This window comes from Talpa europaea (genome assembly GCF_964194135.1).
Source record: "Talpa europaea genome assembly, chromosome: 14".
NCBI lineage: Eukaryota > Metazoa > Chordata > Mammalia > Eulipotyphla > Talpidae > Talpa > Talpa europaea.
In genome coordinates this window covers 67,960,054-69,113,486 of record NC_140082.1, presented here as the reverse complement: position 1 = coordinate 69,113,486, position 1,153,433 = coordinate 67,960,054, and the positions used below count along the sequence as shown (strand labels likewise).

General features: G+C 37.4%; 3 protein-coding genes and 1 pseudogene across 17 annotated transcripts; 2 read left to right on the top strand and 2 right to left on the bottom strand.

The window, feature by feature from the left end:
- Positions 1–11,528: 11,528 nt before the first annotated feature.
- FMN2 (formin 2) lies at positions 11,529–347,447 on the top strand (the record flags this gene model as incomplete). 2 transcript variants are annotated; one of them, XM_084253322.1, is made up of 18 exons in its annotated part: positions 11,529–13,101; positions 71,553–71,719; positions 96,809–96,965; positions 123,277–123,332; positions 133,297–134,876; positions 136,660–136,804; positions 212,405–212,492; positions 222,282–222,343; positions 259,782–259,873; positions 260,042–260,171; positions 263,082–263,228; positions 271,615–271,674; positions 271,825–271,945; positions 303,712–303,804; positions 311,035–311,086; positions 326,323–326,472; positions 345,688–345,769; positions 347,421–347,447. In XM_084253322.1, the coding sequence occupies 18 exons, from the start codon at positions 11,529–11,531 to the stop codon at positions 347,445–347,447; spliced, it is 4,782 nt and encodes a 1,593-aa protein (XP_084109448.1). The 2 variants fall into 2 exon arrangements, with proteins under 2 accessions (XP_084109448.1, XP_084109449.1); XM_084253323.1 differs by lacking the exons at positions 133,297–134,876; positions 136,660–136,804; positions 303,712–303,804.
- A 22,765-nt stretch (positions 347,448–370,212) lies between these two features.
- Positions 370,213–370,719, bottom strand: GREM2 (gremlin 2, DAN family BMP antagonist; the record flags this gene model as incomplete). Its single annotated transcript, XM_084253649.1, has 1 exon — positions 370,213–370,719. The coding sequence occupies one exon, from the start codon at positions 370,717–370,719 to the stop codon at positions 370,213–370,215; it is 507 nt and encodes a 168-aa protein (XP_084109775.1).
- A 195,362-nt stretch (positions 370,720–566,081) lies between these two features.
- LOC311184208 (small ribosomal subunit protein eS24-like) lies at positions 566,082–578,103 on the top strand (annotated as a pseudogene). The gene is made up of 2 exons: positions 566,082–566,140; positions 577,630–578,103. The product of its transcript is annotated as a small ribosomal subunit protein eS24-like (transcript).
- Positions 578,104–621,142: 43,039 nt separating this feature from the next.
- RGS7 (regulator of G protein signaling 7) lies at positions 621,143–1,110,533 on the bottom strand (the record flags this gene model as incomplete). Of its 13 annotated transcripts, none has more annotated exons than XM_084253313.1 (17): positions 621,143–621,193; positions 630,451–630,504; positions 631,753–631,842; positions 642,397–642,583; positions 655,172–655,297; positions 656,806–656,916; positions 657,680–657,741; positions 659,954–660,052; positions 679,792–679,866; positions 713,901–713,982; positions 714,086–714,162; positions 715,016–715,080; positions 753,030–753,081; positions 757,532–757,638; positions 789,024–789,074; positions 865,718–865,814; positions 1,110,456–1,110,533. In XM_084253313.1, the coding sequence occupies 17 exons, from the start codon at positions 1,110,531–1,110,533 to the stop codon at positions 621,143–621,145; spliced, it is 1,464 nt and encodes a 487-aa protein (XP_084109439.1). The 13 variants fall into 13 exon arrangements, with proteins under 13 accessions (XP_084109439.1, XP_084109441.1, XP_084109435.1 ...); XM_084253308.1 differs by lacking the exon at positions 621,143–621,193 and adding an exon at positions 629,717–629,791; XM_084253315.1 differs by lacking the exon at positions 630,451–630,504.
- Between the last annotated feature and the right edge of the window lie 42,900 nt (positions 1,110,534–1,153,433).

Below are 1,153,433 nucleotides of genomic sequence, written 5' to 3'. Positions count from 1 at the left end.
CTTACAATTGGCGTAAGTCGGCAAGATGATCCATGGGCGGGTATGGAGCCCTCCGAAGTCCTGGAGGGACTAAGGAGTAAAAGACTGCCTGTGACGACGCTGGAGGCATCATGGCGACCCAAGAGATGGACAAGGTCCAGACTCTACAGGACAAGACCACACCTGGATGAGGAGATGCCTGAGAGGACCAGCCAACGACACCTGAAAGGACCAGCCAAAGACCCCTGAGGCAGCAAGAATCATCGGCAAAGAGAGGACCAAGATTTGGAGCTCGCCAGTGCTGATTCAGGGAGAGGCCAAAAGACTTGGACTGATGGACTGACAATTGAATTTGGACTGACAATTGAACTTGGACTGACAATCCCGCCAGAAGGCAGAGGAACTTGCAGGTTGATATGTTTTTGGGACCCTGGGGGTGGAACAGTTTCGTTTGTAAACCCCAGGAGATGGGAATCTGGGGGTGGCCAGTGGGCCTTGATGGCCAAAAGCAGCCTGTGTATGCCCAGCAGCCAGGCAGAGGAGAAAAGCCAACTGAGAAGGCAAAAGCTGGTGCTGATGCTAAGTTAAGAAACCCTGAGTGGCTGTTAAGCAGCCTGAGTATGCTGAAGACCTGTGAGTCTCATAAAATCACCTGTGGGTGATGCCCTGCTCGTTGTCTAGTGAGGGTTGGAGCCCAAGCTGACTGTAGAGTTTGGATCCCTGACCCATGTGCTTGTGCAGTGGGTTGGCCTGAGTGCAAGGGTCTGCGAGTCGCATTGATGGCTATGAAAGCCGAGTGTTGGAGCGACTGCAGACAGAAACCCTGAGGGTGGGCGATTACCCCCAACAGTATAGAATCACCAATCCCAGAGTGAGTGCATCCTGGGGGTGGATGCAGTGTGTGGCTTGTAGCCGAGACTACAGCCAGAGAAGGCCAGGAAGCCTAATGGCTCCTGGTGTGATATAGTAGATGCCGTGAGTGGTTCCCCTCCCTTGTATGAGCAGTGCCTTCGGCAGCAGATTTGGTGGCTCATCTGCTGGTACCAATAATTGTCTTTTGCACTAGGTTGGGGCCCTGCCTGGGCTTATTTGTGTTCTGTTGTATTTTGTTATATTGTGATGTATTTGTTTTTGTGGGCCATGGCTGCATTGTTTGTTTGCTTAGAAAATTGTATATATATGTAGACTATACAGCAGAAAACCCTGAGGGGGTGGACTGTAGGGTAAGGTAAAAGGTACCAGGCTTTTCTGCCCTCCCGCCATCAGGATAGATGAGGGAACCCTGCGATCCTGAATGCATGCCTGATGGCGGGCACCTGAAGTGGGTACACCTGTGCTAAGACTGTGCTTTTACGGGCGGCATCACAGGGACGCAAGCAGCCGAGAAAGCAGCAGCAGAAGCCGAGCAGAAGCCGAAAGAAGCCTGAAGCAGCAGAGAACGCCAGAGAGCCCAGATAGAGTGAAGATTTGCTGGGGGCTGGGAGGACTGCCAGCCTCCCAGCCCCCCAGCATTCCTGCCTGCCATGTACCCACTAAATCCCAATAAAAGACCTGCAAAAAACCACTGAGGACTCTGACTCCTCCTTTACCCAGTCTGCATGGGATCAGAAATCCTGCTCCGTGTCCAGTTCTGCCCTTACAGCAGGAGGGCAGAAAAGCCTGACAATTACTTACCCTACACTGCTCTAGTAATTACGTGTCACTGTCATTCTAAGTCCACTGAAATATACAGTACTGTTATAAAAGTCACGAACAGTTTGGATTAGATTTTGCATAGTGTAGGGTCAGGAATGGACCACAGTGCATGTTTTCTAGGATCCAGCAGACCAGGTAAAGGAGGAGTCAGAGTCCTCAGTGGTTTTTTGCAGGTCTTTTATTGGAATTACCAGGTACACAGCAGGCAGGGGTGCTGGGGGGCTGGCAGGCCTCCCAGCCCCCAGCAAGTCTTCACCCTATGTGGGCTCTCTGGCCTTCTCTGCTTCTCTCTCTCGGCTTCTGTTCATTCGTGGCTTCTTGGCTTCTGCTGGCGTCCCCATGACACCGCCCTTAAAAAGCACAGTCTTAGCCCAGGTGAATCCCATCTACCTATGCCCACACCCTACTCCAGGTGCCCGCCATCAGGCATGCATTCAGGACCGCAAGGATCCATCATCTATCCTGATGGCGGAAGGGCAGAAAAGCCTGACATTTTCTTTACCCTACACATAGATTGAGTTGCTCAAGATGCTCTGAAAAATTTAAAGTTAAGGCTTGTAGTGCCAACATACACAGGGCAGGTTCACCATCCATTTGGGCAGACAGATAAAGAGAGTCCTGGAGCTTTTGGTGGATTTATCAAGTACTAATGCTCTCTTAGGGAACCAGGTACATAGGTACAAGAGGCAGGGAGGCTGGCAGGCAAGGAGGCAGGCACAGGCAGGGCAGGGGTCCTCGGATCCAGGCAGGTAACTGAGCCTCCAGGTCCCCCACAAATCTTTATGCTCTTTCTCTGGGCTCTCTCTAGTATTCTCTCATGTCCCATTGTCTCATGGCCTCACCTCTTCTGTAGCCACGCCACTTATCCTACTTCTGCAGCCACTGCTGCTGCTTTTAGCCTCACCTCTGTGCTCAGGTGTGCACACTAACACATGTGGTTGCGCCCATGCTCCAGGTATCCACAATCAGGTTCTCATGCCCTATGCCCAAGCTCCCAAATGCCTTCTGCATTTGCGTGATCAAAGCCGTAGGTGATAGCCACAGAGGCTAGTTGCTTAAAAGTGCTGTCCCAAAAAAGTAACCACTCACTATATATGGTTATTGCACAACTAAAATATGGTCTGTTGGGACTTAGAAATTGCTATTACTATGAAAATCATACTGGATTTCAAAAACTTACTATGAAAAAATACATAAACTATATTCTGTAGGGTAAGGAAAAATGTCAGGTTTTCTGCCCTCCCGCCATCAGGATAGGTGATGGATCCTTGCGGTCCTGAATGCATGCCTGATGGCGGGCACCTGGAGTAGGGTGTGGGCATAGGTAGATGGGATTCACCTGGGCTAAGACTGGGCTTTCAAGGGCGGCGTCACGGGGACGCCAGCAGAAGCCAAGAAGCCGAGAACGAACAGAAGCCTAGAGAGAAGCAGAGAAGGATGGAGAGCCCACATAGGGTGAAGACTTGCTGGGGGCTGGGAGGCCTGCCAGCCTGCTGGCCCCCCAGCACCCCTGCCTGCCATATGCCTGGTGAACCCCAATAAAAGACCTGCAAAAAACCACTGAGGACTCTGACTCCTCCTTTACCCGGTCTGCATGGGATCCTAGAAAACCTTCCCTGTGTCCATTCCTGCCACTACATATTCCTAATATCTTTTATGGATTTTTTACTGAAATATATTGTTAAATAAATATTAAAAATAATTTTATCTGTTTCATTCACTTTTGTAATGTGGCTAGTAGAAAATTCAAAATCACCTCATTACATTTCTATTGAAGAGTTGTAGTCAAAGGACAATAATTGGTTTTCTCTATCTTAATTTCTTTTTTTTAAGATTTATTTATTTTTTTACACAAGCACTGGGTACAGTCAGAAGAACAGGAGGGTGAGAGAATTCACTAGAGCCAGAGCGGGGAGCAGAACAGACAGACCTACGAAACATACTGATGAGGGGAGCAGTGGGGCGCAGCAGGAAAGGTCTGCGCACCATGTGGGACCCTCGCTGGCGGCCGGGTATCGAACCAGCGCTGCAGAGGCCATGGGCAGCTTCACAGCCCAGCGCTCAACCGCTGCGCCACCGGGGAGGCCTTATCTTAATTTCTTATAAACTTTGTGTTTAGAATGTGTTTTGTCCCTTCTTGCCACTGACCAAGATACATTATGGACTGAGACACTGTGACTTTTCTAGAGCTAAGGCTCCTAGTCTTTAGGGCCTTCACTGCTCTCAACTGATAACAGTTTGCATTCTTTAAATAATGGTAATAGGCCTTCTGAAGCAAATAGGGCCTAGATTAAACTCTAGTTTCCATAGCATAGCAAGGTAACACATTTTGGAAGACCCTTTTTTTTACCATATTGAGCAAAGTCCATAAGACCCCTTTTTGGAAGACCTATCTGTTGTAATATAATACCAGGGTGTTCGCCAGAGGCATAGGGGAGAAAAAATTCACCATAAATAGAGTGGAGAACAGAAAAGGTGGATTTATTGCAATATCCTGCAAGAGAGCAAGGGAAGAGACAAGAGATATTGTCTGCATGAAGAAGATTGGAGACTCTCTTTCATAATCTGTTTTCAAGGGTTTTCTTATTTGGGGTACTAGTTTGGACCAATTTTTGCTGGAATGTCTTGTCTCAAAAGCTGACAGAATGTGTTCTGGCCCTGCTTCTGCATTCCTGGGTCTGGGCTGGTTTTCCTGGTCATGGTGGTCTGTCCTATGGCCTGGTTCCCATAGCAACCTTATCAAATGTAGTAGGGAGAAATATTGGGTTGAGACCAGAGGCATGCAGGTGAAAGAATTCATCAAAGAAAGAGTGGAGAACAGAATAGGAGATTTATTGAAATACTCTGCAAGGGACCAGGGGCAAGACAGGAGAGGTTTGCATGATGGAGGATTTCAGGCTCTTTATTATATTGTTTTGTGGGCTTTCTAACCTGGGGTACCAGTTTGCACCAGTTATCTGCTTCGATTCTGGTCCAGATGCTGGCCTTTGACATACAACATGTCCTAGCTCTCCTCTGTATTCCTGAATCTAGGCTGATTAGGGTGGTTGGTCTTGTGGCTTTGTTCCCATGGCAACCTTATCAATTACGTTATTTAATCAAGACTCCCAAGTCTGCTGGCTGGGCAAGGAGTAGGGGCTTAGTTTTTAACCTTATTAAATGATACCCTGACATACCCCCCTCTCCTTAGCAGACAATGACAAATCTTTGGACATGGGACAAAGGCCTAGCTTCTTCTGTAGCTGCTTCAAACTGAGTTTTGGGGCATAGTAATGGCCCTACTAGCTTATTGTCTTGTAAGGACAGTGGGAAAAGGGTACAAAAGGGAACGAGAAGGCCACACTTTGGGATTTCAAACCAGGATCAATATTAGCTGTTATGTGTTGTTCTGAAAGGCTACAGATAGCATTGGTTGTCCAAAATGGGTTATCCAAGCATCCAGGTTCAGGCATTCTGCAGTCATTTGTGCTTCTAGGTCTTGATACTCAATGACCAATATGCTGATACCAGAAGTTGTGGTTTGATGGTCTGTAAATGAGATGAAGTTAAAAAAAAAAAAAAGATTAGGAATACAGGGTCTTACAAGACCCAACTGGAGGTATTTTTGTATAAGAGATTGTCACTTCATACATTTGGCTTGCGGGGATATTGTGGCTTCCTATGGAAGATATGAAGGACCTTTAATTGCCCCCTAACAGGGATGGCAAAGATAGCTTGCCTGGGGTTGCAGTGTGCCAGATGCATGGAGGTGCCAGAATGGGGTTATCAGTGACTGTTGGGGTTTCTGTAGTATTCCTATTGCCTGCATCGGCAGCCAAGTGGGCTAGTAGTGATTGTGGATTCTGTTAACTGGAGACTGGCTTAGAGTGTGGTCATGGTGTCCAATCTTAAGAGAGGAATAGGGTGGGAAGAGAAGATCAAAAGCAAATGTGTAAACATGTGGCCTTGTAATGAGCAGGGCAGGGCATGGCAAAGTGCCCTGGCTTAGGTTAGCCATAAATACCAGTGGAGAGAAGAGTCAACTGCTAGATTGGCCCAAAGAATTGGAATAAGGCAGATTGAATGGCCCGTTTCCACCAAAAAGATGATCCTGAGGCTCATGCAGAAAGATAGTAAATAGAGAAGCCTGTCTAACCTCTGGGCCCCCTACGAAAAGGAGGTCTTCTCCTCCCACACTGTTTTCTTCATAGTCAATGACCATGGCAGCTGATGGCCCATTTTGCCTTCCCATCTATCCCATGGTTTGGGCTGGCCCCTCCCTCTCTGGAGAGTGAGACAGCGCCTCTTCCAATTCCCTGCGCAATGGCACAGAGGGGGTGGCCCTGGGGGAAGCCTCCTCAGGCACTCACAGCTGAAGTGTCCTGGTTGCTGGCAGTGAAAGTAAGCTAGGGGTCCTTTAAGAGATTGCAGTCTCAAATATTTTAGGGATGCAAGGGTCTCGAGTGAGTCTGAGGTAGCAGGCCCCAGGAAATGGCAGCTACTATATATTGGGCCCTTCTCTTTTCTTCCTCCCTCTCTCTCTTATTATTATACCTGGATGGTCTCCTTCTTGTTATTGTAGACTGAAGGCCATGTTCCAAAGTATTGAAGCAGTACTCTCAAAGCGGGAGCTTCAACCAGGTGATAAGGGCTTGGTGGGCTGTTTTAAGGTGTTGTCCACAAACTTGGAGGTGCCCCCAAAAGAGAGAGGGGTCATCTAGGCTGTCAAATCTAGGCGTAGGACCCAGAACTTTGCCAAGCATAGATAGCAAGATTTGTGGAGGTCCATATCTTGGCTCAGGGCCATACAAGCCTGGGTATAACATAACTTGACCACTTGCCTTGGCCACAGCAAAAGAGGTCTACTTAGAAAATGGGATTAATTGCTAAGGGTGCCACTTATAGGATAGATTTCTTGGTCCTATAGTTTATATTAGAGCCAGGCAGTACTGCAAAGATTAAGTGTTTTTTTCTTTAGTGTCTGCAAGGGTCTATTTTGCTCTAGTTTTTAAGAATGCATGCTAAGGGCGAATCTGTGGGGCTGAGAGAGATTGTCTCATGACCCATTCAGCAACAAAGGGAAAACACTTGTGATGGCTAGCGAATGGGCCTACACTCTGGGAGGAGTTACACCAGGGAACTAGGGGGTTGATTTGCCAGCACAACCTTCTCCACTGGATGTAGAATGTTGGGCCTGGGATGACTCACCAAATGTCAAACAGAGGTTCAGGGCCTGGGGCTCAAGACCTAAAGGAAGTAGACTAGATCTCTGGCCACAGACGGAAAGGCAGAGTGAGGAAAGTGAAGCTGCCTGCCATCTGGCTATGTGGTTCCCCGAACTCATGGGAACGTTTCACTGATTTGTGGGTGCTCAAGCCTGACCCCCTCAATTGTCACTCACAAGCCAATTCTTTGAAGTCTTTGGAAACTTTCAGTAACATTGGGATGTATCCTAATCTGATACCTTCATTTATCCAAAGTTTCCTCACAGTCCACCAGAGAACGAGAAACAGTGAAGGAATAAGGGGTACCAGTGCCCAATTTCTCCCCATCTGGGCAACCAAAATGCAGTGGGGTAAATACTGGGGTGGGACTGGAGGCATGGGGATAAAAGAAATTGTCAGAGACAGAACGGAGGACAGAAAAGGAGGATTTATTGAAATACCCTGCAAGAGAGCAGGGGACAAGACAGGAGGATTTGAGGATCTCTTTTATACCCTACCTCTGCAGGCTTTCTATCTTGGGGTAACAGTTTGCACCTGTTATCAGCTGGGATGTCTGATCTCAGGTCCTAGACCTGCTTCTGCATTCCTGGATCTTTGCTGGTTTTTCTGGTCATTGTGGTTGGTCTTATGGCCTTGTTTCCAAGAGAACCTTATCAGTTGTCTTACCTATTCAATCTTCCCAAACCTTCCTGCTGAGCAAGGAGTATGGGCTTAGTTTTTGACCTTATTAAATGGCACCTGGAGACAGTTGTGTCTTAATTCATTTCTTATCTCTATGACCACCTTGGTTTCAGCCAGTTTTGCCTGGCTTTCTGGCTTTGTATGCAAGGAAACACAACACAACACAACACAACACAACACAACACAACACAACACAACAAAACAGGTACAGAATAAGGATGAACAGGGCAAGAGCGAGGAACATTGACATTACCAGGACATTGACAACCTTTAAACCAGTCCCTGAAAGATAAACGATGTTATGTTGTTATATAGAATTTGGGGTGTGATTTTATAGGTTCAAGTATTTCATTTGCTATGTGACCTTGGACAAATCTCTTAACCTAAGCTTATTCACTGATTAAACTGGACTGGGTGTACCTACATACAGTTGATATCCATAGCGTGTTTCAAGTAAGTCTTTGCATATAATAGAGCTTTGCCAACTGTGATTTGCTATACAACTGCCATCTATTGGTTCACATTCAAAATTGGCCTGTAAAAGAAAGCAGCATTCTTATCTCTTTCCTTCCTACTCTACCTCCCCTCAAATACACTTCCTCTCTTCTTTTACCTCTGGAACTTTTAGAATATATCATAGAAGAAGAAAAAGTATGGAAACTCAGAGTTCAAAATCAAAGATGTTTTGTTAAAGACTACAAAAATTAAGCCCTCAAAGAAGCAGAAAGTTCTAATAGCCTCTGGCAAATTGCACCCTCCGAGGAGCCTAGATTCTGGAAGAGAGCTGTCTTGTAAAAGAGGTGAAACAAAGGCTTTTAAAGCACTCCAGAATCTTTCAGAGACTGGGATATTACCCTGGCAAAGTTATTAAAGTTGATTTCCCCATTTACTCAAAGGGCCACCTAAGGACAACTGGCTGCCTGCCCTTAAGTTGCTATTTATTTTTAAGAATATAAATTGAAAAAGTCTAGTAATTATTTCTACATAATGCTTTCACATCATATATATATATATATTTATGATTATATATATAATCATATATAGGGTTAGGGAGAGAAATTAAAAATGTTGGTTAACAATATGCAAAGGAACAATTATTTGCTGGATTTAAATTGTGTCATATAAAATGTAGTAGTTTTCCCTTCTTTTGGCCTTACTTTAAGAATACTAACACATTGGGTAGCTATTTTATATTTTCAAAGTAGTTGACAACAAAGTCTAATTTAAATACTTGTAACATTATTATATATTTTTTCAATAAATATATCAGCTTTGTTTTTATTATAATTAAGTTGGAGAGGTATTGTTTCACAAGCTATACTTTTAAACCAAGTGTATATCTTTCCAGAAACATCACAGGGGAACCATTCTCTCTCTTTCTTTGAGGAATTTTCTGATCAAGTTCTCACGGGAATCTGAGGGTGAGAGTAGAGGTGGCCTCTAAGAGTCATGACATCCCTGGACCATTGATTGGTCAATAAGAGTTATAACAACAGACAACTTTTCTCAAAAAATATAAAAGACTGAGCCTAGTATTTTTGCCTCCACATAAAAGGCAAAGATCAGCTCTTCTCTACAATTTAAATGAAACTCTGAAATAATGGTCATTTTCAGACATTGCTCATAAATAGCATTCAAACCTTATTCTAAACAAGTTTATTATTAAACAAAAAAGGTTCTAAATTTCATTTCATTGATCATAAGAAAACAGAAGCACAGAAAAGAATTTTTGTAGTGTGTCATGTCTATACAGATTTCTTCAAGAACTGAGCATTCCTTTCTCAGGAAGCTGCCTCCTTAACAGCATCATGGCCTCAATATAAAAACAGCCAACTTTGTTTCCAACTTTGTTAGCCCTCATAATTGATCATAACCCTATCCTCAAAATCGGCTTGCCAACAATTGCTCCAAAGGGTCTGAATTCAGACTCTTATTTTCACAGGCCCACGGTACTAAACATCTAAATGATGCCTTATCCCAGAGTCTTCAACAAAAGCCAAAGCCAAATACCTTTACAATACCCCCTCTGATCTGACATTGATCCTAAACCATAAGCAACTTCTTTTTTCTGAAAAACTCTATTGAAAAAGTTCAGGGGTTGTATATTAAAACGAGAAGATAATCTCTTAAAGGAAAAAAGTCTAGGGAAGTTTCAGGAGTCACTTTGTGGATCAAAATGCACTTTGTTAATGTGACATTTTAAAAATCAAGAATTGGGGCCTCCCTGGTGGCTCAAGGGGTTAAGACAGCACTATGAAGCTACCCGCAGCCACTGCAGCACAAGTTTGATCCCTGGCCAGGGAGATATCCACATGGTGCAGCAGACCTCTCCTGTTGTGCCCGCTGCTCCCCTCAGCAGTGTTTTTCAGTCAGTTTGCCTGTTCTGTTCCCCACTCTGTCTCTGGTGAATCCTCTCACCCCCCACCCCTGTACCTCTGGCCTGTACCCCAGTTCTTGTATGCATAAATAAATCTTTAAAAAAATAAATAAAAATCAAGAATTGGAGTTGGAGTTTTAAAAATATTAACAAATGTTACTTTATTTTGTGCAGCAGATACAATTAAGTCCTATACATTTCCATTGCTTTTATTTTCTTTCTTGGAAAGTTCTAATTCCTCAGTTGTTCCTTTCCAATTTGTCTAATTTAATGATGCCATTAGGTGATGTTCTTAAAATTGACCTATGAATTGTCTTTTATTGGGTTCATATTTATTATAACATATTGAATAATGCCACTTTAATCTTATTTAAGTTTACTGTGTGGAGAGTCTTCAGATACAAATGCATTTTAAATATAAGTAACTAAATATCCTAATTATAACAGTGACAAGATTTAGGAGGAACAATTTTAATAATTGTTGTAAACTTTTATAATGAAGAAAAGAATAAAGTTTGTCTTGAGGGGTGTGCTTGGGAAAGCGGTGGTTTAGAACACAACACTTGATTTCATGTGTTTGTGCCAAGAAAGTTTCCTTTTTGTCTCTTTCCTTTTCATAGGCTTCAACAATAGGGCATGTTTAATATTGATGAGTTCGATCTCCTGGCAGGGATAGTATATGCACCCCTTTTGAATACAAATGTTTGATTTACGTGGTAAACACAGAGAATTTTGGGCATTAGCATTTTAATCAATTGTAATTACTCTGTATTTTCTGATTGCCCCCACCTCACTATTTTGTCAAATAAAAGTTTGAAAATGAACTTTGAAATGACTGTTATGAAGATGCAAAGTCGTCATGGAACAAAAGCCAGACTATGAGTAGTAAGTAACCTTTCCTAAAACATTCCCTCAAGCACTAATGTTAATAATCCTGTTACTACAGCATTCAAGATGATCAACTATAAAAGAAAATGACCCATTCATTCAACCTCCAAATATTTACCGGTGTCATGCTTCTGCTGGCTGGTTGGTAGAAGAGAGGACGTGTATGTGCCTTCTTTATTAGATTCTGGCTTCAATTTCTCCCTGTTAAAATTTTTCTTTTCTGTTTAATTTCTCTGCTGGCAGGATCTGGAGCTTCGAGGTTGGGTGTGCATCTTTCAGCTGACCAACTTTTCCGCTTGGGACAAGGTATTCGATGTGCATCGTGGACATCCAAGTCCTCGAGATACAAGAAACATTGATTGCTCCGGGCTTCATTTCGGGTGGAGTGAGCTGCAAGGACTGGCGCAGAGCCAGGCCGGGGCTGCGTCCCGTGCATCCATTGGCCGGCGCCGAGCGCCGCACTGAGCATGTTCGCGCCCCGCCAGCACCCCCGCCTCAGCCGCAGCCACTGCGGGAGTCGCAGCGTATTATGCAAAGCCGTGACAGACGAGAGCGGGGCCAGCTAGAGGCCCAGCGACCTCCCCTGCCTGCGGCTTGCCCGGCCGCCTGAGTGGCCTGGAGACTCCCCTGGCCTGGGCCGCGCACCGCTGGGGGCCGGGATGGCCTGAGTGCCCCGGGCGCGGCGGCGCACAGCGGCTTGCAACATGGGGAACCAGGATGGGAAGCTGAAAAGGAGCGCAGGTGATGCCTCGCTGGAGAGCGGCGGCGCTGAGGATTCTCTTGGGCCCAGAGATGTGGAAGCCACAAAGAAGGGGGCTGGGGGTAAAAAGGCGCTGGGCAAGCACAGCAAGGGGGCAGGGGGCGGCGGCGGGGAGCCGGGCAAGAAAAAGAGCAAGTCCGACTCCAGAGCCTCAGTGTTTTCCAACCTGCGGATCAGGAAGAACCAGTCCAAGGGGAAAGGCACCGGCGGCTCCCGAGAGGATGTGCTGGATCACCAGGCCCTCCAGACCGGGGAGCTGGACAGCGCTCACTCTGTGGTCACCAAAACCCCAGACCTCAGCCTTTCCGCGGACGAGATCGGCCTGTCGGATATTGAGTGTCCAGACCCTTTTGACGCGACCGGTCCAGGTGGCCTGGGGCGGACCGATGCTGGGGTCGGGATCCGGGCGGTCGCTGAGGATTTGGAAACTACCGGAGGGGCGCAGAATGGACAAAGGACCAGTTCGGGCTCGGACACGGACATCTACAGCTTCCACTCTGCTACAGAGCAGGAGGATTTGCTTTCAGACATCCAGCAGGCGATCCGGATGCAGCAGCAGCAGCAGCAGCTGCTGCTCCAGGGCGCCGAGGAACTTGCAGCGCCCCCAACGGTTGCCTCGCCTCAGCCCGAGGCCTTCCTCGGCCTGGACCGATTCCTGCTGGAGCCAAGAGGCGTTGCTGGAGAGGCCGTGGGCAGTCCCGACGCAGAGCAGGTGCTGTCGGCGCTCTCCGACCTGCCTGAGAGCCAGGTCACCGAATCCTCCGTGCCCAAGCAGCCCCCGCTCCCCAGCGGCAGCCTCTCCTCCGAGGTGCCCCACTTGGAGGATGCCCAGCCCTCGGCGGCGGACTCTGTCGTGTCCACCTCCTTCCGCTTTCCCGAGTCTGAACCTGGAGAGGTTGTGGTGGGAGACCCCGCGCAAGGTGCTGGGGACACGGATGAGGAAGGCGAGGAGGAAGCTTTTGAAGATGCCCCCCGAGGCTCCCCCGGGGAGGCGTGGGGCCTAGCGTTGGGAGAGACTCAGCAGAGGTTGGAGGGGAGATCCGAGGAGCTGTCGGGAGCCGAGGAGTCCGGCTCCCCCGCAGCTGCCTCCCTGCCCAGCAGCCCTGTTCCCAGCTTGCGCTGCTTCAAGCCCTACCCGATCATTACCCCTTGCTACATCAAGACCACCACCCGGCAACTCAGCTCTCCTAATCATTCGCCGTCTGAGTCCCCCAGCCAGAGCCCCAGGATCAAGAGGCGGCTGGAGTCTGCCCTGAGTCGGGGACCAAGACCTTCCCTCGCCTCTGCCGCCGCCCCGGCGCAAAAACACAGAGCCGACGGGGTCCTGGCTGGTGGCCTCAGCCGCTCTGCAGACTGGACGGAGGAACTGGGTGCCCGAACGACCCGGGCTGGAGACTCTGCTCTCCCGGTGCGCGGATCAGCCCCAGGCAGTTGCGATGGGGCACCCCAAGCCCCGACAGCCAAATTGGCTGCTGGGGCTCAGACGACTGCAGAGGGTTTCCAGAACGTGTTCACTGGTGAGTGCGTCCTGTCACCTGGTGACAAGTTTGTTGCCAATAAGGGACTTCCCCTTCCATCACTAACGCCTTCAACAGCAGTGACCAACTTGTGACAACCCCTTTCTCATAGAAAATCCCCCCCCTTTTTTTTTGATGCCTCTCACCCGGATTAGTGAAATTTCTTATTTTTTTTTTAACAAGGTCTTAAAGGGTGTAATTTAGTTGTGTCTCTCCCAAATCATCTCATGAAAGGACTGCTCCATCCACTTCTTCAAAATATATGCTGTTCCCTAAGTGCAGTGCAATGCCAGACAAACTCTTACTTATTTTTACTTTTGTGCATCGTTAGCTAAGCCATCTTCCTTCACTTTCCTTCTTCATGCTCATAGCACTAAGACAAAAAGTTGCTCATGATCCTTTGAGAAAGGTCACTGTTGGAGAAGCAAATAACTTATTCTAGTACTATTTAGAGGTCACTTCTGATTGCACTAATACATATGTCTATGTATGTAAGGTGTAATTTCTATCTTGCAAATAACTTTTCTTTATCAAGTGGTGTCATTCTAGTTTGCTGATTCAACAAATTTGAAACATACTTAATGTATATTTAAACAGAAAATATTATGATTTAGAATTTCATTTGGCATGATGGTCCAATCATAATTGGGTATTTATACTTTGGAGATAGTGAAGGTGAGGCAGCCCAAACCAAGTGTCATCCAATTGGTATTCCTTTCTAGAGTCTGCTGGAAACTGATGGGTACCATAAAGCACAACTAAAGGGTCAGTTTATTGTAAATGTTAAGTAGATACATGAGTGTAAGAGGTTTATAGGTCTCAAAGTCTTACCTAAGAGTCCACTGGTAGAATAAATATCAGTTAGTTTGTATCGCATGTTTATTGGCTTCAGTTTTTACTATATATAAATGAAATAGTGTAAGAATTTAAGGAGTAGAAAAAAGTGAAATTTATATAAGTACTGGTACATGTAAGTTTGTGATAAATATTTGAATAATAAAAAATTTCAAATGTAACTTGAAAAACTTAAAAATCCATGTTCAATTAACTTTACTAAATTATGAAACTAAAATCTACAATTATTTTAGATGACATTTCTTGATCATGTGCTACTTGGTTAAATGCTATTTATATTGTGAAAATAGTGTTTGTTAATCACATTTTCATTTATATCTAGGAACTATCTTTTTTATCTATGGAGTCTTATAATCAACAATAGCCTCTTCTTTTCATTTTACATGATTGCTATCTTACTTATTTTCTTCCCCTACCCTTTATTGAATAGGTTAAAAGGAATGTTTATCGTTTAATACCCATTATATAGTTAAAAAAAAGAACAATAACAAACACTATCAAGAAGCATTTTTGAAGAAGAAAACTGGAAAGTTGTTAATTGTTGTGAATTTGACTTTGATGGGAAATCATGTATTGCCTTTTTAATTTTGGTAACATTTATATATTATTTTTCTAAAAATGAAAAAGTCACCATAATTAAAGCTATCATTCATTATTATTAATGGTTGCTTTTGATAATAGCATTAGACTGAGAAATATATTCATCTCATTTATTTAACAAATATACACAATATGCATATTTACAATATATACATGCATACATACATTACATACATCCAGGCAGCCACATGTGCCAAGCAATATTCTAGAATGTAGGAGATAAAAGGGTCATGACTAAGTGCATTGGAACACATAAAGTTACATAGTACAATGCTCTAGAAGCATCAAGGATATAGTGACTTAACTCCTTGGTAGTGAGGGAAGAGAACTTCATAGGAGAATTGATCAAAAGTCCTGAAGGTCACAGGACCTTAAACAGGTTTAAGTTATTTTTCTTAAGGAAAAAATAGATATTTTTGGAACTTTCCTTTGAATTTGCTAGGTATTTCTAAATTGGAAATTTTGGGATTCCTAAATGAGTCCTCTTCAAGGGTGTTGTTGATCTCTTCAGGTAGACTTTCTCTGTGTAGAGTAAAAGTGTAAAATTATTATTCTAATATAGACAGTTTCTACTGTGTATTTGATTGCTTGATATTGCTGGTGGATGACTAGTAGATATTTCTATAGCAGCTTCTATATAGTTATCTCATTCATTTACTTGAAAAAAGAACTGGCAGGTCTATCTTAATCATGTAAGTGGTAGGTGGAAGTAGATAAGAGGTGAAATAATTTTCTCAAGGTCACATTATGATTCATTTAGAGGCAGAGCCAGAAAGAGAAGCTGAGCTTACTAATTCAAGTCTGAATGTCCTTACTTATTTTGGATGTTTAATACTGTAAGATAACATATAGTGTCAAAAATGCTTTAAAATGTTATAGAATTTAAGACCTCCATATATGAGATTTTCCCATTTTCTGTCTGTAATAAAGCAAATTCCTTTAATTGTTGAACATCTGACCTTTCAGCTAAAGAATGGTGATTGTTGGTCAGAGTGAACCACATTTTTTCTAGGAAGCTGTTCTGGGAACTGTTCTTATGGTAAAATGCGTCCAGATTCATACAGGCTCCTGTTTCTCAGTCATTATCTGTTTTTTTTTTTTTTTTTTTTTTTGTCATCTGACATTACACTTGGTTCTTTACCATCCTATTTTAAACCATATAGTGAGGGTTGTCAGCTCTGCAGGAAGGAACAGATGTTTTTCTGCTTTTTATTGCCTTCCAAATGTAGGAAGAAAATTCATGTGAAAAAAGACATCTCCATGACATGTTTGTCTTTTTTTGGCAAATGTAAAAACACTTAGCAATGATAGAGACCAAAATTTTATTTTGTTTTAGCTGTTAAGGAACTGAAGTTGTCTTAGGCCATTGCATGAAATATGTTAGTTAATTTGTTTAAAATGCATTCTTGTTCAGTAGTAGTAGAAAAATTGCTGCTGGAATTTGAGAGATCCCTTTGCACATTAAATAATAGCAGAAACTTTTTTTAAAAAAAAAGATTTATTTATTTATGCATACAAGAACTGGGGTACAGGCCAGAGGTGTGGGGGTGAGAGGACTCACCAGAGACAAAATGGGTAACAGAACAAGCAGAACAGGAGAGTCCTGGAGCCTTCTGTGGCTTTCTCAGGTTGTTATTGAGCTTTACATGTAATGTGGCAAACAGATACATGGCAGGCAGGGGTGGGGTGGGGGGCAGGAGGCCAGTAGGTCTCCAAGCCCCTGGCAAGTCTTCACTCTGGGCTACTCTGGCTTCTTTCTCCTTTTTTCTCTCCTGCCTCTCTCTCCTGCTTCTGCTTCTGTCTGGTGACTACCTCAATACTCCTCCCATGGCTCACAGAAGTAAACAAGACAGTTTACAACAATGTAACAACTGCAGGTACCCCATCAGGCAGGGCAATCCTATCGGTGGGAGGGCAGAAAAGCTTGAAAACCATTTACCCTACACAAGTGCATTGATGCTTTCGGAAGACTAGTTAATTAATACAGTGTTTGAGCCTTAGAATTTGGATTGTATGACAATGATTTTGGCTTCTTTAAAGGTTATTTTGATTCTTTTATCACTGGGACCCAAAGATACAAATTTTTTCTCAGATTGCTCTTAATTATTTTTTTAAACCAAAGAACAGTGTTACTTCTAGCAGTAACATTTGACAATGTAGCTATCCAGTTATTGTCTGATAAATGAATGTCAACAGTCATCCCAGATTTACACAATGTGTCAGTCTTACTACAATAGCAAAGCGGATTATAAGAGTGCTATGCTTTTTCCTGTGCTTTGTCTTCCTGGGTTGCTTTTATCAGAATAGACATTGGCAACATAAAAACTATAAATAAGTAATTTTAGTTTGGTCTGAAACATCTTTTTTCTTGTTTATTTTTTTAAAGAGATTTGGATTGAAGTATCCCACAGCATCAGTAATGGAATTTAATGATGATATTATGAATTGAGGACGGGTCTTGTTTTAAGTGCATTTAGGCGGTTGGATATAAGCCGTGTGTATTGAATTTGACATAGATACTTTTAGAACTGTGTTTCCTTCTATTTCTATTAAAAAGGTGGTAAGCATGTATAGTTGGGTGATGGTAGCAACAGTTATTTTAGTTACTGGTTACTCTAGTAAATTTACATCCTAATTTTACTATATTTAATTGAATGACTCTCAAGTAACTTTTTTTCATATGTATGAAGATGGAGGATGTAAGGGCAGCAATGGACACAGGGCAGGTTTTCTGATCCAGCGGACCAGGTAAAGGAGGAGAGTCCTGGAGACCTCGGTGGGTTTTCAGGCTTTTATTGGGATTTACCAGGTACACGACTGGCAGGGGTGCTGGGGTGCTGGGAGGCTAGCAGGCCTCCCAGCGCCCAGCAAGTCTTCGCTCTTGGCTTTCTGGCCTTCTCTCATGTTCTGTCTGTGCTTCCATTTGTTCTGCTTCTGCTTCTCTGCTTCTATCTCGGCTTCTTCTCTCGTTCTGCTTCTCTTCTGCTGGCGTCCCAGTGACGCCGCCCTTAAAAAGCCCAGTCTTAGCCCAGGTGAATCCCATCTACATATGCCCACGCCCTACTCCAGGTGCCCGCCATCAGGCATGTATACGGCACCACAGGGTTCCATCATCTATCCTAATGGCGGGAGGGCAGAAAAACCTGATACTTTTACCTTTCCCTACTGAGGATAACTTTTGAATTAATGCTGTTAACATTAAATGTAATAGTCTGTATAAATCCCCTACAACTCTGCCTAGTGAGCAAAACAACTGGTGCCATTAGCTTCCTGGTACTGGGTTATTGACATAATAAACTTAATTGTTTAAAGTGGCTAAATTTATTAAAACAACTCTGAAATTGTATTAAGCATTACTATATGTTTCATATTAATATTTTATTTTTTATTTTAAAATATTTTATGTTAATATTTTATATTACTAGGTATAACAGTTGAAAATATTTCTAATAACAAGTTTTTTGCAAATTGTTTATTTTATGCATTATAATGTTACAGCAGAATTCCATCAGAAAACCAAGCAGCACTCAGAGAGGAGAAGTTCTTTATTAATGCCAGCAGGCTCAGAAGAGATCCTTCTCCAAAATCTGAGCCCCGAGCAATTAGGCAACAGGATATTTCTTGCCTAAACCAAGGGTCATTATCAATTTAAAGCCAGCTGGGATATGGAAGCAGGAGACTTCTAAGTGGTTATCTGGGGTTCATGAGTCAGGCATGTGGCCTTGAGAGCATTATCGGTTATTCCCTGAAATTTACAGTTTACAGTGAGGCTTTGTTTCAACATAACTTTAGACATTTTCCACTTCCATAGTAGTTTTTTCATTTTCAATAATTGTAAGCAATTTTATCACTTTATCAGAAACTGGGTTTTGGGGGGGGTTTGGATAAGGAAAGCAAATAATGAAGGTTTGATTATGTGATTAGGGGGAGTTGCTAATTTTTAAAAGAGGGGTGGTAAAGAGAGTCAACATGCTGTCACCTTGATACAGGGCAGCAAGGGGAATTAAAACTAGCCAAGGACACTGCCCAAATTGTTTATCAGACACTGTTTGAGTTCTTCACATGCACGCACAATTGCAAGACTACTCAGATTCAGAGAACAACAATAATGGGATTTATTTAACAAACCAGGGGAAAAAAAGAGTAACTGAGACCAAAAATGACCATTTACTACACCTGAAGCAGTGTCCAGTGTTTTTAAAATCCTAAACACAAGCACCCCAAAGATGGTGTCTTTGCACCACTGAAGACACATAGCTCCTCTCCTGAACAATAGACCATGCTCCCAAGATGGCGTTTTCCTGCCACTGCTGACCTGGAGCATGTGTGTAGGGTAAGGAAAAATGTCAGGCTTTTCTGCCCTCCTGCCATCAGGACAGATGATGGATCCTTGCGGTCCTGAATGCATGCCTGATGGCGGGTACCTGGAATAGGTGGGCATAGGTATAGGGGCATAGGTAGATGGGATTCACCTGGGCTAGGACTGGGCTTTTAAGGTCAGTGACACGGGGACGCCAGTAGAAGCCAAGAAGCCAAAAGAGAAGCTGAGAGAGAAGCAAGAGAAGCAGAAGCTGAGAGAAGGCCAGAGAGCCCAGAGTGAAAACCTGCTGGGGGCTGGGACGCCTGCCAGCCTCCCGGCCCCCCAGCAGCCCTGCCTGCCATATGCCTGGTGAACCCCAATAAAAGACCTGCAAAAAACCACTGAGGACTCTGACTCCTCCTTTACCTGGTCTGCTGGATCTGAAAACCTGCTCAGTGGCCATTCCTGCCTTTACAATGTGGCAGCCAGACTATAGGCCGAGATCCAACTCAGACGACAGAAGACACAACAGGAGATGCTCCCCGGAGCTACTGAGATGCCCCAGCACAGCACCAGACAAGCAATGCTCAAGACAGCAGCTGTAGTGGCTGAACAACCTGACAAACTGCCACACTCATGCAGCGCAGCAAGGCACCTGCTCCGGGTCTTCACCTTCTCTGCCAGGCTGTAGCAGCAGCAAAACCAGGAACAGTTTCAGTCACTTGGCTACCTGTAAAGCCTCCAAACATTTCCTCTCTGAGTTTGGCCTCTCCATATCCTTCAGAAGCCCACAACAGTCTTCTGGAAGTCTGGCGTGGTGGGGGCAGAAATCACTGACCTCGGAATTGCTGAAGATCCAAAAACACTGAATCCAAACACTAAAATCCTGAGGGCTGCTTCTGAAGTCCCTCCCCTCCCCTCCCCTCCCCTCCCCTCCCCTCCCCTCCCCTCCCCTCCCCTCCCCTCCCCTCCCCTCCCCTCCCCTTTCCTTTTTATTTATGTATTTTTTACATCATTGTTCATTTTTAAGTAATGTTTGCTTCCCCCACCCCTCAGGTGTAGTCCCATAGAATTCCCTTCCCCAATGCACCTCAGCACCATCACCTCAGTCCCCTGTGCTCCTTCCTCCCTCCCTCTAATCCTTCTCCCTCCTCCTCCCCTGCAGGATGTCTCTGGTTTATAATTGTCTTTTTTTGTTTTGTTGTGTTTTGTATTGTTATTTTTTTTTTCTTATCAAAGTCTCCACCCCAAAATGCAATACTTTGTTAGCATTTTCCCTGGGAGGGTCTGTGCTCACCAGCGCCCCCCTCCAGGGGGCACCATCTGTAACAGTCTTTGGCTTCAGCCACTGGTTACAACTTCAGTATTTTATGTTCTGCACGACTTTCAGCTACATTTGCCTGACTGCATTCTTAACATCCCACAATTTCCATCATGAAAACTCTCTACTTTAGGCAAGTTAATCTATTTACTGTTCTATGAACATGTATTTTATTTTCCCACATTGTGGTTTTGTTTGCTGTTTTTACCTTCATGGAATACACTATTTGTTGTTTTACATTTAGCATCTGGAAAAGATTGATTAAATTTCCATTTCCTATTTTGTATCTACCATATAACTTAATAGAGTAATCTAGATATTTCTGCACTTACTATGTCATGTTTTATAGACATGATTTTGTGATTTTTTTTTAAAGATTTATTTATTTATTTATGCAAGCACTGGGTACAGTCAGAAGCATGGGAAGGTGAGAGAATTCACCAGAGCCAGCGTGGGGAGCAGAACAGGCAGACTGACGAAGTACACTGCTGAGGGGAGCAGTGGGCGAGACAGGAGAGGTCTGTTGCGCCATGTGGGACCCTCACCGGTGGCCAGGGATTGAACTAGCGCTGCAGAGGCTGCGGGCAGCTTTGCAGCCCAGCGCTCAACCGCTGTGCCACCAGGGGAGGCCCTGATTTTTTTTTTAATAATAAATTTTATTTTTATATTCCCCATACAATTGCAACCCCCTTATTTTGACCCCTATCCCTCCCCTCCCTGCCTCCCACCCCCCATAGAGTGTCTCTGGTTCATAGTTTTTTGTTGATTTTGATTTTCACTTTCTTATAGTTGTTCATTTTCCTGGTCCCTTATTTAAGTTTTCTAGATTCCTGCTATGAGTGAGACCATCCGGTATTTTTCTTTTTCTTTTTGGCTTATTTTGCTGAGCATGATCCCTTCCAGCTCCATCCATGTTGCTGCAAAATGTGTGTGTTTATCTTTTTTGAATGCTGAGTAATATTCCATGGTGTATATGTACCACATCTTCTTGATCCAGTCATATCTTACACTGATGAGAATGGCACTATTAAAAAAACTAGCAACAACAAATGTAGGCGAGGATGTGGAGAAAAAGGAACTCTCCTGCACCTTGGTGGGAGTGCAAACTGGTCCAACCACTATGGAGAGCTGTGTGATTTCTGGACCTACTAAACATAGAGCTTCCATATGATCCAGCAATTCCATTCCTAGGTATTTACCCAAAGGACACAGAAACATCAATTCCAAAGAGCACCTGCACCCCTATGTTTGTAGCAGCACTGTTTACAATAGCTAAGCTTTGATTTTCTTTTTTTTAAATCCTCCTACTCACCTCCTTTTCCTTGCTTCTTGCCCACTCACCTGATTCTACATTCATCATTGACTGTTCTATTACTTCATCCATATATCACTTCCATGCCTGTTGTATGCTAGTCAATATGATGGCCACTGAACATACTGAGATATTTATGAATATTCACTACATTTTTTTTAATTGGCAAAATGGATATTTAGACTTCTTATTGGTAACAACTGGTTAAATTTAAGGTGGAAAATTACTAACATTTTTGGATAGTTGAAATAAATTTTCATAACGTTATGGTTGAATCTATAGTGCAGGTAGATATATTTGCTATAACTTGTGTTGAGAGAGCATCTATTCCTAACATTGTTGGTTGATTTAAATATAGCAATAATAGTACTGTACCTCAGTGTTAACAAATAAAAATTTTACTGGTAGTGAAAGAAGAGGTAAAGGAAATTGATAGTATTTTATTACTGTTTTCATTCTACTTTTGTATTATAATAATTATCTGATGTTAATGAAATTTAGCATTAAGGAATAATTAGAAAGAAACAAATAAGTGTTGCCTTGTTACTGTAGTTACTGGATATAATTTTATCCAGTTGTAAGGTTTTTATATTAAAATTATAAATATGTGAAAATTATGACTTCTCATCAATTTGAATTGATAGACAAGGTATTATAACATCAAAATTTGTCTCCCACCTTCCCATGGTTATACTTCAAGGTATAACCACTGTTTTGTGATAAAGTCCTTGCCTAGAATGTACTGGGCCCTCTGCAAGTTTTATTATGTTATGTCAAAACTGTAATGGGCCAAAAAATATTGTTTTTATTTTCACGGGGAGTGGTATAATTTCTTAAAATTGAGCTTTTCTGTGTTTTGTGTTTTTTGTGCTGTTTTTGTTGCTTTATATACAAGGAAGGGGGAATGAAAGATATTTATGCATAAATCAATTGGCTGAATAGTCTTTCAATCTGCCTCCCTGTTGTGCAACCGTCCCAGGCCTTGTAGGTTCATTGTCAGTTCTTGCAGATGAAAAGAGCATTTTGGAGCTTTCAGTGGATTTTGCAGGCCTTTAATACTGAAACAGGGGACCATATACACAGGCGGGCAGAGAGATAGACTGCCAGAGACTCCCAACACTGAGACAGGCAGAACAGCAACACCCCATGCCTAGCTTCCTTTACTTAAGTGCCCATAGCCATACAATCAATACATTGTTGCAAATGAAATGCCCATCTGTTGTTTACTAGATGTCTGAATGGTGAAAAACTTACCAATAGCATTTAAAGGTATGGGCTGTCTATTGTGTGGAAGGTGAAAAATAGTCCCATTTACTCATTTTCTTTACACTCCATTCTATCAGAGCTTTTTTTAAAGAAATTTATTTATGCATACAAGAACTGGGGTACAGGGCAGAGGTGTGTGGGGGCGGGGCATGAGAGGATTCACTAGAGACAGAATGGGGAACAGAGCAGGTGGATTAACTGAAATACACTGCTAAGGGGACCAGGGGGCAAGTTAGGAGAAGTCTGCTGTGCCATGTGGGTAGCTCCCTGGCTGGGGATTGAACTCGTGCTGTAGTGGCTGCAGATAGCTTCATAGGTTGTGTCGCCCCCAAAGTTTTTTTCACTGTACAATCTAAACGTCAATCCTCTGCAAGATCCCCTTGGTGAGGAGTGCAGGGCACTGTACTGTGCAAATAATTCCGTCTACCCCAGGTCCCACAAACGTAACAGCCAGGCTGCCAAAGGTTCTCTTGATTTCTGACTTGTTTTCCCAAGTCCACCAGTTCTGCTTTGGTGTATGGGTGAACTCTGTCACTTGTGGCTGCCCAGCAGCCTGACCTCCCTGGGATTATGGGCTGCTGGTGTTTCATCTTCTTTGTCACTACTGGGAGAGCCTGGAGCATGGGGTCAGCCTTCTCCTCTTTTCCAGAGGAGGAGTCTGGGATCTTGAAGAGGTCTGCCACCAATGGGCAAGTCTGGATGGGCTTCTGTGAAGGGAAAAGGGAAAAGCTGGGGACTTCAGGCCCCAGGCACATGTCCTGAACCTGAAGGACCATTTCTGCTGACCCCTTTTGCTTTTGAATAGGATAAGGCCTGAGGGACCCATCTGCGGAGGACGACAGAGACCGGAAGCCACATGTGGAGCTTGCTGTCCACTGGCCCCCAACCAATGTGCAAAGGGTTTTGGCCTTAGTAGATACAGGGGCAGAGTGTACTATGTTATATGGGAACCCAGGGAAGTTTCAGGGGTCTCCTTGTTACACCGATGGCTATGGAGGCCAGATATCAAGTTGAGGGCAGTGACACTAACCCTGGGAATTGGGTGATTACCCCCAAAGTGATACAGGGCAGGAAGGGACATTAAAACTGGCCAAGTACAGTGCAAAAATAGTTTCCCAGTTACTGTCTGATTTCTTCGTCTTTGCACAAAATTGCAAGACCACTTAGGTTCAGAAATTAACAATATGGGGTTTATTTAACAAACAAGGAAAAATAGCCACTGAGGCCACAAGTGGCCATTTACTTCAGCTAAAGGAGTGTCCATTATTTACAGTCCTAAACAGAAGGCTCTCAAGATGGCATCTTCCTGCCACTGAGGGCCTGGATCACTGGCAGCCAGAAAATAGGCCAGCATCCAACTCATGAAGACAGCAGAAGACACAGCACAACACAACAGGAGATGCTAACTGAAGCTGCTGACATGTCAGCACAGCACTAGACAATTAGAAACAGCAGCTGCAGCAGCCAAACAACCCCACAAATGGCCCACACTCACAGTTTAGGGAGGCACCCAGATTTGTGTCCTTCCCTTCCAGGCTGTAATAGCAGTAAAGCTGGGAACAGTTCAGTTGTTCGGCTACCTGCAAAGTCTCTGAACCTTTCCTCTCTTAGATTGGCTCCTGGAAGCCTCTCCACGTCCTTCAGAGGGCAGCAACAGCCTTCTGGGTGATCAGCATGGTGGGGGCAGAAATGGCTGACCCCTTAATCTCTGAAGATCCAAAATATTGAAATCTTGATTGCTGAATCATCCCTCAGGATGCTGAATCCCAGGGGCTGCTGCTGCTGCTGCTGTTCCTTGTATTTCCTGTCTTACTCTCCACCCATACTTTATGTGGGAGCTAGTATCCTTTGCTTTGATTGTTCTGTGCCTCTCAGTGTGCAGAAACGGGGAAATTTGATAGGGAATGTCTCAGGGCAAAAGTCCTAGTATGAGGATATATACATGCTGAAAACAGCACTTGCAGAAACGGGGAGTTTGAGATAAGAAACCTTCCAGGGCAAAAGTCTTGGTATGAGGATCCATACATGTTGAAAACACATGTGCAGAAAGAGTGAAAGTTTAAGATAAGGAACCTCTCAGGGCAAAAGTCCTGGTGTAAGGGTCTATACATGCTGAAAACAGCATGTGCAAAACCAACAATAGGTGTTATGACTAGAGTAGCATAAAACACTGAGACTTTCCTTGGCTTTCTCCTTATTTCTCAACCTTGGCTGGAGCAGCTGGTTACGCATCCCCCATACACTTGTGCATTCCTTGTTTGCTTCCTTGCTTCTTTCATCTTTTTATTTTCTGATTCTAAATAAAAACGAGACTGCCCTTGGAGCTGGGCTGTGCTTTCTTGGTGTAGTCCCTCTAGGCTTGTCATCGTTCTATACATGGACTCTGAGTAATCCATTTTCATCCTCTGAATGAGACAACTCTGAATTTCATCTGGGACTATTCATCCTTGCTGCAACAGGAACTTTGTTGCCACTTTGCAGTCAGAATGTGAAGAGGGATACAACAGTCAAGGAGCAGATTTGAAGGCAGGACTCAACGACTTGAGCAGAAGTGCCCAAACTAGTTTACCAGTCACTGCCCGATGACTTCACCTTTGCACACAATTGCAAGACCACTCAGGTTCAGAAAACAACAATATGGGTTTATTTAACAAACAAGGAAAAACAGTCACTGGGGCCTCAAGTGGCCATTTACTTCAGCTAAAGGAGTGTCTAGTATTTTAAAGTCCTAAACAGAAAGCATACAGGCTGGTAAAAGCTGAACACACTATGGTATGAGGAATAAGGTCCTTGGGGCACAGGGCACAGAGTTTTACGAGGAACATAAAAGGGGACATCATGGCCATACGTCAAGTCAAGAGACATTTGCATCAGCAAAGTATATGTGCTGATGTTATCACAGGCAGTTATTCTGAGACACCATGGAGATAGTCATGTAATCAGGTCAACAGTGGAATATGCTTGCCTTGTGATGCGGGCTATTTTCCATAGGTAGTCAAGGAATGCTCTGCAGGGATTTGCAGGTAGAAAATAGGTCACGGTTGCCCATGAGTGCTCAGTTCATAGGAACTCACGCATCCTCACCAGCTCCCCGCTCTGGGGGGCGCCACCTGTAATAATCTTTGGTTTCAGTCCCCTGTTACAAAAGGCATATAAAGTATATGCGTTGCCAATCTCAGACTACATCCTGAGGGTGGATGTACAATGTGGTTTGTGGCTGGAGACCACAGGGGAAGAGTTTTGCCTTAGGGTGTGTGTGGTGAACTCAGTGGTGCGTGGATACTCTGAGCATCCACACATACAATTGTCAGGCCCTAGGTGAGTGACCAATGAAGAGATTATGGGCATAGTAGCAGAGTTGGAGAAAGTGGGCATTGTGCGTGCTGCCCACAGTTGCTATAATTTGCTGTGTGGCCAGTGAAGAAGCCTGATAGCTCTTGTTGTATGATGGTGGATTACTGAGAGTTGGGTAAAGTGGTTACTCCAGGCATTTGGAACAGAAAGAAACCTCATTAAATTGTCTGACTTCTTTTTTTAAATTTATTTAATTTATTTATGCATACAAGATCTAGGGTGTAGGCCAGAGGTGTGGGGGCTTAGAGGATTCATCAGAGACAGAGTGGGGAGCAGCAGGTGAGACAGGCTGCTGCGCCATATGTGGGTCACCTCCCTGGTCGGGGATCTAACACAGGCCAAAGAAGTGATAGGTAGCATGGCCTCCCCTGGTGGCGCAGCGGTTGAGCGCTGGGGTGCGAGTCTTCTTGCAGCCTCTGCAGCGCCGGTTCATCCCCGGCTGCTGGCGAGGGTCCCACAAAAAAAACAAAAAAACAAAAAAACAACAAAAAAAGAAGTGATAGGTAGCAGTGATAGTGCTGAGACAACCCCTAGGCTATCAGGGAACCCTGTTTCTCGCTCTTTCTTCTCCAATAATTCTCCACAATGCAGAAGAGCAAACTGTTCAAAAGGCAAAGATGAGCTGCCTGCTTCCAGTTTAGAAACATTTCAGTGATTCCTTATTGTCCTGAGCCTGAAGTTTAAATTTAATTAATTTATATGTATCAATGTAATTTTTGATATATAATAATATACATTAGATATAATTTAGAGTATATTAATATAAATTGTATATATGTTAATATAAATATTTTATTTATGTATTAGCATTTAATACTGTGCAATCTAGTATCCTACTTATTGCAGCCTCTATCCCTCACTTTGGCCTGAATGCTTCAGTTATTTTTCAGAGTGCATTTACTTATATCCCCAACTCATGAAACCCATTATTAGCCCAAGCAGAACTCTTCATTTTTTTCTTGTTCTTATTTTGTTCATTTTCTATTCTGATTACCCTCATGGGCAAAGGAGGACTGCTTTTTTTTTTTTTTTTAGAGTATTTATGCATACAAGAACTGGGGTGTAGATCAGCGGTGCAGGGGGCATGAGAGGATTCACCAGAGAGAGTGGGGAACAGAATAGGCAGATCAACTGAAGTACACTGCTGAGGGGAGGAGCAGGTGAGACAGGAGAGGTCTGCTGCGCCACATGGGTAGCTCTCTGGTAGGTTGGGGATCGAACTCATGCTGCAGAACCTGCGGATAGCTTCACAGAGCTGTGCCTAACCCCTTGCGCCACCAGGGAGGCCTGGGACTGCTTTTATATGTTTGATATCGTTGATATTATATTTTTGTGAAGTATGTACTATTTCTGTGTTTGTTTAATCTTACTTTATACAGTTTAATATTAGTAAACACTCAGAGTATACACTTCAAGCTATTACTTTAAGGAAACATCACCCTTTGGGGAAAAAATCTACAGGTTTTTCCTGGGTGAATATCAAGTTCATTCCTTCTTCTCTAATATTATTTTTTTTAAGATTTATTTATTTATTCATACAAGCACTGGGTATAGTCAGAAGTGCGGGAGGTTGAGAGAATTCACCAGAGCCAGAGCGGAGAGCAGAACAGGCAGACTGACTAAGTGCACTGCTGAGGGGAGCAGTGGGTGGCAGGAGAGGTCTGCGCGCCATGTGGGATCCTCACCTGGTGGCCGGGGATCGAACCAGCGCAGCAGAGTCTGCGGGCAGCTTCGCAACCCAGCGCTCAACCGCTGTGCCACCAGGGAGGTCCTCTTCTCTAATGTTATTCCCAAAAGTGAGTGCTGCTAGTTTGTAAAACATCAGGGGGTGCCATTAACCTCAGTATATGTGAATAATGTCCCTTTGAGTTGTGCAGTGTGGAAATTGTGGACATTTCTCACTTTTTATTTAAGTTTTTATAGGGGTGAACATCTAGATTCCTGTTCTCTGACACTCCAGTCAACATTCTGATGAATATTTTGATAGGGAGCTCTGTGTGAGAAATTCTCTGCAAAGTGTACTTCAGTAAGATTACTAGGTCAAAAAACTAAGATTTATTTGTGTTGGCACTAACAAAATATTAGTTTTCAGAACATTGCCCACAGTTTATACTCCACTAGCACAGCATAGTAGCATTTATCTAATTTTTGAATTTCTAACAATACAGTGAGGAAAAGTGATATTTTGTTTAACTTTTTACTTTGTATTTATCTAATGGCTAATGCCTTTGAGACAACTTTTATTTTTTTCTTTTCTTTATTTTTTAATTGAATTATTTTTAATTGAGGTAATGTTGCTTTATGACACTATAGATGATTTAGATGTTTAGGTTCATAATTCTTTATGTATATTACCACACCTACCACCAAAGCACTCACAATCCTCTACCAAAATTCATCCAGTCCCCTTCCCTCTTTGTTCAGTATTCCCCTCCCATCCCCTTCTGGCAGTTTCAATTTTACAGTCAGATATCCTCTATTGTAGGATTTGTTTTGGTTTAATTTTTCTATTCAGTTGTGTTTCTTTATATACCATATGAGTGAAATAATCCAGGATTTGTCTTTCTTCTGATTTAATTTCCTCAAGTTCTACCCATGCTGTAAGAAACGTCAATTTTTTTATCTCTTTTTATAACTGAATAATCCATTGTGTATGTTATATATATGTATATATGTGTGTGTGTATATATATTTATATATAACATTTTTTAATCTGCTGAACTGTCATTGGACACTAAGGTTGTTTCTGTAACATGGCTGTTGTAAATAGTGCTGCAATGAAAATAGCAGTACATATATCACTTCAAATATTATTTTTACATTCTTTGGATAGATACCTAAGAGTGGAATTGCTAGATTGTAGTATAAATCTGTTTTTAATATTTTGAGAGCTCTCCATACTGTTTTCCATAGGGGCTAGACCAGTCTACCAGTGTATGCCTCCCAACAGTATTAGAGGTTGCCTTTTCCTCCCCATCCTTGAAAACACTCTTGTTTCTGGTCTGTTTGATATGAGCTGTTGTCAAAGGAATGAGGTGGCATCTCACTGTGGTTTTAATTTACATTTCCCTTGATGAGCATTTTGTCATGTGCCTATTGATAATCTGTATATTTTCTCTGGAAAAGTATCTATTTAGCACTTCTCATTTTTAAATTTTTTAAAAATTATTGAGTTATATGCGTTATTTCTAGATTTTGGGTATTAGACCTTTGTTAGACCATGCATATATTTATGCATGATGTATAAATATATTCTCTCATGCAGTATTGTTTCTTTTTGTTTTAATGGTAATTTATTTCATTGTTCAGAAACTTTTTAGTTTTAATTAGTCCCATTTGTTATTTTTGCTCTGTTTTCCTTTGCTATTAGAATTGCTTCCCCTAAGTCATCTCTGAAGCTAATGTCTCAGGGTGTTTTGCCTATGTCTATGTTTCTTCTATGTGTTTTACACTTTCGGTTCTTACATCTCAGTTTTTAATTGATTTTTGGTTAATTTTTGTGTATGGTGTGAAATAGTGGTCTGGTTTCATTCATTCTTTATTTATTTTTTGACAAGTTAGAGTGAAGTTTCAATACTTCATTATATACTGGTAAATAATAAATACGAGTGAAAAAAGAAAGACATATAATTGACAGTTCTAGAAAGGACCAGACATATAATTGACAGTTCTAGAATGGTTGGGGAGAGGGAAGCAAATGAACTCTTTTTTTTTTTTTTAGAGTGCTTATTTCCTTTCTTGTTTATTTTCTTTTCTTTTTTTTTTTAATATTTTATTTTACATAATTCTTACATCATTTTTCATCTTTGCACAATGTATGCATTTTCATTTTGGTTATATTCCCCATACAATTGCACCCCCTCCTTATTTTGACTGTAGTCTTTCTTCTCCCTGCCCTTCCTTCCCCTCCCCCCACAGTGTGTCTCTGGTTTATAGTTGATTTTGATTTTTACTTTGTATTGATTAGTCTTTTTCCTGGTCTAGGTATTTATGCAAATGACACAGAAACATCAATTCAAAAGAGCACCTGCACCCCTATGTTTATAGCAGCACTGTTTACAATAGCTAAGCTTTGGAAACAACCCAAATGCCCCAAAATAGATGACTGGATCAAGAAGATGTGGTACATATACATCATGGAATATTACTCAGCATTCAAAAAAGATAAACACATGCAGTTTGCGGCAACATGGATGGAGCTAGAAGGGATCATGCTCAGCAAAATAAGTCAGAAAGAAAAAGGAAACTACTGGATGGCCTCGCTCATAGCAGGAATTTAGTTTCATTCTTTTAAAAAATGTTTTATTAATTAAATTATTCCTTCATCATTATAGTCCCCACAGTTCTCCCGCCACTGTATCACCTGTGTACCATCACCATATTCTCTTGTGTCTATCACTCCCATGTTTTGACCATTCCCCCTCCCCCATTTCCTTTGCTGTATGCCTCAGTTCTGTGGCTGAGGTCAGATGGCTAGTTTTGACTTTTTCTTGAATTTTGTTTGTTTTTTCTATATTCCAGATATAAGTGAAAACATCCAGTATTGATCTTTTTCTTTGCAATTTTGGCTACCATAATCCCCTCTAGTTCCCTCTATGTTGCTACAAATGACATGAGTTTGTCCTTTTTGATTGCTAAGTAATATTCCATTGTATAAATATACCACAACTTTTTCGCCCATTAATCTACTTTGGGGCATGTGGATTGTTTCCATATCCTGGCTATTGTAAATAGTTTTGCAATAAACATAGGAGTGTAGGTTTCCTTTCAAATTAGTCTTTTTGTGTCCTTTGGGTAGATTCCTAGGAGTGGAATCACTGGATCACATAGTTAGGTTCATTTTTAGAGTTCTGAGGAAACTCCACACAGGTTTCCATAGTGACTAGATCAGTTTACATTCCTAACAGCAGTGTAAGAGGGTTGGTTCCTCTTGCCAGCATTTGTTGTTTCTAGTTTTTTTTTTTTTCAATACAAACTATTCCCAGTGTGCCGTGGTATCTTATTGTGGTTTTGACTAGCATTTTCCTGATAATAAGTGATGTTTAACATTTTTCATATGCGTGTTGGCCATTTGCATTTCTTTTTTGGAGAAGTGTCTTTTCAACTCTTCTGCCCATTTTTGACTGGTTTGTTTGCTTTGTTTGTGTTGAGTTGTGTAAGCTCTTTGTAAATCTTTGCTATCAGCCCCTTATCAGCTGCATGGTGTGCAAATATTTTCTCCCATTCAGTAGGAGGTCTCTTTGTTTTCATTATTGCCACTTTTGTTGTAGAGAAGCTTTTTAGTTTGATGTAGTCCCAGCTGTTTATCTTCTCTTTGTTTTCCTTGCTTCTGGAGAAGAATCCTCAACAATGTTTCTAAGGTTTATGTCATGGAGTGTTTTGCCTATGTTTTCTTCTATATATTTTATGGTGTCAGGTCTTACATTCAAGTCTTTCATACATTTTGGTGTGAGATAGTAGTCTTCCTTCCTTCCTTCCTTCCTTCCTTCCTTCCTTCCTTCCTTCCTTCCTTCCTTCCTTCCTTCCTTCCTTCTGTCCTTCCTTCCTTTCCTTCTGTCCTTCCTTCCTTCCTTCCTTCCTTCCTTCCTTCCTTCCTTCCTTCCTTCCTTCCTTCCTTCCTTCCTTCCTTCCTTCCTTTCCTTCTGTCCTTCCTTCCTTCCGTCCTTCCCTTCCTTCCTTCCTTCCTTCCTTCCTTCCTTCCTTCCTTCCTTCCTTCCTTCCTTCCTTCCTTCCTTCCTTTCCTTCCTTCCTTCCTTCCTTCCTTCCCTTCCTTCCCTCCTTCCTTCCTTCCTTCCTTCCTTCCTTCCTTCCTTCCTTCCTTCCTTCCTTCTTTCCTTCCTTCCTTCCTTCCTTCCTTCCTTCCTTCCTCCTTTCCTCCCTTCCTCCCTTCCTCCCTTTCCTTCCTTCCCTTCCTTCCCTCCTTCCCTCCTTCCTTCCTTCCTTCCTTCCTTCCTTCCTTCCTTCCTTCCTTCCTTCCTTCCTTCCTTCCTTCCTTCCTTCCTTCCTCCTTTCCTCCCTTCCTCCCTTCCTCCCTTTCCTTCCTTCCCTTCCTTCCCTCCTTCCCTCCTTCCCTCCTTCCTTCCTTCCTTCCTTCCTTCCTTCCTTCCTTCCTTCCTTCCTTCCTTCCTTCCTTCCTTCCTCCCTTCCTCCCTCCCTCCCTCCCTCCCTCCCTCCCTCCCTCCCTCCCTCCCTTCCTTCCTTCCCTCCCTCCCACCCTCCCTCCTTGTTGTGTCCAGTTTTCCCAGCACCATCTATGAAAGGCTTTCTTGTTCTACTGATATTCTTTGCTCCTTTGTTGTAGATTAGCTGACCATATGTGTGTGGTTTTATTTCTGGGCTTTCCATTTGATTCCATTCGTCTGCGTGTCTGTTTTTGTTCTAATACCTTGCTGTTTTTAATCTATGGCTTTCTAGTATTGTTTGAAGTAGGTAGTGTAATGCCTCTAATCTATCCCCTTTTAGGCAGGAGAGCTTTTGCTATTTAGGTTATTTTTGTGGTACCGTATGAATTTCATCAATATTCTATTTCTTTGAAGGATTTCATTGATATTTTTATTGGAATTACATTGAATCTGTAAATTAACTTTGGTAGGATGGCCATTTTAATGATGTTAATTTTTCCAGTCCATGAGTAGGATTTTCATTTCCTTGTATCTTTAATTTCTTTTAACAGTGTTGTGGAGTTTTTCTTGTATAGGTCTTTTATCTCCTTTGTCAGGTTTATTCACAGATATTTTTGTGGAATAAATAGGATGTACATGGGATGGTTTTCTTAATCTCTTCCTCTTGAGATTGATTGTTTACATGCAGGGAGACTACTGAATTTTGTGTATTGATTTTGTAACCATCTCTACTTTACTTTTCCTTCTCTACTTTACTAAACTGGTTTGTTGTTTTAAATAGTTTTTCTGTGGATTTCTTAGTATTCTCTGTATATTATCATATCATCTGCATCTAATGATAATTTCATGTTTTCTTTCCTTATTTGGACTCCTTTTATGTCTTTCTCTTGCATAATTGTCCTAGCTAGAACCTCCAGTACTATATTGAAAAGCAGTGGCTAGAAGGGACATCCTTGTCTTATTCCAGATCTTAATGGGAAGGTTGTCATTTTTTTTACCATTAAGATGGAAAGCCATATATGGCTTTTATTTTGTTAAAATATGTCCCTTCTCTCCCAGGTTTTCGAGGGCCTTCATCATGAATGGATATTTATTAAATGCTTTCTTTGCATCTATTAATATGATCATATGGTTTTTATATTTCTTTTAGTTGATGTGGTGATTTTTTGTTGGTTGATTTTTGGATGTTGAGCCATCCATGTGTCCTGAGATGAATTCCACTAGTTCATGATACATAATCCTTTTGATCCATTGTGGCATTTGGTTTACTAGGATCTTGTTGAAGATTTTTGCGTCTGTTTTCAAAAGGGAGATTGGTCTGTAGTTTTCTTTTTGTTTGTTGTTGTTGTTTGGTTTTGTTATTACTGTAATGTTGGCCTTATAAAATGAAATTGGTGGTTTTCCTTCTCTCTCGGTTTTTTGAAAGAGTTTTTGTATGGTAAGCATTAGTTCATCTTTGAAGTTTGGTAGAGTTCGTTTGTGTAATCATATGGTCCCGGGCTTTTATATTTTGGGAGGGTTTTGATTACTGTTTCAATTTTGCTGCTTGTATTTAGTTTGTTTAGGTTTTCTTTCCTCTTTGTACAACTTTGGGTGATAATATAATTCTAAAAATTTGCCCATCTCATCTGAATTGTTTAACTTATGTTCATAGTAATCTCTAATTATCCTCTAGATTTCTACTGTGTCTTGTAAATTTCTTTCTCATTTGTAATCCTACTTATTTGGGTTTTCTCCTGCTCCCTTTTTTCTTTGTGAGCCTTTTAGGGGTTTGTTTGTTTTACTTAATTTTTCAAAGAACCAGCTTTTGATTTCATTGATCCTTGATTTGTCTTTTTTAACTTCTATTTCATTTATTTCTGCTTTAATTTTTATTATTTCCTTTCTCCTGCTAACTTTTGGATTTTTGTTGTTTTGTTGTTCTTTTACTAGTTCTTCAAGATGGGAGATTAGGTTGTTTCTTTGGGTTATTTCTTGCTTCTCCATATGGACCTGTATTGCTAAATACTCTCCTCTTAATACTGCTTTTGCTGAGTCCCATATGTTCTGCAAAGTTGTGTCATCTTTGTCATTTGTCTCAAGGTATATTTTATTTCTTCTTTGATTTCCTCATTAACATATGGTCTCTCAGTAGCATGTGATTCAGTCTCCATGTAATGGACAATGTCCTTGCTTTCTTTTTGGTTTGATGCCTTGATGGTCTGAGAAGATACTTGGTACGATTTTAATCTTCATGTATTTGTTGATGTTTTTCTTGACCAGTGTGTGGTTGATACTGGAGAATGTGTATTTGAGAAAAATGTGTATTCATTATTTTTTGCAGGTGCAGGTCCTTTAGATGTCTATTAAGTCCATGTGGTCTAGATCTTCATTTAGGGCTATTGTGTCCTTGTTTCATTCTGTCTTGTTGATATGTCCCTTGTGAGAATGGGGTATTAAAATTCCTACCACATTGTATTTTCTCCAATGTCTGTTTTCAGAGATGATAGTCATTGTCTAATGTATTTGGGTGCTCTCTCATTTGGTGACTATATTGACAATTGTTATGTCTTTCTGGTCTATTGTCCCCTTGTTCATTATATTGTGTCCTTTGGTGTCCCTTGTGATCTTTATCAGTTTGAAGTCCATTTTATCTGCTGTAAGTGTGCCTATACCTGCCTTCTTTTAGGGCTTGTAGGGGTTGTAGAATGTTTCCCAACCCTTTACTTTCAAACATGCTTATCTTTAGAGCTTAAGTGTGTTTCCTGGAGGTGGCACAGTGTTGAATTCTGTTTTTTAACCCAGTATGTTACTGTGTGTTTTTATTGTTAAGTTTAGTCCATTAACATTTAGGGTGATTATTGTTGCTGAAAGTCTGTTGTTGTCCTTTTGGTGATAGTTTTGTGGTTCTTTTCACTACCTTGTTGCATTCTCCCTGTTCATTCCTCTGTTGGTTTAGAGTTTTAGGACTTCTTGTAATAGTTATTGGAGTGGGGGTTTAGCAGTAACAAATTTCTAAAGATTTTGTTTGTCTAAGAAGGTCCTTATACTAGTTTCATTCTTTTGCATTTGACTTTCCAGTTGTTCCCAATTTATTTGTTCTACCATTTGTCATAGAGACTTATCTTTCTCCATTGTATACTTTTTGCTCCTTAGACAGAGAGAAACTGTTCATAGTAGTGTGGTTTTCATTTCTCAGCTCTCAATTCTATTTCATTGACTGTGCATTAATTTTAAAATCAATACCATACTATTTTAATTACTATATTTTTATAGTACTTATTTGAAGCAATGTTTTGAGGTCTGGGAGTGAGTGTGATTCCTCTACAACTCTGACTTTTTGTCAAAATTGCTTTGTCTATTTTTGATTTTTTGTGGTTTCATATAAATTCCAGAAATCTTTGCTATGTTTCTTTTAAGAATGCTGGATTTTTAAAACTTCAGTAGAGATATCATTGAATAATATATTACACTATATAATATGGCCATTTTAACGATGTTATTTCTTCCAAACCATGAATAGGAGTTCTTTGTATCTTTTTCTATTTATTTTTTAAATATTGATAACTTTATTTTATCTATATTAATTTTTAAGTCATTTTTATGTCTATATAACTTTGGGGTTACGTTTTTAAAAAATATTTATTTATGCATATAAGAGGTACAGGCCAGAGATGTGGGGGGTGAGAGGATTCACCAGAGACAGAGTAGGGAGCAGAAAAGACAGATTGACTGAAATACACTGCTGAGGGGAGCAGCAGGCAAGCCAGGAAAGGTCTGCTGCGCCATGTGGGTTGCTCCCTGGTCAGCCGGGGATCGAACTCATGCTGCAGTGGCTGTGGATAGCTTCATAGGCTGCGTCTTAACCCTTGCCCCGCCAGGGAGGCCCTGGGGTTACATTTTTAAACCTTCATCTGTGCACTTGTTTCAGTCAACCTCAACCACACCTCCTGTCCCAGTGTACTGTCCTTTCCCCTCCACCCCTTTTTCCCTTGGTAATCAAAAAATTTCCCCCAGAGTCTAAAGTTGCTTTTCTGCACTTCGCAAGTATGTCTTTGGGCTGTTTATAATCAAATGAAACCATCTAGTATCAATTTCCGACTTATTTCACTCAGCATGACCACTCAAATTTTCTCCCAGTAACTAAAATTTTTCACCTAAATGCATTATTTCATCTTTTTTAGTAACTAACATTTCATTGACTATATATTCTACAGTCCTTTGTTGGGCACTAAGATTGGTTTCATGACTTGGCAATTGCTGCTATGAACATAGGAATACATATATCTTTTCATATTAGTGTTTTCATATTCTGGGTAAATACCTAGCGAATGGTATTACAGGATCACATGCAATTTTGTTTTTATTTTTTAGAGGTATCACCATACCATTTCCATAAAGGTTACACAAAATTACATTCCCACCAATGGTGGATGAGTGTTTCTTTTTCTCCACATCCTTACCAATGTTTGTTATTTCATTCTTTTTTATAGAGGCTGTTCTCACAGGGATGATGTCATATCTCATTGTGGATTTGATTTGCATTTCTCTTATCATAAGTGATGTTGAACAAGTCTTTATATATCTGTAGGTCTTCTGAATGTCTTTGAAAAAGTATCTATTTTTGACTGGATCAAGAAGATGTGGTACATATATACCATGGAATATTACTCAGCATTCAAAAAAGATAAACACATGCAATTTGCAGCAACATGGATGGCGCTGGAAGGGATCATGCTCAGCGAAATAAGCCAAAAAGAAAAAGAAAAATACCGGATGGTCTCACTCATAGCAGGAATCTAGAAAACTTAAATAAGGGACCAGGAAAATGAATAACTATAAGAAAGTGAAAATCAAAATCAACAAACAACTATGAACCAGAGACACTTTTAGGGGGGCGGGGGCGGGAGGGGAAGGATTGGGGTCAGAATGGGGGGGCTGCAATTGTATGGGGAATATAACAATAAAATTTATTATCTAAAAAAAAAAAGAAAAAGTATCTATTTATCTCTTCTGCCCATTTTAAATTTTTTTATTTGTAAAGGTATTGTATTTATTTTGGGAATTAATTTGTTGTCTGACACATGGTATATCTCTCTCTATATATATCTTCTCCCAATATTAGGTTATCAATTTTTGTGATCAAAAAGGTTTTGATCACAAAAGCTATCTATTGTTGCGAAGCTCCCCGCAGACTCTGCAGCACTGGTTTGATCCCCGGCTGCCGGGTGAGGGTCCCACATGGCGCGCAGACCTCTCCTGCTGCCTGCTGCTTGCTGCTCCCCTCAGCAGTGTACTTCGTCAGTCTGCCTGCTCTGCTCCCCGCTCTGGTGAATTCTCTCACTCTCCCATGCTTCTGACTGTACCCAGTGCTTGTATAAATAAATAAATAAATCTTAAAAAAAAGCTTTTTATTTTGATGTAGTCCTATGTACTTATTTTTTATTTTGTTTCACTTGTTGTTGAGTTGCTTTCCCAAATATTTTTTTACAGTTGCTATTCAGTAGTAAATTCCTTTGTTTTCTTTAAAATATTTTATGGTTTCAGTTCTACCATCCAAGTCTTTAACCCTTTTTCAGTTAATTTTTATGTATGGAGTTAAGTATGGATCCAGTTTCATACTTCTTTTGCATGTGACTGTCTTTTTTACATCATTTATTACAGATATTTTCCTTTCTTCACCCTGTGGTTGTGGCTCCTTTGTCAAAGATTACTTGTCCATATTTGTGTGATTTCTGGGCTTTCTATTTATTCCATTTTTCTGCGTTTCTGTTTTTGTTCCAATACTGTAAAATTCTGATTACTGTAGCAGTATATATAGTTTGAAATCAGGGAGTGTGGTACCTTCATTTTTCTTCTTTTCTCTAAGTATTGTTTTGACTTAAAGGCCTGTTGTGATTCCATACAAATTTTATAACTGTTCTATTTTCTTTAAAAAATTCATTGGGATTTTGATGGGTATTCCATTGAACTTACAAATTGCTTTAGTAAATATGGCCATTTTAATAATGTTTATGCTTCCAAATCATGAACAAAGAATTTCTTTCCATTTCATTGTTTTCTTTGATATCCTTCAACTAAGTTTTATAATCTTCAATGTATAGTCCTTCACTGCTTTAACTAAGTTTATTCCTAGACTCACATCATTCTTTTTGGTGTGATTGTAAATGGGGAGTTAAAAAAATTCCTTCTAATTCATTTATTGCATATTGAAAGGCAACTGATTTTTGTGTAATAATTTAATATTTGGCTAAATCACTGTGTGCTCTTGTTATTTATACTAGGTTTTTTTTTGTAGACTCTTTTGGATGTTTTATTGTCATGTCATCTGTAAATAGTGATGGTTTCATTTCTTTATCAATTACAATTCCTTTTGTATATTTTTGTTGCTTAATTCTTCTGGCTAGGACTTACAATACTGTGTTGAACAGTAGTAGCAGAAGTAATATTCCTGATATTAGCAGTAATATTTTCCATTTTTTAACCATTGGGTATGATGTTGGCATTGGGTTTGTCATATTCCCATTTTATTAAGAGCTTTTAAAAATAATAAACACTAGTTTTGCACATATCAGAATGATCATGTAATTATTATGGTCCTTTTTGTTGATCTGGTGAATGGCATTGATTGATTTCTCATGTTGAATCAACCTGTATCCTTGGGATAAAACCAACTTGGTCATGATAGATGATTCTCTCAATACATTGTTGGATTTGGCTTGCTAGGATTTTGTTGAGGATTTTTATATATATGTTCATCAAGGAGATTGACCTGTATTTTCATTTTTGTGCTGTATTTATTTGGTTTAGGAATCAAGGTAATGTTGGCCTCAGAATGTGTTATGGAGCTTTACCTCATGTTCAAATTTTTTGAAGAGTTTGAATAGGATAAAGTTTGGTAAAATTTGCTAGAGAAGCCATAAAGTCCCCAGCTTTTGTACTTAGAGAGACTTACTTTGTCAATTTCTGCACTTGTGATTGGGCTGTTTAAGCTGTTTCATTATTATTCAGTCTTGGAAGTTTGGATGATTCTAAAAATTTGTTCATTTCTTGTAAGGAAGTCCACTTTGTTTACATAGAGACATTCATAGTTCGTTCCTGTGAACTTTTGTATCTCTGCAGTTTATCTATTGTAGTAATTTATCTTCTTTCATTTATAATTCTTTTTACTCATTTCTTCTCTCTAAGGATTTGTAAATTTTATTTATATTTTTCAAAGAATCAAATACTTATTTTCACAGATCTTTTGAAATGTTGTTTTGTTTTATATTCTATTTATTTCTGCTTCTATTTCTTTTGGCAATGTCTTACAGTGTTTTATGTACAGTTCTTTAACCTCCTTTGCTAAGTTCACTACTAGATATTTAATTCTCCTTGATTTATTTGTAAATCAGATTTTCTTGAGTTCTTTCACTTCTAGTTTGTTGTTTGTATATAGGAAATTATTGAATTTTTAACAGTTTTGTAGTCTGCCACTTACTATTCTGATTTATTATATATATTTAAAGATTTATTTTTATTTATTTATGCATACAAGACCTGGGACGTAGGCCAGAAGTGTGGGGAGGTGGTGAGTGGAATCACCAAAGGCAGAGAGGGGAGAACAGTAGATCTACTGAAATATACTGCCGAGGAGGGCAGCAGGCAAGACAGGAAGGTCTGCTGAGCCATATGGGTCAGCTCTCTGCAGGGGATCCAACTCCCATGTTGCAGTGGCTGCCAATAGCTTGATAGTGATGAGAGATACTGATGTACCAGGGAGGCCCCTCTACTGATTTATTGTTTCTAGTAGTTTTTTTGTGGAGTCTTAGTTTTAAGTGCGTATTAGGTCATCTGCAATTAGTGATAGTTTTACCTCTTTCCCTATTTTAAAATTATTTTCTGGGCCTCCCCTGATGGTGCAGGTGGTTGAGCGCCACACTGTGAAGTTGTCCGCAGCCTCTGCAGTGCTGGTTGGATCCCGGCCGGCCGGCAAGGGTCCAATATGGCACAGCAGACCTCTCCTGTCGCGCGGGCAGCTCCCCTTGGCAGTGTATTTTGTCAGTCTGCCTGTTCTGTTCCCCCCTCTGCCTCTGGTGAATTCTCTCACCCTCCCAAGCATCTGGCCTATACCTCGGTTCTTGTATAAATAAATAAATAATTCTTAAAAAAAAAGATTTATTTAAAAAAATAAAATAAAATTGTTTTCATACATTGTTATGCAATAAATGAATAAATCCTCATAGATCTTCCACCACCTGATCACATGTGAACCATCACCACAGTCTCTTGTGCTCTTCTTGCTCTTCCTGCTGTTTTTATCTATCTCCCTCTATCCCCTCTCACCGCCCCCATGCCTTAGAGCTGCAGTTTGCTCTTTCCCTATTTTGATTCCTTCTGTATCTTTCTTTTGCCTAACTGGTCCAGCTGGAACTTTCAATACTATGTTGTATAATAATGATGTAAGTATACATCCTGTCTTGTATCTGCTCTTCACTATTGAGTATGAAGCCAGGTGATGGCATAGATAGACCATAGTATGTTGAGGTTTGTTCCATATAGCACCAGTTTTTTGAGGGTTTTCATTATAAATTGATGTTGAATCTTATCAATTAAGCTTTTTTTGCCTTTCATTTCATTTTATTTTTTATTTTTATTTATAATTTTCCTTTTCTTTTTAAAGTTTATTTATTTATGTATACAAGCACTGGGTACAGTCAGAAGCGCAGGACGGTGAGAGAATTCACCAGAGACAGAGTGGGGAACAGAACAGGCAGACTGATGAAGTACACTGCTGAAGGGAGCAGTGAGCTGCAGGAGAGGTCTGCGCACCATGTGGGACCCTCACCCAGCAGCTGGGGATCGAACCGGTGCTGCAGAAGCTCTGGGCAGCTTCGCAACCCAGCACTCAACCGATGTGCCACGGGGGAGGCCCTATTTTTTTAAGATTTATTTATTCATGCATATAAGAACTGGGGTACAGGTCAGATGTGCGGGAGGGTGAGAGGATTCACCAGAGACAGAGTGGGGAGCAGAACAGGTAGCCTGACTGAAATACACTGCTGAAGGGAGCAGCAGGTGAGACAGGAGAGGTCTGCTGGGCCATGCAGGTATCTTCCCGGCCAGCCGGGTTTGAACCTGCGCTACAGAGGCTGAGGACAGCTTCACAGTGCTGCACTCAATTGCCTGCATCACCAGGGGGGCCCCTTTGCCTTTCATTTTAATGTGGTGAATTATATTGATACATTTGCATATGTTGAACTATCCTTGCATCCTTGGAATAAATCCCACTTGGTTATGATATATTATCACTTTAATGTATTGTTGAATGTGGGTTGCTTGTATTTGTTGATGATGTTTGTATCTATGCTCATTAGGGGTAGTGGTCTTTAGTTTTCTATATTTGTGATGTCCTTGTTTGCTTGTGGTGTGGTGGCAGAATGATGTTGGTCTCATGAAATCTATTTGGAAGCATTCATTCCTTCTCAATTGTTTGGAAGAGTTTGAGAAGGATAGATATTATTTTATCTTTAAAGGTTTTTAGAACTCACTAATGAAACCATCTGGTACTTGGGCTTTGTTTTTGTTTTCATTTTTGTTTTTTTAAAGATTTATTTATTTGTACAAGCACTGGGTACAGTCAGAAGCGTGGGAGGGTGAGAGAATTCACCAGAGCCAGAGCGGGGAGCAGAACAGGCAGACTGATGAACTACACTGCTGAGGGCATTAGCGGTCACAGCTAGAGAGGTCTGTAGCGCCATGTGGGACCCTTGCCGGTGGCCGGGGATGGAACTGGCACTGCAGAGGCTGCGGGCAGCTTTGCAGCCCAGTGCTCAACCGCTGCGCCACTAGGGGAGGCCCTGTTTTGGTTTTGTTTTGAATTCCATTTCAATTCTCTTGCTTGTAATTATTCCGTTCAGGTTTTTTATTTCTTGCTCTTTCTATTTTGGGGGGCTGTATGACTCTAAAAAGTTGCTCATTTCTTTTGCGGTATCCTAAGACATTGATACAGATGCTCTTAGTAGTCTTATACCATCGTCTGTATTTCTGAGATGTCTGTTGTACTTTCTCTTTCTATTTATTAGAGTTTCTCCCACTTTTTCTTCATGAGACTTTCTAGTTTTTCTGTTTCATTTAATTTTTCACAGAAGCAGTTTTTCTGGTTTTGTTGATTTTTTGAACTATCTTTTTGTTTTCTCTTTCATTTATTTTTGCACTAATATTTATTGTTTCTTTCCTTCCCCCTTCATCACCAGTGACTTAACTGCCAGAGCCAGAGTCATATAGCTGCCTAAATACCAATGATATTATCTGCCAAAATCCCCAGTGGTTTAGTTTCCAATGCCCCGACAGATTAATTACCAACCCCTGGTTTTTTATCTTTCAAAAAGCCCCATCAGCTTAACTCCCCAAAAGTCCAGCAGCTTTTGACTTCTTATGCCCTAGCTCTGCCTCCTATTTCAATCAATCCTTGCTCAAGGGGTGGGTTTTGGAAAGTTACACATTCTACCAGAGTTGGAATAGTATCCACCCTCTCCCTGTGGCTTGAGGGTTGTTCCTCATGGTTCCTCTTAAAATTTCAGCATTTACAATTTTTGTCACCATTCCATTTTTCATCATCATTGAAATGGTGACAAAAATTGTAAAAACTGGATGCTGGCATGTAGATTCATAAGGCAGCGTCCACCAGAGTTACAGTGTATTCAAAAGAAATAGCAGTGAGTCACAACTCTTAGCCAGAGTGTCACAGTCTTGTTATCAGTTCAAACCAAAAATGAAGAAAAATTCTCAAAAATGGCATAGAGGCTATTACTAAAATAATTTTTCTCCACCTTCATCCTAGTTGTATCAAAAGCTACAGCAAAATGCACTTTTAAACTACATCTAATTACAAACAATTTGATTTACTTTTATATAATCTCCTAAGAAAGAATAACCAAAATTTATGTTGTCTTTGATGGAACTTCTATAAAGAATATTATATTGAGCTTTCAGCATTTGACATGTCTAGGATAGGGAACCATGCTATGGGATCGTCTCACCAACTATACCTGCTACACTTGTACCTTTGGGTATGTTTTCTCAAGTTTCCCAAAGCATTTCAATCTTCTGCAGTCACTAGGCCTAAAAATGGAGAAAAACTTCCCTACTTTCCTGAGAGGTCTGTGGTACCCTATTGGCAAGGTGGTAGGCTCTTCTCTATTCCAGCTCATCTTTCAGAAGGTCTCAACTATGACAATAACAACCTAGATAATGTAACCTTATTTTTAATCCCCTTTTAAAGAATTTTTCCTTCAATTTAAAGAAACAAACAAATATAGTAACATTCATTCCCCCCACAAAAAAACTTACTTCATTAAATCCTATGTAGAAAACTCTCAATCTTTAGTTCCATTCTTAAAGTATTGTTAAGTTCTTTCTCCTGCTAATTTCTCCAGAGACAATTTCTGCAAATGTTAAAACTCTGAAATAACCAAAATTAAAGATCTGAATTACAGCATACTTGACAAAAATTTTGTTCAACCTTGTGACTTACAGCCTTGTAGAAGAACAACAACCAGAATTGACAAGCAATATTATAGCAGAACATATAAAACATATAAGTTTCACAGAACGATTTTTAGAACACCAATATTAATGTACATATATATTATAAGGTAAAACATTTCTCTCAAGTAACAGTGCTTCTTATTAGTTTCCAAATTGCTGAATAAATACCTCATAGGTCAAGTTCATCTAATGCCTTTCCCATAGGAAAGGAAAAATTCCACTGAGTGTCTTAGGAGCGCTACTGAAGTCCCATAAAATTTCCTCCGTACAGTCAAATAGAAGACTACCAATTTAAATTTTTGATAAATTTTATCATAAATATTAGAGTTTATGCCATTTAATGATCCAACAGTGACAATTAAAGACATGAAAGCTTTGATTAGACTCCATTAGCACAATATTAACAGAATGAGATCCTTTTTCTTATATATCGTTCTAAATGTAATCATTTTTCTTCCACCAAATATTAACCTAATCCAGTTCCACAACTGGAATTCTTAACCTTCAAAATCCTTTCATTTCCCAGCTCCCATTTTATCTGACATTCAAAAACTTAAACAGTTCATCTCAAATTGCCTCTTCTGTGTAGCATATACCCAACAAAAATGGCATGGGTAAAAAGTAAGATAACCATTGTGATTGAAAGCACAACTTCATAGATAATCTGTTTATTATGTTTAACTTGGGATGTCTAGACCAAGGAATAGGATTGAGTACTCTTCCATACATAGAAAGCTATGATGGAGGTTTATTGCTGCATGCATCACCTCTTTTCTGTCTAACTCCTATCCTATTTTCTTTCTCTATGAATACAATTGTATGCCCAGGTCTCTTTTCCTCTCTGGCATTGTAAAGTCTATATTCATCAACTGGGAAGAACTCATTTCTACAGCACCTTCTACGTGGTTAATTTACTCCTTACATGTGGAGTACTCTGCCCAATGAATGTCATGTTAATCATCCAAGCATTTTCTGGATCATCTGGAATGTGTAAGGATTATAAGTTTAGTTATAAACTAAACTTGATAGTTTCCTATCAAGAAACTCAAATGGATCCCCAGTGACCTTTGCTGAAGTTCCAGTATCTTACCAAATTCTTTTGCTTAGGCATTCTTGCTTCGGCCTTACCAATAAACACCTCTTACACTGTTTTAACCTTTCTGTTGCCCAAGGTAGTGTCTACCACTGTGACAGCTTCTTCCAGTTGTGGGGTTTCTAGAGCCCCTTGGCAGAGATGATGAGTACTTTCATTAGCTTTCCTTAAAACTATTTTCTACTTAACTCATGTTAGTAGAGTATGTAGCATGGATTATATGTCTGCCCAAATTATGTCTGCCATTCTTTTAGGATACTACTCATATGGAGGAACAGGTTTTCTCCAATTTGGAGTGCCCCGTGGAAAAAGGTGTGTGTAATCAATAGTATTTGATGGGTTGTTCTGCTCTTGTTTGTTCAGTCTACCCATCAGAAATTGATGAAGAGTGAACGGTCCTAATTCAGGGAAACTTCTTTGACCATACTGGGTACCCTGAATGGTATGGAAGAAGCTATTATAGGCCTGTCCTGGATAGGGGGAGAAGCATGATCTACAGAGCCTGTATAGCCTCTGTAAAATCTGTAGTAGTGTTGGCTTCTTAAAAGACATTCTCTGTCTGTGTACAAAGTTTCCAGTAAGTGATGGCCCTCCTTTTTCTGCTCTTCCCTTGTACAACTATCAGCTTCCTTCCCCTTTAGGAAAGTACTCTCCTGTGCTTTGTATTATTAAGTGGGACTCATGCATTTTTATTTTTATTTATTTATTTGTTTATTTAAAGATTTATTTATTTATTTGTATAAGAACGGGGGGGGGGACTCATGCATTTTTAGATTTAATTTATGAAGGGACATAAAAGTAGAATATTCCTCCCAACTGACAACTGTGCTTGTCCCCTTCAGACAGAATTTGTCCAAGAAGATTTTCTGCCAGAGTAGAAGCTTCCCTTCTCTTGAACCAAAAAAAAAAAAAAAAAGAGTTGTATAAATTGTATAAATACACACCTAAGATGATTTCCTAAAGTCCAATTTTTAAACTAGAGGTTGAAATGAGCCCCAGATATATGCCCACAGGAGGTCCCACACAACAAAAATCAGCTTCCATACACCAGACCTTATTGTGACACCGAGGTGATTGTGAATGAGCCCCCAAATATGAGACTTGATGTGATATGACATACCGGAAGTGTTGCAGAATAACAAAGAATTAAAACACTGCATGGAAACAGCAGCAAACAAACTGGAGGAAGTTTGTTTAAAGACATAGGTCAGCTCTTGGGAGCAAAGCCACAAGGGTTAAAGATCAGGCTAACGCCTGCCAGATTGAGCAGGCTTGAGAAGATTTATACAAGGACAGATAAATAGCACAGCTCCCACGCAGGAGGGGTCCTGAATGGATTTCTACTGGTGAAAACAACTTTGGGTTTTTATAGTTATGGTAATATTTTGGGTCTAGGGCATGAACCTTGGTGACTGTGCAGTTTCTTGATTGGTCAACCTTAGCCAATATCCTAACATAGATTAACTGGCAATGGTGTCATGGGCTTTTTTTCTTGTTAATGAATTTTCTCTCCTGTTATGTCTCCTGGGTGTCCCATGTCTCCTATAGTTTCAGTCCTTATCCCTCCTGTTATGTCTCCCAGAGTCCCAGATTCTATCTTTTTGTAAGATCTAGCTCCTCATTATCAGATTCCCCAAACCAAACTTAGAAAATAAGTAGTAGTAGTGGGAGGAGGATGAGGATAAAAGGAAGGGGAAGAAAGAAGGCAAAGAGTTTGATGGGAAGAAGGTTGAGTGATGACTAAAGGTTGAGTCCATGTCTAAATAAAATATACATAGAAGAAGAACTTTGCAGAAAGCCAAACTTTTATAAGTTAGAAATAGAAAAGTCCTGCCAAATGAACAGTAATTTTAATGAACTTATGGTGCCAAATCAAGGAAGATATGTGGGCTGGCCAAGTATGGGTTTCTGGTCCTATGTTGGAAGCAAAGCTGAAATATGACATACCCAGGAGACTAGGATTGACACAGCTGGTAGGACCTCATCTGCCTGCATCAAATGTAGGACAGAACCCCAAAGCAGACATACAGAGAAAAACAGCAATAACGTAATGTACATAGACAGAGAAAATGTAGAGGAGAGGAGAGATGAAGATGTAACAGTGTGACATCCATAGAAAGGAGAGGTTCCAGATTCCCTGCCCCAAACAAGGAAAGGTGTTGCTGAGCAGCAAGGAGATGTTAGGAAAGACTGGGAGAAGAAAAGAAAGGAAGGCTAACCATGAGACTTCCTGTCCCACTAGGGAATTGTGCTCTTAGAGCATAGGACTTTGTCATACAAGAAGCAGCCAATTATTTGATGGTTTGTTTCTAGTTGGAGTTTAGTGAGTAATTTCTAAAGGGATTCTAGAATTTTTTCATTCAGCCCTTCTAGGATTCTGCAAAACAAGCTATTGTTCTGCAAAACAAGCTATTGATCTACCCCTTAGTAGGTCACTTTCTATTTAAACTATTTGAGTGGATTCAGTTCTTTGGAATCATTGATATCTTCATATACAGAATGAATTTTAGATACTATGAATGACTTTTCTTAATTTCCCCCTCCTGTAAATTTGTTGTGTCCTTGTGAGAGCACAAATGTTTACTTCTGATATAATAAAATCTGCTTTTACCTATATATGTGCTCTTTTCTTCTCATTTACAAAATTCTCAAAATTGGGCCTCCCCGGTGGCACAGCAGTTGAGCACTGGGTTGCGAAGCTGCCCGCGGCCTCTGCGGCGCCGGTTCAATCCCCGGCTGCTCCCCGGCCACCAGAGGAGGGTCCCGCATGGCGCGCAGACCTCTCCTGCCGCCCGCTGCTCCCCTCAGCAGTGTACTTCGGTCCTTCTGCCTGTTCTGCTCCCCTCTCTGGCTCTGGTGAATTCTCTCGCCCTCCCGTGCTTCTGACTGTACCCAGTGCATGTATAAACAAAAAACAAACAAACAAACAAATAAATGAATAAATAAATAAAACATGCCTCTATTAAAAAAAAAAAAGAATGCAAGATACTACCAAAAAGCAGACACACTGGTAGAAACAAGAATGGAATGATTTGTTTACACAAGTGAGAAAAGGGAGGGGGCAGAAAAGAAGAGAGAGAGAGAGAGAGAACAGGTGGCATATTACCAGATGCCATAGTTAGGACTTTTCCACAGACATCCCTCCTCAACAGCAGTACAGCTACCTAAGATGCAGCATTTCTACTGCCAAATCTATCAGTTCAATTGCAAAAATCCCCAGCTATTCCCTTATTTCCCATCAGCCCCTGCACAGCTTATGGAGTCTAAATGTCCTACCACCTACCATTGAGCTCACTATGAGTATCACCCACTGGTTTGGTGGTTGCTCCTCACTCACATTAGGTTGCAGATGTTTTTTCCTCCCTAGTCTTGTATTAGCTTTATTCATCATCTTTTACGTTTTTTAAAAAAGATTTATTTATTTATGCATGCAAGAGCTGGCATATAGGCCAGAGGTGAGTGGGCAGTGAGAGGATTCACCAGAGACAGAGTAGGGAGCAGAACAGGCAGACTTGATGAAATACACTGCTGAGGGGAGTAGCGGGCGAGGCAGGAGAAATAAGCTGTGCCTGTGATCAAACTCATGCTGCAGTGGCTGCAGATAGTTTCATAGTGCTGAGACTTAACTACTTGTGCCACCAGGGAAGCCCACCTTTTACATTTTTAACCTCTGATCTTTCTGAGTGTGTGGTGTTATGTAGGTTTCAGTTTTATTTTTCTCCATCATGGCAAGCCAATTTTTCAACCTTACCTATGAAATAGTTTTTAGTCATAAATTTTGTTACAACCTTTATATCCTTCCTATATAGATAACTATGTTTTTCTTCCTTTTATGTCTATTTATGTCTATTTTCTTTTCGTGTCTATTTTTTCTGTCTCCAGTCAATATCATATAGTTCTTATACATGTGTCTGCAGCATGTCTACGAGAGATATGTCCCCTTTTTCAAAGTTGACTTAATTGATGATCGACCTTGTAGTGTTCAAGTGCTAATATAAATTTAAAATAATAGTTATAATATTCATATTATCTTTCATGTCCATTTATTAGAATTCTAGACTTTTCTCCATGGAAGTCTAGTGTTTTATATTCTGAAACAATTTCTTGATACTTAATGTTTTATTGTTAATGGGAATGACTTCCTACATCTGTATTATTTCTGGGTGATTATTACTGGGCTAAATAAATATTTTCAATATGTCTTTCATTTGTATTATAGGATTTCTGTTATGAATATTTTGAACCTAAAGATTCGTTATTAAGACTATAGTTTATAGTCATATGATCTTAGAGGCAGGTCTTTTTTTAACATTAAAATAATTGAAGCTAATTATATAACAACATAGCATATACCTTGTGTAGATTCTTTTGAAATTATTGTGGCTTTCCTTTTGGACTTCTGTATGATCAGTTTTTGTGAATCCATGCTCTCATGGGGAGCCAAAAACCCAACATTTTAAATAACTATGTTATGTTTTATTATGTTTTATGTTCAACTTAGTCAATATATCCTATTATTTAATATTCTTCAAAAACATAATTGTAAGAACTATATTATGTTTTATCTGATCAGAAAATTATTCACTTTTTAGTTTTCATTACATACTTTATCCTGGTTTGCCTTCTACATTGGGGCTCATTTTAAAACATTTTAACTGGAAATCAACCACAAAAAGAACATGGGAAAAAATTATTTGTGGAGACTGAATAACAAACTGCTGAATGACTAGTGATTTAATGAAGAAATCAAAGAAGATATTTAAAAATTCCTGGAAATGAAGAGAAGTGAAATGAAAACATGAGATGTCAAAGTCTGCAGAATGCAGCAGAAGCAGTGCAAAGAAGGCAGTATACAGCAATCCAGACCCACATAAAGACAGAAGAAAGCTCAAATAAATAAACAATACCAAAAGAAAGTAATAGCAGTGAAAAATGAAATAGAACAGAAATAGGCAAAATAAATGTTAAAAACACAGACCAAGTGATCAATGAAACCAAAAGTTGGTTCTTCAAAAAAAGAAACAAAATAAAGGGATAAAACTCTAGTAATCAGGAATGAAAGAGAAGTTACAACAGATATTTCGAAAATACATAGGGACAAAAGAGATCACTATCAACATCTATATGTACGCTGAATAACCTAAAAGAGATGTACAAATTCTTTGAAATAAGCAATGGTTTGTGATTTAACCATGAAGAAATAGAAAACCTGAACTGATGAATTAAAAGTAAGAAAATTGAATCAAAAGTCTCCTAAAAAACAAAAGCCAGTACCACATGATTTCACTAGTGAGTGCTACCAAATGTTCAAAGATGAATTAATACCTGCCTTTCTCAAATTTTCCAAAAATTGAAAAGGAGAGTATTTCCAATCATATTTTTTTGAGTCCAACATTATCCTGATAACAAAACCATACAAAGACATCACAAAAAAAGAAAGTTATAGATCAATTTCTCTGATGAATGTAGATGTAAAAATCTTTAACAAAATCTAAGCAAACTGAATTCAACATGACAGTAAAATTTTCACACATTGTGAACAATTGGGATTTATACCAGTCACACAAATATGGCTCAACATCTGAAAATCAATCAATTAATTAATCTGAAAATCAATAACGGGAAGATAAAAATGATATGATCATTTCAATAGACACAGCAAAAAGATTAGATAAGATTTAACACCCATTTATTCTAAAGAAAACTAAATAAATGAGGATGGATAGAACATAAAAAAGTCCATAAAAGAAAAATCCATCTACAACATTCTCAATGGTGAAAAATGGAAACTTTTCCATGAAGATCTAGAAAAAGAAATGACTATCCACTTTAACCACTGCTATTCATTTTTTTTAAAATAAATTTTATTTTTATATTCCCCATACAATTGCAACTCCCTTATTTTGACCCCAGTCCCTCCCCTCCCTGCCCCCCACCCCTCATAGAGTGTCTCTGGTTCATAGTTGTTTGTTGATTTTGATTTTCACTTTCTTATACTTATTCTTTTTCCTGGTCCCTTATTTAAGTGTTCTAGATTCCTGCTATGAGTGAGACCATCTGGTATTTTTTTTTCTCTTTCTGGCTTATTTCGCTGAGCATGATCCCTTCCAGTGCCATCCATGTTGCTGCAAATTGCATGTGATTATCCTTTTTGAATGCTGAGTAATATTCCATGGTGTATATGTATCACATCTTCTTGATCCAGTCATCTATTTTTGGGCATTTGGGTTGTTTCCAAAGCTTAGCTATTGTAAACACTGCTGCTATAAACATAGAGGTGCAGGTGCTCTTTGGAATTCATGTTTCTGTGTCCTTTGGGGTAAATAACTAGGAGTGGCATTGCTGGATCATATGGAAGCTCTATGTTTAGTAGGTCCAGAAATCGCCACACAGCTCTCCATAGTGGTTGGACCAGTTTGCACTCCAACCAACAGTGCAGGAGAGTTCCTTTTTCTCCACATCTTCGCCAACATTTGTTGTTGCTAGTTTTTTTAATATGTGCCATTTTCACTGGTGTAAGATGATATCTCATGGTAGTTTTGATTTGCATTTCCCTGATTACAAGTGATGTTGAACATTTTTTCATATGCCTGTTGGCCATTTGCATTTCCTCATTGGAGAAGTTTCTTTTTAACTCTTTTGCCCATTTTTGACAGGATTTTCGTTGTTGTTGAGTCTCATCAGCTCTTTGTAGATTTTTGTGATCAGTCCTTTATCGATAGTGTTGTGTGCAAAAATGTTCTCCCAGTCGGTGAGGTTTCTCTTTGTTTTTGTTATTGTCTCTTGCTGTGCAGAAGCTCTTTAATTTGATGTAGTCCCAGCTGTTTATCTTTGCCTTCACTTTCAGTGCTTTGGGTGATGTGTCTGTAAAGATGTCTTTGATGTGCATATCACGTAGTGTTTTGCCTATATTTCCTTCTATGTATTTTATGGTTTCAGGTCTTATGTCTAGTTCTTTAATCCATTTTGAGTTGATTTTTGTGTATGGTGTGAGGTAGTGGTCAAGCTTCATTCTTTTGCATGTAGTGACCCAGCACCATTTATTGAACAAACTTTCTTTGCTCCAATGCATAGTCTTTGCTCCTTTGTCAAAGATTAGTTGATCATAAATCTGTGGGTTTATTTCTGGATTTTCTATTCGATTCCATTGTTCTGTGTGTCTGTTCTTGTTCCAATACCATGCAGTTTTGATGATTATGGCTTTGTAGTATAGTTTGAAGTCTGGGCGTGTGATGCCTCCATTCCCTTCTTTTTTTTTTTTCAGGAGAGCTTTGGCTATTCGGGGTTTTTGGTGATTCCATATGAATTTCATCAATAATTGTTCTATTTCTTTGAAGAATGACATTGAAATTTTGATTGGAATAGCAATTGAATCTGTATATTGCTTTTGGGAGGATGGCCATTTTAATAATGTTTATTCTTCCAATCCATGAGCAGGGGATGTCTTTCCATTTCTTTTTCTCCTCTTCTATTTCTTTTAACAGTGTTTTATTGTTTTCTTTCTATAGGTCCTTTACCTCTTTTGTTAGATTTATTCCCAAGTATTTGATTTTTTTTGTTTCAATAATAAAAGAAATGGTTTTTTGATTTCTTCTTCTTCACATTTATTGTTTGTGTATAGGAAGGCTACTGACTTTTGCGTGTTGATTTTGTATCCTGCCACTTTATTGAACTGATTGATGAGTTGAATTAGCTTTTCTGTGGAGTTTTTGGGGTTCTCTCTATATATTATCATATCATCTGAAAACAGTGATAGTTTTACTTCTTCTTTTCCTATTTGGATTCCTTGGATGTCTTTCTCTTGTCTTATTGCTCTGGCTAGGACTTCCAGTATTATATTGAAAAGCAGTGGTGAGAGTGGACATCCTTGTCTTGTTCCAGATCTTAATGGAATTGCTTTCAGCTTTTCACCATTGAGAATGATACTGGCTGTTGGCTTGTCATAGATGGCCTTTATGATGTTGAGGTATGTTCCTTGTATCCCAAGAATTTCAAGGGCTTTTATCATAAATGGGTGTTGCACTTTGTTGAAAGCTTTCCCAGCATCTATTGATATTATCATATGGTTTTTATATTTCTTTTTGTTGATGTGTTGGATAATGTTGATTGATTTTTGGATATTGAACCATCCTCGTGTCCCTGGAATGAATCCTACTTGGTCGTGGCGAATTATCTTATGGATACATTGTTGGATTCTGATAGCTAAAATTTTATTGAGGATTTTTGCATCAGTGTTCATTAGGGAGATTGGCCTGTAATTTTCCTTTTTTGTGTTGTCCTTGTTCGGTTTTGATACTAGTGTAATGTTGGCTTCATGGAACGTGTTTGGTATTGTCCCTTCCTTCTCAATTTTTTTGGAAGAGTTTGTGAAGGATAGGTACTAATTTGTCTCTGAATGTTTGGTAGAATTCATTTGTAAATCCATCAGGTCCTGTGCTTTTGTTTTTGGGGAGGTTTTTGATTACCATTTCAATTTCGCTGCTTGTAATTGGTCTGTTTAGGTGTTCTATTTCTTCTTCTTTTTTTTTAAATAGAGGCATATTTTATTTATTTATATATTTTGTTTGTTTGTTTTGTTTATACATGCAGTGGGTACAGTCAGAAGCACGGGAGGGTAAGAGAATTCACCAGAGCCAGAGCGGGGAGCAGAGCAGGCAGAAGGGCTGAAGTACACTGCTGAGGGAAGCAGCGGGCGGCAGGAGAGGTCTGCTCACCATGTGGGACCCTCCTTTGTTGGCCGGGGAGCAGCCGGGGATCGAACCGGCGCTGCAGAGGCTGCGGGCAGCTTCACAACCCAGCGCTCAACCGCTGCGCCACCGGAGAGGCCCGTTCTATTTCTTCTTTATCTAGCTTTGGGTGATTGTAGAGTTGTAGGAATTTGTCCATCTCCTCTAGATTGTTGAACTTGTTTCCATATAACTGTTAATAGTAGTCTCTGATTATTCTTTTGATTTCTGCTATGTCTGTTGTGATTTCTCCTCTTACATTTATGATCCTGTTTATTTGTGCTTTCTCCCTTTTTTCCTTTGTGAGCCTGGCTAGGGGGTTGTCTATTTTATTGATTTTTTCAAAGAACCAGCTCTTGATTTCATTGATCTTTTGGATTGCTTTTTTAGTTTCAATTTCATTTATTTCTGCTTTATTTTTTATTATTTCTTTTCTTCTACTGGTTTTGGTTTTTTTTTTCTTTTTCTAGATCTTTGAGCTTCGAGATTAGGTTGTTTCTTTGAGTTCTTTCTTGTTTCTTGATGTGAGCTTCTATTGCTATATATTTTCCTCTTATTACTGCTTTTGCTGCATCCAATACATTTAGGAAATTGGTGTCCTCATTGTCATTCTATTCAAATAATTTTTTTAATTTCTTCTTTGATCTCCTCATTAGTCCAGTGGTCTTCTAGTAGTGTGGTTTTCAATCTCCATGAGGTAGGAGAGTTCCTTGCCTTCTTTTTATGGTTTATTTCTAGTTTCATGCCTTCATGGTCAGAGAAGATGATTGGTATGATTTCAATCTTGGTGTATCTGTTGATGTTTGTCTTGTGTCCCAGTTGATCCATCCTGGAGAATGATCCATATGCGCTTGAGAAAAATGTGTACTCCGTTTTTTTTGGGGGGGGTTTAGTGTTCTATAGATGTCTGTTAAGCCCAAGTGCTCTAGGTCCTCATTTAGAGCTTTAGTGTCTTTACTTTTTTTTTGTCTCATTGATCTATCCATTGTTGATAGTGGTGTGTTGAAGTCTCTCACTACATATGTGTTTTCTCTGATGTCTGTTTTCAGAGATGACAATAGTTGTCCGATATATTTTGGTGCTCCTTTGTTTGGTGAGTATATGTTAATGAGTGTTATTTCTTCTTGAAGTATTGTCCCCTTGATCATAATGTAGTGACCGTTGGAGTCTCTTTTTATCTTTTTGAGTTTGAAATCTGTTTTATCTGATATAAGTATAGCTGTTCCTGCTTTCTTTTTTGGTCCATTTGCTTGTAGGATTGTTTTCCATCCTTTAATTGTGAGTCTATTTTTATCTTTTGTAGCTAAATGTGTTTCCTGGAGACAGCAAAAGGTTAGGTTTTGTTTCTTAATCCAGCCTGCGACTCTGTGTCTTTTTATTGAAGAGTTTAGTCCATTTACATTTAGAGTTAATATTGATATGTTAGCATCTATATTTGCCATTGTGTTTGTCTTTCCTTTGATTTTATTTATTTATTTTTTTAATAACTTTTTTTTGGCCTTCTTTCGTTGTTATTCGTCCCTCTGACTTCCTGGCTTTAGGACTCCTTATAATATTTTTTGGAGTGGGGGTTTAGTTGTAATGAATTTCCAGAGTTTCTGTTTGTCTGGGAAGGTCCTTATTCTTTCTTCATAGAGGAAGCAGAGCTTTGTGGAATACAGTATTCTTGGTTGACATCTGTTTTCTTGGAGTCTGTTGACTATGTCCCTCCACTCTCTCCTTGCCCGTAGTGTTTCTTTGGAGAAGTCTGATGTCAGTCTGATTGGTTTTCCTTTGAAAGTTATTTGTTTCTTTCCTCTTGTCAGCTTCATTATTTTTTCCTTGTCTTGGGTTCTTGGGAGCTTTACTATTATGTGTCTTGCTGTATTTTTCCTTTTGTCATGGAAGTTTGGTGTTCTTGCTTCTTGTTTATCAATTTTCAGCTCCTTTTTCACGTTTGGGAAGTTCTCTTCAATTATGTCCTTGAATATTTTCTCTGTTCCTACATCTCTCTCCTCTCCTTCTGGTATTCCTATAGCTCTTATATTTCCTTTCCTCATGGAGTCAGATAGGTCCTGATGTCTTTCTTTGGTCTTTTTCCTTCTTACTTCTCTTTCCTTTTCTGTTTTCGTTCTTTTTATTTCTGTGTCTTCAAAAGCTCCTATTCGTTCTTCCATTTCATCTATTCTGCTTTCATTGCTTTTCCCAGAGTTCTTTAGTGCCTCCATTAATTCTTTGATCGCCTGCATTTCTTTTACTTCCCTCTTTCGGGACTCAGTTTCATTCTTCTGATCGTTGATTATTTTTCTCTTATCATTGTTTTCCTTTATGACTTCTGTCAGTTTTTTAATCATGGCAATTTTAAATTCTCTTTCTGGAAGGCTCATAAGTACTTCCAATTTACTGTCATTGCAATCTGGGGGTGGTTTTCTTTTTGTGGTGTGCTTTTTTCCTGAGGACTTGCTATGTTGCGTGTGGTTCTTCTACTCCCTACTGTCTGTTTTCTAATTTGCCGTATGAATTGGGACACTGTGTTGCTGGGACTGGCCGGCATCTTGGGTGAACTTCTCCGCTCCCCACTGGCTCCTCCAGGAGCCATCTGTTGGTTTCAAGCAGTCTTTACTGAAGAAAGAGCCCTGTTCTAAAATGCCAATGTAGCGACACACTCCTAGTGCACCTGGTCTGCCCCGGCGTTCCCACTCCCTCTCTGGGCTCGGACTGCAGGCCAGAGTGGGCCTGGCATGGGCGAACTTCCCAGCTCATCTCTGCCTCCTCCGGGAACCTTCTGCTGGTTTCAGGCAGTGTTTACTGAAGAAATGTCCCTGTTCTAAAATGGCGATGCGGTATGCATTCTCTGCGCACCCGGTGTGCCCTGGTGGTGGGTTCCCGCTCCCTCTGTGGGTTGGGACTGCAGGCCAGAAAGGGTCTGGCATGGGCAGACTTCCCAGCTTACCTCTGGCTCCTCAGGGATTCTTCTGTTGGTTTCAGGAAGTCTTTACTGGAGAAATGTCCCTGTTCTAAAATGGTGATGCGGTACGCACTCCCTGCGCGCCTGGTCTGCCCTGGCAGTGTGTTCCCGCTCCCCCTCTCAGCTGGGACTGCAGACCAGAAGGGGTCTGACATCACCACTGCTATTCAATATAGTATTGGATGGCCTAGATAGAGCAATTGGGCAATAGTAAAATATAGATGGAATCCAAATTGGGAAAGATGTAAAACAATCATTAGTTGCAAATGACATGATAGTATATATGAAAAATGCTAAAGATTAAATTAAAAAATATAACCTAATTGAAACAATAAATCAGTACAGCAAAGTGACAGTCACAAAATCAATTTATAAAAACCAGTTTGCATTCCTATATGCAAACAATGAATTAGAAGAAAGAAAAAAATCAAGGAAACAATTCCATTTACAATCACATGAAAAAGAAATGAAATAACATCTAGGAGTAAATTTAACAAAAAATATGAAGAAACTGTGCAATGAAAACTGTTAGACATTGTTAAAAGATATAGAAGAGGAAAGCAAAGAAAAGATATTTAGTGCTCATGGATTGGAAGAATCAACTTTGTTAAAAAATGGCCATGTTACCCAAAGTAATATACAGATTCAATGGCTTCCTTTAAAGGGATGGAATAAAAATTACTGAAATTCATATGAAACCACAAAATACCCCAATTGGCCAATACTGATAAAAAAAGAGGAAGAACAGCAGTATCACAATTCAAGACTCAAACTATACTACTATGCTATATAATAAAGCATTATTGTTCTGGAATCCAAACGACACTTGCCATGAAATTATACAAAAGTATACCAACTCTCATGAGTAGTAAAAATTATTGTCATTTTTTTTTCATGTTATGTTGGTGTCAAGCAGAGAAAATGCAAACACAAGTTAGTTCTGCTTACAAAAATATAACATTGCTGCAGATTCTGGTCAGCAAAAATAAGAATTTCCCTTGAGGGGCCTCCCTGGTGGCCTAGGGGTTAAATCTCAGCAGTATCACCACAGTGGTCTGAGTTCAATCTCTGGACAGGGAGAGCTAACCCACATGTGGCACAGCAGACCTCTCCTGTCTCCCTCACTGCTCCCCTCAGCAGTATATTTTAGTAAATCTGCCTGTTCTGATCCCACTCTGTCTCTTGTGAATCCTCTCACACACTCCACTTCCCTTCTCCCCTATACCTCTGGCCTATACCCCGGTTCTTCTGCACACACACACACACACACGTCAAAATAAAACAATACAAACAACTCCTGTATTATATCAAACAAAAACTCATTAAAAATTATGTTCATCTCCAAAAGTCCACTTATCCCTGTGTAGAAATTCACACTCTCAAATTCCACCAATTAACATGAGTTGAGGTCTTTGTTTTGGGGAGAAATCCAGAGGTGGGGCCAGAGGTGCAAGTGTGAAACAATTCACCAGGGACAGAATGGAGGAGAGAAAAGGTGGATTTATTGAAATACACTGCTAAAAGAAGCAGTGGGTGAGACAGGAGACATCTACCCCCTAAGGAGGATTTGAGGCTCTCTTTTATACTGTGTTTTCATGGGCTTTCTAACTTGGGGCTCCAGTTTGCATCACCTATCTGCTGGGATGTTGGCTCTCTGGTGCTGGCCTTTGACACAGGAACATGTTCTGGCCTCTGATTCTGCATTCCTGGAACTGGGCTGGTTTTTAATGATGGTTGGTTTTATGGCCTTATCCTCAAGGCAGCTTATCCATTCCCTTATATATTCAAGCCTTCTAAACCTGTCTGCTGGGCCAGGAGTGGGGGCTTAGTTTTAAACTTACTAAATTGTACCGTGACAGTCTTTGTCCTGTTAATTTCTCCAGAAACAATTTCTGTAGATGTGAAACCATAGAAATAACCAACAATATTGTAGGACAAAAAAATTGATAATTTACATTATCAGGCACTTAAAGATTTCATGTAAATTTAGACCACTGTCTTTAGTGTATATATATATATCTCAAATATATATATCAAATATGTATGTGTGTGTGTGTGTGTATATATATATATATAAAATTTAAGCATGTTTCCCAAGATGTAACTGGTGACTGAAGTCAAAGACTGTTATAGGTGGCACACTCTGGAGGGGTATGCTGGTGAGGATAGATAGCCCCAGGGAAAATGCGAACAAAGTATGTCAGGATGGAGACTGATAAGAAACAGAAGGGACTGCAGAAACAGCCCTTAGGATTCAGCCATCAGGATTTCTGTGTTTTTGGATTTTCGGAGATTCTGGGTCAGTGATTTCTAGCCCCACCATGCTTTTCTTCTAGAAGGTTGTTGCGGGCCTCTGAAGGACATGGAGAGGCCTCCAGCAGCCACCTTCAGAGAGGATATGTTTGGAGACTTTGCAGGTAGCCAACCAACTAAAACTGTTTCCAACTTTGCTGCTGTTACATCCTGGAAGAAGGCAGAGATCTGGAATAGGATGCCTTCTGGGCTGCATGAGGGTGGCCATTTGTTGGGTTGTTCATCTGCTGTAGCTGCTGTTTCGAGTGTCACTTGTCTGGTGCTGCTCTGGCACATCTTGGCAACTCCAGTGAGCATCTCCTGTTGTCTCTTCTGCTATCTTTGTGCACTGGATCTTGGCCTAAGTCTGGCTGCCATATTCCATATGCTGTATGCTTCCTGCCCTTAGTGGCAGGAAGACACCATCTTGGCAGCCTTTGTGTATAGGACTTTAAACACTGGACACTGCTTCAGGTGAGGTAAATGGCCATTTGTGACTCTTCATTTTCTCTTGTTTATCAAGTAGATCCTATTATTGTTGTTTTCTGAACCTGAGTAGTCTTGTATTGTATGTGCGGGTAAAGAACTCAGAAACTTACCAATAAACAATTTGGGCAGTGTCCTTGGCCAGTTTTAGTGTCCCTTGTTGCCCTTTATCAAAGAGACAATGCTTCCCTTCCAGTTTCAACTTACCAGGCAAATACCAAATAGGTCAAATTTTTCACATGTCTTTCCTATGAGGAAAGGGACTTTATGGAATGTCTCAGGAAGTCTACTGAGTTTCCACACAATTCCTTCAGATCAATCAAATGAAGGATTTACACATTTTTCCTTCAGTTTAGATTTCTGGGAAGCTTTGCCATAAACATTACCAAAAAACCCCACATTCAATTTTATCAAGGCTCCATCTGAACTCAGTAAAACTATGTGGGCAATCAAAATGTTACAGGGCAAGGAGAGGAGTACCCCAAAACCCCCAAACCTGCCTGTTCTAAATAGGTACTGCCATCTGCCACATCAGCACAAAACATATAAGACCTTTAGTGGAAAGGAACTTTAACACAATTAGTGTGCAACAAAGAAAGGGGGAAGAATAAAGTTTCCAAATCAAGCACCCAAAGTTACCCATTCCCTCGTGGGTAAATGCACAGCCCAAGAGGGTTGGCCAAAAGCAGGGCCACTGAGGCCTGAAAACCTGCCCCAAGTTTAAGCAAGATCAAGACAAAAGCTGCCAGTGTTAACCTCCCCATGGGTCTCTCACCCACATCTGTTTCAACCAGTTCAGGACCAAGAAACAAGTGCAGTTTGTTCACGTCTCGTCTCTGTGCTCCATGTGCCTTTTCCAGGCCTCCCTCTTGCTCGCCATCTTTCTGCCTTCCTTCTCCAGTCTCTTATCTATTTTGTTCTCTTCTCTGCTCAGCTCCAACTTTTCTTGGATGTGTCAGGAAACCTGGCACCTCCCCTTTCCCTGGGGACTACCCCCTTACAAAACCACAACCTTTTATTTTGATATTATAGCTGGAAAATTTTCATTTTCAAAAACAAACAACTTTTTCAAATTCCAATTTTTCCCATATTCCCAACCACCCAGATGGAAGAGGAAAAAAAATGAAATTACAACAAAATTATAGGCACATATGTTTCAAAACAACCCATTAAATTACAAATTAGTTTCTATTAACCAAAAAGTATCCCAGGTTATGCTTCCTAGAATTACTGTTAACCAGTTCCTAGTTCAAAATGTCTGTAAGGCACTACCATAACCAATTTTACATCCTCAGAGGCCAAGATAGCTAGGCACAAAGGGAAGACATACAACATATAGACACAGAAATCTCCCTTAGTTTTCATTTAACCCACATGAAATACCTTCTACAGAGGTAGTCCCCAAAATCAACATAAATTTCTTTTCATGGAATAAAAATCAAACTGAAAAATTGTGGAGTGCTGCTGGCAGAAATCATAGGTTCCACTTGTCATTCTACATACAGGAATGAAACAGGAAGTTAAAGTTAAGTTAGTGAAATTACTAAGGAGTCTCATGGCCTTGTTTATTACTTTAGGTAGGATTTTCCGTGTTTAAACTTTCACATTAGAAATCAATTCTGGGGATTCTGCACAGAAGTTGAAAGAACAAAATCAAATTAACTTTCAGTAAAAGGAGTCATAGCCTTACTTCTGTTAATCCTGGGGTTTCCTAGAATAGAAGCTGAAAGAACAAAATGAGAATCAAAGTACAAATAAAATCCCCTAAAGTAGGGAGGAATGACAACACAGGTATCAAAACCTGGTACAATTAACCCATGCAAAAACATATCACAAAAACATATCACCAACTTGGAGGGTTTAGATTGCATTTCTGGTGTCCCTGGAGGGCTTTATTAAAAAAATAGAGTGTTTTCCAGAACAGACATTCCTTAGTATGAAGCAGAGTCTTAGAATTTTGTCTTCTACCAATAATCAAACAAATCCAAATGGCAAATATTCCCAAAACAAATGGTATAGACAAAAACTCCCAGCATCAAATCCCTTCAAACTTAATGCAGATCAAAGCTCTCTAATTTTTCTGATCCAGACCTTTCAAAACCAAATCACTCGGAGAAACCATTAAAGTTACCAGAAATTACAAGTTATTGCTCAAGACTTTTTCTACTTTGTCCGCACGACATAAATTTGCTACTTCAGATGGCTCCATTGTTCACTTGCAAAATCCCCTGAGGCCGTTGTTACAGGAACCCCCAAACCTGCCTGGAATAAAAATTAAAAGGGGGGGGGATGTAACAGGGTGGTCCCCAGGGAAAGGGGAATTTCCAGGTTCCCTGCCCCACCCAGGAAATATATTGCTGAGCAGGGAGGAGAAAAATCTGGAGAGGAGGCAGGGGAAGGAAGGAGGAAGGATTCAGAGCCAGGAAGAGGCACACAGAGCAGAGAGACATGTGAAGAACCACATGCTTTTTAGTCTTGCACTGGTTGAAACAGACGTGGGTGATAGATCAGTGGGGAGGTTAAGAATGGCAGCTTTTATCTTGATTTTGCTCCTTTTGTCCCAGACTTGCTGGGTCCCTTCTGCCCCTTTCTTATAGGTCCCCAGCAGAAGTGCTTTAGACTTGTGTCAGGCTTTTGGGCCTCTGTGGCCCTGCTTTGGGTCAACCCCCTTTGGTGGGCATTTACCCACGAGGGGATGGGAAACTTCAGGTGCTTGATTTTAGAAACTATATTCTTTGTCTTGTCTTTGTTGTACACTAATTGTATTGAAGTTCCTTTCCAGTAACAGTCTTATGCGCTAGAGTATATTTTGTCTTGGTATGGCAGATGACAGAACCTATTTAGAATGTGCAGCTTTGAGTGCTCTGGTGTACCCTCACCCTGCCATGGAGAAGTCAAATTTCCCCATAGGGCAACTAACCACAAATGGCTTAAATCTCATCAGAGTAACCAACTCTGTTAGCAGGCAGACTTAGGGGAACTCTGAGGCCCCCAAACTTGCACTCTCCAAATAGGTTCTGCCATCTACCTCATAAAGGCAAAACATACTTTTAGTATGTAAGACCGTCAATAGAAAATAACTGTAATAGAATTAGTATGCAATAGAGAAGAGAAAAAATACAGTTTCAAATGAAGCACCCAAGATTATCCTTCCCCTTGTGAGTAAATGCCCAGCCAAAGAGGGCTGGCCCAAAGCAGGCCCACTGATGCCTGAAGATTGACAAATGTCTGGGCCTCCCCGGTGGCGCAGCGGTTGAGCACTGGGTTGCGAAGCCTCTGCAGCGCCGGTTCGATCCCTGGCTGCTCCCCGGCCACCGGAGGAGGGTCCCACATGGCACGCAGACCTCTCCTGCCGCCCGCTGCTCCCCTCAGCAGTGTACCTCAGTCCTTCTGCCTGCTCTGCTCCCTGCTCTGGCTCTGTTGAATTCTCTCACCCTCCCGCGCTTCTGACTGTACCCAGTAAAATAACTCTTTAAAAAAAATAAAGATTGACAAATGTCTAAGGCACCTTCTGGTGGGAACCATAGGAAAGGGGCAGAAAGGCAAGTAATTCTGAAAGGAAAAGAGCAAAATCAAAACAGATGTCAGTTAAAGGCTGCTATAGTCAGCTTCCCATGGATCTCTCACCTAAGTCTCTTCCAAGTATCTCCTTTCATGTCCTTCAAGTCCCTGGTAAAATTCCAAGGCCAAGAAGCAAGTATGGCTTATTTGTCACATGTCTCTCTATTCCACAGGCCTCCTCCAGGTCTTCTTTCAAGTATTCTTCCAGCTCTCCTCTTCCCAAATCCTTTTTAGCTTTCTCTCTAGTCACTAAGCCCCATCCTTCAATAGGTGGGGGAGGGAACTTGGAAACTCTGCTTTGCATATTACACTGTTACAGTCCCAGTGAGATCCAGCACATACAAGTACTTTGGGAAGCAATCTGGATTTTTCTCTGCTTGTCTTTAAAATGGTTCTAGTCTCAGGCCCCAGAGGTTTTGGTAATGGTTAAAATGGACACTTATTATAGCATCTAAGTTTCTCAGTTTCTGTCTCATTTAAAACTCCTTGATATAAAATATGTATTTGTGGAAAACTTAGCTAAATTGGTACATGAACCTTCTCATAAAGACTGAAACTTAAACAATTTGAGGAATTAAACTATCTTTGTTTTGAAAATTATTGATCTGAAAATAGATGAACTAGTCTACCCATTGAAAATTTCTACTAGTAATTTAAGAGATAAAAATTTGGCCTTTGGAAACTCAGGGTTAAAACAAGATTTTTAGGTTAAAGAGAGCAGATCATTAGTCATATAGTGTGTATGTGCAGATTTCTATAGTAGGTATGATGTCCTTTCCATTCTCTTTATACCTTTATCATTAGGACAAGATGCATTTTGCCAGAGCAATGGACATCTTTATTAATACTTTTTGATGAAATTATTGTGGAATTTAACACCTTGGGGTTGTATGGTTTTCTAAAACTGATAATGCTCTCTGCCCCGACTTTGGATTCCTAAAACTTAGATAGCCATGTAAAGACTTCTAATCACCCAGACCCCATTTCTGTTTTTTAACCATGTGAAAACTTCCATACTATTTTTTCCTACCTTTTTCTTACATCATTAACACTTTTAGTCTGTGCTTAAGTATGTTTAAATAAAATAACTCATGGTAGCCATAAAGGAAAAGTAACTGACTTGGTCTCGCAAGGTTCCTGGCTGATGTCAAGGGAGGTGGGCTTAAAACTATGTCCATTATGTTAATACTAAGGCAGAAATAGGGCTTATTTTCTTTCCCCTTTTCCTAGCTAAGGACTTTAATATGGTATCTAAAATCAAATGTGAGTTAGTAAATCATACTAGGTCTCTTATGTGTTTACAACAGGTACATATGGTATTAAGCCACTCTATGTTTTTTCTTGCTTCCATCAAATCAGTCTGTCAAATGTTTGTTTGATTATCCAAGAGCCTAGAAGAACCCTGAAATGTAGATATAATTCCCTTTATGGTACCACCATAATTAAATTGGGAACTCCAGCCCTAAAGCTACAATTGGTAACGCCATTGTTCTCTATATCATTATTTAATTAGTTTCTCAAATTTATTTTAATAATTAAGGTTTTATTAAGTTTAGGGCCTCCCCGGTGGCGCAGCGGTTGAGCGTTGGGTTGCGAAGCTGCCCGCGGCCTCTGCAGCACCGGTTCGATCCCAGGCTGCTCCCCAGCCACCGGAGGAGGGTCCCACATGGCGCGCAGACCTCTCCTGCCACCTGCTGCTCCCCTCAGCAGTGTACTTCGGTCCTTCTGCCTGCTCTGCTCCCCGCTCTGGCTCTGGTGAATTCTCTCACCCTCCCGCGCTTCTGACTGTACCCAGTGCATGTATAAACAAAAACAAACAAATAAAGAAAGAAAGAAAGAAAACATGCCTCTATAAAAAAATAAAAACAAAAACAAACAAAAAAAGGTTTTATTAAGTTTAATAATGAGGATTCATTGAAAATCTACATCATTATGTCACTGGGCAATCCCACAAGGATATGGGATGGCCTGGTTGTGAGTCCTCACCCCGCATGCTTAAAAAAACTTAGACCAAGACCCAAGTGCAGGCACACATAGAAATGTTAAAAAAAGGAAAAAAGATCTATTTACAAGGGAAATGAAAAGCAGGGAAGAGATAGGGGAAAAAGAGAGAGAGAGAAAGAGAGAGAGAGAGAGAAATGAATTAATCGGTCAGTGTGCCCTTCCAGTAACACAGTCTGAGAGTCTGAACTGATACCTCGAGAGCATGTTGAAAGCAGGCAAAGCTAAGTGAGTACAGACCCACATGTGTTTATTTTATACCAAGCATGGTTGCTTAACTCCACCCTGAACTTCCAGCAGTCCCCTCTTCAGGAAGTCGAGTCATGGGAGATTCATGTCATGATGGAATTTATAATCCTTAGACCCTTGGGTCTCTTTGGTATGGAGGTGAGGGTGCAGTCCATAAAACATCAGTGGGTGAAATTTATTCGGTACATTCTGTCTGCTCAACAATTAAATCTAAAATTATTGAGATTTCCTATTGGATCCTTGTTGTAAGGGAACTAAATAATTTAATGTCTATTAATAAAATGCATTCTAAGTCACCTAAAAGAAAAATATGAAGTATGTGTTTTAGAAATTCACCCATTGGGCCTTCCTGGTGGTGCAGTGGGTTCAGCACAGCACTGTGAAGCTGTCCGCAGCCTCTGCAGCACGAGTTTGATTCCTGGCCGGCCAGGGAGATACCCACATGGCGCAGCAGACCTCTCCTGCCTCACCCGCTGCTCCCCTCAGCAGTGCATTTTGTCAGTCTGCCTGTTCTGCTCCCCACTCTGTCTCTGGTGAATTCTCTCACTCCCCCACCCCCGTGCCTCTGGCCTGTACCCCAGTGCTTGTATAAATAAAATAAATCTTAAAAAAAAAGAAATTGACTCATTATGTATATGTATAATTCTAAAGGATACTGGTGAAACATCTTATAATTAGAAATTGTAAAACTAAGGTAGAATAACTCTGTGTGCAAGTAAAGTAAAATGTGTGTTTTACAATAAAAAGGGAATGAATTGGGGATGTATTTTTTTTGAGGATGTGAGAAGGATTTAAATGGGAAAACAAGATAAAGGGCTTAAGGCCAAAGTAGTAGAAAAAGAAATTTTACGTGGTTGCATTGGCAACCCTGAGGAGAAATGGGGAGACCTGATTGTGAATCCTCACCTACAAATTAAAAACTAAGGAGAAAACTCTAGAGCAGGCACACAGAGAAAAGTTAATAAAATACTTTTTTTTTTTTTTAATTTATACAAGCACTGGGTACAGTCAGAAGCACGGGAGGGTGAGAGAATTCACCAGAGCCAGAGTGGGGAACAGAACAGGCAGACTGACGAAATACACCGCTGAGAGGATCAGCGGGCTCGGGAGGAGAGGTCTGTAGTGCCATGTGGAACCCTCGCCGGTGACCGGGGATCGAACAGGTGCTGCAGAGGCTGTGGGCAGCTTTGCAGCCCAGCGCTCAACTGCTAAATTGGGCCACCAGAGGAGGCCCAATAAAAGACTTTTTTAACAAGGGATATGAAAAGAGGGAGAATACACACACACACACACACACACACACACACACACACAGATATTTGTACATATATCCTACCAGTAATGCCCTCTGAGCTGAGACCCTGAGTGCATGATCGAAGGAGGAAGGGCAAGAGAGCTCAAGCCCACATCTGTTCGGTTTTATACCATTCATGACCCCCTAACTCCACTCTTGGTTCTCAGTAACGCCTCCTTCAGGAAGTCAGAGACATGACAGATTCATGGCAAGAGAGGAGTTGCAATGCTTGGCACCAGAGATCTCTTTGACATGGAGGTACGATACGGGTGGAGTCTGTAAAACATCAATGGATGGAGTTCATTAGGACATACTATACCTCCAATAAAATAACTTGTTCCAAGGGTATTTAAGTTAAGCTTTGATATCAGTAGTGTACTTAAGGGAAACCAAATACTATTTTTTTTTCATCTGCTAAAAGGACAAAAGTATTAAATGCTTTTACTAGCTTTAACAACAACAGTTATATAATTTATTTTAATAATTTATTTAATTGCAGTCTTTAGACTGTTTAGGTAATCTGAATATCTTTGGTGCTCTTTTACCCTAAGTGTGGTTAGCTGAGAGGAATCTAATCCTGTTATTGTTTCTGAGCCTTGTCATAGAAATAGATCTGCTCTTACAAACCTTTATTTGTTACTCTGGGTAAATATTATTTTATAAATCTGTAAGTTTGTTAACCCTTTGGTAAAACTTCCCTGCTATCAAATTTCTAAAATAGTAAATCTTTGATCAATTAAAGAAAAAATATGGGATGTCATGGAAGAACTTATAAGACATCTCTTGAAATTGTTTTCTTTGTAGAAAGAAATGTTAAAGCTATTTGGGCCAATTTGGGTATATTGAAATTTCATATGAAGCATTGTCATAGGGGAAATGGTTACCTTTTCAGCATGTATGTGAATTCATAGGAGTGGTCTAAGTTATGTAAAACTTCCTAAGCTTAATATGTTCTGTATAAGATTATTGGTCAATTCTGATCATTCTGAAATATTCATGTCACAAAATTTAGCAAACATCTTTGTTCATTGCTTTTTAATCATATTTTAAGTATGATCATTTTTAAGTTATTTGCTATTTTTTTTAAGATTTATTTATTCATTCATACAAGAACCAGGGTACAGGCCAAATACGCGGGAGTGTGAGAGGATTCACCAGCAACAGAGTGGGGAACAGAACAGGCAGACTGACGAAATACACTGTTGAGGGGAGCAGTGGGCAAGACAGGAGAAGTCTACCATGCCATGTGGGATTCTCGCAGGCTGACTGGGATTGAACCTGCACTGCAGAGGCTGCCTGCGGACAGCTCCACAGCACTGGGTTCAACCACCTGCACCATCTGGGGAGGCCCTATTTGCTATTTTTTACAGAGGTTATTTACTAAGATTTGTATTCAGAAAAAAATTGTATGGAAGGGACTGAGTACTCTGGAATATGTATTTTTCAAAAAATAAAGAAAAACAAGAGTTTATAGAAAATCTGGGTTACAGAAATTCTAGCAGATAATTGAGACTTGCTACATGGGACTAAATAAAGTGAGAAGGACTAATAAATTCTAAAAATGTTTTGATATATTATTATTAATGTTTTAAATTAACAGAATACTCCTTTTGCAGATTTTTGTGAGAACTGAAACATTTGCTTTTCTTTTTCTTCCACCCTCAAATGTGAACTTTTAGTAAATATTCCTATTTTTTGTAGAAATGTGTTTATTTGCATAAATCCAGTAAGTCTCTCTTTTTCCTCTATAATAGAATATTGGAAGATAATCTTTGACTAGATGTTACATTTGTATTCAGACTGCTTTCAAGAATACACTGATTTCAGAGACCTCAAGAAAAATAAAGCCTGATACCTTGCTTTCATAGTTTCAGATCTATCAGGAAAAGGGTAAGGAAGGTCATCCCTGGACATACCAGGAGACCTCAGGACATTTTGTGACCTCAAGCATAGGAATTTGCCCAAAGACACAGGTATTTTAGCTAAAGTCTAATGGTGAGTGTTTGGCATGGTCCCCTGCCCTGAGAGACTGATTATAAAGAGCTCAATCTGAGATTCCTCTGAACAATTCAGCAATGCATATTTTAATTAAAAATATACAATTAATGTTTTGTTCTTTTTGTGTTTATGCAAAAGAACTGCCCAAGATTACTAAAACTGGACTTAACTTGCAATTTTTATTGTAATTATTTGGTATGGTTGGAGTAAGGGTGGTGAGAAATCATGTTTCAGTAAAATTTTTTTGGTTAGCAGTTTCTTGTTCTCTAATTTTTGATGTTTTGGTTTTTACATGTAATTTGAATAGGATCTCAGTTTTTTAAAGTCTGGCTATGATGTTCCAAACTAATGTTTCTTGTTTCTTTCCCAGTCTTTTGACTTGGATTAAATGAATGTTAAATTGTCATTTTCTAAAAGATGGAGAACTTTGTCAACTTCAGAGACATCATATGGCCGCAAAGTGTGGCTTCTCGGTGTTTGAACTGGTCTCAAGTCTCAGGCCAATAGAATGTAGACTTTGTTGTCCCACATCAGGCTTTGAATTGTCTGTTCAACCTCTTGACAAAGTTTACATCACCAGATTACAATAGTTTTATGTTGTGTTGATGCTGATGCAAGGATTCCATTCTATCCCTACTTGGGATGGCAACCACTCTTACTGCTTGCTAAAACAGGTAGTGAGACATTTTTACCCCTTCAGGATTTAGGGACAATGCCCCTAACCAGTAGGATGAAGCTACAGGAGTTTTAAGGGGGCTGATGATTTTAGAGAAGACACTATTTGAAAGTGTTCATAGGGATCAAGGAAGTTACCCACCTACTTCCTGTCTTTTAGATACGTGGAATTTGACATAAATGTTTCTACTTCAGAGGACCATAATAAGAGGAAGACTCAAGGGACAGCCAGTTTACTGTTATTATAAGGGGGGGGGGGGCGTTGAGTTTCCTTCAGAGAGGTTAAAGCAGATGTTCTTGACCTAAGGAGATTTTGTTACCCCAAATGCATACATATATTTTGACAAAGGCCTGGATTTATTTTTATTCTTATAGCTGGAGTGGGGTGATGGCATCTAGTGAATAGTGGCCAGTAATACTGCTCAACATCTACAACATTCGGGAAAACCCCCATGACAGGGTGTCTGTGGTGGTATTGAGAGCTCTGGATTTGGTGTTTCAGGATATTTGCTTATCATGGAACTGAAGTCCCAGGGGATTATACTTCCCTTGTCCACCTTATTCCAGAAATCCTTTGAAATTTTTTGTTTTTATATTCACATACACAATTACTAGCTCACACTCACTCATGGACACTCAACATTCTTTCTCCTGTGTTTCCCATCATAAACAACATCAGAGTTACATGAAAGAACTAATTAGCTTTATGACTATTTTTAGTCATACCATAAGATGAGTAAAATGAGTATAGTGTAATGATAATTAATCACTTGAGAATTGAGTGATGTGGTTTCCTAGGTGTTTGGTTCCAGTTAGGTGCAAGCATACTTCAGTTCTGTAGCTGAAAAAATTCATTTCCCCCCAAAATGTCCTGGGAGACCAAAGAATGTTCTCTAATGACCTGAATGAATAGTGAAAATACAGTGGTCTTTTTTTGCCATTACTCTACATATCACAGGTAGATTTTGTAATTAGTTTTGTTTTATTTTCCAATAAAAAGAGGCTCAAAAATTGTTTCATTACTGTACATTTGAAATTGAGTTGCTGTAATTGAAGTATAGATTTGCACCTATTTCATACAGTCCTGAACAATGCATGCTATTTTAAATTTTCAAAACCAAGAAAAAAAATATTCAACAGAGACCTTGGGTAGCCTTCAAAGTCTAAAATATTTATTATTTGACTCTTTACAGAAAAATGTTTGCTAACCTCTGGTATAGACTTATATTTCCATTTCTAACTATTATGTGATTGAGTCTTTGTCACATCATGGCACTTATAAATCATTCAGAAATCTTAAAAATATTTTATTTTGCTTCCTATCTGCAAGTTTCCAAATTTGCAGGATATATGCTAGCTGCCAGAGAGTTTATGTTTTAGTAAGAGAGATAGACATTGAAAAAATAATTGTACAATATTTAATTAAAGCAGAGGAACTGTGAAGGGTAGTGAAAGTATAGAAGGGGGTTACCCAAAAGTGAAAGGGCTGTTCTGAAAGTGTGGAAGAGCTAATATGGGTCAGTGATTTTAATGTAAATTTGAACAATGAATCCACTAATTTGAAGGATGGGTGGAAGCAAAGTAAGAACTGAAAACAGTTGTAGCCCTGGAAAGGACCTTACACATTTCTATTTCGTCTATGTAGTTGATTACCACAGAAACAAACTTAACAAATTAAGGGCAGTAAATTAGAGAACAGCATTAGCAGAAATGGATTAAGGACTGAACCTGTGGTGTTCACCTATGGCTAACATTAAAATCAATTGATGAGCAATAAAATACTGATGTCCCACATACTGTCATTCTGTTCTCCCCAGGTAAGTCCATGGTTCAGCCAAGATTCAGAAATGGGACTGGCAGGGTCTGGGTCTTCAAAAGTCCTCAGCTACTGTCCTCTTCTTCTTGTGCTTCTCTTCTCTTGTCTCTCAGTGTAATGCTAAGAAAGACAAGTTCAGACCTACCCTTGTATTTTGGTTCAAGAAGCATATGAGAAAAGCTTCAGTTTCTCTCACTGTCTTCTTCAGAGTGGTGACCATTTTATTCTGGTCAACTCTTCAGGTACCTTTGCCTGAGACTATAAATGTCAGCTAATGACATTTCTTAGCCCACATGATAGTTTGTAACATCTTCCTCAGAGAGCTATTAGCAGGTAAACAAATAGAGGAGGAGGATTATCAACTGTATCCAAAACACTGCTGTGTGTCTTTAGATGGAAGATGATTATTGTTCTATATTATATCTGTCATATTCTTATTTTGGGTAAGAGGAATTTTGGGGGATGAGAGAACAAACAGATCTATATTTTTCTATGTGATATCCTGTATCTTCAACAGCAGAGTTTTCTCTTAGTTTGAGAGGCTTCATTGGCGCACATTAGTAGCCCTAGCAACAGAACTGCTTACTGGCGCTGTTAACCAGCCTTTCCTCTGGGAGACTGCTGAGCTGAGAGATCTGCTAGTGCTCGCTTCTAATAACCGGGTTTCATCTGCAGGGCGGACTTTACTGGAAAAGCTGTTCAGCCAGCAAGAGAACGGGCCTCCAGAAGAAGCAGAGAAATTTTGCTCAAGGATCATCGCTATGGGTCTCCTACTTCCTTTTAGTGACTGCTTCAGGGAACCATGTAATCAGAGTACCCAACCAAGTTCAGCGCCATTTGATGTAAGTAGAATAATTCATTTGTCCGTGAGGCAGATTTCAGTGGAAATATCAGATGTGATGTGTGTATGCCCACTCACCCTATAATTTAAAAAACAACATGTGACACAAGTCCTCCTTCCCTCAGCCATTCACTAGCTCAGTATGTCTGTTTCTATACTTTCCTTTTGTTGATTGTTCTTGCCAAACCTTTTCTTAACAGATGACCACACTAGACAGCTTTCTAGTATGCTTTAACAGGTCATGATTGTAAGTAATTCTAAGTCTGTATTCTGACTTTGCTGATGTTGATATTCCACAAAAGCAGCTCCATAAGGCAACAGTTTTGTTCTCAGTGGGCCGTAGGTTTTCATGGGCCCTAGAATGCTATTTCAGTGCATTCATGACTCATCTATGTGCTCAATATTGACATGAAGCAGCATTGTCTGCTTTTTCCCCCAGCTCCCATTCACCAAGAGAGTTAACACTGCGGAACAATAATTCAAAAGGCATATTCATAATTCATAACGAATAACAGCACAGCTGGATTACCATTTTCAAGCCAGAGTGTGGCTAATCTTTCTCAGGTATGTGACACATGTGTGACATTAGTTGTGATGAGTATGCATCTAAAACCCAGATATATAAGAATTTTCATATATTAATTTCTCATAAGAAAGTAGACTGCTTGGTTTACTTATGGGGAGCCTAGTATTTGTGAGGCAGAATACTGGATTCTTATCTATATGGGTTAGTTAAATTTGTTTGTTGTTTCCACCTATACCCTTTCTCTTATCAGTCCTCTTCAATGTATAGTCTGTTGATCAAGAAGCAAAATAATAATGGATTTTGAAAGTCAATGAAACTGAGTTCTGAGATAGAATGTGATAATAAATAGGAAAATACCAATACAAGCCTGTTTTTCTTCTTTACTTATTATAACCCTTGATCTCTTTCAGTATTAGGAAAATAAATTACATAAAATATTGTGAAATCTTTTTTGATACTTTCCATGTAAAAGAAGATTCACCAGTTTGTTTTGTGACTTGTGAAGATTCCTTCTTGAGATTTAACTATCTAATTAAAAAAAATAACATGACAGGGGCCTCCCCGGTGGCGCAGCGGTTGAGCGCTGGGTTGCGAAGCTGCCCGCGGCCTCTGTGGCACCGGTTCGATCCCCGGCTGCTCCCCGGCCACCGGAGGAGGGTCCCACATGGCGCGCAGACCTCTCCTGCCGCCCGCTGCTCCCCTCAGCAGTGTACTTCGGTCCTTCTGCCTGCTCTGCTCCCCGCTCTGGCTCTGGTGAATTCTCTCACCCTCCCGCGCTTCTGACTGTACCCAGTGCATGTATAAACAAAACAAACAAACAGACCAGCAAACAAATAAATAAAGCATGCCTCTATTAAAAAAAAAAATAACATGACAGATAATCACTGTTGGGAGATCTTTTTCTTCCTTGGAATGAATTGGATAATTGAATATTTTCCCCTCTTTCTTTGTGACAGGTGTGTGTTGTTATAGAGACTATTACTGAAGATTGTGGTGGGCTACAAATGTTGTGGAACTATTTTCAAGACCATATATCAATTTGCAAATGAGAATTAAAATAAATATATGGATAACGGCAAACACTAGCTTTTTTCCTAATGTTTGCTTTTTTTAATTAAAACTATTCCAAATTGACAGCATTTTCTTCCCCTAGAGTTCAGAAGTAAACAATCTTATCAGTCATTTAATGTGGAATTAGAATAAACTAAAACAAGTGGGGTAAACCTTAGTCCTCCATTTTTTTCATTTTATCTCCGAACTGGCTGCTTCCTATTCTTACCTGGCACCATCTTCTTGTTAGAGGGACTAATAAATCTTCCCAGCCTTGTCATGTTGGAAGGCAGCTGGTTGTGCCATAAAGTGAAAAGCAAACAACAATTAACAAAATTCTTTAATATGGCATGGGGTAGTTGACTCGGAGTCAGGAACTTCTTTCTCCCAATTTTATGTGATTGCATTTTCTCCTCATTTTCTTCATTGGCCCTATACTCTACTTACCCTAACAAACTGAACACAAAACAAATATGAAATTAAAGATATTCTTAAAAGAAACATTTCATGGACCTAAACAGCAAGTTTATTAACATAACTATACATTCACTGTGTACGTGTGTCAAGGACTTTCTCTGAAACCCAAAAGATTTAACACAATAAGAAGTTATGTAGATTGAGGTATTACTGTGAAATGGAAGGAATGCACTTATCTGTGGGGAGAGCAGTTTCTGATAATTAGTTCTCTGCTGATTTCTAGAAAATCACAGCTGGGAGGATTTCTAACGAACAGTTCTTTTGAGTATCAGTGTCCTTGGAGACAGAACAACCAGTGGGAATAAACTTGAGTGCCACCCTTGTTATAGACTTAGGTTACCCAGAACCCCCAAACTTGCAACTCTAAAGAGGTTCTGCCACCTGCTGCATAAAGACAAAGTACAGTTTTATTGTGAAAGAACTTTAATATAATAGTGTGCATAAAAAGAGAGAAGAGAAGGAAGGATAGATAATCTCTTCCAATAAAAGACCCAAAGTTACCCATTTCCTTGTGGGTAAATGCCCAGCCTAAGAGCGCCTACCCAAAGCAAGGCCACTGAGGCATAAACACTTGACATAAGTCTAAGGAACCTTCTGGTGGGGAATCATAGGAAAGGGACGGAAAGTCCCAGGCAAGTCTGGGATAAAGGAACAAAATCAAAGTACAAATCTATCAATAGGTAAAGGTGGCAGTTATCAGCCTCCCATTGGGTCTTTCAACCATGTCTCTTCCAAGTGCCTCTATGTGTCTTGACTCCATGTGTCTTGTTCCCCATGTCCCCATGTCCCCATGTTGCCCCATGTCCCTGGTGCAATTCCAAAGCTGGGAAGCAAACAGGGCTATTTCACATGTCTCTCTGCTCCATGTGCCTCTTCCAAGTCTCTTTTCCCAGTCTTATTCAGCTCCTCCTCCCTCCTTCATTAGGTGAGGCAGGGAATATGAAACCTCCACTTTTTATGGAGATCTCACACTCTTCCCAGCCCAGCTCTGTGCTTTCCCCTAAGAGGATATTAATTCCTTCTCCCTCTACCACTTCTCTCTCCATTCAAACATGTAATTAGAGCAAAAAATCATTTTTATTTGGGGATCTTCAAATAAAGATGAAGATATGCAGTTTATGGATTAGCCTTTTTAATTTTAATCCCATGTTATTTTATGCATTTTTATTTGGGGATCTTCAAATAAAGATGAAGATATGCAGTTTATGCAGTTTATGGATTAGCCCTTTTAATTTTAATCCCATGTTATTTTATGAATTTTTAAAGCCTAACATTTTGTTTTTAGGAATGTTGTAGAAAATATGAAAGAACATCACACTTTCCCTCACATTTAGCTTAAAGTTTCAAGAACACTAAAATATAAAAAGCTTTGAGTGGTAATATTTATTTATATATGTTTGCCAAATCATTCTGCATATCATAAAGTGTTTTAAGTTCCAGGGTTATAGTGAACAAGAAAAATAAGATTCCTGTTCTTTTGAAATTTATATTGTATTATGATAAGAAGTTATATTAAAAAAGAAACAAATAGAAGCATAGGCAATGAATTATATCAATGTCTAGTAAACGCTATGAAGAAAATAAACAAAAATAATATGATAGAGTGAATGGAGATGGGTAGGAGAATGTATCGGAAAGCTTCACTCATAAGTCATAAAATGTGACATTCAAGGGAAGGTCATCCCAAGAAGCTCAATTGGTAAGTACAGAGGGTCTGGCATCAGTGCAAGCTTACCTAAATAAAGAATCAAGGCATAGCCTGAGTACCTATGTAGCTAAAGTTTCTTGAAATGAGGACAGAAAGGGCTAAAATGTCAGAGTTTTCAAGGTACTGAAAACCATGGAAGGAAATGTATTTTTGTTAAAGTGAGAGCTTTTAGAAGGTGTTTGTCCAAGTTGTAAACATATTGTAAATGGTCTGGGAAACATCCTTTTCCTGGCCTAACAGAGGAGAAAGCAAAGCCATTTGCATAGGTTTTTAAGTCGGTATTGGCTCGTTTCCGCTTCTGTGCAAGAATATGCTGACCTCTGATAAACCAGCCTCTCAGTACCCACTAATGGACAAGGAGACAGAGAAATAAGGTTTTAAAAATGGGTACTGTCCTAGATCTACCTAGATCTACGCAGTGAATTCTTTAGAAATCAGGCAATAATTAAGCCTCAACATTTGCCCTTCTTTGTGCACAGACAGCATCAACATATCTTTACGTCAAGATAACATAGGCAATCAAAAGATCTATCATATGGAAAATCAGAATTTCACCTACATCCTCTCCCCCAGTCAAGAACATTTACTTTTTTTTTTTTTTCAGTCTAGTGACTCATTGTTCCTACCTATATAAAATAAACTGACTAGGTAGGCTGTTGCAATAGTTGAGATTGTGATGGTTGTCTGGGGTGGGATGGTGGTGATGGAGATGGAGAAGCGTAAGAGGTTGTGGAATGGATTTTGAAGGAGTTGCTGATATGACTTCTGGTGAGTTAGACAAGGGGAAATGGATCAAGGAAACCAAATATAATGTTGTAAGGAAGAACTGGTGATCATTACATAGTTTTTTTGTGAATAAGATTCTGTTTATTTAGAAAGCTAATACCTGGAATATTGCCTGAAAAGCATTTGTTTTTGCTTTTTATCAAGTGGAATGATGTTGATTTTAATAGATGATCAAAATTAGGGTCATGATATTAATAATTATTTCAGTCATCAAAAGGGCTGGTTGCTTTTTTCATAGCCATACAGTAAGAAAGAACGATGTCTTTGGGGGTGGGGTGCAAATAGTGATACCAGGAGTCTCATTCCTGGTCAGAGAACCAAAATTGATACTTGGCAAAAAAAAAAAAACCAAACAAACAAAAAAAAACTTACACCAGGTGGAACCGAGGGGATTCTCAGGTATCCCTAACTGTTGAGAGGAAAAACCCATGTTGTCTGTTCTAAGGGTTCATGTCACCTGCACACATAATTGCATAGACTCTCGTGTACTCAAAGATTTTTAATCAATGTTTAAGTTTTGAGGTAAGAGAGAGAGAAAGGTATAGGGGAGAGAAAGATTTCGGAAGACAGACTCCTGGTTAAACTCTGAAATCACCCATCTGTCATAGAACAAAGTTCAGTCAAAAAGGCAAGACCCACAGCAGAACTGTCAGAAGAATAAATTCAAGGTACTTCCTGTCAGAAAATACAATCAAGGGTTTATGAGGGCCAAGAGAACTGAGGAAGAAGTAGAGAATCAGAATTAAATGTTTATCATCCATACACAAAAGAATGTAATAGACTCAAAAGCCCCAAAATGCACCTATTCGGTCAGTTAATCAACAACAAAGGAGCCTAGAGTACACATTCTGGAAAGGAAAGCCTCTCCAATAAATAGTGTTGAGAAAACTGCAATCCACATGCAAAAGAATGAAAGTAGATCACTATCTTAAACCAATTACAAAATGGAAAAAGGTTGAATGTAAGACCTGCAACCCCTAATACATATATCAAAATAGGCAAAGGGGTTGATATCCGAGATCTACAAGGAACTCATATAACTCAGCAAAACAAATAACGAAATCAAAATATGGACAAAAGCGCTAACAAACACATGAAAAACTATCATTACTTGTTAGGGAAATGAAATCCTAAACTAGAATGAAATACCATCTCACATATAGAGAATAGCCCATTTTAAAAAGACCAGAAACAAGCGTTGGTAAAGATGTGGGGAAAAAAGGAACTCCGTGCAATGTTGGTGACAATGTAGACTGGCCAGCCCTCTATGGAAAACAATATTCAGCTTTCTCAAACATTAAAAATAAATCTACCATGTGATTAAGCAATTACTCTGAGGTACCCAAATGAAGAATACAAAGACACTAATATAAAGGGACCTGTGCACTCCTAAGTTTATTGCAGCGCTGTTTATAATAGCCAAGTCATGGAAACAACCTACGTGCCCAAAGAAAGCTGCAAAGATTAAGAAGGTTTGGTATATATCCACAATGGAATACTACTCAGCTATCAGAAAAGATAAACTCTTGCATTGTGACAATAGGTGCTTATGCTAAGTATAATGTCAGGGAGAGAAGGCAAATACTGGATGATATCACTTATATGTGGACTGTAGAGAAACAAAACAAATGATCAGGTTGAACCAAACCAATAATAAACTCTATTATTTCTATAATATTTCTTGGTGAAATGAAGAACCTGGGATCTGGTAACAAAGAGGTTCTGAGATCCATCCAGGAATTAATGGGAGATCTTTGAGTTTCCACCTGTTGGTGCTCCCAATCACTCTCCTCAGGTGTAAATTGTGAATCTGAACAATAATAGTACATATACTCTGCTTTTCAAAGTACTTTAAAAAATACATACTGAAGAATGTCTAGTTTGCTGTCAAATTAGGAATACTCTTAATGTATTGACTTGATATTTAATAACTTGACCCTGAATAAAGAGCTTGACTCTGAATTAGTGGACAACAACCTGATATCAATAATTTGCCATTTCAGTTGACAATCACTGTTATAGGACACATCCTTAGAAATAATATCTTGACAAAGGAAGATTTCTGACTCATTTGGAGATGGGCAATGAAGACATAAGGGTGGGTGATATTTCCTAAGTAAGAAGACAAATGGGAGAAGGAAGGAGTGATTAGATCTCATGGTGAATTCAGATTAGTGGTCTATTTTGTTTCTCTCCAATCCAGCTGGCAGAAAGAAGGGGAGCAAAATTGGAACTTCTTTCTTGTTTCTTTATGCCATGATATTCAATACTATATATCATCTGTGGCCTTGATAATTATCACAAAATAAAACTGTTCCATACGTAAGCATTTTAGAACTGGGTAAATTCTTAGTGTGAATGTTTTTTAATTGATATGCATTGAGATAGAGAATGAGAGAAGAAAGGATTTCAAATAACAGGCTTCTGATCAGTTTCCAAAAATTACCCACCCCCTCATGGGCAAATGCCCAGCCAAACAGACTCAGTCCAAAGTGGAATGGCTGATGTTCAAAAACTTGCCAAAAGTCTAAGATACTTTCTGGTAGAGAACCACAAGAAATAGGCTAGGCAGGTTGTAGAGAGCTGGGACAGAAGTAAAGACCTGAAATTCAAAATGTACTGTGTAATCCACCATGAGATCAAGATAATGGGTCATCATCATCTCTGCCAAAACTTTAGAGTAAAATTCCAGGAATAGCCTAATCATATGTCTCTCACCCACATGTCTCTCCTCCACTTGTCTCCCCCTTTTTTGTCATTCTGCCTCCAATATCTATCAACTGTGCCCCTTCCTCCTTTCAGTTGCCCTTATTCAAGGCATCTAGCTTATGACATGCTGGGAATTATAGTCCAATGTGGCTGCATGTAAGGGGGAGGAGAAATTGGTTCTCATTCATTGCACTATGATGCTTCCACCTCTTGCATGGAAATGCATTCACTTTGTAACAATTTCTCTTAGTTTGTGGGGAAAAAAAAAATCCCTGAGCACAATTATGGAAATGAAAGGGTCGTGGGTACTCATACTTATCCTTAGAGGAACTTTTTCTTCCTTTAAAAAAAAACTTTAGTTTCACAGTATCTTGCTTAAAACAAGTCATATCCCGCTACTATTTGTCTTTCTCGTTCAGACATATTTTGCTTAGCATTCTCTCTTTTTTTTTAAATAAATTTTATTTTTATATTCCCCATACAATTGCAACCCCCTTATTTTGACCCCAGTCCCTCCCCTCCCCGCCCCCCACCCCCCATAAAGTGTCTCTGGTTCATAGTTTTTTGTTGATTCTGATTTTCACTTTCTTATAGTTATTCATTTTCCTGGTCCCTTATTTAAGTTTCTAGATTCTGCTATGAGTGAGACCATCTGGTATTTTTCTTTTTCTTTCTGGCTTATTTCGCTGAGCATGATCCCTTCCAGCTCCATCCATGTTGCTGCAAATTGCATGTGTTTATCTTTTTTGAATGCTGAGTAATATTCCATGGTGTATATGTACCACATCATAACAAAAACAATGATTGGCAGTCAACATTTAGGCAATGTTTACTGAGGTTCAAGCACTTTGCTAAGTGTTTCACATGGATCATATCAGTTGATTAATTTTGTTTACAATTATTTACTTTTACTTCCATATTCTGATGTGAAGAGATTTAACTTTCCCAGTTATACAGTGTTGTAAGTGGCTGCAATGGAATTCAACCAAAAAAGCCGACTACTACTTAACATCTTGTGTTTTCCTCACCCTCCATGTCAGTCTAAATAGATTAAATATGTTGATTCAAATATATACCTGGAGACTCTGGCCTTGTTTCCTTATCCATTGCCATGACTCTGGTGCAATCTTCCTGCACCAGACTCTATCTGTCACATCCATTTCCTTCCCCACAACAGGGTGGTTATGTTACATTTTTGCTGAAGGTGTGTTATTCTTAGGATAGCACCAAAACTCCTATTCATGGCCCATATAGCCCTGCTAGTTAACTCCTGGCCAGGTGTGCCTCTTCATCTTATGGTCCTCTCTTCATGTTATGCTGGTTGGGGAAATTTTTAAATATGAATTCTTGGAAATGTTTCCAAACCCAGGTTTGGCCACCTGTAAGCCAAAAAAGACAAGAGCTAGCATTAAGAAAGGTGGATATATGGGCCTCCCCGGTGGCGCAGCGGTTGAGCGCTGGGTTGCAAAGCTGCCCGTGGCCTCTGCAGCACTGGTTCGATCCCCGGCTGCTCCCCGGCCACCAGAGGAGGGTCCCACATGGCGCGCAGACCTCTCCTGCCGCCCGCTGCTCCCCTCAGCAGTGTACTTCGGTCCTTCTGCCTGCTCTGCTCCCCGCTCTGGCTCTGGTGAATTCTCTCACCCTCCCGCGCTTCTGACTGTACCCAGTGCTTGTATAAATAAATAAATAAATAAATAAAATCTTTTAAAAAAATTAAAAAAAAAAAAAAGAAAGGTGGATACATTCAAGAAACTGGTATCCTGAGGAAATGTCCAGCCTATGGAATCCTAAAAAGAAATCTCTTTCTTTGGGTTTAGAGTAAAGTTTTTATAAGGAAATCTTGTGTCAGAAGTGGGTGGGTTTCTGGTTCCTATTGTTACCTTTAGTTGTTTTGCGACATATTTGCAAACTCACAGTCATCATGATGATGCCACCAAGTCTTTAGAAAAGCACATATTAGTATTTTAAAGGTTACAACAATGACTAACTGGGATGGGGGCCTTTTTCTTAGATTGTATTTTATTCATGTACATGTGCTTTTAGGAAGTTTGATTGAGTAGGTCTGAGGTTGGATTCTGAATATAGAGGTTTTTAATCAATCTCATTGGGGAAGCATGTGCTCTCTGCATATTAGTTGCAGTTTATATGTGGGAATGTTAGGGGAGGTACCATGATCCTCACCCCGCTTAACAATGGTTAGAGCTGTGTGACTAGGTGAAGCGTGGAGCTTTACAACCTGAATAGCAGGTGGCTTCAGGGAACACACATGGGGAAGGGCTTGGTTGCTTCTCAGCTTTGAATTGGACCATGGATTTGTGGGATTTAGAGGCGATGTGGGGAGAGACATGTAGAGATATTTGGAAGAGACACATGGGTGAGACATGTGGAAAGGCTGACAACGACCACTGTTATCATTATCTGCACTTTGATTTTGCTCCTTCTGTCCCCGACTTGCCTGGCCCCTTTCACCTCTTCTCATGGTTTCCTGCCAGAAGGTGACTTAGATTTGTGGCCACCTTTCATGTCTCAGTGACCTTGTTTTGGGGCAACCATATTTGACCGGATATTTGCCCCTGATGGGGTGGGTAATTTGGTGTGTTTTATTGAAACACTAATATCTTCTTCTCTTTCTATGCACACTAATTCTATTAAAGTTCTTTTTTTTTTTTAAACTTACAATTTCTTTTTTGAAATTTATTTATTTATTTATTTTTTAAAGATTTATTTATTTATTTATACAAGCACTGGGTACAGTCAGAAGTGCAGGAGGGTGAGAGAATTCACCAGAGCCAGAGCGGGGAGCAGAGCAGGCAGAAGGACCGAAGGACACTGCTGAGGGGAGCAGCGGGCGGCAGGAGAGGTCTGCGCACCATGTGGGACCCTCCTCCAGTGGCCGGGGAGCAGCCGGGGATGGAACCGGCGCCGCAGAGGCCGCGGGCAGCTTTGCAACCCAGCGCTCAACCGCTGCGGCACTGGGGAGGCCCTATTAAAGTTCTTTTAAACTAAAAGTATGCTTTGCCTTTGGGTACATGGATGGCCAGACCCCTTTAGAACATGTAAGTTAGGGGGCCCCTGGCATAACCCTTGGTTACGCGCTAATAAGAACTGCTCTTGACCTTTTTTATTTAATTCCAAGGAGGTCCTACCTTTGAATTCTCAAGAGTTTTAGCTGAGCTGATGAGAGAAGCTGTGCTAGAACCTAGCTTAATGATAAGATATTTTTCCAGGCTGAGCATTATGTCTTTGGTTGACTCTTTGTGTATAATTGAGAAACTGTTCATCAGAGAGAAGGACTGAGTTGCTCTCTGGTGGTTAAGCCTTTAGTGGAACTAATGTGTTCATTAATTTGTTACAAGAACTTTCTCTGTGTTGACTGAGATAAAAGACTAAATAATAGATAAAATTTTATTTCATATCAAAATGAGGTTTTGAACCTTAGAAGCAGTTCACCAGATTTTGCTCTGTGAAAATTGTTCCTCAAATCTCAAGTTCGAGTTTGCTTTAGATGGCTAGGAAGAGTGAGTCACTGATGTTGAAAATTGTAATTTTTCTTGAGAATGTAGTGCTTATAGCTTTCTCTAGGCTTTGATATTTTGATTTCTTAGGTTATGTTGATCAATGTGTTGATGCTATCTATGTTCAGAGTATGACAAATGCTAGGTTTAATCACTTTCATAGTCTCTAAAGAATGCACTATAGAGATGCAAGACTGGTTATTCATTGTTTAAATCTTTTTTTTCTCTTTGGTCTGTAATGTGTGGTTTACCCACAAGCAGCATATTTGCTGCTTTGTCTTCTTCACGGACTAGGAGGTGAGATAGTTCTGATTTATGAGAGATTTGCTAGGTCAGGGAGTGGAGATTCCTAGAACTTTTAGAATATATTCAGATCAGTTTAACTGTTTCATTGTTATGTGAAAAAAGTTGGGATGTAAATGCATATATTTAGATTTGGAAAAGTAACTGAAAAAACCCTATTTTTTTTTAAAGAAGGTATATTAAATTTAGTCATACTCAATACTGACTGTGATCCCAGGCCTAAGCACTGGAATTTTTCTTCCTTTATATACTTATAAGCAAGCTTTAGTGAAATGTATTTTTGAAGAATAGGTACTTATGGAACATTGAAGTTACAAAATATTAAGACTAAGAATAAAATAATCATTTATAATTTTATCAAAGTTTCAAACAACCCTAGAGAAAAATTTAAAAACTTTCAATAGTCTTGTGTATCTATATGTATTGTAGATTAAAAGGTTGTTATAGAAAGTATATATGGATATAAATAAAATCATTTTATAGATATTTTTATCTCTACATATTTGATAAACATATTTGATATATATCAAGTATCTTTTTATTTGAGTTGTAAGTTATTTAATTGTACCTCATGTATGTGCTTCAAATGAGAAAGGTACTATTAATGCTACATTATTCTGTTCTGTTTATTTAAGTGTTTAGTATTTATGCTACAGTAATTTATTCTATTGCAATGTGGATTTTAATGCCCCCATTCATGCTGAAGAGAATACTATGCTGACATTTGTTCTTGGCATGTCTGTAAGCTTAGGAAATGTAGCAACTGAGGTGCCAAATTTCAGTGAGAAAAGATCTTCTCAACCTCATTTTGGGTTTCTTTTCATTTGTGTCCAGGGATCCAAGTAGAAAATGTTTTACTCTGTCCTCTACTGGTCAGTCCAAATTATGAAAAGAGAATTCTAGGGATAATATTAAGTCCCCAATATACAGAGTGTCTGGAAGACATTTTAAAATCTACACAACAAAAAACATACTCACTGGAAAATTAATTGTAAAAGTTTTGTTTTTTAAAATTAAAAAATTCTTTCAATTAGTATATTTCTAAAAATGAAGAAAATAGAAAGGGTGTTTACATATTGTTCAAAAAATAGCATTTGTGGTTTTCTTTCTCCAAGTAAGCTAATAAATATGGATATAAGTTAAGGTTACAATCACATTAGAGAAAATAATTCAGTGATTCTAATGCTAATGTTGATAGAAGATTTTTTTAGTACTCTCTCACATAGCACCTACTCAGTAAAAGCCTCTCCATAGTACTCTGAAGCTGAGTTCTAGATAAGAAAGCCAACAAAGGAATGTGTCTTTTTTAGATAAAACATAATTTTAATTAAGTAGACTGTTAAAGTTGTGTCCTTTAACTCTTTAACTAAAAAAATTAATTCTCAAACAAAACACCATTAAGGTAATGCTGCTCAGAATTTTGTTGTGTAGTGTCTTTAATTAAGGTCACACCGGCATTTGCCTATAATATTTTGAGGCTATAATCTATCTAAAGAATATTGACTTAGGTAATGAGAATTGATTTTATTTCCAAACTCTGTTGCTAATTGTGTGACCCTGCCGGTAAAACAAGACCAATTCAGTATTCTCTAATGACTCCTTAATAACTGTGGTTACCATTTTTAAGCCTTAACTTTGCTAAAGATTTTACATATGTCATTTGGCCCATATAACACCCAGAGGAAGTATTATTATGTTTATTTCAGAGAGAAGGAAACCAGACATAGTAATAACCAGAGAAATAATTCACATCTAAGTATGTTGAACTCTGAAATACCTGCTCTTAAACCACTGTGCTTGTTCATAGACCACCATAATCTATGAATCTATTTTAAATTAACCATTATAGGCTATGAACGCAAATGTGTTAGAATTTCACAAATATATTCAAAGGCAAAAGCACAACGTCTAATCAAGAGCCTATCCTTTGTCATGAGCCTCATAAAACAAATGATGTGAACTGGAAACAAAATTAAACTAATAAACCAACATTCCAATGGGATTGTGTGTGGATAATGTGGATAAATTTGTTGTTTCCAAAGTCCCAATTTTTTCAGTAGTTTAAGTACTTAGTGTTTAGAAAGGACTTGTTCAAAGTTTCTACTTTATTTTGTTTAGTTGTATTTGAAATCTAGATCAAAGCACTGCTTGCCAGCCTTGTTTTTAACTGATTATGATAATGGCTGAGCCATAATGGCAATGTGTTATGTTAATTATTAAATCAATTTCTCTTCTAAGCACAGTCTGGGCACTTTTGTCTTAAGTAACAAATCATTGCAGACCATTACCTCACCTTTAGCATGCTTTCTGTGCTTCATTTGGATGGTGACAAATTTTAACACTGGACTTTGATTTTTAGCTTCTCTCTCTATGAAAACAGACTCAAGAAGAAGCTTTAATATACATGCTACTTCTGCTTGGTTTGTGTTTTCCTGGAGTACATTGTCAAACCTAACACTAACACTTTTGAGAAAATGTGTTCTCTGGTGTGTGAAGCCTGGATTTTGAGGGCTTTTTATAAAATCATGATTTCATCTTTCTGTAATATTCCTGCTACTTAAGGAAGTTCTTGTTATTAGCACTTAGATGTTTTCCTCAATTTGACATCAGTATCTAAATATATGATTGAATTGCTAAATAACATAAATCTCTCACTGTATAGAACTTTATTATTAGCAGAGGGACCAATTAATTTTTGAGTATGTGACACTGTTCCAAGTTAACCCCTGCTCTTGGAAAACTTTTCTTATTTCTTTTCCTAAATGCTCTTCTACCATTACATTTGGTTTTCAATAATAGTTTTCAGTTTTTTTTAATTTCAAATTTTATTTTTTGAATATATTTTAAGACCCTCCAGAAAGGTTCTCCTGACAGTCTTACCCAGGTAAAATCTCATTTTATTTAAAAGGAATTACTTTATTGAATTACTATTCCTACAGTATATATTATTTCTATTTAATAGCATGTATTTTTTATAATAGTCCATGAGATATTGACTGAAGGGTTTTGATTTTAGACATACTTGAATTTGAATAATTTAATTTGCTCACACAGTAACGCTATGATTTTGGACAAGTTGCTTATTTGAGCCTCAACTGTTTTTTATCTATAAAATGAAGAAAGTAGAGGAATTTTGGCACTTAGGTAAGAGAAATAGCATTATAGACCATGTGGTAGAATCCCCAATGTGGTTTGAGTCTTGACTTTGCCAGGAACTTATCATTTGACTTTGGTCAGCTCATTTGTCCTCTGTGATACTTGATCTTAGTTGGTGAGCTGGGAAAGTTAATGAGTGCAAAGATTGTAAAGGGGCTAATGCGATGTCTAAAATGGTTGGTCAATAATTGCCAGAATCATTTTATCTTTGTTACTTTATTGATGTCATATTTATGCCAAGACTTTTTAAGGCAATGTTCACATATTATCTCATTAATACCACTCGGTTCTCAAAATATATATATCCCTACCCCTAAGCATAAGCTAGTTGTACATTGCTATCCAATAGGCAAACAAGCAAGGTTCTAAAGCTTAGTTTCTAGGGGAAAAAAAGAGCCATGATTTATTATTTAAACTAGGAGGTACCTGGATTAGTTTTCATTTATTCTCTGTTAGCTCATGACAAAGTTCACATGTAGTAGGGGATTCAATAAATGTTAATATCTTGAGACCTACCCACTTATGAGTAATAATACATTGTCTTGGAAAAGCAGACAGATACAACATGAAAGAAAAATCATAATCAAAACAGAAGAAATGCTAGTACAGATTCTATGAAGTGGTTTGTGAACATGGGCGATAAAACAATAGCCCTTCTTGGGAAAGGGGAGGTAGGCCCTCCTCTAGAGAGTTGGCATTTGAACCAATACTGGAAAGGTAAGTAGGGGTTTTCCAGATTAACAAGCCAAGGTGCCTTGAGGAGAAGAACTAATTTTTCCTCAGAGGAAACAGTGAGCAATACTGGGTGGAAGAAATATGGGGTGATTATGAAGGATGGGGTAGAGAGGGCTGAGCATATGACCATCCTCATGGATATCTTTATATGATAGATTAGCAGCCTGAACTCTATCTTAGAATCAAATGCGTAACAACAGGAATGAGTAAGTTCCCCCAAATTGAGAAGATAATTTGAGTCCAAAGAATGAAGCAGGCACATCTATTAATTATATTTAAAATTAATTAGGGTCAAGTTATATACAGTAATTCTCAGTGCTAAAGCCAGTGGAAAAGGACTTTGGGTTGGGACAGAATCCACCATCCACCCTGGTAAAGGTCTTCTTATACCCAACAAGGTAGTATGTTAATCATCTTGTGTAAGATGTGATGATGCCAGATGTCATGGGGCTGGGTGAGGGGGTCAGGCATGTCATGCATATCTTTGTTCTACTAAGATCATAGAGTTATGTATGTGTCATGAATACAACTTAATAAACATGAAAATTGGCTGTCTTCCCAGGGTAAGGCAATTACCAGTCACAGGCTTAAGATGCCATCAATATAAATGGTTTTCTTACAGTCATTGGGAGATCTAAAAGGTTTTTAGTGGTAAGAAATGAATGCTCAAGGTGAATGATGAGTTACTGGGTTGTGATGACTATGGAAAAGATTATTGAAATCTTTTAAAATAGGTCTGAGAGCTAAAGTGTTTGGATGATATTCTAGAGACGTATCTGACAGATGATTTGTTTTAGTCACTATGTTGGGATTAAGAGGTACAGAGTTTTGAAGCATCTAAGAGGTCAAGTACAAAGGGAAGTAGAGGGGGATGGATGAGAAGGAGAGAAGAGCACAGTGGGCTATGATGGGGCACTAAGGATACTTTGGTGGTAAGAGAGCAGCTATGATGACCACACCTAAGGGTAGAAATCCCCATATTTTCAAAAAAATTAAGGATATAAAAAAAAGGTACTTCATTAATTAAAAAAAAAAAGAGGTGCAGAGTTTTCAAAGATCAAAGTTTCAGTTTGGGTTACTGGACAAAAGAATTTTTGGAGTATTTTTTAATAATTCATACTCTCAAAAATTTTGATGAAAATTTATAATTTATTAATTTATAAAATAACTCCTTAGCCAAAGAATAAAAAAAGCTGTACCTTTGGAGGCTGGTGTATCTAATAAGATGCCCCTTTTAATAGTGACTAAAATATGGGACTTTTATATATGCATATTACTGAAGAGTTTCATGCAGAGGGAAATTTTCAGTGGGTGTTAATGCTTATGAAATTTTATTTTAAGATATTTAGAAGATATTTGATTCCCTGTCCCCAAGACATAAGTTTCTTCAGGAAGTGTCTTTCTTTTTTTTATTTTAATTTTAATATTTTTATATTAATTTTTTAATTTTTTTACATCATTGTTCATTTTTAAACAATATTTGCTTCCCCTTACCCCTTCAGGTATAGCCCCCATAGAGTTTCCTTCACCAATGCACCCGTGCACCATCACCTCAGTCCCCTGTGCTCCTCCCTCCCTCCCTCTCACCCCTCTCCCTCCTCCTCCCCTGCAGTATGTCTCTGGTTTATAATTGTCCATTTTTGCTTTGTTGTGTTTTGTACTGTTATTTTTTTTTAAACTGATGTCTTATTTGGTTCCCCTATATTCCTGCTTTTCTTAATTTTTTTTTATTTTTATATTCCCCATACAATTGCAACCCCCTGATTTTGACCCCAATCCCTCCTTTCCCTGCCCCCCACAAGTGTGTCTCTGATTCATAGTTGTTTGTTGACTTTGATTTATTTCTTTCTTATAGTTATTCTTTTTTAGGTTTTCTAGGTCCCTTTTTTAGGTTTTCTAGATTCCTGTAATGAGTGAGACCATCTGGTATTTTTCTTTTTCTTTCTGGCTTATTTCACTGAGCATGATCCCTTCCAGCTCCATCCATGTTGCTGCAAATTGCATGTGTTTATCTTTTTTGAATGCTAAGTAATATTCCACGGTGTATATGTACCACATCTTCTTGATCCAGTCATCTATTTTTGGGCATTTGGGTTGTTTTCAAAGCTTAGGTATTGTAAATTGTGCTGCTATAAACACAGGGGTACAGGTGCTCTTTGGGTTGCTGCAAGGCCAGCAGGGATCGAACCTGCACTGCAGAGGCTGTGGACAGCTTCACAGTGCTGTGCTCAACTGCCTGCACCACCAAGGAGGCCCCTCAAGAAATATTTTAAAGAACTCTAGCATCTAAGCCAACTGGAGAAACACACAAAAAGAACTAAAAAAGGAGATAGATACAACCACAAAACTAAAGACAAAATAGCATCAACAGACTTTCAGATATCATTAATTACAGTAATATTCAACAATTAAAAGACACAGAGTATAGGGCCTTCCTAGTGGTGCAGAGGGTTGATTGCAGCCCTGTGTGGCTATTCGCAGTCTCTGTAGCGCAAGGTGGATCCTTAGCCGGCCAGGGAGCTGCCCACATGGCACGGCAGACCTCTCCTGTTGCGCCAGCTGCTCCCCTAAGCAGCGTATTTCAGTCTGCCTGTTCTGTTCCTCACTCTGTCTCTGGTGAATCCTCTCACCTCCCACACTCTGGCCTGTGCCCCAGTTCTTGTATGCATAAATAAATCTTAAAAAAAAAAAAGATACAGTATCTGGTTGGATTAGGAATCAGAATCCAAACCCCTGTTGTCTCCAGGAGACACACCAAAATCCCAAAAGTAAATAGACATTCAAGGTGAAGAATTGGTAAACAATCCTACAAATGACTGGACCCAAAGGAAGGCAGAGAGAGACATACTTAAATCAGATAAAATAAATTTCAAGTTAAAAATGCAAGCAAGAGAGAAGGGTGGACACTATTATATGTAATGATTAATAGAACAATACATTGGGAGGGTATAACACTCTAGGCACATAATAGTTTTAAACAAAGAATCAGACTATATAGATCTAATAGACATAATAGGACCCTGTACCTCCCCAAAAGAGAATACACATTTTTCTCAATTGCATGTGAGATATTCTCCTTAATTGAACAGATATTGGGCCACAAGACAAATATAAAGAAATTCATGAAGACTGAAATCAACCAAGTACCTTCTCAAACCATACGAAATCTAGTACAAAAAGAAAGCAGAGGAAACCTCTAATACATAGAGACTGAACAATGCCCTACTAAAAGGCCACTGCATCAATGAAGAAATAAAAAAAAAAAACCTTGAGAATAATGACAATGAGTATAAAACCTTCCAGAATGTATGGGACACAGCAAAAAAAATAACATGAGGGAAGTTTATAGCAATACAGGCACACATAAGAAAGAACTTAAATAAACAACTTTCTCATTTCAAGGAACTAGAAAAAGAAAAAAAAAACAAGACAGTAGAAGGAATGAAATAATAAAAATTATACTGAAATAAAAATAGAAATAAAAAAAAACAGTCCAAAAGATCAATGAAACTCAAAGCTGGTTCTTTGAAAAAGTAAACACGATAGACAAAACTCTAGGTAGTCTCACTAAAAAGGGTGAGAAAACTCAAATATATAGGGTCAACAATGATGGATGAGAAGTTACAGCAGGTACTGCAAATTCAGGGGAAAATAAAAGAATGCTATGAACATTTATATTCAAACAAATGCAAGACGAGATGGGTAGACTCTTAGAATTATACAATTATCTAAGGCTGAACAGGAAAGAAATAGAAAGCTTGAACAAACCAATCAATCACAAGTAAGGAAATTGAAACATAAATCTTTCCACAAAACAAAAGTCCTGAACCAGTTCTCTTCACAAGTGAAAACTTGTTTAAAAGTTTAAAAACTTTCAAAGATGAACTTATAACTAACCTGATCAAACTCTTTCAAAAAATTGAGAAAGAATGAACACTACCAAACACATTTTATGAAGCCAACATAATAGGAAAACCAAAACCAAAACCAAAACAAAAACAAAAAAACAAAACAAACCAATTTCTCTAATGAACACAGGTGCATAAATCCTCAATGAGTCTTAGTAAAAGGAATCCATCATTACATTAAAAGGATTATACATCTTGACAAAGTGGGTCTTATAGCAGGGACACAAAGATGGTTCAACAAATGAAAATCAATAAATGTAATTCAGGGCCTCCCCGGTGGCGCAGCGGTAGAGCGCTGGGTTGCGAAGCTGCCCGCCGCCTCTGTGGCGCCGGTTCGATCCCCGGCTGCTCCCCCGCCACCGGAGGAGGGTCCCACATGGCGCGCAGACCTCTCCTGCCGCCCGCTGCTCCCCTCAGCAGTGTACTTCAGTCCTTCTGCCTGCTCTGCTCCCTACTCTGGCTCTGGTGAATTCTCTCACCCTCCCGCACTTCTGACTGTACCCAGTGCATGTATAAACAAAACAAACAAACAAACAAATAAATAAATAAATGCCTCTATTAAAAAAAAAAACAAAAAAAAAAAAAATTAAAAAAAATGTAATTCACCACATCAGCAAAAAGGAAGTTGAAAACCATGTAATCATATCAATAGATGCCAAGAAAGCACTTGATAAGATTCATTATCCATTATGATGAAAATCTTTCACAAATGGGACAAATGGAATATATCTTAACATAATAAAAGCTATATATAACAAATGCTGTTAGCATCAATCTAATCATTGTCAATCAAAAATTGAAAGCCTTTCCACTGCTATCTGGTACAAGACAAAGATATCCATTCTCACCACTGTTAGAGCAATTAGACAAAATAAAGATATAAAAGTAATCCAAATTGGAAAAGAAGAAATAACGCTATAGTTATTTGCAGATGTCATGATAATATACATAAAGAACTCTAAAGACCCCATGGGCCAAATAAAAAACCAAACAAAAAACAACAATAAATCATTCAGCAAGGTTCAGGCTACAATGTCAACATGCAAAAATCAGTCACCTTCCTGTATGCAAACAATGTACTAGAGAAGAAGAATTTAAGGAAGTCATCCCATTTACAATCACAAAATACATAAATGAAAAGCAGGAATAAATCTAACAAATGAGATGAAGTACCTATAAAAGGTAAACTATAAAACACTAAAACATATATAAAACACAAAGAACAGGAAAAAGATTCCCTGCTCAAGGATTAGAGACAACATTGTCTAAATGTCTGTCTGACCCTCAGCATTTGCAGATTCAGTGCAATCCAGAAAAAAAATCAGTGGCATTGTTCAAAGAAATGGGACAAGTATTACTGAAATTCATGTGAAACCACAAAAGACCCTGAATAGCCAAAGCTGTCCTGACAAAAAAGTGGAGAAATGATGGTATTACACTTCCAGACTTCAAACTATAATTTAAAGCCACATTAAGTAATTAAAACAGCATGGAACTGAAATGAAATCAGACACACAGGTCAATGGAATAGAATTGAGAGTCCAGAAATAATACCATATATTTATGGATAACTAATGTCTGACAAAGGAGAGAAGAACATACACTGAACAAGGAAATCCTCTCCAAAAAATTGTATTAGGAAAATTGGAATGACACCTGCAAAAGATTGAAACTGGACTACTAATTTACCATTCATGAAAGTCAATTTAAAATGGACAAAATATTTGGATATGAGAACTGAAACCATAAGAGACACAGAAAGAAAATATACAATCAAAACATGCCATGATATATACTTTATTGATATCTTTGTGGATTCATTCCAAGAAGCAAGGGAAACAAAAGAGAGTATAAACATTTGGTGCAATATCAAACTGAAAACCTCCATAGTGCAAGACACTTTATCCAAAATGAAGATATTCCCTTCTGAATAGGAGAATACATTTACACACTGTATATATGACAAGGGACTCATATCAAAAACCTACAAAGAATTCGTACAACAGGAAAACAGTAAGAAAAGAAATCATCCACTCAAAAAATGGCAGAAGAGCTAAGTAGGAACTTCTCCAAATAAGACCTAAAAATGACTGAGAGGCACTGAAAAAATGATATCACATATCACTAGAGAAATGCATATTGAAACAAAATGAGATATTGCCTCACCTGAGTGAGTATGGCCTATATTAAAATGATCAGAAACAACAAATACTGGCAAAGGTGTGAAGAAAAAAGAACCCTCTTACACCATTTGTGGGAATATAGACTATTCCAACCCTTATGCATAGCAGAGTGGTGGTTCCTTGAAAAACTAAAAAATGTATCTACCATGTGACGCAGCAATTCTATTCATAGGTATTTGGTAAAATAATATCAATAGAAAAACACTAATTCTTTTCTTTACTGGTTTGGATGCTTTGTTCTTTTTCTTGTTGCCTCAGTTGTAGAGTTAGATTTTTTTATTTGAGATTTTTTTTAAAGGTAGGCATGTATTGCTATATATTTCCCACATAGCACTTCCTTTAGAGCATCCCATAATATCTGGTAGTTTGTCTCTCCATTTTCATTTATTTCAGATTGAAGTATATTAGGGTACCCCCATTAGTAATTGCCATCATAGTGCACCCATCATCAAATCACCCACATTCTGGAATCATAGTTCATTATGCTTCCTTCCCTCTTTGTTTCTACCACTCTGGCCCTATGGATACCTCTGTTCTATAATCAAATTCCAAGGGTTAGTTTTTAAGGTTTTTTAAATCAGATCCTTGATTTGGTTTCTCTATATTCTACATTAGTGGACTAAAGATAAATAATAAATAACAAATCAGGAGAAAGGTAAATACCAAATGGTGTTATTAATGACTTCTATTTTCATGTATTTTCTGAGACAAGGTTCATGTCCTAGTATACGATCTACTCTTGAAATTGTTCCATGAGCACTAGAGCCAAAAGTGTGTTCATTTCTTTTGGGATGGAAAGTCTGTAGTTGTAAACCCATCTCTTCTAGCAGTTCATTTAAGTGAACTGTTAGTTACTCCTTTGTGTTAGTGTTGTGCTGTGGTTCCCGATAATCATTGCATTTTTTTATTGATGTTGTTTTAGATCCATTAATTGTTGTTTTATGTAACTACATGCTCCTGTGTTAGGTGCATAAATATTAATAACAGTTATATATTGTATTTTTGTGATTTATTACCTTCCTCATTATACAGTGTCCTTTGTCCCTGATTATTTTTCTAGTTGAAAGTCTAGTTTATCTGATATGAGAATAGTAGTTCCTTCTTTTCTCATTGAGTTATTAGCATGTGTGACCTTACTCCAAACTATTATTTTTCATTTTTTTTTTTTTGGTTTTAAAGGAATCTCTTGTAAACAAAATATTGAGGACTGAAACATTGTCACCCACATTGTTAGTATAGCTCTTTTTAGTGGTGAATTAGGGCATTCACATTTAGGGTGGTTATTGATATGAATTGTTTGTTATCAGACATTTTTGGTTTTGATTGTTTTATTTTTCTGTTATATATTTTTCCATTTGTTTCTCTCTGCCCTTCCTGGATGGCTTTCCTTGTTGTTTCTATCAATTTCTTTGTTTCTTCATTTGTGGGTCTGTATTCTAGATTTTTGGTTAGTGTTACCATGTGAGTTTTACTTAAATTTCTGTATCTTAAATATATTTGGGGCTGGTATCTACTTCCCAACATTTACCTATACAAGTTCTGTCCATTGCTCTCCCTCCCTTAGTATTTAGCTCATGATTCTGGTTTGTACTGACATTGTTATTTTGCTCAGGAATTTGTATTTCATTTTTTACTTTTCTTGCACATGACTCCTTTCGACATTTCTTAAAGGGAAGGTTTGGTGGTAGTACACTCCATTAGTTTCTGTTTGTCTGGGAAAATCTTTATTTCATCTTCATATTTTTATGGTAATTTTTCAGGATAGAGTATGCTTGGCAGGACTATTTTATCCTTTAGGATTGTGAAAACATCCTTCTACTCTTCTTGCCTGGAGAGTGTCTGGGTTGAAGTATAGGGAAATCCCAATTTGGGAGACTTTATAATTCAATTTTTTACAAAATAGTTATTTTTTACAAAGAGTTGTGGCTTGCTTGTTTTCTGCTAATGGAGCTATACAATGATGAAAGACAGGTTTTGATATTTTCCCTCATATCACTGTATCTATTATAATGTTTGGGTATGACTGAAAGACTGAAGGATTTACCAAACGATTTTTCCCTGTTTTTTTTTTTTTTGTGTGTAGATTTATAGAGTGCTTTAAAATGCTTTATGTTTCAGTGAATGATGAAATCCTAAGTGAAATTTTCCTGTGGGTTTTTATGTGGGCCAAACAGAACCCAAGGATTCATATGTTTATTAGGATGATGAAACTTTCTAGGGAAAAATTCTTTTATCAGAGAATGTACTTGGACAGGTGCTTGACCTTGCCTTACATGAAAGGACAATGTAATGCACACACAAATGAGTCATAATTTTATGCCTAATGGTTGGCAACAGGAAGGAGACATTTTCCTAAAGAATTACTGATTGTACCAATGTCATTATGGCAAGCCTTGCTGCCATTTTTGCCCGTGTCTTACCCTGTTCTTGTAAGAAAGAGGATATTCACATGTTTTTGTCAGTCCACATAGGTAGAATTACTTCAGTTTCACCAGTGAGGATTCATTTCTAGATAAGCCATTAATTTCACAAAGGAAAAGCTATTTTTGATATTCAGTATGCTAAATAGCCAAGACTCTAGTGTTGCTCAATATGTAAATAGTTGAAAGTGATATCAATAGTTGAAATGTGACCCTTTGTGATACAATGCTAGCTTACTAGCATCTCAGTTAATATCATTGTCTCAAAATACAAAGCTTAAACTAATATATATATTGTACCTTGCTTACATGCTGAAGAATATTTTATTAATTTCTTAAATTATAGAAATAGCAACACCTGTCCATTGGTTAACTCAGTTTTTTGTTTCAAGATGGTGATTACAGTAGTTTTATTTATTTATTTTTGTTTCTAATATGCATTTACCTCTACCATGCTGTTATTCCCTTTTTATCTATGTTGATCAAAAGCTATAAAGAAATATACATATAACTAAGGAAAATAAGGAAAATATCACAAAGAGAACCTAAAGCACACAAATTATTGAAACAAGGACATGTGTCCTAAAATGGTTGAATGTGTTGTTACTCTGAAACCCTAATAAATAATCTTACAAAGCATTATAAGGCTCCAAAGCCTCCTTCTTTTTGAAATTTCTACTTTGCTTCCTGGCACTAAGTATAATTATGAGCTTTTTTTCCTCATAATCCAGATTCTGTTGGTTTACATTTGAAAAACTTTTCTTTGCCAGAAAATCCTGGTTTAATTCTTATATTTGTGGCAGTTTCATTTACTTTTTTATGACCTCTCTCAAAAAATTCCCAATTTGGATTCAAGATACATAGGTTTCCTTCCTTTTCTTTTTCTTTTTTTTAAATTTATTTATTTATACATACAAGAACTGGGGTGTAAGCAGAGGTGTGGGGCATGTGAGAGGATTCACCAGAGAGAGTGGGGAGCAGAACAGGCAGATCTATTGAAATACACTGCTGAGGGGAGCAGCAGGTGAGTCTGGAGAGGTCTACCACGCCATCTGTGTTGTTCCCTGGCCCTCAGGGGATTGAATTCATGCTACAGTGGCTGGCAATAGCTTGACTCCCTGTGCCACCAGGGAGGCCCAGTTTCCTTTCCTTTTCATTGTTGGAGGCAAGGAAGCTATTATTGCCCTACATTACTCAAGTATAGCCTCTTCTTTGACTTTGCCACAAGTTTTTAAATTCTACTGCATTAAAGATGCTAATGTGGTGAATTCTTTGTTGAGTGTTTAGATTTTTCTGATCTTATACTTCCTGCAGGCCCACATGATATCCTACCTCCAATTAAAGATACGTAGATTTTGCTATTGCAAAGGAGTTGAAACATGTTATGAAAATGAATGACTGTGTGAATGAATACTTATGTTCTGAATGCACATTGAATAGTATAAAATGCTGTTTAATATTTCATATATATCCATATGGATATATTTATATGCACACATCCCACATATGTATATTTATAATGGGAATGATGTTGTGGTATAACAATCAAGACAACATCATTTCTTTCATGACTGAATTAATGATTTAATTACATTTTTTTATTTTTAAATTTAGCAAGATCAACTTTACACCTGGGCTGCAGTTAGTCAACCCACACACTCATTGGATTACAGAGTTTCCACAGAAGGACAGTTTCCCAGGCACGTCCCACCTGTTTGGACACCATCTCAACCTCCTGATGAAGAACACAGGCCCAAGGATGTTGACACAGGTAGGACATGGGAAAAGAAAATGTTTTGAAAGTGTTCAGAGTTTACTGGGCAGTGAGTCTGAGTTTCTCTTCTAATTATTAGGTTAAAATCTGCAGCTCAGTCATGTAAAATCACTGGAAGACTTGAAAATACGGAAAATTTTAATGCTCCTCCTTCAAGGTTTCTGAGTTAGGAAAACCTAACTCAGAATGTCTCATTTTAGGAAATTAGACATTGAGATTGTTAATGTATTGTGTATAATAAAATTTAAGGACCACTGCTTTAAACATCCTCCATCTGAGGTTGAATCCCCACATCCTGTATGGCTTGAGTTTTCTGAAGAAAAATTTCTCTCTATTTTCTTCAGAGGGGTGGGAGCCACCTTACCTCTATCATTTGACTCTCTTATTAGTGATTTCTTTAATTATGTTCTTTACCTTTAGAATAATAGGGAGAAGCAAGATAGAGATATACATTTTAAAGGTCACTTTAAAAATTATATAGCATTCAGATGAAATATTTGTTTTTATTAATTTTCCTGTTTTGGCTGTTTTTCTGTCTTTGTATCTTAAAGTTTTTTTGTGTGTTGGTTGGAAGATAGCATGAGATTAATATCAGTTTTATATGATGTATCATAGGAAGATAATCTCTAATCTTATAGATAGGAAAGCACTTTATATTTGTCATACAGAATAAAGAATCTTTTGTGTAATAGTTTATGAATTTGTTTTATTTGTTATTTTTTATTCATTTTAGCACAATAAATTCCTTACTTCTTGTAGGACTTATTAGGAATATTGTTGTCTGATCCATAAGTAAATGGTAAAATGGAAGGGCATCATTACTATTTAGAAATCTCTTGTTGACTTAATTTTTCTACATTGTAGCATGGATATTAGAATTAAGAATTTTTATTCTCTTTCCCTCCCATTGCTTATGGAGAAAAATAGTGTTATTAGAAGTTTAATTTAGAGAGGGCGGAGCAACATGGCGGCGAGGAGACGCTGCTAGTAAGATCTCCCATTAAAAAAAGTTAATAGGGAGGAAAAGCGGCAGGTCCCAGTGAGAACTGGGACACGGAAGATAAACGAGTGACTCCAGCAAACTACTCGAAGAAGAAAGTGGCCATAAAAGAGGACTAGAAGAGAGGAAAGCGCAGAACCCTGCTCCCCTCCCCCACCCACAGAGTTGGCACTCTCTGACCGGCAGAGAGGAGGAAAACAACAAACTAAATCGACAAACAAGAACAAACTATGCAGCAAGCGGGACTGTGAGTGGAAAGGAACTATTGCAGCCACCACACGGCGTGAACGGGAACTGCGGAGAACCCTGCAGTATTCACCACAGAATTGAGGTCCAGGCGCCATTAAACAGAGACCCCCCCCAGTAGGAGACCAGCACCAGCACACAGCCCCGGGCAGCCCAGTAAGCTTGCTCGAAAAAGCGGTGCGCTGGAAAAGCAAACGCAGATTGGATCGGGATCGGGATCGGGATCGCGCGGGAAAAGCAGTGTGGTTGAAAAGCAAATGCGGATCGGGATCGCGGCTGCCCAGGTCCCTGCGCCTGTGACCTAGGCTTGCAGGGAGACACGCGCGAAGACCCTCACTGAGGCGAAAGTCCCTCACTTAGTAACCAGGAACCAGGCGCCCAGGCACGGGAGCGGGGTGCAAAAGACGCCATTCTGTGGACACTGAACTGGGCTACAGCCTGCGTCCTGGACCTGAGGGCTTTGGAACTGAGACCCGGGGCACGAAATTCGGGGCGTGGGTTCTCTACGACGGTAGGGCACAAGGCAGACACAGCACCCCAAAGCTGTTGAGGTTTACCCTACCATTCCCACTCTGTTCCCTGTCCCACGGGGTGAAAAAACAAAAACAAAAAACCAGCTCCCCAAGGGCTCTAGGAGAGATCTCTGGCGCCACCTAGCGACTTGAAACCAGCAGAGGCTCCTGGAGGAGCCAGTGGCCAGCTGGGAAGTTAGCCCACGCCTGGCCCCTGCTGACCGGTAGTCTGAGCCCACAGGGGGAGCGAGCACCCACAGCCGGGTCAGACCAGGCGCGCAGAAGAGTGTGCCTGAGACCGGACGCGCAGGGAGTGTGTCCCGCATCGCCATTTTAGAACGGGGACATTTCTTCAGTAAAGACTGCCTGCAGAAGGCTTCCTCAGGAGCCAGAGGTGAGCGGAGGAAGTTCGCCCACGCCAGACCCCCTCTGGCCTGCAGTACAAGCCCAGAGTGGGAGCGGGTACCCACCCCTGGGGCAGACCAGGCGCACAGGGGATTGTGTCCCCACATCGGCATATTAGAACAGGGACCTTTCTTCAGTAAAGACTGCTTGAAACTGACAGAGGGCTACCGGAGGAGCCAGAGGGGAGCAGAGAAGCTCACCCAAGATGCCGCCCAGCCCCAGCAACACAGTGTCCCAACGCATACGGCAAATTAGAAAACAGACAGTAGGGAGTAGAAGAACCACACGCAACCTAGCAACACCTCAGGGAAAAAGCACACCACAAAAAGAAAACCAGCCCCCAGATTGCAACAACAGTAACTTGGAAGAACTTCTGAGCCTTCCAGAAAGAGAATTTAAAATTGCCGTGATTAAAAATCTGACAGAAGTCATAAAGGAAAACAATGACAAGGGAAAAATAATCAACGATCAGAAGAATGAAATTGAGTCCATAAAGAGGGAAGTAAAAGAAATGCAGGAGATCAAAGAATTAATGGAAGAACTAAAGAATTCTGGGAAAAGCAATGAAAGCAGAATAGATGAAATGGAAGAACGAATAAGTTCTCTTGAAGACACAGAAATAAAAAGAACCAAAACAGAAAAGGAAAGAGAAGTACGACGGAAAAAGAATGAAGAAAGACTTCGGGAACTATCTGACTCCATGAGGAATGGAAATATAAGAGTTATAGGAATACCAGAAGGAGAGGAGAGAGATGTAGGAACAGAGAAAATATTCCAGGAGATAATTGAAGAGAACTTCCCAAATATGAAGAAGGAGCTGAAAATTGATATACAAGAAGCAAGAAGAACACCAAACTTCCACGACGAAAGGAAAAATACAGCATGACACATAATAGTAAAGCTCCCAAGAATCCAGGACAAGGAAAAATAATGAAGCTGACAAGAGGGAAGAAACAGATAACATTCAAAGGAAAGCCAATCAGGCTGACATCAGACTTCTCCGAAGAAACACTACAGTCAAGGAGAGAGTGGAAGGACATAGTCAACAGACTCCAAGAAAACAGATGCCAACCAAGAATACTCTATCCCGCAAAACTCTCCTTCCTCTATGAAGAAAGAATAAGGACCTACCCAGACAAACAGAAACTCCGGAATTTCATTACAACTAAACCCCCACTCCAAAAAATGCTGCAAGGAGTCCTAAAGCCAGAACCTCAGAGGGACGACTAACAACGAAGGAAGGCCAAAAAAAAAAAAGTTATTGAAAGAATAAATAAATAAAATAAAAGGAAAGACAAACACAATGGCAAATACAGATGCTAACGTATCAATATTAACTCTAAATGTAAATGGACTAAACTCTTCAATAAAAAGACAGAGTCGCAGCCTGGATTAAGAAACAAAACCCAACCTTTTGCTGTCTCCAGGAAACACATTTAGCTATAAAAGATAAAAATAGACTCAAAGTTAAAGGATGGAAAACAATCCTACAAGCAAATGGACCAAAAAAGAAAGCAGGAACAGCTATACTTATATCAGATAAAACAGATTTCAAACTCAAAAAGATAAAAAGAGACCCCAATGGTCACTACATTATGATCAAGGGAACAATACTTCAAGAAGAAATAACACTCATTAACATATACTCACCAAACGAAGGAGCACCAAAATAAATAGACAACTGTTGTCCTCTCTGAAAACAGACATCAGAGAAAACACATATGTAGTGGGAGACTTCAACACACCACTATCAACAATGGATAGATCAACAAGACAAAAAATAAGTAAAGAAACCAAAGCTCTAAATAAGGACCTAGAGCATTTGGGCTTAACAGACATCTATAGAACACTAAACCCCAAAAAAACAGAGTACACATTTTTCTCAAGTGCACACGGATCATTCTCCAGGATCGATCACATACTTGGGCACAAGACAAACATCAACAGATACACCAAGATTGAAATCATACCAACCATCTTTTCTGACCATGAAGGCATCAAACTAGAAATAAACCATAAAAAGAAGGCAAGGAACTTTCCTACCTCATGGAGATTAAAAACCACACTACTGGAAGACCACTGGACTAATGAGGAGATCAAAGAAGAAATTAAAAAATTCTTTGAATTGAATGACAAGGAGGACACCAATATCCTAAATGTATGGGATGCAGCAAAAGCAGTAATAAGAGGAAAATATATAGCAATAGAAGCTCACATCAAGAAACAAGAAAGAACTCAAAGAAACAACCTAATCTCGAAGCTCAAAGATCTAGAAAAAGAACAACAAAAAAAAACCCAAAACCAGTAGGAGAAAAGAAATAATAAAAACCAAAGCAGAAATAAATGAAATTGAAACTAAAAAAACAATCCAAAAGATCAATGAAACCAAGAGCTGGTTCTTTGAAAAAATCAATAAAATAGATAAACCCCTAGCCAGGCTCACAAAGGAAAAAAGGGAGAAAGCACAAATAAACAGGATCACAAATGAAAGAGGAGAAATCACAACGACACAGCAGAAATCAAAAGAATAATCAGTAAATACTATGAATAGTTATATGGAAACAAGTTCAACAATCTAGAGGAGATGGACAAATTCCTACAACTCTACAATCACCCAAAGCTAGATAAAGAAGAAATAGAACACCTAAACAGACCAATTACAAGCAGCGAAATTGAAATGGTAATCAAAAACCTCCCCAAAAACAAAAGCCCAGGACCTGATGGATTTACAAATGAATTCTACCAAACATTCAGAGATGAATTAGTGCCTATCCTTCACAAACTGTTCCAAAAAATTGAGAAGGAAGGGACAATACCAAACACGTTCTATGAAGCCAACATTACACTAATACCAAAACCGAATAAGGACAACACAAAAAAGGAAAACTACAGGCCAATCTCCCTAATGAACACTGATGCAAAAATCCTCAATAAAATTTTAGCTATCAGAATCCAACAATGTATCCATAAGATAATTCACCACCACCAAGTAGGATTCATTCCAGGGACACAAGGATGGTTTAACATCCGAAAATCAATCAACGTTATCCAACACATCAACACAAAGAAATATAAAAACCATATGATAATATCAATAGATGCTGAGAAAGCTTTCAACAAAGTGCAACACGCATTCATGATAAAAGCCCTTGAAATTCTTGGGATACAAGGAACATACCTCAACATCATAAAGGCCATCTATGACAAGCCAACAGCCAGTATCATTCTCAATGGTGAAAAGCTGAAAGCAATTCCATTAAGATCTGGAACAAGACAAGGATGTCCACTCTCACCACTGCTTTTCAATATAATACTGGAAGTCCTAGCCAGAGCAATAAGACAAGAGAAAGACATCCAAGGAATCCAAATAGGAAAAGAAGTCAAACTATCACTATTTACAGATGATATGATAATATAGAGAACCCCAAAAACTCCACAGAAAAACTAATTCAACTAATCAATCAGTTCAGTAAAGTGGCAGGATACAAAATCAACATGCAAAAGTCAGTAGCCTTCCTATACACAAACAATAAATCTGAAGAAGAAGAAATCAAAAAAACCATCCCTTTTACTATTGAAACCAAAAAAATCAAATATTTGGGAATAAATCTAACAAAAGAGGTAAAGGACCTATACAAAGAAAACTATAAAACACTGTTAAAAGAAATAGAAGAAGACACAAAGAGGTGGAAAGACATCCCCTGCTCATGGATTGGAAGAATAAACATTATTAAAATGGCCATCCTACCAAAAGCAATCTACAGATTCAATGCTATTCCAATCAAAATTTCAATGTCATTCTTCAAAGAAATAGAACAATTATTGATGAAATTTATATGGAATCACAAAAAACCCCGAATAGCCAAAGCTCTCCTGAAAAAAAAAAGAAGGGAATGGAGGCATCACACTCCCAGACTTCAAACTCTACTACAAAGCCATAATCATCAAAACTTCATGGTATTGGAACAAGAACAGACATACAGACCAATGGAATCGAATAGAAAATCCAGAAATAAACCCACAGATTTATGGTCAACTAATCTTTGACAATGGAGCAAAGACTATGCATTGGAGCAAAGAAAGTTTGTTCAATAAATGGTGCTGGGAAAACTGGGTCGCTACATGCAAAAGAATGAAGCTTGACCACTACCTCACACCATACACAAAAATCAACTCAAAATGGATTAAAGAACTAGATATAAGACCTGAAACCATAAAATATATAGAAGGAAATATAGGGGAAACTCTACGTGATTTGCACATCAAAGACATCTTTACAGACACATCACCCAAAGCAGTGATAGTGAAGGCAAAGATAAACAGCTGGTGAAAATCAAAATCAACAAAAAACTATGAATCAGAGACACTTTTTGGGGGGTGGGGGGCGGGAGGTGAAGGATTGGGGTCAGAATGGGGCGTTTGCAATTGTATGGGGGAATATAAAAATAAAATTTATTATTTAAAAAAAAAAGATAAACAGCTGGGACTACATCACATTAAAGAGCTTCTGCACAGCAAAAGAGACAATAACAAAAACAAAGAGAAACCCCACCAACTGGGAGAACATTTTTGCACACAACACTAATGATAAACGACTGATCACAAAAATCTGCAAAGAGCCGATGAGACTCAACAACAACAAAGAAAATAATCCAGTCCAAAAATGGGCAGAAGAGCTAAAAAGAAACTTCTCTGAAGAGGACATGCAAATGGCAAACAGGCATATGAAAAAATGTTCAACATCACTTGTAATCAGGGAAATGCAAATCAAAACTACCATGAGATACCATCTTACACCAGTGAGAATGGCACATATTAAAAAAACTAGCAACAACAAATGTTGGCGAGGGTGTGGAGAAAAAGGAACTCTTCTGCACTGCTTGTGGGAGTGCAATCTGGTCCAAAAACTATGGAGAGCTGTGTGGAGATTTCTGGACCTACTAAACATAGAGCTTCCATATGATCCAGCAATTCCACTCCTAGGTATTTACCCAAAGGACACAGAAACATCAATTCCAAAGAACACCTGCACCCCTATGTTTATAGCAGCACTGTTTACAATAGCTAAGCTTTGGAAACAGCCCAAATGCCCAAAAATAGATGACTGGATCAAGAAGATGTGGTACATATATACCATGGAATATTACTCAGCATTCAAAAAAGATAAACACATGCAATTTTTCAGCAACATGGATGGCGCTGGAAGGGATCATGCTCAGCGTAATAAGCCAAAAAGAAAAAGAAAAATACTGGATGGTCCCACTCATAGCAGGAATCTAGAAAACTTAATTAAGGGACCAGGAAAATGAATAACTATAAGAAAGTGAAAATCAAAATCAACAAAAAACTATGAACCAGAGGCACTTTTTGGGGGGTGGGGGGGCGGGAGGGGAGGGATTAGGGTAAGAATGGGGGGTTGCAATTGTATGGGGAATATAAAAATAAAATTTATTATTAAAAAAATAAAAAGAATTTTAATTTAGACTTTTAGTAAAAGGGTTTAACCTAATGGCATGAAGCTTGGGTTCTGCCACTTAACCAGTTTTCTAACTTTGACAAGTTTCCCACATAGGGTTATTTTGAGAATTATGTGAATTAATATATGTTCAAACATATCAAAGTTACCGTTAAGAATGCTGGACCCAGTATATGTGTTCGCTGTTATTGCTATAATTATTACCATTATTTCATGATGATACCTTCTTCACTTAAAAACCATCAGTAACCTACAATGTCAACAATTTTATTCCAAACCCTTGTCCAAAGGTCTGCAAAGAGGACCTAGTGCTCATAGCCATCCTTTTTTTTTTATTACAGTCTCTAGGGGAACATTTACTTTTTCTTAAGTAAATGTGGGTTGCATCCTGTGTCCTTTGTAATGCACCATGCTTCTGAAATACTAAGTGGACTATGCCTCTTGAAATTAGCTACAAAAAAGAGATAGGAGTTAGAAAAGGTTGTTCCTTGTAAGGATGCTAGTTTCTCACTATACAAAGTAGGTTCAGTCAGGGGCCAAGTAAAAGTTCCTTAATGCAAAGATCCTCAGAGAAGAGGGGGCTTCTAATGTGATAACACTTGAAAACAAAACAAACACATAAAACGTATTTAGTTTTTGAAGGAAAAACACACAATGAAAAGTATTGATCTTACTAGATGTTACTCTGCTTGTTTTATGTTAAAAATTACTGGTAGGAAATATCAAGGCATAGATATTAATCAGTTTCATTCATAGTTCTTTAACTGTTGTTTATATCTTGTATTTTGAATCATTGGTTGGTGTGATATTTACCTTTTTTTTTTTCCTTTCCAAGTGTGTTTATTTCTCAACTTTTCCGAGATAGTTTTATTATCCTCTAAAATTTTAGGGTACCTTAACAAAACTTGTGAAATATTTTGTCATTTTCTTTGTATATAGGCATTCTAGATCAAAGTTAGTGAAAATCTAAAATCTAGTTTGATAAAAAAATGATAGTTGGAATGATACCAGGAAGTTTGTAACCCAACTTTTTCTTTGTTATTGTATGTAGTTTGCAAAATTCTAGAGCAAGTAATTTTTAATACATTAACTTATCTCCATTTAAGTATGTATTATTGAAAAGGATGTTAGAGGTAAGAGAAAACAATATAGTGATTTGTTTTTCTTCAATTGACTTAAACCCAAAGTTCATACAGCCTTTTGTTTAAATGATCCGATGACACTTTGTAAACTTCTGCTGTTGTTTTACCCCAGGGCATTCATTTATGGAAAATGCTTCTATTTATAGAATGGTTTACTTATATTTATTTACTTATTTATTTTTAATGGGAAAATGCTTTTAATTATGTCAGTTTCTGTAAGTGGCTAGGTAACTTAATCATAAGAGTTCTTTGAGAATTAATTAATTAATTAACTAAATTTATATTGAGGTACCCCATTAGGTATTACCATCATAGAACACTCACCACCAACTCACTCATATTCCACCACCATAAACTATTGCGCTTCCTTCCCCTTTCTTTGTTGTTTCTCCCCTCCCCACGATGTTTCAGTTCTGAAATCAGCTATCAAGGGTTAATTTTTCATCTTATCTTGTCTGAATATAAAATTAGTTACTTTATATTTCACATATTAGTGACACCATCCAGTATTTATCTTTTTCCTTCTGACTTATTTCATTTAGCACTATTCTTTCAAGTTCCATCCATGCTGCCACAAATGACATGAGTCATTTATCTTTTTTGAACTTCTGAGTAGTATTCCATTGTCTGTATATGCTACATCATCTTGATCTACTCATCTGTTCTGGGGCACTAAGGTTGCTTCCATAATTTAGCTATAGTAAATAGTGCTGCAATAAACATGGGAATGCAAGTTTGCTTTTGAATTAGTGTTTTTAATACCTTGGATAAATGTCTAGGAGTCGAATCATTGGGTCAAATGGCACAGCTATGTTTAATGTTTTGAGACACACACATATGGCTTTCCATAAGGGCTGAGCCAGTTTGCATTCCCACAAGCAGTGTAGGAGGATTCCCTATTCTCCTTTTCCTGGCCAGCACTTGGTTTTTTCGATATGGGTCACTTTTAGATGGTATTTCATTGTGGTCTTTATTTTTATTTCTCTATTAATAAGTGATTGTGAACATTTTTACATTTGCCTGCTGGCCATTTTATTTTATTTTTTTAAAGATTTATTTATTTATACAAGAACTGGGGTACAGGTCAGAAGCATGGGGGGGTGAGAGAATTCACCAGAGAGAGTAGGAAGCAGAACAGGCAGACGACGGAAATACGCTGCTGAAGGGAGCAGTGGGCGAGGCAGGAGAGGTCTGTCACACCACATAGGTTTCTGCCTGGCTGGCCAGGGATCGAACTCATGCTGCAGAGGCTGTGGACAGCTTCACAGCGCTGCGCTCAACCTGCTGCACCACCAGGGAGGACCCTGTTGGCCATTTTAATGTCTCCTTTGGAAAGGAGTCTGTTTAGTTCTTTTGCCCATTTTTTAAATTGGGTTTTTTTTAATCAGTTCTTTGTATGTCTTTGATAGCAGTCCTTTGGCCAATGTATGGTGTGCACATATCTTCTCCCATTCAGTTGGGTGTATTTTTGTTTTAGTTATGGTGTCCTTCACTGTACAGAAGTTCGAAGTTTGATGTAATTCCAGTTGTTTTTGTTCTTTTTTCTTTTTCTTGCTGTTAGGGATGAATCCCTAAAGGCATCAAAGCTTATGCCATGAAATATTTTGTCTATGTTTTCTTCTATGTATTTTATAGTTTCAGATTTTCATACAAGTCTTTCATCAATTTTTAGTTGATATTGGTGTATGGCATGAGATTGTAATCTAGTTTCATTCTTTCACATGCAGCTATCCAGTTTCCCCAACACTATTTGTTAAAGCGGAATTCCTTGGTGCAGTGTATGTTTTTGCTCCTTTGTCATAGACCGACTCTCTGTCTCTCTTTCTGCCTCTCTCTCTCTCTCTGCCTCTCTTCTACTCTATTGGTCTGTATGTCTATTTTTGTCCAGTACCAGGCTATTTTATATATTTTGGCTTTATATTATAGCTTGAGGTCTGGAAGTGTGATACTTCCATTCTTTTTTCAATATTGCTTTTGCTATTCAGGGTCTTTTGTGATACCATATGAATTTCAGTAGTGTTTACTCTAGTTCTTTGAATATGCCATTGGCATTTTTGTTAGAATTGTGGTAAATATGTATATTTCTTTGGGTTGAATTGCCATGTTGAGAATGTTGATTCTTCCAGTCTATGAGCAGGAAATATTTTTCCATTTATTTGTATCTTCTTCAGTTTCTTTTGACAATATCTTGTAGTTTTCTTTGTATATGTATTTTACCTCCTTTGTTAAGTTTACTTCTAGATACTGAATTTTTTTTGGATGTATTTGTTAAAGGGATCACTTTCTTAATTTCGTGCTCTTTTATCTCATTGTTTGTGTATAGGACGCTGATCTGTGTATGTTGATTTTATACTAAACTGATTTTGCTAAACTGATTAATTTTGTGGAATAGTGAGGGTTCTCTACATTATTGTGGCATCTGCAAATAATGATAACTTTACTTCTTCTTTCCCAATTTTGATTCTTTTTATATCTCTCTTTTGTCTAATTATTCTAGCTAGAATTTCCAATACTATGTGGAGTAGTAATGGTGAAAGTGGACATCTTTGTCTTATACCAGATCTTAGTGGAAAATCTTTCAGTTTTTTCCCATTGAGAATGATATTAGCTATGGGTTTGTTGTAAATGGCTTTTATTATTTTAAGGTATGTTACATTTATCAATAGTTTATTGAGGGTTTTCAACATAGATGGATGTTGGATCTTAACAAATGCTTTCTCAGCGTCTATTGATATGATCATATTTTTAAAAGATTTATTTACTTATGCGTAGTGTAGGCCACAGGTGTGGGGTGGGGGTGTGTGAGAGGATTCACTAGAGACAGAGTGGGGAACAGTACAGGCAGATCTTCTGAAATACACTGCTGAGGGGAGCAGTGGGTGAGATAGGAGAGGTCTGCTGCAACCATGTGGGTTAGCTCCCTGGCTGGGGATTGGACTCATGCCACAGTGCCTGACTTTAGCTTATAAGCCCTGAGACTTAAGCCCTGGGAGGTCTCTTGATAATGATCATATTGTTTTTAGCTTTCTTTGTTGATGTAGTAAATTAAGTTTATTGATTTTTGGATGTTGAGCCATTCTTGTTTTCTTGGTATGAATCCAACTTTGTATGATTCTTTTAACATATTGCTGGTTTCAGGGCCTCCCTGGTGGCTTAGGGGTTAATTCTTAGTGCAGTCAATGCTGTGGCCTGAGTTCAATCAATGGTCAGGGAGCTAACACACATGGTGCAGCAGACCTCTTCTGTCTCACCAGATGCTCCCTTTAGCAGTGTATTTCAGTAAGTCTGCCTGATCTGCTCCCCACTCTGTCTCTGGTAAATCATCTCACTCCCTGCACCTCTGGCCTACACCCCACAGCTATGCAAAAATTTTAAAAAAAGCAAAGGAGAACAAAAACACCCAAATAATGTAGTGCTGGATCCAGTTTGCTAGGATTTTATTCAGGATTTTCGTATCTGCTTATTAGGGAGATTGGTCTGTAGTTTTCTATTTTTGTGTTGTATTTGTTTGGTTTTGATGTTAAAGTAATGTTGGCTTCATGAAACATTTTTGGAATGACTCCTTCTTTTTCAATTGCTTGGAAGAGTTTGTAAGATAGGCACTAGTCCTTAGAAAGTTTGGCAGAAATCACTTCTATAGTCATCTTACTCTAGACTCTTGTTTTTTGGGAGAATTTTGAATACTGTTTCAACTTCATTGCTTGTGATTGGTTTGTTCATGTTTGTATGTCACCCTTATTCTGTCTCAGATGATTATATAATTCTAAGAATTCGTCCATGTCTTCTAGTTTATTTAATTTTGAGGATATAGATATTCATAGTGGTCTCTAATTGTCCTCTGAATTTCTGTAACATCTGTTGTGATTTATCTGCCTTAATTTTTGATTATATTTATTTGAGATTTCTCCCTTATTTTCCTGAAGTTTGTCTGATTTGTTTATTTTCCAAAAATAAACAATAGTTTTTGGCTTAATGATCTTTTAATTTTGTTTCATTTCCTTCTGCTTTAAAATTTATGTATCTGTTCTTCTACTGTGTTTTGGATATTTTTGTTCTTGTTTTTCTAATTATTCTAATTGAGAGAAAAAATTGTTTATTGATCTCTTTTTTGCTTTTTGAAGATTTATTTATTTATTTATACAAGCACTGGTACAGTCAGAAGCGTGGGAGGGCAAGAGAACTCACGAGAGCCAGAGCAGGGAGCAGAACAGACAGACTGATGAAGTACACCGCTGAGGGGAGCAGCGTGCAGCAGGAGAGGTCTGCGCACCATGTGGGACCCTCGCCTGGTGGCCGGGGATCGAACCTGCGCTGCAGAGGCAGCAGGCAGCCTCCCAACCCAGCGCTCAACTGCTGCGCCACTGGCGAGGCCCTCTTTTTTGCTTTTTGATGTCACCCCGTAGTACTATTTATTTTCCTCTTAGTACTGCTTTCGCTGTACTTCAAAGTTTTGGATGCTTGTGCATTTTCATTTGTCTCTTCTTATTTTTTAAATTTCTTCTTTGTTTTCCTCATTAACCCAGTGGTCTTTCAGCAGTGTGTTGTCCAGTTTGCATTTGTCAAATGATTTCACTGGTTTCTTTTGACAGTTGATTTCTGGTTTGATACCTTTATGGTCTTAGAAGATGCTGGGTATGATTACATTCTTCATGAAATTATTGATATCTGTTGTGTGTCTCAGAATCTGGCCTATTCTGGAGAATATTCCAATGCACTTGAAAAAAATGTATATTCTACTTTTTGGAGGTGCAGTGCCCTGTGTATGTTTATGAGGTCTTAGAGGTCTAATTCTCCATTTAAGGCTATTATATCCCTGTTTATTTTCTGTATAATTGATCTATCCATTGCTGTTTTTTGATAATTGATCTATCCATTTTTTTTTTGATAATTGATCTATCCATTGATCTATCCATTTTTTTTTTTTGATAATTGATCTATCCATTGCTGTATTTTGGTGCTTCTTCATTTGGTGCAAGTACATTGATGAGTGTTATATCTTCTTTTTTTAAGATTTATTTATTTTATACAAGAACTGGGGTACAGCTCAGAAGCGTGGGAGGAAGAGAGAATTCACCAGAGCCAGAGTGGTGTGCAGAAGAGGCAGACAGACTGAAGACACTGCTGAGGGGAGCAGCGGGCGAGGCAGGAGAGGTCTGCTGTGCCATGTGGGGTTCTCCCTGGCTGTCAGGGAATCAAACTGGCACTGCAGAGACTGTGGACAGCTTCACAGCATGGTGCTCAACCGCTGTGCCACCGGGGAGGCCCAGAGTGTTATGTCATCTTCATGTGTTATTCACTTTATCACTTTATCCTTTCCTTCTCTTGCTACTTTTTTTGCATTGGAAATCTGTTTTGTCTAATATAAGATGGTTGTTCCTGCCTTCTTTAGAGTCCCATTATCTTGAAGGATTGTTTTCCAATGCTTTTATTTGAGTCTATGTTTGTCTTTGCAGTTTATCTGTGTCTCCTGGAGATAGTAGAAAGTTGAATTCTGGATTGATCGAACTAGATACTGTCTTTTAATTGGTGAGTTGAGACCATTTATGTTTAAAGTGTTTATTGACATGTGATAGTCCACTGATGACATTTTATTCTTAACTTTTAAGATCTGTCAACTTCCTTATTTAGTTCTTTGTGTATGTTTCTCTTTTTGGTTTCAATGTGTAAGCCCCCTTTAAAGTTACTGGATGGTCTCACTCATAGCAGGAATCTAGAAAACTTAAATAAGGGACCAGGAAAATGAATAACTATAAGAAAGTGAAAATCAAAATCAACAAAAAACTATGAAACAGAGACACTTTTTGGGGGGTGGGGGGCGGGAGGGGAGGGATTGGGGTCAGAATGGGAGGGTTGCAATTGTATGGGGAATATAAAAATAAAATTTATTATTAAAAAAAAATAAAGTTACTTGGAGGAGTGGCTTAGTGTTTGCAAACTCCTTGACCTTTTCCATCTCTAAAAAAGCTTTATTCTTCCCTCGTATCGGAAGGGGAGTCATGCAAGATAGAGTATGCTTAGCTGAAAGTTTTTCTATTTAAGTATTTGGAACATGCAATTCCATTCTCTCCTCTGTCATAGTGTTTCTTCAGAAGTCTGATGTTATCCTTGTTGGAGTACCTTTATAGATAACTGCTTCTTCCTTGCATATATTTATGACTTGGAGTTCTGGGAATTTGATAACATGGGGACTCATATTACCATTTGTTGGGCTTTTCCTTCTACCCATTATTAGCTTTGGAACCCAGCTATTGTATGTGGGATTTCCTCTGTTCATGCTCCTTCACCCTCACTATCAGGTTTCTTACCTACAGAACCCAGCAAACTGCCGGCTGGGTTCTCATGGTAGGTCCTGAGCCATCTGGCCACTCTGGCTCACTCCCTTATGTGGATTTGGGGTCTCTTTAACAGGACTGTGTGGGTGCTGGCAGGGATTTATAGGAAATCACAGGTCTTTGTAGGTTTGTGTGTGTGCTGGCAGAGTCCTGTAGAAGGTTGTGAGGCTTCTACCAGCCTGGGCTGAGGCTGACAGGGCCTCTTGTGGTATCTGGCTGCCCTGGCACCCTCCCTAACATCCAGAGCCTCACCAGTCTTCACAGATACTGGTGGTTCTCACAGAGGTCATGAGATCTCTGCTGGTCTGGGTGGGTCAGCAGGGTCCCATGGAAGATCATGAGGTCTCTGGCTATACTGGCTTCCTACCCAATGGGTGTCCAGGTTCTCAACATTCTGGGTGGGGCCTGTAAGGTGTCACAGAAAGTCAGGAGACTTCTGCTATTCAGAATGGGACTGGTTGGGTTCCATGGAATGTCACAAGACCTCTGGCTGCTATGACTACCTCCCTATGGGGGTCCAGGTTCCCCTGTGTCAGTTTTATTATCCCTCCTAGTCAAGCAGTCAGTTGTAATAGTGAGACTATCAACATTATATTGAGAACCTTTCATAGAACCTTTTAAAATATATATCAGTTGCACACTTTGATAACATCTATTAGTAACAATAAAAATTGCAGTGCATGTAACAATTTTATGTAGTGGGATTATGGTTATTTGCCACATTTAGCCCATTTTTCAATCTTAATTTAAAGTAAGATCAGTAAATTTTTGAAGAAGAAAGACTTTTAGTTCCATCTTGGGACATTGATGACTTTTTTGCTTTATTTTTTTGTTTTCTGACTTTTCTAAATGTTGGTTACTAATTTATGTTTCCAACTAATTCAGATAATTGGTGCTGCCTCTTCTGCCTTTATCATGGCTCTCAGTTTAATCTTTCATGATCTCTTCTGTAAGAGGATTTTTTCCACATTCCTATATTTACAAAAGAACCAGCCTTATATAAAATGAGTGTGGAGGCCAAGGTGAGACGTCAGTGCCACTCTCTACTAGTGAATTGAAGAGGGCTGCAGATTCTTATGAATCCTTTATTTCCATCCTGCCATCTTTACATAGTTAGTGTAGTCTCCATAGAAGAGTGTAAGGTGAAAAAATGATATTTTTAAGTCTACAGAATGCCTTCTGGAAGAATAAGTTTAGCTGGTAAAGAAATTCAGGATCTATGTGCTCCAAATATTGGTGGTGGAAACACTGACAAAGAGAAGCCTTTCTATTTATCTTGTTTTCTTTTCTGTCTTCATTCCCCTTGATTTATGTGATGGAAACACCTGACTGCCATGGGAACATCTGGAAATATCTGGATGGAAAGATCTATACTTCCATTTTATTAATATCTTTATTTTTTTAATTATGTATTATAACATCTGTTATGTATGTATAAAATATGTCTTTCTTGGAAACTTTCTACATTTTAAGACTTTTGGCATAGTGTATAGTTAAATATTTGAGTGACTAATTGAATAAGATATCCACTTAGCACATGAATGCAAGTATTTGAGAAAGAATTTAGTATGTGTGTGTGTGCTGAAACAGCCCATGTACCATTTTAGGAAATCAATACTAGGTTTCAAAGGTTATTCAATATATTTATACAAAATCAAGCACTAACTTTAATTTTAAAATTCAGAGAAAATAGATGTGGGCTGTCTAGAGGTGAATAGGGCTTATTCATTCTTATTGCATCCTTGAGAAACCAAGTCCTTTTTCTTTCTTGAAAATGTGAATGGCCAAGAGCATGAACATGGGACTGATTTTTTAGAAAGATGAATCTAGCACAGAAAATCCCAGAGAAAAATACATGGAAAAAGAACTGTTGGAAACATGCTAAAAATCTTCATGTAGAAATCCTAAATATGTGGTTATATGCTGATTTAAAGAATTATAACCTACCCTTACTCCAAAAAAAAAAAAAAAAAGAGAGAGATTTGAGCAGCTTACAAATAGCTAAGGTGCACAAAAGGATTACAAAGGAAAATTGATCAAAATTAAAGGAATTTAGGATGGAACAATACAGCAAAACTGATCTGTAGATTTTAAAGGTAATTGTAAATACATCTCTCATGTTTAAAATAAAAAGGGAAATGAGAACAAGTATATGTAACTCCCTGCATCCAGTTTAAAAGAAATAGTTTTTCAGAGTAGTAAAACATTTCTGAGATCTAATATCCAAAAAGAGCACCTCCCTAATAAAAGGGATTCTGTGTGATATAAAGCAAATCCAGTATCATCAACTCATTTCCAGATTTTGTCCAATTGTCTTATCATATATTAAGTTAAGGTGATGCAGAAGTCCTATCAGGGGATATGGGAGAATTTGATAGTGATATAGCTTCTCATTTATCCAAGGGATAAAATGTACTAGTGCAAATTGTGTCTCCTGTGAATAATTATTTTTTTGCTGTTTTTTTTTTATACCATCAGCCTGCATTTTCTAATATACCAGCTAGAACCTATGCATACATATCCTTTTTTGCCAATGAGGGACAGATCCATATTTGAATAATAAAATAAGCAGAATATAGGCTTGGCCCCATTTATGAAAATATTTTAAACTCCATCTTCATTGTGGAAGGATGTAGTATGCCATAATTAAAAATAACTGCCATTATGAGACAGGTAATTATAAGTCAGACTACTTATTTATTGAAGAGAGAAATTGCTTTCATTTGCAGATGAGAACAGAATCCATATATTCTCTTGAATCTTCTAATTCAACCTAGCAATAAAAGTTATGCAGGACTGTACAGTAAACCTAACAGGAAATATAGATCTGTTTATTTATTTTTATTGGGGAAACATTGGTATGCATTGTTGTTTGTGTTTTAGACTTATATATCTCCCCCTCAGATGTTACTGTATCTGTATCACACCCAACATCAAAACACCCACACTCCTTCCTCATAATCCATTACTCCTCCTAGCCATTTTTTTCTCACACCTCCCCCTCTTCTATACTCATTTCTATAGTCAGCTTTCTAGGATTTGTTGTTAGTTTGACTTTATCCGTTTCTTTGTTTGGTTTCTTTATATTCCAGATATAAGTCACACTATCTAGTATTTATATTTCTCCTGACTTATTTGGCTTAGCATAATTTTCCTCAAGCTCCATACATGTTGTTGTAAATGTCAGGAGTTTATCTTTTTTCTTAGCTTGGTAGTATTTCATTGAGCATATATACTATGTCTTCCTAACTCACTTTTCTGTATTTGTCACTAAGATTGTTTCTATTACTTGGCTATTGTAAATAGTGCTTCCATGATACTTGTGTGCACGTTTCCCTTTGAAGAAGTGTTGTATTTTTTCAGATAGATACCTAGGCATGGTAATTCTGGGTCCTATGGTAGATCTGTTTTTAGTATTTTGAAAAACTTCTATGTAGTTTTCTATGAGGGCTGTGCCAGTCTACATTCCCTCCAACAGTGTATGAAGGTTTCTTTTTCTCCACATCCTTGTTAGTCTTATTGTTTCTGGTCTTTTTGACATGGGCCATTCTCACTGGTATGAGGTGGTATCTCATTGTGGTTTGATTTCACTCCCCTGATGGTAAGTGATGATGAACATTTTTCCATGTGCCTGTTGGTCATGTGTCTATTATTTCTTCTACCTATTTTTTACTTAGGTTATTTATTTTCTCTCTGTTGAGTTATATGAGTTCTTTGTAGACATTTGATATCAGCTCTTTACCAGATGCATGGTATGCAAATATTTTCTCCCATTGTGTCTTTTTGCTTTAGTGACAGTTTCCTTTGCTGTGCAGATAGTTTTTATGTAGTCAATTGGCTATATTTTCTTTTCCTTGCTGTTGGGGATGAATACACAAAGACATTCCGAACTTCTTTTTGTGGAGTATTTTGTTGATTTTTTTGGTAGGTATTTTATGCTTTCAGGGTTTTCATCCAAATCTTGTATCAAGTTCGTGATATTTATGTATGATAAGATATATTAACCTAGTCTCATTTTATTTTCAATGTGACTTACAGTTTTCTCAGCACCATAATTGAAGAGATTTTCCTTGCCCAAGTTTATATTCTTGGATCCTTTGTAATAGATTAACTGTTAAATAGATGTGAAATTATTTCTGGGCTCTTAATTCTATTCCATTGGCCTGTGTGTCTGTTTTTGTTCCAACACCGTACTGCTTTGATTATTGTAGCTTTATAGTTCCCTTAGTTATTATATAGTATTGTTCCCTTAGTTATTATATAGTTTGACATCTGTGAGTATGATGCCATCATTCTTCCTCCTTTTTGTCAAGATTTCTTTGGCTATTCAGGGTATTTTGTGGTTCCATATGAATTTCAGTATTGTTTGTTCTATATCTTTGAAGAATGTTTTTGAAACTTTGACAAGTTTTCCACTGTATCTGTACCTTGTTTTGGGTAGGATGGCCATTTTGACAATGCTAATTCTACCAATCCATGAGCAAGAAATTTTTTTTTCCTTTCTCTGTGTCGTCTTATCTTTTAACAAAGTCGGTTTTCTTTGTGTAGCTCCTTCAACTCCTTTAAGTTTACTTTGTAAGTATTTAAATTCCTTTGGATGTAATTGTAATGGGGTTGTTTTCTTCATTTCTTTCACATCTACCTCATTATTTGCATATAGGAAGGCAACTGATTTTTGAGTGTTGATTTTATAACTTGCCACTTGACTGAGCTGATTTATTATTTCAGTTAGTTTTTTATTTCCCTTAAGTCTTTAGATTTCTCTGTGTATATTATCATGTCATATGAAAATAATAATAACTTCACTTCTTTTCAATGTTAGATTCCTTTTTCATCCTTCTCTTGGCTAGACCTTAAAATACTATGGTGAAGAGTAATGGTAAAAGTGAACATATTTGTTTCATACCAGATTTTACAAAGTCTTTCACCATTGAGAATGTTAGCTGTGGATTTGTCGTATTGTGTTTTTATTAGATTATTTATTGTATTTATCTCCAGTATTTTGAAGGTTTTCATCATAAATACATATTTATTCTTAATGCTTCTTTATTATCTATTTATAGGATCATATAATTATTATTTTTCCTTTTATCATGTGCTGAACTATGTTGATTGACTTTCAGATGTTGAACCATACTTTTGTGCATGATATGAATTCCACTTGGGCATGATGTATAATTCTTTTAATGCATTCTTGAATTTATTTTGTTAACATTTCATTGAGAATTTTTTTTTGTGTGTGTGTGTGTGTGTGATCTTTCTCTTTTTTTTTATTTGTATTAGGGTGATGTTCACCTCATTAATGTGTTTTGAAGGATATATATTAACAGAATATATATTTGCTCATTTTTGAAGGTTTGGTAGAGTCCACTATGAAGCTATTTGGTCAGGGACTTTGTATTTTGGGAGCCTTTTGATCACTGTTTCAATTTCCTTTTTGTGATTGGTCTTTTCAGGTTTTCTACTACTTCTTGATTCATTATTGGATGATTGTATATTTCTAAAAATTGGCTCACCTCTGAGGTTATTGAACTGCTAGTATGCAAATATTAATGGTAATCTGAATTTCTAAGATGTTTGTTGTAACTTTGCCTCTTTTCTTTCTTATCCAATTTAATTTTCTCTCTTCTTTTCTCTGTAAACCAGCTAGAGGTCTATCTATTTTGTTTATTTTTTGAAACAGTTTGATTATTATTGTGGATGGTCTTGTTGATTTCTACTTCACTATTTAGGCTCAATTTTTAAAATTTCCTTCCTTCTACTGACTTTTGGTTTTGTTCTTTTCCTAGTTATTTTAAGTGAAAAGTAATATAATTTATCCAAGCTATTTTAAGTGAAAAGTAATTTATCCAAGCTCTTTGTTGTTTCTTTATGTGAACCTGTATTGGTATATATTTACCTCAGTACTGCTTTGCTATATCCCATAGATTCTAGAATGTTGTGTCTTCATTGTCACTTGTCTCAATGTATATTTTAATTTGCTTTTTGTTTTACTTCTTAACCCAGTGGTCATTCAATATTCTTCAGTCTCCACATATTACTGTTATTTTTAATGATTTCTTTTTTTGTGATTGACTTGTATTTCAAAATCATTTTGTTCAGAGAAGATGCTTGGTATGATTTCAGTCATCATGAATTTGTTGATACTTTTTTTCTGAGCCAATAAGTGGTCAATCCTGAAGAATGTCCCATGTACACTTAAATGTTATTCTGCTTTGATTTATCTTTGATGTGAAGTGCCCTATATGTCTATTAATTCCATGTAGTGTAATTCTTTGTTTAAGGCTGATGTGTCCTTATTTTTTCCTATTTGATCTGTATATTGGTGAAAATAGGGTATTGAAGTCACCATTCAACTAAAGTGTTTTTTCCAATGTCTGTTTTCAGTTTTGCTAGTAATTGTTGTAAATATTCTGATACTTCTTTGTTTGGTGCTGCCTGTATATTGATGAGTGTTATATATTCTAGTATTGTCCCCTCAGTTATTATATAGTGTCCATACTTGTCTTGTTACATATTTACATATTTATATAAGATATGAATATGGCTCTCTATGCTTTTCTTTGGGTCCCATTAGTTTGTAGGATAAATTTAAACTCTTTTATTCTGAGTCAGTTTCTATCTGAGGCCGAGATGCATTTCCTGAAGACACTGGATGTTGTATTCTGTTTTTTAATCTAACAAGATGCTCTATGTCTTTCAATTGGTACACTCTTCTGTACCTCTGGCCTGAACACCAGTGCTTGCATAAATAAATAAATCTTTCTTTTTTAAAGAAAAAAAATAAAATAATGGTGTTTAAAAAATAAATGAAAATTAGTGAATTCTTTTAAAATTAATTTTGTTATATTTTAATCAAATTGATGCATGCCACTAATGAAGCTACTACTTAATAGTCTTATGAGGGTGTTTTTTACTTAAAATGTAAACTGTTTAGAGACGTCTTATTTATCATTAGAAGGCATATTTTGTGTAAAGGAGTGATTTAATTTATTTCCCATTCTTAGTTGAAAGGCACCTCCTACTCATTTAATTACCATTTTCTCTAAACAAATGTAAAACTCTCCAAGTTTATTTTGTCTTATAACATAAGCTTATTTTGTGAAAATACAGAATTCATTTCTGAAATATTTTTAGGGTTTATCCAGAGGTTTAGCTATGCTCAGAATTTTGTGAAAAGTTAAACACTAAGTTTTGTCAGAAATGTACTTTCACCTGTGTTTCTTTTTCTTTTTTTTTTTTTTAATAGAGGCATGTTTTATTTATTTATTTGTTTGTTTGTTTTGTTTATACATGTACTGGGTACAGTCAGAAGCGCGGGAGGGTGAGAGAATTCACCAGAGCCAGAGCGGGGAGCAGAGCAGGCAGAAGGACCGAGGTACACTGCTGAGGGGAGCAGCGGGCGGCAGGAGAGGTCTGCGCGCCATGTGGGACCCTCCTCTGGTGGCCAGAGAGCAGCTGGGGATCGAACCGGCGCCACAGAGGCCGCGGGCAGCTTCGCAACCCAGCGCTCAACCACTGTGCCACCAGGGAGGCCCTCACCTGTGTTTCTTGATAGGAATGTATTTTTTAAAAAAACAATCTAGTTTCTTAATTATTAAGAAGAGTAAGTAAAGGGCTGAGCAATTTTAAATGTACCCTCAAGAATGCTCTGACTGGGTTACTCTTTTAAAACAACTATCCTAGTTGATGAAAATTTAATGGGAACCGTTTGTGAGTTACAGAGAAGAGTAGAAGGCAATTCCTGAAAGAACCCTAATATCCTGAGGTAAAAGTGTGTTGGTTATAAGTGCCAGTAGAGTTTGTGTGAGGTGTGGTCTTTTAATCCACCTAGTTTGAACTAGGTGGATTTCTCGAATACCCATGCTCAATGACTCTAGTCTTCAGCTGTCACACAGAAGCCTGCTTATTTATAACATACAATGAGTGTGTTGTCTTCTGTCATATCACTTTTTGTTTTTCCTCAGACTTCTCTACTCTTTATCCTCACTATCCTACTTTTCTAACTTTCTTTTTTTATTTTTCTTACTTTTATTATTTATCATTTTTCTTCTTATCATTTATTTTCCTTCTTATTTGTCATCATATTTTGTAGTAAAGTTATTCTGTACATTTCTTTCAAGTTCAAATCTTGACTTTCTAGAACTTCTACATCTAAGCTTATTTTGAATAGTATTTTGTTATATGATTTTCTCTTAGGTATATCAGAATGTTCAAAGAAATAAGAAGTATAATGAAAAAGTTTTTTTTTTAAAGATTTATTTATTTTATACAAGAACCAGGGGACAAAGTTCTTGTATATATACAAGGCCAGATGTGTGGGAGGGTGAGAGGATTCACCAGAGACGGAGTGGGAAACAGAACAGGCAGACTGACGAAATACACTGCTGAGGGGAGCAGCAGGTACGATAGGAGAGGGCTCCCACGCCATGTGGGACTCTTGCCGGCAGGCCAGGATCGAACCAGTGCTGCTGCGGTTGCAGACAGCTTAACAGCGCGTTGCTCAACTGCCTGCACCACCAGGGGAGATTTTGATGTGAGAAAGATCAAAAGTTTTTGATCTTTCAAAATTTTGAAAGATCAAGATCTTTCAGATTTTGATCTGAAAAAGATTTTGATGTGAGAAAGAATTCAATTCAATTACTCACTGAAGTAGAGGAAAGGTGAAAGTTAGGTATAGGTTTTTAGAACTTTTGTTGTTTATGCCTGGTAAGCACAGGCATTTTTATATATCCTCAGAGCCCAAAATCTTGCTTTTAGAGGCAGGTACCATGGTCAAACTAGGAAACATTGAATTCACTTAATGTAAAAGCAAAACAAAACAAAACCATTAGTGTTCTCTCAGAAGTGATCCTTTGGTCTCTTCCTGCACTGAGTAAGAGAAACTTTTCTCCATCTGCAGAAAATCCCAGAACCATATCTTGCATCTCTTATGTTTGGGAGGATTTGGTGGTAACTAAAAACAATACATACGAAAGTATTCTGGAGTTTGGATTTGCTTTAATATTAACTGTTGGCTGGGTTGATGTTACAAATATTTATTCACAATTTGGTAGAGATTTGTCAGTGTAAGAGAATTTTTGATTAACTCAATAAAATATGGTATTTGTCTGAGACAATGGTTGCATTTTAAGACCACTCATTGATATTCTATTGCCATAATAAAATCTATTGGTAAGTGACTGTTTCACATTATTTTCAATGATTTTTGTTTGCAATATATTTTTGTAACTAAGGTGTGGAAAGTAGCTAAAGGCAAATTGGTATCTATATTATCCCTTATATTCCTCCTTTCCCTTCACATAAACATCTAACCTTCATGATGGCACCCACTTCTTACTTTGTTCATTCTTTTGATTGCTCCTCCCCAAGAAATATTTTAAGTATGTACTGTGTGTCAGGCACTATTCTCGATGCTGGGGTTACAATAAGAACAAAAACCTTCAAAAATATTTCTCCACAAAGCTTTTGTCTTAGTGAGGAAAGAGAGATAATAAAGATAGACAAACAATTGAATTATGTAGTATATTATGTGGTGATCTACGTTGTAAAGAAAGTAAGAGCTAGGGATTAGGGAGTGGTAGGTATTGGGTGGAGTTGCTACCTTAAACTGAGTCAGGGAAACTTAGACTAAGTCTCGGGGAAGGAGTCGAAGAATGAAGGAAGTAGGCATAAAGGGAGCATGCAGATATACTGGTGCAGAAAGCCTGTGGAATGATCATGTCTGGGAGCCTATTAGAAGGAAGTAAAATTGAGGCATAGAGAGCATGTGAGGAAAGGGAGTAAAGAGAGTAAGATATGTGTAAGCAGATGAAAGGTCATGGGCCCATGTAGATACTGCTGTAATCTAAGTGAATGGAAAACTTTCAGTGTAATTTTATAATATGCTATCCAATTTAAATATAAATACCTTTAGATTTTTATATGTTTTAACGTACATCAACAAATTAGGAATGTTTAAACATTTTCTAGAGCAACTGCTATATCTTGTTCAGTGTCTGACCTCATGCCAGCTGAGTGGTGCAATGTGACAGGAGACAAATTCTAGGCTTCAACTTGTCCCAAATTCTTGTGCCATAGGCCTTAGTATCCTCAACTGTGAAATTCAGAGGATGGAGAAGATGTGTGGTTTTCAGACTGAGTCATTGTAGGGCCAGGAAGGCACAGAGCAGGATCTCTATGATCCGAGCAGACGGGTAAAGGAGGGTCCTGGAGCACTCGGTGGCCTTTTCAGGCTTTTATTGAGTTTACCAGGTACACGGCTGGCAGACCTTCCAGCCCCCAGCAAATCTTCACTCTTCCTGGGCTCTCTGGTGTTCTCTTTTGGCCTCTGTTTCTTTGCTGGTTCTCTTTCAGACACTCGCTTGTTCTCCTTCCAGTGGTTCCGTTCTGCTAGCGTCCCTTATAGGCCCCATCTCAGCCCAGGTGTACCCACCTACGTATGCCCACAGCCTACTCCAGGTGCCCGCCATCAGGCATGTATTCAGGACCGCAGGGATCCCTCATCAGTCCTAATGGCAGGAGGGCAGATAAGTCTGACAATCATTTACCCTATACCCATGAAGCATTGGGATTCCTGAAGTTCTTTTTATTTTTGTTTTAAATTGCCATGCAAACTTCTCTTGGAAGAAAGTGCCTCCTAAATTAAAATTCCTGGACTTGGTTATTCTTTAGGTTTTCTAGTATGAATTTGCAGCTTTATAGACTTTCAAATGACAGACTAAAGGAGCAAGATTCCTTCAATCCTCTATTACTCAGTACCTCTTGGTAATAGTATTCACTATCTCACATTGGAATCAAAAGGTAAATGGGCAATAGTTAACTAGGACATTCAAGATCCTAGCTTTCAAGATAAGTGAGCTAACATATCATTTTACAGCCGTTAGCTATGTGTATATTAGCTATATGACACAAAATGGAAAATAACAATTGAGAAGAATAATCATGATCAATGTGTAAGGAAAGGGCATTAGACTATCCTGCTCATAAAATAACTGACATGAGTGTTATTCATTATATGTGTTGTATATACTGAAAAGAGTCTTGTCTTCATAATACAGAAGTATAATTGGAAAGCAAATCAGATAACTTTGGTACTTCTGGTTAAAAACATACTTTAGTTAGTTTTATTTTCTGATCTAGGAAATAGGAAAACTTCTTTAAGATATTGACTGTCTTCTTCCTTTTCAACCCAGAATCTCAATCTGCTGTTTTGGAAACTCCAAAAAAATGTTCAGATGCTGTTCAGCAGGTAAGATCTTAGGAGGTGGAACATGTTTCTTATTTGTCTAAAAACTGTGGCAGACTCTGATTTATGTTCCCATCTGTCCAGTTACATATGCTGCCCCTTTTCCCTAAGTCTGCAGGGGAATCTTGTCAGGAATAAGTGGATGGTATAAGGGGATGGTTTCTTTCATTTAGACTTTCTTTCAAAGTAAACCAATCTTGAAGTGGAATAGCTTTTCAGAAGCTGCATCATTCTATTTAAAACTAAACAGTTGGGCATAGCAGCTGTTGGTTGCAGCAGGACATAATGGCCTCTCACTCTGGATATTACATGGAGATGTTCCTGGCCAAAGTTACAGTCATGTGGATACAATTGAAAAAAAAAAAGGTCTTTGGAGTTTTTCTAAAATCACATCCTATCTTAAGATGCTTTGGTGGATGAAACATTGGTGTCTATTTAATTTTCACAGCAAGTTTTCTTTCCTGTTCCCTAAGTAGTCAAACTTTGTCTTTTTTTCTTGTACAAAAATGGATTTACTATAAAAAAACTACAATAAAGGGAACATTTATATGGAATAGTAGCTGTGTATAGTATTGCTCTTTTGGATATAAAAATATTTGTTTAACTTATTTATACATTATCCCAACATTTTTGAAAATGTTTTAGTATTAGAAATTTCCAGTGAGAAGAGTATATCTGTTCCTCAAGTGTGGTTTATTAACAAAATGAGAAGACTCTTACCTAGGGTCTAGGTTCTGGTCTGTTCTGGTTAGTGTGTGAAACATACTAGCTTATCTGGAACATAGTGTTTTACTTAGTAAAATTTAAAAAATAATGATGGTTTTTGAGAACTTTTCCAAATATCAACCAATTTCCCTCTTAAAAAAAGCAAACTTAACATTGTGTATGAAAGTTATACAACAGCTGAAGGGGACTAAGGATATAAAGTTGGTCAAGAACTTTGTATCCATAACATTGTTGTTAGACAAAACACTGATGCTTTTCAAAATCACAGCTAGATTGACTAAGTATAATTATTCTTTCATGAATTGTGTCATGAAACAGGTTTTCCTAGTTTCTTTCTGTCAGATACAGTGCTACATCAGATTGCGTCTCTTGGAGAGACAAGGTGGACTCAGCTGCAGGTTATTTAAATTATCTGTGTGAGTAGATATTAGTGAATGAAATGAAAGCAAGGTAAAGTCATTATTTTTTAAGAAGATTTATTTATTTATGCATACAAGAAATGGGGTACAGGCCAGAGGTGTGGGGGGTGAGAGGACTCACCAGAGACAGAGTGGGGAGCAGAACAGGCAGATTGACTAAAATACACTGCTGAGGGGAGCAGCAGGCAAGTCAGGAGAGGTCTGCTGTGCCATGTGGGTAGCTTCCTGGCTGGGGATCGAACTTGTGCTGCAGTGGCTGCATACAACTTCATAGGTTGCATCCTAACCCCTCATGCCACCATGGAGGCCTTGAAGTCATTATTAATTAAGAAGATAGTGCCCTCAAAATATTTGTGCCCTCTCATTATCTTTAAGCCCTTTTTTATATGTGACTAAATTGTGATGTAAGATAATATTTGAAATTTTCATATACAGGGCATATGTTAATGAAACCTATAATAAAAATTGTGCTTTTATGTTGGTAGTAAATCACCATATTGCTATTTAATACCATCTCATACCAAAATTATGAGATATATGAATGAAAAGTTTTAAAGGTATTCTGCTGTATTTAAACTATGCTGTAGTCAGATGTCAAGACAGGTTTTAGTGTCATGGAGACTATCATTAGTTTAATTACACATTGTAAATTTTAATCTGCCTTTGGTATTCTAAATAAATTTTCCAATTTTACTAATGTTAGTGCTTCATTACTCTTTTAAAAGAACTAAAATTTTTATTTTTCACGTAAAACACCTTGCCTTTTTCTTCTTAGTCACTAGATGGCAGTTCTGTATCTCTGTAACTTACCACTCTAGAAGGAATGAAAGTTTTAAACCAGCTGTGTTCTGTATGAGTGGTTATCAGAAGAGGTTTTCTGGTCCCTCTGAGACTTCCTGCTTTCTACTGTGATCTTAATGGAGATTTCCAGGGCTGTTTAGTCAGAATCATGAAGCAGAATTGGAACACACTCTCTAAGTTTTTCTTCAGTGTGAGTTTACCACTTGTTCTCTCCCCTTGAACACATGTAATTTATTGAGTGAATTTTGAGTTTTATTCTTTCCCTGTAGTTAAATATTCTGAGAGCTCTGTATTTAGAGGAAAAAAAAAATCCCATGGCTAGTAAAGCATTTTCTCAACTGAAAGGTGTTGAAAGCTGTGGTATTGCTAGTGAGTCCAATGTTTAAAGCAAATATAATAGGCACTCACAGGTAAAAAAAAAAAAATGAGCTATTAATACTCCTTCATTTCTTTTATAGATAACCCTATGGGATTAAGAACATTTAAAATATAACTACCAGGCCTCCCTTGGTGGCGCAGCAGTTGAGCGCTGAGCTGCAAAGCTGCCCACAGCCTCTGCAGCGCTGGTTCGATCCCTGGCCACTGGGGAGGGTGCGCAGTCCTCTCCTGCCATGTCCACTGCTCCCCTCAGCAGTGTATTTCATCAGTCTGCCTGTTCTGTTCCCTGCTCTGGCTCTAGTGAATTCTCTCATCCTCCCACACTTCTGACTGTACCCAGTGCTTGTATAGATAAATAAATCTTTAAAAAAAAAAGTTAACTCATTATGAAATACAAGAATAAATCAACGAAATGATCATTTAAAAAAATAAAATATAACTACCTTCTTTAAACCGTACTAATTCCAAGTGATGTGATCCAAGAATGTGCTCTCTAAAATATGTAGAATAAAACTTGATCCTTACAAGTAGTGGTTTTGGCTAAGTGTACTGTCAGGCAACTGGATTTTGGGTCTCTACAAACTACTATATTTATTATGAGTAACCATGTTTTTTAAAATGTGTTAGATAATAGAAAGAAATTAACCAGTGGTAGCACTCTTACCCCTTAATTTGTACAGTTGATATGTAAATCTGAAAAAGATATATGCTTTGAGATAAGTGGCGAAATATATCTCAGTCCACTTTAACCTCTTCTGAAATTCAGCTTCAAATTCTTCTTCTAGAAACTTAGACTTTATCCCTAAGTTCCCTTATTGCCCAAATCAATCGCAAACTTATTTGAAGCATTGAATATTCTTGTTCACTTGCATTAAAGTGTCTGGTACAGTGCTCTTGATATATTTACCACTCGGCACAATTTATTGTTATTTTTCAGAAACATCTTTTATTAGGAACAAATTAAAGAAGCAGATGTGAGAAATATGAGGTAGCCTAGTTGATGGTGGATTACTTACATGTATCCTGCCACAGAAAAGTTTAAATAGGGCCTCTCTGGTGGCGCAGAAGTTGAGCGCTGGGCTGCGAAGCTGCCTACAACCTCTGCAGCGCCGGTTCAATCCCTGGACACTGGCGAGTGTCCCACATGGCGCGCAGACCTCTCCTGCTGTGCCCACTGCTCCCCTCAGCAGTGTATTTCATCAGTCTGCCTGTTCTGTTCCCCGCTCTGGCTCTGGTGAATTCTCTCGCCCCCCTGCACTTCTGACTGTACCCAGTGCTTGTGTAAATAAATAAATAAATCTTTTTTTTTTTTTTTTAAAGAAAAGTTTGAATAGTGAAAAAACCATTGGTCAGGTCAAAAGATAGGTGTGGGTGATTATAACTCTGAAGCAATAATGAAGGACTCTCATAAAAACAGCAAGCTGCTTGTATTTGCTAGGATTTACTAGACATAGCAAAGGGTTGGGGGGAAATATTTAATGCAAATTTCTTCTGAACTCTAATGCAAAAGGTGATATGAATTTACAAAGTAATTTTAAACCAATTTTAAACCAACAAAAAATTCATGGGACAAGTAAACAATATGATATTTATTTTGATATTTATCAATCAGAGAAAGAAAAATGCAGGTGGTGGAGCAAGTGAGGGAAATAGCTGGGATCAGAAAACATGGGTAATCATCCTTAAAGTTAATCTCAGAGTTTTATGAATCTTGGGTTCTTATTTATTTTTAAATATTTTATTTTCTATATATATTTTATATTTTTTACATCATTTTTCAATCTTGGGTTCTTAATAAACATTTTGATCCCATGCATCTGGGGAAGGGCAAAGTGAAGAGGTGGTTAAGAAGAGAAGGGATGCAAAGATACCCTTGCTTGTGACATTGAAAATAGGGAGCATCTTGGCAAGATATGTACTGTAATATATTAAAGAGAAAATGTAATTTTTCTGGTAAAGTACATTTTCAGTTTATGGAAACTCCCACTAGCTCAGAGAACAATTTATTGATTTTTAGCTTTAGGGGTAGAGAAAAAGTAGAAGCTATTCCATCAGTTTTAAAAATAAAAACAGCATATGTAAAGCAGTTCCAATTTAAGACAAGAATATGAAGAAAGAATTAGACACTGCATATTGTTTTTGTATTTCTCTGTGGCTATTGGACTTGCAGGTGAAATGAAATTATATCTTTGCTCTAAAAAGTGCTAAATGGTGTATGACTCATTTGTGCTAGACAACATTGTTGACAAGCTCTGTTGAAAGGGTGATTCTGCCAAGGTATTTAGTATATGTTATATTATACATGATTTGTAGATAGTTAAGCTAATTAAGGTAAAGACTATCCTTATTGTATTTGTTCCTCCAGTATCTAACACAGTACTTGACATTTTTGGGGAGCTCAGAAAATGTTTGATGAATGGGTTAACATGAGGGAGATCTTACTGACCATAGTAGAGGTTGATTATTGCAGAGTAGTAGAAAATTGCCTAATATTCATACTATCTTGGTTGAGAATGTAGATGTTGGGCCACTTTGCCTGCCATAATTACCATTTATTCCACTTTTAACTGGGGAACCTAAACAAAGTATTTTAGTCTGTGCTTTAGCTTCCTTATTTGTAAAATTAATGTCTGTCTATAGGATTTCAATGAAACTTAAATGCAATCATTTATGTAAACTGCTGAGAGGAGCTGTTGTCATAGAGTAGGCACTCAAAATGATCTGTTATTTTTGTTATGATTGCTTTTATATCTGGCAATACTCTGGTTCCAGAAGTTGCTTTCATAATATAGTTGATCCGTATTATTTGTGTATTCTTTAAACTATGTAAATTTCCTGAGTAGCTAAAATTTATTTGTAGTCTCCTAATCAATACTCAAGATGGTATTTGTTGATATTTGCATATGTTTAAAGTGGTGAAAAGTTTAAGTTGCCCTGATGTATATTTTCCCAGTTGAGGTAGAATAGGTGCCTTTCTATGTCAGTTTATACTGTTAACAGAAGTCCTTTTTGCAGTATATTTAGTTCCATTTTTTTTACCTTTTTATGCTATTTGTTGGTGACTTTGTGTTTAAACTACTCCTCAGTGTATTGCTACACTGCTGTCTTGTGATCTGACATGCAATAAGACAGATGTGCTTTTTAAAAATGATACAATGTTAGATTTGTTCAGGCATGAATTATAGTGACATCGGAATGAATTCAATTGTAATAAATTAGAGATGTATATTAAATAAGGTGCTTTAAACAGAAATACACATAAAACAAGATAATGTATTGATCTGTTGAAGAAACTTTTGTTCAAAAGAACATAACTCTGTATTTCCCCTAGGAGTAATGGTTCAATATTCCCTAATATTTTGTTTGCAGTGACTTTATAGAATGTGCACAAGAATCCAATGTATCTTATTTAATCTTCATAGCATACCTTTTCAGTATGCAGGACAAATAACATGGTAACCACATTTTACTGTCTACTGAAGACCTATGTATCAATTAAGAGGATTTAAAATGTTTTATGTTCAGCATAAGAATCATGAGTTTTTTAGCATGAAAGTAAATGATGAGCAAATGCCAAGTAAGAGAATGTGGTATTACTATGTCGAGGGAGAATAGAACCAGGTAGGTGAACCAGCTGCTAAATTATCAAAATGTCCTCATTATGAGGTAAGAAGAGCCTCAACTGAGGTGCTAATGGGATAAAGGAAAAGAAACAGTAAAATGTTGAGATAATATATTTTGTACCATATTTAGGCTAGAAATTAGGCTGATTCTCAAAATGTGGTGTCTGGAGCAGCAGCCTCAGCATCACTTGGAAACTGCTTAGAAATGGGAATTCTCAGGTCCTGCTTCAGATCTACTGAATTGGAAATTATGGTGGTGTGGTCCAGAAACCTATTTTGCAACAATCCCTCTTGTGCACATCAAGTTTAAGAACAACAGAATTAGAAAAAAAGATTCAAAGATGTCACCACACTTAGGTAAATTGCAAGGAAGGAAAGTGATATTTATTGGAAGGATAAGGTGAGGGTAACCAAACATTAATGATAGCTAAGCATGTATGAAGCAAAACTTTGATGAGGGAAAAAATACTTGCATGTAGTTAGTATGGAGATGAGAGGTTGAAAATGTAAAAATTAATGAACTCTTCTGGTATATATGCAGAAGACAGAAGGCAAAGGGCAATCTTGGAGTTACTACAGATTTGCCACCATATGCCTCCCACCCCCAATTCTAAAGGAAGCACTAGAGAAAAAGAAATGGGGAGATTATTAATTTATAGAAGTGAAGTGAGTAAGAAGGAAGGCATGATTGATCGTCTCAGATTCTTTATAAAGACCAGTATAATATTTGGCAATAGGAAAATATTTAGGATTGGTGGGAAAGCAATTCTAGTAGAGTGGCAGGATCAAAAAGGAACATTCCTTTTGGACAAGCAACAGCATTCCTGGGTAACATTCCTAATCTGCTAAATTCCCCCCCCCCCATTTTTTCTTTATGAAATTTTAATGACTTTGGAGAATAGAATAGAGGAAGTTGATTAGGAAGTGAAATACTGGGCTGTATCATTAATGAAAGAGAAACTGTAGTAAAAGAGTGCTTTTCTTACTTGCACTCTTTAATACCATTCAGCAATATATTGCTTTTGAATATGGTCTGACACCATGCCACACATAACTAATGAGGAAATTAGGAAGTTATGAGGGAACCAAGAGGCAGATTCTCCTTTCTGTTTATTTCCATAATTTCTGACTCCTTTTCCACATGTGTTGTTCATTACTTCCATTGCGATTATTCACTAATGATGATTTTAGTCTTCCCATTCTCAATCAAGTTATGAACTACTCTGATTAAGAGATGTTGAAAGTAACACAGTCAATCATGACTTCTAATTCTTCCTCTTCCCTCCATCTCACATTTCTCATCTATGTACTTAAGAGATTAGAAGATACTTGTCATGTCCTATTCAGTTCAGAAAATTATAATTTCAGTAATTCATCAGTTTTTCGTTGTAAGGATTCCAGAGATACCACTTTAACTCTGAAGTTTTCTTTTCTATGTTATATTTTAAGAAGCCCTAATTAAATTGTATGCCATTTATCATACATTCTGACATTTTCTTCTATCCTGAAATACCCTTTCAAACTTGAAAGTGATTGTACTTCATTTTTATGCATAATCTTATCTACTTAAAATATGGATTTTTACTCTTGTAGATTTCAGCATAGCATGTTAGTTTTTGTAAATTTGAAATGTCATTGGTTTGAACCAAAAATCTTATAATATTTTAGAATTTAGAAAATGAAAAACAGAGAACATTTATACTTCTGTAAAGAATATGATTCAGATTTTACAGATGTCTAGTCATGTCCTATTTTGCTGGTGATGTCTTAGAATTTAACAGGACTTGGATATCTGAGTATGTAAGAATATAAATTAAATATTTCCTTAAAATTTACAAAATAAATTGATACAGTGTTAATTTGCCAATAAATATATTTTATAGGCTAGGTTCTGAAACTATCTTGCTTACAAAATAAACATAGTAAAGTTTCAAAAATGAACAAATTAACCTTTCAGCAACAGCTTTACTTAAGTGTATCTTGGCTTCCTTCCTTTTTGATTGTTGTAACCTTAATGTTGCAGCTTTTTTTTTTTTCCTGTGAATGGGACAGGTATTTGTTAAAGTGATTTTGGTGAACTTTCTATTTTTTAGTGGCAAGTATTATTTTGTGACATGCAGGTATTTAAACAACTTATAAGACCCACTAGCATCCACATATAAGATTTTACAGGAATAGATTTTTAGTTGACTTATTTGTATTGCTTGTTCAAAGTTGATTATAGACTGTACCACTTATGAGATTTAGGGGTTTGAAACAATATTTTATAAATACAAATAATCCCCAAAATTAATATTATATAAAGAATATTACTTAATGTATTGACTAAAATAGATTTGTTGTCTTTCCTGAATTTGCAACTATGTACCCATATACAGATTCTATACAAAATTGTGAAGACCACACTCTTCCCATTATAAATATGTTTTATTTCTGGGTGTACAATTCTATTTCATCAGGCTCTGTGTCTGGTTTTATTCCAGTACAATGAGGTTTTGATTACTATCGCTTGTATACTTTGAAGTCTGGGGGTGTGATGTCACTGTTCCTTTTTGTCAGGATCACTTAGGTTATTCAGGGCTTTGCAGACAATCAGAGGATTTGGAAACTTTGGTGTATTTTGCAGTCCTTTAATGCTTAGACAGGGGACCATATACAAAGGCAGGCAGAAAGAACAATAGAGAGACTGCAACTCTGAGAGAGGCAGGACAGTAACTCCCCTGCCTACTCCCCTTTACACTGTTAAGTGCCCATAGCCACACAACTGATACATTGTTGCAAATAGAAGGCCCATCTATTGTTTGCTAGATGTTTGAATGGTGGAAAACAGCATTTCAAGGTATGGGCAGTCTGTTGTGTGGAAGGCAAAAAATGGCCTGATTTACTCATTTCCCTTGCAGTCTTTACACTCAGTATTATTATAACCTGTGTCCTCAATGGTTTTGTGTGGTGTATTGAATTTACTGGCTTGTAAAAAGGAGGACAAAATCTATAGAGAATAGATGTGGTAATTATTATTTTGCAATTATTGTGCATTAGAAGACCATTTTCTTCTCCTTCCACTCCTCTTCACATAATCTTCTCTTTCCTATCCTTATTGCCTTTAAATTTATGTAGCATTGAAATATACTTAAATCTATGATGAAAAAGAGCTTACCTTTACAATAAATAACATTTAAGAATTGAATTTTAGAAGATTTTCAGAATCTACTTCTTACATGCCATTTATCAACAAATATTTTTAAATGATCATTGTTGACGGGAAAGTTAGAATTCTAGTCATGTATTAGGATAACTCAAAAATGCTTATTAATTCTTCAAGATTACCTTCAAGAGCATGCTGAAAAGATGAAAATAATCTATACTACCTTCAGTTATTCATTTTTTTCTCTTCCCTTTTTCAATCCATTTCTCTTTAGCTTTTCTTTTTACTCATCTGTTACTCAAAAGTCCCATAAGACTTTTCCCCATTTTTACCCAAAGTATTTTTTTTTTCTTAAAGGATTCCTGTCTGATTGTATGTCTTGGGATATATGAGGGTGATGTGAGGGTGATGCATGTGCACAAATCCATATGACTGTCAAAGACATTTCACAAACATCACTGGAAACTACTTCAGTGACTATCATTAAAAGGTCATGATTACCTTTAAAACCCAGAATTTCAAATGTCTTTAGGGAATATTCTAATAGCAAATATTACAAGGTAGGGAAGACAGGTTATTCTGGAAAAGGACTGGGTTGTCAATCATAATTATCTGATATTTTCAATGGCTTGTCTTCAATAATATCACTCAAATATTAGAAACATGAACCTTAGAACTTTATGGTAAGGTGTGTCAATCACTTTTAAATCCAAGAGTAGAAAAGCCAAGACACATGGAAACATTTCTGTGGAGGGATCTTTCTGGAAGTATTACAACAAATACATTTTGCTTATTTTTGTTAAGTCCTTTTTTCTTATTATTTGGAGTTTTTCTTATTTTGTATTTAACTATATCTTATCTTTGTTTTATCTCAGGAAGTTTTTGACATGAAGTCTGAGGGACAGGCAACTGTAATTCAACAGCTGGAACAGACCATTGAGGATCTGAGGACCAAAATAGCTGAACTAGAAAAGCACTACCCTGTTGTGGATATGGAGGTGACTAGTGGCCATCATGGGATTCAGAATGGAATGGCACCCTCAGAAGATACCTGTCTTGAAGCATTCAGGTTAGGAGAAAAGGATGTACAGCATCAAAGGATTTTACAGGCAAAATCAATCCAGACATCCCCAACAGAAGAGGACAGGACATCAACACTGCCTTCTGTGAATGCTCTGCCAGAATGTCCCCCATGTCCACCTGGGGATGAAAGTGCATACGCGGTTGTGCCGACCTCACTTTCTGGACCTCAGACAAAATTCTGTTCAGAGATTTCTTTGATTGTATCTCCAAGGCGTATATCAGTACAACTTGAAGCACAAGCACAGCTTCCATCACCTCTATCCCTTCCTCAGGTGGATAGTCAAGGACAGGTTGGATCACAGCCTTCCCATCTTTCTCTTCATACTGAGTTTGAAACCAGCCATGAACATACTATGTTCTCTTCCTTTGAATGCAGCCATAGCATCCCACCCCCACCACCTCTTCCTATGTCTTGCACAGAGTCCTCCAGCTCCATGCCTGGTGTGAGCGTGGCAGCATCTCCATATCCCCCTCTCTCTGGCACCACAGGGCCTGCTCTGCCCAGTACAGCAATCCCCCCCCCTCCTCCTCCTCCTCCTCCTCCTCTGCCTGGTACAGAAATGCTGTCATCCCCTCTCCCACCTTTGTCTAGTAAGGGAATACCTCCTCCTCCCCCTCTGCCAGGTGAGGGAATACCTCCTCCCAGGCCTCTTTCTGGAGTAGGAATACCTCCTCCTCCCCCCCCACTTCCTGGAATGGAAATACCTCCTCCCCCACCTCTGCCAGGAATGGGGATACCCCCTCCTCCACCTCTGCCAGGAGTGGGGATACCCCCTCCCCCACCTCTGCCAGGAGTGGGGATACCTCCTCCCCCACCTCTGCCTGGAGTGGGGATACCTCCTCTCCCACCTCTGCCTGGAGTGGGGATACCTCCTCCCCCACCTCTGCCTGGAGAAGGGATACCCCCTCCCCCACCTCTGCCTGGAATGGGGATACCCCCTCCTCCACCTCTGCCTGGAATGGGGATACCCCCTCCCCCACCTCTGCCTGGAGTGGGGATACCTCCTCCCCCACCTCTGCCTGGAGGGGGGATACCCCCTCCTCCACCTCTGCCTGGAGTGGGGATTCCTGCAGTTCCTCCTTTGTCAGGTATGGGGATTCCACCTGCTCCAGCTCCTCCTCTCCCTCCAGGAAGAGATATTCCTCCACCACCACCACCCCCTCTGCTTCCTGGATCAGGTTCTTCACTCTCCCCACAAGTGAGCAGCAGCACTTTACCAACACAAGTGTGTGGATTTCTTCCTCCTCCCTTGCCAACTGGCTTGTTTGGATTAGGGATGAACCAGGACAAAGGGAGTAGGAAGCAGCCTATAGAGCCTTGCCGCCCAATGAAGCCTCTCTATTGGACAAGAATTCAACTACATAGTAAAAGGTAACATGAATGACAGCTTACCTTTACAATATGTTGATATTAAGGAAACATTTTACTTTAAAACTTTAATGTATTTTTAAAGTAGTATTCTAAAGCTGGTCTTTAGTTTTTTTTTTTTTTTTTTTTTTTTTACAATATTTAGTGAAGTAAGTATTCTGTTATTTAAAATTATAGGTTTTTCTCCAGAGGTATGAAGGACATAAAACAAATCAAACACACATTCACACACATACACACACATATAAATATATATAAATGACATATATACAAATTTATATATACTTATATATGTCTGTGTATATAAGATGTACATATTTGGATCCACATAGTTATTGAATGATCTTTTAAAGATGGAAGGATATATTTCTAACATATATGCCCTGTTGCCCAGTTACAGACCTTACTGCTACTTGCTTAAATAAATGGAAACTACACTTATGTGCTTTCAAGAAAATGAGTCAGGACAGATAAGCAGAGACATTTGTAGCCAAACTATTTTCTATATGAAAATCTACTCTTTTTGCTGACTATTTAAATTTCCATTTCTGACAAAAAGCTTATAATGTAAATCAAATTCTTAGACAAACTGATTCTTGAGAACACATATTTTTTGCATCCTTTTGAAGGCAGTCTTGTTTTACTATCCCATTTATTTTGCAGTAGTTTTTCTCTTCAGAAATGGGCTATGCAACAAACATCTAAACCAAATGTGTAAAATAATTTAGTTTTGAAAATTTTATGGCAGTGCCTCTAGATGATTGGCAATGTGTATGATGTCAGAAAATCATAGAAGTAATATTTGTAAAAGAATACTTCCCATCAGGTATATTGATGGCATATTACTTATCCATACATATTCTGGAGCCTACATTCCCTGGCACCTGAGATAATGCTGGGATAGTTGGCTGTGGAATTTTCTGGTAGGTGAAATAAACACACATTTACGAATGTCACTGTACTTCTTCAATATTTTGATTCTTTGATTTGTGTGTGTGTGTGCGTGCGTGTGTACTATGGCATGCATTTATAAATAAGCCACTATCATTTTCATTTCTGATATTAATTTTCTCTTCCCTGAGTCATATTGGGGGAAGAAATCTCCATTTTTGAATACTTCTAACTCATTCTCCTTGTAGTTGCCACATATGCTGATGCATCATTTCAAACTGTACCCCAGACTCTTTCAGATATGTTTTGTAAAGTTGTTTTGTTATCCTTTTGCCATTTTTAAACCAGGTTTATCCTTTTTAGTGATTGTATGAATGTGTAGTCACTAAGAATTCATATGATAATGGGGTGATAGCAGCAATAGGGAGATGCAGGATGCCATCTTGGATCATAGAATGATTTTCTATTTTGACCCATGAATAATACACATAGATAAGCCGAATTTGGATTATGAGATAGCAAACAATTCCTGCCTCTTTATAGGTCATAATAGGAGGGTTTTTTTAAAATGTTTTTTACACGTTGACTTGATAGCTGAGAATTCCTGGAAATTATTATTTATAGGCAAATGTTTAATTATATATTGCTGGTATTTTAATTTTCTCATCAGGTTATTAAAATAAAATGGTGGTCTTAAAGCAAAGACTCTTCTTCCTTACCTTATCTTCCCTCTCCTCTTCTTTGCCTTACCCTCCCTTCCTTCCATGCATACTTCCTGATTTTCTCATTTTTCTTTCTTCTGCCTTTCTGTCCTTCTTCCTTTCTGCTTACGCTTACCATGATATTTTGTAGTTTTATTTGATGGCTTTTTCATTGGTCTTTTGCTTAGCTTGAGAGACTCCAGTACTTCTCTTATTTGGGAAAAAATTGAAGAGCCATCCATAGATTGTCATGAATTTGAGGAATTGTTTTCTAAAACTGCTGTAAAAGAAAGGAAGAAACCCATTTCTGACACCATCACAAAGACCAAGGCCAAACAAGTGAGTACTTGTGTTTTTTCTAAAATTCAACAGTGAGAAAGCTTTAGTGTGAATTTTCATTAGGAAAAAAAAAAAAGCTTTGAAATTGTTTTCTAGTCTGTGTAACCTCCGTAGTCCTTAAACATACAGTAAGGTTAGACTTTCAGAACATTTGTTTAAGTAAGGCTACCCTAAGTAGAACAAATAATCATCTCTACCACGTGTTAATGTCTTATTTTATGTGTATCCTCATGGTACATATTAATCAAATTTTAGCAATTGCTTTTTTCCAGAATTAGCTGTCTAGAATATTCACTTGATTGAAATCTATCTAAGATATATGGATGGAAAGAAAAAAACAAGTGGGCAAAGAAAAAGCAGTGAGCAGGAAGTCTAGTAATTAATGATATATTTGGTATTTCGTTGTATTCTAACTTAACTGGGTGCTTTTTAGAAACCAACTAAACAGTCACTGTACGTGGTGTATGCAAGGAAGTCTCATATTTAGTTCTTGCATATTCATTTGGTGTTAGATCCTTCGACCTATTCTGTGACACCTGAATCATGAAAAGAATGTGCGTTTGGAGAAAATCATTTCCAAGGAACATTTTTTAAATGATATACCCAAGGCACTTGATCAGAAAATGAGATTGTCATAAATTTCTCTTGGGTATTATTCAAGAAAGTATAGTAAAACCCCATAATAATGAAACCCAGATAAAAGGTTTTGCTATTGATGCAGGGTACGGTAAAAGCACATGGAGGCAAGAGAATCCTGAGAAGTGCAATCTTGATGGACAGTAAAAGAGAGAAATGGGACCCCAAATCCCTAGGTTTATCCTTTTCCAGTCTCCCTAGATGAGTGGCAACTCATGGATGATTCCTTGAATTTTTTCTTTTGACCTGGAAGGTAACCAGATGTATTACCTAGAGTTGTTTCCATTGCTATTTATTTCAGAGCAAAAAACTCCCACCAGGCAGATGCTGCCAAATGTAGTCAGGATCCACCAGCTGAGTTGGTGGGCTGCTTCACAGGCATTTCTATTAATCTGGGAATGATTCAAACGCGAACAATATGTAGTTGAATGTTTCAGAACCTTATATTGTCTTTTAACTGGGCTCTGATGATGTAAGAGCAGTGACTATGAAAAATTGGACAGTACTTGGAACATTATAGGCACTGAGTAAATATTTATTTAGAAAAATAGAGCAGTTGACTGAAGGAAGGCTTTATAAAAATCAGTAACTATGCCCATTAATAATTAAAAACCAAAAAGTCATTCATCTCATAATAATCAACACAGTGAAGGTAGCAGTGTTTACTTTAACAATAAATAGAAAATCACATTTTCTCTGTAGAGGTTAATATTAAAAATAATCCTTTTTTTGTAATATATTTGCATATATATATTACATATAGTCAGGATCCACTAGCTGGATCTTAAAATGAGTCATCATATTTGTTCTCATGGATGTATCAGAGATGGAAAAGCTGTCTGGGCAAGAATATGAATGGAAAGTGCAGACATTAAGGAGAGTGTGACAGTAAGGATAGTTGTTTGATAAATAGGCAGATGTGACTCATCTGATAGAGATATGTCCTTTTCCACCAATGAGATTCTCTGAAAACCATACCTGCTTCACCTCCCATCGCCATTTATTTCTGTTACATGAACTCAGATAAAAAGATGCTTCATTTGCTGCCCAAGATTATAGGACTTTATAATTTATTTGATACATAGTACTCCAGTTCTAGCTAAATCGTCAAAATTTCAAATTCAGCTAGTTGATATGGCATGACATTTTAAATATGAACCATGCATGTGTATTGAACATCATTTCAACAATCACCTCACTCTGTCCTTAAGATGTTTCATAAACTGTGGAAAGAGAATTTGCCAGTGCTGTAATTTGCTCTTGGCTGGAGACACTTGAGAGTTTTTGGAGCACCCTTCTTCTTGAATCCTGATGAACTCATTCGGCATGTCCTCAGCCTAGATCTTGGTTATAAGTTTTTCATTTCAGATCTGTTTTCATAGGAATACAAATATTTTTTTCTTGTATGCTGGAGAGAGGAAAAATCTGCTGTGAAGTGAAACATTGCTGAAGAAAGCTAATTTTATTTAATTTAGCTGTATTTGGCAGAAAAATCTATCCATTCCATCTACTTGAGGCATTTAAAATTTTGTCTAAGGAAGATGTTTTCCTATAGTTTCCTTTTAATGGGAATGTGTACTGATTGTATACGCAGACATTTTGGTACCTCATGATTAATTTTTCAGTGAAATTAATGGCTTTAATGCTGTGGACTTTGTTTATGAATGTATTTCAAGCAAGTCTTATATACAATGGAAACTAAAAGTTCTTTTCTTTAAATATTAAAAATAGTCAAATAATTTTTCAGTGATTTATTTTCTTTAATGAAAGATAGTGATTGAATGCACTGGTATTTAATGAGGTGACTGTGCTTTGTTTATTCTTTTGGAAGAGACATTTTCAGTGCACATTGTTATTTGGCTTAAGAAGGAGGAATGTTATTCTCAGTTTGAAGACTAATGTAATGATGAATATCTCAAATTTCTCGATCATTTTTAGAATGATTTAGAACCTCAAACAAAACACATAGAATTTATATTTGTTCTCTGATGAATTCTTAGTTTATCCTTTATTTTGAAGTATTACAACATGAAAAGATAAACTGAGACGCTATTAGGATTTTTTTCCTTGTTTGGTTTTCTATTGATCACCTTAACAAAGTGAATATGATACTTATACATTAGAATTAAATATTAATCTGCTGACAACAGCAACAGTAGCTCTCAAAGAAATGAGGAAAACAGAAAAAGCAATCTTATATGATGCCCATGTTTAAAACATCCATACCATACATACTTGACTAGTTTTAGGGTATGCTTTAGAGCTAGTAAATATTTAATCTAATCTTCTTTACATTGCAGGGTAAATAAGTGGTTATTAATGTTGGTAATGATTCTAAATCTCAGGGTCTTTCAGTTCAAATAAAGATTAAGTTTCAAGTTTATGAGCAGGAAAATGAAAGAATTTGATTTGAATGATTTTAATTATAAGAGTTGCCTTTAAAAGCAGTTTTGCATTTATCCAGTGTCTAAAGAGGTCATAAGCAAATATGGTTTAGTAAACACATAGTAGTAGGAACAGTAGTACTAGTAACAACAGTAGTAATTACGACATGTCGACAATGAAATAATCATGGAAACCACAGGTGTATGTTGTACTTTAACTTCTAACTACCATGTGATAGTCTTTGTTTTTTAGCACTGTACTTAGATTAATTTATATACAACATGTAATCTTATGAAATAGACACCCAATCCATAATGGATAATACAGAAAGCTGAGTTGTAAAAGAATTAAATAATCTTCCCAGATTAGTAAAAGACAAAACTTTTGTTCAAACTTTAGCCCTGTATCTCCAAGGCCTGTTCTTAATAATTAAGTATGAAATGTGGATATGAAATATTTTACATGAGTATGAATACATTATTTATATGAAGATCAGAATACTTTTAAAAAGAATTTGATTTTGTATGGCTTTTCACATATGCTCAATATTTAAATGACTGTAGTTACACTTAGGAAATTTTGTGGGGATACTTTTAAAGTTTTTTTGTATATTCTAGCAGATTTTGACAGTTACATAAATTATCATGTTACTAGACATGACATTGGCTCAGTTAAGTAAAAGTTTGAGGGATGTGAACTTTAGATGCACATAAGTTTCTGTAAATGGTAAAATCAAATACTTTTTGCTTGTGGAGTGTAAATGCTGGTTGGGGATGTACAGCCACTGTGGTTAAATCTCACCAGATGTTCAGTGATGATACTTTAATTCACCCCATGACAGTAAAGGAACCATCTCTGTAAAACATACCTTATGTAAATGATATCTAATCATGCTTAAAAGATCTGTTAAGGAAAATGCAACCTAAAATGTAAATTTGCACACAAGAGTTAACAAGAGTGAATAAGAAGAATCTGTTTTTTTTTAATACAAGACTGACATTTGTATGACTTTTTAATACAACAAAAGTTAATCTCTTTTGTTCTGTTCATCAGATTCAAATGCTCTGCCCAAAGAATGGAGGAGAAAAATGAGTCATGATAGCTAAATATTTGTTGGTTTTCAGTTTCTGAAACATGATTAGAAAAATAGAGTTAAATTTGCTACTTATAAGAGCAAGTATTGGAAAGATTCATTAGAATCTCCATTTAGTGCAGATATAAATGTTAAGAAATTAGACATTTGATATTCTGTTCAATCTTTCCATTGTGCTTGCTGAACAAACCTCTAAAAAGGCTTTTTTAAGGTAAAAATTAATAATAGCAGTGAGAGAAGAAGCAATCATTCAGATGTTCCTGTATGAGACTATACTATGTAATGCCTCTAAACATTCTTACATGAATACTATAATAATTATCACTGAAGGGCTTCCTAATAGGTTGGGCATTGGGAAAATATATGTGGTATATTACAGGTATTTTATGCCACTATAATATTAACTTACCTGAAAAGGAAAAGGGAGAATATATTTTACCTGTAAATCTTTCTTACACTTTTATGTATTTATTGTAAATTTCATTTTTAGATTTAAAAAAATGTTTTGTCATATCAATGGATGTGTTTCATAGTGTGAATTGAATGACTGAATGTAGAAGTCTAGTTTTATATATTGGAGACAATTTTCCCTGTCATAGCTGACAAGAATGTGTTTTGGTTGATTTGGACAGTTATATTTGTCTTTTACACTAAGTATCTAAAATAATGTCTGAAATGCCAAATATCTTATAATAAGACATTTTGGAATTGCTTCAGAGATACATAATAAACTCTTGGTACTTAGTAACTTTTAACTTAACATCTGTTTTTAATAGAATACATTCCTCTTGCAAGTCTTAAAAATGTATTTACGTAGAAAACCACATTAAAATACAAAGCTGTAATTAACTAACAAGATTTTGTAGAACCTGGATTTGCTTTAGATGTTGGAAGATTTATTATTTTTGAAGATGTTATTCCTATAACTATTTGTGGAGCATACCCAATCAATGCAAAGAATGCAACAATAAACCCCTTTATTTTAAAATTTCCTTCAGCCTCAAATTGTTTCTATGCTTCTTAGTAATAACTTGAAAAAATTCCAATGGCATAATAAAAAGGAAATATAAATAGGCCAATGATCCTTGACTTTGCTAGATTATGTATTAGGAAAATTATTTTTGATTAATTGTACATTGGAGTGCACAAAATCTAATCATGATGCTGAATATTAATTTATTTGGATTTTATGTTCATAGCATTTGATGCTATTGAGATTCTTTCAGACTATGTATTTTATTTTATTTTTTTTTTAAATAATAAATTTTATTTTTATATTCCCCCATACAATTGCAAACGCCCCATTCTGACCCCAATCCTTCCCCTCCCGACCTCCACCCCCCAAAAAGTGTCTCTGGTTCATAGTTTTTTGTTGATTTTGATTTTCACTTTCTTATATTCATTTTCCTGGTCCCTTATTTAAGTTTCCTAGATTCCTGCTATGAGTGAGACCATCCGGTATTTTTCTTTTTCTTTTTGGCTTATTTCGCTGAGCATGATCCCTTCCAGCGCCATCCATGTTGCTGCAAATTGCATGTGTTTATCTTTTTTGAATGCTGAGTAATATTCCATGGTATATATGTACCACATCTTCTTGATCCAGTCATCTATTTTTGGGCATTTGGGTTGTTTCCAAAGCTTAGCTATTGTAAACAGTGCTGCTATAAACGTAGGGGTGCAGATGCTCTTTGGAATTGATGTTTCTGTGTCCTTTGGGTAAATACCTAGGAGTGGAATTGCTGGATCATATGGAAGCTCTATGTTTAGTAGGTCCAGAAATCTCCACACAGCTCTCCATAGTGGTTGGACCAGTTTGCACTCCCACCAGCAGTGCAGAAGAGTTCCTTTTTCTCCACACCCTCGCCAACATTTGTTGTTGCTAGTTTTTTTAATATGTGCCATTCTCACTGGTGTAAGATGGTATCTCATGGTAGTTTTGATTTGCATTTCCCTGATTACAAGTGATGTTGAACATTTTTTCATATGCCGGTTGGCCATTTGCATTTCCTCTTCAGAGAAGTTTCTTTTTAGCTCTTCTGCCCATTTTTGGACTGGATTATTTTCTTTGTTGTTGCTGAGTCTCATCAGCTCTTTGCAGATTTTTGTGATCAGTCCTTTATCATTAGTGTTGTGTGCAAAAATGTTCTCCCAGTTGGGGGGTTTCTCTGTTTTTGTTATTGTCTCTTTTGCTGTGCAGAAGCTCTTTAATTTGATGTAGTCCCTGCTGTTTATCTTTGTCTTCACTATCACTGCTTTGGGTGATGTGTCTGTAAAGATGTCTTTGATGTGCAAATCCCGTAGTGTTTTGCCTATATTTCCTTCTATGTATTTTATGTTTTCAGGTCTTATGTCTAGTTCTTTAATCCATTTTGAGTTGATTTTTGTGTATGGTGTGAGGTAGTGGTCAAGCTTCATTCTTTTGCATGTAGCAACCCAGTTTTCCCAGCACCATTTATTGAACAAACTTTCTTTGCTCCAATGCATAGTCTTTGCTCCTTTGTCAAAGATTAGTTGACCATAAATCTGTGGGTTTATTTCTGGATTTTCTATTCTATTCCATTGGTCTGTATGTCTGTTCTTGTTCCAATACCATGCAGTTTTGATGGTTATGGCTTTGTAGTATAGTTTGAAGTCTGGGAGTGTGATGCCTCCATTTCCTTCTTTTTTTTTTCAGTAGAGCTTTGGCTATTCGGGGTTTTTGGTGATTCCATATGAATTTCATCAATAATTGTTCTATTTCTTTGAAGAATGCCATTGAGATTTTGATTGGAATAGCATTGAATCTGTAGATTGCTTTTGGTAGGATGGCCATTTTAATAATGTTTATTCTTCCAATCCATGAGCAGGGGATGTCTTTCCACCTCTTTGTGTCTTCTTCTATTTCTTTTAATAGTGTTTTATAGTTTTCTTTGTATAGGTCCTTTACCTCTTTTGTTAGATTTATTCCCAAATATTTGATTTTTTTGGTTTCGATATTAAAAGGGATTTTTTTTTGATTTCTTTTTCTTCAGATTTATTGTTTATGTATAGGAAGGCTACTGACTTTTGCGTGTTGATTTTGTATCCTGCCACTTTACTGAATTGATTGATGAGTTGAATTAGTTTTTCTGTGGAGATTTTGGGGTTCTCTATGTATATTATCATATCATCTGCAAATAGTGATAGTTTGACTTCTTCTTTTCCTATTTGGATTCCTTGGATGTCTTTCTCTTGTCTTATTGCTCTGGCTAGGACTTCCAGTATTATATTGAAAAGCAGTGGTGAGAGTGGACATCCTTGTCTTGTTCCAGATCTTAATGGAATTGCTTTCAGCTTTTCACCATTGAGAATGATACTGGCTGTTGGCTTGTCATAGATGGCCTTTATGATGTTGAGGTATGTTCCTTGTATCCCAAGAATTTCAAGGGCTTTTATCATGAATGCGTGTTGCACTTTGTCGAAAGCTTTCTCAGCATCTATTGATATTATCATATGGTTTTTATATTTCTTTGTGTTGATGTGTTGGATAACGTTGATTGATTTTCGATGTTAAACCATCCTTGTGTCCCTGGAATGAATCCAACTTGGTCGTGGTGAATTATCTTATGGATACATTGTTGGATTCTGATAGCTAAAATTTTTTGAGGATTTTTGCATCAGTGTTCATTAGGGAGATTGGCCTATAGTTTTCCTTTTTTGTGTTGTCCTTATTTGGTTTTGGTATTAGTGTAATGTTGGCTTCATAGAATGTGTTTGGTATTGTCCCTTCCTTCTCAATTTTTTGGTAGAATTCATTTGTAAATCCATCAGGTCCTGGGCTTTTGTTTTTGGGGAGGTTTTTGATTACCATTTCAATTTCGCTAATTGTAATTGGTCTGTTTAGGTGTTCTATTTCTTCTTTATCTAGCTTTGGGTGATTGTAGAGTTGTAGGAATTTGTCCATCTCCTCTAGATTGTTGAACTTGTTTCCATATAACTGTTCATAGCAGTTACTGATTATTCTTTTGATTTCTGCTGTGTCCGTTGTGATTTCTCCTCTTTCATTTATGATCCTGTGTATTTGTGCTTTCTCCCTTTTATCCTTTGTGAGCCTGGCTAGGGGTTTGTCTATTTTATTGATTTTTTCAAAGAACCAGCTCTTGGTTTCATTGATCTTTTGGATTGTTTTTTTAGTTTCAATTTCATTTATTTCTGCTTTGGTTTTTATTATTTCTTTTCTTCTACTGGTTTTGGGTTTTTTTTTGTTGTTCTTTTTCTAGATCTTTGAGCTTTGAGATTAGGTTGTTTCTTTGAGTTCTTTCTTGTTTTTTGATGTGAGCTTCTATTGCTATATATTTTCCTCTTATTACTGCTTTTGCTGCATCCCATACATTTAGGATATTGGTGTCCTCCTTGTCATTCAATTTAAAGAATTTTTTAATTTCTTCTTTGATCTCCTTGTTAGTCCAGTGGTCTTCCAGTAGTGTGGCTTTTAATCTCCATGAGGTAGGATAGTTCCTTGCCTTCTTTTTATGATTTATTTCTAGTTTGATGCCTTCGTGGTCAGAAAAGATGGTTGGTATGATTTCAATCTTGGTGTATCTGTTGATGTTTGTCTTGTGCCCCAGCATGTGATCGATCCTGGAGAATGATCCGTGTGCGCTTGAGAAAAATGTGTACTCCGTTTTTTTTGGGTTTAGTGTCTATAGATGTCTGTTAAGCCCAAATGCTCTGGGTCCTTATTTAGAGCTTTAGTTTCTTTACTTATTTTTTGTCTTGTTGATCTATCCATTGTTGATTGTGGTGTGTTGAAGTCTCCCACTACGTATGTGTTTTCTCTGATGTCTGTTTTCAGAGAGGACAACAGTTGTCTGATATATTTTGGTGCTCTTTCGTTTGGTGCCTATATGTTAATGAGTGTTATTTCGTCTTGAAGTATTGTCACCTTAATCATAATGTAGTGACCATTGGGGTCTCTTTTTATTTTTTTGAGTTTGAAGTCTGTTTTATCTGATATAAGTATAGCTGTTCCTGCTTTCTTTTTTGGCCCATTTGCTTGTAGGATTGTTTTCCATCCTTTGACTTTGAGCCTATTTTTATCTTTTGTAGCTAAATGTGTTTCCTGGAGACTGCAAAAGTTTGGGTTTTGTTTCTTAATCCAGGCTGCAACTCTGTGTCTTTTTATTGAAGAGTTTAGTCCATTTATATTTAGAGTTAATATTGATATGTTAGCATCTGTATTTGCCATTGTGTTTGTCTTTCCTTTGATTTTATTTATTTATTCTTTTAATAACTTTTTTTTTTTTTGGTCTTCTTTTGTTGTTATTCGTCCCTCTGAGGTTCTGGCTTTAGGATTCCTTGTAGTATTTTTTGCAGTGGGGGTTTAGTCGTAATGAAATTCCGGAGTTTCTCTTTGTCTGGGAAGGTCCATATTCTTTCTTCATGGAGGAAAGAGAGCTTTGCGGGATAGAGTATTCTTGGTTGGCATCTGTTTTCTTGGAGTCTGTTGACTATGTCCCTCCACTCTCTCCTTGCCCATAGTGTTTCTTCAGAGAAGTCTGATGTCAGCCTGATTGGCTTTCCTTTGAATGTTATCTGTTTCTTCCCTCTTGTCAGCTTCATTATTTTTTCCTTGTCCTGGATTCTTGGGAGCTTTACTATTATGTGTCTTGCTGTGTTTTTCCTTTCGTCGTGGAAGTTTGGTGTTCTTCTTGCTTGTTGTATATCAATTTTCAGCTCCTTCTTCCCATTTGGGAAGTTCTCTTCAATTATATCCATGAATATTTTCTCTGTTCCTACATCTCTCTCCTCTCCTTCTGGAATTCCTATAACTCTTATATTTCCTTTCCTCATGGAGTCAGATAGTTCCCGAAGTCTTTCTTCATTCTTTTTCCTTCGTACTTCTCTTTCCTTTTCTGTTTTGGTTCTTTTTATTTCTGTGTCTTCAAGAGTAATTATTCGCTCTTCCATTTCACCTATTCTGCTTTCATTGCTTTTCCCAGAGTTCTTTAGTTCCTCCAGTAATTCTTTGATCTCCTGCATTTCTTTTACTTCCCTCTTTAGGGACTCAATTTCCTTCTTCTGATCTATCACTTTTTTAATCATGGCAATTTTAAATTCTCTTTCTGGAAGGCTCAGAAGTTCTTCCAAGTTGCTGTCGTTGCAATCTGGGGAGTGGTTTTCTTTTTGTGGTGTCCTTCATTCCTGAGGAGTTGTTAGGTTGCGTGTGGTTCTTCTACTCCCTACTGTCTGTTTTCTAATTTGTCGTATGCATTGGGACACTGTGTTGCTCGGACTGACTGGCATCTTGGGTGAACTTCTCCGCTTCCCTCTGGCTCCTCCAGGAGCCATCTCTGTCTTCTGGGGGAGCTTTCTGCTGGTTTTAGGCAGTTTTTACTGAAGAAATGTCACTGTTCTAAAATGGCGAAGCGGGATGCAGTCCCTGCGCCTCCGGTTTCAGGCACACTCTTCTGCGCACCCGGTCTGCCCCGGACGTGGGTGCCTGCTCCCTCTGTGGGCTCAGACTGCTGGTCGGAAGGGGTCTGGCGTGGGCTAACTTCCCGGCTGGCCACTGGGTCCTGCAGAAGCCTTCTGCCCTTTTCAAGCCGACTTAAGAAATTTCCTGTTCTATGGGGTGTTAGTGACTTTTTTTTCCTGGTCGCTAGGTGGCGCCAGAGATCTCTCCTATTGTCCTTGGGGGGCTGTTTTTCGCCTCCCCCCACCCCGTGGGACAGGGAACAGAGCGGGAATGGTAGGGTACACCTCAACAGCTTTGGGGTGCTGTGTCTGCCTTGTGCCCCACCGTCGTGGAGAACCCTCGCCCCGAATTTTCGTGCCCCGGGTCTCAGTTCAAAGCCCTCAGTTCCAGGACGCGGGCTGTAGCCCAGTTCAGTGGCGCGGGAATGGCGCCTTTTGCACTGCTCCCGTGCCTGGGCGCCTGGTTCCTGCTTACTCAGGGAGGGACCTTCACCTCAGTGAGGACCTCCGTGCGTCTCCCCGCAAGCCTAGGTCGTCTCCCCGCAAGCCTAGGTCGTCTCCCTGCAAGCCTAGGTCGCAGGTGCGGGGACCTGGGCAGCCGCGATCCTGGTCTGCACTTGCTTTTCAAGCGCGCCGCTTTTCCACGCAAGCTTACAGGCAGCCCGGGCTGTGTGCGCGTCTCCTGGGGTCTTTGTTCTTCTCTCAGACTATGTATTTTAAAAGGGAGTGTTGGTTTTTAATGGCTGGAATGTTCTGTTCATCGTGTTCCACAGGAATTGATGATAGGGATGTTTAGCAAATCATTGTTTTATGATTATCTATGAAAAGCAAAATATCCTTGTTAAAAGTAAGGAAGGACTTTTTGGTCATTTACAGAATCTAAATTCCATTTGATGCAGATGATGGGAGAGTATTTTCTCAATTCTGGTAATATGGAGTGGAGCAGTGACTCCAGAGAAATTTGGGGAGCTAAGAGAGTGAGCACCAATTTCTTGCAGTGTTGTACCTTTTTCTTGATCTGATAGAAGCACAGTTTTTCCATTTCAGCAGGAGTACAATAAAGAAAAGAAGTTGCTGTTCCAACCTATAAGAGAAAATATTATGTAATCCAAGTGACTAGATTTGAATTAATCTTCATGCTCACATATATACTATAAATAATAAGAGCTGTGGATGGATATGAGTTGAACAGAACAGGTTGGCTGGATAGGGTGAGGCTTTGTGAAAGAGATGGGATCTCCAGAGAGAATTAAGGTTGCATTTTTTTAATGGCACCATGCATAAAGCTTTAATGCGCCATGAGTAAAGGGTGCATTTTTAATACATCACTTTATGACAACCATAGGAAATCATAGATTTTTCCATGTGGGAAACTTCTGAGAGTTTCAGAAATATGAGTAAAACTTGTGAATATAGATGAATGTATTTCCTTCTTATCCTCCTAGCAATACCCTATGTGTATCATTTTAGATAGAAGGATGAAAATTGTTTTCAGATAAATTGAGTGGGATATTTTATTTTTTTTTATTTTAATTATGTTACTTATTTTCTTACACAGCTGTTTTAATTTTGGGACAGTATTTGATTTCTCCCCTCAGGTATAGCCCCTGTAGTTTTCCCACCACCATGACACACTGATCCATCGCCACATTCCCTTGTGCTCTTCTCTCCCTTGTTTTAACTCCTTGCTACCCTTTCCTCTTCTGTATGCCTCAGATCCATTCTGTAAATAAGTGAAACAACCGGACATTTATCTTTTTCCTTATGATTTATTTCACATAGCATCATCCTGCCAGTGCCCTCCATGTTGACACAATTGGCATGAGTTTATCTTTTATTTCTGCTAAGTAGCATTCCATTGTGTATATAAACCACATCTTGGTCCATTCATTTGTTTTGTGGCATTGAGGTTGTTCCCATATATAGCTGTTGTAAATAGTTCTGCAATAAACATAGAATTCAGGTTTCTTTTTGAATTAGTGTTTTTGTGTTCTTTGGGTATATACCAAGGAATGGAATTACTGGGCCATCTGTTACTTCCATTTTTAGTGTTTTGAGGGACCCCCACATATCTCCCCATAGAGACTGCACCAGTTTACATTCTCACCAACAGTTTAAGAGGGTTCCTTTTCCACCACATCCTCTCCAGCATTTGTTGTTTCTGGTTTTTTAATATGGTACATTCTCACAGGAGCTAGCTGATATCTCATTGTGATTTCCACTTGCATTTCCCTGATAATAAGTGATAATAAGTGATGTTGAACATTTTTTCATATGCCTGTTGGGTGTTTGCATTTCTTCTTTGGAGAAGGGTCTTTTTGCTGCCATTTTTTGATTGGGTTGTTTGCTTAGTTTTTGTTGAGTTGTGTAAGATCTTTGTAGATCTTTGATATCAGTCCCTTATTAGATATATGGTGTGCAATAATTTTCTTCCAGTCAGTAGGGTGTTTCTTTGTTTGGGTTGCTGTCTCTTTTGTGGTATGGAAGATTATTAGTTTGATGTAGTCCTCCCAGCTATTTATATTTTTCTGTGTTTTCCCTATAACTGGAGATAAATCTTCAAAAATGTTCTGAGGTTTATGTCATGGAATGTTTTGACCATGTTTTATTCTATATATTTTATGATTTTGAATCTTACATCCAAGTTTTTTTTATCCATTTTGATTTTATTTTTGTGTATGGTGTGAAATAGTAGTCTAGTTTCATTCTTTTGCACATGGTAGTCCAGTTTTCCCAGAAACATTTATTGAAGAGGCTTTAATTTTTCCAGTGATTATATTATCTGACTGTTTTTGTAGATCAGTTAACATATATGTGTGGTTTTATTTCTGGGCTTCCAATTCTATTCCATTGGTTTGTGTGTCTGTTATTTGTTCCAATGCCATGCTGTTTTTGTTATTAAGACTTTGTAATATAGTTGGAAATATGGAAGTGTAATATCTCCATTCTTCCCCTTTTTGGTCAGGAGAGCTTTGGCTATTTGATTTTTTTTTTTTGTGACTTTATATGAATTTCAGCAATATTTGTTCCATTTCCTTGAAGAATTCCATTGAAATTTTTTTTGGAATTGCATTGAAACTGTAAATTGTTTTTGATAGGATGACCATTTTGATATTGTTTCTTCTCATCCATGAACAATGTCTTTTCTACTTCTTTGCATCTTCAATTTCCTTTAGCAATGTTTCATAATTCTTTTTTTTGTATAGGTTTTTCACCAACTTTGTTCAATTTAATTGCAGGTATTTAAATATTTTTGGTACAATTTTAAATGGGGTGATTTTCTTTATTTCTTCCTGTTCAGTTTGATTGTTTGCATTGGAAGGTTACTGATTTTTGTTTCTTGATTTTGTAACCTGCTACTTTACTGACCTGGTTTATTGCTTTAATTATTACTTTTTAAAAAGATTTTTATTTATTTATGCATACAAGAACCAGGGTACAGGCGAGATATGCAAGAGGGTGAGAGGATTCCCTAGAGACAGAGTGGGAAACAGAACAGGCAGACTGACTGAAATACACTGCTGAGGGAAGTAGCAGGCAAGACAGGAGAGGTCTACCACGCCATGTGTGTATCTCTGTGGCTGGCGGGGATTGAACCTGCACTGCAGAGGCTGTAGACAGCTTCACAGTGCTGCTCTCAACTGCCTGTGCCACCAGGGAGGCCCCTGTTTTAATTATCTTTCCATGGTTTTTTTTCCATGTATTTTTTTAGTGTTTTCTCTGTGTTATTATAACATCTATAAATAGTGAAATTTTTATTTCTTTCCCAAATTTTTAAAAATCTTATCTTTTATTTTTTTATTTTTTTTTAATTAAGTAGGATTGTATTTATTCTCTTGGCCTATCTGTGTTTTTCACTTTTCTGAGTTGAGCAGCTATTACTTAGAAAAGGAACACAAGCATTTATTTTGATAGATATTTCAAGGAAAAGTAAAGAAATTTCAGGCAGATGGAACCAATTTTTTTTTAACTGTCTTTTTCTTACCTAATTGCTCTAACCCAGACATCCAGTATTTTATTCAAATGCAGTGGTGAAGTGGACATCCTTGTCTTGTTCCAGACCTTACTGAAAAGGCTTTCAGTTTTTCACCATTGAGAATGATGTTAGCTGTGGGTTTGTTGTATATGATTTTTCTCTGAAATTATTCAAGGGCCTTCATCATAAATGGATGTTCAGCTTTATGAAATGATTTCTTGGCACCAATTATATGATTGTATCATTTTTCTTTTTCTTTTTCTTTATGTGATGAATTATTTTGATTCATTTTCACATGTTGTGTCCATCCTTGTGTCCCTGAAATAAATCTCACTTGTTTTTTTTTTTTTTTTTAAAGATTTTTTTATTTATTTATACAAGCACTGGGTACAGTCAGAAGCACGGGAGGGTGAGAGAATTCACCTGAGTCAGAGTGGAGAGCAGAGCAGGCAGACTGACGAAGCATACTGCTGAGGGGAGCAGCGGGAGGCAGGAGAGGTCTGTGTGCCATGTGGGACCTTCGCTGGTGGCCGGGGATCGAACCAGTGCTGCAGAGGCTGCGGGCAGCTTTGCAATCCAGTGCTCAACTTCTGCACCACCGGGGAGGCCCAATCTCACTTGGTTTTGGTGTAGAATTCCTTTGATGAATTGTTGTATTCAATTTGCCAAGGTTTTATTGAGAATTTTATCATCTTTGTTAATTGGTGTCGGAATCATTGTTCATTGGTGGGAGATTGGTGCAGGATTGTTGTGTTTTTGTGTGTGTGATGTCTTTGGTTTTTGTATTAGTTTGTAAAATGTGTTTTGTAGTATGTCTTCTTCCTCAATTTTTGAAACAGTTTTTGGAGGATAAGCATTAGTTTTTCTTTGAACATTAATTAGAACAAACTTGTGAAACCACCTGGTCCTAGGATTTTGTTTTTTTGGGGACATTTTGATTACTATTTCAATTTCCTTACTTGTAATTGGTTTGTTCAAGTATTGTATCTTCTTTATTCAGCCTTGGGTGATTGCATGATTCTAAAAATTTGCCTATCTCATCTAGACTGTTAAACTTATTTGCATGTAAATGTTCATAGTAATTATCTCCTGGATTTCTGTTGTGTTCATTGTAATTTCTTCTCTTTCAGTAGTGAGCCTACATATTTGAGATTTCTCCTTCTTTTTCTTTGTAAACCTACTTAGAGGTTTGTCTATTTGTTCATTTTTTCCCAAAGAACCAGATTTTGGTTTCTTTTGTAATTTGGACCATTTTTTTTTCTTTTTTAAAAATTCTATTCCATTTGTTTCTGCTTGATTTGTTATTTTCATTCTTCTACTGGATTTTTTTCTTCTTGTTCCCCTTCCTCAAGATAGGAAGTTAGTTTGCTTCTTTGAATTCATTTTTGTTTCTTGGTGTGGGCCTGTATTGCTTTTTTTTTATTATTTAAATTTTATTTTTATATTCCCCATACAATTACAACCCCCTTATTTTGACCCCAAGCCCTCTTTTCCCCGCCCCCCATCCCCCATAGAGTGTCTCTGGTTCATAGTTGTTTGTTGATTTTGATATTTTCTTTCTTATAGTTATTATTTTTCCTGGTCCCTTATTTAAGTTTTCTAGATTCCTTCTATGAGTGAGACCATCCGGTATTTTTCTTTTTCTTTCTGGCTTATTTCGCTGAGCATGATCCCTTCCAGCGCCATCCATGTTGCTGCAAATTGCATGTGTTTCTCTTTTTTGATTGCTGAGTAATATTCCATGGTGTGTATGTACCACATCTTCTTGATCCAGTCATCTATTTTTGGGCATTTGGGTTGTTTCCAAAGCTTAGCTATTGTAAACAGTGCTGCTGTAAACATAGGGGTGCAGGTGATCTTTGGAATTGATGTTTTTGTGTCCATTGGGTAAATACCTAGGAGTGGAATTGCTGGATCGTATGGAAGCTCTATGTTTAATGTGTCCAGCAATCTCCATAGTGGTTGGACCAGTTTGTACTCCCACCAACAGTGCAGGAAAGTTCCTTTTTCTCCACAACCTCGCCAACATTTGTTGTTGCTAGTATTTTTAATATGTGCCATTCTCACTGGTGTAAGATGGTATCTCATTGTAGTTTTGATTTGCATTTCCCTGATTACAAGTGATGCTGAACATTTTTTCAAATGCCTGTTGGCCATTTGCATTTCCTCTTCAGAGAACTTTCTTTTTAGCTCTTCTGCCCATTTTTGACTGGATTGTTTTCTTTGTTGTTGTTAAGTCTCATCAGCTCTTTGTAGATTTTTGTGATCAGTCCTTTATCATTAGTGTTGTGTGCAAAAATGTTCTCCCAGTCGGTGGGGTTTCTCTTTGTTTTTGTTATTGTCTCTTTTGCTGTGCAGAAGCTCTTTAATTTGATGTAGTCCCAGCTGTTTATCTTTGCCTTCACTATCATTGCTTTGGGTGATGTGCTTATATGCTTCCTCTTAATCCTGCTTTTGCTGTGTCCCATACATTCTTGGAGGTGGTGTCCTCATTTTAATTTTTTTTATTTCTTTGATTTCCTCATTAACTCAGTGTTCTTCAGTAGTTTGTTTTTCAGTCCCACATAATGTGGGTCTTTATTTTTGTAGTTGATTTCTAGTTTGATATCTTTTTTTTTATGATTTATTTATTTATTTAATATTTATTTATTTATACAAGCACTGGGTACAGTCAGAAGCGCGGGAGGATGAGAGAATTCACCAGAGCCAGAGCAGGGAGCAGAGCAAGCAGAAGGACGGAAGTACACTGCTGAGGGGAGCAGCGGGCGGCAGGAGAGGTCTAAGCGCCATGTGGGACCCTCCTCCAGTGGCCAGGGAGCAGCCGGGGATCGAACTGGCATTGCAGAGGCCGCGGGGCAGCTTTGCAACCCAGTGCTCAACCGTTGCACCACGGGAGGCCCTCATTTATTGTTTCTAATAAATGTTTCAGCTGGAGTGTTTAGGGTTTTCTATCTTCAAATAATGATAAGAATTTTCCTTCTTTTGCAATCTGGATTCCTTTTATTTCTTGTTGCCTGATTGTTCTGGTTAAAACTACTTCTAATACTGAACTTATTATGAGTAGTGAAAGTATACTTCCTTTACTCATTCCTTATCTTAAAGGAAAAGCTCAGTTTTTGACCTTTGAGCTTCATTAGCTATGAGTTTATAATATACTGTGTTTATTATTTGATCGATTTTACACAAACTCTATATGCCAAGCGTTTTTGTCATAAATGGGTGCTGTGTTTTTTCAAATGCTTTCTCTGCATTTCTTGATATCATCATTTTTGTCCTTTTATTGATTTTTCATATGTTAATTAATTTGTATATGTTAAACCATCCTTGCATCACTGGAATAAATACAAATGGTCATAATATATGATCCTTTTAATGTAGTGTCAAATTCCATTTACTATTACTTTGTTGAGAATTTTGGCTTTTTTATTTATTTTTTATTTTTTCTTTGAAAATAAGAATTATTTATTTCATATAAAGTTTTCCAGCAGTTTTCACAATAGTTGTCATTTTGAAGATGCTTGGAATCTTTAATTAAATCTTAAAAATAATCTTTATTTATTTATTTATTTATTTATTTATAATAAATTTTATTTTTATATTCCCCATACAATTTCAACGCCCCCATTTTGACCAATTTTGGCTTTATTATTAATCAGAGATATTGGTCTACCTTATGTGTGTGATGTCCTTCATATGGTTTGTTGTTATGGTAATATTGGTCTTATAAAAAATGTTAGGAAGGGCCTCCGCTGGTGGCACAGGGATTGAGCACTGGGCTGTGAAGCTGCGCACAGCCTCAGCAGCACCGGTTTGATCCCTGTCCGCCAGAGGAGGGTCCCACATGGTGCGCAGACCTCTCCTGCCACCCGCTGCTCTCCTCAGCAGTGTACTTCGTAACTCTGCCTGTTCTGCTCCCCGCGCTGGCTCTGGTGAATTCTCTCACCCTCCTGTGCTTCTGACTGTACCCAGTGCTTGTATAAATAAACAAATAAATCTTTAAAAAAACAAACAAATAAATAAATAATTCTTTAAAAAAATGTTAGGAAGTATACCCTCATCTATTTTAATTATTTGAAGTCTTGGTATTATTTCCTCGTAAATCCATTTGGTCTTGGACTTTTGATTTTGGTGATTTTTTTAATTTCCTATTTGCCATTATTGTGATGGTCTATTCAAGATTTCTTTTTTTTTTTAAGATTTATTTATTTATGCATACAAGAACTGGGGAACAGGCCAGCAGTGTGGAAGGTGAGAGGATTCACCAGAGACAGAGTGGGGAACAGAACAAGCAGATTGACTGAAGTACACTGCTGAGGGAAAGCAGTGGGTGAGTCAGGAAAGGTCTGCTGTGCCATGTGGGTAGCTCCCTGGCTGAGCATCGAACTCGTGCTGCAGTGGCTGCAGACAGCATCATAGGTTGCATCTTAACCCCTTGTGCCACCAGGGAGGCTCAAGTTTTCTATTTCTTCCTGGTTCAATGTTATTAAACTGTATTGTTCTAAAAATTTATACAGTTCTTCAAGATTATCAAATTTATTGATGAACAGTTGTTCATAATAGCCTTTTATAATCTTTGAAATTTCTATGATATCCTTTGTAATTTCTCTTTATTTCTAATTCATTTTATTAAAGTTTTCTCTGCTCTTTGTGAGCCAAGCTATATAAATGTGTTGTTTGTTGGTTTTATTTATCTTCTCAAATCACCAACTCTTGGTTTCATTGATTTTTTTGTTGTATTATAATTTTGTTTTCTAGTTCTTCTTTAAATCTTATTATCCACTGTCTTCTATTAACTTTTGACTTTTTTTCCACATTGCTTTAAGTGTAAGGCTAAATTATTTGCTTGAGATTTTTCATGTTTCTTAATGTTGGTCTTTATTGCAATTAACTTCCTTTCACTTTTGCTGCATCTACAGATTCTGATAATATAGATCTTCATTTTTGTTTATTCAGTAATACGATGATTATTGAGAAGCATGTTGTTTTGTTTAAAATCTTTTGAAGATTTTCCAGTTTTCTTTTTGAAGTTGATTTATAATTTTATAGTGTTATGATAAAAAAATACTTGGTATGGTTTTAATCTTCATAAGTTTACTGACTCTTGATTTGTATCCAAAAATATGGTCCTTATCAATATGCCATGTGCACTTGAAAATGTTTTGGGGTGAAATATTCTGTATATATTTATTAATCTCATTTGATCTAACATGTCCTTTATGGTTATTGCTTCTTTACTTATTCTCTGTCTTGATTTGCCCATGATTGTAAGGGGATTTTAAATTACCTTACTATTAGTGTATTTTTGCCAGTGTTTCACTTTAGTTTTATAATTTAGTTTTGGTAATATATACAATTAGTTTTAGTAATTGCTTTTTATGTCTTTTTTCTTGCTTTATGCATCATTGGTTTGTATCTTTTCACTGTCGTTAGTTTTTAATTATCATATAATTCCTCTCTCATTCTGTTATAACTATTTTCAAATGGAAATCTCATTTATTTGATATAAGTATGGTTGTTCCTGCCTTGTTTTGATTATCATTTGCTTGTAGGATTGTTTTTAATACTGACTTTCTATTTTTATTTTTTTATATTTATTTATTTAAGCGTAGAAGAACTGGGGTACAAACCATAGGTGTGGGGGGTGAAAAGATTCACTGGAGACAGATTTGGGAACAGAACAGGCAGACAAACTGAAATACACTGCTGAGGGGAGCAGTGGGTGAGACAGGATAGGTCTGCTGCGCCATGTGGGTAGCTCCCTGGCTGGCCAAGGATTGAACTTATGCTGCAGAGGCTGCAGATAGCTTCATCGTGCTGTGCTTAACTCTTTGAACCACCAGGATGGCCCTTAAGACTGACTTTAAATCTACATTTGTCTTTAGAAATAAGATTGTTTCTTAGGTTTTTCTTCTCTGGATTTTGTTTTGAGGTTTTTCTTCTATGGATTTTGTTTTAAATACCTTTAAAACTGTTCTGTACTTGAAACTAATTGATGGATAGATTTCAAACTTGTTATGATGATTCTAATTTTTCTTCTCCCCCTGTACATTTTGTATTTTTGATGTCTTCTGCTTCTTGATAGAATTTCCTTTCAGATGGCTTTAATATTTCTTGCAAGGCCAGTTTAGTGGTGAAGATTTCTTTTAAATTTTGTTTGTGAAGTTCTTTATCCTCCTTTATTTTTGAATGACAACCTAGTAGAATAAAGTATCCTTAGTCAAAAATTCTTTTCATTGAGAACTTTAAATATATCATACCAATCCTTTTTGGTCTACAAGGCTTCCATTGAAATTCACAGATAATGATATTTGGATTTCTCTGTGTTTATTTTTTGTTTTTCTCTGGATGCTTTCAGTATTTTTTCCTTGTCACTAATTTTTAGCAGTTTAATTATAATATTTTTTGGAGTATATATGTTTGGGTTTATTATGCATGACACTTGTTAGACCTCTTGGATCAGAATGTTTATTTTCCACATTAGGGATATTTGCTATTATTTCTTTAAAATGATGTAGGTCTTTGTTTTTTAATGTTGTCCATCAAGTCTTTTACACAGTTTTCATTCTTTTATTACCCTTTTTGCTGGTCTGCATGAGTTTTCTACTATTGTGAATTCACGCTTGCTGATTCTATGAGCTGCTGCTTCTGTCTACTGTCAAGTTCCTCCCACTATTGTATTTTTTTTTAAAGATTTATTTATTTATTTATACAAGCACTGGGTACAGTCAGAAGCACGGGAGGGTGAGAGAATTCACCAGAGTCAGAGTGGAGAGCAGAGCAGGCAGACTGAGGAAGTACACTGCTGAGGGGAGCTGTGGGCGGCAGGAAAGATTGGCGCGCCATGTGGGACCCTCCTCCAGTGGCTAGGGAGCAGCTGGGGATCCAACCAGCACTGCAGAGGCTGCGGGCAACTTCGCAACCCAGCCCTCAACCGCCATGCCACCGGGGAGGCCCCCACTATTGTATTTTTTAATTCAGTTATAGAATTGCTCATGTTCATTATTTCTGTTTAAAACGGTGTCGTTTTTTTTCTATCTTTGTTGTAAATCTAATTTTCTTCATTAATTTTTTTTTTTTTAGTTCAATCAACATAGTTAGGACTGTTGCTTTAAAGTTATATTCCAGTAAATTACTGAGTTCTGCTGGATTTAAATTTTTCCCAGGGAATTTTTTTATTCTATAATGTATAATATATTCCCCTCTATTATTTGTAATTTTATGGGTGAGCTAAACAGTTTTCGTTCCTTGTCTTGATGCAATGGTCTTATATTAAGATTACAAATTGCAGCGTATAATCCTAGGTTGTTTGTTCCTAATCCTGGGTGTCTATTGCTTTGTTACAGTGACACTTCTGTGCCTATTTGGATGACTGGGGCTGTCACGCTGGCAAAACATAGTCACCAGGAAAGGGGCATAGGATGCTTAGAGGTAACTGCTACAGACTACTACCAAGAGTTCAAAGCTCTAAAGTAGTTTCTAGTACTGGAGTTTATATTGGGATTTGAACTATCCTCTTCCCATCGAATAGGTCCTCAGTGCTTCCCCAATAATCTTAGATGAGCATTAATTCCTCAGCTGTGGTCTAGCTCTAGTTAGTACCTTCTGCAGGTAGTTTCCCCCAGGTATATTGGAAACAGCAGAACGATGGGTTCAGCCTGCAAACAGGCTGATGTCTCAGCTGCCATCACAGGCAGAAAATGGGTATGTTTCTCAGGATTTGTAGGCTAGGAGTTCTCAGTTCTGTGTGGAAGACTGCATTGTTGATATACCTCTCTCAATGCTCTCTCAGTGACTGTGGAATCTGGAGGGGGCTATGGTTGGGAGAGAGCCTACTTCCTATTAGGATACAACTGTGGCCAGGGTCTGTTCCCATGTCCTTTTATGTAGTCTTTTCCTGAGGTGCGAGCTCCTGCTTTAAATCTTTAACTAGAGGTGATTTAAACTTTGACTAGAATCAGCCAGCACCTTTTGGTGAGTAATTTTCCAGCAGTGGCCCCAGGCTGGGGTGGGATTGGTATTTAGCATAACACAGCAAATAGTTTTCCTTTTGGAATTCTTTTGTGCAGGGCTCTTCCCACACACATAAAGTTCCTTGAAAAAGGCCTTCCCCACAGGCTTGAATTCCAGTTGCCTATCTCAATAATCACAGGTTCAATGTGCTAAACACCACATTTGATAAGTAATATGATGGCAGGTAAGTGACTGATGTCTTAGTCAAGCACCACCTAGTGACAGTGGGGTGGGCTGTTTTACCCTTTGGTCCTCATTCTTTCCATCATTTCTGCTGTATAATAAGATACAGGAGGTGAATCTGGCTTCTTTACTCTTCTGTCATCTTTCCAGAACTCATAAATTTTCTTATTTGATATACATACTCACAATTATATTATAATTTTGCCTGTGGGAAGTGATGTTTCTAGTCTGATTACTCAGGCATACCTCAGTGTGACCAAAATTATTGTGATTATTTGAGGACATAAGTTTAAAACATGCTTATTTACCTAATTTTAATTGTCTCTGATTTTTGTCTGCTTTTAAAACTTTAAAATTTTATTTATTGTTTTGTTTTTCAAAAGGTAGCTATTTGTTTTTATTTTCTGTTTTCTTTTCATTGATTTCTGATATTGTTTTCTTCTTTTTGTTTGCATTCAGTTGTTTCTTCTAATTGTTAAGGTTAGCAATTTAAGTCATTGGTTTAAGACCATTTTTGCTTTTTTAAAGTAAGGATTACAGCTATAAATTTCCCGGTAAATCCTACCCTAGTCCCATCCCATATATTTGATACATGGTACTTTCATTCTCTTTAGTGTCAAATTTTTTTTTATTCATTTATTTTCAGTTGAGTTTCTATTGGAATACTCCCAATACTATGGTATTACTACTGTAGTATACCCACTGCCAACTCACCTTGCTTCAACAACATAGACCATTGTGCGTCCTCCCTATTTGTTCTTACCCTTTTCACACCCCTCCACTCCCATGGAGCTTTAATTCTGTAGTCAGCTATCAAGTGTTAGTTTTTAAACTAGTCTTTATTTGACTCTTAGTTTATTTTATATTCCACATATTAGTGACACCACAAATTTATCATTCTCCTTTTCACTTATTTTTCTCCTCTGACTCATTTTATCTTTCTCATTTGTCTTTCTCCTTCTGACTTGTTCAATTTATATTATCCCTTCAATCTCTATCAATGTTGTTACAAATGGCATGAGTTTATATCTTTTTTAAAAAGATTTATTTATTTATGCATACAAGAACTGGGGTGTAGACCAGAGGTGCAAGGGGCGTGAGAGGATTCACCAGAGAGAGTGGAGAGCAGAACAGGAAAATCTATTGAAATACACTGCTGAGGGGAACAGCAGGCAAGGCAGCAGAGGTCTGTTGCGCCATGTTGGTTGCTCCCTGGCTGGCTGGAGAACAAACTCATGCTGCAGTGGCTGACTATAGCTTGATAGCACTGTTTTTAACCCCTGCACAACCAAGGAGTCCTGAGTTTATATCTTTGTATCACTGAGTAATATTCCATTCTTTATATATACTGCATCTTCTTGATTCACTCATATGTGCTGGGGTACTTACATTGTATCCATAATTGAGATATAGTATATAGTGCTGCAATAAAAATGGAAGTACAAGTACATTTACCTTTCAAATTACTGTTTCTGAATTTTTTGGATAGATGCCTAAGAATGGAATTACTGGGTAGATGGCTGATACATTTTTAAGATTTTGAGACACCTCCATATTGCTTTCCTTAAAAGGGTTGGGCCAGTTTCCATTCCCACTAGCTATGTAGGAGGGTTCCATTTGCTCCACGTTCTGACAAGCATTTGTTGTTTCTGGTCTTTTCATTATGGACCATTCTTATAGGTGTGTTATGTTATTTCATTGTGGTCTTGGTTTTCATCTCTCTATTTTTTTTTTTTTTAAATAAAGTCTTTTTTTTTCTATATTTTTGCACTTTTTTTTTTTAATAGAGGCATGTTTTATTTATTTGTTTGTTTGTTTGTTTGTTTATACATGCACTGGGTACAGTCAGAAGCGCGGGAGGGTCAGAGAATTCACCAGAGCCAGAGTAGGGAGCAGAGCAGGCAGAAGGACCAAAGTACACTGCTGAGGGGAGCAGCGGGCGGCAGGAGAGGTCTGCGCGCCATGTGGGACCCTCCTCCGGTGGCCGGGGAGCAGCCAGGGATCGAACCGGCGCCGCAGAGGCCGCGGGCAGCTTTGCAACCCAGTGCTCAACCGCTGCGCCACCGGGGAGGCCCGGTTTTCATTTCTCTAATAGTAAGTGATTATGAAGATTTTTCATGTGCATATTGGTTGTTTGAATGACTTCTTTGGAGAAATGTCTGTTTAGTTTTTTCTCTTTTTAGTTTGGATATTCATTTTGTTTTTGTACAGTTTTATTGTTTATTTGCCTATATTTGATATTGGCCCTTGTCACAATTTAGTATGCAAATAAATATTTTCTCCCATTCAATAGGGTGTCTTTTCATTTTAGTTATGGTTTCTGTTCACTGTACGGAATGTACAGTACTGTACTGATGTAGTCCCAGTTGTTTATGTTCTCTTTTGTTTTCCTTGCTGGTTGGGATGAATCCTTGATAGTATCACTAAAAATCATACCATAAAATGTTTCATCTATGTTTTCTTCTATGTATTGATATTTTATGGTTTCAGGTTTTACAGGCAAGTATTTGATTCATTTTGTGTTGATTTTGGTGTATGATGTGAGATAATGGTTTAGTTTCATTCTTTTGTATGCAACAGTCCAGTTTTCCCAATGCCATTAATTGAAGAGGCTATCCTTACTCCCATGTATGTTTTTGACTCCTTTTTAATAGATTAATTGTCCATATATGAGTGGGTTTATTTCTGGGGCTTAATTCTATTTCATTGGCCTGTGTGTTTTGTTTAGTACCAGGCTGTTTTAATTATTATGGCTTTATAATATAAAACTTTAAAATTTTAGACTGAATTATGTATTTATATTTCATTTTGAAACCACATTATTTCTAATATTTTTACTATATTTTAGGTGTTAATATATGAACTTTAAAATTTACTTAATTTTTTTTTAAAGATTTATTTATTTATTCATACAAGCACTGGGTATAGGCAGAAGCGTGGGAGGGTGAGAGAATTCACCAGAGTCAGAGCGGAGGGCAGAGCAGGCAGAATGACAAAGTACACTGCTGAGGGGAGCAGCGGGCGGCAGGAGAGGTCTGTGCACCATGTGGGACCCTTGCTGGTGGCCGGGGATTGAACCTGTGCTGCAGAGGCTGCAGGCAGCTTTGCAACCCAGTGCTCAACCACTGTGCCACGGGGGAGGCCCAAAATTTACTTAATTTTAAGTAGAAACTGTGTCTGAAATATTTCTTTAGTAAATTGTTTGGAGGTGGGCCTTATATATAGACAGAGGAAGAATTTTGGTGGGTTCTCTTTCCAGCTAAGCACAATTTAATTGGTAAAAATCATAACAAAAATACTTGTTTAAAGTCTTTGGAATTTGTCCTAAAGGCATACAGGAAATGGAGAAATAATCTTTGAATAAAATCTACTAGAACTCAGCAATAATAAGGAGAGACTGTGGCATTTGAGCTGAGACCCATTCCATTACCAGCCACCCCATATCTTTGTTGTGGAAACTCTGCCTCAGGCATGTGCAGTCAAAGAGATGGGGTCTCTCTCCCAGCAACTCTGTCTGTGGTTTTATCTGAGGAAAGGGAGGATGTTGACATTTAATTTATTTCCCAGTCCCCCTGTTGCAGAAGTTCTATTTTTGGTAACCTGTAAGTTGCATGCATTCCCAAAGCTGTATATTCTGAGGAATAATTAGAGAGATAATATCCAAGTTATTTGTTCCTGGATGAATGTAGGGAACAATTCTGTAAAAGTCCTGAACTATGGTAGCAACCTCTTACCCTATACATGAAATGCTTAGTGATAAAATTCTAAGTGGTTAGGGATGCTTAAGCATAATATTCTATGGGTTAAATCTAATATGCCCACCCAGAGGGATGATTCCTAGCTAGCTAGGCTAAAAGGTAAAATGATGGGGAAAGAAAATATATAGTGTACATTTATTAGTGTAATAATTAGAAATTAATTAGGTCAGAAATTAATTTTGCTGAACTAGTTTGTCTCAATCTGGAAAAAAAAAATGAAGCACATGAGCAATATAACTAGCACTGGGGCAGGGAATGGGAGATTAGTATCCAGCGTGGCTACAATATGTTATCTTGAATGCCTAGTTTTCAACAACAATAATTGTACAACATATAAAAATATGTGACTTACATAAAAGCAAACAGACAATTCAAAAATTATCCAATATTCTATACTCAGTAGACATATACTCCAAAGCACCACTCTCTGAATATCACCAGAAAACTAACGGAAACTCTAAGAAATAAAGGAAGGTATGATGACAGTGTATCATCAATTTGAAAATATCAAATGAAGAGAAGGAAATTATAAAAAAAACACATAGTTGAAAGCCAAATTAAAAAAAAAATCACTGGTTGGTTTAATAATTGATTTGTCTCAGCAGAAATAACAATCAGCAGACTTGAAGATAATAGAAACTGTAATCTGAACATTGGAGAAAAAAAAGAGTAAAAAGATCACAGATTCAAAAAAATAGGGGATATCAAATAACCAGTGTTCCTGAAATTGAGTACCAAAAGGAGAGGAGAGAAACATGATAAAAAAAAAATTGAAGCTGTAATGGCTGAAAACTCCCCAAATTTGATGAAAATATACACTTTCAAATTCTGTGAACTTCAATTAGGCAAAATAAAAAAATCGATATCCTGATACATCTTAGTCAAAATATGGAAGCCAAACATAAAGAAAAAAAAATCTGAAAAGCAGTTAAGAGAAAAACAGTTTATCATATGCAAAGAAACAATAATTACATAAGCCTTATCAGAAGCCTTCCTTATTAATGGAAGGCAGAAGGCAATAGGAATCCATATTCAAAGTGCTGAAAGTGAAATCAATGAAACAAGAATCTTATGCCAGCAAAACTTTTTTATAAATAAAGGTGATATAAAGACATTTTCAGATAACAAGAAATGAGACACTTTGGTTGCTAGGAGACCTATTTTTCATGGAATACTAAAGAATGTTCTGGATGTTTCACTTATATGTGTAAGCTAGAGAAACCAACAATGGATCAGACAATGACAGCATACCTTGAAAGCAGACAATAGATCTGAGCCACTTATGAGGGCAGGAGGAATAAGAGGAGAGGGAGGGGGAGACTGGAGAACTGCAAGAGAGAAGAGCATGGTAGAGAGTAGTGGAGGACTTTGGGCACTTTAGTTGTGGGGAAACTGTGGTAACCACCCCTCAGGCGAGAAAACCTGTATTGTGAAAAAATAAACAAGGATGTTTAAAAAAATAAAAAGCTAGTAGTGGAAAAAAACGTTCTTTAGATGAAAGGAAGTGACATCAGATAGTAATTTGAAATCACAAACACAAAAGAAGAGTATTGGTGAACATAATTTTTTATTACACAAAAGATAATATAATTGCATATTCTCCTTTAGTCTTGTGATTAATTTTAAAAATAACTGCACAAAATAATATGTATATTGTTGAGTATATGCCATATAAAATATAATATAATTGAGAATAATAGCACTAAAGAGACTGGCATAAAGTTGCCTTTTTGGAAAGAACTGATATCAGATGGTAATTCGAATCTATAGGAAGAAATGAAGAGTACAGTAAATGACAAATTAAAATTTTAATATAATAAACTATTCTTTCGTCTCTCAGCTGCTTTAAAAGTCCTAAGATTATATTAACTAACAATGACAAAAGTCCATACTGTATATAAATCTCAAAAACACAAAAAATGGGCAGTGAATGGAGACATAGGGGTGTGAAATTTCTATATTTCTGGGATTTAATATAAAACCAAAGTAGACTATGATAATGGACAATATTTATTATAAGAGAACCCAAATATAAAATAAATTCATTAAAGGAATTAAATTTACAATAAATTACATGTAACCAGTATACATTTAATACAAAAGAAGGTGAAAGAGAAAGAATAGGGGACCAAAAGAGACTTGTATAGAAAACAAACAAAGCAGATTTAAATTCATAATACAGATAATAACATTAAATGTGAATGGAGAATATAATCCATTCAGAAGGCAGATATTGTCAGATTGCATTTTAAAAATCCAAGTGTATATTTTATTTAAAAGAGACACGCTTTATATTCAAAGATATAAAGAGGCTGAAAGTAAAAAGATAAAAAAAACCTTATACAATCATCAAAAAGCTGGAATAGTTATACTAATGTCAGATGAAATAGAATTTTTATGATTTTTCATCACAATGTCATTAGATTAGAAATAATTAACTATGACAGTTGGGGAATTTGCCAATATGCATACATAAAACAACATGTTCTCAAATAATAAATGTTTCATCAAACAAAATGTCTCAGATCAATGGTCTGCTTTCAAAGTTCTGTCTTACAATTTGTCTTTGTGTTCCTTTTTTTTTGTTTGTTTCTCTAGATTATACATATAAGTGAAAACATCTGGAATGCATTTCAGTATTTAGTGAAAAAAATCACAATAAAAATGAGAAAATAGCTGAAATTAGTATAAATGGAATCACAACATACTAAAACTTATTGTATACAACTAAAACAGTGCTCAGAGAATTTTACTGCTATAATAACTACATTAAAAAAGAAGAAAACCCCAAAATCTGTAATCTAAATTGCCATCTTATAGAACTAAAAAAAGAAGAGCAAACTAAATCCACATCATATACAGAAAAGGAAATAATAAACACCAAGTTGGAAATGAATGAATCAGGGAAAGGAAAACAGTAGAAAAAATGAATACATCAAAGAGTGGTTCCTTGAGAGGATTGAGAGAACTGACAAATCTAGAGAAAGATTCAAATTACATAAATCAGGAATAAAAGAAGGGACATCATTCCTGACCTAGAGAAATAGAGATATATAAGGAAGCACTATGAACAATTGTAAAGCAACACACTGGGTAATACAGATGAAAGGATAAATTCTTAGAAAAACTGACTCAAGAAGAAATAGAAAGTCTGACTAGGACTATCTTTAACTGGTTTACTGCCTTTTTCTAAGAAAGTTTTGAAGATTTTTTCAAGTTCTCATGAAATAGGAGGATTGAAAGAAAATTTAAGGACCTCTGTTTTTTTTAAATAATAAATTTTATTTTTATATTCCCCCATACAATTGCAACCCCCCCTTTCTGATCCCAATCCCTCCCCTCCCGCCCCACAACCCCCCAAAAGTGTCTCTGTTTCATAGTTTTTTGTTGATTCTGATTTTCACTTTCTTATAGTTATTCATTTTCCTGGTCCCTTATTTAAGTTTTCTAGATTCCTGCTATGAGTATTCCTGCATCCGGTATTTTTCTTTTTCTTTTTGGCTTATTTCGCTGAGCATGATCCCTTCCAGCGCCATCCATGTTGCTGCAAATTGCATGTGTTTATCTTTTTTGAATGCTGAGTAATATTCCATGGTGTATATGTACCACATCTTCTTGATCCAGTCATCTATTTTTGGGCATTTGGGTTGTTTCCAAAGCTTAGCTATTGTAAACAGTGCTGCTATAAACATAGGGGTGCAGGTGTTCTTTGGAATTGATGTTTCTGTGTCCTTTGGGTAAATACCTAGGAGTGGAATTGCTGGATCATATGGAAGCTCTATGTTTAGTAGGTCGAGAAATCTCCACACAGCTCTCCATAGTGGTTGGACCAGTTTGCACTCCCACCAACAGTGCAGAAGAGTTCCTTTTTCTCCACACCCTCTCCAACATTTGTTGTTGCTAGTTTTTTTAATATGTGCCATTCTCACTGTTGTGAGATGGTATCTCATGGTAGTTTTGATTTGCATTTCCCTGATTACAAGTGATGTTGAACATTTTTTCATATGCCGGTTGGCCATTTGCATTTCCTCTTCAGAGAAGTTTATTTTTAGCTCTTCTGCCCATTTTTTGACTGGATTATTTCTTTGTTGTTGTTGAGTCTCATCAGCTCTTTGCAGATTTTTGTGATCAGTCCTTTATCATTAGTGTTGTGTGCAAAAATGTTCTCCCAGTTGGTGGGGTTTCTCTTTGTTTTTGTTATTGTCTCTTTTGCTGTGCAGAAGCTCTTTAATTTGGTGTAGTCCCAGCTGTTTATCTTTGCCTTCACTATCACTGCTGTGGGTGATGTGTCTGTAAAGATGTCTTTGATGTGCAAATCACGTAGAGTTTCCCCTATATTTCCTTCTATATATTTTATGGTTTCAGGTCTTATGTCTAGTTCTTTAATCCATTTTGAGTTGATTTTTGTGTATGGTGTGAGGTAGTGGTCAAGCTTCATTCTTTTGCATGTAGTGACCCAGTTTTCCCAGCACCATTTATTGAACACACATTCTTTGCTCCAATGCATAGTCTTTGCTCCTTTGTCAAAGATTAGTTGACCATAAATCTGTGGGTTTATTTCTGGATTTTCTATTCGATTCCATTGGTCTGTATGTCTGTTCTTGTTCCAATACCATTCAGTTTTGATGATTATGCCTTTGTAGTAGAGTTTGAACTCTGGGCGTGTGATGCCTCCATTCCCTTCTTTTTTTTTTTCAGTAGAGCTTTGGCTATTCGGGGTTTTTGGTGATTCCATATTAATTTCATCAATAATTGTTCTATTTCTTTGAAGAATGCCATTGAGATTTTGATTGGAATAGCATTGAATCTGTATATTGCTTTTGGTAGGATGGCCATTTTAATAATGTTTATTCTTCCAATCCATGAGCAGGGGATGTCTTTCCACCTCTTTGTGTCTTCTTCTATTTCTTTTAACAGTGTTTTATAGTTTTCTTTGTATAGGTCCTTTACCTCTTTTGTTAGATTTATTCCCAAATATTTGATTTTTTTGGTTTCGATAATAAAAGGGATGTTTTTTTAGATTTCTTCTTCTTCAGATTTATTGTTTGTGTATAGGAAGGCTACTGACTTTTGCGTGTTGATTTTGTATCCTGCCACTTTACTGAATTGATTGATGAGTTGAATTAGTTTTTCTGTGGAGATTTTGGGGTTCTCTATGTATATTATCATATCATCTGCAAATAGTGATAGTTTGACTTCTTCTTTTCCTATTTGGATTCCTTGGATGTCTTTCTCTTGTCTTATTGCTCTGGCTAGGACTTCCAGTATTATATTGAAAAGCAGTGGTGAGAGTGGACATCCTTGTCTTGTTCCAGTTCTTAATGGAATTGCTTTCAGCTTTTCACCATTGAGAATGATACTGGCTGTTGGCTTGTCATAGATGGCCTTTATGATGTTGAGGTATGTTCCTTGTATCCCAAGAATTTCAAGGGCTTTTATCATGAATGCGTGTTGCACTTTGTCGAAAGCTTTCTCAGCATCTATTGATATTATCATATGGTTTTTATATTTCTTTGTGTTGATGTGTTGGATAACGTTGATTGATTTTCGGATGTTAAACCATCCTTGTGTCCCTGGAATGAATCCTACTTGGTCGTGGTGAATTATCTTATGGATACATTGTTGGATTCTGATAGCTAAAATTTTATTGAAGATTTTTGCATCAGTGTTCATTAGGGAGATTGGCCTGTAGTTTTCCTTTTTTGTGTTGTCCTTGTTCGGTTTTGGTATTAGTGTAATGTTGGCTTCATAGAACGTATTTGGTATTGTCCCTTCTCAATTTTTTGGAAGAGTTTGTGAAGGATTGGCACTAATTAGTCTCTGAATCTTTGGTAGAATTCATTTGTAAATCCATCAGGTCCTGGGCTTTTGTTTTTGGGAGGTTTTTGATTACCATTTCAATTTCGCTGCTTGTAATTGGTCTGTTTAGGTGTTCTATTTCTTCTTTTTCTAGCTTTGGGTGATTGTAGAGTTGTAGGCATTTGTCCATCTCCTCTAGATTGTTGAACTTGTTTCCATATAACTGTTCATAGTAGTTACTGATTATTCTTTTGATTTCTGCTGTGTCCGTTGTGATTTCTCCTCTTTCATTTGTGATCCTGTTTATTTGTGCTTTCTCCCTTTTTTCCTTTGTGAGCCTGGCTAGGCGTTTGTCTATTTTATTGATTTTTTTCAAAGAACCAGCTCTTGGTTTCATTGATCTTTTGGATTGTTTTTTTAGTTTCAGTTTCATTTATTTCTGCTTTGGTTTTTATTATTTCTTTTCTTCTACTGGGTTTGGGGTTTTTTTGTGGTTCTTTTTCTAGATCTTTGAGCTTCGAGATTAGGTTGTTTCTTTGAGTTCTTTCTTGTTTCTTGATGTGAGCTTCTATTGCTATATATTTTCCTCTTATTACTGCTTTTGCTGCATCCCATACATTTAGGATATTGGTGTCCTCCTTGTCATTCAATTCAAAGAATTTTTTAATTTCTTCTTTGATCTCCTCATTAGTCCAGCGGTCTTCCAGTAGTATGGTTTTTAATCTCCATGAGGTAGGAAAGTTCCTTGCCTTCCTTTTATGGTTTATTTCTAGTTTGATGCCTTCATGGTCAGAAAAGATGGTTGGTATGATTTCAATCTTGGTGTATCTGTTGATGTTTGCCTTGTGCCCTAGTATGTGATCGATCCTGGAGAATGATCCGTGTGCACTTGAGAAAAATGTGTACTCTGTTTTTTTTGGGTTTAGTGTTCTATAGATGTCTGTTAAGCCCAAATGCTCTAGGACCTCTGTGTTTTTAATTTACATGTTCAACAGAAATTTGCATAATTGAACTTAAATTTAAGTGCATAAATTAAAATTGAAGCTGGCACTCTTCAGCACTTTCTAGCTCTCTTTCTCTTGCCCCCTTTCATATATAGTTTTTTTTTTTATTTTTATATGATAATCATTGGTCTTTTGGGAATTGCCATTATACATGTAGTGAATGAAAAAAAAACCTGTTATTTTCATGTTGACAGAAGATGCTGGTCCTAATTTATGACTACTTATTGTACCGTTATACTATCTGTATACACTTAGCCTCAAAATTAAAAAAAAGAATGATAAGTTTGGTGATTTCATTGAATTGTTTCATATGAGGTTGTTCCAGGATTTTATAAAAGAAATGAAATGCCTATGCTATCTTTTTTTTTTTGTGGGGGGGAACCCTTGCTGGCGGCTGGGGAACGAATCGGGGCTGCAGGGGCTGCTGAGCTCAACCGCTGCGCCACCAGGGGAGGCCTGTATATCTTTTCATAATTGACTAAATTTAAGGGTAAGAAGGTGACCTAAAAGATCAAGTTTTAGAAAACATTTTAAGAAACTCCAGTATAATTTTTGCTTATATGGAAAAAAAATGAGTAGTTTGAGAGAGAGATGAGGTCAGCTAAATCTGTATGAGTATTTAAACTGTTTTTATCTGTGTATCCATAAAAATCACTGTGTTTTGAGATAAATGTTAGCAGGAATGTAGGCAAGGTTTTTTCTTAATTGAATCATATGGTAATCCTTATGTATCATTGATTCTAATGTTACATACAGCATTGTAAACCAGTGTTGCCTCACTAGTAAATAAATAAGTAAACAAGGAATGCTTGATCTCTCTCTCTCTCTCTCTCTCTCTCTCTCTCCACACACACACACACACACACACACACAAATGTGTTCACAAAATGTACAGGTGTGGAGGTCATTCATAGTTATTAGCCCAAATATAGAATGAAGTACCTTTTTTTCAAAAAGTGATTTTCTGTATAATTTGTTGGTGTTTTACTTGTGGCCTCTTTCACTAAGATTTGTGTACTTTCATCAGTTACTGTTATAAGTAAAGCTCTTCATAATTAGGGTGGAATTTCTTCTTTTTTCCTAGTGCCAAAACAATGAATGAAACTAGTATGTTCTTCAAGCACCACTAGACTATAAAACTTGAGATACTTTTGAAGCTGTGTGTATTTACAATAGCAACCTTCTTTACTGGCTTTGATCAGTACAGGACTCTAAAAAAATAACTTTGATCTAGTCTCTATCCTTTGAATTGACAAAGAATGAGGAAGTAACATTCTGTTTGTTTCTTTTGAAAGTTACATTGCAGTATTCCCAGGCACACTGGGGGACAGGCTTGGCTTTTGTTTTTTTTTTTTTTTTTCTAAGTAAGTAAAAATTTTAACAATAAAGTAATGCCATAAAGAGCAAATAGAGACAGAGAGAACTGTTATATTCCAAAATAAATATTCTCATTTTTTGCATCTACATTGTCTTAAAAAAATCAAACAATACAAAGCAGCAAAATAAAAGACAAAACAAATGTCCTCTTTTTTTTTTTTTTTTTTTTATAAATTTTATTGTTATATTCCCCATACAATTGCAGCCCCCCATTCTGACCCCAATCCCTCCCCTCCCGCCCCCGCCCCCCTAAAAGTGTCTCTGGTTCATAGTTTTTTGTTGATTTTGATTTTCACTTTCTTATAGTTATTCATTTTCCTGGTCCCTTATTTAAGTTTTCTAGATTCCTGCTATGAGTGAGACCATCCGGTATTTTTCTTTTTCTTTTTGGCTTATTTCGCTGAGCATGATCCCTTCCAGCGCCATCCATGTTGCAGCAAATTGCATGTGTTTATCTTTTTTGAATGCTGAGTAATATTCCATGGTATATATGTACCACATCTTCTTGATCCAGTCATCTATTTTTGGGCATTTGGGTTGTTTCCAAAGCTTAGCTATTGTAAACAGTGCTGCTATAAACATAGGGGTGCAGGTGTTCTTTGGAATTGATGTTTCTGTGTCCTTTGGGTAAATACCTAGGAGTGGAATTGCTGGGTCATATGGAAGCTCTATGTTTAGTAGGTCCAGAAATCTCCACACAGCTTTCCACAGTGGTTGGACCAGTTTGCACTCCCACCAACAGTGCAGAAGAGTTCCTTTTTCTCCACACCCTCTCCAACATTTGTTGTTGCTAGTTTTTTTAATATGTGCCATTCTCACTGGTGTAAGATGGTATCTCATGGTAGTTTTGATTTGCATTTCCCTGATGACAAGTGATGTTGAACATTTTTTCATATGCCTGTTGGCCATTTGCATTTCCTCTTCAGAGAAGTTTCTTTTAAGCTCTTCTGCCCATTTTTTGACTGGATTATTTTCTTTGTTGTTGTTGAGACTCATCAGCTCTTTGCAGATTTTTGTGATCAGTCCTTTATCATTAGTGTTGGGTGCAAAAATGTTCTCCCAATTGGTGGGGTTTCTCTTTGTTTTTGTTATTGTCTCTTTTGCTGTGCAAAAGCTCTTTAATTTGATATAGTCCCAGCTGTTTATCTTTGCCTTCACTATCACTGCTTTGGGTGATGTGTCTGTAAAGATGTCTTTGATGTGCAAATCACGTAGTGTTTCGCCTATATTTCCTTCTATATATTTTATGGTTTCAGGTCTTATGTCTAGTTCTTTAATCCATTTTGAGTTGATTTTTGTGTATGGTGTGAGGTGGTGGTCAAGCTTCATTCTTTTGCATGTAGCGACCCAGTTTTCCCAGCACCATTTATTGAACAAACTTTCTTTGCTCCAATGCATAGTCTTTGCTCCTTTGTCAAAGATTAGTTGACCATAAACCTGTGGGTTTATTTCTGGATTTTCTATTCGATTCCATTGGTCTGTATGTCTGTTCTTGTTCCAATACCATGCGGTTTTGATGATTATGGCTTTGTAGTATAGTTTGAAGTCTGGGAGTCTGATGCCTCCATTCCCTTCTTTTTTTTCAGGAGAGCTTTGGCTATTCGGGGTTTTTTGTGATTCCATATGAATTTCATCAATAATTGTTCTATTTCTTTGAAGAATGACATTGAAATTTTGATTGGAATAGCATTGAATCTGTATATTGCTTTTGGAAGGATGGCCATTTTAATAATGTTTATTCTTCCAATCCATGAGCAGGGGATGTCTCTCCATTTCTTTGTGTCTTCTTCTATTTCTTTTAACAGTGTTTTATAGTTTTCTTTGTATAGGTCCTTTACCTCTTTTGTTAGATTTATTCCCAAATATTTGATTTTTTTTGTTTCAATACCAAAAGGGATGGTCTTTTTGATTTCTTCTTCTTCAGATTTATTGTTTGTGTATAGGAAGGCTACTGACTTTTGCGTGTTGATTTTGTATCCTGCCACTTTACTGAACTGATTGATTAGTTGAATTAGCTTTTCTGTGGAGTTTTTGGGGTTCTCTATGTATAATATCATATCGTCTGCAAATAGTGATAGTTTGACTTCTTCTTTTCCTATTTGGATTCCTTGGATGTCTTTCTCTTGTCTTATTGCCCTGGCTAGGACTTCCAGTATTATATTGAAAAGCAATGGTGAGAGTGGACATCCTTGTCTTGTTCCAGATCTTAATGGAATTGCTTTCAGCTTTTCACCATTGAGAATGATACTGGCTGTTGGCTTGTCATAGATGGCCTTTATGATGTTGAGGTATGTTCCTTGTATCCCAAGAATTTCAAGGGCTTTTATCATGAATGGGTGTTGCACTTTGTCGAAAGCTTTCTCAGCATCTATTGATATTATCATATGGTTTTTATATTTCTTTTTGTTGATGTGTTGGATAACGTTGATTGATTTTCGGATGTTAAACCATCCTTGTGCCCCTGGAATGAATCCAACTTGGTCGTGGTGAATTATCTTATGGATACATTGTTGGATTCTGATAGCTAAAATTTTATTGAAGATTTTTGCATCAGTGTTCATTAGGGAGATTGGCCTGTAGTTTTCCTTTTTTGTGTTGTCCTTGTTCGGTTTTGGTATTAGTGTAATGTTGGCTTCATAGAACGTGTTTGGTATTGTTCCTTCCTTCTCAATTTTTTGGAAGAGTTTGTGAAGGATAGGCACTAATTCGTCTCTGAATGTTTGGTAGAATTCATTTGTAAATCCATCAGGTCCTGGGCTTTTGTTTTTGGGGAGGTTTTTGATTACCATTTCAATTTCGCTAATTGTAATTGGTCTGTTTAGGTGTTCTATTTCTTCTTTATCTAGCTTTGGGTGATTGTAGAGTTGTAGGAATTTGTCCATCTCCTCTAGATTGTTAAACTTGTTTCCATATAACTGTTCATAGTAGTTACTGATTATTCTTTTGATTTCTGCTGTGTCCGTTGTGATTTCTCCTCTTTCATTGATGATCCTGTTTATTTGTGCTTTCTCCCTTTTTTCCTTTGTGAGCCTGGCTAGGGGTTTGTCTATTTTATTGATTTTTTCAAAGAACCAGCTCTTGGTTTCATTGATCTTTTGGATTGTTTTTTTAGTTTCAATTTCATTTATTTCTGCTTTGGTTTTTATTATTTCTTTTCTTCTACTGGTTTTGGGGTTTTTTTGTTGTTCTTTTTCTAGATCTTTGAGCTTCGAGATTAGGTTGTTTCTTTGCGTTCTTTCTTGTTTCTTGATGTGAGCTTCTATTGCTATATATTTTCCTCTTATTACTGCTTTTGCTGCATCCCATACATTTAGGATATTCGTGTCCTCCTTGTCGTTCAATTCAAAAAATTTTTTAATTTCTTCTTTGATCTCCTCATTAGTCCAATGGTCTTCCAGTAGTGTGGTTTTTAGTCTCCATGAGGTAGGAAAGTTCCTTGCATTCTTTTTATGGTTTATTTCTAGTTTGATGCCTTCATGGTCAGAAAAGATGGTTGATATGATTTCAATCTTGGTGTATCTGTTGATGTTTGTCTTGTGCCCCAGTATGTGATCGATCCTGGAGAATGATCCGTGTGCGCTTGAGAAAAATGTGTACTCCATTTTTTTGGGGTTTAGTGTTCTATAGATGTCTGTTAAGCCCAATTGCTCTAGGTCTTTATTTAGAGCTTTGGTTTCTTTACTTATTTTTTGTCTTGTTGATCTATCCATTGTTGATAGTGGTGTGTTGAAGTCTCCCACTACGTATGTGTTTTCTCTGATGTCTGTTTTCAGAGAGGACAACAGTTGTCTGATATATTTTGGTGCTCCTTCGTTTGGTGAGTATATGTTAATGAGTGTTATTTCTTCTTGAAGTATTGTCCCCTTGATCATAATGTAGTGACCATTGGGGTCTCTTTTTATCTTTTTGAGTTTGAAATCTGTTTTATATGATATAAGTATAGCTGTTCCTGCTTTCTTTTTTGGTCCATTTGCTTGTAGGATTGTTTTCCATCCTTTAACTTTGAGCCTATTTTTATCTTTTGTAGCTAAATGTGTTTCCTGGAGACAGCAAAAGGTTGGGTTTTGTTTCTTAATCCAGGCTGCAACTCTGTGTCTTTTTATTGAAGAGTTTAGTCCATTTACATTTAGAGTTAATATTGATATGTTAACATCTGTATTTGCCATTGTGTTTGTCTTTCCTTTGATTTTATTTATTTATTCTTTTAATAACTTTTTTTTTTTTTTTTGGCCTTCTTTCATTGTTATTCGTCGCTCTGAGGTTCTGGCTTTAGGACTCCTTGTAGTATTTTTTGGAGTGGGGGTTTAGTTGCAATGAAATTCCGGAGTTTCTGTTTGTCTGGGAAGGTCCATATTCTTTCTTCAAAGAGGAAGGAGAGCTTTGCGGGATAGAGTATTCTTGGTTGGCATCTGTTTTCTTGGAGTCTGTTGACTATGTCCCTCCACTCTCTCCTTGCCCGTAGTGTTTCTTCGGAGAAGTCTGATGTCAGCCTGATTGGTTTTCCTTTGAATGTTATCTGTTTCTTCCCTCTTGCCAGCTTCATTATTTTTTCCTTGTCCTGGATTCTTGGGAGCTTTACTATTATGTGTCTTGCTGTATTTTTCCTTTCGTCGTGGAAGTTTGGTGTTCTTCTTGCTTCTTGTATATCAATTTTCAGCTCCTTCTTCACATTTGGGAAGTTCTCTTCAATTATCTCTTTGAATATTTTCTCTGTTCCTACATCTCTCTCCTCTCCTTCTGGTATTCCTATAACTCTTATATTTCCTTTCCTCATGGAGTCAGATAGTTCCCGAAGTCTTTCTTCGTTCTTTTTCCTTCGTACTTCTCTTTCCTTTTCTGTTTTGGTTCTTTTTATTTCTGTGTCTTCAAGATTACTTATTCGTTCTTCCATTTCATCTATTCTGCTTTCATTGCTTTTCCCAGAATTCTTTAGTTCTTCCATTAATTCTTTGATCTCCTGCATTTCTTTTACTTCCCTCTTTAGGGACTCAATTTCTTTCTTCTGACCATTGTTTTCCCTCTCTAGGGACTCAATTGCATTCTTCTGATCGTTGATTATTTTTCCCTTATCATTGTTTTCCTTTATGACTTCTGTCAGTTTTTTAATCACGGCAATTTTAAATTCTCTTTCTGGAAGGCTCAGAAATTCTTCCAAGTTATTGTCGTTGCAATCTGTGGGCTGGCTTTCTTTTTGTGGTGTGCTTTTTCTCTGGAGAGTTGCTAGGTTGCTTGTGGTTCTTCTCCTCCCTACTGTCTGTTTTCTAATTTGCCGTATGCGTTGGGACACTGTGTTGTTGGGACTTGCCGGCATCTTGGGTGGGCTTCTCTGTTCCCCTCTGGTTCTTCCAGGAGTCATCTGTCAGTTTCAAGCAGTCTTTACTGGAGAAAGGTCCCTGTTCTAAAATGCCGATGTGGGGACACACTCCCCTGTGCGCCTGGTCTGCCCCGGCGGTGGGTTCCTGCTCCCCTCTGGGCTTGGACTGCAGGCCAGAGGGGGTCTGGCGTGGGCGAACTTCCCCCGCTCACCTCTGGCTCCTGAGGAAGCCTTCTGCAGGTAGTCTTTACTGAAGAAATGTCCCTGTTCTAAAATGGTGATGTGGGACACACTCCCTGCGCTTCTGGTCTCAGGCACACTCTTCTGCGCGCCTGGTCTGCCCCGGCTGTGGGTGCTCGCTCTCCCTGTGGGCTCAGACTACTTGTTCAGAAGGGGCCCGGTGTGGGCTAACTCCCCAGCTGGCCACTAGCTCCTTCAGTAGCCTGTGCTGGGGTCAAGTCGCTAGGTGGCACCAGAGATCTCTCCTAGAGCCCTTGGGGAGCTGATTTTCCACCCCGTGGGACAGGGAGCAGAGCGGGGATGGTAGGGTACACCTCAACGGCTTTGGGGTGCTGTGTCTGCCTTGTGCCCCACCGTCGTGGGGAACCCACGCCCCTAATTTCGTGCCCCGGGTCTCAGTTCCAAAGCCCTCAGTTCCAGGACGCGGGCTGTAGCCCAGATCAGTGGCGCGGGAATGGCGCCTTTTGAATCCCGCTCCCCTGCCTGGGCGCCTTGTTCCTGCTCACTCAGGGCGGGCCTCCGCCGTCTCCCCGCAAGCCTAGGTCGCAGGCGCGGGGATCTGGGCAGCTGCAATCCGAGAGCCGCTTTCGCGCAAGCTTACCGGGCGGCCGGGGCTGTGTGCTGGTGCTGGTCTCCTCCTGGTGGGCGGGGCTCTCTTTAATGGCGCGTGGAGCTCACCTCCGCGGTGGATCCTGCAGGGTTCGCCTCAGCTCCCGTTCACGGGGTGTGGTGGCTGAAATAGTTCCTTTTCACTCACAGTCCCGCTTGCTGCATCTGTTTTTCTTGTTGGGCGTTTTGGTTTGTTGTTTTCCTCCTCTCTGCCGGTCGGAGAGTGCCGCCTCTGTGGGCGGGGGAGGGGAGCAGGGTTCTGCGCTTCCCTCCCTTCTAGTCCTCTTTTATGGCCACTTTCTTCTTCGGGCAGTTTGCTGGAGTCGTCCGTTTATCTTCCGTGTCCCAGTTCTCACTGGGACCTGCCGCTTTTCCTCCCTATTAACTTTTTTTAATGGGAGATCTTACTCGCAGCGTCTCCTCGCCGCCATGTTGCTCCGCCCCTCTCTCAACATTTCAAATGTCCTCTTTTAAAAAGATTAGGACTATTTCTTTTCTACGAAGTCTGGCTGAAACTTGATTTTATTTCAAAATCTGATTATTATAAAACACAAAAAATCAAATGGCAAGGTGATTTCATTTCATTTTGAATGTTTTTATGACAAAATTAAACCTGAAGAGAATAGATATTAGTGTAAACTAAATAGTTTAAAAAGAAATCATACTATTTGGCTAAATTGTATTAGTGTCTATAACTAGGAAGAAAAACACAATTTTTGCATACAGATTTAAAGGATTAGGAGTTTGAGCCCCTGAGCTGTTTAATCCGGTCATATTTGAGGGACTTTGAGAGGTTACCGTGATGATTTAAAAGAAAAAGTAGGTTTAGAATTGATGATTTGCATTTTCAAATTAAGAAACAGTATATTGAGAGATTTTGTATCTAAAGAGAATTAAGCCCTATGTGAGGATCCTCTTAAATGTTATGTTATTCAACAAATGTCTTCAAGGATCAGAAATAGTGGTCAGGGATAAGTAAGTACTCTTGTTTATCAACTCTCTTGAGATTCTCCTTTCTAAAATTTATCCCCACATTGCAAAACATTTCTTGGTATTTGTTGAACTCATTTATTCTCATGTTTGATTTTGTTCCTGGTAACATGTTCTATAGGTTTTCTTATTCAGAAAATATGTTACCTATATTCTCTACTTACCATCGGTATCTTAACATTTATGTTATTGAATTTCTTCCATTTGGATGTTCTTGTATCTATTTAAAATCAGGCACACTATAGAATTAAACTTACTTAAATTTGTTCCCCACTTATTCATAAACATTTTAGGCAGGGCATGTTGTCTTCTAATATGTCTAAAAGGAGTAAGTACAGCTCTTAACTTTCCCTAAGGTTTGAAGGTACTCTTCTCTATATTCCATGTTGAGATACAACTAGCATTTCATGTATAACAGCCAATATTGTGTATCAAATTATACAAAGGATAAACACCAGGCCAGTAAGACCCCACACTCATGCCAAGAGAGGTGCCAGAGTGGCTATAGGTCCCACAAGACCCTGGCAACTGCCCAGTCTGACAAGTGAGGAGGGAGGAGCCATGCCCAGTGGGCCACCCACGACTGCTTTGAATTTCCCATTATCATCACTGTTTTACTTATCTTTGTGGTCTTGCTGTTCCACTCATATGCTTATCTTACCTTCTGTGTATGTTTATTTATACCAATATTGTATTTTTTAATGTAAATGGTTATAACTTTTCAGTGGTTTATGTATTTTCCATGCTCTTTTCATTTATTCACCCTTTGCAGTCACTTAATAAATTTGAATTAGTAGAAAACTACTGAGTGTGGATCTATCTTCCTTTTAAGTTTCCTTCCCAAAATATGTGAAACCATCTCACTTGTTAATATTATCTGATTTAAGATAATTTTATTGGGGCCTCCCTTGTGGCACAAGGGGTTAAAACACAACCTATGAAACTATCTGCAGCCACTGCAGCACAAGTTTGAGCCCTGGCCAGGGAGCTACCCACATGGTACAGCAGACCTCTCCTGTCTCGCCCGCTGCTCCCCTCAGCAGTGTATTTCAGTCAGTCTGCCTGTTCTGGTCCCCACTGTCTATGGTGGATCCTCTTACCCTCCACACTTCTGGCCTGTACTCCAGTTTTTGCATGCATAAATAAATAAATCTTAAAAAAAGATAAATTTATTGATTTTTTATTAGCAGAAGCCACTTGAAGGTATTAGCATATTATCAAGATTCATGCTAATTTGACATTTGAAAGATGGTCCTTATTCTGGAAAACTCAATAAGATAATCTTAGAATGAAAAGGACCCTTATTCCTAATTAGAGATAAAACCAGACTATTATGTCCTCCTTTTCTGTATTTTCACAAAGAACCAGAGGCAAGGGGCAAATTTCAAATATTGCGCTCAATCCTCTTCCCATTTTGGTAAGCAAAGTGGGTCTTTCCAATAATCTGGGAACTTTGGGGATGGGATCCTGACAATTATTGTGATAACAACTGGTGACAATCTGTATATTTCATAGTTTAAGGTCTGTGGCATATGTTAGTCAGTCTTTCAGGTGGGTGAAAGAGATGTGAGTAAGGATAGAAATGCTGCAGTGCATGAATTCACCTATTTCCTGGATCCCATTTATTGATAAGGTATTTTTAAAGTTTGTTGATAGCTGTGATAATCAATTCATTCCTTTTTATACTGTCCAGTCAGGCTATCCTTTAACCCATAGTGTCAGCTGGTTTTTCTAGGGGGACAGAGTGGAAAAAAGCAGCAGAAAAAATTCGAACAAATTATTGAATTTTTTTTGCATTAACAACCTCCTCAGGTGACAGTCATCCCCCCTACCCTCGTCATGATTCTTACCTTCTTCCCGATGACCCCTGAAAAGAGGAGAGAAAGGTGAGAAGGGCCAAAGAAATTTTACCCACTGGGCAGAAGTTCTTTCGAAGAAGATATCAAGGGTGTAGAGAACTTCCAGAAAAGGGAAAACCCATTATAGAAGAAAGGGAAAGAGACCTTGGAAGGGTGAGTGCACTTGGGCATTATATGTAAAGATGCCAATTTGTATCTTTTTAAACCCAAATCCAGTCTGAGTTTGCATGTCTATTTCTTTCTACCACAAAGAGACATATGCCATTTTCATCATAAGTGTGATGTTGGGTAATAATCATACAACTTCTGCTCTAGAAGATGAGTAAAAAAAAATCTGTTATTACCAAAAAGATATTTATATTAATCAGTCTCAAAAGATTAGTTACAATTAAAAAGTTATTTTGAATCAGATGAGGACAATTAACTGTGATTCTTTATAATCCTTCTGAGGAAACAAGATTTTACACAATTATACAAACTCAAATCATTCTCTTTCCTGTCTCTGATTTAGTTACTATTTTACTTGCTTCTAGTTCAAAAATTGAAAAGGGAGAAAAAGAAGATGCCTAAGCTATTGCAATAAATTAGAAGGACTCCTTATTGTCTTAGGGTGTATCCATATACAATTTTAGAACAGTACCTGTATGTCATTTTTGCATATTTAAATATAGGAACTTCTTTGCCAGGATATCAACCTGATATGAAATTAAAGAGTTTTTGTAAAATTGCCGAGATACTCATTTGCTTTTTGTCTAAAAGCCTCTTTTCATTTTAATGAGCTATGAACTTTAAGTTATGTAATCTGACATCAGTGGATCTCAAAATTTCCTGTCTTCAGGTGGTAGAAGTAACCTGATAGCTGAGAATAAGGATCCATCTCTGTTCTCATCCCTCTCCCCCTGTTTCAAGAATGGGAGGGTAGAATATTATGGTAATTTATTCATTACTTATTCCTGATTATTCATACATTGTCTTTCTAAACTGTCTATATTATTTTAATTCTTGTTATTTGTGTCTAGTATGTTATGCACAAAGTCCCTCTCCCACCTAGGACTGCTTTTGATATAGAATTAATTCATGCTTGCAGTGGATGGACGTAAAGGATGTGGGTTCATGATTCATGCTCAAGCCAGTTCAGTCCAAGATTGACCTACTGTGAAAGTTAGATCTGTGATTCTGTTGAGAGTTACAGCTTTTTTACATGACTGCATTTAGTTTTTCATTCATTTAGTTCTGTTGGTAGAAGAAAGTAGTTCTATTGGTTTCTTTTCAGATGATTACTTGAAAATTAATTTTTCTCTTCCTTACTAGCACCATCCATTTTATTTAGAATGGAAGATTTCAGCTTAAGTGAATTTAGCTGAAATTCAATAACAGTAATTTAAAAATAACTTTTAAAACAGTAGCCACTTTAGAAGAACTATTTAAAGAACAGTAAAGCACTAACTTGAGACTTTGGGACAAGGAATATGAATAGTGAATGACTTCAGAAATGTAAGATGAAGATGTGACAGAATTGTTATAATATGGTGTTTCTTTAAAGAGAAATGTTGAAGAAAAGAAAAATGCTAAGCATTGGTCTGTGGATACTTAAAAGTGCGTGTTGAAATTTTTATTCTAATATAGAGCATCACAAATTGACTCATTGATAAGTCAATGTTTATCTTTTTTTTTTTTTTTTACTTCCAATCCTAGGACATCTTTTGAAATATCAGCTAATTGCTTAGTTAGTATAACATTTCCAAAATTAGAGGTTGTAAAATTGCAACAAAGCTGGAAATGTGTTTCTTGATGGAGTAGGATCAAATGCAGTTTTCATGCTTGTACCTTTTCAGTGCTAAAAGCACCATTATACTCAGTGGACAGAGCCAGAATTCAAGTTTTGTCTCTATGGAAGGGCCAAAAAGTATTTAAATAGTTCAGTTAAGTTTTACATATGTATATACTCTTATAACCAACAGTCAGATCACTTTATAGAATATTGTGAGCTTTCACAAAGGCTCCATTGAGGATCTATCTTTTTCAAAGTAAATATTAAACAAACATTGGTTTATAACATTATATGGCTATAATGTATACAGCATTTAATTTGACCTACCTCTTTCCTATCAATATTTCCTTCAAAAATCCCATTCTGACTTCTATTGCCATGAATTACTGTGGCCTATTTTTTTGTAATTTAAATTTTATTTTTATATTCCCCATACAATTACAACCCCCCTTATTTTGACCGCAATCCCTCCCCTCCCTGCCCCCCAACCCCCATAGAGTATCTCTGGTTCATAGTTGTTTGTTGATTTTGATATTTTCTTTCTTATAGTTATTCTTTTTCCTGGTCCCTTATTTAAGTTTTCTAGATTCCTGCTATGAGTGAGACCATCCGGTATTTTTCTTTTTCTTTCTGGCTTATTTTGCTGAGCATGATCCCTTCCAGCTCCATCCATGTTGCTGCAAAATGTGTGTGTTTATCTTTTTTGAATGCTGAGTAATATTCCATGGTGTATATGTACCACATCTTCTTGACCCAGGCATCTGTTTTTGGGCATTTGGATTGTTTCCAAAGCTTAGCTATTATAAATAGTGCTGCTATAAACATAGGCGTGCAGGTGATCTTTGGAATTGATGTTTCTGTGTCCTTTGGGTAAATACCTAGGAGTGGAATTGCTGGATCATATGGAAGCTCTATGTTTAGTAGGTCCAGAAATCTCCACACAGCTCTCCATAGTGGTTGGACCAGTTTGCACTCCCACCAACAGTGCAGGAAAGTTCCTTTTTCTCCACAACCTCACCAACATTTGTTGTTGCTAGTTTTTTTAATATGTGCCATTCTCACTGGTGTAAGATGGTATCTCATTGTAGTTTTGATTTGCATTTGAGCAATATACAGATTCAATGCTATTCCAATAAAAATTTCAATGTCATTCTTCAAAGAAAAAGAACAATTATTGATGAAATTCATATGGAATCACCAAAAACCCCAAATAGCCAAAGCTCTTCTGAAAAAAAAAGAAGGGAATGGAGGCATCACACTCCCAGACTTCAAACTATACTACAAAGCCATAATCATCAAAACTGCATGGTATTGGGACAAGAACTGTAGCCTATTTTTGAATAACAAAAAAAAATGGGATCATTCTTTGGCTTTTGTTTATGAAATGCATAAATGTTGCTGATTATAATGGTATATTTTTATTTCTACTTACTCCTCCATTGTGTAGTTGTTGTTTTATTTATTTTTTAAAATCAGATTCTTTATCCATTTGTCTGGGTTAGGGCATATATGTTGGTTCCATGTTTTGTCAGTATTGTACAGTGCTGCTATGAACTTAGGTATAAATAAATCTTTTTCATATTTTTAGGGCAAATACCTAATTGCATTATTGCTGGATTATGTGGGATTTCCATTTTTATTTTTTTAAAAAATCTACATACTCTTCTCCATAAAAATTGTACCAACTTGCATTCCCAGCAACAGTGGATGATAGTTCATTTTCATAATATCCTTACAACCTTTATTTTTTCCATTCTTTTTGATATGGGCCAATATCTCAGGGGTGATGTTATAGTTCATTGTAGTTTTGATTTGTATTTCTCTTAGAATAAGTGATGTTGAAATTTTTTTCATATTTACCTGTAGGCTGTCTGAATATTGTCTTTAGAGAGGTGTCTATTGTGGTCTTTTGCCCATTTTTTGATTGCATTATCTGATATTTTGTTTTTTGATTAATACTTTGTAAATTTTGGAAATTAGCCCCTTGTAAAATTTGTGATTTGCAAATATTTTCCCCAGTTCTATAGGTTGCTTTTTTTTAAAATGATGGTTTCTTTTGTGGTACAAACCTTTTTAGTTTGGTGTCGTCCTGCTTGTTATTTTTGCTTTGGTTGAGGTCTCAAATATATCTTTGTCATATATGTTCTCCAGTGTCTCCCTTTGCTTTCTTTCAAGGATTTTATAGTTTCAGTTCTATATCCAAATCTTTAATTCTTTGGAACTAATTTTTGTATATGGAGTTAAGTTGGAATCTGACTTCTGTTGTTGCTGACATCACTCTCATTCATGTTTCTGATTTTGTACTCCAGTTGTCATTTTGCTAGGATTGTGCTTCATTTTGTGTTTTCCTATAGGAGAACTCTATTCAACATTTCTTTTTTCTGAAAATGTTTTATTATACATTTGGGATAGGGCTCAGTCTTCCTTGGCAGCCACCTTCCTCATGGCATCCAGGACATTGCTCAACTCCTCTCTCTTCTTATTGCCTTGGATGTGTGTCCCCACTATTGTTTTGATGATTTTGAGGCTCACCTGTCCTTGGAGGCCTTGAGCAACTCCATTATGCATTGCTCATAGGAGGTAAAACTGCACACACCTCCTTGATCATGGTCCTCATGAACATGGTGTGCTTGGTGAAGGAACTGCAGCTATAGCTATGCCTTGGCTTGCTCATGTTCTTGATTGCCTTGTGACCCTTGTTGGCACCCACAGCCATGGAATAACAATGTGCCATGGCTGCTGCTCTGTGATAGCTGCTGGGGCAGAAGGACACTCAACATTTATCGTAGACAGGTCTGATAATGCTAACTCTGCCAGCTTCTGTTTGAGAAGTCTATTGCATCATCATATTTGAATGAAAATTTTGTAGAATAGATAGAGTAGTTTTAGGATTGTGAACTACTTCCTTTTACTCTCTTCTTGCCTGGAAAATGTCTCAGGTGAAATCCAAGGAAAGCATAAAATGGGTGCCTATGTAAATTGATTTTTTTCCTGCCCTATATAATTTTTTATCTTTGATTTTTGATAATTTCACAATGATGTGTCTTTTTATAGGTCTTAAACAAATTCAGCTATTATTTCTTCGAATAGGGTCTCTTGCTCCCTTCTCTCTCTCTTCACCTTTTATAATAACAACTAGTCTTATGTTTCCAATTCTGATTGATTCTGATAGTTCTTGTAAAGTTTTCTCATTTTTTAATCTCTTATTATTCTTGTTTCTAATTGGATAACTTATACATTTCAGTCTTCTATTTCTGACATTACTTCTCTCAGTTTAAATCTGTTAAAGCACTTCCTATATTTGTTTTCATTTGATGGCCATCTAGGACTCAGTGAGATAGGCACCCAAAATCAACCAGCTTCTTAATGGTGGGAGTGCTGTGAATTTATGAGGGTCAAAGGATTATGAGGCTACTTAAAAGTCCAAGGAGGCTTTGGGCAGTCTAGGTGAAAGGAGTCAAGGTGTTTCGTTTTCCAAGCCAGGTGTTATTTCAGCAATGAAGGGTTTGTTTCTGATTCAACAGCCAACTCAGAGAAACACAGGTAGCTTTACTGGGAATGTAACACAGTTTTCCAAGTTACCAGGAATGCAGGTGGAGCCAATATAAGGTTTGTCATAAGGAGAAATGAGTGGAGTAGTGCATTTCAGTAAATGGTCAATTAATCTTAGAGAAGGAATACAATTTAGTGAGCTAACAATTAGTCCTGAAGAAGGAATGCAAACAAGTGATTAGTGTTTTTAATCCCATGTGATCTAATTATTTATTTAAAGGTATTGTTTCCTTGTTTATTTTCTGTCCAGTTGATTTGTCCATGGTGTTAGTGGGGTGTTGAAATTCCAACCACTATTCTTTTGATGACAATATCTGCTGTCAGTTTTGATAATAATTGCCATATCTATTTGATGCTCCATCACTTGTTGAATATATATTGATGAGTGTTATATATCCTGTGTATTATTCACTTAACCATTATTATAATTTCAACATATGTAACTGGTTATCTTTTAAAAATGAAATATATTTTATCTGATGTAAGTATGGCATTCCCTGTCTTTCTTTGGGTTCACTTTGCTTGTAGGATTGTTTTCCAAACCTTTGAGACTTTGTTATCCCTGGAGTTCAGTTGTGTTTCCTGAAGTCAGCAGAAAGTTAAATCTGTTTTCTGATCCAACCAGCCATCCTGTGACTTTCAATTATTGACTTCAGTCCATTTACATTTTGAGTGATTTTTGATATATGATGGTCTGCTACTGCCAACTTGTTTTTAGTTCTCTGGTTCTGTTTAATGCTTTGTTAAATTGTTTGTGGATGTTCTTTTCTTTGGTTTAGACATTTAAGCATTTTGTGCAGGGAAGGTATAGTTTTTGCATTGTTGTGCAGCTTCTGTTTGTCTAAGAAGGTCTTTATCTCTCCTTCATAATGGGGGGGGGTTGCAGGATATAGCATCCTTTTTTATTTTAAAAAGGGCAGCTTTATTATATTAAAAAAAAGGAGGAAAAAAAAGCATGCTTTTCCAGACGCAGGTGCGCAGAATGCGCTGCCTCTGAAAGGTACGGGTTTGTTGAAAAGAGACACAGGCAGGGCAATATAATATTGTTGGGTGGAATTTTTTAATCTTTAAATGTTTTGAATATACCATTTCATTCTCTTCTTGAGCTTCCTCAGAGAAGTCAGATGAAAATCTCATGGTGACACGTTTACAGCTGATCTTCTTCTTACCCCCATCCAACTACAAAATTTTCTTTTATTGAACTTTTGGAACTTTCATGAGCATATCTTTTAGTAGATGTCATTACATTGAAGTAACCAGGTGTATTTTATTTTTTTGCCATTTCATGGCATTGTTTATTTATATCCTTATCCAGGTTTGAGAAGTTTTTGTCTATTCTTTCTTTCTTTCTTTTTTTAAAGATTTATTTATGCATACGAGAACAGGGTACAGGCCAGAGGGCTGGGGGGGTGAGAGGATTCACCAGAGACAGAGTGGGGATCAGAACAGGCAGATCGACCGAAGTATGCCGCTGAGGGGAGTAGTGGGTGAGTCAGGAGAGGTCTGCTGCACCATGTGGGGATCTCCCTGGCTGGGGATCAAACTCGTGCTGCAGTGGCTGCGGATAGCTTCATAGGTTGCATCTTAACCCCTTGCGCCACCAGGGAGATCTTGTCTATTTCTTTTTTAACATAAGTACAGTGATGTTACTAAGTGATGTGTTAAAATTTAAAATAATAAACTTACTTTAATCAAAGACATACATGTCCATGTTATAAAAGTCAAAGAGTCCTACATGGCTTGAAATTTAAAAAAGTAGCTTCCTTTCCCATTCTGCCATTCTGATTTATGTTCCTCTTCTAGCAATCATCATCATCTTTTGTTTTTTTTTCAAAGATTTATTTTATGAAAGAACTGGGGTATAGGTCAGAGGTGCAGGAGGGTGAGAGAATTCACCAGAGATAGAGCGGGGAGCGGAACAGGCAAATAGATCAAAGACACTGCTGAGGGGAGCAGAAGAAAGGCAGGAGAGGTCTGCCGTGACAGGTGGGTTTCTCCCTGGCCGGCTCTGAATCGAACCAACTCTGCAGAGCTGCAGACAGCTTCACAGTGTGGCGCTCAATCTGCTGAGCCACTGGTGAGGCCCAGCAATCATTTTCTTTTCTTTTCTTTTTTTTTAAAATGAACTTAGAGTCTTTTTTTTTTTTTTTTAACATGTAAACATCTTTTTATTTTTTTTTTTTAAGTCCAAGAAGTTTTTTTTTTTTTATTTTTTTTTATAAATTTTATTGTTATATTCCCCATACAATTGCAGCCCCCATTCTGACCCCAATCCCTCCCCTCCCGGCCCCACCCCCCTAAAAGTGTCTCTGGTTCATAGTTTTTTGTTGATTTTGATTTTCACTTTCTTATAGTTATTCATTTTCCTGGTCCCTTATTTAAGTTTTCTAGATTCCTGCTATGAGTGAGACCATCCGGTATTTTTCTTTTTCTTTTTGGCTTATTTCGCTGAGCATGATCCCTTCCAGCGCCATCCATGTTGCAGCAAATTGCATGTGTTTATCTTTTTTGAATGCTGAGTAATATTCCATGGTATATATGTACCACATCTTCATGATCCAGTCAACTATTTTTGGGCATTTGGGTTGTTTCCAAAGCTTAGCTATTGTAAACAGTGCTGCTATAAACATAGGGGTGCAGGTGTTCTTTGGAAAGCTGTGTGGAGATTTCTGGACCTACTAAACATAGAGCTTCCATATGATCCAGCAAGTCCACTCCTAGGTATTTACCCAAAGGACAGAGTCTTTTTTTTTTAAAGATTTATTTATTTATTTATACATATAAGCACTGGGTACAGTCAGAAGCGTGGGAGGGTGAGAGAATCCATCAGAGCCAGAGTGGGGAGCAGAACAGGCAGAAGGACTGAAGTACACTGCTGAGGGGAGCAGCGGGCGGCAGGAGAGGTCTGCGCACCATGTGGGACCCTCCTCCAGTGGCCGGGGAGAGCCGGGGATCGAACCAGTGCCGGGGAGGCTTCAGGCAGCTTCGCAACCCAGTGCTCAACCGCTGTCCCACCGGGGAGGTCCCCAGCAATCATTTTCTTTAAAATAAATACTGAAGACAGTTGTTAGTATTTTGTTAAGAATAAATACCGCTGCAGTGGATGAAGAGTGCAATTTTCGTTTTAAATTAGTATTTTTGTGTTATTTGGGTAGATCATGGAATTATTGGGCTGCAATAGCAGATCCACTTTTAATATTTTGAGAATCCTCAGTACTGTTTTCTATAGGGACTGGACCAGCCTACTTTCCCACCGCAAGTATAAGAAACTTCCTTTCTCTCTACAACCTTACTAGTACTTGTTGTTTCTGGTCTTTTTGATATGGCCATTGTCACAGTTGTGAGGTAGTATCTCATTGAAATTTTACATTTTCCTGACAATAAGTGATGATGAACATTTTTTACATGTATTTGTTGGTCATCTCTATGTTTTCTTTGGAGATGTGCTTATTTAAACCTTGTGCTCATTTTTGATGGAGTAATATGTTTTCCTTTTATTGAATTGTATGAACTCTTAGTAATTATTTTATATTAGTTCTTTGTACAACATGCAACTATTTTTCCCCTTCAGTGTGGTACTTTTTAATTTTAATTATGGTTTCTTTTACTGTGCAGCTGTCATCTGAATTGTTTATATCCTATTTTTCTTTCCTTGCTGCTGGAACATGAATCTGCAAATACATCTCTGAAATGTAAATTTAGAAATGTTTTGCCTAATATGTTTTTCTTTGTATTCCATGGTTTTAGGTCTTATATCCAAGTTGGTTGAGTTGATTTTTGTGTATAATGTGATATAGTGGTCTTGGTTTTATTGTTTTACATGTTTTGTCCAGATTTTCAACATCTTTTGTCATGTAACCTACAGATACTGATAACGTCTTCTTTCCCAATTTGGGTTCCTTTTATATCTTTCTCTTGCTAATTGCTGTAGCTAGGACTTCTTATACCATGTTAAATAGATGTGAGAGAGGATATCCTTAGTACCATATCTTAGCAGAAAACCTTTTTTCTCCATTGACAATGTTCCTCGCTGTGTGTTTATCATATATTGCTTTTATTGTGATATTATGTGTTTCATTTATTCCCAGGTTTTCAAGGATTTTTAACATAAATGGATGTTTGAATGTTAATTGTTTTCTAAACATGTATTCATTGGGAACATATTGTTTCTCTTTCTTTTGTTGATATAACAAATGGCATTGATTGATTTTTGGATGTGGAACTACCCTGTGTCCCTGCTATGAATCCCAGTTTTCATGTTATTTTAATGCATAGCTACAGTTAATTTGTTCATAGTTTATTGAGGATTTTGCATCTGTATTCATTAGGGAGATTGGTCTGTAGTGTTCATTTTTGTGTTTGTTTTTGACTTTAGAATAATGTTGGCCTCATAATATGTGTTTGGAAGTACTGATTATCTTAAGTGATTGGACAAGTGTGAACATGATGGGTATTAATTCATCTTTGAAGGGTTGATAGAACTCATGATTACAGCTTCAATTTCCTTGATAGTGATTGATCTGTTTAGGTTTTCTGAAACCAATTCAGTATTGGATTATTGTGTAATTCTAGGAATTTGTCCATCTCTTCTCCATTATTGAACTTGTTCACATCTAAATATTAGTAGTAGTCTCTTATTTTCTTATAATTTCTATAGTGTCTGTTATAAATTCTTGTTTTTTGGTTTTGATATTATGTATTTGCATTTGTCCCTAATTTTCTTGGTGAGCCTAACTAGAATTTTTTTATTTTGATTAATTTTTCAAAGAATCAGCATTCCATTTCATTGATCTTTTTGTTGGTCATTTTGATTTCTATTTAATTTATTCCTGCTTTAATATTTATTATGTCCTTTCTTCTACTGACTCTTAGTTTGTTCATTTTTCTAATTTCTTGAAAAGAGACATTAGATTATTTGAGCTGTTTCTTGTTCATGATGTGGGCTTGTATTTGTTATATCTTCCCTTTTAGTACTGCTTTTGCTGTGTCACATCAGTTCTGAAAGTTTGTATCCTTGCTGTCATGTTTTTTTGAGGTATTTTTTTTTAATTTCTATTTTGAATTCCTATTACCCACTTGCTTTTCAGTAGTGTGTTGCTCATTCTATACATTTTAGAGGGATTCTCCTCTTTCTTTACATAAGTGATTTGCAGTTTGATACCTTAGTATAGAAAAAAAATGCTTTGTATGATTTCCATCTACATGAATTTGTTGATACTTATCTTGTGACCCAATATGTGGTTAATACTGGAGAATGTCTTGTGTTCACTTGCAAAAATGTATATTCTGCTTTTGGGGTTTGCAGTGATCTTGAGATGTCTGTTAGATCCAGGTGCTGTAATTTGTTTTACATTATTGTGTTCTTACTTACTTTCTGTTTCATTGATCTGTCCATTAGTGAGAATGGGGTGCAGAAGTGCCCTACTATAAATGTCTTTTTTTCAATGTTTGTTTTCATATTGATACTAGTTACCTAATATGTTTTGGTGTTTCTTTGTTTGATGTGTATATATTGATAGTATTATGAATCCTGATGTATTTTTCTCTTAATCATTAGGTAGTGTCCATTGTTATCTTTTTTTAAGTGGAATACTTTTTGTTTGAAATATATATGGCTATCTCTGCCTTCCTTTTGGGACACATTTTCTTGTATGATCTTATTTTCAAACCCTTTACTTTTAGTTAATATTTATCTTTGGAGATATTGTGCTTTTCCTGGAGACAGCAAAATATTGGAATCAACTACTTTATCTTTTAATTGGTGAATCCTGTCCATTTACATTTAGAGAGATTATTGATATATGAATGTCTATTGCTCCCATTTTACACTTAATTCTCTGGCTCTATCTATTGCCCTGTTCAGTTCTTTTTGACTGTTTCTTCAGTTTAGATATGAGAGTTTCTTTAAAAAAAAAAAAAAAGATTTATTTATTTATTTATACAAGCACTGGGTACAGTCAGAAGCACAGGAGGGTGAGAATTCACCAGAGCCAGAGGAGACAGCAGAGCAGGCAGACTGACGAAGTACACTGCTGAGGGGAGCAGCGGGCAACAGGAGAGGTCTGCGCGCCATGTGGGACCCTTGCCTGGCAGCCAGGGATCGAACCTGCACTGCAGAGGCTGCGGGCAGCTTCTCAACCCAGCACTCAACTGCTGCGCCACTGGGGAGGCCAGAGAGTTTCTTTCAATATGTCTTGGATGGAAGGTTTAGATTTTACAACCCCCTCATGTTCTCTTTGTCTGAGAAGGCCTTTATTTCTCTTTCATATCTGAAGGAGATCCTTGCATGATATGTATTCTAGCCTGGCAGTTTTTATTTTTAATCATTTTCCATAACATCATTCCATTCTCTCCTTAACCATAGCGCATATTCAGACAATTCTAATGTTAGCTTGATTGGGGTTCCTTACTGATTATGTGCTTTTCCCTCCTCACAATCAATATTCTTTCTTTGTCTTCAGTTTTTGGAAATTTCATTACCATATATCTTGGTGTAAGTCTCATTTTTTTAGGGACCCTGGGTGTTCTTTTAGCTTCCTGGATTTTTATATTTAGTTCCTTCTCTGGGAGGGGTTGTTTACATATATTATTTCTTTAAATATTTTCTCTATCCTTCTTTCACTATCTTTTGTCCCTCTGGGATACTCATTATTCTTATATTACCTTTCTTTGTGGAGTCATATATTTCTTGAAGTATTCATTTGTTTTAAAGTTTCTTTTTTTCTTCTCCTTGATTATTTGTGCACTATATGTTCAAGTTCACTGATTCTTTTTACCATTCAGTTTATTCTACTTTCATAGTTTTCTGAAGAATTTTAAATTTCCTCTGATTATCTTTTTTACATCCTGCTACTCTGTCATTTTGTTTAAAGCTTCAATTTTGATCCTGTGTTCATTGATATTTTCCCCCTCAAGACAGTCATATGTTTTTCTGAATTTTCTTGTACACCTTTGATCTTTTCTGTGTTTGATCTGTTTTCTACCTTTCGTCTGAATTTCTTTTTTTATGACAATTTTGAACTCTATGTCTGATAGGAAGAACAGATTTTCAATGACTCTGTGATCGGGTTCTAGAAATTTATCCTCTTTCTGTGGTATAGTATACCCCTGAGTTGATGAGGTCTTTTTTTTTGGTTCTTCCCATTCTTTGCTTTTAGGGCTGTACTGCTGTGGGTGGAGCTTCTTCTGGGGCTTGATCTGCCCCCCAGCATTGGGCCAGGGGCCTTATCAGCTGGTCTATATATGCTGGTGTTTAGTAGGGTCTTTGCTTGCTTCTGGGTGGGCCAGGAACATTATGGGTGGGTTTGCATATTGCTGTTTACCCCTGCCGTGGATCTTACTGGCAGGTCTGTGGGATACTAGGGATTTTCTCTCTCTCCTCTGTTATCTCTTTGAACAAATTTTCCCTCCTCTCTTTCGGTATACCCAATATTCATATATTTCTTTCCCTCATAGATTTGGGTATTTTTTGATGTGTTTCTTCATGTCCCCCCTTCTCTCTGGATTTTTTATTTTTTTGTGCATCATCTTCTTTAAGGACACTGATTTAATTTTCCTTTTATTCTACTTTCTTAGTTTTCCACCTGTATTTTTATCTCCTCTGCTGATCTTTCAACATATAACTCTGTACCTTCTTGTTTAAAGCTTCTGTTAATTAATCTTAGTTCTTGCACAATTTATTTTTTTTATATCTTTAACCATCTTTTCTTCCATTTGTTTGAATTCCTTTATTATGACAATTTTGTATTTTGATCTGATAGAAATAAAAGTTATTCCATGTTTCTGTGGTTGATTTCTGGAAATTTGTCATCCTTGAGGAAATACTCCCTTTAGGACTCAAGGAAACCGTATGTTGTATTTTCCCTATTCACCCATTCTTCTACTGTTGGAAGTGTTCTAACTGTGTAGAACTTTCATTTTTTCCATAAGATGGTGCTGTTAGTGCCACTATTTATTTATTATTTTTTACATGAATTGTCATTTAAATAAGTTTTATGATACTGTATGTCAGGAAGAACTGGTCTATAGCTTCTGAATCATGGGATTAAGAGGAGCACATCACAGGTAAAAGCACTATACAGGTGGCGGCTTGTTTATGGTACTACTGCTAGCCTTCTCGCTTGGTTTCCACATTCACATCACCTACAGTTTGGGGGTTGTGTTTTCAGGCTTTCACTGATGTTTCACAAGATCAGCCCCAGTTTTTAGGGAGTGGTAGAGGAAGAGCACCATTCTATTCCTTCCTGCCATCCTGGCATACCCCAGCACCACTCATATGTCTATACTCAGTTAAGGATGTGTCTCCACACTAATCAGCTCAAACCTCCCCAGCTGCCAGCCAAATACAGGAACACTTGTTTGCACTCCCAGTTCCTGCCCTGGCCATAGTCTTTTTTTTTTTTTTTTTAAATCTTGCCTTTTTTTTTTTTTTTTTTAGATTTATTTATTTATACAAGCACTGGGTACAGTCAGAAGCGTGGGAGGGTGAGAGAATTCACCAGAGCCAGAGCGGAGAGCAGAACAGGCAGAATGGACCCAAGTACACTGCTGAGGGGAGCATTGGGTGGCAGGAGAGGTTTGTGCGCCATGTGGGACTCTCCTCTGGTGGCCGGGGAGCAGCCGGAGATCGAACCCGTGCTGCAGAGGCTGCGGGCAGCTTCCCAACCCAGGGCTCAACTGCTGCGCCACAGGGGAGGCCCCTGGCCATAGTCTTATGCACCGCTCTTTACCCACCTTTATTGAATAGAGTTCAATTTCCTGGGTGTTTATTCTGTTGAAGTGAGCATTGGTCTCTTATGTCCCAGATGTGCTCTAGTTTCCCCACAAGTCATGAGATCCTCTGAGTCCAGTACTTCTCTGAACTGTTTCAGATTATCTTCCCAGGAACAAAACAGGGAGCTTCCTCTAATGCCATCTTCCAACTCATTTCATATATGAATGTTCTTATAATTGTATTTTAATGGACATATGTAGTGTCAGGATGGGCACTGAGCAGGTTATCTATGATCTGGCAGACGGGTAAAGGAAAGTCTTGGGGTCCTTGGTGGCTTTCTCAGGCTTTTATTGAGGTTGACATGTAGTGTGGCAAATCAGGTACATGGCAGGCAAGGGTGCCAGGGGGCCAGGAGGCTGGCAGGCCTCCTAGCCCCCGGGGACAAGTCTTCACTCTGGGCTTCTCTGGCTTCTTTCACCCCTTCTCTCTCCTGCCTCTCTCCTGCTTCTGCTTCTCTTGGTGAGTATCTCAATACTCTTCCCATAGCCCATAGAAGTAAATAAGACAGCTTGCAACTATGTAACAGCTGCAGGTGCCCCATCAGGCAGGGCAATCTTAATGGTGGGAGGGCAGAAAAGCCTGAAAAACCATTTACCCTGTAACATATTAACTAACTTCTTTTGGGTAGGCACACGTTGATACAAAATACTGAGTCAGTGTGTACATATATTGACTTTAGCATTTACTGCCATACAGTTTTCCAAGGTAGTTGTACTTGTTTGGAAGTTAAAACATTTTCTTAATGGTTTACAAACATAATAGTGGTGAAATTATTAAACAGCTAAAACAAAATTACAAGATTAAATACGTCACTCAGGAGACCACAAACCAGTTAAGTGTTTTAAAAAGCCACTACACATGCCAAAGGTGGCTAATATCATGTATAATACAGAAAGACATTCATGAAGGGCAGGTATACTAAGTTGGATATACCAAATAAGTTTTAATTGTTTTACTCATGAATAGGCATTCACTGAACATTTTTTGATAGAGGAATCCAAAATTGTAGCCTTATTTCCAGCGTCCATACATATATAACTGTTGAATGGGTTTTGCAATGATTACACGAATAAGTAATATAAATAATATTCTCAATACATAGTTGGCATGAATAATAGCAGTAAATTAAAAATAGTCTCAAATCAATTTATTCATTTTGGACTCTCATTAATCCAATTATTTTCTCTTGTATCATATCTTTTATTTGTGATAATTACCATCACCCACTGAAATAATACTGAAATCTGAAATGAGAGCCTGATGTCCACACTTTATAGACATTTGTATCCAAATATTTTTCACAAAATTATGCAACATGTTATACTTAAAACTTAATTTTTCTGATATTTTAATTCTAATCTAAGCCTATAAGAATTCCACATGTGGGCCTCCCCAGTGGCTCAGCGGTTGAGTGCTGGGTTGCAAAGCTGCTTGCAGCCTCTGCAGCGCTGGTTCAATCCCCGGCCGCAGGGCGAGGGTCCCACATGGTGCGCAGCCCTCTCCTGCTGCCCACTCCTCCCTTTCGCAGTGTACTTCATCAGCCTGCCTGTTCTATTCTCTCACCCTCCCGTACTTCTGACTGTACCCAGTGCTTGTATAAGTAAATTAATAAATCTTAAAAAAATTCCACATGAATTTTAAATGCTAAAAACATAATGTTAAACATGTATATTAGACATATATCTATAACAATATTTTGAAGAGAAAAAATATAATTTTCTGGATTTGCATGCCATCAAAATGGTGAAACACTGTTTCCTTATTACCAAGACATTTGAAATAATAACATTAATCTTCATATACTTTGTATGACAGATCTCACTAAGCTGACAAAGACTATGTCCATGAATATAAAAGATGAAGTGTGTATTGTTTTAAATTCAAGGATCTTAAATAGCCCTACATCTTTTCTCTGTGCTTAAAAAGTAGAGGGAGATGGAGAGGATACCTGGTTGTAATTAGGTGTTTTTTTAATTTTTTCCCATGCTACCGTAATATTTTTAAATGAATTTGAAAATACAACATATTAGAATAGAAATTTTGTTAAAATATGACCTTATGGAATTTGTGTTTCTCTATCAGTTAATACTCATTTTCTTTATTGTGCATTGTTTTTTCTTTCTTTTTTCCATATATATATATTTAACATGATTTTTCATTTTTGCACAGTTCTTCTCTCAGCTGTAGTCCCATAAAATTTCCACCATCAATTCATCTGTGCATCATCACCATAGTCCCTTGTGTTCTTCCTTCGCCTGTTTTGCTCACTCTCCTTGCACTTCACTGCAGAATGTCTCTGATTTGTAGTTGCCTATTAATTTTGTTTTTTTATTATTGTTACTATTTTTTTTCCTGATTCTTTAATTTGGTTCGCCTATATTCCTCCTATAAGTGAAACATCGATATTGTTCTTTTTCCTTCTGGCTTATTTCACTGAGTGTATTACCTTCTAGCTCCATCCATGATGCTGCAAATGGCATGAGTTTATCTTCTTTGATTGCTGAATAGTAGTATTCCATTGTGAATATATATACCACACTTCTTGATCCAGTCATCTGTTTTTGGGCATTTGGGTTGTTTCCATATTGTACCTATTATAAATAGTGCTGCAATAAACATAGGGGTGCAGGTATCCTTTTGAATTAATGTTTTTGTGTTCTTTGGGTAGATTTCTAAAGTAGAATTGCTAGGTCATATGGTATGGAAGGTGAGTTTTGAAAGATGTTTCTGAGATATATGTCAGGTAGTGTTTTGCTTATGTTTTCTTTATATATTTTATGGTTTCAGGTCTTATTTTCAAGTTTTTTTTTAATCCATTTTGAGTTGGTTTTCATGCTGGTGTGAGGTAGTAGGCTAGTTTCATTCTTTTGCATGTGGTGGTCCAGTTTTCCCAGCACCATTTATTGAACAGACTATCCTTGTTCCATTGCATATTCTTAACACCTTTGTTACAGATTAATTGTCCATATATGTATGGCTTTATTTCTGGGCTTTAATTTGATGCCATTGATCTGTGTGTCTGTATTTAGCTTTGGCTATTCAAGGTGTTTTTTTTTTTTTTTTTGTGATTCCATGCAAACTTCATCAATATTTGTTCTATTTTTTTTTAAGATTTATTTATTTATTTATACAAGCACTGGGTACAGTCAGAGGCACGGGAGGGTGAGAGAATTCACCAGAGCCAGAGAGGAGAGTAGAACAGGCAAAGTGACGAAGTACACTGCTGAGGGGAGCAGCGGGCATCAGGAGAGGTCTGAGCATCATGTGGGATACTTGCCTAGCAGCTGGGGATCGAACCGACGCTGCAAAGGCTGCGGGCAGCTTCGCAACCCAGCACTCAACCACTGCACCACTGGGGAGACCCAATATTTATTCTAATTCTTTGAAGAATGCCATTGAGATTTTTATTGGAATTGTGTTTAATCTGTAAATTGCTTTCAGTAGGATGGTCTTTTTGATATGTTAATTCTTCTAATCTTTGAATAGGGATGTCTTTCCATTCCTTTGTATTTGCCAGAAGAACTGGGGTATAGGCCAGTGGTGTGGGGGTGAAAGGATTCACCAGAGACAGAATGGGGAACAGAACAGGCAGATTAACTGAAATATACTGCTGAGGGGAGCAGCGGGTGAGACAGGCGAGGTGTGCTGTGCTGTGTGTCGCTCCCTAATTGGGGATCGAACTTGTGCTTCAGTGGCTGCAGATAGCTTCATAAGTTGCCACCAGGGAGACCTTGTAAGACATTGTTAAAAGAAATAGAAGCTATAAGGAAGTGTAAAGTTATTTCCTGTTCGTTGATTGGAAGAACTGACATTGGAAAAATGACCATCATATACAACCTTTATTATAAGTTCAATAGCATTCTTCAAAGAAATGAAACAAGCATTACTTAAATTCACATGGAACCACAAAATATTCCAAATTAGGAAGGGATGCTGACAAAATAAGAGGAAGAAAAACAGTATCATATTCCCAGACTTCAAACTATACTACAAAGTTTTAATAATCAGAACTGGATGGTACTGGAATAAAAAAAAAAGACACAGATCAATGAAATACAGTTGAGAACTTAGAAATAAATGCGTACCATATCAACAGTTAATCTAACAAGGAACAGTAGTATGCACTGGAAAAAGGAAGCCTATTCATTATATAGTGTTGGGAATATTGGACAATCACATATAAAATGATCAAACTAGACAACTAGCTCAAAAGATACACTAAAATCAACTCAAAATTGGGCCTCCCCCGTGGCACAGCAGTAGAGCGCTGGGTTGCGAAGCTGCCCGCGGCCTCTGCGGCACCGGTTCAATCCCCGGCTGCTCCCCGGCCACCGGAGGAAGGTCCCACATGGCACGCAGACCTCTCCTGCCACCCACTGCTCCCCTCAGCAGTGTGCTTCGGTCCTTCTGCCTGCTCTGCTCCCCGCTCTGGCTCTGGTGAATTCTCTCACCCTCCCGCGCTTCTGACTGCACCCAGTGCATGTATAAACAAAACAAACAAACAAACAAACAAACAAACAAATAAATAAATAAAATCAACTCAAAATTGATAAAAGAAATAGATATAAGACCTGAACATAGGTGAAACACCTTACAGAATAGACTTCAGAGATATTACTTTGGATTCACCTCCAAATAGCAAGGAAAAGAAAAGAGTATAAACAATTAGGACTGCATCAATTATCAAAAGTATCTGCACAAGAAAGAAACTATCAAAAAAGGAAGTTTTACTAAATGGTAGACAATACTTGCATATCATACTTTCAACAAGGTATATTCAAGATATACAAAAACTAATACAACTCAAAAGAAGAAAAAAACTTAACCCAATCAAAAAATGAGTAGAAGAGCTAAATAAGCATGTCTGCAAAGAAGAAATACAGTTGGAATACAGCACATGAGAAAAATCTTCATCTTCCTTATAGCCATCAATATGCATATCAAAACCACAATAGATACCACTTCACCTGTATCAAAAAGACCAGAAACAACAAGTGTTAAAGAGGATTTAGAGAAACAGAATTTATACAATTCCAGCCCATCTGGAAAACGTTATGGAAGCTTCTCAAAATATTAAAACTGGGTCTCCCAGCAATTCCATTCTTAAGTATTTACCTAAATAATACACAAACACTAAATCAAAGGGAATATGCACTTCTATTTTTGTTTCACCACTATTTATAATACCCAAGTTATGCAAACATCCTAAGTACTAAAAACAAATGAATGGTTCAGAAAAATGTGCTATATATACCAATGGAATATTACTCAGGTATTAAGACCATAAACTCTTGTCATTTGTGACAACGTATGAAAATGGAGAGTTTATGATAAGTGAAAAACAGAAGATAAATATTGGATGGTGTCATTTATACATGGAATACAAACTAACTAAAGGGCCAGATAAAGCCAAAATAGTAATATCTCCTAGAAATATGATTGTAGAACAGAAGAGGCTCCCGGGGGGAAAAGAGTGGGAAAGAGTGAGAAAAGAGAGGAATGAGAACAAAGTGGAGAGAGTAGTAGACTGTGGTGGTGCACTAGTTGTGTCATTGCTGTGATGTGGTAACAGCACTTCAAGGGAGAGTTCCTATGCAAACAACATTATAAACTAATAAAACTTCAATAAAAGGATAAATAATATAGAATGAAAATAGATCAAGGATAACTCTTGATACAGTAATCATTCAGGCATCAAATCATATATATATATATATATATATATATATATATATATAGTTTTGACTGTGGCCACATTACAAACATTTTGGTCTTAGTCTCTCCCACTACCTAATATTATACTGATTAAAGCATATGTATTATTGATCATGTAGAATTCTACATAGTTTAAAAGAGAAATGATTTGCAACCACTAGAAAACTGCCCTGAGCTAATAAAGATTTAAGTTTTTTAAATTAACTTCAGAGCAGGAAGGAAAGGCTATGCCCTTATGGAGTTAAACTCAATAATGGTTAAGTCAACAAACATTGTATTTTTGAAAAAATTGAAAAAAAATAAACCTCTTATAGCTATCATTTATTGCAATAAATACATTATTTTAGACACATTTCTGAAAGTGTCACATGCACTAATTATTTTGAACATCCTATATAGCTTTTAGAAGTTGATGTTGTTATTTTCTTAAATGAGGAGACTGAAACTTTGGGATGTGAGAGTAGCATTTGTTGAAGGCATAAAAAGTGAATCAGAGAAACTTAGATGCTTGTGATCTATTGGCTGGAAGTACTGGCACAACCAAGAACTTGTTAGAAATGAAGAATGTCAGTTCGTCCAGACATAAGAATCAGAACTTCTTTTGTTCAATAAATGGTGCTGGGAAAACTGGGTCGCTACATGCAAAAGAATGAAGCTTGACCACTACCTCACACCATACACAAAAATCAACTCAAAATGGATTAAAGAACTAGACATAAGACCTGAAACCATAAAATACATAGAAGGAAATATAGGCAAAACACTACGGGATTTGCACATCAAAGACATCTTTACAGACACATCACCCAAAGCAGTGATAGTGAAGGCAAAGATAAACAGCTGGGACTACATCAAATTAAAGAGCTTCTGCACAGCAAAAGAGACAATAACAAAAACAAAGAGAAACCCCACCAACTGGGAGAACATTTTTGCACCCAACACTAATGATAAAGGACTGATCACAAAAATCTGCAAAGAGCTGATGAGACTCAGCAACAACAAAGAAAATAATCCAGTCCAAAAATGGGCAGAAGAGCTAAAAAGAAACTTCTCTGAAGAGGAAATGCAAATGGCCAACAGACATATGAAAAAATGTTCAACATCACTTGTAATCAGGGAAATGCAAATCAAAACTACCATGAGATACCATCTCACACCAGTGAGAATGGCACATATTAAAAAAACTAGCAACAACAAATGTTGGCGAGGGTGTGGAGTAAAAGGAACTCTTCTGCATTGTTGGTGGGAGTGCAAACTGGTCCAACCACTATGGAGAGCTGTGTGGAGATTTCTGGACCTACTAAACATAGAGCTTCCATATGATCCAGCAATTCCACTCCTAGGTATTTACCCAAAGGACACAGAAACATCAATTCCAAAGAACACCTGCACCCCTATGTTTATAGCAGCACTATTTACAATAGATAAGCTTTGGAAACAGCCCAAATGCCCAAAAATAGATGACTGGATCAAGAAGATGTGGTACATATATACCATGGAATATTACTCAGCATTCAAAAAAGATAAACACATGCAATTTGCAGCAACATGGATGGCGTTGGAAGGGATCATGCTCAGCGAAATAAGCCAAAAAGAAAAAGAAAAATACCGGATGGTCTCACTCATAGCAGGAATCTAGAAAACTTAAATAAGGGACCAGGAAAATGAATATAAGAAAGTGAAAATCAAAATCAACAAAAAACTATGAACCAGAGACACTTTTTGGGGGGTGGGGGGTGGGAGGGGAGGGATTGGGGTCAGAATGGGGCGTTTGCAATTGTATGGGGGAATATAAAAATAAAATTTATTATTTAAAAAAAAAAAGAATCAGAACTTCTGCTTTCTTTTACGGAGTCTAGATTCATAATCTCTATAGTGTCCTGCCTCCCAGGGAAGTTTGATATAAAATAGTATTAGTTGAAGCTGATGTGAATTTGGATCTTTTTTTCCTGGTTATCTGTTTTAATTCATTATTTTGTGTTTCTGAGATCGTCTAAGAGTCAGCTCTATCCTCTCCATTACATTGGTAGTCATTGGATTCTAAGAACGTTTTAGCTTGATAAGTTCAGTTACTTGTTATCCAGAATGTTTAAAGGATAAATTATAACTGTAGTTCCTAATATAGAGGTTGAATTACTTTAAAGAACTATGGAGTCAGTCCTTTTAGACATATGCAATCTCCTGTTTGTATGCCTTTCAGAAGGTGACTGATAATTGTTATTTCTACATATAATGTTAGGCACATAAATGCAAAATGCAATTTGTAATTAAGTTCATTTGCATTATTACAGAAAAAGGAAGTTTTATGTATGAAATGTGAAGCAGATTATGTGACCGATTGAAATACTATCCCTTAAACATCAGTCATTCCTGTTAAAAAGCAAGAGACTGTTATGCCAATACTGGCATTTTCTGGATGGTATGGAGTATCAGTTTGGAAAATGGACAGGAAGAGATGAGACTCATCAGTAATTCTAGAATCATCTGGAAGTGTAAATTCATGCTTTCTATGCCCAGATTTTCTGGCTAGTAGTTTTTGATAGGGTCCAAAATCTTACATTTTTTTAATTGGTTCCTAGGTGATAATGATGCCTGCTGGCTTAGGAAACACACTTGATAACCATTGGAATTTGGGAGCTAGTTAGGAATATTTTGCGTTGATCTATTCAAAGTTTGGTTTTAGACATGTCAAATGGAAATTTGTCTGGGTAATATAAGTGGAGATATCAGGAAAGTAGGACACCACTGAGTATCCTACTATAGCTACAAGAATACAGTTATAAGAGCTTGGCTGTGTGTCTATAAAGGTGAAAGGCATAAAAAGTGAAGACAATATAGGTCATAAAGTGAAGACAATAAGGTGCTGAGAATAAAATTCTGGAATATGACAACATTTAAGGTGAACTCAGAATAATTTTTCTTAAAAAGGAGTGAGACTGGCTGGCAGGTGCCCTGGAGTAATTTCTATAAGGGTATGTTCAACATGTCTGCACTGCAACAAGGTCAGAAGACATGTGGATGCAAATGTGCCCATTGCATGTAGGAAGCAGAAGATGAGAGGAAACCTTAGTAAAATCAGCTTTGTCAGAGAAGCATGAATTGCATTTACTGAAGCTAGACACTTTTTTAGAACCAAGTATGTGCCTTCTGCTTCCTCTGATAATACGTTTATATTTGTTGTAACAGATAAAAGCATTGATAGAAATACTCATTGTATGAATGGAATTACATTTAATTTTAAAGCTCTTTAGTTTCTAGCTGAAATATAACAATATGTTTAAATAGCCAAGTGAGAACCTAATTTATGTTTTGTTTGTTTTGAGGAAGCACTACCTCTTGTGGGTTACTGCCCTTTCCACAGAAGGCCTTAGAAATGATGGTAGAGGTTTTTGTGGTCAACCCTTTTAAAAGTGTTCTGTTTAGTCTCTAGTTCAACCCTTCTGAAGAACAAGAGCCTCTATTTTTGCAATTAAAAAATTTTGTTTGACTCTATGACTTCAAATGAGAGAATTATTGTATTAGTTTCCTGATTGACCCAACTTTGAACAAAAAAGAAAATGAAGTCAGCAAATACAGTAGCTGTTAGGGTAGCTGTCTTTCTGGTAATTTGACCAAAAATATATTTTTTTCTTTTGGTCAAGTGTTTTTTTTAGCAGATTTATAATAAAATGCTGAGAGTAAACAGAAATTGCTGCCATCCACAATATTGAGACCTGGGGTACCAGTGTCATAAATAAGATTTATCAATAGTATGTTATTTTAGGAAATCTCATGGGTTTGTGTGGGCTGACTCTTCAAGAGTCTCTGGAATGGTGGGTTTAGATAGAGTTGACATTGACATAGCCCTTTAGATTTTGTTCTGCTAGCCCTCATTAAAGTTCCCTAGAAAATGGGGGCAAAATGCAGTATGAGAAGTGCTGTCACTAAAATAGTGAGCAATATTGGCACATATGCCCAGGGCAGTTTCACTGTTGATTCAGGAAAATGGATCAAGGAATCTTGGGGCTCTTGATAGGTTTGACAGGCCTGTTAATGCTACAGCAGGGAACCAGTACAACAGGCAGAGCAGAAGGCAGGCAGGCCAGGCAGAGGGGCTGGGAGGCTCTGGTGGCGACAGAGAGCCTCTGTCGCCACCAGAGCCTCCCAGCCCCTGCAGTCTCTATGTTCTCTATCTCACACTTCTCTCTGGCATTATTCCTCCGTGTCCTTCTCTCCTATTGACCTTGTACCCGTTCAGGTGACATAGCTGTGAAAGCCAGAGTCAAGGAATCCCTTTTATCCCTCACTTCTAGGTCCAGGTATCCATAATTACAGGTGTGTGTGTGCTCACACTTCAATGTGCCTTTTTGCACCAACATGATATCAAGTGTGGACAATGAAACCTGGGGAGGGGAAGCACAACTGCAGCTGGCAGCTATAGAGCTAGTGGTGGGAAGATGAAAAAAACACCGAGTCACTCCATTTTCCCTACAGAACTTTCTAAAAATACTAAATAAGGAGCCCAGAAAGATGGTAGCAGAGTGAATACATTGGGCTTGCCTGCTCACATACTCATGGTATTACAGTAGATTACAGAATAAACCAAAAACAAAAAGACCCTGAGAGATGAATGGAGCACCACAGCACACACTAGGAGCAATGGTCCAGGAGAAAGGGGGTAGGAAAAATTTTAAGTTAATGCTATAGTGATACCAGGACTGTACAGTACAACAGTGGGAGAGGTGGCAGCTGCCCAGAGTCCATACGATTGTTGAGTTGGGCACATACCGATATTGGGGTGTAACACAACCAACCCATACTGGGTAGGTTCATTAACAGTTGTAGCAGGCCTGTTGTCTTCATGCTCTCCGCCTTCTGTAGTTGCTGTACTCCATCGTGCTCTGTCACTCTCCACCACACTCCTCCATCCTTGACACCGCACCACCACACTGCACTCTCCTGCGCCACCCTTATAAACCCAGTCTCTCAGCCCAGGTGTACCCACCTACACATGCCCACACCTTACTCCAGGTGTCCGCCATCAGGCACGCATTCAGGGCTGCAAGGATCCATCATTAAGCCCAATGGTGGGAGGGCAGAAAAGCCTGATACTTTACCTACCCTACACAGGGACTCCTGACACCCTCTACTGCACTGGATGAAGGGGTATATAGATTTTTGCATTGTAGGGGCAGGGAGACCACAGAGCAGGTTTTCTGATCCAACAGACCAGGTAAGCGAGGAGTCAGAGTCCTCAGTGGCTTTTGCAGGTCTTTTATTTAGATTTTCCAGGCATATGGCAGGCAGAGGTGCTGGAGGGGTGGGAGGCTGGCAGTCCTCCCAGCCCCCAGCAAATCCTCACTCTGTCTGGGCTCTCTGGTTCTCTTCTTCTCTTGGTTTCCATTCATTCTTGGCTTCTGCTAGTGTCCCCGTGATGCCGCCCTTATAAACTCAGTCTCTCAGCCCAGGTGTACCCACTTCAGGTGCCCCCCATCAGGCATGCAGGACCACAGGGTTCCCTCATCTATCCTAATGGCAGAAAGGCAGTAAAGCCTGATACTTTTACCTTACCCTACATGCACCCAAGACAGAGAGTGCCCTGTTGTAGAGCTGGAGGGATGGGGTATAGAATAGTATCATTGGTCTGAGCTTGAGGCTCTCGATATAAAAGCGAGAGTTAGGGGAGAAGGAAGTCAAATCATCTGTGTCTCATCAGCAACATAGCCTTTGAGAAGAGGTTACTTCTCAAAGCAAAGGCTGTGATACTCAAATCACTTGCCACCCACCGCCTCCCAGTGTTAAAAAACACATCATCAAAGGAACACTTCAATAAACTAGCACTCAAGCACATGTTGTTAACAGGGGAAAAGAAAAGAGACTTTGCCCAGTGCTGCATCTAGTGCTTAAAAAGCCTAAAGTAGAAGTGGAAATAAGACTATAAAAGACACTAAGACTGAGAAGCTGACCTAGAAGAAGGGATTATGGTGGAGCCCCACCCCACAACAGTCAGTTCTCATAGCACAGTAGTATGCTTGAATTCCAGGATTTACTTGAGGTGATCTTTGGTGCTCTAATGGTTTGGTCCTCTTTTATACCTACAAATCCTTGTCAGTACCAGTTCTTGATTATTTCAGCAGGTGCAAAGACACGCAGTTTGAAAAATGCTGAGCAGAGTCTTAATAGTGCAGAGCTGCAGAGCATGACTGTAATTCAAGGTAACAGTTCTAATGTATGAGGCAGCTATAATAATAAAAAAATAATGGAGCTAAGGGACACCATGACTCAATTTAAAAATATCACTGAAGGCCTTTATGACAAACAGAAGCAACTAGAGAATTAATAATCTCAAGAACACAATATTGGAGAATAGATGAACAGAACAATACAGAAAAAAATGAAAACAGTGTGAGAGCCCTTTGGGATAACTTAAACAGACATAACATCCGTATCATGTGGACCCCCAGAAGAGATGATAAAAAGAAAGGCATAGAAAATTTATTTAAAGACATAATTGCTTTTCAATCTGGGAAATGAACCAGAAGTGATTATCTAAGAGGACCAAAGAGTTCCAAACAAAATACCAGACAGACACACAACAAGATACATTATAATAAAGCTGTTGAAGGTCAATGACAAGGACATTAAAAACAGCAAGAGTAAATTGTAACCTGTAAACTGTAGGGAATATGAAGTGGCTCAGACTTTTTTCTGCCCTCCTACCAGTAGCCTCTACGGCTGGCTCCTGCAATCTTGCACTCCTCTTAGGTTGCAGCACCAAAGCTAGGACTGAGATACATGGGTGCAGGGCACACACACCTGTGATTGTGGACATCTGGAAGTGAGGGATAAGAGGGGTTCTCACCTCTGGTGATTGAAATCACTGTGAGATGAGATGACACAAGGCTGAGAGGGAGAATAGCAGAGAGAGGGGAAAGAGCATGTGACGATTTGCAGGGGCTGGCAGCATGTCTGTCTCCCAAACCCCTGCCCAACTCCCCTTCTTTTCTCCTTGCATGCCAGCCTCCTTGCCTGGTGTGCCTGTGTACCTGGTTCCCTATTTCAGCATTAAAAGGCCTGTAAAATATATTGAGGGCTCTAAGTCTCTCTGTATCAATCTTGCCCAAATCAGCAGTGAATCTGCCTATTCTGGGATGGTAGCAAAATAGGAACACTAATCAGATTTTCAGCAGACTTTTCTGTAGACACCTTACAAATACACTGGGATTTAAAGGAGCTAGTTAAAATTCTTAATGAGAAAGATTTATAGTCCATAATCCTTTACCCTTCAAGATTAACATACAGTAAAGAAGGAAGAGTAAGGAACTTCATTGAGAATAAAAAAACTAAAAGAATTTATGCACACCAGCTACACATCAAAAAAATCTAAAATGTTTATTGTAAAGCAAGAGAATAATGCATATAGAGGCAACAGAATCTTAAAAGCACTTAACATGGAAGAGTAGGAGAAAGAGGAGAAGGAAAGAATGTTGCACATTAGGAGACTAGAGTGTCCACAGGTCACACATCATAGACCAACCTCAGTAAAACCCTCAAACAAAAATTAATAGAAATAACACATAAGACAATGGAAATAGACCTAAACAAAATATTACAAGGAGATCTAACAAAAATCAAGACAAAAACAAAAATAACAAAATGGCAATGAAACTTATTTCTCAATAATCACCTTAAACATAAATGTCCTGACTCACCCTACAAAAAATGTAGAGTGACTGAATGAATTCAAAAGAAAACGCAAGTCCTGCTGTTTTCAAGAAACTGATATTACCAATAAAGACAAGGACAGACTTAGAGTAAATACCTGAAAGACAATTATATAAAAAATAGCAATTAAAAACAAACATCAAGAACAGGTATACTTATATCTGACAAAAATAACTTCCAATTCAAAAAGTAATAAAACCTAGACTTGAGCACTTAATTATAAATAAAGTTTTAGTGAAAAAGAAGAAATAATACTCATAAATATATATGTGCTGAATGATGGAGCATTGAGAAATATGGCAATAACATCACTAAAGATACACACACACATACATCTATAATAACCCACAACAATGTTAGGGGACTTATTCCCTTACTTACGGCAATGAAAAGATCAAGAAAATAAAGCATAGATAAGGAAGCAATAGATTTAAATAGGAGCTAGACCAGATAGGTTTAACAAACATCTACAGAACAGTCCACCTCAAAACTGCTGCATATACTTTTTATTTCCAAATACACATGGAAAATTTTAGACTAGATCATATCTTGGCACATAAGTTAATTTTCAGTAAAGTGAGAAAGACTGAACTTATATCAATACTTTCTCTGACCATATACTATAAAGTTAGAAATCAATGTAAGAAAAAAAATTGGAAAAAGGCATGGAGAATAAATAACATGCTGCTTAGTAGTAGTTGGATAAATGAAAATCAATGCAGAAATTTAAAAATAACTTTAGATGAATGAAAATCGTGATACAAGATACTCCAGATCTATAGGATGCAGCAAAAATAGTCTTAAAGGAAGAAATAATTTCAATACAGGCCCACATTAAGAAACCAGAATAAACAATCTAATATCATGCCTAAAGTAACTGAAAAGTGAAATAAAACCCTGAGTTAATAGAAGGAAGGAATGAATAAAAAGATGAATGAGCAATAAATATGAACTAGAGATTAAAAGACTATTAAAAAAAATCAATGAAACTAAGAGCTTATTCCTCAAGTAGATAAACCAAATAGATAAACATCTATAAGGCTAACAACAACAAAAAAAGGACAAGTAAAACATTACTGAAGAGAATCATAAAGAAAAGAGGAGAAATCACAGACAGCACAGAAGTACAAAGATTATTATATACTACTATGTCAATAAATTCAATAACATTGAAGAAATGGATACATGTTTAGATCAACATAATTTACAAAAACTAATCCAAGAAGCAGGTGAATTGAGCAAAATGATCAATCACCAGCATGGAAGTTGAAACAGTAATAAAAATTCCTCTGACAAACAAGAGTACACTTTACAACTTTACAAGTGAACTTTATCAAACTTTTATAGAAATAATGCCCACTTTGCTCAGATTCTTTTAAAAAATACAAGAAAAGGGAATGCTGCCTAATAAATTTTACAGTGCCAAGATTACATTAATATCAAAACTGATTAAAGACAACAAAAGAAAATAAAATTATAGACCTATATCCCTGATCAACATTGATGCAAAAATCTTCAACAAAATACTAGCAATCAAATTCAAGTTTATCACAAGGATTGGTTTAATGTATATCAATCAATTTATTACATCTTATCAACAAAAGTAACAATGAGAATCATGTAATATCAATGTGGAGAATGCATTTGATAAGATTCAGTGCCCATTAAAATTCTAAATAAGAAGGGAACAGAACTGACCTACCTTAATATAATAAAGACCATATGTCACAAACCAAACACTTAATGGTAAAAAGCTGAAAGCTTTCCCTTCTAAGACTGGGAACAAGACAAGGGATGCCCCTTTGTCACTACCACTGTTTAACTTGGCATTATAGGTTTTGATTAGAACTATCACAAAAAAGGAAATAAAGGAAATTTAAGTCCAAAGAGAAGTGAAACTATCATTATTTGCAGATGCTATGATATTATGTCTGTAATCCCAAAGACTCCATCAACAAGTTATTAGAAATAATAGAGAAATATAGCAATATGGCAAGTTATAAAACCAATATACAAAACTCATCCTTTTTATATGCAAACAATGAACAAGAAGTGAAAGAATTTAAGAGATTAACTCCATTTATAATTGCTTCAAAGGAATTAAATACTATGGATTTAACCTAATTATGGAGGTAAGAGACATATGCAATGAGAACTGGAAGATGTTATTAAAGAACTTGGTGACGTAAGGAGATGGAAGGATATACTATGCTAATGGATGGAGAGAATCAATATCAAAATAACTATCCTATCTAAAACTGTAAATAAATTTAATGTAATCCCCATCAAAACACCAGCAAAATTTTTCAAATAAATTGAACAAAAATATTGAAATTTATATGGCACCATAAAAGGCCTAGTATTCCAAAAGCAACCCTGAAGATAAAGGAGAGAAATGGAGGTGGCGCATTACCTGAGTTCTAACTTTATGTAAGGCAGCAGTACTAAAAGCAATATGGTATTATCACAACAGTAGAGAGATGGAGAAATGGAATAGAACTGAAAGCCCAGAAATAAATCCATATACCAGGTATCCCTAATATATGATAAAGCAGCTATGACTATACAATAGGGAAAAGGGAGTCTTTTAATAAATGGTGGTGGTAAAATAGAAAAATACACACAAAAGAATAAATTTGAATCACCTGCTAATTCCAAAAATAAACTCAAAATGGATTAAAGATTTATGTGTAAGGTCTGCAACAATAAAATATATAGAAGCTCCATCCATGTTGCTGCAAATTGTATGAGTTTATCTTTTTTGATTGCAGAGTAATATTCCACTGTGTATATGTACCACATCTCCTTGATCCAGTTATCTGTTTTGGGACATTTGGGTTGTTTCCATAGCTCAGTGATATAAGCCAGAAAGAAAAAGAAAAATACCAGATGGTCTCACTCATAGCAGGAATTTAGAAAAAACCTAAATAAGGGACCAGGAAAAAGACTAATTATAATAAAGTAAAAATCAAAATCAACAAGCAACTATAAACCAGAGACACACTATGGGGCGGGGTGGGGAGGGGCAAGGGAGTAGGATCAAAAAAAGGGTGGTGGGAATTGTATGGGTATTATAACCAAGGTGAAAAAACATACATTGTGCAAAAATGAAAAATATATAAAATTAAAAATTAAAGAAAAACAAAACAAAAAGATGATCCAACTGAAGATTATAAAGATTACTTGAAAAAATATATATAGAAGAAAAAATTGGGGATACATTCCATGACATCAACATTTTTTTGTTACTAGACTCTTGTGGCAAAGGAAATAAAAACAAAAACAATTGGCATTATCTTAAACTAAAAATATTATTCAGCAGAAGAAAATACAAAATGATTAAAATGACCCTTATTGAATGGAAGCAAATATTCACACCATATAACTAGTTAGGGATTAAGATGTATAAAATACGTATTTCAACAATAAAAAACAAACATATCAATTAATAAATGGACAGCATATAATGAACAGACAATTCATCAATGAAGATATCCAGAAGACCAATAGATTTATGAGAAAGTGTTCATTGTATCCACAAAGAAAATTTTAGGTTAAAAACATAATGACATTCCATATCACACCTGTGAGAATATCACATATTAAAAAGACCTCCAACAATAAATTTTGGAGAGGATGCAGAAAAAAATAGAAGTTTTTGGGTATGTAAACTGGTGCAACCATTATAGAAAGAAATCTGGATTTACCTTAAAGCACTGCAAATCAAAATAATATATGACCCAGCAATCCCACATTTAGGTATGCATTCAAAGACTGTGAAACCATGAATGCGAAAATCCATGTGTTCTACAATTTAAGGAGAGTGGAGCGAAAGTGACAAGGGATGTAAGTGATGGTAGTGGGGAAAAAACTAGCTGTAAATAGAAGATATCGCTTCACTGACAACACAATAACAGCAACAGAATGTGGATAAATAAAATAAATAAATAAAATAACCTGAATGAAAGTACATTTACTATTTTGTGACCAAAGTGGTCTGATCTAATAAATTCTCTATGTATGTACTTTTATTTTGCCCTTTTCTTGACCAATGTTTTAAGGATTTGCATTAAAAAAGGAACATTTGTTAAACACCCAGCTATAAATTATCAAATGTGTGATTATTATCCTACATAGATCAAATTAATTTCCTAACAGAAATTTTACTTTTTCATATATTTGATGTTAAAAGAGTAAGGGTAAGAGCATAACATTGAGGCTGATACTGAATTTTGGGGGAAATAGGTATATTTTCAAGGTATATGCTATAAAACCCAAATTTCTTTTCAAATAAGTTTTCAATACTTTAAGCAATGACTAAATTATTTGTTTTCATTAAGGATTAAAAATAAAATTTTGTAAGTATGTCATAGAAGTGCAAATTAATATTTCCCCTTTTTCTTTATTTCTTGAGCAGGTTGTCAAGTTATTAAGCAACAAAAGATCACAAGCAGTTGGAATATTGATGTCCAGTCTTCATTTAGATATGAAAGACATACAACATGGTAAGTATAACAATAATTTTGTATTAAAATTTTTTTATTATAAAATAATTTTGTATTAAAATTTATTTTATTATAAAACAAATATTTTGTATTAAAATAATTTTGAATGCTCAAATTTAGGTTGGTCGGTATAATTGGTTGGTGGTAAAATTATTTCAAATTAGATTTTTGTATTTTTTGAGTTAGTATATTTCCTTCAGATCATACCAAACTTTCTCCCATGATTGTTTCTGGAAGAGTTGCTATAAATTTGGCTTTTCTGTAATTTTTATATCTTGCTAGGAACTTGGTTCTCTTGTGACATATTTAGCTTACATTAATTAGAACTTAATCTTTAATTCATGAGAAGTAATCCCATTATGTTGTATAATTAATTAAACTCTATATGAGGTATTTACTTCTGGATATCAGGCTAAAAGAAAAACTAATAGACACCAAGAGTCTCATAGTGGGCTATGACTCAACCATCAAATAAATAGCTTACAGGAGAGAAAAATATGTTAAGACTTGAATTCACAAGTGTTTCATGAACAAATATAAAGAAGAGAAAGTAAACCTGAAATTTTCTAATTGGTTTCAATCCATATAGGGGTCTTAAGGAAGCTTGTTTCAGGCGTTAGGAATTTTCTTAAGATTCGAGATATCATGTTGTAAAATGGATTGCCATGTGTAGGGATTAAATGAGAACTCTGTTCAAGAGCCTGAACGATGATTTGCTGGTCTTGTCTTTATGACATTGGACAGCTGATGGGACATACTCTGTTCTTTTATTCTGAGATACTGTGAGGTACTGGAAGAAACACTAAAGCAAATTTATTATGTATAATTATTTCAGGTGGAGAACTGGTTTCTCTTCTATCAATTATTTGAGAAAACCATACAGTGGAGGGAATTGAGGGCTGGATGAAACTCAATAGGGCCAAAATGGTTATCCAGCTACTTTGACCCCAGTTCAGTGTTCTCTGCAATGTTTTAGCTGTTTCAGAATGAGAACCTATGTTAGCTAATAAAAAGAGAAATGTAACATATGTAAAAACAGAACTGGCAAAAGGACAAAATACTTTTCACCATTGCTTTTTGGAGTTTTTAAAGCATGTCTTTAGAGTTAGTGTTTTTTTCAGTTGTTAAAACATTAGAAAATATAAATTTAACACATATAAATATTTAAGCATCATTTTATAAAAATTCCCCACTTTGCTTAGAGAAGTGAAGTTGTGGGTTGTTTTCCATCTGTGAATTAAATAGGAAAATTTTTTTTTAAGATTTATTTATTTATTTATACAAGCACTGGGTACAGTCAGAAGTGTGGGAGGGTGAGAGAACTCACCAGAACCAGAGCGGGGAACAGAATAGGCAGACTGATGAAACACACTGCTGAGGGGAGCAGCGGGTGCGGCAGGAGAGCCTGTACTTCTAATACACAAATGACGATACCTTAATTAAAAAATTTCCTATCTGTTGGAAATAGAAAGCATGAGTTTTAACTTTCTAAGTGATTTTGTGAAACCAAGACTTTTGAATTATTATTTTGGTCAATTGAAATTTCTTAATGAATACGTTAATGTATATCAGGGACTGGAATTGGATGAACCATAATAAAACTTAAAAAGTCTTGTTTTGGAATAAAAAAAAGAATGTTATCAATATGGTTTCACTTTAATTTATCAAAGACATTAGATAGTGCAGAATTACTTCAAAATTATTTAAGTATTTTTATTTTTTGCATATATGTCAAGAATGCATAGCATCAGGTTATTTTGTCCTTTCCTACAGTGTGGGTCTGACTGTGTTTGTGAAGATATATGACAAGCTCACAGTCTCAGATGCTCAAGCATATTTTATGGTAGGATGTGTAAAGAATGCAAACACAGTGTTGTCTTTCATCTTATCAAGTCTAAAATGTTCAGATGAATGTGGTTACTTACATTTGTTCCTCTTTCTGAGAAATGTTAGTTTTAATAAATTGTTAGTTTTTTTTATTTTTGTCAAGCAAAGCCAAATAAAATGTAAAAAGTTGCTTGACTGCATCTTTAGGAAATTTTTGTTGAGTAATACATTTTGACAGTTTTTGAATTAACTCTCCAGGTGTGCAGATTTTCAGTTGGGAATTAATGCCTCAGTGTTTTCTTATAAACAGATGGTTTATATGATTCTTGACTCCATTTTCAACAAATTACACAATGACATGCACTCTCCAAAGGTTTCTATGCTTGATTAAGTTTCAAGTAAAAATTTAGGGACACTAAGTCTAGGCATTTTTACCAGACTATTTTTCCCTCTCTTTTTCTTTCTATATCTTCCTGAATCTGTAATTAAGGTAGTATTGGTGACCCCTAATGAGTAAAAATGTTTGCACCAACCACAGATTATAGGTGTGAAGGAGAAAAGGGGGCCTGTTTTTATATAAACATCTTTTTATGTCACAGTTCCTTCTTCAATATCACAGAGATGTTTATGTTCATTATGACGTATACAGCAAAAATTGCTGCCCTAACCAGCATTTGGTTTATGCTTTCTCAGGTGGTGTTGCTTTCATAGATACAGGCAAACAAGAACAAAAATCTGTAACTTTTGTTGTAAGGTTAATTATGGCATCACTCTGAAGGTACTGTAATGACTTTTGTATTTCATGCTATAAACTTTTAAAAAATTTCAGCCGTTAAAGAGCAGACTGGCAGGAACTGATGCTATCTAAGACAAGATCCATACTATCAGGTTCTTTAAAGTCTTCATAAAGTCAGACCATGATTTTTTTTTTTGTTTGTTTTATACAGTTTTATTTTTAAAAATCTTGTTAATGTACAGACATTGGCACATTTGAAAGACAAACTACACCAACAGGTCTTTCCTATAATCTAGGAAAGTGGAATGTCAGAAGTCAACAAAGTGTGATAAACCTAAAGTGCTAAAACAGAAGGCACTTCACAAAATCTGTTCACTGAAACAGTTAACATCCAAGTTTATATCTTTCACTTTATAAGTGACAGTGAGTGTCTGTGCAGACAGGAGGACACACAGAAATATGAACAATTTTGCAGACCACAATCTTAAATGTAGAAGAAGGAATATCTGAAAACTATCAGGTGATTTGAATTTATATTAAAGAAATGAAGAAATCAGAGAGGTCATTATGAAGCATGGTTTTAGGGAGTATTTCAGGGATTCCTTAGGTTGGAGCTTGAAATTGCTTTTCTGTTAAAATAGCAGTCTGTATTGTCCATACTTTTCAATTTCCATGGTGACCGTGGGAAACTACTCTGACCAATGGGAAAAGAAGTCTGCTGAAATTTCATAATTAACAGTTGTTCCACATGCTTTCCTTTCGCAGTACTTTTTCCTTCTTCATTTTGCCTGTAATGGCTAGTTGTCAAAATTCACTCATATTTTAAACATTGTCATCACAAAGCTCCAACTACCATACTGATATCATTCCTACAGTAATCTAAAATGAGTCACGTTTTAAATTAGGAGAGGCAGGAATAAGTTAGAAAGAAACATGAATGAATATTTCCCCCTTGTCTAGTCTCTCTGCCTTTCATTTTACTTTTTAATAAACTCAAATATTTTAGAATTAATTTTTACTTTTCTTTAATTTCATAAGAATATAGATCACATGGTGTTTTAAAATCCCTTTACTAATATTCTCAATTTGTATTACCCATGCTTGCACTTCCTATCAACCTACATAAATATTCCTTAACATTGCACTGTTAAGTTTTGTAAAACCTAGAGACAAAACATATTTAACTGGGTAACAAGAGGGAAACATTTATGTTATTATAAACATTTATATTATTATATAAATAATGAATATTTATGTTTATTAATATAAAGAATATATTATTAGTGGATTATAAGAGAAGCTGAAAAATAGGTCTGTGTTGTGTTCTATCTTTCGATTCAGAGTTCCTGAAATTTTTGTCATTTGAGGTATTAGGAAAATCATAAGTGAATTATGTGAACATAGGGATCAGCAAGGAAGGGCTTTTGGCCAGGCTAGAGTTGGTAAGGTACAGTATGGAAGATACATCACCAGATGGAATGTGTACCTTTGTATTTTTTTTTTCTCTGAACTCTCTGGGATCTACTCTTGGGGCTGGTCAAAACTAATTACTCTTTATGACTCTGACTAGTAAGATTTTTAACCTTCACGAATTGTTCCAATTTTCTTAACTTTTTCTCTTTTTCTTTTTGATTAATTTTTTTTTGATTCACCTCACATTTACTTTCCATATCTTCTATTGATAATCTGCTCATGTTACCATGTTATTTTGTTAGGAGAAATATTTTTTTTTTTCCAACTAGCAAGGTATTGCAATGAACTGAGAAATAGTTGTAAGTATCTGGGAACAGGGCATTAACATTAGTAAGGTAAAGTCATGTTCTGGATACATTTAGAATTTTGAACCAACAATATACATGACATATTGAAAGTGAGACATAAAGGAAAGAAAGGAGTTAAAAATAACTCAACTGAGCATCTAGCAGATGGTGTCTCCATAATTTGAGACAGAGGAAATATGAGGAGAATAGGCCTACTTATTAAAATTCCAGGTGAGCATAATGATTGTCCAACAAGTTGGGAGTTCAAGAAAGAGGCTGGAGACTGGGGATGAAAATATGGAAGGATTTAATACTCAAAGTGTGACTAGGTAAAATGACATTGGGAGCAAGTGTAGATAGAGGGGAGAGGAGGTATAAGAAATGAGCCCTGTGACCCTCTATAAATAGGAAGTTGAATGAACTACATCACTGTCTAACACCTTACATAAAATTTAATAGAAGATGGATTAAAACTTGAATTTAAGAACTGAGACCATCAAACACATATGTATTAAGCAATATACTCTTTGACATTGACCTTAGAGATATCTTTGGGGATGTTAATGAAAAGGAAAACAAAAGCAAGAATAAGCAAATGAGATATCTCAAACTAAAACAAAAACACAAACAACCCCCCCAACTTCTGTATAGCAAAATAAATGACAAAACTGAGAAAACAACCTATTGATTGGGAAAAGGTATTTGCACATCATATGCCAAATAAGGAATTCATATCCAAAATTTACAAAGAATGTATGCAACTGAACTACTAGAAAACAAAAAGCCTAATCAAAAAAATGGCAGAAGATCTGGATTCTTTCTAAAGAGGACTTATAGATGGCCAATAGGTACAAGGAAAAGATGCTAAACATTCTTTATTATTAGGGAAATGCAGCTCAAAATCATGAGATATCAGCTTACTCCTGAGAATTGCTTGTTCAAAAGGACTAGAAATAACAAGTATGGAAGAAAAGGGTGTGGAAGAAAAGGAATTCTTGTGTACACCATTGGTGGGAATGTAAATTTGTGCAGCCTCTCTGGAAAACAGTATGGTGATTCCTCAAAAATTAAAAAAAATAGAACTCTACTTTCAAATTAAGAACAGAATTCCTCATCTTATACATCTGACTCATGAAAACACAAAGTGGTATTTACATGTACTCCTATGTTCTTTGCGGCACTATTAACAATAGCCAAGACATGGAAAGAGCCTGTCTATTGTTAGATGACTGGATAAGGAAGCTATATCAAGCTAAAAATCTTCTGCACAGTGAGAGGAACTATCATTAGAATGAAAAGACACCCTACAGATTGAGAAAACATATTTGCACATCATACATCAGACCAGGGGCTAATATGAAAATTCACAAAAGTCTCAATAACTCAGCAACAAGAACAAAAAAACCAATCAAACAATGGGCAAAATATCTAAATAGACACTTCTCAAAAGAAAATACAGATGTCGAAAACAGGCACATGAAAAAAAAATGCTCATCATCACTTTCCATCATGGAAATACTAATCAAAACCACAGTAAGATATTGCTTCACACCATATCAATGATGATAAAAAGAAAAAACAGAAGCATAAGTACACATCAACTTTTCCACAGGTTAATGAAGAAACACTCAGGGAACTATCTGACTTAATTAGGATATGCAAAATAAGAATAATGGGTATCCAAGAAGGCAAAGACAAAGAAAGGAATGGAGGACTTAAAGAAATAATAGAGGAAAACTTCTCAAATCTAGAGAAGGAACTAAGTCATCCATGAAGCTCAAAGAACAGGGCCCCCCTGGTGGTGCAGGGGTTAAAGACAGCAGTAGCAAGCTATCGCCAGCCACTACAGCACAAGTTCAATCCCCAGCCAAGGAGCTGGCCCACATGGTGCAGCAGACCTCTCCTGTCTCATCTGCTGCTCCTCTCAGCAGTGTATTTCAGTTGATATGCCTGTTCTACTCCCCACTCTGTCTCTTGTGAATCCTCTCACCTCCTGCACCTTTAGCCTACACCCTAGTTCTTATATGCATAAGTAAATTAAAAAAAGATCACCTATACACCAAAATGTATTGAGTACTACACCAATATACAGAAGGCATAACACATCAATATAAATGGATCAAATGAAGGAGCATCAAAGTATATGAGACAATTGCTATAAAATCTAAAAGCAGATATTGGGAAAAACATCAGTGTCCAGGAAGTTGAACACCTCACTTTTACCAATGTACAGATCAGACAGACAGAAAAGAAATAAAGACTAAATTATTTTCCTGTAAGTATCCTATAGTGTGGGTATTCTTATTAGGTCTATTTGCAGATTCCCAGCTATAGAGTAAATTATTGTCAGGCTTTTCTGCCTTCCAGCCATCATTGTTGATGATGGATCCCTGTGGTCCTGAATTCATGCCTGATGGCAGGCACCTGGAATAGGGTGTGGGCATGTGTAGGTGGGTACACCTGGTCAGAGAGACTGGGCTCCTAAGGGCACTGTCACGGGATGCCAGAGGAACAGAACTACCAGAAGAGCAAATGAGAGAGCAGAATGAAGGAGAAGCAGAAGACAGAGAACGAGATCACCAAAGAATGCCGGAGAGCCCAGAAAGAGTGAAGATTCACTGGAGGCTAGGAGGCTGTGGCCTACCAGCCTCCTGGCCCTCCGGCACCCCTGCCTCCTGTGTACCTAGTAAAATCCCAAAAAAAGCTTGAAAAAGCCACTGAGGGCTCCAGGATTCCTTCTTCAGCTGTCTGCTTGTATCATAGAATCTGCTTGGATCATAGAGATCCTGCTCTGTGCCCTTTCTGCCCCTACATCAGCAAACTGAGAAACTCCAGGTTGGTTATACACATAAAAAATAGAGGAGCAGGGACCTCCCTGGTGGTGCAAGGGGTTGGAACACTGAACTGTGGGGCTGTCTGCAGCCACTGCAGCACTGTCTCGATCCCCGGCAAGGATGCTGCCCACATGGTGCAGCAGACCTCTCCTGGCTCCCCTGCTGCTCCCCTCAGCAGTGTATTTCAGTTGATCTACCTGTTCTGCTCCCTGCTCTGTCTCTGGTGAATCCTCTCACTCCTAGATCTCTGGCTAGCATCCCAGCTCTTGTATGCATGGATGGATGGATCTTTAGGAAAAAAAAAAACAAAAACAAAAACAGAGGAGCCAGTTTGACTTCACAGCCCACTGTCTCCCACTGCCTTTTCATGATCTTTGCCAGATGATAATGTGACAGCAGTGGGCACCTGATGGGGGTTGTGTATCCCATGTCTCATGGCAGTGGCCACTGCCACACCCACCACTGCACCCCTTAGTGCATGAGGGGTCTGGGCTGTAAGCACCTTAGCCTGAACGCCTGACTCCTTCCAGGGGAGTAGCAAGATCTCCCACCCACCTGTTTTTCCTGCTGCTTTTGAGCCCATGACTGAGTCCCCTCACAACTCAACCTGAATTTCCTTTGTTCCTTTCCCATTGGAAGGAAAGCTGAGGGAACTTTTCTTGCTTGCTGAATTCCCACTGAGCTAGGTCAGTCTCACGCCTGCTAGTGCCTGCACTCTTTTTTCCAAAATGTCCATCAGTTGAAATTCACCATACACCATAGGGCTATAGATGATTGTCTTCCCACCTGTTCTGAGAGGAGCTGGGTTATCTATTTTCATGACCTCGCTCCCCTTAGCTTTCTCGCTTTACTTCCCTACACCAACCTTAGTGTAAATTCTCCCTGGGGTTAGTTCTGGGTTTCTGTTGGGGAAGCTCCAAGTCTTCCTTTGAGTATTTTATTTATAGTGTATTTAGGGGAGAAAGTAATACAAACCTCTGTATTCCACTATGACAATAAGATACTCGTTGGTTCATGACACTGCATGAGACACAAAGATGAGACTCTGAAGTATGCTCATAAGATTTATGTGGGGAAAATGTATAGGAATAATAATTATACTTCAAAGTGATGAATAAAGTCAGAGTATAATTGTATTTTTTTTGCAAGGTTTTACTTGTGTGAATAGTTTTATTGTTCTTTTCCTTGTTTTGAGAATGAAATCTTACACTAAACTAAATATTCCTCAGAGTTGTCCCATCAATTTCTTGCTATAATATATCATCAAAGAAATGTGGAGATGCCAATCATTAGCTAATAACTTCCAAAGTGAGAGACCTTTGGTTTTACCTTAAGATTTTCTTTAAAGGCTATTATTCTCTGTGCAAAACTGCCATACATGAATATTTTATACTTATTTGAGTTTTATGTATTTTGTTACATTATTTATAGGCATGTTACCCCAGTGAAAGTCACTTGTTAAACTATTTTAACTATTTTTTTTTAAATCTGGTAAATGTTAATTGGCTATGTTTTTACTATGAAACGTTAAGCAATTAGTGATATATCTGTCTTATATGGTTTAAAGAGTGAAATGATTTTTCCTGACAAATTGTAACCAAATTCTTAGATTTAAACTTAATACTTAGTGTTTTAGGAAATTGATATAATGAATGTTATTAGGGTTGGCTTTTCTACTTGGTGTGATATTTATTTGTGAATCTGAATTGTACTCCCAACCCCATATAGAAATGCTAAATTATTTTAGTTAGATTTCTCATCCATCCTTTCCTTTAATTCCCCACTTGCATTTCTGATTTTTTTCTTGAGATTTTGCTAAAGTCAACTAGAAAATGTTTTACACACTTTATTGATAAAGTAAGTTTTCAAAGTAAATCTGACCAATTTGTGATTATTCACTTTTTGAGTTTTCTCCCAGAAATCTTGAATCCCACAAGAGCTTTAGTGTTTATTAGTCACAGATATGATCAGAGCAAATTAATCTTATTTCTAGCTAATATATAAGTGGGTAGTACATCTGCTTTTGATTAATCTATGCCTATATTAACTAACACCTTGGCTCCAAAATTTAATGCACTTCAAAGTCAAAAATGATTCAGATTGGATTTTTAAGAATCATCTCTGTTAATCTAAATATCATAATTAAATAATTGTCCTTTTAAAGAATAAGAAGAGGAAATGAATATCATTTCTATTTTAAGCCCATTAGGTTAGTAGTAAGATTTAACTGCTATCAAATGTCTGTATAAATAGGTAGATATGAGCATTATCAATGTAAAAGTAGGATGTGGCAAAAACATGCCTGTTTTTCTGTGTTTAAGCTGACTTTTCAAACTTTTTCAGTTGGGTTGTGAAAGACAAACTAAGTTTTTCTTTGCCCTTTAACTGGGTCCATATTTATGGAATTTTGTATTTGTAATGGAAGCAAAAGTTTGACACCTCCCCCACTGAAATTCTTAAGGTGTGTTCTCTTGGGGGCAAGTAGATACATTGAGGCTAGAGCCCTTCTATACACTCTGACTACCAGGGACATCAATACTAGCCTCAAGATGGTCAGTGTTTGAATTGGTGAAATATTTTCACAATTGGTTTTACTGCAGTTTATATTTTTTCTTCTGTTGTTTTTACACAGCTGTTGTGAACTTGGACAATTCTGTGGTTGACTTGGAGACCCTACAAGCTCTCTATGAAAATGTGAGTAATAGAAAGAATTTTTTGTGTGTGGATAAAATAATTGTCAATGTACATATCTAGACCCATTGTTTTATGGTCCTGTGAGGAAATTTGATCCTGATGCACAGAATTTACTTAAGTATAGGTTTTTTATAATGCTTTCTAGAAATTTATTGGGCAAATATTTTACAGATCATGATCCAAAACATGTACATGTGAGATCCTTCACATTTCCTCTTTTGAAATATCAATAATAGTAATTATGTGGAGGTTAATTTGAGCTGGGCATGCACTCACTCATTTAATACTCACATGAAAAATACAGGTAGGTGCTGTTATTCTCATTTTACACATGAGGAAACTTAGGCATGAAGAGGTTACAACACTTGCTCAACATATATAGCTCCTGTGGTGGTATTTATGGGATTTAGATGGGATTTAATTATTCTGGCTCCACTTTTCTAAACTTTCACAATTTTCTTCACTAAGTTGCTAGATAGTCAGGGTTTCTTATAGTAGTATTTTTTTCTTAACACTTTGGCAGGATAAAAGAGAAAGGTATCAGAGGATGTTCCGTAGTGTGATGCAGTCTTGGGATGTATGATATGTGCAGTGGAATGTGAATTTTTTTTAACTGGGACATGTCAGTATACACCATTGATTCCATGGTAAGACAGTGATTCTCTTTTCAGGACCTTTGATTATATGTAGGGATATAATCATATAATCTCAGTGTGGCCCTATTTTATCTCTAATATTTTTGGGTCCTATTTAATTTTGTTTCTGTTCTTACCTATAAGCTGCCTGGTATTTAAGCCTCTATGCTCTTTGATATATGACCTTTATTGGTCCTTATCTTCACTGTCTAGAGTCAAAGAATTTTTGGCTGTAGTTGATATACAAGATACAGACTCTCTTCCCTGACCAGGCACCATCACCCTAGTCCCTTGTGCTCTTCCCACTCTCATTTTGATCCCTCTTTCTCCACCTCCCCCACAGAATGTCTCTGATTTATAGTTGTCTGTTTATTTTTGTTTTGTTGTGTTATTTTTATTGTTATTATTTTTTCCTTGATCCCTTATTTGGTTCCCCTATAAGTGAAACCATCTGATATTTTTCTTTTTCCTTCTGACTTATTTCACTGAGCATAAGCATATGGATATGTGGTCTTCTCAGTGAAATTGAAATTTTTCTAAGAGAAAATATTTGTAATGGTGTACTGCACAAAATATTTTCTTTAAGAGTAGAGTGGTACCTAGTAATCCATTAAAATTTAACTCCAAATAATGCAGAAATATTTGATTTATTCATGACAATATTCTGAACATCTGGAAGTAGATATTAGACACACAGGAAATATTTAGTAAATGTTTCCTTTACAAACTAATTGATACCCATTGTGAATACAATCTATTGATTATCTGTGCTTCATAATAACATAAGAAAATTTCAAGTGAATAAAAATTAGTGGTTCTTTCCAGTGGGTATGGTAGTCTAGTCATCTTTTACTATAACCTGCTATAGATAAAAAGTGATGATAAACATATTGGTTGAAGCTTTTAAAGGGGTAAAATGAATGTTTATGTTTGTATATCTTAACAATTTTGGATCATGAAGGACAGACTACTGGGAGCCTATTTGCCTACAAGAAAGTACAATCTTCCTGGGATATGTGCTGAGAGAAATTCTGTAATTTCTTGAATAGTATCCAACAGTAAAACTAACTGGCTTCCCAAGTTAGTTAATGACTACACCTCTAACAATGCAAGGAACTCCCCCTAAATTAAGAAAATACATGTTGTCTAGCTGTGAAAAATACATTTGTTCAAATCAGATTTTCCAGTTGTTTATGTTTCTAAAAGACTTATGATTATTGTGAATTTTTAGAAATAATAGTGATTTAATGTTTATTAAGTACTGTTTCAGTGCTTCAATGTATGTATTTATTTAATCTTCTAAGTGCCTTACCTATGACTTATGAGAAAGAAGTACTGTTATAGGGGCCTCCCTGGTGGCACAAGGGGTTAAGCACAGCATTATGAAGCAATCTGCAGGCTCTGCAACATGAGTTCAATCCCCCAGCCAGCCAGGGAGCTACCCACATGATGCAGGAGACCTCTCCTGTCTCACCTGCTGCTCCCCTTAGCAGTGTATTTCAGTCTGCCTGTTCTGTTCCTAGTTCTGTCTCTGGTGAATCCTCTTACCTCTGCACTTCTGGCCTGTACTCCAGTTCTTGTATGCATAAATAAATAAATCTTTTTTTAAAAAAAGAAGTGCTGTTATAACCCCTCTTTGGCAGAGGAAATTGAGACACAGAGAGGTTCTCACAGTTGTAGCTGGAGTTGATACTTGGTCACCTCCTATGAAGATTGTGCTCTTAAGCTTAGAATTTCCTGACTCAAGGGGATAACTGAAGAATCCTTCATGAAGAACTGAGACAGCACATTGTGATGGAAAAGGACATAGTAAAAAACAGAAGAACTTCATTAGGCCCCAGCACCACAATTCATTTTTTAAATTTAATTTAATTTTAATTGGGGTTAACTATGTTGGTTTACAATCTGAGTATGATTTGGGGTGTAGGTTCACATTTCTTCAGATGTATGTTACCACGATACACCTACTACCAAAGCAACAGTCATCCTCCACAGAGTCCATTGGTTCACCTCCACACTTTTCTTGCACCCAACCCACCCTGGTAGACTCAGTTTTATAGTCAGATTCCAAGAGGTTTAGCTTGGTTTTATCTGTTCCTTTTCTTTATTCCTTTATGTTCCACATATGAGAGAAATCATGCAGTATTTGTCCTTTTCCTTCTGATTTATTATATTTCACATAGCATAATTGCCTGTAGTTTCATCCATATTGTTGCAAATCATAAGATTTCATGATTTTTTTAATATCTGAGCAGCATTCCATTATTTATATATTGATATTCATTGTCATAACCCGCTGTTGTTAGACATATAATTTGTTTCTATAACTTATTGTAAATTAGCCACCACTATATATTTAATCAATGGATGCCTCCAATAAATTATTTGTTCTTCAGTTTCAACTATATTTCTTTCTTTTTTTAAAGATTTATTTATTAATGCATACAAGAACTCGGGTGCAGACCAGAGGTGCGGGGGTGAGAGGATTCACCAGAGACAGAGGTGGGGAATAGAAAAGGCAGATCTACTGAAATACACAGCTAAGGGGAGCAGCAGGCGAGACAGGAGATATCTCCTGAGCCATGTGGTTTGCTCTTGGCTAGTGGGGATGGAACTCTTGCTTCAGTGGCCAGAAATTGCTTGGTGGCACTGTCTTTAATCCCTGTGCCACCAGAGCAGCCCAACTTCCTCATTTCTTAATGGAGTAATTCCTAATGACAATATTAACTTTTTGTCAACAACAGATGGGTATAAAAGATGTTGGTGCATATATATTTATAATTTTATATTACCAATGTATTCTTTATCATTGTTTAATGAACTTATTTATCTCTTGTGGCAATTTTAACTTCATTTTTTTTTTGTCTGATTTGAGTTTAACTTCTCTGGCTGTCTTTTAGTTATCATTTGCATAGCATGTATTTTTCCATCCATTTACTTTCAACCTACATGCATCTTGAAATATAAAACAAATGTTAATAGCCTTAAATCTTGTTGATAGCATGTAGTTAAATCTTGTTTTTAAATCTATTCAAACACTGTATTTTGGTTGCTGATCTTTTTATTTAAGGAAACTGTAGGTAAAGAAGTATTTATCAAAAAAAAGAATTATTTATCATTACCGTTTTATTAACTATTTTGTGTTTGTCTTGTAGTTCTTTTATCTTCTGATCTCTTGTCTTTCCTTATTTTTCCTTTCCTACACATTGATTCCTTTCTTTTGTGTAACTTTTTTTTTTTAAATATTTAAAGAACAGATTTATTAGGAGAGGGACAGAAAAGTAATACACTTGCATAGACACAAGCAGGCGGGAAGAGCTGCCCCAAAAGGGACAGTTTTGCTGAGAGAGGCCTGCATGGCCGCAGGCGGGCCTTGAGGAGAGCGGCCTCCACTGAGGGAGGTCAGTGAAGAGAAGTCCCGGCATGGTACAGGTACAGGCAGGCAGGTAGGAAGGCTGCGGCCCTATGGCGGGAGAGAGTGGGTTACAGGAAGCAACTGCATTGTCACAGGTGGACAGCAAGACTGTTGTTTTGTGTAACTTTTGTGGGCATTTTATTTACAGTTACTATTGAGTTACAAAAGAGATTTAACATTTATTACATTTTATGTAATGCTAATAGCAACTTAGCTTCAGTTGTTTACAAAATCTCTATTCTTTTATTTCACTGACTTCCTCGCACACAAGGTCTCAGCTCAGAATCTTCTGATTGTTTTCTTGGATCACTTTGTTTGTGACAAATCACCTTTCTGTCACTGATTTCAAAATACTGTCTTTGACTTTTCATACTTTGATTACAATGTGTCTCAGCGTAAGCATTTTTGTATTGACTTGTATAGACTCCTTTGAGTTTCATAAGTTCAGATTTCAATATTCTTTTAATGCATAATGTAATGATATTCTCTTTTTCATTCTTTTTTTTTAGCATTTCATACTAGATGATGTTCATTGACCTGTATTTGAGTTTGCTGATCCTTTCTTCTGCTTGAGTTAATTTCACATTGACCACTTTTAGAATTTTTCAGTTTATTTATTGAATGCTTCAGTGTCACAATTTGCTTTTTTTTCCTTTTAAATATTTTGTTTCTGTATTGGAATTTTCATTTGTATGTGCATTACTCTACTGGTCTCAGTACTCTACTACTCTACTCAGTACTCAGTACTCTCAGTACTCTACTGGTCTCATTACTCTACTGATCCTCTTATGTTATTAGTGACATAAAATCATTTCCATGATCATCTCCATGATCTCCAAATCTAGGTTTGCTTTCTAAAGATTTATCTCTTTTTTTTTTAACTTGTAACTTATTTCCCTATTTTTAAATTTCATTTTTATAGATTCCCTGAGTTGGCGTTTATGCTTCAGAAAAAACAGTCTGGCCTTGTATAGAAGACCTCCATTCACCTCAGTAAAGATTCTGAGCACTTCCCCAACCCTTGTGCTAGTCCAAATTGTTGTCTTTATTTGTAAAACCCCCAGGAATCTAGAGTATTATGGATCTCAGCAGTCCTTTGAAGAAGATAATATGGAAGCTAATCCCTTGAGAAACTTCTGGGAAAGTTGGGATATTTGACGTGTGGTTCGATTCCTTTGGGCTGAGAGAAACAGGAAACTAAATTATATTATCTGCTTGATCTTCTCTGTACTAGGAAGAGGAGTAATTGTAGCAAGAACCTGAAAACTTGTTCCAACCGCTGTTTTGTTTCTTGAGTACCCCACAGGACTTCAGTGAATGCTTATCTTTTCAGCTAAGTTAAAACCTACCTCTTATGTAATAGCTAAAAAAATGGGGTATGGAGTTTTCTGTCCATTCACTCTGCTTGAACTGGAAGAAGGAGCTGTGGCAAGTTCCTGTACTCTCATTCAAACTGTTGCTCTGTTATCTGTAGTCCCAAAGGGCCAGTGAACTATCTCTGGATCCATTACCTCTCAGAGATAGTTAAATTAGAAGCCATGCCTTTGACTGGTAACCAGAAATAGTAGAATTTGGGCAGAAATCTTTACTCCTTAAGGAAAAGGATTTCCTCCCATTTTTATGGCAATGTGCCAGTGGTAGAGATGATGACAAACATGTGTCTCATCTTTTCCTACCAGCTTTTTTTTAAAAGATTTATTTATTTATTTATATAAGCACTGGGTACAGTCAGAAGTGTGTGTGTGGGGGGAAGAGAATTAACCAGAGCCAGAGCAGGGAGCAGAACAGGCAGACTGACAAAATACACTGCTGAGAGGAGCAGCAGGCGTGGCAGGAGAGGTGTGCGCACCATGTGGGACCCTCACCAGTGGCCGGGGATTGAATCAGTGCTTCAGAGGCTGCAGGCAGCTTTGCAGGCAGCTTTGCAGCCCAGCGCTCAACTGCTGCACCACCAGGGAGGCCCTTTTCCTACCAGTTTTGATGTGTGTTTCATACTCACCCACAATATGGGGGCTTCATCCAATTTCTGAGTTTCTCACAAAGGGAATTGGTGATTATGTTATTAAATCTGTGAGTCCACAGAGGTAAAAAGGATTCAAAGTCTCCTAATCATGATCTTGCTGACATCACCCTCTCTTCCTTTGTCTTTAAAGGTAAAGTTTCCCTTCAGTTTAAGGAAGTATCCTTAATATTCTGTGGGTTCAGACTATTTCACAGTGATTTCCCTTTATTTTATTTTATTATTTTAGAATGCCTTTGTTTTACTTTCATGTCTGAATGATATTTTCATTGAATATAGAAATATCAGTTGGCAATTTCTTCCTTTCTTCATACTAAATATATTCCCTGGCTCCATTTTTTCTTGTATACCATTTTTGTACCATTTGATAGGTTGATGCATTGCTTTCTTTGAATTTCCTCTGAATGAGCTTCATAAACTTCTTGAACCTATATATATTTTATCACATTAGAAATTTTTTCAACCTTCTATCCTTTAGCCTTCAAATATTCTTTTCTACTCTGCTCTCCCTATTTTCACCTTCTAGAATTCCAACCACCCATATTGTAGACTTTGAATGTATGACTCAACAGGATGCTGGTATGATTGATTTAATTTCCAATAAGAGATGGTCACATTCTCTTGACCATATATAAAATATATATTTGAATATATATATATATGAGATAACTAGATATAGTATTTTGGATACATACTATACTCAATTATTTTCATAATTTACTCAATCATTTCTTTTCTGAACATAACATTTAAAAGAGTTTGGTATTCTCTCTGATATTTATTATACAATATGTTATATTTATTATACAATTTTTGTTGAAAAATTAATTTATTCATTTCCATAAGCATGCTTTCTGCATTATTTTGTTTTCAAAACTGGATTCCATAAAATGTTGTCTTTGTATTGTCTAGTGAAATTTGTGTTGCGTATTCAAATAACAAGGAAATGGATCATTTAAAGTTAGAAATAAAGCTACTCAGACCATAACAACAGAGTAACACTAATGGGAAGTTTATTATAACGAATAATCATTCATTCTTATCCATGATAAGAAAATACAGGGATGTAAAGCTAAATCTAAATGGTATCCTAAGAGTAAAGGGCAGTACCCAAGGAAAGATAAACTTTCTAGGGATGCAGATCTCCCTGAGAAGGTATTGCTATAGTCCCCTGGTTTGCCTGGGACCCAGCTGATCCCCGGTATCTGGGCCAATGGAAAACATAATTCTGAGTGACAGGTGAACCACTGTCTATGGGTGGGTCTTTATTCTTCCAACCACCAAATTCAAGTGGGAAGGGAACTTGCCCATACCAACAAACAATGTTCCATATACAGACCAGGTGTCATTCAATTTAAATCAGTTCTGACAGTACTTACCTGAAGATAGTGTGAAATTCCACAGATTCCAAGGGTTCAGTGCTCCCCACTCCCACCCCTTCAGAAAGCCAGTGAATAGCAAGTGCAGGTTGTTCCTGTACTTCCCACAACCTCCTTCTTAATTTGAGAAGGTGGCTTACAAAATTTAGAGAAAAAATTTACTGGTTTACAATGAAAAGATATCACTGAGAAATAACTAGGTAATAGAGCTACATTGGGTGAGGTATGTGGGAAGGTTTGCAGAGATTCCATACCCCCCCAGGTACACTGTGCACCCCAAATCTCCATATATTCATCAACCTGAAACTCTCCAAACCCTGTCCTTTTGGCTTTGTATGAATGTGTCATTACATAGGCAAATATGATTAAATCATTGTTCATTGATGATTGATTTAACCTCTAGTGTCTTCTCCACTCCCAGGAGATTGAGGGTAGGGCTGAAAGTTCTAACCTAATCACAGATTGAATTGTATCCAATGGCAACTACCCTTCCTTGTGCTTTCCATAAGTCACCTCATTACCATAACAAAAGACATCTTTATTCTCAGCATGTCGGAAATACCAAGGGTTTTTAGAAGTTATGTGACAGAACAGTGAACTGATACCAAATATTTAGTTATTATTATAGAGTTTGGGCAGGTGTCAGACTGTTGTGCAGGACATGAAGTCCAGGATAGATCATGCCAATGTTTATAAAACCCAGAAAAAACACATTAGTGTAAGGTTAGGTCATGGTTGGTGCAGGTGTACAGTGCATGGTGTCCACATTTGGAGTAAAGAGGTTAGCGAGACTAGGCCAACATTAAAAGTGTACCAAGAGAGCCTGCACACTGGTTGGGCTGCTGCAGCCTGAGCAATAGACCTCCAAATGGTCTCATACATGCATACACCTGATTAACTCTGAAGCAAGAGGAAGAAATGTCCAGTACCTACACAGAAAGAGGGCATCCTCTTTCTGAAATGCCCCTTTAGCACCTCTTACTAGCAAAGCTTAGTAACAAGTTAACAGTGAAAAAAGACATGCTAAGAGTCCTGTACATTGTTTCGGAGTGAATTCAATGGGATATCTTGGGTTTGTTCAGGGTTTCTATTTCTTCTTTATTCAGCTTTGAGTGATTGTATAATTCCAAATATTTGTCCATATTATCTAGATTGTTGAACTTGCTTGCATGTAAGTGTTCATAGTAATCTCTAATTATGCTCTGGATTTCTGCTGTGTTGTAATTTCTCCTCATTCATTTCTGATCCTATTTATTTGAGCTTTCTCCCTCTTTTTCTTTGTGAGCCTAGCTACAGTCTGTTTCATTTTTCAAAGAAGCAGCTTTTGGATTATTAATCTTTTGGATTGTCTTTTTCATTTCCACTTAATTTATTTCTGATTGAATTTTTATTATTTCCTTTCTTTGACTGGCTTTTTTGTTTGTTCTTATTCTTATGTTTCTATTTCCTTGAGAAGGGAGATAGGATGTTTCTTTGGGCTCTTTCTTGCTTCTAGATGTGGCCTGTGTGGCTATGTATTTTCCTCTTAATACTACTTTTGCTGTGTCCCATATGTTTTGGGAAGGTTGTGTCCTCTTTATCATTTGTCTCAAAATATTTTTAATTTCTTCTTTGATTTCCTCGGTACCCAGTGGTCTTTCAGTAGCATCTTGTTCAGTTTCAGTGTAACAGGTGATCTCCTTTCTTTCTTTTCATAGTTGATTTGTAGTTTGATACATTTGTGGTCATAGAAGATATTTGGCATGATTACAATCTTCATGTACTTTTTGTTGTTTGTCTTGTGACCTTGTATTTGGTAAATCCTGGATAACGATCTGTGTGCATGTGAGAAAATGTGTATTTGTTTCTTTGGGAGTGCAGTGGCCTATGTCTGTTAGGCCTATGTGGTCTAGATCTTTTTTGGGGGCTATTGTGCTGTTTATTTTGTCTGATTGATCTGTCCATTGGTGAATGTGGGATGTTGAAATCTTCTGCCACATATTTTCTCCAGTGTCTATTTTCACAGATGATAGTAATTGTCTAGTGTATTTTGGTGGTCCCTATTTTGGTGAGTGTATATTGATGAATGTTATGACTTCTTGGTGTAGTTTTCCCTTGATCATTTTGTAGTGTCAATCCATGTCTCTTGTTACCTATTTTTAGGTGGAAGTTGATTTTACCTGATGTAAATATGGCTGTTCTTTTCTTCTTTTGGGTGTCACTTGCTTATAGGATTGTTTTCCAACTCTTTACTTCCAATCTATGGTTATCTGTAGTGTGTAGGTTTGTTTCCTGGAGGCAACAGAGGATGGATTCTGTTTTGCAATCTCACATGCTACTCTGTCTTTTTATTGGTAAGCTTTGTCTATTTTTTTTAAAGATTTTATTTATTTTATACAAGAACTGTATAGGCCAGAAGCGCAGGAGGGTGAGAGGATTTACCAGAGACAGAGCAGGGAACAGAACAGGTAGACTGACTGAAATACCCTGCTGAGAGGAGCAGTGGGTGAGACAGGAGAGGTCTGCTGCACCATGTGGGTATCTCCCTGGCTGGCTGGGAATCGAACTGGTGCTGTGGAGGCTGCAGACGGCTTCACAGCACTGTGTTCAACCTGCTGAGTCACCAGGGAGGCCTTATTAAGATTATTACTACATGAAAGTCTGTAATTGCCATTTTGTTCATTGTTATGTTGTTCTATTTAATATATTGTTCAATTCTTCATGTTCATTCCTCTGTTGGTTTATATTATATTCTTTTTTAATTTTTTTTTATATTTTATTTTATATAATTCTTACATCATTTTTCATTTTTGCACAATGTATGCATTTTCATTTTGGTTATATTCCCCATACAATACCCACCCCCCTTATTTTGGCCCTAATCCCTCCTCTCTCCCCACCCCCGTTAGTGTGTAGTGTGTCTCTGTTTTATGGTTGCTTGTTGATTTTGATTTTTTTCTTTATTATAATTAGTCTTTTTCCTGGTCCCTTATTTAAGTTTTCTAAATTCCGGCTATGAGTGAGATCATCCAGTATTTTTTTTTTTTTTTCTTTCTGGCTTACTTCCCTGAGCATGATCACTTCCAGCTCCATCCATGTTGCTGCAAATTGCGTGAGTTTATCTTTTTTTAATTGCTGAGTAATATTCCACGGTGTATGTATACCACATCTTTTTGATCCAGTCATCTTTTTCTGGGCATTTGGGTTCTTTCCATAACTTAGCTATTGTAAATAGTGCTGCTATAAACATAGGGTGCAGGTGCCCTTTTGAATTAATGTTTTTGTGTCCTTTGGGTAAATACCTAGGAGTGGAATTGCTGGATCATATGGAAGCTCTATCTTTAGTAGGTTGAGGAATCTCCACACAGCTTTCCATAGTGTTTGGACCAGTTTGCACTCCCACCAGCTTGTTTTCTCGACATCCTCACCAACATTTATTGTTGCTAGTTTTTTTTTAATGTGTGCCATTCTCACTTATGTAAGATGGTATCTCATTGTAGTTTTGATTTGCATTTCCCTGATTACAAGTGATGTTGAACATTTTTTCATATGCCTGTTGGCCATTTGCATTTCCTCTTTGGAGAAGTTTCTTTTTAGCTCTTCTGCCCATTTTTTTTTTTACTGGATTATTTTCTTTGTTTTTGTTGAGTCTCATCGGCTCTTTGAAGATTTTTGTGATCAGTCCTTTATCATTAGTGTTGAGTGCAAAAAATTTTTCCCAATCGTTGGGGTTTCTCTTTGTTTTGGTTATTATCTCTTTTGCTGTGCAGAAGCTCTTTAATTTGGTGTAGTCCCAGCTGTTTATCTTTGCCTTCACTATCACTGCTTTGGGTGATGTGTCTGTAAAGATGTCTTTGAGGTGCATGTCATGTGGTGTTTCGCCTATACTTCCTTCTATATATTTTATGGTTTCAGGTCTTATGCCTAGTTCTTTAATCCATTTTGAGTTGTTTTCTGTGCATGGTGTGAGGTAGTAGTCAAGCTTCATTCTTTTGCATGTAGCGACCCAGTTTTCCCAGTTTGCATGTAGTGACAATTTATTGAAACGACCATTTCTTTGCTCCATTGCATATTCTTTGTTCCTTTGTCAAAGATTAGTTTAGTTGACTGTAAATCTGTGGGATTATTTCTGGATTTTCTATTTGGTTCCATTGGTCTGTGTGTCTGTTCTTGTTCCAATACCATGCAGCTTTGATGATTATGGCTTTGTAGTATAGTTTGAAATCTGAGCATGTGAAACCTCCATTACCTTCTCTTTTTTTTCAGGAGAGCTTTGGCTATTGGGGTTTTTTGGTGGCTCCATATGAATTTCATCAATATTTTTTCTATTTCTTAGAAGAATGTCACTGAAAATTTTATTGGAATAGCATTGAATTTGTAAATTGCTTTTGGTAGGATGGCCATTTTGATCATGTTAATTCTTCCAATCAATGAGCAGGGGATGTCTTTCCATTTCTTTGCGTCTCCTTCTATTTCTTTTAAAAGTGTTTTGTAGTTTTCTTTGTATAAGTCCATTACCTCCATTGTTAAGTTTATTCCCAAGAATTTGATTTTTTTATTTCAATAGTAAAAGGGGTGGTTTTCTTGATTTCTTCTTCTTCAGATTTATTGTTTGTGTATAGGAAAGCGACTGGTTTTTTATAATTTTAATTTTTTTAAGATTTATTTATTTATTTATACAAGAACCAGGGTATAGGCCAGATGCACGGGAGGATTCTCCAAACACAGAGTGGGGAACAGAACAGGCAGACTGATGAAATATACTGCTGAGGGGAACAGCAGGTGAGACAGGAGAGGTCTGCTGCACCATGTGGGACCCTCGCTGGCCAGTGGGGATCAAACTGGCACTGCAGAGGCTGTGGACAGCTTTACGGTGATGTGCTCAACTGCCTGTGCCACCAGGGGAGGCCCTGAAGGCTACTGATTTTTGCATGTTGATTTCGTATCCTGCCACTTTACTAAACTGATTGATTAGTTTAATTAGTTATTCTGTGCAATTTTTGGGGTTCTCTATGATATCATATCTTCTGCGAATAGGGTTAGTTTGACTTCTTCCTTCCCTATTTGGATTCCTTGTATGTCTTTTTCTTGTCTTATTGCTCTGGCTAGGAGTTCCAGTATTATATTGAAAAGCAGTGGTGAGAGTGGACATCCTTGTTTTGTTCCATATCTTAATGGAAATGCTTTCAGCTTTTTACCATTGAGAATGATATTGGCTATGGGCTTGTCATATATGGCCTTTATGATGTTGAGGTATGTTCCTTGTATACTGAGGATTTCAAGGGCCTTTATCATAAATGGGTGTAATACTTTTTGAAAGTTTCTCAGCATCTATTGATATTATCCTATGGTTTTTATATTTCTTTTTGTTGATGTGTTGGATGAATTGATTTTCGGATGTTGAACTATCCATGTGTCCCTGGAATAAATCCTACTTGGTCATGGTGAATTATCTTATGGATACATTGTTGGATTCTGATAGCTAAAATTTTATTGAGGATTTTTACATCAGTGTTCATAGAGAGATTGGCCTGTAGTTTTCTTTTTTAGTGTGTCCTTGTTCGGTTTTGGTATTAGTGGAATGTTGGCTTCATAGAACGTGTTTGTTATTATCCCTTCTCAATTTTTTGAAAGAGTTTGTGAAGGACAGGACCTAATTCATTTCTGAATGTTTGGTAGAATTCATTGGTAAATCATCTGGTCCGGGGCTTTTGTTTTTGGGGAGGGTTTTGATTACCATTTCAATTTCACTATTTGTAATTGGTCTATTTAGGTGTTCTATTTCTTCTATATCTAGCTTTGGGTGATTGTAGAATTGTAGGAATTTGTCCATCTCTTCTAGATTGTTGAATTTGTCTGCATATAACCGTTCATAGTAGATATTTTTTCTTCTTAATCACAAAGATTTATTCTTATTTTATAATTTATTTTATGTAATTCTTTCATCTTCTTTCATCTTTGCACAATGTATGCATTTTCATTTTGGTTATATTCCCCATACAATTGCACTCCCCCCCTTATTTTGACTCTAGTCCTTCCTTCTCCCCCTCTCTCTGCCCCCCCAATAGTGTGTCTCTGGTTTATAGTTGGCCTTTATGATGTTGAGGTATGTTCCTTGTATCCCAAGAATTTCAAGGGCTTTTATCATGAATGGGTGTTGCACTTTGTCAAAAGCTTTCTCTGCATCTATTGATATTATCATATGGTTTTTATATTTTTTTTGTTGATGTGTTGGATGATGTTGATTGATTTTCAGATGTTGAAACATCCTTGTGTTTCTGGAATGATCCTACTTGGTTGTGGTGAATTATCTTATGGATACATTGTTGGATTCTGATAGCTAAAATTTTATTCAGGATTTTTGCATCAGTGTTCATTAAGGAGATTGGCCTGTAGTTATCTTTTTTTTGGGTTGTCCTTGTTCGGTTTTGGTATTAGTGTAATGTTGAATTCATTAGAATGAATGGTAGAATTCATGAATTCATGAAACTGTTCAGAAACAAATTAGTGCCTGTCCTTCACAAACTCTTCCAAAAAATTGAGAAGGAAGGGATAATACCAAACATGTTCCATGAAGCCAAAATTACACTAATACCGAAGAATTCATTTGTAAATCCATCAGGTCCTGGGCTTTTGTTTTTGGGGAGGTTTTTGATTACCATTTCAATTTTGCTGCATGTAATTAGGCTGATTAGGTGTTCTAGTTCTTCTTTATCTAGCATTGGGTGAATGTAGAGTTGTAGGAATTTGTCCATCTCTTCTAAATTGTTGAACTTGTTTCCATAAAACTGTTCATTGTAGTCTCTGGTTATTCTTTTGATTTCTTCTGTGTCCATTGTGACTTCTCGTCTTTCATTTGTGATCCTGTTTATTTGTGCTTTCTCCCGCTTTTCCTTTGTGAGCCTGGCTAGGGGTTTGTCTATTTTATTTATTTTTTCAAAGAAGCAGCTTTAGGTTTCATTGAACTTTTGGATTTTTTTTTTTAGTTTTGATTTCATTTATTTCTGCTTTGGGTTTTATTATTTCTTTTCTTCTACTGGTTTTAGGTTTTTTTTTGTTGTTCTTTTTCTAGTTCTTTGAGCTTTGAGATTAAGTTGTTTCTTTGAGTTCGTTCTTGTTTCTTGATGTGAGCCTCTATTGCTATATATTTTCCTCTTATTACTGCTTTTGCTGCATCCCCTACATTTAGGAAATTGGTGTCCTCCTTGTCATTCAATTCAAAGAATTTTTTAATTTCTCCTTTGATGTCCTCATTAGTCCAGTGGTCTTCCAGTAGTGTAGTTTTCAATCTCCATGAGGTAGGAGAATTCCTTGCCTTCTTTTTATAGTTTATTTCTAGTTTGATGCCTTCATGGTCAGAGAAGATGGTATGATTTCAATCTTGGTGTATCTGTTGATGTTTGCCTTGGGTCCCAGTATGTGATCGATCCTGGAGAATGATCCGTGTGCACTTGAGAAAAATGTGTACTCAGATTTTTTGGGTTTAGTGTTCCATAGATGTCTGTTAAGCCCAAGCATTCTAGATCCTTATTTAGAGCATTAGTGTCTTTACTTATTTTTTGTCTCGTTGATCTATACATTGTTGATAGTGGTGTGTTGAAGTCTCTTACTCTGTATGTGTTTTCTCTGATGTCTGTTTTCAAAGATGACAACAGTTGTCTGATATATTTTGGTGCTCCTTCGTTTGATGAGTGTGTGTTAATGAGTGTTATTTCTTCTTGAATTATTGTCCCCTTGATCATAATGTAGTGACCGTTGTGGTCTCTTTTTACATTTTTGAGTTTGAAGTCTGTTTTATCTGAAAAAAGTGTTGCCATTCCTGCTTTCTTTTTTGGTCCATTTGCTGGTAGGATTGTTTTCCATCCTTTAACTTTGAGTCTATTTTCAATCTTTTGTAGTTAAATGTGTTTCCTGGAGACAGCAAAGGTTGGATTTTGTTTTTTAATCCAGCCTGCAACTCTGTGTCTTTTTATTGAATAGTTTAGTCCATTTACATTTAGAGTTAATATTGATATGTTAGCATCTGTGTTTGCCGTTGTGTTTGTCTTTCCTCTGGTTTTATTTATTCTTTTAATACCTTTTTTTGGGGGGGCCTTCTTTCGTAGTTATTCATCCCTCTGTTGGTTCTGTCTTTAGGACTCCTTGTAGTATTTTTTGGAGTGGGGGTTTAGTCGTAATGAAATTCCAGAGTTTCTGTTTGTCTGGGAAGGTCCTTATTCTTTCTTCATAGAGGAAGGAAAGTTTTGCGGGATAGAGTATTCTTAGGTGGCATTTGTTGTCTTGGAGTCTGTTGACTATGTCCCTCCACTATCTCTTTGCCCATAGTGTTTCTTTGGAGAAGTCTGATGTCAGTCTGATTGGTTTTCCTTTGAATGTTATCTGTTTCTTCCCTCTTGTCAGCTTCATTATTTTTCCTTTGTCCTGGATTCTTGGGAGCTTTACTATTAAGTGTGTTGCATTTTTCCTTTCATCATGGAAGTTTGGTGTTCTTCTTGCTTCTTGTTGTGTACTTTCAGCTCCTTCATGTTTGGGAAGTTCTCTTCAATTATTTCCTTGAATATTTTCTCTGTTCCTACATCGCTCTCCTCTCCTTCTGGGATTCCTATAACTCTTATATTTACTTTCCTTGTGGAGTCAGATAGTTCCCGAAGTCTTTCTTCAGTCTTTTTCCTTCATACTTCTCTTTCCTTTTCTTTTTGGTTCTTTTTATTTCAGGGTCTTCAAGAGAACTTATTCGTTCTTCCATTTCATCTATTCTGCTTTCGTTGCTTTTCCCAGAGTTCTTTAGTGCCTCCATTAATTCTTTGATCTCCTGCATTTCTTTTACTTCCCTCTTTAGGGACTCAATTTCATTCTTCTGATCGTTGATTATTTTTCCCTTATCATTGTTTTCCTTTATGACTTCTGTCAGTTTTTTAATCACGGCAATTTTAAATTCTTTTTCTGGAAGGCGCAGAAGTTCTTCCAAGTCCCTGTTGTTGCCATCTGGTGGGTGGTTTTCTTTTTGTGGTATCTCTTTCTTCTGAGGAGTTCCTAGGTTGCATGCAGTTTTTCTTCTCCCTGCTGCCTGTCTTCTAATTTGCTGTATGCGTTGGGACTCAGTGCCGCTGGTATTGGAGGCATCTTTTTGGTGTGCTCTTTGTGGGGTTTCGGAAACTGGCGGTCCAAACGAGTCAAGTACTGTTATGCCAGAAGTCTAATGAGGCAGTGGTACTTTGAGTATGTTAACGGTTGCTGTCACAGAATATTTCTTCTTTCTGTGTTTAATTATAAAGTTGTGTATTGAAGTCCCACAAACTTCCCTGGATGTGGGGCAGCTCGATTGCACTCCGGGTTCCAAAAAAACTGGATCCCCCTCTTGGTTCCAACTTCCTGCCAGGCGTGACCAGGCTTGTGGGGGTCTTCAGCTCACCTCTGACTGAGAAGGGAACCTTCTCTCTCTGCCTCCATGGGGAGCCTTCTGCCAGTTTCAAGCAGTCTTTATTGAAGGAAGGTCCCTGTTCTAAAATGGCGATATAGATACACACTCCCCTGCATGACCGGTCTGCCCTGGCCTTGGGTGCTGCTCCCCCTCTGGGCTCGGACTGCTGATCAGAAAGGGCCTGGCTTGGATGAACTTCCCAGCTTACCTCTGGCTCTGCTGGGAGCCTTCTGCAGGTTTGAGGAAAGGTCCCTGCTCTAAAATGGCGATAGGGGTACGCACTCCCCTGCATGCCCAGTCTGCCCCTGCTCCGGGCTTGGACTGCTGGCCAGAAGGGTCCTGGCATGGGCAAACTTCCCAGTTCACCTCTGGCTCTGCTGGGAGCCTTCTGCCAGTTTCAATCAGTCTTTATTGAAGAAAGGTCCCTGTTCTATTTGTGATCCCTGGTTTCCAACTGTAGGGTGCTGATTTTTTCTGGTCACTAGGTGGCGCCAGAGATCTTTCCTAGTGTCCTTCGGCGTGGGGGTGCTGTGTCTGTCTTGTGCCCCACCGTGGTGGGGATCCCACGCCCCAATTTTCGTGTCCAAGGTCTCAGTTCCCAAAGCCCTCAGGTCCAGGGCACGGGCTGTAGCCCAGTTCAGTGTCCGCAGAAATGGTGCCTTTTGCACCCTGCACTCGTGTCAGGGCGCCTGGTTTCTGATTACTCAGTGAGGGACATTCACCTCAATGAGGGTCCCCGCGCACCTAGGTCTCAGGTGCGGGGACCTGGGCAGCCCTGATCCATGTATGCTTTTCAAGCGTGCTGCTTTTCCGCACAAGATTACCACAAGCTTACCACAAGCTTACTGGCTGGCCTTGGGCTATTTGTAGGTCTCCTGGGAGTCTTTATTTTTCTCCAGTGGTGCCTGGAGATGTTCGCTCACTTCCGTGATGAATCCTGCATGGTTCTCCACAGTTCCAGTTCACAGGGTGCTCTTAAAGTGTTTGTTCTTGTTGGTTGTTTTAGTTTTTTTTTTTTTTTTTTTTTTTTCTTCTTCCTTTCTGTTGGCCGGAGAGTGCCGACTTTGTGGGTGGAGGAGGGTAGCAGGGTTCTGAGCTTTCTTCCCTTCTAGTCCTCTTTTATGGCTACTTTCTTCTTTGGGCAGTTTGTCAGAGTTGTTCGTTTATCTTCCGTGTCCCAGTTCTCTTAGGGACATGCCGCTTTTCCTCCCTATTAACTTTTTTTTTTTTTTATGGGAGGTCTTACTCACTGCATTTTCTGGCCGCCATCTTCAATCCTCATAGTAGATTTTGACTATTTTGAATTCTGCTGTGTCTGTTGTGATTTCTCCTCTTTCATTTGTGATCCTATTTATTTGTGCTTTCTCCCGTTTTTCCTAGGTGAGCCTGGCTAAGGGTTTATCTATTTTATTTATTTTTTTGAAGAACCAACTTTTGGTTTCATTGATCTTTTGGATTTTTTTTTTAGTTTCGATTTCATTTATTTCTGCTTTGATTTTTTTTAAAAGATTTATTTTATTTATTTATTCATACAAGCACTGGGTACAGTCAGAAGTGCAGGAGGGCAAGAGAATTCACCAGAGCCAGATTGGGGAACAGGACCGACTGATGAAATACACTGCTGAGGGGAGCAGCAGGTGAGACAGGAGAAGTCTATCGCACCATGTGGGACCCTCGCCAGTGGCTGGGGATCTAACAGGCATTGCAGAGGCTGTAGGCAGCTTTGAAGCCCAGTGCTCAACCTCTGCGCCACTAGGGGAGGCCCTACTTTGATTTTTATTATTCTTTTCTTCTACTGGTTTTAGTTTTTTATTATTATTATTTTTTTTTTGTTCTTTTTCTAATTCTTTGAGATGTGAGATTAGGTTGTTTTTTTCAGTTCTTTCTTATTTCTTGATGTGAGCCTGTATCACTATATATTTTCCTCTTATTACTGCTTTTGCTGCATCCCATACATTTAGGATATTAGTGTCTTCCTTGTCATTCAACTCATAGTATTTTTTAATTTCTTCTTTGATTTCCTCATTAGTCCAGTGGTCTTCCAGTAATGAGGATTTCAATCTTCATGAGGTAGGAGAGATCCTTGCCTTCTTTTTGTTGTTTATTTCTAGTTTGATGCCTTCGTGGTCAGAGAAGATGGTTGGTACGATTTCAGTCTTGGTGTATCTGTTGATGTTTGTCTTGTGTCCCAGTATGTGATTGATCCTGGAGAATGATCCTTGTGTGCTTGAGAAAAATGTGTACTCAGATTTTTTTGGATTTAGTGTTCTATACATATCTGTTAAGCCCATGAGTTCTAGATCCTTATTTAGAGCTTTAATGTCCTTACTTATTTTTTGTCTCATTGATCTATACATTGTTGATAGTGGTGTGTTGAAGTCTCCTACTACATATGTGTTTTCTCTGATGTCTGTTTTCAGAGATGATAATAGTTGTCTGATGTATTCTGGTGCTTCATTTGGTGAGTATATGTTAATGAATGTTATTTCTTCTTGAGGTATTGTCCCCTTGATCATAATGTAGTGACTGTTGGGGTCTCTTTTTACCTTTTTTGAGTTTGAAATCTGTTTTATCTGGTATAAATATAGCTGTTCCTACCTTCTTTTTTGGTCCATTTGCTTGTAGGATTGTTTTACATCCTTTTACTTTCAGTCTATTTTTATCTTTTGTAACTAAGTGAGTTTCCTGGAGACCGCAAAAGGTTGGGTTTTGTTTTTTAATCCAGCCTGCAACTCTGTGTCTTTTTACTGAAGAGTTTAGTCCATTTTTACATTTGGAGTTAATATTGATATGTTAGTGTTTGTATTTGCCATTTTGTTTGTCTTTACTCTGGTTTCATTTATTTATTTATTTATTTATTTATTTATTTATTTATTTATTTATTTATTTGTTTGTTTTCTTTAGTTTCATTCTTATTCATCCCTTTGTTGTTTCTGGCTTTTGGACTCCTTGTAGTAATTTTTTTTTTGGAGTGGGGGTTTAGTTGTAATGAAACTCCGGAGTTTCTGTTTGTCTGGGAAGGTCCTTATTTTTCCTTCGTAGAAGAAGGAAAGCTTTGTTGGCCTGAGTATACTTGGTTGGCATTTGTTGTCTTAAATTCTGTTAACTATGTCCTTCTACTCTCTAGTTGCCCTTAGTGTTTCTTCAGAGAAGTCTGTTGTCAGCCTAAATGGTTTTCCTTTCAATGTTATCTGTTTCTTCCCTCTTATCAGCTTCATTTTTTTTTCCTTTTCTTGGATTATTGGGAGCTTTACTATTATGTGTCTTGCTGTATTTTTCCTTTCATCATGGAAGTTTGATGTTCTTCTTGCTTCTTATATGTCTATTTTCAGCTCCTTCTTCATGTTTGGGAAGTTCTCTTCAATTATTTCCTTGAATATTTTTTCTGTTACTATGTCTCTCTCCTCTCCTTCTGGGATGCCTACAACTCTATATTTCCTTTCCTCATGGAGTCAGATAGTTCCCAAAGTCTTTCTTCATTCTTTTTCATTCACACTTCTCGTTCTTTTCTGCTTTGGTTCTTTTTATTTCTGTGCCTTCAAGAGTACTTACTTGTTCTTCCATTTCCTCTGTTCTGCTATCACTGCTTTTCCCAGAGTTCATTAGCTCCTCCATTAATCCTTTGATCACCTGCATTTCTTTCACTTCCCTTTTTAGGGACTCAATTTCGTTCTTCTGATCATTGATTAATTTTCCCTTATCGTTGTTTTCCGTTATGACTTCTGTCAGGTTTTTAATCATGGCAATTTTTAATTCTCTTTCTGGAAGGTTCAGAAGTTCTTCCAAGTCACTGATGTTGCAATCTGGTGGGTGATTTTCTTTTTGTGGTGTGTCTTTCTCTTGAGGACTTGCTTGGTTGTTTGTAGTTTTTGTTCTCCCTGCTGCTTGTTTTCTAATTTGTCCTATGCATTGGGACACAGTGTTGCTGGTACTGGCTGGCATCTTTTTGGTGTGCTTTTTCTTGAATGTCAGAAACTGGTGGTCCATTTGAGTTAAATACTGTTATGCCAGAAGTCCAGTAGGGCAGTGGTACTATGAATATTTTTTTATTTTTTATTTTTACATTCCCCATACAATTGCAACCCCCTGATTTTGATCCCAATCCCTCCTTTCCCTGCCCCCACCCAAAGTGTGTCTCTGCTTCATAGTTTTTTGTTGATTTTGATTTTTTTCTTTCTTATAGTTATTCTTTTTCCTGGTCCCTTATTTAAGTTTTCTAGATTCCTGTTATGAGTGAGACCATCTGGTATTTTTCTTTTTCTTTCTGACTTATTTCGCTGAGCATGCTTCCTTCCAGCTCCATCCATATTGCTGCAAATTACATGTGTTTATCTTTTTTGAATGCTGAGTAATATTCCATGGTGTATATGTACCACATCTTCTTGATCCAGTCATCTATTTTTGGACATTTGGGTTGTTTCCAAAGTTTAGCTATTGTAAATTGTGCTGCTATAAATATAGGGGTGCAGGTGCTCTTTGGAATTAAGGACAGATCACAAAAATCTACAAAGAGTTGATGAGACTCAACAAAAACAAAGAAAATAATCCAGTCAAAAAATGGGCAGAAGAGCTAAAAAGAAGCATCTCCAAAGAGGAAATACAAATGGCCAACAGGCATATGAAAAAAATGTTCAATGTCACTTGCAATCAGGGAAATGCAAATCAAAGCTACAATGAGATACCATCTCACACCTGTGAGAATGGCACATATTAAAAAAACTAGCAACAACAAATGTTGGTGAGGATGTGGAGAGAAAGGAACTCTCCTGAACTGTTGGGAGTGCAAACTGGTCCAACCACTATGGAGATCTGGGTGGAGATTTCTGGACCTACTAAACATAGAGCTTCCATATGATGCAGCAATTCCACTCCTCGGTATTTACTCAAAGGACACAGAAACATTAATTCCAACGGGTACTATGAATATTTTAATGGTCGCTGTCACAGAATATCTCCTCCTTCTGTATTTGTTTAATTCCAAAGGTGTGTCTTGAGGTCCCACAGACTGCCCTGGAGGTGGGGTGGCTGGATCACCGGCTGGGCTCCAAATTGCTGGATCCCCCTCTGGGCCCTGACCCCCTGCTAGGCGGGACCTGGCTTGTGGGGGCCTTCAGCTTACCTCTGGCTGTGAGGGCAGCTCTTTCCCAATTCCACATGGTCTTGGTGGGTTCTGGAAGCAAAGCTCCCTATTCTAGAATGGTGAGTCAGAAGGGCACTTCCCTGCACCTGCGATCTGCCCAGGTGGTGTCTGGATCCCCCTTTGGGCTCCGACTGGTGGCCAGACAGTTTCTGGTGTGTGGGGACTTTTCAGCTCACCTCTGGCTATGGAGACAGCCCTTTCCAGGTTCCAAGCAGTCTCAGTTGTGTCCAACGTAAGGCAAAGATCCCTATTCTAAAATGGCGAGTCAGGAGCTCACTTTCCTGCACCCCTGGTCTGCCCAGGTGTCAGTGGATCCCCTCCTGGGCTCCAACAGGGCTTGGCTTGTGGGGGCCTCTCAGCTCACCTCTGGCTGTGGGGGCAGCCCTTTCCTGGTTCCAAGCAGTCTCAGTGGTGCCAGATGAAAAGGCAACGATCCCTATTCTAACATGGCTAGTCAGGAGTACTTCCTGTGCGGGATGTCTGCCCCAGCTGCTGGATTCCACTCTGGGCTCTGACTGGAGGTGGCCAGATGGGGCCTGGCATGTGGGAGCTTTTCTGTTCACCTCTGGCTGTGGAGGCAGCCCTTTACTGGTTCCAAGCAGTCTCAGTGGTGCTGGACACAAGGCAAAGATCCCTATTCTAAAGTGGTGAGTCAGGAGCGTACTTTCCTGTGCCCAAGGTCTCCCCTGGATTCAGCTGTATCCCACTCTGGGCTCCGACTGGAGGTTACCAGATGGCTTGTGGGGTCCCCTCAGCTCACCTCTGGCTGTGGGGCAGCTCTTTCCCAGTTCCAAGAAGTCTCAGTGGTGCCTGATGCAAAGACAAATATCCTTATTCTCTTTTTATTATTATTATTTTATATCATTGTTCATTTTTAAGCAATATTTGCTTCCCCCCACCCCCTTCAGCTTTAGTCCCCATAGAGTTTCCTTCACCAGTGTACCTGTGTACCATCACCTCAGTCCCCTGTGCTCCTCCCTCCCCCCCTCTCATCCCTCTCCCTCCTCCTCCCCTGCAGTATGTCTCTGGTTTATAATTGTCTATTTTTGCTTTGTTGTGTTTTGTACTGTTATTATTTTCTTTTACACTGATGTCTTATTTGGTTCCCCTATATTCCTGTTATAAGTTAAACCACCTGATGTTTTTCTTTTTCCTTCTGGATTATTTCACTGAGCATAATTCCTTCTAGTTTCATCCATGTTGCTGCAAATGGCATGAGTTTATCTTTTTTGATTGCTGAATAATATTCCATTGTGTATATATGCCACATCTTCTTGATCCAGTCATCTATTTTTGGGCATTTGGGTTGTTTGCAGGTTTTACCTATTGTAAATAGTGCTGCAGTAAACATAGGTGTAAAGGTGTTCTTTTGAATCACTGTTTTTGTGTCCTTTGGGTAGATCCCTAGCAGTGGAATTGACGGGTCGTATAGTGTTGGTGGCGGCCACCATGCGTAGTGAGCAAAAGGGCCTTGACCCGAGTCCCTAAGGCATGTGAAAACACATGTGTCTTGGAGGAAAACCTCTGGGTGACAGGACTTGGTGTTGAGAGCCTGGAAGTGAACTGCGTACATCTCCACAGATTGACAACAACAAAATAATGAGCGAACTTCCCAGGCTCAGGCTAGGAGGCGATAAGATTATGTGTGTGAGAACTAACCGCCTGGTATCCTACTGTCTGAAGTAGATAATAGTAAGAAAATAGACTAATCATTCATACATGTTATCATTATGTGGTATGCTTTGATGTTACACCTGCTACAATTAAAATAGTATATAATGAGCACTAAGACAATAAAGATTTGCTGCATGCTGGACATGACAGTCCCCCATGTCTGATTTCCCTCACCGTCGCGGTTCAGGTTCGGACTCACTAGAAGTCCACAGTATAGTAGCTCCATTTTTGGTAGACTGAGGAAGCTCCAGACAGCTTTCCATAGTGGTTGGGCCAGTTTGCACTCCCACCAGCCCCAGTGGCACAGCAGGTTGAGCACAGTGCTGTTGGTTTATATTCTAAAGCTCCTTGTAATAGTTCTTGGAGGTGGAAGGGCGTGGGGTAGTAGCAGTGAATTTCTGAAGATTTTGTTTGTCTGAGAAGGTCCTTATTTTTCCATCATAAAGAAAAGGACAACTTTGTAGGATAAACTTTTCTTGCCTGGCATTTTTTTGTCTTGGAGTTCTTTTAATATGTTACTCCATTCTCTTCATGCCTGTAGTGTTTCATCAGATAAGTCTGATGTTAACCTAATCAGTTTTCCCTTATGTATTATATGTTTCTTACCCTTATCAGCTTCATTATTTTTTCTTTCTCTAGGACTCTTAGAAGCTTACTACTATGTGTCTTGCTATATTTTTCCTTTCATTATGATAGTTTGGCATCTGTCTAGCTCCCTCTATATCTATTTTCATTTCTTTCTTCGAGATTGTTACATTCTCCTCAATTATTTCCTTGAATAGTTTTTCATCTCCCTGTGTTTCTCTTCTCCTCTAGCATTCCTATGACTGTTGTATTTCCTTCCCTCTTGGAGTCATATAATTCTTGAAATGTTCCTTCATTCCTTTTTCTTTGTATCTCTCTTTCCTTTTCTTTCTTGGTATTTTTTTTATCTGTATCTTCAAGAATACTGATTTGATCTTCCCTAATCCTTATTCTACTTTTTTTTTAAAGTTTTATTTATTTATTTATTTGTGTGTTTATTTATTTATACAAGCACTGGGTACAGTCAGAAGTGTGGGAGAGTGAGAGAATTCACCAGAGCCAGAGCAGGGAGCAGAGCAGGCAGACCGACAAAGTACACTGCTTAGGGGAGCAGTTGGCGGCATCAGAGGGCTTCGTGCCCTGTGGAACCCTCATCTGGTGGCCGGGGATCGAACCGGCGCTGCAGAGGCTGTGGGCAGCTTCGCAACCCAGTGCTCAACTGCTGCACCACTGGGAGGCTCTCCCTATTCTACTTTCATGGATTTTTCCAGATCTTTGTTAACTTCCCCCCTCCCATTGATATTTTAGCATTTTGTGATTCCTTTATTTTCTGGTCAAAGTTTGAATATTTACCTTCTGTTCTTTGATTATGTTTCTCAAGAGCTATTTTCTATTTCTGCTGCTTCTCATGTATCTCTGATTTATTTTTCTGTGTTTTGTTCTAGTTCTTTGACTTTCTTAATTACAGTAATTTTGAATTCTCCATCTGACAAGAAGAATAACTCTTGTGTCAGTATTATTGGATTCTGGAGTTTGATTTTATTTCTGTGGTGTATTGTTTCCCTGAGGACTTCCTTGGCCATTTGTAATTTTCCTTCTCCCCATTGTTTGCCTTGTGTTTACTCTGTTATAGTTGGGTTTTTGATGTATATGATTCCTTCTCCCTTACTGTTCTGGCTGTTTACTTGATGTTGGGTACAGTTCCTATAGTCTTGTATCATCTGAGGAATTGCTAAAACCTCCCCCAACACTCTTCCAGGCTTTCAATGGGATATTTTGGCTAATGAGAAGTAGTACCTGGCACAAATGATTGGAGGGTTGAGGTTGAGTAGGCTTGCTCTTATTGGGCATGAAATTCATATGAAAATTGTCACACCATGTAATTTGAGTGTTTTTTATATGGATGTGTCAATAGTGAAATAGTTTATGTGCTTTCTTGAACTTAATTTAGGTTCTCCCTGGAAATCTTTCAAACTTTATTGTATTAGAATAACAGTAATTATTAATTTCAAGTCTGAAGCAGCATTTGAATAACATCTGAATAGTGTTAACTAGATCTAAGGATTATTTGAGGGGACATTTATATTTTAGCTAGAAAAAAAACCTAATGCTTAAACTTAATTGTTTTATTATTAAATACATAAAGAATAATCATATTTAGCATTCCATTACTTATTTTGGAGCGTAAAAAAAGAACTATCATGAATCATTTCCCATAAATGTTTTCTTTTTGTCAGATGCTTAAATGTCATTGAATTAGTTTTAAGTAGTTGTATTTGATCTCTGTGAAACAAATGGAAATATTTGTTATATAAACCTTATTTAGAATATGATCTTTTTTTCTCCCTTGATTGCATATATTTGGCAGAGAGCTTTCTCTTCTACATGTGAATGAATTTTGGACAATCTCCAAATCTAAACACACTCATATTTCAAAAACCACAATCCTGAAGGCCCAATTCCTGTTTACTAAGGAATTAAAACCTAGTGAAACCACATACATATTAAATGCAGTACATCCTATTGAGTTTTAAAAACAAAAATCTTTGTATGTTGTCTAGAGTTATTAAATATCATTAAAATCAGAGAGTAAAGTTTCTTTATAATCATTATAAAATATTTACACTTGGTTAAATGTATCTATTGCTTCTGATTCTGAATATGCTTCTATGGCATGGTGAGTGTTTGTAGTGTGTGGGAAGTGATGGCCTTTGAGGTGGGGAATGGAAGAATAGTTGAGGTAGATTCCTTATGTTTTCTTTGGTATGTTAAATGATTAACTTCTAGTCAAAAAATAATATATGAAAAGGTTCATGTATAACTCTCAGCTGAATTTTACCTTTATTTCATGTCCAAGAACAACAACAAAAAAAATCTTAAATATTAAGACAAAGCAAAACTCTGAAAATGAATCCTATTAAAAGTTTAGTAAAGTAAAATAATATTAAGAAAAAAGATAGGAAGGGGAAAAAAATTCCACAGCTTTTTGTAATTAAATAGCTGTATTCCAGCTAGAAGGCGGAAAGGCTGATAGGATAGAAAGAATTGAAGATTTAAATTTATTTTATTTTTTTTTTAAAGATTTGTTTGTTTATGCATACAAGAACTGGGGTACAAGCCAGAGATGCGGGGGTTGAGAGGATTCACTAAAGAGAGAGTGGGGAACAGAATAGGCAGACTGACTGAAATATACTGCTGAGGGGAGCAGTGGGCGAGGCAGGAGAGGTCTGCTGTGACATGTGGGTTGCTCCCTGGCTGGCTTGGGATGGAACTTGAGCTGAAGAGGCTGCAGTAGCTTCACCTTGCTATGCTTAACCCCTTGCGCCACCAGGGATGCCCGAAGATTTAAATTTGTACTTCTCAGCTTTGAATTTCATAGGCATGCTTCTTAGTTTTAGTAATCTTTACTTAGACTAGTAGTTGACACACCACAAACTTCAATCTGGAAGAAAGATATAACACTTGTTATATGATATAGCATCCTCAAAAGTTTATATACCCAAATTAAATTAATGAAACACGTTGAATTATTTATCTATGTTTCCATAACTTCCTACATATACTTAATTCATATTTTAAGCAACATTTAATCATAAGCTTCTTCAAACAAAAGTGAAAGAAATATTAATTTTCTCCATGTAGCTGTTTTTACATCATGCTGTCATGTTTCATTTCTCTATTGAGTTGTTTTATGGAGTCTTTGCAAGTATGCTCATTCTAAACTATAAACATGCTTAATGTATATTACAGAATTTTTAAAAAGAAAGCTTTAGGCTTGAATCACTTACAGATTGACTCTGTATAGTTAATAAAGACCTGGAACTTTATTATTTTTTTTTTGTTTATCTATGATGTGATATTGTTTTCCAAATTATAAAATTCTTGACTGATTTTTTGATAGCTGTGCTTTTGTTAGATAAATCAGCGATGTCCAGTGAATTCTTGGGAAATGAAAGTTAAAACAACACAGTGGCAGTGGAATTGTACTGAAATAAATGACATATGACCATTCAAGTATTTTTTCATCTTATTTTATAATGAGATTTTTAATTTGATTGATGATATCTAAAAGACTGAGGTTGAGGTTTGTTTGTATGTTCACTGTTTGCTGAAAGAGATTATGGTTATTTACTCTTTGCTGGTAAGTTCTCTAAGCACTTCTCTTTTGTAATTGTGTTTTTGTTTTGCAAATCTATGGTCCTCACTTCACCATCTTTCAGCAAGCTCTCAGCTATTTTTCCTCTAGGCACTCTTGCCTCTCTCAAAACCACTCTCACTCTTTGCACTGACAAAAAACTCTTCTCTCAGACAGGATGTTTCTGCTTATCACCTCCCCCCAATAAACATTACTTAACCTTCAGTTATCATTCATTCTTTCTTTAGGAATCCTTCCCTGACCTTAATCATCCTTTTACAGGCTTTTTTAGCAATGTACACCCAATAGTAGAGCACTAAGGTGATCTTACACATAGATTCACTTGATTATCTTTAATTTCATCTTCTCTAATATCATAAAAATTTTGTATCTATGCTTTCCCTCCCTGCTATTGTATTGCCTTGGCACATAATAAATACTACAAAAAATTATTTACCAAATGAATGCAGTTAATTATTTATAATTATAAAATTAACCTTGATAAATTCTCATATAAACTGCTTTTTAAAATGTTAACATTTGATCATTAGTTTAATGATACATATACATCAAAGAAGAGAGTGTGATCCAATTCTGTACAAAGTTAGTGTTAGGGGGAAAAGGATGTCCCAAAGCTATTTCCATATAGGCTTTGTGGACTCCACCCCCACCCCAGGTCAAAGCCAAAGACACTGGGAACTCCAAATCCCATCACCACCAAAGGGAAGGTGGCTGGGACCTGAGGGTGGGGTTAAGCAGCCAGGTGGATAGAAAAGGCAGACACGTGGGCTTTAGGGGACCCCATTTTGGGCTCTCCACCAGCTCGCAGCGTCCGGCCAGCTCTGAGAGTGACTTGGGGTTTCCAGGTCGTCGGATCGGGTAGGACGCATTAAAGACTTTATTTCCCTATTTTCTCCCTGAGTTGTACATTTTCCTTATTTCCTTTCCTCTTGTAAATAAACCTTTTATTAACCTTTTTGTGTGTGTCTGTAGAAGAGTATTCATAAGTCCCTTTAAAGCGCGCGGGAGAGGACCCCAGCCAGGAACCCGTTTAATATCGGGGTTGCTCTATAACATTAATACAAAGATTAATGTAATTGAAATATATCAATTAATTAAATATTTAAAATATAGATTAAAATATAATTGTATACAATAATACTCTAAAGGCAAAGAGGAAATTTCTCCCTATTCCTCTAGGTTCTTGTTTGACAGGTTAACAAATTAACGTCAGGCATATTACTATGGGGAAAGTACAAATAATTGCACACCTATGAAAAATATACATGGGTGTATATTCTAAAGTAAATGGGGCAAAGGGAGAGTATATATTCCAGAGTTAAGGAACAGAATAAGTACCTGAGGGCTTTAAGGACGGAGGAAGGGTACCCATATAACAAGGAAAAGGTGATTCATGACACCAGATGCAATATAGTTACGTTTTCCTACCATATAACCTTTTTCTGACAGTAAGGTTATTTCTGATAATAATCCTAATCCTGGGTATTCCCCCTAATAGTAAGAGTTTCTCCTAAACCATAGCTCAAAATAATCTATATGCTAAAGCGACATGACTTAGGAAGACCTGTTGTGGACATGTTGAGAAGTCCTATTCTTCAGTAACTGAGAAAATACTTTATGCTTTCATATTTTCTTTTCCAACTTATATATTTTTTTCATACATACTTATAGTAAATATGCTGGTAACCCATTAACCCCCTTATACCTAGATAATATATATTTGCTGGACAGCTGATATATGCATACAATTTTAATTATTATGTAATAAACCAGTTGCTAACTTTTAATGAAATAATAGTTCAACATAAAATACATCATAAGGTACTCTACGTCCCACACCCTAAAAAAGAGGGATAGATGTAAAGGCTGTAGTGTTTTAGGAAAGGGAGCCATGACATTATCTGTAGTTTGGAGCACAAATATCATTTGAATGGAAAGAATAGTGAGAGGACTGCTGTATTATATTCAGGCAAGGTTTTACACTTTCCTGAGAAGTTCTTGTACAATACTGACCTGTCGTAAATCACAGGACTGTCTTCTGTGAGTACTCTTTTGGAACTAAGTGATACCCAATTTTCTGCTGTATGAAGAGAGAGGAGAAGCAAAAAGGTTTGCTATTTTGCAAATTATCAAATTCTTTATAAAAGTAGACAAAGGGTAAATTCTTAATAAATATAAAAAATTTAGGAATGACTTTTATGTTGTCTTAACATTAGCTTAGATGCTTGTTGATGTTTTTTCCTTGTGTCTCAGTTGTAAAAGTAAACTTTCTTTGATAATGGAAACACTTATTGTTTCTCCTTTTGGTACCTCAAGAGGTCTTTCCTCAGAAGAACGTGAATTGTACATCCCTGTGTGTGATGTCTAATTGTTTATAAGTATCCTATTTGTCTCTGCTAGTCATTGTTTTATATAAATTATATTCTTCTATAATCTCTCTTTTGTTTCTCCTTTGAGAACATTAACAAACCTTTTAGCTTGCTAGAGCGCAGAAAGTCTCATCTGCTCTTTAATACCACTACAACTCTCCAGGAAAGACAGTTTCTTCTGAACACATATGCTAAACATTTTTCAGTAATTTTCCATGATGGAAGGTAATCATTAGAGATATGACACAGTTGGCTAGCAACCACAATAATTTTTTCCACCAGATGCCATAAATGTTCACTGTACTTTCCTTAAAGCCCTTTATTCTGTCACTATTAGAGACATGTAATCATGATTAGTAACATTTTAGTTTATGTAGATGACTTTCAGATTTGCTTTGTGTATGCTCCTATCAAGTAGAGATTTTCAGTGGTAGCAAATGTTGATTTTAAGGTTTAAGCACCTGCTAAGATCCTTGGTTATTGCTAAAGTTAGAGTCTTACTTAAAATTATGTGTGATCAGTAATAACATTTGGTGGTTTTGACATTATGCTTGTGAGGTTCATTATCCTTCCCTCCTTGTTGCCCATGGCTATAACAACTAAAATTGAACTGGGTAATAAATATATTAGAAGAATAAATATTCAAATCTATTAATAGAGTTGTAAAACTCCTATCATGTTTTCCTTTGCTAAATTTATTTAGCAAGTTAAATGATTGCAGATGATATCTAATGTGTATTTGCATCTAAATTTTATGTTATCCACATATTTGCTAATACAGGCTTAAATTTGAAGATTTTCATGTTCCTGAAGAGCTGTTAAGCCCTTAGACATACAAAATTATATTACTACTAAGTATGTGGTAACAATTGTACTAATTCCCTTAAACTCTTCACATGTAAATAAGCCTACATTGTTTATTGTACCTGAGGAAGAGAAATCTGTGGGGTCATATTTTGTGAGTTTGTGGACCATAAAAGACCTAGTTTTTAAGATTAGAGGAATATGAGTCAGCAAATAATAATAAAGACCACCCATGAACTCGATGTGTCATATGCAAAGTATCTTTTAATTTGTCCTTTAATGCAGAAACATTTTTCCCTTAAAATTGCTGAGAAATCCACCTTCAATCAAATGCGACTATTTCATCTCTAATGTACCTAACATACAGATATTTTCATTCAAATAAAAAGAAATAACCTAACCATCAGTTGGATGATTGTCATATCAGAGGATGGATGTCAAATATGTAGCTAATTACAGGCTAATGAGGTAACTGCTGTTGATACAGGGCAGCAAGGGGCACTAAACAAAACTGGCCAAGGACAGTGACCAAATAGTTTACCAATCAGTGTTTTTCACCCATGTGCAAATTGCAAGACTACTAAGGTTCAGAGAACAACAATAATGGATTTATTTTAACAAACTGGGAAAAACAAAAAGAGTCACTGAGGCCACAAATGGCCATTTACCTCACCCAAAGCAGTGTCCAATGTTTCATACTCCTAAACACAAAGGCTGTCGTGATGGTGTCTTCCCTATGAGGGCCTGGAGCATGTGGCAGCCAGACAATAGGTCAGGATCCAACTCAGGAACATAGTAGAAGACACAGCAGGAGATGCTCACCTGAGCTGCCACGATGTGCCAGCATAAGACCAGACAATCAACACTGAAAACAGCAGCTGCAGCAGCCTAATGACCCAACAAAATGTCCCGCACTCACTCAGCTTAGTGAGGTGCCCAGTTCCTGGCCTTTCCCTTTCAGGCTGTAACAGCACGTGGGGACAATTTCAGTCATTTGGTGACCTCCAAAGCCTCTGAACTTTTCTTCTCTGAGGTTGGCAACTTCTAGCCTCCTGGAAGATCGGCATGGTGAGGGCAGAAATGGTTGACCTGGAATCTCTGAAGATCAGAAAATGCTGAAATCCAGAATGCCAAATCATCTCCTGAAGACACTGAATCCCAGGAACTGCTGCTTCTGTCCCTTATATTTCCTATCAAGTCTGCACCCTCTCTGATTCTTTGTTCATATTTCTCCTGGGGCTATTCATCCTCACCAGCATCCCACTCCAGGGGGTGCCACCTCTGACAGTCTTTGGCTTCAGTGCCCAGTTACACTATGGTAGAGTTATGTGGAAAGAGATCATAATGAGACAATATTTAGAGATAGAGTGAGAAATTCTGTGCTGCTGGAAAATAGTATTTTTTGTCACACAGGATAATGAAATTATGATTTCAAGCTATAGAAGCCTTAGACTGATTGAATACAAAAAATAACAAATAAATGTTACTATGTGAAAATCCAAAATAACCAGTGCCAAGCATACAGAACAGGAGAAACAGAATATCGCTTGTACTTATGAAAAACAATTCAAAGGTCTTAGACTTCTGATAACGTAAAGGCCCTCCCAAAGATTGTTCATATTTTTTGTACTACATTAGCAAAAGCAGTCTTTAAGGAATGATGGAGTAGAGGATCAGATTTTACTACGGAATGGTTAGCTCATACTTAAGAGACTGTGCTCTATCATGTGTGCCTCACCAGAATATTCTCAAAAAGCAACTACAGTTTTGCCAAAAATTATAAAGAACCACAATATTTAAGAGGAAGGAGGAAAAATGTAGCTTTCTCAAATATTTAAAAGAAAATGAAATCAGTGATAGGGCGTTAGTTCTAAGACTGATGTTCTAAAATTAAAGGGGACATTTTTGTTAAATATAAAGAAGTTCATTTTTTATTTTGGGACTGTGTTCTTTAAAGATGTAATAACCAGTTTAGGGAGACAATGTATTTTTTAAAGATTTATTTTATCTTTTCAAAGATTTATTTTTATTTATTTATTCATACAAGAATGTGGGTACAGGCCAGAGGTGCACTGGGTGAGAGGATTCACCAGAATCAGAGTGGAGAGCAGAACAGGAAGATTGACTGCTGAGGGGAGAAGTGGGTGAGACAGGAGAGGTCTGCTGTGCCATGTGGGTCAGCAAACTAGATGGCTGGGGATTGAACTCTGTGCTGTAGTGGCTGATGATAGCTTGATAAAGCTGAGACATTATCCCCTGTGTCACTAGGGAGGCCTGAGGCAATGAATTTTTATCCTTAAAAATGTTTGAATATGGGAGATATTGAAGAGAATTTAATCATTCTTTTGATAGGATGGTTTTACCAAATGTCAGTTCTCAATGTCTGCTTCAAGAATGTCCAGGAATTCCTACAATTTTCTTACAAGGAGGTCTGCAAACTAAAAACATTTTCACAATAACACTAGGATGTTATTTGCATCTTTGACAAGTAAACAATTATGTTGATGGTTCAAAAGCAGTGGCAGGTAAAAATGCTTGTGGCTTAGCCTGAATCAAGTTGGTGCTGATTGTCATTGTAATTCATCACTGTCATGCACTTGCATTAAAAAAAAAAGTCAGCTTCAATTAAGAATAAATTAATTAGGGCCTCCCCAGTGGCGCAGCAGTTGAGTGCTGGGCTGTGAAACTGTCCGCAGCCTCTGCAGTGCCAGTTTGAACTCCAGCAGCCAGTGAGGGTCCCACATGGTGCGCAGACCTCTCCTGCTGTGCTTGCTGCTCCCCTCAGCAGTGTACTTCATCAATCTGCCTGTTCTGCTCCCTGCTCTGGCTCTGGTGAATTCTTTCACCCTCCCATGCTTCTGACTGTTCCCAGTGCTTGTATAAATAAATAAATCCTTTTAAAAAAAGAATAAATTAATTCATTAAAGTAATGAATCAGTAAAATTTAAATTTAATTAAATAAACCATTGAATACATCTACTTTTAATATTGTATGTGACAAAATGCAAAGCACAAAAAGTGCTTCTACTGCTTAGCTTAGTATGTTATTTTGATAAAAAATAGTGATTGTTTAAGTCATGAATTAAACTAGCTCTTATTTCATTAAACATCATTTCTTTTTTTTTAAACTTTTTTTTAAACATTTATTTATTTATGCATACAAGAGCTGGGGTACAAGCCAGAGATGTGGGGGGTGAGAGGATTCACCAGAGACAGTGGGGAACAGAACAGGCAGACTCACCGAACAAAGTACACTTTTGAGGGGAGCAGCAGGCAAGACAGGAGAAGTCTGCTGTGCCCTGTGGGTTGCTCCCTGGCTGGCCGGGGATCTAACTCGTGCTGCAGAGGCTGCAGATTGCTTCATAGTGCGGTGCTTAACCCCTTGCATGACCAGGGAGGCCCCCTCATTAAACATCTTTTCTATTTGAAAATCTAAACGGTCAGCTGTGGTTATTAATACCTTGTGTTTGGCAGACATTTACTTGGAAGTGAACAAAGTACATGCACTTAAAGGAGAGATATTACCAAGTTTGGGGGTTTCTATATTTTCCTGGGTTTTGCCTTCCTAGGTCCTTGACTATTGAATGAGAAGAACTTGAAGCCATGTCTTTAGCAAGAGCAAAAGCAAAGTTTATTTAGAGACAGAATAAAAGTATATCCAGGGAGAGGTCCCGGATGGGAAGAGTCCAGGGAAGAACAAGTGCACAGAAAGGCAGGGAACTCCTCACTTAAATGGGGTGCAGGAGGCTGCTCACTCTGCCCCTTCCTAGGATGCACTGCATAGGTACTTCCAGGATGTTGGTTTCTAGGTCCAGACAGCAGTTTCTAAGTTAATACCCTTTCAAATGTGCTTCCAGGGAGTAGTTTTTTCAGCCCCAACAACAAACAAAACTGCCACTGAAGCAGCTGCACCACCTGACAAATAGCCACACTCACTCTGCTCAGCCAGGCACCCAACTCCAGGTCTTCACCTTCCCTGCCAGGCTGTAACAGCGCGCAGCTGGGAACAGTTTTAGTCACTTGGCTGCTTGCAAAGCCTCTGAATTTTCTTCTTTGAGGTTGGCTATTGAAAGCCTCTCCATGTCCTTCAGAGGCCTGCAACAGACTTCTGGAAGATCTACATGGTGGGGGCAGAAATTGCTTACCCCAGAAACACTGAAGGTCCGAAAATGCCGAAATCCTGAAAGCTGAATCCTGGGGACGGCTTTTGGAGTCCCTTATATTTCTTACCAGGGTCTTCACCTCACTGATACTTTGTTCCTATTTGTCTGGGGCTATCCTTCCTCACTACCGCCCCCCCCATTACAGGGGGGTGCGGCCTGTAACAGTCTTTGGCTTCAGCCCTGTTAAAATTGCAAGACTTTTCACAAAAGGCTTCTCTCCACTGACTCAGCTGTTACCTTTCTTTTTGCCCAAATTTTGTTCATATTTTCTTTTCATTGACAATGGCAGACTTATTTTTTCCCCCCTGGGTGATGATTTAAGTGTAGAATGTGGTTTGACTTAAAGATAGCAGATTAACTCTTCTGTTAAAACTCATATAAACTCATAAACCTCTTATACTTATTTTTATTTATTTTTTAAAGATTTATTTATTTATACAATAACTGGGGTACAGGCCAGAGGTGCAGGGGGTGAGAGGATTCACCAGAGACAGATTGGGGAACAGAACAGGCAGACAGACTGAAATACACTGCTGAAAGAATCAGCGGGCAAGACAAGAGAGGTCTACTATACCATGTGGGAATCTCCCCAGCCAGCTGGGATGGAACCCGCACTGTAGAGGCTGGGGACAACTTCACAGCACTGCGCTCAACCACCTGTGCCACCCCAGAGGCCAGAACTCATTTCTTTTAAAAGAATAGAGAGAGGGCCTCCCCAGTGGCGCAGAGATTGAGTGCTGCGCTGTGAAGCTGTCCACAGCCTCTGTAGCGCTGGTTCGATCCTGGCCAGCCGGCGAGGGTCCCACATGGCACGGCAGACCACTCCTATCGCACTCACTGCTCCCCTCAGCAGTGCATTTCGTCAGTCTGCCTGTTCTGTTTCCCGCTCTGTCTTTGGTAAATCCTCTCACCCTCCTGCACATCTGGTCTGTACCCCATTTCTTGTATAAATCAATCAATCAATCAATCTTTAAAAGAAAAGAATAGAGAGAGGGATTTGGAATCTTTGTGTGATATACTGTGGTATGAACATGTGTATCTTATCAACATTGCCTTATTAACATTCTTAGCTGTAATTTTTTTTGTAATATTACTTTGATTGCTTGTTTACCAGCAAGGTGGACTAATAATGTCTATCCTGTTAGTAGGCTTTACGTGGTATTAGGACAGTGTCCCTCTGGCTGACTGTAGCAGCAGGAAGGGCACAGAGCAGGATTTCTATGACCTGAGCAGATGGATGAAGAAGGACTCCTGGAGCCCTCAGTGGCTTTTGCAGGCTTTTATTGGGATTTACGAGGTACATGGCAGGCAGGGGTAGTGATATGTGAGTATATTGGTAGATGTTGTCTCTGAGGATACCCTCCCTCTGTGTTTTCTCAGTTCTACAAGGGGATCTTGGGGTCTCTATTTTTGAACAATAGCACAGAGGTTGTCCTTTCCTGGTGTGGTGCCTGCAGTTCGCTTTGATGGTGCATCCTGTGCCCCAGTTCACCTGGGTTCTAAAGCACAGGTGGGTGGGCACCACAGGCCTGCAGCAGCTTTGCTCAGTGTGCACTTCCCTACTGAACCCATTTTGGGTCCCTCCCTCTCTCTGATCCAGGGGGTGGTTGTGGGTGTTCCTGACTTCCCCCAATGGCACAGGGACTGTGCCTTCCTGGTGTCCATGGTTTACCTTGATGGCTGGAATCTTTTTGTATGAGAAAGAAAATTCAACAGAAGACTCAAATTCTTGTTTTTTTTTTATTTCATTGCTTAATATTTCAATTTATTTTTCTTCTAATATGAAAGTTTCTAAATAATGATTACAGTAGTTAAAATAATCTTTTCTTTTAAATGTGTTATAACAGCTTTAGAATAAGATTATTTCATATTTAACTTTTAAAAGTGTTGTAACAGCTTTAGAATAAAATTATTTCATATTTAACTTTATTGATTTTGAATTAAGAAATTCCACTTTAAAATGAAATTCTTGCATACCAGAGAGTAATAGCCAAAAAAATGGGAGTAAAACTATATTGTTTTAAAGCTTCAATAAATAAATGTTTTGTAGATCACTAATATTCAATAGCATTACTTGGAAGATGGTCTGGTTTGCAGAAACATATTTCCATTTTGAAATGCCTCATAAATTAATTTAAACTTACTGCATAGATGCTAAGAAATATAAAAGCTTTGAGTTTTGGCTATATTAAGATTTTCAATATCTAAAGGACTCAACTGACAAGATTATGAAAAGACAATTGACTTTTGTTTTCCCAGCGAGCACAATCAGATGAACTGGAAAAAATTGAAAAGCATGGCCGATCCTCTAAAGACAAAGAAAATGCCAAACCTCTGGACAAACCTGAACAGTAAGCATATTACTAATTAGGCTCTTGTGGAGGCCTTCAGATCAGGGGTGGGTTCTATCCATTTGAACAATGCAAGGCCTTCTCTACATAATTGTTATAAAAGATACAGGATAAACATCTGTTTAAATGAAATATGTTTTTCCTCTTAACTTGACTTTATTTCCTTAGGTTCCTTTATGAACTGTCACTAATCCCCAACTTTTCAGAGCGAGTTTTTTGCATCCTGTTCCAGTCCACATTTTCAGAAAGCATATGCTCAATTCGACGCAAACTGGAATTGCTACAGAAATTATGTGAGGTGGGTCCATGGAGAGCTGATTGGACATTGATATTTAATACTGTTCACTCAAGTTCATATTAAAAAAAAAAGTTTTATTTATCTTCTCTAAATGGTCATGAACTTTAAAGGCTAGAGTTCCAGAGAAGAGAACATATTATGATTGAGCTTCAAGATCAAAGCAAATGATCAGATAGGCTATAAGGACTGAAGGACCACATTGTCAGCATATGCTCATTACATATAAATATCAGAGATTTCTATACCTTTTACTTTTACCATAGAAAATTTGCATTTTCATATATCAGATTTCCTATTTAATATTATTTGAAGGCATTTATTTACTTCCCTTCAATTTAGGAATGATCCCTTAATAAATTGTTAATGATTCCAACCAAGTGATTAGGAATTTAAGAGCACATGGATATTTTTATAAAAACAAAGGATAGGTGTGGCAGAAATTACCAATATTAACATTTTAAAAATTGTCAAAAGATCAATAGTAGCATTCATTCTGGTTGTAGTAAGTCATTTTGAAGAATAGTAAGATGTTATTAAAGTCATATTTAAGAGAAAGTGACAGGCAAATTCAAGTTAAACTTAATGTTTTGGAGTAAATGAGTATGAATTTTTTAGGGATAAATAGAAATATGGCCATAATCTTTATAATAATTTTTTTATCCCACAACTTATGCCATAATTTTGGTATTGCTCCTGAAGTAGGTATAACAATCAGGATGATGAAAATGACATAAATTTGTAATAATCTCATTATAGTCTTATTTGGTTTCTTGCAATTGCACCATAGAAATAAACTATGTTGATCTCTTTCATCTTACAAAAAGCATATCTGAATGCTTATTAAAGTTAACTTTGGATGTACTGTTATTCAAATATACTGTTGGAGCACAAAAGTTATCAGGGTGCAAGCAATCAAAACAGCATCAGACAGATTAGGAAAGGAAAAAACAATTAAATACCATATATAGAGAGAATTCAAATAGTTGTAAAGTATTGTTAGTAGGCAGATTGAGAGGCACCCTGGCACCCCCAGTCTCACATATGCTGAAGAGGTTTTGCCATCTGGCACATAAAGACAGATCATACTTAGTATGAAAGAACTTTCATGGAATTCATGTGCATAGAGTGAGAGGATAAAATGATAATAGTTTCTCAATAAAACACCCAGAGTTCTCCATTCCCTTGTGCATAAATGCCAAACCAAATAGTGCAACCTGTAGTGGAATTGCTGAGGCCCAAAAGCTTGCCACAAATTTAAGGCACCTTCTGACAGAGACCCATAGGAAAGGGCTGAGAGTGTTAAGAATGCAAACTGATTGGCAGACCAGGACCCCCAAACTTGCATGCTCTAAATGCATTCAGCCATCCACCACATAAAGATAAAGCATATTCTTAGTGTGAAAGAACTTTAATAGATAAGTGTGCATAGAGAAAGGAGAGAAGAAAGTGTACTATTTTTCCACTGAAACACACAAAGTTAGTTTCTCAGTGAAATACCCAGAATTACCTATCCCCTTGTGGATAAATGCCCAGCTAAACAGGGTTGGCCCAAAGCAGGGCCACTGAGGCCCAAAAACTTGCCACAAGTCTAAGGCACCTTCTGGAAGGGATCCACAGGGAAGGGGCAGAAGGGGCCAAACGAGAAAAAATAGAAATAAAGCAACAGCTGCTATTGTCAGTCTCTCCATGGGTTTCTCACCCATGTCTCTCCCAAGTATCTCTACGTCTTAACTCCAGTGTCTCCTTCCATGTCCCCCAAGTCCCTGGTGCAAGTCCAAAGCTGAGATGCAAGTGTACCCTCTTCTAAATGTTTCTCTGCTCCATGTGTCTTCTCCTATCTTCTTCCACGTCCTTCTCAGTCTTTGTCAGTTTCTCCTCCCTGCTCAGCTTATCCCTCATCAGTTGGGGCAGGAAACATTGAATCTCCCTTTTTTAATGGAGATTACACTCTGAAAAAATAGAGGACAGGCAAGTCTGTTAGCCCCCACATGTGTCTTCACCCATGTGTCTCTTCCCAGTGTCTTTATATCTCTCAACAACTTGTGTTTACTTCCAAGTCTCTCAAATCCCTGGTGCAAGTTCAAAGCCAAGAAGCAAGCAGGACTTCTTTTTTATGTCTCTCTGCTCCGTGTGTCTCTCTTCCTGCATCTCCAAGTCTTCTATAGCTACATGTGTTTGCTCATCTCTGCTCCTTATTAGATGGGGCAGGGAACATAGAAACTCCCTTTTCTGTGGAGATCTCTCTGTTGCAGAATGATGTAGCGGAATAGAAATTTTTATTCTGTGTTTTAAGACCTGAGACATCAAGGACAGAGAGGAGACTTAACATGACAGACAAGTAGGGGATGATCATACCCTTACTCTGAAAGTAAAAATGAGAATTCTCTTAGATTCTTACACATTGAGAAAACATTTACTGATAAACCTACATCTGGATGAGACCCAAAACTATATTCTTCTGGATCATAAAAGGGAAGGCAGTGATTGTTTCTTCCAAGGGAAAAGGCAAAAGTTTAGGACAAAATGATCTCCTCTTTTATTGTGGAGGTGCAAAAAGACTTGGACAAGAACAGATACTTTTCTTAGCCTCAGGGACCTGATGACTCATGAAAAGCAATTTGCATTAAAGTAAAGATGATCTGTCTCTTGAGGTTCAGAGGGTCTTGATTGACTTCTAGTTCCCATACAAAGGTGATAAGAGTCCTACACTGGCCCTATTGAGACAGTCTATCTGACACTTTTATTTTGGGGGTGTATGGGTAGGGGACTGACCACACAATATCTAATAATCAATAATGATAAAATGTGGATGTAACCTGAGTTATTAGTATAAAATAAATATCTGTAATTGATAAGATAATTCAAACAAAATTTTGTGTAAGAGAAATTTTTTCTTATCCTTTTTTACAGACATTAAAAAATGGCCCAGGGGTTATGCAGGTTCTGGGTTTGGTTCTTGCTTTTGGCAACTACATGAATGGTGGAAATAAGACTCGTGGACAGGCTGATGGTTTCGGATTAGACATTCTTCCAAAACTGAAAGATGTCAAAAGCAGTGTAAGTATTTTGTATGAATGAACTTATGCAAAATGAGGATTAGACATTTTGTTATGGAATAAGGTTAAGAGTTTCTTCATGTTCTGAACTAAATAAAGGGAATAGATAGCATTGATGTAGTAGTGATTTAATTAATTATAATGCTTCCTAGGGTAATTTCAAATCATATCTCTAATGAATAATTGAGGGAATGATATTTTATGGTAAAAATAACTCTTTTTTCACTCTATGTTTACTATGTCTGCTAATATATGTCCTTGTGGACTGTGGAACTCTGAGGAAATTAATTTCCATTAATTAAACATGATATCTGGCACCAGCCAGCAGTAGTATGTTCTTGAGTTCCTTACTCAAGACTGCAATGAGGACTCTAAACCACCAGTTAATTTTGAAGTTGAGATTTATTTATATGATAGAGCAACAGTGACCTCCACAGAGCCCTCAATGGCCTCTCCTTGTATAGTCTGCAAGGCGCCTAATACAAGGGATGACTTTATTCTACATATGAGAGGGGAGGAGAAAAGAAGAGGTTTTAAAGCAGCGTAGCCATGTGCCACCTATTCAGAAAATGAACGACAAACCCTGCCCAGAGGCAGGGATATTACTATGAGGACAAGGTCAGAGTAAGTTCAGTGTTTGTAAGACACGTGTACCACAAACAGGTCTGACCACAGGCCAGTAAATACTCTACTCTGCACTTACTGGACTGATGGCTAAAACAAAGAAGTTACTAGGAAGAGAGAGAATTAAGTAATGATTTGCTGTTAATCATTAAGCAATAATTTATATATACTATTTTTTTAAGATTTATTTATGCATACAAGAACTGGGGTACAGGCCAGAGGTGTGGGGGGGTGAGAGGATTCACAAGAGACAGAGTGGGGTACAGAACAGGCAGAGTGACTGAAATACACTGCTGAGGGGAGCAGTGGGCGAGACAGGGGAGGTCTGCTGTGCCATGTGGGTAGCTCCCTGGGTGTGGATCAAACTTGTGCTGCAGTGGCTGCAGATAGTTTCATAGGTTGAGTCTTAACCCCTTCAACCACCAGGGAGGCCCTATATATACTGTTAGTATTTATGTTTCCAAGACTACATGCAAAAGGAAAAAAGAAAGTGCATCCAAAGACCCAATTCTTCTTCTTTTTTATGGTAAGCACTAAAGGCCAACAGAACTTGTTTTTTAAATTCTTTTTTAAATTGAGATAATATTGGTTCACAACCCTGTGTATGATTTAGAGGCATAAGATCACAGCCTTCAGATATATGTTAACACACCACACCCACCACTAAGGCACTGAAAGTCCTCCATGGTAATTCACTGTGGCCCTTCCAACTTTGTTCACTACCTCCCTTTGGTAACCACAATGCTCTAGCCAGATTTTTAGGGTTTGTTATTGGTGTGGTTTTTATCTGACCCTTTGGTGACATATTTCTTACCCAAATTTAAAAAGCAAAAAATGGGCCTCCCCGGTGGCACAGCGGTTGCACGCTGGGTTGCGAAGCTGCCCGCGGCCTCTGTGGCGCAGGTTCGATCCCCGGCTGCTCCCCGGCCACAAGAGGAGGGTCCCACATGGCGCGCAGACCTCTCCTGCCGCCTGCTGCTCCCCTCAGCAGTGTACTTCGGTCCTTCTGCTTGCTCTGCTCTCCATTCTGGCTCTGGTGAATTCTCTCACCCTCCCATGCTTCTGACTGTACCCAGTGCATGTATAAACAAAACAAACAAACAAACAAACAAATAAATAAAACATGCCTCTATAAAAAATAAATAAACTTAGAAAAAAAAATAAAAAGCAAAAAATGATGAGTGAATTTGAAAGCATCCAAACCCAGAAATTAAGTGAAATACCCAGTTGTGAGTCCTTACCAGCAAGCTCAAGAACAAAAGAAAATACCCAAAAGTGGAGAAATAAAAAGAAGTTTAATATAAGTGTTTATTTATATAAAAAATGAAAAGAGGGGTAGAGAAAGCCAAAGATGAATTAGTGAGGGACAAATGATGTGGAGGTTGGCTTTGAGGTAGCTGACCCCATTCTCAGTAACCTGTAGTCCTCAGCTGTGCTGCCATACCATCCTACCGACATCAACTGAGCAGAGAGTAAGTGCTGGAAGGAAGTGTCTACTCTCCACTGCCCTACTTCTTCTACCTTCCCAGCAGTCCCCTGATCAGGTTCAAGCATGCTAATCATGCTTGCTAGATGGATGGAGTTGGGGCTGGGGAAGATGTCACTCAGTCTTCTGGCTTTAATGCCAGTCTGCTGGCCCAGACCCCAGTTGTCTCCTCTGACAAATCCTATCTTTCATTTTTGTAAAAATTTCTATGGTGATGAAGTCAAATATGTAGGGCCTAGGGGGACGCCTCAGAAGATAGGCCTCTCTAGGGTTGCAGTATATTCAAAGGAAATACCAATTAATCATGTGCAAAATCCTCCCTCCATTCCTAGAAAGTGGTTCAAGTACAATAAAAGGCTAAAAATATTAGTCAACAAATAGCAAACAGATCACAGAAAAATTCAGTCAAAAAATCAAGAAAAACTCAGAAATGGTTGAGAGAAATCATTTTTTTCTCTACCCATATCCAATTTCTATGAAATAATACAGCAAAAGACATTTGTAAATTAAATCTAATATCCATCAATTTGGTCTATTTTTGAATAAACTGAAAGGGCAGAATAACTAAGCATAACTTACTTTTTTCATTCTGTTGCAACTTTCTATAAGGAATATTAGATTGAACTCTCAACATTTGACCTGTGCAAATTTCAGGAGCTAGGCTAGAGTGCAATTTCACTGTATTCTACCTTAGATTTCTTCTTGATGTTCCCAAGGCTTTCCTTTCTGGTTTCTCCAGGCCTACAAATAGAAGTAACCTACCCCACCTACTCTGGAATATTCTGGAAACCTGCAGACAAAATAATAGGCTCTCTTCTTGGTTCTGCTAAATTTCAACTCCCAGAAACTATCCAATGAAACCTTCATTAATGAATCATATTTCCAATTCTCCAGTACTAAGGATAGACAAATAAATTCCTCTATTATAAACACAATGTCATAAGTAATAAGAACATGCATCAATAGATCTGTATACCTCAAATCGATTGTCAGCTGTTTGATTTCTCTATATTTCTCATATAAGTAAAAGATACCACCATATCATGATGGTATCAAGATTAGATGGAAAAATGTAAATACAATTTGGTTCTGCTCATAAAAAACAAAATTTAACATAGCTGAAGATATTGGTCAGGTAAAAGAAAAATAATTTTCCTTGAATTAAAAAAAAGCATTTCAAACAAAAATAAATGTACTAAAATTATGTTCATCTTCAATAGTCCATCAATCCTATGAAGAAATTTCTCACTCTTGGGCCTCCCTGGTGGTGCAGGAGGTTGAGCGCTGCACTGTGAAGCTGTCCGTAGCCTCTGCAGTGCCAGTTCGATCCCCGCCAGCCTCGGAGCAACCCATGAGGCAGGCAGACCTCTCTTGCCTCTCCTGCTGCTCCCTTCAGCAGTGTACTTCGTCATTCTGCCTGTTCTGTTCCCTGCTGTGTCTCTGGTGAATCCTCTCACCCTCCTGCACGTCTGGCCTGTACCCCAGTTCTTGTATAAATAAATAAAAATCTTAAAAAAAAAAGAAATTTCTCACTCTCAAGTGCCATCAGTTAGCTTGGTATTTATTTATTATTTATTATTTTTAAATTTACATAAATATTATATTAAATCATTGGTAATTTTTGAACAACATGTCCTCTCTCCCCTCCAATGTACTCCCCATGGTCCTCCCAACATCATATACCTGGTATCCATGGCAATAGTCCCTTGTTCTCTTCCCTCCCCTGTTTTGATCCTTCCACTGGCCCCTCCCATTATGTATGCCTCAGATCCATTGTCAGCCCTGTTTGTTTTCTCTATACTCCTTATATAAGGAAAACCATCCAGGCACCTTCCTGGTGGCCTAGAGGCTACGTCTCAGCACTATCACCACTACAACCTGAGTTTGATCCCAGGCCATGAAGCTGCTTCCACATATGGCAGTAACAGACCTCTCCTGTTTTGCTTGCTGCTCCCCATCACAGTGCATTTCAGTAAACCCACCTATTTTGCTCCCCACTCTGTCTCTGGTGAATCCTCTCATCCTTGCACCTCTGGCCCACATCCCAGTTCTTCTGTGCAAAAATTAAAAATAAAGTAAAACCATCCAACATTTACCAGTATTTATTTTTTTCCTTCTGACTTATTTTGCTTAGCATAGTCCCTTACATCTCCCTCCATGTTGCCACAGATGGCTTGAGTATTACACCTTATGGACCTAATAGAGATCTATAGGGTGCTGTATATATACTACAACCCCACAAAAGAATTTACGTTTTTAAGTGTACATGGAACATCATCTAGGGTTGACCACATACTGGGCCCCAATACAATTATATATAATTCATGAAGATTGAAATTATACCAAGTATAATCTTGGACCATAAAGGTATCAAACTAGAAATCAACTACAAAAGAAAGCAGGATAAACCACTATACATGGACACTGAACAGTATACTACTGTGAGACCAATGTGTCCACAAGGGAATCAAAGAAAAAAATTAATGCTTGAGACAAATGACAATGAGGACACACTATTCCAGGACATATGAGGTACAGCAGAAGCAACACTCAGAGAGAAGGAATTAGCAATACAAGTTGACATCATAACAAGAAATATCTCAAATAAATATACTTGTCTCTAATATTGACAAATTAGAAAAAGAACAAAAAATCCAAAGCAAGTAAGAGGAATGAAATAATAAAAATTAGAGCACAAATAAAACAAATAGAATTCAAAAAATACAGTTCAAAAGACCAATGAAGCCAAAAGCTGGTTCTTTGAATAAATAAATATGTACATACATAAACAAATAAATAAATCAGTAGACAATCTCTAGATAGACTCACTAAGAAAAGAGGAGAAAATTCAAATGGATCAAAAACAAAATCGGAGAGTTACACCACAGAAATTTAGAGGATAATAAAATATTATTATGGACACATAAGCAAACATCAATGAGGTGGACATATTTTTAGAATTATATAATAAAGGATGAATAGGGAATAAATAGAAAACCTGAATAAACCAATCACAAGCAGGGAAATTGAAACAGTAATCAAAAATCTCCCCCAAAACAAAAGACCAAGATCTGATGGTTTCATAAATGAGTTCTACCAAACTTTCAAAAATGAACTAATACCTGTCCCATTCAAGCTATTCCAAAAAATTGAGAAAGAATACTTCCAAACAACTTTTATGAGACCAGCAATACTCTGATACCAAAGCCAAACAAAGCCAACACAAAAAAGAAAAATGACAGACCAGTCTCCCTAATGAACAAAGATGGTAAAATAAAATCTTAGCATACAGTGTCCAACAGTGCGTTAAAAGGATCATACATCATGCCCAAGTGGGATTTATATCAGGAACACAAGTATGGTTTAACATCTGAATATAAATGAACACAATTCACCAGATCAATAAAAAGGAAAATGAAAACCATAAATCATATCAATAGATACTGAGAAAGCATTTGCTAAGTTTCACCATCCATTTATGATGAAAAAACGTGATCATCTGTGGGCCTCCCCTGGTGGCACAGCGGTTGAGCGCTGGGCTGCGAGGCTGCCTGCAGCCTCTGCAGCGCTGGTTCGTTCCCCAGCCGCCCGCGAGGGTCCCACAAAACAAAATGAAACAAACAAACAAAAAACCCTGACCATTTGGAGCTAAATAGAATGCATCTTCACATAATAAAAGCCATATTACCCACACCTAACATCATTCTCAATGGTGAAAAAAATGAAAACCTTTGCGTTGAAGATCTGGTACCAGATAAGGATGTCACTCTCACCACTACTATTTAACATACTTCTATAAGTGCTAGCTAAAGAAATTAGACAAGAGAAAGCTATAAATGGAATATAAATTGGGAAATAAGAAGATATCATTATTTGCAGATTACATTATAATATATGTAGAAAACTTTAAAGATAGATGGGGGAAAAAATGAACGAGTCCAACTAAGTGGCAGGTGACAAAATCAACACAGAGAAATAATTTGCATACCTATGGGCTGTCACCTAGAAGAAGAAACTATTAAGAAAGTCATCCTGCTTACAATCTCATCAAAAACTATTAAATACCTGGCAATTAACCTAACAAAGGATGAAAGAGTTAAACAAGGAAAACTATAAAACACTGTTAAAAATATAGAATAAAAATAATTGTAAAGATATCTCCTGCTCATGGATTAGAAGAATCAATGTCAAAATGGGCATACTACCCAAAGCAATTTACAGACTCAACACAATCCCAATAAAAATATCATTGTCATTCTTCAAAGAAAAGGAATATGTATAACTGAAATTCATATGGAACCACAAAAGACCCTGAATAGCCACAACTATCCTAATTAAAAGGGAGAAAAATGGTGGTGTTACACTTTCAAACTTCAAACTATACTACAAAATCATCATAATTAAAGCATTATGGTATTGGAACAAGAGTAGACACATAGACCAATGTAATATAATTGAGAGCCAGAAAAGAAGCCACACATTTAAGGAAACAAATCCATGACAAAGGAGCAAGGAACATCCACTGGAACAAGGAAAGCTTCTTCAATAAATGGATGTGGGAAATTAGTCTGTCATATGCAAACTAATGAACTAGATCACTACCTCACATCATACACAAAAATAAGCTCTAAATGGATCAAAGACTGAAACCATAAAATACACAGAAAAAAACACTGGTCTAACATTTCATGATATAAATTTCAAAAATATCTTTGTGGACTCATCCCCAGCAGCACGGAAAACAAAGGATCAAAGGATAATATAAAGAACTAGCTAGAACTTCACCAAACTAAAAAGCTTCTGCACAGCTTCTGCCCAGAGATAGTATCCAGGATGGAGCCACCCTACTGAATGTTAGAAAATATTTGCACACCATTCATCTTATAAGGTACTGACATTGAAGATCTAAAAAGGGCTCATATGACTCAACAAAAAGAAAGACAACAATCCAATAACAAAATGGGCAACAAAGCTAAATAGGCACTTCTCCAAAATAGACATACAGATGGCTATTTGCAGCAACATGACCAGAACTGGAAGGAATTATGTTGAGTGAAATAAGTGAGAAGAAAAAAAGATAAATATTAGATGGTTTCACTTATATGTGGAATATAGAGAAACCAAATAATGGGTCTGAAAAAGACAAACTTTAAAACTAGTCCTTGAAAAGTGCGTAAGTGGATGGGAGGATGAGGTGTGACGATGAGGGGGTTATATGGGGTGTGGACAGTAGAGCATAATGGACTATGATGGAAGACTAGGGGTGCTTTTGTGGGGGGAAAGCTATGTTGACCACACCTATGGGAAGAAATCCTATACTGTCAAAAAATTAACAGGGAGGTGAAACTATTCTACTTCTTTCAAAAATGAAAATATGGTTTTTTTGCTAACAAATGCTGTTTCTACAATAAATTATTAATTTTATTATTGTTGCTGTATATCGCTGTTTTATATATATTTTTATTACTACTTACTCGTATATTACTATGAGGAATGTCTCTAACAGATGTATTACCGTATCATGTCAAATGACATAAAAGACATTCATTTTATAAATAGGGGAAAGTCTTGGTGAGATTAGACAATCCAGAGAGTGTAATTAGTGTCATACGGCTTTTTAAATAAAATATATTATTTGGTCTCCCACATTCAGTTTATGTAGTGGTAATATTGAGAAATGTCCAAAACAATATTCAAAATGTAATACTTTTAAATGTGTTTGATAAAAGCTGAATAGCTTTTCATGAAATTTTTAAATATGAAACAAGTTTCCATCTTTTTTTATGAGCTGTGCATATTGCATTATTTATGATTGCTTGGATATTCATCCATCAATCTCAGTTGCTGATATAATACTTTCTAATATATCTATATAATTGTATCTTAAAGGTTCTTAGGCATCAGGAATTATACTTAACTTTTATGTTTTCCTGATTTATAAACTAATAAACCTCAATCAAACTTACTGTTGGAGCAACACCTGTCAGTCCAGCTGTATAGAATTCTCATTGATAGGGCTACTATCTGGAAAGCATTTATATTTGAAATTACACATTTAAGCACCTGCGTTTTCACTTGGAGATTTAACTGGGAACACTAGGGACAAACAAGAATTTCTGTGCCACTAAACTCTTTGGAAATGACAGATATGATTTAAAATGTAGGATTTCTTATTCTATTCACCATATTCTCATTAATAAATATGGATTGACTGGAATTTATTTAATACTGTATAATTAATATTTAAAAAATATTTAACTTTGTTTTTTCTGTCTAGGACAACAGCAGAAGCCTTTTGTCATATATTGTTTCCTATTATCTTCGAAATTTTGAAGAGGTAAGACAATTTTTATGGATAGTAATTTTTTACATTTATTCTTGTATGATTTGGCATTGCTTGTTATTGCTGTTTTACCAATGCTGCTGTTTATTAATATTATTTATATTGATGCAAATATGTTTAAAAATTATGTTTTTTGCAAACTAGGATTCTGGGAAAGAACAGTCTGTCTTTCCACTCCCAGAACCCCAAGACCTTTTTCAAGCCTCACAGATGAAGTTTGAAGATTTTCAGAAAGATCTCAGAAAATTGCACAAAGATTTGAAAGGTAATGTATAATCTTATAATAACTCATGATTTTTGTTTATGTATTTTTAAATAACAGGATACTTACTTTTCAATGTTTTTGAAGCAAGTAACTTTTATAATCTTGTAAAGAAAAAGAAACAATTACCAATAATGATGTTCTTTTGTTGCTTACAATGTTGCATTTAGAAATTTAGAATGTATTTAGAAATTTGTATTGAATCTTGGTTATTTGAATGGCAATCTCTTTCATCAGGAATAAATTTGATCAACTTGTTTTTACATCAGACATTTCTTTGTTCAAATATAAATAGTCCTTCTTTTGTGCACTTGCCCAAAATTTTGCTACATGTGAACTTCTCTAGGAACAAAATACTTCTTTCACATATTTGGTTAAAAATAAACACATGTGAATGATGTTTTATCATTTGTCTACAAGTCTTATAGCAAATGGTTTGGAAAAGAGTCTGAAATTATTCAAATTTCTAAATTAAAAATAAAAATAAATTTACAGTAAAGTAGTTTACAAATTTTTATTGTTGTAAATAAAATTAATTTTACTACTTTTTCATGAGGTTTATTCTTATAGGCATGGAGTTGAGGACACTTCAGTTATTTACACTATGGTGTAGTAAGAATATGGGCAAATAGGAATAAGAAGCAGAGTAGAAGGTGAGTCTGATACTACCTAATTGGTTATGAAAGGCTTGAGGTAGGGATTGTGTAGGAGTCATCCCTCATGAATAATTTATAGGTGAAAAATTTACAGAAAGAAATTTGAATAGGTAAATCACCAAGTTCCATGGCCTGAGATGAGTGGATTCATGGAGCTGCAAGCAATTCTACCTGATTCAAATGCAGAGTACAGTAAAGTAGAAAGTGATCAAACCATAGAGATATTTAGTGACAAGATCATGATAACCACCTTGAGCATGCTAGGCAGGAAGACTAAATTGATGTGGGTCATCTGTGTGTGTGTGTGTGTGTGTGTGTGTATGTGTATGGGAAGGAGAATGAGGAGGATGAAAGAAGCATGACAGGGCAAGGAAGTGTCCAAATTCCCCCTTAGTTTTTATTTTATTTATTTATTTATTTTTAAAGATTTCTTTACAAGAACCGGGGTACAGGCCAGAGGCGCGGGAGGGTGAGATGATTCACCAGAAACAGAGCAGGGAGCAGAACAGGCAGAGTGACGAAATACACTGCTGAGGGGAACAGTGGGCGAGACAGGAGAGGTCTGCTTCGCCAGGTGGGATTCTCGCCAGCCAGCCAAGATCGAACCCGCACTGCAGAGGCTGCGGACAGCTTCACAGTTTGGTGCTCAACGGCCTGCGCGACCAGGGAGGCCCTCTCCCTTAGTTTTTATAGGCGGGACATGAGATAAAAGTTTTCTGATTGTGTTTCCTATTTTAGTCTATGTGCTTTATAAGGAGTTTGCATTTTATTCCATATGCAATATGCACTGACTGAAGCAGTTTCCATAGGGAATTAGAACTGACATGTTTTATATCTTGAAGACATTGTTCTGACAAACATGGAATTCAGGAATTTGAATATCATCAAATAAAAGATGATAGTGATTTTGACAAAGAAGGGATCAGGGGAGAAAGAAAGAAGTAAACAAACCTTTCTAATTTTTAAGGACAGTGAAGGTGGTAAGGTACTAAGTAATATACAAGTGCATCTACATAATTCAAATAATTATATCACTTCACTTTTGGTGCCTTGGTGGTGGCAGAATATGGTAACATCCATCTGAAGAAGTGTGAGCCTCTACCACTAAATCATATACAGTATTGTACACCAATGTTAACTCTATAAAAATATAATACAATTAAAAATTTGTATACTCCATAATTTCCTTTCAGTCAACATGGTTCAAATACTATGTTTTGCTTTTTGAGCAGTTTTTTACACAATTTATGAAAGAAAAGCTTTTGTTGGTGATTTTTTTCAATGTTAGTATTCTTCAAATAACTCTCTTTTCTCATCTCTCTTCCCACCACCCATAAGAAAACAAAATTTTCTCAATCTCATAAGCTTTTTTTGTTTATGAATTTTAGACTTTTATGCTTTAAATCTCTTAAGTCTTCATTACTTTTAGTGGTATTTTTTTTTCCAGTGGAAGGATGAGTTAATTTGAAGAAAATCAAGTTCTCAGTCATTTAATTCTAAGATTTGATGCCATTTATTCATATTAGAAATAAATAGCAAAGTTGTACTAACTCATTTTCACTAACCACTTGTTTTTCTAACCTACCTTGTGAAAATTACAACTAATTAAAAGTGATTAATTCTCTGTAATTTTGAGTTGATATGATTTATTACAATGCATACTTTTGGAAAAATGTTTTACTTTTAATATATTAGTCAACTTTTTATTAGTTCAAGCCATAAACTTCTGTTTCACATAGGGATCCAGTATAATTTTCTCCCAATATTTAAAATGTAGAGCATTCTGTGAAAACTTTCATTAACAGAAATGGCATAAAGGGAAGAAATAGTTGCCATTACTTATATGAAAAAAATTTGAGCATTCCCAGACCCTAAAATTATCAAATAACATATCAAATCAAATCATATAAAATAAAACATCAAACATAAAATAAAACCACTAACAGGGCCTCCCTAGCGGTGCAGTCGGTTGAGCGCTGCACTGTGAAGCTGTCCACAGCCTTTGCAGGTGGGTTTGATCCCGGCCGCAGGTGAGAATCCCACCTGGCGAAGCAGACCTCTCCTGTCTCACCCGCTGCTCCCCTCAGCAGTGTACTTCGTCAGTCTGCCTGTTCTGTTCCCTGCTCTGTCTCTGGTGAGTCCTTTCACCCTCCTGCACCTCTGGCCTGTACCCCGGTTCTTGTATAAAATAAATCTTTAAAAAAAAAAGCACTGACATATATTAAAAACAGGAATGATATGATAAATACATATCCTATATAAAATAGTTTCTAGGGAGGAAACTTGGCAGAGCAGTCTCCTTGTTGGGGGTTCAACTGCTATAAAACAAATGTTAAATACTATTTTCAATATTGTGAAAAACCTCTTCACATTTATTTTGATTAGCAAACCAAAATAAATAAACCTTGTTAGGTTTATGGCTAGATAATTATACCTTTATTTGATGGTGATTATAAATGAAGGCTATCTTAATTTCTTCCTCTTCTAGTTCATTTTTCTCATATACTAAGATATTTGAATTTTGTGTATTGATTTTGTAACCTGTCACTATACTATACTGCTTTATAGTTAAAATTTTTTCATAGAATTTTCAATTTTCTCTATGTATATCATCATGTGATCAGCAAATAATTATAGTTTTATTTATTCTTTCCCAATTTTGATTTGTTTTATGTTTTTCTCTTGCCTGATTATTCTAGCTAGGGCTTCCAGTAGTGGTGAGAGTGGGCATGTGTGCATTTTGTTAGAGCTTAGTGGAAAGACTCATTGTTTTCACCATTGAGAATGATGTTCACTGTAGGTTTGTCATTTATGGCTATTATTATGTTAGTTATTTATCCCCAGTTTTTTTAGGGTTTTCATCATGAATGGATGTTGAATTTTATCATATGCATTATTTTCAGCATTAATTGATATGATCATTATTTTTTCTTTCTTTTTGTTGGTATTCAATTACATTGATGGATTTTCAGGTATTGACTTATCCTGTATACCTGACATGACACTTGGTCATGATGTACAATTCTTTTAATGCATGGTTGGACTCTGTTTGCTAAGATTTTATTGAGGATTTTAGCATCTATGTTCATTAGGAAGATAGGTTCATAGTTTTCTTTTTTGGTGTATTTTGGTCTTTGCTTGGTTTTGGGATTAGAGTATTGTTGGTCTTATAAAATGTATTTAAAAGTATTGCTTATCAATTTTTTTTGAAGAGTTTGAACAGAACAGGTACTAGTTCATTTTTGAAAGTTTGGTAGATATCACTTATCAAACCATCTTTTCCTAGACATTTGTTTCTTGGGAAAGTTTTGATTACCCTTTAAATTTTTATTTCTTGTAATTGGCTTGTTCAGATTTTCTATTTTTCTCAATTTATCATTGGGTGATTGTATAATTTAAGATCTTGACTATCTCATCTAGATTGTTGAAGTTGTTTACATATAAATGTTCATATGTTATCCTCTGGATTTCTCCTTTGTCTGTGTAACTTTCCCTCTTTAATTTTTTATCTTATTTTTTTGAGTTTTCTCCCTCTTTCTTTGTGAGCCTACCTTGAGGTTTGTCTTATTTGATTGTTTTCAAAGAATCAGCTTTGGGGTTCATTGATCTTTGGTACTATGTTTTTTATTTCTATTTCATTTATTTGTGCTTTAATTGTATTATTTCTTTCATTCTAGTGGATTTTTTGTTCCTCTTTTTCTAGTTCCTCAAGATAAGAGATTAGGGTTTTTTGAGGGGTACTCTTTTTTATTTCATAATATGGTCCTGTGTTGCTTTACACTTTCCCCTAGTACTGCTTTTGCTGTGCTGGATATCTTTTGCAAGGTTGTATCATTTGTGTCAAGGTATTTTTATGCCTTTGTATCATTTGTGTCAAGTATTTTTTTCTTGTATTGCCTCATTGACCCAGTGGCCTTTCAATCACTATTTGAGGATCTCCTTGTTTTCCTTGAGTAACTGATTTCTAATTTGATACATAAATGGTCCAAGAAGCTACTTGGTATATGATTTCAATCTTCAGAAATTTGTTGATATTTGTCTTTTGACACTATATGTCATCGTTCCTGAAGAATGATCCATATGTATTTGAGAAAAATACATATTCAGCTTTTGGGGGGATGTGGTGTCCTATAAATATTTCTTAAACCATAGTGGTCTAGCTCTTTGTTTAGGGCAATTGTGTCCTGGTTTAATCTGTTTTATTGATGTGTACATGTTGAGAGTGTGGTATTCAAATCTTCAATCATATATATATATTTTTTCTCAAATATCTGTTTTCAGATTTGATCGTGTTTGCTTCATATATTTTGATGCTCTTTCATTTTGTTGGTATATATTGATGAATATTATGTCTTCCTGGTGTATTATTCCCCTAATCATTATGTAGTGTATTCTGTCTCGTGTTACATATTTTTAGCCAGAAGGCTATTTTATCTGAAATAAGTATGGCTGTCCCTGCCTTCCTCTGCATCCCATTTGCTTGTAGGATTATTTTCCAACACTTTGCCGTGAGCCTTTGTTTATCATTAGATCTTATGTAGGTCTTCTGGAGAGAGTTGAAGGTTGAATACTCTTTCTTCAAACAAAGATACTTGTGTGTTTCAATTCATATGTTTAGTTCATTAACATTTAGAGTGATTATTGATACATGCAAGTCTGATAGTAGCATTTTGTCCATAGTTTTGTAGTTCTAATTAAGGCTCTATTCACTTTTTTGTGTTCATTACTCTCTTTGATTTAAATACCAAAATTCAATATTTCTTGGATGGAGGGCCTAATGATTGCAAACTCCCTAAGATTCTCTTTTACTGAGAAGTCCCTTATTTCTCCCTCATATCTGAAGGAGAGCTATGAAGGTTAGGGTACTCTTGGTTGAGCTTATTTTGAATATATCACTCCATTCTCTTCTTGACTTAAGTGTTTCTTCAGAGAAAACTACCCTCTCATCAACTTCATTATTTTTAATTTGTCTTGGAATTTTGCAAGTTTCCTATTATATATCTTGTTTTAGGTCGCCTTTTATTTAGGTAGCTTGATGTTCTTTTAATTTCCTATATTTATATGTTCAGTTTCTTCTGTAAGTTTGGGAAGTTGTCTTCCTTTTTTTTTCTTTTCTTTTAATGTTTTTTGTTTGTTTGTTTTTAAGTTTTCTTCTCTCTCTTTTTCCTGGTGGGACCTATGATTCTGATATTGCCTTTCCTCATGGTGTAAGATAATTCTTGGCTGTTTCTTCATTTTCCCCCTTTATATCTCTTTTTATTTTTCTAATTTAATCCTTTCCCCATTTGCATCTTCAGGGTCACTGACTCAATGTTCCATTGGCCTATTCTACTTCCATGGATTTCTTCAGATTTTTTTCATCTCCTCCATTTTCTTACATTCTTCAGTTCCATTATTTTCTTTATTTTTAATTATTTTTTTTTTATTTATGCATACAAGAACTGGGGTACAGACCGGAGGTGTGGGGTATGAGAGGATTCACTAGAGACAGAGTAGGGAACAGAACAGCCGGATTGACTGAAATACACTGCTGAGGGGAGCAACGGGTGAGAATGAATTTGTGGGAATTGAATTTGTGCTGCAGTGACTGTGAATAGCTTCATAGCGTTTTGTCTTAAACCCGCCAACACCAGGGAAGCTCTCCATTATTTTCTTATTTTAAGTTTCAATTTCTGTCTTTTTCTTCATTGTCTTTCTCATAGCATTCATTTGCTTTTCTGAGTTTTCTTGCATATCTCTGAACTGTTTTCCTGGGTTTTCTTTCTATTGATCTATTTCTTTGATTTTTTTTAATTCATGGCAATTTTGAATTCTGTATCCCATAGGATGAAAAACTCCTTATGCATTTTTCATTGTGTTTTGGAGATTAGTTTTCTCTCTGTGCTGTGTGTTTCTGCTGAGGTTTTATGTGGGCATTTTTCTTTCTCCCCATTATATATTTGATTTCAGCTTTGCTCTGCTGAAGTTGGAGCTTCTGTTGTATATGTGGGTCCTCTCCCACAGTTCCCCAGGTGGTGAGCACAGAAGCCCAGATCTCATGGTCTCTAGGGTGGTGCTGAGGGTACCTCCTGAAGTACTTCTGAGTTTGGGCCTGGTCACTGGGGTCACTGGGTGGGTGCTTGCTGGACAGTACTTTCTGGTTTTGATCCTCAATGTCATCTATTAATATTTTTTTCTTTTGAAATATATTTAGTAAACTTTGCAAATTCCCCCGACTCAAAATTTATACATCCACTTATAATTACTTCATTCCTTTTCTTTTTTTACTCTTTAACAAAATGGTGCTGAAAATGGGGAAGGTTTGGAAGGAAATAAAAGGCATATGTAGGAAAACAGGGCCAGGAGGGGAAATACTAAATAATGAGAAAGAAAGAAGGGAAATATGATAAGAGGAAAGGGAGGCAAAAAATAAAGAGAAGAGGGGAGAGAGGAGGGAGCAAAAGAGGAGAGGTAGCAGGAGAAAGATCATGGTAAGGGAATATATCAATTTAAAGGCAGTCTTCTCATCTAGTTAGAAATTTCTCTTCAAAGTCCTTGAACTGCCCACAAGTAGATGATCAGAATTGATATTTGAAATGAAATTTGTCACACATGCATGAGATCCTGCTGTGTTGTACCAGAGGACAAGAGTATGATGAAGATGTGAAGTTAGGGGTAGGCAAAATTCAGTTCTGTAGGAAAGACTGTTTGAAGATGAAAACTGAAATAATAGAAGTTCTGAATTCAAAAGTAGTTATCCCTGATCACCAGAAATGCATATATTGCAGGTCTGAAAACTCAGAACTATAAATAATGGCACAGTGTTTAATTTTAATGTTTTAATCTTTTACAAATGGTATGATAATTAGTACCATGCAGTTATGTTTGAGCTTGAAATTAAAAGAATCAATGCCAGTATCTCCTCCTAGAACCTGCAGTATACAAAGTTGTGGTTTTGACATATAAATATTTACATACATAGTTACTGTATACATCAAATATATAATTTATAATCATTTAAATTTCATTTTGAACCAGGCTTCAGTGGAGTGAATCAATGTGACCAAAGTGGTATTGTCTATGATAATAAATACATATTAACTTTTTTTGACAGACCAGATGTGAAAAGAAAGCCAGTGCACAATAATATACACTCACTATTTATCAGGGGCATATATTTATATAACAGTAACCACCTTGGAGACGTATATTTTAACAGTTATGAAGCATGGTGCCTCCTCTTTCTGAACACATAAGTTAAGGTGCATAGCAAGTGCTGTCAAAGTGAATTGGACTAGTAATATTCCAGCCACTGTCCTCCATAGTATTGGTATCTACAACTTGATTTTTAGATATGCCTTAAGTTTTGGCTAGATCAGAATCATTAGTAACTACCAGTAAATAATATGTTTGAAAAAATAACTAACTCATTCTAGGTGTCTCTATAGAAATGTTATTCTCACTGACAATCTGAAGCATTACCTTTAGTAATTCTGGAAATTTAGGCATCAGAGTTCAGTTCCCTTGTGTTTATTAAGAGTTGTAGTATACAGTTGTGGTAGTTTCATAGTAGCAGTCATTGTAGTAAATGCTGTATTCTTCTTACTGTGCATAAGGATTGCTATGTTTCATTATGACAAGTGGCAGCAGGATGATAAAGGATTACTCAGAGTCCATGTCCAGAACAATGAGAAGCCTAGAGGGACTACACCAAGAAAGTACGGCCTAGCTCCATGGGCAGTCTCGTTTTGACTTAGAATCAGACAGAAAATGAAAAGATCAAGGAAGCAAGCAGGCAAACGAGGAATGCACAAGTGTATGGGGGATGTAATCAGCTGTCAAGGTTGAGAAATAAGGAGAAAGCCAAGGAAAGTCTCAATGTTTTTGCTACTCTAGCTATAACACCTATTGCTGTCTCTGCACATGCTGTTTTCAGCATGTAGAGATCCTCACACCAGGACTTTCACCCTGAGAGGTTCCTTATCAACTTTCCCTGTTCCTGCACAGAGAGGCACAGAATAGTCAAAGGAAAGAATAATCACGGCAAAGACACAAAATACTTGAGGCACATAATAATACAAGTTCCCACAGGTCTGCATATTTTCCCAGTGCAAAATCATTTGATTGTAAAAACCCTACAGAGTGGACACTAATATTATACCTCAGAACCAGAAATGAGTAAACAGGCACAGAAAGGATATATACTTGTACAAAGTTTCAGAATTATTAATTGAAAGAGCCAGGTTGCAAATCTGGTCTCCAGGATCCATGTCCTTGGCCCTTAGGTTAGAATACTGCTTTCCTAGCTTCTGTACAGCACAAGAGACATTAACCAAAACAGAGAGACGCCCCACTGATTGGGAAAAATATCTTTGCCCTCCATTCAACTGATAAGGGACTGATCACAAAGATACAAAGAACTCTCATGGCTCAACAAAAACAAAATGAACAATCCACTCAAGAAATGGGCAGAAGAACTCAAAAGACTTTTCTCCAAAGAGGAAATGCAAATGGCCAACAGGCATATGAAAAAATTTTCAACATCCCTGATAATCAGGGAAATGCAAATCCAAACCACACTGAGATACCACCTTACACCAGTAAGAATGGCATACTTCAAAAAAACAAGCAACAACAAATGTTGGCAAGGATGCGGTGAAAAAGGAACTCTCCTACATTGCTGGTGGGAGTGCAAACTGGTCCAACCACTGTGGAAAGCTGTCTGGAGGTTCCTCAGTCTACTAAAAATGGAGCTACCATACGATCTAGCAATTCCACTGCTAGGGATCTACCCAAAGGACACAAAAACTGATTCAAAAGAACACCTGTACCCCTATGTTTATTGCAGCACTATTTACAATAGGTAAAACCTGGAAACAACCCAAATGCCCATAAATAGTTGACTGGATCAAAAAGATGTGGTTATATACACAATGGAATATTATTCAGCAATCAAAAAAGATAAACTCATGCCATTCGCAGCACATGGATGGAGCTAGAAGGGATTATGCTCAGTGAAATAAGCCAGAAGGAAAAAGAAAAATATCGGATGGTTTCACTTATAACAGGAATATAGGGGAACCAAATAAGACATCAGTATAAAAAAATAATAATAACAGTACAAAACACAACAAAGCAAAAACAGACAATTATAAACCAGAGACATCCTGCAGGGGAGGAGGAGGGAGAGGGATGAGAGGGAGGGAGGGAGGAAGCACAGGGGACTGTGGTGATGGTGCATGGGTGCCTTGGGGAAGGAAATTCTGTGGGGACTCAATCTGAGGGGTGGGGGAAGCAAATATTGTCTAAAATTTTTAAAAAATGATAAATGTTACAATAAATAAGTAAATAAATAAAAATGAAAGAAAAAGAATACTGCTTTTCTGTTTCCTACGTCTGCTGACAATAGTAATGATACCAACAATAATAATGGCTAAATTTAGCCTTTAGTATGTACTGGGGGACAGATTTAAAGTGCTTTACATATTTTAATATATTGTAACAATCCTGGGAGGCAGATTCTGTTGTTATTTGTGTTTTACAGATATAGAACCAGATTTATAGAGAGGTTTACTACCTTTTTAAAAGTCACAGTTATTATGTTTCACCTGTAACTTATAGGCTGGATTTGTCCATGAAAATACTTCATGTTTAAAAACAATCTCATTACTTGTGTTGATCTGCTTTGAGTAGCTAGAATGGTTTCTGTTTCCTGAAAATGAACTCAGAGTAATGTATAATTTCTCTCATAGTAATGATTATTAAATCAGTAAGATTATATGCTAACATATTGATCTTGCATTGATTTATTTATAACAACTTTTACTTGCAAAACCCCATCTGTTGAAGAGTACAGCTGTGAAGCACCTGTTGAGACTATGCTTATAAAACCCTTCAGTTCTATTTAGCTTTATTTTGAGATTGATAAACTCATAGTTAATATAATTTATTTTAGTCATAGTATTTGTTACATCTTCCATGTCCAAACTAGCATATTATACTATTGGTATGTTTGTGGTATCACTGTCTTCTGTCATTTTAGTTAGATGATGATAAACAAATTTTTACATTAATATATAGACATGGAATTGAGTAAGATTTTTCTGAGATTTCATTGTCACGATGCAATGACTTACATAAACCACATGCTTAATACTGAGTTGGATGTACCATCATGCATTTAGTAAGACTAATATATTTTCAGTGTTTTCTAGATGATGAAAATGATGTATATTCATCTCTTTGTCATTCTTCCCTCGCCCCTTCACACACTTTTGGCAAATGGTTGTTGTGGGAAAATTGTTCTACTTGACTAAGTTTGTAATACATTTCTGGTCTTTCTTTGGGTCTTTTGATGCAATTATTTCCATATATCCTGTCTCTGTTACAGTTTTTCTTTTGTCCCTAACACTACTGAAACTGTAATCACTTTCCTAGTTGAATGTATGTTTTTTATCAACCTCTCTTTTATTTTATATTTCTTTTGCAATTGATTCATTTTTTATAATTAACTGTCCTTTCATTAGCTTCATTAGATTGACTCATTTCTCACTCTTCTTATAACATCTGACAGTTACTTTTAAATCTTCTTTCTTCATGGTCTTCTCTTTCTCTGCTATTTTCATAAAAATTGATACTCCTAAGATATTCAACCTTGCCTCGCTCTTCTCCCTGTACATGCTTTTTTCAAATGATCATATTTTTACTTGGAATTCCGTGTTTACTCTAATACCCAACCCGTATACCCAACTATGTTTTGGAAAAATATACTTAGATGTTTCAGTGGCATGATAAAATCCAGTAACTTCAAAATGATTTTCATTCTCCTGAAAGCTAACCTTCCTTTTGCATTCTCTGTCCTCAAGCTACCCAAGCTATAAGCCCAGTGGGTATTCTTTGTTCACATCATCACTTCACTCATCAGTGCACATTCAAATCACTGTGTGAACTTTTTGCTTGATGGTTACTTTTTTGCATGGGATCCATCACAGGTAGATTCTGAAAAGTTGCTAGTTGATTCTCAAGTTTGCTTCATAATGAAGGACCACCTAATTGCATGATGAAGAACCACTTACATTTTAGTCAATTGGCAAGCTCTGCTAATTTTATCTTTTTAATATTTATTGAATTTGTGCCTTCTGTGTCTGCATGTCATTTTGCTTTCGTCAATATTTGTATTATGAGAAGTGCTTCTCTTTTTTGTTTTGTTTGACTTGTTACCAAACAAAGTACCATGGTTTTCCAGCTTAGATCTTGACTGTGATATAGATAACTGCTCTCCTATGGGCTAATTTTGTAGTTTTGTCTGGGAGTCCTTCCTACAGACAAAGTGTAAAGCTCATTCACTCTGTTCTTACAATGATTTTGTAAGAATCCCATTACTTGTGTTGATATGCTTTGAGTAGCTAGAATGGTTTTTGTTTCCTGAAAATGAACTCAGAATAATGTAAAAACCACTCTTGCATAGAAAACAATTTGTTTTCGAACAATTTCTGATCTAATGGTTCTGATCTAATTGGATCTCCTTTGTGTCTGTTATGTGGCTTCCTTCAAACTTGCTGAGGCAGACTTGTAGCAGTGACCTGGTATCTCATGGAAAAGTAATTGTTCCAATATGATGAAAATTGACTAAACTTGGATACTTGAATGAGTTAGTGCAGGAATAATCCAATTCGTTAAAAAAATAAAAGAAAACAACAACTCCTCATGATCATGGCTTTTGTCAAAAAGTTACTTGCAATGTTCTTTTTTAATATAATAGTGATAAGATGTTTATCTCCAACTCCCATAGAAACAACATGCCATCTTGTAAATTGTATTGATGTATTAGAATTTTTTCTCCAGTGGGAATATCTGAGAGAATTTTGTTCTTCCTTTCTTCTGTCTGGATTTTTCTTAGTATTTGGAAACTTCACTCATGCTTTCCAATATTATGATGTTTTAACACACACATGCACACACTCATACTCACACATGTACACATACAACTTTTTTGTATTAGAAAAATTTTTATTTATTTTTATTTTTTTTAATAATAAATTTTATTTTTATATTCCCCATACAATTGCAATCCCCCCATTCTGACACCAATCCCTCCCCTCCCACCCCCCACCCCCCAAAAAGTGTCTCTGGTTCATAGTTTTTTGTTGATTTTGATTTTCACTTTCTTATAGTTATTCATTTTCCTGGTCCCTTATTTAAGTTTTCTAGATTCCTGCTATGAGTGAGACCATCCGGTATTTTTCTTTTTCTTTTTGGCTTATTTCGCTGAGCATGATCCCTTCCAGCACCATCCATGTTGCTGCAAATTGCATGTGTTTATGTTTTTCGAATGCTGAGTAAAATTCCATGGTGTATATGTACCACATCTTCTTGATCCAGTCATCTATTTTTGGGCATTTGGGCTGTTTCCAAAGCTTAGCTATTGTAAATAGTGCTGCTATAAACATAGGGGTGCAGGTGTTCTTTGGAATTGGTGTTTCTGTGTCCTTTGGGTAAATACCTAGGAGTGGAATTGCTGGATCATATGGAAGCTCTATGTTTAGTAGGTCGAGAAATCTCCACACAGCTCTCCATAGTGGTTGGACCAGTTTGCACTCCCACCAACAGTGTAGAAGAGTTCCTTTTTCTCCACAACCTCACCAACATTTGCTGTTGCTAGTTTTTTTAATATGTGCCATTCTCACTGGTGTGAGATGGTATCTCATGGTAGTTTTGATTTGCATTTCCCTGATTACAAGTGATGTTGAACATTTTTTCATATGTCTGTTGGCCATTTGCATTTCCTCTTCAGAGAAGTTTCTTTTTAGCTCTTCTGCCCATTTTTGGACTGGATTATTTTCTTTGTTGTTGCTGAGTCTCATCAGCTCTTTGCAGATTTTTGTGATCAGTCCTTTATCATTAGTGTTGGGTGCAAAAATGTTCTCCCAGTTGGTGGGGTTTCTCTTTGTTTTTGTTATTGTCTCTTTTGCTGTGCAGAAGCTCTTTAATTTGATGTAGTCCCAGCTGTTTATCTTTGCCTCACTATCACTGCTTTGGGTGATGTGTCTGTAAAGATGTCTTTGATATGCAAATCACGTAGTGTTTCGCCTATATTTCCTTCTATGTATTTTATGGTTTCAGGTCTTATGTCTAGTTCTTTAATCCATTTTGAGTTGATTTTTGTGTATGGTGTGAGGTAGTGGTCAAGCTTCATTCTTTTGCATGTAGCAACCCAGTTTTCCCAGCACCATTTATTGAACAAACTTTCTTTGCTCCAATGCATAGTCTTTGCTCCTTTGTCAAAGATTAGTTAATCATAAATCTGTGGGTTTATTTCTGGATTTTCTATTCGATTCCATTGTTCTGTGTGTCTGTTCTTGTTCCAATACCATGCAGTTTTGATGATTATGGCTTTGTAGTATAGTTTGAAGTCTGGGCGTGTGATGCCTCCATTCCCTTCTTTTTTTTTTCAGGAGAGCTTTGGCTATTCGGGGTTTTTGGTGATTCCATATGAATTTCATCAATAATTGTTCTATTTCTTTGAAGAATGACATTGAAATTTTGATTGGAATAGCATCGAATCTGTATATTGCTTTTGGGAGGATGGCCATTTTAATAATGTTTATTCTTCCAATCCATGAGCAGGGGATGTCTTTCCACCTCTTTGTGTCTTCTTCTATTTCTTTTAACAGTGTTTTATAGTTTTCTTTGTATAGGTCCTTTACCTCTTTTGTTAGATTTATTCCCAAATATTTGATTTTTTTGTTTCGATATTAAAAGGAATGTTTTTTTTTTTATTTCTTCTTCTTCAGATTTATTGTTTGTGTATAGGAAGGCTACTTACTTTTGCGTGTTGATTCTGTATCCTGCCACTTTACTGAATTGATTGATGAGTTGAATTAGTTTTTCTGTGGAGTTTTTAGGGTTCTCTATGTATATTATCATATCATCTGCAAATAGTGATAGTTTGACTTCTTCTTTTCCTATTTGGATTCCTTGGATGTCTTTCTCTTGTCTTATTGCCCTGGCTAGGACTTCCAGTATTATATTGAAAAGCAGTGGTGAGAGTGGACATCCTTGTCTTGTTCCAGATCTTAATGGAATTGCTTTCAGCTTTTCACCATTGAGAATGATACTGGCTGTTGGCTTGTCATAGATGGCCTTTATGATGTTGAGGTATGTTCCTTGTATCCCAAGAATTTCAAGGGCTTTTATCATGAATGGGTGTTGCACTTTGTCGAAAGCTTTCTCAGCATCTATTGATATTATCATATGGTTTTTATATTTCTTTTTGTTGATGTGTTGGATAACGTTGATTGATTTTCGGATGTTAAACTGTCCTTGTGCCCCTGGAATGAATCCTACTTGGACGTGGTGAATTATCTTATGGATACATTGTTGAATTCTGATACCTAAAATTTTACTGAGGATTTTGCATCAGTGTTCATTAGGGAGATTGGCCTGTAGTTTTCCTTTTTTGTGTTGTCCTAATTCAGTTTTGGTATTAGTGTAATGTTGGCTTCATGGAACGTGTTTGGTATTGTCCCTTCCTTCTCAATTTTTTGGAAGAGTTTGTGAAGGATAGGCACTAATTCGTCTCTGAATCTTTGGTAGAATTCATTTGTTAATCAATTAGGTCCTGGGCTTTTGTTTTTGGGGAGGTTTTTGATTACCATTTCAATTTTGCTAATTGTAATTGGTCTGTTTAGGTGTTCTATTTCTTCTTTATCTAGCTTTGGGTGATTGTAGAGTTGTAGGAATTTGTCCATCTCCTCTAGATTGTTGAACATGTTTCCATATAACTGTTCATAGTAGTTACTGATTATTCTTTTGATTTCTGCTGTGTCCGTTGTGATTTCTCCTCTTTCATTTATGATCCTATTTATTTGTGCTTTCTCCGTTTTTTCCTTTGTGAGCCTGGCTAGGGGTTTGTCTATTTTATTGATTTTTTCAAAGAACCAACTCTTGGTTTCATTGATCTTTTGGATTGTTTTTTTAGTTTCAATTTCATTTATTTCTGCTTTGTTTTTTATTATTTCTTTTCTTCCATTTGTTTTCGGTTTTTTTTGTTGTTCTTTTTCTAGATCTCTGAGCTTCGAGATTAGGTTGTTTCTTTGAGTTCTTTCTTGTTTTTTGATGTGAGCTTCTATTGCTATATATTTTCCTCTTATTACTGCTTTTGCTGCATCCCATACATTTAGGATATTGTTGTCCTCCATGTCATTCAATTCAAAGAATTTTTTAATTTCTTCTTTGATCTCCTCGTTAGTCCAGTGGTCTTCCAGTAGTGTGGTTTTTAATCTCCATGAGGTAGGATAGTTCCTTGCCTTCTTTTTATGGTTTATTTCTAGTTTGATGCCTTCATGGTCAGAAAAGATGGTTGGTATGATTTCAATCTTGGTGTATCTGTTGATGTTTGTCTTGTGCCCCAGTATGTGATCGATCCTGGAGAATGATCCATGTGCGCTTGAGAAAAATGTATACCCTTTTTTTTTGGGTTTAGTGTTCTATAGATGTCTGTTAAGCCCAAATGCTCTAGGTCCTTATTTAGAGCTTTAGTTTCTTTACTTATTTTTTGTCTTGTTGATCTATCCATTGTTGATAGTGGTGTGTTGAAGTCTCCCACTATGTATGTGTTTTCTCTGATGTCTGTTTTCAGAGAGGATAACAGTTGTCTGATATATTTTGGTGCTCCTTCGTTTGGTGCGTATATGTTAATGAGTGTTATTTCTTCTTGAAGTATTGTCCCCTTGATCATAATGTAGTGACCATTGGGGTCTCTTTTCATTTTTTTGAGTTTAAAGTCTGTTTTATCTGATATAAGTATAGCTGTTTCTGCTTTCTTTTTTGGTCCATTTGCTTGTAGGATTGTTTTCCATCCTTTACCTTTGAGCCTATTTTTATCTTTTATAGCTAAATGTGTTTCCTGGAGACAGCAAAAGGTTGGGTTTTGTTTCTTAATCCAGGCTGCAACTCTGTGTCTTTTTATTGAAGAGTTTAGTCCATTTACATTTAGAGTTAATATTGATATGTTAGCATCTGTATTTGCCATTGTGTTTGTCTTTCCTTTGATTTTATTTATTTATTCTTTTAATAACTTTTTTTTTGGTCTTCTTTCATTGTTATTAGTCCCTCTGAGGTTCTGGCTTTAGGATTCCTTGTAGTATTTTTTGGAGTGGGGTTTAGTCGTGATTAAATTCCGGAATTTCTGTTTGTCTGGGAAGGTCCTTATTCTTTCTTCATAGAGGAAGGAGAGCTTTGCAGGATAGAGTATTCTTGGTTGGCATCTGTTTTCTTGGAGTCTGTTGACTATGTCCCTCCACTCTCTCCTTGCCCGTAGTGTTTCTTCAGAGAAGTCTGATGTCAGTCTGATTGACTTTCCTTTGAATATTATCTGTTTCTTCTCTCTTGTCAGCTTCATTATTTTTTCCTTGTCCTGGATTCTTGGGAGCTTTAGTATTATGTGTCTTTCTGTATTTTTCCTTTCGTCGTGGAAGTTTGGTGTTCTTCTTGCTTCTTGTATATCAATTTTCAGCTCCTTCTTTGCATTCGGGAAGTTCTCTTCAATTATCTCCTGGAATATTTTCTCTGTTCCTACATCTCTCTCCTCTCCTTCTGGAATTCCTATAACTCTTATATTTCCTTTCCTCATGGAGTCAGATATTTCCCGAAGTCTTTCTTCGTTCTTTTTCCTTCGTACTTCTCTTTCCTTTTCTGTTTTGGTTCTTTTTATTTCTGTGTCTTCAAGAGTACTTATTCCTTCTTCCATTTCATCTATTCTGCTTTCATTGCTTTTCCCAGAGTTCTTTAGTTCCTCCATTAATTCTTTGATCTCCTGCATTTCTTTTACTTCCCTCTTTAGGGACTCAATTTCATTCTTCTGACCATTGTTTTCCCTCTTTAGGGGCTCAATTTCCTTCTTCTGATCATTGTTTTCCTTTATGACTTCTGTCACTTTTTTAATCATGGCAATTTTAAATTCTCTTTCTGGAAGGCTCAGAAGTTCTTCCACGTTACTGTCGTTGCAATCTGGGGGGTGGTTTTCTTTTTGTGGTGTGCTTCTTTCCTGAGGAGTTGTTAGGTTGTGTGTGGTTCTTTTACTCCCTACTGTCTGTTTTCTAATTTGTCGTATGCCTTGGGACACTGTGTTGCTCGGACTGACTGGCATCTTGGGTGAACTTCTCCGCTCCCCTCTGGCTCCTCCAGGAGCCATCTCTGGCTTCTGGGGGAGCTTTCTGCTGGTTTTAGGCAGTCTTTACTGAAGAAATGTCCCTGATCTAAAATGGCGAAGCGGGACGCGGTCCCTGTCCATCCGGTCTCAGGCACACTCTTCTGCGTGCCCGGTCTGCCCCGGACGTGGGTGCCTTCTCCCTCTGTGGGCTCAGACTGCTGGTTGGAAGGGGCCTGGCGTGGGCTAACTTCCCAGCTGGCCACTGGGTCCTCCGCAAGCCTTCTGCCCTTTTCAAGAAGTCTTTTCTTAAGAAATTTCCCTGTTCTATGGGGTGTTAGTGACTTTTTTTTCTGGTCACTAGGTGGCGCCAGAGATCTCTCCTATTGTCCTTGGGGGGCTGCTTTTCGAAGACCCCTCCCCCCCGTGCAACAGGGAACAGAGCGAGAATGGTATGGTAAACCTCAATGGCTTTGGGGTGCTGTGTCTGCCTTGTGCCCCATCGTCGTGGAGAACCCACACCCCGAATTTCGTGCCCCGGGTCTCAGATCCAAAGCCCTCGGTTCGAGCACTCGGGCTGTAGCCCAGTTCAGTGGTGCGGGAATGGCGCCTTTTGCACCCAGCTCCCGTGCCTGGGCACCTGGTTCCTGCTTACTCAGTGAGGGATTTTCACCTCAGTGAGGGCCTCCGCGCATCTCCCCGCAAGCCTAGGTCACAGGCGCGGGGACCTGGGCAGCTGCGATCCCGATCCGTGTTTGCTTTTCAAGCGAGCCAAGTGCCCCGCTTTTCCGTGCAAGCTTACCGGCTGGCCCGGGGCTGTGTGCAGGTCTCCTCCAGAGTCTCTTTGTTCTCCATTGGCTCCCGGAGCCATTCGCTCACCGCCGCGGCGAATCCTGCGGGGTTCTTTTCCACAGCTCCCGTTCACGAGGTGTGGTGGCTGCAATAGTTCCTTTCCACTCCCAGTCCCGCTTGCTGCGTAGTTTGTTCTTGTTGGTCGTTTTAGTTTGTTTTTTTCCTCCTCTCTGCTGGTCGGAGAATGCCGACTTTGTGGGCGGGGGAGGAGAGCAGGGTTCTGAGCTTTCCTCCCTTCTAGTCCTCTTTTATCTCGAAAAATTTTTAAATTAAATAAAAGCTGACATGATTCGAATTACTCAGTGTCATCAGCAGTTTGGATTTGACTTTGTAATATAAGTTTTTATAAGAAATCTGTCTTCCTGTTTTTAATAATGTTTTTAAATGACACTTCAAGTTTACAGATTATATAGTGCTTGATATTTTTATTTATTTTATTTTTTTTTTTAAATAAATGTTATTTTTATATTCCCCATACAATTGCAATCCCCCCATTCTGACCCTTCTCCCTCCCCTCCCGCTCCCCACTCCCCAAAAAGTGTCTCTGGTTCATAGTTTTTTGTTGATTTTGATTTTCACTTTCTTATAGTTATTCATTTTCCTGGTCCCTTATTTAAGTTTTCTAGATTCCTGCTATGAGTGAGACCATCCGGTATTTTTCTTTTTCTTTTTGGCTTATTTCGCTGAGCATGATCCCTTCCAGCACCATCCATGTTGCTGCAAATTGCATGTGTTTATGTTTTTCGAATGCTGAGTAAAATTCCATGGTGTATATGTACCACATCTTCTTGATCCAGTCATCTATTTTTGGGCATTTGGGCTGTTTCCAAAGCTTAGCTATTGTAAATAGTGCTGCTATAAACATAGGGGTGCAGGTGTTCTTTGGAATTGGTGTTTCTGTGTCCTTTGGGTAAATACCTAGGAGTGGAATTGCTGGATCATATGGAAGCTCTATGTTTAGTAGGTCGAGAAATCTCCACACAGCTCTCCATAGTGGTTGGACCAGTTTGCACTCCCACCAACAGTGTAGAAGAGTTCCTTTTTCTCCACAACCTCACCAACATTTGCTGTTGCTAGTTTTTTTAATATGTGCCATTCTCACTGGTGTGAGATGGTATCTCATGGTAGTTTTGATTTGCATTTCCCTGATTACAAGTGATGTTGAACATTTTTTCATATGTCTGTTGGCCATTTGCATTTCCTCTTCAGAGAAGTTTCTTTTTAGCTCTTCTGCCCATTTTTGGACTGGATTATTTTCTTTGTTGTTGCTGAGTCTCATCAGCTCTTTGCAGATTTTTGTGATCAGTCCTTTATCATTAGTGTTGGGTGCAAAAATGTTCTCCCAGTTGGTGGGGTTTCTCTTTGTTTTTGTTATTGTCTCTTTTGCTGTGCAGAAGCTCTTTAATTTGATGTAGTCCCAGCTGTTTATCTTTGCCTCACTATCACTGCTTTGGGTGATGTGTCTGTAAAGATGTCTTTGATATGCAAATCACGTAGTGTTTCGCCTATATTTCCTTCTATGTATTTTATGGTTTCAGGTCTTATGTCTAGTTCTTTAATCCATTTTGAGTTGATTTTTGTGTATGGTGTGAGGTAGTGGTCAAGCTTCATTCTTTTGCATGTAGCAACCCAGTTTTCCCAGCACCATTTATTGAACAAACTTTCTTTGCTCCAATGCATAGTCTTTGCTCCTTTGTCAAAGATTAGTTAATCATAAATCTGTGGGTTTATTTCTGGATTTTCTATTCGATTCCATTGTTCTGTGTGTCTGTTCTTGTTCCAATACCATGCAGTTTTGATGATTATGGCTTTGTAGTATAGTTTGAAGTCTGGGCGTGTGATGCCTCCATTCCCTTCTTTTTTTTTTTCAGGAGAGCTTTGGCTATTCGGGGTTTTTGGTGATTCCATATGAATTTCATCAATAATTGTTCTATTTCTTTGAAGAATGACATTGAAATTTTGATTGGAATAGCATCGAATCTGTATATTGCTTTTGGGAGGATGGCCATTTTAATAATGTTTATTCTTCCAATCCATGAGCAGGGGATGTCTTTCCACCTCTTTGTGTCTTCTTCTATTTCTTTTAACAGTGTTTTATAGTTTTCTTTGTATAGGTCCTTTACCTCTTTTGTTAGATTTATTCCCAAATATTTGATTTTTTTGTTTCGATATTAAAAGGAATGTTTTTTTTTTTATTTCTTCTTCTTCAGATTTATTGTTTGTGTATAGGAAGGCTACTTACTTTTGCGTGTTGATTCTGTATCCTGCCACTTTACTGAATTGATTGATGAGTTGAATTAGTTTTTCTGTGGAGTTTTTAGGGTTCTCTATGTATATTATCATATCATCTGCAAATAGTGATAGTTTGACTTCTTCTTTTCCTATTTGGATTCCTTGGATGTCTTTCTCTTGTCTTATTGCCCTGGCTAGGACTTCCAGTATTATATTGAAAAGCAGTGGTGAGAGTGGACATCCTTGTCTTGTTCCAGATCTTAATGGAATTGCTTTCAGCTTTTCACCATTGAGAATGATACTTTTTTTTTTTAAATAAATATTTTTTTTTAAATAAATGTTATTTTTATATTCCCCATACAATTGCAATCCCCCCATTCTGACCCTTCTCCCTCCCCTCCCGCCCCCCACTCCCCAAAAAGTGTCTCTGGTTCATAGTTTTTTGTTGATTTTGATTTTCACTTTCTTATAGTTATTCATTTTCCTGGTCCCTTATTTAAGTTTTCTAGATTCCTGCTATGAGTGAGACCATCTGGTATTTTTCTTTTTCTTTTTGGCTTATTTCGCTGAGCATGATCCCTTCCAGAGCCATCCATGTTGCTGCAAATTGCATGTGTTTATCTTTTTTGAATGCTGAGTAATATTCCATGGTGTATATGTACCACATCTTCTTGATCCAGTCATCTATTTTTGGGCATTTGGGCTGTTTCCAAAGCTTAGCTATTGTAAACAGTGCTGCTATAAACATGGGGGTGCAGGTGTTCTTTGGAATTGGTGTTTCTGTGTCCTTTGGGTAAATACCTAGGAGTGGAATTGCTGGATCATATGGAAGCTCTATGTTTAGTAGGTCGAGAAATCTCCACACAGCTCTCCATAGTGGTTGGACCAGTTTGCACTCCCAGCTTGGCATATTTTTAAATGTCATCATCACAAACCAATTTTGAGGAGGATAATGTTATGTAGCATGATGTACTACAGTTAAGAGAAGAGTGAAGCCCTATCTTATAGAGAAATTTCCCTACTCATTTTCACATTGAGCATATTTACATGTATTATTTAATCCATAAGCATTACATCTATGTATGTATATGTGACTCTAAAACTTATTCTATTTTTATAGCTATCTAACAGGCCATTTTAATAAGGTAAATAAAATACAGATGGCAAATAGACACATGAAAAAAGTGCACATCATAACTTATTATAAGTGAGATGCAGGGCCTCCTTAATGACTCAGGTGGTTGAGTGCAGTGCTGTGAAACTGTCTGCAACCTCTGCAGAGTGGGTTTGATCCTGGCCAGTGGAGGAGATACCCACATGGTATAACAGACCTCTCCTGACTTGCTTGATGCTCCCCTTAGCAGTGTTTTTTGTTCAGTTTGCCTGTTCTGTTCCCTGCTCTGTCTCTGGTGAATCCTCTCACCCTCCTGCACATCTGGCCTGAACCCTGGTTCTTTTTTTTTTTTTTTTTGTACCCTGGTTCTTGTATGCATGAATAAATAAATCTTTTAGAAAAAAAGAGAAATGCAAATCAAAATCACAATTAGATACCACCTGTGAGAATGGCCTATTTCAAAAATACCAGAAACAAATGCTGTGAGGGTGTGGAGAAAAAGGAACCCTTGTATACTCTTTGTAAGAATGCAGGCAAGTCCAGCCCCTATGGAAACAGCATGAAAATGTCTCGAAGTATTAAAAATGAACCTACTATGATCCAACAATTCCATTCCTTTGTTTTTTATTAGGAATATTAAAAAAAAATCCTAAAAATCTCTAATTCAAAAGGATATATGTATTCCTATGTCCATCACAGCACTAGTTACAATAACCAAATAATAAAAAACAACCTAAGTGCCCAACAACAGATGAGTGGTTTAAGAATATGTGATTTATATACAAAATGGAATACTACTCAAATGTCAAAAGGTTGATATTTTGCCATTTGTAACAGTATGTATGGAATTGGAGGTGGTTATGCTGAGTGAAATAAGCCAGAAGGAGAAAGACAAATACTGGATGATTTCACTCACATGTGGAATATAAAGAAACAAAGCAAAGGAACAGACAAAACAAACCTTTATAATCTGACTGCAGAAATGAAGCTACCCTAGGAGGAGGGAGTGTGGTAATAAAGTAGGGAGGAGGCCCAATGGACTATGGGGGAAGATTATTGATGTTTTGGTGGTGAATATGTTGTAGTAACATATATTTGTAAAGGAGTGAAATTATGCCCCTAAAACATAGAATTGTAAACCGATGATACCTCAAAAAAAATATTTTAAAATTTAGGTCAATAAGTAAAGCAACAACCATGTATAATATAATTTATTTATTTATTTTTTAAAAGATTTATTTATTTATGCACACAAGAGCCAGAGAACAGGCCAGAGGTGTGGGGGGCGAGAGGATCCGCCAGAGACAGAGTGGGGAACAAAGCAGGCAGACTGACTGAAGCACACTGCTGAGGGGAGCAGTGGGTGAGCCAGGAGAGGTCTGCTGAGCCATGTGGGTTGCTCCCTGGCTGGGGGATTGAACTTGTGCTGCAGAGGCTGCAGACAGCTTCATAAGTTGTGTCCCAACCCCCTGAGCCACCAGGGAGGCCTCATATATGATATAATTTAACAGACTATCATCTGTCTATCACAATGAAGAGCTTTGGGAATTTGGATTTGCATTTTGGTACACTTCGTATAAAACTTATATAGCAGCATAAACAAGTCACATTGGAAGCTTGATATTCAGATTAAGGAAAGTCAGGCACATTGGTATAGTTGAAACTACCTCTTTTCATAAAATGTTTTAGTGTTTCCTTTGTATTTAACACAGTGAATACACAGAGGTATTCTCTTTATTATTGATAATATTGCTATTATCAACTGACTTCTATCACAAATTTATCCCTGAAGTCCAAATTTCTGAGAGATAAATGATAACTGTAATGATAATGTTACTATAGCAACCAGTAATTAAGGAGAATGTATTACAATGACTTGTTTTTTAATCTATTACTTAATCTTAAGAATAATTCAAGTGAACTTTATTATTTCATTTTATAACTGTGGATATTAAGACCAAAAGAGGACACAAATTTACTCAAGGGCTCATAGAATATTAGTATTACTAGTATTTTTATTAGCAGATTCTTTTTTTTTTTTAATTTTTTTTATAGAGGCATGTTTATTTTATATTTATTTATTTGTTTGTTTGTTTTTTGTTTATACATGCACTGGGTACAGTCAGAAGCGCGGGAGGGTGAGAGAATTCACCAGAGCCAGAGCAGGGAGCAGAGCAGGCAGAAGGACCGAAGTACACTGCTGAGGGGAGCAGCGGGCGGCAGGAGAGGTCTGCGCGCCATGTGGGTCCCTCCTCCGGTGGCAGGGGAGCAGCCGGGGATCGAACTGGCGCCACAGAGGCTGCAGACAGCTTCGCAACCCAGCGCTCAACCGCTGCGCCACTGGGGAGGCCCTTATTAGCAGATTCTTAATGGAAATTTTGATCTCATTCCAAGGCTTATACTTTTCTGTGTCTGTGCCTTCATAAATATGTAGTAATCTACTGATCCCACTTAAAATAATTAAGAAGTACTTCTAAGAAATTTTCATAAGAAATTTCTACTATTATACTGATAGTGAGAAACATAAACCCAAAAGGAATTAAGTTTGAAGTACCTACCTGTAAGACAAAACTTGGGATAGATATAGGTCCAACTCAGGAAAATCAATCCTCATTAGAATTCATACATAAGGATATTGATTCTTTATGGAAAATTTGTAATTGCATTCTAAAGTATTTTCCTTCTCTTAAAAATTCTATTTGTTCCTTTCCCTCAAGATCATTGACTTGTCTAAGCGGGGCAATAAAGAAAGTTTATGTTGTTTACATGTATTCTCTACATCAAATCTAAAAGACAATTTGCCATTGTAAATTTCATGTCCAGTTAAACACATCTAGGGTTCTCAGCCCATTTTCCTTGTTCTCTTCACTTTACCTAAACAATCGCAGGTGACTGTGCAACACACATTCTATCCCAGGTATCTCCTACTTTTTGATCCACATTTATTAAACTTCCACAGATACAAGCAATATGTTCAATACAGAACATATCACAGCCTTTTCTAGACTTGCTACCTCCATTATTCTAGTCTTCTCTGTTGGTGGTGCCACCTTATATCTTAAATAATGCAACCCAAAGCAGAGGAGTTATTTTGGACTTCTTTTCCATAAAATCCTGTTGATTTTAACTGCCAAATGTTCTATTCTTGTATAAATGTCCTTATCATTCTTACCCAGGTTACTCTTAAAAGAACTTAACTGAACTTCCTATCTCCAGAAAACACAGATCCATGTTGATTTTCTTAACCTAAAAAGCCATCCAGATGAGGTCTGTCCAATTACCTAAACCATTTAAATGACCTTTACCCTCACACTAATATCATGAATAGAATAGTTATAAAATTCAGCATTTTCCACAATCCAGGTCTTGTCAAACCTTTCATTCCTCTACAAGTCATGTTTTTCTTTTCTCTGTCACATTGCAAATTCTCACATCCATACTTCACCTGCCTACACTCCTGATTTCTTCTACTCCTTCTCTGTGATACCACAACATTTTGTGCACACAGAATTAAAGCTGTTACTTAATGGATATATTTTAATGTGCCAAAAACTGTTTCTAAACACTTTACACATGTTTTTCCATGTACATATTTTATGTCTCAAGAAAAGCTGTTAGTATTACGCTAACTTTGTACCAGAGAAAAAATGTAGTACAAAGATATTGCCCAAATTTACACCATTTCTAAGTTCAGGAGGTAGGATTCAGTATAAGCTACCATTCTGTATTAATGTTATTTGTTATTGTGTCCAATCACCCCTACTAGATTGAACTATTTAAAGAAAGGAAATCAAATTTTCATTTGTGTTCTTAGTGCTTGATTCAAGCAACAAATTGATTATTTTTGGATGGATTAATCACTAGATAAATATCTGCTGAAGCAGAAATAACATTCTAGGTTTTGGAATCTAATATTATAGATGGGATGGAAGTTCCAGTTTCTTCATCTGATGAACCTCATAATTTGGGGTTAATCCACTGTAGATTGAATAAAATTGGCCTTGACTGCCGCCAAGGCCCCTAGTGGTTGTGGTCGCTCTAATCACTATGGCCCTCTGGTGCTCCTGTTGACTCCACTCCAGTTGAAGTCACTCCATAATACCCAGGTGAATGGGATCTGAGATGTGTCAGAAGAATGCACAGGATGATCATTCACCTCCTTTCCCGGGCTGTGGCATCCCAGCCACCACTACTTTAAACCTTGGGTGCAGGGGAAACACATAGGGTAAGGGACAAAGAGTAGAGACCCTGCAACTGCCCATCAACCATTGGCCCATCAGCCCACCTGAATCAATAGCATTCTTGAAAACCCTGGCAGGATTATGCCAAACCTAGTCTGGCCCTCTGAGTGGCAGGATACATAGCAGGGAGGCATAAAGAGCACATAGCAACCTCACAGCCTGAGGGGTGAATGGCCATCAGCCCCACCAGCATCAACAGAATGCTCATGAACCCTGGTGGGGCTCTGCAGTGGGGCATTTATTTGGGAGGGATAAAGAGTACATAGAGATCCATGCCCAGATTGAAGCACCCCCAAGCCCCAGAAGCTTCCAATATCCTGGTAAGAGCACCCAGAAGTCATGCCTGCTGGCACCAAGTGGCATGGCATCGTTATGCCTAGAACATCTCAAAATCAAACAGTGGGGAGAAAGAAAAATGCAAATGGTCAAGCAAGACATCCTGGGAATAATACACCATAGAAAGAAAGTCAGCCACCATAACCCAACAACAATGACATGGAAGCATCTATCTACCTGACAAATAAAGAATTCAGAATTGCCATAATTAAAAAATTTAGAGACAAAGAAAGAGAAAATAATGATATAAGAAATATTATCAACAATCGTAAGAATGAAATCGAATCTTTAAATAAGAAAATAAAGGAAATGCAAGATGTTAACGGATCAATGGAGGAGCTAAATAATTCTGGCAAAAAACACAAAAAATAGAATAAATGGAAGAATGAATTAGTACTCTCAAAGATACAGATATAAAAGGAACCAAAATAGAAAAAGAGAGGTACAAAAGAAAAAGAATGAAGAAAAACTTTGAGAACTATCTGCCAACAAAAGGAAAGGAAATATGAGTCATAAGTATCACAGAAGGTGTACAGAGAAACAAAGGAACTGAGAAACTATCCAAGAAAATAATTGAAGAGAATGCTCCAAACGTGAAGAAAAAATGGAAATAGACATACAGAAAGCTAGAAGAACACCAAATTACCATAATGAAAGGAAAATGACAGTGATGCACATAATAGTAAAGTTTCCAAGAGTCCAAGATAAAGAAACTATAATGAAGCTGATGGGGCAAGAAACAAAATCTATAAAGGAAAACTGATTAGGCTAACATCAGACTTTTCTAAAGAAACTATGGACAAGAAAAGAATGGAGCAATGTAATTAAAAAATTCCAACACTGAAAGTACTAGCCAAGAATACTTCATCCTACAAAACTCTCCTTCCTCTATGAAGGAAAAATAAGAACCTTCTCAGACAAATAAAGTCTTCAGAACTTTGCTACTACCAAACCTCCACTCCAAGAAATATTTCAAGAAGCCAAAAATCTAAACCTACAAGAGGAATGAACAGGAAGAGTTAAGCACGACAATGAATAGGACCACAAAATGATGAACAAAAATGGCAATTAGAGACTCCCATGTATCAATATATAGTGGCCCTAAACATAAATGTACTAAACTCACCAATAAAATGACACAGAGTAGTATACTGGATGAGAAAACAAAACCCAAATGTCTGCTGTCTTTAGGAACTCTACCTAAGTAGCAAAGATAAAATATAAATTAACAGAAACATATATAAATTTAAAAAAAACCATAAAAAATAAAGGGCTGGAAAACAATTTTACAAGAAAGTTGCTCCCAAAAGAAGGCAGGGGTAGCCAGAGCTATATTATATAAAATAGACTTCAAACTAAAAAAATTGACGAGAGGTACCAGTTGACACTATATAATGATCAAGGGACAGTACACCGGATAGTTCTAACATTCATTAGTATATATTCAGCAAATGAAGGAGCACCGAAAATATATTAGGCACTTACTTTTGAATCTGAAACAGATATTAGAAAAATATATATGTGATAGGAATCTTCAGTACCTGTACTTGACCAATAGACAGATAATGAGACAAAAAATAAACAGGGACACAATAGCCCTAGATAAAGATCTAGACTACATGGGCCTAACAGACATCTCTAGGACACTGTACAAAAAAAAAAATTAAAAATCCCCAAATGCACATTTTTCTCAAATGCACACAGATAATTCTCCAGGAGCTACCACATTCTGTGCCACAAGATAAACAGCAACAAATACATGAAGATTGAAATCATATCCACTATCCTCTCTTACCATAAAGACATCAAACTAGAAATCAACTATGAAAAGAAAACGAGGTCTCCCCTATAAAGTGGAGACTGAGCAACATGCTACTGAAAGACCACTGGATTAATGAGGGAATCAAAGAAGAAATTAATGTATTGAGACAAATGACAATGAGGACACAACTTTCCAGCATCTAGGGGAAACAACAAAAGCAGTATTAAAAGGAAAGTATATAGCAATGCAGGGACTGATATCAAAGATCTGCAGAGGGCTTATTAATACAAAATAAAAATCAAAATCAGCAAGCAACTATAAACCAGAGACACACTACGAGGGGTGGGGGAGAGGTGGGGAGAGGAAGAACTAGGGTCAAAATAAGGGGGGGATGCAATTGTATGGGGAATATAACCAAAATGAAAATTCATGCATTGTTCAAAAATGAAAAATGATGTAAGAATTATATAAAATAAAATATTTAAAATGAAAAAAGAAAAAAAAAAACTCAACAAAAGCAAAGCAAACAGCCCAATCAAAAATTAGGCTGAAGAGCTAAAAGGACACTTTTCAAAAGAGGAGAAGCAAATGACCAACAGATATATGGAAAATGTTCAAAATCATTTATAATCAGGGAAATTAAAATAAAAGCTACAATGAGATACCACCTCACACCAGTGAGAATGGCCCATATTACAAAAAAAAAAGAAAGAAAGAAAAGTGGCAACAACCAATGCTGGCAAGGAAGTATAGAAGAATGGACCCTCTTACACTGCTGGTGGGAGTGCAAACTGGTCCAGCCACTATGGAAAGCCTTGTGGAGGATCCATACAACACTAAAAATGGGTCTACCATATGATCCAGAGATTCCACTCCTGGGAATATATCCTCCTAATTCAAAGGGAAACCTCCTCTCCTATGTTTATTGCAGCACTATTTACAATAGCTAAGATATGGAAACAATCTAAATGCCCCAAATCAGATGACTGGATCAAGAAGATGTGACATATATACACAATAGAATACTATTCACCATCAAAAAAGATAAACTCATGCCATTTGCAGCACTGTGGATGGAACTGGAAGGGATTATGCTTAGTCAAATAAGACAGAAGGAAAGCAAAAAATATTGCATGGTCTCATGGGGAAATACAGGGAAACCAAACAAAGCATCAGGGGAACTATAAAATATGCAGTCAAACGGTAGAGTTGAAGTAGAGCAAGGGGATCAAAACAGAGTAGGGAAGAGCACAAGGGACTATGGTGATAGGCAAGGGTGCTCTGGTGATTGGAGAATCGTGGGGATTACACATAAGGGGAGAAATTAAATACTGTACAAAAATGAACAGTGTTGTATGAAAATATAAAAAAAAGCCTTTAACATTAGTGTATTAATCAGAATATGTGGAAAATTCATGAAACTGATCTTGGTATATATAAATAAGGGCACAAATGTAGTAGCTGTTGCTGCTATTATTTTTATGAGATCAATTATAGCATAGCTTAGAGAAGTTTAGGATGGTTTGTCACAGCTGTTTTCAAGTGTAGCGTCAGGGACAAGAGGATATACACTTCTTATATGTTTATTCCAAAGAAGGAGGAAACTTAACCAGCAGACATTAAGAGAGGTTTTGATTCTAAGTACCAGGGAGGACTAATGTTTAGGGAATCAATGAAGGAACTAGTTTTGTGAGGTGGGGACCACTTCAGAAAACACTAAGTTACTATTTAGAAAATAGAGGCCTACTTTTCAGAATAGCATGAAAAGGATAGCTCTGATGTGAAATATTTACGTCAGCATCCTTTGGACTTTATCACATTTGACAGTCCCATGTAACCAATATTTTGCATTCTTTAATGCCCCAGGGTGTATAAGTATATATTTAATAATGTGGTAATTTCAGGAGTTTTCTAAAATATATATAAATTAGGGTTCTGAAAAGAATCTTTAAAGAAAATGGGATAGAAGTTTATCTGTCCTTATCATTTTAGTGAATTATTTCTGGAAAAATAGTTGAAGAGCTATTTCCAAAGGCTTTTAAGTAGTTTCTAATTGCTGTATTTAAGGTATTGTTCTTGGCACTGTGGCTGATGCCGGGAATATAAAAGAACTCTCTCTTTTTTTTTTTTTTAAAGATTTATTTATTTATTTATACAAGAACCCAGGTACAGGCCAGATGCACAGAAGTGTGAGATTATGCACCAGAGACAGAGCAGAGAACAGAACAGGCAGACTGACGAAATACACTGCTGAGGGGAGCAGTGGGCGCAACAGGAGAGGTCTGCCACACCATGTGGGTCCCTCGCTGTCAGGGATCGAACCGGTGCTGCAGAGGCTGCGGACAGCCTCATAGTGCTGTGCTCAACTGCCTGCGCCACCAGGGGAGGCCCTAAAAGAACTCTTAAAACAGGGCCTCCTCAGTGGCACCATGGTTGTGAAGCTGTCCGCAGCCTCTGCAGCACTGGTTCGATCCCCTGCCACCTGGTGAGGGTCCCACATGGCGCGCAGACCTCTTCCGCCGCCCGCTGTCCCCTCAGCAGTGTATTTCGTCAGTCTGCCTGTTCTGTTCCCCGCTCTGGCTCTGGTGAATTCTCTCACCCTTCCGCACTTCTGACTGTATCCAGTGCTTGTATTAAATAACTAAATAAATAAATATTAAAAAAAAGGACTCTTAAAACAAAAAATTGTCCCAAAAGAATTTGCCTTCTATTAAACTCTATGTTCTCTAATGCCTTTTAAATCTCAATGAGAAAAGTAAAATATTATAGCTCAGTGTCCAAACCTAGACCAGCTTGATTAAAAAAAGAATCCAGTCTTCACTTGATCCAATTTTCAAAACTTTAAAAATAAGAAGCTTAATATTTTAACTACTAGTTACCATTGTTTCATTTGCCATTTTTAGTTAGAAATTTAAAGTAATAACTGTCTCCATCATACCATACTTGCCTAGGAAGTTGTAAGAATACCCTAACACTAGGTACTTTCAGAAGTTAGTCTAATGGATCTGATGCCTTAAAGGAGGATTATTTTTATTTGTGAAAAACACAGTGTGTTTCACATACTAAGCATGGAAAGATCTTCTAAATTTTGCTAGTTTTTCTCCAGGTCTTCATTTTTACTCAGTAAATGTAAAACAACAGACTATGCAACAGTTAAGAAGAAAATGCATAGTACAATATTTTCCCTTCCTTTAAAAATATTTTACATTTTAAATTAATTTTCATTTAATTTTAATAATCTTTTTGGTCGACTCATATGAACTGTATTCTTAAGCAAAAAGCCTTATTTCTTCTCTTATTTATTTTATATCTCTAATTATATTTTGTATCATATATTTCTTTACTGTATACCAGGCACTATTTGAACATTGGTTAATATGCTTTAAAATTTCTTGTAGTGCTTCATTAACAGTCTGATATTCTAAACAGTATCTCTCTCTGATTTCAGCCTGTGAAGTTGAAGCAGGAAAAGTATATCAGGTGTCTTCAAAAGACCATGTCCAACCTTTCAAAGACAACATGGAGCAATTTATTATTCAAGGTAAATTCCAGCAAAAAGTGAGAAGATATTTAAAAAAAAAATAGACATTAGTTTAAAGGGCATTATTTTAATCACAGAAAATCTATGTTTTGGGCCTCCCCTGGTGGCGCAGCAGTTGAGCACTGGGCTGCAAAGCTGCCCGCAGCCTCTGCAGCACCGGTTCAATCCCCTGCTGCCAGCGAGGGTCCCACATGGTGCGCAGACCTGTCCTGCTGTGCCCACTGCTCCCCTCAGCAGTGTATTGTTTCAGTCTGCCTGTTCTGTTCCCCGCTCTGGCTTTGGTGAATTCTCTCACCCTCCCGAGTTTCTGACTGTACCCATTGCTTGTATAAATAAATAAATAAATCTTTTTAAAAAAAAACAAAAACACACCAAAAAACCCACAAAACTATGTTTCATGTGAGTCATGGTTAAAGGAAAGTATCAATTTGTGAAAAAATGCTGTTTTGTGAATAACACTCATCATTATTGTTTTTTATGATGGTATGTATAGTAGATATTCTTCTAAGTTTTATCTATTCTTTTGACTTCAACCTGTTATTTACTTGGTTTGTCAATACATTGTACCCAGTGTACACAGTATATTGATGTTTTCAGCTCTTCAAGGCATTATCTGATATTTTTAAATAAGATGTATAAATATCTCTGGATTCTTTAGCATCTTTATTTTCAGGGAGCTCACAGATTTTATAAACATTACCTTATTGAGTCTTTCTACATTCCTAGGGGATAAACAATAATGGAAAATTTCAGAAGTTTTTGAAGAAATAATTTTAAGAGAAAATCTATTAAATGTTTCAAATTATTGAAACTTACAATTATATCAAAGCATTTACTAGTCAAAACTTTTCAGCTTTGGAATTTTACATCTCTTCTGAAGATTAGATTTGTGTCATGCCATGCTCTTTGAAAGTTTTTTTCTGGGCCTCCCCGGTGGTGCAGTGGTTGAGCGCTGGGTTGCGAAGCTGCCTGTGCCTCTGCAGCACAGGTTCAATCCCCGGCCTCCGGGCGAGGGTCCCTCATGGCCCGCAGACCTCTCCTGCTGCCCGATGCTCCCCTCAGCAGTGTACTTCGTCAAGTCTCCCTGTTCTGTTCCCCGCTCTGGCTCTGGTGAATTCTCTCACCCTCCCACGCTTCTCACTGTACCCAGTGCTTGTATAAATAAATAAATGAATATTTAAAAAAATAGCAATTGATATTTAAAAATAAAAAAAAAGTTTTTTTCTGTTTCAGGAATTCTAGGAGCAGGCATGAGACTGAGTTCAATTAGCACTTTGAAAGCTGGCTCCATCTTCTGTTTTTAGGTGATAGCTTTTGTAGGCTATTCAAAATGTCCTTAGTGATGATTTACAATGAATGAAGTGTTCTGAAATTGATTAATGTTAAGTATTTAGATGGGCAAGTGCTATGTAATAATTTAAGAGAAGAATGAAGATTGAAACTGAAATTTGGTCAGATTCCCAAATTAAACTGATAGTCATTTCTTAATTTTCAGGTCATCATGACTTAGGGTGAGAAATCTACTCACTGATGCCTAAATAGTTCTTTGACTGAAATCATAGTCCTGTAGTTACTGGAAGACCCTGAAAGCTAACTCTTCTCTTAGTAGTGAATGAAAATGAATCTTTCTCTTTTCATCCAGTAAGATTTTAGTTACATTCCTGAAAGGCCTCATAATTGGTAAAATATATTTTACAAATTACATTTACTATTACTATCTTATTGCTAGTTGATGGTATTTAAAATTCTAATGATTATATTACTCTATTGTGAAAAGTTGTTATATCCTAGAAACTTGCTGGACCCTTACTAGTATAGTAATTTGTGAATTGTTTTAAAGGGTGATTTTGTAGCCATCACTGCAAATAATGACTATTTCATTTCTTAGTTTCTTTTGTTTTCTGGCTCTATTGCACGAGCTGCTAACTTTAATGTAGGGGATTTTATGGAGAAACTATTATGCTTATGAATATTAAGCTTATGAGTAATCTGCTTATGAGTATTAGATGTTAACCATTTTAAGCCTATGAAAAGGACACATATATGAAGTAAATATAAAAAGTAAGTAAATATATTTTAGAGTTCTTGATTTTTGTCTTTGAATCTGTTACATATCTTGGCCCATAATTCCTTTATATTGTTATAAAGAGGCACCCTTATTTTAGCAATATGTAAACTACATTCTGAATATGAACTCTGTCTATAAAAAAAGTTAGAAGTTATTTGGTACTACTACAATGGAAGGTTTTTTGCATTTTTAAAGCATTTTATCCCTGTCTTTTTTATATCATGGTAATGTAGAGAGAAGAGGAAATACAGGACAATATTACTATGCAGTTTCTGGTTTATATATATTATTTATATGATCTTCAGAAAAACAGCTATAGTGGCTGGTCTTTTGTTTATATCCAGGCCTGCCTGACACTAAGTCTTATGTTCTAGCCCTAAACAATAGTCATGGTGGGATGTGAAAAGCAGAGTGATAAGAATATTTGTGAAGGAAGAGTAACTGTTTTATATAAGGTGTGGAGAAGGAGTTTTCCCCAGAGTCCAAGGAGGCCCTTGGGCAAAGTGATTATTAGATGTGTCGTACAAATGCCCCTGTTGAAGGAGAGGCCAAGATTGCCCTGGATGCTGTGCTTCAGGGAGCCTCAGGTGACTTGATGAAAACTTAAAAGTCATGACAAACCAAGTCTTGTTTCTGTTCATCTATTTAAATGCTTTCTAAGGTATCCATTAGTTACCTTACTCATGATTGACAAGACTGCCATCCTTCTTTGAGATATCAAAAAAGAAATAGATTATATGCAATATAAAGAGTGGGGGAATTAATCTTTTTTCAGATAGAAAATTGGAATCTTTTATATCTTTACTTGTATATAGTTTTGCATATTGTATTGTCATACAGTTTGTTAATATAGGTTGTAAATATATAGGAAACTGCTGCTAAATTTCAAATATTGCCAAAACCCTCTTTGCTGTAAAAATTAACCTAAATTTTATATTGCAAAAAAACTAGGTCAGGGAATAAAACAATTAACAAACATGTTATTATATGAGTTAAAGAGAAAATTCTTATTTTCTGTCACCTTCAGCAAAGCCATGCTTGAAAAGCTGTGTGTATAACATAGGTGGCTCACAACCTGTTTTTTTACTCGAACTGAAAAAAAAAACCTTTTTCTTTAAGATATTGGTCACTGTGTATAAGAAACTTGGATACTCCCTGAATGAATGGCAGAATTATTCTTACTTTAATTCTAAAAGATATTTTAATTTTCAGTAGCTTACTTGCATTTTTTTAATTCGGTAGATTTTGTCTTCATAAGCTAAAAAAACAAATCTTGTATGTCACTAAGTTCACATTATAAGTAGGTTTGAAAGTATTGTGACCACAAAATGTTGATTGTGCCTTCATACAAGCATCATATTGGAAAAGCTATCTCTTTCCAGAAACTTGAATCACATCCCATTTTTTTTCAGAAAGCTTTAATTCCTGAAATTGCCGTACATACAAAGAAAAATCTATTCAGGTCATTGAATTGTTTACTTCAAGATTTGAAAATCTGTACTCTATCACACTTTGGTTTCTCCTTTGTTTATCAAAGGTGATTACAGTTTGAATATACAAGTCCTCTTAGTTTCAAAATCATGTAAAAATAATGGATAAAATAACTTTTTAAAGTATTCTCTACCATTCCAATTTAGTTTTATGATTGTAATATGGGTATTAGGAAGTCAATCTTTGGAAGTCAATCTTCTGCCACATTGGATTTTTTTTTTTCAGTCAAGCTTACTCAATGCAATGAGGCAGGGACTATTTTGGTATACATTAAAAGGAATCATTACAAATACATGAAACCCATTTCATTCTACCCACCAAAATTTAGGGGCTTGTGTTTTTGAAAAACTAGAAATCATATCTTTTTTTATTATTAAAGATTTATTTATTTATTTATACAAGCACTGGGTATAGTCAGAAGCGCGGGAGGGTGAGAAAATTCACCAGAGCCCGAGCCGGGAGCAGAGCAGGCAGAAGGACTGAAGTACACTGCTGAGGGGAGCAGCGGGCGGCAGGAGAGGTCTGCGCGCCATGTGGGACCCTCCTCTGGTAGCCAGGGAGCAGCCGGGGATTGAACTGGCCCTTCAGAAGCTGCGGGTAGCTTCGCAACCCAGCGCTCAACCGCTGCGCCACCGGGGAGGCCCTAGAAATGATATCTTTACCTAAAGGTAATATTGATAAAAAAATAGCAGTTGATATATTGAATTAAGCATAATTATATATCATTTTAAGAATTTTAAAACCATGAAGTTCAACATTTTCTTCTTTTTAAAGATTTATTTATTTATGCAAACAAGAGTTGGGGTGCAGGCCAGAGATGCCGGGGGTGAGAGGATTCACCAGAGACAGAATAGGGAGCAGGATAGGCAGATCCATGGAACTACACTGCTGAGGGGAGCAGCAGGCAAGACAGGAATGGTTTGCTGCACCATGTGGGTAGCTCCCTGACTGGGGTCAAACTTGTGCTTCAGTGGCTGCAGATAGCCTTATAGTGCTGCGTCTTCACCCCTTTCACCACCAGAGAGGCCCCAAGTTCAATATTTTCAATGGACATTTTGAAAGTCCCTGTTAATTATTATTATTATTATTAAAGATTTATTTATGCATACAAGAACTAGGGTACAGATCAGAGGAACGGGGGAGTGAGACAGAGTGGGAAACAAAACAGGCAGATGGACTGAAACACACTGCTGAGGGGAGCAGCGGGTCAAACAGGAGAGGTCTGCTGCACCATGTGGGCAGCTCCCTGGCTGGGGATCGAACTCTTGCTGGAGCGGCTGCGGATAGCTTCATAGTTTATGACTTGCCCTTTGTGCCACCAGGGAGGTCCTCCCTGCTAATTACTGAAGGCACTGTGCTAAATATTTTGTGCATGTTAATAGATTAATCTATTTGTTTAAGATTACATTGCTAATTTTAGTGACAGAATCAGAAATACATATAACTTAGCATCTTTGTTGCAGTGTTTTTAAATTGCACAAATAATTTTCTAATTTTTCTTAAAAAGTTCAGAAATTTTCTTCCATGCTCAATATAATCTGTGTATTTTATAAAAATAAAAATATAGACAGATGAAGTCAATCAGAAGAATGTCTTCCTGAAAATGGTTTGCATGTGGTGCTTTATTGCTTTCCCTTAAGAAAACTTTCTGTCATCCTAGAATTGTTTCTGGAAACAAATTGTTTTATGTTACACAGTTCAGAGCATGTCTTAAAACAAAATATGTTCACATTGTTATCTTTTCAAAGTAAAATCATGGAATATTCATTTTTTTTTACTTTTTTTAGTGTAGCTAATTAGTGATTTGTAAGTTTACATATATAATGCAAAATACAAAGCAAAAAAAAATCTCTCTGCTACCAACTCAAATGATCCTGTTAAATTTTAACAATCCTTGCAAAGAGTGACAGCATGATACTCTATTATAGTTGTACAGGTACTGCACAGACTTCAAACAAACACTGTCTAAAGTTTATAAATTTTAAACAGCTCAAGCTGTACTATTTTGTTTTAAGTAGTAGTAGAAACACTTTGACAGTTCCCAAGTGATCCTGGGTTTGATTTTGGGCACAATTCTAATATTTTAAAATAAATTTGTCCTGCTCCACTTTGTCTTCTATTATCTCCAAATGGCCACAAGTATGACCCAAAGGGAAATGATTATGATAAAGAGACAACTTCTCTCACTGGTTACAGAATTTTTTAATTTAATTAAAAAATTGTTCTATGACACATTGGCTTTCAAAATATGTCACAAAACATTAGTGAGCTGTAAAATAAATATACTGGTTGACTATACATTTTGATCTTATTGAATTGACTTAAAATATTAGAGAACATTGCATGAACTAAGTATTTTGGAAATTGTGTGTGTGTGTGTGTGTGTGTGCAGGGCAAAATATGTAAAAGTGACTGCTATTGTTATTTTATGTGATAGAGTTCCTATATTGTTTTAAATAATTAGAAAATAGTGATGTGATCTCTTTCCAAAATTTGAACTTTGGATTTGTATCAGGCTACCACAAAAATAATCGTGGATAAAGGGGTCCACTATCATCTCTCCATTTTCTATTAGTAGAAAAAATATAAATATTTTGTCTTGTACCCTTTTTTTTAAACATTTATTTATTTATTTATACAAGCACTGGGTACAGTCTGAAGCGCGGGAGGGTGAGAGAACTCACCAGAGTGGGGAACAGAACAGGCAGAATGACGAGGAAATACACGCCTGAGGGGAGCAGCGGGTGAGGAAGGAGAGGTCTGCGCGCCATGTGGGACCCTCGCTGGTGGTCTCCGATCTAACACGTGCTGTATGGGCAGCTTTGCAACCCAGCGCTCAACTGCTGCCACCAGGGGAGGCCCTTAACTTGTACCTTTTTAGAAATAATCTCTACATCTACTCACTTGTGACCTGCTATGGAGAGCACTTAATTATAGAAGGTCACATATCATTATATTTAATTTTTTGACTTGGTTTTTATGCTTTTTCTTGAAAGAACTCTTTTCAACCAATTATTGTCATTAAATCCTTCACAAACAATTCATTAAAAATATGAAATTAATGTTTTTTCTCAGGTCAATATGATCTAAATTACAAAAAAAGAAAAAATGACATGCAATCTAAAATTTTAATTGGTTAAGGAATATATCATATCTCATTATAATTGTATATTATTTGTAATGTGTATGATATATAACTAATATTTATATATATATCAACAGAAGTATGCTAACTTTATGAAAATTAAGTGTTTTCTGTATGTATCTACAATGTTTATAGATTTAAAAGTAACATTCTGGGACCTCCCCTGGTGGTGCAGCGGTTGAGCATTGGGCTGTGAAGCTGCCTGCAGCCTCTGTAGTGCCGGTTCCATCCCTTGCCACACCCACTGCTCCCCTCAGCAGTGTATTTTTTCAGTCTGCCTGTTCTGTTCCCCGCTCTGGCTCTGGTGAATTCTCTCACCCTCCTGCGCTTCTGACTGTACCCAGTGCTTGTATAAATAAATAAATAAATAAAATCTTTAAAAAAAAAAGTAACATTCTGACTTGGGTACATTATAATTATAAATAATGGGTTAAATATATTTAATATTATTTTAATTATATTTTTCTTGAGGTGGTATGACTATTACCATTTTCTCATATTTTTTTTTCTTTTCTTGTATTTTTAGCTAAAATTGACCAAGAGGCAGAGGAGAATTCACTGACAGAAACTCATAAATGGTGAGAATTACTTTCCTTTAATATAAAATTTCTTCTCAGAAAAGTCTTAAATATACTTATATGTTTCATTTCAAGGAACCAATAATTAGCTCAGTTTTTATTCAAGCATTAAAGAAAAATAAACTAATATAATAGTATACTTTAATTCCACATTGAATTTTTTATTTTTGTGACTATTTGGTATATAATCCTGTTAAGTATCAAATTATTGTGAATTGCTTAGCTATTCAAAGGTTTCTAAAAAGCTTTGGGTAGGAGTTAGGATTTGTGGATGTTAGAGATAAATGAAAATAGCAAGAACCTTTTTAGGAAAAAAGGTTGAAGAACTTGGTTGTAGGAAAATATAGGGTCCAGACAGGAAGCCTAGAGCTTCTCTTGTATTCACTTTTAGAATGAGATTTGTAATCATGGAATTACATGTGAAAATGGTCCATGTCAAGCAAATATCAAACAACAATTGCTGGCAAGGGTGTGGAGGAAAAGGAATCCTATTACACTGTTGGTGGGAATCTAGACTCATTAGTACAAAGGGAGAGAAATTGGAGATTCCTCAAAAGTCTAAAATGGATTTACCATATGACCCAGCAATTCCACTCCTAGGTATCTATCCAAAGAGCAAAAAAATACTAATTTGAAAGGAAACCTGTACTCCTATGTTTATAGCAGCACTATTTCCAATGGCCAAGATATGGAAACAGTCTAAATGCCCCAGAACATAAAAATGGATCAAGAAGGTGTGATAAATATATTTAATCGAATACTACTCAGCAATCAAAAAGGGTAAACTTATGCCATTTGTGGCAACATGCATGAAACTGGAAGGGATTGTTCTAAGTGAGTCAGAAATAGAAAGATAATACTGAATGGTTTCACTTATATGTGGAATCTAAAGAAACTAAACAAAGGATCAAGCAAAGATGAACTATAAGACTGGCCCTTGAAAGCATACTGTAGATCTGAGACATTTACTAGGGGGTGGGTTCATGTCAGGGAGGGAGAAGAGTGGAGAACAATGGGAGGGGAGTGTTGTGGATGGTGGTAGGGGACAGTGGACAATTGGTGGTGGGAGATCTATGGTGATTGCAACTGAAGGGAGTAATCCTATTTTGTGAAAAAATAATCGAGGATGTTTAAATACGAACAAAATATAGGAGTTAATAATTTTTAGCAGGTTTTAATATTAAGACCATGACTCAAATCCATAGGGTTGTAAGGCTTGAAAAACTATGCTTCTAGCATTGTAGATGTTCTAGAGAAAAGTTTACTATAAGTAGTCTACAATCATTTTCAAGGAAAGAAAGTTTTTCAGTAATGAAACTAAGAAAAAATGACTGTTATCAGTGAATTACCTATACAAGTATTTCATAAAGCAGATTAGAAATCTCCTTTAGAAGGTTATTATTCGAAGGGCTCATTTGGTTAGAAGTCATAGAAATCATGGTAAGTTATACCTAAAAAGGGATTCCTCAGAGACCTTCAGAATCCAAGATAAAGCTAGACAGACCTAAGAAAGGAGGGGATGAAGCAGGTGTAAACACAGGCCCATCTTCTCAATGTGTGTAAGAGGGTTTACAAATCCTGGTTTCACCTTTTTTTTTTTTTTTTTTAATTTGTCAACTTAGGGGAAATTACTGAAATTTTCTGTGCACCCATTTCCTCACTACAATGGGGAGAGTAATAGAACAATTACTTTCTAAGCAGGTTATGTGCTTACTAGGACAAAGTAAGCACACTATTATTATTTGGTATTTTTTTCACGATGTTTGTCATAGTGACCTACCACTAATTGATCTATTGAAATTTCTCTATAGTTATTATTGGAGATTCTGGAAAGTATGAGTCTAATTGACTTTGAGACAGGTAACATTGGCTTCAAAAGTGCATGGGCTGTGGGTGAGGCAAGTTTTCTAAAGTTTAGAAATAATGGCACAGTGACTTTTTTTTGTGGGGGGGAAGAGGGACAGAGGCTAATAGAACCAAAAAAAGCTGAAAAGAAATAATTTGGTGAATCGTGAATGATCTTTCTTATAAGTTGATTTTTCTTTCTTTATGAGACCCTTTCTTTATATGATAAAAATCTTACATCGCATCTTTGTTCCAAATCATTGTATACCTCAAATATGGGTAAATGCAAATGAAAAGTATTGTTGATATTTTTTTTTTTTTTTTTTACTGCTTTGCTTACCATTTGTTCAGATAGGGAACATAGTTATAGACTGAGACCAGTAGGTGGTCCTGTTGTATACCTTGCAAAATTTTAATCAGAGTAGGAAGGGGGAAATAACTGCATAAAGTCTGGCATCACTGAAGTTGTACATCTGTAGAAAGTGTCAAGGAAGAAGATAGCAACTACTTTTATGAGTCTAGAAGACTAATTAATCTTTCTGATCCTGGTTTTCTTCACTTGTTGTGGGAAGCCAATGTGATCATATAACTATTGTATTAACATAGTAACTAAGCATGCAGAAATTTATAATAAAAATGACAACTTTCCAAGATATTATACATTTTTCCTTCTTTTCAAATAGCAGTTCTTTCAAAGATCCAAAGTTTTCCACAGCTTGTCCCCCAAATGAGATCAGTTCAAAGTCATACTTCTACTCCTAGGGAAATATTAGCGTAGTGCCAATGAAAATATATTTAATCTCTCTGGAAATACTGCGATGTGGAAATTTGCATCTATGCTGATTTTTTAAAGAGCTATGTTATCATTACCACATAAAAATCCAGATTAGTGTGAATAGATGTAGACTTAGCATGCTTCTTCCAGAGAATTGGCAAATTTTTCTGTAAATAATTTAACCCATTACTACAGTTCCACAGTGACTTGGATTTGTTTTTAAATGTTATGAAAATCTGTCCTTACAAAATAACTTAAAAGGTCTTTTTAAATTTTTTTTAATCATTGCATGGTTTAGCAATAACATCATGAGTATATCTGAGAAGAAATGAATTATTCACAATTATTTGAGGATACTGAAATTAAGTTAAAGATAATGAGAATTTGACATAGTTTTCAAAACTGATCTTAAAAATATATGAGCAATGAGGCTACAAGATACTTGACTGTGAATTATTCAGGCAAGAATATACCAGAAAGAACACATAGAGTGTAAAGGCAATAAGAAATCAGTAAATACTATTTTCCATAGGGGTGGGGCCAGTTACATTCCCACCAACAGTTTAAGAAGATTCCTTTTTCTTCCAACCTTGCCCACACTTGTTTCTTGTCTTTTGGATATGAGTCATTCTCACAGGTATTAGGTGGATTTTTTGATGGTTTTGAGATGCATTTCTCATATTATAAATGATGAACATTTTTCTCATATGTCTGCTGGGCATCTGTAGTCTTTTTTGGAGAAATGCCCATTTAGTTCTCCCCGATTTTTGGGTTTTTTTTTCTCTCCTTTTGTTGAGTTCTTTGAATTCTTTGTCAAACTTAGACATCAGCCCTTTGTCAGATGATTATTGGACAAATATTTTTTCCCATTCACTGGAATTACATTTTGTTTTACTGGTAGTTTCTTTCACTGTGTTGAACATTTTTAGTTTGATGTGGTCCCAATTGTTTATTTTTGTCTGTCTGTTTATTTTACTGGCTACTGGATACAAATCCACAGAAACATCCCTAAGCATATTTTGTGGCATATTCTGCCAATGTTCTCCTATGTATTTCATGGTGTCAAGTCTTTACATCCAAGTTTTTTTTTTTTTTTCCATTTTGAGTTAATTTTTGTATTTGGTATGAGATATTACCTTACTAGTTTCATTTTATTGCATGTTCTGTCAAGTTATCCCAATAACATTTATTGTAAAGATTTTCCTTTCTCAAAAGTATACTCTGAGATCCTTTGTTAAGCTCTACTCTCCATATATGTGTGGATTTATTTCTGGGTTCTTGATTCCAACCCATTTGCCTGTGTGTCTTTTTTTGTTTGTTTCAACATTATATGTTTTAATTATCATATCTTTGTAGTATACTCTGAAGTCTGGAAGTATGATGCCATGATTCATCCTCCTTTCTTGTCAGATTTCTTTGATTATTTGTGATCTTTTGTGGCTCCATATGATTTTTAATAATGTTTGTTCTGTTTCTTTAAAGAATACCATTGAAACTCTGACAGGGATTACATTGAATATGTATATTACTTTGGGTAATATAGCCATTTTAACAATGTTAATATTTTGATCCATAAACAGGGAATACCTCTCCACTTATGGAAAATAGTATGGAAATTTATCACCTTAGGGTAGGGTATTTTTTTCATAAAAATATGAAAAATAGATCTACCATATGATCCAGCAATTCCATACCTCGGTATCTACCCAAAGAATGCAAAAATCACTAATTTAAAAGAATATATGCATCCTATGTTTATTGTAGCACTAGTTACAATAACCAAACTATGGAATCAACCAAAGTGCCCAAAGACAATTGAGTAGATTAGGAAGGTCAGTGTATGCACACAATGGCATACTACTTATCTATAAAAAATGATGAATTTTTGTTATATTATGACAACATGGACTGGAGTGGCATATGCTAAGTAAAATAAGTGGGAGAAAGACAAGTACTAGATGGTGACACATGTAAAATATGGTGAGGAGGGCAAAGGATCAGATAAAGCCAAGCCTATAACATACCCTAGAAATCTGACTGTGAAATTGAGGTTACCAGAGGAGGCAGAAAGGGAGGAAAGTAAAATAGGGTGGGAGGACAATGGACTATCTTGGAGGCCTATGGGTGCTTTGTGGTTTGGTAGCAGCAATACCTGAAGGTGGTGACAGTAAACTAAACAATGGAGAGAAAATAAAACAACAACAACAACAACAAAAACTACCAACCAAAAACTTCCTGGGAGCAAATGCCACAGAAAGAAAATAAATCTCCAGAACCCAACACAGAAGAATTTCTCTGCTTGACACACAAATAATTCAAAGAGCCATAATTAAAAACTCAAAGATAGAAGATGGAGAAAATGAAAAGAAAGCTATTTGAAACATAATTGATGAACAGGCAAACAAGATTGAAACTTTAAAAAAGAAATTACAGGAACTGAAAGATGTTAAAATATCAGTGGAGGATCTAAAAATGTTCTGGGAAAAAAGCCACAAAATTAGAATAGATGACAAGGAAGAATAAATCCATACTCTTGAAGATACAGATACAAAGAGAACCAAAAAGAAAAGGAAAGAGAACACAAAAGAAAATAGAATGAAGAAACACTATGAGAATTATATGATACCATGAGAAAAGATTCATAGGCCCCAGAAGAAGAAGAGAGAGACAAGGAAATTGAAAAATTATTCAAGGAAATAATTGAATAGAACCACCCAAACCTGAAGTTGGAAATGAAAATAAACATACAGGAAACTAGAAGGATTCCAAACTAGCATAATGAAAGGAAAATTACAGCAAGAAACATAATAGTCAAGAAAAACTTATCTGACATTGAATTCTCTGAAGAAACACTACAGGCAAGAAGAGAACACAGTAACATATACAAAAACACGTAAGACAAAAAATGCCAGTGAAGAATACTTTATCCTGCAAAGTTCTCCTTCCTTTATGAGGGAAACATATGTACCTTCCAGACCAAAAAGGAAAAAAAAACAAAAAACAAAAGTATTCAGAAAGTTGCTACCACTAAGCACCCATTCCAAAAAAATATCATAAGATGCCTTAAAATCCAAACCAACAGAGAAATGAACTAGAAGAACTGAACAATATACTGAATGGAACCACAAAATGGTGAATAAAATGGCAATAACAAAGTTACATATATCAGTAATCACACTAAATGTAAATGGACTAAATTCACCAAGCAATAGACATGCTTATTTCCTACTGACATAATGTTTCCTACTTTCTCCAGGAACACACCTAAGCTCTAAAGATAAACATAATTTGAAAGTAAAACATTGGGAAACAATTATACAAGCAAATATTCCCCAAAGGAAGGCAGGGGTGGCCATGCTTATATCAGATAAAGTATACTTTGAACTAAAAATGGTGACAAGAGGCATAGATGGACACTATATAATGATAAAGGGAAATAGATACCAAAAGATGTAACAATCATCAATATATACTCATCAAATGAATGAGCAACAAAATACATTAGACGATTATGATTATCTCTGAAATAGGTATTAGAGAAAATACATATGTGGTAGGAGACTTCAACACATCATTCTCATGAATGGACAGCTCAATGAGATAAAAATAAACAAGGACATAAGACCTAAATAAAGATCTAGATCATAATGGGCCTAACAGACATCTACAAGACACTGAACCCCACCCAAAACCTAATACACATTTTTTTCAAGTGCACACGGATCATTCTCAGAGTTGATCACAAGACAAACATAAAGAAGTATGTGAGATGGAAATTATACAAAATATCTTCTCTGACCATAAGGGTGTTAAACTGGAAATTAACTATGAAAACAAAGTAAGGAACCCCCTCATTACATGGGGAATGAATAACCTGCTACTGAAAGACAACTGAATTAATAAGAAAACCAAAGACATAATTAAAAATTACCTAGAGACAAATAACAATGAACAAAATTTTCCAGAATATATGGGGCACAACCAAATCAAAAGCAATTGATGGATTCAGTAAAATTCAATAAAATTCCAAAAATAGCCACTGCCATTTTCAAGGAAATTGAACAAATATTAATGAAATTCATATGGAATAACAAAATCTTGAAATAACCAAAGCTTTCCTGACTAAAAGAGGGAAAAAAAGAGGTATTACAGTCCCAGATTTCAAACTATACTACAAAGCCATAATAATAAAATCAGCATGGTACTGGAACACAAACAAGCACAGATACCAGTGGAATCAAAAGCACATAAACAAACCCACACATGTATGGTCAACTAATGTGTGACAAAGGAGCAAAAAATATACACTGGAATAAGTTAAGTCTTCAATAACTGTTGCTGGGTAAACTGGACTACTACATGCAATAGAATGAAACTACTCTATTATCTCACACCATATTAAAAAAAAAAGTCAAAATGGATGAGACTCAAAGTAAGACCTAAAACCATAAAATATATGGTAGAAAATATAGGCAAAACGCTTCATGACATACACCTCAGAAACATCTTTGAGGATTCTTCTCCAGAAGCAAGGAAAACAAAGGAGAAGCTGAATAGTAGGGACTACATTAAGCGAAAAAGCTTCTGTCTTGATGATCTTTAATTTTTATTCTTATGAATATAACATGTAGGTTTCTTTTTTTCCAAACTCATGCAACTTATTTTTCCTTTTCACCTTCAGTTATATCCACTATGTTTCTAGTTAGGTAAAAATAAAGATAATTTTTGGGGCCTCCCTGGTGGCGCAGGCAGTTGAGTACTGCATTGTGAATCTGTTTGCAGCCTCTGCAGCATGTGTTCAAGTCCCAGCCGGCCAGGGAGATTCCCACATGGCGCGGCAGACCTCTCCTGTCGTGCCCACTGCTCTCCTCAGCAGTGCTTTCAGACTGTCTGCCTGTTCTGCTCCCCAATATGTCTTGGGTGAATCCTCTCAACCTCCTGGATCTCTGGCCTGTACCCCCAGCTATTGCATAAATAAAAAATAAATCTTAAAAAAAATATGATTTTCCCCAAATCAACAAAAAACTATGAACCAGAGACACTTTTAGGGGGGCGGGGGCGGGAGGGGAGGGATTGGGGTCAGAATGGGGGGGGCTGCAATTGTATGGGGAATATAACAATAAAATTTATAAAAAAAAATGATTTTCCTAAACGTCTAGACTTTATTTGAAATACATATTTTTCATACATCTCCAACTCTTTCAATACTATTTTGCACACTGTTGAACATATGCATTGATCTATGACATTTATTTTCCTATTTGAGTTTTCCATCTTCTTCTATTCTACACGTGTTTCTTTGTGTCTGTTGTTCAGATAACATACTCATATGGTTTCAGCTACTCACCTTTGTTAGGCATCTCTTAGATTTTGTATGATATAAGATCTAAGGCATCTCTTAGCTATTTCTTTCTCTTGGACATATCCCCCACCCATTTTTGGAAAAGAAAGCAAGAACGTCCTACATTGTAGCACTTCTTTGGAAGTTTATCTGTTAAATGATATTTTCAGACATGCTAGTTCTCAAAATTTTATTCTCCCTTCACTCCTAAATTACATGGTTCACCCCAGGAAATGGTGTTCACACATGCACAGTGGCTGAGACCAAGACCATGAAAAATGCCCCATTTGATGAGCTACTAAAGGAAAAAAAAAGACATAATGGGGAGAAATTTCATTTAAAACAGTAAGAAGATAAATAGGACAGTGCTAAATCAGAAGTTTAGTTAAGCTAATGGTAGCAAGAAAGAGCAAGAATAATTACTATGTACACCTAAAGACAAAATATTTGTTTTAATAATGGAAAGACAACTTGTAAATTTATCAAAAATAGTTTATTTGAATTTTGCCATTTTAAGTAATTGGGTCAGAAGCTCTTTTGCAATGGACTGAAAAGAAATTGTGGAGTTGAAAATCTGGAGTTGGCTACTTCATTGGAAGTTTCAGGGGCAGAGAATGACTAAATGGAATAGAGAGGGAGGTGTGGGGTCTGCTTATTTTTCAAATCGCTTAAATTTTTCATTTTAGATTAGGCAATTATAGCCACAAAACAAAAGAAAACTGTGATCTAATGCTGGCAGTCATGAGGAATTCAGAATCATGGAAGGTGTTGAGTCTCTATAATGTCATGTACTTGAAAAAAAAAGGAGCATTAGTGAAACAGTGGTTGGGAAAGGCACTGGAGGACAAGAAAATTCACCCCCTGAATCTGGGCAGGTAGGAGACAGAAACAGACGACTTCCACCTATGAACATTATGGATAGCTTGGTGTTGTCTAGTGAAAATTGTATTTTTATTAAGAAAAAGAGGAGAGTGTAGTTGTGTGTGTTAGAAGATTGTAAGAGCTTTTTGGAAAAACTGGTGACTACACATAAGGGTGCAATCCTATATTTAAAAAAAAATAAGCAAGGATGTTCAAAAGCCAAAATTAAAGAAAAAGGATAACAAGTAAACATATTGGAAGAAAATGTTATATTTCCCCACCCTCCAAACAGGAAGCGGTGGGCTTCAGAGTGGGGCTGGTAGAGGCATTCAGTGGTGAAGGTTATAGAAGTCTATTCCATGGAGACTTATGGTGAAGAAAGGGAGTGGGTGTGAAGGGGCTTATACTTAGAAAGACAAGCATGCTTATCAATGGCTAAGGCAGGCAAGGTCATAATAGTTGCACAAGAACTGGGCTTCCTTAGCAGAATTATTTTAATTGTTAGTACTAATAGGTTTACTCTGGTTCATGGGTTTATCATGGAATGTTTTAATTCATCTTCTACTACTTAGTCTCTTAGATGTGTGGGATTTAAGTCAGATCTAGGAATGTCTTATAGAGGTAGGTCCTAACTGGCACTTATATGAAGAAGAATGGCATATCTGGTTGAAAATGAATGGGAGAACAGATAGTTCGATAGATAGAGGGATAACTTCAAACTGAAAAAGAAAAAGAGAAAAACTGTCAAAGTTACCCAGTGGCTTATATTACCTTAAAATAGTGTTTCCTTAAAGGAATTAAAAAAAAATTTCTAATATTTAATTCTAGACACCCGTTTTTACCAATACAAAAATCTAGAATCTATAAATGAAAATCTAGATACATTTAGTTCCAAAAAGATTTAGAAATCTGTATAGCAAAGATACATAAATAAAATAAATACATAAACAATAGAGTTGGAAAAATGCCACAATGCAGGGGCAGACAAAAGATTAATTTCTTTGATTGAAAAAGAGAATCTTAAAATTTAAAAAGAAAATAATGCACAATAAAATAGACAATTCCATCCTTGAATTTTTGGAGGTATATTCAGAAATAATAGGAGGTAGGCCCCATGGGTATGCACTAGAAATAGAATAATATTTCTTTATATTATAAAATGCCTTATTTCCTTTGAAAACATTAGGATACCCTCTAATGCAATTTGCTTGCAAATACTATTTTGGTAATACTTGTTTTCCACCTCAACAACTGCCATTAGACTCCTTGCTTTTATTAAAATAAAATGTATTCCACACAGAATGCCAATACTCTGTAGTTTTCAACATGCCAGGAATACCATAGAAGTATTCTTTGGCTCGTGGAGCTCAGATTTATCCAAGCACTGAAAGCACATAGTTAAAATGTCAGGTATTATTTAATTAGTATTCTTTCTTTTATTTTCCCAGCTTCAGACCTCTGAATTTACCTCATGGTAAAATTTAAGTTTCCATGAACTTGTTTGTGATGAGTCACTATTACTTGTGAAGGGAGTTTTTTTAGTATTTCTAATTGTTGTCACAGAAACTAAGATTATATTTTCTATATTTACAGTATCTATATCTAAGAGCTGGGAAGACTTTGGGGACCTTAACCTACCAGTTCTTAAAATATTCTTATGAAGAATGGGTAAATTAAATCTTAGTGCACATTTTGCAGATGAAAAAGCAGAGAGGATTTTCCTAATATTATTTCAGAATCAGGGTGTGAGGTAGCACAGAGTCAAGAATGGATTCAGGCAACTTTAAATGTTTAACATGTATAGTAATGCATTGTGCACTTCTGTGATTCAATTATGAAATTTTAGGGGCAAAAGTAATACAATTTTTGGGCCAAAATTAGTGAAACATTTTAGGAAAAAAGTGTCCTATTTAATTCTTAAAATAATAGACTGTCACTTGCTTCTTAACAGCTTGACCTTCCTACACATAAATAACAATATAAGAGAAAGACCAACAATCTATGTAAATAAATTGATTTGATTAAATTGTTTCATTTATGCTGATTTATAGGTATATGTATTATTTTCAGTGAAAAATCAAACAGGCAAAAGTAACAAAACAGTAATTTTATGCTCATATTTTATTTCCTCTCTGTCAGGAGGGCCTTGTTTCTAAAAGTGGAATCCACCTTAGTAATAGTACATACTTTTAAGACTAATGGGATTTCTGTTATATTTCAGAAGAGTTGTCGGTGTATCTATTCTATATTTCTCTTCTGAAAATGACACCAAAAATATGTCTGGTTTGTCACAAATGGGGTTTATTATTTTCCTTTTATCTACATTTTATTGAAAGTTCTATTGAGAGAGAGTCCTTCACGATATAACATTTTTAATGACAGATTTTGTCTTTAAGTATTATAAACACATCATTCCATTTCCTCCTTGCCTGTAGGATTTTTTTTTCTGAGAAGTTTTATGTAAGCTTGGTGGTAGTACCTTTATAGGTTATCTGTTTTTATTCCTTAACCACCTCAATGTCTTTCTTTGTCTTGAACTCTTGGTGGTTTCACTACTATGTGTCTTGTTGAAGTTCTCATTATATTTAGATAACCAGGTGTTTTTTATCCTCATTAACTTGTGTATTTAGTTCCTTCCCCAGATTTGGGAAGATTTCCTATATTATTTATTTGAATAAGCTCTCTGTTGCCACCCTATTTCATTTCACATTATAGGGTACCCTAAGACACTTTCAGGGATCATTTCTATAGTTCGCTACATTACGGGATACCCTTTATCCTTATGTTGTCTTTACTAATGTTACTTGTTAGTTCTAGAAGTGTTTCTTTTTCCCCCTCTTTTCCACCTGATTCATGAATGCATTATTATCTTCAAGGGCAAACATTTGATCTTTCATTTGATCTATACTTGAATTTTAACATCTCTGCTATTTGCGCTTTTTACATACTGAATGTCTCTCTATTTTGTTATTAAAACATTAGTTTCTATTTTCTGCTTATTAAATATATTTATCAAGTGATTGATTTATTTTTTTCTGAATTGTTGAAAGTTCTATTGAGAGAGAGTCCTTCACGATATAACATTTTTAATGACAGATTTTGTCTTTAACTATTATAAACACATCATTCCATTTCCTCCTTGCATGTAGGATTTTTTTTTCTGAGAATTTTTCTGTAAGCTTGGTGGTAGTACCTTTATAGGTTATCTGTTTTTATTCCTTAACCACCTATCTCTTCAATTAGATTTTCTTTTTTTTAAAACAGATGTATTTATTTTACTCATACAAAATCTGGGGCACAGGCCAGAGGTGCAGGGGATTAGAGGATTTACCAGAGACAGAGTGGGGAGCAGAACTCTCTGGTTACAGAACCCCTCTGGTTAAGTTTTAGATGAGCCTCTCAAGAGTGAAGCAGCGTACCTGCTGTCATCATCTTAGTTCTTCTGTCTGCTAAACAAGACATTTTGTTTACATATATTTTCATCTCTCATGGAATTAATACTTGGGGCAGATTTTTTTGAGTCATATGGTACATACATGTTTAACTTTATGAGAAAATGTCAAAATTTCTGTAATTGGTTAGCCACTTTACATTCTCAAACATCAGTGTATGAGCTTTCTGATTGCTCCACATTCTCACAAACATTTTTCATTATCAGCATTTTTGATTAAGCCAATCTCTGTGGGTGTGAAATGACAACTTATTGTTGCTTTAGTTTATACTTCCTTCATGAATATTCACCACATGTTCATGTATTTTGATCTGTTAAAATGTTTTGTTTAGATTTATTTTGAGATTTTTCATTTTATATTTTGAATTGTAAGAAACTTCAAATATTGAGTATGTCCTTTGTCAGATATGTATATTGAGAATATTTTCTACTGTGATTTGCCCTTACATTTCCTAAATTGTGAGTTTTGAATAAAAAAATTGTTTTATTAAAGTTCAAGTTATTAATTTTTTATTTTATGGTTAATACTTTTATTTGCCTTGCCCATGAAATGTTCACTAGTCTAAGGTTGTGAAGTTTTTTTCATAAGTTTTATTTTAGAATTCTTAATGTTTAGTTTGGTATTGGAACAAAAACAGACACACAGACCAATGGAACCGAATAGAGAGCCCAGAAATAAAACCACACTTATATGGACAACTGATCTTTGATAAAGGAGCAAAGAATATGCAATGGAACACGGAAAGTTTGTTCAATAATTGGTGTTGGGAAAACTGGACCTCCACATGCAAAAAAATGAAACTAGACCACTACTTTTCACCATGCACAAAAATCAACTCAAAATGGATAAAAGAACTGGACATAAGACCTGAAACCATAAAATATATAGAAGAAAATATAGGTCAAACACTATAAGCCATACATCGCAATAACATCTTTAAAGACTCATCACCCAAAGCAGTGTTAGTGAAGGCAAAGATAAACACCTGGGATTATATCAAGCTGAAAAGCTTCTGCACAGCAAAAGAGACATTAACCAAAACAGAGAGACACCCTACTGATTGGGAAAAAAATCTTTGCACCCCAGTCAACTGATAAGGGACTAATCACAAAGATATACAAAGAGCTCACAGGACTCAACAAAAACAAAATAAACAATCCAGTCAAGAAATGGGTAGAAGAACTTAAAAGATATTTCTCCAAAGAGAAAATGCAAATGGCCAACAGGTATATGAAAAAATGTTCAACATCCCATATCATCAGGGAAATGCAAATTAAAACCACATTGAGATACCACCTTACACTAGTAAGAATTGCTCATATCAAAAAACAAGCAACAACAAATGTTGGCCAGGATGTGGTGAAAAAGAAACTCTGCTACATTGCTGGTGGGAGTGCAAACTGGTCCAAGCACTATGGAAAGCTGTCTGGAGGTTCCTTAGTCTACTAAAAATGGAGCTACCATACTAGAGATGGTTATGGGCCTTTACTTAAAGGAACAGCCAGGGTTGGAAATTAGGCTAAACCAATTCGTACACCAGTTCTTTTCCTGCTTTTCTGAGTGTTGAAACAAGTAACAACTCTATCTTTGTTTAAGGTATTTGGAGAAGGGTATTTATTATCTACAATGATAAACTTATAAAAGAAAGCATGCTCATGATAGGTTCTTTTAGGGCATTGTTCATGGGAATGGAAAACTTTTGTGATGTCATTAACCTACCATTTACTAGTTGCATGTTTTTTGCCAAATAACTCTTTCGAAATTTTTATTTATTTATTTATTTATTTATTTATTTATTTTTTTAAAGATTTATTTATTTATTTATACAAGCACTGGGTACAGTCAGAAGCGCGGGAGGGTGAGAGAATTCACCAGAGCGAGGAGCAGAGCAGGCAGAGGGACCGAAGTACACTGCTGAGGGGAGCAGCGGGCGGCAGGAGAGGTCTGCGCGCCATGCGGGACCCTCCTCCGGTGGCCGGGGAGCAGCCGGGGATCGAACCGGCGCTGCAGAGGCTGCGGGCAGCTTCGCAACCCAGCGCTCAACCGCTGCGCCACCGGGGAGGCCCTCGAAATTTTTTTAAGATTTATTTATTTATGCAAGAGCTGGGGTACAGGCCAGAGGCACGGGAGGGTAAGAGAATTCACCAGAAACAGAGCAGGGAACAGAACAGACAGACAGACTGAAAACACTGCTGAGAGGAGCAGTGGGTGAGATAGGAGAGGTCTGCCACACCATGTGGGAATCTCCCTGGCCGGCCGGGAATTGAACCCACACTGCAGAGGCTGCAGACAGCTTCACAGTGCTGCACTCAACCCACTACGTCACCGGGGAGGCCCGCTTTTGAAATTTTTCTGAGCTTTATGTAGTTGGATATGAGGCATCCTGTGAGTGGCGCTTCTGGTGGCCAGACTATCAGTCTACTGGCAGTGCTGGATGACATACTGGTATCCACTCAATGATATGGCCATGATCTCCAATGGAAGACTTTATGATCATCTCCTGGGACTCTTGATTATTTTCCAACAGCAATATAGGGAGTCAAATAACATATAAACAATATAAATGCCTATCTGATATGTATAAGATATGTATTACTTTGGGGTAAATGACTGATATTTCATTTGTTCGAGTTTAGAAGGTATCGACCAAGTACTTCAAGTATGTTTTAACTTGACTACAGGCTCAATTAGGAAATATGTTGGACATGTAGAGATTAATTTTGAAAAAAGAAGGCATAGTTATTAAGAATATGAATGATTCTTGTAGCAGCTACTAATTATATCCAGTCTCTAATATGGAATCATAGAGAACTGTTGGTGTCTGAGAGTTTGAGTCCTCTTGGTAATGATAATTGCATGAATGAAATCAGCATTTGGATAGAGAAATATGCCATATTGAAAAGTAATCATAGCTTTTGTATTCATATATGTGTGTGTGTGTGTGTGTGTGTGTGTTCAACAGCTTTTTGGAGACCACAGCATATTTCTTAATGAAACCAAAACTTGGTGAGAAAGAAGTATCCCCAAATGTTTTCTTCAGTATCTGGCATGAATTCAGCTCTGATTTTAAAGACTTTTGGAAGAAAGAGAACAAGCTTATTCTACAAGAGAGGTAGGTTGTCATTTTTTTTTTTTATTTGCACAATGTTATCTTAAAATTACTGTTTACTAGTAGGTTTGTCAACTTTTATAGACTGAATGAAAAAATATTGATGGCCTTCAGCTGGGGTATCAAGTCTAATTGGGTGATAAAATTTGGGAAAATTTGAGTATTAAGAATCAGCATAGAGGCTGTGATGCTGCAGAGAATAGCTAAGGGGCTGGTTTGTCTGGACCAATCTCTGGTAAGACAACTTCTGTAATGAGGAAACTACACAAAAGCAGACCTGCTGCAATGATGGACCTAATCACCTCAAAAGGTCAATAACAAGGAATATAAAGGTAAGATGAATTATTTTTGCTTTGTGGGTTTTCCTCAATTCATGGGATATTGTCAAAATGTCATCTTTGTATCAAAATTTGTTCCAGATGTCAACAAGAAAGAAGTGACCAATATTTTTTAAATGAATCTAATAAAATAATATCACTGCCCTAAATTACATATTTTCAAAAATGAAGGAAAACCTACTTGTCAAGTATTTGCAACTAAGGCTCTGTCACTGTGATAATGAAATTCCATAGCAGTGTATTAAATATAAACTCAGGAAAGAGCTGGCTGTATCTGGATATCATCCCCAAATAGCCGGGTCAAGTGGGAGAATGAAAAGGAAACATAATCTATACTGTAAAGTAAACCTAATGCTAAAACAATTAGTATACTTTCCAACATGTTTTGAATGGCAATAGCTTTGCTTAAGCGCTTTAGAAAATGTAAACCTTAAGACACTTTGTTCATCATACCACAAAATTCCAGTTTTCTGCTTATTGTCTTATTGTCTTCACTTTGTTCTTGCTTACATATAAAACCCTAACTAATTTACACCTAGCTTTCATTTTCAAGTTGATTTGAATAGATTCTTAAATCAGGTAAAATTATTGCTAATGCATATTGATCATGTAGACCCTTCAACACTTCAGCTTACACTCCACAGCTCTGTCCGAAGACAAAACAATACTATGCCTCTGTGAATAGTACACAGAAAAAAGGAGCTGTTTGAACAAAGGGGAAACACTTGAAATATCCACTCTAAAGATAATGAACTTACTCAACTTCCAGATGGATCTTTGGGAGTTAACATAAAAGATGCATTTTTAGTCAAATGCAGGTGAGATAAGAGAGATAATTGACTAAAGATAAACACATTTGGGGCACTTCCACCAGAGTTAGTTTTATATATTGTCTTTTTTTTCCTTATCAGCGAAGCTTTTGGAATTTCTAAAATTATAAAAGGAAACTATTTTTTACCTTGGCATATCATATAATTTTTTTTTTTTTTTCATTTTAGCCTTACTGGTTCTCCATATACCTGTTTCTTCTCTAACTTAAACGTGGCCTCCTGGAAAAGGGCCTGAGATTCAATACACACAGGAACAAGACTGAAAGATTAGTTCCTTATTTTTGCATTATTGTTTGCATAAAGCTGGGATTAGAGTCCTAAGTGAAAGTGGAAATAGTGGGATTTAGGCATTAACAAAGACAGGACTGATGAAGCTGTGGTTTTAGACTGTTCTGTTAGCACATCAAGTAAGTATGTGAGTGAAAGCAGTCAGCTGGCATAGCAGTCATCTCCGGAGGTGTGAAATGAACATTAAGTGGACGCACACTCATCTTATTTCTCCTTTACTGCCATATCCTGGTGCAGAAAAGGTGAGATGGCCTCTTGGGGGAAATGGTCAGACTGACTAATTTGGATGAACAACTCTCTAATGACCCTATCTAGGGAGAGTTGTGTTTCTAAGAAAGTCTTATCAATAATAATCCACTATTTTGTGATGATGTTATCCATTTGACAAGACCAGAATTAGCTTTTTTTTTTTTTCCTGTATAAGTATCTCATAAAATTAACCAGATCCTATGTTTGTCATGGACTAAAAATATAGTATGGGCTTATTGACTCACACTGGGTACCTTTACTTTCATTTTTGTCAGTGTTATGAATTGCTAGATTACAAGTGTACTTTACTGAAGACTTCTCAGCTTTCTAAGTAATTTGCTTTTACTGAGGTGCTAAGAGCACTTGGCAGATGAGAAAGTATTTGTCCTTTGATGAAATTTATTGTGATTTTTGGCAAGTAGACTGTTTTTTAAAGCAAGACCAGTCATTGGTCACAATTGGTTGTAGAAAAATGTATTTTTTAAAAAAAGATTTATTTATTCATGCATAGAATAACTAGGGTGTAGGCCAGAGTTGGGGGGGGAGATGAGAGGTTTAACTAGAGGCAGAGTGGGGAGCACTGCTAAGGGGAGTAGCGGGTACAATAGAAGAAGAGGTCTGCTGCATCATATGTGGGTTAACTCCCTGGTCCGGGATCAAACTGAGGCTGCAGTGGTAATAGCATGATAGTGCTAAAACTTAACCCCTGTGCCACCAGGGAGGCCTCCAAATTTATCTTTCTTTAGTGCAGGAGCAACTACATGTTTTTCAGGAAACAATGCAACAGGAAAATGTGTGCCCCCTTCTTAAAAATATTTGACAATTTTAAGATAGTGAAGCATAAAATTAGGCTCAAAGCTGTTCAGAGTACACACTAGTTTGACTGCACAAATGAAGCCAACTTGGTATTAATGTAAATTTTATATCAGATTTTCTGTACTTAAATGAGAGGGTACTTCAGGAATATGTTGAGTGCTCTCTGGGACATTGACAGAAAACCAGGGTGTGGTCAATTAAGGTGTTAGACCTCTAGTACAGTCAAAGTAAGTATAACCTCAAGTACCACTACAAACATTTAAAATGGCATATTGGTCCCCAACCCGATTGATGCCTCCTCTGTATTTTTATACTTGTATGTGAATATTTTGTTTAATAGTTAAATTTATAGCTTAATGATAAGTCATTTTTATTTTATATTATAAAATTATATTATATTATAATATTTTATATTATATTTTATAAGTAATTTTATTTTATTTTATATAGGTTATAACCTTTTTTATGATTGCATTTTGGTCTTTTTTTCCCAATGATATGTTTCTTGTCTTCATTTCTGGTAGAGGAATGTAAATGTTACTAAGCCATGGTGTCTTACCTCTTTTCGTGTCTCCAGAAATATTTGCGATTTGTTATATCATTGCATTTGACTTAGGCAAGGAAATAAGAACTTAGCCTAGTCATGAGCATGCTTTCTTTTATAAGTTTATCATTGTAGATAATAAATACCCTTCTCCAAATATCTTAAACAAAGATAGAGTTGTTACTTGTTTCAACACTCAGAAAAGCAGGAAAAAAACTTGTGTATGAATTGCCTGGATACAGAAATTTTAACTTCAGTCAATGAGGGTTGATCTGGTATGTTTGTACTTTTGTCTCCCACTATCTGTCGTTTTGAATGTCCTCTCTCCACCTCTTTCTCCTCCCTAGGACCTTCTATTTTCTCCCTACCTCACTTTCCTCTGGTTTAGCCTAATTTCCAACCCTGGCTGTTCCTTTAAATAAAGGCCCATAACCATCTGTCACAGTTGTGGCTTCCATTCTCACAACCCAGGAGGATAAACTGTTCTCTATCATATAGAAAAATCCCAAGGAAGAACTCCAAATGTGCCGTACCCATATTTGAATCTGTCAGGTTGGCCAGAGGCATGAGACACCATGATTAGTTCAGCCACTTAAGCCCAATCCTGAAGCCAGAAAGAAAGTTACCATGATTAACAGTCCCTTCATAGTAGTGTTATTGGAATTAGGGAAGAGTAGTTTCCAAAAACAGTTAACAATCATCTATCACCCCTTATTTATTTAAGCCTTTATATATGCCATATGTAGCTGTATGATAGAAATAAGTTGAAAGACAGTTAATGATATGGCTGAAATTTCCCTTTGGATCAAGTTTTTCTTGCTCTAATTTGGAATTTATAGATTGAATATCTTTGAAGTTGTAAATCTTCTATAAATTTTCCTTTCCCTGTTATCCTACTGTGTGTCTCTTGAAAGAAGGGTAGTAGCTTTGTATTTTCTGGCTTTGTCCTGATTGTTGGGATACAGCAAGAATTGAGGGTCTTTGGTGTCTTACAAGAAAAGAATTTCATAAGTACCAACAATAAAGCAAATGATAGCATTTATTGGAGAATTAAACACTGCACAAGGCAGTGGCAGTCTTGGAAAGCAGATTTGCCCAGAAGCATTAAGCCACTTGGATTTTTTTTTTAAGATTTATTTATTATTTATGCATACAAAAGCTGGGGTACAGGCCAGAGATGCAGGGTGGGGGGGTGAGAGGATTCACCGGAGACAGAGTGGGGAGCAGAACAGGCAGATTGACTGACATGCACTGCTGAGGGGAGCAGCAGGCCAAGCAGGAGAGGTCTGCTGTGCCATGTTGATATCTCCCTGGCTGGCTGGGAATTGAGCTAGTACTGCAGTGGGATAGCTTAACAGTGCTGTCTTTAACCCCTGTGCCACCAGGGAGGCCCCGCTTGGATCTTAATTGTCTTTTTATTTTTCCTAGGTGGGGTAGCATCACTCTTAATTATGCATGTTTTACTCCCATTACTCTTCCTGATTCCCAGAATTGGAACTCCCTTTCCCTTTCAATTCAGGAAAGCTGCAGGAAATTTTGTGCAAAGGGTTCACTATGTCAGCCCAAAATAATTGTTACATAGTTACATACCAAGGGTCTTAAATGTGAATTGTTCCCAGCCCTTCAGGACTGGCCAGATCTTATATGGTCCTTGAAACAAGGTGTTGGTACCAGTTTCATGAGGATTTCTTCCTGGCAGATGCTAAGGTGCTCCTCGTGCTATACCTAGCATGGTGACTCATAATTTAATAGATATATTTCTTGAAATGGTGAATTTTACAAATCTATAATGCAAAGTCCCGCTGTCTTTCTTACTCTCATAAAAAAGCTCTAGTTACAGAAAGTCATAGCTTCCTAACCTGCAAAAATGGAGATATTAAGACCTGTCTTGCAGTGTTATTGTGTAGACTAAATGAGATAACATATTTAGTGTATATATAGCAATATGTCTATACACTAGATACTCAATGGCTGTTCATTACTTATCATATGATTTCATATCAAATTCAAATTCTGTTTTCTTAGTTTCAGGGGCTTTGATTTTGCAATGTTTAAGAGTAATATCAGTGACCAAAAAAAAAAATATTCAAAATCACATTACTCCTAATAATTTTAATATTACATAAGAATTTTTTTTTTTTGCAATTAGGCTTTATAATTCTACTCAGTCCCTTTGAATTTAGTATTATATGACACCTATGAACATAAAAAAAGTTTATTTTTTGTTTTGATTTTCCTTTTGTTTACTGTAAAAGATCTATAATAAAATACTTAGGATCCCTGATGCCATGAATGTCTTCTCAGCTTGAGAACTTTATTCAACTTCCCTGTCATTTTATCTTGTTGAGCAATATTAAACATTCTCCAAATAACTGACTGTATTGTCTCCCTCACATCTGTGCCATATTCTACCTTCAGTTGATTATAAAGGTTGTCCCTGTCCCATCTGTCAGATATATTAGTTAAATTGGCACCTGTGTGTCACACTCTGTGTGACAAGAATGTTCTTGGCTAAGATGTCTCCACAGCTTATTGATCTCTCTCTGAACATTATTTGACATGTCTCCATAACAGATTTATTCTTTGAATGATTTAAAACTTGATGCCTATCTATATAAAATCCTCTTTGGATAGCTGTGCCTTACAGAGTGAGGGTCATGCTAGGAGGTGGTCACTTAATCTACAAAAATGGCATGCAGTCTTCTAACGAAAGCATTAGTTAAGTAAAATGTAAACATTGCATTTAAGGCTCAGAGAAGGAAGGTATCCTGTGCTAGTGCATAGTTGGGAAATAGATCTGTCCTATCCTTTGGAGAAATCAGCATATTCAAGCTTTTTGGCTTTTTATAAGGAAATAGTATTTTTTCTTTCCTTTTTTTTTTTTTTTTTTTTTTTTGCTTAGAAGAACTGGAGTATAGTCTGGAGGTGTGGTGGGTGAGAGGATTCACCAGAGACAGAATGGGGAGCAAAATAGATGGATTTACTGAAATATACTGCTGAGGGGAGCAGTGGGAGAGTCAGGTGGGGTCTGCTGTGCCATATGTGGATTAGTTCCCTTGCTGGGGATCAAACTTATACCATAGTAGTAATACCGGTGACACTTAACCCCTCAGGAAATGCTAATTTCAAGAAAATAATCATTTTGGTGGGTACAAAATTCCATCTGTGTTGGTAGAGAGTAGCTATTTTGCTGTGATCAGAATGGACATAGGGTCACAGGGCCACTCCTGTTTATTCATGGGTTTCACAAGGTTCCAATGCCCTGAGAGTGGTTCTGGTGAAGAGATGACTGAAGTATGCTCTGTAGAAGTAGGCAAAAGTCAGCATTAAAAAGGGAAGCCTGGGGCCTCCCTGGTGGCACAGTGGGTTGAGCGCAGCACTGTGAAGCCATCCACAGCCTCTGCAGCGTGTGTTCAATTTCTGGCTGGCCAGGTAGATACCCACATGGTGCAGCAGACCTCTCCTGTGTCACTTGCTGCTCCCCTCAGCAGTGTGTTTCAGTCAGTCTGCCCATTCTGTTCCCCGCTGTCTCTGGTGAGCCTTCTTACCCTCCTGTGCCTCTGGCCTATACCCCAGCTCTTGTATAAATAAACTCTTTAAAAAAAAGGGGGGGGAGACTCCCTGCTCCTGAATGGAGCCTGATCCCCTGAAATGATATTAATCTCCACCAAATTAAGAATACTAGGACAATAGAAGGAGAAAATATACTTGGTTTAGCATTTCACCTTACTGTGGGAGAAATTTCCAAGCCGGAATATTTCAAAGTTAGTGTTCCCAACCTAAGGTAGATTCTCTAAGGAATATGTATTCCGAAGCAAATCCTGGGAAACAAGAGGGGGATGGGAAGTAATGAATGATTTTATCCAAAGGTTGGTTGCCCTTCATAACTGTTCCCCATAGTACCTTCTTCCACTTCTCCCAACCTTGAATACCACTTCTGCATTCATCAGTCTGAACATATGACTTGTGCATATGTTTTACTGAAATCATTTGATAAGTGTGGCTATTACATGTCATCATGGCTACTATATGCCAAGCACAGGAATTGTGAGCAAAACCAAATTCTTGCCCTGTGGAGATTATATTCATTGTGTGCTACTACAGCCCCTGACTAAAAACAGAGTGAATAAAAGGGAAGAGACATTTGGTAGTGATGTTTTATGTAAATTAGTGAGGCATGACTCTCAGAGTATCTTATAAGCAGGAACTTGAAGGAACTAAGATAATAAACCATTAGATATGAACAACATTCTCGATAGAGGGGACAGCAGGTGTCAAGTGTATTAGGGAGGAGCTACAAAAATGACTGAACAAGGAGGAGAGAAGGGAGTACATGGAGGGTATTGGGGCCAGAATGTAGTGCCTGGTTAACCATGTTAAGAGGCTTCAAGAATTGGGAATAAAAGAAAAAGCACATGAAATGCTATAAGTGCTCTCATGAGACCCAAGAATTGACATTTAGATTTGGGAAATTGGAAGAATCAGTGACATCACAAAAGAAGGCATTGTTGAGTGGTTAGAGGCAAAAATGTGATCAGAGGAAGTAGAGGTAGAGATATAGGCAGTTTTTCTGAGGAGTTTGTTCATGTTAAGAGTCACAGAGACAACAAGCTTTGGCTGAAAGAGAAGGTAGATTAAAGATTGTGTGTGTGTGTGTGTGTGTGTGTATGGTGATGGGATAAATAACATTTTTATCTGATGGGAATAATCTAGTAGAGGACAAATTGTGACTATTGTGCTTTCTTATATGTATGTTTCTTTGCTTCACTTCTGCCTTGTATCTCCCACATTTTATTACTCAAGTCATTGTTGCTCTTACATAAATAAACCCTTTGTAAATAAGTCCTATGGTTGTTGAACCCTGAGCCTGAGTCCTGCAACTGTAGTTGTAAGCACGTGGGTAAGAACCCACCAACCAAGACATTTTGCCTCCCCTCCTTAATATGGTTTCATCTTTTAAAAAGGGGAGAGAGAAAGAGAAACTGAGAGAGCAGAAAGAATTAGATGCAGAGCCAGAGGTGGTAGCAAAGGCCAGGCAGCAATTTGAAGTGGAGATCAGACACAAAGGTCTCAGATGTTTGCAAAGGTCTCTCCAGAAGTGGCAACACAGCAGTCAGTATCAGCAATCCACAGGCTGGGCTGAGCAGCACTAGACTGATCAGCCCCAGAGGCAAGAGCAACAGGAAGTGGTGCTGGACATGTCAGAAGCAGGAACGAGTTTCCACCTCTAAGAGATGTCAGGCAGAAAGCCAATAGCAAACAGCTCTTTAGTGTCTACCCAGTGTCTACCCAGCATAGGGTTGATGGTGTTATCCAGCAGGCAATGTCAGAGGCAGGGTCAGCAGCCAGTTCTGTGAAGAAATAATGCCAGAGGGCAGGGACCAGTGTTTCAGCTCTACAAAGGTCTTCCCAGGAGAGAATCCCAATGAATATGACTGACGAACTGATGTGACCCTGAATGTCTGACTTTCACACCAGGTTGGTCCATTTTTCTTGATTTGTACCCGTGGGAGCTCCAGTCAGATTAGTCCATTAACAATCCCAGCTGTTTGATAGGTGCCATTGGAAATGTACTAGTGTGTCCAACCTGACCTATACTGAAGATGGGCTTCAAAACTGAACACTAGGAGTCATGGTGGGGTATGGAGGTATCCAATCCTAGATCTTTTGTTCTGGTTAATGTCTAATCAAATTTATTCATTTTCAACACCATGATGGTACATTTTCAGTCACACACTGGTTGTTTCAAAACTGAACTGTACCAGTGGGCCCTGCCTGACCTGTACTCAGGTTGGGCTTCAAAACTGAACACCAGGAGCAACTTTGGCACTGGTGCAAGCTTGAGCCTAATTGGTGTCAAAAGAGGCACTCTAAGAGATCAGGAAAAAGTAAAAATCAATACAAAGTAAAAATCAAAATCAGGGCCTCCCTGGTGGCGCAGCGGTTGAGCACTGGGTTGCGAAGCTGCCCGCAGCCTCTGCAGCGCCGGTTCGTTCCCCGGCTGCTCCCCGGCCACCAGAGGAGGATCCCACATGGCGCACAGACCTCTCCTGCCGCCCGCTGCTCCCCTCAGCAGTGTACTTCGGTCCTTCTGCCTGCTCTGCTCCCCGCTCTGGCTCTGGTGAATTCTCTCACCCTCCCGCGTTTCTGACTGTACCCAGTGCATGTACAAAACAAACAAACAAACAAACAAACAAATAAATAAATAAATAAAAATACATGCCTCTTTAAAAAAAATTAAAATCAACAAAAAACTATAAACCAGAGACATACTACGGGGGTGGGGAGGGAGGGACAGGGGAAGGAAGGAGTAGAGTCAAAATAAGGGGGGGGGGTGCAATTGTATGGGGAATATTACCAAAACGAAAATGCATACATTGTGCAAAGATGAAAAAAGATGTAAGAATTATATAAAATAAAATATTTAAATAAAAAAAAGATTGTTCCATTTTCAATCCCATGTTGTTTCATGGGATGCTCTGACAAAATTTTTCTCAACCATATGCCAAAAATTAAAGTAAATTGTGTATATTCTTTCAAAATAAATTATTATTTATAGATTGAATTATGACAATAAATCATAAACTCAAAGAACAAATCAAATGAAAACCCTGTGTTAGTTTACATTCAGATTTATTGTTAAAACAGTTATCAGAAGAAGGAGCAAAAATATGAGATTTAAATCTTAAATTCTAATTATTTGCCAAAATTTATCCCTAAGGATTTTTTAAAGCTTAATTTTAATTTCTGTGTGCATCATCATGCATCATTGACTTAGTTATTTTTCAAGCATCTTGAGAATACTTAACCTGTGTGAGCTTTATTGTTATTATCCCTGGGAATATAAAAACAAATATGAATGATCCCTAATCTCAAGGGATTTACTATTCAACACGGCAAAGGGATATGTGAATAGCCATAAATTCTCCTTTAAATAAAAATATATGCAAAATTATGTGAAAGAATAGAGGATTGCATAAATAAGCCTTCTCAAAGAGTAACATATACTTTCCATAGAAAGTTAACTTTGTGGTTAACTTTGAAGTTAACTTTGAAGGACCCATGAAGGAGAATAAAGAGAATGAACAGTCCTAAAGGAAGAGATTTTTCAAAAACATCTCATAGGACTTCTTCAGAGACTAAGAAAAAACTAGTTTAGTTAGAAACAAATTATGAACAACTATGAATGCCTCATTAAGAAGCTTAAATATTTTTTTCTTTGCAAGTGAATAAGTGACTGGGATGATTCCCAGGTTTGAGACAGCTGGACAGCTGGATTAGACCAGTTTGGCGATCAAATGGAAGGTCCACATAAAATAGGAGGCAGTTTGGAAAACATTCAGGGAACGATAGAATTAGAGAGGTGTAGGCAGATTTTAAATAATTAATAAGGAAAAATTAATAACAGAGCATGTTAACCTTCACATATGCACGGAAAGGTTGGTGAAGGAGAAAAGTAATTCAGAGGATGAATGGCTGTGGAAGATTATTTTTGCAACAGAAACTCCAGGCAATAAAAGGAGAGTAATGTCCACTGGGATCTGGAACTTGAGGGAAAGTTTTGAGCTAGAGGCATGGATGTGAAGTTTTCAACACAGAAATAATAGTTGGAATTATAAAGTGGAGATTTCCTACAGAAATCAGATTAGAGCCCTGGGGAAAACATAACATTTGAAAGGATATTAAATATTTGAGAAGCAGCAAAAGAGGTTAAGGAAGAATGTTTCAGAAAGGCGCTTGAAAACTTGGATATTGCTTAGAGTCACAGGATATTAGAACTTAAAAAATTGGGACTAGTTAACTCTTTTAAATGTCCTAGCATTAAGGAGAGAGTAAGGACTAGAAAGTGCTTGTAGATTGCCAGTTAGAAAAGTATTGACAAGGATGTATAGAAAAGAGGAACTCTTCTGCACTGCTAGTGGGAGTGCAAACTGGTCCAACCACCATGGAGAGCTGTGTGGAGATTCCTCAATCTACTAAAGATGGAGCTTCCATACAATCCTAGTGTGTTTACCCAAAGGACACAGAAACATTATTTCAAAAGGGCACCTGCACCCCTATGTTTATAGCAGCACTGTTTACAATAGCTAAGCTTTGGAAACAACCCAAATGCCCAAAAAATAGATGACTGGATCAAGAAGATGTGGTATATATATACACAATGGAATATTACTCGGCAATCAAAAAGATAAACTCATGCAATTTGCAGCAACATGGATGGAGCTGGAAGGGCTCATGCTCAGCAAAATAAGCCAGAAAGAAAAAGAAAAATACCAGATGTTCTCACTCATAGCAGGAATTTAGAAAACCTAAGTAAGGGACCAGGAAAAAGACTAATTATAATAAAGTAAAAATCAAAATCAACAAGCAACTATAAACCAAAGACACACTATGGGGTGTGGGGGGGGAAAGGGAGTAGGATCAAAACAATGGTGGTGGAAATTGTATGGGGACTATAACCAATATGAAAATGCATACATTGTGCAAAAATGAGAAATGATGTAAAAAATATATAAAATTTAAAAACTTAAAAACTTAAATATATAAAATTTAAAAACTTAAAAAAAAGAAAAGTATTGACTTTTCCACTAAAATGAGAGAGTGATGTGAATGACTGGAGTTTATGTGTGTGTGTGTATATGTGTGTTTATGAGTGGATTTTTTTTTTAATTTGAAATGAGAGTGTAATTGTGTATATCTATAATATCTTTCCTCATTGATAGCCATTTCAAAGCTTTGGAGAGGTTATTTTCCTAAGGTAACTCATTCATGAATTATGATGTTTTCTTAGGCTTTCATCAAAGAAATTCAGACTGTAGGAATTAATTTGATTGGTTGATTATATTTATTCTTTTGCCCACATAAACACAATAAAAATAGTTTCAGGAGACACTGATATACATCATCTCCACTTTATGTTCATGGAAGGAATTATGGTTTTTATAATATAAATGTAGAATATGCATATCTAGCTGTCTTGGAATCTTAAATTGACTGTGAAAATTCCTCAAAGTATATCTTATTTTGTTAATAAAACTTTCTTTGTGCATTTCTGTGGAGTGAATGGGCTGTGAGGTGTGTAGGGCGTCTGTACTGAGGCCAGGCTTTTGGACTATGCAGCAAGTCCTCAGGTCTTACTGTCCTTTAGTAAACCACATTTTCTAGCATGTCCTGCAGTTACAAGGATTTTTGAGTCAAGACCTAATATAATCTCATTCCAAGTGTTTTCATAAACATTGGAGGTATAAATGCAATGTTTTCACTAAAATAAAGTCAGATTGTAAATGATAAATTGGAAATTCAAATCATATCCAGGGCCTGCCTAAAGACACTTAATTTTTTTGTTTGTTTTTAAGTAATCACAAGTAGCACTTTAGTTGATTGTTCCAATGTATTTTCAGGGGTTTTGGTGGTTGTGTGTACATTTTAAATCTCTGATTTTACAAAGGAGAGAATGCAGATCCAGAATAAGCTCCCTCAAATCACCTTTAATTCCACAAGCATCTAATACCTACTTCTATCTTTAACTGGAAACAGAGAAACCAGCAAATTTAAGGCTGACGCTCCCTAAACAGCCTTTGTGTAGTCTCCCTTCCCTTTATTCCCCCTTTCTCTGTGTGTTTCACCTGTTTCTTTTTTGTATTAATTTTTTTTATGAATGTGTGGACAAACATGATGGTGTTGTGTTTCCGTGAAGTGCGCTGTGAACTGGTAATAATGATTATCACGTCTACTTTTAGCTTATTGTTAGAAGACCCAGCTTCTGCGGTAGACGTTTGACATCCCAGAACCAGTCTGCATTTAAATTTCTTACAGGTCATAGACTCCAGTAAGGAATCAGACTACTCCAAGCAAGTCAGTTTGGAGCCAACAGGAAATGAATGTGTCTGCCACAGATATTTAGATCAAATTATTAATGTTTAGTGGCAGAAAGTGGCTCCCTTTCTCATTGGATTGAATGATGAGAGCGTATCTGTTTTCTTGACAAGATTGTGGTCTGTCTGGCATTTACTCTAGAAGGTAGATAAAAATTATTCTGTCTGCAGGCCACAGGGACATCTGGTTTCTTTTCTCTGTATCTATGACAGAGCATATCTCCCTTATTCATCTCACAAGCTGCCTTTAAACATAATCACACTGAACTTTTTGTATATGTTTGCTGACAATAGATGAGTCTGGGGTAGAGAAGGAAATGGCAGAGGAAAATATGTCTTTATTAGGAGAAAAATAAGAAACCAGTTTGTTTAGAATAACTTTTAGTGTAGAAGAGCCCAGTTAAATTAATGATACAATTTGAGAAAATGTTCATTTGTTTTGGAAAATACCCAAATAAAAATAATAATCAGACTTTAAGCTAGTATAAGGAAATTCCTATGATAAAATATTTTTATTATATCACCCACCTCTGTCTCTCTATAGCAGAAATCTTAATAATATTATCATTACCATGGACTCAAGTTTTCTGTGTTGAATAACTTATTACTAAGCTTAATATCTTAAAACTAAGCACCTCTTATAACTAAAACTATCTGCATGTAAATGATAAAACAAGTCATACATGTGTAGTGAACTTTTGTTGGTTTCTTTTAACTTTTATTTACTAAATTTAATACAAGTTTTTTTTTAAGTAAATTTAAATTTAAGCTTTATTACTTAACGTGTTTTATTCTCCCTCTAGTCATTTTTTACCCACGACCTACAAAACTATTTCAACTGAGGAATAATCTCATCCTCATATTCCTCACAGATTCTTTATTTTTTTATCCTGTGATGGTTTTCTGTAGCATCACAAAATCTGTCATTAAGAATTCATGTTGCCACGCCTCTATACCCTGATAAGCTTGAATTTCAGGTTTTACATTCATTCCAGCATTGCTCCTCATCTTTATGGACAACCTGTGAATAGGAAGGTGGTGATACAATATGGTTAGGTATGTAATACCTTAGAATCTTACACACTTAGAAATTTAAAACTGTAAAGCCCTACCTATCTATAAAGCCTGACTTCTAGCCTCCTTACTGTCCAGACACAGCTGCAAACCCTGAAGTGTGTGGGGGGTGGGGAATGAGAGAGCTGCATGGTAGCAGCTGAAATTACTGCCTCCATGCCCAGGAACTCTGTTCCTTTAGGTAGGTTTGAATTCACTCTTGTTGCTCTATTAGAAGCACATTTTTATTAGCATTCATCAAAGAGACACATGCTATGAGGAATATAGACCATCAGTATCATTTCATTTATTAAATTTTTTTTCAAAAATACTTCATTAAAATTAGTTTTACAAAGATGGTTCTTGAAGGGAAAAATTTTCTATTTTTCTGGGAATCACATATTAATTGACATGGCTATCTCTGATATTGCCAGATATAAGTTTGCTTTTGACAAAAATTGTTTTGCTCAAACTTGTTACCTACCTGTTTGCCAAACCTGATTTCATATGTTTTCTGGTTATTTTCTATAATTAAATTACCCCTAATAATTTTGGCCCTCCATTTAAGGGATAGTACAGGCTTTTGAAATTTATTCAGCATAGTTTTTTCCCTGCTATTTCAGAGACAATAAAAGATAGTATTAGCAGGATGCTAACATAAACATCAAATTTCATAGCCATTTAGTAGCCATCTCTTCCTTTTAAAAGATAATCCTACTTTCTTCTCTGCTTTTGGTGGTGATGGTGATGTTCAGAAACTACTAAAAGTGATGAGTGAAGGGTTCTTTTCATTCTCATATGATTTGTTGTTGTTTATATTTTCCTTCTGGTATCTAAATTGTTGATGGGAAGTTGCAACTGTTAGAATAACCTATCAAAAATGTCTCTTGAAAAATTTTTCTTCCCTTTTAGTTCTCAGGTAGAGTGAAGTCTTGATTAATAAATAAATGCCTTGGCAGTCCTCCAAGAGTGAATGCAGCCACATAAAAAGAATGCATTTTCATGAATTATGTGTGAGTTGTAGCTGTCTGTGCATCATATATGCATATTCTACCCTAATTGTATATAAACTCAAGTAAGGGCAACATTTGAAAGCCAGTAACTAACTTTCTTAGCCTAGACATGGTTTCTTTTCCTTCCATGGTGAGCACTTTCTTTCTTTATAAATGAAAATTGATGTACTTTTTACCTCTCTTTTCTTTTCCAAACAGAGAATACCATTCATTTTTATTTATTGTTTAGAATGTTATCACCACCATGCCTTTTCACTTAAGGTGTTTGATGTCTACTTGTGAGATGAACATCTTTCTCATCCTCGAGTTTAAAAAAAAAAAAAAACATTAGATGTCCTTGAGTGAGGGATGAGGCAGGAGGCAAAGAGGATAGAATAGGTACAGGTAGACTCAATAGGCTTAGACTTGGAGCTGAAATACTCCATCACCTTGACTCAGATGGAGAGCCCAAGTAGTAAGATGCTCGTCTCAACAACTGCTCAAGAATCCTATATTCTCTTTTCTCCCTCATTATTTTTCTGATTTATGCCAACCCTGGCAGTATATCTCACCTGCATGAAAATGTTCTTCTTTCTTGCCCACAGTGTAGAAAAATGTCTTGTTAGAGATTTATAGAGATAAAAGGGACATTTGGAATGAGCAGTCTTTGCTAGGAAATTTAGGATAGGATAACAGAGTCCGACATAAGCATATTTCAAGGCTTGGCATTTTGATTCTGATGTTTACACTGTAAAGAGAGAGGGATGGGGAAGCATGCTTGTTTAAAAACTCTGGTGGCTGCCTGATCCAGGCTTGAGGGAGAATATCTCAGTTTTAGGGTGCTGTTTCTCCAAGTATTGTTATCATCAGATTATCCTGGGTGCGTCTCAGAAGGACTAACCAAAATACAGAAAAGTGGGCTTGGTTTTAACAAATTCACCATGATTCTTCTGATACTAAATTTGAATAGCAGTTGTTTAAGAGTCTAGTGTTAAGGGCCTCCCTGATGGCGCAGGCCCGCTGCTCCCCTAAGCAGTGTATTTCGTCAGTCTGCCTGTTCTGTTCCCCACTCTGTCTCTGGTGAATCCTCTCACCCTCCCATGCATCTGGCCTGTACCCTGGTTCTTTTATATAAATCCTAAAAAAAGAAAAAGAAAATCAGTTTGAACTTGAATCTGTAGTAGTATGGGAATCCCATGGCAGCAGTAGAAAGAAGTCTGTTGTTCTTTAAGATCACTGTAGTATTTTTCTTCACTCTTGCTCAGTCTTTGCATGTATTATCCTGAGTGCAGTATTCTTCTTTCTTTTCATCTTCAGTCCCATTTCCCCTTCTAAGTACAAAATTCTTTTTCTAAGAAAGCTTTTCTCTTTGGAAAAATGAGAGCTTGTTCTCAATCGGCTCCAGAAAGATTTCTATAACCCTTAACTGCTAACCCCAGGAGCCTCCTCTTGGACATGGCAGAGCCACTACCCACTTAGGTGTTATTTGCATAGACCATTGCAATTTATTCATTCGTGTGTGTGTGTGTGTGTGTGTGTGTGTACTAGTTAATGTCAAATTTAATTGTCCACATATAATTGAGCCAAGCCTAATGTCTGACCAGGGGCTATTGCTCCATAAACGATTGTCAAGTGAATGAATAAGGCTTTTTGACACCATTTTCTTTAGTTTTTGTCATCTCTGCCATAAAGAATGGCTGGATTTGTATTTGTGTAAATTTAAGTATTTTAAGCAGTTTGTATTAACCTTGGCTTCTTGTAATTCTTCTAAAAAATGTATTTTAAGAACAAAATAAATGTAACAGTGAGGAAATTGTGATGTTTTGGGGATCTAAATACCTGTGAAGTACCTTTCTTAAAATGTCACAAAATGTTTTATAAAGCTCCAAATACATTTAAGGGAGGATTTACTGGATTTTAACTAAGTGCTGAAAGAAAAAATATTATCTTAAGTCCCTGTCCAAAAAAGTCCACTTAAATATGCGGGTAATACCTATTTCGGAGGAAGATGGGGACCCTGCTGCAATCCTTAGTTTGTTATAAAGAAAATACTTTGGTCTTCAAATGTTTTGGAGAAGACTTAAAAGCATTTTATGACTCAGATAGAAAGTCATAAAAGTGGTAACAATGTGACATGTCTTCTAAATTTCATCATTTTCTGGAAGTACTAACAATATCAATCCAGCAGGCATTTTTATATCCAAAAGTAATTAATTTGTAATGCTTTAATGTAAACTACATTAGTCTTGTGGCTGTTGTACTGGTTTGTTACATTATATTGTTTAAAAATAGGTATTCATTCCAGTATATAGGAGCTAAATTCTATCTTTTACTACAGGCTTCAAGAAATATATTTATTATTCATTCCTTTGAAGAAATACAATCTCAGGTCTGCACAAAATATCTTTTGTTAAGATAAGTCACAACCTTTTAAGTTTCTCTAGAAATACTCCATATTTAATATCCAAAGAAATCACAAACAATAAAACATAAATTAAAGTGATGTTATTTTCCTCCCTATTGTAACTCCTTTTATTAATAGAATTCCAATTCAGAGATCTCTTACTGTTTGTTTGAGTAAAATAATCATACATAGCTTTTCACAGTATTTTACAATTTATAAATAAGTTTTTAAATAAATATTTCGATCTTTTCAGCTACACGCTATAGTGTAAATAGTAATGCTATTGTATATATTACCAAGTTCCTTTACTATATACTTGAGGAAGTACAAGATCGGGAATATCGGGATATGATTCAAGATCAAATAGGAGAGCCATATGCAGAACATATTTCCAATTAACATCCTCTTTTAACTCTGTCTGTGGTAAAGTCACAGATAGAGTTTGTGTTTGTTTGTTTGTTTTTTTTTTAAATATTTATTTATTTATTTATACAAACCCTGGGGTACAGGCCAGAGGCGGGGGAGGGTGAGAGGATTCACCAGAGACAGAGCAGGGAGCAGAACAGGCAGAAGGACTGAAGTACACTGCTGAGGGGAGCAGCGGACGAGGCAGGAAAGGTCTGCTTTGCCATGTGGGAATCTCCCTGGCAGGCCAGGAATAGAACCAGTGTGTCAGAGGCTGCAGACAGCTTCACAGTGTGGCACTCAACCCACTGCGCCACCAGGGGAGGCCCTAGAGTTTGTGTTTTAAAAGAAGTTTAAGACATGTTAAAACATTACTGTTCATGGTGAGAGGTAGTGGTCTAGTTTCATTTTTTTGCATGTGGAGGTCCAGTTTTCCCAGCACCATTTATTAAACAAAGGATACAAAAACAGTGATTCAAAAGAGCACTTGTACACCTGTGTTTATTGCAGCACTTTATTCCAGGTAAAACCTGGAAACAACCCAAATGCCCAAAAATAGATGACTGGATCAAGAAGATGTGGTACATATACACCATGGAATACTATTTAGCCATCAAAAAAGATAAACTCATGCCATTCACAACAATGTGGGTGGAGCTAGAAGGAATTATGCTCAGTGAAATAAGCCAGAAGGGAAAAGAAAAATATTGGATGGTTTCACTTATAACAGGAATATAGGAGAACCAAATAGGACATCAATGTAAAAAAAAATAATTACAGTACAAACCACAACAAAGCAAAAACAGACAATTGTAAACCAGAGACATCCTGCAGGGGAGGAGGTGGGAGAGGGATCAGAGGGAGGGAGGGAGGAGCACAGGGGACTGTGGTGATGGTGCACGGGTGCTTTGGGGAAGGGAATTCTATGCAGCCTCAATCTGAGGGGGTGGGAGGAAGCAAATATTGTCTAAAAATGTGAAAAAATGATAAATGTTAAAATTAAAAAATTAAAAAATGTTAATTATCTATTTTCAGTTAAATGATTTTGTAATACTGCCAATTCTATTTATATCATAGAGCCAATCTCAGTATCATCAGCTAAAAATGAGGGCTATGTCTTTACTTTCTGGGATATAAACCTCAACTAATATAGAATGAAACACATAAACCAAAATATTAATGTGTCTGTATGCTGGTCTATTTGATATCCTTTCATTCCCTCTTAAGAGCCCTTGGATAAATTACCCTCTAGTGCCTGCATTCTGTGTTTTTTAAATCAAGTGTCAGATAACAAGCCTGTCTGAGCGGTATTATTTTTTCTTATAATTCAAATTCTTTATGAGTTATTGTTAGCAAATCTACCATGAAGTAAATTGCAGTGTTCTTTATAGGTCTTTGTTTAAATGTGTTTTCTTTCCACGCAGAGTAAAAGAAGCTGAAGAGGTATGTAGGCAGAAGAAGGGGAAATCACTTTATAAAATAAAACCAAGACATGACTCTGGAATTGTAAGTAATTAGCTTTTCTGATTTTTAACTTATGGTTTATCTTTGACTTTTAAACACTGTTTTCACAATATATACAAACTTAAATATATACATTGATGTGTATCCTATTACATTTGCATAAATAATAAACCTTTGACTAAATGAATTTCCTTTACCTATTGCCATTTGTCAGGAGTAGAGGACTAAGAAAATCTCAGCATTTGAAGCTTAAGAGTAAAATTAAAATTAAATAATTTTAAAAATTATGATAAATTTACTAAGAGAGTGCAAAACTCAGGGGATAAACTGTCAATTTATTCAGTATATACAGTCTCAGTCACAGCACAGGCTAATTTGAACCCAGAGCACCCAGAGTGGTTGTTACAATTTGAACTAAAGCATGATGGGAAGTGCCAGGTATAGTCATGTCCTTTGCTCAGACCAGAGAACTGATTTTTATCCTTAAATGGCTATGCAAAGTTGGCTGCTTAACAAGTCAGTCAATAGGCTGGTTGAGTTTTACAAACCAATCTAAAGGTTCTTTCTTGTCCTACTTCTTTCTCTAAAATAAAATTGGCAAAAATAAATAAATAATTTTTTTAAAAAATGGCCAGTTGTATACCATAGCAAGAAAGAACATGGTAAAAACTGATGAATTTTCTCCTGGAATACTATTAATGTTTTGTCGAATGTTTTAAAGGATTATCATTTCACACCACAAAGTAAGTAGATACTGTGGTTTTTTTTTTTATTAAATTTATTTATGCATACAAGAACTGGTGTGTAGACCAGAGGTATAGAGGGTTAGAGGATTCACCAGAGACAGAGTGGTGAACAGAACAGGTGGATCTACTGAAATACATGCTGAGGGGAGCAACTGGCAAGACAGGAAAGGTCTGCTGTGCCATGTGAGTTAGCTCCCTGGCGGGGGATCAAACTCATGGCTCAGTGGCCTCCTATAGCTTAATAGTGCTGTGTTTTTAAGCCCTGCACCTCCAGGGAAGCCCCAATGATGATATTTTAAACAGAAAATTAGGTTATACCTAAAAATAGGAACATTTTGAATTGGATTAGTTTAATGTAATCTAAATGGAAGAGATATTAAAATGATCCAAATGAGCATATGATTAAATAACCCCATTAAGTAAAATGTTGAAATTATATCTTTAATTCAAAGGCATTTTCCCTTCCATTTCCCTGTATCAAAATTAATCTGATCTAATGACAAATATATTACAACTTAGTATATTTTCTGTCTCTTTGATTATAGTACAAGCATAAAAATTATTGAGTGAGGAGCTATGATTTTTTTTATTAGTTCACATCAGTCATGTTGTGAGGGCAGAAATTAAATCACTTTAAACATGAAGTGAAACAGATGTTTCCATGTTCATATATTTATATGTGTGTTGAGAATTTGAATGGTAAGTTGGCATTCTTTCATATCAATAAGAAGCTTAAATTTTAAAGCTTCTTTTTCTCAAAAATATTTGATGGCTTGTCTTGGTAAAATTTTAAAAGATAAAAAATATATTCTATTCATAGTGTTTTCTTATACCTTTCCCCAGAGAATTTGATTAAATGAAAAGATGTTATTTGGGCTATTCTAAACTCTACACATCTTTTAAAGTTCTTTCTAACTATATTTTTTATCTGGTACATTTATTTTCAGAAAGCAAAGATAAGCATGAAAACCTGAACAATGAAGAGCAGATTAACAATGAATCATTGTAAACATTTCCACACAATTCAACTGACCTGAGGGTGGAAAGGAAACAGCATCATATGACAATATTTCTTCTTGACCTCTTGCATAATCTTTGTATTTTCTAGACAGTTCATTGTTCGTTAAATTTTACTGTGCATTCATGTAATAATGTAAAAGCAGTATACCAGTTGACAGCTTTTCTTTTTGTAAAAGTTTATGGTATTATACTGATAGACCAAAACAGCATGTTTGGAGGCAGTATCTGCATTAATTCTGAACATGCTAAATATAAACCTAAAATTTACTTTTGTGACAATATTCCTTATCACAACAAGATGCTTTCTACTGATGACCTATGCTCCATGCCACTGAATTTAGTTTGATGAGTAAAATGTTATTTCTAGTGCATTGTTTGTATCAGTTCATGTCTACATACACTTTTTCTATTTTAAAATTTGCGGATGATTTATATGTCATAATCACAGCTTTCCCAATTCTTGGATTGCTCTTCATGGCTATATATTTGTGGAAGAAGATTATCTCTTTTTATTGAAGTCAGGATGAATAAAATATTATAGCAAAAGCAGAAAGAATCTTTTCCTATGAATCATTTAATATAGGCAGAAATTAGAATTTTAAGCGTAATGAGAGTTTTTGTCAGTGTCATTAGAGGCTCTACAAAAAGATAAACTGCAACAAAGGTAAATCAAAAAGAAGGCGTGCCTCTCTATAACTGTTAATATTACCCTCCACAAAGAAAACATGATTCAATATTTTGAAGGAATTTAAATAAATGATGATTATAAACCAAACATGACTAAATGTTGGCCAAAAAATAAGTTTTTGCATGGATTGGCATCTACCTAGAAACTGAATTAAACTTAATTAAACTGCCTTAGTATTTTGAGATGATTTGGGCTGTTTTAATGTGTCATTGCAGGTGATCACAAGCTGTAAAATGAATATGTAATGATTCATTATCTGAAGGAGGCTAGGAAAGAATTTTATTTTATTAAAGGGGACAAGGTAAATCTCCACTAATTCCTTAAAGCTCAGCTCATGATGCATATGAAGGTTTTGTGAAACATTAATAGGTTTTTAAAAAATTATTTTCATGATATTTATTGGGGGTTTTGTTTGTGGATAAAGTGGAGAACTTATTGCAAACCAATTATGGAAAGCAACTTAAAAAGTAAAATGATATTCTGAATTATAACTTTGTTTATATTATATAAAATATGATCTCTTGCCATTTAGTTTGTAGTTCAAGTGCAAAGAAATAGTTGTGGGTTTTTTGTTGTTGTTTTATAGTCTTCCTGTCACCTTTCATCCCTCCAATGTGTATATTGCCATTATTCAATGAAATAATAGGGCATTTAACAAAGATTGCTATGTGCAATACTGTATTTAGTGTTTCTATTTCAATTTTTCTAGGATGTTAATTTATATTAAAATAAAATGAATAATAAAATAATTCAAGAAGTGCCTCTTATGTGCATATAGCCCAGCCATCACATTTGACATTGGAGTGGGGAATAAGTTAGCTGCACTTGAAAATTTTTGAAAGTTGTTATTTCAGTCTTTTTTTTTAATATACAGTGCTATATTTTTTTATTATAAATTTTATTTTTATATTCCCCATACAATTGCAACCCCCTTATTTTGACCCCAATCCCTCCCCTCCCCGCCTCCCACCCCCTATAGAGTGTCTCTGGTTCATAGTTGTTTGTTGATTTTGATTTTTACTTTCCTGTAGTTATTCTTTTTCCTGGTCCCTTATTTAAGTTTTCTAGATTCCTGCTATGAGTGTTATTTCAGTCTTAACAGATATTAATAGTTAAGTATTTGATGAATATTTCTTTTTAGAGATAAAATAATTACTACCTCAAAACATTTACAAAAGAGTTGAAATGTTTCTTACACAATTTTACAGAATAAGGATTCCCCAATTATGAACATCAATATATTATTTTAATAATTTTTTTCCTAAAAGTTAGAAATTAGATGCAGAAATTTACCAGTCCAGATCAAGTGGTGAAGAACCACTGAAGACAATAAGGCAAAGAGAAAAAATAATGGTGCAAAAGAGACAGATATAGAAGAGAAATTTAAGAAATGGAAACTGAACACTGTGTTAATGGAGAAGCATGAAAATGTTTCTTTCTCCTCATAAATAAACTTTGCATTTAGGTTTTATCTACTCAATATAATATCATTAACTGTGCATTTTCCATTTACCTGTGTCAGTACATGGTTCTAATAACCACACAATAAAAGGGAAAATAACAAAGCATCTTCAAAAAACTGATATCAATTTGCAGGGGAAAAGTTTAAAGAAAAAATGTTGATGCAGGATGTAAAGGCGACCTGACTGCGACTTCTGTCACCACATTGATTGCCAGGGTTGATTCGGATGATATGTCTGGCTAGGCGGGAAACTCCTTCCTTCCTCAGTGCTCCATGAACCTCCCTCCTGAAGCTGTGAGCTCTACTGAAGCGGGCAGCCTTCCCTAATAGAGATGGACCATTTTTAGGTCAAGGGTACCAGTACCTGCACCCCCCTATTAGAACCTCCAGACCAACTCTCAAAAATGTTGATTCATTGCAATTCAGAAATGAACATGAATTGTCCAATTCAGATAATAAAAAAAAAAACAACCACTAAGTATAGAGGGAATAGTAGGAGTTAATTAATTGAAGAAGGAAAAGAGAAATCTTCAAATGGGAATATAGTGCTCAAATGCATGAAGGAAACATCCTTTCTCTTATTAGTTGCAACTAGTTCAGATTAGATGGAGGGAACAAAACATAAATAAGAAAATATCAAAGATGTTATTAGAGACATAGTGGGAGAAACTTACATAATTTTCTAATAGTTTTGGGTCAAGAGTAGCTAAGACATAAATGCTTTTGTGCCAGCAACATTGACATCAACTGGATGTTTGTCTGAAATGTAATCTTAAAAGTTTTCTAGATAGTGGGAGGGAGGTATTGAGCTAAGGAAAAAAGGATGGAAAATAGAGGTGCAAAATAGTTTGTCACCTTTCATGAAGAATTAGTTCTATACAAAATATGAGGTGAGTAGTGATGAGGGAAAATATGCAGGATATTGTGCTAGATCTTTGAAATTTTTAATACTAAGAAACTGCATGGAATTATTGGTGGTAACATGGCCTCTTCCATTTAATAAGCCTTTTCTATATGTACCAATGTGATAGATATAGTGGAGATAAATAAATTTGGAGACCAGAAGATCTTTAAAGAGCCTTTGCATTTAAGAAATAGGAATTAAGTAAGATATTACTAGCAGAGATAAAAAGTTAGAAGTGACAGGAAGATATGTTAAGCAGGTAAAATACATAAAAGAACTTCTTGAATTTTTAGGTGTGAGAGAAAATAAAGCAGATTGAATTTCAGACAACAGTATGGTTGCTTGACTAGATTATTTGATGAAGAGTGGCTTCGTGAATCAAAAGAAGTAAAACGGGAAATGCCTCAGCCAAGTTTCTTCATCAGAGTCAGTGCTACAGAGAAACCTTTTCTGGTAAGCTTCTCAGATAAAGAACCACCAAGTCTTTATCCCCTTAATCAACTTCATTTTCTTCATAGTACTGTTCATTACCTAATATTAGTCACATGGTTCTTAGTATATAGTTTGTCACATACTCAAATTTAAATACACAACAAAACTTTTTTTTCTCCCAACACTAAATCTATAACATTCATTGTAGTACACGGCATTCAGTAGATTTGTTTTAGTGAATAAATAAATGAGAGAAGGGAAAATTTTCATGAATGAAAAAGAATGAAGATTTCATAAATGTGTGTGGGAAAGTCAGTTGAAGTTTTGTAGTAGACAGAAGTTATGAACCAGGAACTCCCAAGAGAGGTTTAGTTCTGGAAATTTTGTAAAATCCATCTTCAGTCAGGTGGTCGTTGAAATCAAGTAGATTGTTAAAAATACCTAGGAAAGTAGGAATTTTTAAAAAGAGAAAAAATATTTTTTTTCTGTTTCTTCGGCTGGAAGAAACAAATATATTTAATAACTTGAATAAATAATTTTATTTAATAAATGTTTATAAACAACGTTTAAAAAAACAACAACAACAACACTGTTTTGTTGTAATGTTGATGAGAAAAATACGATTTCGCCCAAAGTTGAACTAAAGGACATTACTTGAGGACCTGCTTTCATTGTAGTCAGTTTGTTTAAATTTTCAGTTTCCAATAACCTATTGAAGAGCGGGAGTACTGTATTGCAGATGTCAAAGTAAACAGCACTTGTAAAATAAAGTCTACACTGATAGCATCTTACTGTCCTTCAAGCATACTAGTATTGTAAATAATACATATAATAAAATATAGGTAATAAATTGACTTACTCGATATTCTTTTTAAAGCTTGCTTGAGAGAAGCTGTGTAGAAAAGGATTTAAAATACTGCTTTTGAAGTTCCACTCCTGGTATTGCTGATTAAGCCTCTAAGAGACTAACCCTCCCACAGATTAACTATTAACTCTGAACAAAATATAAAAGCAAACACTAGGAGGCACTAGAGAGTAAATAAAGTTGGAGATTGTGTGGTGAGGGGAAGCTGAAAGAGACAGGAACTTAGGGCAGACTTCAGAAATGGTGCTGCATTTAACAGTAAACCCTTCAAACCGACAGTCTTTTTGGACAGAAGAGTGAGACAAATCCTCTAATGTCCTAGAGAAGAAGAGACCTTGTTAGTCAGAATCTTATATCCTGTGAAAGTATAAAGAATGAAGGTGAAACTGACTCTTGCATACATAAGAAAACTATGAATATTTGTCACTAGCAGATCTGCACTATAAGAATGCTACAGTTCTTCAAGTTGAAGAGAAATGGTACCAAAGAAAATTTGGATTTTTAGGAAGAAATAACAAACTTTGCAAATGGTAATACCTAGCAGAATATAAAAGACTCTTGTTTTTAATTTATTTTAAACATTGTTGAAACCCAAAACACGGTCTAGCCTCTATTCATATGTTACTAAATTGATTTTTCCCTTTCTGATACTGTTTTAATTACTCATCCAGACTGAGAAGGTGGGGAACTTTTCCCTTGTGCCCTTAGAGAAACAATAATAAAATGTGGTAAATTAACTAGGCAAAAGATTCATATACAGAAATCAAAAAGTCCCATGTATACAAGGAATTTTCATTTGTAAAATAAATTTGGAAAGGTCCTCACTAAAATATCAACCAAAATGTTGCATAGTATGGTATAAATTTAATAAGAACTGTGTAATATTGATATAAAAACAAATGAGAGGCCCACAAATATGAAAGTTTTTTGTTTGGAAATGTCAGTACTCCCTAAATGCATACATAAATTTAATGCAATAAAAAAATACCAACAATACTTTGTGTATGTACATGTGTGTGTGGGTGAACTACAATAAAAGTTGATACATAAAAATAAATTAACATAAAAGTCATGAAGATTTTGGAGGATAAAAAATGTGAAGTAGAAAGAGCTGGCTGAACTATCTATTAGCCATATTAGAAAGTGAAAATAAGTAATTGTAATGACAGATTTTGGAAATTTCTAAATAAAATTGCATCCATTTTATGTATTGATAAATAAGATGTATATTTTGTTAAGGGAGGAAATTCATGAAAAAAGCTTGTAATCTATGTCATTTTTGTGTGGGGAAAAATTAAGGAACAAAACTGTGTATATGCACTCTTCTTTATGCAAAAATAGGAGCAATGTGATTACTGAATCCAGAAATTATCAGGCATAGACTATCTCTGGAAGCATGAACAAACAACTGCTAATACTGTTTTTTCTGGAAAAGGGAAAATGATGTGTTATGGAATAGGTAAGAGATTTTTTTCACTGTCAGTTCCTTTGGATGCTTTGGATTTTGTGCAGTGTGAAAGATAAGTAAATATAGAAATATTTTATAATTAATTTTTTTGAATGTATCTTATTTAAATATCAGATGGCACTTATGTTGGTCCTTATGTTGAATCTAGGAACAATACTTTCAGTGGCTTGTGATGCTTGTGCATTACTACAACTACACACTCAGATATATCCTCTGAAAAAGACCAAGAAAATTCTCACACTAGACCACAATGGAGATTTGTAAGGGTGGGAAGACAGCAATATTTGTCTATTGCAGGAATGGAAAAAAAAAGTCAGGGTGGTCTTTATTATTCCAGTACTGGCTACATTTTATCCTATAGTGGTCTGATTTTTAAAGTCACTTTGGGCTTTTTATTTCACAGTAGGCCATTTTGGTAATTCTTTTTTTTTTGGTAATTCTTTTTTTTAATTAATTAATTAAATTATTTATTTTTTATATCATTGTTCTTTTTTAAACAACGTTTGCTTCCCCCCACCCCCTCAGGTGTAGTCCCCATAGAGTTTCCTTCATCAATGTACCCGTGCACCATCACCTCAGTCCCCTGTGTTCCTCCCTCCTGCCCTCTGATCCCTCTCCCTCCTCCTCCCCTGCAGGATGTTTCTGATTTATAATTGTCTGTTTTTGTTTTGTTGTGTTTTGTTCTGTTATTATTTTTTTACACTGATGTCTTATTTGGTTCCCCTATATTCCTCCTATAAGTGAAATTATCCAATATTTTTCTTTTTCCTTCTGACTTATTTCACTGAGCATAATTCCTTCTAGGTCTATCCATGTTGTTGCAAATGGCATAAGTTTATCTTTTTTGACTGCTGAATAGTATGCCATTGTGTGTGTGTGTGTGTGTGTGTGTATAATAAATAGTGCTGCAGTAAGGGACTGATCACAAAGATATATATATATATATATATATATATATATATATATATCACATGACTCAACAAAAACAAAGTAAACAATCCAGTCAAGAAATGGGCAGAAGAACTTAAAAGACATTTCTCCAAAGGGGAAATGCAAATGGACAACAGGCACATGAAAAAATGTTCAACATCACTTATAATCCTTATAATCAGGGAAATGAAAATCAAAACCACATTGAGATACCACCTTATACCAGTGAGAATGGCACATATAAAAAAAAAAAAAACTAGCAACAACAAATGTTGGTGAGGATGTGGTGAAAAAGGAACTCTCCTGCATTGCTGGTGGGAGTGCAAACTGGCCCAAGCACTATGGAAAGCTGTCTGGAGGTTCCTCAGTCTACTAAAAATGGAGCTACCATACGACCCAGCAATTCCATTCCTGAAGATCTACACAAAGGACACAAAAACATTGATTCAAAAGAACACATGTTGGTAATTCTTATGTAAAATCCCTTTCTCTTAGATTTTGGAGTTCCTTCAATTGTCCTCATTGATTTTTATGTAAATGTTTCTAATTTTTGGCTATAATTCTAACATATATTGTAAAGTTTTCCAGAGACTGACATCACTTTCTAATCCATGCAACAGATGGAGAACCAACAAGATACACCTCACAAGATAATCAACAATGTGATTTTTCTTTTGGTGTTTACATTTGAGAGTCAGAAACAGGCAATACAGTTAAACCATGATGTAATAAGGCATTTTATGTGATTAATTCAATTAATCTAGGTTGGGTTCCATAATACTTTTTATCCATATATTTTAATTGTAAATGCTATCTGTAACTTTCCAGCATATTCTAAATCTAAGAAACTCATTGTTTCAAGCAAAGAGAGAATAAAACATTTTAATATTTACCTTACAGAATCCAAGAAAGATCCAGAATAGACTCTAGCAAGAGTGCCTTTTTAGTGCACAGAAAATAGCTGTATGATGCTTTGCTAATACCAGTTCTTTGGCTTCTAAAATAAAGCAAAAATTAAAATTATATATACTACCACAAAAATAAAAAACAGACAAGAAAATACTTATGTACGTATTTGGATGATTCTCAAGACTTTGTGCTAAGTTTCAAACACAAAATGTAAAGTCTTCAACTTGATTACACACCCAATTCATAAATTGGTGTCCCCACACTTAAGCAATCATTTCCTTTTTTTTTAATTTTTATATTCCCCATACAATTGCAACCCCCTGATTTTGACCCCTCTCCCTCCTTTCCCCACCCTCCCCCAAGTGTGTCTCTGGTTCATAGTTGTTTGTTAATTTTGACTTTTTTCTTTCTTATAGTTATTCTTTCTCCTGGTCCCTTATTTAGGTTTTCTAGATTTCTGTTATGAGTGAGACCATCTGGTATTTTTCATTTTCTTTCTGGCTTATTTTGCTGAGCATGAGCCCTTCCAACTCCATCCATGTTGCTGCAAATTGCATGTGTTTATCTTTTTTGAATGCTGAGTAATATTCCACGGTGTATATGTACCACATCTTCTTGATCCAGTCATCTATTCTTGGGCATTTGCATTGTTTCCAAAGCTTAGCTAATGTAAATTGTGCTGCTATAAACATAGGGGTGCAGGTGCTCTTTGGAATTAATGTTTCTGTGTCCTTTGGGTAAATACCTGGGAGTGGAATTGCTGGATCATATGGAAGCTCTATCTTTAGTAGGTTGAGGAATCTCCACACAGCTCTCCATAGTGGTTGGACCAGTTTGCACTCCCACCAGCAGTACAGGAGAGTTCCTTTTTCTCCATATCCTCGCCAACATTTGTTCTTGCTAGTTTTTTTTAATATGTGCCATTCTCACTGATGTGAGATGGTATCTCATTGTTGTTTTGATTTGCATTTCGCTGATTGCAAGTGATGTTAAACATTTTTTCATATGCCGGGTGGCCATTTGTATTTTTTCTTTGGAGAAGTTTCTTTTTAGCTCTTCTGCCCATTTTTTAACTGGATCATATTTTTCATTTTTGTTGAGTCTCATCAGCTCTTTGTAGATTTTTGTGATCAGTCCTTTATCATTAGTGTTGAGTGCAAAAATTTTCTCCCAGTCGGTGGGGTTTCTCTTTGTTTTGGTTATTGTCTCTTTTGCTGGGCAGAAGCTCTTTAATTTGATGTAGTCCTAGCTGTTTATCTTTGCCTTCACTATCACTGCTTTGGGTGATGCATCTGTAAGATGTCTTTGAGATGCATGTCATGTAGTGTTTCACCTATATTTCCTTCTATATATATGTCTAGTTCTTTAATCCATTTTGAGTTGGTTTTTGTGCATGGTGTGAGGTAGTAGTCAAGCTTCATTCTTTTGCATGTAGTGACCCAGTTTTCCCAGCACCATTTTTGAACAAACTTTCTTTGCTCCAGTGCATATTCTTTGCTCCTTTGTCAAAGATTAGTTGACCATAGATCTGTGGGCTTATGTCTGGGTTTTCTATTCGGTTCCATTGGTCCATGTGTCTGTTCTGGTCAAATACCATGCAGTTTTGATAATTATGGCTTTGTAGTATAGTTTGAAATCTGGGAGAGTGCTGCCTCCATTCCCTTCTTTTTTTTTTTCAGGAGGGTTTTGGCTATTCGGGGTTTTTGGTGATTCCATATGAATGTCATCAATATTTTTTCCATTTCTTTGAAGAATGACATTGAAATTTTAATTGGAATAGCATTAAATCTGAAAATTGCTTTTGGTAGGATGGCCATTTTGATAATGTTAATTCTTCTGATACATGAGCAGGGCATGTCTTTCCATTTCTTTGTGTCTACTATTTCTTTTAACGGTGTTTCATAGTTTTCTTTGTATAGGTCCTTTACTTCTTTTGTTAGGTTTCTTCCGAAGTATTTGATTTTTTTTTTGTTTCAATAATAAAAGGAATGGTTTTCTTGGGTTCTTCTTTTTCAGATTTATTGTTTGTGTATAGGAAGGCTACTGATTTTTGTGCATTGATTTTGTATCCTGCCACTTTACTAAATTAATTTTTTTTTACTAAATTAATTTTTCTGTGGAGTTTTTGGGGTTCTCTATATATATTATCATATCGTCGGCAAATAGTGATAGTTTGACTTCTTCCTTGCCTATTTGGATTCCTTGTATGCCTTTCTCTTGTCTTATTGTACTGGCTAGGACTTCCAGTATTATGTTGAAAAGTAGTGGTGAGAGTGCACATCCTTGTCTTGTTTCAGATCTTAATGGGAATGATTTAGGTTTTCACCATTGAGAATGATATTGGCTGTGGTCTTGTCATAGATGGCCTTTATGATGTTGAGGTATGTTCCTTGTATCCCAAGAATTTCAAGGGCCTTTATCATAAATGGGTGTTGTGTTTTGTCGAATGATTTCTCAGCATCTATGGATATTATCATATGTTTTTTATATCTCCTTTTGTTGATGTGTTGAATTACATTAATTGATTTTCTGATGTTGAACCATCCTTGTGTCCCTGGAATAAATCCTACTTGGTCGTGGTGAATTATCTTATGGATGCATTGTTGGTTCCGTTGGCAAGGATTTCTGCATCAGTGTTTATTAGGGAGGTTGGCCTGTAATTTTCTTTTTTTATGCTGTCTTTGTTGAGTTTTTTTTTTTCAATTTTTTGAAGAGTTTGTGTAGGATAGGCAGTAATTCACTGCTGAACGTTTGGTAGAATTCATTTGTGAAGCCGTCTGAGATGGGCTTTTTTTTGGGGGGAGTGCTTTGATTACTGCTTCATTTCACTGATTATAATTGGTCTGTTTACTGTTCTATTTCTTCTTTGTCCAGCTTTGGATGATTATATCATTCTAGGAATTTGTCCATCTCTTCTAGGTTGTTAAATTTGTGTAAGTGTTCATAGTAATCTCTTATTATTCTTTTGATTTCTACTGAGTCTGTTGTGATTTCTCCTCTTTCATTTATAATCCTATTTATATGTGTTTTCTCCCATTTTTTTCTTTGTGAGCCTTGCTAGAGGTTTGTCTATTTTGTTTATTTTTTCAAAGAACCAACTTTTGGTCTCATTGATCTTTTGGATTTTTTTTTTTTTTTATAAATTTTATTTTTATATTCCCCCATACAATTGCAAACGCCCCATTCTGACCCCAATCTTTTGGATTGTTTTTTTAATTTCTAATTCATTTATTTCTGCTTTGATTTTTTTTCCCTTTCTTTCTACAGGCTTTAGGGATTTTTTTGTTGTTCTTTTTCTAGTTCTTTGAGATGTGAGGTTAGGTTGTTTCTTTGAGTTCTTTCTTGTTTGTTGATGTGAGCCTGTATTGCTACATATTTCCCTCTTATTACCACTTTTGCTGCATCCCATACATTCTGGAAAGTGGTGTCCTCCTTGTCATTCAACTCAAAGTATTTTTTAATTTCTTCTTTGATCTCCTCATTAGTCCAGTGGTCTTCCAGTAGTGTGGAATTCAATCTCCATGAAGTGGGAAGGTTCCTTGTTTTCTTTTCATGATTTATTGCTAGTTTGATGCTTTTATGATGGTAGAAGATAGTTAGAATAATTTTGATTTTCATGTATCTGTTGATGTTTGTCTTGTGGCCCAGTATGTGATCAATTCTCGAGAATGATCCATGCGCACTTGAGAAAAATGTGTACTCAGATTTTTTTGGATGCAGTGTTCTATAGATGTCTGTTAAGTCCATGAGTTCTATGTCTTTATTTAGGGCTCTAGTGTCTTTGTTTATTTTTTGTCTCGTTGATCTATCCATTGTTGAGAGTGGGGTGTTGAAGTCTCCCACTATATATGTATTTTCTTTAATATCTGTTTTCATAGCTGATAATAATAGTCTAATATATTTTGGTGCCCCTTCATTTGGTGAGTATATGTTGATGAGTGTTATATCTTCCTGATGTATTATCCCCTTGATGATAATGTAGTGTCCATCTATGTCTCTTTTTACTTTTTTTCATTTGAAGTCTATTTCATCTAAGTATGGCTGTTCCTGCCTTCTTTTTTGGTCCATTTGCTTGTAGGATTGTTTTCCACTCTTTTACTTTCAGTCTCTGTTTATCTTTTGTTGTTAAATGTGTTTCCTGGAGACAGCAGAAGATTGGATTTTGTTTTTTAATCCAGTCTGCTACTCTGTGTCTTTTTACTGATGAGTTTAATCCATTTACATTTAGAGTTAATATTGATACATTGGCATCTGTGTTTGCCATTTTGTTTGTCTTTTTTTGTGATTTTATTCCTTGCTTTATTCCGTTCTTGTTCATTCCTCTGTTGGTTTTGGCTTTAGAACTTCTTATAGAATTTTTTAGAGTGGGGGTTTAGTTGTAATGAATTTCTGGAGTTTCTGTTTGTCTGAGAAGGTCCATATTATTTCTTCGTAGAGAAAGGAGAGCTTTGCAAGGTAAAGTATTCTTGGTTGGCATTTGCTGTCTTGAAATTTGCTGAATATGTTACTCCATTCTCTTCTTGCCTGTAATGTTTCTTCAGAGAAGTCAGAAGTTAACCTGATTGGTTTTCCCTTATATGTTATCTGTTTCTTCCCCCTTGCCAGTTTCATTATTTTTTCCTTGTCTTGGACTCTTGCAAGCTTTACTATTAGGTGTCTTGCCCTAGCTTTCTTTTCATTATGGTAATTGGGAGTTCTTCTTGCTTCCTGTATTTCTATATTCATCTCCTTTATCATGCTTGGGAAGTTTTCTTCAATTATGTCCTTGAATAATTTCTCAGTTCCCTTGTCTCTCTCTCTCTAACTCTTACATTTCCTCTCTTCATGGGTCTGATAATTGTCTAAGAGTCTCCTCATACTGCTTCATTTGCACTTCTCTCTCCTTTTCTCTTTTGGCTCTTTTTATTTCTGTATCTTCAATAGTACTGATCCATTCTTCCATTTCATCGATCCTGTTTTCATTGCTTTTCCCAGAGTTCTTTATCTCTTCTAGTAATCTTTTTATCTCCTGTGTTTCTTTTCTTTCCTTTCTTAAGATCTCAATTTCATTCTTCAGTTCAGTGATTATTTCTCAACTCATTTTTTTTTTCCTTTTCATGTTCTTTCTGCTTTTTAATCAGGATGATTATTAACTCTCTATCTGAAAGGCTGAGAAGTTCTTCCATGTAATCATTGAGCTCTGGTGACTGTGTTTCTTTTTGTGGTGTGTTCTCCTGCTGGCTTGCTTAGTTATTTGTATTTTTTCTTTTCCCTGTTGTTTGCTTTCTAATTAGTTCTATGCATTGGGACATTGTGCCACTGGTGTTGGTGGGCATCTCTTTGGAGTGCTCCTTTAGGGGTGTTGGAAATTGTTTACCAGACTGAGACCAGTACTGGTAGGCCAAAACTCCACCCAGGTGTTGATGCTGTGTTGCTGGGTTCTGTCCCTTACAGTTCCTTGCCTCTGTATTTACTCAGTTCCAAGGGGAAATTGGCTGTATTCCAACAGGGAATCAACTAGTTGGTGATTTAGTTCTGGTCACAAGGTAGTGCCAGAGACCCATACTTGCTGACCTGTGCTTTTTCCCAGTGGTTCTCTAAGTAGCGGAGGGGGGCCGGAGGGGGGCTGGAGGGTAGCACCACAACACAGAGGCTCTTATTCAAGCCAGGAGCTGTGTCTGCCCTGTGTTCACTAGGTGTTGTGCCCGCAGCTGTATGGATCCCATGCCCTAAAGTCTACACTCTAAGTGCCAATTCCAGGGCTATCAGATCCAAAACACTGGCTGTCACCCTGTGCTGCGCCCGCTGCTATGGCGCGTCCCACACCCTGGATCCTGTGCCTAGCTCTCAGTTCCAGGATGGGGTCTTGCTCCATGCCTTATTTCCCTCCCTACCCTCATTTGCATGGCCCAGCCTCTTTCAGCGCCTGAGGGTGTTTTTGTGATCCCTGGTTTCCAGCTATAGGGTGTTGGTGATTTTTTTTTCTGGTCACTAGGTGGCACCAGAGATCTTTCTTAGTGTCCTTCAGGAACTGTTTTTAACCTGGTGGGTCTGGGGGAACAGAGTGGGAGTGGCGTGGAGAGCCTCAACAGTGTAGGGGTGCTGTGTCTGCCCTGTGCCCCACCGTGTGAGGATCCCATGCCCTGAATTTCATGCCCCGGGTCTCAGTTCCCAAAGCCTTCAGATCCAGGACTCGGGTTGTAGCCCAGTTCAGTGTCCGCAGAAATGGCGCCTTTTGACCCCGCTCTCCTGTCCGGGCGCCTGGTTTCTGATTACTCAGTGAGGGACATTCACCTCAATGAGGGACCCCGCGCATCTCCCCGCAAGCCTAGGTCACAGGCAGCGGGACCTGGGCAGCCCTGATCTGCGTATGCTTTTCAAGCGCACTGCTTTTCTGCACAAGCTTACCAGCTGGCTTTGGGCTGTTTGTAGGTCTCCTGGGAGTCTTTGTTTTTCTCCAATGGTGCTCTGAACCGTTAGCTCACCCGCCTTTCGTTCACCTCCGCTGCGAATCCTGCACGGTTCTCCACAGCTCCAGTTCACAGGGTGCGGTGGCTGAAATAGTTCCTTTCCACCCACAGCGGTCGGTCACTTGATGCGTAGTTTGTTCTTGTTGGTTGTTTTAGTTTTTTTTTTTTTTCCTCCTTTCTGTTGTTGGAGAGTGCAGACTTTTTGGGTGGGGGAGGGTAGCAGGGTTCTGAGCTTTCCTCACTTCTACTCCTCTTTTATGGTAACTTTCTTCTTTGGGCAGTTTGTCAGAGTTGCCCGTTTATCTTCTGTGTCCCAGTTCTCACTGGGACCTGCCGATTTTCCTCCCTATTAACTTTTTTTTTTTTTTATGGGAGGTCTTACTCGCAGTGTTTCCTTGCCACCATGTTGATGACCAGTCTCATTTCCTTTTAAATAGCTACAGTATTGTTAGGTGAAGAATGTCCTGGAACAGAATTTTCTGGATTTAAGGTGGTGGTAGGAAGTCTTTGTATGCCTAGTTTATAAACACAATCTCCTACCCTTCAAGAGTTGGAGTTGGGAGTAGAACTCAGGTCATCAGAACTGCATAAAGAAAAAGTGGCATTGTCACAGAACACTGTGCATGAGAAGAGAGAGGTTAATGAAATGAAGGATAATAAGGCCCCATATTTTAGATCATATAATGGGCCTGGGAGGTGTCATTAATTTCATATTCTTCACTTTCTTTCTAAGGAATATTGTCTAAGGTTGTTTGTCCACAATTTCTCATTCTTTCTTTCTTTTAGAGGTCTCTTCTATATTCATGGGTTTAGTCATGATCTATTTGCTCCTGTGTCAGTCTCTTCAGCTCTAACTTCTCAAACTGAAGTCCTGTTTCTTCAAATGGAGCAGTTTCATCTAGATTGTTGCACTCTCACTGCTGATCCAACATCTATTAATATAAAAATCCATGTTATCATATTGTAATGCCAGATCCTCACTTTTATTGTGCTCCTCACCCCTTACACTAGCATACTCCACTTTAGTCACCAAATTCTGCACGTGCTTCAATGTCTTTTTGTAGGGCAACAGTGTTGGGAGCAGTGCTGGATGGAGGAAAGATAACTCAAAATCCAAGTTGTGAGAGAGTAACCTAGAGGGGCTTATGTCTCTGGAGATGTAGTGCCCCTTTCCCCAGTCCTGTCTCACATTTATTTGGTATCAGATTTAGGGAAGGTGGGCAAGTATGAGGAGGAATGTGTGGAGGAGGAATGTGCATGGTGGGGATGCATAATGGGGATGCATAATAGTATGTGGAGGGTTGTGTATTGGGGATGCATAATTGTCTAGTACAAGCAAGAGTGGATTGAATAGGGGCTGTTGCCTGGGGGGCTCCATCATTGCTGCTGATCAAAACATCCTATCTCTAGTTCCTGTTTACACTAAACTTCCTGTTAAGGTAGTCTAGCTGGTTATGCTAATCTGGCCATAATGTCTGCCTGCTATTTTCAGCAGATATATTCATACCAAAACTTTTGTCCTAGAGAGAAGCCCCCTGCCTGACTCTACATTTTAGCTTGACCAGCAGCAACTCTGGGCACCAAGCAAAATCCTGAGAACAAGGGGGCCAAGAGAACCCACATTTCTCTTTATTTCTCAGTTTTCCTTTCAGAATCATTTCTATTACCTTGCTGGGCCCTAATCAGTAGTCTACATTCTCGTAATAGTTCGTACAACCGGCCTGTCTGATCTGTATTCTGTTCATTCCAACCATCTTGTATATTGGGGTTAGAAAAACCTTGGTGGTAAAATTTCTCAGTGATTTTCATTTCCTGTAAAATCAAGTGAAACTTCATTAAACTTTATTTCACTATCATCCATATTCTCTACTCTGTCTCCTCTCTCCTCCCCTGCTCCAGTTCCACTGCCCTCATCACTTACATACACACTGAGGTAAATATGATGGTAGCCCATCAGATACCCTCTAAAAGGCTGATGCACTCATCTCATATTGTTATAGGGCAGCCTCGATATTGAACAGGTTGCCTGGCTGTGGGTCCTCACCCGCGCACTTAAAAGGGACTTAGTAATACTCCACTACAGGCATACACAAAAGGTTAATAAAAGGTTTATTTACAAGGGAAAAGGAAATAAGGAAAATGTACAACTCAGGGAGAAAATAGGGAAATAAAGGCTTTAATGCGTCCTACCCGATCCGCCGACCTGGAAACCCAAAGGCCAACTCTCAGAGCTGGCCGGACGCTGCGAGCTGGTGGAGAGCCAAAATGGGGGACCCCTCCAAAGCCCACGTGTCTGGCTTTATACCAACCTGGCTGCTTAACCCCACCCTCAGGTCCCAGCCACCTTCCCTTTGGTGGTGATGGGATTTGGAGTTCCCAGTGTTGTTGGCTTTGACCTGGGGTGGGGATGGAGTCCACAAAGCCTGTATGGAATTAGCTTTAGGACATCCTTTTCCCCCTAACAATATCACTATACATCATGAACCCACAGAAAAATCAACTGTTGATGGCTCACAGCTTTACTATTGGATAAGTGAAGTTTTCCTTCTTTATGGAGGAAAATGCCCTTGCCCTCCTGGAGGTGGCCTGAGGTCAGTGGTTGGCTAATGTAGCATACAAAGGCTTGTTCTTCTTGCTTCAACTTGATACAATTTTAATATATCACTCCAGCTCCAACTCCCCCTAAGATATTTTATTGCAATCAGATTGCTTTTTCTGCTACACAGTCCTATTTTTCTCACTTTCTTACAAATCTGTGTTCTCAGAGGATTCACAATAAACTTTCAGTATGCAACTCTTTGTATAAGACTAGAGAGACTGATCTTAAATAGGCAGAAGTGTGATCCAAAGAAATATACTGTAAAATAGGCTCAAGGGATGGATCATTCCCTGTCTGGCTGCCAAGGAGGGTCCCTGGCATGTTATAGCATTGTGTTGTTAAACTTTTCTCAGAGCTAAACAAAGATGATATCCTAGTGCTTGGAACTCCCGGCTGAAGCAATATCTTTGGCAGTTAAGAGTTAGGAGGGACAGTGTGACTGTAAAAACTCTGGAACTGGTTAACAACTCCAAGTGGCATTGATTTGTTGAAGAGATTTTTTTATAAGACTCAAAGTGAATGACTGCCAGTACAGTCAGAATGTGAAATCCATAGGGTCTCTGGCAGCATTTAATTAATCCTAGTTTCTTGAAGATAAGCAAACTCAATTCGAGAAGTAGTGCTATTTCAGAGAAGTTTATTTTATTTTTTTAAAAGATTTATTTATTCATTTACACAAGAACTGGGGTACAGGCCAGATGCGCAGGAGGGTGAGGGGATTCACCAGAGACAGAGTAGGGAACAGAACAGGCAGACTGATGAAATACACTGCTGAGGGGAGCAGCGGGCACGACAGGAGAGGTCTGCTGTGCCATGCGGGACCCTCACCAGCCAGCCGGGATCAAACCGGTGCTGCAGAGACTGCGGACAGCTTCACAGTGCAGCGCTCAACTGCTTATGCCACCAGGGGAGGCCCAATTTCAGAGAAGTTTAGAGTCTGAATTCCAGCAAGTCTTTTGTACCAAGGTTAGAGTCTTAAAAAGAAAAATATTCCAAAGAACTCTCACAATAAGAAAGGAGTAAAACCCCTAAAATTTGGATGGGTAGATACAAGTGAGAATTTCAAACTTCTAGTTCCCTGATGCTTAAAAGCCTAATGTTAGGCCTCCACCCTACTGGAGACGTACTGCTTCAGCAAAAGAAGGAGAATAAAGTTGATGCAGGAGCAGGAAATTAAGCATGGGACTGTGTCTTGAGGGTGCTGGATAAATGAGGAGAAGCATAACTAAGTTGGATAGCACCATGACAGTAATGTCCCATAAATTAGGATTTAACACAGTGGCAATTAATACCAGGCATGATTCTTGGAGGATCACAAATAGAAATTCAGGATTATATGGTAGAAAAATCATACAAAGATTCAGACAAGTGGGCATACTAAAATTGATTTGTTATGTAAAGCTAAACTACTTGCCTGTCTTGCTAAGACTGTTTAACAAAGCAATGATGCCTGTGCTTATAACAGGACAGCATCAATATTGAGAAACTCAGTCATGTCTACTATCTGTAAGCCAGCGCTAATGCAGGAGGAGATGCTGCTATAAAGCTAAGATTTTATATATATATATATATATATATATATATATATATATATATATATATGAGAAAAACAGACCCAGTGAAAAACCTTGGGATTCAAGCAATGATATGGCAGTGAGTTCCCTGAATCCCCTGGCTCCCACCAAGATTAAGTACTACAGGAGACAGCAACTTAGAAATGGCAATGACTATAAATAAAACTACATGATTTCTCCTATTTCCAAGCCAAGCTTTTTATTTTTTTTTAAGCTTTATTTATTTACGCATATAAGAACCGGGTTACAGGTCAGAGGTGCGGGGTGGGGGTGAGAGGATTAATCAGAGACAGAGCGGGGAACAGAACAGGTAGACTGACTGAAATACACTGCTGAGGGGAGCAGTAGGTGAGACAGGTGAGGTCTGCTGCCCCATGTGGTAGCTCCCTAGCAAGGGATCGAACTTGTGCTTCAGAGGCTGCAGATAGCTTCATAGATTGCGTCTTAACCCCTTGCACCACCAGGGAAGTCCCACCAAGCCAAGCTTTTTTATAATAAATATTAGATTCCTGCTGTATTTGAGAAGTAGTTACAGTGGGGTTGGGTGAAAAGTGTGACAAGTGTGGATGTCAAGGAGGATTCAGAAGAAAACCTAATGATGAACAAGTGTGGTGTTTACAATATGGTTTATTGGTTATTGCCCATTTGCACATTATTATTGCCAGTGACAGATCAATCATCAAATAAGTTTTCTAGGAATACATATATTTTGAGTTGTTTACTAAATAACGAAATTTTTATAACTTCAACACAAACCAACGAACTTCAGGAATAAGTGACTTGGAATATCTTAGTCTCCTTTCAGTGGAATTCAGTGATTCCTCACTTAGTGTCTCCATAGGTTCTTGAAAACAGATTTTAAGCAAAGCAGCTTCTCAAATAATGTTTTATTTAATTAATTAAATAATATTTATTTAATGTCACTTTGTTATAAAATTGATGAGAAAAAACCTGCTGACTTTCAACAAAATGAAGTTATATAAGGAACTGTTGCATTCTGTCCCATTTAATAACTTAAGATGAATTATTTATTATTGGGTTTAATTCCATTGAATTTCATGTAGCAAATCAATATTATGCCATTTCATTAAAATTTTTAATTAGAAATTGAGTACTTTAATGGTATAAAAGTCAATTAGTAGAAAAATGGAGATAGTATGTAACTGTTTTAGGTCAGATAACTGTGAAAACAGACAAAACTTAGGACAAATTCTGGTTTGTTGAAAGACATGTGGATCATTGTTTGCAAAAGGGAAGGGGAGGTTTATAGTGAACTTCTATTTACAGCAGTGTCTTAAGGCTTTCTTGTTTGATATTTCTTATTCAGAGAGCATAGTGAGAAAGGGTTTAGAATTCTGTCTTCAGCTACTGATGTTTCTGTAAGATTTGACAATCCCCAATACTGGGTGTGGTTCTGCTAGACACAAACGGCCTGCTTGACCACCATCTTGATAACTTAACTTGAAGTTCTGCATTCTAGTACAAGGTTAAACATCCTGACCAATCAGTTATCTGACCTAAAAATGTAGAATACCAGATCCTACAAGGCTCGGAAAGAAGAGCAGAACACTTGATTATGCTGGAACAATAGGTATACATCATGATGGATGATTGGAAACACTCAGGGGACCGTTGACTGATGTATAACCTTGCATCCCAGAGACTGATCCGTGGAACACCTTGTTGATAAGACTGGAACTATGGGTAGAGATCTGGGGTATGATTTCCAATACAATACCAGATAACATCCCCTGAAGCCCTATATGACATAAGCACATGTTCAGTTCTCACTCACTCTTTCTGTTTGATCTCCTACCCCAAGTAATCGATGCTTTATGATTGTGTTATCAATAAAAGCCAGTACTTGCTCTTTGGACAGCATCCTGCGTTGTGCAGCTTGCTCCATGACTCCCATTTGCCAGTGTGATCCTGTCAACATAACAGTCAGGATTGACATCAACTCCAAATATCTCTACAACCTGGATGCCTGATTCTGATTCTCTTTGAAGGTGCCAGGGCCCCAAAGGAGATCATGTGACATAGGTTAGTTGTTGAACTCACCAAAAAGACCTAAAACAAGTTCAGAACTCCAGTTTTATGAAACATCACACCAAGATCACATGTAATCCTAGAGTATCTTTATTCTATAATTTAAATGTATACCTATAAAATAATTACATATTATACTTATAGCTTATTTTCATTTATAAACCACAAATATTAAATATAATTTCAGCCATTATAAGGTAAATTTTGTACACACATAACCCCCGAAGGAGCTTTACATTGCAGCATACCATACTGTTTTCATCACTATACCCAAAACTGAGTTCAAAGATTGTGTGATCATGTCTGTATTCTGTGAGTTCATAGCTTACTCCTTCCCATATTTGCATGAGATCTGTGTTAATGAAATGACAGGGACTTACTTTGCAGTTCCTGACACTCTCCTTTCTCTTCCTACTCTGCTCCACCATCTGCCATTACAATCACATGGACCTCTTTTATTCACAGCTTTTCTGCTGCATGTTCTGCCTGAGTATGACATGTGGTTTTCCACTAAACACAAAAATCATTTTTGAACTTGGACACTTTCTCCACTCTTTGTCTCCACTCCCAGGTTTCAAACCTCAAGGATTTCCATTGAGTTCTACCTTCTGATTTATGGCTGTAGATACACATTTCTGAAGCCAAGCACTGTTTCAAAACAGCACATTTTGTTCAGGTCTCATGGTTTTACAGAAATAAAACCTGCAATGGAGGAACGGGGGATGTATTGACCCACGCTCCACACTGCATCAAAATTCTTGCACTCCAGGTAAATGTCTCCAGATCCCACATCACTATCTAATGTAAGAAAACCTTAATTCCAGAGAAACTTTCACATTCCCAGGAACTGGACCTTCTGAGCCTCCATGGCAGGAACACTTGAGACTTGGGAATTATTGGCAAAAGGCTTTCAACTGGTATCATTCACCTTAATCAGATTCCAAAAACATTATTTATAGGGAAGACTTTGTGGGACAATTTGCCAAAAGAAAGTATAATTTTTGCAGGAATGCAAATTATGTCTGTTTCTTGATATCAAATGACCACAATGTGAAAATCTCCATAATTTATTATAAAAACAGAAGGTGACCTATTGTTTTTTCATCATTTTAAAATCTCATTCTTCAAAAAGGAAGGTAGGTGCTTTCTGTAACTGTTCAACTAGCTTTCTATTCTATATATTTTATCCTTTACTTCTTCCTATACCACAAAATGGCCTGACTCCTTATATTTTTAAATATTTCCTTCTTTTAACAGGATTTTTTTGGATTAATGTAATGATAGTGAAATAGTATAGCTTCTCACTCCACATATGTATATTAAATAATATAGGTGCTTTTGAGTTTCAAGTTAACAACTTCTCTACACCTGTCCACCCTAACCCAATTTCTACATTGTGCTACAATGCTTTAGCACCTTCAAGTGAAATATTATTTAATGAAAAGTCCTAACTCCTCCCACCTCCCAACCCAACCTAAGAATAGGTGCATGTCAATGAGCTGCTGATCAGGCATTATTCCAAAGTTATGACCTTCTGGGCACATCATTACTTGCTCTAGTCCTTACTCAGAATGCTGTTGCAAAGTTAGAGCCCAAACAATTGGAAACGACACATGGATACGTCATAATACTTTTTAACAGCTCTTTATAATATAGGCCAATTATAAAACTAACATTAATAAAAAGATGTGTGTGTGTGATAATGTTCTAATTTCAGCAGATTACAGCATGCACAGCAGAGTTCATCTTCAGGGCACAGATGGGGTGGTGGCTGGGGGCGGGAAGAGTGTGGCCTGCTCTGTACAAGGCTCCCAGGAAAGCCCACTTGTCATCCAAATCATTCAAGTGTCTCCTTGGTTTGTTAGGAGAACCTCCCTGTCCAGCAAAGTCTTCTTTACATATGTCTGTGTCCAAATCAACATCACATAAAGGACAGCCCGACTCAAATGACTAGAATGGACACTGTCAGCTAGAGGCCCAGAGACCAGTAGGGAAGACTTGAGGGAAAATGATGTGGTCTTCAGGTCCCCTGTGAAGGGTTGCACTGAACAGTGAGACTATGGAAATAATCACTTTTCCACATGGTGGAAACTGAATGCCCGGATTGACAGTGAAGGATCCTCAGATTGTTGGTTGGTGGCTGATGATTTTTCCAGCATCTTCCTTCTAGTCTGAAACACAGCCTAGTTGAGGAGACCCAGGTGAGGCCAAGGGTCTTCTTTGTGATCTGTGTTTGTGACAAAGGGCATCAGCAGCTCTAAGAGACGATCTTGCTGCTGACAGGAGACAACATGTGAGTGACTGGGAGGACAGGGATTCAGGCAGCAGCAGAAGGGCCCAGCAGACAGGGGCAGTTGGGTGGGGACCTGTATTCTGTCTCTGAGGCCTGCTCACTGCTTGTCAGAATTGCTCAAGTTCACTGACATGCACCGGCACTGCTTCACCTTCTGTATTTTTTTGAGTAGGAAGGGTGGGTCCAGCCCAGGGCATTCGAGCTCCACGAGGACTGAGGTGACGCGCTGGGGCTTGCAGAAGGCACAAGACTGGAAGGACTCTTCCTCCTTCTTCACGTGCCTGGGGATGTAAAAGGAGTTGCACTGGCCATAGCAGAAGCGGTTGAGGATGGTGCGGCTGCGGCAGCCTTCCTCGCTCACTGTCTGCCTCAGGGGCTGCGTTTTGCACCAGTCACTTTTGAGGTACTTGCGTTCGGTTACCACCAGGGCCTCCTGACTGGAAGCCAACACCTCCTTGATCTGGTGCTGCCATCTCTCTGAGTTGTTGCTGCTGCTGTCTTTGTATGGTGAGGGGATGGCTCCCGCAGGTCGGTTCTTCCGGGCTTCTGTCACCTTCACCAGTGCAGTCACCAGGAACAAAGACAGAGAAAGCTTCCAGAACATCCTGTAATGAGAAAAGAGTTACAAGGGTTGGTTGAAATGGATGACAGTTGGGCACATGTTTCCTTTAATTGCTTTCTGGCTTTAGGAGGAGGAGGAGCTTCAGTCAGTTGGGACAAAGCTGATTGCTAGTTGCTGGTTCCTGGATACAGCAGAAAAAAAGTGATGAAATTGTATGCTTCCTGAAGCAAGCTAGTATCCTAAATACTGCCCCATGATAAGAAGATGCACAAAATATTAATCTATAATGCATCTAGAAAACATACACTTTGAACAATTTCAGGATTACAAAGCAGAGGCTGTCACAAAACAGCCCAAGCCAGTTTGCTGAACTGCCAAGTACGTTTTGGTGTCGGCCCAGTATAGGCTAAGGGATTTACATGTACATCTCTTTTGAGCCTCAAAAAACTCTTAAGTTGGAGGTGGCATTATTCTCTCTCCTTTACAATAAAGGAAACTGAGGGTCACAGAGTTTGAATAAATTCAAGCCTGCACAACCACTAAGGAATGAGCAAGGATTTGTTTCATTATGTTTACTGAAGTTAATGTTGGTTTACACCATTGTATATGTTTTAGGGGTGAAGTTTCACACCTCTACAGATATATACTATCACATCACTCCTATCACCACCAAAGCACCCATAAAGCTCTGATATAGTCCATTTGCTTCTCACTCCTTTCTTCCCCAGTCACAACTCAGTTCTGAAGTCAGATTTCAAAGATTTTTTTTTATTTGCTTTATTATAGTTCACATATGAGCGAAATAAATGATCTCTGTATTTTTCTTTGTCCTGATGCAAAAAAATACAACATGACTTTCCCAACAACCCAATAAATATTTTGTTTAACGCAATCCTCTCCAGTTCCATTTGTGTCGCAGATGGCAAGTTATCATTGTTAATGGCTGAGCAGTATTCCAGCCTCTGCCCATTTTAAAATCTGGCTGCATGTTTTTTTCCCTGTTATGAGATATTTACAGGTTATGAAAATGACCATTTGTCTGATATATGATTTTCAAGTATCTTATTCCAATCATTATGCTGATTTTTCATTTTGACAATGACTTCATTCACTCTTCAGAAGCTTTTAAGATGTAGACCCATTTGTTTATTCTCTTTTGTTTCCTTTGCTGTTAGAGACATAACCACAAAGATGTTCTTTAGGCCCTGAACCTTTGTATTTCTGTGGTACATGTAATGTCTTCTTTTTCATTTATCTTTCAGAGTCTTTTGTCTTTTTTTCTTAATGAATTGGGCCAAAAGTTTGTCAATTTTGTTGATTTAAAAGAAAACAGTTTTGATTCATGGTTATTTTGTTGTTTCCTTGGTTTCTGTTTTGTTTATTTCTACTTTGAGTTTTAAAATTCCTTACCTCTGACTTTGGGCTTATTTTTCTCTTTCATTTTCTTGTTCATTTAGGTATACAGTTAGGTTTTTTGATATTTTCCTATTGCTTCAGATGAGCTGTATTGTTATAAATTTTCCTCTTGTACAACTGCTTTTGCTGCATCCCCAAAATTCTGGTATATAGTATTTTCATTCTCATTTCTCTCATTTACTTACTTTTTGATCTCTCCTATGACCTAATAGTTTATTAGTAGCATGTTGTTTTATTTATTTATTTATTTTTAAAAGATTTATTTATTTATTTATTTATACAAGCACTGGGTACAGTCAGAAGCGCGGGAGGGTGAGAGAATTCACCAGAGCCAGAGCGGGGAGCAGAGCAGGCAGAAGGAGCGAAGTACACTGCTGAGCGGAGCAGCGGGCGGCAGGAGAGGTCTGCGCGCCATGTGGGACCCTCCTCCGGTGGCCGGGGAGCAGCCAGGGATCGAACCAGCACTGCAGAGGCTGCGGGCAGCTTCACAACCCCGCACTCAACTGCTGCGCCACCGAGGAGGCCCAGTAGCATGTTGTTATATTTGTAGTATTTTATTTTATTTTATTTTATTTTATTTTATTCAGATTTCTTCTTGTAGTTGATTTGTAATCTCATGACAAAAGATGAGATGCTTCGTACAATTATTATTTTATTGACTTGTTTTATTACCAACATGTTTCATTCTTATTTTTTTATCTGTGTTATAGTTTTAGGTTCCAGAACAATAGAGTCTGCTTGTGGGCCTGTTAAGGACTGAATCCAGGCCTGCCTGTTGGTGCAAGTGGTTAAGACACAGCACCATGAAGCTATCAGCAACCATTGCAGCACAAGTTTCATCTCTGGCACGGGAGGTGACCCACATAGCACAACAGATCTTTCCTGTCTTGCCCACTGTTTCCCTCAGCAGTGTATTTCAGTAGATCTGACTGTTCTGCTCCCTAATCTGTCACCTGCGAATCCTTTCATCCCCCACATCTCTGGCCTGCACACCAGCTCTTGTATGCATAAATAAATCAGTCATTTAAAAAAATTAAAAATTAAAAAAAAATAAGGACTGAATCTCAGTCATTACCTTTCCCTTGACTTTCTCTTCTCAATTCCCTCTGACCCTTAATACAGTGATTCTGGATCATAATAACGGGATGCCAGGTGTCAGGGACAACAATCCCCCCATTTCCCAGGGAAAAGACACACACTAGAGGTAGCTTCCTTAATGCCTCATTTTCCCCCAATGGGGTTTCTTCTGAGAATGTCTCTGTTCCATCTATCCCTGTGGGTAGTGCCTTTTTACCTCTTGTTGTACACTCTTTATTCATCTGGGTTTCAAATATGCTTCTATGTAGATAAGTCCATTTTTTTTTTTTCAAGATTTATTTGTTTCTGCATACAAGAACTTGGGTACAGGCCAGAGGTTTGGGAGATGAGAGGACTCACCAGAGGCGGAGTGGGCAACAGAACAGACAGACTGCTCATGAGTCAGGAGAGGTCTGCTGTGCCATGAGGGTAGCTCCCTGGCTGGCCAGAGATCGAACTTACACTGAGTGGCTGTAGATAGCTTCACAGTGCTGTGCTTAACCCCTTGCACCACTAGGGAGTGCTGATTAGTCCATGTTTAGGTGTAGATTTGTTGTCATTGAAGAAGGTAAGCACAGTTCTAATCCACCATCTTGGCCCAATCTTTTCCTGCCTATATTATCTTCCATATACTTTATGACTGCAGATATTCCAGTGTTTGTGCCAGACATCTGTGCTGTAAAAATTAACCAATATTCATGCATATGATTAGAAAAATAAAAATAAAATAATAAAAAATAAAAATGTAAATAAATTATTAACTTAATAAAATTAAAGGAAAGGTAGGCATGGCTTACAAGTTTGTTAAAAATTAACATTAAAGTTAGACATGAACATAGATTGTGAAAATTAATGTATTTGTACATCTATTAAATTAACAAAATAAATAATATTTAAATACGCACAAGATCTTTAAATAATTCAAATGAGTCATGAATTATAGAGAAAACCACTTCCCAGTTCTGAATCAAGAAATTTCTAAAGTTATATGAAAGTTGGCATAAGCCAATGCAATGGTACCCATATTGATGTAATATTTGTTCAGTTTCTAGATTAGGGGACCAGGACAAAAGTCCAGGAGAGATGGAAAGAAAAAGGGACTATTCTTACTGTAAAAAATAATGTCTTATAAAAAAGTAAGACAGACTCTGGTGTGAAAGATATATTTCCTTAAAATAAAATTTATAAATTTTATTGTTATATTTTCATTAATATCCTCAAAGAACAATAGTATTCCTCAATAAAGATGATTCTTCCTTTACAAATAAAATTGATCTTTATCCTTTTCAAGATTATTACCATTTATTTATTTTCTCTCTATAGAGTTTACCAATTGTAGAACTTCATGCGATTCTTACTCCTTTAACATGTATACCCCAAAGTGACATGTAAATATATATATATATAAATTATTTAGTTATATGGTATATTGACACATTTATATATAGCAAGCATATGTATAGCCAATGGATAAATTTAATATCAAAAATATTAAACTCCCTGAAGTATTATAGCTATCAAATATATCCATGCTAATGATAAGTTAATATTTATTTGTATTGAAAACATATAATACACTTACAGTTTCCTTTTATGTATAAACACAAAAAAAGGTTCTATTAAGTAGTTATTACTATATGTATCATCATTTTATGGATGAGGAAACTGAGGCATTGAGAAGCTTGATAACTTTCCAAGACCTACATAAAATATTTAAATTCATGTATCCTGACTTCAAGTGAGTATAGCTAACTATATTGAAAATACTTGTGCTAAAATATTGTAACTAGAGAGATAGCTTGAAACAAGGGTGGTTGAAAGGTACCAACTTCTAGTAATTAGATAATTAAGCTTAGGGATGTAATGTATGAGCTAACATATAACTTGAATATGTCTCTGTGTCACTGTTATTATTTTAAGTCTAATTTAGCACAGTCTAATTTAGCATATTACCCAGTAGATAATTACTTTATTTATCAAATATTTGTTGAGTGTTCTGGAGTAAACACTGACAGACTTTGTATATTCCACTATATCACTCAGAGATTAAAAACAAAGTTCCTTTAGTGTCACATGAGTTCAAAGAATATCTGTTCTCCTTATTCTCCTTACTCTTTTCTCATGGTTTGCTTACCAGCTATCTCCTTCACACTCTCTGTTCCAGTAACACTGATAATCCTTGTTTCAGAGTGTGCTCAGCATTCTACTCTAGAAACTTACATTTGTCTTTCACCAGATATGTATGGGCCACCATGTATGGCCTTTCCAAGAGTCTTTACTCAATCATCACCTCCTATAAGAAAACTTGTTTTTTTTTTTCCCTTTCATGCTCTGTTTTACTCAATGACAATTATCATTTACAGGTTGTATTTGTGATCTTATTTATTTTTGTAATGTCTGACTTGCCCCCACTAGAATTGAGAGTCCAAGAGAGCAGTATTACTGTTTTTGTTTCTTAATATATTGCCTACACTTAGAACAGTGCCTGGCAGTAGACACTCAAAAAAAGATGTGTTGAATGCAATATAAACACCATGTTTCCATTGCTTCTACAAACTTGAAATTAAAAACAAGAGAAAAACATGCAAACAACAATGATCACTGTATAAGAATAATAGCATAGGTGTGCAGCTTAGTAACCCTGGAATAAATAACATCTGAATCATCTGGGATGTTTTAGAATATAGATTCCTGAGCTACACCCCAATAACATTCTGAATCAGAATTTAAGATTTGGATTTTAAAGTTTTGCTTTAGATGATTTCCAAGGATACAAGTGGTCCCAGGGTGTAGTGAAGGAACAAAGAGAGAACATTAGTTCTTCCTAAAGAAGGAACAGTAGAAACCTATGAAATGACATCACAATAAGTCTCTTTAAATTCAAGTAGTATTGATTCAGACTAAGATGATGTCCAAGGAGGTTCCTTGCCTCACTCCTGAGAATATCACCTAACAGTTCATCAGAAGGACAATATGCCCAGAGAGTTCCATGGTTAAGGGCATAATTGGGACACCCATGGACATCAGAGACCATAACATATTTCACCAGAAGGGAAACAGAAGCAATTCATGCTTCATTTAACTAGAGGTGGGTGGAGAGAAAAAGCATGGAGGTTGCTGTCCATGGTGGGAATCAAGGTTGCCACTGAGCCAGGAACCACAAGCATGAGAATGCTACACAGTGTGGAGGCAGACATCTTTGAATGAATGTTAATACATGTGGAGAAGCTGGGGGTCTTCCTAAGGTGACGCTTTTCCCAGTGAAAAGAAAAAAATACAGTGCATTGGAATGAGTTCATCTGCAATACCACTTGGGACTGGTCCTGACATGATAAAGTGCACTGATCGTAAGTAGACAGAAAAGTCTTGGATCTGAAAACCCAGAATGGAGGAATATTGGGAGTACTTCACACATAAGTCATGTCTAGCCCCACAACACATTTGCAATAGAGTCTGTACCCTTTTGGACATTCCCACTGTGTTACTCAAAAACACATTTCAGTTCCTACAGAAGTTAAAAAAAGACAAAAACTAAGTCAAATAGTACCATAATGCCACCTACTGGAAAAGTGGAAGTAGTTCTAATCTCTAAGTTACTTCTACAGATACTTTAAAAAAAAAAAAAGGGGGTGGGGAATTAGAAGCAGCAAAATGAACAAATCTCTACTACCTAACTCCTTGGGGCCCCAAGGGAATATGGCATCACAAGAGAACAACTTTCCAGAATCAAACCACAAAGATATGGTACAATTTATCTTACTATCATAGAAAGTTCAATATTTTAAAAATAAAATAAAAAAGATGGAAGGAAATGCAGAAAAGTGATATAAGAGATATCAGAAAAACTAACAAGAGAGATACAACAATTTTAGAGAAAAGCAAACAGATGGATGGGAAATATAATTAGTGATCAGAAAATATAAACTGAAGTTTTAAATAAGAAAATGACAGAAATTCAGCATGTAAGAGTTCCATAGTTAAGATAAACAATTCTAGAGAAAGCTCTGAAAGCAGAATAGAACAAAAGGAAAAGAGAAACAATGACCGCATAGGTAGTAAAAGGAGAAATACAAAGAAAAAATATTAATAAATACTTCAAGAACTCTTTAACTTCATTTGGAAAGAATCTTTCCTTCCAGAAAGTCAGAAGAGAAAGAAGGCAATGGAAAAATTATTGAAAGAAGTGAAAGACGAGCACTATTTAATTCTAGTGAAGCAAGTAAATATACAAGTCCATGTAGCTAAAGAAAACGTTATCAAAATGAAATTAGAGCTACACAGCATCACTTACTGTGAAACATATGTTTCACAGTAATTAAACTTCCCAGAATTAAAGAAACTTCCCAGAATTAAAGAAAAAGAAAGAATAAAGAAAATAGATAGGGGAAAATGTAGAAACCTAAGGTACTATTATCAGGCTTACATGAGACATCTAGAAGAAACCCTACAAGCAAGGGGATAATAGACTGACATTCAAAGTAGTTAAAAATAAAAACTGCCAGTCAAGAATACTATATCCTGTAAGACATTAAATATACAAATGAGAAATAAACCCCTGACAAACAGAAGCTGAAAGAATATGCAAACATTAGACTTCCCCTACAAGAAATGTTAATTTATTTCACTTAATAGAATCCCCTCTACCAAAAAAGCGAGAGTTTCTTTTTTCTTTTTTTTAAAAAGATTTATTTATTTATTTATAATACAAGCACTGGGTACAGTCAGAAGCGCAGGAGGGTGAGAGAATTCACCAGACCCAGAGTGGGGAGCAGAGCAGGCAGAAGGAGCGAAGTACACTGCTGAGGGGAGCAGCGGGCGGCAGGAGGGGTCTGCGCGCCATGTGGGACCCTCTTTCTGGTGGCCGGGGAGCAGCCGGGGATTGAACCGGTGCTGCAGAGGCTGCAGGCAGCTTCGCAACCCAGCGCTCAACCGCTGTACCACCGGGGAGGCCCGAGTTTATTTTTTCTTATAACTAAATAATATACTATTCCATTCTGTGTATATACCACTTCTTCCTAATTCACTCACCTCTCTATGCACTTAGATTGTAATCATAGCTTGGATATTCTAAATAGTGTTGCAATGAACACAGGAGAGCATATATCCCATTAAATTAGTTTTTTTTTTTTCCCCCATTCTCTGGATAGATACCAAGAAGTAAAATTCTGTGTCATAATCGTAATATTTTGAGGGAGCTATATACTCTTTTCCATAAGGATTGAGAAGGAGAAGAAAATGTACAAAACTTAAGAAAAAATAGGTAGATCCAGAAAACTAAATATAAAATTGCAGTAGAAAATTATTGCATATTAATATTTACCCATAATGCAAGTGGGCTTAACATTCAATCAAAAGATACAGAGTGATTGCACAGATCAGAAAACAAAATCCAATTTTATGCTGTCTCCAAGCCACTCATCTGACATGCAAAAATAACAAGAATTTCAAAGCAAATGGTTGAGAAACAATCCTACAAATCAAGCAAACAAAACACACAGAAGCAGCCATATTTATACCACATAAAAAAAGACTTCCAGCTAAAAAAAAGGTAACAAGAGGCAAGGTTGCACATTATGTGGATTATTAAAGTATCAATATAAAAAGAAATGTAATACTCATCAATATATATGCATCAATCATAAAAGCATCAAAATATATAAGGTAGGGCCTCCCTGGTGGCGCAGGGGGTTGAGTGCAGTACTGTGAGGCTGTCCGTGGTCTTTATGGCACAAGTTTGATCCCCAGGCAGCTAGGGAGTAACCCACATGGTTCAGCAGGCCTCTCCTGTCTTGCCCACTGCTCCCCTTAGCTGTGTATTTCGGTACATCTGCCTGTACCACTCCTGCTCTCTCTTGTGAATCTTCTCACCCCCCTGGGACTCTGGCCTGTACCCCACTTCTTAAAAAAAAGCTATTAAAAATTTAAAACAAACATTGGCAACACTATTGTAGTAGGAGACATCAGCTCCTCATTTTCACATTTTGGCAGAAAGAAAATAAACCAAGAAATAATTGCCTTAAACGAGGAATAAATCCTGATTATCTTTATAGGACACTGCATTCAAAACCTTGAGTACACATTCTTTTCAAAGCTAGATGGAACATTTTTGAAAACAGATAAAAATGCCCATGTTAGAACAATGTTAAGCCACAAAACAAGTGTCAATCAATTTATGAAGAATTAAATATTATGTCTTCTTTGATTAGAATGTTACCAGACCACAAATGAACTGTAAAAAATAAGTGAGAAAAGCTTCCAATATGTGGAGACTGAGCAGCATACTACTGAATGGCTATTGAGTAAACAAAGAAATCAAAGAGAAAATTTAAAAATACATGGAGTGAAATGGAAATAGAGACATAATCTACCAGAAATTAGAACACAGCAAAATTATTCCTGAGAGAGAAGTATATAGCAATACAGGCCCAGATCAAAAAACAGTAAAGATCTCAAATAATAACCTCACACCTTGAGGAAATAGAAAAAAGTGGAATAAACAAAGTCAATGCCAGTAAAAGATAAGAAATAATTGAAATTAGAATAGCAATAAACAAAACAAAATTTACAAAGCAGTCCAAAAGAGCAAAGAATTCAAAAGCTGTTTTTTTTTTCAGTAATAAGGAAAATATACAGATCTATAGCTAGATTCAAGAAGAGAAGTAAAAGAAAAAAAAAAAACTCAAGTGGAATCAGAACTGAAAGAGCAAAAATTACAACCAACATTTCAAAAGTATTTAAGAGGCTCCATCTCTGTTCATAAACTTGATAACCTAGAAGAAACGGACAAATTCTTAGAAGCATACCAGCTTCCAAGACTGAATAAAGAAACATATTAATAGAAAGCAAAAACAGATCAATTATAAGGAAGCAGACTGAAACAGTAATCAAAAATCTCCCCAAAAAATAATAGCTCATGGCCATAGGGTTTTACTAGTGTGTTTTACCAGATCTTCAATAACGTATTAATAGCTACTGTTTCAAATTCTTCCCCCAAAAATCATGGCAGTGGGACTTGTTTCAAACATACTTTCTGAGGCTAGCATTAATTTGATACCAAAAGCAGGCAAGAACATTACACATTAAAAAAATTACAGACCAATATCCCTGATGAACCTAGATTTAAAAATTATCAATTAAATTTTAGCAAAATGATTCAGCAATAGATTAAAGGATCATGTATCATGACAAGGGATGCAAGGATAGCTCAACATATGCAGACTGATAAATGTCTTTCACCACATCAACAAAAGATAAAAATATTCATATGACCATATCAGTAGTTCAGGAAAAGCATTTGACAATATCCAACATGCATTTTTTTATTTTTTGAAAGGTTTTAACAAAATGGGGTTGGAACCAACCTCTATATAGCAACAGGCATATGTAACAAACACAGCTAAAATCATAATGTTGAGAAACAAAAACCTTTTCCTCGAAGGTCAGATACAAGATAAGGATGTCAACTTTTACCATTATTTTCACAAAGTATTGGATGTCCTCAATAGATACAGCACTTTATAATTGCAATCAAAAAGGAGTAAATTACTTAGAAATAAACTTAACAAAGGAAGAAAAAGATATGCAAGACAAAGACTATAATATAATTTTAAAGAAATAGCTGAAAGACACAAAGAAATGGTATTATATTCTGTGCTTATGAATTGGAAGACTTAATCTTGATAAGGCCAAAACAATGTACAATCCCTATCAAAATTTCAATGGCATTCTTCAAAGAAAAAGAAGAAAAATTTCCTAAATTTTTATGGAATCACAAAAGACCTTGAATAGGTAAATCAATCCTGACAAACACAGAGGAGAATGGAAGTTTCACATACCCAGTTATCAAACTAAACTGCAAAGTTATAGTAACTCAAATTATAGTATTAGGATAAAAATAGATGCACAGACCAATGGAATATTTAAAATTGAGAGTGCAGAAATAAAACCACACTTTTTGGTCAGTTAACCTACCACAAAGGAACAAAGAGTACCTAATGGAGAACAGAAAGTCTCTTCAACAAATGGTGTTGAGAAAACTGGACAACCATTTACCAAAGAAGGACACAACCAGTATCTTACAACATGTGCAATAACTTACTGAAAATGGATTAAATATTTAGATGTATTTCTGCAGTCATAAAATACATTGAGGAAGACATAGGCAATACAATCTGGATATTGGCTTCAGAGATGTTTTGGGGCCTGATTTCCAAAGTTATGTGAATAAAAAATAATTAAAAAAAATAGGACTGCATCAAACTAAAAAGCTTCCTGCCCAGCAAAATAAATTACCATTAAAACCAAAAGATACTCTACAGGATGCAAAATCTTCTAAGAATTCATGCAACTCAACAAAAAGAACAAAGATCCCAATCAAAAAATAGAAGAGCTAAATTGACACTTCTCTAAAGAAGACATGCAGATGGCCAACAAGCACATGAAAAAATGTTCATCATTACTTATCATCAAGTATATGTTAATCAAATGAGATACCATCTCACTCCTGTAGAATGGCACATATCAAAAATACTAGGAAATTGGACCTCCCCGGTAGTGCAGTGGTTGAGCACTGGGCTGCGAAGCTGTCTGCAGCCTCTGCATCACCGGTTCCATCCCTGGCCGCTGGTGAGGGTCCCACATGGCGCACAAACCTCTCCTGCAGCTCCCGCTGCTCCCCTCAGCAATGTACTTTGTCAGTCTGCCCGTTCTGCTCCCTGCTCTGGCTCTGGTGAAATTCTCTCACCCTCCTGCGCTTCTTACTGTACCCAGTGCTTATATAAATAAATAAAATAAATCTTTAAAAAATACTAGGAAAATCAATTGTAGGAGGCTGTGGAGAAAAGGAAACCCTCATATGCTATTTTTGTGGGAATCTAGATTGGTCCAGCCTCTACAGAAAACAGCATGGAAATTTCTTAACAATTTAAAACTATATGTACCATATGATTCAACAATTTCACTTCTAGGTATCTACCTGAATAATACAAAAACACTAAATCACGTTTGCTATGTTCATTGCAGCAGGTTATTTACAATAACCAACTTATGCAAACAACCTATATGTCCAAGGACAGTGGGGGATTATGCTAATTAAAATTAGAGGCGGAAGGCAAATATTGGATGAAATCATTCATATATGGTATATAGAAAACAAAGCAAAAGAACAAACAAAACAAACCATAGACATCAGTCTGTAGGACTGTTATATGGTGGAGCAGATGGAGGGGTAAAGCAAAAGAGAGAGAAAGCTCAGTGGTGCTTTGCAATGGGCATGGTTTGATAACATACATTTATAGATGTGGGAGAGTGAGAGGATTTACCAGAGACAGAGCGGGGAACAGAACAGGCAGACTGACTGAAATACACTGCTGAGGGGAGCAGCAGGTGAGACAGGAGAGGTCTACCGTGCCATGTGGGTATCTTGCCGGCCAGCATGGATCGAACCTGCACTGCAAAGGCTGTGGACAGCTTCATAGCGTTGTGCTCAACTGCCTGCGCCACCAGGGAGGCTCCAGAGTGAATGTTCGGAGATGAAAATCTGCTTGCTTTAAATTAAAATCTGTTATTGCTTTAAATTAAATCCATTAAAGGTGTCCCATCACCTACAAAGTCAGTCTTTGGGATTATCTATAAGGCCTTCTGTGATGTTTATCGCTTCTCTAGTCTCATCACATTGTATTCCCTCACCTTATATCTTATGCTTAAAACACACAAACATATGTATTTTATCATAAAGAAGGTTTTGTCTGTGATATTGTTTCTCTAATTACTAATATTGTTTTCTCTAATTACTGCAGGACATTAATATTTAATTCAAATGCCACTTCCTTTATGAAACCATCCCTAATTCCTCCTTCATTTCTGCCACCATGATACCTGCCAAGAGGCACTGTGACGACAGAATATTTTTCTCCCCACCTGGAGTATGAGCTATGGCAATTCAGGAATTTAATCTTTGTTTTCACACTGACTTATGGCAGGTTCAGAGAACAGTTTTGAATGTTTATTTGTGTGTGAATGTATAACAGACTAAATGAAGGCTAAATTTAGATTTTATCCACATAGTATATGAATATATTTTTATTTTTAACTATAAATATAAACTTTAAATTGCACTAACTTCTCAGTGGCAGTGATAATTTTTATAATCTTTACTCATAATGATTTTATACATATTAAATCATCAAAATCTGAAGCAAATACAACTATTGGAAATGAAATACTAAAAAAAAAATCTAATAAAGAGTTGTCTATGGTTCAGTGGTTATACTTTTTGTAGATCCTACCTCTCTTCTAGATCAGAATTCTTCACTTCTCTTTTTTCCACTGACCTAGTGTTCTTTGTCATCATCATCTTAACTACTCTAGCCACTTTTTAAGTTTAAAATGGATTTCAGGGCCTCCCTGGTGGCACAAGGGGTTAAGATGCAATCTATGAAGATTTCCACAGCCAATGCTGCAAGAGTTAGATCTCTGGCTAGGAAACTACCCACATGGTGCAGCAGAACTCTATGCATGTGGCACAGCAAAACTTCCCTGACTCACCCACTGCTCCCCTCAGCAGTATATTTCAGTCAATCTAACTGTTCTGCTCCCTACTCTGTCTCTGGCGAATCCTTTCACCCGCTACACTTCTGGCCTGTACCCCAGTTCTTGTATGCATAAATAAATAAATCTCTAAAAAATGGATTTCAAACTGGCATATGTACAGCCCAGGAGTTACAGAAAGACTTTTTTTTTTTTTAAGATTTATTTTTATTTATGCATACAAGAGCTGGGGTATAGGCCAGAGGTGCAGAGCGTGATGACAGTAGAGATCTGCTGCACCATGTGGGTTAACTCCCTGGCCAGGGATCAAACTCACGTTGTAGTGGCTGGTGATACCTTGATAGTGCTGAGATTTTGACCCCTGTGTCACCAGGGAGGCCCCCAGAAGACTTTTAAAAGCTGTATGCTCATATGTTCAAGGATAGTTTTCGAGGACCCAATATTCAAATCCTCAATCTCCATTTGTTCCTTTTTTCTAAGAAATATGCTTAACATATATTATATAATAGGTCAGGCATAAAAATGTTTAATGTTGGGAATAAATTATCTATGGTTTTTAACTATTATTGCACCTAGATTCCTCTGGAGACATTAAAGAGTATAGCAAACATTTTATTTTAAATCATCAACTTTACAGCATTTTTTAAATGACAGCCACAGCAACTTTTAGGTGTCAATCAAAAAGTGTGTGAGAGGGCCTCCCTGGTGGAGCAGCAGTTGAGCGCTGGGCTGAGAAGCTGCCCGCAGCCTCTGCAGCACTGGTTTCATCCCCGGCCGGCCGCCCGTGAGGGTCCCACATGGCCGAGACAGACCTCTCCTGCTGTACCCCTGCTCCCCTCAGCAGTGTACTTCGGTCCTTCTGCCTGCTCTGTTCCCCGCTCGGGCTCTGGTGAATTCTCTCACCCTCCCGCACTTCTGACTGTACCCAGTGCTTATATAAATAAATAAATAAATCTTTAAAAAAAAAAAGTGTGTGAGAGTTTGTATAGATTTAAAGCTAAATATGTTACAATAATAATACACTAAAGTATTATTATATTGTAATAATAGTTTAAAGTGTAAGAATTATATTATAGCCTATAATTCATCATTGAATTGACACATAAAAATTTTATGTCATAAGCAAATGTTATGAAGAAAGACCTCAAGTTTGATCTTTGCCTGTTCATGTATTCATGTCTCTTGAACTCTGAAACCTCTCTTGACAGTTTTTCTAAATACTCTGTTGGCTAATAGGTCCACAAAGGACTGGAAAGTCCCACATTAAGTAATTTAACTGAAACAAGAAATCTGGTTCAGTTGGTGTAAAATCTATGCACTCCGACTTTCTCAAGTTAGTTCCTTTTGACAATTGATGTTGAATTCAAACAAACTCTAGTGCAAATTCAATGTTCTTGACTAAAGAAAACAAACAAAACCAGAGAAAGCCAGAAGGCTTAAAATGTGCCAATGAATATGGAATCATGTAAAAAGTAAAAAGTAAAAAATAGCCAAAACTTAAATAAATAAATACCATCACCAAAACAGTCTCCATATATGAACCTATAATATGCAACATTTTTACTAATAATATAAGCATTAATTGGTTCATTCACTTATTCTACATGTTCCATGCACTTTCTTAATGGTTGAGATGCAAAGATGATCAAGACTACAACTTCAAAGGAGGAATGAGATACATAAACAAAAAATGGCATTAATCCTAGCAGTAGGAGACTAGTTACTATTTAAGTAATCAATGAAGAAATCATGTGGACCTGAACTAAGGGGAAATGGGGAGAGAATAAAAGAAAAACAGTTGAGATATTTGAGCTTTAACATGTTGAAGTAATTGAGTGAACATGGGGATAAAGAGAAGAGGAAAATAAGGAAATAAAATGACAAGTTTGAGACTTTGGTTGTTTCTCACTGTGATGGAGACTATTAGAGGAAGAGTTGCTTGGCAAGGACAGGGGAGTATCTAGAGCATGAGAAAAGGAAGCTATATGGTGGATGTTAGTATCTGAAGTGATGTTTATTATGTGGAGATAATAAGATCATTAAGGTAAGAGGAAAAGTGGGCTGAAGACAGAACTCTGGGGACACAAGCTTTTCAAGGGAGTGAGGAAAGGAAATCAACTAAGGTATCTGAGGAAAGGAAGAAAGAGTCAGGACTGTAAGAAGTCAGGTGAGTAGAGACTTGAAAGTATTTACTGAGCTGATATAGGTAATCTTGGTCAGAAAGTGTAAGAGATGTTATGGAAATGGGAGCAGGATTTACTTGGTAAAAAAAGTGAAGATAATGTGTAATGAATCCTGTTTATCATATTTTGATATGTTGCAGACAATCTGCAAATCATCTAAACTTCCAAATACTTAAGAATTCATTCTGAATGTGGTAAAAGAAATAAGAAGGGGCCTCCTGGTGGCACTAGGGGTTAAGATGCAACCTATGAAGCTATCTGCAGCCACTGCAGCACAAGTTAAATCCCTGGCGAGGGAGCTACCCACATGACTCAGCAGACCTCTCCTGACACACCTGTTGTTCCCCTCAGCAGTGTAGTTCAGTCAATCCTCCTGTTCTGTTCCCAACTCTATCTCTGGTGAATCCTCTCACACCCCCACACCCCTGGCCTGTACTGCAATTTTTGTATGAATAAATAAATAAATCTTAAAAAAAATAAATAAGGAGAGGAGAGATATTACTTTCTGAAGCACATCAGTAACCCAAGCAGTATTATTTCTGAAAAGCTAAACAAATGTGACAAGTGCAAAACTGATGCTTGGGATTGAAATGTTTTATACGCATTCTGATATTCCCCTTTTTCTAAAAGGTAATTAATTTCTCAAAGCATATAATTTACTAGTCCTCTCCAATGGAAAACTCCAGCACCATAGAAACCAAGTCTCTTTTTAACTCACCATATTCCTGGGACTTAGCACAGGTCTTAACACGTAGCAGGATGATCAATAAATATTTATTGAATAAATGAAGAAATATCTAATATTTCAGAGAAATCACAGATCAACATTTACTAGTATTCAAATAGGCAGAATACAACTGAATACAAGATTGGAAAGTTAGAGTAATCATCCCTTTTCCTTTCATTTGGGAAATAAAGCAAATTTAAGTGTACCATTCATGCAGCAAATATTTACTAAGTGCACATGTGTTCATGATGGTTCATGTCTATTCTGATTTTTATAACTCTCTGTTTAGATCTTTCCTTGGATCTGGCTAATTATAAATAATGTAAATAAAAAGAACTTCTATTGAACTTTTGAAGTCTTTCTAGAGAATGTTTCTTATTAACATCAAACAGAACTAGTTATACCTTAACCCAAACTTACCAAATGCTTTCTAACATATTGTTTTCAAACAAAAGTATTGGCACATTTTTCCAAGTTTTATTAACAATATCTATTATTTCTATTTAATACAAATTCAACATAGGACTCTCCATTTCCTTAATAAGTGATCCTCAAACTCATTTTAAACAAAAATACTTTGGAATTTGTTAAAAATGCATACACCGGGACCACATACAATGAATTATGATTCTCAAGATGTGTTCTAGATTATGAGAAACAGTATTTTTAATAAGCACTTCATATTCTGAGGAAAAAACCTAAATTATTTGTCTAAAATATAATTATTTGGGCTTTGCTTCACTACCCAGGACAAACTTCATTAATTATATCCTCATCAATAGAGTCCAGGGACTAATACATACCAATCATTGTTAAATTAAATTGAAATTTAGATCTAACATCTGTTCTTCCTTTAAGCAATTTCCACATGTTTAAAATAGAGGCTTCCTTGTGACAAGAAGATGTGAAAGAGATGATTTGCAAGTAATTGTGATGTGCATTTCCACTTCAGATGTCTTTCTTCTCAAGGCTGTGCACAGTGGTTTCTGTAACTGTGGTGAACAATGTGGGGGAGGTCCCTGCCCAGGGTCTTCAGGTGGGGGATTTGAAGCAGGCCCACAGCAACTCATGAAGCTTTGCCAGAAATCAGTTCATTTGATTAACATGACCCAACTTCTCCTCCCTTCTTCTGCTTCTCTGTGAAGTTCGGGCCCCAATACACATTGAATGAGAACTTAGAAAGATAAAGAGGATGCAAAAGCAGGTATCTGTTATAGTGAGAGGGACCACAAAATAAATTCTGTATAATTAATATGAAGACAATCATAAGTAGTTGAGGGTGGTGGGATGTTGCAGGAGCATAATTCCTAATTGCAATCAAATATTTGAAGAACTGTCATAAGAAAGTCACAATTAAGCCTCTCCTGAGCTACTACAGAGTAAAGTGAAGGGAGAAATATTCTTATTCAATATATCTTTATATTATATATTATATTTTATTTTTATAATGTACATAATATTTTATATATTTATATTATATATATTATATGCACATATATATTTAAATGGCAACTACAGCTGTGTAGAAATAAATGGCATACAAAAAAATAGAAACAAAGCACAGATTGGTAGTTACCAGAGGAGGTAGCGGAGGGAGGTATGGGGAACAACTTTTTCATGGGTACAAGATTAACTTTTGAGGTAATGAAGATGCTTTGGAAATAGATAGTTTGGCTTTTTTGCACAACCTTGTAAGTGTACTAAATGCCATTGAAATGTGCACTTTAAAGTGATCGATTTTATAGTATGTGAGATTCATCTCAATTTAAAAAACTAGCAAAAATGAGCATAAAGCCATTTTGTGAATAAAATTCAGTTTGTGGTTACGATCTAAATAAATAAAATTCAAATATTAGTCTAAAAATAAAAAATGCATGCATTGATTCATAACACATTACATTCTTTGTTTTTGAGAAAACATGCAAATGAAGATTTTGTGATTATAGTTTAGGGATGTTGTAAAAACTACATCGGTCTTGAGTGAAAGTGGTGCTTTGTCTGAATCAAATTAACTTGCTTTACTTAGTAAAATGTAAACTTTTTCCTTTAAAATAACCATTTTACTTTGATTACAAAGATTCAGGTGGAGGATTATTGGTAGTTTAGTGGTAAGTCTTGTGACATACATCTGAAGAGGTGTGAACTACACCCCTAAATCATATAAAATGCTATAAACCAGTATCATCTCATTAAAAAAAAACATTAAAAAGTTGGAGGATTGAGAAATATAATGTTCAACTATTACATAATCTTCTAATATGTGAGGTCAATGTACCTAATTATTTTTCTATTTAGGTTACATCCAATTTTCATCTTTATAAGGAATTTGCTAGTAATACTGTTTGCAAATAATAGTACTATGAACATGTGCATGTATAGTCTTCTGTTGCTTAACTACATTGTAAGTAAAGCTTAGGTGATTTCATCATTGTGTGAACATCACAGAGTATACTTACACAGATTTAGATAGTATAACCTTCTACAAAACCAGGTCAAATGGTATAGCCTATGTGGTCTATGTTGATTGAAACATAAGTGATTCCTGAATATATATTAATTTTGGATTATTTCATCAATGTAGATACTATCAGAAATAGTATTAATTCATCACTGAGACCTTAGGATTTGATAGGTTTTAGTATTTTTCTTTTAATTTGGAAATCAAGTATCTCTTATTTTTTAAAAAAGACTTATTTATTTATGCATACAAGAGATAGGGTGTAGGCCAGAGATATGGGGAAGAGAGAGGATTCACCAGAGATGGGATGGGGGTGGGAAACAGGCAGATTGACTGAAATACACTGCTGAGGGGAGTAGCAAGTGAAACAGGAGAGGTCTGCTGTGCCATGTGGGTAGCTACCTGGCTGGGGATAGAACTCTTGCTGCAGTGGCTGAATATAGCTTTATAGTCCTGAGACCTCACCCCTTCTTTGACCAGGGAGGCCCAAATCGAGTATCTTTTTTCAGAGAAAAAAGTGGATGAGGGGCCTCCCTGGTGGTGAAGGGGTTGAGCACAGCACTATGAAGTCATCTGCAGCCTCTGAAGCACAAGTCACCTGCAGCGCCAGCAGTAGAGAAAGCTACCCAAATGGTGTGCAGACCTCTCCTGTCTCACCCACTGCTCCCCTCAGCAGTGTATTTCAGTCAGTCTGCCTGTTCTGTTACCCACTCGGTCTCTGGTGAATCTTCTCACCTCCCTGCACCTATGGCCTGTACCCCAGTTCTTGTATGCATAAATAAATAAATCTTAAAAAAAAGTGGATGAGATAGCAGCTGCATTCCTTGATAAGAATAAATATGAAGGCGGAAGTTCAAAACTGACCAGGTCAAGGAGTTAGCAGGAAAAATATGGGTCAATCAGAAGCAGAAGAAATAACATTGATTGGTATTCTTAGTTTACCATGTCATGCCATTTTAATGGTATTTTTTTTCTTCTCATAAATGATATTTAAATATAGTCGAGTTTTTACTGTTTCAATGCGGGGGAATAGTGAGTGAAAAAAGAAGTATATTCTTTGTTTTTAAAAAGATTTATTTATTTATTTGTCTGTTTATTTATTTATTTATATGAGAACCAGGGTACAGGCCAGAGGCTCGGAAGGGTGAGAGGATTCACCAGAGACAGAGCAGAGAACAGAGCAGCCAGACTGACAAAATACAGTGCTGAGGAGAGCAGGGGGTGAGACAGGAGAGGTTTGCCGCACCACGTGGGACCCTCGCAGGCTGGCCGGGATCTAGCCAGAGCTGCAGAGGCTGGGGACAGCTTCACAGCACGACGCTAAACCGCCTGTGCCACCAGGGGAAGCCCAAAAGAAGTAGATTCTTCTCTAAATAAACACAATAGAATTTACTGGTGAAAAGTTAAGGAAATATGAGAATAGAAGATCAGCTTCATATATCTGTGTGTCTAATAAATACCTCATAAAGAAATTTTGACACGTAATGGAATTTTAAATAGCAAGTAAATGTAAAAATAAGTGATTTGTCTGGATAACTTAGTAACAAACTATTACAGTTAATCTGGAAATATCGGTGAAATTTTCTCTACTTATTGGGGTCCTTTTCCTCTTTTCACACTTGCTTCATGTTGACCAGAGATTTTTAAAGTGTTCATCTCCATTTAAAAAACTGGCAAAAAATGAGTATAAAACCATTCTGTGAATAAAATTCAGTTTATGGTTAAGATGTAAACCAAGGGCCTCCCAGGTGGCACAGTGGATTGAGCCCAGAGCTGTGAAGCTGTCTGCAGCCTCTGCAGCACAGGTTCAATTCCTGGATGGCCAGGGATATACCAACATGGTGTGGCAAACCTCTCCTGGCTCGCCTGCTGCTTCCCTCAGTAGTGTTTTTGGTCCGTCTGCCTGTTCTGCTCCCAGCTCTGCCTCTGGTGAATTCTCTCACCCTCCCGTGTACCCAGTTCTTGTATAAATAAAATACAAGTTGGGACAGAAATAAGGAATTTTATTTTGACCATTTTAACATTGATATGTTTATTAGATATTGATATTTATATAGAAAGGATCAATTAAGTTGTTATTAGGAAACTAAAAATGAGAGGTGAGCATGAAATGTTCACACTGGGGTGAAGACGTGCCGTCACAACTTTGGGAGATGCCAGCCTTAAAAATGTAATGCTAAGATGAAGGAACCACAAAGAGTATTGAAAAAAAATAGCCAGAGGTGACTAAAGTAAATGAGAAGGACTGATCTCATACAAACCAGGAGAAGAAGATACTTTAAGGAAGGAGTGGTCAACTCTTTGGAATTCTGTTAAGAGTAGGTGTTAAGGGCCTCCCATGGTGGTGCAGCACTTGAGCGCTGGGCTGTGAAGCTGCCCGCAGCCTCTGCAGCGCCGGTTTCATCCCTGGCCACCAGCGAGGGTCCCACATGGCACACAGACCTCTCCTGAAGCGCCCGCTGCTCCCCTCAGCAGTGTATTTCGTCAGTCTGCCTGTCCTGTTCCCCGCTCTGGCTCTGGTGAATTCAATCACCCTCCCGTGCTTCTGACTATACCAGGTGCTTTTATAAATAAATAAATATATATATATTTTAATAAAGAGTAGGTGTTAAAAGTAGGTTATAAGAAAAACAGCCCATGTATTTGACAGTATGGAGGTCTGGTCAACTTTAACAGCAATAGCAATGGAGATGTTTATAAAGGAAATCAGATTCAACAGAGATGAGAGAATGGGAAGTGAGGAAGTAGAAAAAGCAATTATAAACAACACTCTGAGAAAGTTTGCTAGGCATGAATGCCAGAAGATAGAGAAGGTAGCTGGAGGGGGTGGGGGGGGGCTTCTCACAAATTGTGATATTACTGAAGGGTTGAAATCATTTTAGTGTAAGTAATATGCAATTGTGCCATTAAACTTGCTTTTCAATGAAAGAATAAAAGATTCTAACAAATTCTATAAATCACCAACACATATCACATTGCATGTCTAATCAATGAAGTTTTAAATGTTTTCTCCACTCATATATTTGATTATTTGATAAGTTCCTTTTATTAAGTTGGACAATTAGACCAACTTATTCCCCTCATTTTCCCCATAATTGTAAAAAATAATTTGTTACTTCTCCCCTTTAAAGAAGTCAAGGTATATTAGAATTAGATAATATCTCAGAAGTGCTTTAAGTCTCTGGGAGGTACTTCATGTCAGCAAAGCTTTTATCATTTTTCCTCATTTACTTATTTCCTTTCTCTCTCTGGGAGGGCACTTTTGAGATTACAAGGAGGTTGGAATTTATGAATTAAACAACATGAATACTTAAATAACACAATTACTAACACTTAAAGATGAAGGGATAAGGGTCATTGCAAAATATTGTATATTTTGGGAATAACAATTTTGTTTTGTGGGTTTTCTTCCTGAGGCCGTGTTCCAGAGAGGGCAATAAAGGGTAAAACTCATTAGTGCATCATTATCTTTTGTCTGAAGGAAACAATGTGTGGTTTCTGGGCAGCCCACTTGGTGTTTGCATTGGTCCTGGATATATTTCAAACCAACTATATTGTTTGAACAATTTCCTCTCTTAAACATGAAAGAGACCACCAATGAACCACAGACTTGATGCTAAATTACTAGGTGATGACTCTTCTGGTTCCTAAAGGTTTCTAGATCATAGTCGCTGAAATCATGGATCTTTCTTTCTTTAATGAAAAAGAACCAAGTCTTTAAATTAGACCTCCCATGCAGTCTACCCAACTCCTGCCCACATTATGCACCATGGATTCTGAGAAGTTTGTTTTGAAATTAAGATCATTGAGTTCTCTCTACCATGAGTTTTAATAGCAATTCTTTAGAAATGGCAAAGCATTTTCAAGTCAAGTCTGCAAATTCAAAATTATCAACAATTGCATAATCGATTGATAAGTTTGATAATGAAAATTCAGTATGTTTTTTCTTTATCAAAATGAAACATAAAATTAATATTGGTGATTAGTTTTTGTATTCTGTGTTCTCTGAATTTACTTATTTTCCTCAGATATTTCATCAGAGATTTTGTTTGTTTATTTGTTTGTTTGTTTTGCAGGTGATATCAAAAGAGCATCTATGAAGAAATCTAATGCATTTTTGGGTCATCTGGAAGGAAATTTCTTTCACAAGAATTCCCAGTAAGTATGTCATATCCCGTAACTTAATAAAGAATAATATTTGATTTGTTCCTTTGCAAGGTATAATTGCATGTCTAATTTAAACAATAATAACAAGAACAATTTAATGTTTTCTGTTTTATATTACTGCAGAAATATCAGGAAAGTTACAAGGTTTTAATATCAGAGATGTAGAAAACTATGGGTATAGGGGAGTCATTTTATAGTGCTTAGGCTTTAATTCTGTGTCAAAATTATGGGTTTTATTTTTATTACGATTGCTGAGTGCTCAATACAATCCAATACAAATCTATATTAAAAGTTGATGGCTAAGCAGTGATTTGAGTGTGGCCCCCAGAATAATATTGTCTACCTCCAACCCCATCTCTAACACTTATAAATCAGGAACACTTGAACAAGTTTTAAAAGCTCTTGTGCCAAAGATTTCTCATCTAGTTAACTAGAAAAATAATTAACAACAATTCATAATGTTACAGTGATAATTAGACAATTTGATACCTATAAATCCCCCAGAATAAAGGACTATGCAATAAATATTTGTCAAAGAAGGAAATTCCCATTTTTGGATAAGAAAACTGAGCTTCTACCACCAAAGAACAAGCATTCAAATTTCTGTTTGTTTTTTTTTTTTTCACAAAAAGTTCCATGCTTTCCGCAAACATATCAATGACTCAAAAGTTAAAAGTCTTTACCTTTCTATAGTTTAATATTATTTCAATGGCATCATTTTAGATATTGGAACCAAGATGGTGTCAGAAAAAGTTCCTTGCTTCACTCATAATCTGAATGTTACCAAAAAGACAGATTTCACTAACATGTGGAGAACTGGAACACCTCTTAGACTTTGGTGCAAGGGGTTAAGCACAGCACTGTGAAGCAGCTATCTGCAGCCTCTGCAGCATGAGATCAATCCCTGGTCAGCCAGGGAGGTGACGCACATGGCGCAGCCAACCTCTCCTGTCTTGCCTGCTGCTTCCCTCAGTAGTGTATTTCAGTCAACCTGCCTCTCCTTTTTTTTTTTTAAGAAGTATTTATTTATACAAGAACTAGGGTACAGGCCAGAGGCACGGGAGGGTGAGAGAATTCACCAGACAGAGCAGGGAACAGAACAGCAGATGGACCAAAAACATTGCTGAGGGGAGCAGCGGGCACAATAAGAGAGGTCTGCCATGCCATGTGGGTATCTCCCTGGCCAGTCGGGAATTGAACCCATGCTGAAGAGGCTGTGGACAGCTTCATAGCACTGTACTCAACCCATTATGCCACTGGGGAGGCCCAAACCTGTCTGTTCCATTCCCCACTCTGTCTCTGATGAATACTCTCATCTCCTGCACCTCTGGCTGGCAAATAAATCTTAAAACAAAACAAAACAAAACAAAAAAACTAAAGACAAAATGGCAGTAGCATACAATGTTCTCCCTAAATTAAATAAGCTGAACTCACCATCAAAATTTACAGAATGGGGCCCCCTGGTGGCCTAGTGATTAAGTCTTGTGTTATCATCACTACTGCCTGAGTTTGATCCCTGGCCACGGAGCTAACACACATGGTGCAGCAGACCTCTCCCATCTTGCCTGCTGCTCCCCTCAGCAATGTATTTCAGTAAATCCACCTCTTCTGCTCCCCACTCTGTCTCTGATGAATCCTCTCACCTCCCTCACACCTTTAACTTACACCCGAATTCTTCCACACACAGAAAATGGTAGAGTGATGTTGAATCAGAAAGCAAAACCCAACTTTCTGCTGTCTCCAGGAGACACAAATTATTTCCAAAAATAAACAACCTCAAAGCAAATGGTTAGAAAACATTGCTACTGGTAAATGAGACCCACAAAACAGAGGGGTGAACATTTTGTATAATATAAAAGGACTTCCAGCTAAAAACATTACCAAGAGTCATAGATGGGCATTATATAATGATTAAGAGAACAGGAGTATATAATATTCATCAATATATACACATATAAAAAAATGTTGGCCTCATAATTTTTTTATGGAAGTATTCTTTCTTCTCCTGATTTTTTTGAAATTAATTCATATTAATTCATCTGTGAATATTTGGTAGAATTCACTTGTTAAGCCATCTGGGACTGATTTTTTTGGGGGGATGAGTTTTGAGTACTGTTTAAATTTCCTTGTTTGTGATTGGTTTGTTCAGGTTTTCTATTTATACCAAAAACACAAAAATGGTTCAACATTTGAAAGTTAATCAATGTAATTCACCATATAAACAAAAGGGAAAGTCAAAAACCATGTGATTATTTTAATGGTAAGAAAATACTAGATAAAATTCAGCATTAATTTATGATCAAATTCCTGGAAAACTGGGGGTAAATGGAATGTATCTTAACAAAATAAAAGCTATATATGAGAAAAATACAGCAAATGTCATTCTCGATGTTGAAAAACTGAAATACTTTCCACTAAGATCTGGCAAAAGACAAGGATGTCTACTCTCACCACTACTAATCAACATAATATTAAAAGTCCTAGCTATAACAATTAAACAACATAAAAACTACAAAAGAAATCCATTTTGGGAAAGAAGTAAAGCTGTCATTATTTGTGGATGATACGATACACACAGAGAATCCAAAAGGCTCTATGGAAAGACTAATTAAAACAATAAACCAGTTCAGCAATGTGGCAGGGTACAAAATCAACATTAAAAAATCAGTTGGGCATCCCTGGTGGCACAGGGGTTAAAGACAGCGCTGTCAAGCTATCACCAGCCACAGTAGCACCAATTTGATCCAGGGCCTGCCAGGGAGCAACCCACATGACTACATGGCACAGCAGACCTTTCCTGTCACAGGTGCTGCTCCCCTCAGCAGTTTATTTCAGTAGATCTGCCTGCTCTGCTCCCCACTCTGTCTCTGGTAAATCCTCTCACCCCCCACCCTCACACCTCTGGCCTGCATCCCAGCTCTTGTATACATAAGAAAACTGGGGGTACAGGCCAGAGATGCTGGAAACAATTAACTAGAAGAAGAAATTAAGAAAGTCATTGCATTTATAATCTAACACACACAAAAATTAAATATCTGTGAATAAACCTAACTAAGGAAGTGAAGGACCTATACAAGGAAAGCCATAAAACATTGTTAAAAAATAGAAGACACAAAGAAATAGAAAGATATTCCCTGCTAATTGACAGGAATTCTCAATATTGTCAAAATGGCTATCCTACCCAAAGCAATTTACAGATTTAGTGTGATACCAATAAAAACCCAATGACACCATTCAAAGAAATAGAACATTACTGAAACTCATGTGGAACTACAAAGACCATGAATAGTTAGAGCTATTCTGTCTAAAAAGGGGGAAAATGGAAGTATCACTATTCCCAATTTCAAACCACAGTTAATAATATAGCCATAAAAATTATACAGCATGGGGGCCTCACTGGTGGTGCAAGGAATTAAGACACAACCTGTGCAGCTGTGCGCAGCCACTGCAGCATGAATTCAATTGCCCAGCCTGTCAGGGAGGTGACCCAAATGGTGCAGCAGACCTCTCCTGACTCGCCCTCTGCTCCCCTCAGCAGTGTATTTCATTTAGTCTGCCTGTTCTGCTCCCCACTCTGTCTCTCATGAATCCTCTCATTCCCTGTATCTCTGGCCTGTACCCCAGGTCTTGTATGCATAAACAAATGAATCTTTAAAAAAATTATACAGCATGGTACTGGAAGAAAGTCAACACATAGACTATTGGAACAGAATTGAGAGCCCAGAAATAACACTAAACTTTTATGGACAAATAATCTCTGAAAATGGGCAAAATATATAGCTGGAAAAAGGATAGCCTCTTCAATAACTTTTGTTGGCAAAATTGAACTGCCATGTGCAATAAAATGAAACTAAACCATTTTCTTGCAGCATACATGCAAATCATCTTAAAATGGATAAAATACTTGGATGTAAGACCTGAAACCATAAAATACATTAAAAAATAGACAAAACACTCTGTGACATAAACTTCGGAAATATATTTCAGATTCATCTCCACCAGCAAGGAAATATAAACAACTGGGGTTACAAGAAGCTTCTATACAGTGAAAGAGACAATAACCCAAATGAAGATACATCCTACTGAATGGGAGAAAACATTTGCGCACCATGCATCTGACAAAGGTCTGATAACAAACAACAGTATTCAAAGAGCACATACAACTCACCAAAAATAAAACAAAAACAAACAAACAAAAAACAGCCTAATCAAAAAATGATCAGATGAGTTAAATAGGCCTTTCCCAAAGAAGACATGCAGATGGGAAACAGGCATCTGAAAAAAATGTTCATTATTTATCATTAGGAAAATGCAAATCAGACCCACAGTGAGATACACACCTCTGACAAAGGACCATATTAAAAATATGAGAAAAAAACAAAACAAAAACAAGTACTGGTGAGGGTGTGGAGAAAATGGAACACTCTTACTTTGTTTGTGTCATAAATACTGGTCCATCACCTATGGAAGGCAGTTTGCTTGAAAAGACTAAAAGTGGATCTGCCATATGAACCAGCAATTTTAAAAAGTACAAAACACTTATATGAAAGGAAACCTGCACTACTATGTTTATTGCAGCGCTATTTACAATAGCAAGATATGGAAATGCAAATGTCCTAAAACAGATGAATGCATCAAGAAGATGTGGTATGTATACATAATAGAATACTACTCAGATATCAAATAAGACTAACTCATCAGCAGTGTAAGAGAGCTTCTTTTGCTCCACATCCTTGCCAACAATATGTTGTTGCTAGTCTTTTTTTAATATGTGCCATTGTCACTGGTGTAAGATGGTATTTCACTGTTTTTATTTGTATTTCCCTGATTATGGTGGTGGGAATTTTACAGGGACTAAACCTGAGAGTAGAAAGCATGCACTGTACAAAAATGAATAATGAGGTAATATATATATGTGTGTATGTGTATAAATTAATTAATTAAACAAAGATCAGATTGACTGGTGCCATTTGTGGCAGTGTGAATGGAACTGGAAGGGATTATGCAAAGGAAAATAAGCCAAAAGGAGAAAAATGACTACTGGGTAGTTTCACTTATGTGTAGAATATAGTAAAACTACACAAAGTGTCAGACAACAGCAAATCTTAAAACAAACCCTTGAAAGCTAATGGTTCATAGATCTGAACCATTCAGGTGGGAAGTGGGAGGGGGAAGGAATGGGGGAGGGCGGTAGGTGCTTTGGGGTTTAAGCATTAAGGTGGACCACATTTGATAGGAGAAATACTATACTATCATAAAATTAACACGTGTATAAGAAAATCGTAATTTATTAAAAATAATAAATCATTATAGAACTGAGGCTGCTGGAGGGGATGGGAGAGGGATTAGAATGAAAAGGGGACTATGGACTATGGACTATGGACTATGGTGGTGGACTATGGGTGCTTTGATAGTGGGTACGGTATAGTGAACAATACCTGAGAGAAAGGTTCTATGCCTGTATAACAAAATCAACATTGTAAACCAATATTATCTCAAAAAAATTAAAAACACTTGAGAAAAATGTGTACTCCGTTTTTTTGGGGTTTAGTGTTCTATAGATGTCTGTTAAGCCCAATTGCTCTAGGTCCTTATTTAGAGCTTTGGTTTCTTTACTTATTTTTTGTCTTGTTGATCTATCCATTGTTGATAGTGGTGTGTTGAAGTCTCCCACTACGTATGTGTTTTCTTTGATGTCTGTTTTCAGAGAGGACAACAGTTGTCTGATATATTTTGGTGCTCCTTCGTTTGGTGAGTATATGTTAATGAGTGTTATTTCTTCTTGAAGTATTGTCCCCTTGATCATAATGTAGTGACCATTGGGGTCTCTTTTTATCTTTTTGAGTTTGAAATCTGTTTTGTCTGATATAAGTATAGCTGTTCCTGCTTTCTTTTTTGGTCCATTTGCTTGTAGGATTGTTTTCCATCCTTTAACTTTGAGCCTATTTTTATCTTTTGTAGCTAAATGTGTTTCCTGGAGACAGCAAAAGGGTGGGTTTTGTTTCTTAATCCAGGCTGCAACTCTGTGTCTTTTTATTGAAGAGTTTAGTCCATTTACATTTAGAGTTAATATTGATATGTTAACATCTGTATTTGCCATTGTGTTTGTCTTTCCTTTGATTTTATTTATTTATTCTTTTAATAACTTTTTTTTTTTTTGGCCTTCTTTCATTGTTATTCGTCCCTCTGAGGTTCTGGCTTTAGGACTCCTTGTAGTATTTTTTGGAGTGGGGGTTTAGTTGCAATGAAATTCCGGAGTTTCTGTTTGTCTGGGAAGATCCATATTCTTTCTTCAAAGAGGAAGGAGAGCTTTGCGGGATAGAGTATTCTTGGTTGGCATCTGTTTTCTTGGAGTCTGTTGACTATGTCCCTCCACTCTCTCCTTGCCCGTAGTGTTTCTTCGGAGAAGTCTGATGTCAGCCTGATTGGTTTTCCTTTGAATGTTATCTGTTTCTTCCCTCTTGCCAGCTTCATTATTTTTTCCTTGTCCTGGATTCTTGGGAGCTTTACTATTATGTGTCTTGCTGTATTTTTCTTTTCTGACCATGAAGGCATCAAACTAGAAATAAACCATAAAAAGAAGGCAAGGAACTTTCCTACCTCATGGAGATTAAAAGCCACACTACTGGAAGACCATTGGACTAATGAGGAGATCAAAAGAAGAAATTAAAAAATTTTTTGAATTGAACGACAAGGAGGACACCAATATCCTAAATGTATGGGATGCAGCAAAAGCAGTAATAAGAGGAAAATATATAGCAATGGAAGCTCACATCAAGAAACAAGAAAGAACGCAAAGAAACAACCTAATCTCGAAGCTCAAAGTTCTAGAAAAAGAAAAACAAAAAAACCCCAAAACCAGTAGAAGAAAAGAAATAATAAAAACCAAAGCAGAAATAAATGAAATTGAAACTAAAAAAACAATCCAAAAGATCAATGAAACCAAGAGCTGGTTCTTTGAAAAAATCAATAAAATAGACAAACCCCTAGCCAGGCTCACAAAGGAAAAAAGGGAGAAAGCACAAATAAACAGGATCATCAATGAAAGAGGAGAAATCACAACGGACACAGCAGAAATCAAAAGAATAATCAGTAACTACTATGAACAGTTATATGGAAACAAGTTTAACAATCTAGAGGAGATGGACAAATTCCTACAACTCTACAATCACCCAAAGCTAGATAAAGAAGAAATAGAACACCTAAACAGACCAATTACAATTAGCGAAATTGAAATGGTAATCAAAAACCTCCCCAAAAACAAAAGCCCAGGACCTGATGGATTTACAAAGGAATTCTACCAAACATTCAGAGACGAATTAGTGCCTATCCTTCACAAACTCTTCCAAAAATTGAGAAGGAAGGGACAATACCAAACACGTTTTATGAAGCCAACATTACACTAATACCAAAACCGAACAAGGACAACACAAAAAAGGAAAACAACAGGCCAATCTCCTTAATGAACACTGATGCAAAAATCCTCAATAAAATTTTAGCTATCAGAATCCAACAATGTATCCATAAGATAATTCACCACGACCAAGTAGGATTCATTCCAGGGACACAAGGATGGTTTCACATCTGAAAATCAAACAACGTTATCCAACACATCAACAAAAAGAAATATAAAAACCATATGATAATATCAATCAATGCTGAGAAAGCTTTCGACAAAGTGCAACACCCATTCATGATAAAAGCCCTTGATATTCTTGGGATACAAGGAACATACCTCAACATCATAAAGGCCATCTATGACAAGCCAACAGCCAGTATCATTCTCAATGGTGAAAAGCTGAAAGCAATTCCATTAAGATCTGGAACAAGACAAGGATGTCCACTCTCACCACTGCTTTTCAATATAATACTGGAAGTCCTAGCCAGGGCAATAAGACAAGAGAAAGACATCCAAGGAATCCAAATAGGAAAAGAAGAAGTCAAACTATCACTATTTGCAGACAATATGATATTATACATAGAGAACCCCAAAAACTCCACAGAAAAGCTAATTCAACTCATCAATCAGTTCAGTAAAGTGGCAGGATACAAAATCAACACGCAAAAGTCAGTAGCCTTCCTATACACAAACAATAAATCTGAAGAAGAAGAAATCAAAAAAACCATCCCTTTTGTTATTGAAACAAAAAAAATCAAATATTTGGGAATAAATCTAACAAAAGAGGTAAAGGACCTATACAAAGAAAACTATAAAACACTGTTAAAAGAAATAGAAGAAGACACAAAGAAATGGAGAGACATCCCCTGCTCATGGATTGGAAGAATAAACATTATTAAAATGGCCATCCTTCCAAAAGCAATATACAGATTCAATGCTATTCCAATCAAAATTTCAATGTCATTCTTCAAAGAAATAGAACAATTATTGATGAAATTCATATGGAATCACAAAAAACCCCAAATAGCCAAAGCTCTCCTGAAAAAAAAAGAAGGGAATGGAGGCATCACACGCCCAGACTTCAAACTATACTACAAAGCCATAATCATCAAAACTGCATGGTATTGGAACAAGAACAGACATACAGACCAATGGAATCGAATAGAAAATCCAGAAATAAACCCACAGATTTATGGTCAACTAATATTTGACAAAGGAGCAAAGAATATGCATTGGAGCAAAGAAAGTTTGTTCAATAAATGGTGCTGGGAAAACTGGGTCGCTACATGCAAAAGAATGAAGCTTGACCACTACCTCACACCATACACAAAAATCAACTCAAAATGGATTAAAGAACTAGACATAAGACCTGAAACCATAAAATATATAGAAGGAAATATAGGCAAAACACTACGTGATTTGCACATCAAAGACATCTTTACAGACACATCACCCAAAGCAGTGATAGTGAAGGCAAAGATAAACAGCTGGGACTACATCAAATTAAAGAGCTTTTGCACAGCAAAAGAGACAATAACAAAAACAAAGAGAAACCCCACCAACTGGGAGAACATTTTTGCACCCAACACTAATGATAAAGGACTGATCACAAAAATCTGCAAAGAGCTGATGAGGCTCAACAACAACAAAGAAAATAATCCAGGGCCTCCCTGGTGGTGCAGCGGTTGAGCGCTGGGTTGCGAAGCTGCCGCAGCCTCCGCAGCGCCGGCTCGATCCCCGGCTGCTCCCCGGCCACCAGAGGAGGGTCCCGCATGGTGCGCAGACCTCTCCTGCCGCCCGCTGCTCCCCTCAGCAGTGTACTTCGGTCCTTCTGCCTGCTCTGCTCCCCGCTCTGGCTCTGGTGAATTCTCTCACCCTCCCGCGCTTCTGACTGTATCCAGTGTTTGTATGAATAAATGAATAAATAAATAAATAAATCTTTAAAAAAAAAAAAAAAAAAAAAAAAGAAAATAATCCAGTCAAAAAATGGGCAGAAGAGCTAAAAAGAAACTTCTCTGAAGAAGAAATGCAAATGGCCAACAGGCATATGAAAAAATGTTCAACATCACTTGTCATCAGGGAAATGCAAATCAAAACTACCATGAGTTACCATCTTACACCAGTGAGAATGGCACATATTAAAAAAACTAGCAACAACAAATGTTGGCGAGGGTGTGGAGAAAAAGGAACTCTTCTGCACTGTTGGTGGGAGTGCAAACTGGTCCAACCACTGTGGAACGCTGTGTGGAGATTTCTGGACCTACTAAACATAGAGCTTCCATATGATCCAGCAATTCCACTCCTAGGTATTTACCCAAAGGACACAGAAACATCAATTCCAAAGAACACCTGCACCCCTATGTTTATAGCAGCACTGTTTACAATAGCTAAGCTTTGGAAACAACCCAAATGCCCAAAAATAGATGACTGGATCAAGAAGATGTGGTACATATATACCATGGAATATTACTCAGCATTCAAAAAAGATAAACACATGCAATTTGCAGCAACATGGATGGCGCTGGAAGGGATCATGCTCAGTGAAATAAGCCAAAAAGAAAAAGAAAAATACCGGATGGTCTCACTCATAGCAGGAATCTAGAAAACTTAAATAAGGGACCAGGAAAATGAATATAAGAAAGTGAAAATCAAAATCAACAAAAAACTATGAACCAGAGACACTTTTAGGGGGGCGGGGGCGGGAGGGGAGGGACTGGGGTCAGAATGGGGGGGCTGCAATTGTATGGGGAATATAACAATAAAATTTATAAAAATAAATAAATAAATAAATAAATAATCTAAATATAAAATAAAAAAAAAAAAAGAATCTCAGGGGATAGATGGATCTAGTAATGTAAACAGAGTATAATTCTCTCCAGAACCAGAGAATGTTACAGCCACAATGGTGTCCCTCAGGAATCTAGTTCATTTTGTAATTGAAATACTGAGGCTCAAGTATATTTAGTGACTTGTTCAGCACACACATCTCCCAAGAAACAGAGTAGGGTATCAAGCTCAGAAATCTTAATTTCAAACCCAGTGTCCTCACTGTCACTAAAAGAGGCACTTTTTTCCTCAGGGGGAGGTTCTTTCATCCTGACCTGCAACTTTCCAGCTGCCTATATCACAACTGATCATTTTACAAGACTTGAAATTAGAAGTGAACTTTATACCTCTATCCTGCTCTTCCTCATTAAACTGTATCTGGCTGCATCCACTATTCTGTCATTGTCTGAAAACTCTGTTTCCACTCAGTAGTGAAGGAACCGTGAAAGGACTCTAAGTTATAACAGAAAAGAGATAGGTCAAAAACTGAACAATAATAGAAATGGCAAATTTTAAAATATGTGGAATGTAGCTTTAACTAGCACTTAAACTTCTAATGTTCATAATGTAAAAGATAGGGTGAAAAGTAATTTGTGAATTATACAACTTAGGAAGTTAGTCAACATACTATAGAATTAAACTTTTTAAAGACAGGAGGAAATAAGCATAAGAGCAGAAATTAAGTAAATTAGTTATCATAAATAGAAAAAATTAACAAAAAAAAATTAAAAACAAACCAAAAATAATAGTAATACATTAATTTAAATAAATGCAAAATTTTTCAGTGTCTATTATTAATTTAAAAAACTAATAGCAATATGTAATTCAGAGATGCCAAGATTATTAGATTCTTTTTTTAATATTTTATTTTATATAATTCTTACATCATTTTTCATCTTTGCACAATGTATGCATTTTCATTTTGGTTATATTCCCCATACAATTGCAACTCCCCCTTATTTTGACTCTAGTCCTTCTTTTCCCCACCCCTCCCGCTTCCCCACCCCCAGTGCATCTCTGTTTTATAGTTGCTTGTTGATTTTGATTTTTACTTTGCATTGATTAGCCTTTTTCCTGGTCTCTTATTTAGGTTTTCTGAATTCCTGCTATGAGTGAGACCATCCGGTGTTTTTCTTTTTCTTCCTGGCTTATTTCGCTGAGCATGATCCCTTCTAGCTCCATCCATGTTGCTGCAAACTGCATGTGTTCATCTATTTTTGGGCATTTGGGTTGTTTCCATAGCTTATGATCTGTGTTTTTTTTTTTTTTTTCTATTCACTTCCACATTAGGGCAATATTTTATAATTCTTGCAAATCATGTCTTCAACTCTTTTTATGTAACCAGAAAAGTTTTCACATATGTAAAGATGTCAGCTTTGTCTAATTAATTCAGGATGTGACTGACTTGTTTGTATTTTTTCTTTCCCTTCCTTCCTTCCTTCCTTCCTCTCTCTCTCTTGCTCTCTTGCTTGCTTTCTTTCTTTCTTTTCTTCACGCACTGGGTACAGTCAAAAGCACGGAAGGGTGAGAGAATTCACCAGAGCCAGAGCGGGGAGCAGAGCAGGCAGACTGACGAAGTACACTGCTGAGGGGAGCAGCGGGCACAGCAGGAGAGGTCTGCGCGCCATGTGGGACCCTTGCCAGCAGCTGGGGATCGAATCGGCACTGCAGAGGCTGTGGGCAGCTTCGAAGCCCAGCTCTCAACCCCTGCGCCACCAGGGGAGGCCCTTGTTTGTATTCTTTAAATAAATATTTATTCTTGGAATGATAAGGGAATGGAGAAAGTGCTGGTGTAGCAGTGAAAAATTCACTTTGAAATCTGTTGAATTCTTTCATCAGTTGAAGAGACTGGGTTAATTAATTTATAAAAGGTACAGTGTATACTTTTTCTTGCTAAATATACTTACTTTTTCTTCAAAGGGAGGACAAATATTCTAAACAGAAAATATACCCTCAGTTTATATTATGTAGAGAGAAATGTACGCTCCCCTTTTTGCTTTTTAACCATTAGTTCTTCCCATGTCAGAAGATCAAAGTTGACAAATGAAGAGTTCCTGGATTTTCTGTACAAACAGATTCATAAGAAAAGCTAGCTCCATTTGAAATTTGTATTTTGATCAAAGAATTATATTTCATTGAGAAACATCCACCTCCCAAAAGAAACATCCCTCATATATGGAAACAAATTGCACTCTGATTCTGCCTCATATTTTGTGTTTTTAGTCAAAACAGGATTTAGATTACAAAAAAATCATGCAGGGCATGGCACTACTGAATGCCACTAAATGGAAAACAATACTCTCAAAGTATATATTTTCTTTAAAAAAGACAGTTTTTTTTTTTTTTTCTTGATGGACCAACCAATGCTCCTTTAAGTTTTCAGGATATATCAAATTGTTACTGTTATTGATGTTTTGTTTTCTCAGGTTTCTTGAGGTTGAGGGAAAAACAAAGCTGATTGTCAGTTCAAGAGATAATAGTGAAGGAATCTAAAAGTGGATTCCATTTAAAAGAAGACTTTTTTTGGAATTGTAAGAATGTAAGAATTCCAAATGTATGTTTCACATATCAGTTTAAGAGAAAACACGGGTTAGTGATGTATATGGGGCTATGTGTTCATGCACTGATTGTTGGATTAGGGGTATACTTGTAATTGGTGTCTTTTTCTCTTCCTGCCCATGATAATGTTTCTTTGCTATTCTCACTGTGCTAATCTCATAGTTTAAAATGATGCTTCTATCACATTTTTCTTTTAGTTTCTTTACTTTTTCTTTCCCTTCCTTTTCTTAGTTACATCTTTGTTTTGTTATGCTTTTAATCTTTCCTGATAATGGGACCTAGATTTCATGGTTGTTATTTTCTAAAAATAAAATTGATTTATACTCATAGGCAAACCAACTAATCATACTGAGTTTCTATATTTCTTCTTGTTCTCTGTGTCAGGGTAAGCTAGACATTAGAATATGTGACAAGTTATTTTTAAATCTGAAGCAATATTTGCACTGATAGAGATTGTATTCTTTCTTTTTCCATCTTGTAATATCTCACATGGTTTCCTGAAATTATTCCTAATGTTTATATAAGCTGTTCTGGGAACAGAAATATACAGGATTTGTTCTAGATGACCTAATCAATTTATTTATATTTCTACAAAAGAAATTATAGCAAAATCAAAATGACAAGATGGTTTATGAAAGTCATTGACTTTTATCAGCAGTTGCTCTCTCACTAATAAAGGACAGTTCAAAAAAATCAACTTTTTTTGTGTGTGTTTATCCCAAGTTCATCATTTTATACTTTTTATGTTTTAACCAAGCACATTTTTCTCTTTCTCTTTGCAAGGGCAGAGTAGGGGGCAACTATGCTCTACTTTTGCATTTCTTTAAGGTTCAATATCCCTAATTTGCTTTTTTTTTTTTAAAAAAAAAAAGATTTATTCATTTATGCATACAAGAACTGTGGTACGGGCCAGAGGTGCTAGGCTTGAGAGGATTCACCAGAGACAGAGTGGGGAACAGAACAGGCAGACCTACTGAAATATACTGCTGAGGGGAGCAGCAGGCGAGACAGGAGAGGACTGCTATACCATGTGGGTCACCTCCCTGGCTGGGGATCGAACTTGTGCTGAAGTGGCTGTGAATTGCTTCATAGTGCTGCATCTTAACCTCTTGCGCCAACAGGGAGGCCCCCCCTAATTTGCTTTTAAAGCCATTGAGTGTAGGAGTCATGTCTAAGAGTTGAGATGGACCCAAGATAGTCTCTATTCCATTCTCCTTCTAACATAGGAATCCAAGCTGCAAAATGCAGTGAGACAAATGCCTATCTTGATCTGGTGGAAAGCAGGATTAGAATCTCGGGCAATTGGAGGGTAGCCTCTGCTTGCAGATAGGTTGCTATAAAGCACATATTTCATTATAATGATGTTTTTCCCATCTAGATTATAAATTCATTGAACAGGAAATACATCTTTTTTCAAAATGTTAATCTTTTAAAGTTTTTTTTTTTTTTTGGTAATATTCTGTATTCATGGACATAAAAGGTGATTTGAGGGTGCCAAGTTTAGCTTAGAAACAGCAGCCTGATTTTGAAATCTGTCTTTCATATATGAGCTTTTGGAAAACAGGAAAGGTAGAAAAAGTACCAAAGTAATATAAATGTAGTTTGGATAAATTTTGCCTTTGATCCCATTAAATTCCATTTTGGGGCCCTTACTGACTTTCAGTTCCTCTGTTCTAAGTTATATAGGCTTCATATTTTCTTGACAGCAGCTCTTAATTGTCTGCCCATGAAGACATTAGTATGCTCTTGCCTGTAGTTTCCTACTTTATATATTTTAAATAAGAAACAAGAATCTCAAAAGAAGCACAAATGATTTGTGATATTGTGATATTATCACAATATTGATAATATTGTGATATTATCATTTTGTATTGGAGAGTTTTCCCCATAGCTCTCATATTGTGCTTCAAAAAAATAATGTACAAAATATATTAAAAAAAAAAACAAAACTAAACAAAGATAAAAAAAAGCCAGCCCTTTTACCTGTGAGGGCATCAAAATATATATACATACACACAAAACAATATATATATATATATACATTTTTAATGATTTATTTATTTATGCATGCAAGAACTGGGGTACAGGCCAGAAGTGTGGGAGGTGAGAGGATTCACCAGAGCAGAGCAGAGAGCAGAATAGGCAGACTGACTGAAATACACTGCTGAGGGGAGCAGCAGGTGAGTCAGGAGAGGTCTGCTGCACCATGTTGGTAGCTCCCTGGCCGGCTGGGGAACTCAAACTCTGTGTCACCAGAGAGGCACAGGTATTTAATATGCATTGATGTTGACATATGTGATGCATTTTTAATTTTATTTTATGTATTTTTACATCATTTTCATTTTTGCACAATGTATGCATTTTCATCTTGATTATAGTCCCCATACAATTCCCACCTCCCCTTATTTTAACTACAATCCCTCCAGCCCACCTCCCCCTGTAGTGTGCCTCTGTATTATAGTTGCTTGTTGATTTTGATTTTTACTTTATTGCAGTTAGTCTTTTTCCTGGTCCCTTATTTAGGTTTTCTAAATTCCTGCTATGAGTAAGACCATCCAGTATTTTTCTTTTTCTTTCTGGCTTATTTGTGATGCATTTTTCATATGATGTGTTTTTTTTTGTTTGTTTGTTTGTTTGTTTGTTTTTTTCTGTGGGACCCTCGCCGGCAGCCGGGGAATGAACTTGCGCTGCAGAGGCTGGGGGCAGCCTCGCAGCCCAGCGCTCAACCACTGCACCACCAGGGGAGCCCCTATGATGTGTTTTTTAAGTATAATTTTAAACCTAAAGTGAAATGCCATGGAAAATTTTTAAGTGGGAAAGATTGAAGCAAATTTGTAACTAAGATAAAACTAAAAATAAAGAGTATAGACATTTGGAATGCCTTTGTTAGGGAAAGCCATGAATAATACTATGGACAAAGTTAACATTGTTTGATCATAATGAATTTTACCTCTGACATATTCAAGTTGTTAGTAGGCAGGATGAGGGGCACCCCAGAACCCCTAAACCTGCATGTTCTAAATGGATTCTGCCATCCACCACATAAAGACAAAACATACTCTAGTGCATAAGACCTTCAATAGAAAATAATTTTAATGCAATTAGTGTGCAACAGGAGAAGAGAAAGTAAAAGAGTATAGTTTCCAAATGAAGCACCCAATGTTACCCAGCCCCTGGTGGGTAAATGTCCAGCCAAACTGAGTTGGTCATAGGCAGGGCAGCTGAGGCCCAATAGCTTGCTCTAAGTCTAAGGCACTTCTACTGGGGACCCATAGGAAAGGGGCCGAAAGGACCAGGCAAGTCTGGGATAAAAAGAGCAAAATCAAAATCAAGATAAACGCTACCATTGTCAGCCTCCCCACGGGTCTCTCACCCATGTCTCCTTCCATGTCCCCTAAGTTTCTGGTACAAGTTCAAGGCCAAGAAGCAAGGATGGTTTCTTCACATGACTTTTTGCAACATGTGCCTCCTCCAGTCTTCTTTCTTCTCTCTCTGCTTCTTGTCCTTCCTTCAGTTCTTCTCCCAGTCTTTTCTAACTTTACCTCCAATGCCCAGCTCCACCCCCACTTAGGGCAAGGCCAGGAACCTGAGCTGTCAATGGTGGCTGAAGCCAAAGACTATAACAATTGGTGTCTCCTGGAGGGAGGTGCTGTTGAGGATATATAGCCCCAGGGAAAATGGGAACAAAGCATTGCAAAGCATTGGGGTGGAGACTGATAAGAAATATAAGGGACTGAAAAAAAAAAGAAAAGAAATATAAGGGACTGCTGAAGCAGCCCCCAGCATTCAGTGTTCAGGATTCAGCATTAGGGATTTCAGCATTTTTGGATCTTCAGTGATTCTGAGTTCAGCAATTTCTGCCCCCACCATGCCATCTTCCAGAAGGCTGTGTGGGCTTCTGAAGAACACAGAGAGGTTTCCAGCAGCCAGACTCCAAGAGGAAAAGTTCAGAGGCTTTGCAAGTAGCCTAGCAACTAAGACCGTTCCTGGTTTACCTGCTGTTACAGCCTGGAAGGGAAGGCAAAGACCTGGACTTGGCACCTCACTGAGCTGCATGTGGCCATTTGTCAGAATTTTTACATGCATCTCAAAAATCTAAAATCAAAGTGTTCACAGGCTGTTTCTCTCTGGAATATCTAGGATTGAACCCATTCCCTGACCATATTCAATGACTCAGGGATCCCTCTCTTCAATGTGAAAACCAGCAAGATTGCCTCTCTCTTATGGTTATTTGGTAGTCACACACCCCCACCCTGACCCCTCCCAGGAAAGTTTCTCCTTTAATGTGTTTATATTATGTTTATTTTGGATCCAATTGGATAATTCAAGATAATCTACCCATGTCAAGATCCTTAACATAATCACTACTTTAATGTCCCGTTTGCCATGTAAAGTGATATATTCACATATTTCAGGGATTATCATGTATATATCCTTAGAAGTATAACAGGGTGATCCCCAGGAAAGGGGGAGGTTCCAGGTTCCCTGCCCCACCCAAGGGAGGGTGGAGCTGAGCTGGGAGAGAAGAAGCAGAGGAGACTAAGGAAGGAAGCAGGATGGAGCCAGAAGGAGACCTGGAGGAGGCACATGGAGCCTAGAGACACGTGAAGAAACTGCGCTTGTCTTTTGGTCGTGGACTGGGTGACACAGATGTGGGTGAGACCCGTGGGGAGGTGACAGTGGCAGCTTTTATCTTGATTTTTATTTTGCTCTTTTCCTTCCAGGCTTGTCTGGTTGTTTCTGACCCTTTTCTGTGGGTCCCCACTGGAAGATGCTTTAGACTTGTGGCAGGCATTGGGGCCTTGCTCTGGACCAATCCCATTTGGATGGAGTTTTACTCAAGAGGGGACGGGTAACTTTGGGTGCTTGATTTAGAAACTAGATTCTTTGCCTTTCCTGTATTGTTTCCAAATTGTATTAAAGTTCCTTCCCATTAAAGTCTCAGACGTTTTGTGTTGATGCGGCACATGGCAGAACCCTTTTAGAATAGGCAGGTTTGCGGGGTTTGGGCTGCCCCTCTCTCTGCCCTGTAACAGATTTGGTGCCCAACGTGATTTAGGACAGAGCCATCCGTGGTTAGTCAGCCCCATGGGGAAATTGGGCTTCCCTATGGCACTGGCTACTATAAGAGCAAATGTGATTTTTGGTTTCTCTGGTGTGTTTGTTTCATATGTAAATTTGTTCTGGCTCCATCCTGCTTCCTTCCTTAGTCTCCTCTGCAGCTTCTTCTTTCCCTGTTCAGCTCCACCCTCCCTTGGGTGGGGCAGGGAACCTGGAACCTCCCCCTTTCCTGGGGACCACCCTGTTACAGAAGGATGTTATTATGTCAACTTTACCTCTATAACATGATTACTATGAACTTAAAAATAAAAAGTAGATTAATAAATAGTATGTTCTTGATTATTCCAATAGTGTTTGATGTTGTATAGACAAGGAGAAATACTAGAAAATACACTCAAATGTGTAAGGAATGGAATTATTGAAGGGGGGAGAGGGCCCATGGACTTTGTTGGAGAATTATTTATGCTTTGGTGAGCATGGTGTGATAACATATTGTTGAAGAGATGTGAACCTATATGCCTAAAACATACACAGTGTTGAAACCAGTAAAAATCAAAAATTAATTAAAATTAAATTTAAAATAAATGTTTAAAAAATGGGAAGAAATAATATATTCTGATACTCTGGTGTCGGGCAAGTGATCCTTGAGACTTTAAAAGTGATATTTTATAACCATGTCATCACAATAAATGCATTGGATGGGTGGATTTTGGTGATTATTTTGGAAAAAATCAAGACCCTTTTTACAACAAACATGAGTTTACTATGCTGGTTTCTGCAGAAATAAAAGCAGCTCAATCCCTCTCAGTCTTCCCCACTAATCCAGAAAACAATTAAACCCATAATCTCCCTGGTTTGCTTAGTTATCCAGTCATTAGTCTAAAGGTCTGGATGCAGCAGCTCAAGCCACCATCAGTGCCATGGCCTGTGTCAGGTTCCTCTGACCTTCTCTAACTTGATTATATCTTAAGATATACTTTGATTTAAGTATATATATATTTTTAAGATTTATTTTTATTTATTTATGCATATAAGAACTGGGTTCTAGGACAGAGGTGCAGGGGAGTGAAAGAATTCACCAGAGACAGAATGGGGAGCAGAACAAGTGGGTCCACTGAAATATACTGCTTAGGGGAGCAGTGGGTGAGACAGGAGAGGTCTGCTGAGCCAAGTGGGTTAACTCTCTGGCCAGGTCTCCTACTCATACCACAGTGGTTGGCGATAGCTTGATAGCACTGAGACTTTAACCCCTGCACTACCAGGGAGGCCCCTAATTTAAGTATATTATTCCTGAGATCTACCAGCCATTTTCTCACCACCTTCAGTCTTTGAGGCAATTCTAAATCTCTGCACTTACATGGATATGCCTTCAAGGGCATCTAATCAAGAAATGCACATTGTTCTTTCACCACTTCATAAAAAAAAATCTCAGTTCCAGTGACAGTCTTTCAATGTTGACACACAGCAAGAAAATAGAGATGAAGGTGTCATCAGATAAAAATTGTATTAGATGGCTTAACTGCAGCAACTAGAGAGAAACTTGTAGCCCCAGGATGGGATCAGTTATCTTGTTATCTGTTAGCCCTATTCTACTAGCTAAGCCATACTCACTAACAGCAACCCTCAAAACCCAGACTAGTGGGATGGAGGAAGGGTTGAAAAAGAAAGAAAATGAATAGAAAGAAAGAAGGTGGATAGGAAAGTGGAATTATGTTCCCTTTAGGAAAAAAGTACATCTTAAATGCCACTTTTTTTATAACCATGACATGTTGATAAACCTGTTCAGTGGCAATTAATTTCCCCTCTTGTCTTCTGTTGCCAGTTGAGACTATTTTGATGGCTTATGGAAGCTGTTTGAAAGAGCAAGGAAAGGAAGGCAGGTGTAGAAGAGAAGAAAGAGTAGGAATTCAATTTTACCAAAGCCTCCCTTACTCAATGTTCAGTTAATAAAAATTGGGATAAAATGTTTGTGATCTCAACCTTACCACAGTCATGCAAATGTGATACTGTCATCCTACCACACAGATAAGCAAACTAAGGTTTTCATTACTTGTCCAAGACCACACAGCCATTAATATTTGGAGACAAAAGGCAAATCCAAAAGTGTCTGACTTTGAAGTATTGGCTTATTCTATTATACAATATGTAAAATTATTGAAATCATCCATAGAAACTCTTAGAACTGTAGGGAATGAAATTATAGAAAGAAGAAGAAAAATAATGTTGAGAATCCCCAGTATATTTTCCAAAGATATTCAGAAAATGTGGATAAAGAAAATAAACTTATAATAGCCAATCTTCCATGCTACCAACCTGAACTAAAATCTTTACATACGTCCCCTCATTAGGAGTACAAAGGTGTAGTGGCAGGAAGGGTACAGGGCGGGATCTCTATGATCCTATGTAGACAGGTAAAGGAGGAGTCCTGGAGTTCTCAATTGCCTTTTCAGGCTTTAATTGAGTTTACCAGGTACCCAGGAGGCAGGGGTCACCCCTACCCCCAGCAAATCTTCACTCTTCCTGGGTTCTACAGTGTTCTCATTCTTCTCTCGTTCTCTTTGCTCGTTTCTTCCACCACTGCTACTCTTTTTTTCTATTTATTTTTTTTTTTTAATAGAGACATGTTTTATTTATTTGTTTGTTTGTTTGTTTTGTTTATACATGCACTGGGTACAGTCAGAAGCACGGGAGGGTGAGAGAATTCACCAGAGCCAGAGCGGGAGGCAGAGCAGGCAGAAGGACCGAAGTACACTGCTGAGGGGAGCAGCGGGCGGCAGGAGAGGTCTGCGCGCCATGTGGGACCCTCCTCCGGTGGCCGGGGAGCAGCCGGGGATCGAACCGGCGCCGCAGAGGCCGCGGGCAGCTTCGCAACCCAGCGCTCAACCGCTGCGCCACCGGGGAGGCCTATTTATTTTTTTGGCTTATTTATTTTATATATTTTTACATCATCTTTCATTTTTTGCACAGTGTATGCATTTTCATCTTGGTTATAGTCCCCATAAAATTCCCACCCCTCTTGTTTTGATCCTTCTCCCTTCCCCCCACGCCCATAGTGTGTCTCTGGTTTATAGTTGCTTGTTGATTTTGATATTTACTTTATTATAATTAGTCTTTTTCCTGGTCCCTTATTTAGGTTTTCTAAATCCCTGCTATGTGAGTGAGACCATCTGGTATTTTTCTTTCTCTTTCCTGCTTATTTCGCTGAGCATGATCCCTTCCAGCTCTATCCATGTTGCTGCAAATTGCATGAGTTTATCTTTTCTGATTGCTGAGTAATATTCCATGGTATATATGTACCACATCTTCTTGAACCAGTCATCTATTCTGGGGCATTTGGGTTGTTTCCGTAACTTAGCTATTGTAAACAGTGCTACTCTTGCTCTCTGGTGGTTCCGTTCTGCTCTGCTCGCGCACTTGTTCTCCTGGCATCCCTGTGATGTCACCCTTATAGACCCAGTCTCTCAGCCCAGGTGTACCCACCTCTGTATGCCCACACCCTACTCCAGGTGCCTGCCATCAGGCATGCATTCAGGACTGCAGGTATCCATCATCATTCCTAATAGTGGGAGGGCAGAAAAACCTGACAATCATTTACCCTACAAAAGGTTTATACTTGTTATATTTAAGGGAACAGAGACTCATAGATATTTTAAATGTATTTAATATCTATGTGAATATCAAATTTTACTGAGAGGAATAAAATGAATTTTTAAATAATGAGAATTCTTGTGGGACTTTGAACTTTCTTGGATTGGAATTAACTATGTGTATATAGTCGAGTAGGTGCTCAATTATAGTTGATTTAATACAGTATAAACCCTAAATAACCATGTGTAGGGTAAAGAAAATGTCAGGCTTTTCTGCCCTTCCACCATCAGGATAGATGATGGATCCTTGTCCTGAATGCATGCCTGATGGCGGGCACCTGGAATAGGGTGTGGGCATAGGTAGATGGGATTCAGCTGAGCTAAGACTGTGCTTTTTAAGGGCGGCGTCACGGGGATGCCAGCAGCAGCAGCAGAAGCCGAAGCAGAAGCCGAAAGAGAAGCCGAGAAGCAGCAGAACAAACTCCAGAGAGCTCAGATAGAGTGAAGACTTGCTGGGTGAAGACTTGCCTGCCAGCCTCCCAGCCCCCCAGCCAGCACCCCTGCCTGCCATATACCTGGTGAACCCCAAATAAAAACCCTGCAAAACCACTGAGGACTCTGACTCCTCCTTTACCCGGTCTGCATGGGATCAGAAAACCTGCACCATGTCCAGTTCCTGCCCTACACCATGATTCTCATGACCCTGTCATACTTTACTTAGATATCTCCAATCCCTAATATTTTGGGAACATCACTTTGCACAAGAGAAAGTTATATGTGGATTGAAAAGTGGCTAACAAATTTCACATAACCAATAAATATATCTGTGGAATAAATTAGAAAAGACAAAGTAAGTAATCCAAAAGAAAATAAATGGTATGCAATGCTTCTCTGGATAATTATAAAAGGCACAAAATTGCTTTATCAAGTTAATTAAATGAGTTAAGTAATTAGTACCATTTAGTACCAGCCTATTATGGTCAGTGAGTTGCTGCAACAAGTAGTTATACTTGGGGGCCTCTCTGGTGGCGCAGGTGGTTGAGCTCAGCACTGTAAAGCTGTCCGCAGCTTCTGTAGTGCGGGTTCGATGCCAGCCAGCCATGAGATACACACATAACCAGACAGACCTCTCCTGTCTCGCCTGCTGTTCCCCTCAGCAGTGTATTTCAGTCAGTCTGCCTGCTCTGATCCATGTCTTCCTGGCTCCTTCTACTGATGGCATATCCAAGGGTCTAGTTCCAGAGTTCCAGCATTATCCAGGCTTTGCAAGGAAAGTGATAAACAGTCTGCCTGTTGGAGTTTTATGGGTTTCTAGTCTTAGAACACTCATTTATAATTCAATTAGAGCTTTGGATTTAGCATCAAGCTTTGTCAAACTACACCAAGAAAAATTGACTAACCAGAATTGTTTTGCATCTCTACCTTCTGCAGCCCAAAGAAGGGACTCTTGGGACCTTGGTGGCAGTGTTATAGTAGTTTTAGTACATAAAGTTCCCATATATTAGCTTAGTCACCTTGTAAAGTCCAGGAATGGACACAATGCAGGTTATCTGATCCAGCAGACAGGGTAAAGGAGGAGTCAGAGTCCTCAGTGGTTTTGCAGGTTTTTATCGGGATTACCAGGTACACGGCAGGCAGGGGTGCTGGGGGGCCGGGAGGCTGGCAGGTCTCCCAGCCCCCAGCAAGTCTTCATTCTGGGCTCTCCAGCCTTCTCTCAGCTTCTGCTTCTCTCGGCTTCTCTGCTTCTTTCTCGGCTTCTCTTTCAGCTTCTGCTGGTGTTCCCGTGATGCCGCCCTTAAAAGCACAGTCTTAGCCCAGGTGAATCCCATCTACCTATGCCCACACCCTATTCCAGGTGTCTGCCATCAGGCATGCATTCAGGACCATAAGGATCCATGATCTATCCTGATGGCAGGAGGGCAGAAAAGTCTGACATTTTTTTCCTTACCCTACACACCTGTTCACAGTTTATCCTATTACTGAAACTGTATCCCCTTGGCACAAGTTGCTGGGCATGATTGGCTTTTTCCTCACCACCCGAGTGGTGAGGATGGTTGGCTTTATTTGTGCCTCTGTCTGCAGTACATCCATCCTGGAGGACAACCAATGCAGGACATTCTGAAAGCAGCAGAAGTGGTAGACATTTCACAGCCCACAATCCCCTGCACAAGCAGTCTCACTGGGGTCCTGGCAGTTGGCTCCCCAACCAGCCTCAACAAGCCCCCTGTGGGCTTGAGTTGCACTACCTGTGGGAAGCATGCAGGCTGCCCTAATGATATGGGCTGGATTCAGGGCTCTGGTGGCAGAGGCCTGCACTGGATGGTAGCAACACCATGCCAGACCTAGGGCTACAACAGTGGAGGAAACACACAAACCCTATGGCTCCAGGTTTGGGGCCATAGGTAAGAGCATTGGGTTCAGCTGCAGTGATTTCAGTGTTGTGTCTCCCTGGAGTCACTGGCAGAGCGGCACATAGCAGGTGGGGCCGATATGATAGACTCACGGCAGCAGCCCCCCAGCAGTCACTGGGACCAAATTCCCAGTACTGCTGCAGGGTCCCCTGAATTGTTAAATCCAGCCATGCTGAGAGGAATTGGGTGCAGTGTGCCTCTGGCCCCACTGATGCCAGCTCATATGTCTGTCCTAGCCTCAGTACAGGTTAGTTCTGAGCAGGTGCCAGTGTTTTTCCTTTTGTACATGGCACCAGATTTGTAGATGTTCAAGCCCTCCAGCTGTCAGTCAAGGGCTTAAGCTCATTATGTGGATTGAAAAGGAAACAGTTAAGCACTAATCAAATAGAATTGAAAAATGCTCCAATCAGGTTAGTAGGGCAGAAATGCTGAGGAGGATATAAGCAGAGTAAGCAATCTGTCTGATTCATTCAGCAGATGAGCTCCAACAAAGAAGGCATTCAGCATACAGCTGAGAGAAACAGATGATTTCCATGGACTCTGAGACCTCCACAGATCAACAGAACTCTGCCAACTCTGAGACCGCCGTACCTCTATAGCCTCCAGACCTCCATAGACCTGACCACTGCACCTGTCTCCAGCCCTGCCTTTGATATCATATGCAAGGGGGATTGACCTCAGCCTGATCTGTCAAAGAGCTCTTTGCTATTGGTTCATACCAATAGTTCACAAAGAGCAGTAACACTGGTGCCATTGACACCATCTCCTGGTGAAAGGTGCTGATCTGCACTGATAACCAATGATTGGCACTCTGCCCAGCCACCTCTGAGTGCTGTCCACCACTTATTATCATCCAGCACCACCCACGGGTGCTGTTGAGTCCAGAACTGTACAGTAAGGTATTCAATGCCTTCAGATTATTGCTGTGCATTGCTTCATAGCAATTCACCTCAGCAGCCCTACCTGTGAGCACCTCCAATTACTACCATAAGTTGGATTCTGGCCCACTGCTTATAAGCGCACCACCAGCTCCAGACCCTCATGAAAGGGATAGTACCATTTTGCATGAGCAACACTTGATTGAGACATGACTGACACTATCTGAGGTGAGACAGGTAGGCACTTGTGGCCTTAGAAACTCTGTTTCACCATCTCCTGTTTGTTTTATAAACCTTATTGTTGTTGTACCCTAAGCCTGAGTATTCTTGAAATTATTACTGCATGGATGAGAACACACAGGGCTGTCCCCCTCCTTGACACTGTACTTTGACTTCATTTTTTTAACATCATTTTATTGAGGTAACATTGGTTTACAACTGTATATGATTTAGAGGAATAGTTTGATACCTCTTCAGATGTGAATTCCCATAACACACCACCAAAGCACCCATAATTCTTCACTATAGACCATTTTGTTCCTTATTCCCCACCCACCACTTCTAGTAACCTCAGTTCAGCAGTCATGTTGTGGGAGAGGGACTTATTTTGCTTTGCTTACTTTTGTCTATTCCTTTGTGTTTTTTCCCTATATATTCCACATATGCATGAAATTGCTCATTATGTGTCTTTCTCCTTCTGACTTATTTAATTGAAATCTTGTCATTTGCACCAAGATGAATGGAACTGGATGAGATTTTCCTAAATCTTGCAGCTTTCTTAAGGGAACATTTGAAGAATTTCTATGTCCAGAGCCAAAATTTCCATATGGTAAAGCTGTTTTGATTCAGTTTCTTTACTATCTGAGCACTTCTGATGATGACAGTACTATTCCAGGCTAATAGGCACATACTCTAAGATACTGACACTGTCACTGATGCTTGAATAAAAATACTTTTCTAATAAACAAACAAAGAGACAACCTGTGAAACACAAGCCTAAGAGGAATTAATGGCATACTGGTATCACTTGAGGGAGGCATTTATACTCTAAGAGCTTAGGAAATTTTTATACCTAGTGTATTAACTCCACTGTCATGTTTCTAAATCATTAAATATATATTTGTAAGTCTAATAATTATGGGTATGGTAATCAATAGAGTTTAAACAGATTTAAATAGTTTTATTTTTTCTAATTTCATTTGTTTTCTATTAACAAGGATAATTACAAAGGAAATAACACCTTAAATAAAAAAAGGCAGTACCCACCCACAATGGCCAGATAACTTGTAACTTCCCATTTGGCCCCTTTAGCACCTGCCCAGGCCAGTGAGAATCTGAACCCATGTCATTAAAGATACCAGAGCATCCAGAAGTCTTGTGACTCTGCCAGTGACCAACCATACAGGCCTCACAACCTAATACAAGATTATGCAGGCCTGCCCACAACAATCAAATGCACTGTGACCTTTTTCAAGATACTGGCAGCATCCAGCCAGATGAATGAGATTCCAGACTATGTCAGGTAGGTATGAGAGTAGATGGAAGCCTCAAAATCGCTCACAAGACTCCATAGAACCAACCTTGACTGGCTGAGGGTGCTCTAATCTTGTGAAACCCCAACAGTGCCTTCCCAGATTGATGACACCCCATATCCATGCTGGGTAAGATGGAGAGCAGCCAGAAGTCTCATTACCCACTAGTAGCTTGCACAGGTAGGAGAGACCCCTGAAAAATAAGGGAGAAGGAGCTTCACCCAGATGAGGTCTCACATACAGCAGGAGAGTTACAAAGTTAATAATGGTAAGAAAGGAAAACCCAATAAATGGCAGGATAAGTCATCAAGGGAATTGTGCAATTCAGGGAGAGAACAATTATCCAGGACCCAACATTAAAGACATGAAAAAGATGTTCTCCATGTTTAGAATTGAAAAAATAAAGAAAATCAAAGAAATGGAAGGAAACTCAGAGACAAATGAATGTCCTTAGAAATAAAAGCAATGAACTGAATACAGAAAATGAAGTTTTAAATAAGATAAAAATGGAGTTTCAGGATTTTAAAAGAGAAACACAGAAGATGAAAAGTTCAGAAGAAAAACAAGGAGTTAGAATATAACAGATGAAAGAATTAGTCAGTGTAATTGAAGATGCAGATGAACAAATAAACCAGGAAGAGGAGGAAAGAGTAATGAAGTAAAAAATGAAGAAACTCCACAGATTATATCAATCTGCGAGAGTAACCAAAACAAAGAGAAACCCCACCGACTGGGAGAACATTTTTGCACACAACACTAATGATAAAGGACTGATCACAAAAAACTACAAAGAGCTGTTGAGACTCAACAAAAACAAAGAAAATAATCCAGTCCAAAAATGGGCAGAAGAGCTAAAAAGAAACTTCTCTGAAGAGGAATTGCAAATGGCCAACAGGCATATGAAAAAATGTTCAACATCACTTGTCATCAGGGAAATGCAAATCAAAACTACAACGAGATACCATCTCACACCAGTGAGAATGGCACATATTAAAAAAACTAGCAACAACAAATGTTGGCGAGGGTGTGGAGAAAAAGGAACTCTACTGCACTGTTGGTGGGAGTGCAAACGGTCCAACCACTATGGAGAGCTGTGTGGAGATTTCTGGACCTACTAAACATAGAGCTTCCATATGATCCAGCAATTCCACTCCTAGGTATTTACCCAAAGGACACAGAAACATCAATTCCAAAGAGCACCTGCACCCCTATGTTTATAGCAGCACTATTTATAATAGCTAAGCTTTGGAAACAACCCAAACACCCATAAATAGATGACTGGATCTAGAAGATGTGGTACATATACACCATGGAATATTACTCAGCATTCAAAAAGATAAACTCATGCAATTTGCAGCAACATGGATGGCGCTGGAAGGGATCATGCTCAGCGAAATAAGCCAGAAAGAAAAAGAAAAATACCGGATGGTCTCACTCATAGCAGGAATCTGGAAAACCTAAATAAAGGACCAGGAAAAATAATAACTATAAGAAATAAAATATCAAAATCAACAAACAACTATCAACCAGAGAATCTCTATGGGGGGTGGAGGGCGGGGAAAGGAGGGCTTGGGGTCAAAATAAGGGGGTTGTAATTGCAAGGGGAATATAAAAATAAAATTTAAATTAAAAAAAAGAGTAATGAGAATACCAGAGGGGAAGAGGCAGAAAAAATATATTTAAAGAAATGATAAAGGAAAACTCTCCCAAATGTAGAGAAGGGGATAAATGTACAAATCCAGAAAGCTATAAATACCCCAGCATATGTAAATAAGGGGATACTGATCCCAATACATACAGTAGTGAAACTTACTAGAGTTTAGCACATAAAAAGACTATTGAAACTGGTAAGTGGTAAGAGGAAGATTACTTATAAAGCTTCCCTGATCAGGGTAGCATCAGAGGAAACATTATGAGTAAACATTTTCTGAGGAAACATTACGAGTGAGAATAAAGAAAACAGTATGTTCCAAATACTTTAAGATTGAAAACTCCAGTTAAGAATATTCTATCTTGGGGAGGGAGGAATAAAGACCTTTTTACACTCAAGATGTTTGAAAACACTAAACCAACCCTCCAAGAAATGCTGAAAGGAGCTGACACATTTAAAGTGAAGAAAGAGGGCCTCCCTGGTGGCACTAAGGGTTAAGATGCAATCTGTGAAGCTATCTGCAGCCACTGCATCACAAGTTCATTCCCCAGAAAGGGAGCTACCCACATGGTGCAGCAGACCTCTCCTGATTCACCCACTGCTCCCCTCAGCAGTGTATTCAGTCAATCTGCCTATGAAGCTATCTGCAGCCACTACAGCATGAGTTTAATCCCTGGCCAGGTATCTACCCACATGGCGCAGCAACCTCTCCTGACTCCCCCGCTGCTTCCCTCAGCAGTGTATTTCAGTACATCTGCCTATCCTGCTCCCCACTCTGTCTCTGGTGAATCCCCACCTCTGACTTACACCCTAGTTCTTGTATACATAAATAAATAAATCCTTAAAAAAATAAAGTGAAGAGAGAAACAGACACAAAGAACTTTAAAAGGAAGTAGATTGGCCCACAAAAGCTAAGACTAAAATGACATCAACAGACTATCACATTTCAATAATCATTTTAAACATAAATGGATTAACTCACCAGTTAAAGATAGAGTTTCCAGATGGATCAGGAGAAAGAATCCAACCTTCCCCTATCTCCAGGAGACACAGCAAAATTCCAAAGACAAAGATAGGTTCAGAGTAAAGGATTAGAAAACAATCTTACAAGCCAATGCGACTCAAAAGAAGGTAGGGGTAGCTATATTTCTATCAGACAAAATAGATTTCCAGTTAAAAAGAAATTAACAAGAGGAAAGGAGGGACACTATATAATGTTTGAGGGAACAATGTATCAAGAAGCTATAATGCTCAACAATATATATGCATCTAATGAAGGAGTGCCAATACACACTAGGCATCTACTATCAACTCTGAAAACAAATATTGGGGAAAAAAACACCCCACACATTTGGAGTAGAGACTTCAAAACTCCATTGTCATGAATTGACAGATAAACCAGACAGAAAATAGGCAGGGATGCCTTAAATAGAAAATTAAACATCATAGACATTTACAGAACACTGCACTCCCCAAAAGAAGAATAAATATTTTCCTCAAGTGCACGTGGGACAGTCTGCAGAATAGACCACAATCTGGGCCACAAAACAAATATCAACAAATTCATAAAGATTCAAATGGTACTTAGCATTTTCTCAGACCATAAAAGTATCAAATCAACTATCATAAGAAATCAGGGAAATTCTTTAATACATGGAAACTGCACAATAGACTACTGTAAGACTACTGGGTTAATGGGGAAATCTAAGAATAAATGTAAAAAAATCAAGAAACAAGAAACAACTCAAATAAATAAGCTTCTCTCTTGGATGCATAATGGAACATTACACAACAATCAAAAATAAACTCATGCCATTTGTAGAAAAATCAATGAAACTGGAAATAAGACTATTTGAAATGAAACAGAAGAACTAAATACCAGATGGTGTCTCTAATATGTAGAATATAAAGTAACTAAAATAAAAGTTAGGTAAAAACAATCTTATAAACTAACTTTTGATAGCTGACTACAGAACTGAAGTACCAATGGTAGGAGGGGCTGTTGGAGGGCTAAGAACACAATTTTGTAGTGAAAGATGAAGTATGGTGGTGGACTCTGGGCAATTGGTGGTGGGTGCAGTATGATGGTAATACCTGATGGGATATTAAAATATTACCTCAATTAAAAATAGATAAATGAATTTAATTTAAAAATAAAACTATATCGGGCCTCCCTAGTGGTGCAAGGGGTTAACTGCTGCACTGCGAAGGTGTTCACAACCTCTGTAGCATGATTTCGATCCCCAGCTGGCCAGGGAGCTACCCACATGGCACAGCAGACCTCTTCTGACTTGCCTGCTGCTCTCTTCAGCAGTGTACTTCGATCTATCTGCCTGTTCTGTTCCCCATTCTGTATATGGTGAACCTTCTCACCTTCACACCTCTGGCCTGTACCCCACTTCTTGTACACATAAATAAAGAAAATCTTTTTTAAAAAGATTAAAAAAATAAATAAAACTATATTAACCCAAAAAATAAATATAAAACTGAGAAAATATAATGAATACTTTTCAAGGTCTGTAATGAACAGGGGAGGAATGGACATGTGACCAAGTGCATAGGTGGCTTTGCTAGTCTTGTAAGGATGAAGAGTATATTATTATAAGAAATGCATGGTATCAAGAGGTGTGAATTGTTGATGCTTGTGTCTGAGCAATTAATTTTTTTCAATCCAGGAGGGAGTGTGATAATTTTCCCTAAGATAGGGAGTATGATATGTTGAAAACACAAGTTTGAGCTAGGGCTCAAGCACAGTGTTCCAGTTAGGGCTATATATCTGCATGCCACCTGTAATTATATGATTTTCCAAAGATGTGATGCTTGAAAGAAGCAAACATTGAGCCTTGGGGAAACTTTATATAAAAATTCTTCAAAGGAGACAGAAGGAAAAGCACCAGAATGCAAACAAGGCAAGAGTACCAAGGATTTGAGTTTTACCAAGAGAGGTTTTGAGTTTACCAAGAGAGGTTTTTAGAGCATTTTAGAGAAGATAGAACTAAAATGATCCATTCCTACCATTGAGATACCTTAGGTAAAGTAGTTTTGATTACACTATGTGAGAGAAAATAAAGACAGAACTTTTTGCCCCAGAAACTGAAACAGACCTTAGAAATTACAGTCTGTTGCCCTGTTCTCGCTCCCTTTCCTTACTTCTCTCTCTCTTTCTTCCCTACTTTGCTTCCTTCCATTCTTTCTTCTTTCAACCTTTCATTAGTTGTTAAAATTAAATTGGGAGTTTTTTTGAATATATTCACAATTGAGAACAAAAAGGAAGAAGCATGTGAAAATAGAGGAAAAACAAAGCTGGGCAAGTTTAGATATTTCATTATAATAGTTATTTATGGAGGAACACAGTTTTAAGGATGAAGAAATCCATGTCTGGAAACTGGAATTCTCTACCAGAGGAACACAGACATGAAAATAAAATGAAGATTTAAGAAGAGTGATAAATGCAGAAAACAGTATTGTAGAAAAAAAAATTATGCAGCTAATGCCCAAAGAAGCAAAAATAAAAAGGAGTTCAGTGACTTCTATTAAAAAGAATGTGTGTATAGGGCCTCCCCTGGTGGCACACGCGGTTGAGCACTGTGTTGTGAAGCTGTCCACAGCCTCTGCAGCACTGGTCTGATCCTGGTCAGCCAGGGAGAATCCCACCTGGCGGGCAGAGCTCTCCTGTCTCACCCACTGCTCCCCACAGCACTGTATTTCGGTCTGTCTGCCTGTTCTGTTCCCACTCTGTCTCTGGTAATCCTCTCACCCTCCCGCGCATCTGGCCTGTACCCTGGTTCTTGCATAAAAATAAATAAATCTTTTTAAAAAATTTAAAAAAAGAAAGCGTGTACTACTCTATTGTAAAAATGAAAATATCAACAATATAAATCCTACAAAATATTTATGATTTATGCAATAACTTTTGCAATAGTCTATAGGACTTTGCCTCTGAGACTGAACTCTGAAAAAATAGATTCCTATCCTCCTTAAAAGACTGAGTTCTGAGGGCGGAGCAACATGGCGGCGAGGAGACGCTGCGAGTAAGATCTCCCATTAAAAAAAATTAATAGGGAGGAAAAGCGGCAGGTCCCAGTGAGAACTGGGACACGGAAGATAAACAGACGACTCCAGCAAACTGCCCAAAGAAGAAAGTTGCCGTAAAAGAGGACCAGAAGGGAGGGAAGCGCAGAACCCTGCTCCCCTCCCCTGCCCACAAAGTCGGCACTCTCCGACCTGCAGAGAGGAGGGAAACAACAAACCAAAACGGCCAACAAGAAAAACGGACGCAGCAAGTGGGACTGTGAGTGGAAAGGAACTATTTCAGCCACCACACCCCGTGAACGGGAGCTGTGGAGAACCCTGCAGGATCCCCCGCGGAGGTGAGCTCCAGGCGCCATTAAAGAGAGCCCCGCCCCCCAGGAGGAGACCAGCACCAGCACACAGCCCCGGCCACCGGCCACCTGGTAAGCTTGCGCAGAAAGCAGCACGCTGATCCGGATCGGATGGCAGCTGCCCAGGTCCCCGCGCCTGCGACCTAGGCTTGCTAGGCTTGCGGGGAGACCGCTGAGGCCCTCCCTGAGTGAGCAGGAACCAGGCGCCCAGGCAGGGAAGCGGGATTCAAAAGGCGCCATTCCCGCGCCACTGATCTGGGCTACAGCCCGCGTCCTGGAACTGAGGGCTTTGGAACTGAGACCCGGGGCACGAAATTAGGGGTGTGGGTTCCCCACGACGGTGGGGCACAAGGCAGACACAGCACCCCAAAGCCGTTGAGGTGTACCCTACCATCCCCGCTCTGCTCCCTGTCCCACAGGGTGGAAAATCAGCTCCCCAAGGGTACTAGGAGAGATCTCTGGCGCCACCTAGCGACTTGAAGCCAGCAGAGGCTCCTGAAGGAGCTAGTGGCCAGCTGGGGAGTTAGCCCACACCGGGCCCCTTCCGAACAAGTAGTCTGAGCCCACAGGGAGAGCGAGCACCCACAGCCGGGGCAGACCAGGCGCGCAGAAGAGTGTGCCTGAGACCAGACGTGCAGGGAGTGTGTCCCACATCACCATTTTAGAACAGGGACACTTCTTCAGTAAAGACTACCTGCAGAAGGCTTCCTCAGGAGCCAGAGGTGAGCGGGGGAAGTTCGCCCACGCCAGACCCCCTCTGGCCTGCAGTCCAAGCCCAGAGGGGAGCAGGAACCCACCGCCGGGGCAGACCAGGCGCACAGGGGAGTGTGTACCCACATTGGCATTTTAGAACAGGGACCTTTCTCCAGTAAAGACTGCTTGAAACTGACAGATGACTCCTGGAGGAACCAGAGGGGTACAGAGAAGCCACCCAAGATGCCGGCCAGTCCCATCAACACAGTGTCCCAACGCATACGGCAAATTAGAAAACAGACAGTACGGAGGAGAAGAACCACACGCAACCTAGCAACTCTCCAGAGAAAAAGCACACCACAAAAAGAAAACCAGCCCCCAGATTGCAACGACAATAACTTGGAAGAATTTCTGAGCCTTCCAGAAAGAGAATTTAAAATTGCCGTGATTAAAAAACTGACAGAAGTCATAAAGGAAAACAATGATAAGGGAAAAATAATCAACGATCAGAAGAATGCAATTGAGTCCCTAGAGAGGGAAAACAATGGTCAGAAGAAAGAAATTGAGTCCCTAAAGAGGGAAGTAAAAGAAATGCAGGAGATCAAAGAATTAATGGAAGAACTAAAGAATTCTGGGAAAAGCAATGAAAGCAGAATAGATGAAATGGAAGAATGAATAAGTAATCTTGAAGACACAGAAATAAAAAGAACCAAAACAGAAAAGGAAAGAGAAGTACGAAGGAAAAAGAACGAAGAAAGACTTCGGGAACTATCTGACTCCATGAGGAAAGGAAATATAAGAGTTATAGGAATACCAGAAGGAGAGGAGAGAGATGTAGGAACAGAGAAAATATTCAAAGAGATAATTGAAGAGAACTTCCCAAATGTGAAGAAGGAGCTGAAAATTGATATACAAGAAGCAAGAAGAACACCAAACTTCCACGACGAAAGGAAAAATACAGCAAGTCACATAATAGTAAAGCTCCCAAGAATCCAGGACAAGGAAAAAATAATGAAGCTGGCAAGAGGGAAGAAACAGATAACATTCAAAGGAAAACCAATCAGGCTGACATCAGACTTCTCCGAAGAAACACTACGGGCAAGGAGAGAGTGGAGGGACATAGTCAACAGACTCCAAGAAAACAGATGCCAACCAAGAATACTCTATCCCGCAAAGCTCTCCTTCCTCTTTGAAGAAAGAATATGGACCTTCCCAGACAAACAGAAACTCCGGAATTTCATTGCAACTAAACCCCCATTCCAAAAAATACTACAAGGAGTCCTAAAGCCAGAACCTCAGAGGGACGAATAACAATGAAAGAAGGCCAAAAAAAAAAAAGTTATTAAAAGAATAAATAAATAAAATCAAAGGAAAGACAAACACAATGGCAAATACAGATGTTAACATATCAATATTAACTCTAAATGTAAATGGACTAAACTCTTCAATAAAAAGACACAGAGTTGCAGCCTGGATTAAGAAACAAAACCCAACCTTTTGCTGTCTCCAGGAAACACATTTAGCTACAAAAGATAAAAATAGGCTAAAAGTTAAAGGATGGAAAACAATCCTACAAGCAAATGGACCAAAAAAGAAAGCAGGAACAGCTATACTTATATCAGATAAAACAGATTTCAAACTCAAAAAGATAAAAAGAGACCCCAATGGTCACTACATTATGATCAAGGGGACAATACTTCAAGAAGAAATAACACTCATTAACATATACTCACCAAACGAAGGAGCACCAAAATATATCAGACAACTGTTGTCCTCTCTGAAAACAGACATCAGAGAAAACACATACGTAGTGGGAGACTTCAACACACCACTATCAACAATGGATAGATCAAAAAGACAAAAAATAAGTAAAGAAACCAAAGCTCTAAATAAGGACCTAGAGCAATTGGGCTTAACAGACAACTATAGAACACTAAACCCTAAAAAAACGGAGTACACATTTTTCTCAAGCGCACACGGATCATTCTACAGGATCGATCACATACTGGGACACAAGACAAACATCAACAGATACTCCAAGATTGAAATCATATCAACCATCTTTTCTGACCATGAAGGCATCAAACTAGAAATAAACCATAAAAAGAAGGCAAGGAACTTTCCTACCTCATGGAGATTAAACACCACACTACTGGAAGACCATTGGACTAATGAGGAGATCAAAGAAGAAATTAAAAAATTTTTTGAATTGAACGACAAGGAGGACACCAATATCCTAAATGTATGGGATGCAGCAAAAGCAGTAATAAGAGGAAAATATATAGCAATAGAAGCTCACATCAAGAAACAAGAAAGAACGCAAAGAAACAACCTAATCTCGAAGCTCAAAGATCTAGAAAAAGAACAACAAAAAAAACCCCAAAACCAGTAGAAGAAAAGAAATAATAAAAACCAAAGCAGAAATAAATGAAATTGAAACTAAAAAAACAATCCAAAAGATCAATGAAACCAAGAGCTGGTTCTTTGAAAAAATCAATAAAATAGACAAACCCCTAGCCAGGCTCACAAAGGAAAAAAGGGAGAAAGCACAAATAAACAGGATCATCAATGAAAGAGGAGAAATCACAACGGACACAGCAGAAATCAAAAGAATAATCAGTAACACTATGAACAGTTATATGGAAACAAGTTTAACAATCTAGAGGAGATGGACAAATTCCTACAACTCTACAATCACCCAAAGCTAGATAAAGAAGAAATAGAACACCTAAACAGACCAATTACAAGCAGCGAAATTGAAATGGTAATCAAAAACCTCACCAAAAACAAAAGCCCAGGTCCTGATGGATTTACAAATGAATTCTACCAAACATTCAGAGACGAATTAGTGCCTATCCTTCACAAACTCTTCCAAAAAATTGAGAAGGAAGGGACAGTACCAAACACGTTTTATGAAGCCAACATTACACTAATACCAAAACCGAACAAGGACAACACAAAAAAGGAAAACTACAGGCCAATCTCCCTAATGAACACTGATGCAAAAATCCTCAATAAAATTTTAGCTATCAGAATCCAACAATGTATCCATAAGATAATTCACCATGACCAAGTAGGATTCATTCCAGGGACACAAGGATGGTTTAACATCCGAAAATCAATCAACGTTATCCAACAATCAACAAAAAGAAATATAAAAACCATATGATAATATCAATAGATGCTGAGAAAGCTTTCGACAAAGTGCAACACCCATTCATGATAAAAGCCCTTGAAATTCTTGGGATAAAAGGAACATACCTCAACATCATAAAGGCCATCTATGACAAGCCAACAGCCAGTATCATTCTCAATGGTGAAAAGCTGAAAGCAATTCCATTAAGATCTGGAACAAGACAAGGATGTCCACTCTCACCACTGCTTTTCAATATAATACTGGAAGTCCTAGCCAGGGCAATAAGACAAGAGAAAGACATCCAAGGAATCCAAATAGGAAAAGAAGAAGTCAAACTATCACTATTTGCAGACAATATGATATTATACATAGAGAACCCCAAAAACTCCACAGAAAAGCTAATTCAACTCATCAATCAGTTCAGTAAAGTGGCAGGATACAAAATCAACACGCAAAAGTCAGTAGCCTTCCTATACACAAACAATAAATCTGAAGAAGAAGAAATCAAAAAAACCATCCCTTTTACTATTGAAACCAAAAAAATCAAATATTTGGGAATAAATCTAACAAAAGAGGTAAAGGACCTATACAAAGAAAACTATAAAACACTGTTAAAAGAAATAGAAGAAGACACAAAGAAATGGAGAGACATCCCCTGCTCATGGATTGGAAGAATAAACATTATTAAAATGGCCATCCTTCCAAAAGCAATATACAGATTCAATGCTATTCCAATCAAAATTTCAATGTCATTCTCAAAGAAATAGAACAATTATTGATGAAATTCATATGGAATCACAAAAAACCCCGAATAGCCAAAGCTCTCCTGAAAAAAAAAGAAGGGAATGGAGGCATCAGACTCCCAGACTTCAAACTATACTACAAAGCCATAATCATCAAAACTGCATGGTATTGGAACAAGAACAGACATACAGACCAATGGAATCGAATAGAAAATCCAGAAATAAACCCACAGATTTATGGTCAACTAATCTTTGACAAAGGAGCAAAGAATATGCATTGGAGCAAAGAAAGTTTGTTCAATAAATGGTGCTGGGAAAACTGGGTCGCTACATGCAAAAGAATGAAGCTTGACCACTACCTCACACCATACACAAAAATCAACTCAAAATGGATTAAAGAACTAGACATAAGACCTGAAACCATAAAATATATAGAAGGAAATATAGGCAAAACACTACGTGATTTGCACATCAAAGACATCTTTACAGACACATCACCCAAAGCAGTGATAGTGAAGGCAAAGATAAACAGCTGGGACTACATCAAATTAAAGAGCTTTTGCACAGCAAAAGAGACAATAACAAAAACAAAGAGAAACCCCACCAACTGGGAGAACATTTTTGCACCCAACACTAATGATAAAGGACTGATCACAAAAATCTGCAAAGAGCTGATGAGACTCAACAACAACAAAGAAAATAATCCAGTCCAAAAATGGGCAGAAGAGCTAAAAAGAAACTTCTCTGAAGAGGTAATGCAAATGGCCAACAGGCATATGAAAAAATGTTCAACATCACTTGTAATCAGGGAAATGCAAATCAAAACTACCATGAGATACCATCTTACACCAGTGAGAATGGCACATATTAAAAAAACTAGCAACAACAAATGTTGGCGAGGGTGTGGAGAAAAAGGAACTCTTCTGCACTGTTGGTGGGAGTGCAAACTGGTCCAACCACTGTGGAAAGCTGTGTGGAGATTTCTGGACCTACTAAACATAGAGCTTCCATATGATCCAGCAATTCCACTCCTAGGTATTTACCCAAAGGACACAGAAACATCAATTCCAAAGAGCACCTGCACCCCTATGTTTATAGCTGCACTGTTTACAATAGCTAAGCTTTGGAAACAGCCCAAATGCCCAAAAATAGATGACTGGATCAAGAAGATGTGGTACATATATACCATGGAATATTACTCAGCATTCAAAAAAGAAAACACATGCAATTTGCAGCAACATGGATGGCGCTGGAAGGGATCATGCTCAGCGAAATAAGCCAAAAAGAAAAAGAAAAATACCGGATGGTCTCACTCATAGCAGGAATCTAGAAAACTTAAATAAGGGATCAGGAAAATGAATAACTATAAGAAAGTGAAAATCAAAATCAACAAAAAACTATGAACCAGAGACACTTTTAGGGGGGCGGGGGCGGGAGGGGAGGGATTGGGGTCAGAATGGGGGGGGCTGCAATTGTATGGGGAATATAACAATAAAATTTATTAAAAAAAAAAGACTGAGTTCTGCTTTCTTAATATTAAATTTCAATAATTTTCATATATTTGAAAGTATAAATTCAAAACTAATAAAAAGTTAATAGAGAGGAGCAAGATGAAGTAGGTTTGTCTAAAAAGTACTTTTTTTGGTCACATTGATGTAAAATTTAGTTATTTTTCTTATTTATAGAATAACCTAAAAACACACAGTTTCAAAATGTGTGTGCCCCCAAATGGTAAGGTATATGATTTTGAGTCTCAGAATTTTTATTCTCTTGCGAATGCTTCTTCTTAGTTTTTCCTTTATTAATTATTCCCCTTACCAATGGGGAATAATTTTGGTAGAACGAAAGTGAAGTTCCTTCCTAAGCTTCAGTAACCTGGGAAGAGATTTATAAGAGCATGGGATCACCCAATAATCCATTTTTTAAAGATTTATTTATTGATTGATTGATTGATTGAAAACTGGGGTGTAGGTGAGGTGTGTGGGCTGAGAGGATTCACCAGAGACAGAGTGGGGAGCAGAACAGGCAGATTGACTGAAATACACTGCTGAGGGGAGCTGCCAGTGAGACAGGAGAGGTCTGCTGCGCCATGTGGGTCAGGGCCTGGCCCAGGAAAATCTCCTGCTGCGGTGGCTGGTGACTGGTTTTTTTTTTTTTTTTTTTTTTTTTGTGGGACCCTCTTAGGTGGCAGGGGATAGGCACGCTGCAGAGGCTGCCGCAAGCCTTGCAGCCCAGCGCTCAAGCTCAACCGCTGCGCCACCAGGGGAGGCCCCGGTGATAGTTTTTGATAGTGCTGACACTTTAACCCCTGCTCCACAAGGAGGCCCCCACTGCCCACATTTGTATTAATGACATATAAAGGCATTTTAGGACAGATTTTGGCAGATAGTATATATTCTTTATTACTTATTTATAAAATATTAAATGGAGTGAAAAAATATGTCAATGTCCTTCTCCCAAAATGAATCTAAAACATGGCACACTGGCCAAAAATGCTTTGAAATCTCTCTCAAGTGAACAATATAAAGTTCTCTCAAATGAAACAATGTTGCATTTTAGAAATGAACCAACAGTATCAGATAATTGGCAACAAAGGCATTTTCCCAACTACCAATGCCAAACACATGACAGATATCCATTATGGGTTGATGTAGATCAAAGGGAGCTGAGACTCAATCTCATGCTTATAATTTCAGAATGAGAAACATTTGGAAGGGGAAAGTTAACATTATTTGCCATGTAAAAGCCAAGCCATATGCAATGAGCTACTTTTCTGCACTAGCCACACCCCAGTCATTCCATTCTTATTACCAAGCCCTGAGTTCTTATAATAGCCTGATGAATGCCAAATTGCTCAAAACTAAATGTTTTACTCCAGTCACAATAAAGGCTGACTTCAGGTTTTCCTTTTGGTGACAATACTTCTTTTTATGTGTCTGAACAGTCAAGATTCTCTCACATTCTCCAGAACCATTCTCTGAGCTTTCATGATTAGACTATGGGAAAGCCCTCAGAAAAAAAACCTGAAATACATTTACTATTTCTAGGAGAGGAGCTTAACTTTCTCTCTGCCTTGACCTTCACCCAAAGCCCTTTTTTGTCTATTATTAGATCTGTCATATTCTCTGATCATTCCAACATCAGATTTTCTAGCTAAATGAAATAAGTTGATACATAGTTTTAAATATGCTTGAGCATTTCAGGAGTTCTAAAGACCCTCTGAAAATAATGTGTTCAGACTCCCTCGAATATATAATCCATATATATATGCCAAAGAAATTACTTGAAATTAATAGTGTTCTTTGGAGCATGGAAGGAGGAAAAAGCAATTGACAAGTTATGTTAAATTGTGTACCATAGATGAAGTGGAGATTTTAAATGTCAGTGTTATTGTAAATTTCCCAGTAATCTAGATCTCTGAATTGCAAATACTGGAAACCAATTCTGTCTTCCCGCTTCACACTGACAGTGACACTTTGCTTGCCCACATCTGAGGTCTTGTGGATTTTGATTCATTCTGTTGTTTATGCCTCCTCTTTTGTTTTTTCAAAATGTAAATAATTGTTCTGTCTGCATTATAATTGCTAGTCTTGGTGTCTTATTGAGTATGAGAACTGTGGTAACTCAGAGACCTCAGGTTCCCTTGCAGTGGGCTGGGATTTCATGTCTCTTGACACTAACTTGGCAGAGCTGTCAGCCACCCCATTCTATTCCCCTGACTAAATTGCAGTTATGTCTCTAATTGAAATCCAGTGTTATTTTATTTTTCTTTATAGAGAGGAAACCCAGGACAACTATTCTGTATACATAACAAACCGCAGGAGCCTGGGTGAGGTTCTGTAATGACAGGGCCTCCTACACAGCACATTTGCAAGCCTTCTATTAATTATCTTAATTTTCTTTGTCTAGACTAACTTATTGCATTGAAGAGCTCCTTTTTTAAAAGGGGAGGGGTAAGAGGGCATTGTTAGTCCTTCAATTCCTACCAAATGAAGAGGAGAGAAAACCTTGAATAGAATCAAGAAAACAAAACAAAACCAGAAGAGTTTCCCTTGAATGAGTTGTTTCCTAGAACACATGCTGGTTTAAATTTAGTCTGGGAGGTTATGTTCTAGTAAGACTGGAGTCACTCGCATTAACAGCAGAAAACACTCTAAACAACATATAACCCAAACTTAAAAATACTTAAGAAAATAAAGTTATTAAAAAGGAACGAGGAATTCACTAGTCTATTCTCTGTGTTACCTGACATTTTGAGAATTCTTGTTTTATTTTTCAGCATCTTCCCTGTTTATCTTTACAAATTGAAAGAATGTAGGCTAGTGTGGGGTAAATACCCTGACTTCTCTTTAGTTAGCTCTTCTGATAAACACTAAGAGAAATATAATATCTTGGCCATAAGTCATTTTGAAAACTTTGCTTGCCATGACAGGGTGAGTAAGTTTGACTAACAGCAGTTTGCATATTCACAGTTTCTTAAAAGTCTAAGACCAAATGAATGCTGATATTTCTGGATAGTATGGCTTTAAGACTTGAGATGCATACCCCAAAGGGGCTAATAGATTACCACCATAGATTGAAAGACCATCATGAAAGATTGGATGCTCTTAGGCTGGAACAGCACCTCTGCTTGCCACATACCAAAGCCTCACGAACTTCAATCCTGGCTGGAAGCCTTAAAAGTTCTGTTGTGGGACACTTTTTGAGCCAAATTCTCAAACTTGTGCTGGTTAACTTACTTCCTCTTCTCCTGTATTCAATACACTGAATTATTAATTTGCTAGAGTATGATAATGGGTTTCAGTGTGTCAGGGATTCCTTTATTTTATTGTTTTGATATTTTTCTGGAATAAATACCCTGATAAATCCTCAAACTTGTGTGAATTGAAAATCTGATGCTGCATTCTTACCATCTAGACAAGGTAATAACTTAAATTTATATTTCTAAATTTGAGGGAACCATTGAGGCTAAGGTTGTGAAAGACTTAGAATGTATTTTGTCAATAGTTCTGTGTTGGGTACCTGTTAATTTTCTCCCTAGTTTTTCCACCAATTACCTCAATTTCTGTAAGCAGAATCTGTCACTTAATGATTTTCACTGCCAACTTTTTGCATGTCTTATATTACAACACACTGACAGCTATACATGGTAGGAAAATGTGTACATGCCTTAATAAGATTATAACTCCTAAAGGGGAACGCTTCATATTTAGTTCTGCCTCTCCCAAAAAACCTATCATAGAGCTTTTGCACATAGTTCACTAAGTTCAGTAGAGGTATGAACAATAAGAAAAGCTTGCATAGTATCTTTTAGTAATGAGGAAGGAAATAAAATTTTGATTTAATTGAAAGAAGTACTTATCAGCATATAAATATCAAACTCCCAGTTTTCCTGCTTAATGATTTTAAGTATCATCTTAGGTGTCAGTGACACAAAGAAGTAACTTGTTCTATGTGGGCTTATAATATAGTTGGAGATAGAGGCCATGTGCGTGAGTGCGCACACACACACACACACACAAACAAAGAAACACACACAAAATAGTGATTTAGCATATCATGTATAAGTTTGCAATGGAAGGAAATGAGAAGATGATGAGTGTTGCAGTTCATGAAAAGTAGGCACTTGTATGAGGTCCTTGTATGTGCCTTAATGAGGGGAATTTACCTGGCTTTACAAGAAAATGAGGTACTTAAAGCATAGGTTGTGATGAAAAATATTCTTGGCAAGAAGTATTAAGGAACATTTTGGAAATTAGAAAACATATAACATGGTTGCAAAATAAGGAGTAGATAGGAGAGGCACATAATGTAAAAGGTTTAAAAGTTACATATGGGGAGTAAATAGAGGTGGGTGTGGAGATTTAGATTTTCAAGAACCTCAATGGTAAAATCAAATTTATATTTGATTTCAGTGAATGAAATGTTCTTTAACAAAGCAATGACGTGTATGAAAAAGTGTTTTAGAAGGAATAATATGGTAATTATGGGGGAACATATGGGAACAGAAAGATACTTGGAAGAATATGTAATTGTCTACATAGTATAAAAAAAAAGAAATCAGGCACCATAATAGTGAATGCTGAATTACAAGTCATTAAAAACATGAATAGATGACATAATAATAATAAATATGTCTCTCGTATGAGAAGGAGAAAGTAAATGGAATTTAGCAGATTAACACTTTCTTAAGAAAAAGTGAAAAGACTCCTTATTTTTATGTTTATGTAAAAGGCATAGAAATATAATATTGGCCCTTCAATCTAATAAATATCTAAGGCTTTTCTTTTGAAGCTCTGAAATTTTTTGCGACTGCTCAGATGTAGCTCCTTACTCATATTCTTTAGAACATAAGACTTTTAAACACTCTTCTATATTGTATTCTTTTTGGACAGAATAAAAAAGCTTTAGTGTTTTTAAAATAAGAAACTAGTTTTTACAAAAATGTATGAATCTAGTTTAAGATATTGAGAATTTGAAATAATTGCAGAACTTTAAGCATAGGGACTCTAATGGTAGATGAATATACAGAACGAGTTCGAAATTAGGGATTTTGGAAAAGTGTTCCTTTTTTTTTGCCATGAGAATGGATAAAATTCCTGTGAGAAAAATAAAAAGTTTGTGAAAAATGAATACCCTTGTTAAAGGAGGGATTGAGGGGAAGAAGTGAAACTAATGACTTTCACTTAAAGGAAAACTTAAAAAGTAAAACAACAACATGGCTGATGTAGAACTATAAAAGCTAAATAAGGAAAGGAATTTTACAAGACTATATAGTATGATCTAGAATAATAATGATCTATAGAATGACATTTGGATTTACTATTTGGTATTGATAACAACTGGAAAAATTTTGTCAATGAAGCAATCAAAGTCAGATCAGACTGTTAATAAGTAAAACAAGAAGTGCACAGAGAGAAAAGAGAAGCAGGATAAAGACAAACTGTCAATTACTCAGCAAAAAAAAAAAAAAAAAAAATCCAAATCACAACAGAGTTAAAGAAAGAGATGTATGTATGTGCGTGTTTAATAGGATACATAAGTAGATTTTCAAGGTAAAGGACTAGTAGAGAATGAAAGATAAACTGTTTAACACAAAATAGTGTCAATTAAATAGTTAGAAATTGTAGAATTCAAGAGTATATGAGAGTATATTGAGCCAATATGACCAGAAATGGAAGTATCCTAGTGAAGGAGGAGGAGCAGTTCCTTCTCTGAGATAAGCTGGAAGAATGTGTAGATTTGTATTCTAATAGTCTTTCACTTATGGAAAGAAATAAGCCTGCAGGGCCTCCCCTGGTGACGCAGCGGTTGAGCACTGGACTGCGGGAGCTGCCTGAAGCCTCTGCAGCACTGATTCGATCCCCAGCCACCAGCGAGAGTCCCACATGGCGCGCAGACCTCTCCTGCCATGCCCGCTGCTCCCCTCAGCAGTGTATTTCATCAATTCTGCCTGTTCTGCTCCCCGCTCTGGCTCTGGTGAATTCTCTCATCCTCCGGCACGTCTGACTGTACCTAGTGCTTGTATAAATAAATAAATAAATAAATAAATATTTTAAAAAAAAGAAAGAAAGAAGCCTACGGTGTCCCAACAGTGTGTTCATGCATGAGGTTCAAGCAAAAGACAATGTCCAGAAAACCAGTTGGGATCAGAACTAGGCTGCAGCTGGAAGGTCAATTTTTGGGAGAGCAATATAAGTGGAACCTGACTTGATCTGAAGTTGATTGTAGACCTCTAACTTGGCTCAAGATAATGTAGCATCTAGGGAGGCTTATGCACTTGGCACTTTATTCAGCAACATCATCATCTCCTACATCTCCTCTCAGTAAGCTTGGTTATTGGATCACCACTCCATACTGGTTCTTGAGCGCCAGTCATTCTGGTTGGAGGTTTCAATGAATTCAACAACAGAAAACATTGCATTTGAGATCAACAGGATAGGTCAGTATTCTGCAACCTCCAATTGTAATGCAAGGCCATTACAGCAGGAATGCGAAAGAAAGAATGATGCCATAATCCATAGAAATAAACACAGAGCACCAAAACAGAATGAGGAGGCAGTGGATTCACTCTAACTAATGGAGCAAGACAAAGCCTTGAGAAAATATCCTAATGTAACAGAACTAATCAAACTACCAGAAGACTTAAGTGCAGCTGTGTTTAATGAAATTAAAATAGCAAATTGGGTAGACCAAATGAAAAATGCCACAAGGGCAAAGAAATTATGAAAATCTTCAAAGTGAAGTCACAGATATAAGGAATAAAATAGTGTAATACAAATACAATGGAAGGTTCCAACAGCTGATTTAAAAAGGTGGAGGAAAATCTCCCACCCTCAATCTAACTTCCAATCTAACTTTTAAGCAATGTCACGCTCAATCCAGAACATGCCTTTACTTCTATTTACACTACCTCTAAAACTCATTGAGTTTGTCTATCTTTACCCTGTGCATGAAAAGATCAGTTGTCTCACTTTTTTTTCCACTTTTTAAAAAATTTATTTTACTGTTTATTGAAATACAATGTGTTTTAGATGATTTACACACATATATACATACATATTTTGCAAAACAGTTATCAAAGTAAGTTTAGTTAGCATCCACCACTCCCTCAAATAGTTACTGCTTTTCCCTTGTGATAACAACTTTTAAGACCTGCTCTCTTACGGGCTTTCAAATACACAAGAATTGTTAACTATGGTTACAATAGTGAACATTCATACCAAGAATTTAATTATCTGGAAGTTTGTACCTTTAACCCATTTCACCCAATTCCCCTTTCCCCTAACTAGCCAAACCAACTCTTAGAAGCCTCAAATCTGCTTCTATGAGATATTTTTTATCATTACACATACAAATGAGATTATGGAGTGTTTGTCTTTCTTTGTCTTATTTCATTTAGCATCATGCCCCAATTTCTATCCATATTGTCAGAAATGGCAGTTTTTTTTTTTTTTTTTAGAGGTCACTTGGGATCAGTGGTCAGGATACTGACACTTAAAAGACTGTGGGGCCTCCCTCTGAGCACAGCGCTGTGAAGCTGTCAGCAGCCTTTGCAGTGCTGGTTCGATCCCCGCCAGCCTCGGAGCAACCCACATAGTGAGCAGGCATCTCCACTCTGTCCTGCGGCACCCCTCAGCAGTATATTTCGTCAGTCTGCCTGTTCTGTTTCCCACTCTGTCTCTGGTGAATCCTCTCACCCTCCCGTGCATCTGATCTGTACCCTGGTTCTTGTATAAATAAAATAAATCTTAAAAAAAAGTTATAGAAAAGAATTGTTAAAAAAAAAGACTGTGATTTTTGAAAGACTAATTCTTCTTGGCATCAAAGAAGGTTGAAATCAGGTTACCATATACAATTTCCAATACAGACAGAGTCTTTGTGAGAACCACTGAATTAACTTTCCTTTATTTTTTCCCTCCTTCCCGCCTTTCCTTCCTTCCTACCCTCTGTCCTTCCCTCCCCATCCCTCTCTCCCTGTCTTTCTATTAGTTTAAAAGTTTAATATTCGGGCTTTCCTGGTGGTGCAGGGGTTAAAGACAGTGCTATCAAGCTATCACCAGCATCTGCAGCACAAGTTTGACACTGGGCCAGCCAGGGAGCAACCCTCCTTACCCAGCAGGCCTCTCCTGTTTTGCCTGCTGCTCCCCTCAGCAGTATATTTCAGTAGATCTGCCTGTTCTGTTCCCCACTCTGTCTCTGGTGAATCCTCTCACCACCCACAGCTCTGGCCTGTACCCCAATACTTTACATGCATAAATAAAATAAATCTTTGAAAAATTTAATTCTCATCATTATAAATATGTATGGATAATATACTACATTATCAATTTTTCTTGCTTGCATAACTTTTTATTTTCCCTAGGTTAACAATTGTCTTTATGTTCATTTCTACTTAATGCTTTTCTAGCCCCAAACTTTCTACCAGTTGAATAATCTTTTGTTGCAATATTTATCCGTTTTCCTCTGATTTTTGTCTTCCTAATCTTTTTTATTTAACAAAAATTTGATATTAGTAGGATAGGGGCATGAAGAATATGTGTGTGTATGTGTGTGTGTGCAAGTGCAAGTGCAAGTTCGTGTGTTTGGGGAAGTGCTAGTGATGGGTTTGGGTGTCATGATGTGAAAGAGAACTCAATTCTTGTCTTCTGGAGTAAGGAATTAGTAGATATTGCTAACCATACCAAAACATTTAAATTTCATAACATAAGCATGTTATATAAAGAGATAGAATTAAATTTCAAAAGAATCAGCTGTATTTGGGAATAATTACCTTTTGGGAATTGAAATCTTGAACATGGATTGAGAGCTGAGGGATTTCTGATTTCTTTATCAAGCTTTGTTGAAAATTTTGCCTTTACATTATGAGAAAATGTAATTTCGATGACATAAAAATATACTTAGAATGAAGTTACTGGCAGCCACCTGAAATGCATATATAACATTCAAGTTACATAAATGAAACACTAACCCCAGAAAGTATATATATAACATGTAAAAACTGAGGAAGTTTAACAAATTCTGAATTACAACTGCAACTCTGATCATCAGTGAAACTGCATCAACTTCTTATTATTTTTTCTCCACTGATTTTTATTACTTGAGAGGATAAGGCAGCAATGAAAAATGACAAAAGCCTTCTCTAAAATCCACATGGGCTAGATTAGCAATACTTGAACTCATTTTACTTAGAAGCCATTTTACAGTTCAATAATTATTAAGGACATTGAGGAGCTTTTGCTTTTGTAGGTATTTTATGTCTCATTAAATTTTGTATTTTAAATATTAATTTTAAATTTATTTACAAATAGGGCCTCCCCTGGTGGTGCAGCGGTTGAGCGCTGGGTTGTGAAGCTGCTGGCAGCCTCTGCAGCGCTGGTTTGATCCCCGGCCACCGCTGAGGGTCCCACATGGCATGACAGACCTCTCCTGCCGTGCCCGCTGCTCCCCTCAGCAGTGTATTTCGTCACTCTGCCTGTTCTGTTCCCCCCTCTGGCTCTGGTGAATTCTCTCACCCTCCCGCACTTCTGACTGTACCTCCCGCAGCACTTCTGCTGTGCTTGTATAAACAGACAAACAAATAAATAAATAAATCTTTTGAAAAATTTACAAATAATGAAAATAAGCTAAATGTATTTTTTAAAGATTCATTTATTATTATTTTTTTTATTTTACATATTTTTACATCATTTTCACTTTTGCACAATGTATGCATTTTCATCGTGGTTATATTCCCCATACAATTCCCACCCCCCTTATTTTGATCCTAATCCCTCATCCCCTCCCACCCCCCCCAGTGTGTTTCTGGTTTGTAGTTGCTTGTTGATTTTCATTTTTACTTTATTGTAATTAGTCTTTTTCCTAGTCTCTTATTTGGATTTTCTAGATTCCTGCTATGAGTGAGACCATCCAGTATTTTTCTTTTTCTTTCTGGCTTATTTCGCTGAGCATGATCCCTTCCAGCTCCATCCATGTTGCCTGAACGCGCCCAATCTCATCTAAATGTTTTTTTTTTTTTTTTTTGTGGGACCCTTGCTGGCAGCCGGGGAACGAACCTGAGCTGCAGAGGCTGCGGGCAGCCTCGTAGCCCAGCGCTCAACCACTGCGCAACCAGGGGAGGCCTTTTCTGTGTGTGTGTGTAAATGCATTTTTAATGAAAAGTAACTAAATTAAAGATGTGAGAATGAAATTCATTTTTTCCCCAAATCTCTTTATATCTGGCTTAATAGAAAAGACAGACCTGGATTCTCATGTCTGCATTTACATTCAATATGGAGTGTTATTTTGGTTGAAGTACATAAACACAATCTGGTCTTCACAGATAGGTGATTATGCAAGATTTCTAGATAATATTGTGGATGTTTTTGTTTTTATCCCAAAGGTTGGCATGAAATCATTATTTAAGGGTTAGTTGAAATAGTTATCAAAGAACTTGAACTCTGCTACATTAAAATCCACTGATATACTCTTCTCTTTGAATGGATCTTTTACTCAAGCATGGTTATCAGCATCATGAATTGACTCCCTGAAATGCAAAGATTATCAAAATATTAATATATTTATTATACTATATAAAGTCATTAATATTACAACCAATCTTATTGAAAAAGTCCTTCGTGTTAATCTGTCATGTTACTGTTTTTCATTAACAATTCATACTGTCAACTGCTTTCCTTATAATGACAGGTTCGTTTTGTAATTTATTTTTTTATACCAAACTTGGGGAATTCTTTTTTTTAAAAAAAAAAGGTTTATTTATTTATGCATACAAGAGCTGGGGTGTAGGCCCACAGGTGCGGAGGTGACATGATTCACCAGAGACAGAGTGGGGAGAACAGGCAGATTGAAAGGAATACACCGTTGAGGGGAGCAGCGGGCAAGGCAAAAGAGATGAGATCTGCTGCACCATGTGGGTTAGACCCCTGGCCAGGACAGCATTTGTGCTTCTGAGAGCTTCATAGTGCTGAGACTTAACCCCTTGTGCCACAAGGGAGGCCCCTTGTTTTGTAAAATTTTTGAGAAAATTTCTCCCAAATGTTCATGTTGAACTGATATTTGCCTGGAAGTCTTTTTTTGCATGTACAAATAGGGCTCATGAGACAAGATACTTAATGGCTGTTGGTACTGAGCTCAATCACACATAATCATCACCTTGAGACAATCATGGTGTTTCCATGTGCAATAGGTATGCTTTCTGTGTGTCAGTTTTCCACACACATTATTAAAAATACATCTGCACAAAGGTTGCGATTTAATAAAGTTGAGGATTTTTACAACTATATAATGTTATTATGTGTAAAAAGGACATATTTCCCCCCACCCTATGTTTGAATGGCAGAATGTGATGACCTGTGTAGTCTGGAGCCACTATTGTGATTGGTACTGTGAAACCAGGATTTTTACACACCGCTGCTTTTATACTGTCAGTGTCAATGTCAACACAGTTAAGGAGAAAAAAATAGCATTTTATGATTATGAACTTTTTGATTCCCAGGTCACTCCTTCTGGGCAAGTCATTAGTTTCCTGACAGTGGGAGTTGATTCTTACTTTTCTTTGTTTATCTAGCATTGTGATATTGAATTGAACTTAATGGAGAGGATAATAAAATGAAATATTTATACAGAAGTGGAAAAGTTATGGGAGAACATGAGAAGCAATTATACCTCCAAAAACAAAATATCTATATACTTATTTAATTTTCCCTAAATGTCTTCAAAATAGGTGCTGTTATCCTCATTTGCAGAGAGTAAATGATACTTAGAAAGAATAAGAAACTTGTTCAAAATCACAGACCACTGAATTTTTGGGTTTCTATTTTTGTTGTGTGAATATCAAGTGCAATATTAAGCTTCTTGTTAATTCATTTAAGTTCTTTACAGAAAGGGAAAAACAGTTTTGAATGAGATGTGTTTTGGGTGATAATGGTTATTTAGAGGGTAGGTCATAAAACTGTCTGCTCGTTGCTGGCTCAGAAATGTAGTACAAACATAGAGCTTCCATATGATCCAGCAATTCCACTCCTAGGTATTTACCCAAAGGACACAGAAACATCAATTCCAAAGAACACCTGCACCCCTATGTTTATAGCAGCACTGTTTACAATAGCTAAGCTTTGGAAACAACCCAAATGCCCAAAAATAGATGACTGGATCAAGAAGATGTGGTACATATATACCATGGAATATTACTCAGCATTCAAAAAAGATAAACACATGCAGTTTGCAGCAACATGGATGGCGCTGAAAGGGATCATGCTCAGCGAAATAAGCCAAAAAGAAAAAGAAAAATACCAGATGGTCTCACTCATAGCAGGAATCTAGAAAACTTAAATAAGGGACCAGGAAAATGAATATAAGACAGTGAAAATCAAAATCAACAAAAAACTATGAACCAGAGACACTTTTTGGGGGGTGGGGGGCAGGAGGGGAAGGATTGGGGTCAGAATGGGGCGTTTGCAATTGTATAGGGGAATATAAAAATAAAATTTATTATTTAAAAAAAATAAATAAAATAAATAAAAAAAAGAAATGTAGTACAATGGTAAATATAATCAGATGTTCCCAAAATCTTAGTTTTGTGAGTACAACAAATTGACAGTTGTAGCATTACGTGCCCTTTTTAAATTTAAATTTTATTTTATTTTATATATTTTTACATTGTTTTTCATTTTTGCACAGTGTATGCATTTTTATCTTGATTATAATCCCCATACAATTCCCACCCTGACTTGTTTTGATCCTACTCCCTTCTAACTCCCCTATAGTGTGTCTCTGGCTTATAGTTGCTCGTGAATTTTTATTTTTATTTTATTATAATTAGTCTTTTTCCTTCTGTGCCTTTTTCAGTACAGTCCTTTTGTCAGCCTAAAGAAATAACTAGAATTGGAAAATGACAGCACCTTTTGTAAACACTAGAAGCAGACTGCCTCTGAGACACAGCCATTCTGTGCTCCCAGGGATTATGATTCCTATGTTAACAGGTGGTATCAGAAAGCAAAACCTAATCTTCCAGGGGCTGTCTTGGTATTCAGTTTCACCTTTCACTGTAGGTGTAATCCATGTCATTAGTTTAATATTTCTCTGTGGGAAAGATACCAAGAGACGAGATCTTGGAGAATGTCTTGGGATTCCAGTGTCTCAAGAAAAAAATTATGTTAATCTGATGTGAGACTCTTCCTTTAGGATTTATCATATAGGTATCTAGAGAACTGATCGGTTGTAGTAACTATATTAAAGTTAATATGCAGAAACATAATTTGTTTGAATCTAACATCTCTTTACACATTCACTCCAATATGCTAAAAAAAATTAGACTTATTGGCTGACACAATTCTAAGGCTAAATTTACAATGGAGGGACTTTTGTCCATTCTTTACGACATATTAAGAAGTAAAAGATTTGTTAGCAAAAATTGCTATATGGATACATTCTGCAATGTAATGGCATAACGAATTGACTTAGACAACAACAGAATAGCTGAGGATGGAAAAATGTTCTGTGCTCAGCTATTAATCCAAGTGTAGGATAGGGTTGCTACCTTTTGTCTGAGTTTCCCAGGACATTAGTCAAGGGGAAACATGTGAACTGGAGCAGACTCCATAACAACTTCTTAGGTGTTGGGTGACTGAATATCAATAAATGAAGCTGGCCTCAGAGATAGATTTAAGATAATGCTAACTTCAGGGTCCCTTAGATTCTAGCAAAATAACATGGTCATATGGTTTTGTAATATTTGCAAAGGTAAGGAATATTAGCTACAATTAATTAGCACTGATTACCTTTCTATTTAAACTTGCTCTTCTTTATATATTCTCTGGCATCAAGTGGTACTGAGGAAGCCATGGGCGTGTTTTGCACTTCTTATGTTTAGGCTAAATAGAGTTGTAGATGTGTTCAGTTTACATTTGGCACAGTTTTTATGTGATTCACAGGCACTACTGTATATGGGTAAGTTAGCCTCCAGTAATTGAATGTCTTTTAGAGTACTATGTTGAAATTTTTTGGTCATAGTTATATACTTATGATTATAGTGAAGGAAACCCCCCAGTTGCACATGCTTTAGACCCCACCAAAACTTGAATATGTCTCTCACATTTTTTTGCCTTATTTAATATTTTACTTTCAATGGATAGAGAATGCTCTGTTATTGAATGTATGATCATGGGTCTTAGGGTACTTTCTGTCCTTATACATTTTTTTATAGATTAGGACAGAATTTGGTTCAGAAGTTCTGTATAGTCTATTTATAACTTAAAGTCATATCCTCACCTAGTCATGAAATGGCAACATCAAAACAATTGAGTGCAGCTTCAATTTGCTAAAATGTCACTATAATATTTTTCTTGGTACTTTATAAATTTATGTGAGCAAGAATTGAGGTATGAATATGGATAGTTTTGTGAGCTATGTTTTTACTTACTGCAAATGTGTCATCAATTAAATCAATGTTTTAGGATATTGATACCTACTACTATACTTGTCAGGTAATTCAAAGACTCCACAGACTTAATGTCACTGAATAATTTTATAGTTTATGGGATAGTCACCCTTAATAAAGTCACCCTCTGCATGTCCTTGAAAAATTTTCTTATAGGTAGAAGTTTAAGTTATTGGTTAAATTTATAGAAACATTTGAATACAACAATTTTCAAAAGAAAATGTAGAATTAAGTTAGTATTTTATCTGAAGTGGAATGACTAATTCAATTCAATTTCAAAGAAAAATCCCATCAGGTTATTTTTTTGGTAAACATCTTCAAATTGAGTCTAAAATTCATATGAAAATGAAAGGAACCTAGAATAGTCAAAAAAGTGAAAAAGAACAAATTTAATAGAGTAATGATGATTTTAAAACTTCTTATGAGTCAAGACTGCATGATACTAGCATCAAGTTAGACAAATCAAAGAAACCGAATTAACTGTTCAGAAATAGACCCGCACATGTACAAACTACTGATTTTTGACAAAGTTGCAATGATAAAAACAATTCACTGGAGACAGTATAATATGGTCAACAAATGGTGTTGGAACAATTGGATAGCCATAGGAAAAATGAACTTTGTTCCACCTTAACAAATATACTCATGATCTGTATAAAAGTAAAAGTTAAAACTATAAATGTTTTCTAAAACCATAGAAGAAAATTGTTTATTATGTATATTTTTATTGAAGTTATAATACTATATATAATTGAGATATATAAGATCACACCCCTTCAAATGTAAGTTACCACATCACCACATCCACCACTAAGACACCCAGAATCCTGCACTATGGCCCTTTGTACAACCTCTCACCTTTGTTTTTCTACCATCTCACCTTTGTTTATCTACCCTCTCCCTTCCCTACTGATAGCCTCAGTTTTACAGATACCTATGACCTGGTTTTGGTTTGTTTTCTTCTACGCTATTTTTTTACTCTATATTCCACACATGATTAAAACTATTCAGTCTTTATCTTGCTACTTCTGATTTATTTCACTTAGCATGATCCCATGCAGTTCCACACATATTGTTTCAAATGGCAAGAATTCACCTATTGTTATAGCTGAGTAGTTTTGTTGTATACCTTTACCACATCTTCATAATCCACTCATCTGTCCTTGGGCACATAGGTTATTTCCATAATTTGACTACTATAAAAAGTGCTGTAGTGAATATGGGAGTGCATATGTCCTTTCAAATTAACGTTTTTGCATGTTATTGTAGATACTGCAGACTGAAATTAGTAGATCATATGGTTTAATTATTTTTATTATTTTAAGACGTTTCCACACTGTTTTCCAGTGACTGGAACAGTGATACATTCACATACTATACATACTAACAGTGTACAATGTTTATTTTTTTGTCCACCTTCTTGCCAACATTTGTTGTTTCTGAACTTTCTGTTATAGCCATTCTTAGAGGTAACACAACATTTCACTGCGGTTTTGATTTATAATTCCCTGACTATAAGCAATGATTTATATTTCTTTTTTTAAAAAGAGATTTATTTATTTATACATACAAAAATGGGGTACAAGCCAGAGGTATGGGGGAGTGAGAGGATACACCAGAGACAGAGTGGGGAACAGAACAGGCAGATTAACTGAAATACACTGTTGAGGCAAGCAGCAGGCAAGTCAGGAGAGGTCTGCTGTCCCATGTGGGTATCTCCATGGCCATGCTAATGATACCACTGCATACCAATTAAAATGTCTAAAACTGACGTGGTTCACCATATCTGGTCTCTGCAAGTATGTTAAGAAACTGGAACTGGCATTCACTGCTGATTCAAATGTAAAATGTTGCCACTTGGGAAAAGAAAAGTTGAACCCACAATATGATCCAGTCATTCTATTCCCGGAAATTTAACCAAGAGAAAAGAAAACTTTTTATAATTATATCTGTAGAAACTTTGTGGGATCATTATTTGTAACAACCCAAATGTCCAATAACAGATAAAAAAGATGAATAAATCATAGAGTCACACACAGAAGAAGAAAAAAAAGATTCAACAATTTATATATAAAACAACATGGTGAATATCAAAATAATCACATTGAGTTAAAGAAACCAGGTATACTGGATGATTCTACTTAAATAAAACTCTTAAAAATGTACCATCTTGTGTTGGAGGGATCTTAAAGAGTGAAGAGAAAACATCTAGGATGATGCGCATGCTCACTATCATGTTTGCAGTGACATACATAAAAATTGTGCATCTAAACTAAGCTTAGTTTATTTTATGTCATTATACCTCATTGCAACTTTTTAAAAATGCAATCAAAATGCCCTTTCTGCATTGACTGTTGTTTTTCTCTGACCCAATTCCTGGCAGTTATGTTGACTTCTGATCTATGATATTCTTGCATTTTAATTGGCTATCTCCTACACTTATTTCAAGTTGAAGATGTACAAATGAAGATGTTTGTTTGGAAGCCCCATGATGGAAAGAAATAGAGTTAATTCATCCAAAGTTGCAGGACTCCACAACCACTGTAGGAGGAATCAAAGCACAGTCCTTAAAGGAAAGTCTAGTGACGTCTTTATTAAATTCAGATTGTATAAGGCCAGGACTGAGATGAAGCTAAGTGAGAATGTTTCTGGCACTGCATTTAAGAGGGTGACAAAAACCTAGATAAAAAGATAAATGTAATAATGTAATACTTAATGATATTTAATGCAATATGAAAGTTAACGCAAAAACTCCGTGATGAACAAAATACTAAATTTTTTTAAAGATTTATTTATTTGTTTGTTTGTTTGTTTGTTTATTTATTTATTTATACAAGCACTGGGTACAGTCAGAAGTGCGGGAGGGTGAGAGAATTCACCAGAGCCAGAGCGGGGAACAGAACAGGCAGAGTGATGAAATACGCTGCTGAGGGGAGCAGCGGGCGGCAGGAGTGGTCTGTGCACCATGTGGGACCCTCGCCGGTGGCTGGGGTCAAACCGGGGCTGCAGAGGCTGCGGGCAACTTTGAAGCCCAGCGCTTAACCGCTGTGCCACCAGGAGAGGCCCAATACTAAAATTTTTAAGAAAGATAACTTATTTTCTCTTCAACTCTAAGTTCAGATGGTGATAGTAGTACTATTGTGTGGAGCTCTTTCTATACTAAATCCAAATTAAAAGAGAAAATAAAAGTAGGACAGATTCTATATTTCAAATTTTGGTGCTCTATTTATTTAGTGTTTTTTTTTTTAAAGATTTATTTATTTATTTTATACAAGCAGTGGGTACAGTCAGAAGCACGGGAGGGTGAGAGAATTCACCAGAGCCAGAGCCAGGAACAGAACAGGCAGACTGACAGACTGACAAAGTAGACTGCTGAGGGGAGCAGTGGGTTGCAGGAGAGGGCTGCGCGCCATGTGGGACCCTCGCCGGTGGCCGGGGATCGAACCAATGCTGCAGAGGCTGCAGGCAGCTTGGCAGCCCAGCGCTCAACCACTGTGCCACCAGGGGAGGCCCTCTCACTCCAATTTTTAGTTAAGGTAAATGCCTCGCTTTCCTCACCCTAGTCCTAGCTCTGTCACTAACTTTCACAATATCTTCAAAAATTCCTTTCAAAGATGTGTGTACACTTCCCTGTGTGGTACCAGTCTAGATACCAACCTAGAAAAGAGGTAAAATAAATGCTTAGTTCAATGCTTTTATCCAATTCACCACTTCATTTGACTGCTTGCTTGAAATATTGAGGCTATTAGGTCAACATTTTAAAACTGATGGTCCCATACAACCAATTCACAAAGAAACACAGGACCTTATCTATAAGGAACAAGAATTATGAGCAATAACTGCCTCAAAACTGAAAGAAGGTAGCTTGACTAATGATAATCTACTACCATAGTTCAAAGGTAGTGTCAGCAGGGAGAATTGGACTAGATACTGGCAATGTTTCTTCTTTGTTGACAAAAAGATGTAATTTGCCAGTTGATGAGGAAGATTTTGTTCTCTTTAGGTAGGTTGAGTTACCAGTAGTGTGTCTTATTACAAAATATGCCAAAAAATAAAGCTTAACAAAGTCATTTTATGTCTTTTATCTGTCAAGTGGTGCCAACCTCTTTGTTTTTCTATTATCAATTCACAGCATCACTTTATATAGACAGTTGAAATGAGGGAAATACACCAGTGAAATAAACTAAATTTCCTCATTAACTACTGCTTGAATTTCTTCTACAACCTATGTTCTATGTAAATGATGTCTCTATACACATTAAAGCACATTCATTACTCCCCCCAATTTTTTTTAAATGACTTAGATTCAGTTTTCCATCAATAACATAAGGGATTACCTGAACACTTGAACATACACATATCTTTTATCTACTGTCTTCCAAATCTACAACCATGCACTTTTAAGGTAGCAAGTAGAAAAAAATATTTACTTTCATCAGACTGTTATATTGTTTGTATAAAAAAAGACACTTGGGTAGTGCTAAGTTAATATTTTAGAGTACATTCAACCATGTAACCTAATGGAAACTATTATGAATTTTATCAATGAGGTTGTTATTTGGTCCAAGTTCCACCACAATAGAACTTGAATTCTACAAGATTATATTCCAAAGGAGACTGCAGAGTAGAAGTGAAGATAAACCTAAAATTCATTTAGTATAAACTTAGCTCTCAATAAATTTTATTTGGAATTTTTCTAAAGGACAAATTTTTTTTTAGTGTGTTGTTTCATTTATTCTATTTATATGGTATTCATTCCATATAGCATCATAACAAGATTATTATTGTTTGAGATTACATAATACAATCAATAACAATATCAACACTTTGGATAATGTACTAGGATATCCTTGAGAGAAAAAGATATAAGAAAAATCAGTTTTGTAAAATCATAGTATATCATCTAATGGTAAAACCCAATAAAGGAATATTTGTCCATAGTAAGAAGAAAGATTAACTAAATCGCTATGTTTTCCATAGAAATATGGAACAAAGAAGGAAGGGAGCCCAACAGCCTATGTGTTTTGGGGGTGCATGTGGTGTGGTGTGGTGACATACATCCAAAGAGGTGTGAACCTGTTCCTCCAAATTACAGTGTTATAAACCAATGTCACCACAATTAAAACAACAACACTTTTCTTAAAACTCCTTTTTATAACAAAAACCCACACATCTTGTAGTAACAAATAATCCTGAAGAATATAGGCCATAATGAAACCTATGAGCTCAATGATGTATGCCAGCTAATTCATCAGGAGAGCATAAAAGCTTAACTAGAAATTCAAATTCATACAGAACTCTGTTTGTTTTACCAGAGCTAACAACAGAATTGACTAAATTCTCCTTGCAGACTGGTTGGCTCTTCCACCTCCTTCCTCCCAAAGTAATTGTTTACAAATGAATGAATCTGCCCTCCCTTTCATGACTGACCTTCCTGGTTTCATTTGAGGAGCATATTGGAGATGTTGTGACAGTCACATTACCAGGTTCACCAGTCCATATTTCCTATTAGGACTTCAGGCAAACCACAAGCACTGGAAAATTAAAACTTTGGTTTGGCTAATAAACTTTATTTTAGAAACCATAAAACCACATGACATAGTCCTAATGCTGCAAAATATCCTCGTTGACCTAGTTGGTACTCTAAGGAGAATGGGGGAAATAATACTATTTATTTTTTTAAACGTTTATTTATTTATCTATCTATGTATCTATCTATTTATTTATTTATTTATACAAGAACTGGGGTACAGGACAGATGCGTGGGAGGGTGAGAGGATTCACCAGAGACAGAGCAGGGAACAGAAAAGGCAGACTGAACAAGTACACTGTTGAGGGGAGCAGCAGGCAAGACAAGAGAGGTCTGCCACACCGTGTGGAATTCTAGCTGGCTGGCTGGAATCAAACGCGTGCTGCAGAGGCTGCCAAAAACTTCACAGTGCTGCACTCAACCACCTGCGCCACCAGGGAGGCCCTATTTAACTTTTAAAGATTACATATTAATATAATCAGAAAACTTTTAATAATTTGAATTTGACTGGAGAAAAAAAGCTAAATGTTTATATTGAGTAGAGAATATATCAGAAATATCATTAAGTTTTTTAAATTTTAGGTATGCCAATTATACTAAATTGAACTCATTGAATTTACACTCCTGAATTTAATACATCTGAAGATGTATTGTTGTAAAATAACATTACAGCATACAAATAACACAATAAAATAAATTCTATGATTTATTTAAATGATATGAATTGAGGTTGATTGAGTACTGCCAGTTCCTTTTACATTAGTTTGCAGTGTATATTTTAAAAACAACTACATAATCAATATTGGAAAAAGCAATGCATGATAAGAATTTACTTGGAAAGGTTTTTTATTCTGTTTTTTTTTTTTAAGATTTATTTATTTATACAAGTACTGGGGTACAAGCCAGAGGTGCAGGAGAGTGAGAGAAATCATCAGAGACAGAACAGGGAGCAGAAAAGGCAGAAGGACTGAAATACACTGCTGAGGGGAGCAGCCGGTGAGACAGGAGAGGTCTGCTTTGCCACGTGGGAATCTCCCTGGCTGGCTGGGAATCGAACCGGCACTGCAGAGGCTGTGGATAGCTTCACAGCACTGCACTCAACCCGCTGCAGCACCGGGGAGGCCCTTTATTCTGTTTCTTGAGATATATTTCTTGGTAAAGTACTATATGGTTTTCTTTGCTCAGTTTCAGTACTTGTTTGATAAGTAGATCAATGAAATTCACATTTGAATTTGAATTCAGATTTTCCAAATGAATTATTATTTGTCTCTATTTATAATAGGTGCTAAAATAAGATTGTAAGAGTGGATATTCCATATTTTCATGCAAAATCAGGATATCTTGTTTAACTGCACTTTAAAATCATTGTTGGCAGTGTCAATATCAAAATAAAGTTCCATTCCTGAAAACTAGCATGGAATTGAGTCAACTATAAAAGCAAAGTTGTCACAACTTATTTCAACAAAGAGGAGTTCTAAAATTTAAAGTGTGTTTCTTTTGTCTTATTATACAAAAAAGAAGGAAATGTTAGTGTATTCATAATTTAGATTCGTTTTCTTTTATATAAGCATAACTTTCTTCAACAATGACACATACAAATACACCATGAGTATTGAATTTGTTTTTCAGTTTGTTTCTTGCCATTTGAAAATTACATTTAAAAATGAAATTTACATAAGCTTATATAAGAATGATTGGGGAGGTGGGTTGCTATTTACATGGATGTTACTTGAGAAGAGTTTTGGTTCTAACTTGAAAAATAGAGCATAATGAGACATTTCCTTGAGAAATTTCTGATATTTGGGTATTTGTGTTTTTTTTTTTCAAAGATTTATTTATACATACAAGAACTGGGGTGCAGGGCAGAGGTGTGGAGAGAGATGATTCACCAGAGACAGAGTGGGTAACAGAACACACAGATAGACTGAAATACACTGCTGAGGGGAGCAGCAGATGAGTCAGGAGAGGTCTGCTGTAATATGTGGGCAGCTCCCTGGCCAGGGATCGAACTCATGCTGCAGTGGCTGAGCGAGTCTCATAGGTTGCGTCTTAAACCCTTGTGCCACCAGTGAGGCCCCACAATTTGGGATATTTGTCTTAAAGTCAACTTTTTTGATTAAATCATTAAATATAAAATTAACTAGTTAATGATATTATATATTCTATATAAAATTAGTTGTCACTTTAGCCCATAGATGTATGGAGATTGTCAAGGAAAATTAATCAGGTGCAGACTAAATAGATGTCAGTAAATCCACAATTTAGACTAATAGAACTAAGTAACTATTTTTCTTTTTTCTCTCTTTTTTTTTTAAGATTTATTATTTATTTTATACAAGAACTAGGGTACAGGCCAGATGTGCAGGAGGGTGAGAGGATTCACCAGAGACAGAGCAGGGAACAGAACAGGCAGACTGATGAAATACACTGCTGAGGGGAGCAGTGGGTGCGACAGGAGAGGTCTGCCGCGCCATGTGGGACCCTCGCCGGCCGACTGGGATGGAACGGGCATTGCAGAGGCTGCAGAAAGCTTCACAGCGCTGAGCTCAACTACCTGCGCCAACAGGGGAGGCCCAAAGGAACTATTTTTCTAAAAACAAAATTCCTAAGAATTTAAATAATAATTTCTTGAGAGCAATTTTGGAATCTTTGTGGATATGTACAAAGATACATCTTTGTAGATATTTAATGACTTTGTAGTCATTAGAATAAAAGAGCAGTAGCCTTAAGGTGTGTGGTTTGAGGACTATTTGGAATGGAGAATATAGGTTTATGCTTTTCCTTATGACTTCACTCATGACTTTTGGCAATTCTCTTTCTCTGAGTTTGTCTGAAAAATGAGCATATGAACACTTGACACTCCATTATTTAAACTCATAGGGGTTTTCTCAATAATACTTCTGATTAGTATATCACATTTCTCAGACAATTATTTTTTAAAAGATTTATTCATGCATACCAGGATCTAAGAACTCAATATGGAATTCTTAACATTTCTTACATCATAAAATTTTATGGGCTCTAGCCAAATACATAGCTAGCTTTAAGGTTGCTTATGAGTGTTAATAAGATAATCATATATAAAAAGGAACTTGAGAGGAAATAGCAAGTTTTGAATGATTGTATAGTCCACATGATAGATACATCATGATTCATTTTTCTGAGATTTGTTTCTGAGATTGTGATCTACAAATTTTCCTTGACTTATGATAGAATTAAATACCAATGAACTTCATGCACTGAAAATATCACGTCAAACACAAATGCTTAGCCTCACCTACACATGCTTAGAGACTTCAATTAACCTAGATTTGGGGAAAAAAATCAACTAACACAAAGCTTATTTAAGCTATTTTACAATAAGGTGTTAAATATCTTGTGTAATTTATTGAATGTTGTACTGATATAAAAAAAGTCTATAGAATATTGATTATTTATCTTTGTGAACACTTGGCTGACTAGGAGCTATGGCTTTTTTCCAACATTATGAGAGAGTCATACCACATATAATTAGCCTTGGAAAAGACCAAAATTCAAAATTTGAATTATGGGTTCTACTGAGTCTATATCATGGTAAAGTGGAAAACATGTTAAGTAGAACCATCATTAGTTGAGGACTGTTTATAATCACTTTGACTAGAATCACCTGTGAGTTTACTTAAATTGCACATTTCTCCAGTAGATCCTAATGAATCAGAAGCCTTAGGGCAGAAATTGGAAACCTGCATTTTATTTTTTTATTTTTTTTAAAGATTTATTTATTCATACAACCACTGAGTACAGTCAGAAGTGCAGGAGGGTGAGAGAATTCACCGGAGCCAGAGTGGGGAACAGAACAGGCAGACTGATGAAATACACTGCTGAGGGGAGCAGTGGGTGTGGGAGAGGTCTCTCGCACCACGTGGGACACTCGCCGGTGTCCGGGGATTGAACCAGTGCTGCAGAGGCTGCGGGCAGCTTTGCAGCCCATCGCTCAACCACTGCACCACCAGGGGAGGCCCGAAATCTGCATTTTAATATAAACTCAAGATGAAGTATTTTATATATCAGATTTTCTATATGTAATAGTTCAGAGATTACATGTTTGGGTCAAGAATTTCAGAGCTGAAATAGGTAGTTATTCTCACCATTGTTACTCTTCTGCACTCTTTCCTAACCTTAATTGGGCAGCTAGTTTATAGTTCACAGCCAAGATACCAAAATAAATTATATTTATGGATGTTAGGCCATTGGTTATTTTGGTGATGCTATCCAGAATGAAATAAATAACATATTTTTAGTCCCATGAGAGGAATTAAGATTGGAAGGATAAATTTTTCACTCAGGTAAGGATTTGTCTGCTATTTGTCACTTTCTGGATGAGAATATTTTTTTTTTCCCCATAAAATCATTGTCAGGGCCTTCCTCTAAATTTTTCAGGGGGACAGGAAATGAGTTTCCCAGGACACAGCTATGTGATTCTACATGGAAGTTATGTTACATACACATTTTCCCTGCTGCCAACACTTGTGGGGATGTTTAGAGATTTGTAGAAAAGTCTAGAAGGTTGTCGAAAGGCCATGGGAATCTGTAATATCAACTTTGCAAAAGGAGACTGACTATCCCCAGACTGATTAATTAATTATTATTTAAAATTTGTTGATTCATTCAACAAATATTTGAGGACAGATGCATCTCAGGAGGAGTACAGACTTGGAGTCAGAAGATCTACCATTACATTAAGCAAAAGCACTTTCTTAATCTTATTTTCAGATTTTTCACGTAAAACAAAGTTATAATAATTACACCTACTTGCATTGTAGATGTGAAGATAAAATGAGGTTTTTAGGGAACACACATTGTAACTTAACTGGGCAATGTGAGAAGAGTTAAGGGAATGCAAAGATATTGAAGACATGTAGTTTAGTTTCTTCCCTCAGAGAAGCTGTAGTGTTTTTAGGGTGCCAATATCTACCTGAGTAATGTAATACCAAAAGGAATTCTGAAGGATTTTTGTTTAGGGTCATAAGGAAAGGTTTGTTGTAGAGCATTATGGTATGTCATTTGGGCTTTGAAATGTGGGAACGATTGCAATTAATAAGTAAAGCTAGAACAGAAGGTTATTTCTAGAGAAGAGAATGACATGAAGAGTAACACGGACAACACTAAGAATTGGAATATGTGCTCAAGAAATGATATATAAGTTACTTTGCTCTCAAAATTATCTCTATTTTGGGACCACATCTTTTCATGTAGCAATGTGAGAGAGCAGATATAAAAGCAGAATAGCCAGTATCAACCACACATGCTTGTTTGTCTTCCATGATACTCAAAGAAATCTAAAGCCAACACATTTGTAGAAATGGATAACTCGAAAATGCTGATATCAGGGGAAATTTAAAACATTATAAAAAAAGTTCAGGTCAGGGCCTGCCTGGTGGCACAAGGGGTTAAGACACAGAACTATGAAGCTATCTGCAGGCACTGTAACATGAGTTCGATCCCTGGCCAGGGAGGTGACCCACAGGGTGCAGCAGACCTCTCCTCAGCAGTGTATTTCATTACATCTCCTGTTCTGCTCCCCACTCTGTCTCAATGAATTCTCTCACCCCCACAACTCTGGCCTGCACCCCAGATCTTGTATGCATAAATAAATAAATCTTAAAAAAAAGTTCATGTCACTGCTAAAATATTTCATAGTAATATATTAGGATGGAATATGAAGAAAAAAATTAGCTTTTGGTAGATTTCTGCTAGTTTATTGAAAATAAAACTGGTTTGACTTTATACTTTTGTTGTTATACTAATGATGAACAAATACTTTCACTTGTTGAGATGCCTAATTAACACATACCACATATGTTTTTGTTTAATAATTGATTCACTTTGACAAAAAATGCATGAAGACACTGTCTTAATTTTTTAATTACTACTATATACATCACTTTCTATGCAAAATTTTAGCTGTAAAACAGTAAGACATTATCTTGTATATACATTTGTATTTAAGAAACTGGAATAATGAAGGGTATGGCCTGTTATCTCAAAGCATATATCCTGGAGTTAAGCACCCTGTACTTGTAACCACCTGTGCCATTCAGTAGCTGGGTCATCTTGAGTCAATGACTTAATCTTCCTGTTTCTCAGTTACCAACTGTAAAGCATTAATAACAACTTTCTCATACAGGTGTTATGAAGATTAGCAGGGCCTAGTTACTATAAACATTGAATAAATTGCAGTTATTATTGAGTTCAAATACTTTAAGTTGAGGTTTAAATATGATTTTATAGCTTCATAACATCATTAAAATATATTGAAACTAATAAACTAATTAATTTTAGTGTTATTAAGTTCTATAAATTAGTAAATAGCCTAATAACTAGCATTTTATCACTTATATAGTAAAATGTATTTTATAATACAATAATACACTGTCATAAAACATTTATGTAAATATAAGATTTGAATAAATATAAATAAATAGAACAATATGTAAAGCATCACATAATTATAATAAATATAAATAAAAATACAAATAATGTAAGACAAATAACAAATGAACAATTATATATAATTTATTTATTTTAATAAAATTATAAACACTTAATAGCTAATAATAGAATAATAATTTTGTTAATTCATTTATTAAAATAAATTATATTTCTGAATTGTATTGTTTTAGAATTAAGGAAGAATTTTCCATTATGGAAATATTCCTTTATCTAAGAGTTACTCTTTCTCTGCTCTTAGAATTAACCTTTTCTATGCCCATTAATTTATATATATATAAATATCTATTTTGTGAACATGGACTCTGACCAAATTTTCAGTACAGAGGTTTCTGCTCTTCAATTTTAGAGTGAAGTTAATTACACAATACACTAATAGAAATACTGATTTGATTTGGGTGGGCCTCCAAAATTAATTATTTATATCAATAATTTAGTATTCTTCAATGCACATCTGCTTGGAAACTGCGAGGAGTGTCTGTGGTTCTCAGTGTTCAGAATCACTGGAAGGCCCATTAAAGCATATAACTGTTCCAACAACAAAGTCTTTGATTCAGAAATTGGGGATTAGCTGTGAGGGTGGTGCTGAGAATTTTCATTTCTAAGAAGCTTTAAGGTGATGCTGGAAGACACTCTTTGAAAAACACTGCTTTAATTCACTATTCAATTTAAAATATTAGTTTCTTATTGCCTAATTTTAATAAAAATTTATTTAAATATGTTATATATTTTTCCTTACTTTGCTCTAAAGACCAAATCTTTTTTAAAAAGTCTATAGCTCTTAATTTCCAAAAGACAAATTCAATCTAGAAAAATTTATTTCTCAGAAAACTATTTCTGGATTCCACTGTTAATTTTTTTTCACATTAGATTTGCTTTACTAAAATCTGTTGTATTTTATTTCTCCTCCTTACCATTCCTTCTTATTTTGATGGTGATAGGATTTATGGGATTTTAGGATTTTTGTTTTACCTATGTGAGTCCAAAACTATGTCATTTCCTGTATGTACCAATGCCTTGTAAAATATTACATTAAATCACCAGTTGAAAGTACAATTTCTGGATTGTGACACTTTGAAAATAATTCTTTTTTTTGGGTAAAGATTTATTTATTTATTTATTTATTTATTTATTTATTTGTTTGTTTGTTTGTTTGTTTATACAACCACTGGGTACAGTTAGAAGTGCGGGAGGGTGAGAGAACTCACCAGAGCCAGAGCGGGGAACAGAACAGGCAGACTGATGAAATACACTGCTGAGGGGAGCAGCAGGCACGGCAGGAAAGGTCTGCGTGCCATGTGGGACCCTTGCCTGCGGCCCGGGGATCGAACCAGTGCTGCAGAGGCTGCAGGCAGCCTCGCAGCCCAGCGCTCAACCACTGAGCCACCAGGGGAGGCCCTGAAAATAATTCTTAATTGTAGAAAATATTGCTAATTCCGAATAGTAGTCATTAATCTCATGGAGGGAAAAAAGGTACAAAAGAGAGTAAAAATATGGTCAACCTTAGTGAACAGTAGAGATACCCTATCACAGAAAAGTGCATTTGAAAAAGAAAAAAAGATACGATAAGTAACTAATGAGAAATGCCAGTTTCACTATTTATTCAAATCTTACTAGTAGGAACTTCACTTGCATGTGCTCATGAACTATACCTGAAATCAATGTCTTTATTGTGAGACAAGTGCTCCTTCATCCAGCAAGCCTTCGAATTGCCTCCTAGGATTTTATTCTGATTGCCAAGTGTTTTTTTACATCAATGCTAGGGGATTTTTAAAAGATTTCATTTTTATTTATTTATGCATACAAGAACTGGGGTATAGGCCAGAGGTGCGTGGAAGGGGTGGTGAGAGGATTCCTAGAGACAGAGTGGGGATCAGAACAGGCAGATCTACTAACATACACCCCTGAGGGGAACAGCAGGTGGACAGGAGAGGTCTGCTGCACCCTGTGGGTTAGCTCCCAGGCAGGGGTTGAACTTATAAGGCAGTGGCTGGAGATAGCTTGATAGCACTGAGACTTTAACCCCTGCACCACCAGGGAAGTCCCAATTCTAGTTTTTAAAGCACTTTCTTCCATTCCCTTCTTTCTGCTTTCTCCCTTCATCTTATATTCATTTAAATCAATGTCATATTTATTTCTGAAATGTACCTCTTCTGGTTGAATTTTCTAGAGATTTAATTACTCCCTTCCCCACCTGGGGCTGAAAAAAGAATGACTGATGAATAATATTGTAAGGTTTGTCTTTACAGTAATCTTGTCTTTCCACCCCCTCCCATTTTAGTAGCTTCCCTAACATTTGGGGAAAAAGAAAAAAAAAAGAGCACTGTTTAGTAGAGAGAGCATAAAATGAAGCTCCAATTTGTAGTCCAGCTATTAACTAGAAGGCTTTCTCTGAAACTTTAGTATTGCTTAAGTTCCTGAGCAGTTGGGGGAATTCCTGATCAGTTTGGGGAATCATTATATTTGCTTGATTTAATAAGTTTGTATGAGAATCAAATTAAACAATTTAGGCAAAATTTCTTTGCATGCTAGCAAAGCATAATCTACAGGACAGAGTCAAAATGTGGTGAAATAAGTGTGTTGCTTTGATAAAAAGTTTTAGGATGCCCACATTCTCAAGATTTCGCTGGAGCAAGCTTTAAGGGCTGATTCAAATTTCGATTGTTGGCAACTCAGCTGTGACCAAAGGGTTAAAATCTTAGCATGAATGACTAGCATGAAAAAGATTAAATACCTTTCTTTCTCCCAGGAGTGATATATTTAACATAGACTGCAGTCTTGGGCTTTATAAAAAAATCCCTAGGATACTTCAAAAACTCATAGTGGAGTCATGGTAACATACTCCACCCATGAAGGGCAGTCCTTGTTTAGGAGTGTGGAAGCGTATACATTAAAAAACAAAAACAAAAACAAAAAGCAAAAAAAAAAAATCTTGCATTCTAATGAACTCTGTTTCAGAAAGAAAATCCTACTTTTAGACCCTCAAAAAATTAAAAAAAAAATTGCTATAATGAATTCAGAATCCACATTAAAAGCAAGTAAAAAAATAAAGGAAAATCACACACAAACCAATAAAGGAAAGTCCTCTCTAAGACTTACCCTAGAAACTTATATTACACAAGTATATTTAAGGAATATTTCTCCCTACCTCACCACGACACTAAGACAATCATTTCCACATAGTGACAAAACCAAATCCTCTTGATAGAGTTCTTTGTTCATTAATATAGTCAGCAAAGAACTAGTATGCTATTAATACTTGTAAAGCTCTGTGGCCTAGAAACCCATTACTCGAAAAAGTACATGTCAATTTTTATCCTAGGTGATTAATCTAATTTGATTCTTTCCTAATCACTGATTAGCAGAAATGGATGCTGATTCTTCTTGTCAGTGAAGAACAAGTAGCTCTTTAGAATGACTTCTTACTGAATGACCTTAAATATTTTAAATCTTAATCATGCCTTTTCTGTATACATTGAATTCTCCAAGTGCACAAAATCATCCAGGACAATGCTTAATAGCAGAGAAGATACCCAGTGCTTGATAACTGGTTTATAAGAAAAGGAGTAGGCCTGGGAGAGACACATGAACCAGGCTCCCGTTCCCAAAAGAAAACAATAAATAAATTCTGCATGTTTGTGTTACAGAGAACACAGAATTGGAGTCAGGCAAGTTTTGCCCCTGTGCTTCTATTACTTCCTTCAAAGAAAGTTGAAAGAGCATTTATCCTGCTATAAATAAGATGACTCTAAAAGAATGAAGTTCAAAAGTGTTCATTTCAGTTTTCTACCCAATCTCTACTTAAGATGCCTCTGGCAAAGACACTACATGTTTGTAATTGCTTTTCCTGGATACTAGTCAGTCTTAGTCTTCAACTGAAAGTGAATTGAAATAGAAAAATCAGAGATTATAGTAAAGTGAGGAAAGGATGTAATATGTTATCAGTTACCAAAGCAATCAGTGGAGCATTCTGGAAATATATATAGTATATATTATGGATATTTCTGGATAAAATGAACTTTATTTTCTAGTCTCATTATTTGACTGATTCTATTCTCAGGTCAAATCATTTTATTCCTTCTAAGCAAAACTAATCAATTAGAGGGGGGGGGGAAACCCAGAAAATACAGATAAGCAGAAAATCAAAATCATTGAGGAACCTACTATAAAGATCACCTTTGCTAAAATTTACATTGTGGGCCCTCCCTGGTGGTGCAAGGGGTTAAGTCTCAGCACTATGAAGCTGTCCACAACCACTGCTGCGTGAGTTCAATCCCTGGCCAGGGAGGTGACCCACATGGTGCAGCAAACCTTTCCTGATTTACCTACTGCTCCCCTCAGCAGTGTACTTCAGTCAATCTGCCTGTTCTGCTCCCCGCTTTGTCTTTGGTGAATCCTCTCACCCCCACCCCCACATCTCTGGCCTGTACCCCAATTCTTGTATGCATAAATAAATAAATCTTAAAAAATAAGATAGGGCCTCCCTGGTGATGCAAGGGGTTAGGGTGCAGCCTATGAAGCTGTCCGCAGCCTTTTTACACATGCTTTTTTCCCCAAGATTTTATGACTTGTGTTTTCACTTTCTTGAGTATCTTTCCATGTGAATAAACAAACTTTAATGCATTATTCATATTTTCTGCTTTATGTCACAATGTTAAAATATAACTTATGGATGCTACTTTTAGATTAAGTTAAATATATTATAATAAATGATATCTTTATTAATCCAGATAGACTACAAAATGCTTTATTTTATTTTATTATGAGATATACCTTATATAGGTAGCATATTACCTTTAATTTGAACTCAATAAGTATAATCTCTAAATTTTTGTTCAAAATGGAGAACCATTAGATTAGAAGCTGTCAGAGCTCTGAATATTCCCTCAATCTCCTAAAGTTTCAGGGCACTCCTACCTGGTTTTCAAGAGGTAGTACCTTCTTCTTTGATGGAAGACTGCTGTCAAACTGGCACATGGACCTCGTGCATGCATGTGCAGGGAGCTGGAGATGTGTGGGGATTTATGTCCTTCCCAGGGGCAGTCATTGAGTGATTAACAAGTTTGGGGAGGGGGGAGTGTACTCTTCTTTCACTTCTAAGCAGGGATGAATCTGAGCTGTGTGTTTTGCGCTATTTTTCTGTGTTTTCCTCCTGGATTAAGAACCATTTGCCCATAGTAGTTGCTACTCTAAAGTGCACTCTCTATTGACTTACTTCTTTTCCCTGATCACTTCTTCTGAAACTTAACCTTGTTCATTCAGAGCAATTAAGGCTGTTGTTAATTGTCATATGGGAAAATTGTAGATCCTTTGTTGATAATTTTTTTTTTATGAAGTCATGAAGGTAAACACTTTTTGGGGGGGTGGGGGGCGGGAGGGGAGGGATTGGGGTCAGAATGGGGGGGGTTGCAATTGTATGGGGAATATAAAAATAAAATTTATTATTTAAAAAAAAAAGAGTCAATACCAAACATCTAACTTTTTACTATACAATAGCACTTCTACAAAACAACAATGCTATGCCAAACATGAAGTTTATTTGGGATGAAAATATTGTCAGAATTAATATTAGGAATTGTAAACTTTGAAATATAACATTTCAAGCACTATAAAATTCTAGTTATTTCTTTTATTTCTGTATTTCAATCATCATTCTAGTCTCTATCTCTCATCCACTTATGCTATTTTCACAGCATGGCTCTCACTTTGCCACCTGAGGGTATATTGTCTCTACTACACACTTTGAATATCATAAATTTATTGCCATTCAGCTGAACTTAGCAGGTTGGAATCATGATGGGCATGATATGAATAAATGGTTACTTTCAAGGCAGTGTGTAATAAGCTCTCTAAGAGAGGCGGAAGGTCCTTTGGAAAGACAGGAAGGAAAGATAAATTCTAAAAGAGAGAGAAGGAAATTCTTGTTGGAATAGGTGGCCTTTAAGTTGGAATTGGAAGGATAGGTTGGATTTCAAGTCAAATGTCAGGGCTGGAGTTTAAGGAGAAAAGAACAGCATTAGCACAGAAAAATGCAATTTGTGTTCAGAGAATGTCAAGTGGAACAGTTAACTGGGTCACAGTGCACATGCTGGGAGATGGAAGACTTGGCGTCTTGTCTGGAATATCTCTACTTCCTGATGAAATTCTAGGTATTACAAAAGGTCCATCTCAATTATGACCTCATTTTTGAAGCTTTCCCTCTTCTTGTGCTCCCTATGCTCCAGTGGGAAGGATAAGAGGTTTCTTCGTGGTCTAACATCACTTAGCTCCAATTTCCTTTTTTTTTTTTTAATATTTATTTATTTATTTATGCAAGCACTGGGTACAGTCAGAAGCGCAGGATGGCGAGAGAATTCACCAGAGCCAGAGCGGAGAGCAGAGCAGGCAGAAGGACCGAAGTACACTGCTGAGGGGAGCAGCAAGCAAGGCAGGACAGGTCTGCGCGCCATGTGGGACCCACGCCGGGCAGCTAGGGATCGAACCAGTGCTGCAGAGCCTGCGAGCAGCTTTGCAACCCAGTGCTCAACAGCTGCACCACCGGGGAGGCCCCCCGCTCCAATTTCTACCATGACAAAGATCTCAGTGTTCTCTATACGGAAATAGCAAAGGACGGTGGCTATGAGCTCAGGCTTTGACACGGTACGCATTGAGATTTGAACTCTTTTTCAACCATTTATATGTTGTGAGATCTTGGACATGATTTCCTTGCTTAGTTTACGTACATTGATTTGAAAAATCTCAGCATAATTATACTACCTAGCTCATAAAATTAGGTGAAGATTATGTGAGATAATAAAACAAATCAGATATTGCTATATAAAAAGGTTTCCTTAAGTGTTGGTTAACATTGTTAATATTACTAATATAAGGTATATGTGTGGTCTTTTTCCCACTAGACTGTGAGCATCATCAGTGAATTCTTAATGGGGCCTATCTTAGTCCTGATAAAAAGTAGGTTCTCAGTGCTTGCAAATTAAATTATGATTTTTTTTTCTCAGCATCTATAAGATGGCATGTGAGATTTTCAAGGCTATGCTATCCTAAAGACTTATACTATGTTAGTGACCAAATATCACTTTTTCTTCATGTCCTTGTTTATCCAACAAAATCCCCATTTGTGCCCCTTGTCCCAGTATAATATTAATAAAACCCTGTTTCGTTTTGTTCTGAAAAAATGTTCTGGTTTAGACAATAAATTTTCAGTGTCCTTAGTTTTGAAAGGAATTTCATCTGCTTTATTCACAAAAAATATGTTCTTCACTGTGCAATTCAGATGCCATATTTGCAGTTATGGGGTACAGTCAAATAGTTGATGCATATCATTCAACTTCTTCATATTAAGAAATATATAATAAATAACTTGCAAAATAATGCATGAATAAAAATTGAGTCACTATTTTCCTTTATCCTGGAAATAAAATAGGGAAGAACATTGGCTATGAGTTTAAGAAGATAAGAAATTTGAACTGAGAAAATCTTTTTACCATTTAGGTGAGACAAGGCCACATGGATAGAACATTGGAGCCAAAACAAGATATAAGGGCAAGACCCAAGGGGGGAAAAAGTCAACATCATATATGACTTTTAACCTCATAATATTTTCAGGGAATGCTACAATGGAATTTATAGATAAAACATGGTATAGAATCTCATTTCCCTCAAATAATATGGTCTACTAATTTAGCCTGTACCAATACAAGATGATACATTTTTCTTCATTAACTTACAGCCTCCATTTATTTTTTTGTTACACACACACACATATGTGTGTGTACTTACCTATATGTATTTATATTTACATCATTGTTCATTTTTGTATATTGTTTCATTTTTCCTCTCAGGAATAGTCCCCATAAAATTCCCACTACTAAGTCACCTGTGAACCGTCACTGTAGTCTCGTGCTCTTCCCACCCCTGTTTAAATCTCTTGTCTTCTCCCTTCCCTGCTGAATATCTCCAATTTATAGTTGCCTGCTAATTTTGTTTGTTTTCTTTAAATGTATTATTATTGCTATTTTTTTCCTGATCCCTTATTGGGTTCCTCCATATTCCTCCTATAAGTGAAACCATCTGATATTTTTCTTTTTCCTTTTTGTTTATTTCAATGAGCATAATCCCTTCCAGCTCCATCCATGTTGCTACAAATGGCATGAGCTTATCTTTTTTGATTGCTGAATAATATCCCATTGCGTATATAAACCACATATTCTTGATCCAGTCATCTGTTTTGAGGCACTTAAATTGTTTCCATATCTTAGGTATTGTAAATAGTGCTGCAATAATCATTTCTTAACTTCTTTTGCTCTCTCAGTATTGTGCCGCCTCCCCTGTTCTTATACTGCCATTGCCTGTGCCCTTCTCACCCTGCACCCATGTATACCACTCTTGTCAAACAACAGCTCTTTGGGTCAACCTTCAAATATCCCATCAGTATTTTCTTTTCAAAATAATATTCCAGATTATGGAATGAAGGGTGTTCTTTCCTGTTAAGGGAATTTCAGACACTGAAGAATCAATTGGGAAGATAATCTGAGGGTGAGGATAATGTTCTAGAAACATGGGTTTGGAGTCAGGCTGAATTCTGACTATTGGCAGTGTACTTTTGGCATTCATTTGTATGAAAAGGATGATAATAATGAGACCTGACTCTAAGGGTTGTTTTGAAAGTCAAATATGATCATGGTTGTAAAATACCCAATGTTAATGTTAATCCCTAGGGCATAGTCTAGTATGAAGGCTAATAGTAAGAGATTTGGAAATAGACAGTCTAACTTTTCTAAACAATTTGTCTGTAAGGCTTTTGGTGAATAGGGTGGTAGTGTTCTTCTCAGGATTGACATTAAAGCCAAAATGCATGTAAAATTCCAGTCAGACCTTAGAATATAATAAGCCTAAATAAATTTTGACTACTATAATGACAACTATAATTAAGTTGTTCTGTTGTATGAGTTCAATAAATGACATATGTTATTAATGTTGTCATTAGTATGCATCATTGACATTCTTGAATTCATTTGGAAAGTGGGTATCCTTATTTAAACATAAAGCAGATTACTAAATCAAATCAATCACTTTGTATAAGAGTATACGTTATGTGAGGAAAACTTAGTCAGTACTTGACAGTGCTATTTTATTTTCCCAGGGGGAAGTTTAAGGAAATGAAAAATATTAGAGTAATAACTTAACCTTTCTGTTCCCAATTACTGCTTAGTAAAGTCATTTGCGTGCACTCACCTTATATACTATGGTGACCAAATCTATTTTTAATGCTATCTCAAACTCTGGAGAATAGTTTGGAGCACTTCAGGTAAACCCGTGTTATGAAACAGGATTCCAGTTCAACTACCTCTAGTCACGTAGATGTGCCCAAACTTCAGCTATGCTTATCTCCTTGTGCATACTTGAGGGAGAAGGTGGGAGGGAGTGAAAAGAATCTGACTTTTTGATATTAACTTTCTCAACCCTGAGTTCTGGTCAGTGCACAAGTAAATAAAGGTTGGAAACTGCAAGTCTGCTCTGCTGTTCTTCCTCGTGATTCAGCCCAAGCCAGATAGGAAACTAGAAACAAACGTTATGACTCTACTGAGGCGCATTGTCTTATTTAGGTCGCATTTTTTCCAAGAACTATGTATTTTATCCAAAGAACTATACCTGAATGTGACTTGCATGGATTCCAAAAAGTCTTTGTTATGATTAAGATTATAATCCTTCAGAAAAAAAGTCAGGAATGAGTCCACTGTGTCTGGTGGGCGGCAAAACCCAGAAGCCAGAATTTCTAGAGTGTAAAGTGCCAAAGAGTCTTCTGAGCTACGGCAGGCAAACCACCAAAATATTTCAGATGTCACAAACTATGCATTTACTCATATTTCAAGAAAGTAGGAAAAAGTTGTGCAGCAGATTTATTGTGTTATCATGAGAGCAAAAAAACCGTGAAACTACAAAATAGATGCTGTATGAGTTGCAAACACCTAAGTATAACCAGTGCACTTTGTTTTCCAGTATAATGTGTTTTAAGACCCCCGTTATGCAAGACTAGCAATTCACATTTCCATTTTGTCCTGTCCCACTTCACTTTTCTTATACTTGGTTGGATTCTAAAAATTTTCATTATTATTACAATTCCTTTTTTAAAAAAAGAGCCAGGAGTGAGCTCATAGAATGTTGCTTTTATTTTTTTATGTGTTGTCCCCCTAACTGACTGGGAGCTGGTGGTGGCAGGGCTGTATCATAGTCTTTAAAAAATCCAATTACTTGTTACATTGTAAATACTCAGTAAATATTTGCTGAATATATATATAAATCAGAACTCCTAGGAAGTAGTACTAATTTTAAGCTGATAGCCAATTTGTTAACATTATTTGTGACTTTGTTTTAAACAATTACATATTAACTTACTTTCAAATCCACATGCTTCAAATTAATTTTTTCATATACCCCCAAAGCATTTTAATGCACCTATCCTATGCCAGCTACTGAGGGGTTTACACAGATGGAAAAATTCATTTTCCCATTTTCAGTGGTATTATTTAGCCTGAATGTCATGTCAGTACATTCAGAAAGTGCCCTAATAAATATTTTGTGTCTGGTAGTTCTAGCTGTCATTTAAAACAGAAAAATCAGCTCAACATCATAGTAGTTAATATTGACTAAAGAGCTCCAAGCCTCAATCACCCAATGTTTTAATAATATGGAGACAATCTGAAAACTTTACTGCCATCAAAAAACAACAGGGATATCTAATGCAAGAACTAGAATGTATATTATTTTCATAGTGCAGTTTGGTAATTATGAAAATACACTTTCTTGTCAAAAGGGGTTTCTGGTAGTCAAACTATTGTTCTGATATGTGGTAAGTCGAAAAACCTCTAATTGCCTCTGTTTTCGATCTTTTGAGTTGCTGAAGTTGTGGCATTTTACATGCTACGCTGATAATATGGGAAACTGTAAAATTACTATAAAAGGAAATTTTTATTAGTCTAAGAATCATTGTTTATAGTAAAACCACCTGACAGGAACATGTGGATACATATCACCCTTATAAAAACCAAATATATTTTTACAATTAAGTAGTATTTTCTTCCCTTTATACAAATCCATATGAGGTCTATTAGACATCATTCATCAGCAATAAATTTTGTCGCTGTCTCCTTCAACACCAGAAAGAGAGCTCACTACTTATGCTCCAAATTTGTCTTAAAAGAACAGATTATTAAGACTTAGATGTTATATCTTCCACAACCCAGTTACCAAAGGGCAATGGCATGTAACTCACCTGAAGAAACTGACATCCGTAAACAAAGCTGTAGTGGAATATGGCTCTTCTGCTTTGGACATACCCTGCTTAATCTATGCTCTTTTCTTTCTGCTTTTTTTATTGGGGGCTGAAATGTCTGTATGACTTTATCCATGGTGATATTTCCTCTCACAACGGGTGTCTCATAGTCCTTTAGGGTAACCACAGATTAAAAACTGAAGCACCTCATTCATTCATTCATTCATTCATTCATACAACAAAGAGTAAATGGGGAAGGCCTACTATTTAGGCACAGACTGGGGAGACTATCCCAGGTCAGTACTTCTTTCTATGCTTGTCTGTTTCCAGAAATAAAAGGAAAGAGTAGGCAGTAGGGCACTGTGCCAACATGGTCTGGCTGAGGAAGAGTAGGATGTTTATTTCCAGAGAATGACCACCATCTGACAAGCAGAAGGGAGGGAGTTATGGATATACTCTAACAGCAACTCTTTTCTTTCCCTAAATCCCATCTAGAGGTTGCATGTATTGGTTAATGTAATTATAAGCATAAAAACTTTGAACTAGAGAAAATATTTGTGGTGCAGATGGGGGGAAATCCTGATACATATACCATAAGCAAATGCATCCTAGTCCAAACAAAGTGACAGAAGGAACATTGCTGTTACATTAATAAACCAAAATGCACCATCATACTTGGACAACTGCCAAGAAGAATCTAAGGCTACTTTACTATTTCTATTTTACCCCATTTTCTATTAATTCATCATTTGAGCTGAAGACATTGCTAAGCTTCTAGAAACATTTGACACTACTTCAATGAACTTCAGCCTTGGGGAGTTTTAGCTACAAGATTTTTTAGTATTATAAATAACAAAAGAAAAAAAATCATCTCATTGCAGCAACAAAAACAACTCCTATTGGGCCTCCCCGGTGGCGCAGCGGTTGAGTGCTGGGTTGCAAAGCTGCCCGCAGCCTCTGCAACACCTGTTCGATCCCCAGCTGCTCCCTGGCCACTGGAGGAGGGTCCCGCATGGCGCGCAGACCTCTTCTGCCACCTGCTGCTCCCCTCAGCAGTGTACTTCGGTCCTTCTGCCTGCTCTGCTCCCCGCTCTGGCTCTAGTGAATTCTCTCACCTTCCCACGCTTCTGACTGTACCCAGTGCTTTTATAAACAAACAAATAAATAAAATAAATCTTAAAAAAAAAGAATAAGGATCTTAAAAAAATAAAAAAACAACCCCTATTGCATTTACATAAAATTCTACTACTGTCTCCAAAGCAAAATTATTTCACCCCCTCTTTGGCACATATTCTGTAGTCTTCCATTGCACCTTTGTGACATTCATATTACAACACTCATGAACCACTGATTTAGACTCAGCCTAATGAACTCAGGTGTAAGTTCATTTGGGGAGTATATGTAGTAATAGAGAGCAGAACAGATAAGGAAATGGGAAACCTGGATTCTAGTTCTACTTTACAACAAACTAGTTTATGGTTTTAATTGCACATATTTTTTCCAGACTATCAGTTCCTTTTCTGTAAAATGAAGGAATTGAATATGTTGCTTTCTGTATCTCCAAGATTCCATGCTAAAAGGAATTAAGTATGTAACAGGTGTAATAGGGTGGAGAAAACAGAAAGGAAATTATGGAAATTAGCACACTGATTTGCCCAGACCTTACTGGAGCAATTGATAACTCTTCAATGGAAATAATACCACATTCCTCCAACATCGCAACACACTATTTTATCCACATCTTGATCAATTCTATCCAGTTTTTAACTGTGTTATTATTGATATACATGTTTTTATTTCCCTATTAACTATAAATTTCCTTAAAAATATGTTCCACTTTTTCTTATAGCTGATTACATATATATTTGTAAAATGAATCAGTGGTTCTGTGAAGTGTTTAGTTAGATCTTCTTCCAAATACAGTTATTGCCTTTTAGAGATAAAGTTAAGGCCCAAACACTTTATCTCAGTTCACAAAATTGGATATGAATTGCCAGTTCCAAAGCATTCACAGTAATAAACAAAAAAAGCATAGATCTTTGCTTTTTATCGCTAATATACATTTCAAAAGTCCACCAAAATCATGATAATATAGGGGCCTCCCTGGTGGAGCAAGGGATTGAGACTCAGCACTGTGAGCCAATTAGCAGTAATTGAAGCATAAGTTCAATCCCTGGCCAAGGAGCTGACCCACATGGTACAGCAGACCTCTTCAGTTGATCCACCTGTTCTGCTCCCCACTCTGTCTCTGGTGAATCCTTTCACTACCCCTCACCTCTGGCCTACACCCCAGCTCTTGTATGCATAAATAAATAGATAAATCTTTAGAAAAAACAAAACCATAATTATGTATAATTTTTTTTTGGCATGTCTACCATAATGGACGATGGTCTATACACTTTTAACACACCTTAAAAAGATCCATGGTGGCGCAGGTGTTAAAGACAGTGCTATCAAGCTATTGCCAGCCACTGCAGCTCTCAAGTGCCATCTCTGGCTGGCCAGGGAGCAACCCACATGAAGCAGAGACCTCTCCTGCCTCATTCCCTGCTTCACATGGCAGTGTATTTCAGTAGATCTGCTTGTTCTGCTCCCACTCTCTCTCTGGTGAATCCTGTCACTGCCCCTCACCTCTGGCCTACACCCCAGTTCTTGTATACATAAATAAATCTTAAAAAAAAACAAAACCAGGGCCTCCCCTGGTGACACAGGTGATTGAGTGCAGTGCTGTAGGGCTGTCTACAGCCTCTGCAGTGCCAATTCGATCCTGGCCGGCTGGCGAAGATCCCACAGGCAGGCCTCTCCTGTCGCGACCCTGCTCCCCTCAGCAGCGTATTTCATCAGTCTGCCTATTTTGTTCTCCGCTCTGTCTTTGGTGAATCCTCTCATTCTCCCGCACATCTGGTCTGTACCCCAGTTCTTGTATAAATAAATAAATAAATAAACAAACAAACAAATAAATAAATAAATAAATCTTTTTGTTGCTTTTTTTTTTTAAAAAAAAACAACAAAACCATAATAATACATGTATATTTTTTGGCACGGGCTTAAAAATGATCTTATGTAATTCTTAAAACAACACTGAGGATTATTGACAATATATAATAGCCCCACCATTTTGTCATCTGACTCCAAATTGATTTTGTCAGTTCATCAGACTTCAAAGTTCATGAAACAGTGGTGGACACTCCTCTGTGTTTGATTAGCCACTCAATACAACCTACTTGGATTTTTATCTCTGTAAGTCTCTTAAAATATACCTAAAAGAATGTGAAGCAAGAACCAAAATTATTGAAGGGGAAGATAGTTTTAGAGTTTTGTTGTAGTGAAAAGACATTGACTTGTACTTGGATTTCTTAGGGCCTCAGTTTAATGCTTACTTAATGACATAATGATAATGTAATTGTTAAATTAGAAATTTTATTTTATTTTATTTTTTTAATTATTATTATTTTTTATTTTTTACATCATTGTTCATTTTTAAATAATATTTGCTTCCCCTCACCCCCTCAGGTGTAGTCCCCATAAAGTTTCCTTCACCAATGCACCCGTGCACCATCACCTCAGTCCCCTGTGCTCCTTCCGCTAATTCCGTTCCCTCCTCCTCCCCTGCAGTATGTCTCTGATTTATAATTGTCTGTTTTTGCTTTGTTGTGTTTTGTACTGTTGTTATTTTTTTTTACGCTGATATTTTATTTGGTTCCCCTATATTCCTGCTATAAGTGAAACTATCCAATATATTTTTTTTCTTTTTCCTTCTGGCTTACTTCACTGAGCATAAAAGCTCCTAACACCATTCTTGTTGCTAGCCCAATTTGTTTGTTGGTAAAATATGAAAAATAGTCTCATCTTAACAAGTTATTACAAAAGCTCAATGAGACATTGTATGTTCAAATACTTTGAATTTATAGTAGGTGTTCTTCTCTTTCTCTCTCTCAACTCTCCCATCAACCACAAGCAATGCTTTCCCAATATCCATAGCTATAGAATACACCTTTACCTCAGCATCCTCAAATCAGGAGAACTTCTCTCCTCAACTTCAAGCCCAAATTAAACACTTTACCTCCACAGAGCCTATCAACTCCCCTTGAAGCTTTTTGCTGCAAATACTTCCAATGAGTTGAACAGGAGAGAGATTGCTTATTTTATCATTATGCAATTGTTTTCTAATGTTTTTATTAGGCTTCTCATGACCCAGAATTGAACAACATACAGTATTACTATTTCCCCTGGGTGTTTCTGTGATGATATTTACATTGAATAAAGTCAGAAGTATTCTTTCTCATTATTCTCTTTTCTAATTTATTTTTTAAAATGGGCCATTAGTGATTTGTAAAGGTACATTCATTCATTCGTGAAGTATCTTTAATATTGGAGGCATAAAGATGAATAATTATGGCCTTTTAAATAGTACAGCAGAGGAGATGAGGAAAGAATACCAAAATAAGTCCAATATAACATGAAGCTACTTATCCTCAGAGCACCAGTCAAGCCAATCATTACCTATGACCCTTAACCATCCAATTTACTTATCCAACAAGTAATTATTAATATCTAAGACCATTCTAGTTTTAAATGAGAAGATATGCAGCATTTGGTATGAACCCTAAGGAACTCACCTTCTTACAGGCTCTAGTTGACTGAAATGTTAGCAAATTCAAGTTGAGGAAAAAGATGGATTTGTTCTCATCTCTTTGTCTTGATCATGCAAAATGTCAGTGTTAAATGGTAGAATCAAGGCCCACATCCACATTTGATTTATGACTCCCCCTGATTGAAATACATACAGCATTTGACACCACTCCCTGCTAGCACCACCTTGTGTGATTCATGTAGTGGCACATTCCATTTGGGCAATTTCAGTTTTAGAAATCTAATCTAATAGACTAATTTTACTGAGTGAGATTTTTGTATTTTCCCCCATGGACCCTTTTTGGGTCAGATGAAACCTAAGCTCTCTTTCTCAGAACAATGTTTCTAGATTCAGAAATATATAAAATTATATAGAAAACTATATAATTCTATAAAACCATATAAAGTATTGATAAGGTTATACATATTATATATAAGGCCATCTCTATAAAGAATATATATATAAATAATTTATAAAGCAGTGATATACATTTGCATGGTCTTCTTTATAATGTGCTAATAATAAGGTCTAGAAGGTAGTAAAATAACTACCCAAAATTCTGAAGTAGCAATACATGTAAGTGATAATTTGAGAAAACTCTATAACTCCAATATGATATGAAATAGACTGATTTCTATTGGTAACAAATTTGTGGTTCTGCTAATATTACTATGGTTTGTTGCTTCATTCATAACTAACTAAAGGGGATTTAAATTTCAGGTACAGATTAATCAAAGATGTAATTTTTTTTCCCTTTCAAATTCAGACTCTCTTGGATTCTCACAGGAGAATACCTTCACCAAGATCAATATTCTTATTATAGAAATTTCTAAACACTCCATTATGCAGTCATGTAGAGCAACTTAGTTCTCTTGAACAAATTGACTTTTCCTAAATTGACTTTCAATTCCCCAAATGACAAAGTTTCCAGAATGTTCAGTAACCAGAGTTAAAGCTTATTAATTCCAAATTAAAGCACTGACACCAGAAAGTGAGAATTTCAATATTTTATGATCAACTCACATCACCCCAGAAGAATAAAGGAAAAATGAATAAATTTGTCAGGGGGGAAACTTTGGCATCCTCTAAAAATGAAGTTTTCATTCACATGGGAAAAATCTGTCAAAATGGTTGATCCAGTATTTTAAAGTCAAAGCAGTAAGTTTTTTAAAAAATAGATAACTTATTATTTTTTTTTGGATATGACAAATGCTTTTATTTAGTCATTCCTAAGTATTTTTACTTCATGGACAAAATAGTTGCTGGATCATCAGTTTGAAGCATATATATGACCATGACATGATGCTCTATTTTAACTTTTTTAGAAAAATCACACTGTTAACAGGTCTTTCTGAATATTATATATCTATAATTCAAAATATTTCAGCTCCTTAGCATCCATTTTTAACTTCCCAATCCATACACAGAGACAAACAAACATGCATACATGATCTAATTAGCAAATTGATGCCTTGTGGGGACCTAATTCAGAATTACATGTCAAATGTCTATATGCTAATGCACATTACTTAAAACACCCATTCAATTACATATATATGCAATAGTATCATGGTCCATTATCTTACTTATTTTAATGTTAAATAGTATAATTATAAGTGCTATTGTGTTAAGTAAAAATCAAAATCAACAAGCAACTGTAAACCAGACACACACTACTGGGTGTGGGGGGAGGGAGGGGCAGGGAAAGGAAGGACTAGTGTCAAAATGGGGGGGGGGTGCAATTGTATGGGGAATATAACCAAAATGAAAATGCATACATTGTGCAAAGATGAAAAAAGATGTAAGAATTATATAAAATAAAATATTTAAATTAAAATAAAAATAAAATAAAATAAAATACATCTGTTCCACCTTCTGTAAAAAAAAAGATATAAACATTCAGAAATTTTATGTATGTTTCAAAAACGAACTACATGTATGAAGTGGCACTCTGAAACTCAAGATCTACTCAAGCTAAGTAGATAACTGATTTTTATGAAAGTTTATTTTTTCTAACTGAAATGATCATTTTAAAAAGGAATGTGTAACCCAAGGGATAAGTAACATGAGACAAAAGAAAAAAGAAACAACTTTTTCCACAGCAAAGGTTGTTATTTGTTTAGCCTATGCTAGATGTGTGTGTTTAAAACTTTTTGAAGACTATACCTTTCAGCAGATGAACAGGAATCTATGATTCTAGTTCTAAATTAGAGATAGCTGGATCTCAATAGAAATATAATTCAGTGCTGGGAAATAAGATGATTAAGAAAGGGTCTGTGTGTCCCAGCATATGATCTGCCCTTGAGGATGTTACATATGCGTTCAACAAGAATTTGTACTCATTTCCATTGGTATGGAAATTTATGTATATGTCTATTAAGTCCATCTGACCCATTGGTCCTTAAAAATATTTCCTTGATTAGTCTATTTCTATAATCTATAGCTTGATGTAAATAGTGCGTTGAGATTCCCAATCATTATTTTGTTGCTGTTAAATGTTTGCTCTAGGTCTGCTAAGAGTTGTTTATGTATATAGGTTCACCTGTGTTGGTTGCATACACATTAATGACAGCCTCACGTGCATTGTCCTTTTGATCATTATATTGTGTCCATCATTCTTTGAATTACTTTTTATGACTGAAAGTCTGGCTTATGAGATATAAGAATACTCATTCCTGCTGGTTTCTGTATTGCTGGCTTAAAATACCTGATGACAGCTTTTGAGTTTCAGTCTATATATTCTTTTGTTCAATCTGATGTGCAACTCCTCTATGCATACCATTGAATTATCATGCTTTCTTATCCAACCTGTTATTTTGTATCTTTTGACGGGTAAGTTTTTTAGATCATTCACATTTAGAGTGATTATTGATATGTAAGTCTGTTTTAATGCTCTCTGGTTGTTTTATCTTTTCCAGGTGTTTCTATTTGGATGGTTTTCCCTGGTAGATCTCTCAGTGTCTTCATTTCTTCTGTTTCTGATCAAGATTTTGTTTTGTGGTTACAAATATTTCTATATTTATAGTAGTATTTTATGTGCTGGTATTGACTCATTATCACTTGAATAAACAAATACTGATATTTTCCTTTCTTTTATTTTTTTAAATAAACTTTTGCTGTTATCAGTCATTCTTTTTTTTTAAAGATTTATTTATTTATTTACACAAGCACTATTTACAGTCAGAAGCACGGGAGAGTGAGAGAATTCACCAGAGCAGAGCGGGGAGCAGAGCAGGCAGACTGATGAAGTACACTGCTGAGGGGAGCAGTGGGTGGCAGGAGAGGTCTGTGCGTCATGTGGGACTCTTACCCGGTGGCCGGGGATTGAATGAGTGCTGCAGAGGCTGTGGGCAGCTTCGTAGCCCAGTGCTCAACCACTGTGCCACCGGGGAGGCCTGTATCATTTTATTCTTGCTGATGTTTCCGATTCTGTATTACTGTTCATCACCTTGCTCAAGATTTTGTGTTCTCTTGTATTTTTTTTTTCCTTTTTATGTAGAAGAACACTTTGCAATATCTTGTGGGGTAGGTCTGGTGTTGGTAAACTCTATTAACTTCTGTTTATTTGGGGAAATCTTTATTCATATTTAAATTAATATTTTGCAGAGTTTATTTTTCTTGACTAGTGGATTTTATCTTTTAGGATTGTGAATATCTAACTTCACCCTCTCCTAACCTGAAGAGTTCTATTGACAAATCTGATAATTCACTTATTTGGGAGACTTTTTATGGTATATATTTCCCCACCTAGGAACCTGTAGTACTTTTTTAATTGTCATTCTTGATAACTAAATGATGATATGTCTCACCATAGGGTTTTAGAAATTTGTATGTTCTATCAACTTCCTTGACTTCTATAGGTGCCTCTTTCCTTAGGTTGCTAAAGTTTTCAGCTATAATTTCTTTTTTTTTTCTTTTTTAAAGATTTATTTATTTATTTATACAAGAACCAGGGTACAGGCCAGATGCGCGGAAGGGTTAGAGGATTCACCAGAGACAGAGCAGGGAACAGAACAGGCAGACTGATGAAATATACTGCTGAGGGGAGCAGCAGGCGAGACAGGAGAGGTCTGCTGCAACATGTGGGACCCTTGCCAGCCAGCCAGGATGGAACTGGCGCTGCAGAGGCTGTGGACAGCTTCGCAGCGTGGCACTCAACTCCCTGTGCCACTAGGGGAGGCCCATATATAATTTCTTTTAATAAGCTCTCAGTTCCTTTTTATTTCCCTTTGTTTTCAAATATACCTAATATCCTTATTTTTCCTCTTCTAGTAGAGTCTGATGATTTTTATAGAATCCTTGTTTTTCTAATTTTTTTCTTTTTTTCTAATTAAGTAAATGATGGAATTTTATCTCCAATTCCACTTTTCTTGATGCTACAGTATTGAACCTGCTTGTTTTGCTTTCTATTAAATTTTATTCCATTAATTGAGTTGTAATTTTGCAACAATTATTTGAAATTTTTTATAGCTTCAATCCCTTTGGTAAAGAGTTCCTGCTTCTTTTTTGTTTAACTAATGATTTGTTCTGTTTTAGAGTGGAATAGATGAATTTCATTAATTTTTTATAATAGTTACTTTAAATTCACTGTCTACTAGGCTTCCATTTCTGTGCCAGTAAGGATGTATTCTGGAGATTTATCTTTCATTCATTATACCTTAAGGTTTTACCTTTTTTTTTTTTTTGGCATTTTCTCTTTTTCTGGTAGGTAGCACTATGATAGCTAGTCTTGGAATTCTGTTTTGTATTTCTGTGTGTGGAGAGAGGGTGTTTTCTTCAGCAACTGTCTTGGTTGAAGAGGGTCAGCCTGGGTCTAAAATTCCTTGCTGTACACTCTGTACCAGATCTTTTCTCAAATTGAACACAAAATTCATGTAATTAGATCTCTTTCCAGATCCAGCCACAGGAATCTGCATTTGGTGGCAGCTTGCTTTGAGAATGGATCTTTAAGGAGAAAGGGAGTGAAATTAGCCTATTACACTTGCTTTTGCTGAATCATTGAGTTTCACTTTACTTTTTTTAAAAGATTTATTTATTTATGCATACAAGAACTGGGGTACAGGCCAGAGGTGTCAGGGGTGAGAGGATTCACTGGAGATAGAGGGGGAACCAAACAGGCTGATTGACTCAAATACACCACTGAGGGGAGCAGTGAGGGAAGCAGGAGAGGTCTGCTGTGCCATTTGGGTTAGCTCCCTGGCTGGGGATGGAACTTGTGCTGCAGTGGCTGCTGATAGCTTCACAGTGATGCAACTTCACCCCTTGTGCCACCAGGGAGGACCTGAGCTTCGCTGTTCCCCAGCTTTGGGAGATAGACTGAGTCTTCTTGTTGATTCAGAAGATGCTCACAAGGTTCATAGTGACATGTCTCCCCAAAGATTTGGATTTGTTACTGCTTGTTCCACACTTCCATAGCTAGGTACCCTGCTGGGCAGAATTGTATGGTAGGTTTTGCAGGTGGTAAAGTCTGAACAAGTATGTGGGGAACAAATATCCTTATTCCTCCTAATGTGTGGGAGAAGTAGTTTCCATCTGACATACTACCTTGGGAGAATTTGCAACAATTCAATGTCTGACCACAATTTCAAGCTTGTGAGGATAGGACCTCACTACCTCTGCAGGAGTTGTAGGGACTTGTGTTCCCAATGACTTTAACCAATTCTCTTAATCAATAAAACTTACAGAAAATAAACCACCAGAGTTGTGGTAAACACTAAATTAGATAATATGTTAAGTTTAGCAAAATCTGGGATACGTTAAATATTCAACAAATGTTGGGTAGTGACTAATAGAAAATTAAAGTCATGATAATTTGATAAAGTTTAGATTCCTAGGAAAAGCAATGGTCAGGTAAATCTCACTTTAGAGCTGCTGGGTTTTTATTCACTATAAGTATATCACCCTTTTATCAACTTTCCCCAAATGCTGCTACTGTTATTAGAAAATATAATGCATTTTCTTGGGTTCATGTTATAATTGCCTAAAAGCAGAGTGAGGCAGCTAGTTTTCCAAAAATGATATTATCAGCTTTTCCCCAGTCTTTAGATTCACAGCTGTAGAAGCAAACTGAGTAATATTTTAAATGCAGATAATATTTGTACTAGACAAAGTCAACTTTGCATTTCACATGTGCTAGTCAAGTGTTCACACACCCAATGTGTTCTCTCTCTCTTTTTTCCCCTGTTGCTGATTAAATAAATTATAGAAGAGGAGAAGCTTAGCTTTTAACCTTGATCCACAGTATGAAAAAGCCATGTTTGAAAATATTTGTATTCTTGGTTTAATGTCCTCAAAAAACTTAAGCAGAATTTTTCCATAAGTAATGTAATTCCTTTATTTCTAATCCCCTCCCACTCATAATTCAGAAATATTTTCTTAGCATAACACAACCTCAAATATATTTTCTTATAAAGGTTATTGAATCTCCCAGATTACTATGATCCTACCCTCCTTTACTTCTCAATCAGGCGGGTGCTTTCAAAGATTTTCTTCCCTTTAGCCATAAGATTCCTTCATTTGAAATTAAATTTAGAGATGGCAAATGGAACCCAGAGTTTCTTTCACTGAAAGATGCTGAAAAGCACTACGATAAACTAAAAAAAAAAAAAAGTTGTGCTTTCTTGATCCTTTATTTTTAGATGGAAAAGCCACACATATCCTCTTCTCCCCCAGCATCTAGCATGTATTTTTCCCTTTCTTACTTACTAATCTCCTTCTATTATATTATTGTGCTGGTTCTCATTGACCTTGCATGAATCTTTCCATTCCATCCAAGCTTTCTGAGCATCAGGGTACAATGTACTTTCAGCAATAAATAAGAGTCCAGAAGAGGTTAATCAGATTGAGACTGGGAGAGACATATACTGACCTCCCTTTCCTCCCAGGCACCACTGAATCTTTGCTTTGTCCTTAAAAACCCCTTTGCTTTGATTAAAGGACTCCACACCTCCTATCAGAGTACAGTGGCACTAGAGAGAAGTAGTTATCAGATCTTCCTAAGTCTCAAGTGTATGAGTCCTTGGTGGGAGTCCCTTGAGTCTCCAAGGATCCACAGTATCAGAAACCTCTGAATCACTCTATGTTGACACAATTGTCATGTCTCCCCTTGCTCCAGAGAGTTTATACCTAGTCCAATGTCCCTTCTGTCTTCTCTCTTGGGAGTAATTGCAGCTTTATTTTTACTCCAAATGCTCATTTTCTGGGCCTCTCAAACATTGTTTTAAAAGATCCCTCAGCATTTTCCCTTATTTATCATATATATTAATGCCTTGTGTGACCATTTAATCAAAAGAAGCAAAGAAACAAGTGTGCACTTAAAATTGAAATCACCAACCAAGTTAAATTATGATCAATCATGTAGAAATTTAACTGCCAGTCTCTTTAAGGATGATTTCACTGTTCTATTCAAATTTATAGTTGATTTTATTTCTTAGAATATGACTTATCTATCATGGCAACATTGTACACGGAAATAGCCTATTACCCATGAGTTTATTCTTGAAGCTAACTGGGGGAAATAAGCTCATTTTTCCATCCTTACTGAATTTATATTTACACGTTCCTATCTTTATACCACCTTACTTCATATCATTTTGTTTTGACCTTTTTACTTCCATTGCACTCTGCGACTTTCTTCAGCAAATCAGTGTTCTACCCACAGGCTGGAACTTACGGGTGTGCAGGTTATCTAAGACATTTCCCAACTAAGATGTGGTGGCAATGGGAAATATGCTGAGGTTGTCAGCATTTTGATTAATGATTAAGGGACCATGTTCCAGTGTGGTGTGCAATTAAAATTAATTCCATACATTATTAGATCAGCATTTTCAATGTATAGAAAAAGAAAAATTCTGTGATAGGAAGAGAAGCGACTAAGCAAACATAGAAGTAAATGATATAAAAGGCCTCATTTATGATTACATATTTTCTCTTGTAAAAGAATTTGTCTTATTTCTTGGTTCTTTATGTTACTTGTCTCAAGCTCAATGTTCATCACATTTGTCCTGGCTGAAATAATTCATTATGTTTCTACTAAATGCCTAAAAGACTCTAATACTGAGAAAATGCCTTCAACTTGATATGATTGCTGCAGCAACACTGGATTATAAATGTATTTGCTCTAATCTATTGTACGCCTGTGTCTGCACAGTCTCTCAATGTTTGTCCTTGACCCAGGCTGGCCAGTCCTCTTCATATCAGTAAAAACTCAGCACCCAGACTCAGAATCTAATTCCATTCCTTTGCTTTAGAAGAAAAGGGCTAAGGAAGAAGTGTTTACTTTAAAGAGATTTAAAGGCATATACCTTGTTTAAACTTTATTAACCTTGTAACTTGTTATTATCTAAAGCTTTGCCTAGCTAAGATGCATAGGGAATAAACTTTTGATTACCTCTTTCAATGAAGAATTATCATATCAAACAATGAATAATCAAGCATTGCTTATATTTGTCTTTGAAAAGTACCAGTATCTCTTAGTCCATATAAAATATACTTAGTACCACATTCCACATTCAGTCAGTTGCTAACACTATGCTCAACATTGCTTTAGAGTTTTTGTGGTAAGAGGGAAACAGCTCTCAATTTATTTCCGTTATTACATTTATTGACAAACATTCATAGGAAATCAAAACTATCACTGAACTACTAATAGAATTTAGTTAGGAAAATTGATTTGTATTTATTTGAGTAAGCAACTTATAATAAAATACCTTTGTGATGTAAAAAGAGAAAAATAGTCATGTATAACATCAAAATGCTCTTTTGAAATATAATGGCCACTTATGTTTATTCTTTGACACAAGTTAAAAAAATGAGTTAAATAATTCAAATCCAGCAATGAGCAAAAATATGCATCATTATCATGGGTCAATGATTCCATTGATCCAATGATTCCATATAACTAAGCATATATTTCTCTTATGTTCATCTGATAAAAAAAGTCAGTGTAAGTTCTCCATTTGTGATATGTTAAACAAATATTTTGTTTAAATAACTTCCTTATCTTACTTGGTTAAGCATATGTCTTGGGATATGGACTGCCCAGGAAACCAGGCACAATTGAATAAGGAATTGATTGTGAATTATCAATGGATGGATGGAATATGATCTAAGAAGCCACTGAAAAGAGTGTTGTTTAGACTTTAGGTAACATATTCAATTACTCCTGTACGTATTGCAGTATATTTCTCCTATTGCATTAGAGTCCCAGCTCAAACAAGTGCTCCACTAAAGAAACACTCTTTTTATGTAGGGATTCAGAGCAGTCTGAACACCAGTACTTGAGGATCACTCGAAGCAAGACTAATCATTTAACTGAGTCTTCATTCCGTCCCCTCTGGTTTTTCCATAGAATGATGGAACCAATTATGCAATGCTAAGTTTATCAATAATCAACAGGGGGAGAAGTTATTAAACTGTCTCCAACATTTGATATCAAACATAGTCACATCCCAAGAAATAGATTTTATTTTCACTAAATTCATGCCTCAAAATAAAAGGAATAAAGAAACAAAAAAAATAAAGAAGTTTTTAGAAGTCTATACCAATGTTAGGATTAAAAAAAATCAAACTAAAGTATGACATACCTTTACACATTTTAATACAACAATATGTGAGTTCTTAGAACTCATCTTTCTTGTAGGTCAGAACACATGGATTTTCAACTCATTAGACAATGGAAGAATAAACAGTTGCACAAGAAGAGTCACTGGCTATCACATTTTAAAATCTCACTTTCCATTTTCTCTTTTTCTCCTTCAACCACACCAACGATACTTGATATTTCACTCATGGACTTAGTCAACCTTGATCATACGCTTTAAAAATCAAAACCATATCCAAGTCACTGTGGTTCCTATTCCTGTGAGGAGGATATTAACCTGATTGGTAGGTGGGAAATGTTCAAACTGCTTTTTTAACAAACGGATGTTTGACTTGCTGCTATAGGTCATAATCACAATGGAGAGCACCCAGAGATATAAATGGGCTGTATGACAGCAAAACAGGTATTGATGTTATTTTGAAAAATCGTTCAGGGTCAAATTTGATGGGCTCTGCTTTACACACATGGATAATTCAATAGGTGAATAAACCCTGTGGCCCGAAATACACACCAACAGATTTAATTATCTGGGGTGAATCAGGGGAGACATTCGCTCAGCGCTTTCTATTCTGAACGGCGACAGAACAAACAATGCCAATTACTTTTAAGTGCCTTATGAATGTAGAAATCAGAAACCGTGTCTGTGTCAGATTAGTTGTGACAAGCTGCATACCTGCAATGACGTGATGGAAGCCTCCTCCTCGGGTCCCTTCTCTTTTCCTCTCCCTCTCCTTTCTCTGGGTTATTTAATCCACAGCAGGGTTTAAGTCTGATCTCTCACTGCCGATCTCAGTTCAGTTTAAACTCTAGCAGACGCCCATAAGACGCCCATAAGAGACCTCTTAGCAACCCGGCTAAGAGTGCTGCTCCAGACAGCACGCAGGCTCCGCGAGGTCTAGGGCTGGCAGTGCCTGCAGATGTGAAAGGAGACTGAGACTTAGCTCTGACTCCTTTCGGTGGTGCATGGGGATATTAGCACAGTCTGGGGTTTCTATTGGCTCTAAACTCCAAACAAATCACACCAGCCACCCCCCTTCTCGGTTTCACTCAGCGCTTGTTTCTCATCTAACCCACAAATATTGCAGCCACACACACTTCAGTCGTTTGCAATATTTCTCTTTTCCTCCTTCTAGCGTGTGATTTACAACCTTGTGGTTAGCTGTAAACATTTTTTTAAAAGCAGAATTCCAATCCGAAGCTTCTTGTTTATGTAGAGAAATTCTCCATTTCCTAAAACCACAAAAGCCACTCATTCTCTTCAGATCTTCTTCTCCTTTTGTTGATGGGTTTGCAATGTGAAGAATGTACAAACTCTGTGTGATACATCCGCATTCTCTCTCTCTCTCTCTCTCTCTCTCTCTCTCTCTCTCTCTCTCTCTCTCTCTCTCTCTCTCTCTCTCTCTCTCTCACACACACACACACACACACACACACACACACACACACACACACACGACTCCTTTTGTTTTGAATAATTGGGACCAGTGACATTCAAAGCAAGCTGAGCCTAATTACCTAAGTGAGAGCTCAACTAATAAAATCTTGAATGAATTCAGTGGAAAACATTTATTGTTTTCTGTTCCAAATAGCGCTTTGGTCATTATTATCCCTATTTTTGTTTATTAAATGCAGAGGTTTCTAATGCAAATCAGACTCTTAAGCATCTAGAGAACATGGATTAATGACGCCAGACCAATTCTTGTGCAGCATGAGCTTTTGTGTTTTATCAGGAGGTTCCAGTGATGCCTGTGTATTTCCTTTCTATTATTTTTCTTCACTAACAGCCTCAAGATGAGGACTTTCTTAGGTATGATTCACTAATGAACAAAGATTGGTAAAACTGCTGATAGTGTACTGTATTAAATTTTTTAGTCTGTGTGTATCAGAAGAGAAACCTTAAGTCACCCAGCAGTAAACGAGCCCAAGAAAAATCTGAGATCTTACAAACTTGTCTTGGAAAATTAAGAATAGAATAAAGTTTCACAAGACAGACCCTACCTTAGACTTTTTCTCAAAATACTTTCACTATGAAAATTTTAATGACAGCTACTTTTGACAAGAAGTGATTGTTTCTGAAATCATTGAGCTTGATTATTTTTTTTCACATTGTCCCAATATAGTTTTTATATATTATTTGGCCTTTGATATTCTGGTTCCAGCCCAATTCCTGACATCTTTTGCTACAAAATCACAGGAAATAATAGTTATCTCTTGAAGTTTTTTTTTTTATGACCAAGCAGATTACCTGCTTGATTTTCTTAGTTGGGCACATTCTAGGGATACTGAAATGGAACTTTTTTTTTTCAGAATGACAAATCTGAAATCAGTTGAAATTTTCAAAAGACATACAAAATCGCATTTGGCTATTGGTTTCTGTAAACCACAATTCACTTCAAATTGCATATCCTTACTACCTTAGGTAGACATTAAAAAAAAATAACAATCATAAATCTTTGAATGTGTGGAGTTTATTTCCACCAAAGATCTCAACAGTCTTTGAAAGAAAGGAGTCTTCCAGATTTTCCAGATGGAGAAATAGAGTCAGAAAATGATAAAGCAACTAGTCTTAGGTTATAAAGGTAAACAGCAAACAGATCTGGGCAATTAGATGACTGTTTCCCTTCTTATCTTTTTGAGATTACCTTTCTATACAAATAATTCAAATCAAAGAGAGAGAAGTGTTAATTCAACTGAAAGGAGAGCGAAGTGTTAAAGACAGATTATTGCATGTCTTTGCACATAAGAACTAACAATTCATGAAAACATTTGATCAAATTTGTAAAGAATCATTTTGTATGTTATTCCAGAATGGATATATTGGGGTAAGTTGCCAATAGTTTATATTTTCTGAGAATTGCCTTTCTAGAGGAAAAATTTGACTAAGGGAAAAATAGTCTACCATAGTAGAACAATCTTATTTTTCACTCATTCAGCTACATAAAACCACACTCTTTAGTTTTATGTGGCACTTCTTAAAAGAGATGTTCATGAATTAGGGTGTATGCAGAGGAGTTGATAAGAAAGTGATTCTGAATATTATAAGAGATATTGGAGAGAATTCAGCAGTTTATCTTGGAGAAATTTCTTAGGGTGAATATGATAAAATTTGTAGATAATGCAAAAGAAAAAATATGTTTATAATCTACATATGTAATTGTCATTTTCACAAATATTTTGTTACCAAATCTTTAAATAACCTAATATGAAATATAGGGTAATTATGATTAGCTTAATGGTTCTATATACCATCTATAGTAAATTAATATGATTTAGTTATAGTAATAATTTTAAAGAATGGGACAAACTTGAAATAAAATAGATTGAAAAGAAAATAAATGAATAGATATAGAAAAGTTCATGAATGTGTTGCTTATAACAAAGAAATGTAATTAATCTTCAATATATAGTTATGCGGAAATTTATCTTTGAATAGCGGAGAAATAATTGTAGTTTCTTTTATTTTTCTTCCATATTATTTAACATATTTTACATTAAAAATTATACATCTTTATCACAGAATAATATAGATATGTTAGAAAGACAAAATGTCATATATAATCATCTTTGGTGCAGAAAAATGCTTAAATTACAATCATAACTATTTTAAACTTAATAACTTATCATTAATGGCATCTAATGGAGTTACAAATTCTTTTTTAAAATGTACACGGTTAACACTATATTTGATGTCATTCTCATCCTGATATTTTCTTAGTTTTCTTTGTATTTGTCTTAGTTTTTTTTTTTTATTTGTTTATTTGTGCAAGCCAGAGGTGTGGGGGGTGAGGGGATTCACCAGAGACAGAGTGGGGAGCAGAACAGGCAGATCTACTGAAATATACTGCTGAGGGGAGCAGTGGGCAGACAGGAGAGGTCTGCTGTGCCATGTGGGTCACCTCCCTGGCTATGGATGAAACACATGCTGTAGTAGCTGCTGATTGCTTCATAGTCCAAGGAGGCCCCTCTCTTAGTAGTTTTTTTAACCTATCAATTTATTGACAAATCCATAATTGTGTTAGTCCCCTTTCAACCATCATCACTTTCCTTAAATTATCATAGCACTATTAATAAAAATCTTTTTTTTAATATTAAATTTTATTTTTATATTTCCCCCGTACAATTGCAAACGCCCCATTCTGAACCCAATCCTTCCCCTCCCGCCCCCCATCCCCCCAAAAGTATCTCTGGTTCATAGTTTTTTGTTGATTTTGATTTTCACTTTCTTATATTCATTTTCCTGGTCCCTTATTTAAGTTTTCTAGATTCCTGCTATGAGTGAGACCATCCGGTATTTTTCTTTTTCTTTTTGGCTTATTTCGCTGAGCATGATCCCTTCCAGCGCCATCCATGTTGCTGCAAATTGCATGTGTTTATCTTTTTTGAATGCTGAGTAATATTCCATGGTATATATGTACCACATCTTCTTGATCCAGTCATCTAATTTTTGGGCATTTGGGCTGTTTCCAAAGCTTAGCTATTGTAAACAGTGCAGCTATAAACATAGGGGTGCAGGTGCTCTTTGGAATTGATGTTTCTGTGTCCTTTGGGTAAATACCTAGGAGTGGAATTGCTGGATCATATGGAAGCTCTATGTTTAGTAGGTCCAGAAATCTCCACACAGCTCTCCATAGTGGTTGGACCAGTTTGCACTCCCACCAACAGTGCAGAAGAGTTCCTTTTTCTCCACACCCTCGCCAACATTTGTTGTTGCTAGTTTTTTTAATATGTGCCATTCTCACTGGTGTGAGATGGTATCTCATGGTAGTTTTGATTTGCATTTCCCTGATTACAAGTGATGTTGAACATTTTTTCATATGTCTGTTGGCCATTTGCATTTCCTCTTCAGAGAAGTTTCTTTTTAGCTCTTCTGCCCATTTTTGGACTGGATTATTTTCTTTGTTGTTGCTGAGTCTCATCAGCTCTTTGCAGATTTTTGTGATCAGTCCTTTATCATTAGTGTTGGGTGCAAAAATGTTCTCCCAGTTGGTGGGGTTTCTCTTTGTTTTTGTTATTGTCTCTTTTGCTGTGCAAAAGCTCTTTAATTTGATGTAGTCCCAGCTGTTTATCTTTGCCTTCACTATCACTGCTTTGGGTGATGTGTCTGTAAAGATGTCTTTGATGTGCAAATCCCGTAGTGTCTCGCCTATATTTCCTTCTATGTATTTTATGGTTTCAGGTCTTATGACTAGTTCTTTAATCCATTTTGAGTTGATTTTTGTGTATGGTGTGAGGTAGTGGTCAAGCTTCATTCTTTTGCATGTAGCGACCCAGTTTTCCCAGCACCATTTATTGAATGAACAGGAAATTTCTTAAGACTGCTTGAAAAGGGCAGAAGGCTTCTGGAGCACCCAGTGGCCAGCCGGGAAGTTATTCCACGCCAGGCCCCTTCTGACCAGCAGTCTGAACCCACAGAGGGAGCAGGCACCCACGTCCGGGGCAGACCGGGTGCGCAGAAGAGTGTGCCTGAAACCGGAGGCGCAGGGACTGCATCCCGCTTCGCCATTTGAGAACAGGGACATTTCTTCAGTAAAAACTGCCTAAAACCAGCAGAAAGCTCCCCCAGAAGACAGAGATGGCTCCTGGAAGAGCCAGAGGGGAGCGGAGAAGTTCACCCAAGATGCCAGTCAGTCCGAGCAACACAGTGTCCCAACGCATATGACAAATTAGAAAACAGACAGTAGGGAGTAGAAGAACCACACGCAACCTAACAACTCCTCAGGAAAGAAGCACACCACAAAAAGAAAACCACTCCCCAGATTGCAACGACAGCAACTTGGAAGAACTTCTGAGCCTTCCAGAAAGAGAATTTAAAATTGCCATGATTAAAAAAGTGATAGATCAGAAGAAGGAAATTGAGTCCCTAAAGAGGGAAAACAATGGTCAGAAGAATGAAATTGAGTCCCTAAAGAGGGAAGTAAAAGAAATGCAGGAGATCAAAGAATTAATGGAGGAACTAAAGAAATCCGGGAAAAGCAAGGAAAGCAGAATAGATGAAATGGAAGAACGAATAAGTTCTCTTGAAGACACAGAAATAAAAAGAACCAAAACAGAAAAGGAAAGAGAAGTACGAAGGAAAAAGAATGAAGAAAGACTTCGGGAACTATCTGACTCCATGAGGAAAGGAAATATAAGAGTTATAGGAATTCCAGAAGGAGAGGAGAGAGATGTAGGAACAGAGAAAATATTCCAGGAGATAATTGAAGAGAACTTCCCAAATGCGAAGAAGGAGCTGAAAATTGATATACAAGAAGCAAGAAGAACACCAAACTTCCATGACGAAAGGAAAAACACAGCAAGACACATAATAGTAAAGCTCCCAAGAATCCAGGACAAGGAAAAAATAATGAAGCTGACAAGAGGGAAGAAACAGATAACATTCAAAGGAAAACCAATCAGGCTGACATCAGACTTCTCTGAAGAAACACTACGGGCAAGGAGAGAGTGGAGGGACATAGTCAACAGACTCCAAGAAAACAGATGCCAACCAAGAATACTCTATCCCGCAAAGCTCTCTTTCCTCCATGAAGAAAGAATATGGACCTTCCCAGACAAAGAGAAACTCCGGAATTTCATTACGAATAAACCCCCACTCCAAAAAATACTACAAGGAATCCTAAAACCAGAACCTCAGAGGGACGAATAACAACGAAAGAAGACCAAAAAAAAAAAAAAAAGTTATTAAAAGAATAAATAAAATCAAAGGAAAGACAAACATAATGGCAAATACAGATGCTAACATATCAATATTAACTCTAAATGTAAATGGACTAAACTCTTCAATAAAAAGACACAGAGTTGCAGCCTGGATTAAGAAACAAAACCCACCCTTTTGCTGTCTCCAGGAAACACATTTAGCTACAAAAGATAAAAATAGGCTCAAAGTCAAAGGATGGAAAACAATCCTACAAGCAAATGGGCCAAAAAAGAAAGCAGGAACAGCTCTACTTATATCAGATAAAACAGACTTCAAACTTAATAAAAATCTTTATGTGTAAAATGATTTTACATGCAAAAATTTCAATTCAAATACATACTCTTTTTAAAAATAATTTATTTATTTTGTATATTTTAGATCATTGTTCATGTTTGTACAGTGTTGGCTTTCTTTTCTTAGGTGTAGTTCCCTTAGCATTCCCACCACCAATTAACCCATGTACCAATACCATAGTTACTTGTGCTCTTCCTGCCCTTGTTTTGATCCCTCTCTCTTCCCCTACCCTGAAGAATGTCTCTGATTTATAATTGCCTATTAAATTGTTTTTCATTGTTATTATTTTTATTATTTGGTTCCCCTATATTCCTCCTATAAGTGAAACCATCCCATATTTTTCTTTTTCCTTCAGACTAATTTCACTGAGCATTATCCCTTCTAGCTCCATCCATGTTGCTATGATTGCTGAATAGTAGTCCATTGTGTGTGTGTGTGTGTGACATCTTGATCCAGTCATCTATTGTTGGGCATTGGGGTTGTTCTCAAATCTTACCTATTATAAATAGTGCTGCAGTGCTGCAACAAACATAGGGGTGCAGGTATCCTTTTGAATTAATGTTTTTATGTACCTTAAGTAGATCCCTAGGAGTGGAATTGCTAGGGATCCAACATCAAACTTAAAAGCTTCTGTAGTTGTTTGAGGAAACTCCACACAGCTTTCCATAGTGGCTGGACCAGTTTCCATAGTGGCTGGACCAGCAGGAGAGTTCCTTTTCTATCACATCCTTACCAACATTTGTTGTTGCTAGTTTTTTAAATATGTACCATTCTAACTGGCATAAGGTGGTATCTCATTGTAGTTTTGACTTATATTTCCCTGATTATGAGGGATGTTGACCATTTTTTCATATACCCGTTGGCCATTTGCATTTCCTCCTTAGAGAAATGTATTTTCGGCTCTTCTACCCATTTTTTGACTGGATTGTTTACTTTGATTTTGTTGAGTCCTGTGAGTTCTTTGTATATCTTTGTGATCATTCCCTTATCAGTTGTATGGAGCACAAAAATTTTCTACCAATCAATAATATGTCTCTTTGTTTGGTTATTGTCTCTTTTGCTGTAGAAGTTTTTTAGTTTGCTGTAATCGCAGCTGTTTATGTTTTCCTTCACTTTCTTTGCTTTGGAGATGAGTCTTTAAAGATGTTACTGAGATATATGTCATGTAGTATTTTATCTATATTTTCTTCTACCTATTTTATGGTTTCAGATCTTATGTTCAATTCTTTTAGATGTATCACCCTTTTCATGTATTACTTAAAATGTATACTAAAATTTAATGAGGGGGTTTTGCATGTATGTTTATCAGGGTTATTGGCCTTTAATTATTTTTTTTGTAATGTATTCCTCAGGTTTTGATATCCAAGTGATGTTGCATATAAAATATGTTTGGAAAATACATTTATATCTGTATATCTCTATTTTTCAAGAGTTTAAGGATCAGTATTAATTTGTCTTTGATAATTTGGTATAATTCACTCATAAAATATCTGGGGTTGGTGGGCCTCCCTGGTGGTGCAGGCAGTTGAGCACACCGCTGTGAAGCTGCCCACAGTCTCTGCAACGCTGGTTCTATTCCTGGCTGGCCAGGAAGATTCCCACATGGCATGTCATGCCTGCTGATCCCCTCGGCAGTGTATTTTGGTCATGTGTCTGTTCTGCTCCCCGCTCTGCCTATGGTGAATCCTCTCACCCTCCCACACCTCTGGCCTGTACACCAGTACTTGTATAAATAAATAAATAAATTTAAATCTTTAAAAAAAATCTGGGATTGGGTTTTGGAATTTTTTTTTTTTTTTGGTAGACTTCTACTTACTTTTCAGTTCCCTTGCTTGTGATTGATTTGCCCAGGCTTTCTACTTCTTCCTGATTCAATCTCAGGAGGTTGTAGCTTTGTAAGAAATAGTCTATTTCATCTAGATTATTTGACTTGCTGGGTTATAGATGTTTCTAGCAATTGCATTTATGAAATATCTGCTGTAAATTCTCTTTTGATTATGATTCTATTTATTGGATTTTTGTCCCTATTTTCCTTAGTGAGTCTATCTAGAGGTTTGTACATTTTAATTTTTTTTCAAAGAACCAGGTTTTTTGTTTGTTTCACTAATCCTTTGCACTGTTTTTTTTTTTTTTCTTTTTAATTTTTATTTCACCTACTTCTCCAATATTTATCATTTTCTTCCTTCTATTCATTTTCGGGTTTTGTTTGTTTTATTTTCTTTCAGGTGAGAAGTTTGTTACTTGAACTCTTCATTGTTTCTTTATGTGGGCCTTTATTGTTATGTATATCCCACTTAGTACTGCTTTTACTGTGCTTCATAGGGTTCTGGCAGGGTGTGGTTGCATTTTCTTTTGTCTCAGGTATTTTTATAAATTTCTTCTTGATTTCATCATTAACTCAGCAGTTGTTCAATGTATGTTGTTCACCTTGTACTTAATAGAGATTCTTTTTCCTGTTTTCCTTTTGTGGTTGATGTCTACGTTGATGGCATTGCAATAAAAATATACGTGTTATGATGTCGATCTTCATGAATTTATTGACACATTTTGTGACCCAAGATACCATCTAATCCATAGAATGTTCTGTGTGTATTTGAGAAGAATTTGTACTCATATTTTTTGGGGTATAATACCCAGTAAGTATATATCAGGCCCATAGGTTCTAAGTTGTTCATTTAAGGCTATTGTGCCCTTGTTGATTTTCAGTCATGTTGATCTGCTAATTGATATAAGTGAGGTTTGACTTTTCCTATTAAATGTTACAGCCAATGTCCTTTTTTACGTTTGTTGTCATATATTTTGATGCTCCTTGTTTGTGGCATGCATATTGATGAGTTTTAAATCTTACTGACTTTTGATCTTTTGCCATTATGTAAAGTTAATCTCTGTCTCTTGATCCTTTTTGTTATTGTGAAGTCTATTTTGTTGCTATAAGTATAGCTGTACCTGCCCTCTTTGGGAGTTTCATTTGCTTATAGGATTTTTTTTCAGCCATTTACTTGGAGTCAATGTTTCTCTTTGGAATTTAGATGAATTTCCTGGAGCCAGAAAAAAGTTGGCTTTTGTTTTATGTTCCAACTAGCCACTCTGACTTTTGATTAGTGAAAACACTTCATTTACAGTTAAGGTGATTATTAAATATGTGATAACTTATTATTGCCATTTTGTCTTTAGTTTTCTGTGTCTATCTAATTCCTTGTTCAGTGTGTGTGGGTATTTTCTTTTCTTTGATTTAGATAGGATGATATTTTTCATTCAAAAATCTTTATAGCAAAGTTCTGATATTGACAAAGCCCCCCAGCTTTTGTTTGTCTGGGAAAGCCTTTAATACTCCCTTATAAATCAAGAAATGTCTTATAGGGTATAATATTCTTAGATGGAATTTTTTTCTGTTGTTTTGAATACATTGTTCCATTCTCTCCTTCCTTTTATTGTTTCCTCAAAGATATTAGTATGACGGGATTTCCTTTATAGGTAACCTGCTTATTTTCTCTAGGTAATTCATATGTTCTTTTTTTTTTTGTCTTGAACTCCTAGTAGTTTCAAAATTATGCGTTTTGATGTAGGTCTCATTATATTTATATTATCAAATTTTTTTCTTTTTTTAGTTTCATGAACTTGCATATTTTGCTACTCCCCCGGGTTGGAAATTTTTCCTGTAGTCTTTCTTTTTTTTTAATTTTCTACATCATTGTTCATTTTTAAACAATAGTTGCTCCCCCCCACCTCGGGTGTAGTTCCCATAGAATTTCCTTCACCAATGCACCTGTGCACCATAACCATAGTCCCCTGTGCTCCTCCCTCTCTCTGATCCCTCTCCCTCCTCCTCCCCTGCAGGAAGTCTCTGATTCATAATTTTCTGTTTTTGTTTTGTTGTGTTTTGTATTGCTATTATTTTTTTACACTGATGTCTTATTTGGTTCCCCTATATTCCTCCTATAAGTGAAACCATCTGATATGTTTCTTTTTTCTTATGACTTATTTCATTGAGCATAATTCCTTCTAGCTCCATCCATATTGCTGTGAATGACATGAGTTTATCTTTTTGACTGATGAATGGTATTCCATTGTGTGTATGTACCCCATCTTCTTGATCTAGTCATTTATTTTTGGGCATTTGGATTGTTTCCAGGTTTTACGTATTATAAATAGTGCTGCAATAAACAGGTGTTCTTTTGAATCAATGTTTTTGTGTCCTTTGTGTAGATCCCTAGGAGTGGAATTGCTGGGTCATGTGGTAGCTCCATTTTTAGTAGACTGAGGAAACTCCAGACAGCTTTCCATAGTGAATGGACCAGTTTGCACTCCCACCAGCAATGTAGGAGAGTTCCTTTATCACTACTTCATCACCAACATTTGTTGTTGCTAGTTTTATTTGATCTATGCTTCTTTCAATAATTTCTCCATTTCCTTCTCTCTTGTCTTTCCACGATTCCCATCATCTTTATGTTGGATTCCCTAATTTAGCCATATAGATCTCAAAGTGTTTACTTTTTTTTTTTCCATATTTCTCTTCTTCCATTTGGGTCTTATGTGTGTTATAATCTTCAAGACTTAATCCTTCATTTGGTCTACTCTGCTCCATAGTTTTCTGAAGAATTTTTAAAATTATATTTATTGATCTTTTTGAACTCTGTAACTTCCTTATTTTCTTGTTTAATTCTTCATTTCCAAATTTCCATCCATTAATTTTATTTCTCATACCAAACTTTTCTGATATTTTCTTTGCAAATCTTAATCATGGGAATTTTGAACTCAGATAGGAAAATAAGTTCTTCCCCATCTTTGTGTTTGGGTTCTAGAAAATTGTTCTTTCCTTGTGATAAAATATTCCCTTGGGGTCTCAAGTTGCCATGTGTGGTGTCTTTTTGGTCTGTGCATTTTGTTCTTTTAGATTGTCCTTCCCCATCACCAGGAGTTGTGCACTCTCTAGTATTAGCAAGTTGGGAGCTCATTACTTGTTAGGAAGCTTCTCTACCAAGAGAGCACACTGAGGGAGGCAGGTACCATTTCTGACTTTCCACACTGGCCACAACAACCAAGATGTTCTTTGTTTATAAACTGTGTTCAATGTGGTTATTCACAGTTTCTGACTACACAGTCTGGGCACAGGCCCAGAGAAAATACACAGAGAGAACATGCATTATGGAAACCTGTTCATCACTCTCTGGACACAGGGATGTGAGTTAAATGCCCAGAGGACCTTCATATTCCTACTGTGCAGAGAAACGGTTGCCAGAGATTAAGCCAGTTTCACTTGTGTACTTCTGCTGAGCCCCCATGGCAAGTACAGAAAACTCACTGTGCATACCACATTCACTCTGGTACTTGCAGTTTCTATGCATTTTTGGGCATGGGCTGGAGTTTATACAGGGAAGTGGAATGTGGCTACCCAGGCTTTCTGAAACCTGTAGACTAAGAGTCCCCTGCTGATAAGGCTATGGGCGATATGCTCAGAGGTATTGCACTCTCCCAATGTGCAGGGAAACATGCTTTATAAATCCTATCAGTTCCAGTTTGCACTTCTGCTGACTCAATAAGAGGGCACAAAAAACCTGCTGAGCAGATTCTATTCATTGAGGCTAAATGCAGTTTCTTTCTATCCATTCTGTGCTTGGTCAAAAAGGTTGCATTTTAGGGAGAAGAAAGTGGCTACTCATGCCCACTGAAGCCTGTGATCTAGGGGTCCCCCACTAATAAGGCTAAGAGTGATATACCCAGAGGTCCTGTACACTGTCACTGTTTAGGTAGCAAGCACCAGAAATTACACTAGTTCCAGGCCTCAACCTCTGCTGATCCCCAAAGCAGGCACAAAGATCCACCAAGCTAACCAAGTTTACTGTGGTCACTCACAACTTCTTTCTATGCACTCTGGGCACGGGTTGGAGGTCACATTGGAGGGGAAAAATGTCACTTTCACTGCTTCCCACAGTGAACAGAGATAATCCTGGGAGCCCGAGGATTATGTAGGGGACAAATGAGTGGTTCTCCCTACTGTCGAAACTAGTCACTAGCTGCCTGGTGCCCCCAGTTGAATAGTGCAATAGCTATGTTCTTGAGAAGTATACTTTCTCCTTCCTGGGCTGGGACAAACAGAGAACATGGACTTGGTTGCTGAAGTATGGATATCCCTCCAGCTTAGGTGGCACCATTCATGATTTAACTGTTTCTGTCTTTCCTACACTTTGCAATATTTCTGTCTCTCCTCCTTGTTGAAACAATGCATTGTCCTCACATCTCTTGCTTCATTCCAGATATGACAGCTCCCTCCAGATGCCTATCCTCAGTCTCTTAGAAGGAAATGATTTAAGGATCCTGTCTATCCATAATTTTCCCCCCTAATCCCTGAGAATACATTTCTGTGTTTTTAAGTCACCTGGTTTGTGGAATGTGGTATGGTGGCCCTAGAACACTGTATGATCTATTTCTTTTTTTTATATGTGAACCAGGGTAAAGGCCAGATGCACAGGAGGGTGAGAGGATTCACCAGAGACAGAGTGAGGAACAGAACAGGCAGACTGAAGAAAAATACTGTTGAGGGGAGCATCAGGCAAGACAGGCAGAGGTCGGCTTCACCATGTAGGATTATCGCCGCCAGCTGGGATCGAACCCGCACTGCAGAGGCTGTGGACAGCTTCACAGTGTGACGCTCAACCGCCTGTGTCACCAGAGAGGCCCTGCATGATCTATTTCAAAGAATATTACTTCCTTTATCTCCACCTTACAAAGTTCTCCCCATTCTTCAGAAAGGTAGGAGGAAGAGGAGAAAAAACTATTTCCAGATGACAAACTATGCTCCTTGAGTCAGTTTCTTGTGATGACTAGGCAATCAGTGCCTTCCTTGTCCCTCTACAGATTTTGAAAAAGAGCACACACACCTTTTTCTTGGAAGCCCCAATTTTTTTTTTGCCATGTTTTCCTTTATTCTATCTAAGAAAAGAATATGTAGTTCAGTTTCTTGAATAAATGAATCAGTGGGGGAGACTCAGAAGACCTTCAACTTGGTGAGAAACACCACATGATTTTATGTATTCAGAGGCAATTTGCATGCACAATGGAAATAAAAGGCCTAATTGAGAAGAATGTTCTGGTTTCCTATCTTTGGAGTAATGAACATTACTGAATAACATTACTGGTAAATCAGAGGGGGTGACAAAGATACTTGAAATCAGAGGACGTGTGTTTGGATTTTTGCCAGACACATTTATTATACTGTTTTATTACAAAATTACCTTTAAGCCCATAAATTCTCTATGTATAAAACCTAAGAATTTGATGTGGTCAAAGGGGACACTTTTGAGAGTAGTCCATATGCCTATGAGAAGCTTGAACTAAAAATATTTGCTAGACACACAATGAACTAAGACATAAGGAACACGCATATTTCCAATAAATTTCATATGATCATGAAATAATCCAATCGATTATTGATCAGTGAAGATCAAATGCATTGGTTAAGATATATTTTATCCCACTTTCTTTCATTTATTTTCCTTCTTTATTTTTTTCACACAGACAATAAACCACACATATGGTTACTCTGTGACACATATCCATCCTTGCCTATTCATTGACTCATAAGCTCAATTTGCTGGGCACATACACATCTCTATCATTCATTCTGTTGAAGTCTCTTACACACTCAATTTTTCAATCTTGATCTCACACATGATCTCATGTTTGTAATTTCCTGCAGATGGTCTGTCCTTTGAGACACATTCTCTCTTCTTTTTCCAAGTCTTGTTCTCATATGCACACACCCACATCTGCAGGCACTCATGTTTTTGTTGCTGGCTCCTCCTACACCTCAGATTTCTTGCTGGTGACCAAAGTAGGAAGAGAAGACAGGAAGGGTGGAGGATATACCAATAAGCAATCTTGTATGCACTCACACTGAAAAAGAAATTGTTAATTTGTTTTTCCTTTCTGGTAGGCAGAGAAGAAATTTGCTGAGTAACATGGTGTGGTTTTTTCTAAGTGCAGCTAGAAGTACTAAGTACTAGCATGAATGAAGGTGAGAAGGTATTTGATGGACCCTCGGAATGATGTCTTTGAAGCATATGAGAAACTGTTCACTATTCTCAGAGAAAGACTTATCTTACTGAACATTTAATGTGCTAGGAATTCTAATCACTGGGAGTATTTCATTGAGCTAAGGCACTTTGCCTTTTAAAAAAACAATGGAATTCTGGAAGAGACAACACATCAAATTGTTGTAAGTTATTGTTGAATATTGGTTTATAGCAGGATTTGACAAACTTTTTATGTAGTAAAGGGTCAACTAGTATTTTAGATTTTTAGGCTACGGCTATTCAACCATGTTGTTGTAAAGTTAAGGCAGTCAGAGGCAATATATAAATATATATGTCTGTGTTTCACTAAACTTTGTAAAATCAGGCATCCTTGGTTCACAGATTCCTGGTTTATAAAATAACATTGTGCTTAACTATATATTTTTTCTTTCATTTCATTTTTGTTACCGCTTAACTTGAAAATGGAATGGAAATTTGAAGAAAACTGAAAGGTTTATTTAGAAGGATCAGCCATTGAAAAACAAATTAGTTTGGTGTTTTCTCTTTTTGTGAAGAGAAAATTTTGTGAATATGTGATTGCATCACACAATGTAAACAGTTATATTAAACAAGTATTTCAACAATGAGCCCCAAATAGATTTTCATCTGAATTAGACTGCTACTTTTTATGAAGACACTCTTTATAGAATGTTCCTAGTATGTAAGGAGAAAGTGAAGTTGGGACACTGGAAATGGGTGATACTTTGCTAGTGGGTATATCTAGAAGGAGCCCAGCTCCCTCCCCCAAAGAGAGTTGAGCAGTGGGGTAACAGAAGGTACACTGACAGGGGTGGAGGATTGTGCAAACAAAAGGGTGCCAAAAGCCAGGTTAAGATGCTTCTGAGGGACTAATTATGACTACAATGATTGCTAGTCCATTCAAGGATTTTTAATTTCTTCTTCAGCAGAATTTTATTGAAAATGTCTGGTTCTTGAGCCAACAGCTCTAGTTTTGTTGCAGATTTTCACACTGCTACATATTTATTGACTTTCTATTGCTTTTGATTTATCATTTAAGTTGGGAGCCATTTCTGAATAATAGAATATTGTAAAACTGCTGAAAAATATTCAGAAGATATCTGCATATTGACATGGTATATGAATGAGAAAAGCAGATTGTGGAGAATTCTTTGTAGGAAAACATATTGTGTGTGTGTGTACACATACACAGATTTACTAGGAGAAATTTGATACAAATATGTACAAATTTTAAATATTGATCATTTCTGGGTAGCATGGGGATACTGAAGTATTGTGCTTTCTCTTAGGCATTTCTATTTGTGTGGTTTTCTCTTTCTTTTTTTCTTTCTCTCTTGATTTTCCTTTAAACAAGCAAGCATTAGAATAATAATTCATATGGGCAGGAAGGATATTTTCATTTAACAGATTATATTTTTGGTAAATTTTTTTTTAAATGCTATTTTATTTTTTTTTAATAGAGGCATGTATTTATTTATTTATTATGTTTGTTTGTTTTGTTTATACATGCACTGGATACAGTCAGAAGCGCGGGAGGGTGAGAGAATTCACCAGAGCCAGAATGGGGAGCAGAGCAGGCAGAAGGACTGAAGTACACTGCTGAGGGGAGCAGCGGGCGGCAGGAGAGGTCTGCGCACCATGTGGGATCCTCCTCTGGTGGCCGGGGAGCAGCCGGGGATCGAACCGGCGCCGCAGAGGCCGCGGGCAGCTTCGCAACCCAGCGCTCAACCGTTGCGCCACCGGGGAGGCCCTATTTTTGGTAAATTTAAAGGAGATCAAGAAGTGATACAATTAAGGTGAATTAATAGCACAGTTTTCAATGTTTATCTTAAATATATTTTGTATATGATTGTATAATTGCCTCTAATTGCACAAGATTGTAAATTAGAAAAAATATATCTCTGTAAATATGTATTGAATTTACAAATTAAAATATTTTAGAAGAAATAGGTAACAAAATTTTTTTTGATATTTTGGGCTTTTAAAATTATTACTTTCTACCATGAAAGTAATACACAATTTTAGGAATCCTAATTATAGAGAGATGAGTATATCATGATGGTTTTATAAAGTCAACTTGGATAATATTTCTTGGGAACAGTTCTTAAGAAAATAAAATTATGTGACTGATTTCTCTACTTTTAGTTTGCATTCTATTTCATTTATTTCTCTATAACGATTCCTAAACCCCCTTATGACTTTCTCCTTCTTGATCCCTCTTAACTTCACAGGCTTTACTTTGTTTAGTAATGTCTGTTAGCTTTTCTAGATATTTTTCCTTATTGAGTCATCCCTATAAAAATGTCTGGCATTTATCTTTTTTATTTTATTTTTTTAGATTTATTTATTTATACAAGAACCAGGGTACAGGCTGGAAATGTGGGAGGGTGAGAGAATTCACCAGAGACAGAGCAGGGAGCAGAATAGGCAGAAGGACTGAAATACACTGCTGAGGGGAGCCCCAGGAGAGACAGGAGAGGTCTGCGGGCCATGTGGCAATCTCCCTGGCAGGCTGGGAATTGAACCAGCACTGCAGAGGCTGCGGACAGCTTCACAGCACTGCACTCAACCCAGTGTGCCACCGGGGAGGCGCTTTATTCTGTTTCTTGATGTATATTTCTTGGTAAAGTACTATATGGTTTTCTTTGCTCAGTTCCAGTACTTATTTGATAAGTTGATCAATGAAATTCACATTTGAAATATTTACACAGATTTTCCAAATGAATTATTATTTGTCTCTATAATAGGTGCTAAAATAAGATTGTAAGAGTGGATATTCCATATTTTCATGCATATTTATTCCATATTTCATTCATATTTTAAAGTCATTGTTGGCGGTGTCAGTATCAAAATAAAATTACATTCCTGAAAACTAGCATGGAATTGAGTCAACTATAAAAGCAAAGTTGTCACAACTTATTTCAACAAAGAGAAGTTCTAAAATTCAAAGCATGTTTCTTTTGTCTTTTTATACAAAAAAGATAAAGAAGGAAATGTTAGTGTATTCATAATTTAGATTTGTTTTCTTTTATATAAGCATAACTTTCTTCAACAATGACACATACAAATATACCATGAGTATTGAATTTGTTTTTCAGTTTGTTTCTTGCCATTTGAAAATTACATTTAAAAAATGAAATTTACATAAGCTTATATAAGAGTGATTAAGGGAGGTGGGTCTGCTATTTACACGGATGTTATTTGAGAAGAGTTTTGGTTCTAATTTGAAAGATAGAGCATAATGAGACATTTCCTTGAGAAATTTCTGATATTTGGGATATTCGTCTTTTTTTTTTAAGATTTATTTATACATACAAGAATTGGGGTGCAGACCAGAGGTGGAGGGTGAGACAATTCACCAGAGACAGAGCGGATAACAGAACAGGCAGATCAAATGAAATACACTGCTGAGGGGAACAGCAGGCAAGACAAGTGTGGTCTGCCGTGCCATGTGGGTTTTGCTCCACTGCCGGTGTGGATCGAACTGGCAATGCAGATGCTGCGGACAGCTTCATGCACTGAGCTCAACTGCCTGCACTGCCAGGCAGGTCCCATTTATCTTTTTAAAGCTGAATTGGTTTACTGCACATAATTCTCCTCAAACTCCTTAAATATTTCTGTTAATGGCAACCAGTTATAGTGTGAATAATATGGCTGAATAGTAATTCATACTGTGGTTATACCACACCTTCTTGATCTAGTCTTCAGTCAATGAACATTAAGATTGCTTCCTTGTCTTCGCTCTTATAATAACCAGTGCTGCAATAGACATTGCAGAACATATAGGTTTTCTTTCTTCTTCTTCTTCTTCTTCTTCTTTTTTTTTTTGGTGTTGATTTCATATTCTTTGATAGATGTCCTAGAGTGATATTGCTGTGTTGTATGGTATCTCCATTTTTAGATTTTTTAAATAAACCCTGATCTCTATCCATAACGGCATGCTAGTTTTTATTCCCAACTCTTTCTCCACATACTTTCCAGCACTTATTGTTGGATATCTTTTTATTATGTACCGTGGGTGTGAGATGATAGTGATTGTGGTTTTAACTTGCACCTCTGGTTAGAAGAGATAATAAACATTTTTTTTTCATGTTATCTGTTGGCTTTCTGGATCTGTTACCTCTCTTTTGTGAATTGTCTGGTTATATCTGTTGCCCATTTATTTGTTGGGTTTTTGTATTTATTGCTGAATTGTATACATATATTATAGCATATTTATATTTTAGATTCAGTGGTTATGTATTATGTAAATATTTTCTCCCATTCATTAGGGTTTCTTTTAAATCTTCTTATATATAATTTGTGTGTTATAGAAGCTATTTTAGTTTGAGGTAACTTCAATTATTTATTTGAGATTTTATTTCCCTTGATATAGGGTCACATCTATAAAAACCTTTAACTTGGGTGCCATTAAACATATCACTAGGGGCCTTCCTGGTGGCACAGGGATTAAGTCTCAGCACTATGAAGCACTCAGCAGTCACTGAAGCATGAGTTCAATCCCTGGGCAGGGAACTGACCCACATGGCACAACAGACCTCTCCTGTCTCACCTGCTGCTTCCCTCAGTGGCATATTTCAGTCAATCCACCTGTTCTGTTCCCCACTTTGTCTTTTGTGAATCCTTTTACTCCCTGTACCTCTGGACTGTACCTCAGTTCTTGTATGCATAAACCAATAAATCTTTTAAGAAACATATCACTACTGTTTTCTTCTCAGTATTTTATTCTGCAGATCTTATATCTAAATCTTTGATCCATTTTGAATTTACTTTCGTGCATGAAGTTAGAGGGTTATCCATTTTCATTTTTACATGTGTGGCTTCCTAGTTTTCTCAGCACCTGTTGTTAAAGAGACTTTCTCCATTAATGACCATAGCTGATATATGTAAATTAAATGTTGATATGTATATGGATTTATTTCTGGACTTTCCATTCTATTCTATTTATCCATGTATCTACTTTTGTGATGCATGGGTAAATTTGCATCACAAACGTTGTGATACATGATAAGTTTGGATACATGGAAACATGGATAAGTTTGAGATCAGGTAACATGACATTTCTGTTTCCCTCTTTTTCTCTCAGGACTCCTTTGAGATTTTCTGTGATTCCATGTCATTTTTATAATTTTGTTCAATTTATTTAATTAATATATTTTTCATTTTGATGGGAATTAATTAAGTTTCTTTATTGCTTTAGGTAGGATAGTAATTATCATTATATCAATTATGCCCATCCTTGCACATGGGATGTCCTTCAATCTCCTTTTGTCATTAAGTCTTTTAATAACATCTAGTAGTCATTATATAGGTTCTTTTTTAGGTTAATTCCAAGGTATTCAACACCTTTTAGAGCAATTAAAATGAAATTATTTTCCTTATTTCCTTTTCTTTATATTAAAATGCTCTGGATGTTTGTATGTTGATTTTATACTTGTCACTTTGTTGTATTGTCTCTAACAGATTTTTCAGTGGTGTCCTTAGGGTTTTTTATCACATCATTTACAAATGTGATAATTTTATGATTTATTTTCCCACTTGGATTCTGTTTATTTCCTATTTTTATCTAATTACTCAGCCAAAACATGTAAGCCTAGAGTGGCGACATTTGTCATCCTTGACTAGTTCCTGAGTTTAAAGGGAAAGTTTTCATTTTTCACCATTAAGTATTATGCTGGGTGATGGCTTGTAATGTGTGACCTTCATCATTATAGGTATATTACTTCCATTTTAATATTGTCTAGTTTTTTTAAAATCATAAATAGATGCGGAAACTTCCAAATTCTTTCTTTGTACCTCTTGATATATGATTTTTGTTCATTCTTTTGTTGATGCAATACATTGCATTGATTATTTACATATATTAAATCATCATGGCATATCTGTGATAAATCCCATATGAAGATAAATAAATACAGATTTACTTACAAATTGACATTGTTGAAATAATTCTTGCAATATATTGTTGAATTCATTTTACCCACAATATCATTAATATTTGGTATATACTTATATTTTCTTCTACCCATTTTATCTAATTTCAGTATTAAGGTGATGTTGGCATTATGAAATGCATTAGGGAGTATTCCTACCTCTTGAATTTTTTAAAAATACTTTGAGCAATATGGGCATAAGTTCTTCTTTCAAAGTATGATAAAATTTGTTTGTGAAGTTATCTAACCCTGGGCTTAAAATTTTGGGAAGATTTTTTAATGCAATTTCAGTTTCCATGCTTATGGAAAGTATTTTAGTTCCACCTGGTTTAGTCTTGGTAGACTATACTGATCTAGAAATTTGTGCACTTCTTCAAGATTATTGAATTTGTTGACATATAATTTTTCGTAATGATCTCTTATTATCCTTTGTATTTCTGCACCATGTGGTGATTTCTTCTTTTTTGTTTCTGATTTAATTCATTAATTGTTGCTAACCTTGCTAGAGATTTGACTATTTTGTTTGCCATCTCAAAAAATCATCTCTTACGTTCATTGAATTCTTAATCTTTTTTTATATTTCATTTATTTCCACTTTTATTTTTATTATATTTAGCATTTCCATTTAGATCTGGAACAAGACAAGGATGTCCACTCTCACCACTGCTTTTCAATATAATACTAGAAGTCCTAGCCAGAGCAATAAGACAAGAGAAAGACATACAAGGAATCCAAATAGGAAAAGAAGAAGTTGAACTATCACTATTTGCAGATGATATGATAATATACATAGAGAACCCCAAAAACTCCACAGAAAAATTAATTCAACTCATCAATCAGTTCAGTAAAGTGGCAGGATACAAAATCAACATGCAAAAGTCAGTAGCCTTCCTATACACAAACAATAAATCTGAAGAAGAAGAAATAAAAAAAAATCCCTTTCATTATCGAAACAAAAAAAATCAAATACTTGGGAATAAATCTAACAAAAGAGGTAAAGGACCTATACAAAGAAAACTATAAAACACTGTTAAAAGAAATAGAAGACACAAAGAAATGGAAAGACATCCCCTGCTCATGGATTGGAAGAATAAACATTATTAAATTGGCCATCCTACCAAAAGCAATATACAGATTCAATGCTATTTCAATCAAAATTTCAATGTCATTCTTCAAAGAAATAGAACAATTATTGATGAAATTCATATGGAATCACAAAAAAACCCCGAATAGCCAAAGCTCTCCTGAAAAAAAGAGAAGGGAATGGAGGCATCACACTCCCAAATTTCAAACTATACTTCAAAGCCATAATCATCAAAACTGCATGGTATTGGAACAAGAACAGACACACAGACCAATGGAATTGAATAGAAAATCCAGAAATAAACCCACAGATTTATGGTCAACTAAACTTTGACAAAGGAGCAAAGAATATGCACCGGAGCAAAGAAACTCTGTTCAATAAATGGTGCTGGGAAAACTGGGTCGCTACATGCAAAAGAATGAAGCTTGACTACTACCTAACACCATGCACAAAAAACAACTCAAAATGGATTAAAGAACTAGACATAAGACCTGAAACCATAAAATACATGGAAGGAAATATAGGCGAAACACTACGTGATATCCACATCAAAGACATCTTTACAGACACATCACCCAAAGCAGTGATAGTGAAAGCAAAGATTAACAGCTGGGACTACATCAAATTAAAGAGCTTCTGCACAGCAAAAGAGACAATAACAAAAACAAAGAGAAACCCCACCCACTGGGAGAACATTTTTGCACACAACACTAATGATAAAGGACTGATCACAAAAATCTACAAAGAACTGATGAAACTCAACAAAAACAAAGAAAATAATCCTGTCAAAAAATGGGCAGAAAAGCTAAAAAGAAACTTCTCCAAAGAGGAAATGCAAATGGCCAACAGGCATATGAAAAAATGTTCAACATCACTTGTAATCAGGGAAATTCAAATCAAAACTACAATGAGATACCATATCACACCAGTGAGAATGGCACATATTGAAAAAACTAGCAACAACAAATGTTGGCAAGGTTGTGGAGAAAAAGGAACTCTCCTGCACTGTTGGTGGGAGTGCAAACTGGTCTAACCACTATGGAGAGCTGTGTGGAGATTTCTGGACCTACTAAACATAGAGCTTCCATATGATCCAGCTATTCCACTCCTAGGTATTTACCCAAAAGACACAGAAACATCAATCCCAAAGAGCACCTGCACCCCTATGTTTATAGCAGCACTATTAACAATAGCTGAGCTTTGGAAACAACCCAAATGCCCAAAAAATAGATGACTGGATCAAGAAGATGTGATACATATACACCATGGAATATTACTCAGCATTCAAAAAAGATAAACACATGCAATTTGCAGCAACATGGATGGAGCTGGAAGGGATCATGCTCAGTGAAATAAGCCAGAAAGAAAAAGAAAAATACCGGATGGTCTCACTCATAGCAGGAATCTAGAAAACTTAAATAAGGGACCAGAAAAAAGAATATCTATAAGAAAGAAAATATCAAAATTGACAAACAACTATGAACCAGAGACACTCTATGGTGGGTGAGGGGCAGGGAAAGGAGGGATTGGGATCAAAATAAGGGGGTTGTAATTGTATGGGGAATAAAAAAAATAAAAAAAAATAAGAACAGGTACAAAAAAATAAAAAAAATAAAATAAAGTAACCAAGTATCTGATTGGATTAGGAAACAGAATCCAAACTTTTTTGTCCAGGATATGCAGCTGAGCTCCAATGATAAACATAGACTCAGGAGAAAAAAAAAAAAGTTTGTCAAAGAATCCTACAAGAAAATTTGATGTTGGTAGCAATCCCTCTGCCCACCTGTGAATATGCAGGTGCTTCTTTTCACCAACTCTCCATTGCAGGGCAGCAGCCTTCCTGCCTGCCCGTGACCCACCACTATGCCGGAAATTCTCTTCACTGACCTCCCTCAGTGGAGGCAACTCTCCTCAAGGCCTCTTGCCTGCAACCATGCAGGCCTCTTAGCAGCTCTTTCTGCCCACTTGTGTCTATGCAAGTGTCCTTTATTCTTCCGTCCCTTTCCCTAATAAACCTGTTCTTTAAATGTGTATGTATACATATACATATATATAAATATATATATATATATAATTGGATGCATAAGAAGGCAGGAACAACAATACTTACATCAAGCAAAATCACTTTCCAGTTAAAACATATTGCAGGGGAGGAGGAGGGAGAGGGATCAGAGGGATGGAGGGAAGAGCTCAGGGGACTGAGGTGATGGTGCACCTCATTGGGGAAGGAAACTCTAATGGGACTACATCTGAGGGGGAGGGAGAGGCAAATATTATTTAAAAATGAACAGTGGGGCCTCCCCTGGTGGCACAGGCGGTTGAGTGCAGCACTGTGAAGCTGTCAGTAGCCTCTGCAGTGCCGGTTCCATCCCGGCTGGCTGTCGAGGGTCCCACATGGCGCAGCAGACCTCTCCTGTCGCGCCTGCTGCACCCCTCAGCAGTGTATTTCATTAGTCTGCCTGTTCTGTTCCCCACTCTGTCTCTGGTGAATCCTCTCACCCTCCCACGCATCTGTCCTGTACCCCAGTTCTTGTATAAGTAAATAAATCTTTAAAAAAAATAATGAACAATGATGCAAAAAATAAAAAAATAAAAAATAAATTAAAAAATAAATAAATAAAAATATTTATACTATCTAAAAAAATGTGTAACAAGAGACAGAAATGAACACTGTATAATAAATGAAGTATAAAATTCACCATGATGTCTTAATACTCAATATATACTCACCAAATGGAGGAGCATCAACATATATTAGGTAATTCCTATCAAGCCTGAGAGCAAACATTGGGGGGAAAATCAATTGTTAGTAGACTTCAACACCTTCCCTCTCACTTAGTTGATGAGCAGATCAACTAGACAGAAAATAAATAGGGACATAATAGCCTTAATCAAAGAATGAGACAACATGGGTCTAATAGACATTTATAGTGCATTACAACCCCCAAAAGATGAATATACATTATTTGCAAGTGAATATGGGACATTATCGAGAGTTGACAAAATACTGGGTCTTAAGACAAGTATCAACAAATTCATGAAGATCAAAATCATACCAAGTATCTTTTGTGACCATAAAGGGATCAAACTGGGAATTGACTACAAATAGAAAGCAGGGAAGAGCTTCAATACTTGGAGACTGAACACTCTGAAAGACTACTAAGGTAATGAGGAATCAAGATAAGATGTTTAAAAAAAAACACCCTCTGGACAAATAACAATGAGGATACAACCTTCACCTTGAGGAACTAGGGAAAAAAAAAAAAAAACAGGGAAAATCAAAATCCAGTAAAATAAAATAAATAACAAAACTTCGAGCAGAAATGAAATAAAAGAAAACAATTTTTTTTGCTTTTATTTTTTAAGATTTATTTATTTATGCATACAAGAACTGGGGTGTAAGTCAGAGGTGTGGGGAGGGTGGGAGGATTCACCAGAGAGAGTGAGGAGCAGAACAGGCAGATCTAGTGAAATACACTGCTGAGGGGAGCAGCAGGCGAGACTGGAGAGGTCTGCTGTGCCATGTGGGTTGCTCTCTGACCAGCCGGGGATCAAACTTTTGCTGCAGAGGCTGGCAATAATATGATGATGCTGTCTTTAACCCTTATGTCACCAGGGAGGCCCCTTGTTTTGCTTTTTAAAATAGAACAACAGGCAAACCTGTGGCTAGTTTTTTTAAGAAATTAAGGGAAAAACTCAAATAAACAGGATAAACAGGATTAGAAGTAAAGTGGAGAAGGTACAACAGTCACTGTAGAAATTGAGAAAATAATAAGAGATGGCTATGAACATTTATATGCCAATAAGTTCAATCATCTAGAGAAATGGATAGTTTAGTACAAATACTAAACCAACTGAGTTTGGATAGGAAAGAAATAGAAAACCTGAACAGACCAATCACAAGGAAGGAAAATGAAACAGTTTTAATGCATATATATTTAAGAGTGTTATTTATTTTGTAGTTTTAGGCACTTATTCATAATGTAAAATAATTCCCTATCTCTAAATACCATTTTTTAATTTGGGAGTCTGTTTTAACTATATACTTACAGCTGTTCTTAATAGAATTTTTATTGCTTTTTAAATTAGGATTGACTCCAGCTTTTAACTCCAAGTCTGTGTTTATCATTGTTGTTGAGATGGGTTTCTTGTAAGTAGAAGAAGATTGGAATTTATTTTGAAATTCACTCAGCTACTCCAACTTACAGTGATGAATTCAGGCCACATAGATTTAAGTTGATTGTAGTAACATAAGAAGTAATTGTCAATTTTTTTTTGTTTGTTTTTATACTTTGTTTTTGTGGGGTTTTTTTGTTGTTGTTATTGTTTTTGGTTATCATCCACTCTTGCTTTGCTTAGGTTCCATTTATGTTTTCTTGTGTGTTATTTCTATCAATTGTTGTCTGAAGGTTATTTTGGTGTTAGTATATAATGGATTATTTGTGTGACTCATGGATGGTCTTGCCTCAGATTTCTTCTGATGAGCTACATTGTTGCCCTCCCCCTTCATGTTATAACTTCTATATGTATAGTTCTATTGCTTTTTAATAAACTCTAACACTTCCTTCAGATGTGGCTCGGTGTTGTTAAGTTCTTTTAGATTTTACTTTTCAGTGCAGCTCTTTATCCATCCTTTTGTCTAGAATGTTAACATTGCAGGATAAAGGATTCTTTTTTTTTAACATTTTTTTAAAGATTTATTTATTTATACAAGAACTAGGTTATAGGCCAGAGGCTCAGGAGGGAGAGAGAATTCACCACAGGTAGAGCAGGGAACAGAACAGGCAGAAGAAACAAGACACTGTTGAGGGGAGCAGCAGGCGAGACAGGAGAGGGCTACCACGCCATGTGGGTATCACCCCGGCAGGCCAGGAATCGAAAGTGAAACTGCACTGCAGAGGCTCCAGACAGCTTCACAGCACTGTACTCAACTCTGCACCACGGGGGAGGCCCAGGATAAAGGATTCTTGACTATAAATCTTTTTTTTTTTAATTTTGTCATTATTATTTTGTTTTAAACATTCTTTTATATTTGATATAGGTTTTCTTCCACAGTTATAGGTTTTTTGATATAGGTTTTCTTCCAGAGTTACCATAATTTATCCAGTACCAAATTGGCCACAGTCCTCCAGTATCACCCTAAGGAAAGAAATGTGGAGATTCCTCAAAGTACTAAAAAGGGATTTACCATATGACCCAAACAACTCCACTCTGTTCAGAGAGGACAAAAATACTAATTTGAAAGGAAACCTGAATTCTTATGTTTATAGCAGCACTATTTACAGTAGCCAAGACATGGACATGATCTAAATGTCACAGAAGAGATTAGCAGATCATACATATACAAAATGGGATACTACTCTGTGATCAAAAAAAAGATAAACTCATTCCATTTGTCGCAACATGTATGGAACTGGTAGAGATTATTCTAAGTGAATTGAGACAGAAGGAGAAATAAATTCTGAAATGTTCCACTTACATGTAGAATCTAGAGAGATTAAAAAAAAAAAAGGATCAAACAAAAACATACCGTAAGACTGACACTTGAAAGCAGACCATAGATCTGAGACACTCAGGAAGGGTAGAGAGAAAAAGAGAGAGAATAATAAAGAATGGTGTGGTGGAAAACTTTTCTTTAAATACTAAATATCTCTTTCATTTTCTACCTATAAGGTTTCTTTTTAAAAAAAAATATTTGTTTATTTATTTATACAAGAAGTGGGGTACAGGCCAGATGCGTGGGAAGGTGAGAAGTTTCACCAGAGACAGAACGGGGAACAGAACAGGCAGACTGACGAAATACACTGCAGAGGGGAGCAGCAGGCAAGACAGGAGAGGTCTGCAGTGGCATGTGGGACCCTCGTCGGCTGGCTGGTATCGAACTGTTGCTGCAGAGGCTGTGGACAGCTTCACAGCATGGCACTCAATCACCCGCGCCATCAGGGGAGGCCCCTAATATTCTTTTTTTTAAAGATTTATTTATTTATGCATACAAGAACTGGGGTACAGGCCAGGGGGCGGTGAGAGCATTCACCAGAGACAGAGTGGGGAACAGAACAGGCAGAGTGACTGAAATACACTGCTGAGGAGAGCAGCAGGCAAGTCAGGAGCGGTCTGCTGTGCCATATGGGTAGCTCCCTGGCTGGGGATCAAACCCATGCTAGAGTGGCTGCAGATATCTTCATAGGTTGCATCTGAACCCCTTGCATCACCAGGGAGGGCCCCTAATATTCTTGATATTTATTCATTCCCTTGTAATTTCTATTCGTCAGAATATAATACAAGAATACCCTAATGAATGGATGGATAAGGAATGATACACCATTTTGGACTGACCATTATAGGCAGGTGTCAGGACAAGCAATTAAAATAAAAACAGCAACAACAAAACAGATTCTATTGCTGTTCTAAAATAAATTATGCCTGTTTCAGTGGTAAAAAATATTTAATTACACAACCAGTGGAATGCATCCAGAACCATTTTATAATATGCTCTGTAGAAACAATTCACTATCCAAGCTCTTTTGGAGTATTTGTTAGCTAGTTTAAAATATGAATTTGTCTAATTCATATATAACCACAAAGTAGAAGGTTGAAAATGTTTCCCAAAAGAAGAAGTACTTATTCTTAGGCAACTTTTACTCAAAAAGCAAAATGGTATCTAACTTTCATGCAGTCTAACTTCTTAAGTTTTAGTTCATAGCCTCAGCCTTCCTTCTTCAGATTTTCACTCTCTCTTGTGTCAAGTTCCCTTTCAGGCTGATTTCTGTTCTTCCAGTTACTTCTTTAATAGCTCGTAATCTTATCTCTCAACTAAGCTACTCCATGCAATATTGTGGTAGGATAGTAAAATGCTTTCAATTAGAAAAGTACAGTGACAGGTTAAAAATAAATATGCAAAAATATTACTTTTCTATATGCAAATAAAAACTTCTAGTTTTCTAGAAAGAATCAAGAAAATAATTCCACTTGTAATTGCATCAACATAATTAATTACCTATGGTTAAGTCTACCAAAGGAGGTAAAAAACTTGTACAATGGAAATTGCAAGTGATTAAAAGGGATAGAAATACTAAGAAATGGAAAGATATCCCTTGTTCATGGCTTGGAAGAATTTGCTTTACTAAGCTATTATTGAGGATTTTTGCATGTGTTCATCAGAGGCATCAGCCTGTAGATTTCGTCCTTGTCTTTTTTTTTTTTTTTTTTGGTATCAGATTAATCTTGGCCTTATAAAAGGTGAAAGCATACCCACTTCTTCAGTTTTGAGGAAGAGTTTGAGAGATAAATATTTGACTTTGAAGGTTAGGTAGGACACACTAGCGAAATCTGGTCTTTAGCTTTTTTTCGGGGGGGGGGGAGACTTTGATAACTATTTCTGTTCCCTTGCTTTTTTTTTTTTTTGTGGGACCCTCTCCGGCGGCCGGGGAATGAACCAGAGCTGCAGAGGCTGTGGGCAGCCTCTCAGCCCAGCGCTCAAGCTCTGTGCCACCAGGGGAGGCCCTCTCTTGCTTATTAAATGGTAATTAGTAAATTTTCTAGTCCTTCCTGATTATGTCTTGAAGGGTTGCATAAGTCTAAGAATTTCTCCATTTCTCTAGATTATGCAATTCATTGGCACAGAGATGTTCATAGTAGTCTCCTATGACCCTTTATTTCTGTACTGTTTTTCTCTTTTATTTCTCATTCTGTTCATTTGAGTCTTTTCTCTTTTTTAGTGAACCTAAGAAGACTTGTCTATCTTGTTTCTTTTCTCATAATTTCTTGTTTTATTTATATCTTTTATATCATTGAGTATTACCTGTAAAATTCCAACCACTAGTTCATCTGTGAACCATCACCACAATCCCTTGTTCTCATCTCTCCCGTTTTTTTTTTTTTTAAAGATTCATTTATTTATGCATATAAGAACTGGGATATAGGCCACAGGTGTGGAGGGTGAGAGGCTTCACCAAAGACAGAGTGGGAAGCAGAACAGGCAGATTGTGAAACACACTGCTGAGGGGAGCAGCGGGTGAAGCAGGAGAGGTCTGCTGTGCCATGCGGGCAGTTCCCTGGCCGGGTATCGAACCAGAGCAGCAGAGGCTGCAGTTAGCTTCATAGGTTGCGTCTTAACCCCTTGCGCCACCAGGGAGGCCCTTTCTCTCCTGTTTTGATCCCTTTTCTTCCCCCTTCCTCGCAGAATGTCTCTTATTTATGGTTGCCTGCTAGTTTTGTTTTATTATTATTATTGTTGTTGTAGCTGTTTTTTTCCCTGATTCCTTATTTGGTTCCTCTATATTCAAAGAACCAACTCTTAGTTTCACTGATCTTCTGTAGTGTCTTTTTACTTCTACTTTCCCCCCCTACTCTAATTGTTATGGTTTCCTTGCTTTTCATGGATTTTTGTCTCTTTTGTTCTCATTTTATAGGTCCTTGAGTTGTAAGTTTAGATTATTTATTTGAGCACTTTCCTGTTTCTTTATGTAAACTTGTATTGCTATAGAATTCTCTCTATACTGCTTTTGCTGCATCCTATAGGCTCTTATACCTGTGTCTTCATTTTAGTTTTTTTTTTTTTTTCAGGTATTTTTCAATGTATTCTTTGATTTCCTTATTAACTAGATTTTACAGTAGCAAGTTGTTTAGTGTCCACATATTTGTGGACTAGAAAGTTTGATACCATTGTGTTCAGAAAAGATAATATTATTTCAATATTCACTAATTTATTGATTAAGTCATTAACTGATTAATTGTTTTTGTGATCCAACATGTGTTCTATCCTCAAGAGCATCCCATGTGCACTTGAGAAGGTACTCAATTTCTTTGGGTTGGAATGCTCTGTTAATGTCTATTGAGTCCATCTGTCGACTTTCTCATTTAAGGCTTTTGTTTCCTTGATGTTCATGACTGATTGATTTGTTAATTGATGTAAATGGATTTTTGGAAACCCCTAATAATATTGTGATGCCCTCAATATCTCTTTTTTATATATGTTAATAGTTACAGTAATGCTTTTTCATTTGATGCTGTGTATTGATAATAGTTATGTCTTCCTGATGGATTGATTCCTTAATCATTATATAAAATCCATCTCTGCCCCTTATTAACATTTTAAGCTGTAATTCTATTTTTCTCTCATAGAAGCATTTCCATTCCTCTCCCTTTTAGGATACCCTTTGCTTGTAGAATTGTTGTCCATACTTTGCTTTGTACCTATGTTAAATTTTGGAGCTTAGCTGGTTTCCTGGAGTCAACAAAAAGTTGCATTTTGGTTTCTTATTCAATCAGGCACCCAATGCCTTTTATTGGTTGGTGAGGTCAGGTCATGACATTTAAGGGAATATTGGTATGTTAGTATGTCTTGCCATTTTGCTGTTTGTTTACTTTTTTTTTTTTTTTTTTTTGCAATTTGTCTGGGTTTTGTTGTTGTTGTTCTTCTTCTCTAAAGCTTTCCCTTGTGTTTTGAATGCTACATTTTGCATCATGTTAGGATTCTATTATTATCACATTTGTTTATTCTTGGTATTTTTGCCCTGGTGATGACGTGATTTACACATAGGATTGAATGGTTATGATGTTTCTTATATTGAAAACAAGTTAAGGGCCTCCCTGATGTCCTAGGGCTTAAGTCTCAGCACTATCTCTGCTACAGCCTGAGTTCAATCCCTGGCCAGGGTGCTAATCAATATATGCACTCTCCTGTTTCGTCCACTGCTCCCCTTAGCAGTGTACTTCAGTAAATCTGCTTTTTCTGCACCCCACTCTGCCTTTGGTGAATCCTCTCACCCCTGCACCTCTGGCCAACACCCTAGCTCTTCTACACAAAAATAAAAAGAAAAAGAAAACAGGAAACAAACTAAATTTGAGTTTATCCATCAGTGCTCATTTTTCTCTATTATCCTCATATTTTTTAGGTGACTTTTTACTTATAAGTAGATGTCTTTTTGTTTTATAGAATTTCCTTTAATATTTCTTGAAAGGCCATTTTTGAGTTTGAGTCATAATGATTGGTGACGAGTCTTCAACCAATACAGAAACAGGCTATTTTATTCATTTTTTCCTTTTGTTGGGCTTTTTGCAGCATATACACCACCATATCTTCCAGCTCACTGTTCATTCTTCAGCCTCAGTGAATGTACTATACAGATCATTTATCAAAATTTTTAGTTTAATTATTGCTTTCTTTATCTATAAATCTGTTTAGAATTTTTTTTCATATTTTCTCTTTCCTTATTGTATTTCTTGTTCTGTTCATCTATTTTTCTGCTAATATCTATAAGCCCTATCAATACTATTGCTTTGATACCTACTTTGTGTAGTTTTGTTAGTCCTGTTTTATTAGGGTTTTTTCCTGGAATTTTGTCTTGATCCATTGACTGAGGTGAATTCCTCTGCCTCCTCATTCTGTTCGGTGCTCTGTGATTATTTCTATGCATTAAGCTAGGCTGTTTTCCTTCCTAGCCCTGCATTAATGGCCTTGCCTTAGAATTGTAGGTTGCAGGATATTGATCTAGAGTGTGGTCTTCTGATGCTGTGCTTTCTGTTTTTGTATTGGTTAAAGACTTGTCACCAATCATTATGACTCAAACTCAAAAATGAGTGGTGTTCTGGTCAATAGTCCAATCTATGGGTGGCTTCCAGGGAGGTGAGAGATGAGGCAGTTGTTGCAGCAGATTCTCAAGAGCATAAGACTTCCTGTTTTTTTTTTTTTTTAAAGATTTATTTATACAAGCACTGGGTACAGTCAGAAGTGAAGGAGGGTGAGAGAATTCACCAGAGCCAGAGCGGGGAGCAGAGCAGGCAGAAGGACAGAGGTACACTGCTGAGGGGAGCAGCGGCGGCAGGAGAGGTCTGCGCGCCATGTGGGACACTCCTCTGGTGGCCGGGGAGCAGCCGGGGATCGAACCGGCACTGCAGAGGCTGCGGGCAGCTTCGCAACAGGCGCTCAACTGCTGCACCACTGGGGAGGCCCCCTTCCTGGTTTTTTAAGTCCCTTGAGTCAAGGGAGAGATCATTGCACTTTCCCCCTTGGTGGTGTGCTCCCTGAAGTCCTGGACCACCACTCTCCCATCATCTGTACCATATTTCTGATCTCAACAAATTGAACTCAACAGGTTTTAGTTTTACTATCTTTCCCCTACGATCAAGCATATGCAGAGCTCTGATCCTGGGTGGGTAAGGGGAATTATGGGTCCCCACCACAAGAAGACACTAAGGGAACTTTCAGACTGAAAATGAAATTAGGCTACCCAAGACCGTGCATGGGCATGATGATGCATCATGGTTACCTGGAAGCTACTTGTAAGGTGCCTGGGTGTCCTCTACTCTGCAGATAGTGTTATTTCAAATAAGTTTGCATCCCCTGGTTATAGTAAGCTAGGAGTTAAAGGAAGGCCCATGAGTGTGGTCAAGGAATTGGATGGGTGTTGCTGATTCTCAGGGAAGGACTGCTGATGCACAAAACCTGGATTATTTCATTATGCAGATCATTTTATCCCATAGAGTCTTGTACTTGATTGTTTGCAGTAATGTGGGAGTCATGGCAAAGCTCAGGAGACATGTGGGAAAGGAGATGGTACTTCTCTCAGTATTTAGGCTTTCCTGACTTTTCAGATAGTTTTTGTCTTTCCTCCCTGAAGTGGAAATTGTTGTAAACATTTCAGTTCTATTCCAAATGTGGTTGATTCCTCATGGATGTTGGCCCACTGTGATTGTGAATAAATAGATGACCCCAGGATTTGGCTAGTCTGTCATCTTACCCTCTTTCTCTCCTTAATTTGTGAAGAAAAATTTTGTTGCATACATAATTTCAGTTTGGTGGATTGTTTTCTCAAAGTGTTACACCTTTTAATTCATTTTCTTGCTATCATGGTTTCTGAAGAGAAATCTGAAGTGCTTTTTATAATTATCTGTAAATTAGATGTTTTCCTTTGCATTATTTCAAGATTTTCATTTTTCCTTTAGTTTTTCGGTATTTTGAATGTGATATATACTCACTTTTTAGGCATTTCACCTACTGGTGTTCTCTGACTTGAATGGATCTGTGGATTGATATTTATTATTAATTTTGGGAAATTCTTAGCCATTATTACTTCAAATATTTCCTATATTCCTTTCTCTTCTTAATATCCTGGTGTTCCATATATGTGTATGCTTCATTTTTTTAACTCTCTGCAATTCTTGTGTTTTCTGTTCCATTTGTTTGTGTCTTCACACTTATTTTTGCATTTCAGTTTTTTGAAGTTTCTATTGACATATTTTAAGGTCATTGATTCTTCACCTGTGTCTAGTTTACTGATGAGACTACAAAAGACATTCTTCAACCTCTATTGCAGTTTTTTTTTTTTTTTTGAAATCTAGCATTTCCAGCTTCTGTACAGCAAAAGAAACCAAAATAAAGAGGCACCCCACTGATTGGGAAAAAAAATTGCAGTCCATACACCTGATAAGGAACTGATCACAAAAATATACAAAGGGCTCACATGGCTCAACAAAACAAAGTAAACATTCCAGTCAAAAATGGGCAGAAGAACTCCAAAGAGGTAATGCAAATGGCCAACAAGTATATGAAAAAAAATGTTCAACATTCCTTATAATTAGGGAAATGCAAATCAAAACCACAATGAGATACCACCTTACACCAGTAAGAATAGCACATATCAAAAAAACAAGCAACAACAAATGTTGGCAAGGATGTGGAGAAAAAAAGGAACTCTTCTTCATTGCTGGTGGGAGTGCAAACTGGTCCAACCACTATAGAAAGCTGTCTGAAAGTCCCTCAGTCTACTAAAAATGGAGCTACTGTATGACCCAGCAATTTCACTCCTTGGATCTACCCAAAGGTCACAAAAACATTGATTCAAAAGAACACCTGTATGGGCCTCCCTGGTGGCGCAGCGGTTGAGCACTGGGTTGCGAAGCTGCCCGCGGCCTCTGCAGCACCGGTTCGATCCCCGGCTGCTCCCCGGCCACCGGAGGAGGGTCCCGCATGGCGCGCAGACCTCTCCTGCCGCCCGCTGCTCCCCTCAGCAGTGTACTTCGGTCCTTCTGCCTGCTCTGCTCCCCGCTCTGGCTCTGGTGAATTCTCTCACCCTCCCGCGCTTCTGACTGTACCCAGTGCATGTATAAACAAAAACAAAAAACAAACAAACAAACAAATAAATAAATGCCTCTTTAAAAAAAAAAAAACAAAAGAACACCTGTACCCCTATTTTTATTACAGCACTATTTATAATGGGTAAGACCTGGAAACAACCAAATTGCCCAAAAACAGATGACTGGATCAAGACGATGTGGTGTGTGTGTGTGTATATATATATATAGGAATATTATTCAGCAATCAAAAAAGATAAACTCAGCCATTTGCAGCGACATGGAATGAGCTGGAAGGAATTATGCTCAGTGAAATAACTCAGAAGGAAAAAGAAAAAATCAAATAGTTTCTCTTATAGGAGGAATATAGGGGAACCAAAAGAACATCAGGGGAAAAATTAATAATAATACAAAACAAAAAAAAAATAGACAATTATAAATCACAGACATCCTGCGGGGGAGGGGGAGGAGAGGAAGGGCAGAGGGTAGAAGGGAGGGAGGAGCACAGGGGACTGTGGTGATGGTGCATGGGTACAATGGTGAAGGATTCTGTGGGGACTACACCTGGGGGGTGGTAAACATTGTTTAAAAATGAACAATGATGTGGGCCTCCCCTGGTGGCGCAGTGGTTGAGCGCTGGGCTGCAAAGCTGCTCGCAGCCTCTGCAGAGCCAGTTCGATCCCCAGCTGCCATTGAAGGTCCCACATGGCGTGACAGACCTCTCCTGCTGCGCCCGCTGCTCCCCTCAGCAGTGTATTTCATCACTCTGCCTGTTCTGTTCCCCGCTCTGGCTCTGGTGAAGTCTCTCACCCTCCTGTACTTCTGACTATACCCAGTGCCTGTATAAATAAATCAATTAATTAAAAAAAATGAACAATGATGTAAAAAAAATATTAAAAAATAGCATTTCCTTTTTATTCTAGTTTAGAGTTCAATTATCTGTTTATATCACACATCTATTCCTTTGTTAAACACTTTTTCTATTAAAAACCTTAGCAAATTAATCATACTCATTTCAAATGCCTTGCCTGATAATTCCAAAATCTATGCTTTATCTAAGTCTGGTTTAATCTTTCAGATTGTGTTTTTTTTTTTCTCTACACGAAGCTATGTAACTGTTTTTGTTGAAAGATCTGGTGAAAGGGACAGAGGTACATAAGTCCGTAGTATGAAGTTTTATGTTTTTCTGACAAGGAGTTCTGTATTTGTGCTAGTACTGATGTCTGAGGTTAATAGTTCTTCTAGTGCCATTGTTTTTCTGTCCCTTGTTGGCTATAAAAACAACCATAGATTAAGAACACTTAGAGACACTTTAAGATAGGAGGCTTGCAGTTATTTTAGTTATAATCCTCTCTGCATTGATGAGCTGGAACACTATTGAACTGGTAGTAAGATCTGCAGGAAAGAAAATATTCTATAGCCCATGGTTAAGTCTCAATATTTAAGTGAGTCTGAATTGGTTGTTTACCTCTCCAGTTCAGGAGGAGGGTTAGAGGGGACTGAAGTTTGTTATTTCCATTTTTTTCCAGGTTATTTAGGCTTTGGTAAGAACTGCAATTGGTTAAGTCTGGTAACATAGTTTCCTTGAGTACAGCTTCCTTTTAAGGAAAACAGGGGACTCTGGTTATGTTTCAAAATATTTTTTTTTTTTTCCCTTTCCATGCTGGAAGCAGGAGAGAACTATTTGAAGATACTTGTGAGAGTGGTAAAAATTCTTGGAGGTTAAATTCATAAAATGCGGGCCCTCAAGACCGTAATGTTCGTGATTTTACCATTAAACTAGTCTGTATTCAATATCCAGCAACTGATTAGTTGCACTTTTCAGTGTTGCTGCTTGTACTGTGTCTGAAATGCCTTATGCAACTGTAGTTTTATTCATATTTTCAAAGACACAAAACCTTCTCTTTTCTTCACTATATGACTAGATTATTTTCGCCACTGCTGGATGGGAAGGCACTTCTAGTCATAGTGAAGTAGACAGACTTTTTGTTAACTGGAACCAGACATGAACCTGAAAAAGTAGTCTGCAGAGACAAAGGGGGAAAATCAAACATATGCCTATATACAAAAAGTAAATAAAAAGAAAAACTTCATAAAAGTCCAAATTTAAAAATCAAACATTACAAACCAAAATCTAAACTAAGGTTTCTTTTTGTTTGTTTTTTTTTTTTTTATAAAGCTGCCTTTTTTTTTTTTTTTTTAAATTTATACAAGCACTGGGTACAGTCAGAAACACGGGAGGGTGAGAGAATTTACCAGACAGAGCGTGGAGCAGAACAGGCAGACAGATGGAGGACACTGCTGAGGGGAGCAGTGGGCGTGGCAGGAGAGGTCTGCGTGCCATGTGGGACCCTCGCTGGTGGCCGGGGATCGAACCGGTGCTGCAGAGGCTGCGGGCAGCTTCACAGCCCAGTGCTCAACCGCTGAGCCACCAGGGGAGGCGCAGTTTGTTTGTTTTTTCATATAATCAAAATCAAGTTCCCAAAGCTAGTGATGGCCATGAAGTTTAAAATATTTCTTTTTTTTTTTTTTTTAAGATTTATTTATTTATTTATTTATTTATTTATACAAGCACTGGGTACAGTCAGAAGCGCGGGAAGGTGACAGAATTCACCAGAGCCAGAGCGGGGAGCAGAGCAGGCAGAAGGACCAAAGTACACTGCTGAGGGGAGTAGCGGGCGGCAGGAGAGGTCTGCGCGCCAGTGGGACCCTCCTCTGGTGGCCGGGGAGCAGCTGGGGATCGAACCAGCGCTGCAGAGGCTATGGGCAGCTTCGCAACGGAGCGCTCAACTGCTGCGCCACAGGGGAGACACTAAAATATTTCTTTTTTAAAAAAATATTTATTTATTTATGCATACAAGATAGGAGTACAGGCCAGAGGTGGGACCGGTAAGAGGATCCACCAGAGACAGAGTGGGGAACAGAACAGGCAGACTGACTGAAATTCACTGCTGAGGGGAGCAGCAGGCAAGACAGGAGAGGTCTGCTTAGCCATGTGTGTTGCTCCCTGGCCGGCCAGGGATGGAACTCGTGCTGCAGAGGCTATTGATTGCTTCACAGTGCGGTGCTTTACCCCTTGCGCCACCAGGGAAGCCTCTAAAAGGTTTCTAATGTCATCCTACATACTCTAAACCACAGGAGGAGAAAAAGAGTTTTGTTAGACTAATGGACAGTTTATAGGCTTAATCATCATCTCAGGGCTCCCAATATCCATTAAGATGTCAATCCTAGAATAGTATGAGAAAATCTAAAAGAGATAAACTAAGTTTTTTTCTTTATCTTAAATAAATATCTCAGGTTTTTAACAAGTTCACAAGAATAATGGGTCTGGGTAATTATCTTCTGGGTATTTCTTCACTCTGTAGTGATACACCCAAGATTTTATTCCTGCAAGTTTCAAAGTATGAGTGGTTGGTAAAAAAATCATGAGGCTCAGGCTATTCCTCTGAGATTTGAGCTCAGACATCTCTGCTTTTTCAGGCCTTGAGTAAGACCAATCACCTGGTCTAAAAGGTTGTATCAGCAGGACAGCAATCCAAGAGAGCTCAAAGTTATGAGTTACCACTAACACTTCTTGGATATGTTGTTTGTCCTACCCTTGTTCTATCTCTGGTGCTATGTTCAAAATTGAATCTTGGATCCATACATTGTACAAAAATAAAAAAAACAATGTAAAAATATATAAAATAAAATAATAATTAAAAAAATGATGGAAAATAAAAAAGAATCTTGGCATTGTCTCCCAAAAGCAGTTTCGAAGGGCCTTAAATAGTCCATTTCAAAGAACCACCCTTATCTGAAGGAGGAAAATGGACAATACCTGACCCCAAATACATGTGAGTTTCTTGACATAGTTTCATCAAGCTCTTCTTTAAGGAATGATTTATTTTCTCAGAAAATTCTGTATATTGTGGTTTTTCAAGCAGCATGTAACTCTTAAATAATCTGTAAGGCATTTTTATTTACTTTCCGAGTGACTTTTGAAACAAATGTAGGACTATTACATACTATCCAGTGGTCCTGGATGTTTAGGTAAAACTTACTTGCCAAACTTCAAAGGGAACAAGTCCTAACACTGAACCCCTGTAGCTTAAGGTTGAGTCACTCTTAAATTTTTCTTGGTACATAAATGATAAACTTGAGTGATCTGTTGAGGAAAACAGTTGTGCAAATTAAATGCCCCTTAAATATGGCCACATGGATGCTAATGAGGGAAATGCAGGGAAATGCAGGGAAGCCCATATTGATATGATGTGGTTGTTTTGACAGGAATATGATGGGCTGCATTTCTGATCCTAATAATTTAAATATTACTGCCATTTCAGCTCCCTGTCTTATGCACATAAAGCCAAAAGACCTGGTACTGAATTTAGTCTCTCCTTTATTTTATCAAAGTTTTATTGGTATTTAGAAATCCGAAACAAACTTCAGAGTGTGGGTTCATAGTGTGGATCTTTTAGGGCTTCAAGTAGAGGTTTTAGTGCCAGGAAGGGTACAAAGTAGGATCTCTATGATCTGAGCAGACAGGTAAAGGAGAGTCCTGGAGCCCTTGGTGACTTTTCAGGCTTTTATTGAGCTTTTTACAAGGCAGAGGGCTGGGATCCAAGAGGCTGGTAGGTCCCCTGGCCCCCAGTGAATCTTTGCCCTTTCTGGGCTTTCTGGTATTCTCTCCTGGTCTCTGCTTCTCTGCTGGTCCTACTCTCGTTCTCTCTTCTGTTCTGCTACTCTTTCTCTGCTGGGATCCCTGTGATGTCGAACTTATAAGCCCAGTCTCAGCCCAGGTGTGCCCAGCTATGCATGCCCACAGCCTACTCCAGGTGTCTGCCCTCAGGCATGCAGACAGGACTGCAGGGATCCATCATTAATGCTAATAGCGGGAGGGTGGAAAAGCCTGATAATTTTTCTTTTACTCTACAGAGGTTTTGCTATTATTCTATAGTTGAAGATCCAAATTCTAGAAAACCTAGCCATTCCCCCAAATCCATCTAATTTCCTTCAGTTTTGGGGGGCTTTGAGAGATTAAATCACGTGTTTCCTCTCAGTCATGATGCTTTTTTTTTTCTTTTTAAATCTCAAGTCCCAGGGCCTCCCCTGGTGGCGCAGCAGTTGAGTGCTGGGCTGTGAGGCTGCCCACAGCCTCTGCAGTGCTGGTTCGTTCCCCGGCCGCTAGGCGAGGGTCCCACAAAAATAAATAAATAAATAAATAAATCTCAAATCCCAGATATACTACCTTTAACTTGTATATTTTAGACTTTTGATGCAACACCTCATAACCACATTCTGCCAAGTAGTTCAAAACCAACATGATATGCTCCAGACAATATTCATAATCAAGGCTGGCAATTAATAGATCATCCACATGATATAGGAGGATGTTCTGTTTAAGTTAGACCTGAGATCCCTGGTCAGTATTTTCCCCCAAATAGTCAGGGAATTGTTAAATCCATGTAGAAGCACAAATAACATTGCAGAGTAGTTTTAAACTCACTGCCCTGCAGTCAAAAACAATATGTAATTGATCGTAGGCATCCATAGGAATATAGAATAAGGCATCCTACAAGTCCTGTAGTTGAAATAATCTGAGATATGGCAGTTATCATGGTATAGGGATTTGGTAAGGTTGAATGTATATACTGGATGATATCATTAATGACCCTTAAATCTTGAGCAAATTGGTAGTCATTTGTGTGAGATTTATTTATCAGTAAAGTCAGAATATTGTAGGAGGAGCAAAAAAGTCAAATGAGGCTAGAGAGATTATCGAATACTCACTGAATTTTCTGTATAACCTTCTCTTTTAGAGGATATTTCTTTCTCCTTAGGGTTCTGCTCCCTTCCACTAACTGTATTCTCACAAGACACGTATTTTTGACATTTCTAAGAATGCCATCATCCCAGATCATTTACTTACTCTTGCAGATTTCTGGGGGACAGCACTAAACTTTTGGTGGAACATCCTGAGTGAGTGCCAACTGGAATCACAGCACCATGTTCTGGGAGTACTCATTGATGCATCATCTAATCTTGGTGTGAAAAAATAGTCTGTGATTTTATTAATTTATTAATTCACAGACATGAAGGGGAATTGGACACATTTCCATGCATAGTTAAGAAGGACTGGTATCTATGGTCCCTTCTCCTTTGATTAATTTCCTCTTGATATCTGGAGTCCTCTGTCCAATGAATGTTGAGTTAAGCATCCAAGAATTTTCTGGAGTGTCTGGAAATTATTGTATGTACACAGATGTGAATCCAGACATCCAGACATCTATTCTTGAAGAATTTTCATTCCCTCCCTTAGTTCTACTAATAAGCACCTCGTAGTAGCCTAGTCTTTTCATTCTGTCATCATTGGGGCCCCAGTTAGGATCTACCGTTGGGACAGTCCCTTCCAATTATAGGGTTTCCGGACCCTCCTGGTGGAGATGATGAGCTGCTTTACTAGCTTTCCCTAAAACTGTTCTTTACTTATCTATCATTAATGCATATGTAAAATAGATTGTATGTCCACCCAAATAGACCAATGAGGAACTAATATGGAAGATAGCAAATAAGCCATCCTTTGAGTACCTTGCTCACATGAAGGGATAAGATTTCTCCAATTCAGTAGGTCCCTTATGTAGAAGGGTTTATAGGCCCAAAAGTATCCTGAATGTTGCCTCTGTCCATTCAATCCACCCATCAGGAATTGACAAAAAGAGAACTGAGTTATCCCAGGGTAGTCCTTAGGCCAAATATGGTGTACCTAGTATGAGAAAAAGAAGTCATTGCAGTATTATCCATTGGGAGGAGGGCAGACACTGAATCCTGTTGAAACTCTATAGCCTCCTCAGGAGGAGGGTTGATCTCTTGGAAAGGGAACCCATCTTCACTGATAGGTTCAGAGTATCCAGTAAATACTGGTGCCTCTCTTTCTGTGTCCCCCTTTTGCAACTATCAAAATTAGGGGATGGCTGCTTGCCTCTTCTTTGTGTCATCAAACAGGCCTTGGTTTTCCTAAATGAAACTTATGGAGGGATATAAAGGCATGTATATATGTGAATTATGCTACTCACAAAGTAGCCTGAGCCACCAAAAGGCCATTTTTAACTCTAACTCTAGTGAGTATGCAGGTCTAGCAGTGTTCCAGAAAAAAAATATGCTCTGTAGACTTTGTCTTGCAACTAAACTTGCTTCAGTCAACCAGATTCATTCAAATAAACTCTTGTCCAGTGTATAAGTCTCACCTTCTCTCATCAAAAGCATAGCTACAAGTTCACACATCCAAGAAATCCTCCAGAACCATAAAGTCCTAAACCATTGTTTGAAAATGATCCCCATGATTATGCCCATAAGCCCTCACATAACACCAAAATTTGCCAGGTCACACAAACCAAAAGTGAAAGGAAAAGAAAGCGGATAAAAACAAGGAGGACCAGAAGAATAGGGATCGGAACTGCTTTCAACTAAATTAACCCATGCCTGAATCAAAACACAGTGTCTGGTCCCATGTTGAGCACGAAACTGAAATGGGGCAAACTCAGGGGACATGAATGACCCAATTTTTGACTCCTCACCTGTGTGCTTCAGAACCCAGGACATGACCTAAAAACTGCTTATTTACACAGGGAGTGAGGAAAGGTAGAACTGGATGAGAGAGTGAGGAAAGAAAATGTATTGGTCAGCACATGGCCAGTATGTCGTACACCAGATAATTCTCACTCAGCTGAGGCTGGGTTGTCCAAGCAGGATTACTATATGGAGAGTGAGGAGCTGAGGAGGAGTCTAAGTAAGAGGTACACGTGGAGAATCAGGGTGACTGCTGCTCAGCTGAGAGTAGGGCCCTAGCAAGAGTCAGAGACCAGCAGAAGTGTATTTCATTACAAGCCACAAAATTGCCTCACCTATTTTGTTTTTTAACATTTACACATAATCCTGCTCTACCCCTAGCTCACAGGAGCCACTGTTCGAAAGCCAGGGTGTGGAGTTGGGAGACTGACTAGCCTCTCAGATACACAGATTCACCTGTGGAAATTTGCTCATTGCCTTCTGTTCCTCAAAAGTCATATCACCCACCTGTCTCCTACCCCTCTCAGAATAGATCAAAAAGCCAAGTGGATCCAGACCTGATTCCATAACAAGTTATACCTCAGAAAGAAAGAGTTTAGAGATCTCACAAATACTCTGGGAAGGCAAACCAACAGTGCATAAATTCCCAGTCCTGTAGAAGCAGTAGCTGAGTGAAGGGCAGAGCAGCAACAGCCATTGTGGGTGGCCATAGTGTTAAGTAGGCACATGTGTGCCCACTACAAACACAGTGCTCCTCTAAGCCAAGTACAAATTATTCTCAGAGTGTGAGCCTGGAGATGTGGATATTGCCCTTTCTACTGGGAGGCCCAAGCTTCATAGATCATCCCCCCCCACCACTTCCAGAAGAAAGAAATAACAGGGAAGTGGGAAGGGAAGACAACCTAAGAACAGAATACAACTTTCTGTGGAATAAAATAAGAGACAGAGATGACTAACACCGCTTCTCAATCCAAGATCAAGCATTAAACTTCTAGACCCTCTCCTTTCTCCACCTTACACACAGGTAAGCTGTGAAGGGGATAAACAAAGATAAATTTCCAGTGCCCCAACCACATACACAAATAAAAACAGCAATAAATAAGGCAATATATATGCCTAAAGAGCAAGGAACATCTCAACACAGATGGAAAAGTAAAATGAGAAGGGCAGAGTCCCAGGACAAGTAAAGGAGACAGAAAAGAGAAACTGACAATGACTTCAAAACAAATATATATTTTTAAAAGATTTATTTATTTATGCATGCAATAACTGGGGTACAGGCCAGAGGTGTGGGGGGTGAGAGGACCCACCAGAGATAGAGTGGGGAAAGAACAGGCAGACTGACTGAAATACACTGCTGAGGAGAGCAGCGGGCAAGACAGGAGAGGTCTGCTCCGCCATGAGGGTTGCTCCCTGGCTGGCTGGGGATCAAATTCGTGCTGCAGTGGCTACAGACAGCTTCATAGTGCTGTGTCTTATTAGAAGGGTAGTGAAAGGCATGCAGGCAGACATAAAATCTGAGAAGGGAGTTCAAGGAACAAAGAGTTCTTCACTAAAGAAATTGAACATATAAAAAGATCACAAAAATATTCTGAATTAAATTAAAACAAACTTATTGCTTTAAATAGGATGAAAATGGCAGAAGAAATCATTTCAGCTATAGAAGACTCAACCAGTGTAAATTACACATTTAGAAGAAGAGCATTAGACAATGCAAAAATGAGGAAACTTCATGAGTAATATCAGATTCAATTAGAAGTGGAACATATGTATGATTGATCTCCCAGAGTGGAATAAAAATAAATAGGACTAGACATCTTATGCCAAAATAAACAAACAAACAAATAAATAAATAAATAACAAATGAGAACTTCCCAAGTCTACATAATGAATTAAATGTGGAAGTCCAGCAAGCAGAGAGGAATCTAAATTCTTAGATACAAAAAGATCTATATACAGACACATTGTCAAACTATCATAAGTCAAAGATAAATAAAATAATATTGCAAGATGTAAGGAGAAAATTAGTATCTTTTAAAAGATTACAAGTTAGAATTTTCTAGGATTTCAGTCCAGACACTCTCGAAGAAGAGTAGAAGAAACTAATCTCAATTTTAAAAGACAAGAACTGTCAGTCAAGAATTCTTTTACAGCATAATTATCAATTAAGTATGAAGAGGAAGTAAAGGTTTTCTCAGACAAACAGAAACTAACGGAGCTTTACAAAAACAGACCTGTTCTTCAAGTAATATTAAAAGGAGATTTTCTATAAGAAAAGAAAAGCAGAAGCACAAATTTCTTAGCAAAGTGACAAGAGCAATATAATACCAGTATCAAGAGCACAAATACTATTAGTTAACAACACCAAATGCTAACGGGGAGGAAGGAATGGGTAGAACCATTATAGTTAAATGTTTGGGAGTAAATGACAGCTCATGAAAGACCTAAAACATAGGAATACAAGTAAAACCCCCATGTTATCCACTAATCAAAAAATCCTGAATAGACACTTGCATATGAAGAAGCAAAGAAATTGAGAAATGCTAAGGAAAGTCATCCAGAAAAAGTAAAGAGAAACACAGGGGACAAAAACAACAGGAAAATTACACAGTCAAAATTCAACATTAAAAGACTGAAAATAAGGGCCTCCCCGGTGGCGCAGCCATTGAACGCTGGGTTGCGAAGCTGCCCGCAGCCTCTGCAGCATCGGTTCGATCCCCGGCTATTCCCTGCCACCAGAAGAGGGTCCCACATGGCCCGCAGACCTCTCCTGCCGCCCTCTGCTCCCCTCTGCAGTGTACTTCAGTCCTTCTGCCTGCTCTGCTCCCTGCTCTGGCTCTGGTGAATTCTCTCACCCTCCCGCACTTCTGACTGTACCCAGTGCTTGTATAAACAAAACAAACAAACAAATAAATAAATAAAGCATGCCTCTATAAAAAAAAATGTTTAAAAGACTGAAAATAAGCAGTTCATGTCAATAGTCACCCTAAATGTGAATGCTTTGAATTTACCAATAAAAAGACATAGGTTAAAAATGTGGGTGAAGAAATGCTAGCTATCAATACTTTGTTTATAAGAGAAACATTTAAAACTGAACAACAAAAACAAACTAAAATAACGGGCTGGAATAAGATCACACCTGCTAATAACTCCAGGGGAAATCAAGAACTGCTTATTATTTCAATAAGCTGGACTGTCAACTAAATATGTTAATCAGGGACGAAGTCAGACACCACTATGATAAAGGGAACAACTAACTCACCAGAAAGTTATAATTCTTATTAATATTTATGCTCCAAATATAGGAACACCTAGTTACATGAAGCAACTCTTAACAGACCTAAGACAATATATCAGCAAAAATGCAATAGTTCGAAATTTCAACATGACACTGACACAACTGGAGTATATATTCAGTGGAATAATACACAGCTGTGAAGAATAAAGTGGCAACATTTGGAGCAAAATAGAAGGAATTTGAGGTGATTACGTTGAGTGAAATCAGCCAAAAGTTTAAAGAGAGATTTCAGATGGTTTCATTCATCAGCAAAATATAAATACAAAAAAAAAACCAAAAAATTACATGCAAACAATAGAATAAATAAAAATTTGTACTTGCAAAAAAGAAGATAATGGTTATTAGAGGGAACAGGGGATAGGGCAGAGGGGATAGGGCATCATGCCAGATGATGTATGGGCACAGATGGTTTGGTGGAGACAAAAAATTAAAAAAAGCTGTTTTTAAAGAACAAAAAATATATTATTTTGTTGCTTTGGTTATCACAAGGTACATAACTGAAATATGAACATGGCTAGTGAATCAGTGAAATGTAGTAGAAAGAGCTTTGGCTTTAGCATATGTTTGAAGTAGTTTTAAATAATGATGTTACAATAGATAAATTTGACCCCAAGAAAACAATCTGTCTGCTCAATCACAATATCAAACTCTCTATTCCTTTCTCTTATTCTTTCAAATGAAAGGACATCTTGTATACTCCCTGGAATAAATGTACATTAAGTATTATTTTGCAACTAATAAATTAATAAATTTCAAAATAGGAAAATAATTCCTAATAATTTTCCTAATTCTAGTTAATCATAAACTCGCCAGTTTATGAGGCTTAAGAAAGAACGCCAGGGCCTCCTCTGGTGGTGAAGCAGTTGAGCGCTGGGCTGCGCAGCTGCCTGTAGCATCTGCAGAGTTGGTTCGATCCCCAGCCACCGGGGAGGTTTCCACATGGCACGCAGACCTCTCCTGCTGCTCCCCTCAGCAGTGTATTTCGTCAGTCTGCCTGCTCTGTTCCCCGCTCTGGCTCTGGTGAATTCTCTCATCCTCCCGTGCTTCTGACTGTAATCCAGTGCTTGTATAAATAAATAAATAAATAAATTTAAAACAAAAAGAACACCATGTTATATATGTTAATTTCTTACCTGAAGACATTATAATATGGTTTGGGTTTTTTATCTCAAACTTCTTCTTTGGCAATACGCTTTGGCATAATTTATTCATTTTGAAGCAAATAATTAAAAATAAAAGTTGTATATATAAATAGTAGTAAATTGGATTCCATTCTGAATTCATCAACTGTAAAAGGAGCAATGATTGATATGCAATCTGAAAAATCCAGTTGATTTTTAAAAATGGTTCTTCATAAGCAATCAATTATTTAGAATAGGTTAAAAAGGCCATAATATGTGGTTCCAGCTCCAATCATATGAAGTGAGTAATTTTCATTCATTTTTCCAGTTTTTGAATCAAATTAGTAAATGCAGAACTATTCCAGGATATCCTGAGTGCCACCATTGCTTCTTATACAAATCTGCAAGAATTACCTCATTATTTAAGCTAGTCCAGTATTTCTCAGCTAGCTTCTTTCTATCCTCTTTGTAGTGATTATATACCACTCATTTCCAACCACACTGATTGTTCTGTATTTTTAAGGAGATAAGGGTTATTTTCCTTTCCTTTTAACCACATGGTTAGATTATATGAGTGTTTGTACCATTTTTTTACTATTTGGTTTGCTTACTCAATCTCCATAGGCAAACAGGTTTCTTTTGCTCATTAAGCTTTTTGGACATCACAAAAATATTACAATAAAATAGTATTTAAGCAATGATATGTGTAAATTTATCAAGTAATATCATCTGAAATAAAATGTTTAATTTTCAAGAAATTTAAGGTTGAGGGACAACTGATTTTATGAGATTCTTAGAACTCACAGTTAAATTTCCATATTTTATTGTTTGTAATAATAAAATCATATTTCAGATAAGGATTTTCCAACCACATATCTCATTAAATCATTTTTCTTAAAAAATTATATCTGAATCAGAATTTTATAGGTGAGGCGATCTTAGAAATCATCTAATTAGTTCACACTTCTCATATTACAAATAAGGCAACTAAAATTCTAGGTAGTAAGTATGGGACATGCATCAAGATCCAGAGATTGTGATAATGTAATATATTTTCCCTTGAGAAACTGCCTGGCCCCCCTAATATATTTTAATTGTTTATTGAGCACTGTGTCCACTATTACAAAAATAAATTAATTAATCTTGATTTCAAAATACTTTTTTTTTTAAGATTTATTTATTTATTTATGCAAGCGCGGGAGGGTGAGAGAATTCACCAGAGCCAGAGTGGGGAGCAGAGCAGGCAGAAGGACCGAAGTACACTGCTGAGGGGAGCAGCGTGCGGCAGGAGAGGTCTGCGCGCCATGTGGGACCCTCTTCTGGTGGCAGGGAACAGCCAGGGATGGAACCGGCGCTGCAGAGGCTGCGGGCAGCTTTGCAACCCAGCGCTCAACCGCTGCGCCACGGGGAGGCCTGATTTCAAAAATACTTTTAATAGAAGTATTTTTTTTTTTAAGATTTTTATTTTTGCATAGAAGGACAGGGTTGTAGGCCAGAAGTGAGGACGTGAGAGAGTTTGCCAGAGACAGAGTGGGGAGCAGAGCAGGCAGATCTACTGAAATACACTGCTGAGGGGAGCAGCAGTTGTAACAGGATAGGTCTGCTGCACCATCTGTGGCCAAGGATTGAACTCATCAAGGTGGGCCATTGTAGTTGTAGCACTGAGACTTAACCCATAGGACACTAGGGAGGTCCACTTTCAAAATACTTTTTAAAAAACCCATAAAGATTTTTTTAAGGCAGTATTTTTTTTAAATTTACCTTTTTACTTTAACATTTATCATTTTTAATTTTTTTTAGACAATATTTGCTTCCCCCCACCCCCTCAGATTGAGTCCCCATTGAATTTCCTTCCCCAAGGCACCCATGCACCATCACCACAGTCCACTGTGCTCCTCCCTCCCTCCCTCTGATCCCTCTCCCTCCTTCTCCCCTGCAGTATGTCTCTGGTTTATAATTGTCCGTTTTTACTTTGTTGTGTTTTGTACTGTTATTTTTTTTTTTTTTTGCACTGATCTCTTATTTGGTTCCCCTATATTCCTGTCATAAGTGAAACCATCCGATATATAAAGGTGGTTTTTTTCTTTGATTTGATCATAAATTTCTTTGAAAATCTGCTGAAAACTTCAGAGAAAAACACACACACTCAGAAATTTGCATCTGATTTCATTGGAATCACTGGCTACTAAAACATTAATTCTAGACTAATCAATATATTTATTAGCAAATGTTTATTAAAATAATGGTCAAATATCTATATTTGAATCAATTATCATTTGAGTTAATATGATGACTACATAGTAAATGATTACTTTTATTACTGAGTAAAATTACTATACTCAGCAAAAAATATTTTTGATTCATATGACTAAACTGTCAGAAATAGTACAACTATATCAATTTCAACTCATTCAAATAAAATGTTTTGTTTTACATGATAGAATGTAACATAGAAAGAAGATTGTAAAAATATTCTAACAGATATCTAAGAACTATCAAGAGCAAATGCTATGGATACATGTTTAGAATTAGGAGAGGACATCACAGAAATATGTGCTATTTCATAAAGTGTTAATAGGTCATGAAGACACTTCTTTCAGGGTGGGAGACTGGCCTGAATCTTCTCATAGAGAGACTGGTTAGGGTTAGTTTGCATCAAGTTTGTTATATTCATGTTTCAGATCTCAGTCACTGTTAGGGTCTCTATGCAGGAAGATGTTCACATTTAAACACATGAGCAAAGAGCTTAGGTTAAAAAAAACAAAACAAAACAAAACAACCCTAGCAGCTTCTAACTCAGCCTTTCTTTCTTTTTTCTTTTTTTAAAAGATTTATTTATTTATGCATACAAGAGCTGGGGTATAGGCCAGACGTGTGGTGGGTGAGAGGATTCACCAGAGACAGAGCAGGGATCAGAATAGGTGGACTGAATAAAATACACTGATGAGGGGAGCAGCGGGAGAGACAGGAGAGTTCTGCTGTGCCATGAGGGTTGCTCCCTGGGCCGCCAGGGATGGAACTTGTGCTGCAGAGGCTGTGGACAGCTTCACGGGCTATGTCTTAACCCCTTGTGCCACCATGGAGGCCCTAATCCAGCCTTTCATAGTGAATGTTCCATCAAGATAATAATGAAATCATAAAAACCAGTAAATAAAAAAATAGAAATCTGTATAGAATTTCTATGACCTGAAGATAATTAATATTAATTTAAAAATGCCTATTTTAAAAAATGCAATGCTATTGGGGAAACATGTTATCTTTCCTTAATTGTTTAGTCCCTGGCTCAGATAAATAAACCTATGCAAACTGGAAAACTAGATCATTGCACCTATTTTGCAAAGGTTTTACTATTGAAGGTAGCTTGTACTACTGAGTCTCTTCTCTCAGGGTCTCTTTTTCTACACCCAATTAGAGATGAGATGACCCCATAAGTATAGCGGCACTGGATTATATAAAACAACAGATAATGAAAATATAAGACAGCTTTATTCAGGAGTATTGGAGTTATAAAATATTATGGATTATTTAAAAATTAAAATTAAAAGCTTCATAGCAGACATACAGAAGCAACTTCTAAAACTGATTCTTTGAGAACATAAACAAAATAGATAAACCTCTAGCTAGTCCAACAAAAAAGAGAAAGTATTACTAAAAAGAATCACAAATGAAAAAGGAAAGATCACAACACATAGCACAGCAATGGAAAAGCTCATGAGATTACTATGAGGAACTGTATGTCAACAAATTCGATAATTTTGAAGAAATGGATAAATTTGTAGATTGATATAATTTACTCAGACTAATCCAGTAATAAATAGATGAACTGAACAAACTGATTACAAATATGAAAATCGAAATAGAAAATCTACTGAAAATATAAAAGCCCCCAGGACCAAATGGCTTTATAAACAAATTCTGTTTTTAAAGAATGACTAATGCCCAACTTGGTCAAATTCAAGGTTCAAGATTTGCTAGTAAGCAAATCTAATTCAACAGTATATCAGAAGGGTTATACACCATGATGGAGAGAAAATATAAGCTAAAAAATTGTTGAAGAACATAAGAATAGAACAAGAAGGTTAAAAATAATTTAAAATGAAAATAATGCAAGAGCTCTGTGAGACAACTAAAGAGAGATAGGGGCCTCCCTGGTGGCGCAGGTGGTTGAGCGCTGCACTGTGAAGCTGTCCGCAGCCTCTGCAGCGCCAGTTTGATCCCGGCCAGCCAGTGAGGGTCCCACATTGCGCAGCAGACCTCTCCTGTTGAGCCTGCTGCTCCCCACAGCAGTGTATTTCGTCAGTCGGCCTGTTCTGTTCCCCGCTCTGTCTCTGGTGAATCTTCTCACCCTCCCACGCATCTGGCTTGTACCTCAACTCTCGTATAAAAATAAATAAATCTTAAAAAAAAAAGAGAGAGAGATAATATCTGTTTCATGTAAATCTCATAAGAAGCAGAGAAAAGAAAAAGGCATGGAAAAATCTACTAAAAGAAATAATCAGTGACAACCATCTCATCCTGGGAAATGAAACAGAAATTGTGACTCAAGAAGTCCAAAGAGTTCTAAGCAACAACAAAATAGCAGACAGACACACACCAAGATACTTTATAAGACATCTGTCAAGAACCAACAAGGGCAGACTATTAAAACCATCAAGGAAAAAAAGGGAATACCAATCACACTGTCAGCTGACATTCCAGCAGAAATCACATGTATGAAAGAGATGAAAATAGGTATTTAAAATACTAAAAGAAAGACTTCAAGACCAGAATGTTTTGCAAAGCAAGATTACCAAAAAAGATAGAATAATCAGTTTCACTGAAAAAGTAAAACTAAAAGAATTTATCTATACATGGAAGAAATATACGAAGGAAATCTTAAAAGGGTCATTATAAAGCAACAGAATAATGAGTATTGAAGCAACAGACACATAAATTGCTTAACATGCAGGAGGAGAAAATTAACATCTCATTAAAGAGACCAGGGAGTTCAATGGGTCATTCAAACAGCCCATCATATACTATCCTCCAGAGAACAATTAAACAACAACAACAAAAAATAACAGAAGTAACATGTTATTAAAGTACTTAAATAGCAACATACAGAGATGGCAGGGTATCTGATGCTCAAAGATGGGGAGAATCAATATAATCAAAATTACTACATAGCTTAAAGTGATATACACATTTTAAATAATCCCCATCAAAATCCCAGTAATTTTTTCAAGAAACTGAACAAACAATATGAAATTTATATGGAATCACAAAAGACCTTGCATTGCAAAAGCAATTTAAGAAAAAAATAGAGAAATGGAGATATCATGTTACCTGGCTTCAAACTTTAATATAAAACAACCATATTGAAACCATAATGCATTGCCACAAAAATTGATAGATGGACTAATGCAGCTAAATTAAAAAAATCCTAAAAGAAATCCATGTACATATTAGCACCTAATCTATGAGAAAACATCCATGACAATAAAATGGGGAAAAACAGTCTTTTGATAAATGGTGCTGGGAAAATTGGAAAATCATAAATAAAAGAATTAAGGTGAATTACTTTCTAACACTTGTAGACAAAACTAAATTCTAAATAGATTAATGGTTTATAATACCTGAATAGTAAAAAATATAAATATAATTTTATAATACTTGAACAATAAAATATCTTGAAGATACCACTGGTTATATATTCCATCATATCAACAATAAAGATATTTTGGTGACTAAACCCCTATGGCAAATATATAATAAATAATAAACAACATATAATAAACGATTGGGATTACCTAATTTTAGACAACTTCTTTACAATAAAAAATTACAATAAATTTAAATACGCACCCTACTGAATAGGAGAAAATATTTATAACACATATAACTGATTAGGGAATAAATATATATATATGATTGCACAATTTGATTTATATATATATAACTTGCACAATTTAATGTATTTATATACTTATATATAATTATACATATAGGTAACTTGCACAATTTAACATTTAAAAATAACCCAGTTAATAAATGGGCAGCAGATATGATCAATTCACTAAAGAGGATAATCCAGAAGACAAAAACATATATGAAACTATTTCCACTATCACTACTAATGTGAGAGATCCAGATTAAAACTACATTGAAATAACAACTAACACCTGTAAGAATGGCTCATAATAGAAAGTACCTTCAACAACAAGTGCTAGAGAGGATGCAGATAAATAGGAACCCTCTTATGTTGCTGAAGGGAATATGAAATAGTGAGACCACTGTGGGAAGCAATCTGTATTTATCTTTTTATTTTTTTAAAGCTGGAAATGTATTCTTTTTTCTTTTTTAAGATTTATTTATTCTTGCATACAAGAACCAGTATATAGTCCAGATGTGTGGGAAGGTAAGAGGATTCACCAGAGACAGAGCAGGGAACAGAGCAGGTAGAATGACCGAAATACACTGCTGAGGGGAGCAGCGGGCTAGACAGGAGAGGTCTGCTGCATCATCCTGGGTTCCTCCACGGCTGGCTTGGGATCAAATCCGCACTGAAGAGGCTGCAGACAGCTTCACAGTGCTGCACTCAACTGCCTGCACCACCAGGGATGCCACAATCTGTATTTATCTTAAAAAATAAGAAAAGGAATTACAGTATGATCTGGCAATCCCACTCTTGGTAATATAGCCAGAGAATAGGAAATCGACAGCAGCAAAAACACATATGTTCCACAATATTCACAGCAGTGTATTTACAATAGCTAGGGCATGGAGGCTGCCTACCTAAATTTCCTTCAATAGATAAATGGTTCAAGTATATGTGGTATCTACACAACATGGATTATTATATAGCCATAAGAAATAATGAAATGTAGCCATTTTCAGAATAAAGGAGGGCATTCCAGAGAGAATTATGTGTAGCAAAGTAAGTCAGAAGGATACAAACAAATAATGGACATTAACTAGCAGACAATTCAACAAAGTAAGTGAGTATCAATAAACATCCCGATGGCTCTGAGATTAAAAGGGAGCTGGGACCTGAGAGGACAATGGGACAAAAGGGATGGGGGTAGGGGAAAAAAAGCAAAAAAAAAGTTCCTCTTAAAAAAATGACACTCTCGGGCCTCCCCGGTGGCACAGCAGTTGAGCGCTGGGTTGCGAAGCTGCCCACAGCCTCTGCAGCGCTGGTTCGATCCCCGGCTGCTCCCCGGCAACCGGAGGAGGGTCCCGCATGGCGCTCAGACCCCTCCTGCCGCCCGCTGCTCCCCTCAGCAGTGTGTTTCGTCAGTGTGCCTGCTCTGCTTTCCACTCTGACTCTGGTGAATTCTGTCACTCTCCCGCGTTTCTGAGTGTACCGAGTGCTTGTATAAATAAATAAATAAATCTTAAAAAAAAATTTTAAAAAATGACCCTCTCTTTTGTATTTACCTCCTAAGCAGGCCTGAATTTGCCTCAGTCTGTTTTTTACTGCCACTAATCCACTGAAACTGCTCTAACTAGTCTCCCTCTTGATAAATCCACTGACTTGGAGCAAGTTTCTTTAGCAATTGACATGGATTTCTTGAGAGCTTGTCCTCCCCTGCCTCTCTGACACCATACTCTCAAGAATGTTTTCCTCTCATTCCCTCTGAACCTTATTTATGGACAGATGTTTTTCCTTTCCATTTCTCATATTGGTGTTCTATACTTTTATTCCAGGGAAACTCTTCTATTCTATTTTCCCCTTCCAAGACTTTAGTACCAGAGTTCTAGAGACTGCATATGCCATATAATTTCATTTATATATGGTATATAGAGAAAATAAACAGATGAACTTAAAAGAACACAAAAATAAAATTTTGGACTATAAAACAAATTAGTGCTTAACAGAAAGGAAGGGGGCATGTGTAAATCAGGAAAAGGGGGACAATAGAATGGTGAAGGGTAGAAATAGATTTTAGCGGTAAAGTTAATGTAGTGTACACACATGTTGATTCTCAATGGTGCACACCTGAAACATAATGTTATAATGCAATGTTACTCCAATTAAGAAAGGTGTGTATATATATATATATATATATATGATCAATTAGTAACAGCAACAACTAAACAAATTACTTCTTGCACATCATGTTCAAGTCCAGACTGATTCTTCAACATCCAGTTTCAAAACGAATAAAGGATGTCACTCAGGAAAGCTTCACTTAAACCTCCCATCAGTACCACAAACTCAAACCAAAATTTGTCATTTGCCCAAAAATGTTCTCTCCCCTTTCAGTAAATAAGCAGCATTATCAGTCACTTGATCAACCACACATGCAAGCAACATCAACCCTTTCTTCATATTTACGAGTCTCCAGTTTCATAAGCCATCATTGGTAGATATCTCTTAAACAAGAATTTATGTGTGCTGTGTCTGTGTGCTTTTATGAGCTCTGTATTTCTCTCTCTCTCTCTCTCTCTTTTTTTTAAGATTTTTAAATTTATTTGTACAAACACTGGGTACAGTCAGAAGCGCAGGAGGGTGAGAGAATTCACCAGAGCCAGAGCGGGGAGCAGAGCAGGCAGAAGGACCGAGATACACTGCTGAGGGGAGCAGCGGGCGGCAGGAGAGGTCTGCACACCATGTGGGACACTTGCCCGGCTGGGGATTGAACGGGCGCTTCAGAGGCTGCGGGCAGCTTCGCAGCCCAGCGCTCAACCGCTGTGCCACCAGGGAGGCTCCTGTTTCCCTCTCTTAAAAAAAAAAAAAAAAAAAAAAAAAAAACCACACTGTAATTCAAACAAATTGTTTGAAAAATTATAAAGAAAAAAAATTACAAGTATTCAATTAGAGAAAATAAAATATTTATCTTGAAAATGTACATATTTCAAGATTGACCAAATATTTCTCCATTCAGTGAAGGCAGTTATCAATGTTTGGTTAAAAAATGCTATGACATGGGCCTCCCCGGTGGCGCAGCGGTTGAGCGCTGGGTTGCGAAGCTGCCCGCGGCCTCTGCAGCGCCGGTTCGATCCCCGGCTGCTCCCCGGCCACCAGAGGCGGGTCCGACATGGCCCGCAGACCTCTCCTGCCGCCTGCTGCTCCCCTCAGCAGTGTACTTCGGTCCTTCTGCCTGCTCTGCTCCCGGCTCTGGCCCTGGTGGATTCTCTCGCCCTCCCGCGCCTCTGACTGTACCCAATGCTTGTATAAATAAATAAATAAATCTTAAAAAAAAAGCTATGATTTAGAATTTCATTAAAACTAAATTATTATGCCATATGCACTATCAGTGTATTTGAAGACTACTTGAAAACAAAGAAGACAAAACATGAAAATATCATCCTTTGAAAAAAAATTTCAAGTATGTTTTGAAAACAATTCTAAATGATTATTGTTTATTTGGTTCTATATCAAATTTATGTTGTAAGAATTTTTGAAAGTAAATATTTTGTAAATATAAGTAAAAACTTTTTAAAAATAATCTGTACTCAGTTCTTACATTATTGTAGATAAAATCTTTAGATGAGACAATTTTTAAAAAATCTAGTCTTGGGCCTCCCCTAGTGGCGCAGTCATTGAGCGCTGGGCTGTGAGGCTGACGGTAGCCTCTGTAGCGCCGGTTTGACCCCCGGCCACCGGGTCAGGGTCCCACATGTCGCGCAGACCTCTCCTGCCATGTCCGTTGCTCCCCTCAGCAGTGTATTTCGTCAGTCTGCCTATTCTATTCCCCTCTCTGGCTCTGGTGAATTCTCTTGCCCTCCCGCCCTTCTGACAGTACCCAATGCTTGTATAAATAAACAAATAAATCTTTAAAAAAAAAATCTAGTCTTTGTTGCAAAAGACACATACACAAACCAGAAAATGTTTAACAGCATATTAATGAAATTGTGATATGAAATTAAATGTAAAAATCTGGGCACAAATATTTATATATATATATATATATATATACACACACACACACATACACACACACACACACACTCTGAACTCAACTTTATATACACATAGATGGTGAAATCACATATTATTATGAGTTCATTGTAATTTTCTATGTATTATCCACTATCAAAAATATTTTTTTAAATATCTAGAAAACAGAATAAAGATTTCAAGAAAATTTGTAAGGAAGGATATTAAGTAATTGGCTGAAGTAAAGAAATGTAATTTCCAGTGCTGTTTCAGCTCTTTTAGTATAAAAACAAGAGCAAGAAGACTTTATCTTATACTTGACATTTTATCCTTTAATATAGTCTATTTGGACTATAGGGTGAATACACTGTTTTGTTATGGATAAATATGGTGGTTTGTTTCTCTGGGTCCTTAATAATATATGGTTAAGATACACTTTTAAAAAGTTATTCATTATTTTATAAGAAAAATATTAGCAAACTGATAATTTGTTACATATATTTAGTTGCTCTCAACAAACAAGCAACCAGTATTATGTAGGCCTGGGCTTTATTTATATTTATTTATTTATTTCCCCTTAAGTCCAATGTTGTAGGCTTCTTATAGTTCTCTGTTTGCATTTGAAATCCTGTGCCTTGGCAAAAACATTGAATTTCCTTGGGGAATATGAAGGCTATTATCAACAATAATCTTTCTCAGGGAGCCCATAATCAACACACTCAGCCTTAAATGGAAATCATTGTGGTATCTGTGATACTGTTATAGGGCAGGGAGAGGGGCACCCTGACCCCGCAAACCTGCCTGCTCTAAATAGGTTCTGCCATCCGCCACATCAACACAAAACATATGAGACTTTAATTGGAAGGAACTTTAATACAATTAGGAAGCAATACAGGAAAGGCAAAGAATATGGTTTCTAAATCAAGCACCCACAGGTACCCATCCCCTCATGGGTAAAAGTCCACCCAAGCAGGATTGGCCCAGAACAAGGCCCCAAAGCCTGCCACAAGTCTAAAGCACCTTCCAGTGGGGACAGACAGAAAAGGATCAGACACAACTAGACAAGTCTGAAAGGAAAAGAGCAAAATCAAAATCAAGATAAAAGCTGCCATTGTCACCTCCCCACGGGTCTCTCACCCACATCTGTTTCACCCAGCCCACGACCAAAAGGCAAGTGTAGTTTCTTCACATGTCTCTCTGTTCCATGTGCCTCCTCCAGGTCTCCTTCTGGCTCTCCATCCTGCTTCCTTCCTTCTCCATCTCCTCTGCAGCTTCTTCTTCTCCCTGCTCAGCTCCACCCTCCCTTGGGTGGGGCAGGGAACCTGGAAGCTCCCCTTTTCCTGGGGACTACCCTGTTACAATGCCATTCAATCTTTCCAATTCAAAGAATCTACTAATAAAAATGTGATTTTTCTCCCCTCATAAACAGATTCATGCAAATGTTTCACCGTGTTTTCTCTGGGTTGTATGTATTTCAAGGCATTGCAAACATTTATAAACAATTGGATATTTCAAGGTAAGTCATGCAATTCTCACCCATGAAAATATATCCAGATTTTTGGTTTGCATTTTTCCAAACACATGGACTAATGTTGGATTTGTGTTAACATAGTTAATCTCTGTGCACATATATTGTGCAACCATCCCAGGCAGAGTAGGTTCATTGTCAGTTCTCACAGACGATAAGATAATTTGGAGCCTTGGGTAGATTTTGCATTCCTTTAATGCTGAAACAGGGGTTTGTATACATAGCTAGCCAGACAGAAACCAACACTGAGAGAGGCAGTACAGCAACTAATTTCCTTTACACTGTTAAGTACCCATAGCCACACAACAGATACATTGTTGAAAGGTCCATCTGTTGCTTGCTGGATGTCTTACAGGTGTAAAACATCACATTTCAAGGTTATGGGCTGTCCTGTGGAAGGTGAAAAACAGCTTGATTTTAACTCATTTTTCTTACTATGCAGAGCAATGATTTTCATACCATTTGAAAACAGTAAATCTTTCATTAGATTTAAGAGTTATCAACACTAACACTGTGCTTGCTGATTTGTCATATATTGTTTAATTGTTGACTTGAATTAACAAATCTTGTACATCAAATCAGCTCTAAGTTTTAAGAAAAAAAAAACTGATGAAATTTTTATGGTAGTATTTGTATCTTTAGAATTCTTTTTTTTATTATTTGTGAAGTCCTTAAGCACAGTGCACTCTTTTTATTTTTTATTTTTTTAAGATTTTATTCTATTTATTTGTACAAGCACTGGGTACAGTCAGAAGCGCGGGAGGGTGAGAGAACCCACCAGAGCCAGAGTGGGGAGCAGAACAGGCAAAGTGACAAAGTACACTGCTGAAGGGAGCAGCGGGCAGCAGGAGAGGTATGCGCACCAAGTGGGACCCTCGCCTTGCGGCTGGGGCTCGAAGTGGTGCTGCAGAGGCTGCGGGCAGCTTCTCAACACAGCACTCAACCGCTGCGCCACTGGGAAGGCCCTGTATCTTTAGAATTCTTTCTGTGAAAGTAATGGTAATGTTTTCCAGTACTCTCTCTCTCTCTCTCTCTCTCTCTCTCTCTCTCTCTCTCTCTCTCTCTCTCTGTGTGTGTGTGTGTGTGTGTGTGTGTGAGAACGAGAGAGAGAGAGAGAGAGAATTAAACGAGAATACTAAATTGTGTACTTAGTTGATAAACTTGAATACATCTTATTCCTTTTCTTCTATTTTCAAAGGTGATAAAATGTTCACAGAAGCTGATTCTGCTGTAGATGGTAGGGAAAGAAATTATAAACTCCTTAATGCAAGTCACTGTGTATCAGTTAGCATTTTGGTACTGCCAAAATAATGCTACATAACATGCATCCCCAAAATCAATCTTTGATCCTTAGTAATTTATTCTCAATAATGTGTTAGTTGGCTAGGGTTTTCTGCTGTTGGTGGCTATATTCATTCATGAGTCTTGTAAGGCTGCTTGGGTTTCTTCATCCAGCTGGGGCAGAGTTAAGTGGCACTGCTTTTAGCTGTAGGTCTGTGGGTTGGCAGGGAGCTGAAATCCACATGTTTCTCATCTTCCTTAGAGCAGCAGGCCAACTTGGCAAGTTCTTCTGATGGCATAGTAGGGGTCTAAGAAGACTTGCTGAGCCAAGCAAATGCATCCAAATCCTCTGCTTGCATCATGCCTACTAATATCTCAAATAGCCAAAGAAAGTCACAAGACTAAACCCAAGACCAAGGAGGAGGGAAACATGCTTTTCTCATAGTGATAGGAAGGGACATAGAAAATTTTGAACAATAATCAACTCTATCACACTTCGGTGAGTTAAAATGCTGGTTGAAGGGTCTCCCTGGTGGCACAAAGGATTAAGCACAGCACTGTGAAGCTATCAGCAGCCTCTGCTGCACAGTTCCTTCCCGGAAGGAAGGTGACCCACATGGTGTAGCAGACCTCTCCTTTCTCACCCCTCAGCAGTATATTTTAGTCAATCTGCCTGTTCTGTTCCCCACTCTGTCTCTGGTGAATCCTCTCACCCCCTCACAACTCTGCCTTATACCCCAGTTCTTGTGTGCATAAATAAATAAATCTTTAAAAACAATAAAAGATTTTTAAAAAATGTTGGTTGAAGAAACTTTCTTCTGACCATGATGAAGTAACCCCTAGAAGACTTAGTCCTTTACTGGGAACTACTATGCAAGCTACTATAAAATACAAAACACCTGATTAAAGTTCTCAGAAAGCAACTGAGGGATACAGGATTTCAGAGGTCAACATCTCTGAGACAAGAAAAGTGTATTGAGCAGAGCCTCACTCTTCCCTTTGCCCATTTGCATTACATGATCTTGAAGCCAAATGCAGTGTTTGGGGCTTGTAGCAATCAATCTGGGCTGAAGAAGAAAGAAATCAGAGATCAATACTTTCAAAGCACCCACTCCTTATGAAATCAGACCCCAGAGAGAAGGAATTGTAACCTGAGACTTGAGTCTAAAAATCTGTGTGAAATTTTTCTTTAAGTTTTTATGTACAGAGATGGGGCAAGAAACTCCTGTGTGAGTAAAGATTTAGGTAGTGCTGTAAAAGTAGTGCTGTAAAAACATAGATAAGAGTCTAAGACAAGCATTTCAGTAAAGTTTAGAAATTCCAAAGATATTTGGAAGTCAGGCAATATATTTGTAAATTACCTATTGGTTGAAGATGATAGAATAGGAATGAAAATATCAGTAAATAAAATGCTTTTAATTGAATGTTAGTAAAAAATAAAGAAATATATATGCACATATTTCTCATAAATATATATGCACATATTGGAATAGAAGAGATGCTAAAATTATTTAAAGTCAGTATTCATTAAATAAATGAGGGAAAACAAGAATAAGAAATGGAATAATAAAGCTAATGTCAAATATCTGTAAAATAGTAAACATACTAGATAGATAGTAAATCAGCTAAAATTGAGTTGCTCCCGGGAGATCAAGATTGTTACATATTTAGAAAATAAGGTAATCTGCCTCATTAATAGAATGAGGAGAAAAAATAACATCATCCCAATAGACTTAAAGCTGTTGATAAAATTAACATCTTTTAAAAAAACTAGGAATAAAATTAAAGCTGAACAGTGCTTCTAAATGTAAAATTATATGATTATGAGATTTTTTTAAAGACATAAGTAAATGCAGGGATAAATCATGTCCATATTTAAAGCTATTCTTATTATTCTTTGATCCTGAATTGGTTTATACAATTAATATAATATATTCAAATCTTCAATGTTATTTTTGCATGTCTGGAAAATGACAAACTGACTAAATTTCATACTAAAATAAAAAGGACAAAGATAGCTGTTGTTTATGAAGGAAAGAGACACAATTGGAGGACTCATACCAAAAGATATTATGAATTTCAAAATGTAGTAACTAGAATAGTGTTACTCAGAAATAGTGTTCTACATGCAGATGAAGAAACCAGTGTAATAGTATTTTGAGAGTTGAGATATATATATATATATATATATATATATATATAGTTATCCAATTTCCAAAAAATGCTATTCTGTGCAGTGGGAAAGGAATTGTATTTGAAAATACATGACACTGCATAAATCAGATATCTATGTGACCCCTACTGAACACAAAGTACAAACAAATCCAAGTGCATTGATGACATGAATGTGTTTATAACTTTGGTGATAGAAAAATGTTTCCTGAATTTCAATAATTGTAACAGGGTGGTCCCCAGGAAAGGGGAGGTTCCAGGTTCCCTGCCCCACCCAAAGGAGGGTGGAGCTGAGCAGGGAGGAGAAGCAGGTGGAGAAGAGACTGGAGAAGGAAGGAAGCAGGATGGAGAGCCAGAAGGATATTTGGAGTGTTGGAGACCCCTAAGTCATGAGGTGCTAAGACAAGGAGAATGTCATGGTCATGTCTAGAAGACTAGTCAACATGAGCTGGAAGACTGACCTTTGTCCAGCCAAGATGTCCTTTCTTGTGTCAGCAAAGCTAAGCCTAAGAAGCAGGCAAGATTAGAAAGGGGGCCTCCCTGGTGGCGCAGCGATTGAGCACTGGGCTGCGAAGCTGCCCACAGCCTCTGCAGTACCGGTTTGATTCCCCTGCCACCTGTGAGGGTCCCACATGGCTCGCAGACCTCTCCTGCCATGCCCGCTGCTTCCCTCAGCAGTGTACTCCGTCAGTCTGCCTGTTCTGTTCCCTGGTCTGGCTCTGGTGAAAATTTTCTCACCCTCCTGCACTTCTGACTGTACCCAGTGCTTGTATAAATAAATAAATAAATCTTTTTTTTTTTTTTTTTTTTTTTTTATAGAGGCATGTTTTATTTATTTATTTATTTGTTTGTTTGTTTTGTTTATACATGCACTGGGTACAGTCAGAAGCACGGGAAGGTGAGAGAATTCACCAGAGCCAGAGCGGGGAGCAGAGCAGGCAGAAGGACCGAAGTACACTGCTGAGGGGAGCAGCGGGCGGCAGGAGAGGTCTGCGCGCCATGTGGGACCCTCCTCTGGTGGCCGGGGAGCAGCCGGGGATCGAACCGGCGCCGCAGAGGCCGCAGGCAGCTTCGCAACCCAGCGCTCAACCGCTGCGCCACCGGGGAGGCCCAAATAAATAAATCTTAAAAAATAAAAAGATTAGAAAGGGAGTAAAATACACCTGGTAACGCGGAACCTTGGCGGTGAATATGTGCTTGGACAAGGCTAACTGCCAAAAGAATGATTCACTGTCTAATACTAACATAGAGGGGAGGGGGCAGTTTGTCTCAATAAAAATGAGTTGCACCTGACACTTGAGCCCGGGATGAGGGGCTTTGCATCCCCTGCACCGCGCTTCTCTTAAACTCTATTTTGTGTCTGTCATGTCTTTGTTTCTACCTTCTTTTGGATTCTTCTCCTCAACCCTGCTCATTGGAGCTGGTCTCCAGCATTGGAGGAGGCACATGAAGCAAAGAGACATGTGAGGAAGCTGCACTTGCTTCTTGGTCCTGGACTGGTTAAAACAGATTTGTGTTAAAGAGCCACATCAGAAGGAAATCTGTTATAGGGCAGGAGAGGGACACCCCAGAATCCCCAAACCTGCCTGCTCATTTTTTTTTTGTGGGACCCTTGCCGGTGGCTGGGGATTGAACCGGCACTGCAGAGGCTGTGCGCAGCCTCGTAACCCAGCGCTCAATCGCCGTGCCACCAGGAGAGGCCCCAAACTTGCCTGCTCTTAATATGTTCTGCCATCCACCGCATCAAGACAAAGCATGTAAGACCTTTAATGGAAAGGAACTTTAATACAATTAGTGTGCAATACAGAAAAGACAAAGAATATAGTTTTTAACTCATAGCAGGAATTTAGAAAACCCAAATAAGGGATCAGGAAAAAGACTAATCATCATAAAGTTAATATCAAAATCAACAGGCAACTATAAACCAGAGACATACTACAGCTGAGGACAAGGGATCAAAACAAGGGTGGTGGGAATTTTACAGGGACTATAACCAAGATGAAAATGCATACGTTGTACAAAAATAAATGATATAAAAATATAAAATAAAAATAAATAAATAAAAACAGAAACAGTTGTGAAAAAAAGAGTGTGTGGGGGGTGGTGAGAGGATTTACCAGAGACAGAGCAGGGAACAGAAAAGGTGGAGCAACTGAAATACTCTGCTAAGGGGAGCAGCGGGCTAGTCAGAAGGGGTCTGCTGCACCATGTGGGGGGCTCCCTGGTCAGGTATCGAACTAGTGCTGCGGTGGCTGTGGATAGCTTTATAGGTTGCATCTTAATCCCTGTGCCACCAGGGAGGCCCTAAAAAAGAAATTTATAAAAGAAAACACCCATATGGGTAATAATGAAGAAAGAATTTTTTCAGAACAAATGTAACCACAATGCAAATTCCACAACAAAACCACAAGAATGACTAAAATAAAAAAGACCAGACACAAAGCATTGGCAAACATATGTAGCAATTGGAACTATCACACCTGCCTGAAAGAATATAAGTTGGCACATTCACTTGGAAAAATGTATTTTTTTTTATTTTCCTGCATTTCAAAAATACAGTACCAAACTGGGTGTGGATTGACTCTTAAACAGTTTCAACACAAATGAATATATATATATATATATATATACACACACACACATACACACACACCAAACATTTTGGATACAATACCATTGGGTGAAGAAGAGGAAACAAACTATATATATAAACACCATATATCATTGTAGTCACATTAATTTGTCATTAATTTTGATATATTGCTAAAATACAATATCTCTTGGAAAAGTGAAATGAGAAAAAAATGAATTTAAAGAAAAATAATAACTGACTTAGAGACAAGTGTGTGTTCTACTGCATAATAAGTTAATAGTGTTATCTGAGCGTATAGTGGAGAGACTGGCCCCAAATAAAGGAAGGCAGAGTTAGGATGTACTATAAACTAAGACAGAGTAGACAAATAGGTGATGAAGGGGTGAGGGAGTATAATTGTACTGCTTTAAAATTTTGTCTCTAAGCATGATTTACAAAAATACAATCACAATGGTTTATTTAGCCCAATCCTCCATGGTATTTCATAAAACAAGATGAAGTATAGTTATAATTATTTTTGAGAATAATCATATACATTACCAAGAACAATTGCTGATTTAAATCTGTTTCATAATTTTAAAATCTCCCTTCTGCTATTCTTTTATTTCATTTTATATGTCTTGTCTCATTGCTGTCCACCACATATCACATAAATATATCCCATATTCCCATATTGATTGCTTTCACTTCTGGGTATAAGACACCAATTAACCCTGCAGACTTTTTTTTTTTATATTTATAAATGCTCAGCTTTTTTGTTATTTAAAAATATATTTTTACAATATTTAATAAAGGTGTATGATACAGTGTGTGTCAATAGCAATATGATGCAATCATTCCATTCCTAGATTAAAGAAAATTTTCATTGAAACTGTGTTTATTATGACTTTCTTAAAGCTGAGTCTTTAAAAAAAATAAGAAATATTGCACTATACTATTACATTTAAGTTTCAGGTATGCATCATTGAAAGATAACATCTCTTTACACTGTGTCAGTTCACCACTAAAGTACCAATTCTCTCATTTACCATACAATTGACAATTTTATACAATTTACCCACCTTTCCCCTCCTCCCATTCTGGTAACCACCAACTGGTCTTATAGATAAAAAGTTTATTTATTTAAATTAGTTACTTCATTTGTATGATTTATCTCTATATAGCTTTATTTTTCATTGTTCAAAACAAAACAAAGAACCCAATAAAAGAAGTAACTTGTGTCATATTCATGTGAAGGAATATTATAGAGTAATGAAAAATGCTGAACTTTCACATATAAATTTAAGTACATAATTTTTGTGAAGAAATGTTTCCATGAATATAGAATTTTAAAAAGAAGAAAAATAGGTACTCTTCATTTTTTATAGGTTTATAATGGTAAAATTCAGAGTGGACTTGAGAGAAGCTTCTGGTTACTGCTAGCATTCTACATATTGACCTAAGTAGTGGTTTCACAAGTATATTAACATTGTAAAATTTACTGAGCTGTGTACTTTACTTAAGAATACTCTTTTTGTATGTATCATGTTTCTATAATTTTTTATCAAAATATGAGTATCAATAAATTACATAATTCTATGTAACATATTTATGCACACATATATAACTGTTATAAATAGTAACCAGAGACATTCTCTCACTTATGCTTTTTTAAATATGATTTTTATACTTTAATATGATATCCCTACTAATTGTCAGTACCTTGAATAAAAAGTATATTTATTCCTTTAATCATTATATAATTCCTTTAATCATTATAAAACATGATTAATGTTATGCTGTTACAGTGGCGAAGTATTATTTAGCAATATTACTTAATTATAGCTTGAACATAAAAATTTGATCTTGGGCCTCCCCTGGTGGCGCAATGGTTGAGCGCTGGGCTGCGAAGCTTCCCACAGCCTCTGCACACCGGTTTGATTCCCAGCTGCCAGTGAGGGTAGAGGTCCCACATGGTGCACAGACCACTCCTGCCGCCCGCTGTTCCCCTCCCGCGCTTCTGACTGTACCCAGTGCTTGTATAAATAAATAAATAAGTCTTTTTTGAAAAAAATTAAAAAAATTTGATCTTATGTGCTTATAATAGAAATCTTATGATAACAGAAAATGAATGTGGAGTCGAATTTGTTCATCCATGTAGTATATTCCCATATACATATGAACTCAGGTGTTGGTAATGGCTACTGTGTGGAAATAAGTTCCAAGATAAGTGCCAGTAACAATTAATAAATGAAATTATATAATGAAAACAAAAAGCTACACTAGACAACAACAAATTATAAGAATTATTATTAAATGCATCTCTCCCCTCTGAAATCAAGGGCATCATTGGTTCATATAAGAGGTAATTTATTTGCTTTTCTAAAAAAAACAAGTCACAGTTGCATTGTAGTTTTAACAAGCTACTGAGGCCCACTCAGTTTTATAACAGCAGATTTCCATGTTTTCTAAATAAGGCAGAGGCACAGAGACCTGTCTCCAATACACAAAGGACATATATAGTTCAAATATGCCCTTGTTATACTTTGGAATGAAACAAAACTATTTCCATTCTGGTAGTAAGGACACATGGAATTCAGATCCAAGTGCTTTGCATTTGAGACCTTTCTATGTCTGACAATAGAAAGAAAGTTTCACAACTTGAAATTTATTACAATTGTTAGCATTTAGGCAGAGAAAAGACTTGGAAAACATTAGTTGGTGGTCAGGATAGGTTTCTGACTTGGTCTGAAGATCATGCTTTCTTTAATTTCCAGTCAAACGAAAATGCTTTCTCTTTTGCAAGTCATCATCTGCTATCCAAGCCTATCAAACTATATTGTAATTATCCTTTGTCTTTGTTTTTAACTCCACCAACTGTTGAGGAAACAGGCACAACTTAGTTCTTAGACAATATGCTGTTCTCACTTAAATTTCTCTTATGTTAGCTATTTCTGAATCTATTCACCACTCCAGTGACAAATGGCCAAACCTAGTTTCCTTTCATATGCCAAATGTCCTCATTCAGTCACAGTGAGGAAAGGAGAAGATGGGGTTATTATCTGGGAGTGTTTCTACTTGACCTTTATTTCAGCATTTGGGGTAGAGAGACTTGGGAAATTGAACAAGTGATGTTAAGTTGGTTAAGCAGGTCATGTTAGGTGAGTTATCTCTGCTCTCCATGTAGGAAACCAGTATGTCAAGAGGAACTCTGAATAAGATAGAGACACTTCAACTATTTTATATTTCAAGATCTTTGTGAATAATGTCAGTACAGGCATATTATTCTCTGCCACTCTGAGGTCAGATGAATAACTTTTGCTCTGAAAATGTGATTGATTTATGTTTTCTCATTTTATTTTTTCAGACATTTGAAATACAGTCTCCTGACTTTATGGCAGAAAAACAAAAAAAAAGTGATGCTGAGTGTTCAGTCAGTTATAAACTAATGGTTCTTTTTAGTTTTTGTTGCTTTGCCATGAAATTTGCATCCAGAAAAAATCTGAATCTGTGCTCTAGGCACCGCATATGTTTCATATTTGACAAATAAAGTTTCAGTACCTTCGCCTCTTGATCACTAATTCCCTTTCTGTGATGTGAATCTCTTCCTTTTACTCTGAACTACAGTAGTAAATCATTTTGCTCTTCCCTTTCAGATTATAATCTTAAAGTGACTGAACCTCAATTGGTTTCAGAAGGACTCTTTTTTTTTTCCTCCTGCCTCTGGAATGTGAACAGACAAACTAGACCAATCCCATTACAAGCTATGATTGAGAAAATGATATTTTTGAGTCTGGGAGATACTGTTTCTTGCCATGGCAGGTTAACTGTCTTAGGTAAAAATCACAAAAGCAACATTATTGTGCAATGCCTCTCAAAGATCTTAACAATGCAAACAAATTAACAATAAGGAAAGATAGAAGAAAAATGCCTATAAGCTTAAGTGCCAGTTTCTGTTGAAGAACATCTGTAATTCAGTATTCTTGGTATGTCATTGTCTTCATTTTTATTCATCTAATTGTTTTTTCAGGCAGTGTAGGAAGGAGTATGTGATCATTAAAATTTCTGTAGGGCACAATCACTGTCCCTCACTACCAACCTTGTCTGACCTTATCTTCTCAAGGATTTGTAAAGCTCGCAAGCAAAGAAAAAAAAGAAAAAAAAAACTTTTCTATGAAGTTTTTAAAATTTTTTTTGTAAATTTATTTAGTTATTTTTAAAAAGATTTATTTATTTATGCATGCAAGAGCTGGGGTACAGGTCAGAGGTGTGGGGGGTGAGAGGATTCACCAGAGTCGGAGTGGGGAACAGAACAGGCGGACTGACTGAATTACACTGCTAAGGGGAGCAGCGGAGAGACAGGAGAGGTCTGTTGCACCTTGTGGGTATCTCCCTGGCCAGGGAGCGAACTCGTGCTGCAGTGGCTGCGGACAGCCTCTTAGGTTGAGTCTTAACCCCTTGTGCCACCAGGGAGGCCCTCTATGGGAGTTGTTAACTTATTATATATTCAAAATAATTGTAATTTAAGTGAAATTTCATAATGCAAACTAAATGCAAAATCATATATAAATGTAATGTACATGTTTATAATTTCTGGGACAGGAATCTTCATATTCTCAGAAAACTCATCTGCTCTCAAAAGATTAAAAGCCATTGCAATTGTAATTACTTCTCTCTGTAAAAACCTACCCAGTTTTTGGATTTTATGTAAGGTATTGAAGTTTTAAACCACTTTTTGCCTAAACAACCATCATTCTTTTTATTTTCTAAGTTATTAAAAGTTAAGAAAATTATGTTGTATTACATTTTATGTATTTTATTTTAATCTGGCTATGTCTTGGCAATATTCTGAAAGGCAGAAATCCATATTTGACCTATCATCTTACTCCTTTAGGACTGACAGAACACTGACTACTTACCCTGGTTAGAGGAATTTTGTTGTTAACTGTAAACTGCATCTGGAAAGCTTTTAAAAAATATATTCACTTTTTCCCATCTCAAATATCCTCAGCTTCCCTAGTTCAGAGGAATTCATATAAATCGTACATTCTCTGAGAATTTTGTGCTGATAGATAACAGAATGTCTTCTCTGCTTTTAGTCTCCCTTTCCTATACAACAATTCCACACCTATCATAGGGTTATTTCGCTTCCATAATTCACTTCAGAGAAACTTGAAAATGTATAGAGACTTTTCTCCCCAGTTCCAAGGTATTTAGGATATCAGTAATTGGAATTGCTATATCGGATATGTTGAATATAGCAATTTAAATTACCAAAGTAAGATGTAGTCCCTTTTCTTTATCAACACCTTTGTTTACATCTCAATTCACAAAGCTACAGGTAACCTACAATGTGAAAATATGCATCAAGTACATGCTTGGTTCACACAAAGATACCAGGCTCATAGTTTTCCCATCAAATCCCCTACAGGGATAATTTGTCAATAGCTGGGCCAGAGGACAATTGACTGGGAAAACTGGCAAAGTTTGCAGACTAGATTTTTCAAAGTACTTTTAAAATATTTTGAAAATGTATTAGGGAACATGTCTTGTTGACATGTTCTTAATATGTTTTTAAATTGCAAAAAATGTTATGAGTATGATTTCATAATTTGTATGTTAGTGTATTTTGAAATCAACAATTTAGCTAGCTAAGACTATTCATATTCCTAATAAGTTAATGTTTACTGGAGGGTAACCAGAAACTTAGCCAAATGGCTAATTCTGTGCATAAGGCAGGGCAGAAAAGTTGCTTAAGAAAAAGTTGTCTCTTACTCTCAACTTTTGCTAAAACTTCAAGTTACTATAAATACTAACTTTGTGCCACTTGAAATATATATTTGAAAGTGTTTTTTCTCAAAACTACCTTTTAACTATTCAATTTTTATTCTATAAACCCAATATTTGGAAATTTGTGGGCTGGATTTATGATAAAATTATCTCTGTTTCTCATAAGGTATATCCAAGGATATTCAAACCTAATTGCATATTGATTTCTGAATTCTAGGTCAGTGACCTAGCTAGAAGTACATACAGGTTAGACATATATGCAGTAACAAGGTTATTTTTAAAAACTTGAGCTCAGGGACCTTCCTGGTGCTATCACCAGCCACTGCAACCTGAGTTCAATCCATAACCAAGGAGAAAACCTACATGGTGCAGCAGACTTCTCCTGTCTTACCCGCTGCTCCCGCCATCAGTGTATTTCAGTAGATCTGCCTGTTCTGCTCCCCACTCTGTCTCTGGTGAATCCTCTTACTTCCCACACCTCTGGCCTACAGCCTCGTTCTTGTATGCATAAATAAATAAATCTTTAAAAAAGAAAACAAACAAACAAAAAAAACCTTTGATTTCAGAATGTTAAAATGTCAGACCCATAGTCCTAATTTCTTATAGAATTAACTCATGAAAAATTTAAACTCAGATCACTCAGCTTCTTTGTATATATAATCATAAATTGAATGATCAGGATAAGCATATAATTGTTGACTATGAAAAATAAAACAGGCTACTAGTTTGTGAATTTTGAAGATTACAAAAGAAAAAATTATCTCCTTAGTCTTAACGCAAAGGAGAGAGGACACGTTTTATCTAATAGACCCAAAAGATAAGAGTAAGTGCCTCATCTTGTACCTTGCTTGGTGTCTTTTGAGATATAAACCTCAGTAAGTCTTCAAATCCCAACATCACTGCCAGTGCTTACACCTTATTGACTGCAGCATAGATAAATGGCACCATTAATGTCAGGGCAAAATTGTTTGTCTCTCTGCAGTATATACATCTGTATTTTAAATTGCATTATCCAGATTATCTGTGGGATAAGAAATGTTTACCTTTGCAAATTCCAGACTTCTGATCTGAACCAAACAGGGCAAGTTTAAATGCAGGAGCTCAGAGCATTTCATAGTCTTTTGACAGCTCTAATGTGATCTGCCATGGTCAAATTAGTAAAATCCAGACTTCTTTATCTACTTCTGGCTGAGTGCAGGGGCTTTCAGGTCTTTTCCTGATCCCTGCAGCTCTAGTGAACATGCACAATTATAATCGGACATTTGATGTAGTAACAGCATAGTTTTGCTTGGCATGGGATTAGTGTTCACAGATGTTTTGGGCCCAAGAACGTGCTCAATAGCCCATGAAGGCTGGGTCCATGAAGATCTACCACATCAGCTGGCATTTCCAGGCTTTGCACTCATACCTTTGCTTCCAGTCTGCAGTTATTTTGTGAAATGATGTTTTTCTTCATTACCAAGAAGGGCAGAAAGGTGGAGGCAGAATATGAGATGGGGAAAACCGGATCAATATGTCCATTCAACCAGGTTTGTGTTGCTTTGGAAATGCATTGCTGACCAATGTTTGGAGTGTACAGCAGTTGCTTGCTGCCATCTGCTGTACTTGCCGTTACTCGCAAGCACCTGACCATGGCACATGATGGAGGAGAAGGAATAGAAAAGGGGAAGAAGCAAGGGATGTTAACATCCTGAACACCCATGAAATTCCTATAATCATGTAGCTATGGATTCAATGTCACCAAAGCAGCCAACTTTTCCGTCACAATGAATCATTCTCATCTTTCAGGACTTTACACTAATACACAGTTATTTCCTCTGTGTTATTACTATGGGGGTAGAAATTAATTGTATATACAAATCTATATTTGATCTAATGGAATTTAAGATATATTGTAGTCAATAGAATCCATTTTAATTATTGAAAATATGCTCATTCAAACTTCTCAATAAATGCTGAATTTAAATAGAGAGTGAAGAATTACTGGTGAGATTCTAGGAGTAAATGTAGAAGATACATAGTTAAAGATGATCAAGATTTTGTTCCAAAAGAAGGCATCATAGGGGGCCTCCCTGGTGGCGCAGCGATTGAGCGCTGGCTTGCAAAGCTGCCCGCAGCCTCTGCAGCGTTGGTTCGATCCCCAGCTGCTCCCCGGCCACTGGAGGAGGGTCCCACATGGCGCGCAGACCTCTCCTGCCGCCCGCTGCTCCCCTTAGCAGTGTACTTCGCTCCTTCTGCCCGCTCTGCTCCCCGCTCTGGCTCTGGTGAATTCTCTCACTCTCCCGCGCTTCTGACTGTACCCAGTGCTTGTATAAATAAATAAATATATCTTAAAAAAAAAAGAAGGCTTCTACCTACATATTCTCTTTAATTTCTCTCTAAATCAGATTACTTAAATGATCCTATTTCATTTTGGTGAATTACTTCTGACAAGTGAAACAGATAATATGAAATTTTGAATTTCTGTAGTTTAACCTAATTTCTGAATTCACCTAATTCTTGATGCAGAAATTGTCCTTCTTGACTTATTTCAAAGTCAATTTCCTAAATATAATCTGCTGCTGATCTCTGCCAAATTCTGATATTGTTCTTGTTTGATTACTCCCCTCCCATCCAACAATATTGGAAATTCAAAGAGAAGCCTCATTTTTGTATGCTTTAATTGAAGAAAATAGGAATGGATCTAAGCTTGGTTCCTATTAGGTTGTTTTACCTACTCTGAATTTATTTGTCCTTTTCTGTCTAATTATTTCATTTCAATAATAATGAGTTTGCAGGTAACTTATTTGCCCTCCCTAGCATTGGATTTCTAACTTTCTTGCACTGTTTCATGAAATAAAAAATTGTTTTGCCTAATAAAGTTTATAGCATAGACAATGCAAATTTTATTATACAGAATTACTTGAAGTGAAAAACCTTCTGGTGGTAATATTTGATCCATAAGAAATAATGATTTAAAGAATTTTAATTTGTGGTTTACCATCTTCTGACTATCTAATGTCCAGTCACATGCTTGCCAGAAACATTATCATTCTCTAAAGAATAATACCATCCTTACATGTTTTATTGATAGTGAGCAAGTGTTTTTCATTCCCAGTATTACATAGTGATACATTTATTTATTTTTATTATTTTAAATTTTTTCATAGAAGATTGGGGGTATAGGACAGAGGTGAGAGGGTTCACCAGAGACAGAATGGGGACCAGAACAAGTAGATTTGCTGAAATATGCTGCCGAGGGGAGCAGAACAGAATGATAATATAAAAAGTGATATTTACTTTCTTTCTGAAAATTTTACTGACAGCTGATAATAAAAAGAATATTTTTTGTGTGTGTGCTTTGATTACTCCAGAATTCTATTGTGGATCTATTATTCTTATCTACCTTCTGTTTATGTTTCTCATTGGGACTTGGGAGCTACAGCTGCTGTCAGGACTCACCCAGGCTTACTGGAGGCTGTCACAGTGCGGTTCACTCCTATGCCACAGAGCTCAGGACTGGACTGCAGGCTGCACATGACATATCATCTCTTTCCCCTTGGCTTCTGCCGAGGTTGTGCTTGGCAATAATACCTTCACCACTCTTGTAACCCACCAGGTTGGCCTGGGAGCTGCCTACAGCTGTGCACTGAGGTCAAGGTCCTAGCATTGGGCTGGTATGCTCATCTGAGCAGTCCAAGTGGGTGCCACTGCAGTTACAGCCCCAGGAGCTTACTTGCCAGCATTGCACTGAGACTGTCTCAAATCTAGCTGCTGAGGTGCCAAGGTTGCTGTCAAGCCTGACCACTGATGCATTCAGATTGGTTGTCAAGCTGGACTGCTGATGCAGGACTCTGCAAAGTTGGCCATTCCCACATTATCAGAAAGTTTTTGCAGCTCTTGTTACAATATAAATGGACTAAAACAAATGAAAATTGGACTCACTAAAGAAAAATCATCAAAATCAATAATTGGGTGAGGATACAAAACTCAGTGAAAGTCAGTTCAGAATAAGCATTAGAGGTAAAAAAAAAGTGTTAGGATTTTGTTATTATATAGCAAAGTTCCTTAAAAATAGAAGTTTGTATATTCTTCTTTAACATAATTGCAATGATTTTCAAATTCCTTGACTTGCCAAGATGAATAGTTAGCACATTCCCTTAACTTATCTCTCTTTATAAATACATAGATAGCCAAACATGTCAGGTATTTGTATCCCTTTGCTCTCTACATGCTGTATTTAATGATCAGCTTTAGTTAACTCTCTAGATACACTTATGGTAAAGGTTAATCTGATAATATTATCAGTGAAAGTTGACTGCTCCAAAGGGCAATTCTTTGAAACGGTTTCCTACATGATGTGAGAAAGCACTTTGATTAACAGTAGCTTCTCAGGAGGATGTTTATTCCAGATTCTGTATAGCTCTTTACCTTATCTCCATTTATCTTTTAAGAATAGTTTTAAATATCACTTTATCCAGAAAGACATTTCTGAATCAATTCAGCTAAGTTAGGACTACCTGTTTTATGCTTCCTTAGGTCCCTACTTTCTTAGTAATGGGTACATTCTTATGGCTTATTCAGTGTAGAATTTTCTAATCCAATGAATTTGCTTAATGCCAAAATCCCAGCACCTAACACATCAACCTAAAACATAGTCAGCTCTTATTAACTATTAGTTTAATGCATGGGCTAGAAAATGAGTAAATAAATGGATGGAATCTGAAGAAAACTACAATAGTTCCATCAAGCTCAAGATTTACTGTGTAGCAGAGCTGTGATGATAATGAGGGAAGCAATATTATCTCAATCGTTTACAAGGTGACATGGTTAAATCATTCCGTTTTTATGTGATCACGAACTGCCTGCCTTTGTGAAAAGGAAATTGTGCATCTCACAGAATTCATGCTAGTTTATTTGGACACTTCATGACTACAGAGCTACAATATGCAATTTTATTTGACTTGCAACACAAGAAAAATTCTTACCAGTTCATCATAATTGGCATATCATTTTCTAGGTTTAGTTTAAGGTTGGGTCTGGTATGTTGTTTTCCAGGCAGCATACTAAAGAAGAGAATATTAAACTTTCTGAAATACTGAAGATTCCTGATGCAAAAGGACAAGTTGTAAGATAAATGGATAAAACCATATTTTATTTTATTTTGTTTTTTAATTCAACAAAGTTTTTTTGAACACTAATTGTGTCAACAACTGAAGGGATTGAGCAGAGTTATTGTTAGTATCCAAACCAGGCAGTCAACTGTATTGCTTATAAATTTTGGCAGATGCTGACATTTTCAGTCACAAAATATATAATATTTGATGGAAATCATCTAATAGCTCTTTCATTATCCTAGAACAACGTATACAAGATCTTTCCAAGTCTCCTTAGCATTCACTTATCCTTTTTCATAATCAGCCTTTTCTTGTGGAGTAGTCTGCACTCTGATCAGAACAGGTCACTATAACACAAACTTTATCATTCTGGTTATTTCCAAAAGCTGTTCATTCTTCCTAGAAATTCTTGTTTTCCGCATTATGCTTATTTTTGTTCTAGTTAACATACAGATATTCATAGACTGGGCTGTTTAAAAGCAATTATTGTAATTGTTATTTCCCTTGGTTCTAAGATCAAAAAGCCAATAGGGATGGTTTCTGGTGATATCTCTCTTATCAAATTTCAGAAGGCTCTTTTGGCACTTTAACCTTGTGTTTCATTGTACTTATTTCACTGTGCATGGGGCGAGTGTGGGTAGGGGCAGAGAGAGAGAGAGAGAGAGAGAGAGAACCAGCGAGCAAGCGCAAGCACTCATGTGCTGGTATTCCTTCCTCTCCTTATAAGGATGCCAGATCTATCAAATCAAACCTCTACTTTTTTTTTTTTAAGATTTATTTATTTGTTTACACAATCACTGGGTACAGTCAGAAGCACGGGAGGGTGAGAGGAATCACCAGAGCCAGAGCAGGGAACACAGCAGGCAGACTGACAAAATACACTGCTGAGGGGAGCAGCGGGTGGCAGGAGAGGTCTGCACACCATGTAGGACCCTCTCCCAACGGCCGGGGATCGAACCGGCACTGCAGAGGCTGCGGGCAGCTTCGCAACCCAGCGCTCAACCGCTGCACCACTGGGGAGTAGGCCTCTACCTTTTGACCTCACCTAACCTTATTTTCCTGCCCAAATCAAATATCCTATTTCCAAATACATCACATATCACATTGAGGATTAGAACTGCAACATGTGAATCTATGAATATGAATTTGGGGAAGGAAGCAATTCTGCCTGTAACACTGCTTTCCAGAGAAAGACTCATTTATCCTCTGAGATGCACAATGAATACTTAGGTGCTGACTAAATGATCATTCTATGATTTTTAGAGAGGGGAAATTTTAAACTGATGTTGCAACACAATGTCAGAAGAAGTTACTTCAGATGGATAACCTATATGTCAAGGTAAAACAATATGAAAGATTATGCTAAAGGATAGTGCCCCAGGTGGGGGGCAGGTCACTATTTGTGGGTTCTCACTCATGCTCAATTGTAAGAAACCACTTTTTGGAGGTCACTGCTATGTGAATTCCAAGCTGACTCCTGCTCTACTGTATAGCCTCTTTAGGGGCCCCCACTCTACAAACCTGATTGGACCATTTTTCCACCTTAAAAAATTTGATTGGTGCTATTAAGCACCAATCAGCTCTCTGAATTTTCCACCTGCATAATGAGCTCAAGCCCTTGATTGACATCTGGAGAGCTCAAAGCTAATAGATCCATTTATGATACTAGTATAAGATACAAAAGGGGAAAACCCCATGCCTGCACAGACTCGAATCCACTGCTGCTGCTTCTGCCACTGTGGACTGCTTTCAATGCAGCCTGTGTGCTGCCCACCAGGCATAGAGTTCTTGGGCTGGCTACTGAAGCCCCAGCAGAGATGCTTATAGTGGCGGCTACCAGTGTGGAAATGCCTGCTGCTGTGGTTCAAATAGATGGTTCTAGAGACACAGGCTCTGGCACTCCCATGGAAAGGGGCTTTCCACAGACACTGTGCTAAGTGAGCACTGAAAGTCTTGCTTCTGGTACCCACACTGCCACTCAGGCCTGCAGAGACCCAGCAAAGCCATTCACACTAAAGGCTGCTTTTGGTAAAATGCCCACTACTACCACATTCACACTGGCCTGTACTGGCCACTTCCTGCATGCGCTGTGACCAGGAGAGTGGTAACCCTGGAAGACAGTGGGCTATAATAATGTGTCTCAGCCCCCCAAAACTTGCCTTGCTTCTCCAGTGGGAGGATTATCAGGGGGTGAGAAGTAACCCTGTCCCATGGCTTGCTCTGTGGGGATCTTTTTTTCTTAAAGATTTATTTATTTATTTATATAAGAACTGGGGTACAGGCCAGAGGTGCAGGAGAGTGAGAGAATTCACCAGAGAGAGTGGGGAAGCAGTGGGCGAGCCGGGAGAGACAGGAGGGGTCTGCCGCACTATGTGGGTATCTCCCAGTCGGCCAGGGATCAAACCCATGCTGCACAGGATGTGGAGAGCTTCACAGTGTTGCACCTAACCCTTTGCACCACCAGGGAGGCCCTCTGTGGGGATCTTGTTCAAAGGGACAGAGATCAACAAGTACTATGAAGAAAAGGGGAGAAATTGTAACAGGGGTAGCAGTTGAGTGAATGCTCAACTAAAGAGGCATTTTGCTTTAGTAGCCAGACTCTTAACAGAAAAAAATGAAAAAAAGACTAAACCCACCAGGGAATGGTATAGTCTAAATACAGATCTTTATTGTTATCTGAATATTGAATAATAAAATCTTAATGTAATTGACAGCACCGGAACCAATGGACTTTCAGTGAAAAAATATCTTGCCTTATTCCTTGGAAAGTCAACTTCAGCTTTCTAGGATGGAGACAATTATTAATAATACCAAACACATACAAATTTCTGTATTTAACGTAAAGATGCTAGATCATCTTTTCAAAATAAATAGCAACATTTTCTGAGAGCAGATATGTGGTACCTACAAACCCTACTATCCTCACTTTAGCTAATTTCACAAAAATCCTATATGGATTCAGGAGTGAATTCAGGAGTCCATATAAGGTCAGTCCTGTGGTTTGAGAGTCTTTGCAGATTAACAATCTATAAGGTTAAAATGAATTATGTTTGCAGGATTAGAAACCTCCCTGAATGAACTAGTGAAGCAATTTCCAGAAGAAGTCATTTGAGAGAAGGTTTTTTGTTTTGTTTTTTTTTTTTTTCCTTTTGGAAAGTTTTCTATCTTTAGAACCAACATACAAGAAAAGTTTTACTTGACACTGTCTTGGATAAAATGAACAAAGAGCAGAGATAAGTTTTAAAAGGGAAAATTTACATTTCATTTCTTTCCAGACAGGCTTTTACCCAAGACATTGATCATGAAGGCTTCAGCCTCAGTTTTCTAAACTTCAGAATTTAAAATAAACAACTATCAGTCTTCTCTCTTTTTATTCTTCCTACTGAGGAAAGTTAAATAGCACATTCTTTCCCACTAAACCAGGCGACATAACACAGAAATTTTATTGTCATTGAAAAAAGAATTATTGGACTAAAAAAATAGTAGTACCACAGTTTAACCAACCAACCAGTTTTATATGAAGATACAGGCATGACCAAATCTCATATTTAAAACAAAAAAAATATTTAAATGCTATCAGAATTTCCATTTTGTAACGAATTAATTCCAGTGCACCAGCTATTATCTTCACAAGTGAAACTTTTTTCTAGTGCTATTGTTACATATCTGTGCAGAGTCAGGTACTCACAATTTCGTGCCTAAATTACTTTCCATTCTAGAGTCTTGGCTCCAACCTTTCTTCACTTCCATTTTTATTTGGATAAATAAACACTGAACAACATCAACAGACTTCGTGCCCCTATTTATCTGCTTTATTGAGTTATATTTGACACACATCTTTGTGTAAATTTAAGGTATGCAATGTGATAATTACTTTGGACTGCATCAATTCAGAATGTAAAGATTCTTCATTCTCTACTTTTCTGGTATTAAGTGCCTTTAGTCGTCCTGTCCAGTGCCCAGACTCTGTCCTTCCTCCTATCCACAATACATCAGCATACTCTGCCTTTCCCTGGAGTATCAATGCTGTAAGGCTAGAAGACTTTTCTAAAAAACAAAGGTTGGTCTGATGTCTTCTTTCTCTTCTTTTGTAACTGTTATTTATCCTTTTTTAATATTTTATTAAATGTCAATAGTTTTTTCTCTCTTCTATGCTTACACATTTGTCATCTTAGCTCAATTTTAATATTGATTATGAAATAGTTTTCCCCAGTACTAAATATATAGTAGAAATCCAGAATGTTAACTGACTGATTATCTATTTTAGCTGAGATATTCAAAACCTCTATTCTTTGTATTTTCAGACTTCAAGAAATAGTAAATAACAATAGAAATTAATCTAATTTTTATTATCTCCCTTTTCATTCTCTAAAACAAGTTTTACTAAAGCAAACCAGCTGAAAAGAGAGCACAAAATGCACAATGGGGACACTGAGGAAGAGATGAACTCTACATTCAATGTCCTAGGATAAGTTAATTCATGCATGATGAAATACAACAATAGATCTCAGTTTTCAGATCATTTTCCAAGTTATAGTATTTTGGAGCAGAGATTCCACTTCCAACAGGTGGTATCTATGACTATAGACCCTCACTCTACTCTGTCTTCCTGCCATGTTCCTCCTTTTTTGCTGCTTGTACAGGAGGTCCTTTCTCCAGCATTTTCTGACTCCTCTGGGATTTTGAGGAATCACGTAAGTGTCCTCACTCAAAGAGCAGGTACAGAGTGGGTTGGAAGGGACTATTTTCACCGTAGAATAGAAAGAATAGTGTGTTACCAACTGACTGTGTGATAAGTATCTCTACATAGCCAACTATGATGATTTTGATATTCTATTGGATCTAGATTTTCCAACCTATCTCTTGAAAACTTGGATGACATCAGAAAATTGTGTTAAAATCAATTTGACTTTGGAAGGCAAAGCATTACCTTTACAAAGAGAATCTAGTTTAGTGTTAAATCTCACCGCCTTTCTCCAAAACACATTAATTTGTCTATCTACTTGCAAAGTACACAATCTCATCAAGGTAGCCATATGATTTTGAAGTCATCATGGCTTCCTACCTTTTCCACAGGCTCCAAATTCTTCTGGTGAAATAAAGAGACAGCATCGTCTCTGACAAAAAAAAAAAAAAAAATCATCATATTTTGTGGTTTTCCAGTACACACTCTGATGGAATTCTATACAAGCTGCCACTTAACCCTACTCCTCCAATGCCAAATTTTTATCACTTCTTTCATCTCCCAAATATCTTCTGAATCCAAACCTCTCAAGAAAATTTTCAGGTTTAATAAAATTTGGGTGATTTCTTACTCTCATACAATCTGTTGTAGAATGAATGCTCGGGTCCTTTAACATTCATGGTAAAACTGGGCCTTCTTGGTGGCGCAGGGATTAAAGACAGTGCTATCAAGCAACTGGCAGCAACTACAGCGTGAGTTTGATCCCAGCTGGCCAAGCAGCAACACACATGGCACAGCAGACCTCTCCTGTGTCACCCGCTGCTCCCCTCAGCAGTGTATTTCAGTAGATCTGCCTGTTCTGCTCCCCACTCTTTCTGGTGAATCCTTTCATCCCCCACACTTCTGGCCTGTACCTCAGTTCTTATATGCATCAATAAAATAAATCTTTAAAAAAATCATATGGTAGGGCCTCCCCAGTGGCGCAGCGGTTGAGCGCTGGGTTGTGAAGCTGCCCGCAGCCTCTGCAGCACCGGTTCGATCCCCGGCTGCTCCCCGGCCACTGGAGGAGGGTCCCACATGGCGCGTTGACCTCTCCTGCCGCCCGCTGCTCCCCTCAGCAGTGTACTTCGGTCCTTCTGCCTGCTCTGCTCCCTGCTCTGGCTCTGGTGAATTCTCTCACCCTCCCGTGCTTCTAACTGTACCCAGTGCTTGTATAAATAAATAAATAAATAAATAAATAGATAGATAGATAGATAGATAAATAAATCTTTAAAAAAAAATCATATGGTAAACCAAGTTCTTAATATTATGTAACATGGAAATGGGGCCTTTGGGAGGTGTTTTTAAGGACCTAATAAGTAGGATTAGTACTCATATGAGCGCTCTTTTGCCTTTGCTACCGGGTAAGGACAAAGCAAGACTACAGCTCTCTACAAATAGGAAGCACATGCTTTCCAGACACCGAATCAGCCAGCACATTGATCTTGGATTTCTCAGTCTCAGTAACTATGAGAAATAAATTTGTGTTGTTTACAAGCCACCTAGTCAGTGATATAGTGTTACAGCAGACTGAGTGAGCTACGGTACTATCTCATCCTGTCAAATATGTTTAGTCTTTCTTTTTTTTCCCATAAAATTTTCATTTTTTAAATTGAAGTAAAACTGGTTTCCAACACTGTATTTGGTGCAGAGGTACAGGGTCATACCTCTTCGGGTGCATGTCACTATACTACACCCTTAGCCCTTTATTTGTCTATTTGACTCCCTCCACTCCCACCCCACTTTGCTCCCCATTCTCCCTACCCCCACTTTGGTGGCCTTAATTCTACAGACAGATTTCTAGGGTTTGTTATTAGGTTAGTTTTGATTGACTCTTTGTTTGCTTTCAATATTCCACATGTAAGCAAGACCATGATATGTTCTACCTTAAAATAATTTATTTAAAGATTTCTTTACTTATGCATACAAGAACTGGGGTACAGGCCAGAGGTGCTAGGGGTGAGAGGATTCACCAGAGACAGAGTGGGGAAGAGAACAGGCAAAGTGACTGAAATACACTGCTAAGGGGAGCAGTGGGTGAGACAGGAGAGGTCTGCTGCGCCATGTGGGTTGCTCCCTGGCCTGCTGGGGTTCGAACTCGTGCTGCAGAGGCTGCAGTTTGCTTCATGGTGCTGTGCTTAACACCTTTTACCACCAGGTAGGCCCTGCCTTGAAATAATTTTAAATGTACCATTTATGTATTGTATTTAATGATCTGTTCATTTGTTTAAATATCAGTGCTCTATCTTGACTTATCCATTTCCTCTTTAAAAACCACTAAGTGCCAGGCACTGTACTAGCTATTTTTACATATATCATTTCCTTTATTTCCAAATAATTGGATTATATTATTTTTTACACTGTACGATAGACAGTAAATCATCATGGATAGAGGCATACCCGATCATCCTGTGGAGCAGAAAGAAATGAAGTGGTTAGGATGGTGAGATACTTTATAAATACAAACCTAGTAAAAATAGCAGCCAAAAGACAGCAATGGATGATATCACCTTCTGGAAGTATGCTTCCCAAAATGGAAAAAGCACACCCCACAAAAAAAAAAAAAAAGAAAAATCCTTTCAAGCCACTTAGGGCTATGAATATCCTCAGGGCTCATGTTTTTATGTGACACAATAAAGCTAACAGAAGCCCTGAGACCTCACATTGTTCTGTGCTCCTCTCTGTCTTGAGCAATATTCTGAAGGAAGAATAAACACAGCAATAGATCGCCATTCTGCCTTTGGATCCCTCTGCCCTATGTTTCAAAATTAACAAAGAAATAGTTTTTCCCAAAGCCTTTCCAAACAGAGTTACTTGCAAATTTTTCACCTTTAAACTTGTCTGTCTTTCCCCTTGCCTGTGCTCCATTCTCCTATTTATTCCTTCCTCTAAAGGAGTAAGTCTTTGACTATAAAAGACTGCAACTTGGTTGAGGGTTGGAACCACATCAATTCCAAACACAGCAGGCCGACTCCAAGCCTGTTGATTTCCAAGACAAAGCTGTCAGAAGCAAGGCTGCTTTTGTGTAAGAGACTAGAACATGAGAGGAAGCCACATATTTTAGATCCGAGGAGGGAAGAATGCTGGCTCCACTGTGACTGATGATGAGATTCCACAGTCTGTTCAACAACACAAAGCCTAAGCTGGGTGGAGATTGCACCCTACTGCTAGGAGATGGCGCTCTGCACAGTTTGAATGGAATTTGGTTTTCCCCTACTTTAGACACCAAAGCCCTTGATTAATGGTGGGATCCAAGGACTTGAAAGTTATGCAAGTGTTCTGTGGTCTCCAGGGTAAATGGAACCAGTTTAGTTAAACATATCACATGTATTGAGCCTCTATTAGGCACTTGAAACTAAGCTAGGTGTTTGTGGGGAGAGAAGACAGAAGAAGCAAATGATGCTCCACAGATTAGAGATAGTTCATTTAAATTGTTTGAAATGTAGAAGATATTGAGTAAAAGAGGTCTGAGAATCTGAATGACATACGTAAATTAACTATGTTTATTCAATTTCTAGGTTAAGGTAGAAATATACATATACTTTACAAAATATGTAGATATCCCTTCCAACACACAGGGTAAGTGATCATAGGTTCACCTTTAAAAAACATTTTCTCAGATAACCCGTTGGGAAGATAACAAGGAAGTGGGGCCAGGGCATGAAAGAATTGCTTGCAGCCAAGTGGAATATTTGGGATCTTCAGTTTAGGAATTCAACCTAGGTAGCTCCTGGGTTGTGTTCTTGTTACATCACTTCTCCAGGAGCTCAGATCTCTATGAAATATAGAGATCCAAGAGCTCAAACTCACCAGTTCATGAGTGGTCTTGGACAATAGATAAAACCTCTATAGGTGTCAGTTTTTACTCTTCTGAAAATGTAGAATTAGAGTACATGCTTGTGTCCTTTTCAGCTTCAGTGTTTTAGTTTTCAAGTTAAAGTCATCTTCCTAGGAATTCTTCCCCTCAGCCAGGTATAGTTGAAAGTATTGGGGAAATAACTGAAAAGTTAACTTTTTACTCATTCTCAGATTTTGATCAAGTTTTGGCTCTCACAAGAATCTTTCCTAATCTCATACTATGTTGTGCACAGTTTATCATTATTCTTTGCCACCTCTGCATTTTAAGTAGATGCCAAATTCAACATGAATTTTCAAAAACAAAATGTTTCAGAAATGCAGTTGCTTTGGTATATAAGATTGGTATATAAGATTGCAATTATAAATCATTAGTACATTTTAAAACTTAGAGCACTTCAGTCGCCAGAAGAGAAAAATACTTATTTTTAGATTTTAGATGCTTCATTCATTCAGTGTACTAAATAAGTATTTAATATCTGTGAAGATTATTTAACCCCTCCCTTTCTGCAGGAAATTAGTAACCAACCCTTCATCAATCTTTTTGAGATCTTGGGGGTGAATGAGGGTATCATTTCTACCCCCTAATTGTGAAGAGTGTACTTCCTGGAATTGTCCCAAGGCAAAATCAATTGTGGATTGTGGAGGATGAGGCTGCTAAAATCTGTGGTCTTACCTGTTACCATGACAACTTTAGTCTTCTTCTTCTTCCCCAGCAATTCTATGGAATAGTGGTTTTTTTTTAACTTCATATTATCATAATCCTTATATTAAGATCAATGATTTTTTTTAGGAAAAAAAATTTTTTAAAGATTTATTTATTTGTTTGTTTGTTTGTTTATTTATTTATTTATTTGTACATACATACATACATACATACATAAATACAAGCACTGGGTACAGTCAGAAGCCCGGGAGGGTGAGAGAATTCACCAGAGCCAGAGCTGGGAGCAGAGCAGGCAGAAGGACCGAAGAACACTGCTGAGGGGAGCAGCGGGTGGCAGGAGAGGTCTACGCACCATGTGGGACCCTCCTCTGGTGGCCAGGGAGCAGCCGGGGATTGAACTGGCGCTGCAGAGGCTGCGGGCAGCTTTGCAACCCAGTGCTCAACTGCATTGCCACCGGGAAGGCCCTAGAAAAATTTTTAAATGGTCTACTCTTTTTATTTATTTTCTTACATCTTTTTTTTTTTTTTTTTGGATGGTATTTGAATTCTCCCTCCCAGTGTAATTTCCCCTGGTTCTCTCACCAACACAGCACCTGTGATCAATCACCATAGCCCCTTGTCTATTTTTTTCCTGTTCTGTTGCTTAGTTTCACATAAAAGTGAAAAATAAAATCCAGTATTTATCGCCTTCTTGCTCACTTCACGTAGAATAATACCTTTCAGCTCCTTCCATGTTGTCACAAATGGCATACGATATTCTTTTTAATCATTAAGTAGTATTCCACTGTGTATGTATATCACATCCCCTTGATCCAATCATCTGTTTGGGGGTATTTAGGTTGTTTCCACAGTAAATAGTGCTGCAGTAAATACAGACGTGCAGGTCTCCTTTTGAATCAGAATTTTTATGTGCTTTGGGTAGATTCCTAGGAGTGGAATCAGTGGGTCATATGGTAGATTCATTTGCAGTTTTTTTTTTAAATTTAGTTATATTTTAAAGATTTTTTTTTTATTTATTTATGCATACAAGAACTGGGATGCAAGCTAGAGGTGTAGGGGGTGAGAGGATTCACCAGACACAGAGTGGGGAGCAGAACAACCAAATCTGCTAAAATACACTGCTGAGGGGAGCAGTGGGAGAGACAGGAGGGGTCTACTGTGCCATGTGGGTTAGCTCCCTGGCTGGGATTGCACTAATGTCACAGTGCCTGGCAATAGCTTTACAGCACTGAGACATTAACCCCTGCACCACCAGATAGGCCCCATGTAGTATTTTTAAATTTATTTATTTATTTTCTTACATCATTGTTAATTTTTGTACAGTATTTTATTTCTGTTTTTGGTCTTGTAAGGAACCTCCACACAACTTGCCGTAATGGCTGGAACAATTTGCACTCCCACTAGCAGTAGAGAGTCTTCCTTTTCATCACGTTGTCACTAGCATTTGTTGTTGTTGTTATTTAATATGGACCTTTCTCAGAGATGTGAGGTGGTATCTCATTGTGGTTTTGATTTGCACTTTCTTGACAGTAAGTGATGCTGAACATTTTTTCATATAGCCACATTTGTACTTCTTCTTTGGCAAAGTGTATCTCTAGCTCTTCTGACCATTTATTGAGTTGTTTGCTTTGTTTTTGTTCAGCTGTGTAAGCATTCTGTAGATCTTTGGTGTCAATATATCAATCCCTTATCAGAAGTATGGTGTGTGAATATGCTCTTCCATTCAGGAAGGCATCTTTTCATTTCGGTTGCTGTCTATTGATATACAGAATATTTTTTGTTTGAGGTAGTCCCAGCTATTTGTGTTCCCTCATTTTCCTTGTTTATATTTTCTTTCATTTCCCTCAAAGATGTTTATGAAGTTTATGCTGTGGAATGTTGTGCCTATGCTTTCTTCTATGTATTTTATGATTTCATGTCTTACATCCAAGGTTTTTATCCATTTTGAGTTGATTTTTGTGTATGCTATAAGATAGTAATCTAGTTTCATTCTTGTGCATATGGTAGTCCAGTTTCCCCAGCACCATTTATTTAAGAGTATTTTCTTGTTCCCATGTATATGCTTTGCTCCTTTTTCAGAGATTACTTGACTGTATATGTGGTTTTATTTCTGGACTAACAGTTTTATTCCATTTCTCTGTGTGTCTGTTTTTGTTCCAGCACCACACTATTTTTATTATTATGGCTCCATAGTGTAGTTTGAAGTCTGGGCATGTAGCACTTTCTCTTTTTTAGTCAGGAGAGCTTTAGGTTTTTTTTCTGTGTGTGAGTCTATGTGAATTTCAGCAATATTTGTTCCACTTCATTGAAAACTGTCATTGAGATTTTTATTGGAATTTTATTGAATTGTAACTTGTTTTGGGTAGAAAACCATTTTGATGATATTGATCGTTCTAGTGGATGAGCAGGGAATGTTTTCCATTACTTTTTGTCTTCTATTTCTATTTCAGATTTTTTTTTATCTCCTTCTTTGGTCTTTTATAATCCTGCATTTCCTTTATTTTCTTATTGAAAGTTTTAATCTTGATCTTCTGCTTATATCTCACATCATTTCTTTTCTTTTCTGTATTTTCTTGTGTATCTATTATGTTTTCTGTGTACTTTTCTGTGCATCTCTGTACTTTTCTGTGTTTTATTTATGCTGCTCAAATTCTTGGACTTTCTTAATTATGGCGATTTTGAATTCTTCATCTGACAAAAAGAAAAGTTTTTCCTTGTCAATGTTTTTGTGTTCTAGAGATTGATTTTCTTTCTATGGTGTAATATTTTCCAGAGGGCTTACTTGACCATTTGTCTTTTTTTTTTCACCCCATTGTTTGCTTTCAGTTTTGTTCAGGGTGAGGTTCATCCAAGCAGGTGTCTGGGCCCACTGTGGGTCCCACCTGTATGCGGGTCATTTAGATAGTTGTCCAGGCTTCTGGGACTGGCAAATCTACCTCCTGCAGTTCCTACCTGGGTGTGGGTCATTCAGACAGGTGTCCAGGCTTCTGGAGCTCCTGTGGCTCCCGCTAGGTTTGGGTAGGCAGGACTGCAGGAGCCAGTGGGTAGGACTTCCAGCATCTCTTATCCAAGAGTGGGTAGTCTGGCTCATTATCCTGTGTGCTGGGTCTAGTGGGTGGACCTCCCACAGCTCCCACCTGGGGGGAGTGGGTGCTCCTGTCAAATATCTGGGCTGCTGGGACCAGTGGACAGAACTCTTGTGGCTGCCCTGCAGGTATAGATCAGCCATACTTGAAGTAGCTTTTTAATTTATCTTACCAAATTCACCTTCGGAAATGTGGCAAATTCCCTTCCCAAAGTCAGGTGAAAACAGAGTTCACAAACATCAAACAGATAAAACTTTTTTCTTTGAGATGGGGAAGAAATGGAAGTAAAATTAAAACTGAGAAAAAAACAGGACATTTTTGTGCTCTCTCTGTCTCCCCCAAACGATTGATGCTTATCGCTAATGCATGCATCTGGATGAAGTGTGTGTGTGTGTGCGCGCACACGTGTGCATACATGCATGCATATTCTTGTATATGGGAGATTAGGGTAAGTTTTATATAAACTCTGAAAATGTGTTTGGGTTTAAGTTATGTCCTAATAAGAATATACCTTGGAAGAGCTGGCGACTAGTGACTGGTGTTCTTTAATATGGAATAGATAATTTATTTTTAAATATTTATTTTATTTTAAAAAAATTATTTATTTATGCATATAAGAACTGGGGTACATGCCGGAGGTATGGGGGTGAAAGGATTCACCAGAGACAGAATGCGGAGCAGAACAGGCAGATTGACTGACCACCCACTAGGTCCTCCCCTCCCGCTGAGGGGAGCAGCGGACGAGTTAGGAGAGGTATGCTGCAATATGTGGGTAGCTCCCTGGCTGAGGAACGAATTCATGCTGCAGTAGCTGCAGATAGCTTCATAGTGCTGCGACTTAACCCCTTGCATCACCAGGGAAGCCCTAGAAGTTGTTACCATTATCTTCAATATTTTTTTCTTCTGAAGGCCTGAGAAAAATTAATTGAAAATAAAACAAAAAATGCATGTTAATGAAGAATGGTGATATAGGGCTCAATTCCATACACTCACAGCTAGATATTCACAGAGGAAAGCCAATTACTCCTAAAGGAAAAACAGATCACACAATACAGACCATCCATAATATACAGAGAAGGGGGACTCACTTAGCAATTGAATGATCCAATCAAGTAGACTACCTTGACACAACAGCCAAGAAAATCTTCTAATATGTGGATACTGTACAAGACATAACTGAGTTAATATTGTGTTAATGAGAAAAAAAAGAAATTAAAAAGTACCAGGAGAAAAAAACAAAGCAAACAAACAATCAAAAAAAAAAAAAAAAACCAACAAAGACATCAGTTACCAAAACCTGTGGAAAGATCTGAAGTATCCAAGAGGGAATGGGGAGAGGGAGTGAGAGTGGGAGCTATTAGAATGGGTTAAGGGAGATCACAACAGACTATGGAGGAGGGTTATAGGTGCATTGATGGTGGGACAGCTATAATGACCACATCTAAGTGGAGAAATCCTATATTGTCAAAATATTAACAAAGATGTAAAATGATGGTATTTCATCAGTGAAAAGATAAAATAGAAAGTGATGGTATGCAGCAACAACATTTTTTAATAAATTTTATTTTTATATTCCCCATACAATTGCAACCCCCTTATTTTGACCACAATCCCTCCCCTGCCCACCCCCCACCCCCCATAGAGTGTCTCTGGTTCATAGTTTTTTGTTGATTTTGATTTTCACTTTCTTATAGTTATTCATTTTCCTGGTTTTCTAGATTCTTGCTATGAGTGAGATCATCCAGTATTTTTCTTTTTTCTTTCTGGCTTATTTCGCTGAGCATGATCCCTTCCAGCACCATCCATGTTGCTGCAAATTGCATGTGTTTATCTTTTTTGAGTGCTGAGTAATATTCCATGGTGTATATGTACCACATCTTCTTCTTAAGAGAGTAATATATAGTGATACAAGCCTACATCAAGAAAGAAGAAAAATCATATAAATATTCTATCATTATACCTTAAGGAATGGGAGAAAATAGCAAATGAAACACAAAGCCAGTAGAAGAATAATGAAAAAAAAATTGTGAAATAAATGAAATAGAAGTCAAAAAGACAATTAAAATATCAATGAAATGAAAAATTTGTTCAAAATAAACAAGTCTCTGCTAGGCTCATGAATTTAAAAAAAGAAGAAATCTCAAAAAAAATAGACTCTAACTAAAGAGGAGCAGTTGCAATATATACTTCAGCAATGCAGATTATCATAAGAGACTACTATAATTTTTTATGCCTATAAAAATTGGAAAATCTGTAAGAAAATGAAAAATTCTTAGAAGCATAACACATTTGAAAACTGAATTGGGAAGAAAGTAAAACATGAAAAGACCAATGGCAAACAAGGAAATTGAAACAGTAATAAATGTCTTCCAAAAACAAAAGCTCAAGACCAGATAGCTTTTGCAGTGAGTTATTTCCAACTGCAGAGAGGAGCCAACACCTATCCTTCTCAAAGTCTTCCAAAAATTGAGAGAATAAGAATGCTTTGAAATACGTTTAATGAGGTCTCCACTGGTGGTGCAGGCGGTGGAACGCAGCACTGTGAAGCTGTCTGCAGAATCTACAGCCCCGTTTCGATCCCGGAGGGCTGGGCGAGAATCCCACATGGTGTGTCAGACCTCTCCTGTTTTGCCCGCTGCTCCCCTCAGCAGTGTGTTTCGTCAGTCTGCCTGTTCTGTCACCTGCTCTGTCTCTGGTGAATCCTCTCACCCTCCCATGCATCTGGCCTGTACCCAGATTCTTGTATAAATAAATAAACTAAATCTTAAAAAAAAATTAATAAAGCCAACATTACTGTTACCAAAAGTAAACAAGGACATGACAAAAATGAAAAAATAAAGAAAACTACAGACCAATGATGAACACAGATGCAAAATGAACACAGATGCAAAAGTCCTCAATGAAATCTTAGGAACGCAAATTCAACAATACATTAAAAGGATAATACATTATAGCTAGTGGCATTTATTCCAGCATGTGAAGATGGTTCATCCCACACCAATCAGGTGGGCTAGGAGTTAAGTCTCACTGCTATCACCACACAAATCAAGCAATGTAATACATCATATCAACAAAGGGAAAGACAAAAATCATATAATAACATTAATTGAAGTAGAGAAGAAACTTGACAAGATTAAGCATCCCCTTAAAATAAAAAAAAAAAATAGTAAAATTAGCACTGAAGAAATATACCTCACCATAATAAAGGACAAATTTGTCAGACTTACAAATGGCATCATACTCAATGGTGAGAAATTGAAAGCTTTTCTTCTAAGATCAGGTATATAACAAAGATATCCACTCTTACCACTTTTGTTCAACACAGTATTGGAAATCTAGCTAGAGCAATTAGGCAAGTCAATGATAAAAAATTCAAATTAGAAAAGAAATAAAACTATCACTATTTGCAGATGACTTGATAATATGCATAGATAGCACTAAAGAACCACTAAAGGACTATTAGAAACAATAAATCAGTAAAGTGGCAGGCTACAAGATCAACATCAAAATGCTGCTGCTTCTTATACGCAAATAATGAACTAGAAGAGAAAAAAATCAAGAAAACAATCCCATTTACAGTATTATAAAAGTATTAAATACCAAGCATAAACCTAATAATAATTTATTCAATGAATTTCATTTATTCAATGAAATCTGTGAGACATCATTAAAATAAATTGAAACAGACAAAAGGAAATAGAAAGAAATTCCACAATCACGAACTGGAAGAATTAACATTTTTAAAATGTCATTCTTATCCAAAGTATTATATAGATTCAATGCAATCTTTATCAAAGTCTCAATAGCATTCTTTAAAGAAATAGAACAAACATTATTGAAATTTATATGGAACTACAAAAGACCCTGAATAGTCAAAGTAATTAACAACAAAGAGGAATAGAGGTAACACATTCCCAGACTTCAAACTATACTACAAGACTACATTAATAAAAACAGCATAGTATTGGAATAAAAATAAATACATAGACTAATGGAACAAGATTAAAAGCCCCCAAACAAATCCACATTTATATGGAGAGTTAGTCAATGACAAAGGTACCCAGGGTAAACAATCAAGAAATGAAAGTCTTCAACAAATAGTACTGGGGAAACTGGGCGGCTTCATGCAAAAGAGTGTAACTGGGCCACTCTCTCACAACAAATTAACTCAAAATGCATGTGAGCCCAGTACCATAAGAATTCCTACAATTCAGTGAAAAGAAAACAAACAAACAAACAAAAAAAACAATTTAAGAATGGTCAAAAGATCTAAACAGTCACTTCTTCAAAGAAGACATTCACAAATCATATTGAAAAATGCTCAACATTTATTGTCAGAGAAATTAAAATCAGATTTAATTAACTAATCAGATTTTAATTAAAATCATTTATTGTCAGAGAAATTAACATGATACAAAACCTCACTTCAGTGAGATTAGCCCATTTCAGAAAGATCAGAAACAACAAATGTTGGCAAAGATGTGGAGAAAAAGGAACTTTCTTACACTGTTGATGGGAATATAGATTTGATATGCCCTTATGGAAAATATGAAGATTCCTCAAAACATCAAGCATAGCCAGAACATGTGATCCAGCAAATCCATTCCTACCTAGTTTTCTACCCAAAGAATACAAAATGACTAATTTAAATATATTCCTATGTGCAAACAACCTAAGCTCAATGACAGAGAAGAAGATCAAGAAGATATGGTGTATATACACAACAGAATACTACTCAGTTATTTAAAAAAAAGCCAAGATGAATGCTTGCCGTTTGTGACAACATGGATGGAACTGGTAGGGATAGTGCTGAAATAAATCAGAACGATAAAGACAATTTTCAGATAGCTGCACTCATGTGGAATACAGAGAAACAAAACAAAGGAACTGATGAAACTAAACCAAAAGATACCCTAAAAATCTGACTAAGAAATTGAGGTTAAGAGATGGGGCAGGAGGTCAGAACAAAAGTGAGGTACAATATGGTAAGGGGTTTTGAGTGCTTTAAAGGTGGTGGTGGTGTGGTAACACTCATCTGATGTGGGGCAAGGGGTTAAGTGGGGCAAGGGGTTAAGTCACAGCACTATGAAGCTCTCTGCAGCCACTGCAACACAAGTTCGATCCCCAGCCAGGGAGCAACCCACATGGGCCAGTGGACCTCTCCTGTCTCGCCTGCTGCTCGCCTCAGCAGTGCATTACAGTCAGTCTGCTGTTCTGTTCCCCATTCTGTCTCTTGTGAATCGTCTCACCCCTGCCCTGACCTCTGGCCTAAACCCCAGCTCTTGTATGCATAAATAAATCTTTTTTAAAAAATGGCCAAAAAATCCCACATTTATCATTTATCTGATGTGATGTAACTTATTCCCCCCAAATCATTGGTTGTAAACCAATGTTAGCTCAATAAATTATAAACAAATTAATTTAAAATTACCAATCAGAAGCTTATAGTTATTATATAAAAGTCATCTTCTAAGTCATTGGTATTATATGTTACATATGTTTTTATTAGATTTATTTATAACCATTTTGTGGTTTGGTATTACTGTGAAGTTCATTACTTCTATTATATGTGCTATTATTATTGTATAATATGTAAAGTAAAACCTGAGATTTTTGTATATTTTTCCCATTTTAATGAACTCCATTAATTTTTTAAAGATTTTATTTATTTATACAAGAGCTGGGGTACAGGCCAGAGGCTCAGGTGAGAGGATTCACCAGAGACAGAGCAGGGAACAGATCAGGCAGACCAAACAAAATACACTGCTGAGGGGAGCAGCGGGCAAAACAGGAGAGATCTGTTGTGCCATGTGGGTATCTCCCTGGCCGGCGGGAAATTGAACCTGCTCTGCAGAGGCTGTGGACAGCTTCACAGTGCTGCGCTCAACTCGCTGTGCCATTGGGGTGACCCTCTTTTATTAATTTTTCTAATATATTTTTTGGTTGATTTTCTTGGATGTTATGTTACATTTGCTTTAACGTTACATAATAATGTTTCATTTTTCTCATTTTGTGTATTGTAGAGTTATTTAAAAAATTTAAAGCAGTAATGGTAAAAATTGTTATTTTTTTCCTTCATGTTTAGATCTGCATGGTTGTTTTTAACATATAACACAAAACTGCTTAACACAGACTTCATATTAAGAAAATATCATCATAGGGCCTCCCCTGGTGGCACAGCAGTTGAGCGCTGGGCTGCGAGGCTACCCGCAGCCTCTGCAGCGCCGGTTTGTTCTGTGGCCGCCCGCGAGGGTCCCACCAAAAAAAAAAAAAAAGAAAGAAAATATCGTCATAACTGTTTTCTTTCACCCTGACTGCCTGAAGGTCCAGTGCCATCTTGAATGTCTCAGTAACTCTCCAGACCAGGAAGTTCATGACTCAACCTACCGCTTCAGCAGAAACAAATGATCATTGACATCCTTCACCATGGGAAGCAACAGTACCCTAAGACAGATATTCAGAAAAACAAGCTAAAATCTACAAGAGCACCCCTGATGTCATCTTTATATTTGGATTTAGAACCCATTTTGGAGGTGGCAAGACAACTGTCTGTGGCATGATTTAAAATTCCTTAGCTTATACAAAGAAAACCAAACCCAAACATAGACTTACAAGACATGGCCTCTATGGGAAGGAAAAAACGCAAGAAAATAGTGAAAGGAATGGAAGAACAGAATGAAGAAAATCAGGGGAACTGCCAATGTTGTTGATGGCAAAAGTGAGCTGGAGATTGCACAAGGAGTTAAGATAGTACATTACATTGACTTTACTTGTGGTGATTGTGCAGATTTTTCATGAGAGGATTAAAAAACCATAAACCATGTTTATGTCTGGCTATTTGGGGGAAAAAAGAAAATATTATTCAGTTCATATGTTAAGATATTTTAATATCACCAATTGAGTTTGCATTTTATCATATTTTGCCATCTTTCAAAGTATGAATATGGTTTGCTTTGATTTACTGATATGATGGAAGTTAGTAATATTAACTAATATTAAAAATCGCTGTGTTTTAATTAAATTATAGTTAGCATAATTTTATTATAGCATTTGAGATTGTAGCATTTGTTTTCAAAAATAGTGTGTAGTTCTTTAAAACTGTAATACAGTTAAAATATCTTTTGTTTCTAATTATTAGGTGAACGAAAAAACAAGTTGCGCTCTCTCTCTCTCTCTCTCTCTCTCTCTATATATATATATATATATATATATAATGCATATCTGTCTATTTTTCATGACCATATTTTCATTTTTAAAAAAACACTATACATGAATATATTTGCAAAGATATAGATAGACAAATGTGGAAGGATGTCTATAAAATCACTAGTTTTTTTGTTTGTTTATTTTTTACGAAAGGATTGAAAAAAATTAGAAAGTAGAAGAGTGATTTTCTTAGGTATACTTTGCATACTTTAATTACTGCTTAAATTGAAACAAATATGTGTATTGTATTACTTAATAAAAGTGTGCAATATATTTCATTAAGAAGGTGAATTAGGACCTCCCTGCGGTGGCGCAGCGGGTTGAGCTCAGGCTGTGAAGCTGTCCACAGCCTTTGCAGAGCGGGCTCCATGCCCAGCCGGCCAGAGAGAAACCCACATGGCTCAGCACACCTCTCCTGTCTCGCCCGCTGCTTCCCTCAGCAGTGCTTTTGGTGCGTCGGCCTGTTCTGCTCCCACGCCTCTGGCCTGTACCCCAGCTCTTGTATAAATAAATAAATCTTTAAAAAAAAGAAGGTGAATTAATTAAAATTCTCATGAAAACTTAGTTTCTGCCCAGTAAAGTCCCTCAAATCAGTTACATTCTGACACTTCTCCCTTAGAAAATCTTTGAGCGAGAACTTCTTTTCTCTAATGCAAACATTTGAAATGTGTGTTTTTTATCTTCATTTTACAAGTGCAAAAAAATGAAATGTGGCCTGTGTCAATACAACTAGGTGTCAGCAACATTTTTATATGGGATTTTCCACTCCAAATAATTTTCCATCATCCCACACCATCCTTGCTTTTCTCTGCCAGCTTTTTTTTTTCCTTCTAATTTTCAATGTCTGGATTATCTAAAAACACTGGAAGTGATTTGGAGGTATAAGTTCACACCTTCAAATATATTACCATAACACACCCACCACCAAAGCACATATAATCCTCCACTGTAGTCATATTATGGACCCTGCCCTCTTTTTTTCTTTATATTTTAAAAGTACAGGTTTATTGGGAAAAGGAGAAAAAGAGGAGTGGAACCTGCATAGTCACAGGTGTCAGGAGAGCTGTCGCTCCTGTTTTGCAAAGGGAAAAACTTTGTAAAAAGAAACACCTGTAGAATCACAGGTGGGCAGTAGAGTGGCTGGCTCCTGCTCTCTTTATTCACTACTCTCATTCTCCCACCCTCATATGTCTATTTTGATATGCCTTTTCTTCACATGTCTAGATGTCAGCTTAATGGTTTTCAATCAAACAATCATATCAAAGGGAAGAGATTTAGTGATCTTACCTTGAGAACATATACAGAAGGGTATGTGCACACAAATAATTCTTAAGATTTTTCATATTCCTCCTCATTTACCTATTCCTGTTCTCTGAAAAAGGGAGGGTAACACTCAAATATAAGGAATTCACATTCTTTTTATTTATTTATTTATTTATACAAGCACTGGGTACAGTCAGAAGCGTGGGAGGGTGAGAGAACTCACCAGAGCCAGGGCGGGGAACAAGCAGGAAGACTGACGAAACACACCGCTGAGGGGAGCAGTGGACACGGCAGGAGAGGTCTGTAGCGCCATGTGGAACCCTCGTTGGTGGCCGGGAATCGAACCAGCACTGCAGAGGCTGCAGGCAGCTCTGCAGCCCAGCGCTCAACTGCTGCGCCACCAGCGGAGGCCCCAGATTCACATTCTTAATGACCCATCCATCTCCCCTTCTTTCTAACTCCCAAACCTTTCAGTGTGACCCTAAAAAATTGTTCTGACCTATCAACAGTCCTCATTTGTCCCCCAAAGTATTATTGCCTTAGATCTGTAGGTCACTTTTATTATATCCACATAGGATTAGCTATATTTGTGTTAATAATGACCATGTCCAAATTTACCCAACAAGATTTAGGAAAGTCTGAAAAATCATCCCAACTAAGAACAACAACTAGAAACAATTAAGAGAAGATATTGTCCATTGAGAAATCTTCTGGAAATATATATATATATATATTTATACAAGCACTGGGTATAGTCAAAAGCGCAGGAGAGCCAGAGCCAGAGCCAGAGCGGAGAGCAGAACAGGCTGACTGACGAAGTACACTGCTGAGGGGAGCAGTGGGCGCGGCAGGAGAGGTCTGTTGCACCAGGTGGGACCCTCGCCGGTGGCGGTGGCTGGGGTTGAACCAGCGCTGCAGAGGCTGCAGGCAGCTTCACAGACCAGTGCTCACCTGCTGTGCCACCAGGGAGGCCCTCTTTTGGAAATATATTTATGATATCAAGATAGACACCCACTATCACACAACAGAAGTGGTGTTCTTTTTCTCCTGATGGCAAAGGAAGAGCACTACTTCAGAAGATTCCTAGATTAATTATGCAACATAAACTGAACTGTATGGCAAGCTCATGAATAAACAAGGAATTTTCTCACAAAGTCTGGTTTAGAACTGTGCACACCACAGTACTAAAGGATAGTGCCAAGTTACGGGATAGACACCTGTGAGTACTCACCCATGCACTAACAATTGCAAGGCCACTAAGGCTCAGGTAAAAGCAGTAGGATTTAGGGCCTTCACTGGTGATACAAGGGGTTAAATGCAGTGCCATGAAGCTGTCTGCAGTCTCTGCAGTATGAGTTCAATCCCCGGCTGGTGAGAGAGCTACCCACATGGTGCAGCAGACCTCTCCTGACTCGACCGCTGCTCCCCTCAGCAGTGTATTTCAGTCAATCTGCCTGTTCTGTTCCCCACTCTGTCTCTCTGAATCTTCTCACCTCCTGCACCTCTGGCCTGTATCACATAAATAAATAAATCTTAAAAAAAAAAACACAACAGTGGGGTTTATTTAACATAGAGGAGGTTGGAAAGACAAATCTTCTAAGGGCACCAGTGGCCAGCTCTCTCACCCCAGAAAGCATCATGTAGTCCCAAACAAAAGACAGTCATGCAAGATTGTGCTGTCCCATCAATGAGGGCCTGGATCTGGTGGCACACTGATCAGCAATGCACCAGGGTCCAATTGACAGTGGCAGCTAGATTCCTTACAGGTAAGGCTGCTTAGGTGATACTGCAACAGCCCATAGCAACAGTCTGAAGGCTAGGCTGGACAACACTGTATGCCAGACCAGACAGTAACAGAGGCAACACCACCAGGAAGTGGTACCTGACAAATAGAAACATTTCTCAGGTGACCAGGCACGGGGTGCCAGACACCTGTCAGCAGTGCTCATCAGTATTGGGCAGCAGTGCTTGTCAGCACTAGTCACCAGGATGTGGTGTCAGAGACACCAGTGTCACAGCTGTCTGTGAGTTGCTGGCCTAAACCAACAGCTCTTTTTGAACTATTGGCGTAAGTCAATAGAAACCATGTCTTTTTGATACACTGCGCCAAGACAGTGCTGCTCGTTGAGGCAGTGTAAGAGGCAGGACTGGAGGAAGGGCTGGAGGCGGGGCTGCAGGGCAGGTCTCTGTGAAGGTCTGTGAAAGTCTACAAAGGTCTCGAGATCTAAGGAAGTCTACAGGTCTACTGAATCCCATGGAGAATGTCTGCTTCATGCTTCTTCTTTGGAAGCTTTCTGCTGAATCCCTTTTTCTCTCTTTGAAGATTGAGAGCAGAAATCCGTCTTTGGAGACCAGGAGCAGAATAAATCAAGCTAAATCCTGCTGTGCTTTATATCCTCTTCAGGATTCCCCATCCTATAAACCTGATTGGACCATTTATAGTCCTAAGCCTCTGACTGGTGCCTGTTAGCACTAATCAACTTACTTCCATTTTTCAAACTGACAAATTAGCCCAAAACCTGACTTTGCACTTGAGTGGTCCATAGAATTGAAACTGCATTGTTCCATTTAGTATTCAGGCACTAAATACAAAAGGGAAAAGCCTGTTGCTTTCACAGACTAGGCTGGTGAGCTCTGAGGAGCTGTGTGTGAACAAATAAAGACTTCACAAGGAGCCTCCCTGGTGGCGCGAGTTTGATCTCTGACCAGGGAGGGAACCCACAAGGCACAGCATACCTCTCCTGTCTCATGCGCTGCTACCCTCAGCAGTATTTCAGTAGATCTGCCTGCTCTGCTCCCCACTCAGTCTCTAGGTGACTCCTCTCACCCCCTGCACCTCTGGCCTGTACCGCAGTACTTATTTTTTTGTTTTTTAAGATTAATTTATTTATTTATACAAGCACTGGGTATAGTCAGAAGCATGGGAGGGTGAGGGAATTCACCAGAGCCAGAGCAGGGAACAGAACAGGCAGACTGACGAAGTACACTGCTGAGGGGAGCAGTGGGCGTGGCAAGAGAGGTCTGCGCTCCATGTGGGACTCTCGCCCTGTGGTGGCTGGGGATAGAAGCAGTGCTGCAGAGGCTGTGGGTAACTTCACAACCTAGCGCTCAACTGCTGTGCCAACGGGGAGGCCCTGTACTACAGTTCTTGTATGCATAAATAAATAAATCTTTTTCTCCACATCCTCACCAACACTTGTTGTTGCTAGTTTTTTTAATATGTTCCATTCTCACTGGTGTGAGGAAGGAACTCTCCTGCATTGCTGGTGGAAGTGCAAACTGGTCCAGACACTATGGAAAGCTGTGTGGAGATTCCTCAACCTACTAAAGATAGAGCTTCCATATGATCTAGCAACTCCACTCCTAGGTATTTACCCAAAGGACACAGAAACATTAATTCCAAAGAGCACCTGCACCCCTATGTTTATAGCAGCACTATTTACAATAGCTAAACTTTGGAAACAATCCAAATGCCCAAAAATATATGACTGGATCGAAAAGATGTCATGCATATACACAATGGAATATTACTCAGCCTTCATAAAAGATAAACACATGCAATTTGCAGCAACATGGATGGAGTTGGAAGGGATCATGCTCAGCAAAAAAAACCAGAAAGAAAAAGAAAAGCACCAGACGGTCTCACTCATAGCAGGAATCTAGAAAACCTAAATAAGGGAACAGGAAAAAGAATAAATGTAAGAAAGAAAAAATCAAAATCAACAAACTATGAAACAGAGACACACTATGGGGGGGTGGGGAAAGGAGGAATGGGGCCAAAATAAGGGGCTTGAAATTTTATGGGGAATATAAAAATAAAATAAAATAAATATATATAAAAATAAATCTTTTTTAAAAATTTTAAAAAGACTTTACAAAATGGGAAAATGAAATGGGCTACATTTTCCTGAGTTAGATCATTGAACATAGTCAACGAATTTTTTTTTCCATATTTGGGGTTGGCAAAAGCCAAAATTAGTGTTGCCAAGCCTTTCCCCTAACTTTAAAAGCCACCTGAATTAAGGAAATCTAATCCATGTTTCTGATACACTTACAATTAACTCATCAAAATGCCATTTTGTGTCATTTGGCCCTGAATAGGACTTAGAAATCCTCTTAGCAGAACACAAATATAGGCTGACACACATACATGTGGGATCAAAATGACACAAATACAAAAGTATTTATATACACCTTCACTTCCATAAACTATAATCATTATCTCTCCCCAAAGACACATCCTAATGGCTCTGGGTAAATCATGGAAATTCACTGTGTTCTAGGCTGCAAAATGTTTACTTTTTTTACTCTCTAGATGTACTGAGAAAGAATCATTTCAGGAATTGTGACTTCAGGTATTTACCACGGATCCTTAAAGGGAAAATCTGTTAGACATATTTTTAATATCTGTCTAACAGATTTTTCTGTATTCTTTTAGCATTAATTATCTTTTTAAAGTGGATTACAATCTTTTTAAAAAAGATTTATTTTATTTATGCATACAAGAAATGGGATGCATGCCAGAGGTGTGGGGGTGAGAGCATTCACCAGAGGCAGAGTGGGAAGCAGAACAGGCCGATTTACTGAAATACACTGCTGGGGGAGCAGACAGGAGAGGTCTGCTGCACAACGTGGGTTAGCTCCCTGACCAGGGATCAAACTTGTGCTGCAGTGGCTGCTGATAGCTTCATAGTGCTGAGACTTAGCCCCTTGCACCACCAGGGTGATCCTGGATTACTATCTTCGCAGAGGATATCAATAATGATGATGCAGTTTTAGGCAGAGGTGACCATGAGCACAGCAATGGAGACTGGACTTGATCAAAGTCAAAAAATTTCCAGGAAGGGGTAGAATTTGGGGAGATTGTACAAAGGTTTAGTTTCTATCTTCTCAGTGCTTGAGCATGAAGAATGATTTTCCTACAAACCCAGATTATGGCAAATATTTCAGAAGAGTTTTTGATATAAATTGGAAACTATTTGAATGTATTCTTCATAGATGTAGTGAAACATATGAAATAAACTGCCAATGCATCTTAAACCAGTAGGACAAATTCCAGTGATCTTTAGGCTTATGAAATCCTCTTCTGATGCACATTTTTAGCAACCTCAATTCTATGGTAGATTGGAATTTGGGGTGGTTGTTCAGAGTCATGGTCAGCTGGTCTTGTAACTTAGAGAATGCACTTCATTTCTGTTCCCAAGAAAACCACTAGAGATTTGGTTACTTACTGTCATGTTTTTCAAACCTACACCAAAAGAAACAGATTATTTACAAAAACATGTGATTGGGAACAGTATCTTTTTTTTTTAAAGATTCATTTATGTATTTATACAAGAACCGGGGTCCAGCCTCACTGTGTGGAAGGGTGAGAAGATTCACCAGAGACAGAACAGGAAACAGAACAGGCAGACTGAGGAAATACACTGCTGAGGGGAGCAGTGGGAGCAGCAGGAGAGGTCTGTTGCGTCATTTGGAACCCTCACCAGCCGTCCAGGATCAAACCAGTGCCGCAGAGGCTGCGGACAGCTTCACAGTGTGGGCGCTCAACCACCTGTGCCACGAGGGGAGGCCCAAAATGTCCATTGTTTAATTGTATTTTTCTAGTTTGACAGCAGGTAGTCCTAATTCCTGAAGCTGCCATTTTACTGTGGACACATTTGTCAGAATCTAACAGATTTCACTTTTTGAAATGTTTGTAAGTTTTCCTAAGTATTTATTTCCAAATAAAGTTATGCTTGTTTAATATTTGCTTAGGGTTAAATACTATTTTCTATTTCTCTTCCAAAACTTTGAAACAGTGGATTGCATAATGGGGTTGGTAAAAGGTATCCATCTTATAATCAATTAGGTTAACTACTAAATGGGTTTCAGGAAGAGAAGAGAATCTAGTTTAATTTCACCAAGCTTTATATATATTTTTTTATTTTTTGAAAAAAAAATTATGTTTTCTGAAATTAGAAAGTTCCAAGTCTTTCTTTCACATAATTGAAACAACTATTTTCAAGTGAAATGGAATAAGAAATGATGAAATTTGCTCAGTGAAACTCGTGTCATGTAAACAGCACATTCTCCATTCACACAATATTACCCTAACTTTTTGCATGTGAAATTAAAAAAAAAAAATCCAATCCAGGAAATTCACTTTTGTTAAAGCAAAGGCAATAAAAATTGAAAACATCCCAACTTTTTTGCAAATGTCTCCCTTTTATTCATCCTCAAATCTGGAATGCAATTTACCAGATTCTTGTAAGTTCATTGTCTTCCGACAAACTGCCTGGTTGTGCCTTCAACTCCTGTTCCACCAGAAAAGCTCTGCTTAATCAATGAAGTTTGGTTCAGGAGGTCACACAAGATATTCTCTTCTCATTCCATTGTAACGATTCACTTGTTATCTCAACATAAACAATTATCACATCAGCTACCATTTACTGAGAGCTTAGCACGTACTAGTACTTTCTGTAACGAGTAAGGCTTATTGCTGATCCACCCTACATGCTTGTTAAATAAATTAAAAATATATATATATTTTTTTGTGTTTGGGTCTATTTGCATTAATTGACTGTAAGCTTCCTGATATTAGGCTTGATAGAAAATATACCTATAAGCTATTAATTGCATTATATATCAACATAAGTGATATATCAGAGAAACAGAGATAATCCTTTCAAAGTAGGGAAATCCTGTCAAAACCAGGTTGATTCAACCTCACCCATTTACACTATATATTCCATAAATATTGAATCGTTGTTATTTCACTGAATATTTTATTTTTGTATTTGTGGCTCAGTCATCTACTTAGTAAAATTAGTAGAGCTCCTATTAAATGCCAGGCAGTGCTTTAGGTCCTGAAGAAACAGCAAAGAACAGAGCAGAAAAATCCTTTGGTTTCATGAATCTTGCATTCTACTGAGTCAGACAATAAATGGACAATAATCACTGTAACTGATGATATAGATCCTGTAGAGAAAATTAAGATAGTCTAAGAAGGAAAAGAAATGTAAGCAGTAGAGATCAGTGCTTGCTGTAAAGGATGACTTCCTTGATAATTAAATATTTGAGCAAAAGCATAAAGAGTGGAAGGATTGGTCAAAATAATACAAATTTTAATAAATGTTATTTGTCCAATTCAATATTTTCATTATCTTAATTTTAAACTATGTAAAATGTCATCATTCCAAATTATATTCATTTTATAATTATAGTGTCAGACTTCAAAATATTATGTATTATCTGCCTTGATTAGCATTTTAAAAACTACTTTAAGGGCCTCCCTGGTGGTGCAAGGGATTAAGCACCACACTGCACTATGAAGAAATCCACAGTCTCTGCAGCATGAGTTTGATCCCTAGCCTGCCAGGGAGAAACCCACACGGTGAGGCAGAACGCTCCTGTCTCACCCGCTGCTTCCCTCAGCAGTGTATTTCAGTCAATCTGCCTGTTCTCTTACCCACTCTGTATGTGGTAGATTCTCTCACCCCCCCCGCGTCTCTGGCCTGTGCCCCAGCTCTTATATGCATAAATAAATAAATCTTTAAAAAAAACTACTTTAAAAACATGACTTATTGTTGTGGTATTATATTAGTTGTCACAAGCAGATAGTTTCTTTAGAAGGAGGAAAAGACTTTTGCTCTCTAACACTTCTGATTTTTACAATACTAAACAATCTCCTCAGGCAGGTTAATATCTGAGGGCAATCCTTTGAGGCAGAGGGAGCTATAGTGCAACACCTTGGGGAGAAGAGGGATACCTCTTGAGGAGAAAGAGGGAAGGCACAGAAGAAAGAAAATAGTGAATGGTTATAAGAGATGCTGAACATTTTTTCATATGCCTGTTGGCAATTTGCACTTCCTCTGGAGAAATGTCTTTTTAGTTCTTCTGCCTATTTCTTGACTAGGTTCTTTAATTTGTTTTTATTGAGTCACATGAGTTCTTTGTATATCTTTGTGATCAGTCCCTTATCAGTTGTATGGAGTGCATTTTTTTTCCCCAATCAGTGGGGTGTCTCTTTGCTTTACGCAGCAATGTGGATGGAGCTAGAAGGAATTATACTCAGTGAAATAAGCAAGAAGGAAAAAGAAAAATATGGGATGATTTCACTTATAGCAGGAAGATAGGGGAACCAAATAAGACATCAGTGTAAAAAAATAATAGCAGTACAAAACACAACAAAGCAAAAACAATTATAAATCAGAGACATACTGCAGTGGAGGAGAAAGGAGAGGGGTCAGAGGGAGGGAGGGAGGAGCACAGGGGACTGAGGTGATGGTGCACAGGTGCATTGGTGAAGGAAACTCTATGGAGACTACATCTGAGGGGGTGGGGGGAAGCAAATATTGTTTAAAAATTAATGATGTAAAAATTTAAAAATATATATATAGAACTATCATAAAACTCACTATACAGCCGTATTTGTTAAGAGCGAAAATGTGAAAACAACCGAAATGTCTTACTAACAAATGAATGGATTCATAAAATATGGTAAATACTTACAATGACATGTGATCATAAAAAATGAACAAAGTATTGATACAGGTTACAACTTAAGGGAATGTGAAAAATAATGTGCCGTGTAAAGGAAGGCAGACACAAAGATCACATATTCTATGGTTCCATTTATATAAAATATCTAGATAAGTAAATTTATAGTGACAGAAAAGATGGCTTGCTTTGATGGTTATAGGCTTGGAAGGATGTGAGGAAGTTTTTTTCTTTTGGGGGGAATGAAAGTGTTGGAAATAAATAGAGGTATTTGTTGTATTGTGAAATGTACTAAATACCACTGATTTGTACACTGTAAAATGATAAAATGTGTGTTATATGAATTTCCCATTAATATAAATAAAAACAATTAACCTTGATCTCTACTTCATGTGACATAAAAGTTAATGGAAAAAAAAAAAAAAGAAAATAGTGAATGGGAAGCAATGGTGAGAGTTGAGATCAGGGAAGATTTAACCAAATCACAAAGAAACTTTTAGGTTATGGGGTAGGAAGGTTTGTGTTCTGAACAGACCAAAGATGGTTCTGACTTATATTTAGAAAGAAACATCCTGTACAGCAGAGACTGAAAGGGAACATAGAACAATTAGAGAGACCATATAGGCGGCTACTGTAATAATCCTGGTGAGAGAAGGGCCTCCCCGGTGGTGCAGTGGGTTGAGTGCAGTGCTATGAAGCTGTCCACAGCCTCTGTAGCACAGGTTTGATACCCAGCAGGACAGGGAGAGTCCCACAGGGCGTGGCAGACCTCTCCTGTCTCGCCCGCTGCTCCCCTCAGCAGTGTATTTCAGTCAGTCTGCCTGTTCTGCTCCCTGCTTTGTCTCTGGAGAATCCTCTCACCCTCCCATGCCTCTGGCCTGTACCCCCAGCTCTTGCATAAAAATAAATAAATCTTAATAAATAAATAAATAAATCTTTTAAAAAGTAATAATCCTGGTGAGAGGAGCAGATGACCTGCACTGGGTGTATTGGAGGTGGTGAGAAATTCTGGGTACGTGTTGCAACTTGTGCCAGTAGGATTTAAGATATTTAGGAATGTAGACTACAAGAAAAAAAAAAGAGGAATGAAAATGACTCCACATTTGGGGCTTGGGAAACTTGAAGACTGGTGTGACAATTTGCTGAGGTAGACAAGATTGCAGAGGGAGGAATCAGACTGTCGTGCAGTGGGAATTATCAAAATTTCCAATAAGTGATGGTGCTCCTCTTCCTGCTCCCCCCTTATATAACTATCAGGGGAAGGGAAAGGCTTTTCCCCTCTTCTTTGTGCTTTGCCTTTTCTATGTTTGATTTACAGAGGGCAGATAGCATTTGTTCTTGCATATTCTCACTGATTGAAGTAACTATCTAATTTATAGAAGGGCCGACTGAATACATTGGGTGACCTCAGCATTTTCTTCTAAATTTAAATTTTGTAGAGCATCCAGAATTTGTTCTTGCAAATTCCCAATGGCCAAAGTGATAGGCTTGCCTGCTCTTGAACAACAACAACAACAACAACAACAACAACAACAAAAATCGTATAAAGCACTCAAACACACAAACAAGTAGATCGCAGAAGTGGAAGTTTTAAACTAGTGGTTAAAACCAAGCTTTGCATGTCTACCCACAGCAACAAAATCAAAATCATCTTCCATCTACCACACATTATCAGATTGTCCATACCAAATAAAAACAAAAAACAAAAAACAAAAAGTTTTAAAGAAAAACAGAAAAAAACACGAAGGAAAAGAAATGCCTAAATTAATGGTTGAACCCATAATTTAAGTGAAAGCACAAAGAGAGAACTTTACTGAAGTAAAACTAAGCTCTTCTGCATTAGCTCCTCTATGTGTCCACAATGGTGACACATTTATGATGACCAAGGAAAGATACTTTGGTCTGGTCAACCTTAGGTATAATAGTTTCATGTTTGGGCACCAAGTATGGCAGCCCCGGTGGGAATGGGGTGACCAGGATGTGAATCCTCTTCAGGGTGCTTAAGAACTTGTGACAATATCAAAAAGTTGACATACAGGGTAATTTTTTTAAGTTTTTTTACAAGAGGAAAACTCTTGTAAAACTCATACAATGGAGAGACCATTGTATGAGCTGAGACACCATGGTGCAAATCAAAAACCAGAAAAGCAGAAGAGCACAAACCCACAGGTGTTCAGTTATATACCAAGCATGACTGCTTAACCCCACCCCTAGTTCCCAGGAAATCCCAATTCAGGAAGTCATATTCTCGGGATGCTGGAAGTTGTAATCCTAGGTGACTGATATATATTCTGTGTGGAAATGGGTTGGAGTCTGGAAAAATATCAGGGGTGGAGGTAATGCAAGGCATCTTTCATATGATCAGAGTTTGGTCCTTACTGTTCTTCCAACAGCACTGACCTGTCAGTTACAAGTATACTTATAACTTCTACACAATACTTCCATTACAGTTGACTAAATTAGATGGTTCTCCTTCAGCTAATTTAGAAATTAGCTAGATGTCATTGACCACTAGATGTCAGGTTTTTCAAATAGTTAAAAAGATACTACACTCTTTTTCACACCCTGAGACTAAGAAATTACATTTATTTTTCTTCCTTTGAAGAAGTTCATTTTTAAAGTGAAAAAGTCAAAAAGAAATTTAATAATAACATATATTTTCCCCTTATACATAGGGGAGACTCAGCAAGACTCAGTTACTCCCCATCTGGCTTTAGTGACCATCCTAAATAGGAGAGATTGGGGGAAGAAGGGGAAAGTTCACTTAGAACCTTTATCAGTAGACAAAGTTTGAAGATTTGAGTTCTGCTTGTGCACAAAAGAGATAAGATTATCTCTTATCTTGGGATAATTCCTGGGAGAGGCAGATTTACTTTAAGATTTAAATGACTTTGACCACCACTCCTGAGGTTACGTTTCCGCTACTTTACACTATTACAACATGTGGATCAATTTTATCAGTCTATACTCACACCTATAAATGTTTTTTTACAAGATAAAAATTTAAGGATAGATTCTACTTTCTTGGCACACAGGTGATGAAATGACTGACATGCTCATCCATGAACACAAGTTATATTGAAGGAATAAAGACAATTGTAATGTCCTAAGGAAATCTAACATGACAGATCGGTCTAGAAAGTGGTCTGATAACAGTGACAGAAACTGCATCTAATATATGTATATATTGTGGTAAAAATAAAAGAAACAACAAACTTTATGCCTCATACTTCAAGGCTTTTGGACCAAGCCTCTCTTCTTTCCCTTCACTTAGTCTGGGACCCTGAACCCTGCAGTGTCATGTGATTTTGGAATCTTGATGGGCTGGATAAAGAATCAGCCTATATAAACATACTTGCTTAGCAAGCTTAATATCTAGGCAAATTTTCACTTAAATGTTGCCTGAACAGGGACTCCCTGATGGTGCAAGGGGTTAAGACACAACCTATGAAGCTGTCTGCAGCCTCTGCAGCACCTATTAGATCCCTGGCCAGGGAGCTACCCACATGGCACAGCAGACCTCTCCTGTCTCACCCGCTGCTCTCCTCAGCAGTGTACTTCAGTCAGTCTGCCTGTTCTGTTCCCTGCTCTGTCTCTGGTGAATCCTCTCACCCCTGCCCTGCACCTCTGGCCTATACCCCAGCTCTTGTATGCATAAATAAATAAATATTTTTTAAAAATGTTGTCTGAACATAATAGTGGAAAAAAGTCATAGCAAAATGAAGAAAAGCATAAAATGAGGATAATGAATGATAGAAGATTGTGCTCTGGACAAAAGCAAACTTGCCAACACACACAGTGGAAGAAAGTTACTTTTTATAAATTATGTAATTTCTGAGGGTCTAACCATGTTTATACCAAGAAAAGAAACATATTTGATAAGAAAATTATTCATATTAGTTCTCTATTCATCCCTACAAATGTTTGTAAAGTATTATTCTTATTTTAGGGTCATCATACCCAAAATTATAGGGCAGTATATAGTCCAGAGTTAACAATACCAATGTGGAACCCCACAGAGTACAGAAATACAGCTACCACATTGTTTCTTAAAAAGTAGAGTTTTGGGGGCCTCCTTGGTGGTGCAAGGGGTTAAGATGCAACCTATGAAGCTATACACAGACACTACAGCATTGGTTTCATCCCCAGCCAGGGAGGTGACCCACATGGCGCAGCAGACCTCTTCTGACTCACCTGCTGCTCCCCTCAGCAGTGTATTTGTCAGACTGCCTGTTCTGCTCCTCACTCTGTCTTTGGTGAATCCTTTCACCACCACCCCCCACCCGCACCTCTGGCCTGCACCACACTTCTTGCATGCATGCATAAATAAATCTTTAAAAAAGTATTTCTTGTTTCAATTTTTTTTAAATAAAGTACATTGTTGTACGCCATTTGTTAATGTTTTAGCAGTAAGCCAGTTCTCTCAGGCATGTTCCCTGTAGCTCTCCCACCACTAAAGCACCCATCATCTTCCACCACAGACAATTGAGCTCTCCCCGTTCCCAATCCACCCACTTCCCTTTTCACAATATCTCCAATTCCAAACATCCCATGTTCTCTCTAGTCTTCTCTTTTCATATTTACAAACCCTCTCTCCAATAGTGAGAAGACTGGCTGCCTTAATGGATTTCTTTATTCCATCTGGTATGAGACACTCTTCACTGTCATGACCCTTCCCTCCTCCCCAAGTCTCCCCTAATGCGGTACTGTAGAAAGATACCTTACCTCACTCTTCTGGGTTTCAACACTGAACCTGCTCCTTCCTTACTCCACATGAAAGCCATAATCACCCCTTTGGGGTAGAGTCATTTCCACATGGCAGCCCCTTTTCTTTTTTGGACTCCGACATGTCCAACTGTTACAGGGCAGCCCCGATACAAAACGGGGCGCCTGACTGTGGGTCCTCACCTACGTTCTTAAAAGGACTTATCAATACTCTACTGCAGGTACACATGAAAAGTTAATAAAAGATTTATTTACAATGGAAGGGCAAATGAGGAAATGTACAACTCAGGGAGAAAAGTGGGAGACAAAGTTTTAAATGCATCCTACCCGATCCGCTGATCTGGAATCCCAAATGGCACTCTGAGAGCTGGTCGCGAGCCAGGAGCCATGAAACCAAACCTGGCTGCTTAACTCCACCCTCAGGTCCCAGCCACCTTTCCTTTGGTAGTGACGGGATTTGTCTTTCCCAGTGTCTTGATGGCTTTGGTCTGGAGTGGGGGTGGAGTCCACAAAGCCTGCATGGGATTAACTCAGGACATCCTTTCCCCCTAACAGTTCCCCCCTTTCACTTTTTGCCACCATTTCCATGGTGATGAATACCAAATATATGGATGCTGGGATATTGTCTCAGATGAAAATTTTCCAGGGTTCCAGTGTGAAGGAAAACCAGTCCCTCCAGGTACTGTTCATTGTGGAAAGCAAAAGTCCTCCCTTCCTGGAAAAATAGTTCATCAGCCCAAGCCGGAAAAAAATAAAAAACTATCTGAATGCATTAGCCAGAACAAGACAGCAAATATGTCAAAATCACAGGGAAAAAAAATCTTAAAATGGTTCAACTTATGTAAAAACAAATTCTCTCAGCCTTGATCCCAAATTTTTGAACAGCATAGCAAAAGTTTGCAAACTAAAGTTACTTTTAAACCATATTGCCTGTTTTTGCATAAAATCGCAGGGCAGAATAACTAAGCAGCAATTTTAGCTGGCTTTGTTGGAATACTCCATATAGGATCTAGGCTTCAGGAGCAAAGTTGGTCTTATCAGACTCTGCCTGGGCTTTCCTCTTCTTGAGGGTACCAGGGACTTTTCGTTGGCGGGGCTGTCCAGTCCCAGGAGGCAAGCTTCCTCACCTTCTTTGGAGTTCTCTGGAACCCTACAAACAAAGCAAACAGGTTCTCCTCTTCTTGGTTCAGCTCTGTTTCAACTTTCTGGAAGAACTCCACTCAAAGCCCACACAATGAAACTTATGTCAAATTTTTTAGTTTAAGCAAACAAAATCCCTATGGAAGTTATGCAAAAACAGACTCTGAGATAAGTAGTAAAAGATTACTACCACTATTTTTATGCTGTGTTGGTATCAAGGGGACAGAAAATGCAAGTTAGCTTTGCTGGAAAAAAAAAATTGCAACCTTGCTGCAGATCCTGGTCACCAAAACAAGAAAACTTTGTGGATTCAGAACAAAATGCAAAAAAATCACCAGTATTATGTCAAAGAAAACTTAGTAAATATCAAGTGTATTTCCAGGTCTATTCAGTCCTTAGTAGGAAAGTTTTACTCTCAACAGTTCCATCAATAGGAATCTGTTGAGACCTTTTCTCCCTATATTTCCAGAAACAATTTCTGTAGATATTAAACAATTGAAGTATACAATATTACAAGGTGACAATCATCATTGACAATTTACATTCATATCAGGTCAAGGTGTTACCCATTTTGCCAAGTGACAATGCTTCCCTTCTAGTTTTACCCCACTAGGTGAGCCAAATAAAACAAATTCATCTAATGCCTTTCCCAGGAGGAAAGGGAGAAACTTTGTGGAGTGTCTCAGGAGCTCTACTGAGGTTCCACAAAATTTCCTTGTATCAGCCAAATGACAGGCTACCAAATTTGTACTTGAATTTATATTTCTGGGAAGTTTTGCCATAAATATCAGAAAAACTAACAGAAGCAACAATGTTCAATTTCTATGAAGGCACCAGCTTAGTTCAGTAGTACAATGTTGACAATGAAACCATAACCTTTGTGTTTCCTCATAACTGGAGGAAACTCTTTTTTTTTTTTTTCTTCAATGTCTATGGGCACCATGTATACCAATTTGTCAGCCACTGGAGGCCAAGACAAGGACACAAGGAAAGGACATACAGACATACAACATACAGACACAAAGAGCTCTTTAGTTACCATTTTTCATGTGTGGGATATCTCATACAATTGCAGTTTCACTCATAGGCCAAAGCAACAAAAACAAGCAGAGAAAGAAAAAAAAAATCTCAAAGTTAAAAACAAAAAGTTAAAAGGAAATACCAAAATCAAGATTGAAAGCCTTTCTGTGTTAAAAAAAAAAAAAAATACTGGCAGTGTATGCGTAATCCTAGATGTTACTTCACGTCTCCTAAACTTTGAAAGGAAGAAGATTGGTTAGAGCATGTTAGTTTTCTCAGGGTTTCTTCAGAAAAAGTGAGTCCTTGGGTATCCTGTAACAACTGGAAAAGAAGTCAGTAACATTCAAGTTTTTGTCTGTTTCTTAAACAAATATCTCAAGTCCTCAATGGGTTCACAAGACCAGTGGAACTTCGTCTCTGGGTCACTTCCTCCTGGGGCTTTCTTAACTCTGGAATGATGTACCCAGGGTTTTATGCCTGCAAGTTTCAGAGAAGTATGTGTGCTCAGCAAAACATCATAGGGACCAGTCCATTTTTCTGACAGCTGGTTTTGAGCATCCCTGCTCTGCCAAGTCTTCAGTAAGACCTGATCTCCAGGTCTGAAGGGATGCAATGGTTGATCAGGAGACATAGAGATCCTCGAGGTTGCAAAGTTATGAATTACTGCCAAAACCTCCTGGATGTGTTTCACATATTGTGTGATCCAGCAATCTTGTGCTATTTCCGGACTGGCTTTCAGAACTGAGGTCTGGAAGGGTCTTCCAAACACAATCTCAAAGGGGCTAATTGTAGTTCACTTCTAGGTGCCACTCTTATGCGGAGGAGGGCAAGGGATAGTACCTGGTCCCAATGAAGTTGTGTTTCTTGGCACAGTTTTGCCAAGGTTTTCTTCAAGGTGTGATTCATCTTTTCTGTTTGCCCAGAAGACTGCGGTCTCCATGCAGCATGCAATTTCCAGTTTATCTATAACACACTGCTTACTGCATGAGTAACGTCAGAGACGAATGCCGGCCCATTATCACTCTGGATGGAGTCGGACAACCCAAAGCGAGGGATTATCTTTTTCAGTAGCTATTTTGCAACCTCGGAAGCTTTTTCCATCTTTGTGGGAAATGCTTCCACCCATCCTGAGAACGTGTCCACAAAAACCAAGAGGTATTTGAAATGGCCTGTTGTTCTAGGTATTTGTGTAAAGTCTACCTGCCAGTCCTCAAAAGGACACATGCCCCAATATTGAACCCCAATGGCTTTAGGATGGGAGTCAGTCTTGGGGTTATTCCTGTCACATAATTCACAACCTCGGGTGATCCGTTGTGCTATTTTATGTAAATATGGGCCCTTCAAATATGGGCGCACTGTTTCTAATAGTGAGATCTTTCGTGAAGATGTTTTAGCACAGGATATACCAGGGCTTCCGGGAGGAGTATCATCCCATGGGAGTTTACTCTCTAAGTGGAGCTGGGGTCAAACTCAGTAAATCCCCATGCACGAGCTCTCTCCTCATCCTGCTCGGTGCATTCAGGAGCATACTGAGTCAGGTCCACAAGAGGGATGAGTGCACCCTGGAGGGCAGAACGGGCAGCGGCCTTAGCCACCCGATCAGCTGCCCTGTTGCCCTTTGCCATGTCAGACCCACCCTTTTGGTGGCCAGGACAATGCATCATGGCAACAGCTGATGGTAAAGCTACTGACTTTAACAGGGCCAGGATTTCTAATGGGTGTTTGAGGTCCTTGTGACTGGCAGTCAGGAGTCTCCGCTCCTTCCAAATGGCCCCATGCATGTGGAGAATCATAAAAGAGTACTTGGAGTCAGTCAATACTCTTCTACCTTTCGAGAGTTCCAATGCATGGGTCAGGGCTATTAATTCAACTTTTTGTGCTGATGTACCTGCCGGAAGATTCTTGGCCTCCATGGTGTTCTGGAGTGTCAGCACTGCATATCCCACACATCGATGGCCTAGGTCCATGAAGCTGCTGCCATCTGTAAATAGCTCCCACTCTGGATCTGGCAGAGGCTGGTCAGTCAGATCTAGTAGGCTGGCATACACTGTCTCTATGGTTTCTAAACAGTTATGGATTAAAGTGTCATCCTCAGGTCCATCTGCATTGCTTGGAAGCAGTGTGGCGGGATTCAGGGAATTAGAAACCTGTAGTTTCACATTAGGATTGTACAACAGAGCTGCTTGATATTTTCCCATTTGCCCAGCAGTCAACCAAAGTCCACCCTTCTGCTCTAGCAATGTCAAGACCTGATGTGGCACACACACAGTGATGGGCTGACCCAATGTAAACCTCTCTGCCTCGTGTAGGAGGTCACAAGTGGCAGCTATAGCACACAAACATGGAGGCCATCCTTTAGTGGTGTGGTCCAATTGTTTGGACAGATAGGCAACAGGCTGCATTTCTGGCCCCAACAATTGGATTAGCACTCCTGGGCCAACCCCCTGTCTCTCATGTACATAAAGTCTGAATGGCTTCCTAAGATCTGGAAGCCCTAATGCTGGTGCTGAGATCAACTTTACTTTTATTTCATCAAAGGCCTTTTGACATTCTGGGGTCCAAGACAAAGGTTCAGAGTCCAGGCCTTTGAGAACATCATATAAGGGTTTTGCTAATTAATCCAAAGTTAGGAATCCAAATCCTGCAAAACCCAGCCATACCCAAAATCCACGCAACTGTCACTGGTTGTTGGAGACTTTATGGGCTGAAATTACCTGTTTCCTTTCCGTCATCAAGCTCCATCTGCCTTTCTTAATTTCAAACACCAAATACGTCACTGTTTGTTTACAGATCTGTGCCTTTTGAGGTGACACCTTATAGCCACATTCTGCCAGGTGGTTCAGTACCACTTGGTATTTTCCAGACAAGATTTGTAGTCTGGACTTGCAATCAATAAATCATCTACGTATTGCAACAAGATGCCCTGGTATAATTGAACCTTCCTGAGATCCCTGGCCAGTATTTCCCCAAAAATAGTTGGGTAGTTCTTAAACCCATGTGGAGGAGGGGACGGAGCAACATGGCGGCGAGGAGACGCTGCGAGTAAGATCTCCCATTAAAAAAAGTTAATAGGGAGGAAAAACGGCAGGTCCCAGTGAGAACTGGGACACGGAAGATAAACGGGTGACTCCAGCAAACTGCCCAAAGAAGAAAGTGGCCATAAAAGAGGACCAGAAGGGAGGGAAGCACAGAACCCTGCTCCCCTCCCCCGCCCACAGAGTCAGCACTCTCCTACCGGCAGAGAGGAGGAAAACAACAAACTTAAACTGCCAACAAGAACAAACTACACAGCAAGCGGGACTGTGAGTGCAAAGGAACTATTTCAGCCACCACACCCCTTGAACGGGAGCTGTGGAGAATCCTACAGGATTCACCACGGAGGTGAGCTCCAGGCGCCATTAAAGAGAGACCCCGCCCCCCAGGAGGAGGCCAGCACCAGCACACAGCCCCGGGCCTACGGTAAGCTTGCACAGAAAAGCAGCGCGCTAGAAAACCAAGTGTGGATCGGAATCAGGATCGCGCGGAAAAGCAGTGCGGTTGAAAAGCAAACGAGGATCCAGATCGCAGCAGCCCAGGTCCCCGCGCCTGCGACCTGAGCTTGTGGGGAGACGCACGGAGGCCCTCACTGAGTGAGCAGGAACCAGGCGCCCAGGCACGGGAGCGGGATTCAAAAGGGGCCATTCCCGCGCCACTGAACTGGGCTACAGCCCGCGTCCTGGAACTGAGGGCTTTGGAACTGAGACCCGGGGCACGAAATTAGGGGCGTGGGTTCCCCACGACGGTGGGGCACAAGGCAGAAACAGCACCCCAAAGCCATTGAGGTTTACCCTACCATTCTCGCTCTGCTCCCTGTCCCACGGGGTGGAAAATCAGCTCCCCAAGGGCTCTAGGAGAGATCTCTGGAGCCACCTAGTGACTTGAAACCAGCAGAGGCTCCTGGAGGAGCCAGTGGCCAGCTGGGGAGGTAGCCAACGCCGGGCCCCTTCCGACCAGTAGTCTGAGCCCACATGGGGAGCGAGCACCCACAGCCGGGGCAGACCAGGCGCGCAGAAGAGTGTGCCTGAGACCGGATGCGAAGGGAGTGTGTCCCACATCACGATTTTAGAACAGGGACATTTCTTCAGTAAAGACGACCTGCAGAAAGCTTCCTCAGGAGCCAGAGGTGAGCAGGGGAAGTTTGCCCACGCCAGACCCCCTCTGGCCTGCAGTCCAAGCCCAGAGGGGGAGCAGGAACCCACCGCAGGGGCAGACCAGGTGCATAGGGGAGTGTGTCCCCACATCGGCATTTTAGAACAGGGACCTTTCTCCAGTAAAGACTGCTTGAAACTGACATATGGCTCCTGGAGGAACCAGAGGGGAGCAGAGAAGCTCACCCAAGATGCCTGCCAGTCCCAACAACACAGTGTCCCAACACATACGGCAAATGAGAAAACAGACAGTAGGGAGTAGAAGAACCACACGCAACCTAGCAACTCCCCAGGGAAAAAGCACACCTCAAAAAGAAAACCAGCCCCCAGATTGCAACGACAGTAACTTGGAAGAACTTCTGAGCCTTCCAGAAAGAGAATTTAAAATTGCCGTGATTAAAAACTGACAGAAGTCATAAAGGAAAACAATGATAAGGGAAAAATAATCAACGATCAGAAGAATGAAATTGAGTCCCTAAAGAGGGAAGTAAAAGAAATGCAGGAGATCAAAGAATTAATGGAAAAACTAAAGAATTCTGGGAAAAGCAATGAAAGCAGAATAGATGAAATGGAAGAATGAATAAGTACTCTTGAAGACACAGAAATAAAAAGAACCAAAACAGAAAAGGAAAGAGAAGAACGAAGGAAAAAGAACGAAGAAAGACTTCGGGAACTATCTGACTCTATGAGGAAAGGAAATATAAGAGTTATAGGAATACCAGAAGGAGAGGAGAGAGATGTAGGAACAGAGAAAATATTCCAGGAGATAATTGAAGAGAACTTCCCAAACGCGAAGAAGGAGCTGAAAATTGATATACAAGAAGCAAGAAGAACACCAAACTTCCACGACAAAAGGAAAAATACAGCAAGACACATAATAGTAAAGCTCCCAAAAATCCAGGACAAGGAAAAAAATAATGAAGCTGGCAAGAGGGAAGAAACAGATAACATTCAAAGGAAAGCCAATCAGGCTGACATCAGACTTCTCCGAAGAAACACTACGGGCAAGGAGAGAGTGGAGGGACATAGTCAACAGACTCCAAGAAAACAGATTACAACCAAGAATACTCTATCCTGCAAAGCTCTCCTTCCTCTTTGAAAAAAGAATTTGGACCTTCCCAGACAAACAGAAACTCCGGAATTTCGTTACAACTAAACCCCCACTCCAAAAAATACTACAAGGAGTCCTAAAGCCAGAACCTCAGAGGGACGAATAACAATGAAAGAAGGCCAAAAAAAAAAGTTATTAAAAGAATAAATAAATAAAATCAAAGGAAAGACAAACACAATGGCAAATACAGATGCTAACATATCAATATTAACTCTTAATGTAAATAGACTAAAATCCTCAATAAAAAGACACAGAGTTGCAGCCTGGATAAAGAAACAAAACCCAACCTTTTCTGTCTAAAGGAAACGAATTTAGATACAAAAGAAAAAATAGGCTCAAAGTTAAAGGATGGAAAACAATCCTACAAGCAAATGGACCAAAAAAGAAAGCAGGAACAGCTATACTTATATCAGATAAAACAGATTTCAAACTCAAAAAGATAAAAAGAGAACCCAATGGTCACTACATTATGATCAAGGGGACAATACTTCAAGAAGAAATAACACTCATTAACATATACTTACCAAACGAAGGAGCACCAAAATATATCAGACAACTGTTGTCCTCTCTGAAAACAGACATCAGAGAAAACACATACATAGTGGGAGACTTCAACACACCACTATCAACAATGGATAGATCAACAAGACAAAAAATATGTAAAGAAACCAAAGCTCTAAATAAGGAACTAGAGCAATTGGGCTGAACCAACATCTATAGAAAACTAAACCCCCAAAAAACGGAGTACACATTTTTCTCAAGCGCACACGGATCATTCTCCAGGATCGATCACATACTGGGGCACAAGACAAACATCAACAGATACACCAAGATTGAAATCATATCAACCATCTTTTCTGACCATGAAGGCATCAAACTAGAAATAAACCATAAAAAGAAGGCAAGGAACTTTCCTACCTCATGGAGATTAAAAACCACACCACTGGAAGACCACTGGTCTAATGAGGAGATCAAAGAAGAAATTAAAAAATTCTTTGAAATGAACGACAAGGAGGACACCAATATCCTAAATGTATGGGATGCAGCAAAAGCAGTAATAAGAGGAAAATATATAGCAATAGAAGCTCACATCAAGAAACAAGAAAGAACTCAAAGAAACAACCTAATCTCGAAGCTCAAAGATCTAGAAAAAGAACAACAAAAAAAACCCAAAACCAGTAGAAGAAAAGAAATAATAAAAACCAAAGCAGAAAGAAATGAAATTGAAACTAAAAAAACAATCCAAAAGATCAATGAAACCAAGAGCTGGTTCTTTGAAAAAATCAATAAAATAGACAAACCCCTAGCCAGGCTCACAAAGGAAAAAAGGGAGAAAGCACAAATAAACAGGATCATCAATGAAAGAGGAGAAATCACAACGGACACAGCAGAAATCAAAAGAATAATCAGTAACTACTATGAACAGTTATATGGAAACAAGTTTAACAATCTAGAGGAGATGGACAAATTCCTACAACTCTACAATCACCCAAAGCTAGATAAAGAAGAAATAGAACACCTAAACAGACCAATTACAAGCAGCGAAATTGAAATGGTAATCAAAAACCTCCCCAAAAACAAAAGCCCAGGACCTGATGGATTTACAAATGAATTCTACCAAACATTCAGAGATGAATTAGTGCCTATCCTTCACAAACTCTTCCAAAAAATTGAGAAGGAAGGGACAATACCAAACACGTTCTATGAAGCCAACATTACACTAATACCAAAACCGAACAAGGACAACACAAAAAAGGAAAACTACATGCCAATCTCCCTAATGAACACTGATGCAAAAATCCTCAATAAAATTTTAGCTATCAGAATCCAACAATGTATCCATAAGATAATTCACCACGACCAAGTAAGATTCATTCCAGGGACACAAGGATGGTTTAACATCCGAAAATCAATCAACGTTATCCAACACATCAACAAAAAGAAATATAAAAACCATATGATAATATCAATAGATGCTGAGAAAGCTTTCGACAAAGTGCAACACCCATTCATGATAAAAGCCCTTGAAATTCTTGGGATACAAGGAACATACCTCAACATCATAAAGGCCATCTATGACAAGCCAACAGCCAGTATCATTCTCAATGGTGAAATGCTGAAAGCAATTCCATTAAGATCTGGAACAAGACAAGGATGTCCACTCTCACCACTGCTTTTCAATATAATACTGGAAGTCCTAGCCAGAGCAATAAGACAAGAGAAAGACATCCAAGGAATCCAAATAGGAAAAGAAGAAGTCAAACTATCACTATTTGCAGATGATATGATAATATACATAGAGAACCCCAAAAACTCCACAGAAAAGCTAATTCAACTCATCAATCAGTTCAGTAAAGTGGCAGGATACAAAATCAAAACGCAAAAGTCAGTAGCCTTCCTATACACAAACAATACATCTGAAGAAGAAGAAATAAAAAAAAAAACATCCCTTTTTTTATTGAAACAAAAAAAATCAAATAGTTGGGAATAAATCTAACAAAAGAGGTAAAGGACCTATACTAAGAAAACTATAAAACACTGTTAAAAGAAATAGAAGAAAACACAAAGAAATGGAAAGACATCCCCTGCTCATGGATTGGAAGAATGAACATTATCAAAATGGCCATCCTTCCAAAAGCAATATACAGATTCAATGCTATTCCAATCAAAATTTCAATGTCATTCTTCAAAGAAATAGAACAATTATTGATGAAATTCATATGGAATCACAAAAAACCCCGAATAGCCAATGCTCTCCTGAAAAAAAAAGAAGGGAATGGAGGCATCACACTCCCAGGCTTCAAACTATACTACAAAGCTATAATCATCAAAACTGCATGGTATTGGAACAAGAACAGACATACAGACCAATGGAATCGAATAGAAAATCCAGAAATAAACCCACAGATTTATGGTCAACTAATCTTTGACAAAGGAGCCAAGACTATGCATTGGAGCAAAGAAAGTTTGTTCAATAAATGGTGCTGGGAAAACTGGGTCGCTACATGCAAAAGAATGAAGCTTGACCACTACCTCACACCATACACAAAAATCAACTCAAAATGGATTAAAGAACTAGACATAAGACCTGAAACCATAAAATACATAGAAGGAAATAAAGGCGAAACACTGCATGATATGCACATCAAAGACATCTTTACAGACACATCACCCAAAGCAGTGATAGTGAAGGCAAAGATAAACAGCTGGGACTACATCAAATTAAAGAGCTTCTGCACAGCAAAAGAGACAATAACAAAAACAAAGAGAAACCCCACTGACTGGGAGAACATTTTTTCACCCAACACTAATGATAAAGGACTGATCACAAAAATCTGCAAAGAGCTGATGAGACTCAACAACAACAAAGAAAATAACCCAGTCAAAAAATGGGCAGAAGAGCTAAAAAGAAACTTCTCTGAAGAGGAAATCAAATGGCCAACAGGCATATGAAAAAATGTTCAACATCACTTGTCATCAGGGAAATGCAAATCAAAACTACCATGAGATACCATCTTACACCAGTGAGAATGGCACATATTAAAAAATCTAGCAACAACAAATGCTGGCGAGGTTGTGGAGAAAAAGGAACTCTCCTGCACTGTTGGTGGGAATGCAAACTGGTCCAACCACTGTGGAGAGCTGTGTGGAATTTCTGGACCTACTAAACATAGAGCTTCCATATGATCCAGCAATTCCACTCCTAGGTATTTACCCAAAGGACACAGAAACATCAATTCCAAAGAACACCTGCACCCCTATGTTTATAGCAGCACTGTTTACAATAGCTAAGCTTTGGAAACAACCCAAATGCCCAAAAATAGATGACTGGATCAAGAAGATGTGGTACATATATACCCCGTGGAATATTACTCAGCATTCAAAAAAGATAAACACATGCAATTTGCAGCAACATGGATGGCGCTGGAAGGGATCATGCTCAGAGAAATAAGACAAAAAGAAAAAGAAAAATACTGGATGGTCTCACTCATAGCAGGAATCTAGAAAACTTAAATAAGGGACCAGGAAAATGAATAACTATAAGAAAGTGAAAATCAAAATCAACAAACAACTATGAACCAGAGACACTTTTAGGGGGGCGGGGGTGGGAGGGGAGGGATTGGGGTCAGAATGGGGGGGCTGCAATTGTATGGGGAATATAAAAATAAAATTTATTATTTAAAAAATTAAAAAAAAAATTAAACCCATGTGGAAGCACTGTCCAGCAATACTGCAGAGTGCTCTTGGACTTAGTGTCTTGCCATTCAAAGGCAAAAAGCAGTTGATCCTGGACATCTATTGGGATATAGAAAAAGTCATCCTTCAGGTCTAATACTGAAAACCACCTGAAGTCACCAGGTATGGCAGTTAATAAAGTGTAGGGATTAGGCACGGTGGGATGTAAATCCCGGACAATGTCATTAATGGCCCTTAAATCTTGGACAAAACAGTACTCGCCTGTATGGGGTTTCTTCACTGGCAGAATTGGAGTGTTGTACGGTGAGTGACAGGGCCGAATGAGTACAAATTGAAGGAACCTTTTCAATACTGTATCAATTCCCCTCAAGTTCTCATCCTTTAAGGGGTATTGCTTCCTTCTCGAGGTTCTGCTCCCCTCTATCACTTCTATCTTTATAGGCTCTGCAGTTTTCGCACGTCCTGGGGTACCATCAGCCCATACCCATTTACTTACTCTTTCAACAATTTCTGGAGGTAAAATTTCACCTTTCGGTGGAACATCTTGAGTCAGTAACATCTGGAACTGCAGAGCATGCTCTGGAGGTACCTGTAGGTGAAGCCTCTGATGTTTTGGTGAGAATATAATTCGTGCATTGAGCTTACTAAAAAGGTCACGACCAAGTAGAGGGATTGGACACTCTTCCATGTATAGGAAGCTATGCTGGAGCTGTGTGGTGCCCAGCTGGCACTCCAAAGGTTGTGAGAAGGTTTTCTGTTGTGGCCTTCCCATAATCCGAGTCACTGCTACAGTCTCTTTGCCCATTTTAGTTAATTTTGAATTCAAAACTGAGTATGTCGCTCCAGTGTCCACCAAGAAATCAATCAGATGATCCCCCACAGCAAGTGTTATCTGGGGCTCTGAGGGGGTTATTCTAAGGGGCTTCTCTAGATCTAGTGAAGCCCCCGGGCACCCCTATTCTGCATCTGAACTTTCTCCATGAACAATCATTTGTCTCCTTTCCTCTGCACTTGGCTCTAGATTCCTTCTACTCTGTCTATATTCCCTCCTATCTTCACCTGAGGCTCTACCCTGTGCTGTCATTTGTATCCTTTCCTCTGTACTGGGCTCTCGATTCCTTCTGTCTGTATTCCCTATCATCATCTGAGCCTCTACTCTGTGCTAACATTTGTCTTCTTTCCTCTCTCCTTGGTTCCTGGTTCTGTGTAGCCCTTCTATATTCCCTCCTGTAACCCCTGCTTGAATCATCATATCGTGATGTTCTCAGCCTTCTATCCTGCCTTCTGTAATTACTGCGTCTGCCACTTCCCTGCAATCTGGGACAACTATACTTCCAATGTCCCTCTTCCCTACAGAAAGCACACTGATTTCTTCCTAGAGGTTCACGTCTCTGTCCATTACTGTTTCCCTGAACCCCTGTTCTGTGCTCTCTTTGTAGGAAAACAGTCGCAGGTTTCTGTCTCCTGTCTCTCTATTATTATAAACCCTAAATGCCAAGTCCACTACCTGGGACGGTCTCATCTCTGTGATGCCGTCCACATTAGCTAACTTTTTCTTTATGTCTGGGGCACTATGGGTAATGAACGCCATAGTGATCAGACAAGCATTTTCTGGGGCATCTGGGTTTATATCCGTGTGGTTAGTGTACGTTTGAATAATTTCTCAAGGAACTCTGATGGATCCTCATTAGCTCCTTGTTCGAGTTGTAATATTTTGTTAAAGTTTTTTTGTTTGGGGATTCCCTGCTGCAGTCCTACCAATAAACATTTTTTTTATACTGATCCAACATCACCATTCTTCCATTGTTAGGGTCCCATCCAGGATCTACCTCTGGGACAACAACCTCTGGCTCTGGGGATTGTCTATCCTGTTGGTGGAGACGGTCAGCCTCCTCCCTGGCTTTTCTGAATACCATTCTCTGCTCATCCAGAGTTAATAAAGTATGCAGCATGGACTGTATATCTGCCCAGTTAGGGTGGTGGGAGACGAAGATAGAGGCAAACAAGTTTGCCATCCTCTTAGGAGCCTGCCGGTTCAAGGGAACAGAGATCCTCCAATTTAGGAGGCCCACAGTACTAAAAGGAAGGTATGAACAAAAGTACCCAGCAGGCCGCCCACGTTCATTCAAGCCACCCATTGGCATCTGGCGAAGAGGAAACTGTCCTGCGTCAGGGTGATCCTTTCTGCCAAAATGGGTGTCGCGTCTAGTGTGGGGAGGAGATGCCATTTTAGTTTCCTCCCCAGAGGGCAGTGGAGGCTGTGAAGCCTCAGAAGTCTGCACGGGAGGGGCCATGTCACATGGAGAAGGATTTTGTCCTGATGTATTTAAAGTATTTAAAATATGATGCTCCTCCTCTTCTAACTCTGCCCTCTGGCAGTCCTCATGGGAAGGGGAAGGTTTATCCTTTCTCTGTGCCATCAGCCGAGCCTCCACCATATCCACTTTATGGAGGGCGACCTCTATCCAGTCCTGCATACTTTTAAAAGCTTGATCTTGTATGCTTTTAAAAGCTGACTCAAAAATTTTACGGTTCTCATCCCTCATACACTTCATAGTTAAATCAAGGGCCTGATTTTGTTGTTGTATGCCCAGGTTAAGAGCCTGAATTTGTTGTTGCATGGCTAACAGCCTGAATGTGTTGTTGCACATTCTCAGTATGTGAAGTAGAACATCTACCTCTCATAGAAACAAGAATGTAGCAAATGGCGCTTACACATATTACCAAAAAAACACCCAGGAACACAGACTGCAAAGGGATGGTTTGTAAACCACACATGTATGTATACAATAGTAAAATCATGTGCCATACACCAGGCTTCATCAAATTATTTACATTAATGAAACTGGTGGTAATATTTAATGGAAGAAGGCTACTTAAATTCAAGGCTGGAAGGAAACTGAAAGAACTCAAGCTAGGGATGAAACTGTATAAGCTCATGGTTGAGGCCATATTTGAGTCAAAAACACACCCACAAGAATTGTACGCACAGGGGAAAAAACAGACTTTTCAGGACTTGAGACAAAGATTACACTGCGAGTCCTGCAGACCTAGTGTGCTTATGGTGACCAACGCAAGGAATGTTACTTTGGGCTGGTCAACCGTGGGTGTAACTTGGAAACCACATTGGACGCCAAACTGTTATAGGGCAGCCCTGATACAAAACGGGGTGCCTGACTGTGGGTCCTCACCCATGCGCTTAAAAGGACTTATCAATACTCTACTGCAGGCACACATGAAAAGTTTATAAAAGGTTTATTTACAAGGGAAGGGCAAATGAGTAAACATACAACTCAGGGAGAAAAGTGGGAGACAAAGTTTTAAATGCGTCCTACATGATCCGCTGATCTGGAATCCCAGATGGCACTCTGAGAGCTGGCCACAAGCCAGGAGCCGTGAAACCAGGAGGCGAGCGAGAGAGCGAGCCCCCCAAGGCCCACGTGTTTGGTTTTTATACCAAACCTGGCTGCTTAACTCCACCCTCAGGTCCCGGCCACCTTTCCTTTGGTGGTGACGGGATTTTTCTTTCCCAGTGACTTGATGGCTTTGGTCTGGAGTGGGGGTGGAGTCCATAAAGCCTGCATGGAATTAGCTCAGGACATCCTTTCCCCCTAACAATACCAGTACTCTTATATTATTTTTAACATGTTTAAACTTCTAGACCCCATGCCGAGTCTTCCTCCTGTGTAGATATCTCCTCAATTTCCTCTGAACCTGACATCTTATGCTGTTTTCTTATAGATATACTCCTCACCTTATTCAGATTCCAATGCCCTGCCCTTGGCTGCTACTGATAACACCCTCTCTGAGCAAAGATTCTGTCTTCAGCTTGCAGGAGTGCTAACATCCAAAATTAATGAATCAACGCCCCCCTCCACCCTCTAGGCATGGCCAGGGTATGAATCCTCACTTACATGCTTAATAAACTTAGAACTAGACTCTAGCACAGGCACAGATTAAAAGGTTAATGAAAGGTTTATTTATAGGCCTCCCCTGGTGGTGCAGTGGTTGAGTGCTGGGCTGTGAAGCTGCCTGCAGCCTCTGAAGTGCCTGTTCGATCCCTGGCCGCCGGCGAGGGTTCCACATGGGGCACAGAGCTCTCCTGCAGCGCCTGCTGCTCCCCTCAGCAGCATATTTTATCAATCTGCCTGTCTGTTCCCTGCTCTGGCTCTGGTGAATTCTCTCACCCTCCTGTGCTTTTGACTGTACCCAGTGCTTGTATATATAAATAAATACATCTTAAAAAAAAAGGTTTATTTACAAAGGGAAGTGAAAAAAGGGAGAACCGTGTGAGAGAGATTAATTGGTCAATGTATACTACTGGTAATGCTGTCATAGCTGGGACCCTAGAGCAGCCTGAAGGCAGGCAAAAAGCAAGAGAGTGCAGGCCCACATTTCTTTGTCTATATGCCAAGCATGGCTGCTTAACTCCACTGTTAGATCCGATAATCCCTCTTTCAGGAAGTCAAGAGTTAGTGTAGATCCATGGCATGATGGGATTTGTAATCCTTGACATCTGGAATCTCTTTGGAATGGAGGTGGGAGTGGAGTCCATAAAACATCAGTAGGTTGTGGCCTCTTTTCCACTTAGGGCCTCTACACTTGTGTGTGCATGGCCTCTTTATGCACTTATGTGTGTGTGAAAGAATTGGATAAGGCACTCCCACGTGACTGCCTTGAGACAATGGCCCACATCATGAGGTGGCCAGCAACAGCTCGGTAAATGTTGATTGATTGTGTGGTCAGGGTCCAAGACAGTGTGGGAGTAGCTCATAAATTACACCAAGCACCTGCACAGGAATTGATCCTTGTATACATGGTCAACATGTTGTCTCCTATTCCCCACAAAATTGATCATCCTTTGATCCCTTTGGAGTCCTGTTCCCCATAAATATGAATACCCTTTGTTTCCCCTGGACACTGCTTCTCCTGCCATTGTTAAATAATCAGTCATGCTGGTTCACTCTTACTAAACAAATAGCAATAGGGGTGAAACTTGCTCTGTGATTCGTCTCTTGGTGTGTCTCCGGGGACGTGCTGGCATGTCCTTGACCACCAGAGTGTGTGGAGTTCATTCAATGCATACTCTTCCATCAACATAAACTCAGTCCTGGTATCCTTTTTAACAATATTGGATTCTGATACTGACTACACCTGGGCTAGTACTGCTGTGCCCTTCCTGTGGACACATCTCACTCTGTCCAATTTTCAGTGGGCCTTATCAGACTGCCCTCCCTCTGAAAACATTCTCCTAATACATTGTGATCTCTGTCACATCATGTTGAGCATCTGTGGCGCTCCTCCAACACCCAAACTGCATGGACACCCATTTTTCTTACTCCCATTTGGCAGTATGTGATTTGAATAGTTAGAAAAGGAAAGGAAAAGAAGAAGATAACATCAAAAAATGCCCTTAATATTATTTATTTTTGCTATTTTTTTACTTTAATGACTAAGCTTGAGATTTTATCTGATTTGTCTCTTTACAGTAATGGCTTTTGGATTAATCATCAAATAGATCTACTTTCTCAATATAAACATTCTAATTTCCTTTTTAACCCATGTTTGCCTTTTTCATTTTACTTCTATTGGAGAAAGTTTTGTCTACTTATTTGTATATCAATGATTTTAATATTTATTGTATTTTGGAAAATAGTATCTGTATGATACTGGTTTTCATAATTTCCTGAGTTTATTTTGTATATAGCATTTGGTTGTTATTTCTAAATATTTTGAAAGCAGAGTATTTTCTTTCTGTTGTGTATCATTTGTGTGTACCAACACAGTCCTGAGTGTATGCATATCATTTTAATTATATTATGCAAATACTCTACAACTTCAAAAAGTTTTATTCTTAGTCTTTGAAATGGTATTTTCCCACTGTGATATTGTATTTGCCAAATTTTATGTTTTTGTTTTTATTTTAGGTTTAGGCCTAAGTTATATATGTTTATGATTATTTTGAATTTTGATGGCATTTTAATCATTTTATTCACATAACTGTCTCTTTTTATAATTTTTATTTTAATTGTAGAGATTACATTTTTTTAATTTTTTAATTTTAATTTTATTATTATATTCCCCATACAATTGCAACCCCCTTTTTTTGACCCCAATCCCTCCTTTCCCCGCCCCCCCACACCCCATAGAGTGTCTCTGGTTCATAGTTGTTTGTTGATTTTGATTTTCACTTTCTTATAGTTATTCTTTTCTCTGGTCCCTTATTTAAGTTTTCTAGATTCCTGCTATGAGTGAGACCATCCGGTATTTTTCTTTTTCTTTCTGGCTTATTTCGCTGAGCATGATCCCTTCCAGCGCCATCCATGTTGCTGCAAATTGCATGTGTTTATCTTTTTTGAATGCTGAGTAATATCCCATTGTGTATATGTACCACATCTTCTTGATCCAGTCATCTATTTTTGGGCATTTGAGTTGCTTCCAAAGCTTAGCTATTTTAAATAGGGCTGCTATAAACATAGGGGTGCAGGTCTCTTAGGAATTGATGTTTCTGGGTCCTTTGGTAAATACCTAGGAGTGGAATTGCTGGATCATATGGAAGCTCTATGTTTAGTAGGTCAAGAAATCTCCACACAGCTCTCCATAGTGGTTGGATCAGTTTTCACTCCCACCAACAGTGCAAGAGAGTTCCTTTTTCTCCACAACCTCGCCAACATTTGTTATTGCTAGTTTTTTTAATATGTGCCATTCTCACTGGTGTAAGATGGTACCTCATTGTAGTTTTGATTTGTATTTCCCTGATTACAAGTGATGTTGAACATTTTTTCATGTGCCTGTTGGCCATTTGCATTTCCTCTTTGGAGAAGTTTCTTTTTAGCTCTTCTGCCCATTTTTTTGACTGGATTATTTTCTTTGATTTTATTGAGTTTCATCAGCTCTTTGTAGATTTTTGTGATCAGTCCTTTATCATTAGTGTAGTGTGCAAAAATGTTCTCCCAGCCCGTGAGGTTTCTCTTTGTTTTGGTTATTGTCTCTTTTGCTGTGCAGAAGCTCTTTAATTTGATGTAGTCCCAGCTGTTTATCTTTGCCTTCACTATCACTGCTTTGGGTGATGTGTCTGTAAAGATGTCTTTGATGTGCATATCATGCAGTGTTTCGCCTTTATTTCCTTCTATGTATTTTATGGTTTCAGGTCTTATGTCTAGTTCTTTAATCCATTTTGAGTTGGTTTTTGTGTATGGTGTGAGGTAGTAGTCAAGCTTCATTCTTTTGCATGTAGTGACCCAGTTTTCCCAGCACCATTTATTGAACAAACTTTCCTTGTTCCAATGCATAGTCTTGGCTCCTTTGTCAAAGATTAGTTGACCATAAATCTGTGGGTTTATTTCTGGATTTTCTATTCGATTCCATTGGTCTGTGTGTCTGTTCTTGTTCCAATACCATGCAGTTTTGATGATTATGGCTTTGTAGTATAGTTTGAAGTCTGGGAGTTTGATGCCTCCATTCCCTTCTCTTTTTTTCAGGAGAGCTTTGGCTATTCAAGGTTTTTGGTGATTCCATATGAATTTCATCAATAATTGTTCTATTTCTTTGAAGAATGTCATTGAGATTTTTATTGGAATAGCTTTGAATCTGTATATTGCTTTTGGTAGGATGGCCATTTTGATAATGTTCATTCTTCCAATCTGTGAGCAGGGGATGTCTTTCCATTTCTTTGTGTCTTCTTCTATTTCTTTTACCAGTGTTTTATAGTTCTCTTTGTATAGGTCCTTTACCTCTTTTGTTAGATTTATTCCCAAGTATTTGATTTTTTTTGTTTCGATAATAAAAATGATTTTTTTTATTTCTTCTTCTTCAGATTTATTGTTCGTGCATAGGAAGGCTGCTGATTTTTGCGTGTTGATTTTGTATCCTGCCGCTTTACTGAACTGATTGATGAGTTGAATTAGTGTTTCTGTGGAGTTTTTGGGGTTCTCTACGTATATTATCATATCATCTGCAAATAGTGATAGTTTGACTTCTTCTTTTCCTATTTGGATTCCTTGGATGTCTTTCTCTTGTCTTATTGCTCTGGCTAGGACTTCCAGTATTATATTGAAAAGCAGTGGTGAGAGTGGACATCCTTGTCTTGTTCCAGATCTTAATGGAAATGCTTTCAGCTTTTCGCCATTGAGAATTATACTGGCTGTTGGCTTGTCATAGATGGCCTTTATGATGTTGAGGTACGTTCCTTTTATACCAAGAATTTCAAGGGCTTTTATCATGAATGGGTGTTGCACTTTGTCGAAAGCTTTCTTGGCATCTATTGATATTATCATATGGTTTTTATATTTCTTTTTGTTGATGTGTTGGATAACGTTGATTGATTTTCAGATGTTGAACCATCCTTGTGTCTGTAGTGGTTACATTTTTGCTCTTTCATATATATACATGTTCTACTCACCCTCTACCAAACCACCCATGCAAATTCCCTATGCGTCCCACCCCCACAACCTCCTTCTCCCTCCTCCTCTTCCCTCTAATAACCATTATAGTCTTGCACTAATTTCAAGGTTTATTCCCACTGCATTTTGCCTATGTATATTTCACATGAGTGAAAACAGCTGACATTTTTCACTTTTTTACTTATTTCATGTAACATATTCACAGAGATATCCATCCATTTGGTCCAAAATGCCACTATTTAATCTTTATCACAACTGTGAAAGTATATGTTCTACAATGTCTTTATTCATATTTCTCTTTCAGAGGGCACTTACTTTGGTTCCATGATGTGGCAATTGTGGATACTGCTGCTATGCATATAGGTAGAGATACATCTGTTTTTTATTAGAATTTTCACATTTTTTGATAAATACCTACTTGTGGTATTACTGGATCATATGGAATTTTCATTTTTATTTTATTGATAATTTTCAGTTTTCTGTAGAGGATGCACTATCTTGCATTCCCAGCAGGAGTGGATGAGAGTTCCTTTTTCACCACAAACTTGCCAACATTTTTTATATAGACCAGTCTCATGTTTTCTTATAATAAGAGATGTTGAATATTTTTTCATATGTCTGTATACAGATCATTTGTATGTCTTTAGATAAAGGGCTATTTAGGTCCTTTACTTGTTTTGATTAGGTTTTTCAGTTGTTGTTGAACTGTATAAGAACTTTATAAATTTTGGAGATTAGCTCCTTGTCAGATGTGTGATGTGCAAACATTTTTTGCCATTCTGTGGGTTGCCTTTAGGTTTATGTGATGGTTTCTTTTGAGATACAAAAGCTTTTTAGTTTGATGTAACCCCATCATTGATTTCTTCAATGACCCAGTATTTGTTCAGAAGCGTTCTGTTAAGTCTCCACAATTTTGTATTTATAGCAGGATGATTTTTATGTTTAAATTCTAAATTTGTAATTTTGTGTTCTAGAAGATGTTTGATATAATTTCTACATTTTGTACATTTTCTGAGACATATTTGTGTCCTAGAATGTGATCTATTCATGAGAATGTTCATATGCACAGAAACAAACTGGAATTTTATTTTGAGATGGTAAGTTCTATAAATGTCCAATAAATCCATCTGTTCTAGCATTTCATTTAAGGCCTTTATCTTTGTTAAATTTCTCTCTGGATGATCTGTTCCTTCATGTCAGTGGTGTAATAAGGTCTCTGACCGTGATTGCATTTTTCTTGATATGTTGTTTTACTTCTGATAATAGTTGCTTTATGTAACTAGGTGTTTTGTATTAGGTACATAAATATTAATTACAGTACTTCTTGGTCAATTGCTCCCTTGATCATTATATATGGTCCATCTTTGGATTGTTTATCTTTTTTAGTTATAAGTCTATTTTATCTGGTATGAGAAGAGCATTTCCCACTTTTTGAATTGTTGGCAGGTATAACCTTGCTCCAACCTTTTATTTTTAGCTTGTTTTTGGCTTTAAATGTGTATCTTATAAACAAAGTATTAATGTCTAGAACTTTTCACTCATATTGTTAGTCTATCCCTTTTATTGGTGAATTCAGACCATTCATGTTTAGTGTGATTATTGATATCAACTGTTTATTAACAGTCATGTTATTTTATATTTCTGTTGTTTTTTTTTTTCCATTTGTTCCTCTCTGCTCTTTCCAGATAACTTTCCTTAGAGTTCCTATCCTTCTTTGTTTCTCTCTCTGTGAGTCTTTATTCTGGATTTTTGGCTAGTGGTTACTATGGGAGTTTTACTTAAATTCCTCTGTTAAGTGATTTATGAGCTGGTGTCTGTTCTCCAACACTTAACTATACTAGGTCTGTCCTTTTCTTCTTCCCTTTGGTGTCCTGTCATTAACTCAGTAATTATGCTTTTAGTGTTTTATTGCCATTGCAATTTTGTTCCAGACTTTTCTGTTTCATTTATTTTTTTCTTTTTATATAGAACTTTCTTCAACATTTTTGAAGGGCAGTTCTGATAGTAGTAAATTGTTAGCTTCTGTGTGTCTGAGAAAACCCTTATTACAATTGAATCATAATTTTGCAATAGATAGAATTATTGGTTGGTTGCACTTTTTCAGAATTGTGAATACTGGGGTCCTCTCTGGTGGCCTAGAGCTTAAGTGTCAGCACTATCCCCTCGAAGGTATGAGTTTGATCCCCAGCCAGGCAGCTAACTCACATGACACAGCAGACCTCTCCTATCTCGCCTGCTGCTCTGATTAGCAGTGTATATCAGTAGAGCCACATGTTCTGCTCCCTACTCTATTTCTGGTGAGTCTTCTTACCACCCCCACACCTCTGCCCTGCACCCCAATTCTCTTATGCATAAATAAATAAATCTTTTTTTAAAAAAAAGGTTTTTTTTTTTTAATAGAATTGTGAATACTTTCTTCCATTCTCTTTTTGCCTACATAATGTCTGGGCTGAAGTCTGAAGAAAGCCTTATTTAGGAGTCTTTGTGAGTTATAATTTTTCCTCGCTTCCTGAACTTTTTTCTTTATCTTTTATTTTTAGTAGTTTGGCACAGATGTATCAAGTCATAGCTCCTTTTGCATTTAAATATGTGGGTGCTCTTTCAGCTCCCTAGACATTCATATTTAATTCATTCTATAGGCTTAGGACATTTCCACTTATTTTTTCTTTGAATTTGGTTTCTGATCCCATTTCTTTCTCTTCATCCAATTTTGGGATCCCAATTATTCTTATGTTTCCTCTTCTAATTGACTCTGAGGTTTCCTGTGAGTGTTTTTTTTTTTTTATTTATCCTTTTTATTTATACTCTTTTTCTAAATAGGCTACTTGTTCATTTGAGTCTTCTACTTTTGAAATTCTTTCTTCTGCCAACTTAATTCTCTTTAAAACACTATCTAAATTTGTCTGCATTTCATTTGAATTTCTTTATTTCTGATATCTTTAGGTTTTCAATCTTTTTGGTAAAGGATTCTCTTTGTTCCTGGATCTCCTTTCTATGATCTTGCACCTGACTATCTGCTGCCTTTGACTGATCATCCAGTAGCTTATTTGGCATTTTAATTGTTTTCTTTTTTTTTTTTTGTCTTCTCTGATAGGTTCTCTAGCTCTGCATCCTATATATTTGTTGAAGGACTTCTACTCTCATTTTGTTTTTCCATCTTCTATTCAGAATTTCCTTGCTCCCTAGGCATTTATTTTGTCTTTTGCCTCTTAGTTTAGGTGAGTCTGGTGTTTTAATACTCCATCCCAGTTTTAGGATTGAAATTGGTCACCTCTACCTCTGTTTCCCAAGAGTCTGAATTTTGGGCTTTCGTTGTCTTAAATTCTCACTGGACCTCCTTGCTGTTCTTTTCTGCTGCAGGTCGTAACCTGTGAAGCTGAGACTCCCTTTGCAGGAAATCAACCTCTTAAATGCCAGACTTACACTCCCAGACCAAGAGTGCTTGCCAGGCAGGTGGAGAGATGCCTGAGTGTGGCAGGTTGGAATGTGCTGTTTTATCATTATGGCTACCCACAGTGGCCATTACCACCCCACCTTTACCTTTGCTGCCACTCTGTGGGCCTGTAATATCTGCACACCTTTGTTTAATTTCTTAAGGGATTCATGAGTTATTTCATAAATACTTCTCTCTGCTCTTGGACTTTGGACTCTGGCTGTCTCAGCCTGGCATCTCTTTGATGCCTTCTAGGAGATGTGCAAGGAGAGTGACTTTGGTGTCTATGGTGTGTAAAAGGGTTTCAATTCCCCAATGTTGGCATACAGAATTCCTTATGGCATAGGTCAGGTCTGTGCCCATTTGTGTGTCAGCAATGTTTCTCCAGGGAATTTCACAATGTTCTGGGTTGTCCCATCATGGTGTGGGTGTTTGACCAAACAGCCTGTTCTCCAGCTGGTATATCAATTGGCTCTCCTTCCCTTCTTCTCACTCTTGTCCCTTAGAGGTTACCAACCTAGAATGAGATCTCTGTGGGAATTACCTGGAACTCTATAGATGGGATGGAACATCTAGATCTTTTTTTAATTTGCTTTTAAGGGAGAGGTAATACCAACCTCTCTATTCAACAGTGTTGTGTGATGACTGTCTCTTGATTTCAATTAATGTTTTCATATTGCATGGCATACTGAATAGATATACAAGCAATTTTGTCAATATTTATCCTCTATATTTTTTCCAAATATTTAGGCTACATTTTTTTAAGATCTATTGTTCTAGTCTCTCCTATATAAATTCTACTAAAATATACTTTTAGCTTTGAGAATTTTTAAGAGGGAATGTACAATAATTATCTGTATTTTAATTGCCAGGATATTTGAATTTATTTATTTCTCATCACTTTTTGCTTTACATTTATTAATCATCTTGTTTCATTTTACCCTTTTTATTTACTATTGTGTAGGTCTAGTTTTCTGTTTCATCATTTCTCATGAGTTTAAGAAATTTTATTTTCCATTTCCATATTTATATTCTATATTGAATACATAGTAAATAAAAATTTAAGATGTACTTTATAGATACAGAAAACTAATCTGTACTTAAATCTTCACAAATTCAACAAAGGTGTTGAAATATTTTAGTTTCTTCTACTCTCTCCTACCTGCTAACTTCCAAATGTATTTCCCAACTTACAATTAATCATATTTAATTTTGTAATTTTTTATAAACTACACACATATATATTTACTAATTACTTACCTTTAAGTCTTCTTTCCACATATGAATTTTAAGCTTTTTTTTTTTTTTTTCATTTTTCCCCCGTTTCCCCCCTGGGTCTATCAGTGAAAATCTCAGGTCAGAGGTACAGGGTGGGGTGAGCAAGAGGATTCACCAGAGACAGAGTGGGGAGAAGAACAGGCAGACTGAATGAAATACACTGCTGAGAGAAGCAGTGGGCAAGATAGGAGAGGTATGCTGCGCCATGTGTGTAGCTCCCTGGCCAGCTGGGGATCGAACTCACACTGCAGAGGCTGCAGACAGCTTTATAGTGCTGGATTGAACTTGTGCTGCAGAGGCTGCTTGAAAAAAAAAACAAAAAACACAAAGCTTCATAGTTCTGTGCCTTAACCCCTTGCACCACCAGGGAGGCCCAAGAATAAATAATTTTTACAATGTGAGCACCACCACTGGTGGATAAATATTTTTTTTTAAGATAGGAAAGTTTAAAAAACATTTTTATTCTTTAGAAACTGGATATATCTTTATGGTTTAATAATCAAATTATCCTGATATGGAGTGCAAGAGAGTTACCATACTTATTTGAGTTAGCTTAAAGGAACTCCAAAATTTTCCATGTGCATTTCCTGAAATGCTACTGTTTTGTATCTGAGTCTTTCTAAACCATAGTAAATGGAGTCATTAGCTATGTAAAACTTCTATAAACAGAGAAATTGACTAACAGTGTTACTAGGAACTTCTGATTTGAGATTACTAAGTAGAGGGCTTCTCTGTCCTCAATTGACATTCTTACAAGTTTATATTTTTATGAATTCATGATTTGAAGTTGTCAGTAAGGATGAGCTTCTAAGGACCAACAGGTTTTTTTTTTTAATATTTATTTATTTATTTCTACAAGCACTGGGTACAGTCAGAAGCGCAGGAGGGTGAGAGAATTCACCAGAGCCAGAGTGGGGAGCAGAACAGGCAGACCAAAGAAATACACTGCTTAGGGGAACAGCAGGTGCAACAGGAGAGGTCTGCATGCCATGTGGGACCCTCGCTGGTGGCCCAGGATCGAACCAGCACTGCAGAGGCTGCGGGCAGCTTTGCAGTCCAGTGCTCAACCGCTGCGCCACCAGGGTAGGCCCAGGACCAACAGGTTTTGATAGAAATCCTCCAATCATATTGGTGTCAGGTGTTGTGGGGAAAATCAGGGTGCTGGCCAAAAGTGCAGGGATGAAAGAATTCACCAGACACAAGTAGAGAACCAAATAGATGGATTTATTGAAATACACTACAAAGGAGCAGAGTACAAGTTGGAAGATATCTGTGTAGGAAGACTTTCGAGGGTCTCTTTTATACTCTGCTTTTGTGGGCTTTCTTACTGGGGCACCAGTTTGCTCCCATGATCTGTTGAGATGTCTGGTCTTAGGCACTGGACTTTCATACAGAATGTGCCCTGGCTCTGCTTCTACATTGCTGGAACAGGTCTATATTTTCTGGTCATGATGGTCAGTCTTATGACAGAGTACCCAAGACATTCTTACCTGTTCTTGCTGGGCAAGAAGTGGGGGCTTATTAAATGATACCCTGACATAGGCATATTGTTTATTCAGTTTCTTCTAATAAGGTCACTGCTTTATTTCAAATATCAAATAAAAATATTTCAGCTTATATCTAGGGTTTCAATCTAATTTCAAGGTTAGCTGCCAAAGTTTGTCCTGCATTATGTGTTTTTAAGGGAGAATGTCTATAAACTTAGATTTGCATTTTATATATTATTTTTAAAAAATCACATGGGTATATAATTAGTTAAAGTAGTCAATGTTCAGATTTCTGTCTATATACAATTTCTTCCCACTGCTGCTCTTCCACCTTATGGCAGTTCTATAAACCAGTAAAATATTCCACTATTAATTTCTCACTAATCAGAAACATTTTCAGAATTTAAACTTGCCTATAGTAATTAATAATCATTAATAACTAGATTATTTAAAGAAATAACCAGAGTCTGAAATGGATGGTAAAGGTTGTGGGTAAGGTCCATCTTCTGCTAGTGGTCTTTTATGTCACTGATATAATCCTTAAAGGCAGTGAGATTTCTTACTGGGGGTTCATGGATGAGTTTTGTGGGTTTTCTGTTAATTTCTCAAAATTCACTACTAATGTTGCCTATTTGAGAGTATGTATGTTTTTTTCACTTTTTACCAAAAAATATATAGTGCAGTATAGTGGGTAATTATAGTATAACAGATTTTGGAGTTAGACTGCGTGGATTTATATCTCAATTCACCAGCTGACTGTGTGACTTGAAACCAGAATTTATACTAGTTATAACCTCTCTCTACTTCAATGGTCTCAAAATTGCAAAAATATAATACAGTGGCAGGCACTTAATATGTATTCACTAAATGTTAATAATAATTGCCATCATGTTTTCAAAGGATTGTGTACCCACCAAAATATAAAGAGGCTCTGACCTAGGTCACTTTTGGACTTATGCTTTAAAATTGGGAGATCACATTTAAACCCACTTTCAGTAGAAATACCAATTAGGTAAACATAAAGATGTATATTCACAATGAGTCAGAATGGCCTCTGAAAAAGTGAAAGGCCAATTTGTATTGTTCGTCCATGGGAGAAAAATTATCTAACTTGGTCTGGATCAGCCATCAGATTAAACACTTCCAATGAGCTCCTGGCTGCCTGGCTTGATACCTTGGAATAAACTTATAGGAAGATAGGCTACATTCCAACTTTGCATTTGAAGAAGCTTCTTTTTCAATTAGCATGGAAGTCAAAGGTTGCAAACACAATCATATTCTGCTTCCTTTAATGAAAGATAAAACAACAATATAAACATACACAAATTTACAGAGAAGGATCAACTTTAATACATTTGGAGTAAAAGGTGTTTCTTATTTAAATATGGTATAAAAATAAATGCGAGAAACTTTAACCAAGAATATACAGACAACAGATAATGACATAAACTTGTTTCTGGCTGTGAATATACTTGTAAGAAGAAACTTTCTGCACAAATTTTTTGTCTAATAAATGTGAAGCCATATTTGTACTTATTGATATATACTTTTTTTTTCTTACAATTCTTCCAGCTTATGACTGACTGTATTTTCAATGAACAGTATCTCTAGCAGAAGCTTTAAGAGAAATAGAAAGGGGGGATATGATTTACTTCACTTGAACTTATTAAAAAGGAAAAGATACAAATTCAGCTTAATACAAAGTAGAAGTAAGCAGACAACATTTTGAAATGGAGGCATCAGATGATGAGTTTCTTGGAGATGGTATTGTCTCTTAATATGCACAAAGAAAGAACAGTTCAGGTCCTTTGCTCATGCAACATCTAATGTCCTCTGTTCCAGGTAATAACAAAGAGCAACAAAGTATATGCAAAAACTCCAGTCAACTTCCATGCTACAAGATCCTTTTAATAAGACTGAACAAGGCTTGTTAACCGCTTCGATGTGAGAGATTTCCCCTGAGAGAAAAATATAAAACAAAGGGGAAAAAAGAAAAGCAATATGGTCAATGAAAATCTTCTAACTAGTAACATCTATTGCTGCTATTTTGTGTGTGTGTGTGTGTGTGTGTGTGTGTGTGTGTGTGTGATTTTTCCAAATGGAACACTTTGGATATAACTTAGTTTGACTTTTATGACCAACACACTTCCCCACCCACCACCAACACATCAAACAGAAGGACTTTCATTTCCTCCACCTTCCTACCCTTCCCACCCAATTCCTCCCCAGTGCGAACAGACTGATGGGTTCAAGCACAAATTGACAAGTCATAAAACATGTTCATAAAGTTTCCATTGAAGTTTAGCAATGAAGCAACATTTAAGTTTGCAACTGTTTATAAAGATATTGCAATGAATCTCCTGTAAGCTACTCTGAATAATAGCAATGTGAATATATTTTTATCAATTTCTGAAATTAGTGCTTCATCTATAAATATTTAAATATGTAGAAGGTATGATTTAATTAAATAAAACATATTTTTGAGTGTGTGATTTTTGGAAGCTAGAGATTGAGTCTGTCCACTATATATATATTAATGGAGAAAATGGTGCTAATTACACATCTAAAGTTGCTTACTTCAAACTGTCAATATCCCCGTCTCCACCTGATTTCCTCCAACCCCATAAAAATTCTATATATTCTGATTCTACATGGTGTGTTAATTCCTTGAGTACATATTCATTTTTGGAACTCTTGAAAGTCAACTTTGTCCATTAACTACAAATATTCTAAGATCAATAAGAAATTGAAAATTCTTGATCAGAATAGCAGGTTGTCAATAGGTCATTTTTGTTTCATCTCTCATTTTATATACTTTTCCATCAAAATAGGTATTACACATTGAATTTATGCTTCTCAGAGGATAACAAAATAAAGGAAAATTTAAAATGTTGATGAATTGTATGAGTTAATGATTATTTGAACATCAGCTTCTTATTCAGATATGTAGTATACAAATAGTTTCTCCTCTTCAGTAGGTTGTCTTTTTGTTTTAGTAATTGTTTTTTTCACTGTGCAGATGATTTTTAGTTTTATGTTGTCCTAATTTGCTTATATTCTTTTTTTGTTTGTTTCTCTTGCTGTTGGAGATCAAGTCACCAAAAAAAAAAAAAAAAATTAAAGTCTATGTCATGGAGTATTTTGTTGATGTTTTCTTCTGCATTTTTAATGGTGTTTTATCCATTTTGAGTTATTTTTGTGTAGGGTATGAAAGACTGGTTTGGTTTAGTTTCATTCTTTTGCATCTGGCTGTCCAGTCTTCCTAACACCATTTTTTTTTCATTTTTTTGAAGACACTCTCCTCTACAATGTGTACTCTTGTCTCCTTTGTCATAAATTCACTAACCATTTAAATGTGGATTTATTCCTGGATCCTCAACTTTATTTTTTTATATAGATTTATTTATTTATACAAAAACTGGGGTACAGGCCTGAAGTGTGGGAGGGTGAGAGGATTCATCAGAGACAGAGCTGGGAGCAGAACAGGCAGATGGACTGAAAACACTGCTAAGGGGAGAAGCAGGCAAGACAGGGGAGGTCTGCCGTGCCATGTGGGTATCTCCCTGGCTGGCTGGAAATCGAACCCACACTGCAGAAGCTGTGGACAGATTCACAGTGCTGCACTCAACCCACTGTGCTCAACCTGCTGTGCCACCAGGGAGGCTCTGGACCCTCAACTTTAATTCATTAGGTCTGTGTGTCTGTTTTTGTTCTAGTATCATACTGTTTTTATTACTGTTTGTTGTATGGTCTGAGGTCTAGGACTTTTCTTTTTTTGTGAGAATTGCTTTGGCAACCTTGGTGTCTTTTGTGGTTTCATATGAATTTCACTAATATTCTATTCCTTTGAAGAATGACTCTGAAATTTGGATAAAGCTTGCATGTAATCTATATATTTTTTAAGTAAGATGTTATTTTTGCAATGTTAATTCTTGCAATGTATGAGCAGGGGATATTTTTCCATTTTTTGTGTCTTCTATTTTCTTTAACAATGCCTTGTAGAATTCATTGTTTTGATCCTTAACTTCCTGTATTACATTTACTCTTAGGTATCTAATTCTTTTTGATGCAAATGTAATGGATTCTTTTCTTGATTTCTTCCTCTTTTAGCTAATTGTGTACACAGAGGAACACAACTTACTTTTGCATATTTATTTTATAACCTACCACTTTGCTAAACTGATTTACTGTTTCAATTAGTTTTTTTTTTTAGAAAAGTCATTAGTATTTTCTATCTATATTGTCATGTGTTCTGCAAATAACTCATACAACTCAACATAATAGCAAAATAAGCCATTTTTTAAAAAAAAAAATGGGCAAAAGAGCTAAATAAGCATTTGTTCCAATAAGACATATAGATGGTCTACGGGCACAAGAAAATGTCAATCATTATCATGAGAGAAATGCAAATCAAAACCACCATAAGATAACACCTCACACCCATGAGAATGATCTATATCAAAAAAACCAAAACAGCCAGTGCTGGTGAGGATGTAGAGGGGGGAAAAATACAAAGCTCTTGTATAGTGTTGGTGGGAATCTAGACTGGTCTACCTTCTTTGGAAAAAAGTTTTGAGTTTTCTCAAAATATTAAAAAAAATGGATCTTCCATATGATTCAGCAATTTTAATACTACCTATTCATACACACAATGCAAAAACAAGAATTTGAAGGGACATGTGTGCCACTGTGCTCATTGAAGACCTGATTATATTAGTCAAACTTATATATTTATAGAAGCAATCTCAGTGCCCAAATGACACATGAATGGATTAGGTAGATATGTAATATATACACAATGAGATAATAGTCAGCTGTAAAAAATATAAATCATTGCCAATTTAGACAACAGGGATGGATATAGGGGATTACACAAAGTGAAATGGATCAGGAGGCAGGCAGATACCTGCTGGTTTCATTTATATGTGAAATATAGTATAACACAAAAAAGGGTTAGTGTAAAGTCAAACCAGTAAGAAATCTTAGAAATATAACTATAATTGATATCCTCACAAGGGATGAGAGACAGAGGACTATCATGGAGGCCTTTAAGTGTCTTAGTGGTGGGTGTGGTGTGATGGCATGGACCTGAAAGTTTGAAGCTATATTTCTAAATCATATGCAAATTGTAAACCAATGTTACTTCAAGAAAATATAGAATATATTTTGATATAAAAAATTGGATCCTTGTAAAACTGCAAAATACTATGTAATATTTTAATATTAATTACAATTATCCTTTCCAGTACTTGAACAAGTTTATTGGTGTCAGTAACCAACAGAAGTTCCATTGGTATTGGGAAAAGCTAACAAAACATGCTTTACTCTCATGAAACAAAATAGTGATGCCATTTTTATAAGCCAGGTTATAAAAATAATTATATACTGGAACATTTAAACAAATTTCTTCAAACAGACACAAATTGAAACTAGACTCAGATTCTCGAGGAAGTTATTATCAGTGGCTGCATTTATTTATCTTCTACCAATTGGAAGAATATCAAGCATGGGGAGAGAAAAATATTGAGAAAATAAATTTGAGCCAACTCTCTAATTGTTTGAATCTGGAAAAGCAACTTACCTTTCCTAACCATTTAATTTTCTCACCTATAAAAAGGGTAAAATAATTAGTGTATTAATACCTAATTATGGTATCCAATTTAATTAAATGAGACAATATACAGAAACTAGTGTAGGATCTGGTACATGGCAAGTCTTCAATGATTGTAAGTTCTTAATTATCATCTAACTTACCTCAGTTCCTTTCACACTCTAAATATGTGTTTACCTATTTCAAAATCTTTTTCATTCCTTTTCTTTCCTTTTCTTTTTAATCAATCTTGAAGTTTCCCTGTATCTATCAGAGCAACCTGCACATAGGTCTCTTTTAAAATATTTATTTAAATTCCAATTTCCTCTACTATGTCTATCTAATTCTAATAAAATCACTCATTCTTTATCTTTTGTCAAAATTATTTTATTGATTCTATAAATGTATTACATAAAATTCACTATGCTAAGTATGTAGGATGTCTAACACAAATGCTGACCTTAAAAGTAATAATAATATGGAATAAAACTAAACCAAGGGAAATTAATAAAGAAATGAGGATAGAAAGTTAATGGGAACTATAAATAAAAGCTATCATAAGATTTAATAATGTGTAGTATAAGCAATCCAATTAATAAATGGGCAGCAGAAGAGGAAAACTCTCTATTGGTGGGAATGTAAATTTGCATAGTGATTATGGAAAGTGGGTTGAATCTACCTCAAGAGACTAAAAATGGAAATAACATACAATACAGCAATCCTACTCATGGATATCTATTCAAAGACTGTGAAGTCATCAATGCAAAATATTATATGTTCTATGTTTACTGCAGCATTATTTATAACAGTTAAGACATGGAAGCAGTCTAAATAGATGATTGGACCAAGAAGGGGCATATCTACATTATGCAATAGTATTAGTCAGCCATAAGGTAAGATGAATTGATTATTTTCAGCAAAAAGAATGTGGAATCTGAAGGAATTGTGTGTAGTAAACTAAGAATGATAAAAGCAAATACTTTGCATTTAAATAGCAGACATTTTTTGATAAAGTAAAAGATTTACAAAAACTAGTGTACTTAATAAACATGGTGGAGGAGTGAGAACTCAGTTCAAAAGGGAGTGGGAAGGTAGAAAGCACAAGAGGATAGAAGAGATGGTGGTGGAAAAACTGCCTATTCTTGTAGAAATATAAACTGCAATTGGAATAAATGCATCAGGAGCATTCTCTTTGATTCTTCTGATGATATTTTCATATAACTTTATTTAGAAACAACATTTCCATGTTTTGTTTATTTATTTATTTATTTATTACCCAAAGTTTTATTTTTTTAATTTTATTTTTATATTCCCCATACAATTGCAACCCCCTTATTTTGGCCCCAATAGGAGCTGGGGTACAGGCCAGAGGTGCGGGGGGGGGGGTGAGAGGGACAGAGTGGGGAACGGAACAGGTGGATTGACTGAAATACACTGCTGAGGGGAGTAGCAGGAGAGTCAGGAGAGGTCTGATGCGCCATGTTGGTAGCTCCCTGGCCAGCTGGGGATTGAACTAGCACTGCAGGGGCTGTGGACAGCCTTACAGTGTGGCGCTCAACCCTCTGCACCACCAGGGAGGCCCAACATTTCCATGTTTTTTGAACATTTCAAGATATGGCAGGTCTTGGATAGTCTTAAATTGAATCAAAAAGTAGTGTCTCTATAGAGGTGTTATTTGTTGCAGAATTTATGGGTCAAATACTGAAACATGGTGCTTATAACCTAGTGAACATGCAAGTTGTGTTTCCTGAATATGTGTTAAACTTGCAATGCACAGATAATTAATTATTGCTATCTAATAATTTTTAAATGGCTCATCTGTCCCCTTTTCAATAGATATATAAGCATTCACATATACCCAGAAGAATGGCTTTTTTAAAAATTCAGTAAGGTTGAGATAGTAGGATAATATATGTAAAATTACTCACACTCAGAGCCTTAATATCAATATATTTCATGAGTTTTTATTCACCATATTAAACCATATAACATTTATTGTACTTATGTAGTCTGTGCCTCATACTGTACTATTTTATAGGACAGCAGGATGGATGATTCCTCTTCTCTTATCAAGAACTGACTCTAGTAAGGAAAAGAGACTATCATTTGAAGATATATATATATATATATATATATAAAAGATTTATTTATTTATTTATGCAAGCACTGGGTACAGTCAGAAGCGCGGGAGGGTGAAAGAATTCACCAGAGCCAGAGCAGGGAGCAGAGCAGGCAGAAGGACCGAAGTACACTGCTGAGGGGAGCAGCGGGCGGCAGGAGAGGTCTGCGCGCCATGTGGGACCCTCCTCCAGTGGCCGGGGAGCAGCCAGGGATCGAACTGGCGCCGCAGAGGCTGCGGGCAGATTCACAACCCAGCGCTCAGCCGCTGCGCCACTGGGGAGGCCCCATTTGAAGATATAAATGTTTTAAATAAATAAAAAAAATTGCCACTGGAGAAATAAATAAGGGTTTTTTATGATGAAAGTCAAAAGGGAAGACTCTTAGAATGTCAAGAAAAAACAGTTTTGGAAAACTTTATTCTGATGCCATGCATGCAGAAACCTGGAAGGTGAGAAAGAACCAGGCATTAAAAAACAAACAAACAAACAAACAAAAAACAAAGGGCAAATTTTCCTACATGCCAGCCATAGGACTTAGAGAGGAAGAGCTTAGCAGTTTCTAGGACTGAGAGAAACATCAATGTGACTGGCGTATAGTGAGTGTATAAATGGTGGCAATAGAGATCACAACTGTAGACCGGGACCATATCAAACTTGATCTCACTGGGAATATTAAACAAAATAATAAGGGGCCTCCCTGCTGGCCTAGGGGTTAAGTCTCTAGCACTATCATCACTTCAGCCTGAGTTCAATTTCCAGGGAGCTAACTAACCCACATGGCTCAGCAGACCTCTCCTATTTCGCCTGCTGCTCCCCTCAGCAGTGTATTTCAGTATATGCGCCTATTCTGCTTCTCACTCTGTCTCTGGTGAATCCTCTCACCCCCACACCTCTGGCCTACACCCCAGTTCTATGCGTGAATAAATAAAAAATAAAAAATCTTTAAAAAAATGTGGGGCCTCTCTGGTGGTGCAAGGGGTTGGTTGAATGGCAGCACTATGAAGCAGCCACTGCAGCATGAGTTCAATCTTCCACAGGGAGGTGGCCCACAACATGCAGCAGACCTCTCTTCTCTCGCCCGCTGCTTCCCACTCTGTCTCTCGTGAATCCTCTCATCTCCTGCACCTCTGGCCTGTACCCCAGTTCTTCTATGCATAAATAAATAAACCTTTGAAAAAAAATAAGTTTATTAACATATTAAAGTCCACTAAGTAGGACTAATATTAGTGCACGTAGTCCACTAATATTTTTCCCAGTAGAGTTACTTTATAAATATTTATACACATTTGCTGATAAAATGATGTACTGTATATTAACTTTTAATTATGTATAGATATAACTTTCAGGATAGGAATTTACTTCTCATGACCAGTAAAACGGAAGAATCAGAGCATAGTTCCAGTTTCCTTGCTCAATTTCTTTAGAGTACTTCTGTAACAAAATATTCAATGGAAATTATTACTTTTGACTTTTTCTGTATGAAAAAGATTAACCCTAAACAGTTGAATTTAAAGGTTAGCTGGAATTTATTAACATATTACATGTGTATATGTGTGTTTATATGAATGTTACTTAATTTGTGTTTCTTCACTAGTTCCAGCCTTTTTCTGCTCTTTTTCTTAAAAGGATCATTGACCTTCTTGACCTAGTAAATTATTTAGCCAGTTAAATGTGAATTTCTCTTGGAATCCCCACATTTCCCACTGGCCTTCTCTTGCCTCCCTAATCCCAAGTAGAAGTAGTAGTAACTTTTCTCTATATGTCATAATATTTTGTTAATATTATTAGGTGCTTTAATAATTGAGACATTCTGTCTACATGTTCCCAAGATATAGCACAATTTTGGAATAAGTTGGCACTTAAGTATGAATTTTTGATTAAAATAGTAGATAGTTATTCCTACCTTTCCCTTATTTCCTATTGATCCTTTCTTAAAGTTTCAGAGTTTATCAGTGTGATGATATTTTAAGAGTTGAGGAAGCTGGTAAGATTTGGGAATGATATTGGAGGAAAGACATTTTCCCCCTTTTCATTTTCCTTAAGTTGTTTTATTATTTTCCATTATATAACAGAAATTCTAAATCCAATTTCTAAAACAATACAAGCACTATGTTGGAAAAGGGTGAACTTGAAACAATTCTTAAAAAAAAAATACAGGAGCACTGTGCAACAAACTATGATCTCTACAAAAATCTTTGAGCATTTCTTTAATATTATCTTTATCTTCCACTGGTCACTTATGAGGCACATTTTAAGAAAATTTTATATTTAAGATGAGAAATTCCATAGAGTCAGTAAAAATTCTGTGAGCTTTATAATGTGATTGATTTCTGGAGTCATTTATTTTCCAGTTCCTTAATTTGTGCAAACACATTGAGTGTTCAAAATATATACAGCTTTTTAAGGACCTTTAAATACTTTATTCACAGTCACAACTGGCAATTCAAAAGTAGAACTGATTAACATTTTCCACCACAATGATCCTTGAAAGAAACCGAAAACAAAAACATCTTTGTTGAATCCAGTTGCTTACAGTTCAACACAAAAAACTCCACTTTATTGGCCATCACAGCAAAAGCACAGCACCTACAGACAGACAGACAGACAGACACACACACACACACACACACACACACAGAGCAATAGCTACAGCAGCAGCAGCAGCAGCAGCAGCAGCAGCAGCAGCAGCAGCAGCAGCATGGAACTAACCACACAACTCAACAAACAGTGCAGACAAACTTGAGTATAAACCAAGATTTTTCTACCTCTTTTCATAACAGGTTAGTGCTGGCCCTCAGTGTTGGTGTACAGTTTTTATGGCATGGGAAAATAGGGATGTTTCTGCCCTATAAAAATAAATGTGTTGAAGGCTTTTTAGTTCGAGCTCACACAATGTTAGAAAGTCCCAAATTCACTGGCACAATAAAAAAAAAAAAATCCCACAAATGAATACATCAGCAAAACACATGGCAAGATATTAAGAAAATACTGGTAGGAAAACAACTGGTTTTGCAGATGATTTATGCAACACTTTCAAAACCTTGAAAAACAAAAATAAAAAGGCGTACTAGTGAGTTTGGTGGGAGATATCTTGTCACCAACCACCATTCATACCAAATCTTTTAATTCAACCTGCTCAATAGTCATTTTCTTTCTTCAGAGGTAGAAATTTTTTTAAGACTTAGGAAGAGCTTAGGGAAAGAGCATAGAAATGCATGCATTATCTGTAGTAAAGAAAAGGATACATGGAAAAAATAAAAAAAAATCTAATATATCATAATACACACTTCTTTACAAATATTAGTTCACCATAGGTAGTTTGTCACATCAACATCTTACCTACTCTAGGAAGGACAGAGAGATAAGTAGGAAACATGAATTTTGGAATATGAAAGAGGCAACACCTTTGCTGTATATCAGGTGATGCAAGGTGAGCAGTGGGGCTAGAAATTGGGAAAATTTCATCAGACTTAATGATTTTTAATTCCTAAAAAATAAAACTTACCACATTCTGTACAAATTTTTCAAAAGATGTTCTGCGATCCATTGAATGTTCCGACTTACATGTGTGGGAAGGGATGGGGCAAAGGGAAATAGGGAACATAAAAAAAGAAAGCAAGGAAAACAGAGTAGAAAAAGACAGAATGGTGAAATGATACAACACCAAATCCATGTTTTAAATCACAGGGCCAGAGAAGATCAGAGAGCCGCCAAAGAAAGCCTCATCACAGATCGTGGGTCTGTTTTCATTAGTACTTTCACTTTTATCACTAGCACTTTATTTTATCACAACAGAATGGTGTGACTTCAAGCAAAATAAAATCACACTAAAATGAAATAGATATTTGAAGATTGTATGTGGTAATTTGCAAGTCTAAATATCTGGAAATCTAGTAGTATATCTTTAAAATATCTCAGAATTTTTTTAATCAGGACTAGATAGCTGTTAATAACATCATTAGAGTATAGTTGTTCAAGAGAAAGGATGGAAATTTCATTCTATGTTGTCCAATATTTCAGAAGCCTTTAGCTGTGGACATTGAGCACTTGATATTTGACTAGAATTTTATGTATCTCATTTAATTAAAATTTAAACTGGGTCCTGAGTACTGGTTGCTGTACTCACAAAATTACAATTTTGTCCCAGAATTTCAAAAACCTATGGAATATGTTAACATTCTACCTCTTATATAGATTATATAGGGTGTCATTGACAATGAGGCTTCCATTATAACCATGAATTGAATAATGAGATCTACTGAGACTGTTCCAAAATGTGCTTGGCTATCATTTTAGGCATTTAAAATTCATCGTTGGAAACTAAATGATTCAAGATAAATGCCAAATGAAAACATTCAGAATCAAACATTACTACATTTTGGCAAATATCACTGAAAACAATTAGTCTATGTGGTACATTGGTCCAGGATATATTTCTAGCTCACTAGACTGATAATAAAATTTTCATGTTTTTGACCTATCATTTTTTAATGATATTGCATATTTCTTCTCTGCATTGTAATTTTTAATTTTTTAACTAGGTTTATAGAAGATTAACATGAAACATGAAGACAGTTTCTAAAAAACTTTAAGCATAAACATTTGCAGAAACAGACAAACAGAAAATAAGCAATCAACAAACAGAACATAAACAACTTAAAAGACCCTTATAAAATGCAAAGGTTTGGGGGAGGGTCTTGGAGTGCATTCACTTACCATTTATCCAATAATCTGGCCCAAGCAGAAGTAACTACCCCAAATAATTACAATGGAAAACTAGGTCAAAAAAGTCACAAAGAACCAATACCTTTTTCTTTGCCTGTAGAAGTTCCTGGTAGGCACTGGATCTTATAAACCGTGGATATGAATCACTTTTCATCAATTTGTAAATGTGCTCCTAAAAAGACATAATGGTTAAGGTACTGTTTATTATTTCTCAGGAAAAATAAAATAAACCATGTGGTTCAAAAATAAATCTAGAAAAGTTAAAAATGATAATGGCAATGTGAATATCTAATGTTTACTAAACAGATATATATATATATTTCCAAATTTATTATATTATTCTTAGATCAATGTTTAAGTTGGTTTGGGAGATAGGGAGATTGTAAATCAATTCCAATTCTTAAAAAAATGGAATTTGGTTAACAGTATATCATGAATTAATTTCAAATCAGGTTTATATAGGTCATTGAAACATATATACATCCTCTATCTTTGAAAGCAGTTAAATGTAGAGTTTTGAAAGTATCTTGTTCCAAACTCTTCTTGTTTGGAAAAAAATATACATTTTAAGAAATGACCTCAAGCAAATCAGGATTAATTTGGAGTTACTTAGAATCAACTTAAAGACATTCAGGATTAATCCTCAATATGTGGTCCAAGGTTCATCACCTATAGTATGATGCTTGTTGAACTGTATCAGAATTTATTGTTGAGAAAGTAAGGTAATGTCTTATCTTGGAGTTAAGTATTTTATAATTCAGCTCTTATATTGTTCAAGGTCTACAACATACAAACCTTAAACTCAGATCAATTTATTCATGTCTCTGAGTCTTAATTTTCAAATCTAGAAAACAGGGAGGATTTGAGGATTCAAGGAAAGATAGATGTTTATCAGAATACGGGGATGGGCTGTGTATACTAAGTTGTCAAATATAGTTGAGTATATGCAAGGTACTCTTGTAACTACTGACCTATATTAGTTATTTTAATCCTTAAAAAAGCTCAACCAGACTACTAACTATTATTATATCCATATTTAATATGAAGAAATTGAAGCACAAAGAAGTAAAGTAATTGCAAGAGGTCACTGAGCAGAGCTCAGGGTAGAATCCAGACAAATTGGCTCCATCACCTGCTTTCTTACCATGTGTCTCTTCTCAAACAATGGCAGGAATTTCTATTATATTTTAGAAGCTAGGGCTAAAAAGCCACCAAAAAAATGGAGTTAGGCCTCCCCGGTGGCACAGCTGTTGAGTGATGGGCTGCAAAGCTGCCCGCAGCCTCTGCAGCACCGTTTCAATCCCCGGCCACTAGCGAGGGTCCCACAAGGTGCACAGACCTCTCCTGCTGCACCCACTGCTCGCCTCAGCAGTGTACCTCGTCAGTCTGCCTGTTCCGCTCCCCACTCTGGCTCTGGTGAATTCTCTCAACGCCCTCCCACCCCCGCACTTCTGACTATACCCAGTGCTTGTATAAATTAATAAATAAATCTTTTTTTAATTAATAAATTTTATTTTTATATTCCCCATACAATTGCAATCCCCCCATTCTGACCCCAATCCCTCCCCTCCCGCCCCCCACCCCCCAAAAAGTGTCTCTGGTTCATAGTTTTTGTTGATTTTGATTTTCAGTTTCTTATAGTTATTCATTTTCCTGGTCCCTTATTTAAGTATTCTAGATTCCTGCTATGAGTGAGACCATCCGGTATTTTTCTTTTTCTTCTTGGCTTATTTCACTGAGCATGATCCCTTCCAGCGCCATCCATGTTGCTGCAAATTGCATGTGTTTATCTTTTTTGAATGCTGAGTAATATTCCATGGTATATATGTACCACATCTTCTTGATCCAGTCATCTATTTTTGGGCATTTGGGCTGTTTCCAAAGTCTTTTAAAAAAATGGAGTTCAAGATATGAGCTTAAGGAGGGGTGAAATATTCAATGGGAGATTATAAGTGCTTTGTTTGTGGGTGTGGTGTGGTAACATATCTGAAGAGGCACGAACCTATAATTCTAAATCACATGAAATGCTTAAATCGATTTTACCTAAATAAAAAGTGGTATAGTCAAAAAGAAATTAATGGGCCTCCTGGTAGGCATAGGGTTAAATCTCATTGCTATTACCACAGAGGTCTGAGTTCAATCCCCAGCCAGGGAGCAAACCCATATGTTGTATCAGACCTCTCCTGTCCCACCTGCTGCTCCACTCAGCAATGCATGTCAGTAGATCTGCCTGTTCTGCTCCCCACTCTGTCTCTGATGAATCCTTTCACCCCTGCACATCTGGCTTGCACCCCAGTTGTTCTATGTAGAAATAAATAAATGAATCTTTAAAATATGTAAATTTAAAAATAACAGCAAAATCAAATGCAAATCAAACAATAAAATGGTACAAAATTATGAACTTAATTGAAAGAGAATCCTAGGATCAGGTGGTAATGTTTTCTATAGAAAGCTTTGTATTTTCATGTTATGAAAGAACTGTTACAGAACTATTCTTTTCAAAAATTCAAGAAGGTATCTCCAAATATATTACACATTATTTACCTTAGAACAAGTCTGAAGGGCTTGCCTGGTGGTTTAGGAGTTAGTCTCAGCAATTTCAAGCTGCTGCCTGATTTCGATCCCCAGCCAGGGAGCTGGCCCATATGGCACAGCAGACCTCTCCTGTCTTGCCTGCTGCTCCCTTCAGCAGTGTATTTCAGTAGAGCCACCTGTTCTGCTCCCTACTTTGTCTCTGATGAATCCTCTCACCCCCGCACCTCTGGCTTACACCCCAGCTCTTGTATGCATAAATAAATAAAATAAATCTTTAAAAAAAAGAAAAAGAAAAATTCTTGAAATTTTATCTTGAACTGAAAAAAAGATAAATCATCAGAGAAGTAAATAATAAGGCCAACATTTTCATCATCCTTGCTTTCATGTATTTCTGTGGAATATAATTATTTTCATATAGAAAGCTATGATTGTGACAGAGAATGGCTGCTTAGCTGTTTCAATCTGTGCCAATTTCCTGAATCCCAATTCAAGGAGAAATGTTTCCTAGCCAGAGAGCAAATAGGAAGAATATTTGTGTATCTCATTCTTCATATTATTTTAAATATAAGAAACCTTTTAGAGCTAATATTCTTCTCTAAAAGAAATTTAAGAAATTAAAAAATGTGCATGTTCTGATTTATTTATTAATTTTTTAAAAGATTTATTTATACAAGCACTGGGTACAGTCAGAAGCGCGGGAGGGTGAGAGAATCCACCAGAGCCAGAGGGGAGAGCAGAGCAGGCAGAAGGATGGAAGCACACTGCTGAGGAGAGCAGCGGGCGGCGGGAGAGGTCTACACGCCATGTGGGACACTCCTCCGGTGGCCGGGGAACAGACGGGGATCGAACCGGCACTGCAGAGGCTACAGGCAGCTTCACAACCCAGCTCTCAACCGCTGCACCACAGGGGAGGCCCCCTTGCATGTTCTGATTAAAAGGCCACTTGCAAAGCCAAATTTCAACCATTATTAAGAAACAATGTCCTTTCATTAACAAGTTTATTTTCCTTCTTACAAATATTTTTTTTTAAATAATAAATTTTATTTTTATATTCCCCATACAATTGCAGCCCCCCCATTCTGGACCCAATCCCTCCCCTCCCGCCCCCGTTCCCCTAAAAGTGTCTCTGGTTCATAGTTGTTTGTTGATTTTGATTTTTACTTTCTTATAGTTATTCATTTTCCTGGTCCCTTATTTAAGTTTTCTAGATTCCTGCTATGAGTGAGACCATCCGGTATTTTTCTTTTTCTTTTTGGCTTATTTCGCTGAGCATGATCCCTTCCAGCGCCATCCATGTTGCTGCAAATTGCATGTGTTTATCTTTTTTGAATGCTGAGTAATATTCCATGGTATATATGTACCACATCTTCTTGATCCAGTCATCTATTTTTGGGCATTTGGGTTGTTTCCAAAGCTTAGCTATTGTAAACAGTGCTGCTATAAACATAGGGGTGCAGGTGTTCTTTGGAATTGATGTTTCTGTGTCCTTTGGGTAAATACCTAGGAGTGGAATTGCTGGATCATATGGAAGCTCTATGTTTAGTAGGTCCAGAAATCTCCACACAGCTCTCCACAGTGGTTGGACAAGTTTGCACTCCCACCAACAGTGCAGAAGAGTTCCTTTTTCTCCACACCCTCGCCAACATTTGTTGTTGCTAGTTTTTTTTAATATGTGCCATTCTCACTGGTGTAAGATGGTATCTCATGGTAGTTTTGATTTGCATTTCCCTGATGACAAGTGATGTTGAACATATTTTCATATGCCTGTTGGCCATTTGCATTTCCTCTTTGGAGAAGTTTCTTTTTAGTTCTTCTGCCCCTTTTTTGACTGGATTATTTTCTTGGTTGTTGTTGAGTCTCATCAGCTCTTTGCAGATTTTTGTGATCAGTCCTTTATCATTAGTGTTGTGTGCAAAAATGTTCTCCCAGCCCGTGGGGTTTCTCTTTGTTTTGGTTATTGTCTCTTTTGCTGTGCAGAAGCTCTTTAATTTGATGTAGTCCCAGCTATTTATCTTTGCCTTCACTATCACTGCTTTGGGTGACATGTCTGTAAAGATGTCTTTGATGTGCAAATCACGTAGTGTTTCACCTATATTTCCTTCTATGTATTTTATGGTTTCAGGTCTTATGTCCAGTTCTTTAATCCATTTTGAGTTGATTTTTGTGTATGGTGTGAGGTAGTGGTCAAGCTTCATTCTTTTGCACGTAGCAACCCAGTTTTCCCAGCACCATTTATTGAACAAACTTTCTTTGCTCCAATGCATATTCTTGGCTCCTTTGTCAAAGATTAGTTGACCATAAATCTGTGGGTTTATTTCTGGATTTTCTATTCGATTCCATTGGTCTGTATGTCTGTTCTTGTTCCAATACCATGCAGTTTTGACGATTATAGCTTTGTAGTATAGTTTGAAGCCTGGGAGTGTGATGCCTCCATTCCTTTCTTTTTTTTTTCAGGAGAGCTTTGGCTATTCGGGGTTTTTTGTGATTCCTTATGAATTTCATCAATAATTGTTCTATTTCTTTGAAGAATGACATTGAAATTTTGATTGGAATAGCATTGAATCTGTATATTGCTTTTGGAAAGATGGCCATTTTAATAATGTTTATTCTTCCAATCCATGAGCAGGGGATGTCTTTCCATTTCTTTGTGTCTTCTTCTATTTCTTTTAACAGTGATTTATAGTTTTCTTTGTATAGGTCCTTTACCTCTTTTGTTAGATTTATTCCCAAATATTTGATTTTTTTTGTTTCAATAAAAAAGGGATGTTTTTCTTGATTTCTTCTTCTTCAGATTTATTGTTTGTGTATAGGAAGGCTACTGACTTTTGCGTGTTGATTTTGTATCCTGCCACTTTACTGAACTGATTGATGAGTTGAATTAGTTTTTCTGTGGAGTTTTTGGGGTTCTCTATGTATATTATCATATCATCTGCAAATAGTGATAGTTTGACTTCTTCTTTTCCTATTTGGATTCCTTGGATGTCTTTCTCTTGTCTTATTGCTCTGGCTAGGACTTCCAGTATTATATTGAAAAGCAGTGGTGAGAGTGGACATCCTTGTCTTGTTCCAGATCTTAATGGAATTGCTTTCAGCTATTCACCATTGAGAATGATACTGGCTGTTGGCTTGTCATAAATGGCCTTTATGATGTTGAGGTATGTTCCTTGTATCCCAAGAATTTCAAGGGCTTTTATCATGAATGGGTGTTGCACTTTGTCGAAAGCTTTCTCAGCATCTGTCGATATTATCATATGGTTTTTATATTTCTTTTTGTTGATGTGTTGGATAATGTTGATTGATTTTCGGATGTTAAACCATCCTTGTGTCCCTGGAATGAATCCTACTTGGTCGTGGTGAATTATCTTATGGATACATTGTTGGATTCTGATAGCTAAAATTTTATTTAGGATTTTTGCATCAGTGTTCATTAGGGAGATTGGCATGTAGTTTTCCTTTTTTGTGTTGTCCTTGTTCGGTTTTGGTATTAGTGTAATGTTGGCTTCATAGAACGTGTTTGGTATTGTCCCTTCCTTCTCAATTTTTTGGAAGAGTTTGTGAAGGATAGGCACTAATTCATCTCTGAATGTTTGGTAGAATTCATTTGTAAATCCATCAGGTCCTGGGCTTTTGTTTTTGGGGAGGTTTTTGATTACCATTTCAATTTCGCTAATTGTAATTGGTCTGTTTAGGTGTTCTATTTCTTCTTTATCTAGCTTTGGGTGATTGTAGAGTTGTAGGAATTTGTCCATCTCCTCTAGATTGTTAAACTTGTTTCCATATAACTGTTCATAGTAGTTACTGATTATTCTTTTGATTTCTGCTGTGTCCGTTGTGATTTCTCCTCTTTCATTGATGATCCTGTTTATTTGTGCTTTCTCCCTTTTTTCCTTTGTGAGCCTGGCTAGGGGTTTGTCTATTTTATTGATTTTTTCAAAGAACCAGCTCTTGGTTTCATTGATCTTTTGGACTGTTTTTTTAGTTTCAATTTCATTTATTTCTGCTTTGGTTTTTATTATTTCTTTTCTTCTACTGATTTTGGGTTTTTTTTTTGTTGTTCTTTTTCTAGATCTTTGAGCTTCGAGATTAGGTTGTTTCTTTGAGTTCTTTCTTGTTTCTTGATGTGAGCTTCTATTGCTATATATTTTCCTCTTATTACTGCTTTTGCTGCATCCCATACATTTAGGATATTGGTGTCCTCCTTTTCGTTCAATTCAAAGAATTTTTTAATTTCTTCTTTGATCTCCTCATTAGTCCAGTGGTCTTCCAGTAGTGTGGTTTTTAATCTCCATGAGGTAGGAAAGTTCCTTACCTTCTTTTTATGGTTTATTTCTAGTTTGATGCCTTCATGGTCAGAAAAGATGGTTGATATGATTTCAATCTTGGTGTATCTGTTCATGTTTGTCTTGTGCCCCAGTATGTGATCGATCCTGGAGAATGATCCGTGTGCGCTTGAGAAAAATGTGTACTCCGTTTTTTTGGGGTTTAGTGTTCTATAGATGTCTGTTAAGCCCAATTGCTGTAGGTCCTTATTTAGAGCTTTGGTTTCTTTACTTATTTTTTGTCTTGTTGATCTATCCATTGTTGATAGTGGTGTGTTGAAGTCTCCCACTACGTATGTGTTTTCTCTGATGTCTGTTTTCAGAGAGGACAACAGTTGTCTGATATATTTTGGTGCTCCTTCGTTTGGTGAGTATATGTTAATGAGTGTTATTTTTCTTGAAGTATTGTCCCCTTGATCATAATGTAGTGACCATTGGGGTCTCTTTTTATCTTTTTGAGTTTGAAATCTGTTTTATCTGATATAAGTATAGCTGTTCCTGCTTTCTTTTTTGGTCCATTTGCTTGTAGGATTGTTTTCCATCCTTTAACTTTGAGCCTATTTTTATCTTTTGTAGCTAAATGTGTTTCCTGGAGACAGCAAAGGTTGGGTTCTGTTTCTTAATCCAGGCTGCAACTCTTTGTCTTTTTATTGAAGAGTTTAGTCCATTTATATTAAGAGTTAATATTGATATGTTAACATCTATATTTGCCATTGTGTTTGTCTTTCCTTTGATTTTATTTATTTATTCTTTTAATAACTTTTTTTTTTGGCCTTCTTTCATTGTTATTCATCTCTCTGAGGTTCTGGCTTTAGGATTCCTTGTAGTATTTTTTGGAGTGGGGGTTTAGTTGTAATGAAATTCCGGAGTTTCTGTTTGTCTGGGAAGGTCCATATTCTTTCTTCAAAGAGGAAGGAGAGCTTTGCGGGATAGAGTATACTTGGTTGGCATCTGTTTTCTTGGAGTCTGTTGACTATGTCCCTCCACTCTCTCCTTGCCCGTACTGTTTCTTCGGAGAAGTCTGATGTCAGTCTGATTGGCTTTCCTTTCAATGTTATCTGTTTCTTCCCTCTTGGCAGCTTCATTATTTTTTCCTTTTCCTGGATTCTTGGGAGCTCTACTATTATGTGTCTTGCTGTATTTTTCCTTTCGTCATGGAAGTTTGGTGTTCTTCTTGCTTCTTGTATATCAATTTTCAGCTCCTTCTTCACGTTTGGGAAGTTCTCTTCAATTATCTCTTTGAATATTTTCTCTGTTCCTACATCTCTCTCCTCTCCTTCTGGTATTCCTATAACTCTTATATTTCCTTTCCTCATGGAGTCAGATAGTTCCCGAAGTCTTTCCTCGTTCTTTTTCCTTCGTACTTCTCTTTCCTTTTCTGTTTTGGTTCTTTTTATTTCTGTGTCTTCAAGAGTACTTATTTGTTCTTCCATTTCATCTATTCTGCTTTCATTGCTTCTCCCAGAATTCTTAAGTTCTTCCATTAATTCTTCGATCTACTGCATTTCTTTTACTTCCCTCTTTAGGGACTCAATTTCATTCTTCTGACAATTGTTTTCCCTCTTTAGGGACTCAATTTCATTCTTCTGATCGTTGATTATTTTTCCCTTATCATTGTTTTCCTTTATGACTTCTGTCAGATTTTTAATCACGGCAATTTTAAATTCTCTTTCTGGAAGGCTCAGAAGTTCTTCCAAGTTACTGTCGTTGCAATCTGGGGGCTGGTTTTCTTTTTGTGGTGTGCTTTTTCCCTGGGGAGTTGCTAGGTTGCGTGTGGTTCTTCTACTCCCTACTGTCAGTTTTCTAATTTGCTGTATGCATTGGGACACTGTGTTGTTGGGACTGGCCGGCATCTTGGGTGAGCTTCTCTGCTCCCCTCTGGTTCCTCCAGGAGCCATATGTCAGTTTCAAGCAGTCTTTACTGGAGAAAGGTCCCTGTTCTAAAATGCCGATATGGGGACACAATCCCCTGTGCGCCTGGTCTGCCCCGGCGGTGGGTTCCTGCTCCCCCTCTGGGCTTGGACTGCAGGCCAGAGGGGGTCTGGCGTGGGCGAACTTCCCCCGCTCACCTCTGGCTCCTGAGGAAGCCTTCTGCAGGTAGTCTTTACTGAAGAAATGTCCCTGTTCTAAAATGGTGATGTGGGACACACTCCCTACGCGTCCGGTCTCAGGCACACTCTTCTGCGCGCCTGGTCTGCCCCGGCTGTGGGTGCTCGCTCCCCCTGTGGGCTCAGACTACTGGTCAGAAGGGGCCCGGCATGGGCTAACTCCCCAGCTGGCCACTGGCTCCTCCAGGAGCCTCTGCTGGTTTCAAGTCGCTAGGTGGCGCCAGAGATCTCTCCTAGAGCCCTTGGGGAGCTGATTTTCCACCCCGTGGGACAGGGAGCAGAGCGGGAATGGTAGGGTAAACCTCAACGGCTTTGGGGTGCTGTTTCTGCCTTGTGCCCCACCGTCGTGGGGAACCCACGCCCCTAATTTCGTGCCCCGGGTCTCAGTTCCAAAGCACTCAGTTCCAGGCCGCGGGCTGTAGCCCAGTTCAGTGGTGCAGGAATGGCGCCTTTTGAATCCCGCTCCCGTGCTTGGGTGCCTGGTTCCTGCTCAATCAGTGAGGGCCTCCACGCGTCTCCCCGCCAGCCTAGGTCGCAGGCACGGGGACCTGGGCAGCTGAGATCGGGATCCGCGTTTGCTTTTCAAGGGCACTGCTTTTCCTCGCAATCCCGATCCCGATCCGCGTCTGCTTTTCCAGCGCTCTGCTTTTTGTGCAAGTTTACTGGGTGGCCCAGGGCTGTGTGCTGGTGCTGGTCTTCTCCTGGGCGGGGTCTCTCTTTAATGGCGCCTGGAGCTCACCTCCAACGCGAATCCTGCAGGATTCCCTACAGCTCCCGTTCACGGGGTGTGGTTCCTGAAATAGTTCCTTTCCACTCACAGTCCTGCTTGCTGCTTAGTTTGTTCTTGTAGGTCGTTTTAGGGTTTTTTTTTTTTTCCCTCCTCTCTGCTGGTCGGAGAGTGCCGACTTTGTGGGCGGGGTAGGGGAGCAGGGTTCTGCGCTTTCCTCCCTTCTGGTCCTCTTTTATGGCAACTTTCTTCTTCGGGCAGTTTGCTGGAGTCACCAGTTTATCTTCCGTGTCCCAGTTCTCACTGGGACCTGCCGCTTTTCCTCCCTATTAACTTTTTTTAATGGGAGATCTTACTCGCAGTGTCTCCTCGCCGCCATGTTGCTCCGCCCCCCCTTACAAATATTTTTTTAAGTAAAGTAGAAATTCAAATAATTTCCAAGGAGGCAATTATGTCCATTTGAGAAAAAAAAAACACTAAAAAATTTGTCTTACAAAGTTAATATAAATTTACTTGTAAATTAAAATATAAACTTTGAAAACTAATTAATGCCTGAATCTACTATTACATTTTATCATCAGAGAGAAAAACGGTTTTACTTTGACATAATTTTAATCAAACTAAATTTAGTTCTGATTATTCAAAATGAATTATTTCAGAATGTCCAAATCTTAGGTTCTTTATAATGTAATGCATATTAGCTTTCAAATATGTGTTACTGAAGTGGGGTCATTGCTAGATAAGTGTTTGCTTACATAATGAGCGAGAGTGAGTAGAAAACAAAGTAAACAATTTCAAATATTTCAAATATTCTCTTTCAAGAAATTCTCGCATAAAAATATTTAAATTCACAAAACATACCCAGGATTCAAAAAATATTTACAGTATAGTGTACCATTTTCCTTCTAGATGAGTCATTTTATATTTTCAATTTATTTACATAAATTGAAACTATTAAACATAGCTTTCAATTACAATGAAAATAAAATGAAAGGTTTTCAATTGTCAACTTCTCAGGAGCTTGTCTGTGTACCAACCTGAGCATCTTCGAATGTGTAACGTCCAGGCTCCTTCACATTCTGTGTGGTTTTGTCATAGCTCTTAGAATCCAAGTTAATAGCACTGGGGGCTCCAGGAGCTAAGAATTCTTGCCATATTTCCTGAACTCTGGAGGGGACTTCTCGAATAGGTCTTTTCTTAAGGTCCTCCACCGCTAGCCAGAATCTATTTAAAATGTGACACAAAACATTTACTCTGATGCCTCATCTGAAAATTTGCATAGTATTGACAGATCATGCAATTCATAGTGATAACATAATAATGAATTTGTTTTCTCTGAGGCTTCAAGTATAAAATCTTTACTGATTCATTACTTTTATTCAAAGTTATTAAAAGCATTATCTTTTAACTGTGGTTGTTCAAAGTAGTTTTGCCAGAGTCTTCATCTTATATAACTTTAATTTTTGTGAAGCAAATTAGTATTGGGAAAGAACCATTTATTAGAAAGGAAGAAAATTTTAAAGGGAATGAAAGGTAAGTGACACAGAGCATCTGATTGATGCAATAAATTTGTGTAAGGTACTAAATCCTTTGTCTATTTGAACAATGGAATTAGAATGGAGAGATTTTTCTGCCCTGCCTGGAAAATTTCCATGGAGCTCTACTGCAGTTCAAAGAAGCCTGGACACAAGATCAGAAAAATCCCTAAGTAGACAAACCAGTCAAGTAACTACTTTAGACTATTTAATTTATGGTTATGGAATGACAGAAGGCAAACGTTCACTTGTGATTGCTTGAATGTCTTTAATTTCAGAGAGAGTGCAATGTAGAAACTCTGGAAAAAATATACTTGCACTTCTAAATAGATTTTATGTACCTTCTATACAGAATATAATTGCTAAAAAAAAAAAACCCACGAGAGTATGTTTTAGCTACAAAAAAAAAAAAAAGTAACAGTCTCATAACTTGTAGAAAAAGGTTTGATTTTTTAACATTAATTTAAAAACTTAATGTTAAGGTTTAACATTATAGATAATGTTTTCCTATAGAAACAAGTAACAATAGATTACCTAACCTAGAAAAGGCTTTAAACTTGAAACTACAATTATTGTTTTAGAAGGGAAGGCTCAAGACCATTTCTTCTGAAAATACAGATTTTTTGACACTGTGTACCCTAATAGAATACCATGTGTACAAAGACACACTAAAAAAAGACAATCTTAGGGAGTTGCATCTACTACACCCCTCCACCAAGAAATATTAAAAGAAACTTTAGAATCCAAATCAAAAAGAGGAGCAGTCATAGAGAACATAATAAGGTATTGAATAGAACCACACGCAAGGAACAAAATGGCAGTGGGGAGTATTAAGTGTTGTAATTAATGTGCATTCAAGTTCATTCCAGCAAACTCTGACTCATCAATCAAAAGAAAGTCTCTGCAAAGACTAGTGCAGAAAAAAAAAATACACCATTCAAATGGCCACAACATAAGGAAATGAATAGGAGAGTCATGGAACAGCACACATCAGACAGCGCAGAATACAGTGTAGAAAAGAATCCTTCTAATGGGGCAAGTACTAGGTGGGGAAATGAGATCTAGGAAAGCTGTTGTAGATACAGTGACATCTTAAATGAACTTGTAAATATGAATAATCTATTGAAAAGTTAGTAATAACACCACTTAGCAACAGTTATATAGGTGTAGGCACTATTCTAAGTGATTTAACTATGTCAACTCATGCAATTCTTAAAGCTCTATAGAATACATGCAACTATTTTCCCCATTTTTCAAGAAGAGAAGACTGAAAATATGAAGAAAAGTCACTGATAAGGTTGCCAACTATGACTATTATAGCTGGGGTTTGTGGTTGCATAATTTGCAGCTGATGGCATATTCATAACCACTTCCTCATCAGCCTACCTAAAAAGTTTCTTATTTGCATGTAATAGCTTAGTAGATTGGAAAGGGTACATGGTGAAATCTCCTTTTGCATTATTTAACGGTAGCGGGAATACAAGGAAGTGCCATAATGCCTTTGAGCCTCAACTTTTTCTTCAATGAAATGGGATAGTGATGCATTTCCTTGGGATTTCATGGGATCAAATGAGAGATAAATTATGTGAAGTTTGCTGGGAAGTGCTTGGCATACATTTAGGTACTCAACAGTAAAATTCACATTGCTTTGTTACTTAGCTACATTTACTATAGTACTTGTTTTTTTTGAAGAAAGGCATGAGCAAAACTACACTAAATGGAGATTGGAGGTTGTATTTGGGGAATAAGTAGTCATCAATAAGCAGAATTTCTTGACTTACTTTTCTGTTAATACTTGAAAAATGGGCCTCCCTGGTGGTGCAAGGGGTTAAGCACAGCACTGTGAAGCTCTCCACACCTCTGTAGCACGCATTCTATCCTGCCGGCCAGGGAGCAACCCATATGGTGCAGTAGACCTCTCTTGTCTCACTTGCTGCTCCCCTCAACAGTGTATTTCAGTCAGTCTGCCTGTTCTGTTCCCCACTCCGTCTCAGGTGAATCCTCTCATCCTGCCCCCTCACCTCTGGCTTGTACCCCAGTTCTTTATTAGATAATAAATAAATCTTTAAAAAATACTTAAAGAAAATACTCATATGCTCTAAGGTTTTAGAGAGGTGTTGCTTAAATTAGCCACATTGAAACTTAGTTAAGTGCAATTCTCAGATCTGTTGTCCCACTAGACCACTTGGTTCCCATCAGTTTATGCCAAGACATAGCAGTGGGGATCATATTTGGAGACCAGTGTACACTAGTTTGATAATGGTTTATAAAATGTCAACAATGTATGTAATAACAATATGCCTTGGACAAAAGGCTTAGCTATAAAATGGAGCAATAATTTTTTCATCTTATTTTTGTTGTGATGATTAATGTGAAATAATCTGAAATAATGAATATAAAATGTAGTATAGCATACTTATAAAAGTAGTGGATATGAAACAATTGTATACTGTTGGGTGTTTGATAACTTTATATTTTTATATTATTTACCTGTATATATGTGTGTGTATGTATGCATCTGCCTATCTAACTGCCTATCCCTTGTAAGGAAACATATAAGCACATACTGGATATACACATATGTATATTATGAAATATGTAATATTTTCTCTGCATAATTGCTTAGCAGGAAAATTACTGTGGTATAGAAATATTGAGGTAGGAAGTGGATAAAGCTTAAACTAAAGAATCCACAGTGATTCAACTCATCCATGAAAGAGAGCTATTTTGTTTGCCTAATATTTCTTCCTGCTTCTTTTCATGGTTACCTCCTCATCATCATTCAGGTAACAGCTGGGTTAGTTATCTCTTTATACTTCTCTTAACTAAACAGTCATTTTTTTGTGTTATCTGTTTTCACTTTGATTCCAACATTCAGGTATAACTTTAAACAGATCAAAGGTTAGGTCATACTGGTGAGACTCATAACTTGCTTTTTCTTCATCATAATACCCTATATATTAACATTTTATTCAAAAACATAGAGAATTAGAAGAAACTCCACCTTTCCATCCATTGAAATGCCAAAAATATCAGTGCTCGGCCACCAGCAAGTCAAGAGTAGACACAAGCCCCAGTCTGCCCTTGCAAGGCCTAGCTCTTCACCACCCACCCCAGCTGAAAATGGGAAGTGCATGTCACTCACGCTGAGCCACCAGAGTCTCCAGGTAGCCTGTGCCATAGCATGGCTGCACAGGACCTTGCTCTACATCAGGGATTTTTAACAATACCCGTGTCAACATCCCTGATTCCAGGCTAAGCCACCAATACCTCTGGAGCAGATGCATGCCCAGTCCAAGCCATACAATGCCAACAACTTCAGCATGGGCTGGCCCACAACCACATGTTAAAAGTGCATTTCAGGCCTCCCTGGTGGCGCAGGCGGTTGAGTGCCATGCTGTGAAGCTGTCTACAGCATCTGTAGCACCAGTTCCATCCCGGCCAGCTGGCGAGGGTCCCACATGGCGCAGCAGACCTCTCCTGTCTCACCCGCTGCTCCCCTCAGCAGTGTATTTTGTCAGTCTGCCTGTTCTGGTCCCCACTCTGTCTCTGGTGAATCCCCTCACCATCCTGTGCATCTGGCCTGTAGCCTGGTTCTTGTGTAATTAAATAATAAATAAATAAATAAATAAACAAACAAACAAACAAACAAATAAATAAATAAATCTTTTTAAAAAAAAAGTGCATCTCACTAAGGTCTCAGCTACCAGCACTTCCTGAACAAACTCAAGCCTCGGTCTTGGCTTTGTAAGGCCTAGCCTTCACTACCTGCCACCAGCCACACCGGGGAAGTGTGTCCAACTGCTCAGCTAACAGCACCTCAGGAGCAGAAGCAAGCCCCCTTACTTACCTTGCAGCACCCAGTTCTTCACCATGAACCCTCAGCCTAATCTGGGAAGTAAATCCCACTCAGTTCCCAGCCACTGGTGACTCCTGAGCAGTCTCGAGCCCCAGTCAGGAACTTTAGGTGCCTAATTCTTCACCCACGCCTATAGTCGCACCTTAAAAGTACATCCCACTCAATGCTCAATCAACAACACCCCGGAGTAGACTTGCACTCCAGCTGGGCCTCACAGGGCTTTGCTCTACATAAGGCATCTTCAGTGACCTTCCCACCCCACCTCCCAGGAATCACCCTTCTCCAGGCCCAGTCACCAGCACTTCTGGAGCAGATGCACACCCAGTCCTGTCCTTGTAGGACCTACCACTTCGCCAAGGGACCCTAGCCACACCATGGAAGTGCTTCCCTCTCAGTGCTCAGCCATCAGTCTCTGGAGCATATTGAAGCTCCAGTGTCCAAGATTTGCAGGGCATAGCTCTTCATCTCAGGCCCCCAATTGCACCTGGGAAGTATATTCTACTCTACTCAGCTACCAACACCCACAGAGAAGACTCAAGCCCCAGTTCTTCACTACAAGCCCCCACACAGACCCTAGAAGAGCATCCAACTTAGCTCTCACCAGATCCTTAGAGTATACCTGTGCCCCAAACTTGGCCTCACAGAGCTTGCTCTATATCACGGATTTTCAACAACCCCCAGGTAAGTATTCCTGAATCCAAGGACAGCCACCAGTGCTCAGTGTATTAACAATCCCCATTCCCAGCATTGCAGCACCTGACACTTCACTATGGGTCCCCAGTTTAACCCCTGAAGGGCACTCCACTAAGTGCTCAGTCACCAGCACCTCCAGGGCAGACTCAAGCCACAGCAAGGGACTTCAGGGACCCTAGAAGCACCTGGGAAATGTGTCACATTCAGTTATCAGCCACTAAGACATGAGGAACAGACTCACATCCAATCTTGGCCTTGCAGGACCTACCTCTTCACCATGGGTCCCCCAGTCACACCCTGGAAGTGCTTCCCATTCAGTGCTCAGCAACTATCACCCAGAGCAGACTTGTACCACAGCCTGGCCTGCACAGGGCCTCATTCTACACTATGGATCTTCAGCTACACCGGTAAGCACCTCTGACTCCAGGTTTAACCATAAGTACCTCTGGAGCTTGAAGGGCCTATACCCTCTCACTGCAGGTCCCCAGCCATACTAGGGAAGTGTGTCCCTCTCAGTGCTCAGCCACCAGCATCTCAGAATCACAAGCACATCCCATTCTTGACATGGCAGGGCCTAGTTCTTCTCCAAGAGCCCCAATCACACCCTGGTAGAGCATCGCACACTCCTCTAGCCACCAGGGCCACCAGGGCCTTGAAGCATACCTGCCCACCAGTCAGGGTAGCAGAAGGACTTGTCCTTTTTCTTTATCAGAGATCTTCAGCAACCCCCAGAATGTCCCACTGACCCTAGTCACAGTTACCGTCCTCTCTGGAGCAGAGGCAAGCCCAGTCAGGCCTTGCAGGGCCTACCCGGCTCTTAAGCGTGGGTCTCCAGGAGTACCCCAGAGGTGTATCATACTCAATTTTCAGTCACTAGTACCTCAGGATCAGGCTTAAGTCCAGTCCTGGGCTTGCAGGGCATACACCTCAAAGTAGGTCAACAGTTCCACTCTGGAAGTGCATCCCATTCAGTGGTCAACATCAGCACCTCAGAGCAGATCTTTAACCCTGCATAAATTTCACAAAGCCTTGCTCCACATCAGGGATCTTCAGCAATCACCAGGTAAGCACCCATTATTCTAGGCCTAGCCAAAAGCACCTCATTAGCAGAGCACACAGAGAGCAGGACTTGCAGGACCTATCTCTTCACCATGGACACTGAGCTGTACCCAGGAAGTGAATCCTAATCAGTGTTCAGCTACCAGTGCCTTAGGATCAGACACAAGCCCCACTCAGTTTTGCACAGGATCTTGTTCTTTATAAAGGATCTTCAGAAACCCTACACTCTCCTGGCCATAAAAATCATACCTTATCCACCCTGGGTGGATCAAAATCTCAGTAACTCAGCCTCAACCCAGCATACCTGGGCCCTCCTAGCCACCAGAACAAGTCCCAGAAGTGCTTCTGGGGAGGCTCTAGCACTACTCCAGATAATACAAAGCCCCAGTAGCTGTGCTCAACATCAAGTAAACACCAAGCTCAATGGTAGAGAAGATTCATTCAATACATACATACAAGAACAAATTACATCAGAATAAACTCAAAATTAGCAATGGCCAAGCAACAATACATCACAGAGAGAAAATAAAACCCTAGAACTGAACCATAAAGATATGGAAGAACTTCTTTACCTATCAGACATAGAAATCAAGATGGCCATGATTAAGTAACTAAAGAATGGGAACAATACAAAGAAAACTCAGATAAAAATATAAATACTGGGCTTCCCCGGTGGCACAGCAGGTTGAGTGCAGCGCTGTGAAGCTTTCCGCAGTCTCTGCAGCGCGGGCTCAATTCCTGGCCTGCCACAGAGATACCCACATGGTGTGGCAGACCTCTTCTGTCTTGCCCGCTGCTCCCCTCTGCAGTTTATTTTGTTAGTTTGCCTGTTCTGCTCCCTGCTCTGACTCTGGTGAATTCTCTCAAATTCCCATGCCTCTGGTCTGTACTCCGTTCTTGTATAAATAAATAAATCTTTTAAAAAAAAGATATAAATACTATGAGAAGCAAATCAATTAACAGAAAACTCAAATGAAAACTTTAAGTAAAAAAAAAAAAAAAGAATTGCAGGAGGAAGTAAAAAAAATCCAGGAGCAAGCCATGGGAGTAGAATAAATCAAATGGAAGAATGAATAAAAAGAGGTAAGAAGCAGGATATAATAACAAAGAGAGAAACAAAGAGAAAATAATCAAGAAATACTCAAAGAATTATCTGACACTGTGATGAAAGAAAATAGAGGATCATAGGATCACAGAAGGAGAAGAGAGAGACAAGGGAATTAAGAATCTATTTAGGGAATTAGTGGAGGAGAAATACCCAAACTTTAAGAAGGAAAAGAACAGAGAAATATAAGAAGTGAGGAGAAAACCTACCTACCTAAATGAAAGAAAAACTATAGCAAGACATATAATAATAAAACTCCTAAGAGCCCAAGACAAAACATAATGAAGCTAATAAGGTGGAAAAAAAGAAATAAGCTACAAAGGAAACTAATTAGACTACTATTCTATTTCTCAAATAAATACTACAGGCAAGAAAAGAATGGAATGCCATGCATTCAAAATACTCCAAAGGGGGGGGAAGACTAGAGTACTCTCTCCTGTAAGGCTCTCCTTTTTGTATGAGAGAGAGATAAAGCCATCAAAGAAAAAGACAATCTTAGGTACTTTGCATCCACTAAACACCTCCACCAAGAAATATTAAAAGAAACTTTACAATCTAAATCAAAGAGAGGGACAACACAAAAGAACATAATAAGCTCATGAATAGAGCCACAAACTAGGAACAAAATGGCAGTGACTGACATTTACATGTCAATAATCACTCTATAAGTCATATGACTTCATCAATGAAAAGACACAGAGTATATAGCTAGATTAGGAAAAAGAATCCAATCTTTTCCTGAACCTAAGTACCAAGTATAAACATAGACTGAAAGTAAAAGGATTGAAAACAATCTTGCAAGCAAATGACATCCAAAAGAAGGCAAGAATAGCCATATTATATCAGACAAAATAGACCTCCAGCTTAAAAAGTAACAAAAGAAGGGATAGATACCATAATGATGAAGATAAAAATAAAACAGAAAGACATAAAACTCATCTCTATATGCTCCCCAAATGAAAGAACACCAAAGTACATCAGACAACTGCAGTGAAATTTGAAAAAAAAAAAAAAAAGACATTGGAGCAAAAACATATGTGGTTGTACACTTCAATGGCCCACTTGCACTGATGGAAATATCAATGAGACATAAAATAAATAAGCTCATAATCACCCTAAATAAACTGCCTGGGTCTAACAGACATTTATAGGCCCATTAAAATAATGATAATAAAGATTTTTATCAAGAGCAACATGTGTAATTCTCCAAGACTGACCACATAATGGATCACAAAGCAAACATCAAGAAATTCAAGAAGGCTGAATCATATCAGAGAATTATGACCATTCTCTGGTCATAAAGGTAGTGAACTACAATTCATCTAAAAAAAGAAAACAAGTAAGTACTTCAGTACACGGATACTGCATAATAGAACATTGAATGAACATTGGGTTAATGAGGAAATCAAAGAAGAAATCTGAAAATACCTTGAGGCAAATGACAATGGGGTCACAACCTGTCAGAATGGAAGTGACACAGCAAAAGCAGTTCTAAGAGGGAAGCAGATAGCAATACAGATCCATATTAGAAAACTCTCATATCAAGGAACCAGAATAAGAATAATAACAAAAAGGGCAATAGAAAGAAGAAGATAATAAAACTTAGAGCAGAAATAAATGAAATAAAGTATAACAAAACTGGCTAAAATATCAATGCAACCAAAGCTGGTTTTTTGGAAAAAAAAAAAAAAAGTAAACAAAGCAGAAAAACCTCTAGCTAGGCTCACTAAGAAAAAGAGGGAGAAAATTCAAATAAATAGTATCAAAAATGAAAGAGAAGTGGCAACAGAAATGCAGAGAACAGTGAGAGATTTTTTTAAACATTTATGAACAAACCAATTCAACAACCTAGAAAAAATGGTCAGATTCTTAGATTTCTACAATTGTCCAATACTTAATAGAAATGAAATGCATCACCATCACCTGAACCAAACAATCATGAGCAAGGGAATTGAAACAATAATAAAATTTCTTCCAAAAGACAAAAGTCTAAGGACAGATGGCTTCACAAGTGAGTTCTACCAAGCCATGAAAGATGGCCTAATACCAATACTGCTCACTCTTTCAAAAAATTGAGAAAGATGGAATTCTTCCAAACACATTTTATGAGGCCAACATTACACTAGTACCAAACTAAAGACAATGCAAAGACATAAAACTACAGACCAATCTCCCTACGGAACAATGACACAAAAATCATCAACAAAGTCTTAGCAAACCAACTCTAAAAATGCATTAAAGGACCTCCCCTGGTGGCATAGCGATTGAGCGCTGGGCTGTGAAGCTGTCAGCAGCCTCCGCATTGCCAGTTCCATCCCGGCCCGCCGGCGATGGTCCCACATGGCGCGGCAGACCTCTCCTGCCTTGCCAGCTGCTCCCCTCAGCAGTGTATTTCGTCAGTCTACCTGTTCTGTTCCCCACTCTGTCTCTGGTGAATCCTCTCACCCTCCTGCACATCTGGCCTGCACCCCGCTTCTTGTATAAATAATAAATAAATCTTTAAAAAAATAAAAAAAAATGCATTAAAGAATAATACACCAGACTAAATGGGGTTTAAAATAGGATCACAAGAATGGTTCAACATCTGAAAATCAATTAATGTAATATACCGTGTGAACAAAAAGAAGAGAATAACCACATGATCATATAAAGATATGCTGAGAAAGCATTTTATAAAATTCTTCATTATTTATGATGACAATGTTTGAGAAACTAGGGATAAATGGAAATTATCTTAAAATAATAAAACAAAAATATATATTACAAATCTACAGCTAGTATCATTCTCAATGGTGAAAAACTGAAAGCTTACCACTAAGATCTATTAAGTAATAAAATCTATTAAAAAATCTAATAGTAAGATTTATTAAATAGTAAAAAAATAAATTAAAGATCTACTAAATAATATTCTATTAAATAGTATTAGAAGCCCTAGCTAGAGGCATTAGGAGTCAAAAAGGAATCATGTGAAAATGGTATGATGATCCCCAAAGACTCCACAGAAAAACTAACTGAAACAATAAACAAGTTCAGCAAAGTTGCAGGACACAAATCAATACACAAAAATCAGTTTCTTTCCTAAATACAAATAATGAACTAGAAGAAGTAATTAAGAAAACTATCTCATTTATAATCTCACCAAAAATAATACCTGGGAATTAAACAAACAAAGGAGGTGAAGGATCTATACAAAAAACAAACAAACAAACAAAAAACAAACAACAACAACAAAAAAAAAACTATAGAACATTCTGAGAAAAAAAACAGAAAACAAAAAGAAATAGAAAGATCATCTCTGCTCATGGATTGGATGAATTAACATTATACAAATGCCCATCCTACCCAAGACAATTTACAGATTCAATGCAATCCTAATAAAAATCCCAGTGGTATTCTTCGATGTAATCAACAAAGGTTACTGAAATTCATATGTGACTAGTAACAAACCTTGGATAGTAAAAGTTCTTATGACTAGGAAAAAATGGAAGTATCACAATTACAAACTTCAAACTATACTTTAAAGACATAATCAAAACAGTATATTACTGAAACATAAACAGACACACTGACTAATGGAATAGAATTGAGACTCCAGAAATAAAACCACACATATATGGACAACTAACATATGACAAGGACACTAAGTATATACACTGGAACAAAAAAAGCCTCTTTGATTAATTTTACTGGGAAAATTGGACTGCCACATGAGAAAGAATGAGACCAGACCATTATCCACACCATACACACACAAAAAATTCAAAATGGACTCAAGTCTTGAATGTAAGACCTGAAACAATAAAATAACTAGAAGAACACATAAGCAAAAGAGTCTATTACATGAACTTCAGAAACATCTTTATGGACTCATCTTCAGCAGCAAGAAAAACAAAGGAGAAAAATAACAACTAAACTAAACATCAAACTAAAAAGATTCTGTACAGAAAAACAGTAATTGAAACAGACACCCAACCAAATGGGAGTAATATGTGTACACCATACATGTGATAGGGATTGATATTGAAGACCTATAATGATGATCTTCAATTCAACCAAAAGAAAACAAGCAATCCAATCAAAAATGGGCAGAAGAGTTAAATAGCTACTTCTTAAAATAAGAAATATAGAATTCCAACAGATATGAAAAAATCCACATCATCACTTATCATCAGAGAAATGCAAATCCAAACCACAATGAGATATCACCTCATACATGTGAGAATGGTCCAAGTCAGAAAAACCATGGACAATAAGCACCAGCAAAGTTGTGGAGAAAACAGAACTCTATTAAGCCGTGGGTGGAAATGTAGACTGGTCTAACCCCTACGGAAAAAAGTGTGAAGATTTCTCAAAAGAGTAAAAAATGAATCTACTATATGACCTAGCAAATATACTGCTAGGTATCTATCCAAAAAAACACACGAAAAACACTAATTTGAAAGGAAACTTGCACTCCTATGTTTATAGAAGCACTATTTACAATTGACAAGTTATGGAATCAACCTTAATGATGCAGAACAGATGAGTGGATCAAGAAGATGTGGTACATATACACAGTGGAATACAGATCAGAAATTAAAAAATCAAAAAAGTCTACTCATGCCATTTGTGGCAACATGGATGGAACTGAAAGGGATTTTTCTAAATTAAGTGAGCCAGCAGGAGAAAGATAAATATCAAATGGTTTCACTTATATGTGGAATCTAGAGAAACCAAACAAAGGAATAGACAAAGACAAACCCTAAGACTGCCCTTGAAAGCAGACCACAGATCTGAGACTCTTGTGATGGGAGGTGTAAGGAAAGGGGCAGACTAGAGAATGAAGGAATGGGTGGAGGAGAGCACGGTGGAGAGTTTGGTGGGCATTTTGGTGACTAGTAGAAATACTATTGTTGGCCTCCCTGGTGGCACAAGGGGTTAAACACCACACTATGAAGCAATCCGCAGCCTCTGCAGCACAAGTTCAATCCCCGGGCGGCCAGGTCGAAACCACATGGCGCAGCAGACCTATCCTGTCTCACCTGCTACTCCCCTCAGCAGTGTGTTTCAGTCTGCCTATTCTGTTCCCCACTCTGTCTCTGATGAATCCTCTCACCTCCCACATCTCTGACCTGTACCCCAGCTCTTATATCCATAAATAGATAAATCTTAAAAAAAAAAAGAAATACTACTGTTAATTCCCCTGAAAAGATTGTGAAAATGGCTGGTATTGCTGAATTCCAATGAAAATAAATGAATGCTGACACCTTTCTATAAATGAAATTTTTACAGGGCTGTATGGCTTATATAACTCTATAGATTATACATTTTTATGGAGTAAAAGTCAATATTTGACTGTTCTATAGTTGAAAGTTCAAGAGGCAGTGTATAAATAAAGCAGTCTAAAGAAGTGATAATATAGGCAAGTTTTATCTTGGTAACCTTTTTTTTTTAGCCCTCCGTTAATTCAACAGGATCACATCATTTTGGTGAGGTAATTGGCCATTTAAGTATGAAATAACAAGATGTATTACAAGTAGGTCTCTTTAGCATATAGCTTAAGACCCAAAAACATGTCTTACCTTAAGTTTTCTGAGCTGAATTCTGACTCTAGAAATTTAAGGAACTGTTCTCTCCCAACGGGGTCTTTTAATGCTTCATCCATGCCAAAACCCCATCGTTTTACCCTCTGCTGACTTGGTTCTTTGCTATAAAAAATAAAATAATGTCAAATATATTCATTTTAGGATATGTCAAATATATTCCTTTAAAGATAAGCACTAGTTTATGCCATTAAGCACTAGTTATATCACTTAAAATAAGCACTAGTTTATGCCATTTCCCTTCAAAATCATACATACCTTGAAACTTGCATTTTAAATTTATCTTTCATAAAAAAAAATCTCTGATGAATGGCTTGACATGAAATTATAGTGAGAAATAAATTAGACATTGATAACAGTTTAATTTGTATTAAGAATTAACTGCTAAGGGCCTCCCCACAGCCTCTGCAGTGTGGGTTGGATTCCAGCCAGCCAGGGAGTAGCCCACATGGTACAACAGTCCTCTGCTGTCTTGCCCACTGCTGCCCTCAGCAGTGTCTTTGGTCTGTCTGCCTGTTCTGCTCCCCGTTCTCACTGGTAAATTCTCTCACCCTCCCACGCCTCTGACCTGTACCCCCGGTTCTTGTATAAATAAATAACTCAAAAAAAAAAAAAAAAAGAATTAACTGCTAAGTGCTCCAAGTGGATTCCTTCTTTCAGTTTCTTTTTTTCAGCAAGTTTTTAAGGTAAATTATATTATAATTCTCATTTTATAGATGAAGAAATTGAGGTCAAGAAAGGGTGATAACTTACCAATGTCAGAGAATTAACAGGAGAAAATATTCCGGACATTTTAACCCTAGATCCCAATTTCTAGTACATAGTACTGTCTCATGGTGGTATATTGTACTGGAGGAAAGTGTACTAGGAGCCAAGAGGCTGAAATCCTAGTTTATGACTCTACTGTCAGTTCAATGTGTGACCTAATCCTGTTGGAATCATAACATTTTGGGGTTCCAGGTTTTTAATCTATAAAATTTAGAATTTAGCTAAGAAAAGGTCTGTATATTTTGAGTGTCTAAGTACCACTAGATGGATGCGAGAGGAAGAAGTCTATAAAATGCTATCTAGAGTAATGCTACATGATACTATAACCTCACTTTATAAAGTGATATGCAATGATTTTTTCATGACTTTTTCAAGATTGATAATATAATTTGTCCCTTATATAGCACATAAAAGAAACCAGGGAGTTCTAATTATACTTTGGCTTTCTTAAGAAGTCAGCCTCTTGTCAGATTCTCTTGGGATATTTCTGCTTTGCTTTAAAATTGAATTTATTGAGACATTCCTATGGTGGACTTATTTTATTTGAATACATAGATATTTGTGGCTATGCGGATTTTCAAAGAAGCTAAAGACAAGTGAGATAAATATCAAGAATTAAACTGCTTAGTTCTGACTAGCTGTCTAGAAACACTAACACTTCTAATTCTGTGCTGGTTCTTTTAGAAATATGAGTCTTAACAGAAATGCAAATTACAAGATTTAAAAACTATTACACTGAAAAAGAACTTTCAGTCTAGACTAATGTAGACACAAAGTAAAATTAGCTGTAGAATTTTTCCTATTATATGCAAACCCTAAAATAAGCACAGCTAAATGTCACCAACCTTGCTTCAAGCTCCCAGAAAGTCGTATCATCAGACAGCCATGGATTAGAAGGGTCAAGGGGTACAAGAAATGGGTCATATTCTAAATACTGTTCCGTATAACCTAATAGACTAGAGAGAGAGAGAGAAAAAATTATCTTCTTTAGATTTCTGGCTATAATTCAAAGTAAGGTACACAATAAAAATGCCTGATCAAGATCCTTGCTTGCGTATAGAGTGAAATTCAGTAACAGATTTAACATTTCAATAATTTATGTGCATCAAGTTATTTGCTTCAGAGGAGACAAATCAAAGAATTACTCCTCTCTGCATGCCTAAGACATGAGTCAATATCTTTCCATTAAAATGAAATAAAGTGGAAGAGGTTTATATGTATGTTAAAAAGGGGGGGCACAGGGAGAGAAAAGAAGTTGGAAAAAGGACTTAATTTCTCAAAGTGAGGACCTGAATGTCTTTAAAGACAGATTTAAAACAAAAGGAACATATCTAAATCTGAGTTTAATTCAAATTCTAAAGTCATGAAGTAACAGAATGGTATAAATATTAAGATGAATTTACAAAAGGCAGCCAGATGTAAATCAAAAGTTTCATTTCCTCTACCAGGAATGAAAAAAACCCAATTCTTTGGAATTATCTCTATCTGATTTTATTGTACAAATATTGGATTTCTATATGTTTAAAATGATAATGACAATGCTTCTATTTAAATTACAAACGAGTTCTATGGAAGTATTTTATGTGGAAAAAGAAAATAAATAGCATTTCTTAAAGGTTTTAAGTTATCATCCCTCCCCCTAACAATTTCTTACCATTTTAAAACACAATCATTCTCATATGATTTTTTAAATTTATGTGAACATATTAAAATACCTACCTATCAGCAACTTTTGACATTTTTAACCGATGTCTATCTAACTGTATTTGCCAATATTTTATCTGAAAAGAAATTTAAAGAAATAGTTACATAGATAATGGCATTATCACAATTTTACCCTAAATTCCAATAGATTGGGAAATTTTAAATGAGAATATATGTTCTTAATCAGTGAAATTTCAAATTCTGCTTAAGAAGTCAAACCAGAACAATTTGAAAGAGTTAAAAAGATTTAGAAAGAACTCATACAACTCAAGAAGAAATTACTAATCATATGATAAAATGAGTAGGATACCTAAATAGGGTCTTCTCAAAAGAAGACATATAGATGATCAGCAGGCAATGAAAAAATGTTCATTATCACTTATCATCAGGGAAATGTGAATCAAAACCACAAGATACCAACTCAAGATACCAGTGAGAATGGCCCATATCAAAAAGACCAGAAACAACAAGTGTTGACGAGGATGTGGAGAAAAAGGAACCCTCTTACACTGTTGGTGGGTATGTAGACTGGTCCAGCCCCTATGGAAAACAGTATGGAGGTTTTTCAAAATATTAAAAGTTTCTACTATATGAACCAGCAATACTACTTCTAAATATCCACCTGAAGATACAAAAACACTAAGTTAAAGAGATATATGCTTTCTTATGTTCATTGCAACACTGTTTACAGTAGTTAAGCTAAGGAAATAACCTATATGTCCAAAGACAGATGGATGGATTAGGAAGATTTTTTCCATACACACACACACACACACACACACACACACACACATGATACTCTTTCCATTTGAGACAACATAGATGGAACTGGAGGGGATTATGCTAAGTAAAATCAGTCAGAAGGGGAAAGATAAATAGTAGATGGTGTCACTTCTAATTGGAACATAGAGAAATAAAACAAAGGGTCAGATAAATTGAAACCAATTTTAAAAACCCTAAAAATCTGTCTGTAGAACTGAGGCTATGGGAAACGAAGGGGGTGGGGAGAGGAGAGGATAAAGTGGGGAGGGATCAAAATGGAATATAGTAGAAGACTGTGGGTGTTTGGTATTAGGTGCGATTTGGTAACAACACCTAAAGGGGGAGATACTTTTACCATTGTAAACTAAATGTTACCTCAACAACAACAAAAAAAGCATTAAAAAAATATAAAATCTGTTTGAATGTAATCAATATCAATTTAGAAGAGTGATGCATTTAAACATTCTGCCTGCTTTAACAACATGCAACTTTATTTATTTATTTAATATATTTTACATCATTTTTCATTTTTGCACATTTTAATGGTATAGCAATATATCCATGGAAAATAACCAAATGAAAATCATAATTCCTTTTCAAATATTGAATTCAGAAAATAAAATGTATTGCTACTATAATTTCAAAATTAATCCTACTCCCTACTACTATCCAACAAAGCATCAATGATAAGTGTTTTGAGAAAAAAAACATTAACATTGCATTTCAAAGGCTCACATGGGTAAGAACACATGCAAAATTCAATTTAAAACTCTGAATTACTTATCCTTTATGGTGATTATAAATAAACTGGAAATTGTTTGTTAGTACACCGTTGATATCAATATTACAACAAAATGTTAACAGGAAATAGTCAAAAGGTGGGGAAAGCCCCATACCTTAATCAATCAAGAGATTAAAATATTATTTAATATAGGGAACACTAGAGTTACATGGAATTCACACTTATGATCGACTGGTGAAAAAAGAAGTGATATATACCATGACTGTATACTATTGTTGGTAAGGAAAATCTACAAGAGGGTTTATTGAGAGCAATACTATAAAAACAAGAATAAGCACCCTTTTGTAAAGACCACATCTTGTGAATCTGAAAAACACATAACTCAATGTCCCCCACCTCTTGTTTTCTCATTCTTAAAGACAGAGTTCTAGAGTAAAAAAACAACTCTTGATAATGGAGACACATATGAATCAACATACATGACTTTTAAAAATTGGCTCCAGGATAAAGGACTTGAGGAATTAAAAAGTTTTGAGAGCCATATCTCTAAAGATACTATTGATACTATTGATACAAAAATATCTAAATGATACTATTGATATTTATTCAAATATTTACATATTTCAAGAATAGATAATGTCATTGCCTTTTAAATTAATATCTTCTATATGAAATAGCCAACCACAAAATAATCTTTTAAAATTCTCACTGTTTACATTCACCATCTTGTCTTCATAACTGTCACTCTGTATACCACTGAAAGTTCGTTTTTTCAGTTGACCCACCTGTTGTTGTAACTCATCTTCTGTTGGAGGTTTAGTTTCTGGTGTTGGTGTGTGAGTAGGACTGTGACCTCTAATGTCATTTTGCAAACCATAGACAGACTATAATAAAAAAAAAATAGTTTGTTAGTATAAAATACCACTTGCAGTCAGATTTTCTAAAAGGCCGGTTTTTGTTATATATTCAGTAAGGTAGAGCCAAGCTTTGTTGTGTATTTGATTACAGTTTTATCAAAATTCAAAATGCACTGCTATTGTAAACATATGAATATAAAATAAAAATTCAGCTCTAAAATATGTGATAAGCTTATTAAATTAGAGAGAATTATTGGTTATATAAAAGAGCATGGTAAATATGATAAAATTTAGACAAGAACACAGGGTACTGAGTTGGGGAATAAAACAGATATATAAAATATAATAAGGCACAAAAATTAAAATACAACCAGATTTTCATTTGGGAAAAATTGGAATACTGAACAAAGAAACTGAGTTAAGAATTCCACTTCATGTTTGGTCTATAAGAGTAATCAAAAACACCCTAGTTGTTCCTATTTTCCCATTTAACATTGGATTATTTATCTCACAATACTGGACTTGCCATTTGGTATTACTGGGTGCATTTGCCAAAATCAGTGACCCCAAAGTTTTCACATATCTTTGTAATTTTGATTCCCCAGTATTTATTCTGTGAAGAGGTTGAACCCACAATTTAGGAACACTTTATGTATGTGTTTCCTTTAACCTTTAATCTTTTTGTTCTTGCCTATAGTACCAACACCTTGGAACTCAACTTATGTCAATGAATACCCATTTCAAACCAAGGACTGGCTGATATGCTTAAATTCATTATTAACAGGACAGAACTGAATGGCTTGAACTTTCTCTTTTCATTTTTTCCCTTCCTTCATTCTCTCAACATTCCTTAAGCATTTACTAAACATTAGAGACATAGAAATAAAAGATAGTTATGCTTCCTCTTCCATTAAAACAAATAACCTAGTGCAGGGGAAGCATGATTACACTTCACACAAAAAATTAAAACCACAGGAAATATTCTGGCAGAAATAAATAAGAGCATACAAACAATGAGATTTAATTACTAATGAAGAAATAGAAAAGACCTATACAAGACTACAGCTAGTCATATTTGAAGCTGAGCATATAAATAGAAGAGCCTCTAAACTCAGAAAAAAACAGTTGATGCTGATTTTTAAAGATTAGGCAAATAAAAGGTCACAGGTATGCAATAATTGTACTTCTAAAGTCTGCTGCTTTTATTCGGCGGTGTCATATTAATTTTCTTTTCTTTTTTAAGATTTATTTATTTATTTATACAAGCACTGGATACCGTCAGAAGCGCAGGAAGGGGAGAGAATTCACCAGAGCCAGTGCAGGGAGCAGAACAGGCAGACTGATGAAGTACACTGCTGAGGGGAGCAGCGGGCAGCAAGAGAGGCCAGTGTGCCATGTGGGACCCAAGCACGGCGGCCGGGGATCAAACCGGCGCTGCAGAGACTGTGGGCAGCTTCGCAACCCAGCGCTCAACTGCTGCGCCACCGGGGAGGCCCTCAAATTAATTTTCTTTGGAATTTTTAAGTTGTACTTTCTATGTGCAACATTCTTATTAATACAGACTTTAATCTGATAAGGTCTAATTCCAAGCATGCTAAATATTTCTGGTTAAAATAATTTCTTTAAATAATTTATGTGTATGATAGCTCCCAAAATAACGTATTTAAAATAACTCAAGATTCTTTGGAATTAAGACAAGATAAAAGAACACACCTTCTCAAATCATGAACATAGAAATAATGCAGCAGGTTTCTAGATACACTTTGTGTAACAAGAAAATATGTTTACTGAAAAGAAAATTTGAAACATGCCAATAAACCTTTACGAAAAGTTGTTATAAACACTTCATTCACTTACTTTCTTTTCATAAAAATGTACAGAGAATTTGGAGAGTTGGTGATAATACTTAGAAAAATTTCCTTTTCCAAAAAGCTAACTCCCCATAAACAAAAAATTTCCCTTTCACTCTTCTCTCACTGTGTTGAAGAGATATCAAATTATTTCAGATTTGCAGGTAAGTGGGTGGTTCCCAAACTGATTGGACAACCCATGTATGTAGTGCCTCACAGGGTGTTCTAGTAACTGGATCTATGAATTGTTCAAATGTAAAATTATCTTAGTTCAATTTTCACTGCTTCACATGGGATATAGAAAGCTTTGAGAGGCATAGTATCCCAGCCATGCACTGCTGAAGAGCATCGTAAGCAGAGTAGATTTTCTGCTCATTAAAAATACTGTAGTAAATAGGAATCTAAAACAAGCTTGACCACCTCCTGGATCTCCATATTAATTTTTGGTAAGGAAAACAAAGAAAAAATACCTCTAAGTTGTGAATTTTCCTTGGTTTAATTACTTGAAATTCTTTAAAGAATTTATAGTTCATGCAAAAAGAAAAAGGCTTACAAAACAAGTTAACTGACAATTTTAATAATAAGTTTTTGGTCAAGATTAAAAGTAATTATAAAGTGCCAGAAAAATGGCACTTATGGTATTAAAGACTATCTTTTTTTTTTTTTAATAAATTTTATTGTTATATTCCCCATAAAATTGCAGCCCCCCCATTCTGACCCCAATCCCTCCCCTCCCGCCCCCGCCCCCCTAAAAGAGTCTCTGGTTCATAGTTTTTTGTTGATTTTGATTTTCACTTTCTTATATTCATTTTCCTGGTCCCTTATTTAAGTTTTCTAGATTCCTGCTATGAGTGAGACCATCCGGTATTTTTCTTTTTCTTTTTGGCTTATTTCGCTGAGCATGATCCCTTCCAGCGCCATCCATGTTGCTGCAAATTGCATGTGTTTATCTTTTTTGAATGCTGAGTAATATTCCATGGTATATATGTACCACATCTTCTTGATCCAGTCATCTATTTTTGGGCATTTGGGTTGTTTCCAAAGCTTAGCTATTGTAAACAGTGCTGCTATAAACATAGGGGTGCAGGTGTTCTTTGGAATTGATGTTTCTGTGTCCTTTGGGTAAATACCTAGGAGTGGAATTGCTGGATCATATGGAAGCTCTGTTTAGTAGGTCCAGAAATCTCCACACAGCTTTCCACAGTGGTTGGACCAGTTTGCACTCCCACCAACAGTGCAGAAGAGTTCCTTTTTCTCCACACCCTCGCCAACATTTGTTGTTGCTAGTTTTTTTAATATGTGCTATTCTCCCTGGTGTAAGATGGTATCTCATGGTAGTTTTGATTTGCATTTCCCTGATGACAAGTGATGTTGAACATTTTTTCATATGCCTGTTGGCCATTTGCATTTCCTCTTCAGAGAAGTTTCTTTTTAGCTCTTCTGCCCATTTTTTGACTGGATTATTTTCTTTGTTGTTGTTGAGTCTCATCAGCTCTTTGCAGATTTTTGTGATCAGTCCTTTATCATTAGTGTTGGGTGCAAAAATGTTCTCCCAGTCGGTGGGGTTTCTCTTTGTTTTTGTTATTGTCTTTTTTGCTGTGCAAAAGCTCTTTAATTTGATGTTGTCCCAGCTGTTTATCTTTGCCTTCACTATCACTGCTTTGGGTGATGTGTCTGTAAAGATGTCTTTGATGTGCAAATCACGTAGTGTTTCGCCTATATTTCCTTCTATATATTTTATGGTTTCAGGTCTTATGTCTAGTTCTTTAATCCATTTTGAGTTGATTTTTGTGTATGGTGTGAGGTAGTGGTCAAGCTTCATTCTTTTGCATGTAGCGACCCAGTTTTCCCAGCACCATTTATTGAACAAACTTTCTTTGATCCAATGCATATTCTTTGCTCCTTTGTCAAAGATTAGTTGACCATAAATCTGTGGGTTTATTTCTGGATTTTCTATTCGATTCCATTGGTCTCTGTGTGTGTTCTTGTTCCAATACCATGCAGTTTTGATGATTATGGCTTTGTAGTATAGTTTGAAGTCTGGTAGTGTGATGCCTCCATTCCCTTCATTTTTTTTCAGGAGAGCTTTGGCTATTTGGGGTTTTTTGTGATTCCATATGAATTTCATCAATAATTGTTCTATTTCTTTGAAGAATGACATTGAAATTTTGATTGGAATAGCATTGAATCTGTATATTGCTTTTGGAAGGATGGCCATTTTAATAATGTTTATTCTTCCAATCCATGAGCAGGGGATGTCTCTCCATTTCTTTGTGTCTTCTTCTATTTTTTTTAACAGTGTTTTATAGTTTTCTTTGTATAGGTCCTTTACCTCTTTTGTTAGATTTATTCCCAAATATTTGATTTTTTTTTGTTTCAATAACAAAAGGGATGGTTTTTTTGATTTCTTCTTCTTCAGATTTATAGTTTGTGTATAGGAAGGCTACTGACTTTTGCGTGTTGATTTTGTATCCTGCCACTTTACTGAACTGATTGATGAGTTGAATTAGCTTTTCTGTGGAGTTTTTGGGGTTCTCTATGTATAATATCATATCGTCTGCAAATAGTGATAGTTTGACTTCTTCTTTTCCTATTTGGATTCCTTGGATGTCTTTCTCTTGTCTTATTGCCCTGGCTAGGACTTCCAGTATTATATTGAAAAGCAGTGGTGAGAGTGGACATCCTTGTCTTGTTCCAGATCTTAATGGAATTGCATTCAGCTTTTCACCATTGAGAATGATACTGGCTGTTGGCTTGTCATAAATGGCCTTTATGATGTTGAGGTATGTTCCTTGTATCCCAAGAATTTCAAGGGCTTTTATCATGAATGGGTGTTGCACTTTGTCGAAAGCTTTCTCAGCATCTGTCGATATTATCATATGGTTTTTATATTTCTTTGTGTTGATGTGTTGGATAACGTTGATTGATTTTCGGATGTTAAACCATCCTTGTGTCCCTGGAATGAATCCTACTTGGTCGTGGTGAATTATCTTATGGATACATTGTTGGATTCTGATAGCTAAAATTTTATTGAGGATTTTTGCATCAGTGTTCATTAAGGAGATTGGCCTGCAGTTTTCCTTTTTTGTGTTGTCCTTGTTCGGTTTTGGTATTAGTGTAATGTTGGCTTCATAGAACGTGTTTGGTATTGTCCCTTCCTTCTCAATTTTTTGGAAGAGTTTGTGAAGGATAGGCACTAATTTGTCTCTGAATGTTTGGTAGAATTCATTTGTAAATCCATCAGGTCCTGGGCTTTTGTTTTTGGGGAGGTTTTTGATTACCATTTCAATTTCGCTAATTGTAATTGGTCTGTTTAGGTGTTCTATTTCTTCTTTATCTAGCTTTGGGTGATTGTAGAGTTGTAGGAATTTATCCATCTCCTCTAGATTGTTAAACTTGTTTCCATATAACTGTTCATAGTAGTTACTGATTATTCTTTTGATTTCTGCTGTGTCCGTTGTGATTTCTCCTCTTTCATTGATGATCCTGTTTATTTGTGCTTTCTCCCTTTTTTCCTTTGTGAGCCTGGCTAGGGGTTTGTCTATTTTATTTATTTTTTCAAAGAACCAGCTCTTGGTTTCATTGATCTTTTGGACTGTTTTTTTAGTTTCAATTTCATTTATTTCTGCTTTGGTTTTTATTATTTCTTTTCTTCTACTGGTTTTGGGGTTTTTTTGGTGTTCTTTTTCTAGATCTTTGAGCTTCGAGATTAGGTTGTTTCTTTGCGTTCTTTCTTGTTTCTTGATGTGAGCTTCTATTGCTATATATTTTCCTCTTATTACTGCTTTTGCTGCATCCCATACATTTAGGATATTGGTGTCCTCCTTGTCGTTCAATTCAAAAAATTTTTTAATTTCTTCTTTGATCTCCTCATTAGTCCAGTGGTCTTCCAGTAGTGTGGTTTTTAATCTCCATGAGGTAGGAAAGTTCCTTGCCTTCTTTTTATGGTTTATTTCTAGTTTGATGCCTTCATGGTCAGAAAAGATAGCTGATATGATTTCAATCTTGGTGTATCTGTTGATGTTTGTCTTGTGCCCCAGTATGTGATCGATCCTGGAGAATGATCCGTGTGCGCTTGAGAAAAATGTGTACTCCGTTTTTTGGGGGTTTAGTGTTCTATAGATGTCTGTTAAGCCCAATTGCTCTAGGTCCTTATTTAGAGCTTTGGTTTCTTTACATATTTTTTGTCTTGTTGATCTATCCATTGTTGATAGTGTTGTGTTGAAGTCTCCCACTACGTATCTGTTTTCTCTGATGTCTGTTTTCAGAGAGGACAACAGTTGTCTGATATATTTTGGTGCTCCTTCATTTGGTGAGTATATGTTAATGAGTGTTATTTCTTCTTGAAGTATTGTCCCCTTGATCATAATGTAGTGACCATTGGGGTCTCTTTTTATCTTTTTGAGTTTGAAATCTGTTTTATCTGATATAAGTATAGCTGTTCCTGCTTTCTTTTTTGGTCCATTTGCTTGTAGGATTGTTTTCCATCCTTTACCTTTGAGCCTATTTTTATCTTTTGTAGCTAAATGTGTTTCCTGGAGACAGCAAAAGGTTGGGTTTTGTTTCTTAATCCAGGCTGCAACTCTGTGTCTTTTTATTGAAGAGTTTAGTCCATTTACATTTAGAGTTAATATTGATATGTTAACATCTGTATTTGCCATTGTTTGTCTTTCCTTTGATTTTATTTATTTATTCTTTTAATAACTTTTTTTTTTTTGGCCTTCTTTCATTGTTATTCGTCCCTCTGAGGTTCTGGCTTTAGGACTCCTTGTAGTATTTTTTGGAGAGGGGGTTTAGTTGCAATGAAATTCCAGAGTTACTGTTTGTCTGGGAAGGTCCATATTCTTTCTTCAAAGAGGAAGGAGAGCTTTGCGGGATAGAGTATTCTTGGTTGGCATCTGTTTTCTTGGAGTCTGTTGACTATGTCCCTCCACTCTCTCCTTGCCCGTAGTGTTTCTTCGGAGAAGTCTGATGTCAGCCTGATTAGCTTTCCTTTGAATTTTATCTGTTTCTTCCCTCTTGCCAGCTTCATTATTTTTTCCTTGACCTGGATTCTTGGGAGCTTTACTATTATGTGTCTTGCTGTATTTTTCCTTTCGTCGTGGAAGTTTGGTGTTCTTCTTGCTTCTTGTATATCAATTTTCAGCTCCTTCTTCACATTTGGGAAGTTCTCTTCAATTATCTCTTTGAATATTTTCTCTGTTCCTACATCTCTCTCCTCTCCTTCTGGTATTCCTATAACTCTTATATTTCCTTTCCTCATGGAGTCAGATAGTTCCCGAAGTCTTTCCTCGTTCTTTTTCCTTCGTACTTCTCTTTCCTTTTCTGTTTTGGTTCTTTTTATTTCTGTGTCTTCAAGATTACTTATTCGTTCTTCCATTTCATCTATTCTGCTTTCATTGCTTTTCCCAGAATTCTTTAGTTTTTCCATTAATTCTTTGATCTCCTGCATTTCTTTTACTCCCTCTTTAGGGACTCAATTTCTTTCTTCTGACCATTGTTTTCCCTCTCTAGGGACTCAATTGCATTCTTCTGATCGTTGATTATTTTTCCCTTATCATTGTTTTCCTTTATGACTTCTGTCAGTTTTTTAATCACGGCAATTTTAAATTCTCTTTCTGGAAGGCTCAGAAATTCTTCCAAGTTATTGTCGTTGCAATCTGGGGGCTGGTTTTCTTTTTGTGGTGTGCTTTTTCTCTGGAGAGTTGCTAGGTTGCGTGTGGTTCTTCTCCTCCCTACTGTCTGTTTTCTAATTTGCCATATGCGTTGGGACACTGTGTTGTTGGGACTGGCCGGCATCTTGGGTGGGCTTCTCTGCTCCCCTCTGGTTCCTCCAGGAGTCATCTGTCAGTTTCAAGCAGTCTTTACTGGAGAAAGGTCCCTGTTCTAAAATGCCGATGTGGGGACACACTCCCCTGTGCGCCTGGTCTGCCCCGGCGGTGGGTTCCTGCTCCCCCTCTGGGCTTGGACTGCAGGCCAGAGGGGGTCTGGAGTGGGCGAACTTCCCCCGCTCACCTCTGGCTCCTGAGGAAGCCTTCTGCAGGTAGTCTTTACTGAAGAAATGTCCTTGTTCTAAAATGGTGATGTGGGACACACTCCCTGCGTGTCTGGTCTCAGGCACACTCTTCTGCGCGCCTGGTCTGCCCCGGCTGTGGGTGCTCGCTCTCCCTGTGGGATCAGACTACTTGTTCGGAAGGGGCCCGGCATGGGCTAACTCCCCAGCTGGCCACTAGCTCCTTCAGGAGCCTCTGCTGGCTTCAAGTCGCTAGGTGGCGCCAGAGATCTCTCCTAGTACCCTTGGGGAGCTGATTTTCCACCCCGTGGGACAGGGAGCAGAGCGGGGATGGTAGGGTACACCTCAACGGCTTTGGGGTGCTGTGTCTGCCTTGTGCCCCACCGTCGTGGGGAACCCACGCCCCTAATTTCGTGCCCTGGGTCTCAGTTCCAAAGCCCTCAGTTCCAGGACGCGGGCTGTAGCCCAGATCAGTGGTGCGGGAATGGTGCCTTTTGAATCCCGCTTCCCTGCCTGGGCGCCTTGTTCCTGCTCACTCAGGGAGGCCTCCATGGTCTCCCTGCAAGCCTAGGTCGCAGGCGAGGGGACCTGGGCAGCTGCAAGCCTAGGTCGCAGGCGAGGGGACCTGGGCAGCTGCGATCGTCAGCGCGCTGCTTTCTGCGCAAGCTTACCTGCGCAAGCTTACCGGGCAGCTGGGGCTGTGTGCTGGTGCTGGTCTCCTCCTGGGGGGCGGAGCTCTCTTTAATGGTGCCTGGAGCTCACCTCCACGCGGATCCTGCAGGGTTCTCCACAGCTCCCGTTCACGGGGTGTGGTGGCTGAAATAGTTCCTTTCCACTCACAGTCCCACTTGCTGTGTCCGTTTTTCTTGTTGGCCGTTTTGGTTTGTTGTTTCCCTCCTCTCTGCCGGTCGGAGAGTGCCGACTTTGTGGGCGGGGGAGGGGAGCAGGGTTCTGCGTTTCCCTCCCTTCTGGTCCTCTTTTATGGCAACTTTCTTCTTTGGGAAGTTTGCTGGAGTCGTCCGTTTATCTTCCGTGTCCCAGTTCTCACTGGGACCTGCCGCTTTTCCTCCCTATTAACTTTTTTTAATGGGAGATCTTACTCGCAGCGTCTCCTCGCCGCCATTTTCCTTAATAGCACTTTAAAGACTATCTTAATATTTGCAGCTGAAGGAAATCAAATTATATTCTTGTGATCCATTTTAATAGCACAGCAACTTCTAAATCAGGATGTTTTGACTTGATTAATATCCTTTAATTTATCATGTTGCATATATTAGCACTTTTCATTCAAATGAATATTAAATCATATTTAATATTCATCATCCAAATGAATGTTAAATAGATTATCCACCAAATAAAACAATTTCACTTCCTATATAAATCTGGACATATGTGTTCCCCTTGATATTTTAGAAGAGATTTAAGTTTTGTTTTTTGTTTTATTTTTTGCAGAGGGAGGGTCATTTAAAATAAAAACCAAAAAAATGCAATTGTTTTTCCTTTTATGTAGATTGTAGTGTTGGATTTTCCTAACTGGTAATGATGGAGAATATTTCTCATTCCTTTGGATGGCTGAGATCAATTAGTGAATGGATTATGATCATATCTAATGCTGTGTGAAAGAAGCCAGTGGAGAGTGAAAGACCGTAAGTTCCTGCATCTATTCATATCCAAGGCCAGCTTGACCCCTCAATATTCTGTAGGCTTTAGAATATTCACCCTTTCATGCATTTTAAAATGTCAAATTTGCCTAAAATTTTACTGTACTTATTACTTAAACCATTCTTGGTTATTTTAAAATATAAGTAGTTTATTCTATTATGTAACACATTAAAATTTAGACTTACACATTTGGCATATGGAAGTGAGGAAATGTCAGTCTTTTTATATTTAAACAGTTATAGTCACTGCATTAAAAGTAGGGAAGCTATATGTGTAATAACAAATTTGTTCCAGGATATGACAAGCTGTTAACTAACATATTAAGTGAATTGTTAAAGAAACAAGAAACAACTTATGTTGTTTTGAAATATGTTTTGAAGTTGCATACATACAGCAATTCAAAGTGTTTTTCAGTCACATATGTACAAGTGCATTTCCTCAGATTTCCTGTTGTTCTAAGACTATTCTATCTGTTGTCATGTAAAAGGATCCAGCCTGTTATGATTTAATTTTATGGGCCAATGTGGTTAAACTATGGTGTTCAGATATGTGCTCAAACACTGTATTTTGTTAGGATGGATGAGATTGAAATTTAAATCACTGCAATATGAGTAAAGCAGATTATTCTACATAATATGGGAAGGCTTCATCCAATCAGTTGAAGGGTTGACTACAACAAACCAGGAAGAGAGCTCTCACCAGGGATGAAATATGTCTGTACCATGGCCTTGGACTTCTAGTTTCGAGAACAGTGGGAAAACTAATTCCCATTTTTTTAAATTAATGTATTATTAATGAAGTACCTTTTTCTTACACCTTGACAGTATATGATTTCTCCCCTCAGATGTAGTCACCATATTTTTCCCCAACGCCAAAACACCTGCAGATTATCACCATAGTCCAACATGCACTTCCATCTCCTGTTTTTACCTTTACTGCTTGCCCTATCCCGCCTGCTCCCTTCCTGAATGCCTTAGATCTATGTTCTGTTTTCAAGGTTTCCTTTTGCCTGATCCTTTGTGTTCTCTATATGCCAAATACAAGTGAGACCATCCAATATTTACCTTTCTTTTTCTGGCTTATTTTGTTTAGCTGTGGGTCTGTCATATACGGCTTTTATTATTTTAACCTGTGTTCCATTTATCCCAGGTTTTTCAAGGGGTTCTATCATAAATGAGTGATGAATCTTATCAAATGCTTTCTCAGCATCTTTTGATATAATCATATGGATTTTCTTTCCTTTATGTTGAGGTGAATTACACTGATTGCTTTTTTGGAAATTAAACCATACTGGTATCTCTGGTATAAATCCCACTTAGTTATGATGTATAATCCTTTTAATACATTGTTGGATTCACGTTGCTATGATTTTATTGAGGATTTTTGCATCTGTATTCACTAAGGAGATTGGTCTGTAGTCTTATTCCATTGTATTGCCTTAGCTTGGTTTTGTTATTAGTGTAATTTTGGCCTCATAAAATATATTTGGAAATATCCCTACTTTCTAAATATTTTTGAAAGATTCTGAGCAGGGTAGGTATTATTATTTCTTGGAAAGTTTAGTAGAAAAGTCTATTCCTGGACTTTCCTGTTGTTGGGGGAGAGTTTTGATTACGTTTCAATGTGCATGCTTGTCTGAGAAGTTCTTTATTTCTCCCTCATATCTGAAGAAGAGCTTTGCAGGATATATTGTTTGTGGTTGGTTATTTTAATCTTGGAGTATTTCGAACATGCTCTTTCATTCTCTTCTTGTCTGTAGTGATTCTTCAGAGAAACCTGTTGGCCTAATTATGGCCTATTTGGAGTCTTGGAAGTTTTACTACTATATATCTTGCTGTAAATCTCCTTTTGTTAATATAAATTTGTGCTTATATAGCTTCCTGTATTTGTGTGGTCAATTCACTTTCAATTATGGGTAGTTTTCTTCCTTTTTTTAATAATAAATTTTATTTTTATATTCCCCATACAATTGCAACCCCCTTATTTTGACCCCAATCCCTCCCCTCCAACCCCCCACCCCCCATAGAGTGTCTCTGGTTCATAGTTTTTTTGTTGATTTTGATTTTCACTTTCTTATAGTTATTCATTTTCCTGGTCCCTTATTTAAGTTTTCTAGATTCCTGCTATGAGTGAGACCATCCGGTATTTTTCTTTTTCTTTCTGGCTTATTTCGCTGAGCATGATCCCTTCCAGTGCCATCCATGTTGCTGCAAATTGTATGTGTTTATCTTTTTTGAATGCTGAGTAATATTCCATGGTATATATGTACCACATCTTCTTGATCCAGTCATCTATTTTTGGGCATTTGGGTTGTTTCCAAAGCTTAGCTATTGTACTTTCAGTTCCCTTCTCTGTTCTTGTTTTGGTATTCCTATAATTCTTATTTTTCCTTTCTTTATGGTGCTAGATAATTATCTAAGCATTTATTCAATTTTTCCTTTCATCTCTCTCTCTCTCTTCCATTTTGATCCTTTCATCATTTGCATCTTTGAGCAGATTAACACATAACACACATATACACAAATGTTTTGAATGTTTTGACAACATATACAGTTGTTTGTCTACATTTTCAGTGTGTGCACCCTTCTTAGTTCATGAATTATGAGAGCAAGATCATTTACCCCTGACTACTTAAAGACCAGTATTGCCATCTGGCATCACACAAGTTAAATCTGCTATTAAATATATTTAAATATGTTGATTGAATGGATAATTCCAGTTTTTAATCAAATATGAACTAAAGTTGCAGTGGTGGTAGCAATTCTAAAAGACAAAATTCTGTGTGTGCTCAGTGTCTTATAATCTTGATAAATAATATTAATTATGGATATTCTACCAAATTCAACATTTCTGACTATGAGAAGCTATAATTCTCAAACAGCCAGAAAATCAGTGTTGCCCAATATTTGAAAACAGTGTATGTATGCTACTTCCGATAGTCTTCTTCAGACATTTATACTTTCCTTTGGTAATTTTGGTGCTATATAGCTTTGTATTGGATCCTTTATTTATACTGGCTATTAGACTGCACTGATTCACTGGCTATTAGACTGCAAGTGCCATAAATAGAGCTAGAGTGCCACAATTATATCTCCTTATAGTATTTCATCTTGTTATGTCTTGTTTTTCCATCATTAAGAGAGGACTGATGGTATATGAAGAGCAACAATGAGAACAATGTAAATTAACGTTTTTCAAACTTTCATAAAGAATTATGCCTTATTAAATACTGGTAATATGTCAACAAGTTATAGTCCTAAAAAGAGAGTGTCAATAATGACTAATATTTTTAAATTCTACCTTGTTAGTTCATGTACTTTCTCTACCAAATTAGAACTTATCTCAGTTAGTTGGTCTGTTGGGGAAACTTAACATAATGTAGGATATTTGAAGAGTAACGTTTCAAAATTCAAAAAGTAGTGAGAGATGACATAATGTCCTTTTTTGAGAACTGAGTACATTTTGAATCTTGGCCCATAAGTTATATCCTGGTGCACTCAGGATATCCTGTGAGCAGAGGATAGAGAGAACTGAGTAGGGTGGTCACAGAAATAAGACTCATATAGGTTTATTGATTTGGTATTGCCTCTTTCTCTCAGACAATTCCTAAAGGCAAAAGCATTTGAACACCATGTCCGAATAGATTTTGTGGCACATTTTCTGAGCCTTCTTTATACTAACAGCACGCTGCACCGCCATCAAAAAAAGGAAGGATATTTGGACCACATTTGGACCTTTGAACATAATGCTTATGTTTCTATGGATGAAAGAAAAAGGCAATAAATAATACTATTAAAAGAATCTAGTGTCTACTTCAGGGACACATACATAAAAAAGGCCACATATCAAAAGACAGTCAATTTTGTGGAATGCCTTAATCTAGTGATGCCAAACTTGGGCTGTTTCCTCACAGTTGACTGCTATAAGCCATACATTCTTAAATAATTAATTATTTGAAAGGAATGCATACAAATGCCTTGACATATGTGCATTATTTAAAAAAAAGATAAAACAGGTAGTGGCCTCCCCAGTGGCACAGTGGTTGAGCGCTGGGTTGCGAAGCTGCCTGCAGCCTCTGCAGCGCCAGTTTGATCCCTGGTCACCACATGGTGGCGAGGGTCCCACATGGCAAGACAGACCTCTCCTGCCTCGCTTGCTGCTCCCCTCAGCAGTGTATTTCGTCACTCTGCCTCTTCTGCTCTCCTCTCTGGCTCTGATGAATTCTCTCACCCTCCCGCGCTTCTGACTGTACCCAGTGCTTGTATAAATAAATAAATAAATCTTTAAAAAAAAAAAACAAAGATTTTCCACTAAAAAAATGTGGTTTTGTTCATCAAATATTTAAAACTATTAAGCTTTTGAACTTAATCTTGACATATATTTTAAAAAAATATTAGTAGTTAATTATCAGTCTTCCAATTAAAAAAAAAGTATGACAGTATTTACAGGTGCTTGCAATCTGGAAACCAAAAAGAATGAGATTTTGAGATGTAAAATGTGTATGTGTATGTATGTTTGAAGACATAAGCAATAAATATTTTTTGCTAGAGGTGTAAAAGATTAATGTCAAGATAAAATGATGTATGATATAGGAAAACAAAAGGATGTTGGCAGTTTGAGAGAAAAATCTTGAAATGGTCATTTTGTGGGCAAGCTAATAAAATTAAGTTTGTGTTATATGAGCTTCCAGATTATCTTTTAATATCAGTAGTATACTTCCATAAAACTAAGTTTTATTTTTTCCATCTTCTTAAAGAGAGAAAAACATTCCTTAACTATGGTCATCTTTTTGGTATGTTGTTTAAATGGCTAAAGGTCTAATACTCTAAAGTATCTAGCTAGAGAGAGAGTAAGAGCTATCCTGTCAGTATTACCGAAGTTTGTCAGAGAAATACTATTTTTTTAAAGATTTATTTATTTATTTATTTATACAAGCACTGGGGACAGTCAGAAGCACGGGAGGGTGAGAGAATTCACCAGAGCCAGAGTGGGGAACAGAACAGGCAGACCGATGAAATACACTGCTGAGGGGAGCAGCGGGTGCAGCAGGAGAGGTCTGCGCACCATGTGGGACCCTCGCAGGTGGCCAGGGATCAAACTGGTGCTGCAGAGGCTGGGGGCAGCTTTGAGAAATACTTTACACTTAAAATCTTGGTCAGTCTGTGCAAATTAAGTACTATGTTATATGATTTGTATAAATTTATTAAGCCTGTAACAAAACTTCCCTGAGAGTCAACATTCTAAAAATGCTGAAACAAATTGGGCTGATTTAGATATATCAAAATGTCATTGAGAACATTACCATATAGGGAAAAATGTTAGATCTTTTCAGCATGTATGCAAAATTAATATAAATATTCTAAAATGATAATAAAAACACACAAAACTTAGCATCTAAGATGTCCTGTTATAATACCATTCCTGGTCAGTTCTGGTTATTCTGAAATATGGTGTATCCACAAAAGTTGAGCAAACTTCCTTATAAATTGCTTTGCAATGAGATTTTAGCTATGGTTATGTTGAGTCTTTTCACTATTTATAGAGGTTACTTACCAAACTATGTATTCAGAAAACTTCACAAAAAAGGGCCTGAAAGTACTCTGAAAATATAGGTTTGCCATGAAACTGAGGAAAACTGCAAAGCTTATAAAAATCTGGACTCATAAAAACTGCTATAACAGAATATTGAGACTTACTACATTGGAGCGGATACACTGAGAGGACTAATACAATTTTAAAGACTTAAAAATACTGTTTTTTTAATATTTTATTTTCATTTCTAGAAAGTTTCTCTTTGAGCAGTGCTATGATCTGTAGCAGTGGCAAATTGCCTCTTTTTATGAACAAACTGGAACATTTTCTTTTCTCTCTCTCTCTCTCTCTTACAAATGGAAAAACTTATTAAATACTTATATTTCTCATCACAATGTGTGTATTTGCATCAATCTCTTTTCCGCCTATAACAGAATGTTAGAAGCCTGAAACTTTGGCTGAAATGTTATACTGAAAATCAGACTACTTTCAGGAATCCACGGATTTCAGAGACTTGGAAAAAGACATCATAATATCTTGTTTTCAGGGTTCCAAATTTACCAAGAAGGGAGATGAAGGCAACTACCCCTTGGCAGACCCAAAGACCCCAGGTCCTGGAGGAGAAAAACTTACCCAAAGACGTAAGTAGTGCAGCAAAGACTGATGGTGAGAAATTTACAGGGTACCCTGCTCGAGAGGCAGACTGTTAAAAGCTCAGCTGATATTCCTTATGAAAGGTTCCAGAAAGGCCAATTTAAAATGTATACATTACATTTTGTTATTCTTGTGTTTCTGTAGAAGAACTGGCCAATTTCTCTTAAGCTAGACTTAAGTTGCAAACAGTTTCTACTGTAATATTGTAACAGGGTGGTCCCCAGGAAAAGGGGAGGTTCTGGGTTTCCTGCCCCACCCAAAGGAGGGTGAACAGAAAGAAGAAAAAGCTGGAGAGGAGACTGGGGGAGGAAAAAAGCAGGATGGAGAGCAAGAAGGAGGCCTGGAGGAGGCATGTGGAGCAGGATACATGTGAAGAAACTGTGCTTGCTTCTTGGTTAATCCTGGACTGGTTGAAACAGATGTGGGTGAGAGACCTTGGGGAGTTTAACAATGGCAGCTTCCAATCTGATTTTGATTTTGCTCTTTTCCTCTCAGACTAGTCTCACTGTTTTTGACCCTTTTCTATAGGTCCCCACCAGAAGGTTCTTTAGACTTTTTGCTTTGGGTCAACCTTATTTACTGGGCATTTACCCACAAGGAGAAGGGTAACTTTGGGTGCTAGATTTGGAAATTATATCATTTGTCTTTTCTCTATTGTACACTAATTGTATTAAAGTTACTTTCCATTAAAGGTCTATATGTTTTGTCTTGATGTGGTGGATGACATAACCTATTTAGAGAAGGCAGGTTTAAGAGTTCTGGGGTGCCACTCTCCCTGTCCGTAGGTTTGGCATGAGGGTAGAGAGAAATAATTTCAGGAATTGTTTTTTTTAGTATATCAGTTTCTGGGGTCTCGCTAGTGGCGCAGCGGGTTGAGCACAGCTCTGTGAAGCTCTTCACAGCCTCTGCAGCACGGGTTTGATTCCTGGCCAGCTGGGGGAGATTCCCACATGGCACAGCAGACCTCTCGTGTTGTGCCTGCTGCTCCTCTCAGCAGTGTTTTTGGTTTGTCTGCCTGTTCTGCTCTCCACTCTGTCTCTGGTGAATTCTCTCACCCTCCTGTACCTCCGGCCTGTACCCCAGTTCTTGTATAAGTAAATAAATCTTTAAAAAATATATATCAGTTTCTGGTCTTCAGCATTTTGTTTTCATTTTCTTACAAATCGGACTGGAACACAACATTTTTAACATCTAATCCTTTTGTGCAAGTTTGCTTCTGACAGACTATTGCATCCCACAGACATCTCTTTGCGTAACTACTTTCCTGGTAATCAGATTCTGGTAAAGAATTGGAAAATGAGAATGTTAGAGGATCAACTGGCTGAATGGTGGACCAGTCCATGAGAAGTATTCCTGGTGATCAATGGCAGTAAATCTTTCTGGAGTCAAGCTTGGGATACACAACATCAGAACCTGAGGATCAATGGATGTCCAAGAGAGTGGTAGACTTAAAAGTGACTTTACAAAGACAATTATGTTTATGTTTGTGTTAATAACTGGCCCTTAGTCCCTCCAGGGAAGTATCATACCAATAAGATAGGATAAAGATATCTGGTGTATCTGGCACAAAATTTTCCGAATATCTCTGATGTATGTTTGCCTTGTGGGAGGGATTTATATTGAGCAAACCTTGGCATTATGCCTTGTGGGGTGTATACATATTCCTTAAAAGCTGACAGAATTATACCTATTCCAGAATTTGGATTGGCATTTTGACCTTCATTTATATCTATATTTGGGGAGTCTGTTGTAACTACTATAAGACAGAGGAATATTTGCTTAAATATTGGCAAATATCTCACCTATCAAAAAATTGATATTTTCTCAGGATGAAAGAGCAATTGTTTGGATCTGGCTGTGGGAAACAACATGATCTGTAACACTATCACAGTTATGTCCTATGCAATGGCCTTTTTAAAATTACTGGTGGGATGATTTCTGCTATGCAATTGTGTTCATATCAACAAACAGCATGGGGTAGGGGGCATAGCAACATGAGAAGGCTCACAGCTTTTATGCCCAAAAGGTCCACATAAATCAGAATGTGAGCAAGAAAAGTAAATTTCCCTCCCACCAATTTGCAATGAGAACTCACAGTTGAGGAGTAAAACAGAATACTTCTCTATGACTATTTTTGTGATACTATTATGGTAGGATTCTTGAATGTAAAAACAGAACACCTGGTGTGCATGATGGCCAAAGCCTTAAATACAATGTCTTAAGCTATCAGGGTCAGTGGACAGGAACTAGGCCAGCTCAGGGAAGCTGTCCGAGAGAATTGGAGGTGCCTGGATTACCTATTACTGAGAACCAATCATGGATTTGAGTAATTTAAAGAATTGTTGAGGGCCTCCCTGGTGGTGCAGCAGTTGAGTGCTGGGTTGCGAAGCTGCCTGCAGCCTCTGCAGTGCCGGTTCGATCCCCGGCTGCCAGTGAGGATCCCACGTGGCCGGCAGACCTTTCCTGCCGCCCGCTGCTCTCCTCAGCAGTGTGTTTCATCACTCTGCCTGTTCTGTTCCCCGCTCTGGCTCTGGTGGGTTCTCTCACCCTCCCACACTTCTGACTGTACCCACTGCTTGTATAAATAAATAAATAAATCTTTAAAAAAAATCTTTAAAAAAAATTGTGTTGTTTAACCTGACAATGCTGAACTTACTGAATAGAAAGCTAAGATTATTCATGATATTGTCTCAAATAAAAAAAAGTAGTTTTTTTTTTTTTTGTTTGTTTTGTTTTGATCTATATCTTCCTTAACTTCTTTGCCCCTGAGCATTGTGGGCCTGAGGAAGGATTTTATAATAGTTTTGCTTTTTGTTTTCCTTGACATAACTGCCTGCTGCTACGTACTGTGTATGTAGTATATACTGGCCTGTGCCAGAGGATCCCCAGACCAGGAAAGTGCTGTGCTGACAACCACAGCAGGTTATTTGCACAAAGGCAGAGTGCAATCTTTGACCTGAAGCAAGACTTATAGATGTAAGGATTACTACTAAAGGTGTGTGGGGAGGGGGAGGTTGAAAGGGAATGGCAGGGAAATGGGGAGGGCACTCTGCATGGAATAGTAAGAAATCTACATGTACATATATTTTTTATGGTCTGTCTACTCCGAGTGAGTTTTACAGCCTGGCACACATCTGGAGTAGTGCTTGGGACTAGTACTATCAGAATACCAGATTCAGCAAACTGGGACGTGCTTGCTTGAATACAGATGTCCAGAAGAGCAATAACAATTTGTGGGGGCTTGTTCATTGATGGATAGCTGTCTTTGTTCAATCCACTATAAAAAGTGAGCTGGAAATAACACATTAAGTTAGTTTCTTTAGGGTGTTAGCCCCCATCTTCACAGAATTGCCTGGTTTCTGAATAAAGCCCCCCCCTTAAAGATTCAATTCCTATCTCATTTATTGGCATTTGGTGGTGGCAGGCACACAAACCCTAGAATTCCAGTTACACTACTGTGTGTTTTCAAATAATTATTTAAAATGTCACTCAATTCAGGACAGTTTTGTTTTATCATTTATTCTCTCACATAACAAATACCAAACATAACAATTTATGATCATGTCACAAAGTTCTGAAGTTGAAAAAGGGTTCTCATGCAACATCTGTAATTAAACATCTTGATGAAGACCTTTTCTCATAAGACTCTTCCCTAAAATATCTCTTCTCTGATTAGTATCACTTTTCTAATCTAATCTCGATCTACCTTTCTTCATCTTCTATTGATAGCTCTTCTTTCTGAAGGAGAGAGGAGTGTCCTCAGTATACATATTGCATCTTGTATGAGCCAGTCCTAAACAGTCAGTGCCTGCCTTTTTGACTTAGGCATGCTTAAGAATTAGGTTAGGATGGGGTTATTTCCTGAGGAGAGAGGGAATGGCAGAAAACTAGGACTTGAATTCCAACATTTTCTTCTAGTGAAGCAATAAAGAAGATCAGGGAGGATGGTAGAAACTACAACATGAAATGGAAATTTTTTTAAATTTCTTTATGACCAAAATACTCTAAACAGTTCAACTCATCACCAAGATAAGAACAACAAGTATTGATTTTACCTTCCGTGTTTTGTGTGGGTTTCTCATTCTGGACGACTTCTTAATGTCCACTTCAGTGGTGTTTACACATCCAGGCTGGAAATGAAAGTTAAAAAAAATAGAGTCAAAGGTATCCTTGGATATGAAATTTCTGATCAGTATATTAATGATCCACTCTCCAGAACCTTAGCAATTGCTTAGATGGCGTAAGTCACTGTCACATCTTCCTAAATAACAACAGCTACATCTATCAGCTGTAACTAGTAGTAAAATACAAAGCACCTGTTTATTCCTTATATTTAACCCTTCATACACCATTCTTGAATAACTTCCAGGGAAATGAGAAAAATAAATTAATGGGCTTTGTATGTGATGTTGGTGTTGATATTAGTAGCTCCTAAGCAACAGACATCGTGCAAGAATATCCAGACTAGATGGAGTTATAGCCCCAGCTGATAAATGTACACAACATCTCTCAGAGTGTATTTTTTCTTTATGAGGTGACACTACTACTAAGTGGTTACTCGTTTCCCAAGTTGGAAAACTATAATCGGTTGAATCAACTCAAATTCCAGAGTCAATATTTTTTTTAAAGATTTATTTATTTATTTATACAAGCACTGAGTACAGTCAGAAGTGCGGGAGCGTGAGAGAATTCACCAGAGTTAGAGTGGGGAACAGAACAGGCAGACTGACGAAATACACTGCTGAGGGGAGCAGCAGGTGCAGGAGAGGTCTGCGTGCCATATGGCACTCTCGCTTGCTGGCCGGGGATCAAACCGGGGTTGCAGAGGCTGCGGGCAGATTTGCAGCCCAGCGCTCAACCACTGCACCACCAGGGGAGGCCCAGAGTCAATATTTTTTACAATGATTCATTAAACTATGTAACTGGGAATATTTGTTTTCCATAGACAGAGTGTACAACAAAGCAGTGGTAAAAATGATGAAGATGATGGAAGAAACTGGTAATCAACCATGCTCTTCCCAGAAATTCTTGACCTTTCTTTTTCCTTTCCCTCAAGAAGTCGAATCCCTTTTTAACAGGGACAATTAGAAAAGTGTGAACAGCCTGCTTGAGGTTCTTGGGAAACCTCAGGAGAGTTGTAAAACATCTCTTGTATTTAGAAGTTGGTGGAGGATGGGAGGGGTAAGGAGTGAAAGGTAGGAGGAGGAGGAGGGAGAAAGGAGACAGGGGAGGAATAAGAGGGAGAGAGAGAAGAGTGAAGCTGAAAAGAGGGAGAGTGATAAAGGGAAAAGAAATGCTTTGAGGAAAAATAACATCAATCAGAAAACAAAAGAAAAGAGAAAAAAATATATGGGACCTTAAATCTTAAAAGGTTCTAATATATTACAAATGTCTCGAAAGTTGTCAGAACTTACATGAATTGTGTTTCCTTTACTTTTAAGTTTTGGGATCTCTGGTGCAGTAAAAAGCATCACTCTGTACATCTCTGCTCATTTCTTTGCCCCACAGATTTCAAAATCAATGAAACATTACATACTATCCTTAAAAGCAATTCCAGAGAAATTATGAATCTGAAAAAGGACTTTAAGGGCTTTTGTGAAATTGTGATGTTTTCAGGGCAGAAGGGCAAAAAAAAAAAAGAAAGAAAGAAAGAAAGCAGCAGTGTTGACATTCAAGAAAAATATTGCTCTTTGAATAATGAGGACACAGGGGAATTTCCTTAAGGAACAACCACTGTGACAAATCATTATGACACTGTATGAGGAAAGTATTTTTTAAATTATTTTTTCTATGTACATTACATAGAAAAAATACTATAGATATATTGTACTATAAACATTAAATAAATAACATATTTGGGTTGCATATCAATTTACATCTTGTTGACAAGATAAGAAGAAGGAAAACACCTAACCAGGTGAGGCTAATTTGCTAACTGACCCTGAACAACTCACTCAAACTCATGTGGCATATATACACAATGGAATATTATTCAGCAATCAAAAAGATAAACTCATGCGATTTGCAGAACTTGAACTAGAAGGAATTATGCTCAGTGAAATAAGCCAGAAGGAAAAAGAAAAAATATCAGATGGTTTCACTTATAGCAGGAATATAGGGGAACAAAATAAGACATCAGTGTAAAAAAATAATAACAGTACAAAACACAGCAAAGCAAAAATGGACAATTATAAATCATGAATCAGAGACATACTGCAGGGGAGGAGGGGACAGAGGGGTCAGAGGGATAGAGGGAGGAGCACAGAAGACTGTGGTGCACGGGTGCCTTGGGGAAGGAAATTCTATGGAGATTCAATCTGAGGGGTGGGGAAAGCAAATATTGTTTAAAAATGAACAACAACCCCCCCCATGTGTCTCTGGTTTATAGTTGCTTGTTGATTTTAATTTTTACTTTGTATTATTTAGTCTTTTTCCTGGTCCCTTATTTAGGTTTTCTAAATTCCTGCTATGAGTGAGACCATCCGGTATTTTTCTTTTTCTTTCTGACTTATTTCGCTGAGCATGATCCCTTCTAGCTCCACCCATAGGGGGGTGGGGAGAGGAAAGATTAAGGTCAAAATAAGGGGGGATGCAATTGGGGTGCAATTGTATGGGGAATATAACCAAAATTAAAATGCATACATTGTGCAAAAATGAAAAATGATGTAAGAATTATATAAAATAAAATATTAAAAAAGTGAACAACAATGTAAAAATAATATATATGTATATGTATGTATATATATTATATATATAATATATATATATAAATGTATTCACAGAGAGGAAAAAAAAAACAAGAAAGTCTAATCTGGGCCTTCCTGGTGGCGCAAGGACTTAAGTCTCAGCACTTATGGAGCTATCCACTGCCAATGAAGCACAAGTTCAATTCCCAGCCAGGGAGCTGACCGACAGGGCACAGCAGACCTCTCCTGCCTCACCCGCTGCTCCCCTCAGCAGTGTATTTCAGTAGATCTTCCAGTTCTGCTTCCCCACACTATCTCTGCTGAATCCTCTCACCACCCTGACCTACACCCCAGCTCTTGTATGTATAAATTAAAAAAAAATTAAAAATTTAAAAAAATCTAATAAACTGATTAAATTTTTATTTGGTTTGTCTAGGCATTTATATTTTTAAAAAACTTCCAGTGATGCAGCCAGGATTCACAATCATTGATCTTCATATAACAAATTATATTGAAAATATTAAAGAAACCTATCCAATTTTCATTCTCTTACAATTTTCCACCTCTAAATCTAAATCCAATAAAATTGCAAATTTTTAAAAGATATATTTACTTATACATACAAGAACTGGGTTGTAAGCCAGAGGTGGGGGGGGTAAGAGGATTCACCTGAGAGAGTGAGGAGTAGAACACGTGGATCTACTGAAATACACTACTGAGGGAAGTAGCAGGCAAGACAGGAGAGGTCTGCTGTGCCATGTGGGTTGCTCCCTTGCCGCCTAGGGATTGAACTCATGGTGTAGTGGCTGGCAATAGCTTGATAGCACTGTCTTTAACCCCTGCGCCACCAGGAGAGCCCCAAAATTGAAATTATTTAAGTGGTTACAGGTATATCAAGCGTCAAGTATGGCCAAATCCATCACAGAGATTTTCTTGTATCGTTAAAGTGTGGAAATAAAGAAAAAAGAGAAGGCTCCATTATCTGGAGCGAAAGAGAAATAAAGGTGAAAACTGCAGAGCTCAGCAGGTGACTTATTTTTCTCCTCTGGGAGAGAAATCCCAAGGAGTGTAGAGGGAATGATAGGAATGCCCAGACAAGATTAAATGAGTCTGTAAATAGGGGGCCCTACACCCTCAGAAATCCCACATTTGATTACACCCAAAACAAATCCTCACACATGGCTTGGTATAAATAATGAGCCCAAGACACTACTTTTCAAGACTTATATGTGACAGGCAAGGTATCCAGATTTTGTGTCCCAGTAGCATGGAACATAAAACAAAAAGACAAGTAAGTATATGGGAGTCTGAGTTTGTGGAGAACGGTTATAATGTGTGGGCAGTTTATGCTTGGAGCAAATGTCTGGAAGAGAAATCTAGCATGAATGATGGAAGATGATATTATACCCCATGGTAACAGTACTAGAAATAGACAATCTGTCTAAAGGAAAAATCAGCAAGGAGGTAGAAGGAACCCTTTGGATAACTGGCCCTTATCCCCGACTACATGAAATCAAATAAAAGCAAAACTTTATATACCAGACTCCTATCCAAAAACAATCTTACAAAGAAACAGGGGAAGCTGGAATAAAACTGAAAATGTGATCACATATCTAAAAGTGATTGGGTTATCTAACAGATGATTTGAAATATTTTATCACACAGGGTACATTTACTGAAACCTATCTTTCGAATGAGTTTTGGAAAAAATGTGAAAACAATGAATTAGAAAAGAAAGCACCAAGCAAAAAATACCTTTACTAATGTACCAAAAAAGGAGTAAAATCTAGGAATAAACTTAACAGAAGAGGTGAACACCTCTACAAAGGAAGCCATAACATATTATTCAAAGAAATAGAAGATGGCAAAAAGGAAGAGATCTCTCCTGATCATGTATTGGAAGAATTCATATTTTTAAAATGGCCATATTAATCAAAGCAATATACAGATTCAGTGCAATCCCTATGAGTAGCACAATGGCATTCTTCAGACAAGTAGACCAAACATTACTGAAATTTTTTACATAAAAGACCCCAAATAGCTATTTGCAAATAATTATTAAGTAATCCTGGTTTAAAAAAAAGAGAGGGGGGCCTCCCCCGTGGCGCAGCAATTGAGCACTGGGTTGCGAAGCTGCCCGCAGCCTCTGCAGTGTCTGTTCGATCTCCCGCTGCCAGGTGAGGGTCCCGCATGGGGCGCAGACCTCTCCTGCCGCCCGCTGCTCCCCTCAGCAGTGTACTTCGCTCCTTCTGCCCGCTCTGCTCCCCACTCTGGCTCTGGTGAAGTCTCTCATCCTCCCGCACTTCTGACTGTACCCAGTGCTTGTATAAATAAATAAATAAATCTTTAAAAGAGAGAGAGAGAGAGAGAGAGAGAGAGGGCCTCCCTGGTGGCGCCGAACTGTGAAGCTGTCCGCAGCCTCTGCAGTGCGTATTCGATCCTGGCCAGCCAGCAAGAATCCCACATGGCATCACAGACCTCTCCTGTCTTGCCCGCTGCTCCCCTCTGTAGTGTAATTTGTCAGTCTGCCTGTTCTGTTCCCTGCTCTGTCTCTGGTGAATCCTCCTGCACATCTGGTCTGTACCCCGGTTCTTGTATAAATAAATAAATCTTTTTTAAAGGATTTGAAGGTTTTATTTATTTATACAAGCACTGGGTACAGTTAGAAGCGCGGGAGGGTGAGAGAATTCACCAGAGCCAGAGCGGGGAGCAGAGCAGGCAGAAGGACCAAAGTACACTGCTGAGGGGAGCAGCGGGTGGCAGGAGAGGTCTGCGCGCCATGTGGGACCCTCTTCCAGTGGCCAGGGAGCAGCTGGGGATCGAACCGGCACCACAGAGGCAGCGGGCAGCTTCGCAACCCAGCGCTCAACCGCTGTGCCACTGGGGAGGCCCTAAATAAATAAATCTTAAAAAAAAAAAAAAGAAAGAAAGACAATGATACTAACTGTGGTTAAATAAAAGAGAGAGAAAGAGAAAGAATGGAGAAAGAATGGACTTACAGTCCTAGACTTCACGCTTTACTACAAATTTCTGGTAATGAAAACAACATGATATTGGCAGAAAATACACACAGAGAGCAAAGGAATAGAATTGAGAGTACAGAAATAAACCCATCTTAAATGAACAGTTAACACACAACAAAGGAGCTAAGAAGAGCCTTTTCAACAAATGGTGCTGGGAAAACTAGACAACCACACACACACACACACACACACACACACAATGAAAAAACACTACTGTCTCATCCCACACAGAAAAATTAACTCAAAAGGGATTGAAGACTTATATGAAAGAACTGAACCCAGAGAACACATGTAAGAAAACATAGGCAAAAACACTCCTTGATATTGATTTAAGTGATATATTTGGAGACTTGACTGTTACAGCAAAGGAAACAATAACAAAAACAAATACAAGTACTTCTGCACAGAGACAGAAACTAGCATTGAAGAAAAAAAAAAAACCTTTACTGACGGGAGAAAATATTTACACATCACATGTCTAAAAGGCAGTGAAAAAAATTCCAATAAATAAATGGTCAGAAGAACTAAATAATCACTCCTCCAGGGAAGACATAAAGATGGCCAAGAGAATAGGAATAAAAATACACGAAAAATAGTTTATAACGTACCATGCAAATGTATATCAAAACCACAATGAGATAATATCTCACACTGTGAAAATGGCTCACATCAAAAAGTCCAGAAACAACAAGTATTGAAAAGAGATGGAGAAAAAGGAATGTTTCTAAAAAGTTGGTAGGAATGTAGATTTTGCAAAGAAATCAGTCACCTGGCATAACCCTGGGAAGTATGTAGGACTAGCCCTCCCTCTTTCAATCCACCTTTCAAATTACTTCCATAGCCCTTATTTTATTGCAGAAGTCATCCTCTAACATGATCCCTAATGATCTCCTAATTCTGGTGTGACACCTTTGTATAGTGCCCACACTGTAATATAGTTGGTCTATGTGAAAAACAGACAATGTGCAAAAGTGATGATTTTTCCTTCTGAGAATAATCTACTAAAGGACTGTAGTTTCTAATATGGGACTCTTCTATTTTGGAGTGTCTGGGGGAAGCTATGCTTTGAGCAAAACTCTATGTGCTTAGAAACTAAAGCCTACTCCCAACTACCACATGAGTGAAACAGATTTTCCAGCTTCTTCATGTTACTTCAGCCTGGGCCAACAGCTTGACTGCAGTGTCATGGAAGATCTTAAACTAGAACCACCCAGAAGAGGAACTCCTAATTCCTGACCCTCAGCTAACACATTTTTGTTTTATGTTTTCTATTTCTTTCTCGGTTAGCTTTGGGTGATTATATAATTCTAAGAATTTTCCCATCTTATCTAGATTATTGAAATTATTTGCATAGTTCATACTATTATCTCCTGGATTTCTGCTGCGTGCATTGTAATTTCTCCCCTTACATAAATTACCCTACTTATTTGAATTTACTCTCTCATTTTCTTTGTAAGCCTAGCTAAAGATTTGTCTATTTTGTTCATTTTGTTCAAAGAACCACCATTTGATTTCACTGATATTTTGGACTGTTCTTCTTAACTTCTATTTTTTCTATTTCATTTATTTCTGTTTTAATTTTAATGATTTTCTTTCTTCTTTTTTTTTCCTGTTGTTCTTTTTCTAATTACTTGAAATAAGAGAATAGGTGGTTGCTTTGGATTTTTTTTCTTTTTAAAAATATTTATGTATTTATTTATGCATAGAAGAACTGGCATGTATGTCAGAGGTGTGGAGGGTGAGAGGATTCACCAGAGATAGAGTGGGGAGCAGAACAGTTGGATGTACTGAAATACACTGCTAAGGGCGAGACAGGAGAGCTATAGTCTATTTTTTCTTAACTTACAGAACTAATGAAAGCACACAATTTTAACTTATATAAGTGACTATATATGTTCCCAGTAGTTTCCAAATGTAGTAGAATTTTGAAAATGGAAGTTTTGACTAAGGTCCATTTTATGCAAAGTGCTAGAAAATTTCAAATACAAGTCTGAAAGCCACACAATACTTAACTCTCTCACTCATGAAAACCCTGTAGAAAACATAATATTTACTGGCAAAATACTGAATCTTTTCCCCTTAGAACAAAATATGGCAAGAATGTTTGTTCTTCCCAGTTCTGTCAATAGTATACTGTAGGTACTAATAGAAAATGTTAAATCCCTGTCTAACTTTGGTATTGGTAGGCACAATGAATACATCAGAAGTCAGCAATTAGGAGTCAATTATAGTAGAAAGTTCTGTAAATCCCGACTCTTCTATACCTAAGTCAGAAAAGAAGGGATTTCAGGAGACTCCTGTGAGACTTTCAAACACATTTCCCATAGTGTGAGGGAATGCACATTGATGATGGCACAACATTAAGACAATTAGTAATAGAGGCTGATAAACCAACTTGCAGCAGTGAAATAGAAGATCAAAGTTTGGGGAATGAGGGGACTCATATCATAGGGTTATCTGGGACAGAGAATATGGATTTCCAGATGAGAGAGAGCTAATATATCTTGTCAGGTTGCTGTCCAAAAGCGTTTCATGGAAGGATGAAGAAATTACAAAGAAAAACAGTAGATATTGCTGAACTAAAAGGACTGAGTAAGAATTAAATAGCTAGCCTAATTAGAGGTCTACTATCTAATAAATTAAAAAAATACATACTTGAAGTCATTTTACCCACTGTCATTCTGATTGCTAAAAATGCATCTGCCAATGCAGCAAATAAATTCATGAATAGAAATCCTACAAATAAGTTTCCTTATTTTTTATTTCAAGACAATGCACAAAGTAGCATGCACAAAGACACACAATGAAAGAACTGGCAGATTTCCTGTAAGAAAGGACCTCATCTGTGGCCTTTCTACAGCTTGGGTCCTCTGTACCTGTGTGTATGGCATCTCTAATCATGTGTGTGTGTGCATGTGTGTGTGTGTGTGTGTGTGTGTGTGTGTGTGTAGGATTTGGATAAGGCACTCCTGCATGACTGCCTTAAGACAATGGCACATCTGGGGACACCTAGGTAGCCATTGACTGTGTGGCCATGGTCTGAGGAGGCCTGGGAGTAGCTCAGAAATTACATCAAGTACCTGCACAGGAAGTTCTTGTATAGTGGCCAACATGTCCCCTCCAATTCCCCATAAAGTTGATTATCCTTTGTCTCCCCTGGACCCTGCTCCTCCTGCTATTGTCACATAATAAGTCATGCTTGTTTATTACTGCTAATAAATAGCTAGAGGGCTGCTGACCGAGCAGTAGAGCCTTGCCTTGCAAACCTGCTCCAGGACTCATCCCTCAGCATGTCCCAGGGGACATGCTGCTGCATTCCCAACCCAACAATCATTGTTTTCTCTGTTCAGGGGCTTATCTTCCCCATCCAGCACTTGATGTTCCACAACAATTGCAAGGTGTTCATATTCTGTAAATTCAAGCACTATAAAAACTTTACAAAGAAACCCAATCCAATCCTAGAAAATCTGGTGGATGAAAGCATTCTGGAAAGCAGTTGGTAAAAACTTATGGTGATAACTCGTTTTAATTTGAAAATCATAAGAATGAACTTGTCAAATATCAGCAAGAGCTATAGAATAAAACTATTGATGCTAGGTTTTTTTGTTTGTTTGTTTGTTTTTTGTTGTTGTTGCAACAACAAATGTTGGCAAGGATGCAGAGAAAAAGGAACTCTCCTGCACTGCTGCTGGGAGTGCAAAATGGTCCAACTACTATGGAAAGCTGTGCGGGGGGCCTTACTGCCCCAGCCAGATAAGACACTGGCAAGTAGCTAAGAAAAAGGGCCTCACACTGTGGGGCCAAAGCTCAAAGAGCCTCACACCATGGGGCTGAAGAAAAAGGACCTCACACTGTGGGGCCGAAGATTTCCAAAGAGCCTCACACCATGGGGCTGAAGATCCCTTGTGCCTCACACCGTGGGGCTGAAGATTAATCTATAACCTATAAGCATCCCTTTGCTTTTTGTTCTTGGTCATATAAGAAAAATCTTCTCAGAAAGTACATTGGGCAATAAATTTTACGTATAGAATACTGTAAGTAAATGACACAAAGAAATACCTGCTTAAAAATTAAACACTGTAAATTTGGCCTGCCTGACAATGGGAAAGAGTTTGTTATACATGAGCATGCCTGACAAGCAACCCAGGACAACAATTATAGTAAGTCCTTCTTTTGCTTTTTTAAAAGTTTCTCAGGAAAGTTTTTACATGAAGTTAGCTGTGTTAAGAAGTTTCTTGGTAAAAAACCCTGCTGGCTGATAACCAAAAATCAGCTGGTCTCCCGCTGAAGGCCATTTGAATAGAAGAGTCTTTTGATGCTTAGGCCTTAGCTGATAGAAGTGCACTGGCGGCTATCCACTGTCTTAGGTATTTGTCTAGACAGAAACAATAAGTTTTAGTGTAAGATTTAGTTTTTATCTATTAACCTTGAAGGTTGCCTTCTTGCTGAGAGCACATAGCAGCCAAAAGTCTATGGGAAAAGAATACACTGATTGTTTCTGCTTTGCTTCTATGCATATGATGATGTAATCTCACCACTTGCTAAAAAATGAATAAACAAAGACTTTCTGAGACCTTCGGGGACAGACATACTAACACAAGACATTGCGTGTGTCTGATCCATTCCTCAATTGTGCCCATGCTGTCCCATCCTTCAGGAACCCCTGACACCCAGTTTGCTGAGGCTGGTCTTCAGCAAAGCTGTGTGGAGATTTCTTGACCTACTAAATATAGAGCTTCCATATAATCCAGCAACTCCACTCCTAGGTATTTACCCAAAGGACACAGAAACATTAATTCAAAAGGGCACCTGCACCCCTATGTTTATAGCAGCACTATTTACAATAGCTAAGCTATGGAAACAACCCAAATGCCCAAAAATAGATGACTGGATCAAGAAGATGTGGTATATATATACACAATGAAATATTACTCAGCAATCAAAAAGATAAACTCATGCAATTTGCAGCAACATGGATGGAGTTGGAAGGGATTATGCTCAGCGAAATAAACCAAAAAGAAAAAGAAAAATACTGGATGGTCTCACTCATAGCAGGAATTTAGAAAACCTAAATAAGGGACCAGGAAAAAGACTAACTGCAATAAAGTAAAAATCAAAATCAACAAGCAACTATAGACCACAGACACACTACAGTGGGGGGCGGGGGGAGGAGAAAAGGGATTAGGGTCAGAAAAAGGGGGTGTGAATTGTATGGGAAATATAACCAAAATGAAAATGCATATATTGTGCAAAAATGAAAAAATGATGTAAGAATTATATAAAATAAAATAATTCATAAAAATAAATAAATAAATAAAACTATTGATGCAATGAAGAGAGTTGAAGAGATCAAACCGTAGCACCAAGCTAAATTTATTTTTTTGTTTTTTTATAGATTCACCTATCTATTTTATACAAGAACCAGGGTACAGGCCAGATGTGCGGGAGGGCGAGAGGATTCACCAGAGACAGAGTGGGGAACAGAACAGGCAGACTGAAGATATACACTGCTGAGGGGAGCAGTGGGTGAGTCAGGAGAGGTCTGCTGCATCATGCGGGACCCTCCCTGGCTGGCCGGGATCGAACTGGCGCTGCAGAGACCGCTGACAGCACGGCACTCAACTGCCTGCGCCACCAGGGGAGGCCCATCAAGCTAAATGTATAATGAAAAAGTTCAAAAAAATAAAGAACTACAGAAAGTCAAATTTAAAAAAAAAATAAAGAACTACAGAAAGTTCAGGGCATCAAAGAAAGTAAACAAAACATCCATCTTGTCTAGATCCCTCTTGCAGGTAAAGCAAAGCAGCTGGCAAAAATGGTGTAGAAATTACAACAGGATGTGGACATGGAAGGTGTTTCTTAAAAACCTCACTAATGGGGCCTCCCTGGTGGCGCAAGGGGAAAAGCACAGCACTGTGAAGATATCTGTAGCTTCTGCAGCATGAGTTCGATCCCCAGCTGGCCAGGGAGGTGACCTACATGGCACGGCAGACCTCTCCTGCCTTGCCCACTGCTCCCCTCAGGAGTGTATTTCATCAGTCTGCCTGATCTTTTCCCCACTCTGTCTCTGGTGAATCCTCTCACCTCCTGCACCTCTGGCCTCTTCCCCAGTTCTTGTATGCACAAATAAATAAATCCATCTTTTAAAAAACACAAAAAAACCTTACTAACAATTATGGTAAGTAAATTGGAAAACCTCCTTTGGAAACTTAGAATTACTAAATAATTTATTTTTTACATGGTCACTCAAATGAATGGTGATTAAAAATACATTTGTATTGATATCTGAAAAGCATCAGAGTGTGGATGCTATACTGCATCTCACTGTTAAAACTTCTCTGACAAATATATTTATGTAAATCATGAAAATTCTGCTTGTTACTATAGAAATGAACTGTGGACATAAAATTGTCATTCCAGGGCCTCCCCTGGTGGCGCAGACGGTTGAGCGCAGCGCTGTGAAACTGTCCGCAGCCTCTGCAGCGCCAGTTTGATCCTGGCCAGCCAGCGAGGGTCCCACATGGCGCCTCAGACCTCTCCTGTCTTTCCTGCTGCTCCCCTCAGCAATGTATTTCTGTCAGTGGGCCTGTTCTTTTCCATGCTCTGTCTCTGGGGAGAACTCTCACCCTCCCGCGAATCTGGCCTGTACCCCGTTCTTGTATAAATAAATAAATAAATCTTAAAAAAAATAGTCATGCCATTTGGACGATGGCACTAGCAGCGTTTAATAATTACTAATGACAAAAATTCATGCCTAGTGATGTGCAAAATTAAAATTTTCTGGGCAGTAAAAGAAAAAAAAGAATGGATGTCATTTTATGAAAGTAAAATTCATTTTATGTATTAACAACATATGATGTTGCATACTATTGATCAAAGATTATGTTGGTCTTATTATTCCTGTGATAGTCTTTCTGTTTCTCTTTAAAATATTTTTATTCAAGATTTCTTTTTGTAAAACAAATAGACCACTTTTGAGTTGTTTTAAGTTTACAGAAAAATTGAGTAGAAATTATGAGAATTCCTATATGGACTTTCCTCCCAACCTGTTTTCCTTTATTATTAATATGTTACATTAATGTGCCTTATCTGTTATAATTGATAAGCCAGTATTGATGCATTGTTACTAATTGAAGTCCATAGATAAAATTAGGGTTCACTCTATATAAGTTCTATGACTTTTGACAAATATATGACATGTATGCATCATTACATCATGTTGCAGAATAGTTTAGCTGCCCTGAAATTTTCCTATTCTCTACTTATTTATTCCTCTATCTCCTCCTCAACTTCTAATAAACTGCTACTATTTTTTCCTGGCACTATAATTTTGCCTTTTTCCAAAATGTATAATGTTGGAATAGCATAGCAAATACCCATTTCAGATTGATTTCTTCCATGTAGCACTATGCAATTAAGGTTCCTCCATGTCTTTTTGTGTCTTAATTGTGTCTTTCTTTCTTTCCTTTTTTTAAAGATTTATTTTACTTATTTATGCATACAAGAACTGGAGTGTAGGACTGAGGTGGGGTGAGAATATTCACCAGAGACAGAGTGAGGAGCAGAACATGTGGATCCACTGAATACACTGCTGAGGGATGCAGTAGGCGAGGCCGGAGAGGTCTGCTGCACCATGTGGATAGCTCCCTGGCTAGGGATGCCAGGGATTGAACTCATGCCACAGTGGGTGACCATAGCTTGATAGTACTACAAGGGAGGCACAAATTTTTTATGTCTTCCAATTGCTGAAAGATATTTCACTGAATGTATGCATCACCTTTTTAAAAAGGTTTATTTTATTTATTTATTTTTTTAAAGATTTATATATTTATGCAAGCACTGGGGTATAGGCCAGAGGCTCGGAAGGGTGAGAGAATTCACCAGAGACAGAGGAGGGAGCAGAATAGGCAGAAGGACTGATGTACACTGCTGAGGGGAGCAGTGGGCGAGACAGAAGAGGTCTGCCTCGCCATGTGGAATCTCCCTGGCCGGCCATGAATCTAATCAGTGCTGTAGAGGCTGTGGACAGCTTCATGGTGCAGGCACTCAACCCACTGCGCCACCGGGGAGGCCCATATGTATCACATTTTCTTAGTGAAGAATACCTTGGTTGTTTCCAAGTTTTAACTATTATGAATAGCCAGTGATATGCAAGTTTTGTGGGGAAATAAGCTTTCCTCTCACTTGAGTAAATAGCAACTAGTGTGAAGTATTATATGTTAACAATATGTTTAGTTTTGTAGGAACCATTAAACAGTATTCCAAACTGGCAGTACTGTAACAGGGTGGTCCCCAGGAAAAGAGGAGGCTCCAGGTTACCTTCCCTACCCAAAGGAGAGTGGAGCTAAGCAGGGAGGAGAATAAGCTGGAGAAGGAAGGAAGCAGGATGGAGAGCCAGAAGGAGACCTGGAGGAGCCACATGGAGTGGAGAGACACATGAAGAAGCTGCACTTGCTTCTTGGTCCTGGGCTGGTTGGAACAGATGTGGGTGAGAGACCCGTGGGGAGGTTAACAATGGCAGCTTTTATCTTCATTTTTTGTTCTTTTTCTCCCAGGCTTGTCTGACTGTTTCTGACCGTTTTCTATGGGTCCCCACTGGAAAGTGCTTTAGACTGTGGCAAGCTTTCAGGCCTTTCTTTGGGCCAATCCTCTTTCGGTAGACTTTTACCTGTGAGGGGATGGGTAACTTTGGGTGCTTGATAAAACCATATATTCTGTCTTTTCTGTATTGCACAATAATTGTATTAAAATTCCTTTCCATTAAAGGTCATATATGTTTTATCTTGATGCTGCAAATGGAAGAACGTATTTAGAGCAAGCAGGGTTGGGGGTCTGGGGTGCCCCACTCACTGCCCAGTAACAGACTATTTTCCATTTCCTCCAGCAATGACAGCTATTGTTCTTCCAAGTCCTCACCAGCATTTGTTGTTGTCATCAGTACTTCAGATTTTAGTTATTTTAATATAGTGCAGTAGTATCTCATTGGGCTTCTGGCATTTTTTTAATAGCATTATATAAGTTTCCTGTGTACAACATTATAATAATTTTATATGTTTATTTGTTATATTGTGATATCCACCCTGATAATTCTTTCCTTCCACCATCATTGATACCTTATTCCCCTTACACTTTGTTGATCACCACTTTGTTCTCATGGTGTAAGAGTGTGCAATTGTTTTTTGTTTCTTTTTTTACATTTCACGTATACAGGTTTTTTTGTTTTGTTTTGAGATCTGTATATACTACACTATGATCACCACACAGTCTAAATTCCATCCACCATAAAATTGAAACCATTTTACCACCTCCAAATTTCTGTTCCTTTTTGTAACTACCATTCTGTTATTAGAATCTGAGGGTCTGTTTTTATTCTCTTTTCTAATTCATTTGCTTTGAGTGAAATTATATTGTATTTGTCTTTCTTCATCTGACTTATTTCATTTAGTAAATACTCGCAAGTTCCACCTACATGGCAAATGGCAAGATTTTATCATTTTGTATAGCCAGGTAATATTCCATGTTGTATATATACCATATCTTTATCCACTCATCTCTGTGTGGGCACATAAATATTTCTAACTCTTGGTAATAGTAAATGGAGCTGTGGTATAGATAAGGGGTACATAAACTGTTTGAATTAGTGTTTTTGTAGTTTTCTCAGGTAAATGCCAGGAAGTGTGATAACTGGATTGCATGCAATTTCATTTTTTAATTTTTGTGAGGAAACTCAATATTGCTTTCCACAATAATTGAGCCAATTTACCTTCAGACCAACTTTTGTTTCATTGTTAATTTAATTCAATGTGCAGATGGCTTTTAGTTTGGTGTAGACATCCCTGAAGCCAATGTCGCAGCATATTTTGCCCATGTTTTCTTCTATATATTTTATAGTTTCAGTTCTTATTTCCAATATTTAATCCATTCTGAGTTATTTTTTTACATATGGTGTGTGATAGTGTTCTAGATTCGTTCTGTTGTATATGACTGTCCAGTTTCCCTAAAACCATTTGTTGAAGAGAGTTTCTATAGTTTATAATTTTCTCTCTTTTATTATAGTGTGGTATGATCTGTACTCTCAATTCTATTCCATTGTCCAGTGTGTCCATTTCTCCCCCACATTACACTACTGTTTTGATCACTACAGTTTGGTATTACAGTTTGATGTCTGGGAGTGTGATGCTACTGTTTTTTTCTGTCCAAATTTCTTTGGCTATTAGGGTCTTTGTGGTTTCATATGGATTTCAGTAGAATAAACATTATTTCTTTAAATAATAATATTGAGACTTTGATATGGATTGCATTGAAATTGTATATTACTTAGAGTAATATGGCTATTTCAACAATTTTAGTTCTTTCAACCCATAATTAGGGTTATCATTACTTTGTGTCTTCTTCAATTTCTTCTAGCAATGGCTCCCAGTTTTCATTGTACAGGTCTTTCACCACTTATGTTTAATCACAGGTATTTAATATATTTCATTCAATAGTAAATAGGATTGTTTTCTTGATTGCTTTCTCTTCTATTTCATTGTTTATATATATAGGAATGATTTGGATTTTTGTAAATTAATTTTTAATGTGTCACTTTACTGTAATGAAACATTGTTTTTGATAGTTTTTTAATGAAGTATTTGGGGTTTTGATTGTATAATATCATGTCCTCACAAATAGTGATAATTTTACTTCTCTTCAAAATTGGATTTCTTTATATCTTTCTCATCCTACTTGCTCTAGGTGGGGCTTTCAATAGAATGTTAAATAGTAGTGGTGAAAGTAGATATATGTTTGTTGTGTCTGATCTTAAAGAAAGACTTTTCAATTTTCCTTCTGATTGTTAGTTATGGCTTTTTCATGTATGGCCTTTATATATTAAATTGTATTACTTCTATCCAACTTTTTGAGTGCTTATATCATAAACTGATATTGAATCTTGTCAAATGCATTGTCTGTATTATTGATATAATCAGATGAATTTTTAAAAGATTTCTTTTTATTTATTTATGCATACAAGAACTGGGGTATAGGCCAGAGGTATGGGGTGGTGGTGGTGAGAGGATTCACCAGAGACAGAATGGAGAGCACAGCAGACAGATTTATTGTAATACATTTCTGAGTGTAGCCACGGGCAAGACAGGAGAGGTCTGCTGTGCCATGTCGGTTACTCCCTGGCCAGGGATCAAACTCATGCTGCAGTGGCTGGCTATATCTTGATAGTGCTGAGAGTTAACCCCATGTGCCACCAGGGAGGTCCTGATAATATAATGCTTATCTTTCCTTTCATCAATAAGTAAATTACATTAATTGATTTATTGATGTTGAACTATCCTTGCATTCTTGGAATAAATTCCATTGATCATGATGTACTATCTTTTTAATGTATTGTTGAATTTGATTTGCTAAGATTTTGTTTAGAATGTTTGCACCTATGTTCACCAGGGGGGTTGTTCTGGAGTTATCTTTTGTTGTGATGTCCTTATCTATTTTTATTATCAGAGTAATGTTGCCTCATAAAATGTTTCTGAAAGCATTCTTCTTCCTCAATTTTTTGAAAAGTTTGAAAGGGGACTCCCTGGTGGCACAGGGGTTAAGTCCCAGATCTATCAAGCTTATCACCAGCCACTACAGTATGAGTTCTATCCCTGGCCAGGGAGCTAACTCACATGGTTTCAATGATTTTTTTGATAGCCCTCCTCCCCCACCATTTCATTTATACTTTTATTGTCATTTTTATTTTTTTCATTTATTTCTGCTCTGTTTTTTTAATTAATTCCAACTTCCTACTGAGTTTTGATTTGGTTTGTTCTTCTTTCTCTACTTCTTTAAGTTATAAGTTATAATATTTCTTGTTTATTGATATAGGCCCATATTGATATATAATTCCTTCAGTTTTTTTTTTTTTTTAGTTGTTGTTGTTCAACAATAGATTCTAGTAGTTCATATCATTTTTGTTTGACTCCATGCATTTAATTTTTTTTTCTTTATTGCCTCACTAACTAAGTGGTCTTTCAGTGGTATATTTTTCAGTGTCCACATTAGAATTTTTTGTTCCTGCTTTCATCTGGGGCTGATTTCTACTTTCATACCATGTGATTAGAGAAAATACTTGATATCTTCATTTATTAAAAATTAAAAGTTGTTTGGTGACTCAAGATATGGTCTATCTTGGAAAATAATCACTATTCACTTGAGAAAATGTATACCCTGCTTTATGGGGGCACTGTCTCCCATAAATGTGGCCTAATTCCTTATTTTGGGGCACCTTTTCCTTGTTGATTATCTATTTGGCCAGTCTATTGAGTGGTGAGGGGTTATTTATATAGTTCCTTACTACTATTGCCATAATGGCAATGTCTATTTTGTGTAGGATGGCATTTGCCTATGTATTTTGATACCCCATTATTTGTTGCAGTGTTTTATACACATGATACTTCAAGACAGAGTGGGGAACAGAGCAGGCAGACTCACTGAAATACACTCTGAGTGGAGCAGCAGGTGAGTCCAGAGAGGTCTGCTGCACCATGTGGGTAGCTCCCTGGACGGGGATCGGACTCATAATGCAGTGACTGCAGATAGCTTCATAGGTTGCATCTTAACTCCTTGTGCCACCACAGAGGACCTTATGTATCATGCTTTTGGTTTTGCAAATAGTTATTACCAAATTAATGTCATTTAGGTTGTCTCATATGCTTGAAGTTTTATAGTTTTTCATTTTATACTTAGGGCAATAATTTGTTCTGAAAGTAAATTTCATACAGAGAGACAGACAAACTTATTTCACCAGACTATTCCATTATTATATTTTTGATGAAAAATATAGGATTAAAGTACTTTGTTCTGTCTTTATGGTTTGTGTATAGGAGGAAGAGAGATAACAGATCTTCCAAATGTAAAATAAACCCTCTTTGACCTCAGTGCTTTCTCTGAATAACTATCCCTGCCTCAGGGCTTCAGTTGTTACTTTTAAGTTGATGCATTTCAAAGTTAATTCTATAACCCCAAATTTGCTGCAATTTTGTCCCATATCTACAACTATTGACAAGATTTGTCTCTATCTAGATGCTATGTCATCACACCAAAGTTTCCTAAAACAAATTCACTATTCCAAATCTGCAACCTACTTTTAGAAACAAGTCTTTTGCAAATTCCATGTTTATAAAATTTCCCAATTGTTCATACTAGATATCAATTTGTGTCCTATGTAATGCTACATTTCATATAGTATAGATTTTGCTCTTCAAATGATCATGTTCTGAAAAATAGTAAAACAAGTTCTCTGAAATTCTGAAATTGGCATCAATAAACCTACTACAAAATGCTCATATATAACTGGAAGTAATTACTAGAGTAAGCAGGTAAGAGAAAAAAAATAAAATCATATCATGTGCCCAGAATAAACCCCTGTATTTATAGTTAGCTAACACTGAAAATGTATTAAAAATTACTCAATGAAGAAAAGGATGGTAAGAATGAAATTGGATTTCTTTTTCACCATTTCACAAAATAACATGAAATGTTTAAAGATTTAAAAGGTCTGAAGTCATAAATTTTTAGATGAAAATGAGAAAAAACTTCTATCATTAATGTTGGCAACATTTTTTTTTTTTAGTTTGACACTGAAATAACAAGGAACAAAAACAAAAATAAACTAGTAGTACCAAAGCAATGAAATTATCAACCAAAGTGAAAAGGCAACCTACAGAATGGGAAAAAAATATGCAAAACTTATATCTGTTAAAGGTTTAAAATTAAAAAATAAAATACAAACAACTCCTATAACTCAATAGCAAAAGAAAACAAATAATCTAATTTAAGAATGTCAAATTATATGAGCAAAATATTTCCAAGGAAAATATTCAAATGGTCAACATGTATGGGGGCTTCCCTGGTGGTGCAAGAAGTTAAGCACTGCGCTGTGAAGCTATTCACAGCCTCTGCAGCACAAGTTCCATCCCTGCCAGAAAGGTGACCCACATGGTCAGCAGACATCTCCTGTCTCGCCCGCTGCTCCTACAATCTGCCTGTTCTGTTCCCCACTCTGTCTCTGGTGAATCCTCTCACCCTCCCCCAGCACTTCTGGCCTATACCCCAGCTATTTTATGTGTAAATAAATAAATTAAAAATAAACAGGTACTTGGAAAGATGCTCAACATCATTATCTTAAGGGAAACGCAAACTGAATTAATGATGAGGTATCACGCCACAGCTGCTAGAGTAGCTCTTATCATAAAAATAATTGTGAAGGGGGCCTCCCTGGTGGAACAAGGGGTTAAGATGCGGCACTATGAAGCTATTCACAGCCACTGCAGCACGAGTTTGATCCCCGGCCAGGGAGCTACCCACATGGCACAGCAGACCTCTCCTGACTCACCCGCTGCTCTCCAGCAGTGTATTTCAGTCGATCTGTCTGTTCTGTTCCCCATCTTATCTCTGGTGAATCATATCAGCCCCACACCTCTGGCCTGCACCCCAGTTCTTATATGCATAAATAAATAAATCTTTAAAAAATAATATTTGTGAATGAAAAAAGAGAACACTATATACTATTGGTGGAATATAAATTGCTACACAAACATGGAAATGGTATGAAGATTACTCAACAAATTAAAAACAGAACTATTACAGGCTTCAACAAGTCCAGTTCCACTTCTGGGTATATATTCAAGGAAATGAAACAATTATCTCAAAGAGCTATCTGCAGCTACTTGTTCACTTGTAACATTATTTACAATAGCCAAGACTTTGGAAGAATCTAAGTATATACCAACAGATGAAGGATAAAGATAAAAACATGGTAATATATGAATATATGAATATTTATATGCATATATTATAGTGGAACATTACTCAGCCATAAAGAGAAGAAAATCCTGCTATCTGTGATAGCATAACTGAACCTTATAACTGAACATTATGCTAAGTGAAATAATCAGAAATGAAACAAATACTGCATAATTTCAGTTATATGTAGAGTTTCTCATAGAAACAGACCAAAGCAGAGGGTGAATAGTGGAAGAAATAGGTGAACAAATTTAAAAGGTACAAACTCCAGTTATAAGTTAGTTTTGATCATGACTATGACCTTAGCAGGAAGATTTTAAGATAATTCTCCAACTACTGGATGGTGTCACCTTTGTGCGGAATATAAAGAAACCAAAGTGTCAGATAAAACCAAGCCAATAATAAACCCTAGAAATGTGACTGTAGAATTGGAGCTACCAGAGGGAGAAGAGACAAGGGAGGGGTATGGGTGAGTGCTAGAAGGGAGGCAGCACAATGGACTAAGTGGAGGACTGTGAATGTCTTGATGGTGGTACATATCCTGAAAGGTGTGATCCTATATCTGTAAATCATATAGAGCATTGTAAGCCAATGTTGCCCCAATTAAAAAAAAATATTTATGGTACAAATAAAATGCAATGTAACTTACAAAAATTATAATAATGTGAAGTGATGGATATGTTAATTAAATGTGACAATCATTTTACAATACTGGATACATGTATTAAATAGTGTACACCTTATGCTTGTATGCAGTTATGTTAATTTTATCTCAATGAAGTTGGAAAAATAATTTAAAACGACAATTTCAATTAATCACTTCTGCCATCTAAGGTTGACATGATATTTAGATAGTTTTGATTAAAATAAGTGTGTATATTGAGATTTTGTTCTTCAAACATAACATGTCAGTCATTTAGTAACCAACATGGGATATATGAATAAATGTCACTCAGCTTTACTTGGTAACATTTTCAAAATATGAATTACACTTTGGAGGTACTCTTATTTTCAGGGTTACTAATGTCTTCAATAATTTCAGAAATTTTGGGGGGTGGTTCTTGTTTATACACTGTGCCCCTTCCACATTCACCTCTTCAACTGAAACTTAATCACATTTTGTGAAAATATATATATATATATATATATATATATATATATATATATATATGCTATCTAGAACCTGGCACAAAACTTGAAAGCTGTATCTTTTTCAGCACTGTGATAGGCAGAATTTGTATCTCTATGTAATTAGTTGCTAAAGTTGTAGCAATACAGATTAAGAATACATTACCCTTTGAAGGGGCTTTATGAAGTTATTGAAATATTAAGTATACAAATCAACCCAAATCCCAAATAATCTCTGACATTTATTGCAATTTAGTATTTCTCTTGAGTTTTTGGTAATATATGGAGTCTTTGATAACTAAAAAGTCATTTTTAATGTCTTAATGTCATTGTTTTGCAGTAAACATGGCCATGCTTAGAGAAATTTATATCATAAAGATATTAAGTACAATATAATGATTATATCATTTGAAGAGACTGCATGATTTTTAAAAAGTAAAATCATATATTACACATATTTTCTACAAGTCTAAGTATAAATTCATGTAATATAGCTTACATTAACTTTATTTTAGGTACTCTTTAAGGATTCTTTTTTTTTTTTTGAGATTTCTCTTCCTTTATTATTTCTGGCTCATTTTTTCCAACATATTTTTGATAAAATAAAAATCAGAGTCAAATCAAATTAAATCAAAGCAAACCAAACAAAATGCAATGTAGCAGACAGCCTTTACTTCCATTAGAAAAAGTTTTATAAGAATTACAGTTTTCTGCTACAAATTTATTGAAATATCTAGCAGTCGACTTGTGAAAGAGGAAGTAATAAAAACAAAATTCAACAAATAGTTCTTCAAGGATAACTCCATTTCTAGATTTTAATAGCAAGGATACTTTACATATTGATAAAGTTAATTGTGCCAGGGAAATATAATTACATAACTTAAGAATCTTTCAGGGCCTCCCCTGGTGGCGCAGCAGTTGAGCAGGCTGCAAGGCTGCCCACAGCCCCTGCAGTGCCAGTTTGATCCCTGGCCTCCCACATGGTGCCACAGACCTCTCTTGCTGTGCCCGCTCCTCCCCTCAGCAGTGTATTTCGTCAGTCTGCCTGTTCTGTTCCCCGCTCTGGTTCTGGTGAATTCTCTCACCCTCCCGCGCTTCTGATTGTACCCAGTGTTTGTATAAAAAATAAATAAATAAATCTTAAAAAATTAAAAAAAATAATCTTTCAATTAAACTATGCTATTAATCTGTGAAATTTGAGTAAGAAGTTTTAATTTAAATGGGATTATCAGTCTCCACACTTTAAAAATTTGCAGTTACTTCATATTTTTAAAATTACTCTTTCAAAACCCTAAAAAAAAAAAAACAAGGACATGCTTTTTATGTACTAATTTTGTAAACAAGATAAATTTATATCTAATATACTTTATAACCTTCTTAAAATAATAAAATATATAGGCTATAGAAATTATATTATTAAATTTAGGAGATAGTAGTTACTGAGGCAACACTATTGGTACTGCTCTTTGGGATGTATATTGTCTAGCCATCCTGGACATGGATGATTTTCACTTGATAGTGGGTTCCCCATGTCAGTATTAACCTACAATGTCATAAATATGTCCTGAAGTCTGGGATTTTGAAAATAGCAAAAGGAATTAAAAAAGAATTTTCAAAAGCCCTCTATAAAACACACAAGTAAAATATGCTTATAACAAGACACTTATAAGTAAAAATAGCTATATCATATATGAAATATTACTATCTAATCAGATGGATACAATTGGGAGCTAGTTATTTTTGCAGCTTCTTTCTTGATGAAAGCCACATTACTCCCTATTTACTTTATGAAACAGACTATGGAGTAGGAGGTACACTGGTTGCACACTTTCACCATTACTTCTCTGTGTTTTCCTTTGTTTTGATAATGGTCATTTCCACAGTTGTGAAGTGGTATCTCCTAGTGGTTTCAATTCGCATTTCCTTTGTGATAAGTGATAATGAGCATTTTTTCATATGTCTGATGGCCATCTGCCTCTCTTCTTTGGAGAAGTGCCAATTTAGCTCATTTGCCCGTTTTTTGACTGGGCTGTTTATTTTATTTTTGTTGAGTCCATAAGTGCTCTTTGTAAATATTCTACAAAGATTATCGGATGTATGGTGTGCAAATATTTTCTCCCATTCACTAGGGCAGCTCTTTGTTTGGGCCATGGTCTCTTTCACTAAAAATGAAACAATATAAATATATATCTGTAGGGTAAATGATTTTTAGGCTTTTCTGTCTCCCTCCATTAGGACTGCAAGCCTGATGGCCCGCACTTGTATCTTGTTACATCGTCATAGTCAGTTGTATTGTTTACTTCTGTGGGCTATAGCTGCAGCATTTATATTTTCCAAGAGAAGCAGAGGCAAGGGAGAGAGAATGTCAGAGCACAGTAAAGAGTGAATATTTGCTGGGGGCCGAGAGGCCTGCTGGCCTCCTGGACCCCCGGCACCCCTGCCTGCCATGTACTTGGTTGCTGCACTACATGGACAAGCTCAATAGAAGCCTGAGAAAGCTATTGAGGGCTCCAGGACTCTCCTTAACCTGTCTGCTCGGATCTGAGAGAACCAGCTCTGTGCCTTCCTGGTGCAATAACATCAGTTAAGGGAAAATACATTAGATGCGATATATTTGTAAGATTGAATCTAGAGCTCTGTTTTAAAGAATGAACTAGATCTGTATAAAAATGGCTAGATACAGGGCCTGCCTGGTGGCGCAGGTGGTTGAGCGCTGCACTGTGAAGCTGTCCACGGCCTCTGCAGCGCAGGTTCAATCCTGGCCTGTGAGAATCCCACATGGCACAGCAGACCTCTTCTGCTGCACTAGCTGCTCCCCTCAGCAGTGTATTTTGTCAATCTGCCTGTTCTGTTTCCCACTGTGTCTCTAGTGAATCCTCTCACCCTCCCACACATCTGGCCTGTACCCCAGTTATTATATAAAAATCAATAAAAAAATGGCCAGATACAGAAACATAACACTAAATATGTAAGTTTTAGCAGAATTCACATGGCCTGAGATCATCTCTCTTTTTCTGGATCTTCAAAGAAGCAGTCACCAAAAGAAGATAAAACATTCAAGAAAGAAAACTGGTAAATGTTGGAGGAATCATCTTACTGTTTTGGAACTGAGTGAAGGGGTAGGGGAGAAGTTTGCAGAGAAGGCACAGGGAAGGGATCTTCCCTGCTGTCCTTCAAGAAGTTTCAGCAAAGCTACCAGTGAATCTTTGAGTCAAAGCCAGCAGATATGTGTCTCAGACTTGGTCTCTCAGTGCCCCTTACTTGCAGTCACTGGGGAGGCACAGGCTGTGGAAGGCATGACCTCAGCAGACCCTCCACTGTGGATGGCACAATACTAAACTTGGAGCTCTTATGGAATGAAGTCTGTGACACATCTTCTTGTTACTGTCATGTCATTGTTGAAACAATGGATCACACTGATTTTATCAAATGCACCAAATATATTTATTGAAGAGGCTTTCATTCCCCCCCATTATATACTCTTTGATTTGTTCACAGTTTAACAGTTTATATGTGTGAGATTATCTATGGTTTCTTTTCTTTCCCATTTTTTGTGTGTAGAAGAATGAGGGTGTAGGCCAGACGTATGGCAGGGGGTGAGAAGAATCACTAGAGAAACTGGGGAGCAGAACAGGTAGATTTACTGAAATGCACTGCTAAGGGGAGCAGTGAGTGAGACAGGAGAGGTCTGCTGCACCATGTGTGGGTTAGCAACCTTGTCAGGGATCGAACTCCCATCATAGTGGTGATAGCACTGGCACTTAATCCCTAGGTCACCAGGGAGGCCCTATTTCTGGACTTAATTCTACTCCATTGATCTGGTTTTCTATTTTTATTCCCAAAACATACTGTGTTTATTATTATAAACTTACAGTACTATGAAGACTGGCAGCATGATATCCACTTTCTTTTTTGGTTGTTTTAATTTTTATTAATTTATTATATATTTTTACATAATTTTTCATTTTTGTACAATGTATGCATTTTCATCTTGGTTATAGTCCCTGTGAAATTCCCTGTACCCATTCACCCATGAACTATCACCATGGTCCCTTGTGCTCTTCCCACCCTGTTTTGATCATTCCACTTAATTTGTGTCAAGATTGCTTTGGCTATTTGGGATCTTTTCTATTAAAATTTTGATGGGAGTTACATTCAATCTATATAATCATTCACATAGGATGAACATTTTAAGAATATTAATTCTTTCAATCCATGAGCATGGAATATTTTCCCATGCCTTGTGTCTTCTATTTATTTTTGCAATGTCATATTTTTCATCGACTAGTTCTTGCACCTCCTTTGTTAGGTTTATTTTTAGAAATATAATCCTTTTCCATGCTACTGTAAATGGGATTGTGATGATACTATAAATGGGATTGCTCAATTGATTTTTTTTGCTATTGATTTTTGCATATTGATTTTGTAGGCTGCCATTTTACTATTCTTTCTCATTTTTTTATTGGAATCTTTTAGGGTTTTCTATGTATATTATTATGTCATCTTCAAATATGATGGCTTTACTTCTTTTCTAACTTTGATTCCTTTTATATCTGTCCCGTGTTTAATTGCTCTAGCTAGGCTTCCAGTACTATGTTGAACAGTATTGGTGAGAGTGTACATCCATGTTGTACACTTGTTTTTAGAAGAAAAGCTTTCAGTTTCTTAATATTAAGTTCTGTGGTATCATCATTTGATTTTTATTTTTCCTTTTATTTATGTGGTGAATGACACTGGTTGATATATATGTGTGATAAATATATACATACATATATATATATGTATGAATATATAGCCATCCTTGCATCACTTGAATAAATCCAACATGGTCATAAAGTATGATACCTTTCATGTACTATTGAATTTAGTGTGATAAGATTTTGTTGAGGATTTTTGCATTTGACCTGGAAGTTTCTTTTATTGTGATGCTATTGTCTGCTTTTGGAATCAGAATGTTGTTGGCTTCATACAAAATATTTTGGAGCATTCCCTCTTCTTTGGTTTTATTTTTATGTCATTTCATTTCATTTTATTATTATTATTATTTTTTAAGAGCTTGAAAAGTATAGGGATTAACTTGTCCTTAAAGGTTTGGTAGAATTCACTAGTGAAAAATCCTCGTTATGGAATTTGTTCAGATCAGCTCAGGTCTTCTATTCTGCCTAACTCAGTCTTTAAAGGTTGTATGCTTCCATGAATTTGTCTATTTCTTCCAGATTTTCAAATTTGTTAGCATAAAGACATTCAAAGTGGTCTCCGATGGTCCTCTGTATTTCGGAGATGTCTCTTTTATCTTCTTTTACATTTGCTTCTATTCTAGAATTTTTCCAATTTTTTTTCTTAGCGAATCTAGCTAAATTTCATTTATGTATATTCTATTTTTCCAAAGAATCCATTTTTGGTTTCATTGATCTTTTTAAAACTTGTTACTTCTATTTTGTTTATTTGCTCTGTAACTTTGATTATTTCATGTCTTTGTTTCTTGATATTGGACTGTATTGCTATATAATTACCCCAATACAGACTTTGTTGCATCCATATTCTGGTAGGAGAGCCTTGATTTTTTTGTATCAGATATATTTTAATTTACTTGTTCATTTCCTCATTAACCAATAGTCATCAAATATTCAGTCTCCAAATATTAGAGGTATATTCCAGCTTTCAATTTGTGGTTGATTTCTCATTTGGTGCCATTTTTTTCTTTCTTTTCATCAGAGTAGGTGTGTGATATGATTTTGAACTTCATGAATTTATTAACATTTGTTTTATGATCCAACATGGGGTTTATCTTGAAGAATGTTCCATGTGCACTTGGGGGAATGTGCACTCAGATTTTTCAGGGTGTTGTGGCCTATTAATACATATTAGAACCACATGGTCTAATTTCTTTTTAAGGCTACTATTTCTCTGTTGATTTTCTGCCTGGTAAATTAGTCCATTCATGTAGGTTGAGTGTTGAAGTCCCCTGTTACAATGTCTGTTTTTAGATTTGTTAATATAAGCCAAATATTTTGGTGTTCCTTTTGGTGCATAGATATTGATGTATGTTATGGCTTTCTGATACATTAATCTTGTAATCATTATTTAATGCCATCCCCATCTCTTGTTACTTTTTATTAAATAGAGGCATATTTTATCTGATATGAGTATTGTTCTTACTACCTATTGGGGGACCTCATTTGCTTGTAAAATTGATTTACAGCAACTCACTTTGAGTCTATATTTATCTTTGGAGTTCAGATGGGTCTCCTGAGACAACAGTGTTTTGCTTTCTGATCCAACCAGCCACTCTGTGTCCTTGATTGGCAAGTTAAGGCCATTACATTTACAGTGATAGATAGGGAATTGCTACTGTCATTTTTTAATAGTTTCATGGATCTATGTATTTATTTATTTGTAGATTTTCTTTGCATTGATTTAGATAAGAGTGTTCCTTTCAACATTTCTTGTGGGAGAGGTGTACATTTTTCAAATTCCTTTGGTTTTTGTTTGTCTGGGAAGACTTACTTCTCCTGTGAATCTGAGAGTCTTGTGGGATATTATATTCTGATCTGGCAGATTTTGAATATTTTCAATACATCATTCCATTCTCTTTTTGCCTATTAAAGTTCTGTTGAGAAGTCTGATGTAAGTCTGATTTAAGAACCTTTATATATTACCTGCTTTTATTCTCTAGCCATAGTATTCTCTGCATATTCTCTGCAATAGTCTTTCTTTGTTTTGAACTCTTATTATACCACTACTATGTGTCTTGGTGTAGGGCCTGTTGCATACAGGTAACCAGATGTTCTTTTATCTTCATGGAGTGATCTATTTAATTATTTTTTGAAAAGTTTTTGTCTATTATTTCCTGTGTAGGTTCTCTGCTCCCCGCTCACTCTTGTCATTTTTAGATACCCATTATCCTTATGTGACTTTCTCAATGGTGTCAAGAGTCCTCAAATCACCTCTTAATTGCATATAATTTCTCTCTCTTCTTTCACCTGTGTCCTTAGTATATTATTATCTTCAGAGTCACAGTTCATATTTACATAGGTCTCTAGATTCCTAGATCTCATTTGTTGAATACTTTACGTCCAGAATTTCTGTTATTTTCTTACTTAAAGCTTCAGTTTCTATCTTCTGTTCATTGATTTTATTTTTGAGCACATTAATTTGCTTTTGTAAATTTTGTTGCATCTCTTTGATTAGCTTTTTTGAATTCTCTTGTATTACTTTGTCTTGTTCTTTTGTATTATTTTGACTTATTCTGAATTCTCTTCTCTCTCTTTGAGTTTCTTTGTTACAGCATTTCTGACATTATCTTCTATCCTTCTGTGTTTGGATTCAGAAGAGTTGTTCTTACGAAAACATATTCTTTTGAAATCTCATATTTCCATATAAAGTTTTCCCATTTTGCTAACTGAGGTCTCCCAAATATTTGACATTTTTAATATCTTTACAGTAAGTTAAGGGTTTAAACTCTTACTTGTCCCCCAGGTGACACTGTGGTTTTGTTTGATTTTATTGATTGATTGATTGTTTTCCTTTGTTGGCTTCTGTACATACTCATGCCTATTTTTGTGGTTGTTGAATCAGTAGGATCGTGGAGAAATTTGGAGTGGTCCAGATATTTATGTGAATGAAATGGGGTGGAGATGATTTATGTTTGTGGTACTCCCCAGACCTCTACTATACAGGGTCTGGGATAAGTAGGACCTCTACTATACAGGGTAAGTATACTATAAGTAAGACCTCTACTATACTATATAAGACCTCTACTATACAGGGTCTGGGATAAGACTTGGTTGTCTCTGTATTCTCACTGTACCTTACAAAGTAACCACTAGTCCTAATGTATGTGAAGGGGGAGAGCAGATCACAATGCCTGTTCTGTTTTTATCTTTACTTCTGACCCAGCTTGTGAGGAGCAACCAGCTCCTCCACAAAGTTTTCTCCTCTTTCAAAGGAGTATGCTGCCACACAACCTCCACTCCCTCTAATCTAGGGCCTTTGAATAGGCCAACAGTCCTGCCACCAATATCCATAATCTAGATGACCATACTCAGGTTTGAGTGTCCACTTACCTCTTATTCAATGAAGAGTGAATCTGTTCATTATCAACACTGTTGAAGTCTGCACTATTCTCTAATGTCCAAATGGTAATCAATCCAGTTCCTTTCAATGGGAATAGCTCTCCAAATAGTGCCCTACATCTCACTATTTTAAGACTAAGACTACTTCCTGTCTTTTTTTTTTTATTTTGGCTTTTTATCAGTGACACTGATAGTGTCACTGGTGGAGATACTTTCAGATTCTGTACTAGGTGTTCACTGGAGACTGTAGGATATTGCTGCAGTGAGTGGGACTGCTTCCAGGTCCTTTCCCAGGGCTTGCTGTTGTCTGCTGAGATTTACTAATGGTGGGTTGTTTTCAGGTCCCAGCCCAGTTGAGTTCTACTGAGGCCAATCATGGTTAAGCTGCATCCAGCTGTGGCTCCAGACTTTCTGGGGTCTGCCAGGTCAGAGTTGATTGCCAGTTCCACTCTGTCACCTGAGGGCCCCACCACACTCTATGGGGTCACCAAACCCACCTGAGTTACTAGGATAACCTATTCTCTTGCTCTCTGGGGCCTGCTTCATCTATCATTTGCTCCTAGTATATGCTGTAATCATGTTTTCTCTTCAGAAGTTAGTGTCTTTGCTCTGTTGCAATCTAGCTCTACTCACTCTGTTCTCTGCCATCTTGCTGCTCTCTCTTATATTTTCAATTTATAAATTATATTTTTAATTCTCAGAAAGGGGTAATTGTCTAAGATGAGCATAATAAATTACACTGTCAGGTTTACCAGACCATACACAATCTGTTCCTAGACCTCACTTCTTTTTAGTCATTGGTGACATGACTAAAACTGGAGAGTACACAGCTGAACAGTTTCCTAGACAATGAGACATCTTGTGAGCTTTGGTATGCAATGAAATGTCCTAAACATCCTAAATTAAACTTCTGTCTGGTATTACCTGACATACATTGTGGCATTCTAGTTTGTTGTAATAATAATAATTTGGTGTCAATACAGGAGTTAGATATACATCTAAAAGGGATCACCATTTTAAATAACATTTAAATTTTATAGCATAATTACTAAAAGACAAAAGTAGTCTGTCATGATTGCCACTGTCAGAATAAGATTTAAGCAGAAATTCAGCTCATGTAAAATAACTATTATTTTTTAACCATGGTATACAAGATTTCAAATCTAAATATGCTGACATTAGATTCATTATGACAAGTACAGAGCCAATGTCTAGGAATAAGCACAAAAAGCGCAGCCATCCTCAGAAACTTTCAATATTGTTATTTCTCCTATTCTGCTTTTTTTGAGTAGTTCATTATGTTAAAAAAAAAATCAACTCTTCTTAGCATCGCTTAGTTGACACTGTAGTCGCTAAATAGAGATATAGCTTATATATTTTGCTGAGGAAGCAGCCATTAAAAAATCTTCTAGGAGTGCTTACTATAAATGTCCCTGTCAACATAATTATCCTTGTCAATCAACCCTCCTTAAGAATTCAGGCCAAGATACAAGGTAGTGACTATGTGGCGACATGGTCTAGAGACAAACGTCAACTCTTTACAGTGAGCCAAGGTCTACTTATAAATGTTTAAGCTAAAAATGAAAGAGCAACATGCCCAACATGAAGTTGTATTGTAAGAAAAATAAATAGTTAAGAGTAACATTCAGTTAGGTGAATGCCATTCTCACATACAAATCGAAGCTTTGTTTATTTTCTTCTAGAAAATAAGCAAATAAGCAATGCCCAAGTATTAAATAACATGTTCAAGTTATATAAAGACCTGCATAATTATATATATATATATGTTAAATTAAAGATATTAAGCCAATGATTTCATTCTCCACATGCAAACTAAACAGAACCCTAGTTAAAAGTGCAGCAGGACACCTCTTGGGGAATACTCATATGTTCTTCGTTTGTGGGAAGATGCAGAGAATCAGCATCTAATTCAAACCAGACAGAGCATGAAACAACTGGGATAGTTTCTGACTCCAACAGGGCACACAGAAGGCAGGGTATTGGCTGATCAATTCTTAGCCAATAGAGCAAGGGAGTGCGTTGAAGTGGCATTGATTTACATGAGCAAGAACATTAGTATATGCTATAGAATGCATGTGGGTAATCCAAGAGAACCTGAATACAGTGAGTCCTCTGGTAGACTGGAGGATTTGGGCCATCAAAATCCTGAATGAGGGCCTCCCTGGTGGAGCAAGGGGTTAAGACCCAACCTGTGAAGCTGTCCACAGCCTCTGCAGCATGAGTGCCATCTCCCACAGCCAGGGAGCTACCCATATGGCATAGCAGACCTGACTTGCCTGCTGCTCCCCTCAGCAGTGTACTTCGGTCATTCTGCCTGTTCTGTTTCCCACTCTGTCTCTGGTGAATCCTCTCACCCTCCACACCTCTGGCCTGTACCCCAGCTCTTATATGCATAAATAAGTAAATCTTTAAAAAAAAAATCCTGAATGACACTATCAAGGGACACCAGATGTTGAGGGACACAAAACAGATGAACATGGGAATGTAATGTATTTTCTGATGTCTGGATGTTGCTTAAAATAAACAAACATGGAAAAAATTCTTCTTCATATCCTTGCAATACCTATTCCTTTGACTTCATAATCCTCCTTCACCATAAGTAATAAAACTCATGGTGAACTTTGAGTAAGAAAGCCAGTTAAGAGTTTATCCTTTTTTACCTCTGAATAGTATTCCATTGTGTACATATACCCCATGTACCTAAATATTATTACTTCAAGAATTCAAAAGAGAAAAATATTCAGTACAGAATCTTTAATATGTAGAATAACAATTGCATTATTACCTAAAATTGAAACATTTGGAATCTTTCTATTTTGACTTAGCCTCAGTTACTTGAAATACATGTATTAGTTAATACATTTTAATGTATTCTCATCAAATATGATGTCTCATGACGTAAACTTCCTATTTATTCTAACATTTATGTAAATATTATTTGCTAATGATTGTATTTAAAGAGGCATATAGGAGAGTAAGACATAACATAAAGTAAAAATATATGCTCATAAATGCTTAAAATCATTTTTAAATTCTTTACACAAAGTTTTCTGATATAAATCAAGAACATTCATTTGTTACTCTTAGACATATGGCTTCGCATTATAATGAAAGAAAATCAACTAAGATTTTGAATGTAGGTACAATGGCCAGACACATCAATAAAAGTATAAACAGATTTGAATTTGAACCTCCTAAAATACTGGCCCATCAAAGTTGACAGCAAAATCAATTGATGAATTAGTTTGTAAAACAGGGTGGAAAATAAGGGAGGAACACCATTTTGACTTTTATTATAAATTCAGGAAAAATTAGGTAGCCATGCAAAACTGCTTTGTTGCATTATTTTTTTCTTTCAAGTATAAAAAAGTATCAACTACAAAGTACACATAACACTAATTTGAAAGAAAACCTACATTCCTCTGTTACTGCAGCACTACTTACAATAGCCAAGATATGGAAACAATCTAAATTCCCAAAAACAGATAAACGGACCAAAAATATATGGTATATATATGCTATGGAAAAATACTCAGCAATCAAAAAAGATAAACTCATTCCATTTGAGGCAACATGAATGGATCTGGAAAGGATTATAATAAACAAAATAAATCTGAAGGAGAGAGATAAATATTGGATGGTTTCGCTTATATGTGGAATATATATTAAAAAAAAAAAAGGTCAGACAAAGACAAACCTTGAAAGCTGGCCATAGATATGAGGCATCTAAGAGGGTATGGGGAGGGGCAGGTAGAGAGGGAAGGGTGTAAACAGGAGGGGGAAGAGCACATTAAACTATGACTAAAGCTACAAGAGGGGGATGTGGTGAGGTGGGAGCAAAAAGGAGAGGGGGGCCCAATGGAGAATTATTGGGGCTTTAGTGGTGGGTGTGATGAAATCACATACATTTGTAGAGGTGTAAACCTATACCCCTAAGACATATACTGTGAGTTAAATCAACATTGTCTTAAAAAAAAAAGACCCATCAAATGTTAAGGTTATTTATAGACCCATAATTTATATACAGATTGTAGGTTAAGCACCTTAATTCAATCTAATAAGGAGAAATACTGTCACAATTGGAATTAATCAGCCCTTTAGACATTATGAGTTGTATTCTATTTCCACACCACACAAATCAGACTAAAATACTTAGGAAATACTAAAAATAATATAAAATAAAAACATAACAAAAACTTAGGGAAAAAGTATCAAACCCCTCAATAAGTAATGAATAAATAATGCATTTGTAGAAAAAATACAGTTTTATAAACTATATATATAACACTGTTGAACTGTGGTTATTCCTACACAAAAGCAGCCCCTTTTTCTTAATTAAATTACCACTATTTGGGGGAAAGAAATGGGATTACTACATTCTTCCTTCTCTTTCTTAGGGCATCCCACACTTTTCAAAGGCTTGAGATTATGAATTTGAGACAACATTGCTTACCACAGGTCTATGTACATCCCAGAATGCTCTCTCTTGGCTATCAAGGATCTTCCTTTCAATTTTGTCTCTTTTTTTATCCACTCTGTCAACATAGTGATAATAAATAAAAAGTAGTGTTAATTGTATTGTCTCTGGGAAAAAAAGCCACAATTGGACAATCCTCCAAAAGACTCACACGGACTCACTTTGCTTGTGCTTCTGCTTGCATAAAAATGAACTCCCATTTCCGGGCAAATGCTCTCTGAAGCCTGGCCAGGCTCTCCTGAAAAATATAACATTGGTGTTCATTTTCACCATTCCCTTCTAGGTTTATCCACTACACATGTTTGTTAAAAAACAAACAAACAAAAAAGGATAGTATTTTAAAGTACTATTTGTGCTCTGTTTCCGAATCATGATGTCATGCTCACTGAATGCAACTAATCCTCATATTAACAGTCATAGAAGAACAGGAAAACCAAACACACTACATTAGTAGATTTTAAAATCTACGAATACTTTAGAAAATACAACTAAAAATCCAAAACTCTAAGGCTACCTTGCATAAAAAACAAGTGTTCAGAACTAATCCTTGGATTTTTCTGTGCTCAATTTATGCAGGAATATAAAAGTAAATAATTTTCTACTATTGATTCAGTCTTTCCAGTTCCTGACAATCATGTAAACTTTTGGCAGCCTACTACAATTTTTAGACAGTGTTTCATATTCAGTAAATTACAGCAAAGCAACTGTCTGAGAAAATTACATCAAATTAATTTTGTCTGTTCTGATGACCAAGCTCAAGTTTTCATAAAAACGATTTTCCCACTGTAATTGCTTTTTTGAGTATATTCACTATTTACAGTATACATCTAATTTTTTTCCCACTTAAGTCAATTTTAGCAAATAAGATGCTTCTTCCTTTATACTCTGAGGTTGTATAATTAGAATCTCAATATCTTCATTGTGAATGATGAGAGGAAGTCAGGGATTTATTCAGTCATTATATTGCCTGTTCCCTGGAAATCTGATACTTAAAATCCATGAGTGTTGAAGTTAAGAGTGCCAGAAATGATCACAGGACTTATTCTTGTTCATTGTGTAACTTTCATTGCCAGAAAGTCCTTCATACTTACAGCTTCATAGTCTGCTAATTCCAGCCTTGCTTTATTTTGCATTGTTCTCTTACAGAGGTAAACAGCTGAAAGGGAAAAAAAAATCAATCGTTTCCAACCTGCTTATTTACACCAAGGCACTATATATATGATGATGATGTATATATCATTATAAATCAGGACATACTAATCTTTGCCACTTCTTTCCCAAATTATAATTTTCTATTTTTATCTTTTTTTGGACAAAAATAAGTAATTTATTGATGAAATTGAATCGTGATATTTATGGTGTTAAAAGGTAACGCACATGTTTAAAAAGTTTGTAGTCTTTTTTTTTTTTTAAGAAATATTTTTCATACTATTACCTCCCTCAAAAATAAGGCAAAAATCTCTCCTTTTAAGAAACAAAGCGGGGCCTCCCTGGTGGCGCAGCAGGTTGAACGCCGCACTGTGAAGCTGTCTGCAGCCTCTGCAGTGCGGGTTCAATCACGGCCAGCCAGGGAGGATCCCACATGGAGCTACAGACCTCTCCCGTCTCGCCCGCTGCTCCCCTCAGCAGTGTATTTCTTCAGTCTGCCTGTTCTGTTCCCTGCTCTGTCTCCAGTGAATCCTCTCACCCTCCCGTGGATCTGGCCTTTACCCCGGTTCTTGTATAAAAATAAATAAATCTTTAAAAAAAAAAAAAGACACAAAATGAACTAAAACTCTAGATAGGGGCCTCCCAGGTGGCGCAGCAGGTTGAGCGCCGCACTGTGGAGCTGTCTGAAGCCTCTGCAGTGCGGGTTCAATCCCCGCCGGCTGGCAAGAGACCCACACGATGTGGCAGACATCTCCTGTCGTGCCCGCTGCCCTCAGCAGTGTATTTCTGTTGTCTGCCTGTTCTGCTCCCTGCTCTGTCTCTGGTGAATCCTCTTACCCTCACGCCCCTCTGGCCTATACCCCAGTTCTTGTATAAAAACAAAAAAAAAAAATTAAAAACAAAACCAAAAACAAAACTCTAGATAGACAAATAATGTCATTGCATAGAATGGGAATCATTGGCATACTTAATTATTTTGTGTTTTATCAAGTAAAAGACTCTTGTAATGTAAACTGAAGACTTCTTGGTTTATTTCACTTCTTTGCTTTATTTCACTCCTTTGTCAATTATTAATCAATTGTTTTGTCATCAGGAATGAGGAGACTATAATATCTTACCTAACTGCAGTATGACTACCTTCCACTATATGTTCCTGAATCTTTGTCTCCTAGCTACCACAGACAGTCCACATGAGCAGCAGGGGTGACAAAGTGAGTGTGCATGGTCACAGGAACACTGTCATCATGTACTCACACTTCTTCATTTATTTCAGAAATATTAGCCATGGTCAATGCAACATTAAAACATTCAAAACTTTTTGGTACACTCACAATTTCTAGACGATTTTTGTCATTTTCTCATATATATATATATATATATATATCATATTTGAGTCTCATGAATTCAAGAACAATCACAGATTCTAGATACTGAGTCAATCCTTTGGCTAAACACTGTCAAAGATCTTTTTAGTAAGACTAGCTCTGAAGGCTGCCTTACAAGAACACCTTTTCAGTAAGCCATATTACCCTTGTTTTTGTTAATGAATTCCTGCTGATATTTGTGAGGCACTATCTTATAAAACCTCAGATCACAGCAAACAATTTTTGCCCTCAAAAATTTCCTGTATGAACATTGTGACAAAGGAGAAAGCAAACCATGGAATGATGTTAATATTGCTATAAACACTAAGAACCCAGCATATGCTCTTAGAACACATCTTTTTATAATGCACAAAGGTAATAATATTTTTCTAATAATATCAGTAATTTGAATAGTAACTTTTCAAATTACTGAGTTAAAAAATAGTAAAAGTTAAACTTCAAAAATAAAAGTGCTGTGATGGTTTAATTTTATATTTAGTCATAATTTACATTCACTCTTTAAAAATTCATACTGTAGAGGTCACTGTTACTTTTAACAAAATCTCTCTAATGTTCTTAGCAGATGGCATAAGAGATTGTAGAGTATATGCAATACCTCTGAGGCTGTCTCTTTGCAAAATGAAGGTTGATTCTTCTAAAATATCTAATTAAATCATTTCATTCTTCCTGTAGAATGACCTTTAATCAAATTTCAAGCCCCAGCTAAGTGCTACATCTAGCAGTCTTCTTGCATATCTCCTCCTGCATCAGCTGCTACTACTTTATTGATTATGTCACCTAATATTTGTCCTTTTCAAAATTAGGACCCTTTTGGGAAACATATTTCTAACATTACTAAGTAAACTAATGAATAAAAACAAGAGCAAGATGAGTTCATTTTTTTTTAGGTTACTTCACTAAGAAGTAATGTATCCATTAATAAAGAAGTTCTTTTTCTTTTTCATTTTTTTTTTTCTTCAGAGAATTGTCTCACCTATTGTGGGCCTAAAGTCTTTATTTTTACAGAATTTTTTTTTTCATTTTCAGAATATTTTTTTCTTTTTTCCCCACTTCGTCAAATGACGGGTTCCCATACCCCATCTGTAACTTCCCAACCCCTCCACCCTTTCCCCTTATTCCCTCTAGTAACCTTATCGTCTTCTTGCTAAGTTTAACTTTTTATTTCATATAGTATTCACCTATAATTGTTTTTTTGGGGGGGGTATTTAGAATCCACAGATGAGTGAAACCATTTGAAATCTTTCACTTTTTGAATGATTTCACTCAACATAAACATCTCAAGGTCCATCCTTTTTGTCTCAAATGTCACTATTTATCTTTCTTCACATCTGTGTAATATACAATTGAATATATGCCCCTAACATTATCTATCCATTCATCTGTGGAAGAGCTCTTGGTTTGGTTCCATGATTTGGCAATTGTAAATAGTGCGGCTATATACTAGGTATAGATAGATCTATTCATAATAGGAATTTCATGTTAAGTTTTTCATGTTATTTGCATATATACCTAATAATGGTATGGGTAGGTTATGTGGAATTTCCATTTTTATTTTCTGGAGAAATCTCCATACTGTTTTCCACAGGGGCTGTGTAGGCTTGCATTCCCACCAACAGCAGATGAGAGTTTTGTTTTGTTTTGTTTTTTCCACGGAAACCTCACCAATGTACTAATTTGGTACTTTTTTATATGGGCCATTCTAACAGGGCTGAGGTGGTAACTCAGTGTGGTTTTGATTTGCATTTCTCTTATAATAAGTGATGTTATATGTCATATATAGTGACCTATATGTCTATAGGTCATCTGAAAGTTCTCTGAGAAGTGTCTATTGAGGTTCTTTGCCCATTTTTTAATTGGATCTTTTGTTCCTTGTCAGAAGCATGGTATGCAAATAGTTTTTTTTTTTCCCATTTTGTAGGTTGCTTTTTTTGTTTTTATGATGGTTTCTTCTGAGTTACAAAAACTTTTAAGTTTGATATAATCTCACTTTTATTTTTTTCTTTTGTTTCCTTTGCTGCTGGGGTTGTATTCCTAACTGCATCTTTGTGGCAGATGTCTTAATGTATGTCCCCTTTTATTTTCTTTGAAGTGGTTTATGGTTTTAGTTCAATGCCCAAGTCTTAAGTCCATTTTTAGTGAATTTTCATTTATGATATTCAACATGGGACTTGCTTTATTTCCTGAATTGCCTAAATAGCAGGTTGATGGTGGCAACTCCATTAGCTTCTGTTTGTCTGTAAAAAGCCCTTACTGCTCCTTCATACCTAACTGATGACTTTGCATGTTAGAGAATTTTTGACTGACAGTTCTTGTGCTTTGGGATTGTGAACATTTTCTTCCACTCTCTTCTTGCTTGGAGAGTATCTGTACTGAAATCTGGGAAAATCCTAATTGGAAAGCCCTAATGTTTTCTTTATTTTTTTATTTTTGATCATTTGCCAATGATGTGTCCTGTGTGTATGTCTTTTTGTATCTAAAAATTTAGGTGATTTCTCTGCTTGCTGGACTTCTGTATTTACATCATTCTGTAGCTTTGGAATGTTCCCATTTATCATTATTACTTTTTGAAAAAGGTTTCTTAGTCCTATTTCTTTTTCTTCCCCTTCTGGTAGTTCAATCATTCATAAGTTCCCTCTTCTAATTCAATGCTATCTTTCTTGTAGAGTTTGCTCATTATCTTTCTGTTTTGACACTTTCTCTCCTAGATGTGAAATTTGTTTGAGTCTTCTTCAGCTGAAATTCTTTCTTCTGCCCTTTTCATTCTATTCAAAGCACCATCTAAGTTTGACTACATTTCATTTAGAATCTCTTTTTGTGATCTTTTTAGATATTCGATTGCTTTAGTGAAGAGCTCTCTTCACTGAGATCTTGTGTCTGCCTTTGATTGGCTTCCCAGTATCTCGTTTAACATTTTTAATATTGTTAGGAAGTCATTTCTCAGTTAGGTTCTCTATTTCTGTCTCCTTTATACTTGTCTTGCAACATCTGTCCCTCTCATATTGCTTTTTCATTTTGTGTTGAGATGTTCCTTCCTTCCTAGACATGCATATTTCCTTATTTCTTGCTATTTATGTATGAATATGTGGTTGGAGTACTGGGGATTTATCTTTGTCCTCTTCTGATCTTACCTTGGTGACAAGTGGAAGAAGGTGGTTAGTCTAGGGCTTTACCACTCGCTTTTGGTTTGAGGAGTGACATCTGTCACCTCTACTTCTTGTTTTATTCCACAATAAGCTGTGTTCTGCGCTTAGGTTGTCTACTTCCCCTGCACCTCCCTGTTGTTCCTTTCTTCTGGGGGATGGGGTATTCATTATCCATGAATTTTGGGTCTCCCAGTGGGAAAAACAATATTCATATCCTGGAACTCACACTCTAGGAATATTTTTCATCTAGTTCAAAAGCAGCGCTGTGTGTGCAGTGGCACACACGTGCCTACTGATCACCAAGCCCTCCCACAATGGCTTTTGGCGTTCCACACTGCCTCAGCTACCACTTCTACATGGTTAGGAAGTATATGTGCCTGTTCATGAATTTATGTTTTTAAGCTATATTTAAACATTTTTAATGGAGTGCTGTAGTTGTTTTCATATGAACAAATGTTGTTTGTAATAAATAATATTCCATGATACTTTCATATTGAGATGTACTGTAATTTATTTAAATAACCCTGCATTGTTGAAGCATGGATGATATGTATTATTCTGAGATTATATGCTAATATTTCTACAAATGTGTATATATATGTGTGTGTGTGTGTATCTTTATTTTTTTGAAATTGCTAATTTTCTAGAAGTGTTTTTACTGAGTCAGAGGAAATACACATTTCAAAACTTTTGATCATTATAACAGGATTACATAAAGTTCAAATATGAGTATATCTCAATACCCTCTTCAATTCTGGAGGTACTGCTGTCAGCAAAGTAAATAGAACTATTTTTGCTAAAATTTAAATTGGATTGCCACTGTGTTAAAACTCTCCATTTCTTTAACTGTTTTCCATCTATCTCATCTTACTGCAGGTAAAACCCAAATATCTTTCTTCCCTTTACATTATGCTCTAATCCCGTTTCATACAGTTCGCATTACCTTTTGTACAGCTCTCAGACTGCACCTGAGCCATTCATCATCCTCCTGCACCCCCATTTAATCATTTGCTCTTTTGTGTCTTTCTGGAAAACTCTGGCTTTTCACTCAGAGCTTGACAATTGAAGTGGACATCTACTGCACATCCCTCCCTGCCCTTTTCTATTTTTTAAGATTTATTTATTTATGCATACAAGAACTGGGGTACAGGCCAGACGTGTGGGGAGTGAGAGGATTCACTAGAGACAGCGTGGGGAACAGAACAGGCAGATTCACCAAAGTACACTGCTGAGGGGAGCAGCAGGCAAGTCAGGAGAGATCTGCTGCACCATGTGGACAGCTCCCTGGCAAGGGATTGAACTCGTGCTGTACAGGCTGAGGATAGCTTCATAGGTTGCGTCTTAACCCCTTGCACCACTGGGGAGGCCCCTATTCCTTTTCTCATTGTCTTCTTTCATATAACTTTTTACCTTATAAGATACCATTTATGTAGTTATGATTTGTCAAGTATATGAATACAGGGATATTTACCTGCTTTTTTACCCATGTATTCCCCAATGCCTAGAATAATATTTGGCACATAGTTGATATTTGTTTATAAAGACACAAATATTTATTGGCCATTTGAATGTTTTTGTAATAAATTATTCAACATTTTGCTAATTTTTCTACTGGCAGGTTTAGGAAGGAGATTGATTTAAGGTTCAGACAGACATTATTGAGCAAACATTCATTTGGTTTTACATTTAAATATATAGGCATGGGCCTCGCTGGTGGCACAGGTGGTTGAGTGCCACACTGTGAAGCAGTCTGCAGCTTCATGCAGCGTGGGTTTGATCCCCGCCAGCTGGTGAGAATCCCACATGGCGAAGCAGACCTCTCCTGCCTCACCCGCTGCTCCCCTCAGCAGTGTATTTTTTTTTTTTTTAAGATTTATTTATACAAGCATTGGGTACAGTCAGAAGCGCAGGAGGGTGAGAGAATTCACCAGCACCAGAGCGGGGAACAGAACAGGCAGACCGACGAAATCAGCAGTGTATTTCTTCAGTCTGCCTGTTCTGTTCCTTGCTCTGTCTCCAGTGAATCCTCTCACCCTCCCACGCATCTGGCCTATATACCCTGGTTCTTGTATAAAAATAAATAAAAATCTTAAAAATAAATAAATAAATAAATAAAAAAATATATAGGCATGCATAGATGATCTATATGTTAATGAAACTTGTTTTTATAATCCATCACAACATTTTTGGGTTTACCTAGGCTGTTTTCTAAGGATATGACTTGCTTCTTTTAACAACTGTAGTATTTTTTCTATGAATATATCATGTGTTATTTAACTATGTCCATTTTATTAAATATAGAATTTTATTGTTTTCCACCTTTCTTTTCTTTGTTTGTAGAGCATTACAAATAATGATTCAGTGAAGGTTTCAGTTTGCCTACATTTCTGGAATTGATACTGAAATTTTGTGTTACAGGCACAGTTTGAATTTTGTCTGACACTACCACATTTGTACTCACTATTACTTCCAAGCAACATAAATATATCCTCACTTTCAGGTCAGACTTGAACTTTTGTCATTCTGTTTAAAAGACGTGTTTAAAGTCCCCCAGTTTTATTTTTTCTGTAACTGTTTTCTTGTGTTTCTGACAGTTTTTATATTATACATTACAATATAAATATTTATGTGGATAGTCCCTTTCACTAATTTGGCTTTAATAATGTCACTATTTAATAATTTTGACTTTGTATTATTTTTCATTTAATCTATATTGCAACCATTAATTTAATTTTCTACTTGTATTTGCCTGGTGTATCTTTGACTCATATTTATTTTAGCTAAATAGTTTGGTTATTATATTTCTTGCAAACAAATATTGCTAGATTTTATTTATAGACTGATCTAAAGACACTTGTACATTTTATAGACTAATTTCACCATCACATTAATTCTTGTAGCATGTTTGTTTGATATTCCTTTTGCTTAATCTTGCACTCTACCTATCTGCATTTCTTGGGTTTACTAACTTTTGTTACATACATGGAGTAAATTTTCTTTTTTAATTATTTTTTAAATTTTATTTATTTTTACATCATTTTTCACTTTTGCACAATGTATGCATTTTCACCTTGGTTATATTCCCCATACAATTCCTGCCCCCACCTTGCTTTGATCCTCCTCCCTCCTCCCTCCCACCCCCCAGTAGTATGTCTCTGGTTTATAGTTGCTTATTGATTTTGATTCTTACTTTATTATAATTAGTCTTTTTCCTGGTCCCTTATTTAGGTTTTCCAAATTTCTGTTATGAGTGAGAGCATCTGGTATTTTTCTTTTTCTTTCTTGCGTATTTCCCTGAGCATGATCACTTCTAGCTCCATCCATGTTGCTGCAAATTGCATGAATTTATCTTTTTTGATTGCTGAGTAATATTCCATTGTGTATATGTACCACATCTTTTTGATCCAATCATCTATTTTTGGGCATTTGTGTTGTTTCCATAGAGTAGCTATTGTAAATACTGCTGCTATAAACATAGGGGTGCAGGTGCCCTTTTAAATTAATGTTTCTGTGTCTTTTGGGTAAATACTTAGGAGTGGAATTGCTGGATCATATGGAAGCTCCATATTTAGCAGGTTGAGGAATTGGAGTAAATTTTCTTTAGCTCCCACTTAATAATTTAGAAATAGCAAATAATTTAGAAATAGCAAATTGTGTTATTATTCCATCATTGAACATCCTTCTGTGTTTAAATACTAACATATATATTTCTTGAAATTTAATTACAGAAATTTAATTACACTGTCTAACACTTTCTTCCATAAGCAATGAAAAAAGTAAAATATCTTCATTCCTTCCTGACTTCATAATATTTGATAGTGACTGGAATTTATTGTGTGCTTTGTTATAGTACTTACAATCCATTCGAAAACTATTTTTATCACTAAAATAAAATTTTGGAGGACAGGAAGAGAAAGGTATTGTCTTTGCACGATGCTTTAAAAATATAAATTTATGGCGTGCAGACCTCTCCTGCCACCCATTGCTCCCCTCAGCAGTGCATTTTGTCAGTCTGCCTGTTCTGTTCCCCGCTCTGGCTCTGGTGAATTCTCTCACCCTCCCGCGCTTCTGAATGTACCCAGTGCTTGTATAAATAAATAAATAAATCTTAAAAAAAAAACTTTAAAAAAAATCTATATTTACTGAAACTATACATGATAGCCCAGATCCTCAAAAAAGGAGGGAAATTGTCCATTGTGTTTACCCTTATTATTTCAGGTTTCCTTTGAGACTTGCTCACTCCTTTTGTTCTTGTTTTTTTAGATTTATTTATTTATACAAGAACCGGGATACAGGCCAGATGTGCAGGAGGGTGAGAGGATTCACCAGAGACAGGGCAGGGAACAGAACAGGCAGACTGACGAAATACACTGCTGAGGGGAGCAGCGGGCAAGATAAGAGAGGTCTGCTGCGCCATGTGAGACCCTCGCTGGCCAGCTGGGATTCAACCCGCACTGCAGAGGCTCCGGACAGCTTCACAGTGCGGCCCTCAACCGCCTGTGCCACCAGGGAGGCCCTTGCTCACTCCTTTTGGAGTGAGATCACTCACTATACTGGGAAAATAGAACTGGAGGATAATGATGATGATCTTGCGATTTCTTTTGCAGATGTTGGATATTACATTGTTCTTCCCCCAAAATGTCCCCTTGACTGTTATGACCACTCCTCAATTCTCTGAGAATCTTGAACTGCTTTATGAAATATAACTCAAGCGTAAAACTTCAGGTGAGACATCAAGCTGTTTCTTCTGGCTCAGTGTTTAAACCCAAGTAACTTCAGTTGTAGGGAAAGCCTTTGTCCTCCCAAGATATCAATATATCCAGTCTTCATATATTAATTTTGGAAATCATTAATGTGGTTAGTCAAACTTTTACCCATTTCTACAACTAGACCTTAATTTATTGATAAAAGAAATTATAAGTCTGATATCACTATCTTCCTTTCATTTTGCTAAATTCTATTGGTTACAGAAAGAAAAACAATCTTCCAAGTGAGTGGTCTGTTATACCAGTCAACAACTTCCACTGTATTCTAATGATTCACTCTATTTTAACTTTGCTTTCTTTTTCTTTTTTTAAATACATATTTATTTATGCATACAAGAGCTGGGGTATAGGCCAGAGGTCGGGGGGGGGGGGCGGGTGGCAGTGAGAGGATTCACCAGAGACAGAGTGGGGAGAATAGTCAGTCTGACAGAAATACACTGCTGAGGGGAGCAGTGGGCAAGACAGGAGAGGTCTGCTGCACCATATGGGTTAGCTCCATGGCTGGGGATTGAACTCATGCTGCACTGGCTGCTGAGAGCATCATAGCTTCATAGTGCTGAAACTTAACCCCTTGTGCACCAGGGAGGCCCCTGCTTTCTTATCTTTTTGTTACATGTCTTCACAGAAGAAATTTTAGGAAATTTCTGGGAGGTATGTTGTGTCAGTTCTTGCTTCTGACATTTACCCCAAAAGACAAATGTAGTTTTTAATTATATCTATATTGAATTAAAATATACTTAAGTCCAGATGACATCTCCCATCTCATCCCCTGCTCCCTTGCAGGTTATGTCAGTAAATCCACCGTTTCTATTCTCAATAAAAAAAGTATTAACATATATTTAAGTTATCTTTTTTTTATTTTTAAAAACATATTGAAATTATCTTCTATTTCATTCTAATAAAGGGAGATAACTATTTCCTTTAAAAACAGAATTCTCAAAATAATTCTTTGAGGGCATTTTAAATTTAAGGTTAACAAAGTACTTTAAAAATACTATTTATTTAAATATTTTACCATTTGGGATGCATTTGTAGAAATAAAAAGTCAATGAATAGTAAGTTAGGGAATATTATTTTTTAGAAATTTATGACTCAACAGTCACTAAACATAAATTGCAAGAGAAAGGAAATCTTGGTGGAGAAATTATTAGAAAATACATATTTTCTGATTTTTATTTTTTTTTGTTATCTATGGAATGAGACCCTTCCTAATAAGGTAATGCATATTATTAGCATAATAAACAATTAACAGTACTGTAAAAATACTAAGTGTTGTTGCCGTATTTTTTTAATTTTATTTTTATATTCCCATACAATTGCAGCCCCCTTATTTTGACCCCAATCCCTCCCCTCCCTGCCCCCCACCCCCCATAGAGTGTCTCTGGTTCATAGTTGTTTGTTGATTTTGATTTTTACTTTCTTATAGTTATTCTTTTTCCTGGTCCCTTATTTAAGTTTTCTAGATTCCTGCTATGAGTGAGACCATCCGGTATTTCTGGCTTATTTCGCTGAGCGTGATCCCTTCCAGCTCCATCCATGTTGCTGCAATTTGCATGTGTTTATCTTTTTTGAAAGCTGAGTAATATTCCATAGTATATATGTACCACATCTTCTTGATCCAGTCATCTATTTTTGGGCATTCTGGTTGTTTCCAAAGCTTAGCTATTATAAACAGTGCTGCTATAAACATAGGGGTGCAGGTGCTCTTAGGAATTGATGTTTCTGTGTCCTTTGGTAAATACGTAAGAGTGGAATGGCTGGACCATATGGAAGCTCTATGTTTAGTAGGTCAAGAAATCTCCACACAGCTCTCGATAGTGGTTGGACCAGTTTGCACTCACAGCAGCAGTGCAGGAGAGTTCCTTTTTCTCCACACCCTCGCCAACATTTGTTGTTGCTAGTTTTTTTAATATGTGCTATTCTCCCTGTTGTAAGATGGTATCTCATGGTAGTTTTGATTTGCATTTCCCTGATTACAAGTGATGTTGAACATTTTTCATATGCCTGTTGGACATTTGGATTTCCTTTTCAGACAAGTTTCATTTTAGCCCTTCTGCCTATTTTGTGACTGGATTATTTTCTTTGATTTTGTTGAGTCTCATCAGCTCTTTGTAGATTTTTGTGATCAGTCCTTTATCATTAATGTTGGGTGCAAAAATGTTCTCCCAGTCAGTGGGGTTTCTCTTTGTTTTGTTATTGTCTCTTTTGCTGTGCAGAACCTCTTTAATTTGATGTAGTCCCAGCTGTTTAGCTTTGCTTTCACTATCACTGCTTTGGGTGATGTGTCTGTAAAGATGCCTTTGATGTGCATATCATGTAGTGTTTCGCCTATATTTCCTTCTATGTATTTTATGGTTTCAGGTCTTATGTCTAGTTCTTTAATCCATTTTGAGTTGGCTTTTGCGTATGGTGTGAGGTAGTAGTCAAGATTCATTCTTTTGCATGTAGTGACCCAGTTTTCCCAGCACCATTTATTTAACAAACTTTCTTTGCTCCAATGCATAGTCTTGGCTCCTTTGTCAAAGATTAGTTGACCATAAATCTGTGGGTTTATTTCTGGATTTTCTATTCGATTCCATTGGTCTTTATGTCTGTTCTTGTTCCAATACCATGCAGTTTTGATGATTATGGCTTTGTAGTACAGTTTGAAGTCTGGGAGTGTGATGCTTCCATTCCCTTTTTTTTTTTTTTTCAGGAGAGTTTTGGCTATTCGGGGTTTTTTGTGATTCCATATGAATTTCATCAATAATTGTTCTATTTCTTTGAAGAATGACATTGAAATTTTGATTGGAATAGCATTGAATCTGTAGATTGCTTTTGGTAGGATGGCCATTTTAATAATGTTAATTCTTCCAATACACAAGCAGGGGATGTCTTTCCATTTCTTTGTGTCTTCTTCTATTCTATTTCTTTTAACAGTGTTTTATAGTTTTCTATGTATAGATTCTTTACCTCTTCTGTTAGATTTATTCCCAAGTATTTGATTTTTTTTGTTTTGATAATAAAAGGGATTTTTTTTTTATTTCTTCTTCTTCAGACTTATTGTTTGTGTATAGGCAGGCTACTGACTTTTGTGTATTGATTTTGTATCCTGCCACTTTACTGAACTGATTGATGAGTTGAATTAGTTTTTTTGTGGAGTTTTTGGGGTTCTCTATGTATATTATCATATCATCTGCAAATAGTGATAGTTCGACTTCTTCTTTTCCTATTTGGATTCCTTGTATGTCTTTCTCTTGTCTTCTTGCTCTGGCTAGGACTTCCAGTATTATATTGAAAAGCAGTGGTGGCAGTGGACATACTTGTCTTGTTCCTGATCTTAATGGAAATGCTTTCAGCTTTTCACCATTGAAAATGATACTGGCTGTTGGCTTGTCATAGATGGCTTTTATGATGTTGAGGTATGTTCCTTGTATGCCAAGAATTTCAAAGGCTTTTATCATGAATGGGTGTAGCACTTCATCAAAAGCTTTCTCAGCATCTATTGATATTATCATATGGTTTTTATATTTCTTTTTGTTGATGTGTTGGATAACGTTGATTGATTTTCAGATGTTGAACCATCCTTGTGTCCCTGGAATGAATCCTACTTGGTCGTGGTGAATTATCTTATGGATACAATGTTGGATTCTGATAGCTAAAATTTTATTGAGGATTTTTACATCAGTGTTCATTAGCGAGATTGACCTGTAGTTTTCTTTTTTTATGTTGTCCTTGTTCGGTTTTGGTATTAGTGTAATGTTTGCTTCATAGAACGTGTTTGGTTTTATCCCGTCCTTCTCAATTTTTTGGAAGAATGTGAAGGATAGGCACTAATTCGTTTCTGAATGTTTGGTAGAATTCATTTGTAAATCCATCAGGTCCTGGGCTTTTGTTTTTGGGGAGGTTTTTGATTACCATTTCAATTTCGCTGCTTGTAATTGGTCTGTTTAGGTGTTCTCCTTCATCTTTATCTAGCTTTGGGTGATTGTAGCATTGTAGGAATTTATCCATCTCCTCTGGATTGTTGAACTTGTTTCCATATAAGTGTTCATAGCAGTTACTGATTATTCTTTTGATTTCTGCTTTGTCCATTGTGATTTCTCCTCTTTCATTTATGATCCTGTTTATTTGTGCTTTCTCCCTTTTTTCCTAGGTGAGCCTGGCTAGGGGTTTGTCTAATTTATTGATTTTTTTCGAAGAACCAGCTCTTGGTTTTGTTGATCTTTTGGATTGTTTTTGTAGTTTCAATTTCATTTATTTCTGCTTTGGTTTTTATTATTTCTTTTCTTCTACTGGTTTTGGGGTTTTCTTGTTGCTCTTTTTCTAGATTTTTGTGCTTTGAGATTAGGTTGTTTCTTTGAGTTCTTTGTTGTTTCTTGATGTGAGCCTCTATTGCGATATACATTCCTCCAATTACTGCTTTTGCTGTATCCCATCCATTTAGGAAATTGGTGTCCTCTTTGTCATTCAATTCAAAGAATTTTTTAATTTCTTTTTTGATCTCCTCATTAATCCAGTGGTCTTCCAGTAGTGTGCTTTTCAATCTCCATGAGGTAGGAGAGTTCTTTGCCTTCTTTTTATGGTTTATTTCTAGTTTGATGCCTTTATGGGCAGAAAAGATGGTTGGTATGATTTCAATCTTGGTGTATCTGCTGATGCTTGTCTTGTGCCCCAGTATGTGATCGATCCTGGAGAATGATACGTGTGTGCTTGAGAACAATGTGTACTCAGATTTTTTTGGGTTTAGTGTTCTATAGATGTCTATTAAGCCCAAGCACTCTAGATCCTTATTTAGAGCTTTAGTATCTTTACTTACTTTTTGTCTCGTTGATCTATCCATTGTGGATAGTGGTGTGTTGAAGTCTCCCATTACGTATGTGTTTTCTCTAATGTCTGTTTTCAAAGATGACAATTGTTGTCTGATATGTTTTGGTGATCCTTTATTGTTGAATATATCTTAATGAGGGTTATTTCTTCTTGAAGTATGGCCCCCTTGATCATAATGTAGTGACTGTTGGGGTCTCTTTTTACCCTTTTGAGTTTGAAATCTGTTTTATCTGATGTAAGCATAGCTGTTCCTGCTTTCTTTTTTGGTCCATTTGCTTGTAGGATTGTTTTCCATCCTTTAACTTTGAGCCTATTTTTATCTTTTGTAGCTAAATATGTTTCTTGGAGACAGCAAAAGGTTGGGTTTTGTTTCTTAATTAAGCCTGCAACTCTGTGTCCTTTTATTGAAGTGTTTAGTCCATTTACATTTAGAGTTAATATTTATATGATAGCATCTGTATTTGCCATTGTGTTTGTCTTTCCTTTGATTTTATTTATTTATTCTTTTAATAACTTTTTTTTATTGGCCTTCTTTCATTGTTATTCGTCCCCCTGAGGTTCTGCCTTAGGACTCCTTGTAGTATTTTTTGGAGTGGGGGTTTAGTCGTCATGAAATTCCAGAGTTTCTGTTTGTCTGGGAAGGTCCTTATTCTTTCTTCATAGAGGCAGGATAGCTTTGCAGGATAGAGTATTCTTGGTTGGCATCTGTTTTCTTGGATTCTGTTGACTATGTCCCTCTACTCTCTCCTTGCCCGTAGTGTTTCTTTGGAGAAGTCTGATGTCAGTCTGATTGGTTTTCCTTTGAATATTATCTGTTTCTTCCCTCTTGTCAGCTTCATTATTTTTTCCTTGTCTTGGATTCTTGGGAGCTTTACTATTATGTGTCTTGCTGTATTTTTCCTTTCGTCATGGAAGTTTGGTGTTCTTCTTGCTTCTTGTATATCGATTTTCAGCTCCTTCTTCACGTTTGGGAAGTTGTCTTCAATTATTTCCTTGAATACTTTCTCTGTTCCTACATCTCTCTCCTCTCCTTCTGGGATTCCTATAACTCTTATATTTCCTTTCCTCATGGAGTCAGATAGTTCCCAAAGTCTTTCTTTGGTCTTTTTCCTTCGAACTTCTCTTTCCTTTTCTGTTTTGGTTCTTTTTATTTCTGTGACTTCAAGAGTACTTATTCGTTCTTCTATTTCATCTATTCTGCTTTCACTGCTTTTCCCAGAGTTCTTTAGCGTCTCCATTAATTCTTTGATCTCCTGCATTTCTTTTACTTCCTTCTTTAGGGACTCAATTTCATTCTTCTGATCATTGATTATTTTTCCCTTATTATTGTTTTCCTTTATGACTTATGTCAGTTTTTTAATCAAAGAGAATTTTAAATTCTCTTTCTGGAAGGTTTAGAAGTTCTTCCAAGTTACTGTCGTTGCAATCAGGTGGGTGGTTTTCTTTTTGTGGTGTGCTTTTATCCTGAGGAGTTGCTGGGTTGCATGTGGTTTTTCTACTCCCTACTGCCTGTTTTGTAATTTGCCCTATGCGTTGGGACACTGTGTTGCTGGTACTGGCCAGCATCTTGGGTGAACTTCCCAGCTCACCTCTGGCTCCTCTGGGAGCCTTCTGCTGGTTTCAAGTAGCCTTTACCGAAGAAAGGTCCCTGTTCTAAAATGCTGATGTGGAGAAGCGCTCCTCTGCATGCCTGGTCTGCCCAGGTGGTGGGTGCCCACTCCCCTCTGGGCTTGGACTGCAGGCCAGAAGGGGCCTGGCATGGGCGAACTTCCCAGCTCAGTTTTGGCTCCTCCAGGAGCCTTCTGCCGGTTTCAAGCAGTCTTTACTGAAGAAAGGTCCCCGTTCTAAAATAAGGTCCCTGTTCTAAAATATTTTTAAAATACTATATGATATGTCACTAATGAAGACTGTATTACTATAAAGTAGGAGTAGGAATTCACTATTACACAGGATCAAATACCTTTATTAGAGAAGGTTTATCAAGATAAGTGACATCTACTATAGAAATTGAACACCTGTACTATGAAAATATTCAAATTGACATCTCTGGAATAGTAGTCTGACCTCTAAGTCCAGAGAAATTAGAGCTTTGGACTTTTGTCTTCCTTTTTCTATCTTGAGGTCTTTACATATATTTTGTTATGTAGAGCCTTAAAGCAACTACCTCAGAAAGAAAGTATTATTACATTTACTTAGTTGATGGTAACAGCGAAATCCAGAGAACTTAAATCTGTTCTCAGGGTCATCCAAATAAAAAAAAATATGTGATTCAGGACTTTTGATGATAACAGATACTTATTACCCACAAATATGAAGTCAGCTGCAATTAAAGGTAAAACTCTACAGCAGTTAGAGTGCTGAAAGGGTGGTAGATTATTCTGATATTTGAGTCTAGTTTCCTACAAAGGTCCATATTTTTTAAGTTTCTGAGACTATTGCTCCTAAATGTAAAAACTGTTATTACAGTATTTTGAATCTTTACTTAATTTAATTCAGCAATCTGTACATTCATCCATAAATTGCATTAAAGATTCTATATATGTTACTTTAACTCCAGTCATTTAAATTGCTACAAAAATGAAATGGAGTGACTTAATTTCTTTCTTTGGAAATGTATTAATGACTCCTAAAATATTCAGTTGCTTTTCTGAAGGTTTTGTAAATTACGCATTCCTAATTTACTTTATCACACATAAATATTATAGTTAATCTTCATTATTTACTGATTCCATATCTGCAAAGTTACCTATTCGCAAAAACATATGTGTAGGTCCCAATTCAATACTCATGGTGTACTCATGGTCATTCATAGCCATTTCAAAGTGGCAAAAATTTGAATTGCTTGATGCACTGGTTTCCAGCTGATGTGGAACTAGGTGATGTTCTGACTTCTTGTTTCAGTTCATACTTTATTTTTAAAATATATTTTTTATTGGGGACTCCCTGGCAGCCTAGGGGTTAAGTCTCAGCACTACCACCATGATGGCCTGAGTTCACTCCCTGTCCAGGGAACTAACCCACCTGACACAGCAGCCTCTCCTGTCTTGCTGCTGCTCTCCTTAGCAGTGTATTTCAGTAATTATGCCTGTTCTGCTCCCCACTCTATCTTTGCTCAATCCTCTCATCTGCCCTACCCCCATACCTCTGGCCTACACCCCAGGTCTTCTACACAAAATAAACAACATAAATAAAAATATTAAATCTATCTATTATTGGACTACCATTATGTTACACCCCTGTTCATTATTTTCACAGTAAATAATTTCTTCCTCAAGCGTGGTCACCATATTTCTCCCATCATCAAATCCCCTATGAATAACCAGATTTTCCTAGTCACCAGATTACAGCAGAAAATAAATAGGGTATATTCAAGTACAAAGCCAGGATGAGAGACTAGCATACCACTGGGATCTAGAGTAAAGAGTGGGGAGGTGATGCTAGAATGTGTGGGGGGTGCGGAGTGGGAGAGTGAGAGGGTGGAAGGTGATCCTCAGAGACTTGGAAGTGCTGTAAATCTGCTGAGGTGTTGTTCCTTGTGAAATGGGAACTGAGATTGGGTGAGAAGTGTGACATAATGTGACAATATATATTTAAATAATTACTTAGTTTTTTTTTAAATATTTATTTATTAATCTACACAAGAACCGGGATATAGGCCAGATGGCGGGGAGGGTGAGAGGATCACCAGAGACAGAGCAGGGAATAGCACAGGCAGACTGACAAAATATACTGCTGAGGGGAGCAGTGGCCGGGATTGAACTGGTGCTGCAGAGGCTAAAGACAGCTTCACAGTGTGGTGCTAAACTGCCTGTGCCACCAGAGGAAGCCCAATAATTACTTAGTTTTATATGAGGCAAAAGAGTTGTAAAGAGTAAGAATGACCCACAGAATTTTTAATATTAATAGTGCAATAGAAAGATAACAGGGCCTCCCTGGTGGTGCAAGGGATGAAGCACCGCACCGCACCGCACTATGAAGCAATCCGCAGCCTCTGCAGCAGAAGTTCAAGCCCTGGCCGGCCAGAGAGCAGCCCACATGGTGCAGCAGACCGCTCCTGTCTCACCCACTGTTTCCCTCAGCAGTGTGTTTCAGTAGATCTGCCTGTTCTGTTCCCCACTCTGTCTCTGATGAATCCTCTAATCCCCTACATCTCTGGCCTGTACCCCAGTTCTTGTGTGTATAAATAAATAAATCTTTGAAGAAAAAAAAAAAAAAGAAAGATAACAGAAAAGGGCCTCCCTGGTGGTACAAGAGGTTAAGAACAGCACTATGAAGCAGTCCGTAGCCTCTGCAGCACAAATTCGATCCCCGGCCGGCCAGGGAGCAACCCACATGGCGCAGCAGACCTCTCCTGTCTTGCCCACTGCTCCCCTCAGCAGTATATTTCAGTCAGTCTGCTTGTTCTGTTCCCCACTCTGTCTCTGGTGAATCCTCTCACACACATACACCCCATCTCTGGCCTGTACCCCAGCTCTTGCATGTATGCATAAATAAATAAATCTTTAAACAAAAAGAAAGCTAACACACTTACTTGTCACCTTAATGATAGTTGAAATATTCTTTTTTTCTTCCACAATCCACCTACTATCTGTTATTTATATCAATGGGGAGCAATTTGATATGACTCAGCAATTTTGAAAAACAAGCACAATCATCCCTAGACTGTATGGAATCTGAAAATAGCCCTGGGTCTTTTTAGTAGTTACTCTTTCTAGCTTGCACTGGAGTTGATGATGGCAAAGGAAAGCAGTCAACAGGGTAGAAAAAGTTGATTTCAAAAATGACTAGACTGTCCTATGGGTGATTCCCTCTCAGAATTTCCATCTCTTATACCTTCACTCCTCCTGTTTTTAAAAACAATAACTGGTTGTTATTTTGATTCCAATTTTGTTTCCTTCACTTTCTTGGCAATCTCCTCCTCAACTGTGCATAAAATAGTCTTAATAGAATAAAACTATTTGTTTTTTGACTGACAGAATGACTATGGCCTTTGATTTATTTCATTTTTAGAAGATAATGATAACACTAATAATAGCTTTGAAATAATAATAATAAAATAATAGCAATAGTTAGCACCTACTTAACACACAATGTATCAGATACTGTTCTAATGTTTTATAAATTAACCAACTAATCCCCAAACATCCCTGTGTTGGGTATGTTATTATTTCCACTTTAAAGATGAAGAAATTAAAGCATGGGGAGTTAACATGACTTGTTCAAGTACATAACTAATAAGTAACTGAGCTGGAATTTGAAACTGTTGTCTAAAGAACTATTCTCATTTGGAGGAATACCATTATAAATTGAACAATTACACTAATATTATAGATTAACCAGAGGGCAATATCATATATCTTTCAAATGAAATGAAAGACCAGGGATATTCAATAGATTCCAAGGGAAGAATGTAAAAGTTGTCTGAACAATTAAAAAAAAAAAGAAGATTAAGATGTGGCAGAACTTTGCGAAACATTTAAAGACCTATTTTATTAGCTTCTAAAAAAATTGAACTTTAATTTTTACCCTAGAGATTTACCTTTTTTTTTTTTTAAAGATTTATTATACAAGCACTGGGTACAATCAGAAGCGTGGGAAGGTGAGAGAATTCACCAGAGCCAGAGCGGAGAGCAGAAAAGGCAAACTGAGGAAGCACATTGCTGAGGGGAGCAGTGGGTGGCAGGAAAGGTCTGCTTGCCATGTGGGACCCTTGCTGGCAGCAGGGGATCACAACCAGCGATCAACCACTGCGCCATTGGGAAGGCCCAAGCTTTACCTTTTTAATCTGTTCCTTTTCATGTCTTTGGAACCTGTCACAGGTTACTTTCCATTGGAATTTCCCCAAAGGTTTTGAGCATATTTTCTTGATTGCTTATAGGATATTAGGGAAATTGATTTGTGATAAGAGCAGCCCTTCACGTCTGTAAATGAGTTTAGAATTGTTCTAGTTAAGAATATGAATAAATAAGCAAGCCAAATCATTCACAAACCCTAGAAAACATAATGGGTAAAAGCTCACATATGAACAAATGTGGAGCCAGATTCAAAGTTAGCGAGTGAATGATGCCTGTTCCTAGTTGGGCAGCTTATGAAAAAAATTCTGAGCCAGTTCCCTGAAAAATGGGAATTCTAATGTTACTTTTACTGACTGTAGGTAGTTGTGAAAATTGAAAGAAATGATAAAAGAGCTTTTGAATATTTATAAAGTATTATATAGTATAAAATTAAATATCTACAGTAGCACTGATTATCTGCTCTTTAGTCAAGTCTGATTATAATCTTATGCATCATTCCAGATTCAAATGAATATACAATTTTTAGAAATAAATTAGAACTTGGCTTCATTATCTTAGCAATAACTTTAATTTTTATAATAATCAGCAATATATTTATGTTAAGAATTTATCCATAATGCATATGTTTCTTTAAGGTTATGGTGACTTCAAATAATAAAAAAATGAAAAATGGATGCATTTTTCTCCAAATATAAGATGTGATTTTATACTGAGCTTAATATATTCATTTATTCATTAATTCATTCAATGTGCCAAGTAATAGTCTAGGCTCTAAGATAAAGAGAGAAACAGTTGATGTTCCTTATCTCCCAGTTTCTTGTGTTAACTGGTAAGAGATGTGGACTAATAATAATTATTTTAATATTTTGCATACATTTCAAGATAATTGAATAATCATTACTTCCCATATTTTACTGTACAAGTCACTGCATAAATATTACCTTCTTTGATGTCAGTAATTGTGTGAGTTGAACAATAGAGGTTTATTTGTTTATTTATTTTTGAAGACATGTGAAATATAATACTCTGAAAGGAAAAGAGGTTAGCTAAAGTTCTTAGAGCTACCCAATTAAAGAAGAAGGATTCAAATAGGGCCTTCAAGAGAATAAGTTCCTAGAGTATGCCAGAGAGTCAGAGAGGATGTGATACAGAGTTTCATCCAGCAAGATATGGCTCCTGAGAGTGGTGATTTGGGGTAAAAATTCTTAAGACTGTTTCCTTTTTAGTATTTATATGTTATTTAAATCAGAGTAAGAACAATGCATTCTATAATTATATGGAAGTGGGTCCTTTAACATATCTTATATTTCACATGACTTCCTCTTGAATTTTAGGCTTATAACAATTATCCATCCATTTATACTATGAAATTAATACAGAGTATCTAGATGCATTCATTATCTTGTGATTTTGAAAGATGTATGATATCATAACTTGTGTTCTTTAAAATCACTCTCGAGGTTTTAGGGGAAGAGCTATTTGAATATGCCTGTTTAACTACAATGTTAAGGTCTAAAAGTAAATGAGAAAAAATTATTCTCCAAACATGAGGATCGTACAATATGAGTATAAAGATACTAATTGAAATCCAGAGATAGTCATTTCAAATGTTGCCACTCACAACACTATACTGCTTACTTTTCTGCATTAGATGATGTCTTTAGAGCTAAATATTATGTACTAATTTTTTTAAAGAATTATTTATTTATTTATACAAGCACTGGGTACAGTCAGAAGCGCGGGAGGGTGAGAGAATTCACCAGAGCCAGAGCGGGGAACAAATAGGCAGAGTGACGAAATACACTGCTGAGGGGGGCAGTGGACACGGCAGGAGAGGTGTGCCGCACCATGTGGGACCCTTGCAGGTGGCCGGGGATCGAACCGACACTGCAGAGTCTGTGGGCAGCTTCGCAGCCTGGCGCTCAACTGCTGTGCCACCAGGGGAGGCCCTGTACTAATATTCTAATATTCTAAATTCTAAACCAATTCTAAGAACCAAGGATTCACCCATTCATTCACTCAATGAATCTTTATTAAACACTTAAATACATAGCCCCAAATATTTTTTCTAGTTGTGGGACTAAAAGATTAAATAAGATTTAGTTCTCAGACTCACAAGTGGCTCATAAATCTGTGAAAGAGAGCTGAAAGATCCAGGTATCAGGACTCCCTCTAATCTGAGCAAAGTGGAGGTCAAGGAAGCTTCTCCTCAAAGGTGATATTTTTGCAGTCTTAAAGAGTAAATTTTAATCTAGCCATGAACTTTATACATGACTGATTTTTCCTTTGATACTCTTATGTTATCAAAGGAAACATCTTAAATATGATTTAGAAGAAAATAGGAAGCATCCTATTATTTATGCATGCAAAAACTGGGGTGCAGGCCAGAGATGCAGGGGATGAGAGGAGCAGAGCAGGAGGATCTACTGAAATACACTGCTGAGGAGAACAGTGGGTGAGACAGGACAGGTCTGCTGTGCCATGTGGGTCAGCTCCCTGGCCATGGATCGAACTTATGCAGCAATGACTGGCAATAGTTTGATAGCACTGAGACTTAAACCCTGAGCCATCAAGGAGGCTCCTCATAATACTTAAGGAAAAATATTCCACCCTCTAGGTAAAGCAGAGGATAGATTTTTACATATAGGAGTTGGTAGGAATCAAATTAATTTCTCTTTCATCATTTATTTAGCTGTTTTATTTTATTTTTTTTTGCATACAATGAGATAAAATCATTTATTTTTTTTCTTTTTTTTTAAATAATAAATTTTATTTTTATATTCCCCATACAATCACAACCCCCCCATTCTGACCCTAATCCCTCCCCTCCCGCCCCTCACCCCCCAAAAAGTGTCTCCGGTTCATAGATTTTTGTTGATTTTGATTTTCACTTTCTTATAGTTATTCATTTTTCTGGTCCCTTATTTAAGTTTTCTAGATTCCTGCTATGAGTGAGACCATCCGGTATTTTTCTTTTTCTTTTTGGCTTATTTCGCTGAGCATGATCCCTTCCAGCGCCATCCATGTTGCTGCAAATTGCATGTGTTTATCTTTTTTGAATGCTGAGTAATATTCCATGGTATATATGTACCACACCTTCTTAATCCAGTCATCTATTTTTGGGCATTTGGGCTGTTTCCAAAGCTTAGCTATTGTAAATAGTGCTGCTATAAACATAGGGGTGCAGGTGTTCTTTGGAATGGATGTTTCCGTGTCCTTTGGGTAAATACGTAGGAGTGGAATTGCTGGATCATATGGAAGCTCTATGTTTAGTAGGTCCAGAAATCTCCACACAGCTCTCCATAGTGGTTGGACCAGTTTGCACTCCCACCAACAGTGCAGAAGAGTTCCTTTTTCTCCACACCCTCGCCAACGCTTGTTGTTGCTAGTTTTTTTAATATGTGCCATTCTCACTGGTGTAAGATGGTATCTCATGGTAGTTTTGATTTGCATTTCCCTGATTACAAGTGATGTTGAACATTTTTTCATATGTCTGTTGGCCATTTGCATTTCCTCTTCAGAGAAGTTTCTTTTTAGTTCTTCTGCCCATTTTTTGATGGGATTATTTTCTTTGTTGTTGTTGAGTCTCATCAGCTCTTTACAGATTTTTGTGATCAGTCCTTTATCATTAGTGTTGTGTGCAAAAATGTTCTCCCAGTTGGTGGGGTTTCTCTTTGTTTTTGTTATTGTCTCTTTTGCTGTACAGAAGCCCTTTAATTTGATGTAGTCCCAGCTGTTTATCTTTGCCTTCACTATCACTGCTTTGGGTGATGTGTCTGTAAAGATGTCTTTGATGTGCAAATCACGTAGTGTTTCGCCTACATTTCCTTCTATATATTTTATGGTTTCAGGTCTTATGTCTAGTTCTTTAATCCATTTTGAGTTGATTTTTGTGTATGGTGTGAGGTAGTGGTCAAGCTTCATTCTTTTGCATGTAGCGACCCAGTTTTCCCAGCACCATTTATTGAATAAACTTTCTTTGCTCCAATGCATAGTCTTTGCTCTTTTGTCAAAGATTAGTTGACCATATCTGTGGGTTTATTTCTGGATTTTCTATTCGATTCCATTGGTCTGTGTGTCTGTTCTTGTTCCAATACCATGCAGTTTTGATGATTATGGCTTTGTAGTACAGTTTGAAGTCTGGGAGTGTGATGCCTCCATTCCCTTCTTTTTTTTTCAGGAGAGCTTTGGCTATTCGGGGTTTTTTGTGATTCCATATGAAGTTCATCAATAATTGTTCTATTTCTTTGAAGAATGACATTGAAATTTTGATTGGAATAGCATTGAATCTGTAGATTGCTTTTGGTAGGATGGCCATTTTAATAATGTTTATTCTTCCAATCCATGAGCAGGGGATGTCTTTCCATTTCTTTGTGTCTTTTTTCTATTTCTTTTAATAGTGTTTTATAGTTTTCTTTGTATAGGTCCTTGACCTCTTTTGTTAGATTTATTCCCAAATATTTGATTTTTTTGTTTCAATAATAAAAGGGATGGTTTTTTTGATTTCTTCTTCTTCAGATTTATTGTTTATGTATAGGAAGGCTATTGACTTTTGCGTGTTGATTTTGTATCCTGCCACTTTACTGAACTGATTGGTTAGTTGAATTAGTTTTTCTGTGGAGTTTTTGGGGTTCTCTATGTATATTATCATATCATCTGCAAATAGTGATAGTTTGACTTCTTCTTTTCCTATTTGGATTCCTTGGATGTCTTTCTCTTGTCTTATTGCTCTGGCTAGGACTTCCAGTATTATATTAAAGAGCAGTGGTGAGAGTGGACATCCTTGTCTTGTTCCAGATCTTAATGGAATTGCTTTCAGCTTTTCACCATTGAGAATGATACTGGCTGTTGGCTTGACATAGATGGCCTTTATGATGTTGAGGTATGTTCCTTGTATCCCAAGAATTTCAAGGGCTTTTATCATGAATGCGTGTTGCACTTTGTCAAAAGCTTTCTCAGCATCTATTGATATTATCATATGGTTTTTATATTTCTTTTTGTTGATGTGTTGGATAACGTTGATTGATTTTTGGATGTTGAACCATCCTTGTGTCCCTGGAATGAATCCTACTTGGTCATGGTGAATTATCTTATGGACACATTGTTGGATTCTGATAGCTAAAATTTTATTGAGGATTTTTGCATCAGTGTTCATTAGGGAGATTGGCCTGTAGTTTTCCTTTTTTGTGTTGTCCTTGTTTGGTTTTGGTATTAGTGTAATGTTGGCCTCATAGAACGTTTTTGGGATTGTCCCTTTCTTCTAAATTTTTTGGAAGATTTTGTGAAGGATAGGCACTAATTCGTCTCTGAATGTTTGGTAGAATTCATTTGTAAATCCATCAGGTCCTGGGCTTTTGTTTTTGGGGAGGTTTTTGATTACCATTTCAATTTCGCTAATTGTAATTGGTCTGTTTAGGTGTTCTATTTCTTCTAGCTTTGGGTGATTGTAGAGTTGTAGGAATTTGTCCATCTCCTCTAGATTGCTGAACTTGTTTCCATATAACTGTTCATAGTAGTTACTGATTATTCTTTTGATCTGCTGTGTCCGTTGTGATTTCTCCTCTTTCATTTGTGATCCTGTTATTTGTGCTTTCTCCCTTTTTTCCTTTGTGAGCCTGGCTAGGGGTTTGTCTATTTTATTTAGCTGTTTTAAAATCACATGCCTCTCATACTATTCTGTTAGGGAATTTAGCAACAAATATTTGACTATACCTTTCTGGAACTATTTTGGAATAGGTCTTAATATCCTTTTATCAGAAATGAGTCACATCCAACCTTGCTCTAAGGAGTCCTCCTTTATTACTTTTTTTTAATCAGTTTTTTTTTAAAGATTTATTTATTTACTCACAGAAGCACAGAACAGGCAGACCGACGAAATAAACTGCTGAGGGGAGTAGCGGGCATGGCAGGAGAGGTCTGCGCTCCATGTGGGTCCCTCGCCTGGCAGCAGGAGAACCAACCGGCGCTTTAGAGGCTGCAGGCAGCCTCATAGCCTAGTGCTCAACTGCTTTGCCACCAGGGGAGGCCCTAAAGTGTCCCCCTTTAGAAATGTAATCTTTAAACATTACTGCTCATGTACCCATCTCAGAAAAAAATAGATAATTTATTTTAATATTATGGTAACATTTTACAATACAATTTAAATACATGAAAATCATGCCTCTGGAACGTTACACATATCCACATTAACAACAAAACTATCAAGCCATTTATTTTATAAGTTTTCCTCCAAAATGCATTAATTAATTTTTAGTAAGGTAACTTTGGTTTACAATAGTGTATGTGATTCAGAGATACAGATATACACTTCTTCAGATGTGTACTTCACCCTCTACCAGGGCACCCACAGTCCATCATAGTACAGTGGGCCCCTCCACCCTTATTCACCAATCTTCTCTTTCCCTGTGGCAACCACAATTTCATAGTCAGATTTCTTGGATTTGGTTTGGTTTGGTTTTATCTGTCACATTGTTTTGTTTTTCTACATTCCACATATGAGTGAAATAATCAACATTTGTCTTTCTCCTTTTGATTTATATCACTTAGTATGATTTTCTCAGTTCCATTAATGCTGTCACAAGATTTAATCTTTTTAATAACAAATAGTATTATTATGTAGTAAATATACCACATCTTCTTTACCCAGATTGTTCAATCTGTCATTGGGCACTTAGGATGTTTCTATAATTTGACCGTGGTAATAGTGCTAAAATGAATATATGAGCATGTACCTCCGTTTGAATTAGTGTTTTTGCATTATAAAGGTAGTGTTTTGGGAAAATTTCATACTGTAGTTACTTGTGTTGTGCAGAAACATTTTGGTTTGATGTATAATTAATGTATAATTGATGTATAATTGATGTATCCCCAATTATTTATTTTTTATTTTGTTTCACTGGCCCCTAGAATTGAATCCCAAAGACATCACTAAGACCAATATTGTTGAGTGTTTTACTAATGTTTGCGACATGTATATTATGATTTCAGGTGTTATACTCAAGTCTTTAATCCATTTTGAATTATTTTTGTGTATTGTATGAGATAGTCATCTAGTCATTATCTTGTATATGACTTTTCAGTTTTCCTACTGCCATTCCTTGCTCCATTATATAATCTTGGCTCCTTTTTTCATATATTAACTGTCCATATAAATGTGGGTTTATTTATGGCTTCCAATTCTATTCTTTTGTCTTGTGTGTCTATTTTTATTCCAGTACATACTGTTTTGTTATTATAGCCTTGTATTATATTTTGAAGTCTGGGGTTGTGATACCTATCTTGTACTTTTGTTTTCGTCAAAATTGCTTTGGCTATTTAGAGTCTTTTGTGGTGTCATATAAATTTCAGTATGCTGTATGTTCTAATATTTTGAAGAATACTATTGAAACTTTGATAGGACTAACATTGAATGTATACATTGTTTTGGATAAGATGGGCATTTTAATGATGTTTTTCAATTGGTGAACAGAGAATCTTTCTATTCTGATTTCTGATAGATTTCATTAAGTAGTTCACTCACCTATTTCATTTGGTTTATTCCCAAGTATGCAGAACTTTTTGATGATACTATAAATAGGATTGGTTTCTTGATTTTTAAATTCTCTTTTAATTCAGAGTTTGCATTCAAGAATGCCACTGAATTTTGTATATTGAATTTGTAACCTGCAACTTCACCATACTGATTTATTATTTCTAGTAGTCTTCTGGTGGAATCATTAAGATTTTCTATGTATATTATCATGGCATCTGCAAATAGTAATCATTTTATTTCTTCTTTTCCAATTTGGATCAATTTTTAAATCTTTCTCTTATCTAATTTTTCTAGCTAGGACTTTCAATACTTTGTTGGTTTGTAATGGGGAGAATGTACATCCTTGTCTTGAACATGTTTTAAGAAGAAAATCTTTCAGTTTCTCAATATTAAGTATAATGCTAGATTATACTTAATAGTGTTATGGCTTTTATTATGCTTAAGTTTCTTCTATTCCCATTTTAAAAAGTGTTTTTATTCCTAAATTGATGATGAATCTTGACAATCTTTTTGAATCTCTTATTATCATAAAATTTTTGCCTTTCCTTTTGTTGATAAGGTAAATTCTGTTTATTAATTTGCATATATTGAACTAACTTTTATTCCTGGAATATACTCTACTTTATCATTATCCTTTTTAATACTGTTGAATTTGATTTGCTAACATTTTATCAGAAATTTTGCACCTGTGTTCATCAGGTTTATTGGTCTGGGGTTTTCTTTTATTGTTATGTTTTTGATATTATTGCTTTTGATATTAGAGTAATGTTGTCCTCACAAAATACATGTGGTAGTATTCTCACTTCCTCATTTTTGGGGATGATTTTGAGAAAGGTTGATATTTACTCATTATTGATAGCTTCTGGTCCTGAGATTTTTGTTTTTTTTTTATTGAGAGACTTGATTAGTTTTTCAATTTCCTTCCATGTAATTCATCCTCTCAAGTTTTCTGTTTCTTATCAATGCAGTCTTCAGAGGTTATATTCTTTGAATAATTTGACTGTTTCTCCTAAGTTTTTCAATGTATGGTTATGGAGCTGTTCATAGTATTCTCTTATATTCTTCTCTTTTTCTGAGATCTGTTGTAAATTATCCTCTTTCATTTCTGATTCTACAATTTATATTCTTCTCCCTTTTTTTTCCTCTGTGAGCCTAGCTGAATTTTGTATATTTTGTTGATTTTTTTTTCAAAAAAAACTTGTGGTTGCACTGCTCTTTTAAAACTGCTTTTTGATTTATATTTCATTTTTTTCTGCTCTAATTTTAGTCCCTGCAATTGGATTTGTCCTCTTCTTTTTTCCTGCATTTTTAAAAGATATCAGGTTCGATTATTTATATGCACTATTTCTTGTTTCTGATATGTGCGTGTATTGTGCGTGTATTGCTGTAAACTTCTCTCTTAATGTTGCTATTGTGCTATCTCATAGGCTTTGGTAGTTCATGCCTACATTTTTATTTTTCTTCATGGCATTTGGTCCAGTACACTGCCCTTATTCTTTTCACTGAAGACAGAGCCTAAAGCACCTCAGCTCCCCTAAGTCACACACATTTCCCCTAAGTCAAGTCGTGTGCCTCTATGCCGTTTAGCTCTCCCTTCACTAGGGTCATTGGCTGAGTGTGTACCACTACCCCTGCCCTAAAGGACAGCTTCAGAGTCAAACCACTCTTTAAAGTGTATGAAAGGGGCTCTAAATACCAAAGAAAATACATGAACATGTTTCTCTGTGAGATAAATTTGCATTATATATATTTATATGTATATATACATATATGTGTGTGTATAACAGAATCATAACAGAATCAACTAATACACAATATTTACCACCCAAGTTGTATAGGTCTTGTCCCTAACTTTCTAGGCTGAGAATTTTTCTGTTTAAAAAAAAAACAACAACAAAAAAAACAGGCCTTCCCGGTGGCGCAGCAGTTGAGCGCCGCTGGGCTGTGAAGCTGCCTGCAGCCCTGCAGCACCTGTTTGATGCCCTGCTGCCAGCGAGGGTCCCACATGGCGCACAGACCTCTTACGCCACCCGCTGCTCCCTGCAGCAGTGTATTTTGTCAGTCTGCCTGTTCTGCTCCCCGCTCTGGCTCTGGTGAATTCTCTCACCCTCCCATGCTTCTGACTGTACCCAGTGCTTGTATAAATAAATTAATTAATTAATTAAAAAAAAAACAACCTAAATGTAGTCATGTCCTTTAATAAGTAGATGATAAACAAACATGTCTTGGTTATCATGAAAAATGACTTTTCATAAAAACTATTGATAACTTGTAAAATGCATATTTATTAGCATTTATTTAAATTATAAATGGTATTGTAAATGGCCTATTTTATTATGTTTAATCATCCCTTTCATTCTGTGATCTTTAAAAAAATCTTCACAAGTAGTCAGAATAATTGCCATTTTTATCACAATCACCATGTTAAGCTATTTTTCCTTAGTAAAACTTTAAGTGAACTAAATATATCAATACTTCCTGCAGTTATTATGCCTAAATATAATGGAGTTTTACATGTAACTTGACACCATCAAAGCCTTCTATTTCCTTTCCACTCTATAACGACCAAGTAAAAGTTCTTCATTAAAAAAAAAAAAAAAAAAAAACAGAAAAAAAAAAAACAGGGCCTCCCTGGTGGTGCAAGGGGTTAAGATGTAACCTATGAAGCTATCTGCAGCCACTGCAGCATGAGTTCGGTCCCTGGCCAGGGAGCTACCCACACACCAGACCTCTCCTGGCTCACCCACTGCTCCCCACAGCAGTGTATTTCAGTCAATCTGCCTATTCTGTTCCCCAATCTGTCTCTGGTGAATATGCTCAACCCCACACCTCTGGCCTGAACCCCAGTTCTTGTACCCATAAATAAATAAATCTTTTAAAAAAATGCCCTTCCTAATCCAGGTCCCCAAATAAATTCTCAATTCTTCCTTACCAATGAATGACCACAGTTTCAATTTTTCTAAGTGCCTGTTATCCCTTGAAGAATGATACCTGATCATGTGATTTAACCAACTCACATTGATGGTAGAAAGTGCACCTGGTTTAAGGAACTGTGATTGGGAGAGACTGCTAATAAAACAGCTCTAAATCAATGATTCTTAAAGCAAGGTCTGTGTTGCTCTTAGGCTTCTACTGAAGAGTGGCCAAATGACTCAATACTCTATTATCTCCTTCAATGTACATGGAAAAATGGCCAATAGAAAGGTTGCTTTAAAATTTGGAATGAATAAGGTGAAACTTGTCTGCTGATAAAACTTACTGAAAGCTCTAATTCATACTTTGGTAGGAAGCCTGACTGTCACATGACACTTGGCAATGTTACAGTGTTGCAACTTGGCAATGTGGCCAAGCATTGACTACAACTATTCATGGACAATTTGGCTTCTGGTCATTTCATAAGAGGAAAATTATTATTATTATTATTATTATTATTATTATTATTATTATTACAGCATCATGAATTGGTCATGATTACCAATGACTGATGTTAATGACTTTAAACTGAATATTAATACTTATTGCATATCATCATTGTCATTGGAAATTACTTGGTTATTCTCACAGTGTGTCATGATTCATATTTGCATTAATGACATCTCTAACTTTCAATTCCTACTTCCTAATAAAACAACATGCATAAATTATAGTTCACATATGTTATCCATGATTTTTTCCTGAAACAGAAATATTTCTGTTCTACAATTTTGTCTAGATTGCTCCACTATAATATTATCAAAAACCAATAGTAGTTATTTTTAGGTAACTTTTCTACTTAAAACTTACTTAGTATAATGTAATGGAACCATAGTTTTTATGGCTTAATGTCAATATCAGCATTTTTGAAGTTCAAATTTAAACATGCATGGATGGTGGGCCTCCCTGGTGTCACAGGCGGTTGAGCACTACACTGTGAAGCTGTTTGCAGCCTCTGCAGCACGAGTGCAATCCCCGGCCAGTCAAGAAGCTACCCACATGGAGCAGCACACCTCTCTGTCTCTCCCGCTGCTCCCCTCAGCAGTGTATTTCAGTCAATTTCCTGTTCTGTTCCTCGCTCTGTCTCTGGTGAATCCTCTCACCACTGTACCTCTGGCCTGTACCCCAGTTCTTAAATGCATAAAAAATAAATATTTTAAAAATAAAATAAACAAGCCACTTACTAAGTTAAAATTATTGATAGAAACAAGTTTGGATGCTAGTAGAGTAAAATAAACCATTCTTTGTATCTGCTTTATGTAATAAACTACTATGTACTCAGGTTGTTTTAGAAAAGATAGTTTAAGTTAATCATAGTGGTTTAAGTGTCATATTCCACTTAATTACAGCATCACAATTTTCTTTACAAGCACATTTGATAATAGTGCTCTTTAAATAAATGGTAGCAGATAATTCAAAGTTGAATAATTCAGGTAATTGCTAGGATTTGTTCCTTAAAACAAGAATCATAGAAAATGAAGCACCATAACCCACAGGATGTTACCATATCTGAGATCATTATCAATTCACACCCCAAACCAGAGAGACCCTGTAAATGCCAACCCAGACGAGTGAGACACCAGACAACGGCAAGACCCAGCTAGTATCTGCCTGGAACTTGCAGAGACCGCACCTTCTCTTGCAAGATCCCAACAGCACCCACTCAAACTACAGAGGACTTGCAACTTCCAGTGAGACCCCCACAAATATCTGTTCAAAAAGGGTGATGTCTCATAACTTCCTACAAGACATTGCCAGCACCTGCCTGAATCAACAGAAACCTTGTGAAATCACATAAGATCCCTCCTAGCACCCATACTGACTGGTGAGACCCTGGACCCATGTCAGGGCATAAGCCAGAGGATATATGACCTCCTGTGAGACCCTGCTAGCTGCTTTCCTGCTATTTCACCATATGCCCAGACATGCAACAGGGGGTAGGGGAGATGAGTGCCAGAAAGCCCAATTTCCAGCCTAGAGACCCCACCCAAGACTGCCACCATACTGCATGCCAGGATCTACTCTGAAGAAGGACCCAGTTACTGTACCCACATCTGGTAAATGCCTAGAATAGTAGGTTAGGAAGAAACAAATGCAATAGAAGCAGCATCTACACTGAGGCAAACCCTAAAGCAAATAATGGGAGGAAAGAAAAATACAAATGGCCAAGCAAGTCCTCACAGGGACAATACACCACAAAAAGAAAATCTATCTCCAGAATCCAACAACACAGATGTGGAAGAGTTTTTATTCTTATCATATAAGAAAATTCAAAATTACCAAAATCAAAAAAATCAAAAAATTAGTACAAAACAAAGAAAAGACAGAGAAACTGGTCAAATATATATAAGAAAATATAGAAAAGGAAAAGGAAGCTATGAGTAAAACAAAGAAAAGAAGATCCAGAAATTTTAAATAAAAAAATTACAGAACTGCAAGACAGAGCAGAAGGTAAACAATTCTGGAAAAAGTCATGAAAATAGAATAGACCAAATAGAACAATGACTTTGTAATCTTGAAGATGCAGATACAAAATTTAAAAAAAAAAAAATAGGGCCTCCCTGGTGGCGCAAGGGGTTGGGCGCCATGCTGTGAAGCGGTCCACAGCCTCTGCAGCGTGGGTTCGATCCCTGGCCGGCCGGGGAGCAGCCCACATGACACAGCAGACCTCTCCTGCCTCGTCCGCTGCTCCCCTAAGCAGTGTGTTTCAGTCAATCTGCCTGTTCTGTTCCCTGCTCTGTCTCTGGTGAATCCTCTCACCCCCAATATCTCTGGCCTATGCCCCAGCTCTTGTGTGCATTGATAGATAAATCTTAAAAAAAAAAAAAAAAAAAAAAAAAAAAACTTTAAAAATAAAATAAAATAAAAAAGAAAGAGAAATACAAATTTAAAAAGAATGAAAAAACACTGAGAATTACCCATACCATGGGGAAAGGAAATACAAGTGTCACAGAAATCATAGTAGAAGAAGAGAGAGAAGGAAGCTGAAAAGCTATTTTGGAAAATTATTGCAGAAAACATCCCAAATTTGAAAAGTAAATAAATATAGAAATACTAGAAGCTAAGAGGAAACCAAACTAACTAAATAAAAGAAAATGTACAGTAAGACACATAGTAGTCAAGCTTCAAAAAATCAAAACAAAGAAAAAAAATGATAAGCTGACAAAGGGGAAGAAACAAATAACCAATAAAGGAGCACTGATTGGGCTAACACAAACTTCTATGAAGAAACACTATAGACAAGAGGATGGAGTGGCATATTCAAAGTACTTAAAGAAAAAAATTCCACCCAATAATACTTTATCTTGCGATGTTCTCCTTCCTATATGAAGGAGAAATAAGGACCTTGTCAGAAAGAAAAATATTGAAATTTCAAATCACAACACCACCCCTCCAAGAAATAATAAAAGAAGCTTCAAGATTTGAACTAAAGAAAAGAATGAACATAAACAACTGAACAAAGAATTGAAAAGAACCATAAAAATATGAATAAAATGGTAGTAACGTACTTTCACATATCAATAATCACTCTGAATATCAAGGGACTGAACTCATCAATAAAAATACACAGAGCATCAAGTTGAAAAGGAAACGGAATCCAACATTCTCTACCTCCCAGAAAAGCACCTACATTCCAAAGACAAACAGAGACTTAAAATAAAATTTGGGACATGATTCCACAAGCAAATGATACCAAAAGGAAGGCAGGGACAGCCATACTTATATCAGATAAAATAAACTTCCAGCTAAAAAAAGTGACAAGAGACAGGAAGAGACACTATGTCATGATCAAGGAAACAATACATCAGGAAGATATAACACTCATCAAAATAACTCACCAAAGGAAGGAGTACCAAAATATATTAACCAATTACTTTTGAATCTGAAAATAAACATTGGGGAACATACAGATGTGGTAAGAGATTTCATTACCCCACTCTCAGTAACGGACAGATCAACAAGACAGAAAGTAAAAAGGGGGCACAATTGCCAGAAACAAAGATCTAGATCATATGGGTGCTAACAAGTATTTATATGGCACTGTACACCCCAAGAAAACAAATACATATTTTTCTCATGCACATGGATCATTCTCCAGGATGGACCATATATTGGGTCACGAGACAAATACTAACAAATGCATGAGGATTGAAATCATTCCAAGTATCTTCTTGGACTGTAAAGGTATCAAACTAGAAATCAACTACAAAACGAAGATAAGTAGGGCCTCCCTGGTGGCACAGCAGGTTGAACGCTGCTGTGAAGCTGTCTGCAGCTTCTGTAGTGTGGGTTTGATTCCTAGTTGGCCAGGGAGAAACCCACATTGCGCGGCAGACCTCTCCTGCCTCACCCACTGCTCCCCTCAGCGGTGTCTTTGTCTGCCTGTTCTGTTCTCTGGTCTGTCTTTGGAGAATTCTCTCACCCTCAGGGGCCTCTGACCCATACCCCGGTTCTTGCATAAATAAATAAATCTTTTAAAAAAATAGAGGGAGAGTTCTTAAAAATCCATAGGAGGGTCTCCCTGGTGGCGCAGTGGTTGAGCACCGTGCTGCGAAGCTGTCCGCTGCCTCTGCAGCACCGGTTCGATTCCCTGCCGGCCAGGGAGAACCCCACATGGAGCAGCAGACCTCTCCTGTCGTGCCCACTGCGCCCCTCAGCAGTGTCTTTGGTCCATCTGCCTGTTCTGCTCCCTGCTCTGGCTCTGGTGAATTCTCTCCCCTCCCGTGCTTCTGACCTATACCCCAGCTCTTGTATAAACAAACAAACAAACAAACAAATTAATTAATACATCTTAAAAAAAAAAATCCATGGGAGGACCTCCCTGGTGGTGCAGAGTGTCAAGTCCCAGCACTATCATGTCATCTGCAGCCACTGCAGCACGAGTTCAAACCCTAGCCAGGGAGCTGACCCACATGGCACAGCAGACCTCTCCTGACTCGCCTGCTTCTCTCTTCAGCAGTGTATTTCAGTCAAGCCCCCTGTTCTGTTTCTCATTCTGTCTCTGGTGAATCCTCTCACCCCCCACACCTCTGGCCTGTACCTCAGCTCTTGTATGCATAAATAAATAAATCTTAATAAAAGTGAGCAGACCAAGGTTCAGAGATATTCTCTGACTCACACAAAGTCACACAGTCATATGTGATTGTGATAGTATTTGAGATTAGGTCTGTGAGTCTCCGACACCTAGATCTTTCAGTGACTTTCCAAAAAAGCCATTCATGAATTTAATGTTAGAAGTATTGGTCCCATACAAAAAATTGTTATTTTTTTCCTCAATGACAAAGCAATAAAATGAAGTATGTGTTCATCTAGACTGTTGGTTATCAGTAACATAAATAGAAGTCTGACAAGATGGTAGAAGAGTAAAGATGCAATGCTTGCTTTCTCCATAGCCTCACAGCTAGATTGCAATAGAAAAAAGTCAAAAATCTCTGAAGGAAAAAACAGGCTACCCTAGTACATATAGGAACAATGATTTGGTGAAAGAGGTAGCAAATCTTTAAACGAACGGTGTTTATAGTGATACTGGGGCAGTGCAACCCAGAGTAGGGAAAGTAGACTATTGTGCAGAATCCACTACAGTTGCTTTTTGAGAGAAAAATGCTAGTATCAGTTCTCTTGAGACCCAACACTGCACTAGATTGGGGTGGGGGTTGAGACCCAACACTGCACTAGTATACCCACACTGTTGGAAAGCTATAAGAGCCTGGTTTCAGATTGAGGTGTACTGATTTGAGACTGAAAGCCTTAATATAGTACAGATGGAGTCAGAATTGGAAGGTAGAAAGAGGCCTTATCACCCATGTCCCCTCATAGAAGAGGCTACTTATTACTTAAGGCTGAGGCTGGGATATTAAAAATAACTGCACTCCCAACTGGCATAAAATCAAAACAATAAAGAAGACTGTTAATAATAGATGCTAACATCCCAAGAAAAGGTTCTGTCCTAGAAAAATCAAAACAAAGCAAAACAAAACAAAACAAAACAAAAAAAAAGAGAAGAACTGCGAGACTGTGACCCCATATCAACTACAATTAATATCCAGCATTGCACCTAGTGTTCAAAAATAGTCTAGAGATGGAAGCTGCCCAAAGACATAACAGGCACTAAGACCAATGAGCTGTCCTATAGGAGGGAATCACTGTGAATCCCCACTATACAACTCTAGTACCCACAGAACAGTAGGAATCTTGAATCCCTCATACTCATTGGTGGTGATTCTTTGCTGACTTATTGACCCAGTCATCTCCTGCTACCAGTTATCTGATTACAACATCAGGTGAAAAAGTAACAGTCTGAAAGTCTGTCCCTCTTTTTTTTTTTTTTTTTAAGATTTTTGTTTATTCATGCGTGCAAGAACCAGGTACAGGCCAGATGTGCTGGAGGGCGAGAGGATTCATCAGAGATAGAGTGGGGAACAGAACAGGCAGACTGACTGACATACACTGCTGAGGGGAGCAGTGGGCGAGACAGGAGAGGTCTGCTGTGCCATGTGGGTATCTCCGTGTCTGGCCGGGATCAAACCTGCACTGCAGAGGCTGTGGACAGCCTCAGAGCACTGTGCTCAACTGCCTGCGCCACCAGGGAGGTCCAAGGCTGTCCCTCTTATAACCCATAAAAACTGAAAATGAGGGGCCTCCTTGGTGGACTAGGGTTGAATCTCAGCACTTCCACTGTGATGGTCTGAGTTTGATCTCCAGAAAAGCAGCTAATGTATATATGGCACAGCAGACCTCTCCTGTCTTGCCCACTGGTCCCCTTAGCAGCGTATTTCAGTAAAGCTCCCTGTTCTGCTCCCCAGTCTGTCTCTGGTGATTCCGCTCACCCCCCATTCTCCCCCCACCTCTGATCTGCACCCCAGTTCTATTAAGCAAAAAAAAAAATAGTAAAGATGAGGCAGAGATCAAACTTTCCAATGGGTCACACAACTAGCTTAACATAAACCAATATCAACAGAACCCTCAAAAAAAATTAATAGCTATAATACATATGGCAATGAAAATGGAATTTTAATATTAAATTATAATATTAAAATACAAAACAAAAAATAGCATTCATTATTTAGATGGCTTTATTCTATTTTTGTTGATTGTCTAGTTTTGCTTGCCCTTTCAGTCTCTTTCCACCCAATTTCAGTAAATCGGCTTTCAAATAGTGGACAGAGAGATTTCTGATTATTTACTGGTATTAAGTATCAATGTTATATCCCTTATCTAATCAAAAATGAGGTAAAACCTCACCATATAATTTGAGCAAGTTAAAAAAAAAAGATAGGGACATCGAGAAGACACATCTCAGTTTCTACACAAATCACGTCCTACATGGCAGAGCTTAGCACATAGGTTTTACTCAATAATCATTAGTCCTTACAGTTATTAATTATTAATATTATAATTATTATTATAATTATCAATATTATTATTTCCAGACCAGAACAGGATTAAAGGGGAGGTTGGAGTCAAGGAAACTGATCAAAACATTGTCACATTTGTGCCTTGGTTTCCCCTACTGAATAATAAAAATAAAAGCAGACAATGAGATATTGCACTGACCATAGTCTGTGTTTTCCGGCTCCCAACAATTTGATGGCCAAAAATAGGGTGTCTGGAATGAAAAAAGTGGAATCCAGATTAGACATAAAGATTTACTAGTTTCTGACATCTGACTTCTTTTGTAATTATCTAGAATATTTTTAAATATATGATTTGTAATTCAAAAAATATGCTCAACGAGGCATTGTAAGGAATTTCTTCTACATTTACTTTGCTGAACAATTAATTCTTCAGTCTCCAAATATGTGCAGCACCAGCAGGTATTTGAAATGTACATTTACTGCTATTTTATGTCATAAAGTTAAATGATTCCAGTAGCATTATTCAAACAATAAGTGTTGATTAACAAAGACTGAAAGCAAAGTATTACATTCAATAAGGCTGAGGATGGAATATGTTTAAATATAACAATTTTTACTATGATTCCTTCATCTCAATATTGCCATCAGTAGATTAAAAAAACTTAGCCATCAAAATCTTTCCCTATGATGTTTCTCTCAACTAAATTAAAACAACTTAAAAAAATATTTATCCATAATGCACACTGTCCTAAATTTTTAAACTGCACAACCAGCAACTGTGTTTTTAAACTCATGACTTAGTCAATTGATCTGAAATTCTAGAAAGTGGTTAACAAAACTACAATGTCTGACAAGGAAGCTTTTATTGTTATCATCAACATTTTATATTTTCCATAAGACCTTATCTAGCCCTGATACCTGAATATCCTTGACTCCAGCCCATGAGGAAACTCCATGACCACCTGTTCATCAAACTGTTACCTCAGGCAATGATGGCTCCTAGACTGATTGGAACAGTGATTGCAGACATCAGTCTTGTGGATTCAGTTATATTTAACTTAATTTAATTGTCTACCATATTAACTACTGACATGCAACAAGCATATTTGGGGCAATCTCTAGTTACCTTTTTGATAACTTACCTGCTAGAAGAGGGATTATCAAGGAAAACAAAATCATGTAAGGAAGAATTGCTTGAATCTTTGGGGGACAACTTTTCTAAACTGTTCAAAACCCTCAGTGGTTTTTTGATTGACCCTCTATACTTTCTTGGGAATTGCTGTAGTATAATAAAAAAAAGGCTACAAACACAGGTGAACAAATTAAGTGTAGAAATTAAATGAAAGTTAAATGAAATACTAGACAAAAGGGGATATGAGACTTGATAAGTTCCTCCCTTTTGAATGCCTCATTTGAATGCCACTTGACTTTTTTGGAAGACAAAGTTTTGAGGGTTTTATTTCTTAGAAATAAAATGGGTTAGGATTCAAGTACAGGTGGGAAAGAATAGTTAAAATCTTGCTTGCACATGGACTACTAGTTTTTGAAATGCTCCTCACAGAGTGCATTGTTCCCTTTAGGTTACTTCTTATTTTGGAGTGTGCGTGTCTGTGTGTGTACCTATGCATTTGCACGTGTATCTATTTAGTTCATTTTAAACTTGTCCATTCTAGTCAGGCTGGTCTGACACATACTGTTTTTGTTTTTTTTGTTTTTTTGTTTTTTGCCTTGGAATCATAAGGAATAGTCTCAGCTATATTCTTACCATTTTTCCTTATCTTTATGTCACTTATTTTAGTGAGAATTTTCTAACTGTAAAAAAAAAAAAATGAAGCTATTTCAGCCTGTGGTATTATGTGGAAATTTCATAAAACCAACATCCTTCACCAATATTGCAAGAATTTTTTCTAGGAAAAATATTTTGATTTATAATTAAAGACAACAAAAAGAATAACAAACATTTATCATTTCTTGGAATTAACAAATCAACATTTACAGTTTAATTGGACTTTTAGGATATTTTAATCTAAAAGGCATTCTCTCCTTTTTATTGTTGGCTTCTTTACCTATGATAAGACTTATAAAAATAGTCCAATCATTGCTCAATATTCTTTGTGATTTTGTGATGAAAGTCAGGAAAGGGACCTGGAGAATCATGTCATATCTCAATCCTCTAAGAGAGGCCAATTAGACAATTTAGAGTTTGCTGTAAATACAGATAGTATGATTAAAGTGGACCAAACAACTGAGACAAAGGTATATGCTGTTACATGCCAATTAAATGAAATTGAGTTTAATTTGTTGGTAAATTTAATTTGTTGGTAAATTAATTTGTGGTAAATTCATGCTTTCACATTTTTTCAAATCCTCATGAGACTTAGAATCCCTATTATTTACTGGTGGAATTTTAAATATGAACCTTCAGTTTTCTGACTTTAATTCATGATTTTAAAAATCCTTCTAAGGAATTACATTTCACGTCACTGTAACAAACTATGTTGTTTGGAACCAACAGAGAAATGGAAGTAATGCCTTAAACCACAATGTGTTTTTTACTAGTAGAGCTGTTCAGATACAGACTGAGTAATGTCTTTGTATGTTATGTCAGAAAATCAATTATGCCAGAATTTTCTGGACTTTCATTGTTTGTTTTTTAAATCTTGGTTTTAAGAGACTATGATTACTAGTTACAAATACATAATATTTGTAACTCAAATTCAAATACATAATATTTGTAATTCATATATGAGTGGGTCATTAAAATAGTTAAATAATTAATATACGACTTTGCTAATATAATTTAAAAGTTTATCATCAATCTAGGTACACTGAACTTGATTATCTAGTAGTGATATAATTCATTTTATCATTTGTTTCTAACACTCTTAAAATATAGTTTTTTTTCCTATAATATACAGTGGTCCACTCCCATTTTTGCTCATTTTTGACCGTGAGCATGACTAACATATTTAAGACACTTCTAACTACTAATTTCAGTTTGGAAACAACAAGAGTGGAATTAAAGTTTGCAACTTACGCTGTTTCAAACCATTATCACTAAAATTGGAAAATGTATGGGATAGCTTGTTTTGAGAAAAAAACTATATTAGATGATTTCTGAAAGACAAACCGTATTTAATACTTCCTTAATAGGTGTTAACTTTTATATATTGATTTTACTTGCAATATTATGAAAATTGTAAAATTAAAATAACACCTTTATATTCAGATTTTGAAAATTGTATTAGTCACAAAATTATAATTTCTACATAAAATCTAAAACAACATAATTGCATAAAAGATGTAATCTGCAATAGAAAAGAAATTCTTTTAAAAATCAGAAGGTGTTAGTAACACATAAACCATTTGTTTGATAATCACTAATAATTTTTACTTATTAAAATGTTAACTTTAGGACCACGAGTTACTCAAATTTAATAATAAACTAAGTTGTTTTAAGGTGCCATTATGTTTAGCCATATAAAACGATAAAACTATATTATTTTTAATTATTTTAAGTAATTTAACTAATTAAAAAAATGATTGAATACTTAGGTTAGTTTCACAGTTTCTCCTAGCTATTCAGTGCAAACAGTCCTATGATTCCTTACTTTGGATAAAAGGATACCAAGGAAAGGATAGGAATAATGTTCTAGGAGAATGATGATTTTTGATAAAAGTTATTTTAAAAACTATTAACTCTTTAAATAATTATTTAAAAATAATTATTGAGTTAATAATACTTACAAAACTTTATATAATCTAGAGGTATAGGATCACATCCTACACCATACCCACCACCTTATTCTCACTTCTTTGGCACCCAAAGTATATTCAGTCATTTATTTAGACATGAAGAACTAATAATATTTAGAACAGTGAGAAGAGTGCCTCAGTGTCTGAAAGTTGGACAATGGAGAGGAGCCTCCAAAAATACCTGCAAAAATTAAGCTAGAGTTTGAGCTCTGGCATTGTAAATGCCTTAATCTACTGCTCAGTTACTAATGAACCATAATGTTCGATGAAATGTAGGATACACATAAGGTAGATAATTGTTAATTCAAATGTCAATTTCATGTACAATGACTGAAATTAGAGTCAACATAATTTCCTGAAATAATAGCTTCTGTGTCTTTTGAAATTGACTTAGAATGTCTCTTGTCAATTTGAAATTAATCTCTGGTGTCTTTCTGCTCAGAGAGTATACAAAATGCTAAGTATCATGACTGTCTGATGTATGGACTTCTGGAAGGCTTTCAGATACCAACCTGTAGAGAGTGTTTGTAATTAGCTAAATTCTATCCTGTAGTTTTAAGCATTCCCAAGTGAGTCTGTTTGCCTGGAGATGGTTCTAAATCACAGGTAGTGTCCAGAGTATAGCAAATTTAGTTACATCTCTCAATTTCCTTTTAATTAGTTAAATGTAATTTATAATTTTTCCATTTTCCTCAATTCTATCCAGTCATTTAATGGACTTATTTAACTAGAATCATCACACAATTTAGTTTTCACAAATTATCTTAACTGAATACACTTAAGACTACAATTTTAAGAAATTATGTAATTTAACATTACTGAGTTTCTAACTATCTTATGTCAAAATAAAATGAGTCATAATTTTCAAAATTTCAGTAAAACACAATTATCAAATAAAATTCAAACCTCTGTTTAGTCATTAAAGAACAGCTTCATTAAACTTACTTGAAACCTGTAAAAGGTGCCATCATCCTTGAGTGTGAGTACGTGATCTGAGATTGGAAAGAAGTAGCCATGGGCAGCCATTAATGTTCCCAAATGGAGAGCCTCCACTGTTTCATTAAAAAAAAATAAAAATAAAAAACAAAAATAAATGTAAAAGCTTTATAAGATGTTGATTTACAAGAGTGAAAGATTTTTTGTTTTTCCCCTTGGAGCACATTCTTGTATTTGTATTTTCAGGATTCAGAAAAGCTGGTTGTGTAGTGTTTTGTTCTTCTTTCAGCTCTTTCATACAAGATATACTAAGATCACTCCATTCATGCAGTGACTGTGCAATGACCACTCACTCTCGGATGACAAGTCCAAGTTATGGAACATTGAAATTGGAAGGTTGTTCTGAAATCATAGAATCTGGGTCCTTCATTTTATAGATGGGACACATTTCATTAAATGTTAGTGTTTTTTCCACAAACCTACTTGACATATCAGTAGAACTTTAAACTCTTGAAAGTATTCCCACTTAATATAGTGTGCTCTAATACTATATTGATAACTGGAGATATAAATAGATCTGTAATCTTAGAGTAAAATAATCATTATATCTACTTGTCTAAGAAACAGAAATCTGTAAATAAATTACACATAACAATATGCACATAAGTAAATCTTTTTATATTTTATATGTGATTATGTTAAACTAAAAATTGTGCATATTCCCATGTTTTCTAGAATTTATGTTATCAATTCATGTAATCTCTGTAAATATTTTAATTGGTATCTTCATGTCATCTCTGTACAAATGTAATTGGTATCTTCTCCTATCTCTGACCCCTAAATTTTTTTCTAATGACATGGATCATTATTATGAGATGATAAAAAGAATATTAAAGGTATCTAGACAGAGGTGAGAAATCAAGTACTCTACAAAAATGAACAAAAATGTAAGAAAAATGGTATTTCAAACCATCTATGCTATATTATGTGAGACAATGATCCTGTATCATCCAGACTGCTCTAGCTTTTACACATATAATACATACAGTGTATTATATACACACCATTCTAGATAAGGTCTACAGAGATTTATTTGACAATAAAAATACATTTCCGAATGGGCTGGAAAACAGTTGCAATGCTTTCTGTAAACAGAAATGTATTCCTTCTATAGCAGCCAATAATCTCTTCCAAAAAAGGTGAGCTAACAAAATTTGTTTAATCATTATTATTGCATTTGTACAGAGATGACATGAATTGATAACAAAGTCTAAAAAACATGGAAATACCCACAATTTTTAGTTTAACATAATCACTTATAAAATATGAAAAGATTACTTATGTGCATATTATTATATAGAATTTACTTACAGATTTCTATCTCTTAGACAAGTAGATATAATGATTATTTTACTCTAAGATTACAGATCTATTTATATCTCCAGTTATCAATTTTGGGGAGCTATGATAGCTGGTAATTACTGAGACACTAAGATTTTTGGTGTGGCACTGCTAAGCATAAGAATTCCCTCCACCCCCTCTCTTCATGCATATAATGGCTATTACTAAAAGTCATTGTTATTTTTTTTTCTGTCATGGGATACTATGGAAATCCTTCTAAATGTTATCTAGCATCTTGCAAATATTTTAAATGGTATCTTCTCCTATCTGACCCCTACTTGCACAATGTTCTTATTAATAAAGAACAACTACTAATTACACTCTTTGCCACACTAATGGAAGATTTTATTAAGTGAATTCATCTCCTTCACTTTCCCAATGAATTTTTCCCTGCGCAGAATGCTATTTTTCTACATTTTTCCGTTGACTTTATATATATATATATATATATATATATATAAAACATGATTTATGCATCATATTGCATAGTTCAAAGTTAAGACATTCTCAAACCTGTGCTGCATACAATTATATACCCATATATTCATGAATTTTGTTAAAACTTGGGAGCTAGTGTGATGATGTAGGAGGAATAAAACTTTGGAGACATATTTTGTTACTTAAATCCTATAAGGTTTTTCCATCTATTAATGAAGTTAGTAAATGCACCTTACAGAGTTAGCATGAAAATTGAATAAGAATACATGTGAAGAAGTCAGAATAGTTCTCAATAGGTGGTAGCTATTGTGTTTCATTACTTACATGTTGGATCATTTTCAATTTTCTGTAACGCACTTTCAGGAAGTATACTTCCATAAATTTGCTATTCAACTAGGCTAAGTGAAGGAAGCTGGCGGTCCTAAATAGTATCCATTTACATCTCTTGTGTGTGTGTGTGTTTATGAAATTAAAGTGGTAAGAGAAACTATGAAAATTTCTGATTCATAAAAATGAGCAGGTGCTTACAGACTTGGCCATATTCTGAATCCCTGGATGCTCCCTATCAGATAGTGTTGGGCAGAGTAACACATTACATTCATTCTAGAATTTCTAAGTCAGGTGGTTTACTTGATTTGTCATAATCATATTTACACTTTTATTCCCAGAAGTAGGAATATATTATTAACACTACATTACAGCAAGAGAAATTGTGTTATAGCACATGAGGACGTTTGTAACATATGCACATAAAAACGGAAAACTGAGATGCCCAGAGAGAAATAATAAAGAGAGTCTATGGGCCTCCCTGGTGGCACAAGGGGTAAGATATTGCAGCCCAAGTTTGATCCGCGGGTGGCCAGGGAGCAACCCACATGGTGCAGCAGACTTCTCCTGTCTCCTCCACTGCTCCCCTCAGTAGTGTATTTCAGTCAATCTGCCTGTTCTGTTCCCTAATCTGTCTCTGGTGAATCCTCTCACCACCCACACCTCTGGCCTGTACTCCAGTTCTTGTATGCATAAATAAATAAATCTTTGCAAATAAACAAAAGAGATTCTGAACTCTAAGCCTAGGAAAGATTGCAACTGAAATAAAGCAAATAAGTAAGTGTGGGGGGGAAGCAGTTAGGTGTTAAAGTGCTAATGAGGATAGATAGGCATGTTGTGGTAGTAACACCTAAAAGGGGAAATCTTATATTTCTAAAACACAATCTAAGTTGTAAATCAATGTTATCACAATAAAGCAAAAATAAATAAAAGAAAAATAGTAAAAGTGAGTCAAGGGAAGCTACAGAAAAAAGAATAAGAAGCAAACAAACATAAGAACATTCTTACTTTCCTTCACCCATTAGACACAAATTCTATAATAGATTTCTGCAGATTTTTCTTCATGTAGCACTTCCATAATTTAGCCTGCATAAACACTTGCTTATGAGAATAACAAAGAATTAATTAGTAAATTTTATCTATATTTTGAGGACTAATACTCAATTTTTATTTAATTTGATGATATATGTTATCATTTCACTAATTTCCAGTGATACTTATGTTCCATTTTACTATTAAGGAATATTTGTTTTGATAAAGTTTGAAAATGTCTTGAATTCAGTATAGATAAATTTATGGGGGTATTATTAGCTGAAAGTATAGTTTCTACGTGACTCACAGATAATTCAGATATATAGGTCAAATCAAATCATTTAACTTAATATTTGAAAGACTGAACTTTCAGTGATTTGGGGGTCTTGTTCAATAGTAACTTACACATATTGAGATTATAGTGGTTATATTCTCCATCACAGGGATTCTAGAAAATCTGTCTTCAGAAAAAGGTAAATGCTCTCATAAAAAATTGGGGAGTTTCTACTTCACTTAAAACTATAAAAACTATAAGCTTATGGGCTTCCCTAGTGGTGCAAAGTGTTAAGACACAACCTATGAAGCTGTCTGCAGCCACCGGAGCATGAGTTCGATCTCCAGTGAGGGAGCAACCCACATGGTGCAACAGACCTCTCCTGATATGCCTGCTATTCCCCTCAGCAGTGTACTTCGGTCAATCTGTCTGTTCTGTTCCCCACTCTGTTTCTGGTGAATCCTCTCACCCTCCGCACGTCTGGCCTGTAACCCAGCTCTTGTATGCATAAATAAAAATAAATCTTTTTAAAAAACCTGTAACCTTGTACTTAGTAAATCAATGGTAAAAGTATATATTGGATCACTGCTTCCAGAATGAATGAATAAATAATTTTATGAATAAATGACATGTAAAAAATATGAAAATCAGTACTAAATTACAAAATACTAAGCTGGTATTTTGTGTTGTGATGATTAACAGTTTGTTCAGCTCTTCTAAGATAATGTAGACATTCAAAATCTCTTTTACAAAATACTTTTTGCAGACATTAAGGTGGGGTTGTTTTAGAAATTATATTATGGGAAAAAGTAATAAAAGCCAAAAAATGTCTTAAAGTGGAGTTCTGGTAGTGTTTTCAAGGTTGAATTATTTAGTGTTAATGATTAACATGGAGCTACACTTTCCCATGGCCCTGCTGGTTCTGAATCACAGCACAGTTTTAATAAGAATTTGGAATATCACTGATAGACTTGGAACAAAGAGTTTTATGAGTAACTCATTAAGAGTGCCCTCCCAATAATCACATACCAGATGGTTCTGCCACATTATGTGTCTCAGCAAAAGAATTACTTATCAATCTTCTTGAGCATATGGTAGTCATGTCACCAGCCCAACTTGGTAAGTTCAAAAACAAACCTATCAAAAAACTCATTTATTTTCCGTTGGAATATACAAGTCATGAATAAACTGAGAAATAAAAATACATCCCCAATCAAAACTGTTATGATGTGAACAGTCCAGCATAGCTTTGTTAATTCTTCTCATTTCATTACATTACTTTACCTCAAATCCTGAAGTGACAGGATTTTCAAAATTCTTTAAAGGCAAAGTGAATTCTATGTAAAATTATTTGCTTTTGAACACATCTACTTTGGAAAGTTAATATTATGAAAAATATTAAAGAGACTTGTTCACTTTCATATTTAAATTTATAGGAGCATATATTCCTATGCTCAGTTCCATATTTGTGACATACTTTAAATGGTAATATTATTCTTATCCGAGGTGCAACTCCTGAAATTCCCGGCTTCTCCCAGATGGAAAGCATCATTATATTAAGTGATGGAAACGTTTCTCTGAGTCGAGGAAATAGTAATATTAAATGTCAATAATTTGTTTTTATTGTGGTCTTGCGTTATTTATTCTTATTTTTATTTAGGTAGTAGCAAATACACTGTTTCATTATCAACGCCCTTCATGTAGCCAATATGATTAAGTTATGGGGAGAAATAGTTTAGAAAGAAATATACTTAAAATAGAAAAAGTCAAAGAACAATGCTAAAATGTAGACAGAGGTAGTAAAATAATAGGCATTCATCATTATTCTTCTGAGTCATAATGGAAAGATTTTGTTGAATGTATTCTGCATTTAATCAGACAGGAAAGTGGTCATTTTAGAAATACTTCAAAATATAATATTTTGGGAATTGACATTTCAAAAGATAAGGGTAATCATATGGAAAAATTCACATAGATTGAACAAATTTGTTCTCCAACAAAGCCAGAAAAGGTAATCTATTACTATATTTAGGAATTCTAAGATAACTCTATTATGCCAGTAGTAGGAGTTAGTGAAGGAAGTATTTGGGCTTTCATTTAAAAAAACACACCATTTTCATATAGAAAATTCAAGTATTGCTTGCTTTTCCATAATCACAAATTACCGCATAGAAGTGAATAATGTGGCAATGAGATAAAATGATTCTCTTTGAGAGAAATAGAAATGTGCACAATTTAGATCAATTAAACTTTGAGAAATATACCAGCTAACTGATACAAATAAATGATATTTTTGAAAAAAGGAAAAAAATTCAGAGGTGAATCAGCCCACTACTTGGGTTCCCAAATCCCTCACCTGTTAAATGAGGATAATAAAAACCTGATGTCAAAAGTTTGTTTTGAAATCAATTGAGATGATATTGCAATTTGCTTAAAATAAGGTTCATTGATTATAAATGTTGCAACAATTTGAGTTATTGTCAGTTGATACTTGTGAAAGGACACTGTCAGTAATACTTATTCTAGTATAGAAGACAGAGAGGGAAACTGGTAGTTGGTATTGACCTAGACTTCCAGGTCAGGTTAAACACTCTCAACTCAACAATACTTAAAGTATTTTTGATAATCAAGAATAAAAGATCAGTGCCAGAATCACAGATTTAATAGCATAGTTTGGTATCATAGTTATAGTGAAAGATGTGCAAAGACAACATATTCTGCACTTTGCAATTATAAATCATAATGTGAAAATACCAGAGATTGATGAGAAACTCCCCTGGTTCAGGAAAAGGGTTGGGAGGATTCATAAAAGACCTGATAAAAGATAAAATACATTGAGTCTGACAATGCTGAGAAAAACCAAGACAAACAAAGCACAATTATATTAGTCAGAATCTAGGGGAAGCATAATAATTTCCTAGGACTCAAAAAAACCCATAATCCAATGTAAAACATTGATACCAAGACTAACATGACCATAAATTATGATGTTTACTATGCACAAATGGGTAGAATAGTCTCGTTATCAGAAATCAGCAGTTATGAAACCTTAAGAAAATATACCAGAGCCTCCCTGGGGGTGCAAGTTACTATGAAGCTATTCACAGCACAAGTTCGATCCCCAGCCCAGGAGCTAACCCTCATGGCACAGCAGACCTCTCCTGTCTCACTCAGCTGTTCCCCTCAGCAGTGTATTTCAGTCAATCCACCTGTTCTGTTCCCCACTCTGTCTCTGGTGAATCCTCCCACCCTGCACCTCTAGCCTATACCCCAGTTCTTGTACACATAAATAAAAATAAATCTTTTTAATAGAAATATATCTTTTTTCTTTTTTTTTTTTAAGATTTATTTATACAAACACTGGGTACAGGCAGAAGCGCGGGAGGGTAAGAGAATTCACCAGAGTCAGAGCAGGGAGCAGAACAGACAGACTGACGAAATACACTGCTGAGGGGAGCAGCAGGCTGCAGGAGAGGTCTGTGCACCATGTGGGACCCTCACCTGGTGGCCGGGGATCAAACTGGCACTGCAGAGGCTTTGGGCAGCTTTGCAACCCAGCGCTCAATTGCTGCGCCCTAGAAATAAAACATATCAATGTGAGGAAAAAAAATGCTACAATTGAAAAATAATAGAAGCTTATGTGGAGAACTGATTTGGATATATTTTACATAGGAACTAAATCTACCAAAATGAACTAAGATGTTCATTTTGGTAGATGTAGTATATTCCTCTGTATAATTGAGAGATGGTACAAAGTTATCCGTACTTTAATAACATTCTATTTATAGGTATGATTGGTATGATAGGTACATAGGGAAGTTTTCAGGAGAGGATAATCACAGAGAGGTCATTCAAAAAGAGTGTAAGAAAACTATAACAATGCAAGATCCAAATCAATAATAAATTATAGGGTAAAACAACATTCCCCTTAAACTATGACATCCAACTAAAATGCTTCAGCAAGTGAAAAAATAAAAAAAAAAAAAAGGAAAAAAATATGCTACTTACCAGGGAGAAACTATTCGCACACCATTTGACAACAGATTAGTACTTAAGGTCTACCAAGATAATTTTTAAGATCTACCAAGAACACAAACAACTCAACCAAAAAGAAACAAATGGATCAATTGAAAAAAAAAAAAACAAACAAAAAACAAGCAGGAGAGCTAAACAGAAATTTTCCAAAGAAGGTACAGATGACCAAAAAGCATATGAAAAAATACTGTTCATCATCACTTCTTATCAGGGAAATGGAAATCAAGATCAAAATGAAATACTATGTCACAACTGTGAGAATGGCCCACGCCAAAAAGACCAGAAAGAACAATTGTTGGCAAGGGTGTGGAGAAAAGGAAACCCTTGTACACTGTTGGTAGCAATGCTGATTGGTACAACCTATGTGGAAAACAGTATGGAGGTTTGCCAAAATATTAAAAATAAATTACCTAAATATCCTTTAGCCACACTTCTAGGCATCTAACCAAAAGATTAAAACAATACAAAACACTAATATGAAGCGGCATATACACGCCTATATTCACTGCAGCATTATTCAAAATATCCAAGTTATGGAAACACAGTATCCAACAACAAATGAGTGGATTAAGAAAATGTGATATAACCCAGATATTCCCTCATTTAACCAACTCATCTAAGTTTAGATGTGCAGAAGGGCTAAGACAAATAGCATATTTCATTCATATGAGGAATATAGATAAACAAACAAAAGTACAGAAAATCCAAACCAAAGAAGGCTAGAAACTTAACTGTAGGACAAAAACTACCAGAAGGGAAGTTGGGGGAGGGGGACAAAAGGAGAAGGGGATCCAATAGATTATGGTGGAGGATATAGATTATTTGGTAATTGACTTGATATTGTCACATACAGCTGAAACAGTATGAACCTATACTTCCAAATTATATACAAAGCTGTAAGTCCTTGTTACTGCAATAAAAATAATACAAAAAAATTAACATGTGTTGTATAAAATTTCTATCAGTTATTCTACCTAAATGAGTTGGAAGGAATAGACTGAGTTTCTGCAACATGATGCTTCAGATCATAGAGCACAAGCTACTGACCAAGTACACATTTTTATCATGAAAACAAACAAAAAAAAAGTTCAATTGCAAATCATGGGATTTGAATTCAAATATTTGTCTAGTTAAGTAATTGCTTATTTTGAGTAAGTCATCTCATTTCTCTGAACTTTAGAGCTGGCATCCAGAAATTCAGAAGTAAATCATCCAAACTCTTTCCAACTCTGACTCTCCACCATGGCGTACAGTCAGTCAGTCTGAAAGAGCACTATAAGAAATTCTTTCATTCGCTCTTCCTCTTCTGGTATTCCCATTATTTTTATGTTGGCTCTTTTGGGGGGATAAATTTTGGAGTGTTCCTTCTTTTTATTCTTTAATACATTTCTCCCCTTCTCTCCCTGGGTTCTTTTTACATTTGCATTTTGAATTACTCTGACTCTTCCACATGAGCTACTCCTGAAATTTTCTCCTAAATATTCCAACCACTTTATTTCTCTTCTTTCTTTTTATTTCTCTTCTTAAACACAGAAACAAAATTTTTATCTTATTTAGAGCTTTTATTTTATTTTTTTCTGTCTTAATTTTATTTCTATGGTCATTTAGTTGATTTTCTGAGTTTTCTTCTATTTCTTTTAATTATTTTGTCATTGCAAATTAAACTCTGCATTTGATCAGAGACGATAAGTACCATGTTTTTGAAGTTTGGTTCAGAACATAAAACACTATATTTGTGTTGTATTACCCCCTGGAGACTTACAAGGTCATCTGTTGGGTTTGTCCTGTCATCATTTGTATTTGCAGCCCTGTTACTATAAGTGAGGCTGCTGCTGGGAATGGCTACTCCCCTTTCACTGGTCAGGAGTCCCACTGGTCCTGGTGGCAACTGGTATGGTTCTTTGGTAGTCATGATGTGTAGGATCTCTATATCACTTCTCTGGTGTTAATGCAGTCTGACATGTGAGATTCAGGATCTCATGGGAGGTTGTGAGTGGAAAGACCACTCTAACTCCTCCCTGGTGTGAATCTGGGACCTCAGCTGTACAAATGGCAGACTTCCTGTTTCTACTGGGACAATGCAAAATGTGGGTCCACTCTACCACATCCTTTGTGAGAATCAGTGACCTCAGTGGTTCTGGTGTACTCTCATCAACATTTCAGGTCTAAGTTATTTGGAGCACTTTGTTTGTTTTACTCTATTTTCCTATCAGCGTCTTAACTTTCTGGGCTATTACAAGAAACCAAAATTTACACATAAATCATGCACTTTTTCATAGATTAAATTCTTAGAATTAATATAATGGGGTCAAAATAACATAATTTCATAAAATGCATATAATTTATTTTTTATTTTTTTAATTTCATATATTTATTACATAATTTTTAATTTTTGCACAATGTGTGCATTTTCATCTTGGTTAGAGTCCCCATACAATTCCCATCACCTTTGTTTTGATCCTACTAACTTCTCTCTGTCACACCCGTAGTGTGTCTCTGGTTTATATGGATCATCTCACTCATAGTAGGAATTTAGAAAACCTAAATAAGAACCAGGAAAAAGACTAACTATAATAAAGTAAAAATCAAAATCAACAAGCAACTACAAACCAGAAATGCATATAATTTAAATCTTCATCAGGAAATTGTAAATATATTGGAATCCCTGTAAACTTGTGAACCATTTGACATTATCATTTATTTCCTCATTTTTAATTTGATGGGAAAATATTGTCTTACTTTAATTTGATTTTGCAAGACCATGTTAAATTCTAATTAAAATAAATGGTCTTTCTATATATAACATGAGTGAAGAAAAATACATTCAAAGTTGATAGTGACACTTGAAGCTTCATAAGCTTGGAAGGATAGTAGTCTGAGGCAAAGAGTGAAGTATGTCAGGGTCTCCCCTGATGGTGTAGCAGTTGAGCACTGGGCTGCAAAGCTGCCCACAGACTCTACAGTACTGGTTCTATCCCTGGTCGCTGGCAAAGGTCCCACATGGCTCGCAGACCTCTCCTGCTGTGCCCGCTGCTCCCTTCGGCAGTGTATTTCATAAGTCTGCCTATTCTGCTTCCTGGTCTGGCTCTGGTGAATTCTTTCACCCTCCTGTGCTTCTGACTGTACCTAATGCTTGTATAAATAAATCTTTAAAAAAAGAGTGAAGTATGTCAATTTCTCTTCAATCTCCTTAAAAAAATTTCTCTCTTTTAAGTTTTCTTATCCTTCATTCTTGATTTATTTTCTAGACTTATATAATTAATCATAATACTGTATTTCCTTTTTAATTCCCCTAAGTTGTTCATTCTCTTATTATTGAGTCATAGCAGGTTTAGTAATTTAGTCTATGAGTCTTCAGTTCTTCATCCATTTTTTCATTCTGTTTACCAGAATGGTACATAACTACAACCCATGCTAAGTGAACATGATATTCTCTTTACCATTATCCTCCAGAGCCTCAGAATGCAGTGAACTATATACTAGTTTAAAAAGCAAACAATTTGACCGAACTGGGGCATGTAAAGAAGTTGCCACTCCCATCATCCTTCTTATTTCACCCAGTTAATAGGAAAGAACTCCAACAAAATACATTGTGGAATCTATAGGCAGTGAAAAAAAGTAGTGTTGGGAAACAGAGAATCTGTACTATGGGGGAACATTTGTGAAAGTAATAGCTCCAAGAGAGGCTGACTAACACACTGAAAATTTATGGCAATATAATAGAATTATATATATATATATATATATATCTTACTATCATACCTGCAAACTCTAAAAAATTAGAATTCACTTCAAAGGGATGTAATACAGAGAGGCTTTCTGGGGTGAGTACTAAGAGAGGTCCATAGTTCAGAGAAGTGACATAGACAAGAACACTGGAGGAATTTGAAGTCTCTGTCATTAACAAATATACCAAACATTCAACATGGCTCAGCTACTCAGCAGATTAGAATAACTCAGCATACTACGGCCTCCATTGCTATTTCCTAATATATAATATGCCCAAGTTTTAATGAAAAATAACAAGAAATGTAAAGGGACAAGAAAAAACAGTGCAAAGAGGTAAATTAGCAGAATCAAATTTAGATAAGATGGACTTATCAGATAAATAATTTAAAATAGCTATGATTATTATGCTTAAGGGTTTTAATGTAAAAAATAAAAGATATGAAAAGACAGATGGCTAATATAAGCAGAGGAGGAGAGGAAGATAAATAAGAAGGACATATTAAGAAAGAATCACAGGAATACTCTAGAATCAAAATTGTAAAGGAAGGAAGACTGCACTAATGGGCTCATTAGTAGGCTCCACAAAACAGAGGAAAGAATCAGTGAACTTGAAGACAGATCTTTGAGACAGAGAGAAAAGGAAAAGGAGGAGGCAAAAGAGGGGGAAGAGAAACAGAACAGAACATCCAAGTACTGTGAAGTATACTAAAAGGTTTAGCATATGCATAACTCAATTACCAGAGTAGAGAAAAGAATAAAGCAGAAGAAACATTAAAAGGATAATGGCCAAGACTTTCCAAAGTCAAAGACAGACATAAAGTCAAAATTCAGAGAACGCAGGATAATTACCAAGAAATCTAAAAGTAAACATATCATATTTTAATGATAGAAGATGGAAAAAAAATCTGGAATGAAGCAAGAAGAAAAATAAACAAGTGACAACAAAAAACTCGCTAACTTATGAAAAACAAGAATATTAATTACATGGATTTCTTATCAGAAATCATGTAGGTAAAAAGAGAGTGGAGTGAAATATCTGAAGTGATAACAGAAACACTCCCCTTACACACATACTCACAAATTTAAAATACTACATTCAATGAAATTATCTTTCAAAAATAATGGAGAAATAAAATTTTCAAACAAAAGAATTAATTGTCTGGAGATCTACACTGAGAATATTAAAGAAGTTCTTTATGATGGAAAAATAACTTCATGACAGAAACTTACATACACATAGAAACAGGAGATCATCAAGAAAGTAATAAGTAATGGTAAAATAAAATATTTCATTTTTTTTAATTTAGAGGTTCTTTTTTAAAAGATTTATTTATTTATTTATTTATTTATTTATTTATTTATTTTTGTTTATATAAGAACTGGGTAAAGGCCAGATGTGCAGGAGGGTGAGAGGATTCACCAGAGACAGAGCAGGGAACGGAACAGGCAGACTGATGAAATACACTGCTAAGGGAGCAGTGGGCGAGACAGGAGAGGTCTGCTGCACCATTTGGGACCCTCGCCGGCTGGCCAGGATCGAACCAGCACTGCAGAGGCTGTGGACAGCCTCACAGCACTGTGCTCAACCACCTGCACCTCCAGGGGAGGCCCTAAAATATTTCATTTTTAGAATTCTATCTAAAATGTATGTTTGCTTAAACTAATTATATTAGCTGATATACATCTGAATAAGTACAGTATATGAGAGCTATTCCATGAAAGAATAAAGGAAAGAATAGGAAACACATTATTATTAAATACATGATGACATGTGAATCAGTGTTACTTTAAGATGGAATTTGAGGGGCCTCCCTGGTGGTGCAAGGGTTAAATTCTCAGGTCCATCAAGCTATCACCAGCCACTGTTGCATAAGTAGTTTGATCCCAGCCAGGAAGCTAACCCCCATGTGCAGCAGACCTCTCCTGTCTCACCCACTGCTCCCCTCAGCAGTAGATTTCAGTAGATCCCTTGTTCTACTCCCCACTCTGTCTCTGGTAAATCCTCTCAACCCCCCTGCACCTCTGGCCTACACCTCCATTCTTGTATGTATAAATAAATTAAATTAAATCTTTTTTTAAAAGATGGAATTTGATTAGCAAATATGTTTATTGTAAACTCTAGGTTAAGAAAAATTATTAATAATTCTGGAAAAATTGTTTAAAAACATTATTGATATCCTAACAGACACATAAAATATAAAATGTTCATTTAAAACTATATTTAAAAATTTTAAATATAAATATAAAATAAAACTATTTATATGTAAAGCTGGTGGCAAAAGGGTTAAAGACAAAATGCTTTCAAGCTATCACCAGCCACTACAGTACAAATTCGATCCCCAGCTGGCCACAAAACTAAGCCACATAGCATAGCAGACCTCTCCTGTCTCTCCCACTGCTCCCCTCAGCAGTGTATTTCAGTAGATCTGCCTGTTCTGCTCCCCAATTCTGTCTCTGGTGAATCATCTCACCTCCCCTGCACCTCTGGCCTATACCCCAGTCTTACATGGATAAATAAATAAATCTTTAAAAATCTTTAAAAATAGGACCTCCCCAGTGTTGCAGCAGGTTGAGCACAGCACTCTGACTGTCCATAGCACTGCATTGCAGGTACGATTCCTGGCCGGCCAGGGAGATAACCACATGGCACAGCAGACATCTCCTGTTGCGCCCACTGCTCCCCTCAGCAGTGTTTTTGGTCATCTGCCTGTTCTGTTCCTTGCTCAGTCTGTGGTGAATTATCACCCTCCCATGCCTCTGACCTATACCCCAGTTCTTGTATAAATAAAAATAAAATCATTTAAAAATTAAAAAAAACTAGATATGGCAGAATAAATAAAGAAAAATATGCTAAGGATACATAGTCTATAGAACACGACAACTATTAATTTATATAGATCACTAATTACTGTAAATAATACAATTAATATACATAATATTAACTGATTGTTAAAGTGAATTAAGTGATTATCAGAGTGATTTTAAAAAATAAAACAAGAGAGAGATCAACATGGTGGCGGGGAAACGCTGCTAGTAAGTCCTCCCATTGAAAAAAGTTAATAGGGAGGAAAAGCGGCAGGTCCTTGTGAGAACTGGGACATGAAAGATAAACGGGTGACTCTGGCAAACTGCCTGAAGGAGAAAGTTGCCATAAAAGAGGAAGAGAAAAGAGGAAAGCTCAAAACCATGCTACCCTCCACCACCCACAAAGTCAGCACTCTCTGACCAACAGAAAGAAAAAAAAAACAATGAGAACAAATTACACATCAAGAGGGACTGTGAGTGGAAAGGAACTAGTTCAGGCACGGTACCCCATGAACTGGAACTGTGGAGAACCATGTGGGAATCACCGCGGAGGTAAATGAACAGCTCCAGGCACCATTAAAGGAAAACAAGGACTCCATGGAGACCTACAAATAGTGCAAGGCCAGCCGGTAAGCTTGTGCAAAAAGCAGCAGGCTCAAAAAACATATGCAGATCTCGGCTGTCCAGGTCCCTAAACCTGTGACCTAGGCTTGTGGGGAGACACACAGGAGCCTTCATTGAGGTGAATGTCCCTCACTGAGTAATCAGAAACCAGAGGCCCAGACATGGGAGCAGGGTGCAACAGGTGTCATTTCTGTGGACAATAAACTGGGCTACAGCCCGCATCCCAGATCTGAGGGCTTTAGAACTGAGACCCGGGGCAAGAAATTCAGGGTGTTGGAGCCCCATGATGGTGGGGCACAGGGCAGACACAGCACCTCAACGCCATTGAGGCACTCCACACCACTCCCACTCTGTTCCCCAGAACCCACAGGGGAAAAAAATGGTTCAGGAAGGACACTGGGAAAGATCTCTGGTGCCACCTAGTGACCAGGAAAAAACACCAACATCCTGATAGTTGGAAACTAGGGATCCCCCAAACACCCTCAGGCTCTGAGAGAGGGTGGGCCATGCAAATGGGGGTAAGAAGGGAAATAAGTCATGGAACAAGGTCCCATTCTGGAACTGAGAGCCAGGCACAGGATCCGGGGCATGGGGCGGGCCATAGCAGCGGACACTGAACAGGGTGACAGCCAGTGTTTTGGATCTGATAGCCCTGGAACTGAGTCCTAGAGGGCAGAATTCAGGGCATGGGATTCATGCAGCTGTGGGCACAGCACCCTGTGAACACGGGGCAGACACAGCACCCAGCTTGAATCTTATTCAAGCCCCTGTGTTGAGGTGCTCCCCTCCACTCCCCCTCTATTTCTCAGAGAACCACTGGGTAAAAGCACAGGTCAGCAAGTATGGGTCTCTGGCACCACCTCGTGGCCAGAACAAAATCACCAACTAGCCAATTTCCCCTTGGAACTGAGTAAATACAGAGGCAAGGAACTGTAAGGGACAGTGCCCAGCAACACAGCATCAACACCCTGGTGGAGTTTTGGCCTACCAGTGCTGGTCTAAGTCTGGTAAACAGTTTCTGACACCCCTAAAGAAGTACTCCAAAGAGATGCCCGCCAACACCAGTGGCACAATGTCCCAACACATAGAACTAATTAGAAAGCAAAAACAGGGAGAAGAAAAAATATAAATAACCAAGCAAGCCCGCAGGAGAAGGACACACCACAAGAAGAAATACAGTCACCAGGGCTCAACAATGACATGGAAAAATTTCTCAGCCTATAAGATAAATAATTAATGATCATCATGATTAAAAGGCAGAAAGAAAACGAAAAGAAAAAAAAATGATTTGAGACAAATAATCACTGAAATGAAGAATGAAATTGACATCTTAAAAAAGGAAAGAAAAGAAATGTAGGAGATTAAAAGATTACTAGAGGAAATAAAGAATTCTGGGATAAGAAATGAAAACAGAATTGATGACATGGAACAATGGATCAGTACTATCGAAGATACAGAAATCGAAAGAACCAAAAGAGAAAAGAAGAGAAGTGCAAATGACAAAGTGTGAGGAGACTCTTAGACAATTATCAGACTCCATGAAGAGAGGAAATGTGAGAGTTATTGGCATTCCAGAAGGTGAGGAGAAAGACAAAGGGACTAAGAAATTATTCAAGGAGATAATTGAAGAAAACTTCCTAAGCATGAAAAAGGAGACAAATATAGACATACAAGAAGGGAGAACTCCCTTGCAGTAAAGCTTGCAAGAGTCCAAGACAAGGAAAAAATAATGAAATTGGCAAAGGGGAAGAAACAGATAACTTATAATGGAAAACCAATCAGGTAAACTTCAGACTTCTGCGAAGAAACATTACAGGCAAGAAGAGAATGGGGTAACATATTCAGCAAACTTCAAGAAAGCAAATGCCAACCAAGAATACTTTACCCTGCAAAGCTCTCCTTCCTCTACAAAGAAAAAAATATGGACCTTCTCAGACAAACAGAAACTCCAGAAATTCATTACAACTAAACCCCCCTTCCAAAAAAATTCTTCAAGAAGTCCTAAAGCCAAAACCAACAGAAGAATGAACAAGAAGAACAGAATAAAGCAAGGAATAAAATCACCAAAAAGACAAACAAAGTGGCAAAAAAAAATTGCCTGCATTTCAATATTAACTCTATATGTAAATGGATTAAACTATTCAATAAAAAGACAAAGTAGCAGGCTGCATTACAAAACAAAATTCAAACTTCTGCAGTCTCCAGGAAACAATTTAACCACAAAAGATAAACAAAGACTGAAAGTAAAAAGTTGGAAAAAATCCTACAAGCAAATGTACCAAAAAAAAAAAGGGGGGGGGGCAGGAACAGCCATACTTATATCATATGAAATAGACTTCTAATTAAAAAGGTAAAAATAGACATAGACGGATACTATATTATGATCAAGGTGGCAATACATCAGGAAGATATAACACTCATCAACATATACTCACCAAATGAAGGGGCACCAAAATATATTAGACATTATTAGCAGCTCTGAAAAGAGACAGTAAAGAAAATACATATATAGTGGGAGACTTCAACACCCCACTCTCACCAATGGACAGATCAGTGAGACAAAAAATAAACAAAGACACTAGAGCCCTAAATAAAGACATAGAACTCATGGACTTAACAGACATCTACAGGACACTGCACCCAAAAAACTCCGAGTACACATTTTTCTCAAGTGTGCATGGATCATTTTCCAGAATCTATCACATACTGGGTCACAAGACAAACATCAACAGATACATGAAGATCAAAATCATTCCAACTATCTTCTCTAATCATAAAGGCATCAAGCTAGAAATAAATCATGAAAAGAAAATAAGGAACTGTCCCACTTCATGGAGATTGAAATCCACACTACTGGAAGACCACTGGACTAATGAGGGGATCAAAGAAGAAATTAAAAAATACTTTGAGTTGAATGACAAGGAGGACACCACTTTCCAGAATGTATGGGATGCAGCAAAAGCAGTAATAAGAGGAAAATATATAGCAATACAGGCTCACATCAACAAACAAGAAAGAACTCAAAGAAATAGCCTAACCTCACATCTCAAAGAACTAGAAAAAGAACAACAAGAGAATCCCAAAGCCAGTAGAATGGAAATAATAAAAATGAAAGCAGAAATAAATGAATTGGAAATTAAAAAAACAATCCAGGGCCTCCCCATTGGCGCAGTGATTGAGCACTGGGTTGCGAAGCTGCCTGCAGCCTCTGCAGCGCCATTTGAATACCTGGCCACTGGGTGAGGGTCCCATATGGCATGTAGACCTCTCCTGCCACCCGCTGCTCCCCTCAGCAGTGTATTTCATCAGTCTTCCTGCTCTGCTCTCGTTCTGGCTCTGGTGAATTCTCTCACTCTCCCATGCTTCTGACTGTACCCAGTGCTGTATAAATAAATAAATTTATTTTTTAAAAAAAATCCAAAATATCAATGAAACCAAAAGTTGGTTCTTTGAATAATAAACAAAATAGACAACCTCTAGCAAGGCTCACAAGGAAAAAATTGGAGAAAACACATATAAATAGGATTACAAATGAAAGAGAAATAACAACAGACTCAGTAGAAATCAAAAGAATAATCAGAGAGTCTATGAACACTTATATGCAAACAAATTCAACAACCTAGAAGCGATGGACAAATTCCTAGAACAATATAATCAACCATATCTGGACTAAGAAGATATAAAACAACTAAACAGACCTATTACAAGAAGTGAAATTGAAGCAGTAATCAAAGCACTCCCCAAAAATAAAAGCCCAGGCCCAGACGGCTTCACAAATGAATTCTACCAAATTTTCAGCAGTGAATTAGTGCCTATCCTACACAAAATTTTCAGAAAAATTGAAAAAGAAAGAAAATTACCAAATACATTATGAAGCCAACATTACACTAATACCAAAACTAAACAAAGACAGCACAAAACCAGAAAATGACAGGCCAATCTCCCTAATGAACACTTATGCAAAAATCCTCAACAAAGTCCTTGCCAACAGAATCCAACAATGCATCAAAGGGATAGTACACCACAAACAAGCGGGATTCATCCCAAGGGCACAAGGATGGTTCAATATACGAAAATTGATAAGTATAATCCAACACATCAACAGATAGAAAAATGAAAACCATATGATCATATCAATAGATGCTGAGAAAGTATTCAACAAAGTCCAACATCCATTTATGATGAAGGCCCTTGAAATTCTCGGGATAGAAGGAACATACCTTAACATGATAAAAGCTATATACAGCAAACCCACTGCCAACATTATTCTCAATGGCAAAAAGCTGAAGACCCTTCCTTTAAGATCAGGAACAAGATAAGGTTGTCCTCTCTCATCACTGCTCTTCAATATAATACTGGAGGTCCTAGCCAGGACAATAAGACAAGAGAAAGGCATACATGGAATCCAAATAGGGAAAGAAGTAAAACTATCACTATTTGCAGATGATATGATAATATACACAGAGAACCCTAAAAACGCCACAGAAAAACTACTCAAAATAATCAACCAGTTCAGTAAAGTAGCAGGATACAAAATCAACACACAAAAATCAGTAGCCTTCCTATACACAAACTATCAATTGGAAGAAGAAATCAAGAAAACCATCCCTTTAATAATTGAAACCAAAAAAATCAAATACTTGTAATAAACCTAACAAAAGAGGTGAAAGACCTATAGAAAGAAAATTATAAATGCTGTTAAAAGAAATTGAAGAAGGCACAAAAAATTGGAAAGACATCCCCTGCTCATGGATTGGAAGAATCAACATTATTAAAATGGCCATCCTCCCAAAAGCAATATATAGATTCAATGCTATGCCAGTAAAAATCCCAATGACATTCTTCAAAGAAACAGAACAAATACTGATGAAATTCATATGGAACCACAAAAACCATGACTAGCCAAAGCCCTGCTGATGAAAACAAAGGAGAAAGGAGGTATCACACTTCCGAACTTCAAGCTATACTACTAATAAAATAAAATAAAATCCATGATAAGTAAAACAGTTTGGTATTGGAACCACCTTATACCAGTAAGAATGGCACATATCAAAAAAAAAAACAAGCAACAATAAATGCTGGTGAGGATGCGGTGAAAAATGAACTCTTCTACATAGGAAGTGGGATTGCAAACTGGTCCAACCATTGTGAAAAGCTGTCTGGAGGTTCCTCAGTCTACTAAAAATGAAGCTACCATACGATCCAGCAACTCCACTACTAGGGTCTACCCAAAGGACACAAAAACAGTGATTCAAAAGAGCACCTGTACACCCATGTTTATTGCAGCACTATTTACAATAGGTAAAACCTGGAAACAACCCAAATGCCCCAAAATAGATGACTGGATCAAGAAGATGTGGTATATATACACAATGGAATAATATTCAGCAATAAAAAAGAAACTCATGCCATTCGCAGCAACGTGTATGGAGCTAAAGGAATTATGCTCAGTGAAATAAGCCAGAAGGAAAAAGAAAAATATCGGATGGTTTCACTTATAACAGGAATATAGGGAAACCAAATAAGACATCAGTGTAAAAAAAAATAATAATAACAGTACAAAACATAACAAAGCAAAAACAGACCATTATAAACCAGAGATATACTACAGGGAAGGAGGAGAGAGAGGGATGAGTGTGAGGGAGGGAGGAGCACAGCAGACAGTGGCAAAGGTGCATGGGTGCCTTGGGGAAGGAAATTCTATGGGGATTTAATCTGGGGGGGTGGGGGAAAATATTGTTCAAAAAATTAAAAAATGATGATAAATGTTAAAATAAAAAAAATAAAAAATAAAAGACAAAAAATAAAATAAGATCCAACTGTATGTTATAAACACTCACTTTAAATAGAAAAACTCAAAAACATTTAACAACAGCTAAATGGAGAAATAAATTAAAATGGTCAAGCTGATCACAATCTTTTGATATCATTTCTAGATTAATTCCAGACAAGGCATATTTCATTTAAAAAGTTATCAGAATTGGGCCTTTCCTGATGGTGCAGGCGGTTGAGTGCCATGCTGTGCTGTGAAACTACCTGCAGCCTCTGCTGAGCCGGTTCGATCCGGCTGGCTGACTGGCAAGGATCCCACATGGCACACAGACCTTTCCTGTTGTGCCTGCTGCTCCCCTCAGCAGTGTATTTTGTAAGTCTGCCTGTTCTGTTCCCCACTCTGTCTCTAGTGAATCCTCTCACCCTCCCACGCATCTGGCTGTACCCTGGTTCTTGTATAAATAAATAAATAAATCTTAAAAAAATAAAAATTTATCAGCACTAATTGAAGAATTACACAATTATAAAGAGGTCAGTTTGTTAAGAAGACAAAATCTTGAACATGTGTATAATTTACAGAGTATCAAGATATGTAGGGCAAATACTGATCGAGCTGGAAGGGAAACTAGAGAAAGCCATTGTTATATGGAAAATTTTAACACTATTATTTTATCAATGAAAAATCAAGCATGAGGTATTCTAAAAGAATACATGAGATGTGAACAACCTTAGTAATCACTTGATTTGATAGGTACTTTTTTAATTATTTGATCAAATTAACACTTTAATATTTTATCCACCTACAGTAGATAGAATATGTAGCATGGAATTGATATAATTCATAATCATAATAGACTGAATATTAAAAGATCATATGGATCATATCAATTACCCCCCTCAAAATAATTAGACAAAACCCAACATCCATTAATAATAAAAGAAAAACAGCAATTTAGCATAGTAAGAAAATTGGAAATTTATCAAATTGAGAAAAAAGGTCAACAAAAACACTATAATTAATACCATTGTTAGGTAGAAACTGAAAGCTTTCTCTTTAAGTTCATGAATGGAGCAAGATTGTTCTCTTTCACACTCTAATTCAGTCTTGTACTGCATGTCCTAACTAATTCAACAAGATAACAAATGGAATAAAAAGTGTACAGACTGATAATAAAATCCGTTGTTATATACTTGTCTGTGCAGAACATCTTCAAGACTACAAAAATTGGGTCTGCCTTGTGGCATAGGGGTTGTCTCAACACTATCACCAGGACAGGGAGCTAACCCACAAATGGTGCAGCCAATCTCCCCTGTCTGGCCGGCTGGTCCCCTCAGCAGTATATTTCAGTATATGTGACTTTTCTGCTCCCCACTCTGTCTCTGGTGAATCCTCTCACCCCCTGCACCTCTGGCCTATATCCCAGTTCTTCCATGCATAAATAAATAACTAAATCTTAAAAAAAAAAAAAAAGACTACAAAAACACTCTTGAAATTAAAAGGCTAACATAGCAAGGTTCTCAATATGCAAAAGTTGATTACTTTCCTTAATACCAGAAGTGAAAAACTGGAATTTGAATTTAAAAATACACTGTCAACAAAATAAATGACAGGCCACAGATCGTGAGAAAATATCTGCAAAATAAACACAAGACGCTTGAATAGAAAAATATAAAAATAGGGCCTCCCTAGTGGTGCAAGGGGTTAAGCACATAACTATGAAGATATCTGTAGCCTCTGCAGCATGAGTTCGATCCCCCATCAGCCAGGGAGCTACCCGCATGGTGTAGCAGACCTCTCCTGTCTTGGCCGCTGCTCCCCTCAGCAGTATATTTCAGTCACTCTGCTTGTTTTGTTCCCCACTCTGTCTCTGGTGTATCCTCTTATTCCCTGCACCTCTGGCCTGTACCCCAGTTCTTGAATGCATAAATAAATCTTAATATATAAATACATATATATATAATTCTTAAAACTTAATCAACAATGAATCAAATAAAAGTGTGCTAAAGATCTAAACAGACACAGTAGGGAGGTACACAGATGACAGGCATACAAAAAAAAAAAATGTTCAAAGTCATTAAGGAATGAAGTTTAATAACAATAATGAGACACCACAGCACACCTTTTAGAATGACTGAAATAAAAATTAAACCTGACTCTACTTAATAGTAATGGTGAGGTGACAGAGTAGGAGGAACTCTCCTTTATTTTTGGTGGAAAGCAAAATGGTATAGCTAAATTGGAAGACAATTTGCTAGATTTTTATAAGGAGAAAAATTGTCAACGTCTGATCAATAATCACACTGTAAGATACCCAGCACTTTGGAAAATTTATGTTGACACAAAAGATAACAGATAAAATTCCATAGCAGCTTTATTCATTATCTCCCCAAACTGAAAGTGACCAAGATTTCCTTCAGAAGGTGAATGGATTCACATATGGAATATAACTTAGCAACAGAAGTTATGAGATATCAATTCTCCCAAAGAAATAAATTAACCATAAATGAATTCTCTAGCAGCAATAAACCTGCTTTCAAAGGCTATAGACTTTTCTTATAGTCTATACTACATTATTTCATTTATAAGACATTCTGGAAAAGATAAAATTTTTATGGGAATGGTTAATAGAGCAATATTTCCATATTAAGGACATATTTGAATAGGTGAATTACTAGGAAATTTTGGGGAAAATGAAACTATTCTGTAGAAAACTATAACAGTGGATATATGATATTATGTCTACATCAAACCCTTAAAACATTTAAGTGCAAAAATAGACCTCAATGTGTGCAATTAAAAAAAATCATCTAAAGTTTTGAGGTATCCAAGGAATGGAAATTTATAGACAAGGAAAAGGAAAAGACAGATTAATCCATATGATAGTGACTTTGAGTTAGAGACATCAATAAGTCCCACCCTTAATAGAGACACAAATACTTATGAGTATATAATTGTGTTAGTATGTGCATACACACACACACAGGTGTATTTCCTTATTCTGACAGTGAAGAATGCCTGATACCAGGTCTACCATGAGGTAATGTTGGAACTATCACAGGCTCCATTCCAGGCCTTTCAAGACTCCATTCATCATCAGCTACCACCAGTGATCCTCTGGTAAGAACTCTCCCCAGTCCAAGGCATATCCAACAGTGCTGCAGTAACTGGACAAGCATCAGTCCAGGCCACACAAGACCCCACCCACCAGCAGCAAACCAGCTAAAAGATATAAAATTCAAGAAAAATAATGAATGTCTTAAAAAACAAGATCAATGAACAGAGGATGAAAACTGACATTCTAGGGCCTCCCTGGTGGCCCAAGCAGTTAAGATGCTACCTATGAAGCTATCCACAGCCACTACAGAATGAATTCAATCCCCAGCCTGGGAGCTACCCCCATGGCACTGCAGACCTCTCCTGGCTTACCTGCTGCTCCCCTCAACAGTGTATTTCAGCCAGTCTGCCTGTTCCTCTCTCCATTCTGTCTCTGGTGGGTCCTCTCACCCCCATGCCTGCACCTCTGGTTTGTACCCCAGTTCTTGTATGCATAAATAAATAAATATTTTTAAAAATGGATATTCTAAAGAAGGAAATAATGGAGTTGCAGGATGAAAAAAAAAGGTTAAATGAGGACATGAGTAATAATATAGGAAGCTATAAGTGTGTAATAAGCCCAGAGGAAGAGTGAATCAGTGAACTTGAAGATGCACATTTACAAAGAAATAAGATAGAATATTTAAAAGAAAAATGAAATAAAAAACAAAAGCATGAAGATGCATTTCATGAACTATCTGAATTAATGAACAAAGGCAATATAAGAATAATGGTAATTCCAGAAGAGGAAGAGATAGAAAGGAACAAAAATAAATTTTAAAAAATAATAGAAGAAAGGGGCCTCCCTTGTGGTGCAGGGATAAAGACAGAGTGCTATCAAGCTATCACCAGCTATTGCAACATGAGTTCAATTCCCAGTCAAAGAGATATCTCACATAGTGCAGCAGACCTCTCCTGTCTTGCCCAATCTCCCCTCAGCACTCCCCTCATAGTAGATCTGCCTGTTCCGCTCCCCACTCTGTCTCCGGTGAACCCTCTCACCCCGCCCCCGCATCTCTGACCTATGCCCCAGTTCTTGTTTGCATGATTAAATAAATCTTAAAATAAAAGAAATAATAGAGGAAAATTTCCCAGACCCAGAGGAGGAAATACATATGCATATGCAGGAAGCTAAAAGAACACCATAGTACCTAGACAAAATGAGATCAACCAAGACAAGTAGTGAATTTTCCAAAAAATCAAATCAAAGAATATTGAAATTTGCAAAGGTGCACTCCTGTAAAGGAACTCATATCAGATTATCATTGGATATCTCAGAAGAAACTTTGAAGGAGAGAATTTGAAGATGTGATTGAATATTTTAAATATAAAAACTGCCAACCAAGAATATTATATCCTGCAAGACTCTCTTTTTTATATGAGGTAAAAATAAAGGACTTCTCAGACAAACAAAAGAAAAGTCATTAGCAAAATCTAAAACCCCCCTCTGAGAAATATTAAATGAAACTCTAGTATTACACCAAATTGAGTAAAACACAAAAAGAAAAAAGAAAAAGGAAATAGATACAAACACAATATTAAGGATAAAATGACAGTAATATACTTTCATATATCAAACAGACTAAATTCAAATTTTAAGATATATAGTTGCTGGCCAGATTTGGAAATAGAATCTAAGCTTCCACTGTTTCCAAAAGACACAACTGAGCTGAACTGCAAATATAAATATAGGCTCAGGATTAAGAGTTGGAAAAAAATCAAACAAGTATAGAGGATACAAAGAAAATCAGACAATTAAAAATGATAACAGCGGTTGAGCGCCTGGCTGCAAAGCTGCCCGCAGCCTCTGGAGTGCCAGATCAATCCCCGGCCATCGGCAAGGGTCCCACACGGTGCACAGACCTCTCCTGTTGTGCCTGCTGCTCCCCTCGGCAGTGTACTTCATCAATCTACCTGTTCTGCACCCTGCTCTGTCTCTGGTGAATTCTCTCACCCTCCCTTGCTTCTGACTGTACAAAGTGCTTGTATAAATAAATAAATAAATCTTTAAAAAAATGATCACAAGAGTCAGGGATGGACAACTACATAATGATAAAGGGAAAAATACTTCAGGAAGATATACCACTTACCAATATACACTCACCAAATGAAGAAGCAACAAAATACATTGGGGAATTAAAATCAACCCATAAAACACAACTTGGGAAAAAAAAATGCATATGCTGGAGGGTAATTCAACATCACACTCTTACCAGTGGACAAATCAATGAGACAAAAAAATGAAAAAAAGACATAACATATTTAACAAAGATTTATACCATATGGATTAATAGCTATGTACAGGATCCTGCAACTCCAAAAAAGTAGAAAATACTTTTTTTTTTAATCAAATGAGCATGAGGAACTCTCCAGGGTTGACCACAAACTAAGTAACAAGATAAGCATCAAAATTCATGAAGATAAAAATCATACCAAGTATCTTATCTGACCATAAAGTTACTGAACTACAAATCAACTTCAAAAAGAAAACAAGGAAATACTTTAGTACATGGAGACTAAATAATACTATATTGAACAACTAATAAGTTAATGAGGAAATCAAAGAATAAATGAAAATACATGGAGGCAAATGATAATGAGGACACAACCTTTCAGAACACAGGGGACACAGCAAAAGCAGTCTAAATGGGAAACATATAGCGATGCAGGCTACATTATGAAACTACAAAGAACCCAAATTAAAAGTCATATCTCTCATTTGGAGGACTAGAAAAAGAACAACAACAAATCAAGTCAGAACAGAAATAAATGAAATAGAAATGATATCAAAGATCTACAAAGCACTTACACAATTCAACAAAAATAAAACAAAAAACCCATTCATAAAACGGGCTGAAGAATGGCACAGGCAGTTCTCAAAGAATACATGCAGATGGCCAACAAGCATGAAATAATGTTCATCCTCACTTATCATCAGGAAAATTCAAAACAAAACCATAATGAGATAGCATATCACACCTGTGAAATTGGCCACCTTAAGAAAATAAAAACACACAAACAAGTGCTGGTGAGGGTGTTTAGAAAAAGGTACCATATCACATTGTGGGTGGCAATGTAGACTGCCCCAGTCCCTCTGGGAAGTATGGAGGAGATTCAAAAAGATTACTAATGAGTTTACCATATGACCCAGTAATTGTACTCCTATCCAAAGAACCAAAGACACTGCTGTTTATAGCAGTGCTATTTACAATAGGCAAGATATGGAAACAATCTAAATGCTTCAGAACAGATGAGTGGATCAAGAAGATGCAGTGCATATACATAGTGGATAACTACTCAGTGATCAAAAATGATAACCTCGTGGCCTCCCCGGTGGCACAATGGTTGAGTGCTGGGTTGCGAAGCTGCCCGCAGCCTCTGCAGCGCCAGTTCGATCCCCGGCTGCTCCCCGGCCACCGGAGGAGGGTCCCACATGGCGCGCAGACCCATCCTGCCGCCCGCTGCTCCCTTTGGCAGTGTACTTCGGTCCTTCTGCCTGCTCTGCTCCCCCCTCTGACTCTAGTGAATTCTCTCACCCTCCCGCGCTTCTGACTGTACCCAGTGCTTGTATAAATAAATAAATAAATCTTTCAAAAAAAAATGATAACCTTGTAACTTTTGTGGTAACATGGGTGAAACTGGAAGGGCTTATTCTAAACAACATGAACCACAAGGAGAATGATAAATACTGGATAGTTTCATTTACATGTGGAACTAGAGAAACCAAACAACTGGTCAAAGACAAATTGTAAGACTGACCCTTGAAAGCAGACCACAGCCTGAGACACTCAGGAGGGCAGTTGGAAGGGTAGGGAGATGGGAGAGTAGAGAAAGTTGGCAGGGGGAGAGGACACCACCGTGGACTGTGGGCACACTTGTTTTGAGAAATCTATGGCAACTGCACCAGAGGGGAGAAATACTATATTGTGAAAAAATAAACAATGATGTTTAAAAATAATTCAAAAATTTCAACAAACATAATATAATCTATACAAAAGCTGATCCATCTGGGTATGGTGTGATAACACAGATGTGAAAAGTATGAACATATATCTCTCTGAGTCACATAATCTGTTGTATATCAATATTACCTCAATAAAAATATTACAATTAAAAATGATAAATATGAGCTGGAGAGTTGAGTCATCACAGAAAACTGAGAGCAACTTATGTGGCTAGCAAAATTAAAAAAGAAGAAAAGTCAGGCGTGTAACCCCCTGGAAGTCAAACACAATAAAGTCATCCAAGGAAGAAATGCTGCACTTGTAATGCTTGGCTCATTGTATGAATTCATTAAAATAATGCCAAATGAATGAAACTATGAAGAAATCAATAAAGAAATTAAAATATCCAGCCAAATATGCACTCAATTTATGTAATATAAAGGAAAACAGTATTTAGTATTCATTAATAAAATATTCAAAACTATGGGGCCTCCCCTGGTGGCGCAGGCAGAGCGCAGCTCCATGAAGCTCTCCGTAGCCTCTGCAGCGCCGGTTCGATCCCTGCCTGCCAGGGAGGGTCCCACATGGTACAGCAGACCTCTCCTGTCTCACCCACAGCTCCCCTCAGCAATATATTTCATCAGTCAGCCGGTTCTGTTCTCTGTTCTGTCTCTGGTGAATCCTCTCACCCTCCCGCGCATGGGGCCTGTACCCTGGTTCTTGTATAAATAAATAAATAAACTTTTAAAAATAATATTGAAAAGTATGTATAAAAAAAGCACTTATTGGATAAGAACCTGAAGGTCATGGAACCCTCTTCCCCCGACTCGAAATAGGCCATCGGAACCTGATTCTACACCCACTCATTAGTCTCTTCTTCCAACTTAATACAAAATTCTCTTTCAGCAATTTATTGAAATCTAAAGCTTCTAATTATCCCTAATGATTTTCAAATGACTGACCACCTGACCACCAAATAGAGCACAAGGCAGAACCTGTCATGGGTTTCTTTCTTATTTTTAAATATTTTCAGAGAATTTATAGAAATTAAACCTGTCATTATACCTATTCTCTTTCTGAGACATTTCAAATTGGTATGAGTAATTTCATGCATGTAGTCATCAATATAATTTTTATGATATCAGGTAGGTTATTATTTAGTTGAAATCACTATACCAAATTAATTAATTTTCAGTATGCAAAATGTGTTATATCTTCAGAACAGTCATGAAGGCTTCTAATTCTTTTATTTTTTTTTAAGTTTGAGACTTTTTTTTAAGATTTATTTATTTTTATACAAGAACTGGGGTACAGGCCAGAGGCATGGGAGGGTGAGAGGATTCACCAGAGATAGAGCAGGGAGCAGAACAGGGAGACAACAGAAGTACACTGCTGAGGGGAGCAGCTGGCACAACAGGGGAGGTCTGCACACCATGTGGGATTCTCGCAGGCAGGCTGGGATCAAACCCGCACTGCTGAGGCTGTGGACAGCTTCACAGTGCGGCGCTTAACCCACTGAGCCACTGGGGAGGCCCAAGACTTCTAATTCTTTTCAAAATTTAGTACAGGGGCCTCCCTGGTGGCACAAGGGGTTGAGACGCAGCCTATGAGGCTGTCCGCAGTCACTGCATCATGAGCTCGTTCCCCGGCCACGGAGTTACCAGCCTGGTGCATCAGCCCTCTCCTGACTTGCCTGCTGCTCTCCTCAGCAGTGTATTTCAGTCAATCTACGTGTTCTGTTCCCACTTGGTCTCTGGTGAATCCTCTGACCCCCCACACACACCTCTAGCCTGTACCCCAGTTCTTGTATGCATAAATAAATCTTTAAAAAATAAAATAAAATTTAGTGCAGCACCATTCACTCAGAAATTAGCTCATAAAAAAAATCCTATCAAAAGTATTGTTCAGTCTATTATAAATCTAATAATATGTATGTTAATTTCTCAATATGATTGATTTTATCTTTTCATGAAGATTTATATGAAGAATTTGTATTTATACAATGAAGATTTACATAATCTTTAATCTCTTAGAAAGATCAATTATACATATCTATTACTGTTAGAATAATACCCCATATATGAATGATAAACAATGATTGATTCTTACTAGCTTTTTATACCTGAAGGTTATCATTTTTCAAACTATTACTGAAAAGACTATTATTGAAAGTCTTAAGACTGCCAGTCTCAACTTACAAAAAATAGTTTTAAGATTAATTTTATCCTTGAAGTAATAGTATTCTTTGCACATCAGTAATCCCTTATCATCAACTATGCCAACTGAGTTTTTATCCTGGGGTCATTTATCTGGTGCTATAGTTTGTAGAGTCAGGTATTCCCACTGAGGTGAAGATTAAATATAAATCTGTTATGACTATGTTTTCTTTCCTGAATAATGAGTTCCTATTTTCATTTAGTGATAACATAATGCTGACAACAGATGCTTCATCTTCACTTGTTTTAATGCAGTGTAACTTGCTAGGACAAGTGTTTGTAAAACTCCTGTACTAAATGAACAGATATATACACAGACACTTATGTACAGAATTAGAGCTATATTTTCTTTTTTTTTAAGATTTATTTATTTATTTATACAAGCATTGGGTACAGTCAGAAGCACGGGAGGGTGAGAGAATTCATCAGAGCCAGAGCAGAGAGCAGAACAGGCAGAGTGACGAAATACACTGCTGAGGGGAGCAGCAGGTGAGGCAGGAGAGGTCTGTGGAGCCATGTGGGACCTTCGCCACCATGTGGTGACCAGGGATCAAACTGGCGCTGCAGAGGCTGCAGGCAGCTTTGCAACCCAGCCCTTAACCACTGCACCATCGGGGAGGCCCTAGAGCTATATTTTCTTATGGTATGGCTTTATAAATTAGCTAAAAATGGGCCTCCCCGGTAGCAAAGCGGTTGAGCGCTACCCTGCAAAGCTGTCCACAGCCTCTGCAGCGCTGGTTTGATTCCCTGCCGGCCAGGAAGAACCCCACACGGTGTGGCAGACCTCTCCTGCCTCGCCCGCTGCTCCCCTCAGCAGTATATTTTGTCAATCTGCCTGTTCTGCTCCTCGCTCTGTCTCTGGTGAATCCTCTCAGCCTCCCACACTTCTGACCTGTACTCCAGTTCTTGTATAAAATAAATAAACAAATCTTTAAAAATAAATAAATAAATAGATTAGCTAAAAATGAGGAAAAAGTTAAAACTTTGCATCTCCATGTAATGTTACTTGTAAATCATCCTAAGGAGGTAGTCAAAAAAGCCATGACTATTCCTCTCTAACTGAAGGGAAGATGTGTTATATAAGTGCATAGCCATCCTTCTCTACCAGTCATTTTGCTCCCAGTTTTTCATAAGATTTTTTTTTTAAGATCGTTATACCTTAAACTTCATTTTTATTTCATAGGCATGAAGGTTCTCACATTGTAATTTCTTAAAGTCATAAAAGGTGTCACATATGTAGAAATCTGTTCTAGGTATTTCCAAACACAGGATGGTAGAAATTGTTTCCAAACTCTGGAAACCGGTTTATTGTTATAGAACAGACATAATGTTCACCACAGTAAGTAGGTTCATGAATTAAATTAGAACATTACAAAAACCACGTAAGTTTGGCAAAAAACTGCAATTACAAATAACTTTGCTTTCAAACTTATATGCATAAGTGGATTTATGGCAAAACTATAAATCAAGGTGGTTTTTAATGTTTCATGAATGGAAACTTCATTGCTTCATAACCACTTCCTATAAAAGTTCCATATACAATATTAATGGACATGTGTACAATGTATTCATTCTATCACCAATCACTCTAATAATATATAAAATGGGACAGTAAATATGTGAAGATCATAAAACTATAATAAGATAATTTAACTAAATTATATTATCATAAAATTTGTGTAAATGCCAAAATAGTTTAAATTTAATTGTTATTTGCATGTTTACTTTCTTGTATTAATAGACCTGAGAAAACATATTTATTAAAAGCACAAAGAAAGTAATTCTATCAATTGGAAAAATGTTGATTTACCTGGATCTTCTATAGTTAAGTTCTTTATTAACCATTGAACAATATCTGAACCTAGAAAAATAAAAGAGAAAAACACAGATATATGTGAACATGTTAAATTTAACAATGTTCAACTTTTAGCATTCATGTTGGGAACATTTATCAATGTTTTAAGAGATTAAAGATAAACCATAAGGAGTACTGAAAACAGAGTAAATACATAACTTTTCTTCAATAGGGAAGATTCAAATTAGTAAATCGTATTAAACAATTAAACTTAATTCCATATATTAATTGTAGACAGAATGATTCATTCATCCATTCTTTTAATAAGTATTTGAGTGACCACTGTAATTCAAGAACAATTCTAAGTATGCCATCACCATGCTTTATATTATGGTCCCTCTCATTTATTGTTGCCCACATTCCATCCTTGTATCTCAAACCAAGTCAAACTTGTCAGTTTTTGAAGACTCCAGCATGCTTCAAGCCTGGATTCTTCACAACACCATCCCCTAACTATTTCAAGGCACCCATCATTATTTTAAACAACAGAATTTGCCTTGATTCTTAACTTTGTATCTTAAATATACAACACCCTACTTGGAACTGCAAAGGAATCTGTGTAGTTCTTTACTGTAGTTTTGACCATATGATATCACAACTACTTATTTGATTAAAGACATATTAAATACCTTAACTTGGGCTGTCATATTCATCTTTTGTATTTGGAGCATAGCAAGAGTTTAATGATGTATGATGCATTTTTTTAAATGCATGTTTCTACTTCATACAGAAGATTTAATGAGTCAGCTACATTTTAATGCATGAAAACTATAGAAATTTAGTTGCTGAAGGAGACTATTTCAAAATTAAAGGTGTAAAATAGTTAACAGAGTTTTCATGTATAATTTCTATATACTTGATAGTAGGAATAATAGGGACTTAAAACTAATAAAATTGTTCATTCAGTAGGCCTTTAACCCAGGCTGAAGAACTTGGATTTACTTCTATAAATCAGGCAGGAAAAGACATGCAATGTTCTTTGGACCAATTACATCATCAAAGCAATCTCAAGAAAATGGGTATTATAGAGTGCTATGTTCAGTCTTATATCCTGAGTTATTCTGAGACTCGACTTTTACTTGATCAAACACACACACACACACACACACACAGAGTAATACTGACCAAAATAGAAATTCATGGCCCCAAATTTTATACAACCTACCCATTTTCACATTTGAACATCTATTTGGGAAACATATGTAGGTCATCACAGGAAATTTCCTTTCTTTTGAAGAGAACTAATCATTGCTTCCAGGACATTTTTTTTTTAATTATTATTATGAAAAATGATTTCAAAATGCTTGTAGAGAGCGTTAAAAATAGTTTATTATATTTTTTGTCTTTTTCTGGAAGCAGAAAGAAATATAAAGAGGAATAATTTGAAACTACATTTAATTTGGGAAATACGAAAATATCTTGTCAGACCTAATTTTGGATATTTCTGTCACTAGTGAAATACCAGTTCAGCTCTGAAGAGTCAATTTAATCAAATATGATCAACTGTCAATGTCACCTGGCAGATGCTATAGTTGTTTTATTACTGTATGATTCCTGAAGCATATTTATAGTTCTAAGTGGAAGCATTATCAATTATTAATTTATTGTTAAATGCATACCCAAACATATTCACCTATTTTGTTTCTGTGAGAGTAGACCTTTATACCCAGGCAAGAAAGATGAACACCAAGAAAGAAAAATAAAAAGAACCTTGCATCTTAATGAAACAAGAGATTGAAAGAAAAATATAATATCATAGCCATGTTGAGAACTATAATTTAAATTTAAAGAGGATATTGCAATGAGGAGGGGTTTATCAAGAAATGGACTTTTCAAGCAATTTATTAACTTTATGTTTAATGAATAAATGGACAGATTGGCTAAAATTCTGAAGACTGTCAGTTAACATGCATGCACCCTTTAGTTTAATAATTTATTTTTATTGTGGTAACATTGGTTTACAATATTGTACATGACTTAGAGGAATAGGTTAATAAATGATCAGATGCATATCACCACACCTAATACCAAAATACCTGTGACCTTTATCACAGGCCATTGGGCCCCCTCATCACTTTGTTCCCACTCCACCATCTACCTCCAGTAACCTCCACTTGGAAGTCAACTTCTAGGCTTTGTTTTGGTTTAGATTTGTCAGTCCCTTTTTTTGTTTCTCTCCTACATATAAGTGAATTATCCTGTAATTGTAATTCTACTTCTGACTTATTTCATTTAGCATAATACCCTCCATCCATGTTATCACAAATGATAACATTTGATCTTATTTTATAGATGAGTAGCATTCAATATGTACCACAAAATTTTATTTATTTATTTATTTTTTTTGAATTTTAAAGAGCAATTTTATTTTTATTTATTTATTTATTTTTTATAAATTTTATTGTTATATTCCCGATACAATTGCAGCCCCCCATTCTGACCCCAATCCCTCCCCTCCCGCCCCCGCCCCCCTAAAAGTGTCTCTGGTTCATAGTTTTTTGTTGATTTTGATTTTCACTTTCTTATAGTTATTCATTTTCCTGGTCCCTTATTTAAATTTTCTAGATTCCTGCTATGAGTGAGACCATCCGGTATTTTTCTTTTTCTTTTTGGCTTATTTCGCTGAGCATGATCCCTTCCAGCGCCATCCATGTTGCAGCAAATTGCATGTGTTTATCTTTTTTGAATGCTGAGTAATATTCCATGGTATATATGTACCACATCTTCTTGATCCAGTCATCTATTTTTGGGCATTTGGGTTGTTTCCAAAGCTTAGCTATTGTAAACAGTGCTGCTATAAACATAGGGGTGCAGGTATTCTTTGGAATTGATGTTTCTGTGTCCTTTGGGTAAATACCTGGATCATATGGAAGCTCTATGTTTAGTAGGTCCAGAAATCTCCACACAGCTTTCCACAGTGGTTGGACCAGTTTGCACTCCCACCAACAGTGCAGAAGAGTTCCTTTTTCTCCACACCCTCGCCAACATTTGTTGTTGCTAGTTTTTTTAATATGTGCCATTCTCACTGGTGTGATATGGTATCTCATGGTAGTTTTGATTTGCATTTCCCTGATGACAAGTGATGTTGAACATTTTTTCATATGCCTGTTGGCCATTTGCATTTCCTCTTCAGAGAAGTTTCTTTTAAGCTCTTCTGCCCATTTTTTGACTGGATTATTTTCTTTGTTGTTGTTGAGTCTCATCAGCTCTTTGCAGATTTTTGTGATATGTACCACAAAATTTTAATCCACTCATTCATCTGTAATTGGGAACTCAGGTTGTTTCTACAATGTGGCTATAATAAATAATACAGTAATGAATAGGAGTGCATATATCCTTTGATACTAGTGTTTTTTTGCATTATTTGGATACATACCAAGGAGTAGAATTGCTGGCTTTTTTTTCATATTTTGTTTATTTAAAGAAATGGCAAGCGAGCAATTAAATAGGTATAATCCCTTAATTTCTAATTAAGAGATGCACCTATAACTATGTATAGATAGGTGATGTAAATGTAGATAATATAGATATAGATATAAATATCTCAAGCAAGTGATAATGGAAACATAAACTTCTAAAAGATGTAGCCCTGATCAGTGATCATACTTTTGCTTTGAATATTTAGACATTTATATTTTAGTTACAAAATGATATGCTGTCTCAATTTACCAGACACAGTGGGAGTTGCATTGTTGAGTAATCCCAGTAACATGATTTGAAGCAAAAACAATCAGGAAAATACTTCCTTATGAAAATGCTCAGAGTTCTGCATAAGGCAAATAGTTTCTTCCATGATTTTGATAATACTATCATGTTTCCATCTATTTCTTCCTTGACTAACCTCTCCACAAATTAATTTCAGACATCAATTATTCCAATAAGCCTACTATGCTCACCACACCCCACATTACTAGGTAGTGTGCTTCTCTAAGTTGTATTAATCGCCTCGTCTTTTATTACACTTGACAATGGTTTTATCATGCTCTCTTAAATTTTGTCTGCCTTCCCCTTTCCTTTGCACTATTGCAGAAATTCTTGAATATAGAATGAGCATTATTAGTTATTGATCCTTAACACCCAGCCCAGTACCAGACATGAAAAAGGGTGAACAATAAATGTTGGAATAATGAATGAATTAATAGCAAGATTCCCATTCACAAATCTTATTCTAAAATGAGGATACAAAAGGATGGCACCATCATACAAAGAATAGTTGATTGTTACCCAATTTTTACTTTCTATAACCACACTGAAGTGTGATAGCTTTCCTTTCCAAGGCTATCAACTTCATCCATTATTAGAACAAAGAAATTAAAATAATTTGGAAACAAAATTATTCCATTACCCATGCTGTGGAACTGACATGGTAAAGGTCCTTCCCTACCCCTGTCCTGCTAGAAGACCTTAACTAGTCTCTGTCCTGTGCCTAACTTACTTCCATTACAGTCTGTATCCCCTGTATAGATTAATGTATTCTCTCAACTATAAATGCCAACAGTTATCCATAGAGAGAATGTGAATTAGAGGTACCAAGAAAGAAAAAGACTATGAAACTTGTTAACATGATATACGAGGGCTTTGTTACAATTTTGATTTGTCTTCTTATTAAAATAAACTTTTTTGTATTTTCTACTTAAGCCATTAATGAAAAAAATTTTAATTCTTAGTCACAATGTAAAGTGCTCAAATATTCCTGAGGCAACAACATTGATATGTTTCTCTCTAATACTCTGGTTTCTCTTCTGATCATATAAATCTTCCACCTTTCATTATAATATTTCCCTCAGGAAAGTGAACAAGTTCTTAGAACCATCTAAATTCATTTGCAGAACCATAAAACCATACAGACACACTGATGGAAATATTTTTTTAATTAACAGCATAAATAAATCACATTTGTGATGGGTTCTCAATAAATCTCACTAAATATAAGACACTTTATATATCTGGAAAATATTTTTCCAAATATTGGTCTTATTTCTTGAAATAGTCAAAACATATTTATTTTTATGTTAATTTATAAATAACAAATCTTCAAAAACATTCAATCAAGAACAAGGGACCACTTCCTCTCCAAAACCACCAAAGCCCAAATGTTAAAATAGATTCTAATTATGTTACTGAGACCCCAATGGTTCAAAATGGTGTGTGTTCTCCCAGAGTGCAATGTGTAATAAACTTGACTTATTTAAACATGAGACTGTTCTCAGTGTGTTTTAGAAGTGAAAGACCTGCACAATGAAAAATTTAAGAGATTGTTGAAAGAAATAGAAGATATAAGGAATGGAGAGATATTCCTTGAGCATGTGATGGGAGAATTATCATTGATAAAATTATTTCTGTGCTATACAAAGTAATGTACAGATTAAATACCAAAGTCTCAATAATATTTTTCTTAGTAATACAACTAAAATTACAGAAGTGTATATGGAGCCGCAATAGTAGGAAAGAAGTTATCTCAGACTTCAAGCTATACTAAAAATCTATAGTCATTAAAATTAATGGCATTGGAAAAAAGTAGACACACAGACAAATGAAATAAAATCTGATAGAGCCCATAAATAATCCTACACTTATATGGACAGTAAATCTAGGACAAAGGAGTCAAGAGTAAGAATTACAGAAAGGAAAGTCTCTTCGTCATATAGTGTGTTGGGAATCCTGGACTACTATTTTATACCTTACATAAAAAATTAATCAAAATGGATTAAAGACTTTGTTGTAAGATCTGAAGCCATTATATATATATATATATATATATATATATATATATAATATCATAGGTAAACTACTACAGTGCATTGACTTGAGGGGTGTCTTTGGGTATTGACTCCAGAAGCAAAGGACAAAGGCAAGAATAAACTAATGGAACTTCATTAAAGTAAAAATGTATGCATAGTCAAAGAAAAAAAGTCACCTTATGGCATGGGAAAAACATTTGAACATATACACGGGACAGAGAAGTAGTATCCAAGATCTACAAAGAACTCATACAACTCAATGGGAAAAAAAAAAAAAAAAAAGCTGCCCCAGCCTCTGCAGTGCTGGTTCGATCCTCGGTTGCCGGTGAGGGTCCCACATGGCGTGACAGACCTCTCCTGCCACACCCGCTGCTCCCCTCAGCAGGGTATTTTGTCAGTCTGCCTCTTCTGTTCCCTGCTCTGGCTCTAGTGAATTCTCTCACTCTCCCATGCTTCTGACTGTACCCAGTGCTTGTATAACTAAATAAATAAATTTAAAAAAAAAGAAATTTCCCACTTAAAAAAAAAACAACCCAGTTTTCAAAAATGGACATAAAAGCTGAGATCAGAAAGTGTAAACACATTCAAGGTGCCAGGAGGTATAAATGGAAACAGTTTCCAGAAAGAATGGGTGCACAACAACAATACATGTAAGCTACAGCTTTCTTACAGTTCTTCAGTTTTTATATTTTCATCAGAAAAAAACATAAGCAGAACAAGAGGCATGAATGTCAAGAACATCAAATTTTGAATAAAAAGAAGACAATAATCTACTTCTTTATGAATATAAATGTGCTTTGTACTATGAAATTATTATATTCCAGGAAAGCAGAGTATAAATATATTTTTTTCAGTTTGGAATACAATATTTCATCTAAAAATCAAATATAGTAATCATATTTTATAACTACATTATCCCTACCACCATTAATGACCAAGTTTTCCTGGGCATAGAGAAAAGTATGAATACACATACAACTGCCTGATTCTTCATCAGATGTGTGTATCTCAGTTAATACTGCCGCCATTTATATAAATTAGAAACCTGTGAGCCATCTTAGTCCTTTTCCAGTGTTTACTCTCTGAATCTAATAATTACCAACACTTCTTAATTTTTATTAACATCTAAATCTGGAATTACACTAAATTAGTATCCCATGTAAGCAATTTTTAACTGATATTAGAAAACTACTTAAATTTTCCATGTTTCCTTTTTAAAGTTATATTTAATGAGGTAATGTTGATTTACATTGCACTACATGTATAGGTTTACACATCTACAATTGTATGTTACTTGACTACACTCACCACCAAAGCTCTAGTAATCCTCATTTACACACCCCTCTCCCATTTGCTCCCACCCCACGACATCCCCCTTCTGGTAGGCTTATCAGAGTCCAGTGGGCTCTTCCCTGTCTTGTTTTCAACACTCCATTTTCATTCCTCTCCCCTCCTGTATGTCTCATATCTATGTTCAGCTCTCAAGGTTTACCTTTGACTTTTTTGTTTGGTTTCTCTTTATTCCAATAATAAGGGCAAGTATCCAGCATTTATCTTTCTACTTCTCATTTATTTTGCTAACTATAATACCTTCCATCTCTATCCATGTTGCCATAAATGGCATGATGTATCTTTTCAATAAATGGTATTGATGTATCTTTTCGATCGTTAAACAGTATCCCATTGAGTGTGTGTGTGTGTGTGTGTGTATTTTCTTGAACCATTCATCTGTTTTAGGGTATTTCAGTTGATTCAATATCTTGGCTACTGTAAGAGTCCTACATATAAAGATAGAATCCTGGATGTGGAATAGCTGGTCATATGGCAGATACATTTCTACTGTATAGAGAAAACTCTACACAGCCTTCCATAGGGGCTGGGTCAGTTTACATTCTATGAGCAGTGCACTAGGGTTTGTTTTCCTCAACATCCTTTGTATGTGGATGCTAGCAAATTGTTTTCTTGTGTGTGTGTGTATACACACATACATGTATATATATATATATACACACACACACAAGTATGTATCAGTGTATATATATATATATACACATATATATCAGTGTGTATATATTTATTTAAATAAATAATTTGCACATTTATATATTTAAATATATTTTTATTTATTTTGTTATTTATTTATTTAATATGGACCATTCCCACAGGTATGAGGTGGTATTTCATCACGGTTTTGATTTGCATTTCTTTATTTTTTTTAAGATTTATTTATTTATTTATACAAGAACGGGAGTACAGTCCAGATCTGTGGGAGGGTGAGAGGATTCACCAGAGAAAGAGCAGGGAACAGAATAGGCAGACTGATGAAATACACTGCTGAGGGGAGCAGAGGGAGTGACAGTAGAGGTCTGCCGCACCATGTGGGATTCTTGCCTGCTGGCAGGGATCAAACCAGCACTGCAGAGGCTGTGGACAGCTTCACAGTGCTGCGCTCAACCACCTGCGCCACTAGGGGAAGCCCCTGCATTTCTTTATTAATAAGCAATGTTGAACATTTTCTTTTCACATGTCTCTTGGACATTTGCATTTCTTTGTTGGAGAAGTGTATATTTACCTCTACTGCCCATTTTTTGATTAGGTTGCTTGATTTGTTTTTGTTGTGTTGTATGAGCTCTTTGTAGATCTTGACATAAGCCCCTTGCAGATGTAGGGTGTGCAAATATTTTTTCCTCTTCAGTAGGGTGTCTCTGCATATTAGTTACTGTCTCTTTTGGTGTACAACTTTGTAGTTTTATGTAGTCCCAGTTGTTTATTTTCCCATTTGTTTTCCTTGCTTGTAAGACAAGTCCTCAAAGATGATTCTAGACAATTCTGAAGTTTATGTCATCGAGTGTTTTATGTCTATATATTTTATATTTACAGGTATTACAACCAAATCTATTACCCATTTTGATTTAAATTTTGTGTACAGTGTGAGATAGTAGTCTAGCTTTATTCTTTTGCACCACCACTTTTTTTTTAATAGAGGCATGTTTTATTTATTTATTTGTTTGTTTGTTTTGTTTATACATGCACTGGATACAGTCAGAAGCGCGGGAGGGTGAGAGAATTCACCAGAGCCAGAGCGGGGAGCAGAGCAGGCAGAAGGACCGAAGTACACTGCTGAGGGGAGCAGCGTGTGGCAGGAGAGGTCTGCGCGCCATGTGGGACCCTCCTCCAGGGCCCGGGGAGCAGCCGGGGATCGAACCGGCACCACAGAGACTGCGGGCAGCTTCGCAACCCAGCGTTCAACCGCTGCGCTACAGGGGAGGCCACTGCACCACCATTTTTTGAAGAGAAATTCCTTTTTCACTGTATAGTCTTTGCACCCTTGTCATAAATGAATTGTCCATATATGTGTGGTTTTATTTCTTACCTTTCCATTCTGCTCCATTGTCCTCTGTGGATTATGTCATTGTTGTTGTTCCACTACCATGCTATTTTAATGATTATGGCTTTGTAGTGTAGTTTGAAGTCTGGAAGTATAATATTCAGTTCTTTGCCATTGTAGTTAGGAGAGCTTTGGCTATTTGGGGCCATTTCAGCAATATTTGTTCCATTTATTTGAAGAACACCAATGAGATTTTTAAAGGAATTACATTGAATCTGGTAGGATTTCCTTTGATAGGATAGCCATTTTGATAATTTTGTTTATTCCAAAACATGAGCAGGGAATGAATGTTTTTCCATTTTTGTGCCTTCTGTTTCTTTTAATATTATTTCATGATTTCTCTTGCAGTATTCCTTCACTTACTTTGTTAAGTTTATTTATAGGGGTGTGTGTGTGTGTGTGTGTGTGTGTGTTTACTACAATTAAAAACTGGATAGTTTTGTTATTTACTTCCTCTACAGGCTGATTATTTGCTTATAGGAAAGCAACTGATTTTTGTATATTGATTTTGTAATCTGCAATTTTACCAAACTGTTTTATTGTTTTAGTTTTCTCATCGATATCTAGGGTTCACAATATATGTTGTAACATCTGCAAATAGCGATGCTATCATTTTTTTCTAAATTTGGATTCATTTTATATTTTTCTGTTGTCTAATTATTATAGCTAGGTTTTCTGGTAATGTGCTTAATAGTGGTGAGAGTGGCCATCCTTGTCTTGTACCAGATCTTATTAAAAAGGTGTTCAGTTTTTCCACCATTAAGAATGATGTTAGCTGTGTGTTTGTTGCATTTTTTAAAAAGATGTTTCTTTTATCCCAAGTTTTTGAAGAATTTTCATCAAATGGATGTTGAACTTTATCAGATGCTTTCCCTGGTATCTATTGATATGATCATGTGGTTTTTATTTTCCTTTTTGTTGATGTGGTCGATAACATTATCTGATTTTCACAGAGTGAATCATCTTTGTTTCTGGAATAAATTCCACTTGGTCATGGTGTATAATCCATTTAATACATTATTGTATTTGGATTGCAAGGATTTTAGAATCTATATTCATTAGGGAGATTGGCCTGTGATTTTCTTTTTGTCGTTCTCTTTGCTCATTTTGCTATGAGTATGATGTTGGCTTCATAAAATGTATTTGGAAATATTCCTTCTTTCTCAATATTTTGGAAAGAATTTGAGCAGAATAGGTACTAGTTCATCTTTGAAATTTTGGTAGAACTTTATTATGAAAATATTTCATGCTGGGCTTTTATTTTGGTGGGGTCTTGATTACTTTTTCAATGTCTTTGCTTGTAATTGGTTTGTTCAAATTTTCCATTTATTCATTATTAAGCCTTGGGTGATTGCATAATTTTAAGAATTTGTCTAGCTCATCTATATTGTAGAATTTGTTTGGTTATAAATACCCATAGTAATCTCCAATTATCTTCTGGATTTTTACTTTGTCTGTTGTAATTTGTCCTCATTCATTTATGATCTTATTCATTTGAGTTTTCTCCCTCTTTTACTTTGTGAGCCTAGCTAGAAGTTTTTCTATTTTGCTTATTTAAAAAAAAAGATTTTGGTTACATCAATCTTCTGGATTTTTATGTTTTAATTATTATTTTTACTTTTATTTCTCATTTTTTTTGCTTTAATTTTTATTATTTCTTTCCTTTACTGGATTTTGAGTTCTTTCATTCTTCTTTTTCTAGTTCCTACAGATAAAAGTTTAGATTGTTAATTTGGGTTCTTTCTTATATCTTGATGTAGGCCTGTATTGCTATATACTTCCCTTTTAATACTGCTTTTGTTGTGTCCCTTATGTTCTGGAAGCCTGTGTCCTCATTATTATTTGTCTCAAGGATTTCTTTTTTTATTTCTTCTTTGACTGATTTCCTCATTAATCCAGTTGTCTTTTAGTAGTGTAGTGTTCAATGTCCATGTATTGGTGGATCACCTTGTTTACTTTTCGTAGTTAATCTCTAATTGGATATCCATATGTTCAGATATGATACTTGGAATTGTTTCAGTCTCAAATACTTGTTTTTATTTGTCTTCTGACATATAGAATTCTACAAGTGCACTTGTGAAAGATGTGTATTTGGTTTTTGGGGAGTGCAGTTCCCTATAAATATCTGTTAGGTTGATGTGGTCTAGACCTTTCCCTAGGGCATGCTTTCCTGTTTATTTTCTGTCTTGTCGATATATCCATTGATGAGAGTGGGATTTTGAAATTTCCTTCCACATAGGTGTTTTTATCCAATGTCTGTTTTCAAATTGTAAAATAATTGTCTAATATATGTTGTGTTTCTTCATTTGGTGAGTACATATTGATGAGTGTCATGTCTTCCTGGAGTATTGTCCCCTGAAGATTATATAGTATCCATCCCTGTCTCTTGTCACCTTTTTTTATTTTTATTTATTTATTTTATTTTTAAAGATTTATTTATTTATACAAGTACTGGGGTACAGGCCAGAGGCGTGGGAGGGTGAGAGAATTCACCAGAGACAGAGCAGGGAGCAGAATAGGCAGAAGGACTGAAGCACACTGCTAAGGGGAACAGCAGGCAAAACAGGAGAGGTCTGCTGCACCATGTGGGTTACTCCCTGGCTAGCCAGGAATCAAACTGGCACTGCAGAGGCTGCAGACAGCTTCACAGCACTGTGCTCAATCTACTGCACAACCAGGGAGGCCCTCTTGTCACCTTTTTAAACTAGAAATATAATTGATCTAGTGTAAGTATAGTTGTCCCTGCCTTTCTTTTGGTGCCATTTGCTTATAGAATTGTTTTCCACCTTTCTTTCGATATATGTTTATCCTTGGGACTAAGGATGTTTCCTGGAGGCAGCAGAAGAAGGCTGGATTTTCGTTTCCTAGTCAAATATACTACTCTTTGTGTTTTATTTGTGAGTTGACCATTTGTTTAGAATGATCATTGATATGTGGAACTGTTTTCCTGCAATTTTGTTCATAGTTTTGTGTTTAATTATTTCATAAGTTCTTTCTTTTCATTTATTTATTTATTTATTTATTTATTTATTTATTTATTTAATTTAAACATTTACTTATTTATGCATACAAGAACTGGGGTACAGGCCAGAGGTGTGGGGGGTGAGAGGATTCAACAGAGACAGAGTGGGGAACAGAACAAGCAGACCGAAATATACTGCTGAGGGGAGCAGCGGGTGAGACAGGAAAGGTCTGCTGTGCCATGTGGGTTGCTCCCTGGCCGGGGATCAAACTCATGCTGCAGAGGCTGTGGACAACTTCACAGGTTGTGTCTCAACTCCCTGTGCCACCAGGGAGGCCCTTTTTATTTTTTTTTAACTTTTCCATTTTTATTTATTTTTTATTTTTTTATTTTTTCACATTGCTGTTCATTTTTGTACACTATTTGATTTCTCCCCCCCAGGTGTAGTTTCCATTATTTTCCCACCACCACAGCACCTTGACCATCACCATAGTACCTTGTGCTCGCCCCTCCCCTGTTTTCACCCTTCTCCCAACCCCTCCCTCCTGTATGCCTCAGATCTATGGTCTGCCTTCAAGTTTTGTCTTTTTCCTCACTCTTAATTCAGTTTTCCTATATTCCACCTATAAGTGAAACCATCTGATAATTTTCCTTGTTCCTTCTCTTATTTTGCTTAGCAAAATCCCTTCCAGCTCCATCTATGTTGCTGCAAATGACATGAGATTATCTTTTATGATTGCTCAGTAGAATTCCATTTGATACCACAATGGAATATATATCCTACACTTTCTTGATTCATTCATCTGGGGCATCTTTGTTTTAAATCCTGGAGCTCCTTGAAATATTTCTGGAAGGGGGTTTAGTAGCTATGAAGTCCCAAAGATTTTGTTTGTCTGAGAAGTTTCTTACTCTTCCCTCACATAACAAGAAGAGCTACTCACACAATAGTATGCTTGGCTGGTATTTTTTGTCTTGGAGTATGTTTACTATGTCACTCCATTCTCCTCTTGGATGTAGCGTCTCTCCAGAGACCGCAATATAAACCTATTCTCTTTCCCTTTATAGGTTATCTGTTTCTTCCCCCTCATCAGCTTCATTATTTTTTTTTCTCTGTCTTGAACTTTTAGAAGTTTTATTACTAGGTATCCTGCTGAAAATTTCCTTTGCTTATCATAGTTTGATGTCTTTTAGTTTCCTGTGTATCTATTTTCATTTCCTTATTCTAGCTTGAAAATTATGTTCAATTATTTCCTCAAATAGATTTTTCAGCTTCTCTCTCACTCTTTTTCTCACCACTAGGATATTAAAGAATAGCACAGAAATGGGTGGAGATATCTGTGAACTGATGAACTACTGTTCAGAAGGCGACTTTGGGAAGGGAAGAACTGAGATGTGTGGAATCACATACCCTTGATTAAGGGGAAACGCTGTAGAAGACTTGGTATACTCTGAGAAGGCTACAAAATATTGCATTTTGGGGTGGGGAGACCCATAAGAAATATAAGTGACTGCAGAAGGGGCCAGTCAGTTTGGGGATTCAAGGTTTTTGAATCTTCAAGCATTTGGGGTCAGCAGATTCCAGCCCCACCCATGCTAGTCTTCCAGAAGGCTGTTGGGGCACCTGAAGGTGGAGGCTTCCAGCAGCCAACCTCAGAGAGGAAAAGTTAGAAGGCTTTGCAATTAGCTGAGCAACTGAAACTATTCCCAGTTTTGCTGCTGTTTCTTTTGCTGGTAGAAAAGGTGAAACCCTGGAGCCAGGCACCTCACTGAGCTGTGAATGTGACCATTTGTCAGGTCACATTCATCTGCTACAGCTGCTGTCTTGAGTGTCACTTGTCTGGTGCTGCACTGGGGCATCCCAGCAGCTCTGGGAGCCTCTCCTGTTGTATCTTCTGTTGTCTTTGAGTTGGAACCTGGCCTAGAGTCTGGCTGCTGCATGGTCCAGGTAGACAGAGGTAGGAAGACACCATCTTGGACATGTGGTCTATTGTTTGGGAGGGGAGCTCTGTGTCCTCAGTGCTGGGAAGACACCATTTTAGCAGCTTTTGTTTAATACTGAAAAACACTGGGCACTGATTCGGGTTAGGTGAAGGCCATTTTTGACCTCAGAAACTCTTTGTTTTCCAGCTTGAGTAGTCTTGCACTAGTGTGCACACATGAAGATTCAGATAGTGACAGGTAAACTAGTTGGGCAGTGTTCTTGGACAGTTTTAGTGCCCCTTGCTGCTCATATCAAATAGAAACTGTGAGCGGTGTTTGTCTTTCATGGAAAGAAACTGTAAATGGGAAGCTTTTTGTCGTGTGCCCTTTTGCAACTTTATAAGTTGTATCTTGAGGATATATCACTTAATTGAAATTAAAATGAAAATAATTAAACAGAAAAAGTCTCAAAATACTGTGCTTGTTAAATGCCTCAAAAAGTGTTTCATTCTTACTGTGGAAGATTTAGATATAAAACGGGAAGTTGTTGGGGACAAGAAAGGAAATGTCCACCACTGAGGATTGCAGCATGGCACAATCACCCAGTGTGGGAGACCCCTAAGGCATGCAGCACTGAGACAAGGAAGACATCAAGGTCGTGGCTATACAGTTGGAGATGTTTGTCTTGTGTCTGTGAAACTCCGTCAACCCTATTCACCGGAGCTGGACTCCAGAAAATGGCGCCCAAACAGGGACCTGAGGGAAGATAAGATCCTCCCACCTAAGTGGGGGAAATGCATGGGGAGAAGACAAAAGAAAAAAAGAAAAACCACAGATTGAACAGCCATTGGTGAGACCTTTCTGGAAGTAAGGGAAGCCTTTGGAACTTTCAGGGTAACAATGAGACAAAACGAAAATGTTTAATAGCCTAGTAAAAGACCTGTAGACCCAGAGTTTGCTACATTTTCACTTTAGTCTGACCTATCTCCTTTCTTCCTTCGTTATCAGCTTGGTATAAGGTCCACAAACCCAGAGTCTGTGAAATTTTCAGTTGAGTCTGTCTATTTTTTCTTTAAAAACATGATTAATATAACCAAGATGAAAATGCATACATTGCACAAAAATGAAAAATCATATAAAAATATATAAAATAAAATGTTAAAAAAACATGATTAATAATCTCATTCGCCCTCCTGAGCCACCACCACAGTATGTGTTTATTTCATTATGGGTGTGGCTGAGACCCCACAGCAAGACTACTGTCTCCAGTAGATTTTGAGACACTCAGAAAAATGTTTCATGAAAAACAATTGGAGGGAGAAATGCTTCAAGTTTTTCTTGCTAATTATTTGAGGAGGCGGCCAGGGTCCCTGACACTAGAGTTTTGCCATTCGTTCTTTTTAAGAAAAATAAAGAAGGGTATTTCTAAAAATGGTATTCAAAGTTCATTCACAATTGTTAAGGTCATAGGAAATGGCTATAATATGACTATATGAGACTAAAAGTTTTTTATTAAAACAGTATTAACCCACTGCAGCAGGCTGGTGGGGGCTGCTCCTGGTCTCAGTGTGCAGCTGCCTGGACTTTTTCTCCAGTGTGGAGATCATTGGCACGTCTTTACTGCCTTCCTGCTGTGGGGGGTTGACTCTCATTTTGTCCACCTTGAAATGTTATTCTGATCTGTTCTAGAGGTAAAAAAAAAAAATCTATTTCCCTGTGTCTCCTACAAAATGCTTATGGATTGGGTAAAAGTTTTTACCCAATCCAATAGTTTTTGTACTAGTACTAATAGCAAATACATTAAATAGTTCTCTATACACAACTTCTTTAATCTAATGTATATTCTCTATACACAACTTCTTTTGCTTATTGGGCCTGTAAAAGGTTGAGTTTCTTGTTAAAATTAATTAACCCAGTAAAAATATAAAGTAAAAATACAGCCTTTGTGAGCTAAATTCTAAATCTCAGATTTTGGTAAAATTTTAAAAATGGGTAGACTGTAAACATCTACCTCTTCTCCTATCCGCAGATAACAGTGTTCTTTATTGTCTTAAAAATATGCTTGTTCTTTTTTAAAAAAAAAAGATTTATTTATTTATTTTTATACAAGAACCAGGGTACAGCCCAGATGCGTGGGAGGGTGAGAGGATTCACTGGAGACAGAGCGGGGGACAGAACAGGCAGACTGAAGAAATACACTGCTGAGGGGAGCAGCAGGTGAGACAGGCGAGGTCTGCTTCGCCTTGTGGGATTCTCGCTGGCTGGCCGGGATCGATCCTGCACTGTAGAGGCTGTGGACAGCTTCACAGTGTGGCACTCACCTGCCTGTGCCACCTTGGAGGCCCTCCCAAAAATTGCTTCTTTCAGTGAGATAAAATGGTAACAACTTAAAGCCAAAGAATCATTTCTTAAAAATATAAACTCAAAAATATTTTCTTATCTAAAAAAGTTAGTAAAAACTGCTTTAACTGTTGTGGTCTTGAGCCCTAGTTCTTTAGTAATGATTAAGATTAGACACTTATTCTATGTAAGCATTTTAGCTTCTATCTCATTAAAAACCTTCTCAATATAAAAGTGTATTTAAAAAGGGCCTCCCTCGTGGCATAAGGGGTTAAGATGCAAACTTTGAAGCTATCCACAGCCTCTGCAGCACAAGTTCAATCTCCAGCTGGCCAGGGAGCAACCTGCATGACACAGCAGGTCTCTCCTGTCTCACCCACTGCTCCCTTCATCAGTGTATTTCAGTTGATCTGCCTGTTCTGCTCCCCACACTATCTCTGGTGAATCTTCTCACCCTCTCCCACTCTGCACACCTCTAACCTGTATCCCAGCTCTTGTATACATAAATAAATAAATCTTTAAAAAAAACTTAAAAAAGAATATTAAAAAACTTGTTAAATAAAATTATCAAACTTAAACTAAAATCTAAGCCATCTCAAAAACTAGATTGTTTGAGATGTTTTATAAAGCCTCTTTTATGATTAATTTTTTTTTTTGGTCTTAAAAATCTAATGTATATTCTCTATACACAACTACTTTTAAGCCAAAGAGTGACTCTTAAAAAATACCAATTTAGGATATGGGATATGGATAATCTAAAAGAGTTCTTAAAAAACTAAAATTAAATCAGTGACAGGTTTCTCAGTGTTTTCAAAAATATTGATAAAATAACTATCTCTTAAAATTAGTATACATGGCCAATATTTTAAATAAATATCAAAAAATCTGTCTGTCTTTTTTTTAACCTCTAGAGGACTAATTATAAGCAGCATCTATATAAAGTCTAATAAAAACAAATTTTGAAATCATGATCCAACATTTATTTATTTATTTATTTTTGAAGATTTATTTATTTATTTATTTATTTATACAAGCACTGGGGACAGTCAGAAGCATGGGAGGGTGAGAGAATTCACCAGAGCTAGAGTGGGGAGTAGAACAGGCAGACTGATGAAGCACACTGCTGAGGGGAGCAGCGGGTGGCAGGAGAGGTCTGTCATGCCATGTGGGACCCTCTCCGGCAGCCAGGGATCGAACCTGCGCTATAGAGGCTGCAGGCAGCTTCGCAACCCAGCACTCAACCACTGCGCCACTGGGCAGGCCCGATCCAACATTTTTAATAAACAAAAACTAGCTCAAATCTAATGATATAATTCAAAACATACATGGCTTAAATTTATAATGTTCAGTATTAATACTTTACTCTGTTTAAATGTGTTTATTTAAAAAAATCTTCTGGTATAAAAGATACTTTTGTCTTTTCTACTAAGTCACATATATATAAACAATTTACATAATATTAATGTCTTTCTAATTTTTCTTGTTTTTTATTAATCTACCTAATACTTGTTTATTAACCACTACTGTTAGGACAGGTGTTGTTTTACATCAGGCTATGCAGACTACTCATTTTGTACAAAATTAGTATAAAATTCCAGTAAACTCTAAATCATTCAAATACAGCTAAATAAAAAAAAATTAAAATTACAAGTCTAGAACAGACAACAAAATGGCTAAAAAATCAACTAAAAATTATACAAGCCCAACTGTCTTTGCCTTGTAATTAATATTACACTTCAATCTGTGTGACTCCATTTGTATATAATCATACTAATGTTACTTACAAACATATCAAACTACATTTACAAAAAAATGCAAAAACATCTAAACTAATACAACACAACAAAATATACAAACTACATTTGTTAAATGCTTATCTATAGTAAAAAAATATTATAAACTCAATAATAGGGAGATTAACCAATTTAAATCTATTAAAATATGGAAAATCTTTCAAAATTATCTTTTTTCAATTTTTTTTTTAAGATTTATTTATTTATACAAGAACCAGAGTACAGGCCAGATGCACAGGAGGGTGAGAGAATTCACCAGAGACAGAGTGGTGGACAGAACAGGCAGACTGAGTGAAATACAATGGTGAGGGGAGAAGAGGGTGAGGCAAGAGAGGTCTGCCTTGCCATGTGGGATTCTTGTAGTCTGGCGGGGATCAAACCCATGCTGCAGAGGCTGTGGACAGCTTCACAGCACTGCACTCAACCACCTGTGCCACCAGGGAGGCCCCCAAATTATCTTAATATTAATTGTACTAATCCTTATTTTTACATCTGTTCCTTTATATATTCTTCTACGAAAGCAAACAAAAAAACACGTAAAGGGTCTCTCCCCTGGTGGTGCAGATGGTTGAGCGTCGTGCTGTGAAGCTGTCCCGCAGCCTCTTCAGCACCAATTCAATCCCCACCAGCTGGGGAGGGTCCCATATGGCCCAGCAGATCTCTCCTGTCTTGCCTACTGCTCCTTTCAGCAGTGTATTTCGTCAGTCTGCCTGTTCTGTTTCCCTCTCTGTCTCTGGTGAATCCTCTCACCCTCCCATGCATCTGGCCTGTACCCCAGTTCTTGTATAAAATAAATAAATAAATCTTTTTAAAAAGCACGTAAAAACAAAAACAACTAAATGCTGCCACCATTTTCACTGTCAAGACTACATTAAATAGGGCCTCCCTGGTGGCGCAGCGGTTGAGCGCTGGGCTGCGAAGCTGCCTGCAGCCTCTGCAGCACCTGTTCAATCCCCGGCCGCTCCCCGGCCACCAGAGGAGGGTCCCACATGGCACGCAGACCTCTCCTGCCACCCGCTGCTCCCCTCAGCAGTGTACTTCGGTCCTTCTGCCTGCTCTGCTCCCCGCTCTGGCTCTGGTGAATTCTCTCACCTGCCGCGCTTCTGACTGTACCCAGGGCTTGTATAAATAAATAAATAAATCTTAAAAAAAAAAAAAAAAACTACATTAAATAGCAAAGAAGGGGAGTTGTTGGAGACTCCTAAGTGCTGACACAAGGAAGACATCAAGGTCATGGCTATACAGATTGGGATGCTCTTTCTTCTGTCTGTGAAACTACCTCTGGGGGGACAGACTAGATTAGAAAAAGAAACAGAATAAGGGCCTCCACTGGTGGCGCAGTGGTTGAGCCCTGGGCTGCGAAGCTGTCCACAGCCTTTGCAGTGCCGTTTCGATCTGTGAGGGTCCCACATGGCATGAAAGACCTCTCCTGCCTCGCCTGCTGCTCTCCTCAGCAGTGTATTTCTTCATCAGTCTGCCTGTTCTGTTCCCCGCTTTGGCTCTGGTGAATTCTCTTACCCTCCCACACTTCTGACTGTACCCAGTGCTTGTATAAATAAATAAATAAATCTTTTAAAAAAGAATAAAAAGAAGCAGAATAACCTGATAGTGCAGAAATTTGGAGGTGAATTTGTGCCCGGACAAGGCCAAAAGCTAAGAGAATACTTCATTGTCTAGTAACTAACCTGGGCGGGGAGGTGGGGTGGGGGCTGCTTGTATCAATAAAAACGAGTTGCACAGGGCACTTGGGAGCTTGAACGTGAATGAGAGGCCTTGAGTCACCTGGGTCCCTTTTCTCTTAAACTCTATTTTGTGGCTGTCATTTCTTTATAATTTCCTCAGTTCAATCAGATTCTTCTCTCAACCCTGTTCACCGGAGCTGGACTCCAGCAACCTAGCATACTAAATCAGATAAGACTAGGCAGGTCCAGGAATTTGGCAGATTTTTGCAATAATTATGTTTACCCACACACTCTGTTAGGTGAAAAAAAAAGAAGGAAAAAGGAAAGTATCATGGGCTAGTCTTTCCTTCTCATTACCCGATAAATCTTTCAATTTTGTTTTTAAACCACTCCAAATCCACCCTGTCAGTTTTAACCCTAAAAGGCAGATTCTAGGAAGGGGTTTGATTGTATTCCTGAATTGGGAGAAAGAGTTGAAGAAGATGTGCATAATTAGTACAGAAGTTCCCACACACATACCTGGAAGGAAAAAAAAAAAAAATAGAGAGACAGTAAGTCTACAGCTTCAGGGAAGCTCTTTCTTTCCAGGACTGTCTGCTGCTTCCTGCAGTATACTTCCAAATTTGATGTTTCTGAATGAACTCTGTTGCTTGCTTTATTATTGGCATTGTGGGAAATTCTTCTCTTGTAAGACATCAAGAATCCTCTGGTATCATGGCCCCCAATTAATTATATACAAGACTTAATATTCAAGACCTCATTCATCTTCACAATATTCCTACTAGACATTTTCAGTCTCACTTCTTGTATGATAAAATTGAAAATTAATAGATTGAATAATTTGTCTTTGGCTTAGCTAAGCAATAATTTATGGACAGGTGAGTTTAACTTCAAATTCCATGTCTAAATCATAGTTATACTATTGTGACTAAAACCCACTTATGGAGTTGTTTTTAATACTTTTTAAAAAAATTTGTTTATGCATACAAAAACTGGGGTACAGGCCAGAGGTGTGGGGGGGTGCTGTTTTTCATACTTTATGTAATTTTATTCATTTAATGACTACAGCAACTATAATGTGTAGGTACTTCCCAAGATGGCCACAACATTCCCTCAGCTCCACTAAACATTAGATATGCATCTTCTTGACTCATGGTCCCTGTACTGCTTTACAGAATTTACTTTAGAAAACTTGTAATTATTTTCTCTGCCCCTTTGAAGTATAAACATTTTAAAATGTTTATTGTCTATTTTATACCTTAGACTGTCTTTCCTAAGGACCTAGAAGCCATCCCCTTAAGTATATATCTATCAAGCACCTTCCATGTTTTTTGCAGTGCTATTTACTATAGCTTAATTATGGAAACAATCTAACTTCTCACAATAGATGAGTTCATCAAGAAGACATGGTCTATATACACAATAGAATATGACTCAATGATCAAATAGATAAAATCATGGATAAAGCTGGAAGAGATAAATGCTAAGTGAAATAAGTCAGAAAGATAAAGATAAGTATCAGAGGGAGTGCGCCAATCATATGTGGAATATAAAATAACTAAACTAAGAGTGAGATAAAAAAACTAACCCTTAAGAACTGACTACAGAACTGAAGCACCAAGGTTGGGCAAAGTGGGGAAGAGTAAAGAACAAAGGGGTAAGGAAACACAATGGACAATAGTGGTGGACTATGGGTGCTGTGGTGCTGGGTGCACTATGGTGCTAATACCTAAGGATGGTACCCCAATATTACTCAATTAAAAATTAATTATTTAGAATGTAATGTAATTATTAAGGAAAATAATGACCCCAAAACCCCATCTTTGAGGAAAGGTATTAGCCTATCCTCAGCTTTGTTCTAAGTTGTCACAAAAGTATTAGAAAGATATATTTTTTCTTTGAGTAAAGAAAGAGACCTCAAAGACAGATGACTTATGATCTCCCATTCTTCCCTCTACATCTCAGCCCCCAGCTCTTTTCAATTCTCTCAATCTTTGTTTCAGTGGAGTTAAGTTTGGGTTGTTTTCTGATTTTTCTCTCCTATTGCAATAGCCTTGGATAACATTTTCTTGCATGTTTAAATTTGTCCAGTGCTTTTTAATCACCATTTTAAAGAAGAGAACATTGAAGCACAAAGATGATTTAATTTACTTAAGATCATAGAATTGGTAGAGCCAGGAATAGAACCCAAGCAGTTTAGTTTAAGAAGTCATGTCTGAATCACTATATTCCAAAGGGAAATTGAATATTTATAAGGTTATGAGAAGTTTGTGAAGCCAACCAACTTCATATAACAGGCTCAAAATCTAAAATGTGACCCAAGTCAACCAGATCTGATGCAGATCCACACGATATCTGCTAGCAACTTTGCAGCCTTGAGTGATCAAGTGACAGTACCTGAGAAATTTTGATTGCTCTGGTTCTTTGTGGCTGAATGGAAGTACAAGTGCTTTCTTGCTAGATGGTTTTGTACCACTCTTGACATCCACAAAAACATAAATAACACCCTAACAGGCTAATGTGTCTGTGACATTTTTTAATGATATTGCACAATATTGCTATAGAAGTCAAAAAAGAAATGTGAATTGATTATTTTAAAGACAGTCTAATCAAATCTAAATATCACGAGATAGGTTCGTTCAAGGACTCTGAAAAAAGGACTAAATTATGGAATGCAAAGACCAAGTTAGTCACATAAGTTTAAGTACATAAGTACACAGAGAACAAAAGAAATTATGAAGATATGTATATTTATACTCAAAAAGATCTTGCAGCACATTGATTTTGAGTGGGGAAAATCTAGGTCAGCTTAATATAGTTCCCATATTAGAAAAGAAAAGTGCTATTCTCATCCCTTTATCAAGAGCTAGGATAAGTCAAAGCAACTGCTGATTGGAAATTAAAATGCCAATTTTGACTCATTTTAATTTTTGATAAATTTCTATTAAGAGATACTTATTTGAAATACTTTCAATTGCTGTAAGTTTCCATTCTTTAATTCCTCAGGATTTTGTCTCAGGGCCAATTGATTTCAGGCTCTATTACAAGGAAGTTTAAAATGTCAGGAAGAATGAATACCATCTCTTGGGAAAGAAAACATAGTTCGGTTTATAAAGGACAGAGTATTTTATATCCTGTAATGCATTTTTATTTTTTTTATTTTTTTTAAGATTTATTTATTTATGCAGAGAAGAACTGGGGTACAGGCCAGAGGTGTGTGGGGGGGTAGGAGCATTCACCAGAGACAGAGCAGGGAACAGAATAGGCAGACTGACTGAAATACACTGCTGAGCAGCAGGCGTGCACAGGAGAGGTCTGCTGTGCCATGTGGGTTGCTCCCTGGCCGGGGATCGAACTGGTGCTGCAGAGGCTGTGGATGGCTTCATAGGTTGCGTCTTAACCCCTTGCGCCACCATGGAGGCCCTGTAATACGTTTTTAAATATACACTAATAGTTTAGGATACTAGTCTGTAAGTAATCAAAATTACACAATATATTGAAGATGATAGCTCATGGTTAGTAGGTATTAGTGGTGACTAGACTGTGTCATGTAACCTTTATTGAATATTTACTAAATGCATCTGACTGACTGAAGTGCCTTACTTGTGTTAGGCATTTAATTCTCACAACAATTCTTTAGATCTTAATAGCTCCTGCAAAGAATAGAAGTAAAACAGAGCAGTTTAATCATTTGCCCAAAGTCACAGAGCTATGAAAATAAGAGCCAACCCCAAAGTTTCACAACAAGTTCATGGTTTTAACCACTGAGAAATTTTATGGCCTTAGCAGTTGATGAAACGTCATTGTGTGAATTGCTGCAGATCAATAAAAGCAAATTTGTGGAAGGAAGCATTGTTCTTTTGCTTTATCTGTGCAAAATATTTTATCTGATAAAAGATGATGTTGTATAAAAATGGGAAATTGTAAAAGCTTTTCCTTAAATGGAGGTTATGACAGCTCATAATAAGAACATAATTATTAATGGGATCATTTCACATTACCTAATGGAGCTACTGAAGGGGAACATAAAACACTAATGTCCATATGCCTACTAGATGATTAACAAAATCTATACCATATAATTATTGACAGTGCATTGACTTTCTGGAAGTGAGGGAAGGCTAGTTTTAAAACTGAATAACCATGGGATGACAAGCCCTTACAGCCTAAATTCTTTATATTCTTTATTTTCCACACTGCATGAATATGATATGGTGATATAGGTATATATCCTAAATATAAGGAGTGGATATCAATAAGTTGCCTCTAATATATTTTTAACTTCTTCAGTAGTGCTGAAACAGTGCAATATAGGGTCAAAGGACAGCGCCAATGTATAGGACAGGTCACTGTCTATGGGTTTTCACCCTCACACTATTAGGTTAAGGGTTTGGATATGTTAAGAATCTTCCCTTTGACCAAGAAATTGCTTTATTTAAATAAAAAATGTCTAAGTTTTCTGCTAGGAGAGAGAGGACTCAAAGCTTGAATGCTGCACTATCATGCTAGTTATAAAATTAGAAAGGAAGTAAGAATAGGAAAGAATAGCATACTACACAGACCCAAACCACTGGGTTCATTTAATAATAGATTTTGAGGCAGAAATGGAAACTAAGAATGAGACCTTGGGGAAGGATGGCAGCACAAAATGTAAACAAAATAGTTCAGTCAAGATACACTTGGCGGCCTCCCCGGTGGCGCAGCGGGTTGAGGGCAGCACTGTGAAGCTGTCCATAGCCTCTGCTGCACGGGTTTGATTCCTGGCCAGCCAGGGAGATACCTGCATGGTGCAGTAGACCTCTCCTGCCTCTCCCACTGCTCCCCTCAGCAGTGTCTTTCAGTCAGTCTGCCTGTTCAGTTCCCCACTTTGTCTCTGGTGAATTCTCTCACCCTCCTGCACCTCTGGCCTGTACCCCAGCTCTTGTATAAAAAAATAAATCTTTAAAAAAAAGATATACTTGGGTGAAGAAAGATGAGGGCAAAGAGGCTGGAGACCAGTAAGAACCTAGAAAGACACAGTTAACTCTTCATTGAGGGTAAAGATACCTTTGATAGAGAAACAGATAACAAGTAAAAAGACATAAAAGAGTCAACAACAATGTGCTTGTCTTGGAGGGACTCACAATCTGTAAGCTCTACAAGATGTATTGATAAGAAGATAGATCATGAAACATACAATCATGTGCCATTTATGATACAGAAGATACACAGAGAAGTATGAAGAGGGTCCGAAAGGGAGAGACTGAAGGGGCAGAGGTTAACTGGATAAAAAGATGCAAGGAAGTGGCCCAGTAGATTTGTAGGGTAATGTTTTTGAAGTAAATAAAAATTAGAAACTAAAGAAGGCTTCAGGAGGTGACACAAATCCAACTGTTTTCTCACTGACACAAATTTTTTTTTTAAAAAGTAGCAATTAACAAAATTGGATAGCACCCAATTTCTTTCAGTTTCAGGCATGCACCAGTACTTATTTTCTGTGTTCTTTTATGAAATTTCAAAAAATCTATGTAATTATATACATTAATTTAAGAAATAACTATCCGCATTTAGCTTTACCATTATAAAAATGAAAAGACTGACATGGCACTAAAAGTTTAAGATGATTCTGGTGGCAAGTTGAACATTTTGGAAGTGAGGCTCCACACATCTGCTATAGAACCTGTTTTTACTGTTTGAGCAAACTCTTCTAAGTGCGGTGTCATGTGTAAAATATTTAAGATGCCAAGTCTTCAAGATCAATATTACAACATGTAAGCAAGAACAAATGTCATGCTTATTCAATTGAATCCCAGGGTCTAATTTACCATAAGTTTTCTTAGCATGCTGATCTATTTACTACTAAATTGAATAATTTCCCCTAAAGGGGATAAAAAGTAAACCCTTACCGAAAAATTGTCCCTAAACTCCCTGATTTCTCATCATCAATACACCAACATACTGTAGAGAGACAATTATTTATGTGCACCAGTCTGATGTAAACAGCAGGTGACAAAAAACTGCATTAGCCTGATCTTATTTCATTTCTCTTAATAATCAGTTTTGGCAATATGTGAATTGGAGAGGCACTTCTTGGTATATTGATGATAGTAATTCAACTTCCTCCTGAATTTACTCAAATGACTCACAATACAACATTAATTATTCCATGTTTGTCCAAGTAAATTTGATTGAACTTTTATGTTGAGAATAAAGATTACTCTTCTCATTATCACTTTCTCACTGATGTTTGACAAATTATTTAAAGGAATAAAATAGATGCAGTGTTTTACCTCATACTCTATTAACACAATGGCAAAGCTGGATTGATTTTGAAGCTTAGAGGTGATTTTATTTTTTACATCACCATTTTCTATTAAGTCAGTGACAGGTGCATCTCATACTGACTGACAGATGTAGATTTCTATTCTCTTCTAGAATATTGTAATTAATTTATTTTAAGTTCAACAACTTATCCAACTTAAAACTATTATACACACAACTTGGTAAGTGACTCTATAATTCCAGTTGCACAAAATCAAATCTAGAGTCTCCACCATCCGACTTTCTTTGCCTTACTACCACTATTATCAAGTCCTCCTGGCTTTGCCAGCATAAGAATGTCAAAACCTGACTTGGGCTCATCTTCTCTGTCCCGATCCTAGTCTAATTCACCATCATCTCTCTTTTGGCCTGCTAGTGAGTGTTTTGGTTTCTAATCTAGCTCCTAAAGCCTTCCCCACAGAGACAAAATAATCTTTACTAAAATGTTCCTCTTAGAAAATCCTCTCCACATAACACAGGAAATGGAAGCTGACAGTCCAAGGTTGTGGGCTGGGGATGATGGACTCAACAAGACAAGTCCAAGTCACATCCCAGTCCTTAGATCAAGGAGCACAATGAGAGAGTGAGTTACTCTTGCCAACAATACCTTTAAACAAGCCACATTAAATGAATATCTCTTAAAGAAAATATGGGTTCTGATATCAAAGGAAAGCAGAAGGATGGATCATAACAAAAGCAATGGCCATGGAGTATATGTTCATAATGAAATTCTCATTGGTTCAAAATAAAATGCAAATAATAAAAGTAATATGTTAAATTTTTATGAAACTAAATATATTTAATATTAATGTTTATATTTACTATGCTTTCTGAATGTTTCAAATGACAAAATGAACTTCCTTTTAATAAATTATAACAAAACAGACTACAATTATATTTTTTAAAGAATTATTTATTTAAAACCCACAGATTTATGGTCAACTAATCTTTGACAAAGGAGTAAAGAATATGCATTGGAGCCAAGAAAGTTTGTTCAATAAATGGTGCTGGGAAAACTAGGTTGTTACATGCAAAAGAATGAAGCTTGACTACTACATAACACCGTGCACAAAAACCAACTCAAAATGGATTAAAGAACTAGACATAAGACCTGAAACCATAAAATACATAGAAGGAAATACAGGCGAAACACTCCATGATATGCACATCAAAGACATATTTACAGACACATCACCCAAAGCAGTGATAGTGAAGGCAAAGATTAACAGCTGGGACTACATCAAATTAAAGAGCTTCTGCACAGCAAAAGAGACAATAACAAAACAAAGAGAAACCTCACGACTGGGAGAACATCTTTGCACACAACACTAATGATAAAGGACTGATGACAAAAATCTACAAAGAGCTGATGAGACTCAACAAAAACAAAGAAAATAATCCAGTCCAAATATGGGCAGAAGAGCAAAGAAGAAACTTCTCTGAAGAGGAAATGCAAATGGCCAACAGGCATATGAAAAAATGTTCAACATCACTTGTAATCAGGGAAATGCAAATCAAAACTACCATGAGATACCATATCACACCAGTGAGAATGGCACATATTAAAAAAACTAGCAAGAACAAATGTTGGGGAGGTTGTGGAGAAAAAGGAACTCTCCTGCACTGTTGGTGGGAGTGCCAACTGGTCCAACTACTATGGAGAGCTGTGTGGAGATTTCTGGACCTACTAAACATAGAGCTTCCATATGATCTAGCAATTCCACTCCTAGGTATTTACCCAAAGGACACAGAAACATCAATTCCAAAGAGCACCTGCACCCCTATGTTTATAGCAGCACTATTTACCATAGCTAAGCTTTGGAAACAACCCAAATGCCCGAAAATAGATGACTGGATCAAGAAGATGTGGTACATATACATCATGAAATATTACTCAGCATTCAAAAAAGATAAACACATGCAATTTGCAGCAACATGGATGGCGTTGGAAGGGATCATGCTCAGCGAAATAAGCCAGAAAGAAAAAGAAAAATACCGGATGGTCTCACTCATAGCAGGAATCTAGAAAACTGAAATAAGGGACAAGGAAAAAGAATAACTATAAGAAAGAAAATATCAAAATCAACAAACAACTATGAACCAGAGACACTTTATGGGGGTTGGGGTGTGGGGAAAGGAGGGCTTGGGTTCAAAATAAGGGGGTTGTAATTATATGGGGAATATAAAAAATAAAATTTAAATAAAATGTGAAAAAAAGATTTATTTATTTATGCATACAAGAACTGGGGTACAGGCAGAGGTGCGGGAGGTGAGAGGATTCATCAGAGACAGAATAGGGAACAGAACCATGCAGACTGACTGAAATCCATTGCTGAGAGGAGCAGCAGGTGAGACAGGAGAGATCTGTTGCACCATGTGGGTAGCTCCCTGGCTGGCCAGGTATCCAATTGGTACTGCAGAGGCTGTAGATAGCTTCACGGGGCTGTGTGTAATCCTTTCTGCCACCAAGGAGGCCCTGGAACTAATTCTTAATTTAAGTTAGGAGCAGGGAGTAGTGCTGGTTTAAGGACTAATCAATCAGAACTTTTAGGCTTACTTACAATGAGTTCACTGCTTATCAGTGGAAATAAACAAATGAATTATTAAGTAAAAACCAATATTATATAACAGAAGGACTAAACTCATTTAACATATCACCATAAATGGGCACTAAGGAAGGACATTGAAAAAAAATTAGAAGACTTTGAGGTTGATATAAAAAAAAAAAACACTAAAGGACAAATTCAGAGCTTTTGGAATTTTGAACCTTATTATTTAATATAATTTCTGTATTTATTTTATCTAGAGTTATGTAATAGTATGGTTTCCCAATACAGAGTGACTCTAACAATGTTCATCTATCACTAAAAGTCCTAAGACAAGACATAAATATGATGGTATGGGAGTACACAAAAGAATAAGTGAAAGCACAGAATGGTAGGAGACAGGAGACAAGACATTTTATGTGAAATGATGTTTGAACCAAATATTGTAGAAAAAATTAACCAGATGAAGTTTTGGGAAGCTATGGAAGACAGGCAACCATTTTGGTGAAATTCTTTCATCAAACTGAGACATATTTTCCAGTACTTCTTGCTACCTTAGGAGGCCATCTCTGGTCTCTGTTATGCATTAAATCTACCACACTGAATCTTCACTTTCTGCCTAATGCTGGGTCTGTACCACTCACAAGGATTCTCTAGCTCCAAACTCAAAGCTTGGCTGTCTCCTAATATTCAAAATTTGTACAAATTTTCTTTTTCCCATTCTATTAAGACCTGTTTGGTAACAGCTCCTATTTTGCCTTCCTTTCTACAACACTTGCACTTCTCTTAGTCATAAAACAAATATCAGCTTGCACTACTACCAGGGTTGAAGAAAATATTTGAAATTTTCTGCTGGAAATCTTTCACAATGAATAAAAACATGCATGTAAAGGATTTACTTCTAAATAAAGGTGATCAATGTGTGTTGTTTACAATTGTGAAACCTAAATATATATGCAAATAACAAAAATATCTGTGTGACTAGTTAAGACTAAAGTCTTAAGCAAGACTGTAAAGTTCTCAACTGAATGCATCCAATTTCTCACGGCTTCACATTGTCCTGTCATTATCTCAAATGTCTGATAGGAAAACACACATACTATGTAACCACAAAGTATACTAATTTTTATTTAGTCTTATTCCCTCACAATTCTTCACAACATTACTAAATATTTAATCAGACTGACAGAGGCTGGGAATGTACAAATAACTTAAATTTCTATATAGAATTTAATAGATTGAAAGAATTAGAGCATTTCATGTGGGAACAGGATCAAATTAGATGACTTAAAACTCAAGTTATTTTCCCTTAAATCTGCAGTTACTGTATTAACTCCTGAGGCTGCCAATAATTTTGTCTGATTCTTCAGAAAATTAATAAGTGAAATCCACTTGTCAATTTATCTTTGATACCCCAATTAAAATGTTTCATAAAGCATATTCTTTAAAATAGTGCTTTTATGAGTCACTCTAGAAGATTTTTTTTTTAAAAAATAAAGTTTATTCAGGTAACTCTGGTATACAACACTATATTTTAGGGGTACAGTTACACACCTATACAAATATATTTTGTCACTCCACAATCATCATCAAAATCCTACTAATCCACTATCTTCTTAAACCCCCTCCCTATTTCTTCTCCTGTGCTAACCTCAATGTTGCATTCAGATTTCAAGAGATTGTTTTCATTTGGTTTTGTCTGTTCATTTTCTTTGGTACTCTATATTCTACATGAGTACAATCATATGAAATTTATTTTTCTTTTCTGACATATTTTGCTTAGCATAATCCCTTCCAGTTCCAAGTTGGCAAATTCTATTACTTGGCTCCTGTAAATAGCTTTGCAATGAACATATGGAAATCATATATAATCTTGAATTATTATTTTTGCACTTTTCAGTTAGTGATCATATGGCATATATAATTTTAATATATTTTTGAAAATATATACATTTTTCCATAAGAGATGGACAAATCTGCATTTCCATCAACAGTGGATGAGGGAATCTTTTTCCTCCACAACCTCACCAACATTTGTTGTTTGTGATATTTTTGATATAGTTCATCCTTATTGGTGTAATGCAGTAACTCATTATGGTTTTGATTTGTATTTCCCTAGTGACAAGTGTATATATATCTTCTTTAGAGAATGTCTATTTATATCTTCTTCCCAGTTTTTTATTGGGATATTTGTTTTCCTTTTGTTGCATTGTATTAATGTTTTGTAGATATTAGTCCCTGTAAGATGTATGATAAGCAATATTTTCTTCCATGCTGCAGGGTAACTATTTGATTTTGTAACAATTTCTTTCTCTGTGCAGAAGCAAATATAGTCCAGTTAGTTTATTTTTACTTTTGTTTCCCCTACCATTACAGTAATGGTCCAGGAAGAAATCCCTAAATCATCTGTCATGAAGTGTTTCTATAATTTTTTTACTAATATTGTATAATTTCAAGTCCTACATACAAGTTATTAATAGATTTTCAGTTAATTTTTGTTTATGGTGTGAGAGAATGATCTAGATTCACTCTTAGGCATTCAGTTATCCACTTTTCTCAATACCATTTGTTAAAAGAGACTTCTTTTCTCTATTATATAGCAGATGTAGATTTATTTCTGGGCCCCTACTTTAATCCATTGGTGTGTTTATCTATTTTTATTCTAAAGCCATGCTTTTTTGATTACTATTGTGTTGGATTGCAATTTGATGTCTGAGAACATTTTTTTTTTTTGGTCAGAATTTATTTGGATATCCAGTGTCTTCTGTGGTTTGCTCAGTTTCCTTGAGAATATCATTGGAATTTTAATACATGTTGTATAAAACCTGTATATTACTTTGGTCAGATGGCCATTTTAACAATGTTAACTTTCCCATCTATGAATATTATTTGGAAATAATTTGGGGAATCTTTTCATTTCCTTATGTTTTCTTTTATTTATCTTAACAATTTCTTATAGTTTTCATTGTATAGCTTGTTCACTCATTGACCTCTTTTGTTAATTCCTGGATACATAATTATTTTCATGCAATTGTAAATGGGTCTGCTCTTTTGTTTTCTGTCTCTTCTAGTTTCTTGTTTGCAAATAGGAATGCAACAACATTTGTATATTGAGTTTGTAGCCTGTCACTTTACTGCACTGGTTTATTGTTTCTAATATTTTTTATTTTAATAGAGTCATTAGGATTTTCATGTCATTTGCAAATAGTGATAGTTCTACTTCTTTTTCAATTTGGATTTTTTTATTTCTATCTCTTGCCTAGTTGCTCTAAGACTCCCAATACTGTTGAATATTATTAGTGAGAGTGGGCTTCATTATCCTGTCCATGATCTAAGAGAAAATGCTGTCAGTTTTCACCACTGAGTATTATATTAACTGTATGTTTGTGATATGTGGACTTAATTTTGTCCCCCATTTTATTGAAAGTATTTTATCAAAAATAGTTGTTGGAACCTGTTAAATGTCTTCTCTGCATCTATTGATATACTCATGTGATTTTATCTTTCTTTTTGTTACATTAATTGTTTTACAAATTTTCAACTCTCTTGCATTCTTGAAATAAATCCCACTTGGTCATGGGGTATTATATGAAGAGTGCTTCTTATGGAAATAATTTGGGGAATATTGCATTGTGTAGCTCCCTTTAGAGATGCACAATGAGCACAGGCATTTAAATATCATAGTATTTCAGTAAGTAGTTTTAATTTGTTAAAACACTTCATTTCAAAGGATGATCTGTGTTCAGAACAGATTATCTCTCATAACAATATACTTATCCTTATCAACAATAGCCTCTCTATGATCCATCAAATTGAGAATGCTATACTGTCCGCTACATTAAATGTATATACTGACAGATGAGTGCTATGTTGTCTGAAGCATTTGTTAAAAGTAACAAATATCTTTTTGATGTTTCTCTTATTTTAGTTGCCATAAATAAACACAGGATAGTCATATCTTCAACTATCTCTTGTATAAATTCAGCGTGGTTGATCCCAACTTTTATAATTGTAGCAGTTACTACTCAGATGCAAAAGAATGAAAAATAAAAACAAAAATCTTAAAGAGTGAGAAAATTAACAATGGAATATAATCTATTACTGGATTGATAGTGCAGGTTCAATTACCACACATAGTAGTCTTCTTTAAAAAGAGGTCTTGTTTCTGGTTTGGACTAGGTTTTGACAAACTACCAGAATTACAGACTCTCACAAAAATAATCAGAACAGATTTACAGCTTTGTTGTCATGAAAATCCCAGCAGGGGGCCTCCCCAGCAGCTCAGCAGTTGAGCGCTGGGTTACTAGGCTGTCCGCAGCCTCTGCATAGCTGGTTCGATCCCCGGCCACCAGGTGAGGGTCCCACATGGCGCGCAGACCTCTCCTGCTGCGCCCGCTGCTCCCCTCAGCAGTATGTTTCGTCATCTGCCTGTTCTGCTGCCTGCTCTGACTCTGGTGAATTCTCTCACCCTCCCGCACTTCTGACTGTACCCAGTGCTTGTATAAATAAATAAATAAATCTTTAAAAAAAAAAAAAAATCCCAGCAGGGAAGAGATTTAGTCAGTATGTTACAACATATATAATCTATTCTCTTTACTGTTACAGGATATATTTATTAGCTAGTCATGTAAAAATTTCTGTTTTCACCTACTTTTGCTCTTCTTTTGATACCATCCTCTATTTCCAGAAATTGCTTTGAGTGTCTAGAGAATTAATAGCACTTTACTTAGTTTCAGTAAAGCTGGTTAATTCCTGCAGATACTCAAAGTAGAAAAAATAATTACAAGAAATCATAGACATAAATATTCAGAAGCTGATCCATTATACCCTTTGTTTTTATAACAATGTTTTAATATCCAACTCAATTGAATGTTCTTTTGCACCAGAGCCATCTACTATGTTTCTTCCTATTTTTCAACAATGAGGGATTCCTTACAATAATAGTTTTCATTCATTCACACATTATGTGGCAAACATTGACAATGACATGCAAGCATTGCTTTGGTTTTTTATTATAGTTATAAATGATGGTGTAGAATAAGAAGCAAAATTAACATTTGCTTTTGTAATCCACATAAAACATATCAATACTAGGAGATCTTGTCAAAGAAATAAGGCAATTGATGATTGGGAATAGGTTGTACATTTTTTATGTCAGTGTTTTTCACAAGATACCTGTTTTAGAATCACTTGAAATGTTTACTTAAAATGCACATTTATACACACAAGTCAGACTGTATGGTGTCATTGTCCAAAAAATCTGCATTGTTTTTATTTTGCAAAATAAATTTACTTGAAAAATTCCAAGGCTACCCCTATTTATCCATATCACTTCAAAAAATACAACTTTTTAATGTCAAACAAATTAAAGAGTACTCCAAGTGTAACTTGAACTCCTAAAGTACCATAGTATTCTACTGATGCTGGAGGAAAAGTATAGACCTAGTGGAGAAAATGGTTTATCCATTTTTTTCTCTTTAACAGGAACATTTTAATTTACTGGGATTCCTGCATGATGTCTTCAGAAGCTTCTTTGAAAGTCTTTTTTTTTTTTACTGCAATATCACTAGCAAGTCACATAATGAGACTCTCTAGATTGACCCATCATATTTTAATGTGCATGTAAGAATTAAAAAGAAATATGTATACCACCTAGTGGTTGTTTGTGTAAATTCAACAAGCTAATTTCCGTGGGTCTTTATTTTCTCATCTCAAGCTACAGTAATAGCAGGAAATAATGATGCCTAAAATAATATTAGGTATCATTATACTTTCTAACAATGTTACTTTCTAAAAATGCTATGAGGAATGTTTACCACCCTAAAAGTTACTGAAGGTACAAGGTAAAAGAGGCATGCAAACTACCTCAAAGAGGGAATGGAAGCAACTATAACAAAACCCTATAAATGAATAATGTAGTAATTGATATTTTTGTCTATCTCATCTCACAAAAATTTCAATTACCACCTTTATATGATTTTGATCCTAATGTCACCCCAACTCTATGCCATTAGTCATGAATACATCCTTCATTTACCCTCAGCTGTGTAAATGAGTAGATAAAAGTAAATGTATATATTGATACTTGAAGGCTACTGCTCCATTTTAGGATGGGTCTCCATTCAAATGGATTACGTTGAAGAAAAGGAGAAAATGTAGTGCCAACAAGGCACTGAGCAGGTTTTCTATGATCCAGGCAAACGGGTAAAGGAGAGTCCTGGAGCCCTCAGTGGCTTTTTCAGGCTTTTAATGATCTTTCTACAACTTTTACAGTGAGGCAACCAGGTGCAGGGCAGACAGGGTTGCCAAGACAGGCCTCCCAGCCACTGGCAACTCCTCACTTTCTCTGGACTAGCTCCGGCGTTCTCTCATGGTTTCTGTACCCGTCTTACATTCTCTACTGAAGTGGAAAATGTCTAAAGTCATGTTGAAACAAAGCCTCACTGTAGACTGTAAGGTTTCAGGGAATGACTGATAATGCTCTCAAGGCCACACGCCACACCCCAGATAACTGCTTAGAAGTCTCCTGCTTCTGTATCCCAGCTGGCTTTAAATTGATAATGTACCCCTGCTTTAGGCAATAAAAATTCTGGAGAATTTTGGAGAAGGATCTCCTCTGAGCCCACCTGTGTTAATAAAGAACTTCCTCCTCCTCTCTGAGTACTATTTGGTATCCTGATGGAATTCTGCCATAACACTACCACAAAGTCCTACACCACCCATATATGCGCAGTTTCTGAGCTCAGGTGTGGCACTCACGCATGCCTGCACCATACTCCAGGTTCCACCATCATGCATGCATGTCCCGAGCCCATATTTCCAAACACCTCCTGCATTCAAAGCCACAGGTGATAGCCACAGAGGCCAACTGCACAAAAGCCTGAACAATCTTCATTTACCCTACAGTCACTTTCATCTCCTGTTTGCTCTATTTGCATAAATACTTGTGGTTAAGTTGTTGAATATCTCCTGTTTTTTTCTCACTAACTATATCCATTTCCTATTACTATTAAAAATCAAACATGTGAGATCTTGATTTAATATTTACAATATTGTAGAGTAAGGTAAAAAATCAGGCTTTTCTGCCCTCCCGCCATCAGGATAGATGAGGGAACCCTGTGATCCTGAATGCATGCCTGATGGCGGGCACCTGAAGTGGGTACACCTGCGCTAAGACTGTGCTTTTTTAAGGGCGGCATCACAGGGACACCAGCACCAGCAGCAAAAGTAGAAAGAGAAGCCGGAGAGAAGCCGAGAGAGAATCAAAGCAAAGGCAGAGAACGCCAGAGAGCCCAGAGAGAGTGAAGATTTGCTGGGGGCTGGGAGGACTGCCAGCCTCCCTCCCCCCTAGCACCCCTGCCTGCCATATGCCTGGTGAACCCCAATAAAAGACCTGCAAAACCACTGAGGACTCTGACTCCTCCTTTACCCGGTCTGCATGGGATCAGAGAACCTACACTGTGGCCAGTCCTGCCTTTACAAATACTGTACCATGAATACATGTTCTCTACACATTTTTTTTTTTTTCATTTTTCCTACGGACCCTTTTCTCTTTAGTTTACTTCTGTCTACTTCTCTTCTAAAATAACAATCACCTTCACATCTAAGGGCCACTAAAAGACACTCCCTCATGGAAGTTTTGAAAGTACATAACTGATTTCAGAACAAAAATAGCAAAACTGAAATATATTAGAAGTAATGCATGAACAATTATTGCAAGCTTTCCTGGATATTAAAATGAAACTCAACTGCTTGCCCCTTTGTTTTGGAAGGAAATAAGAACCTTCAGAGAATCTTGGTCATTAAGTTGCCTCTGGCATCAGTGAGGCAAGTAATCAACTAATCTGTGGTGAATTGGCGAAAAGAAATGTTTCCTGCCAGGACTGAAATACAACCTGCCCTACTTTGCATAGCTCAGCATCAGGAAGTCTGAATTATCCAAAGGGCTAAACTGCTAATTAGCTGTGTGAAGTTGCCAGTTGAGTGATGCTAAATCTCACTTTTCCCAATTCTGTTGAATGCCACAATAATTAAAGCTAAAGAAATCATCTCTATTTTGTGCCAGGGTTTGCCTTAGCTGTGCCTTTCTTTTATTTTTATTATAAATTTTATGACACCATATATAGGGTAAATGATTTTCAGGCTTTTCTGCCCTCTCGCCATTAGCATTACATGCCATAGGGCATGCACCTGCATTTTGTTACATTGTTATTTTCCATTAAATTGTTTACTTCTGTGGGCCATGGCTGCAGTATTGATATATTAGCCAAGAGAAGCAGAGGCAGGAGAGAGAGGAGGAGAAAGAGCAGGAGAGAAAGAGGAGAGAACACCAGAGACCTGAGTAAAGAGTGAAGATTTGCAGGGGGTTTGGGGGCCCACCAGCCTCCTGCCCCCCCCCCCCAGCACCCCTGCCTGCTGTGTACCTGGTTGCTGCACTACATGTAGAAGCTCAATAAAAGCCTGAGAAAGCCACCGAGGGCTCCAGGACTCTCCTTTACCGTTCTGCTCGGATCAGAGAAAACCAGCTCCGTGCCCCATCCTGGCACTTCACCATACTATGAAGATCATTGTGTATCTTTCTCCCCATTAGACTGGAAATTATTTGATTATGTGGATTGTACCTGAATTAACGCCACAGTCCATAATCCCAATAGACAGTCAATCAGTTATATAAGCAGGAATCATGTGTATATCATTGAGAACTATCTTTCTAGGACTTTGAGCACCTACATACCCAGTTAGTGAACATTCATTCAGTGAGTAAACCAGAATGAAAACTTTTTCTAAGATGTGCAAATAGGTTAATTACAGATATCATTGTGGTCCAAACAATAACATTTTGTGTTTTCTATAGTCTCTGGCCTAATAAATTAGATATAACGATAATTGTTCCAATCTATATAATCTGAACAGAGAATAGAATTAGTGGTTGGAGTCCAAGGAGATGTATAGGGTAAATGGTTTTCAGGCTTTTCTGCCCTCCCACCATTAGGATTGCCCTGCCTGATTGGCGCACCCACAGTTGTTATGTTGTTGCAAACTGTCTTGTTTACTTTTGTGGGCCATGGGAGGAGTATTGAGATATAGACACCCAGAGAAGAAGCAAGATAGAGAAAGCTAGAGAAGCCCAGAGTGAAGACTTGCCAGGGGCTAGGAGGCCTATCGGCCTCCTGGCTCCCCAGCCTCCTGGTCCCCAGGCACTCCTGCCTGTGTGTACCTGGTTGCAGTTCTATATTAACAGCTCAGTAAAAGCCTGAGAAAGCCACTCTCCTTTACCCGTCTGCCGGATCACAGAAACCTGCTCAGTGGCCCGTCTTGTCACTGCAAGATGTGATCATAAATATAAAGTCTGATGTTGAGGTTTTTGAAAAATCAATAATATAGAATTGAGCACAATTGACAATAATTGGAGAATTTTGCTATTGTTGACCACAAGCTCCCTAGCAGCCAACAAAGAGTGACACTGATAAAAACAAACAAAACAAACTAACAGAGTATTTACTATATTAATTCAGTGTATAGATAAATTTTCTGACTGTGGAAGATACTTTTTGCTTTGGGTTTACCCATATATCATGTATATGATAAAATAAATATTTAAATATAAAAATATTTATATTTGTCCTGAGATGCAGTTTTGAACTATGTCTCATTTATAAAAACATTGCCACATAGTAGTGGGTACCTTGAAATAATGTCAGATATTGTTACAGAGCAACTCCGATATAAAACAGGTTGTCTGACTGTGGGTCCTCGTGCACATGCTTAAAGGGGACTTATGAATGCTAAACTGCAGACATACACAAAAAGTTGATAAAAGGTTTATTTACAAGGGAAGGGGAAAATGGGGGAATGAATAACTCAGGGAGAAAAAGAGGGAGATAAGTTTGTAAATGCATCCTACCCATTCCACTGACGTGGAATCCCAATGACCCACCTAGCTGGTGAAAAACTGAGTATGCCTTGTGGCCAAGATGGCGACCCCCAGCCGCATGGCCAGTTAAATACTCAAAAATGAGAACCTAGTTGCTTAACTCTGTCCTCAGGTCCTCACAACCTTCCCTTTGGTGATCACGGGATTTGTAGTTCCCAGTGTCTTGATGGAGTCCACAAAGCCTGTATGGCATTTGCTCAGGACATCCTTTCCCCTAACAATTCTACAAAGGTATTCAAATACTTAAGATAGGTAAAATTTGCCAATACAATTATCTCTCTGTAAGGAAAATGAGTTAAAGTCAGGCTAATTTTTGCCTTCCACACTGCAGACACCTCATACCAGTGATATGCTATGTTTTCAATCATTGGGACATCTAGCAAACAACAGATGGGCCTTGCATTTGCAACAATGTAGCAGTTGTGTGGCTATGGGCACTTCACAGTGGAAATGGGGCTGGGCAGAGGAGTTTTTGCTCTGCCTCTCTCAGAGCTGGAATCTCCTTCTGCTCTGTCTGCCTACCTATGTACCTATGTACCTACTATGTATAGTCCCGCTGCAGCACTGAAAGACTGTGAAATCAACTAAAGGTTCCAAATTCTCTTTTCACCTGTGAGAACTGACAGTGAACCTGTTATAGGGCAACCCTGCTCTAAAACGGTTGCCTGACTGTGGGTCCTCACCCGCAAGCTTAAAAGGGACTCACACTGCAGACACACACAAAAGGTTAACAAAGGGAAGGGAAATGAGGAAAAGTACAACCCAGGGATAAAAGAGGGAGATAAATTCTTAAATGCGTCTGTGTCCATTCCGCTGACCTGGAATCCCAAATGATCTGCCAAGACCCAAACTGCCTAGCCAAGAGCACTAGCCAAGTGCCCCCAGACCCCACTAACATGGCTGGTTTTTATTTAAAAACTGAGAAAATGGCTGCTTAACTCTGCCCTCGGGTCCTCATAACCTCCCTTTGGGCATCTTGTGATTTGTAGTTCCCAGTGTCTTGATGGAGTGGGGGTGGCATCCGCAAAGCCTGTATGGAGTTTGCTCAGGACATCCTTTCCCCCTAATAAACCTACCCGGCCTGGGGTGATTACACGGCATTCCCCTATATGTCAACAAGAGAAAAATAAAACACTGCATTGATGACAATCCTAGTTAAGTGAAGAAATTACACAATGGAATCAGATTTCTTTGAGGAAGAGGGGGTAGAACAGCACTTTTCTCATTAATTCAATTTTCATATGTGACTTTTGTACCACTGAGATATTAAACCATCCATGAGGGTATGGCTGAAGAGTTCTTGGAGAATACATATAATGCATGAAATGCATGAGAAACACAGTTTTTTGATGATTTGTTTTTGAGACATTTGAAAATGTGGTGATCAGTCTTGATATGAGCAAGCTATGTGGAACAAATTCATTAAAACAAAAGTAAATGACAGAAAATAAAGCAAATAGTAACTGTATTGAGGCATTTATATATCATTAATGTTTTGCATTTACTATATTTACACATGTATATATGTATAGGATATAAATATGCATGTATTATAGTTTTATCATGCATATATACATGTATACATATGTATATTTGGTCATACACTAAGACTCTACTGAATGACACACAAGTTAGGCAGGTGTCAAAGAGGCTCAGATGACAAAACATCTGTCTACCATTATACAAGGACAGCCAAAAATGGACAACACTTCCTGCTTACAATAAAATTATCAGCACATCTGTTCCCTGACCCCAAAGCAAGGAGAACAGGTAGACAGACCTTGGGCAAAGAATGAAAAAGCACACTGTATCATCTGTAAAAGTGAATTGCCAAAGAAAGCTCAACAGAACTAGGCAAATTGGCCACTTTTATGAAAGATAAATTCACTAGTAGCTCATTTATAATTTGCAATTGTATTCCAGGCAGCCTAATAATTGAAATAAAACTGCAGAATTCTCCGCATCTTGAGGGAGTAGGCTACACAAAATCAATTTATGTTTTGTTAGCAGGCAAACTGACTTAACCAACTATATTTCAGCCTCATTGCAAAACTGCTTTTTAAGTTCACCTTGACTGAAAGATCACCTCACGAAATGCTTTCCCAAAGAGGGAAAATGTTTTTCACACAGCCATGTCTCTTCAGATCTTGATTAGGGCCAAATGGAGCCTGCAAAAGAGGATCATCAATTGTTGGTTCAGCTGCCCCTTGGGAAGGCAGGCACAGGAGCAAAACCAGAGGTAGGCAAACTACTACATAAAAATATACTAAGAACGTCCTAACAAAAGATCACATTTGGGTAGCTAGGGGATGAATGCAATATGAGTTCTCCCCCATTTAGAAAACAGGGGAGAATTCATTATCTGAACAACTCAGTGAAATAAGAGGATAATAAATGAACATTTTTTATCTAAAAGTTAATAAGGTAATTGTGCTTTCATTATGTGTACACATTCTGTGAAAACCGAATCACAAAAGCTTGATCTGCCCCATTTTTCTGGTATTACTATTAAAGATTTATTTATGCATAGAAGAACTAGGGTACAGGGCAGAGATGTGGGGGTGGGGTGGTGGTGAGAGTATTCACTAGAGACAGAGTGGGGAACAGAACAGGCAGATTGACTGAAATACACTGCTGAGGGGAGCAGTGTGCAAGGCAGGAGAGGTCTGCTGCGCCATGTGGGTAGCTCCCTGGCAGCCAGGGATCAAACTGCAGAGGCTGTGGATAGCTTCACAGTGCTGTGCTTAACCCCTTGTGCCACCAGGGAGGCCCAGTGGGTGGCATTTTTTTATTAAAAAAATATTCATGACTACTTTAACTTTTGTCCTATTTCTGTAGATATTTCGCTATAGTTTATAGCCACAGGAACATACTCTGCAATTTTAGTTTTTAGCCACAGGAACATACTCTGCAATTTTAGTTTTTGATCTCCCTTTCTAAATAGGTGATTTTTGCACTATACATCTCAGGGTGTTTTTCAGAAGTAGCAGCTCTGCCAGATATTTTGAAACTCCTCACAAACACAAAAAAAGATATACATTTACCTTTCAGTTTGAAGCTATTCAATGTTTTCTGATAAGGACTGGTCCTGAATAGAAGTCAGGATTAGTCTAAGGAAAATACAGAGCATGATTAATTAATGAATTCCTCAGTTTCTATTTTTGTGTGTATTAATTTACTAAGGCTGTCATAACAAAATATCATGGACTGGAAGCCTTAAATGATAGTTTATTTTCTTGCAATTCTGTGAGAGGAAAATCTGAAATAAAGGTATGGGCAAGTGTGGTTTCTTCTTCATCTCTCTCTTTCGCTGGCAAACTGCTACCTACCTGTCTACTCATGTTCTTTCTCATGCTGCATGACACTTGGTGTTTCTCTGTGTGTCCTAATCTCCTCTTCTTAAAAGGACATTTTAGGACTTACCATTGAGGCTTTATTTTAACTTAAGCATTTTAAATGCCCTATTCTAAAATATAGTAACATTTTGAAGTACTAGTGATTAGAATTTCAACATATGAGTTTGGAGGGATCATGATTCAGGCCATAACAATGTCTTAGAAAACATACATGAGATCAAAGATCATTATAACTAAGTAAAAACATCCCAGGCCTGAGCATAAGTGTTATTTCGTTCGACAAGCATTGTGATTTTGATGAAGACATATTTGTCTTCAGCTGATTTCAGTTATGTAGCTATAAAATGGTAATAGAATCAGCTCTGGTTAAATTACAGCATTGCTGACAGGTTCAAATAAAATGTGTAAAAACTGTTGTTAGTCCTGAGGTACTAAATTTAAGTTATAATTTTACTAAGAATTTTATAATATAAGTATGTGTAGGGTAAGGAAAAATGTCAGGCTTTTCTGCCCTCCCGCCATCAGGATAGATGACAGAACCCTGTGGTCCTGAATGCATGCCTGATGGCGGGCACCTGGAGTAGGGTGTGGGCATAGGTAGATGGGATTCACCTGGGCTAAGACTGTGCTTTTTAAGGGCGGCGTCACGGGGACGCCAGTAGAAGCCGAAAGAGAAGCCAAGAGAGAAGCAAGAGAAGCAGAAGCTGAGAGAAGGCCGGGGAGCCCAAAGTGAAGACCCCCAGCACCACTGCTTGCCGTGTACCCGGTAATCCCAATAAAAACCTGCAAGGGCACTGAGGATTCTGACTCCTCCTTCACCCGGTCTGCTGGATCAGAAAACCTGCACTGTGTCCTGTCCAGCCCTTTACAGTATGTAATTAGTAAAACTACATAAATTTCTATATACGCTATTTCTACACAAATGCAAAAAATAATAAATCAAAAGTAAAAAAAAAACACAATCTAGTAATCTAACTGGTAAATACATTTTGAAAACATCTGATAAATGCCAAATACATGTGACGGTTTAAGTTTGTTGGAGGTAAAAACTAAACAATTCATTAAAATATAATAGTACTAGAAATCCCCAGAAGACCCTTAAGAAATAATAAATGGAGGAGGAAGACTCTGCCAGAGTGTGCAGTGTCCATGTCTCCACACAGACCTTGCATCTAACACTCGATAAACTGCATTCTGAGCCTGTCTACTCAGAACACTCTGTTATCCTTCCTGAAACACAGCAGGATGGTGAACTGATGTAGGTTAAGTAAAAAGTATCACGTTTTTCTGCCCTCCCACCGTTAGATTAAATGCATGCCTGATGGCAGACACCTGGAGTAGGGTGTGGGCATGCATTGGTGGGTGCACCTCAGCCAAGAGACTGGGCATATAAAGCCAGGTTGGCAGAGGCTGGTGTGGTGTGGAGTGGCATGGTGTGGAGTAGGGCAGAGTGCAGCAGAACTACCAGAAGGAGAACAGAAGAGAAGGGTAGCAGGAAGAAAACGAGCAGAGAAGCAGAGGCCACGAGGAAACACTGGAGAGCCCAGTGAAGAGTGAAGATTCCCCAGGGGCTGGGAGACCGGCCAGCCTCCTAACCCCCTTCTCCCCACTGCCCCCTGCTCGGATCATAGAGAAACTGCACTGTCCCTTCCTGGCACTACAACTGTCACATAGCCTATTGGAGGCTTTCCATCTTATAGAAGATTGCTATGAGCTTTTTTCCCATCCAACTCCCTGGTTCCAGTGAGGTAAGGAATTTTGCACTTTGTTCTTTCCTGTGCATAACCATAGACTACAAAACCACTTAGTTGCAGTATGCAGTTGACTTCTCAACTACAGAGTGACATACCATCTTTGTCATGTGTCATCTGAACCCTCCACTTTAGTGTTGTCCTTTGGGAACAGGGGTCACAAGAGCTGACACAATGCTGATGTTGCTTTTGCTCTCTGTGAAACAAATATTCCATGAATATATTTAGATTTGTTTCCTACCAACCAAATATATGGACATCAGGCAAGTCAAGCATTTTAAAATGTACCTGTATGGGGACTATAACCAAGATGAAAATACATACATTGTCAAAAATGAAAAATGATGTAAAAATGTATAAAATAAAATAAAAATATTAAAAAATAAAAAAGAAAGTAAATAAAATGTACCTGGGATTTGTTTTAAGAAGGTATGAAAAGAGGGCCTCCCCGGTGGCACAGCATTTGAGCTCTGGGTTGAGAAGCTGCCCACAGCCTCTGCAGCGCCAGTTCAATCTCTGGCTGCTCCCCGGCCACCAGAGGAGGGTCCCACATGGCGCGCAGACCTCTCCTGCCACCTGCTGCTCCCGTCAGCAGTGTATTTCGGTCCTTCTGCCTGTTCTGTTCCCCGCTCTGGCTCTGATGAATTCTCTCACCCTCCCGTGCTTCTGACTGTACCCAGTGCTTGTATAAATAAATAAATTTAAAAAAAAAAAGAAGGTATGAAAAGACAAGAAGACATCAAGATGGCTGCTGTGAAGGAAGAATATTTTGGCTCATAATTCTCTATAGCAGAAGAAATAATATGTCATACAGCACCTTAAAGAAAAGCACCAGGCTCAGTCAGGAGGCAGTGAGAGCAAGAAGGAAGCATGGGCAACAGTCTCATTGTGATTTTCATGGGATAGGCAAATAAAGACAGAGGGAGCAGATTTAGAATTGTGTACATTTATTAATTTCAGGGAACTCTGAGAAATAGGCCTGTCCCAACTTTCCTCCTACCTGGTCTTGGGGTGACTGGGATAACTGATGATAGGAGACAGCAATACTGGAGTATATGCCTTCTGTGACAGCCAGATAGGAGAGATAATTTGGGGTATGACTTTTGGACTGGTTGGCTTGCAAAACAGTGGTGCGTGTGCAGACCAGATCAGTGCTTTACTACTTCTAGGAACTGGAACTGGAGTTAGAACCATCTGCTAGGTCAGCAAAACTCAAAGGATGTCAAAGCATCAGAAAATTAAAAACAAAAACAAAAACACTCAATGTATCAAGAAAGGAGTTGACTATGCCATTATGCTGCTGCTTAGAGATTACTGAATGCAAGAGAGAGAGATCTATTCCTGTAGGATTATGGAAATGGATGATATCTAGTCCTGATCTTAAGGAGCTCATAGACAAAAAGTAATGACATAGCAATGGAGCACTACATTAAAAAAAAAAAAAAAGGCTAAAAAGAGGATGGTCTTCAATGTATGATGCACTGATTTAAAAAAATATTAGGCTCCCTAAAACCAGCACTCCAGTTGATTCTCACCTAAGTGGGAGCCACAGTAGGCCTGACCCACTGGCCCAGGCAGCCCAAACATCCATCAGGAATACCCATGTTGTGCTGGGAAATGCAAGAGGTTCTGCCCACCAGCCTCAGCTGCCCAGACACCCAGCAGCACCACCCATGCCCTGGTGGGAACTGCAGGAGGCCCTGCACAGTAGCCATCTCAGTCCAGTGGACCCATGCCTAGAACAACCCAGAAAGCAAACAATGAGGACAAAGAAAAATGCAAATGGTCCAGATCTAGGCCACATAGGCCTAACCGATATTTTCAGGACACCAAACCCCCCAAAAGCTTAAACATATTTTTCTTAAGTGCATGTGGAACATTCTCTAGGATCAACCACTTACTGCGTCACAAGACAAATATCAACAAGTACATGAAGTTTGAAATCATATCAAATATCTTTTCTGAATATAAAGATATCAAATTAGAAATCAATCACAAAAAGAAAGCAAGGAGATTCCCCAATACATGGAAACTGAACAATATGTTACTGAAAGATCACTGAGTTAATGAAGAATTAAACAAAAAAATAAAAAAAAATACATTGAGACAAATGACAAGAAGGAGATGATTTCCCAGAACAGATGGGACACAGCAAAAGCAATATTAAGAGGGAAATATATAGAAATGCAAACACAGAAAGGAACAACTTTATCTCGCATCTTGAGGAATTAGAAAAAGCACAACAACAACAAAACAGCCAGCAGAAGAAAAGAAATAATAATAATTAAAGCATATATAAATAAAATAAAAATAAAAAAGACAGTCCAAAAAATCAATGAAACCAAAAGCTGATTCTTTGGAGAAGAAAACAGGCAAAACTTATCCAGGCTCACAAAGAAAAAGAGCGAGAAAACAAAAATAAATAGAATCATAAAGGAAAGAGGGGACATTATGACAAAGCAGAAATTCAGAGGATAATTAGAAAATACTATAAACATTTATAGACAAGCAAATTCAATAACCTAGATGATATGGACAAATTCTCAGAATCATACAACCAACCAAGACTGAACAAAGAAATAGAAAACTTGAACAAATCAATTACAAGCAAGGTAATTGAAACAGTAATCAAAACCCTCTCAGAAATCAAAAGCTAAGAACAAGATGATATAAAATTGTGTTGTACCAAACATTCAAAGATGAACAAAAGCCTATCCTGCTAAAACTCTTCAAAAATCTGAGAAAGAGGGAGTACTATCAAATATATCACATTTTCTTTGGTTTTAACCAAAGACAACACAAGAAAACCATAGATCAACAGCCATAATGAGCACTGGCGCTAAAATTCTCAATATCTTAGTTAACAGACTCTGAAAATGTATCAAAAGGAGTACATACAATAATGAAGTGGGATTTATTCCAGCAATACAAGGATGGTACAACATCCAAGAATCAACTAATATAATTCACCACATCAACAAAAAGATCAAAACCATATGATCATCACCTGATGTTAAAGAATTTGACAAAGGTCAACATCCACTTGTGATAAAGGCCCTTGAAAATTTTGGTGTAAAAGGAACAAATGTTAACAAAATAGAAACCATGAATATTACAAACCTATAGCTAACCACATTCTCAATGGTGAAAAACTGAAATCCTTTCTATTAAGATAGCAAATAAGACAATGATGTTCACTCTCACTACTGTTTTTTAAAATAATAATGGAGGTCCTTGCTAGAGCAATTAGGCAGGAGAAAGACATAAAAGGAATCTAAATTGGGAAAGAAGAAACAAAGCTATCACTATTTGCACATATGATAATAAATATAGAGTTCCCCAAAAATCTCAACAGAAAAAATAATAAAAAGAGTAAGCCAGTGCAATCAAGTAGCAGGTTATATAATCAATACACAAAAATCAGAACAATTAGTCTGAACAGGAAGAAATTTTTTAAAATCCCATTTAAAATTGTACCAAAAACAAAATGAAGCACCTTGAAATAAACCTAACTAATGAGGTGAAAGACCTATACAAGGAAAATTGTAACATTTTGGTAAAAGAAATAGAAAAACACACAAAAATATGGGAAGACACTCCCTGCTCATGCACTGTAAGAATTAAATTTAAAAATGACCACCCTACCCAAAGAAATTTACAGATTCAATGTAATTTCAATAACTTTCTTCAAAGAAATGAAAATCTCAATAGCTTTCTTCAAAGAAATGAAAATCTGAATGACTTTCTTCACAGAAATTAAACCAATATTGCTGAAGTTCATATGGAGTCACAGAAACCCAAAATAGCCAAAGCACTCCTGACTAAAAAGAGGAAGAATGGATGTATTACCTCATAGACTTCAAACTATACATGATGATAAAACAGCATGGTTCTGGACAAAATCAGACAAACCAATGGAATCAAATTGAAATGCCAGAAATAAAACCACACAGACATGCTAAACTAATCTATGACAAAGGAACAAAGGATATACACCGGAACATGGAAAGTTTCTTTAATAAGGTGCTGGGATAACTAGAACTGCTACATGAAAAAGAATGAAAATAGACTACTATTTTACTCCATATACAAAAATCAACTAAAAATAGATAAAAGATTTGGATGTAAGACTGGAAACCATAAAATGTATAGAAGAAAAACACTACATGACATAAACTTAAGAAACATCTTTGAGGAGTCAGGTCCAGCAGCAAGGAAAGCAAAGGAGAATATACACAGCTGGAGCTACATCAAACTAAAAATCTTCTGTATGGCAAAGAGACAACATTCAAAATGAAGAGACACACTTCTGAAATGGGAGAAAATATTTGCTCACCATTCTACTAATAAAGGACTGACAATAAAGATCGACACAGAACTGAAACAACCCACAAAAACAAAGAACAAATACTGGTGTGGATGTGGTGAAAAAGATCTTTCTTCCGCTGGTTGAATGCAAACTGGTCTAGCCACTATCGAAAACTGTGGAGGTTCATCAAAACACTAAAAATGAACCTATCATATAATCCAGTCATTCCTACACACACACACACACACACACACACACACACACACACACACACAATGGAATACTACTCAGCAATCAAAAAAGATAAACTCCTGCCATTTGCAACAATGTGGATGGAGCTGGACAGGATTATGCTAAGTGCAAAAAGTCAAGAGAAACAAGATTAGTGATTTCACTTATACGCAGAATATAGAGAAACCAAAGAAAATGACAGGGAAAAAAGAAAAGACAAAACTTGCAAGCTGACCATAGATCATAGGCACACAGCAGGGGAAAAGGAGGGAGAGGAGTGTGAGCAGGGGATGGAAGAGTATAAGGGACTATGGTGACTGAGCAAGTGTGCCATTGTGATGGGATAACTATGGGAACTACACTGGAGAGGAGAAATCAAATACTGTCCAAAAATTAGCAAAGATGTAAGAACATAAAATAACCAATAAAAATTAAAATACAAAATAATAAATAAAACTTTATTTGAGATCATTTAAAAATTAAAAAAGTATTAAGATGAACATTATTAGCAAAATTTTTTAGGCAGGAAATGATACACACATTTTAAGTTACCATTGAATTATGTAAACTCAGAATTTTTGAAATTTAAGACAACTGGGAATTTACAAGTAAAGAGATTTGAAGTTCCATCATTTGTTCTCTACATTCAGAAAGAGAAGTAGTTTTGGAAACTCTCACTTGCTGGCATCCTTGTTTCTGCAGTTGCTGGACTATGGTCAGCTCAGAAAAATATTTATTGAATTCTTGAATCTGAATCAGTGCCTTTCTCCAGATGGGTGTATGTGCGTACCTGTGTTCCTGTATAATGGCATTTATTTATACTTCCAAATCCCTTTTGGATGGAAAGAGTCAGTATGGGAAAGTCATTCAGACTATTATTGCTTTAAGCTATTACCAGTTCAGAAGTGTCATCGGAATGAGAAAATAGGACATACATCCTAGAGCTCAGTAATATAGGCTCATATACTCCCATTTTCCACATATTTAGTTTTCATTGTTCTAGTTACCTGAAGTCAAACATTAGGTATAATAACATAATTTGAAAAAGAGACACAATATTCATATAACTTCCATTATAGTATCATATTTGTTCTGTTTTATTAATTATTGTTTTTAATCTCTTACTTCCCTAATTTATAAATTAAACTTTTTCATAGATTTGGACAGAAATAAACACATTTGTACAGCTTGTGTCTTCATGTATCTACTGAGATTCTTGAAAGATAAGTGAGGACTGAACATTTTTACTTTCCACCTCAGCTTTTCCTACAGTACCTGGGATTCGCAGGTATATGTCAATACCTCCAGAGAATACAATTCTGTGAAGGCTGCAAAACTAGCATGGAAAGGACATAGGGGTGCAGCTGCTCTAGATATGTGTTCCTCAATTAAGTCCTGCATGTAACGGAGGTATTAGGTACAAACTGGCTTGCTTCTTGCTGGTGTACTTGGTGTATCTGGTAAGTTCAGACACTTAAGGCTGTCCCATCAATTCCTCTTATTCAAAAATTAAATCATTCATATAATCTCACCCTTCTCTCCTCCCTCTACATTCTCTCCTGCCTATTCTCTTTGTCTTTTAGGGCTAACATCCTTTAAACATTCTGCCAGTTCAGTGGGCTTGGGGAAATAGGAGATGAAACTTCTTGGTCAGTCTTCCTTGGTAAGAAACTCTCAGCACAAATGCCTCCTCATTTTTGTATCATCAATGTTCCAAGAATCTGCTTATAAATGTTCTTCCATGAGAAATCATGACAAAGGAGGTGGCCAGAAATGAGCACTTTTTACTACAAATTTCAATAAAGTAATTTTGTTTAGAAAATATTTTCTGAGTATATATTCTATACCAGGACATTGACATTGAACATGAGAGGAAATAAAACACAAATCTTAATTCCTGTGGCACATAATTTGGTGCTCTTTTAGAAGAGGTGGATCTGCAAAACTTCAGTGGGGAAAAAAAGAGTATGTGCTGCTAGAGTCTTGCTCCTAGTTTTTTAGCATCTGGGAGGAAGAAAATAAAACCACAGAAACCTGATTACATTCAGATAATTAGGAAGTTAAGAGATAACACACTGACAATTTACCCTTCATAAGTGTCTTTATCCTTCTTTGACTCTCTGCAACTGCGGCAAGTAAAGACCTCAGCGACAAAAGTAGATATCTTATTTTAACTTAAGAGGAAAATGTGATGGTTTATTTGGTTTTTACCACTGATAGAAATAAATTGTGCAAATTTAATTTTCACCCAAAGGAAAAAAAATCAAAGTAACCAAGTTTGGTGTCAAATGCAAGTAGTCCCTTAGAAACAAATGAAGACTGCAGATAATTAAGAAGGATCTATAATACAGAATTCCTTACCAGAGATCCAGTGTAAACTAACTTCAATAAAATGGGAATTTTTTAACCCATAATTGAACAGTTTCAGGTACAGATGGATCTAAGTGCTCAAAATTTGTTATCAGAACGTTTTCACTCTTTAGCATTGACTTCACTTTCACACAAACTTCACCTTCAGTTTTACACCTATCACCCTAACAACATGCAGAAAAAGAAAGTGTTTTCCTCTAGTGGTTATAGAAAAAGTAACAGTCATAGTCTTATTTACAAAGTCTAAGTCACATTCCCTCACCAGACTCTTGACTTAGAGACAGGGTTTCCCTACTCAAACCACATGGACTGAAAGTGGGTAAGTTGATTTTTCATAGGAAATACAGGATTTGTGTAATAAATTGTTGGCCTTGGAGTTTTGGCTACATCACCATTTTCATTTTTTTTTTTTTTTCGTTCTGAAACAAGCCAGATAGCTTAGCATTGGAGGGTGGTTTTGAGTGCAGCTATTTTTGAATTGTTTACTGTTCTTCCCTTGATTTTGACCTCAGCAACTGCTAGCATCCAACAGGCCGTCTGACCAGAAAGGTTAAAAAAATATTTAATAACCTCCACAGAAAAGGGTATAATACTTATTTTTAGCTTTTTGGTATTTGATCATAAAAGCCTAGTATGAATTCAACAAAATTTGAACATTGGAAGGCTGCCAAAAAGAGAAAGAGAACAAGTCAAATATTAAAGGAAACCTCCTCACTCTCATTCAGAAGTGGAAATTTCTTTAAATTTTTAAATAAAATGTTATTCTATTTTTAACTCTATGTTTAGATTCTTTAATGCTTAGGCTAATAGGAATAATAGGTCTTCTAGCAAAAAGCTTTAATGATCAAATATTTTATTTTAATTTTTATTAAAAGTTTTAATAAAAATGTTTTATTAAAATTAATTAACTAAATGCCATTGTTTTACATCCTTGTTAATATTTTGATGTATAGGATTTCTATACATCCTTAGGTGTGGTCTCATTAGCTCTGCTACCACCAAAATACCCATAGTCCGCCACCTTAGTCCATTGTGCTCTCACCCCCTCTCCTCTGTCCTTATACTTCCCCCTCTTCCTTACTCTACTTTCCTAGATGCCTTAGATCTATGGTCAGATTTCAAGGATTGGAAAAACCAAAGATTTTACACCTATGCCTCACTAACACTTTATTACCAATTCTTAAATAAGCGGAGAAAGGAAAAAAAAAAAAAACAGACCGTCCACATTAAGTCAGTTTTTACCAATCTCAAGATCTTTAGAGATGGGGCCTACAAGATTTCTGAAACGGAAATTGTTCTCAAGGAGACAGCTCACTAAAATCACATGATCTGGTGAAGATATATGACCTAAAAAGTGCTACCAAATTAGTTTCCCACTTTAATTTACCATTGTCTGTGCAGTGAAAATGACCAAGCACCAAATGAGTCATTACATCAAGTTTAAGTCAAACTTTGCTGGCCAAATATTTTAAATCATCTGTGCAATTTCTTTGAAAATGTCTTCTAGGGCCTCCCTGGTGGCACAAGGCATTAAAACACAACCTATGAGCCTGTCTGCAGCCTCTGCAGCATGAGTTGGATCCCTGGCCTGCCAGGGAGCTACGCACCCACATGGCGCAGCAGACCTCCCCTGACTTGCCCATTGCTCCCCTCAGCGGTCAATCTGTCTGTTCTGTTCCTCACTCCGTCTCTGGTGAATCCTCTTACCACCACCACCCCCAACCTCTGGCCTGTACCCAGCTCTTGTATGTATAAATAAATAAATCTTTCCGGCCGGGGATCCAACTCGCGCTGCAGAGTCTGTGGATTGCTTCATAGTGTGGGGCTTAACCCCTTGTGCCACCAGGGAGTCCCCAATAAATAAATCTTAAAAAAAAAAAAAAAGGAAAAGAAAATATCTTCTAGTTAATCTTTGGAATGATTCATCCATCATCAAAGTCTGATCCAAAATTTATTTGAAATTGGCAATTTTCAGGTTTTCTCTTTCACTGGCTTAATATTCAAAGGCACTTGAAGATCATACTTAGTACAGGTCAGCCATGGGAATACAAAAGTGATCCAGGGTTGCCATGATGTATGGAATAGATGGTATGTGTGACTCAGGTATTGTTTCTCAGATTGCGCCTTTTGTAGGGTGTCTTTCATTTGCCTCCATTTCTCTCCTTTCTTGTGATGTCTTTTCCTGATTATCCCAAGTTTCCTTGATAGCTTCCTACCACTTTGAAGAACAATAAACTTTTATCATTTGCGATACTTCAAATGTAAAATTTTCTTTAGCATTTGAATTTTAGTATGGCTGGTATAACTTTTTTTTTAAAGATTTATTTTATTTATACAAGAGCCAGGGTATGGTCCAGATGCACGGGAGGGTGAGAGGACTCACCAGAGAAAGAGCGGGAAACAGAATAGGCAGACTGAGGATATACACTGCTGAGGGGAGTAGCAGGCAAGACAGGAGAGGTCTGTTCAACCTGTGGGTTGCTCCAAGGCCGGTGGGGATCGAACCTGCACTACAGAGGCTGCGAACAGCTTCACAGTGCTGTGCTCAACCGCCTGCGCCACCAGGGAGGTCCCTGGCTAATATAACTTTTGGTTCGAAACCTCACTGAGCAATCTCTGAACAATCTGAAGGACCATATATAGTTATTTTCAATATATATTTAGGTTTGAATAATTACTAAAATTTAAATTTCCAGTATTTTTATGAGGAGGAAACATGTTGCTTATACAAACAGTAATTATACCTAAAATTACATTAAATTATCCCTGTAATTTAGTCTCCATTTATGTACATTCTTTTTTTTTTAAGATTTATTTATTTATTTATATAAGCACTGGGTACAGTCAGAAGCACGGGAGGGTGAGAGGATTCACCAGAGCCAAAGCAGGGAGCAGAACAGGCAGAAGGACCGAAGTACATTGCTGAGGGGAGCAGCGGGCACGGCAGGAGAGGTCTGCGCACCATGTGGGACCCTCGCCATCGGCCAGGGATCAAACCAGCACTGCAGAGGCTGCGGGCAGCTTCGAGGCCCAGTGCTCAACTGCTGCGCCACCAGGGGAGGCCCTCCATTTATGTACATTCTGAGCAGTTTTTGTTTAAGAGAAGATAATTTTTTCCCTTTGATCTGTGCTTCATGAAATAGTCAATTAATTTTTATTTGCATCTCGATAATTATTTTCACATTATATTCTTTCATACAATAATTAAGTACTCCAGAATAAACATGGCGGGGGGCGTGAATTTTGCTCATTGCCACAAATAAAAGAGTGTCACTTTCTAAATCATCATCTTCATTCATATGGTAAAAATGACCTTGTATAAATAATTCTCCAAATCTCCAGCTAAAGATAAAGGTCATACTTTCAGTTCATTTCCATACAACAGGTTAGAGACAAAGGTAAACCCAACATCTTACATTTCTTTTTCTGAGACTCCCTGTTCCATATAAACCCTCTTAAAACAACTGTTCTCCCTTTTCAATAGAGTTTTGTATACAGGGAAATACAATAGTATTAGCTTAGAAAAATAATTTTGTAAATGGTTTCCATAAGAAAATGTTTCAAAAATTAAATTTACAAATTAAAAAAAAAAAACTATCCAGAATATTTCTTTATAACAAATATGACTGAGGGGAGCTAGGACAAAATCTTATATCTACACAGAGTACAACTGTTACCCTGGAAACAAGCTGAGTAGTTATGCAAATAGTATGCATTAGTAGAAACCTGGCCCACTGAACAACTAAAAGAGGCAAAAATGGCTAACTGGGATATAAATATATCCTGTGGTGATCAATAACAAGGAATTCTCAGATGGTGGTATTTGGAGAGAAGTGACTCGTGCACTGTTGTGTAATTCTGGATGCACCGGGCTCTGTCCCAGGTTCTAGGAACATTCCTTGGTTTGTTTTTGTGTTTGCAGCTCAAAGTGGAAAGGGAAAAAAGGAAAGGGAAACTAAAGTGTAAAGAACTGAGTACATTTGAAACAGTCTATACTGGTTCCTTTAGTTCATTAGTTTACAATTGGTCTAATTATTTTGTTTTTGCCTTTCACACATTGTTCTCCCTTAGCATAGCCTGACATACCATATTTTGTCCCCTTCACTGACTGCTCATATTTCCTAACTAAAGGTGGTGCCTTCTCAGTGGAATTGGCATCCATGTATCAAGGTGAATCTCCTAGTGCTTACAAAGTAATTAAGTCTCAAAAAAATAATCACTCAGTTACTACCCAGGCCATCTTACCCTGACAAGTCTGTTACTGGACTGACTGATTTCTCTGTAAGGAAAAGGACGTTTCCCAACCAAATGCAAAATAATACATGTAAAGATAATGAATTGAAGATAATTTGTGGAAATAAAGTATTGCATATATATAATATAGTGTATATATAACATTTATGTTATATAATATGCATTTTAATAGTTTGTTTCAAAATTTTAGAATCATTTTATGATCTATATATTCACTATACATAAATACAGATTTGAAGATATTATCTATTGCTCAGTAAAAACATCTGGGGCAAATTATTTAACTTTTCTGAACTTATATTTGGAAGGACACTAATATATATAAAATATCTAAGGGTCAATGTTATCATAAGCATCAATATATGTTAGTAGCTTCTATGACAGCTTTTATCATCAAATATTCATATTTAAATGTGTATCAAAGCCAAAGTTTCATTAAACATACAATGTTCTGCCTTGCAATGTAAATAGAACTTAGGTGTGGATCTCCTTAGCATCAGTATATACTCTTTCTACCATTCCAGAAATATTTACAAGAAATTTTGCATTTGAATACAGGAATGCTCAGTTTTCTAAAAAAAAAAAAAACTTTAAGCAAAATAATTCAACTGAAATTGAGAATGTTCTTGGTCTTTGGAGTAACTTGAATGTTATGTTCTATTTCCTGACTATCCTCCTGAACCCATTTAGAGTAGCAGCAGACAACAAATATAGGTACTGTTAGGTGGAAGGATGTCCTGAGCAAACTCCATATAGGCTTTGTGGACTCCACCCCCACTCCATCAAGACACTGGGAACTACAAATCCCATGATCACCAAAGGGAGGGTTCCAAGGACCTGAGGGCAGAGTTAAGCAGCCACGTTTTCTATTTGGGTATATAACCAGCCATGTGAGCTGGAGTCGGCCTCTTGGCCCCAGGGCGCTTGGCTTTTCGCCAGCTCTCAGTGGGTCATTGGAAATTAATCTCCCTCTTTTTCTCCAAGTTATTCATTTCCTCTGAGTTATTCATTTCCTCATTTCCCCTTCCCTTGTAAATAAGCCTTTTATTAACCTTTTGTGTGTGCCTGCAGTTTAACATTAATAAGTCCCCTTTAAGTGTGCAGGTGAGTACACTTAATCTGTTTCATATCAGGGTTGCCCTGTAACAGCACCATCTTTCTAGTGCTCCCTGCTTAGGCAATAGAATGGCATAGTATTGGATGCCAACAGAACAAATAATTAAACTGTGTTTTTTTCACTGCCAATGTCTTGAGTGTTGAAATTTGTTGTGAATACACCTGAATACTAAGGACATAAGCTATCCTATGAGAACTCATCAACATTTCCTGAGTGTCTATTATGTGCCAGGCACTGAGTATGACAGAGGGTATGAATTGAAACAAGAGGCTTTTCTTGTTCCCCAAGTCCTTATAGACCCAGTAAGAGTCATATCACAACTTCAAGGTCAAAATATGAGGGAAAATAAATTCCATGAGGAAGAAGACAGTGCTAGGAAAATCCAAATATAGGCGTGATTAATACAGGTTAGCCTAAGAATAGGGATAAAATGGGGATAAATGCAGCACAGTTCTGTGTCTTAGAATTTTTGGGAGGTGAAAGTTTGGAGCTTTTAAACATAGTCAGCAAGAGACAGAAAGGCATGAGGAGAGAACCAGGGTCATCAAGGATGAAAAGGCAGTGCAAAACGGCAGGCTGCGTGTGCACCTGACACACATGTACTTGTTCATCATTTCACCAAAACACTTCCTGAGTAGCAATTCAGTCATCAAGAAGTATTTACTTGTGGGGGTAATGTGGATTTTAGTGTCATCTTATCTAAATTTCTGCTTCTAAATTTTAATCTTCTCTCCAAAGAAATGTTAATGCATTAGTTCAAATAAATAAATCTAATCTCCCCTTTAGTAGGTTTTTCCTTGGCATCTTATCATTTCTAGGATTTTTGAAAATAACTCACCAATGAACAAAACTAAGTTTTTCAAGTCTGTTGATTTAAAGAAAAGTCAACAGCTGTGAGAAATGATTTCCATAATAGATTACGAGAAAATGAAAATCTACTATTTTTCAACAGTTATATCTCCCAAAACAGGTTTGCAAGATTGTCTCTTTCATGATCTTATTCTTTCAGTAAAATAGTCCATAAGGTACAATTGAGTATTGAAAATATAATAAAACATAGTTAATAGAGTCAAAGATGATTTATTTTAAAAAATCAACACTTAATTTTCAATGATAAAATATGAAAAGAGCAACTATTAAGACTTTATTTTGGGCCTCCCTAGTGGCACAGTGGGTTGAGCACCATGCTGTGAAGCTGTCTGCAGCCTCTGCAGCATGGGTTCAATTCCCAGCCAGCCAGGGAGAAACCCACATGGCGCAGCAGACCTCTCCTGACTGGCCCTCTGCTACCCTCAGCAGTGTCTTCGGTCTGTCTGCCTGTTCTGCTCCCTGCTCTGTCTCTGGTGAATTCTCTCACCCTCCTGTGCCTCTCACTCTACCCAGATCTTGTATAAATAAATAAATCTTAAAAAAAAGACTATTTTCCTGGAAGATTTCAATTTAAATATATATTTAAATACATATTTAACATATATTTATATTTAAATATATAATTTAATATATAAAATATATTTAATATATATTTAATTGCTGTGAGGGAAAAGAGATAGGACACATTAAAAAGTATGAAATGTAGGGCCTCCTCGGTGGCGCAGCGGTTGAGCGCTGGGTTGCGAAGCTGCCCGCAGTCTCTGCAGCGCCAGTTCGATCCCCGTCGATGCCTGGCCACCAGGTGAGGGTCCCACATGGCACGCAGACCTCTCCTGCCGCCCGCTGCTCCCCTCAGCAGCGTACTTCGGTCCTTCTGCCTGCTCTGCTCCCTGCTCTGGCTCTGGTAAATTCTCTCACCCTCCCGCGCTTCTGACTGTACCCAGTGCTTGTATAAATAAAATAAAGAAATAAAGAAATAAAGAAATAAATAAGAATCTTTTAAAAAAGGTATGAAATTTTATAAGGTGTCTTAGAATATGGAGGATTTTTATTATTTAATGAAGATACAAGAATATCAGATATCAAACATGAAATCTTTTGAGCACCAATTTAAAAAAAAAAAAAAAAGAAACTTGTGCCAGAAACACAGAGCATCCATGATAGGTGAATGTCCTTGGTATTGTAATAGATTAATTGTTGGGGAACTGAATGTTAAATAGGGGCCTTTACTAACAGTAATAGCTATAATAATGTTTCCATTTATTTCTTATTTTCAATTTGCCACACAATGAAATATCAAATTGCCTAGTATAGTATCATCAATATCAAAAATTAAGGCTAGAGCCCCAGTATCCCAAGTATTCTTGCTCATCTCTTGGACATGTATTATCTTCAGGCACTTTTTGAACTAATATTTTTAACACATGACCAATAACAACTTCTACTTTTTTAACTTAAAGCTTTCATAAATAAGTAATATCTCTTTTATGTCCAAAGTTGCCTTTTCAAGGGATTTTGCTTTACTAAATTTTCTCAATTGCTATTGCCAAACTTTACATTGGATTAAAAAATATATCATGAAAGTCTTTTACTTCTAAGGAATTCATATTTAAGTGCTTTTGAAAATAAGGATTTTTTTCTCTTGCTGTCAAATTTCCTCTCAGGTTATATTCAACACCAGACTTGATACCTCATTTGGTCTTTTTGATTAATTAAAGGAGCAGACTGGATCAGTGACATTAGGTATTATAGGTGACTTTCTGGTTTCTTTCCTGCATCTTAAACATTAATGTTAAACATTTGCCACCAAAACCCAACTTGCATTATTAAAAAAAAATACTTTCTATGTGACTAAATCTTATCTCACAATAACTTTCTGAAAATTCACATATCCTGGTGTTCTCATCTTTGAGTTTTTTCTTTCTTGGAATGGATTTTGACTTTAATACAATTTGATATCACTGTAAATGCGAAGAGTTCAGATGCCTATAAAGATAACATTTAAATGCTAAGATAAAATTCAGCACTAGGTAGGATTTCCCAGACTCCAGAAATTTGTTTATGACTACACTGCTTTCTAGCTTTTATATTGTTCCTTGATCATGCCAAATCTGCCATGTAATGTTATTTTTTGTGGAATACAGTAATAAATTTTCAAAATTACAAAAAAGTACATCCGTTCCCATTTCCCAAAAGCCAATAAAAAAGGAGTTAGAATATTAGTGAGACTCAATATTTTTTCATATGATCTAAGCATCTGTTTGTATATTTACCCCACTTTTAACTAAGGATCCTATCATATTGCCAGGTAGGATTGAAATAAGAATCAATCCACATTGTTCTGTCACCTGCACATCCAGTGCTGCCTGCTGACACTATTGTATCTGGTGTTATCCAACCCAGCCTGTAGCTTCCTGCCAATGGCAGCTGTAACGCCACCTGTGACTCAGCACCACCACATGTGCCTACATCCAGTTACGACCATGAGTTGGGTCTTGGTCCACTGCTTATTGGTTTGCTCCCAGCTCCATGCTCTCATCTAAGGGACTACACCACCTTCCATGAGAAGTTTTTGGTTTATAATAGTGAACACTATGGTCACCATCTGGAGTAGGACAGCTGCCCATCTGTGGCCTGAGTCTTTCTTTTTCCCAATTACTGTTCTGTTTCTGTTTGTGCTGTTGCACTCTGAGCCTGAATTATTACAACTGTGAGCCTATGGATGAGCACCTATAAACTGACATCCCTAGTGTTTACATGGTAACCGTGAGGTATATGTTTATGGCAGAGAGAGTTGTAATAGTTTCACCATTTTATCCTACCTCCAAACTCATCAAGTTGTGTACATTAACTATGTATACATATTCTATATGCTAATCGTATTTCAATAAAGAATTTAAAAAAGACTTGAAGTCAGTCAAATCCACACAACTTTAGAAATATTAGATAACTCTTCTGACAGCAATTTTTGTTCTTGCCAATTGTTGATAAACCATTTGTATGAGAGCATGTTAAAAATGATCATTTCTGATGAGAAAGGATTATTAAGTTGCAAAAGAAAAGTAGCAAAGAGATTCAAGTCCTTATTATCAACATTCTTGTGATAGAGAACCCCTTTAACCTGATAAAATACAAAAGGCAGAAATATGAAATGTAGGAACAGTCAGACTAGAAATCGCTACTAATTTCTGACTGTTTTCTGAGATAATAAGGGTCCCAGTACAAGGACAAGAAAGGACTCAAGGACAAAATGTTGCTGTTCCCACAGGCTAGTAAATAAGATGTTAAAAACCTGATGACACTAGGGCTAGAAACTTACTGCCATAAATTTCTTTGAGCCAGAATTATTACTTGATATATATATAATTATATATTTATATTATATACATATGTAAATATATGCATATAATATACATAGTATATATCATTATTAGTAGTAAAATTATTACTAATTTTCCCCAGTCTGGGCATTCCTGAGTTACCTTTTCACAGTTTATCAAGTGGACTACTTTGGAAAAAGGGGTGGGGGGCACAGACCCAGAAAAAAAGAGTGACCAACCTTGAGAACAGGCCAGTTCATACTGGAGTTGTAGGCATATCACCTCCGTGAGATATTTGCCTGGGAGATAGTCACTATCCCTGCGCCCCCAAGGTGCAGCTGATTGGTGCTCACAACTACCAACAAATGACCTTTAGTCAAGCCCAATGTACTTGCTTTCCCAGTCAAAAAATTTGACTGCTTTCTTCCCAAACTGCAATCCTGAAACCTACATAGACCTTTAGTCACAGCACTTCAGAGAGCTTCTATGGTCAGAGAGGTCTCCTCAGAGCTTTCTGTTATCAATAAATGTTATCAATAAATGTCTTGCCTGCCTCACCATATCTGTTGAATCTTTTTTTAATCTTGACCAGAAGGCATTAAGAGTAGGGACCTTCCTTGGTCGGAGGAGTAGGGACCTTCCATCCTCTACCCTTTGTCCATCCTCCCAGTTCCCAGTAGGTGGAGCAGTGGACAGTGGCTGGTTTGCCCCAGCTTATCCTCCTGTCTTATTGGATGGTGGGATTGGACTAGGGGACCCTGGACCCACTTGCTTGTCTGGTGACATTTCCTACCCTGTTTCCAATGCTTGGTGATTTGGATCAGGTAACTGTCATATTGGGTCCTAAGAATTAGTTCAATAAATTCAGCCTTGAACACATTAAATGTGCAGACTTAATGGAGACCTTTTCATTAAATAACCATCAATGGGCAGTCTTGCAAATTTTTCTGATCTCAATGGGTTGCTTCACAAGCATGGTCCAATTCAAATTTAATGAAAGCCTATACCATTTACAAAGAACTGAGAAGAGAATTCTGGTTTACTTCCCCCTGTGGCTTACATTGGAAACACAATAACTTCCAGTAATCTATTGAAGGAAATGAAACTCATCCAATAAATGAAGCCTCCCTGGTGGCACAGGGGTTAAAGACAGCACTATCAAGCTATCAACAGCCACTGCAGCAGGGGTCCATCCCCAGCCCACCAGGGAGCAACCACATGGCATAGCAGACTTCTCCTGTCTGGTCCTCTGCTCCACTCAGCAGTGTGTTGCAGTAGATCTGCCTGTTCTGCTCCCCATTCTCCCTGGTGAATCCTCTCTCTCTCACACACACACATGCACACACACCCCCACATATCTGGCTTACTCCCCAGTTCTTGTATGCATAAATAAATCTTTTTTAAAAATGAAGCATTTCATTGTGATCTAGAATAATATAAATATTGAATGTCCAGAATATGAAAACATTTTTAAAAATGTCCTAAAGTATCATGGAACATGATGTCAGTAAACACATTTTCATTTTCATTTTCTTTTTTAATTATTATTTATTTATTTATACAAGAACCAGGCCATATGCGTGGTACAGCCCAGATGCGTGGGAGGGTGAGAGGATTCACTAGAGACAGAGCAGGGAACAGAACAGGCAGACTGATGAAATACACTGCTGAGGGGAGCAACAGGCAAGACAGGAACCATGTGGGAACCTCGCCAGCTGGCCAGGATTGAACCTACGCTGCAGAGGCTTCACAGTGCTGCACTCAATCTCCTGCACCACCAGGGGAGGCCCTACATTTTCATTTTCATTGTCAGGTATTGTAAGGAGTTGGAGGTGGGTGCTATGATAGGTATTTCTAGAGATACTACCCTAGGTTTGACCAAGCACTGATTTTAAGTTTACATATCATGAACACTCCCTACTACAGTGCATAGGCAAGATCCATTTTGATTAGAGTAAAATGGTGTAGGGTTTGTATTTTATGTGCTGACTTGTTTTTCTTGTTAAGATCCAAAGAAAAACTCCAAGTCTTTATCCACTGAATGCTAGATTTCCAAACACAGAAGAGTGTCCAGTCACTTAAACAAGACCCATGTGGTTCACATTAACTAATCTACATTGCTGCTCCAAATAAACTGAATAAAACCATTCTGCTAAGAACCTAAGAGCAAGCATGTATGAGCCATGTGTTCTGTTCATCCCTAAATGCTTCTATGGCATAGAGCTCCATCTTTGGTCCTCTGATTTTATCATTCCACATACAACTACAAGAGAGATCTTAGTTTCTGCCCAATAATTTTCTTCTATTTGGAATTTAAAAAAAATAAAAGAAAAAAATGAACAAAAGGTTTTTAAAAATCTAAATAATTTATGTATGTTGACACAATCAAAAAATATAACTACTTTCACAATCCATGCTAAGTACCCATGAATTTCAGATCTGTAAATCCAATAGCTGAACACTTCATACATTTTTTGAGTATCTCAAACTATTCAAATTTTTTTTCTTTCTCCATCAGAGGGAGAATGAGACTGCTCCTGTGTTTCCCAGTTCATTTGTGAAAGGCATCATCGTACATTTGCACAGTGTATTATTGCATTCTCAAGGCCATACATATCATTGCTGTCTGTGCCTTTTCTCTTAGCACCTCTGCTCTCGTCTACTCCCTCCTAACTCATAATCCTGCCACTGAATTGGTAATGAACTCCTTTCTAAATCTTTAAAATATTTTATACATCTTATTGCTTCTCCAAATCTCATTGACCCTCTCCTGGATAAGGTTTTCATATTCTCTGCTCTGGATTACAACCACAGCGAACATCTTTGTCTCTCTTCTCTACAGAGAGTTTGTTTCTCTACATATATAGTCTCTGTATTTTTTTCTAGAGAAATGTCTATTAAATAATTTACTATGGGGCCTCCCCTGGTGGTGCAGGCAGTTGAACGCAGTGCTGTGAAGCTGTCTGCAGCCTCTGCAACACCGGTTCGATCCCGGCTGGCCAGTGAGGGTCCCACATAGTGTGGCAGAACTTTCCTGTGGAGCCTGCTGCTCCCCTCAGCAGTATATTTTGTCAGTGTGCCTGTTCTGTTCCCCGCTCTGTCTCTGGTGAATTCTCTCACCCTCCCGTGAATCTGGCCTATATCCCGGTTCTTGTATAAATAAATAAATAAATCTTAAAAAAAAAAAAAAAACTATCACTAATGAGTTCAAAATGATGAAATACGATAAAGTCCTTTAAAAAAGAAAGTAGTTTAATGAGCATATAGAAGGAAACTAGTGTAGACTACAACAATTAGATCTGAGCAAAGCCAAGTGGAAAAGGGAAAGAAAAATTCCAAAGAGAAGAAACAGCACAGCAGTGGAAAGTATACATAGTAAGTGCAGCAGACTTGGGGAAGTATAGGAAATGAAAAGTAGCCTCTGTGGCTAGAACCAAGAAAGAAAGAGGATACACTGTGAAACAAACTCTTAACAGTGAAGTACAGGTTGACTTACATTGCTTTTAGGAATCTTATGAATCCTAATATTAGAATAGATTTAAATAGATCATATTAGCAACTGGAAAATAGCAATCTGTCTTCTTTCATGGGGAAAGAGAGGAAGAAGTGCAGCGTGAATGCGGAGATCAGTTAAGAGTTGATGTAATAATTCTGTTGAGTGGAGATGATAGTGTGAACTAGAGCAATACAAGAGCAGATGGTCAAAAACCAATGGATTTGATGACTACTGAGAAGAAACAACCGGGCCTCCCTGGTGGTGCAAGGAGTTAAGCGCAACACTTTGAAGCTGTCCACAGCCTCTGCAGTGCTGGTTTGATCCCTGCTGGTCGCGGAGCAACCCACATGGCATGACAGACCTCTCTTGCTCACCTGCTGCTCCCCTCAGCAGTGTATTTCAGACAGTCTGCCTGTTCTGTTCCCCACTCTGTCTCTGATGAATCCTCTCACCCTCTCATCTCTGGCCTATACCCCAATTCTTGTATGCATAATAAATAAATCTTTAAAAAAAAAAGAAAAAAAAATAGACAAGATTATTAATCAAATAACCATGAGATGAAGGGGTTCTAGAGGAAGAAGTCAAGGTGACAATAGCTGGCATCTGGTGTCAAATAGTGAAAGGACTGAGGAAAGCCTATAAATTTAACTTTGGCATGTTGATTTTGAGATTACTTTGGGACAGTGCTTAAGTATTGAGATTCCTTATCGTTCTAGCTATCATGCATAGAGTTGAGATTTGTGTTGTATTCAATTAATACTTTACCCACAGTTTCTCCATCACTATGTTTTCTGAATTAAAGAATTTATGTGAGAAGAAAACTTGGAAAAAATCCATATAACCTCCAAAATGTAGGGGTTTAGAAACTTAGCTGTTTTCTCAAGGTAATGCAATTCTTCAGAGATAAAATAGACACAAAAATAGAGACAAAAACTCAGTCTTTTGCTTAAGTATTCAGTAAGGAAGGCATTGTGGGAGACAACTCTAAGGGTTTCCATTACTCAAAATCCTCATTATCCTGACATGTGTTCATTTTTTCATAATGAGGACAAAACATATAGGGTAACTCATGGTGATGACAAAAAGGGAACAGCATTTTGACTTGAACTGCTACCAGTTTAATACAAATAAGCTGTGTAAAACTGAGTCCAAAACTTGAACTATCTGAACCATCATTTCCTTCTCTATGAAATAGATAAGCAATAATTACTTTGAAGTTTTCTAAATAATAAAATGACCATATTAAAAGCCAATATCCATGTAGGAGCCTGCCAAATTACTAACAATTTCCTCCAAAATTATATATATGTAATTGTTAAATGTAATATATTACTGATTTTGATATATAAGGTGAAAAAGCTCTTAAATTCTATAGGCATCCACAATGGTGAGTAAAAAAATATATATCCAAAAATATTCAATATAATAATATTCAATAGTATTCAATATTATAACATTATTTAATGCATTCCTAGAATAAGCATTAAAACATCTTTTTCAGTATCTTAAAAAGCAAGCAACCAAAAACCTAACGTTGATTTTAATTCATTGAAATATGCACAAGCCAATGAAAGTATTATAGTTTCAAAATGCTATGAAAGATGGGCAAATATCAAATTAATTACTTTTTCTTTTATTCACAAACTTTCATGTTCCATCAGGTATGGATTCAGTTTCATTTCAGAATTTAAATACATAGGATGTTCAGCTGATGTGAGTGTCTTATGATAATTTGCTTTACCAAAGTGTTTTGTATGAAGAGATTGATAAATATTGGAAATTAAATGATATGAAATCTTGGTCAGTAGCTATCATGTAGGAGTAAGACTTATTGAAGTCATTCAGAGAAAATCCTTAGCAAAATCTTCATATATTATAGTTTTAACTCTATAGTTATTTTTCCAATTTGATGATATAATTGCATAAATTGCATGGACACTTTTATGAAGCTCTGATGACACTGCATATTTGAATAACATCTTTAATTTTATATTGTGATGAATAGCTCCCATATAGAGACACAATGTAGCCCCACTTGAATGGTGAAGATTCTGGGGAAAACTTCAGAATTTGTTCTTTATATTCCACCTCTACATTATGGTTTGGAACAACTTACAATATTAATCTCTCTGTCTCTGTCTGTCTCTGTCTCTCTGTATCTCTCTCTCTCTCTCTCTCCCTCTCTCTCTCACACATACACACACACAAACACCACATTTTAACAACAGTAGTAATAAAATACAGACATAATAGCAATTAGAAGGAAAAGTAAGATTTATATAATTGTGTTGAGTCAGGTATGAAAATAAGAGTGAAACATTAAATTTAGCAATTAACCTCCAGAATCTAGAGAAAAAGAAAAGGAAATTACAGGGTATGTATTTATATATATATATATATATATATATATATATATATATATATGTGTGTGTGTGTGTGTGTGTGTGTGTGTATTTATATATATATATAGTTTTAAAAAAGAAAATATTAAGTTTGTCTTCAAAGAAAATTTTCTGAGTATTTTATTATAAAATAAATTTACTTCATAGATCACCTAAGCAATTTGGAGAATATGAAATTAGAGAATATATTTAGAGAATATATCTTTGATTATAACTTGGCCAAAGTTAACAAAAATGTCTTTAAATAATCAAGTATCACCCCACAATTATGTACAAACTTCATGAAACTTTTTATAGGAGCAAAAGACATGAATTCAGGCTCTTGGTTGAACATCAGGTTATTAAGTAAACACATTTTAAAACACTTGTGTTCTCACAACTGATTCAGCCTTTGCCAACAAAACTCAAATCAGCCTATCAAACCAGTTGAAAATTTTGTGCCGGCATATATACAATCTATTTCTCCACTAAAATAAAAATTTTAGTCATCAAAACCCAGTATAATAACTGGCACATAGTGGGTATTTGATCATACCGGGTATTTCAACATAGCAGAACATCATTGGTATAGTAACTGGAACACAGTGTTTGTTGAACTGAATAACAAAACTAAAGAAAAATATAGTTACTATACATCTAAGATGATAGAGAGAAATTCTTTATGATTTTTTATCAGTTTAAAAATACTGATTCCCTTATTGTATTTCAGTCCCACTATCACTGCTTTGGGTGATGTGTCTGTAAAGATGTCTTTGATGTGCATATCAGGTAGTTTTCACCTATATTTCCTTCTATGTATTTTATGGTTTCAGGTCTTATGTCTAGTTCTTTAATCCATTTTGAGTTGGTTTTTGTGCATGGTGTTAGGTAGTAGTCAAGCTTCATTCTTTTGCATGTAGCGACCCAGTTTTCCAAGCAGCATTTATTGAACAAACTTTCTTGGCTCCAATGCATATTCTTTGCTCCTTTGTCAAAGATTAGTTGACCATAAATCTGTGGGTTTATTTCTGGATTTTCTATTCGATTCCATTGGTCTGTGTGTCTGTTGAATATACAGCATTGAATCTGTATATTGCTTTTGGTAGGATGGCCATTTAAATAATGTTTATTCTTCCAATCCATGAGCAGGGGATGTCTTTCCATTTCTTTGTGTCTTCTTCTATTTCTTTTACAGTGTTTTATAGTTTTCTTTGTATAGGTCCTTTACCTCTTTTGTTAGATTTATACCCAAGTATTTGATTTTTTTTTGTTTTGATAATAAAAGGGATTTTTTTTATTTCTTCTTCTTCAGATTTATTGTTTGTGTATAGGAAGGCTACTGACTTTTGCGTGTTGACTTTGTATCCTGCCACTTTACTGAACTGATTGATGAGTTGAATTAGTTTTTCTGTGGAGTTTTTAGGGTTCTCTATGTATATAATCATATCATCTGCAAATAGTGATAATTTGACATCTTTTCCTATTTGGATTGCTTGTGTGTCTTTCTCTTGTTTCATTTCTCTGGCTAGGACTTCCAGTATTATATTGAAAAGCAGTGGTGAGAGTGGACATCCTTGCCTTGTTCCAGACCTTAATGGAAATGCTTTCAGCTTTTTGCCATTGAGAATGATACTGGCTGTTGGGTTGGCATATATTGCCTTTATGATGTTGAGGTATGTTACTTGTATCCCAAGAATTTCAAGGGCTTTTATCATGAATGGGTGTTGCACTTTTTCAAAAGCTGTCTTGGCATCTATTGATATTATCATATGGTTTTATATTTATTTTTGTTGATGTGTTGGATAACGTTGATTGATTTTCGGATGTTGAACCATCCTTGTGTCCCTGGAATGAATCCTACTTGGTCGTGGTGAATTATCTTATGGATACAAGTTGGATTCTGATAGCTAAAAATTTATTGAGGATTTTTGCATCAGTGTTCATTAGCGAGATTGGCCTGTAGTTTTCCTTTTTTGTGTTGTCCTTGTTCGGTTTTGGTATTAGTGTAATGTTGGCTTCATAGAATGTGTTTGGTATTATCCTTTCCTTCTCAATTTTTTGAAAGCGTTTGTGAAGGACAGGCAATAATTTGTTTCTGAACATTTGTAGAATTCATTTGTAAATCCATCAGATCCTGGGCTTTTGTTTTTGGGGAGGTTTTTGATTACCATTTCAATTTCGCTGCTTGTAATTGGTCTGTTTAGGTGTTCTATTTCTTCTTTATCCAGTTTTGGGTGATTGTAGAGTTGTAGGAATTTGTCCATCTCCTCTAGATTGTAGAACTTGTTTCCATATAACGTTTCATAGTAGTTGCTGATTTTTCTTTTGATTTCTGCTGTGTCCGTTGTGATTTCTCCTCTTTCATTCATGATCCTGTTTACTTGTGCTTTCTCGCTTTTTTCCTTTGTGAGCCTGGCTAAGGGTTTGTCTATTTTATTTATTTTTTCAAAGAACCAGCTCTAGCTTTCATTGATCTTTTGGATTATTTTTTTTTAGTTTCAATTTCATTTATTTCTGCTTTGGTTTTTATTATTTCATTTCTTCTACTGGTTTTGTTTTTTTTGTTGTTGTTGTTCTTTTTCTAGATCTTTGAGCTTTGAGATTAGGTTGTTTCTTTGAGTTCTTTCTTGTTTCTTGATGTGAGCCTCTATTGCTATATATTTTCCTCTTATTCTTGCTTTCACTGCATCCCATACATTTAGGATATTGGTGTCCTCCTTGTCATTCAATTCAAAGATTTTTTTTTAAATTTCTTCTTTGATCTCCTCATTAGTCCAGTGGTCTTCCAGTAGTGTGCTTTTCAATCTTCATGAGGTAGGAGAGTTCCTTGCCTTCTTTTTATGGTTTATTCTAGTTTGATGCCTTCACGGTCAGAAAAGATTCTTGGGATGATTTCAATCTTGGTGTATCTGTTGATGTTTGTCTTGGGTCCCAGTATGTGATCAATCCTGGAGAATGATCTGTGTGCACTTGAGAAAATTGTGTACTCAGATTTTTTTTGGGGGGTTAGTGTTCTATAGATGTCTGTTAAGCCCACGTGCTCTAGATCCTTATTTAGAGCTTTATTGTCTTTACTTATTTTTGTCCCGTTGATCTATCCATTGTTGATAGTGGTGTGTGAAGTCTCCCACTACGTATGTGTTTTCTCTGATGTCTGTTTTTAAAGATGAAAATAGTTGTCTGCTATATTTTGGTGCTCCTTCGTTTGGTGAATATATGTTAATGAGTGTTATTTCTTCTTGAAGTATTGTCCCCTTGATCACAATGTAGTGACCGTTGGGGTCGCTTTTTCTCTTTTTGAGTTTGAAATCTGTTTTATCTGATATAAGTAAAGCTGTTCCTGGTTTCTTTTTTGGTCCATTTGCTTGTAGGATTGTTTTCCATCCTTTAACTTTGAGTCAATTTTTATCTTTTGTAGCAAAATGTGTTTCCTGGAGACAGCAAAAGGTTGGGTTTTATTTCTTAATCCAGCCAGCAACTCTGTGTCTTTTTATTGAAGAGTTTAGTCCATTTACATTTAGAGTTAATATTGATATGTAGCATCTGTATTTGCCATTGTGTTTCTCTTTCATTTGATTTTATTTATTTATTCTTTTAATAACTTTTTTTTTGGCCTTATTTCATTGTTATTCGTCCCTTGAGTTTCTGGCTTTAGGACTCCTTGTTGTATTTTTTGTAGTAGGGGTTTAGTCGTAATGAAATTCCAGAGTTTCTGTTTGTCTGGGAAGGTCCTTATTCTTTCTTCACAGAGGAAGGAGAGCTTTGCGGGATGGAGTATTCTTGGTTGGCATCTGTTTTCTTGGAGCCTGTTGACTATGTCCCTCCACTCTCTCCTTGCCCGTAGTGTTTCTTCAGGGAAGTCTGATGTCAGTCGGATTGGTTTTCCTTTGAATGTTACCTGTTTCTTCCCTCTTGTCAGCTTCATTATTTTTTCCTTGTCTTGGATTCTTGGGAGCTTTACTATTATGTGTCCTGCTGTGTTTTTCCTTTCATCATGGATGTTTGGTGTTCTTCTTGCTTCTTTTATATCGATTTCAGCTCCTTCTTCACGTTTGGGAAGTTCTCTTCAATTTTTCCTTGAATATTTTCTCTGTTCCTACATCTCTCTCCTCTCTTTCAGGGATTCCTATAAGTCTTTTTTTTAAATTATTTTATTTTATTTTTATAGAGGCATGTTTTTTATTTATTTGTTTGTTTGTTTTGTTTATACATGCACTGGGTACAGTCAGAAGCGCGGGAGGGTGAGAGAATTCACCAGAGCCAGAGCGGGGAGCAGAGCAGGCAGAAGGACCGAAGTACACTGCTGCTGAGGGGAGCAGCGGGCGGCAGGAGAGGTCTGCGCGCCATGTGGGACCCTCCTCCGGTGGCCGGGGAGCAGTCGGGGATCGAACCGGCGCCGCAGAGGCTGCGGGCAGCTTCGCAACCCAGCGCTCAACCGCTGCGCCACCGGGGAGGCCCTCCTATAAGTCTTATATTTCCTTTCCTCATGGAGTCTGATAGTTCCCAAAGTCTTTCCTCGGTCTTTTTCCTTCATACTTCTCTTTCCTTTTCTGTTTTGGTTCTTTTTATTTCTGTGTCTTCAAGAGTACTTATTCGTTCTTCCATTTCATCTATTCTGCTTTCATTGCTTTTCCCAGAGTTCTTTAGTGCCGCCATTAATTCTTTGATCTCCTTCATTTCTCTTACTTTCCTCTTTAGGGACTCAATTTCATTCTTCTGAGTGTTGTTTTCCTTAATGATCCATCAGTTTTTCATCATGGCAATTTTAAATTCTTTTTCTGGAAGGCTCAGAACTTCTTCCAAGTCACCGTAGTTGCAAGCTGGTGGGTGTTTTTGTTGTTGTTGTTGTTTTGTTTTGTTTTTGTGGTGTGACTTTTTTCTGAGGCATTGCTACTTTGCTTGTAGTTTTCTTTTCCCTGCTGCTTGTCTTCTAATTTGCCCTATGTGTTGGGACACTGTGCCACTGGTATTGGCTGTCATCTTTTTGGTGTGTTCTTTCGGGAGATTCAGAAACTGGCAATCCAAACGTGTCTAAAACCGTTATGCCAGAAGTCTAGTGAGGCGGTGGTACTTCGAGTATGTTAATGGTCACTGTTACAGAATCTCTCCTCCTGCTGTGTTTAGTTACAAATGTGTGTCTTTAAGTTCCACAAACTTCCCTGGAAGTGGGGCAGCTTGATAGCACTCTGGGTTCCAAATCTCTGGATCCTCCTATGGGCTCCGACTTCCCGCCAGTTGGGACCAGGCTTGTGGGGGCCTTCAGCTCACCTCTGATTGCGCAGGGAACCTTCTCCCTCTGGCTCCACAGGGAGCCTTCTGCCAGATTCAAGCAGTCTTTACTGAAGAAAGGTCCCTATTCTAAAATGGAGATTTGGAGACAGGCACACTCTTCCACATGCCTGGTCTGCCCTCGCCCTGGGTGCCTGCTCCCCCTCTGGGATCTGACTACTGGCCAGAAGGGGCCTGGCCTGGGCGAACTTCCCAGCTCACCTCTGGCTCCGCCAGGAGCCTTCTGCCGGTTTCAAGCAGTCTTTATTGAAGAAAGGTCCCTATTCTAAAATGGCGATTCGGAGACAGGCACACTCTCCAGCAGGCTGGATCTACCCAGGCCATGGGTACCCACTCCCCTTTGGGCTCGGACTGCTGGTCAGAAGCGGCCTGGCTTGGGCGAACTTCCCAGCTCACCTCTGACTCCTTTGGGAGCCTTCTGCAGGTTTCAAGTACTCTTTACTGAAGAAAGGTCCCTATTCTGTGGGGCGTTGGTGATTTTTTTCTGGTTGCTAGGTGGCACCAGAGATCTCTCCTAGTGTCCTTGGGGAGCTGGGACAGGGGAACAGAGTGGGAGTGGTGGGGAAAGCCTCAATGGCTTTGGGGTGCTGTGTCTGCCTTATGCCCCACCATCATGGGGATCCCAAGCCCCGAAATTTGTGCCCCGAGTCTCAGTTCCAAAGCCCTCAGGTCCAGGACGTGGCTGTAGCCCAGTTCAGTGTCCACAGAAATGGAGCCTTTTACACCCAGCTCCAGTGTCTGGGCGCCTGGTTTCTGATTACTCAGTGAGAGACATTCACCTCAGTGAGGGCCCCCGCACATCTCCCCGCAAGCCTAGGTCACAGGAGTGGGGACCTGAGCAGCTGCGATCCGCTTATCCTTTTCAAGAGTGTCACTTTTCTGCACAATCTTACCGGCTGGCCTGGATGTTTGTAGGTCTCCAGGAGTCTTTGTTTTTCTCTAATGGCACCTGGAGCCGTTCACTCACCTCTGTGGCTAATCCTGCAGGGTTCTCCACAGCTCCAGTTCACGGGGTGTGGTGGCTGAAATAGTTCCTTTCCACTGACAGTCCTGCTTGATGAGTAGTTTGTTCTTGTTGGTTGTTTTAGTTTTTTTTTGTTTTGTTTTTTCCTCCTTTCTGGTGGTCGGAGAGTGCTGACTTTGTGGGTGGGTGAGGGTAGCAGGGTTCTGAGCATTCCTCCCTTCTAGTCCTGTTTTATGGCAACTTTCTTCTTTGGGTAGTTTGCTGGAGTCGTACGTTTATCTTCTGTGTCCCAGTTTTCACTGGGACCTGCTGCTTTTCCTCCCTATTAACTTTTTTTTAATGGGAGATCTTACTCGCAGCATTTCCTTGCCACCATGTTGATCTGCCCTCTTAATAAATGAATCTTAAAAAAAAAATAGGTGTTGTATGACCCAGAGGGCCTGAAATTTCTCAAGTCAAGTTTCTGGAGGTCACAGCACTGTGTCTCTGAAGAGCAGGGCAAGCAAGAGGTACAAAGCTACCAGGAAGCCAGTATTCTTTGCCTCATGGCCTTTTCTTCGATTTCCTCATGTGTTTCATCTTAATCTGCACACAGACTTCCTTTGTTTTTCTCTGCAGGAGGTAATCATCCCCAGCTCCTAGATTTGTATCATTTCAGAACTAGATACACACACACTTTACTGAAGTTAAGTGATCTCATGAAAATCCCAGGTGAGAGAGCTAATGGGCTTTGGTCTGGTCAGCACCCATAACTGGGTTCCCTAAATGAATTACCTGAACTTGTGGGGTATCTAGTCATGTGTCACCTATGGAACTGCCTAAGTTATGCCTGAAGTTTAGAAAGTAATTCTGAGGGTAAAAAAAAATCACTGATTGGATCCACTCAAGTGTATGTCCTATCCCTAGTTCAAGGAAACCACATGAAGGCCATTTCAAAGATTTTTCCTCTTGTTTTGGAACAATGAAAACTAGAAGGCTAAAATTAACAACTCCAATATAAAAAAATAGAAATTTTTGTATAATTGTTTATCTGGAGGAAAGATATTTACCAATAGTAGAGTGGGGGCAATCAACCAAACCATTGCTCAATATATTATCCTGTGTAATAGGATTCTTTGACATGATTCTGAAACTGGCTCTCATATATTGTAGGAAGTTGGATTTTATTATCAATTTCTCAACAAAACTGTTTTCACCATAGTAGATGTGGCCATTAGTTGGTCAAAATGTGTATGCTGTCTGGGAGAGTTGGTTATTGCCTATCCCTCCACGTAGCTGCTCACATACTTCAATGGCAGGGACTGAAGAGGTTCTTGGCTCTGGAATCTAGGAACTAGGAGGGATGAGATTCTTCTTTTAAATTCTTTCTCCCTCCTACAAGTGAATCAAACTTAACAAAAGAATAACAACAAAGCAACAAAGTAACCACATCCATGGATTTGGATGGTCTTCACTGAGGTCAGACTAAAGAAAAAAATTAAATGATTAGAGCTATTGAAAGGAAATAAAAATCTGCAAGTTGTCACTGTACCCAGCACCTCGGGTAAAAATATGAGTGCTAGGAGCCTCCCTGGGGGCTCAGTGGTTAAAGTCTCAGCGTTATCAAGCTATCAGCAGCCAGTGCAGCATGAGCATGATCCCCGGCCAGGAAGTTGACCCACATGGTGTAGCAGACCACTCCTGTCTCACCTGCTGCTCCCCTCAGCAGTGTATTTCAGTAGACCCACCTGTTCTGCTCCCCACTCTGTCTATGGTGAATCCTCTCACCTCCCTCCACATCTCTGGCTATACTCCAGTTCTTGTATGCATAAATAAATAAAAATAAATCATTAAAAAAATTATGATGGGCCTCCCTGGTGGTGCAAGGTGTTAAGCACAGTACTGTGAAGCTATCTGCAGCCTCTGCAGCACGACTTCAATGCCCGGCCAGCCAGAAAACTGACCCAGATTGTGCAGCAGACCTCTCTTGTTGCACCAGCTGCTCTCCTCAGCAGCGTATTTCAACCATTCTGCCTGTTGTGTTTCCATCTTTGTCTCTGGTGAGTCCTCTCAGACAGCATTCATGTTTTGACCAACTGATGGTCGCATCTACTAAAGTAAAAACAGTTTTGTTGAGAAGTTGATAATAAAAAGTCCAACTTTGTAGAACATCTGAGACCCAGTTTCAGAATAATGTCAAAGAATCCTATTACACAGGATAATATATTGATGTACCACAGTTCTTGCATGCATAAATAAATAAATCTTTAAAAAAAAATATGAGTGCTGGCCTGCTTAAGACAATACTACCTAACCTTTTGCGTCAAAATTGAAATTCTGATTTAGTAGTAATTAAACATATGAGACCAAGATTTTCTAAAAAACTTCTAGGAAACAGATTACTTAGCTAATTACAACAATATGAAAAATGTCATTCATGACTTTATTGACTAGCTACAATTGTTGCTTTACATTAGTGAACATTAAAAATAAGTATTGGTATCTTTAAAGTTCATTCTTAAATATATGTCCAATTTTAGTTTTTAATTAAGATCTTAATATCATTAATCAAGAATTCTTCCCATGATTTCATATATTGCAAATATATGGAACTCTACCAAATATTTTAGATTTACCCTTAGAATCAACAATTTAAACTTGCAGCCCAACTTAATCTGATGGGCAAACCTTTTTTGCTTAGCCTTTTTTTGTTTTATGTATGTGGTCAAAAACTCCTGAGTTGGAATGCCTTTAGATAGGAAATACACTGTTGAATTGAGAAGAGTTCCCAGTTACACTGGTAATTTAACTCCATTTATCTACATGGATTCTGAATGCATTTTGTTTTGCAACGCCAGGACATCTGTTCCTTTGATCATCAAAACAGGAAAATATTTTTTATTTGTTAACTCTGATTCATTGACTGCAAGGACTTTAATATTTTCTAAGGGGTAGAGGATACATACAAAAATGAGTTAAGCCTGGAAGTGGGATGGCAAGGAAGGAAGAGATAGAGTAAAAGCCCCAGATAAGGAAAAATACAAGGCATTTGCAAGGAAGAGCAAAACATTGGAAGAGAATAAGATAAAAGGAAAGAGAGGAAAAGAGGATATATTTTATTAGAGTAAACGTAGGCTATTGAAACCCTAATGTGCTTCATGCATTCTCTTTTATAGTGCAATGCAGCTATCACATCCCAACATCTGAGTCTGTTCATTTGTATTCTGCTCTGATTTATTGCTATCTAACCAAGGATAAGGGTGTCCTGATTACTGATCATATTTTAGTCCTTGTTCATCAGGAAACAGTAAACATTCATCCTTCATGAATCCCATCAAGTGTGCACTTGTCCGTGAGCGCGTGCGCGCACACACACACAGCCCCAGCTTTTTTACTCTCCTCACTCACTGTAAGTACTTGGGTATGTCTGATTCTGCCTTTACTCCATGCCATGTTAGCCCTGTTCTCAGTACGCCAGTGTTCCCCAGTCTCACCAATTGGAACTTCAGTGTCTTGTGGAGCTCGGGTATGGATTCTAATGCATTACTATGTGTTTTCTCTTTTGGGATTTCCCTATTCACATCTGTGGGCTTTCTGATAATTATTTCCTTAACTAACAGTCATCCAACCAAAAAACAAAAACAAAAACCAAAAAAAAAAAAAATCACAACATTACCTCTTGTATTCTGTAAAGCAGTTATTTTCCAAATTTTCATGCTTTTTCCTTTCAGTCCCCAGGTATCAAAGTCTTGGCATCCCAACTATTCTTGCAAGAGTGTTATAGTGACAATAGCCTTCCCTAAATGACAATTCATCTCGAGCACTTTCCTCATAACATTCTTCACAAACATTTTAAATGGCTCCATATTTACCCATATATCAGTATCAGATCCTTTAAGTTAGCCTTCAAAGACCCTCATTATCTGACTCTATTCTTATTTGCTGATGTGGTCTATCCAACCTTTCTTGGCAGATGGGAGACCCCAGTTCTCTTGAAGCTGATACATATTTTTAGTTTTCAATCTCTGTTCATCTCTGCTATGCAGGAACTCTTCCCTGACACTTCATTGACACTTTTCTATCCTCTTAAATTCCATATGCAATATACATTGTTTCATATAGCTCTACTTTAATATTGATTTCTCTTATTTCACATTTTGTCTTTGCAACTAATTTAAAGTAGGGTCACATTTTTTGTTTTGTTGTATTTTGCTATAAGTGTCCACCACTATGTTAAACATGACATGGGAATTTTATGATATTGAGCTAGACTTTTAATAATGAATAGCTAGAATAGATTTTTTAAGTTTGTGAAAGATACCAGAGAAAGTGGAGCTATACTGCATGCAAACTTACCAGAGAAGACACTAGGTATCTTGGAAAGAAAGCTTTTCACAGTACGAATAGGAATTCCATTTTTTTCATCTTGCATGCGTGCTATGACATCTTCCATCTAAATAATAAAATAGAATAATTATTTTTTAAGTTAAACTTTTGAGAAAAAGTCAGTTTTCATAACAATTTTGTTTTTCAGGTTTGTCCAACTAATAATATTGCCATTATAGATATTTTGTCTTGCTAGACTTAGACACATTAATATTTCAGTTTGTTTAAAAGATGGCAAAAATAACAAGAAAAGTAGACATTTTATGGTCCTTTCAACTACTAATAGAAATTGTGTGCTTTGATTATTGTCTTTCTTCTAGTTTCACATCATTGGTTATAAAGAATGATATAAATCAGAGTCTAAATTTGAAGCTGTCAGAAATCATTGTCACAGCAAAATTCACACTGTATTAATGCTATCTCTACAGGACTCAAAGAAAGAAAATGCCTTGAAAGCATTTGCTTTGATCTCCTCTTGTGGGAAAGAGTTTTTATATTTGTTTTAATGTTAATTTCTAAACTTTGGTGGAAATACAGGGCTTATTGCCATTAGTCACAGATTCTCTTGCTCAGACATTCACTAAGGCATGATATAAAATACCTCCCCATACACACACACAAAAACACACAGATGTATACATGTATGCATAAAATTTATGTAGGCATCCCTGGTGGTGCATAGGGTTAAGACACAACCTTTGAAGGTGTCCGCAGCCACTGCAGCATGAGTTCAATCCCCAGCCAGGGAGATACCCACATGGCTCAGAAGACCATGGCTTTCCCGCTGCTCCCCTCAACAGAATCTTTCAGTCAATCTGCCTGTTTTGTTCCCCATTCTGTCTCTGGTGCATCTCCTCACCACCCACACCTCTGGCCTGTACCCAGTTCTTGTATACATAAATAAATAAATCTTTTAAAAAATTTTTAAAAATTAAAAAAAAATTAAATGAATGTAACACAATAGTTTCCCATTTAGTGGATATCACTATATTTGTTTGTCTTTAAAAAAAATTATTTATGCATACAAGATCTGGGGTGCAAGCCAGAGGAATGGGGGGGTGAGAGGATCCACCAGAGACAGAGGGGGGAGCAGAACAGGCAGATCTACTGAAATACACTGCTGAGGGGAGCTGGTGAGACAGGAGAGGTCTGCTGCCACCATGTGGGTCAGCTCCCTGCATGGGGAATGAACATGGCTGCAGATAGCTTCATAGTACTGAGACTGAAACCCTTGCACCACCAGGGAGGCTCCTAGTTGTGTGTCTTTAAATAAGGGCATTACATTCTCTTTTGTCTTTGAAAAAAATTTAAAGTAGTATATTTTACAAATACTATACAGACTGCTTCACAAATTGGAATTTAGTTCTAAATATGATTCATTCAAATCAGAGCCTCGGCCTTTACTTGCATGCTTTTAAACTTGTGGCACATAAAAACACATAAATGTACTCAAGTATATCCCATAGATAACCAAGGTCCATTCATTCATTCATTCATTCTACGAATAGTTACTGATCACTGCTTGATTAATTCTGCAAATAGACCAGACATAGAACTGGGTGGCGCAGATATGAAGATGGATATTATGCAGTTCCTGCCCTCATGAAATTCACACTCAATATTAAAAACAATCATGAAATGTGAGTAAGGTTTGTAGTTTAATTAGTAGTGCTGTACTAATTAAATTTCCTATTTCTGATAATGATGCTACCTTTAGTATGTTAACATGGGAGGAAAATGAGTAAACGGTTTATTAAGAAATTTTCTGTACTGTTTTTGTATCTTTTCTGTAAGTCTAAAATTATTTCCAAGCAAAATTTTTAAAAATAACAATCTGAACTTTTTATCAATGAATTATCAAATTCCCATCAACACTACAGAATGGTTACAGAACAGAGAGAACGTATTGGCCTAGATAAATATTATCAGAGTTATTAGAAGGAATGACTTTGAGTATGGAAAGGATTGTTTAGAGTGAGCTTGGCCAGCATTTGACACTTAGTTTTATTCATTATCAACTATGTTACTTTGATCAAATTCAGTATCCTCTCTAAGGCTTAATTTATGCAGCTATAAAATGGTAATAACAGGATTTATAACTCCATCACAATGTTCATAGGATTGGGTTGGGGTTAGAGTAGAGTCAAGTATTTTAAGGTTAAAGGATGCAACATATTAAAGTATAGTAAATAGATATACAAATATTAGACTTTGAATGTCCATATCTCTTGACATTTGGGAATGCTTATTCTCCATCTGTAGTTTCTTGGGTTTTTTTTTTTTTCATGTGAAGGAAGCACCATTAGCCTAATTTGACAGCCTCTTTCTGCCACTTAACTAACTCTACCCCAGGTGAGTTGGGTTAGTTAATCATATACAAGACTTAATTATGAGAGTGCCAGCAAGGCCTATTCCTTTTTTCTTGGGAAGCTCCATCCAACTCTGATGATATGGTGATCTCTGCCCTAGAGGGTGTATAAATCTGTACATACCTGGATTTTAGAATTAAAGCTTTTGTGTGCACTTCTCAGCAATAATTTTATCAGCTATCAAGGATATACTGTGACCCATATATTTGGTTGTGATTTTCAGTTGGTCCAGCATGCAGGAAGGAAGGAAGGCATTTTATTAGATCCACAAAAGAACCCAACAATAATTAAACCTTTTCAAGTAATAAAAATATTGCAACTAAGTACAGAGACATAAAAATAGATACATTTTATGACTTCTATTTCTTTTCATTTGCCACTAATTCACCTAACACTTGTTCAGAAAGGAAGACTAAACTGTTTTGTCTTACTGAGTATCATCCTATAAATCTTTATATCATCCATTTAATAGTTTACAGCAGTACAGATTAGACAGTCACGAAAATCTCTCTGATTCCCACATTAATCACCTCGGCACCAGGACTGTGGCAATAATCACCTCTGGCTGGAGAGTGAATTAAGTATCTCTATCAGTAGAGCTATTTTCTCTGCAAAGTCAATTCACCTCTCATTTCATTGGACACGGAAGGAGCAAGATTAGGAACCTAGAAATTGAAAATAAATTCTGTGATTTTATTTTTAAATATTCATTTTTATAAATTATAATTTCCGTAGTGAAAAACGGCAAACTCCATGAAAAATAGGATTTGCTTTCTAGACAGAAAATGTTATCACAGAAATGTTTTCAGTTGTTTTTATCTTTCTGAAGATTACAGTTTATCCATGAACATTACCATAGCCTAGGATGAGCAAACAGATAAAACAAGACAAAACTAAACCCAAAAACAAAAGCAAACAAAATCTGGTTTATTAAGGCAAAGATCATTCACAAAGGTCACATGTAAAAATACCTCCATTTTATTTACTCAGATTCATCCAGACATTCATTCAGAGTCTATTTATTTTTATATTATGATTTTAACCTCTTAATTAGGTGCCTTTTCACTCTTAGTAATAACAAATTGGATGAGAGGCAAAGTATAGAGCAAGATTACAACGAAAGTAATACAAAATTAAAAAGGACCTCAAATATTAAAAATTTAAAATCCTGAGCCTCCCTGATTGCTCAGAGGTTTGAGTGCAGTGCTGTGAAGCTGTCCACAACCTCTGTAGCATGGGTTCGATTCCCCCAGCCGGCCAGGCAGATACCCATATAGTGTGGCAGACCTCTCCTGTCTCACCTGTTGCTCCCCTCAGCAGTGTTTTTGGTCCATCTGCCTGTTCTGCCCCCTGCTCTGTCTCTGGTGAATTTTGTCACCCTCCCGCACCTCTGATCTATACCCCAGTTCTTGCATAAATAAATAAATCTTTAGAAAAAAATAAAGAAGTAAGCTCTACACTAAAATAAATAAATAAATAAATATAAAAAATATAAAATTATTTGGAAGAATTTTAGTATCCTAAAAGAAGATATATACCATAAAGATACACACACACACACACACACACACACACGCTCTTTTTTTTGTTTGTTTTTTTAAAAGATTTATTTATTTATTTCTTTATTTATACAAGCACTGGGTACAGTCAGAAGCGTGTGAGGGTGAGAGAATTCACCAGAGCCAGAATAGGCAGACAGATGGAGGACACTGCTGAGGGGAGCAGCGGGCGGCAGGAGAGGTCTGCACACCATGTGGGACCATCCTCCAGTGGCCGGGGAGCAGCCGGGGATCGAACCGGCGCTGCAGAGGCTGCAAGTAGCTTCGCAACCCAGCGCTCAACCGCTGTGCCACTGGGGCGGCCCCGCACACACTCTTAATCTTCATAAAGATGGCACTGAGTGTAAGGGGTTAGAGTTTATTTTCACTATCTTAAATATGTATCTGAGAGAGAGGAAACACTAATCATAAGGTAAATGAACCAGCCTACTGACAGGAGAACTGGTCATACCTTGGGTCCCTGAGACTCTTTGTAAGTGTTAGTTACTTCACCCTTAAATTAAGAATTGGGTCATCTTCTTGCTAAAACATATTGATGATTGAATATAATCATAAATGTTTAGAATTGGTTAAGATTCCTAACTTAAAAGTGTGAATTTCCTACCAGATACAAGATGAGCCTATTAATTTGAATAAGACTTGTAACAAATTTATTTGCTTCCAACTGTCAGCTTATTGTAATTTCTTTTTTCTTCTATTTTAATATTTTATTTTATATAATTCTTACATCATTTTTCATTTTTGCACAATGTATGCATTTTCATTTTTGTTATATTCCCCAAACAATTGCACCCCCCCCCCTTATTTTGACCCTAATCCTTCATTTCCTTGCCCCTCTACCCCCATAGTGTGTCTCTGGTTTATAGTTGCTTGTTGATTTTTATTTTTACTTTGTATTAATTAGTCTTTTTCCTGGTCCCTTATTTAGGTTTTTTAAATTCCTGCTATGAGTGAGACCATCTGGTATTTTTCTTTTTATTTTTTCCGACTTATTTTCCTGAACATATATACAATGGAATTAGCAATCAAAAAAGATAAACACATGCAGTTTGCAGCAACATTGGAGACGCTTATTATAATTTCAATGCATAGAGCAGAGTGATTAATAGCATGCATTTAGTCCAGTTAGATCTGGACAATGGTAGAAAAAGTCCAGTCAGATCTGAACGATGGTAAGTAGAAAAAAGGGATTTTGGCTAGAAGAAATTTAGTATAATTTTTTTTTTTTTTTGCATTACAGGGCCTCCCTTGGCACAGTGGTTGAGCGCTGAGCTGCAAAGCTGCCTGCAGCCTCTGCAGCATCGGTTTGATCCCTGGCCGCAGGCGAGGGTCCCACATGGCACGCAGACCTCTCCTGCCATGCCCACTGCTCCCCTCAGCAGTGTATTTCATCATTCTGACTGTTCTGTTCCCCGCTCTGGCTCTGGTGAATTCTCTCACCCTCCCATGCTTCTGACTGTCCCCAGTGCTTGTATAAATAAATAAATAATGCTTTTTAAAATTTGCATTACAAAAGAACTATGAAACTACAGAAAAATAATATTTAAAGGAAAGAGGGAAACTAAAACAATTGCATCATTATTTTACAAAATAAAATCTTTGCTCGTATTTTCTTTATGAATTTACCTTTTGAAGCTCTTCAGAGGATCAAGAAATTGAATTTGTATTGACTACTTTTCCAAAAGAGATCTCTTTCCTATGCAAACTCATTTTCTATGTGTGATAAAAGTAAAGCAATTATCTCTAGCAAAGTAGTTTTAAGAATATCTGTGTCTCAACTTGTTCAAAACCTATGTTATATTTTATAATTCTATTACTACTGCGCATTTTAGTCATTATTTTATACTATCTTTCCCCCCATAGATGTGAACTTCTTGAGGAGAGAAATCCTACTTTATTCATTTTGGTATCACTAATTATACAAAGTGCTTGGTCAATAAGGAATGCTCAAGGAAAAAATAGAGTGGGCATTACATTCTTTGTTTAAGACACTTTTTTTTTTTCCTGAGAGATCCAAAACAAAAATTCAAGTTAAATTGATTTAAGATTTCATCTTGAGATGTTTGAATGCTTGTTTTCCTCTTATCTAACATTTAATGAAAAAGACAGACTGGCATAGAAATAATGGAACACAATGTATGGTAAATTAAAACCTTATATATTTTGGTTCTACTTAAAGCAGGTTTTCTTCAGCTTATTTATTGGAGAAACTTCTTCCTTCAGTAAATGAGGGTAAATCAGTGACTACTCAAGACACTAGGAGGCTTATGGCCTTCTCCTGCTTGTAGATGTGACACCCCCTTGTTATGTGTAAGCTCTCAAGACAAAAGGCACTATTGAATTCTAACACATTGCTCTTTTCCTAGTAATTCATAATTAGCATTTCTTTTGCACTAATTTAGATGTCACTTCAATACTTGTGATGTATTGAAAATACTGTTCAGGTTAAACATTTCCTGCCCACACACTTGGCAGAATGAAAGAGAAAGCATATTAAGCAGGTACATCTTTGAAAAGAGTTACTAATTATTCAACAAGAGTCCACTAGACAGAGGATTCACAAAATTACTGCCTTGAGGCCCTTCTAAAGTTAGAATCAAAGATGGGAATTTAATTAAGTTTAATTTGCTTATAGCTACATGTGCCAGAACTTTCTCACAACACCAGTATTATTGATTTCATTGAGACAATAGCTTTACAAAGACAACCTGACTGTAGGCAGAACATTTATATGAAGTAAAACTAAAACATTTTGTACTCTGTGTACTGAAAGAGAAATAATTCAATAATTTCAAGTAAGTTTTCCAACATTTTTGGCAATACACCATTGAGCATAGATATTTGTAGATATAAGTGAGACAATGAATGGACATATTGAATGTTTTTGTTCTTATGTGCACATAAATTTAAATTAAAATTATTGTATGGAACCAATATTTTAAGTGCTAACAATCATAATGGGAGAAATGATGAGTAAAGTAATTCTTGGATTTCCTTGTCAATTAGTTAGCTGCAGATACTAAATATTTTACATCTGCCTATTAGTCCTTTAACTGTTGGAAAAGTTTGATAAGGAAGTAAATGATTTACAATTATGAATTAATCAATGAAACTGCTGGCCTCCAATAAATGCTGAATTAGAATGAGATTAAAATTTGAACCAAAAATGCTGCAATGTTTCTAATCTGTATCATTTTCCCTGAGATGAAAGTATCTTTACTCAGAATTAATCACTATTTTCATATAAAAAGTGGCATTCATGAATACTTAAGACTAAAATGGTAAACTTACACAACATTTGCATACATATATGTCCCAGTTCAACTAGAATATAGTTTTTTTTTTTTTTCAGAAACATTACCTAATTTAATTTGGAATCATAGAGACTATGCTTTTGTAATTTTACAGAAGTAGTTTTTTTTTTCTGATTTATAAATGTTATTTCTATTTTTTTTTAAGATTTATTTATTTATTTATATAAGCACTGGGTACAGTCAGAAGCGCAGGACAGTGAGAGAATTCACCAGAGACAGAGCGGTGAGCAGAACAGGCAGACTGACGAAGCACACTGCTGAGGGAGAGCAGCCGGCTGCAGAAGAGGTCTGCGCACCATGTGGGACCCTCGTCCGTGGCTGGGGATTGAACCGGCGCTGCAGAGGCTGGGGGCAGCTTCGCAGCCCAGCGCTCAAACACTGCGCCACTGGACTTGTATTCCAACTTAAATCATCACAAGTGAAGAAAGGTGTGTAAGCACTTTGGGGTGTACTATGTGACTCAGCGATCAAATACAACTGTTCTTTAGGACATTCTCTCTGCTTTTCACCTTAGTTCTTCTTGTGACTTCCTTAACTTTTTTCTCAGCCTAGAGTCTTCTCCACGCTGCCTAATACAGGAACAACACACATGGCTACTCCTGCTTTCTCAGTTTCATAGATTAGCATCCAGGAGCCCAAGGAGAAACTGTTCTTTTCATTCCATACCAGCACTTTAGACAAAAACTCTTTATTATCATGCTCTGGAATTGGGACAGTTGGAAGAAATGCTGCATAGATAAAACAATAGCTTTTTTTTTTAAAGATTTATTTATTTATTCACACAAGCACTGGGTACAGTCAGAAACGCAGGAGGGTGAGAGAATTCACCAGAGCCAGAGCGGGGAGCAGAGCAGGTGACTGACGAAGTACACTGCTGAGGGAGGTAGCGGGTGGCAGGAGAGGTCTGCGCGCCATGTGGGAACCTCGCCCAGCAGCTGGGGAGCAGCCAGGGATCGAACTGGCACTGCAGAGGCTGCCGGTAGCCTCGCAACCCAACGCTCAACCGCTGCGCCACCGGGGAGGCCCAAAACAATAGCTTTTATTAAAGCTATATTCAATGTGAAAAGCCTATTGGAAGGAGAGGGTTAGAGTTTTACAGAGAGAAATATGTTCTATAGAAAAAATAGAGAGGTTGTTGAATAATGAGGTAGAGCCAAAACAAGATAAAGCGTGATTCAGGGAAGGATTATGTTACACACAAGCAAATCAAATGATGAGATTGCATAACTATAAAATAATGGAAATAACATGCAAATAAATTATTTGGTTAATTGATGTTTAATCTTTGTTCATGGTAGTATTTGATCATGAAGCACAAAATGCCAAATATTTTACTACATATGACAGAGTAACTTGAATTTTCAATTTATTTTTTCCCTCTGAGGTATTACTTGTTTAACTTTCAAAAGCAGTCTGATGACAAATCTCTATTGCAGTCAGTTTAAGTAGAAGAATATCCTCCTGAAATCATGGGGGAAAGATTCATGGGAAAAAGATTCATGGGAAAGACAAAACTAGGCTGAGCCTAGAGATATGCAGTGCAAACATATGGAAAGAGAAGGAAGATGCAGAAGATGACATCATATAAATCAACTGCTTTCTACTTGAGTTCAAGGTGGGAACAAGTAATACTCCAGCTTAGGAAAATGAACCATGTTGGAATTCTTCACCTTCTGCCTTGCATCCAAGCTATTTTAACCTCTCTGAAAGGTGTGTCCTTAGTGAATTTTGAAACTTTGTCCAACTTTTTCATCAACTTTCTTCATAGAAAGCCTGCTTGATATTCTTTATATAAAGGACTCCTACTTAAACCCATGTCAGATGCTTCTATTTGAGCTCAAATCTGTCCACTCAATTGAAAAATCCCAAAGTTAACTCAGGAATTAATCTGAATATTTTACTTCCTGTTTAAAATTTTTATTTCCCTGACAGCTCTATGACTTATCTAGAAGTAAAGGACCATTCTCATTTCTCCATAGTAAGATTCAAAACAATCATTCTAGCCTTAGGATTTACTACTCTCTTCATTATATTTAATACTTCAAACATGTCCAGCAATTGCTCATTCGCACATACTACACTCTCTGCCAGTTATATCTTTCCCTTTCCTGAATTCCTGGGGGAATTCAGTTATATTTTTAAGATATATTTTCCTGTATTACATGTTCCCACAATACATTTTCTTACCACACTTGTCACCAAATGTCTACTCCCCATCTACCACTAAACAATCTCCCCCTTCTACCACCTATTCCCTTCTCCCTCCATCCCTTTGGTAACCACCATTATTTTGTCAGAGTCTAAAGGTTTGCTTTTGTTTTCTTTTTATCTTACAAAACAGTGAAATAATAGAGAATTTGTATCTCTACTTCGAACTTACTTTGACCTATCAAAATACCTTCAAAGTTCACAATGTCCTAAATGGTATCATTTTTTATAACTGTGTAGTAGTCCACTGTACATATATAACGTCTGTTCTTTATCTAGTCATCTATCATTGGCACTTAGGTTGTTTCCATACCACAGCTACTGTGAAGAGTGCTATAATTAACAGAGGGTACACATGCATTTTTGAGTTAGTGTTTTTGTATTCTTCAGGAAGATACCCTGTTTAACCTGAACAGTATTTGCAATACATCACAGGAAGATTTTTAGTTTATTGTAGTATCAGTTGTTTATATTCTCTTTTGTTATCCTTGATGTTGGTCCTAAGATGACACAAAAGCTTATGTTATGAAGTGTTTTCAGGTCTTACATCCCATTTTTTTAATTCATTTTGAATTGATTTTTGTATATGGTGTTAGGCAATGGTCTAGTTTCATTCTTTTACATGTGTCCACCCAATTTTCCCAAAATAATTTATTGAAGAGTCTTCCCTTGTATTATACATATAGTTGTGGGTCTATTTCAGGGCTCTAAATTATAGAGCTGAATATTCTTGCCAGAACCCAGGAGACATGGCTGTGCGATCCTATCCAAGAACTGCAAAAAAGAGAGGCCTCCCTGGTGGCACAAGGAGTTAAGTCTCAGCACTACGAAGCTATCCGCAGTCAGTGCAGCATGAGTTCAACCCCCGGCCAGCGAGCTACACACATGGCGCAGCAGACCTCTCAGTCTTGCCCGCTGCTCCCCTCAGCAGTGCATTTCAGTGAGTCAGTCTGTTCTGCTCCCCACTCTATTTCTGGAGAATCCTCTCGCCCCCCTATCCTGCGCCTCTTGCCTACACTCAGCTCTTGTATGCATAATAGATCTTTAAAAAAGAAAAAAAACAACTAAAAAGGAGGCTTGTTTAATTGATGTGCTGACTCACCTGGATTTGACTTTTTTTTTTTTTTGGAAAGATGTTTTAAAGCATAATGTCAAATGAACTCACGCATTTCCCAGCCTGAGTTCTCAGCAGGGATTCAATACAAGCATTAAGTTCTTGAAAATAAGATGCTAGTGATTATTTTCTCAATTTTCTCAATGTTGGTAAAGAACTAGAGACATTCCAAATGCAAAGGAGAAAAGTTAATTTGTCAAATAGAGTGGATCCCTCAGACAATTAAGATATAATCCAGAAAATCCTAATTGAGAGTGCTGCTCTGAACAGGCCCAAACAATTAAGATAATGGAGTACGAGTTTTGGAGCCAGGGTTTCTGCTTTCACTGATATAAAACATGAAGGACTTGGATTAAATGTAGGCAACAGGGCTAAGAATAAATATTTTTAATAACGTTATATCAAGATGTATAACTTCAGTAATTCACTTTGATGACAATTTCTTTTGTAAAGCTGAGGCTCAGAAATATCTCTAGAATGATTTAAATATAGTTTCAAAAGGAGAGATCAAAAGTATGACCTGCAGTCATAGCCACAATATATATGACTAGAGCTGAACCAAGCTTAATCCATCCTGCTTAGTCTAAAAATTAAAAAATTAATATCCTGTCTGAGTTTAATTTTATGTTTTTTAAAAAATTATTATAATCCATAGGTAGGAAAAAGACTCTTTAAAAGGAAAAATTATAATCATGCTAATGATCACTCATCTACTTCAGAAGCACTCATCATATATATATATAATGATTTGGCTATTTATCTTATGTTTCATGCTTTGTGAGGATTTAAACGGGTTTATGCTATTGACCCTGAACTTTTCTCCATGTGACATTCTTATTTTACTGTGTGATTTATTTCATAGATGGATTTTTATTTAAATTTTAAAAGATTTATTTATTTATGCATAGAAGGACCAGGGTGTTGGCCAGAGGTGCCAGGGGTGAGAGGATTCACTAGAGTCAGAGTGGGGAGCAGAAAAGGCAGATCTGCTGAAATACACTGCTGAGGGGAGCAGCGGGCAAGACAAGAGAGGTCTGCTGTGCCATGTGGGTCAGTTCCCTGGCCAGGGATCCAACTCAGGCCTCAGTGGCTAATGATAGCTTGATAGCGCTGAGATTTTAACTCCTGCACCACCAGGAAGGCCCAATTTATAAAGTATTTATTTATTTAGTAGAAGAGCTGGGTGCAGGCCAGAGGTGCAGCGGGGGAGGGAAAAGGGTGAGAGGATTCACCAGAGACAGAGTGGGGAGCAGAACAGGCAGATCTACTGAAATACACTGCTAAGGGGAGCAGCAGATGAGACAGGAGAGGTCTGCTGCACCATGTGGGTAGCTCCCTGGCCTGGATTGAACTCAGGCCCCAGTGGTGATAGTGCTGAGATTAACCCCTAGGCCATCAGGGAGGGCCTGGATTGATTATTTATTTATTTATTTATTTATTTAGAAAGTCTTTTTTTTTTAAGATTTTTATTACACAAATAATGAATGATACAGGTGACCAAATAAGGATGTCATTGTCTGTATCCTTGATGAATGTGATTGTGTATTCTGTGTAACTCTATTTCATCATGGTTTTGATTGGCATTTCCCTAAGGATTATTGATATCCATTGTATTTTTTTGTGTGTATGCCGTACTTTCTAATCTTATTTTTTTCAACATACATTCATTTGCTTATTCTGTTTTTTTTATTATTTATTTATTTATACAAGAACTGGGGTATGGGTCAGAGGTGTGGGAGGGTGACAGAATTCACCAGAGATAGAGTGGGGAGCAGAACAGGCAGATGGACCAAACTATATTGCTGAGGGGCGCAGCAGGTGAGGCAGGAGAAGTCTGCTGCGCCATTTGGGTATCTCCCTGGCCAGCTGGGAATTGAACCTGCACTGCAGAGTTTGCGGACAGCTTCACAGCATGGCGCTCAACCCGCTGCACCACCAGGGATGCCCCATTTGCTTATTCTTAACTAATCTGTCCTTGTAATTAAATGCCACCCACTTAGAAGAGACTCAGTCATGAGTTTGGTGCCAGCATGAGTAGCAGTTTTGACCCAGGACCCAATAAAAATCTTATTTTTAAGTGTTTTCCCCCATTGGAACAATATTAGGTGGAGATCTTGCCAAATATTACTGCTGGCCCTTAACACCTAACCTTCTCTTTCTCCTCCCCTGCTAAATGTTCTGGAGATAGGTCTCTACACCAAGCCCCTTTTGTTTGACATCTGACTGGGACACAGGAGGAGGAAATCAGGATTGGACATTTTCCCTCTGTCCCTTCCCTGTGTGCTACAGTCTGTTAATGGCTGCTGCCTTTCCCTTTCTAGGAAACAATATTTCCTGATAGGCCCTTTTTGTGGTTGGATGGTTTTAACAGTTACCACCAAGCCATCCATCATCTTGTACCTAAAGCCACAGGTGGGAAAGACTTCTTGCAGTGAGGGTCCTTATTCTACTCTATTCCTCGAGCGTTCCCTTAACCTCATTCTAGACAGAGCATCTTTGATACTTTACAAATACTCCTTTCAAGTGTTTCCTCTTTCCTTCTTGTATCCTTCTTGTAGAAGCAAAACTCTTTAATCAAACCCAAGACAAGCACATATATGCATGTAAACAAAAATATAGCATTAATAAGTATCTTAAAATAGTTGATCCAGTTATATTTGATACAAGTTACTCATCAGTGGCCATTTCTCTCTGATCTGATGTTGTAGTCTTCCCTTGAGGTGTTGTGACTCCCTAACATAGTTTCTAGTGACTTGCAGTAAAAGTCTATCTTGCTACCTCCATCCTAAACAGCTTAATATGGGAAAACTATACTTCTGTTTCTCTAGAGTCACCTCAGCATCTTTCTCCAACCCAGAAAAGTGTAATTACTGAAGAGTCAGGATACTCTCACAATAGATGCATTAATTGGAATTATGAATTGATAATCTTCAAGTTTCTTTACCAATAGGGAGTTAGGGAAAGATAGGAGCAGAGTCCCAACTAAAGCTCCCAAAAGGAACAGCACAGGAAGGGGCAGCTATGAGGCTACATATCTACCAACCAGCTAATCCCCTTGATCACTGGGCTGAGAAATCTGTGTGTAGTACTAATCTCAAATGCTCTATGCAAGTGCAGGACCCTGGCCTTCCAAAACCATTAATTGGAATCCATCACTGGGAATACAACTGGAAATCTGCACTCTTTGCCAGTCCTCAAGGAAATGGCTATGACCTCTAGAGGTAAGAACCACTGCCCATGCATAGGCAGTTCTAAATGGAATACTTCAGAGAAGCTAACGGATGCATTTCCATAGAATAAAACCACTGAAATAGTGTGATATACAGATTTTACTGATTTTCTAAGTTTGTTCTTACAGTGTTAGTATTTAAATAAATGAAAGTATTTTTCAAATAAACTACTCTGAAGGATATCTTTCAGCACTTGCTGCTAAAATATTCAAATTCTCATTCTAACTGATAACTATATGCTAGTGCATTTGCTATTTACTTCTCTAATCTTTCCATAAAGGTTTTCCTGTGAACACATCGTCTGTGTTGCACATACACACTCCTGTAGCTATAACCCAGTGTGTCAGTAGCTATCTCACAGTGATATTTGCCAAAAGGCCTTATCAGTAAGAAATTCTAGACACTGTTATGATTTACCAAGGCAAAGAGGATTAATCACAAAGGCAATTTTGTGAAACTACATAAAACTCCACCTTCCTTGGGAAGCCATAAATGTAATGTTTCCAGGATCTTCACTGAGGCAATGATTTCAAAGGGTTGGCACTCCTCCATGGAAAACTAATCATCTCTGCCATTGTGCTGTTCTGGGCCTGCTTAGATGAATACTTGTTTGACTGTGTTTGGGATGAACCAACGAAGGGATAATAAAGTTAATATTTGAAATATGTCATCCACCATGGTGGTAATAAGACTGCAGTGCAGTGCTGACATCTCTCAAGCTGTTGAACTGTTTGAGGTTGCAAGACAATACAATCACAATGATTCTTTCTTTTTACTTTCCTGCCTCCATTTCTTCCCAGAAGGTCAGTAGAAATGAGTTAGAAGGGCTAGTCAAAGAAATGGGCTGTCTTTTATAAAATGTTTTATATGTCTGCTCAATCCAAGGAGAGTGTGAAGGCAGAATCTCATACCAGTAAGAGCTCTGCAAAAGAGTACACTGACATGAAAGCATCCCCATCACCACAGAAAAAAATCAAATAGGATTTCTGACAAGGGATCTCTACTTTTGGTACAAGGTTCGATTAGACAGCCTTCAAGGTCCTCTCCTATTTTAAAATTCTATGATTCTGTGTTCTTATTCACAGTTTAATTATCAGTTTTAATGGTGAATTAAGTTGAACTTTGCATTTTCCTTGCATATTTTCCTACTTTGCATATTTCCCAATATTCCTCTCCATTTTGAGAAAGATTTAAGTTGTAAGTTATTTGGCACTAAGATTTCCTGTAAGAGGAAAAGTACAATTTAGAAAGGATAAACTGTTTTCACTAGTCAGCTAAAGATAAAGAGGTAACCACAGTTCCATTCTGTGTTGGGTATGGATGGTAGCTAAGAAAGATTCTGGAAGGAAATGTGAACATGCTCTAGGCCGAAGCCCTTCCAGAAAGGTTACAGTGTGATGCAAGAGCAGATTAGACACACAATTGTTACCTTAACTTTGCCCAATACAATTTCAGCATCAGAAGAAAGACTTGGGAAACTTCACCCAGTTACAATTGTTGACATCTCTCTGATCATAAATTATTTAGCAACAAGATTCTCAACATGCACTATATGCCAAAGCAAAAGAAGGGAAAAGACAAGGAGAAGGGAATGGAGAAGAAGGGAGAGGAGAAGAGAGGAAAGGGAGAGGGAGAAGAAAGAAGAACAGATATTTTCTCTCCACCCATTGCCTTTCCCTGAAAGATAATATGCTCTTTTTTTAAATATTTATTTATTTATTTATACAAGCACTGGGTACAGTCAGAAGCACGGTAAGGCGAGAGAATTCACCAGAGTCAGAGCGGAGAGCAGAGCAGGCAGACTGATGAAATGCACTGCTGAGGGGAGCAGTGGGCGGCAGGAGAGGTCTGCGCGCCACGTGGGACCCTCACCCGGTGGCCGGGGATGGAACCAGTGCTGCAGAGGCTGCAGGCAGCTTCGCAACCCAGCACTCAACCGCTGCGCCACCGGGGAAGCCCTAATATGCTCTTTTTTTTTTCTTCTTTGCTTCAATGATAGCTACTCTGACTGTACATTTCATACTTGAAGTATTCCTGACATTAAAAATAAAAAATCCAGTTTAATTTTGGCAACTATAGGTATTATGAATAGATTGCCAACTCTGGATGCCATGTGGTATCTATTAATACCCTCCTTCTAAGTTGGGTTGTGGACTGAAACACTACAAATTATACCAAAGGTACATGCATTTCATCAACAAAGCTATTCTAGCATATTCCATTTATTTGTTTATTATTTGTCTTTATAACCTAAAATTTGGTTCAACAAATAACATTATTACTGATTTCAATGAGAAATCTGAGTGATATAATGGAATATAAGTAAGAAAGTACCAAATCTCTAGCTCATGAAGAGTAAAGAAAGGAGATTTCAGAACAGCACAAAATACTGAGGCAAAGGGAAAATAGAGTTGGATACTAGTGCTATATGTTTCATACCTTTCTTAATAAATTTAACTCTAATTCCAAAACAAAAAAGAATCCAGTTTAAAAATATCAATAAAACATAATACTATAATGATGCACGATATATTATTTTCAAAATGGAAAATACACGTCTTAGGTATTATGCTTTTGCATCACTAATGAAAAGATTATTATTCATGGAAGTCAGATAAATAGTGCCCTAGTAAAGATTCTTTCAAGGTATTAAGAATATTGAGAACTTTGTCAACAGCAGTTTCTACTTATTTTAGTCATTGTATGCAACTCTTTCATTAACACTATTTAATCTTTCAGGAACTTTTAGTCACAGTACAGTGTGCATCAGTCTCTTTATTAACATTTGCTGATCAGATCACTTATTAAATTTCTGGACTCTAAACTAGTGCATACTTTTTTATTTATAAAAATCTATGAGCTGTATAATTGAAACAAGGTAATATAGATATGATTCCCATTTAAGTGTTACTGAGAAAAAAATCAGTTGATATTAAAATAATTGTGCATTCACTTTTTTAAAAACATTTATTTATTTTTATACAAAAACTGGGGTACAGGCCAGAGGTGTAGGAGGGTGAGTGGATTCATCAGAGACAGAGCGGGGAGCAGAAGAGTCAGACGGACCAGAATGCACTGCTGATGGGAGTGGCGGGCGAGACAAGAGATCTGCCGCACCATGTGGGTATCTCCCTGGCTGGCGGGAATCAAACCGGTACTGTGGAGGCTGCAGACAGTTTCACAGTGCTGCGCTCAACCGCCTGTGCCACCGGGAAGGCCCCGTGCATTTACTTTTAAAGATAAATTTTGTTCACTTTGTGTGAAACAAATAAGATACACTTGTCAGACTGATAAATGAGAGTGTTAGCATTGTAGAGAACAGTGCCAGAATTATTAACCATTTTAATGAAGTTATAGGGATCCCTGCAGGTACTGTTAGGCCTGCCTTACATGGTGTGTAATTCTACATTCATACCTTCAAGTGGTATCTAATTCTAATCACTTCACGTTAAAATAAAAATTAACTACTGAATATTTATTACGAACATCCCACTGTAATATGTATAATGAGGTACTATACAATTTTGTGAAGAAATGCCTTATACAAACAAAATGATTTGATATGACCAAAATGGAGTTAGATTCAAAGAGGGCTAAAGGAAAAATGGAAAATTTCTATCCACTCCTCTAGGAGAAGCATTTTCTAAAAGAACAGTCCGGTACTGTCTAATGATGCTGGTGTTGCATTTGGGTGTAGCTGCTTTGAGTGTTCAGCACTGGGTAGAATATTAACCTGTGGTTTAGCTATGTAGATCTAAAGTGTATACCACAGTGTATGTGTACTGATACTCTGTATCAGTAATAATGGTAATGATTTGATATACTCAGCCTTACTTTCAGGGTCTCTATTTGTTCAGCATCTGGGCAAGGGCAAGAGCACTTTAATTATTGACCCCTTCCAATACAGTAATAGAAAAGTCTGCTGGAGAAACCCAATCTTAAAATAAGCTTGAAAGGAAAGAAGTGATATGGTTTGGAAGGCAGGAGGGTGGGAATTATTGAAGGTAGGAAGTATTCCAGTGTGCAGCAGTGCTACACAAAAGCAAGGACTAATAGCCTGTATAAATTAGAAATCTTTATTTCTTTGAAGTGATCACATATATATAATAAATAGTATAATTCCATGAAATGTTTAATTTCTCAGATAGTCTTTGTAAGTACCTTCACTTACTTCTGGATACATGGGCTAAATAGTGAAGGAGAGAGATATAAATGATCTTGCTTTTGTGGGTGAGTGACATTGCAAAGGGGAAAGACAGAAAAAAAATACCCTTGATAAGTATATGAAATATTTTTAAATACTAATATGTACTATGAGTAAAAATAAAGGCATAAAAGGGGGAAAGTATAACAGGTCCTTGCTTTTTTGGACAGATGGTTAGGGAACTCCAGCCTATGATGAGGGTATATGAACAGAGACCTCAGGGAAGGGAAGGAAAGAGCCCAAGGCAATGTGGGGTAGAAAAAATCACAGAGGGAATATTAAATGTACAAAATCTGAGAGAAAATATGTCAGGTTTGCTAGGAGGGGCAATATAACCTAAGCAGAAGAAAAGTAGTAGTCTCAGGACAAAAGTGATAATAGGTTGGAGAAGCAGGAAGGAGACCTAAAATAAAGGCCAGTGAGAGTCAACGATGATTCCAGAGAAGGTGAAGTAATTAAGCCTCTCTTGAAAGTGAATCTGCTAATTAATGTAGGGTATCTCTTCCAATACTAGGAAAACAGGCCAGAAGTTATTAAAAAACTTCAGGTGTGAGATAATTAAATCTAGCCTTAGGCAGTTAATATAGGTGTCAAAATTGAAAATTAATACTAAGGTAAAGCTGTCAGAGCTGGGAAGCATGTTCAATGACAAGTGCAAAGAAGAAAGAAATGAAAGCTAATTCAGTGTCACAGAACTGAGGTCACTGTCAGTGAGACAGAGATGGGACATGATCTAATAAATGATCTGATAAATGATCACTCGAAAGTGACATATAAACAACACTGACAGTAACTTGCAAAACAAATATTGTTCAAACAGGAAAGGAGTATAGTGCAGACATGAAAAAGCAAATCAAAATAATGTAATTGTAAAAATGTAAAATAAAAATTAAAAACATAAAGAAATCAACAATTCCAAAAGGTCAGCGACACAACAAGCTGGCTCACTGGAAAAAAAAAACAACAACAACAACAAAAAAAAAAACAACCAAATATAAAAAGGGAGAAAATTCTAACAAATAGAATCAGATAAGAAGAAATTACAATTGACATTTCAGAAGTATAGAGGGTCATAAGAGATTACTATAAACATTTATAGAGTAACAAATTTATTAAAGTACATGAAATAGAGAAATTCACAGCAATCTACCATGATCCAAGATTGCACTAGGAAGAAATACAAAATACAAATCATAAGCAAGGAATTTGAAACAGCCGTCAAATTTTTTCCAAAAAACAAAAGCTTGACTCAGATGCTTTCATTAGAGTTCTACAAAACTAGGAAAACAGGCCAGAAGTTTTTATATTGGAGACATACTCAATGTCTTCCAAAAAATTACCAAGCAAAAGCTTCCAAACACATTTTATGAGGACAGCATCACTATGATACCGTATTTTGACAATTACAAAAAAGAATTACAGATCAATTTTCATGATGACTATAGATGCAAAATTCCTCAGCCAAACCTTAGCAAAACAAGTAGAACAATACATCAAAAGTATCATACATTATGACTAAGTGAAATTTATTCCAGGGATATAGGGATTGGTCAATGTCTGAAAACCATTTAATATAATTCACCAAATCAACAAAAGGAAAAATAAAAATCAAATGACAGTATCTGTACTTACAGAGAAAGCATTTCATAAGATTCGACACACATTTAATATATTTAAAATATTCTCAAAAAGCAGGAATAGATGGAATATTTCTCAATGAAATAAGGGCCATATTTGACAAATCAATAGCTAACACCATACAAATGGTGAAAGACTGAAAACTTTTCCTGTAAGGTCTGGTATTAAACAAGGATGTCTACATTCTCCAAAAATATTCAACATAGTATTGGAAGTCCTAACTAAAGTAATAACACAAGAGAAAGCTATAAGGAGAATCCAAATTGAGAAAGAAGAAAAACTCACTATTTTAAGATACATGATAATATTTGCAGAATTGGAGTCTTATGCAAAGACTCCCATAAAACTAATAATTCAGTAAATTGGGGAGGCACAAAATCAATTTATAAAAAAACCATTTTGGTTTTATATGCAAACATGGGTTAGAAGAGAAAGAAATCAAGAAAAATAGCCCTTAACAAAGGAGAAGAATGACTGAATTCAATGAAAACTATAAAATATTGTTAAGAGATATAGAAGAAGAGAAAAAAGTGGAAGGATATTTCCTGTTCATGGATGAAAGAACTAACATTGTGAAAATGGTTATCCTTACCCAAAGCAAAATACATAGATTCAATTAAGACCTTACCAAGTTTCCAATGACATTTTGCAAGAAAACAGAGCACTACAGAAATCCATATGGAACCATAAGACTACATATAGTCAAAAGAACTGTCATTAAAAAGTAGAGAGACAGTGTCGTACTTCCAGACTTCAAACTATATTGCAGAGCCACAGTAAGAAAAAAAGTATGGTTCAACAACAATAAAAAGATATACAGGGCCTCCCCGGTGGCGCAGTGGTTGAGCGCTGGGTTGCGAAGCTGCCCGTGGCCTCTGTGGCGCCAGTTCGATCCCCGGCTGCTCCCTGGCCACCAGAGGAGCGTCCCACATGGCGCGCAGACCTCTCCTGCCTCCCGCTTCTCCCCTCAGCAGTGTACTTGGGTCCTTCTGCCTGCTCTGCTCCCCACTCTGGCTCTGGTGAATTCTCTCACCCTCCCGCGCTTCTGACTGTACCCAGTGCTTGTATAAACAAAACAAACAAACAAACAAACAAACAAATAAATAAAACATGCCTCCATTAAAAAAAAATTAAAGAAAAAAAGATATACAAACCAATGGAACTGAGAGTTCAGAAATCAACCTGCAAATCTATGGGCAGTTACACTACAACAAAGAAGTCAAGAGTATACTCTGGAGAAATGAGAATCTCTTCAACAAATGGTGGTGGAACAATAAAACGACCATGAAACTTTTAACACCATTTCACACCTTACACAAGATATGAGTCAAAATGGATTAAGGACATGGATATATATAACCTGAAACTATAAAATATATTGCAAAAAATAGACAAAACACTGTGTGACATTGGATTCAGAGATGTTTGAGGGGATTTGTTTCTGCACAGTGAATGAAACTATACACATAGCAAAAAAAAAAAAAAAAACTATAGAATAGAAGGAATATTTGCACATTATGCATCTGACAAAAGATTGATATTCAAAATATATAAAGAACTCTTACAGCTCAAGAAAACTACCAAATCATAAAATGGGCAGAAGAGCTAAAGAGACACTTCTCAAAAGAAGATAAACAGAATATCAATAAGTACATGAAAAAAAAAAATTCACCATTCCCTATTATAAGCGAAATTTAAATAAAAACCAAAACAAGATATACCCTCTCACATAGTTGAGAAAAGCATATATCAAAAAAAAAAATAAGAAACATATTTTTTTACAATAGTCAAGTTTGGAAGTGCCCAAGGGCATGAGGGCAGAGAAATGCATCAGAGAAATATGACACATGTGTGTGTGTGCATTTACAATACAAACATATTTACAAATACAAACATATTTAGATACAAACATATTTACATACAAACATACAACATATTTACAACACAAACATATTTACAAATAAGTATTATATTTAAATTAAGTATTGTAAATTACTTTTATACATTATATATAATATATATTTACAATATATATTAGTAAATTGCAATATATATTGCAAATTATAATACTACTCAGCAATTTAAAAAGATGAATGATTGCAATTTGTGACCAGCATGGATGAAAATGGAGAGGATTATGCTAAACAGCATACATCAGAAAGATAAAGACAGGGCCTCCCTGGTGGCACACAGGGTTAAGTGTCAGCACTATGAAGCTATCCACAGCCTCTGCAGAATGAGTTTGATCCCCCACCAGTTAGCTACCCACATGGTGCAGCAGACCTCTCCTATCTTGCCCACTGTTCCCCTCAGCAGTGTATTTCAGACAGTCTGCCTGTTCAGTTCCCCACTTAGTCTCTGGTGAATCCTCTCACCCCCCACACCTCTGGCCTGTACCCCAGTTATTGTATGCATAAATAAATAAATCATTTAAAAAAATAAAGAGAAAGACAAATCCTAGATGGTTTCATGTATATGGAATACAGAGAATCAAAACAAAGAGTCAGACAAAACCAAATCAATATCCAATCTCTGACATATGACTATAAAAAATGAAGCAACCATTTGGTAAGGGTGGGAGAGTGGGAGCAAGGGAGGAAGGGGACCCAATGGAGTATGGGGGAGAATTGTTTTGTCTTTGGTAGTGGGCACAGAGTGAATACATAAATTTGTGAGGTTACTATATTTATAACGCCTAAAACAAATACAAAAATATAAAACAATGTTGCCTCACAATTTTAAAGAAAAAAATAAGATCACTTAAAAAATTAAAATATTTATTTCCCAGTTTCAAATCAACATTTTTGGTAGCTTTCAAAAAGTGTGTGTGTGTGTGTGTGTGTGTGTGTGTATGCAAATATAGGCATATACATGTTTATATACATATATAAAAATATATGCAAAATCCACCCAGTCCAGGCTTTGAATGTCCTAATCCTTTACTCCTTCACAGCAACTCCTGGAAGAACTTCCCCCTCAATGCTCTTCCAACCACACCTGGGAAGTAATCAGTTACCAGTACCTCAGAGTAGCCCTGAGTTACAGCCCAGGCCACGCAGGTCCTTTCTCTACATCAGGAGTCTTCAGGAACCCCATAGTATGCAGTCCTGACTGCAAACACAACCACTAGCACTTGGGAGGAGGTACAAGCCCAGTCTGGATTTTGCAGGACAAGCAGTTCACTGTGTGCTCCCATCCACAACTAGGAGGGGGACTGCACTCAGCACTCACCCACCAGTGGTCAGGAACATATGTAAGCCTCAGTCTGGGCTACATAGGGCCTCACTATATGTCAGCGATCTTCAGCAACACTCCACCCTTTTGACCACCAGAAATAGGCCTTGAGCTACTACTCTGAGTGGGCCAAGGCCCAGCACCTAAGCCTTTGGACTCAGTGCCACCCAGCTATCCCAGCCACCAGAAGAAGGGCCAAACAATTCAAAAGGGCTCTAGCAACACTCCAGATCCTAGAAGAACTCAGTAGCTGTGTCCACTATCAAGTAAATGTCCAGAACAGTGGAAAAGAACTCACATACACCAAAACCCGCAAGTGAAACAGGCAAAAAACCGAAATAAATTATGAGGGGAAAGAAAAATGCAAATGGCCAAGGAAGCCCTCCGGGGAACAATACACCACATAGAGAAAACACAAGAAGAACAAAACCACAAAGACATAGAAGAGCTTCTTTACATATTAGACTTAGTATTCAAGATTGCCATGATTAAGAAAATTGAAGAATGGGAACAACACAAAGGAAAATCAGAAAAGGAAATGAATACAATGAAGAACACAACAAACTGAAGACCAAAAATGAAACTTTAAGCAAGAAAATAAAGGAATCTTAGGAGGAAGCAAAAAATTCAGGAGAAATCCATGAAAATAGAAAGAACCAAGCAGAAGAACTAATCAGTGATCTCATAGATGAAAAATAAATAAAAGATACAAAAAGCAAGTGAGAAACAAAGGAAAAAGAATGAAGAAACACTTCAAGACATATCTGACACGATGAGGAAAGGAAATACAAGAATCATAGGGATCCCTGAAGGAAAAGAGAGGAGAAGTGAACTAAGAATCTGTTTATGGAAATACTGGAGGACAAATTTCCAAACTTGAAGAAGGAAATAAACACAGGAAAAAAAAAAGAGCAAAAAGAGCACCTAGCTACATAAATAAAGGAAAACTATAGCAAGACTCTCAATGGTAAAACTCCCAAGTGAAAAACTGGGAGAAACAGCTAGCCAACCTGTAAGGAAATACTGATTAGACTAACACTGGATCTCTCTGAAGAAACTCCACAGACAAGAAGATAATGGAATGACATATTCAAAATGCTCCAAGAAAATGTCAGACTAAAGTACTCTATCCTGCAAGACAACAAACAAAAACATAGGGAGTTTGCATCCACTAACCCCCCCTCCAAGAAATATTAAAAGAAGCTTTAGAATATAAACCAGAGAGGAATGAACTCCAAGAATTGAATAGTTAATTAAATAGAACCACAAGGTTACTAACAAAATGGACATTTCCATATCAATAATCACTCTAAATGTCAAGGGACTGAGTAAGCAATAAAAATACAGAGTATACACTTGGATTAGGAAACAGAATCCAAACTTCTGCTGCCTCTAGGAAACATACCTAAGTTCCAAGTATACACACAGATTGAAAATAAAGGAATGGAAAACAATTCTGTAAGCAAATGGCATCCAAAGGAAGGCAGGGACAGCCATAGTTATATCTGGCAATAAAGAATTCCAGCTTAAAAAAGTAACAAGAGAGAATGATGAACATTATATAATGAGCAAGGGAACAATACAACTGGAAGACAAAACACTAATTAGGATATATTCATCAAATGAAGGAGCACTAAAATATATCAGACAACTACTATCAAATTTGAAAACAGACATTGGAGAAAATACATATATGATTGAAGACTTCAGTATTCCACTCTCACTAAAGAATAGATCAGTAAAACAGAAGATAAAGAACATAATAACCACAACCAAAGAACTACACCACTAGGGTCTTATAAACATTAACAGGGCAAAACACATAGTAAAAGCTGAACACATATTTTACTCAAGTGCACATGGATCATTCTCAAAGATAGTTTACACACTGATTCACAAGACAAACATCAATAAACTCATCAAGATAGAAATCACACCAACTGTCTTCTGAGATCATAAATGTACACAGCTACAAATCAATAACAAAAGTCAATCAATGTAATACACCATGACAAAAAGTAAGGGAAAAACTTCATGACCTTATAAATAGATACTGAGAAAACATTTGAATAAGATTCAGCATCTATTTATGATGACAATCTTTGAAAAACTGGGGAAAGTATCTTCACATGGCAAATGCCATGTATGACCAACGCACCATTACTATCATTCTCAATGGTGAAAAGCCAAAAGCCTTTCCACTAAGATCTGGTAAAAGAAAAGAACATCCACTTCCTTTTTTTTAAAAAAAAAAAATTATTTTAACCACTATTATTCAACATAGTATTAGAAGTTCTGGCTAGAACAATTAAGCAAGAGAAGACAGGAGAAGGGGGTGCAGGGATGGGGGAAGGAAATTCAAATTGAGAAAAAAGTAGTAAAGCTATCGCTATTTGTAGATGATATGATAATATAGAGAGAGATCCCAAAGACTCCATGGAAAAACCAATTTAAGAAGTAAACTTGTTCAGCAAAGTGGCAGAATAAAAAATCAACACGCACAAATTAGTTGCCTTCCCATATACAAACATTGAACTAGAAAAAATTAAGAAAGTCATCCCACTTGCAATCTTACAGCATAAGTAAATAATAAATAAATAAAATAAAATAAATAAATAATCTGAGAATAAACATAACAAATGAGGTGAAGGAAATTTATATGAAAACTATAAAACATCGTAGGACACACACAAATGGAAAGACATTCCATTTCATGGATTGGAAGAATCAACATTGTCAAAATGGCTATCCTACCCAAAATAACCCGTAGATTCAATGCAATCACAATAAAAATTCTAATGACATTCTTCAAAGAAATTGAACAAAGATCACTGAAATTTATACAGAACCATGAAAAACCTTGAATAGCCAAAGTTCTCCTGACTAAAAAGGGAGGAAATTAAGACATCACACTTCTGGACTTCAAACTAAACTGTATCTTTTTTCCTTGGGCTTATTTCAGTTAGCACAATCCCTTCCAGCTCCATCTGTTGCCACAAATTGTATAAATTTGCTTTTTTTTATTGCTGAGCAATATTCCATTATGTAGAAATACCATACCTTTGATTCATTCATTTGCTTGAGGGCATTTGGGTTGTTAATCCATAACCATAAAAACAGCACATTATTGGGGAAAAAACAGACATAGAGACCATTAGAACAGTATTGACAGTCCAGAATAAAACTGCCACACATTTATGTAAAACTAATATATGACAAAGGGGGGCCTCCCCATTGGCACAAAGGGTTAAGACACAGTACAGTGAAGCTATGTGCAGCCATTGCAGGATGAGTTCGATCCCCAATCAGGGAGCTACCCACATGGCACAGCAGACCTCTCCTGACTCACCTGCTGCTCTCCCCTCAGAAGTGTATTTCAGTCAATCCATCTGTTCTGTTCCCCACTCTATCTCTGGTGAATCCTCTCACCCCCCCACCTCTGGCCTAAACCCCAGTTCTTGCATGCATAAATAAATAAATCTTAAAAAATATATGTGACAAAAGAACAAAGTATACACACTGGAAAAAGGAAAGGACCTTCATTAAACAGTTCTGGGAAAATTTAACTGTCACATGAAAAAGAATGAAATTAGACCATTATCTCACACCATACAATAAAATCAGATCAAAATTGATAAAAGCCTTGGATGTAAGACTTGAAACCATAAAATACATAGACTAGAACATAGGCATGACTCTCCATGTCATAAACTTCTGAAACATCTTTGAAGACACATCTCCAGCAGCATGGAAAACAAAGGAGAAAATAAATAACTGGGACTTTATCAAGCTAAAGGCTTCTGTACAACAAAACAGACAGTAACTAAAATGAAGAGACACCCTATTGAATGGGAGAAATAGAAAATAGTTGCACACCATACATCTGACAAGGGATTGATCTCAAAAATGTACAAAGCACTTATAAAATTCAACAAAAATAAAACAAATAGCCAAATAATAAAATTAGCAGAAGAGCTAAATAGGCACTTCTCCAAAGAAGACATACAGATGGCCAACAGACAGTTGAAAAAAATTCCACCATCACTTATAATCAGGGAAATGCATATCAAAACCACAATGTGATACCACCTCGCCACTGTGAGAATGGCCCATATCAAAAAACCCACAAACAAGTGCTTGTGCAGTTGTGGAGAAAAGGGGACCGCATTACATTATTGGTGGGAATGGAAACTGGTCCAGCCACTATGGGAAAATGTGCGGCTATTCATCAAAAGGCTACAAATGAATTTACCACATGACCCAGCAATTCCACTCCTAGGTATTTACCCAAAGAGCGCAAAAGCAGTAATTTGAAAGGAAAACTTCACTCACATGTTTATATCAAAAATATTTGCTATAGCCGATATGCGGAAACAACCTAAATGTGCCAGAACAGATGAGTGGATCAATAATATGTGGTACATATATAAAATGGAATACTACCCCATGATCAAAAAATATAAATTCATTCCATTATTGGCAACATGGATGGAACTAGAAGGGGTCATTCTAAGTGAAGTGAGCCAGAAGAAATATAAATTCCAGATGGTTTCACTCAAATGTAGAATCTATAGGAACTAAGCAAAGTATCAGATATAGACAAACTGTAAGACTGACAGTTTGAAAGCTGACAGTAGATCTGAGACACTGGGGAGAGGGAAGGGAAAGAGAGATGGGGAGAGTAGAGAACAGAGGGGAAGGAAAATGCACTGCAGGGGCATGGACGACTGTGGGCACTTTGGTGGTGTGAAAACAATGGTGACTGCATTGTTCCTATGTTCTGAAAAAATAAGTAAGGATGTTTAAATAAATAAATATATGAAAATCAAACACAAAGAAACTTAATCATAAATGTGAGCCCCATTTTTAATGTAGGGCGATTCTTCTAATCTAATCTTTAAGCAATGTCTGTTTTTTCTAGAAAAGGCCAATGAACCACAGCATGAGAATCACAAATCATTTTTTGTGTTTCCTCCTTTTTTCTCTAAACCTCAGTTATGTTGTATTACTTTCTATATGACTAAATAAAGTTAAAGTGACAACATAATTATCATGATGCCTAATAAGACATCAATCAGAGTTAATCTTTCCAGCAATGTTTTTCAAGTGCTAGGCTTTATGCTAGAAATTGCAATATGAACAATCCTAAATTTACACACACACACACAAGTGTACGCACACATGCTTTATATTGATTGATACTTTTGTGGTTTCTTGGAGCAACAGATGGATAGTTGGATGGACAGATAGGTAGATATTGATGCATTAACAGAATCTTTTTGTTGAAGGACTTAAAGCATAGGTCTGAGAGAGCGGAGAGTAGAGACTTTTTGGATGTCAATCACTTCAAGTATTGCCCCAGGGAGAGAGAACTCACTCACTTAAGGTCATACCTCTTAGAGAGTGTTGGTTGCACACTGTGGAAAGCTGTGTGGAGATTTCTGGACCTACTAAACATAGAGCTTCCATATGATCCAGCAATTCCACTCCTAGGTATTTACCCAAAGGACACAGAAACATCAATTCCAAAGAACACCTGCACCCCTATGTTTATAGCAGCACTGTTTACAATAGCTAAGCTTTGGAAACAACCCAAATGCCCAAAAATAGATGACTGCATCGAGAAGATGTGGTACATATATACCATGGAATATTACTCAGCATTCAAAAAAGATAAACACATGCAATTTGCAGCAACATGGATGGCGCTGGAAGGGATCATGCTCAGCGAAATAAGCCAAAAAGAAAAAGAAAAATACTGGATGGTCTCACTCATAGCAGGAATCTAGAAAACTTAAATAAGGGACCAGGAAAATGAATATAAGAAAGTGAAAATCAAAATCAACAAAAAACTATGAAGCAGAGACACTTTTAGGGGGGCGGGGGCAGGAGGGGAGGGATTGGGGTCAGAATGGGGGGGGGCTGCAATTGTATGGGGAATATAACAATAAAATTTATAAAAAAAAAAAAGAGAGTGTTGGTTGCATAATCTAATGACATGATCAATGTGAGGGTATAAACACCTGTCTATCTTAATAAGCCCAACTTGAGACAAATATAATGTGTCATTCTAATTTCATAATTCCTCATGGGGTTTCTTTCATTGTATCTGTGTCATAGCAAGGGATACATCTTGATTATCATATTATATCCCAAACTGACTACAGTTTGCTTCTTGTACATGCATGCAAATATACCTGCCTACCTATATACCTGCATTATTGTGTGTCCATATATATATATATATATATATAAACACACATATATGCATATGTTTATGCATATATAATTATGTATATATATGATTTTATTATTTATTTATGCATACAAGAACTGGGGTGTAGGCCAGAGGTGCAGGGGGGATGTGAGAGGATTCACCAGAGTCAGAGTGGGGAGCAGAACAGATAGATCTACAGAAATACACTGTTGAGGGGGGCAACGGGAGAAACAGCAGCACCTGGCCAGTGATCAAACTCAGGCCTCTGTGGTTATAGCATTTAGACTTAACCCCTACGAAACCAGGGAGGCTCCCATATACATTTTTTAAAAATCCCTTCCAAGGGTAAATTTGCTGTTGGTCACTCAGTAATTAGGATTGGCACTTCTATCAATGCAGTTTATGTCCCATTGCCACTGGCAGTTATTAGAAAAAAAAAAAAAGGAAAAGACAGTTAAAATGAAGTTGGAAACGAATGCCCCACTTTGCCTTCACTTACATTTCCATTGTTTCTACATATCTTCAGAAGCATTAGCTTTTTTAAATTCTATTTCTTTTTTTTATTTTTTTAAACAATATTTGCTTCCTCCCATCCCCTCAGATTGAGTCCCCATAGAATTCCTTCCCCAAGGCACCCATGTACCATCACCACAGTCCCCTGTGCTCCTCCCTCCCTCCCTCTCACCCTTCTTCCTCCTCCTCCCCTGCAGGATGTCTCTGATTTATAATTGTCTGTTTTTGCTTTGTTGTGTTTCGTACTTTTATTGTTTTTTTACACTGATGTCTTATTTGTTTCCCCTATACTCCTGTTATAAGTGAAACCATCCAATATTTTTCTTTTTCCTTCTGGCTTATTTCACTGAGCATAATTTCTTCTAGCTCCATCCACATTGCTGCAAATCACATGAGTTTCCATACCATCTGGCAATTGCACTCCTAGGGATCCACCAAAGGACAAAAAAACATTGATTCAAAAGAACACCCGTACACCTATGTTTATTGCAGCACTATTTATAATAGGTGAAACCTGGAAATAATCCAAATGCCCAAAAATAGATGACTGGATCAAGAAGATGTGGTATATATACACAAAAGAAGCATTAGCTTTTAGGATGTCTAATACTATTTATGTGTTATTGAAAGGCAGGGAACTTGAGGTTAAGAAACCTTCAGAAGTAAGCAAGGGGATTGCTTACTTGGTTCACTACACATGATAAATCGCACACTGTGAAAAGTAGTTAGGAATCATTCTCACCAATATTTAAGTTAAAACTAATTTCCAAGAAATGGATACTTGTTACCCTGATACTTTGAAAGTAAATCCATATGGCAGGTCCAGACAGTCATTCTAGATGACAATCTCAATCATCTTTGTCTGGGGTCAACAAATATTAGCCTATTAACTAAATCTAGGAAAACTCTGGCCTGCCCCTTGTTTTTGTATGGCTCATGAACTGAAAAAAAAAAATTAGTCTTTGATGGTTGAAAAAATAAAAAGCAAAATATTTCATGAATAGTGAAAATTAAATGAAATTCAATTTTCAGTACCCACAAGTAAAATTTTATTACTTAGTACTGCTCAGTCATTTACATATTATCTACAGCCAATTTTGCCCTATGAAGGCAAAGATAAAAAGTTGCAACAGATAACACATTGCCCACAAAGCTGAATGTGTAATATTTGACCTTTTACAATAAACATTTACCAATCTCTGTGCTATGTGACTTAGAGTTCCATGGTCAAAATATCACACCTCTGTTTAGAGGTGGATGCCCTTACTGGATATTCACATAGTTAAACTTGCTACATATACTCATCTCTGTAAGGATCTAATGTAAATCTTCTCAATAAGTCAAGTGTCTGTCTTTCTATAAATTTATTTGTCAAAATAACAGTAGGCATAATGCATATTATCTTTTTCAAGTTATGATGAGTTTTATGGAGTCAGAGTTCAAAAGGAATGATAACTGTCATTTGTGAACACAGAATCTCTTATTACAGCTTATTTCATTAGCTGCTTACAATGTAAGTTATAATGACTCTTCTTTTTCTGGTTTTAAAAGTATATCCTAATTTAATTTCACCTGATCTGTACAACATGATGTTCTATTGTTCACCTGAATGCACTCTATTTCACCCATGTGTATCATTGTACACCAAATATTAACTCCTCTCCTTAATCAATATTTGTTTTCATTAATTCCATGTTTTTGCACTATTCTTTTTATGCAGAATCCTTTTTTTTCCATTACTGAAAAAAAGCTACTCATCCCTCTAGAAAAATACAAATGTGGGAACTTCCAACTATGCCCCCCAAAATTAACCATCCATGCCTTCCATCAACCCACACATTGGTAATACATTCATTTATTCCTTATCCATGTTGGATATTTACTATATAGTCAAAAATGGGGAAATGAGTTACTTCTGCTTAGTTTGTAAGAGCTTTGCATTATAAGCAAAGTGGTATTGAATAATAATAACAAAGTAACAGAAAAAATACCCCTAAGTCATTCTAGAAATTGATCAGTATTCTAAAAGGAGGTTAACAGGACATGCAGCCAGATGGGTGAGGAATGGGAAGGAGAGACATTCAAGACCAAAAGCACAGCAGATAAGAAACTAGAGCTCTGAAAAAAAAAAAAAAAAGAAAGAAAGAAACTAGAGCTCTGTAGGAAAATTTAAGTCAATAAGGCAAGAAAAACTTTTCTTAGGGCCATTTTTTTCATTATTTGGTACTATTCATACTTCCTATTATCATTAATTAATATGAAACTGAGATTTCTGTTTGAGCTTCTTTTATAATTTGTCAGATGTAAAGTTTAAATATGGAAAAATCTGGATCTAGGTGTCCTAGAAGAGTCATTGGGGATGCAATATTCCATCACCCTTGATTTATCATCTCGTGTTACAGTCCATGGCTAAGCCCTCAAATCAACAAAATAACTTTCCTCTGAACATTATAAAGAACCCTAGTTAAGTTCTCACCCTTAAAAAATTCATTTAAAGGGTTCTCCCCTGGTGGCGCAGTGATTGAGCGCTGGGCTGCGAAGCTGCCCGCAGCCTCTGCAGCCGGTTCAATCCCCGGCCACCAGTAAGGGTCCCACATGGCGCGCAGACCTCTCCTGCTGCGCCCGCTGCTCCCCTCAGCAGTGTACCTCGGTCCTTCTGCCTGTTCTGCTCCCCGCTCTGGCGAATTCCCTCGCCCTCCCGCGCTTCTGACTGTACCCAGTGCTTGTATAAATAAATAAAATAAATCTTTAAAAAAAATTCATTTAAGACATTAATAACAAACATCACTTTTTTTTTTCCTTTTACAAGTGAGCAAGAGTGGGTAAATCATCGTCTGAACAGTATGTGGTACAGATGAAATGAGTAGCAATCAAGAACTAGAGTGTTTCTGAACCAAAGAGAGACAGCTGTTATAAATTTCATGCTCGCAAATTTCAATGTGAATTTTATGTATTGGCATCTTATATGTTTTATCAATTATACATATAAAAAAGAACCATTTCATAATGGTAACCTATTAATTCAGAATTAATATGGTGATTAGCGAAGCTGATATTTAAAGTGTTCTAGAATTATAAGGAGTTGAATATTTTGTTGAACAATTCAAGTTTATTAAATTTCTTTCTTTTTAAAGATTTATTTGTTTGTTTGTTTGTTTGTTTGCTTATTTATTTATACAAGCACTGGGTACAGTCAGAAGCACAGGAGGGTGAGAGACTTCACCAGAGCCAGAGCAGGGAACAGAACAGGCAGAAGGATTACAGTACACGGCTGAGGGGAGCAGCGGGCGGCAAGAGAGTTCCGTGCGCCACGTGGGACCCTCCCAGGTGGCCAGCGATCCAACCAGCGCTGCAGAGGCTGCAAGCAGCTTCGCAACCCAGCGCTCAACTGCTGCGCCACCGGGGAGGCCCATATTAAATTTCTTAATTGATGTTTGATTTCACTTTTCCTGACTCTTGAACCATACATGTCTTGCTGTATGTTATTGTATTTTTCAAAGTGAACTCATATTATTCGCCACATTTACAGGTGAGAAATAACAAACAATATAGTGGCTGTACATTTTGAATATGGATAGATAAGAATTAATGATGGCCAAAGCAATCTGTAGAAGTAATAAAGAAATTTTCATATAATGAAACATCTACTTTCAGGAGTTCCAGAATAGAAAGTATATCATCCTGGGCCTCCTTGGTGGTGCAAGGGGTTAGGTCTCAGCACTATGAAGCTATCTGTAGACACTGCATCATAAATTCGATCCCCATCCAGGGAACTAACCCACATGACACAGCAGACCTCTCCTATCTCACCCGCTGCTCCCCTCAGCAGTGTATTTCAGTAGATCTGCCTGTTCTGCTCCCCACTCTGTCTCTGGTGAATTCTCTCACCATGCCCCCACACCTCTAGCCTACATCCCAGCTCTTTATGCATAAATAAATAAATCCTTAAAAATAAAAATAAATAAATAAATAAATAAGAAGTATATCCTCCTGAATTATGTCTACACATGCACATTTATGGAATAACTGAAACAAAACCTTTGATGGGACTTAGTCAGAAGGATTTTGAATTTTCTGCCACTGTATAGGGAATTTATTGCTCTGATAGAACCAAAATCATTCAGACCTGATCATTCATTTTACCTGAAAGGTATTTCTTAAGATGATTCACAGTGTTCATAAAAATAGCATGAACTATAACATTTTTTAAAATTGAGCAAACATTGTTTTACAACACTGGATATGATTCAGAGCTATAGGATCATATGTACACAGATGTATATTAGCAAACCACACTCACCATCAAACACCCATAGTCATCCAACATAGTTCCTTGCACAGTCTCCTCTCCACACTCGTCTTTCACCTCTGGGAGTCTCAATTCTATAGTCAGACTTCCAGAATTTGTTATTGTTTGGTTCTTTCTGACACTTTGTTTTGTTTCTCTTGATTTCACCTGTAAGTAAAACCATACAGTACTTTTTTTTTTCTTCTTACTTATTCTGCCTAGCATATTGTCTCAACTTCCATTCACGTTTTCATAAATAGCAAGAGTTTATCTTTTTGTAATGAGGATATTCCATTGTGTGTATCCACTAGATATTCCTCACTTTCTTTCTTTTTTTCTTTTTTAAGATTTATTTATTTATTTATACATGCTCTGGGTACAGTCAGAAGCGCGGGAGGGTGAGAGAATTCACCAGAGCCAGAGCGGGGAACAGAACAGGCAGAAGGACCGAAGTACACTGCTGAGGGGAGCAGCGGGCGGCAGGAGAGGTCTGTGCGCCATGTGGGACCCTCCTCCAGTGGCCGGGGAGCAGCCGGGGATCGAACCCGCGCCGCAGAGGCCGCGGGCAGCTTCGCAACCCAGCGCTCAACCGCTGCGCCACCGGGGAGGCCCTAGATATTCCTTACTTTCTTTTCAAACCTTCATTATTATAAATATGTGGAGTGGACATAGGTGTACATATATCCATTTGAATTACTGATTTTGTAATTTCATGTAGATACATAGAAGTGAACATGCCAGATATTGGGGTAGATCTATTTTTAATATTTTGAGAAACCTCCATAATTTATTTTCATAGGGGCTAACACAGTCTACATTCTCATCAACTTTATATGAAGCTTCCTTATTTTCTTTATCATTGCCAGCAATTGTTGGCCTTTTTACTATGTGCTATTCTCAGGGGCCTGAGATAGCATTTCATTGTGGTTTTGATTTGCATTTCCCTAGTGATAAGTGACAGTCAACAATTTTTTTTTTTTTATGTGCCCGTTAGTCCTCTTTGGAAGTGCATATTTAGCTCTTTCTTCTGCCCATTTTTTATTGGTTTGTTTATTTATTTTTCTTGAGTTGTATGATCCTGTTAAAATCTTTGATGAGTCATTAAGCCTCTTTTCCAAAGTGTGGAGTACAAACATTTTCTCCCTTTTAGTGGGGTGTGTATTTTTTTTTTTTTAATTTATGGTTTCCTTTCTTGTGCAACAACTTTCTAGTTTGATATAATCCCAATTTTTTTATATTCTTCTTTGTTTTTCTTGGTGCTGGAAATAAATCCATAGACATATTGGAAGTCTGTTATATGAAGGCTTTGCTTATGTGTTCTTACAATATACTTTAAGTTTTTAGTTTTAAATCCAAATCATTTATTCATTTTGATTTTATTTTTGTATATGATGTGAAATAATGTTTTAGTGTCAAGATTTTGCATTTGACTGTCCAGTTTTCCTAACTCAACTTATTGAAGAGTCTCTCCTTGCTACAGTGGTATTCTTGGAACTTCTGTCAAAATTAACTTTGTTTTTGTTTTTGTTTTTTTTCCTGGACTCTCAATTATATCCCATTTTTTATGTGTATCTGTTTTGTGCTTGTACTGTGCTGTTTTAATTATTGTAGTTTTTTATTATTCATTGAAGTCTGGAAATGCCATTCTTGCTTTTTATTGTTAGGATTGTTTTTGCTTTTACGGTGTTTTGTGGTTCTACATGAATTTCAGCCATGATTTTTCTATTTCTTTGAGGAATGCCAGTGAAATCTTGATAGGAATTACATTGAAATTGTATATTATTTTGACAGGATGTTCATTTGACAGTGTTGATTCTAGAAAACTGGCAATGAGGACATCTTTCAGAATGTATGGGGACACAGGAAAAAGTGGTACTAAGAAATATATAGCAATATAGATTCACATAGAGAAATAAGATACAGCTTAAATAAACAGCCTTATCCCTCTCCTCAAGGAAATAGAAAAAAAGGCCAATAGAAAAAAAGGAAATAAAAATTAGAGCAAAAATTAATGAAACAAAAATAAAAGAGACTAAAAGGCTAATGACATTTAAAAAACTGGTTATTTGAAAAATAAACAGTAGACAAACTACTTGATATGCCTATTAAGAAAAGGGAGAAAGCACAAATAGTTGGGAAAAGAAACAAAAGAGAAGCTACAAAAGACACTGAAGAAATTTGGAGGATAATATGAAATTGCTATGCACATTTATATGCTAACAAGTTAAATAATCTAGAAGATGAACAAATTTTTAGAATTATGTAATAATCTGAGACTGAATGGGGAAGAAATAAAAACCTAAATAGGCCAAACACAAGTGATAAAATTGAAACAGCTATTAAAACCCTCCTCCCCCCAAAAAATCTAGGACCAGATAGCTTCACAAGTAAGTTCTATCAAATCTTCAAAGGCAAGAAAACACCTGTTCAAATTTGTTCAAAAATTTTTGAATGAATACTTTCAAGCACATTTTTGTTGTCAATATTATTTTAATATTAAAACCAAACAGAGACAAAAATCTTAAAGTTCTGAATCCAATAATGCATTAAAAAAATGATACACCAGGGACACAAAGTTATTTCAACATCCAAAAATCAAATCAACACAATTCACCACTGGAAAGCTAATTGAAACAATAAATTTGATCAACAAAGTGGCAGGTTATAAAATCAATGCACAAAAATCAGTTGCCTTCAATCAGCAATCAATGAGTCAAAAGAGGAACAATTGAAGAAAATGATGCTATTAATAATTACAACCCCCCCAAAAGTAAACACCTAGTAGTAAATTGAACAAAGGAGGTAAAGGACCTATATGAAGAAAATTAAGACATAGCTTAAAAAATGTATAAGACACAAAGCAGTGGTAAAATACTTCCTATTCCCAGTAGATTTTTAGTGGAGACTTTGGGGTTTTCTATGTATATTATCATGCCATCTGTAAATAGTGGCATTTACATTTTTCCCATTGTAATCCTTTTATATCTATATTGAGATATAAAAGCTTTATTGCTCTAGTAAGTACTTCCAATACAATGTTTAATAGTACTGGTGAATGCTGAGTAATATTCCATGGTATATATGTACCACATCTTCTTGATCCAGTCATCTATTTTTGGGCATTTGGGCTGTTTCCAAAGCATAAAAGATAAACACATGCAATTTGCAGCAACATGGATGACGCTGGAAGGGATCATGCTCAGTGAAATAAGCCAAAAAGAAAAAGAAAAATACCGGATGGTCTCACTCATAGCAGGGATCTAGAAAACTTAAATAAGGGACCAGGAAAATGAATAACTATAAGAAAGTGAAAATCAAAATCAATAAAAACTATGAACCAGAGACACTTTTTGGGGGGTGGGGGGCGGGAGGGGAGGGATTGGGTTCAGAATGGGGGGATTGCAATTGTATGGGGAATATAAAAATAAAATTTATTAACTAAAAAAAAAAAAAAAAAGCAAATATATTCCCTGATGAGCAATTATTGACTGCTTACTATCAGACACTGTTCTAAGGTACTAGGAATATACCAAGGAAAAAACCTTTGAAAATCAAGTCAATCTAAATCAAATATTGTTTTTTATTTTTTTGGTCAGTGTAATTTTTTCACAGCATAAGGATTTTCACATGGTGCTACAAAGGAAAAGGGGAATAGTCAAGAAATTGAAGATAATGCACATCTCAGAGTTGGCACTAGACTAGAGAATTGACTGGAGCATGCCTGAGCAATCCATGCACAAAAGCTGGGCCATTCTATGGGGCACAGGACTATCCACCTTGTGTTGGGAAACATTTACATTACAGAAAACGTAAAGATAAAAAGAGAAAGAACAAGTAAGAAGTTTATGTAATATTTTCATGGGATATCTAATTGATGCCATTAGGGAAATTAAAGAGAAGAAAGAAATTCAGAGACTTAAAGATAAAATTATATTCACTATCAGCTTAATGTTGGTAAGAAACATATGCGAAGATGTCGACCTAAAAAAGATTAATCTATTCATTAACAGAAACATAAGAAATCAATTACAATTAATAAAATTGTTAAACACTCAAAAGCAACAATAAAAAACTACAAAAATAAATGAAAAAAAAATAGTACTGGTGAAAGTGGACATCCTTGTCCGTTACTTGATCTTGGAGGAAAACCTATTTTTCTCCATTTGTATGACATTAGCTATGGGTTTGTTACATATGCCTTATATTACCAATATATGCCATATATTGATATGTTTGATCTATACCCAACTTAGGGAAGGGTTTATCATAAGTGGCTATTGAATTTTAGCAAATGTTTTCTCTGTATCTATTGATATTATGATGTGATTTTTACTTTTCCCTTTGATGCTGTAGTGCATTACTCTAATATATCCCACCTGAGAATGTGATATGATGCTTTTAATGTATTATTGAATTTGGTTTGCTAAGATTTTGTTGAGGATTTTTGCATCTATGTTTTTCAGGTATATTTGTCTATTGCTTTTGTTTTTAAAAAAATATTTATTTATTTACACATACAAGAACTGGGGTGTTGGGCAGATGTGCAGGGGTGTGAGAGGATTCACCAGAGAGAGTGGAGATTAGAGCAGGTGGATCTATTGAAACACACTGCTAAGGGGAGCAGTGGGTGAGATAGGAGAGTTCTGCCGCGAATGTAGGTATCTCCTGGCCAGAGGGGGATTGGATTCATGCTGCAATGGCTTGCAATAGCTTGATATTGCTGTTTTTAACCCCTGTGCCACCAGGGAGGCCCTGCTTTCTTTTTTGTGATGCCTTTGTCTTCTGCTTTTGCTTTCTGTTTAATGTTGGTCTCATCAAATTTGTTTGGAAGCATTCCAATTTTGTCAATTTTGAGAAAGAGTTTGAGAAAGATAGGTATTAGTTCATCATTGAAGTTTGGGCTGAATTACTAGAGAAAGTGTTTGGTCCTGGAATTTAGTTTTGTAGATTTTTGATTACTCTTCAATTTCCTTATATGCAATTGATCCTTTCAGGTTTTCTATTTCATCCTGATTCTATCACATAAGGAAGTATAGTTCTGAGAATTTGTCCATTTCTTCTACTTTATTTAATTTGATGGTGTATTATTGCCCATAGTAGTCTCTTATGATCCTCTGTATTTCTAAGTGTTTTTTGTAATTTAATTCCCTCTTTTGTTTCCAATTTCTACATTAGAGTTCTTATTTATTTTTCTTTCTGAGCTTAAATAGAGTTTTTTCTATTTCATTTATTTTTCCAAAGAACAAGGTTTTTGTTTCAATGGTGTTTTGGACTGACTTATTGATTGATATTTATTTGTGCTCTATTTTTTTTAATATTTTCTTTCTTCTAACAACTTTTGGTTTCATTTGTTCTTCTTTTTCTTTTCAATGACTGCTTATTCTTGCTCTTTCACATCTGAAGTATGTAAAATATTGGCTGGCAATTTGCATCTCTAAGTATTTTGATTATGTCATTCCACTCTCTCTCCTTGCCACAGGGTTTCCTCAAAATGGCTGATGGAACACTGATGCAAGTACCTTTATAGGTACTCCCCTACCCACTCTCAATATTCTTTCTTTTTCTTGAATTCTTGGTAGCTTTACAATTATGTGCACTGATGTAGGTCTCATTACAGTTAGGTAAATAGGTGGTTTTCAGCTTCATGGGCATATTTAGTTCTTCCCCAAGTTTGGGAAGTTTTCCTCTATATTTCTTTAAATAACATTCTTTTTCATAGACTATCAATACTTCACTTCCTTTTGAATAACTATTATCCTTATGTTTCCATTGCTAATACAGTGAGATATTTCTAATTATATTTTTTTCTTCATATTCTCTTTCTTCTTCTACCTGTGTCCTTTGCACACTTTTATCATAAAGTTCACTGATTCAATTCTTAATTGGGTCTCTTTTGCTTCATAGCTTTCTGGAGTTTTGTTGTTGATTTTTTTTCCCTGTATTTATCTTGTTACATCTTGCAACTCCCTTTTTTTTTTTAAGATTTATTTATTTATTTGTTTATTCATTCATTCATTTATTTATTTATACAAATACTGGGTACAGTCAGAAGTACGAGAGGTGAGAGAATTCACCAGAGCCAGAGTGGGGAACAGAACAGAACAGACGAAATACACTGCTGAGGGGAGCAGCGGGCGAGACAGGAGGTCTGTCGCACCATGTGGAACCCTCACCCAGCGGCCAGGGATCGAGCTGGTGCTGCAGAGGCTGCAGGCAGCTTCGCAGCCCAGTGCTCAATTGCTGCACCACCAGGGGAGGCCCTCCTTATTTTTCTGATTAAAGTCTTCAATTTCTATTTTCTGTTCATTAATTGTACTTCTCATGACATTCATTTGGTTTTTTGAATGTTACATCATCTCTTTTATTAATTTTTCACAGCTTTCTTGTATCACTTTGACTGTGCTGAATTTCTTCCATATTTTGAATTTCTTTATTGTGACAATTTTGAACTATCTAATATGAAGGCAAACTGTCCCTTATATGTGTGGTTGGATCATGGAGATCTGTTCCCTTCTTGTTTTGTCATATCCCCTTGATATCTCAAATTGATATGTGGTGTTCATTTGTCTTCCAATTTTGTTCTTTTAGACCTTGCAGATTTGGACTGTTTCTACATTACCAGAAGTTGGTGCAGTGGCTTTTAAGATTTTGGATATTTGTTTTTTTAGGGTTTCTGTAGGTATGATCTTGTAGATACTGAATCAGGGGTAAGGGATATACTTAGTGTGGTCAAGACACTGGTGTAAATACTTCAGGAAGGGGTATGGTCATGTTTGTGGTGCCACATCTAGAACTCCTCTCTGAAGTTCCCGACCTACCACTCTGCTATCTATGCACATTCTCAGCCTCACAAGGTCATGAGGAATGGGGAAGGAAGGGTGCAGCCCAGCAAAATGCCCTTGTTCCTTCAAATGGAGACCTGGAAGTACCCCAGCTCCTCTGCACATATTTCCCTCCATCAAAGATGTTCCTATCCACATCATTCAGCTCTCCCCTCCCTAGAGACACTCGCCAAGTGGCAAGAACCCAGTTTGCAAAGCAGCTGATCAGACTTCGCCAGAGCCTATAAGCATCTCTACCCACTTCTTTTTCACGGAAGTATAAATATTCTTTATGTTCCTCCTGTAATGCTGGCTGGTCTCTGATGATCAAGAGATACTGCAATTTTGCTGCAAGCCATGGGACTTTCTGGGTTCAATATTGCATTGTTTAGTGTTGATGATCATCTGGTAATCCAAGCAAGGAAATACCTCTGTTGCCATTTTGAATCTTAATCCTCTCTGGACTATAATATTATCAATACTACTGCTACTGCTACTGCTGCTGTTGCTGCTGCTGCTGCTACTACTACTACTACTAATACTACTACTACTACTACTACTACTACTACCCATATAATATAATGCCTATTTTAGTAACTTCCCTTCCAGGGTATTTGTTTATCATTGTTTGTACATAGCTCATTTAATCAAAACTATTACATTATTCAGGGATTATTATTATTCCCATTTGACAGATGGGAAAACTAAGACTTAAAGTTGTTGTAAATTTCTTTCCCAATTTTACACAGTCAGTAAACAGCATACCAGCTATATGAGTGAAGCTTTCTAATTACTGTTTTAAATTACAGTTTTCATGTTGTTGATAAATGCTACGTTTACTAATTCTGTCTTATTTTTTAGGATGTAAATCTAGAGATGACATAATAGACAAAAAAATGTAAAATATGGGAACTAGGTTGTTTGGGAATTTACTAATATGGAAACTATATTAGCTAAAATGATATGCCCTTAGATGCTATGGGATGAATTGATTCACCTGTGTGCTATACAAATCAGGACTCAGAATCCACAGGATTGGGCCAGCCCCAACAGCACAGTGATTTGACCTTGAAATCATGCTTAGTGACTTTTAGAAAACAAAGAACACCTGGGCAATCCCAACACAAGTTTACATAGCCAGTAAATTTGGTTTCCTCCTTCCTCTGCCTCCCTTAAAAAACTACTACATTCAAATAAAAAAATTGAAATTTTTATCTCAACACAAGAATTGTTATCTTGAGGTTAACAATTACACCAATTTCACCAATTACCTTCATATTATCTTTCTTTTTTTTTAAATAAGATAGACTTTTATTTTCCTCCCATGTCAAAAGCATAGGTAATAAGGTCTATAATTGAGAAAACAACATTATAGCAAACTATACAATTTTGACAATTGTACTACGGGTATATAAGATACTGTTGTTGAGGAAAGTGGGATAACCAGTCTGTGGGAACTCTTATTACTTTTACAATTCCTTCATGTCTAAAACTGTTTTAAAATAAAAAAAAGTTGTAATTAAGAAAAAAAAAAAACTGCAGGTCATCCAGGGCTATGAGGTGGTTCTATAATCAATAAGTATGATGAGTAAGTTTCTTCTATTTTGTTGTTTTTCATCTTTTTTTTAATTTAAATAATAAATTTTATTTTTATATTCCCCCATACAATTGTAAACGCCCCATTCTGACCCCAATCCCTCCCCTCCCTCCCCCCACCCCCCAAAAAGTGTCTCTGGTTCACAGTTTTTTGTTGATTTTGATTTTCACTTTCTTATATTCATTTTCCTGGTCCCTTATTTAAGTTTTCTAGATTCCTGCTATGAGTGAGACCATCCGGTATTTTTCTTTTTCTTTTTGGCTTATTTCGCTGAGCATGATCCCTTCCAACGCCATCCATGTTGCTGCAAATTGCATGTGTTTATCTTTTTTGAATACTGAGTAATATTCCATGGTGTATATGTACCACATCTTCTTGATGCAGTCATCTATTTTTGGGCATTTGGGCTGTTTCCAAAGCTTAGCTATTGTAAACAGTGCTGCTATAAACATAGGGGTGCAGGTGTTCTTTGGAATTGATGTTTCTGTGTCCTTTGGGTAAATACCTAGGAGTGGAATTGCTGGATCATATGGAAGCTCTATGTTTAGTAGGTCCAGAAATCTCCACACAGCTCTCCATAGTGGTTGGACCAGTTTGCATTCCCACCAACAGTGCAGAAGAGTTCCTTTTTCTCCACACCCTCGCCAACATTTGTTGTTGCTAGTTTTTTTAATATGTGCCATTCTCACAGGTGTAAGATGGTATCTCATGGTAGTTTTGATTTGCATTTCCCTGATGACAAGTGATGTTGAACATTTTTTCATATGTCTGTTGGCCATTTGCATTTCCTCTTCAGAGAAGTTTCTTTTTAGCTCTTCTGCCCATTTTTGGACTGGATTATTTTCTTTGTTGTTGCTAAGTCTCATCAGCTCTTTGCAGATTTTTGTGATCAGTCCTTTATCATTAGTGTTGGGTGCAAAAATGTTCTCCCAGTTGGTGGGGTTTCTCTTTGTTTTGGTTATTGTCTCTTTTGCTGTGCAGAAGCTCTTTAATTTGATGTAGTCCCAGTTGTTTATCTATGCATTCACTATCACTGCTTTGGGTGATGTGTCTGTAAAGATGTCTTTGATGTGCAAATCCCGTAGTGTTTCGCCTATATTTCCTTCTATGTATTTTATGGTTTCAGGTCTTATGTCTAGTTCTTTAATCCATTTTGAGTTGATTTTTGTGTATGGTGTGAGGTAGTGGTCAAGCTTCATTCTTTTGCATGTAGCGACCCAGTTTTCCCAGCACCATTTATTGAACAAACTTTCTTTGCTCCAATGCATAGCCTTTGCTCCTTTGTCAAAGATTAGTTGACCATAAATCTGTGGGTTTATTTCTGGATTTTCGATTTGATTCCATTGGTCTGTATGTCTGTTCTTGTTCCAATACCATGCAGTTTTGATGACTATGGCTTTGTAGTATAGTTTGAAGTCTGGGAGTGTGATGTCTCCATTTCCTTCTATTTTTTTTTCAGTAGAGCTTTGGCTATTCGGGGTTTTTGGTGATTCCATATGAATTTCATCAATAATTGTTCTATTTCTTTGAAGAATGACATTGAAATTTTGATTGGAATAGCATTGAATCTGTAGATTACTTTTGGTAGGATGGCCATTTTAATAATGTTTATTCTTCCAATCCATGAGCAGAGGATGTCTTTCCATTTCTTTGTGTCTTCTTCTATTTCTTTTAACAGTGTTTTATAGTTTTCTTTGTATAGGTCCTTTACCTCTTTTGTTAGATTTATTCCCAAATATTTGATTCTTTTTATTTCGATAATAAAAGGGATGGTTTTTTTGATTTCTTCTTCTTCAGATTTATTGTTTGTGTATAGGAAGGCTACTGACTTTTGCATGTTGATTTTGTAATCTGCCACTTTACTGAATTGATGCCTTCGTGGTCAGAAAAGATGGTTGGTATGATTTCAATCTTGTTGTATCTGTTGATATTTGTCTTCTGCTCCAGTATGTGATCGATCCTGGAGAATGATCCGTGTGCACTTGAGAAAAATGTGTACTCCGTGTTTTTTTTGGGTTTATTGTTCTATAGATGTCTGTTAAGCCCAAATGCTCTAGGTCCTCATTTAGAGCTTTAGTTTCTATGCTTATTTTTTGTCTTGTTGATCTATCCATTGTTGATAGTGGTGTGTTGAAGTCTCCCACTACGTATGTGTTTTCTCTGATGTCTGTTTTCAGAGAGGACAACAGTTGTCTGATATATTTTGGTGCTCCTTCGTTGGGTGAGTATATGTTAATGAGTGTTATTTCTTCTTGAAGTATTGTCCCCTTGATCATAATGTAATGACCATTGGGGTCTCTTTTTATTTTTTTGAGTTTGAAGTCTGTTTTATCTGATATAAGTATAGGTGTTCCTGCTTTCTTTTTTGGTCCATTTGCTTGTAGGATTGTTTTCCATCCTTTAACTTTGAGCCTATTTTTATCTTTTGTAGCTAAATGTGTTTCCTGGAGACAGCAAAAGTTTGGGTTTTTTTTCTTAATCCAGGCTGCAACTCTGTGTCTTTTTATTGAAGAGTTTAGTCCATTTACATTTAGAGTTAATATTGATATGTTAGCATCTGTATTTGCCATTGTGTTTGTCTTTCCTTTGATTTTATTTTTTATTCTTTTAATAACTTTTTTTTTTTTTTGGTCTTCTTTCGTTGTTATTCGTCCCTCTGAGGTTCTGGCTTTAGGATTCTTTGTAGTAATTTTTGGAGTGGGGGTTTAGTCGTAATGAAATTTCGGAGTTTCTGTTTGTCTGGGAAGATCCTTATTCTTTCTTCATAGAGGAAGGAGAGCTTTGCTGGATAGAGTATTCTTGGTTGGCATCTGTTTTCTTGGAGTCTGTTGACTATGTCCCTCCACTCTCTCCTTGCCCGTAGTGTTTCTTCAGAGAAGTCTGATGTCAGCCTGATTGGTTTTCCTTTGAATGTTATCTGTTTCTTCCCTCTTGTCAGCTTCATTATTTTTTCCTTGTCCTGGATTCTTGGGAGCTTTACTATTATGTGTCTTGCTGTATTTTTCCTTTCGTCATGGAAGTTTGGTGTTCTTCTTGCTTCTTGTATATCAATTTTCAGCTCCTTCTTCGCATTTGGGAAGTTCTCTTCAATTATCTCCTGGAATATTTTCTCTGTTCCTACATCTCTCTCCTCTCCTTCTGGTATTCCTATAACTCTTATATTTCCTTTCCTCATGGAGTCAGATATTTCCCGAAGTCTTTCTTCATTCTTTTTCCTTCGTACTTCTCTTTCCTTTTCTGTTTTGGTTCTTTTTATTTCTGTGTCTTCAAGAGTACTTATTCATACTTCCATTTCATCTATTCTGCTTTCATTGCTTTTCCCAGAGTTCTTTAGTTCCTCCATTAATTCTTTGATCTCCTGCATTTCTTTTACTTCCCTCTTTAGGGAATCAATTTCATTCTTCTGACCATTGTTTTCCCTCTTTAGGGACTCTCTTTCCTTCTTCTGATCATTGTTTTCCTTTATGACTTTTATCACTTTTTTAATCATGGCAATTTTAAATTCTCTTTCTGGAAGGCTCAGAAGTTCTTCCAAGTTACTGTCGTTGCAATCTGGGGAGTGGTTTTCTTTTTGTGGTGTGCTTCTTTCCTGAGGAGTTGTTAGGTTGAGTGTGGTTCTTCTACTCCCTACTGTCTGTTTTCTCATTTGTCGTATGCATTGGGACACTGTGTTGCTCGGACTGGCTGGCATCTTGGGTGAACTTCTCCGCTCCCCTCTGGCTCCTCCAGGAGTCATCTCTGGCTTCTGCAGGAGCTTTCTGCTGGTATTAGGCAGTCTTTACTGAAGAAATGTCCCTGTTCTAAAATGGCGAAGCGGGATGCAGTCCCTGCACCTCCGGTTTCAGGCACACTCTTCTACACACCCGGTCTGCCCCAGCCGTGGGTGCCTGTTCCCTCTGTGGGATCAGACTGCTGGTCGGAAGAGGCCTGGCATGGGCTAACTTCCCAGCTGGCCACTGGGTCCTCCAGAAGCCTTCTGCCCTTTTCAAGAAGTCTTTTCTTAAGAAGTTTCCCTGTTCTATGGGGTGTTAGTGACTTTTTTTTCTGGTCGCTAGGTGGCGCCAGAGATCTCTCCTATTGTCCTTGGGGGGCTGTTTTTTCGACCCCCCCCCGTGGGACAGGGAGCAGAGTGAGAATGGTAGGGTAAACCTCCACGGCTTTGGGGTGCTGTGTCTGCCTTGTGCCCCACCATCGTGGAGAACCCACGCCCCGAATTTCGTGCCCCGGGTCTCAGTTCCAAAGCCCTCAGTTCCAGGACGTGGGCTTTAGCCCAGTTCAGTGGCGCGGGAATGGCGCCTTTTGTACCCGCTCCCGTGCCTGGGCGCCTGGTTCCTGCTCACTCAGTGAGGGACTTTCACCTCAGTAAGGAGGGCCTCCGTGTGTCTCCCCGCAAGCCTAGGTCGCAGGCGCGGGGATCTGGGCACCCGGGATCCTGATCTGCTTTTGCTTTTCAAGCGTGCCAAGCGTGCTTTTCTGCGCAAGCTTACCAGCAGCCCGGGCTGTGTGTGGGTCTCCCGGGGTCTTTGTTCTTCTCTAATGGCGCCTGGAGCCGTTCGCTCACCGCCGCAGCGAATCCTGCAGGGTTCTCCACAGCTCCCGTTCACAGGGTGTGGTGGTTGCAGTAGTTCCTTTCCACTCACAGTCCTGCTTGCTGCGTAGTTTGTTCTTGTTGGCCGTTTTGGTTTGTTGTTTTCCTCCTCTCTGCTGGTTGAAGAGTGCCGACTCTGTGGGTGGGGGAGGGGAGCAGGGTTCTGTGCTTCCCTCCCTTCTAGTCCTCTTTTATGGCAACTTTCTTCTTTGGGTAGTTTGCTGGAGTCGTCTGTTTATCTTCCGTGTCCCACTTCTCATTGGGACCTGCCGCTTTTCCTCCCTATTAACTTTTTTTTAATGGGAGTTCTTACTCGCAGCGGTCCTCGCCGCCATGTTGCTCCGCCCCTCCTACCTTCATATTATCTTTCTAGGGTTTGTCCAAGGCCTTACAATTGCTAAATAAGGTCTCATTTTGTTCAGAAACATGGTTTTGCCATGAAAAAATAAATAAATAAATAACACTATCTCTGCCAGAAATTTAATGGTCAATGCCAAGCCTTCCCTTGTGTAGACCCCAGATGTCAGGACTATGGGAAGGTAAACAAATGTAAAATACAACATGCCCAGGGGTTTCAGTTCACTGAACATGCCAGATGATGCAAACATTTAAATATTTCACGCAAATGAATTCACACGGTTCTATACACTGACCACAAAATAATACTTTCCACTCTTCATATTTCAAGAGATTAACTTTTAGTAGATATTTGCCATACTTCTGTAAAGTTTTATGTGTGGCATTTACTTGGTTGCAATAGCAAAACACATACTTAATTCTTTACTGGATTTTATCATATTAATTCTTATCACTATCTTATTACATAAGAGAAAATTATTTATCTTTTTAGAGTAAAAGAAACAAAGTTAAGCTAACTTTAGCACCCTTAACCAAGAGTATATACTGGTAGAAAGTATAAGTGATGAGTAGTATCACACAGAAGTAAAGAGACAAGCACTACTGTAGAACACCTTCAAATACCTGGTATTAATATCTTGCATTCATTCTGGTGAGAATTCATTAGTGGCCACACTATGTTGTTCCAGATAGTATAATGTTTAAATATCTATAGATGTTAGGCATGAGTACCTGTCTTCTCTAGATGATGGTTCTGGTGCTTCATTCAAATTCTGTCAGTAATTAACTTGGATAATCAGGAGGTAATGAAAATTCTTTTGGGGAGAATACATAAGCAGAAAGAAGTGGGAAGGCTATTAAAAATTACAAGGGGCCTCCCCTGGTGGCGTAGCGGTTGAGCGCTGGGCTGTGAAGCTGCCCGCAGCCTCTGCAGCACCAGTTCCATCCCCACCACCTACGAGGGTCCCACATGGTGCTCACACCTCTCCTGCCTTGCCCGCTGTTCCCCTCAGCAGTGTATTTCGTCGGTCAGCCTGTTCTGTTCCCCACTCTGGCTCTGGTGAATTCTCTCACCCTCCCGCGCTTTTGACTGTACCCAGTGCTTGTATAAATAAATAAATAAATCTTTTTAAAAAATTAAAAAATAAAAATTACAATAAAAATTAGTAAGTTTTTCTCCTATCTGTCCCTATGCTAAATTGTACATGAAATTGTTTCTGTCATAATATTCCAGGTGATGATTATTATTATACATGATGATTCTGATACAAAATAAAATAACTCACTCATGAAGACAGTCTAGCATGTTAGAGTCCATGAAACCCCAAACAGTCTTGACCAAATACAAAACCTATGGATAGTGATGTTAGTAGTACTTTATTAGATTATTTTGTATTATCATTTGTTCTTCTGACACTGAAAAAGCAGTAATCTAAAATGAAATAAAATGTCATCCTGTGCTTTACTCCATTAAAAAAGAAAAGAAAATTGATAACCTTGTTATAATATTATGATCCTCAGTGACATAAAGGAATGCAAACTAAATGTTTTCAGTAATCAAAATAGTTGCATATACAATAGGAAAAGCCCAGTGGAAAGAATACAGTTTACTGAGAGTCATTCTGTACTGCTTGTTTGTTTTATCTTTTCTACATCTAGACATTCCATCTGAAAAACAACCACCAAAAATAAACTTTGATACATTTTGATTTTTTCTCTATCTTGATTTTTTGCAGTAATTAACAATAACTCCTATAATACTTCTCCAAAAATCCTTACAGTGTTTTTCACATAATAATTATTTGCTTTAGTGCCTGTCTCTCCCAATAGACTCTAGGCTATGACAATTAAGGATGTCTTCATCATTTCTTTATATACAATTTCAAATTATGATACACAACTCATGTTCCCATAATATGTGTTAGACAACAAAATGACAGGTTGACAACTCAGTTGTCTTCAGAAGGGCCAGGCAAGTAACATGATTGAATAAAAGCCAGAAAATGAGCAGTGGTGGTGAGGGACTCTGAGGCGCCCTTGGCACATCTAAATGAGTCACCTGCTAATCAAATGTAGGGCACTATTGCTAAAGGCTTTCCAGGAGAAGTCATGTATCCGAATATGTATGAAATAGTGGACATTTAAAAAGTATTGTGTAAGTCAAACAAAACACAGCCACCGTACAGATTTTATCCTAGAACCACCAGTTTGAAATAGGCATATGTTAACTATACTTGGGATCAATAAGTCTAATATTGAGGAAACTTCTTCCTTAATAATATTAGTGTAGGTAACTATACTCAGAGTTGTCAACAAGGTCTTATATAATCTGAACATTATTAGAAAATATCTAATTCAAATGATTTTGACCATATTTCTGAACTATGTCTTTTACATGCAATCATATCAGTCAAATACCCATGCCATGCTGTTCAAATATTCATCTGCCTCCTCAGTATGTGAATCCCAACATCTGATGAAGCTATTTTGGTACAGAATTAGAAGATGTAGCTAATAATACCACAAGATATAGTAACTAATGTTGTGTACAATTTGATTCTTGGATACAGCAGTTTATATATTTAATCAGTATTTATTCTAGGAATGCAATACATTGGATGAATAAACTACACAAGTATAATTTTCTTAAAGTACCAGCTTAATAATTCACTCAAAAAATATTTAATGGGGCTTCCCTGATGGCACAAGGGGTTAAATCTCAGCACTATGAAGCAATGGACACCTACAGTAGTATGAGTTTGATCCCCAGCCAGGGAGGTGACCCACCTGGTGAAGCAGACCTCTTCTGTCTCACCCGCTGCTCCCCTCAGCAGTGTATTTCAGTCAATCTGCCTGTTCTGCTCCCCACTCTGTCTCTAGTGAATCCTCTCACCCTCCACACCTCTGGCCTACACCCCAGCTCTTATATGCATAAATAAATCTTTTTATTAATAAAAATTAATGAATGCAAACCACATGTCAAACTCCATGTACAATGTAAATACAACAAACTCAGTTCCAGCCCTCAAAAACTTTTACTTAAAGCATTGTTTGCAAAGTTTGACTATCACATCACCTCCAGTACAGAAGCCTCAGCATCAGCAGAGATATAATTAGGAATACAAATTGTTAGACCACACCTTAGATCTCAGACCTACTGAATCTTAAAGACTAGGACTAGAGTCCAACAATCTGTTTTAACAAACTTTTGTTGTTATTTTGATGCAGGCTCATGTCACAGGAACAACATTCTGGAGGACAGTCAGGAAAAAAAATAAAAAAGGAAAATCTATTAGTTTCTTAGGACTACCATGACAAATTAACACAGACTGTGTGAATTAAAACAACAAAAGTGTATTCTCTCACAGCTCCAGAATGAAACTAAGGTGCTGGTAAGAGCCATGTTCCTTCCAAAGGTGAAACTGAGCCTAATTATGATTAAATTACTTTCAGACCCCAAAAGCACCAAAAAAAAAAAAAAATGGGGAAAAAAAAAACTTTTTTCTGAGACTTGGTTTTACATGAACAGCAAAGGCTGCAGTCTTAACAACGCTGAGCTCCAAAACAGCTGTAGGCTGAGCTCACACCAGAGCAGGCTACCCAGAAGCAGGGCGCATCAACAGAAATTTAAAACTCCATTTATCTGAAGAAAAGCCTCTTCATATTTCACATATCAAGTGTTCTGTGATTAGTCAATGAATTTTAGCCAAGTCCACATTTCTTTGCCCCAAACCACTTTTCAGCCAACGAAGTTTAACTTTTTTGTTCCCCAACACTGGTTCCTGAAACCTATTGAACCTCATTTCCTTCCTTAATCATGGAGGCAGAGTTGAGTGTTCTTTCCTCCTGACTCCTTGCTTGTCAGCTTGAAATTATCCTTTCTCTGATTCAAGCACTGACATTTTAGTGATTTTGATCTTGACCAGGCAATCGGCTCATGAACCTGATTTTGTACAAGTCAGTTACAAAGGCTCTAGGGAGAAATCCTTCTTTGTTTATTCCAGCTCCTGGTGGATTCTGGCATCCACTGGATTTTTGGAAACTGCCAAAATCTAACTTCATCTTCATTTGAGCAGGTGTCTCTCTGTGTCCTCTCATCTTATGGACACATATCAGTAGATTTGACATCTTCCCTAAATCTATGATGATTTTATTTCAAAACCTTAACTATTTACATCTGAAAAGATAAAGTTCCAAGTAAGTTCATATTCTGAGGTCCTGGTGGATATGAATTGGGGGAAGACAATTCTTAATTCATTAAACAAATTTTGAAGCTCATTAGGTAAACATTAAACAAATAGGAAGTGAAAATAGACAATAAAGATGGGGGTCTGTAGTGCCAGGAAGGCACAGAGAAGAATTTCTATGGTCTGAGCAGATATGTAAAGGAGAATCCTGGAGCCCTCAGTGGATTTTTCATGCTTTTACTGAGCTTTTACCAGGTACGCAGCAGGCAGGGGTGCCACGGGGCCGGGGGGCTAGCAGGCTTCCCAGCCCCGAGAGAGTCTTCACTCTTTCTGGGCTCTCTGGCATTCTCTTCCTCTCCTTTCTCTCTACTTGTTCTGCCACTCTTTCTCTTTTCTGCTGGTGCCCCCTTATAATCCCAGTCCCAGCCCAGGTGTGCCCACTTATGCATGCCCGTACGCAACTCCAGGTGCCCACCATCAGGCAGGCGGGGATCCATCATTAATGTTAGTGGTGGGAGGGTGCAAAAACCTGATAATTTTTCACTTACCCTACAGGGCCCCATTTACATACAGGGCAGAAAAGTCTCTCTTAATAGGTAATATTTGAATTTAGGAATTAAGGGAATACAACAGGACCTTATATGTTCAGCAAGGAGACAGGAGGAAAGAACACTCAACTCTGCCTCTGTAGTGGCAGGACATGGGCACAGTGCAGGTTTTCTAGGATCCAGCAGACCAGGTAAAGGAGGAGTCAGAGACCTTAGTGGCTTTTTGCAGGTCTTTTTATTGGGATTTACCTGGTACACGGCAGGCAGTGGTGCTGGGGGGCCGGGAGGCTGGCAGTCCTCCCAGCCCCCAGCAAGTCTTCACTCTATCTGGGCTCTCCGGTGATCTTGGCTTCTGCTTCTGTGCTTCTCTCTCAGCTTCTCTTTCAGCTTCTGCTGCTGCTTTCTCTGCTTCTTGGCTTCTGCTGGCGTCCCCGTGACGCCGATCTTAAAAGCGCAATCTTAGCCCAGGTGAATCCCATCTACCTATGCCCACACCCTACTCCAGGTGCCCGCCATCAGGCATGCATTCAGGATCTCAAGGATCCATCATCTATCCTGATGGCGGGAGGGCAGAAAAGTCTGACATTTCTTTACCCTACAGCCTCTCTGATTGTGGAAGGAAATTAGATTAAATAGGTTTCAGGAACCAGTTGAGGGACAAGGAGTACTGTTCATGTGGAAGACATGGCAGGAAAGATGGTAGGGGTGGGGAGGGATTAAAAAGGACAAATTTGTATTTGATGAATTGTATAAGGAAACTGAAGGAGAAGAAAAATAAAATATTGCCTATGACTCGTGGAAAATGCAAATGATACTTAAATTTATCAAATAAATTGAAAGACTGAAATTTCTCTTCAGTACATGGCAGAAACAAGGTAGGGTGGTCTCTGTGATTTCGGTCCCTAGCATCAATGTTTTTGTACAAGCACCTTCCTTTGACCTGTGACTTACTTGACCTGTGACCTACTTCCACCATGAAATGTGGCCAGTGTTACAGATCATTCCACCCCTACTGACTTAATCAAAAGGGATATTATCTTGTATGGCCCTAACAAAATCAGACCCTTTTTAAAGGATCTATAGGTCAAAGGCTCAAAGCTGCAAATGTTCCCCTTCCATTTCTGATTTGGAAGAAATAAATTATCACGTGTTCTAGAGAATAAAGTGACTGTATTATGCAAATAAAATGAGGGGTTTGGAAGTGAATTCTTCCCTAGTTAAGCCTTCACATAAGAATGCTGTTTGACTGACATCTTGATTTCAGTGTTGCAAGTCTCTCAGTAAGACCCAGTTAAGCTGCCCCTCGACTCCTGAACTTTGGATCCATGGAAACTGTGAGTTAATAAAATGGGTGTTATTGTAAATCAATAGAAGGTTTGTGGAAAATTGTTCTACAGCTGTAAGAAATTATACATTCACCCACATTTATATAATATATGCCATGTATGTTCATATGTTCAACTAATTGGCAAAGATATGAAATAAAGAATAAACTTAATTTTCATCTATATAAATGCCAAATGATTATGCAATTACAAATATGGACTAATCTGCTAAGGGGAGGGGAATATCAGAGTGGAGAGCAGAAATTGACTTTGCCTGTGCCATAGGGAAGTTTTCACTCTACTCTTGTAAAACAAGAGAATCATTCCAGTTTCAAGGGTGAAACTATTTACTTTGCATTTTAGGTAAACCAATATTAATCTTAACAGGCTTAAATTCCTATCTCTTGTAAGCCTACCAAGAACTAAAGATGGAAAGCAATAATCTTTTTTACAGTTTTTTAATTAATATTTTATATAATTCTTACATCATTTTTCATTTTTGCACAATGTATGCATTTTCATTTTGGTTATATTCCCCATAGAATTGTACTACCCCCTTATTTTGACCCTAGTCCTTCCTCACCCCTTCCCTCCCCCCACCCTGTAGTGTGTCTCTGGTTTATAGTTGCTTGTTGATTATGATTTTTACTTTGTATTGATTAGTCTTTTTCTGGTCCCTTATTTAGGTTTTCTAAATTCCTGCTATGAGTGAGACCATCTGGTATTTTTCTTTTTCTTTCTGACTTATTTGGCTGAGCATGATCCCTTCTAGCTCCATCATGTTGCTGCAAACTGCATGTGTTTATCTTTTTTGATTGCTGAGTAATATTCTATTGTGTATATGCACCACATCTTCTTGATCCAGTCATCTATTTTTGGGTATTTGGGTTGTTTCCATAGCTTAGCTATTGTGAATAGTGCTGCTATAAACATAGGGATGCAGGTGTCCTTTGAAATTAATATTTCTGTGTCATTGGATAAATACCTGGGAGTGAATTGCTGGATCATACAGAAGCTCTATCTTTAGTAGGTCAAGAAATCTCCACAAAGCAATAACTTCACAGGAGAGTGAGAAATGGCAATTAATAGAAATAACTAAGACAAGCAAAGTACTTGGGGCCATTTATTGTAGAAGTTAAAAACCAATGTTAAATGTTGCTATTGAAATATATATATATATATATTTAAAGATTTGTTCATTTATGCATACAAGAACTGGGGTATAGGCCAGAGGCATGAGAGGATTCACCAGAGACAGAGTAGGGCACAGAACAGGCAGACTGACTGAAATACACTGCTGAGGAGAGTAGCGGGACAGTCAGGAAAGGTCTGCTGCGCCATGTGGGTAAATCCCTGGCCAGGGATCAAATTCATGCAGCAGTGGCTGCTGAAGCTTCATTTGTTGCATCTTAACCCCTTGCACCACCAGGAAGGCCCATATTGTAATATATTTTTAAAAAGAAATAAACATATTTTAGAAACATTTCTGTCCAATGCTACTTAATGCTACTTAATGCTATTTAAATAAGTGAATGTCCCAAATGTTCACTCATCAGACATGTTAATTTCTTATAATGTTCAGAAAATCAAATGTTACCATACTAAAAATAAAGCATCACGTTATATTTGAATAGAGTTATTAGTGGTCTCTAAAGTTTATTTCTCATTTGTCTTCCTAAGCCAGTTGTTATTCTTGTGCTAATGACTCAACTGAGACATAGCCACTTAATCTTAGTTAGTGTTAATGACTCAGTTCTTAACTTCTATAAATGAATTTTCATTTATTCAGCGATTCTTTTACTCACCACATTTATATTGAGCATTAATATGGCCCACAGTTCCATGAAATTAAATGTCAGGTATAAAACAAATATCATAGAGGTATAAATTACAACATGGTGACTAAAGTCAGTAATATTGCAGTGCACATTGGAAAATTGTCAAGAGAGTAAATCTTAAAAATTTTTATTACCAAAAATTTCATAACTGTGTGATGACAGATGGTAACTAGACTTATTGAATGATCATCTAGGAGCATATACATATCAAATCATTATGTTGTAATCCTGAAATTAATTTAATGCCATGTCAATTATAGCTCAGTTTAAAACAAAATGAGTTCTAGAGTTTTTAAAATCTTTTTTACAATAGCTGTCCGTGAGTTACACATGAGAACACCTTGGGTGTTTTGATAATTGAATTATTTCTATAACTAACCCATTAGTAACATAGGTACATGAAATGGGAATGATTCCAACTTTCTCTACATGTTTCACAGGTTATTAGTTAATTTAAACAACTTTGTAAAGTTTATTAATCATTCAGAGAAGTGGGTAAAATAAAATCAGTCAAAGCTTATGTATTTGCAGATAAATGGACCAAACTATATGTTCTTTTTTCGGTGGCTTTATTTTGACATTGTGTAGAGTTAGTGTTTGTGCTCTTCAAATATCCCACTTAACAACGCAGAAAAAAAGTGTGTAACCTTCACAATTAAAACAAGTGAAAAACTGTGGGGTAGATTGGCTAATTGAATTGTTAACAGATGAACCCTGAACAAACTAGAGATTCTCCATCAGGACTCAACATGTACTAGAAGCTGTTTTTCCATTGTTCCTGTTGTCCATATAATCACATCTGTGCTGCCCAGATACTCATTGGTTGTCTTCATTCTGTGATTCTGCTAAGTTAAAAATAAAAAGCTTCGGGCCTCCCCGGTGGCACAGCGGTTGAGCGCTGGGCTGCGAAGCTGTCCGGAGCCTCTGCACCACTGGTTTGATCCAGGCTTCCTGCCAGCGAGGGTCCCACATGGTGTGCAGACCTCTCCTGCCATCCTGCCACACCCGCTGCTCCCCTCAGCAGTGTACTTTGGTCCTTCTGCCTGTTCTGTTCCCTGATCTGGCTCTGGTGAATCCTCTCACCTTCCCGCACTTCTGACTGTACCCAGTGCTCCTATAAATATACAAATCTTTAAAAAAAATTTTAAAAATTAAAAATAAAAAGCTTCTGTGACAATCTAGATTCCAGAATATTTCTTAGTATTACTGATTGTGCTTTTGGATAACTGAACACATGATTTTGATAAGGAAAATAAATAAAAAGATTAAAATGTAAAAATTAAAAGTATTATAGTCATAAATTGAAAAAATACATTCACTTGTAGATTTTTTAAGATCTAATAATTAACAAGATGAGGGCAAAAAATTGGATATGATTATTAGTATTTGTACCACTTTTCAACAGTCTACAACTAAGGTTCTACCCATTGTTAAATGCTATGTGTACAGCAGGTTGAACTTACATTAGAATTAATGAGGTTTTGAACTAATAATTCAAAGACTGCAAATCTGGCTGTGTATTTGAACTTAGACTTAATTTTGATAAGTCAGTTAATTTGTTGGCAACTTTGAAAATTTTAAATCACTGCCATCTTCAAAACCTTGAAAAATGAGTCATCTGTTTCTGTCAAGTGTAAAAGGACAAAATCAGCAGGGAAAAAATTTAATTTTCAAAGTTTAGAGGGACTGTAATAAACAGTGGAGATTATTTACCAGTAACTGCATTATTGCTTCCCCCAAAAAAAAACAATCACAACAGTCTTTAAAGAACACAAAATCAAGCAGTTTTATGATACATGTAGGAATCAGACCTTTTCTCTGTAAGATTTTTGCAGTAAAAGGAGTTAAGGAATTTGCTCAGCATGACTATTTTGCCCTAGAAGGAATATATGAGTAAATAATTACATATTTTATCTTTGACATTATTAGAACATTTTGGTATCTTAAATGTAGCTTCCAAATTATGTTTTTTAATAAATCATATATTATGATTTATATTATTTTCATTTTTTCAATGGCATAAATTGAAGCTCAGATATTTTATAATCCCCTGGAAAATTCACCATTCATAAGAGGCAGGAATAGGATTTGAACCAAAAATGTGGGCTCCAATCTCAGCCCTCTATAATAGATGACCTCTTTCAGACTCTTTCTTACAGGTTTCTAGATTCTAATTCACAGAAAATATCAGAAGTAAGATACTTGAGGGCAAGAGGATATCCTTGCCTCCTGTTATACATTAGTAGCTTGTAAGATTCTCTAGCATTTTAATATCCTCACTAAAATCAAACTATAGAAGAGAAGAGTGGAACTTCATTGTACATCATTCACTTTGGTCCTCATCAGTTTGACAGGGACTTGCCTGGCTCTCTAAGTGCCAGCTTTTGCACTCACTGTTCTTCGAATAACCTCTCAGGACTGCATTCATGTTGAAGAGGTCTTCTCCAGGGAGAACACCAGGCATTATTCTGAAGTTTATGAGTATTCACAGACATTCCTACTTGCAGAGTAGGAAGAAACATGGACATCTGAATCAATACCAGAATGCTAGCTGAATGTGGCAATTCCCATAGAGGTTAGTATAGAAATACGAGATTAAAAGGAGTGTGTCGGGCCTCCCCGGTGGCGCAGTGGTTGAGCGCTGGGTTGCGAAGCTGCCCGCGGCCTCTGCGGCGCAGGTTCGATCCCCGGCTGCTCCCCGGCCACCAGACGAAGGTCCCACAAGGCGTGCAGACCTCTCCTGCCGCCCGATGCTCCCCTCAGCAGTGTACTTCAGTCATTCTGCCTGCTCTGCTCCCCGCTCTGGCTCTGGTGAATTCTCTCACCCTCCCACGCTTCTGACTGTACCCAGTGCATGTATAAACAAAACAAACACACAAACAAATAAATAAATAAAAACATGCCTCTATGAAAAAAAAAAAAAAAAGGAGTGTGTCATGATATGTGGTTGCAGGGACCTCCTGGTGGTGCAACGGTTAAGTCAAAGCACTATAAAGCTATCTGCAACCTGGCCAGAGAGCTAACCCACATGGCGCAGCAGACCTTTCCTGCCTTGCCCGCTGCTCCCCTCAGCAGTGCATTTCAGTCAGTCTTCCTCTTCTGCTCCCCACTCTGTCTCTGGTGAATCCTCTCACCCCATCCCCCCACATCTCTGACCTTCATCCCAGCTCTTGTATAAATAAATACTAATACTAATACTAGTATAAAAATACTAATAAAATATATCTTCACAAATAGATACATGTTAGTAGGAATCCATATCAGTAGGGAGAAGGAATTAGATTGTCAATAAAAATTATACATGGAAAGATCAGATGCTTAAGAAGCCTGAGTTTTACCTAGTGATGGTGATGATAGTTGGGAGGAAGAAAAAAAAATGGGTATTGCAAGGAAAAAGAACAACCTTAAATAAACATATTAAAACAGAAATGCATGGGTCAAACTCAAGACTTACTTAACCAAGAGGCATTGTGGATGAATAAGAACAACTAACATTTAAAGAACAATGATTATCCTAAGTGATTTACATGCATTATCCAATGTAGTCTGTGCCATAAAGCAGGTACTCTCAGTATAAGACAAGTACTGTAACAGTTGTCACTTTACAAATAACCTCACACTGGCTAAAATTAACTTACCACCGTGCTTAAAAGTAGTGTGGACAGCTTGGCCCCCATCTCCCCTTTGTTATTATGTCTTCCTTTGAAGTAAAGATTGGGATGGGAAATAAAATTATGAAATGGAGTCCTGGGCTGACACCAGGAGGATTTGAACATTATCCTAAAGCTACTTAAGACTACTTAAATCTTGAAAGCTTTCATCAGAGGAGGGATAGCATCAGAAATCAGCCTAAAGCTGAGCGGGACTCTGTTTTAAAAGGTGGTATTTTGTTTATTAACTTATTTGCACATTCAGCTCAAGAATGGAGGACACTGTGCTTAGTTACTTCTGAGTTACTATCCTTTCAATGTTCATTTCCCCTTTTACCATCTCCAGAGCAACAGTCATCTAGAAGAGTCAGGTGAACTTTTCTTATTGACTGTGGACCCTAAATGAAGGAGTAATAAGTGAGGGTCTGAGTTTTTTTTTTTTTTGATCTATAGGAAAGGAAATAGGGGACAGGAGTTTATAATTTATTATAAAGATATAAATGAGCTTAATATTAAGCCCACACATTCTGGGGTCTCCCCCGCTATAAGATCCTATGGGTCTTGAATATGACTAACCAAAATATTAACTTTATGAGGAAAAATAGACTCTACTCTGAAAACAGTGAACAATATGGACAAACATAATCCCTGAAGAGTTTGCAATCTAGTGCAAGTAGTAAGACAAGTGCAACAGTTAATAAAAAGATAATAAAATGGACTGTGAAAGAAAAAATAAAATTAGATAAATGTACTAAAGTAACTGAGTGGAGGCTACTTCATAGAACAGTCCAGGAAGTACTGTCTGAAGAGACAAACGTATGAACAGGCACAGGTTGTTTCTATAGTTTGGTTATCGTCATGTTGCAATGAACATGGGAGAGCAATTTTCCCTTCAAATAGTGTATTTGTATTATTTGGGTAGATAGGAATGGAATTGCTGGGTCATATAGTTGATTCATTTAAAATCTTTTGAGAAACCCCCATGCTATTTTCCATAAGAATCAGTCCACATTCTGGTCAAGAGTATATAAGAATTCCTTTATCTCTACATCCTTAGCAGCAATTGTTGCTCCTGGCCTTTTTGATATGGGTCATTCTTATAAAAATAAAATAGTACTTCATTGTGGGTTTGATCTACATGATGACAAGTGATGATAAACATCCTTATAATGTGCCTATTGGACATCTGTGTGTCTTTTTGATAAGTCGCCTGTTAATTTGACTTAATTTGACTTGAGGTTTTTTGTTTATTTAAAGATTTATTTATTTATTTATTTATACAAGCACTGGGTACAGTCAAAAGCTCGGGAGGGTGAGAGGATTCACCAGAGCCAGAGCGGAGAGCAGAACAGGCAGAAGGACCAAAGTACACTGCTGAGGGGAGGCGTGGCAGGAGAGGTCTGCACGCCATGTGGGAGCCTTGACACTCACACTCGCTTGCAGCTGGGGATCAAACCTGCACTGCAAAGGCTGGGGGCAGCTTTGCAGCACAGCAGCGCTCAACCACTGCACCACCAGGGGAGGCCCAAGTTATTTTTTTTTAACTTATTCTTTGTTTTCCTTGTTAACCCAGTGGTCGCTCAGTCAGTGTGGTGCTTACTTTCTATGTGTTGGAGTTTTCCCTGCCTTTTTTTTTCTTTTAAACTAAACACAGATCCTTTTTTTCTATAGTTTTTGTTTGTTTGTTTGTTTGTTTGTGGGGTTTTTTGGTATTTATATTCCACAGATGAGTGAAACCATCTGTTATCTGTCTTTCACTTTTTGACTGATTTCACTCAACATAACCACCTCAAGGTCCATCCATTTTGTGCCAAATGCCATCACTTCGTCTTTCTGCATAGCTGTGTAATATACCATTCAATATATGCCCCACAGTTTCTCTAGCCGTTCATTTATTGAAGGATGGAATGGTTCCATGTTTTGGAGATTGCAAACAGTGCTGTTAAGTACACAGGTGTAGACAGATTTTTTTCATGATAAATACTTCAAGTTACTTGCATAGAAACCTAACAGTGGTATTGCTGAGTCAAGTGGGATTTTCATTTTTACATTCTTGAGACACCCCCATGCCCCTTTCCACAAGTGCTGTATCAACAGAGGATGCAGCCCCACCAACAGAGGATGTTTCCAACAGAGAGTTTCCCTTTCACTGCAACGTCACTAACCCTTGATAATTTTGTTCTTTTTTATATGGGCTATTTTTACAGAGATGAAGTAATATCTCAGTGTGGGTTTATTTTGCATTTTTCTTATAATAAGTGATGCTGAACATTTTTTCATATGTCTATAGGCCTTCTGAATGCCTTGTTTATTTTCTTTTTCTTATTGAGTTCTTTATTCAAAGACTTTTTTTAATTTACTTTTTTAATTTTTTTAAATAATAGATTTTATTTTTATATTCCCCATACAATTGCAACCCCCCCATTTTGACCCCAATCCCTCCCCTCCCACAGCCCACCTCCCAAAAAGTGTCTCTGGTTCATACTTTTTTGTTGATTTTGATTTTCACTTTCTTATAGTTATTCATTTTCCTGGTCCCTTATTTAAGTTTTCTAGATTCCTGCTATGAGTGAGACCATCCAGTATTTTTCTTTTTCTTTCTGGCTTATTTCGCTGAGCATGATCACTTCCAGCGCCATCCATGTTGCTGCAAATTGCATGTGTTTATCTTTTTTGAATGCTGAGTAATCCATGGTGTATATGTACCACATCTTCTTGATGCAGTCATCTATTTTTGGGCATTTGGGCTGTTTCCAAAGCTTAGCTATTGTAAACAGTGCTGCTATAAACATAGGGGTGCAGGTGTTCTTTGGAATTGATGTTTCTGTGTCCTTTGGGTAAATACCTAGGAGTGGAATTGCTGGATCATATGGAAGCTCTATGTTTAGTAGGTCCAGAAATCTCCACACAGCTCTCCACAGTGGATGGACCAGTTTGCACTCCCACCAGCAGTGCAGGAGAGTTCCTTTTTCTCCACACCCTCGCCAACATTTGTTGCTGCTAGTTTTTTTTAATATGTGCCATTCTCACTGGTGTAAGATGGTATCTCATGGTAGTTTTGATTTGCATTTCCCTGATGACAAGTGATGTTGAACATTTTTGCATGTGCCTGTTGGCCATTTGCATTTCCTCTTCAGAGAAGTTTCTTTTTAGCTATTCTGCCCATTTTTGGACTGGATTATTTTCTTTCTTGTTGTTGAGTCTCATCAGCTCTTTGCAGATTTTTGTGATCAGTCCTTTATCATTAGTGTTGTGTGCAAAAATGTTCTCCCAGTTGGTGGGGTTTCTCTTTGATTTTGTTATTGTCTCTTTTGCTGTGCAGAAGCTCTTTAATTTGATATAGTCCCAGCTGTTTATCTTTGCCTTCACTATCACTGCTTTGGGTGATGTGTCTGTAAAGATGTCTTTGATGTGAATATCACGTAGTGTTTTGCCTATATTTCCTTCTATGTATTTTATGGTTTCAGGTCTTATGTCTAGTTCTTTAATCCATTTTGAGTTGATTTTTGTGTATGGTGTGAGATAGTGGTCAGCTTCATTTGTTTGCATGTAGTGACCCAGTTTTCCCAGCACTATTTATTGAACAAACTTTCTTAGCTCCAATGCATAGTCTTTGCTCCTTTGTCAAAGATTAGTGGACCATAAATCTGTGGATTTATTTCTGGATTTTCTATTTGATTCCATTGGTCTGTGTGTCTGTTCTTGTTCCCATACCATGCAGTTTCGATGATTATGGCTTTGTAGTATAGTTTGAAGTCTGGGAGTGTGATGCCTCCATTCCCTTCTTTTTTTTTTCAGTAGAGCTTTGGCTATTTGGGTTTTTTTGTGATTCCATATGAATTTCATCAATAATTGTTCTATTTCTTTGAAGAATGACATTGAAATTTTGATTGGAATAGCATTGAATCTGTAGATTACTTTTGGTAGGATGGCCATTTTAATAATGTTTATTCTCCCAATCCATGAGCAGGGGATGTCTTTCCATTTCTTTGTGTCTTCTTCTATTTCTTTTAACAGTGTTTTATAGTTTTCTTTGTATAGGTCCTTTACCTCTTGTTAGATTTATTCCCAAATATTTGATTTTTTTTTTTTTGCCGATAATAAAAGGGATGGTTTTTTTGATTCCTTCTTCCTCAGATTTATTGTTTGTGTATAGGAAGGCTACTGACTTTTCCGAGAGTTGTAGGAATTTGTCCATCTCCTCTAGATTGTTCAACTTCTTTCCATATAACTGTTCATAGTAGTTACTGATTATTCTTTTGATTTCTGCTGTGTCCATTGTGATTTCTCCTCTTTCATTTATGATCCTGTGTATTTGTGCTTTCTCCCTTTTCTCCTTTGTGAGCCTGGCTAGGGGTTTGTCTATTTTATTGATTTTTTCGAAGAACCAGCTCTTGGTTTCATTGATCTTTTGGATTGTTTTTTTAGTTTCAATTTCATTTTTTCTGCTTTGTTTTTTATTATTTCTTTTCTTCTACTGGTTTTGGAGTTTTTTTTTTTTGTTTTTTTCTAGATCTTTGAGCTTCAAGATTGTTTCTTTGAGTTCTTTCTTGTTTCTTGATGTGAGCTTCTATTGCTATATATTTTCCTCTTATTTCTGTTTTTGCTGCATCCCATACATTTAGGATATTGGTGTCCTCCTTGTCATTCAATTCAAAGAATTTTTTAATTTCTTCTTTGATCTCCTCCTTAGTCCAGTGGTCTTCCAGTAGTGTGGTTTTTAATTTCAATGAGGTAGGAAACTTCCTTGCCTTCTTTTTATGGTTTATTTCTAGTTTGATGCCTTCATGGTCAGAAAAGATGGTTGGTATAATTTCAATCTTGGTGTATCTGTTGATGTTTGTCTTGTGCCCCAGTATGTGATCGATCCTGGAGAATGATCCGTGTGTGCTTGAGAAAAATGAGTACTCCGTTTTTTGGGGGTTTAGTGTTCTATAGATGTCTGTTAAGCCCAAATGCTCTAGGTCCTCATTTAGAGCTTTAGTTTCTATGCTTATTTTTTGTCTTGTTGATCTATCCATTGTTGATAGTGGTGTGTTGAAGTCTCCCACTACGTATGAGTTTTCTGAGGTCTGTTTTCAGAGATCACAACAGTTGTCTGATATATTTTGGTGCTCCTTCGTTTGGTGAGTATATGTTAATGAGTATTATTTCTTCTTGAAGTATTGTCCCCTTGATCATAATGTAGTGACCGTTAGGGTCTCTTTTTATTTTTTTGAGTTTGAAATCTGTTTTATCTGATATAAGTATAGCTGTTCCTGCTTTCTTTTTTGGTCCATTTGCTTGTAGGATTGTTTTCCAATCTTTAACTTTGAGTCTATTTTTATCTTTTGTAGCTAAATGTGTTTCCTGGAGACAGCAAAACCTTGGGTTTTGTTTCTTAATCCAGGCTGCAACTCTGTGTCTTTTTATTGAAGAGTTTATTCCATTTACATTTAGAGTTAATATGTTAGCATCTGTATTTGCCATTGTGTTTGTCTTTCCTTTGATTTTATTTATTCTTTTAAGAACTTTTTTTTTTTTTGGCCTTCTTTCATTGTTATTCGTCCCTCTGTGGTTCTGGCTTTAGGATTCCTTATAGTATTTTTTGAAGTGGGGGTTCAGTCATAATGAAATTCCGGAGTTTCTCTTTGTCTGGGAAGGTCCTTATTCTTTCTTCATAGAGGAAGGAGAACTTTGACGGATAAAGTATTCTTGCTTGGCATCTATTTTCTTGGACTCTATTGACTATGTCCCTCCACTCTCTCCTTGCCCGTAGTGTTTCTTCGGAGAAGTCTGATGTCAGTCTGATTGGTTTTCCTTTGAATGTTATCTGTTTCTTCCCTCTTATCAGCTGCATTATTTTTTCCCTGTCCTGGATTCTTGGGAGCTTTACTATTATGTGTCTTGCTGTATTTTTCCTTTCATCGTGGAAGTTTGGTGTTCTTCTTGCTTCTTGTATATCAATTTGCAGCTCCTTCTTCACATTTGGGAAGTTCTCTTCAATTTATCTCTTTGAATATTTTCTCTGTTCCTCCATCTCTCTCCTCTCCTTCTGGTATTCCTATAACTCTTATATTTCCTTTCCTCATGGAGTCAGATAGTTCCCGAAGTCTTTCTTCGTTCTTTTTCCTTCGTACTTCTCTTTCCTTTAATGTTTTGGTTCTTTTTATTTCTGTGTCTTCAAGAGTACTTATTCATTCTTCCATTTCATCTATTCTGCTTTCATTGCTTTTCCCAGAGTTCTTTAGTTCCTCCATTAATTCTTTGATCTCCTGCGTTTCTTTGGCTTCCCTCTTTAAGGACTCAATTTCCTTCTTCTGATCATTGTTTTCCTTTATGACTTCTGTCATTTTTTTAATCACGGCAATTTTAAATTCTCTTTCTGGAAGGCTCAGAAGTTCTTCCAAGTTACTGTCGTTGCAATCTGGGGGCTGGTTTTCTTTTTGTGGTGTGCTTTTTTCCTGAGGAGTTGTTAGGTTGTGTGTGGTTCTTCTACTCCCTACTGTCTGTTTTCTAATTTGTCGTATGCATTGGGATACTATGTTGCTGGGACTGGCCTGCATCTTGGGTGAGCTTCTCCGCCTCCCTCTTGCTCCTCCAGGGGCCATCTGTCTGTTTCAAGCAGACTTTACTGAAGAAAGGAAGCTGTTCTAAAGTGCTGATGTGGGGACACACTCCCCTGTGTGCTTGGTCTGCCCTGGGGTGGGTTCCCGCTCCCCCTCTGGGTTTGGCCTGCAGGCTAGAAGGGGCCTGGCATGGGCGAGCTTCCCCGCTCACCTCTGGCTCCTGAGGGAGCCTTCTGCAGGCAGTCTTTCCTGAAGAAATGTCCCTGTTCTAAAATGGCGATGTGGGGCGCACTCCCTGAGCGTCCGGTCTCAGGCACACTCTTCTGTGCACCTGGTCTGCCCCAGCTGTGGGTGCCCGCTCCCCCTGTGGGCTCAGACTGCTGGTCGGAAGGGGCCTGGCGTGGGCTAACTTCCCAGCTGGCCATTGGCACCTCCATGAGCCTTCTGCTTGTTTCAAGTCCCTAGGTGGCGCCAGAGATCTCTCCTAGAGCCCTTGGGAAGCTGATTTTTCCACCCAGTGGGACAGGGAACAGAGCGGGAATGGTAGGGTAAACCTCAACAGCTTTGGGGTGCTGTGTCTGCCTTGTGCCCCACCGTCGTGGAGAACCCATGCCCCGAATTCCGTGCCCCGGGTCTCAGTTCCAAAGCCCTCAGGTCCAGGACGCTGGCTGTAGCCCAGTTCAGTGCCCGCAAAAATGGAGTCTTTTGTACCCAGCTCCCGTGCCTGGGCGCCTGGTTCCTGATTACTCAGTGAGGGGTTTTCACCTCAGTGAGGGTCCCGCGTGTCTCCCCGCAAGCCTAGGTCGCAGGTGCGGGGACCTGGGCAGCTGCGAGATCCGCGTTTGCTTTTCAAGAACCACTTTTCCTTGCAAGCTTACCGGCCGGCCCAAGGCTGTGTGTGGGTCTCCTCCCGTGGTCTCTGATGTTCTCTAATGGCGCCCCGAGCCGTTCACTCACCGCCGCAGCGAATCTTTCAGGGTTCTCCACAGCTCCCGTTCACGGGGTGTGGTGGCTGCAATAGTTCTTTTCCACTCCCAGTCCCGCTTGCTGCGTAGTTTGTTCTTGTTGGTCATTTTAGTTTGTTTTTTTTTCCTCCTCTCTGCTGGTCAGAGAGTGCCGACTCTGTGGGTGGAGGGGGGGAGCAGGGTTCTGCGCTTTCCTCCCTTCTAGTCCTCTTTTCTGGCAACTTTCTTCTTCGAGTAGTTTGCTGGAGTCATCCATTTATCTTCCGTGTCCCAGTTCTCACTGGGACCTGTCACTTTTCCGCCCTATTAACTTTTTTTTAATGGGAGATCTTACTCGCAGTGTCTCCTCGCTGCCATGTTGCTCCGCATCCGTCTTGAATGCCTTGTTTAGAGAAGTGTCTACTAATGTCCTTTGCCCCATTTTTAATTGGGTCATTTGTTTCTTTGTTTTTTTTTTTTTTCAGTATGTATTTATTTCTTCATACAAGAACTGGAGTATAGGCCAGAGGTCCTGGGGTGAGAGGATTCACCAGAGACAAAGCAGGGAGCAGAAGAGGCAGATTGACTGAAATACACTGCTAAGGGAAGCTGCAGGTAAGACAGGCAAGGTCAGCTGTGCCATATGTGGGTTAGCACCCTGGCTAGGGATCAAACTCAGGCACTGACTTAACCCCCTATGCCACCAGGGAGGTTCCTGTTTCTTGTTGTTGGACAGAGTAAGTACTTTGTAAATTTTGGACATTAAAGCTTTATATTCTTATTGAGGCTTACTGAGATGTATGATAAGCAAATATTGTATTTTTCCTATTCTGTGGGTTGCCTTTCTGTTATTGTGATGGTTTCTTTGAGGTGCAAAAGTTTTTAAGTTTGATATGGTCCCACTTGTGTATTTTTGCTTTTGTTTACCTTGCTGCTGGGGTTGTATTCCACAATATATCTTTGTGGTAGATGTCCTATAGTGTGCCCCCTTTATTTTATTTCAAGTAATTTATTGTTTTAGTTCTTATGTCCAAATCTTTAATCCATTTTGAGTGAATTTTCTTATATGGCATTAGTTATGGGTCTTGCTTTATTTTTTGCCTGGGGATATCCATGTTTCCCACTACCATTAATTAAAAAGGTTGTCTTTACAGTATGTTCTTAATTCCTCTGTCAAAAATTAGCTGTCCATATTTATTTGGGTTTACATCTGGGCTTTCAATTCTGTTCCATTGGTCTGAGTTTCAGTTTTTGTTCAGGACCGTACAGTTTTGATTACTGTTGCTGTTAATATTGTGTGAAGTCAGGAAGTTTGTGATGCCTCCATTTTTCTGCTTCTTTCTCAATATTGTTTCAGCTATTTGGGATCTTTTGTGGTTCCATATAAGTTTGATAATTGTTCTATTTCTTTGAAATAAAATACACTGTTGTTTTGACAGGTATCATGTGAATCTATAAATGACTTTGGCCATTTTAATGATGTTAATTCCTCATACACAGGAGAACAAAACATTCCATTTCTTTGTGTCTTTTTATATTTCCATTAATAGTGTTTTATAGCTTTTTTTTATGTAAGTCCTTTATCTCTTTTAACAGGTTTATTCCAACATTTCATTCTTTTAGATGTGATTTCAAATGGAACTCTATTCATTAATTAATGATAATTTTTCATGACACATTGTTTGCATAAAGAAATGCGAGTCATTGGTGCTATATTGTCCTGATGTATTCCTGATGTATTGTTCCATGAATCATTATATATTGTCCATTCCTGTCTCCTGTTACTGTTTTGTACTAGAAATCTATTTTGTCTGATGCAAGTATGGCTGTCCCTGCCTTTCTTTGGGCCTATTTGCTTCAAGATCCTTTCTTTATTTTGAATTTTGGAAGATTCTTTACTATATGTATTGGTGTATGTCTAACTTTTATAAGTACCCTGGCCTTCTTTTGACCGCCTGGCTTTGTGCACTCAGTTCCTTCTCCAGATTCATGAAATTTTCCTCCATAATTTCTTTAAATACATTTTCTATTCCCTTCAATCTCTTTCACCCTTGGTATGTCCATTATTCTTATATTGTCTTTCCTCATTGAGTCAGATAATTTTGGAAGTGTTTTTTCATTTTCTTTTTTACTTTGTCTCTTTCTTTGCATTTTTTTTCCAGTATTTTTTGTTCATTCATATCATCAAGACACTGATTTATTCTTCCATTTGTAGCAATTTTTATATATTCTAGATAGTACACTATTACAGATATATTTCATAGAAATGTTATGAAAGCATATAGAAAGTGTAAAAATATTTAGAAATACTTGGAAATATGGCAGAAATATTTAGAAATTCAGCAGAAATTCAAACTCATCCAAAGAAATATAAACTGTATTACAACCTATTATACAAATCCTAATTCTTATGTCTTATGTCCTCCTCAGAGTGAAGAAATGATCTTTTTTTTTTTTTTTTTTTTTTGGTTGCTGAGTATATGCGTGCTTTGATTGTGGTTGTCCTATGGTGACTACACCTTAAGGGGGAGATACTACACTTTCAAAATACTAACAAGGATGTAATCCAATGGCTTTTCAAAAATAAATAAATATTGTATAAAAATAAATAAATAATGTACTTAGTAGAACTAATATATATGTATTCTATTTCATTCTATTGCATTTTATATTTCCAATTCATTGAAATGAAAAAGTTTTGTGATTGTAATTTCTATCTTAGCTATTTATCCAACTGACCAAAACATTGAGACTCACTTCTCTATATTATGTTAGGAGCTGTGGAGGATATAGGAAGAAAAGGCATATAAAGACATTATTTCTTTGCTCAAGTGGCCCACAGTCTAGCTGGGGAGACTAATTTAACAGTCATAGAGAACAAGAATAATGAAGTAGAAATCATATTGAATCAAAGGAACTGATCAGGGTTACTGCACCATGTGGGTTAGTTCCCTGGCAGGGTATCAAACTTGTGCTGCAGTGGCTGCTGATAGCATCACAGTGCTGAGACTTAACCCTTTGTGGCACTAGAAAGGCCCTTTCCTTCTCACATATTTCACTTAGTATAATCCTTTCCAGCTCCTTCTATGTTGCTCCAAATGGTATGTTTATCTTTTTTGACCACTGAGTAGCATTCCATTGTGTATATATACCATACTTTTAAATCTATTCATCTGTTTTGAGCCATTTAGGTGTTGTTTCCATATCTTGACTATTGTAAATAGTTCTGTAATAAACATAGAAGTACAAGCTTCCTTTTGAATTAGTATTTTTGGGTTCTTTGGGTAGATTCTTAGGAGTGGAATCTATGGATAATATGATAGATCAATTTTTAGTGTTTTGAGGAACCTCCATACAGCTTTCCATAGTGACTAGACCAGTTTATTGGGTTGTCAGAAATGTTATGATGTAAATTTTCTGTTTTTAAGCAAAAATGTGTCATGACTTTCCTGACAACCCAATACATTCCCACCAGCAGAAAAGAGGTTTCCTTTTACTAAACATCCTTTCCAGCATTAGTTGTTGCCAGATTTCTTGATATGAGACATTTTTAAGGTGTGAGGTGCTATCTCGTGGTTTTGATTTGACTTTCCCTGATAATTAGTTATGTTGAACATTTTTCTTGTGCCTACTGACCATTTACACTTCTTCGGTGAAGTGTATTTTAAGCTCTTCTGCACATTTTGCAACTGGTTGTTTGCTTTGTTTTGGTTGAGTTGTGTAAGCTCTTTGTAGACCTTTGATATTGGAGGTTATCAATTGTAGGTTCTACAAATATTAACTCCCATTCAATAGGATGTCTCTTCGTTTTAGTTAGTATCTCCTTTGCTGTACAGTAGTGTGTTTATTTTTTTTTATGTAGTCTCAGCTGCTTATCTTCTCTTTTACTTTCCTTGCTTCTGGAGATGAGTCCTCAGAGATGTTTCTGAGGTGTGTGTCATGGAGTGTTTTACCTCTCTTCTCTTTTTTTTTTTTTTTAATAATACATGTATGTTTCTTTTTTTCCCCAAAGATTTATTTACTTATTTATAAAAGCACTGGGTACAGTCAGAAGATTGGGAGGGTGATAGAATTCACCAGAAACAGAGCAGGAAGCAGAATAGGCAGACTGATGAAATACACTGCTGAGGGGAGCAGCAGGTGCAGCAAGAGAGGTAACCTCGCCAGTGGCCGGGGATTGAACCGGCGCTGCAGAGGCTGCAACAGCTCAACTGCTGCGCCACCAGGGGAGGCCATACCTATCTTCTTTTCTATATATTGTATGGTTCAGATCCTACATTCAAGTTTTTAATCCATTTTCAGTTTATTTTTGCTTATGGTGTGATGTAGTAGTCTAATTTGTTTATTTTACTTCTGACAATCTAGTTTTCCAAGCACTATTTATTGAAGAGGCTTTCCTTGTTCCAGTGTATATTCTTTGTTCCTTTGTTGTAGATTACCTGTGAGTTTTATTTCTGATCTTTCAATTCAATTTTGTTGGTCTATGTGTCTCCCCCCGACCCCCGCCCCACTTCTTTGAAGTCTGGTAGTATAATATCTCCATTCTTCCCCATTTAGTCAAGAAAGTTTTTGCTATTTAGGGATTTTTATGATTACATGTGAGTTTTAACAATATTTTTTTTGTATTTCTTTGAAGAATTCCATTGAGATTTTATTGGAATTAGATTGAATCTGTAAATTGTTTTTGGTAGGATGGCCATTTTGATAATGTTAATTTTCCAATCCATGAGCAGGGAATACCTTTCCATTACTTTGTGTCTTTTTATATTTCTTTTAACAGTGTTTTGTAGTTTCCTTACATAGGCCTTTCACCTTTGTTAGGTTTATTTGTAGGAGTTTGGTTTTTGTGTTTTGTTCTGTTTTGTTTTGTTTTGTTTTATTACAAATGTAAATGAGATAGTTTTCACAATTTCTTTCTCTTCAGATTGATTGTTTGCATATAAAAAGATGACTGATTTTATATATTGATTTTATAACCTACTACTTTACTTAACTGGTTTATTGTCTTATTAGTTTTTCTGTAGATTTTTTAAGATTCTCTATATATTATCATGTCATCATTATACAAATAATGATAATTTTAAATCTTTCCCAATTTTGATTCCTTTTTATGTTTTTTTCTTACCTAATTGCTCTAGCTAAGAATTCTAGTAGTATATTGAAAAGCCATGGTGAGAGTGGACATCCTTGTCTTGTTCCAGATGTTACTGGGAAGGCTCACAGTTTTTTACCATTTTTTTTTTACCATTAAGAATTATGTTAGCTGTAGATGTGTCATATGTGGCTTTTATTATGTTAAGCTATTTTCCTTTTATGCTGAGATTTTTCAGGGTCTTCATCATTATTGGATGTTAGACTTTTTCAAATGTTTTCTCAAAATCTTTGATATGATCATATTTTGTTGTTGTTGTTGATGGTGTGAAATACATCAATCAATCCTTGGATATTGAACAATCCTTGTGTCTCTACAATAAATCCTACTTGATCGTGGTGTATAATCCTTTTGATGCACTGTTGGATTAAGTTCGCTAAGCGATTACTGAGGATTTTTGCATCTGTGTTCATTAGGAAGATTGTTCTATAGTTTTCTCTTTTTTGTGTTTTGGTATTAGAGTAATGTTGGCTTTGTAAAAGTAAATCTACTACTGAGCCAGTGACTCTGCCCTTAGATATTTAGCCAAAGAATAGGAAAAAACTCTATTTTTGCAACACTATTTACAGTAGCCAAATATGGAAACAACCTAAGCTTCCAAAGACAGCTCAGTTGATTAAAATGATGGGCTAAACTACAGAATGGAATGCTCTTCAGTACAAAAAAGATAAAATACTGCCATTAGCAATGACATGGATAGAATTGGAAGGGATTATGCTAAGTAAAATAAGTCAGAAGAAGAGAGACAAATACCAGATGATTTCCCTCAAAATATGGAATATTTTAATAACCACAGCAGCCTCTAGCTTCATTCATGTTGTTCAAATGTTGGATTTCATCTTTTTTATATGTTGAAAAATACTCTATTGTGATAAGCACTTAGGTTTCTTCCATTCTTGGATATTGTAAAAAATGCTGCAATAAACATGGGGTACATAGATCTTTTCAAATCACTATTTTTGTGTATTTGTGGTAAATGTTCAGAAGTGGGATAACTGAATCAGATGTGATTTCCATTTTTATTTTTAAAGTAATAGCAATGCTACAGTTCATAGTAACTGCACTAATTTAATTCCCACCAACAATGAATAGTAGTTTCCTTCTCTCCACAACTTTACCAACACCTGCTATTTCTAGCCTTTTGGATAACAGTAGTTTTCACTTGTGTGAAGTAATCTCATTGTTGCTTTGTTTTGCATATCTTACTTGGGAAATGTAAGTTAAAACATTTCAGGTTGTATTAAAAAACATTCCACAGGGGCCTCCCTAGTGTCACAAGGGGTTAAACACAGCACTGTGAAGTTATCCACAGCCTCTGTAGCATGAGTTCAATCCCCAGCCAGCCAGGGAGCTGACTCACATGGCCCAGTAAACATCTACTGTCTTGACTGCTGCTCCCCTCAGTATATTTCAGTCAGTCTGCCTGTTCTGTTCCCCACTCTGTCTCTTGTGAGTCCTCTCACCCCCCACACATCTGGCCTATACACCATTCTTGTATGCATAAATAAATAAATTTTTTTAAAAAATTTCCACAGTTTACAAGTGGCTCATCTTAAATATAGGAATATTAAATATTTGAAGTAAATTATATGTATCATAAAAATACTGAAATTAAGTAAATTAACCTTAAAGTTAACAGAAGCACCACTAGACATCAAGATGACATTTCACAATGATAAAATAGCCCGTGAAGTAGATAAAACATTTTAAAGCTGTACACACTGGCAGCTGTTATCCCAAGACTGTCTGCTGTGTATATGCAGGCATCACTTTTTTCCTTTTATATATAATAAAAATGTACACATTGTATAGATAGTCAAAAAATAGGTAATACAACATTGTGAGAAGTAAAGTAGATACAAACAAATTTACAATTACTAGTAGGAAATTTTTATACCTATATCACACTAAACAATAGACCAGACAGACAAAACAAACAGTAAAGAAATAAGAGCTAACAAAATGTGATAACATATTTATTTAAAAGATCTAGAAAAAAGCAATCAATTATCTACACACCATTAATTCTAGGTACATAATTCTAGGTACCAAATTCAATAAGTGACCATTTGCAATCAAAGGTTTGCAGTTACTTCATCTATGTCCTCTAGTAAGGATAAAAAGAAAACCTAGAGAAGGCTCCCAGAGGAGCCAGAGGTGAGCTGGGAAGTTCACACAAGATGCCGGCCAGTACCAGCTACAAAGTGTCCCAATGCATACGGCAAATTAGAAAACAGGCAGTAGGGAATAGAAAAACCACATGCAACCCAGCAACTCCTCAGGAATAAAGCACACCACAAAAAGAGAACCACCCAACTGATTGCAACTACAGTAACTTGGAAGAACTTCTGAGCCTTCCAAAAAGAGAATGTAAAATTGCCGTGAATAAAAAACTAACAGAAGTCATAAAGGAAAACAATGATAAAGGAAAAATAATCAACGATCAGAAGAATGAAATTGAGTCCCTAAAGAGGGGAGTAAAAGAAATGCAGGAGATCAAAGAATTAATGGAGGCGCTAAAGAACACTGGGAAAGCAATGAAAACAGAAGAGATGAAATGGAAGAAGGAATAAGTACTCTTGAAGACACAGAAATAAAAAGAACCAAAACAGAAAAGGAAAGAGAAGTAAGAAGGAAAAACACTGAAGAAAGACTTCGGGAACTATCTGACTCCATGAGGAAAGGAAATATAAGAGTTATAGGAATCCCAGAGGGAGAGGAGAGAGATGTAGGAACAGAGAAAATAAATATTCAAGTAAATAACTGAAGAGAACTTACCAATCATGAAGAAGGAGCTGAAAATTGATATACAAGAAGCAAGAAGAACACCAAACCAAACTTCCATGACGAAAGAAAAAATATAGCAAGACACATAATAGCAAAGTTCCCAAGAATCTACGACAAGGAAAAAATAATGAAGCTGACAAGAGGGAAGAAACAAATAACATTCTGATTGGTAAGAAAACCAATCAGACTGACATCAGACTTCTCCAAAGAAACACTACGGGCAAGGAGAGAGTGGAGGGACATAGTCAACAGACTCCAAGAAAACAGATGCCAACCAAGAATACTCTATACCACAAAGATCTCCTTCCTCTATGAAGTAAGAATAAGGACCTTCCCAGACAAACAGAAACTCTGGAATTTCATTACGACTAAACCCCCACTCCAAAAAATTACTATAAGGAGTCCTAAAGCCAGAACCTCAAGGGGACGAATACCAATGAAAGAAGGCCAAAAAAAAAAAAAAAAAAAAAAAAGTTCTTAAAAGAATAAATAAAATCAAAGGAAAGACAAACACAATGGCAAATACAGATGCTAACATATTAACTCTAAATGTAAATGGAATAAACTCTTCAATAAAAAGACACAGAGTCGCAGGCTGGATTAAGAAACAAAACCCAACCTTTTGCTGTCCCCAGGAAACACATTTAGCTACAAAAGATAAATATACACTCAAAGTTAAAGGATGGAAAACAATCCTACAAGCAAATGGACCAAAAAAAAAAGCAGGAATAGCTATAATTATATCAGATGAAACAGATTTCAAACTCAAAAAGATAAAAAGAGACCCCAACAGTCACTACATTATGATCAAGGGGACAATACTTCAAGAAAAATAACACTCATTAACATATATTCACCAAACGAAGGAGCACCAAAATATATGAGACAACTATTGTCATCTTTGAAAACAGACATCAGAGAAAACACATACTTAGTGGGAGACTTCAACATACCACTATCAACAATGGATAGATCAATGGGACAAAAAATAAGAAAGACACTAAAGCTCTAAATAAGGATCTAGAGCACTTGGGCTGAAAAGACATCTACAGAACACTAAACCCAAAAAAATCTGAGTACACATTTTTCTCAAGTGCACACGGATCATTCTCCAGGATCGATCACATACTGGGACCCAAGACAAACATCAACAGAACACCAAGATTGAAATCATACCAAGCATCATTTCTGACCATGAAGGCATCAAACTAAAAATAAACCCAAAAGAGAAGGCAAGAAACTCTCCTACCTCATGGAGATTGAAAAGCACACTACTGGAAGACCACAGGAATAAGGAGGAGATCAAAGAAGAAATTAAAAAAATCTTTGAATTGAATGACAAGGAGGACACCAATTTCCTAAAAGTATGGGATGCAGCAAAAGCAGAAATAAGAGGAAAATATATAGCAATAGAGGCTCACATCAAGAAACAAGAAAGAACTCAAAGAAACAACCTAATCTCGAAGCTCAAAGATCTAGAAAAAGAACCATTAAAAAACCCCAAAACCAGTAGAAGAAAAGAAATAATAAAAACCAAAGCAGAAATAAATGAAATTGAAACTAAAAAAACAATCCAAAAGATCAACGAAACCAAGAGGTGGTTCTTCTTCAAACAATCAATAAAATAGACAAACCCCTAGCCAGGCTCACAAAGGAAAAAAGGGAGAGAGCACAAATAAACAGGATCATAAATGAAAGAGGAGAAATCACAACAGACACAGCAGAAATCAAAAGAATAAAAGTAACTACTATGAACAGTTATATGTAAACAAGTTCAACAATCTAGAGGAGATGGACAAATTCCTACAACTCTACAATCACCCAAAGCTAGATAAAGAAGAAATAGAACACCTAAACAGACCAATTACAAGCAGCAAAATTGAAATGGTAATCAAAAACCTCCCCAAAAACAAAAGCCCAGGACCTGATGGATTTACAAATGAATTCTACAAAACATTCAGAGACAAATTAGTGCCTATCCTTCACAAACTCTTCCAAAAAATTGAGAAGGAAGGGATAATACCAAACACGTTCTGTGAAGCCAACATTATACTAATACCAAAACCGAACAAGGACAACACAATAAAGGAAAACTACAGGCCAATCTCCCTAATGAACACTTATGCAAAAATCCTAAATAAAATTTTAGCTACCAGAATCCAACAATGTATCCATAAGATAATTCACCACAACCAAGTAGGATTCATTCCAGGGACACAAGGATGGTTCAACATCCGAAAATCAAACAACGTTATCCAACACATCAACAAAAAGAAATAAAAAAACCAACGATAATATCAATAGATGCTGAGAAAGCTTTCGACAAAGTGCAACACCTGTTCATAATAAAAGCCCTTGAAATTCTTGGGATACAAGGAACATACCTCAACATCATAAAGGCCATGTATGACAAGCCAACAGCCAGTATCATTCTCAATGGTGAAAAGCTGAAAGCAATTCCATTAAGATCTGGAACAAGACAAGGATGTCCACTCTCACCACTGCTTTTCAATATAATACTGGAAGTCCTAGCCAGAGCAATAAGACAAGAGAAAGACATCCAAGGAATCCAAATAGGAAAAGAAGAAGTCAAACTATCACTATTTGCAGATGATATGATAATATACATAGAGAACCCCAAAAACTCCACACAAAAAACTAATTCAACTCATCAATCAGTTCAGTAAAGTGGCAGGATACAAAATCAACACGCAAAAGTCAGTAGCCTTCCTATACACAAACAATAAATCTGAAGAAGAAGAAATCAAAAAAACCATCCCTTTTATTATTGAAACAAAAAAAAAATCAAGTATTTGGGAATAAATCTAACAAAAGAGGTAAAGGACCTATACAAAGAAAACTATAAAACACTGTTAAAAGAAATAGAAGAAGACACAAAGAAATGGAAAGACATCCCCTGCTCATGGATTGGGAGAATAAACATTATTAAAATGGCCATCCTTCCAAAAGCAATATACAGATTCAATGCTATTCCAATCAAAATTTCAATGTCATTCTTCAAAGAAATAGAACAATTATCGATGAAATTCATATGGAATCACCAAAAACCCCGAATAGCCAAAGCTTTCCTGAAAAAAAAAAGAAGGGAATGGAGGCATCACACTCCCAGACTTTAAACTCTACTACAAAGTCAAAATCATCAAAACTGCATGGTATTGGAACAAGAACAGACATACAGACCAATGGAATCAAATCGAAAATCCAGAAATAAACCCACAGATTTATGGTCAACTAATCTTTGACAAAGGAGCAAAGACGATGCATTGGAGCAAAGAAAGTTTGTTCAATAAATGGTGCTGGGAAAACTGGGTCACTACATGCAAAAGAATGAAGCTTGACCACTACCTCACACCATACACAAAAATCAACTCAAAATGGATTAAAGAACTAGACATAAGACCTGAAACCATAAAATACATAGAAGGAAATATAGTCAAAACACTACGTGATATTCACATCAAAGACATCTTTACAGACACATCACCCAAAGCAGTGATAGAGAAGGCAAAGATAAACAGCTGGGACTACATCAAATTAAAGAGCTTCTGCACAGCAAAAGAGACAATTAACAAAAACAAAGAGCAACCTCACCGACTGGGAGAACATTTTTGCACACAATACTAATGATAAAGTTTATATTAGCCATAACCTAAGGTTCAAACCTAATAGGAACGACCTTTACCCTTTCAAATAGCCAGCAATAGACATATATGGACTAAATGTGAAATATTAATATTAAAGTAGTTAAGGGGAAGGTTCAGTAAAACAAAGTTTAAGGAAAATTTTAGAATGAGTCAGAAATGAGGGGAAGAACTTAGATATGTTTGAATGAAGGACAGAGCTGTAAATGGTGAGATACACAGAGACAATATAAAGGGAATGCAACAATCAGAGTCAACACACAATTAAGATAATTGGTTGATTCACTGGAATCTCAGAAGAAGAGAAAGCTGGAGAAATAAAGGCCAAATTCTGTGTTTGCCTGCCAAGTTCTGGAGTATTCTTTTATACCACAAATCATGGGGAAAGTGTGGGGTGGGGATGGTACAGTTGTAATGAGCAAGTTCTTGAAATATATGTCACAACTTAATTCGTCTATTTTTTTAAGATCCATTTATTTATACAATTTTTTTTAAGATCCATTTATTTATTTATATAGGCTGGAGGCATGGGAGGATGAGAGAATTCATCAAAGACAGAGCGGGAAGCAGAAAAGGCAGATTGACCGAAAACACTGCTGAGGGGAGCAACAGGTGAGACAGGAGAATTATGCCGCACCATGTGAGTATCTCCCTGGATGGTCAGGAATCGAACCCATGCTGCAGAGACTATGGACAGCTTCGCAATGCTGTACCCAACCCACTGCGCTACCAGGGAGGCCCCAGTTGGATATTTTCTTAGTGAATAAAGGAAAAGCACTGTTAGCAACAACAAAAATTAAGGTAACTACAGGATTCCTTTTCTTTCTCTCTGAAAAGTTAATTGCATTATTTGCCAATTTAGAATAGAAATGTTTAAAAATAAAGGCATCCTATTTGGAGTTCTGTTTAAAAATCAGCTAAACTTCACAACATAAGAGAAGAAACTATTGTTTCTACTGTTTTTTTAGGAGTTTTTTGTTTGTTTGTCTTTCTACCTCTTATCTCCTACAAAGAAAAAAGAGTCAATACAATAAATAATATTAATGGTGGAACGGTCTGGATTATTCATCAATATTTTAAATTGGGTGCATACAGCAACAATTTCATCAGCTAAAAATGGGGGAAAATATAAATAGTATCAATAATGAAATACTCCTTTGGGGGATTTCAAAATATATGATTTGTTATTTGAATATCTTGCTCTCAGAACTATTGCCTTTAAAATAATCTGTATGTCTATATTTACATGTAGGTACACATGACTTTGAGAATCAGTACAAGAATTCATAGATAGGCCCCTACATTTCTTTCAGTCATTATTTCTTATTTTCAATTATTTTTGTTAATTCATGAACCTAGTTAATAGAGAAAAAATGGTATTTATTGAATCTCTCACCTTTAATATGTTTTTTTTTTAAAGATTTATTTATTTATACAAGCACCAGGTACAGTCAGAAGTGCGGGGGGGGGGTTGAGCGAATTCACCAGAGACAGAGCTGGGAGCAGAGCAGGCAGAAGGACTGAAGTACACTGCTGAGGGGAGCAGCGGGCGGCAGGAGAGGTCTGCGCACCGTGTGGGACCCTCACTGGTGGCCAGGGATCGAACCAGCACTGTAGAGGCTGTGGGCAGCTTCGCAACCCAGTGCACAACCGCTGCGCCACTGGGGAGGCCCTTAATATGTTTGATCCTAACTTTGAAGAAGTTCCTATATATATATCAAAAAGTGCCTGTAATGATAACAAAAGATAAAAGCTCTTGATAATTCACACCCTGACTAAGAAGAACTATGGAGGAGGTATCAAGACAGCTGATTGTTCTCACAGTTTTGATCTAGTTGTTCAAGACCAAAATCTAGGCAGTGATTTCTCCTTTTTTATATTCATGCCCCTATGCTTATTTCTTTAATAAATTCAATATACTCACCCTCCAAAACACACCAGAATATATCTATTCTTTTAATCTTCACTGTAACTGCCCTGATCCCAGTCATCACTATTCTAGTCTGAACTAATGCAGCAGTTTACTAGCTGGTCTCCCCAATAATAATTATACAGAGTTACATTCTATTTGACCCATGATCCAAAAAGTGAACTTAAAAAAAATTTAATCAGATGGTTTCACTCCTTTCCAAAACACTTCTCATTGGCTTCCCATTAAATCTCAGCATAAATTAAAACTTGACTTGTAAATCTATGCTTCATAGAACTCCCATCTATGTTCCCAAACTTGTTCCTTATCACCATTGTTTTCATCTCACCCCACAAATACTAATTTCCTCCTCAAGACGTTTGCACTACATATCAGTCTGTTTGGAAATACCGTCTGCTCAATTCTATGTATCAATCTTACATTAAGTATCACCTTCTGGGTGAGAGAAGTCATGTGATTACCCAAATTAACAGAATTTCCAGTCACATTATAAGGGTAATCTTACTTCTCTTCACAGTACTTAAGGCCATCTTAAATTATCTTTCCTCCCTCCTTCCCTCTCTCCCTCCCTTTCTCCCTCCCTTCCCTCCTTCTTTCTTTCTTCCAGGACCAGATATCAGCAACTTGAAAACAGATGTAAGCTGCAGTCCAGGCCTTGAAGCACCTAGCTCTTCCTTTCGGGCTCCCACGTGCCCCCAGGAAGTGCATCCCACCCAGTGTACAACCACCAGCACTGTGGGAGCCGACTCAAGCCCTAGCATAAGCTGCAGAGGGACTCACTAAATACCAATCATCTTCAACAATCCTTCACCCTCTGGGTCAATAGAAACAGGCCTATACCACTGCTCTTGGGCAATGTGAGTTACAGCATCACCAGAACAAGGCACAAACGTGCTTTAGTAGAGGCTCTCGCAACTACCTGTTGAAGAATAGCGCCCAAAACAAAAGAATTAATAAAGCTCTCTAACTTTCCCAAGTCAGACTGGACTTAAATTATTGTACTCTATTCTGAGCAAAATGGAGCCTTGAGGAGAGAAACTATGAGGACCATAACTACAACCATTTTAAAAGAGAAGTACTAAGTGGGAAAGACTGGTCAGCTTAAAAACTGAATAACATAAAGAGGGGACCAGACAACTTGAGGACTGTCCTCAAACTTTTGGGGATGTCCTGTGTAAGACTTAGGTTATGCTACTTGAGAACCTATTCTTGAAGCACATCCTATATCAATCATACTTACTCTAAATTTTACAGATTACAAAAAACAAGGATTAGATATGAGAGAGAATAAATTTGGACTGTGTAAGGAGACTTTCAATGGGACTGCTTTGTGAGATGGGAATCACATCTCTCTTAGGAGGTACACGTCTTGGATTCAAGATGACAGGGAACAATGTGATTAACAAGTATACTTACTCTGTAATTCTGGAAGGAATAAACTGTAGACACTATCTTTATAACAGAGCAATGTAAGTAAATTCAAAGCTAAAGGGCAACAGAGGTAATCCAAACTACAATTTCTCTGAGAAAGCCTCTACCTGAAGCTCTGAGTTTTTCAATAAAATCCAATAAATATCGACTTAAATGTAAGAGTCCCCAGAGGTGGGTATCAGGTCTTATTTACAAGCTTAAAGCTTATTTTCACCCTTATAAGGAGTAACCATTTTCATTTTTTTTAAAGATTTATTTATTTATGCATACAAGAACAGGGGTATAGGCCAGAGGTGCAGGGGTTGAGAGGATTCACCAGAGACAGAATGGGGAACAGAACAGGCAGATCTACTGAAATATACTGCTGAGGGGAGCAGTGGGTGAGACAGGAGAGATCTGCTGAGCCATGTGGGTAGCTCTCTGGCCAGCTGGGGGTGAAACCGGCTGCAGAGGCTGTGGATAGCTTCATAGTGCTGTACTTAACCCCTTTTGCCTCCAGGGAGGCCTGATAACCACTTTTAAACACTGTTACCTATTATCTTAGAATCTCAAAGTGCATTGACAAAAGTAGAACTCTAACCATTTGAATTTGAATTTGGTCACAAATTACCTTAATTTGTAACAACTAGGTTTGCATTTTTTTGCCATTCAGTATAATGCATGCTCTGGGTAAATAAATTCATTGAGTTAAAGATTATAATTTTAATTTTCTCCTACAATACGATTGAGCTGATTTTTTTAAAAAAAATTATTTTAGGCATTCCTTTTCTTTAATTTGACACTTAGTCTCTGCTTGCTATTTATTATTAGCTCCCTTATTATCATTTTCCTTAAATTCTTTGTCATTTAGGATTTATTTATTTATGCATACAAGAGCTGGGGTAAGGCAAGAGGTATGGGGAGTGAGAGGATTCACCAGAGACAGAGTGGGGAAAAGAACAGGCAGATTGACTGAAATACACTGCTCAGGGGAGCAGCGGGCGAGTTAGGAGAGGTCTGCTATACCTTGTGGGTTACACCCTGGCCATGCTGCAGAGGCTGCGGATAGCGTCATAGGTTGCGTCTTAACCCCTTACACCACCAGGGAGGCCCTGCACAGTCCTTTTTAGATGGTACAAATAATTCCCAATATTTTAGAGGCACAGAAATGTTAGGTACTTTTTGTAGCTGGAAGTTTATTTTATATGATATAAACATGGCTATTCCTGCCCTTTTTTGTGTCCTATTTTCTTGCAGGAACACTTTCCACCTATTCACTTTGAACCTATATTGTCTTTAGAGCTCATCTGAGACCTCTATGGAGGCAACAGAAAGCTGGGTCTTATTTTCTGATCCAATCAATCACTGTGTGCTTTTGATTGTTGTGCCCATTCCATTTATACTTAAAGTAATAATTGGTATATGCAGAATTGCTATGCCATTTTGTCTTCAGAGTGTGTTCTATTTCCTTATTTAATTTATTGTGTTTTTTTCTCTGCTTTGATTTATATAGGAGCATTCAACATTTCTTGTAGAGGAGGACTAATGTTGGCAACTTCAGCTTTTGTTTGTCTGGAAGGCCTTCATTTCTCCCTGATATCTGTAGGAAAATTTTGCAAGATATAGTGCTCCTGTCTGGCAGTTTTTAATATCTAAGAATTTTTAATTAAGTCATTCCATTCTATCCTGCATATCAGATTTCCACAGGTAAGTCTGATATAAGCCTGATGGGGGTAACATTTTGGGTTAACTGTTTTCTTCCCTCTAGTTGCCTTCAATATTCTTTCTTTGTCTTGAACTTTTGCTAATTTCACTATTATGTCTCTCAGTGTAGATCTCATTGCATTTAGGTAATCAGGTATTCTCTTACTTTCATTGACTTGCATATTTAACGCCTTCCCTAGGAGAGGGAAGTATTCCTTTATTATTTCCTTAAATATACTATCTCTGTTCCTCTCTCTCTCTCTCTCTCTCTCTCTTTATTCTCCCCTCTGGGATACACAGTATTCTCATAATGGCTTTCTTAACAATGTTGGATAGATCTCAAATTGCCTCTTCATGTGTTTAATATTTTACTTGTCTCTTTTTCCATCTGGGTCCTTGATGCATTACTATATTCCAGGCTACTAATTTGATCCTTCTTTTGTTTTATTCAACTTCCATAGTTTTCTCTAGTGTTTTTGATCTCATTTTTTGAGTTCTACCTCCTAAATTTTTGTTATTATTTAATGCTTCAACTTCTATCTTCTGTTCATTGATATTATTTCTGATCTCATTAGTCTGTTTTGTGGAATTTTGTCCTATATATTTGACCATATTTTCTGAATTCTCTTGTATATCTTTAAATTACCTTCTGAATTCTTGTGTATTTCTGTGATTTGCCTTTCTGAGATTTCCTTTCTGTCTCTGAGTTTCTTTATCATGCAGTTCTGAACTTTCTGATAGGAAGATAAAATCTTCTGTCTTTTTGTGTTAAAATTCTGGACAGTTGTTCTCACCTTTCAATGTTATGCTCTCCTGAGGTCTTGTATTTCTTGTATTTCCATGTATTGTATTTTTGTCTCCCCATTTATATATTATATATATATAATATATTTAGCGGTGATTTATTTATTTATTTATTTATTTACTTGTTTGTTTGTTTTGTTTATACATGCACTGGGTACAGTCAGAAGCGCGGGAGGGTGAGAGAATTCACCAGAGCCAGAGCGGGGAGCAGAGCAGGCAGAAGGACCGAAGTACAGTGCTGAGGGGAGCAGCGGGCGACAGGAGAGGTCTACGCGCCATGTGGGACCCTCCTCCGGTGGCCGGGGAGCAGCCGGGGATCGAACCGGCGCTGCAGAGGCTGCAGGCAGCTTCGCAACCCAGCGCTCAACCGCTGCGCCACCGGGGAGGCCCGAGCGGTGATTTAAACTATTTTATTTTTCCCACATGAGGTGCTGTGGATTTGTTTGATTTTATTTTGGTCTTTGCTTGCTTCTGTATGTACTTTGATCTGTTTTATAGTTACTGAATGAGCAGGGTGGGGGAGGGGACTTGGAATGGTGCACACCTAAGTTTGGATGTTAGGGTGGAGTTAACTCCAATTTGAGGCATATCTGATGTCTCTTTCCTCTGAGATTTGAGATTAGAGAGCCAACAGTCCCTTTGCTCTCAGTATGTCTGGCATAGTTAACACTTATCCCATGAGGTGGGAAGGGGGAGTATGGATCAAAATGGCTGTCCTGCTATTGTCTCTACTAGAGACCAAGCCCATGTGAAGTATCCCCACTCCTTCACAAAGGCTGCCCTTCCTTCAAGGGTGCATGCCTCTACACAACATCTGTTCACCCCTTCCATTTCCCTAGTTAACAGTCCTGCTACTGGTGCCCTCTACTCTAAACTACAACCCCCCCACCCCGTTCCTCTTTCTACACATCTCTGTTCAATATAATGTGAAATTCCTCAGTAATGAAACTTGATGTCCATTCTTGTCTCTGATGTCCAAGGTTCCACTCTTGTCTACATGACTATCTGCCAGAACTCTCTCTCTGGTTCCCTCTTCCAAGAGCCACAGTCAGTGGGCCAAGGTCCTGTCCTTGGCTCCTGTTACCAGCAACTGGGGGCTGAAAGTGGCCAGGCTCTCCTGACTGGAAGCCAGGCTTCTAAAGTTGGTAGCTTGAGGGCCTGAATGGTCTACTTCTCCCAGGTGATAGCCAGAGGACAGGAGATGCCCAGCTCTGATTCACATGACAGGTGGCTGGGGATTGGTAGTGACACAGCTCTCTTTCACTCAGCTGGTGGCCGAAGGATAGGTACCTGCAACTGGTGGCTGGAGGTCAGAAGGTGCCTGGCTTTTTTTCCCACAGCTGGCATCTGGGGGCTGAGCTCCCACAGCTGGCAAGGGAAGACAGGATCAGCCTGGCTCTTGCAATATGGAGCTGGATTCCTGCAGCTGGCAGCTGAATGATGGCGGTATACAGCTTTTGCCACTGGGGACTATAGCCCAGGCTCCCATGGATGGTAACTGAAGGCTGGAATGGGCTCAGCTCTGGCAACTGACAGATGGAAGGCAGACTCAAGTTCATGAATCTGGATGCTGGGAACTTTCTGGCTCATGCTGTCACAGCTTCTAGCCTGCTGAAGCTGGTATTTGGCAGTTTGGAATAGCCATGCTGATGGCCAAGCTTTTGGGGTAGTTGATGGCCAGGCTAGAGCCTCCTTCTATGTTTCTCCCAGTATACACTGCAATCATCTGTCTTAGTTTCAGTGGTTGTTGGCTTTATTCTGATGCACTGGAGCTGAGAATATAAGGGGGCAAGGCTGTGTCTTCACTCTCCAGCCCTCTTGCTATTTTTCATGCCTTTTATTTTTTAAAAAATTATTTTAATTTGGAATTGTAGATAGGCAAGGTTGTTGTTTGTTTTTCTACAGTTATAATTTCACTGCTGGCTGGCCTCAATTTTTTTTCAAGTGACATATCAGCTGTCTTAAACAATTTTTATGCAATATATAAAGTCTCACCTTTGACTGACTTTAAGATTTTCTTTTAACTGTTAGACTTCAGTAGATGTGCCTAAGTATGTTTTGTTATACTTATTTACTGAGACTCTTGGTTCTGTATATTACTGTTTTAGTACAAATGTGTAAAAACAGCCTGTTTCTTCAATGATTTTGTTGTTCACTTTCTCCAATCTTTGTCAAGAACTACAATCAAAGTATGTTAAACTACTCGAGGCTATTTCTCAGATCTTTGAGAATTTGTTCATTTTATAATATTTTTTTTTTCTTTTTGCCTCATGTTATATTATTTGTATTGATTTGTTATCTAATACACTGCTTCATCTGTTTGTCTAGGATGTTACCTCATCCAATTAATTTTATTTTTTTTTACTCCTGCTTTTGGATTTCCATTTGGTCTGGTTCTTTTTCCTCCTAGTGATTCTTTTTTTTTTTTTTTTACATTTCCCCATTTCTTTATCAATTATATGCATATTTTCGTACATTTTCCTATAACTATAATAGTTGAAGTACTTGTCTGATCATTTCAATATCAAGATTATCTATTCTATTAAATGCTTCTATTTTTTTCTTGACTATGTCTAGTAATTTTTTTTTATTATATAGTGGATGTGGATCATTCAATCAATGTGAATGTTCCACAATTAGATAGGAAGATATTTATCTTCCTATCCAATTAGAGGAAGAATTTATATTCTTCTGAAGAGTATTTTGTACTAGGAGGTAGATAAATGTCTGGTGAATAACCTTGGCTAAGTTAGATCTGATTTCATGTTCACCAAAATATGCTTATTTTGCTTATCCCCTTAGTCTTAGGGCAACTATCTTATTCAGTATGTAAGTCCTAAAGGGTAACCCTTAATAGATTTTCAATGGAAAGTCCAACATGTTATACTGATGTTCTCTAATTTAATTGGATTGAAACTTTAAACTATCTCTTAATGACAGGAAACAATTGAAATATTTCATATAATCTTTCAAACTACAATGGTAGTTTTCCTCTTGGGATCCTTAAATCTTTCCCAGCACATATGCAACCCATGTGTGGTTCATGGGTCAAGCAAGAGTTTGAGGAGATTTCACATCATATTTTATTGTTCCTTCTATTTTTCTCTTTTTTCCCTTGGCATTTTCTTCCCTCAATTTCCAGTTACTCTGGCTTTTCCAAACTCCTTTTATGACTCCTCAGGCTAACAGGATTTCAATTTTCTGCTTCACTTCTAGCAGATGTGATTTGGGAAATGCTTTTAAGGGAAATACTTAAAAATGTGAATATTAACATATTTTTTCCTTGTTTTAAGGATTGAATGCCCTCTAACTTCTTTTGGTTTTGCTTGTTCTCTAGTAATTGGAGAATTCAAAAATAAAAATACCCCATAGTTAATAATTGTTATCAGTGGAAGGATTAGTTTTATACCAGCTCATCTGCCATTATCAAGACCCAAGGTTCTCCATCAATTGAATCTCTACCCATGTGTTGTATAATGGTGCTCAAAATTATTTTAAAATTGATAACAATAGACCATGCACCCCACTCTACAAATAATAACTAGTTTTAATTTGTGTCTAGCTTCTTTTATAAATGTTCAACTTACATTACTTCTTTAATTCTCTCAAAAACCCCATGAATTAGTTTTTTATTATCATTATACAAATAGTAAACTAAGGTTCAGCAATCTTGGGTAACCTGTCACATCAGGGTTTATGATTTCTCCATCAGTATCTCTCGTATTTCTTTCCAGAAAAATTGAGATGGCTTTGCATTTTTTCTTTTTTTAAAGATTTATTTATTTATACAAGAACTGGGGTACAGGCCGGATGCGCGGGAGGGTGAGGGAATTCAACAGAGACAGAGCAGGGAACAGAACAGGTAGACAGACCAAAAACACTGAGGAGAGCAGCGGGTGACACAAGAGATATCTGCCGTGCCACGTGGGTATCTCCCTGGCTGGCCGGGAATGGTACCTGCGCTGCGGAGGCTGCAGAAAGCTTCACAGCACTTTGTTCAACCCACTGTACCACCGAGGATACCCTGCATTTTTTCTTGAATGGATAGCTGTAAATGTTTTCATGAGGATGCTTCACTCATGGTGTATATTCACTTACTCACATCAGTACAGTTATAACCATTGTTTTAGTTTCCATGTCAGTTAGCATATACTCAGTATCTGAGCCTCTTATCTCACCAATAAGTGAGGAAAATAATCTGCTTTTAAACCCCTAATAGAAAAAAGTCACACTTCAAGAATTGGTAGCATTAAAATTGCTTATCATTCAGCTCAATTCTTTGTAAAGTTAGACGATTAAAATTGATAAATTAGGGCCTCCCCGGTGGTGCAGCGGTTGAGCACTGGGTTGCAAAGCTGCCCGCAGCCTCTGCAGCACCAGTTCGATCCCCGGCTTCTCCTGGGCCACTGGGGGAGGGTCCCACATGGCGCACAGACCTCTCCTGCCACCCGCTGCTCCCCTCAGCAGTGTACTTCAGTCCTTCTGCCTGCTCTGCTCCCCGCTCTGGCTCTGGTGAATTCTCTCACCCTCCCGCGCTTCTGACTGTACCCAGTGCTTGTATAAATAAATAAATAAACCTTAAAAAAAATTGATAAATTAGTGAAGCTAATATAAAGGAAATTAAATTTATAATACAACTGAGTCATTTATTTATGAATCAATGTTTACACAAATAATAGACATAGGAATTTTGGATAGGTTATTAAAGAATTACAGTAAGTAAAAATAGCAATGGCCTATGTCATTTAAAGCGTAGGAGTTTCACTAAACTTTTAAAACTGAAAAAGAAAAGAAAAATGTGGCCTATTTCATCTAATAATTTTAAAATACAGTTTCTTACATAATGACTTACTCTAATTTAACCTTCAAATAGTGAAGTAAGTCTAAATTCACCTCACTTGAAAAATACATACCAACTAAAACTGGGATCTAACTGTCAATGCCATCCATATTTATCAAAATACAGATACAATTTTGTAGGGGAATGTTCACTGTAAGGGAGTGTGATGGATACATTATTTCTGCTTCCCAAGAATGGATTTTCCTTTCTTTCACCAACCGTACACATTTCCTTTGTGCAACTTCTCCTTTTATCCTTCATTCATATTATTGGACATAGGTGCCTCAAACCTTGCACTGACCACATAATCCAGGTCTGACCAATTGCCTCCTAATCAATTTAGGTGCACTATCCAAAGATATTGAACAAGATGAAATTCTGGCAATCTGAACAAAACAACTGGTTAAATGAAGCTTTCTTTTCACTAAGATTGATGGTAGAATATATACTTGGAACTGATGTCGGCCCTCTTGCCACCTCTTAGAGAAAGTCTGCCTGAGAATGAAAATTAATGCTGAGAAACACAGGCCAGAGGTCTGAAAACTTCATTTAAACATTGAGCATCTCTGCTAAATACATCTTAAATTTAAGTTATTTGACACTTTAAGTTACCCTTAGGAAATTTCCAGTTGAGTATATTATAGACTGAATATTTGTGCCCCCTAAAAATTCATAAATTAAAGCTCTATCACTTCCCTCCCCCCACCTCAGTATGGCTATATTTAGAAACCTCAACCCTTGATTCATTCTCTCTTTTCCTGCTCTATTCTCCCCTTCTTTCCCTCCTCTCACTCCTTTGTCCTTTCAACTCCTCCTCTTTCCTTTCAACCCCAAGAACACATCAGCCAGGAAGTCCATTTGAGGTCACAGTGAAAAAGCAACTATCTATAAGCCAGGAAGTGAGTGGAACCCTTAACAGAAAGGGAATTTGTTGGGACTTGGATCAGACTTCTAGTCTTCAGAATTATGAGGAAATAAATATAAATTGGTTAAGCCACCCAGCACACAGTTTGTGGTATTTTATTATGGTAGCCCCAGTAGATTAATACAGTTGGGGTCACTTGAAATCATAGTCCTGTTACTTCAGGAAGTAAGAGTCCATAGGCAGATTTGTACTGAGACTCTGACAGGTCAATTCACTCCATGACAAAATTTTCCTGTAAATAAAACCCAAATAATTTCAAAGAAACTTTGTAGGTATCAGTAAGCAATCCCACTGAGACTGAAAATCCACTCTGTCAACAAAACCCTCTTCAACCACTTTAAAATTTTCCTTTTACCTTTCCAAGTGACTCACTGGCAAAAATCAGAGTTCCAATTAAACTTAAAGTGCCATCCAATCATACTATTGGCATCAAATTACTCATTTAACTATATGTGTGTTAAGCCAAAGCTAATTAACTTTCCCACAAACTAGAGACATTTTGGACCAAGCCATTCAAGAATATGCCAAATTAACATAAGAGAGTAGTACAGAAAATGATAATAAAGAATTCTCTACTGCAGAATAAGCTTTCAGGCAGTATTCAATCAATTATACACGTTCAAAATCTCAAGGGTTTAGCTGTATATTACTTTCTATCAGTTTGATCATGAATGGAAAGAAATATTCATGTGAGAACTATATACTTGGTGAAATAAATAAATAAATAAATTGAGTGAATCTGTGTATATGTGTATGTGTTCTCCAATGACATGCTTCCTCATCCTCAAATTCTGATAGACTCTAAGAAAAAGGACTCTAATGTGCTTCTTGTGAAAAAGCCTGACTATCCTTTTTTGAACCTTCCTCCCTACAACTTTCACAGATGAAAATCTTTGCTTTAGAGGAAATTCAATTTAATATATATCAAATTGACTTTCAGTGAGTTTCACCACAAATAGGAAATTTATCTCATAATATGATCCACAAACTATATGTAAACTAAGTCCTAGTAAAACTAAAAGTCACTCTAACCCATTAGGAAGACTAATGTTGTGCCCAGCGTCGACAAGTGCAGCCCCCAAGGACACACAGACAGCCGATGAAAGAACACAAAGGAGTTTATTACTGGCTCGAGTCCGGGCTCACAACATGCACCGATGCAAAGGCAGAGGTAGAGAGCCCCAAACAAAGGAAGCAGGGGTTTTTTATAAGGTTACAGACCAGTTCAAAAATCAAATCATGCTGGTCGCCACCCAATGGCTACTAGAGTGCATTTTGGCGTGTATGGTTATAGTCTTAAGCTGATTGGACAAGTAGAGATGCAGCCCCATTTATGGATAAGACCACCCTCATTAGCAGCTGGGGATGGTTTGACTTTACATCAACAAGTGGGGTGAGGGCTGTGACTGTTGAAACTATCTCCGGAATGCAGTTTTGCAAGAACTAAAATATCAAGATGGAGGATACACAAAATGACAATGCCTTGGCTAAGCTTGGTTCCACAGTGCATCCTCTTACACACCTGCAAGTATACTCAATGCACAGTGCCTGGGCAACCGTGCCTGGAGGGTGAGCAGCATTGGTGGCATCCTGCCAGGCTGTTCCAGTGGCCAGTGTGTGTCAGGCTCCAAAAGTGGCAGCAGCTGTGGGAGCTGGAAATTCCCACCAGCCAGCCCAATTTTCCTACTTGCAGGCAGTCTTTCCCACAGCACCACCCAGGTTTGTGTCACATAGCCCTATGGCTTTACTGGTTGTGGCAGAGGTTGCCCAGGATGCTGACCAGAGGCATCACCCAGCCTCCAGCTGCAGGGTGGCTACAAAGAGGCACACTTCAGTGAGCTGGGCTTGATGGCTGTCCCAGCGCTAGCTGGATTTGAGGATCAGATCAGTGCCTACCCCTCCTCAGGGCTCTGGAGCTCAGGCCCCATAAGTTGCTTGCAGGTAATACAAGCAAAAATGGGTGAAGGACATTTTGCTGCCCACTACCAGTGGCCCCAGTGGAGCTCAGGCTTCTGGCAGTAGTCCCCTAACCATGCAGCTGTAGGTCTGCTACTCTTACACAGCCTGTTTGGCCACCATTTTTGTTATCTACAGTTCTAAATCCTAACCCTTCAGTTAGGTACAGAGTCCAACCATGCAAGGTGCCTTTCAAATCAAACAAGAGCACAAAGCTAGATCATGCTGGGAAGGCTATGCATCATGAGGTATGACCTGGAATGCCCAGGTGGCTAAGGACTGATGTATAACAAAGGACCCCAGAAGCTAATCAGTGGAACACTTTGCTGATAAGATTAAAGCTTTGGCTGGGGAACTAGGGCTTGAGCTCAATAACAATACCAGTCATCAAGCAGATAAGAAGTGCCTGGAGGACAGTCTCACAACCCCTGATCTTCTACATTCTTCCCCTTTCCTTTTTCTCCTCCACCTTATGCTATGTATCAATGAAAAGGCTGGGATCTTGCTCTTCAGCAGCATCCTGCATTATGAGCCTGCTCCATGACTCCTGTTTCTTTATCAGTGTGGTGTTGTCCAATGCAACATGTAGCCCCAGAGTATGGGGCTGCAGAGGCAAGGTTCCCTGTGCTGGAGCAATCTCCAGCATAGGAGGCAACAGTTAGGCCAAAGCCCTTGGTTCAGGAAGGAGCATGGGACATGACTGGGCCAGCCTCTCCACTGGAGAGGCCCCTGGAGTCTTGGGCCTACATGGCAGGCTTCCAGCAGAGCCCACACTGCAATGATGCTGAAGGGCCCCACCACCCCATACATTGTGACACCTGGTCCCACTGAAAGTTATTGGGTGAAGAAAGCTCTGGCTCCACAGAGGCCAGCTCTGGCTGTGGCTCCTTGGAGCCCACCAGCCCATGATCCTACCCCGTGATCAGGTCAGGAGGGTCACACAGGCACCAAGTTTTCCTTTTCATAGTTGGTGCCTGAATAGTAGGACATACCAATCAGGTGCAAATTAAATGAACCAAACCTGTTCAAACAGCTCATTAGTTAATTACTCTTATCAAAAATCAAGAATGGGGCCTCCCTGGTGGCGCAAGGGGATAGGATGCAACCTATGAAGTAATCCGCAGCCTCTGAAGCACAAGTTCGATCCCCGGCCAGGGAGCAACCCACATGGCACAGGAGACCTCTCCTGACTCATCCACTGCTCCCCTCAGCAGTAAATTTCAGTCAATCTACCTGTTCTGTTCCCCACTCTGTCTCTGGTGAGTCCTCTCACCTCCCAGACCTTTGGCTTATACCCCGGTTCTTGTATGCATAAATAAATAAATCTTCAAAAAAAAATTCAAAAATGGGCTGAGTGGTCCTAAATGGCCCATTCAGTCACTTAGGATTGAAAATGCTCCTATCAGGCTTAGAGAGTGGGCCATAGGCAGGGCAGGAGTCAGCTATTTTTTTTTTTTTAAGATTTATTTATTTATTTATATGAGCACTGGGTGCAGTCAGAGGTGCGGGAGGGTGAGAGAATTCACCAGAGCCAGAGCAGAGAGTAGAACAGGCAGAATGAGGAAGTACACTGCTGAGGGGAGCAGTGGGCAGCAGGAGAGGTCTGTGCACCATGTGGGACCCTTGCCCGTCGGCTAGGGAATGAACCGGCGCTGCAGAGGCTGCGGGCAGCTTTGCAACCCAGAGCTCAACCGCTGCACCACTGGGGAAGCCCAGGAGTCAGCTTATTGTACTCTGTCCCTGGCCTCTGAAGAAAGAAGCAGCATCCAGCAACCTATCTCCGAAGAAAGGAACAGAAGACCTTTGCAGAGACTGAGCTGCTGCACCTGCCTCTGAACCTGCCTCTGACATCGTCTGAAAGGAGCACCAAAGGCCCTGGGTCTGGTGTATCAAAGAGCTGTTTGTTGTTTGTGTGGTTCAACAAGTCACAAAGAGCTGTTAACCCTGGTGTATCTGACACTGCCTCCCGGTGCCCAGTAGTGAGTAGCACTGCTGCTCACTATCCAGCACTGTTGACAAGTGACCAACATTCTGTGTCTGGGTCACTCCTGAGAGCTGTCATCACTTCTGATCATTTGGCACTGCCTACCAATGCTGTTGCCTCCCAAAGCTGTTGCCTCCCTTGTGTCTGGTCCAGTATCCAGTGCTGTCCAGATTGACCTTCAGACTGTTGCTGTGAGCTGCTGTGGTGTCATCTCAGCAAGCCACCTGTGAACAACTCCAAATGTCACCATGAGTTGAATCCAGGCCCTTGTTGACAGGACAATGCCATCTGGAATAAGCAGACATTATGGGGGTACCTTGTACAATAGGTGGCCACCTGTGGCCTTAGAAATGCTTTGTTTTCCCTATCTATTAAATAAACCCCATGCTGTTGTTCCCTAAACCTTGCAATTATATGAGCAGGTGAGAACACTCAGACACTGATCTGTCCTCTATTTGACATTGTCTTTTGTTATCCTATATCCTGTTATAGCACTGTGTCAAAGTAAGTGTTCAGAATGGTGCAGAAAGAATATTTCACTTCATCTTTAGGTTTAGATTCACTAGCTGTTAGTGATAGGATTAGTGGGGGAGCTACATAACTATACAATGGTAATTATTTTTTCAGGGTTTTCTGTTAAATGGTATAATTTATGGCCTTGTCATGTTGCCCAAATAAAATTATATTTTTATAAAAATGGAAAAAATTTGAAAAAAAAATTAATTATGTCAAAAATTTCCTCAATTTTTCATGAATACCAAAGCCACCAGTTTAACTGCTTCTTTCCAATAAGGGAATAAGATGAATTGCTTTGTGCTTCCTCAAAAAACTGACCTTGATTCTAACTTGCTATTCATATGTAATACAAATTTTCTTTATCTTTTTTTTTTCAATGTGATATTAGACAGGAAGCCTTTAAATTGCACAACAAGAATATTTGCTAAACTCTAAGTGGATTTATAAATAGGAAATAAATTTCTACTACAACCGCATCTAATTTATTGCACCTGATAAAAATATGATCTATTTCATTTTGTTATGTTGATGACTTGAAAAGATAGTATATACAAATATGTGAATTTTGAAAACAAACAACTCTTGGCCTAAAGAATTAATTCCAGGGCCTGGTGGTGCAAGGGGTTAAGACATAATCTATGAAGCTATCCACAGCCACTGCAGCCACTGCAGTTCCATCCCTGGCCAGGAAGCAACCCACATGGTGCAACAGACCTCTCCTGACTCACCCGCTGCTCACCTCAGCAGTGTATTTCAGTCAATCTGCCTGTTCTGTTCCCTACTGTCTCTGGTGAATCCTCTCACCCCCCACACCTCTGGCCTGTACCCCAGCTCTTGTATGAATAAATAAATGTTAAAAAAAAGAAAAAGAATTAATTCCAACCCCTGATCACATTCACCTAGAATCAAGATGTTCATAATACTCCCCATGTATTTCTGAAGTGTAGCCACAGTTAAGAACTCTTAAAAGTAGAGTCTATTTCTGAGAGAAAATTATTTTTCCTCTTGACCCTCAACATCCCTCATTTTATAAGTAGAGAAAAAAAGAAAAGAAAGCACTGGGATAGAGATGTTATAATTATATCAGGTGATTACAGATGTTTATGAGTCTACTGGGTCATCAAAAGGATAGTTCTAGGCTTTCCTAGTGGCCTAGAGGTTGAATCCCAGAGCTATCACTGCTAAATACTGAGTTTAATCCCTGGCCAGGGAGGTAGGCCACATAGTTGCAGCAAAGCTCTCCTGTCTCTCCTGCTGCTCCCCTCAGAAGTGTATTTCAGTAGATCTGCCTGTTCTGCTCCCTACTCTGTCTCTGGTGAATCCTTTCATGGCCTACACCCAAGGTCATCTACGCAAAAAAAAAAAAGAAAAAAAAGTACTAGTTTGGGGCAAGTGGACTCTTCCGTAGTGGTAGTTAAATTGTTAACCTACTACTACTGCTAATAATCTTTATAATCTTTATAAATAAAATAAGAAGTATGGTTCTATCAAAATAAAAAAGGATAAATGGAGCAAAGGAAAATAATTAAGGTGACAGAGATAAGGTTCTTCACTTCGAATGCAGAGTGTATTTACTTCTCAATTTTTTTTGAAAGAAAAGTGGATCATCAGGATAGATTTTATTTATTTATTTATTTAAAATATAATTTATTTACTTTTATATATATATTTTTTACATCATTGTTCATGTTTGTACAATGTTTGTTTTCTCCTCTCAGGTGTAGACTTCACATAGAATTCCCACCACCAATTAACCTGTGCACCATGGTCATAATGTTCTGTGCTATTTCCTCCCCTGTTCTGATCCCTCTTTCTCTCCCTCCTACTCAGAATATATCTGGTATATATAATTGCCTGCCAATTTTTTGGATATTTTTTTCCCTAATCCCTTATTTGGTCCCCCCGTATTCCTCTTATACGTGAAAACATCCAATATTTTTCTTTGTTCCTTCTGACTTATTTCACTGCGCATAATCCCTTCCAGCTCCATCCACATTGCTGTGAATGGCATGACAATAGGCAAAACCTGGAAACAACCCAAATGCCCAAAAATAGATGACTGGATTAAGAAGATGTGGCATATATACACAATGGAATATTACTCAGCAATCAAAAACCATAAAATACTTCTCAATTTTTTTAAAGCATATGGGGCACAGACTGACTGAATGTTAAACCATTTCCTCTCTTCCTAAGCAAACACCTGAATTATATTTTCTAGTTTCTCTAGTCCTTCTCTATATTGATGTGACTGATTTCTAATTATTAGAGCTAAGTTTAACAACTGCATTCTACAAGAAGACAAAGACCAAATTAAAAGTTAATGGTGGGCCTCTATGGTGGCGCAGCGGTTGAGCGCTGGGTTGCGAAGCTGCCCGCAGCCTCTGCAGTGCCGGTTCGATTCCCGACTGCTCCCCGGCCACCGGAGGAGGGTCCCACATGGCGCGCAGACCTCCCTGCCGCCCGCTGCTCCCCTCAGCAGTGTACTTCGGTCCTTCTGCCTGTTCTGCTCCCCGCTCTGGCTCTGGTGAATTCTCTCACCCTCCCGCGCTTCTGACTGTACCCAGTGCATGTATAAACAAAAACAAACGAACAAGCAAATAAATAAATAAATAAAACATGCCTCTATTTAAAAAAAAAAAAAAAATGGTAAGAGACACCAAAAAGGTTATCTTTATGGAAAACTTAATGTAAATGAACACTGTAATATTCTTGCAACAAATCTAAGTTCTGTTGCTATGTTTTTATTATTATTAATAATACTTATGAGATTATACATATCTTACAACAAAATCACTCATAAATATCAACTCCTATATTTTAGATGAAGAAACCAAAACTCAAACTTAGAAGCTAGGCATCTCACTCAAGGATATACTGCTAAGATCTAGAGCTATCATATGACCATGGGTCTGGATGACTCCATATTCATGCACTAAAAGGTATAATACAGCCAACAAACCCAAAGAAAATATCCCAATGAAAGCAAATAAGAATTTAACAGTGCAATAGATCAGTCAGAAATATTATATTCTATTATCAACATCCCAGCTTAAAAATAATTACAAAATTGTGTTCAGAAAGGAGTGAACAGGTTGTTGGAGAATCTGGCAAGCAGGTCCTATAAGGAATAGTTGAAAAAAATATGGAAGATGTGACTAAAACAGGCAGCTTTCTTGATGAGTGGACCTATATTCACTGCAACACCATTTGCAGTACCTAAATTAAAGAAAAAAATTAGGTGCACAATGACAGATGAGTGGATAAAGAAAATCTAGTGTATATACTTAATGGAATACTACCCAGCTATAAAAATAAGATGAAATTTGACATTTGTAATAATATAGATTTAACTGGAGAGGATTATGCTAAGTGAAATAATTCAGGAGAAAGAAAAGTACCACATGATTTTATTCATGTGGAATATAAAGAAAAAAAGGAACAAAGTTCAATAAAAAAAAAAAAAACACTAGAATGTGACTTTAGGATGGAGGCTACCATAAGGGGAAGATGTGGGTGGTAAGTAAAATGGGAAGGGGGTCCAATGGACTATGATGCAGGTTTATTAGTGCTTTGATGATGGAAGAGTATAAAAAATGTGAACCTAGATCTCTAAATCATAATTTGTTGGTATACCAATGTTACCTCGATAAAATTGATACAATTAAAAGAAAAATTAATGATTCGAGAAAAAAGAGTGAAGACAGAGAATATGCCAGTGCCTTCAAGTATTATAAACTTTGTCACATGAGAGAACTTACTCTTATTACTAGGTAAGAGTAGGTTATTCTGCTTATCTCCACAGAGTTAAATCAAAATCATAAATTAGATGTTTCAAAAAAAACAAAAGTAAGTTATGGTTGATGAAAGCGGCCTAGAAATGATTTGAGCTGTTCTAATTAGAATCAATGGGGTTGCTAGAACAATTCACTGAGAAAATGTTCATAGAAGCCCATAAAATGCTGAGCACTTTTTTTCATTATTACATTTGTGAGGTCCCATCTATTGAAATGTTCAAGTAGATACTGAAATTATGTCTCTCCACTAGATAAGGCAGGAGGTAATTAAAGTGCATTCCAATCTTAATATTCTATCTTTATATATCTCAGTTTCCCAAGAAATGAAGTTTTGTGAAATACCATGTCTAATGACTGGTGACCAAAACACATATTCTATATTTATATAGTTAGCAAATTTCTAAAGCTAATATATATATTTCCTGTCACTAAACTTAGGGAATATTCACAGGAATAAAATTTGGTCAGTTGTAGTTCAAAGAAGATTTAGTATGAGACTATCCATGTAAAATTTTGTAATATTCATGTTATTAAAATATATATTTCATATATACATACATATATCTATTACAAAATATATTTAGTGAATAAAATATTTCCTGAGATAGAATGGCAGCACACATCTCTTCTCTTGAGTGGCTACCATGGCCAATCATTACATTTAGTTTCTTGAGTCTGCGCTTGTCTCATGGTAAGTTTTTCCAAGTGGTGTACTACATTTTAGATCTTCCTAGAGGATAGCAGAGTGATTACAACATACTATGTTTCAGTAAAGGTTTGATTTGTAAATGACATAGACCAAACAAACAAACAAGAAAACAAAGCATTTTGTTGTCCTACACTCAGAGCATAAAGTGAGAAATTGTGGAGTTTGAGAAAAGTATATTTTAAATACCCCTATAATTCAGGGAAAAGTAAAATAAAATAAAATAAAATAAGGCTTAAATGACCTAAGTAATTCATAAAATTCTCCAAAAGAAATACATGTAGCAACTATATCATGCCTAATATACCTGACTGTTCTGCTGGTATAATATGAATTTCTACAAATCTCCAAAATCTGTGCTCAGTTTTCTCTCTTATCATATAGGGTAGAACATCTACCCTATATGAGAGGCAGGAAGGTTGCCTCTCACGTTCATTGTGGTATCCTCAGCATTTTGCACCTACATCTGACCCACCTATATTGCATGTATGAATGAATGATGAGTGAATAAATGAATAGGCAGCCTTTAAATATGAAATGTTTGATATGTCATTTACAGAGATATTACAGGCCTCTGAGTGACTATGACATTTCCACCAAGCTCTCTTTGAACATATGACTTATTTAGCATCTTAAAGTTCATGTTGACAGAGAGGGTGTAAATATGAGTATTTCCTTGAGCTCAGTTATTTCTGACTTGTTAGGTACTGATATCAAGAGTGATAACAGTCCAGCCTGAGCTAGATATAAACAGGAGCTGTATGCCAAGTTCCCATTTGCAGTTTCCATGTTAAGTTGGTTCTGTTTTGCTACTACTGAGAAAACAGTGCCATTTTGTGGTAGTGAAATAAGGAAAAGTTGGTCCATTGCTACCAAACATTTGAAATTTGCTCAAGGGTACTGAAATTTGCAAAGCAACTTGAAATATGGACTGGAAGTCAATAGAAAGTTGGCACATGATCAATAAGTCACTATTTCATCCAAATGGCAGCCCACGGACAAGATTTTATTTTATTTTTTTAAATATTTATTTATTTATTTATTTATGTATATAAGAACTGGAGTACAGGCCAAAGGTCCGGGGGGTGAGAGGATTTTCCAGAGACAGAATGGGGAATAGAACAGGCAGATTAACTGAAATATACTGCTGAGGGGAGTTGCGGGTGAGTCAGGAGAGGTCTGTTGCACCATGTGGGTTGCTACCTGGCCAGGGATGGAACTTGTGCTGCAGTGGCTGTGGATAGCTTCACAGGTTGTGTCTTAACCCCTTGTGCCACCAGGGAGGCCCCAGAATAGATTTTAAACCAGGAGTGATATAGGTAAGAACACCCTGAGTCCTAGACTTAGAGACTTAGAGAGCCTTGTTACACAGAAATAAGTTACTGGAACAAATGGTAATCTTTCTCTTTGAGGGTTACTATGGGTGTTGAGTCCAATGAAAAGAAAAGAAACTCAAGATACAAAAAGATTATATCACAGAACCATAAATATAATTATATATCATGGTAAGCCAATGATCATCTAAAGTTCACTTGAAGATGCTGAAACCTAGAGGAAAATGACTTGCAAAAGATAAATACTTAAAGGCAAACCCAGGAATATAATTTAGGTATCCAGAGGTCTTTCCAAAATATTAGACCAAGAATGATGTAGTACAATTATCACATATTTCAAACTGGCCGATTACATTCTTTGATAATAATGCCTTCGTTTTCTTACACTAAAAATAGAATGAATATGTAATATTTAACCAATCATTTATTATTATATGTGTTTGTTCTAAATTTCACTAATATAACTAAGCAAACATCCTCATTTCTCAATATTTGTGCACATAATTATTTTCAAAGGGTAATTTTGTAAAAGTGGGAACCCTAGGAAACAGTATGCACATATTTAAGCATATTGATATATTCTGCTAATAGCTCTTCAAAAAGATTACCTTGCACTCAAAAGTTGTATGTGCACATGAATTGGAAAAATATTACATATCCAAATGCCACTACTAGAGATAATGATACAACCAAATAGTTTGAGAGTAAAAATATTTCAGAATTTTCAATAGAGCTTTTACTTCCTTATACTTTTTCATAAGAAATTATTTGAGTGTATGTTGCAGCAGGATTAGTGAGTAAACCAAGAAAGACAGTCTATGTGAGCTGACCAGATTATCATGGCATCAAGGAAGTTCTCTGCTTCACTCTGGGGAAGATAAATTGAAAATTAGCCAGAAAAGCACTACACCTAGAGGGCCCCATGGCTTGGGGTGAAACTGGAGCAACTCTTCACCATCACAGACCACCATGTCAGTTCCAGAAGGGACACTGGGGGATTCATATTTTATTAAATAAGAGGTAGGTAGAGAGAAATGTTGTAGGCTGAGGGAGGTGGGTGCCATAAAACAGATGATTCCACATGACAGTGGCACTGGAGAATTTAACAGTGTAGAGGCATACACCACTGACTGAAGGATAGGACAACAATGTGTACTGGATAGTAGTCCCTCTCACACATCTCACAGGACTGACCTGAAGAAGCACATCGACAGCATGCAGACTACAGAGACTGAACTGGGAAGCTGGAGAGGAGGGATATCAGTATTGTGGCAGACAAGAACCAATCCCCCAGCACATTCCCCCAAGCCCAGATGCAAGATCACTTTTCCAATTAATAATAATGATAAAGCTAAAAATAAAGCCACAGCACCACCAGTAGAGTTCTGTGCAAAAAGGAGAGTGAGTGTACACCTTTAATTTACTGCTACAGATAGTTTTTTTAAAAACAATAGGAAAGCAAAAGCAGCAAAATTGGCAAACAAAAATAAGCAACACTAGCACCATGGATATCAAGGAAATATGTCATCATAAGGAGAGAGCAGCCCTCCAGAATCCAACCAAAAACATCAAGAAGATTTTATGTGTCTATCAGGTACTTGGTTCAAAAATATCATGAAAAAATATTCAGGGCCTTCCCTGGTGGCGCAGTGGTTGAGCTCTGGGCTGCGAAGCTGCCCACAGCCTCTGCAGCACCGGTTCAATCCCCGGCCACCAGGCGAGGGTCCCACATGGCAAGCAGACCTCTCCTGCCGTCTGCCGCTCCCCTCAGCAGTGTATTCCATCACTCTGCCTGTTCTACTCCCCGCTCTGGCTCTGGTGAATTCTCTCACCCTTCCGCGCTTCTGACTGTACCCAGTGCTTGTATAAATAAATAAATAAATCTTTAAAAAAAATTTCAAAAAAATGAAAGAAAATGTAGATAAATCAAAATGATACGAGAGAACACTAAAAGCTAACCAAAGAGATAAAAAATTCAGAAAAATGTATGAATGACATAAAAATAAAATGAATGTAAATCAAATAAAAATTGAAGGTTTAGTAAGAAAACAATAGAGTTGCAGCATGTGCAAAGTTTCATAGGAGATAAAAATTCTGAAGAAACTTGAAGCAGAATAGACCAAATGGAGGCTCTACTCAATATTGAAGATGATAATGCACAAAGGATGCAAGTGGAGAAAGCAACAGAGAAAGGAAGAAACACTTTGAGAAATATCTGGCTCTACTAGAAAAGGAAACATAAAAATAACAGGTATTCTAAAATGGAAAGAGAGAGAGAAGGAAATGAACATGAAGCTAAAAGAACAAATGTTACCCTAAATGTAATGAGACTGATATGAAAACAAAGAGTTGTGAAGCTAGTAAATGTTCAAGACAAAGAAAGAATATTGAAAGTGACTAGATAATCCCACAGGCTTACATCAGACAACTTGAAGAAACACTACAAGCAAGGAAAGAATGGAATGACATGTTCAAAATACTTAAAGGTTAAAAACTGCCTGTCAAGTATATTATTTCCTGTAAGATTCCCCTTCATATATGAGGAAGAAATGAAGGTCTTCCCAGAACAAAACATAATTTGAATGAGTTTTCCAAACCTCTACCTCCACTACAAGAAACCTCAAAAGGAACTCTCTTACCTAAATCAAGAAAAGCAAATCCTCTAATAAAAAATTAATGATAAGATGGTAGTAGCAAATAACCACAAATCAATCATCTCACTAAACAATAACAGACTGAACTCACCATCAAAAGGCCTGTTATATCAACAATAAACCCAACTTTCTATGGTCTCCAAGGGACCAATCTGAGCTACAAAGTAGCTCCAAGTAAAATACTGACAAACAATCCTACCAGCAAGTGTCCCCCCCGCCAAAAAAAAAAAAAGTTAGGGACATCCATACATACCAAATAAATCTAAAAAAGATAAAAAGAGACAGATTAAATTTATAACAACAAAGAAGTCAATACACAGGGAAGACATAAGACTCCTCAATATATATGAACCAGACAAAGAAATATGATAATTTATATGGCATTTATTATTAAATCTGCAAATAAGCACTGGTAACGACACAATGGTAAGAGAGGATTTTAACACCCCATTTTAATCAATGGACAAATCAACCAGATAGATAATCAACAAGAAAACAATAGCCTTGACTAAGGAAATCAACTACATGAGCTTAGTAGACATATATAGGGGAGTCAACATACAAAAAAGCTGAGTACATATTATTCTCAAAAGCACATGGAACATTCGCCAATATACCACATTTTGGTTCACAAAACAAATGTCAAATATACATAAAGACTGAAATAATATCAAAGATTGTCTTTGATCACAATGGCTATCAAGAAGAAATTAAAAAAAAATAAATACCTGGAACCTATGAAAATGAACATATGGGCTACCAGAACCTATGAAACACAGCCAAAACAGTACTAAGAAGGAAGTATATAGCAATAATACAGACCCATATCAGTAAGTCTGTAAGTGAAATGACAGTTTACAAAAATAAATAAATAAATAAATAAATAAATAAATAAATAATTGGTTGGGTTCTTATATGCAAAGAACAAACTAGAAATGAAAAAAAAATTAAATGTAATACTATTACATCACAAAATATTGAGTATTTAGTAGTTAACAAAGAAATTAAAGGATTTGTACAATATAAGCTCTAACATTGTGTCAAAAGAAATAGAAGACAGAGAAATGGAATGATATTCCCTGATCATGGGTACGATGAATAACATGTTATAAAATTGTAATTTTACCCAAAGCATTATACAGATTTAATGCAAGCCCTATAAAATTTCAATGACATTATTCAATTAAATAAAAGAAAAAACACTAACATTTATATGGAATCACTTAATGCCCTGGATAATGAATAAAATCCTTTCAAAGGAGAGGAGTATAAAACATCAGATTTCAAACTGTACTAAAATGTTATAGTAATCAAATGGTATGGAATTGGAATAAAAATAGATGCACAGATCAATGGAATAGAACTGAGAGCCCAGAAATAAATACACACTCATATGGACTGTTAATTCATGGTAACAGACCCTAGAGCACACTTTGGAGTAAGGACATTGTGTTCAACAAAGGATGTTAAAACTGGATAGTCACATGCAAAAGAATGAAAATTGGACCCCATATCACATCATATACAAAAATTAACTAATACTGGAATAAAGACTTGATATATATTAACTGAAACCACAAATTACATAGAAGAAAGGATGGGAAGAAAACTCCATTGATTTCTCTGATGCCTTTTGGGAGTGCACTCCAATAGCAAGGGGAACAAAAGCCAAAGTAAATAAATAGGACTACACCAAAATGAAAAGCTATTAAAACAGCCAAAGAAATGCTCATTAAAATGAAAATACACCATATTTAATAAGAGAAAATATTTGAACATCATACATCTAACAAGAGGCTATTATCCAAGATCTAAAAAGAACTCTACAATTCAAGACAACAAAAGTAACCTAATCAAAAACTGAAGGAAAGTCTTTGAGAGCCTTCTCAAAGAAGACATACAGATGGTCATGAGGCACAGAAAAAAAAAAAAAAAAAAACACTCATTATCATGCATCATTAAGGAGCAAATTAAACCACAGAAAGATACCATATCAAAAATAGGAGGGGGCGTCCCTGGTTGTTCAGGGGGTTAGGCATCAGCACTATGAAGCTATCCGCAGCTGCTATAGCACAGCACAAATTTGATCCTGGCCAGGGGAGCTACCCACATGGCACAGCAGACTTCTCCTCTCTCACCCACTACTCCCCTCATCAGCGTATTTCAGTAGATCCTCCTGTTCTGTTCCCCACTCTGTCTCTGGTGGATCCTCTCACCCCCTGCACCTCTGGCCTACACCCCAGCTCTTGCATGCATAAATAAATCTTTAAAAATATAGGAGAAACAAGTGTCAGTGAGTATGGCGAGAACGGAACACTTGTATACAGTTTGTGATTACGTATACTATTCCAGTCCCTATAAAAGTCAGTATAGAATTTCTCAAGATATTAAAAATAGATCTATCATATGATCCAGCAAATCTAATTCTAGGTATCTACCTGCAAAATTCAAAAACATTAATTGAATGGTATATACACACTCATATATTAATTACAACACTATTTACAATAGCCAAGTTATGAAAAAACTTAAGTACTCAAGATGACTAGATTGAAAATATGTGGTCGATCTACACAATGGACTATTACTCAGTTAAAAAAAATAAGACTTCTCAAATTTTTAAAAATATATGCATTCTTACCGTTTGTACCAATACAGATGGAACTGAGGATATTTTGCCAAGTGGAATAAGTCACAAAAAGTAAAACAAATACCAGACTATTCAACTCACAAGTAGATTGTAGAGAAACAGAACAAATTGTCAGACAAGACCAAAGAGAAACCAACCCTAGAAATATGACTGTAAAATGGAATCTACCAGAAAAGAAAAAGAATAAAAAGGAAAAGAGGGAAGGGCAGGAAAGAGGGAAAATGAAAGAGGGGCAGAAGGAAAGAAGAGAAAGCAGGAGGAAAGAGGAAGGGAGAGAAGAAGGTTGGTTTGATGGAAAGATGATCGGGAGGGAGGAAAATGGAATCTAGGAAACAGTGACTCCAAGCAAAGGTACGTGATGCTGGACGCCCCAGCATTAGATAGCAGACCTAGAGAGCAATCTGTTCAGATTAGAGCAGGAGAATGTAAAGTTCCAAGAGGCAGGTATCTGGGAAGAGGACCACAGAGAGAAGATTCTATCCCTGGGAATGGAAAACTAGAATATATAATGAATACAAATGTTGCAAGAAAAAAAGGAAGGTAATTAGAGACTGAGCAAAAATTAGGCAGGAAGTGTAATCCTGATTGTTCAGTGAAATATTTTAATATAATCATAATAAACACTATTTGACTATAGATAAAGGACAACAATGTGATTACAAAAGAAGCGGCAAATAAATGAATAAATTAAAATAGGAAAACCTAATGAGAACTGAATAAATTTGAAATTTAATGGAACTGTACTAAAGTTAATTTCCTGGCTTTGATCATTTAATTAAGTTTATACAGAATAGTAAGGGAGCTGGGTGAGGGATAAATGGAAATTTTATGTAGAATTTTTGAAAGTTTTGTAATTCTAAAATTGGATCTAAATAAAAAGTTAATTTAAAAATACCTACATAGTAGGAGTTTTTAAGGCAGTGTTTCAAAAACTAATGTCTAGTAATTAGACAGAATCAAATACAATTTCCATTTGCTTTTCCCATCTCAACTCACTGCAAAAGGCAGAACAGATGGTCTGCTGACTCCTACTTTAGGCCTCTCTCTGAGCCAGTGTCCTCAAATAGTGTAACTATAGTCAAGTAAGTTGCAGGCAGAACATTTCTGAGAAAATTAACTTAAGAAGCAGACAAAGGGAAGCTTCCCACAGTAGTGCCATTTGTAAACTCTTCTCTGAACTCTGAATCCCTCACAGCACATGCTTCCTTCTAGCCAAGAGACCTCACACATGCAGATTCCACATCTACTTGCCCTCATTTCAAGGTTAGACATCCCCCGCAATACAGTCATCCAATGCCATCTGTCGTGGTCATGAGCTAGCTAAAAGCACTCTGAAACTGCCTTCCAAAGCTAATTGAGCTGCTTTAAATATTTAAAGAGACAGAAATGGAGTTGCACCAAGGATGGTTTGACTAAATATTTTTAAATGCTCTTTTCTAGTGGGTAGTAAACTACTTTCTCTCTTCTCCTTCTCAGAGAAACCCATCTCATCAGATTATCACTGTAATTGAACTGGATTGGTCTGGGAACCCTGCCATATTACATCACTGAGAGTGAGGAAGAAATGATTTCTGGGAAATCAGGAAAACCATTTTAAAATAATTTTGCCTATACAAATCTTAAAATCTGGGAATATTGAAAAAATATATCTATGAAGATAAATATACTGAACAAACAGAATAGCATGGATTTGGCCTCCTACCTTAAAAACCTTAGGAATCAAATGTTTTAAAATATATTGTTGTGACTTTGTAGCATAACCTCTATAGTGCAATGTGTAAGACTGCTGTCAATAGTCAGAATTTTAGCTACAATAGATCTAGTTTCATCAGTTTACAAAACCAATAATCTCCATTTAATCATATTTTAGGCTGTTTTTGCTGTACTGTGCTGTCTTATACTAGGCTGACTTTACTTGAAGTTTTTGCTTTATCATCCTTAGAAATTCTTTTTTTTTAAAAAAAAAAGATTTATTTATTTATTCAAGAACCAGGCCAGATGTGCAGGAGGGTGAGAGGATTCACAGAGTGGGGAGCAGAACAGGCAGACCGACCGAAACACACTGCTGAGAGGAGCAGCGGGCAAGACAGGATTTAGTGATTTCTGTCACTAAATTGAGGCCACAAATCACACTGACTCAGATCATTACATTTGTTTTGTTTTGAGAGTGCACTGAGGTATAATTTACATATCCAACTATTGTAACTGCACAATTCAAAGATTTTTTTATTAAGTTTACAAAGTTGAACAGTTACATGCATACACAATTTTTAGTACATTTCTATATCCCTAAAATATTCTTTGTGTTCACTCACAGGGAAGTTCGCTTCCAGACTCCATGCCTAGGAAACCAGTAATTTGTCTCTATAGATTTGCCTGTTCTGGACATTTCATTTAAATGCAATCTATTCAATCTGATTTATTGTACTTAGCATAATGTTTCAGAGGCTTCCATATGGTGTAACTTGTATCAATTGCTTGATACTTTCTGTTACCAAAGAGTAAAATGGGTATACACAGCCCTCCTTTCATTTTGCTATTTGATGGATATCCACTGATAGATACTTAGATTGATTGGAATGTTGGCTACTATAAATAAATTTCTTTTTATTTAAAGATTTATTTATTTATTTATACAAGCACTGGATACAATTAGAAGCGTGGGAGGGTGAGAGAATTCATCAGAGCCAGAGGGGGGAACAGAACAGGCAGACTGACAAAATACACTGCTGAGGGGAGCAGCAGGCACAGCAGGAGAGGTCTGCGCGCCATGTGGGACCCTTGCTGGTGGCCAGGGATTGAACCAGCACTGCAGAGGCTCCGGGCAGCTTTGAAGCCCAGCACTCAACTGCTGTGCCACCAGGGGAGGCCCTATAAATAAATTTCTATGAGCATATGGGTACATATGTTTGTGTGACCATAGATTTTAAATTTGCTTAAGTGTAAAATTGTTGTGTTTTAATATAATTTCATATTTTCACTTTTTAAGAAAAATGCCAAAATGGTTTTCCAAAGCACTTAAATTATTTAACATTCCCACTAGCAGGGGAATGCATGAGGGTATCATTTTCTCTCCATCCTCACCAACACTGCTAATATTCATTTTTTGATAATAGCCATTCTTTTGGATGAGCAGTGTTATCCCATCATGGTTTTAATTCGTAATCTCCTATTGAAACATAATGTTAAACTTCTTTTTGTGCCTTAATAACTATTCTTGTTTTTTAGTGAAACATGTATTCAGATATTTTACCATTTTTTATAATTTATTTCATTAAGGTAAAACACCTAGATCAAATTCAGATACTGCGTCTTAAATAAGAAATTGTATTTGTTTTATTTTTTAATCTAATCAGGTGTTTTCATAATTATTAAACTGTGAGTATATACACAGATAAAATGTTACTCATTGTTCAATGTTGTTCATTGTTCATGGACTCATGAATATGCAGGATCACAGTGATGATGCTTTAAGGACATCTGATGAAAAGTCTACTCCAGTTTAGAGTATTATGTAAATTTCAATTATAATCTGCAATTCTCATTTTTTAGCAGCAAAAGAGGTACTATTAAAGTAGTTAATGTTTCTTTAGTCTTAACAATTATTTTTTCCTCATATTGATGAGTTGTAGAATCATCATTTTAGTCTCTTCTCATCTTTTACATTATTGCTTACATTATGGAAAACTGGGCTGGTTTTTTAAAAAATCTGGCAATGTCTAAATTTATTTTAGAGCAAGAACAATATATAGCTGTCATCTGGGACTTTTTAAAACAATCTTAGCTGGGTTGAGAATATAGCATTAAGAGCTCTTTTGTTTTGTCCAAATCAACACAATAAAGTCATCCCCGGTAACACATAAATCTATTTATAATAACACATAAATCTATTTATAATAACACATAAATCTATTTATAAAATATAGACTATTTCCAGTATTTTCCTGTATTTAGTAGCACAGGCATATATGTAATAGAAAGTACTGCTGATAGGGCAAGAGAAAACCTGACTTAGGAAGGCCCTAACAAGCCAGATATTAATATTCAAAGATTGGGTAAACAATTTAAGTCAGTAAAGCAGTAATATAAAATTCTTAAGAAACTGAGAATTATGTACTTCATTCTCCATTCTGGTTATTTCATTTATAGCTTTACTATTATCAATCACAGTTGTTTGTCTTATTTCATGGAAGAAATAAAGATTATTTGGAGTAGTGCTATGAAGGTACAGGAAACTCCTATCCCAATAACAAATTTTATCCATGGAAAAAACTCAATAAAAATGCAAAAGCTTAAATAAAAGAGTACACTGGATTTCAGACATATTTATCCTAACATTTTTTAAGAAAACTTACCAAAATTCTTCATAAAACAACAGGCTTTATATAACATTATACAGTATTGTGTGTACAGAAGCAAATATATATTCAAGTTATTTGTCAAATTATGTGATGTGTTTCTGTCATACCCTTTCATTTCGGGAAAGTAAATAATCATCTGATTTCTTCTTACCTAACCATCTGTTGTTAGCATACTTTCAACAATAGGAGGAGAAACTAATATGCTAAATGTCAATAGATTCTCCTTAAATCAGATAGTTTTTGCTATGTTTCAACATTATGGGGTAAGTCTCCCCAAAGTGTCTATATACCCAGAGTAGGCCTCTTATCATCTTGGTGTGGGAACTGAGTTCATCAAGGCCCTGGGAACCTCAGTAGGTCTATTAATGGTAATCATTACTTAACAAATGCAGACTGTTTGGTCAGTAAAGGCCTTGTAGTTGCTGTCCTTGCCTAAGTCCTCCAGCACCCCCTAATTGAAGAAGTGATCATCAAATCCTAAACTTCTGCCCTTCTACTCCTTCTACTCCTTCTAAAATTCTGCTTCTTCTAATCCAAGAAGCAATCACTGTTCTCACTCTTTTTGTCACTTAGTGGAATGTAGTTGGGTTGGGGTAGGTCTCCTCATTTCTATATTTATCAGTAAACATGTTCTTTCTAAGAATCTCTACTTTCAAAGTAAAGATGCAGTCACCCCCTCCTTGTCGGTCATGTGAATTTTCCCCCTCCCCCTTCTCTGTCCTTGTGCCCTAGATCCCCAAATACAAGATTCCTGGTCTATTCCATATTCTTTAGAATTACAACCAAATGATTTCTCCACATGTATGCGTAGGGCAAGTGAAGAAACAGTTTTTTCAGGCAGCACTTCACTGTGACCTTGCAGCACAGGTGGTTAGTAGATAATACACAGCAGAGATATGGTCCACATGTGGGAAAAGCAGTCACAGCATGCTTAGAGTGGCACATGCTATAAATGTTGCTGCTGCCTGTATCTTGTCCGCTGCTGCTTTCAATAAAGACTTGATCCCCTGCCAGGAGCTTCCTGACCCTTTTTTCTCATGAACCCAGGTATGTTTCTGGTTGGTGCTCCACAGTATGTTATTAAATTGATTTTTTTTAAAGATTTATTTATTTATGCATATAAGAACTGGGTGTAATCCAGCGGTGCTGGGGGGTAAAAGGATTCACCAGAGAGAGTGGGGAGCAGAACAGGCAGATCTACTGAAATACAGTGCTGAGGGGAGCCGGGGCGAGGCAAGAGAGGCCTGCTGCACCACATGGGTTGCTCCCTGCCTGGCTGGGGATTGAAATCATGCTGCAGCGTCTGGTGATAGCTTGATAGCGCTGTCTTTAACCTCTGCACCACCAGGGAGGCCCTATTAAATGGATTTAATAACCGATCCTTTCCTAATCTGTCTGATACTGTTCTAATGACTAGTATAGTCCAGGAAGAACGCAGCAGGGTACAGGATTATTTTTTTTGTACCCCCAAAAACGTCATGTTATTTTGCATTTATGTTAGCACATAGGGGCAGTCAGAGACTCCAAACTATTAAGGGATGCATGCTCTAAAAGGCGTTCAATCATCTGCCACACGAAGGAAGCAGACTTTTATTAGCAAAGAGAAGATATTCCTAGTAATAGGTTCCTAATAAAATCTCCAGATACCCATCCACTTATAGTCAAATGCCCAAACAGGTTCATTCTGAAATGGGATGCTTGAGGCCTGGAAACTTGCCGCAAGACTAAGTTACCTTCTGTGGAGAACTACACTAGACTGGTGAACTGCATGGCAGCACAAACCACAAGTGTGCCCTCCAGGTGAGAATGCAAAGTCACAGGAGGGAAGCTTCCACAGCATCCTGAGGGACTTAGGAGCCTCCAGCTGTTGACTCAAGACAGGTGGTAATTTGGGATGCACAGGGAGCATTACTGCTAGGTCAGGGTAGGAAAGAAGGAGAGAAATCTTTCTCATTTTCTAAATAAATTGGCATAAGAGTTATAAGATTTCTCTATAAATTCAGAATTAGATAGTTTGCAAATATTTTCTCTCAGAACTTGCCTTGTCTTTTCAATTTCCTAATGATGTATTTTGATCCATTTTAAACTAATCATATGTATGACATAAGGTAAGGATCTAAATTCTCTGTTTTGCATGTGGATATCTAATTGTCCCAGTATTATTTGTTCAAAGCAAACAAACAAACTGTCTTATATTTTAATTGACTTTGTAGCTGGACCCCCCTCCATTTTGTATCAAAAAGTCTCCTCTAGATTAAAAATTAAAAATAAGTGGAAGTAAATTTTACCCTTTGTTCTCTCTTCCCTCTACTCCCACTTCAAGATTAACTGTTAACTGTCTCCACCTGCATTCCTGGGAACAAGGAACCTGATATCCTTGAAACTGTTGAAATCCTAATAAAAGGTTCTGTGCCCCTCAGGGGCTGACAGTGGCATCATAAACAGAAATCTGCTGATTGCTGAGAAAACTCCCTGGTGGGAAAGTCAAACACCTTGACTCATGTTGCCTAAACTGCCCAGCACCTCCTTGGACATGAGAACTTGAAGCCCTGGCTTCCTTCACATTCCTCAACACTTACTTAATACCAGCACTCCCAGAACTGTGTTTTTGTTTGTTTTTTGGGGGGTGCCTATCCCACCATCAACCTGGATGGGCATCTTGAATAAAGTCCTCAGTGAAAAGACATTTCTCATGTTTCAGAGTTCGGCTTTCTTGGTACCACTGAAAGACCTGGTTTGGTCATTTATACCTGACTTTGTGAAAAAGTAAGCATATACTTTTTATATCTTTATACCACTGATTTGTAAGTCTACTCTTAAGCCAATACCACACTAATTTTCAAATTTCTTGGATATTCTTAATTCTTTACATTTCCAAATAAATTTTAGGATAAGTTTGTCAATTCTAGAAATAAAAAAAAAAATCTACGGAGACTAATAAGAGTTTGTGTTGACTCTATAGATTAATTGGAGAATTACCATCTAGGTTCTATCAAGTCTTCAAGTACATAAACAAGTACATTTTTAATTTATGTGTTTCTACTTCTTTTGTTACATGTATTCTAAAGTGTTTGGCACTTTTTGACACTACTCTGAATATAATTCTGTTCTAATTTTCATTGCTGAATTATTCATTACTAGTATATAGACATGGAATTTGTTTTGTAGATCACTGATTTTATAAAATTAAATCATAGTTATTTCACAGAATTTGTATAATGATAAGGAAAAAAAATTCTTTGGAATAATCTCTGCTTCCTACTTTAATATCATTTTTCATCATTCGTAACTCAAAGTCTGCGTGCCCTTGCACTGAACTTTGGCGGGACACTGCAACAATATGATGTGTCTTGCTTAAATTTAACTTAAATCTTAAGTCTATACATTACCTCATCTTATAGACATTTCCTGATATTTCTCTACCTTCCCCACCACTAATCTTTCACTGTAAAATACCTATGCACATGCCATGTGCCTGCACACACACACACAAACACAGAGGTACCTGTAATGTGCACCCAGATTTCTAAAAATAGACATCTGTTATTTCTTTTCTTTATATTTTAAACTAAATTATATATATATACATACATATATATATGTGTGTGTGTGTGTATATATATATATATAGAGAGAGAGAGAGAGAGACTGCGTCACCATGTATAGAAAAGCCATTCATCTTCTTCCACAGTAGCAGAACTCCCAAGTTTTCATTAGGCTCATAGCAAAAATCTAAAAATCGTATCTCTTAGCCTGTCTTGCAGCTGAGTACAGCAGTGTGACTGTGTCATAGTTAGTAAGTAGGAGTTTATAAGATAGCTCCTGGAGATCTTTCTGAAAAAAAAAAGGGGGGGGGGCATTTTTTTTCTCTTTTCCTTTGTTATCTTTTTCTTCTTGTTAGCTAGAACCAGAACTGGTAGCTGAAGCTATCCTGCAGTGACTATCGTAATCAGGTGACCTAGGAAATGGAGGCCCACACAAAGCAAAACAGCAATACAAAAGGAGCTTTGGTCTCTATATAGCAGTCTGGACTCAATATAGCCTACTTCTGGACTTTCCATGAGAAGAATATTCTGCCTGATTTAAGCTACTATTTATTTGAGTCCTCTGTTATCTATCACCAAACTTAGTCCAAACAGATACACCCTCACCATACCTTACTGCATCCTCACTGTTGGTATTACCCTCTTATTGCAGGGGCTTAATTTTTGCTGATTTGTTGCACAAGGGTAACAAAAATATTTTTGTGGAGGAGATGAACAAACTTCTTGGCATATCAGTTAATCTCATGTTGCACCATACAGTCACCAAAACTATTTCCAGATTTTTAAAACCATAATATTTGAAGTGTCAAATTTGTCCTTAAAATTTTTGTGTTTTGGGCCTCCCCTGGTGGCGCAGCGGTTGAGCACTGGGCAGCCTCTGCAGCGCGGGTTCGATCCCCAGCCGCCAGTGAGGGTCCCACATGGCGACACAGACCTCTCCTGCTGTGCCCACTGCTCCCCTCAGCAGTGTATTTCGTCAGTCTGCCTGTTCTGTTCTCCGCTCTGGCTCTGGTGAATTCTCTCACCCTCCCGTGCTTCTGACTGTACCCAGTACTTGTATAAATAAACAAACAAACAAACAAATAAATAAATAAATCTTTTAAAAAATGATTTTCATGTTTTTAAAATCTAATTCACATTTTATTTATCAGAATATTAAAAATATGAGTTTTGATATAACAGAAAAAAAGTGACTACATAAATGATACCATGGATATTTAAGAAAGAGAAGGCTGTAATTGAATACAATAATACATATCACAAAGTCAATATTGTTAGTAATAATGTGTCAGTCATTGAACAATTTGAATCCATATTTGGAAAGCTGAGATTCAGAGGGCTATGGGATGATACAGTTAAACATACCACGGATGCTCATTTCTCTTAAAACCTTGTTATTCAATCCTAATAAGGATGTCTGCATACCAATATCACGCAATATCACATATAGTATGGTATTTATTTCTTGATTTTTGTATTTCTAGTTTAAAAACACATTAGTTACAGGCAAGGAAGGCCTCCTACCTCATTAATTTATGTACATTATTAGTCACTAAGCCATAAATCACGTTTGTGCTGGGCATGTTTTGATTTGACAGACGAAGAATCCAGAATTAGGCAAACATAGGTAGAAGCTTCCAACATTATTATCAAATTTAAGTTATATTCACTAAAGAAGCAATATGAGTTTGGTTTGAATTTACAGCTGAAATAGATTAAAACTTGGACATGGGGTTGAACAGAAAAACTTCCCATATGTCAAGGCTCAACATAATTTTAATACCAAAAAAAACAATCCATGTTTATCTTCAATGTATATAAATTTCAGGAGTAAAACCTATGACCTGTTAAAGTTACAAATAAAAGCTATCTTCTTTCTTCCCCAAAGTTATTCTTTGTCCCTTTATTTCATTATATAACATTTCCCATGAGCGTAGGCCAAGCAAAATGTACATCAAGCACTTATAAATGGTTTTTTTTGAGAAAGTGATTTAAGGACACAGATAAGTAGGTCAGAGCTTATTGTGCAAAAACTAGAAAGAAAAAAAATACAGAAAATTATTAGCTAATAAGCGAACTCTAAGTACCACAAAATAGAAACCTGCTTTTTTTTATGGTCACATTCGAGAAACATTCAAGAATCAGAATTACTTCTGGAGCACAGAATTATTAAATCCCAGATAAGAATATTTAATTAAAAACTAATTTATAATACAGAAAGTAAAATTTAGGGAAAAATAAAATTTTGGGCCTCAGCTCATACCTATCTTTGTCCAGATTAAAATGAAAATGACACTAGGCAAGAAAATAATAGCCAGTTCTGCCTGACTGAGGAGCACCTGCCTCTGACCAACTGTCCACGTATATCAAACCTTGTTCACACAGATACTGTTTCCTTTGGAAGCCCCATCAGGACTCTTATTTCAAAATCTCCATTATTAGAGGCATATTTTATATTCCTATGTTTTTCTAATATAAACCACAGGTCCTAATTGCAAGTGACTATACAGAAAATAAATGAAGAAAACTGGACAGAGTTAAAATAACTTATTAAAATTAAGAAATGCTCTTTGGTATTGGATGATGATTCCACCAGAAAAGCAAGGGCGAGGACTGGGGTAATCAGACAACCCTAGCAGTTTCACTATAGTATTATATACTGTGTCTAAATGCTTTCTGAGGAAAGGATAGTGCATGATACACTCCTGGACATAAATGCCCAAGTGTAATTTGTGCCAGCAAAGATATAAGTATGGTTTTTCATATGTTCTGAAATCCTCTGGGAAACAAAGGGTGGCTTGCTCTTCTGAGAATTCCAGCCAGCTTGGGCAAATCAGAATTATCACGGTCTTTGCACATATCCTGAAATTAAAAAGTCTTCCTGCAGAAGCCAAGAAGTCCATAAGTAAAGACAGTCCATGGGACTAAGCCTGGCAGCTGAGGGACAATTCACTTCCCCTGCTCATCCCTTGGGCCCTCACATGCACTGCGAGAAAACACAGTGCAGCATGTAAAGTGTGACAGAGATGGAGGGGTGCTGTCGGACCAGGAGCTATCTGCAGCCTGCCAACCTAAACCTACACGATCTTATATAATCTGTCCCTCTTCCTCTCTCTCATTTGCACATGTGCTTTTAGAGATATAGGGAGTAGAAGCAGAAAGAAACTGAAGCAGGAGTGGCTACAACTGCTGCCTGAAAATACCATGATCATGTGCAGGTAGGTCTTGGTGACTATCATGTGGTTTGCTTTCAGCAAACCATGTGGGACCAGCAACTTTGTACCATCAAAACACCTTAAGGACAACTTTACTATATATACTTCCTGTTGCCCCAAGAATTTATTTATTTATTTATTTATTTTAGATTTTTATGTATGTATATATTTGTTTGTTTGTTTGTTTATTTATACAAGCACTGGGTACAGTCACAAGTGCTGGAGAGTGAGGGAATTCACCAGAGCCAGAGCGGGGAACAGAACAGGCAGACTGACGAAATACACCGCCGAGGGAAGCAGCAGGCATGGCAGGAGAGGTCTGTCATGCCATGTGGGACCCTCGCCGGTGGCCGGGATCGAACCGGTGCTGCAGAAGCTGCGGGCAGCTTCGCAGCCCAGTGTTCAACCACTGCGCCACCAGAGGAGGCCCGCCCCAAGAATTTAAATAAATTTACTAAGCCTCATTTAACTCATTCCACTATAATCTATTGACTGTCCCACAAGGAAACAGAATTAACAAAGAAAATTAAGAATTTTATGAAATAAATATAGGTGTAACATACAGAAATGTTAAAGGTGGAAAACAGAGAGATGAGACACTAAAAGTATGATGAGTTTTTGAGATGTGTAATAGAACATTTCTAATTGCCCATATTCGACTGTCCACTGAGCATCCAAAAAGCTCTTAGACTCATTTATAATCCTCATTGCCACTATATTGACTCCATGTCATTAACCTCTCTTGTTCTAATCTAGATGACAGCATCTTTTAATTGACCTCCTTGTCTCCAATGTGAACTCATCCAAGATGTTCTCCATCCGACATGCAGAATGACCTTTATAAATTAAAATTCTAATTGTGTCTCTCCTCCATCTAAAATCCTTCAGTATCTTCTTCTGACAGCCTTCCAGGAGAAAGCACAAAAATTCCAAACTTTTAGTGTCTTTTTCACATCCCTATATAAACTGACTTTTTAAAAAAAGATTTATTTTTATTTATTTATGCATACAAGAACAGGGGTACAGGCCAAAGATGCAGGGGTTGAGAGGATTCTCCAGAGACAGAGTAGGGAACAGAACAAGAAGACTGACTGAAATACACTACTAAAGGGCAAGACAGGAGAGGTCGGCTGCGCCATATGGGTTAGCTCCCTGCCTGGGGATTGTACTCATACTGCAGGGGCTGCTGATAGCTTGATAGTGCTGAGACTTAACCCCTTGTGCCACCGGGGAGGCCCTAAACTGATTTTTTTCCTGGTTACTTGCTCCAGACAAATGAACTATTTGTATTACCCAAATATGCCAGATCTTAGATGTCTCCATTTCCTTCCACTAGTCACTCTTTTTGCCAAGTACGAACTGTCCTTGTTCTTAGTGAAGATCAGTCATTCTCAAGGGATAGCCGCAGTATCAACAAGGGGAGATTTCACCCAGACCTTCTAAATCAGAAATGGGATCAAGAAACTGAAAACATGAATACTGTACATCTCATATACCTGTGTTTATCACAGTTATATTAGAGAAGACAAAAAATATAAGAAGAAATATAGAAGAAAAAAGAAAAAAAGTCTTAAAAACATTACTACCATATTTAGCACACATGTGGCAGGAGTGAAGAACATTAGGTTGCTTTTTCAGGATAAAACAGAAGTGGCTGTTTTAGAGTCAATGAATAATTAGCAGGGCCCCACGGCCCTAGGAGTCCAATAAACATTATGGAAACCAGTTCTGCACCTCAACTGTCCTAGGAGGTCAAATGCTCCATTCTCACCATTTCACAGAAGATGAACATGAGATCCAACAAGCAGAAATGGTTTGCTCAGTATCAAACATGGGGTCAGGGGAAAATTGAAATTGGAGTGTTACGGGAAAAATGCTGCATGGAAAAACAGCTGAGACTGGATGGACAGCAAAGTTGCATGATAAGCATGAAAGTTCCGCACTTAATCTTTCAGTGAATTGATGTTGTGGTTTAATCACCCTGCCACCAGAAGTGACACCCTGTGTGGGGTATATGATTCTAACCATCTAGCTCAAGTAAATGATAAGCAGGATGGAGCTAGAGAGTTTGTTCTTTAAACACGGTGTCAATATGTACATAAGAGTGTGCAAACACTATTTGTAAGAAAATGATGCATATCAGCTTCAAAGAGGATGCTGTTTCTAAGGTAGTAAGGATATGAAAGAGTAGATCTCAGAAATTTGTCCACTAAATGTGCATTTAATTTTAAAGATAACAAATAAAGATTCATAGACAATGCATGACTATATATCCTATGTTCAGGAATTTTACACATGATTATATAAAATATATACATAATATAAACATATATTATATATAAACTATATATTATATATGGGGAGAGAGAGAACATTAGGACTTTACAGGTATACTTGCGATTGTGCTTTGTACTTTGCTTTATCATGCTTTGGTTTGTGGCAATGCCATGGTGAACAAATCCATCAGAGACATTTTTCCAATAACAGGCTCCAGTAATGTGCTCGTTTTTCCAATAACATGCTTATTTAATTAGGGTACGTATAATACTTTTTGACATAATGCTACTGTGCACTTAACATATTATATCATAGTGTAGCCATAATTTTTATATGCACTAGAAACCAAGAAATCTGTAACTTACTTAATTGAGATGTTTTCTTTATGGCAATGCTCTGGAACTGAACCGATAACATCTGTGAAGTGTGCATATATTCAACACAGATCTATACTTAGGAATAGAATTATAACATCAAACATATAGTAAAATTGTTACAAGACAGTGCTACTTAAAACATTAAGCTATGATCTTTTAATAACATTATTTTAAGTTACAACATGAAAAATAAAGGAAAGTGCTATTACTTGGGGATAAATATTAATGTAAACAAATCACTTCTCTGCTTCCTGAACTACCTCAGCTCCCTTAAACAGGACAACTCCTTTTGGCTTCTTGGGCTTCAGGGAACCTGACATCAAAATGCCAACATTTCTTCATTTACTTCACAGGTAGTAAATGCGCCATCCTCAGGAGGTCAGAACTAATTAAGAAGAAGATCTCAGCTCCGCAGCACTCACCCTCCCAGCACTCCCAATCAGCTACAATCATCTGTCTGCTTCCCTCCAGATCCTCTGCAGGGAGATCCCCTGCATCTCTTAGGAAAATGCATTTCCTAACAGGAGAAGCTTCACACTTGATAAACCAAGTAAAAGAAACAGCCCTTCTCTGACATGTTGGCCACATCTAGCCTCCTGATTCTAAGCATTGTTTTATTTTCTATTAGCAATGCCTTAGAAAATAAGGTTGGCTCAGTATTTCTTGAGGTATAAATTATTCAGAGTTGTTTTCAAAATTTATCTCAACATTCCATGAATGGGAAGAGTTGCCCCCTTTCAAAGTGGGGCTGCTTTGCCTTTCTCTACTGTCTCCTGAGAGTTCTCAGCAACCTCGTGGAAGAGCCAGATGTGTCCCAAAAGTACCTTTGGGAGTTTGGTGATCTTAAAGAACTTCCTTCGCTCTTCAAGGGTGTATAAGCCATATAAGATCTTTACATCCCACCTTTATGAACAATGACTCAGATCCTGGAGTCAATGTATGCATGTTTCCACACATGTTAATAGAATACCATTTTAATAGAATACTATTGTTAATAGAATACTATTTTCTATGTTTCTAAGAAGCCTATTTGTTTACGTGGTTACTGCCAGAAAAGCAGCAATCAAGGAAGAATTTAATGTATTTTATTTTCTCACTAGTAATGACATGCTTTCTTTCTGAAATTTATTTTCTAAACATTTGTGATTTCTTTTATTTCTCTTGAATTCCCGTTTGTGCCTTTTGTTTACTTCTCTCCCACACCTCTTCCTCAACCCAACCATGATTTCTATCTTTATCCTACTGAAGGTGACATAATCAGATACTTACACCTGGCATTTAAACTGGAGAAGCAGAGCTGATGAGCCTCATCTTAATTATTTGGGAAATTTAATTAAAATGTAGCTCCATATTGGGCCTCCCTGGTGGTGCAAGGGGTTAAGACGCAACCTATGAAGCTAACTGCAGCCTCTGAAGCATGAGTTCCATCCCCGGCCGGGGAGATACCCACATGGCACAGCAGACCTCTCCTGACTTGCCTGCTGCTCCCCTCAGCAGTGTGTTTCAGTCAATCTGCCTGTTCTGTTTCCCACTCTGTCTCTGGTGAATCCTCTCACCCACCCCCCACACCTCTGGCCTGTACCCCAGTTCTTGTATGCATAAACAAATAAATCTTTAAAAAAATAAAGTTCTATCTTTATACACCCTCTCCTTTCATAGTCAATAAGTCACCAAGCACCAGGGATTCTTCCTGGTAAGAGTTCATAGGTAATAAATTGTTATTTTAAGTGCAATTGGAAATCAGTTTGTTTTTTTTTAGCAGGTAGGTGACATAATTAACTTTTGAAAGATCACTCTGGCTTTTAGGGGTTACAAGAATGGAAACATACGGACCAGCTGGGAGATTAATACAATTATTTCACAGTCAGAACTAGAAGAGAAAGTAATAGATTTGGGATCTATTTTGTGAGGTGTCAACATGACTATAGTTAATGGTTTAGAATGAAGAGAATGGGGATGGGGAGAAAAAGGGATGAATCAAGAAATATATTTAGATTTCTATTTGGGCAACCAAATTGTTAGAATTGCTCTTGAATAAAATAGGGAACAAAGAGAGAGGAGAAGGAGAGGAAATCAAGAATTCTGTTTTGGTTCCCTTTTGATCTAGACATCCATTAAATATTCAAATAGAAATGAATAAGGATAGTCACTTTTTTTTTTGTGGAAGGCAAGAATCTGAAAACAATAAAATTGGAGCATCCAGCAAGGATATTTTTTATTATAAGAAGTGACTCTTGATTCTGTTTTGGAGGCAACACATTTTATTACTGAGAGAATTTTTTTATTTCCCAGAGGATCATAAAATATGCAAATGCTCAGCAGAAATCTTTCTGGATGCAGAGGTGGTAGAAGACAAAAATAATGAAACATGATACCGTAAAAGAGCTACTTTGTGTTGGGTAGATTTGTGTCTGCAGATTGTATCTCTTAAAACAAACTTTTGTTCCCAAGTATGGAATTAGACTGACCTATACAACTGTATATTATTATTTTCCTAAGAAATGGTGTCTTTGGTGATGGACTTTGGTTGAAGATAGGGTGGAATATCTATCTTCAACCAAATAGGAATTGATATTCCAAACAATAGCAGGAAGGATATGTAAGCCACAGAGTCTACTTGAAGGTGAGACATAACTGTAAACAGGAATGGAACCTGGTTCAATTTAGTCTACCTGTATTTTTCTAATTGTGTGTATTTCTAGAAAATAACTCAGGCATTGAAATAAATGTACTGTTGCTTCACTATTGTGATTTAGCATAATTGTGTGATTGAAATCCTAGGACTACATAATGTACTGGTACTGTAGGTAGAAGATGAAATTTCTTCTGAAGGAGATAATTTCACTGTCATATTCCAATGAAGAGATTCATTCCAGTATTGATACACTTTAGGAAAGCATGTATTAAACTACAACAAATAGAGAAAAGATGTTCCTCTTGCTTAGAGACCTAGAGGAGAGATATGGCTCTAGCCATTATTGGGGAATATCTTCATGTAAGCAATCCGCTAGCAGTAGATATATCGACTTCTGCAACATGGCAGTAGAGCAGAATCTAAAGGTTCTGGCCATGTCAATGGTCATATCTAGTAGATATTATATTAATAAATGGTTCTTTTTTTAATATTTATTTATTTATTTATACAAGCACTGGGTACAGTCAGAAGCGCAGGAGGGTGAGAGAATTCACCAGAGCCACAGCGGGGAGCAGAGCAGGCAGAGGGACCGAAGTACACTGCTGAGGGGATCAGCAGGCAGCAGGAGAGGTCTGCGGGACATGTGGGACCCTCCTCCGGTGGCCTGGGAGCAGCTGGGGATCGAACCAGCGCTGCAGAGGCTGCGGGCAGCTTCGCAACCCAGCGCTCAACCACTGTGCCACCAGGGAGGCCCAATAAATGGTTCTTTTTGTTGTTGTTTTCTTCTGTTATCACTAACATATTATGGAATTATGTAGTTGTAATAATAGGACCAAAGCATCATCAATCATTTCTTTGAAAGAGATGGTCACATGTTGTTGTTCTTTACCAGAAGTGCCAGGACAGGAAGCCCAGGATGAGGCCTTGTAATAGCTTTCTTGACATAACACAATCATTTCAGTGGTGTGTGGGACCATGAAAAATAGCCTTAAATTCAATTTTACTAGCATTTACCTAGGTTCCTTTTCCTAATTGGAAACAAAACAAAACAAAACAAAAAACCAAAGGTTGGGGGCAGATGGCAATGACAGATTTCCTAATTATCTTTAGAAAGCTTAATGGGAAAATAATTTTAAAATCGCAGTTTTGGGGATGAAATGCAAAAAGAATGCCTTGTATCAATGTATTTGTTTTATAGGCTCAACATATAAATTCTGGATTCATGTTCCATATGCATGTTGCATGAATGTGTATTCTACAATAATTGATTACTATGAACTCTCAACATTGTCAAATTGAGAGATAATGTCAATCAAGTCTCTGTATTCTCAAAATTTTTCATCTACTTGTTCTCTCAGTGACTGGAAAGTAATTTCAAAAAGTGTGGTCTTTGTCCTTTATTTTCCGAAAATTTTTCTTTATATATATTAAAGTTATTTTGTAAGGTGCATTAACAATAAAAATCATTATGAATCATAAGATTGACCTTTTAATCATTATCTTACTTATTTATTCATGGTAACTCTCCTTGTCTTGAAATCTACTTTGATATTTATATAACTAAGCAAGTTTTCCATTTATAATAGGTTTCCAATGATATACTTTTTGGTCCACTTACTTTTAATTGATTTGTATCTTTATATTTAAAATATATATATGTAGATATAAAATGGTTGGTTCTTGCTTTTTTTAATTGTCAAAGAATTTTTGCTCTTTTATATAAAGTATTTAAAATCTCTAGTCCATTTATAATTATGTAAATAATGATATAGTTACATTTCAGTACCATCTACTATCTTTTTAATTTGGTTCCTCTTGCCTTTCTTTCATTCTCGCTCATTCCATATAGTCTAATGTATTCCTATCTCCTCTCATGAATTCCACCCAAGGTTGATTGAAATATAATTGATATATAACATTGTGTAAATTTAAGATGTACAATGTAATTATTTGGCACACATATATAATACAAAATGATTACCACATTAGGGTCACATATATCATTTCACATAAATACCTTGTGTTTGTGTGGTGAGAATATTTAAGACCTATTTTCTTAGAAACTTTTTAAGTATATAATAAATGGTAAATACTTACCCTACTTTAGCATCGGCATTATACATTGTTTCCATTTCTAATAGGGCCCTAGAATGGTGCATTAAGAAGGATAGAGGTTATTCTTTTTTAAAAAAGATTATTTATTTATGCATACAAGAACTGGGATACAGGCCAGAGATGCAGGGGGGTAAGAGGATTCACCAGAGACAGAGTGGGGAAAAGAACAGGCAGACTGACTGAAATACACTGCTGAGAGGAGCAGTGGGTGAGACAGGAGAGGTATGCCTCGCAATGTGGGTTGCTCCCTGGAGGGCTGGGGATCAAACTCATGCTGCAGAGGCTGTGGTTTGCTTCATAGTGCAGTGCTTAACCCCTTGCGCCACCAGGCCTCAAGGATAGAGGTTATTCTGCATGGACCTTGGAGCAGAGAAGATTGGGTCTGCTATGGCGGCTGAAGCATACTGCCTATCTTATCCTCAGGATTACTGTCTTGGTGAGAAATCAGCAGTACTCATTCTCTGAAATTATATCTTTCCAGACACTTAGAAGTAAAAATCCCAAATCAAATAAAGGCCGGGAGCAGAAATTGAGTGATTTTCTTTCTAGTCTGAGCATCAAGTAGGATTTTACCTGTTCTTCTATCTGATTTTATGCAACTTAACTCCAGAATCCTAAAAACAAACAATATTATTACTAATAACTCTGAGTGAGAACCACGGTCATTTACTAGGCATGTAACACAATATTAGTAAGATATAAGCAGTAGATTCTAGTAAGTCTCTACATTTCTTCTCACTCATAGATAGGTGAGAAAGGAAACTCAGTATGGCTAGGAGAGTGGCTTTGATCTGATTTGAATCTCCCTGTTATGAGTTTGTGTTCTACATAGTTCAATGTGAACCTGACATCATTACTTCATGCCTTGTGAAGGCTCCCTTCTTGCTATAATCTTTTTTTTTTCAGGGGAGAGCGCGAATGCAGTCCCCACTACCACAAATTATACAGTCAAGTTTCCCACATGTGGGGAAATCGCAGGGATCAGCACATCCGGAGTGCAGTGGGCAAGCCTCGCCCTAAGAGAACCACCTTCATGATTGTGGTGTCTCCCCTGCCAGGTAAGTATTCTTGCTATAAACTTTAAGACATGAACATCCTTTTGAGAATTCTAATAGTAGAAAAGGGGGTTTAAATTCCATTCAACAAAAATCACTTTCTTTTTGTAGTGGAAATGAAAATGGATCTCTCATTGCGCAAGCAGCACAGATGAAAAATCACTCCCTTTGTTCCTCTAACAAATAGCACCTGTAAATATAATTGGCATTTGATAACTTTATGCTTACTATTGAGTCAGTTATATACATTGGCCAAAGTAGATATTTCCTCTCTTTATAATTCTGTTTCATGGCACATGAGGTTCACAACAATAATGTGGGGTGTATAGATATTGAAAATTTCCCCTAGGGTTTCTGGATCTGTGGTCCTTCCCCTTGCACATTATAAAACTAATGATTTTGAGGCTAGAAGTGTAAAAGCTACCTCTTCGATCTGTAAAGAAGTCAAAAAAGATGCAGTCAGAGATAAAGCCGATTTTACAAACAAGGTTGAAAGTGTCCCATGTTGTAAAAACATGGAGGCAAGAACTAAGCAGAGGTCACTGTTTTTGGTGATTAATGGGTATTGTTAAGAAATGCATTGGGATGCTGTGTTGAAAGGGGGCAAGGAAAACATGGGAGTAACTCAAGGATTATGTTTGTAGTAATAAGATTATGTTTGTACATAATAGAATCCAAAGAAAAGAGTTTTTCTTGAGATGTATCTTAGTCCCTTTTTAAACTGAATAACCTAAACAACAAAAATGTCGCATGGTTGTGGAGCCTGGGATCCAAGACCAGGGTGCCAGCATGGCTGAATTTATTGAATGGTTTCTTGTCTTCCTATGGAGAGAAGAGAGAAATCACTAATACCAGTCATTCCACTTATGATCTACTCACCTCCCAAAGGACCCACTATCAAATACCATCACACTGGGGAATAGAATTTCAACATATGAACTTTGAGGGGATGAAAACATTCAGTCCATATAAAGGATGTCCTCAAACTTCTACATTACTGTTCTAAGGCTTTATTTCAGAACACCTTGAAAAAAAGTTAAAACAACCAACTGAAATTTTGCCAAAGTACAAAAATTTATAATAAAAATTTTCAATGTTTAAGATTGCCATGTACAGTCTTAGGTAATACGGAGAAGACATCAATTCCTTCCTTCAAAATGCTCATGATCTAATTTAAAAGAAATATCAATGAAATTAAAATTCCCTCTGTGGAGTAAAACAAGAGTTTCATTCTATCCAAAACAAGAGTCAAACATCAATATTTGATTCAGAAGGTCTATAGCCCTATAGTTAAGGAGATTTGCCACCTCCCAGTTCTTTCTACTCACATTCACAAATGAGAGAAAAGGACAGTTATTGTAACTTGGCTCACAGATAAGGAATCAAAAGTGCAGAAAATTGAGATGCTTTGTCAGATTTATACAGAAAGTATACTTGAATTGGAATTACCTTTTACTCTACAAGCCCAATTATTAAATATGTGGCTCGAACTCAGATACTTTACTATTATTTAAAACATAAAATGTGTAACTCCATGCAGGTAGAAAGACACTGTATATCAAAAGTTCCTAAAAATCTAGATTTCCTGAAAATATGAGATACAATTAGAGTCTCATATTTACAGGTCACTGTACCCTAAAAAAGGGAGAATACACATTTTTCTCAAGTGCACATGGAACATTCTCCAAAATAAACCACATTCTGGGACACAAAACAAATAGCAACAAATTCACAAAGACAAAAATCATACCTAGCATCTTCTCAGATCATAAAGGTATCAAAACAAAATCCTTTAATATATGGAGATTGGACAACAAAACACACTAGTGAAAGACTACAGGATTAATGAAGAAATCTAAGAAAAAAATTTTTAACGCTCAATACAAATGAGAATAAGCACACTAATATACAAAATTTATGGGATGCAACAACAGCAGTACTCTGAAAGGACTATAGAGTAATACAAATCCATATCCAAAAGCAATAAAGACCTCAAATGAATAACCTTCTTTCTCAACTCAAGGAATTAGAAAAATAAAAACAAACAAATCTGAAATCTAGTCAAACATAAATAGTAAGTCAAAGCAGAATAAATGAAATAAAAATTAATAAACAGCCAAAAGATCAATGAAACCAAAAGCCAGTTCCTTTAAAAAAAAAATAAAATAAACACAATAGACAAACCTCTAGCAAGGCTCACCAAGAAAATAAGGGAGGCATTGAAAATAAATAGGATAATAAGAAAAAAGGAGAAATCAAAACAGATGCTGCAGAAATTCAGAGGATAATTGGCAACTACTATGGATATCTATATGATCGCATATTCAATAACTTAGAAAAGATGGACAAATTCTTAGAATTATACAATTATCAAACACTGAGTAAGTAAGGAATAGAAACCTTGAAGAAACCAATCACAAGCTAGGACATTTAAACAGTAATCAAGCTTCTCCAAGAAAACAAGAGTCCAGGACCAGATGGGTTCCACAAGTGAATTCTGCCAAAACTTCAAAAAAGAACTAATGCCCATTTTGACCAAACTCTTCCCAAAAATTTTTTAAAAAGGAATACTTCCAAACATGTTTTATGAGGCCAACATTACTCTAATACCAACACCAAATAAAGACACCACAAAAGTAGAAAATAATAGGCCAATCTCTGAAATGAACACAGATATAAAAATTCTTAGTAAAATTGTAGAGAATTGAAACCAGCAATGCAATAAAACTGTGAGGGATAAAGCTAAGGGAAATAAGTCAGAAGGAGAAAAATAAATATTGCACAGTGCCATTAATATTTGTAATATAAAGCAACTAAACTAAGAGTCAGAAAAAAACAAGGTTAAAACTAAGCGTTGATAGCTGACCAAGGAACTGAAGCACCAAGGTGGGGAAGTGTTGGGGGAGTGGTAAGAAAAATGAGGGAAGAAAGCACAACGGACTATGATAGTGTACTGTGGGTGATATGGTGGTCAGTGCACTACAGTGGCAATAATTGATCTAAATAGCACCTCAATTAAAAATAAAAATCAAAAACTAGAATCTCACTTCACAGTTAATTTGGTAAAGTGAAAATAAAACAAGTAGGGAAAAACAGATGACACAAATACTAATAAAATAAAATCCAGGTGTGTCTATATTTTATTTTTTTTTTTTAAGATTTAGTTATTTATTTATACAAGCACTGGGTACAGTCAGAAGCACGGGAGGGTGAGAGAATTTACCAGAGCCAGAGCAGGGAGCAGAGCAGGCAGACTGACGAAATACACTGCTGAGGGGAGCAGTGGGTGGCAGGAGAGGTCTGCACACCATGTGGGACCCTCGCCCAGCGGCCTGGGATCGAGCCAGCGCTGCAGAGGCTGCGGGCAGCTTTGCAGATGAGCGCTCAACTGCTGCGCCACTGGGGAGGCCCCAGGTGTATCTATATTAATATCTTGTAAGTTACACCATTTTACACCAGTGCCAGAAGGAAAATTAAATAAAAATAATCGAAAATGAGAATGTATTTGACAATATAATGACCAAGAATTTCTAAAAATAAAAATGAGACGGCCTCCCCTGGTGGCGCAGCGGTTGAGCGCTGGGCTGCAAAGCTGCCCGCAGCCTCTGCAGCGCCGGTTCAATCCCCGGCCACTAGTGAGGGTCCCACAGGGCGCGACAGACCTCTCCTGTTGCGCCAACTGCTCCCCTCAGCAGTATATTTCGGTCAGTCTGCCTGTTCTATTCCCCACTCTGGCTCTGGTGAATTCTCTCACCCTCCCGTGCTTCTGACTGTACCCAGTGCTGGTATAAATAAATAAATAAATCTTTAAAAAAATAAATAAAAATGAGAAACACCCACTGGAAACATATCACTGAGAAAATGCAAACGATACAAAAATTTACACCATAACATCTTACAGTGAAACTTAATAAAAAAACATGAACATAAAGAATAATCTAAATATCTCTACAATGTCACAAAATTATAGAAAAATAGAGTATTATAAAAAATACTATTGGAAAGAAAAAAACTGATCACTTAAAAAAGAACAAGAATGAAATTAATAGTACAATGATTACAACAGGCATTGCAGCAATACTTAATAGATGCTGAAAAAAAAAACTGGTGTGCTGGGTTCTTGGTAAATATCAGCTGCCTTGCTTGGTGAATGCCGATTCTGGGAAGCAAAGGAGTACATGGTACCTATTTATCTGATTTCCTGATAACTTGTAGATAATTCTGTATAAAGCTGATATGAATGCACTGGACAGCATCTCCTATTGTTATTTCTTTTAATGATATGGTTGTTTGATATTAGATAACAGCATTTTGAAAGCATTAACTAAGGAATAAAGGGGCCTATGGAAACATTATCTTGCTGATGTGAAGAATAATCCTTTAGTGTCAATAGAAATTATGACTGTATACACCTTTTGCCCCTAAGCTGAAGGAAGGACCAGAAATGAGTCAGTTTCTGCCAGGCAACCTCAAAGATATTATGTAACTTGGACTGCTTATCTCATACAAATATTATATACAACAAATATACTACGGAAGATGAAATTAAAACCTTAACCATTCTAAAAAGCAATCTGACAGTGCTTCACAGAATTGAATATTTATAATCCATCTAATCCAATAATCACATACTTTGTTTAGATTTATATCAGAAAATGTTTTTGGTTTGTATAAAAGGTCTATAAGGGACCATGTTGCATTTGTTTATTGAATATGTATGTGGCATTTAAGAGCTGGGGGCAAGCTATACATTCATCTCTATGTTAATAGGAAAGTTAAATTCTGTGGATGTATTTCTCTTCAATGCCATGTATTTAGAAACCACAAATAAAATATTTCTAAAACAGATAAATATTAGAATATGGTTTTTCTAACAAAAAATGGGAAACTGAAGTTACATAGCACATTATTATTAGTAGTAGTATTTGAAATTAGAAACAAATACATTTTAATTATACATCAAATACATGTGAATAGATGACTATTGTAGATTTTATGGAACATTTTATATGACTGGAAAACATGCATTAAGAAAATAAAATAGGGCCTCCCCAGTGGTGCAGCCGGTTAAGCGCAGTGCTGTGAAGCTGTCCGCAGCCTCTGTGGTGCAGGTTCGATCCCGGCTGGCCAGGGAGAATCCCACCTGGCAGGCAGACCTCTCCTGTCGCGCTCGCTGCTCCCCTCAGCAGTGTATTTTGTCACTCTGCCTGTTCTGTTCCTGCACTGTCTCTGGAGAATCATCTCACCCTCCTGTGCCGCTGGCCTGTACCCCAGCTCTTGTAAAAAAAAAAAAAATCTTAAAAATAAATAAAATAAAATAAATTCAAACAAGAATATATCCTCATACACAGCAATGACAATAATTTGCCATAACTGGTGAGTTTGAAAAAATTGAGATCTGGGCAACTGACATTCTCCCAATAGCCATGAATGGGAAATAGTCAAAGGGCCCAACAGATGATTACATAAAGAAGATGACATAACTTATGCTCTGAAAACAGAATGGTGGTTACCAGATGGAAAGGAGGAAAGTTGAGGGAAAAGATTGGGTGTTGACATTTTTGAGGAGCACAGTGTGAGGTGAGATACTATACAACTGAAACAAATTTAGTGTGTAAACTAAACTTACTTAAATTTTTAAAAAATGTGGTTTATATACACCATGGGAAAATAGAGTCTATTAACTATTTATTGAGACTATATCCACGATTTGTATATTCTGGGTTGAGAATTCTTTTTTTATTTCATCCCATTCACTTTGATTTATGGAATCTGGAAAGACTTCCCTTTTTTTATAATGAAGTAGAATTAATAGTAGGACGTCAATAATCTCAGAGAATCTCAGTTCTCCTATGAAAATGAGAGAAAGCCTTAAAAAAAAAAAAATTGGGCCTCCCTGGTGGCACAACCTATGAAGCTGTCTGGAGCTGCTGCAGCGCGGGTTCGATCCCTGGCCAGGGAGCTTCCCACATGGCGCAGCAGACCTCTCCTGTCTCGCCTGCTGCTCCCCTCAGCAGTGTACTTCGGTCAATCTGCCTGTTCTGTTCCCCACTCTGTCTCTGGTGAATCCTCTCACCACCCCCACGCCTCTGGTCTGTACTCCAGCTCTTTTATGCATAAATAAATAAACCTTTACATAATAATAATAATAAAGATTTATTTATTTATTGTGTATAAGAACTGGGGTGCAGGCCTAAGGTGTGGGAGGTAAGAGGATTCACCAGAGACAAAGTGGGAAGCAACAGGCAGATCTACCAAAATTTATGGCTAAGGCAGGCAGCAGGTGAGACAGGAGAGGTCTGTTGTGCCATGTGTGTGGCAGTTCACTGGCCTGGGATAAAACTCAGGCCTTCACAGTAACAGCACCAAGACTTAACCTCCAGGCCACCAGGGAAGCCCCTGAGAGAAAGCCTTATACACAAAATATATAAAACAAATTTACAAGAAATGTAGGTGGGAGAGAAATGAGAAAACTATTCTAGACAAAAGGTTTTATGTGATTTAGACACAGAAAGCAATAGGATTTTAGTAGCAAAATTTGTTTAATTGAATCTTATAATTTATATTAAAACTTTTGGTTTTCCAAAACAATTAATTTACTTAAATAGTTAGTGAGGCCAACAGCAGTCTTTTAGTAACCTATACATGCATACTATGTCTTTTAAGGAACAGAGTAGATAAATGAGGAAATTATAAGGCATGTGTTCTTTTAATTTATGCCTATGTTAGCAATTACCAAGTTCACACAAAACAAACCTCTTCAAGTCTTAAACAAGGAAGAGACAACCCCTGGGAGGTTCTAAAACTAATTTGGACTAGAAACTCTGATCATCATGGAAGCCTAAATTTTAACCAGCAAAAATTCATGGAGTAGAAAAAGCTACTCATATGATCTCTGGAAAGCAAGACATGAGGAAAATTCTCTACAACAATGACTATTGCCTAGTAAGATGGTAATTCATATTCCCATCTCAATGAAAGTAATTATTATAAATCTACATTATCATTCTTTATTTCTACATCTAAATAGGAATGGTGATTCTCCATGATGGTAGGCGTCAATTGCAATAATGGACCTTCCTTCATAACAGGAAAATTATACAGCAGGCAGAGTATGAACCCCAATTCCTTTTTATTTTTTGCCACATAACCAAGGACACTATTTTCCTTTTTTACCCTAACTTTTTTACATTCCTAGCATCAATTCCAAGGACTACTGCACTTTTTTTCATGTTCCAAAAATTTTAAAAGCACTTTGAATATTTTAATTCTGACAAATATTTATTGAGCAGTAAATAATATTGCAGCCCCCCTGTGAGACAAGTATTAATTAGGCATGAACCTGTCATCAAAGACCTGCAAGGATGATATATAAAGGTATGAGATATATAAGGACTAAAACAGACAATGAAGTTAGGAACACATTATGTACTTCTAAAATATGAATCCAAATTCTTTTTTAAAAAATTTTATGCATACAAGAACCGGGGTACAGGGCAGAGGTGTCGGGGGTGAAATCATTCACCAGAGACAGAGTGGAGAGCAAAAGAAGCAGATCTACTGAAATATATTGCTGAAGGGAGCAGCGGGAGAGACAGGAGAAGTCTGCTGCAGCACCATGTGGGTAGCTCCCTTGCTGGCTGGGGATCGAACTCACGCTGTAGTAGCTGACGTTAGCTTCATAGTGCTGCATCTTAACCCCTTGCACTACCAGGGAGGCCTCCTGAATCTAAATTCTCATGAGAGGATATTTTACCTGTCCTTAATGTACAGCACTGTGGGAAGAGATACTCTTTTGTGAGCTTGAAACAAAAAAGTTCTAAGCAAAATGAAAATTAGTTTAGCCTTTGAATTAATAGTTCAAAATTGTGGCCATATTTCACGTTGTTAGTATTGTTAGTAAAAACATAATTACAAAAATCATACGGTTTAGAATTTGTGGGTGAGTTCTTCCTACATGACTTCCTGGGCTTTTATTTCTTCATTTCTAAACAGAGATACCGCACTTCTTCAAGAGAGCCATGACTTAAAACACCCTCTGAATTTGGCATATTTATATTCATCTCATAAAGAAAAACAATATATCAATATTTTTCTTTCATTTATTTATGCCAACTTCTAATAATGGACATACTTCCTGCAACAACTCCTCCTTGAGTGTAGTCAATAGCTCTTTGTCGTAGAAACGGTGCCCAAACAGGAATCTCTAATTTGAAGATATGGCTCCAGAGAATATGGATATAGCAGAGAGGGTAAAACCCACTAGACAAGTTCCTGACACGTCTCTATCTAAGTAGTAAAAGCACAAAAGCCATCTTTCAATATATGTCAAGTACACAATGGACAGAAAAATAGCATACTGATCAGAATTCATGGAGTCTGCATTCCTTAGTCTAGGAGGTGACTGGTGGGAGTAGGTGAACCTATGTGGAAACAACTCATTCATTCATTCATTCATTCATTCTTCAGTAAGCACTTATAAAGTACATGGTGTATGTAAAGGATAGAGTAGAAAATAAAAGAATCCAAAACTCCTGCCCTGTGGAGTTCACATTTCCCAAATTGTTGCAAATCCTGACATTGAAACTCTGGGGACCAAGAAAGGGGAAATAGGCCTGGGTGCTCTAACATCCAAGGGAAACGCTATAAGAACAAGTCAGAAGTTATAGGAGTTCATGTTGAGGATTCAAATATATGCTGTGCTTGTGGTTGTAAGTAGAAGGTAGGCAAATCACTCTCCTCTCCAAATTATGGGAAATAATAGATAATCCTTAAATTCTCATGTTGCTTATTAGTAGCCACTAAGCACTCTACCCTGAATGTATACAGGTCTTAAAATTTTGTACAATATATAATGCTATAGACAAGTAATTCTTCACTAACACATTTCTTTTTTTAGCTCATTTGTTTTATTTTTTAATATTTCATTTTATGTAATTCTTACATCATTTTTCATTTTTGTACAACGTATTCATTTCATTTTGGTTATATTCCCCATACAATTGCACCCCCCCTTATTTTGACCCTAATCCTTCCTCTCCCCACCCCACCCCCCCACCCTCCCGTAGTGTGTCTCTGGTTTATAGTTGCTTGTCAATTTTGATTTTTACTTTATATTAATTAGTCTTTTTCCTAGTCCCTTATTTAGGTTTTCTAAATTCCTGCTATAGTGAGACCATCCAGTATTTTTTTTTCTTTCTGACTTATTTCACTGAGCATGATCCCTTCTAGCTCCATCCATGTTGCTGCAAACTGCATGTGAACACATTTCTTTAAAAAGAAATTAGTGAGCCTTCCTGGTGGTACAAGGGGTTAAGTCTCAGCACTATGAAGCTATCTACAGCCACTGCAGCACAAGTCCGATCCCTGGCCAGGGAGCTATCCACATGGCACAGCAGAACTCTCCTCTCTTGTCCGCTGCTCCCCTCAGCAGTGTATTTCAGTAGATTCACCTGTTCTGCACCCCACTTTGTCTCTGGTGAATCCTCTCACCCCCCACACCTCTGGCCTGCCCCCCAGCTCTTGTATGCATAAATAAATAAAGTAAATCTAAAAAAAATAATAAAAAGAAAAAAATTTGAGCAATACCCAGCTGAATATGCAAAGAAGTGATTTTCTGGGAAAGGGAAGGATAAAGAAAAGAAGAAAAGTAAAGAAAATTTATTGAGAGCTGCCTCTGCCCCACTCATACTCCTAACCACTCCACCATCAGAAGTCACTGACAGGTCCCTAAACATGCATGGCTCTGACCTAGGGACAATCCCTCTCTCCTACTGCTTTCATGACAGTCCACTCACAACTGTTTCTTTGGAATCTTGTCACCACCCACTTTTTAGAGTAGTTTTGGTGCCACACATCCCAGACCTGTACTCTTCCAGGGGTGGTCCCTTTCACACCATGTAGTTGCTGCCCACTGACTGGTCTGTTTGGACACCACTCTGCCAGTTCCTGGGAAAGGCTGTGCCCTGTTCAGATGTGCCTCAGCTGTATCTGGCATGGCATCTGCTACAGAATGGTGGTGCTAGCTGAAGGAATCAAGTAAATAATGTCCAGCCTCTCAGGTATGGTGAATCCTTGCCTGTCCTCTAAATTGAATCTCATATCTTCCCATCACATCATCACCACAGAAGAAGAAGCCAAAACGGAAAGAGGAGCTAGGGAAAAAACAGAGAAAGGACGATGCAAATTCAGGTCATATCTTTTCCTTCTGCCCCACTACCCTCTGCCTTTGAGTTGACTCTCATCCCCCCATCACCATTTCTTATACTCCTTTGTCTTTTTCCTCTTTCCACCTCCCTCCTAACCTCAGAAGTCTCACTTAGTTTATTAGTAAGCACTAGTTATTATAAGTATTTTGTTTGATGAATCATCAGTATGTAAACGTCTAATACCTGTCTTTGCCACTCTGACTTGCTTTATTACACATAATTCCCTCAAAATCCTTCCATTTTGCTGTAAATGGTAGAATTTTATCTTTATTCATAGAAGAATAGTGTTTCATTGTGTAAATACACTGTATCCTCTTAATCCAATACTCTATCAGTTGATACTTTCATGTCACAGCTATTAGAAATTATGCCTCAAAAATATTGTAGGGCATATAATTCAAGTAGATAGTTTCAAGTTCTTTGGATAGATGCCCAAGAATGGAATTTCAAAGTCATATAATATTTCAATTTTTACTTTTTAAGGCAAATCCAAACCATTTCTGAAATGGTTGGGTAAGTTTATATTCCTTCCCAGAAACAGTTTAAAGGGTTATTTTTCTCTCTGCATCCTCTCCAGCACTTGTTGGGGATCTTTTCTTTTTGTCTTTATTTTATTGTTATTATCATTTTACATCTGTGCTAGTGTTTTGACAGTCTAGGATTCCCCTATCCCCAGATACATTACCGCAGCCATGCTACTGCCAAAGCACCATGGTCCCCCACCACAGCCCATGTGTTAATATGGGCCAGTCTCACAGGTATGGGATAGTAACTCATTGTGGTTTTAATCTGCATCTTACTTATTAAAAGTAATAATGAACACTTTCCATATAAATTTTGGCCTTTTAAATATCCTCTTTGGTGACCTGTGTTCAGATCTGTGCCCATTTATTATCTGGGCTGCTATTTTTTTTTTTATTTTAAATTGAACTGAGGTATTAGTTTCTGTTGGATAATAACTTGCTGTGCAATGTGTGAATATTTTTCTCCCATTCAAATCTACTTATATCTTTTGTGGTGTAAAAGGTTGTTTTTTTGAGGTAACCCAAATTGTTTTTTTTTCTTTTATTTCTCTTGTCATATGGATCATATACAAAAAAATATTTATCATTAATGCCATCACAAATAGTGTCCATGGGTTTTATATACATTTAATTGTTGTAGGTCTTGTATCTAAGTATTTAATCCATTTTGAATTTATATTTGTGCACAGAGTTACCTGTGTCTAGTTTACATGTGTCTAGTTTTCCCAGCACCATTTGTTAAAAAGACTTTCCTTTCCCCATTGTATGTTTGCAGCTACTTCATTATGAATTAAGTACTAATATATCCATGATGAATTTATTTCTCTACTTTTAGGAATGTTCCTTTTCAGGAAATATGAAATTACTTCTGTTTACTCATGGAAAAACTAAAATATACAGTCATCTTCTAAAAACAGTCTTTCTGGTCATTACTATGTGACTTTGGTTAGGACATCCCTTAGCCTTATTTCACTAAGCTATGAAGTTAAGTTATTTGGGGAGATAATGTTGAGGTTATGATATTCTATGTTATCTCATAATACTAAATAAATCAGTTCAGTAAATGTGGATTGACTTTCTCTCATGATGTTACAAAAGACAGAAGAGCAAGTGCAGTGGTTGAGAAATTATGAAGCAGATACACACACTTTTGGTGCAGGAAATGGAAAACAGACACTGTGCTATTAACACCTAAATTAAAGTCCAATAATATATGTGACCTGACCTCTGGGAGAAAGCAGGAAGGCCCCAAACAGTTTAATTGCAAGTTCTCCTCAACACTGAACTTGCATAAATAAGGTGTCCAAAGCTAAACAGTCTTTCTTTTCAAGAGCAGCAGACACAATTTTTTTTTTCCTTTTGTAGAAGAATGTATTTCCGTGCTAGCCCATGAAATTTTCAAATGAGCCTTTCACTCCTTCCCATAGGAACCAGATGTTAGCCCATCTTCTACTACAAAAGGCTGGCTGCCATTTGTTCAGTTCCAAATGCAGCCTTCAGGGTGCTCTCAATGGGTATTCTCTCCCCCCAGGCTGTGAGTGTATGCACTTAAAAAACTGGTCTTGATCTCAACTGTCCAGTGTCCAGTATCATGTGTTTACCCAGGGTAAACCTAGGGTATGATTTCCAGGGCAAAGAGAAGACAATCAAAACAAACTTATCAGATATTCAACTGAATGGAAGGCAACAGAGACCAAATAGACAAGAGAGGTTTTGGGTATGTAGATGGAGAATAGCCATGGGAATATAATCAGAAAACAGTATTATCCTCAAGCTACAGACTGAGAGCTAGAGGACTGGGGTTGGAGACAAGTTTCCAAGATGGGCTTGTACTGGTTGGATAAATAAAGGTAAGAACTTGGGACATTTACCAAATGAAGGACTTACACATAAAAGAACAAATATAAATGAGCCAATGGTACACATTGGATCGACTCTTGGTCTGAGGGAGAAAAAACTACAAAATTCTCATTACTCATATCAATGGTGAGGTAAAATATTAGCATCTATGTCAACCTGATCCTGTGTTATCTGGGTAGCATACTAGAAAGTGGATAGTCATCTCCTTTCACATTTCTAGCTTTTAATACACAAAACAGAATGGTTTCCAGATGTTGGGACAGAGTTGACTATAGGGGGAGTTTGAGGATAGTGCAAGTAGAATTGTAAACCTTGAAAAAATTCATAATTAATTCTCTACTTGGGATTTGAGAGCCTTAGAGCATTTGCCATTCTTCTGACTTTATCTCATGTTAATCATGTTATTGTTCTGAAGATTGACACCAATTTTTTAAGACTATTATTCACCTACTTTTACACCTATTTTGCAACATTTATTCATAGCTCTGGTAACCAGTCAAGTCTCTGTGACTTTCAAAATAATTTAAAGTTCCTCATTAAATGTGTTAGTTAAACACCTAGGAGAGGGAGTGAAGTGCTGTCAAGATACATCCTAACTCCCTTATCTTATTTTTGAAAGTGCATTTTATCAGGATTATCATAGTTCCTTAACTGGATAAATTTCATTCATTTCATGAACTCTCTGATTGTGAGTCAGGCTTATTTCACCTGCTTGGTATCCTTCCTCATTATGTTCAATAAGGATTCCGTGTGATCTTATTTCTTCCACATTTGGTGGAACTAAGGTCCATATTTGAAATATCCATTCATTCACTAAACTAATATTTAGTTTTGGGACACACCTAATATCTGCTAAGCTTTGGGCAGAAAACTTCAGGAACTTAGTGAATGCAGTTGTTTTTAAATATATTTATTAACCCTCACCTTTCATGGAGGATCTGAACTAGGTCTTGATTTCAGGCAGTGGTCCAGTCACATCATTGATTTTTATGATTGTGAAACAATTCTACAAGTAAATGACACTGAGAGAAGGCAGGGGGAATAATACTTCCATCAGATAAAATAGACTTCCAGCTAAAAAAGGTGACAAACACAAGACATCGATGGACACTATATAATGATCAAAGGGATAATACAAGAAGAAGACATAACACTCATTGATATATACTCAGCAAAAAAGGGGACCACCAAAATACATCAGACATTTGTTGTCATTGATGAAAAACAAATCAGAGATAATGCATAGGTGGTAGAGATTTCAAACAGATAGGACAATGCACCCCCCCACACACACACACACCCTAAAACAAATACGTATTTTTCTCAAGTGCAAATGGATAATTCTCTAGGATCAACCACATATTGGGTCACAAGACAAATATCAACAAGTACATGAAGATTGCAGGTATACCAAGTACCTTCTCTGGTCATAAAGGTATCAAACTAGAAACAACCACACAAAAAAATTAAGCAGATCCTCATTAAGTGAAGAATAAACAGGCTATGCAAATACCACTGGGCTAATGAGGGAATTAAAAAAAGAATTAAAAAATGCCTTGAGACAAATGATAATAAAGACAAAACTTGCAAGCTGACTATAGATCTGAGGTATACAGGAGGGGAGGTGAAAGGGAAGGGTTCAAAACAGGGGAGGAAAGAGTACAAGGGAGTATGAATATGATCACAGGTGCCAGGATGAACTACAGGGTCTACACCTGAGGGGAAAAATCAATATTGTATAAAAGTTAACAACGATGAAAGAAAATATTGTATACTTAAAAATTAAAATCAGCGAAATTTGGTTTTGGCTTTATGAGAACTCTTATCTGCTAACTACACTTTTTTTTTTTTTTTTTTTTTGGCGGGACCCTCACCAGCAGCCAGGGAACCAACCTGCACTGCAGAGGCTGTGGGCAGCCTGGCAGCCCAGCGCTCAACCGCTGCGCCACCAGGGAAGGCCCTACACAGTTTTTTTTTTAAGCTGCAAAACTTATGAAATTAAAAGGTAATTTTATAAAGAAAAAAATGCATAAGTGTTAAATAGACATCAAAAAAAAAATCCAGAAACAGTGTTAAGAGGCCGCAGAGTAAAAGGAGCAGTGGGAAAATATATGGATGTTGCTCAAAATATTAAAAATATAAACACTAATTGATTCATTCACTTCTTTGCTGTTACTATTTATCTTTGATCTCCCCTTATAAAACATCTAATGTTACCTTGTTAAAGCCTCCCACCCTGATTTTCAGATATTTTTTCTCTTTCATTATAAATACCTCTTATTATACTTTCTAATAAATTTTTCACTGTATTATTTAACTTCTATTTTTTTAGTTCACAGATATTTTAATTTCTAAAAGATTTTCTTTGTTTTTGATTTCTCTTTGTTGTATAAGATATATTGCATTTTCTATTATCTGTTATCTCCGCAGATATTAACAGATTTTTTAAGTGTTTCTTTTTCTATGTGTTTTTAGTTTCTACTGTTTACTTCTTTTTAAATTTTAATTTGACTTTATTTATATGTGTGTTTATTGTAGAGGTTATTCTAAGATGTCTGATTCTTAATTCTTAAATGTTTCTGAATTTCTTTCATTTAGAACTAAGAACTAATACTTTATTTAGAACTAAGATATTAAAAAGTTGGACCATGTGCTTATTGGTATTATCGTCAGCTGATGGCCATGATATTGGATGACTGGGAAATAACAGGGTGTTTATTAGCAGGGTCCTCATAGTCATAGGAAAAGAATCACCTCAGTTCCTGTCTGGCTTTAAATATTCTAGAAATAGAAGGGAACTGGAACTCCCACTGTTCAATATGTTGATTTAAGATTAGCTCCCTGCATTCAGTCCTTGCCTCTCCTCCCCTTAGAACACAGTTTCTCAATTTTAGCACTAGTTATATCTTGAACTAGATAATCCTTTGCTATGGAAGACCATTCTGTGTACCGGAAAATGTTTATCAGATTCCTGGCCTGTAACTGCTAGATGCTAAAGGCATCCCTATTTTGGGACAACTAAAAATGCCTTTAGACTTTGTCAAATAAACCCTGGGGTGTAGGTGGAAGACAAAATAGTGCTATAAGGGACAGGAGGAAAGTGGAAGTATAAATACTATATGTATGGATTTTCCTAACGTCTGACCTTGTGCCTTATCGTTGCTCTCTGCAGTCCCTGAAGCTCTAATCATGCATTTCTGGGAGTACACAGGTTATTACTCACTGACATGTACAGATTTAATGCACAGCTCTCTCTTTGCTAAATCTACCTCCTTTTCTCCAGTCTTGCTACATATTCAAAACAATATGTGAGCATCTCTAGCCCATTCCTGACTCCTTTCCTCTTGATTGTTGGCCTTGTCTTGTATGCCTTTTATTGGCATTTACATGTTCTTTAGGAAGGGACCTCAGATGAACTATGTAGTCAATGCACCATGTTCAACTAGATACCTGCACCATTATTTTAAAAATTCAATTCCTTATTTTTCTTTATATAACTATAAAGGAATTTCTTTAGTAGTTATTAGAGCCTGACAAATTATAAAGAGTGATACTGACTGTCCATAACATTTTCTTTTCTAGCTTAAATCAGTTTTCTTATATTCCCATAAGATTAGCTTCAATACCTTTAGGAAAGCAAAATTGAAAGAATCTTGAGCCATGCTGGGTTTTTTTTGTTTTTTTTTTTTAAGCTAGTCTAAATACATTAGCTGAGCATTGTAGGAGGACTGTGGAGGTGGCATTCTGAGCCAAAGCTGCATTTTGTGGAAACATGGATAGACACCATCTGGTGGACACACAAAATATTGGAGAATACCATTAATTAAAAATAAACCTGAAAGAAGGAAAGGTTCAACCACATACTCCATTCCAAGGGACCCTCAAACAATGCTTGTTAACAAATTATGAACATCTATCATAATAAATTCCAGTAGGTAGTAAGAGTGGTAATAAAATCATCACATAATTTTGCAAAGCTTTTGCAATTATAATTGCCAGAAATATGCATTCAGCTTATGTGCCCATATGCTTCTGGCAGATTTAGAAAAAAAAATGAAATAGAAAAGATTCAGTTGGGAAAACTGAAAGATAGAGAAAAACTGAAAGGAAAATTGAAAAAGAAAGTGATTCTGGTGACAAAAGCTATTCTTTGAACCATAAATATATTTTCTTATATCTAAATGCATCATAGGTATCCCAAAATATACCTATCAGATTTTAAAGATTCAATCTATGGAATTTTCCAGTAAATTTTTACACTACAACCTAAACAGTTCAAGAGTTTATCCTAAATGGTACATCATCCTAGCTATTTAGGGCTGTGCACTCAAAATTGGCTGGCAAATTTAGGAATTTATGAAGCTGAATCAGTGGCTCAGTCCTTCTGAACATCATTACTTTTGGCAATGTGCTTATCAACAAGCAAAATGGGTTGAGTAACACACAGGAACAGATGTATATTTTTAAAAATAAACTCTGGGAACTTAAGTATTACAAATATCTTTTTTTAATTCTCGTCTCTTGCTTTAGAAGTGGTTTAAACCTCACTGTTCTGGGTGGCCCCTTATGGCAACCCTATCTGATTCCACAGGCTTCAAGAATAAATGTCTGTCCCTGCCTACTGGACTACTCCCACTAATTCAGCTTTTATATGGCATTCCCTCTCCCACGGGGCTAATTCCCATTGAATTTCTCTACTTACATGGGTAAGGCAGAGTTAAGTCAAGAACAGTCTATGATAAAATCAATCTCATGTGCCCGGTCTAATTAGCACTATATATATATATATATATATATATATATATATATATAACTAATATAGCATGTGTGTATCAATACTTCCATATACTTTTAAAAGTTTAGGGCCTCCCTGGTGGCACAAGGGGTTAAAACACAACCTGTGAAGCTGTCCACAGCCTCTGCAGCACAAGTTCGATTCCTGGCCATGGAGCTACCTATGTGGCTCAGCAGACCTCTCCTGACTCGCCCGCTGCTCCCCTCAGCAGTGCATTTCAGTTAATCTATCTATTTGTTTCCCACTCTGTCTCTGGTGAATACTCTCACCCTCTGCACCTTTGGCCTGTACCCCAATTCTTGTGTGCATAAATAAATCTTTAAAAAAAAGTGTATTGTTTACTGAGGGAATATTGGGGTATCCCCATCAGGTATTGCCACCATAGTGCATCCACTAACTTGCCCATACTCCACCACAGGCCACTGTGCCTCCCTCCCCTGTTCTTTCCTCTTCCTGATGTCCTCCCACTTTGATATCTCGGTTCTGTAGTCAGCTATCAAAGGTAAGTTTTTCTGGGCCTCCCTGGTGGTGCAAGGGTTCAATCCCTCACCAGAGAGCTACCCATATGGCACAACAGACCTCTCCTGACTCACCCACTGTTCCCCTCAGTAGTGTATTTCACTAGATCCGCCTTTTCTGTTCCCCACTCTGTCTCTGGTGAATGCTCTCACTCTCCATCCCCCCCTGCCCCACACCTCTGGCCTGCCGCCCAGCTCTTGTATGCATAAATAAATCAATCTCAAAAAAAAAAAAAGGTAAGTTTCAGCTTGTCATTATCTATTATAAATTTAGTCATTATCTATTAATTTTAATATATTCCACATATTTGACACTATCTGGCATTTATCCTACTCCTTCTAACATATTTTCCTTAGCATTATCCCTTCCAGCCTCACCCATGTTGGCACAAATGACATGAGTTTAGCTTTTTTGACTGAGTTGCATTCCATTGTGTATCTATACTACATCATCTTGATCCACTCATTTGTTCTGAGGCATTCAGGTTATTTCCATAGTTTAGCTATAGTAAATAGTAAATAGCTGCAATAAATATAGGAGTGCAAGTTTCCTTCTGAATTAGTGTTTTTGAATTTTGGGGGGTAGATGCCTAAGAGTAGAATTACTGAGTGGAATAGCAGATACACGTTTAATGTTTTGAGAAACCTCCATACTGCTTTTCAAAAGGTCTGGACAAGTTTGCATTTGCAACAGAAGTGGAAGAGGGTTCCCTTTTCTCCATACCCCTGACAACACTTTTTCTTTCTAGACTTTTTGATATGGGCCATTCTCAGAGGTATGGTATGGTATCTCACTGTGGTCTTGATTTGCATTTCTCTAATAATAAGTGATTGTGAGCATTTTTTCATGTGCCTGTTGGCCATTCTGATGTCTTCTTTGGAGAGGTGTCTGTATAGATCTTTTACCCACTTTTGTTAAGGGAAAAATTGGTAAAAAGAAATGAGAACTAAAACAAAGAAACCATAACTAAAACAAAAAATCAACCTACTGGGGCCTCCCAGGTGGCACAGCGGTTGAGTGCTGGGTTGCGAAGCTGCCCGCAGCCTCTGCAGTGCCGGTTCGATCCCCGGCCACCAGGCGAGGGTTCCCTATGGCGCGCAGACCTCTCCTGTCTCCCGCTGCTCCCCTCAGCAGTGTACTTTGGTCCTTCTGCCTGTTCTGCTCCCTGCTCTGGCTCTGGTGAATTCTCTCACCCTCCTGCACTTCTGACTATACCCAGTGCTTATATAAATAAATAAATCATTTTTTTTTTCAAAAGACATCCTACTGAATAAGAGAAAATATTTACATAGCACACACCTGAAAAAAAAGCTGATGTCAAAGACATACAAAGAACTCATAAACCTTTACAAAAAGAAAACAAATTGCCCAATAAAAAAAAGTGGACAAAAGAATGAAATAAATTGGAAACCTAGACCAAGAGAACTATATTATTTCCATCCATCTTACGATGCAGGAATATCTCTCTTTTGTATGTCTCTCTCTTTTTAATGATTTTGTAATCACTTTGGTTGTTGTTTTGCCTCATTTTATTTTTAGCTGTGTATGAAACATTTTTTCATATATCTCTTCTTTTAATTGTACTTATTTGTGATATATTACATAAGTTATCCTTTTTTATCATGTTTGGAGTAACTAAATTTTAGACTCAGCAAATTTGATGGTGGCAGTAAAATACTGTTGCCTATATTCGCTGTACTGCGAATTAGATCTCTATGGCTTATTTATTACTAATTGTAAGTTTGTACCCTTAAGAACATCAGCCTTATTCTATCTCCCAAGCATCCTCTTTTCCAAATAGGACATCAAAATGGTCTATAGTACCATGAAAAGATGGTCAACATTACTAATTATCTGGGAATGTAAATCAAAACCACAATGAGGTATTACTTCACACCTGTGAAAATGGGTACCATTAAGAAGATAATAGACAGCAGGTGCTAGTGAAGACATTCTGTAAAGGGAACTCATACATTTGTTGATGGGCTATAAATTGGTTCAACTATCAATACTATGGAAAATAATATGGACGTTCCCTCAAAATTTGGAAATAGATCTACCATAAAATCACTTTGATTTTGTATTGCATCTATGGATTAAAACTTTACCTAAACCAATTTAAACCTTTTTTTAAAGATTTATTTATTCATACATACAAGAACTGGGCCACAAGCCAGAGGTGTGGGGGGTGAGAGGATTCACCAAAGACAGAGTGGGGAACAGAACAGATGAATTGACTGAAGTACACTGCTGAGGGGAGCAGCAGGCGAGTCAGGAGAGGTCTGCTGCACCATGTGGGTTGCTCCTTGGCCAGCCGGGGATCAAACTCATGCTGCACTGGCTGCAGACAGCCTGAAAGGTTGTGTCTTAACCCCTTATAAGGTCAGGAACAGGACACAGTGCAGGTTTTCTGATCCCATGCAGACCGGGTAAAGGAGTCAGAGTCCTCAGTGGTTTTGCAGGTTTTTATTGGGGTTCAGCGGGTACGTGGCAGGCAGGAGTGCTGGGGTGCTGGGAGGCTGGCAGTCCTCCCAGCCCCCAGCAAATCTTCACTCTATCTGGGCTCTCTGGTGTTCTCTGCTTCTGCTTTGGGCTTCTTCTCTTTTGGCTTCATACTGGCGTCCCCGTGACGCCGCCCTTAAAGCACAGTCTCAGCCCAGATGAATCCCATCTACCCATGCCCACACCCTACTCCAGGCGCCCGCCATCAGGCATGCATTCAGGACCGCAAGGATCCATCATCTGTCCCGATGGCAGGAGGGCAAAAAAGCCTGACATTTTTCCTTACCCTACACCCCTTGTGCCACCAGGGAGGCCCCTAAACCTTTTTTTTAAAGAAAAAAATTATGTCATACTCCCATGGCCTACCTACAAACATGCAATCTTCCCCATTCTGATGACCTTGGATAATGTACTTATAACTCAGAGATTAAATACCTGGCATTCTTTAAAGAAAACAAGCACTAGTTGGAGCTCTAGTGAGATTTTTTTTTTTTTTTTTTTTTGCTTCATGGGAGGTTCTAGTCATAAGAAATACAGAAGACCTGGCATTCAGAACAATTATTAAGTAATATTCATAGTAATAAAACTTTCTGCTCAGGTATATAACGTCTCTTTCAACTTCCATATTGCTCCATTTTAAATATCACCACAGTGGCAAAAACATTGATCATCTCACTTCTGACTTTATGAGGAAATTGAATCTAACTATTTTCTGCTGATGGGAACTTTCCTGGTTAAACTGTGACTCCTTCTCTAATATGAATAAATAAAGGGAAAGATTGTGAGCAGATTTTGTAACCTTTAAAATCATGGTGCTCCTTAACCAAAAATCATCACAGAGCTACCTGATATACTTGATTAGAGAGCCAACAAAAAGGATTTTCTGAATTAACACTTTTATTCCTCCAAAGGGAAAATGAGGCAGATGTAAAAATGCGTCCAGTCATTCCTAGTTCAGACTATTTGCATTAAATACATAAAGACTCTACAATGACTGACCATCGCAGGTTATATACAACATAACCTTCTTTTAATGGCCTAACCAAGATCACATATGATCTCAATCCTTGCAAATTATTTCCTACAGTTCTCCCTTCTTCACCCGCCACAGACTTTCTATTGTATTCAAACCCTAGAATAACTTTGAGGAATGTTGCTCTTGATTTTTCACCCTAGAACGCTATCAACTATATTTTACTGTGCCTTAAGATTTTCACTCAAGGCGTCTCATACAAGTATCCCTTGAACATACAATCTGAAGGGAAGTTCTTAACCCCTTTCATATCCAGTCTTTCTCTAAATCTTCTCCTAAGGCTGAATCTTAATCAATTTTGAAAAATTCTCAATTACTCTATCTTCAAATGTTTTCCCTTTCTCCCTCCAGAGGTTCTAATGACCTATAAGTAGGTTATTTGAAACTTCCCCAGGCTTCAAGTAGCCTTTTTCTTTTTTACATTTATTTTAAAGTTTAGGTCATTTATATCCACTTGTTCAAATACATTGTTTTATTCCTCTGCTGTGTCCTATCTACTATTAAATTAATCAAATCAATTGTTTTTGATTTTGCAGTTGTATTTTTTGCAAAGTCATTTGGTTCTTTTTCCTTTTTAAATAGGTTCTACACTCCACTGAGATTTGCCATATGTTTGCTTGTACTTTCCATATTTTTACTAATTCTGTGGCACATATATCATGAGTCTAAAGTTAACAGATAATGTCATCATCTGGTTCATTTGATCAACTTTCACTTTCTTAACTTTATTTTCTTAACTTTGAGTCCTATTCCTTGTTTCTTCACTCACTTTATGAATGTTTGTATGTTTTAGACATTGAAAGTAAAATAAGAGACTAAACTAAATAACAGAAATCCCCAGAAGAAAATACTCTCCTTCTGTCAAGGCTGATGTAGGATATATGTAATTGATACAAGTTTGAGCTTAGGTTGACTTAAGTTAGTCTAGTTAACCATTGCCTTCAGAAGTTTAAAGACATGATCATAGATATCACCAAGTCAGTAATAGGGGAGAATTGAGGCTTTGCTAGTCAGAGGAACATCTAATAGTTAACCAGAGAGACACTATATTGAAAGAACGTGGAGGATCTGGGTGAAACTAAAGCATCTCTTAAATATTGGAGACCAACAGAGACTGCACAGAGGTGACGTGGAGGAGACTGTGTTTCCATGAACAGCTGAGGGGTAGAGAGAGGACTTGAAAGCAGTAGCCTTAGGCAGGAGACAGAGATGGCAGAGCTGCCACCTAAGCCAAGAGTCCTGATGAGGTCAAAGCAGAAATGGTATGAAAGGTCAGATACTTCAGAAAAGAAACCCATATATATTTGGAATGCTCCAGACAGGCCATTCCCCAGAAAGAAGTAAAGAATGGCACCTTCCTCCATTCCACATGATTAGTAGTGAACTTGTGAAGTGCACTCACAGCCCACAAACTGCCATATCTCCAATACTGAACCACAGAATAGAGAGGGTTTTTATGGTGCAACAAACACAAGCAAGTCACCCCACACACACATAGCACATCCCTGTACCCATTCAGGCCCTCCTCCACACAGCTGACAGAAACTTCAAAGTAAGTCTCAATATTTACAAAAGCCAGCAAAGACCAAATAAATAAATAAAACAAAACAAAACCAAAGTGATTCAACTCTATAAAGTACGGTTGCAGATATTTTAAAAATTTTATAAAATTTAAAGTAGCAAAATGGGAAGACAAAAACATAACATATGGCAACTCAAAACCCCAAAGGGAATAACACTAACATTTGTGGTAAACTCCAACCACAAATACACTGGAAAACTGTATCTTCTAATGAGATATAGAGTTTAATATTGTAATAGTAAAGGAACTCAGAGAGAATACTCAGAAAAGTAGGAAAGTGATAAAAAGAGAACAGAGAAAAGCTAATGAAAGAAATACAAAAAAAAAATCAAAAACTAAAATGAATAAAGTCAGAAATAAAATTAATAAACAGAATATAGAAATGAAAGCTTTAAATAAGATGATAATAGATTCTAGATTTAAATCCGTCAAGAAATGCTATCAAGAAAATGAGGGAATGCTATGGAAACAGAATAAACCAAATAAGTGTTGACAGTGACCATGAAGACAATAATGCACAAAGGATTTGTTGACAGTGACCATGAAGATAGTAATGCACAAAGGATTTATGGAAGGAAGAAAAGAGAGAAACAATAAGCAGAAAGAAGCATTTCGTGATTCCACTAGGAAAGACAGCATAAGGATAATGGGTAACCCAGAAGGGCAAGATAGAGACAGGTAAACAGAAGTAACTATAACACTAACTGAAAAGGAAAACATAAACTCTAATGCATTGAGGTGGAAATATGGAAATTAAGTTAGCTTTTTATAATGGAAGGGCTAACTGGTTTATTACTTATGATTTTTCCATGTGTAAAATGAGTACAACCTCATTACTGCCCATGGAAATGTATGTCCTCCCAATATTATGACTGACTGGAAAATTGCAAGTGTAGTTCTCCCCTAGTTCATATTAAGATGAAAAATTTATTGAACTATCTGTATTATAACCAAGTAGATAGCTACTTGTTTTACTGACAAAAAAAAATGAAAAACAAGGGTAAGAATCATCAGGGTACTTTTAGTTAGTTATCGCATCAAATAGCGCAGGTAAACCAAGACTTGCTCGGCAGAACAACTTCATAGAGCTTCCTCATTTGCAGAAACTGAATATACCTGACCTCCATTAGCCTCCATTCAGTTCTATGCCGGGAAACAAACAGGGATTTTCAGAAGAAACATCAGAATGTGGTCACCATCAGACATTAACAGCAATAGTCCAACTACAAGGTTTTGATCCGGGATTGACAAGACATTGCTTAGGAACTAATTATTCAGATTATAAACCAAGAAATCTGTCTAATATTTTTTTAATCTGAGGATAGGTAATATTTAGTAGGAAGAGTTGTTCAATGAGTTATTTGCATCCTTCAAAATACAAACTATAGGGGCCTCCCTGGTGGTGCAGGCAGTTGAGCACAGCACTGTGAAGCTGTCCGCAGCCTCTGCAGTGCTGGTTTGATCCTCGCCGGCCGTGGAGGTACCCACATTGGCTTGGCAGACCTCTCCTGTCTCGCCCGCTGCTCTCCTCAGCAGTGTATTTCTGTCAATCTGCCTGTTCTGTTCCCTGCTCTGTCTTTGGTAAATCCTCTCACCCTCCCTCACATCTGGCCTATACCCCGGTTCTTGTATAAATAAATCTTAAAAAAAAAATACAAACTATAACTCACCACTAAGAGGATACTTGTTTAGACATTCTTATACTTGTGTTACGTTGGCATATACTGGTTTCCTATTTGTATCCTATTTTAGCTTTAGATGTTGACTTGGGTCTTTAAAACCCTTTGTGGCAAGAAACCTTGGCCACACTTGAGAGCAACACTCTCTTCCTTATAGCAATTAAGATCAGCAGGCAGTTCTTTATTAATGACTTCCAGATGGGAAAACTGAGTTAAACGCTGGCATGGTATTTATCCACAATGATTTGTCAGGGAGTTCCTTTCCAATAATCTCACAGAGCCCTATTTGACAACAACTGGAAGAGAATCAAGTATGTACACTTTTAAGCAGCTTCAGTTCATCTCTATGTCTATAGATGGAATTTCAGCTGCTATTTTCACTCAATTAAAGCCATCATTTGCTTGTCCAATTCTCAAGAGTTACAGCAGAATGTGAAATCAAACCAGTTAATGAAGGACCTGTTTGTTTAGTAAAAGTACCAATAATTCAGATGCAGGGTTAGTCAGTGGAAGCCTTATACAGCTTTTTGTGGGAAAATCATGACCAAAATGTGTCATGTTTACAGAAATAATGATATATGTGAGATATTGGAGGGGACTCCTATTTGTCTAACATCATTTAAAAGCTGTTTTTGGTCATAAATCATGTGTTGTAGTGAAAACAGTTACAGTGAGAGTTGTCCTAAAGAACTAAGGAATGATTAAGGTACTTCCAGAATGGAGCAAAGCACAGAAAGCTCTGGGACCACAAAACAGTCTATAAACAGTTTACCTTAAACGAAATTAATGTGGGGCAAGTCTTGCCATTATTATATTTAGCTCTTGATAAAGACTTAGAGTTTTATATGATTGTATTCATAGGTATAGATAAATCTTTCTGGCCAAAAAGGAAAAACACAGGTCTTGAAGCAGAGTAAGAAATGGTTCAGAAGTGCTGATCTGATTTCCAGTTCTGATTGCCCTGTTTCATTTGGTTAAGTAAGTTTAAAGAGCAATGCTGACAATCTGGGAAGAGCTGCATACTCAAATAACAATATGTATCATCTTAAGCACCCTCTTTTGTTGCTTCATTTTAATTTTGTGAAGGTCCAGATAATCAGTATTCATGAAGAACCTTCTATGATAAAAGTATACTGAAGAAAAACTAAGTAATTATAATGGTCCCTTTTTCCTAAGGGATTCATAGTTTGTTACCTTGCTATTATACTCATACCATATTCACTTTGGTTGCTTTTTTGATGCTGTCATATTCATGTCTCTTACTATATTATTTTAATAATCACTTTATTGAGGTCTGGTTGACATACATAAAAACTGAACACATTCTATGTGTATAACTTGGTAAGTTTATAAATAAGCATATACCTCTGAAATCACCATGGCATAAACATAAGCACATCTCTGAAAGTATTCAATATTTTGTTGTTAATTATATGCTATACAGTAGAACTCTATGACTTATTCATTTGATGTAATTGAAACTATGCCTTTTGAATATCATCCCATTTCCCTGCTACATTTTAAAAAAATCTCTAATTTCACTTTGTGTTGCTTCTAAGCAGGACTTTATATTTAATAGTGTCATTTTTGTTCTCTCATGTATTTCCTTAACTTGACCAGCTCATGTCTCATCTTCTTCCATTACCTAAACACATTTCCCATGACTCTTAAATATACGGTTTAAGTTGCCATTTTATGGACAATATTTCATTCTTTAAAACAATTTTTAAGTAAAATATTCTATTTAGGAATTTTTTTCACATGTATATTCTCCATCTGCCTTTTAATTGTTTCTATTTTACCTTTCTATATTATTTTTCAGAAGCTATTTTTTTTAAAGATTTATTTATTTATTTATTTATTTATACAAGCACTGGGTACAGTCAGAAGCACAGGAGGGTGAGAGAATTCACCAGAGCCAGAGCGGGAAGCAGAATAGGCAGAAGGAACGAAGTACACTGCTGAGGGGAGCAGTGGGCGCAGCAGAAGAGGTCTGCACACCATGTGGGATCCTAGCTGGTGGCCAGGGATCCAACCAGCGCTGCAGAGGCTGCAGGCAGCTTCACAGCCCAGCGCTCAACAGCTGCGCCACCAGAGAGGCCCTCAGAACCTATTTTTGATAGGTTCTTCTCCTACCATGAATCAGGCTATTTCAAGATGAAAATGTCTCCCCTTTCTCTCCAGGTCTTTTCCTTCTTTCAAGTTTTTTCAGTTATCTTGATGCCAGTGCATGCAGCTTGCCACCACCAGCCTGACTACTGATATTTTCCAAAGTCTCTAGTAACGTCACATCTCTCAATGAGGAGTAACAACATTAATGTGATTTCACAATTCCATAACATACCATTACAGTTCTTTTTTTTTATAATAAATTTTATTTTTATATTCCCCATACAATTGCAACCCCCCCAATCTGACCCCAATCTTCACCTCCCACAACAATTAACAGTGTCATCTAGAATTCAATTACAAAGACTTACAAAGACTAACCATCTGGACACATTTTTATGAAAGCCTGCATAATATATATTTATGTATGTCATGACGATATACCTTGGCATTAAAGCTCAAAATATTTTTTCTAGAATCATTGGAAAGTGACACACATAGAAATAACAAAATTAGGATTAACTGATCAATGATGCAAAAAGTCATGATGTGTCCATGAAACTCAGGAGATAAATACATATTTCAACAACACAGACAAAGAATTGAAAATACCAAGGAGATTTAACCCCAAGGGTAAACATTGTATAATGTTCAAAGAAGATAGGCACTGAAAAATGACTGGAAATGTTGATTAGAATATCAGGGTGGCATAAACTTTTTTTAAAATAAAAACCAAAATAAACTCATCTTTTGTCATCAGAATAGGGATTTATCTACAGGAACAGGAGTCCCATAACCTAAGCACCACATATTTCCTGCCTCATCCAAATGTACTAGAGATGTATTCATCATGGAGTGTGGCCAGTTGAGGTCACTGCCATAGCAACCAACAGAACAACTTTTGTTTTTTAACTCTGTTCATTGCTTACTGCATCCCAGTCTGTGAACTGCATGAGAATAAACTTTTTCTTTCAAACAATACTGTATAGGTCTTAGCCTGGTTACAGGTATCTGTGAATATCGCCTGGTTTGGGATATTTTCTATAATTACTAGAATGATTAAATCCATCATAAGACTAGGCAGAAGAGACATGTTAATTCCTAGAATTGTAGACTAAAAATACATAATTTATCAAGTCCAATTAGGTCTGTTTTAATTAGTTGTTTCAAAGTTAGGGTTTTAAAAATTCCTTCATACAACTAACTGTTCTCCTTAATATTAAAGATGACAAATTTCCCAACTAAAATATCCCTGCAAAAGCAAACCAGCAGAGTCTTGCTCATGTTTTGTCTTTCCTTCAAGGATCAGATTGGGCTAAGGAAAATAATCAACTGTTCAAACTATTCTTTTTTTCATATAAATTATTCACCTTCTTTTTCATTTCTAGCAGCTAAGTAGATAACATTTTTAAAAAGGTCCGTCTCTCACTGGCCCAGCTCCCCCAGCCTGACTCAGCACAGTGCTGACTATCGGGGCCCACACCAGGTGAACCAACCAAGGAACTTCCCTTGGTCCAGCCATGCCAGCGGGACCCACACCAAAGCACTCACCAAAAACCTGTGCCAGGGGAGCCCAAAAAGGTTCCACCCACCAGCCCAGACACTCCAGCCTCTCCACCACCAGGCCACATGCAAAGATTTGCTCCAGGGAATACGCAGATACTGCACCCATCACCTGGTAAATACACAGAATAGTGGGTAAAGAAGACCCAAAGCTGACAGAAGCACCACCTATAGCTGTAAAAAACCCTAAAAAAAAAAAAAAAAAAAGAATGGTCAATCAAGTCTTCAGAGGAATAAAATACCAGGGAAAAAAAACCAATCTCCAGAACCCAAAAACAATGACATGGAAGAACTTTACATATTATCAGATAAGAATTCAAAAATTGCCAAAATTAAGAAAATCAAAAACTTAAAAAATACAAAGAAAACTCAGAAAAACAAATCAGAACTATGTGAAACTAGAAAAGGAAAAGAATGCTATGAGAAACATAATCAACAAATAGAAGGCTGAGAATGAAACTTTAAGAAAATAAAAAAAAAATTAAAGTGTAAAAAGACCAATTTGGAGGATGTAAAAAATTCTGGAGAAAATCATGGAAATAGAATTCACCAAACGGAACAATGAATCACTGATCTTGAAGATGCAGATATGAAAACAACCAAAATTGAAAAAGTGATACAAAGGAAAAAGAATGAAGAAACACTTCCAGAATTATCTGACATCATGAGGAAAGGAAATATAAACAGCATCGGGCCTCCCCTGGTGGCGCAGGCAGTTGAGCACAGCGCTGTGAAGCTGTCCAGCAGTGCAGGCTCGATCCCGGCTGGCCGGCGAGAATCCCACATGGCAAGCAGACCTCTCCTGTCTCACCTGCTGCTCCCCTTAGCAGTGTATTTCTGTCGTCTACCTGTTCTGTTCCCGCTCTGTCTCTGGTGAATCCTCTCACCCTCTCGCGCATCTGGCCTGTACCCCACTTCTTAAATAAATAAATAAATAAATCTTAAAAAAAAAAAATCACAGCAATCCCAAAGAGGAGAGGCAATAGGGAACTGAAAAACTATTTAAGGAAGTAATTGAAAAAACTTCCCAAACTTGAAGAAGAAAATGAACACAGAAGTACAGGAAGCTAAAACAACACTAAACTATCTAAATAAAAGGATATCTACAGCATTTAATAGGAAAGCATCCAAGAGTCCAAGAAAAATGGGGGAAAATGAACTTTACAACAGGGAGGAAACAGATAACCTACAAAGGAACACCACGTAGCCTAACAGAATTGTGGGGAATTTTCAAGCACTAAACCCACAATGCAAGAAATATTAAAAGGAGCTTTAGGTTTTAAATAGAAGTGAGGAATGTATAAAAAGAACTGAACAAGGAATTAAATACAAACACAAAGTTATCAACAAAATGGCAAGAACAGACTTTCAAATAAATGGAACTAACTGACCAGTAAAAAAACACAAGGCAGCATGCTGGATTAGGAAACAGAATCCAACCTTCTACTGCCTCAAAGAAACAACACTAAATTCCAAAGATAAACAAAGATTGAAAATAAAGTGTTAGAAAACAATTTGACAAGCAAATGGCACCCAAAGGAAGGAAGGGACAGCTACAATTATTCCAGATAAATTAGGCTTCCATCTATAAAAGGTAAAAAGAGACAGGGATGGGCACAATATAATGATCAAAGGTTCAATATACCAGGATGACATAACTCTGTTCACTATATAATAACCAAACCAGGGAGTACCAAAATACATCAGACACTAAGAAACTGAAAACAGACATTGGAGAAAATACATATGTGGTTGGAGAGTTCAATAGCCCATTCTCACCAATGGAAAGATTAGCAGGACAGAAAGTTAAAAAAGACACAATTGTCCTAAACAAAGAAAGACCACATGGACCCAATAGACATTATAGGGCACTGCACCCTAAACACAATACACATTTTTTTCCTCAAGTACACATTTATCATACTTCAGGACTGACAACACACTGGATCACAACAAAAATATCAAAATATATAAATATTAAAATCACGGCAAGTATATGCTCTGATCATAAAGTTATCAAACTAGAAAAAACTACAACAAGAAAGCAAGAAATATACCCCCAAAATGTGGATACTTACTATCACATTACTGAAAGACCACTGGGTTTATGAGAAAATCAAAGAAGATCAAAAACAAATGATAATGAGGATACAATCTTCCAGAATGTATGGGACACTACAAAAAGAAGAATTAAGAGGGAAGTGTAGAGCAATAAAGGAAGGAAGGAAGGAAGGAGGGAAGGAAAAGAAAAGAAAGAAAGAATATAAACAACAACATAATCTCTCATTGCAAGGAAATAGGAAAAGAACAGCAACAATAAAAAGCCAGTAGAATATAGAAAATAATAAAAATTAAAGAAGTGGGGCCTCCCTGGTGGCACAACGGGTTAAACACAGCACTGTGAAGCTATCCTCAGCCTCTGCAGCATGAGTTTGATGCCCGGCCAGCCAGGGAGCTACCCACATGGCGCAGCAGACCTCTCCTGTCTCGCCCGCTGCTCCCCTCAGCAGTTTATTTCAGTCAGTCTGCCTGTTCTGTTCCCTGCTCTGTCTCTCATGGATCCTCTCACCCCCAGCACCTCTGGCTTGCACTCCAGTTATTGTATGCATGGATATATGCATAAATATATGCATAAATATATCTTTAAAATAAATCATTATTAAAAAATAGTACTAGAATTCTAAGAATAAAAATAAATAATTTATTCACATCAATTCTCCTTAATTATTGTTAATAATAATACCAAATCAGTCCAGGGTAACTGAGAATTGAAGATCCATAAATTGCATTTATTTCAATTATTAGACAAGTTTAGTAGAAATGCACCATTAAGGCAGGAGATATTTGATAAACCTCAAGTGTCAAAATATGACCTTGGTGCATGCAAAATCTCCAGTCCTCAAGAAATACAACAGACTGGGCCTCCCCGGTGGCGCAGCGGTTGAGCACTGGACTGTGAAGCTGCCCGCAGCAGCCTCTGCAGTGCCGGTTCTATCCCTGGCCACCTGCAAGGGTCCCACATGGCGCACAGACCTCTCCTGCCACCCGATGCTCCCCTCAGCAGTGTACTTTTGTCAGTCTGCCTGTTCTGCTCCCGGCTCTGGCTCTGGTGAATTCTCTCACCCTCCCGTGCTTCTGAGTGTACCCAGTGCTTGTATAAATAAATGAATAAATCTAAAAAAAAAAAAAAAAAGAAATACAACAGACTAATTGTTGAGCAACAACATGGAAGAATATTACCAAGTATCAAATAGATGTTTAGATTACAACTGTGTCTCCCAAACTCTATTTCCATGCCAAACTTCATAATTTTTGCCACAAATGTAACCCGCTTTTACTATTATTTACTTAACATTTCTTCCAATTAACTTTTATTATCAAACTTCTTTCAAAGTAATATCATGACTGATTTATAGAACAAAACAAATAAAGATGATGTACAAAATGGCGCTCACCAAACCACTGATATAATACCTCTGAGGGGCTTCCCTGGTGTTACAGGGGTTAAAGTCTCAGTGCTATCAAGCTATCACCAGCTACTGCAGCAAGATTAGTTCGATCCCCAGCCAGGGAAATAACCTACATGGCGCAGCAAACCTCTCCTATCTCACCTGCTGCTCTCCTCAGCAGTGTATTGCAGTAGATCTACCTCTTCTGCTCCCCACCACGTCTCTGGTGAATCCTCTCAAACCCCACCTCCACACCTCTGGCCTACTCCCCAGTTCTTACATGCATAAATAAATAAATCTTTATATTATTTTTTTAAGATTTATTTATTTAGTTAGTTAGTTAGTTATACAAGCACTGGGTACAGTCAGAAGTGCGGGAGGGTGAGAGAATTCACCAGAGCCAGAGTGGAGAACAGAATAGGCAGATTGACGAAGTACACTGCTGAGGGGAGCAGCGGGCGGCAGGAGAGGTCTGCACACCATGTGGGACCCTCACCCCCTCACCAGTGGCCAGGAACGAACCGGCACTGCAGAGGCTGTGGACAGCTTCGCAACCCAACACTCAAACGCTGCGCCACCAGGGGAGGCCAAATAAATAAATCTTTAAAAAAAAAAAATACCTCTGAGGGGTTCTGAAAGATTTATTCCATTTACAGTATTGAAATTTATGCAGGATATAATTTATCTGCTACAATTAATATTTTATGAAAATGTGTATCAGTGAACCCCTTCCCAATGGTCCAACCTCAGTGAGAAACTTATGTAAAAGAAACACTATTAAAAATGATAGGATGAGCGCTTATAACCATAGAGCTTTCTAGGCACATATCATTTCATAGAAATTGGACTGCATTCATTTAACAAATTCAGCAAGCAATCTTCTTGGTGAAAAGGGTGTCACAGTGAACAAGCAAATGTAGTCTCTGCCCAAAAAGCCTGGGAGAAGACATAAAATTAGGCAAGTGGGAACCAGGAGGTAAGAGATGGAATAAATGTGTTAAGAAATGTAAGACACCAGAGGAATGGCTTCTAGTTTGATTTCAATGAAAACATTAAAAAGAATAATACATACCAACACATCAGGGAAGCAACAATTACAGTCCTAAATTTCATTCCTTTATTATTTTAAAACATATAAGTCATTATTATATAATTTATATGCTTCTTCAAGCCTCTGGCCCTTCAAGACTCAGTCCAAAATTCAGTGTTAAAAATGACAACTTTGTTTCCACACATACCCTCTTCCCTTCCTCAGACTCAATGAGTCTCTAGTTGAGACTTTGAGTCTGCCAGCTGCCTTCATAACTTCAGTGGAGAAAGCCTGTGTGTGTGTGTGTGTGTATCCAATGCCTGAAATAGCCTTGGTTATTGACTAAGGAATGAACAAATTTTTATATTAAACTTTTAAACTTGTGTTTTTCTTTTATTTTTTTACATCAGTGTTCATTTTTTTTTAAAGATTTATTTATTTATTTATACAAGCACTGGGTACAGTCAGAAGCACGGGAGGGTGAGAGAATTCACCAGAGCCAGAGCGGGGAACAGAACAGGCAGACTGACGAAATACACTGCCGAGGGGAGCAGCGGGAGTGGCAGGAGAGGTCTGTCGTGCCATGTGGGACCCTCACCAGTGGCCGGGGATCGAACCTGCGCTGCAGAGGCTGTGGGCAGCTTCGCAGCCCAGCATTCAACTGCTGCACCACCAGGGGAGGCCCCCTTATATTAAACTTTTAAACCCTAATTCATCCCATCTTTCTTACTCTCACTCTTTTTTTTACACTTAAGAACACCTCATTGTATCATTACATCAAGATAAAGCAAAATAACAGTAATTACCAGGTTGAGCAACGAGATTTCTTCTTTTTAAATTATTTATATTTATTTTTAATTGAGGTAATATTTGGATACCCCATCAGGTATTATTACCACAGTGCACCCACTACCAAATCACTCATAGTCTACCACCATAGGCCATTGTGCTTCCTTCCCATTTGTTCTTTCTCCTTCCCCCCCGCCTTGTACTTCAGTGCTGTAGTTGGCATTCAAGGGCTAATTTTTAAGCTAATATTTATGTAAGACTTAATTTAGTTACTTTATATTCCACATATTAGTGACACCATCCGATATTTATCTTTCTCCTGCATATTTTGCATAGCATCCTCCCTTCTGGCTCCATGCATGTTGGCACAAATGACATGAGTTTTTATTTTTTGATCACTGAGTAATATTCCATTGTGTATATATACCACATCATCTTTTCTTAAAAGATTTATTTATGCATACAAGAATTGGGGTGTAGGCAAGAGGTATGGGGGGTGAGAGGATTCACCAGAGACAGAGTAGGGAGAAGAACAGGCTGACTGACTGAAATACACTGCTGAGGGGAGCAGTGGGCATGACAGGAGAGGTCTGCTGTATCATGTGGGTCAGCTCCCTAGTTGGGGATCAAACTCATGTTGCAGTGGCTGGCGATAGCTTGACAGTGCTGTGTCTAATTCCTGTGTCACCAGGAGGCCCCATACCACCTCATCTTAATCTATTCATTTGTTTGGGGGCAGTTAGATTGTTTCTATAATTTTGTTATAATAAATAGTGCTACAATAAAGATGGGAGTGAAGTTTCCCTTTCAAATTGGTGTTTTAGAATTTTTTTGACAGCTGCCTAAGAATAGAATTACTGACTTGAATGGCAGATCCAATTTTATGTTTTGAGAGACCTCCATACTGCTTTCCATAAGGGTTGAACCAGTTTGCATTCCCAACAGCAATGTAGGAGAGTTCCCTTTTCTCTGCATCCTCACGCATACCAGTATGTATTTCTTTTTTTTTTTTTTTTTTTTTTAAAAGATTTATTTATTTATTTATTTATACAAGCACTGGGTACAGTCAGAAGCGCGGGAGGGTGAGAGAATCACCAGAGCCAGAGCAGGGAGCAGAGCAGGCAGAAGGACCGAAGTACACTGCTGAGGGGAGCAGCGGGCGGCAGGAGAGGTCTGCGCGCCATGTGGGACCCTCCTCTGGTGGCCGGGGAGCAGCTGGGGATCAAACCAGCTCTGCAGAGGCTGCGGGCAGCTTCGCAACCCAGCGCTCAACCGCTGCGCCACTGGGGAGGCCCAGTATGTATTTCTTATCTTATCAATATAGGGCCATTCTCATTGGTGTGAGATAGTATCTCATTGTGATCTTGATTTGTACTTCTTTATTAACAAGTGATGGTGAATATTTTTTTCATGTTTCTGTTTAACACCTGTATATCTTCTTTGAAGAAATATCTTTTTATGTGCATTTTTATTGGATTATTGATTAAATTTTTGTAGATTTTTACGAGTTCCTTGTACATCTTCGATATTACTCCTTTTCATGTATCATGAAAAAATATTTTCTCCCATTCAGTAAGAGGCGTTATTTTTTGTTTTAATTACAGCTTCTTTTGGTGTGTAAGAAGCTTTTTAGTTGAATGTAGTCCTGGTTGTTTTTGTTCTCATAGTAGGAACTTTAACTTACAATTATCTAAGACAACAAATTTTGAATTATCCTTCCCTTGCTACTTTTTTTTTCCAGGTCCCATATCCAATTTATCATCAAAATGTTTTAGACATAATTTACAAATGTATTCATAATCTTTCTCCTCACCACTTCCATGATCACAACTTCACTCCAAATCACTATTATCTATTATTGCAAATGGCCTTCTAACTTATTTCCCTTCTTTCACTTATTTCTCTGAGTCTTTTTTCCATACAACAGCCAGAGTAAATCTATTCGTATCTAAATCATATTCTGTCACTCCTCCCTTCAAGACTTCAGGTTGCTTTTTTTAAATTTATATATATTTTACTTCATTCTTCATTTTTTGTACAATGTATGTTTTTTCCTTTCAGGTTAAGTCCCTGTGAAATTCCCGCCACCAATTCACTCATGCACCATCACCACAGTCCCTTGTGTTCTTTCCTCCCCTGTTTTGGTCTCTCATCTTTCCCCTTCTCTGCAGAATGTCTCTGACTTATGGTTGCCTGTTAATTTTGTATTTTTATTTATTATAATTTTTCCAGATCCCTTTTTGGTTCCCCTATATTCTTCTTAGTGAAATCATCTGCTATTTTTCTTTTTCCTTCTGGTTTATTTCACTGGGCATAATTCCTTCCAGCTCCATCCATGTTGCTGCAAATGGCATGAGTTTATCTTTTTTGATTGCTGAGTAACATTCCATTGTGCATATATACACAGCTTCTTGATCCAGTCATCTATTTTTGGGCATTTGGGTTGTTTCTATGCCTTAGCCATTGTAAATAGTGCTGCAATAAATATAGGGGTGCAGGTATCCTTTTGAATTGGTGTTTTTGTGTTCTTTGGATATATTCCTAGGAGTGGAATTTCTGGGTTATACAGTAGATCCATCGTTAGTTGTTTGAGGAACCTCCACACAGCTTTCCATAGTGGTTGGACCAGTCTACAAAGAGTTCACATGACTCAACAAAAACAAAGTAAATAATCCAGTCAAAAAATGGGCAGAAAAGCTAAAAAGACATTTCTCCAAAGATGAAATACAAATGGCCAACAGGTACATGAAATAATGTTCAACATCACTTATAAGCAGGAAAATGTAAATCAAAACCACAGTGAGATATCACCTTAGATCAGTGAGAATGGCACATATTTGAAAAAAAAAATAGCAACAATAAATGTTGGCGAGGATGTGGAGAAAAGTTCAGGATTTTTTTTATCCATTTCATTCATATGCATTTCATTCAATAAAAGTGGAAATGTACACAAAGCAGCCCAAACAACCCTACATTGGCTTGTCTTCTTTTCCTATTACTTCTTTTCCATCCACTTCAGCCCCTGTGTTCTATTCATTGTCCACTGAACATGCAAGACATCCTGTATGCTCTAGGCTTTTCCCATTGGCTGCTAGTTGTATAGCAGCCAATGGGAAATAGATGAGGGAGTAACAAAATAATTACAAATTACTCAAATCCAAGGAGATAAAAAAAAACTAACCTCTTTTTTTGTTTGTTTGTTTTTTAAGATTTATTTATTATTTATACAAGCACTGGGTACAGTCAGAAGCTCCAGAGGGTGAGAGAACTCACCAGAGCCAGAGCAGGAAGCAGAACAGGCAGACTGATGAAATACACTGCTGAGGGGAACAGTGGGCACGGCGGAGAAGTCTGTGTACCATGTGGGACCCTCGCCTGCGGGCGGGGATCGAACCAGCACTGCAGAGGCTGTGGGCAGCTTTGCAGCCCAGCATTCAACCGCTGAGCCACCAAGGGGAGGCCCAAAAATCTAACTTCTTGATTATAGATTACTAGGGAAGACCGCTACTGAATGTATGATAACAAAAAGGATTCATTACAAACTAAGGCAAAGTGATAACTTGTTTAATGGCCTTGATGAAGAAGCTTGAATTATGTTAGAGAAGTTGAAATAAGGTCAATTAATCCAATTAATCTAAGTAATCCAATTACTAGGGAAGACCGCTACTGAATGTATGATAATAAAAAGGACTCATTACAAACTAAGCCAAAGTGATAACTTGTTTAATGGCCTTGATGAAGAAGCTTCATTATGTTAGAGAAGTTGAAATAAGGTCAATTAATCCAAGTAGGGCTTGCCTAAATGTGACATTTAGGTACCAGCTAAATGTCACATCACTTCAGGGAGACTCCCTTAATCTCCAACTAAACCAGATTTTGCATATATTCTCTGGTGGCCTTTTATATTGTTCTTTCATAGCACAAAGCAAAGTCATCTGTAAACTTTCACATTATTAGAAAATATGCTTATTCTAAATGGAAACCAAGACCCAACTTCTGGAAATATTCTGGACCATATAGGAAGTTGACCAGAAGAAACTTTGTACAAACAATTCTTCCCAAGTAAGTTTTCTTCCTTCCAATGTATGCCAAACATTAAGAAAATTAATTGGCTGGGAAATGCCAACCAGCAGGGAAGCCATCTTAATTAACAGTAGCAACACTGGTAAAGCAGAGTTTTTTAAAAGTCTATAGGACTCACCTCATCTAATCTTCTAAGGAGTTCACATAGTCATGGAGACAAAATTCACTGTCAATTGTTTTGATTCCTTTCAAAATATTTTGGCAGCTGTAGAAAAATTTTCTACAGAAAAGAAATTCAAAAAAAAATATGTAGTGGGGCCAACTGAGTGGTGCCTAAGTCTGGGGGTACATCTGCTATCACATCACCCAATAAAGAATAAGGAATTATGCTCAGCAAAATAAGCCAGGAAGAAAAAGAAAAATATCAGATGGTTTCACTTGTAGAAGGAATATAAAGGAACAAAACAAGGAATCAGGGAAAAAAATAACTATAATAAAGTAAAAATCAAAATCCACAAGCAACCAGAGACCAGAGACATTCTGTAGGGTAGGAAGAGGAAGAGGGATCAGGACAGGGGTGGAAAAAAGCAGAAGGGACTATGGTGTTGGTGCAAGGGTGAACTGGTGGTGGGAATTTCATGGGGAAATCATACATTGTACAAAAATGAAGGATGATGTAATAAATATATTTTTAAAAAGAATAAGAAGTTTCAAAACTTTCTCCAGGGGAGTCCATGGTTGGTATGGTGATCTCTTTATACATGAAGAGTATTTCTCACTTTAATTTCCATCTGTATAAGCTTAAATGTAGGATCAGGCCCTTAAAATTTAAATGTATTTAAAGAGAAAGAAAGATTAACCAGCTGGAGCCAATATAGTTCTGAAGACTCTTGAAATTCCTTTTCTGAATTCTGACACTCTAGGCTTGTTAATATTTTCCAGGAAAGTCAGAGCTTCAATTATTTTGTCCAGTCATCACATTGATCATGTTGTATGTGCCATTAAGTACATATCTTAAATCAGAACATAATGAAGGAAGAAGCTAGGGAATGGGTATAGGCAGTCAGTTAGGAACAGGGTGCCCCAAGCCAAGTCTATTTATCAGCCTGTTGAGAAACAGTCACAGACCATGATGGTGACCCCCTCTATTCAGTTAAAAATGGAATGTTCAGGGGCCTCCCCTGGTGGTGCAGTGGTTGAGCGCTGGGCTGGGAAGCTGCCCGCAGCCTCTGCAGCACCGGATCAATCCCTGGTCACTGGTAAGGGTCCCACATGGCACAACAGACCTCTCTTACCGCGCCCGCTGCTCCCCTCAGCAGTGTATTTCATCATCTGCCTGTTCTGCTCCCCACTCTGGCTCTGATGAATTCTCTCACCCTCCCGCGCTTCTGACTATGCCCAGTGCTTGTATAAATAAATAAATAAAATCTTAAAAAAAAAAAAAAAGAAGCAGTTAAAAAAAAAAAATGGAATGTTCAGAATACCAATATAATAGCACAACAGCAATGGACCAAAACTGTTCTCAGCAAAGTAGGCTGGGTAATGTGGGAAAACTCAGTGGGATTGGGTAGCCTAGGACACCACTGGGACCCAGCCAATCAGCAAGAAACACAGCGCAGAGACACCCAAAGGCAAAATCCCCACTCCTTGCCCACTATATCCATAGAAACACCTACTTCTTGCCACTTCAGTGACTACCCACTAAGACCCCTCTCTGCTCTCAGAGCTTTCCTGTTCTTCTTCTTACCTAGGTATCAATAAATATCTTTCTTTTCTGTAACTCTTACCTTTTTTTTAAAGATTTATTTATGTTTATACAAGAACTGGGGTACAGGCCAGATGTGCAGGAGGGTGAGAGGATTCACCTGAGACAGAGTGGGGAACAGAACAGGTAGACTGATTAAATTCATTGCTGAGGGGAGCAGTGGGCAAAACAGGAGAGGTCTACTGCTCCATGTGGGATTCTTGCCTGCCTGCTGGGATGGAACCCACGCTGCAGAGGCTGCGGACACCTTCACAGTGCGGTGCTCAACTGCCTGTGCCACCAGGGAAGCCCTGTAACTCTTATCTTAACATTGAATTCTTTCCTTGGCGACAACAAGAATTGGGGAAGAGCCCACCTGGCGTCCTCAGACTTTGGGCTTGTTCCCCCAAAACTCAGATTCAGTACTATCTGTATTGCTATAATAAATGTAGAGAACTTGCAAGCAAAGAAACATTTTGAAGGTAATCTATAAAAATAAACTAACTTGAACAACCCTAAAGACTTTTTTGGGCATATCTGTTTTCTTAAAACATTGTATGAAATTACATTATCATCTTTAGTTGCTGTGGCAACTGGGAATAGTTCAGAAATCAGTTGAAAAAAGTATCACTATAGAAGGACACCACTTTCCAGAAGGTATGGGATGCAGCAAAAGCAGTAATAAGAGGAAAACATAGAGCAATACAGGCTTACATCAAGAAACAGGAAACAACCCAAAGAAACAACCCATTCTCACATCTCAAAGAGCTAGAAAAAGAATAACAAAAAGACCCTAAAGCCAGTAGAAGAAAGGAAATAATAAAAATCAAAGCAGAAATAAATAAATAGAAATTTTTAAAAAACAATCCAAAAGATCAATGAAACTAAAAGTTGGTTCTTTGAAAAAATAAACAAAATAGACAAACCGCTAGCCAGGTTCACAAAGAAAAAATGGGAGAAAACACATATAAATAGGATTATAAATGAAAGAGGAGAAATCACAACAGACTCAGTAAAAATCAAAAGAATAATCAGAGATTACTATGAACACTTATATGCAAACAAATTCAACAATCTAGAAGAGATGGACAAATTCCTAGAAAGATATAATCATCCAAAGCTGGACAAAGAAGAAATAGAACACCTAAACAGACCAATTACAAGCAATGAAATTGAAGCAGTAATCATAGCACTCCCCAAAAACAAAAGCCCAGGCCCAGGCAGCTTCACAAATGAATTCTACCAAACTTTCAGCAGTGTATTAGTGCCTATCCTACACAAACTCTTTAAAAATTGAAAAAGAAGGAATACTACCAAATGCATTCTGTGAAGCCAACATTATACTAATACCAAAACCAAAGACAGCACAAAAAAAGAAAATTACAAACCAATCTCCCTAATGAACACTGATGCAAAAATCCTCAACAAAATACTTGCCAACAGAATCCAACAATTCATCTAAGAGATAATACACCACAATCAAGTGGGATTCATCCCAGGGGAACAACGATGGTTCAACATACGAAATTCGATAAGTGAAATCCAACACATCAACAAAAAGAAAAATAAAAACCATATGATCATATCAATAGATGCTGAGAAAGGATTCAACAAAGTCCAACATTCATTCATGATGATGGCCCTTGAAATTCTCAGGACAGAAGGAACATACCTTAACATGATAAAAGCAATATATGACAAACCCACCACCAATATTATTCTCAATGGTGAAAAGCTGAAGGCCTTTCCTTTAAGATCAGGAACAAGACAAGGATGTCCTCTCTCACCACTGCTATTCAATATAATCCTGGAGGTCCTAGCCAAGGCAATAAGACAAGAGAAAGACATACAAGGAATCCAGATAGGGAAAGAAGAAGTAAAACTATCACTATTCGCAGATGATATGATAATATACATAGAGAACCCTAAAAATTCCACAGAAAAACTATTCAAAATAATCAACCGGTTCAGTAAAGTAGCAGGATACAAAATCAACACACAAAAATCAGTAGCCTTCCTATACACAATCAATCTGAAGAAGGAGAAATCAAGAAAACCATCCCTGTTATACTTGAAATTAAAAAAAATCAAATACTTGAGAATAAACCTAACAAAAGAGGTGGAAGACCTATACAAAGAAAATTAGGAAACACTGTTAAACGAAATTGAAGAAGACACAAAGTAATGGAAAGACATCTCCTGCTCATGGATTGGAAGAATTAACATTATTAAAATGTCCATCTTACCAAAAGCAATATACAGATTCAACACTATTCCAACAAAAATCTCAATGACATTTTTCAAAGAAATAGAACAAATACTGATAAAATTCATATGGAACCACAAAAATCCCATGAATAGCCAAAGCCCTACTGATGAAAACAAAGGAGAAAGAAGGTATCACACTTCCAAACTTCAAGCTATACTACGAAGCCATATAATTAAAACAGCTTGGTATTAGAACAAAAACAGACACACGGACCAATGGAACCGAATAGAGAGCCCAGAAATAAAGCCACACTTATATGAACAACTAGTCTTTGAGAAAGGAGCAAAGAAAATGCAATGGAATATGGACAGTTTGCTCAACAAATGGTGCTGGGAAAACTGCACCACCACATGCAAAAAAATGAAACTAGACCCTACCTTTCACCATGCACAAAAATCAACCCAAAATGGATAAAAGCACTGGAGCTAAGACCTGAAACCATAAAATATATAGAAGAAAATATAGGTAAAACACTACAAGACATACATCGTAATAACATCTTTAAAGACTCATCACTCAAAGCAAAGAAAATCAAGGTAAACATAAACACCTGGCATTGCATCAAACTGAAAAGCTTCTGCACAGCAAAAGAGACATTAACCAAAACAGAGAGACACCCCACTGTTTGGGAAAAAATCTTTGCACTCCAGTCAACTGATAAGGGACTGATTACAAAGATATACAAAGAACTCACATGACTCAACAAAAACACAGTAGACAATCCAGTCAAGAAATGGACAGAAGAACTTTAAAGACATTTCTCCAAAGAAGAAATGCAAATGGCCAACAGGCATATGAAAAAATGTTCAACATCCCTTATCATCAGGGAAATGCAAATTAAAACCACATTGAGATACCACCTTATACCAGTAAGAATGGCACATATCAAAAAAAAAAAAAAAGCAACAACAAATGTTGGCAAGGATATGATGAAAAAGGAACTCTCCTACATTGCTGGTAGGAGTGCAAACTGGTCCAACCACTATGGAAAGCTGTCTGGTGGTTCCTCAGTCAACCAAAAATGGAGCTACCATATGACCCAGCAATTCCACTCCGAGGGATCTACCCAAAGGACACAGAAACACTGATTCAAAAGAAGACCTGTACCCCGATGTTTATTGCAGCACTATTTACAAAAGGTAAAACCTGGAAACAACCCAAATGCCCAAAAATAAATGACTGGATCAAGAATATGTGGTATATATACACAATGGAATATTATTCAGCAATCAAAAAGATAAACTCATGCCATTCGCAGCAACATGGATGGAACTAGAAGGAATTATGCTCAGTGAAATAAGCCAGAAGGAAAAAGAAAAATATTGGATGGTCTCACTTATAGAAGGAAGATAGGGGAACCAAAAAAGACATCAGTGTAAAAAAACAATAACAGTACAAAACACAACAACGCAAAAACAGACAATTATTAATCAGAGACATACTGCAAGGGAGGAGGCAGGAGAGGGATCAGAGGGAGGGAGGGAGGAGCACAGGGGACTGAGGTGATGGTGCATGGGTGCATCGGTGAAGGAAACTCTATGGGGACTACACCTGAGGGGGTGGGGGAAAGCAAATATTGTTTACAAATAAACAATGATGTAAAAAATTTAAAAAAATAATAATTAAAAAAAAATCAAATAAGGGGCCTCCCCTGTTGGAGCAGGCTGTTGATTGCAGAGCTGTGAAGCTGTCCTCAACCTCTGCAGTGCAGGTTTGATCCTGGCCCGCCAGTGAGAATCCCATATGGCACAGCAGACCTCTCCTGTCCTGCCCACTGCTCCCCACAGCAGTGTACTTTGGTCAGTCTGCCTGTTCTTTTCCCCACTCTGTCTCTGGTGAATCCTCTCACCCTCCTGTGAATCTGGCCTGTACCCCAGTTCTTGTAAGCATGAATAAATAAATCTTAAAAAAAATCAAATAAAACAGAAAAGGAAATTTAAAAATAAACATCACTGTAGATCTAGTTTGTAGGAAGCAGAAAAGACCATATGAAATTCAATCTCCACTAAATTCCAAAATTCCAAATTTCAATTTTGATTCCTGAAATCTACTTATACTCTTATTTCCAAATCAATATGTAACAACCTGATAGAATGATGTATTAGCATACTAGAGGAACCTTCAATTTTATTTCTGAATGAGTAAAAATTAAAGCATCACTTAGATACTCTCTTCTCAGTTTTATAAGGACTTTCTCTTTTTTGATATGTTACATTTAGAGCAGCTTTAGATTCACAGAAAAATTGAACTGATCACACAGAGAAGCACCCATAACTTTCTGCAACCTACAAACACACACATATTTATCCCATCTCCCCTACACTCAATCATGACCAGAGTGAAACATTTGTAACAAATTAACCTACACAGTTACATTATTTTCACCCAAAATCCATAGTTCAGATTAAGGGTTCCCTCTTGATATACATTCTTTGGATCCTGGCAAATGTATGTATATGTATCTACCATAATAGTTTAAGACAGACCAGTTTTACTGCCCTAAGAATCCTCTATGCTCCATTCACAGATGTAACTGCCATCCATTGAGTTAATGAAAAATTATTTTGAGTAATCACTACATTCCGATTTATTTAAGTTCTTAAATAAGTAAAGTGCTTGTGATTTAAGTATGTAAGCAATATGATATGTTATAAGATGTAGTATATATACACAATGGGATACTACTCAGGTATAATAACAGATGGAGGGCCTTACCAATAGCACAGTGGGTTGAGCACAGAGCTGGGAAGCTGTCCACAGCCTCTGTGGTGCGAGTTCAATGCCCATCCCTGGCCAGCCAAGGAAATTCCCACATGGCGCAGCAGACCTCTCTTGTCCCGCCAGCTGCTCCCTGCAGCAGTGTGTTTTGGTCAATCCACCTGTTCTGCTCCCTGCTCTATCTCTGGTGAATTCTCTCACCCTCCCATGCCTCTGGCCTGTACCCCAGTTCTGTATAAATAAAAATAAATTTTAAATAAATAAATAAATAAATAAATAAATAAATAAATAAATAAATAAGCAAACAGATGTATTCTTGCCCTTGAGACAATCTGGATGTAAGTGGAAGGAATTATGTTAAAGGAAATAAGTCAGAAGAAGATAAGTATCATATGATTCTGAGCACATGTGGACTACAGAGAAACTAAACAAAATAACTGCAAAAACTAAATTAAAGCAAATCCTAGAAATATGATTGCAGAATTCTGGATACTAGAGGGAAAGAATGGGCAGGGGGAGGCCAGTGTCTATGGTGAGGGCTATAGGTTTTTGGTCGTGCCATGGTATGACAACATAGATCTAAAGAAATGAGAACCTATTTCCCTAAATCATATATAGTACTGTAAACCACTGTCACCTCAATAAAAAATAAATACATAAATCCAAGTACATAAATAAAAATTGATTCTAGATGCAAAAAATATAATATTACATGTTATAAGATGATAACATGATCTCTGGATGTGAGCAGAATGGAGCCTTAATTAAGATCCCGATTAGGAAAATGACATCTAAGCAAAGTCAGAAATGAAGAAGTGAGCTCTACGGTCATCTAGACCAGAGACACAGCCAGAACAAAGACTCTGAATAGGCCTAGAACATTTAAAGAAGACCAAACAGACCAGCATAAATGAAGCAGAGTGAAAGGGGAGGGTCAGGATAGATCTTCTAAATCAGTAAGGACTTTGGCTTCTACTCAAATAAGAAGTACCTGAAGGTTTTTCACTAGAAAAATTACTTACTTTGAAAATTTTAAAACATTTTAAATATCTGTGAAGTAGAGAAAAGGTATAAGAAACCCTAATGTATCTATGACTCAATCTAAAGAATCACTAAAATGCAGCCAATATTATTTCATTTATATGCCCCCTCCACCCCTCTGATCATTTTAAGGATAACCTCAGACATTATGTCATTTCAACCGCAAGTTGAAATCTATAAAAAGTAGAGATTCCAAAACATAATCACTCTTCTTTTTCTCAATTTTTTTCCAATCATTTACATAACTATAAAATTTTGAGAAGAAAAATTCAAATCTCCATATATGCACATGGGTCATTCATGTTCCACAAAAGCTCATGTCATCTTCTCCTCCCTGTTCCTTTCTCCCCATTCTTAGTCCTCTGATAATCAGCATGTCTTGTACAGAATCTAAGAATTATTTTTATTCTATCTTTCCAGTGTGTTTTCTTTGGCTATTTATATTCCATAACTAAGTGAAACCTCCAGTAACTGTCTTTTACTTTCTGACGTAGTTCACTTAAACAACTCAACATCCATTTCTTTTATCCAAAAAAGGTACTATGTCATTTCAAAAAGTACTTGAGCAGTATTCCATTGATAATATTTTCCAAAATGTCTTCATCCAGTTGCCTTTCAACTGGGCATTTAGGTTGGTTCAATGACTTGCTATTGGAAATAATGTTGCTGTGGACATAGGTATGCTTAGATCTTTTTGTATTTGTGTTCTATGTTCTTTGAGTATATAGCTAGCATACTGCATGCTGCATTCTGTAGCAGTTCCAATTTCTTTTGTAAGGAATCTCCATAATGTTTTCTATAGAACTTGAAACAAATAGCATTCCCAGTAACAGTGGATGTGCTCCTTCTCCTCCACATCCTCACTAACATTTGTTACTTCCAATCTTTTTTATGTAAGCCACTCTTACAGGGGTGAAGTAGCATCTTATTGTGATTTTGACTTTCATTTCCCTTACAATAAATGATGTTGAACATCTTTTCACACACATATTGGCCATCTGAATGCCTTCATTGGGGAAGCATTGATTTAGGCCATTTGCCCATTTTTTGATGTTTTCTTGTTGTTCTTTTTGAGTAGTATGAGTTCTTTATATATTTTATAAATCAACGCCTTGTCAGACATGTGCTGTGCAAATATGTGTGTCTTTTTGCTTCCGTTGGTGGTAGTTTCTTTTATGGTATGAAAGTTTATTTTTTAGTTTGTTGTAGTTGCACTTGTTTATATTTACTTTAATGCCCTTGTAGGCACTCAGAAAGAAAAAAAAAAAAAAGGAAGAGAGAGAGGAAGGAAAAAGGAAAGAATACAAGGCCTACTATGATACAAGTACCACTCCCAAGGCAAGCTGGAACAACTTATGCCAATGTGGCCGACAAACACCAGTATGAACATCTTTTCCCATTCAGAGATCCTTGATTTCAAGTTGATGACTTGAAATTGGCCATGAAGGGGGCATATACTTCATAGAAATTAGCAAACACTAAAATCTGGGCCTTAATTACTGGAATTCCAGTTGTTAAATATTTACCATCACACCTCTCACTCATGTTTCAAAAGTTAATGATGCCTTATATACATCATCAAATGTCCCATTAGTGGTGATAGTTCTTTGACAAATGCATTTTTTTTTAGCTTTCACATTTGATAAGGATCAAAGTAATATCTATACTTTTTAATTGTGATATCTCTCAGATCTTTTTTAGTCCATGGTGTCCCCCGTATCTCTTCTTTCTTGCATATATTTTTGTTGTTATTGAAGAAATTGGATTGCTTATCCTGTAGACTTCTACAGTCTGGGTTGAGCTGATTGCCTGTGGTTTCATTTAATGTATCCCTGTCTCCTACAAAGTGGCAATCCTATCTAATACTTGCTTAGATTCAAGATACCTCCTTTCAACAAAACTAATTCACTGGTAGAGGGAGTGTATTTTCATCAGGAGGAATAGTAAAGCAAATTAAGTTTAATTTTATGATGTTAGCAGCTTATTAGTGATCATTTCAAAATAACACTTTGCAATCTATCAATTTGCCTTCATGTATAATTTGGCATGCATTTTTAAGAGATACTTCCATTCATCAACTTTTTGATTAATTTACATACTAACAAAATCTCTCTGATTGCTTGTGAAGAAACACTGTATGAGTTTGCCCTACTGTTTCACCTCCTACCCTGTAATGCCATGGCCATGGCTAAGACCATGATCCAAGCCTGAAAGTGGTGAGAAGTATCAGATCATAGATCTGTTTTGAAGCTAATCTAACAAATATTCTTACAGTGTTAGAGTTGTGTGGGTTTTTTGTGTTGTTTTTGTTTGTTTGTTTTGTTTTGTTTTTTGCTACTTCCAAGTGGTTCAGAAGGTTCCTTGCGATAAATATTGTTTTTGACAAGTCTGAGGCAGTGATTTGAGTTGTGAGTGCTTCAAGATAGCTATAAAATTAAATCACTCAACAGAAGGGTGAGGTGGGCTAGGGAGCAGGATATGTGGAGAGAACAAATCATCCAGGTGTCCTATTTTAGCAAATCTGGTTTGTATACATACTATTAACTATAAAGTTAGTTTAAAAATAGCTGTTTACTACTGGAAGAGGTAACATTTTTTAAAGATAATATAATTTCAGCTTGAAAATAACGGGGAAATGAAGAAATCTAAAAAAATCCTATACTTGCAAATATGAGGTTAGGAAAGTCTTGTTAATATAGAGTCAAAGATCTACTTATTTAACATCTTATTGTTTTGTTATTAGCACTCTATCATTATTCATATTTAAGTATGCCTTCAATTAAAATACAACTAATTGTAGTAATTATAATTCATAGTAATGAATTATGTCTTTTTTTTTTTTAAATAGAGGCATGTTTGTTTATTTATTTATTTGTTTGTTTGTTTTTGTTTATACATGCACTGGGTACAGTCAGAAGCGCGGGAGGGTGAGAGAATTCACCAGAGCCAGAGCGGGGAGCAGAGCAGGCAGAAGGACCGAAGTACACTGCTGAGGGGAGCAGCGGGCGGCAGGAGAGGTCTGCGCGCCATGTGGGACCCTCCTCCGGTGGCTGGGGAGCAGCCGGGGATCGAACCGGCGCCGCAGAGGCTGCGGGCAGCTTCGCAACCCAGCGCTCAACCGTTGCGCCACCGGGGAGGCCCTAATAGTAATGAATTATGTCAAAAAAGTTATTTAAACATATAACAACAAAATTTGACAGTAAACCTCAACTGATACATTATTTAAGGACTTTAAATGTCCATTCCTTTTGTTTGAGTGATAGAATTATCTAATTCCTCTGAAAATATTTTGTTTTTTCAGAAAAAAAATTGTTTATTCACAAGAAAAATTCCTTGAAGAACTTTCAACTGTTTTTCACTGACTAATTTCCTTTCTCAAGTTTTAGTGACATAATCTAAAAATACATATATTCTTTCCAGCATTTTTAATACCACTAATATTCTCTAGCTTATCAATAAAAATGTAACTGAAGAAACAGACATTAACATAATATTGATGCTCAACCCCAGATGATTTTCTTTTGTTTTTTTCAAATATTTATTTATTTATGCATATAAGAACTGGGGTACAGGCCAGAGGTGTGAGAGGTGGTGATCAGAGGATTCACCAGAGACTGAGTGGGGAGCAGAACAGGCAGATCTACTGAAATACACTGCTGAGGGGAGATAGGAGAAGTCTGGTGGGCCATGTGGGTTAGCTCCCTGGCTGACCTGGGGATCGAACTAATGCTGTTGTGGCTGGTAGTAGCTTGACAGTGTTGTGTCTTTAACCCCTGCGACATCAGGGAGGCACTTAAAACCATTTTCAATCTCAGCTCTCTAAATCAAGTTCCTTCTTAATGATCACCCAGGCTCCTACAAACCCAGTATAGCCCCTTTTGATAATGAGTAAGTCAGGCTATCATAATATATAAGCAGTGAATATGGGTAAACATTTTCTCCTGAAACATTTATAAAATGAATCTTATAACTAGATGGCTTGAAATGTGTTCTAACAAATTTTACTTACCCCAAACTTTTTTACAGAAGGGGAAAAAACAAAAGATACAGAGAAGTTGAGTGACTTCCTTTAAGCTCAGTATAAAGTTACCAGTAGAAACGAGGTTGGACAGTATTTACAGGCTTTGAAACATGGATCTAGAAAGAATAAAGAGAATATAGACCCACATGGCACAACAGACCTCTCCTGTCTCACCCACTGCTCCCCTCAGCAGTGTATTTCACTAGATCCGCCTGTTCTCCTCCCCACTCTGTCTCTGGTGAATCCTCTAACCCCCACATCTCTGGCCAAAAGCCCACCTCTTGTATGCATAAATAAATTAAATAAATCTTTAAAAAAAGAATAAAGAGAATACATATTAATATAATTTCCAAGAAACTACAAAAAAGGGGAGTCTGTCTGTCCCTCTCACAAGTATGTGTATGCATGCACATATCACACACACACACACACACACATACTTTTAAACATCTAGCTTGAAAAAGAAGTTAACTGCCAAAATAGATGTCATATCACTGAATGCCCCAATGTTTCCTTTCACAGCACACTAAAAAAGAGAAATGAGAAACTCTAAAAACAAAATAAAAGTCCTGGCAGGCAAATCAGTATTTATTCTCTGTTAAATGTGTTTGGCTTGAATTAACTTATTAAAAGTTTATATTGTGCTTTTCATGATTTAGATATTACTTTTTTCAGTTTTGTTGCAAATGTGACCATAGCAAATGTTCTTGTTTCTGTCTATTCTTTATTTGCAATTAACTGAATGAATCACTTATAAAGAAAACCCTGAGAACATCTAAAATACTATGAATGGACCCTGAAAGTGCACTCTCTCTACTTCATCCTAATAAAACTTAAAAGTGGTTAAAAGAAAACTTACTAAATTGATTTGTCTATTGACAATGCCACAATGAAGAATATTCTAAAGGAAATTCAGTATAACCAACTGCAAGGAGATAAATAACAGAAGCATATTATATAAAGATAAACAGACTTTGAGTGCATTAATTATTTCGGTACTTCCTATTGAACAAAGGCTGTAACTAGGTCTTTCAAATATAGTTCTATTAACTCACCCTTAGATTCTAACAAATTGCTAAAAGAGTCTTATGCATTCAAACCAACTAAAAGACATAGGTGTTCTTTAGGAAATTAAAATTTGGATAAGAAGAAAAGGATTTTGTTCACTGATATCCTAGATTTTTTTTTTTTTGCTAGTCCCTTTCAATGATTTAAATCAAGCATGACTATCTCTAAACCAGAATAGAAATTCAAAATTTTTGTTTGTTGGGTGTCTTTGCTGTGTGTTCCAGAACCTGCAATGTCTGCCAATATTCTTGAGTAAATGACTGAATGAATGGAATATCGTCCCAATAGACTGGCTGACCTGAAGTTTCACAGCACTCAGCGTATATCCTTGCTGAATATCACATCATCCATAGGCCTCAAGGTATAGATAGAGGAGGCAATAAGAAAATGTGTTTAATATTTCAGCTATATGTTGATACTCAGCTTTTTGCCTCATTCAAACAATGTTCACTCTTATGATTTAATGCCTAAAATGAGCACATGGATGTGCACACCTTTACCCAGGGGAAATTAAGAATTAACTTTAGAGAAAATGGTCTTCATTCCTTTTCAAAAACTGTTTTGGGCAATAACACCGCTTCTAGACAGTGCCTTTGCAGTTGCTAGGGAGATGAGAGGAACAGGGTGGGGAAGCACTGAGTGCTTTCTTTAGCCTGCAGCCCAGGGCACAGTGACCAGAATGAAGAAACAGGCCAACCTAGACTCCCAATCAATCCCTCACAGTCTTTTGAGGATAGAAGTAGCTGTGACTCCTGTTTGGTATTTAGCATCCAATCACCAAAATATCAGCTTTAAGCTCATATATACTCGAATATTTTAGTTTTGTTTTAACTTGCCAGTGCTAAAAAAAAAAAAAGAAGAAGAAGAAGGCAAAAGCAGAGTACCTTTGTGTTTTTATTGATGTGGATTAAATACCTGGATTAAGTATCACACTTCAGACATCTGCCATGAAAAATGACAGCAACAGACCTCACAGAGGAATAAGGCCAGCTGTCCTTTATCAGTTGATCTATTTCCTAATAGACCCAGAGAGGACTGTGTTCAGCTGTGTAGGTACTTCTGAGTGCTTGGGCTAGACAGTTAAGTATGCTTTAAGGATTCTATCATGGCCTTGATACAAACATCCTCATCCTTATTCTAGTATATTGGACCATGTCTCTAGAAGTCCAGTGTCAACTACTGGAAAAGTAGTTTACTGCAATAGACACTCTCTGTTATTGCAATTGACACTTTAAAAATTATATGGAAAGCTAAAACAGAAAAATGGGTGTAAGAAAAATACAGCATATGGCACGTTGAGATTGGAAGGGAGTATCTCATCACAAGAAGAAAACAATCCACCAGAATCCAACTATAAACAAGTGGAAGATTTTATCTTCCTAACAGATACAAAGTTCAAAATTTCCATGATAAAGAAACAGAATAAAAATTTAAAAAGTAAATAGCAGTGATATAAGTGGAAACCTAAAATCAAATCAGAGATAAAACAAAATACAAACAAATGAAGGATGTGAGAAATAAGACTGAAGAATAGAAAATAGAAACTGAAGCTTTATTAATAAAACAACAGTTTCAGAATATAAAAAGATCAAAAGTGGAGGTAAAAATTCTGAGAAAGCAAAGGCAGTGGGATTGAAAAAATGGAGGATCAAATAAGTATACTCAAAGACAATAATGCAAAAGGACACAGGTGAAAGAAGAAATGGAAGAAGAAAAAGAAATATGAAGGGGAAAATATTAAGAAATACTTCAAGAACAATCCAAATCCATTAGGAAAGGTAATATAAATATAATGGGATTCCAAAGAAAGAGAGAGAAGGAGAAATATAACTTACTCAAGAAATAATAGAACAGGGTCTCTTTGGTGGCGAAGGGATTAAATCTCAGTGCTATCACCTCTACAGCCTGAGTTCAATCCCTGGCCAGGAGCTACCCACATATGGTGCAGCAGACTTCTGCTGTCTCTCACACTGCTCCCCTCAGCAGTGTATTTCAGGAAATCCACCTGTTCTGCTCCCCACTCCATCTCTGATGAATCCTCTCACCCCTGCACCTTTAGCCTAAGCTCCAGCTCTTCTATGGAAAGAGAAAAGAAGGGAAGAGGAGGGGAAAGGAGGGGTGGGGAGGGGAGGAGAGGGGAGGGGAGGGGAGGGGAGGGGAGGGGAGCGGAGGGGAAGGAAGGAAGGAAGGAAGGAAGGGAAAGAAGGAATAGAGGAAATCTTCCCAAACCCAAGAATGTCTGATTAACAAAAAATGATGAGATTGCTACAGCACACCAAAGCAAGTAAGTGTAAAGTCACCAAGGCTTCAAGACAATGGAAGAATATTTAAGGTGATGAGGAGGAGCAAGCAGATGAACTTCAAAAGGTACTCCCACCTGGCTTTCACAGAGTTTGCTAAGGAATCCCTATAAGCAGGGGGAGAATGGAAAGATAAATTAAAAATAATTAAAGATAAAAACTGCTGATGAACAATACTACAATATATCTGCAAAAATTCTTTCAGATGAGTCAGTAGTGAAGACCTTCCCAGACAAAAAGAAGTTGAAGGAGTTTGTCAACACTGGACCTCCAATACAAGAAATCTTGAGTTAGCTCTCTTATCTAAATTCAGGAGCATAAATACTCCAGAAAAACTGAACAAGGAAATAAGGAGAACCAGAAAACTAAAGACAATAGCAATAGCAAATCCCCAATAATTACCCTTCATGAAAATGGACAGAAATCACCAATCAAAAGTTACATAGTAGGGCCTCCCCGGTGGCACAGCGGTTGAGCGCTGGGTTGCGAAGCTGTCCGAAGTCTTTGCAGCGCTGGTTCGATCCCCGGCCGCCTGGAGGGTCCCACATGGGGTCCCACATGGGGTGCCGCCTGCTGCTCCTCTCAGCTGTATACTTCGTCAGTCTGCCCGTTCTGCTTTCCGCTCTGGCTCTGGTGAATTCTCTCACCCTCCCGCGCTTCTGACTGTACCCAGTGCTTGTATAAATAAATAAATCAATCTTTAAAAATAAATAAATAAATAAAGTTACATAGTAGCTGGTTGGATCAGAAAACAAAACTGAAAATTCTGTTGTGTCCAGAACTATCTAAATTCAAAAGATAAACATAGGCTCAAAGTAAATTGTAAAACAATCCTACAAGCAAAGGGAAAAAAAGCAGGGATAGTCATACTTACATCAGAAGATAAAATACATTTTCAATTTGAAATGTAGCAAAAACTGGGGATGGATATTTTCTAATAACTATGGGATCAATATCTCTGAAAATGTACACACACCATATATAACAAAGAAGCACCAACATGTAAAAGGTAATTTTAATTTTTTTTTAAGATTTATTTATTTATTTATACAAGCACTTGATACAGTCAGAAGTGCGGGAGGGTGAGAGAATTCACCAGAGCCAGAGCAAGAAACAGAACAGGCGGACCAACAAAATACACTGCTGAGGGGAAGCAGCAGGTGCGGCAGGAGAGGTCTGTTGCACCATGTGGGACCCTCGCTGGTGGCCGGGGATTGAACTGGTGCTACAGAGGCTGCCAGCAGCCTCACAGCCCAGCGCTCAATGCTGCACCACCAGGGGAGGCCCTGTATAAGGTCATTTTTAACTGAAAGCAGACACTGGCGGCAACTCAATAGTAATAGGGGACTTCAACATTCCTCTTTAATCACTGAACAGATCAATCAAACATAAAATGAAAAAATAATAACATTAAATAAACATCATATAACATCAGATGGTCTTACAATCTTAAATCACTGCAACACTCTCACACACACACACACACACAAACTGTACATACTTTTTCAAGTGCACATGGAACACTCTCCAAGATATGCCATTTCTTGGGTAACAAAAAAAGTGTCAATAAATTCATGAAGATTGAAACCACTTCAAGTTCCTTCTCTGATCACGATGATGTCAAACTAGAAATCAACAACCAAAATAAATCAGGAAAATATCTAATTTTTGAAGACTCAGCAACATACTACTGAATGAATATTGGGTTAATGAGGAGAGCAAAGGTTAAAAAAATAAAAATCTGGAGACATACAAAACTATATACAGAAATTTCAAGAACATGCAGCAAAGCATCCCTTAGTGGGTAGTATATAGCAATACAGTCTCACATCAAGAACCAAAATAAGGGCCTCCCCATGGTGCAGCTGTTGAGCGCTGGGCTGCAAAGCCGCCCGCAGCCTCTGCAGTGACAGTTCGATCCCCGGCCACCAGGCGAGGGTCCCACATGGTGCACAGACCTCTCCTGACACGCCCGCTGCTCCCCTCAGCAGTGTACTTTGTCGGTCTGCCTGTCTGCTCCCCGCTCTGGCTCTGGTGAATTCTCTCACCCTCCCGTGCTTCTGACTGTACCCAGTGCTTGTATAAATAAATAAATATTAAAAAAAAAAGAACCAAAATAAGCTCAAATAACCCTAAGGATCTAGGGGAAAAAAAAAAGAACAGCTAAAACCAAAAGCCATAAGGAAGGAAATAAATGTTGGAACAGAAATAAATAAAATAGAAATTTAAAATGCAGTAAAAAATATTAATAAAATAAAACACTGTTCTATTTAAAAAATGGACAGGCTTGTAGCTAGGCTTGCAAAGAAAAAGGAAAATCTTTGTAATAAATAGAATCAGAAATCAATGAAAAGACATTGAATAAATACAGAGGGACATAAGAGACTACTATTAACACCTAAATGCCAATAAATTTAATAATTTGGAAGAAATGGACAAATTCTTAGACATATGTAACTTACAAAGAATGAATCAGGAAGAAACACAAAGCATGAACAAACCATTATAAAAGGAAATTGAAGTAATATTTAAAGTCTCACAAAAAAAAAAAAAAAACCTTGAGCAACAGATGGTTTTACAAGTGAGTTCTAGCAAACCTTCAAGCACAACTTGTTGTTTTCAAATTCCATCAAAAGTTAAGTAAGAGGGAATGCTTCCAAACACATTTTATGAGGCCAAATTATTCTGATAACAAACACAGAAAAGGAAATGCCAAAAAAAAAGAAAGAAAATTACAGACCAAATACTGATTGAACAAAGATGAAAAAATAAAAAAATCTTAGCAAACCTAATTCAACAATACAATGAAAGGATTATCATTTATGACCAGGTTGTATTATTCCATTGATGCAAAAATTGTTCAATATACAAAAATTGATCAATGTAATTCACCATATCAAAACAATAAGAAAGACAACATTTGTGATCATTTTAGTACATGCAGAGAAAGCATTTGCTAAGATTCACCATCCATTTATGATAAAACCCTTCAAAAGCAGGGATGGAAAGAACATATTTAAACATAATAAAGATTACAAATGACTAAACGACAGTTAATGCCATATGAAAGTAAAAATTTGAAAGCTTCCTTTAAGATTAGATTCAAGACAAAGGTGTTGAGGGCCTCCCCAGTGGCACAGCGGTTGAGTGCTGGGTTGTGAAGCTGCCCGTAGCCTCTGCAGCACCGGTTCGATCCCCGGCCGCCAAGGAGGGTCCCACATGGTGCTCAGACCTCTCCTGCCGTCCACTGCTCCCTCAGCAGTGTATTTCGTCAGTCTGCCTGTTCTGTTCCTGCTCTGGCTCTGGTGAATTCTCTCACCCTCCCATGCTTCTGACTGTACCCAGTGCTTGTATAAATACATAAATAAATCTTTAAAAATAAAAAATAAAGGTAGGCACCCTTTAAAAAAAAAAAAAAGACAAAGGTGTTGAGTTTCACCACCACATTTTAGTATTTGAAGTCCTAGCAAAAGCAATCAGACTAGAGAAAGATAAGGGAATGGGGGAGGGGGCAAATAAAACTATCACTAATTGTCAATGATATGATAATATGTATAGAAAAACCTAAACTCCATAAAATAAATATTAGAAACAATAAGTACAGTAATGTTAGAGTTTAGAAAATCAATTTCCCAAATGTTCATTCCTTTATGCAAACGATGAACAAGAAGAAAAGGAAATCAACAAAGTAATCCCCTTTACATCACATCAGAAAAATTAAATTTCTAGGAATAAACATAACAAAGAAGGTCAGGGAACTGTACAATGCTTAAAAAAATAAAAGCAGACATAAAGAAATGTAAAGACATTCCCTGCTCATGGATTGGATAACTTCATATTGTTAAAATGTCATTTTTTCAAAGCAATACACAGATTTAATACAATTCCTATCAAAGGCTCAATGATATTCTTCAAAGAAATACAACAAACATTAATGATACGACTATGAAATATTAATGAAACTCCTGTGTTCCAAGAGAACCCAAATAGTCAACACAATATTGACAAAAGAGAAAAAGGAGGGCCTCTCTGGTGGAACAAGGGGTTAAGATGCAACCTATGAAGCTATCTGCAGCCACTGCAGCATGAGATCAATCCCCGGCCAGGGAGCTACCCACATGGCGCAGCAGACCTCTCCTGACTTGCCAGCTGCTCCCCTCAGCAGTGTACTTCAGTAGATCTTCCTATTCTGCTCCCCACTCTGTCTGGTGAATCCTTTCAACCCCCACACCTCTGGCCTGTACTCCAGCTCTTGTATGCATATATAAAAAAATAAAACTTAAAAAAAATAAAAATAAAAAAAGAGAAAAAGGAGAAAGAATGGAGGTACATGCCAGACTTCAAACCATACCACAAAACTACAAGAATAAAAACAGTAGGATATTGGAATAAAAAGAGACACACAGACAAAAGTAACTGAATTGAGAGGAAAAAATAAACACACAATTAAATGAACAATTAATCTAAAAAAACGGAATCAACAGTAAGTATACTTTGGAGAAAGGAAAATCTCTTCAATAAAAGATGTTGTGAAAACTGGACATCTTGATGCAACAGGATGAAACTAGACCACTACCTCAAACCATACACAAAAATTAACTCAAAGTGCGTTAAAAACTTGAATGTGAGACTTAAAACCATAAAAATGCATAAAAGAAAATGTAGGAAAAAGTTCTACAACATTGACTTCAGGAATGCCTTTGGAGACTCCAAAGGCAAGGGGGGAAAAAAAAAAAAAAAGGAAAACTAAACAAATGGGACTACATCAAACTAAAAAGCTGTGCACAAGCAAAATAAACTATTTTTAAAATGTAAAGACACTATTTAATGTGAAATATTATTTGTACATCAGAGTTGACAGGGTACTAATATTCAGAATCTAAAATGAATACATACAGACCTCCCCAGTGGCACAGAGGGTTGAGTGCAGTGCTGTGAAGCTGTCCACAGCCTCTGCAGCCTGGGTTCAATTACCAGCCAGCCAAGGAGATATCCACATGACATGGCAGACCTCTCCTGTCTCGGCTGCTGCTCCCCTCAGCAGTGCTTTCAGTCTCTCTGTCCATTCTGTTCCCCACTCTGTCTCTGGTGAATCCTCTCACCCTCCCATGCCTCTGGCTTGTACCCCGGTTCTTGTATAAATAAATAAATCTTTAAAAATAATAATAAAATAAAATAAAAAGAATACATACAATTCAACAAAACAAAAACAAAGAACCCAATAAAAATGGGCAGAAGAACTACACACTTCTCCAAAGAAGGCAAACAGGCACATAAAAAAAAATGTTTAACGTCATTTATCAACAGAAGATGCCAATGAAAGCCATGAGATACAACATCACACACATGAATGGCCCATTTACAAAATAAAACAAAAACAAGTGGGGGGGGGTGTGGAATGATAATGGCACTGTGAAGAAGCTGGGATCACTTCCTTCACATTCTTATAGTGATGCTGCAGTAGAACAAAGCCAAAAACTTCTAAAAAAGAAACACACAATTACAGCACATGCTAGGAGTAACATCCAGAGACTGGGGAACCCAGTAAGCAGCAGGACAGGCCAAGCAGGTAGCACAACCAGATGGGCAAGATGAGCCCCCATGGTCTGGCAGAACTTGTAAGCAGAAGACACAAACTGACAAGATCCTTATACAGTAATCCTTCACACATTTAAGTGAAAAAAATGTGATAGGATCCAAAAGCAGACCTCCACAGATAATGAATGTCTTGGTGAGTCCTGAGAATTCTGAAGGCAGAGACACCATAGTAGGTACCCAAAAACATCACCACAGCCTTAAGTAAGCTCTGGGACAAGACCCACAGAAGATCATGACAACAGGCACCCACAAACAAACATTGTGCAGCCATAATGAGCTCTGGGAATGGACTTGGAAGCTAACCCACATATCATGTCTCTGCAGATAAAGGCACTGTCTTGGGGATCCTCTGGATGATACAGAGGTGGCCCCACCAGAACAGTCCTCATCAGACATAGGAATAGCCAGAATGAATTCCTAGAAGACCTGTGGAAACAGAACCTTCATGGTAGACCTCTGCAAGCATTGGCATAGACCTCAGTTAGCTCCAGATCAGGACCTGGAATAAGTCCCTCCAAAGTAGGTACCCTGTTGTCCTCAGTGAGCTCTGGAAAACAGGCCTGCCACAGTAGTTATTGACAGATCTCAGAAAGACCGAGAGAATGCATGGAAACAATCCTTCCCAAGGTAGGCCCTAACAGACTTCAACAAACCCTGGGATGGGACCAGGCAACAGATCCACCATGGTGGACTCTTATGGGCCCTATGAACCCCAGAGAGGATCCTGGAAACAACCAGTGCTGGGAGGTTCTGGCTAGCAATGTAGGACTTGCCAAAGGGAGCAGACATGACAACTGGTAAAGGCAACCACAGGTCCTGGTTCCCATGGGCTGAGGCCCTTTGATTCAGAAAGCCAGTAGGAGACTGGGTAAATGATAACTTCTCAGATAGGTATAAGACTGATTATCCCTTGGTCAACAGAGACCAGGTACAAAATGAGGAGACGAGGCTACATTGAAAAGGAGGTGGGTGGAGAGGGGAAACTGTGCTGTGTACTGTGGCTGTGTACTGTGCCGTGTTCTGTGGGCTGTGGGCTGTGGCCTGGAGCAGAGGACACTGATGACAGGGCAGCCAAAGGCACAGGGGAGAGGAAAGGGTAGGTTGTATGGAGACATATTCCTTATAAAGAAGAGAAAACCTTATGGAGAAACAGGGGTGCTCCACTGAAACTGGATCCCAAGTAAAGATAATAGCAGAGAGGTATTCTAATCTGTACCCCCCCCCCTTTCTGAATCCATTATCACTACCTATTTTTTGTGGTAAAGTGAAGCAAAGGTGTTACTAATGCTCTCATTCAAACAGATCTGAGTACATACAGAAGGCAGCAAAGGCATAAATAAATAAATACTAAAATAATAAAGATCTAAAAACTAGTAAAATAGGGGGACTTCACATAGCAAAAGGGGCATACACAAATATTACTCATGGAAATGTGAAACCTCAAGACAGCATGGTATCAGAAGGTGAAAACAACCTTCCAGAATCCAAAGAAAAAATATTGAAGATTATACTCTCTATCAGATAAAAAGTTCAGAAATGTTATTCTAAGGAAACTCAAATAGATAGAAGAAAACTAAGAAAAGTAAAACAAGAGAACTCAGAAGGAAATGTCAAATTAATACAAGAGGATTCAGGAAGCTAAGGCAAAGAAATGCATGAAACTCAGAAAAAAAAATCAGAGACACAACAAGGCTTAAAAAAACTAATGAACTCACAATATAATCAATGAATCAGTGATAGAAATTTAAACTTTGAATAAGAAAATATAAGAGTTCAAGGAGGTAAAGATGTCAATAAATGGGGTGAAGGATTCTAGGGAAAGTATGGAAGTAGAATAGGTCAAATGGACAATCAAATCAGTGACCTTGAAGAGAATAATCCACTAATGACGCAGGTGGAAGAAGACAGCGAAATGAGATGTAAAGAAATGCAGTGACGGGCCTCCCCGGTGGCGCAGCGGTTGAGCGCTGGGTTGCGAAGCTGCCCACAGCCTCTGCGGCGCCGGTTCGCTCCCCGGCTGCTCCCCGGCTGCTCCCCGGCTGCTCCCCGGCTGCTCCCCCGGCCACCGGAGGAGGGTCCCACATGGCGCGCAGACCTCTCCTGCCGCCCGCTGCTCCCCTCAGCAGTGTACTTCGGTCCTTCTGCCTGCTCTGCTCCCCGCTCTGGCTCTGGTGAATTCTCTCACCCTCCCGCGCTTCTGACTGTACCCAGTGTTTGCATAAACAAAAATAAATAAATAAAAACATTCCTCTATTAAAAAAAAAAAAAAAAGAAATGCAGAGACAATTCAGGAAATATCTGACACCATTAAGAAAGCCAACATAAGAATAATGAGTATCCCAGAAGAGGAAAAGAGAGAAGGAAACAGTGAACCTATTCCAGAAATTGATAGAGAAAAACTTCTCATAACTGAGGAAGGATTTAATTATACCAGTAAACAAAGCTAAAAGGACATTTGGTTCATTTTTTTGTCTTTTTTTTTTCTTGCATACAGCTGTTCAGTTTTCCCAACACCATTTATTGAAGAGGCTTTCCTTGCTCCCGTGCATAATTGTGAGTCCTTTGTTGAAGATTGGCTATCCATATAGAAGTGGGTTTATTTCTGCTATTTTGATTCAATTTCATTTTTTCTGTGTGTCTGCTTTTGTTTCAGCACCATACTATTTTAGTTATTAGGGTTTTATAGTATGGTCTTAAGTCTGGAAATGTTGTACCACCATTCTTCCCATTATTTTGTTAGGATTGCCTTGGCTATTTGGGGTCTTTTGTGGTTCCATCTGAATTTCCTTAATGTTTGTTGTCTTTCTAAAGAATGTCACTGAAATTTTGATAGGCATCATATCCACCTACATATAGCTTTGGATAGGATGGTCATTTTGACAATGTGGTTTCTTCCAATCCAGGAGTAGAGTATATCATTCTATGTCTTTGTGTCTTGTCTATTTCATTTAACAATGTCTTACAATGTTGACTTAGACAAAGAATTATATCACACGGGTCTAATAAATATTTATAAACCACTGAACCACAGAAATTACACAAATATACATTTTTTCAAGTGCATAAGGGTCATTCTCTATGATCAACCACATGCTGGGTCACAATACAACTATTAACAAATTCATGAAGGTTGAAATCACACCAAGAATCTTCTCTGACCATAAGGCATCGAACCAGAAACAAACTACTAAAACAAAACATGGGAAACCTCTAACACATGGAGACTGAACAAATCATATTAAAAGACCACTGTACTGATGAGGAAATAAAAAACCACCTACACACAAATCACAATGAGGACACAACTTTTCGGGACCTATAGGAATGAGCAATAGCAACACTAAGAGGGAAGTATATAACAATACTGGCCCACATCAAAAAACTAAAAATAACGCAAATAAAAATCCTTATCTCTCACATTCAGAAACTAAAAAGCAAGATAAAACAAAACCAAAACCAGTAGAAAAAAAAGGAATAATAATCAGAGCAGAAATAAAAGAAACAGAAAGCAAAAAGAGATACTACTAGCTTAATGAAACCAAAATGTGGTTCTTTGAAAGAATAAACAAAACAGACAAATGTCTAACTAGGCTCATCAAGAAAATAAGGGAGAAAACTCAAATAAATAAAGGATCAGAAGTGAAAGAGAAGTTGCTAGAGACACTCCAGATATTCAGAGGATAATTAGAGATTAAGATAACATATTATATGTTAATAAGGGATGAACAAATTTCTAGAACCATACAATCATCTGAGTGTGAACAGCTAATAAGTAGAAAACCTGAACAGACCAATCATAAGCGAGGAAATTGAAACAGTAATCAAAACTCTCTCAAAAAACAACCCTCCATGTTATCACTTATTCTAGTTCTCACCATTAAAACTGCTGGAGAAAAAAAAAAAGATGATGAACACTACGAACAAAAGGGAGCATCTGAACTGGTCTTGTTATTGAGAATCCAACATGATTAGTCCCTGTCATTTTTTGTTTGCTTGTTTGTTTTATTAAATCAGATGCTCCTCTACCTGCATCATACAGAATTTTGTTTGTGCTCTGCCGTCCTTAGCTCATCATATAGAAATATTTGCACCTATGTAATACTACCAGCATTACTATCTTACTACCAATAATAAGCTGAAAACGGATATTTTGTTAATACAGTGTGTTTGTGGGGGGTGTGGGCAGGGGATGGGGAAAAGCAAATAGCTCTATTCTGAGTTGGCATTTGACCTAAATGTGAAAGAGTGGTACCATGCTATCTGCTAAACTACTGCATGAAACCTAAGTGTTCCAGATCCCAGTGGCTGGGGGCTGGCATTCTTGTAGCAAAGAAAAAGCACATTATTTTGAGGAAAATGAAGGAAGTCGTGTGAGGCAGAGTGAACATTTGTAAAGAAAAGTTGAGTTCTCTGTGATGTTGTTGAGGAGATTCACCTTTGTCTGCACTGCTCCACAGAGCCCTCATATAAAGCCAATCCTAATGAGCTACCTCGACTTTAAAAGTTAATTTCAATAAGTCCTGTTTCAGAGGTTTCTCTTTTTGTTGCAGGGCAAACCCCAATATAAAACAGGTTGCCTGGGGCCTCCTTGGTGGTGCAAGGGGTTAAGTACGGCACTTTGAAGAAATCTGCAGCTTCTGCAGCACGAGTTCGATACCTGGCCAGTCAGGGAGCTACCCACATGGCGAGGCAGACCTCTCCTGCCTTGCCTGCTGCTCCCCTCAGCAGTGTAATTTAGTCACTCTGTCTGTTCTGTTCCCCACTCTGTCACTGGTGAATCCTCTTACCCCTGCATCTCTGGCCTATACCCTAGCTCTTGTATGCATAAACCAATAAATCTTAAAAAAAAAAAAAAAAAAAAAACAGGTTGCCTGACTGTGGGTCCTCACCCGTGCGCTTAAAAATGGTCTTATTAATGCTAAACTGCAGACATACACAAAAGGTTGATAAAAGGTTTATTTACAAGAGAAGGGCGAATGGGGGAATGAATAACTCAGGGAGAAAAAGAGGGAGATAAGTTCGTAAATGTGTCCTACCCATTCTGCTGACCTGGAATCCCAATGACCAGCCAAGCTGGTGAAAAACCGAGCATGCTGCGTGGCCAAGAGGGTAACCCCCAGCCACACGGCTAGTTAAATACTCAAACCTAGAACCTAGTTGCTTAACTCTCCTCTCAGGTCCTTGCAAACTTTCCTTTCGTGATCATGGGATTTGTAGTTCCCAGTGTCGTGGGGGTGGAGTCCACAAACCCTGCATGGAGTTTGCTCAGGACATCCTTTCCCCCTAACATTTTTATTGCTTATACTTTCAGCGCCATTAGTTTCCACTGCAGTGTTTTGACTTCACAAACTACCTTCTGCAGAGAGAACAACATATTGCTGAAAATAGGCAGCAGAAGCAAATGCTATTATTACATTTGACCTATAAAGTATTCAGAGTGACTGCTAGATAGAAATTAAAATTTAGCTTTCCCCACATAGGTCCATGTTTTGCAAGTAATAAAGATTGTTAATTAGATGTTACTTTTACTTACACAAACAGTCCCAAAGAATTAGATTTCAATTGTTTTTGAGTTTTAGGATATTAAAAAGTTATTTAAATTGACTAATACCATAATTATAATAAAGAAGTTGTTTAGTCCATCTTACCAGATATGTCTGATAAAGTATTCAGAGTTTGATGGACTGCTTTGCTTTAATTTGGAAGGGATGTTATTTTTATTATACTCCATATTAAATGATCCTGTCTTTTTCAAAGGATGCGCTGTCTTTTTCACATTTTCTCACATTTCAGAACAAAAAGGCAACAAGACTAACAAAACATATATTTGACCCCTCATATACTTCCATCTGTGCTACACTTTTTTTAAAAAAATATAAACACAAACATAGGTTCTCTTCACATACAAAAAAGAGTTTCCTCTCTTGGCAAATTTTACTTGTATTTATACAATGTATATTAACAAATTGAAAGAGGAAACTCTGTACTTAAAATTTCTATATTTGCTGTGGTTTGAGGCTAGTGGTCAAACTTGATTCTGTCCTCAAATTGATTTTTTTTTATTTTTTAATTTTATATATATTTTTATTTAGTGCAATTTTTATTTTTTATTTAAATTTTATTTTTATATTCCCCATACAATTACAATCCCTTATTTTTGACCCCAATCCCTCCTTTCCCTGTCCCCCACCCCCCATTGAGTGGCTCTGGTTCATAGTTGTTTGTTGATTTTGATATTTTCTTTCTTATAGTTATTCTTTTCCCTGGTCCCTTATTTACGTTTTCTAGATTCCTACTATGAGTGAGACCATCCGGTATTTTTCTTCTTCTTTCGGCTTATTTCGCTGAGCATGATCCCTTCCAGCACCATCCATGTTGCTGCAAATTGCATGTGTTTATCTTTTTTGATTGCTGAGTAATATTCCATGGTGTATATGTACCACATCTTCTTGACCCAGTCATCTATTTTGGGGCATTTGAGTTGTTTCCAAAGCTTAGCTGTTGTAAATAGTGCTGCTGTAAACATAGGGGTGCAGGTGCTCTTTGGAATTGATGTTTCTGTGTTCTTTGGGTAAATACCTAGGAGTGGAATTACTGGATCATATGGAAGCTCGATGTTTAGTAGGTCAAAAAATCTCCTCACAGCTCTCCACAGTGGTTGGACCAGTTTGCACTCCTACCAACAGTGCAGGAGAGTTCCTTTTTCTCCACATCCTTGCCAACATTTGTTGTTGCTAGTTTGCTCAGCAAAAGAGACAATAACAAAAACAAAGAGAAACCCCACAGACTGGGAGGACATTTTTGCACACAACACATGATAAAGGACTGATCACAAAAATCTACAAAGAGCTGATGAGACTCAACAGAAAGAAAGAAAATAATCCAGTCAAAAAATGGGCAGAAGAGCTAAAAAGAAACTTCTCTGAAGAGGAAATGCAAATGGCCAATAGGCATATGAAAAAATGTTCAACATCACTTGTAATCAGGGAAATGCAAATCAAAACTACAATGAGATACCATCTCACACCAGTGAGAATGGCACATATTAATTTTATATATATTTTTACATCAGTTTTAATTTTTGCACAATGTATCCATGTTCATCTTGGTTATAGTCCCCATACAACTCCCACCACCCTTGTTTTGATCCTACTCCCTTTCCGCCCCCCTCCACCCTGTGTCTCTGGTTGCTTGTTGATTTTCATTTTTACTGTATTATAATTAGTCTTTTTCCTGGTCCCTTATTTAGGTTTCTAAATTCCTCCTATGAGTGAGTCTCTTTTATCCACAGAACTAGCAGTTATGAACATTACTACTCCTTTCAAAGATTTCCTGATTACTTGGCCAGAACTGGTTACTGAGTAAAGGGACCTAATTTCATGCCTCTAAACTCTCCCCACCTGACTTTAAAAATCTTACCTCATAAGCTCTAACCTAAAATCATAGAGACACATGTGAACTAACACCCACATTGCTCTGTGGCTCCCAGAGGGGCTGGCTTTGGAACCCAACACCTCACATCAGTGCCTAGGCTCTATGTGTGGCAGAACTCGGGGTAGGGAAGGTTTATGATCTGGAACTCAGCTCATGCTCAGCAACATTTTTGTCATTTCCTTAGCATTCAACAAGTCTCTTGCTCTCAGGGATTTGTTGCCCAAAAAGAACAAAAAAATCAGCTGAGATTCCACATACTAGGTTATGACCTTTTCTCATAGATTTCTGCCCTCCCTGTTAGGATTGTCCTGCCTGGTGAGGCACCTGCATTTTGTTACATTGTTTACTTCTGTGGGCCATGACTGCAGTATTGAGATATTGGCCAAGAGAAGCAGAAGCAGGAGAGAGGCAGGAGAAACAGGCAGGAGAGAGAGAGAAGGGGAGAAAGAATGCCAGAGCATCCCAAAATGAAGACTTGCGGAGGCCTGGTAGGCCGGTACTGCTGCCTGCCGTGTACCTGGTTGCTGCACTACATGTAAAAGCTCGATAAAAGCCTGAGAAAGCCCCTGAGGGCTCCAGGACTCTCCTTTACCGGGTCTGCTCTGATTATAGAAATCCTGCACTGTGCCCATCCTGGCACTACACGTATCATAAATTAAATGACCTTGTTTGATCACCTGGTCTTAAATCTGTTGACACTTTCAGCATGACCAAATAGCTCAATTTTTGCTTTCAGAAATTATCTTGGCTCTCTTTAGAGTTGGTGTAAACATGTCATGTAGTAAATGATGTCCACTTAATGGCACGAAGGAACATTGCTTTCTTAATGCATGTGTAGTAAAAGTCAATATACACATTTATATAATTTCCTTCTTCAAAATCTTATACTTAATTTGATATTTCTAAAATTTGCACATATAAGTCCTACATATAACTTGCAAAACTACTTTAATGGTGATCTTAAAACTGAATAAAATATTTAATGATAATTTGAAAAATCTCTGACTAAACAAAGTCCAAGACCAGATGGCTTCAAAAGCAAGTTCCACCAAATCTTCAAAGATAAACTAATACCTCCTGCTCAATTATCTCAAAAATTAAGAAAGAATTAATACTCCCAAACACATGCTATAAAGTCAAAATCACTCTACTATACTAACAAAACAAAACAAAGACAACACTGAAAAGGAAAACTACAAAAAATCTCCATAATAAATACAGACACAAAACAGCTCGATAAAATCTTAGCAAACCCAATCCAAAAATGAAATAAAAAGATCATACATCACAACCAACTGGGTTTTATATCAGGGACACAAGAATGTTTCAATATTTGAAAATAAGTCCATGTAATTCAACAAATAGACAACAAAAAAGTCACATGATTATAACAATAGATGCCTAGAAAGCATTTTTGGAGATTCATCAACCATTATTAATGAAAATCCTCAAAAAACTGCAAATAAATAGATTATATATTAACATAATATAAAACTATATACAACAAGCCCATAGCTAACATCATTCTCATTTCTGAAAAAACAAAAGTTTTCCCAATAAAATCTGGTACAACATGGGGCTATCCATTCTAATCACTACTGTTGAACACAGTATTGGAAGTCCTAGCTACAGCAATTAGACAAGAGGACATAAAAGGAATCTAAATTGGGAAAGAAGAAGTAAAGCAGTCACTATTTGCAGATGAAGTGACTTTATATAGAAAGAATCCTAAAGATGTAATTTTTGTTTGTTTATTTATCTATTTATACATTGTTGTTCATTTTTGTACAGTTTGATTTCTTCTCTCAGGTGTTATCCCCATAAAATTGCCACCACCAAGACACCCGTGGACCATCACCATACTCTTTTGTGCTCTTCCCTCCCATTCTGATCCCTTTCCCTGCCCCTCCCCTGTTGACTGTCTCCAATTTACATTTTGACTGCTAGTTTTGTCTTATTTTCTCTGATCCCTTTTTTCCTCTGATTCCCAATGTACCTCCTATAAGTTAAACCATCCAACATTTTTCTTTTTCCTTCTGACTTATTTCACTAAGTATAATCCCTTCCAACTCCATCTATGTTGCTGTGAGTGACATAAGTTTATCTTTTTGATTGCTCAGTAATATTCCATTGTGTATATCATCTTGATTCAGTCATCTATTTTTGGGCATTTATGTTGTTTCCAAATTTTGCTATTAGCATTAGCAAAAACTTTCATTCAAAAGGAAACTTGTACTCCTATGTTCTTTGCCGCACATAGGAGTACAAGTTTCCTTTTGAATGAAAGTTTTTGTGTCCTCTGGGTAGTTTCCTAGGAGTGGAATTGCTGGGTGATATGGTAGATCCATTTTTAGTAATTTGAGGGTCTTCCACACAGCTTTCCATAGTAATTAGACCAGCTTGCATTCCCACCAACAATGTAAGAGGGTTCATTTTTCTCCACATTCTCTCCAGCATTTGGTATTAGTTTTTTGTTTGTTTGTTTGTTAATGTGGGCCATTCTTAGTGGTGTGAGGTGATATCTCATTTTGATTTTGCATTTCCCTAATTACAAGTGATGTCTAACATTTTTTCATGTGCCTGTTGGCCATCTGCATCTCCTCTTTGGAGAAGTGTCTTTTTAGTTCTTCTGCCCACATTTTGACTGGATTCTTAATTTTGCTTTTGTTGAGTTATATAAGCTTTTTGTAGATCCTTGATATCAGTCCCTTATCAGTTTTGTGGAGTACAAATATTTTCTCCCAATCTGTGGGGTGTCGCTTCATCTTGATTATTGTCTCTTTCGCTCTACAGAAGCTTTTTAGTTTAATGTCCCAGTTGTTTATCTTTTCCTTCATTTTCTTTGTTCCGGGGGGTGAGTCTTTAAAGATGTTTCTGAGACGTATGTCATGGAGTGTTTTGCCTATGTTTTCTTCTATGTATTTTATGGTTTCAGTTCTTACATTCAGGTCTTTTATTATCCTTTTTGAGTTTCTCTTTGTGCATGGTCTAAGGCAGTAACCTAGTTTCATTCTTTTGCAATTAGCAGTCCAGTTTTCCCAGCACCATTTATTAAAGAGAGTATTTGAAGAACCCTAAAAACTTTACTGAAAAACTAATCAAAACAATAAATCAAAGGGGCAGATCATAAAATCAGTAACAGAAAAATCAGTAGCCTCCCTATATGGAAAGAAGGAAGCTAAGAAAATCATCCCTTTTAAAATCACACCAAAAACCTAAGCACCTAGGAATATACGTAACAAAGGAAGTAAAGGATCCTCTCATTCTTTTCACAGTATCTTGTAGTTTTCATTGTACAGTTCCTTAACCTCCCTTATTATATTTATTTCTACATATTTAAAAGATAAGATTACTTAATTGATTCCTTTCTTGTGTCTAAGTATGATCCCATACGTCTCCTAAGTCTGGTTTTGCTGGGTGCCATAAGTCCTGATAAGTTGTGTCCTCATTTTCATTTGTCTTGAGATATTTTTAATTGCCTCTTTGATTTCTTCATTAACCCAATAGTTATTCAGTAATATGTTGTTAGGTCTCCACATTTTAGAGATTTTTATCCTTGCTTTCTTTTTGTGGTTGATCAAAGAAGATGTTTGGTATTATTTCAGTCTTCATTAATTTATTGATACTTCTTTGGTGACCCAATGTGTGGTCAATACTCAAGAATGTTTTTATGCGCACTTGAGAAGAATGTGTATTCAGTTTTGGGGGTGCATTGCCTTATAAATATCTATTAAGATCAGGTGGTGGGCCTCCCCTGGTGGAGCAGCAGTTGAGCACTGGGCTGCAAAGCTGCCCGCAGCCTCTGCAGCGCGGGTTCAATCTCCGGCTGCCAGCGAGGGTCCCACATGGCGCGCAGAACATTCCTGCCGCCCACTGCTCCCCTCAGCAGTGTACTTCAGTCCTTCTGCCTGTTCTACTCCCCGCTCTAGCTCTGGTGAATCCTCTCACCCTCCTGCACTTCTGACTGTACCCAGTGCTTGTATAAATAAATAAATAAATCTTAAAAAAAAAAAAAAGATCAGGTGGTCTAACTCTTTGTTTAAGGCTATTGTTTCTGTGTTTATTTCCTGTCTGGTTGATCTTTCCATTGGTGAAATTGGGATAGAGAAGTTCCCAAACACTAATGTGTTGCTCCCAATGTCTGTTTTCAGATTTAATAATATATGCCTCATATATTTTTGTGCTCCTTCATTTGGTGAATATATATTTTGAATGTTACATTTTCCTTATGTATTATTTGATTAATAATTACATAATGCTCATTTCTCTGTCTTGTTACCTTTTAATGCTGGAAATCTATTTTGCCTAAATATAAATATCCTAGACTTTTTGGGTTCCATTTGCTTATAGAATATTTTTTCAACCCTTTATACTGAGTTTATATTTATCTTTTGAGCTCATATTCTTTTCCTGGAGATAGCAAAATGTTGGAACTGTTTTCTGAGCTAAATAATCACTCTGTGCCTTTTGATTGGAGAGTTCAGTTCATTTTCATTCAGGATGTTTATTAAATTATTAGGGTTTGCTACTGCCACTTTGTCCTTAGTTTCCTGGTTCTATCTATTTCCTTGTTCAGTTGTATGTAGATGATCTTATTTTCAATTTAGGTACAAGCTCCTTTCAAGATTTTGGAGGAGAAGACTAGTAAACAGTGTTTGCAAACTCCTTCACTTTGTTTGTCTAAGAAGGCCTTTATTTCCCTGTCATATCTGAACAAGTAATTTGCAGAATAGAGCATTCCTGGCTGGCAGTTTCTAATCTTAAATAATTTGATCATATCATTCCATTCTCTCCTTGTCTTAAATTCCTGGATGTCTCACTACTAGACTACATGTCTTCATGTAGGTCTCCATAGTTTTAGGTAACTAAGTGCTTTCTTAGTTTCATGGACTTCTAAATTTAGTTCTCCAGATTTGGGAAGTTTTTTCTATTATTTCTTTGAATGAGTTCTCTATTCCCATCGCTCCTGTCCCTTTCTAGAATACCCATTATTCTACATTGCAATTCCTCATAGAATCTGATAATTTTTGAAGTGTTTCTTCACTTTTTTCTTCATGTTACTTTTTTCATCCATCTGAATTCTTTGTGCATTATCATCTTCAAGATCACTGATTCAATCTTCCATTTTGCCTATTTTACTTCCAGCAATTACTCCAAAATTTCTATCTCTTTTATTAATCATTTTACATGCTGCATCTCCTTTATTTTCTGTAAAGTTTCAATTTCTCTCTTTTGCTCTTCAATTTTGTTTCTCAGGACATTCATTTCTCTGAGTTTGCTATAGAGTGCCTCTTAGATCAGCTTTTTTGTGCTTTCTTCCATTCCTTTGAATTTCTTTATATTGGAAATTTCTAACTCTATCTGATAAGAAAAAGTTCTCCATGTTTTTGTGGTTAGTTTCTGGAGGTTAGCTTTCTCTCTGCAGTGAAGCATTATCTTGTGAAATATTATCCTGTCTCAAGGTATTATATGTCATTTTCTAGTTTTCAGGCTACCGCTTACGAAAGTGTTCTATGGGTGCACAATCTCCAATTTCCCAGTAGTTGGAACTACTGGAGAGAACTGCTACAGGGAGCACTAATATGTAGTTGCTGATTATGATGTTGGAGGAGGGGGCTGACGGGTTCCATTAAATGATGAAAGTGGTATGCAGGGGTAGCTCATGCCTGTGTTACCACTGATAACCCTCCTCACTAGATCTCCAAACCAAGGCCTCTAGAGTTGGGAGCAAAGTTTCCAACACTGTTTTACAGAATCAACTTAAGTCCCAGAAGTGGTGGAGAACAGGCATCACCATTCCGAGTATTGCCTTCTTCACTGGGAACCTTACCCACCTGGCTCACCCAAATACCTTTGCACATATTTCCCCATGAGTAGGAATATACTTCCACACTGTAACAACTCTTCCATCGCCTGGACTGTCCTAACATGGTATCATGGATTTCAACTGCTATTTCCTGTCTGCACAGTCTCTTGGAGCCTCTTTCCTCTACCTCTCATTGTATAAATTTGACTTTCCTCAGCCGCTCTTTTCTTACTTTTAGCATTAGTCTCAATGTTGAGGGGGTACTCTAGCTTCACCCCAAATCACAGGACCCCTTATGTCCAGTGCCCTCAGAACTGCCTTAGATTTTACTCAGGAGCTTTCTCTGATGCCATAGCTTTTAGCCTTGATGATAAGGCCAAGGGTTTCTTCCTTGTATTGGTTACCGTAAGTGCATTGCAACTGCTTGACATGTGAAGGCATTTTACTGACTTTAGAGATTTAGCAGACTATGGGCTTTACTTACAGTTATTGTGTGTGTTTTGGTTCAGGCATGGATCCAACTTTCATATTAGGAGTTCTGTTTCTTCTCTCCATCCTCATACTCCTTCATTTTCTTAGGGAATCTTATAACGTATGGTGTATGGAATCTGACATTTGCCATATTGCACATTCTGTAGGTGTATGTCTGGAGTTTGTTTTAAATTCCTAAATTAGAATTTTCTATTCTGGAGTCATTTCTTTGCTACATATGTGCATTTTACATAGATTTTTTTTTTGGTTCAAGAGGTGAGTTTTTTCTCCAGCTGTTACTTGACTTGGATTTTGTCTGATTGGGACAAGTTTAGTTGTAAGTCAATGTCTTGGAAGTGTTTTTTTTTATTATTATTATTATTTTATTATTATTATTATTATTATTATTATTATTATTATTATTGTAACACTGCTTGGTCCGTGTACACACCAGAGGACAAATGGTCCACTAGCAGATCTTTGAACTGTCATGTTACTTTGCAGTATGTGGTATGTACACACTATGGAATACTACTCAGCTACTAAAAAAAGATAAATGCTTACCATTTTCATGGTTGGAATTGGAGGGAATTATGCCAAATGAAATAAATCAGAATGAGAAAGGCATACACCAGATGACGTTACTTATATGCACAATATAGAGAAATACAAAGGGTTAACTGAAGTCAAACCAACTACAAATTCTAGAAATCTGACAGTAGAACTGAGGTTACCAGAGCAGAGTGGGAAGGGAGAGTGCAAAGTAGGGAGGGAACACAATGGACTACATTGGAGGACTAGGGGTGTCTTTGGTGGTAGGTGTGGGGTGGTAACAGCACCTGAAGGGGGGGATCCTATACCTCTGAACTACAAATAACATAAATCAATTTTACCTCAATTGAAAAAATGAATACTATAGCTAGTCTTTGCTTGATTTAATCAGAGCAAATTTTATGTAAACTCAGTAGAGCTCCTGAGATACCCCACAAAATTTCTCCCTTTCCTTATGGAAAGATATTAGATGAATGAAAAATTTGAACTTAATGCTTGAGACAAATTTTTCATCTAATATATACATGAATATTAATAATGGTGTTTAAAATAATATGAATCTTCGTATCTAATAATGTTCTCGTGTAATATCACTTGTGTTTTGTTTGGAACATTGTTGTTCTGGAACATTGTAAGTAATGTCAAATAAATTTCCTTCTCAGCTCTGTTACTATAAGATCTTTAATTTTGCTTATTTCAGAGTTTTAATATTTGCCAAAATTGATTCTGAAGAAATTAACAGGAGACCACAATGATATTTTAAAGCTCATGCTTACTGTCAGAATTCAAGTTTGAGAGTTTTCTACACAGAACTGAATCAATGTAATAAGATTTAGTCAAAAATTTAGCTTAATTTGTTTGAATTCCTAAAAAAAAATATTTTAAAAGATAATCAGAAATCTGATTACATTACTGTAGGTCTGCTAATCCTAAGCAGCCAGTTAAGCTACTATTTGGTTACCTACAGTTCTAAATCCTAAGCAAGGTCAGAAAAGCCAGGTCAGTTAGGTACAGGAGCCCAACCCTGCAAGGTGCCTTTCATATCAATCAAGAGCACAAAGCTGGATCACTGTGGGAAGGCTATGCATCATGAGGTATGACTGGGAACACCCGGGGGGCTGATGACCAATGCATAAAATGTACTCCCCACTTATACAACATGAGGTATGACTGGGAATGCCCCGGGGCCGAGGACTGACATATAACAAGGGGCCCCAGAAGCTGATCAGTGGAATGCTTTGTTGATAAGATTGAAACCATGGCTGGGGAGCTAGGGCTTGATCTCAATTATAATACCAAGTCATCAAGCATATGAGAAGTGCCTGGAGAGCAGACTGATAATAAAGATGTCAGCACATTTTCCAGTTACTTTCTTCCCCTTTTCCTTTTTTCCTCCTTCTTCTCACAAATGATGCTGTATAATTCTTCTATCAATAAAAAGGCCAGGATCTTGCTCTTCAGCAGCAGCCTGCATTATGTAGCCTGCTCCACGACTCCCATTTCTTTATCAGTGTGGTGTTGCCCACTGAGACACATTACCCAGGAGTTGACTGCAGTGTCACAGTTAATACCTTCTAGAAATTAAAATTGAGCATGGCAGAAAAGAGCCTGCCAACTTGCTTATAGAGAGTTTTGGACGCCTCCCAGAAGAGTAGGAAAGTTTATCTCTGTTGAGAGATATGGTGACCTCAGGGAGAATAGCTTTGAGTAACTCAATAAGCTGTCCTGTGGCATGACTGCTGAGACCTGGAAAGGCCAAATGGTGGGAACTCAATCTAAGGTCCCTTACAGAAGGCTCCAACAAAGTCAACAGAAATTCTAGTGTACTTGGTTATTCTGCCCTATGAGTTTATGAAAAAACAGATCAAATAGATTAAATTAGATTTAGTATATAAATTCATTTGACTATAATAGTCAATAGAATTGAGAGGAGGAAAAAGAGAATATTATTTTAATAGTAGCCTCTCTTAACCATTTTTGAGATTTTTTTTTCATTTTTGACTTGGACTGATGGACTACTTTCTAGGAATGGAGAAATTAACCACACTGTTTACACATGAACAATGTCTTGTGCTTGATAGCTATTTCCTTTGACTACTCTACAACCCTCATGAAAAGCATCTTCTCAGACCATGGCATCTTCATCACCATGGAAGCAAACATTTTCATCACCATGGTTATGGTGATGAAAATTGAAAGTGAGAAAATCGTAAGAAGACAGTGACTAACAGTGGGTGTTGCTCATAGCTAAATCAATGGTAAAACGTGGAGCTTTCTACATTCCAATGTAACATACCCTGATGTGAACTCATCTGTAGAAGGTGACTTTCCAGACATTACTCCTTGTGTACAGGATAATAGGAAAAAAGGAAATATCTGTACATACTGAATCTCTGTCATTTTCTTATTTAAAGTTTCAATTTCTAGCTTTTATTAATTTTATTTCTGAGATTATTAATTTTTTCTTATTTTTTATATCTCTAGTTCATTTTCTGATTTCTCTGTAAGAAGATGACTGGGTTTTCCTCTATCTCTGTGTATCTTTATTATAGAAATTTTGAGCTTTATATCTGATAGGGAAATAAATTCTTCCACACCTTTGTGATTCAATTTTGGATATTTGTTCTTTCCTGGTGATATCATGTTAACTTAAGTTCTCAAGTTGCTATATTATATGTTTTTATTTTTTATCTACCCATTTTATTCCCTCAGATTTTGTTATATTTTGAATATCTGTAACAGTACCTTACAGAGTTGTACTACTTTCACTTTTTCTGTAATTCATGCTATGATTATATTTGGTTTTATCTGATCATTTTGCCCTTTGCTGGCTTCCACAGGTACTGATACCTGTTTTTGCAGGTGGCATGTGATGTGAGCAGCTTAGGGGAGGAGATGAAGGGGTTAGCTGCAGGTGTGAATGTGCTAAGGGCAGCAGTGGGAGGGGCACTGAGGGCCTGACTCATGTTTGTGGTACATGAATATCCCTCCTCTCTGGTGTTCAATTTCTGAGACTCAGCAATACCAATCCCAAGGAATAGTGGGGGAGGAATGTAGTCTAGAGCATATTCTCTGTTCTTATTATTTACCAGGGACCCAATCTAAGTGAAGCACCCAAGCTCCTTTATGTTTTATCCTCATTCAAGGATAAGTGCCTCATACTTTTCTACTCTCCCTCCCCAGGATCCCTAGTTAAGCTTGCAATCTTGTCATTTCTTTTCTCATCCTGGACCACAGACTTTAGGCATTTCTCTCCACCTTCCTCCTGTTCATTAAAGCAAGAATGTTCTCTATGTCTCTTCTGGTATAATATATGCTATTCTCTAATGCTCACTGGATATTTCAGATGCACCCCAACTTGTGAAATTCTCTTAGTGTGGTGTCGCTCTGGTTAACTGTTAAGAATTTCTCTTGGGAGCAAAGCAAGGCACCTTCTCTAGCATCATTTTAGTTATGTCTACAACTTTTTTGTTTACTCCATTAACAGTTACCAAAATATTCCTCTTTTTTCCTTATCATTATGTAACAGCTACAGCTACAAATTTTCTTTTAGTTTATATCTAAACTGTTAATGTTTTCGCCGCCAAGTTCTGAAGTCCAGAAAGTCAATAAAATAATCAAAAAGGTTTGATTAATACTGTTTGTTTATTTATCTTGGGTAAACACTCCTTGATTTCAAATTTCTAATGTATAATATTGAACCCAGACTTGAGAAGACATGAGCAGTTTATTTATAAGAGTATATAAACATATATAAACTTTAGAGAACAGATAACAGTAAAATTTAAGAAACTAGGAAATATGGTTTTGAGGTATTTTTATTTCCCTTTAATATAATTTATTTAATTATAAGTTTTTATTATTTAATTCTTACCAATGGCTTTGTTTAACATCCAAACACATAGACATTCTTACAATTTAACAACTGGCTCTTGTGTAACAACACTTAACTCTAGAACACTAGTACAGCTTGGTCTCCAGTAAGCAACTTGTTAGGATAATCTGGAGCTACATATGGGAGAAGACCTACTTTCTGCATTTCTCTTTTCTTATATTTCTCAGTGTGCCTGGGAAAATTTGCCATGAATTCTTCTGCTAAGCCAAAACCTTAAATGCTAAACCAAGTTTTGTTGTTGTTGTTGTTGTTTTAATATCTCACCTATGGGCACACCACATTAAGGACATATCACCCAGGATGCTGATGATGGGATTGGAAAAAGAGACCATCAGTGACTATCCATAAATATTAACATATGTGCCCTTTAAAAAAAAATCACAGACTAAAAATCTCAATTGTTGACACTATTGATGGATTTCCTTGGATGATCTAGGTTTTAGATTTCAGCATCTTGTTCGCTCATCAGTTGCTATTGTTGGATATACATTTAGGTTCTATTTCTTTTTTTTTTCCCTTTTTTTTTTTTTTTAAATTTTCTAGAGGCATGTCTTATTTATTTATCTATTTGTTTGTTTGTTTGTTTGGTTTATACATGCACTGGGTACAGTCAGAAGCCGGGAGGGTGAGAGAATTCACCAGAGCCAGAGCGGGGAGCAGAGCAGGCAGAAGGACCGAAGTACACTGCTGAGGGGAGCAGCGGGCGGCAGGAGAGGTCTGCGCGCCATGTGGGACCCTCCTTCGGTGGCCGGGGAGCAGCCGGGGATCGAACCGGCGCCGCAGAGGCCGCGGGCAGCTTCGCAACCCAGCGCTCCCGCTGCGCCACCTGGGAGGCCCTTTAGGTTCTATTTCTATCTTACAAGGCCAATAGTATCATCACCTCTTTTGCCAAAAAAGAAGATAACATTTGGCAGCAAACATTCATATGCTATGTCAGTTCTTCTAAAATTCCCTTTCATGAATTTGGGGACTCCCTTCATAAATCAAATTCTTTCTTGTGTATATCATATTAAAACTATCTCCAGCCAGCTTGATCCATTTCACCTTCTCAGTGGGAAGTTTGATCACAATGCTAATTTATTGTATAATACATTTATATATATAATACGGACATATGCCCTTCCAGCAAGATCAAACATAATCATTCAAATCAAACATAATCACGCTATTAGAAAAACGCCAAATAAAGTTAAAACAGGTTAAATTTATGAAGTCAGACTTGGAATACAAACACCAAACAATTAAAGTATCTCAATTTTCATAATAAAATAATGATAAAATTATAGACATCTGTATTTTACATTAAATATAAAGATTTCACTAGAATGTGTCAAGTATGTTGCCTCAAAGAGTTCTCCACTTTTAAAATGTCAGTCCTTATTTTTAAATCATTTAAAGTATTTTAGGTGTATGTATGCATGTTCCAACATTTAAGTTCTTTTCTCATGAAGACTTTCAATAGGGGTGCTATTTTATAAGCAGACATAATCAACATCATATTATGTTTACTAATTATAAAAATAAATATTTGATTATCCAACAATATATTGTATAGGTTTTTGGACAAATTCTTAGAATCGTATAATCATCCAAGGCTGAAAAGGGAAGAAATAAAAAAAAAAAAAAACCTAAACAAAACAATCACAAGCAAGGTTATTGAAACACTAATCAAAATTATCTCAAAAAACAAAAGTCCAAGACCGGATGGTTTTACAAGGTAGTTCTGCCAAACCTTCAAATAAGAAATAATACCTCTCCTATTCAAACTCTTTCAGAAAATTGAGAAATAAGGAATACTCTCAAAGACATTCTATGAAGTCAATATCACCCTACTACCAAAATCAAAAGAAGATAACACCAAAAAAGGAAACTCTGACCAATCTTCAAAATTAATACAGATGCAAAATCTTTCATAAAATCTTAGAAAACCAAATCCAATAATGCAGTAAAGAGTGGACATCATGATGAAGTGGATGTTATAAAAGTTACACACAAATGGTTCAATATCTGAAAAATCAATTAATTATTCACTACATTCACAAAATGAAAGATAAACACATGATAATAACAATAGATACCGAGAAAGCATTTGATAAAATTCAACATCCATTTATGATAAGTACCCTCAAAAAATTGGGGATAAATGGAACATATTCAACATAATAAAAGGCATATATGACAAACCCACAGCTACCACATCCCAATGTTGAAAACTGAAAGCTTTTCCACTAAGATCCGGCATAAGAAAGGATGTCCACTCTCACCACTGCTACTCAACACAGTATTGAAAGTACTAGCTAGGGCAATGAGGTAAAAGAAAGATTGGAAGACATGCTAACACTCACTGAAGAAAGTCTAAATCTGGAAAAGTGAATCTTATAAAGATTTTATAAGCATTTAAACTTGTTGTCAGTTTATTATTTCTCAAATCCAAACCATACGTCCAAAGTTGGAAGGAGGGATACATTTTTCCTTAAATTGTACCAACTTAGAGATATCATTTTATTATACATATATTAAATCATTTTTATTGATGTAATGTTAGTTTACAACACTATATGCTTTAGTGGTATAGCTTCACAACTTTCCAAATATATGTTATCAGCAATTTGCTTTACAAAAGGAAATACTTAAGTTATTTGACATCAGTCTGTGATTATCTTTTATAATTTTATCATTTTTTTACTGAGGTAACATTGGTTTACAACCCTGTATACAACTGGGGATTAGGTTCATGTCTCTAAAGATGTATGTTACCGCACCAGTACCATTCCCACCACCAAAACACCAATTATTTTCTACCATACTCCAAAGGGCCTTTCACCTGCCACTTCCATTTCTGGTAACCTCAAGTCTGTAGTCAGATTTCCAGGTTTATTGCAGCAGCACTACTGATAATAGCTTATATATCAATATTTTTGATATTTTATATATCATATATATTTTATTTTTAAATTATATATTAAATATGTGATATATCATATATATCTCATACATGGTGCATACATACACACACACACACACATATATATATAAAATATATGATAAGTCATCTTTTGTCTCCACAACTTTCTGTTTTCAAGCAATACAGAATCCCAAGTGGATTCAAAGTGAATCTCCTTTCCCCCTAAGCCAAATACTCTACCTCTTTGCTGTTTCAAAAACATGCAGCTGGATGAAAATTTCAGTTTCACCTTCTAAAGGCATAATGAAAAATCTTCCAATAATACTTCAACTTCACACTCCTTCAAACTTTTCTTCCTGATATGGCTACTTCAAATTATTGGATATTTTCACTTATACAGAACAACATGAAGATAGAATGGTGTGGTTTTATCAATTTTGAGAATCCCCACATACATTTACTACCAACCCTATTATTTTTAAATAATAAAGTGTACCTATAATTAGTAATCATAATCTTAAAAAATCTTCTCTAATATATTCCATACATAATAGCCAGATTAGACTTTTTATAACATAATTCAAAAATGTGCCCCTAATTGTGTGTACAGTTTTTGTTCAATTTTTTGTAATAAAGTCTAAACCTCTATTCTGTAATTTAAGCTCTTCATAAGCTGGCTCCAATCAGCATCCTTGATTGGCTCCTCATGTGTTCTTTACAAAATCTGTACTCCATCCCTGAAAAACCTTTTGTTACCTTCTGAGCACTCAGAGAATTCTCCCATCTCCATATCTGTTCATTCACTGGTTTTTTCAACTAAACCAATCTTCCTCCATCTCACCTATTCAAATCAACACTTCAAAAGCCTTCCTCTAGGGACCCTGCCCATACTACACCTTCTGAGGGTAATGTTTCTGTCCTCTATATCCTCATGCTTCTGGTGTGCTCTCTCTTGACACCTCTACTACATCTTACTTATTTTTATAGCCATCCATACCAGTTAGCACATCGTAAGCATACAATTACAGAGCTAGAATTGAAAGATGAAATCTTTTTAAAAATATTCAGAAGGCATTTCATGATTATTTCACTTATTCACATAATTTCACATATTCACTATTATTATTTGATAGATTCAGGTGTTATAAGATATTGATTCTACTGTCACCCTGTAACTGATAACAGAAACTATTTTAGACATATTGACAGCAGAGTATCTGTCACTCACTTATTTCTCATATTGTGGAAAGAAAGATAATTTAAAAATCTGAGATTTATATTGTGTATAAGTTCAAGTTAAACAGGAGCTTACTATTAAATGCTACCCTGGATTTAATTATCAGCTACATGCATTATGATTCATTGGTGAACTGATCCTTGATGTTAAGCAATCCTTCAGAAGTACTTTAAGTTTCAATCTCGAAAACACTTGCATTACTACTACCAAAGATGCTACCTTGGGAAATCCTATTATGGTAGAATAGTTAAATAAAAGTTCTATACAGTCATCTTTCCAAAGGAAAATATTCTATAAAATGTATAATAAAGTTGGGCCTCCCCGGTGGTGCAGCAGGTTGAGCACAGCGCTGTGAAGCTGTCCACAGCCTCTGCAGCACGGGTTCGATTCCTGGCCGGCCAGGGAGATACCCACATGGCACAGCGGACCTCTCCTGTCTTGCCAACTACTCCCCTCAGCAGTGTTTTCAGTCATCTGCCTGTTCTGCTCCCCACTCTGTCTCTGGTGAATTCTCTCACCCTCTTGTGCCTCTGGCCTGTACCCAGTTCTTATATAAATAAAAATAAATCTTTAAAAAAATGTACAATAAAGTTAATAATTCACAAATTACAGATGAGGGACAAACATCAACAGAATTACAAGTACTGCTCAGACCTTGAATTTTTGGTCTGCAGTCTCATACTAATCTGAAAGACAAGTATCAGTTTAGGACTGAGAAATTATTTATAAATCTTTCTGACAGCAAGAAACTGATAAGAAATTTCATCAAGGTAGAAAACAAAACCCAAGTGATTTTATTATATGATTTAATTATTTAAGTACATTTAATTTCATATACTACAAGCTCTGATATTTTTGTTTGTAAGTAAAATTATATAAAGTGAAATCTCTAAATCTGAGATATTAGATTTCCTGATAAAATATGTATGACTATACTAAGTCCCAATGACTTAATATATTGGGCATAGAGGCAGGTCAAATAATGAAAAGGATCAATAGGCACAAATTTCCAATTATAAAATAAATAAGTCACAGGAATATGTTATACAGCATGAGGCCCATAAGCAATAATATACTATTGCCAGTTGGAAAAATTGCACAGAATAGATGGAAAATATATTTATTATAGGGATGACTTCACATATTATACAAATGACAAATCGTGTGTACAGCTGAAACTAACATAATTGTGTATCAATTACAGTTCGATAAAAAAAAAGACTCAATCTGCTTGGTATGTATATTTTGTATTACAATGCTAATAGAGAACAAAACAACCTGAAGAATGAAAACATTATTTGCATAAGATTCCTTATAAAATGATAAGCAACAAACAGGAAGAAAATCCTATAGCATAAGTTTTCATAATTAATCCAAACAGATATCAATCATTACATGAGTTCCATTATATGTGTCATTATTGAAATGACAGAACTAGCAACACCAGGAACTAGCTAGATTCTCACAGTACATCTGTCTGAAAGACTGTCATTCTATTGTGTGACAAGAATGTAAAATTATTCTAACCTAGTGATAATGCTGGTGTTGGGAAGAAAAGAGAGGCAATTATTCTTGAGCAAAAGTTAGAACTGATCAAGAATAAATTTACTTAGACGGGCTTAGGTTTTATAAATATACACATTAAAGCTCGCGTTACTGAAATTCCTACAGTCTTATAATTAGGACTCTAAAATTTTTCAATATAATCATAGGGAGAATTGTATATTATATAATAATATTACTCATTGATAAAAGTTATCCCAGTGAAATAATAACTCTATAACCTGGGTTTTTGATAGAAAAGGTTTTCTTAGGATACAACTTTCACCTTATGGCTTAGATAGTAAAGCTAAAGTGACTTTTTCTTTTTTTTTTAAGATTTATTCATTCATACAAGAACCAGGGTACAGGCCAGATGCATGGGAGGGTGAAAGGATTCACCAGAGACAGAGCGGGGAACAGAACAGGTAGATTGGCTGAAATATACTGCTGAGGGGAGCAGCAGGCGAGACTGGAGAGGTCTGCTGCGCCATGTGGGATTCTCTCCCATCAGCCAGGATTGAACCGGAGCTACAGAGGCTGCAGACAGCTCCACATCGCTGCGCTCAACCGCCTGCACCACCAGGGGAGGCCCCACTAAAGTGACTTTATCAAACCAGATATAACTACATATGACTTAAAGATGATATTCAAATTTGGAAGTTTATTTTATAAAAGATTATAATTTGTGTTCATATTAAATTAAATACAATTTTACCTTTAATGCCTCTCTTGAAAAATTTGTATGAGGTTAGGACTGTTACAGATACATATGAAATGTATAGCTGGTTAAAGGTGGATGTAGATTTTTTTAGTCTTAACCTCATAATGTATTTTCAAAAATAGGCAACTCTAGTTTTCACAGCAATCTATTCCTTTTGCCACATTTTTATTATTTTTTTAACTTTATATATATTTTACATCATTTTTCATTTTGTTGACTGTATGCATTTTCATCTTTGTTATAGTCCCTGTAAAATTCCCACCACCCTTGTTTTGATCCTACTCTCTTCTCTCCCCCTCTAGTGTGTCTCTGGTTTATAGTTGCCTGTTGATTTTGATTTTTACTTTATCATAATTAGTCTTTCTCCTGATTCCTTATTTGGGTTTTAACATCTTTAAAAACACATCACCCAAAGCAGTGATAGTGAAGGAAAAGATAAACAACTGGGACTACATCAAATTAAATAACTTCTGTACAGCAAAAGAGACAGTAACCAAAACAAAGAGACACCCCACTAATTGGGATAAAATTTTTGCACACAACACTAATGATAAAGGACTGACCACAAAAATCTACAAAGAGCTGATGAGACTCAACAAAACAAAGTAAATAGCCCAATCAAAAAATGGGCAGAAGAGCTAAAAAGAAATTTTTCCAAAAAGGAAATGCAAATGGCCAACAGGCATAAAAAAATGTTCAATGTCACTTACAATCAGGGAAATGCAAATCAAAACAACAATGAGTACCATCTTACACCAGTGAGAATGGCACATACTAAAAAAAAAACTAGCAACAACAAATGTTGGCGAGGTTGTGGAGAAAAAGGAACTCTCCTATGCTGCTGGAAGGAGTGCAAACTGATCCAACCGCTATGGAAGAGGTTTGGAGGTTCCTCAATCTGCTAAAAATTGAGCTTCCATATGATCCAGCAATTCCACTCCTTTTGCCGTATTCTGATATGTAGCAGGTAGTTGTGCTTAAATGTCCTGACTCTGTTAGTAGCTGACAACCGGGACATCCAAACCTGCCTGCTATAAATAGGTTCTGCCATCTGCCTCATCAAGACAAAACATGTAAGACCTTTAATGGAAAGAAACTTTAATACAATTAGTGTGCAATACAGAAAAGGCCAGCATATAATTTCCAAATTTAGCACCCAAAGTCACCCATCCCTTCGTGAGTAAATGTCCAGCCAGACAGGATTGGCCCAAACCAAGGTCCGAAAGCCTGCCACAAGTCTAAAGCACCTTCTAGTGGGGAACCCTAGAAAAGTTTCAAAAACAGTCAAACAAGTCTGAGAGGAAAAGAGCAAAATCAAAATCAAGATAAAAGCTGCCATTGTTCACCTTCTCTCACCCACATCTGTTTCAACCAGCCTAGGACCAAGAAGCCATGACAGTTTCTTCACATGTTTCTCTGGTCCTTGCGTCTCCTTCAGGTCACCTTCTGGCTCTCTATCCTGCTTCTTTCTCACTCCAGTCTCCTCTCCAGCTTCTTCTCCTCCCTGCTCAGCTTCACTCTCCCTTGGGTGGGGCAGGGAACCTGGAACCTCCCCATTTGCCGGTGACCACCCTGTTAAAAAATCACTTAGCTTCTAGAAAGTTTCATCTCCTCATATCAAACAATATGTTGGACTACCTAGTCCATTATTCCCCTGTATTTTGTGACTCAGTAAGCTTGAGAAAGATTATGTATCATTCATCAACTGCAAACCAGGGTGTAACTGTTTAACTACCAGAAACAATAGGCCTGGGTCTCAGGCAACCTGGAACTAGTATTTATCTTGACAGGTTTTAAATCAAGTTCTTGTTCCTAGGTGAGCTCATAAAGCCATCATCTATGACTCACTTTTACTTTTAAATACAGATAAATCAATCTGTCTAAATTTCAAACCTTCAGCCAATTTCACCTCTAATTTTCATGAGCCTCCATAACCAACCTGTGTCATGGCTGTTTTGACCTTGAATACCTAAGCCCATCAACATTGTTGTTCATCTCCAAGGCTTGACTATTGTCACAGATCTTTTACGTAATAGCTTATGCTATCTTCTTGTAATACTCAGTTTATTAAATCTTGGATAGCTCTGTGAACATTTCAGAAAATACTATCTTATCTTTTGTTATCTATCCGAAACTAAATCTATAGTGGGGTGATTTCTAGGGTGCCATGGAAACACCCTGGGAATGAAGTTAATGTTCAGGCATATAAAAATTTTTATTTCCTTAAGCATCTAAGATCAACAATTAATATGAAATGAATATCTTTACTATTTATCTTCAGAAACAGTATTTTTTTTCTTATTTCTCTTGTGGACAGCTTAAAGAAATAAAAGCAATGATTTTTGTCATGTATTTTGTATGCTTTCATTTAAGAAAAAGTCTATCTGTAAAATATCAGTAGCGAACAATTTATCTTTCCACATTGGCTGGTTTTGGAGCTATCATTTGTCCCCTAACATTTCACAGGAGTCTTTGTCCACACCAACCCTTCCACATGCAAGGAACTGCCTTCTTGTATGATAGTTCACAACTTAATGGTTGTGAGGAGCTAATCTTCTACTTGGGTTTCAGTAACATCCATATACCATATGTTCCCTTTAATGCTATTCCTGAACACAACGTAGCTAAACATCAATAACCACTTAAGGAACAGGTTTCCATCTGTCTTTAATTGCTGGTCAATTTGGTGTTGCCCTTGGCATTAGATAAAAGATGTCCTTTTGTTCTAGGATCTTCAGGGAAATCCCAAAAGATATCTAACAAAGATTCTTGTGTGTTCATGATGTATGATATGTAGATATAAAAGATACATTATGTTTTGTAACTAAAATTTACAGCTGTATAGCAGAAAATGCTGGGTAATAAGTCAATGAAATGTGGTGGCAAGTTTCTGACTAAAGTGAGACCTCATGGTTTTCTTCCCTGATGTAATCAACATCAAGTAGCACAAGTCATACCTCTGAGCATGAAAGGGCATGTATAAGATGATATAAGATAAGCAACAAGGTAGATAGCTAAATTGAATTTAACAAAAGTAATTAAGCTGGCTTTAAAATAAAGCCTTCTTTTGGATTTAAATTATCACCAAAGTAGAACATGAAAAGAATTCTGTTATACAGTAACTCCTCTGAAAATTACCTGGCATCTCCCTTTGATTGCAAACTTCATATGCACTAAAGGTTAAGGGAAGTTATTAAAACAAAATTTTATTTAAAACATTCATGCAATGGATGCCTTGGTGGTTGATTCATGGTAACATACACCTGAGTGGGACTGGTGATCTTATACCAACAAATTACATGCAATGCTGTAGTAAATCAATGCTATCTCAATTAAAAAAAAAAAAAGGAGGAGGAAAAGTGCAGTGCATTTTCACAAATAAAGTTTTTTTGTGTGTTTTGAGAAAAACAATATTCATGAAATAACAGAATTACAATATCCAGAAAACAATGGTAAGAGTTCCACTATACATTCTGAGTCAAGTTACCCCCTATATTTTCATTTACTTTTTCTTACATTTGAATTTACTTATAGAAACTATATTTACCCTAGAAACAAAAGCATATTTTTACACTGTAAGGCAAAATAATGTCATGTATCTATTTGAATGAAACAAAAATTTTCATTGGCCTATCAGTTCATTTGATAGAAAATCTGTTTTTCATTATTCCCATATATGTATTTTTGTATACTGTATCTTTTCTTCTTCTTAAAAAATTTTGGTCTATCAGATGTCAATACCAACTGAATATGCATTTCAAATATGTGTACTATTTCTCCTAATTTAAGAAAAAGGTGTTAGACATCAACTCACAGCTATTATAATGACCATAATCAGAAAACAAGAGACAATAAATACTAGAGAGGGTATGCAGAAAAGGGAAATTTTGTGCACTGTTAACTGGAAAGTAACTGGGATAAACACTATGGAAACAATATGAAGACTCCTCAAAAAGTAAATAATAGGGCCTCCCCTGGTGGCACAGTGGTTGAGCGCTGGGCTGCAAAGCTGCCCGCAGCCTCTGCAGCACCAGTTCAATCCCCAGCCACCAGGGAGGGTCCCACGTGGCAGCAGACCTCTCCTGCCACCCGCTGCTCCCCTCAGCAGTGTATTTCATCAGTCTGCCTGTTCTGTTCCCCACTCTGGCTCTGAATTCTCTCACCCTCCCGTGCTTCTAACTGTACCCAGTGCTTGTATAAATAAAAAAATGAATGAATAAATAAATAAGACTTTAAAAAAAAGGTTAATACTAGCACTCCCTTAAGATCCAGCAATTACTTCGCCCAAGTCAGGTCCCTTTTGGCCAGCAGCCCAAGCCCAGAGGGGGAGCAGGCACATGGCCAGGCTGACCAGCGCAGGACAGTGCATACCTGCATTGCCACTTTAGAACAGGGACCTTTCCTGAAACAGGCAGAAGGCTCCCAGCAGAGCCAGAGTTGAGCTGGGAAGTTTGCCCATGCCAGGCCCCATCTGGCCAGCAGTCCAGGCCCAAAGGGGAAGAGGCACCCAAGGATGGGCAGACCTGGCACTCAGGGGAGTGCGTACCCACATTGCCATTTTAGAACAGGGACCTTTCTTCAATAAAGTCGGCTTGAAACTGGCAGAAGGTTCCCTGAGGAGCCAGAGGGAGAAGGTTCCCTGCATAGTCAGAAGTAAGCTGAAGGCCCCCACAAGCCTGGTCCCACATAGCAGGAAGTTGGAGCCCAGAGGGGGATCCAGTTGTTTTTGGAACCCAGAGTGCAATCCAGCTGCCCCACCTCCAGGGGAGTTTGTGGGACTTCAAGACACACCTTTGTAATTAAACACAGAAGGAGGAAATATTCCAGGACAGTGACCATTAACATAATCAAAGTACCACTGCCTCACTAGACTTCTGGCATAACAGTTTTTGACTCATTTGGACCACCAGTTTCCAAAAACCCACAAAGAGCACACCAAAAAGATACTGGCCAGTACCAGCAGCAGAGTGTCCCAATGCACACAGCAAATTAGAAGACAGACAGCAGGGAGAAGAAAAACTACATGCAACCTAGGAACTCCCCAGGAGAAAGACATATCACAAAAAGAAAACCACCCATCAGATGGCAATGACAGTGACTTGGAAGAACTTCTGAACCTTCCAGAAAGAGAATTTAAAATTGCCACGATTAAAAAACTGACAAAAGTCATAAAGGAAAACAACTATAAGGGGAAAATAATCAATGATCAGAAGGATGAAATTGAGTCCCTAAAGAAGGAAGTAAAAGAAATGCAGGAGATCAAAGAATTAATGGAGGAGCTAAAGAACTCTGGGAAAAGCAATGAAAGCAGAATAGATGAAATGGAAGAACAAATAAGTACTCTTGAAGACACAGAAATAAAAAGAACCAAAACAGAAAAGGAAAGAGAAGTACGAAGGAAAAAGACCAAAGAAAGACTTCAGAAACTATCTGATTCCATGAGGAAAGGAAATATACGAATCCCAGAAGAAGAGGAGAGAGATGTAGGAACAGAGAAAATATTCAAGGAAATAATTGAAGAGAACTTCCGAAACATGAAGGAGCTGAAATTAGACATACAAGAAGCAAGAAGAACACCAAACGTCCATGACAAAAGGAAAAATACAGCAAGACACATAATAGTAAAGTTCCCAAGAATCCAAGACAAGGAAAAAATAATGAAGCTTACGAGAGGGAAGAAACAGATAACATTCAAAGGAAAACCAATCAGACTGACATCAGACTTTTCCAAAGAAACACTAAGGACAAGGAGAGAGTGGAGGGACATAGTCAACAGACTCCAAGACAACAAATGCCAACCAAGAATATTCTATCCTGCAAAGCTTTACTTCCTCTATGAAGAAAGAATAAGGACCTTCCCAGAAAAACAGAAACTCTGTAATTTCATTACGATTAAACCCCCACTCCAAAAAATACTACAAGGTGTCCTAAAGCCAGAACCAACAGAGGGATTAATAACAAGAAAGAAGGCCAAAAAAAAAAGTTGTTAAAAGAATAAATAAATAAAACCAGAGGAAAGACAAACACAATGGCAAATACAGATGCTAACATATCAATATTAACTCTAAATGTAAATGGAATAAACTCTTCAATAAAAAGACACAGAGTCACAGGCTGGATTAAGAAACAAAACCCAACCTTTTGCTGTCTCCAGGAAACACATTTAGCTACAAAAGATAAAAATACACTCAAAGTTAAAGGATGGAAAACATTCCTACAAACAAATGGACCAAAAAAGAAAGCAGGAACAGCAATACTTATATCATATAAAACAGATTTCAAACTCAAAAATGTAAAAAGAGACCCCAACGGTCACTACATTATGATCAAGGGGACAATACTTCAAGAATAAATAACATTCATTAACATATACTCACCAAATGAAGGAGCACCAAAATATATCAGACAACTATTATCATCTTTGAAAACAGACATCAGAGAAACACATATGTAGTAGGAGTCTTCATAGATCAATGAGACAAAAAATAAGTAAGGAAACTAGAGCTCTAAATAAGGATCCAGACCTCAAGGGCTTAACAGATGTCTATAGAACACTAAACCCAAAAATATCTGAGTACACATTTTTCTCAAGAGCACATGGATCATTCTCCAGGATCAATGCCATACTGGGACCCAAGACAAACATCAACAGATACATCAAGACTGAAATTATATCAACCATCTTCTCTGACCATGAAAGCACAAAACTAGAAATAAACCATAAAAAGAAGGCAAGGAACTCTCCTACCTCATGGAGATTGAAAAGCACACTACTGGAAGACCACTAGACTAATGAGGAGATCAAAGAAATTAAAAAATTCTTTGAGTTGAATGACAAGGAGGACACCAATTTCCTAAATGTATGGGATGCAGCAAAAACAGTAATAAGAGGAAAATATATAGCAATAGAGGCTCACATCAAGAAACAAGAAAGAACTCAAAGAAACAACCTAATCTCGAAGCTCAAAGATCTAGAAAAAGAACAAGAAAAAAAACCCAAAACCAGTAGAAGAAAAGAAATAATAAAAACCAAAGCAGAAATAAATGAAATCAAAACTAAAAAAAAAAAAAAAAAAAAAAAAAATCCATGAAACGAAAGGCTGTTTCTTCAAAAAAATAAAAAAAAAAATAGACAAACCCCTAGCCAGGCTCACAAAGGAAAAATGGGAGAAAGCACAAATAAACAGGATCATAAATGAAAGAGTAGAAATCACAACGGACACAGCAGAAATCAAAAGAATACTCAGGGACTACAATGAACAGTTATATGGAAGCAAGTTCAACAATCTACAAGAGACGGATAAATTCCTACAACTCTACAATCACCCAAAGCTAGATAAAGAAGAAATAGAACACCTAAACAGACCAATTACACGCAGCGAAATTGAAATGGTAATCAAAAACCTCCCCAAAAACAAAAGCCCAGGACCAGATGGATTTACAAACGAATTCGACCAAACATTCAGAGATGAATTAGTGCCTATCCGTCACAAAATCTTCCAAAAAATTGAGAAGGAAGGTATAATACCAAACACGTTCTATGAAGCCAATATTACACTAATACCAAAACCGAACAAGGATAACACATAAAAAGAAAACTACAGGCCAATCTCGCTAAATAAACACTGATGCAAAAATCCTCAATAAAATTTTAGCTAACAGAATCCAACAATGTATCCATAAGATAATTCACCAACACCAAGTAGGATTCATTCCAGAGACAGGAGGATGTTTCAACATCCGAAAATCAATCAACATCATCCAACACATCAACAAAAAGAAATATAAAAACCATATGATAATATCAATAGATGCTGAGAAAGCTTTCGACAAAGTGCAACACCCATTCATGATTAAAGCCCTTGAAATTCTTGGGATACAAGGAACATACCTCAACATCATAAAGGCCATATATGTCAAAACAACAGCCAGTATCATTCTCAATGGCGAAAAGCTGAAAGCATTCCCATTAAGATCTGGAACAAGACAAGGATGTCCACTCTCACCACTGCTTTTCAATATAATACTGGAAGTCCTAGCCAGAGCAATAAGACAAGAGAAAGACATCCAAGGAATCCAAATAGGAAAAGAAGAAGTCAAACTATCACTATTTGCAGATGATATGATAATATACATAGAGAACCCCAAAAACTCCACAAAAAAACTAATTCAACTAATCAGTTTAGCAAAGTGGCAGGATACAAAATCAACACACAAAAATCAGTAGCCTTCCTATACACAAACAATAAATCTGAAGAAGAAGAAATTAAAAAAAAAATCCCTTTCATTATCAAAATAAAAAAAAATCCAATACTTGAGAATAAATCTAACAAAAGAGGTAAAAGACCTATACAAAGAAAACTATAAAACACTGTTAAAAGAAATAGAAGAAGACACAAAGAAATGGAAAGACATCCCCTGCTCATGGATTGGAAGAATTAACATCATCAAAATGGCCATCCTACCAAAAGCAATATACAAATTCAATGCTATTCCAATAAAAATCTCAATGACATTCTTCAAAGAAATAGAACAATTATTGATGAAATTCATGTGGAATCACCAAAAACCCCAAATAGCCAAAGCTCTCCTGGAAAAAAAAAAAAAAAAGAAGGGAATGTAGGCATCACACTCCCAGACTTCAAACTACGCTACAAAGTCATAATAATCAAAATTGCATGGTATTGGAACAAGAACAGACACACAGACCAATGGAATCAAATAGAAAACCCAGAAATAAACCCACAGATTCATGGTCAACTAATCTTTGACAAAGGAGCAAAGAATGTGCACTGGAGCAAAGAAAGTTTGTTCAATAAATGGTGCTGGGAAAACTGGGTCACTACATGCAAAAGAATGAAGCTTGACCTCTACCTCACACCATGCACAAAAAACAACTCAAAATGGATTAAAGAACTAGACATAAGAACTGAAACCATAAAATACATAGAAGAAAAAATAGGTGAAACACTACATGACATGCATCGCAAAGACATCTTTACAGACATATCACCCAAAGCAGTGATAGTGAAGGCAAAGGTCAACAGCTGGGACTACATCAAATTGAAGAGCTTCTGCATAGCAAAAGAGACAACAACCAAAACAAAGAGAAACCCCACAGACTGGGAGAAAATTTTTGCACACAGCACTAACGATAAAGGACTGATCACAAAAATCTACAAAGAGCTGATGAGACTCAACAAAAACAAAGAAAATAATCCAATCAAAAATGGGCAGAAGAGCTAAAATGAAACTTCTCTGAAGAAGAAATGCAAATGGCCACAGGCATGTGAAAAAATGTTCAACATCACTTGCAATCAGGGAAATGCAAATCAAAACTACAATGAGATACCATATCACACCAGTGAGAATGGCACATATTAAAAAAACTAGCAACAACAAATGTTGGCGAGGTTGTGGAGAAAAAGGAACTCTCCTGCACTGCTGGTGGGAGTGCAAACTGGTCCAGCCACTATGGAGAGCTGTGTGGAGATTTCTTGAACTATTAAACATAGAGCGTTCATATGATGCAGCAATTCCACTCCAAGGCATTTACCCAAATGACACAGAAACATCAATTCCAAAGAGCACCTGCACCCCTATGTTTTTAGCAGCACTATTTACAATAGCTAAGGTATGGAAGCAACCCAAATGCCCAAAAATAGATAACTGGATCAAGAAGATGTGGTACAGATACACCATGGAATATTACTCAGCAATCAAAAAAGATAAACACATGCAGTTTGCAGCAACATGGATGGGGGATGAGCTAGAAGGGATCATGCTCAGCGAAATAAGTCAGAAAGAAAAAGAAAAATACCAGATGGTCTGACTCATAGCAGGAATTCAGAAAACCTAAATAAGAGACCAGGAAAAAGACTAATCAATGCAAAGTAAAAATCAAAATCAACAAGCAACTATAAACCAGAGACACACTACGGGGGTGGAGGGGTGGGAAAGGAAGGGCTAGAGTCAAAATAAGGAGGGAAGTGCAATTGTATGGGGAATATAACCAAAATGAAAATGCATACATTGTGCAAAGATGAAAAAATATGTAAGAATTATATAAAATAAAATATTTAAATAAAAAAAAAGATCCAGCAATTCCACTTTTGGGACTATATCCAGGGAAACAAAAACACTAATTCACAAAATTACCTGCACTTCCATATTCAAATCATCATTATTTATAATAACCAATACATGGAAACTAGAAGCAGAAACTTATTGGTTACTTGACTTTCCTTGGAGAGTTTAGCTGGAATGTCAATAAAATAAAGCTTTTCGTTTCTCTCCACAAATTAACATGAACAGGAGTTGGGGGGAAAAATCAACTTCTGAACCATATAGGAGGATAGCTTACATTGTAAAAATACAATAGAGAGTCCTATTTCCCCACCAAGCTTTGTTCTCACTGCCTCCTGCAAAAGATGGACTTTTATTCCAAAATGGTAAACAGCAATGTTTGAGGCTGTTCTTCCAGTCTATCTGAATTCATTCACGCTATAGGGACAACAATAACAAATAGAAGGTTTAATTTTGTTTGGAAGAGTCTTTCACAGGAAGGAAATTCAGTAGTTGTAATTAAGAAAGAATCCCAAAAGCAATTCAACAGAGAAGTAGACTCAGGTTTTTTAAAGGCATCAACTACTATAATAATGTCATTTGCCTTCTTTCTCTTTCTGTACTACTAACTCTGAAGGCCTGAAAAACTATTGGTTTTAATAGAAAAGCATTCAGTTAGTGATATTAACATTAATGAAGTGAGACTAACTTTGCAAAACCTGTTTCTTCACAAGTGAAAATTTGCCATGGGTAAACGAGTGCTAATTAGTTTCCATATCTTATCCAGGCCATTTGAACCTCTGAGTATTCAAAATGACATCAAAGTGACTGTTATTAAGAAGAAACTTGGTTTGGGAGAATTAAAACTACTTTGAGTCACAAATCTGTATTCTTTCCCTAATCTGCAATCTTAACTAAATCTGAGACTGAGGTTTCCCACTACTACTATATACAATAAGGCAAATAAATTCTACAGGCTAACTATGAGCACTGAAAAGAAATAATACCTATAAAAGCACTTCATAAATTTCAAAACTGTTCAAACGTTAGGATATGGAAATTTTTTGTTATGCCTAACAATCATGATTCCCTGTTTGATTACTTAACTCTAAACAATTTAACAATGATTTAAAGCTCTGTGCTTTTTTTCATAATAATAAGAGTTATTTGCATATGTAATATTGCATAGATAGCAAGGTCCTCTTGAGTTTTTTTTTTTTTTTAATTTATTTATTTATACAATCACTGGGTACAGTCAGAAGCACGGGAGGGTGAGAGGATTCACCAGAGCCAGAGCAGGGAGCAGAACAGGCAGACTGACGAAATACACTGCTGAGGGGAGCAGCAGGCGTGGCAGGAGAGGTCTGCGTGCCATGTGGGACCCTCGCAGGCAGCCAGGGATCGAACCGGCACTGCAGGGGCTGTGGGCAGCTTCGCAGCCCAGTGATCAACCGCTGCGCCACCAGGGGAGGCCCTCATCTTGAGTTTTAAATCTTTTCATTATTACAAATATTTTCTTATCTTTGTAGCAAAAAAAAAAAGTTCTTGGTATTTCTCTGTCACAATAAGTTTTCTGTCTCTCCTGGTGTTGCCTGCCCAGGGCCCCTCCCAAGGCCATATAATCCCATCCCAGCTCTATCCATGCACTGCAAATGATGAGAGAACAGAATCCAGAGAGGAGAGACGGCTAATAGACGTTAGACTCAAGCCCCGTAATCTTACCCTGGAGCCTACATTCCTTGAGGACACTGTACTTTAGGAGGGTCCTCATTTAAAATCCCACATCCCAAGACTCCACCCACAACATGGTGGAACAGAGAGACTGGGATTGACCTCTCTCCTAAAAACAACTAAAAAATGGACTGATAAGGAGCTCTTCGCAAAACTCAAATGCTTCGAACCAGCAATATGATGACACCATGAACACCCAAGAAACTAAAAGATGACAAAAAAGGAGGAGTCTATTCTCCGCAAGCATCAGCTATACCTACACCAGGAAGCCCTGTCCATGGGGCTGGCCAACATCTTCCAGCCCACTCTGGGCCCTATCCTGGAACCCCCTGTATCTCACCCTACATCTGGAATCTCCAGATACCCCCAGGTGAGCAACCCAGACCTCAACACTAGCCACTAGCTCGACAGAAGCGGACAGAATTTTATTTTTCCTTTTTTTCCCTGAGATGCAATTCAGGAGTAAACCCCTTCTGGGAGGTACAGTCCACTCAGCCCTCTGGCACCACCTAGTGAACAGGGCCGAACAGCAGTCATCAGTGTCTCTTGAGCAGAGAGAAAGCTGAGCAGCAATCTTGAAAGACCAAGTACCTGCCACACCTCTCAACCACCCCATGTCTCCAAGCAAGCAGGCCACAACCAGAGCCTCCTGTTGCTGAGCTCCACAACACAGTCCCTCAGCTGTCCCTGACTACACCAGGAAGCGCATCCCATTCAGACTGCTGCACCTGCTAGCAGAAAGGGTCACAGTTAGAGGTTCATGGTGCCTGGCCTTATATCAGGGACCTTTGGATACCCCAAGTGGTCTAGTCAATGGAAGTCACAGGAGGCTACACTCCCACCCAGCTGCCACAACAGCCCAGACAGTGTGCAGATCCACCCAGGCAAAGTAAGGGGATATCCTGCTCACCAGAGCATAAGTCTGGTTGACAGGTGTCACAGGAATCTTCACCCCCAAACCTGCCCAGGTGCCACTGTGACCCAGGCAGCATGCAGATCCATTCACACCAAGGTAGGAGTGCTGAAACATTCCAGCTGCCAGCAGCAGTGGTCTGGTAGACAGATGGACATGGTTATCACCTGCTCTGGGACACACTCAACTGCCACAGCAGCCCAGGGAGCATGCAGATCAATCCATGCCAGTAGGAGCACCCAGAAATCCCACCATTCATCAAAAGCTGTCCAGTTGGCAGGAGCTAAGGGGAGAGCAGCAGGAACTCCAGCTCCTGCTTTCACCCACCACCCACAGCAACCTGAGCTCCACACAAACCCATACACACCCTGGTAAAAGCATAAGAGTAGTCATGCCCAAGGACACCAGTGGTCACATGGCCTGATGCCCAGAACAAACATGAAAGCAAACAATGGGGAGAAAGAAAAATAGAAATGGTCAAGCAAGCCCTCCTGGGAACAATATACCACAAGGGGAAAAAAATCAGCTTCCAGAACCCAACAACACTGACGTGGAAGAATTTCTCTGCCTCACAGACTGACAGATAAAGAATTCAGAATTGCCTTAATTAAAAATCCAAAAGGAAAAAAGGAATAGAATGCTAAACAAATAATAATAAATGAACAGAAGAATGAGATTGGATCTTCAAATAAGAAAATAAAGGAACTGAGGCCTTACAGGTGGCGCAAGGGGTTAATCACCGCACTATGAAGCAGTCCTTGGCCTCTGCAGCATGAGTTCAATCCCTGGCCAGCCAGGGAGCAACCCACATGGTGAAGCAGACCTTTCTTGTTTTGCCCACTACTCCCCTCGGCAGTGTATTTTAGTCAGTCTGCCTGTTCTGTTCCCCACTCTGTCTCTGATGGGTCCTCTCACCCCCCGTATTTCCGGCCTATACCCCAGCTCTTGTATGCATAAATAAATAAATCTTAATAAAAGAAAAAAGAAAAGAAAGGAACTGTAGGATGTTAAAAGATCAAAGGAGGAGCTAAAAAAAAATTCTGGGGAAAGCCATGAAAATCAGAAAGTCCCTTCTTGCTGTAGTTCCCAACGCATATGCTTGCTCATCTTGAAAGTAGCTATAGCTGTCTACTTTTAGAGTTTTAGGGTAAATAAATGAAAAGTTGTAACGCTAAAAAAAAAAATAAAATAAATAGAATAGATGAAATGGAAGGACAAATCATTCATAAAAAAGAGCCAAAAATGAAAAAAAAGAGCAGAACAAATGATAAAGAATGAAGAAACACTTTGAGAATTATCTAAAACCATTAGGAAAGGAAACACACGAGTTACAGGAATCCAAAAGGAAAAAAGAGACATGGGGACTGAGAAACTATTAAAGGAAATAATTGTAGAGAACTTCAAACTGGAAGGCAAAAATGAAAATAAATATATAAAAAGCTAGAAGAACACCAAACTACCAGCATGAAAAGAAAAATACAGCAAGACATATAAAGGCAAATGTTCCAAGAGTCCAAGACAAAAGAAAAAAATAATGAAGCTGATGAGGGGAAAGACAAAGATAATCTATAAAGGAAAACCAATCAAGCTGACATCAGACTTCTCTGAAGAAATATACAGGTAGGAAGAGAATGGAGCAAAATATTAAAAAAAAAAAAAAAAAAAAAAAAAAAACCTCCAAGAGAAAAATTGCCAGCCAAGAATACTTTATCTTGCAAAGCTCTCCTACCCTTATGAGGGAAAAATAAAGACCTTCTCAGACAAGCAAACTCTTCAGAAAATTGCTACTACTAAATTGTCACTCTAAGAAATAGAACAAGAAGCTTTAAAATCTAAACCAACAGAGGAATGAACATGAAGAACAGAATACGGTAGTGAATAGAACCACAAAACGATCACCAAAATGGCAATAACAGACTTCCATGTATCAGTAATCACCCTAAATGTTAATGGAGTAAACTCACCAATAAAAAAGACACAGAGTAGTATATTGGATTAAAAAGCAGAACCCAACCTTCTGTTGCCACCAGGAAACACACTTACACTCTAAAGATAAGCATAGGTTGAAAGCAAAGGATTGGAAAAAAATTCTACAAGCAAATTTCCCCCCAAAAGAAGGCAGGTGTAGCCATTCATATAACAGAAAAAACAGACTTCAAGCTTAAAACGGTAACAAGAGATACCAAAGGACTATAAAATGACTAAGGGGACAAGACACCAGAAAGACATAACATTCATCAATATATGTGCACCAAATGAAGGAACACCTAAATACATTGGGCAATTACTATCAGCTCTGAAAAAGGACATTGGAGAAAATGCATATGTGGTAGGAGACTTCAACACCCCACTCTCACCAAGGGACATATCAACAAGAGAGAGATTAAACAAGGACAAGATAGCCAGATAGCCATAAGTAAAGATCTAGACCACATGGACCTAATAGACATATATAGGACATTGCTGCCCCCCAAAACTGAACACACATTTTTCTTAAATGCACATGGATCATTTCCAGTATTGACCACATTAGGTCACAAGACAAAAATCAACATATACATAAAGACTAAAACCATAGCAAGTATCTTCTCTGACTGTAAAGACATAAAACTAGAAATTAACTACGAAAAGAAAGCAAGGAGATTGCCTATTACATTAAGACTAAACAACCCAAAAGACCACTGAGTTAATGAGGAAATCAAAGAAGAAAAAATACTTTGAGACAAATGACAAAGATGACACAACTTTCCAGAACATATGGGACTCAGCAAAAATGGTATTAAAAGGAAAATATATAGCAATACAGGCCACTATCAAGAAGTAAAAAACTCCCCCCCAAAAAAAACAAATTAATCTCCCATCTTGAGGAACTAGAAAAAGAACAACACAAAAATCCAAAAACCAGTAGAAAAAAAGAAATAATAAAAATTAAAGCAGAAATAAATGAAATATAAATTAAAAAGACAATCCAAAGGTCAATGAAATCAAAAACTCATTCTTCAAAAAAATAAATAAGATACACAAACCTCTAGAAAGGTTCAAAAGAAAAAAAGGAGAAAACTCAAATAAAAATGATCATAAATGGAAAAGGAGAAATTGTAAGAGACACAGCAGAAATCCAGAGGTTAATTAGAGACTATTATGAACATGTATATGTAAATGAGTTCAACAATGTAGATGAAGTGGACAAATTCTTAAGAGCTATACAATTACCCAAAGATGAACAAAGAAGAAATAGAAATTTAAACCAATTATAAGTAGTGAAATTTAAATAGTAATGAAAATCCTCCCAAAAAACAAAAGCATAGAACCAGATGGTTTCACAAACAAGTTCTACAAAATGTTCAAAGATGAACTAATGCCTATCCTACAAAAAGTCTTTCAAACAATTGAGAAAGAAGAAAAACTACCAAATACATTTTATGAGGCTAACATTACACTAATACCAAAACCAACAAAGAACACAAAAAAGGAAAACTACACATCAATCTCCTAATGAACACAGATTCAAAAAACCTCAAAAAAAATCTTAGCAAGCGAACCCAACAATGCATCAAAAGGATCATACACCCCTATGAAGTGTGATTTATTCCAGGGACACGAAGATGGTTCAACATCCAAAAATCAATTAACATAATTCACCACATCAACAAGAAGAAAAATAAAAGCCATATGATCATATCAATAGATGCTGAAAAAGCATTTGATAAAGTCCAACATCCTTTCATGATGAAGACCTTTGAAAAACTCAGAAAAAAGGAAAATGCCTTAATATAATAAAAGCCATATGTGACAAACCCAGAGCTAACATCATTCTTAACGGGGAAAACTGAAAGCCTTCCCATTAACATCTGGAACAAATCAAGGATGTCCACTTCCACTATTGCTTTTCAAAATAGTACTGAAAGTCCTAGCTAGAGCAATTAGATAAGAGAAAGACATAAAAGTAATCCAAACTGTGAAAGAAGTAAAATTATCATTGTTTATAGATGACATGAAAATATAGAGAGAGAATCCTAAAAAAAAAAAATCCACAGAAAAACTACCTGAAACAATAAACCAATTTAGTTAAATAGCAGGTTACAACATCAAAGCACTAAAATCAGTAGGCTTCCTACATGCAAACAATTTATCTGAAGAAGAAATCAAGAAGACCATCCCATTCACAATTGTACCCCCCAAAATTAAATATCTGCTAATTGCATGAGTTTATCTTTTTTGATTGCTGAGTAATATTCCATTGTGTATATGTACCACATCTTCTTGATTCATCTATTTTGGGGCATTTGGGTTGTTTCCATAGCTTTCCTATTGTCAATAATGCTGCAATAAACATAGGGGTGCAGGTGCCTTTTGAATTAATGTTTCTGTGGATGGAGCTAGAAGGGATAATGCTCAGTGAAATAAGCCAGGAAGAAAAATAAAAATACTGGATGGTCTCACTCATAGCAGGAATTTAGAAAACCTAAATAAGGGAACAGGAAAAAGACTAATTATAATAAAGTAAAAATCAAAATCAACAAGCAACTATAAACCAGGGACACACTATGGGGGTGGGGGGAGAAAAGGGATTAGGATCAAAACAAGGGTGGGGGTGGAAATTGTATGGGGACTATAACCAAGATAAAAATGCATATATTGTGCAAAAGTGAAAAATGATGTAAGAAATATATAAAGTAAAAAATTAAAATTAAAAAAAAGAATTTATTGTTGGATATCCACAAGGGGAGAAAAAGTAAATATCTGGGAATAAACCTAACAAAGGAGGTGAAAGACCTATCAAAGGAAAACTACAAAACACTTAAAAAAAAAAAAAAAACAGAAGAAAGCACAAAGAAATAGAAAGATACTTCCTGCTCATGGAACAGAAATTTAACATTATAAAAATGACCATTCTACCCAAAGCAATTTACAGAGTCAATGAAATTCCAAAAAAACATCAGTGGCATTCCTCAAAGAAATAGAACAAATATTGTTGAAATTCATATGGAACTTCAAATAGTAAAACCTCTCCTGGCTAAAAGGTAGATCAAAAAAGTTGTGGTACATTTTACACAATGGAATATTAATCATCGATCAAAAAAAAAACAAATTCATGCCACTTGTGGCAACATGGATGCAGCTGGAAGGGATTATGCTAGCTGAAATAAGCAGAAGGAAAAAGACAAATACCAGATGGAGTTATTACATGTGGAATACAGAGAAACCAAACAAAAGGTCAAGCAAAAGTCAAAACTAGCTATCTGACCATAGAACTAGGGCATATAGCAAAGGACAGTAAGGGAGGTGTGTCAAATCAGGGAAGAAAAGAACACAAGGGAATATGGTAATGTTTCACAGGTGAGATGGTGGCAGGAGATCTATGAGAACGGCAACAATGTAAAACACTTAAAAAAATAAAGTAAGTTCTGTCTCATATATAAGTAGCAATGATAATGCCAGCAGTCTCATAAACATTGCTTGTTTCTACAATGTCTCAAGTTTTATATAGAACAAAAGCTATGACACTGGAGGAACTTGCTCAGAAATTTGGTATCTGTAGAATGAGTGAAATACATATGTAAATTTATATATAAAATTGACAAGTGCTTTACTCACCTCAAGAAAAAGTAAACCAGAGCACAAATTTCTATCCAGAAAAAGCAAATGAGAAAAGTAAAATCATTTTTAAAATCCTCAGCCTCCGGATTGACCTTATGAAGATGGTGTTTAATTGAGGAATGCATATATTGTGCAAAAATGTAAAATGATGTAGGAAATATATAAAATAAAAAAATAAAAATCTTTTCCTTTTAAAGAGTAATTACATATTCTACTAATGACAAGCACAGTGGTTGAATTAGAAGGATTCATCCTTAATCATGGGTTTGGCTGGATCATAAAGATCGTTCCAATTATAGAGATAATTATAGTCCATGGAGTACTTTCACAAGTCAATAACACCCCCCACACACACACCCAAATTGTCAGTCCCTAAACTGGTTTATCTTTCAGGAATGGAAACTGCTGATCGTAGTGGGACACAGGTGGATATTACAGTAGGAAGTTTCTTTTGTAAACTGTGAGGAGGGGCAAACTGAGTATTCCTTCAAAACAGTAGTAATCACTCAAGTGACAAAATTCTTCCATAGTATGGTTTTAAAAAAAATAGCTTAAGAAAATCCATAAATTTTTCATTATCCTTTGAATACTAATACTACTCTATAGTCTAATAAAAGAAAAACTGCAATTAAAAAAGAACATTTCTTGGCAACTACTACTACCAGTAGTTCCAGTTATAAAATACTTCATCAGTTGAGCTATGCAAAGACTATTTAATATACTCAAATACAAAAAAAGGCAAACATTTATTTTTACAAGCATTATTAAATTATGGCATGTTAGGAGTCATTAACAATCAGCAGGCAGGGACACTGGGTTCTGCCAGTCTAATGTGCCAAACAATCAAAAATAATACCCAAGGTGTAATTAAATTCCCTGCACATTGATTATTCCAATCCCTACTAATAAATAGTGATGAAACCAATGAAATCAAAGAGTACAGCAAGAAACTCTAGATGGAATCCAAGTATAAGGAGGGTTCAGTAACTTTAGAAGATGAATTACATTTTTTAGGTTACCAGTGGAGAGCAGAAAATTTTCCAATACCCTGAAACATGTCTTGAAAACTTAGCACTGCTTGGATAACCAAGCTAGTAAGAAGTAGGGATTAGTTTAATATAATTTCTAATTGGAGGGGATCATACATGGCTATTTGATGTCCCTGGAATTGGAACTAGTGCAACTGCTATTAATTCAACAAATTACAAAGTAAACTACAAAACTGCCATTTTTGTCTTAGTTTTTGGAGCTGCTTTTAAATAAAATATTAATCAGCAAATGTATTTAATCTAGCTTAAAATTTTTAAACATAAGTCTAATTCTTCCTTTTATCCTATAGTCCTTAATCTGTCAGACACTTATTAAATGTCTACTAAATCTTCCAGATAATGTGTTAGGTTTTGCAGGGACACAAATGGAAAACAAACCCAAATTCTGCAATTAAAGAACTCAAAAAATAAAAAATTAAGTACATATTCTCTCTTGCACATACACCCACACAGTGATTTGCTGGTCAATGTTTAACAATCAGTTTTCTCAAGGAGTAGGAGGTTCCACGAAGGTGAAGGAGCCCTTACTAAAAGCAGTTACCCATTGCCATGGTGTAAATACCCCTATCATGATTATGTATGATTTCAATCTCCCAATGTGTCATCACTGAACATAGAGTTGGAGAGAGATGTTCCAAGCCAAACTTATAGTTACATATGTGTATACTTATTTATATAAACATACATCTGTACAAGAATTAGCCAAATGGTTTGTAGTTGATAGCAGACTGAGATTATAGTTTGCAATTTTCTGCATAATTTTTTTTTAGCATCCAATTTTTTTAAAGAGAAAAAAACTACTAGAACTAGTAAGCAAGACCCTAATTCTAGATCACTTTTTCTATATAGTTTTGGTATTAGCAGAATCATTGGAGAAGAAAACTCAAAACATTTTTAAGGCACATCAGATTAGCTACAGAGCCACTTGTTTTGACAGAACAAGGGAAGGAAATACCCTAAAGAGTGTCTAATTAGAGGCATCAGGAGACTTTATTTAGCATTAAGCCTTCCTGAGTTTCACCTTTAAAACCATATGACTCTCAAAAGCCTGTAAAGTATATTTACAGAGCATACTCCCGCTGTACATTCTCAATCATTTCAAATATTTTGTCATACAATATCTGTGTGTGGAAGAATTGGAAGGATGGAGGAAAAAGAGAAAGATGATCTCTAAAATACAGGATTCTAGGCAAGAATATTATTCCTTCTACCAACTTCCCTAAACAAGATTCAATGACATGCTACCTGCTTGGTCTTATTGTTAATTTTCAACTGTCTTCAGTTGTAATTAATGTTTTGTTTTGTTTTTTTCCCTCAGCTTTCTTAACATACTGATGCACTGGTGTTTTTTTGGAAATGAATGTTACCTCATAACAAAAATTTCAGTCTCTCTTTTAATGTGTGGCTATATAAACGATTAGGTTGTAATCTTAAAAGGCCATTATATTTATAGTCATTTTTAATGTAAAGAGTTGGTAGTATTAAGGAGGGAAGATAAAGTACCTAGTTGTTTGCATAATATGTTAACATTTGGAAAGCACTTCTATGTATTTTACCATATGTAATAGTCACAGAATAACCACATTATTCTGATGTGGTTATTCCTCGTACCTCTACATGTGAGGAAAAAGACGCTCAGAATGCATAAAAGATACTCTCAAGTTCACGAAGCCAGTGACTTAAAAATACACACTTTAGATTCCATTTTCCAGTCCAGCAGGAAAGTTGCCTGATATAGTTTGTAGTTACACAGACTTGATTTCAAGTCCAGATAACACCATTTTCCATTGTGCGATCTTGGACAAATCTCTATCCTCTCCTGGTCCTCATTTTCTTCATTTGCAGAACGTGAGAACAATACCCATTTTATAAGACTGTTGACAAAATCAAACTTGGCATATGATAAGGATCTCAAAACATTCGCCTCCACTTGTCTACCTTTCTCTACTCCATTGTTCATTTTGTTAACCTTCTTTCAAGTACACTTGCTTTGTTTCTCAACCTAGATCAGCAGGCCATCTCAGTTCAACAATAATAAGTTTAATGCTCATTTGACAGATGTATGGTATTTTAAAAAGATCGAATTTCTGTAACTAGAAAACATACAATTATCAAATCAGAGAATTGCATCAGTCCAAAAGAGAAGCCCCATTAGTTCATACATAATTTTTCTTAGCATATTACATGTTGTGCCATCATGACACAGCAATAAACACAAAATACACACATATACCGGTTCAGTAATGTCATGCTGCCTATGTGAACTGTTCTTCCTCTGCCATCAATCAGGCTATAATTTGTGCTTCAAAATGATTTACTGCACACCTGTCTGGGTATTTGTCCAAATTTAAAAAAAAATAAAATAAAAAGCAAGAACTATTTTGTGCTAAGCCTGTCACTACGTCTCTACCTATAAATGTTTATGTCAATGTCCCTCCATCCTTGTTTTCGTAATTTGGCGAACCCAACACTTCCTTATGTACTCTTCCCTCAAGTTACCTTCTTCTGTTCATTTTAAAGGCAAAGTTTTGTACTACTGCTATTTATTTACAGGGAAATTAGCATGGTTTTGCAAGATCATTATAATTTTGGTTAGTATTTAATGATAACTTTTACAGTTTAAATCCTTAAAATATTTTTAATATATTCTAACTGTACTTCCTTCAAGATATCATTTATTTTTAATGTGTGATCATAAAGAATGTGGGATTTTTTTAATTTCTGTTATTTTCAGATTTTTTTTTTATTTATAATGCATACAAGAACTGGGGTACATACAGGCCAGAGGCATGGGGGGGTGAGAGGATTCACCAGAGACAGAGTGGGGAACAGAACAGGCAGATCAACCAAAGTACACTGCTGGGGGGAGTAGCAGGTGAGTCAGGAGAGGTCGGCTACACCATGTGGGTTGTTCCCTGACTGGCCAGGGATCGAACTCATGCTGCAGAGGCTGCGGACAGCTTCACAGTCTGTGTCCCAACACTTGCACCACCAGGGAGGCCCGATAATGTGGTATTATTTTTTAAGGACTGCATTAAAAGTAACAGAAATGCCCAAAATTTGCTTTGTTGCATCAGCATTTTTGATATATTGAGAAAAAAATCGATAGAATAAGTGGAGTAAAAAATTGTTTTCATTGAATTTGTACTGATTATCTTTCAAAATTCAACTCAGCCCCTCATCACTATGGTTAAGAATACACAATTTTGGGCTTCGCCTAGTGGTGCAAGCGGTTGAGCGCAGCACTGTGAAGTTGTCCACAGCCTCTGCAGCGACAGTTTGATCCCAGCCAGCTGGCGAGGGTCCCACATGGTGGGGCAGGCCTCTCCTGTCTCGCCCGTTGCTCCCCTCAGCAATGTATTTCATCTGTCTGCCTGTTCTGTCCCCACTCTGTCTCTGGTGAATCCTCTCACCCTCTGGCACATCTGGCCTATACCACGGTTCTTGTATAAATAAATAAATAAATCTTAAAAAAAAAAAAAAAAAAAGAACACACAGTTTCTAACTACACAGATGCAAAAATCCTCAACAAAATCTTTGCAAACCAAATCCAACAATGGATTAAAAGGATTATATGCCATGATCAAATAAGATTCATATCAGGGACAAAAGAGTGGTTCAACAATCAACATAATTCACCATGTCAATAAAAGATCATATCAATAACAGTCAAAAAAGCATTTGGTAAAATTCAACATCCATTTCTGATAAAATCCCTCAAATTTGGGGAGATATGAAATGCTTTTCAACATGATAAAGGCCCTATATGACAAACCTACAGGTAACGTCACGCACAGTGGTGAAAACTGAAAAATCTCCACTAAGATCTGTTACAAGACAAGGATGTCCACTTTCACCACTTTTAGCATAGCATTAGAGTCTTAGCTAGAAAATTGGGAAAGAAAAGGATACAAAGCAATCTAAATTGGAAAGAAGGTAGAAAGCTGTTGTTATTCAATGACAAAATGATGATATACATAAAGAAACTAAAGACTCCACTGAAAAACTAATTGAAACAATAAATCAGTTCTGAAAAGTGGACTACACAAAAATCCTTTGCCTTGTTATATGCAAATAATGATCTAAAAGAGGAAGAAATTAAGAAAATGACCCCATTTGCAATTACACCAAAAAACATATTAAATACCTAGAAGCAAACTTAACAAAGAAGGTGAAGGACCTGGGTGGCGGAAGGGGTTAAGCACAGCACTATGAAGCTATCCACAGCCTCTGCAGTACAAGTTCAATCCCCTGCTGGCCAGGGAGCTGACCCACAGGGTGCCGCAGATCTCTCCTGTCTCACCCACTGCTCCCCTCAGCAGTGTATTTCAGTAGATCTGCCTGTTCTGCTCCCCACTCTGTCTCTGGTGAATCCTCTCACCTCCCAAACCACTCGCCTGTACCCCAGTTCTTATATGCATAAACAAATCTTTAAAAAAACACAGAAGGTGAAGGACCTATACAAAGAAAACTATGTCAATAGGCATTGTTAGAAGATTAGAAGACACAAAATGGAAAGGTATTCTCTGTTCAAAGATTGTAAGAATCAACATTGTCAAAATGACCATCCTACCTAAAGTAATATACAGATTCAATGCAGAATCTACCAAAGATTCAATGACACTGCTCAAAGAAATGGAATAAACATTACTATAATTCATAAAGAACCAAAAAACACCACTAATACTGAAAGCAATCCTAATAAAAGAAAGAAAGGCAGTATCACACTTTCAGATTTCAAACTATACTACAAATCTATATTAATTAAAACAGCATGGTGCTAGAATAAAAACAGACCACAGACCAATAGGATAGAATTGAGATCCCAGAAATAAACCCATTTGCAAACTCTACATCTGAGAATAGATTTTGTTGAGGATTTTTGTGTCTGTGTACTTAGTAATTGTATATTCTTAACCGAGTTAATAGAGATCTGACATCCAAGATCTACAAAGAATTTGTACAACTCAACAAAAAAGGAAACAAATAACCCAATTAAAATTGGAGAAAAAACAGACAGGTACTTATCTAGAGAAGACATATGGATAGCTAAAAGGCATATGGGGAAAAAAAATGTTCATTATCACTCATCTATGTTATTATCATCTATGTTATTATGGAAATCAACACCACAATGAGGAAGCACCTCAAACCTGTGAGAATGACACATTTCAAAAAGACTAGAAACAAGGATTGGCAAGAATGGGGGGGGAAAAGGAACCATCTTGCATTGTTGATGGAAATGGGGACTGGTCCAGTTCCTATGAAAACAGTATGGGGTGGGGGAAGGGTCACTATCCAATGATCAAAATTGAATCTCCCATAACTAATCTGAAGTGAATCTCCCGTAACTAATTTGAATTTCCATGTTCAGTGCGGAACTATTTACAATAGTCAAGCTATGGAAACAACCTCAGCGCCCAAATAGAAATGAGTGGAATAGGAAGAAGTTGTTTATATACATAATGGAATACTACTCAGCTATCAAAAAAGATAAACTCTTGCCATTTATGGCAACATGGATGGAGTTGGAGGGGCTTATGCTAAGTGAAATAAACTAGGAGAAAGACAAATACAGGATGGTGTCACTTATATGTGGCAAAAAAAGAGAAAAAAAAAAACTAGGGTCAGATAAATACAAATTAAAAACTAACCCCAGAAAGCTGACAGTAGACTTGAGACTACCAGAGTGGGCAGATGTAGGGGGAGTGGTGAAAACAAGGTAGAAAGGGAGCAGAAAGGACTATGTTGGTGTCTGTGGTTATTTAGGTGATGGATGCAGTGTGGTAATACCTGAGAGGATATTCTATACTTCCAAAACACAAACAGTGATGTAAACCAATGTTACCGCAATAATAATCAAAGAAATTGGGCCTCCCTGGTGGCCCAGCAGGCTGAGTGCAGCTCTGTGAAGCTGTCTACAGCCTCTGCAGCATGGGTTCAATATCCAGAGGGCCAGGGAGATACCCACATGGCATGGCAGACCTATCCTGTCTCACCTACTGCTCCGTCTGCCTGGTCTGACCCCCACTCTAACTCTGGTGAATTCTCTCACCCTCCCACACGTTTGGCCTGTACCCCCATTCTTGTATAAATAAATAAATCTTTAATAATAATAATAATAATTAAAGAAAAAGTATGTACAATTTTCATTACAGATGTTCCCAATGCAGGGCCATTCACATTATTTTTTTTTTTATAAATGTGCTCAATAAAATGCTTCTAAATATAAAATAAGTTTCCAATGTAGTCTTCAAATACATCTATGAAGTACTGGCCTATCTCCACAAATTTAAGCATATTTTGTTTCATTATGTAAACTAACTCCATTTTTAAAATCATCTAAATTTGGGCCTCCCTGGTGGTGCAGGCAGTTGAGCACCACGCCGCTATGGGGCTGTCCGCAGCCTCTGCAGTGAGGGTTCGATCCCGGCCAGCGGGCGAGGGTCACACATGGCGAGGCAGACTTCCCCTGTCTCACCCGCTGCTCCCCTCAGCAGTGTATTTCTTCAGTCTGCCTGTTCTGTTCCCCGCTCTGTCTCTGGTGAATCCTCTCACCCTCCCGCGCATCTGGCCTTACCCCAGTTCTTGTATAAAAATAAATAAATCTTTAAAAAAAAAATCATCTAAATTCCCAAACAAGCAAAGATACTGCAAGACATATTTCTATGTCACATGAGTAATAAATGTACAGGGTAAAGAAACAAGTTCAAATATTCTTAGATTTTTTTTCTTATCACTATTATAGTTAATTGGCAGTAGAATTAATCCTAATTTTTATTTGAATTTATTTTTAAACATAAAGAAATAATATTTCCTGGTGCTAATTTTCTCAAAAGAAAACAGGAATGTTTGAAAGTTGAATAACTGCACCATCAGTTTTATGAAGTTATTTTATATATGAAACTCCTTATCTGGTTGTCATTCAATCCAAACAAAATGTTATTTACCAATTCCAAGATTGTAGGGTCAATATTATAAAAATCTCATATATTTATTAAATAATTCATTAATTCTTTATCTCCTGACACTTCTAGCAAATGACCTGGCACAAATCATTCAATAAATATTTGCTATATTAATTGAACCATACACATAAATACAAAGAACAAATACTTTTTAAAATAAAACAAAGAAATTTGTATTTCAAAAAAAGCTAATCTTAATACTCTCTTACAAATTAAAAATAAAATATACTGGAGACAGTTGTCAAAAAGTTGGAATTTAGTTTAGTTGTAACTAACAGAAAACCCAAATAGCAATATTTTAAAGAAAACATAGAAGAGCAGTGAAAATAATCTACATGATATTATAATGATAGACATATGCCATTATATGTTTACCCAAACCAAGAGCTAAGGAGAGAAAAATAGGCAGTTTCTCCACTAGGAAAATGAAAGTTCTTATCGACAGATGGTTGGCTATAATAGTTGGACAACATGAAAACTCTTAAATACCACTGTACACTTAAAAATGATTAAAATGTGGGCCTCCCCTGGTGGCGCAGCGGTTGAGCACTGGGCTGTGAGGCTGCCCGCAGCCTCTTCAGCACCAGTTTGATCCCCGGCCACTGGTGAGGGTCCCACAAAAAAAAAAAAAAAAAAAGATTAAAATGCTAAATTTTATTATATGTATATCACAATAAAAAAGAAAAATGATTGAATCATTGGAGCAAATATTATAAATTAAATGAAATGTTAATGGAACGAGATGTGTCATTAACTTAATGACATGACTAATAAACACATGACTAATAATAGAGTAATCATCATTTCATTTACCTGTATTTTTAAAAGGACACACTAAATAATTTATATCTAACTGATATATTCTGAGATTTGCTTCAAAACTATCAATTAGAAAATAGTAGAAGTGGGAAAATAAAAATGAAATAAAAAATATCTGGGACTAATAATTTTTGATATGATGTGATAGGTACATGATGATCCTTTTTATTATTTTTACATTTATTTGAATTGTGCCATATGAAGTTTTTAAGTACTATATATTTAACCTAAATTGTATGAAATATTTTTAAACAAAATTATCAAAAGACAATAAAGAAGAGCAAATTATAAAATATATATAAAAATATTTAAGGGGAAGCATTCTTTATATGTCATTGCCTCCATTTATAAGGAAATACAAGTCTTTATTTCTGGGTTTTTATAATTAATAGCTACCATGTATTGTTTGTATGTTTATACTTAGCCAGGCTTTACATGCACTATTTGTTTAATCCTCAAATACCTATTATTAAAATAAATACCTATTATTACTTTTATTTCCTGTTTTAACATTAAGGAAACTGAGACTAAATGAGACAAAGTAATTTAATTCAAATTTCTAAGTATTAAGTAATTTTTTTAAGATTTATTTTTTTATGCATACAAGAACTGGGGTACAAGCCAGAGGTGTGGGGAGTGAGAGGATTCATCAGAGACAGAGTGGGGAACAGAACAGGCAGAATGACTAAAATACACTGCTGAGGGGAGCAGCAGGCAGACAGGAGAGGTCTGCTGTGCCATGTGGGTCACCTCCCTGGCTAGGGATTGAACTCATGCTGCAGTGGCTGCAGGTAGCTTCATATTACTGTGTCATAACCCCTTGTGCTACCAGGGAGGCCCGTATTAAGTAAGTTTTAACCCAGATAGTCTGACTGTAAAATCTTAAGCTATATACGTATATTTTTTCTAATTACATTGTCTTCCCAGTTCTTCCATTCCATCAAGGGTACCTTCATCAATCTGCAGTTGCCAGGACTGGGGATGCCTGACTGAGTACCTAGGAAAGAGTGATTTGGTTTCTCTGATGATTTTCAACAATTAACTCTAGCAAAATTTATTTTACTTATTGAGCACTTAAGTGTCAGAGGTGGTTAGACCTTAAGCATTATGTTAGGCATTCAAAAAGTGTGACTAGAAGACACAGAACAATATAATATTTATTTTAGAAAGCAAAGGACCTCAAAATAAGTAAGTTTTCCTATTAGCCAATTCATCTCCTTCCATGGAATGAATCACAATGTCTTTGCCACTATAAAATAGGCACATTGAGGGCTCAGACCCTGTCTGTCTTTGCTCACAACTCTATGCTCAGTGCCTATTACAGTGCCTGATCATAGCTGAAGCCCAATTTATGTGTCAATACACATAAATTAAATTAAATTGTTCTTTCATTAATTTAACTGGAAGCAACACAGTGAAGAGGCACGAGTAAGGTCTTTGAATCAAATATTCATTTATTTGCTCACTTATTCACTCATTTATGCATGTCTACAATCAATATTCAGGAACAACTAGACTGTGCTATTTTTCTAGGTGCTGGGAACCCAAGCAATGACAGACAGGTGTCTCTACCTTCCAGAACTTCACCAGCTCTACCACCAATTCCTGAGTGATCTTGACCAGTCTGCATGAGTCATAGATTTCAGCTTTCTTATTCGAGAAATAGGTCACTAATAACCAACATGTTACACTATTTCAAGTAAACAGGCAACTTACATAAATGATCTGACACAGTCAACAAATGACAACTACACTAATAAACAATAGATCAAAAGTCAAAGAAACAAAATACTAAGTATAAAATTAGAGCAAGTGACAAATGGCATTAATTTCCAAAGGAAATACATCTAGAAAAGTTCTGTGAGAAACATTAGTAATAACATATTCTCTCTATGTGGCATTTAATTTTCCTCAAAATACTTTAGCATACATCATCTTAAATTTTGAGCAAGATAAATTTCTAGATTTCTATACTAACAAAAAAGTTCCTAATAAACCAGTTTGCCTGACTTTCAAAAACTTTGGGTCGTCATAAAGGTTATGCAGATTTGATTTATATTGTACTTGACATCTTCCAGCAGTGACAGAAAAGAGAAAATAATGTCACTTGAACTTCTTAGTGACCTGCAGCCATGGGGACATTCAGCAAGCTGGCGAAGAATTTACTTAAGAAGCCTTTTGTAAAGTTTATTCATGCAAGGAGTTTTAGTAATGTCCACAATTGCTAAAAATGAATTTGTGAGTATTACTATTTTTCAATCACTCTCAGACACTTCACTTATATTTCATTTCAACTTCCTAATGATTCTGAAAATAGTTTTTAAGAAAAGAAACTTGCGCAAGCTTCCTTACTAGTCAGGAGCAAAGTCAGACACAACTAGTCCTCTAGACCTAGGCTCTTTCACCCCTTAGTTATCACTGCTTTTCATGGACTACCTTCCTTTCAACATTCAAACACACAGGGAAGAGAAGTAGATTTGAAACAATGATTCCCTTATGCCCCAACTTTAAATTCTCAACAAGGAGTCCAACCACTTTAAATTCCTTTCACCAGAAGTTACTGGTTTTTCCTCACCTTTGATAGGAATTAGAATGGTTACAATATATCCCTGAACTGTTAAGAGAAAGATTTGTTGAGGTACTTTCAACATCAGCAAATCATCTGTAAGTGTCCTTCCAGGTACATTCAAGCTACATTCCTACTAAATAACAATTTCTGTCTTCTGACTTTCAAAATGTTACCCTCTTCAGACCATTGAAATTTACCATGGGATGAAATATTAATAAATAAACTTAGCATACCATTGATATTATTTATCATAAAATCTACAATCTCTTTATAAGGCCATGGTCTTTCTTTTAAAAGCTTACTTCTGTTTTATTCTTTTAAAAAATCATTTGTGGAGCCCCAGTTGTTTCAAGCACCATGTCCTAAGTGTCAAGCTAAGTATAGCATATTATTTTATCTTGTCTCTTAAGTTTCATGAATTCTTTTCCAAAGGCCTTTATTTCATAATCACTGTACTATTAAATACAATAACCACTAGCCACATGGAATTATTTAAAGTTAATTAAAATTAAACATAATTGAAAATCCACGTTCTTGGTAGTACTAGTTGCATTTCAAGTGTTCAATTGCCCATAGGGCTAGTGGATAGCATACTGGACAGTGCATATATAGAATATTTCCCTCATAAAAAGTTTTGTTGGACAGCATTGTCACAGAATATCAAAAATTCTGGGCCTTTATTAGACTAGAACCTACAACCAAGATCAAATCTAAAACAGAAATACTACAAGGGCATGTCAGACTAAGTTACCAATTTTGTCATTTCTGGGATGATAAAAGCTAAATTACAGTTGAAGACAAAAAAAAAAAAAGAATCAAGTAATCTATGTATAGTGAATGATTAGACATCCTGGGATAATTCGTGTTTGTCACAGAGTAACCAGGATTACTTAATACAAACACAGACTTAAAGCATTTATTTGGGGGTTGTGGGAGCCACAGAAAAACAGATAAAGACCTATGTAACTTTAGGCAAATCACACTACTTTTCTAATTCTAAGTGTCACAATCTAAAAAATGAAGAAATACGCAAGGTCTGAGTTCCCTTCATCACTGAATTTCCTGGATTCAAAGACTTTACTTAGCTTACACAATACTCACGGAACTGTGCAAACCTAAGGCATATATATATATATATATGAAGAACTCATTAAAAAGTACAAGAAATCAAATTAATAATATAAAACAGGATATTATAAGTATCATTAAAATGGTACTACCAGAGCATCCTACCCGATCTGCCTCCTCAACTAACAGGAAAACAAAGTATTTTCTATCCTACACTAGGTGGCAATTTCAATGGAAATGCAATCAAGTTCACAGTTTTTTATTGCAGTTCCAATGACCTGAGACTTTGTTGGGTTTTTTTTTCTTTGTTTTGTTTTTGTTTTTTTTTATGTTAAATAATAAATTTTATTATTTAAAATAATTCCAGGTGTTCTTTGGAATTGATGTTTCTGTGTCCTTTGGGTAAATACCTAGGAGTGGAATTGCTGGATCATATGGAAGCTCTATGTTTAGTAGGTCCAGAAATCTCCACACAGCTCTCCATAGTGGTTGGACCAGTTTGCACTCCCACCAACAGTGCAGAAGAGTTCCTTTTTCTCCACACCCTCGCCAACATTTGTTGTTGCTAGTTTTTTTAATATGTGCCATTCTCACTGGTGTAAGATGGTATCTCATGGTAGTTTTGATTTGCATTTCCCTGATGACAAGTGATGTTGAACATTTTTTCGTATGCCTGTTGGCCATTTGCATTTCCTCTTCAGAGAAGTTTCTTTTTAGCTCTTCTGCCCATTTTTTGACTGGATTATTTTCTTTGTTGTTGTTGAGTCTCATCAGCTCTTTGCAGATTTTTGTGATCAGTCCTTTATCATTAGTGTTGTGTGCAAAAATGTTCTCCCAGTTGGTGGGGTTTCTCTTTGTTTTTGTTATTTACTCTTTTGCTGTGCAGAAGCTCTTTAATATGATGTAGTCGCAGCTGTTTATCTTTGCCTTCACTATCACTGCTTTGGGTGATGTATCTGTAAAGATGTCTTTGATGTGCAAATCACGTAGTGTTTCGCCTATATTTCCTTCTATATATTTTATGGTTTCATGACCTGAGACTTTGAAACAGGGAATTTACTATAGGATAAGTTAAATTTCTATATAGCCTTAGGCAAATTGCAGAAAGAATCAGTTCCCTAAGGAACTAAGTACCCACTTTATCATTTACCATAGTTTGAAAGTTTATAAAACAGAAGTTTCTATAACCCTGACATTCAAATGCCTCTTTCCACTGCTATGAAAAGAGAGCAAAGGACAATTATTTTTGTTGATTGATTTCTAACATTTTGTTTTCAATGAGACTTAACATTAAGTTACTAAATTGTTCAAATTCACACTGTTTCCATATTCTCTAGAGTGAACACATTCATTATCCATACCACATAAAAATATAATTTTCCAATACTCAGTAAAGTCACAAAGACTGTTTAGAAGTCAGCAAAAATCCTAGAGAGCTTCTCTTTGGTACCTTTGCACTTTGCTCTTATCAGTTAGATTCAAGGAGAGTGAAAATGGGAAATGATGGAAATAAAATTAGAATCACAAATCCTTATAATCCTGAAAATAACACTGGCAAACAATTGATGAGGAGAAAGCTCAACCAATGGAAGGCTTTTATGCTTTGAATTCAGGTCATTATGAAAAATTCATCATTAAAATATTACTCATATAACTTCTCTACTCAGTAGGAATATCATAAATGATGGTTCTAACCTATCTCATGACACAAGTCAGTATTTAGGTCACTGAGGCAAAAACAAGTCTGCGTTTGATTCAGGCAGATTAAACTTGTATTTACATTAGACAAAATGCTTTTGTCCAAAAAGGTGCTTCAAATAATCTAACCTACAGAAAACACTGCATTTTGGAATTTTTCAGAAATGGTAAGACGACTTCTAATGCTTCCCTCCCACCCAAACCCTAATTTAGAATTCTGAGGGCTGAAAGGCTCATACCCTTTGAGATTATTTATTTGCAAACATTTTCCCCTTTTCTGATGCCTTTCTCTTATTTTCACCTATAAATATCCTTCACTCTATTAACATGGGAATGCAACCCTAAACACAGATAAATTAAGATAAGTGAGGATCAAAACTGTTAAAGTTTAATTTTTATAATGGAGTACAAGGTGGATAAATATTAACCCTTCTAAGACTGGCCAGATTTGATAATCCTGAAGAGACATAGTTAACATTTTGTCACTCCCACAACATGATACCTAGGTTATATACACCTATCCAAGTGCCTGTGCATCAGTTACTCTTCTCTTTTACAAAAAAAAAAAAAAAAAAAATGAGCAGCACCTTAAGGAAAGGTGTACCTTCACTCTTAGGTCTGTTTTGAAAAGAAAAAATAGAAAGGAAGAAGCAAATGGAAGAATATGAAAGAGAGGCAAGCAGGAAGGAGAAAAGGGTGACATGAGGGGAGGGGTGACACCCTGTGAACTTCTTAGGTTTGCTATTTTTAAAAACATTCCACTTAGTGGATGAAGAAAACATTCTCATTTTCTTTTCTGACAACCAACACACGAATAGTGGTTGTTATAATCTTAGAAGTTACTGATCATTTTGAGCATTCCTGCTAGTAAGAAGTCTGCATTCCAGCCAACTTAAAATATTAGCCCAAAGGTGCCATAGATTTCTTGATTTTCAAATGCAGGAATGTCAACTGCTGGACAAAAAAAAAAAAGTGATATATACTGTCTGGCAGGCAGCATGTTGGCCAGACACTAAATTTGATTATGTCTCTCTGTACCCTGGGACATTAGCTGTCTTTTACCCTGGGACATTGGCCATCCTTTATAACCAGAACTTCCCCTTTGGATGAGCATTTTGTCCAAAGCAGACCAAGAATGGGAATTGTGTTTGAGTCTCAACAAGCACGGCTCTTCAAATACTTCAAGAAGTTAATCGAAATCCAAGGTGAATTGAAGATTGGCAGATCTCTTCTTAAGGAAGATGATTGCTTCTAAATGTATTCTAGTTAAGGTCTACCTGAAGGGAATGCAAGAATCCCCAGATATAAAAATGATCAAGCCTCATAGTTTATTATTTTTAAATAATCTGCCTTTTAAGGTGTCCTTCATTATATTAAGTGACAAAACTACTATAATCATTTGCTTATGAAAGAAAGCAGCATTGTAAATTGAAGAATTGGTAAGTCTAATATTTTTCCATGTGAATATTTTCTAATGTACCTATGATATCAAATGAAACCTAATATTTCTCATATTAATTCAAAAATCTACAGGTAAACATCTGATACTGACTTGTAAATTCCACCTTGATCTCAAGGCAGTATGACTATTGTCTCTGGCACTTGGCCAGAAAGATCACTGTACTATACACACCATTTACATTTTTCCATAAATGACTATGGAATTCTCCAAAATAAAAAAATTCCCTGGGATTCTCTCCCATTAATTGGAGGAGCTCCTATAATCCCAATAAGGATAATCATAATAGAGACATGAGATGAATATATTAAATCCATTCATCCCAACACTTTTCAGTATATTCCATAATGACCATTCACCGTTTCCTATTGCTTACAGTTTCATTCACATCCTATCAATATAGAACGGAAATGACACACACACACACACTAACACACACATATCTTTAGTGCGTGTAAATCTTAATCTTGAGCAATAAACAAGATGTGGCTTTGAGGAGAAAAAATGAGAACACCATGAAACTTTCCAGTTCGGAACACACTTTCAGGAACTCTATTTCAATAGAGAAGTAAAAGTGGAAAACTGACATGAGTCAATAAAACAGCAATCTCTCCATTCTCTCTGCTGTTATTGAGCATTGCATTATGGGACTGAAGCTCTTTTCTAAACCTTAGATTGACTTTGTGATTAATAAGCATTTGTAACGATGCTTATTCTTTTATGGAAGTGAAGCAGTTGAAATATCTTAATACATGTATCTCACCTACCACTATCCAACTACTTTTCAATTCTTCACATCAAAATTTGATCTCTACCTATACTAAATGTAAATCCATATAAGACACAGGAAACAGAGATAAAAATGATCACATGAAACCCATGGTGTCATATTTTACATCTGCACACAGACATACATCATTTAACTTGATAACTAGCAAATGATAACCAAGGACACTGTATTTCTTTACATAAAGTATCTGGCATCTATCTTTTTATTAACTTAGCATAATTGTATCACAAATAAAATAAAACTAATTATGCTAAGTTAATAAAAAGATAGGCAATATATAGTTCAGAATTATGAGTGAATGAAATTTTACCAAGCTGAGTCATTTTCCAATAATGATTTATCAAGGAAAATCTTTTCTAAAAACAAATTACATATGCCATTAACCCTAAACAAATAACTATTAAAAAATGGCAAAATAAGTAGCACAAGCAGTTAAATCACTTTAAAGAAGGCAGCCTCATATTCTCTGCTACTAACAGCACTTGGCACTATATCACAATTTATAGAGTAAATTCAAAATTACCAATATGAAGCTTAGGTATACTAAATTATCAATTAGCTATTTCTAAAACTGTTAGTCTCATCTTCATTTATTCTTATGATAACTGAGACACAAGATCTATGTCATATTAAGGTTTTTTTTTTTCCTATCAAGATAACCATTAGATATCAGAGCAATTCAGCCCTTATTTTTTTTCACAAGGACACAGAAAGAGAATACAGTTGTGTGACCTAATAAAAATAGCTAACTACCATAATTTTAGATCCCACTCTTCACATTTTCACACACTTATAAAGTAGAATTTACAATTATCATACCTTACATATTATAATACTCAGTTGTACCAAATAGTAAAAAATAATATAATTAATTTAAAAATAATAAATACTTCTGAAATAGTTTTTTTTAGAACCAACTATATGTAGAATGGACCTCTCCCTGGTTATTTCAGCCAAAGTAGGCATATAATAGTAATAATTTAGGCTAAAGTAGCTTATTTTCTTGATTATCTAGTTGGAACGCTTTAGATATAAAACAGACAGCTAATCCCTAATTTTCCTTTCCATCATACTGTATTGTCCCGGACATAAAAATACACATTCTCAGGTATGCAATACTGTACTCTCTAATGAAGCTGGGTGGGGGGAGGTGATGGTTGGGAAGACTAGCATTGTGTCAGAACACTCATGCACCTGACATTAAAGCAGTAGCAATAGTTCTTCTAACACACATTCAACCACCTTATAGTGGCACTGGGCCACACAGAAAAAAAAGCCTTGCTTAGTACTGCTCAATATAGCAAGCTTTCCCTCCTTATTCATAACTGGTTCTGATCCTCTACCTGGGGGAAAAAACAAAAACCAGATACAAACTCATTTTGGACACTTCAATGAGCCAAGTGAATCAAAGTCTTTAACAACTTTCTTGGTTCAAGGCATGATTTCCTTTTTACCTTTGCTCGTGTTGACTAATGAAATCTTGCCCAGTAAGCACCACAGATAACCTGCTACAGAAATACCCCTACCATAAAATGCAATAGAAATAATTGGTACAGAAGTTATTTAAAGAATAGTGCTTCCTTAATTTTAGTAACACTGTTGATTATAACCAGAATTATGTTACCTAAGCAACCACTCTGAAGCACGCACAATATGCAAACACAACTTTATTATAGTGACTTGATGTCTATAAGTTTAGTTCTGATAACATTTTTATAAAATGCATAAAGTTATCAGACCAGTTTGCGGCCAAAAACAAACAAATACTCCAGAATATAAAAATGAATTTAATGGCCACATGGTACTAGAATATACCCATAAACAAAATTATAAAAATAACAAAAAGTGAAAAAAATAATTGAGACTAAGACATGAAAGCTAAAATTGTTTAGTTAAGAGTAAAATCATTACAACATCACCATTTACAGACACATCAAGTGCCATCAAACTGCAAAGTAGTCTATTTTCAATTCCCAAATACACATTTATATAATCATTATAAGCTAAATGCTTAGAGGAAGTAAAAGAAAATATTTTCAAAAATTGTGAATGCTACAGAATCACTTACAGAACAAACAAAATATGCGGGATGCCTTACCTGGCAGTTATTGCTGACCAAAGGTTAATCTAAAGTATGACTAGCCTCACGTACTTTATTATGTTGCTATACATATGTATCACTTGTGGGTGTCTAATCTTCAAGTGTAGTGGGCAGAGACCAAAAAGTTGACATATACTTTAATCTGAGGGCAGAGGGAGTCACAAAGCCATTAACTTCTCTTTTTCCAAAAAAGTAAAGAAATTCTTACCTTTCTGTACACCAGCATGTTGGGTGATTCATCTGCCACTCCGTTGCTGGTCTGTCCATAATTATTCCCCTGAGCCATGTTGCCCCACACTTGGTCCACTCTGAGACACAGGAGTTATCAGTCGGCCCTGCAAAGTGTTAGAGACACCTGGATGAAATCCTAATGGCAGTGTTTAAGGAAGTTGACTTTCTTGATTTATCTTCGTCCACACATGCTGGGGCTGTCTAGAGGAAGTGACATACAATATATTTTAATTGAATATACACCTATGGTACTCCCAGGGAGTGTAAGAAAGGACAATCTTTTAGTTAAAATAATCATTTGACTATGATTCTAATTGACTTGATTTTCTGCATACAATTTTAAAGTGTTTGATGGTTAAATAAAAAGAAAGAAAGAAAGAAAGAAGTCAATGGCTTCCATCTCCATAGTACAGAGAGTTCTCTTCTCTCTTAATATCTCCATGGCCTCTTGATGTTTTCTCAAAAGGGCAGAAAGGCAACACCCTGTGGCAGTACACTTTCTCCAGGTATCTGTCTAGTTTGTTCACATACAGGCGCATCAGAGGCAAATCCTTGTCCCATTCTCCAGCACAACTGTTTTCTCCTTATTTCCCTGGGTCACCCACACAGAGTCAGAGGAGCTTCGCCTATTCCCACCTACCTGCACTGCTAGCTGCTGGTTCCTCTCCTCTCACCCTAACCCGCTATGGAAGTCAGGCAGTAATCCTGCCAATCTTGGCAAGAGGCACCAGAATTGGTTGGATGTTAACCCTTCAGGCGAATACCTCGGTCACCTTGGACAGCAATCGACTTGCAGAAGCCTCAGAACAAACCAAAAAAAGAGAAAACGAGCAAGCCCCAGATCCCCTTGCTCGCCTCTCAGGCAGCAGCAAATGGCAGGCAAGCTGTGCCCCGCGCCGGGGCTGCGGCCGGAGTCAGGCAGCAGTTTCAGCGCCGCGGACCCAGGCGTGCACTCGGCGCCCGCAGCGGGAGCTGCACAGCACCCGGGCGCAGCCTCCACTCACGCAACCAGGGGTGAAGGGCCGGGCCCAGGGGTGGGGGGCTCGGGCTAGCTCCATCTCCTTTCCTGCCGCCTCCCCCATTTACCTCCTCCGCCAAGGTCACGGCCTCGCGGCGTCTCCCTCCCGGGCCGGCTAGGTGCAGGCTGCAGGCGGCTCCGAGAGGCAGGGCAGCCTCATCACCCCGGGCGGATGCCGAATGCTCGCCGCCCCGGCTCCCGCGCGGCAGGCGACGACCACGCCGGCCGCGGCCGTGTGCAGGCGGCCCCGGCGGTCCACCCCTCGCGCCCGCGCCCCTGGCCGCCTCGCCGACTCGCTCCCTCCTCCGCTTCTCCTCCCTGCCACTGGGACTAACCGAGAGCGCGCGGGAGGCGAGACGCCCCAGCCCGTGCGCGCGACTGGGAGGGCGGAGGAGGGACAGTCACGTGGACAGGAGCGTCCAAAGGTGCCGGCTGGGGTGGGCTCGGCGCCGCGCGGCCGAACTGCCGGGTTCCTCCGGGCCTCCCCACCTTCTCAGCACTGGGGAGGCGGCGGCCCTGTCCCCATGACAGCCCGCAGGCGCCCTCGCACAGCCCGCCGGCCCGGGTCTGCGCGCAGCTGAAGGCCTGGAGCGCAGAGCTTAAGGCTGAGAGTAAGCCAGGAGGGGTAAGGACGATGGGTGTGTGGGTATGTGGGTGGGTGTGTGGGTATGTGGGTGGGTGGACGGGGGATGGACAGGCACGGATGGAGCAGGCAGGTTTCATCACGTGCCCAACTGCACTGGCTGGGGAAGCATATGATTGATGGTGGGCATGCTTACATAGAGTAGAGAGATACTGAGACATCCTAGGAACCAAGGAAATGGTCAGAACCCAATGAGTCATTCAGCCCGTTTGCCTGTGGCTTTCACAGCTTCCTACTAAATTGGAAAAATGGGAAACAATTTGGAGTCTGCCAACACGAGGTGAAAATCTTGCCACTTGTGAAATCCAGCCACACTGTCTGGCTTCTCCCTTTGACAGAATGGCTAAAAGGAAGTTGCCTCTCACATCCCAGGTTGCTGTCGCTAAGTCTTTTCTAAGACATGATAGAGAAAAGTCATTTTTTGTCCCAATTATAGTAAAGCCACATGTGTCTCTGTCTTTGCCGGCAAGGGCTGGAAACTGTATCTCTAGAAGTTTTCCTTTCTCAGCTGGGCCTCTTGTAGGAGAGAAAGAGACAGAAGATAATTAAGCTAGCGCTTTTTAACCCCTAGGTCTAAATAGGATAGAACTTTTCCCTAATCAGGACAGCTATTCCAACCCAACCCAGGAGCTATGTGAAGCAAAGTTTTCCCTAGACCCCACCCAGGTCTGGCACAGGTTTCACTTAGAGCAAATATTTACCTAACCTACTATCTGTTCTAAATACTGCAGGGCAGGGTCTCCCTGGTGGCACAAGGGATTAAGATGCAACCTTGAAGCTATCAGCAGGCACTGCAACACAAGTTCGATCTCCGGCCGGCCAGGGAGTACCCACATGGCGCAGCAGACCTCTCCTCTCTGCCTGCTGCTCCCCTCAGCAGTGTATTTCAGTCAATTTGCCTGTTCTGCTCCCCACTCTGGTGAATCCTCTCACCCCCCCACCTCTGACCTATACCCCAATTCTTGTATGCATAAATAAGTAAATCTTTAAAAAAAGTACTGCAGGACATTACTAACTCAAAAGACCTTACACCAACCTAGTCCATCCATATACCTCTCTTCCCCAATTGTCCCCTTTCCATTGTTCACTGTGGAAATTATGATCTTTGTAAATAAAATTTTGATCTCAAAACTTTTTTTTTAAGATTTTTTTTTTTTATTTATACAAGCACTGGGTACAGTCAGAAGCACGGGAGGGTGAGAGAATTCACCAGAGCCAGAGCAGGGAGCAGAGCAGGCAGAAGGACCGAGGTACACTGCTGAGGGGAGCAGCGGGCAGCAGGAGAGGACTGCGTGCCATGTGGGACCCTCCTCCGGTGGCCGGGGCGCAGCTGGGGATCAAACCGGTGCTGCAGAGGCCGCAGGCAGCTTCGCAACCCAGCGCTCAACCGCTGCGCCACCGGGGAAGCCCTTGATCTCAAAACTTTTTAGAAAAAAAATTTCAACTTCTCTGAATATTCCCTTAATATTCTTGCTCTAAGCAGAACCTGTTTCCCTTTCTTCCTCCTTGCTCCTTCTACTCCTGGGAAGTTAACATGAATTGGAGTGATAAATTTAGAAATACTCTATTTGATCATTTTCCTCTACAGGAGGAACTTTTCTTTATCCTTTTCAAGTTTATCCCCATGGGTCACCCCAGTTCAGTGCTTCTAGGTCATTTCCATCAATTATCAAACTAGTAGATAGAACAGAACCAGGTTTTATGCAGAGGGTATGAAATATACCATCATGTAGATCTATCTATCTATCTATCTATCTATCTATCTATCTATCTATCTATCTATCTAATATTCCCATTGACACAATTCTTACTTATTACTGCCCTTTTTTTCTACCTTCTTTGGTACCAAAACTTTTTTATCCTCTCTTTCCATCTTGAACCTATTCCATTTTCCCAAAGACCTCTATATGGTCAGCTCTCAATTCAGAATTGACCTTTCAAAGTTAAAGTTGATCCCTCTCACTTTCTCAAAAAATACCTAGTTTGGCTACTAGGACTGTCTCTTGTTTCTTCTATATTACTGTTTTCTTCAAATCATTTCTTGTTCCCCTTTATGTTATTCACTCTTAAATTTTGGAGCTTCTTGAATCTCAATCTTTGGGCCTCTTCTCTCAATTTACTTGTACTTCCCTAGGTGAATAAATTCAGAATCATACCTTAAAATGCTACCTAAATACCAATATGTATGCCCCTAATGTAGGCTCATCCCCTGAAATCCACTCTATTAGCTGCCTACTTCACATCTCTACCTGAATATCTCATTAGTTTGCTTCAGCTTCACGATAACAAGGATATTGTCTATTCAGCTCACTGCTATGTATCTCAGGCACAGTATATAGTCCTGGCCAACACAAATGCACATTAAATGAATGCATGTATCTAATAAAAAATAACTAAGTAATTTTTATATTTAGTCATATATTATGTGCATTACTATCTTATTTAAAGCCTTACTTAAACCCTGCAGAGGTAGGGTTATCATTCTTCTTTGACTACCCTGTAGCTTCCACTTACCCCTACAAGGGCCTCTGAGGATCTAGTAGTGACTTTCTTTGGCTCTCTTTGTTCTTCCTTCTGAAAAGTGACTCCTCCAGCTTACTCCACAATTGTGTAAGCTCGCATTCCCTCCATTGTTATCATTTTTACATCAATACAGGAAAGGTGATCAGAAATGTTTACAATTCACTTAAGCAATTTATGACTGTGGTGTTTTGTAGTGTCAATTTGTTTAGCTGGAACTACATTGCCCAGGATCTCTTTCCTATTATCATATGGATTAGGGTCCACAAAGGAGGAATTTGTGCAAGATTGGGAATAGAGTGTCACAGCACCCATTCTCTCTAAAGGCCTTTGTGGTTTAATACCTCGTGCAGAGTCCTGGAGGATTATAGAATGTCCTTTTCTCCTATCCATATCTTCTTCCAAATTCCCAGTGCTTCTCAGCAACAGAAGTTCCACAAATGCCTGAATGTGGACCTAGAATGGCAGAGGTTATGCAAAATGCACAACTTTCACTGTTTTTTTACCAGTTCCCTTTCATGGTCTCCCTCCAGCACCTGGTTGTGCTGGCTTCTTCGATTACCTTATAGCTTCCACTTACCCATGCAAGGGCCTCCAGGGATCTAGTAGTGACTTTCTTTGGATCTCTCAGTTCTTCCTTCTGAAAAGCGACTACTCCAGCTTACCCCACAATTGTGTAAGTTCTCATTCCCATAATGCATTCCTTATCCTATTACACTCATAGTGGTTCTACTTCCTTGACTGAGTGGCTGGCAGAATTCAAATCCAAGTTCTGGGTGTTTTTCACTATTCTACAAAAATAAAATCCAAGTTGGGGAACTAACATCTTGGAGCCAAGAACTACATGAAAGTGGAAAACTGAATGACAGAAAGTGAAAAGTGCGTGAGCTGACTAACCTATGAAGATGAGATGGAAAGTCATTTAAAGTGAGGAACAAAAGCAAGAAATTCTGAAAACCACTGGGAATATTATTAAGACTACCATATTGGATTTTCACTATATCTAAATACATTAAAAATATTCTCACTATTCCTAACAAAATTTATTCTATAGGTATGTAAGAATAAACAATGTTCAGTGTAGGAAATTGATTATGAAAATATACCTTCTAAATATCAGAGTCTAGACTCAGGCATGCCTCTGTTTTACTCCAAAGCCCCATGGGAAAAAAAAAAATGTGCAAATTGTTGCTTGGCAACAGCACAAGTTAAAAAATCCAGGTGTCTCCCACAAAGATGCCTCTCTGTTCTCTGTCTCATCTCTCATACCCCTTTCAATCCTCCACATACCTACCTAGTCACACCTTTCTCTCTGGACATTGTGAATCAAGATTGTTTATAGCTAATTACTGTTGCCTGGAAAATATCAAGAAGGAAAATTCAAAGACTAGCATATTTTGCCATTTATTCTATTGCTATCGTTAAGCCTCATTAGACAAATTATAATTTGTGTTACTGTGTATTAGAAACAAAATTATGTCCATCATCTGAATGCTAATAAGACTCAAACTTTTCATCTATAAATTTAGAAAATTGGATTAGAGCATCTGTCAAATCCTAGCTACTAGAATCCATAATTTTATTATGGTCAATTTTGTATATTTTCTACAATATAATGGCCCTTTATTTTGTAAACAGCAAAAATAGCAAGGGTATTATGGGATGTTGGTCTATTTACTGTTTTCTAAAACCATGTAAGTATGTGGTTTCAGATGTCATCTTTCAAAATCATTTTTATCATTTTCATTGTAGATCATAAACTGCGATATTTTTGTCAAACAAAATAAATTGTAAAACAAAAATGCATCCATAGCCAGATAAAATTTCTGATTGGGAAGTACAAGCTCTGATACTTCACTAAGTTAATATAATTCCACCCCAAACAATGACATTCAAGAGTTTTATTGTGTTTAGCTATAGCAGTCTTATCATGGTAAAAATAAAATTTTATTTATGTTTTGGAAATATTTGTAACAGCTTGCTAGGACAGTTTTATCAGAGTATCACAAACTGAATAGTTTAAACAAAAGAAAATTTATTGCCTTACAGTTCTGGAGACCAGAATTCCAAAATCAAAATATAGACACCATTAGCATCATCAGAAGGCTTTGATTCAAAGATGTGTTCCAGGACTTTCTCCTTGGCTTTTAGAGCGCAGTCTCCTCCTTTTTCTCTCCTCATCATCTTCTGTGTTTGTTTTGTGTCTAAATTTCACGTTTGTATAAAGGTAGATTAGGGCCTACCCTTGTGACCTCATTTTAACTTAATTATCTTTCTAGAGAACTTGTCTCCAAATAAGTCACATTCTGAGGTGGGTTAGGACTCCAGCATTATATCTTTTGATTATCATTTTTTGTGGGGCTGAGGGGACATACCTCAACATATAACAAGCACGTGGTTGGTTGGTTGGTTGTTTGTTTTTGACAAATCACTAGGGATTAAGAAACCCTAAATTGTGAACAATTAATGTACGTTTGTTTTTGTTGTGCCAGCAAGGCTCAGGGCAGGTTCTCTACTGATTAGGGGAGATGGATGAAGGAGAGTCCTGGAGTCCTCAGTGACTTTTCAGGGGTTTTTTGGGTTTTTTTTTAAGATTTATTTATTTATGCATACAAGAACTGAGGTATAGGGGCCTCTCTGGTGGTGCAAGGGGTTAAGACGCAACCTGTGAAGCTATCCACAGCCTCTGCAGCTTGAGTTCCATCCCTGGCCAGGGAGGTGACCCACATGGCGCAGCAGACCTCTCCTGACTCACCCACTGCTCCCCTCAGCAGTGTATTTCAGTCAGTCTGTCTGTTCTGCTCCCCACTCTGTCTCTGGTGAATCCTCTCACCCCCCCTCCATACCTCTGGCTTTCACCCCAATTCTTGAATGCATAAATAAATGAATCTTAAAAAAAAAATAGAACTGAGGTATAGGCCAGTGGTGTGTGGGGAAGGGGGTTGGTGAGAGGATTCACCAGAGACAGAGTGGGGAGCAGAACAGGGAATCTACTGAAATATACTGCTGAGGATAGCAGTGGGTGAGACAGGAGAGGTCTGCTGCACCATGTGATCCTGGCTGGAGATAGAACTTCTGCTGCAGTGACTCCCCTGTCTTTAACCCCTGTGCCACCAAGGAGGCTGGCTTTTCAGGTTTTAATGCTCTTTCTAAGCCAGTTGTTGTGGGGCAAGCCCATAGGCTGGCAAGGCAGAGAGGCCCAGGTACCAGGAGGTGGGCAGGTCTCCTGGCCCAGGGGCAAATCTTTACTTTTTCTGTTTGGGTTCTCTCTGGCATCCCCTGGTAGTCCTGTGTAGAGCCGGGACTGGAAGGACACAGAGCAGGTTTTCTGATCCAGCAGACCGGGTAAAGGAGGAGTCAGAGTCCTTAGTGGTTTTTTGCAGGTCTTTTATTGGGGTTCACCAGGCATATGGCAGGCAGGGGTGCTGGGGGGCCGGGAGGCTGGCAGGCCTCCCAGCCCCCAGCAGGTCTTCACTCTGGGCTCTCCGGCCTTCTCTCAGCTTCTGCTTCTTTTGCTTCTCTCTCGGCTTCTGCTGCTTCTTTCTCGGCTTCTCTTTTGGCTTCTTCTGGCGTCCCCATGACACCGCCCTTAAAAGCCCAGTCTCAGCCCAGCTGAATCCCATCTACCTATGCCCACACCCTATTCCAGGTGCCCGCCATCAGGCATGCATTCAGGACCGCAAGGATCCATCATCTATCCTGATGGCAGGAGGGCAGAAAAGCCTGACATTTTTCTTACCCTACATCCTGCCTCCCTGTAGTCACTCGCCTTCTTGTATTGGTAGTGGTAGCATTATGCTGCAGCTGTTTCTGTGGGACACTGGCCTCAAATCCTCAGCCTCCAGCTCAGGTGTGCACACTCATGCACGCCCACACCATACCCTAGGTGTCCACCATCAGGCTGGCGTGCTCCATGCTGTAACACAGTCAAGGCCACAGGTAACACAATCAAAGCCACAGAGGCCAGCGGTGTAAAAGCCTGACCTACAGCTCTCCTCTCTTTTTATTTGGCAGATATTTATGAATTTGTTGTACACAAAACAGTCTTCTGTTTCTATAAAGAAGAGGAAAATCTATAGGGGGTTCCAGTCTACTTCAGAAAATAAAATTCCTCTTTTCTCTCACAACCCACATTTAATGCACTACCTGAAAAATAGATCTAGAATGTGATCATTTCTTACCACTGTTTGTTTCCATCCTGGTTAAAGCCACAATTTAGGGCCTCCCCTGGTGGCGCAGGCTGTTGAGCGCCTCACTGTGAAGCTGTCCACAGCCTCCTCAGTGCGGGTTCGATCCCTGCCTGCCAGCTAGGGTCCCACATGGCGCAGCAGACTTCTCCTGCCGTGCCCACTGCTCCCCTCATTTCGTCATCTACCTGTTCTGTTCCCTGCTTTGTCTCTGGTGAATCTTCTCACCCTCCCGCTCATCTGGCCTGTACCCCGGTTCTTGTATAAATAAATCTTTAAAAATAAAAGCCACAATTTAATGTCTCCTGGATGAAGGCAGTGATTTTTTTTTAGTTATATCTGAAAGGGCAGGCTTATTATTTTTTTCATTTTTTTATTTTATATATTTTTACATCATTTTTTTCATTTTTGCACAATGTATGCATTTTCATCTTGGTTATAGTCCCCATAAAATTCCCATTCCCCTTGTTTTGATCCTACTCCCTCCCCCCCCCCTCCTGTAGGGAAGGGGAGTAGAGGGGAGGGGAGGGGAGGGGAGGGGAGGGGAGGACTGCAGACACAAGCAGGCAGGAAGAGCTGCCCCTGAAAGGGACAGGTTTGTTAAAAGAGACACCTGCATACCCACAGGTGGGCAGTCTTAGGAGCAGCGCTACCTCTACTGCTTTGCAAAGGGAGAAAGGTGGTGAAAAGAAACACCTGAATTGTATCAGGTGGGCAGGAGAGCTGCCCAGGCAGTGACCTTTTAATTGATTTCTCTACTCCCATGCTTTCCCATCTATGTCCAGTCTCAACACAAAAGCCAGTGATCTCTTTAAAAATAAATCATGTCATTTCTCTACTCAGACTCCTCCAAAGATACCCATCAGTCAAAGTAAAACACATCTTCTGAATGCCTATGACTCCCTCCCGACTTCCACCACGATACCACATCAGACTCGCTGTTATTCTCAATTAACTGTGCTCCAGTCCCAATGCCGTCTTTGATTTCTTAAACATTCTAGATTTTTTTAAGCATTTAGACACAATCTATGCCATACAATGTTGGCACTAGCTGTTCCTGTTCCTTGTTCTTCCCTCATATCGTTCCCTTTTTCACTTTGATTCTTTATTCAAAGGAAACCTTCTCAGTAAAATGTTTTCAATATATATTATTAAAAATGATGCCCTTACGGCACTCCCCTTCCTACTTACACTGATTTACCATTTTTCAGAGTGTTTATCCTCTTCTAACATACTATACAATTTGCTTATGTTTATCATCTGTCTTCCTGTTGAAATTTGTAAGTTCTACAATGTGAAAGATTTTACTCTACTGTCCACCGCTGTATCTCTAGGGTAGGAACAAGATCTGACAGTTGGCACCCAATAATCATTTACTTATTTGTTTAATGAATAAATTTATGAACATGACTATGCTTCAAAGACTGGGTAGACTAGAACTATTCTTCATGCCTGTTTTCTCTGTGTTAAAAGGGAAAGGATAGTTCCCTTATATATCATATGCCCACATGGCAGAGAAATGTTTTGAAAATTAATTTAAGTAGTAACATGGAGAAAACATTTTAAATTTGTAGGAGAAAACAGCTTATTAATTTGAGGCTTTTATTGTGTGAAAGAATTTTAAGTGGCACAGTGGGAAGTAAAAAAATGAAAAAAATTACAAAGGTAGTATACTGGTTACTGCATTGGCAATTTATGGAATAATTGATTTTAGACTTATGTAAGCAAGATGAAAACATCAAAATGGTTTGAGTAATCTTACTCCAAATTACAGTTTTTCAAGAAATTCCTCCTTCTTTGGAGTCAACTCTCAATTACAATATTCTCACTAATGATACAATACACTCACTAATGAATTACTCTTTGCTTTTGCCATTCATTTGTAAATTTTATTGTCATTTCACTGTTAATTAAAACTCCTATAACAATGTCTGATGGCTGGAAAAGGAAAACTGAAATAAATTTTTTTTCTTACCAGGAATTTATTCCATCCTCCTTCCTATTGAAACATCTCAATTCTGATCTAGATTATTTCCAAAATACACCTCCAAAGTCAATCCTTCACTTTTACTGTTTCCACCTCTGCAATTTAAGATCAGTGACCCCAGAGATCTGTCTTGTTTGCAATACTTTTGCATCCTATTGTTCACCCAGCTCCCAGAATAGTTCCAGGCAAATAGCAGGGCCACAGCAAGTATTCATTGAAGGAATGACTAGATGAATCTGGAGCAAAGTGTAAGAACACTGAAGGTGCTTGAAGTCACCTCAAAGAATGGAAAAAATAGAAAAAAGTAGAAATATTGTGTCCATAGAAGACATTAAAATGTCTTTAAAACATTCTGTTTTTAAACATTAAAGAACTCTCATATGGAAAAAGAATCAAACATAATCATTCAATCCCCAGAGGGCAAATTTAATAGACTTTTCAGGCAAAGAGATTTTAATTCAATATAGGAAGTACTTTGTAACAATTAGTGCTGTTCTGACTGGCCTTAATGACTTGCCTTCCTACAGGTGTCTGAGATCATGTTGAATGATTCCAATCTGATAGGTCGTTAAAGAGATTACTGTTATATTGAGGATGCTGGTCAAGATAACTACAAAAGTTACTCCCGGTCCAGATTGTGTGGCTATAAAATTATAAAATTAAATGACATAGGAGGAAGTAGCTGGGAAACTGAACACTACCATTTTCCAATAATGACTTAAATTATTTTAATCTAAATCAAGACAAGAAGACATGAAAAATTAAAAGTAACAAATACATAAATACAATAATGTTTGATATTATTGATATTATTGTGATACAGTAATAAATTCTCATGCTGAGATCATTTTGGGTTTTGGTGGTGCCAAGGAAGAACTCATACAAGAGAGAGGATTTGCCTAGCTTTGAACAATGTGTAGATGGAAAGGGGTGGAGTGGTTACTAAGCGGACTATACAAGAAACTGCACAACCAGAAGCACTATCTACTGTTGTGAGGCTGGACTTTACCACACATTATCTTAAATGTATTAATAATATATCTGCTACGTAGTAGCTTGCAGTGCCTCAGAGACTTTTTATCACGTTCAGGGTAAGCTGCTCACCCCAAATAAAAGAGACCTCACCTGTTATTCTCTTATTTTCCTTTTCTTTGATTTATTACAGAGTAGGGAGAGGAACACCCCAGAACCCCCAAAACTGTCCACTCTAAAGTTCATCTGCCATCCACCACATCAAGACTAAACATTCTAGTGCGTAAGAACTTCAATGGAAAGGCACTTTAGTGTGCAATGCAGAAAAGGGGAAGAATGTAGTTACCAAATCAAGCACCCAAAGTTACTGTAGGGGCAGGAAAGACACGGAGCAGGATTTCTGATCCAGCAGACCGGGTAAAGGAGGAGTCAGTGTCCTCAGTGGCTTTTGCAGGTCTTTTATTTAGATTTACCAGGCATATCGCAGGCAGGGGTGCTGGGGGGCCGGGAGGCTGGCAATTCTCCCAGCCCCCAGCAAATCCTCACTCTGTCTGGGCTCTCGGGCGTTCTCTCTGCTTCTCTGCTCTCAGCTTCTCTGCTTCTTTCTTGGCTTCTCTTTTGGCTTCTACTGGCATCCCTATGATGCAGCCCTTAAAAGCCCAGTCTTAGCCCGGGTGAATCCTATCTACATAGGCCCACACCCTATTCCAGGTGTCCACCATCCGGCATGCATTCAGGACCGCAAGGATCCATCATCTATCCTGATGGCAGGAGGGCAGAAAAGCCTGACATTTTTTCCTTATCCTACAGTTACCCATCCCCTTGTGGGTAAATGTCTAGCCAAACAGGGTTGGCTCAAAGTAGGGCCACTGAGGCCCAAAAGCCTGCCACAACTCTAAGGCACATTCCAGCAGGGTCCCTGTAGGGTAAAGAAAATGTCAGGCTTTTCTGCCCTTCCGCCATCAGGATAGATGATGGATCCTTGTCCTGAATGCATGCCTGATGGCGGGCACCTGGAATAGGGTGTGGGCATAGGTAGATGGGATTCAGCTGAGTTAAGACTGTGCTTTTAAGGGCGGCGTCCCGGGGGGGGGGACGCCAGCAGCCCCAGCCAGCAGCAGCAGCAGTAGTAGAAGCCGAAGCGGAAAAGCAGCAGAAAGAACGCCAGAGAGCCCAGATAGAGTAAAGACTTGCTGGGGGCTGGGAGGCCTGCCAGCCTCCCAGCCCCCCAGCCAGCACCCCTGCCTGCCATATGCCTGGTGAACCCCAAATAAAAGACCTGCAAAACCACTGAAGACTGACTCCTCCTTTACCTGGTCTGCATGGGATCAGAAAACCTGCACTGTGCCCCAGTCCTGCCCTTACAATTGGCGTAAGTCGGCAAGATCCATGTAGACGGGTATTGGAGCCCTCCGAAGACCTGGAGGGACTAAGGAGAACAGACTGTGTGCCTGTGATGACGCTGGAGGTGCCATGGCGGTACAGAAGGTAGACACTGTCCAGGAGCTGCAGGACGGGACCTGGCATGGAGGAGACACCTGAGAGGACCAGCCAACGACACCAGAAAGGACCAGCCAACGACACCGGAAAGGACCAGCCAATGACCCCTGAGGCAGCAGGCTGTTGCTGACGCAAGGAGAGGCCAATGGACTTCAACTGATGGACATGGACTGATAAACTTGGACTGACAATCCCGCCAGAAGGCAGAGGACCTTGGCAGGTTGTTTTTTTTTTGAGAATCTGGGGGTGGCCAGTGGGCCTTGATGGCCAAAAGCAGCCTGTGCATGCCCAGCAGCCAGGTGGAGGAGAAAAGCCAACTAAGGCAGCAAAAGCTGGTACTGATGCTAAGTTGAGAAGCCCTAAGTGGCTGTTAAGCAGCCTGGGTATGCTGAAGAACTGTGAGTCTCGTAAAATCACCTGTGGGTGATGCCCTGCTCATTCTTGAGTGAGGGTGAGGAGCTGAGGAACCTGTCCTTGGGGGACGGGTGGGGAACGTGGCTTGGGGTGGAGCCCAAGCCGAATGCAGAGTTTGGATCCCGACCCATGTGCTTGTGCAGTGGGTTGGCCTGAGTGCAGGGGTCTGTGAGTTGCATGGGTGTCCATGAAGGCCGAGTGTTGGAGCGACTTCAGACAGAAACCCTGAGGGTTGGCGATTACCCCCAACAGAATAAAATTGCCAATCCCAGAGCTAGTGCATCCTGGGGGTGGATGCTGTGTGTGCCTTGTAGCCGAGACTACAGCCAGAGAAGGCCAGGAAGCCTGACGGCTCCTGGTGTGATATAGTAGATGCCGTGAGTGATTCCCCTCCCTCGTATGAGCAGTGCCTTTGGCAGCAGATTTGGTGGCTTATCTGCTGGTACCAATAATTGTCTTTTGCACTAGGTTGGTGCCCTGCCTGGACTTATTTGTGTTCTGTTGTATTTTGTTATATTGTATTTTGTTATATTTGATGTATTTGCTTTTGTGGGCCATGGCTGCATTGTTTGTTTGCTTAGAAAATTGTATATATATGTATAGACTGTATGGCAGAAAACCCTGAGGGGGTGGACTGTAGGGTAAAGAAAATGTCAGGCTTTTCTGCCCTTCCGCCATCAGGATAGATGATGGATCCTTGTCCTGAATGCATGCCTGATGGCGGGCACCTGGAATAGGGTGTGGGCATAGGTAGATGGGATTCAGCTGAGTTAAGACTGTGCTTTTAAGGGCGGCGTCCCGGGGGGGGACGCCAGCAGCCCCAGCCAGCAGCAGCAGCAGTAGTAGAAGCCGAAGCGGAAAAGCAGCAGAAAGAACGCCAGAGAGCCCAGATAGAGTAAAGACTTGCTGGGGGCTGGGAGGCCTGCCAGCCTCCCAGCCCCCCAGCCAGCACCCCTGCCTGCCATATGCCTGGTGAACCCCAAATAAAAGACCTGCAAAACCACTGAAGACTGACTCCTCCTTTACCCGGTCTGCATGGGATCAGAAAACCTGCACTGTGCCCCAGTCCGGCCTCTACAGTCCCGTAGGAAAGGGAACAGTCAGACAAGTCTGGGAGAAAAAGAGCAAAATAAAATAGAATCAAGATAAAAGCTGCCATTGTTATCCTCCTGTAGGCTGAAGTAAAAAGTATCAGGCTTTTCTGCCCTCCTGACATTAGGATAGATGACAGAACCCTGTGGTCCTGAATGCATGCCTGATGGCGGGCACCTGGAGTAGGTGTGGGCATAGGTAGATGGGATTCACCTGGGCTGAGACTGGGCTTTAAGGGCAGCGTTACGGGGACACCAGCAGAAGCCAAGAGAAGAGAAGCAGAGAGAATGCCAGAGAGCCCAGATAGAGTGAGGATTTGCTGGGGCCTGGGAGAACTGCCAGCCTCCCGGCCCCCCAGCGCCCCTGCCTGCCGTGTACCTGGTAAATCCCAATAAAAGCCTGCAAAAGCCACTGAGGGCTCCAGGACTCCTTTAACCAGTCTGCTGGATCAGAAAACCTGCCCTATGTCCATTCCTGCCCCTTAAGCCTCCCCATGGGTCTCACCCACATCTGTTTCAACTAGTCCAAGGCCAAGAAGCAAGCACAGTTTCTTCACATGTCTCTGTTCCATGTGCCTCCTCAGGTCTCCTTCTGGCTCCCCATCCTTCAGCCTTCCTTCTTCAATCTCCAGCTTCTTCTTTCTTCCTCGGCTCCATCCTCCCTTGGGTGGGGCAGGAAACCTGGAACCTCCCCTTTTTCTGGGGACCACCTATTACAGATTTTTCAACATCTCTGCTTGTCAACATTTTCTAATTCTTCCAACAAACATGGATTAACACTAACTGAGCTTGCTTTTAAGAAACACCAGTGAAATTTTCAAAAGATAAGGAAACATTAAGATTTACTAAAATTACTTCATATGTATGTGATTTATTTTTAAAGCATTTAGAGTCTTGACCTTAGTTAGTTATTGTAGGGTAAGGTAAAAGGTATCAGGCTTTTCTGCCCTCCTGCCATTAGGATAGATGACGGAACCCTGTGGTTCTGAATGCATGCCTAATGCATTCCTGCACCTGGAGTAGGGTGTGGGCATAGGTAGATGGGATTCGACTGGGTTTTTAAGGGTGGCGTCACGGGGATGACAGCAGAAGCCAAGAGAGAAGCAAGAGAAGCAGAAGCTGAGAGAAGGCCAGAGAACCCAGATAGAGTGAAGACTTGCTGGGGGCTGGGAGGCCTGCCAGCACCCCTGCCTGGCGTGTACCGGGTAAATCCCAATAAAAAGACTTGCAAAAAGCCAGTAAGGGCTCTGACTCCTCCTTTACCCAGTCTGCTGGATCAGGAAACCTGCCCTGTGTCATTCCTGCCCCTACAGTTATGTCTTTAAATACTACAAGAAGCAGAACACTATAAGAATAACGCTGTAAGGACCAAACAAAAGTGACATTGGCAGTAGAGGCTGAGGAGGGAATGATGATGATCACAGCACTCTGCCTCCAAGATTATCAAGGCCACAGCTGGCCCTCAGGCCAATACTTTAAGGTGTCACTGGAAAGACCCTGCATGAGATATGGAAGCAAAACTGCCACAGTAGATATCCACAGACATTGGCACAGATCTTGGCAAGATCAGGAGTGGCTCTGGGAGGAACCACATAAGCAACAGTAGCCTCAACGTATGTCAGTGAGCCCCGGGATAGGATAAGGAAGCAGATCAGCACAAGAGTCTTCTACAGACTTTTGTTTAAACCTCAGTAAGCTCTAGAGCAGTTCCTGGAAGCAGCCCCACCTTCAGTAGTCCTCAGCACAAATCAGCAAGCCCCAGGAGGTGATCTGGAAACAGGCTTACCAACGTAGACCTCCTGCAAGCCTTGTGAGCCCCAGGTAGGATCCTAAAGTAGACACACCATATTAGGACTGTTATCGAATCTAGCCACCTTAGTGGCATGAGCCAGCAGCAGCAGTGGTCTTCTCTTACCGCGCTGCTCTACCACAAGTCAGTTGTGGGATTTGCTCCTCAGAGCCCAGGAACTGCCCTTTTACTTTCTGCATTGTGGAGTGGACCATTCAGGTCTGAGCTATTAGCTGATTGGTGCTAAATGGCCCAATCAGCCACAAAATTGAAAAATGGTCCAATCACACAAAAACATTAATTCAAAAGAGCACCTGTACCCCCATGTTTATTGAGGCACTATTTACAATAGGTAAGCTATGGAAACAACCCAAATGCCCAAAAATAAAAGACTGGATCAAGAAGATGTGATACGTATACACAATGGATTACTCAGCAATCAAAAAAGATAAACTCATGCAATTTGCAGCAACATGGATGGAGCTAGAAGGGATCATGCTCAGTGAAATAAGCCAGAAAGAAAAAAATACCAGATGTTCTCACTCATAACAGGAATTCAGAAAACCTAAATGAGAGATCAGGAAAAAGTCTAATTATAATAAAGTAAAAATCAAAATCAACAAGCAACTATAAACCAAAGACACACTACAGTGGGGGAGAAGGGAGTAGGATCAAAACAAGAGTGGTAGGAATTTTACAGGGACTATAACCAAGATGAAAATGCATACATTGTACAAAAATGAAAAATGATGTAAAAATATATATAAAATAAAAAAATTTTTAAAAATGGTCCAATCAGACTTGTGGGTGTGACACCCTGAGAGAGGATATAAGCCAGGGTCAGAGGGAGCTGAGAAGCAGACAGTTCCTGCCTCTGAAGAAAGAAAGGAAAGACTGTTCCTGGCCTCGGAAGAAAGAAGAACCAGAAGCTAAAAGAACGGAGTAAAGAAGCATCCAGTAGCTAACCTTTGATGGAGGAAGAGAAGCTGAAGACCTCTTTCAGAGACTGGGCCCCCGGTCCTGTCTGGGCCCCCGGTCCTGTCTGGGCCCCCGGTCCTGTCTGGGCCCCCGGTCCTGTCTCTGACATCATTTAAAAGGAGCTCCAAAGGTTCTGGAGGTGGTGTCTCAAAGAGATGTTAACACTTGATGTCTCTGACACCACCTCAGGGGGACCAGTAAATGACCATGACCACTGGCCAGTGCTATTAAGCACTCCTGGTGACAGGTGACTGGTGCTCTGCTTGTATTTTTAGTGGACACTAATTGGGTGAGATAGCTGCCACTTGTGGCTACAGTGAGCTCTTTGTTTCCCTGTTTGTAAAATAAACCCCCATAATTGTTGTTACTGGAGCCTGAGCTTTCTTGCAATTGTGCATGTGGGTGAGAACCCACAAAAAATAACCTATCCTCTTATCAGGCACTGTACTTTGATTGGCTATAGCCTGTAGACCCCTATTTAATGGGTATTTTATTGCTATAGCCCTCGGTGAGAGGGGCTTTTTGACAGCTCTTAGAGCCCAGGCATGTGGGTAGCCATTCCGGCCTATCCTGGTATCGCATCCTCCTGCCCTACCACCCCTGTTTCAGGACTTCTCAGATCTCAGCATGACCTCAAGCCATAGAATAATTCCTGGATGCAGCCACACTGGTGGTGAAGCAGAACCTTTGGATTCTGAAACATCTAACCTAGAAATAGTATTTCTTCTGAATAATCCAATACTTTATTCACTGAGTACCTACACTGTGTCCAAAAATTGATGAAAGAATGTAAAAGACCAATAAATGGTATCATCCCGACTCCAAATTTGAACCACAGAGAGATACAGAAATCCTGTCTCTTCCTGATTTTTACTTTATTTGCCTGCCACAGATATTTTCTGTCCTCTAGAGTTTTTATCCTGTTCAGTGACTGTAAACACCATCAATTGGTTGATGAAGTCCTAATTTACACCCCCAGTAAATTACTCCTCCACAGCTTCAAATTCACATTTCCAACTGTTGATTTTATATCTTCACTGGGACACTTAATAGTCATTTTCATTTAATGAGATCCAGGCAGAACTCCTAGTTTCCCAACCTACATCTCAAATTATCTGTTTCCCAAAAAGTAGTACTTTCTTTTCTGGGTTATACAAGAGATAATATAAGAGCCATTCTAGTAAACCATCATGGCTTCCTTTTCTGCACTGCCTTGTCCAATCCACTAATAAGTCCAGTCCTGATATATATTTCTCAAAATAAATATTGCATGATATAATTGAATTCTGCCACCTTCTAGTCTGCCACCATCATCTCCTACATGGATTTCTTAAATACACTCTCACATAGCTTTTCTGCTTCTATTCTCAATCACTTTAGTTCATTAACCAGGTAAAAATCAGAGAGATGTATTTTAAATATAAAGCAAGTCAAATGACAATCAGGAGCTAAAATCATTCACTACCTTTTGAATACCCTCAGAATTAAATTCAAATACAAATGTGAACTATAACGTCTTAAATAATGTGGGCCCTGACCTCCTCTCTAGAAGTTCATCTTATGCTACATTTCCCTGTGTTCAAAGCTTAAAGAATGATCATCTCTTTCTTATATAATCACAATCAAGAAATAGAAAAAGAGGAAAAATCAGTCACTGTCATATCAATCTAGTATAACTTAATGTTAAAATGGACAATGATAAGAACCTAGAGTAAAGAATAGACAAAAATAATAAATTATCAAATAAATGTAATATACCATGTGTATATACTACAACATAATCTAGGTGTTAATTTAAGAATGCAAAGATAACTCAACATCAGTCAATCTTTTAATGTAACAAGCCAATAAATACATTAAGGGAGATAAAACTATAGAACCATCTTAATAGAAATATACATTATTCAGAATAGACAAGCATCCTATAGTAATATACAAAACCTTAAAATTTCAGCAGCTTAAAACAGGAAGAGTTTGTTTCTTGTTAAAGAAAAATCCAGGTTAGTAAATTAAATACTTTATATAAAATGAAGCATGTATCAAATTGGAAATAGAAAAATTATAAATCATGTACTATTTCACAGCCTTGAAGTAATTGTATCATAGAAAGGGCAATGGACTAGGGATTAGGACACTTGAACTGTATAATTTTGTGCAGATCACTTAATCTCTGTGGACTTCAGAAGTTGATGAATTAGACTTGATGATTTTTAAATTTCTTTTCAGCTCTGATAGGGCAGCCTTAGTGCATCAATGGAAATGACATGATATGACCATCAACTACCAGGCACAGTTTGCTCCCTTAATATTTTCTATTTTGGCATAAGCTGCGTCCCTCTTCCTTTTCCTCCCATTTTCTGGTCATGCTTACATGGTAGCGAAAGCAGTCTCTCCACAAATTAACATTATGCTAAAGAATGAGGTAATACAGAAAGTCATCCATACGTGATCCTAGATGAGGCTAATTTATAACAGTAGCTTCTGTGATGTTTGGCATCTACTGAAATAGGGTCATATCCAGAGAACTTTGCTAGGAACATAAGAAATAGTCCTGTCCTTGAAAAGGTAAAATAATTGAAAAACGCTTATTAAAATCTTATAGGGAAAAGCAAACTCTTGAAAATAAAATAGAAATAGGACTATGTAACTAAGAGGGACCTAGAGTTTTTTAAGCCATTAAAAGTCAAGTCTACTTGAGAGGGCAGACCTCTCAATCAGACTCCACAAGAGGGGAATAGTAAGTACAGAAGAGGAAGTTCAGGCTTCAGGGTTAGACCAGTTTTCAGGGCCCTTGTCTGACATGTTAGAACCCTCAGTTTCCTCATCTTATGTTCAGATAATAAAACCAAACTCATAATATGGCTATAGGATCAAACGTGTCAACATCTCTTGGCTGCTTGGATATGGTGCCTGGAATATAAGAGAATGCATATAGAGGTTTGTTCATTTCTGTCCTCAATTTCTTGATAAAATAGTTTTAGCAATACCTGAAGAAATTTCTTTCCTCTGAAACTACTAAATTAAAAAGGCCTATAGAATAATGTTACCTGAAAATGGCTAATAATACCAGTGCTCTCTGCTAATACTAGTGCCATGAAAAGTCTTCCAATTTTGGAACCACTTCCAAGTGAAGCAAAGATGATTCACAGCATCATTTATAAAATTATTTGACCTCCTTAGAAAAAAGATGTTAAAAAGATATATGAGCAAGATTCCATTCACATATTTGACAATGGAAATGCCATTCTTAACTACATTTAAATTCTATAACATATTCTTATTTTTCTTTCTATCCCATGACCCCAAAAGGCCCCAATATCATTATTTAGAAATAGAAAATCTATGTCTGTCACCAAAAAGAATGACGGCTTATGGTACAGGATAACTTAAAGAGATGAAAGAAATTGGACAGATAAAGAACATTAGCTGCTCCCTGGAAAATTTAGAAGAGACAGAAGCAAGTTTTCTCTAAAAAAGCAAGTTTTCTTTAAAAGCAAGGCTATCTTACCTAACATATGAATTGAATTTAATTACATTATGATGCAACTATGATATTCATATTTCTAATGCATTATCAAGGACAGAGTCATTTTGTAATCTACAGAGATTTTTAGTGATCTAGAATTGATTAATGCCCATTGGCATTGAGAGGTTTGAAGTGAATGAAAATGCGCCTTTTCAGCACTCCAGGGGAGTAAAGAGGTCATTATCTTTGAAACAAAAGCTCTCAAAGACCTATAGTTATAATCTCCTTCACTACCAGAATAATTGGAAAAAGAGCAAACCATTGATCACTGACTCATGATCTGTCTGGAGGATGATACTTCCTGTCCCTCCATCACTGTATTACTTTTGGTGATGCTTGGCAATCTTATTTTGATATACCTGAGAGCCATTTGTAACTAAGTACCTAAGATGCCTTTTTCCCCCCAAGTAACAAGACTGGGCTATATTAAGACACAGAATGGGAGAAAACATTTCAGTATCATTTACCTGTTAAGACCCTGCTATCTAGATTATATAAATAATTTATGATTAAACAATTAAAAGACAAATAACTCAAATTCAAAGTGAGCTAAATATTTTTGCCAAAAAATATATACCCATTGCCAGGGAACACATGGAAAGATATTCAACATCATTAGGGAAATGCAAGACACAACCACAGTGAGATACAACTTCACATCCACTAGGATGCCTGAAACTTAAATGACAGATAATGACAAGTGCTAGTGAAGGTATGGTGAAATGGGCACTTTTATACATTGCTGAAGGGTTGTAAAATTGTGTTTCTGCTTCAGAAAACACAGGCAATTCTTTGAATTGTTAAGCACAGAATTACCATATGACCCAGAAATTTCACACCTAGGTATTGAGCCAAGAGAAATGTTCATACAAAACTTGTATACAAATACTCATAACATTATTCGTCATAGTTAAAAATAATACAAATATCTATCAACTGATGAGTGGTAAGGACATATGGTATGTTCATATGGAAAATCATTTAGGAACAGAAAATATGGAAGTACCAATATATGCTATGACAATGTTCATAGCACACTAAATGCAAAAAATGCAGTCAAAATATGACACATATTATCCAACTCCACATATGTGAAATATTTAGAATAGGCAAATATATAGAAATTAAAGATCATTAATGTTTGCTAATACCTTGAGGCAAGGAGAATGGGGAATGACTGATATGGACACAGGGTTTCTTTTTAAGGTGATGAGAATATCCTGAAATTACAGTGTAGTGATGACTGCACAACTCTGTGAATATACTAACACCTAATTGTATAGTTTCAAAGTGTGAGTTTTGTAAGTGAATTATATCCAAACATAGCTGTAATTAAAATGAAACCAAAACAATGAAAGAATCCCACTTAGTTATTTACCACAAATGAAAAAGTTGCAAAAACTTGGTAACACAGAAAAAATTGCTAATGGATATACACGTCAATGGAGGAAAATTTGCAGTATTTACAAAACTAATTATGTATCTTTGTGCCCAAAAATTCAGCTGCAAAGAATTTCCCTTGGAGGTAGAACTTGCATGTATAGAAAATGCTGTATGTCTGAGAATATCCTTACAGTAATAAAATGCTGGAAATATTAAAAATGTTCATCAGTAAATAACTCACTAATTAAATTATGGTTGTTCATAAAATGGAATACTGTGTAGGTATAAAAAATGAAAACAGGGCCTCCCCTGGTGACGCAGCGGCTGCGCGCTGGGCTGTGAAGCTGCCCACAGCCTCTGCAGCGCTGGTTCAATCCCTGGCTGCCAGCGAGGGTCCCACATGGCACACAGACCTCTCTGGTTATGCCTGCTGCTCCCCTCAGCAGTGTATTTCGTCGGTCTGCCTGTTCTACTCCCCGCTCTGGCTCTGGTGAATTCTCTCACCCTCCCGCGCTTCTGACTGTACCCAGTGCTTATATAAATAAATAAATCTTTTTTTTAAAATGAAAACAAAAAAGAAATTATGTTCTAATATGCAAATCTCTTCAAGACATGGTAAGCAAGGCAACACAGGAATCGAATAACATATATTAACCATAGGGACATGAATTGGGTGGCTGTGTGACAGGGTAGTATGAAGGATTTAGTTTGTAATTTTTTTTTTCTTTTAAAGATTTCTTTATTTTTATACAAGAACCGGGGTATAGGCCAGATGCATGGGAGGGTGAGAGGATTCACCAGAGACATAGTGGGGAACAGAACAGACAGACTGACGAAATGCACTGCTGAGGTGAGCAGCGGGCGAGACAGGAGAGGTCTGCTTTGCCATGTGGGATTCTTGCCAGCTGGCTGGGATCAAACCCACGCTGCAGAGGCTGCGGACAACTTTGCAGTGCAGGGCTCAACTGCCTGCGTCACCAGGGAGGCCCAGTTTGTAATTTTAAATTGTAAGCCATGAGTGAATTACACACTCAAATCATTACATTAAAATGAAGTTATTTTCATGAATTCTTTTGAATAAAATAGGTATTATCAATTTGAGCCACAGCTAGCATAAGCTAGAATTATTCCAAGAAGCTAACATAAAGTTAGAAGAAAGTAAGTGTAAGAGATGGAGATTTTTATAGCTACCCAAGGACTAACTTGTGGCATTGGCCATGAGAGATGGTAGAAAGCAACTGAGCCAGCTTCTCTTTTCTTTCCAAACCCTGTTTCAATCACAAATTAACTGAATAATTTTGATAAGTCATTTAAATGCTTTGGGTTTAGTATCTTCACTCATTAAATGAAGGGAGATTTTGGTGACCTCAGTAATCAGTCAGATTTTGTTTTTAATTCTGTTGATGACCAAATGAGTAGATGGAATTACAACAAAATCAATCAATAAATTACAAAAAGCTTATGTCAGGATGCAAAACTCTAAGAATATTTATGGCGTTTTCTGGTTGTGGGAAGATAATCTCGTCAACCTACTTTCACACAATAATAATTCTGAGGATTGTTATTCTCCTTGAAGTAGAAAAGGGTTTGTGTCACATTTCTTATTCAAATTTTCCAGAAACTAATTATGTACTATGTATCAGCTACTAATGTATGTCTATATATCTAGATTATTGCTAAGCATTTTTAAAAAATATTTTATTTAATTCTTACATCATTTTTCATTTTTGCACAATGTATGCATTTTCAATTTGGTTATATTCTCCATACAATTGCACCCCCCCCTTATTTTGACCCTAGCCCTTCCTCTCCCTGCCCCTCCCCCCCATGGTGCATCTCTGGTTTATAGTTGCTTGTTGATTTTGATTTTTACTTTGTATTAATTAGTCTTTTTCCTGGTCCCTTATTTAGGTTTTCTAAATTCCTGCTATGAGTGAGGCCATCTGGTATTTTTCTTTTTCTTTATTATTTCGCTGAGCATGATCCCTTCTAGCTCCATCCATGTTGCTGCAAACTGCATGTGTTAATCTTTTTTGAATGCTGAGTAATATTCCATGGTGTATTTGTACCACATCTTCTTGATCCAGTCATCTATTTTTGGGCATTGGGGTTGTTTCCAAATCTTAGCTATTGTAAATAGTGCTGCTATAAACATAGGCATGCAGGTGCCTTTTGGAATTACTGTTTTGGTGTCATTTGGGTAAATACCTGAGTGGAATTGCTGGATCATATGGAAGCTCTATGTTTAGTAGGTCAAGAAATCTCCACACACCTCTCCATAGTGGTTGGACCAGTTTTCACTCCCACCAGCAATACAGGAGAGTTCCTTTTTCTCCACAACCTCGCCAACATTTGTTGTTGCTAGTTTTTTTTTAATATGTGCCATTCTCACTGGTGTAAGATGGTATCTCATTGTAGTTTTGATTTGTATTTCCCTGATTACAAGTTATTTTGAACATTTTTTCATATGCATTTTAGTTTAGACTTTCCGCATCAACGAAAAGTTTTAATTACACAAACAGGCCTCAGTCATGCTGGGATTTTCTTCACTCTTCAGTAGCTCCTTCATTTATTCAGACACTCCTTATAAGGAAAATCAGTTAATCAGGCTATTTTTTTGCCTCCCAAACAACAGATGGGCCTTGCATTTGCCAAAATGTATCAGTTGTGTGGATATGGGCTGGCCTTCTCTCTCCCTCTCTCTCTCTCTCTCTCTCTCTCTCTCTCTCTCTCTCTCTCTCTCTCTCTCTCTCTCTCTCTCTCTGCCTGTGTACACCATGCCCTGTTTCAGTATTAAAGGCCTAAAAATCCACCAAAAACTCCAAAATTCTCTTTTCCTCTGCAAGAACCAACAATGAACCTACTTGCCCCGGGATGGTTGCACAACAGTCCCGAGGGGTCAGGCTTGTTGGGTTGCCATGAATGATGGAATTCACCACATGTCATCCATACACACAAGGGGAACTAGTGGACTTGGGTAAACAGTCCCATCAGAAACAAAGAGAGCCCTTGGCAACCTGACTGCTGCTATTGTGGGACCTGAGGTGGATGGAATTATTTGCACAGCACAGAAGAAGGAGAAACTAGCATTAGTGACCTTGCATCTGTCACTTGGACAGAGGCTGCAGAACAGCCAGAAGGATGGCCAGGGTGACCACACTCTGTTGGATTTGGTAATGGCTCCTGTAAGAATTGTATGGGTAGATGTGGGAGAAGTGCCAGAAACCATGAGTAAAAGCTAATATACGCTGAGCTTGTGCAGGTACTTCATGAACCAGGAATGCTGCAGGCCATGTTTAATGTAAAGATTTATGGCCCTGATAATGAACATTTTACTGTTGGGATGAGGGATTTGATATTGCAAAATGCCCCTTCACCCTCATTTGGGTCCCTTATCGGAAGTCTGACTGGCACCCTAAGTGGAATGCTGAATACATGACGTCACCACAGTGGTTACCATCTTGGGTGAAGTCGAGAGCCAGTGCTCTCAAAAGGGAAAGCAGGAAATTGTTGAACAACTAAAAAGAATGACAAAAAAGGCAAGCAAAGCTCTTAAAGTAACAGAACCTCCTTAAGTCACCCATAATGAGATGTGGCCAGATATAGTGAAAGCAAGTTTAGTTCTTGCTAAAATAGATGCATGACTCAATGCATACTTGTTAGTTATGGAGACTATTGTGACAGGACCAGAGGGTCACACCCATGAGAAGACAGCTGCTTAAGGAGGAAACCTGGAGACTCCAGGCACAGGCATGTGCCCTGCACCTAGGGTACCAAATGTTGCCAACCCCACCACAGGGTAGGCCCTGTTTGCTATTAAATAGGATGAAGGCCGAGGGACCCATCCACAGGGGATGGGCAGGAACGTAGGCCATATGTGGAGCTTGCTGTCCACTGCTCTCCAACAAACGTGTAAACGGGCCTTAGTGGATACGGGAGCAGAGTGAACCCTGTGATATGTGTCCCCAAAATGTTTCAGGGGTCTGCTTATTTCATTGACAGTGGTGGAGGCTGCAGTTGTTAAAGCGACAGCAGTGGGACAACCCCTGGGGATTGTACAATTACTCACTGTAGGGTAAGTGATTTTCAGGTTTTTCTACCCTCCTGCCATTAGGATTGCTCTGCATGATGGGACACCTGCATTATGTTACATTGTTATAAGTTATATTGTTTATTTCTGTGGGCCATGGCAGAAGTACTGAGATAGTCCCCAAGAGAAGCAGAGGCAGGAGAGAGAAGGAGAAAGAAAGCCAGAGAAGTCCAGAGTGAAGACTTGCGAGGGGCTTGGAGGCCTGCTGTTCTCCAAGACCCCCAGCACCCCTGCCTGCCATGTACCTGGTTGCTGCACTACATGTAAAAGCTCAATAAAAGCCTGAGGAAGCCACTGAGGGCTCCAGGACTCTCCTTTACCTGGTCTGCTCAGATCATAGAACCAGCTCTGTCCCTGTCCTGCCATTACACTCCCAAAGGAGTATAAAGTATATGTGCCGCCAATCCCAGAGTACATCCTGAGAGTGGATAGACTAAGTGACTTGTGGCTGCAAACCACAGGCAGAGAATCTCACCTTAGGGTACGTGTGGTGAAGGCAGTAGAGTGCAGACACTCTGAGAATCCGCCTATACAACTGTCAGTCCCTAGGCAAGTGACCAGTACTAAAAAGTTATCAGTTGCTAGGCCAGGCCACAAAGTGATGACAGGCACAATAGCAGAGCTGGAGAAAGTGGGTATAATTTGCCTGTGTGGCCAGTGAAGAAACCCTACGCCTCTATATAATGATAGATTACCATAAGTTGAATATACACAGTTCCCCACTTGCATGCAGCTGTGCCTTCAGTGGCAGCCTTGATGGGTCGTCTGAGCCACAAGCTGGGCACATATCACTTTGTAGCTGATTTGGCTAATGCAGCAACCAACCCATACGGGGTAGGTTCATTACCAGTTCTAGCAGCTGTGTTGGTGTCTTCATGCTCTCCATTGCTAGTCGCCGCACTCCATCGCAATCTGCCACTCTGTCGTACTCTTCCACACTCCCCTGCACACCTCTGTCCACTCAACTGCACTCCTCTATCCTTGGCACAACGCCACACCATCTGTACCACATCGCACCGTGCCGCGCCACGCACACCATGCCACCCTATGACACACCACGCTGTGCTGTTTGGCCGAGTGTGCATGTGCAATGGGAGGGCAGAAAAACCTGAAGCTTATCCCCCCAACTTACCCCATAGCTTTCTTTTCCATTGTTTTAACAGGTGGCTAAAGCCCAAGACTGTTACAGGTGGCGCCCCTGAAGGGGGACAGTAAAGTCTCCTCACATGTGCTGGGTGGGCCTGATAGTCCTTTGGGGACATGGTCTGAATGTAACAGGGTGGTGCCCAGGAAAGGGGGGGTTCCAGGTCCCCTGCCCCACGCAAGGGAGGGTAGAGCTGAGCAGGGAGAAGAAGCTGCAGAGGAGACTGGGAAGAAAGGAAGCAGGATGGAAAGCCAGAAGGAGACCTAGAGGAGGCACATGGAGCAGAGACACTTGAAGAAAATTGTGCTTGACTTTTGGTTGTGAACTGGTTGAAATAGATTTTGGTGAGAAACCCGTGGGGAGGTTAACAATGGCAGTGTAGAGGCAGGATGGGCAAAGTGCAGGTTGTCTATGATCCAAGGAGACAAGGCAAGTAAAGGAGGAGTCCTGGAGCCCTTGATGTCTTTCTCAGGCTTTTATTGAGCTTTACATGTATTACAGCAACCAGGTACATGGCAGGCAGGGGTGCTGGTGTGTGGGGTGGGGGGCCAGGAGGCCGGCAGACCTCCAAGTCTCCGGCAAGTTTTCACTCTGTCCTTCTCTCTCCTGTGTCTGCTTCTCTGCTGCTTCTCTTGGTGACTCTCTCTTAGTACTCCTCCCATGGCCCACAGAAGTAAACAAGACAGTTTGCTATAATATAACAACTCCAGGTGCCCCATTAGGCAGGGCAATCCTAATGGTGGGAGGGCAGAAAATCCTGAAAAACAATTTACGCTACAATCCACCCCCTCAGGGTTTTCTGCCATACAATCTACATATATACAAGTATACACAATTTTCCCTTAACAAACATAAACACTGCAACCGTGGCTCAGAAAAGAAAATACAACTGAATAATGAAACAATACAACAGAACGTAAGTAATTCCAGGCAGGGCACCAACCTAGTGGCAAAAGACAATTATTGGTACCAGCAGATGATCCACCACTTCTGCTGCCGAAGGCACTGCTCATGCGAGGGGGGAAACCACTCAGGCATCTGCGGTCACACACCAGGAGCCGTCAGGCTTCCTGGCCTTCTCTTGCTGTAGTCTCAGCCACAAGCCACACACAGCATCCACCACCAGGATGCACTCACTCTTGGATTGGTGATTCTGTATTTTGGGGGTTGTAAAGGCAGGAAACGACACAGTGCAGGTTTTCTGATCCCATGCAGACCGGGTAAAGGAGGAGTCACAGTCCTCAGTGGTTTTTTTTGCAGGTCTTTTATTGGGGTTCACCAGGCATATGGCAGGCAGGGGTGCAGGGGGGCTGGGAGGCTGGCAGTCGTCCCAGCCCCCAGCAAATCTTCACTCTATCTGGGCTCTCTGGCGTTCTCTCTGCTTCTTTGCTTTCTGTTCATTCTGCTGCTTCTTGGCTTCTTCATGCGCTTCTGCTTCGGCTTCTCCTGCTCTTCTCTTTCGGCTTCTACTGGCGTCCCCGTGACACTGCCCTTAAAAGCACCATCTTAGCCCAGGTGTACCCACTTCAGGTGCCCGCCATCAGGCATGCATTCAGGATCACAGGGTTCCCTCATCTATCCTAATGGTGGGAGGGCAGAAAAGCCTGATTTTTTACCTTACCCTACAGGGGTAATCACCCAATCCTCAGGGTTTCTGTCTGCGGTCACTCTGACATGCGGCTTTTATAGGCATCAATGTGACACACAGACCCCTGCACTCAGGCCAACCCACTGCATACGCACATGGGTCGGGGATCCACGGATACAAGCACCACATGTTACCTCTCTTGGGTTCCCTTTTCAGCTGTGGGCTCCACCACAAGCCATGTTCCCCACCCATCCCCCCAAGGACAGTTTCCTCAGCTCCTCACCCTCACTCAAAAGTGAGCAGGACATTGCCCACAGGTGATTTGAAGAGACTCACTGGCCTTCTTTAGCATGCTTAGGCTGCTTTACAGCCTCTCAGGGCTTCCCAATCTCAGCACCAGCTTTTGCCTTTCTAAATTGGGCTTTTTTCCTCTGCCTAGCTTCTGGAAAGTAATTCCAGGCTGCTTTTGGCCATCAAGGACCAATGGCCACCCCTAGATTCCCATCTCCTTTAACAAACAATACCATACTCCCCCAGGGTCCCCAAAACACAACATTACCCTGCCAAAGTTCCTCCACCTTCTGGTGGGATTGTCAGTCCAAGTCTATCAGTCTTTTCCTGCATCAGCACTGCACGAGCTCCGAATCGTGGTCCTTTCTTCCCCAACGATTCTGCTATCTCAGGAGCTGTGGGCTGGTCCTCTCGGGCCGTCTCCTCCTCCAGGCATGGTCTCGTTCTGAGCTTCCGGACCTTGCCCACCTCCTGTGCTCCTGCAGCATCTTCAGTTCTTTCCACAACTCATGGACTCTGGTCACCACCTGTGCTGCCTTGGCACAACCAGCGTTGTCACAGGCAAACACAATCTGCTCCTCCTCAGTCCCTCTTGAGGTCTTCAGAGGGCTCCATACCTATCTGCATCTGATCATCCTGTTGACTTACGCCAATTGTAGTGGCAGGAATGGCACAGAGCAGATTTTCTATGAACCAGCAGATGGGTAAAGGAGAGTCTTGGAGCCCTTGGTGGCTTTCTCAGGCTTTTATTGAGATTTACATGTAATGTGGCAAACAAGTACATGGCAGGCAGGGGTCCCAGGGGGCCAGGAGGCCAGTAGGCCTCCAAGCTCCCGGCAAGTCTTCACTCTGGGCTTCTCTGGCTTCTTTCTCTCCTTCTCTCTCCTGCTTCTCTCCTGCTTCTACTTCTCTACTGCTTCTCTTGATGACTGTCTTTCAGTACTCCTCCCATGGCCCACAGAAGCAAATAAGACAGTTTGCTACAATGTAACAACTGCAGGTGCCCCATCAAGCAGGGCAATCCTAATGGTGGGAGGGCAGAAAATCCTGAAAAGCCATTTACCCTACTGGCAGCTTTTATCTTGATTTTGATTTTGCTCTTTTCCTCCCAGACTTGTCTAGTTGTTTCTGATCCTTTTCTGTGGGTCCCCGCTGGGAGATACTTTAAACTTGTGGCAGGCTTTGGGGCCTTGCTCTGGGCCAATCCCGTTTGGGTGGACTTTTACCTATGAGGGGAGGGCTAACTTTGGGTGCTTAATTTAAAAATTATATTCTTTGCCTTTCTTATATTGTTTACTAATTGTATTTAAAGTTCCTTTTCATTAAAGTCTTATATGTTTTTGTTTTGAAGTGGTGGATGGCAGAACCTATTTAGATCAGGCAGGTTTGCAGGATCTGGGGTGCCCCTCTCCCTGCCCTGTAATGTGAAGACTGATCTACAAATAACAAGCTGGGTAACTGAATAATGCCCCTCCCACAGCCTGAGATATTTGCGCAACACTCCTATAAATCAAAAATTTTTAATTACTTTTCTCAAAGAAATAGTATCTCAATCAGATATTATCTTCAAACCAAGCGCTTTTTCATTCCCTTTGAGCCACACTTACTCCTTCTAAGAAAAAGCAGACAAGAATGTTTCCATTGTTTGAATATGTGGAAGGGTACTCACCACTGTAACTACAAATACAGATTTTCATGACCAGTTAGCAGAGATTACCTTGAAAATACTGAAAGAATTTTGAAGTGCTAAAATACTGGAAATCCCAATATTACCAATAATACCTTTGGAATGCACACAATAAAATGTCTTTATGAAATAAATAACTCTAGGAGCAGTTACCTATTGGGGGAAAATAGATCTGAGTGAGCACTTCAACAGAAGGCTTGTCACATTTCAATCTTGTCACTTCTTCTTTTGTAATGGTCTATTTTTCTACATCAGATTTCCTGAAGAATTCAATAAGATCAAATCATTAGGATATATTGCCTTACCCTTTACACATCATATTGTTGTTCCCATCCTAGATCTACTCTGAAGCAATTGTAGGTATACTCGAACAAAAACCATTACTACATGTCAAGAGCATTTCATAAAACAAGAAAAATGAAGGGATATTACAGTTTCTGAAGTCTAATATTCATTTAATGTGATAAAATTTTAAATTATTTGATATTTATCCCATGTTTTACCTCTTTCAGTCTTTTTTCACTCATAAAATTTTCCCTGAATTCAGAACCTAGGTTAATTTTCTTTCTTTTTAAGTTAATAATTTCAACTTTCATTCAGTATGAAACATGCTCTTACTTTCTAAATCCTTAAGAAATACAGAGGTCCTGGAGATAACTTAAGACCATCCTTTTCCACTTCTGTAAAAGGTTAATTCAGATTTCCACTGCCCGGAAGGATAGAGTAACTTGAAGCAGAACTGTAAGCCCTATGAGAATGTAAGGAAAATGAGCAAACAATAAAAGGGCCTTGTATTTGCAACAATGTATCTGATGTGTGGCTTTGGGCACTTAACAGCCTAAAGGGAGGTAGGCAGTAGATTTGTTGAGCTTCAACCAGAATTGGAGTCCTTCTTTTGCTCTTTCTCTCCATGCCTTTGTGTATATATGGTCCCCTGTCTCAGCATTAAAGACCTGCAAAATCCTTTGAAGTCTTCAAATTCTCTTTTCCTCTGTGAGAACTGACAATGAAACTACCCGGCCTAGGATGGTTACACAATAGAGAATAACTAGAAAAATCCAATTAAAACTTTAAGATCTCTGCTTTACAGTATCACAGAGCTGCCAAAGAAGAAAGGATTTAAAAAGCCAAATTTTTGAAAAGTGAAAAATTGCAGAAAGGTATGCTGATATTTTGTAACTTAGGGTAATTTTCAGGGGTAATGTTGGGTTTTCCTCAACAGAGGACCACAGCTGAACCAGGAGAGCCTAGGTAAGTATCATAGGACTAGTTAGACAAAACTGGAAATTTGAAAAGGCAATATTCAGTGAATAGGGAAGAATGGAAAATGAACATGGTAGAAAGCTGTTTTTCCCTCCAGGAATTTGCTATTTATTAATATCTTGTTAGGAAATTTAACAGCATAAATCCCCTAAAATTTGGAGCAGTGTTTTCTGAAGACTCACTGTGACATTGATATAAGACTTAGGTTTTAGAATTTACTAGATTCAAGAACCCCAATGACTATATCAGGCTCTTAGAAGAAAATACTCAAAATCAACATCCTAGGATTTTGCTTGAAACAAAGATAGAGCCTTTCCAAACATAGAGCCATTTCCAAAAATATAGCCTAGACTCAGTCTCTGAATGGAGGAAATAGTTAAGACCCCTCTATGTATCACCAACAGAAGAAAAGGTAAAACTTTTTGGGGGAGATACAAACTTCTAACTTTCAAGGAAAATATTACTAAGTTCTCTAACATACAGAAACACATTATCACTGCCCACAAGGAGAAAAAGAGAATAAACAGACCCAAAAGCAATCAGTTTAGCAAGTTGGGCATTTAGAATTTCAAAATAAATGTCACTACTAGTTTCCAGAATATAGAGACAAAGATGGAAAAAACAGATTAAAATGTGAAGATGTTTATAAGAGACTTGTGGCATTAAAAAAGATAAATTCTGCAATATAAAAATATAAATGAAAATAAAAATTAATATGTATTTTACTACCAGTGCTGATGCAGCTAAAGACAGAATTAGTGGCTAGAGGATATGTAAATGGACAATAATCAAAGAGAAGCACTGGGGTTAAAATTGAGTAGAAATGACATCACTAAGATGTCTATAGAGGAGGTTCTTTGCTTCATTCCCAAGAGAAACAGTTAATAGCTGAACAGATATACACTACAGTGAGAAATATCACTGATCAAAGTGAGACTAAAGAACCCCTTGCACCTCAGAGACCAACATAGACTGAACCAGAGTGGACATAGAGAAGATTTATGTTTTATTGAACAGGATGTAGGTGGATAAAAACAACTGTGAACTGATCTGACATGGGGGACACACACTACAGGGCTGGTGTTTCAGTTACAAACACTGGGCAGGGGGAGTGTGGAAATAGTGTGAATCCCTACACTCATGATTTCAGTGAAATCTATACAAAGGGGCTGGAGTGTTCCCCAAAGGTAGGGTCCCTGGTAAGGAAAAAAATATCACAGAAAGTGTTTTGGATTACAACCCTCCTTCCTTTCTCCTCAGAACTGGTACTGACCTTTGATATAAGTGCACTTATATCAGAGAGAATACTGAGTCTCAGTTCTGGGGCCCCAGAGAGGAAAAACATCAAGGATTCTATAACTGTGAGTCAACCACCGCCAAAACATGTTCACCACAGCATCTCAATTTCACTAGGTTCTTTCCCACCATACTGGCACACACACAAAAAAATCAAAAACAAGTCTCAGTAGCTGGCCCAGAAAAGGCCAGTAAAATAAAATGAAATGAAGCCAGACTTGATAAGAAACATGGATGGATGGTATTTAATGGTCAATGAGACAATGAACCAGAAAGACATAGCACTCATCAATATATAGATGACAATAGAAGGAGAACAAAAATGCATTAGACAATTACTGTTATCTCTGAAAACAGCCATTAGAGAAAATACATGTGTGATGGGAGACTTCAACACGCCACTCTCACCAATGGACAGCTCAGTGATACAAAAAATAAACAAGGACACAATACCTCTAAATAATGTTCAGAACACGTGGGTCTAACAGACATCTATAGGGCACTGTACCCCCCAAAAACTGAATATACATACATTTTACTCAAGTGCACACAGGTCAATCTCCAGGACTGACCACATACTGGATTATAAGACAAACATCAACAAGTACATGAAGATTGAAATCCTAACAAGTATCTTCTCTCACTGTAAGGGCATCAAACTATAAATCAACTACCAAAAGGAAACAAGGAACCCCCTTCACCTTATTGCATGGATACTGAACAAGCTATTGAAAGACCACTGATTAATGAGGAAATCAAAGAAGAAATTAAATAAAATATATCTTGAGATGAGTGACAATGAGAACACCATATTCCAGAATGTATGGGACACAGGAAAAACAGTAATGAGAGGAAAGTATATAGCAATTCTAACCCACATCAAGAAACAAAAAAAAACACAAAGAAATAACCTAGTCTCCATCTCCCATCTCAAAGAACTAGTAAAAGAACAACAACAACAACAAAAAAAAAAAAAAAAAAACAAGTAAAGGAAATATTTTTTTTTCTTTCAGTTACACCTGATTTTTTTTTAAATAATAAATTTTATTTTTATATTCCCCCATACAATTGCAAACGCCCCATTCTGACCCCAATCCTTCCCCTCCCGCCCCCCACCCCCCAAAAAGTGTCTCTGGTTCATAGTTTTTTGTTGATTTTGATTTTCACTTTCTTATATTCATTTTCCTGGTCCCTTATTTAAGTTTTCTAGATTCCTGCTATGAGTGAGACCATCCGGTATTTTTCTTTTTCTTTCTGGCTTATTTCGCTGAGCATGATCCCTTCCAGCGCCATCCATGTTGCTGCAAATTGCATGTGTTTATCTTTTTTGAATGCTGAGTAATATTCCATGGTATATATGTACCACATCTTCTTGATCCAGTCATCTATTTTTGGGCATTTGGGTTGTTTCCAAAGCTTAGCTATTGTAAACAGTGCTGCTATAAACATAGGGGTGCAGGTGCTCTTTGGAATTGATGTTTCTCTGTCCTTTGGGTAAATACCTAGGAGTGGAATTGCTGAATCATATGGAAGCTCTATGTTTAGTAGGTCCAGAAATCTCCACACAGCTCTCCATAGTGGTTGGACCAGTTTGCACTCCCACCAACAGTGCAGAAGAGTTCCTTTTTCTCCACACCCTCGCCAACATTTGTTGTTGCTAGTTTTTTTAATATGTGCCATTCTCACTGGTGTGAGATGGTATCTCATGGTAGCTTTGATTTGCATTTCCCTGATGACAAGTGATGTTGAACATTTTTTCATATGTCTGTTGGCCATTTGCATTTCCTCTTCAGAGAAGTTTCTTTTTAGCTCTTCTGCCCATTTTTGGACTGGATTATTTTCTTTGTTGTTGCTGAGTCTCATCAGCTCTTTGCAGATTTTTGTGATCAGTCCTTTATCATTAGTGTTGTGTGCAAAAATGTTCTCCCAGTTGGTGGGGTTTCTCTTTGTTTTTGTTATTGTCTCTTTTGCTGTGCAGAAGCTCTTTAATTTGATGTAGTCCCAGCTGTTTATCTTTGTCTTCACTATCAATGCTTTGGGTGATGTGTCTGTAAAGATGTCTTTGATGTGCAAATCCCGTAGTGTTTTGCCTATATTTCCTTCTATGTATTTTATGGTTTCAGGTCTTATGTCTAGTTCTTTAATCCATTTTGAGTTGTTTTTTGTGTATGGTGTGAGGTAGTGGTCAAGCTTCATTCTTTTGCATGTAGCAACCCAGTTTTCCCAGCACCATTTATTGAACAAACTTTCTTTGCTCCAATGCATATTCTTTGCTCCTTTGTCAAAGATTAGTTGACCATAAATCTGTGGGTTTATTTCTGGATTTTCTATTCGATTCCATTGGTCTGTATGTCTGTTCTTGTTCCAATACCATGCAGTTTTGATGATTATGGCTTTGTAGTATAGTTTGAAGTCTGGGAGTGTGATGCCTCCATTTCCTTCTTTTTTTTTTCAGTAGAGCTTTGGCTATTCAGAGTTTTTTGTGATTCCATATGAATTACATCAATAATTGTTCTATTTCTTTGAAGAATGCCATTGAGATTTTGATTGGAATAGCATTGAATCTGTATATTGCTTTTGGTAGGATGGCCATTTTAATAATGTTTATTCTTCCAATCCATGAGCAGGGGATGTCTTTCCATTTCTTTGTGTCTTCTTCTATTTCTTTTAACAGTGTTTTATAGTTTTCTTTGTATAGGTCCTTTACCTCTTTTGTTAGATTTATTCCCAAATATTTGATTTTTTTTGTTTCGATAATAAAAGGGATGGTTTTTTTGATTTCTTCTTCTTCAGATTTATTGTTTGTGTATAGGAAGGCTACTGACTTTTGCGTGTTGATTTTGTATCCTGCCACTTTACTGAATTGATTGATGAGTTGAATTAGTTTTTCTGTGGAGATTTTGGGGTTCTCTATGTATATTATCATATCATCTGCAAATAGTGATAGTTTGACTTCTTCTTTTCCTATTTGGATTCCTTGGATGTCTTTCTCTTGTCTTATTGCTCTGGCTAGGACTTCCAGTATTATATTGAAAAGCAGTGGTGAGAGTGGACATCCTTGTCTTGTTCCAGATCTTAATGGAATTGCTTTCAGCTTTTCACCATTGAGAATGATACTGGCTGTTGGCTTGTCATAGATGGCCTTTATGATGTTGAGGTATGTTCCTTGTATCCCAAGAGTTTCAAGGGCTTTTATCATGAATGGGTGTTGCACTTTGTCGAAAGCTTTCTCAGCATCTATTGATATTATCATATGATTTTTATATTTCTTTTTGTTGATGTGTTGGATAACGTTGATTGATTTTCGGATGTTAAACCATCCTTGTGCCCCTGGAATGAATCCAACTTGGTCGTGGTGAATTATCTTATGGATACATTGTTGGATTCTGATAGCTAAAATTTTATTGAGGATTTTTGCATCATTGTTCATTAGGGAGATTGGCCTATAGTTTTCCTTTTTTGTGTTGTCCTTATTTGGTTTTGGTATTAGTGTAATATTGGCTTTATAGAACGTGTTTGGTATTGTCCCTTCCTTCTCAATTTTTTGGAAGAGTTTGTGAAGGATAGGCACTAATTCGTCTCTGAATGTTTGGTAGAATTCATTTGTAAATCCATCAGGTCCTGGGCTTTTGCTGCATCCCATACATTTAGGATATCGGTGTCCTCCTTGTCATTCAATTCAAAGAATTTTTTAATTTCTTCTTTGATCTCCTTGTTAGTCCAGTGTTCTTCCAATAGTGTGGCTTTTAATCTCCATGAGGTAGGATAGTTCCTTGCCTTCTTTTTATGATTTATTTCTAGTTTGATGCCTTCGTGGTCAGAGAAGATGGTTGGTATGATTTCAATCTTGGTGTATCTGTTGATGTTTGTCTTGTGCCCCAGTATGTCATCGATCCTGGAGAATGATCCGTGTGCGCTTCAGAAAAATGTGTACTCCGTTTTTTTTGGGTTTAGTGTTCTATAGATTTGTGTTAAGCCCAAATGCTCTAGGTCCTTATTTAGAGCTTTAGTTTCTTTACTTATTTTTTGTCTTGTTGATCTATCCATTGTTGATAGTGGTGTGTTGAAGTCTCGCACTACGTATGTGTTTTCTCTGATGTCTGTTTCAGAGAGGACAACAGTTGTCTGATATATTTCGGTGCTCTTTCGTTTGGTGAGTATATGTTAATGAGTGTTATTTCTTCTTGAAGTATTGTCCCCTTAATCATAATGTAGTGACCATTGGGGTCTCTTTTTATTTTTTTGAGTTTGAAGTCTGTTTTATCTGATATAAGTATAGCTGTTCCTGCTTTCTTTTTTGGCCCATTTGCTTGTAGGATTGTTTTCCATCCTTTGACTTTGAGCCTATTTTTATCTTTTGTAGCTAAATGTATTTCCTGGAGACAGCAAAAGGTTGGGTTTTGTTTCTTAATCCAGGCTGCAACTCTGTGTCTTTTTATTGAAGAGTTTAGTCCATTTACATTTAGAGTTAATATTGATATGTTAGCATCTGCATTTGCCATTATGTTTGTCTTTCCTTTGATTTTATTTATTTATTCTTTTAATAACTTTTTTTTTTTTTGGTCTTCTTTCGTTGTTATTCGTCCCTCTGAGGTTCTGGCTTTAGGATTCCTTGTAGTATTTTTTGGAGTGGGGGTTTAGTCGTAATGAAATTCTGGAGTTTCTCTTTGTCTGGGAAGGTCCATATTCTTTCTTCATGGAGGAAAGAGAGCTTTGCGGGATAGAGTATTCTTGGTTGGCATCTGTTTTCTTGGAGTCTGTTGACTATGTCCCTCCACTCTCTCCTTGCCCGTAGTGTTTCTTCAGAGAAGTCTGATGTCAGCCTGATTGGTTTTCCTTTGAATGTTATCTGTTTCTTCCCTCTTGTCAGCTTCATTATTTTTTCCTTGTCCTGGATTCTTGGGAGCTTTACTATTATGTGTCTTGCTGTGTTTTTCCTTTCGTCGTGGAAGTTTGGTGTTCTTCTTGCTTCTTGTATATCAATTTTCAGCTCCTTCTTCGCATTTGGGAAGTTCTCTTCAATTATATCCATGAATATTTTCTCTGTTCCTACATCTCTCTCCTCTCCTTCTGGAATTCCTATAACTCTTATATTTCCTTTCCTCATGGAGTCAGATAGTTCCCAAAGTCTTTCTTCATTCTTTTTCCTTCGTACTTCTCTTTCCTTTCTGTTTTGGTTCTTTTTATTTCTATGTCTTCAAGAGTACTTATTCGCTCTTCCATTTCACCTATTCTGCTTTCATTGCTTTTCCCAGAGTTCTTTAGTTCCTCCATTAATTCTTTGATCTCCTGCATTTCTTTTACTTCCCTCTTTAGGGACTCAATTTCCTTCTTCTGATCTATCACTTTTTTAATCAGGGCAATTTTAAATTCTCTTTCTGGAAGGCTCAGAAGTTCTTCCAAGTTGCTGTCGTTGCAATCTGGGGAGTGGTTTTCTTTTTGTGGTGTGCTTCTTTCCTGAGGAGTTGTTAGGTTGCGTGTGGTTCTTCTACTCCCTACTGTCTGTTTTCTAATTTGTCGTATGTGTTGGGACACTTGTTGCTCGGACTGACTGGCATCTTGGGTGAACTTCTCCGCTCCCCTCTGGCTCTTCCAGGAGCCATCTCTGTCTTTTGGGGGAGCTTTCTGCTGGTTTTAGGCAGTTTTTACTGAAGAAATGTCCCTGTTCTAAAATGTCCTAGTGGGATGCAGTCCCAGCGCCTCCAGTTTCAGGCACACTCTTCTGCGCACCCGGTCTGCCCCGGACGTGGGTGCCTGCTCCCTCTGTGGGCTCAGACTGCTGGTCGGAAGGGACCTGGTGTGGGCTAACTTACAGGCTGGCCACTGGGTCCTCCAGAAGCCTTCTGCCCGTTTCAAGCAGTCTTAAGAAATTTCCTGTTCTATGGGGTGTTAGTGACTTTTTTTTCCTGGTCGCTAGGTGGCGCCAGAGATCTCTCCTATTGTCCTTGGGGGGCTGTTTTTCGCCTCCCCCCACCCCGTGGGACAGGGAACAGAGCGGGAATGGTAGGGTACACCTCAACAGCTTTGGGGTGCTGTGTCTGCCTTGTGCCCCACCGTCGTGGAGAACCCACGCCCCGAATTTTCGTGCCCCGGGTCTCAGTTCAAAGCCCTCAGTTCCAGGACGCGGGCTGTAGCCCAGTTCAGTGGCACAGGAATGGCGCCTTTTGCACCGCTCCTGTGCCTGGGCGCCTGGTTCCTGCTTACTCAGGGAGGGACCTTCACCTCAGTGAGGACCTCCGCGCATCTCCCCGCAAGCCTAGGTCTCAGGCGTGGGTACCTGGGCAGCCACGATCCAGGTCTGCATTTGCTTTTCAAGTGCGCCAAGCGCGCCGCTTTTCCGAGCAAGCTTACTGGCAGCCAGGGCTGTGTGCGCGTGTCCCGGGGTCTTTGTTCTTCTCTAATGGCGCCTGGAGCCGTAATGGCGCCCGGAGCCGTTTGCTCACTGCCGCGGCGAATGCTGCAGGGTTCGCCTCAGCTCCCGTTCATGGGGTGTGGTGGCTGCAATAGTTCCTTTCCACTCACAGTCCCGCTTGCTGCGTCCTTTGTTCTTGTTGGCCGTTTTGGTTTGTTGTTTTCCTCCTCTCTGCCGGTTGGAGAGTGCCGCCTCTGTGGGCGGGGGAGGGGAGCAGGGTTCTGCGCTTCCCTCCCTTCTAGTCCTCTTTTATGGCCACTTTCTTCTTTGGGTAGTTTGCTGGAGTCACCCGTTTATCTTCCGTGTCCCAGTTCTCACTGGGACCTGCCGCTTTTCCTCCCTATTAACTTTTTTTAATGGGAGATCTTACTCGCAGCGTCTCCTCGCCGCCATGTTGCTCCGCCCCCTCAGTTACACCTGATTTTGATTAGGAAATATTTTTTTTAAAAAACAGAAATGAATGAAACAGAAATATAAAAGACAGTCTAAATGATCAATGACATCAAAAGCTGCTTCTTTGAAACAGTAAACAAAATAGTAAAAACTCTAGATAGACTCAAAAGAAAAAAGGGAGAAAATTCAAATTATAAATGATTTGATCATAAATGAAAGATCATAAATGAAAGAAGAGAAATTACAACAGACAGCAGAAATCCAGTGAATGAAGACTACTATGAATATCTATATGCAAATAAGTTCAAAAATCTAAATGAAATGGGCAAATTCTCAAAAATATACAATCATCTAAAATTGAATAAAGAAATAGAAAACTTAAACCAATTACAAGCAATAAAACTGAAATCAAAACTCTTCCAAAGAGGGCCTCCCCAGTGGTGCAGTGGTTGAGCGCTGGGTTGCGAAGCTGCCCGCAGCCTCTGGAGCACCGGTTCGATCCCCGGCCACCGGGTCCCACATGGCACGCAGACCTCTCCTGCCACCCACTGCTCCCCTCAGCAGTGTTCTTCATTAGTCTGCCTCTCTGCTCTCTGTTCTGCTCTCTATTCTGACCCTGGTGAACTCTCTTGCCCTCCCATGCTTCTGACTGTACCCGGTGCTTGTATAAACAAATAAATAAATCTTAAAAAAAAAAATAACTCTTCCAAAGAAAAAAAGCCCAGGACCAGATGATTTCACAAGCAAGTTCTACCAAACATTCAATGGTGAACTAAAAACTCTTTTAAAATTTTGAGAAAGAAGGACTACGATCAAATACATTTTACAAAGCCAACATAACATTAATACCAAGATTAAATAAAGACAACACACACAAGGAAAACTACTTTCCAATATCCCTAATGAACATAGTGCAAAAATTCTCAATAAAATTTCAGCAAACAATTCAATAATACAGCAAAAGGATTATTCAACGTGAACAAGTGGATTTCTTCCAGGGGAACAAGGATGGTTCAGCATCTGAAAATCAATGAATGTAATTCAACACATCAACAAAAAGAAAAATTAAAAAATATGATCATATCAATAGATGCTGAGGAAGCATTTGATAAAAAAGGAACAAATATTTTTAAAATTCATATGAAATAAAAGAATAACCCTTTGAATAACCAAAGCTTTCCTAACAAAAAGGAGGAAAGAACAGATATATTACATTCTCAGACTTCAAACTATACTACAAAGCCATAATAATAGAACAAAAATGGACACACAGGCCAATGGAGTTGAATTGAAAGCACAAAAGTAAAGCAACACCTACATGATCAACTAATCTATGACAAAAGAGTGAATATACACAGGAAGAAGGAAAGCCTCTTCAGTAAGTGGTTCTGGGAAAACTGGACTGCCACATGCAAAAGAATAAAACTAGAGTACTACTTGACACTGCACACAAAAAAACAATTCAAAGTAGATAGAAAACCTGTATGCAAGACCTGAAATCATAAAATACAGAGAAGAAAACAGGGAAAACATTCCATGACATACATCTCACAAGCAACTTTGAAGACTCATCGGTAGAGGCAATGGAATCAAAGGAAAAAGTAAACATCTGGGACTACATCAAACTAAAATGCTCTGTACAGCAAAAGAGACAGTAACCAAAATAAAGACACCCTACTGAATGGGGGAAAATATTTGCACACAACTGATAAGGGACTGATAGCAAAGATGTACAAGCAACTTATACAACTCAATTTACAAAAAAAAAAAAAGCAAACAAACCAGTCTAAAAAGATACTTCTCAAAAAGAAATGAAAATGATTAACAAACAGATGAGAAAATGTTCAACATCTCTAATTTTCAGGGAAATGCAAAGCAACACTACAATGTGATACCACCTCACACCAGTGAGAATGGCCCATGTTAAAAAAAAAAAAAAAAACTGGAAACAACAAATTCTGGTGAGGGTGTGGAGATAAAGGAACCCTCATACACTGCTGGTGGAATGTAAACAGGTCCAATCACTATGGAAAACTGTGAGGAGATTCCTCAAAACACTAAAAATGGATCTACCACATAAGTCAACAATTTCACTCCTAGAAATCTACCCAATGGATACAAAAACACAAATTCAAAAAGAAAACTGCACTCCTATATTTATTCCAGCACTACTTACCATAGTCAAGATATGGAAACAGCCTAAATGCCCCAAAACAGATGACTGGATCATATATACACAGTGGGATACATTCAGTGATCAAAAAGGATAAAATAATGACATTTGTACAACATGGATGGAGATGGATAGGATTATATTAAGCAAAATAAGTCAGAAGGAAAAAGATATCAGATGGTTTCATTTATAACTGGAATATATGGACATCAAACAAATGGTCAGGAAAAAGACGAAACTTAAAGATGACCATAGATCTGAGGCATAGAGCAAGGGAGCGGGAAAGAAAGGAGTAAAAACAGTCAGGTGGAAGAGTACAAAGGAATATAATGATGGCTCTTTGGTGCTATGGTGGTAAGAGAAATATAGGGACTACACTTGAGGATAGATATCAAATATTAAACAATAATGAACATTGTATTTCTTCAATAATGTAAGAGAATAAATATTTTGAAAGCATAAATTAAAAAAAATGAGAAATGAAATGATACCAGGCTGCTAGTAGCAGGAAAAGTAAAAGTAGTGCAACTCTCTAAGGCACTGCTACATATATTATTTTTAGAAAAGGAAATTTAAAGTAGGAAAATGAGCAGAAAAGAAGACATAACAC